The sequence below is a fragment of the Oncorhynchus mykiss genome, chromosome 31, assembly GCF_013265735.2.
Source record: "Oncorhynchus mykiss isolate Arlee chromosome 31, USDA_OmykA_1.1, whole genome shotgun sequence".
NCBI classification, from domain to species: Eukaryota; Metazoa; Chordata; class Actinopteri; order Salmoniformes; family Salmonidae; genus Oncorhynchus; species Oncorhynchus mykiss.
The window spans coordinates 42,211,933-43,365,365 of NC_050571.1; the positions used below are offsets into that span (position 1 = coordinate 42,211,933).

The 1,153,433-nt window shown below is 42.3% G+C and overlaps 4 protein-coding genes and 1 long non-coding RNA gene across 11 annotated transcripts; 2 read left to right on the plus strand and 3 right to left on the minus strand.

The window, feature by feature from the left end:
- Positions 1-127,971: 127,971 nt before the first annotated feature.
- Positions 127,972-776,015, minus strand: LOC110505192 (protein diaphanous homolog 2). 7 transcript variants are annotated; one of them, XM_021584237.2, is made up of 31 exons: positions 775,900-776,015; positions 774,848-775,224; positions 753,246-753,278; positions 751,647-751,823; positions 740,522-740,626; positions 735,468-735,488; positions 617,935-618,074; positions 598,883-598,957; positions 598,720-598,789; positions 597,637-597,773; positions 593,769-593,877; positions 590,626-590,736; positions 588,582-588,694; positions 583,619-583,735; positions 575,335-575,453; positions 574,211-574,275; positions 572,924-573,028; positions 567,784-567,852; positions 559,464-559,823; positions 538,290-538,404; positions 433,460-433,558; positions 419,072-419,166; positions 396,447-396,548; positions 394,158-394,397; positions 354,594-354,723; positions 300,713-300,837; positions 231,770-231,934; positions 209,139-209,274; positions 189,486-189,584; positions 187,890-187,940; positions 127,972-128,646 (listed from the first exon to the last, which is right to left on the minus strand). In XM_021584237.2, the coding sequence occupies exons 2-31, from the start codon at positions 774,929-774,931 to the stop codon at positions 128,582-128,584; spliced, it is 3,432 nt and encodes a 1,143-aa protein (XP_021439912.2). In that variant the 5' UTR covers positions 774,932-775,224; positions 775,900-776,015; the 3' UTR covers positions 127,972-128,581. The 7 variants fall into 7 exon arrangements, with proteins under 7 accessions (XP_021439912.2, XP_036825657.1, XP_021439914.2 ...); XM_036969762.1 differs by lacking the exon at positions 775,900-776,015 and adding an exon at positions 775,739-775,888; XM_021584239.2 differs by lacking the exon at positions 753,246-753,278.
- A 177,979-nt stretch (positions 776,016-953,994) lies between these two features.
- LOC110505193 (glycine receptor subunit alpha-4-like) lies at positions 953,995-1,065,029 on the plus strand. Its single transcript, XM_021584243.2, has 9 exons — positions 953,995-954,366; positions 1,028,573-1,028,706; positions 1,029,266-1,029,333; positions 1,033,002-1,033,225; positions 1,034,562-1,034,644; positions 1,056,276-1,056,413; positions 1,056,814-1,057,028; positions 1,057,912-1,058,061; positions 1,064,033-1,065,029. Exons 1-9 carry the CDS (start codon positions 954,299-954,301, stop codon positions 1,064,318-1,064,320), a joined length of 1,368 nt encoding a protein of 455 aa, XP_021439918.1. The 5' UTR covers positions 953,995-954,298; the 3' UTR covers positions 1,064,321-1,065,029.
- Positions 1,065,030-1,135,021: 69,992 nt separating this feature from the next.
- Positions 1,135,022-1,139,428, minus strand: rl36a (60S ribosomal protein L36a). Its single transcript, NM_001165096.2, is given in 5 exon segments — positions 1,135,022-1,135,092; positions 1,135,637-1,135,759; positions 1,138,444-1,138,511; positions 1,138,593-1,138,698; positions 1,139,405-1,139,428. Coding segments are annotated over 5 exon segments (321 nt in total). The 5' UTR covers positions 1,139,408-1,139,428; the 3' UTR covers positions 1,135,022-1,135,071.
- Positions 1,139,429-1,146,717: 7,289 nt separating this feature from the next.
- LOC118946048 lies at positions 1,146,718-1,148,994 on the minus strand. Its single transcript, XR_005041181.1, has 3 exons — positions 1,148,909-1,148,994; positions 1,148,445-1,148,574; positions 1,146,718-1,147,716 (listed from the first exon to the last, which is right to left on the minus strand). It is a non-coding gene; the product is annotated as an uncharacterized LOC118946048 (long non-coding RNA).
- An 82-nt stretch (positions 1,148,995-1,149,076) lies between these two features.
- On the plus strand, positions 1,149,077-1,150,508 carry LOC110505194 (mitochondrial import inner membrane translocase subunit Tim8 A). The gene is made up of 2 exons (XM_021584244.2): positions 1,149,077-1,149,294; positions 1,149,652-1,150,508. The coding sequence occupies exons 1-2, from the start codon at positions 1,149,178-1,149,180 to the stop codon at positions 1,149,811-1,149,813; spliced, it is 279 nt and encodes a 92-aa protein (XP_021439919.1). The 5' UTR covers positions 1,149,077-1,149,177; the 3' UTR covers positions 1,149,814-1,150,508.
- Positions 1,150,509-1,153,433: the final 2,925 nt, after the last annotated feature.

The window sequence follows — 1,153,433 nt, forward strand, 5'->3', positions numbered from 1 at the left end:
ATTCAGTGTAGTGCTCATACAGGAGAGCCAGTAAAGTGGAGGGATACAGATAAGAGGTGTGATTAGATGAAGAGGGACAAAGTTTAAACCTGCAGCCTGTGCACACAGAAACCATAATCCTAGGGATATCTAATTTCGGTACTCCTCGAGTTTAGCTTCACCAGATGACCTCAGGTTAGAAGCCGTAGGTTACTAAATCCTTGAGGAAGTCTAAAACAATCAAATCCAATAAATAAATAAATAAATAAATAAAGGAGCAGATAAAATTTGAATGATTTAAACACTTGTTTTGAGTGTCCTGTGACTCTCAGAATATATCTGATGTTCTGTGCTGAGCTTACTTTTCGTCTTGTTTTGTAGCAGACATAATGTTGCCCCTACTCTAATTTAGTTTGTTAGATGTGATGCTTGCCCCATACTTCCCTTCTGAAAGTGTCTGTATTTTCCATTGAGTTTTATTTAGCAGGCCCGCCATAGTTAGGGTGGAGGGTAATTTGCTGCATGATATCAGATCAGACAATGCCCTTCTCACCGACCGTGGGGCCAGGGAAGAGGTGTCATGCCGATAGTTGGCACAGGGGCATCTCCCAAACTCATACTTAGCAATCAAGAAGCCATTTCAGGCGATCAATCAAGTTAGTGTAGCTTGCTTGTCTAACTATAGTTGGCATGCCTGCTGGTAAGGTTGGTAGACTTTAGAACTAAATGTACTGTTTAAGATGCACATTCCTTTAATTTTTTTACCCAGATTTTAGCAGTGATGCAGAGATGCATATTTAGTTTCTGTATAAAATTATGTTTTTTTGATATGCAGAAAAGTACATATTATTTTCTTATAATTATAACGATGTGCGATGAGAGTCAGGAAGCAAGGCCAGGGAGTGAGTGTTTTAATAAATAAACACACCATAATACAAAATAACAAACACAAAACAACACACAGACATAACACAGGAACAGAAACAATGATGCCTGGGGAAGGAACCAAAGGGAGTGACATATATAGGGCAGGTGATGGAGTCCAGGTGAGTCTGATGACACGCAGGTGCGCCATAACGAGCAGCCTGGTGACCTAGAGGCCGGAGAGGGAGCACACGTGACAATAATTACAGTGCATTCAGAAAGTATTCACACCCCTTCCCTTTTTCCAGATGTGGTTGTGTTACAGCCTGAATTTAAAATTGATTAAATTTAGATTTTTTTGTCACTGGCCTACAAACAATACCCATCATGTCAAAGTGGAATTATCTTTGAAAATGAAAAGCTGTCTCGAGTCAATACATTTTCAACCCCTTTGTTATGGAAATCCTAAATAAGTTCAGGAGTTAACATGTACATAATAAGTTGCATGGACTCACTGTGTGCAAAAAATATTGTTTAACATGATTTCTAAATGACAACCTCATCTCAGTACTCAACTTCGTCTTGGGCCTAACAACACCCATGCCAATATACAGTATCCTCCAAACACTGGCTTCTCTGGCATTATCACTTAAATAAGGCACAATAGCCTTATTCAGCCCGATGCGATACTGTAGTAGAGATTCCCCATGCAAGGGGAATCTGGGCAAATGTGGGACTAATGACATGGCTTGGGTTGATGCCTCATGTCTCTTTTTGCCGCAATCTCTCACTCGCTTCCTCTGTCATATTTCAAAGCACATATATTAATATTTATGCATTAACCAGATGCCAGCATTTTGAATGCATGGATGCTCACAATCATTTGTAGATGATCGTTGTCTTTGTTCCATGTCATTAAGAGTGTTAGTTAGATATAACTCAAACAAAAAGTGTAAAAATAGCGAAATCCTACAGTTTATAGATGCACCTATGGAATGTGTGTTTAATGTTCCTTTACAAAACTGTTACCAAAATAATTTAAATAACAATGATATTGCATATTTTCATACAATTTCATTCTTCCACCAGAAGACAAAGATATGTTTGTTATTTATTTTGGTCATATTGCTTATGACCCAGTCCGCATACCCCTTTCCTGCAGTCAAATCACCTAGTGGCCTCATGGGTGGAAAGTTATTAACATTTTTCAGAATTAATAAACAATTATATATATGCATAAATACATACACACACATTTTTTTACCTCCTTTTTCTCCCCAATTTCAATCTTGTCTCATTACTGCACGGGCTCGGGAGGTGAAGATCAAGTCATGCGTCCTCTAAAACATGACCCGCCAAACCACGCTTCTTAACACATGCCCACTTAACCTGGAAGCTAGCCTCACCAATGCATCAGAGGAAACAACGTTCAACTGACGACCGGGGTCAGCCTGCAGGAGCCCGACCTACAACAAGGAGTCGCTAGAGCACGATGAGCCAAGTAAAGCCCCCCCGACCAAACACTCCCCCAACGACGTTGGCCTAATTGTGCACCGCCCTATGGGACTCCCGATCACGGCCAATTGTGATACGGCCCAGGATTGAACCAGGGTCTGTAGTGATGACTCTAGCACTGCAGTACCTTAGACCTCTGCAACACTCGGGGAGGCCAATTATTATTATTTTCAAACGGTTTTGTTATATTTCAGTCTTCTTTGATGTATATAAATTGTCATATTTGGATGCAAACCCAAAATGTAATGCATTTCAAATCTATCTCTGACATGGTACTGGTGTCTTATTTTTTTGCCTATAACGTGTAAGGCGTACACTGTTGTTTGAAAGTAGATTTGTTTAAAAACCTGTTAAGGATATGGCAGACATATTTTGGAGAGATTGGGTACCCCTAGTAAACTGGAAAAAAAATCTGTCAAAAATATTATTGGATAGAAAACACTCTAAAGATTCTAAAACCGTTGGAATTATGTCTGTAAGTATAGCAGAACTCACAGGGCAGGCATTCTTCCAAACTAGTTTTTGTGGCCATGAAAGTTGGAGCAACTTTGACGTCATGGCCCCCACCCTTCCCAACCAGTTATGATTCTGGGGAGACTTTCTATCTCTTCCGCTAGATGTCCTCTTTCAGTAGAGCTTTGAATCGTTCAAATCCCGCTAGAATTGACCCTATGGGAGTGAAATTAGTGCGTGCCACGAGAGAATAGGCTGTGCGTATGGGCGCGAATTGGTCCCAGCCATTCCTTTGTTCCAGCACTCAGGAGAAGGGCAGACGATGGCCGATTGAATTGAAGTTTGTTTTGCGTGTCTAAAACATCATAAAGCTTGCTTCTGCACTTTGACCTGTTTAGTCGACATATAATATGTAATTTTGAAGTTTTGATGCGCAACTTTTCCGGACCAGAGGACGTTTTGGGTGCATTTCAGCTGATGTTATTAGCAGTAGCTAATACAAAGACGCAAGACTTGAAACCAAACGATGTATTGGGTAAGTATGAAGCCTTCCAGAACATTCTGAACGAAGACCATCGAAGGTAAGGGAATATTTATGCTTAAATCTGTGTTTCTGTTGACTCCAACATTACGTAGAAATGTAGCTTGGAACTGAGCGCTGTCTCAGCATATGGAATAGTGTGCGATTTCTGTAACGTTAAAAATAAATCTAACACAGCGGTTGCATAAAGAAGCAGTGTATCTTTAACTATATGTAGAACATGTATATTTAGTCAAAGTTTATGATGTCTATTTACGTTATCTTGCCGCTCTACATAGATTTCCTGCGGGCATTTTTGAGTAATTTCTGAACGTGAACTCACTGTAAATGGACATTTATGGATATAAATGGCATATTATTGAAAAAAAAATATATGTACTGTGTAACATGTCATATTACTGTCATCTGATGAAGACTTTCAAAAGGTTAGTGAGCGATTTATTTTTTAATCCTGCGTTTGTTGATTGCATGTTTTGGCTATTCAAATGAGCTGTGTCTGGTGGTGGTTTTACATATATATGTGCTATGTTTTCGCCATAAAACATTTTAGAAATCTGACTTGCTGGCTAGATGAACAAGGTGTTTATCTTTCATTTGAGCTATTGGACTTGTTAATGTGTGGAGGTTAAATATTTTTAAGAATATTTTTGCGTTCCATGCGCCACCGTTTCAGCTGAACGTGGGAGGGTTGATTCCCAATTGGGAACCAGTATCGTAGACAGGTTAATGTAGGGTGCATTCGTATATTCACTCTGGCTATCTACTCCGATTTCAGAGCACTCTCGTCTGAGTGTGCCAAAGTGCCGAATAACTGATGAATTTATGAATGCTCAACAACCGTTGAATATGGCTGGTGTCAATAAACGACAGCATTGTAAAAACGCATTAGGAAGTTGTTTCCAGCAGCACAGTTAGTCACCAACACTCTGGATAACATGAAAACAGGCTAACCAACTCTTCTAGGGCGAGTAAAATGGTCTCATTTGTGTCTGGAAGTAGCAAGCAAGCTAGCCAACATTAGCCAGATAACGGAATGAAACGCTCTCAAAATAAAAACAGACAACTTAATTAACAGTGCTCTGAATTTACAAACAACCCAGAGTGCACTCTGACACACTGGAGACAATTTATGAATGCACCCTGAGTATGCCAGAGCGCAGAATAATTGATGAATTTAGGAACTCGCAATACCCGTTGAATAAGGCTGGTGTCAGTAAATGTTGGCAAAAAAAGCATAATTAAATTGTTGCTAGCAACACAGTTACAGTCACAAACGTTCTGGATAACATGAACAGTCTACCCAGCCCAGTAAAATGGTCAGAGTGAAGTCTTCTCTCATTTGTGTCTGAAAGTAGCTAGCAATATAGCCAATGTTAGCCAGTTAGCTTGGGTGCTTGACTGCCATTGTGAGGTCAGAATACTCAGGATCAACCCTACTCCTCGGCCAGTGCGTCCAGTGTGCGCTCTGAATGCTCCAAGAGCAAAACACTCTGAATTTAAGAACTGACAATCTGACAATGATCTAAAATTATGAGCTCAGAGCGCACTCTGGCACTCCAGATAGAATTTTGAATGACTACCTCAACTCTGTACCCCACACATACAATTATTTGTAAGGCAGTCCCTCAGTCGAGCAGTGAATTTCAAACACAGATTCAACCACAAAGACCAGGGATGTTTTCCATTGCCTCGCAAAGAAGGGTACCTATTGGTTGATGGATCAACAACAAAGTTGTTACTCCACAATACCAACCTAAATGACAGAATGAAAATGAGAACAGAATACAATTATTCCAAAACATGCATCCTAAAGTAATACTGCAAAAAAATGTGGTAAAGCAATTCACTTTTGTGAGCGGACCAAGTAATTGGGCGTCACTCTAAAGCGGGAAGGTGGAATAAACGAGTCAGGAGTAAGTTTTCTTGATTGAACACAGTTCTCTATTGAGGGCATTGGGTCAACACAAACACTCCAACATAATCAATGAAAATCTTCCAAGGAAAAACATACATCTTCTCCAGATGAAACAAGAACATAATAGGATTATCTTTAAACTACAACAAAAAGTCACAGGATTGTCACCGTCTTAGTGGTTCTTCCTGGATAGCTCCTCTCTCTCAGTGGCCATCTTCCAGAGATAGTTTTCCCCCCTCTCTGCTGGTTCCATTCTCTCTCTTATAGGGGAAGGAGAGTATGTCATTAGTACCGTCAGCTGTGCTTAATTGCCTCTGGTTACCTTGTCTCCCATGCCTTGTTGGGCTACTATCCATGAGCCCAGCCTGCCCTCTGGTGGTCCTTCCACACTTTTCTTCCTAAAAAAATGAACCCTAAATTTGGGGCAAATCCAATCAAATATTTGAATGCATCACGTTATGGGTATGCTAAAAATACTGGGTAGTTTTCCAGGATAAAAAAAAGTATGGAAGTGAGCTACACAGGCAAAATCCTAGAGGAAAACCTTGCTCAGTCTAAATTCCACCAGACATTGGAGATTAATTCATCTTTCAGCAGGATAATAACCTAAAATACGAGACCAAGTGTACACTTGAGTTGCTTAGAAAGAAGGCCGTGAGTGTTCCTGAGTGGCCGAGTTAAAGCTTTGACTGAAATGTATGGCAAGACCTAGAAATGGTTATCTAGCAATGATCAACCAATTTGACAGAACTTGAAAAATATTTAATGAAGCTGCCAGTTGAGGACTTGTGAGGCGTCTGTTTCTCAAACTAGACACTCTAATTTACTTGTCCTCTTGATCCGTTGTGCAGCTGAGCCTCCCACTCCTCGTTTTATTCTGGTTAGGGACAGTTTGCACTGTTCTGTGAAGGGAGTAGTACACAGTGTTGTACGAAATCTTCAGTTTCTTGTCAATTTCTCGCATGGAATAGCCTTCATTTCACAGAACAAGAATAGACTAGCAAGTAGTAACTTGGTGCCGACAGAGATTTCACCTTTATTTAACCAGGTAGGCTAGTTGAGAACAAGTTCTCATTTACAACTGTGACCTGGCCAAGATAAAGCATAGCAGTGTGAGCAGACAACAACACAGAGTTATACATGGAGTAAACAATAAACAAGTAAATAACACAGTAGAAAAAAATAAAAAAGAGTCTATATACATTGTGTGCAAAAGGCATGAGGAGGTAGGCGAATAATTACAATTTTCAGATTAACACTGGAGTGATAAATGATCAGATGGTCATGTGCAGGTAGAGATACTGGTGTAAATAAATAAAAACAGTATGGGGATGAGGTAGGTAAATTGGGTGGGCTATTTACCGATGGACTATGTACAGCAACGTCAACTTACCAACATTACGACCAGGAATACGACTTTCCTGAAACGGATCCTCTGGTTGGACCACCACCCAGGACAATGGATCGGATTCCAGTAGGTGACCCAAAACAATGGCACCGCAGAATGGGCAGACAGAGCGGCCTTCTGGTCAGGCTCCGTAGACGGGCTCACTGCTCCCGAGTATACTACTCGCCAATGTCCAGTCTCTTGACAACAAGGTAGACAAAATTCGAGCAAGGGTTGCCTTCCAGAGAGACATCAGAGATTGTAACATTCTCTGTTTCACAGAAACATGGCTCACTCGGGATACGTTATCAGAGTCTGCACAGCCACCCGGTTTCTTCACGCATCGCCCCGACAGAAACAAACGTATCTCTGGTAAGAAGAAGGGCGGGGGTGTGTGCCTTTATGATTAACGAGTCGTGGTGTGATCATAACATACAGGAACTCATGTCCTTTTGTTCACCTGACCTAGAATCCTTACAATCAAATGCCGACCACATTATCTACCAAGAGAATTATCTTCGATTATAATCACAGCCATGTATAGCCCCCCCAAGCAGACACCACGACGGTCCTGAAAGAACTTCACTGGACACCATATATCCTGAGGCTGCATTTATTTATAGTAGCTGGGGATTTTAATAAAGCTAATCTGAAAAAGAGGTTCTCTAAATTTTATCAACATATCGAATGCGCGACCTGGGCTGCTAGCATTCTGGATCATTGCTACTCTAACTTCCGCGACGCATACAAAGCCCTCCCTCACCCTCCTTTTGGCAAATCTGACCACGACTCAATATAGTTGCTCCCAGCCTATAGACAGAAACTAAAACAGGAAACGCCTGTGCTCAGGTCTGTTCAACATTGGTCCGACCAATCTCATTCCATGCTTCAAGATTGCATCGATCAAGTGGACTGGGATAAGTTCTGGATCTCCTCAGACAACAACATTGATGTATACGCTGCTTCGGTGAGCGAGTTTATGAGCAAGTGCATCAGTGATGTTGTACCGTGACTATTAAAACCTTCCCAAACCAGAAACCGTGTATTGATGGCAGCATTCACAAAACTGAAAGCGCGAACCACTGCTTTTAATCATGGCAAGACGACCGGAAACATGACCGAATACAAACAGTGTAGCTAGTCCCTCTGCAAGTCCATCAAACAAGTTAAGTGTCAGTATAGAGACAAAGTAGAGTTGTAATTCAACGGCTCAGACACAAAACGTATGTGGCAGGGTCTACCGTCAATCACGGATTACAAAAAGAAAACCAGCCCCGTCGCGGACACCGACGTCTTGCTCCCAGACAAACAAAACAACTTCTTTGCTCGCTTTGAGGACAATACAGTGCCACTGAAACGGCCCGCTACCAAAACCTGCGGGCTCTCCTTCACCACAGCCAACATGAGTAAAACATTTAAACGTGTTAACCCTCGCAAGGTTGCCAGCCCAGACTGCATACCTAGCCAGGTCCTCAGAGCATGCGCAGACCAGCTGGCTGGTGTGTTTACGGACATATTCAATCCCTATCCTAGTCTGCTGTTCCTACATGCTTCAAGAGGGCCAACATTGTTCCTGTTCCCAAGAAAGGTAACTAAGGTAACTGAGCTAAACGACTATCCCCCCGTAGCACTCAATTCCGTCATCATGAAGTGCTTTGAGAGACTAGTCAAAGCACCTCCACCCTACGGGATACCCTAGACCCACACCAATTTGCTACCGCCCCAATAGATCCACAGACGATGCAATCACAATCACACTGCACACTGCCCTAACCCATCTGGACAAGTGGAATACCTATGTAAGAATGCTGTTCATCAATTACAGCTCAGCATTTAACACCATAGTACTGTCCAAACTCTGCATTAATCTCGAGACCCTGGGTCTCAACCCCACCCTGTGCAACTGGGTCCAGGACATTTTGACGGGCCACTCCCAGGTGGTGAGAGTAGGAAACAACACCTCCATCCTGCTGATCCTCAAAACTGGGGCCCCGCAAGGGTGCGTTCTCAGCCCTCTCCTGTACTCCCTTTTCACTTCAACTCAATCATCAAGTTTGCAGACGACACTACAGTGGTAGGCTTGATTACCAACAACGACGAGACGGCCTACAGTAGGGAGGTGATGGCCCTCGGAGTGTGGTGTCAGGAAAAAAACCTCACACTCAATGTCAACAAAACAAAGGAGATGATCGTGGACTTCAGGAAACAGCAGAGGGAGCACTCTCCCCTATCCACATCGACGGGACAGTAGTGGAGAAGGTGGAAAGTTTTAAGTTCCTCGGCGTACACATCGCGGACAAACTGAAATGGTCCACCCACACAGAGAGTGTTGTGAAGAAGGCGCAACAGCGCCTCTTCAACCTCAGGAGGCTGAAGAAATGTGGCTTGTCACCAAAAACAATCACAAACTTTTACAGATGCACAATCGAGAGCATCCTGTCGGGCTGTATCACCGCCTGGTACGGCAACTGCTCCGCCCACAACCGTAAGGCTCTCCAGAGGGTAGTGAGGTCTGCACAACGCATCACCGGGGGCAAACTATCTGCCCTCCAGCACACCTGCACCCCAAGATGTCACAGGAATGCCAAAAAGATCATCAAGGACAACAACCACCTGAGCCACCGCCTGTTCACCCTGCTATCATCCAGAAGGCGAGGTCAGTACAGGTGCATCAAAGCTGGGACCGAGAGACTGAAAAACAGCTTCTACCTCAAGGCCATCAGACTGTTAAACATCCATCACTGACATTGAGTGGTTGCTTTCAACATACTGACTCAAATCTCTAGCCACTTTAATAATATAAAATTGGATCTAATAAATGTATCACTAGTCACTTTAAACAATGCCACTTTATATAATGTTTACATACCCTACATTACTCATCTCATATCTCAAATATGTGGGAAAAGATATGATTGTTACCAACGTCATTAAATGTTTTGATAACGATAACAGAGAAAGGGCATGTTCGGATGCAGTTTAGGATTGTACAAAATGAGCTAGGCTTTACTTCACAGTACTTTACATACTATACACAAATCATCACTACTATGAGTTAATGACATCTTATTCTATCTAATCTCACTTGTGGCCGCTGTGGAGGAAGTTGAACTACATAGACCAGGGGTTCACAAACATTTTCACTCAGGCCCCCCTTCCAGCATTGGGGAATATCATGTGCTCTTCCACGGGCCTATCACCTTTTGAGTGTTCCCTGGGGTATCAGTCACCGCTCTTCCCTGAGCAGGAAGAAGAGGTCGGCATATATTCTGCCCAGATGTTTGTCCACGTTGTCGTCGTACTTGAAGACCACCTACAGGTATCGATGACAAGAAGATCGCCACCGGACCCCGGATCAGCTAGGAGAGAAGGTATGGCTGTCCACGTGGGATCTGCCCCTGCGGATGGAATCCCGCAAACTCTCCATCCGGTTTATCAGCCCGTTTCCCATCTCCAAAGTCATTAGCCCCTCTGCTGTTTGTCTTCTGTTGCCCCATACGCTTCGTATACATCCTAACCTTCATGTGTCCAGAGTTAAACAGCCCTTTGTCTCCTGTTTCCAGGCCCACCCCTCTCCCCCGTCTCATCGACGGCCAACTGGCGTACACTGTGAGGCATCTCCCTCGGGGCAGGGGATTCCAGTACCTGGATGACTAGGAGCGTTGTGGCCGGGAGGAGAGGTGCTGTGTCCCCGCCAGGGACATCCTGGCATCATTGTGGATTTCCAACGCCAGCACCCCGGTCAACCAGGTATGCACCCAGGTAAGACGCCAGGTGGTGGGGGGGGGTACTGTTACACCCTGATCTGTTTCACCTGTCTTTATGATCGTCTCCACCCCCCTCCAGGTGTCTCCCATCTTCCCCATTATCCCCTGTGTTCTCTGTTAGCCTGTTACCTGTTCGTTTTGTTTCGTCAAGCCTACCAGCATTTTCCCCTCTGCTCCTGTTTACTAGTTTTTCCAGTGTTGACCATTCTGCCTGCCCTGACCCTGCCTGCCGTCCTATACCTTGACCTGCCTTTCTGCCTGCCCCTGTTTGATTAATAAACTGTTGCTACTTCGACATTGTCTACATCTGGGTCTTACCTGAAACGTGATAGACTTGACAAGAGGAAAACTAATAATGCACTACCCAATTTCAAAACTGCAACTTGTCCATTCTACTATTACAACTTTCAAGAGTAAGTTGATAGCCGGACTGAGTTCCTTTAAAAAAAGGAACTCCTACCAACCCCTGCCAAACTCTCAGTTTGGGAACCACTGAGTATCAAAAGTATAAGTATAAACCATTTCAAATTCCTTATATTAAGCAAACCAGACAGCACCATTTTATTTTTCATTGACCGATAGCCAGGGGCACACTCCAACACTCAGACATAATTTACAAACAAAGCATTTGTGTTTAGTGAGTCCGCAAGATTAAAAGCAGTAGGGATGACAAGGAATGTTCTCTTGTTAAGTGTGTGAATTGGACCATTTTCCTGTCAAAATGTAATAAGCATTTTTGAGTGTCAGGAAAAATGTATGGAGTAAAAAGTACATTATTTTCTTTAGGAATGTAGTGAAGTAAATATTGGCAAAAATATAAATAGTACAATACATATACGCAAAAAAATGACTTAAGTAGTACTAAAGTATTTTTACTGAAGTACTTTACACCACTGTAGACGATTAGAACAGTCTGGAATCACATACTGTTAATTTCAAAGCTCCATATCAGTCCTTGACACATATTCCCAGGAGTCTGGAGACTAAGGATTACACAAACCTGGTGTGAAACTGTTCCCCTAGCCAGATTGTGTATGTATAAATGTAGAGCCACACTCTTAAATCTTGGACTACTGCCGGTGGAGAGAGGGGGCCGAGATGAAGAGAAGAAGAGGACAAGGATCCATCTTTTCCCCTTCTGTGTGTGGCTTATATTCGCGACTGAGCTAAAGTAGTGGTGGAGTGCATTTAAAATGTGTGTAGGGAAGAATGTGTTTATATGTTTGTGTGGTGTGTGTGTATATGTGTGAGTGTGTGTTAAGCTGGAAGCCGGTAGATGTAGCAATTAAGGAAGTCTGTGTTTTCCTCGAGACTGTAACAGAAATCTCAGATAGATGACAATACATAAATGAAAACACAGCAGCTGAGGCCAAGCGACGCACCAGTAGCTTGCCATAGGGAAGACTCAGGGAGCATCTCCTAAGTAGTGCACTATAATAGGGAATAGGGTGACATTTGGGAAGCAGAATAAGGTCTCTGTGCCCGGAAGACTACCACAACAGATGCCAGAGCTAGTCCAACCCGCCCCACATATACAAAAAGGAACTGCATTTAATCAGTGACCCTCTGGCTTTAGAAAGAGAAAACGAAAGCGAAAAATAACAAAAGAAAGAAAGATAAAGAATTCAAACACAACTTGCTTTTTTGCATCTGTGGAGCTTGCTAGCTTTTCCCATCTACTGTAGCTTTAATTTCAGAATCCTTATGTATCAAAATGACCAAAGGGATTAAAGGCAGATGAAGCCCTAATCGCTTTAAATTAATCCTGAAAATGTATATTTGATCTGCCTGAGAAAAGGACCACTGTGTGTCCATTAAATGCCTTTTATTTTGTTTTCTACTCATGGGCTGCGCCCCCGCCCCCCCTTAATGCAGCCAATAACCAAGGTGGTGTGGAGTGGGACTGCATCCCAAATGACACCCTCTTCCTTACAAAGTGCACTTATTTTGACTAGAGCCGTGCACTTTGCAGGGAATAGGGTGTCATTTGGGACTCACACTGGCGTGGAGTGGAAGACTATCTCATCCATCATGATCAATGTCTCCATGTGACCATCATATCAGTGCAAAACAGAAGGCTATTCATGGCTACTCGCAACACCCAATGAAGCTTAAAAACGAGTCTAAACGTGATCGAATTTAGGGCAAAAACAATGGCTGTCAACAAAACTGCAAGCAAATCTAATTGTATGTAATTTCCATTTCTATTACTTGCTGGAAGGGATGTTAGTGACTGGTGAGTGGCGTGTTTCTGTTCAGTAAAATGCAACTTAGAGATCATTTTTGAATCATTACATGGCTATCTAAAATTATTGATTGATTTATAGTCTTGTTCAATGTTTGTTTTGGAGAAGGCCTTTTCCTGTTTTTAGTCAATATAAAATGGATTCCTCTGTCAAAAAGACCATCTGAAACCGATATGGTGATTTTAACATTTGTACAGTTATCCTGGTTTTAAATAGTATTTGTATTCTTTAGCTGCAATTGGGTGAGCTTGTCTAGCACAATGGAACCATTGGAATTGTTCCAAAATTGAAAAATTTATACTAAAAACCATTACTCAAGGCATTTGAAAGAAATACTGTACTTTTATAACAGGTCTACAGTAAGTGTCCCGAAGAAACAAATGCCATAGATCTACGGGAAAAGCTCAAACAAGAATGAACAAAACACTTTCGCCAAAACATGAATGTACAGAATATTAAACACAGTCCCTTGAATGAGGTTGAGTATATTCATATGGAGATCAATCAGATCATAACATACAGAGAGGGTATTGAGGATTGTGTCATCAGAAGAGAGCATGAAGAAGCAACTCTCGGCAAATAAGCCTATACGATAATCTCCAGCGAAGTTGCTCTTAAAAAGAATGAGACATCATTAGTCACACAATCACTTTGTTCAGCTGTCGCAGAGAGAAACTTAAGCTTAGACAAATGTTCCAGTTGGACATTACGTGCCTGGGTAATAATTATGATACGAGCACCAGAACACACACACAATGAATGCGCGTACACACATCTATACAGTACATTCGGAAAGTATTCAGACCCCTTTACTTTTTCAACATTGTTACGTTACAGCCTTATTCTAAAATAAATTCAATAGTTTTTTCTCTCATACTCCATGATGACAAAGTGAAAACTGTTTTCAGAAAATGTTGCTAATTTATAATAAATATAAAAACATATTTAGACCCTTTGCTATGAGACTCGAAATTGAGCACAGGTGCATACTCTTTCCATTGATCATCCTTCAGATGTTTCTTCAACTTGATTGGAGTCCACCTGTAGCAAATTCAATTGATTGGATATGATTTGGAAAGGCACACATCTGTCTTTATAATGTCCCACAGTTGACAGTGCGTGTCAGAGCAAAAACCAAGTCATGAGGTCAAAGAATTGTCCGTTGAGCTCAGAGACAGGATTGTGCCGAGGCACAGACCTGGGGAAGGGTACCAAAACATTTCTGCAGCATTGAAGGTCCCAAGAAAACAGTGGCCTCCATCATTCTTAAATGGAAAAAGTTTGGAACCACCAAGACTCTTCCTAGAGCTGGCAGACCGGCCAAACTGAGCAATCGGGGAAGAAGAGCCTTGAACAGGGAGGTGACTTTGGGTCACTTTGACAGAGCTCCAGAGTTCCTCTGTGGAGATGAGAGAACCTTCCAGAACGACACCAATCAGGCTTTTATGGTAGAGTGGCCAGACGGAAACCACTCCTCAGTAAAAGGTTCACCTTCCCGGACAGCCCGCTTGGAGTTTGTCAAAAGGCACCTAAAGACTAAGAAACGAGATTCTCTTGTCTGATGAAACCAAGATTGAACTCTTTGGCCTGGAGGAAACCTGGCACCATCCCTACAGTGAAGCATGGTGGTGGCAGCATCATGCTGTGGGGATGTTTTTCAGCGGCAAGGACTGGGAGACTAGTCAGGATCGAGGGAAAGATGAATGGAGCAAAGTACAGAGAGATCCTTGATGAAAACCTACTCCAGGGCTCTCAGGACCTCAGACTGGGGTAAAGGTTCATCTTCCCAGACTTTGAACCATCGAACATCTCTGGAGAGATCTGAAAATAGCTGTGCAGCGATGCTCCCCATGCAACCTTACAGAGCTTGAGAGGATCTGCAAGCTTGTAGCATCATACCCAAGAAGACTTGAGGCTGTAATTGCTGCCAAAGGTGCTTCAACAAAGTACTGAGTAAATGGTCTGAATACTTGTGATATCAGCAGAGGGAACACCCCCCTATCCACATCGATGGAAGAGTAGTGGAGAGGGTAGCAAGTTTTAAGTTCCTCGGCATACACATCACAGACAAACTGAATTGGTCCACTCACACAGACAGCATCGTGAAGAAGGCGCAGCAGCGCCTCTTCAACCTCAGGAGGCTGAAGAAATTCGGCTTGTCACCAAAAGCACTCACAAACTTCTACAGATGCACAATCGAGAGCATCCTGGCGGGCTGTATCACCGCCTGGTACGGCAACTGCACCGCCCTCAACCGTAAGGCTCTCCAGAGGGTAGTGAGGTCTGCACAACGCATCACCGGGGGCAAACTACCTGCCCTCCAGGACACCTACACCACCCGATGTCACAGGAAGGCCATAAAGATCATCAAGGACATCAACCACCCGAGCCACTGCCTGTTCACCCCGCTATCATCCAGAAGGCGAGGTCAGTACAGGTGCATCAAAGCTGGGACCGAGAGACTGAAAAACAGCTTCTATCTCAAGGCCATCAGACTGTTAAACAGCCACCACTAACACTGAATGGCTGCTGCCAACACACTGACACTGACTCAACTCCAGCCACTTTAATAATGGGAATTGATGGGAAATGATGTAAATATATCACTAGCCACTTTAAACAATGCTACCTTATATAATGTTACTTACCCTACATTACTCATCTCATATGCATACGTATATACTGTACTCTATATCATCGACTGTATCCTTATGTAATACATGTATCACTAGCCACTTTAAACTATGCCACTTTGTTTACATACTCATCTCATTTGTACATACTGTACTCGATACCATCTACTGTATCTTGCCTATGCTGCTCTGTACCATCACTCATTCATATATCCTTATGTACATATTCTTTATCCCCTTACACTGTGTACAAGACAGTAGTTTTGGAATTGTTAGTTAGATTACTTGTTATTACTGCATTGTCGGAACTAGAAGCACAAGCATTTCGCTACACTCGCATTAACATCTGCTAACCATGTGTATGTGACAAATAAAATTTGATTTGATTTGATTTCAGTTTGAACTTTTTTTCGAAATGTGAACAAACATTTCTAAAAAACATTTTTTGCTATGACATTATAGGGTATAGTATGTAGATTGTTGAGGAAAAATATAAAATAATACATTTTAGAATAAGTCTGTAATCAAGGGTTCTGAATACTGAATGCTCTGTATTTGACACGTGCACACACGCACATGTACTTCAACCGCACTCTTTTTTTGTTATGACAAACTGACAAAACTTTACGACCTAATGGTGTAAGTTAGATGCATTTGATACCTGTGTGTACATGTCCATCCAACTGGTCATCTACTTAAAGTTTACAGCATATGGGAGCCATTCAACCTCAAGGAGAAATCCCCATTTAAAAAAAAACTCCCTCTTTAACTGTGGGAAGATCGAATTTCGATTTTGGGCTCATAATCTAACCACCCAATGGGAGTATGTACAACATTCTCCCTTTACATTTGTCTGTCTACTATTTTTTTTATGTAGCACTTACTCAAACGGGGCTAGTAAAACCAGCCCTGACAGATTTAGAGCATACTCTATGTCCTCTGTGTCACAAGGTGCACCTGCCACTCAAAAAGTGATTGAGAAGAGATGGGGTTGCAAAATGAAAGAGAAGATTTGGTCTTTTTAGCTTCTGAATGCCGTCAAGGCGTCAACTGGTCATTTTAAGCGCCCCCTGGGTTAAGCTGCACACTGTGTTTTCAATGTCAGGTATTGTAAGTAATAAAAATCCCTTGTCATACTTTGAATATGACAGGCAAAAGTACCGTATGTTTTCAAAGTTGAAAGATTATGACAGGCACTGCATGTTGCTCTATGCTTGAAAGAAACAAAGTTAAGGGACTCCAACAAAACTTACACTCATATCCCTAATAACTGTTAATTTACCGTACTCAAGTAAAATAGTAAATACAGTACAATTAGCTTGTTTACTTGAATCAAGTACTGCACATTATTCTCTTGCAAAACACAATACACATATCTATGAAACATCTAACCTACTGCAGGATCATTTAGTTCAGAGGGCCACATTCAGTCTTAAACAACGTCCGGAGGGCCACACCGAAAGTGTTATATTTTCTCACCAGTAAAATGTGCAAATAATAGTCCTCTAATTTCCAATGATTAGCGAGCTGTACACAGTCAAGAAACTGTATGAATGTAGGTCCATTATCATCAGAAGATGGTGCCGACAGACATGGCAGCTCTGCTTCTAGCTCCTAAGCAACTTTGCGCCATTACTAGCCGGCCTCCACCCAATACCCTTCCCGTAACTTAGTCAATGTCACTAGCCGGCTATTCAACCCTGCACCTTAGAGGCTGCTGCCCTGTGTACATAGATGTGAAATCACGAGGCATTTTAATCATGTTTACTTACTGTTTTACTCATTTCATATGCACTGTATATACGGAATTCTAGTCAATGCCACTCTAACATTGCTCGTCCTAATATTTATATATTTCTTAATTCCATTCTTTTACTTTTAGATTTGTGTGCAGTGTTGTAAATTGTTACACACTACTGCACTGTTGGAGCATTTCACTACACCCGCATTAACCTCTGCTAAATATGTGTATGCGACCGATAAAATTGTATTTTATTTCTACAGTTTCAATTTGGTTTCATTCATTTTAAAATATTGAGTTTGTTTCCCCTGCAAAAACATTATCACAAAAATAAATATATATATTTATTTATTTTACTGAAACCACCCATGGGCGGGATTGGACCCCCTCTTGGCTGTATGTTTGACACCCCTGATTTAGTTGTAGTGGTAGACACACTTGGGAAATAACTGGTGGGCTGGAGTTCTGGGTTAGCTGACCAATGGCCGTGGAAGGGAGCATGACACAGCCGTATTGATTCTGTTCCCTTAAAAAATATTAGCACCATTCTAAAACCTCAATGTTACCCCAATACATCAGACATGTAAGGCAACACAAGACATCCTGAATTGAAATTGTGGATATATACAGTATCCATATCTACTGGATTTCTATCCATCGGTGTATACACTGGCGGTGTTCAGACAGGCAGCCCAATTCTGGTATTTTTTCCACTTTTTTGTATTTAGTGGTATGGAATGCACCATATTTGCCTACACACACACACACACACACACACACACACACACACACACACACACACACACACACACACACACACACACACACACACACACACACACACACACACACACACACACACACAAACCCTTCACTCCAGTGGGTCATGGATTGTTTGGTCAAACAATCCATTTTACAATTGGCACTTTGCATTCGGGCCTGTAGCATTCTTCTGGCACATCCAAATGGAGAAGCATGATTTATCACTCCAGAGAACGCGTTTCCACTGTTTCCACCGTCCAACGACGGCAAGCTTTACACCTCTCCAGCCGACGCTTGGCACTGAGCATGGTGATCTTAGGCTTGTGTGCGGTTGCTCGGCCATGAAACCCATTTCATGAAGCTCCCGTCAAACGGTTCATGTGCTGAAGTTGCTTCCAGAGGCAGTTTGGAAGTTAGTAGTGAGTGTTGCAACTGAGGACAGGCAATTATTACGCGCTACACACTTCAGCTCTTGGCGGGCCCTTTCTGTGAGCTTTAGTGGACTACCACTTCGAGGCTGAGCCGTTGTTGCTCCTAGATATTTCCACTTCACAATACTGCACTTACAGTTGACCGGGGCAGCTCTAGCAGAGCAGACAAACTGACTTGTTGTAAAGGTGGCACCCAATAGCGGTGCCACATTAAAAGTTACTGAGCTATCAATAAGGCCATGCTACTGCCAATATTTATCTATGGAGATTACATGGCTGTGTGCTCGATTTGATACACTTGTCAGCAACAGGTGTGGCTGAAATAGCCGAATCTACAAATGTTTTCCTCCAACGCATCTGTGCAGTGCTTTCCTGCAAGCCATGGATCAGGCTGGAACTTAGTTTGCAGCAGAGTTATCTTCACTCGGTGTGTGTGTGTGTGTGTGTGTGTGTGTGTGTGTGTGTGTGTGTGTGTGTGAGAGAGATTCATCCATGCAAATACACTCTACCTGTATTCTCAACATGAGACCAGAACAGACAGTACACCGGCGAAGTGTCCCACAATCAAAATACTTCAAACAAAGCACGCGACCGCAAACCCGATCTCTTGATCTGGGCGTAGGGAAATTAACCTACAGTGCATTCAAACACCTCCGTGATTAAATCCCCACTTAATCCTCTATGCTTATCGGTGCGGAAGGCCAGGGTGAGCATAAGAGTGGCCTGCTGTTCCTTATCCCCTCCCAGCGTGGGCCTCGATGCTGATCAGAGGAGAGGGGGACACAGGTGGAGACCTGGAACAGTGTCATCATGGCTCCTCAGACAGAAGAAAAACAGTCTGGCTTTGACGACGGGGGCCGGATTTAGCAGGCCTTTGGAAATGCCAGCCAAATGCCTTTTTCTCTCGTCTCTCCGATTCATCCTCTCAAAACAATATCATTGTGGAACGAGGACATTAGTGGAGACTGGAGAGAGGGTTGAATATTGAACTGGGGTGAATCTGATCGGAGCTAAAATCCCTCAGGAACAAAAGAGAAGATTAAAACTGAAGCGAACTGAAGCAATGGCGGGACAGCAAAAGGCCTACTGCCTGAAAGAAATTGCACAGACCCTTTGTAAGCATTAAAGGAATAAGGCATAGTAGAACTAGGTGTACAAATTGTGTGAATTTCTTTGACGGGACTAACTGAAATGTTTCCAACAGATGAAATATAGAAAGCACGGTTGCAATTGAAAGAGAACACTGGAGATTATCAGACCAAAAGGTGAGGACACATCAGTTCACCTGACAAAGATTAAACTGCTAATTTTATGTGTATTTTACATTTACTGTACTTTTCACAGCATTTGTCAATAATGACATCTGAAAATACTCTGGATACATTCAGTAACATAATAAGAATAGTCATTGCAATTTTGGGGTAGGTAAAACATAAGAAACAATTATTGCAAGGGTTTGAATGAGAGGCGTAACTGGTGTCTTCAAGTGAACACAAACACCTCTCCAAACTGTGCACAGTTCTCAAGGAAAGAGCCTTCAACAATAAGGTGCTTTTTTGAGCTCTCCTAGCTTTGCTGTTAAGGAACTAAAGCAAGCACACTTTTTTTGTTTGGAACACAGCACTGCATCCACACCATCACACAATTGCGGTTATTGTTTATGCAATGAAAATAAGATATATTATGAGTTGCAATTTGGGTCAGGTGGGCATCATTAGAATTTTTATTCCACTGCCAACATGACTACCTGAGGCACTTCAGACAAACATATTGTAACTGTGGTGCGTATAGAATGGAGTGATGAGTGCATTCAAGTGCATGTTCCACAGCTAATTTTCTTAACAAAATGACAAACATAGGCTCACCCTGTTCAGGACAACTCATGAGTTTTCAAATATGGAAGTTTGAAGTACACATTTGGACTGGGTGTACGGTTTGCTTGTAGGACATCAACGCAGTATTTTATCATAGTCCTCAAAGTCTCATCTGTCAGAATACATCGATTCCTCTCGATCTACAGCAACATTTGTTTGCGCGTAGTACACACGTTTAGAACGGCTGTCAGTTGAGTCCCAGACAACACTGTAAAAGTGAAGCGCTCTGACATCATATATAGTACGTTACTGTACAGCCACTGAGTTCCAATGATGGTGCTTATCAGTGATCAAATCTGCAATTTTCAACCTTTATATGGGATGACAGGGGCTGTGATTGTAAAGGGATACAATGACTAGCTTTCCGATACGTTTATATTAAAAACCTGCTGTTAAAAGGTCTTGATAGAACTGGAGACTGAGGAGAGGCTAACACTCAGATAAAGGATTGGAATCTGCAATAAGCCCGTATCAGGCCACAACAAATCTTGGCATCACCAGTCAACATCATTAAATAACTAACCTCCCACTGGGCACACACTGGTTGAATCAACTTTGTTTCCACGTCATTTCAATGAAAGTATGTTGAACCAACATGGAATAGATGTTGAATTGATGTATTTTCCCAGTGGCCTATAGACAAAATGTTACTTTACTCTACTCCTTTTTTTAAGAGAAAAAAAAGTGAAGTCCAGTAAGAATAAAGTATTCTACAGTAAATGTTGGATCTATAACTCTTGACTTCATTAAAATGTGAACTAGCTTCCCTCCAAAAGCTTACAGTTCTGTCATCCTATCCCATTTCTTCCAGGACATATCCCCAACCTCTCAGTAGCTCATAATTCCTTTACACTGCCACACTGTATACAATTACAGGGCATGCATGCACAGAACTTCCTCACACAGCCCCTCTGCTCCATGTTAACACCCATCATTATTAATCTAATTAATTACAGAATAATTTGACGAGCTAAAGACTAAGCAAATGTAATAGAGAGTATGCCTGCACTACACATCACGCTTCCCAATTAGAAATGGACAAATTATCCTTCTGTCAGGACCATTTGAATTCTGGTGAGCACGATGATGTAAAATTATTGAGCATTCAATTGGACAAAACTCTGTTCAGTAACTAGGCTTAATTATGGTTTTCTGATACAACAGGGCTCGGATCCCTCAGGAGCGAACTGCCCTGTCTTGACATCTTCTACATGGAGAAAATGCTAAATCCTTCGCCATAATCGTTGAGCTTTGATTGCATTTCACCCCAGGCTGGTCTCATAGACTAGAAGTAACTTATGGCTTGGGGGTAGAGGCTGTCAATAAGTCTTTTGGAACTTGACTTGGTGCTCTGGTACCGCTTGCCATCCGATAGCAGAGAGAAGAGTCTATAACTAAGGTGGCTGGAGTCTTCAACAATTTTTAGGGCCTTCCTCTGGCACCGCCTGGTATAGAGGTCCTGGATGGCAGGAAGCTTGGCCCAAGTGATGTTGAAGTTCAGAATAAGGAAAACAGTCGATTGAAATAAATTAAATGACTGGGAACACAGATATGCATACAGCATACCAGCAGCATACCACCCTGCTCCAGCAGCATACCACCCTGCATACCACTGCTGGCTTGCTTCTGAAGCTAAGCAGGGTTGGTCCTGGTCAGTCCCTGGATGGGAGACCAGATGCTGCTGGAAGTGGTGTTGGAGGGACAGTAGGAGGTACTCTTCCCTCTGGTCTAAGTCTAAAAAAATATCCCAATGCCCCAGGGCAGTGATTGGGGACACTGCCCTGTGTAGGGTGGCGTCTTTCGGATGGGACGTTAAACGGGTGTCCTGACTCTCTGAGGTCATTAAAGATCCCATGGCACTTATCGTAAGAGTAGGGGTGTTAACCCCGGTGTCCTGGCTAAATTCCCAATCTGGCCCTCAAACCATCACGGTCACCTAACAATCCCCAGTTTACAATTGGCTCATTCATCCCCCTCCTCTCCCCTGTAACTATTACCCAGGTCGTTGCTGCAAATGAGAACGTGTTCTCAGTCAACTTACCTGGTAAAATAATGGATAAATTAAAAATAAATAAAAATACCTTAGGGGAGTGGTTCAGAAAACTAGTCAGTATCTGGAATGACCATCATTTGCATCATACAGCATGACACATCTCCTTTGCATAGAGTTGATCAGGCTGTTGATTGTGACCTGTGGAATGTTGTCCCACTCCTCTTCAATGGCTGTGCGAAGTTGATGGATATTGGCTGGAATTGGAACACGTTCTCGTACACGTCAATCCATTGCATCCCAAACCATGCTCAATGGGTGACATGTCTGGTGAGTATGCAGGCCTTTGAAGAACTGAGACATTTTCATCTTTAGGAATTGTGTATAGATAGGCATATGGGGTTATCATGCTGAAGCATGAGCTGATGGCGATGAATGAATGACAATGGGGCTCAGGATCTCGTCTCGGTGACTCTGTGCATTCAAATTGCTATTGATAAAATGCAATTCTGTTCTTTGTCCATAGCTTATTCCTACCCATACCATAACCACACAACGCTATCTCCCAGGTACAGTTGTAACCGGGATTACTTTCTTTGGTACTGGGGGGGCAGTATTGAGTGGCTTGTATAAAAAGGTGCCCAGAGTAAACTGCCAGATCCTCAGTCCCAGTTGCTAATATATATATTTTTTTTTGCGAATTGGATTGATCCCCCCTACCACACGGAACCCCACTAATCCTACCGACGGAAACGCACGAGGTGGCTAAAAACAGACCTCCATCCTATGCTAGCTTGCTACCGATGGCTCTGCTAGCTGTCTGAATCGCTGTGACCCTAACCAACCTCACTACTCACTGGACCCTTTTGATCACTCGACTAAGAATGCCTCTCCTTAATGTCAATATGCCTTGTCCATTGCTGTTCTGGTTAGTGTTTATTGGCTTATTTCACTGTAGAGACTCTAGTCCTGCTCACTATACCTTATCCAACCTATTTGTTCCACCACCCACACATGCGATGACATCTCCTGGTTTCAATGATGTTTCTAGAGACAATCTCTCTCTCATCATTACTCAATACCTAGGTTTACCTCAACTGTATTCACATCCTACCATACCTTTGTCTGTACATTATACCTTGAAGCTATTTTATCGCCCTCAGAAACCTCCTTTTACTCTCTGCGTTCTAGACGACCAATTCTTATTGCTTTTAGCCGTACCCTTATCCTACTCCTCCTCTGTTCCTCTGGCGATGTAGAGGTGAATCCAGGCCCTGCAGTGCCTAGCTCCACTCCTATTCCCCAGGCGCTCTATTTTGATGACTTCTGTAAACGTAATAGCCTTGGTTTCATGCATGTTAACATTAGAGGCCTCCTCCCTAAGTTTGTTTTATTCACTGCTTTAGCACACTCTGCCAACCCGGATGTTCTAGCTGTGTCTGAATCCTGGCTTAGGAAGATCACCAAAAATTCTGACATTTTCATCCCAAACTACAACATTTTCAGACAAGATAGAACTGCCAAAGGGGGCGGTGTTGCAATCTACTGCAAAGATAGCCTGCAGAGAGAGTTCTGTACCCAAACAATTTGAACTTCTACTTTAAAAATCCACCTCTCTAAAAACAAGTCTCTCACCGTTGCCGCCTGCTATAGACCACCCTCTGCCCCCAGCTGTGCTCTGGACACCATATGTGAACTGATTGCTCCCCATCTATCTTCAGAGCTCGTGCTGCTAGGTGACCTAAACTGGAACATGCTTAACACCCCAGCCATCCTACAATCTAAGCTTGATGCCCTCAATCTCACACAAATTATCAATGAACCTACCAGGTACCTCCCCAAAGGCGTAAACACGGGCACCCTCATAGATATCATCCTAACCAACTTGCCCTCTAAATACACCTCTGCTGTCTTCAACCAAGATCTCAGCGATCACTGCCTCATTGCCTGCATCCGTAATGGGTCAGTGGTCAAACGACCTCCACTCATCACTGTCAAACGCTCCCTGAAACACTTCAGCGAGCAGGCCTTTCTAATCGACCTGGCCGGGGTATCCTGGAAGGATATTGATCTCATCCCGTCAGTAGAGGATGCCTGGTTATTTTATTTTTTTTATATATTTTTTTAGATGTATATATATATATTTTTAAATGCCTTCCTAACCATCTTAAAAAAGCATGCCGCATTCAAGAAATGTAGATCCAGGAACAGATATAGCCCTTGGTTCTCCCTAGACCTGACTGCCCTTAACCAACACAAAAACATCCTATGGCGTTCTGCATTAGCATCGAACAGCCCCCGTGATATGCAGCTGTTCAGGGAAGCTAGAAACCATTATACACAGGCATTTTGAAAAGCCAAGGCTAGCTTTTTCAAGCAGAATTTTGCTTCCTGCAACACTAACTCAAAAAAGTTCTGGGACGCTGTAAAGTCCATGGAGAATAAGAACACCTCCTCCCAGCTGCCCACTGCACTGAAGATAGGAAATACTGTCACCACTGATAAATCCACTATAATTGAGAATTTCAATAAGCATTTTTCTACGGCTGGCCATGCTTTCCACCTGGCTACTCCTACCCCGGTCAACAGCACTGCACCCCCCACAGCAACTCACCTAAGCCTTCCCCATTTCTCCTTCTCCGAAATCCAGTCAGCTGATGTTCTGAAAGAGCTGCAAAATCTGGACCCTACAAATCAGCTGGGCTAGACAATCTGGACCCCTTCTTTCTAAAATGATCTGCCAAAAATTTTGCCACCCCTATTACTAGCCTGTTCAACCTCTCTTTCGTGTCGTCTGAGATTCCCAAAGATTGGAAAGCAGCTGCTGTCATCCCCCTCTTCAAAGGGGGGGACACTCTTGACCCAAACTGCTACAGACCTATATCTATCCTACCATGCCTTTCTAAGGTCTTCAAAAGCCAAGTCAACAAACAGATTACCGACCATTACGAATCTCACCATACCTTCTCTGCTATGCAATCTGGTTTCAGAGCTGGTCATGGGTGCACCGCAGCCACGCTCAAGGTCCTAAACGATATCTTAACCGCCATCGATAAGAAACATTACTGTGCAGCCGTATTCATTGATCTGGCCAAGGCTTTCGACTCTGTCAATCACCACATCCTCATCGGCAGACTCGACAGCCTTGGTTTCTCAAATGATTGCCTCGCCTGGTTCATCAACTACCTCTCTCTCACTTATCTCCCTCACTAGCTTTAAGCACCAACTGTCAGAGCAGCTCACAGATTATTTATTTATTTTGCTCCTTTGCACCCCATTATTTTTATTTCTATTTTGCACATTCTTCCACTGCAAATCTACCATTCCAGTGTTTTACTTGCTATATTGTATTTACTTTGCCACCATGGCTTTTTTTTGCCTTTACCTCCCTTATCTCACCTCATTTACTCACATCGTATATAGACTTGTTTATACTGTATTATTGACTGTATGTTTGTTTTACTCCATGTGTAACTCTGTGTCGTTGTATGTGTCGAACTGCTTTGCTTTATCTTGGCCAGGTCGCAATTGTAAATGAGAACTTGTTCTCAACTTGCCTACCTGGTTAAATAAAGGTGACATAAAATACAATTAACCTCTCTGATCTCCCAAACCCGGATCCGGTATCGTGACTACAGCCTCAAGCTCATTACCATAACGCAACGTTAACTATTCATGAAAATCGCAAATGAAATGAAATAAATATGCCATCTCTCAAGCTTAGCCTTTTGTAAACAACACTGTCATCTCAGATTTTCAAAATATGCTTCTCAACCATAGGAAAACAATCATTTGTGTAAAAGTAGCTAGCTAGCGTAGCATTTAGCGTTAGCATTAGCGTTAGCACCCAGCACGCAACATTTCAACAAAAACATAAAAGCCTTCAAATAAAATCATTTACCTTTGAAGAACTTCTGATGTTTTCAATGAGGATACTCTCAGTTAGATAGCAGATGCTCAGTTTTTCCAAAAAGATTCTTTGTGTATTAGAAATAGCTCCGTTTTATACATCACATTTGGCTACCAAAAAAAAAACGAAAATTCAGTCCTCAAAACGCGAACTTTTTTCCAAATTAACTCCATAATATCGACTGAAAACATGGCAAACGTTGTTTAGAATCAATCCTCAAGGTGTTTTTCACATATCTCTTCAATGATATATCGTTCGTGGAAGCCTGGTTTCTCCTCTCTATCAAATGGAAAAATACTTGCACCTGGCTTTGCGCACCAGTTTCGACGCAGGACACCAGGCGGACACTTGGAAAATGTAGTCTCTTATGGTCAATCTTCCAATGATATGCCTACAAATACGTCACAATGCTGCCGACATCTTGGGGAAATGGCAGATGGTCTAAGCTTATTCCTGTCGCATTCACAGCCATATAAGGAGACATTAGAAAACAGAGCTTCAGAAATTCTGCTCATTTCCTGGTTGAAGTATCATCTTGGTTTCGCCTGTAGAATGAGTTCTGGGGCACTTACAGACAAAATCTTTGCAGATTCTGAAACTTCAGAGTGTTTTCTTTCCAAAACTGTCAAGAATATGCATAGTCGAGCATCTTTTCGTGACAAAATATCGCGCTTAAAACGGGAACGTTTTTTATCCAAAAATGAAATAGCGCCCCTAGAGATGCAACAGGTTAAAAAATATGCATGAATGAGGTCTGTGAGTATAACAGAACTCATATGGCAGGCAAAAACATGAGAAAAAATCCAACCAGGAAGTGGGAAATCTGAGGTTTGTAGGTTTTCAAGTCATTGCCTATCGAATATTCAGTGTCAATGGGGTCATATTGCACTTCCTAAGGCTTCCACTTGATGTCAACAGTCATTAGAACTTTGTTTGAGGCTTCTACTATGAAGGGGGAGAGAAAGAGAGCTATTTCAACCAGGTGTCTGGTATGAGCTGATCACGCGCACTCCCGTGAGAGGTAGCTGCGTCCCATTGCATTTCTAAAGACTAAGGATTTCTCCGGGTTGGAACATTATTGAAGATTTATGTTAAAAACATCCTAAAAATTGATTCTATACATCGTTTGACATGTTTCTACGAACTGTAACGGAACTTTTGGACTTTTCAACTGGACCTAGTGCTCGCACCTCATGAATTTGGATTACTGGACTAAACGTGACAACAAAAAGAAGGTATTTGGACATAAATGATGGACTTTATCGAACAAAACCTACATTTATTATGGAACTGGGATTCCTGGGAGTGCATTCTGATGAAGATCAACAAAGGTAAGTGAATATTTATAATGCTATTTATAATGTTACTTCTGTTGACTCCACAACATGGCAGGTATGGCTTGTTTTTGTGGCTTAGCGCTGTACTCAGATTATTGCATGGTGTGCTTTTTACATAAAGTTTTTTTGAAATCTGATACAGCGGTTGCATTAAGTGGATCTAAAATCCCATGCATAACACTTGTATCTTTTAGCAATGTTTATTATGAGTATTTCTGTAAATTGATGTGGCTCTCTGCAAAATCATCGGATGTTTTGGAACTACTGAACATAACGCGCCAATGTAAACTGAGATTTTTGCCTATAAATATTAACTTTATCGAACAAAACATACATGTATTGTGTAACATGAAGTCCTATGAGTGTCATCTGATGAAGATCATCAAAGGTTAGTGATTAACTTTATCTCTACTTCTGATTTTTGTTACTCCTCTCTTTGGCTGGAAAAAGGGCTGTGTTTTTCTGTGACTAGGTGTCGACCTAACATAATCGTTTGGTGTGCTTTTGTCGTAAAGCCTTTTTGAAATCGGACACTGTGGCTGGATTTACAACAAGTTTATCTTTAAAATTGTGTAAAATACCAATTTGTTGAGTAGGGTATTGGAATTTTAATCATGGGATTTCTGTTGTTTTGATTTTGGTGCCCTGCAATTTCACTGGCTGTTGGCGAGATAGGATGCTACCGTCCCACATATCCCAGAGAGGTTAATCCGTGAAGGGCACAATTCTTCAGTGTGCCAGTGGCCATCGAAGGTGTGCATTTGCTGAAATTTGTTCTTAGGTCGAACTGCAGTCAGGTCAAGATCCTGGTGAAGACAACGAGCACGCAGATGAGCTTCCCTGAGACAGTTTCTGACAGTTCATACCGAAATTCTTCGGTTGTGCAAATCCACAGTTTCATCAGCTATCCGGCTGGCTGGTTTCAGATGATCCCGCAGGTGAAGAAGCCGAATGTGGAGGTCCTGGGCTGGCGTGGTTATACGTGGTCTGCGGTTAAGAGGCCGGTTAGATGTACTGCCAAATTCTATAAAACGGCTTATGGTAGCGAAACAAACATTCAATTCTTTGGCAACAGCTCTGGTGGAAATTCCTGCACATCTGCAGCATCGTGACAAAACAGCAGATTTTAGAGAGGCCTTTTATTGTTGTAATGATTATGCTGTTTAATCAGCTACTTGATATGACACACCTGTCAGGGGGATGGATTTTGACAAAAGAGAAGTGCTCACTAACAGTGATATATATAAAAAAAAGTTTTTTTTATTTCAGCTCATGAAACATGGGACCAAAACTTTACCCAGACTAAAACAGACACAGACTATTTGCATTGCCTCCCACCTCTTTTACACTGCTGCTACTCTCTGTTATTATCTATGCATAACCACTTTAACTCTACCTACATGTACATATTACCTTAATTACCTCGACTAACCGTTGCCCTCGCACATTGACTCTGTACCGGTACCCCTTGTATATAGCCTCGCTAATGTTATTCTACTGCTGCTCTTTTATTATTTTTTTCTTAACACATACTTTTCTTAAAATTGCATTGTTGGTTAAGGGCTTGTAAGTAAGCATTACACCTGTTGTATTCGGCGCATGTGCCAAATAAAATTTGATATATGTTTTTGGTCAGTATACTTTTTTGCTACTTTGCAACTACTTAGCATGTTAGCTAACCCCTAACCCCTTGCCTAGCTAACATTCGTAACATATAATTTGTTTTGCTAATTTGTAACACATAATACGAATTGTATTCCATAACACGAATTAGTGACGGACATCCACAAATGAATACATACATATCATTTTATAATGAGGGATACGTGGAGAAAATCAAATCTCTCGGAAATGAAAATGATTGGCCCTCCCTTCAGTAAAATATATTTTTACTGACCCTCCCTGAACTTTTGAAAAAAAACTATTAACCATCCTCTATACCCAAAATAATAATTAAAACATAAAGTGGATATGTTTTTGCCATGTAATGCTTGATTTTGCAAGAGTTACATGGAAAAGTAGCCAGAAGGTTGTGGATTCACAGGCCACCGTGGACAAGGGTGAAATATATCCATTTTAATAAAAGCACTGCTGAATCTATCATGTTATTTAGCCTTTTATGAACCCATTTCATGCAATTCTATGTCATTTTACATGACTGGAGACAAGCAGAATATTTTTCATTACAACAGAGCATGACAACGAATGAGCACATGCTGTAGTACCATACAGGCTATTGTTAAAAATGAGGATAGTCTAAATTTGGAACAGTGCTAAAGTTGTCTATCAACTGTAAAAAAAAAAAAATAATAATAACAAAAATAAAAAATAACCAGTTGCAACTGAAGTATCTGATCATCAATGAATTTGACAAAAAGCCATTCATTGGTTAACTTCGAGATTGGTGAGCTAACACAGGCTAATGCGATTAGCATGAGGTTGTAAGAAACAAGAACATTTCCCAGGACATAGACATATCTGATATTGGCAGAAAGATTAACATGGATTAACTCGAAACTAACTGCACTATCCAATTTACAGCAGCTACTACAGTGAAATAATACCATCCTATTGTTTGAGGAGAGTGCACAATTTTGAACATGAAAAGTTATTAATAAACAAATTAGGCACATTTGGGCAGTCTTGATACAACATTTTGAACAGATATACAATGATTCATTGGATGAGTCTAAAACTTTGCACATACACTGATGCCATCTAGTGGCCAAAATCTAAATTGCACCTGGGCTGGAATAATACATTATGGTCTTTCTCTTGCATTTCAAAGACGATGGTACAAAAAAATACAGTTCGTTTTTTCTTTGTATTATATTTTACCAGATCTATTGTGTAATATTCTACTACATTCCTTTCACATTTCCACAAACTTCAAAGTGTTTCCTTTCCAATGGTACCAAGAATATGTATATCCTTGCTTCAGGGCCTGAGCAGTTAGATTTGGGTATGTCGTTTCAGGCGAAAGTTGAAAAAAAGGTGCTAATCCCATTAAATCAGGGATGTACTTGTAACTTTTTTTCATTTAGGAAACTGTCATTTTCAAATGTATTCTATATTATTCCATGATATTATTGTTAAAAAATAGATTTGTGTTGACTGTGATTAGGGCATGGGAATATAAGAGCCAATGCTAGGCTAAATTAACAAACAAGACATGCACAGTTCACCACATGATCCTTAAACCAAAAACTTGTGTTTCTAAAAGTGGCATTGTATAGCCTAATAAGGCTTCCCCCCCCCCCCCCCCCCCCCCATTATTATTTAAGGAGTGCATGGTGACTGAAGGAATTGGCGGACAAAATCTATGGATAGTAGACTATAATTTTGTCTGTCACAAGGTAGGCCCACCTTTAATTAATTGAAAAGGAAAAAATAGGCTCCAACACAAAGCATTCTTGTTGTTAGTAGCCTAGAGTCAAATTAAAATGATACTTTAAATGAATTAGGTCTTCTCGAATTAGCCTAGCTTTAGCACCCATGCGCTGTCCGTCTTCACTCCATTTCATAGTAATGTATGTAAAGTACTCGAATATGGTTATTGTGAGATCAATAACTTTCCCCAGCTGTCATCCTTGGCAGATCTATGATGAGGAACATCTTGGTTCCCAGTGCAAAAACCCTGTGCAGGATATTACGAGGTTGCTTCAGACCTTTCTGTGACAGATACCAGGAGCTGATGCTGTCTTAGTCCATGTGGGGTTAAACGTCATCAGAAGGGCTGGCTTGGAACTTCTGAAAATGTATTTTAAAGACCTGATTCTAGCACTGAAAGATTCCAAAAAGTGGCCAATCATTTCAGGTTGGTTACCATCACACCGCGGGTGTGAAAGATTCAGCAGGCTACTGGCATTACACACCTGGCTAAAAGACTACTGTAGCCCTGTTGGAATCACTTTTATAGATACGTTTGAAACCTTCTGGAAACAGAAGATACTCTACAGGAATGACAGAGTCCATCCAAATCATTGTGGCTCCTGGACTTATCAATGACCCCAAGACCAACTCAGTTAATCCCTACCATTGTGACACTAAGTTGTCATAATACTGCATCAAAAGTACATTATCCCAGGGGGGTTGGCAGACACAATGTAAGTAACTTAATGTATGTCCCCCTAACTGCTCTGAATACGTCTGTTGATCCTACAGCTATTGTATTCTGTAATCACGTGCCTATGAGTTACACTGTTAGCACTGAGGCGGTGTAGGAAAAGTCCACTGTGTGCAGCTCACTGTGCAGCTCCACTTTAAATAAGCTTCCCAGTAAATATTTCCCAGTCGTCCAGGTTTTTTCTTAACTGACTTGCCGAATTAAATACAGGTTAAATAAATAAATAATAATGTGTTAAAAATAATCAAGCAACCCAGAAAGAGGTAGGTTAATATAGTCAATAACGTGCTTGTAACAGATTACATTCATATTCTGACTATCTCTGAAACTCACTTGATGATACACTGGTAGTTGTACATAATGTAGCTATCACATCTACCAAAAATAAATACCAACGGAGGATCTCATGTTGAAGTAATATGGCTACAGGTTAAAACTGCCTCACCCATGAAGGAAAGCTACTATAGACAACTTTTTACATCTGCTCCTGCCACGCCCTCTACTGCTCATCCTGTGTCTCCTTGACCTGCCGCCACTCCCCCAGTGCTCTCTCCCTCTCTCTCTGTGTTTGAGATTGTGTGGGCGGATACGTGTGTGCTGGAGTCAGTCGTGGTCTCTGCACAGATCGTAGTCAGTGTATGTTTCTAGCCATGTGTTACTATTTAGATCCTCTTGTGCCTGTTTTCTTGCCTGACAGTTTTCCTCTCTGCTACAGTTCTGCCTGCTCTGACTCTGGTCTCTGCCTCCAGTCCCACGTCTCCTCATCCTGCTACTCTGCCCTGAATTCCCCACTTTACTGCTCCCTTGGATTCCCCTCCGGACCTGCTTACCCTGTCTCAACCCCTCTCGCTCCAGCCTCAGCCTCAGCCTCCGCACCTGGTTTCCTGCAACCCGCACTCCATCTTCCCTGCGTTTCAATAAATACCTTGGTTACTTCCTCCCAGTCTCCTCGTCTGAGTCTGCTCTTGAATTTCCCTGTTCCACTCTGCGTAACACAACCAAGTGCTAACAGTCAGTATCTGGATAATATGTGTGAAATGCTTGATAATGTACGTTTGTGATATCAACAGAGAAGTATATTTTCTGGGTGATTTAAATATTAACTGGGTTTCATCAAGCTGCCCACTCAAGAAACGGCAAACTGTAACCTAAATATTTCCAATATGCTGTAATAGAAATGAGGCCATGCTCATTTTAAACGGCATTGACCACAAATGGTTTAGTAGTGTGGTCAGGTGCCACAAAGAGGGACTTAGGAAAATTACAATTGGCTCAGAACAGGGAACTAACATTAATGATATGCATGTCAATCTCTCATGGCTCAAAGTAGAAGAGAGATTGACCTCATCACTACTTGTTTTTGTAAGAAGTGTTGACAAGCTGAATGTCCCGAGCTGTCTGTTTAAACTACTAGCACACAGCTTGGACACCCATAGATACCCCACAAGACACGCCACCAGAGGTCGCTTCACAATCCCCAAGTCCGGAACAGACTATGGGAGGCGCACAGTACTACATAGAGCCATCAAATTGTATTTGTCACATGCGCCAAAAACAACAGGTGTAGTAGACCTTACCGTGAAATGTTTACAAACCCTTAGCCATGCAGTTCAAGAAAATATTTACAAAAAAATAAAGGAACATGAAATAACAATAGGGGGTACTGCTACCGAGTCAATATGCGGGGGTACAGACTAGTCGAGGTATTTTGTACGTGTAGGTAAGGGTAAAGTGACTATGCATAGATAATAAACAGTGAGTAGCAGCAGTGTAAAAACAAAAAGGGGGAGAGTTTCTATTGGACAAGTTCAGTTGTTTATCCCCTTTTTTCAACAGAATCAGGTATGAATAGACCCCTGATCACGCGTAAACACAGTTCACTTTGATAGCGGCCACGTTGTATTCCTTCTCTCATCTATGCGCACTACTCCTCTCACCTTGTCCCTTCTCTTGTGGACTTCAACAAAGGGGGGGGGGGTTAAAGTAAATAGTCCGGATGGCCATTTGATTAATTGTTCAGCAGGCTTGGGGGTAAAAGCTGTTAAGGAGCCTTTTGACCTGGACTCTGGTAACGCTTGCCATGCGGTAGCAGGGAGAGCAGTCTATAAATTGGGTGATTGGAGTCTTTGGCAATTTTTGAGTATCTGGGGACTCATGCCATATCTTTTCAGTCTCCTGAGTGGGAAAAGGTGTTGTCATGCCCTCTTCACAACTGTCTTGGTGTGTTTGGATCATGATAGTTTGTTGGTGACGTGGACACCATGGAACTTGAAACTCTACCTGCTCCACCACAGCCCAGTTGATGTAAATGGGGTCTCTGACCTCCTCCCTATAGGCTGTCCTATCATTGTCTGTGATCAGGCCTACCACTGTTGTGTTGTTACCAAACTTAATGATGGTGTTGGAGTCGTGCTTGGCCACGCAGTCGTGGGTGAACAGGGAGTACAGGAGGGGACTAAGCACGCACCCCTTAGGGGCCCTTGTGTTGAGGATCAGCATGGCAGATGTGTTGTTGTGAGCCATGACCAGCCTTTCAAAGTACTTCATGGCTACACACTTGAGTGCTACGGGCAGCAGTCATTTAGGCAGGTTACCTTTGCTTTCTTAGGCACAGGGACAATGGTGAGCTGCTTGAAACATGTTGGTATAACAGACTCGGTCAAGGAGAGATTGAAAATGTCAGTGAAGACACGTGTGCATGCTCTGAGTACACATCCTGGTAATCCGTCTGAACCTGTGACCTTGTGAATGTTGACCTGTGTCATGACGTGGCCCTTTCTGGATGTAGCTTGTAGCTCTGCAACCCCCCACCCCACCCCCCCTTTCACTCTCTCTCCTAAACAAGGTTTATTACCTCAGGTCATAAATACCATGCAATCTGGAGGTAGAGAGCCTAGAGAGAACAAAGAAAGACTTGGCCAAACTCCTAAATCCCCAAAATGTGAGAAATAAAACAATATTTCTACTTTTGAGAATGTGGAAATGGTCCATGGGAACTTAAGGGACAGTCATGTTGAGTGTGTTTCATTTGGTGATCTCATGAAGGACAGGAAACACACAACTGTTCTTCTTAAAGTGTACATTTTCCAGCTGTCAGGTTTACATTTAAATATTGTGAAACGTATGTTTCTGTACTACCTGTGAAAAGATGTAATGTGATGTTAACTTTCTAAATGAGAGTCTGGACATTCATATAAAGATTGACTAGTCAGTGGCCACACCCACGTGAGCCCAGACATCACATTAGGCGTCATGGATCGGGCTTTTCTCTGAAATGTATAAAACCACCCGTGAAGTCTTGCATGGTTAAGACCAAGCAAACCACGCTGTAAGCTAAGGTTGCAAATGGTTAAACTCTGAGACTATCGATCACAAAAAAAAGAACAAATCTTAGATGTATTACTTGTCTGCAGCTGGAAATTACGTAAGTCTAGAACGAGAAAACTGACAACCGCCAAAGCATCTATCTATGAGAACATTTCTGAATGGTACTCTGAAGTACCACCTACAACCACGAAAGACTTTGTGGCTTCAATGAAAGTTAACCAGAGACTCTGATGAACCCTACAGGATGATAGAGGATTCCAACAGAGGATAAACTCAGCAAAAAAAGAAACGTCCTCTCACAGTCAACTGCGTTTATTTTCAGCAAACTTAACATATCTAAATATTTGTATGAAAATAACAAGATTCAATAACTGAGACATAAACTGAAGAAGTTCCACAGACGTGACTAACAGACATTGAATAATGTGTCCCTGAACTAAGGACTGCAGTGCATCTCCTCCTCATGGACTGCACCATATTTGCCCGTTCTTGCTGTGAGATGTTACCCCACTCTTCCTCCAAGGCACCTGCAAGTTCACAGATTTTTCTGGGGGGAATTGCCCTAGCCCTCACCCTCCAAACCAACAGGTCCCAGACGTGCTCAATGGGATTGAGATCCGGGCTCTTCGCTGGCCATGGCAGAACACTGACTTTCCTCTCCTCCAGGGAATCACACACAGAACAAGCAGTATGGCTGGTGGCATTGTCATACTGGAGGGTCATGTCAGGATGAGCCTGCAGCAAGGGTACCACATGAGGGAGGAGGATGTCTTCCCTGTAACACACAACGTTGAGATTGCCTGCAATGACAACAAGCTCAGTCCAATGATGCTGTGACACACCACCCCAGATCATGATGGACTCTCCACCTCCAAATCAATCCCGCTCCAGAGGGACAGGCCTCGGTGTAACGCTCAGTCCTTCAACGATAAATGTGAATCCAACCATCACCCCTGGTGAGACAAAGCCGGGAATCGTCAGTGAAGGGCACTTTTTTCCAGTCCTGTCTGGTCCAGCGATGGTGGGTTTGTGCCCATAGGCGACGTTGTTGCAGGTGATGTCTGGGAAGTAACAGGCCTACAAGCCCTCAGTCCAGCCTCTCTCAGCCTATTGCGGACAGTCTGAGCACTGATGGAGGGATTGTGTGTTCCTGGTGTAACCTCAGCAGTTGTTTTACCATCCTGTACATGTCCCGCAAGTGTGATGTTCGGATGTACCGATCCTGTGCAGGTGTTGATACATGTGGTCTGCCACTGCGAGGATGATCAGCTGCCCGTTCTGTCTCCCTGTGGCGCTGTTTTAGGCGTCTCACAGTACGGACATGCATATTTATTGCCCTGGCCACATCTGCAGTCCTCATGCCTCCTTGCAGCATGCCTAAGGCACGTTCACGCAGATGAGCAGGGACCCTGGACAGCTTTCTTTTTGTGTTTTTCAGAGTCAGTAGAAAGGCCTCTTTACTGTCCTAAGTTTTCATAACTGTGACCTTAATTGCCTACGTAAGTTGTTCGTGTCTTAACAACCATTCCACAGGTGCATTTTCATTAATTGTCTATGGTTCATTGAACAAGCATGGGAAACGGTGTTTAAACCCTTTACAATGAAGATCTGTGAAGTTATTTGGATATTTAATAATTATCTTTGAAAGATACGTTCCTGAAAAAGGGACGTTTCTTTTTTTACTGAGTTAATATATACATTGCAATTATTCTTGAATGAGTGGCCATTCATGTGCAAACGATTAGCATTTCAATTAATAATAATTATAGACTGTGTGTAGTGAATCCATTTGTCTTTCCCGCTAAGTCCCCCACCCCTTTCCTTTTGTCTACCAAGCGGACATATTGGCTTTGCCCACTAGGGACTTTTCTATCATTGTTAGTAACCAATATCTACTGTTTGTTTGTTATTTAGTTAGTTAGCAAATAATTAAGCAAATTTGTATATTGCTGATTCAATATGGAAACTAGGGTCCGTGCAGATAACCACGAATGTTACGACGTTCAGATGAGACTGATAGAAGGTAACAATTAATAATCATTAATGGAAGACTGTAATTGATAAGATATTAAAATACCTGAAGAGTTATATTTGGGAAATTATACCTCTGTAACTCTAAACATTTTCCCATGCCCAGACTTCCTATTTAATTAATGCTTAGATGATTAGTTATTAGTTTAATAATGTAATACTTAAACGTAGAAAACTGAATTGATATAAATAAGTCTTCACATGTAATGATTGTCCAGAAACGAAGGTCTTGCTTCAAAGGTCTTTAAAGGTCTTGCTCACATCGGCGACAGACTGCGTGATCACACAGTCAACCAGGAACAGCTGGTAGGCTTGTGTCACTGGGCAGTCCGCGGCTGGGTTTCCCTTTGTAGTCCGAAATAGTTTGCAAACCCTGTCACAGCCGAAGAGCGTCAGAGCCGGTGTAGTAGGATTACATTTTCGTCCTGTGTTGACGCTTTGCCTGTTTGATGGTTCGTCTGAGGGCATAGCGGGATTTCTTATAAGCGTCCGGATTAGTGTTCCGCTCCTTGAAAGCGGCAGCTCTAGTCTTTAGCTCAGTGGGGATGTTGCCTGTAATCCATGGCTTCGGGTTGGAATATCTACTTGCGGTCACTGTGGGGACGACGTCGTCGTCGATGCACTTATTGATGACGCTGGCGACTGAGGTGGTATACCCGGGCACATTCCAGTCTGTGCTAGCAAAACAGTCCTGTAGAGTAGCATTTGCGTCATCTGACCACTTTTGTATTGAGCAAGACACTGGTATTTAGTTTTTGCTTGTAAACAGGAATCAGGAGGATAGATTTATGGTCAGATTTACCAAATGGACGGTGAGGGAGAGCTCTGTGAAGAGTAAATGTGGTCTAGATTTTTTTCCCCTCTGATTGCACATGTGACATGCTGGTAGAAATTAGGTAAAATGGATTTCAGTTTGACTGCATTAAAGTCCCCGGCCAATAGGAGCACCGCTTGTGGTGAGCATTTTTTGTTTGCTTATGGCCTTATACAGCTTGTTGAGTACAGTCTTAGTGCCAGCATCAGTTTGTTGTGGTAAATAGAAGGCTACGAAATAGGTAGATACTGTGGTCTACAGCTTATCATTAGGTACTCTACCTCAGGCGAGCATTACCTCGAGACCTATTAGACATTGCGCACCAGCTGTTTTTTTACCCTCTCCCCGACTAATTATCACCCTGAGGCACCCTGATCTCCGCCCCCTGTATTTCCGTCTTTTCTTCACACGTATTTGGGACTCGTCTCGGAGAGGCAGTATATCCTTTGCGTCGGACTCGTTAAAGAAAAAAATCTTTGTCCAGTTTGAGGTGAGTAATTGCTGTTCTGCTGTCCAGAAGCTATTTCCGGTCATAAGAGACAGTAGCAGCAACATTATGTACAAAATAAGTTACAAACAATGCGGAAAAAAACACACAAAATAGCACAATTGGTTAGGAGCCCTTAAAACAGCAGCCATCCCCTCCGGCATCATTCTCACACCTCTATTCCACATCAGGTAACTGATGCAAAGCTGTATAATAAGATTTAAAAAATACTCCTTATGGAACAGCAGGGACTGTGAAGAGACATGCATACGTACACAAGCGCTAGCACACGCACTCTAAACACATGCACATTGTAATATTGTTGTATGGTGGTATTATACATTGTGTTGTAGATATGTAGTGGTGTAATAATGTTATATGATGTACAGTTTTATCTTTTGTTTTATATGCAATGTAAGTGCCTTAACGTGTATGGACCCAAGGAAGAGTACGTAGCTGCTGCCATGGAAGCAGCGAATGGGGATCCTTAATAAGTACAAAATACAATTACAAACTCTGATAAATAGCTTCATTATGGGCAACTAAATATTTTGTTTTTTATTCAAATCAATTATAGCAATAGCAATAATTTTTTTGTGCCAGGGACACTCCAGAGGTGTCAACAGCCAGTCTGTTGCAATATTGACATTTTGTTGCACCAAAGGATGAGAAGCTGGTCTCAAATAAATAGGTAGAATGAAAGGGAATTACCATCTTCAAATCAAATTTTATTTGTCTGGTGCGCCAAATACAAGAGCTTACTTACAGGCTCTTACCAACCGTGCAAAAAAGGTATTATGTGAACAATAGGTAGGTAAAGAAATAAAACGACAGTAAAAAGACAGGCTATATACAGTAGCGAGGCTGCATACAGACACAGGTTAGTCAGGCTGATTGAGGTAGTATGTACATGTAGATATGGTTAAAGTGACTACGCATATATGATGAACAGAGAGTAGCAGTAGCGTAAAAGAGGGGTTGGCAGGTGGTGGGTGGTACACAATGCAGATAGCCCGGTTAGCCAATGTGCGGGAGCACTGGTTGGTCGGCCCAATTGAGGTAGATGTACATGAATGTATAGTTAAAGAGACTATGCATATATTATAAACAGAGAGTGGTTGGGGTGCCACACAATGCAAATGGTCCAGGTAGCCATTTGATGACCTGTTCAGGAGTCTTATGGCTTGGGGGTAAAAACTGTTGAGAAGGCTTTTTGTCCTAGACTTGGCACTCCTGTACCACTTACAATGCGGTAGTAGAGAGAACAGTCTATGACTGGGGTGGCTGGGGTCTTTGACAATTGTTAGGGCCTTCCTCTGACACCGCCAGGTGTAGAGGTCCTGGATGGCAGGCAGCTTAGCCCCAGTGATGTACTGGGTCGTACGCACTACCCTCTGTAGTGCCTTGTGGTCAGAGGCCGAGCAATTGCCGTACCAGGCAGTGATGCAACCAGTCAGGATGTTCTCGATGTTGCAGCTGTAGAAGCTTTTGAGGATCTCATGACCCATGCCAAATCTTTTTAGTCTGAGGGGGAATAGGCTTTGTCGTGCCCTCTTCATGAATGTCTTGGTGTGTTTGGACCATTCTAGTTTGTTGTTGATGTGGACACCAAGGAACTTGAAGCTCTTTACCTGCTCACCTACAGCCCCGTCGATGAGAATGGGGGCGTGCTCGGTCCTCCTTTTCCTGTGGTCCACAATCATTTCCTTAGTCTTGGTTACGTTGAGGGATAGGTTGTTATTCTGGCACCTCCTGGCCAGGTCTCTGACCTGCTCCCTATAGGCTGTCTCGTCGTTGTTGGTGATCAGGCCCACCACTGTTGTGTCATCTGCAAACTTAATGATGGTGTTGGAGTCGTGCCTGGCCAGGGAGTACAGGAGGGGACTGAGCACGCACCCCTGGGGAGCTCCAGTGTTGAGGATCAGCGTGGCGGATGTGTTGCTACCTACCCTCACCACCTGGGGGTGGCCCGTCAGGAAGTCCAGGATCCAGTTGCAGAAGGATGTGTTTAATCCCAGGATCCTTGGCTTAGTGATGAGCTTTGAGGGTACTATGGTGTTGAACGCTGAGCTGTAGTCAATGAATAGCATTTTCACATAAGTGTTCCTTTTGTCCAGGTGGGAAAGGGCAGTTTGGAGTGCAATAGAGATTGCATCATCTGTGAATCTGTTTGGCGGTATGCAAATTGGAGAGGGTTTAGGGTTGCTGTGATACTGGTGTTGATGTGAGTCATTCAAAGCACTTCATGGCTACAGACGTGAGTGCTACAGGTCTGTAGTCATTTAGGCAGGTTGTGTTTGTGTTCTTGGGCACAGGGACTATGGTGGTCTGCTTGAAACATGCTGGTATTACAGACTCAATAAGGAACATGTTGAAAATGTCAGTGAAAACACCTGCCAGTTGGTCAGCACATGTCCGGAGAACACGTCCTGGTAATCCGCCTGGCCCCGCAGCCTTGTGTATGTTGACCTGTTTAAAGGTCTTACTCACGTCGGCTACAGAGAGCGTGATCACACAGTCATCAGGACCAGCTGATGCTCTCATGCATGCCTCTGTGTTGCTTGCCTCGAAGCGAGCATAGAAGTGATTTAGCTCATCTGGTAGGCTCGTGTCACTGGGCAGCACGCGGCTGTGCTTCCCTTTGCAGTCACAGTCATCTTCACTGCCATCTTGCAGAGTTTTGGGTATTCTCATTAAAAAAAGTATTCAGGTCTTGGTCACAGGACAGCTCCAATAGTCTATCATCAAGAACTGGTGACAAACTGTGAGTCTCTTCAGCTCTGGTGAACAGATGACCCATCCACTGCTTTCCCGTGCGTGCAGCAGATGTGACCCCATCCATTTGTGAATGTGATCCATGTCTACATAACCTACGTCAGCCAGAGTTGAGAATAGGATGAACATAGCGAAAATGCCTCGATCCTCGGTCTCTCCAGACGCCCCGCTTTTTCTTGAAATCGGCAATTTTACAATTTGTTTGGAAAATGTCACTTACGTGACCCTGCATGGATAGGTTGAGCAGCAGTCTCGTCAGTAGGCCTACAGATCCCAATATAACGATCCCAATATCCACGTCCAGTTATGTATTTCACCTGCAGTTGTATTCTGAGCCAAGTCTTTGCAACAAATACATATTCATATGCTGTATTTAGCAAATATATACAAGAAATGTTGATTCGAAATGTCAGTTGTCTAATCTAATTGGATAGCAAACCAATTTGATGTGCGGGCTGTCTAAAACCTGCATGTGATTGAATATCATCTGCCATATCCTGGATTCTGGGTGTGACAGTGTCATTGGAAAGTGGGATTTCATTGATCTTTGTGCAATAATCTTCAATTATTGCACCCACACTGCTCGTGCGTGTCAACAAGCATCTGCGTTGCCAAGGGCTAAAATAGAAGTCCTTTCTATTTCTGATGCAGATCTCACTGCAAGTCCTGCCTCTCCCATCTCTTCATTGGTTTGTAGAAGCAGGTACCCACGTGCCATCTCCTCATTGGTTATACCCATGTGGGTGATTGAAAGACGAACTGTGTTGCCGGTTGTCGTGGTAATACTATGAAAGTTTAGATGCCAATCACCTAATGTTTATATCCCAGGACAAATTAGCTAGCAACAGCAAGCTAGCTAAATAGGACAAATTAGCTAGCAAGTGCAAGCTAACTAGCTAAATTTCCATAAATATTTAATGCTTTTCGACCTGTCCCCAAATCAATGTAATTAATTCTGCGTTTGCTTTGATATTTTAACCTGCATGTCGTGATCGTGTTTAGTGTAAGGGGACAACATAAATGTGTGCATGATGGCGCACGCGCGTATGACGGTTTTATTAAACTCTCATTGTCTGAGAAAATATTGAGCAGCTTTTTTTGGTGGTTGGTGAAGTTTATCCTTGAGATGTGGATGCTTTGTTTCTAAAAGTCTGTGCATTTTCAAAGGCTTCATATACAGTGCCTTGCGAAAGTATTCGGCCCCCTTGAACTTTGCGACCTTTTGCCAAATTTCAGGCTTCAAACATAAAGATATAAAACTGTATTTTTTTGTGAAGAATCAACAACAAGTGGGACACAATCATGAAGTGGAACGACATTTATTGGATATTTCAAACTTTTTTAACAAATCAAAAACTGAAAAATTGGGCGTGCAAAATTATTCAGCCCCTTTACTTTCAGTGCAGCAAACTCTCTCCAGAAGTTCAGTGAGGATCTCTGAATGATCCAATGTTGACCTAAATTACTAATGATGATAAATACAATCCACCTGTGTGTAATCAAGTCTCCGTATAAATGCACCTGCACTGTGATAGTCTCAGAGGTCCGTTAAAAGCGCAGAGAGCATCATGAAGAACAAGGAACACACCAGGCAGGTCCGAGATACTGTTGTGAAGAAGTTTAAAGCCGGATTTGGATACAAAAAGATTTCCCAAGCTTTAAACATCCCAAGGAGCACTGTGCAAGCGATAATATTGAAATGGAAGGAGTATCAGACCACTGCAAATCTACCAAGACCTGGCCGTCCCTCTAAACTTTCAGCTCATACAAGGAGAAGACTGATCAGAGATGCAGCCAAGAGGCCCATGATCACTCTGGATGAACTGCAGAGATCTACAGCTGAGGTGGGAGACTCTGTCCATAGGACAACAATCAGTCGTATATTGCACAAATCTGGCCTTTATGGAAGAGTGGCAAGAAGAAAGCCATTTCTTAAAGATATCCATAAAAAGTGTTGTTTAAAGTTTGTCACAAGCCACCTGGGAGAAACACCAAACATGTGGAAGAAGGTGCTCTGGTCAGATGAAACCAAAATTGAACTTTTTGGCAACAATGCAAGACGTTATGTTTGGCGTAAAAGCAACACAGCTCATCACCCTGAACACACCATCCCCACTGTCAAACATGGTGGTGGCAGCATCATGGTTTGGGCTTGCTTTTCTTCAGCAGGGACAGGGAAGATGGTTAAAATTGATGGGAAGATGGATGGAGCCAAATACAGGACCATTCTGGAAGAAAACCTGATGGAGTCTGCAAAAGACCTGAGACTGGGACGGAGATTGGTCTTCCAACAAGACAATGATCCAAAACATAAAGCAAAATCTACAATGGAATGGTTCAAAAATAAACATATCCAGGTGTTAGAATGGCCAAGTCAAAGTCCAGACCTGAATCCAATCGAGAATCTGTGGAAAGAACTGAAAACTGCTGTTCACAAATGCTCTCCATCCAACCTCACTGAGCTCGAGCGGTTTTGCAAGGAGGAATGGGAAAAAATGTCAGTCTCTCGATGTGCAAAACTGATAGAGACATACCCCAAGCGACTTTCAGCTGTAATTGCAGCAAAAGGTGGCGCTACAAAGTATTAACTTAAGGGGGCTGAATAATTTTGCACGCCCAATTTTTCAGTTTTTGATTTGTTAAAAAAGTTTGAAATATCCAATAAATGTCGTTCCACTTCATGATTGTGTCCCACTTGTTGTTGATTCTTCACAAAAACATACAGTTTTATATCTTTGTGTTTGAAGCCTGAAATGTGGCAAAAGGTCGCAAAGTTCAAGGGGGCCGAATACTTTCGCAAGGCACTGTAGTTGCCAGTTTTGGCGGGGAGCTGTTATTTGAAACAATTCCAGGGAGAGCGAGAGAGAGCTTGCAGCGCAGCAGGACTAGCTTGTGTGTGTGTGTGAGTTGTGTGGCTACACTTCGTCATGGCAACACAATTTGTTTACTGTGGCCTGCATAGTTCAACGCATTGCGCAAGCAGGAATACGACAAGTATCAAGTATTTACTGAAGTCAAATATGTCGCTGACCACAAAAAAAACAATCTATTCAAGACAAATATGCAGCAGAACGGTAGGCATTCTTCCACTGACCGTCGCATTTTATTGAGACCACACTAGGTGTCACGCCCTGACCGTACAGAGCGTTTTATGTCTCTATTTTGGTTTGGTCAGGGTGTGATTTGGGTGGGCAGTCTATGTTCTATGTTCTGTGATTTTCTATTTCTATGTGTTTGGCCGGGTGTGGTTCTCAATCAGAGGCAGCTGTCTATCGTTGTCTCTGAATGAGAACCATACTTAGGTATCCATTTCCCCCACCTGTTTTGTGGGAAGTTAACTTTGTCTTTGTTCAGAGCACATAGCCCAACGCTTCACGGTGTGGTTTTTGTTCTTCGTTTTGTCGGAGTCATTTTTTAATAAAGAGAAAATGTACGCTTACCATGCCACCCTTTGGTCCAGTCCTTCAGCCAGCCTTGACAGAACTTCCCACCACCAACGGACCAAGCAGCATGGTAAGGTGGACTCCTGGACATGGGAGGACGTTCTGGACGGCAAGGGAGTCTCCACATGGGAGGAGATCCTGGCGGGAAGGGATCGCCTTCCATGGGAACAGGTGGAGGCAGCTAGGAGAGCAGAGGCAACCGGAGAAAGGAACCAGCGGTATGTGGGAACACGGCTAGAAAGGAAGCCCGAGAGGCAGCCCCCCCCCAAAAAAAAAAATTGGGGGGGGGGGACACACGGGGAATGTGGCAGAGTCAGGAAGCAGACCTGAGCCAACTCCCCGTGCTTACCTTGGAGAGCATAGGACTGGTCAGGCCCCGTGCTATGGGGTGATACTCACGATGTCGAGGCGGAGCATTCACAGGCCGGTGTGCTCGGTGCCAGCGTCCCACATTTGCCGGGTGAAAGCTGACATCCAGCCAGAACGGGTGGAGCCAGCTCTGCGCTCGAGACCACCAGTGCGCCTCCACGACCCAGTGTATCCAGTGCCTCGGCCAAGGAAGAGGCCTCCTGGATGTCTCCCCAGCCCGGTGAGTCCTATGCCTGCTCCCAGAGCCAGGTCTCCTGTGTGTCTCCCCAACCCAGTGAGTCCTGAGCCGCCCACCTGTCCGGAGCTGCCAGTCTCCCTCCTGTCCGGAGCTGCCAGAGTCTCCCGCCTTCGACGTGTTTGGCCGGTTGTGGTTCTCAATCAGAGGCAGCTGTCTATCGTTGTCTCTGATTGAGAACCATACTTAGGTACCCTTTTCCCCCACCTGTTTTGTGGGAAGTTAACTTTGTCTTTGTTCAGGGCACATAGCCCAAAGCTTCACGGTGTGGTTTTTGTTCTTTGTTTTGTCGTCGTCATTTTTGAATAAAGAGAAAATGTATGCTTACCATGCTGCACTTTGGTCCAGTCCTTCAGCCAGGCGTGACACTAGGCACACTTGATATTGCGCAACCAGCAGAGAATCAGGGATGAGGAGCATCATCGAGCACACATGAAATACTATAGCAAGCAACTAATTCTCAAACCCTGAGCAATATGACATTTAATGGTTTCAAAAATACATGACCCTCCCCTGGACTACATTTAAAAAAATACTAAACCATCCATCCCCCTGACTGAAATTGAAAAAGAATGTCCCTCCCCCATTTTCCTCCAGTTATTAACTATTGTGTACAATTCAAACTCCCTAAATGTAGCAGGCAGATATTGTGGGCTATGACCAGAGGCATTGAGGTGACATTTCCACTGGCAAATTGAGGTGTAATCCTTTGAAAATGGAATGTCAATATATGCTATTCAAAAGCTGGAATCCTTAATTTAGCTGCAGAAACTGAATGTATCACAGACACCACTAAACTGTACTTCTTCTAAGTGGGAAAAGTAACACAGACTACAACAATGCCACTGTATAATGGATTAGCAGCAGAGCTGAATCCAGATTGAATTTAAAGCAGGTCTCTGTAACTCTTAGGCACACCTGAATTCTGTTACAACTGAGTTGTTGGGATGGGAATAAGATGCTAGTTAGAACGCCCACACTGACAGTACTGTTGACACGGAAGATATAGATAAATGAAGCATGCTAATGTGCTTTCCAGGGGCTCAATGCTCCAGATAATCCAAGGACCTGTCATTGCTCGGATTAACTCGTAATATGAATATGAGGATTAGGCAGAGAATATTATAAAAGGTGAATATGGGCTACCAGTCTGAATAAAAATATTTGCACAACTTAATACAACTTAATACTACAGAAAGTTATTATTCAAAACAAGGTACTGTGTCAATGCTCATAGATCATAAATGAAACCTTGTGTGAAATATAGAACACACAGTGAAAATGTGGGTTACGACCCATACAATATAAATATCTATATTAAAATGCAAACGAATGTAGATTATACCATTTTTTTTTACACTGAAAAGCCCTACAAAGTTAAATTGGGAAGCTGATAAGGTGACGTTGAGAAGTTTGGGGGGCATTCGTGATGACTGGTGCCCAAGATGTTTCGAAAGAACGCGCAGATGTTGAATGGGTGGAGGATGTCAGAGTGAAATGTAGCTGCGGCAGGTGCCAAGATACACCCTGCATCAGAAATAGAAACAGGTAGACACCAGGCGCCAGCCACAAGTTACTGGCACATGGTGAAGTGGACTTGGCACCGGCAGCTAGCGAACAGATGTTAGATCCAGGACAGATAATTACATCAGTGAGCGAGCAGACATTTTTCCACTTAATTTCAGTCTTTTAAAAGTGTGACTAGTCCCAGAGTTCCTCGGCTAGCGAGACGCCCCCGGACCCTTTCCTGGTAGGGTGCCCAAGGCATTGCACAGCGCCCAGTAGGGTTGCTGATCGGTGGGCCTTCAACATGGCCTAGGCCTCGTGGGGGGGAGTGGGGGTGTCAGTCCTGGCGGTAGAAGAAAGTGGTGGGGAGGGAGGGGGAGTGTGTGGGTGGAGGGGGGGGACAGCAAAAGCAAAATTAATCTCTTTTGTTGGGTTGAATGAGGATACACCCGGGCTAATTAAATAGTGCTTAGATGACACATGCATTGTTGATGAAATAACAAATAGGCTTTTGATTGGCAATTTCACCCTTCATCAAGTGCCAACTTGACATCAACGGTAGAGTGGAACCTTCAAAAAACCTGAAAGGTAAAGGAAAATGTATTTGATGTGTCAAAAAGCAAAGAAAAGGTTGCCTAGATAAGCCAGGGTATTTTGTTAATGGAAGTAGCATTGGGTAAAACTGTATTGCATGTGCATAAAAAAACGTCCCAATCCCCATTGACTAATTCTGTATTGCATGTCCATTAAAAAAATGACCCCATCCTCCTGTCAGCCTTAAAGAAATAACGTTTCTACTTCATTTTCTGCCTAGTTTATGAGGGTACACTTATGACCAGATTTTCTCTTACTGGTGTATATCATGGCTCTTGCTCTGTTCTCTATCCGACATCTCGGTTGCATTTGGTACCAGGAAAATAACTCTGGAAGATAGTTAATAGGTTAGTGGGAACAGGACAATTTCTAAGTAGATCTTAGTTGCAATTTAGCGACCCAGATCCACAATGCCATGCCGGGATTGAGCTCCAGGACAATGGTTCTCCCTGGCCCAGGCCCACAATAAATCTCACCTTAAAAGGTAGTTAACTTGTTCTGCTACATTGCTTAATGAGCTGAACTAGTAAACAGTGCGGTGTTACTTTCTCTGATTGATCGGTGACAGCGTCTTTATGGCCGTCAGGTGAAACTCGAAGGGACAGCACTGGGGGCCTCGTGGCAGCCACTTTCACCACATCCCTCCTCAGTAACAAATGTGTTGGTGTGTTTGTTTCCTCAACACTCAATAAAATAAAAGGGAGTAGGTAGTCCTCCAAAGAGGTGACTTCACAGCTTTTATGATTGTGTGGGGGCTGAGTGGGCGGAGGGGAAGGCGGCTGAACTGCATTAGGGAAATTTACAGTCCAAAAGACATTAGATAATTCACGGCGTGAAACAGTGTAATAAATAATGGGCGCGGGCAAATAGGCTGCCGCATTGACTATCACCGAGCGACAAAGACCTTTGTTGCCCTTCCTGGTGCAAGTGGGCACCAATAACCCCCCTCCTGACAGCAACCTGTCTGAAATACAAGTGCCCTTCACCCAACCTATGAGAGACGTTCTACGGGATAAATATGGAAGGTTGATATAGCACTTTATTATGAATAATGAGGACATTTGCATAATATTGAACAGCTTCTTGATATTGTATATAGAGACAGTACATCCTCTAAGATGAATTTCTTCATAAAGTGTATGACTCCAACTCATTTCTGAATGTAAAATATCAAAGTAATGGTTCTTGTTTGACATTAAATGAGAGACACTTCCACCCTTTATTAAACCTCCATTTCCATTGATTGACATTGGTTCTGATCTTCCTCCCCGGATCCCAATAGGCCTACACATCCACAGACTGTCATGGGAATAGACATTGCAGCTATGCACTTAAGTGCTCCCTCCGATTATAATCCACCACTCACACCCTTATTTAACCTACAAAGAAGTAGGAATTAAAAATACTTTTGATCCGAATGTGCAAATTGTTCAATCAGATAAACAAGGTAGATGGATTCTTTTAAATATGTTATTGGAACATAAAGAGATTTGGCTCAATCTATATGGTCCAAATAATGATGATCCATGCTTCTTTGAAAATAGAAATAGTAATTTATCAAGTCTACAAGAAATACAAGACTATTATTTTGGTGGGAGCTTTTTTTTTTAATTACCTCGATGGACCGTAAACTAAATCACACTATAAACTATCACCCTTATGCACTTAATGAAAACACAAATATCGTGGATATATGGAAACTTAAATATACTGAACTAGTGAGATCGGACCATCAAATCATTGGCATGTACAGTGCATTTGGAAAGTGTTCAGACATTACATCTTTATTCTAATATGGAATAAATTCCACACAATACCCAATAATGGTTTTAAAGATTTTAACAAAAATAAATAACTTATTTTCATAAGTATTCAGACATTTTGCTATGAGACTCGAAATTGAGCTCAGGTGCATCCTGTTTCCATTGATCATCCTTGTTTCTACAACTTGATTAGAGTCCACCTGTGGTATATTCAATTGATTGGACATGATTTGGAAAGGCACACACCTGTCTATATAAGATCCCACAGTTGACAGTGCATGTCAGAGCAAAAAACAAACCATGAGGTTGAAGGAATTGTCCGTCGAGCTCCGAAACAAGATTGTGTCGAGGCTCAGATCTCCGGAAGGGTACCAAAACATTTTTGCAGCATTGAAGGTCCCCAAGAACCCAGTGGCGTACATCATTCTTAAATGGAAGATGCTTGGAACCACCAAGACTCTTCCTAGAGCTGGCTGCCCGGCCAAACTGAGCAATCTGGGGAGAAGGGCCTTGGTGAGGGAGATGACCAAGAACCCGATGGTCACTCTGACAGAGCTCCAGAGTTCCTCTGTGGAGATGGGATAACCTCCCAGAAGGACAACCATCTCTCCAGCACTCCACCAATCAGGCCTGAAGCCACTCCTCAGTAAAAAAGGCACATGACAGCCCGCTTGGAGTTGCCAAAAGGCACCTAAAAACTCTCAGACGATGAAAAACAAGATTATCTGGTTTGAATAAACAAAGATTGAACTCTTTGGCCTGAATACCAAACATCACGTCTGGTGGAAACCTGGCACCATCCCTACATTGAAGCATGGTGGTGGCAGCATCATGCTGTGGTGATGTTTTTCAGCAGCAGGGACTGGGAGACTAGTCAGGATCGAGGAAAAGATGAACAGAGCAAAGTACAGAGAGATCTTGATGAAAACCTTCTCCAGAGTGCTCAGGACCTCAGACTGGGGCGAACGTAAAGCGTTCAACAGGACAACGACCCTAAGCACACAGCCAAGGCAAAGCACTAGTGGCTTCGGTCTTTGAATGTCCTTGAGTGGCCCAGCCAAAGCCCGGACTTGAACCCGATCGAACATCTCTGCAGAGATCTTAAAATAGCTGTGCAGCGATGCTCCCCATCCAACCTGACAGAACTTGAGAGGAGCAGCAGAGAAGAATGGGAGAAACTCCCCAAATACAGATGTGCCAAGCTTGTACGGTCATACGCAAGAAGGCTTGAGGCTGTAATCGCTGCCAGACGTGCTTCAACAAAGTACTCAGTAAAGGTTCTGAATACTTATGGAAATGTGATATTTCATTTTTTTGTCATTATGGGGTATTGTGTGTAGATTGATGAAGGACGTTTGAAAAAAAATCAATTTTAGAGTAAGGATGTAACGTAACAAAATGTGGAAAAAGTCAAGGGGTCTAAATACTTTCTGAAGGCACTGTACATTACTCTTACAGAATTTCCACTTGGGCGAGGATATTGGACAATTAATCAAAGCCTATTGGATGACAACATGTTTTTAACCAGGACAGAATAATATATAACGGACTTTTTCCTACATGACATGCCATACAGTGCCATGCAAAAGTATTCATCCCAACTGCAGTTTTTTCTATTTTGTTGTATTACAACCTGTAATTTAAATGTACTTTTATTTGGATTTCATGTAATGGACATACACAAAAGAGTCCAAATTGGTGAAGTGAAATGTAAAATAAATAATAATGATTTAAACGGAAAAGTGGTGCATGCACGTGTATTCACCCCTTTTGCTATGAAGACCCCAATACGATCTGGTGCAACCAATTACCTTCAGAAGTCACATACAGTGCCTTGCGAAAGTATTCGGCCCCCTTGAACTTTGCGACCGTTTGCCACATTTCAGGCTTCAAACATAAAGATATAAAACTGTATTTTTTTTGTGAAGAATCAACAACAAGTGGGACACAATCATGAAGTGGAACGACATTTATTGGATATTTCAAACTTTTTTAACATTTCAAAAACTGAAAAATTGGGTGTGCAAAATTATTCAGCCCCTTTACTTTCAGTGCAGCAAACTCTCTCCAGAAGTTCAGTGAGGATCTCTGAATGATCCAATGTTGACCTAAATGACTAATGATGATAAATACAATCCACTTGTGTGTAATCAAGTCTCCGTATAAATGCACCTGCACTGTGATAGTCTCACAGGTCCGTTAAAAGCGCAGAGAGCATCATGAAGAACAAGGAACACACCAGGCAGGTCCGAGATACTGTTGTGAAGAAGTTTAAAGCCGGATTTGGATACAAAAAGATTTCCCAAGCTTTAAACATCCCAAGGAGCACTGTGCAAGCGATAATATTGAAATGGAAGGAGTATCAGACCACTGCAAATCTACCAAGACCTGGCCGTCCCTCTAAACTTTCAGCTCATACAAGGAGAAGACTGATCAGAGATGCATCCAAGAGGCCCATGATCACTCTGGATGAACTGCAGAGATCTACAGCTGAGGTGGGAGACTCTGTCCATAGGACAACAATCAGTCGTATATTGCACAAATCTGGCCTTTATGGAAGAGTGGCAAGAAGAAAGCCATTTCTTAAAGATATCCATAAAAAGTGTCGTTTAAAGTTTGCCACAAGCCACCTGGGAGACACACCAAACATATGGAAGAAGGTGCTCTGGTCAGATGAAACCAAAATTGAACTTTTTGGCAACAATGCAAAACGTTATGTTTGGCGTAAAAGCAACACAGCTGAACACACCATCCCCACTGTCAAACATGGTGGTGGCAGCATCATGGTTTGGGCCTGTTTTCTTCAGCAGGGACAGGGAAGATGGTTAAAATTGATGGGAAGATGGATGGAGCCAAATACAGGACCATTCTGGAAGAAAACCTGATGGAGTCTGCAAAAGACCTGAGACTGGGACGGAGATTTGTCTTCCAACAAGACAATGATCCAAAACATAAAGCAAAATCTACAATGGAATGGTTCAAAAATAAACATATCCAGGTGTTAGAATGGCCAAGTCAAAGTCCAGACCTGAATCCAATCGAGAATCTGTGGAAAGAACTGAAAACTGCTGTTCACAAATGCTCTCCATCCAACCTCACTGAGCTCGAGCTGTTTTGCAAGGAGGAATGGGAAAAAATGTCAGTCTCTCGATGTGCAAAACTGACCCAAGCGACTTTCAGCTGTAATCGCAGCAAAAGGTGGCGCTACAAAGTATTAACTTAATGGGGCTGAATAATAAAAAAAGCATCAAAAGATAATAAAAAAATAAATAAACAAGAACAAAGTACCACAAGAGAGTCCAACTGGAGCAACAAATGTTCACAGCATTTTATTTAACCAGGCAAGTCAGTTAAGAACAAATTCTTATTTTCAATGACGGCCTAGGAACAGTGGGTTAACTGCCTGTTCAGGGGCAGAACGACAGATTTGTACCTTGTCAGCTCGGGGATTTGAACTTGCAACCTTCCGGTTACTAGTCCAACGCTCTAACCACTAGGCTACCCTGCCGCCCCAGCATCACTGGGGCTGGGTGCTAACATTCAAACACAGAGCAAAGAACTGAGGAAAACTAAGGGTTTAAATACAATCAAGGGAAACGAGGCACAGGTGCAAATAATAACTGGGAACAAGGGAAAACAAAAGGGTAAAAAAGCACAATGGGGGCATCTAGTGACCAAAACCAAAACAACCCTGGCCAAATCCTGACACATTCTTCAAGGCAAAACTGTTCCAGCTCCTTTAAGTTGGATGGGTTCTGCTGGTGTACAGCAATCTTTAAGTCATACTACAGATTCTCAATTGGATTGAGATCTGGGCTTTGACTAGGCCATTCCAAGACATTCAAATGCTTCCCCTTAAACCACTCGAGTGTTGATTTAGCAGTATGCTTCGGGTCATTGTCCTGCTGGAAGGTGAACCTCCATCCCAGTCTCAAATCCCAGTCTCAAATCTCTGGAAGACTAAAACAGGTTTCCGTCAAGAATTTATTTGGCACCATCCATCATTCCTTCAATTCTGATCAGTTTCCCAGTCCCTGCCGATGAAAAACATCCCCACAGGGATGGTGTTCTCGGGGTGATGGGAGTTGTTGGGTTTGCGCTAGACATAGCGTTTTACTTGATGGCCAAAAAGCTACATTTTAGTCTCATCTGACCAGAGTACCTTCTTCCATATGTTTGGGGAGTCTCCCACATGCCTTTTGGCCAACACCAAACATTTTTGCTTATTTTTTTATTTAATTAATGGATTTTTTCTGGCCACTCTTCCATCAAGACCAGCTCTGTGGAGTGTACGACTTAAAGTGGTCCTATGGACAGATACTTCAATCTCCGCTGTGGAAATTTGCAGCTACCTCAGGGTTATCTTTGGTCTCTTTGTTGCCTCTCTGATTAATGCCCTCCTTGCCTGGTCCGTGAGTTTTGGTGGGCGGCCCTCTCTTGGCAGGTTTGTAGTGGTGCCATATTCTTTTCATTTTTTATGATGGATTTAATGGTGCTCCATGGGATGTTCAAAGTTTCGGATATTTTTTTATAACCCAACCCTGATCTGTACTTCTCCACAACTTCGTCCCTGACCTGTTCGGAGAGCTCCTTGATCGTCAGGGTGCTGCTTGCTTGGTGGTGCCCTTTTCTTAGTGGTGTTGCAGACTCTGGGGCCTTTCAGAATGGGTGTATATATACTGAAATCATGTGACACATCGATTGCACACAGGGGAACTTTATTTAACTAATTATGTGACTTCTGAATGTAATTGGTTGCACCAGATCTTATTTAGGAACTTCATAGCAAAGGGGGTAAATACATATGCACGCACCACTTTTCAGTTTTACGTTTTAGAATTTTTTTAATTCAACTTTACCAATTTGGACTATAAAAATCTATTTAAATTACAGGTTGTAATGCAACAAAATAGGAAAACCGCCAAGTGGGATGAATACTTTTGCAAGGCACTGTAGTGTACATAAGTACCGAGCTAGGAATTCCATTAAGCCTTTCGCATACTTCTAGTTTTCATGCACATTTTTTCGCTTGAGAAAAATACTGCACCCAACATCTTAGTTTGTAAAATTGTGTAACTAAGACCTCCTTGGTAAAAACTTGGTAAAAACTATATATAGATTTCTTGATCTGTCTGATAAATTCAGTGTACAAGTGTATACTGAATATGTTGTTGCTATGGCGTCTCAAGAGGAACAAACAGTAATTTGGACGGGTTTTTCTTGTTTTTCAAGCAAAAGGTAGTGTGCAAGGCACAGACTTTCACTTCGCCTAGCTGAGCATGCAGGCGCCTTCACATTACACATCTGTGGCATTGACTCCATCTCTAAGCAACTGGAGGTGATATTTCATCGCAAACTCATCATTTCAGAGACAAGAGGCAGGTGTCCATTCCTTCCCAATTCAATGTGAGGCTGACACTAACATTCAAAGCAACACCATTAGTCAGGTATGTAACATTGTGGGAAAATATTCATTGCTCATTGTTTGGTGGAATACATATACCCAAGTTAAATAACACAAAAAGAGTGAGTCTGCATTCATAGAAAACACATGTAAAATGGCAAACACATTTCACTTGTGCATTAACAGTACACACATGTCAACTCTGAGTGTGGCATTCTCCCCCACTGTTTGCTCCCAAACAAATCAATATGGCCTCATTAATAATAACTACATAATGCAAATGAGCCAAGGGCACCATTGTTGTGGAAGGGGGCCTGTCATTCCCAACAGTTAAATGCAAATCAAATGCTATCGCCCCGCACACTCTAACAGTGAGGTAGGCCTGATGCCTTTTGTGCTCCCATTGCACCAGCAGGAGGTACATGGCCTTTGATGACATGGTAAAGCACTCCTGACTGAAAGGGACTTGTCAATTACATCAGAGAACCACACAATACCCACTCTGTCTGTAATTATGGGCTTCATTACACTGCTGTATACCTACTGTCACACACAAACACACACAAACACACAGCTAACAGAAATATGAAATCCCTCCTACTTTTCTGTAATCTTCTTAAGGAAATTTGCACATCATAATGTGCTAAATTCTCTGGCTTGGCTGTTTGAACACAACAGTTTGGAGATGTGCGGCAGTGGGCACAAAGGCAGCGCAGTCGCTAAATGTCAAAGGAGATTTTACTCACAGATTGTAATGTAAAACATTTTCGGTTTTCTCTAATGAACAGAATGTTGCTGTGGTATTATAGAGTCTCATGGAGTGATAGTTTGGAATATGTTCTTTTTCAACCAAGCGGTTGATGGGAAAAGTCCCAGGCAGCAGCCTCTCTGTGCTAGTGATGGCTGTTTAACAGTCGGATGGCCTTGAGATAGAAGCTGTTTTCAGTCCCAGCTATGATGCACCTGTACTGACCTCACCTTCTGGATCGTAGCGGGGTGGTTGTTGTCCTTGATGGTTGCTTTGGCCTTCCTGTGACATCGGGTGCTGTAGGTGTCCTGGAGCGCAGTTTGCCGACCGCACCACCATCTGGAGAGTCCTGCGGTTGTGGGTGGAGCAGTTTCCGTACCAAGCGTTGATACAGCCTGACAGGATGCTCTCAATTGTGCATCTGTAAAATGTTGAGGTTTTTAGGTGACAAGCCACATTTCTTCAGCCTCCTGAGGTTGAAGAGGCGCTGTTGAGCCTTCTTCACCACACTGTCTGTGTGGGTAGACCATTTCAGTTTGTCAGCTTTCCACCTTTTCCACTACTGTCCCATCAATGTGGATAGGAGGGTGCTCCCTCTGCTGTTTCCTGAAGTCCACGATCATCTCCTTTATTTTGTTGACGTTTAGTGAGAGGTTATTTTAGTGAGAGGTCCCAGTGTTGAGGATCAGCGAAGTGGAGATGTTGTTTCCTACCTTCACGAAGTCCAGGACCCAATTGCACAGGGTGTGGTTGAGACCCAGGTCCTCAAGCTTAATGATAAGCTTGGAGGGTACCATGGTGTTTAATGCCGAGCTGTAGTCAATGAAGTGCATTCTTACATAAGTTTTCCTCTTGTACAGATGGGATAGGGCTGTGTGCAGTGTGATGGCAGTTTGCATCGTCTGTGGACCTATTGGGGTGGTAAGCAAATTCAAGTGGGTCTAGGGTGACAGGTAAGATGGAGGTTTTATGATCCTCTAGTCTCTCAAAGCACTTCATGATGACAGAAGTGAGTGCTATGGGGCATTAGTCATTTCGTTCAGTTACCTTTGCATTCTTGGGTACAAAAACAATGGTGGCCATCTTGAAGCATGTGGGGACAGCAGACTGGGATAGGGAGAGATGTAATATGTTCGTAAACACACCATCCAGCTGGTCTGTCCATGCTCTGAGGATGGAGCTAGGGATGCCGTCTGGGCCGGCAGCCTTGCGAGGGTTAACAGGATCGCGAACTACTTTCCTAATTAGGCTCTCCTTGGATAAAATACATTTACTTGCTTGTCTTTCAATAAACAAGCCTGAAACCTTGTATAAAGATTGTTTACATCTAGTGGAAGCCATAGGCACTGCAATCTGGGAGTTATGTTTTTGTATAGCCCAGAGGCTTGCATTGGAAAGGCCTGTGACATACAAAAATATAATTTTCTGGATGGATTTTTCTCAGATTTCCGCCTGCCATATCAGTTCTGTTATACTCACAAACATTATTTTAACAGTTTTAAAAGCTTCAGTGTTTTCTATCCAATGCTACCAATTATATGCAAATTCTAGCTTCTGGGCCTGAGTAACAGGCAGTTTACTTTGGGCACGTCAGACAGGAGGAAATTCAGGATACTGCCCCCTAGCCCTAAGTAGATGTCTTACTCACGTCGGCCACGGAGAAGGAGAGCCCACAGTCCTTGGTAGCGGGCCTCGTCGGTGGCACAGTATTATCCTCAAAGCGGGCAAAGAAGGTATTTAGTTTGTCTGGAAACAAGACGTGGGTGTCCGTGACGTGGCTGGTTTTCCTTTTGAAGACCGTGATTGTCTATAGACCCTGTCACATACTTCTCGTGTCTGAGCCCTTGAATTGTGACACCACTTTGTCTCTATACTGACATTTTGCTTGTGTGATTGCCTTATGGAGGGAACCTTCACTGATTCAACTGCACCCAACTCACCCATCCTGAAACCACAAATGGATCCACCAAAAGACAAGGGTCCACTTTCTCCATAAATGTCACTCCTACTGGATGATATTCTTCTTTATCATGTCCATCGATACCAGGCTTGGGCTCGGAACTCTTCACCACACCTTTCACCTCACTTAACTCACCCTAATTACCTTCCATTTCACCTCCAGAACTCGGTCTGGTGCATGGTTCACTCTGTTTGCCCTTGACACCAATCTTCTTCAACATCCCATTTCCATTTTCATCACAATCTTCCTCAAATTCAATTCGTCCTAGTGGCATCCCGACATAACTCCATCTTATAATCGTCCTGCTCACATAAGAAACGTGTCTTCTCCAGGCGCCGACATTTCGAATGCATGAGCAGTGGCACAACCGTTCTCCTTTCAAATCATTCTTGGCCTAATTCAAGATGGTTTGGCCTAATTCGAGATGGCTATGTTTTGGGCCACACCACCAACCACACCGACACCAACAGATTTAAAGGCCTATGCTTCAGGGGTGAATATAATCAATAAACCAGTCTTTTTTTCAATGTAATTCAATGACTGAGTTAACATTAGCCTTGGCCAACAATACTGTGTATGCCATGTCAAAAACAATCCCACCACCTGTCAGAGGACTTTGTTATGGTCCCATTCATCCATCAGCTCACCACCCCATCAAATTGTATAATAATGAGACCCTTTGGCATTGTGGGGCTCTTCTCAATCTCTCCTTCAGTCTCCCCCCCCCCACACTCCATGCAGGCAATAATGCTGGGGGGAGAACATTGAGAGTTAATGAATTGGTGTAATGGGAAGACTGAAGTAATAACACAAATGAAGTCTTTCATGGGCTTTTTATGGATCTATGGCTAATTAATGAAAAATGGAGGGCACCTATTGTCTCCCAGCAAATCCAATCCCCTTTTATTTGCCAATCACCCTTATGCGCTTCAGCCTAACGTTTTAATCACTTCAACTCCAGTACACCAGGCCAGTCCCCTAGTCGATTATTACAATTCAATTTAGCATATTAATTATAGCCGCAGCCGAAGGGGATGTACTTTCTACTCCGCCGTGAACCTGGACCTTTCTTCTATATTCTTTTCTCCCCCAACCATGTTTACTTATCTTTCAACTTTTTTAGGCCCGTGTTTGTATTGCATTGTACTATGGGATGGAGGTTATCTTAACAGTATGGTAATTTGCAGCTTACTGCCCCAGGACATTGGCTTAAATGAGCGGACATCTCTCTGTGGGGAGGTTTCCCCTGGTAATCCCTGTATAAAAAGGAAAATAAGATCACTGATGCCCCCATGGGCGGGGACATACTCCATCCTCTGGCTGAGAGGCCGTGGCAGGTGTGGTCTAGCACTGTGTGTGTGTGTGTGTGTGTGTGTGTGTGTGTGTGTGTGTGTGTGTGTGTGTGTGTGTGTGTGTGTGTGTGTGTGTGTGTGTGTGTGTGTGTGTGTGTGTGTGTGTGTGTGTGTGTGTGTGTGTGTGTGTGTGTGTGTGTGTGTGTGTGTGTGTGTGTGTGTGTGTGTGTGTGTGTGTGTGTGTGTGTGTGTGTGTGTGTGTGTGTGTGTGTGTGTGTGTGTGTGTGTGTGTGTGTGTGTGTGTGTGTGTGTGTGTGTGTGTGTGTGTGTGTGTGTGTGTGTGTGTGTGTGTGTGTGTGTGTGTGTGTGTGTGTGAGAGAGTGAGAGAGTGAGAGAGTGAGAGAGTGAGAGAATGAGAGAGTGAGAGGCAGGGCCACTACTCCTCTCCCTGTGTCTGGTCCTGTAAAGTGTAAAAAGCTGGACAGGTGCAAAAGGCTGAGAGAATGGATGACCCTTTCATGGTTGTTGAAGAATGATGGAGTGAGAGAGACGGAGAATATGTAGCACATTAATATTAGCTTTTGCCTGGAGACAGGAAATTCCAAAGCTAATTTGTGACCCAGCAGAATTTTAAATTGTGTTTTTACAATGGACAAAAATAGAAAGTCAGAGCTAGAAAATGCTATATCATACGCTGCAGTTGAGGAACAATGGAAAAGTAATTCTCTTTGAAAGTTAATAAACTTGTAACCCCACTTTTGAGAAAATGTTTTGGTACACCCAGAGTAAGGTAGTGTAGGTAACAACCAAAGGTTAAGACTAAAAGTGGTGAAAGTAGTAGGAAAATGTAATAGTAAAAATACACTTTATCTAGTCCTTGAACTATATCCTAATCTGACTTTGATCCAGGTCATGTTGTTCTTCACATTAACTTCTCTGGTAAATACACACTATATCAAATAAAATCTAAGTTTATTTGTCACCTGCACAGGATACAGAAGGTGGAAACGGTACAGTGAAATGGTTAATTGCATAGTGGAGTCTTTTGTTAGACTGATAATTCCAAACCATACTACCATACATCATGCATGAATCTGCAGGTAGCTAAAGCTAACCAACTAAGTTCAATGTTAGCTAGCTAGCTAACATTAGGCTATAACTAGTGATGCAAATGGTTTTCTGTGATATGAGTAATATTACAACACAGCTCATACACGTAAAATCAGCTAGCGAGCCAGCCAGCCAGCTAACGTTAGCTAGCTAGGTAACAGTACGCTTTAACTTGCAATGAAAATGACTTTCTGACTAAATTAAAAACGCATAATATCTGAAAATGTAGCTAGACTCTTACCCGTATACATGCATGAATGGTTCTCCCTCTCTGTCATGGATGCCATGGTTGCCCTTAGCTAACCAACTAGGTTCAATGTTAGGTAGATAGCAATAAAAAATATTTTCTGAGATACAAATAATATTAGTACACAGCTCATACATGTAACGTTAGCTAGCGAGCCAGCCGCAAATGTCTGCTAACTAGCTAGCTAAAACTACACTTTACATGGATGAACGCTTCTCATTCTCTGTAACGGATGCCATGTTTGCCCTTAGTTTGAAGATGTAATCCGGAGACAGGTGTTTTTTTACAACAGCCTTCTGTGTTCAAATACTGATTCATTTGAGAGTGGTAACATTTCTTCACCCCCAGAAATGGGTGACGACTTTGTTGTTGTTTGAACTGCAGAATCAATGGGTGAAAGAACCAATTTGAGCCCCTTTACAAACCAATAAATATATATTAACATTGGGAACATTGAACAGATTCCCAGATGGCATGTGTCTTACATAAAAAAAACATGTTTACATTACATAGTACATGAATGAGGTAAACCTACTCTAGGAGTATGTATTAGGCTGTTTGAGAGAAGGTTTGAAAATGTTTAAACCGATGTGAGTACATACACTACATGACCAAAAGTATGTGGATACCTGCTTGTCGAACATCTCATTCCAAAGCCATGGGCATTAATATAGAGTTGGTCCCTCCTTTGCCACTATGACAACCTTGTCTCTCCTGGGAAGGCTTTCCACTAGATGTTGGAACATTGCAGCGGGGACTTGCTTCCATTACCTTTATTTAACGAGGCAAGTCAGTTAAGAACAAATTCTTATTTTCAATGACGACCTAGGAACAGTGGGTTAACTGCCTTGTTCAGAGGCAGAACGACAGATTTTTACCTTGTCAGCTCTGGGATTTGATCTAGCAATCTTTCGGTTACTGGCCCAATGCTCTAACTACTAGGCTACCTGCCACCCCAATACGTCAATTAGCTTATAATTTCTATATTTTTCGGCTTCAGCCTTATTTCACTTAAAAATTTGTTTTTTGTATTCATTTCCAGGTTTTTTCCCAGGGAGTCTGATCATAGCACAAGTCCTGCCATCAAACATTATTACTGTATTATTCCGTAACAACAACATGGGTGTCAATGACAGCCTAAAGTGTTTGGTTTTCAAAATGGTACAGCTCTGTAGCAGTTTAAGTTACAGAGACTACTAGACCAACAAACTGTAAAAAGATCTTACAATTACATAAATAGTTTATGAACTATGCAATGAAAATATGCTCACATTTGCATAAAAGGGATACATTTACCACAGTACATAACCACCCCCATTATGCTATTATTATTATTATTATTATTACGCAGTTAAACTGGCCACAGGACCATTCTTTACAAAACTTGATATACAGCATCCATGGACCAGAATTTCAATCTCCAATGGTCTATCAATTGTAGGAGTGTAGCTCAAACAAGATGGTCACTCTGAACCAATTAATGTTTATAAGGTTTGCGGCCTATCAAATAAATCCTTATAAATTGTAAACGAATTGGTGGATCACCACATAACTTCGTATTTAACGTGTCAATCCCTTTAGCCTTACCAATATCCACCACATGATTGTACTGTTATTAGTATATGTCTGTCTCTTAACCTGTTCACTCGGGGTTAAGAAAGTTGGCACATAGTCAGTGTTCCAAGAAAAGGTACTAAAGGTAGCCTGTAGAATATGGTTCTGTTTGTCAGAGGAGGGGGAGCCAGGAAAATGTGTGGTTAGTTAAAAGTTTGGTTAATAATGCAACACATCAATCTAATTCCTATTATGAACCAAAAATGATGTCTGAAAAATCTGAGGATGAACTGCTTGGTGTAGTTTCATTGTCAGAGAGAAGTCGCAAGGGAGCGAGTGATTTCTTTCTGTCTTTTGCTTAGAAAACACTCTTTTTTTTGCCCTATCCAACAATCTCAAAGTTAAAGAATATAATTAAGAAATGTATAGGACGAGCAATGTCGGAGTAGTGTTGACTAGAATACAGTAAAATACAGTATACATATGAAATTAGTAAAACAGTATGTAAACATTATTAAAGTGCCCAATTTTTCCATGTCTATGTACACAGGGCAGCAGCCTCTAAGGTGCAGGGTTGAGCCGTGTGGTAGCCGTGTGGTAACCGTGTGGTAGCCTGCTAGTGACAGTGATGAAGTTAAGGGAAGGGTACTGGGTGGAGGCCGGCTATTGATGGCTATTTAACAGTCTGATGGCTTTGAGATGGAAGCTGTTTTTCAGCCTCTCGGTCCCAGCTTTGATTCACCTGTACTGACCTCGCCTTCTGGATGATAGCAGAATGAACAGGCGTCACTGCCACATACGCCTTGTGTCTGAGCCATTGAATTGCAACTCCACTTTGACTCTGTACTGACGTTTAGCCTGTGTGATTGCCTTACGGAGGGCATAACAACACTGTTTGTATTCAACCATATTCCCAGTCACCTTGCCGTGGTTAAATGCGGTGAACTCAGCTGGCTGTATGGACGGGGACTGTATATCCAGAGAGAGCCCTGATTCCGTGAAACAGAGTATGTTACAGTCCCCAATGTCTCTCTGGAAGGAGATCCTCGCCCTGAGCTCATCTACTTTATTGTCCAGGGACTGAATATTAGCAAGTAATATACTCAGAAGCGGAAGATGGTCCGCGCTTTGAGTCGGAATAGAAGTCCACTCCGAATACCTCTTCTCCGCTGTTGGTGTCTTGGAGCAGCCTCTGGGATAAGTTCAATTGCCTTGAGGGGTACGAACAAAGGATCCAATTATGGAAAGTCGTGCTGGTGAGTTACCGCCACTCTGATATCCAAAAGTTATTTCCGACAGTATGTAATAACACAAAAAAAAAACAGTAGTACAGGATAAGGTAGGAGGGTTTAGTTTTTCTTAATGTTTGTTTCTTTATTCATATAGTCCGTAAGCTGTGAATGACTACACACTCCAGTACCGTAGGTACCTCTAATTGTTGTTTGCAGACTGCCATAATACCTTAAAAGAAGAACACTGGGAGTGGTTTTTGCATAGACAAGTGAATACCATACTGTAACGTTAGGGCATTGTCGTAAGAGATTGGTTATTTGTACCATTGTTGAATGTTCAAACTGAAATGGGTAACTATTATGTTAAGGTAATGATTATTTAAATTATAAAGTTGTTGCTTTGTTTTCTGAAACTGTCGCTGGGCAGTGATGGTTGTTAACATTAGCTAGCTAGCCAATGTTAGTTGAAACAGACCAAAGGGGGTTAGTTAGCTTATAAACCTTGGTTGCATTTTTTCTGCGTATCATTCTATGCATCGTTCTGTTTGTGTCTAGATAACAACGTTAGACGTTGAACATAGGAACTAGCTAGCGTTAGCTAGGTTAGGTAACGTTTGAACATTGACCCCCCCCCCCCCCCCCCCCCCCCCCTCAACAAGATACACAGTAAGCTAGATTGGTAGGGCCTTCGGTCATTGTAATTAAATAAGTCATCGTATTCCCTTTTAATCTACTTTAACATTGTAGCTAGCAATATAACGTTAGTCACGTTAGCGAACGGCGCCATTGTACCGCCGATATAAGTGGATGCTATTTAGCTAACGTTAACTAGCTAGCAAAATATCTAGCTAGCTAAGTTATCTCGCTACCTGGCTAGCTACAGACTTGCGACCTTCGACAACAAGCTACAGCCTTGCTACATTCCTCCTGCGAGTAGTTTTGGTCATTCCTCCATGTGGACAAAAAAGCTAGGACTTAAGCTAGGACTCCAGTACAGTAGGTGGCGGTAATGCACCATAACGTTGGATGCCAACTACTGAAGAAGAGGCGGGGGAGACACCGCCTGTAGTTAACTAGCTAGAACAATGGTAGACAGTGTCCTTTGCTGTCTTTCCCGCAATTTTGTTAACGGAGGTGAGGACAGGTGTTTCGGCAATTGGGAGCGAAGGACACGGTGTTCTAGCTAGTTAGGCTGTAAACTCTCCTTCCAGACTCGCATTAAGCATCTCCAATCCAAAATGAAATCTAGAATCGGCTTCATATTTCGCAACAAAGCATCCTTCACTCATGCTGCCAAACATACCCTCGTAAAACGAACTATCCTACCGATCCTTGACTTCGGCGATTTCAGTTACAAAATAGCCTCCAACATTCTACTCAGCAAATTGGATGCAGTCTATCACAGTGCCATCCGTTTTTTCACCAAAGCCCCATATACTACCCACCACTGCGACCTGTATGCTCTCGTTGGCTGGCCCTCACTTCATATTCGTCTCCAAACCCACTGGCTCCAGGTCATCTATAAGTCTTTGCTAGGTAGTTCACTGGTAACCATAGAAGCACCCACACGTAGCACGCGCTCCAGTAGGTATAGTTCATTGGTCACCCCCGAAGCCAATTCCTCTTTGGCCGTCTTTCCATCAAGTTCTCTGCAGCCAATGACTGGAATGAATTGCAAAAATCACTGAAGCTGGAGACTCATATCTCCCATACTAACATTAAGCATCAGCTGTCAGAGCAGCTCACAGATCATTGCACCTGTACATAGCCCATCTGTAAATATCCCATCCAACTATCTTATCCCTATTGCAACAATTGTCTTCCTCTTCTGATGAGGAATAGGATGGATCGGACCAATGCGCAGCGTGGTAAGTGTTCATGTTAAATTTATTAGAACAAAGTAACAAAGAGAGTGAAATGAAAACGAAACAGTCCTGTAAGGTGCAGCAACACAAAACAACTACCCACAAATCATTGTGGGAAAACAGGCTGCCTAAGTATGGTTCTCAATCAGAGACAACGATTGACAGCTGCCTCTGATTGGGAACCATACCAGGCCAAAAGCAGAAATACAAAACATAGAATGCCCACCCCAACTCACGCCCTGACCAAACTAAAATAGACACATAAAAAAGGAACTAAGGTCAGGACGTGACACCTATATTGTTCTTTTTTTTCTTTTCTCCTCACTCCAGTGTTTAATTGCTAAATTGTAATTTTTTTTTTAAACATTCATTTAACTAGGCAAGTCAGTTTAGAACAAATTCTTATTTTCAATGACAGCCTAGGAACAGTGGGTTAACTCTCTGTTCAGAGGCAGAACAACAGCTTTGTACCTTGTCAGCTCAGGGATTTGAACTTGCAACCTTTCAGTTACTAGTCCAACGCTCTAACCACTAGGCTACCCTGCCTTATTGCCCTACTCCCCTAATCTTACCTCATTTGCACACAGTGTATATAGATTTTTGGATGGATGCATTCACAGACACAGCGATCAGCTTGTTGGTGTTGAACTGATAGCACAGTGCTATAGGAGACGGCAAAAGAGAGGGCTTCATTATGAGTCTCATACTACAAATCCAGTTTGAGGAGTTAGCGAGGTAACTTTGGTCATCTTTGGTCAACTCTGAGTTCAACTCGCAATAACCGGTACCTTAAAAGTGGCTCACATTTTAGCCAGATACAGTGCCTTGCGAAAGTATTCGGCCCCCTTGAACTTTGCGACCTTTTGCCACATTTCAGGCTTCAAACATAAAGATATAAAACTGTATTTTTTTTGTGAAGAATCAACAACAAGTGGGACACAATCATGAAGTGGAACGACATTTATTGGATATTTCAAACTTTTTTAACAAATCAAAAACTGAAAAATTGGGCGTGCAAAAGTATTCAGCCCCATTAAGTTAATACTTTGTAGCGCCACCTTTTGCTGCGATTACAGCTGTAAGTCGCTTGGGGTATGTCTCTATCAGTTTTGCACATCGAGAGACTGAAATTTTTTCCCATTCCTCCTTGCAAAACAGCTCGAGCTCAGTGAGGTTGGATGGAGAGCATTTGTGAACAGCAGTTTTCAGTTCTTTCCACAGATTCTCGATTGGATTCAGGTCTGGACTTTGACTTGGCCATTCTAACACCTGGATATGTTTATTTTTGAACCATTCCATTGTAGATTTTGCTTTATGTTTTGGATCATTGTCTTGTTGGAAGACAAATCTCCGTCCCAGTCTCAGGTCTTTTGCAGACTCCATCAGGTTTTCTTCCAGAATGGTCCTGTATTTGGCTCCATCCATCTTCCCATCAATTTTAACCATCTTCCCTGTCCCTGCTGAAGAAAACAGGCCCAAACCATGATGCTGCCACCACCATGTTTGACAGTGGGGATGGTGTGTTCAGCTGTGTTGCTTTTACGCCAAACATAACGTTTTGCATTGTTGCCAAAAAGTTCAATTTTGGTTTAATCTGACCAGAGCACCTTTTTCCACATGTTTGGTGTGTCTCCCAGGTGGCTTGTGGCAAGACACTTTTTATGGATATCTTTAAGAAATGGCTTTCTTCTTGCCACTCTTCCATAAAGGCCAGATTTGTGCAATATACGACTGATTGTTGTCCTATGGACAGAGTCTCCCACCTCAGCTGTAGATCTCTGCAGTTCATCCAGAGTGATCATGGGCCTCTTGGTTGCATCTCTGATCAGTCTTCTCCTTGTATGAGCTGAAAGTTTAGAGGGACGGCCAGGTCTTGGTAGATTTGCAGTGGTCTGATACTCCTTCCATTTCAATATTATCGCTTGCACAGTGCTCCTTGGGATGTTTAAAGCTTGGGAAATATTTTTGTATCCAAATCCGGCTTTAAACTTCTTCACAACAGTATCTCGGACCTGCCTGGTGTGTTCCTTGTTCTTCATGATGCTCTCTGCGCTTTTGACGGACCTCTGAGACTATCACAGTGCAGGTGCATTTATACAGAGACTTGATTACACACAGGTGGATTGTATTTATCATCATTAGTCATTTAGGTCATCATTGGATCATTCAGAGATCCTCACTGAACTTCTGGAGAGAGTTTGCTGCACTGAAAGTAAAGGGGCTGAATAATTTTGCACGCCCAATTTTTCAGTTTTTGATTTGTTAAAAAAAAATGAAATATCCAATAAATGTCGTTCCACTTCATGATTGTGTCCCACTTGTTGTTGATTCTTCACAAAAAAATACAGTTTTATATCGTTATGTTTGAAGCCTGAAATGTGGCAAAAGGTCGCAAAGTTCAAGGGGGCCGAATACTTTCGCAAGGCACTGTACATTTCTATGACAACGAATCCTTCAGAACTAACCTGCTCCGGGGCAGGCTAACTCAGGGCTAACTTGATTTATCCTGAATGAAATGACTGAGCCATGAGTTGAGGACCAATGAATTTATATCCCCTTCATTTGAGGAAGATGACTGATTCAATATTTTATTAATCAAATGTAATTTTTTGTGTAAAGAAATAGTCATGTTAAAATACATAAGACATTACACATTTACTAAGGACAGCATTTGCTTTCCAAACTGTACATTTTTTGTGCGATTGTATTTTGAAATTTGAGAAAGGCAAACCAACCATATATATATAATCCATAGATGGCGCTTCCCATTCAAGTCAAGACTGGCAGCCATTGTTAGTGTACCCAACAGTGTGTGATTCCTTCACCATTACATCATAATTTAAAATAAAGTGAATAACCTGTTATATCTTCTTGTTTGTTTTGCCAGGGAGGTCCAGAAGATTAATATGAATAGTACTGATTACTTTATTACAATCATGTTGGTAAGGTTGACTACAGTGAAATATTGTTATGCTTTTCATGTTTTGGTATTGTAATACTTTCTGTAACTGGTCTCAACACCTGCTGCTTGCATTTCAATAACTACGTTGTTTATGAATTACACAATTGAAACTGTTGCGGCATTATGCTATTGTGCAGTCTGTAATTTGAGCATTAGTTTGATTAGCTAACATAGCTAACTAGCTAGCTACGGTGAAGAGGTTGATTTGATGCAACAAAGTTTGTAGCCGATCTGAGCTGATGCCTGTTAATAGTTCATCTACCTTGGATTTAATTGTGAATATGGCTGAGATTGAACGCAAGTAGTACTGTATATTGAGGGTCAATGTTGTCAAGGTACAACAATTTAGCTAGCCAGCTAGCCCACTTGTGCCATAGCTGGGCTGCTCGGATGAGACGTGAACCTGGGAGCCTGGCTAGAAAGCTAGCTAGCAACTATCATTTCAACGTCAACACATTTCAATGATGTAGGCTATCTGGCTTGAATTACAATTTAAATATGGCTTTGATATGGCGGTGAACAAAAATATTGAGCATCAGCATGTATATTGAGCATCAGCTAAAAACTTGTGTAGCTAGCTATCTACTGTTGCAAAGACAGGAGTGGCTAGGTTTCAGTTTTGCATCACAGCTCGGTACATAGACCAGGTAGATCAACAATGAAGATATGCTGCATTTCTCACTTCGAATTAAAATTACAGAGCATACAATCTCATTAAAAAAAAAAGTGGTTTCTCCTTCAACAAAAATTAAATATGTGCCTGTTATCCCCCATGTAATTAGTTAGCTCTCCTTCATGATTTGCTGTAAAATATCTATCCATCCTTCTAGCAAGAAAACAAGCGAGCGGATAGCGGCGTCGTCTGCTGACCATATCGGGAATTGAGTTCTCAACCAGTGTGCCAATGTGTGTGCCGTCCTGTAACATGGAGTATTGACGAAGAAATTACAAAGGGAAAAAACACTAACCTGTATTGCTGACTCAAAATGGCTATAGATTAACCTGTGTAAATATCATACAGAGTTCACATTGTTTTGAAATATTAGCGTATCACTCATAGAAAAGAAACCTGGTATGCACAGGTAACCTCAGAGATCATGCTCTCCGCCTCCATTTCACTTGTTTCACTTGCTTCTACAGAGGACTTCCTCTGTCCCTTCCTCCCTCTTTTTCTACCACACTGCTTTCTCCTGGCACTCCTAGCATGGCTTGTCACTATCCCAGCACACACGGACAGATGGGGCCTGCTTTTTATGTACTAATCAAGGAGGAATTTGCTCTCTCACAGACACGTCACCCTCCTGACCCCTGCGTCTAGCCACATGAATTATTCATCCTCAGCGAGGTGAGAGCTGCTTCCGTGGAAGGACGGGAAGGGAGAAGACGGAGGGGGGTGGGGGGAAGATAGGGACGGAGGGACGTATATAGTTCCGGCGCCAGCTCACCTCTTGGTGTTCACAATGTGTTCCCTCTCCACCCCACAGGAGGTTTGCTTGGAACATCTGGGTCAGACCCCTTGTGCTGTCCCCTTCTCTCTCATCCCTCCATTCTATCATCCTTCCTCCCTCCATCCCTCTCTCTAGAGATGCCTGAGGGACACTCCATCAGGCCATTGACATCAGGAGCAGAGCAGAGTGACTAAGTGAGCAACGGTGGAGGAGAAGGAACAAACATCCATGGATTGCTAAGGTCAGATGAAAGTCATATTTTAGTTTTGTTTGGTGGAACTGTTAAACTGTTGTTTTATTTCCTCTGAATTCATATAGCCACATTTTCAAACTTCAAACAACTGATTGATAATGACAAAATTAACAGGAGGATACTTTGTAAAAGCTACACAGAAAGATGAGCAGCGACAAACATGCTTTCACCTACCATCTCATAAAACCTGGAGCACCTCAAGTTAAACACTCTCTAATTATGTCACTTCATATCTATTCACTCCAAAAAGGGGATACAAGTGCAGAGAGTGAGACCTTTAATTTGGTGGTGGAACCGCTGATCTTGTGACCTCTTGGAGAGGAAGTGGTGTGCGTGACGGCCCGAATCAGTGACAACATTTACATAGGTAATCACAGGGAAAAGCCATATGAGCTACCTGTATAGGTTGCTAAATGTTAGAAGCAGAAGAAGAAGAATTACACATTATACAATATCTTTAATATAGGCCTTTGTCAACCATTTGATAATTATTAATTTAGTATTTTTCCCTGGACTCATCGAAAGTGTGGGCTATTTATACTTTATAAATGTATAAATGTGTCCAGTGTCATTTCTTACAAAAATATGGACATGCCATTGGTAAAAATGACAGCAGTACCTGATGCTACTTAAGGTCTCAAAATGTCCAAGAACATATCGATGGTTTAACAATAAGCACACAATACAGATGTTTAAGTTACAAAACAGTCAAACTTAAGACATACTCCATCCTGTGTAAAACACAGTTTTTAGTCTGAAAATGCTAAAATAAGCCTTTCTTGGCAATGACTTTTCCACCAAAACCAAGGTGTGGATTGCAGCAGTCACTCCTTAGACCAGTCTAATCTTGGTTAACCCAGATCTAAAATCTTGCATACTGTGATTCAGTTCTGGATCCATACATTTTAGAAATAGGGTGTTCTGGTTTGCAGACTCCACCCTCTAATAAGGAAACTCTCGTGCCTTTTAGGGAATGATAATTTTATAATTGGCAAAAGCTAAATCTGATTTAGAAATAAAAATTAAAGAAAAATAAATCACTATTTTAGAAAAAGCCCAACAAGATATTTTAGCTACTGGTAGCTACTAGATAGCTACTGGTTAAACCAAATAAAGCATACTACTTAATGGCAAATAAACCTGCAGCTTTCACAAAATGAATACATGCTTAACCAGTTATAATTTTCAAAGATAAAGATACAAGAGCAGCGATGAGAAACAACAATGTGATTAATGACAATTAATGAGAGTGATGGAGTGCTGCATCAGGTGACCTGGCCTCCACAGTCACCCAACCTCAACCCTATTGAGATGGTTTGGGATGAGTTGGTCCGCAGAGTGAAGGAAAAGCAGCCAACAAGTGCTCAGCATATTTGGGAACTCCTTCAAGACTGTTGGAAAATCATTCCTCATGAAGCTGATTGAGAGAATGCCAAGAGTGTGCAAAGCTGTCATCAAGGCAAAGGGTGACTACTTTGAAGAATCTCAAATATAAAATATATTTTGATTTGTTTAACACTTTTTTGGGTTACTAAATGATTCCATATGTGTTATTTCATAGTTTTGATGTCTTCACTATTATTATACAATGTAGAAAATAATTCAAATAAAGAAAAACCCTGGAATGAGTAGGTGTGTACAAACTTTTGACTGGTACTGTATATATAGATTATATAGATGTACATAAAACATATACTGTATTAAAATGTGGAAATCAATTAATATGGCCTTCATTAACGCAATGGAAAAATCTAATGATTTATTATTGAAATATGGATATACCATGGGCGACCGGGATAGATACATTGGTACAGTTTAAGGCCATTGTGGCAAACAATAATGCAGGCACTAGGGATGAATGTGTGAGCATGCAGGTCTGAGCAGAGACCCGATCTAGATCAGGTCTCTGCTCAGATCTAATTGTTGTTTGTGTTCGTCTGGAAGTTGTTGTTCATATGTGTATTTTTGTATTTGGAGGACAAATACTATATATAAAAAAAGGAATGTCTACCAGTGGCATGTCCATCTTTTTTTTTATTACACAGGTCACTCAGAATATGTATCATTATATTTATAAAGTGTAAATAGCCGACACTTTAGTTGAGGTCACAAAAAAACGTAACTAATGATTATTAAATGGTTTAAAAGGACATACAGTGCATTTGGAAAATATTCGGACCCCTTGACTCCACATTTTGTTACGTTACAGCCTTATTCAAAAAATTCTCATCAATCTCCACACTATACTCCATAATAACAAAGGGGGGGAAAAAATATTTCTTTTTTATTGAGCTCATCAGGTTTCCATTGATCATCTATGAGATGTTTCTACAAGTTAATTGGAGTCCACCTGTGGTAAATTCAATTGATTTGACCTGATTCTGAAAGGCACACACCTGTCTATATAAGAACCTTCCAGAAGGACAACCATCTCCGGAACACTCCACCAGTCAGGCATTTATGGTAGAGTGGGCAGACAGAAGTAAAAGGCACGTGACAACACACTTGGAGTTTGCCAAAAGCTACCAAAAGGACTCAGACCATGAGAAACAAGATTCTCTGGTCTGAGGAAACCAAGATTGAACACAATGGCCTGGATGCCAAGCGTACCATCTGGAGGAAACCCGGTACCATCCATACAGTGAAGCTTGGTGGTGGCCGCTTCATGCCATGGTAATGTTTTTCAACGGCAAGGACCATTGAAAAACCGAGAGAAACTTCCCAAATACAGGTGTGCAGAGCTTGTAGTGCCATACCCAAGAAGACTTGAGGCTGTAATCGCTGCCAAATATGCTTCAACAAAGTACAGAGTAAAGGGTCTGAATGCATTTGAATAGTTTCTTTTACATAAATTAGCAAAAACATCTAAAAACCTGTTTTTGCTTTGTCATTATGTGGCATTGTGTGTAGATTGATGAGGGGGGGGGGGGGGGACTATTTAATACATTTAAAAATAAGGCTGTAACTTAACAAATTGTGGAAAAAGTCAAGGGATCTGAGTACTCTCCGAATGCACTGTATATTAAACATCTTGTGCTTGGAGTAGTGATTCATAAATAATAAATAAACGATTTACTAATCCATTACAAATACTATATTACATGGAGTTATTATATAAATTGATACCCATTATACTCATCTTAGCGAGGGTAATCCATTTACATTCACCCATCAAGCTCACTCAGATCATTAGAAGGCTATTTCCATATTGCCCATTAGTTGCTTGAGCAACATTTGACTCGAAATAGAGGCACAGATTGTCTCTAGGCAGAACAATAACAAGTGGATGGGAATGACATGCAAATGCATCCTTAGATCTAAAAAACACATTGTCTGTCAGATCCACCAATGACAGGGAGTTCCCAAAGGCATCAAGCAGATATAATGGCCTGCTTAGACTCCCTCCAACTTTGTCAGAGTTTCGAAAATCTGTCATATTTACTGCTCTTCAATGTTCCTTTGAATAAATCATACCCATTGATGCTGAAACATAGATTCAGTATTGCGGCTTTCATGTGTTTATCGGGGCCTTTCGGACGTCCATCTTAATAGATGGAAATAGGAGAGTACGGCACGCTCCGCCGAGAATCCATCCATGAAGCGATGACTTTCAGCTACCTTGCATAAGGTGGGCAAACCAGTGGGGAGCAAGCAGCCATTATGGGCAATGTTGTGGTTCATTTGGTTACTGTGCAGGAAAACATGATCTTTCCCAGTGGCCAGAGGATTCAGCACAGCAGGGGCGCTGGAGAGGAGTCGCCTGTAAATTACAGACTAATTACCGCTTGTATTGAGCTGGAATTCAGCCTGAGCCCAACCCACCACTATTCTCCCCTGCGAAAAGACATGGGAGGACTTTACACTTCACTTAAGCACAGCGGTCATATGCAGCACAGTAGAGCATAAGAGATGCAGCTCAATGGATTTCGAGCTGTAGTGAAGCATCAGCCTTTAATGTAAAAAAAATACATGCTCTACAGAGTACACATACAGTTGAAGTCAGAAGTTTATATACTCCTTTGTCAAATACATTTAAACTCAGTTTTTCACCATTTCTGACCTTTAATCCAACTAAAAAGTCCCTGTCTTAGGTCAGTTAGGATCACCACTTTATTTTAAGAATGTGATAATAATAGTAGAGAATGAGAATGATTGATTTATTTCAGGTTTTATTTATTTCATCACATTCCCAGTGGGTCAGAAGTTTACATACACTCAATTAGTATTTGGTTACATTGCCTTTAAATGATTTAACTTGAGTCAAATGCTTCAGGTAGCCTTCCAAAAGCTTCTCACAATAAGTTGGGTGAATTTTGGCCCATTCCTCCTGACAGAGCTGGTGTAACTGAGTCAGGTTTTTATGCCTCCATGCACAAGCTTTTTCAGTTCTGCCCACATTTTCTATAGGATTGAGGTCAGGGCTTTGTGATGGCCAATCCAATACCCTGACTTTGTTGTCCTGGAGCCATTTTTCCACAACTCTGGAAGTATGCTTGAGGTCAAGGTTCATTTGGAAGACCCATTTGCAACCAAGCTTTAACTTCATGACTGATGTCTTGAGATATTGCATCAATATATCCACATAATTTTCCTACCTCATGATGCCACCTATTTTGTGAAGTGTACCAGTCCCTCCTACAGCAAAGCACCCCAACAACATGATGCTGGTCATCATGGCCAAACAATTCTATTATTGTTTCATCAGACCAAAGGAAATTTCTCCAAAACGTACGATCTTTGTCCCCATGTGTAGTTGCAAACCGTAGTCTGGCTTTTTTTATGGCGGTTTTGGAGCAGTGGCTTCTTCCTTGCTGAGCTGCCTTTCAGGTTATGTCGATATAGGACTCGTTTTACTGTGGATATAGATACTTTTGTACCTGTTTCCTCTAGCATCTTCACAAGGTCCTTTGCTGTTGTTCTGAGATTGATTTGCACTTTTTGCACCAAAGTATGTTCATGTCTAGGACACGGTGCTTCTCCTTCCTGAGCGGTATGACTGCTGCGTAGTCTCATGGTGTCTATCCTTTTGTACTATTGTTTGTATAGATGGACGTGGTTCCTTCAGGCGTTTGGAAATTGCTACCAAGGATGAACCAGAGTTGTGGAGGTCTACAATTTTTTTTCTGAGGTCTTGGCTGATTTCTTTTTATTTTCCCATGATGTCAAGCAGAGGCACTGAGTTGGAAGGTAGGCCTTGAAATACATCCACAGGCACACCTCTAATTTACTCAAATTATGTCAATTAGCCTATCAGAAGCTTCTAAAGCCATGACATCATTCTCTGGAATTTTCCAACCTGTTTAAAGGCACAGTCAACTTAGTGTATGTAAACTTCTGACCCACTGGAATTGTGATAAAGTGAATTATAAGTGAAATAATCTGTCTGCAAACAATTGTTGGAAAAATTGCTTGTGTCATGAACTAAGTAGATGTCCTAACCAACTTGCCAAAACTATAGTTTGTTAACAAGAATTTTGTGGAGTGGTTGAAAAACGATTTTTAATGACTCCAGCCTAAGTGAATGTAAACTTCAGACTTCAACTGTATCTAAGTACGTTCATCTCTAGGACACACAGGATAGTACATAGTACATAGTACACACAGGATAGATGTACTACATATTTCCATGAATAATGAGTGACTCACTAACAAGACTTAAATAATACATTCCATTGGTCATAATCAAAAAGGGGTCCTATTATTGGGAACAGAACTGTGAGGTAGTCTTTTAACTTCTTTGGGATAGGGGGCAGCATTTTCACTTTTGGGTGAATAGCGTTCCCAGAGTAAACTGCCTCCTACTCAGTCCCAGATGCTAATATATGCATATTATTATTAGTATTCGATAGAAAACACTCTGAAGTTTCTACAATTGTTTGAATAATGTCTGTGAATATAACAGATCTCATATGGCAGGCAAAAACCTGAGAAAAAAATCAGGATTCCTGGGAGTGCATTCTGATGAAGATCTTCAAAGGTAAGTGAATATTTATAATGCTATTTCTGACTAATGTTGACTGCGCAACATGGCAGATATTTATTTTGGCTGTTTTGGGCTCCGTACTGAGATGATGCTTTTTCCGTAAGGTTTTTTTAAATTCTGACACAGCGGTTGCATTAAAGAGAAGTTGATCTATATTTCCATTTATAACACATGTATTTTCATCAACATTTATAATGAGTATTTCTGTAAATTGATGTGGCTCTCTGCATGTTTTGGAACTACTTACTGAACATAACACGCCAACGTAAAATGAGATTTAAAATGAACTTTACCGAAAAAACTTACATGTAGTGTGTAACATGAAGTCCCATGAGTGTCATCTGATGAAGGACACTCATAGGATGAATTTTATCTCTATTTGTGCTTTTTGTGACTGGATTAACAAGAATTGTATCTTTAAAATGGTGCCTAATACTTGTATGTTTGAGAAATTAGATTTATGAAATTTCAGTTGATTTGTATTTGGCGCCCTGCAATTTCATTGGCTGTTGGCGAGGGGGTTGCCTCGCCAACAGCCAATGAGGGGTTCTTAATGATCAATTAGCCTTTTAAAATGATAAACTTGGATTAGCTAACACAACGTGCCATTGGAACACAGGAGTGATAGTTGCTGATAATGGGCCTCTGTACGCCTATGTAGATATTCCATTAAAAATCAGCCGTTTCCAGCAACAATGGTAGCAATGTCTACACTGTATTTCTGATCAATTTTATGTCGTTTTTTTTACAAAAAAAGTGTGCTTTTCTTTCAAAAACAAGGGCATTTCTAAGTGACCCCAAACTTTTGAAAGTTGTGTATATAAGCACTCACCAAAATATTATAAAGCTTGCTCAACTTTGGATGTATGGGGGGGATAAGTGGTGAGGGTGAAGGAATAGTGGTGGGTGGATGGAGAAGTTGGATGGGTGTGGTTGGGGGAATGGGATGGAAGGTTGCGAGTGATTCAATACTTTGTGTTTATGTGCCTTTGTTCTATGTTTTTTTGTGTTGTTCTTGAGGGCAGGCCACAGACTGTGTGTATTGTGCCTCCTCTTCCGGAAGGAGAAAATTACAAAATTAATAAAAATGTGGTCAGATGAAAAGAGAAAAAGCAAGAAGAAGAACCTGTACCTTATGTCATCTGTACCTTGTGTCACCTTGTGTGACTCTGGCATTGCTCCTTCTGATATTGCCCGTTCTGATATGTCTTAATCTCCTGTTTCTTTTTTTTTTTTTGGGGGGGGGGGGGTATTTGTATATTAGTATGGTACTCTTAAACATTTAGTGCACTCACTGCTGGAGCTAGAAACGTAAGCATTTTGCAGCACCTGCTTTAACATCTGCAAACCTGTATATGCAACAAATAAACTTTGATTTGATTTGTAAATCCCTGAGCAGAAGACCTTGTCTTTTATTTGTGCTTCTCATGCACAACACCCGGGTCTTTATCTTCCTCAAAAAATAATGTATAATACACACAAGGCAAACGAGGGCCCACGAGAGACGAAACCTCTCAATGGTGTTTACAAGCATCTCTCCACCAAGAGTGAGAAAGAAGCCCACAAGCAATCTGCACTGAGATAAGAGATAAATAAAAAGAGAGAAAGAGAAAGGAGGAGGAGTGGCAGAGAGAGAGAAAGGAGGGATGGAGAGGGAAAGGCAGAGATAGAGAAATTAAGAAAGAGAGAGTGAAAGGGAGTTAGAGGGAGAAGAAAAAATACGGGCATGTATGTCCAGTCCAGTCCCGGGGATCTGTTATGGTTCTCTTGCTCTACAGGAGAATTGTTTTTGATGACTGGAGGGAGATGAGTCTGAGCTTCAAGATCTGAGGCCCTGTATCAAAGCAAGCCACACTTGAGACCCTGTATCAAAGCTAGCCACACCCCACCATGGGTATTCATTCACCCTCTCTCCCCGCCATCCCCAGCCTGAGCAGCAGCTCACTGTCAAATCATTCACAGCGTGGTTACCATGGGCACTGTGCCTAGCTTCACTAGTTCCTATTTCTTTGTGTTTTCTTGTCTATTCTTGTCTGTTCTTCTTCTTTCCTCTCTTCTCTACTCCCCTTCCTTCTTACTTTCTCTTACCATTCCATACAGTAGCTGCTAAAACCAGAAGCAGTATATTGACAGGCCCCACATTACTCTGGCCCCAGTAAAAACAACTCCGGCTCTCTCTCCACCCAGAATTTCCACCTCTGCACAGAACTTCTATCTTTGTTTCCCTCAATATTGTATTTTGTCAAAGACATCAGGATGGCATTCAAGTCTTTCAGGAGGGCCCAGGGGACATAGCTGCAGGAAGTAGGGGTGCTGAGAGTGCTGCACCCCCCCCCCCCCTCCAGAGAATTGGGATGGAGGTATTGAAACTAGTGAGGCCCGTGACCAATCTCCACAGTGAGAATAGTAGAGAGGGCAACCCATTAGCACCTGGGAGGCTGGTAGATTGCAGCTTTGGTAAAGCCTCTTAGCCCAGGTCCGTGCCACTATGGCATGGCGGTGTGGCACAGGTTCAAGTGATATTTACACACTGTTTGCCTCTGTATTACAGTGGGGGCCCACGGTAGATGCCACACCTGCAATGCCAAGGTGAGGCGGGAACAGTGCCCACCTGTGTCATTCCAGCCTGGGTAAGTTAGTTTGGGTAGAGGGAGAGGGTAATTATCTAATTTCCTACTGGTGTGTGTTACAAAGAAAGGAGGGAGTGGCGGGACAAAGTCACAACACTGCATTTATTTAAGTGCAAACAACCTTATTGTGGTTTTGGAGCGGCTGTGGTTTTGAAGAGCGCTTTTGAAGTAGGTATCATGGAATCTTCAGATATCATGAATAAATCTGTACCTGAATCATTCGCCGCCTGATTCAAAGAGAAAGTGCTTGTGAAGTAAAATGGACATTGTTATTAAACACAAGTCTTTCCAGGGAAATATAACAGGTCTCTGTGCTGACATTGATGACTCGCTCCATTGTAATGTCACGATGGTCTTGTCAGACACAGCTGTGATGTAAATTAGCTCAACCTTTGGGTAAAGAAATGACAATACTATTCCAACAACAACACACCACACATTCCTCCTTCCCTACATTTGATTTCCTGGCAAACTCCTTGCACTGTTTTATGACAGCTGGATTGCCTTCAATGATCGAAAGGAAAAAATAACTAATCGGAAACCAACAGCTGGTAGATACGGCTAAGGATAACAGATAGCAGGATTTCATCCCAATAAAAAGTATATCATATGTACAGGCGGATGCTGCTATGAGGCCTGGCGAAGGGTTAAATGGTGGTGTCCCTGCAGTGTACTAACAGCAATCCAAATATAGGGAAGGAGAGGTGGAACGAGAGAGTGAGAGTGATAGGGGGTTGGAGGAGTGGAGGGCAGTTGTGGCGGACACATGTGTGCCTGTGAAGAAGTCAGAGCAGCTGCATAGAGTAGACAAAGAAACAGCCGCTGTATTGAGGGGTTCAGAGGGAGGAAGGCGCATCAGACTGAAGTGCAATTATTATTATTATTTTAGTAATTTAGCAGATGCTCTTATACAGAGCAACTTACAATTACTGCAGTCAACTTAAGATAATATAGCTAGGAGACAACAACACAATCGTATCAAGTACATTTTCCCTCAACAAAGTATTTATCAGCAAAGGCAGTGCTAGTAGGAAAAGATAAGTGCCTTTTTTTTCAATTTGGGGGATTTATTTAAGATACTCTTCAAGAAGTAGGGTTTCAGACATTTTTGGAAGATGGGCAGGGACTCCACTGTCCTGACTTTAGGGGAGGCTTGTTCCACAATTGGAGTGCCAGGACAGAGAAGGGCTTTGACTAGTCTGAGTGGGAGCTGCCCTCTTGCAGGGGTGGGAGGGCCAGAAGACCAGAGGTGGCGGAACGGAGTACTCTGGTTGGGGTGTAGGGTTTGAGCATAGCCCGAAGGTAAGGAGGGGCAGTTGAAGATGATGCAAGCTTCGACTGGAATCCAGTGGAGTGTTTAGAGGAGCGGAGTGATTCTCATCAACGGGGCTATAGTGGAGCAGGTTGAGAGCTTCAAGTTCCTTGGTGTCCACATCAACAACAAACTAGAATGGTCCAAACACACCAAGACAGTTGTGAAGAGGGCACGACAAAGCCTATTCTCCCTCAGGAAACTGAAAAGATCTGGCATTGGTCTTGAGATCCTCAAAAGGTTCTACAACTGCAACGTCGAATGCATCACTGCCTGGTACGGCAACTGCTCGGCCTCTGACCGCAATGCACTACAGAGGGTAGTGAGTACGGCCCAGTACATCACTGGGGCTAAGCTGCCTGCCATCCAGGACCTCTACACCAGGCGGTGTCAGAGGAAGGCCCTAAAAAATGTCAAAGACCCCAGCCACCCCAGTCATAGACTGTTCTCTCTACTACTGCATGGCAAGCGGTACCAGAGTGCCAAGGCTAGGACAAAAAGGCTTCTCAACAGTTTTTATCCCCAAGCCATAATACTCCTGAACAGGTAATCAAATGGCTACCTGGACTATTTGCATTCTGTGCCCCCCCCAACCCCTCTTTTTACGCTGCTGCTACTCTCTGTTTATCATATATGCATAGTCACTTTAACTATACATTCATGTGAATACTACCTCATTTGGGCTGACCAGCCAGTGCTCCCGCACATTGGCTAACCGGGCTATCTGCATTGTGTACCACCCACCACCCGCCAACCCCTCTTTTAAGCTACTGCTACTCTCTGTTCATCATATATGCATAGTCACTTTAACCATATTTACATGTACATACTACCTCAATCAGACTGACTAACCTGTGTCTGTAGGTAGCCTCGCTACTTTTAAAGCCTTGCTACTGTACTGTCATGGCCAAAAGTTTTGAGAATGACACAAATATTAATTCTCACAAAGTCTGCTGCCTCAGTTTGTATGATGGCAATTTGCATATACTCCAGAATGTTATGAAGAGTGATTTGCCATGCAAATTAACTGAATCCCCAAAAAACATTTCCACTGCATTTCAGCCCTGCCACAAAAGGACCAGGTGACATCATGTCAGTGATTCTCTTGTTAACACAGGTGTGAGTGTTGACAAGGACAAGGCTGGAGATCACTCTGTCATGCTGATTGAGTTTGAATAACAGACTGGAAGCTTCAAAAGGAGGATGGTGATTGGAATCATTGTTCTTCCTCTGTCAACCATGGTTACCTGCTAGGAAACACGTGCTGTCAAAAAGGGCTTCACAGGCAAGGATATTGTTGCCAGTAAGATTGCATCCTGATCAACCATTTATAAGATCATCAAGAACTTCAAGGAGAGCGGTTCAATTGTTGTGAAGAAGGCTCCAGGCTGCCCAAGAAAGTCTAGCAAGCGCAAGGACCGTTACAGAGCTTGCTCAGTAATGGCAGCAGGCAGGTGTGAGTGCATCTGCACGCACAGTGAGGCGAAGACTTTTGGAGGATAGCCTGGTGTCAAGAAGGGCAGCAAAGAAGCCACTTCTCTCCAGGAAAAACATCAAGGACAGACTGGTATTCTGCAAATGGTACAGGGATTGGACTGCTGGGGACTGGGGTAAAGTCATTTTCTCTGATGAATCCCCTTTCCGATTGTTTGGGGCATCCGGAAAAAATCTTGTCCGGAGTAGACAAGGTGAGTGCTACCATCAGTCCTGTGTCATGCCAACGGTAAGGCATCCTGAGACCATTCATATGTGGGGTTGCCTCTCAGCCAAGGGAGTGGGCTCAATCACAATTTTGCCTAAGAACACAGCCATAAGATGCCCAACCCTGAGAGGGTGGAGAGAAGGATCTAATGGTTCACTGTGTCAAAGGCAGGGGATCGATCTTGGACAGTGGTTCTCAATCCTGGTCCTGGGGACCCAAAGGGGTGCACATTTTTGTTTTTGCCCTAGTACTACACACCTGATTCAAATCATCAAAGCCTGTTGATGAGTCGATCATTTCAATCAGCTACGGCAACAAAAAAAATGTGCACCCCTTTGGGTCCCCAGGACCAGGATTGAGAACCAGTGATCTAGGAGAGTGGGAACAGAGGAGAGAGAGTCAGCTTTGGAACAGTGGAGAGCCTCTGTGACACAGAGGAGAGCGGTCTCAGTTGAATGAGCCATCTTGAAGCCTGACTGGTTAGAGTTAAGAAGATCGCTCTGAGAGAGATAACGAGAAAGTTATTCAGAGACTGCACGCTCAAGTGTTTTGGAAAGAAAAGAAAGAAGGGATACCGGTCAGTAGTTTTTGACGTCAGAGAGGTCAAATAACCCCATTCTAGTAGCCCTGTCCTCTGCTTGTTCTTCTCTCCAAGAGAGGAAATTATCATTACAATCATAACATTTAATTGACAGGCGGCCACGACCAGGCACGTGCTGATATTCTGACCGGTATCTGTGGGATTAAAGCAGGCCCAGAGTCCTTGTGGGTAATTCTTCAATACAAATAGCCTTTAGCCGCACCCTCATACTACTCCTTCTCTGTTCCGCGGGTGATGTGGAGGTAAACACAGGCCCTGCATGTCCCCAGGCACCCTCATTTGTTGACTTCTGTGATCGAAAAAGCCTTGGTTTCATGCATGTCAACATCAGAAGCCTCCCCCCTAAGTTTGTTTTACTCACTGCTTTAGCACACTCTGCTAACCCTGATGTCCTTGCCGTGTCTGAATCCTGGCTCAGGAAGGCCACCAAAAATTCAGAGATTTCCATACCCAACTATAACATCTTCCGTCAAGATAGAACTGCCAAAGGGGGAGGAGTTGCAGTCTACTGCAGAGATAGCCTGCAAAGTAATGTCATACTTTCCAGGTCCATACCCAAACAGTTCGAACTACTAATTTTGAAAATTACTCTCTCCAGAAATAAGTCTCTCACTGTTGCCGCCTGCTACCGACCCCCCTCAGCTCCCAGCTGTGCCCTGGACACCATTTGTGAATTGATCGCCCCCCATCTAGCTTCAGAGTTTGTTCTGTTAGGTGACCTAAACTTGGATATGCTTAACACCCCGGCAGTCCTACAATCTAAGCTAGATGCCCTCAATCTCACACAAATCATCAAGGAACCCACTAGGTACAACCCTAACTCTGTAAACAAGGGCACCCTCATAGACGTCATCCTGACCAACTGGCCCTCCAAATACACATCTGCTGTCTTCAACCAGGATCTCAGCGATCACTGCCTCATTGCCTGTATCCGCTACGGAGCCGCAGTCAAACGACCACCCCTCATCACTGTCAAACGCTCCCTAAAACACTTCTGTGAGCAGGCCTTTCTAATCGACCTGGCCCGGGTATCCTGGAAGGAAATTGACCTCATCCGGTCAGTTGAGGATGCCTGGTCATTCTTTAAAAGTAAATTCCTCACCATTTTAGATAAGCATGCTCCGTTCAAAAAATGCAGAACTAAGAACAGATACAGCCCTTGGTTCGCTCCAGACCTGACTGCCCTCGACCAGCACAAAAACATCCTGTGGCGGACTGCAATAACATCGAATAGTCCCCGCGATATGCAACTGTTCAGGGAAGTCAGGAACCAATACACGCAGTCAGTCAGGAAAGCTAAGGCCAGCTTCTTCAGGCAGAATTTTGCATCCTGTAGCTCCAACTCCAAAAAGTTCTGGGACACTGTGAAGTCCATGGAGAACAAGAGCACCTCCTCCCAGCTGCCCACTGCACTGAGGCTAGGTAACACGGTCACCACCGATAAATCCATGATTATCGAAAACTTCAATAAGCATTTCTCAACGGCTGGCCGTGCCTTCCGCCTGGCTACTCCAACCTCGGCCAACAGCTCCGCCCCCCCCCGCAGCTCCTCGCCCAAGCCTCTCCAGGTTCTCCTTTACCCAAATCCAGATAGCAGATGTTCTGAAAGAGCTGCAAAACCTGGACCCGTACAAATCAGCTGGGCTTGACAATCTGGACCCTCTATTTCTGAAACTATCCGCCGCCATTGTCGCAACCCCTATTACCAGCCTGTTCAACCTCTCTTTCATATCGTCTGAGATCCCCAAGGATTGGAAAGCTGCCGCAGTCATCCCCCTCTTCAAAGGGGGAGACACCCTGGACCCAAACTGTTACAGACCTATATCCATCCTGCCCTGCCTATCTAAGGTCTTCGAAAGCCAAGTCAACAAACAGGTCACTGACCATCTCGAATCCCACCGTACCTTCTCCGCTGTGCAATCTGGTTTCCGAGCCGGTCACGGGTGCACCTCAGCCACACTCAAGGTACTAAACGATATCATAACCGCCATCGATAAAAGACAGTACTGTGCAGCCGTCTTCATCGACCTTGCCAAGGCTTTCGACTCTGTCAATCACCATATTTTTATCGGCAGACTCAGTAGCCTCGGTTTTTCGGATGACTGCCTTGCCTGGTTCACCAATTACTTTGCAGACAGAGTTCAGTGTGTCAAATCGGAGGGCATGCTGTCCGGTCCTCTGGCAGTCTCTATGGGGGTGCCACAGGGTTCAATTCTCGGGCCGACTCTTTTCTCTGTATATATCAATGATGTTGCTCTTGAGGCGGGCGATTCCCTGATCCACCTCTACGCAGACGACACCATTCTATATACTTTCGGCCCGTCATTGGACACTGTGCTATCTAACCTCCAAACGAGCTTCAATGCCATACAACACTCCTTCCATGGCCTCCAACTGCTCTTAAACGCTAGTAAAACCAAATGCATGCTTTTCAACCGATCGCTGCCTGCACCCGCATGCCCGACTAGCATCACCACCATGGATGGTTCCGACCTTGAATATGTGGACATCTATAAGTACCTAGCTGTCTGGCTAGACTGCAAACTCTCCTTCCAGACTCATATCAAACATCTCCAATCGAAAATCAAATCAAGAGTCGGCTTTCTATTACGCAACAAAGCCTCCTTCACTCACGCCGCCACGCTTACCCTAGTAAAACTGACTATCCTACCGATCCTCGACTTCGGCGATGTCATTTACAAAATGGCTTCCAACACTCTACTCAGCAAACTGGATGCAGTCTATCACAGTGCCATCCGTTTTGTCACTAAAGCACCTTATACCACCCACCACTGCGACTTGTATGCTCTAGTCGGCTGGCACACGCTACATATTCGTCGCCAGACCCACTGGCTCCAGGTCATCTACAAGTCCATGCTAGGTATAGCTCCGCCTTATCTCAGTTCACTGGTCACGATGGCAACACCCATCCGTAGCACGCGCTCCAGCAGGTGTATCTCACTGATAATCCCTAAAGCCAACACCTCATTTGGCCGCCTTTCGTTCCAGTACTCTGCTGCCTGTGACTGGAACGAATTGCAAAAATCGCTGTTGGAGACTTTTATCTCCCTCACCAACTTCAAACATCAGCTATCTGAGCAGCTAACCGATCGCTGCAGCTGTACATAGTCTATTGGTAAATAGCCCACCCATTTTCACCTACCTCATCCCCATACTGTTTTTATTTATTTACTTTTCTGCTCTTTTGCACACCAATATCTCTACCTGTACATGACCATCTGATCATTTATCACTCCAGTGTTAATCTGCAAAATTGTAATTATTCGCCCACCTCCTCATGCCTTTTGCACACAATGTACAATGTTATCCCCCCTTTTTTTCTCTACTGTGTTATTGACTTGTTAATTGTTTACTCCATGTGTAACTCTGTGTTGTCTGTTCACACTGCTATGCTTTATCTTGGCCAGGTCGCAGTTGCAAATGAGAACTTGTTCTCAACTAGCCTACCTGGTTAAATAAAGGTGAAATAAAAAAATACAAATAAAAAAATAGCAGGGCTCCCCAGACACAGCCCCCTGTGAGGCGGCAGGCAGCCGGTGCATATTAGCAAGGGTGTGAAGGAGAAATCATTACTTTATATCCAAACTCCTGCATGCCCTACATCCCCTTACACACACACACACACACGACGTTCAACGACAACACACAAACCCCTTCTTCCCTCCAGCACAGGAAGGGAAGTTCAGGAGGCAGAGGAGTTCAGGAAACGGGGGGTTGAGGTGTGGGTTGAGGTGTGTGGGTGTGTGTGTGTGCGTACGTGTTTGTGTGTTGGGCATGCAAAATAAGGATGTCTCTTTCAGGTGGAAGGAAAGAATGATAGAGATATCACATGAGTGTGAAGGAGAAGAACATTTGGTGGCAGGTATCCTAGCGGTTAAGAGTGTTGGGCCAGTAACCGAAAGGTCGTTGGTTCGAATCCACGAGCTGACAAGGTGAAAAATCGGTCTGTGTTCTTGAGCAAGGCACTTAACCCTAATTGCTCCTGTAAATCACTCTGGATTAGAGCGTCTGCTAAATCAGTGGGTCCCAAACTGTTGTTCGGGACACACTTGAACTAAAAGGAGGAGCTTCCGATAACTCCAATAGCACGTGAATGTAGCACTAGTTATAATGTTTGAGCATAAGAACACACAATTAAGATGTTTTTAAGCAAATTACCTGCAATTATTATCTCAACTCCATGACAAAATGTATAGAATTGCAGAAAATGTGGCTTTAAAACTGCAACATTTTATTTAAGCTCCATGGCAATATGTTTAGAATTACAGGAAATTAAAACTACAAAAATGTCTCTCCACTTCCAAGATTATATTTTTTTCTTGAGAAGGGACGAGAAGGGACGAGACGATTGATGATGGAGGGAGTGAGAATGAGAGAGGAAAGACATCCCACTCTGGGAAATGGAGGGTAGAGGCAGACGGGAGGGGGTACATGCTATGAGCTTTGCACCCAGCAGAGGCCATCACTTCCTGGGTGTAATTGTGGCGGGATGGGCCCCTGATTGATGACGGGGTAGCCCGCCGAACCTCTAACCCACCTCTGGTGCTATGCAGTAGGGACCTGTATGGCTCAGGTGTTGGCACCCCTCCCATGGTTCCCTCCACCAGCTTGGGCCACATATTTCAAGCAGTCACGATTCATGAGCGCCAGTGCTTTCCTCCGACCCCGGCAGGCCTGCAGCACATATCATCAGGTAAAACTCAAAACAGTCGTGCCCTTCCACGATTAATGAACCCCAGACTGGCAGAGCTCTCGCCCTCATTCTGTTAAGCTCCCTCCATGTTATAGCCACCATGTCCACCATGCCACCCACACAACCTCAACAGTGTTAGATCCCATGGTGGCCCAACACCCTATTAAGACCCATTATGTTGGTGTTTCCTATATTTTGGCAGTTACCTGTGTGTGCTTGTGTTAAAACTTAATCCACGGTTATTTTTTTTAAACTATTCATCCTCTGTGGCTAAATTATGCTATTTTATGTATTTTGAACATTGAGAGTGGGCTCCTGTAGTTAAAAAATGTGTCCCTGATTAACAGGAGGCACGGTTCAAGGAGTAAAAAACATATGGGCATATCATAATCCAAGTAAATGCGTCCCCCCATTCATGTACGGACACAAATCGCCACAGGCGTACATTGCATATTCTAACTAGTTATGGTTATCTGGTTTAGTGTAAACGCTGCAAGTAAATGATGCCTCGTTCCCCGCCGGGACTCGGGAAATTCTCGACTGCCATTGCTCCGAGAGCATTGTGAATATTTCGACATCGCTCAGTTTTGCGTGCATGGTTTTAAAACGTATGTGATTTTTATTTCATGGGGACAGAATGTGTTAAAAGCCGAGAAGCTAGTGACCTGTTTCATTTCTCTCCCTTTCAGTGGTGCACTTATACCGAGTGGCACTTACCAACACAATGCACTTTAGCTGTTTGCTCTCTCCATACAGTTAACATGCCTTTTCGTGTCTGGAAATCTGGGGGACAATGAGTGGAAAAGGAAGAAACAGAGACATTGAAACTTTCACTGTTGGACTGTACACAGAGACATGTATGTACAACCGGCCTGGGTTCAAATAGTATTTGTCTTCTTTCAAATACTTTAACTATGCTTCTTTGAACAGGTCCGCCATAATTGAACCAATGGAATAGTCCCTACAGTGCAAACCCCGCCGGTCTGGCACTCAAGGCTCAATCAAACACTATTTGAACCCATGTCTGCTGTACAGTACAACCATCATACATTACCACCTTAAACTTGTAGTACAGGACCTGCAGAAGCAAATACTCTTACATTAGTGGAAGAAAACAAAAAGACTCTGAAAATACCCTTAAGTCAGACTTGAACCAGGTTGCAAAAAAGAACGCCAGCGAGGGTGAAGGAGGGCATTTGAGGCAAGCTGGCGTATAATCTGTCCCCGAAAAAAAGCACTTTCAGCACGTATTCATAAAGGTTCTCTAAGTGCCTCCAGTGGGACTCCGACGGGGCCCTCCCTGCAGACTGAGACATTTCACAGGCCCACAGGCAGAGCGAGCCGAGAGCAGAGTGGGCAGAGAGAGAATGTCTTCATCATGAGCAGAATAGGAATGACACCCCACTGGGGTCTATTAGGGATCCTTTACATACAATGGCAGCCTTTTCCGACGCAAGGAAGCAAAGGAAAAACAACGTAAAGCCCCAGCCTACCACGGCAGGGGGATTGAGGTCAGTGCAGTGACAAAACAGAATGTGATAAAAAATGTCATAAAAAGAGCTGCAGTGAAATGTGTTGTTGTACATGGTCAGCCACAGTAGTACGGCACCCCTCCAGAAAATTACATTTAAGTTCCATGTTCAAGAGCACATCGCCAGATTTTCATCTTGTCGGCTCAGATTTTATTTTATTCGAACCAGCAACCTTTCTGTTACTAACGCTCTGATCAATAGGCTATCTGCCACCCTCAATAATAACAATTATAATAATCATAATCATAATATATAAAGTGTATACAGGGCCTATTATATATTGTAAGGTGTTTCGTGTGGCCAAAGGGAGGGTAAACTGACCAAAACTGATCAAATATATCATCAAATTATCTGGAAATAAAAGTCTACGAAAGTAATATGGCAGAAAAAGTACTTGGTCCAGATTGGCACCAACTTGGACAATTAGGCTGGTGAGCAATAGCTGCACATTGGCCAGACGTTACAGAGTGGTCAGTTCTCATTTGAACTGCACTTAGTACTTTTACTACTCGTATCACCGATGAATAAGGTGGCATCCATTATCAGCTCTCAGCTGAAGGAATTCTCAGCTCGACATGGCGCTCATTAAAATTGTATTGGCAGGGTGCCATTTTCACTTATTCGCTTAATTGCCTGGTTATGTAGATGGGAGAGATGACATTGAAGGTGTCTGTGCCAAAGGACGTGTACAATCGCTCTAGTCAGGCCTGCCGTTTGAAAGAACCCCATCACTTGCTAGACACAGAGCCCCCGAATTAGGCCACAGACAAATTATGGCAGGAGGAGGTGATGTATTAATGTCCTACTAGTCATCAATCACCCAGGAGTGGAACTCTTTGTGTTGCTCCGTGTACAGTAGCTACGTTACTAGCAGCGTGTGGCTCTCATGTTTGACTCCCTGCTCACCTCATTCATTTTCCCCGAACTGCGGGACGAAGGAGAGGTGTCACAGCGGCGCTGGCTAGCTAGCACAGAACTAACTAGCCTCAGTGCTAATGGTCTCAGTGCTAACCTTAGTGGTAGCTCTATGCTAACATCAGTGCTAGCTCAGTGCAAACCTGTGTTAGCTCAATAATAATAATAATAATAATAATAATAATAATAACAATATTACATTACATTTATACTTTTATTTTCATTGAAAAACATTTGCAAAGTGCTACAGCTCAAATTTCAGCGCTGTCTAAGTGCTAACACAGATAAAAAGGTTAGTTATCATAATCTTTGTTTGCTGAACAGTGCTAGTAGACTCAGTGCTAACCTCTGTGCTAGCTCGGTGCTAATGTTAACATCAGTGCTAACCTCAGTGCCACCTGTCTCAGTGCTAGCTAAGGGGTTACTGTCTCAGTACTAACCCCGGAGCTAGCTCAGTGCTAACTTCAGAGCTAACTGTCACAGTGTTAACCCAGTGCTCACCTCAGTTGTGTTTCCTCACTGTGGCTGATGACAGGCACATGAATGCAGCTCCCCTGGTGATAGGCACATCAAACGAGTTCGATGCCTGTGAGTCATCGATGGCAACCCATCAAACAGTTCTAGTTGACAGGTGTGCTTGAGAACATGTTTAAATATGTCCATGTGCGTGTGGGTGTTTGGGAATGTGTCACTGTGTGACAGTGTATGTGAATATGTGTGACAGGATGTGTCTCTGTCTATGTCTGTGTGTGTGTGCGTGCATTGTGTGTAAATGTTTGTGAAACATTTATTGTCGACATCTGAGAGTCAATTCTTACAGCATGACCAAGTGTATTAATGTGTATCAATGTCTGTGCGCTTGTCCAAATACCCATACTTGCATCCTAAATAGTAAGCCGTTTGAGTATGTGGAAAAAAATAACGATTTATAGTATGTGACATTTCGAAAATAGAGTATACTTTAAATACCCAGATGTCATCGACAACTGCTGATAATCAGATTTGTGGATGTGCTACCGAAATTAACCAATAACGTGAAACAACTTAATTGGGCGTTCTCAGTATGTGAAAATATAAATATTTATTGTATGTGCATTCTCTAAATCGGGTATGGTTTAAATGCCAGGATGTTATACTAATATTGACTCTTCATCTAGTAGAATTCGATGAACACTTTTCCACAATGCAATTGTAACCGATGTGAAATGGCTAGCTAGTTAGTGGTGGTGTGCGCTAATAGCGTTTCAATCGGTGGCGTCACTTGCTCTGAGATCTTGAAGTAGTGGTTCCCCTTGCTCTGCAAGGGCCCTGGCTTTTGTGGAGCGATGGGTAACGATGCTTTGTGGGTGTCAGTTGTTGATGTGTGCAGAGGGTCCCTGGTTCGAGCCCGGGTATGGGTATGGGTGAGGGGACAGACTAAAGTTATACTGTGACACAATTGTGGGCTGTGAGTGATAGGCCCAAGTTCTCTTCAAGTACCCAAACAACAAAACTAGGCTACTTAATTGGGAAGATGATGAATATCGAAGTTTCTGCAGTGGTGTTTACATGTAGGCTAAGTCGTCGGCACTGGGGACTCAGGATGGCTGCGTTATTGATGTCATGTTAATCAGGCCTTCTGATTTGAACATATGGATTGTATTTTTCTTGTAGATTAGGCTACCGATTTAATTTTATGGATCTAGCCTTAGCAGTTATTCTGATCTCGTTCCCAATGATCAGTGCTTTAGTTTATTATATTGCTGTCCAGCATTTCTGAATTATGCGATGCTCCCGACTGAATACATTTAGCCTTTTGATTTGAAGATTTGAAGAGTTTTAGTGTGTGTACTAGGCTATTTGATAGGCTATATTGAATTAAATGTATATACAGCGCTTTGGTTTCACTAATAAATATGTTGAAATAGAACCAAATTATATTTTTTGGCTTCAGTCCTTTTTAAATAGTGGGCTACGGTATACAGTAGGAAAAATGTGATAATCTGCTTTGAATTTGGAAAAATCCACCCGCACTTGGCCTCGCCACTGCTGATGAGTACAATGAGTACATAGTATGCAGATTTAGTATGCAGTACGTTAGTATGGGTATTCTAACTCGACCACTGTCTTCAATAGAAGGTATACACAGTATACAGGAGGTTGGAGTGGGGCTGTGTATTTCTGGGGCTGTACAAGGCAAACTGGTTGAATCAATGTTGTTTTCATGCCATTTAAACAACAACAACAAAATCTAAGTAATGACGTTGAGTCAAAGTGGAAAACTGATTGGATTTGCAAAAAGTCAGCAACATAAGGCAATTTACAGTGCATTCGGAAAGTATTCAGACCCTTTGACTTTTTCCACATTTTGTTATGTTGCAGCCTTATTCTAAAGTGGATTAAATAAACACATTTATTCATCAATTTACACATAATACCCCATAATGACAATGCGAAAACAGGTTTTAAGATTTTTTTGCAAATTTATAAAACATAAAACACAGAAATACCTTATTTTACAGTTTTCAGACCCTTTGCTTTCAGACTCAAAATTCAGCTCAGGTGCATCCTGTTTCCATTGATAATCCTTGAGATGTTTCTACAACTTGATTGGCGTCCACCTGTGGTAAATTCAATTGACTGGACATGATTTGGAAAGACACACACTTGTAAGGTCCCACAGTTGATAGTGCATATCAGAGAAAAATCCAGCCATGAGGTCGAAGGAAATGTCAGTACAGCTCCAAGACAAGATTGTGTCGTGGCACAGAAAATGTACCAAAAAATGTCTGTAGCATTGAAGGTCCCCAAGAAAACAGTGGCCTCCATCATTCTTAAATGAAAGAAGTTTGGAACCACCAAGATTCTTCCTAGAACTTTCCGCCTGTCCAAACTGAACAATCGGGAGAGAAGAGCCTTGGTCAGGGAGGTAACCAAGAACCCGATGGTCACTCTGACAGAGCTCTAGAGTCCCTCTGTGGAAATGGGAGAACCTTCCAGAAGGACAACCATCTCTGCAGCACTCCACCAATCAGGCCTTAATTGTAGTGCCCAGACGGAAGCCACTTCTCATTAAAAAGCACATGACAATCCGCTTGGAGTTTGCCAAAAGGCACCTAAAGGACTCTCAGAGCATGAGAAACACGATTCTCTGGTCTGATAAAACCAAGATTGAACCCTTTGACCTGAATTCCAAGCATCAAGTATGAATGGTGGCAGCATCATGCTGAGGGGATGTTTTTCAGGTGCAGGAACTGGGAGACTAGTCAGGATTGAGGGAAAGATGAACAGAGATAAGTACAGAGAGATCCTTGATGAAAACCTGCTCCAGAGCATTCAGGACCTCAGACTGGGGCAAAGGTTCACCTTCCAACAGGACAACAACCCTAAGCACACAGCCAAGACAATACATGAGTGGCATTGGGACAAGTCTCTGAATGTCCTTGAGTGGCCCAGCCAGATCCCGGACTTGAACCCGTTCGAACATGTCTGAAGAAACCTGAAAATAGCTGTGCAGTGACACTCCGCATCCAAACTTACAGATCTTGAGAGGATCTGCAGAGAAGAATGGGAGAAACTCCCCAATTACAGGTGTACCAAGCTTTTAGCGTCATACCGAAGAAGACTCGATTCTGTAATCGTTGCCAAAAGTACTGAGTAAAAATACTTTAAAGTACTACTTACAACTTTTTTTTTTATCTGTACTTTTCCATTTATTTATTTTTTGACAAGTTTTACTTCACCACATTCCTAAAGAAAATAATGTACTTTTTATTCCATACATTTTCACTTAGCTGGACAGGAAAATGGTCAAATTCACACACTTATTAAGAGAACATCCCTGGTAATCTCTACTGCTTCTGATCTGTCGGACTCACTAAACACAAATGCTTCATTTGTAAATTATGTCTGAGTGTTGAAGTGTGCCCCTGGCTATCCATAAATAAAAAGAAAAAAAAGAAAATTCCGCCGTCTGGTTTGCTTAATATAAGGAATTTGAAATTACTTATACTTTTACTTTTGATACTTATGTATATTTAAAACCAAATACTTTTAGCCTTTTACTAAAGTAGTATTTTACTGAGTGACTCACTTTTACTTCAGTAATTTTCTATTAATGTATCTTTACTTTTACTCAATTATGACAATTGGGTGCTTTTTCCAACACTGGATATTTGTAATTTTTTTAAACTTTTGCAAATGTAAAAAAAAATCTTTTTTTTTTTTTGTCATTATTGGGTATTGTGTGTAGATTGACGAGGGGGTAAAAAACGAAGTAACCAATTTTAGAATAAGGCTGTAACGTAACAAAATGTGGAAAGTGTCAAGGGGACTGAATACTTTCCGAATGCACTGGAGTCTTTTTTAAACTTTTAACCTAAATCCAATGACGTGAGGTTTTTTGTTGATTTCACGTGAGTTGACTAGTAAATCAAAACTAGACGTCGAAATGATGTCTGTGCCCAGCGGGAGGGGTGAATACACAGAGCCTCATTAGTAATTTCCTCTCTCTCATCGGTGATCATCCCGGCTCTCCACCTTATCCTCAAGGTCTGTTTGATTGGTACATTACATGTGTGGGAGTCCCAGTGCATCTTACCCGCTCTCACTATAATGAGAAAAATGACACTTTCACTCATTTCAACATCTTACAAATGCTTTGCCAACACAAACCTCCTGGTGTAAGAGATATTACGGATACATTTTTTTCCCCCTCTAAAAAAAAGGTAGGCCTAACCCTGGATCTCGGAAATGTTGTGATTGCCTCTCAACCACTGATGCAATTTTGTTTTGTTCTCACTCAAGGTTTACGAATTGCAAAAGCTCCATTACTCACCAGCAGTATATGAGCAATGTATTTTCAAACATTACCCTCCTCCACCCCCATGATAAATAATAGTCATTCAATGTATGTTCAATTTATTTTCATTCATTGATGGATTTCGCAAGTGAATGTGTTCACTTTAAATTGGTATCTATTCAATACTTAGTCAAGTCTCTTGATGAAACTATTTGGTTCACCCCACGTCAATTAAAAACACAAAACAGTTGTCAAAATAGAGGCCTATCCATCAGCTCAATTTCAAGTCTCATTTAAGTATGTCTTATTCATCATATTGATTTGGATCATTAAAACCCATGTCTACTGTATGGTGCAGTAAAGCCTTCACAGACGATTAATCATACAGCAATCAACACCCACACTGACATGAACACAGGCAATCAATCATGAAAATGACCTTGATTCATCCAAAATCTGAAACCGATGCAAAAATGATCAGAGGAACACAAATCAGTGTTCTTATTATGGCAATTCCATTAAAAGCAACAAGACCCTACTATAGTCTTCTATTGGCAATGATTGACATCCTCTTGGAATGCTTAGGTGCAGGTCAATCTTGTGAGATCATGTTTCTGCTCTCAGCCAATCCTTTTAATGTGGCCCTGTGAAGAACATCAAGGTGATACTTGGCACGCTCGCACACACACATATTACGTTTACATTGTACACTACCGTTCAAAAGTTTGGGGTCACTTAGAAATGTCCTTGTTTTTTAAAAGAAAAACACGTTTTTTTGGCCATTAAAATAACATCAAATTGATCAGAAATACAGTGCAGACATTGTTAATGTTGTAAATGACTATTGTAGCTGGAAACGGCTGATGTTTTTATGGAATATCTACATAGGCGTACAGAGGCCCATTATCAGCAACCATCACTCCTGTGTTCCAATGGCATGTTGTGTTAGCTAATCCAAGTTTATCATTTTAAAAGGCTATTTGATCATTAGAAAACCCTTTTGCAATTATGTTAGCACAGCTGAAAACTGTTGTTCTGATTAAAGAAGCAATAAAACTGGCCTTCTTTAGACTAGTTGAGTATCTGGAGCATCAGCATTTGTGGGTTCGATTACAGGCTCAAAATGGCCAGAAACAAAGAACTAGGCTATTCCATGCGAGCAATTGCCAAGAAACTGAAGATCTCGTACAAAGCTGTGTACTACTCCCTTCACAGAACAGTGCAAATTGTCTCTAACCAGAATTGAAAGAGGAGCGGGAGACCCCGGTGCACAACTGAGCAAGAGGATAAGTACATTAGAGTGTATAGTTTGAGAAACAGATGCCTCACAAGTCCTCAACTGGCAGCTTCATTAAATAGTACCTGCAAAACACCAGTCTCAAAGTCAACAGTGAAGAGGTGACTCTGGAATGCTGGCCTTCTAAGCACTAGACACACAGTTTTTGATACAGAAGTTTTATAGAGAATTAATCAAATATGTGTATCTGTTAGAGGACGGATGAGTGGATGCAGAAGAGGAACATCTTTCCAGAGTGGAATGTGTCATTTCAATGAGAAACAACAGTTCTGGTAAAAAATAGAGTAGCTTATCATTGAGACAACAAAATGTCCTATCACACGCTACAATGACCAATGATTAGTCAAACAATCCAAGACAATCCCCCAAAATAAAACAAAAACAGGTTTCAGTTTGACATTTGGCATAATCCGCCAACCACTCCAACCACTCTCCATGCACTCTTAACACCACACAATTGGCTTGACAAAAAAAAATATATATTCTCAGGTGAACAGGAGGACCGTGGAATATTTGGCTGGGAGAGAAAAGTAAAGAAGGCACAGCTGGCTTTTAAGAGGAAGCACTCCCTGGGAGCCTGTGAGAGGTCACAGCTAGATAGGCCACGAAGCGCTGCTCGGCAGAAGCCCTGTGTAAAGGCAGAAGGCCTGTGCCACTGTGTGCAGACGTTCCTGTGCTCCGATGGCTCTGGCTCCACACAGATACAGACAGCACACACAACACACAGTACTGTACACGCATACCATACATATGTGAGCAAACACACAAGACATACTATGAATTCAAACAAACACACATAATCACATCTCTCCTCTCCACAGACACACCACTGACTCTTTCCCCTCCACTCCATGGCAACAGGCTCCACATAATCCACAGGGCTGTTACAAGATGGTGGTGGGTTTAAATGACCTCTTCAAGGTCTAGGATACTTTAGTGAATGCAGGCAGGTGGGTGCCCCTCAAACTGCAACAACAAAAACATAATTTTCTCTATTCTCCATCAGCCTCCATTCAATGCCCACGAGTACACCTTCAGTAACTACAAACACAAAGAAGTACTACATGAACACTCCGACCTTCACAAAGTGTGACTTATTATGCATGTATTGCACAGTTGGGCACATTTAAATAGCAGGGTTCTATACAAACAATCGATAGAACAAGAAAGAATGTGCTCCTGTTAAGTCCTCGGCTATATGCATTTTTCAACCTCAGTGAACCCTTGAACCCCAGGTGCATTATGGAGGTGTGGGTTAAGGGGCATTCGAGCCATAGGTACGTAGCCCACCTAACAAAGAAGATGCAGTGGACATGCCTAGTGAATGGCTATGCATTGTGAGAAAAGGTTATGTTGAAGTTGCGTAGGGACAATGAATGCTGTGAGGCCCAGGCACCAGAAGACCAGGGGACCAGACCACTGCCGTCAAAATCCCAGCGTCAGCAGTCCGCCGACCGTGACGAATAGAAACAAAAACAGCTTTGAGTGGCAGACAGCAGAGTGGGACTGTGCCACGCAATCCGCACCGTCTGTCCACCAACGACCGGATCCCACCGCTGCCACCAGTGGACACATGCATCTGGTGACCGGGGCTCTCTGTGACCACACCAATCAGTTGCTTAATATTCTCACCGAGTTCCCTTCTCTATGTCCCACAGTGATTCAGATGTCAGTGGAGAGCAACCTTTCAACAGGAAATGAAATATTAATGGTCACTTATAACAGTGGCTTATAAAAGTAATGTCGCCGTAATGGCAGGCTGACATTGAGATCCAATCAGTCAAAAAGCACATATAAAAAGGATGAAATATGTCACTTATTGGATTGTGAATTGGGACAGAGCACACATGGATTCTGAATAGCCTGTCTTCTGGAACCAGCATCTTGTGCAGTTTAGTTCCAAAAGTGTACTTTGTCTTGTAACGTCCTCATTGACAGTTGGTCAGTGAGCTACAAGATAAAATGAATAATGTTGTTTGTCATGTTAAATCCTGAGTAAATATGACAATAGAAGTTGTATTATACCTATTTTTATTGTCACCCCTTCATTAATTATGCGACTGGCCAAAGGCTATACTGTTGACTAGGGAGAGAAATGTTATATTGATAAATCTCCAGCTTTCACCCACAGATTTCATTGTGTTAACAAATAATTTTGTTTGCAAAACAATTTTGCATTTAATAAATCATCAAAAGGGGAGAGGCTACTATCATTCAATATCGGCATCCCACTTTTGAAATCAAAGATCATGTCCTTTTCACTGACAATACATTCAAAAACTGTGTCGTGTCTTTTGGCTGTGCCGGATTAAGTGATATGACATGCTAGTAAATAAAATCCTTTTTCCATAATTAATATAACCTGATTGAGCTCATTATGTAAATATAATTAACTAGAAAGTCAGGGCACCACAAAATAATATTTATCTTCCGAATAAACTCTTAAAGACCTAGTAATATTTTACATCATTAGCAGTCAATATTAATTGTCACCTTAATTCAGTCTCATCTAAAAGTTGTAAATTCTTGGTTATCTTCACGAACTAACAAGTTGAATCAGCATTACAAAATTGGGTTGAATTATTTATTTACTAAATACCTAACTAATCACACAGAATTACATATACACAATGAATTATACCTTGATTACAAATTACGTCACTTCTGTAGTGAATAAGAGTTCAAAGTTCATACCATTCACAACCAAAGCTCACGCTGAGGTTGGCTTAATTCTGTAGTTGACATGTTAGTCCTTTTAACAAAGAGTCTGCAGACCTCACGTACTTGGAACAGGAGGTTACATTTTCGTCAAGGCTTTATGTTGTGGAGCGAGAAGGGTGTGTCTGAAAGGTTTTATAACCCATGTCTCTATTTGAGCAGAGCCCAAACCCAAATATCTAATTTGGAAGCTAAAATTACATTTCATCTCTTCACCAATAATTTTACATTAAAACATTTAAATTGAGCAACAATTCCATGTGACTCCGATAACTACAATGTGCAGACTTTCCACTGTAGAGTTTATGTCATCCTGTCATTGATGAGAATGTCTCAGATGACAACCAAACTGACATCATATTCATTAAGTACCACCGCATATGTTCAATTGGTCAGATTACCAGAATATAGTTAATTTCCCCCCACCTTCTGATGTTCCCAGAATCTCTATGTTAGCCAAGGGATTTTCAAATGTCACATCAGTAGGGGGGGAGAGGTATTTATGACTGTCATAAACCTACCCCCAGGCCAACGTCATGACAACTGTGTCCTCTTCAATACATTATTTAAACAAATATTCTGCAAGGTTGTTTTAGATGTGGGCACAGGGACTGATTTCTAACATGTATGGAACTAACCTGAAGTCTGTCTCTTTGTAAAGTCATTTATATTCCATAAACATTCAGTAAGTGCCTGCCAGATCTAATCATATTTCTAGATAGTCTGAATAGTCTGATACACAACATCACAATCTCAAAGGTACTGTCATTTTGATTTAAGGCCAGGTACCACAGGCTAAAATGACCTTTTTGCATGTACTAATACATTTTTAGATTTTGGGGGTATTTTGGTCCATTAGTATTACTATATTCAACAACAAAAAATGACAAAGTTGATTAATATGTATGTTTTCATTCGTTTATCATACTACCGTCATCAAAATATCATGACTTATAACCATTTTTAACAGTCTCCATCACGGCATGGCATAATGTGTGCAGCCATTTTTTCTGTCCTTCTATGCAGGGACTGGCACAAGATGACTGTTGATATTAGGGGTAGCTTTTCCACGCTGGGGCGGCTTCCTCATTGGTATTTCCTGTACAGCCTTGGCAAATTCGTCACATTTCATAAACTTCCTTATTATTCACTGGCGGTGAGAGTAATGCAGCTCTGCCACTTGCAGTGAGCAAGAGAGAGGGGGAGATCTTTCGCTCTCGTTAACCCTCCTACCAAACCCTGACTGTGACTTCCGCCTCTCTGCTCCACTCGCAGGTCCCATTCACCAGAAGAGTAGGTGCTGGAGAGGGCATGCGGTGGAGGGCTCCCAAATTCAGTAACTCCTCCTTCCTATTCACATACACATACATTCCACAGCATTGTATCTCCCGTGGGGAGTGAAGTAATCACTGTGTGGTGTGTGCATCCCTAGTAGGTTAGGCAAACAGAGATATCTAGAAGTGACAGGCCCCATTATGGGAGGAAGTGAGGGGTATAGGAGCAGTTGCAGGAACAGAGAAAGAGATCCATCAGCTGGGCCCTGAAACAAGCAAGGCCCGGTCCCCTGGTGCTTCTTAGTCGCCCTGGAGCCAAGAAGCTGTTAGAAGCCAGATGAATGTGACCCAGGATCGGTGCAAATGCAGCCAGGCAGCCATTTTGGATCTGTCGACTTCTGTCTGCACCGCCCTTGTATATCTTCGTTGGTCGCTGAGTGTGCCCATAAAGGCAGGCGGGCAGTGGGGGTTTATACACTGAGCAGGTGGCCATGTTTTAAGGGCCAGAAAGCATAAAAAAACACAACCTGCCTCCAGCATCTGTGTGGCTATAAAACACATTTATGTCATGATGTCCATTGGTTGTCCCTGAAGTGTGATTCAGGCTATGGTGAATTTGGGGCAGAGAGGGAGAAACAGGACTGACTGTTTTTTTTGTGTTGTACTCTGAGTGGAGCTGTGTAAAGTCTGCGGCAATAACCTTTGACCCCCTAACAAAACCATTTCATTGTGTATGTCGGGCTGCGGTGAAGGTCGGAATAGTATGGGGCTCCTTTCTCTCTTTAGAGGTATTTGAGTTCTAGGAAATGTGAAAACAACCAAAGTCAGATAAAAAGGGACATTTTTACTTTCCTGTGCAGCCCGCATTTTCCTTTTGAGTTTGTTCTATGTGCTGTTTCCAGTCCTCCTCCTCTACCTTTACTTCCGTGGCTGTTCCAAAGAAGAGTGCCTGCCTGCGAAGTCGTCCCGATGGGCAGCGGCGGCAGTGCGCCCACTGGAGCGTAAAGTATGCCACAAGGTGGACCGGCATATTAATGGGCTCCGATGAGAGCAGCTGACCTGTGAAGCAGCGCGGACAGCGGTGAGGTGAGCAGCTCTCCCTATCCATAAATCCAGCCAACAGCCGTCCCCGTCGTTCACCTCCACATCAGCTCCCCCTTCCTCTAGGGCCCCATTAATGGAATGTCAAATCATGCTTCATTACCGATGGGTGACAGAGTAGTCAATAAGGGTTTGGATGTTCCATCTGGTTAAGGTCATAACTGGCCCCTGTTTGTGCTCTTGATTCAACCCCCCATAACAAATAAAGAGTCATTTACAGTCTTCAGGGCCACAGTCATGGTCCTAAGTCGAGTAAAGGATGCAGCCTGCGTACATTTATGGCGGAAGCAAATGTGTAATGTTATAGCACCGTTCCGAAATGTTATGATATTTTTGGTGTCCCTGGATTTGTGGTCTTCAAATTAACGTATGCTCTAATTTGCTCTTCCGGTGAATCGGTACCTGCGAGCGGAGGTCAAAGCCAGTGTTTGGTAAGAGGGTTAACGAGAGCGAAAGATCTCTCCCTCTCTCTTGCTCTCGACTGCGAGTGGCAGAGCTGCATTACTCTCACCGCCAGTGAATAATAAGGAAGTTTATGAAATGTGACGAATGTGCCAAGGCTGTACATGAAATACGAATGAGGAAGCCACCCCAGCGTGGAAAAGCTACCCCTAATATCAACAGTCACCTTCTGCCAGTCCCTGCATGGAAGGACAAAAAAAGAGAAAATGGCTACACACATTACGCCATGCCGTGATGGAGTCTGTTGCCGTGATGAACCTACACTCTTATAAACAAGGGTTCCTAAAGGTTGTTGGTTTTCCCCTTGGTTGTCCCCATAGGATAACCCTTTTTGGTTCCAGGTAGAACTCTTTTGGGTTCCATGTAGAACGATTCCACCTTGAACCAATAACATGTGCATGGGCATGTGAGCAATCTGGGCATGCAGACAGGTGATCGGGCACGTGTGGGCAGTGTGCCATGGTAAGCTGGCACATGTGCGGGGAACACAGAAGGATGAAGGTACAGACGTGGAGACGACAGGATGTTGTGTCACGGAGATCATTGCTGGCAGCCCAGCTAACAACAAACTTTCCAACAACTTTAGAGAACGTTCCCTTAAGAGTCTCCTTAGGTCATTTTCACAGGAATGTTCCAGTGATGTGCAAGGACTGGTTCCAAGAGACCACTCCCTTAATGTCAACTTAGAACATGGTTACCATGTTCTCAGAATATTAAATATAAATGTTCTAGACACGTTTCATTGGAACGTTGCAAGAATATTCCAGTGTCCAGTTTTCTGAGGGTTAGGAGAATATTCGATCAATGTCCAACCAAACATACACAGAAAATAAGATATTAATGTTCTAAGTAAAAAGTATGTAGACAACTGCTCGTTGATTCCAAAATCATGGGTATTAATATGGAGTTGTTCCCCTCTTTTCTGCTATAACAGCCTCTACTCTTCTGGGAAGGCTTTCCACTAGATGTTGGAATATTTCTGCAGGGACTTGCTTCCATTCAGCCACAAGAGCATTAGTGAGGTCGGGCACTGATGTTGGGAACGCCTGGGTCGCAGTCGGCATTCCAATTCTTCCCAAAGGTGTTCGATGAGGTCAGGGTTCGCGCTTTCAGTTTTGCGTGAATGCCGCCATCTATCCACAGTTTCTAGTTAGTGTAGGTTTTAATAGTCACAGTTGGTACATCTCCTATGCACTTCCTTATAAATTCACTCACCGAATCAGCGTATAAATCTATATTATTCTCTGAGGCTACCCAGAACATGTCCCAGTCCGCATGATCAAAACAATCTTGAAGCATGGATTCCGATTGGTCAGACCAGCGTTGAATGGTCCTTGTCACGGGTACATCCTGTTTGAGTTTCTGCCTATAGGAGGAGATAAGCAAAAAGGATTCATAGTCAGATTTGCCGAACGGAGTAAGGGGGAGGGCCTTGTCTGTATCAGTGATCCAGTGTTTTGCCAGCCCGGGTACTACAATCAATATGCTGATAGAATTTAGGCAGCCTTGTTCTCAAATTTGTTTCGTCAAAATCCCTAGCTACAATAAATGCAGCCTCCGGATATATGGTTTCCAGTTTGCATAGAGTCCAGTGGAGTTCCTTGAGGGCCGTTGTGGTATCGGCTTTAGGGGGGATATACACTGCTGTGACAATAACCAACGAGAATTCTCTTGGGAGATAAATCAAATCAAATTTTATTTAAACATATATACATGGTTAGCAGATGTTAATGCGAGTGTAGCGAAAATGCTTGTGCTTCTAGTTCCGACAATGCAGTAATAACCAATGAGTAATCTAGCTAACAATTCCAAAACTACTACCTTATACACACAAGCGTAAAGGGATAAAGAATATGTACATAAAGATATATGAATGAGTGATGGTACAGAGCGGCATAGGCAAGATGCAGTAGATGGTATCGAGTACAGTATATACATATGAGATGAGTATGTAAACAAAGTGGCATAGTTTAAAGTGGCTAGTGATACATGTATTACATAAAGATGCAGTAGATGATATTGAGTACAGTATATACGTATACATATGAGATAAATAATGTAGGGTATGTAAACAAAGTAGCATTGTTTAAAGTGGCAAGTGATATATTTGACATCAATTCCCATAATTCCCATTATTAAAGTGGCTGGAGTTGAGTCAGTGTGTTGGCAGCAGCCACTCAATGTTAGTGGTGGCTGTTTAACAGTCTGATGGCCTTGAGATAGAAGCTGTTTTTCAGTCTCTCGGTCCCAGCTTTGCTGCACCTGTACTGACCTCGCCTTCTGGATGATAGCGGGGTGAACAGGCAGGTGCTCGGGTGGTTGTTGTCCTTGATGATCTTTATGGCCTTCCTGTGACATCGGGTGGTGTAGGTGTCCTGGAGGGCAGGTAGTTTGCCCCCGGTGATGCGTTGTGCAGACCTCACTACCCTCTGGAGAGCCTTATGGTTGTGGGCGGAGCAGTTGCCGTACCAGGCGGTGATACAGCCCGACAGGATGCTCTCGATTGTGCATCTGTAGAACTTTGTGAGTGCTTTTGGTGACAAGCCGAATTTCTTCAGCCTCCTGAGGTTGAAGAGGCGCTGCTGCGCCTTCTTCACGATGCTGTCTGTGTGGGTGGACCAATTCAGTTTATCTGTGATGTGTACACCGAGGAACTTAAAACTTGCTACCCTCTCCACTACTGTTCCATCGATGTGGATAGGGGGGTGTTCCCTCTGCTGTTTCCTGAAGTCCACAATCATCTCCTTAGTTTTGTTGACGTTGAGTGTGAGGTTATTTTCCTGATACCACACTCCGAGGGCCCTCACCTCCTCCCTGTAGGCCGTCTCGTCATTGTTGGCAATCAAGCCTACCACTGTTGTGTCGTCCACAAACTTGATGATTGAGTTGGAGGCGTGCGTGGCCACGCAGTCGTGGGTGAACAGGGAGTACAGGAGAGGGCTCAGAACGCACCCTTGTGGGGCCATAGTGTTGAGGATCAGCGGGGTGGAGATGTTGTTACCTACCCTCACCACCTGGGGGCGGCCCGTCAGGAAGTCCAGTACCCAGTGGCACAGGGCGGGGTCGAGACCCAGGGTCTCCAGCTTGATGAGGAGTTTGGAGGGTACTATGGTGTTAAATGCTGAGCTCTTGTCCAGATGGGTTAGGGCAGTGTGCAGTGTGGTTGAGATTGCATCGTCTGTGGACCTATTTGGGCGGTAAGCAAATTGGAGTGGGTCAAGGGTGTCAGGTAGGGTGGAGGTGATATGGTCCTTGACTAGTCTCTCAAAGCACTTCATGATGACGGAAGTGAGTGCTACGGGGCGGTAGTCGTTTAGCTCAGTTACCTTAGCTTTCTTGGGAACAGGAACAATGGTGGCCCTCTTGAAGCATGTGGGAACAGCAGACTGGGATAAGGATTGATTGAATATGTCCGTAAACACACCAGCCAGCTGGTCTGCGCATGCTCTGAGGGCACGGCTGAGGATGCCATCTGGGCCTGCAGCCTTGCGAGGGTTAATACGTTTAAATGTTTTACTCACCTCGGCTGCAGTGAAGGAGAGTCTGCATGTTTTGGTTGCGGGCCGCGTCAGTGGCACTGTATTGTCCTCAAAGCAGGCAAAAAAAGTTATTTAGTCTGCCTGGGAGCAAGGCATCCTGGTCCGTGACTGGGCTGGTTTTCTTTTTGTAATCCGTGATTGACTGTAGACCCTGCCACATACCTCTTGTGTCTGAGCCGGCTCAGACACAAGAGGTATAATACGGATGGCAATGTTTGTCTATGGAGATAGTGTGGCTGTGTGCCTGATTTTATACACCTGTCAGCAATGGATGTGGCTGAAATAGCCAAATCCACTATATTGAAAGGGTGTCCGCATACTTTTGTATAAATAGTGTATGTTGCTAAGAAGGTTAGAGTAGGGTGACTCCTGTAGCGGGTCTCAAACCCAGGTCACCAGCAAAAATGACAAATACCGTAACCACTGACCCAATAAGGGATACCTCTAGGGGATGTGTTTATTGGGCTTGTATAGTTAGGCCCTGTCCAGAAGAAACCCTAACCCCTCTTCCTTAGGCACTTGTGTAGATCTGAAACAACTTGATAGGTGTAAGCAATAGGGTAAACGCACTTTGAAGTATACAGTGCATTCGGAAAGTATTCAGACCACTTTAGTTTTTTAACATTTTCCTCATCAATCTACACACAATACCCCATAATGACAAAGTGAAAACAGGTTTTAATTTTTTTTTGTAAATTTAAAAATGAAAAAACAGAAATACCCTACTTACATAAGTATTCAGACCCTTTGCCATGAGACTCAAAAATTGAGCTCCGGTGCATCCTGTTTCCATTGATCATCCTTGATGTTTCTTCAACTTGATTGGAGTCCACCTGTGATAAATTCAATTGATTGGACATGATTTGGAAAGGCACATACCTGTCTATATAACGTCCCACACTTGACAGTGCATGGCAGAGCAAAACCAAGCCATGGGGTCGAAGGAATTGTTCGTAGACAGGCACAGATCTAGGAAAGGGTACCAAAAAATGTCTGCAGCATTGAAGGTCCCCAAGAACACAGTGGCGTACATCATTCTTAAATGGAAAAAGTTTGGAACCACCAAGACTCTTCCTAGAGCTTGCCACCCGGCCAAACTGAACAATCGGGTGAGAAGGGCCTTGGTCAGGGAGTTGACCAAGAACCCGATGGTCACTCTGACAGAGCTCCAGAGTTCCTCTGTGGAGATGGGATATCCTCCCAGATGGACAAACATCTCTGCAGCACTCCACCAATCAGGCCTGAAGCCACTCCTCAGTAAAAGGCACATGACAGCACACTTGGAGTTAGCCAAAAGGCACCTAAAGACTCTCAGAGCATGAGAAACACGATTCTCTGGTCTGATGAAACCAAGATTGAACCTTTTGGCCTGAATGCCAAGCCTCATGTCTGGTGGAAACCTGCCACCATTCCTACTGTGAAGCATGGTGGTGGCAGCATCATGCTGTGTGGAAGTTTTTCAGATGCAGGGACTGGGAGACTAGTCAGGGTCAAGGGAAATATGAAAGGAGCAAAGTACAGAGAGATCCTTGATGAAAACCTGCTCCAGAGTGCTCAGGAACTCAGACTGGGGTGAAGGTTCGCCTTCCAACAGGCCAACGACCCTAACCACACAGCCAAGACAACGCAGGAGTGGCATTGAGACAAGTCTCTGAATGTCCTAGAGAGCCTGGACTTGAACCCGATCTAACATCTCTGGAGAGACCGGAAAATAGCTGTTCAGCGAAGCTCCCCATCTAACCTGCCAGAGCTTGAGAGGATCTACAGAGGAGAATGGGAGAAACTTCCAAATACAGGTGTGCCAAGCTTGTAGCGTCATACCCAAGAAGACTCGAGGCTGTAACCGCTGCTAAATGTACTTCAACAAAGTACTGTGGAAAGGGTCTGAATACTTACGTAAATGTGATGTGTCAATTTTAATTTTTTATCGATTTGCAAACATTTCTAAAAACCTATTTTTGTTTTGTCAATATGGGGTATTGTGTGTAGATTGATGAGGGGGGAAAAAAAGCAATTTAATCCATTTAAGAATAGGGCTGTTAACGTAACAACATTTGAAAAAAGTGAAGTGGTCTGAATTCTTTCCGAAAGCACTTTGTCTCGGCTCTGTTAAAAGTACACTCAAGAAAACCTTGTATTGATCTTAGTGATTCAGGAGTATCAATAAAACAGGTTAATATGCCCCATTCAACATTAAAGAACTACACAGAAATAAGTAAATCAAAGATGAGAGACTAGTCAAATGAAGTTATAACTGACACAGACATGATGGCATTGCAGGATCTCAATGCTGTGAACCAAGAGCTTGTGAGTTCATATCCCAGGTGAGGACATATTGAATAATAATTACTGTATAAAAATGAACATGCACAATGTAACCATGTATGTTAAAGTGAGTCAAATGTATAAGTTGAAAACACTATGTTAAAAGCACTGTGTTTGTGAGTATCCCGAACCTTGCAAACAGTACAAAAAGAGCTGTGAATGGATCAGTGGTTCACCAATCAGGGCCTTGATAACAGTAAAAGGGTGTGTGTGACAAAAATGTTTCTTTGGGACCATCAGGCGACGTCCTGACAACTGATACACTGAAATGTTCTTTCAACGTTCCCATGAAATGTGTCTAGAACATTAATACGGTATATTCTGAGAACATGGCAACCATGTTCTGTGTATTTTGGTAGAACGTTAATGGAATATTGTCATAACCCTCAGATAACTGCACACATAAATGTTCTTGGAGTGTCCCATAAAATGTGACTATAACATTAATGTTGTATACTGTATGTTGGTGTTAAAGTTAATGTTGTAACTTTAACACCAAAACATACAATAAAAGGTTATTTGAAGGTTTTTGCTAACATAGATAGAATGTTACAATAACTAACGGAAAACTGGACACTCAAACACTAGGGAAACATTACAGGTAACATTACAAAAACGTTCTCTCTCTCTCTCTCCCTAGAATTATTTGCTGGGATCGCGTTATTTTATTGAAGTCCTGCAGTATGTGACCTTATTATTCTGGGTACACTCGCGTTCTACGACTAAAGAAACACTCGATGCCAAACAAGTCACTGGAAGAAAGTGAATCTAACAAAAGACATTCAGAAATGAGGGGCTCTTTTTGGTATAATACCTTTTTTAATGTGATGTCAATCACATTGCATCAATATCTTAATGAAACAAACGTTTTTGTTGTTGTTGTGGTATTTCTTTCTATTAGGCTTAAACTATCGTAATCTCACTCATCTTTCTATGAGCTTATCCAGTCTCTCTATCCTTTGATAGCCAGACCTTGTAGTCTATTTACATAGCAGGGCTATGAAAGCCTCTTTTGACTGAAGTCGACTGTCTGCATCTCTTCCTCTTTATCTCTGCTGGCTATGCCACTGCAGGTCAGTCCTTGCTGCTAGGGAGAAGAGAAACAGGGAGAGATAAAAGCATACTTTGCGCGCATGTTTGTTTACTTGCTTGCACACTTTGAACCTTTCAGTGCAAACTAAGTCCTGTTCTGTTTAAACTGAGGCATTATTAATGAATCTGGGGTTAAGACGCTATGGCTCCAAAATGATAGCAGGCCTGAATAGAATGCCGCTTTATTTTTTCATGAATGTGTGTGTAAGTGTGTATGCATGTGTGTTTTCAGAGAGAGAGAGAGTGTGTGTGAGTGCTCTTGTCTTCAAGGCTTTTACCCCGGTAATTTGGAGTGTGTGTTTGCTTGCGTACATGCGGGTGTGCATGTTTTTACACATTCTCCGCTGGGACTACTTCAGCTAAGAAGCAAAAACTAAGTAAAACTTTGGGAAGGGCTTTTATGTACTTCGGAGTGAACCTGATCTTCAGAAAGCCTTTTCATTAAAACATATTTTTTTCAGGATCCACTCTCAAACGGGCATTCAATTACCAAGCTCCCTCCCTCCATCCATCCACCCCTCTTTCCCTATTCTTGGTTCTGCATTATGGATGCTTGTTCATGCATCACCACTGCCGAAGAGCATGGGTCGCATAGTGGAGCAATGTGGGGCAGATCAGTAAGTATTCAGGGAGTCAGCCTTTAACAACTAATATTGTGTTGCTGGGACCAATGGCGTACCTGACACCCCTGCAGCCCCCGCAAGGTGGGGGTGGCCACGAGCTCTGGGGGCCAATTCGCCTGTCATCGATGTAATTGTTTTTACCAAAAGCACTTCATAAATCTTTTTTAATTTCCATATGTAGTAGGGAGCTATGTGTTTGTTTCTTGGGCTTCAGGAATGTGACTGAAAAAGTGCCTCAGGCCTTGAAAAAGTAAAAAAATGTACTGAGTGAAAGTAAGGGGATATCACTGAACAAATGCCATGCTCAAGGTTACGACGGCGCCAGTGCAATGAGTGGAGCTTACTCTTAGATAGTTTGTTCGGAGTTCTAGTTCAGAAAATGATCTCTCTGCAGAAGTGACAGTTACAGGGATTGTAAAAACTGCTTGATTACTTGTAGCAACATCAGTTAAACTGGACAGAAGGAAGTGATGCTTCAAATACAGCCGTGTGTAACATTGTTACTTGAGTCTCTCATTTTCCTTAGTTACTGGCCTCAACATGTTATGGAAAGAGATGAACTGTGTAGGAAGCTCTGGCAACAGGTCGCCTGGATACTAGACAGCAAATAATTTGGCAGATGCGAACAGATTATCATCTTTAGGAGACAACAGTTCTTGAGGGCTTGAACAAAACAAGCGGTTTATGATTTCGCTCATACTGGTGAACCGGCATTTGAGTTTTGTGGTTGCAATATCAACAGTCCCTTATCTCTGTTATATCTTGGCATGCATCATTCAAAACTAAATTTAAATTATGGACATATAATGCATAATGACTGTCTGAAATGTCAATACTCAATATAGAAAAGAGTCGGGCCTGCAAACTGGACCTACAGGCTGTAGTGAAAACATTTGAAAAGATTTGCACACGAAAATGCAAGGCAACTACAGGCCTCTATGTAGTAAACAAAAGAGAGAAGTACAGACACAGAGATACTTTTTTTCTGAGAGAAAGAAAGAGAAAAAGAGACAGAGAGAGAATCAGCAAGGAGGACTTCAGGAGACCAGGGGAGTCTCTCAAGTTGGTTTTAATTTTATTTGATTTAATTTACTGTGAATATTGCAGCCTATTTGTGTTTGCTATTAGCCAGACAAAATCTGCAGAATTCAACAATAAATAGTAGCTGAATTTATCCTAAAGCCGACTACTTTTGTGTGTAATTTGAAGTGTAATTTATATGAACAGTTTATAAATAGCAGCTAAATCAGGTATATTATAGACATGACAATAGTCTCGTTTTGATTGGCCAGGGCATGTTAAAGTGAGTTTTTCCCTTCCTAAAAAAAAAGAAGCAGATACCGAACATCCCTTTGAGCATGGTGAAGTTATCAATTACGCTTTGGATGGTGTATCAATACACCCAGTAACGACAAAGATACAGGCGTCCTTCCTAACTCAGTTGCTGGCGAGGAAGGAAGCCGCTCAGGGATTTCACCATTAGGCAAATTGGTGATTTTAATGGTTGTGATAGGTCAAAACTGAGGATAGATCAACAGCACACACACACACACAAAAGAGAGACAGAGGAGACATAACACTAACACTTTCTACAAACAATTAACAACCAATTAGTAATTCGGAATTGATGATGCATCATAATGAGATGGTGAGTACTGAATGACTCCAACTACTTAAGGTCTTTGTAGACTGTATGATTATAGCCCTCTTATGCCACTATGTTGCCATCACAGACAACATTTTGAAGTTGTGGGCAAATTCTAGTCACTCCACAAAACTAACCGGCATGACAAAGTGAAATAAAAAAGCTTGTACAGAAGAAAAATATTCATGAACATGTATCAAGACATTAAAGTAATGCTGCAAAACAAATGGCAAGGATATGCATTTTTTTTCCTGAATACAAAGCAGTACTAAGCAGTACTACTACCATCACATTTTCAAGCATGGTGGTAGCTGGATCATGTTATGGGTATGCCTGTCATCAGCAAGGACTAGGACATTTTTTTGTGGGATGAAAATAAACATAATAGCGCTAAGCACATGCAAAATCCTAGAGAAAAATCTGGTTCAGTCTGCTTTCCAACAGAAATAAATGTACCTTTCAGCAAGACAATAACCCGAAAACATGAGGCCAAATATACACTGGAGTTGCTTAGCAAGACAACATTGAATGTGGAAAAAGTCAAGGGGTGTGACTACTTTCTGAATGCACTGCACATACGGTAGCTAGTGAGAGTCGAGGTGAGGAATGTGGTCATTTTTAGCACTACACAGCCGACTCAAATAATCAACTTATCATCAAGTGTTGATGATTTGAATCAGGTGTGTAGTGCTAATGCAAAAACAGTATATCGTTCTTCACTGTCCCTGTCCCACACTGGGAACCAGAGATCCTCTACTCGCAAACACACCGAGCAGAGAATCACAGTCCTCCTTTACGACGTACCAATGGTTTGTGCTACCCAAAAGGCACCAATTGGATGCCTCCATATGCAACATTTCAAGCTAGCTGTGGAGTGAGCTTACAGCACGTTCCCAACTCTGTTACACATTTGTATGTGATCATGTATTAGAGTACGACTGGGATTCTTCTCGTGGCCCACCTGCCCTTAGCACTACTCATTCCTAGCACTGTACTTGTACACCTCAGTCTTGCCTTGATCATTCTTCAGTGAGACGAGGTGGTGGTACTGGGGGGTTGCCTTCTGTCTCATTCATCCGAGGTAGGAACACTGGTGAGGGGGGGGGGGGGGGGGGGGGGGGGTGTAAGAGGGATAGATGGGAAGGAGAGAAAATTGACATCGTCTTATCAGTAAAAGCCAATTTATAATTGCTCCAGATTTACAATCCGGAGGCTCCTTACGGAGGGTGTGACGCAATTGCAGAGCCTCTGGAGGCTTGTGGAGGCCAAATCGAGTTCTGTACCACATCGCAGTGCACCTCACACATGTTGTAACAACGTGGAGGACTTCGTATAGCTCTGCATTGACATGATTGGTTGACAGTAGGTGGGGGCAGGAGGTCCTGTATAAACACAAATTCACTTCCTTGACAACTTCCTTCACAACAGCTCTGCTCTGCAAAGCACAAAAAAGTATGTTTGCTCTGACTTCTGCCGAGGCCGCATCTCAGTAAATGCTGTACGGCCACTGCAGATGTGGATTGACCATGCAGAGCCGTTAAGGTATACCAGTATAAAAACAGGTATTCTTGTTGAGGCAAATAATGCATTACTAAACCTAAAAAGAGATTGAGGAGCCATTGAGACATTGAGGAGCTGAGGGGAAGATACACAAGTGTACATGGAGAGGAAGCCATAGGTGGAGTTGACTCTGTATGTCTCCTAGTTGAACATCTCACTGGCATCCCAGCCATTAGACTAACAGAGAGCGTTACAAAGGTATGGTGGTTAGTGTGTTTGTCAGTGTGTCTCGCTGTATCTGTCATCAGAGTGGTATACTACGAAGTAAGCTAGATCTACTCAGGCTTTTGTAAAGCTAGCCAGCTTCAGTTAGTTCCACATTTCAGGTCAGGCTTCATCAGTACTATGACGGTGGATATTGCTCGTCCGCCTGTAGCTAACTCTAGCAGACTTGTAACTGTGTGTGCATGTTGCACTTTGCTAGTCGAACGCCAAACTCTTCATTGAGACAATGCTGAAGCATCAATCGATCGGATAGTCAATGCCAAATTTTAATTTGTGCCAAAATTTAAATGAAAGAGAAGCGATCTTGCAAATTCATCAGGCTATGGTGTGAAATAGGCTTTTCAAAGTGCCGACTTTATCTTATAACTTATCGTTTATGCCATCTTTAGTGTGCTTATCAATGCACAAGCACCTTTATCCACTCCTATCGCTCCTTGTGGAACAGCTTGTTGCGTTGTGACCATAGACGTACCCGTTTTTTTCTCTAGTCCCCGTTTTCTAGTTTTCACGGTTTTGACCATTCTGCCTACCCTGACCCTGACCCTGCCTGCTGTTCTGTACCTTGTGACACTGACCTCTGCCTGTCCTGAACCTGAGCCTGCCTGCTGTACCTTTCGGACTCTGCTCTGGATTACTGACCTGATGTTTGCCTGCCCTCTTTTTTTTGTAATAACCTTTTGTTACTTCTAACTGCCTGCATCTGGGTCTTCTCCTGAGCCGTGATATGTTCACGATGTGTATTTTTGACTGTTGTTAGTATGATATTGTGTAACCCATTTGTGTGTTATACTTGATGTGCTTGCTCTGTGACAGGTCGTCATGTGTAAATAAGAATTTGTTCTTAATTGACATACGTGTATAAATAAAGGTTAAACATTTTTTTTTAACAACCGAACAATTCTATTTTGGTGACTACCCTATTCCAGCAACAATCTATGCAAAATATACATCATATACTTACTTGCAGCATGGTTTTTGGTACTTTGTATTTATTTAACCTTTATTTAACTAGACTAAGAACAGGTTGGGCCAATTGTGCGCCTCCCTATGGTACTCCCGATCACGGCCGGTTGTGATACAGCCCGGTATCGAACCCGGGTCTGTAGTAACGCCTCTAGCACTGCAATGTGCCTTAGATCGCTGCACAACTCGGTACTGTATCTCTTTGTCTACCCACTCTTTGTTACTTCTCATATGAGACCTTGAACATTACATTGGTAGGGTAAACTGAAAAGATAATGAAATCAGAACGTTTTGATCTGTTTCTTTGTAAAAGGTGCTGAAGACAATATCAGTCTGCACACTAAGTTTAATTAAATCTTAGTAATCGCTGTTGATTTGCTGCACCTGGCGCTGATCTGAATTGGCTGAAGGTGAGATGTCATGAATGTTGCACATTCAAATAATGTATTTTATCAGAGAAGGAGAGGCGAAGCGAGAGGTTTAACTCTGGATCAAATCTCTCCAAAATAAGCCCAATGCGTTTCTATGGGCTTATTTTGGACCTAAGCTTGGCCTTCCCGCCTTTGGGACAATGACTACCATTGTTAGAGTGGAGACATGAGCATCTCGTCATTATATACAGATCTCTGATTCTATCAAACTGACATTCCCTACTCCAGTGAGTGTACAAAATATTATGAACACCTGCTCTTTCCATGACATAGACTGACCAGGTGAATCCAGGTGAAAGCTATGATCCCTTATTCATGTGACCTGTTAAATCCACTTCAATCAGTGTAGATAAAGGCGAGAAGGTTAAATAATGATTTTTTTTAGCCTTGAGACAATTGAGAAAAGGACTGTGTATGTGTGCAATTCAGAGAGTGAATGGGCAAGACAAAATATTTAAGTGTCTTCGAACGGGGTATGGTAGTAGGTGCCAGGCGCACCGGTTTGAGTGTGTCAAGAACTGCAACACCGCTGGCTTTTTCACACTCAGTTTCCTGTGGATCAAGAATGGTCCACCACCCAAAGGACATCCAGCCAACTTGACACAAACACGGGAAGTATTGGAGTCAACAATGGCCAGCATCCCTGTGGAACGCTTTGACACCTTGCAGAGTCCATGCCCCGATAACTGAAGGCTGTTCTGAGGGCAAAAGGGGGTGAAACTCAATATTAGGAAGATGTTCCTAATGTTTTGTACACTCAGTGTACATCTATCTGGTTCTGTGAATACACTTCTGAAGGTGTGCCTCGTTTATTTATTGTCTATTTCTGTGTTTGAATTAAATCCTTAAGATCGTCAACAATAACTTTGGAAAGAGGAGATTCTCTCAAACACGACGGTGTTCTCCGTTTTCCACAATGACACACAAGTGTCACGTAGTCGTCTGAAGGTAACCGGTACTAGTTATTAAACAATTTATAGATGTATGGAGGTAGGTTTGTGTCATAAAAAAAGGGATTAAATAGGATATAGGGAAAACACTTCAAAACCTTATTGCTTATGATACATTTTTTTCCCCATTTATGAATGTTTTATTCAATGCGATTATATGAGTTATAGTAGTAAAGGCCCCCAAAAATATCAAATAGCTAAATTATCCATGGTATAACCATCTTAAAACAATTCCATGTTAGCTTAATAGACCCCCCCCCCCCCCCTACAGATAAAACAAGCAAGGTACATTCTAACTATCAAGTATTTTATAACTCACCAACCCTTCCTTCATTCCACTGACACTCAGCACTTTGACCAAAGACCTCACAAGTTTGACAGATAAAAGTGCTCGCACTTCAGTCCTGCTAGATGGTTATACATGTCCCCCAAAAATATTTTCTCCCTCTTTCCTCTCTCACCTTAATCTCTATCTGACCTGCTCTTGAAAGGGTCACTGTTTGTCCGTCCGTCAGACGGTCTGTCTGCCTAATGGAACTTCTGCCTCAGTGATTTGAAGACGGCCAGGGAGAGTTTTTTATTAGGATCCCCATTAGCCGACAGGTAGTCTTCCTGGGGTCCGATACTTAATGGAAAAGACATTACAGACAGAAAAATACTTCACAATTGACATTTCTATTTTACATTTTTAGTAATTTAGCAGATGCTCTTTTTCAGAGCAACTTACAGCAGTGAATGCATACATTTTTTTGTACTGGTCCCCCGTGGGAATCAAATTGTCACACTGTATAATGATAGGAGACAAGCGCAGGAATAAGTAATAGAGGGTTCTTATTTTCTCCACCCAAACAAAAGCGCGAGGTGTAAACCTATAAATAATACACGGGTCGAGGCCCGTAAAGCATGTGCACGATAACATGTAGCATGGAAGCCGATACAATAGCACAGGTCCTCACAACACCAACGGACATAGTAACAATAACCGACAAGGACAATGGGGAACAGTGGGCACATATATACATACACATACAGTGCCTTGCGAAAGTATTCGGCCCCCTTGAACTTTGCGACCTTTTACCACATTTCAGGCTTCAAACATAAAGATATAAAACTGTATTTTTTTGTGAAGAATCAACAACAAGTGGGACACAATCATGAAGTGGAACGACATTTATTGGATATTTCAAACTTTTTTAACAAATCAAAAACTGAAAAATTGGGCGTGCAAAATTATTAAAACGTATGTATGGGGGAAATGTGTATTCATCCCCGGGACACACCCGGGCTCAGGTGTGTCCATTTTGCTGAAGACCCTCCCAGCTCTGCCCACCGCCATCCTATTAAGGAAAGCAAGAGCAGAGAGAAAGAATATGGCCAACAGAGTGGGAGGGTCACTACATCCAATGGGTATGGATACAACTTTAGAACAAAGTTCTGCAGCATTGGTAAAAATGTGATCAATACATGTGGATGATGTAGTTCCTGTACTATTTGCAAACACTTCTGTAGGTTGATCAATAACCTGAGCCAGATTACAGAAACTGGTTCCAGTAAGAAGCTTCCTCTTGAGCAGACAGCTTGATGAAAACCAGTCTCTATTCAGGTCACCCAGAAATTTGACCTCTCTGTTAGCATCACACACATTATCAAGCGTTGCGCAGATATTATCCAGATGCTGGCTATTAGCACTTGGGGACAATAGCAACACCCCAAAAGAAGAGACTTTAGATGAGGCAGGTCAACTTCCAACCACAACAACATTAGACATAAGCGTAACAGGAATATGGCTCTGAACATATACAGCAACACCTCTAAAGGCATTCCTGTAGTACTGAGCGATTACTGTTTTTTGATGTCGGTTTCAATTTCGGTTCAATTGTTAAAAAATATTTTTTACAATTATTCCGGTTTCGCTAATTATTTTAATTAAATAAACTATGCATTATGTAGGTTGAATGCTGTAACAACCCAGTATAAAACAATTAATAAAAGTCCCTTGATGGTAGTGACTGACCATTACCGCTCATCACTCATTAACCATCATTTATTCACATTTATATTTTATATTATTCACGTTTATATTTCAGTTGTTTGGTATATTATATTTGTTTTATTTGATTACTTTATTATTTCATTTCAAGTCGTCATCTCATCTCTATAGCGCTGTTGCCTATGTTGTCTGACAGAATCTGAATTTTTGTAGTTTCTTAAAGTAAATAAGGCATTAGTTTATGACTGTGGAATACCAACTATCAATCCCTTAGATCATGTACACTACCGGTCAAAAGTAGAAGATCAAATATTCAGTCAAGGGTTTTTATTAATTTTTTATATTTTCTATGTTGTATAATAATAGTGAAGACATCAAAACTATGAAATAGCACATATGGAATCATTGGAAAAGCATTCCAGGTGAAGCTGGTTGAGAGAATGCCAAGAGTGTGCAAAGCTGTCATCAAGGCAAAGGGTGGCTATTTATATTTTTTGTTTAACACTTTTTTGGTTACTACATGATTCCATAGTTTTGATGTCTTCATTATTATTCTACAATGTAGAAAATAGTAAAAATAAAGAATCCCATGAATGAGTAGGTGTTCTAAAACTTTTGACCGGTACTGTATTTTCAAAGCAACGTCTCTCTATCCGTCTCCATCGCATGTTCTTATCTCTCCTCTCTCTCCATGTCTGCCCCACACTAGCCTAACATAGCAGGCAAAAAAGAAACACACAGACCAGACAAGTAAGCACGCAATGGATTGAGGTCACTGTAGTTAATTACCATGTTTTCTGTGCTCAACTATGTGGAATGCCTATTGGAAACTACAACACCCTAGTCCATCGCACAGCTTGATCTTATTTTTCTCTAGAGAAGCTCACAGAAAGAAAAAAATATGAAATGGAAACCAAATAATTTAACATTTTGGTTAATTGCGCAGCACTACATTCCTGTCTCTTCTGTAGATGTTATATCCTTGTATTTCTACTGAAATTGCTACTCCACATACAGGAAGGAGGGAGGATGGGAGAGAGGGGGATGGATAAGACTGGAAGGTGTGTGTGAATGGGAGATAGAAAGATGGGTGCCGTGGAGGGAGGCAGAAAGAGAGGGAGATGGAGAGGAGAGACAGGGGTATGTGGATAGGAGACATGAACATATTCTGACAGGTTGTAGCCTCTCCTATGACAACCCCTCCCAGCTGGCAAGTGACTACTCCACCTGGATCGGGTTTCTGGTTGGATGCGGTTCGGGTGAGATAGAGATGGAGAAGGATGGGGGAGTTAGGGGATACAGGACCATGTTGGGAGCAGCAGTGAGCTCCACAGCCCCAGGGCAGACAGGAGAAAAGATGCCAACTCGCTGCCCGTCTGCTAGCGAGGGGAGAGGGAGGAGAGAGATTATGACAGGAAGACGGTTCCTGAGAGCCAGCCTCAGCAGACATTTTGGGTCTGCAGTGATCTAAAGAAGGAAACGACCATGTATGGGGTAGGAGACACAAACAACCTCTAGTCCCTAATCAGGCATTTGTTTAAATGGGGTGGCAGGGTAGCCTAGTGGTTAGAGCATTGGACTAGTAACCGGAAGGTTGCAAGTTCAAATCCCCGAGCTGACAAGGTACAAATCAGTCGTTCTGCCCCTGAACAGGCAGTTAACCCACTGTTCCTAGGCCGTCATTGAAAATAAGAATTTCTACTTAACCTTGCCTTGTTAAATAAAGATGAAATACATCTGATAAGTGTAAATAATATGGCACCTACCATAATGCTTACATGTATATATATTTTATAGAACTAGTGCCAAGGGGTTAGGGGCAAGAGGTGGCCACGCACATGAGGGGGTTTTAGGGTTTCAGATGTATTCGGAACAGGGGTAGGAACTCTGATGTCCTGGTTCCACCATTGGGGTGCCAGGACAGAGCAGAGCTTAGACTGTGCTGAGCGGGGGCTGCCCGCCCGTAGGGGTGGGAGGGCCAAGAGACCAGAGGTGGCAGAACTCAATGCTTGGGTTGGGGGTGTAGGAGTTGAACATAGCTTGAAAGTAGGGAGGGGCAGTTCCTCTTGACACTCCGTAGGCAAGTACCATGGTCTTGTAATGGGCTACAGTGGGATGCAGCGTTCTGGATAAGTCGCAGTGGTTTGATGGCACGAGCGGGGAGCCCAGCCAACATAAGAGTTGCAATAGTCCAGACAGTAAAATGACAAATGCCTGGATTAGGACCTGCGCCGCTTCCTGTGTGAAGTAGGTTCGGTACTCTATGGATGTTGTAGAGAATGAACCCGCAGGAGCGAGTCACTGCTTTGATGTTTGCAGAGAACGACAGGGTGAAGTCCAGGTTCAGTTTTTTGCACTCTGTGAGGGGGACATCGGGAAGTTGTCAACTGTGATGGAAAGGTCTTGGACAGGGCAGGCCTTCACCGGGAGGAAGAGCAGCTCTGTCTTCCTGAGCTTGAGGTGGTGGGCCGACATCCAAGCTGAAATATCTGCCAGGCATCACTCCGCTGCTATCTCATTTTCTATCTTGGCTGGATGTAATAATCTAAACGCCACACTGTTTCAAATGGGCACTCTTTTCTAACATCACATTGGGTTTAACGGGACTGATCAAATTCACTACAGGTTCCATTTCCGCATGTCTTTGTGATGATCATCCGATGATCAGTGGGCTGTTGTTAGAGCTGTGTAACCCTGGAGAATGCCAGGAAAAAATATATCATTGTGTCTCCCACAGACAGACACCTGCTGACAAGCGCGCGCGCACACACACACACACACACACGCTGCTCAACAAAAGGTTCCTCCAACTCTGAGACAGAATTAGCTCAGGTAAGTAGGGAGTCGTTACTTTCTCCCTACTTCGCCTCGCCTTGCACACGCTTTTATATTCCTGGAAGTTTGGGAAACAAACACGCAACATGTTATGTTGTACTATTGTTGACAGCTGATCTGTCAGCGGAGAGCGTGTGGACTCTGCTCATCTTTCAGACACTGAAAGGGCTAGTTTACCTGGGGTGTCAAAAATAACAAAATCCCATCGCCGCATACCATATATACTGCTGCACTGCTAAGCTCATTACCTGTACAGGGCCACCCATGCCTCATCCCAGTTAGTAGCTCAACATTATCCCTCACCTTCGTAAGAAGTACAATTTCACCAGACCAGACAAATACGACAAGAGGAGCATAATCTTTCTGAATCACCTCGAAAAGACAAAAGTGGAACACCTTCCCTGTAGCTATTGTTGTAATCATCAGTCAAAGCTGTAAACTTGTCGTGTTACATTCTAGGAGGAGCATAATCTTTCTGAATCACCCCAAAGACTTATGGAGGCAAAAACAGACCCACTTCGCTGTTGTTGTCATCATCAGACAAAGCTGTAGGCATTTGTATTACATTCTAAGGAAGAAGAGCAGAGTGAGGTTCTGTGCCAAAGCTAGTAGCCGTAGGTAGCAGGTGTGTAAAAACAAGCTAAGAGTAAAGTAAACCTCAAACTGGCTGATCTCGGTCTCCGAGGCTGACGTAAGTAAGACCTCTAAACAGGTCAACAGTCATAAGGCCGCTGAGCCAGACGGAATACTATGGAGCTTCCTCAGAGCATACGCAGACCAGCTTGCAGGCGTCTTTACGGACATTTTCAACCTTTCTCTGTCCCATTCTGTAATCCCCACATGCCTCAAGCTAACCGCCATTGTTCCTGTTCCCAAGAACAGTAAGGTAACCTGCCAGAATGACTACTGCCCAATAACATTCACATCTGTAATAATGAAGTGCTAAGAAAGACTGGTCATGGCACACATAAACTCCACCCCCCCTGACACCCTAGACCCACTCGTTTGCTTACCGCCCCAAAAGATCCACAGAAAATGCAAACTCGATAGCACTCCACACTGCTCTCTCCCACCTAGACAAGAGGGGAAGTACAGTGCATTCAGAAAGTATTCAGACCACTTGACTTTCTCCACATTTTGTTACGTTAAAGCCTTATTCTAAAACTGATTAAATATGTTTTTTTCGTCCTCATCAACTACAGTACACACAAATACCCCATAATGACAAAGAAATAATAGGTTATGTGAATTTTTTGCAAATGTATAAAAATACAAAACTGATTTAGATAAGTATTCAGACCCTTTATGTGTGAGACTCAACATTGAGCTCAGGTGCATCCTATTTCCATGGATAATCCCTGGGATCTTTGTACAACTTGATTGGAGTCCACCTGTGGTACATTTAAATGATTGGACTAAATAAGGTCCCATAGTTGACAGTGCATGTTAGAGCAAAAACCAATCCATGAGGTCGAATGAATTGTGCGTAGAGCTCTGAAACAGAATTTTGTTGAGGCACAGATCTGAGGAAGGGTACCAAAAAATGTCTGCAGTCTTGAAGGTGCCCAAAAACACAGTGGCCTCCATCATTTTAAAATGGAAGACGTTTGGAACCACCAAGACTTCTTAGAATTATCTGCCCGGCCAAACTGAGCAATCAGGAGAGAATGGCCTTGGTCAGGGGGGTGAACTCTGTGGAGATGGGAGAACTTTCCAAAGGACAATCATCTCTGCATCACTCCACTAATCAGGCCTTGGTAGAGAGGACAGACGGAAGCCACTCCTCAGTAAAAGACCCACGACAGCCCACTTGGAGTTTGGTAAAAGGCACCTAAAGGACTCTCAAGCCATGAGAAACAAGATTCTCTGGTCTGATGAAACCAAGATTGAAATCTTTGGCCTGAATGCCAAGCATCACATCTGGAGGAAACCTGGCACCATCCCTACAGTGAAGCATGGTGGTGGCAGAATCACACTGTGGGGATTTTTCAGTGGCAGGGACTGAGAGACTTGTCAGGATGGAGGGAAAGATAAACAGAGCAAAGTACAGAGAGATCCTTGATCAAAACCTTCTCCAGAGCGCTCAGGACCTCAGACCGGGGCGAAGGTTCACCTTCCAACAGAACAACGACCCTAAGTACACAGACAAGACAACACAGAAGTGGCTTCAGGACAAGTCTCTGAATGTCCTTGTGTGGCCCAGCAGAGCCCAGACTTGAACCCAATTGAACATCTCTGGAGAGACCCGAAAATAGCTGTGCAGCAACGCTCCCCATCCAACCTGACAGAGCTTGAGAGGATCTGCAGAGAAGAATGGGAGAAACTCCCCAAATACAGGTGTGCCAAGCTTGTATCATCATACCCAAGAAGACTGTGTGCAGATTGATGAGGAAAAACATGTATTTACCCCATTTTAGAATAAGTCTGTAACTTAACAAAGTGTGGAAAAAGACAAAGGGTCTGAATACTTTCCGATAGCACTGTACCTATGTGAGAATGCTGTTCATTGACTATAGCTCATCATTCAACACCATATTCCCCTCCAAGCCTGTCACCAAGCTCGGGAATCTGGGACTGAACACCTCCCTCTGCAACTGGATCCTGGCACCTGTTAATTGAAATTAATTCCAGGCCTCATGAAGCTGATTGAGAGAATAGCAAGAGTGTGCAAAGCTGTCATCAAGGGAAATGGTGGCTACTTTGAAGAATCTCAAATGGAAAATGTGTTTAATGCTTTTTTTTTATTTATTTTTTTTATTTCATAGTTTTGATGTCTTCATTATGATAAAATGTAGAAAATTATCAAAATAAAGAAAAACCCTTGAATGAGTAGGTGTGTCAAAACGTTTGACTGGTACTGTATATAACTATACTTTCACTATCCTTCTCTATCTAGTTTAAATACATTTCAGGTGTTTTGTCAATGTACCACAAAATGTTACTTGCTAACAAAAACAGAAATATAGCACAACATGTGAAATAGCCACTCTTCAAAATCATCAGCACAAAATAAATAGCCTAAGCTGTGTACATTTGAGGACAAGGGGAGCAATATCGACAACCTGCCCAAAAATTCTCCAACTTACTTCAACGCAAGGAAATCATGGATTTACGTCTGGAGAGGGAGAAATAAGTAAAACAATTACATATTTATCACTCTCCAGACAAAAATGCCATGATTTCCCTGCATTGAAGTATGTGGGAGGATTTTTTTTTGCAAGTAGAAGAGATTGCTTCTGTTGTTTGCCTCAACTTCATGGGTTGATGGTCATTTCCATAAGCTACAGTTAGTGCTGACAGTGTTATCTTCTTGCCTTTGACACAGCGCAAGATAAAGGGCTGGGGCGTGAAGCTCCAAATATGTTGCCTTTCTAGGTATGACTGGAGCGGTCCCATTTATCATGCGCTTACACCACTAGCACTCAGTACTCTCTGTCCATAAGTCAGCCAGGAACAGGTATCATCTGCTCGGTCATTGTAGCGAGACTGTAATGGAAGAAAGTGAGGGAAGCTGTACACTACTTACAGGCTGTAGGTATAATGCATTATGATGAAGCTATAATGCATTGTAATACCCTATTATCATCAGGGACAGGTATCATCTGCTTTGCCATCAGGAGGAAATTATCCTAACAAAAAAAACAACAAACATTTTAAGTCAGATAAAAATAGACAGCGACATAATAAATCCTTATACCTGTCAGCTAAAGTGTTACTTACAAGAATGACAGGCGATACTCAGTGATTAGATCAGGAAAATAGACATTTAAACAGGGGTTGATAAAAAAATCAGTTTGTACTTAGGAGACACAAGTCAATGGTAAAGATGACACTTCTTTCAGAAATCAATTTATATAACAAAGTGGTTATTATTTAGTATGATATTCCGTTACATACTTCACGCAGGAACAGTGTGCATAACAATTACATTTTGTCTTCCTTATGGATACAAATAAATGTAAAGATATTACAAATATAAATTGTTTTTACGAAAAAAAGAAAGAAAAAAGTAAATGTGAACAAAGCCGAGGGCAGGCAGGGCTATGGTAGCATACATCATGTCAACATTGTTACTTTATCTTTTCTTTATTCATCATATCATAATGTTTCGTTGACAAATTACAATATAAAGGACTAACAAATTGGGAACAATAAGGAAATGCGGCCCGCAATGAACTATTTGCTTAAAATAACACTTTCACCAAGTAGTTCACTTGGTTTCTGTGGCAATGTAGCAATCATGAAGTTGAAGTGCACCGTCAATGAGTGTGAACGTCGATCCAAAATTTTGCTACTAATCAGAATACACCAAATGATGGCACCTAATAGTTTCACATACAACTGCCTCCTCATTGACACACATCACTCTTATGGTCAGTTTCTCAGTTAGGGCATTATTCTGACTTGAGATCCACTTGCCCAATTCAGACGTTCATGTAAATCATTTATTGATGTCAATAAGAGACTTGGGTGAACATGTGAGTTAATCGGGTCGTCCTTAGTATGGTCACCTCACAGCAGATCTCAATTAAGAATAATGCCTTTAGTGGCAAACACGGGGTGAGCATGAAATTATTTGGCCCAATCAGAGGGACCATTTAACACTACTGTGGTGGTTCAGTCCATTGACAGGTACTGCTGCCACCTGCAACACTGCTACTAGTATCTGCGTATACACAGCACACATTTATCACTCCACAGCACAAGTTGAATAGCCTGGTCACATATCTGTTTGTGCTGCATAGGCGACAGTTCGCTATACAGCACAAAACAGATATGGGACCAGCCTACAGGGGAAAATACAACAATCACAAATGGGGTAGGTAGTTTTAGTCTCTGATTTCATTGTACCAGGAAATCAAGAATGAGAGATCCATCTGGAATTAAAAAAAAAGTATAATTCAGTCAAAATATTCTGTATTAAATTCCAAAAGATATTATTTGATGATATTTGCATGAATTGTGTTCCATTATGTGCGATCACATCACAATTTCATATTTTCAATGTATCAATGTTTAACTGCTTAAATGTGTACTATGGACTTGTTTAAAGAGTTGGCAACCAGGTTCAAAATCTAGATTTGATTCTGTACAAGCTAAACTATTATTTCACTTGACTAGGAGAGATATTTGATCCCTTTTGATAAATACAAAAACCAAACATTACAACTGAGGATCCAGTCACCCTTCTGTAACAGTTTTTCATGTTTTGAATACTTGGCACAAAAAAAAACACATTTGATGAAAGTAGGATAAAACAACAATTTGTCTGTCTAATTATTCAAATTGAAGCTAGGAGCATTCTGAAGATCGCAGACTCACACGTAGAGTAATTTATGGAATTGGAATATGTTACAAATCAAACACCTTTGGGTGTGGGTTCACAACGTTCATAGTGTTGTATGGGTGGGAGTTCAAGAAATGGACTGTTAAGAAAACAGCATGTACTGTGTGATGGTAAAATAGAACAAAAGGGTGATTTTTAATGAGAAAAAGCCAATCAATGCCTTTGGCAGTGCTGGACCTTCCACAACGGGTCTCTCTAGTGTATATGACACATTGTGTGAAGCCAAAGCTATGGCAAACACACTCCTTCACTTCTTTCTCTGGCTGCATCCCAAATAGAACCAGATTCCCTATGTAGTGCAATCATTTTGACCAGGGCCCATAGAGCTCCAGTTAAAAACACTATGTGGGGAATGGTGTGCCATTTGGGATGAAGCTTCTCTGTAACTGTACACCCCCATCTCAACAGAACATGACTCATCTCCTTCCTGGACTATGCCACACTTCTCTCAGGTAACTCTCATGCACCTTGAACCTGAAGGAATAGAATATTATGGAGATCGAATTGATGAAACTTGGCCAGTGAGGCTTCTAAGACAAGGAGTGCAACAAACCGTCTCATCACACACCTCGCTGGCAGACTGTTTAAACAGCAACATTGCTTTTCTCCCAAGCTTCTGTTCCGATCACGGGGAAGGCTTGATTTTCTGCCAGCAGCTTTTCCAGCAGTGTTATGGTAATTACCTCACATTATGGCAAGCGGTTACTCACGCCATAAGCAGTAGGGCAAGGGAGGGTGTGTGGAGGCTTCCCTTACTGAGATAGCCACCATGTTGTCTGCATCAACCCTCAATGTATTCCTCTGGCTACGGTTGCCTTTTGGGGGAAAGCGACCGTTTCTCTAGCATCTGCTTACTGCTCAGACATGGAAAGGACAAGCGTGCTCGAGGCCCTCTTTGTGAATATGGGAATAAATATGTGTGAAAAAAAGGGGTAAAAATCTCAAATGGCTCCTTACTGTTAGCACAATAATTTGAGATTTATTTTCTAACTGAATTCTCAAACTAGCATTTATGCATTTGATTATTTTTTTTATTTGGCAAGTTTGTTACGTACGACATTTTGTCAAATGAATGTGAAGTCTGGGCAGGTTATGCTACGGTTAGAAGGAAACTGATAGTAACGGGAAAGCTCTTAGCACTGACATTAAGAAATGGGGAAATCCCTTTCTGACAAGCTAATGGCTTAGCATGCTAATGCTAGTAAGCCATTTAGAAGCCTGACTGGAGCAGACAAGCTAATGCTTTAGCTAGCGCTAGCTAACAATTCAGAAGCTCGACTGGCTTGTGTGGTCGAGCGCTCAGTAAAAGCAGCCTTTCGCTGAGGCTTGTATGTTCATTTATATTTCAGATTCTGCGTGAACAGCTAGCGTGCAAAACCTCTCAAGACCTAAGGCATTTGACATTTAAGGGAGAAAAAAACACAAAACAATAAATACAATCCACAATATATGGAGAATTCAGTCAAGGATCAGTGATGCACATTTACAGGGTGCAGTTCTGTGTCGTTGTTGTGAGATACGTTATTCATAATATGATCTGGTTTCATGCCAGAGAAAATAATATTTGACAGAAAAAGGGTTTCACCCCTGTGGCCACAGTCAATTGCTGGATGTGTTGAATACAAGCAGAAAAGAAAAGGAAAGCTTTGCTGGATGTGGTTAGTAAAATCTTCTTGCTGAAAAGCATACAATATAGTGCAGTCCTCACTGACTATTCTCTAGCTACATCACTACTCACATTTCTCAAGCAATACTGCACCCAATCGGAATAATATGACCAGAGATGAGAGGACAAGTTCTGTGGACCTATATGACAATATGAGAGACCATGTATGATGTGTCCAGTCAAAAAAGCAAAAACAACAAAGAAAAAAAAAGCTTTTTCAAAACATCCAAAGCTTTAAACAGTCATGTACAGGCAGAGCCATGAGAAAGTAGTGAATAAATATGTAAGGCGGTCAGACCAACAGTATGACTATTGAATGTTCTGTGAGTGAAAATGTACTGTTCTTGGTTTGTCAGTTCCTCAGTTCAGCATAGCCTCTCTATGGGTCTTTTTTTTCCTTCAGGACCTGGCAGTATGTATGTATGTATGTATGTATGTGTGTATGTGTGTATGTGTGTGTGTGTGTGTGTGTGTGTGTGTGTGTGTGTGTGTGTAATATATACAGTTGAAGTCAGAGGTTTACATACACCTTAGCCAAATACATTTAAACTCAGTATTTCACAATTCCTGACATTTAATCCTAGTAAAAAGTCCCTGTCTAAGGTCAGTTAGGATCACCACTTTATTTTAAGAATGTGAAATGTCAGAATAATAGTAGAGAGAATGATTTAGTTCAGCTTTTATTTCTTTCATCACATTCCCAGTGGGTCAGAAGTTTACGTACACTCAATCAGTATTTGGTAGCATTGCCTTTACATTGTTTAACTTGGGTCAAACATTTCAGGTAGCTTTCCACAATAAGTTGGGTGAATTTTGGCTCATTCCTCCTGACAGAGCTGGTGTAACTGAGTCAGGTTTGTAGGCCTCCATGCTCGCACAAGCTTTTTCAGTTCTGCCCACACATTTTCTATGGGATTGAGGTCAGGGCTTTGTGATGGCCACTCTCTAATACTTTGACTTTGTTGTCCTTAAGCCATTTTGCCACAACTTTGGAAGAATGGTCATTGTCCATTTGGAACCAAGCTTTATCTTCCTGACTGATGTCTTGAGATGTTGCTTCAATATATCCACATAATTTTCCCACCTCATGATGCCATCTATTTTGTGAAGTGCACCAGTCCCTCCTGTAGCAAAGCACCACCACAACATGATGCTGCCATCCCTGTGCTTCACAGTTGGGATGGTGTTCTTTGGCTTGCAAGCATCCCCATTTTCCCTTCAAACATAACAATGGGCATTATAGCCAAACAATTATATTTTTGTTTCATCAGACCAGAGGACATTTCTCCAAAAAGTATGATCTTTGTCCCCATGTGCAGTTGCAAACCAGTCTGGCATTTTTATGGTGGTTTTTGAGCAGTGGCTTCTTCCTTGCTGAGCGGCCTTTCAGGTTATGTCGACATAGGACTCATTTTACTGTGGATATAGATACTTTTGTACCTGTTTCCTCCAGCATCTTCACAAGGTCCTTTGCTGTTGTTCTGGGATTGATTGGCACTTTTCGCACCAAAGTACGTTCATTGCTAGGAGACAGAATGCATCTCCTTCCTGAGTGGTATGATGCCTGCGTGGTCCCATGGTGTTTATACTTGCGTACTATTGTTTGTACAGATGAACGTGGTATCTTCAGGAGTTTGGAAATTGTTCCCAAAGATGAACCAGACTTGTGGAGGTCCATGATTTCTTTTGATTTTCCCATGATATCAAGCAAAGAAGTAATGAGTTTGAAGGTAGGCCTTGAAATACATCCACAGGTACACCTCCAATTGACTCAAATTATGTCAATTAGCCTATCAGAAGCTTCTAAAGCCATGACATACTTTTCTGGAATGTTCCATGCTGTTTAATGGCACGGTCAACTTCGTGTAGGTAAACTTCTGACCCACTGGAATTGTGGTACAGTGAATTCTAAGTAAAATAATATGTCTGTAAACAATTGTTGGAAAAATTACTTGCGTCATGCACACAGTAGATGTCCTAACCGACTTGCCAAAACTATAGTTTGTAAACAAGACATTTGTGGAGTGGTTGAAAAACGAGTTTTAATGACTCCAACCTAAGTGGATGTATGCTTCCGACTTCAACTGTGTGTGTGTGTATATATATATATATATATATATATATATATATATATATATATATATATATATATATATACACTATATGAGCAAAAGTATGTGGACACTTGCTCGTCGAACATCTCATTCCAAAATCATGGGCATTAGTATGGAGTTTGGTCCCCCATTTGCTCCTATAACAGCCTCCACTCTTCTGGGAAGGCGTTCCACTAGAATTTGGAACATTGCTGTGGGGACTTACTTCCATTCAGCCACAAGAGCATTAGTGAGGTCGGGCGATTAGGCCTGGCTCACAGTCGGCGTTCCAATTCATTCATCCCAAAGGTGGTAGATGAGATTGAGGTCAGGGCTCTGTGCCGGCCAGTCAAGTTCTTCCACATCGATCTCTACAAACTATTTCTGTATGGACCGTGATTTGTGCACTGTAATGCTGAAACAGGAAAGGGCCTTCCCCAAACTGCCACAAAATTGGAAGCACATAATAGTCTAGAATTTCATTGTCACTGTAGCTTTAAGATTCCCTTCACTGGAACTAAGGGGCCTAGCCCGAACTATGAAAAACCGACCCAGACCATTATTCCTCCTCCACCAAACTTTATAGCTGGCACTATGCATTAGGGCAGGGAGCAATCTCCTGGCATCTACCAAACCCAGAGTCGTCCTTTGGACTGCCAGATGATGAAGCGTGATTCCACTGCCCCAGAGTCCAATGGTGGCTAGCTTTACACCACTCCAGCCGAAGCTTGGCATTGCGCATGGTGATATTAGGCTTGTGTGCGGCTGCTCGGCCATGGAAATCCATTTCATGAAGCTCCCAACGAACAGTTATTGTGCTGACGTTGCTTCCAGAGGCAGTTTGAAAGTCGGTAGTGAGTGTTGCGACATCAGCACTCAGCGGTCCTGTTCTGTGAGCTTGTTCGGCCTACCAGTTCACGGCTGAGCCATCGTTGCTCCTAGACATTTCCATGTCACAATAACAGCACTTACAGTTGACCAGGGCAGCTCTAGCAGGGCAGAAATTTGACTAACTGACTTGTTGGAAAGGTGGCATCCTATGACGGTGCCACGTTGAAAGTCACTAAGCTCTTTAGAATGGGACATTCTACTGCCAATGTTTGTCTATGGAGACTGCATGACTGTATGCTCGATTATATACACCTGTCAGCAACTGGTGTGGCTGAAATGGCCGAATGCACAAATTTTAAGGGGTGTCCACATACTTTTGTATATATAGTGTATGTGTGTTCATGTGTTGGTGTGTTTTTTTTATGTGTCTGTGAGTGTTTAAGTGCGTGTGTGTGTGCCACACGGCTTGGGTCCATCTCTCCTACTATACGTCCTCAGATTCTCCTCGCAGGCCTCTTTGGCACTTGTCTAACGTCTTCTGGTAGGCGCGGGCCATCATCGAGCCTGGGGGTTTGCGTTGTGGCGTGATCGAGACCTTTCCAGGACCGCACGGCGGTTGTCTGAAGAGAGAGAGAGAGAGAGAAAAAAAAATAGAAAGAGAACAGGAAAGTGTTGTTAGAGTCATAGTAACACACAGACGGTACCTCAAATAAAAAAAAGGGTTGTGATGGGAAGGAGGGAGGGAAAACATCAACAACATAACCCAAGCTGATTAATAAGAGAGCATCAGGGTTGAGAGGAAGAGACAAGAGGGGCTGGAGTGGTGGTGCTTGCGTCTGGTGTCATAGTAACTCCATTGAGCTCGGGATCTGGCCTCCCACTCAAGAGCCCTTCCACCTATTCTCACATCACAGGGAGCATGTCAACTTTATATTTCCTTATCAACTTTATATTCATCATATCCAACAACACCCCAACGTCAACATAATTGTGTGTTTCTGCGTTTTGTGGAGAAAAATATATAGAGGGAGATATGACATCGGCGTGCCTCGTGTGATTTGAACCAATTATGAGTAGGCATTGTCTACTTCAGGCACAGCGCTACACCGGGGCAATGGGGGGCTATAGGCACGTCGCAAATCGGCATAGCCCAGTTAAGCCCCCTCAAGCATTTTAGTATTTTTAAATTGAAAAAAATATTTTTAAAGTTAATAACCAGCCATTCTGTTCTCAATCCGATCCCTGGCTGCGTGCTCGTGCCGCGCGCCAGACCCACGTATGACGTGTGTGTGTGTCTGGTGTGTGTGCTCGTGCACGTTAGGCTACGTTATGTGAGCTAACTTCTAGCTAGCTAGTCGCCCATCTCACCCTGTTGCGATGGACCGTTTTCTGATCAAGAGAAGAGTACGGGTAGAAAATAAAAATCCAGACCCAGACCCTGTCTCTGAGGGGGCTAAGGAAGAAAAAGGAGATAAGAAAGATGAGTCGGAGAGAGAAACTCGTGAGCCAAGACGTGAGGGAGCACCAGAGCAGTTTGTCGCTGCTAGCTGTTCCACAGCCACCGTTGGCTGCACCGTTAGCACAGCCACCGCTCCCTCTGATTTAAGCCTGTCACCTGTTGAAGAACTAAGGCGCCCTCTTCTTCGGCGTTATCCAGCCACAAAAGTTGGACAGCAGGATCACTACTTCAATTGTAGATGGTATGAGGATTGCAAATGGCTGGAATAATCTATGTCAAAGACCGTGCTTTCTGCTTTGCATGCCCTTACTTTCAACGTCCAGGAAACCATGGTGGAGAGAAGGGGGCATTTACCCACCATGGCTACCAGAACTGGAAGAACAAGTTTGTTCAAGACACACAATGCGGAGCATACAGTGCCTTGCGAAAGTATTCGGCCCCCTTGAACTTTGCGACCTTTTGCCACATTTCAGGCTTAAAACATAAAGATATAAAACTGTATTTTTTTGTGAAGAATCAACAACAAGTGGGACACAATCATGAAGTGGAACGACATTTATTGGATATTTCAAACTTTTTTAACAAATCAAAAACTGAAAAATTGGGCGTGCAAAATTATTCAGCCCCTTTACTTTCAGTGCAGCAAACTCGCCAGAAGTTCAGTGAGGATCTCTGAATGATCCAATGTTGACCTAAATGACTAATGATGATAAATACAATCCACCTGTGTGTAATCAAGTCTCCGTATAAATGCACCTGCACTGTGATAGTTTTAGAGGTCCGTTAAAAGCGCAGAGAGCATCATGAAGAACAAGGAACACACCAGGCAGGTCCGAGATACTGTTGTGAAGAAGTTTAAAGCCGGATTTGGATACAAAAAGATTTCCCAAGCTTTAAACATCCCAAGGAGCACTGTGCAAGCGATAATATTGAAATGGAAGGAGTATCAGACCACTGCAAATCTACCAAGACCTGGCCGTCCCTCTAAACATTCAGCTCATACAAGGAGAAGACTGATCAGAGATGCAGCCAAGAGGCCCATGATCACTCTGAATGAACTGCAGAGATCTACAGCTGAGGTGGGAGACTCTGTCCATAGGACAACAATCAGTCGTATATTGCACAAATCTGGCCTTTATGGAAGAGTGGCAAGAAGAAAGCCATTTCTTAAAGATATCCATAAAAAGTGTTGTTTAAAGTTTGCCACAAGCCACCTGGGAGACACACCAAACATGTGGAAGAAGGTGCTCTGGTCAGATGAAACCAAAATTTAACTTTTTGGCAACAATGCAAAACGTTATGTTTGGCGTAAAAGCAACACAGCTGAACACACCATCCCCACTGTCAAACATGGTGGTGGCATCATCAAAATTGATGGGAAGATGGATGGAGCCAAATACAGGACCATTCTGGAAGAAAACCTGATGGAGTCTGCAAAAGACCTGAGACTGGGACGGAGATTTGTCTTCCAACAAGACAATGATCCAAAACATAAAGCAAAATCTACAATGGAATGGTTCAAAAATAAACATATCCAGGTGTTAGAATGGCCAAGTCAAAGTCCAGACCTGAATCCAATCGAGAATCTGTGGAAAGAACTGAAAACTGCTGTTCACAAATGCTCTCCATCCAACCTCACTGAGCTCGAGCTGTTTTGCAAGGAGAAATGGGAAAAAAATTCAGTCTCTCGATGTGCAAAACTGATCGAGACATACCCCAAGCGACTTACAGCTGTAATCGCAGCAAAAGGTGGCGCTACAAAGTATTAACTTAAGGGGGCTGAGTAATTTTGCACGCCCAATTTTTCAGTTTTTGATTTGTTAAAAAAGTTTGAAATATCCAATAAATGTCGTTCCACTTCATGATTGTGTCCCACTTGTTGTTGATTCTTTTACAAAAAAATACAGTTTTATATCTTTATGTTTGAAGCCTGAAATGTGGCAAAAGGTCGCAAAGTTCAAGGGGGCCGAATACTTTCGCAAGGCACTGTAAATATGCAATGACAGCGTGGAATGAGTGGACTATTAAGAAAGAGTCTGGCTCAACAATATGCAATGCTCTAAGTGATGAACATTCAAAAATTGTCAGAGAGAACAGAGAGTATATGAGATCTGTCGTGGAGTCATTGCGTTACACTGCATACCAGGGACTTTCACAGAGAGGAGACATAGAAAACGACATGGCTGTCAACCAGGGAAACTTCCTTGAACTTTTACAGGTCATAGGCAAATTCGGCAAAACAGTTGCACAGGAAAATCTCGAAGTACACGCATCATGATATACAGAATGAAATACTGGGCAAACCCTCGACTCGGCAACCTTGCCTGCCTGTCCATGCACACAGAAAGAACCAGGGCCCTGGATGTCCAGAAGATTATAGACGTATTTGCACTGAACCACAACGGACGTATCGTCCTTCCATAAAACAACACTTGGTGAGTATCTGAAAGGCCTTTTATTCATTGACAGAGCGCGCCTTTCTGGTGGTGGGAACATTATTAAATCGCGCTGATCTCGAACTGGACGGAACAAGAAGACGCCAGTCGGCCTAGAAGTATTTTTGCAATAGAAATATAATCCCTAAGAAAAATGATAGCCAGCTCGTTTTTTCACCACGTGTACACAGTTGACAGGCATAGGGTAAATTCACTTCTCGTTGTGGCTGCACTGTGGATATAATCATTTCTGATGTTGTGATGGACATTTAATCCGTAACATTATAATCAATGCAGAGCAGGATACATGTATATTGTCAGTCTACAAGTTATTTTGGTTTGCAATATAAATATAATCACGAAGATTGTGATGATAGCCAGTTCGTTTTACAAGTGTGTGCACAGTTAACAGGCATAGGCTAACTGCATTGCACTTGTCATTGTTGTTGTACTTTGGATATTATTAATGTCATTTCTGATGTTGTGATAGCCATTTCATTTCAAACATTATCACCAATGCACAGTTGTCTGATTATACATATGGAATAAATGCACTTAAATGTCATGAAAATCAACTATTTTCTTAGCACCCCCACGTATTGGTCAAAAATCCTGGCGCCGTGCCTGGTCTACTAATCAGTTGATGATGTCATTGGAAACGCTTATCTTCCTCTATCTTTTTTGTTACAAAACATTGAAATGCACCGTTTTCACATATGTTGATGTTGGTGTGGTGCTGGAGATGAGCAATATGAAGTTGCACAATTTAGAAATGTCCCTTTAATGCAGGCCAAACTTAATGCAGAGACACACACCGCACAACCCTAAAGATCAAGGGTGCCAGGCAAGTACACAAACACAGCACACTACAAACACAGCACTCTCTCTCTCTCAGAGAGAGAGAGAGATAGAGAGAGAGAGTCTTGTCTTTGGTTAGTTTCAAAGGGGATTTGTTGTAAGGCAAGGTGTTCCGAATTTCTATTAGGACTTCCAATATTTATGCAACAGGTTTCACTCTGGCTGCTCCTGCGAGCTCACTTAGAAACCTTTGGGTTGGCTGCGTCGGCCCACGCCTCCCAAGTCCATAAGAGAATTACAAGCAATCCCTCCCTCCCTCTCAAACAGGCCAACCATGGCTGCCCATGGCTACCCATGGCACGGCCCCGCCATGCCAGGTGGCAGGAGGGTTGGGCGGCACTGGGCGGCCAGGAAGCAAGATATCAACGGAAACAAGGTAGCTAGCTAAGCCCATGCAGGCCTCCCCTGGCACTGCCATGGTGGAGCCCATTACTCAGTGCCAGCTGTGGGGTGCCAGGTGTCCCGGGCTGGGCGTTGTTTAATGCGACAGAGTGACTGTGACGGCAGTGGGGTGCACACATCTCCACTACCAAGACTTCCAACACAGACGCCTCAGATTGAGAGAGAGCATGCAGATGGCGCACAGAAGGAGAGGGGGGAGTAGGATGGAGGAGAGAATGCCGGGGGGGGGGGGGGGGGGTAACAGATAGGGAGGGAGATTGAAAAGAAGAGGGGGAGAAGGACAGACAGAAAGAAGAAATCAGGGCAGATATAAAAAAGGGAGGAACCTAGAGAGAAAGAGAGAGAGCCTGAGTGAGAAAAAGAAAGAGGCAGAGAAAGCCGGAGAGATATATATGCATAGAGAGAGACAGATGTGCTATATGCTTCCCGCTGACTTGAGTTGCTGAGAGTTAAAGCCTGCGACCTTCTGAACTTCACATGCCCCATATTGCAGAGCACATCTGAGAGACTTTCCACGTTCACCCTCCCTTTCATCTTCAAAAACGCTTCCAAGGGTTTCCCGTGCCTACGGGGCAAGTTCGAACAACTTCACGGGCGCCAAATGTTCCATGCAAACCACCACCAATGGTAAACAATAAACTTTAAAACAAGAGACCAAGGAACCAACTTTAAAACAAATCCAGTGCCAGAAAAAGTCCATGTCCGATTCCTCGCCTTTTGCAATTCCAATCAAGGTGACCTCATTTCGGGACGAGCACTCGCCTCTGACCTTGAGCCCATTAGAACAGCATATAATGGAGGCACTTGGAGAATACAGTCCTCCTCCCTTTAATACCGGGTTTAGAACTGGCTGTATCTATTACCAGACGTGGGAGGGAGAAAATAAGGAGGAGAGAGGACAGATGAAAGAGAGAAAGGAGAGGGACTGGGTATGGCCAAGAAATGAAGAGTAGGGATGGAGCGAGAAAACACAAACACTTCAACACAGGAAATAATTATCGCCGTCTGTTTGGAATCACTTTGAAGATTTGAAGTTGCACACATTATGCGCTAAGGTCGGCATGAAGACACTCGATCAACTTCTTGAACTTGTTTGGCGCAGTGAAGAACCAGCCATTGTGTGCAGAAGGTTGAAGTTGGAAATGGTTCACACAGTTCCCATCTCTACAAGTTCCCCAGCGAAGATTGCCTTTCCATTCAGGTGACCAGACAACAGTTTTAAAATGACATGGGTAATTGCATCAAGCCTACTGTTGAAGGTATGGGTAAGCTTTTACATAGACTTGGTGAGAGGAGGGAAGAGGGAAGGTGGCCGGTAAAATCAAATGCATCTCCCAGTGGAAACATTTGCTTCTAATAGCCCTTCCAGTTCGCATCGTCAGGTATAAAAGCCCATCTTTCCTCCCCACATCAATCTAGCGCCAACAACTGCACAAACAGCAGCCCATTTCTATTGGTAGACTAAACGTTACATCCTCTACAGGGATGAAAACACTTAAACACCCATAGAAACACACACACGCATACTATACAAGGACAACCACACACCAAACAACTTCAAGGGTATTTCTAGCACTGATCACGAATCTGTCTGCTGCCATCGGTTTTTGATGGCTCCCTTTACCTGCTTCTCCCCGAGGCGACATCTTTTAGTGTTAGCGAAGTCACAGAAGCACAAGAGAGGGAGAAAGGGGGAATTGACAAAATAATAAGAGCATTCCTGGTTACAGTGGGGACTAAGCTCTCACAGAGCTTAATTAAATGCAAACGACCAGCATTCTTTCTTGTTCCTTGAGTGGTAAAGCAGCACACCAAGGGGGGGGGGGGGGGGGTGTATCACCACACAACACACTCTAAAGGGGTGTATAACAATGCATCCCAGTTATCCATGCCACAGGGAGACGCAGTCTGTATAGGCCAAAGGTAATATGAAGGGAGGACACCAAAATGGCAAAATGATAACCAACCATATGAAGGGAGGACGCCAAAATGATAACCAACCTGGAGGCCTCCTTCGCACTTGCGCGAACACACACACACACACACACACACACACACACAGAGCTCTTGTCTGATTTACTGGAAAGCGTCCAGTAAAATGCCATTTCATGTTGTGATGGAGCGATGGGGAGCTCCAGCGTCTCTGGTCCCTCCAAAAGAGATGAAAACCCATAATGGGTTTTGTGTTACTTTCATCCTTTACTAATTACACAGTATTACATCATCAGCGGGGCCTGTGATCCGAACGCAAAGAGAAAGCCTGCTAGTAATCTATCAAAGCATTCCCAGTCAGATCTTCCAGGGGTTCCTGGAAAACCGGTAAACTGAGCAGGGATTAAATACAGTATGTTAAAGTTCATTAACATCTGGGTAAGCTGCCGGTTTAGCAACTGCATAAACACACTGTATGTATCCATTAGGGTTAAGGTAACAGTGGTAAAGGTAAGCATAATCACCATCATCATCCTTCTCCTTTTAGGATAATTACACACACGGCCAAACACACTCACACAACACTTTATAATTCAATGAGACAAAATGCAATATGGGGTGATTCAATATTTTTCTGCGTCACACGCCATTACTCCCAGTTCTCTGAGAGCTGTGCTATCCGCTGCAACTTCTATCTTTCCCTCACATCTTCTCCCTGTCCTCAGCCAGGGCTAGTGGCTGCAGAGTAATGGAGCTCCAGGAAACACCAGAAGCAAGATATATAAATGGGATGCAGGGGGCAGAGCAGACATTTTTCCGGCTTTAATTTATAGGGTTGCAGAAGCAAAACTACAGTTTGCGCCATAACAGAGGCCTGTTCAAAGATGAGAGTAATTGCTTTGAATGGGGAAAACTGGAGTCCAACTGAAGGGTTCTGGAGGAGGGTAGGGGGGTGAGATGGAGAGAGAGAGTGTGGAGAGAAAGATAAATAGCAGAGAGAGAGAGGGGGGGAGAGGAGAGGGGGAGAGCAAGACAAGTGGAGAGGGATTAGGGTCGAAGAACATGATAACCAACCATATGAAGGGAGGACGCCAAAATGAAGGTAGGAAGGACGCCAAAATGATAACCAACCAGGAGGCCTCCTTCACACTTTTACCCATAGACTGATCTCAGATCAGGGGTAATTTATCAGTTGGGGTTGAAATCTATAGTCAACAACACAGAATTAATTTAGGGGATTACTAGGAGCAACTGCCTGCTTTTCTTCACATTTGTCTGATCAGCTTCTGTGATAGGCATCTGTTATATGTGTTATACGTCCACTGCACTGGCTGTGTAACAGTGTCGGAGAAAAGACAAAAGATTGATTGACGTGAAGGGATAATCAAAAACACAATAACACAATTTTGACAGTGTAAAGAATATTATAACACTGTCAGATTGTGGCAGAGTTGCATTGACTTCAGTAGACCCCCTGTAAACATTGCTATATACTGTATTTCCTAACAGAATTTAACAAAAAAGACTGCAAGAGCTCACAGAAAGCTTGGTTTATTTACTCAAACTTTTATAGCTATACAACTGCAAAGCATGTCAATGGCTCGGCAATGTCTCGTGTCTGGTATCTTGTGAAGGCCTTTGGTCTTCAGTAATGTCAGCTAAATGAGTGTACGGGGTGTCAGGAAATTTTATGGGGTGTGTTCTTCACGGGGCCTGTATCAGATAGAAAAAGGGATCAGAGTGGTGTGACAGAGGAAACACAGAAGGCGGGCCTGGATATGCTGAGGCAAGATGCTGAAATTCTCCTCCCTCTTTCTCTCGCCCGTTCTCTCTCTCTCTCTTGCCCGTTCTCTCTATCTTTCTCACTCACTTTCTCCCTCCTTCACTCCTCTCCCACTCTTTCCTGTCCACCTCTTTCACTCTCCCTCCATCTCAGGATCCCATGCAAGCATGGCCGGATTTACAGATGTTTACATGAAATCAAGGGTTAGTTGTCAAATGCCCAAATCCCCAGGAACTACCAAAAAGCAACCCCAAACAACAAAACCTGCTTGAAATTCAAGGAGAAAGCAGATAAGCTTAAGGTATGGTGTGCCTGGCGTGTATGTATACCCAGCTAAAATCCTTTGGAGGGAAAAGTGAATCTAAAGTGAGCCTAGTTTGACAGTTTGTTGAGACAAAGGATAACGAAATGTTAATGGGATATAAAAGCGGCGTCAGTCCAAACACAACTGATGCGTATCTCTCTCATGTCCATATCGTGGATCTCAATCATGCATGGGGTCGCCTGTGATGTAGCACGCTGCTCACCAGTTACACACACACACTGGTGAATGACCCAGATACTCAATACAACCTATTCTCTCGACCAATAAAAATGCCTCTTTCTCACAAATCTACCTTAAGGACTGCATTAAAGTACTGACCAACCGGGCACTTTAGCCCCCTATTTGAAAGGAGGCAGCATCTTAACTGATTTTGCTACAGGCCTTGCGTCTTCCTTTGCCCACTGCTGTGCCCCTCCACACCAGTCCCTCCTCCCCCCACACTTCTCCATTGTCCGCTGCCCCCTCTCTTTCTTTCTCTCTCTCCCCTGCTCGCTGTCGCTGAAAGGGGAGTAGGGGCTGAGAGTAATGTCTCTTGACAGCTCGGAACACAATACGGCGCAGGAGACCTGGAAATCACTACACATGTCCATAAACAAATATTTTTTGTTTAGAGGGGAGATAGAGTACTAGGTTACCTCCTCGGCGGGACGGCTTTGACAGGCTTGTACCAGTGACAAACAGTGTGACGGGAAGAGAGAGAAAAACTGTGTGTGTGTATGTGTCAATCTCACGATCAAAAATAAAAAAAGTTGAAACTTCTTCCTCTGCAGCCTAGCGTGTGCTCAGTCTTTTAGGCCTCTATCTTTGATTGAAAACAACAAGCTTGACAGGCCGCTAGTACTTGTGATTTCTCATTGGGCCCTCTTCCCTTCTGATATCTGGACTGGAGGTTTCTTTTGCTACGGAACAATACTTCCTAGCATTCTCCTGGCAGTCGAGGCAATGCACAAACGCACCAAACAGGCAAAAGATGAAAACCTTCTTGCAATCGATCAAGCGCCAGAGGCAAAACTCCCATTCATGATCATCAGCTCAGCAGTAGATTTCAGGAAGCAGGCTTCAGAAAAAAAAAAATCAATTTCAACTGTGCATTCACTCCTCAAATCGTTAGGGTGCCTGCTCAATGCCTGTTTGAGATTCATTGCTAGGCTAGCTGTCCATATTGGCAAAAGGCTAGCATTGGGGTATATAAGGCTGTGGGGAAAATAGCATTGACAGTAAGCCTCTGAGTGGGGGGTTCATTACTGGCCTAAGCCTGTAGCCCGGGGGGCAGGCTGGAGCTGGAGTCAGCAATGAACACAGATGGGGTCTGTGGCATCTAGTGCAGCTAGGGCCCGTGCTTTTCCTAGTCCTGAGCCAGGATAGCGGGTAATCCATCAGGTCCAGGCACAGGGCCGCCCGAGGGGGGGGCAATCGCTGATCCTCCAAAACTGATAGGGGGCTCGGCGGGAGGCCAGGGTGGGCCTTGGGGCACTAGCAGCTCCAGAGGCCAGAGCTGGGGTGAGCTGGACCAAATGGAGTCAGTGCACTGGCCTGGTTCAGCACAGCTTGACTTGTCTCCGCAACCGCCAACCGCTTGTCCTCCGTACCAGTGTAGTAAAGTGGCTGCGGCCAAAAACACACACCGTGAACCATACCATATCATTCAATGATACCATAGGCCAACATCAATCAAAGCACATACAAAACTGTCAGCATCGTTCACCTTTGCAAAAACACATCACTGTCTCTGTGTCACGTAGCACTTATGACGCCTACAACAACCTAGAATCACTCACCATCCAATTCAACCAAATGTCAACACAGAAAGAGCTGTGAATTGCTTGTAATTATATGTGGGACCCGTATGCATGTACTGTAGCCGGCAGAGAGGACAAGGAGTCCGGAGGAGCCTAATTGTGCTGCAGCCAGAACCACTTAAACAAGGGTCTAATGGTGTGGCCTGCAGGAGAAGAAACACAGGAGGAAAGAGAGCAACTCCGCCCTGACACAGCACTGCTTTGATTGAGAGAGTTAGACAAATGGATGCTAAGATATAGTTTGACAGACAGATGGGAGTGTAAATGGATGATTTGGCAGCGTGATAAAGTAAATAGACTGACGGACCACCAAACAAATACAGGAAGAAAATGTGCCAGGTTGTGGACACAAAAGCCTCTGTGATGATGGGAACGCTAGATAGCCTGGTAAACACAGATGGACCATGCTGATACGAGGCAGGATAGACGGTTTCATTCTATTTGTTTGCCCAAACCGATATTTGATATTGGATGTAGTTCGCATCGAGAATCATTTCAAGGGAGAATGTCTTGATGTGAATGTTATGGAGGAGGCGTCAAGAGGAAGTGACGGACACATCTCTACATTATCTACAAAATTTTGGCATTAGCGTTCACATTACTGCATGTCAAGTCATTGCCATCACATTCATCCATCTTTTTCTTTTCCAAACATCCCTGAATAAAACCACACAACCTCATACAGTACTGAGCTAAGCTGATGGCCGCTCTGACAACTCAGTGCCTCATTACTGTCAGATGCTGTTGATGATGTCACAATTAGAGTTTGGAGGGTTTGAAAGGGGCCGTCTCCTACTCGGAGAAGCAGCCTCTCTCTGCTGTTCCTTCAGGGACCTGAGGGGGCCCGAGGGGGCAACGCGAGACAGCCCTGAGAAGTGTTGCAGGGTTGTTAATAGACAGCGGGGCCCCAAAATCATGGCCTTTAGAGGTGCTGCATCTCTCACTGTCTGACAGCCTACAGTGACTTTGGCTCCCGCAATGACCCTTTCAGAGTGCACTCCCAATGACGCGCACACACCAACACACTCACAGGTGCATATGCTCAAATACACAGAGGAGGCAGGCATGAAAACACACACAGGCAGGGACACAGGGCACACACACACACACACACACACAAGTGATGAGACAAAGACACACACACACTAACCTATTCACAAACCAGAAATAACACAATAGGCTGCTGGAATTCCACTTGAGACTGCATTCACCTCAGGAGGGATGAAATGAAAAGTAAGATGTGCTGTTGCCATAGTGAAATACAACAATTTACTCCTATAAAAGAACAACATGCTAAAATATCCACGGTGGAAAACGGGTGAAGAAGGGCTAGTATGACCATTGTCCACTAATATAGGTCTAGATACAGTGGGGAGAATGAGTATTTGATACACTGCCGATTTTGCAGGTTTTCCTACTTACAAAGCATGTAGAGGTCTGTAATTTGTATCATAGGTACACTTCAACTGTGAGAGACGGAATCTAAAACAAAAATCCAGAAAATCACATTGTATGATGTTTAAGTAATTAATTTGCATTTTATTGCATGACATGACATGACAAGTATTTGACACATCAGAAAGGCAGAACTTAATATTTGGTACAGAAACCTTTGTTTGCAATTACAGAGATCATACGTTTCCTGTAGTTCTTGACCAGGTTTGCACACACTGCAGCAGGGATTTTGGCCCACTCCTCCATACAGACCTTCTCCAGATCCTTCGGGTTTTGGGGCTGTCGCTGGGCAAGATTTTCTATTGGGTTCAGGTCTGGAGACTGGCTAGGCCACTCCAGGACCTTGAGATTCTTCTTACAGAGCCACTCCTTAGTTGCCCTGGCTTTGTGTTTCGGGTTGTTGTCATGCTGGAAGACCCATCTTCAATGCTCTTACTGAGGGAAGGTTGTTGTTGGCCAAGATCTAGCGATACATGGCCCCATTCATCCTCCCCTCAATACGGTGCAGTCGTCCTGTCCCCTTTGCAGAAAAGCATCCCCAAAGAATGATGTTTCCACCTCCATGCTTCATGGTTGGGATGGTGTTCTTGGGGTTGTACTTCTTCTTCCTCCAAACACGGTGAGTGGAGTTTAGACCAAAAAGCTATATTTTTTGTCTCATCAGACAACATGACCTTCTCCCATTCCTCCTCTGGATCATCCAGATGGTCATTGGCAAATGTCAGGACATGTGCTGGCTTGAGCAGGGGGACCTTGCGTGCGCTTCAGGATTTTAATCCATGACGGCGTAGTGTGTTACAAATGGTTTTCTTTGAGACTGTGGTCCCAGCTCTCTTCAGGTCATTGACCAGGTCCTGCCATGTAGTTCTGGGCTGATCCCTCACCTTCCTCATGATCATTGATGCCCCACGAGGTGAGATCTTGCATGGAGCCCCAGACCGAGGGTGATTGACCGTCATCTTGAACTTCTTCCATTTTCTAATAATTGAGCCAACAGTTGTTGCCTTCTCACCAAGCTGCTTGCCTATTGTCCTGTAGCCCATCCCAGCCTTGTGCAGGTCTACAATTTTATCCCTGATGTCCTTACACAGCTCTCTGGTCTTGGCCATTGTGGAGAGGTTGGAGTCTGTTTGATTGAGTGTGTGGACATGTGTCTTTTATACAGGTAACGAGTTCAAACAGGTGCAGTTAATACAGGTAATGAGTGGAGAACAGGAGGGCTTCTTAAAGAAAAACGAACAGGTTTGTGAGAGCCGGAATTCTTACTGGTTGGTAGGTGATCAAATACTTATGTCATGCAATAAAATGCAAATTAATTATTTAAAAATCATTCAATGTGATTTTCTGGATTTTTGTTTTAGATTCCATCTCTCACAGTTGAAGTCTACCTATGATAAAAATTACAGACCTCTACCTGCTTTGTAAGTGGGGAAAACCTGCAAAATCGGCAGTGTATCAAATACTTGTTCTCCCCACTGTATAAGGAAACAAATGTGTGTACCCTAGATACTCCGCAGGTACTCTGCACACTGAAACAGGTCGTAGCTAACACTCAGAGGTCCCTTGTTTCTCCTCACAAACCCTCAAACTATTAGTTTGCAATGGGTCTACCCCTGGAAAGTTCTCCTCCACACCAAATATGCCCTGTGGCCTTTTCAAACCCGGCTGCTTTCAGAACTCACCAGGACTCCTCTCCAATCCTCTCCTCGCCCTATGGAGATAAATAAAACATGCTGTTGTTGATTATTTATTTACCAATTGGTCTTTTGATGTGTTCCAGTGCACAAAAAAAGCGGAGAGAGATCATGGGAGTGCAGTGAGAGTTTAAAAGGGTCTCTTTCCTCAACAACATCAGGCCCATTTGGTGAAGATGATGCAGAAGATGCCGTGTTTCCTGTGGCTTGGCATTAAAGACAGAGTGAGTTCTAGTCTCCTCTCTCCACTCTGAATCATTCATCAGTCGGCTCTCCCGGATGTACAAAAATCACCCGCGATGGGCCGCACCTCGCTGCACTTCACATTCCCTGCATGTTTTGCACCGAGAAGTCTACACTTCGACATATCTGATGCCATCTCAGCTAAGGGAAGGGAGGTGCCACGTTATTGCATCATAGTCATTCTAAAAGGACAAGGTGGGATGTGCAGTTCCCTCCTAAATACCATGCAGGAAATGGTTCTAGAACAGTTCATGCTCAAACATTAATTTGACTCCCTGACCGAATGAACAGAGAAGGAGATACAAGAGCATATAACTAAATCACTGCAATCAACTGACAGTGAAACTCATTCAGTACGACTGGATGTCTAAGTAAAGGCCGTAGATGTCCCAGTGCAAACAGCTTGCTCTGTTGCCTTTCACTGTGGGAGGTAAAAGGTGTAGGGCTTTGCATGCATCTTCCTTAACCACGGCTGCCACTCACTCTGTGCAGCACAGCGAGGGGTCCACCACAGACCTGTGACGTGTTTGTGTGTTAGATTGTTTTCCACCACCCACACGCATCTTACCAACACGTCCCGGGCAACAATGGATCTTCGCAGGGATAAAAAATGTATCCGCACTCCCTTCACTTATTTATCGAAAAAAGGATGAAGATGTTCTGCAGCGAAGCCCCCCGAGAGATGTTCACATGCCAGCTCCGGTGCCACTTTACCCGCAAGGTTTTCAATAAAACAAGCAAACAACAAGATTCCGACACCTTTAAATAAGTGATCGTTCCTGAATAAAGTGGTGTACACAGGTCCTCTCAACAAGGCTCCTCATCACTCTTTTATGGGGCCTTGCTCGGGACAAAGCCTCTTCGGAGGAGCGGGGGGAGCAAAGGAAAGAGGCGACTGGTAAACAAGGGAAACAGGGAAGTGGTTTGAGGAGGTGGCTCCTGTTCAAGACGCCAATCTGGTGGCACAACATTGGTTAGGATCCCACAATGTTGTTTGAAGAATTTACGAGTGCAAACCGCAACACAGGAGGCTGTCACCTGCCTCTCTAGCTTTTCTCTCTTCTCTCTACTTTTCTCGCTGTACCTTTCTCCCTCTCTCCGTGACTCTTTCTCTCTGTACATCTGCATCGCGATAAAATGCTGTAAAAGCTCCACCCTCCAAGTTGTGTTTGTTTACTCTTTTACTTCCCTGTTTTTCTTTATCTCTCGTCCAATCGCAGTGACAGGGTGTGCAATAAGCGGTTTGAAAGTTCTGAGTGGCTGGCTTGCCAGATGCTCGGGCGTCTGTCATGGCGAGCTATTGTTAGCTCGTTTTTGATGAGGTTTACATGCGGAAAAGCCATCAACTATGAGATAAATGAAAATAGGAGACAGGATCAGTTGTAATCCCTACACCTGGCTGTTATAAGTGGTGAGAACCTCCAGGTAAAAACACAAATGTACAACCAGCTGTGAAAACTGATTTTGGTCAGTGAATTAGCGAATCTACAGTACAATTTTGGCACCGTTTTCCAGCAGATCTAAGTCAGCATACAAAACAGACACACATGTGCAGCCCCCCCCCCCCCCCCCCCCCCCCACACACACACACACACCATTACAACCCACATACACACACCACTACCAACCCCCACCCCCTGTGCTAGCTTAAAAAAGGAAAATAGGTCATTCTCCAACTCTCCCTCTTCCTCCCAGCGGGCACTCTGTGCCATGCCACAGTCCTGTACCCCAACGGTCCATGCTGTTACCCAGCCCTCCCTGCCTTTCCGTGGCAGGCCCTATGGCAACACACCTGTGTCAACATTCCTTCCCCGGCCTTCCTTGGGATCAATTAGCATTAAAGTTTCAGGTCCCTGTCTGGTCTACCACTGTCTAGTCCACACACTATAGCAGTGTCCCAAATGGAACCCTGTTCACAACATAGTGCACTTCTTTTGAACAGGGCCCCGGTCAAAAGTACTGCACTATATAAAGAATATGGTGCAATTTGGGCATGGTGGCATAGGACTGTACATTGGAGGGGCCAGGGAGGGAAACCCGTCAAGGAACCACAGACAGCTACACGCACCAGCCTTGTCAACCTATCCATCAAAGCAGGTGCATACAGGAGGATGCAAAGAGGCACAGGCCTCAATGCTGTCCTGATTTTAACTGTTCAACCTTCTCCTCCTCAGTTCAACCAAATTAGTCTGAACACGACTTTGCTAATTCCTTTTTCTCTCCGGTGGTTAAAAGGCTGTATCACAAGTCCCATATGGCGGCGCACAATTGGCCCAGCGTCGTCCGGGTTTGGCCGGGGTAGGCCGTCATTGTAAATAAGAATTTGTTCTTAAATGACTTGCCTAGTTAAATAAAGGTTACATAAAATTCTAATAAAAAAAGAGCTGATTGAACTTCAGATTGTATCATTCACTCCTAGAAAGAGTTTCAGGAGATGGATGCAGAAACATGAGAGGGGAATAGTAAATAGGCAAATCAGTTGGAGTGAATGACAGTGGGGAGACAAAATTAAGTCTCCAAGTAGTTCAATCAATTTCCATGTATTCTTATGATGCATTCTTTGCATCCTGACCTAACATAAAAAATACGTCCTCTTCTGAAGGATAACTAAATAAAGAAATATAAGTCTTGAAAAACAAGCCTGATGACATGGTAAGGACAAGAAGATCAACAAGACATGAATGCCCCTTGTGGGATAAATCAAGTATTTTTATTTGAATTGAAGAAGAGATCAACAGGTTTTGGGCAAGGCTGAGAAGGTATATTTTGAGGCCTACTCACCAGCAAATATGCCCATAGTCGGGACACAGGAAGTGGGTGTGCTGGGTCACAGAAAGTGTGTATGTGATTGGTCACAGGAAGTGTGTGTCTCATGCAGCCACTCTTTGGCGAAGGGAAAAGAGGGAGAACACAGAGGGCAGCTGTACCTGCGGCCATCTCTTCTGACAGCGCCCTTCATGTCATAGCACGGGACCCGACATCAGATCTGACAGAAGTGCCCTCTACGCCACATCACCCCACACACACATCGGCTCAAACCCGCGCACACACACATTCAAGAACACACAAACACACACACTGGCTCAAATGCATGCGCGCGCAGACTTGTTTAAACATGCACAGTCACACTCATGCACATACACGCTTGCAAACACAAACACACAGGCACACACACACAGACACAACACCACACACACATAGAACACACCCACTCGCTGCTGCCCAGCAACCCAGTGTGACAACTATCAATAGGGAGTCTCTGCCAGACAGCAAAGTAAACAAAGAGGGGACACAAAAGAGCTGGAATCAAAGGCTGCGCAGGGACCCTATTATTCCCAAGAGCAGGAAATCATTTGTTAGCAATTTGTGACTCATTTTAGGACCTTTTTATGCAGGGCGGTAGTTGTGCGTATGTAGGCTGGGGGCTTGGAGGGGAGTGTGGGAGGAGTGGGTGCTTAACTTGGCCTCATATATTTATACTGTCAAATAGTTTGTTCTTTAAAATGTTGCAATCCCAAGAACTTGTTGGCTAATCAGCACATTTGTTTTTTTCTTTTATTTCTGGCTGTGCAGAATGAAAAGTCCTGCGCCAAGACGTGAATTGATGGATTTCAACCGTGGGCACAATTCAATTTGATTGATCGTGTGTGGAAGGAAGAAGTGGAGGCCTAGTTTCTATTCAACCCCTTTCAGAAAGTATTACACAATGTATTTCTGCAATCACACAGTAGTGTGTGTTCCACATGAATTGAAACCTAAGTTTCTGATAGGGATTTTATATGGCCTCTTCGACTGTCTTAATCGTTGTCAATCAATAGCCAATTACAAATCGCATGAACCATTAGACTCTGCTAATTAGCCATACGTTAACACAAGATATTGCCTTCTACAGCTAGCTACCTTTCCTATACTCGCTAGGGGCCTATCGGGTTGCTTTAATACTGTCACGAGAAACACTGTACTGCAAAGCAAGTTACCAGGCTGTTAGGCTGGACTTCTATGAAGAGGATAGAGTGGTGGAATAGGAGGATATTTCAAAACATTGTATTTCATACAGTTATTCATCATGGTTCTCGATCGTATTTATTAGTCAATATTCATTAGGCATGGCTTGCGTGAGAGTGTGGTTGTCCTATGGTAATTTTGCATGCAACCTTCCCACAACGTTCTGGGAATGGTGCAGATTACCCAGCTAGCATATAATGTTCTGGAACCATATGTTTCTCAGGAAGGAATTTCAGTACTTCAGCATAACGTTTCCTACAGGTTTCGTCATGGTTCTAAAGTAATGTTCGCAAATTGTTCAATGGAAGTTTCAATATTTCATGATAATGTTTTCTACAGGTTTGAAATCAAAATGAAACCTGTGTATCATGTCGTCGTTTCTACTGTAGCATGGAGTCATTAAAACTCGTTTTTTAACCCCTCCACAAATTTCTTGTTAAGAAACTTTAGTTTTGACAAGTCGGTTAGGACATCTATTTTGTGCATGACTTGTAATTTTTGTTTACAGACAGATTATTTCACTTAGAATTCACTGTATCACAATTTCAGTGGGTCAGAAGTGTACATACACTGAGTTGACTGTGCCTTTAAAGAGGTTAGAAAATTCCAGAAAATTATGTCATGGCTTTAGAAGCTTCTGATAGGCTAACTGGCATTATTTGAGTCAATTGTAGGTGTACCTGTGGATGTACTTCAAGGCCTACCTTCAAACTCAGTGCCTCTATGCTTGACATCATTGGAAATCAAAAGAAATCAGGCAAGACCTTAGAAAAAAAATTGTAGACCTCCACAAGTCTGGTTCATCCTTGGGAACAATTTCCAAACACCTGAAGGTACCACATTCATCTGTATAAACACCATGGGACTACGCAGCCCTCATACCACCCAGGATGGAGACATGTTCTTTGGTGCAAATCAATCCGAGAACAACAGTAAAGGACCTTGTGAAGATGCTGGAGGAAACACGTACAAAAGTATCTATATCCACAGTAAATCGAGTCCTATATCGACATAACCTGAAAGGCCGCTCAGCAAGGAAGAAGCCACTGCTCCAAAACCGCCAGACTACGGTTTGCAACTGCACATGGGGATAAAGATCGTAGTTTTTGGAGAAATGTCTTCTGGTCTGATGAAACAAAAATAGAACTGTTTGGCCATAATGACTATCGTTATGTTTGGAGGAAAAAGGATGACGCTTGCAAGCCGAAGAACACCATCCCATCCGTGAAGCACGGGGGTGGCAGCATCATGTTGTGGGGGCGCTTTGCTGCAGGAGGTACTGGTGCACAAAATAGAAAGCTTCACGAGGATTGGAAAATTATGTGGATATATTGAAGCAACATCTCAAGACATCAGTCAGGAAGTTAAAGCTTGGTCGCAAATGGGTCTTACAAATGGATAATGACCCCAAGCATACTTCCAAAGTTGTGGCAAAATGGCTTAAGGACAACAAAGTCAAAGTATTGGAGTGGCCATCACAAAGCCCTGACCTCAATCCTATAGAAAAGTTGTGGGCAGAACTGCAAAAGCGTGTGCGAGCAAGGAGGCCTACAAACCTGACTCAGTTACACCAGCTCTGTCAGGAGGAATGGGCCAAAATTCACCCAACTTATTGTGGGAAGCTTGTGGAAGGCTACCCGAAACGTTTGACCCAAGTTAAACAAATTAAAGGCAATGCTACCAAATGCTAATTGAGTGTATGTACACTTCTAAACCACTGGGAATGTGATGAAAGAAATGAAAGCTGAAATAAATAATTATCTCTACTATTTGTTTGTACATGTGAAAAGGTTAAGAAATATCAGAAGGAGGAACATAAATCTGGAATTTAATTCTGGAACCCTCAAAAAGCAAGCAATGCAGGTTTAGGAAAAACTCCCTAGAAAGGCCGGAAACTAGGAAAAAACCTAGAGAGCTTGGCACACCTGTATTTGGGGAGTTTCTCCTAATTCTTCTCTGCAGATCCTCTCAGGCTGGATGGGAAAGGTCTCTGCACAGCTATTTTCAGGTTTTCACAGCGATGTTCAATTGGGTTCAAGTCCGGGCTTTGGCTGGGTAACTCAAGCGTTGTGTGCTTAGGGTTGTTGTCCTGTTGGAAGGTGAACCTTCGCCCCTCTCTGAGTTCCTGAGCGCTCTGGAGCAAGTTTTCATCAAGGATCTCTATGTACATTGCTCCGTTCATCTTTGCATCAATCCTGACTAGTCTCCCAGTCTCTGCACCTGAAAAACATCCCCACATCATGATGCTGCCACCACCATGCTTCACAGTAGGGATGGTGCCGGTTTTCCTCCAGATGTGACCATTGGCATCCAGGCCAAAGAGTTTAATCTTGATTTCATCATACCAGAGAATCTTGTTTCTCATGGTCTGAGAGTCCTAAACTCCAAACGGGCTGTCATATGCCTTTTACAGAGGAGTGGCTTCCGTCTGGCCATTCTACCATAAAGGCCTGATTGGTAGAGTGCTGCAGAGATGGTTCTCCTTCTGGAAGGTTCTCCCATCTCCACAGAGGAACTGGAGCTCTGTCAGAGTGAACATCGGGTTCTTGATCACCTCCCCGACGAAGGCCCTACTCCCCCAATTGCTTAGCTCTAGGAATAGTTTTGGTGGTTCCAAACTTCTTCCATTTAAATATGATGTAGGCCACTGTGTTCTTGGGGACCTTTAATGCTGCAAATTTGTTTTGGTACCCTTCCCCAGATCTGTGCCTGGGCACAATCCTTGGTTTTTGCTCTGACATGCACAGTCAACAGTGGGACCTTATATAGAGACGTGTGTGCCTTTCCAAATCATGTCCAATCAATTTAATTTACCACAGGTGGACTCCAATCAAGTCATAGAAACATCTGATGGATGATCAATAGAAAAAGAATGGACGTGAGCTAAATTTAGAGTCTCATAGCAAAGGGTCTGAATACTTATGTAAATAAGGTATTTCTGGATTTTATTTTTAATAAATGTATGAGAAAAAAATGAACAACCTATTTTTGCTTGATCATTTTGGGTATTTGGTGTACATTGATGAGGAAACTTTTTTATTTAATCATTTTTAGAACAAGGCTGTAACGTAACAAAATGTGGAAAATGTCAAGAGTTCTGAATAATTTACAAATGCATTGTATTGACAGTAGAGACAGTATATGAACAGAAAAGGTTTGTACAGCAGTAGATATATAGGATGAGCCATGACTAGAATACAGTACATATACATAAAGTTGGTGAAAAAGTATTTTAACATTATTAAAGTGACCAGTGTTCAATGACTATACTGTATGTACATAGGGAAGGGTAGAGGGTAGAGTATCGCAGGGTAGAGTACCAGGTGGTAGCCAGCTAGTAACAGTGACTAAGGTTCAGGGCAGGGTACTGGGCGGAGGCTGGCTAGTGGTGACTGTTTACCTAGTCTGATGGCCTGGAGATATATGCTATTTATCAGTCTCTCAGTCCCAGCTTTGATGCACTTGTACTGTAGATGGTAGCAGGTTGAACAGGCCGTAGTTCGGGTGGCTGAGGTCCTTGATGATCTTCTTGGCCTTCCTGTGACAACGGGTGCTGTAAATGTCCTGGAGGGCAGGGAGTGGGCCCCTGATGATGCGTTGGGCTGACCTCACCACCCTCTGGATAGCCCTGCGGTTGCGGACGGTGCAATTGTCGTACCAGGAGGAGATACAGCCAGACAGGATGCTCTCAACGGTGCATCTGTAGAAGTTCGTGAGGGTCTTAGGAGCCAAAAAACTAGGCCAAATCAGCGGGTGCAGTTCCCCTTTAAGAAATCCTTGATTCAACCCAATAGCCGTCTAATTGTGTGCTTGTGTGTGTGTGTGCGTAGTAGGTGTTTGCATTAGGTGAGTATGAGTCAAGGACAGGGCATTTGGAGTGTGTGTGTGTGTGTGTGTGTGTGTGTGTGTGTGCGCGTGCGCTGCAGGATGAAGACTAAAGGTCCTCCTGTGACAAGTCTACAGGGACCAGAAACATCTGGTGGACCGGCTGCTCCTCTGGTTAACATGCTCTTCCAATCTGCACCAGATGCTCTTCTGTGAAAATGTAAACCTGTTTATTATTACTTGAAGAAAATGCAATGTTATTGGCACCAGAGAGCCTCCATCCTCCTCGTCCACTCCAACAACCCCTCCTTGTGTGTAGCTTTTTGCGGATTGAATGCTGGCTAATTCCCATATCCGTGCTGTCATCTAACTTCTGAGAGACAGTATTCCCACACACAGGCACTAAAAAAGTAAGAACGGACAAATCGCAGCCACGCTCATCCTGTCAGAATAAGGAGATCTCAAGGAAGTAGTACTCATCGGAGCGGGCGCTGTGTGGCACCTTCTCACCTTTTTATTTATTTCACCTTTATTTAAGCAGGCAAGTTGAGAACAAGTTCTCATTTACAATTGCGACCTGGCCAAGATAAAGCAAAGCAGTTCGACACATACAACGACACTGAGTTACACATGGAGTAAAACAAACATACAGTCAATAATACAGTATGAACAAGTCTATATACGATGTCAGCAAATGAGGTGAGATAAGGGAGGCAAAGGCATAAAAAGGCCATGGTGGCAAAGTAAATACAATATAGCAAGTAAAACCCAGGAATGGCAGATTTGCAGTGGAAGAATGTGCAAAGTAGAGATAGAAATAATGGGGTGCAAAGGAGCAAAATAAATAAATAAATAAAATAAATACAGTAGGGAAAGAGGTAGTTGTTTGGGCTAAATTATAGGTGGGCTATGTACAGGTGCAGTAATCTGTGAGCTGCTCTGACAGTTGGTGCTTAAAGCTAGTGAGGGAGATAAGTGTTCAGTTTCAGAGATTTTTGTAGTTCGTTCCAGTCATCGGCAGCAGAGAACTGGAAGGAGAGGCGGCCAAAGAAAGAATTGGTTTTGGAGGTGACCAGAGAGATATACTTGCTGGAGCGCGTGCTACAGGTGGGTGATGCTATGGTGACCAGCGAGCTGAGATAAGGGGGGACTTTACCTAGCAGGGTCTTGTAGATGACATGGAGCCAGTGGATTTTGCGACGAGTATGAAGCGAGGGCCAGCCAACGAGAGCGTACAGGTCGCAATGGTGGGTAGTATATGGGGCTTTGGTGACAAAACGGATTGCACTGTGATAGACTGCATCCAATTTGTTGAGTAGGGTTACCTTGCGTAATTAATTTTTTCTTTATTTAACTTGGCAAGTTAGTTAAGATCAAATTCTTATTTTCAATGACGGCCTAGGAACAGTGGGTTAACTGCCTTGTTCAGGGGCAGAACGACAGATTTTTACCTTGTCAGCTCAGGGACTCAATCTTGTAACCTTTCGGTTACTAGTCCAACGCTCTAACCACGAGGCTACCTGCCACCCCGTAAGGAAACAGGGTGAGATGGGTATGTGGGATCCCTTGTGTCTGGTGTCTGGGTTAATGGAAACAGTTAATATGACAGGCATGGCAGGCCTTGGTGGGGTTTCTTTACCAGAGGACATCTTATTCTCCATTGAAAGCTAGTTTTGTGCCAGTGAGGCATAAATGCAATGAGCTGAACAGAGATGACAGTCTTACTTAAACAGCCCCTCCCCACCTGTCTAACCTCTAACCTCAACCCAACACAACCAACCAACCCTTTAGGACATCACAACCAGGCAGTTCAGTTCGCAACCAGGCAGCCTCTCTCTGGATAATGATGGTGCCACTGACGTCTGGGCTAGCGAGGGAATAGAGTAATCTCATCACTGGCCATGGAGGAGGAGATGTGGAGAGGTGGGGGAGGAGGGAAGAGCTAGCATGGCTAGCACTAGGGCTACTAGCAGTTGCTAGCAGTAATAGCAGTGGCTCTGTGTAATGGCTTGATGGCCAGGCTATGAGCACTAGAAGAGCTAGCACAGCTAACATGGCTAGTGGTATCTGCTACTAGCTACTAGCAGTACTACCAGTGGCTCTGTGAAATCATGCGGCTGATGATGGCGTGGATACAAGCGCTAAGAGAGCCAACAGGGCTAGTGCTAAGCTACCTGCTACTCCGGTCGATTAGGCCCAAACGTCTGTGTCAGCCACACCGATGCCTACCAGCTCCTTCAGTGGCGTGACAAAGGTAGATCATTTGTTTTCTAGCACAAACACACGAAAACAAGGCCGGGTAGAGATCAGAACACAAATTCCTCTCTCAGTCAGCTCTCACCGCTCTCTAGAGAGAAAAAAATATCTATAGATTTTTTTCTCAGATAAATAATACTGAAGAGAAAAGGAACATAAATAAAACTCAGTAAACAATAAGAGAGTCGGAGGGCGAGATGGTAGAGGGGTGTAACGGCTCTCGTCGAAAGGAGTGGACCAAAGCGCAGCAAGGAAAGTGTTCATTAAAACACTCAAACAAAATAACAAACATGAAAACGAAAGCGCACAGTTCTGTCAGGTACAGACACTAAACAGAAAACAAGATCCCACAAAACCCAAAAGAAAAATGACAAGTTATATGTGATCCCCAATCAGAGACAACGATAGACAGCTGCCTCTGACTGGGAACACACACACGGCCAAAAACAAAGAAATAGAAACCATAAGACTTTCCCACCCGAGTCACACCCTGACCTAACCAAACATAGAGAATAAAAAGGATCTCTAAGGTCAGGGCGTGACAGGATGAGAATGGACAACAAACATGAAAAGCCTTTCTTGTGTTATTGGTAAGCACCAGTGAATGGAATACTGAGAAGAAGGAGGGCAGAGACCAGCTCTCTACAGTACGAGTTGTGCATGATTGAACCTGCTGGATATGCATAGATCTTTCCCTGATATTGAACCACATAACCAGCACCTAAGTACCTCCAGAGCGACCGGCCGTCTCTGACCATCACACACTCCAGCCCCAAATTTATGAATCTTACCGGGCTCTCCTGCACTTTATCCCTCTGCCATCAATAATTTCCGCCAAGTTATAGAACCTCTTTGTGTGTCATCATCAGCAATAGAACGCACATGAGAATGAGGGAGAGGTAGAGAAGAGATATATACGAGTGGTAGAGAGAGAATACATGTGTAAGTGTTAGAGGGAGAGAGGGAGATATGAATTAATAGAAAGAGATGGATAAAAAGAGATACAGCGAGAAAACGTGAGAGGGATAAAAAGCATTTCTACGTTTTCAATGATTCACCGATACAGGGCCAGCTCTGCCTGATGAACAATAGAAATGCAGTCGGGATTAAATATCTAAACTAAATAAGTGAAGGCGACCAGACGAAGTGGCTGCGGCTAATTTGATTGGGATCCACTCTGACAGAAAATGTACTTTTAATGAAGAGCCATGTGCCGGGAGAAATTAGCCATTACCCCTGCAAAGTTGATATAAAAAGTTGTATAAATTACAGTGGTGTTGGCGGTGATCGCGGAGAAAAGGTTGAGTCGGCGGAGCATCCTGGACCGTTTAACTGTACACCGGGCAGACACTGAAGGCTGAAGGGAGCCTGGCCTGGGCCTGAATTCCTTCTCTTCCTTCCAGCAGTCGACAAGCCGTTAGAGGAGTTAAAAAGCCCCAGCGTCTGCTCTTTGCTTGCTGGACAGGAAGTGGGCGACTGACAGCGCTGAGCTGGCATGTGACAAGCGCGGCAGAACAAACCTGTTGTGACGCGTCGGCTCCCTCGTTCGCTGCCTGTGATCAGATACGGTGGGACAAGGGACCATATGGGGTGGCAGAGCTTGTTCATCCAATCACAAGGCTTGCATATGGGGCTAGTGGTGGAGGAGGTGGGGGGAGGCGGAGTAGGAGAAGGGGAGAAGACTCTTGAGGTTTCCAGGTTGTCATAGGAAATGACAGAGGAAGAGAGGAAGAAGGGAGGAGAACCAGTGAAGCCAACAGGAATGTGGCTAATCTACTGAAAGCTGGAGAATGTGCAAAGAATGGAGTGGGGGAGGGTGACATGTTCTGACATGCTCTTTGAACCATGACCTTTGACCCTAGCCCAGCCACAACACAAGTTCATTGGTAACTAACAGCCTTAGGTAATACAGAACACAGAATAGCTACTTTTTTATTGGTTCTCCAGTTATTTGCTCATCCCATTGCAGAAAAAAGGTAACCACTGACTCTGTCGTCTTCCAAATTACACATTAAAAGGGAGGCAAAAAACACATGATTAAATAATCACGGCTGTCATTCCCGAGTCTCGTTCAAATACAGAGTAAGGCAACTCCACCGCCCACAACCACAGGGCTCTCCAGAGGGTGGTGCGGTCTGCACAACGCATCACCGGGGGGAAACTACCTGCCCTCCAGGACATCTACAGCACCCGATGTCACAGGATGGCCAAAAATATCATCAAGGACAACAACGACCAGAACAGGTGCATCAAAGATGGAACCGAGAGACTGAAAAACAGCGTCTATCTCAAGGCCATCAGACTGTTAAATAGCCATCACTAGCACAGAGAGGCTGCTGCCTTCATACAGACATGAAATCATTGGCCACTTTAATAAATGGAACACCAGTCACTTTAATAATGTCACTTTAATAATGTTTACAGTCTTGCATTCTCATCTCAGCTCATATGTATATACTGTATTCTATTCTGTACAAACAATAGTACGCAAGTATAAACACCATGGGACCACGCAGCCGTCATACCGCTCAGGAAGGAGACGCGTTCTGTCTCCTAGAGATGAACTCCTAAGTGAAATAATCTGTCTGTAAACAATTGTTGGAAAAATTACTTGTGTCATGTACAAAGTAGATGTCCTACTTGCCAAAACTATAGTTTGTTAACAAGAAATTTGTGGAGTGGTTGAAAAACGAGTTTTAATGACTCCAACCGAAGTGTATGTAAACTTCCTACTTCAACTGTATTCTTATTCCCTTCCGTTACTTAAAGTTGTGTTTATTAGGTATTTGTTGTGAAATTGTTAGATATTACTTGTTAGATTTTGCTGTACTGTCGGAACTAGAAGCACAAGCATTTCGGTACACTCACAATAACATCTGCAAACACGTGTATGTCACCAATACAATTTGATTTGATTTGATTATGGCTACACTTTCAGAGGTGAAAGGGCTGAAAATGTAAGCCTATAGCACATGGAGCCCTGTAATGGAAATAAACATAATCTCACTAAAGACAGATTTTTTGGGGGGATGAGAAAAAGAACATGTCGACTCGGCTGCCAAGAGGCTATATAAACCCTTTATAAGGTACCCGAATAACATTACACACCGCCACCCCGATAAAAGTGTTTGGCACTCGACGGTGGGAAAAGCAAATGTTATCCAGTTTGTTACTTCCTGCCACCTTGCCGGCTCATTCAATTTTTGCCAGTCAGATACTCATGAACATGGGTATAATTTAGGATTAGATTGCGGCTGTTTTTGAATCAAGTGTACCCTGACAGAGTAAAGATGTTTGCCTGCACTGAATACTAAATAACACGTCTATCGTAGTCAGCAGATTTTCCTGGGATATCTGCTAATTTTGTTATTTGAAGGCTGTTAAAGAGAGCAATGCAGTAGATCGAAAGTATGGATTTCATGGATGTCAGTGTCCTTCAACTCTAGTAAAACCAGAGAAACCTTGTTCATTCAATCCTCAATATCATTGATAAATCCTTTCAAAATTGAGTTCTAATACAATATCGGTGACTTTTTTTATACTCAGTAAACTACTGCCCAGTGAAATAGTACTGGGCCTGGAAGGTATCCAAAATAGACTGTGATTTTGAGGTAAATACAGAGCCTACTTTGTGGTTAACATGCTAAAAAAAAAACAACGCAAAATGAGGACGAGATGAATCCAGCGGGGAATACGGCAACTAGCATTAGCAACACAGACACACATCCTCCCAAGAAGTCACCTGGTCTCACTCGCACCCTTTCCTCCTGCTTTCCCTAGCCCCGTTTGCCCTCTGCCATGCGCTCTCCTCTCTTCTTCGTTCCTACCTCAAAACTGTTCCACGTTTCCACTCGCAGCCGACAAAACAAATTTCATCTCAAAAGAGAGGCGATCACAGTGACTTGTGGAGAATAAGCAAAAAGGCGGTCACGACGTGTACGCATGGGATCAAGGTTTGAGGAGAGCTATATAAAGTTGTTATTTCCGGGAATTACGAGGGAAATCCAAGACCTATGAGGTCAGGGAGACCACGAAGAGGGCCTTGCTAATAGTGAGAGATGGGGGTTCCAAGGGAATGCAACGAGAAGAACATTGGCTACTGATGCTCCTAACCTCGTGGACACTTACACCACACAAGAGTGTGTACCATACTGCAACAATAAGGGCCTACCTGAGGTGTTTGCTTGGGAAAACAAGGTTGTAATCATGGCATGCACTGTATCTGGTCTACACACAGATTCAGAGGGGCCTTAGCTACCTCTGACTATCCAGCCACACATTTGGCTAAAATTGGGGCCACTCGCACTCCCTTTCACCAGAGTGATGCTTATTTGATGAGCTTGGGCATTCATAAAGGACTCGTCCTCGTCCAATAAAATGGTCATATTCTGACTACAGATAATAGATGTAGCCATTCTAAGCAAATAATAGTGTCTATAATGAAATCAGTGGAGCAGAAAAGAGGCGCTCTTTCATTTCCTCCTGGTGGGCTGTGTGTTTTGTACATCCCATTATTCATCAGGTCCACTGCTGATAACAGGGACATTTGCATCTGATTCAGAAATGCTTTATGACCTCTCACCAATGCAAATTACTTGACCCAAAAAAGGGAAAGTCTTACATTCAATTAGTCAAGACAAACTTTGTTGTGTCTCTGGGGCCAGGAAAGTCTGTCCATTGGTAGCATCGTGAGGTGAGGTCGTTCGCTATCCTCAGGTAAGGTTGCTATCTGGCTATCTAGATCATTCTTCTCGACAATAACAATGGGAGTTCCTCTGTCATTTCAATAGTTAGCATTAAAAGCTAAAATCATGCTAGTATTGCTGTATTCCAGGCCAGGTAACTACAACAGGCATGCATATATGCTTTTGCTCATATTTTTTCCTGAACTGCCCTGGTTTAAAAAAGTAAAATAAAAACACAGAGGAAATGGCGAATAAACTCTGCTTCTCTCTACAGAAAATATTTGACTTAACCATGCATTTTCCACAGTTCAAAACCGAAAACCTTTCCATATGAAATCTTTTCAGCAAAGTCAGGAACAGAACATCCTGTGTAATATTTGTGATAAATCATGGGTGCAGAGGGAGATTGTGCTGCCTCAAATAAAAAAAGAGATGCTATCGAGAGATAGGGATGGAGAGAGAGAAAGAGAGAGAGAGAGAAAAGCACAACGCCTTTGTAAAAATGTGCTGTGGCATTTCCACCCGAGCTTGCATGTGCTACAACACACACTTCACTGGCAGGGTGATAGAGTATGGCATCACATGATCTTCTGACATCCAAGACAAGGCTGAATGTCATTTTCAGAACAGCTAACGGCAAGAGCATGGAACAGGTGTGTGTGTGTGTGTGTGTGTGTGTGTGTGTGTGTGTGTGTGTGTGTGTGTGTGTGTACCTGGTTTCCTAACTGATCCTGTAAACCCGATTTCACATGCAAGACACACCCTGACTCTAATTCAGACCAGTTCAATTTGATCCATGACAGATGTAAGCTGATTGAAATGGTGGTGCTGGACAGAGGGGTTGAATAAATATGTGGCTGAACATGTTATTGAGCAACGGGGGAGTCTTTGAGTGGCGAGGTGAGCTAGCTACTGCTGCTTCTCTCTCGCTCTCCCTCCCTCGTTCACTACTGCAGCCATGACCTTTCTGCTTCACATGATGCATATACTCTTCTCCCTCCCTCCCTCCCTCTCTCTCCTTCCCACCCTGAGGCTCTGAGGCATACTGTTGCTGATGACTGACTCAGATATGCTCTTATCACAGATGCTCGGCTCACTTCTACATCTAAAATATGCCACATAACCATGCTCTCATGGTACGACTCTAGCAGTGAGGCTAGCCCTGGCTCAACATTAGACAGCTGTGGCTTTTCAAGAGCCTGTACACAGAAAGAGAAACCATAATAACAAATGTTCTGAGTATGTTCTCTGAATGTTGCTGGGTTTTGCTGTGTCTTTTCCACTTGCGGTTGTAGAGATAGAAATGTGTCAGGGAAGCACACAGAGTTGGGCATATTGGGAGCATGGTGACCGTAAAATAATTTCATATCACCGAATGGTGGAAAGAACAACTGTATTATGAAAGAGGGAGATTAATTATGCTTGGAGGGATTGGGGGAAACTAGGCCTCAGACAGTTACCTGAAACACACAGTTGGTTGTTTTCCATGGCTAAAGAGTCAGCTAGCGCACACAGCTAGCGCACCAATCTGACTCCTCAGTACGCAACAAGCTGGAAAGCTAGTCCTAATTGGCTAGTCTGCATGACTAATGTTGCTTATGTGGTCTGTCTATGTTGAGTGCATAAGAGGCATTCATAAAATGAGGAACTAGGGCCTTGGATCCTGGGTTCTGTCGAAGCTTAGCTTTGAAAGGAAAATATCAGCATATAATTTCTCAAGTCTTTTTTACCAGTTAAACCTTGACGGGGAGTTCTCTTTCCTCAAACCTCAAAATTATTCATACAAATATATATCCTCCTCCTCACTACCCGCAAAAGTAATATTTGTTATCGGCCTGACTTCAATAAATTGAGTTTTTTTGCATTTATCTGGCCCACTGATTCCATTTCCCCCTTTTCCAAAAAGGCCGAATGAACAGAGGCCTGCACCTGCACTTCCAAAGAAATGTAATGCCCTGTCAACCACGCACAAAAAAAATCACTCCCCAGAAAAGAGGCAAAAAGGCTAAGCCGTGGTCTAAACTCTAGAGAACAGAGGCTAAGGGTTAGTAGGACATTGGGCCCAGGCCTGGAACTAAAGAGGGGCATGCCTCCCCTTGCATTCTCTTGCCTGTGAAACAATTGGGGTCTGTGGGAAAAGAATGGTCTCTGGACTAGATGCCATCCATATTTTGGGGTCTGGGGCACTTCCAGGGCCCAGTGCTTTGTATGAGGGACAGGACAGCTACCTACTGTGGAGCAAGCAACTGTGATGAAGAGGTAATGTGCACAACTATTATAGACTAAAATCCTAGATACTAGAGTCCCTCTATTTTTCTCTCTACTCCAAACACCAGTCTCTTCCTTTCAAACTACCAACCCACCCATGCACCCAAACCTCCCACCAATATAAAGGTGGGTTTATAAGGGTTACCAATACAATCTGACCTCTGAAACAACAAGTGTATGGTACATTACGGAAAAAATGGGATTCGTAGAGAAAGTCCATTTAAAAAACATAAAAGCGAGGACAATTGGATATGGAAGTGCTCTCTTTCTCTTTACCAGTTAAAGCATACTCTTATTCTCCAAGTCACACTCAGATCTGTCTAGCACACAAGATCACAATGAAGACTCGTGTTCATAGTTTTCACGAGCGGAGACGAGAAAATTGCCTTTGTTGAATGTTTTACAATGGTGGAATCATATAACGGTTGGCACTGAGGACCTCTTGAGATCATATTGCTCATATTGTTCACCAACTACAACGTTCTATGTCTAACACCAACAGATTCTAGGGTAGTTGTTCTACGTCTAACATCAACATATTGTAGAGTAGTTGTTCTATGTCTAACACCAACAGATTCTAGGGTAGTTGTTCTACGTCTAACATTAACATATTGTAGAGTAGTTGTTCTATGTCTAACATCAACAGATTCTAGGGTAGTTGTTCTATATCTAACATCAACATATTGTAGAGTAGTTGTTCTATGTCTAATATCAACAGATTCTACAGTAGTTGTTACATGTCTAACATTGAACAATTCTAGAGTAGTTGTTCTATGTCTAACACCAACAGATTGTAGGGTAGTTGTTCTATGTCTAACACCAACAGATTGTAGAGTAGTTGTTCTACGTCTAACATCAACAGATTGTAGAGTAGTTGTTCTACGTCTAACATCAACATATTGTAGAGTAGTTGTTCTATGTGTAACATCAACAGATTCTAGGGTAGTTGTTCTATGTCTAACACCAACAGATTGTAGGGTAGTTGTTCTATGTCTAATATCAACAGATTGTAGAGTAGTTGTTCTACGTCTAACATCAACATATTGTAGGGTAGTTGTTCTATGTCTAACATCAACAGATTCTAGGGTAGTTGTTCTATGTGTAACGTCAACAGATTCTAGGGTAGTTGTTCTATGTCTAATATCAACAGATTGTAGAGTAGTTGTTCTATGTCTAATATCAACAGATTGTAGAGTAGTTGTTCTATGTCTAATATCAACAGATTGTAGAGTAGTTGTTCTATGTGTAACGTCAACAGATTCTAGGGTAGTTGTTCTATGTCTAATATCAACAGATTCTAGGGTAGTTGTTCTATGTCTAATATCAACATATTGTAGAGTAGTTGTTCTATGTCTAACATCAACAGATTGTAGAGTAGTTGTTCTATGTCTATCATCAACATATTGTAGAGTAGTTGTTCTATGTCTAATATCAACAGATTCTACAGTAGTTGTTACATGTCTAACATTGAACAATTCTAGAGTAGTTGTTCTATGTCTAACACCAACAGATTGTAGGGTAGTTGTTCTATGTCTATCATCAACATATTGTAGAGTAGTTGTTCTATGTCTAACACCAACAGATTGTAGGGTAGTTGTTCTATGTCTATCATCAACATATTGTAGAGTAGTTGTTCTACGTCTAACATCAACATATTGTAGAGTAGTTGTTCTATGTCTAACATCAACAGATTGTAGAGTAGTTGTTCTATGTCTATCATCAACATATTGTAGAGTAGTTGTTCTACGTCTAATATCAACATATTGTAGAGTAGTTGTTCTATGTCTAATATCAACAGATTGTAGGGTAGTTGTTCTATGTCTAACATCAACAGATTGTAGGGTAGTTGTTCTATGTGTAACGTCAACAGATTCTAGGGTAGTTGTTCTATGTCTAACATCAACAGATTGTAGAGTAGTTGTTCTATGTCTAACATCAACATATTGTAGAGTAGTTGTTCTATGTCTAACATCAACATATTGTAGAGTAGTTGTTCTATGTCTAACATCAACATATTGTAGAGTAGTTGTTCTATGTCTAATATCAACAGATTGTAGAGTAGTTGTTCTATGTCTAATATCAACAGATTGTAGAGTAGTTGTTCTATGTCTAACATCAACAGATTGTAGGGTAGTTGTTCTATGTCTATCATCAACATATTGTAGAGTAGTTGTTCTATGTGTAACGTCAACAGATTCTAGGGTAGTTGTTCTATGTCTATCATCAACATATTGTAGAGTAGTTGTTCTATGTGTAACGTCAACAGATTCTAGGGTAGTTGTTCTATGTCTAACATCAACAGATTGTAGAGTAGTTGTTCTATGTCTAACATCAACATATTGTAGAGTAGTTGTTCTATGTCTAACATCAACAGATTCTAGAGTAGTTGTTCTATGTCTAATATCAACAGATTGTAGAGTAGTTGTTATATGTCTAACATCAACAGATTGTAGAGTAGTTGTTCTATGTCTATCATCAACATATTGTAGAGTAGTTGTTCTACGTCTAATATCAACAGATTCTAGGGTAGTTGTTCTACGTCTAACATCAACAGATTCTAGAGTAGTTAAATTTTTTCTGCTGGAGTGACCCTCTCTCCAGTCTCACCTTGAGGAACAGTGCATCTAGTTAGTGATTGGTCCTGGGTCTGAGGGCATGTGAGGGTAAGGGCGGCATTGTCACTCCCAGCAGTGGCTCAATAGAGTTGGGCTAATCCCAGGCCGAGGCCTGACTGACGGGCTCCTACTATAGCCAGAGTTGGCCCTGGGCTTTGCACTAGGCTCCATTCACAAGCCCTCTGAAACATTCAAAGCCTTTCCTTCTAAAGTGCCAAACTTTTGTTCCTTTCTCAATGGGCCGACCAGAGGTACTCCCATAGATCGGAGGGCTGTTCAAAATCAGATTATTTCCACCGAAATCACCCTTTCTCCACCTGCCAGTTAACTATGTCCCCACCATTGTCTTCGACCTGAATAAGCCATTTTAGGCATGATGGAGACTGGATGTGTATTGCTGCATTTATTGCTACATTTATTCTAAAAGCAAAGAAAATAGTTTTTTTTCCCCCGTCCTTTCCCTATATTTTTCTATGAAGAAGAAATCTGGGCCACATGCCCCCGAGGAACGCAAAGTGCATTAATTCTTTTCCACCTTTTCTCTCAGGCGGATTTTTTCGGGCTGGACTATCAAAGCAATTATTATACCAGCCTGCTTTTCTATTATGAGGGGGATATGACTGACAACAGCGTGATGAGGGGGTGGCACTTGGTTACAATTTATTCGATCTAAAAGCCTTTTTCATTGCCCACCGCGTCACGTAAACAAACCGGTCATATTCAAATAAAAACGATTAAAATATAAGACCTCTGCAAATGTTTCCAAACGTGCTGCTGCCTGCCTCTGCCGTTCTACCTTGTGTGATCGAGAGCGATATTTCCGCCTAGAATGACAAACGATTAGTGCGAGGAATGGATTGATGGAGAGGAAGTGAGAAAAAGAAACAAAAGAAAAGCAGAGCACAGTGTCGGGAAGAGGAGGGTAAAATGGAAGGTTGATAAAGGACTGGGGAAGGAGGTACGGGGGGATGACAAGAAAGAGAGCGATAGCACGTCAGCTAATAAGTCTCCCGGCATTTTATTTCTCCGATGCCATATCTGTACAGTACCTGCGACCCAAATGCCACCCTGTTCCCTTTATAGTGTACTACTTTTAACCAGGGCCCATAGCTCTGGTCAAAAGCAGTGCATTATAAAGTGGAATAGTGTGCAATTTGTGACACATCCAGTGCCGTTGAGGGCCCCTAGCCTCCCATCAAAGCTCTATCCTTCTGCCCTCTCTCCCATTGACTGATTCCCCTCGTCAATTATTCAGCCTTTATAAGCAGCCACCATCTATTCTGTTAGTAACAGATCTGTCAGCCTTATGTGCTGTCATAAAACTTTTTGCAATAGGCAAAAGAAGATCCATCAATCACACGGTTACCGACCACTGTAAACAGATACATGAAAAGATACAGAGTGAGAGAAGACAGAAGAGTGATCTGCTGTGAAGCGGAGTATTTTACAACACTGTGATTTTTACATGCTTCTTCTGTTACGTGATATGTTAATCAAACTGAACATTGTCCTGGCATGGTGTATAGTGTGTATAATCACAGGACAGTATGGACCTGTACCCGTGTCTGTCGATCTGGTGCCGTATGCATCAAAAGTCTCAAAGGAGGAGTGCTGATCCACGATCAGTTTTGACTTTCAGGTTTTAATTATTTGAATAATAAGGACAAGTAAGACCTGATCCTAGATCAGCACCCCTACTTTGAGAGGCTTTGTGAATACAGGCCCTGGATGAGGATGAGGCTTCACCAGCCCGACTTCTTCCGTGCTGTCCTCCAGTATAATCTACAACTCCTGAATCATAATCTACCGCCTGAATCATTCCTCGGACAGCCAGTGTAGCCCAGGCTCCAGCGCGCGCGCACACACACACACACACACACACACACGCACACGCACACTCACTCACTCACTCCTAGTGACTCCCAGTGCCAAAACCCACCACAGCCCCATCCATATAACAGCAGTCTGCCGCAGGGCAACACTGACCTAACCCACTGGAAAGGAAGTCATCTGCAGGAGAGAGAGAGAGAGCAAAACAACTGCTCCCTAGTTGAGGTAACGCAGTGAGTCGCCAGCCTCATCCTTTACTTAGCGCTCTCCCCCTCAGGGCGCCGAGGTCACTTGGCAAACTCCACTAGCCTCCTCGTTGATGAACACTTCCTGTCCTTTCCGCGCCACGCACTCCACCGGCCCATTGGTTTGTGTTTCAGCCCATCGAATTCAAACAGCCACAGATTAGCACCACACTGATGATCCTAGCTGAAAGTCCTAGAAAACAATAAAGAAAGTGCCACACTCCCAGTCTGTGTTACTCAGTGTGCGTTGGGTGTGGGTCTCCAACTCGAGACCCTAATATAGCTGAACCCCCAAACATTCAGCCATTTTTTCTCTTGATGTCCTGCATTTGAAAGGAAAATGTTTGTGAAGTTATGGAACACGGTCTATTTTTAAACAATTATATTAGTCATCTGTTAGAAGGTATTGCAAATTATGGAATTCATGAATACCAAGTAATTTTTCCTTCTCAGCACGGGAAGAATTTGGGATTATTTCAAATAAAGTCCTAAAGCTAGCTGGGTAGTTTGGTTGAACCCAGCTGGTTCTGAGATTCTGAACATCACGGGAGACGGATGCTAATCAACTCCTAGTAATTTAGGATTTCTTAAAATTTATTTAACTAGACAGGTCAGTTAAGAACAAATTCTTACTTACAATGACAGCCTACCGGGGAACAGTTCAGGGGCTGAATGACAGATTTTCACCTTGCCAGCTCGGGGATTCGATCCAGCAACCTTTCAGTTACTGGCCCAATGCTTTAACCACTAGGCCACCTGCCACTAGGCTACGTGGGGTAAATGAGTGGGAGATTCGAGAGGGGTGGGATTACCCCCTCAGTGTAATGTCAAAATCTGCTCCACCATTTAGCATGTGGGTGCTAGCACAGACAATATATGAGGCTTGCTATCCTATGGCAGAGATACTGTAGAGAAAAACAAAATAATCATGGGAGATTAAGTAGTTACCCAACCTTTAGCATGTAGCCATCACCCAGAATAGCTAGCATCTCCTTGGGCAGACCTTTGTCTAGAATATTGGCAAACAGGATAACGACCTCAATTGGTACACTAGTGGGTAATTAGGCATGGCCGTTCCCCAGTCTCTGGGAAGAGTAAATATGTCAATATGTAAATATGGGAGAATAAACAACCATTAGGGGTTACACAAGTTGCCCTCTAATTGCATCATCATCGCCATAGAGAGCCATTGCAAAAAAAGCTAAGGGGACATTTCAAGATCCACACAGTCACAGATGATATCAAAGGCGCTTTTAAATCACTGGTGGAAAAAGTACCCAATTGTCATACTTGAGTAAAAGTAAAGATACCTTAATAGAAAATGACTCAAGTAAAAGTGAAAATCACCCAGTAAAATCCTACTTGAGTAAAAGTCTAAAAGTATTTGGTTTTAAATATACTTGAATATCAAATGTAATTGCTAAAATATATTTAAGTATCAAAAGTAAAAGTATAAATAATTACATTAAGCAAACCGGACGGCACCATTATCTTGTTTTTACTTTATTAACGGACAGCCTGGAGCACACTCCAACACTCAGACAGAATTGACAAACAATGCATGTTTAGTGTTTTTACTTAAGTACTTTACACTACTGCTTTTAATTTAAACATCAATGATTATAAGTTTAAAATCAGATGTGGACAAACTCCCCCTGACAATGGACCAAAATATCATGCCTGCAGTTTTAAGAAGTCATGGCTGTATTGCAGCCATCTTGCACTGTTCATGAGTCCTGCTGCACACAGTCGATGTGGAAGTCTGTGTTAAAAAAAGCACTCTAAAAATAACCCAAACCTATGAGGAGGTCTCACGCTGCTCAAATCAATCCAGAAACCACCCAACTATAAGTCAGAAGAAAAAAAATAGGAAAGAAAGAAAAAAGAGAGGAGAAAGAAAGAGAAAGCAAGAGCGAGAAAGGACCCACTAAACCAGTGGGATTAGTGCTAAGTAACTAAATGGGTCATATCAGTTTTCCATTAACAGGAGAGAGGGATAGCCATTTGGACTGCTGGAATCTAAATGGTGAACCTGCTCTCCCTCCTCCGACAGACGGGGCCATTAATTCGAGTGTAAATGTTGCACACACTTAGGCACACTCTCTTTCTCCCACTTTCTCTCGTTCCTTCTTTCACTGCACAAATGGAAATTTGCCGTCACATCCTTGAGCCCCGTCCATAAATAACATTGACACAAATAAACAGATAAATAAATAAATAAATGCGTGCAGACTCGCAAATGGGCATCCGTCAGCATTAGTGACGGAGCGATATCAGGCACAATGACGCTTGGAGTGCCTGGGTGGGCACAGAGATTCTTGCCGATGGCTCTCTGCCGAACAAACCGACGCGAGGGCTCTCCACATTTTAAGGCAGCCTTCACTGCTGACTTCTTTTTACTCTCCCCTCACTATCGCTGTTGCTCTCTCTCTCTCTTGCTTGGTTTAACTCTGTGTTTCTCTCTGTCCGTCTTTCTCTCCTCCTCTGCCAACCGATCTCCATCTCCATCTTGAACCCTAAGTACTCATTCCCTCTCTCTCTCTTTCCCTCTCACTCAATTATCTTTCTTACCCTCTCCTCCCCTCCTCTCTATCTCTCTCTAGGTCACCCTCTCCCTTACTCTTTCCTCCCTTCCACCCATCCCTTCTCTAGCTCTCTCTCTTACTCTCCTCACCCTCAAACCCTCAACTCCCACTAGCTCTCTCCCTTCTTTTTATCCTGCCTTACAACCCTCCTCTCTCTCTCTCCATCTTTTCTCCCTGCCTGTCTAAACAGAAGTGCTACAGCACGCGGGAAGTGACGTTAATGTTCTTTCTCTGTGTCATTGGGTTTGTACAGTTGCCAGGCCGTTGAAAGCCAGTGGTCCGTCTCTGTCGCACACAAACACCTACACCAGACAGCTGACTGTATCCCAGTTGTGACCTTGAAACACCTCATGAATTTTTATCATTGCACACTTTCATTGAACTTTTAAAGACTAAATTAAAAGGCTACACTTGATAAATAGTGCAAACATCCCCCTAGTAGCTATTTCACATCTGTTTGTAAATATGATACATTTAACAGCTCAACATCTGTTTTGTTACTTGTGATGTGAATTGAGGCAAAATAAATTAAGTAAATTAGGGGATCCTCTAAGGGAGATCTACTGCTCGGTGCTCAGTCTAATGTATCGCTACCCTTATCTACAACCAAGAGTGCTATTTTAATGCCACAGGTCAGATATAAAGTTGCCCCTATTAGAACATTAAAACTAAATTCCTAATACTCACTGATAGCATGGTCCCAGATCTATTTTGTGCAGTATAGCCAATTTCTACAGCTGTATGGCAAGACAGAACAAACATATCTGGGACCAGGATAACTAACTGACTCTCCAGTGTAAACAATCTGTCCAGATTGCCTGTGCTTACTGCACTGTGGGGAGCAGACAGGAGTTGTGTTCACATTGTCAGGAGTTATTATACCTTTCAGACGTGAGCATTAAGAGGCCCAGGTGGTTCACTTAATTACATGTAATTAACAGCCATATTGCAGGGCATCATTCAAAGAACAACACGAGTCAAATAATAGGCTTGTAATCAATATGCTGATAGATGTTTCGTAACCAAAGAAAAATGGGAGATGGTAAAAACTCAAAATATTGCACTGTTAAAAATGTTATGGGTAAACAGATAGTATATTTGGAAAGTACTGAGTACATTTTCTACATTTTGTTACATTATTATTCTAAAATGGGTTAAATTGTGTTTTTCCCAAAAACAATCGACACACAATATTATGACAAAGCAAAAACAGGTGTTTAGACATTTTTGCACATTTATTAAAAATAAAAACTTAAATATCACATTGACATAAGTATTCAGACCCTTTACTCAGTACTTTGTTCAAGCACCTATGGCAGTGATTACAGCCTCAAGTCTTCTTGGGTTTGACGCTACAAGCTTGGCACACTTGTATTTGGGGAGTTTCTCCCCTTCTTCTCCGCAGATCCTCTCAAGCTCTGTCTGTTTGGATGGGGATCGTCGCTGCACACCTATTTTCAGATCTCTCCAGAGTTGTTTGATTGGTATCAAGCAACAGACGCCTCAACTCACAGCTTCATTAAATAGTACCCGCAAAACACCAGCCTCAACGTCAACAGTGAAGAGGCAACTCCGGGATACTGACCTTCTAGGCAGAGTTGCAAAGAAAAAGCCATATCTCAGACTGGCCAATAAAAAGAAAAGATTAAGATGGGCAAAAGAATACAGACACTGGACGTTGAGACTGGTGTTTTGCGGGTACTATTTAATGAAGCTGCCAGTTGAGGACTTGCGAGGCATCTGTTTCTCAAACTAGACACTCAAATATATTTATCCTCTTCCTCAGTTGTGCACCGGGGCCTCACACTCATCTTTCTATTCTGGTTAGAGACAGTTTGCACTGATTCTGTGAAGGGTGTAGTACACAGCGCTGTACCAGATCTTCAGTTTCTTGGCAATTTCTCGCATGGAATAGCCTTAATTTCTCAGAACAAGGATAGACAGACGAGTTTCAGAAGAAAGGTTTTTGTTTCTGGACATATTGAGTCTGTAATCGAACCCACAAATGCTTCAATGGCGGTGTATTTTTATTTTTTTTATTTTAATACAATTTCAAAAATATCTAAAACCTGTTTTCATTTTTGTCATTTTTGGGTATTGTGTGTAGATTGATGAGGATACATTTTTTTTAAAATAAAGCTGTAACGTAACAAAATGTGGAAAAAGTAAAGGGGTCTGAATTCTTTTCGTATGCACTGTATATATGACATTAACGTATACCTTTTGACTTTACTATGGCTGTCGTCGGGTTTGTTGCTTAGGAATATCTACACAGATATACCACAAAGTTCTTTAGAGAATTAATATGAATTCGGAGGGCAGAAATGCTATTAAAGCATTAGATCTCTCACTAGAGGCTTCAGTTATGCAAAAGCTTTACTTAAGTCCGAACTGGTTCTCGAGCAGATTAGCAAGAATGGCCTTTTTCCCTTTATTCATATTGCAATCTTTCCCTTTTGGGTTATTTGAATATGAAAAAATCTCCTAAATATAGCTATTTTTAAAACAATCCACAGAAAGTTGGTTGCAATTTCAGTTTAATCTACCAGAAACAAATATTATGTTTAAACTCAATTATAATGGATGAAAAAAACATTATTTTTTAATAAAGAAAAAAAAGTGGTATAATCTTTGTAAATTATATCATAAGTAGGACTGGTAGAGTTATGTCACACATGCAGCTAACAAAAATATATGGACATTTCTGCTCTATCCAAAATTACAACTAACTTTGCAGCATTACCGCAAAAAAATTGGAAGAGGCAAAGGGAATGGTCTGTGGCCCTGCATTTAAAGACCAAAATTGGTAAAAAGAAAAAAATAGATCAATAAAAAAGTATACCAGTTTCATTTACAGTGCCTTGTGAAAGTATTCGGCCCCCTTGAACTTTGCGACCTTTTGCCACATTTCAGGCTTCAAACATAAAGATATAAAACTGCATTTTTTTGTGAAGAATCAACAACAAGTGGGACACAATCATGAAGTGGAACGACGTTTATTGGATATTTCAAACTTTTTTAACAAATCAAAAACTGAAAAATTGGGCGTGCAAAATTATTCAGCCCCTTTACTTTCAGTGCAGCAAACTCTCTCCAGAAGTTCAGTGAGGATCTCTGAATGATCCAATGTTGACCTAAATGACGAATGATGATAAATACAATCCACCTGTGTGTAATCAAGTCTCCGTATAAATGCACCTGCACTGTGATAGTCTCAGAGGTCCGTTAAAAGCGCAGAGAGCATCATGAAGAACAAGGAACACACCAGGCAGGTCCGAGATACTGTTGTGAAGAAGTTTAAAGCCGGATTTGAATACAAAAAGATTTCCCAAGCTTTAAACATCCCAAGGAGCACTGTGCAAGCGATAATATTGAAATGGAAGGAGTATCAGACCACTGCAAATCTACCAAGACCTGGCCGTCCCTCTAAACTTTCAGCTCATACAAGGAGAAGACTGATCAGAGATGCAGCCAAGAGGCCCATTATCACTCTGGATGAACTGCAGAGATCTACAGCTGAGGTGGGAGACTCTGTCCATAGGACAACAATCAGTCGTATATTGCACAAATCTGGCCTTTATGGAAGAGTGGCAAGAAGAAAGCCATTTCTTGAAGATATCCATAAAAAGTGTTGTTTAAAGTTTGCCACAAGCCACCTGGGAGACACACCAAACATGTGGAAGAAGGTGCTCTGGTCAGATGAAACAAAAATTGAACTTTTTGGCAACAATGCAAAACGTTATGTTTGGCGTAAAAGCAACACAGCTCATCACACTGAACACACCATCCCCACTGTCAAACATGGTGGTGGCAGCATCATGGTTTGGGCCTGCTTTTCTTCAGCAGGGACAGGGAAGATGGTTAAAATTGATGGGAAGATGGATGGAGCCAAATACAGGACCATTCTGGAAGAAAACCTGATGGAGTCTGCAAAAGACCTGAGACTGGGACGGAGATTTGTCTTCCAACAAGACAATGATCCAAAACATAAAGCAAAATCTACAATGGAATGGTTCAAAAATAAACATATCCAGGTGTTAGAATGGCCAAGTCAAAGTCCAGACCTGAATCCAATCGAGAATCTGTGGAAAGAACTGAAAACTGCTGTTCACAAATGCTCTCCATCCAACCTCACTGAGCTCGAGCTGTTTTGCAAGGAGGAATGGGAAAAAATGTCAGTCTCTCGATGTGCAAAACTGATAGAGACATACCCCAAGCGACTTACAGCTGTAATCGCAGCAAAAGGTGGCGCTACAAAGTATTAACTTAAGGGGGCTGAATAATTTTGCACGCCCAATTTTTCAGTTTTTGATTTGTTAAAAAAGTTTGAAATATCCAATAAATGTTGTTCCACTTCATGATTGTGTCCCACTTGTTGTTGATTCTTCACAAAAAAATACAGTTTTATATCTTTATGTTTGAAGCCTGAAATGTGGCAAAAGGTTGCAAAGTTCAAGGGGGCCGAATACTTTCGCAAGGCACTGTAACTATCTAAAAATGTACAGCTGTGCCACACAGATTGCAAAATAGTTGGGAAGAGATTTTCGAAACGTAGAGTTAATTATAAATAAATTATTAGACATAATTTTGCAGCCAACAGAATGTTATATGTAGGGTATATTGGGGATACAACCATCCCAGCTCTGCAGATATTGCTGAAAGAGACAGAATCATCAGATCATTTGTAGCTTGTTTTTGGTCTTAGGTTCAGGAATGGCTGAAGATTTGCACCATTTACTTGGAACTAACTCCAAGAGTGTAAAGCTGTCATCAAGACAAAGGGTGGCTACTTTGAAGAATCTCAAATATAAAATCTATTTTTGATTTGTTTAATACTTTTTTGGCTACTACACGACTCCATATGTGTTATTACATCATTTTGATGTCTTCACTATTATTCTAAAATGTAGAAAATAGTAAAAACTAAGAAAAACCCTGGAATGAGTAGGTGTGTCCAAACTTTTGACCTTTACTGTATTATAAATTTACTGCAAATATAAATCAATGGTGTTCAGAGATACAGTGGGGAGAACAAGTATTTGATACACTGCCATTTTGCAGGTTTTCCTACTTACAAAGCATAGAGATGGTCTGTAATTTTTATCATAGGTACACTTCAAAAGTGAGAGACGGAATCTAAAACAAAAATCCAGAAAATCACATTGTATGATTTTTAAGTAATTAATTAGCATTTTATTGCATGACATAAGTATTTGACACATCAGAAAAGCAGAACGTAATATTTGGTACAGAAACCTTTGTTTGCAATTACAGAGATCATACGTTTCCTGTAGTTCTTGACCAGGTTTGCACACACTGCAGCAGGGATTTTGGCCCACTCCTCCATACAGACCTTCTCCAGATCCTTCAGGTTTCGGGGCTGTCGCTGGGCAATACGGACTTTCAGCTCCCTCCAAAGATTTTCTATTGGGTTCAGGTCTGGAGACTGGCTAGGCCACTCCAGGACCTTGAGATGCTTCTTACGGAGCCACTCCTTAGTTGCCCTGGATGTGTGTTTCGGGTCGTTGTCATGCTGGAACACCCAGCCACGACCCATCTTCAATGCTATTACTGAGGGAAGGAGGTTGTTGGCCAAGATCTAGCGATTCACGGCCCCATCCATCCTCCCCTCAATACGGTGCAGTCGTCCTGTCCCCTTTGCAGAAAAGCATCCCCAAAGAATGACGTTTCCACCTCCATGCTTCACGGTTGGGATGGTGTTCTTGGGGTTGTACTCATCCTTCTTCTTCCTCCAAACACGGCGAGTGGAGTTTAGACCAAAACGCTATATTTTTGTCTCATCAGACCACATGACATTCTCCCATTCCTCCTCTGGATCATCCAGATGGTCATTGGCAAACTTCAGACGGGCCTGGACATGCGCTGGCTTGAGCAGGGGGACCTTGCGTGCGCTGCAGGATTTTAATCCATGACGGCGTAGTGTGTTACTAATGGTTTTCTTTGAGACTGTGGTCCCAGCTCTTTTCAGGTCATTGACCAGGTCCTGCCATGTAGTTCTGGGCTGATCCCTCACCTTCCTCGTGATCATTGATGCCCCACGAGGTGAGATCTTGCATGGAGCCCCAGAACGAGGGTGATTGACCGTCATCTTGAACTTCTTCCATTTTCCAAAAAATTGAGGCAACAGTTGTTGCCTTCTCACCAAGCTGCTTGCCTATTGTCCTGTAGCCCATCTCCCAGGCTTGTGCAGGTCTACAATTTTACCCCTGATGTCCTTACACAGCTATCTGGTCTTGGCCATTGTGGAGAGGTTGGAGTCTGTTTGATTGAGTGTGTGGACAGGTGTCTTTTATACAGGTAACGAGTTCAAACAGGTGCAGTTAATACAGGTAATGAGTGGAGAACAGGAGGGCTTCTTAAGAAAAACTAACAGGTCTGCGAAAGCCGGAATTGTTATTGGTTGGTAGGTGATCAAATACTTAAGTCATGCAATAAAATGCAAAATAATTACATAAAAGTCATACCATGAGATTTTCTGGACTTTTTTTAGACCTCTACATGCTTTGTAAGTAGGAAAACCTGCAAAATCGGCAGTGTATCAAATACTTGTTCTCCCCACTGTAGATGGGAAGGGTTGAGTGTAGCTGAAGGATGGGACAACAAAAAAAAACAAGATAAGTCATTTAAAATATACTGTGTAAGTAAAATGTATATAGTATGAATAAGCTGGAAGTAGAAGCCTAATTGTTGCTTTCCATTAGTTTACTCCCATTAGGGGAGGGGTGATAGGGAAAGGAAAATATATTTTAAAAAATACATATATATTTAAAATGATTTGTGCATGGGGGCATTGTCCTGCTGAAACAGGAAAAGGCCTTCCCCAAACTGTTGCCACAAAGTTGGAAGCATGAAAAACAGACCCGGATCATTACTCCTCTTTCACCAAACCTCACAGTTGGCACTATGCATTGGGGCAGGTAGCTTTCTCCTGGCATCCGCCAAACCCAGATTTTTCCGTCGGACTGCCAGATGGTGAAGCGTGATACATCACTCCAGAGAACGCGTTTCCAATGGCGGCGAGCTTCACACAACTCCAGCCGATGCTTGGCATTGCACATGTTGATCTTAGGCTTGTGTGAGGCTGCTTGAACATGGAAACGCATTTCATGAAGCTCCCGACGAACAGTACTTGTGCTGAGTTTGCTTCCAGAGACAGTTTGGAATTCGGTAGTGAGTGTTGCAAACCAAGGATAGACGATTTTTACGCGTCACTCGCTTCCGCACTCGGTGGTCCTGTTCTGTGTGCTTGTGTGTCCTACCACTTCAAGGCTGAGCCGTTGTTGCTCCTAGACATTTCCACTTCACAATAACAGCACTTACAGTTAACCAGGGCAGCTCTAGCAGGGTAGAAATTCAACGAACTGCCTTGTTGTCGAGGTAGCATTCTATGACGGTGCCAAATTGAAAGTCAATGAGCTCATCAGTAAGGCCATTCTACTGCCGATGTTTGTCTATGGCGATTGCATGGCTTTATGCTCGATTTAATACATCCGTCAGCAACGGGTGTGGCTGAAAGGTCCATATACTTTTGTTTATATAATACAAAAATATATATGGGGGATTGGAAATGATGCAGACAATTACACAGCTAGAAGCCACAGTCTATTTGCAATATTAAAGCTGACCCCCCCCCCCCCCCCCCCCCCCCCCACAACCTAAAAAAAAGTTAGTCAGAGAAAATAGATACAAAATTATAATTGATTGTTTTAGCTTGACCTTTCATTTACCTGTGGACTTGTGAACCCGAACAAACAAAGCTACCCTCATGTTGTCATTATAGCTTTGGTAAGTGTGGCTTCTGCCAATTAGAGCTTTGGAACAAACTACATTTGAAAATCACCTAATATGTAACGGTACAATCCAATGAACTGCTAATCAAACGAATCTGCCGATCAAGACACAATTGCAAAACATAGCATTTTGCAGCTCGCAAACAACCTCAGACATGTATCAAAATGTCTGAATTTTCTACTCCCCCCCCCCATGCTTCCTTATTACACGCCATCCAGCCCGCCAAATGGAGAACTAAAATATTAATTATGCGCTATGGCGCCTGACAGATCATGGATAATGGCTGACACTCCAATGCAAACACCACCCAGATGCTATTTGTCTGTGGGTAAATGGCCACCTCGCCATTTGGAGATGAAAAAAATGTATATATTGGGGAAATGACAGTGGGAAATAGCATTAAAAGGGTGCAATCGCCTCTCATCGTTACGGAACATAACTACATTTCATTGTGGAGAGCCTTTATTTATTCTACTGCCAAATATTATTAGAACCTCTTCACTCTCTTTCGGCTTTAATAGGCGATGAGTAAGGTTTAATTTGTCCAAGGGAACTGTCCATCCTTCAAAAGGCTAAGTATGATAGCTGCGGAGATTCCATTGGAATATTATGAGGCCGATTTTTCAGCCCTGAGGACAGTCAGTTGGTTGGTTCATACGCCTCTCTATGCCGTCTCTGTTCTTTCTCTCTCTCCAAGTGATTCCCCCTTTGCTTTTAGCAGCTGAGAGTTATAGGTCTATTAGGAATTCATCACACAATGAGTGAAATCAATCCTATTGTGCGAATGTGCCAGCGTAAAAAATAAGATAAAACCTTCAATTATGGGGGCTCAGAAGAATATTTGCCCTCCCAAATTGATCCGATATTGACAATTTACACTTCAGATGACCTTTTCCAAGATCTGCCCACATATTTGAGGACCAGTGCTGTATTGGGAGTATTTGGAGAGTGGATAGAGAAGTGGGAAATGCTGTTATATTGCAATGCTTTAGATAAAAAAATAGGAGATGGGGTATAAACTGCATTTCACAGAAAACTGAAAGGGTATTCACGAAACACACAGGCGAGGAGTAAGGCCTGCCATTGTAAGTGTACACACAGATGGGTCTGCGTCATATGGACACAGTATGAGAGGAGGCGGGCACCTAGATGGGACCCTTAACGAAGGTCAAAAGCCTCTTGTAAGGAACCATATAATGCATGGCTGGAGATGTGGTCGTCTTCGGCTTGCCATTCAGAAAGTCCAACCTTTTATTGAAATTTGATTTATCCTCAAAAAATTGATCTTGTGTCACACTCGACTCATTTTAACTGTCCACTCCAGCTCGACTGGCGGAGTAAAACGGTAGATCAGTTATGCGGCGGGGGTACTCAAACGGCACATAAAATCCTCATCTATATTTCCATGATGATATTCCGCTAGGCCTGTCAAATGGATTTTTTTCTGGGCGGAAGGTCCTTTGGGTCTGTGAGAAGAACAGAGGGGGACAATAGAAGTGAAGCACATCCACCCTCGGACATCAAACCGACGGTCTGTCGGGCCTCTGATCCATCAGTCTCTCCTCTATCTAGCCTCTTCCCCTTGGCTGTTGATAAGTATCCTTTATCTATCACGAGCAGGTGATAGGGTTCAAGCGGCCGTCTTCACAGAGCCTTCTCTTCCCCTCTATTGATATCTAGGATCTACTAAGCCATACCCAGTCCATAGCCAAGCGCACATTCCAGGTCCCCTCGGCTCTAGCAAGTCACATTAGCTCCACTACCTTTAGCAGTAGTGGAGGATAGTAAAACAAGGATAGTAAAACAAGGAAAATTCTCCCTTGTGGGGACATTTCTCACATCCCCATCAGGACAAACGCTATTTTAAGCTTAGGGATTAGGTTTAGGGTTACAACTAGGGTTACAATTAGGGTTAGGGTAAGGGGTTAGTGGTTAGGGTTAGGAGTTAGGTTTATGGTTAGGGTTAAGGTAAGGGTAAGGGTAGGGGTTAGGGAAAATAGGATTTTGAATGGAAATACATTTTAGGTCCCCACGAGGATAGAAGAACATAACGTGTGTCTGTGAGCGTGTGTGCGTTTACAGTACATGCACCTGTGTACATGTCTATGCGTGTACGTGTGTCTGAGAACGTGAGGGAGCACAAGCCAGAGAGTGGGAGACATAATGAAAGACAGGAAGGGAGCGATAAAGAGACATACACCAGAACACATATGTGAGAGGAAATGACTTGCTAAAGGAATTGCGAACACCATCACATCCACGTGATATAATAGCGTTTATTAATTTAAGTAACAAACTGTGTAATTCTCCCCAGATCACATGCAGGATGAAGAAATGGCTCACTAGCTCAAAAAAACATAGCCATCCAGTACACAGGCCCATTAGTAGGGACAACCGGTATTTGGTATTGAGTGATAATTTACAACACGATGATGTGAATAATAAAAGAGGAGAAAAAAAAATCCTTTAGCGGTGTCCGGCTTTCTCTTCCCGCTGCTCTCTCCCCTCTCTTTCATTTGCTTCATTGCAGATTCATCCCATTCTCTCCTTAAAAATGTCATGACTGAAAATAGGTAATTTAATCTTCATTAAATTTACAGGGGGCCAGCTCTCCCCTCTTGCCTGGGTGAATTAGCGGCTAGACCAGTGAGATTAGGCGGTTGGGTTCTGAAATCCCATAACTGTGACAAGCGTTATATCACAGCATCTCTTCTGGTTTTTAATGGAGGAAAGATGATCTCTATCCATTCAATGTCAAAGAGGCCCTTATGAGGCTAGTGGAAGGACACACACACATGTACGCACACACACACACACATGTACATATGCACACACACACACACACACACACACACACACACACACACACACACACACACACACAAGCTCATACATGCACACACTCTCACACACACACACTTTTGATGGGCAACACAGTGAAGGTGAATCCAGAGAGTCAGAGAGGAGGGGATAGTACTGGTTAGGGACATCGTAATGACTTTGAAAATAGGCAGTAAATAAATACCGATTGGCTCCCATCCTCTTTTGAAATCTGATTGATGTGCCTTTTGGGAGATGCCCGTATAAAAGAGCTACTGAGTCTGTGGCTTTCATCACAGACCAATCGATGGTGAGAGGATGTATGAGCCGGCTCCATGCCTCTCTCTTACCAACCAATCTCTTGGGTTATATACCGGGTATCAACACACCAGAGTGGGGGGAAAGAGGGGGCTTTTGTGAACAAAACTCCCCATGCTCTTATTTGCCCATATTCGTTTGAACATCAGTGTTGAGATTTGATGAGCTCTTGTATGCAGCAGGGTTGGGGTCAATTTTAATTCAGTCCATTCAGGAAGTGAACTGAAATTCTAATTGTTTAAGTGGAATTTCAGTTTACATCCTGAATTGACTGAATTGAACCTCTTGAAGCTAGGGGGCACTATTTTTATGTTTAGAAAAATAACGTTCCCAAAGTAAACGTCCTATTTCTCAGGACCAGATGCTAGAATATGCAAATAATTGACAGATTAGGATAGAAAACACTCTAAAGTTTACAAAACTGTCAAAATATTGTCTGTGAGTATAACAGAACTGATATTGCAGGTGAAACCCTGAGAAAAATCAAACCAGGAATTGCCTCCCATTGCTCCATTTAAAGGGATATCAACCATATTCCTTTTCCTATTGCTTCCTCAAGGTGTCAACAGTCTTCAGACATAGTTTCAGGCTTTTATTTTGAAAAATGAGCCAGAACGATAACATCGCGTCAAGTGGTCACATGAGTTTTGCTCGCGCAACAGAATTTGGACAGCTATTGTTTTTCCCTCTCCTACTGTGAAAGACATTTGCGGTTGATATATTATCGATTATATATATATTAAAAACAACCTGAGGGTTGATTATTACAAACTTTGACATGTTTCTGTGGACATTACGGATATTATTTGGAATTTGTCTGCGTTGTCGTGACCGCTCTTTCCTGTGGATTTCTGAACATAATCAGCCAAACAAACAGAGGTATTTTGGATATAAAAATAATCTTTATGGAACAAAAGGAACATTTGTTGTGTAACTGGGAGTCTCGTGAGTGAAAACATCCGAAGATCAGCAAAGGTAAACTATTAATTTGATTGCTTTTCTGATTTTCGTGACCAAGCTACCTGATGCTAAGTGTACTTAATGTTTTGTCATGCGATCGATAAACTTACGCAAACGCTTGGATTGCTTTCTCTGTAAAGCATAATTGCAAAATCTGAGACGACAGGTGGATTAACAAAAGGCTAAATTGTGTTTTGCAATATTGCACTTGTGATTTCATGAATATTAATATTTTTAGTAATTTTATTTGACTGAGGCGCTATGCTATTTAGCGGTTGCTGATGACAATTATCCTGTTTAAGGGATGGGTAGAAGTTAGCAATCTCTCCTGTCCTATATGTTGTTGTTGGTAATGTAGGTTATCTGTAGATCATTCGGAAAGTATTCAGACCCCTTGGCTTTTTCCACATTTTGTTACAGACTTATTTAAAACATATTTTAAAAAAAATAAAAAATTCCTCATCAATCTAAACCTCATAATGACAAAGCAAAAACAGGTTTTTAGAAAAATGTGCTAATTTATAAAAAATGTAAACGGAAAAAACGTATTTACGTAAGTATTCAGACCCTTTGCTATGAGACTCGAAATTGAGCTCAGGTGCATCGTGTTTACATTGATCACCCTTGAAATGTTTCTACAACTTGATTGGAGTCAACCTGTGGTAATTTCAATTGATTGGACATTATTTGGAAAGATGAAATCAAGATTAAACTCTTTGGCCTGAATGCCAAGCGTCACATCTGGAGGAAACCTGGCACCATCCCTACGGTGAAGCATGGTGGCATGATCATGCTGTGGGGATGTTTTTCAGTGGCAGGGAAAGGGCGACTAGTCAGGATTGAGGGAAAGATGAATGGAGTACATATACCGTTGTTTGTTGTTGGTTATGTTGCCTTTCTACAGTGGGGTCCGGAATTATTGACACCCTTGATAATCATTCAAATTCTGAGCTACAGTGTACGCTCAAAAAAATTCTGATAAAATTGCTCAGAAAAATTTATTTTGATTAACAAGTAATACTTTTTTTCTCAAAAAGGGAGGAGTCAAAATTATTTACACCCATTTTCAATCCCCTTTAATACCCAACCTTGCTTGAATAAACGGCACTAAGGCTTTTTCAACAACAAAACAAGATGAGTTGAGGAACACATTGGGAGGGATCTTAGACCATTCCTCTATACAGAATCCTTCCAGCCACAAGTTTTCAAGTCGAGAGATTATAGTTGATTTTGTTAATAATTTCTTTGTGAAGCAACTTACAGTAGAGAGTGCATACATTTTTTAAACTCTTTCATACAGGTCCCCCATGGAAATTGAACCCACAACCCTGGTGTTGCAGGTGCCATGCTCTACCAACGGAGCCACACGGGACTCAGTTGGGGTAAATATCTTGCTGGAAGATCCACTCACGGCCAAGTTTCTGGCAGACGCAATAAGGTTTTGGGCTAAAATGTCCTGGTACTGGGTAAAGTTCATGATGCTGTTGACCTTAACAAGGGCACAAGGATCAGTGGAAGCAAAATAGCCCCATAACATCAGAGATCCACCACCATACTTCACAGTAGGTATGGGGTTATTTTCTGCTCATGCATTCTTATTTCGACACCAAACCCACCACTGGTGTGCATGGCCAAAGAGCTCTATTTTCATGTCATCCAATAAATGTAAACGCCTGTAGTTTGCTAAACGACATTGGCACTTGGATTGAAACCGGTGCTTTGGTCAGATAACATGAAAATAGAGCTATTTGGCCACACACAGCAGTGTTGGCTTTAGTATCAAAAATAGAAAGCATAAGCGGTGCCTGCACTACCGTTTTCAGCCTAGTAATATTAAGCCCCTTGAGAATAAATCGAGTTTTCTGAATTGAATTGAGACGTGTGCAGCCTTTCTAATTTGAAGGAAAAAATACACTTCCTGGAAATTATATATGCCCGAGTTGACCCAAATATCATGCCAATAACATGCATTGTCTGATTGAGGAGAACGAGAACTCAAAAACCCACACAACAGAATGCCTGGTTCTAGCCTCTGTCAATTAGGACTGGCTTCTGTAATTGCATCAAGTAGGTTATGATGACTTCACAGGGTTTAGTTACGTTCCACACAACTGGAGAGGCGGAGATGTTGGAAATGTTCTGGAAATTGGCTTGAACCCTAAAAGTACCGATCAAAAATGTCAATTGTCAATGTTTTGTTCTGAAATTGTAAGACTTTGTCAAACAACTAGTTACTGACAAAAAAACACACTTTACCATGATTTCTGTGTTAATATGGAGGACTGAAAAAATAATATCTCTTTTGTATACTAGTGGTGGGTGGCTAAGCTGAAAATGTGGACACAATAGTAGACTTTGTGATAAAAGCACAACATTTGGCACAGAGGTAGATGTACGGTGTACAGAAAGTATTCATACCCCTTGAGCTATTCCAAATTTTACAGCCTGAATTCAAAATTGATTAAATATATTATTATTTTTCTCACCCATTTACACAAAATACCCCATAGTGAAAACACGTTTTCATTTTTTATTTATTGAAAATGAAATACAGAAATATCTAATTGACAAGAGTATTCACACCCCTGAGTCAATAGAAGTTAGCACCTTTGGCAGTGATTACTGCTGTGAGTCTTTCAGTGAAAATCTCTAAGAGCTTTCCACACCTGGATTGTACAACATATTATTATTTTTCTAAATTCTTCAAGCTCTGTCAAATTAGTTGTTGATTGCTACCAAGTCTTGCCATATATTTTCAAGCAGCTTTAAGTAAAAACTGTTACTCAACCATTCAAGAACGTTCACTGTCGTCTTCGTAAACTCCAGTGTAGATTTTGCCTTGTGTTTTAGGTTATTGTCCTGCTGAAAGGTGAATTCATCTCCTAGTGTCTGGTGGAAAGCAGACTGAACCAGGTTTTACTCTAGGATTTTGCCTGTGCTTAAGTCCATTCCATGTATTTTTTTATAGAAAAAATCTCCTCAGTCCTTAATTATTACAAGCATACCCATACCATGATGCAGCCACCACTATGCTTGAAAATATGGAGAGCTGTACTCAGTAATGTGTTGTATTGTATTCAGAACAAAAACAAAACATTTTTTTTTTTCAGTATTCATTTAGTGCCTTGTTGCAAACAGGATGCATGTTTTGGAAAATATTTATTACGTACAGGTTTCCTTCGTTTCACTCTGTCAATTAGGATAGTACTTGTGGAGTAACTATAGTGCTGTAAACACTAACTGTTTCATGATGAAATCCCTGAGTGGTTTCCTTCCTCTCCTGCAACTGACTTAGGAAGGATGCCTGTATCTTTGTATTGACTGGGTGTATTGATACACCCTCCAAAGTGTAATTAATAACTTCACCATGCTCAAAGGGATATTCATTATCAGTTTTTTACCTATCTACCAATAGGTCCCCTTCTTTGCGAGGCATTGGAAAACCTCCCTGTTCTTTGTGGTTGAATCTGTGTTTGAAATTCACTGCTTGACTGAGGGACCTTTATAGATAATTGTATGTGTGGGGGTACAGATATGTGGTAGTTATTCAAAAATCATGTTATTGCACGCAGAGTGAGTCCATGCAATTTTTTATGTGACTTATACATATTTACTCCTGAACTTATTTAGGTTTGCCACAACAAAACATAATTCCACTTTGACATTATGGGTTACTGTGTGTAGGTCAGTGACCAAAAATGTTATCCATTTTAAATTCAAGCTGTAACAACACAACAAAATGTGGAAAAAATAATGGGGTGTGAATACTTTCTGAAGGCACTGTATGTACCCTGAAAATATATAGATATGGATTCACCCATATATTTGGCCCCTGGTGGCGTGCCACTATAACTAAAAAATAACTTCCAGTCAATGTCTCTATACCAAACCGAGAGTCATCTTGAAGAGGCAATTGGAACTGAGTTGATAGCCCGTAGTGTTCCAAAGTTAGAGCTAAAAGTCTGATGGTACCGGCGCCCATATCACCCATACCACTGGACATCATATGTCCTACGGATATGCCAGATTAGCTCAATCAACATTTTCTCAGCCTCTGAGTATCACAGAATCATAGCAATGTGAATGAATAACAGACATACTGTATTTTCATAACAAATGGCTATGGATGAAATTGATACTGTAAATACCTGTTCAAAACATGAAAAACATAGTCATTTTTTAAATCAAATTTGACTATACCTTTTTTTTTAATGTTTCAATATATGCTAATTTGGGGATTTTTTTTTGTTTCAAAAGGTTCATAAAATAAAAAGTGTTACTAATTGAAAGACAGTGTCTCTGCAATCATTACCAATTTGGTGTAAAAATGACCCCTTTTTTAAGCAAAACATATTTTGGCACTTTTAGGGTTCATTGTGATTGGTGCCTCCTGGTAATATACGAGTCTCTACGTAATGTACCTACAGACTCTTGAGGAAATGTGAGGGAGAGCAGTTCCATCTTGACAATATTAAGGAAAGACAAGCTGCTTTCAACTGAACTCCTCCAATGTAAACAAACTCCTCTTGTATATGATGCTCGTTTGTAGGATGACAAAAGGTTAATCACACTTTGAAACTGTAAGATTTCAACAGACATGACTAAGCAGGAGTAGATTCTGTGGACTTCATGAAATTATCACAAATGTTATTGTCTCTGAGAGGGAGGGATTTCTGGGCTAAGTTCTTATCAAGTTCAGAGTCAGTTCTGTGTCGTAATGGGATGAATAAGAAAAGAAAACGATGAGAAAAGGAAAATCACAGACGAATATTACAGATGTTGTTCTGACCTAGAAATCATTTTCGAAAAGCTGACACTCAAATGTCGACAATTTTCCTCCTCTGTTGTCGCCAAAATAGCAACAACCTCCTCCAAAAGACAGCTAATCAGCGATTCGGGAGAAGGAGCCTTTAATCGTCTATTCAACCGTCGGTAGCAGGGGGAGCTTAATTGTTTATTTTCACAGCTGGTGCATTTCTGATTGCGTCCCAAATGGAGCCATATTCCCTATGTAGTGCATTAATGTTGACCAGGGTAGTAGTGTGCTATATTGGGGATTTTCCTCAAAGTGCGCCCAAAGATTGGCGCTCTAACCGCTCGCAACATACACATTTGATCCAAATTTCCTTTAAAGCATGGTGCTTTGATTTCAGAACCTATTTGCCACACAATCCTTGGGAGCCTGCACATGTCAAGAGGATTCTCTGCTACACCATACCTCTCATAACCTAATGGGGTTACAATCCACACAGCTGTTTATCAAATCATATACAGGCCTCTATCTTGACAATAGAAAGACATGCACACAGATACACACTGCACACGTATCAGAATACAATAATGCATTGCCAATTCGAGGAGCAGCGGGGTTGTATATATCTCATATGATTTGTGAGGACCGTAGTGTGAGGACTCAGCAGTGCCATGCAGTGAGAAGCGAAGAGAATACGTACAGAAACAATTGGCCCATTGGCTTGTGTACGGCTTATCATAACTATACAGGGTAGAAGGTCAAATGCATATACAAAGCAGGAGTGCTACTAAGGAAAATAACACAAACACAGAAATACATAAACCAGTGGTCACCAACCGGTCGATCGACTAGGCATTCCTAGTCGATCACCAAACATTTCTGCAGAAAAGCCGCAGGCCAATCGGATAGCTCATATCACCGTGCCTATAGCTTCTAGGACCCCACAGCAAAGTTTGATACTAGCGTGACATTTCATAACTTTTAAAAGCATGACCAGAGAGAGATGGTCAAAGAATACTGCAAAGAGCTGCTGTTTTTATGAGTGAATTCATGTTCCACTTTCTAATCAGCATTTTTTTTTTTTTTTTCTAAAGATGAAACGCGTTTTTTCCCCTACTTCCACTCACGCTGCAGCTGCAATGAATGAGTAGCCAAGTGTATCAACAGCCCTGCGTTTAAAAAATACAAAATAAAATTAGCAGCTCGTCGTGTCTATTTTAATATCAAGAAATATTTCACTTTCTCTGGTTATAGGAACAGCATGAATTTGTGCACGAGGCAGAAATAATGCCGTTGTGACTCGAGTTCCTCCATCAGGTGGAAGACGGTGTCTCTGGTCAGCCTCACTGGAGGAAAGGAGAGAGCCGGGACCATGAGAGGCAGACCTTCCGCTGCTCTCTCCCTCTCTCAACTGTTATCGAAGCTCGAATTTTGAAATATAATATGGTCTGAGAAGTGCAATATTGGCAGGGTGAACATTTGGCCAATACGCTGTGATAATGTATGAGGACTGCACAAACCTCATTCCTACATAGCGTTTATTAGGTTAAAGTTGCATAGAAGTACATTTTTTAAGTCATACATTTTTTTTACTAGATCTCGGCTTGCTTTTTAACTATGAAAGTGATAGACACACACAAACAAAGACAATACACACACACACACACGTGCGCGCAGAGACGCACACACGCACACTTGAAGAGACACAGGCAGAGACAAAGGCAAAGACAGTCAACAGCATAACATGCACCCCACAGAGATGTACCAGACTGGAGAGGTAGGTGGTGAGAGGTAGGTGGTGGGTGGAAGAAATCACAACATTCCACAGACATTTGTTTCAAAGTAGGCAAGGGCACACAAAGGCAAGAATACATTAAAGGGGAGTATTTGTAGGTGTTTGCGCATTGTGCAACGGTTTACATTTACCAGACGAAAGCCCTGGTTGGAAAAAAAGAGCGAGGGATGGAGCATGCCGAAAAAAATCAGTGTGTGGCGAGTGACGAAAGCCAACTATAGCCCTTGTGTTGCTAACAAAGCGCTTCCTAAAAAGTGCCATGAGACAGGATGTGAAGTCATGCTCTATCAGCGTAGATCTACAATAAAAGGGCTGGTCTACTTAACAGAAACCAGAGTGACCTTCAGTCACTTAGTTAACAAAGCCGGTGCATCCAAAATTCAACCCTATCACCTAGCGCACTACATTTGGTCAGATCTCTATGAGGCCTACAGTTGAAGTCAGAAGTTTACATACACTTAGGTTGGAGTCATTAAAACTTGTTTTTCAACCACTCTACACATTTCTTGTTAACAAACTATAGTTTTGGCAAGTCTGTTAGGACATGTGCATGACACAAGTAATTTTTCCAACAATTGTTTACAGACAGATTATTTCACTTATAATTCACTGTATCACAATTCCAGCAGGTCAGAAGTTTACATACACTGAGTTGACTGTGACTTTATACAGCTGTCATGTACTGTCATGTTGTGTCTTGTCTCTGTCCTTTCCCTTCACCCTGTCTCCCTCTGCTGGTCGTTGTTAGGTTACCTTTTCTCCCCCGCTTTCCCCCAGCTGTTCCTTGTCTCCTCTGACTACCCATTCACCCCGTTTCCCACCTGTTCCCTTTTTCCCTCTGATTAGGTCCCTATATCTCTCTCTGTTTCTGTTCCTGTCCTTGTCGGATTCTTGTTTGTTGTGTTTCATGCCTGAGCCAGACTATCGTCATGTTTGCTGTAACCTTGTCCTGTCCTGTCGGAATCTGCCGGTCTATCTGAGCCTACCTATGTTTGGTTATTAAAGAAGCTCTGTTTAAGTTAGTTCGCTTTTGGGTCCTCATTCACTCACCATAACAACAGCTTGGAAAATTCCAGAAAATTATGTCATGGCTTTAGAAGCTTCTGATTGGCTAATTGATATCATTTGAGTCAATTGGAGGTGTACCTGTGGATGTTTCAAGGCCTACCTTCAACCTCAGTGCCTCTTTGCTTGACATCATGGGAAAATCAAAAGAAATCAGCGAAGTCCTCAGAATGTTTTTTTTGTAGACCTCCACAAGTCTGGTTCATCCTTGGAAACAATTTCCAAATGCCTAAATGTACCACGTTCATCTGTACAAACAATTGTACGCAAGTGTAAACACCATGGGGACAACGTAGCCATCATACCTCTCAGGAAGGAGACGCGTTTTGTCTCCTAGAATGAACGTACTTTGGTGAGAAAAGTGCAAATCAATCCGAGAACAACAGCGAAGGACTTGTGAAGATTCTGGAGGAAACAGGTACAAAAGTATATAGATACACAGTAAAACGAGTCCTAAATCGATGTAACTTGAAAGGCCGCTCTGCAAGGAAGAAGACACTGCTCCAAAACCACCATAAAAAAGCCAGACTACGGTTTGCAACTGCACATGGGGACAAAGATCGTACTTTTTGGAGAAATGTCCTCTGGTCTGATGAAACAAAAATAGAACTGCTTGGCCGTAATGACCATCGTTGTGTATGGAGGGAAAAGGGGGAGGCTTGCCAGCCGAAGAACACCATCCCAACCATGAAGCACGGGGTGGCAGCATCATGTTGTGGGGTGCTTTGCTGCAGGAGGGACTGGTGCCCAAAATAGATGGCATTATGAGAAGGGACAATTATGTGGATATATTGAAGCAACATCTCAAGACATCAGTCAGGAAGTTAAAGCTTGGTCGCAAATGTGTCTTCCAAATGGGCAATGACCCCAAACATACTTTCAAAGTTGTGGCACAATGGATTAAGGACAACAAAGTCAAGGTATTGGAGTGGCCATCACAAAGCCCTACAAACCTGACTCAGTTACACCAGCTCTGTCAGGAGGAATGGGCCAAAATTCACTGAATCTTGTGGAAGGCTACATGACAAGTTTGACCCAAATTAAACAATTTAAAGGCAATGCTACCAAATACTCATTGAGTGTATGTAAACTTCTGACCCACTGGGAATGTGATAAAAAAAATTTTTAAAAAATGAAATAATTCATTTTCTCTACTATTATTCTGACATTTCACAATCTTAAAATAAAGTTGTGATCCTAACTGACCTAAAACAGGGATTTTTTTTTGACTGGGATTAAATGCCAGGAATTGTGAAAAACTTCTGACTTCAACTGTATATTCATTCCTGTTATTGAGATAATCAATCTTCTATATGTAACCTAATCAAACCATTCAAATCAATCTAATCAGTCTGTAACCACGTCAAGTTGATATCACCACTGAATTGAGGGTGTAGAACTAAGCCTATATCAGACCGAAACAAGATAATACTATGTAACCTAATTGACTGTCGCCACAGAAATAATCAGACAAGTTATGGATCAGTGTAGGAGTCTGTCAGAGAGTGCACCAGCTCTGGTTCAGTAGGAGAGAGAAGAAGCCATATGAGTTACACAGCCAGGAGTAGAGGTGGTGCAGTACAGTGCAGCATAGAAGCAGGTTCAGGGTTAAACTACAGACACACAGATTGGTTGTGTTACCATGGTTAGCACCTGGCCACCGAGAGGCAGGACTGGATGGATTTTGATCACCTGCAACATTGACGAAATAAACAGAAGAAAAAGAAAGGGAGGACAAGGAGAGGGGGAAGAGAAAGAGAGAAATATATCAGACACCAATTATCCACTCTGAAAAGTTTTGGTGTTGGCACAAACAGTACAAACTGCCTCATTCACACAGAAAAAAGACACTTGAGAAGGAAAATAGATTGGGTTGGTTTGGAATCATGTCATGTGTATCTCCCGTGTTGTCAGTCTGGGTGAACTATGTTAGAGTAGGAGAGATATTGTGGATGAAGGGCAGGTGAATCAGAAGAGTGCGTTTGTGTGTGTGTGGGGGGGGGGGATGTGCATACAATACTGTGTGTGCAATCCTTTGTGTTTGTGCATTGTGTGTGTGTGTGTGTGTTTCTCCACATGGCTGCCTGGCTGCCAGCAAGCTCAAAATGCAGGCCAAGCTAAGAAGAGTAGGACTCAGGAGTGTGAGTTGTGACACCCTGTTTCATTAACCTGGTCTTATTGGACAAACTTGACATGGGACCTAGTAGGGAGATGTGATTGGCCAAGATAAGCAAGAGGAGAGACAATGTGGGAAATGAACAGGTCATTTCACATAGTGACAGTTAATTTAGGACAATTATTTTGGTCACGGAGTGCATATGCTGGTTTATTTGTTGTTGAGGTTGTTAGGATAACACTGAATGAGTGCTCCATAAGAGCTTTGACAACATATGCTTGTCTGAAATAGGCTTTTTACTATAGGCCCTTTTATAATTAACTCCACACCACCAAGGCACTTGTATAGATTTGAGAGGACTGTATAGATGTGAGCAATGTGGTGAAAATTACACACAGCCTATCGGAGGGAAAGGGGGAGCTACTACCATATTCAGTGCCAAGGTCCAGGGCCCTAAAACCTCTGTGCATACTCACTCGACTCTGTTCATACTAAGCTATGTTAACCGAAGCCTAATGAGGCCCAATAAACACCCGATATAACAGTTTAGTGATTAGCATGGAGCAGGTAGTGCACCAGGAATATCGCAGCACCTGTGGATCCTCCAGCTCCTCCAATACAGACAGGGCTCTGTCTCTCCACCTGCATTTCAATGTAACCCGGAACCTCTACCAGGTGGCACCTTACCATCCCCCTGGATACAGGCCATTCATCATGGCAGGATGGAATATCTTAACATTAGGATTACGTTAACTCACTTCTAGCCCATAGCCCCCACTCGCATCCCATTTCTATTGTGATCTGCACCTTACGAATGACAATGTGACGATGAATGTGTAATGAAGTGCACGGGGATAGCACACGTGTGTGTAGTGAGTGTGTGTGTTGGGGAAGGCCCCAACCCCACACACACAGAGAAGCACATGAGCGTACAGACATGTGTCCGCCCTTGGCATATACCGACTTTCATATTAAGGACAATGGACGAGACTGAGTGTGTTGATGGAATCAGGTTATACATAACGTTTAAAGAGGTAAGGCAGTTACTCTGTGTCCGTGCAGGACACAGATGGTCGCCAGCGAGGGAGGAAGTAACCTCGCCAGAGGTGGGGGGTCCTTACCGTTGCGCGGGGTTCGTTTTCGGCGGTCGCGGAAGGCCGCTCCGGATTGCAGGGCTTCCATTAAGCTGTCCATCACACCTGTCTCATTCTCTCCTCCCTCTGTAGAACAGGACAGACAGAGCATATGGTTAGAGGATATACACCCACACTGAAAAAAAAAATCACAGATACACTAAAATACACACACACGTACGACTCGTCAAGCCAGACTTCTCTCTTGGTTTGGATATGTAATTGGGAGCCAGTATCCATGCACATTTTGGATCCACAATGCATGTATTTGAATGTGTAAGTGTTTGTGTGTGCCTGCAAGTGTATTTACATGCTTGCATACAGTATGAAATGTCAGAGGCCCGGAGCAGTCAAGTGCCTCAGAAGGAGTTTTACGACCCTGTGCCTTGCCCCGCTCCACTAGTCCTCTCAACGACCTACTCCTCCAGATGCCCTACAGCTATACACACAGGCCTACTTCACTGTGGTCTACCCTGTCCTCAACCCTCCCCTCTCCTTCCCTTCCTTCCTTTCCCTATGGTGACACTTTACTTGTATCTCTCCTCCCCTTCCATCTTCTCCCAGGGATATAGGACATACACGCACACACGCACACAGCCAGGTACTGTACATTGTTGGGGAGAGGGAAACTAATCATGATGTGTGAAGTTAGCAAATCCGTCAGAGAGCCGGGGCCTCGTTATCCCCTAATTAAAACGTGATAGTGAACCCTAGTAAATACATCACAGAGACAGAGAGAGGGCTCACTGTTACATTTGGCAAGATCCCCAGGGCCCAGGTGGCACCTGATACCCAGGGACAGAGGAAGTGATGAGGGGAGGGAGGGAGGACAGGTACAATGGCTTGATGAGGTGCTACATTGCTGGGAAGAGTTTTGTCGATTTCTTCGGTTTTAGCCCATCTTAACCCATTTTGGAAAGAACATTTCCTGCGAGCGGGGTATCACTTATTCTCAAGACAGACCCTCCTGCATAAAGGTTCGCTTTTCTGTAATTCCCTGCCGTGCAATCGACGAGACTCGCTAATTCAGAAAACGGCAGAATATATTTGCCCTGGGTTTTAACAGCTCAAAATCAGAGAGGCGGTGCGAGAACAAGAACACGGTAAACAACAGTCGTCTTCTAAGTGGGCTATGTGTCAGATCAAGAGAAGTTTGCTGTGGGGATTTAGACATCATTCTCAAATCATCCAAAATGCATGAGTTTTTTTACTTTAATTTCTGTTGAAGCATTATATTTAGTGTGTCGAGGGGAAGCGTTTGGACACAGTTGGGGATGTTAAGAGATTCTCAGAAGCCAGGGCCTCATCTTTGAGCTATGAGCTTCCGGCATTAGAGCTGAGGTCTGGCCGGCTGTGGTGGAACGTCGGGTCCAATAGGACATTGTTAATGGAGCGCTGGAAGGTCACCGGGGAGCATGTTTCCCATTTTAGTCATTTTGCTTCTTTGTGTCTGTGATCCTCCGTCTTGAACTCAGTCTACCCAGCCTAGCTCCCAAGCCTTGGTCATTACAAATGATGAATTGGGCTACAGTTAAGCGAGAACTAGGACAAATTGATCAAAGTTGTCAGGGGCCCTGTGTGATGTCTAGGTCTCTGAGAAGAATGAAACTGAAGCAAGCGCTGTCTAAAAGTTTTCCAGGAGCCAAGGTGCAGTAGATAAATGTTTACCTGCCCGGACTTAACACGTTGCATTCATGTCGAGGTCCTGGTTCGCCTAGATACGGAAAAACATGAACAAAGTGGGAGCCGGTGCTGTTCTCAGTGTCATAGCTGTTAGATACAGATTGGCAATCTTGTTTATACAGGGCAAAGCAGGTGAAATGCATGTCCCGCTTTAAACCAATTAGCAAGGCTATCAAAGTGTAGCCGAGCCAATTTGAAGATAAGCACTAGCTACTTGGACTTTGCTTTGTTCTGTTTCAAGATGGTCTAATTAAGCTTGATTTAATCTAGGTGGCTTTTAAACAAAGCACATAGAAAGAGAGATCATACACTTTGGTTTTCAAAGTAGCCCTTGGGAAGGGCCTTAGGAAGAGGGAATGAGACGAGCAAATCAAGAAAATAAATTAGCGCAAATAAAGCGTTTGTGGCTAATTAACATAAGATGCGTTTCTATTCTTGGGTACATCTTTTTTTCTGTAAATCATTTATCATTGGGAGGTTGTGTTGCTTGGATAAGGCAACAAAAATAATACTGTGCGTCTAGCTTCTCTATGGTAATAGTGGAATATGTGGCATTTCCTCAAATTAATTATGTCCCAGTGTCAACTTCTTCGATTCCTAAATTAAATTTGCCCGACAACGCCACGCCGCAATGGAAAAACAAAAGATTGATCAACGCTCACTGAAAGTGCTGCTGAAAGTCCATCCTCAGACTCTGGCTGGCACAAACGTTTCTTCTCTGCCATGATGCCCAGAAGCGAAATAAGAAGCCCCGGCCTTTCTCGCCGTAAACATTACCCACAAGTTAGTTCAGCCATGTATGCAAACGATGGATGGCATAGTAACCTTAATGATCCCAATTTAAAATAGTGTCTGTTCTGGACCACAATGATGAACAGAGGGCCCACTGACTCATTAGTATGGGGGTAAAGATAGATGACCCAGATATAGGACCAAATGCTTCGTCTTCTCTGAATCCTTCCATCTGAGCCATGTGGTGTACCATGCTGTACGCATGGCAATGCACTGCACACACTGTGCTAATACGTGTAGAGACAGAGACAGTGGCCTATCCCAAAACTCCCTCTCCTCTTCCCCTCCTGTGGTAGCACAGTGGGGCCATGGATGTACTAAGCCGTTTGGCGGTTGGAATGTTTTCCAAAGGCAGACCCGGTGTCATCGACGGAACAATGATGGAGCGGCCCAGTATTGACCGGCTCCACACTAAATCTTGGTAAAGAGCACTTAGCTCCCCTGCGTAAGCCACAGAAATAATATGTTTCAATGGTCATCAGTGGAGGCTTTCATCCACAGCCGTCCTCTGCCTGCATTAGCCGCTGAAGTGACTCTGGTTATGTCTTAAATGGCAACCTATTCCTTACATAGTGCACTACTTTTAGTGCACTACTTAAAAAGGGCATATATGGCTATAATCAAAATAAATTAATTATATAGGCAATAGGGTGCCGTTTGGGACATACACTCTGTGCTTTAGGGATTCCCCCCACCCCGTCCGAAGCCATTCAGTTGGAGACAGGGGAGACGTGACGTGACAGGCCCTGGGTCTAATGCACTGTTTAATAGTTCCATCTACCTTATGTGTCTTGATCAGGGGAGAGTCTCCCATTGGAGTGATGTAAGGCGGTTGTTAAAACGCTGCCTGTGTAGAGGGAGAGGGCGTTCTGGTGTTTACACAGTGGACAATTCTATTCACACAACTGTGTGTGTGTTAGTGTGCATGTGTCTTTGTGCCTATGTTGGGTGTGTGTGTGCTTGCGTGGTGTGCATATGTGCATGCTATGTGTGTGTGTGCGCTCCAGCACAGACTGGTGTCAGCCATGCAGTGTGACCTATAGCGGTGGCTGCTCTGGGCCAGTTCAGAGGATGAACTAGAGAGCCAGACAGACCCCTCTAATAGCTACAGTGGCTTGCAAAATAATTAAATATTTTTTATTATGAGAAAAATAAAAAATATTCACACACCCCCAAAGTCAATACTTTGTAGAACCACCTTTTGCAGCAATTGCAGCTGCAAGTCTCTTGGGGTATGTCTCTATATGCTTAGCACATCCAGCCACTGGGATTTTTTCCCATTCTTCAAGGCAAAGCTGCTCCAGCTCCTTCAAGTTGGATGGGTTCTGCTGGTGTACAGCAATCTTTACGTCATACCACAGATTCTCAATTGGATTGAGGTCTGGGCTTTGACTACGCCACTGCAATACATTTAAATGTTTCCCCTTAAACCACTCGAGTGTAGCTTTAGCAGTATGCTTCGGGTCATTGTCCTGCTGGAAGGTAAACCTCCGTCCCAGTCTCAAATCTCTGGAAGACTGAAACAGGTTTCCCTCAAGAATTTCCCTGTATTTCCCTGCATCCTTCAATTCTGACCAGTTTCCAGTCCCTGCTGATGAAAAACAGTGTTCTTGGGGTGATGTGAGGTGTTGGGTTTGCGCCAGACATAGCGTTTTCCTTGATGGCCAAAAAGCTACATCTGACCAGAGTACCTTCTTCCATGTGTTTTGGGAGTCTCCCACATACCTTTTGGCGAACACCAAACGTGTTTGCTTATTTTGTTCTTTAAGCAATGGCTTTTTGTTGGCCACTCTTCTGTAAAGCCCAGCTCTGTGGAGTGTACGGCTTAAAGTGGTCCTATGGACAGATACTCCAAACTCCGCTCTGGAGCTTTGCAGATTCTTCAGGGTTATCTTTTGTCTCTTTGTTGCCTCTCTGATTACTGCCCTCCTTGCCTGGTCTGTGAGTTTTGTTGGGCGGCACTCTCTTGGCAGGTTTGTTGTGGTCCCATAGTCTTTCAATTTTTTAATAACGGATTTAATGGTTCCGTAGGATGTTCAAAGTTTCTGATATTTTTTGATAACCCAACCCTAATCTGTACTTCTCCACAACTTTGTCCCTGACCTGTTTGGAGAGCTCCTTGGTCTTCATGGTGCCGCTTGCTTAGTGGTGTTGCAGACTCTGTGGCCTTTCAGAACAGGTGTAGATATACTGAGATCATGTGACACTTATATTCCACACAGGTGGACTTTATTCAACTTATTATGTGACTTCTGAAGGTAATTGGTTGCACTAGATCTTATTTAGGGGCTTCATAGCAAAGGGGGTGAATACATATGCACGCAACACTTCTCAGTTTTTTTTATTTAGAATTTTCTTGAAAGAAATTACTTTTTTTCATTTCACTTCACCAATTTGGACTATTTTGTGTATGTCCATTACATGAAATCCAAATAAAAATCCATTTAAATTACAGGTTGTAATGCAACAAAATAGGAAAAGCGCCAAGGGGGATGAATACTTTTGCAAGGCACTGTAACACATCATCAAAAACCTCCACAGTGTAGCTCTATACTACTTAATTTACTGTCAGTATACTTCTATTAAATACAAATATAAGATTTTACTGTGTACCAAAACACATCTTCAGGTAACATAAATACAATAATTTGTATGTGGATGCAAGACAAAAATAAAATGCAGATCTGTTAACTTCCTCTGAATCCCAAATGGCAACATATTCCCCACCTATGGTAAACCACCACCTTTGGTAAAAAATTAAATAATAATTATAACACCACTTAAGGAATATGGTGCCTATTGAGAAGCAGACTTTCATCCTCTTCCCATCCTCCGAAGAGAAACGGACGCACTTTGGTTTCAATCTGTATTCGTCGCCATGCTTTCCTTCTTAAGCACCAAAGGGATGGCATTCTTATCATTATGCAGCAGTGTCAACACAGGCTGTTCATAAATTCAATTTGCTATCTGTCATCTCCCTCCATGTTGGGGGGGAAGAAATACAGAGGGATCGATGGAGAACTACATTTCTGATGGCTCGCATACAGTCGCCGACAGCTCTGGAGGGAAGGGACCAAAACTGACAAAAACAAGCAGAATTAAAGCAGAGAGTTTCTGTCTGGTCTGAGTCGCGGTACATAATACAAATAGGGTGCGAAATGGCACCCTATTCCCTATTTAGTGCACTACTTTTGAACCAGGGCCCATATTCTGCAATAAATAACACGATTTATATTGGTAGCTGTTGCAGCGGCAAACATCACTAATTCTAATTCAACATGTATCAATAATAATTATATGTCATACAGTAATATGAGGATAATAACATTAGGTTAGTGTTTATGTCATCATTACCAGCAACAGCGTGGTGTTAGCGAACACACCGGTAATCTCCTAGTTAAACCGATAAGAGTGTGTAAAGACAAATAAGGGAACTACATCAGTAGGAAAACGTGCATTGTGTGGTTTTTTTGCGTCGTCTGTGTGTCTGTCTCTGTTTGCGTGTTTATGTATTGCTTGTGTGTCTCTGACAGTATTTGTGTGTGTGTGTGTATTTATGATTTGCCTCTGTTCGTCTGTCTCTCTGTCAGTGTTTGTGTATTACCTGTGTGTGTATTGTGTGCGTGCGTGTCTGTATCTGTGTCGCTGCCGTCTCCAGCCTCCCCTGCTCCAGCTTTCCCAGTGACAGATCCCCTACTCTCATTTGCACTGTAATGAGCTCTAATAAGTGCTTGCAGCCCTGTGCTTGATGTGCTGAGACCACTCTGAAGGGAGAATGATGCTGCTCCTACTGGAGATGCGCTCCCTATCACCCTTGCCATTCACTCTCTCTCTATCTCTCTCATTCGCACTCTCCCTTGCTTTTCTCCCACTTTCTTTTCCTCTCTCTCCCCTTTCTCTCTCTTGATGGAAAACAAGAAGTAGAAGAAGTTTTCTTTTCTTCCCGGGAATTGTTTTTAAACACATTTTAGCTCATCTGAAGGGCTGCAGAGTCATCTGTGCAATTAACCTGGTGCATTAGCTGTGAACAAAGCTTTTGTGTGGAGGGAGGGAAGCTTGCACTATGGCCAGGTGTATGGCCAGGTGTACAGGCGGTGCCTCTCTCTCTTTCTCCCCCCCCCCCCCCCAGTCAGCCAGCCAGATAGAGCCAAACAGTCAGACATCACTGCCATGGAGGGAGGGCTGGGAGGACAGACACAAGCCACACCCCTCTCTCTCCTCTCGCCTAGCTTTCAACCACACATACACAGATGACTGATTCACGCTATAGAGCCAAACTGAGCAACACCGAAACGTAAGCTGAAAGGTTTGTTTATCCCTCAAATAAGACCATAGCAGACATCTGAGTGCTCCCTCTTCTATTTCTTTTCGTGGGATAGTCAGGTGAAGTATCCTGGGGAAGATTACATTTTAGCTTCCTGTTCTGTGTCTTTTTGTACTACGTTTGAGCAGAAAATATAGGACCCTCTCCAGTGGAGGGGTGGTGGGGGGGCTCTTCTGCCTAATGAGGAAGATGGATACACAAGCAGATTATTCTTGACTGTTTGACTGTAACAGCTTGATGTGCAAACCCACTCATGTCCTCCGTAATAGAATTATGGATGCTCCTACATCCCCCCTGTTCCGATGGGAATAGGAGTGCAAGGCTGGCAAGCCCCAGGATGGCGCCAAAGGGTCGGGCGCCCGGGGAGGAGGGTAGGGGAGGGTGGAGTGGAGTGGGTCAGGACAAAGACCAGGGAGGCACAAAATGAGGATGAGGGCCCCAGTGAGGTCTCTACTGGTTTTGACACAAGATGAAGAGGGTGGTGTGCTACAAAGATGAAAGTAAGACCCCGTTCGCTCCCATCACTCTGTTTTGGCCCACAGAACCAGTGAGAGAAGGATGAGAAAGAGACAGTGGTGGCGAGAGAAAGAGATGAAAGTGGATTAGCCACCGTGGCGATTTGCGTTTGTGGCATGGAGACGAAAGCCCCAGTGATGCCCTGAATAGCTGGATGCATGAATAAGTGAATAAACAAAAACAAAAGTAAACCCTCTCCATCTGGATTAGTAGGCGGTAGCAGCAGCGAGGCCACATGTGAGGCTGGGGTGGGAGAGAAAGAGTAAAGCTACATGTAACAAAGGAGACAGCACCACTACTACTTCTACTACTACTACCACCTCTAACTCTCTTTACATGGAGTAATATTCTATAGGGAAAAATATAGAAAATGTTTTAAAACATTTTTGCATTTCCTTTTGGGCAAGGCCAGCTGGTGCCTGCCTGTTTCAGTCTGTTTTTCTGTTTGGTGCCTAATGAACATGACCCAGCATGCTAGTCCACAGGGGTAGCTCCAGCCTAGACAAGGCAGCCAGCCTGACTGGCTAATTGACAGAGGTAGAGTTGACACACTTTAGGAGGACCACATGGAGTCACCATGTCACTGAGCCAAGTAAGGCCGTACAGAGGCAAGGGCTACATACAGTAGTTGAGTAGTCCTAATGGATCAGTGGGTTAGAGTATTATGCTGGCCAAACCAGGGCTGTGGGTTATATTCCTGCATAGGCAACTTTAACTGGATATATGTGTCTCTGCCAATGTCAGCAGTTCTGTTCAGTAAGCTGCTTTGAATAAAGATGAACGCTATATGACCATATTATAAGCACTGGCATAATCAACTTCATTTTTTTGGTATTATTCTTTTATTTTTTTAGGAACTCAGTCTTACTCAGTCTTACACCAGGTGCAATTTGGAAATTTGATTGCCTCAGCAGTTTTTCTCTTATGTAAGTCAATGACATTCATTCAATTAGCCATGTCAACATTTTTTTTATGGATCGGTAGTTAGTCTAGCCAGCTATCTAAACTTGTAGTAATCATGAATACCGACCAGGCACGCACGGCACGTGCCCAGGGGCCCTGACATCCAGGGGTCACCCATTGATTTTGTTAGTCATTCTCACTCGAATATGAGTGATGGCAAATGTGTAGAATTGCAGAAAATTAGCGTTCAAACAGCAAAGATGTCGCTCCACCTTCCCCATGGCAAAATGGGTAGAATTGAGTGGCATTTGCTATAAAACTGCAAATTTTTTCTCTTTGCCCCATTACAAAATTAGAATAATTGCATGAAATTGCTAATTTTTTGCTCCAGCCCATGGATTGTTTTGAATTGCAGAAAATGTATTTGATTTATTTTACCATAGTATAGTATGGTAATAGTTACAGAGGAGAGGAGATGAATGAGCCAATTGGAAGCCAATTAATGAATGAGCCAATTAAGACTTGTTTTAAAACCGCAACATTTTCTCTACACCTGATTGCAAAATGTGTAGGATTGCAGGAAATGTCTCTTCGTCATTAAGAGTTGGCCAACCAAATCTCACTTAGGGTCCGCAAAAGGCTAGGGCATATTATACCATTATAGTTCCTGCATCCACTAGCTCACAGTAGACGAGGACGACAGTGTGAGCAGTGCTAAGAGGTCCAGTGGTCTAGGGGAGTTTGCGAGACAGGGTGACTCTCAATCATACAAATTAAATCTGTACAACTTCCATACCAGTCTGCCATCCATCCAGAACACATCTCCCTGTCCTCAGTCTCTCTCAAAGTGGCACACTTAACATTCTCTGCCTTCCATTTCGCCCAGATGAGGTATCATCTTCTCCGACTCCCAATCCCGTTTTTTTGCAGCCAGCCGTCTTGGTGGCGAGTAAACAGATTTGACAATGCAATTTGGATGGGCTTTGTAGTGAGTATAATTATGTTTGATTGACTGTAAAGTGACTCCAGACGTCCAGATCGTGAAGTCTCTTGAATTGATCTGGGAGACGTCGGGCAGACCACCCATGACTGCATGAGGAAATGTAAGGATTGAATGAGATTCAACTTAATGAAATTGAACCTTTTTTTCTTCCTAAGGGAGGCGGCTTCATACGTTTAGGCAAGGAAGGAGGATTGGAGGGAAAATGTCACCAATGAGGAATCATAGACACACACACAGATGTATTGTATCTTCTCATTTAGATCTGCCTTCCTGACCTGAGGGAAAAGCAGACCAAATGATGTCAAACAGATTTAAAGTGGTTAGACACTTCAAGTACCACTCCTAGTTAGGCCTCTCTCTCCACACATAGACCACTTTTTATTTTATTTTTTATGTAAAAATACTATTTGATACAACAGACGCCGACATAAAAAACTGGGGAAACAATAATTGTTTCCTGGGGTAACAATAATTGCAGATGAAATAATGATCGTTGGATAATCGAAGGGTTTCCAAGATCTTCACAACGTGGATGGCACATTGTCCGAAAAATTATTTTGATAAAAATGCATCGAAAACAATGTCTGGGTAGGAAATGGACAAGCGCAGAGTTTCCCAAACTCAGTCCTCGGGACCCTAAGGGGTGCACCTTTAGATTTTTGCCCTAGCATTACTCAACTGATTCAAATAATCATCAAGCGTTCATCATTTGAATCAGTTATGTGGTGTTAAGGCAACAAAAAAAATTAACACGAAGCCCTGGGGTCCAGAGTTTGGGAAACGCTGGACAAGGGACTGGCTTATTGTATCACCTTAAAAGACAGAAATACAGACAGATGGTGTGCATCCCAATTACACTCTATTCCCTATATAGAGAATAGGGTGCCATTTGGGACACAGAAACAGTCTCACACACACACACACACACACACACACACACACACACACACACACACACACACACACAAACACACACACAGTGCATCAGTGCCTTGGGGCACAGTCAGATCCTCCAAGATGATACGAACGCAATCTAATATGGCGTTATTTATTAGAGTTGATGGACTACAGCAGATAAACCCGATGAAGCCCAATGCCCTTGTTGCACCTTCCAAGGTAATGACAAAAATCTCAAATTCACAATGGCTACAACCTAAATGGAACTCTACTCCCCTACTCCATATACAGCACAATTTTTTACCAGAGCCCTATGGGGGAATAGGCTGCCATTTGGGATGCAGTCAATGCCGTCCACCACGTGCAGGAGGAATTTTCCCGAGCGCTCATTTGGTTTGCTTCCTACCAGCGCCTATGCCCCGGATCCCTGCGGCATTGAAATGTAACGTAGCATTATTTAAAAGAGGATGCTGCCATGCTGACAGCCGGCGTAAATAACACGTGCAAAAGTGACAGGTCAGCAGTGGCCGTCGTATGCAGATGTGGTGTTCGAGGATCCTTTCTACACACGTCGCCAATGAGGAATAACACACGTACACACACCACCGAGACATGCACACACACACAGACACACAAGCCATCAAGATAAACTGAAAAGAAAATTAGCTCATGGAATAAACATGCAGAAGCGGGAATGTCAGGGCACGACACCAAACATCCTAATCATGTCGATGAATCTGTCCTTACTCACCAGCGTCTGTATCAAACATGAAGATCAATATTATCCCACTAATACTAGACTAATTTAAAAGCTAAGCTAAAGGAATACTATGATGTCTGTTCCAATATGCACACTAGCCTACTGCTTACAGTAGTGTGAGTCAATGCATTGGGTACGCAATTCTGAGTGGAATTTTATTGGAGCAAAACCACAGTCTCTGCAAAAACACTCCTTTTCCCCATAGGTCTCATCTTCCAGCTGTAATATATACTATATCTCTAAGATCATCCTGTGACAATGTTGTCCCCTGCCCTTTTATACAGAGAAGAACATTATGGGGACATTGTGCGACCACGAGGACACAACCTTTTCTCAGCGTCAGCCTCCTGTCATCGCCTCTCTATAATCACCTGCCTGACAAAGTCCCCACACAGGTAAACACACACGCACACGCACGCACACACGCACAGGCGCACACACACACCTCCCCCACACACACAGGCACGCTCTCTCCGGCCCATACGTGTGCTGGCTGTCACTGTCAAACACCACCATCAATCTCCGTCCCCTTCATACTGCCCCTGTCACCCCAGTTACCGTCGGCCCCAGGCAACGGCAAAAACATCTCAGGCTCCCCCGAGACTGGCATGCATTGCGCACACATTTCTGATGGAGATCGGCATATATGCACAATCTGCATTTAAGATGCCACAAGCCTGACCTTGTTAGCTAGGTATAGAGATTGAGATTGACATGGTTGAGGTATACTACTGTATTGTAAAATGTGGATAAACAGGATCTATACATTGATAAAAATGCCTACCAAAGCCACTGGTGGTTCTTTGCTGTCTTTTCCATACCCTTCTATTGTAATACCCGCTTGCTGTAGCGTGTACTTTGTGTGAAAAGCGTGACACCCACTAGTTTTTTTCCCTTCGTTTTTCAAGGAGATATGTAGTCTCTTCAAGTTGCAAAGCCGACAGGGAGAATACATGAATAGGTGTTAGAGGCCATCATTGTCAATGTTGTTCTCTCTCTGAAAGCCATAAGGCATGCCAACCTTATTCTAATAGGCCTGGTGAACTGGGCAAGAGTAGTAGATCATCAGCCAAATGGATGCTTTTTAAACGGTTGCACTCAGTCACTCTTGAAGAGTGCCTTTTAATAATAAAAGGCGCAAGACAAATGAAAAGCTAATTATATAATCGGCTTTATGGATAACCTGTGAAAAGACCTCCTTATTTTCACACTTATTTAGTCCATGACAATATGTTAAGGTTGTGTCCGCACCAGTTAGAGAGATTAGGAAGGTTGCTGGCTTGTTTTTAGTAATCGTCTCAGAGCAATTTTAATGAAATGGTGTGCTTTTATTTCAAGGCGAGCAGTCGTTCATCTTATTTTGAACTCTGAATCAGAGTGGTTTGATTCGACATAACTTGAGTTTTCACACAGTAAACATTGATGTCAGTGAATAGCCTACACCAACTTAGCTAAAGGCCAAAGCCCCCGTCTCGATTGTTGATAATATTCCCCCATAGCAGAGAATTGTATGAAACTGAATTCTGTCAGTGCCTGCAAGCTGCTGGAAAAATGGATTGGAGTGGATCTGCAGATTTTAATTCGCACTGTGAAGAATGATCACATGCAGGTAAAAGTGAATTAGGAAAAAAGCATCTGTGAGCCTCCAACTATATGAGTACTTTATAAGATTGCTGGAATAGTTTGGGAACTATTGGTTTTGTAATTTACAAATATTCCATAAAGAATACAAGTATTACAACAGGTAAACGGGTTAACAATTACTGTGCGTTAGGAAGCTAGGCACAAATGGGTCTATGTAATACAGGACACAATGCACAGCCATTGTTATCGTAGCAAGTTGCAACGACAGCTTTTCAGCTCAGAATCTTAAATTCAATAATTCACCTCATACGTCTTCAAAATGATGTACTGTTTATCTATTTACCAACAATAAAGCCCCTTATGCCCCTTGTCATAATACTATACAGGCTCTAAAAAACCAAACCAAACCAAACAGGTGAACGAAAACATCAAATGAACTTAGTAATTATTTTAATGAATCATTTTTAATGATAGAGTGTGTTGTGATTCATGTGAAATGCATTTTAAATACACTTGACTTTGTATTTACCGTGTTGTTCTAACTTACCTGGATTATTACTATAAGAAATGTTCAAAGGACTTTTAACTTGTTGTTGAATTGTTCCAATGTGTCCCCTATGCCATGTCACATTGTGCTCAAATCAGCGTAATACTTGCTTTCAGGCCCCATTCAGACCTAAGTGGATTTGACTGTAGGGACGCTGTCCACGTGCGGGCAGCGACACTGACTGAGACCTGGGCACTGACCCTGTCTGATGCCAGCCGGTCATGGGTGGCACACCAGTGCCCACTTGTCCACCCCCCTACTCCGTCTGATGGCTGAAACATCAATGACGTCAACTTGTAAACTAAGGATGTTTTCCCCCATTAGAATGTCAAATCCAGTCTTTCCTATAGTTATCCCTCCCTCCCTCTCCCGGCTGTCGACACACTCTCTGTGACATTGTTTCATATCTGCAAGCATAATAAATACCCTGTTGGGATGAAATATCTCATTAGAGACGGAAGGATTAGGGTGGATTTAGGCGGTATTTTACAGCAGCGTTGGCTCGCCTGTTCACTTGTAGCCGAGGTAAAGCAATTTGGGTTAATACTGAACATCTGGTCAGTCCAAGAGAATATGGTAATCCACTTAGGGGAAATTAAAACAAATGGAGAGAAGTACGTAATGATTTCATAAGCAATTTCCCATATTAGTATTTCCAAAACTTCACAACGAAAACTGATTTAGCCCGACCCTTGTCAAGGGCATCAATAACAGGCGTTCAAGCAAGTACTTGCTGACTGAAAAGAGTACATTCTCAAGTTTCACTCCTGGGCAATGGAGGGGACTTTTTTGTGTGCCATTTCCTAAAAGCATTTGTCCATCAGCCCCTCCCCCCCACCCACCCGACCACCACCACCCAACGCCATCCTCTTAAAGCTAAATGAATTAAATTCTCATTAAATATGCATTTCATTGTTAATCATTTGCATGTGAAGCGGATTAGTTATCAATTTGCTAAATGACTTAAAATCTATCTCTTTACCAAAATAGCCCCTTGAAATTGCATTAAACACCATAGTATGATCCATCAAACAGACCTCACACGTTGGAATGAATTAATGCATGAAACCGTAAAAAAGTCACATTTAAATGCACAGGTAACTAACAAAATAAAGGAAACACTTGAGTAAATGAGGAATACAACATCTATTGAAAGCAGGTGCATGCACACAGCTGTTGTTCAGTTAATTAAGCCATTAACATTATATTATGCTTAGGGTCATGTATAAAAATGCCCAGTTTCCCAATATTCTGGCTACCATGGCTAGAATAAGATATCTCATTGTCTTTGAAAGAGGGGTCTCAAAAGAGCATAGGGTATGTGTGTGTGTCTCATTCACTAGATCTCAACCCGACTGAACACTTACGGGAGATTCTGGAGCAGAGCATGAGACGGCGTTTTCCATCACCACCAACAAAACACTAAATTACGGAATTTCTCATAAAAAAAAATAGTGCATCCCTCCAATAACGTTCCAGACACTTGTCGAATCTAGGAGCATTGAAGCTGTTCTGGCGGCTCAGGTTAGCCCAACATCCTATTAAGACACTATATGTTGGTGTTTCCTTTATTTTGGTTGTTACCTGTATGTCATTCCAGGAAAATATTGGACATACGTTTTGTCCCAGCTGGCTGTGAAAAGATATTTGGATACACCGAAGGTGATGATAGTGTACATTTGTTATAAATGTATTATATTGAAGCAAGCATTGTAACCAGAGATACATATATTCTGGGATAGGGGAGCCTAGTTTTGAAGGGGGGCTGAACTTCCAGATTCAGCCTCAGTTTCATTTCTCCTCATTAGGAAATGTGACTGTGAACAAGATTTGGGTCTTGAAGGCGTGCTTTGATATGGATGTCTCTTGTGTCTGGAAGTAGTCTAGACTAGCTAGCAAGCTAGCCAACTTCTTTCACCAATTAGCTTCAGCCGGCCAGTGTGCGACTGTGGCAAAGTTAGTTTAACTTTGGATAACCAGCCTCTAGGCGCTAGTCAGGGACCATCATTAAATTAGACGATGAAAATGGGACAGTGGTCTCATTAAAAGCTAATTTAATTTCTACAATTTATAGTTGGATAGAGGTTAAGTCATTGAAATTTGGAGCTACTGATATTTAAAAAATATTGTCTCTTGTACATTTACTGATGGTCCATAACTAGCCCTATAGGGATTTTGAATGTCAAACCAAATTGACCATGGGAATTCTGATTGGTTCACGTGCAGCTGCGCCCCGAATTGATTACTTGGGTGCTGAAGGTTATGGGCAACTCATGGAAAACTGTTACGTTACCCTTCATTCCACTCCATTTTCCCCCCCTAATTATCTCGCAAATCTCCTTTTTGGATGAGACTGACTTGATGACAAACATGATCCTATTTACACTTTGTAGTCAATTTAGACACTCAAATACATTTTTCTGACTAATATCGATGCCACATAGGCCGTTTTGTACCAGAAAATTTGTTTATTGCCTTCAGTTGGTCTTTGCATTAATTTCCAAGAAAATGTATGTCACATCAAGCCAAGAGATCTATTTTTGACCTACCGCCTTGATTGGGTCTTATGTAGCAAAATTTGAAATTGTGTGTTTTTACATTGGATAAAAACAGATACACAGAGCTACAAAATTGAATATCATGCACTGCATTTGAGGAACAATGGGAAAGTAATTATGCTTTGAAAGTTGATCAACTTGTAACCTCACTTTTGAGAAAATTACCGTAGAACATTTTGGTACCTACTGGAGAGCTCTTCTTTGTCTGTACCCATTCAGAATCATTCACACCCTCTTAAGCTTTAGCCCCCACCCAAACTCTGACCATTTTACTCGCCCTAGCAGAGGTGGTTAGGCTATTTTCATGTTATCTAGAGCGTTGGTGACTGTAACTGTGCTGCTGGCAACAATTTAATTACGCTACTCTCTAGCAGGGTAGAATAAAATAATAATGGATACAATGGAAAAAATACTAGATAGACTGACATCTGTGTTCTGAACAGAGCACTAAATAGAAAACCTAACCTTGTACCCCCTTTTAAGCTGAATTACAGCAAGTTCACCATTTGCAGGCCCATTTAGACAGGATAAGAAAATAAAAAATCATCCAACTGTCATTCCCCTTCCAGTTCTTCACTAAAAGGACCTAGTTAGGGTACAGAATGTGCCGGGAAAAACGATCTAAGAGGGACGAATCGACTTTGATTTAATCGTATTGGCTTATTGGTTTCAGAACCACCAACCGCCTACGATATCAAGCTGCTAGGTATCGTCGTCCTTGAAACATGAAAGGCTCGGGATTCAGAATTACAACGTCTGGATGATCAGACACTAAGTCGAGAGAGACCAGGAGTCTGGGTAACGGGGATGGCAGAGTATCCATGCTATCTCCTAGGCTCCAGGCTACCTGTCCGTGTCCTTGTCATGTTTTCTTAATTCCCCAACGTATTATGTCTTCTGACTGAAACAGATATCAAAATCTGCTCGGGCAGAAATCTTTAATATCACACCTGTTTCCCTCTATCTGCTTAGAAATAGAGGGGGAGGGATAGGGAGAGGGATGGTGGGAGGAAGACCAAGATAAACCGAGAGGAACACAGAGAGAGAGAGAGAGAGAGAGAGAGAGAGAGAGAGAGAGAGAGAGAGACAGGCTTCCAAGGCATCTTCAGAAGACAGCGATTCTGGATTATTAAAAGTGAAGCTTTCAAAGAGGTCACCGTTTGAAATACTTGCATGCATCAATTATCTCACAGAGAGTAACAGCAGCAGTGTGTGATGGAGAGTGACTTAGAGCGGCTTGTCACATTGCTGAATGCGGCAGAGCTACAGAAAGGTCCTCGGCTAGCTGTGACATTTGAAACTGGTGGATTGTAAAAAATCCCAGTGTGTTTGTCAGAAAATAACAAAAAGAGACCACACTGACTGGTTCCCAGCCCCCCAAAGGCCTCTAGGCACAACATTCTGCCTGACTCAATGTCATCTCAGTAATAGGGAACTGAGATTCACGGATCTCTATTGCTATTTTGCCATGTCTGAATAACTGTGCTGTCTGAAATAATCAATAGCGTTTTCACCACCATTACTTTGTTTATGAGAAAGATAAAGGCAGTCGTTCAAAACGATAAACTACTGTATAAATGACCTGGCTGGGACAGAATCAAAATGTCCAAATCCAAACCAGGAAGTTGGCAAAAATAATTTCCTACAAATCTCTCTAAAACTTACTGTTAACTGTAATAAATTAAGTTTTAATGTTGTGAACATTTTTGCAATTATTTCCCACTCATTTCTCTTACACGTCTATGGTTAAAAAAGTAATAATTGCAACTCCATTTTAGTCATCCAGGTTTGTTACAGCTGCAATATGTAACTTTTTGGGCGACCCGACTAAATGCACATAGAAATGTGAGTTATAAATCTGTCATTCTCATTGAAAGCAAGTCGAAGAAGGGCTATCTGTGCTATTTCCATGTTTAGCATTCTTAAGTTTAGTTTTTGCATCTTTTACTTTCAGTTTTGTACACCAGCTTCAAACAGCTAAAAAAACTAAATTTTTGGTTATTGTGAAGATCCAGTATTTCACAGTGGTTAACATGGTGCAATGATTCTCTGCACTGCTTGTTTCATCACACACACTGAAATTAGACAACTATTTCTAATTTTAGAAACCAGGAAATGGCGGAGCGATTTCTGCCTTTTGCACCTTGAAATGTTTTAATAGCAAAAAAAGGGCGGTGTTATTCTGTGTGATGTGCCAGCCCTATTAACTGTCTGCTCTACAAAGCCAGCGGACCTGATATCCCATCTTTACATGTGACCTACATCCACCATGACACTGGAGGCCAACAGCCTGCTCTCTGCTTGTCACCCCGCAGAGCTGAGCTGGGCTACACCCAACAGCCAACACAGTGACGAACACAGGGACATAATAGGGATTCACAATGGAACTGCTAGGCTTTGTTGTCACTGTCACTATTTCTATTGCTACTACTGCTACTATACTGACTACAACTACTATGGAGGACAACTATAAGTACTGTCTTCTAATACAATACCTAGGTTCAAATATATGACTTTTAAGTAGCTATTTGAATATATACTCTTATGAACGACAAAGTCTAACACTGTAGTAATACTACTGTGACTATTAGCCTACTCCTATGACTAATATTAGATAATATTGATACATTGTTTGGAGTTTGGAGGATATTGGCACGGTTCGTCTCGAACAACACCCGTGCCAATATATCTTCCAAACACCGGCTTCTCGGCATTATCTCTTTTATATAACGGGTTACCAACATATTCAAATAATGATTGGCATATTTTCATTAAAAAAGTTATTTTGCTTAATTTATTCAAACTATTTAATCCTTCCACAAGATATAGTCCCCACACAAATCTAGGGTTCTATCGGTTCAGTTGCCAGAGACACGACCCAGTCGTTCAGTCTTTTTGTTTTGTATCTATGGATGCAACCCAGTCATTCGTTCTAGCTAGACAACTACGACCAACTTACAGTCGCGTCAAATAGTGCAGCCAGAATAACAACAGTAGCTGCATTGGCATTTGTTTAAGCTGTTTTTCTAGTGACATTTATTTGGATACATCCATAACAACGAGCTAATGAGGCATGATTTCGCCTGGCATAGAAAATGTAATATCTCGTCAGGACACAATCACTTCAAATTGAAGTTGGAAAGACGGCAAACTAGCTGCACTTCGTTTCGTTTTACCTTTTACATTTCTTTGTATATATCCATAAAAATGATGCCAGCTGATTCATGTATTCGACTGGCTGAGAAACGCTGCTTATTTTCACATCCCAACTCAAGACACATCCATTACTATGGGACGTCTGGAGATCGAATTTGAATATTGAAATAATGTTGCAAATGTTATAGAGAGACAGCAAGGTTTATAAGAAACTCTGCTGTTGAAAACTAAATGTTAGTCTAAAAGAAATGTCAGATAATGTCTAGATGCTTTTTATAGTGGAGATCAAGTTTATAAAATTGTCTGGCTGAGCTGATGAGACAGTGGATTGCGCAGTCAGATGGAACAGAGTAAATAGGCATTTCAAAGTCAGAGCTTTAGCCGGTGGTAACTTGTGGAATAGACACCGGCTGGAATGCGGTTTTAACGAATCAGCATTCAGGATTAGAACCACCCGTTGTATCATTATTAGCAATCATCATCAGAACGATATCAATAATACATATATGAATATTGAACAAAACATATGAATATGGATACTATACCAAACTGTTGTTCACTATTAAATAGAGACAGGATAAAACACATGCTAACATTAGGGTGTGTTTTTTGTAGATCTGAGTGTGCAAAGTGTGTGATTTCTTCTCAGTGATAAAGATGCCTCTCCTCCCCCCTGTAGAGTTCAGCTCAGTGTGAAGTACCATTCAGTGCTGCATCCCTTACTCAAGCTATGCACCCCTCAACACACCTCTCTCCCAGACACTCTCAAACACACACAAACACATAAACACACCAACACAGCCTCCCACCCATACACACAGACCCCTCCCCCCTCAACACACACACACGCACACACGTGCGCACGCACACACTCTCAAACTCTCTCTCTCTCTAGAAGTGACAGAAGAAGTGGCGTACCTTTGTTCATGTCAATCAGCTGCTTCTTCTTTTGCTGGCGCTCCTGCTTCTCGCGCTCTGCTTTCTCCTTGGCCAGTCTGGCTCTCTTGATCTTCTCCTCCATCTCCCTCTTCTTGTGGTTCTCTTTCACCGCCTCCTGGAGAGGGAAAGGGAAGACACACACAGGCATGAGGATCCAGGCACACACACGCAGGCACACACACACGCGCACACACACTCACATACACACAGGCACACACATGCGCACACACACACACACGCGCGCGCACACACACGCGCATGCACACACACACACACACACACACACACACACACACACACACACACACACACACACACACACACAGGCACACACATGCGCACACACACACACAGGCAGTTAAAATTCAGTTCCTGACGCCACTTTACTTCTCCAAAAGCTCAGTACTGGAGGATCCCGTCATCAAATGTATAGTTTCATAGGAAATGGAATAAACAATGCAATTGAAAAGCACAAACATATTTATTTCTTATGTGGCCATCTTTGCATCAACACAAATATTGAAAGGAGACATGCGATGGCACATTTCAATAATACATCAATCAACATTATACATAATAAAGATAACACTGCATCACACACACAGTACAGTACAGTAACAGGATGGTGCATTCCACTGCAGTAAGACCAGACATTCTCTTTGGAAATATGTCAAAAACATCAATATTTATAGAATATCTTTGTTATTCCACATTAATTATTTGTGTTTTCATATAGAGGTTCACTGCATGTGAGTGTGTTGTGTTGAGACTCTCTATATATTGCTTCAAGCTTGTCTTGTTTTTATGCCTGACTAAGGTCGATGACCTAAGAGTGTATTTTGCATCTAGAGTGTGCAGTGTATCGTCAGTCTTTTTAAGTCTTTACCTTACAAAGATGGCGGGGAACCATAACATAAGAGGGTGACACTATAGTGAACCAGTCTCCTAAGCAGGAGAGAGAGAGAGGAGAGAGACGACAGATATCACCCTCTGCCCTCTTCACTGGCTTAAATGTCACCGAGCTGTCAGGGAAGGAGCTTGAGGAGAAAACAGAGAAAACAGTAGGGGGCTCTCCGCTCGCACAAAATGTTCTGACGCCAGGTGAAAGAGAGGGGGGAAGGAGACACTACCACACAACCTTTGGAGCCCACAAAGGTTCTCTCACCCCGGGCCTGTGGCGCATGCATGACAGACCTCATCTTAGAGTGTGTGTGTGTTCATGCATCCATGTGTGTGTGTTTGTGTGTGTGACTGTGCGTGCATGTGCAACTGTGCATGTATCTGACTTTTCCGACATATGTGTATTTGAAAGTGTGTGTGCGTGTGTGTGTATATTTGTAAGTGTGTGTTTAACTATATTTGGTTATTTGTTTTACTATACTATACCATAAGTCCCCACTACAATAGTAAACAAACACATATTTTACCAACGGGGGACATTTTGTTAGTCCCCACAAGGTCAAATGCTATTTCTAGGGGGTTTAGGGTTAAGGTTAGAATTGGTGTTAAAGTTAGAATTAGGTTTAGGGTTAGGAACTAGGGTTTGTTTTAAGGTTAGGGTAAAGAGCTAGGGTTAGGGTTAAGGTTCGGTTTTGGGGTTAGGGTAAGAGTCAGGATTAGAGGTTAGGGAAAATAGGACTTTGAATGGGACTGGATTGTGTTAGTTATACAAGACTGTGTGTGTGTTTGTGTGTGTGTATCTTGGCACGCCCTGCTCCCTCTTTCTCCTCCAAGGTCTGATATAATGAGTGTCGACAGTCAGACACCCCCCTCAAAATCCCCCCATGGTTTCCTGACGTGTGTCGTGTTGGCGGCTAAGACACAGGGATTACGGAGATCGTGTGGAAGGAGCAAGGAAACAAGCAGCTCATCATGCCAGTCAATAGTGAAGCCTCAGCTCCCAAGGACGAGAGCACTCATTGTCACTGTCTCCTTGTGAGATGACAAGGACAAAGGGAGAGAGAGAGAGGCCGAGAGAAAGCCACACACAGACAAAGATAGAGAGAGACATAGGGAGAAGGAATAACGCAGAGAGAGGGAGGGAGGGAGAGAGAGAGAGAGCGAGAGCGAGAGAGAGAGAGAGCGCGAGAGAGAGAGAGAGAGAGAGAGAGAGAGAGAGACAGAGAAACAGAGGAAGAGTGAAATAGATAAAGGAATATCATGCTCCACATGTCTAACGCTATTTAGACCTGGGAGCAGCATTCACATATTCACTCATTCCTTTGTGTGCCTGTGCATTGAATCGAGGATACTGGATTCACTGGTGATATAGATACCCATGGTGTGTGTAAACATGTTGACTGTGTGCACTTTACATAATTATCGAATACAGAGGGTAAGTGATGATGCATTGCCTCCCCTCCCTATTCAGTAATGAATCCACTATTGTGTTTTAGCACATTGTTGTAGAGCCCTATAGGCTATATTGGTCTACATCTGCAGTTGATCAAATCCATTGTCATCGTAGTTCGATAAGACAATTCAATTCATTTGAGGAAGATATTATAAACCACCTTCTAGTTGAGTGCTAGATTACATATCAAATGATTTGACAAAAAAAAAGACCAAAAAAATTACACACAGCGTAATTGCTAGAACTGATCAAACATGCTCTACCCACTAATTGCCATAGCAATAAATATGTTTTTTGTTTGTTTTTCCCCTTCTCTATATGCTGTTACTTGCTTTGTGCCAATGGCAACGTCTATGTATCCGTTTGATCTGTTTCCTTATTTGTCCTCTTGTAAGAAGACTTATGGGAGATAAACTGTACCCAAGGGAAGGTTTTTCCAGTGTAATCTTCAGAGCAGGATTCAAACTTTGACATGATTGAGAGTGTAGGGCAATGACACACAGGTTGCTTTCAAGGATAAGGACAACATAAAAGACCTCTGATAATAATACACAGTTGAAGTCGGAAGTATACGAACACATTAGCCAAATATATTTAAACTCAGTTTTTCGCAATTCCTGACATTTAATCCCAGTAAAAATTCCCTGTCTTAGGTCAGTTAGGATCACCACTTTATTTTAAGAATGTGAAATGTCAGAATAATAGTAGAGACAATTATTTCTTTCAGCTTTTATTTCTTTCATCACATTTCCAGTGTCAGAAGTTTACATACACTCAATTAGTATTTGGTAGCATTGCCTTTAAATTGTTCAACTTGGTCAAACATTTTGACCCAAGCTTCCCAGAATAAGTTGGGTGAATTTTGGCCCATTCCTCCTGACAGAGCTGGTGTAACTGAGTCAGGTTTGTAGGCCTCCTTGCTCGCACAAACTTTTTATGTTCTACCCACACATTTTCTATAGGATTGAGGTCAGGGCTTTGTGATGGCCACTCCAATACCTTGACTTTGTTGTCCTTAACCTGTTAGAGCTCTAGGGGCGCTATTTCATTTTTGGATAAAAAACGTTCCCGTTTTAAGCGCGATATTTTGTCACGAAAAGATGCTCGACTATGCATATCAGAGAGAAAACACTCTGAAGTTTCAGAATCTGCAAAGATTTTGTCTGTAAGTGCCCCAGAACTCATTCTACAGGCGAAACCAAGATGATGCATCACCCAGGAATTAGCAGAATTTCTGAAGCTCTGTTTTCCATTCTCTCCTTATATGGCTGTGATTGCGCAACGAATGAGCCTACACTTTCTGTCGTTCGCCCAAGGTCTTAGCAGCATTGTGACGTATTTGTAGGCATATCATTGGAAGATTGACCATAAGAGACTACATTTTCCAAGTGTCCGCCTGGTGTCCTGCGTCGAATTCGGTGCGCAATTGCCAGCTGCTTCCACTTTACCATTTGATTCAGGGGAGAAAGCATGTGTCCAAGAACGATGTATCAATGAAGAGATATGTGAAAAACACCTTGATGATTGATTCTAAACAACGTTTGCCATGTTTTCAGTCGATATTATGGAGTTAATTTGGAAAAAAGTTTGCGTTTTGAGGACTGAATTTATGGATTTTTTTTGGTAGCCAAATGTGATGTATAAAACGGAGCTATTTCTAATACACAAGGAATCTTTTTGGAAAAACTGAGCATCTGCTATCTAACTGAGAGTATCCTCATTGAAAACATCAGAAGTTCTTCAAAGGTAAATGATTTTATTTGAAGGCTTTTATGTTTTTGTTAATGTTGCGTGCTGGATGCTAACGCTAATGCTAACGCTAAATGCTAACGCGAAATGCTAACTCTAGCTAGCTACTTTTACACAAATTATTGTTTTCCTATGGTTGAGAAGCATATTTTGAAAATCTGAGATGACAGTGTTGTTTACAAAAGGCTAAGCTTGAGAGATGGCATATTTATTTCATTTCATTTGCGATTTTCATAAATAGTTAACGTTGTGTTATGCTAATGAGCTTGCTGATAGATTTACACAATCCTGGATACAGGGGTTTTTTCATAGCTAAACGTGACGCAGAAAACGGAGCGATTTGTCCTAAACAAATAATCTTTCAGGAAAAACTGAACATTTGCTATCTGAGAGTCTCCTCATTGAAAACATCTGAAGTTCTTCAAAGGTAAATGATTTTTTTGAATGCTTTTCTGTTTTTTTGTGTAAATGTTGCCAGCTGAATGCTAATGCTAAATGCTACGTTAGCCATCAATACTGTTACACAAATGCTTGTTTTGCAATGGTTGAGAAGCATATTTTGAAAATCTGAGATGACAGTGTTGTTAACAAAAGGCTAAGCTTGAGAGCTAGCATATTTATTTCATTTCATTTGCGATTTTCATGAATAGTTAACCTTTCTGATCTCCCCATCCCGGATCCGGGTTCGTGAATACAGACTCAAGCTCATTACCATAACGCAACGTTAACTATTCATGAAAACTATTCATGAAAACTTCATGAATTCATGAAAACTTTTGTGAAGTGCACCAGTCCCTCCTGCAGCAAAGCACCCCCACAATGTGATGCTGCTACCCCCGTGCTTCACAGTTGGGATGGTGTTCTTCGGCTTGCATGCCGCCGCCCCCTTTTTCCTCCAAACATAATGATGGGCATTATGTTTCATCAGACCAGAGGACATTTCTCCAAAAACTACGATCTTTGTCCCCATGTGCAGTTGCAAACCGTAGTCTGGCTTTTTTATGAAGGCTTCTTCCTTGCAGAGTGGCCTTTCAGGTTATGTCAATATCGGACTCGTTTTACTGTGAATATAGATACTTTTGTACCTGTTTCCTCCAGCATCTTCACAAGGTCATTTGCTGTTGTTCTGGGATTAATTTACACTTTTTGCACCATATTACGTTCATCTCTAGGAGACAGAGCGCGTCTCCTTCCTGAGCGGTATGATGGCTGCGTGGTCCCATGGTGTTTATACTTGCATACTATTGCTTGTACAGATGAACGTGGCACCTTCAGGCATTTGGAAATGGAAAGGATTGCAAGGATGAACCAGACTTATGGAGGTTATTTTTCTGATGTCTTCCCTGATTTCTTTTGATTTTCTCATGATGTCAAGCAAAGAGGCACTGAGTTTGAAGGTATGGTTTGAAATACATCCACATGTACACCTCCAATTGACTCAAATTATGTCAATTAGCTTATCAGAAGCTTCTAAAGCCATCATTTTCTGGAATTTTCCAAGATGTTTAAAGGCACAGTCAACATAGTATGTAAACTTCTGACCCACTGGAATTGTGATACAGTGAATTATAAGTGAAATAATATGTCTGTAAACAATTGTTGGAAAAATTACTTGTGTCATTCACAAAGTAGAAGTCCTAACTGACTTGCCAAAACTATAGTTTGTTAACAAGAAATTTGGGGAGTGGTTGAAAAACAAGTTTTAATGACCCCAACCTAAGTGTACGTAAACTTTCGACTTCAACTGTACAACTCAGACATAACATGAATTCTAGATATTACCTTTGACATAATACCTATTTACTGTTGCTAAGATGGGAGATTCAAAAGGTTAGTTTTGAACTAATGCATGATTTTTGAACATACATTTTCTCAGAATAATGGAGATTGTTATGTCAATGCTTTTCAGTTGAACATTCATAACAAACTACCTGTCCCTGAATCAAGCTTATCTCCATGGTTACACAGCATATCCTTAAACTTATCGATTATACCCACAGCGATGTTCACTGACATTGAACATTTTTTGTTGACAGCTAATGGCAGAACTTAAACAAGAAAACTTTGTTTATTTTTTTTGTGTTATTGTCTGTGTGTTGAACGTCATCAGAAAATGAATGGCGAGACAGGAAAAGAGATAGTAAAGACTGAACACAGTAGGACGTCTTCAGGTATTCAGCGGTGGTCACCAATCGATACGTTAAGGTAAATTAGAAAGGGGGATTGGGTTTCAACATTAAATAATCCAAAAGTCATTACTAAAGCTGATTATGAGAGAGAAAAAAGCCTCACTTAAAACTATTTCGTTAATTGGAACAACTCTAGGTGGGGTATTTAAAAACCGAGCTGGAAGATGGAGGGATGGAGATAGAAAATGAAAGGAGATTAAAGGATGAGTGAACTGCGGATGTTACACAAAGTCACAGATGGGTGGTTTCTGCAGTTAAATAAAACAAACTAACCATTACAGTACATAAACTACAGTGGCTATCACGTAAGCCGTGATGTACAATATATTCTAAATTGTTGAAATTAGACTCTCACTATCCAAAAGATAATTACCAAGCTACAGGTAACTGCGAAAAATAAAGGAAACACTTAAGTAAATGAGGGTTACAAATTGTATTGAAAGCAGGTCATTCCACACAGGTCTGGTTCCTGAGTTAATTAAGCAAAAAAACATTCCTTCATGCTTAGGGTCATGTATTAAAATGCCCAGTTGCTTTGAAAGAGGGGTCTCAAAGGAGCATAGGGGGTTTACAGTGCATTCAGAAAGTATTCAGACCCCTTCACTTTTTGCACATTTTGTTACGTTACAGCCTGATTCTAAAATTGATTAACATTTTAGTTTTTTTCACTCAACAATCTACACACAATACCCCATAATGACAAAGCAGAAACAGTTTTTTAGAAATGTTTGCAAATATATTAAAAATAAAAAACTGAAATATCACATTTACATAAGTATTCAGACCCTTTACGCAGTACTTTGTTGAAGTACATTTGGCATTGATTACAGCCTTGAATCTTCTTGGGTATGACGCTACAAGCTTGGCACAACAGTATTTGGAGAGTTTCTCCCATTCATCTCTGCAGATCCTCAAGCTCTGTCAGGTTGGATGGGGAGTGTTGCTGCACAGCTATTTTCAGGTCTCTCCATAGATGTTCGATCAGGTTCAAGTCCAGGGTCTGGCTAGTGTCGTGACATGTCTACCATTAATGTGATGACGGCTATTCATTGAATAATTACCTCCGAAGTTTAAACATTATCCGATTACATTCATTATGTAAAAATTAACTCATTAGGAATCTGGGGCACCATGGGAAAAGTTTGTTAATGAGTTTCATGAATTAACTCAATAATCTATCAGAATATATCGTTATCATCCCAGCCATCAATTTATAATTTCCTCATATAAGTCTCATTATGAACATCGTTGACCTAGTAAATCTGCACGAACCCTAGCCTAAAAGTGATGATTCAGCGATACATAAATTGTCTTAATCATTTATTTACTAACTAAATAATCACACAGAAATGCATTAAACACACGTTGTAGGTTATTGATTACTAACATAATGCAATGAAAAGTCCCTAGTGGACTAACACGATATGATGGCTTGTTACACAATGGAAAGGGAGCGGCATGTAAGGAGAGGGAGAGACAAAGAGAGTGGGCTGGTACATGCATGTGGAAGCTATGCTCAAAAGAATGAATACTTTACACATGAACGACTGCTCATTCAGAAAATAAATGCAACACATATATTTATGTGTGTATGTCTTTGTCGTCTCTTTGTTGAAATCACCAGGTCCGCCTATGGGGGGTAGTTCAACAGAAGTCTCTGATTTGTCCACCAGAGGACACAATGTCCTTTGTAGTTGTAGTTTCTTTGTTCGGGAGTGTTTGTTAGAATGTATCCATCAGAGATGTATCACACAGTGGTGATAGGGAAATATTATTATTTTCTCGTCTTCGGTCGAGTTTCCTAGACTATTTAACATGTACAGCTGCAGACTGTTAATGTGTCGTCTTTATCTTCATCACTCATTGAGAGTTTCAGAGGTTCTTACCATTTTCTGGTTTCGTAGTTTTCTGGTCAGTTTAATTTAAATTGCCACCATTTCAACGTGTGGACTGTGTCCTCACGTTCTCTGGTCTAGTATGTTAATTCTTCAGCGTGTCCTTTAAGTACTCGCCTTGGAGGATGGTTCCATCATGTTGACACAATGTCTGTGCTCACATGGGCGTGCTTACTGACTTGGCAAAATATCTGAAAATTAATTATCTCATTTAGAAGGCTAAAGTCACATTGCTATCTTTTCACAAAAAGTTTCATATTTAATCATCTAAGTTTCACAACATTTAGATGCAAACCTGGCAACTCGGACGTGTCTACTTTCAGAGTGACAGGTATTGTGTTATACCATCCGTAATGACGTCAAAAATTGCTAAATGATATGTCATGATTATTGTTTGGATCCCCAAAAATAATTTCCCACATTCTTTATGTTAGAAATATTGTTTCATTATTCACTTTTGGATGTTGGAGTTCTGGCAAAGTCTCCTTTTGATTCCCACCAAGGAGAGAGTCATGCCACATGGCCACTCAAGGACATTCAGAGACTTGTCCCGAAGCCACTCCTGCATTGTCTTGGCTGTGTGCTTAGGGTAGTTGTCCTGTTGGAAGGTGAACCTTCCACCCATTATGAGGTCCTGAGTGCTCTGAAACAGGTTTTCATCAAGGATCTCTATGTACTTTGCTCCGTTCATCCTTCCCTCGATCCTGACTGATCTCACAGTCCTTGCCGCTGAAAAACAGGCCAAAGAGTTCAATCTTGGTTTCATCTGACCAGAGAATCTTGTTTCTCATGGTCTGAGAGTCCTTTAGATGCCTTTTGGCAAACTCCAAGCGGGCTGTCATGTGTCTTTTACTGAGGAGTGGCTTCCGTCTGGCCACTCTACCATTAAGGCCTGATTGGTGGAGTATTGTAGAGATGGTTGTCCTTCTGGAAGGTTCTCCCATCTACACAGAGGAACTCTGGAGCTCTGTCAGAGTGACCATTCGGTTCTTGGTCACCTCCCTGACCAAGGACCTTCTCTTCTGACTGCTCAGTTTGGCCTGGACGGCAAGCTCTAAGTCTTGGTGGTTCCAAATTTCTTCCATTTAAGAATGATGGAGGCCACTGTGTTCTTGGAGACCTTCAATGCTGCAGACATTTTTTGGTACCCTTCCTCAGATATGTGCCTCGACACAATCCTGTTTCAATTTCGAGTCTCATAGCAAAGGGTCTGAATAGTTATGTAAAGTAAAGTATTTATGTTTTTATTTTTCTATTTACATTTTCATTATGGGGTATTAGATTGAGTACTTTTTAAAAATCAATTTTAGAAGAAGGCTGTAACGTAACAAAATTCTGATAAAGTGAAGGGGTCTGAATACTTTCTGAATGTACTGTATATGGTGTGTGTGAGTGTGTGTGTGTCAGTCACCAGATCTCAACCCAATTGAACATGGGAGATAAGAGATACTATAAATAGAAGTGCACTATACAGTATGTGGAATAAGGTGCTATTTGGGATGCAAACCACAATATCTTCAATATGGAGCCATAACAGGAGCAGAATACCTTTTACTAGGACTTAATAAGGACACAGGTTGTGGTAACACTGAGGCCTCCACTCTGTACTCTGCCCTCTGTTGTGGAGATGTAGACTTGAGCTTTCTGAGCCATTTCCTGAACATTCCAAATCTCATGCATACCCTGTACTGAACATGGGGCACTACACTGCAAACTGTGAAATCGAAGCAAGCCTAAATATCTGATATTGAGTGACTTAAAATGTGAGTTTTATTTCGTACCAACGTTATTGGCAGATAAATTAGTTATTTAAAAATATTTTAAAGGCTTAATACAAAAGGTATAATTGATCTTATTTCACTATACTTTACCTTAATCGTCTTATTAAGAAAAATATCCTGAAATAAGATTCATTAAGATAGATTTCACGTTTTGCAGTGTAGGCTTTTCCCCTTTCAGGTTCTAATTCAATTAAATCATTTTCCTGACTTGTTTACTCCTCTTCCCTGACCCTATACACAGTATAACCTAGTACATCCGTTCCATCTAGTAGTACATTCACAGGTTCTGCTCCTATACACAGTCCAAGGAGTGTGTTTGATTCTCCATGCTAGCAGAGTAAATATAATGCCCAATAGATTGCTTCACACGTAGCGGTATAGAATAGAATGGAATAGAGCTGCTTTAATTGCACTGTTCTGTTGCACCATTGATTTCACACGCACACACACACACACACACACACACACACACACAGAAATATATATTGTAGATTTTGTATCTCATTTAAATGTTAACACTAACACTGTCTCTGTAGCACAACAGAACTTTGGGCAGCCTATGTGTTTATCCACCATCTGTTTCAGTATGTGCCAGCTTCTAATGGAATGGTGTCAGGAACTTATGGGGTACAAGTACACTAACTTGTCTTTGAGGCGCATTGTTATTATATTTTCCTTACTGAGGAAATTACAATTCAGAATCAATGAAATCTGGTGACTAGTTAAGATTGAGTAAAGCCTACAGTGTGAATATCAGTGATTTAATCATTGAGAGCCAGTATCCATAGCAATATGTTTGTGTGTCTGTGTACAGTACGTTTGTGTTAGAAGAGTGCAGCAGCTGTAGCAGCTGCGGAGGATGATGCAGCAGTCACAGGGGCGTGGCAGGAAAAGCATCATATTACCGGCCCCATCATTATTATCATTATTAGCATACTTTTGAGATCGAGCCAATGGTCCTGAAAAGATGGGACACACACCCACCCGGTCACGCACGCACGCATGCACTCCCACACACCCACACACCCACACACACACCTACCAGCCAACATATTTTGATCTCTAAGCTTATGCGATGATGCTTGCAACCCCACACCCATTAGTCTTGCTTTATTGGTCTTATTAGTAAGTCACTCAATTAATGACTAAGACTGTTAGCTCGTCCTCCATCTGCCCGGGCTTTGATAACTCATTAATGTAGAGATCCTCATCCTCCTCTCTGCCCCTGGTCAGGATTACACACACAGAGCCGACTGATTGCATTTCACTTCGACTCCATCCACTCCATATTCAAATATGGCCGTCTATATTAAAATAGCAAATTGTCAGGGCATTTCTATATATGTGGACTTTATGCACAAAATTTAAAGATTTGTATTAGCTTCGCTGTCAGTAGAAAAGAACCCATAGCTAATGGATTTATGTTATCTGTTGTAGTCAGCTCTATGAGGTCTATGTACTTAAATGCCTCATGACAGTCGGTGTTGCATTAAGCCAAGGCTTTTTAGTCAAAGCAATTTAGAGGAAAGTAGTATTCCAATTGAGTTCTTTATCGTCTGGGATGGCCCTGTGTGTAATGAATGCATTACATAGGCCAAACAACACTGTGTGATGCCGGCGAATAAATGTTTAGCCTCAAATTACTCAAAGCCCATATGATGAACTGTAAAGAACCATACATTTACTGTGCATGTTGAATGGGAGTCAGAGTGAAATCAATTGGAAAGTTAAATGAGGTCTCCGTCATGAATATGAATTTCTTTAATGACCCCAACTGCCGACCAGTCACAATATCCATTTGCTGTATCACTATAGCTGTATCAGCATTATATACAGTATACCCTAAGTGCCTGTAGTTTAAGTGATGGGTGATGCAAGGACGTACCGCTAGCATAGCCAAAGCATAAATACTCTCCCCAAGACAGATCCACAATAGCTGGCTAGGCTGCGACTGGCTAACCAAGCTTAGCATGGTGCAAAGGGGAAGGGCTGAACAGCTAGCACCTATAGCTGCAAAGAAAACGGTTAAATTATTTCAGTTTTACATGGGGAAAAACAAACAACCAACATGAAATATACATTGAACACCAAACATTCCTCGAAGTTAGAAGCTTCTGTCAACTGGGGCTCCCAACGAGTAAGGAAAACCAGATTAAATATTGGGAATATAGTTGCTATTCATCCAAGGATTGTTTACTTTATACACTAAGAACAACCCCACACTCTATCCCAACCCTCACCTCAACCGCCCACTTCCCCAGGCCACTCCTACTCCTTGGCATTGAAGTCATAATCAGTAATAACTTATTCATAAAGACCTATTTGCTTGAGAGAAGAATGTACTTCTTAGCGGTCACCTCCTTTAGGAGGCCGTGCAACGGCAAATCCTTGGGGAGCGCCGTGTCGTACGCTGGTACACTTTGATCACCGGAAGGAAAGTTAGTTTTAGATATGGGAAGGAGAGAGAGAAGAGAGAGAAGAATCTCAGACAAGGGGACCTTGCCATTCACATGAATAGGTTTGGAAAACGTTGCACTTTCTGGACATCGTGTCATCATCCTGACACATTCAAAACAAATTGGGCACCGGAAGGAGAGGGAGAGATGGAGGAAGGAGAAAGGAGTTAAACAAATGTTTAAAAGACTTCTACCCGGGAGGTAGGGTCTCTGCTTTGTTCTCCACCGTTTGAGTTGGGACAAATATCCCTAGTTTAAGACCAAAATGTCCCTGCACCTAACAACCCCCTCTTGAGCATTCTGTATATTTTCATGAGCGTGTTTTTCTGACATTTAATTTTCAGACTCACCTCACGTTCAGTCCAATAAATGTTATATTTGTGTTTTTTAATAAACTGGAAATGTGTTGCTGTTTGTATAATTGTCTCTGTACTATTTTCCTGGATATTCAGAGGTTTGTGTTGAAATACTGACGTCCATTGATCATGGTGTAGATTCACCACCTTGATAATCTAAATATATCCAAAGCAATTCGTTTCTGTCAGTGGCGTGTATTCATGGACAAAGCATATTCTATTTGACAAGAGCACATGTTCACTCAACAACCCTCAAGCCACCACAGTTTTTCTGATCGTGCAAACCTGGGCAGTTCCCTTAACCGACAAAAAAAACAAAAAAACATTACGGCAAACCTGAAACTAAAGCTCTTTGGTCGAGTCCGGAAACAATGAGGCTCTCGAACCAGGCTGCAGTGATCAGTGTCCGGAGGCACAACAAAACAGGTGAAGAAAAACAGAGACAGTCTGAAGAAGCTGTAATGTACTTGGGACGGCAGGGGCAAAGCCTTCAGGGAGCACGACGAGTCAGCAACAATTTTGCGGTATTCGCGTCAATGCATTTGCAGTGTTCGACACTGCCATGGTGTCATCCTCATAGCAGCCAGGAGGATGACACTACAGACATGTCCTGCAAATGTCACTTGATAATCCTAGCACGCTATTTAAATGACAAATAAGGGTGTTATATGCTAGAGATTCCTGGGGTTTTCAGTTGTGAGTGCAGAGAGAAATGCAGAGGCCATCACTGCTGTTGTAATGCAAACTATTGGCAAACGCAACCAAGCAGCCAAACTCATTTGCCAGAATTACAACGGGGCAAGCTGCAAGAGAGGGCGGCGAGGTGGGGTTCAGGAGCTCGTGAAAAGCCGCTGTCAATATGCCCTGTTATGCCCACAAAGTACATTTAGTTTTATGACAGGGGACAAGCAATAGTTTGTTTTTTTGCATCCATAGACAGTTTTCATAACTGTTTTACCCAGTCATGCAAAAAGACAAGCATGCTTACTGAGGTTGACGATAACATTCAGGTACAGGGAGGTTGTGCCACTCCTTGGAACTTAAAAAGTAGAGCAGTGCATGCTGTGCACGAAGGCCAGAGATCATTGGACATGGTTTTTGATCAGATCAATATTGAGCCAGACTGGGATAAATATTACATCGTCCAGAGCAGTGCTCTGAAACAGAAACTGAAGGAGTTCATGTTACAAGTACATCAGCTGAAAGGTCATTTTCCTGTCTGAAAATGATTAAAACCTACATACACAATTGTTGTGGACAAGAGAGACAAAAACATTTAAATGGAAGAGGGTGTACTGTATGAACTTAAGTCCAGCGGAGGAGGCTACTGTATTACAGAGTCATAGACCCCTTTTCAGCATGAAAGAGAGGAGGATGGTATTCTTCTGCAAGTAGGGTAAATCAACATTTTTTTTTCTCTTTTCTCTTGCGTACACACACACACTGATTGATTGGACTGAATTGTTTTTGGTGTTTTTAAATTGCTAATGTCCTAGGCTAGGTATATTGTTGATGTTGTTGAAATGTTGAAGTTGAAACGGTTTGTGTTGTCATCTTCGCCGTAAGATGATGAGTAGCTAGGATTCCATCCAATTGGCGACAAATTTGAATGCAAATATTCTAAAACGCAAATTTTCCCACCAGTGGTGTGTTTCCACAAAACGGACGGATAAAAGTCAGTGCACACAAAATATAATTTTTCAGGTACCTAATAAAAATCGAAAGTTTCCATCGTATTTTCAACTCTATTAATAGTTTTGTCACAAAAACTGTTGGGTTATATAGCAAATGTATATACTGTATATACTCTGGTCTTGGCACATGTGCTCTAGCCAAAGGCTCACGAATACAGGGTGGGTAGGTTGTGTGGGTAGGCTAGCCTACATGATAAGAGTTATTATGGAGATATTATGGATAAGAGTGAGAATATTTCTTCAAGCATTAATCGTCATGTCATAAGAATAAGACCTTGGATATTTATTGAAAAGGAGCATCAAGATCAATGTACACCTTCACAACTCTGTGAAGTGCAGGTGGATAGATGGCAGCATTCGCGCAAAACTGAAAGCACGAAGCACCGCATTTAACCACGGCAAGGTATGGCAGGATACAAACACGGTAGTCATTCCCTCCGCAAGGCAATCAAACAGCCAACACGTCAATATCGAGTGAATTTGCAATTCAACTGCTCAGACACAAGACGTAGAGTGGTTGCTCCACTAACAGTTTTGTGATTATGCGGTACCCTGCATCACCACTTCATTGCGCCAGACCAGCGCAACAAGGGGGAGTTAGAGCACTGATTATGCTTTTGGGTCCTACTGTGTCTCTAGCTGACAACGAATGGGTGACATAAACCTAAATAGAGAAGGATAACTGTGTACAACTTCAGTGTTACTTACTAAAACTGTTGTTACACTAAGATTTGTATTAATTTGTTTTGTTAGGATTATTTCGCTCTTACTGTAGTATTGTAGTCCACTCCCGACCGGTCATGTCGTACAGCGCCTGAGTGGTGCAAAGTCTAAGACACTGCATAGCAGTGCAAGCTGTGTTGCTACAAATGCTGGTTCAATACTCATGCCATCCTTGACAGGGAGACCCATGAGATGACTGTAGGTTTTTGGTTTCTCTCCTTCTAAAAACAGAAATAAATCATTCTAATTAACAAACTGGCTTTATTTACAAATTAGAAACAATGTCTCATCCCATATTCAAGAATGGCCTTTTTCTCACTCATTTTATGTTATTTTAAAATAACAAAATCATCTCCAAAATATTGTTATTTTTTAAACAAAGCGATTATCATTATTATTAATTTAGAATTATACAAAAGCCCCTTGGATATTCTCACAGATATATTATATCTGGAGGACAATATACATTGGTCATGGCTCTCGAGTGGCGCACAATGGTATTGATTGCCTTGCAGTTCTCCAGCTGTATCCACTGCAACACTTTTAGGGGCATTGCACTAATAATGGCGCTGACTAGGGAAACATTCCCGCTGTTCTAGCAGGTATCTGGACAAAATACTTGCCTAGATGGAGGTCAGGGGGAAAATTCTATCATCAAATGCATTTCTAAGTTAGGCTCTAAGTTAAGTATTATTATTATTATTATGTTACACATCCAACCGTGATTGGGAGTCCCATATGCAGGCACACAATTGGCCCAGTGTTTCTCTCCCTCTAAAAACAGAAATGTTTTTGCCTTTACAAATATTATTTTGGCCTTTATTCAGATTACAATCCCTCACCTAATTATTTTTAAAAACCTCCAAAATAACCTCAAATATCATTATACAGTATCAAGTTGACGGCACAGTCAAATAGCCGGCACCTACATAAAGCTGAGTGACTCACTCATTCATGGCTTTGGATCAAAATAAATAAGTACCAACATTCTTTCTGGTAGTCTTTAAATAAATAAATGTTTTGGTCAACCTGACCTGGACACCATGTACAGTTTTATAATATGGGCTACTAGCAGGATAATATACCTTTACCAACACATCTCAGTATTTTGATACTTTGTGGATGGGGCCTCCCCTGTGGCGCAGCTGTCTAAGTCACCGTATCGCAATGCAAACTGTGTTGCTACAGATACCAATGTTGGGAGACCCATGAGGCGGCTTTTGGTTTTAATTTAGAAACCTCCAATCCTCTATATGTAATTATTGGTGGAGAGTCACGTCATATTTTTCGATATATACTGTAGGCCTATCGTAAGTGACATGAGTCTCACTATTGTTGAGTAATGTGCTGTTAAAAGTGGTGTATGTCTTATTTATTTAAAGAGCATATTGAAGTTAAAAGCAATAGGATTTGAAGCATTAGCCAACAACTATTTTAGCACCGTTTCGCGCTGGTCTGAGACAAGCATGGGGACTGGTCTTGTTAAATCAATTAGATTTTGACTGAATCTCCACTTGGGGATTGGTTAGACTAAAAAATGTGATATAGAAATGTTATGCTCTTAGTGTAACCTTTATTTATCTAGGCAAGTCAGTTAATTATTATTACAAGGACAGCCTACTCTTTCCTCCCCGTCGAGGAATTGAACCCTGATCTCCCACGTGCCAGCACATGACACAGGGATTCTTTAGCTAAATAGCCCAGTACTATGTAGCCTACTCCCGACCGTCACGATGTACAGCGCAATTCCATCCAAACGGAAACCCAGAGGTTTTTCTGTTTTTCTTGGAATATAAACACCATAATATTAATCAAATATTAATCAAACTCTAAAAGTAATTGGAAAGGTAGATACAAATTATTTGTGACATTGTGGTTACAATAAAGAATGTAAACAAGATGCTGTGTTTTTATTTACAGTAGAGATGAAAACAGGTTTTCAAACACTTGTAGCCTGATTATCAGGACAATAGACTCTTTATAGCCCAGCTACCGTAGGTGTGAACATCCCCTTACCTGCAATGTATTCAATGGTTCAGAGTACTCCCCAATATCGTGGTATCCAACTGTTAGTAGTTACTGTCTTATCTCATCGCTACAACTCCCGTACGGACTCGGAAGAGACAAAGGTCGAGAGCCATGTGTCCTCTGAAACAAAACCCAACCAAGCCGCACTGCTTCTTAAGCGGGCATTCAACCCGGAATGTGTTGGAGGAAACACCATACACCTAGCGACCTGGTCAGCGTGCACTGCACCCAGCCCGCCATAGGAGTCGCTAAAGATTTTCTATTGGGTTCAGGTCTGGAGACTGGCTAGGCCACTCCAGGACCTTGAGATGCTTGGCTGTGTGTTTCGGGTCATTGTCATGCTGGAAGACCCAGCCATGACCCATCTTCAATGCTATTACTGAGGGAAGGAGGTTGTTGGCCAAGATCTCGCGATACACGGCCCCATCCATCCTCCCCTCAATACGGTGCAGTTGTCCTGTCCCCTTTGCAGAAAAGCATCCCCAAAGAATGATGTTTCCACCTCCATGCTTCACGGTTGGGATGGTGTTCTTGGGGTTGTACTCATCCTTCTTCTTCCTCCAAACACGGCGAGTGGAGTTTAGACCAAAAAGCTATATTGTTGTCTCATCAGAACACATAACCTTCTCCCATTCCTCCTCTGGATCATCCAGATGGTCATTGGCAAACTTCAGACGGGCCTGGAAATGAGCTGGCTTGAGCAGGGGGACCTTGCGTGCGCTGCAGGATTTTAATCCATGATGGCGTAGTGTGTTACTAATGGTTTTCTTTATGACTATGGTCCCAGCTCTCTTCAGGTCATTGACCAGATCCTGTCGTGTAGTTCTGGACTGATCCCTCACCTTCCTCATGATCATTGATGTCCCACGAGGTGAGATCTTGCATGGAGCCCCAGACCAAGTGTGATTGACCATCATCTTGAACTTCTTCCATTTTCCAATAATTGCGCCAACAGTTGTTGCCTTCTCACCAAGCTGCTTGCCTATTGTCCTGTAGCCCATCCCAGCCTTGTGCAGGTGTACAATTTTATCCCTGATGTCCTTACACAGCTATCTGGTCTTGGCCATTGTGGAGAGGTTGGAGTCTGTTTGATTGAGTGTGTGGACAGGTGTCTATTATACAGGTAACAAGTTCAAACAGGTGCAGTTAATACAGGTAATGAGTGGAGAACAGGAGGGCTTCTTAAAGAAAAACTAACAGGTCTATGAGAGCTGGAATTCTTACTGGTTGGTAGGTGATCAAATACTTATGTCATGCAATAAAATGCAAATGAATTACTTAAAAATCATACAATGTGATTTTTTGGAATTTGTTTTAGATTAGTTTTAGATAGTCTCGCACAGTTGAAAGTGTACCTATGATAAAAATTACAGACCTCTACATGCTTTGTAAGTAGGAAAACCTGCAAAATCGGCAGTGTATCAAATACTTGTTCTCCCCACTGTGTATATATATATATATATATATATATATATATATATATATATATATATATATATATATATATATATATATATATATATATATATACACATACACACACTGCTCAAAACAATATAGGGAACACTAAAATAACACATCCTAGATCTGAATGAATGAAATATTCTTATTAAATACTTTTTTTCTTTACATAGTTGAATGTGTTGACAACAAAATCACACAAAAATGATCAATGGAAATCAAATTTATCAACCCATGGAGGTCTGGATTTGGAGTCACACTCAAAATTAAAGTGGAAAACCACACTACAGGCTGATCCAACTTTGATGTAATGTCCTTAAAACAAGTCAAAATGAGGCTCAGTAGTGTGTGTGGCCTCCACGTGCCTGTATGACCTCCCTACAACGCCTGGGCATGCTCCTGATGAGGTGGCGGATGGTCTCCTGAGGGATCTCCTCCCAGACCTGGACTAAAACATCTGCCAACTCCTGGACAGTCTGTGGTGCCGTTGGTGGATGGAGCGAGACATGATGTCCCAGATGTGCTCAATTGGATTCAGGTCTGGGGAACGGGCGGGCCAGTCCATAGCATCAATGCCTTCCTCTTGCAGGAACTGCTGACACTCCAGCCACATGAGGTCTAGCATTGTCTGGCAGTAGGCGGTACCCAGGGCCAACCGCACCAGCATATGGTCTCACAAGGGGTCTGAGGATCTCATCTCGGTTCCTTAATGGCAGTCAGGCCTGCTCTGGCGATCACATTTAGGGCTGTGCGGCCCCCCCCAAAGAAATGCCACCCCACACCATGACTGACCCACCGCCAAACCGGTCATGCTAGAGGATGTTGCAGGCAGCAGAACGTTCTCCACGGCGTCTCCAGACTCTTTCACGTCTGTCACGTGCTCAGCGTGAACCTGCTTTCATCTGTGAAGAGCACAGGGTGCCAGTGGCGAATTTGCCAATCTTGGTGTTCTCTGGCAAATGCCAAACATCCTGCACGGTGTTGGGCTGTAAGCACAACCCCCACCTGTGGACGTCGGTCCCTCATACCACCCTCATGGAGTCTGTTTCTGACCGTTTGAGCAGACACATGCACATTTGTGGCCTGCTGGAGGTCATTTTGCAGGGCTCTGGCAGTGCTCCTCCTGCTCCTCCTTGCACAAAGGCGGACGTAGCGGTCCTGCTGCTGGGTTGTTGCCCTCCTACGGCCTCCTCCACGTCTCCTGATGTACTGGCCTGTCTCCTGGTAGCGCCTCCATGCTCTGGACACTATGCTGACAGACACAGCAAACCTTCTTGCCACAGCTCGCATTGATGTGCCATCCTGGATGAGCTGCACTACCTGAGCCACTTGTGTGGGTTGTAGACTCCGTCTCATGCTACCACTAGAGTGAAAGCACCGCCAGCATTCAAAAGTGACCAAAACATCAGGCAGGAAGCATAGGAACTGAGAAGTCGTCTGTGGTCACCACCTGCAGAACCACTCCTTTATTGGGGGTGTCTTGCTAATTGCCTATAATTTCCACCTGTTGTCTATTCCACTTGCACAACAGCATGTGAAATTTAATTTCAATCAGTGTTGCTTCCTAAGTGGACAGTTTGATTTCACAGAAGTGTGATTGACTTGGAGTTACATTGTGTTGTTTAAGTGTTCCCTTTATTTTTTTGAGCAGTGTATATATGGTTTCCAGTTTACATATAGTCCAGTGAAGTACCTTGAGGGCCATCATGGTGTCTGCTTGAGGGGGTATATACACTGGTAAAAGCAAATTGCTATGATATAATCCTTAGTCATTGTATTCAGTTCAATCCAAACACTACTAACTAGCTATTTGAAAATGGTGGGAGGTAATAGCTTAAATACAGCGGACTTATGTCAAAATAATGTTTACAATAAAATACAATATATCAGAGTAATACAATACATCATATGCTACGATATCATTCTTAGTCATTGTATTCCTTGAAATGGTGGGAGGTAGCTAATAAGTCTAATACATTTTTTTTTTTTTACAATGGAATAAAATATACTAGAATAGAAAGAGTCACCCTCCACGGTTCCAAGCTCTTCACAGTTTTAATAAGCGCAGGCCTCAACAGACTTACCACACCCCTCTACCTGTGTAAGACCTGCTTGACTGTTTGACGCACTGAAGGCGGAGGCACTTTCATTTTCTTTCTGACAAGTACACTGGCACGCTAATGAAAGTACATTTAAAGGGGATAAGAAGCTTCCAAAGTCTCTTTACTCAGTGTGGAACTTACACTATTCCGTGATACATTATACATTCCGTTCTCAGGCACAGGCTGTGTCCCAAATGGCACCCTGTTCCCTACAAAGTTCTCACTTTTTCACCATGGTCTTGGTCAAAAGTAGTGCACTATGTAGGGACTAGGGTGCTATTTGGGAAGTACCTACAGTTTATGTACGGCTTAATCTGTCCTATAAACCCGCCCCTCCGTCGCCAGGCTCCCAGGTCTGTAAGGCACATTTCTTTATCTGCTCTTAAGACGGTGCCAACTTTCTTAAATCTGAGACAGCTGCTCTTGCTTTTGGTTTAACACACCGAAAGTAAAATGGCATCAGCCATGGATTTCACTAATGGTTTTGAGATAGATGTGTTCGTGAATTGAAAGTTGCTTTCCTTTCTAAAAAACTGTTTTCAGTTATCGTGTCCTCACTGCTGTTGGAATGGTTCACATTTGTGTTCTCTCACGAGGAATGGAGAAACATGTGTTTTTGTTACCTCATGAGTTTTGAAGTACACTCTAAGAAAAAAAAAGTGCTATCTAGAACCTAAAAGGGTTCTTCGGCTGTCCCCATAGAATTCCAGGTATAACCCTTTTGGTTCCAGGTATGTATAACCCTTTCCACAGGGGATTCTATATGGAACCCAAAAGGGTTCTACCTGGAGCCAAAAAATGTTATCCTATGGGGACAGCCGACGAACCCTTTTGGAACTATATTTTCTAAGTGTACAGTAGAACTACACTACTAAAGTCAATGGACACTAACGTACCTATGAACTAAGAGCATTTTATCTGCATTTTTAGCACACCATCTGTAACTGCCTAACTATTATTTAAAAGCATGTTTGAGATAAATCCCACATTTTCTCATTGATCAAGTATAAACAAAGACACCTATCAAACTGATAAAGTTACCATTTGGGTCTTTAACAGGGTTGACAATAAAAGGGTTGAGGTTTTTAGGTGAAGATCGGCCATTACTCCTCATGTGGTGAAGAGCATGGGATGACATGGCAAGGTTGATGTGTTGAGTTCAACCACCTCAGTCAAAGATGATAAAGCAATTATAAATAGACAAAAAAGGGTACTTTTTTTCTCTCACCATGCTGTTCAGAAGACCCAAACGATGTCACCTGCTGTGAATAATTTAACTTGGTGGAATGGTTGATTATTTTAAATTGTTTTAAAATGAGGGACATACGTGAATGCATCCCGAATCACACAAATATAAATAATAATCTTCATCTTCAGCCATGACTTTGTCAAAGCAGCAAAATGACAAGGCCTTTACAATGCTGGTGAAACTTGGGATACATTTCAGGATTAAGTGTGTTGAAATCTTCCTAGAAGTGACACAGGGTTGGTGTAGGGACATGTCAAAATGATGCATTTTGGGACTTTAGCAAGCCTTTATTCATATAAAACATATGATGTATTGACTTCTCCATGTGGTCTATATTAAAGTGCACTCCATTGAATATAACAAGCTAATAACATTCAATATTGGTGCATCATTTCCACTTCAAACTTCAAAGGGACGTAAACTACAACAATTTTCATGGAACGACCCACACTTACTGATGACAAATTGAGAAAAAAACAACACGTGCGCGTGTGTGTGTGTGTCATGACCGTACAGGTAAGATATATTTTCCATCTTTTCCAAAGAGAACAACTTGTATATGTGCTGTACTCACCACAAAGAGGCTGCGGAAGGAGGCCAGGTCACCGAAGAAGTCTTCGACGCTGAGGACGTGGGGGTCGAAGGCGTAGTAGCTTCCCAGGCTCTCGTATAGCTTCTGCATGTTCTTGTGCATGGTGGAAAGCTTCTCGTATTGCTCCCGCGAATGCTTGGAGAAGCCGTGAAGGGAGGTACAGTCAAGGAAAGTAACATGTTTTTTTTGTCAATAGCACTTGTCAAACCATTTGAAAAATCGATTCAAATACTTTAATTGTGCCTGATTGAGCTTGCCTTGCTCAATAAACCAATAGAAAGGTCCCCAAACGTTAAACCCCACACATCTGGCACTCCAGGTGACTGGCACTCCAGACAGACTCATGGAAACGCTCAACAACACAAAAATGGTACTTCATAACACTTTGTCACCATGATGTGTGATGTCACACAACAATAAACAGTCATCATTAAGCAAATGGAGAAAACTATAACTTCGCATCATTCACTCTCTTGCAGGGAAAAGAATAGCGGCGCGAAAGCCAGTGCTTTCCAGACAGGAGAGGTCAGAGAACGTGTGTTGTCATATCAACAATAGAAAACCATCCCTGAGCTAGTTATCAAACCACCACCACTCACTCGTTTGTAAACCCACCCACACAATAAATGCTAAAAGAAAACATTGAATTTCACACAAGGAAAGGTCGGAGAAACTATTGTGTGTGTTTCAATAACCTCTCCATCTCACTTTGGAGTCTTTGGCACCATGGGCTAATAGCACGCGGGCCAGGAGTAATAGGAATGTATTTTGTAGTAGGCCGCAACACAAATGGCTGTTGGAATAGCTGATTTCAGTCATTGTTCCATTGTTTCTCCCTACAAGAGAGGGGTTGGGTCGTCTTGAACCGCGGCCCATGCCGCACTGTGTAATTTACAGGGCAGATGAAGCACTTTCTACCGGGTGAATGGCTATTAACAGCTGCTCCTGTCAGTGAGGCATTATCCCAGCGACCTCTGAACGCATGGAGACCAGACTCTGGTTGTTCTTTGCCACAAACGCAGATGGAAAAACACACAGTGTGACAGTGTGTGAGATGAGGTGAAAAGCACACCTCTATTGCACACATTTTGCAAAACAACTTTCAGAAGGCATGGTAGCAGGCATGGATACACACACAGCAGTGTGACTGGACACACACACACACAACCACTACGGAGCTCTCACTGTCAGCAACATACAACAACACTGAGGATTGTTAGACACAACACGGCATCCAACACCGCCACTGTTCTATCAATCACTTACATAATCCTTCATCTATCTACCTGTATCTCCTGATCTATGTATTTGTGCATCTGTCCCAGGCTGTCTAAAACTGATCTATAGGCCTATTGGCTGGGCTGTGGATCTATGGATGGGGGCTGGTTTGTATGGGATCTATCAGGGGTTCTATGGGGGATCCTATGGGGGTGTGATGGCTGATCGGGGGCCTTGCTGCAGCCGTGTCCTCGCCGACGTTGAATCAAACTGAGCAGGGATGAAAGCAGGGCCGGCAGGAGGCGAGACAAGCTGGATTAGCTCTCAGCGGGTCAGTGTTTACTGGACCTCAACAGCAGCACTGGCAATGACCAACGCTACAGCCCACACAGCCTGGCGATGATAGATTTATCTGGCTGATAGATGTGTCTATCTCTCTCTTCATCTCCCTTTCACTTTTTCTGTCACACTGTCTATCTCGCTTACTCTCCCTTTCTCTCGCTCTCTCTCTGTCACTTTCTCCATTTCTCTCTGTTTTCCTCTATCTTTCTTTTTATATATATTGTTTCTCTCTCTTTCTCCCTCTCTCATCAGCTCCCTTTAAAGATCAAAAGAGCGGGATGGAAGGGTGTTTACATCAAACCTTGTTTCCACACATCCAATCTCTCAAAGATGCCAACTTTCAACAAAGTTGTACAGTAGTTCTAGCCCATTAAGGTCTGGCTAAACCACAATATGGTCCTGCTTAACCAATGTTCCTGACTATTTTTCTCTCCCCTTCACCAGCTGAAAGCAGCGCTTTTAGTGTCACGTGATAATGAGCCCAAAAATGTAATCAAATCCACTAATGGTGCAAGGTTTGAGTGTTTCACACAAGTGCTCCCACTCCCTTTGTCATATGATTCTAGCTTAAACACTAGAACCAATAAAGCAGTCAATTTGACTGCTCACGAAGTCAAGCTCCCTCCATTCTTGACTTTTCCTAAATAAGTCTATACAACAAACTGTCGGTGTTTGAATCTTAATATCACAAATAGAACTGGAGTTATAACCAGTTATAGGAGGGCATGTCATTTTTTAAATGGGTTTTCCCCCATTGCTCCTTCTCCCAACAGTTGTAAATACCTAGCTGATAATTGCCCTGATAATTGCTTCGAAACTAAACCTAAAATACACCAAAACTAATTTCACAAAAATAACAACAGATTCCAAAAATTAAGTAAAGTATGATGATGAGAAAGGGGGTGAATGGGTGAGTTGATGAGCTCCCGAGTGGCGCAGCGGTCTATGGCACTGTATCTCAGTGCATGAGGCGTCACTGCAAACACCCTGGTTTCGAATCCAGGCTGTATCACAACCGAAAGTGATTGGGAGTCCCATAGGGACAATTGGCCCAGTGTCCTCTAGGTTTGGCCGGTGTAGGCCATCATTGTAAATACGAATTTGTTCTTAACTGACTTGCCAAGTTAATAAGGGTAAAAAAATAATAATCTATGAGCGAGGGGAAGTGCATAATTCTGTAGAGGCATAATTCCGTAATTACCAATAGTGAATGAAGAACAGGGCAGGTTCATTGTATTGTATTGATCCATTCTAATTATAATCTTAAAATAGTATGTACCCTATATCAGTCCACTGAATCCAAGCAGTCTGATCAGTCTACTCTAGCCTACTCGGAGTAGGCTACACAGTGAGAGTGTGTGTACATTTAATTTTTTGGTGCTTTTTACCCCTTTTCTCCACAATTTCGTGTTATCCAATTGGTCGATACAGTCTTGTCCCATCGCTGCAACTCACATACGGACTCGGGAGAGGCGAAGGTCGAGAAGCCATGCGTCCTCCGAAACTCGACCCTACCATGCCACACTGCTTCTTGACTCACTGCTCGCTTAACCCGGAAGTCAGCCGCACCAATGTATCGGAGGAAACACCATACAACTGGCGACCGTGTCACCATGCATGCGCCCGGACCACCACAGAAGTTGGAGGCCAAACCCTCCCCTAACCCGGATGATGCTGGGCCAATTGTGCATTGCCTCATGGGTCTCCCGGTCATGGCTGGCTGCTACACAGCCCGGGATCGAACCCGGATCTGTGGTAACGCCTCAAGCACTGAGTGTGCGTAATTGTACATGCTGAACGGCTTCCAATATCTGGGAAAAAAATCCACATCGGGCAGCAGGAGAGAGTGTCGGCGAATGTGGTGATGAGGCTTGTGGAACCTTGCGTTGGCAAGCGGAAAAATGTAACCTTGGACAATTTCTTCACTTCACTGTCATTGGCCGGCCCTGCAAAATAAGGCACCTGCACAGCCGTTGCACAGTACTCCACAATGGTGCTGAAGAATGACAAGATAATGGGGACACAATAAAGAGAGAACCGGAGACTATTACACACTACAAACAAACAAAGGTATGTCAAAGTGTGTCAAGCAAGTGAAAGTTCCGAAGATTTCTGTCAACTGTTAGGACAACGAATAACAGCTCAATTAAATTCAACCAATGCCATTGCGTGAAGACGCACAAAATGTAAACATGAGCTGACAGTAATTGACTATTTTTGATTGCTGCTATATCAACGCTTATGTTAATTATAATGCCATTATTGCTTTTGTGCTGATTTTTACTATTTATCAAGGCCACTTGGTGCTTAAAATGATGTTTAGGCTACTGATGTTTTCATCATTTGACCACGCGTATGGCTGACAATCAGTCTTGGTGGATGGAGTATTTAGTTTATTTTGTCATTAGAAGAATAAGCTGTTACCGTGTTCCAACACATATGCCTTCCGTTTCATAGTTGTAACAAAGGCACTTAAAAAATAAAATGCATAGAACACTTGAATTTGTGTTTTTGTAGCCAGCCTACAGTAACGTAAACTAATGAAAATGCTTTAGTGTTATTTTAAATATTATTTTAAAAAGTATTCTAATGTTACCCAAGCCTTCATAAAAACAACACAATTATTATTTTTACGCTAGCGCATATGAAATGTATTAATTACACTGTTAGAATGTTGCAGTCAGAATGACTGCTCATTAGCTTGAAGGTGGTCCCCTTGAGGCCCACTGATTCAAGTGTTCATGTTCAACCTAATAGTGCGTATATAGAATTCAGGTTATGCAAGTTTGGTTCCAAATATAACTAAGGGATATTACTATTATTACAACATTATTATGATATATTTCAAGCAAACGGTGAGAATAGAGAACAGAGTGTGATGGTGAGGAGTCGTCAATGGCCTATGCTCGCTAGGGAGAGGCAGGCTGAAGTAAGTAAACCGTGAGGATGAGAAGTGTTCATAACAGGTGAATGGATGAATCAAGCAGGTGAGAAAGTTGAGGTAACTGTGCTTGAGCTGTTCACGTGGCTGTGCTGTGGTGTGCCATGCATTGATTGCTGGGCCACTTGTTGTTCAGCATGAGTGAGGTATCTACACCAGAGCAGTGAAGGGTTGCTGTCCGTCTATCTGGATGCCTGTCCATCTACCTGGCTGCTTGTCCCTCTGTCTGTCTGTCCCTCTGTCTGTCCCTCTGTCTGTCCGTCCGTCCGTCCGTCCGTCCGCCTGCCTGCCTGTCTGTCTGTCTGTCTGTCTGTCGCTGGGGACTGGTGTTAGGCTCAATGGGTTTCAGCGACTGTTCTTTCCACATCAAAGACATGTCATACTGACAGTATCTGACACCTGACTGTCCTACAGCAGTGCCAGCATGCAGCCTTCTCAAACAAAATATCTAAATTTCTCATACAGTCTCTCTCTGTTACTCTGCTATTCTCGTGCTTTCTCTCTGCTGGTCTCTCTCTCTCTCTCTCTCTCTCTCTCTCTCTCTCTCTCTCTCTCTTTCTCTTCCATTGTCCTGCTATCTTTTTTATCTTTCTTATTTTCTTGCGTCCTTGCTATTTCCCCATTCTCTCCATCTCAAAATCACACACACTCACATACAGACACATCGTTTTCTCTCAGTATTTATTCCCTCTCTCCCTCCTCATTCCTCCCTGTCCTCCCATATTCAGAGAGAGAGGAAACTTTCAGAAGTGCTCTCAGCACTCACTGTGCCTGTTTCCTGTGTCACCTGGGCTTCAAAAAGCTCTGAGCGGAGAGGGGTCTCAAGGTAAAGCATAACGCAGCCTCCTCTGGCAGCCAGGCTCTGCCTGTTTGTCAGTCTCCTCTCATCTCCCCGTCTCTCTCTCCACCAGCTGTCCTCAAAGGAGGAAAGGAAAGGCTGCATTACCTCTGCACTGCGCCTTACATCACTGACGCAGAGCAAGATTCATTGTTAGGGAGTTGTAGTGGGCTGATACAAGGGATGTACTGGATATATATATGGATTAATGGACTGGCTACTAGACTGTCCAATACTCAGAATATTACATCACTTTCTAGATTCCTAGAACAATATACTAGTTCTTTATCAGCTCTGCCTGCAATTTGCTATGTTGCTATGTTGTCCCTTACTTTGCCTTTTGCATATCATCTGGACAATCCTAGATGTGTCATGTATTGTCATGTTGTGTCTTGTTTCTGTCCTTTCCCTTCACCCTGTCTCCCTCTGCTGGTCGTTATTAGGTTACCTTTTCTCCCCCTCTTTCCCCCAGCTGTTCCTTGTCTCCTCCTAACTACCTCGTCACCCCTTTTCCCACCTGTTCCCTTTTTCCCTCTGATTAGTCCTCTATATCTCTCTCTGTTTTTGTTTCTGTCTTTGTCGGATTCTTGTTTGTGTTATTCATGCCTGAACCAGACTATCGTCATGTTTGCTGCAACCTTGTCCTGTCCTGTCGGAATCTGCCGGTCCATCTGAGCCTACGTTTGTTTTGTTATTAAAGAAGCTCTGTTTACGTTAATTCGCTTTTGGGTCCTCATTCACGCACCGTAACAAGATGATCTTAACTGAGCTACCAAAATTCAAGAGGCTAGTCAGTTATTTAAAAAGAAAAATTGAATCATTATTGGATTCTTAAGGACATTTAGCCCAGTAGAGAACTGTGTTCTGTCATAGTCAGTCTGAGCCCACCATTCCTCCACTCTCAGCCGGCTAACGCCTCTACGTCTGTCCCTGTCTAATGCCTCTCTCTCCCTCCTCCTCACTCCACGTCAACACCACTAGGTCACATCCAATCCCATGAGTTGGCCCGGGCGCTAACGCCCTGTGACAGCCTCCGCGGTCTCTGCCACGGCCCGTCACAGGGGGTTGTCAATCTGCACCAGCTGACGTGTGGCCTCCAATTCTGTCCTGTACACAACACAATACAACAGGCTGGTACTGGTTGGCACCGGCGCCATCATGGCCATACCTGGCTCACCCCAATGTTGCTGTCCAAGGGACTGTACACTCTGCTTCCTGGTTGGATAGACTGTGTCCAGTCTACTGGGCAGCCACAGTGTAATTTGGCTCAAAGGGACACAGGGGATAAAGAAGCCTGAGAGCCTGGGTAGAAAAAGCTCAGATTTAGCGTCGGGCCTCCAGAGTACCAGGGTCCAACAGGCACATAGGAAAAAGCATTAAATAAACATTAATGGAACTGGGTTAGAGGAGATTTATTAAGAGAGCTTTTTGGCCCCTTCGTCGAAGAGAGTGACGTGCACCATTTGAATAACTCTTACATGCACACAGGTAAACAAACAAGTCAATTTATGTGGCCATTTTGAAAATAAATGTTTCAGCTGTTTTTCCAGGGGAAGTGTGTGTGTGTTTTTATTTTGGAATGGTTTATGACAAAACCGAGAAGTTGAACAAGGTCGAATCCCCGAAAAAACTCTTGGCTTTCAGGCTACAGTAAGTCTGACTTGGTGTCACGTTGCCGTGTGCTAAAAACAAGGCCTTAATCATGGCTTAGTGATGATGAAAACACCCTTTGCCAATGGTAAATACACTGATAAAGAGTGACTGATTAAACAATACACACAGTAACGAGAACAACTTTGTTTCATAAGCTCAGAGTTTGTGACAGCATACCAGTAGATTAAAAGTGGAAAAGAAGAGTTAGGTCATATACAGATTGACTCCCAGAATTGTTTCCTCATTTTGAAAACTTTGTGGACCCAATGTTCTGACAGATATGTCTGACTGACTCTAGCACTGCAGAACTGTATCAAGAATGTGGTAGGTGAGAAAAATATGTGATAGTCAGTTTTAAAATATACTCTTATAGGCTGGCTTTTGTCGCCAAAAACATTTCTCACAAACTGCTTTACATTACCCCTACCTATACCTCCAAAGAGGAAGCAGCAGCACAGTGGCAAAAAAACCCAGGAAAAGCTAATTAAGAAACCTAGAGCACAACCAGACTGTGTGCCTACAACTGTCTGAACTCAGAATTCTAGTCAATAACAACCAGAATACTTCTCCAACTCCCTAAAACTCCATTTGAATGTAGGGAAAAGGTTTGTTGTGCCCATGAAAAGAACACAAAAGTTGGGTTCATTTCACACAGTGAAAATAATTAAAATTGTACCAAATTGAAATCCACAGCACTGTAAAACTCATTGAAAACTGCTGGACGTTATCCAAAGTAATTAACAAAACACCTTGGACATGCCATAGACAACACCCCCCCCCCCCCCCCATTCTCATTCATATTGCTGTCCGGTCTTCCTATCTCTTTCATTCTCGCCTTTTTCTTTCTTCTCTCTCTCCCTCTCTGCCCCCTCTCTCTTTCTCTCCCTCCCTCTCTAGCTCCCTCTCTCCCCCTCTGTCCTTCACTTCCAACAAGGTGAGAATTGTCTGATAGTGTCACTCCTGCCACTCCTCCATGTGTAATTACGTTTCATTGTACGGCTGCACGAGCAATCAGAGCACATCCTCATTTAGCGGTGACCCCCACCGGTGAAAAAGGATGGAAATGGAGCACAACCGAGGGAGTGGTAAGATGACTGAAGAGGTACTCGTTTACTCCAATGTATATTGACGAGGATAGTTTGGCTGAGGAGAAACCTTTTGTCGGCATCCCAAATGGCACCCTATTCTCTTTAAAATACATTACCTTTGACCGGGCCCATTGGCCTGTGGTCAAAAGTAGTGCACTATGAAGGAAAGTGGGTGCATCAATTAGCTACCCGGAGATGTTAAATAACAAGACGGTACAGAAAACACAAAGGAGTATAAAAGGTGTATATCTGGATCTGTCAACTACAACAGTAGTACACACATGCACGTACACAAGCATAGAAATAATGGAAATGAGGCTTTTAACTTCTCCACGTACATTGGGTCTCTCCTTAATGTCCCTTATCTCTGAGTAAGGCTGGCAGCTGAGAGTCAAATCTGATTGCAGATCAGTGTCTCTGTCAATGTCCCAAGTGCATACACAGACTTACAAGTAAAGATACAGACACAGTCAGAAACAAAATAACATTAAAAGTACACATGCACAGCCTTTCACACTTAAGATCAGAAACGCGCACACACACACACACACACACACACACACACACATTTTATGATTTCAGAGGTACTGCTAGGGTTGCAAAGCGTCGGAGCATTTCTGGTAAATTTCCAGAATTTTTCTGGAAATTTTCATGGGAAGGTAAGCCCTGGAAATTGAGGAATTTTGCTTAAATTAATCAAAAAAGTTAGCTTACAACAGTGAACCTTTGTTGTGGGATACACATAAGGGAATTCTAGGTCTTGTGGCATATTTTGGTTAAACTATCCCCAATTCAATGGAATTGCAACCCTCTGCATGCACAGTGCATTCTTCCATCACATGTGCAGTGCACTATTCCATCACATGTACAGCTGTTCTCAAGATCTTGCACACAAATGAGATGCTATTGAGCCCACACTACTACACTGTCTGAGCCAAGGACTACATGCTTTCTGGTAAGTTTTGATTACAATACTGGGTGGGGTGAATATATTTTATATGACATACAGTTGTAGTAAAGAGTAGCCTACAACAAAGTGTGTTTAAATAATTTCTTCTAGTTAGTTTTTGCTACCATGTGGGTTTTAGCTTGCTTGAGCCTGCTAACCGAGCAATGTTAATTAATCTGTTTCCATACGTTTCATTTAAAAAATATATATCTTACAAAGGGGTTGTTTAATCTAACAGCATAACTATTTATGTATACATGGAATTGTATTTGTTCTTTTACACATTTTTCATTATCTTTACAGGAAAAGGACGCGGGCTGTTACGATTGTTTAAAGATAGTTTGGACCATGGTGCAGCGTGGTAGGCGAACAACTTACTTTATTTAAAATGAACACCGAAAAACAACAAAATACAAAACGAACGTAAAGTTCTGCAGGCTACACAGCACCTATACAAAATCAAGATCTCGCAAACTAAGGTGGAAAACTGGCTGCCTATGTATTATCCCCAATCAGAGACAACGATAGACAGCTGCCTCTGATTGGGAACCATACCCGGCCAACAAAGAAATAGAACACATAGATTTTCCCATTCAAGTCACACCCTGACCTAACCAAATAGAGAATAAAAAAAGCTCTCGAAGGGCACTATCTGATGTGTGGAGACATTTCACTGCTGCTTGTGTAGAAGGAAAAGGAATGCCACAAAGATGCAGAATCATCTGGCCAAGTGCATAAAGTTCCCTCAGCGCTCACAACAAGCAACCTCTGACAAAAGTCCCAATACTTTTATATTCCAGGTGAAAATGATGAATCAGAATCATCGATAGCAACAGCTCATGGTCCTCCTGGAATCAGACGTTTTTTTGACTCAACGGAGGAACGTAGTCAGAGGAATGCTGATGAATGTCTTGCTCAAGCTGTGTATGCAACTGGTTCACCTCTGATGCTCACAGTCAATGTGTATTGGAAGATATTTCTGAATGTTCTTCGCCCAGCATACACCCCTCCAACCAGACATGCTTTATCTACTAATTTGTTGGATGCAGAGTTCAACAGAGTTCAAGTGAAGATCAAGCAAATCATAGAGAAAGCAGACTGTATTGCAATCACCTCTGATGGGTGGTCGGATGTTTGTGGGCAAGGAATAATTTACTACATCATCTCCACCCCTCAACCAGTATTCTACAAGAGAACAGACACAAGCGACAACAGGCACACTGTTCTCTACATTGCAGATGAGCTGAAGGTGGTCATTAATGACCTTGGACCACAGAAGGTATTTGCACTGGTGACAGACAGAAATCAGGCAGAAATCCAGCAAGCAAAGTGAGAAGAATATGAGCACAACTTTGAAGCTGCCCAGCAATACCCGTTGGGGTGTTGTTGTCATCATGTTTCACAGTCTCCTGGAGGGGAAGGAGTCTCTCCAAGAAATGGCCATATCACAGTCTGCCGATATGGACAGCCCCATCAAGAGGATCCTCCTGGATGATGTATTTTGGGCGAGAGTGGTGACCAGCCTGAAAATCCTGAAACCTATAGCAGTAGCCATTGCACGGCTGTCTGATGTTCAGACTTGCTGATGTAAGAGAATAAATCCGTACTGCCTTGTCCACTTCACTAATCATTTGCAATTATGTCTACTTATGATAAGGTTAAAGGTTTATGTTTCTGTCTCCAAATGATATGGTAAATATATCCAATGCAAAAAACATCAACATTTAAATGGTATTAATATTAATTTGCATATATTTCCGTTAATTCCCATATATTCCGGTTAATTGCCACAGAAAGTTTCCACCTCTGAATATTCCCCAAAATGTGTAACCCTAGGTACTGCTCATGACCATACAAGCACATCCTGCCGCGAAGGACGCGTACGCATGCATGCACACACGAACACGCAGACACGTCAACGCACACACACACACTAATGAAAGGGTCGGGCTGTGAAGTGTTGTGTCAGTGGTTAGATGAATCTCTACTTCCCCATAGAGACCACTTTCCATCTCCTCCCTCCCTCCTCAGCATTTGAAAAATTAAAAGGAAGATTCAGTGTCAATTTTACTGTCGATTTATTTTGCTATGCTCGCCGCTGAAATATTAATGTGCGTCGAGAGGAAGGGCAAGTTAGCCTCACTTGAGTATTCACAGATCCGTGCTTGCACCCAGCTGCTGTTGCAACAACTCAATGAGTGGAGGGATCACAACGTGCACATGGTGTAATGACCACCTCTGAAATGGATTGCAACTGGATAGTGAACAATCAGACATAAGGTGTTAGGTCAGTGTGGGTTAAGTATTGAATGATTGATTTGTAGAGTCAGCAGAAAAAATGGTGCCATTGACTGACATCCAAGATTCATCCTAGCGAGCTGTGTGTAGAGCATACACAGACAGGGATATTGGCTCATGCATATATATGTAAAGACACACACAAGCATACAAACAAATATGTACAGTATATCACATGTATCAAAAAAGATGTCATCATATCTACCTATTTCCAGTGTTAAATGCAGACACCAAAACATATATACATGTATATATATCATAAAGCACGTGTCATCTTGTTAACTACACCTTTTCTAGTTGAACACACTTACAATTTGTTGTTTATTTCTAGTGTGGTTCCCAATGTCACCATGCTCCTCCCACAGCGTGGTCTTCGTGTAATTTAGCGTCAGTGAAAACATGACAATGCAGATCTGCCGTGTTTACCAGACTCTGGCTTCATCTTGTCAACTCGTAAAAGGTCAAACATCCCGCTTCCCCAAACGGTTGATCTAATCGGTAAACATCAATTCATACCTCTCCGCATTGCAACCGTAACTCAAAATAGCTCCGTGCAGTGTATCACGGATAGACACGAAGATGAAGACTGGCACTCGATGCTAATTGTTTATCACAGATATACACGAAGGTGGACTTCTCCTCAGAGCGCTAATGGTCCTGTATCATCTCCTCACTGATGCTAAGCTAATGTAATTAGGATAACAACTAGATTGTATCTGTAAACATCATCTTCTCCGTATTAGAACTATGACTCAAAATAGCTCTATAGTGTATTATATACAGTGGGGAAAAAAAGTATTTAGTCAGCCACCAATTGTGCAAGTTCTCCCACTTAAAAAGATGAGAGAGGCCTGTAATTTTCATCATAGGTACACTTCACCTATGAGAGACAAAATGAGAAGAAAAAAAATCCAGAAAATCACATCGTAGGATTATGGTGGAAAATACGTTTTTGGTCACCTACAAACAAGCAAGATTTCTGGCTCTCACAGACCTGTAACTTCTTCTTTAAGAGGCTCCTCTGTCCTCCACTCGTTACCTGTATTAATGGCACCTGTTTGAACTTGTTATCAGTATAAAAGACATCTGTCCACAACCTCAAACAGTCACACTCCAAACTCCACTATGGCCAAGACCAAAGAGGTGTCAAAGGACACCAGAAAAAAAATTGTAGACCTGCACCAGGCTGGAAAGACTGAATCTGCAATAGGTAAGCAGCTTGGTTTGAAGAAATCAACTGTGGGAGCAATTATTAGGAAATGGAAGACATACAAGACCACTGATAATCTCCCTCAATCTGGGGTTCCACGCAAGATCTCACCCCGGGGGGACCTAGTGAATGACCTGCAGAGAGCTGGGACCAAAGTAACAAAGCCTACCATCAGTAACACACTACACCGCCAGGGACTCAAATCCTGCAGTGCCAGACGTGTCCCCCTGCTTAAGCCAGTACATGTCCAGGCCCGTCTGAAGTTTGCTAGAGAGCATTTGGATGATCCAGAAGAAGATTGGCAGAATGTCATATGGTCAGATGAAACCAAAATATAACTTTTTGGTAAAAACTCAACTCGTCGTGTCTGGAAGACAAATAATGCTGAATTGCATCCAAAGAACACCATACCTACTGTGAAGCATGGGGCTGGAAACGTCATGCTTTGGGGCTGTTTTTCTGCAAAGGGACCAGGACGACTGATCCGTGTAAAGGAAAGAATGAATGGGGCCATGTATCGTGAGATTTTGAGTGAAAACCTCCTTCCATCAGCAAGGGCATTGAAGATGAAACGTGGCTGGGTATTTCAGCATGACATTGATCCCAAACACACTGCCCAGGCAACAAATGAGTGGCTTCGTAAGAAGCATTTCAAGGTCCTGGAGTGGCCTAGCCAGTCTCCAGATCTCAACCCCATAGAAAATCTTTGGAGGGAGTTGAAAGTCTGTGTTGCCCAGCAACAGTCCCAAAACATCACTGCTCTAGAGGAGATCTGCATGGAGGAATGGGCCAAAATACCAGCAACCGTGTGTGAAAACCTTGTGAAGACTTAAAGAAAACATTTGACCTCTGTCATTGCCAACAAAGGGTATATAACAAAGTATTGAGATAAACTTTTGTTATTGACCAAATACTTATTTTCCACCATAATTTGCAAATAAATTCGTAAACAATCCTACAATGTGATTTTCTGGATTTTTTTTCTCATTTTGTCTGTCATAGTTGAAGTGTACCTATGATGAAAATTACATGCCTCTCTCATCTTTTTAAGTGGGAGAACTTGCACAATTGGTGGCTGACTAAATACTTTTTTGCCCCACTGTATAGGCTATACACAACTTCTCCTCAGAGCATTCCTGTATCATCTTGTCAATGATGCTAAAGTAATGTAGTTGAGATAACAATTGGGCGCAGTAGATAAGAACCAGATGTAATTGTATGGAAGGTGGATCTGTGGGGCTCTCTGCCTGGCATAGAGAGGGTACTTGCTTAGAATACATTTTTTGGGTTCTGCAGGGGGGCATATGGAGGAATCTCATGCTGGATAGATATCGCTCCTTTCTCTATTTCTCCATCTCTTTATCTCTCTCACACACACACACACACACACACACACACACACACACACACACACACACACACACACAAGCACACACTCGTTGCTCAGAATGCTTTCACCTGATGGTAATTAAGTTTATCGCGCTGTGATTACATGAATTACACAATTGGATCCACTGATTGTATCTCGGGTGCTGATGAAATGGGAACAATTGCAGGTTTGCCATTTTTAATTGAAAACTACTGCAGCATAGAGCCCAACATTCTGAGAAGGTGGGAAAGATGTGGGGGAAAATAATCAAATAACCCCCAGATCTGGAGCAAACAAAGGGGGAAGGAACAAAGGTTAACAAAACAATGAACAAAGGTTAACAAAGCCAGAATTAGAATTTTCCCAGCTTCTTACAAGCTAGTTTGAGGTTACTCCTAACAAGTCAGCCTCTTAGTCACAAGAGGTTGTCCTAATATGGACACCCTAGTTGCAAGGTAACAATATGCTGTGTTCTTCCTACCTGACAACAACTCACAAATCTGCTAAACGGTGGCTCTCAGGAGGCCAGTTAATATATGCATAATCAACCTGCACACGCCAGTAATCAAGACGAGTCTGTGTTTTTTCAAACGGGATGCCCTGCTGGGATAGGCTTTCATGTCCTCCTCCAGACGACAGCAGAGTGTTTTAAATGTCAATACAGTATCAAAATTCCACACGACGAGCCGCTCTAAGCACATAAATGCTCTTAGCTCCGTACAAATTGGATCGATCGCTGTCACTTTTGCAGCAAACTAAACAGTTGAATTTTTACGGTGGGTGTGTGGGTGGCTATTATTCTAATAAGGACTCTCTCACATGTTCAGATTCATTTCTCCAAATCAATTACACAAAATAATTTCATTCCGCTTGCCAACTTGTTTACGGGACATTCCAGCTAGTCAGGCGAATCTGGATAGAGTCCGATGAGGAAAGCAAAAGCAATCGACAGAAGGAGGGAGTGTAGGTTAAGTTATGGGCAAGAAAGTAGTATTAGTAGTAGTGGTGGTAGTAATAGTTGTAGTAATAATAGTGGGCTTAAATAACTGTCTGATGAAGAATTCAACAGCAATCGACAAAAGTAGGGTGTGCAGGTTAAGTTATGGGCAAGAAAGTAGTAGTAGTAGTAGTAGTAGTGGTACTATTTGTAGTTGTTGTGGTAGTAGTGGTAGTAGTAATAGGCTAAAAGAAGTGTCTGATGAGTAAAGCATAAGCAATCAACAAAAGGAGGGAGGTTAAGTTATGGGCAAGAAAGTAGTAGTAGTTTTAGTGGTGGTAGTAGTGGTAGAAAAGGAGTACTGGTAGATTTAGTAGTACATTTCCATTTTAGTCATATAGCAGACACTCTAATCCAGAGCGATGTATAGGATTGTATAGGATATAGCAATTACGATTAAGTGCATTGCTTAAGGGCATATCGACACATTTTTCACCTACTCGGCTCAGTGATTCGAACCAGTGAGGACTACTGCAGTAGTTGTAGCCTTCGAAAAAAAGTTGCATTTCATTTTACATACCATGAAACTACTTTTTGCATTTGCATGCTGTATGGTTCTATGGTAAATGTACAGGTGTGGCTACGGTTGAGTAGGTTACTTTCTAAATGTAATCCATTATAGTTACTAATTACCTGTCCAAAATGTAATCAGTAACGTAACTTTTGAAATACCGAAACTCAGTAACATAATCTGATTACTTTTCCATTAAAATAAAATTCCACCCCAAAAGTATATTGTGGTATTTGTTTCATTCGTCCATTGTTGATATAGTCCCAAAATGTTTTGTATGTCAACAATCAGGTTTTCATGATACAGAAATACAGCCAGTATGAAAATGAATATTACCAATTGATAAATCAATGTTAAAGTTTAGATAGGTGGCCATAAATTGTTGTAGCGTTTTACTTTATGGGTTGGTTACAGCGCATTCGTAAAGAATTCAGAACCCTTGACTTTTTCCACATTTTGTTGCGTTACAGCCTTATTCGAAAATGTATTAAATTGTTTTCCAAATGTAAAAAAAAAAACGAACATCTATTTATTTACATAAGTATTCAGACCCTTTACCCAGTACATTGTTTAAGCACCTTTGGCAACGATTACAGCCTTGAGTCTTCTTGGGTATGACGCTACAGGCTTGGCACATCTGTATTTGGGGAGGTTCTCCCATTCTTCTCTGCAGATCCTCTCAAGCTCTGTCAGTTTGGATGGGGAGCTTCGCTGCACAGCTATTTTCAGGTCTCTCCAGAGATGTTCAGTCTTCAAGTTCGGGGTCTGGCTGGGCCACTCAATGACATTCAGAGACTTGTCCCGAAACCTCTCCTGTGTTTTCTTGGCTGTGTGCTTAGGGTCGTTGTCCGGTTGGAAGGTGAACCTTCGCCCCAGTCTGAGCGCTCTGGAGCAGGTTTTCATCAAGGATCGCTCTCTACTTTGCTCCACTTATATTTCCCTCGATCCTGACTAATCTCCAAGTCCCTGTCGCTGAAAAACATCCCCCCAGCCTGATACTGCCACCACCATGCCTCACCGTAGGGATGGTGCCATTTCCTCCAGATATGACGTTTAGCACTCAGGCCAGAGTGTTCAATTTTGGTTTCATCAGACCAGAGAATCTTGTTTCTTATGGTCTGAGAGTCTTTAGGTGCCTTTTGGCAAACTCCAAGCGGGCTGCCATGTTGTCTTTCTAGAAGGTTCTCCCATTTCCACAGAGGAACTCTGAAGCTCTGTCAGAGTGACCATTGGGTTCTTGGTCACCTCCATGACCAAGGCCCTTCTCCCACGATTGCTCAGTTTGGCCGGGAGGCCAGCTCTAGGAAGATTCTTGGTGGTTCAAAACTACTTCCATTTAAGCATGATGGAGGCCACTGTGTTCTTGAGGACTTCAATGCTGCAGAAATGTTTTGGTAACCTTCCCCAAATTTGTGCCACGACACAATCCTGTTTCGGAGCTCTACGGGCAATTCCTTTGACCTCAATGCTTGGTTTTTGTTCTGATATGCACTGTCAACTGTGGGACCTTTTTTTTAGACAGGTGTGTGCCTTTCCAAATCATGTCCAATCAGTTGAATTTACCGCAACTGGACTCCAATCAAGTTGTAGAAACATCTCAAGGATGATCAATGGAAACAGGATGCATCCAAGCTCAATTTCAAGTCTCATAGCAAATGGTCTGAATATTTATGTAAGTAAGATATTTCTATTTATTATTTTTCATACATTTGCAAAAATGTCTAAAAACATGTTTTTGCTTTGTCATTATGGGGTATTGTGTGTTGATTGAAGAGGAAAAAATGTATTTAATCCATTTTAGAATAAGGCTGTAAAGTAACAAAATGTGGAAAAAGTCAAGGGGTCTGAATACTTCCCGAAAGCACTGTATGCAGGCTTCTTCTAACCCATTGATTTCTGCTAAAGATAATAATATGATTGGGTTATATCTTTACATTAATACCAAAGTCTGTCATTTTAATTAATTTAATACCCCCTGATCTTCAAGAATGGGACTTTGAAAGATGGAAGTATACCGTAGATTAGACAAATTATTTTACCTGAGCATAACCCAAAAACTAAGAACTTGCCCTACTAAGCCTGTCCTACTCTATTGTTTATGATTTTGTTGTCATGTAGGACTGATTGGGCTCATTGCTTCGAGTTGAAAAATAAATGCTGCTTTCATGCTATGAGCACTACCGAAAAGTGTTATTTGCATGTGAAAAATTAATGCCATGTTCTGCATTTGCTATAGGCCTATTGTTTACGTTTTTGTTGGTGACACCTTGACATCTCGATAATTTGCAGCTGTTTAAAGCATGAATCTGTTTTCGTAAAAAAGCTGAGGGATGGGCCTGGAGAAACGTAACCACTCTCAGATTATTAGACAGAGCTAAGGATGCAAGCACTGACAATCCATGATATCAAAATGATTGTTGAAACCATATTATAAGGTTACACTGAGTATACAAAACATTATGAACATCTTCTCTTTCCATGACATAAAATTACCTGGTGAATCCAGGTGAAAGCTATGATCCCTTATTGAAGGCACTTATTCAATCCACTTCAATCAGTGTTGATGAAGGAGAGGAGACAGGATAAAGAAGGAGTTTTAAGCCTTGATACATGGATGCCATTCAGAGGGCGAATAGGCAAGACAAAAACCTTACAGTGCCTTGCAAAAGTATTCATCCCCCTTGGCATTTTTCCTATTTTGTTGCATTACAACCTGTAGTTTAAATTGATTTTTATTTGGAATTCATGTAATGGACATACATAAAAAACTTGAAATTGGTGAAGTGAAATTAAAAAAATGAAGAAAAAAAACAGAAAAGTGGTGAGTACATATTTATTCACCCCCTTTGCTATGAAGCCCCTAAATAAGATCTGCTGCAAACAATTACCTTCAGAAGTTACATAATTAGTCAAATAAAGTCCACCTGTGTGCAATCTAAGTGTCACATGATCTGCCACATGAGCTCAGTACATATACACATCTGTTCTAAAAGGCCCCAGAGTCTGCAACACCACTTAGCAAGGAACACCACCAAGCAAGCGGCATCATGAAGACCAAGGAGCTCTCTAAACAGGTCAGGGACAAAGTTGTGGAGAAGAACAGATCAGGGTTGGGTTAAAAAAAATATCTGAAACTTTGAATATGCCACGGAGCACCATTAAATCCATAATTAAAAAATGAAAATAATATGGCCCACAACAAACCTGCCAAGAGAGGGCTGCCCACCAAAACTCACGAACCAGGCAAGGAAGGCATTAATCAGAGAGGCAAAAAAGAGACCAAAGATAACCCTGAAGGAGCTGGGCTTGACGGAATAGTGGCCAGAAAAAAAGACATTGCTTAAAGAAAAAAATAAGCGAACACATTTGGTGTTCGCCAAAAGGCATGTGGGAGACTCCCCAAACATATAGACAATGGTACTTTGGTCAGATGAGACTAAAATGTAGCTTTTTGGCCATCAACAAAAATGTTTTTCATCGGCAGGGACTGGGAAACTGGTCAGAATTGAAAGAATGATGGATGGTGCTAAAGAGGGAAATTCTTGAGGGAAACCTATTTCAGTCTTCCAGAGATTTGAGACTGGGACGGAGGTTCACCTTCCAGCAGGACAATGATCCTAAGCATACTGCTAAAGCAAGTGGTTTAAGGGGAAACATTTAAATATCTTGGAATGGCCTAGTCAAAGCCCAGACCTCAATCAAATTGAGAATCTGTGGTATGACTCAAAGATTGCTGTGCACCAGCAGAACCCATCCAACTTGAAGGAGCTGGGGCAGTTTTGCCTTGAAGAATGGGCAAAGATCCCAGTGGCTAGATGTGCCAAGTTTACAGAGACATAACCCAATAGATTTCCAGCTGTAATTGCTGCAAAAGGTGGCTTTACAAAGTATTGACTTTGGGGGGGGGGGGGTGAATAGTGCACGTTCAAGTTCTGTTTTTTTTGTCTTATCTCTTGTTTGTTTCACACTAAACAATATTCAAAGTGGTAGGCATGTTGTGCAAATAAAATTATACAAACCCCCCGAAAAAAATCCATGATTCCATGATTGTGGTACCATGATTGTGTTCTAAAAAAATGTATATCCATAAATAATGACCACGAAGATTGCCATTACCCTATTCACTATAATGGGGGATCATGTTTTCTGAAAACAATGGCTGCAGTACCGTGGTCGGCCTTTAACTTGACATCCTCAATGCGAGGGGGCAGTCGTTTCCCCTGGGTAATGCAATTTGTATTTACATTTCCAATGTTTACAAACATTGGAGAAAAACAAGAATCTATTGTGTGTTCTCATGGGGTGTGACCGTGGATCAAAGATCATGTGGCATTTATAAGTTATATTATTCAAAAATCAATGGGGATATAGCATTAGTCTATTAATTAATCTAGTCCAAAAAATAATTACAATATAGCAATTAAACACTGGAGTGATAGATGTGCATAAGATGTGTACAAGTAGAGGTACTGGGGTGCAAAAGAGCAAAAATAAATAAAATAGATAACAGTATGGGGATGAGGTAGTTGGGTGGGCTATTTACAGATAGGCTACGTACAGGTGCAGTCATCTGTGAGCTGCTCTGACAGCTGGTGCATAAAGATAGTGAGGGAGATATGAGTCTCCAGCTTCAGTGATTTTTGGAGTTCGTTCCAGTCAAAAATTCCAGTGCTACGGGTGGATGCTGCTATGGTGACCAGTGAGCTGAGATAAGGCAGGGCTTTACCTAGCAAAGTCTTATAGATGACCTGGAGCCAGTGGGTTTGGCGACGAATATGAAGCGAGGGCCAGCCAACGAGAGCGTACAGGTCGCAGTGGTGGGTAGTATATGGAGCTTTGGTGAAATACGGATGGCACTGTGATAGACTGCATCCAATTTGCTGAGTAGAGTGTTGGAGGCTATTTTGTAAATGACATCGCCGAAGTCAAGGATCGGTAGGATAGTCAGTTTTACGAGGGTATGTTTGACAGCATGAGTGAAGGATGCTTTGTTGCGAAATAGGAAGCTGATTCTAGATTTAATTGTGGATTGGAGATGCTTAATATGAATCTGGAAGGAGATTTTACAGTCTAGCCAGACACCTAGATATTTGTAGTTGTCCACATATTCAGAACCGTCCAGAGTAGTGATGCTGAGCGGGCGGGCAGGTGAGGGCAGCGATCGGTTAAAGAGCATGCATTTAGTTTTACTTGCATTTAAGAGCAGTTGGAGGCCACGGAAGGAGAGTTGTATGGCATTGAAGCTTGTCTGGAGGTTAGTTAACACAGTGTCCAAAGAAGGGCCAGATGTAAACAGAATGCGTAGAGGGAAATCGGGGAATCATCCGTAGCAAGAGCGACATCGTTGATCTCAGACGATACGAAAGAGGTTGAACAGGCTAGAAATAGGTGTTGCAACAAAAAAGAGAGGGTCCAGATTGTCTAGCCCGGCTGATTTGTAGGGGTCCAGATTTTGCAGCTCTTTCAGAACATCAGCTATCTGGATTTGGTTGAATGAGAAATGGGGGAGGCTTGGGCAAGTTGCTGTGGGGGGTGCAGGGCTGTTGACCAGGGTAGGGGTAGCCAGGTGGAAAGCATGGCGAGCCGTAGAATAATGCTTATTGAAATTCTCCATTATCGTGGATTTATCGGTGGTGACAGTGTTTCATAGCCTCAGTGCAGTGGGCAACTGGGAGGAGGTGCTCTTATTCTCCATGGACATTAAAGTGTCCCAGAACCTTTTGGAGTTTGTGCTATAGGATACAAATTTCTGTTTGAAAAAGCTAGCCTTTGCTTTCCTAACTGCCTGTGTATATTGGTACCTAACTTCCCTGAAAAGTTGCATATTGCGGGGGCTATTCAAAGCTAATGCAGTACGCCACAGGATGTTTTTGTGCTGGTCAAGGGTAATCAGGTCTGGAGTGAACCAGGGGCTATATCTGTTCCTGGTTCAAAATGTTTTGAATGGGGCACGCTTATTTAAGCTGGTGAGGAAAGCACTTTTAAAGAATAACCAGGCATCCTCTACTGACAAAATGAGGTCATGTCCTTCCAGGATACCCGGGCCAGGTCGATTAGAAAGGCCTGCTCGCTGAAGTGTTTTAGGGAGCGTTTGACAGTGATGAGTGGTGGTCGTTTGACCGCAGACCCATTACAGACGCAGACAATGAGGCAGTGATCGCTGAGATCCTGGTTGAAGACAGCAGAGGTGTATTTGGAGGGCAGGTTGGTTAGGATGATATCTATGAGGGTGCCCGTGATTACAGATTTGAGTTTGTACCTGGTAGGTTCATTGATAATTTGAGTGAGATTGAGGGCATCAAGCTAAGATTATTAAGCATTTCCCAGTTTAGGTCACATAACAGCACAAGCTCTGAAGAAAGATGGGGGGCACTGAATTCACATATTGTGTCCAGGGCACAGCTGGGGGCAGAAGGTGGACTATAGCAAGTAGCAAAGGTGAGAGACTTGTTTCTGGAAAGGTGGATTTTTAAAAGTAGGAGCTCAAATAGTTTGGACACAGACCTGGATAGTAAAACAGAACTCTGCAGGCTCTCTCTGCAGTAGATTGCAACTCTGCCCCCTTTGCCAGTTCTATCTTGTTGGAAAATGTTATAGTTACAGATGGAAATGTCAGGGTTTTTGGTGGTCTTCCTAAGCCAGGATTCAGACACAGCTAGGACATCAGGGTTTGGCATAGTGTGCTAAGGCAGTGAATAAAACAAACTTAGGGAGGAGGCTTCTGATGTTAACATGCATGAAACCAAGGCTTTTACGGTTACAGAAGTCAACAAATGAGAGCGTCTGGGGAATGGGAGTGGGGCTAGGCACTGCAGGGCCTGGTTTAACCTCCACATCACCAGAGGAACAGATGATGAGTAGGATAAGGGTACGGCTAAAAGCTAAAGAACTGGTCGTCTAGTACGTTCGGAACAGAGAGTAAAAGGAGCAGGTTTCTGAGCACAGTAGAATAGATTCAAGGCATAATGTACAGACAAAGGTATGGTCAGATGTGAATACAGTAGAGTTAAACTTGTGCACTGATTTACGATGAGAGAGATAATGTCCCTAGAAACATAATTTAAACTAGGTGAGGTCACTGGATGTGTGGGAGGTGGAACTAAAGGGTTAACTAAGGCGTATTGAGCAGGTCTAGAGGCTCTACAGTGAAATAAGGCAATAATTACTAACCAAGACAGCAATGGACAAGGCATATTGACATTAGGGAGAGGCATGCATAGCCAAGTGAGTGAATGAGAGTGAGTGGCTCGGACCGGAGACACGGCGATTCAGGCAGCTAGCAGGCCGGGACTAGCAAGCTAGCAGAAGGGCCTTAGAGGGACGTCACGATGGAAGAAAGTCTGTTGTAGCCCCCACATGCTGTTACGTCTGCAGAGTAGTCGTCGTGGATCAGCAGGGCTCCGTGTGGTAAAAGGGTCCAAGCCAATTTGCAGAATAGGTATAGTGGCCAAAGAATTTGTCCGATGCTCTAGACAGCTAGTGGGTCGCGGCTAGCAGGCTAGCAGATGGGCATTCAGGGGACGCCGCGACGGAGGAGCCAGTTGATAAACCCCCTCGGGCGAATTACGTTGGTAGTCAAGTCGTGATGGGTCGGCGGGGGTCCAGGCCGATTGGCAAAATAGGTATTGTAGCCCAAGGAGTGGCTAATGGACCTCTTCAGCTAGCTGGGAGATGGGCCTAGCAAGGCTAGCTCCAGGCTAATTGGTTATTGCTTCAGGACAGAGACGTTAGCCAGGAGTGGCCACTCGGATAGCAGATAGCTAGCTGCGATGATTCAGGTGAAAAGGTTGAGAGCTTTTCAATCCAGAGATATGAAGGAAAATACATCCGGTTTGCTCCGGTTTGAGTCGCGCTGTGCAGACTGGCGAGTGTTGTCCGTGCTGATGGTAGCTGATGACCGCTAGCAGTGGCTAGCTGACTACTAGCTAGTAGATAGTTAGCTGGCTAGCTTCTGTTGGGTTTCCAGTTCAGAAGTAAAGAAATAGCAGATCTATACCACATTGGGTGAGGCGGATTGCAGGAGGTTAAGAAAATTATGAAAACATTTTTATCGAACAAAAAATATATAAAAATATATATACATGGGACACGACAAGACGAGGACAAAAAGACGTTTGAGCTTGCGTCCGTTAGGCCTAAGAGAAAAAAAATGACACCACCGCTGTCGTCCTTATCTCCAAGCATTTATTCAAACTGGATCATCTTTGGATGCCAACAGTAGTCACACCATTGGAAGACATAGCTTGGACCGTAGCCTAAAACAAGATTATTCCTGCTCTTTTCCCGCGATCCATCAAATGCAAATGTGTGTCATCATAGTGGTCTCTGTCTTGTGGTCAGGCTCGATCAGGCGGAACAAACGTGTGCCTTTTTTCAATGCTGATTTGAATGTCATTGAGACAACAGAAAGGTGTCGCAAACATCCTTTCTGAATGTAAAAGTAATCCTAGAAGTAATCATCTAGTTTTTCAAAAGTATCTGTAATCTCATTACAATATTTTTACCGGTAACATAGCGGATTACAGTTATTTTTTTTTGTAACCCGTTACTCCCCAACCCTGGGTATGGCATCATGTGCACTGGGGGTAATCTAATTGTTATGCGGAATGTACAACAGCTGCATTTTTCAATAATAGAAGACTAGCATAATGTGCTAGTGGGTACACAATAATTAGTACAATCCATTGAACATGAGAGGATCTGAACAATCAATCAATGCTAAATTAGGTGTTTTGAATATTTAAGATTAAACTAGATACATAATATGTACAGGACATGCTCATACATTTAGCAATGATTGGATGTCAAGGCTAGAGGGGGCGTGAGGGGGGTTGATGGGGTAGTGGGTGGGTGGGCTCGAGTGGAAGAGTGGAAAAACAAATGGAGCCGTCTCCTTTGGCGAGAACGAGGAGGCACGAGGAGAGAGACCTATTTTTAGCAAATTAATGTAAGGCTCTAAATAATTAACTGATAATGATCTGACAATCAGAAGTAAGATAAAATGATCTCCCCAAGATTTTTTCCCCCGTTAGCGCGGGGTGGCTAAGGAGCGTTATAGATATGATGTGGGTCCCCAGTTAATAAAGCCACTGGTACTATGCCTACTGCTATGCAGCAAAAAGGTAATTGATAGGGGGAATGAGATGCGTGTGCTGGAGGCGAGTGGATTTGACCATGATTAGTGTCTAATGACTGACAGAAAACTGGCAACCACACTCTGTTTGTGACATAGTAGACCGGTGAATATAGTCTTTCCACATGCAGGGCCTGATTCTGATACACATCTCCCCTGTGCTGTACTAGCTGCTGCACTACCGGCAGCAGACAATTGCATGCAAAATACTGTCTCTGTGTGTAAACAGCCCTGTGGCAAGGCAATCACAGATTCCCCAAAAAATCAATGACATGAAATTGCACCCACACACAGAAAGCTGGAAACGACGGGGTGGCTGGTGGTTGGAGATGCTTGGTGGAGACAAAAACGATGATGATGTCAACATTGATTCATATTCAAATTGTTCAATGTATATTTCTCACCTTTTTCTTCAAGACCAAGTCCTGAATTTGCAGTCCTACTCTTCTGAAAAACACCACTGCATAGAGAATGATTGTGACATAAGTAGGCTATATAGTTTGAAAACACTACCAGGGACACTGCATTCAAATCTTGCAAAGAACGTAGAATGAACACAGTCAACACTGGACATATGATGAGATAGAAACTGTTTTCTTTACTTCTTCTCCAGAAATATTAATCTAGAGCCATTTTAAAGAGATGAACTCAGATAAACTTATCCAGCTAGGCCCTCACTGTTCCATTCAACCGTATGTCTAAGAAATTGAGTGCTGTCTGAAAGCTAGTCTTTCCTGCCTGTTGGTTGTGTGTTTAGGTGAGTGGATTCCTGCCCAAGATATCTCTCCTCCCCCTGAGAGGGCGCCTCCTGGAAAAAGAGAGAGAAAGAAAGAGAGGAAGAGGGGAGAGAGAACATTGACAGGGGAGTTGATGAATAGCCCCGAGCTGTGTGTTTGTGCTCCAACTACTGAAAATCAAGGTGCTAACGGTTTCTCTACCCGCAGCTCTCCTACCTGCCTTGCTCCTTTCTCTTCCTCCCTCCATCTAGTTCTCCTTCTCTCCCCCTCCCTCTCCTCCCTCTATTTAAACATTGTTCCATCTGCATATTCATGTCGAACCATCTGTCAAGCTAAGTATATCAATCCGTCAATCCCTCTATCTCTCTGTCACTCTTTTTTTCTTTCCCTCCATTCCACGGCTGTCACCGCTGCGGCTGATATCTAATTTTCAAACACTGTACCACCTCCCCGGCTAAGAGAGTGGGAGAGAAAAACAAGAACAAATGGAAATGCGGAATTGTGACTGAGCCTCATGCATCTGACAGGAGCTTTCGATATAAATAAAAAAAAGCTTTTCACGAGAACCAAAAATTGTTTACACACATGTAACAATTTCTTTTCTTAAATGGATGTGGGAAGAAAGCGGACCCTTTATTCTAACAAAATTACAAATCATAACACTCAAAGCACAAGGAGACAGTTTATTAGGTACACAACCCCATTCACAACAATTGATCGCTTCTACAGACACTGAGTCACGTGGCTATGGCCTGCTATATAAAGCAGGCAGACAGGCATCGAGGCATTCAGTTATTGTCGATTGAACTTTAGAATGGGAAAAACTAGTGGCACAAGCGACTTTGAGCGGGGTATGATCGTCGGAGCCAGTATCTCAGAAACGTCTGCCCTCCTGGGCTTTTCCCGCGCGACAGTGTCTAAGGTTTACCGAGAATGTACAACAAACTAAAAACATCAAGTCAGCAGCAGTCCTGTGGGTGAAAACAGCTTGTTGATGAGGAGGTCAATGGAGAATGGCAAGAATTGTGCAAGCTAACAGGCAGGCCACAAACAATTAACGCAGCACAACAGTGGTGTCCAGAACGGCATTTCGGGAACGCACAACTCAACGATTCTTGTCACGGATGGGCTACTGCAGCATAAAACAACACCATGTTCCACTCCAATCAGCTAAAAACAAAAAGAAGTGGCTCCAGCGGGCATGTGATCACCAACACTGGGCAATTGAGGAGTGAAAAAACATCACCTGGTCTGACGAATCCAGGTCCCTGTTGTGTCATACCGATGGCAACCTTTTATAAAATCAATAGCACCGCTAAACACAGTTCTTCTCCAAACTGTCTGACCCCATCACAGCCCCATATCAATCCACCCAGGCAGAGGAAAACAACAGGCAAACAAATAAATTAGAGCCTCCCTGCCCTCCTCCTCTCTTCCAAAAGGCAGTCTAACATTGCAACCAGACAACATAACGTTCACTATATGACCACATCCATAGTCCCTCCTGACAGTGACTGTCTCTAAAATTACATCAAATCAAATTTTTAAAAAATGGTCGCATACACACACTTAGCATATGTTATTGCGGGTGTAGCAATATCCTTGTGTTCCTAGCTCCAACAGTGCAGTGATATCTTACAATACACACAAATGTAAAAAGTAAAAGAATGGAATTAAGAAATATAGACATATTAGGATGAGCAATGTCAGAGTTTGGAGCATAAATATATATATGTGCTCCCGAGTGGTGCAGCGGTCTAAGGCACTGCATCTCAGTGCTAGAGGCATCACTACAGACCCTGGTTCCATTCAAGGCTGTATGACAACCAGCCGTGATTGGGAGTCCCATAGAGCGGCGCACAATTGGCCCAGCGTCGTTCGGGTTAGGGTTTGGCCAGGGTAGGACGTCAATGTAAATAAGAATTTGTTCTTAACTGACTTGCATAGTTAAATAAAGGTTCAATAAAATAAATATATATATATATATATATATATATATATATATATATATATATATATATATATATATATATATATATACACACACACTACAGCTCAAAAGTTTGGGGTCACTAAGAAATGTCCTTGTTTTTGAAAGAAAAAAGCACATTTTTTGTCCATTAAAATAACAAATTGATCAGAAATACAGTGTAGACCTTGTTACTATTGTAACCTGAAACAGACAATTTTTTATGGAATATCTACATAGGTGTACAGAGGCCGATTATCAGCTACCATCACTCCTGTGTTCCAATGGCACATTCTGTTAGCTAATCCAAGTGTATCATTTTAAAAGGCTAATTGATCATTAGAAAAACATTTTGCAATTATGTTAGCACAGCTGCAAACTGTTGTTCTGATTAAAGAAGCAATAAAACTGGCCTTCTTTAGAATAGTTGAGTATCTGGAGAATCAGCATTTGTGGGTTCGATTACAGGCTAAAAATGGCCAGAAACAAAAAAAAACTTTTTCTGAAACTCGTCAGTCTATTCTTGTTCTGAGAAATGAAGGCTATTCAATGTGAGAAATTGCCAAGAAACTGAAGATCTCATACAATGCTGTGGATTACTCCCTTCACAGAACTGGCCCTAACCAGAATAGAAAGAAGAGTGGGAGGGCCCAGTGCACAAGTGAGCAAGAGGACAAGCACATTAGAGTGTCTAGTTTGAGAAACAGACGCATCACAAGTCCTCAACTGGCAGCCTTATTAAATAGTACCCGGAAAATACCAGTCTCAACATCAACAGTGAAGAGACAACTCCGGGATGCTGGCCTTCTAGGCAGAGTTGTAAAGAAAAAGCCATATCTCAGACTGGCCAATGAAAATACAATATTAAGATGAGCAAAATAACATTGGACAGAGGAACTCTGCCTAGAAGGCCAGCATCCCGTATTCGCCAACGGGTGTTGTATGTGGAGGATGTATGTGGAGGATGAGGGCTGCAGTAGGGGGGAGTGAAGCCTAAGAGAGTTTTATAAATACGCCTCAACCACTGTGTCTTGCGACGGGTACAGAGATGACCAGTTTACAGAGGAATATAGAGTGCAGTGACGTGTCCTATACGGAGTATTGGTGGCAAATCTGAATGGGCGAATGGTAAAGACCATCTAGCCGCTCGAGAGTACCCTTACCTGCTGATCTATAAATTATGTCTCTGTAACATAGCTTGGGTAGGATGGTCATCTGAATCAGGGTTAGTTTGGAAGCTGGGGTGAAAGAGGAGCGATGACGATAGAGGAAATCAAGTCTAGATTTAACCTTAGTCTGCAGCTTTGATATGTACTGAGAAAAGGACAGTGTATCGTTTAGCCATACTCCCAAGTACTAGTACTTCAGCTACTGCCAACAGTCACTCTATATTTAATCATCATTTTATTTGGCCATTTATTCTTGACTCACTATGGTTCCATTTTAGAGGAACCTTGTTATTTTCTTGACTTTTACAATCCTAACACAACAATCTTAGCACTGGCGGTAGTTAGTGTTGGGGAGTAGTGAACTACATGTACAGTAGTTAACTGGAAATTCAACTACATTTTGCACTGGTAGTTGAACTAATTTCAAATCTTGGTAGTGTTTTTCAATAGTTAATAACTTTTTTTTTGCCATGAAGCGGTGTAGATAACTACTGGAACTACAGACTACTTTTTTTTGCAAAAAGAAATACAATATGTGTGAAGTAGGCAATAATTGAATTTCTTCTTCGGGCATCAGACCATCCTAATTGTTACTTGAAACATATTTGTTGTGTTTAATAGGCTAACTTACACATGATGTTAACATCTGACTACAGAGTGATCTGTTCCTGCAATTTGTGCTCTATGACATTTCAGATTTAGATATCATTTTTCACAAAGTAGCTTGGTTGCAGTGAACTACTTTTCCAAAGGAGCTTTAGTTAAGAAAACTATATTTTTCTTAAGGGTAGCTTTAGTGTAGCTTACTTTCTTCCAGTGTAAAGTAATTTGTAATTTGGTAAACTATAATTTCAGAGTACCTTCCCCAACACTGTGGTAGCGCTATAGGCTCGGGGGTGTGTCAGAAATATTTGCTTTATTAATTAAACATGTTGAATGTGTTTGCAGTCGACATTGTAAGAAGCCTAACTGCATGGCTTCAATACGGAAATATATTGCTAAACAGCATTCACTGATATAGGGGCTAGGCCTACTGTACATTGCATTACGTCTGTCATGTCTGAGCCATGGACATACATGCAAAACTTTGTCAATAAATAAAATTCAATACACTATTGATATGGCTTAAAAAGAGAGTGAATAATTTGAATCTAAATGAAACAACTTGTTTTAAATGTACTGTCTAAATACAGTTACAGGCAACATAATTGCTCCCCGTGGGCAATATAATAATATGGTAGACTATGGAGGCTTTTAAGCACATCCAAAACAATAACAGGAGGAGGCTAAATAATGATAAAAAGGGGATGTCCGCTCCCTGTTTTGCTGCTCCCAAACTTTATCTTTTAATAAAGCCTTGGTGAAGAATATTTATTTCAAATCAGTATCACGAGCCAAACCCTTTATTGATAGGCTGCTATTTGGCGAACACATTGGGCAGGACAAAAAGACTGCCTTCATTGAGGGGAGGGGAGGCTATGCTTGGTTTTTAATCAAATGAAACGAAAAACAAGCTATCTGTTTTTTAAAAGAACAATAATATTTCTAATTAGGATGGGGTTACACAAAGACTTAATGTCTCTACGCATCAAATTTGCACATCTATACAAAATGCTAGGCTCCTGCCAATTGTATCATTGCCTGTATGCGAGGGATAATCAACAACAACAAAAATTACGTTGTTATGGCATTATAAGAGGAATGAATAGTCTAGAGGAGCGCATCTTTGGTAATTGGAAGAGGGGCACTTTTTGAAAATGGGGATGGATAGCCTACCTGAACATCCAAAATTAAGTAAGCAGTTATTTGAACTGTGAATCATGAAAAAGGGGGTAAAAACCTTGTAAAAAATGTTAAGGCAGTCTCAGTAGACCATTTATAAAATCCTTTTATTCATAGGTTACTTGGCTAATGCATGGCCAGGATAAAAAGACGCACCTTTGTGAAGCTGCTAAACCAGAGGTTTTGCTTGGTTTAATTAAAATGTAACTTTAATGGGGGAGAACCCATCTTTTTTTAAATGTTTCTAAATACGAGATTCATCGTCACAAAAGGCACATCTCTCGTTCCACGGGCACTTCGTCACTGCAGTGTGCGCTTCCGCTCTCAAAATCCATGCTGTTACCAACTGCTTTACCATTAAAGCCTGCTTTCGGTGGGTCTTAAAACTTTCCTTTAGCGCTGCATGACATTGTCCCTTTTGCGCTTGTTTTTAAGGACACATCTCAAATATTGGCACCCCTGCCATCTTAGTGTAAATTGCTGAACCTGGCGTAAGGGGTGGAAAATGCCAGTGCCCCAGTTTTTACATGATGAAATTGCAAACTAACGTGCGTTTGATACTTGCGCCTCCTTATCACCAGCCGAAAATAGAGACCTGGGTGTCATATAAAGACTTTTGCCAAGGAGGCCTAATCAGACTGCTGAGGCTCCATAGTGAGTGGAGATGTCTGTACTCTATCATTACAGTCAAGCAGTCTTCTCTGGAAAGATAAACCATTTCCCCCTCTCACCTGGAATCATCTCCACGGTGCTAAAATTCAACAATTCCATAACACGTTTTGAAGCCCCGTGTTTTGATTTGGGGTGGTGGAAAGTGAGAGAAATCCATACAAATATCAACACATCTCAAGGAGAGACAAAAGAAGAACTACGGGTAGGCAGTGGGTGAAAAGCTGGGTAAACAGAGGTGACATGGCTTGTCTTACAACTCAAGAAAAGAGCTCTCACAGAGCTATTTGTCTGAGTTCACATTCTGAGAGCCGCTTCAAGCTCTCGTAAAAGATTGAAAATGCTAACGCTATAGCTCAATGAGGGGAACTTGAACGCCAAACACCTATGCAAACAAAACATGCACTCAATAGTATGCTTCTGAGTCATTGAGAGCAGACGGAATATAGAGATAGTGAAAACAAGGTAGATATCCACCGTGATAAGGTCTTGTAAGAAGTCTAGAAAAGCAGAATTTATTGGTTACGTTTACAGCCTAGAAGTACTCCATATGCTTGGGATGGAGTGTGGCAATTTGTCTGCCTCTCTTGGGTTAATTTGCATGGAGTTGGGTTTCATATCCACATAGGTACGCTAGCCTAAATGTGTGCCATCACCCTCGGCAGGTGGCAGGGCAGACACATTTGATATGGGGGAATAAAACAAAATGTTTGTCTTTCAAAGAGCTTCCATTTCATCTGATCTTGTGTGATTGCTGCCTCTCTTGATCTCTTCATGCCGCCTCTCTTGCCATCAACAGCTCTCGTCATTAACATTAACTGCCACTGTTCGCTGGTGAGGCCACAGTAACTCACTTATTTTTTTAATTACCATTTCTTATTCTCCATCGACAACCCTGAGCCTAGGAGAGCCCAAAGGACACCCTGCTTCTGCTTCCCAAATGAAGAGACTCATTGAATGACTATGTGCATTCTGGTTGTCAATTGCAATGCATGGGGTACAATAAAAACATTAGCCAGGTAATATAAGATGAAGGGGTGCAGTTGGCACGTGTGTGTTTTCTCCTTTTTGTCTTCATTTTTTTCTTATATGTGGGCTAACGGCAGAATATCGACCAGTGACACAATCTATATCAACCATTAAGATGCAAATGTATTTACCAAGCGTCACTTTGATGCTACAGTAATAACAAGCAGTGGAGAACAATTGTGCCTCAAATGTGCTGCACCGTGACTTGTTTAACAAAGCCTAGTCGCTGGTAATGAAACAAGCACAAATGAAAAGTGTGGTTTTGACTGTCAATGGAAAACAGCAAACATATCAGAAAAGCTATACAGTACGAAACTTGGTCCTGGGGCCCTCCCTTTTGTTTTTTTGCCCTAGCACTACACAGCTGATTCAAATAACCAAATCATCATCAAGCTTTGATTATTTGAATCATCTGGACCGACTTTGAATCAGCTGGAACGTCTAGAATAGGCATATAAGTGCGATGTATCGCCAGGCCTGGAATACATGGTCAATTGCATTCATGCTCTTGTACTGTAATATTGATAGACTGTCTTCTAACTACTAGATAAATGAACATAGCTGAACATACTGCTTCCTGTTCGTTGGCGTATAACAGTCTCACACTGCTAGTTGTGTATCTGCAGGAAGTGTTGAGTAGGCTCCCTTTACTGCTTGCGTCTGACATCCCTCCTTTTTTTCTCTCCCTCATTTGATGCTATAAATGAAAAGCATATTATTAGCATATTATTTTTTACTTTTTTGTAAGATTTTATTTTATATTTTATAAACAACATCACACAAACATCAGCTACATCTCCTGTGCCCGCATCACTTGGCCACATGGCCCAAAAACACTATCAATATTGAAATAATACATCTTTAGATTTTTCCATTGTGTTAATGATTGCGGATCGATTGATTTCTACGTTTTTAATGTACATTTTTTAAAGATAGCAGACAAGATGGCACTTTTTTTCCCCTTCCTTTAAGGCAATTCCAAAGGTGTGTTAGCACTGGGCTAGCCTAATCACGTGCTTCATCCCTGGGCGTGTTTCCAGAGTCGGGAGACGAAATAAGGCTCCTCGTGCGCCACTGCCCAGCGGTGTCTTCAGCTTGGTAGGAAGACAAGCCAAGACCCAGCTTTTGGAGTGCTATGTACCTTCCAAGCCTGGGTAGAATGCCAAAACACTCATTTACACTATCAATGGCATTTATGATAGGGAGGGGAAAGAGGAAAAGACAGATTTGTTTGCCATCTCTCATTAGCCACTCAATTGACAGTGACATTTTTGTCTTCCTCTGTGATAGTGATCTGTGAACACGTGAGGGATCTATCGAGCAACTTTCCTGGACATAAATAAATCAACACAGGGAACGCCATGGAAAAATAAATGGAATAATGGGATTCATGGAAAACCCACCTTCCACTGAGGACAATTAAAATATTTTCGATTGAAAAGCAGACATCAAAAGAACAATAGTAGTACAATATTACACACTGTAGGAATTATAGCTCTATCAAATATTCATAGGCTGAGTAACTCGTGAGTGTGATCATCACAGCGTGTAGTTTTCACACTGAGCATCACTGAGACGAAGCAACAAGCCGAGACCTCCCACTTCGTGTTTGTTGGTTTAACCTAAAATAACCTGTTTATGCAGCCATTGCTGAAGTGTAAACGTGATCTACACTGAGCTGAGCCACACAGAGATAGTATAGAACCCTGCAGCTTCTGACAATATCAATAGTTTGTTCATTAGTGACCTGACATAACCGCCAGGCAATCTGACCCATCCAAAGTACTTCCTCGACGTGATTGACTAGTCTCCATACAAATCGGTGTACTGCAAGGGCAAGAGGGAACAACCAACACGTCGTTGAAGACCACACAAAGGGCAGCTGAAATATTCAAGCACATGAAATTTCATAGAAATTGACAATTACCTATCATATTTGATGATATCATAGAATGTTCAATTAAGGAATTAGCATGGATAACATAATTTAGTAATTTATTCATGGTGCATCCGACAATTAAATACCATATTGAAAGCAATAATTAAATAATACGGCCCAATCAAGCATCTTAAAGCCATAAATTCAAATTCTGGATACAATAATAAAAAGTGTTGCACAGAAATACCAGCATATATTAAGCAAGTAAATATATTTCTATTGGCCAATAAAAACATACATATTTCCCTATCATCAGCCAGAGGAGCAGAGAATAACTGTAGAGAATAACTGTGGTAATCACCCAAAATGGATGAGGGAGTGCAGGAATTTAGATTTGGGGAAGAAATGAAGTGTGCTGGAAACTCTTTGAACAGCAGAGTGAATTGGTGGGGTGGTACATCAACAGAAGGGTCAATGTATGGAGAATACCAACTCAGTCACTCACCAACTCAATCACTCACTTCCTGACTGAAATCAGAAAAAGAGTTAACAACCCCCTTCAGGGCTTAGCCAAATGGTGTGAGACAGAGACAGAGACAGAGAGATAGATAGAGAGCGAGAGAGAGAATGGGGGAGCCTTGCTCATCTTTGCAGATCGCTCCATCTCCGTGAAAGAGGACTGAGAGACAGAGAGGAGTATTAACGCTAATCTCACCGGCGCACCTTGAAAAGGAGAGTCTGACTTTCATTTGCCACCGACAAGCTTCCGCTTGTGATCTCCCTGAACGACAAATGCGCCCAGCGAATAGATTACATATCGCCTTTAGTTCGCTGCCTTTTATTGTCACATATGGTAAATCTACCTTCAAAGAACAAAAATTGTTAACGGCAGAAACGGTTGTGTTCCCTCTTGCAGTTTAATTGAGCTCATTATAACCTACAATATAGACAATAATGAAGTACAAATGTAATAATGAAGTACAAATGAATTGCATAAAGGTTCGAGGCCGCTGTATAGAAAAGTCAGAGTAAACCATAATCTTAAAGCCATATTAATGAGTGTAATTAACTTGAGATATTGAGGGTTTTGACATTGTCTCTTGTGACCAATAACAACTGACAAGCTTACAAGTGTATATATATCCCCCATTTCTAAGAAAATAGTGTTGTAGATGCAGTTTACTTGTAATAGGATAAGCAGATTTTGTTCAGGGATTAAGCGTATCTCTCTGGAGATCTATTAGGAGCTAAATCCTCCTGGCTCTCTTATTAATCACAATCTGTCCCGTGTTACAATCTTATCCGCAATGTTTTCACCAACCCTGAGCTCCCTCTAGCTTCCCACCTCCCATACATGCACACACACACGCTAGCTTCACCCCTTACCACCACCCCCAACCACCCACCACCACCACCACACGCACACCACTGACAAACACGCCACATAAAAGCCCAATACACATCAAGGACACCTTAACCCACCACTCTAAAAGCCATTAATAGCGAGTGTTGCAGGAGACCCAGCTGGTAACCACTGGATTGCAGACCTGTGTACCTGGCACAGCAGGCCATTCCTTCACCCAACGTGGGATAATAACAAACAAGGTAGGAACAGATGCTAAATATGTACTTCCGCGGGGGTAATTCACATATAATGGCTAAAGTGACATTAAAGAACATAGAGGAGTGGGGGGTGGGGGGGGGAGAAGACAAAAAGAAAAAAAACTTCCCAGTTAAATAGGCTCTGACAGAGGAGCATGTTGGGTGTTTAGTGAAGGATAGGTCCTAATGGGGTTGATTCTATAGCATGACACATGTTGTACAAAGACATGTGCCATTGAATTCACTACTACCACATATCCTACAAAACTACTACAGTATATTCTATATGTAATTGTATGTTCACTACTACAAAGTGCTTAGCATTGGACAATGACGTGTGATGGTATGAACCAATCTGTCCAAGACACATCATTAACTATTTAGTCCATATAGGATCATTTATAATAGATCATGGTCTTTAAACAGTCACTAGTGCCGGGATTTAATTACAAAACCCAGACAGGGATTTTGGGGAGAGACAAAAGGCGTGGAAATGCTGAAACAAACAAAATGAAGATGCTAAAACAATTATTTTTTATAATTATATTATAGATCAGTTTTTGAGGTTAATTCTGTCTGGCATGTGAGGGGATCAATGAAGATCCAAGATGGTGGTCCTAGAGGAAGTGGGATGAGTTTTTCTCTGGTTACAAGCACGTTTGGAATTTGGGAGTTTAGTTCTGCTGATTGGCTAAAGGACAATGAGGAGGAATGGAACATGACCCGTCAGTCAAATCAACACGTTAGAAAATCGGCCGGCCACACATATCCATTTTAAACACGCACTCGCACTTGCACACATACACTCAATAGTCTTGATGTGCTTTGTCAGTGGTTTCTGTGGACAAAAGATTAACTTTTTAACTTTATTAGATACATTCTATAGTAGGCCTATGGGATACGTATGTCACTACAGGGGGTGATGGGTCTGAAATCACAACACTATCTCCAACTGAGGCTTGATGTTGTGCTGTTGAAACTTTGAGCTAGACTCTTCGAGACAGAGTTACACTAAAAAGACACTTGCGGGAAGAAGGAAGAGGCTCTAAAACAAAAGTGTATCGTATCCCCCAAAACAAAGTCCACGTACGACGCTGTCTAATTTGATCGAAGCTGAACCCGCCTGAAAGTGGAGCAGCCATTTCTTATCAGAAGCGACACAGAAGATAACAAAAAAGAGAGAGGGTAAAAAACGAATGGAGGAGCTCAGAAGCAAGACAACGCAGACACCCACGACACCTGTCAGCCCATGCATCACTCCACACACTGCCACCCACTCTCCTCTCCTCACAGAAGTGTAATTAAACGTAACTCATTTAACAGATGAGACAATTAAAATGATTCAAGTCCAGACTTTTCACACGCTACGTTGCCAAAGAAACTCCCATAGACTATAGCGGTGGGGTAATGGTTTCCAGGTAAAAAATAAATAAATAAAAGGAGAAAAAAGGGAAAAGAGAAAAACACACACAACTATTTACAGTTTCCCACTGTTGAAGAAGGTCAAATTAACATCTAGAAGGGAAAAGTTTTTTTTGCTGTCGGTTTAGAATCAACTCAAAAGACGAGCCTGTCCTGTGGGCATCGCTTGTGTCTGTCTAGTTGTCTTCACACCAGTCCCATTTCACAGCCTGCTCCAGATCTGTTGCCCCCCCCCCCCCCCCCTCACTCACACACACACGGTCTCTCATCACCTTGCTCTGAAATGAATTAGATCGACACGGTCCTCAATCATTTTAATCACTCTATTGGAAAATGCCTTGTTACTGGCTATCATTCTACACTGACTCTAGGCTATTGTGCACACCCGCACTAACACCCACCACCCGGTTCTCTGAAATGCCTGAGATATGGGAGAAACGGATAACAGATGGCTGATGATTTGCGGGAGCGTTCCTAATTTTCACTCCTCTGCCCTTTCTGAGAGTGAGCCTACTTTGGAATTTAGGTTTAGCATCTGCTTTCTAATGCAATGGGGAAACACACACTCCCAGTTGTTTACCGCTCTCAGCTAGGTGCAGCATGACACAATCAGGGGCTAAAATCAGAACTACCTGCACTAGTGAAGGAATAGCCTTAATTAAGGATCGGACCCTTTTTTACAATTTTCGCCTAAAATGACATACCCAAATCTAACTGCCTGTAGCTCAGGACCTGAAGCAAGGATATGCATATTCTTGATACCATTTGAAAGGAAACACTTTGGAAATGTAAAATGAAGGTAGGAGAATGTAACACATTAGATCTGGTGAAAGATAATACAAATAAAAAAACATTCATAATCTATATATATTTTTTGGGAATAGGGTGACTTTTGGAACACAGTCTAGGACATATGTCGCTCAATCCGGAGGCATCCTTTACCACCCCAAACATGAATCCAAAAAATAAGACATAGCATGTGCCCACAGATGACTAAATATCACAACCACACACCATCTGCAGAGTCCCCGGGGACTGCACTAACAACAACCTGCATGGTGGTACGAACGCCCAGAATGTGGCTTTATTGAATGCTGCTGTGTGTAAAGGCACTTTGCTGGAGCATCAAGCACTGGAGTGACAGTGAGAGCCGCCGTATCTCTTTGGTCACACACATGTCCCTGCCTCGCAGTCGCAAGCCTGAATGTGATGCATTTCGCACCTGTGTCTGCTCTGTGGCATGTGACATCAGGCCGCAGCCGGCCGGCGTGCCCTCTCTGTCAACCGCCTTGTTGACTGCTAATTAAAGAGGAAGTGTGAGTAAGCGAACAATGTTTTGAAGGGAATCGGATTTGAACCCGGTCTTCTAAGATCGCTGGCGCTCGTTGACAGGCCTGTTGGAGGGAGGAACGATGGACCGTAGATGTGTGAGAAATTATGTCTGTGAGTTAAGAGAATGAAAGAAGGGAGGTAGAGAGAGAGAAAGAGAGAGAGATAATAAAAGGAAACACTAATCATGTGGTAGAAGGTGGTAGACAAAAACAAACTAATTTAATTTCTCACACATCTGCTCTGTTACTACATACTCCTCTCTTTCTCTCACAATACCCTGGACAGAAACATTTCACCAAAAAACCTGAGGTTCCCAGCAATGCTCCTACACACCAGTTAAGGAAGGAAGAGGGAAGCAGAAGCCAGGGTGATCAATTCTCCATCACCAGAAAGTCAATTCAATGTCAGTGCTGGCCAAGTCTCACACATTCCCTGTTCCTGTCAAATGACAGGGCTTACGTCCTGTCGGCTAAGGACAGGTGTGCTGTTGCTGCGAGCTGCAGCCGCCGCTCCTGGAGCTCGCGGCCATCTCAACACTGGCTCGGCGTTATAGACAGGCCTCAGGGGAACTGGCCTGCCCTAACGTACCTCCTTGCCCGTCCAAATCAAATGTTCAAATAATGATAATTTATTTGACATAGATGCGCGCCGACAGAAAGATTAATCAATCTCAAATAAAGCATCCGAGTGATCGAAACAAAGCCTCTCTGTCTCAGTATGTGAGGACCATGTATCTGATGCTGTCTGGACAAAAAGAGTATGGCATGTCATACTATTTCTGTCCAGACAGCATCTTATACACTAAATATACAAAATGATGTGGACACCCCTTCAAATTAGTCAATTCGGATATTTCAGCCACATCCTTTGCTGACAGGTGTATGAAACTGAGCACACAGCCATGCAATCTCCATAGACACACATTGGCAGTAGAATGGCTTTACTGAAGAGCTCAGTGACTTTCAGCGTGGCACCGTCATAGGATGCCACCTTTCCAACATGTTAGTTCGTCAAATTTCTGACCTGCTAGAGCTGCCAAGTGAACTGTAAGTCCTAGTAGTATTGTGAAGTGGAAACGTCTAGGAGCAACAACAGCTCAGCCGGGAAGTGGTAGGCCGCACAAGCTCACAGAACGGGCCCGGCGATTGCTGAAGCATGTAATGCGTAAAAATTGCCTGTCCTCTGTTGCAACACTCACTATCGAGGTCCAAACTGCCTCTCAAAGCAACATCAGTACAATAACTGTTCGTCGGGAGCTTCATGAAATGTGTTTCCATGGCCGAGCAGCCTTAAGATCACCATGGGCAATGCCAAGCGTCGGCTGGAGGTTTGTGAAGCTCGCTGCCATTGGACTCTGGAGCAGTGAATACGTGTTCTCTAGAGTAATGAGTCACGCCTCACCATCTAGCAGTCTGATGGACAAATCTGGGTTTGACAATGCCAGGAGAACGCTGCCAGCCAAAATGCATAGTGCCACGTGTAAAGTTTGGTGGAGGAGGAATAATGGTCTGGGGCTGTTTTTCATGGTTTGGGCTAGGCCCCTTAGTTCCAGTGAAGGGAAATCTTAATGATATAGCATACAATGACATTCTAGATGATTCTGTGGCAACAGTTTGGGGTGCGCTCCAGAATGCGCTCAGCTGTCTGCTGCCAATTCTTGCACATTCATTGTGTGAATTGTTTGCCCTTTGATTGTTTATTTTGATCAGTTCTCCATTACATACACCTACTCATTCAAGGGTTTTTTCTTTATTTTTTACTATTTACTACATTGTAGAACAAGAGTGAAGACAAAACTATTTTACCAGTAGGCCTAGTAAATGTATCATTAATCCCATGAATCATTAATTTCTAATAATGCAGTTATTAATTACAGTCATTTACTGTTCACATTATCTTTGCAGTGTACACAACCTAATACAATTGCGAAAACCAGGTTTTGGTTTGATTTCTTAACCATAACTTACAAATTTTGTCAATTTCTTCATTCTCTATCCTTTGTAGTGCTCTTTGTGAGCAATGAACACTTGAATCGTTTCTCTGTCCTGATAATGTTGAGGGAGCGTGCGCGCCTGAGAATACATAGAAGTACCTAGCCTGCTGCGCGAAAATGTAGGAAAATACCCATTTGGAGATATACAGTGGTGGAAAAAGTACTCAATTGTCATACTTGAGTAAAAGTAAAGATACCTTAAAAGTGAAAGTCACCCAGTAAATATACTTAAGGACCAAAAGTAAATGGAATTGCTAAAATGTACCTAAGTATCAAAAGTGAACGTACAACCATAAACCATTTCAAATTCCTTATATTAAGCAAACCAGACGGCACAATGCGTTTTAAATTATTATTGACGGATAGCCAGGGTCACACTCCAACACTCAGCTTATTAACGAAGCATATGTGTTTAGTGAGTCCTTCAGATCAGAGGCAGTAGGGATGCCCAGGGATGTTCTCTTGGTAAGTGAGTTGGACCATTTTCCTGTCAAAATGTAACGAGTACTTTTGGGTGTCAGGGAAAATGTACGGAGTAAAATGTATATTATTTTCTTTAGGAATGTAGTGAAGTAAAAGTTGGCAAAAATATAAATAGTAAAGAAGAGTACAGGTACCCCAAAAAACTACTTAGGCAGTACTTTAAAGTATTTTTTACTAAAGTACTTTACACCACTGGATTTCTATTGTCTTAACTCACCACGTCCACCATTAATAAGCTGAGCGTCTCAATCCTTTTTCTTCTTGAAACAGTAAGTCAACAAAGTCCGTTTTTTTAACATCAATTGTGAACGATAATAGTTCTTCACAGTAGTCTATTTGAAAAATATTTCCAACACTCTCCCGGCCTTGATAATCGCCAAGCCTCGGTGTGAAAAATATCATAATCTGATGATCCCATATGTGACTCGTTTCAGGAAACTAGGCGTGTGTCATGGGTCACTACTTCACAGGAGAACCATTTGAACATCGTAAACTGGCTCTAACCAGAATAGAAAGAGGACTGGGAGGCCCAAGTGCACAACTGAGCAAGATGATAAGTACATTAGTGTCAGACACCTTAAAAATCCTCATAAGTCCTCAGTTTCCCGGAGTCACCTCTTCATTGTTGATGTTGAGACGGGTGTTTTGCGGGTACTATTTAATGAAGCTGCCAGTTGAGGACTTGTGAGGCATCTGTTTCTCAAACTAGACACTCTAATGTACTTGACCTCTTGCTCAGTTGTGCTCCTGGGCCTCCAACTCCTCTTTCTATTCTGGTTAGAGCCAGTTTGCGTTGTTCTATGAAGGGAGTAGTACACAGCATTGTACGAGATCTTCAGTTTCTTGGCAATTTCTCGGATGGAATAGCCTTCATTTCTCAGAACAAGAATAGAGTTTCAGAAGAAAGGTCTTTGTTACTGGCCATTTTGGGCCTGTAATGGAACCCACAAATGCAGATATTCCAGATAAACAACTAGTCTAAAGAAGGACAGTTTTATTGCTTCTTAAATCAGAACAACAGTTTTCAGCTGTGCTAACATAATTGCAAAAGGTTTTTCTGATGATCAATTAGCCTTTTAAAATGATCAACTTGGATTAATAACAGAATGTGCCATTAGAACACAGGAGTGATAGTAGCTGATTATGGGCCTCTGTAAGGCTATGTAGATATTCCATAAATAAATCTGTTGTTTCCAGCTACAATAGTCATTTACAACATTAACAATGTCTACACTGTATTTCTGATCAATTTGATGTTATTTTAATGGACCAAAAATGTGCTTTTCTTTCTATAACAAGGACATTTATAAGTGACCCCAAACTTTTGAACGGTAGTGTATATAGTGTTGTAGAACTGCATAAGTGTTGCTTAAAAAAATATGAAAATGCTGCTGTCTGCTTAATATAAAGAATTGTAAATTATTTACACTTTTAAAATCCAAGTAGGATTTTATTGTAGGACTTTCACTTTTACTCATGAATGACAATTGAGTACTTGTTCAAACGCTGCTAGCAAGCTAGCCAACGTTAGCCAGAGTGCTTGGATCAAACTTTAAAGAAATGGGTGGGGCTAAAGCTTAAGAGGGTGTGAACAATGTTTAATGGGCGTAGACAAAGAAGAGCTCTCCATTAGGTACCAAACATTCCCATGTCCATTTTCTCAAAAGTTGATCAACTTTCAAAGCAGAATTACTTTCCCATTCTCCTCAAATGCAGTGTAAGATATACCATTTGTAGCCCTGTGTCTCTGCTGTTATCCAATGTAAAAAAAAAACACGATTTCAAACTTTGCTACAGAAGACTGGATCAAGGCAGTCGTCACATATATCCAGTGGAAACGTCATAAAAAACAGTTCTCGGGAATACAATGTTGATACAATGTTGCAAGTTCGCTAGCAACAGCTTCGGGGCGGACCCAAGTTGTTTGATTTGATACAATGCTTCTCTTCTCTAGCTATAGCTCAAGTCAATACAGATAGAAAAGAAGTCAGACAAGCGGAGTAGAGAGATGACTGTGATTGAAATAACATTCATTTTTATCAGAATATTTTCAAGTTTTAATTTGTCGGCTTTTGGCCTATGTATTTTACTGAGGTGACGATGGAAGTTATAGGCCTATTGCTGCATTGGCCTATAGGCTCTCTGTGTTCCATGTGCTCATTACTTTAGTCACCAATGGATCACGGCTTATCAATTTCTCTACAGCATATGCCAAAGGCTGGTGCTCTCGCATACATTTTATTTTAACTGACATATTTTTATTCAGATTTTTACGAATAACCACGTGACAATGATTGTAAAGAAATGAAAATGTTTTTTGAATGTTATTGAACTTAAACTGTTCCACAAAAAAGCACAAAATAAGCATAGCTGGCACTTAGATCAGTAGAAATAGATAGGATAAATTGTAAGTTTCCCCAAATTTGAAACTCACGTGCCACCTATGGTCTTTACTATAACAACCATTCCAAAAATATGTACAGGCTCAAGCGTGTGCACGTGAGGTCCTGTGATTGTTTTACCTTCCCCTCTATGGAAATCAAATACACGTCCAACTGATTCGTTCTGGCGCCAGCTCCGTCTCCACAGCCGAAGCCAAACTCTACTCATCTCTAATAATCATGTTTATGGATGATCCTGAATCAACATAGCACCACAAGCCCATCTGGAGGTCACGATGCTTCACCACTGCCTTTAATTGAGGGTTAATCATCAATTAAATTCAGCCCGGAAGACTATAGCTTTCACTTGTATATCACTATTATACTGTATTTCAATGCTGTGAATCTGACACCAGGTTTCTGTTATAACAGAGGTTTCATTCTCAAAGCATTACCTGGATGAATAAAGGCTAGCTAAAACAACACAACATGACAAGACAACCACTATTACAGTCAATGTTGATCTGATTGTAGCTGTGATTACACTGTTGAAGGAGAGAATGACCACCACCCATGCAAGTCAGTCTTGCCCGCTTGAGACTGTGCAAGAAGTAACTACAAGACCAGCCATGTTGACGCCTGTGTAGAATGCAATATAAAGCAATAACTAATTTGAGGCGAGCAGTTACTGTGATTGAAGTAAACCAATCGAGCGACATGGGGGAACAGGATCAGTTGCAATGATCGCAGACTATTGATGAAGCAGTCAATTATTATTATTATAATTTTTTTTTGTACCTTTATTTAACTAGGCAAGTCAGTTAAGAACAAATTCTTATTTTCAATGACGGCCTAGGAACAGTGGGTTAACTGCCTGTTCAGGGGCAGAATGACAGACCTTGTCAGCTCGAGGATATGAACTTGCAACCTTTCGGTTACTAGTCCAACACTCTAACCACTAGGCTACCCTGCCGCAGCTTATTTATAGACCCAGGAAGAGGTTCAGAGCGACACACCACAAGGTGCCCTCCTGCTCCTGTTTGTTTGGCCAGTTCAGTTCAATCACCATACTTAAAGTCAAAGTGTTCACAAGAGAAAGTCCTCCGAACCAAAGGGGTAGGGAAATGACACAATGCAGGGCCAATGAGTCAACTAGCTAACCTTCCTAAGTTTTCTAAAATAACTTTGTAGTACACAGTTCATGATGAACAATAGGTTTGAAATGGGCACGGTGCAACTGACTCAATACTCCTAATTTTTAATATTCAAGTTTCACTTTTGTAATCAATCAGGCAATCAAGAGCAAGTTCTATTAGCGGAGTATTTATTAAAGTTATCTTGCTAACGGATTGATTCCGATATGTGATGAATCCCTCTGGAACGGTGGGCTGAAAGTTAAGATGTGTCTCTCTACTCTGGGGTGATCATATACAATACTGTACCAAGTGTTAGCGGTTTGTGACAAGACAACAAATAAGACAACAGACCGTACAGAGATTTAAATGATGTTGGGATGTTATAAGCAATTCCTATTAAAATGTATAACATCCAATCAACACTGTCTAGACATCACAAATGAGGCCAAGGGTACCTCTGCACAACACGTGTCACTGTGTAAAATTATTATATTTTTTCCCATCACAAGATATGCCGCGTCGGTACTGACAATTCTGTCTCAAGAGTTGACTGACAGTGGAAAGACAACCTATACCATTTGAAATGAGCAGGCAAGAAAACAAAGGATGTCAGAGTGAGTCAGAGAGAGCACTATTGAGAGCTGGAGGGGGGCTGGAGGAGAGGGGGAGGAAAAAGTTTTCCCTCTCTCCATGTCTCTGTCCTCGAGACGCACCATCACGCTGCCTCCCCCCGCGGCGGCCCACTCTGACAGGATTTGGTGGCGGGGACCGTCTCCTGCCGCCACCTTCCCCCCTCTGCGTGATTTATGAGCCTCATTTTGTCAATTAATGGAAGAAACCCCTGTTGATTACCATCAGATTGCCATTTGTAACTGTTAGTGTTCCTGGCTGTCAAGGATTCATTTGAATTGGAAGCTACATTTTGATCCGACTTCTTTTTTTTTTTGTCATCTCTTGCATCCAAGCCGGAGCTCTGAACGTATTGTAACCTAGGTGGCGTTCAGCAGGGTTCAACGATGTGAAAGAAGCTGTTAGAAAAGTCATGAATAGAGCTCTTGTGATTCCTTGACTCTAAATGTCAGAGAGCGGTGTCTGTTGTAGCTACATAATATGTTTATATCTGATAGTTCCACAACATGCGCTAATGAACACAGGAGTGGCTTGAATTGGCTTGGCTTGGGCTCTGTTGTCTCTCTGCTCTTTCATAACTGCATCCAAAGGCACACTAAGACGGTTGAAGGCCAAATCCTGTCTTAGTAGTCAAGTCTGATGTTGACAACATCATACACAAACAATTAGTAACACGGTAGCAATTAGTACACTTTTTTCATACTGAATATATTCATAGGTTTAAAGCGTGCAAATACAGTCAATGGATCCGGCTAATAGTGTCTCAGTGCATGTGAATTCACATGACGGGAGATGACAGCCCTGGAGCTATATGTGGATGGTGGAAAAACTGATACCACAGCGTTGTCAGGATAAGAGGACGGATAGCCACAGATAGTGGAAGAGCACTAGGCTAAAACGGAGCCAAGGCAAAAAGCAGAAAACACTAGTATTCCCTAGGCGATGTCAGCTGTAAAATAATAGCATATATATATATATATATATATATATATATATATATATATATATATATATATATATATATATATATATAAGTATGTGGGCATCACTTCAAATTAGTGGACTTGGCAATTTCAGTCACAACCCGTTGCTGACAGGTGAATAAATTGAGCACACAGCCATGCAATCTCCATAGACAAACCTTGGCAGTAGAACGGCTTTACTGAAGAGCTCAGTGACTTTCATATCCGCACCGTCATGTTAGTCGGGAGCTCATGAAATGGTTTTACTTGGCCGAGCAGCCACACACAAGCCTAAAATCACCATGCACCAAGCGTTGGCTAGAGTGATGAAAAGCTCTCTACCATTGGACTCTGGAGCAGCGGACATGCGTTCACTGGAGTGATGAATCACGCTTCACCATCTGGCAGTCCAAAAGACGAATCTGGGTTTGGCGGATGCCAGTAGAACCCTACCTGCCCCAATGCATGGTGCCAACTGTAAAGTTTTGTGGAGGAGAAATAACGGTCTGGAGCTATTTTCATGGTTCAGACTAGGCCACTTAGTTTCAGTGAAGGGAAATCTTATCGCTACAGCATACATTCTAGACGGTTCTGTGGCAACAGTTTGGGGAAGGCCCTTTCCTGTTTCCTGTTGCCCCAGGCACAAAGCAAGGTCCATACAGAAATTATTTGTCGAGATCGGTGTGGAAGAACTTGACTGGCCTGCACAGAGCCCTGACCTCAACCACATCCAATGGATGAATTAGAATGCTTTCTGCGAGCCATGCCTAATTAACATTATTAATACTCTTGTGGCTGAATGGATGAACGAAGTCCCCGCAGCAATGTTCCAACATCTAGTGGAAAGCCTTCCCAGAAGAGTGGGCTGTTATAGCAGCAAATGGGGGACAAACTTTTTTGTCTTTGTTTGATTTTGGAATGAGACGTTCAATGAGCAGGTGTCCACATACTTTTGGCCATGTAGTGTATGTGAGGAAATGTTTGGGAATTCATTTGATTTACATTTTACAGCAGTCTTTCATCTCGGCAGCTACAGCTAATGATACACATGGCTTTTTCATCAAGGAGCTCATCCCAGTGGTTTAGGGCCTGCCCAGTGGTTCTTATTTGCAATAAAGCACAATAAATGGTGAATATATTGCTGTCTGCAGTGGAATAAATGTCCAGCCATTCCCTCTCACCCACCAGCATTAATTACACTTCCACTTCCCATTTTACAAATAACCTGTGCATCAGCAGAGGTAATAGCTTATCGTCATTTCCGGGAGTGAGTTGTAACAATGCATAATGACATGTTAAAATTACACTGCAATTCAACGTGCCATTTATTTATAGTCGGTTTCCTGACACGCAATCCCAACCGTTAAACCAAACATATGTCTCCAATTCTCAACTGATGAGGTGTCGTGCTGAAACAAACAGTAAACCACAACGTCTCACTTCAAGAAGACAAACCCTCCAATCGCGGTTTTCCCTCACCATTTGCATTTGATAGAATAAATTGCAGACAATGGTTACAATTCAACAGAGAGGGGGGTACGGGATTTCATTAAAACATCAAATGAAAGTGAAATCATGAGGCATGACGGTGAGAGAGTAGGAAGGCTGAGAGCAAAAGAGAGAGAGAGTTAGAGAGAGAGAGAGAGCGAGACAAGTCTGTGTCTCTACAGCAGGATTAGAGCTGCAGCAACAAGTGCTGAGGGGCTTTGCATCAAACCCATGAGCCCATGACAAATGAGTCTGACTGTGTTCTGTCTATTACCCAGCACTAAACCCGAGCCTATTGGGGGGGGGGGGGGGGGGGGGGGGGGGGGGGGGGGGTAATGAGGTGCATATTGGAGCCGCCTGGCTCCGAAAGGGAGTCACAAGTTACTGTAGAAGTAGGGAGTGAGTAGGAGGAATCATCTGTATGGAGGCAGGCCAAACTCTATTCATGGGTTGCATGTTACGCACAATATTGTTTTGAGCGTTTGTTTTGGACTGAGGCATTCTACTCAATAGATCCTCATTGGGCACTGATGAAGATTTGGTCTAAAGTGCATTACAGTGGCTTGGAAATACAATGACATTCAAAAGGAGGCAAATAATTAGTAGGAAACCCTTTAGTCATCAGATTGACTTCAGATTCAGTATAAGGTTAGCTAGCTACCTAAGATTGAGGGGAGGCCATCGGATATAAGCTAGTTTATTTTTGACAAACTTTGCTAGCTAATGACAACATTGCCATCTGTCTAAAGTAAATTTGATGACATGATCATGTGAGAAAAGTTGTTTCCTACTAAATATTTTACGTTCATAACAATGGCATGGCACAACCGAGTGACGGATGTGCAACCTACATGAATAGGCGCTATATAGAGTAGCCAATCTCACTAAGATAACTTTGTACATCCATGCAGTCCATCACCAAAAGCTACTTGTGTTGTGTACTTGGTATCAGGTAATCTGCAAATACAACTCTCGACCCTGTAGGCCAGCCAGGCCTTTCTAATCACTCTCTCCAGAGAGGTGCAAGGGCATCCAGTTGTTAATGTAAGGGCATCCTAGGACACGGTAGGGTCATTGGGGATGGGATACCTCTGGAGAAGCGCCAGGCTTGGAGGTCTATCCCTCTGAGACCCCTGACTGGCAGGCAAGGCACTGAGGCTTGATAATGGGAACATGACAGGGGAGTCACCCAGGATGAAGTAGAGGTTAGGCCTGGGCCAGTCTACTGGAGCCTTACACCACCTCCCCTGCCCCTTTTCCCTGGCTCTCCATCCACCCCCTGGGAGCCAGAAGGCCAGGCAGCCTGTCAGCTAACTCTACTGGCTAATGGACCTGCCACATCAGGCCTGGTGTCGCAGCCTAACAAGAGACTGATTGGAGAATTTCTGGGGAATTCACTCGCATAATGACACAGCACATTGAGACATTGAGACGTCCTAGCATCTGTGGCCGTATAGGCAGGCAACAGCACTAACACGGAGACTCAACTAAGGAGTGACAAAATAGTTTTGGCTGTTGACAATAAACGAAACATGTGTCCTCTCAGTGAGTCAGTTCGGTTGGAGTGGAATACACTGTGGAAGTGTGTGTCTTAGCTTGCGGGGGTTCAAAAGTGTATACAGTTCTAGCAGAAATGACTGGCTAGTTGACAACTTCACCCATCTACCTATGGAACCTAAGACAATAACTTATTAGAAAAACAGTTCTTAGAAAAGCATAGGAAGTATCAGTTTGATATCTTGCTCTTACATATATCTGAGTAGAACTTTCTGTAACGCTGAGATTAATTGCATTGATCATGACAATGAAATAGTGACATTGTTTTAGGGGTCTGGGCAGTATGATAGGTACAAGTGCATTTGTGATTCGTGTAGAATTCATGTCCAGGTGTCAATTAAACTCAATGTTTGGTTGAGTTCAGCTCCCACTAAACCCCTCCCACCACTTAAACAATCAATACGCCATTACCTTTATCATCAATGGGTATTGAAGTTGTGTTGAATACCATCCTAATCACTACAATACAAATACAGCTGTCGTCTCACCAAAGCATGGGCGTTTGTTGTTGGGTGGCATTATCAGTCAAATTGAGATTTGAAGAGGCAGTCATCGAGCTTCCCTCCCCTCATTCAGATACGCATCCTCCATCAGGCCACATATCAAGGCAATCAAAGATAATTAGAATATTAGCTCTACGCAAAATGCTATCACACAAAACACACGGCTTTGAATGCCATTTCCCATTAAACACGGATCTGGTGGAAGACAGCAACATAATTACACACGCAAGCTTTTCCCTTTTGTGTTTCCCTGCCCCCGCCCTCTTTATGACTATCATCATTAGAATGGCAATTATTATTGTCATTTTTGGCAGATGTTGTTAATTCCGGATCGACACCTATTAAAATTGGTTAATTAAAATCTTATGGTCTCCTGTGACACCAGTGAATGAAACGTGTCTATTGTTTTGGCAAGCTGGCTGTTTCTATAGCTTCTATCTTCTATAGACATCCATGTTGAGACAATACGAAGATAGGACAGTACCAGAAACTGGGATAGCCACCAAGGGGTACCGAGATACGGTCACAAATGCACCACTCAGGGAAATAAACAGTTATTTTGTATTCCTCTCCTATATTTATTTACCAGGTTTACGTTTTTGAATGTCTGCTTAATTAAAAAGCTCCTGGGCTTATCTGTGCTGCCAATATGAATTATTTAGCCACAAAATGTACAATGAATTTCATTAAAAAAGGAGGGCGCTTACAAAAAGAGCGCGTTGACGAGGTAAACATTGTACTGTTGACCTGGTTTACTACTACGAGGAAGTACAAACGTAAACAAATTAGACGGATTATAACGGGCATACATTTGAAGTAATGAAAAATATCAGATCTACAGTAATTATCATTCATAATGGCGAAGGTATATTTGTCGAGTTTCCATCTCGACAGTGCAGCTAAATCTTTACAGGTGGTTTACCTATGCATGTGGTAATTAAATACCAGTCATCCTTTGTTCAGGAATTAGTAAGAATCTTTCAGTTTTCTTATCCTGTTCTCAGTTAAGCAAAACCACCTTTAGTTATAAAGGGGGATGTCGCTAGCAGAGATACATTAGTTAAACTGTAAGTGTCAAACGTCAACACAGGAAACACAGAATGAGCGCTCATACTGGCTATTCTGAAATACCACAAGACTAGTCATTTGGCATGACCTCCAAAATAAAAACACATAACTTCCTTTGAAGTATCAAACTGATGGATCGGTTTACAACAGAAGGTGCTACCTGCATAAATGTCATACGGTTGGTATTACAGTGTAGTGTGTGTGTGTATGTGCATGTGTGTGTGAATGCTTGTGTATGAGGGATGAGTCTGTCTGGGTGTACCGAGTTACCGTTACACAGTCACACAGTGAGGTGTGTGTGTGTGTGTGTGTGTGTGTGTGTGTGGGGGCCTTGCAGTAGCGCAGGCCTGAAAGCTACAGTATACCACGTTCTAAAGTAGGAATGTTTTATTCACTACTTACATTTGCGTCCGTAATTATTGACACCCTTGATAAAGATGAGCAAAAATGACTGTATAAAATAAATAATTAAAATACTGACCTTTATTGTATGCCTCCCCCAACACCACCAAAATTGTGAAATTATACTGTTAATACTTAAAACATTTTGTTTAAATGCACACAATGGCAAAAATCTACTTTTTTTTGTTGAAAGACTATGCCCAGAGCTTACGCATGATGTTGCACAACGATTTACAAAACAATACCCCATAATTAAAAAGTGAAAATATATTTTTATACATTTTGAAAATGTGTTGAAAATGAAATATAGACATATACAATACCCCTGAATCAATACTTTGCAGAAGCACCTTTGTGTAAGTCTCTAATAGCTTTGCATACTTGGATTGTGTAACATTTGCCCATTATTATTTTCAAACATTCTTCAAGCTCTGTCAAATTGGTTGTTGATCATTGCTAGACAACCATTTTCTTGCAATATATTTTCCAAGTAGATTTAAGTACAAATTGTAACTAGGCCACATTCACAGTCTTCTTGGTAGTAGGACGTGTTGTCGTGTCCCTTGTATATATCGTTTGTTTTCGTTTTTTTTTCTTCACATATCTTTAAAACTTTTTGCTGAACCTCAACTTCTTCTAAATACTCTCCTGCAACCCGCCTCACCCAACGTAGCTTTTTTTCCTAAAGTATTTATATTTACTTCGGATCTGGAACCCCTCAACTGAAGCTAGCCAACTAGCCAACTAACTACCAGCTTCAGCAAAACATTGCTAGCGGTCTTCAGCTAACCGGTCATCAGCTAACCTTTAGCTCGGAAAGCTCTCGCCAGTTCGAACAACGCGACTCTAACCAGAGCATAACGGACCTATTTATTATTTTATTTTTATTTTTCATCCCCGGATTCCCATCGCAAATGGAACATTTTGAGCTCCTGGGCTACAATATCCAGACCCACGACCGGTCCATCGATGTCACCGCATGAAGAGGAATAAACAGACTCCCCCCATCGCGACGTCCCCAAAGGCTAACTCTCTAGCCCTTGCTATCTCCTTGCTTGCAAATTCGGCCTGCTAACTGCTAGCTTGTTTAGCCCGGTCCGCTAACTGCTACCGTGTTTAGCACCGTCTACTAACTGTTAGCTTGTTAGCACAGGCCTGCTAACCATCTGAATCGCCGCGTCCCAAACACTCACTGAACCCATATTTACTTTCTATCCCTTTTCGATTTTTAATTTGTTTATACCTTCCGGTAACCTGCCTCACCCAATGTGATACGGAACCGCTATTATCTTTACATTTTTAGAACACACTCAAGAACCTTCAGAAGCTAACCAGCTAACTGGCTACAAGCTATTTAGTCATTGTTAGTTTTCTAACCTGGATAACACTCGCCAGTCCAGCTTCCCTGCCCCATCCACCGCTGCCCCTTGGACACTGATCACTTGGCTACATAGCTGATGCATGCTGGACTGTCCATTAAGTTAGATCTACCCCCCCCTTTTTTGAAAATTCTGTTAAAAATCGCGCAACTTTTCAGCGTCCTGCTACTCATGCCAGGAATATAGTATATGCATATGATTAGTATGTGTGGATAGAAAACACTCTGAAGTTTATAAAACTGGTTAAATCACGGCTGTGACTATAACAGAGCGTGTGTTTCATTGAAAAACGCAAGAAAAACTGCTCTCTGAAAGCAAAAAATAATTTCCATAAGTCACTTCCACCAGTTGTTAAAGGAGAACAGAATTTAATGGAAATTTGCCTGCACTTCATACAAATTCCGCACGATGGCGCCATTGTACTAATTTTCAATCGAATTAATTGTTGGAAAATCCATCTGTCTGACCCCAAGTTTTCCAGTCTTCACCCGGATGCAGTTCAAGGAGAGATCAGATTGCATTGTTTTTGAAGTGAGGACCTATTGAAGAGACATCGCCCTGTAATCGTTTTGATAGATTATAAACGTTTACTAATACCTAAAGTTGGATTACAAAAGGATTTCGAAGTGTTTTGTGAAAGTTTATCGTCGACTTTTTTAATTTTAAAAAATTACGCAGCGTTTAAAAACGATGAATTTTTCTGAATGACACGACTTCTATACAAAGCTATTTTGGGTATATATGGACCGATTTAAACGAAAAAAAGACCCAATAGTGATGTTTATGGGGCATATAGGAGTGCCAAGAAAGAAGCTCGTCTAAGGTAATGAATGTTTTATATTTTATTTCTGCGTTTTGGGTAGCGCCGTCTATCGCAAAATCTGTTGTTTACGTGTCGAGCTGGCATTTTGGGGGGTGCATGCTATCAGATAATAGCTTCTGATGCTTTCGCCGAAAAGCATTTTAAAAATCTGACTTGCTGGCTAGGTTCACAACGAGTGTAGCTTTAATTTAATACCCTGCTTGTGAATTTTGATCAAGGTTTGAGTTTTAACGAGTACATTTAGCATTTAGCGTAGCGCATTTGCATTTCCAGGTGCCTACTTGGGACATGTGCGTCTCAAGTAGATTCAAGAAGTTAATTCACGGTAATCCATTCTGATTGTTTATGTTTTATCTGTCGGCCCCAGCCGCACTTAGGCTCTGTGTGTAGTTAATCCGACCCTCTCTGCCTAATCAATCGCCATTCTACCTGCTGTTGTTGTGCTAGCTGATTAGCTGTTGTTGTCTCACCTACTGTTTTAGCTAGCTCTGCCAATTCAACACCTGTGATTACTGTATGCCTTGCTGTATGTCTCTCTCAAATGTCAATATGCCTTGTATACTGTTGTGCAGGTTAGTTATCATTGTTTTAGTTTACAATGGAGCCCCTAGTTCCACTCTTTATACCCCTGATACCTCCTTTGTCCCACCCCCCACACATGCGGTGACCTCACCCACTACAACCAGCATGTCCAGAGATACAACCTCTCTCATCATCACCCAGTGCCTGGGCTTACCTCCGCTGTACCCGCACCCCACCATACCCCTGTTTGCGCATTATGCCCTGAATATATTCTACCATGCCCAGAAACCTGCTCCTCTTATTCTCTGTCCCCAACGCCCTAGGCGACCAGTTTTGATAGCCTTCAGCCGCACCCTCATACTACTCCTTCTCTGTTCCGCGGGTGATGTGGAGGTAAACCCAGGCCCTGCATGTCCCCAGGCACCCTCATTTGTTGACTTCTGTGATCGAAAAAGCCTTGGTTTCATGCATGTCAAAATCAGAAGCCTCCTCCCTAAGTGTGTCTTACTCACTGCTCTAGCACACTCTGCTAACCCTGATGTCCTTGCCGTGTCTGAATCCTGGCTCAGGAAGGCCACCAAAAATTCTGAGATTTCCATACCCAACTATAACATCTTCCGTCAAGATAGAACTGCCAAAGGGGGAGGAGTTGCAGTCTACTGCAGAGATAGCCTGCAAAGTAATGTCATACTCTCCAGGTCCATACCCAAACAGTTCGAACTACTAATTTTGAAAATTACTCTCTCCAGAAATAAGTCTCTCACTGTTGCCGCCTGCTACCGACCCCCCTCAGCTCCCAGCTGTGCCCTGGACACCATTTGTGAATTGATCGCCCCCCATCTAGCTTCAGAGTTTGTTCTGTTAGGTGACCTAAACTGGGATATGCTTAACACCCCGGCAGTCCTACAATCTAAGCTAGATGCCCTCAATCTCACTCAAATCATCAAGGAACCCACCAGGTACAACCCTAACTCTGTAAACAAGGGCACCCTCATTGACGTCATCCTGACCAACTGGCCCTCCAAATACACCTCCGCTGTCTACAACCAGGATCTCAGCGATCACTGCCTCATTGCCTGTATCCGCTACGGAGCCGCAGTCAAACGACCACCCCTCATCACTGTCAAACGCTCCCTAAAACACTTCTGTGAGCAGGCCTTTCTAATCGACCTGGCCCGGGTATCCTGGAAGGACATTGACCTCATCCCGTCAGTTGAGGATGCCTGGTCTTTCTTTAAAAGTAACTTCCTCACCATTTTAGATAAGCATGCTCCGTTCAAAAAATGCAGAACTAAGAACAGATATAGCCCCTGGTTCACTCCAGACCTGACTGCCCTCGACCAGCACAAAAACATCCTGTGGCGGACTGCGCTAACATCGAATAGTCCCCGCGATATGCAACTGTTCAGGGAAGTCAGGAACCAATACACACAGTCAGTCAGGAAAGCTAAAGCCAACTTCTTCAGGCAGAAGTTTGCATCCTGTAGCTCCAACTCCAAAAAGTTCTGGGACACTGTGAAGTCCATGGAGAACAAGAGCACCTCCTCCCAGCTGCCCACTGCACTGAGGCTAGGTAACATGGTCACCACCGATAAATCCATGATTATCGAAAACTTCAACAAGCATTTCTCAACGGCTGGCCATACCTTCCGCCTGGCTACTCCAACCTCGGACAACAGCTCCCCCCCCCCCGCAGCTACTCGCCCAAGCCTCTCCAGGTTCTCCTTTACCCAAATCCAGATAGCAGATGTTCTGAAAGAGCTGCAAAACCTGGACCCGTACAAATCAGCTGGGCTGGACAATCTGGACCCTCTAGTCCTGAAACTATCCGCCGCCATTGTCGCAACCCCTATTACCAGCCTGTTCAACCTCTCTTTCATATCGTCTGAGATCCCCAAGGATTGGAAAGCTGCCGCAGTCATCCCCCTCTTCAAAGGGGGCGACACCCTGGACCCAAACTGTTACAGACCTATATCCATCCTGCCCTGCCTATCTAAGGTCTTCGAAAGCAAAGTCAACAAACAGGTCACTGACCATCTTGAATCCCACCGTACCTTCTCCGCTGTGCAATCTGGTTTCCGAGCCGGTCACGGGTGTACCTCAGCCACGCTCAAGGTACTAAACGATATCATAACCGCCATCGATAAAAGACAGTACTGTGCAGCCGTCTTCATAGACCTTGCCAAGGCTTTCGACTCTGTCAATCACCGTATTCTTATCGGCAGACTCAGTAGCCTCGGTTTTTCGGATGACTGCCTTGCCTGGTTCACCAATTACTTTGCAGACAGAGTTCAGTGTGTCAAATCGGAGGGCATGCTGTCCGGTCCTCTGGCAGTCTCTATGGGGGTGCCACAGGGTTCAATTCTCGGACTCTTTTCTCTGTATATATCAATGATGTTTCTCATGCTGCGGGCGATTCCCTGATCCACCTCTACGCAGACGACACCATTCTATATACTTCCGGCCCGTCCTTGGACACTGTGCTATCTAACCTCCAAACGAGCTTCAATGCCATACAGCACTCCTTCCGTGGCCTCCAACTGCTCTTAAACGCTAGTAAAACCAAATGCATGCTTTTCAACCGTTCGCTGCCTGCACCCGCACGCCTGACCAGCATCACCACCCTGGATGGTTCCGACCTTGAATATGTGGACATCTATAAGTACCTAGGTGTCTGGCTAGACTCTAAACTCTCCTTCCAGACTCATATCAAACATCTCCAATCGAAAATCAAATCAAGAGTCAAGCTTTCTATTCCGCAACAAAGCCTCCTTCACTCACGCCGCCAAACTTACCCTAGTAAAACTGACTATCCTACCGATCCTCGACTTCGGCGATGTCATCTACAAAATTGCTTCCAACACTCTACTCAGCAAACTGGATGCAGTTTATCACAGTGCCATCCGTTTTGTCACTAAAGCACCTTATACCACCCACCACTGCGACTTGTATGCTCTAGTCGGCTGGCCCTCGCTACATATTCGTCGCCAGACCCACTGGCTCCAGGTCATCTACAAGTCCATGCTAGGTAAAGCTCCGCCTTATCTCAGTTCACTGGTTACGATGGCAACACCCATCCGTAGCACGCGCTCCAGCAGGTGTATCTCACTGATCATCCCTAAAGCCAACACCTCATTTGGCCGCCTTTCGTTCCAGTTCTCTGCTGCCTGTGACTGGAACGAATTGCAAAAATCGCTGAAGTTGGAGACTTTTATCTCCCTCACCAACTTCAAACATCTGCTATCTGAGCAGCTAACCGATCGCTGCAGCTGTACATAGTCTATTGGTAAATAGCCCACCCATTCTCACCTACCTCATCCCCATACTGTTTTTATTTATTTATTTTTCTGCTCTTTTGCACACCAATATCTCTACCTGTACATAACCATCTGATCATTTATCACTCCAGTGTTAATCTGCATAATTGTAATTATTTGCCTACCTTCTCATGCCTTTTGCACACAATGTATATATAGACTCCCCTTTTTTTACTGTGTTATTGACTTGTTAATTGTTTACTCCATGTGTAACTCTGTGTTGTCTGTTCACACTGCTATGCCTTATCTTGGCCAGGTCGCAGTTGCAAATGAGAACTTGTTCTCAACTAGCCTACCTGGTTAAATAAAGGTGAAATAAAAATAAATAAAAATAAATAAATAAACTCCAGTGTATATTTTGCACTGAGTTTTAGGTTATTGTCCTGCTGAAAGGTGAATTAATCTCCAAGTGTATGGTTGAAAGCAGACTGAACCAGGTTTTACTCTATGATTTTGCCTGTGCTTAGCTCCATTTCTTTAAGTTTTAATCCTGAAAAACTCACCTGTCCTTAACGATTACAAGCATACCCATAACATGAGTAGAGAGAATTATTTATTTCAGATTTTATTTCTTTCATCACATCCCCAGTGGATCAGAAGTGTACATACACTCAATTAGTATTTGGTTGCATTGCCTTTAAATTGTTTAACTTGGGTCAAATGTTTCGGGTAGCCTTCCACAAGCTTCCCACAATAGATTGGGTGAATTTTGGAGCATTCCTCCTGACAGAGCTGGTGTAACTGAGTCAGGTTTGTAGGCCTCCTTGCTCGCACAAGCTTTTTCAGCACTGACCACAAATTGTCTGTAGGATTAAGGTCAGGGCTTTGTGATGGCGACTCCAATACCTTGACTTTGTTGTCCTTAAGCCATTTTGAAACAACTTTGGAAATATGCTTAGGGTCATTGTCCATTTGGAAGACCCATTTGGGACAAAGCTTTAACTTCTTGACTGATGTCTTGAGATGTTGCTTCAATATATCCACATATTTTTCCACCCTCATGATGCCATCTATTTTGTGAAGTGCACCAATCCCTCCTGCATCAAAGCACCCCACAACATGATGCTGCCACCCCCGTGCCTCACGGTTGGGATGTTGTTCTTAGGCTTGCAAGCCTCCCCCTTTTTCCTCAAAACATAACGATGTTATGGCCAAACAGTTCTATTTTTGTTTTATCATACCAGAGGTCATTTCAACAAAAAGTACGATCTTTGTCCCCATGCGCAGTTGCAAACCTTAGTCTTTTTTTTTTATTGCGGTTTAGGAGCAGTGGCTTCTTCCTTGCTGAGCGGCCTTTCAGGTTATGTCGATATATGGGACTCGTTTTACTGTGGATATACAGTGGGGCAAAATTTTTTTTTTGTCAGTCACCAATTTTGCAAGTTCTCCCACTTAAAAAGATGAGAGAGGCCTGTAATGTAAAAAAAATCCAGAAAATCACATTGTAGGATTTTTTATGAATTTATTTGCAAATTATTGTGGAAAATAAGTATTTGGTCACCTATAAACACGCAAGATTTCTGGCTCTCACAGACCTGTAACTTCTTCTTTAAGAAGAACCACTCGTTACCTGTATTAATGGCACCTGTTTGAACTTGTTATCAGTATAAAAGACACCTGTCCACAACCTCAAACAGTCACACTCCAAACTCCACATGTCCAGGCCCATCTGAAGTTTGATAGAGAGCATTTGGATGATCCAGAAGAAGATTGGGAGAATGTAATATGGTCAGATGAAACCAAAATATAACTTTTTGGTAAAAACTCAACTCGTCGTGTTTGGAGGACAAAGAATGCTGAGTTGCATCCAAAGAACACCATACCTACTGTGAAGCATGGGGGTGGAAACATCATGCTTTGGGGCTGTTTTTCTGCAAAGGGACCAGGACGACTGATCCGTGTAAAGGAAAGAATGAATGGGGACATGTATTGTGAGATTTTGAGTGAAAACCTCATTCCAGCAAGGGCATTGAAGATGAAACGTGGCTGGATCTTTCAGCATGACAATGATCCCAAACACACCGCCCGGGCAACGAAGGAGTGGCTTTGTAAGAAGCATTTCAAGGTCCTGGAGTGGCCCAGCCAGTCTCCAGATCTCAACCCCATAGAAAATCTTTGGGGGGAGTTGAAAGTCCGTGTTGCCCAGCAACAGCCCCAAAGCATCACTGCTCTAGAGGAGATCTGCATGGAGGAATGGGCCAAAATACCAGTATTGAGATAAACTTTTGTTATTGACCAAATACTTTTCCATCCATAATTTGCAAATAAATGCATTAATCCTACAATGTGATTTTCTGGATTTATTATGAAATTTACAGGCCTCTCTCATCTTTTTAAGTGGGAGAACTTGCACAATTGGTGGCTGACTAAATACTTTTTTTCCCCACTGTAGATACTTTTGTACCTGTTTCCTCCAGCATCTTCACAAGGTCCTTTGCTATTGTTCTGGGATTGATTGGCACTTTTCGCACCAAAGTACATTCATCTCTAGGAGACAGAACGCGTCTCCTTCCAGAGTGGTATGACAGCTGTGTGGTCCCATGGTGTTTATACATGTGTGCTATTGTTTGTACAGATGAATGTGGTACCTTCAGGCGTTTGGAAATTGCTCCCAAGGACGAACCAGACTTGTGGAGGTCTTGGCTGACATATTTTGATTTTCCCATGATGTCAAGCAAAGAGGCACTGAGTTTGAAGTTAGACCTTTAAATACATCCACAGATACACCTCAAATTGACCCAAATGATGTCAATTATGACACCATTTTCTGGAATTTTCCAAGCTGTTTAAAGGCACAGTCAACTTAGTGTATGTAAACTTCTGACCCACTGGAATTGTGATACAGTGAATAATAAGTGAAATAATATGTCTGTAAACAATTGTTGTAAAAGTTACTTGTGTCATGCACAAAGTAGATGTCTTAACCGATTTGCCAAAACTACAGTTTGTTAACAATACATTTGTGGAGTGGTTAAAAACAAGATTTAATGACTCCAACCTAAGTGTATGTAAACTTCTGATTTCAACTGTATGTTTATCCCTGTTTCGTTCCATTTGCTTCCGTTTAAAAAAACATTTTTAAACAGAATCAGTACAAACACAGTTCACTTTCATAGCAGCCACATACAAGCAGCATCTTGTATGTATAATTATTTCTTGCATCTATCTACGTGCTCTCCTCCTCTCACCTTTTACCTTAGCTTGTGGACTTCAGTGCAGAACACATATGCTGTCTGATGAGGCAAAAAAACATTTCCATACCAAACCTCTAACCGCTACACACCACCTACATCATTGTCACGTCACAGTCAACATAGCTACTAGAACCAACGCGTTAGTAGACCCGCTACAATCATGCAATAGAGTGCACAGTCGCCAGCAAGCAGTTTAGCAGTTACACCGGTGACCACGATGGCAATAAATTAATACAACTAAAAGCTTACCTTCACTTGGAAGAGTTCCAGTATTGGATAGCCATAGTCAGCTAACTAACATAGCATCCCTCTCTGTTTGGGCCAAGTGTTTGATTAGGCTAAACTAGCTAGATGCATTCGATGCTAGCTAAATAAGTGAAAGTGAAAAATACATATACTATGACATCTCTCTCTTTTCTCCATAATTGAAAGATTTCAATTCTCAAAAATTGTTCAACTATTGTCTCTCTTTGAGTCAACTACATGTTATGCACTGCAATGATAGCTAACTGTAGCTAGCTATGGATGGGGGGGAGAACAAGAGCCTCCTAAGTTTTGTATTGAAGTCAATGTACCCAGAAGAGGACAGAAGCTAGCTGTCCTCTGGCTACACAATGGTGCTACCCTACAGAGGACTACTGAGGCTACTGTAGACCTTCATTGCAAAATAGTGTGATTTTATCAATTATTTGGTGACATGTGGATATATTTAGAATAGTTGTAGCTATTTTTATGAAAATCCACTGTGGATGATGGTCTTCCCATTCCTCTTCCGAGCCTCTCTATACTTTAGTGCCTTGTTGCAAACAAGATGCATGTGTTGTATTCTGCACAGGCTTCCTTCTTTCACTCTGTTAATTAGTATTGTGGAGTAACTACAATGTTGTTGATCCATCCTCAGTTTTGTCCTATCATAGCCATTAAACTCTGTAACTGTTTTAAAGTCACCATTGACCTAATGGTGAAATCCCTGACCGGTTTCCATCCTCTCAGGCAACGGAGTTAGGAAGGACGCCTGTTTCTTTTTAGTGAATTGATACACCATCCAAAGTGTAATTATTAACTTCACCATTCTCAAAGGTATATTCAATGTCTGCTTTTTTTTTACCCACCCTTAAACCCTAACCCTTACCGTAACCATTTTACATTTCAACTTCAATGGGGTAAGGACATCCCAAGGATCCCTAATAGCACCATCTTTGAGGACAGGTATTTCCATTATTAGAGTGGTCACTTGACTATCTTGTCAATATAATTGACAATATTTGCCTAAGCATGATAGGCTGTTAATTGCTTATTTAACTCAGGAGCCACACCTGTGTGGAAACACCTGCTTTCAATATACAGTACTTATTATCCCTCATTTATTCAATTGTTTCCATTATTTTTACAGTTATTTTTTATTTTTTTAATTGACAGGTTGTTGGTACAGTGGTTGCTCCACTAAAAATGTTGTGATTATGCTGCGGGACTTCGTGGTAATTCGTGGTTTAGTACGGTACCCTGAGTCACTACTTCATTGCTCCAGACCAGCGCAACAAGGGGGAGTTAGAGCACTGATTAGCACTGACAACGAATGGGCGACATAAACCTAAATAGAAACTGATAATTGTGTAAGACTTCAGTATTACTTATTAAAACTGTTGTTACACTAAGGATTTTATTATTTTAGGATTATTTTGCTCTTACTGTAGTACTGTAGCTAAAACACTGCATTAAGTCTAAGACACTGCATTACAGTGCAAGATGTGTTGATACAGATACTGGTTCAATACCTGTGCCGGCCTTGAGTGGGAGACAAATGAGATGACTGTAGGTTTTTGGTTTCTCTCCTTCTAAAAACATGAATAAATAATTGTAAATAGCAAATTGGCTTTATTTACAAATTAGTAACACTGTCTCACTCCATGTTCAAAAATGGCCTTTTTCTCACTCATTTTACGTATTTGAAAATGAAATCATCTCGAAAATATTGTTATTTTTTAAACAAAGCAATTATTATTATTATTAATTTAGAATTATATAAAATCCCCTTGGATATTCTCACAGATATATTATCAACCCTGTTATTAGCAGGACAATATATATTGGTCATGGCTCCCGAGTGGCGCACAATGGGATTGCCTTGCAGTTCTCCATCTGTATCCACTGAAAGCAGGCAAGGTTCAAGGCACGAGGGCAGGGGGCACAGGAGGGGCCACAACACTTTAAGGGGCATTGCACTAATAATGGCGCTGACAAGGGAAACGTTCCCGCTATTCTTAGTGCCAGTCTGCATGTTCAAACTAAAACAATGTAACTCATAATGGCATCTTTATGCTTTTGTTAATAAAATAATGACAACACTCTTTCAAAATGCCAATATTTATTTAGTTAAGGATCAATAACAAATTACTATGGGAATAAATATCACTGAATTACAGAAATATTGGAACAAAGTTGTCTAACGAAGGTAAAAAAATGATTGCTTACTGGAAAATACTCTTTCAAAACATACATGGTCTTGTTGTACAGCGCCATTATGGCTATTAGCAGGTAGCTGGACAATAGACCTGCCTAGCAGGAGGGTAGGGGGAGAATTCTATCGTCAAATGTATTTCTTAGTTAGGTTCTTAGTCACGACCGGCTGTGATTGGTTGCAATTTCAGTTTAATCCACCAGAAAAGACAAAACAAATAATACAACAAAAAGTATTATTATTATTATGTATCACATCCGACCATGATTGGGAGTCCCATAGAGCGGCCCACAATTGGCCCAGCATTTCTCTCCCTCTAAAAACAGAAATACATGTTTTGGCCTTTACATATATTGTTTTGGCCTTTATTCAGATTACAATCGCTTTTAAAAAAAATAATAAACTCCACAATATCATTACATTATCAGGATGGTGGCACAGTTATATAGCAGCACCTACAGTGCCTTGCGAAAGTATTCGGCCCCCTTGAACTTTGCGACCTTTTGCCACATTGCAGGCTTCAAACATAAATATATAAAACTGTATTTATTGTGAAGAATCAACAACAAGTGGGACACAATCATGGAGTGGAACGACATTTATTGGATATTTCAAACTTTTTTAACAAATCAAAAACTGAAAAATTGGGAGTGCAAAATGATTCAGCCCCCTTAAGTTAATACTTTGTAGCGCCACCTTTTGCTGTGATTACAGCTGTAAGTCGCTTGGGGTATGTCTCTATCAGTTTTGCACATCGAGAGACTGATTTTTTTTCCCATTCCTCCTTGCAAAACAGCTCGAGCTCAGTGAGGTTGGATGGAGAGCATTTGTGAACAGCAGTTTTCAGTTCTTTCCACAGATGCTCAATTGGATTCAGGTCTGGACATTGACTTGGCCATTCTAACACCTGGATATGTTTATTTTTGAACCATTCCATTGTAGATTTTGCTTTATGTTTTGGATCATTGTCTTGTTGGAAGTCAAATCTCCGTCCCAGTCTCAGGTCTTTTGCAGACTCCATCAGGTTTTCTTCCAGAATGGTCCTGTATTTGGCTCCATCCATCTTCCCATCAATTTTAACCATCTTCCCTGTCCCTGCTGAAGAAAAGCAGGCCCAAACCATGATGCTGCCACCACCATGTTTGACAGTGGGGATGGTGTGTTCATGGTGATGAGCTGTGTTGCTTTTACGCCAAACATAACGTTTTGCATTGTTGCCAAAAAGTTCAATTTTGGTTTCATCTGACCAGAGCACCTTCTTCCACATGTTTGGTGTGTCTCCCAGGTGGCTTGTGGCAAACTTTAAACAACACTTTTTATGGATATCTTTAAGAAATGGCTTTCTTCTTGCCACTCTTCCATAAAGGCCAGATTTGTGCAATATACGACTGATTGTTGTCCTATGGACAGAGTCTCCCACCTCAGCTGTAGATCTCTGCAGTTCATCCAGAGTGATCATGGGCCTCTTGGCTGCATCTCTGATCAGTCTTCTCCTTGTATGAGCTGAAAGTTTAGAGGGACGGCCAGGTCTTGGTAGATTTGCAGTGGTCTGATACTCCTTCCATTTCAATATTATCGCTTGCACAGTGCTCCTTGGGATGTTTAAAGCTTGGGAAATCTTTTTGTATCCAAATCCGGCTTTAAACTTCTTCACAACAGTATCTCGGACCTGCCTGGTGTGTTCCTTGTTCTTCATGATGCTCTCTGCGCTTTTAACGGACCTCTGAGACTATCACAGTGCAGGTGCATTTATACGGAGACCTGATTACACACAGGTGGATTGTATTTATCATCATTAGTCATTTAGGTCAACATTGGATCATTCAGAGATCCTCACTGAACTTCTGGAGAGAGTTTGCTGCCCTGAAAGTAAAGGGGCTGAATAATTTTGCACGCCCAATTTTTCAGTTTTTGATTTGTTAAAAAAGTTTGAAATTTCCAATAAATTCCGTTCCAATTCATGATTGTGTCCCACTTGTTGTTGATTCTTCACAAAAAAATACAGTTTTATATCTTTATGTTTGAAGCCTGAAATGTAGCAAAAGGTCGCAAAGTTCAAGGGGGCCGAATACTTTTGCAAGGCACTGTATCTATTATCAATGTTTATTATGAGTATTTCTGCAAATATATGTGGCTCTCTACCAAAATCACTGCATGTTTTGGAACTCCTGAACATTACATGCCAATGTAAAATGAGATTTTTGGATATAAATATGCACTTTATCGAACAAAACATACATGTATTGTGTAACATGAAGTCCTATGAGTGTCATCTGATGAAGATCAAAGGTTAGTGATTAATTTAATCTATATTTCTGCTTTTTGTGACTCGTCTCTTTTGCTGGAAAAATTGCTGTTTTTCTGTGACTTGGTGGTGACCTAACATAATCGTTTGTGGAGCTTTCACTGTAATGCCTTTTTGAAATCAGACACTGGCTGGATTAACAAGAATGTTATCTTTGCCTAATAGTTGTATGTTTGATAAATTAGATTTATGAGATTTCTGTGTTTTGAATTTGGTGCCCTGCAATTTCACTGGCTGTTGGCGAGGGGTTCCGCTAGTGGAACAAGGTTCCGCCCAGACAGGTTAAGCAACATTTCTTAAAATCAGTCCCATATACTATGTTCTTATAAAAAAACTTTTACATTTTCTAGTACAGCCTCTATTGAAGGCTATCAAATGCTTCTCAGAGATGCCCTCTTATGGTCAAACTAGCACTAACTAGCATTAATGGTACCAGTGGTTGAAGAATTCTGCGGCACCATGCAAGCTGTGCTGCAGTACGCTGCAACTTTTAAAGGACAAATCACTGTACAATAAGGGGGAACATGGGGTGAGTGGCAATCCATTAATTAATTTCCTGTCCTTTTGTCTTTATACTGTTCCAAGATAACAAGTATGTATGGGAAGACAATGCAATTTATCTGTTTGTATGTTCTTCTATTTTAATTAATTTTATTAAACACATTATACAATGTATTGTACCTGGGGGGAGTTACCTCAGATAAGAAGTGATGCTTTTAGCTGTATACTTATTTCAATACACCACACAGCGAATGCAGTGAGCTACAGTATAGCCCCACGTGACCAAAGCACAGCTACAGGTCTTAATGTGTCAGGGGAGGGGTTCAAAATTACACAAGCTGAATTCGACTTCTCAGGTCCCTTGGGGGCTGAAAGGTTAAGCTAAATATCAGCGGGCTGAACTATGGCATTGAGTACCGCAGGGGCCATCCGTCCATCAATGCTCAGCCCTGCTTCTCATTGCCACGGCGACCCACGACACTCCCATTAGCAACCCAGCATGTTATCCACAGTCCCTATAGTCTGTCCCTCCCTCAGAGTCCTACTCCTTCATATCCACTAGTTATAGATCTGTAAAGGGGAGGAGGGGGGGGGGGGGGGCTGGAATCAACCAAGCCACTCAAGCCTCTCCAGTGAATTAGTAGCCCCCAGGGGCCAATGCCTCAATTCCCAGCCTTTGTGGGCTACCATTAAATCTGATAGATAGATATCACTAAACTGCTGAACAAACACCCCATTCAGTACTTTGCATACATTACGGTAGTGGAGGGAGAAAAATAAATACGGAAAGCTAAATTAAATACCTCCGCTGGGGTGTGTGAGAGGCCAGAAAGTACTAGGAGTTGGGTTCAGGCTGTCTTGTTCAGTAGATAACGACTGCAGATATGAACTGGTAAATGCAGCCATTTGAAATCTGTGAATTAAAGTATATGAGGTATTCACCATTTGCTGGTGTGGATATTCTAACTCATAATCTCTAAGCCAGTTGAATTAATTAGAAACATTTAACAGATTCATATTCATTATAAAAACAATAATAACCTCAAGAGGTGAATTAAAGTTGTGCTGCTTTGATACATTCATTGTTACCTTTCAAAACCTAAAATTGGCAACTGCTGCAAGTCTTAGAAAAAAGGCCAAAGGGACTCTGTCAAACACAAGCACACACACACACACAAATGCACGCACACACACACACACACACACACACACACACACACACACACACACGCAGACAAACTCTACCATACACACTTCCTCATTTATCACTGCTCTACAGTCAAGATGATATAAGCAACTTTTTCAGGGTTGCTCAACCATCAAATGCATGACCTTTTCTGCTTTTGTTGTTGTTGTTGTTTCATCGGTCATGTTTCAAGGCATCAGCGGCCTTCTTTAATCCCAGTAAGAAGTTTAAAAAAGGTATGTTGGCGTTTGACTTGGCTGGTTTATCTTTACAAAAACCGCAAACAATGTGGCTAGGAATTTCAAACTGTCAGTTTCACACACCCTACAATGTGTTATATGGATTATGGTTATCTAAGCCAAAGTCAAAATAAAACATAGCACATCAAATCTGGGAAAATCAAGCAGTCTTTCCATCTCCTTATCTCACACATATGGTTTCACTTCCCTCTCTTACCCAGGGGCACAACTGTAGATCTGATATCTTAGCAAGCATTTTTTTTTAAACACACAATGTTCTGCATGTGAAAACCTTTCACAACACTATTGTTTATGTTCACTTCAATGTTCAAGGAGAAAATAAGAAGAGAGTAGGATGATTCAAAGCAAAGGCGATTTTCATCCTTTTTGACAGTTCAACATCATGAATTGTAAGGAAAAAACTGAAGGGGCGTGAAACATTCAACACACCTGGAGAAGTGTGTTCAGGATCCTACAGTACAAAGAAATGCACCTTCGATCACACATCTATTATTTAGAAACCTTGCGAATTACCCTTGATGCCTAATCATGTGAACTGATTTGTTTAGTTGCGGTTGAGCAATGTTATTTTGACCAGCAGATTAACTTTATCACTTCATTACCCGGAAAAAAAGGTCACATGCAGGTCAAACTCTAGAGGTGAAAGAGTGAGGTGTTTGCTAACAGGGAGAGACAGAGAGCAGAAGGGAGGACTGATACACACTGATATGCTCTCCTCCTTGCTATTTGAGTCACCTCGACTCCCAACGTTGATTGTGGGTGACAAAGGAAAAAGCAAAACAGCTTTCTGGCTTTCTTTATCAAGGATAACAATGCCTACTCTGTCATGGGCAAAGGCGTGAGCGTAGCTTGGTTACAATCCCCTGTCATTCACCCTCAATCTGTCTGAACACAGAGAAAGAGGGTAGGTGGGAACGCTACAAAATGGAGCTAAGAAAACAACACATTTCAATATTTCCTCTATAGCTATTTTCACAATGAGGCAGTCACTAAAATGTGTTCGGCAAATGCAACTGAGGCTCCATTTTGGTTCTGATGCCAGATCAGGTGAGGAAGGAGGTGGGAGGAAGTGGGGCGTTTCCAGGCAGCTTCTCTCCCTCTCTCTCTCTCTCTCTCTCTGGGGACACGATCCAGACAGTGAGGGAAAGCACTGCTGCAGTATATCTGCAGTTCTCCATTTCATCTCACTCATGCTCACATTCTACAAGAAGCCCCGGAATCGATACTGACATCAGGGGCCTTGAGCTGCCTTTTCTGCCTGTTTGGTTCAGAGCTGCAAAGGAGGTCTTAGCCGGAGCCTCTGTTTTTTAATTACAGAGATTTTTTTTGACTGGGAGCAGATTGCTAATGTATGAGTTGGCTATTACTTTTATGCCAGCCAAAGTGCAAAGCAAGCTTAAATAAATCTCCACTTTGACTACACTAAGAAATAACTCAAATTAAGGTTAAACACCATCTTAAGTGTGAGCATTGAACATATGGAATGCCTCCTGAATTGATGAATTACCCTTGAATTGATGATTCTTGCACTCCCTTAATAAATGTGGTAACTCATATCGAGAGACAGAGGATACAGGAATTCCGTCTGTTTTACTGCAGACATCGATAGGAGGTATCATAGCCCCAATGAGACCCTATATTGTGTGTATAAGTGCCATATATCTAGACAAACCTATTCTGCCGAGGCGCCGTCCTCCTTAAAATGGACACTGAGAAGTGCTCAGGCATCACTAATTTGATTTGAGAGCCGAACCGCTTGAGTTTAAGTGAAAGCACTCTGTTATCGAAAATAGAGAAGGGCCATGAGAGGTGATAGCCCACAGAAGGTCTGTGTGGAGAGGGCTGTGGCCGGTCGGGAGATGAAATCAGGAGGTGGCAATAAGTCAGCGTGGGGGAACGATCCCCCATTAGAGTCCCGGAGGGTAGGCAGTGGTGGAGTGGTGGTAAAAATAGCTCCAGGCCTGAACTCTCTCTGGGGAGAGGAGGAGGAGGAGATCTGATAAACATCACTAGTGGCAAGGCAGCCATATCCATTCCTTTAAGCCCCTGGGTACTACTAGTCACACGTATGGCCCTTAACTACTCTTTCCAGCCAGGGAGAACACAAGCACAGAACAGTCTCTCTGGTGGCAAATCCACAGGCGCCCAATGGCCAAACCATGTCTAGCATGGCTTTCTACTTCAGCAACAGTTGCAGATAAGACAAGGGGAGGAATCAATGAAATACATGTAAAGGATATGGACAATTTTTCCACAAACTTATCTTTTTTGTCGTCTGTCTTGGGGAAATTCTCAATGTCGTTTTCTAGCCTCTGGATGTGTCGCTCCATGGTGCTCAGACTGCTTTTCAGGATCTCGGCAGAAACTGGAGAAAGATGGAGAAAATACTTATATCATTAATATACTGTATTATAAAAGTTCAATACATGGCAGACGAACTGAATATCTATAAATATGAATGTCTTTGATGTAGATTGTTCCAATCAGCGTTGTTTGCTGAGGTTAGGCTGAGTTGGTTCACACCAGAATCTGCCTCAGCACAACATTCTGTGTGGCCTGAAAAGCGAGTGTGCGTGCGTCAGTGTGTGCCCGGTAGAGTGGCTCGAGCTCATTAATCAGTCTGTAATCACTGTTTACAGAGTTCCTTTGGACTGCTCACTCTCACTATTCAGATCAACCCTTTCAAGTGAGGACTTCAAAGACTTGTGAATGTCTTAGGGGATCAGACAGGACAGGAGAGTAGTTACTGGTGCCATGTATAGGCTTTAGTGTTATTAATTAGGGATGCACATTTCAGTCAATTTTGCTCCTGACTAACTGACCCTCATTAACCGGTCAACAAACGGTTACATTTTTTTCAAACAGTAACATGACATGACCAACAGAAAATAGTATGCAAGCATTCAAGGAACGGACATTTTTTGTTAAGAGCTTAATGGCAACATGCAACAATAGCAAGCCTATCGTCTTACAGTCAAAAGGTTATAGACTATTATTGAACATGCAACTCCTGTAATGAAGCTGCTAATAAAATATAATTTTCAAACATTTGCCAAAATGGAATTCGTGGGAAAACACAGTTCTAAACTGTACACCTAATGTGAGAGGTTCCATACAGTGGGGCAAAAAAGTATTTAGTCAGTCAAAAATTGTGCAAGTTCTCCCACTTAAATAGTAATTTTCATCATAGGTAAACTGGAATTTTCATCATAGGTACACTTCAACTATGATAGACAAAATTAGAAAAAAAATCCAGAAAATCACATTGTAGGATTTTTTATGAATTTATTTGCAAATTATGGTGGAAAATAAGTATTTGGTCAATAACAAAAGTTTATCTCAATACTTTGTTGGCAATGACAGAGGTCAAACGTTTTCTGTAAGTCTTCACAAGGTTTTCACACACTGTTGCTGGTATTTTGGCCCATTCCTCCATGCATATCTCCTCTAGAGCAGTGATGTTTTGGGGCTGTTGCTGGGCAAGACGGACTTTCAACTCCCTCCAAATATTTTCTATGGGGTTGAGATCTGGAGACTGGCTAGGCCACTCCAGGACCTTGAAATGCTTCTTACGAAGCCACTCCTTCGTTGCCCGGGCGGTGTGTTTGGGATCATTGTCATGATGAAAGACCCAGCCACGTTTCATCTTCAATGCCCTTGCTGATGGAAGGAGGGTTTTCACTCAAAATGTCACGATACATGGCCCCATTCATTCTTTCCTTTACACGGATCAGTCGTTGTGGTCCCTTTGCAGAAAAACAGCCCCAAAGCAAAATGTTTCCACCACCATGCTTTACAGTAGGTATGGTGTTCTTTGGATACAACTCAGCATTCTTTGTCCTCCAAACACGACGAGAGTTTTTACCAAAAAGTTATTTTTTGGTTTCATCTGACGAATTGACATTCTCCCAATCTTCTTCTGGATCATCCAAATGCTCTCTAGCAAACTTCAGACGGGCCTGGACATGTACTGGCTTAAACAGGGGGACACGTCTGGCACTGCATGATTTGAGTCCCTGGCAGCGCAGTGTGTTACTGATGGTAGGCTTTGTTACTTTGTTCCCAGCTCTCTGCAGGTCATTCACTAGGTCCCCCCGTGTGGTTCTGGGATTTTTGCTCACCGTTCTTGTGAACATTTTGACCCCACGGGGTGAGATCTTGCGTGGAGCCCCAGATCGAGGGAGATTATCAGTGGTCTTGTATGTCTTCCATTTCCTAATAATTGCTCCCACAGCTGGTTTCTTCAAACCAAGATGCTTACCTATTGCAGATTCAGTCTTCCCAGCCTGATGCAGGTCTACAATTTTGTTTCTGGTGTCCTTTGACAGCTCTTTGGTCTTGGCCATAGTGGAGTTTGGAGTGTGACTGTTTGAGGATGTAGACAGGTGTCTTTTATACTGATAACAAGTTCAAACAGGTGCCATTAATACAGGTAACGAGTGGAGGACAGAGGAGCATCTTAAAGAAGAAGTTACAGGTCTGTGAGAGACAGAAATCTTGCTTGTTTGTAGGTGACCAAATACTTATTTTCCACCATAATTTGCAAATAAATGCATTAAAAATCTTACAATGTGATTTTCTGGATTTTTTTTTCTCATTTTGTCTGTCATAGTTGAAGTGTACCTATGATACAGTGTACCTATGATACAAGTGTACCTAGAGGCCTCTCTCATCTTTTTAAGTGGGAGAACTTGCACAATTGGTGACTTACTAAATACTTTTTTGCCCCACTGTATATGACAGAGATAAAACTTGGATGGAAAACTAATAACAACAACTAGGATGGGTTGCTGATATTAATAGGATTGTGCCTTTGGCTTCTGGACAACGAAATAAAGTTAATATGATAATCAATAGAACAGGAGCAAAGAAAGCTGTTTAATAATGGCTTGAGGAAGTCTTTATAAAACAACTGTGGCTGACAGCGCCAGGCTATCAATTACGAGTTGAGATCGAGAAATCAAAATAGTAGCTTGTTTTAATCGTGGCCATCAATACAGTTTCTAGCATGCATTTGCTTTTAGAATTGTTATTTGTTGCGCAATGACTGGGCACATATTTCACTCTAGTAACAGCTTTTTTAAGAACCTGCTCTAGCGCTGCCTGACAGGAAATAGGCTATCCCACTCCTCAAACTGGGCTCTGTATGCCAATTTAATTACCCCAAATTATGGAAATGAATATGAACCTACAGACTGATAAGCATGACCGGTCAAATGTATTTTCGGTGGCTAACAGATTTACGGTTCACATCCCTATTACTAATACACAGACACTTCCGACTATGACTACACGGTGTGTGAACTGGTCACAGGCAAATATATGGGTCAATGATGTTTTGCCTGGGTCTGCGTCACAGAGTGGACACCAAGAGGTTACAGCGCAAACGTTTACAGACTTTTTAAGAGACATATTTTTGACTTGTACTTGTCTTTATCAAGAGTCCTCCACTAGACTGAACATATTCATTCAATAATAGTGACAGATAGTTAAACAATAAGACTTCTATGGAGTTACAATGGATTGGGCTGTGGGCAGTGGCTGTGGTAAGCCTCAGCATGGATAATAATATCAAAGTATAGGATGTTAAAAGTATCCTCCTTTATAAAAGTGCTTCCATCTTGACTAGTTCAAAGCCATCCCATGCTATTTAGATAAACCTTCACATGGAAATGTCAAATCAAGCCTCAGTGTTTAATTGGACTTGCCTATCTTTACTCAAATATTCAGTAATAAAAACCTACTTCAAAGCATGTCTCCACAATGTACCTGTCTTGCAATGTCCGCGCGCCACATGTGGTATTCAATTGCTTTTTGAGCCTACCATGTCTAGCCTATATGATGCCCTTGTAACGTGTGAAATAAAAATATTGTCTCTCATTGCATCTTCTACATTTATTGCAGCGAGTCATACATGATGGCAGGGCAGGCAAACAACATGTCAGGACTCACCACTATGCTTGCCACCAGGCCCAGCGCCCTTTATGTTTCCCAACCCATCCAACGAGCTGTGTGGAAACTATTAAGAAAGGGGTATTCTCATTGACACCAGGGAAGCCTATTATTTCTTTACAGCCATCATACAGCTCCCACCTGGTTTTATTTTGTATTTTCTAACAATCCCACTGCCCAGTGAGTGGGTGGACGAAACACTAACAGTACACAGAGGCATACACAGTTACACCGGGGCCACAAATCAATCTAGCGACGGTAGCAACGATGCAGAGGATGAGCGAGGGTGAGGTCATTAGTGGGATGCTTGGAGGGATCTGGTGACTGGGGATATAGTGTCCCCCCACCATTCAAGGCCCACAAAGCCGAGGGTTATGTCTTACTCCTGGGGACACTAGGGGATGGGGCGGGGCGGCATGCCCGCAGTCAACACAGCACCACAGCCCAACTACAGCACTGATAGGGCCATAGAGAGCACCCAAACTGTTGTTAGTGTGATCTGAGCCAGCACTGATAGTAGGGGGAAATGAAGAGCTAGAGAGGTGGGCACACAGACAGGCAGAGATGGATAGATTAGATACACACAGATGCATCATACCTGGGAACCGTTCATCATTTGCCAACGAAACTCAGGGAACTCAGGTAAACTCAAAGGGGTCTGTGTCTGAATGACAGGAGTACAGGCTTGGCTAATAACAGAGTTGAGGTAGCTGATCTGTATTGGCTTCAGTAGCCATCACACTGAGACACAGGGGGTTAGCTAACTGAGATTCTCCAGAAGACTCATTTACAGCACTATGATGAAGCCTAACTGCAAAATGTCAACGAACTGGAGAGAGCATACCCTGCAAACAATAATAAGTCGTTAGGACGTCCCTGGGACTTCACAAAATGGTTGCCTAAAGTCGTCAGGATGTTGTGTCATGGTCCCCTGGACATTTTATCAAGTTCCTGATTGGCCCTGGGGATGTCCCTAAGGACAATTTTTTAGGACGCTGTCTCATTGTCCCCTGGAGGTCTTGGACAAGTTCCAAGTTTGTCCTGAGGACGTCAATTGATGGTCGCACAGAAACATCCTACCCACAAATGATTTTTATATTTTACCCAGGGTACGTACACCTCAGTTTCATTACACATCATCCTTTTGTAATGTTACCAAAGCCATCAAGGCCCTAAATGGTGAACCACTGATCCAGTCATAACTCTTTGTGTTTTGGAAATGCTAGGGACAACCAGACACATGAACAATGCTTTCAACATACACAATTACATTGTGTATGTTTACTCATACAGTCATTATTATTATGTCCTCCCCTGGGATTTGAACTCACAATCTCTTGGTTCACGACATTCTGATCTTATTGCCACGCCACCATGCCTGTGTCAATGACACATTTCACCTGTAGGCCTATTCCTACACTTTGCACAAAGTAAATCTCAGCTCTATTAAAAATACACTGAAGAAAAACAAATATATTTATCATAGTGATTCAGGGGTAACATTAAACATAATAATATGCCCCACCAACATTAAACAACTATACTGAAAACCCAAACTAAATGTCTGAAATAAGTTCATGAAATCAATGAGAAAATAGTCTGATTAACTGATGACTAAAATACCAGTGCGGATGGCATTATTTTGCTAAGTGCAGAGATGTGTCATAGATAATGAATATGTAGACAGCCTATAGGGAGGAGGTCAGAGACTTGTCGGTGTGGTGCCAGGACAACAACCTCTCCCTCAATGTGAGCAAGATAAAGGAGCTAATCATGGACAATAGGAAAAGGAAGACCGAACAGGCATTAACATCGACAGGGCGTGGGCCAAGATTTTTAAGTTCCTTGGTGTCCACCAACGAAGTGTCATGGTCCAAACACACCAAGACACTTGTGAAGAGGGCACAGCAACACCTTTTCCCCCTCGGGTGACTGAAAAAATGTGGCATGGGTCCCCACATCCTCATAAAGTTCTACAGAGGCACCATCGAGAGCATCCAGACTGGTTGCATTACCACCTGGTTTGGGAACTGCTTGACATCTGACCATAAGGCGCTACAGAGGGTAGTGCGTACGGCCCAGTACATCATTGGGGCCAAGCTTCCTGACATGCAGGACCTCTATACCAGACTGTGTCAGAAGAAGGCCCAAAAAATGGTCATAGACTGTTCTCTCTGCTACCGCACGGCAAGCGGTACCAGAGCGCCAAGTCTAGGACCAAAAGGCTCCTTAACAGCTTCTACCCCCAAGCCATAAGACTGCTGAACAATTAATCAAATGGACACCCAGACTATTTTTACACTGCTGCTACTCGCTGTTTAGTATCTATGCATAGTCACTTTACAAATTAACTCGACCAACCTGTACCCCCACACAGAGACTCATTCGGGACTTCTCCTTAGATGGGGGACTGGTTTTGTGGCTGTTGGACTTCCTGAGCCAACACTCACAGCGAGTCAAAATAAGTCCCCATATGTCGGATATACACAATACCAACACAGGCTCTCCTCAGGGATGTGTTTTGTCCCCACTCCTGTACATATTGTACACAAATAGTTGAACTAGTTCCCATACTGACAGACACCTCGTTAAGTTTGCTGATGACACTGTCTTGATCAGCCTGTTGTATGATGACGAGGACCATTATGGCCAAGTCCTAGATTACTTTGTAGATTGGTGTGAGGAATCACACTTGGTCCTCAATACCAACAAGACCAAAGAGATGTGCATAGACTTCAGGAAGCGTACAACACCTACCTCTGCAACATCCATCAGAGGTCAGAATATAGAAATTGTAGAGGAATACAAATATATGGGTGTCCTTTTGGACAATCAGCTTTAGTGGATTAAATGTACAGACCTGATCTACAAAAAGAGCCAACAGAGACTGTACTTTCTCAAAAAGCTGGGATCTTCTAATATAGACTTCTATACTGACTCTGTTTTACAAATATTTTATTGAGAGTAATTTAAACTTTTTGTATTGTGTGTTGGTTTGACAATGCCACTGTCAGTCAGAGAAATATGTTGAGAAGGATTATTACCACAGCAAGCAAGGTGCTTGGAGTCAAACAGTCAGGCCTGGATGAGATCTTTAAGGTCAGGGCCCTCCGTAAGGCTCACACAATCATTTTAGACCCAAGCCACCCCCTCTAACTGGACTTTGAACTACTCCCCTCTGGGCGCAGGTATAGGGCACCCCTCAGCAGGAAAAACAGAACTAGACAATCGTTTGTGCCAGGTGTGATATCCCTCCTAAATAGCTCGGGCTAATGTACATATTGACTCCGTAAGGCCAGCGGGCTAGTCTTGAATTGTTTCATTTATTATAATTATGATAATTTATTTTATTGTTATCTAACTGTTATGAAAGTTGTGTTGTCAATTTTGTTTTGTATTTAAACACCACTTTAAATGTGTACATGACACTGCAACAACATGTCCCCATGGGGACAATAAAGTCAGTAAGTACCGGTACCTCCTGTATATAGCCCAATTATTGTGATGTCATTTTCTTCTGTTACATTTAGATTATTATATATATTTTTTCACTATATTTTATTCAGTAAATATTTTCTTAACTCTATTTCTCCAACGGCATTGTTGGCTAAGGGCTTGTAATCATTTCATGTTGTATTCGGTGTATGTGACAAATAACATTTGATTTGATCATGTCAAATATAACCATATTGTCATTGATGAAAGACTCTTGCACTATTTTAACTGAACAACTTACCTAAAAAGAAATGCCATTATATGACTCTACTTATAATGGTTTGGGACACCTGTGCCCATCATCTGACAAAAACCTCCAGGGGACCATGACACAACGTCCCAAGAAAGATCAGGGGACCATGACACGATGTCCCAAGAACATCCTAAATACGTCCTCGGTCAAACCAGGAACTATAAAAAGGTATCCCAGAGAACAATCCCTTGGGACCATCATGCGCAGTCTTAAGAACTAGTAAAATGAACGGGAACTAAACAAAACCTGCAGGGAACAATGACACAACATCCCAAGAACATTCAGGGGACCATGACACAACGTCCCAAGAGCGCAATCCTAAGGACTAGTGAAATGAAAGTCCTGAGAATGTCCTAAAAATATCCTGAAACGGTCCTCTGTGATGTCCCAGGAGCATACAGGAAACTAGACAAAGGTCATACCGAGAACGTCAGTGAGATAATGTCGACGCCAAAACCCTTAAGAGACCTAATTGGCACATCACCAAATGTCCTCAGGACGCCCCGTATGTTGGGATATTAGATGTTTTTTTATGTAGTGAGAACGCTTGGAAGCATGCAGTGTTGGAAAGTAATCTTTCTACATGTTGTATCTTTCGTAAATGTAGTTTTATAACTGACTAAAACAAGCAGACAAACTAAAGAATTGCATTTTAAAACGTTTTGCTGTTAGCCAATTGGGTAACTAATGTAACAACGATTGCTTTCCCCACGAGCGGGCGGGGCCGCAACGTTCTATTAAATACCGACTGGGACTTACTGTGCATTATAATAACAATGATAATAATAACAAGAAGGAAATAATGCACACTCTAGAATGCCCTCCAAGCCAATCAGAAACCAGTATTCAACAATGCCATGGTATAACGTAATGTATTGTGTCTACTAAAACCAACATTTATAATTCAGCACATTAAAATGATGCACTGGGAGCCTATAATTTAACATTTTGGATGAGAGTTAGGGAATGGGCTAAGAAAGTAACATTTTCTAATTAAGCGGTGTTAATTAGTGTTTTTAGGGTAAACTTTATCGTAGCTTCAGAAGGAAAATCAGATTGCTTGTCGCTATGCAAAGTGCAATATAAACAACAAAGGCCTCCCCAAAAAAATATGGAAATTTCTCTTTTGAAGTCACTTTAAAAAGGAAGGGCCTGTTATGGGTCAGTTCGTGCTTTTTAGAAAATAAATCTACATAAGACTACCATTCCTCTCTGTCTATAATATAAGGCGCTGCAGGAAGCATGTTCAGCACGAAGTAGGGATCCTTTTGGGATATCATTAGTAAAATGAACACCAAAATAATACTGTTTTCAGGGACAACTTTCAACAAACAACTGGTATCTACAGAATGCACATTTCCTATGGACAAAGAGAGGGAGAAAAAACACAAGCACTATGCCTATGTACACTTCTTCACATAGAAAATGATTTCTGGCTGGTGAATTATCCTAATGACCACTGTCAGCAAGACCTGCTAGTGTCTTTAAAAACGTGCATTGAAACGTGTGTTTCTAAGCTGGATGAGCGCGCACATTTTTACCCCCAGGTAACCCCTTACACATGCAAAACCATGTCAATTATTCTTTCAACAATCTACACTTTAGTCTGCAGCCATGCTATAGCCATTGGTGTCAAGATATTTCTGGGTGTAAGAAATGTTATTTGTACATGTTTAACGAGAAGAAAGTGAGAGTGTGACTGGGAGAGAGAGAGAGAGAGAGAGAGAGAGAGAGAGAGAGAGAGAGAGAGAGCGAGAGAGAGAGAGAGATAACAAGAAAGGGAGGGACAAAATCAGAGGGCAGGAGACAGAGAAATAGGGAACAGGATTTGAGAAGCAAGAGGTAGATGAGAGAGAGCGAGAACAATAAATAACAACCAAGAGAGAGAAAGAGAGAGAGGAAGCCCATTTCTTTACTGACAGAGTTACACAATAAGACAAACTCCTCTGTGGTGAACACCTTTCAGATTTACAGCATCGTTACCGTGCTATTGCCCTATGCTATCGGCCCTCTGTGGACTAGTCACTTCCATATGGAAAGGACAGACAATAAAGGTAACATAAAACCAAATGAGGTCATGCACAAATTAATTCCACTTAACACAAAAGTACAGTATGTATGTGGGATTGTGTATGGTTTTGATTTGTGTGTGTGTGTGTGTGTGTGTGTGTGTGTGTGTGTGTGTGTGTGTGTGTGTGTGTGTGTGTGTTTGGGTGACAAATTAGGATTCAGATGTATGGTTCCAACATTCACACGTCTAAACCACATTCATTTCAGATGACATAATTAAGATGTGTTTTTATGATTCAGAGCCCCAGCTATCCACTTGACAAATTAAGACTTACACCGTGGTGAAGAGAGAGGAGCAAAAAATATTAACCGACATTACAAGGCGCACCCACTGCCATTAGTAAAGGTTCATTAGCTCGCCCATAGAATGAAGTTCACTATATTCTTCCCCTGATAAATGAAGGCGGTTTGGGGTGTGAGAGGGAGAGTGTATGGGGCCACAGCAGCAGTATCAGCCCTTCAATCAGATGTAAAATGAGTTTCAAGCTCCAGAGACCCTAAAAGTGAAGACCTTTCAGCGTGCCACACAATTCACCCTGGCCCCAGCTTATTAACTCGACACTTCAAAATCTTAATGATTCCAATTCACCTCCCCTGCATGTAGAAATATGAAGTGGAAACAGAGAACAACCTTGAAACGACCCCTTTTCACCACATGACCAAAACAGACACATGACCTAAACAGTTCATTCAACAATTGCGAGTCTTCTTCATATTATGCTGAAATTACGAGAAGAAGAAACCCAATGAATTGTTATGCTGTAAAACCGTTGGTGAGATTATTATTTTAAGGCATTGCCATTTTGTTATTGTGCTCCCATTTTGTACCTGTGCTCATTGCTCACACAACCGCCTTGACTGACATGGTACCTATTTGCAGTTACACAGAAAACGTGCTTTGAGTTGTACATTTACCTGGTGGCAACCTGAAAGTGAATATGACATGAAGTGGGAGAGACGCAGACAAGAGATGCAGCAGCATACTGTTGTTTGAGTGCGAGACAAAAGGATCAACACAACTCAGCGTGTTCCCCTTTCAGCGGGAATCAAAGTGGTTCCAGTTGCAGGAGTGAAAGTGATACTGTTGCAGTGACAAAGCAGTCAAATTGTTCCTCGTGATTACCCGAGGTTCTTGTGACGTTGAAACGCGAGTCGGCAAGAGAAGGGGATATTTAAGTCTGCACAGAGCGATGAACAAATGAGGCAATTTTACATGTACAGTAAAACAGAGGATTAGGAAAGTTCTGAGCATGTTATTAACTCTGGCCAGATATACTTTTGTTTTGAGTGATCGACTTGCCATTCAAAGAGCTTTATATGGGATGACTTTCAATGGTGCTTCTCAAGGAGAAAATTCACAAGTTTATCAATGTACAGAGAGATGATGAATACTTTCCCAATTATACTCAGTTATAAATAAGTCAATCAATCGGCTATTGCATACAGTACAACTGTGGAAATTGTATTATCAACTGAGTACCAGAAAACAAACAGAAAGTAGTTTGCACACAATTCAATTAATTTCACTTGGGGGGATGGTGTGTAAATCCATACTGTACACAGCCGCGCAGAATTACAAATCCCCATCAATGATGTGGAATGGGATGGAAATAAAGGAAATAATTCCTTTTTACTTTCACTCCACTTACTTTAATTTGTATTTTCTCTCAAATCCCCAACTTAACAAAGTGTTCTCATAATTCAGTATTTATTTATCGATTTTAATGAAGAAAATATTTTGTGTGGAACAAAACCATAATATGCTGCCGAAATTAACTTCGAGTAAGTGTAAGCCATTGAAATTTGTTAAATCCTCACTGATGGAATGAAAACACACTCCAATCATTTAAGGTAGGCTAGAAAACAGTCTTGGTCATTGTAATCAGACAAAGAATACTTGGATTAACATCTGAAATATTAATGAGCAGATGGGAAATAGTCTGCACCTAGTTTGAAGCGGTTTATTCAATTGATTGAGTGACATAAAGTGACATTTTAGAATATTACGAAGACATCCATTGCAACTCCCACCTTACACAGTGTATTGACTATATCCTTACTCCTTATCTAAGATGACTCATTGAGAGAACAAATATGGTGCCTTCGGAAAGTATTCACACATCTTTATTTTTTCCAAATTTTCTTGTGTTACAGCGTGCATTTCAAATGGATTCAAGTGAGATTTTGTTTCACTGGCCTACACATAATAACCCGTAATGTCAAAGTACAATTGTGTTTTTAGACATTTTTTCAAATCAATTAAAAAAGTCAAAGCGGAAATGTCTTGAGTCAATAAGTATTCAACATCTTTGTTATGGCAAGTCTAAATAAGTTCAGGAGTAAAAACAAGTCATATAATAAGTTGCATGGACTCGCTCTGTGAGCGATAATAGTGTTTAGCATGATTTTTTCATCTCTGTACCCCACACATACAAGTCTATGTAAGGTCCCTCAGTTGCACAGTGAACTTCAAACACAGGCTAAACTACAAAGACCGGGGACGTTTTCCAATGCCTCGCAAAGGGCGGCACCTTTTGGTAGGTGGGTAAAAAAATGTAAAAAGCATGGTGCATGGTGAAGTTATTATTTAGTTATTAATTACACTTTGAATGGTGCATCAATAGACCCAGTCACTACAAAGAGACATGCATCCTTCCTAACTCAGTTGACGGAGAGGAAATAAACCTATCAGGGATTCGGCAAATGGTGACTTTAAAACAGTTAAAGAGTTTAAAGAGTTTAATGGCTGTGATAGGACAAAACTGTGAAAAAAAAACTGTGATAGGACAAAACTGAGGATGGATCAAAAACATTGTAGTTACTTCACAATACTAACCTAAATGATAGAGTGAATAGAGGAAGCCTGTAAAGAACAAAACATACTCCAAAACATGCGTCCTGTTTGCAATAAGGCACTAAAAGTAAAACTGCAAACAATCAGGTTTTCCTCTAAGGTTTTGCCAGTGCTTAGCTCTATTCCGTTCATTTTTATCCCCCCCAAAAATCCCTAGTCCTTGCTGACAGCAAGCATACCCATAACATGATGCAGCCACCACCATGCTTGAAAATATGAAGAGTGGTACTCAGTGATGTGTTGTGTTGGATTTGCCACTAACATAACACTTTGTATTCAGGAGATACAGGTAATTTCTTTGTCAAATTCTTAGCATTTTTACTTTAGTGCCTTAATGCAACCATGTTTTGGAATATTTTTTATTCTGTACAGGCTTCCTTCTTTTTACTTAAGTTAGTATTGTGAAGTAACTACAATGTTGTTGATCCATCCTCAGCTTTGTCCTATCACAGCCATTCAACTCTGTAACTGTTTTAAAGTCACCATTGCCATCATGGTGAAATCGCTGAGCGGTGTCATTCCTCTGCGTCAACTGAGTTAGAAAGGACACCTGTATCTTTGTAGTGACTGGGTCTATTGATGCACCCTCTAAAGTGTAATTAATAACTTCACCATGCTCAGAGGGATGCCTGCTTTTTTTTTCATTTTTACCCATCTACCAATAGGTGCCCTTCTTTGCGAGGCATTGGGAATCCTCCCTGTTCTTTGTGGTTGAATCTGTGTTTGAAAATCCCTGCTCGACTGAGGGACCTTACAGATAATTGTATGTGTGGGGTACAGAGTTGAGGTAGTCATTCAATAATATTAAACACTATTATTGCACACAGAGTGAGTCCATACAATTTAAGACATTTCAGCTTTTCATTTTTTATACATTTGTACAAATGTATAAAAACATAATTCCACTTTGACATCATGGGCCATTGTGTGTATGCTAGTCACACAAAATCTAAATGTAATAAATGTTAAATTCAGGATGTAACACAATATAATGTGAAAAAAGTCAAGGGGTGTGAATACTTTCTGAAGGCACCGCATCTGAGGAGAAAGAACTTCTCGTTTGGAAGGAGAGTCATGCCTCTGAAATGTTATTGCTTTTGGCAGCCATCAGAGCTGCAGCCAGTGCCAGATCTCAAGAGGAATCACAAATGGAGTCAATTACAATATATTTTGATGCATGGGAAAGTTGTCCCGGAGTGACGACAATTGGGAAGTTGTGTGGAAATCAGTCGGGGAGCTATGTAGGCGCTATGTACATAAGCTGTATGGATCTCTGCCCTCTGGAACAAGGAATAAACAAATATATTTAAAAAAAAACTCCTCAGCCACACAAAATGAATGACTTCCCTTCCAGGCGATAAATGTGCCAATATACAAACTGAGTCACTCTTCAAGGAGTAGCTCAAAGCAGATGGTCACTTCACTTTGTGGAAACAGGTTTTTAATTTGATACATCATTGGAAGGCCTCAAAATCTGTCTCTCGATTAGGTACAATTCGGTTCTGGGGATAACAGCAGGAAAGCGACGTGACAAGACGTGTCTGTACAGAGAAGCACAATGTGGAAGTGCTTGGATAGGCGGGATGCTGACCATAGCCTGAGATGGCTACTGTGTATGTGTGTCTGTGTGTGCAGGTGGTGGGTGGGCCATTGGAACAAGTGAGGCCTACCACCGAAACAGATGGCTAAGCCGTGGGATATTTACAGGTTAACACACACCTTTTGTCCTCGGCATAGAATCTCTTCCACTGCCCCAGGGCAAGGGGTTTAGTGTCCAAGTGTCTCCACCAATACCAATAACATTCCAGATCACTAAAGAACATCCATCCCCCTTTCTGAAAACTGTACTTTGGTTCAATGCACAAAATTATCAATAATCCCCTGTACTGACCATTAAGTGCCCATACAGTATATTTTCCTATCCGCCATTTTCCAGTATTCAATCATTGTGCTCTGTCATTTATCATAGCATATAATGACAAAAAAAGACTCCTTCATTCAGTCATTTAGTATTTTATTTCTTCTCATTATTAGTTTAAAAAAAAAAGAAAATCTAAAAAAAAACATGATAGTCTATGTGAGACACATTGGTGACACCTTTCCCAAGAGCGGAGAAGATGAGAGTAAACACAGGCAGCTCAAGGGGCGAGCTGAGATGGAGGGGCAGGCGGAAGCAGCCTGGAGAGGTTGACTCATGTCTTTACACTCATTCACCATTGCCGTTTCACCTCACACCCCCATGGAACAGACACACTTCACTGATGGCCTGACATTTCCGGAGTGAAGAGACACCCGGCGAAAAGTTAGTTGAACGCTTCACTCTATTTGGGTAAGAAGTCAACAGACAGGAAGAGCACATGCAAATGTAAATGACAATTGGAGAGTGAAGTGACAGACGAGAGAGAAGATATGTTTGACTGTCATTCAAAAAGCACAGACAGTTTTGTGTTTTGTACCCTAAGGCATCCTTCGCCTTGTGGTGACTCTGGGTGTGACTGTATCCCCCCTGCAAACAATGAATTACATTTCTTTACAGATAAATCAACTTTCCACAGTCTCAGTTGAAACCGGGTGGCAGTTATCCCTCAACAATACTCCAAGGTCAGGTGGCTAGTCAGTGAGAAAGGAGTCTCATTTAAATGACCCTCTCTATCGCTCTCTCACTCACTCACTTTCTCTCATTCTCTCTCACTCCTTTACCCAATCTCTCTCTCCACCTCCTACTCTTTTCCTCTCTCTGTCCCTGTCTCTCTCGTCTATTGGCATTCACTCACTGTCCCCATTCGTAGCTCAACAGCTCCCTCTGTGAGAGAGAGACAACTGCTAGAGTCAGGAACTCTCCTTATATGGGCATGTTTACACAAAACCTTCCAAAGTTAATTGACTAACCTTTTACACTGAGACAGTGGAGTTTGACTAGTCTCCGAGAAGTTCTAAAAGACAGTTACCCCAAACTCCTCATGTCGAAAAGTAGAATAATGGCCAATCTAATTTGAGTCAACATATACTGTACATTTGAGTTTCAATGTGTTCTCATGTGTTCTCATCCTGGTTTTTCATCCAGGGTCAGGAAGTTTGTTTAATCGAATATAGAGGATCTGTTTTCTTTCGTAAAGTGTGCGTGTCTCTCACATATTTTAGGCTACACCCTCTCTACTTTTGCATATTTGGGACAAAATAAACCCACTTCACCTAAGGAGAATACATTATCATTGCGGAACAGATTTTCAAAAGCAGCATAAATGAATTAGAGTCTGCAAATGTGTTTGCTAGTGCGAGAGAGCCTGACAAGACTGAGAAGGTATGCCATGACTCAACGAGAGAGAATAATTCTTCTAATTACTGTAGCTGGTCAAGAGATGAGGGGAGACCTCACCATCTATAGTTCATACAGGTGAATCTAATAAATTGGGGCGTCAGTGAAGCCCTGCTGACTAGTGTCACATTCCGTGCTCTGTCCGCATAAAACACTCCTCATAGATCATCAATGAGCCTTCGTAATGAAGACTTTTGTTTGTGGAAGATTGGCCTTTTAACGCAAGCGGTCACACCACTTTTGTTTCTTGGCTGTGCCCTTGGGCCAAACCAGGAGTCTGATGTTAGGAAGAGCTTTGGAGCTTTGTCATTGGTGCAATGAGTCCAAATGATTCCATTGGTCAGAAAACACACACCATCTCAATGCTCTTCTTTTAGTGTCTGGTGGTCTTACTTCTTTAGTTCTGGTCTGTGTTATATGACTGTAGTGCAACATCTTATCAAATTGCTTCCATCGTCATCTTCATTATTTGGAATCGCTGGACACAGAATAACAAGTAGCATGCCGGAAGGCAGAAATGTAATAAGAATTATCAACAGGATTTTTCCCTGCAGGTATTGTAAATGCTAAATTAAAATTCAGCCAAACAGCTATACACTAAATTGCGGAGCGTCACAGAATAGATGACTAGATCCCTCCACTGTATTAAAAATCATTATAATTCCAGCCTCATCCATCCGTCCATTAATCTACAGTGCCGGCCCATGAGCAACCTAGCTGGCCCCATGGAGCCCAGAGATGAGGAATTGCAACATTCCTCCACTTTTCTGTGTTTGATATCCCCATCCATTCCTTGTACTGTAATCCAGTAGCATTTTTAAAAGGTTGCAACGTGAACCCGGGTTCAATCTCGTGCGATTACCGCAGCCATTTGTCCCTGATTAATGGCAGCTTGGAGATGAAAATTACGTATTAATTGGAGACTGACGGCAGCCGTCTGTCATTAATAGCTGTTAATACAAGGTGAGCAAAGGGTGTGGGAGTCTGTCATTTAGCTGGGTCCTGGCCCAATCTCTGTGGCAAAGCTTTAGAGTATCTCCCAGTGCAGGTTGACAAGGTAGAATGGATGGTGAACAAAGGTGGCGAGGCCGGAATGGGAATGTTGTATAATTGAAGGCACTTGGGGAGCTTCAAGAACAGGAGTTGTGGAGTTCGGTGCTGGGGCTCCTGTGGGGATCAACAGTGCTGGGGCTCCTGTGGGGGTCGACGGCGGGCCAAGACAGAGAAAAATAAAAATGAGGACCACAGACATCTGCCAGGCGCTCCCTGCCTGGTAACCGCCACAGGAGTCTCCTTTATGCCGTGGTGAATGCAGATAATTATCTACATAGAGCTGCTTTACAGATTCAAAGCCCCCTTACCACCACCTCTCCCTACAAACACTTACTGTTACTCAATGACCAAAATGGAATCATTCATCTTCTTAGCATCTTCACTCAAAAGATGGGAGTGATTTTAAATAATCACCAAATTAAAATTTAAGGAATCGATTCAGGTGTAAAAGAATGGAGGCATAGAGGTGGAGAGATTGATAGTGAGGGAGATGTCTAATGGTGAGATGGGGCCGAATGAAGAAACAAGAGTGGTGTGTTTCTAATTAGTGGAGCTGTGTGCAACATGTTCCTAACTAATTGAGTTCAGTGGCTCAGCGTAGGGGTCTCGTTTTAGAATAGAAGCACAATAACCTGCTGATTTAATCTGTGGACAACGTAGTGTTATTACGGATCCTCGACAGGCAAATGTTCGGCTGAAGGAAATTTAACAACAATTAATGAACAATGAGCTCACAAATGGGTTTAGTTTTGCAGCCTTACACAGTGTAAAATACCTGGGACATGTTCATTAGGGCGCACAGACAAAAGTGTTTAAAACAGTTGTTCAACTGAAATTCCTTTCCTATTGGACAAGTCCAGGAATTCCCTACCTGTTTCAGTCTGTTTTCTTCAGTTTGGTGGCTAATGAATACAGCCCTGTTGGATCAATTCCCCTCATTGTCAGGTATTTGTGTTTAAATCTGCACTGGGGGTGGAAACAGTATCAGAATGTACACTACCGGCGCCAACTCCAATGTCTATTAAAACTGATTGTTCTCAGGGGCGCATGACCTTCTGCTTGTATTGGTGCCGAGGCCCCGGTGGGATACCCCATGTCCCCGATATCTGGCTAATAAACTCCATCTGAAGTGATTTATATCCCCTTACGGGATAAAAAAGGTCAGATCAATTCTCACACCCACCACCTTTGTCTTAATTTAAACCGCCTGCCGTCGAGAGACGTCATAAAACATAACAACGCTGCCCGAGAAAGCACATGTAGAAAGAAGTGTGCATTCACAATGTGTTTGAGGCGGGAATGCGCTCGGTATTGATTGCATTGAATTGCCTTTTTACTATTACATCCAGAGGAGACACAGGGAGAAGACTCAGGCATTACATTGCAGAAAGCTATAAACCTGGCCTCCTATCCACCTCAGGCAATCCTTAAACTCATCAACACTTTAATGAGACTTCTGGAGCTGGGAGATGAATTAATGGCCAGATTTTCTCTCTCTTTTTTTTCTTTCCCCCCCTTCTCTCTCTTCTTTCTCTCATGCAGAATGGTGGGGAAGACCACGTGGGGAGGAACAGGCATGGCCCTCTGATCTATAAGACATGTCCAAGACATAGAGGGACATTGATGAGTGTGAAGAACGTAAAAAATAAAATAAAAAAAGGAACATTTAAAAAAAGGTTTTTACTGGTATTGGATTCATCTGCTTCAATCTTTACTAAACCTAAAACACAATCCATGTAACTAGCTCGTCATTTCAGCAGGTCAAATAAAAGTGATCATTTGAAAATAACATGATAAATGTCTTTATCATGAGCATTGATTATTACGGGTTAGATCAATGTTGGGTCTATGCTTCTTTAGTGGTGCAGTGAGCCATGTGGCTCTCACGCAAGACAATTCTCTTCAATACCCCAACACATACTCTTAGAAGGCATTGTACCCACTCATGCTTCAGCCAAAATGGAAATGTCAAGCATCCATTAGTACGTTGTAGAGAGGCTTGACTCATGTCATCCAAACCCTGTCGAAACCCATCACCCTCAAAAGATGAAAGGAAGACATCACAACGATGATTTCAGAAATGATTATTTTTGGGCTAATCAATGTTGATACTCATTAAAACACTGGCATGATGTGCACACCAACATTTGAACACATACCTGGTCCTGTGTGGCTCAGTTGATAGAGCATGATGTTTGCAAGGTCTGTATTGTGGGTTTGATTCCTGCTGGGGCCACCCATACCAAAGAATATAAGGATACACGACTGTATGTCACTTTGGATAAAAGGGGGAAGGACTTTACCCTCTGCTTGGTTCATCTTTGCTCCATCTACTTTTACAGTTTTGGTGCTCTCACACTTCACATTACTCAGATTATGACTACCTCCCCTTGCACTCCATTGGCGTTGTCTTTTCTTCCGGGGAGGGCTTGCATGTGTTTGATTATGCATATCTCCTGTATGTACTGTTAAGGACTTAACATGTTATGTTAGAGTAGACATATCACATTAATCACATCTATTATGTCCCAGGATTCCAAAGGGAAAACAAAGCTAGACATCAATTCCTATAGTGACAGAAAAAATGAAAAATATATGGATTTGAGTGTCCTGACATAACCCCTCCACAGACAGTTTTTATTTATTTTTATCAGTGGTTGAGGGGTGCTCTTTCGTATCTGCTGTGTTGTACGACATGCGTGAATCTGCTATCAGACTATTTGTCTCGCTGGTTAAAAGCAAACTACAATATTTCCAAATGCATTGTCAATGGCTGGCACACATTATAGCAACATATACTGTACTTCAGTGAGGCTACTACAGAGACAATACTGAATAGGAAAGATCTACAATGCAATTCATATGAGAAAAAAATATGCCACAGGAAAAACTAAAATGGGGCTTATTCTGTATAACAAGTTGAGATCAATATCAAAGGCAGTATCTTATCGCTCATGTTTTGTTATTATATATATTTCTGCCACAACATTCAATAGGTGATATGCTCAACACAATACCACAGGTTATTGTGAAATAGACACACATTACTTACTAAAAATTCATGACAGGCACACAAAAAACTCCATAAGTTCACAACACATTTCATTTGCATTATACCATTTTCTTTCTTTATAATGCATTTATGTACATTACACAAATTCCAATTTGCTGTGGATAACGTTAGATAGCCGAGCTAACGTTAGCAACCTATCTAGCCTAAGGGTTAGGGGTTAAGGGATAGGTTTAGGTGTTAGGGGTTATGGTTAGGTAACATACTATTAGCTAAAGAGTTAAGATTAGGGTTATGAGTTATGCTAAAGGATTAAGGTTAGGGTTAGGGTTAGGGGAAGGCTTAGCTTACATGCTAAGTAGTTGCAAAGTACAGTTGAAGTTGGAAGTTTACATACAATTAGTCAAATACATTTAAACTCAGTAGTTTGCAATTCCTGACATTTAATCCAATAAAAATTCCCTGTCTGAGGTCAGTTAGGATCCCCACTTTATTTTAAGAATGTGAAATGTCAGAATAATAGTAGAGATAATGATTTCTTTCAGCTTTTATTTCTTTCATCACATTTGGCCCATTCCTCCTGACAGAGCTGTTTAACTGAGTCAGGATTGTAGGCCTCCTTGCTCGAACGCACTTTTTCAGTTCTGCCCACACATTTTCTATAGGATTGAGGTCAGGGCTTAGTGATGGCCACTCCAAAACCTTGACTTTGTGGTCCGTAAGCCATTTTGCAACAACTTTGAAAGTATGCTTGAGGTCATTGTCCATTTGGAAGACCCATTTGTGAGCAAGCCCCCCTCCCCCTTTTTCCTCCAAACATAACGATGGTCATTATGGCCAAACAGTTCTATTTTTGTTTCATCAGACCAGTGGACATTTATCCAAAACGTACGATCTTTGTCCCCATGTGCAGTTGCAAACAGTAGTCTGGCTATTTTTATGGTGGTTTTGGAGCAGTGGCTTCTTCCTTGCTGAGCGGCCTTTCAGGTTATGTCGATATAGGACTCGTTTTACTGTGGATATAAAGACTTTTGTACCTGTTTCCTCCAGCATCTTCACAAGGTCCTTTGCTGTTGTTCTGTGATTGATTTGCACTTTTCTCACCAAAGTACGTTCATCTCTAGGAGACAGAACGCGTCTCCTTCCTGAGCGGTATGACGGATGTGTGGTCCAATGGTGTTTATTATTTGGTACTATTGTTTGTACAGATGAACCTGGTACCTTCAGGCGTTTGGCAATTGCTCCCAATGATGAACAAGACTTGTGGAGGTGTACAATTTAGCCTATCAGAAGTCATTACATTATTTTCAGGAATTTTCCAAGCTGTTTAAAGGCACAGTCAACTTAGTGTATGTAAACTTCTGACCCACTGGAATTATGATACAGTGAAATAAGTGAAATAATCTGTCTGTAAACAAGTGTTGGAAAGGTTACTTGTGTCATGCACAAAGTAGATGTCCTAACCGACTTGCCAACACTATAGTGTGATAACAAGAGATTTGTGGAGTGGTTGAAAAACAAGTTTTAATGACTCCAACCTAAGTGTATGTAAACTTCTGACTTCAACTGTAGTTAAACATAGTAATTACTCGCAAAGTTGCTAATTAGCTAAAATGCTAAAGTTGTCCACGATGAGATTCAAACACGCAACCTTTATGTAGCTATGCTTTGCATCATTCCACCAACCACCCACCCCCCCTGACCAACCTCCCTCCCTCCTATAATTTATGTCTTAAGTAACATACTGTCCTTCTCTGTGATTGAAATGCACTGTATACAAACCTGTTTACTGCACACCAACATGTCCACTTAAGAGAAGTGAGAAGTGAGAGAGAAACGTCTTAAACACTCTGCACTCCTTCAAAGTTCTAGTACAAAGTTCTATAATAGGTAGATATGAAGAGTTGAGGCCTGTGGGGGGGGGGGGGGGGGGGGATATCAGATAACTCACTTCCTGTTGTGAACAGACAAAAGGGCTCATTATGGCTAATAGAAACACACAATAAAAAGATTACACCACATATGAACCATACGCTGATACACAGATTTAGGGCAGGGGAGAGTCGCATGACAGTGGGATAATGTTTTGTTTTTTTAAATCGCAGGGCCCCCCGGGCAGCTTCAGTGTCTGCTCGCATTTCATTACCTTTTACTTGAGGAGATTTGTAGCTCCGAGCGAACTAGCCCCATTGTAATAACCAACAGCCAAGGGCCTCTCAGGCATTAGGCTGCTTTCCCTCTGCTCGCCCTGAACGTTATGTTATGTGAGCGAGAACAGAGACATACTGAATAAGCTGGCATGTTTTCAAGAGGCAAACCTTGAGGGGTGAATGAAGTGCAATTCATTCCAAAACAATCAGGACAATTAGCTCGCAAGAAGACTCAATCAAAAATGTACATGATTTAAAATTAATTCATTGTGTGTTGAAATATCTAACTGGCTTGCACATGCCAAACTAAATGAGGAGGCCAGAAACACCAGAGACATGTGGCTCTCGAACGGCCCAGGAGTTTAAAGGCAGGGGGAAAAAAAATAAAATCGAGATAAGGCTTCATGGGGAGAGGGAGCTGGTGGGGGTGTGTTGAGGCGTAATAATGGTTGCCTGAGCCGTAATCCCCTCTGTTTGCGATTTTATTGGCAGTCCCTCTGAAGAATGGTGGCTCCCTATTATGACTTAACACGTCAAAATGGCAGCGTGGCACACGCCGAAAAGGCCATCTGAAGATAAACACAGCAAATGCAGCGAGTGGCTCTGTCTGCTGGGAGCCGGTGTACTCCAGACTAACATAGGTTAAATTTGGCCGGCAACAATATATTCTGTCCCTCCCTGTACCTCGGGCAGAAATCAAAACAGAGCTTTCAGTCAGGAGTTGGGAGCAGCTGGCTATGCCTACTCACCACAGCAAGGGAGAGGAGAGGGAGAGAGGGCCTTTTTCTAGATGCTCTTATAGTGGCTGATCATGAAGATGTTCATTTCTCTCCACTTTTTAAGCATTACCGCATTGTAAGTGTGAAAGCTTGAAAACGGTCTCTTATGTAACTGCTGCATTTAGAAATGTTTTCCAATCTATGGCTTATGACTTATCGATAGGACACAATCAATAAAAGGAACAGCTTATTGTATTTACATTAGGAAATCAGAACATTTTTTGGACTGTCTCGGGCAGTATCATTATACAGGAAAAAGCGCCAGATCTGGCAGCGGGTAATATGGACTATCCCTTTCATGACCATTTTAATACCCCTTTCCCAATTATGCAATTATTTTTGCAAAATCAAATTCATTATTTATCGCACCACGCTCCCGTAGGCCCGGCCCTGTTCCCTCTGATCAGCATGCAGTCGACCTGGCTTCCTTGTCACAATTCTGGTCTGCAATTTTACATGCAAATATGCTGCGGTTGATTTGAAAAATATTTGAATATAGATCACACAACACAACTTCGTATCACAGGGCCAAACAGGGGGTGAAAAATGGAAATCGTCAACATGTAAGAAAAAGGTCAAACTCGAGCCCTATAATAATTATTTTGAAAACACAACTGCTGGAAGTGAAATGTAATTTAAATGCCTAAAGAAAAACATTTGCATTGATGAGGATGAATTACATTAGGAAATAAAACAAACAGACATTCATGGCTCTGTGAACAGGGGAGTATCATGCTAAGGTGGTTTTGGCAGTGTTTCCCAAGTCCGGTCCTCGAGTACTCCCCACAGTACATATTTTTGTTGGGGGTACTCGAGGACCGGAGTTGGGATATACTGGCCTATGGGAGGTCATATTCTGGTGAAACAGTCACATCAAAGTACATGAACTTGAACAGTGATTCAACTTCATTGTTTCACGTAAATTCTAGCACCAAACTGTTGCATTCTATTACCCTACTTCTATGAAGAAAAAAAAGAGGAAGCTGCTATTTGCTGTATAGCATATACCGTAACTATCATGCCATTGGGCTTGGGCCTTGTTGTTTTTCCACACAGCTTTGGCTGCACTGATAACCAACAGTCCAATAATGTGACAGAGAATGCAGAAATATTATCAGGTGACATAAATAAAAAAAAAACATGGATAAAGTGGATTCATGATGACACACCAAGAGAACTTTAGCATATGCTTAATTTGTAATTGTAAGTGTGCAGGCAGTCCTAGTGAAAGCAATATAAGCCCTGTTTTCAAGTTATAGAGAGGACTGTGATCACCCATGTTCTGGCCACATCAGTGATCCGCTAGGGAGAATACATCTGTGGAAGTGGAATCTTTACCGGTAGGTGTGTATTCATGGATGCCAAGGGAAGCCACGCTTCCCCTCAAAAATTGCCCAATATATATATATATATATATATATATATTTTTTTTTGCTTTCGTCTCTTTGTATCATTATGTTCCTTCAATTCGCAAGAGGCTGAATGTATCTCACAGGAGAAAGCATCCAAGTGAGCGAAATAGCGCCCCTCTGTCGCTCTACGTGTAGGTCATCTATCAAATGCTGTCTAGTCCAAGTGAGCATTTGGCCTCCTTCGCTAAAAAAAAATTACAAAAAATGTGCCAATCAGCATTGAGCTAAACTGAGCGAGCTCAACTGTGAATGGTCCTGGCCCAAAGCAAAGGGAAGCCAGCTTGGATTTTGGCAACACTCCTATCAAATCGCATTGAGAGCATACGTCATTGACAAAAACAACTTGAATTGTTTGCATCTTGTTGTGTTATTGTCCTCCGGTAGCTAGCTAGCTAAAATTGGCCCTTTCCTAAATTAGCCATGGATGGACAACAAAAAAATAATAGCGAGTACTGTATGACAGAGTGATAGACAGTTCCGTCAACATGAAAGATAGGAGGATTGAATTGCGAGTCAACATGTTTTTCTACTTGCACTAAAGCGCACACACGCACACATAAATCAGAACTATGGATATATTTAGCTTACGTTGATTGAACTAAATTGTTTTTGGCATCTTTTAGTTGTCACTGTATCAGACTAAGCAGAGGTGATTTGTTGATGTTGAAATGTTGAAGTTGAAATGGTGCTGGAATAGTGGAGGCAGCTCCTGCTTTCTTTGCGACTTGTGGTAACTCTCTGTGGCTCTAAATCCATAGTTGTTTAGTGGTCCAACAATGTTAGAAACATTAACTTGCTTCACCATGCTGTAGGCCATGCAACTGTCTGTTACATGCAATATGTTTGTGGTCTTCACCGGACAGAGGTTGCGATCCGGTTTTGTGACAAAACAAAGGTCTGGTTGAATTTATTCTGCCACGGTGTCTTCTTATTGTCTCGGCCTATATATCATGGTCGCAAGGCATATGAATGAACATATTATATATTGCAAACAATACAATTATCAAAACACATAGGTTGTAATATGGCTTCCCCAGTGATTTTACCCACGCACCACTGCTGATCTTTACCCATGGCGGCATGCATTAGCTCAAGAGAGAGATATAGGGGGAATCCACTCCCTGGGGTCCACTAAAACCCAATGAGGAGTGGTGCAATGTCTTGCACCAGCCCATACTTTTAAATGATATATTGATGACGGCCGATGATAAAAATGACCCTATTTGGTTTCATAATCAATGGCCTGCTTCCATTGACACGAGGGGGGGGGCCTGGCGAAAAGCTGCGGCGGTCAATAAGAGAGAGAATGAGGGGAGGAGAGGAAAGGGGGAGAGGAGAGAGAAACACGCAGCCGGTTGAGCGCAATGGGCTTCCACTGGTCAGAAAACAATCCATTGATTACTGGATAAATAGCATGCCTGTGTGTGTTGTGTTTTTTCTCTACGGGCTGGGATGTGATTTGTGTGTACAGAGCAAGGGGGAACGGGTGGGGCAGAGATTGACAGCCCCCGATAAGGACCCCGCCCCTCCCTTTCCGCTGATGTGAAAAATGTCACTAGCCTGATCAACATTTTTCACATGACAGTTACCGCCACCGATAAAGGTCGGAGTAGGTTTGGGGACCGTTCCCTTATGGATATCTGTCAGAAAACATGAGAAATGGGATTTGAAATGATCTGCCATCTGTTTTAATGAGCGCAAGTTGCTGCTTACATCACAAGACAATTATGCTGTCTGGGAGGTTTAGTCCCTAGAAGAGGCCCTCCCCTAAGGTAGCTGTGGGATGCCCATATGAGGATGAGTGTGCAGGCTCCCCTGTGAGGTGACAGTGATATGGACATTGCAATACCAGAATGCTAACAGGCATCTTTGTGGTCAGCTCAGGGTGTCAATTCCCCAGCCCCCCAGTCCACCTTCCTGTCTCAAACCACCTCATGCATTTTAATTAGCCACCATTGGTGAATACTAATTCTGCCGCTATTAAATTATGAAAGACATTTCAATATCTGCAAATGAAGTGGTTTCAAGCACAGGGTCTGAGCTCAACATGGCTCCGGGGATGATACGTTTTAGGAGTGCAGCTTTGGCTTTTATATGCAATCTCTTTTCAAAACACCAGTCACCATGGAAGCCACACGTCCAGAACACACGTCAAAAGGATGCACATGTGTCTGCTCTTCAACTACCTTAATTTCAGCCCATATTACAATCACCTGCACTCATCACTGTAACACCCACAATAGCATCATGTCTGGCAGGTGCAGGGATCAGGGTGGAAAAACAACATTTCCTGCACGTGTGTACAACAATATTCCTCATTATCTTGCCTATCAGGTTCCCAGGACTGTCATGTTATCACAAGTTCTCAATGACAACACATTATGCAAAGTTGCATCACGTTCAGAAGATCAACCCCGCGTTCAGCTTCTCAGGGTTTCTCTGTGTTTGTCAATCAGTTGAACCGCGGTTCCTTTTGCGCAGCAATTATGTGAAAGGTCAACACCATTACCTCTTAGCCCCCACTTCCGTGTTATACAGAAAACTAAACGTGTAATACACACGTCGGGCCTATTGATAATGCACTGACCCAATTCCAGTTCATGTCGTCTTTATTCCAAGGCCGCCGAGATGGGAGAGATCTCATCCAATTAAGAGGACTATTAAGCTACAATAGGTAACCTTTAGAATGTCTGTCTTATCATGAAGCCGATAGGCATTACACTATGATATTTACCCACACGGGAACACGTAGCTACTGAGTCACACCGTGAAATGCGATGATCATGGCCAGCCTCATCCTAAACTGTTCATTCTAAATGTTCAATCTAACTAACCTTGCTCTGTATGCCAATGTCATGATCATGACTCGTGCTCAGAGAGTTGGTATTTTGTTTCTGAAACCTTATTATTTACTCATTTCTAAAGGTTGAACATACATTCTATGTTATCTTCAATAGTCAAAATAACCCCTCTGGTCAAAAAAAAAAGCCTGTGTCCCCACAATATTCACCAATTATATGGGTTGCTTTCTAAAGTATACCTCAAAAATAGGTTATATATATATCTTTTTTTATCTGTTATTTTACCAGGTAAGTTGACTGAGAACACATTCTCATTTGCAGCAAATGACCTGGGGAATAGTTACAGGGGAGAAATGAGCCAATTGTAAACTGGGGTTTATTAGGTGACCGTGATGGTTTGATGGCAGATTGGGAATTTAGCCAGGACACCGGGGTTAACACCCCTACTCTTACGATAAGTGACATGGGATCTTTAATGGCCTCAGAGAGTCAGGACACCCGTTTAACGTCCCATCCGAAAGACAGCACCCTACACAGGGCAGTGTTCCCAATCACTGCCCTGGGGGATTAGGATATTTTTAGACCAGAGGAAAGAGTGCCTCCTACTGGCCCTCCAACACCACTTCCAGCAGCATCTGGTATCCCATCCAGGACCAACCCTGCTTAGCTTCAGAAGCAAGCCAGCAGTGGTATGCAGGGTGGTGTGTATATATTTATATATAATCTTCTATGGCTGTCTGTTCTAAACCCCTTATAGGTCCACTTTTTCATTATTTCTGTATATATATATATACAGTGGGGCAAAAAAGTATTTAGTCAGCCACAAATTGTGCAAGTTCTCCCACTTAAAATGATGAGAGAGGCCTAATTTTCATCATAGGTACACTTCAACTATGACAGACAAAATGAGAAAAAATATATATATTTGCAAATTATGGTGGAAAATAAGTATTTGGTCAATAACAAAAATGTATCTCAATACTTTAGTTATATACCCTTTGTTGGCAATGACAGAGGTCAAACATATTCTGTAAGTCTTCACAAAGTTTTCACACACTGTTGCTGGTATTTTGGCCCATTCCTCCATGCAGATCTCCTCTAGAGCATTGATGTTTTGGGGCTGTTGCTGGGCAACATGGACTTTCAACTCCCTCCAAAGATTTTCTATGGGGTTGAGATCTGGAGACTGGCTAGGCCACTCCAGGACCTTGAAATGCTTCTTACGAAGCCACTCCTTCGTTGCCCGGGCGGTGTGTTTGGGATCATTGTCATGCTGAAAGAGCCTCAGTCATGTTTCATCTCCAATGCCCTTGCTGATGGAAGGAGGTTTTCACTCAAAATCTCACGATACATGGCCCCATTCATTCTTTCCTTTACACAGATCAGTCGTCCTGGTCCTTTTGCAGAAAAAAAGCCCCAAAGCATGATGTTTCCACCCCATGCTTCACAGTAGGTATGGTGTTATTTGTCCCCCTGGCTTAAGCAGGGGGACACGTCTGGCACTGCAGGATTTGAGTCCCTGGCGGCGTAGTGTGTTACTGATGGTAGGCTTTGTTACTTTGGTCCCAGCTCTCTGCAGGTCATTCACTAGGTCCCCCCGTGTGATTCTGGGATTTTTGCTCACCGTTCTTGTGATCATTTTGACCCCCACGGGGTGAGATCTTGCGTGGAGCCCCAGATCGAGGGAGATTATCAGTGGTCTTGTATTTCTTCCATTTCCTAATAATTGCTCCCACAGTTGATTTCTTCAAACCAAGCTGCTTACCTATTGCAGATTCAGTCTTCCCAGCCTGGTGCAGGTCTACAATTGTGTTTCTGGTGTCCTTTGACAGCTCTTTGGACTTGGCCATAGTGGAGTTTGGAGTGTGACTGTTTGAGGTTGTGGACAGGTGTCTTTTATACTGATAACAAGTTCAAACAGGTGCCATTAATACAGGTAACGAGTGGAGGACAGAGGAGCCTCTTAAAGAAGAAGTTACAGGTCTGTGAGAGCCAGAAATCTTGCTTGTTTGTAGGTGACCAAATAGTTATTTTCCACCAAAATTTGCAAATAAATTCATTAAAAATCCTACAATGTGATTTTCTGGATTTTTTAAAATCATTTTGTCAGTTTTAGTTGAAGTGTACCTATGATGAAAATTACAGGCCTCTCATCTTTTTAAGTGGGAGAACTTGCACAATTGGTGGCTGACTAAATACTTTTTTGCCCCACTGTATATAAATAATGAAAAAGTGGACCTATGAGGGGTTTAGAACAGACAGCCATAGAAGATTGTTGCATAAGCTGTAGGAATAACATTAAGGACAACTGTGCCTCACACATATAACCCCTTTTAAAAGTATATTCAAAGCCTTCCTGTGAAATCAATTCACTGGAAATAGTTAACTGCATGACAAATTGGAACAACAGCTTTTCTGTTCCAGATCTAGGATAGCAGGTGGTCCGACGTCATGATAACCATGTTCATCACATGCACTTCAACAACTTCCATCAAACGTAGACAGAACGGAGGATTCAACGTATATCGACAAATATGTTTTGTAGATGAAACTATCAATTTTAGTGTGGGGTAAAAACAATTGAAAATCGAGAGATCGAGAGAGAGAGAGAGAGAGACAGAGAGAGGAGAGAGACCGAAAAAAAGGCAATTGACAAAATTTGATGAAATTGTGCCAGTAAACGCTTTTGTTACCCGTCAATATAGAGCACTCAAGCACAGACAAGCTGCAATTCCCTTTCCTTTCACAGCTCAGACCCAAATCCAGGTCATCTCCTGAACACGGCGTGCGCTCAGTGCCATACACAGCCTGCCTCCCACCTCTCCCAGTCTATCCAGAAATAACAGGCAGCCTTGCAAATTGCCAAAGCCCACACTTATCTTGATGTTCTCATGCAAATCTGCATTTGCAAGTAAAACGGAAAGCAGATTAACAAAGGTCAAGACATCTGTAACGGGTTTGGATCCAAAACATCTTTGCCAGGACCGCACTCTCACTTCCACTGCGACAGCGCTTTCATCTTTATCATTTTGCAAAGCCTCACTCGTCAATCCGGGGAAACTGCCTTTTAAAAACTAATTTGCACACAATGTCCTGATTAAAGACAGTTTCATTTAAAAACAGGCTTTTCAATATTTTCAGCACCACTGATGCCAGATACATTCAGGTGCCAGAGAGAAGAGAAACGTCACAAAAGCCAGGGTTTGTGTCGCCCATGCAAATGCACTGGTAATACATTTCCGGATTGGAAACAAGGACATATTGAAAAGATGTCATGGAAAATGTATGTACGTTCCACCACAAACACGGGTTGACTTCATTGTCCAAGAGAAGAGCCACAAAGTACGCTTGGCTTTTGGAGAATACAAATGAACATGTTTGGCTCTACACAAACTTAATGAATGTGATGAAAGGAAATCTTCGATAAACATTATCACTGCATAGGTGATTCCAGGTTTGCAATGACACTCATTTCAACATCATTTACTGTAAAGGACAGTTATTTGGTAAGAATGATGCTACACGTAGAAAGTCTTCTTGATATACAGATTCCACAATTGTCCATCAAAAACTGTCTCGAAGGACAAAATGACAAGTTAAGAAGGCATTTATAGCATCTAGAGATGACAGCCGTCCTGACTGTGATGCACCTCTGCCTGTCTCAGCATCCCCTACTGGTAAGGTGAGTGTACTCCTCCAGCAAAGCCCCACAGCTTTCTGTTCCATAATTGAACTCAGTCTCCGCAAACTTCCAATAGGGAAACTGTTGCCCAGTTGACGCCCCAACCTGAATTCACAAGGCTCTCGAGGTTACCTCAACTGCCGAAGATGACATCCAAAGCAAATGTGTTTGTGCCACGTTTCTCACAGTTGATAACGCCAACAGACTCGATAGATCGACGTTCCTGTTCTTATTGTCCTCAGTAGAGTGTGAGCACGCCACCGTTTTGAAAGAGAATATAAAAGACAAAGTGGTCCCCCCCGATGTGCTACTCAGCTTGTGTTCTCAGTTCATGTGTTTTACATGTCATACAGCTACTTCCCAAGCAGTGTGACAATCAATATGGTTGTTAAAACAGGGGTACTACTACCCTATAAACTGTACACCAACACTACAGCTGTAAGCGGAGCTTTGTCTTTCATGCACACTCACCTGCCTTGCAAACGTCCTCTAGCCAGTTCAACGCGTGGATGATTCAGTCATGTGCACCATTTCCCAGATGCATTAACAGTGCATTTTTTCCTCTTATCGTCAAGACTCCAGATGGCCCCCAGACGGCGCTTCCTCGAAATTTGTCATATCAAGTAAACACTCCAATTCAAACACCAATTTGTTTGTTCACTGCACATATTCAAGAGATTCTGAGAAGGACCACAAGAAGCAGTTGCAACTGTAATTCAGCTTGGAGTCCCAACCTGACATCATTTGACAGCTTTTGACTTGTTCCTGACTCGAACACACCCGTCAAGAGTGTAGTGGGGTATCTAGTCTCAGAGAAATTGTAGGGCAAACAATTACTCTTGAACAAATGTACTGCAGCATATAGGTCACTTAAGCCACCACTCCAAACCCCATTAAATCAGGTAGGTAATCATTACCTGAGAAGTTGCTGAAATCCTTTAGCCTGTAGGGATCACTGTGCATCAGTGGGTAGTAAGGGAAGAGAGACACATAAATACATTTTAAATAGAGCTTCCCTGTCCACTTCAGCCGTTCGAACACTCCTGGCATGGCAAGTGGTCGACTGTGACAGGTCGTATTTCTAGCCTGGCAAACAGCATTATTCTCATTCCCAGGCCCATTGTCAACTCTCATCGAAATCTGCTGTCAGAGACTGGGGCCCCATGCTAACCAGGGCAGCCGGATTCAATGCATGTGTCCATCTCTGTCTACATCCATATAGGAAACAGTGATGGGAGGAGAAGGGGTGAGAGCTAAAAAAGGAAGTAAGGAGGAGGGGTGACAACAGGAAGAGAGGTCTCTCTGTCTCCCAATGTTGCATGCTGCCCATCCACCATGAGGTAAAAGAAGAAGAAAAAAAGCACTCTCAAGAGAGGACATCACTCATTCATGGCTGGTGATGTTGAACAGGTCTGCTTCCTGCTTCTGATATTCTTCATGACAGACTGTCCATTCTCACCGCCCAGGTCTTGTGCTCCCGACAGGACACCCTGCTCTGGAGAATCAGGCTCAGGCTGAGTGCACCTCCCAACACAGGTAAGGGAAGTGCACCTCCCAATATTTGCCCACTATCACTTAATGCTGAGGTGACTGGTGAGATGACTAATGGCTGAAGCCATGGAATGCAATATTGATAGTAAATTGAAATATTTTGTCATATGCAAGTGGGCATTATGTGCTTGTGATCTTAAGGGATCTTCATGGGTTTAACAAAGCCTTTACTTCCTCTGTTGCTTTTTAAGCAGTGTTTCACAACACTGACCACAGAACACTGTAAAGCCTATAGGTATGCATCATTTTAAAATGTGTATCTGCTTGCAGAGCGCTGAATTGAGTGTCCAGTCAAACCAAATAGAAACCTGGGACTCAAGACTGGCAGACTGTCAGAGAGTATACACCAGGAGCCCGGTGCCAAAACAAGTAGCCTTTGTCAATTTCATTTGATGTAGAAATAATGAAGTCTCAAAAAACAAAAGCTTTGGAGGAGAGTCTGATTGAAGTCTAGACATTGATACAATACTAGGTGACACGTATGTGCATACTCAAATACACACAGACACATGTACACACACACACACAAGCATGCACCCACCGACGCAAGATAATACACACACACACACACACACAAAAAGTATGGGAAAAGTAATGTAAAACCCTTACCCTGCTTATCTTAAAAGTGAAGTAAGCATACGCTGATTAAAACAACTGTTTTTCAGAGCAATCTTTTGAATAATTAATCACCGTTCCAGTCGTATATTCGATCTGCACATGTGCCAGCAGTGGTAGCCTCTATCTTATGTGCGAGTGAAGTGGGCTCAGAAAAACTGAAAGTATGCATCTTAGAAATAGTTTTCACATATAAACTTTATATGTCCGAACTCAGAATGAAAAAGGCTTTGCAAAAAAAACATGGTCACTGTGCTGATTTTGATTGGCTATTGTCTGCATTCATCAAACGTCCCATCAGTAGCCTGATTTCAGATGCCCATGCAAACAGGATTATTAGAGAAATTAATCTTATTGCAAAGCATGTAAACATTTTTACATTTTAGTAATTTAGCTGACACTGTTATCCAGAGCAACTTACAAAAGTGAGTGGATACATTTTTTTTTACTCTTTCCTGTACTGGACCCCCATGGGACCATTATATATATACATTAGATATTATTATATTAATCTAGCTACCCACAATAATAATATTATTGTGTGCATGTAACTGTGCTCAATGTGACATACTTAATCAAAGTATACTGTAAATAGACAGTCATACACGACAAAATAATAATTTTAAGTTGTAAGAAACAACAAGCACCTGTTTATATGTACACAGAGTGAACAAAAAGTTAGGAACACCTTCCTAATATTGAGTTGCACTCCCTTTTGCCCTCAAAACAGCCTCACTTCGTCGAGGCATGTACTCTACAAGGTGTCGAAAGCGTCCACAGAGATGCTGGCCCATGTTGACTCGAATGCTTATCACAGTTGTGTCAAACTGGCTGGATGTCCTTTGGGTGGTGGACCATTCTTGATACACACGGGAAACAGTTGAGCATGAAAAACCTAGCAGTGTTGCAGTTATTGATACACTCAAACCGGTGTGCCTGGCAAATACTACCATACCCCGTTCAAAAGCACTTCAATCTTGTGTCTTGAAAGGAACAGATGCACAATCCATGTCTCAATTGTGTCGAGGTTTAAAAATCCTTCTTTAAATCGGTCTCCTCCCCTTCATCTACACTGATTGAAGTGGATTTAACAAGTGACATCAAAAAGGGATCATAGCTTTTACCTGGTCAGTCTATGTGTTGCTAACGTATTGTAGACACAACAACAGTGATAATCAGGGTCCGGGAGAGGTTATCCTTCACACCTGGCCATTCTAATATAGCTCAATGAGAAAGCTCATTGTCATTGGAAGGTAGTTAGATTAGGGTTTAAGAGCTTTGGGCCAGTAACTGACAGGTCGCTGGTTCAAATCCCCAGGCCAACTAGGTGAAAAATCTGTCGACGGGGCCTTTTAGCAAGGTAATTAACCCTAATTGCTCCTGTAAGTTGCTCTGAATAAGAGTGCCTGATGAAATTAAAATTGGAGAGTGAAGGCGATGACATCCCAGGAGTGGTAAGTCCAGGTTGGGACCGATCAGAGCTCCCTTATTGGAAAACTGCTGCTGTTGTATGGCAAATCAAATTGGATTTGTCACATGCTCCGAATACAACACCGTGAAAGGATTACTTACAAGCCCTTAACCAACAACTCTTCTACATTTGCGCACACTACATAGATATGTCTATTGTGTTATTGACTGTACGTTTGTTTATGTGTAACTCTGTGTCGTTGTTTTTGTCGCACTGCTTTGCATCATCTTGGCCAGGTCGCAGTTGTAAATGAGAATGTGTTCTCAACTGGCCTACCTGGATGAATAAAGGTGAAATAAAAAAATAAAAAACAATGCAGTTCAAGAAATAGAGTGGTCAATGTAAATACTGTGGGTGGCAAATGTATTACTTGTTCAGCTGTCTCAAAGTCAATTCAGTCTGAGACATGATTAACAAAGGTGTGATCCAAATCAGTCACTTTTTATCACGAGCATACAGCATATGCCCTCTCAGGAGACATGCAGCTGTGGTAGGGGAGTCAATACAACAATGGTAGTCATACAAACATTGCACCACTGCTGGATTGTCAATCATCATCTGAATTGGATTTCATGGAGTCAAAGTCCAAATGCATATCCAAACATGAAATCTACTGAAAAGTAGTAACTGCTCCTTTACTTTGCATTTGATTACAAATATTATTGTATGGATAGGTTTGCCTGGGATAGTTATTTTGCATGAAGCATAGGGATACATGGCAATGGATAGTCTTCTAAACAGCCAGCAATGAAAACAAAGGATTGTGTTCTATATTCCACATGTATTCAGACAGACTCTCACTCCAACTTAGAAGTTTAAAACTCACTCCACTTATTCTGTCCTTTGTGACCTTTCATTATTTCAAAGGAACAATCAGACCAAAATGTACTTGACAATGTTTGTTGCTACAATAACACACAGGCACTTCTCTCCAATATTATTCGGACAAGAGATGCCCATAACCTTTGTATGTTTTTAGAATTTTAGTTAAGCCATTCAAAAGACACATTTAAAGATGTTCCATCTCATTAAACAGTTCAACATCAGGGCGTTGCTACTTGTACATTATTTTTCTTCTCAGTACTTTTTTTTATTTTTTAAATTCAATATATTTCCGCTAAAAGGTACAGTTGGTACTGAACAGAGAGTGTGTGTGTGTGTGTGTGTGTGTGTGTGTGTGTGTGTGTGTTGACACACTCTAAAAAAGAGGGATAAACTAAAATACCCAATACATCCCGGAGAACCTATTTGCCCATGAACCATTCTAATGGAGTGTAGCGACAGAACTTATTAACAGGTCACTGGAAGCTACATTCAAAGTCTCTGCTCTGCTGTATTTCTTAGGCAACTACTTTGAAACGGACATCAAGCAACAACAACAAAATAAAATAAATAAAATGCCTCTACCCACAAGGCACCATTTACTTGAATAAGTAAAGTGAGAGACGGGTCAGCACTCCAAAATATGTTGCGTAAAGCTTAATTATTCATTTTTAGATTTGTTTCACCTTCTTCAGTGTGCAGGTTCAAATCTTACAATCAGAAACAACATTTTTTAGGAAATATAGGTGCTTCCAATCAGGGTAATTGGTCCTCCGCCATTTACTTGAATGACACTGGATCAAGAGGGCTACTGCAGGGGTCTCCAACCCTGTTCCTGGAGAGCTACCCTCCTGTATGTTTTCACTCCAACCCCAGTTGTAACTAACCTTATTCCGTTTTTCAACCAGTAAATTAATAGAATCACGTTTGGAGATTTGGAGCATAAACCAGTAGGTCTCCAGGAACAGGGTTCGAGAGCCCTAGTTTACTGGTTCTTAAAATTGACAAACATGTATTCCCCTTAAAAACCTTATTATCAGGATAATATATACTAATCGTATAGTAAATACAATTGTGCTTTCCATATTTAACTTACAACACAGTGGTATTTAACTTGCATAACTTGCATGTTGCATAGTGTTGAACAGACAGGGGAGCATATGCTCAATATGAAGCAGATGTAGTTCTGCATGCTCTGTTATTATTTGAATGGTATTATATGAAGTATTTGTGTCTATCTTTATTAAAAAGGGAAGGCTAAATACAAGGCCAAGTGGATTATTGAGTTTCGACTGCACCACATGAGATGTCAGCTAGGGTCCACGAGCTTAGCCTTCTCACGAACACTCTTGTGGAGGCAAAATAATTATACATCATGTCAAACAATCTATTCTCTCGGACCCATCTGAAGAGGTCCAGAAAGAATACAACAGCGTAGTGTGAATATACTGAACAAAAATATAAATGCAACATGCAACAATTTCAATGTTACTGAGTTCAAAGAAGGAAATCAGTCAATTGAAATAAAGTCATTAGGCCACAGCCATGGGTGGGCCTGGGACGGCATAGGCCCACCCACTTGGGAGCCAGGTCCAGCCACTGGGGAGCCAGGCACAGCCAATCAGAATTAGTTTTCTCCACAGAATGGCTTTATTACAGACAGAAAAACTCCTAAGAACCCACAACCCCCTCCCCCTCCTCAGTCGATCCCGCAGGTGAAGAAGCCGGATGTGGAACTCCTGGGCTGGCGTGGTTATACGTGGTCCGTGGATGTGAGACCAGTTAGATGTACTGCCAAATTCTATAAATACAACATTGGCTTATGGATGATACATTAACATTACATTCTCTGGCAACAGCTCTGTTGGATATTCCTGCAGTCAGCATGCCAACTGCATGCTCTATTACAACTTGAGACAACTGTGACATTGTGTTCTGTGACAAAACCACACATTTTAGAGTTACCTTTAATTGACCCAAGCACAAGGTGCACCTGTGTAATGGACATGTGGTTAAATGAGCTTCTTGACATGCCACATCTGTCAGGTGGGTGGATTATCTTGGCAAGGGAGAAATGCTCACTAACAGGGATGTAAACACATTTGTGCACACCATTTGAGAGAAACAAGCTTTGTGTGTGTATGGAACATTTTGGGGATATTTTATTTCAGCTCATGAAAAATGAGCTTTGCATGTTCTGTTTATATTTTTGTCCAGTATATATACAGTAAATATAAACTCAGCAACAAAATAAACATCCCCTTTTTCAGGACCCTGTCTTTCAAAGATAATTTGTAAAAACCTAAATAACTTAACAGATCTTCATCGTAAAGGGTTTAAACACTGCTCCCATGCTTGTTCAATGAACCATAAACAATGAATGACCTGTGAAATGGTCATTAAGACACTAACAAATAACAGACGGTAGGCAATTAAGGTCATAGTTATGAAAACTTAGGACACTAAAGAGGCCTTTCTACTGACTCTGAAAAACACCAAAAGAAAGATGCCCAGGGTCCCAGCTCATCTGCGTGAACGTGCCTAAGATCAAATCAAATCAAATTGTATTTGTCACATACACATGGTTAGCAGATGTTAATGCGAGAGTAGCGAAATGCTTGTGTAAAAAAACAAAAAACTGCATAGTTTCCTAGGAACGCGAAGCGAGGCGGCCATCTCTGTCGGCGCCGGAAGTTCACGAGACATGCTGCAAGGAGGCATGAGGACTGCAGATGTGGCCAGGACAATAAATTGCAATGTCCATACTGTGAGATGCCCAAGACAGCACTACAGGGAGACAGGAAGGACAGCTGATCGACCTCGCAGTGGCAGACCATGTGTAACAACACCTGCACAGGATCGGTACATCCGAACATCACCCCTGAGGGACAGGTACAGGGTGGCAACAACAACTGCCTGAGTTACACCAGGAACGCACAATCACTCCATCAGTGCTTAGACTGTCTGCAATAGGCTGAGAGAGGCTGGACTGAGGGCTTGTAGGCCTGTTGTAAGGCAGGTCCTCACCAGACATCACCGGCAAGAACGTCGCCTATGGGCACAAACTCACCGTTGCTGGACCAGTCGGGACCGGCAAAAAGTGCTCTTCATTGACGAGTTGTGGTTTTGTCTCACCAGGGGTGATGGTCGGAATCGCGTTTATTGTCGAAGGAATGAGCATTACGCCTGTACTCTGGAGCGGGATCGTTTTGGAGGTGGAGGGTCTGTCATGGTCTGGGGTGGTGTGTCACAGCATCATCGGACTGAGCTTGTTGTCATTGCAGGCAATCTCGACGCTGTGCATTACAGGGAAGACATATTCCTCCCTCATGTGGTACCCTTCCTGCAGGCTCATCCTGACATGACCCTGCTGCATGACAATGATACCAGCCATACCAATCATTATGTGAGTGATTTCCTGTAAGACAGGAATGTCAGTGTTCTGCAAGGGCCAGCGAAGAGTGAAGAGCATGTCTGGGACCTGTTGGATCTGGGGGTGAGGGCTAGGGCCATTCCCCCCAGAAATGTCCGGGAACTTGCTGGTGCCTTGGTGGAAGATTGGGGTAACATCTCACAGCAAGAACTGGAAAATCTGGTCCAGTCCATAAGGAGGAGATGCACTAGAGTACTTAATGCAGGGGGAGGCTGGCAGCATCATGTTGTGGGAGTGCTTTGCTGCAGGAGGGACTGGTATACTTCACAAAATAGATAGCATCATGAGGGAGGCAAATTATGTGGATATATTGAAGCAATATCTCAAGATTGGGCGCAAATGGGTCTTCCAAATGGACAATGACCCCAAGCAGACTTCCAAAGCTGTGGCAAAATGGCTTAAGGAAAACAAAGTCAAGTTATTGGAGTGGCCATCACAAAGCCCTGACCTCAATCCTACAGAAGATTTGTGGGCAGAACTGAAAAAGTGTGTGCGAGCAAGGATCCTACAAACCTGACTCAGTTACAAAATGGGCCAAAATTCACCCAACTTATTGTGGGAAGGGTACCCAACACATTTGACCGAAGTTAAACAATTTAAAGGCAATGCTACCAAATGCTAATTGAGTGTATGTAAACTTCTGACCCACTGGGAATGTGATGAAAGAAATAAAAGCTCACTACTACTATTCTGACATTTCACATTCTTAAAATAAAATGGTGATCCTAACAGACCAAAGACAGGGAATTTTTACTCAGATTAAATGTCTGTTTACTTTGCAAATCTCCCTATGTTGCAGAGACCTCGGGATGTGGTGCCCATGATCTCTTAATGTGACGGTATTCTGCAAGCATGTAGGTGAAGCAGAGATAAGGGCCATTCTTTTTTTTTTAGGAGGAAAAATAGAGTAGAATGTAGGGCACATCTCCATGGATTGATCTGAAAGGAAAATGTACTCCTCAGGTGTGACAGCCAAAACATTTCACAGCAAAAGTAGAACACACCACAGAAAGATGGAGATGGAAAGGGAAGAGATGCAGTGTTCAAGTAAACACAGTTGGTATGAAAAATCTATGTTTTGTCAAAATCTTTCCAATGCTCAAATGTGTCTGCAAGACATGTTTGCTGACAGGCAGAGGTACACTATATATACAAAAGTATGTGGACATCACTTCAAATTAATCAATTCCGCTATTTCATCCACACCCGTTGCTGACAGGTGTATAAAATCGAGCACACAGCCATGCAATCTCCATAGACAAAACATTGGCAGTAGAATGGCCTTCCTGAAGAGCTCAGTGACATTCAAAGTCACACTGTCATGGGATGCCACCTTTGCAACAAGTCAGTTCGTCAAATTTATGCCGTGCTAGAGCTGCCCCGGTCAACTGTAAGCGCTGTTATTGTGAAGTGGAAATGTCTATGAGCAACAACGGCTTAGCCACACAGTGGTAGGCCACACAAGCTCACACAATGGGATTGCCGAGTGCTGGTGCACGTAGCGCTTAAAAATTGTCTGTCCTTGGTTGCAACACTCACCACCAAGTTCCAAACGGCCTCTGGAAGCAACGTCAGCACAATAACTGTTCATTGGGAGCTTCATGAAATTGGTTTCCATGGCTGAGCAGCCATGTGCAATGCCTAGTGTCGGCTGGAGTGGTGTAAAGCTCGACGCCATTGGAAATCTGGAGCAGTGGAAACACGTGCTCTAGAGTGATTAAACATGCTTCACCATCTGGCAGTCCGGCGGACAAATCTAGGTTTGGCAGATGCCAGGATAATGCTACCTGCCCAAATGCATAGTGTCAACTGTAAAGTTTGGTGGAGGAGGAATAATGGTCTGGGGATTTTTTTCATGGTCGGGCTAGGCCCTTAAGTTCTAGTGAAGGGAAATCTTAACGTTACAGCATACAATGACATTCTAGACAATTCTGTGCTTCCAACTTTGGTGCAACAGTTTCGGAAAGGCCCCTTTCTCTTTCAGCATGCACAAAGCGAGGTCCATACAGACATGGTTTGTCGAGATCAGTATGGAAGAACTTGATTGGCCTGCACAGAGCCCTGACTGCAACCCCATCGAAAACCTTCAGGATTAATTGGAAGGCTGACTGCGAGCCAGTGCCCGACCTCACTAATGCTCTTGTGGCTGAATGGAAGCAAGTCCCTGCAGCAATGTTCCAACAAAAAAGCCTTCCCAAAAGAATGGAGGCTATTATAGCAGCAAAGCGGGTACCAACTCCATATCAATGCTCATGATTTTGCAATGAGATGTTCAACAAGCAGGTGTCCACATACTTTTGGTAATGTAGTGTACGATGAAGGAGATTTATTTTGCAGTGTCAGTCTAATTTCAAGAACTTGCTGATTTGGTACAGTGCTCATTGGACACATCTAGAATATAACTGGAATAAAGAGAAAATGTTTTGTTCGAGTAATAGTCAAAAACAATGAAGTTGTGCCACATAATTTTTATGAGAAATTAAAATGTTCTTCTGAGACATTCAGGCGAACGCACATTTATTTGTCACAAAGAAGGGTCCTTTGTATAACTCAGATTTGAGTTACGTCCATCTTTTCAACAGTTCTATTGAGCCGACTACATACAGAGTCCTTGGGTTGGAGTGTGAGAGTATCTTCCTAACGCCATGATTCCCTTCAAATTCCATTCAGAACCAAAGACAAATGTTCCTCTTTGTGTTTCATCCCATGCAGAATGGAATTTTGTCAACGTAATACAGCTTAGAGCCAAGTAGTGCTGGGAGTTTAAATGGGAAATGGGCAGTGCTTTATTATGCCGCAATGCCTTGGAAATGAATGTGGATAATAGATATATTCACAACGGTATTAATATCTTCAAAGTTCAACTTTTTTTTTCTCCCACTCTCTCACTCAATTTTCCCTCTCCCAGGCTCCAAACTATTTGCCATAGGCTATGCCTTATACTAAATAGATTTATGAGAACATTTGTGTCATATTTCCTATTTTTCCCAGTTTGTCAAGACAAATCGTCAGCGTGGCCTCTGAGTGGAATCTCCACACAAGCTTGGCCCTCATTGTCAGGGGCCTACAGATTTATCTCCGGAGGAGAATAAAACAAGTCACATTGGTCAATGACACTTCTCTCAGGGCTTTGGGCAGGACAATTAGCACAAGTTCAGGGGTAGGAAAAAATCTGATAATACTACGATTTTCAACAACTCTACAATCACTATCCGATTATACACTTTGAAAAAAAGCAGGAAATGGAGAGCAGGAAATGCCCACGAGAAATGGTGTTGATCTGCCTCGATCATTTGTCCACAATAATAGCCCATGTTCATAAAAACAAATACTTTATTGACGGACGTGCATTCAAGGCGAATGCTCCGTGAGGCGGTTATAATAAATCAAAGTGATGAGTGGAGGAGCCATCGGTATATACAGTATGTCAGAGAGGTAATAAAAGCAAATCGCAGCAGAGAAGTGAGAGGTGAATCTCCTTTGGAATGTGATTCAGACGGCCCACATTAGACACGGCACATAGAATGCCGGTAGCAATGTTCAACCTGACCCCATTTAAAGCTTAACTAACAACGTATATATTTTTGGTGTGTGTGTGCCTTTGGCCCAGGCACAGGGATGAACTCCTGATCTCCTTTCCCACACTGGCACTACCCTGGGGAAATCTTCTATCTTTAATTATCATCTCCGTGCACTAAGTAGCTGTGTGTGGCGAACAGAAACGTGGCGGCGGTGGACTCTATTCCCACGGCGGTCCACTCAGCACGGGGCTGGCAGGCCCAACGTTGGGCAGAGTAAAACGGGGGCATGGAGCCGGATATGGCACATTTTGGGCCCACACCTTCTGTCAGAGACAGGGAATAAAGTGTGTCCTTTCCTGTCAGAAGGAATATCTTGGGTCTCTGGAGAAATGTTGTCATACATGTCCTTGTGTGATGTTCTGATTGTCAAAGTGAGATTCCCAAGTAACGCGTAAAAATTGGTTGAAGGAACCATCGAAGGCTAGATTTGCACCTGTTTTTCTCCTGAGGGAATGTATTTGAAATGATCCTCTCTGGAAAAAAGTGAAGCAAGTTTTGCACTAGTTAAATCTCTTAGTAAACCAGATGGTAAATTTACATGAAGTAAAATATTTTTGTTGGGTAGTGGAAGAAGTGAATACAGTTTTACTTTACCATTTAACGCAAATCAGTTCCATTTTGTCAAAGTTAAATTGAGTAAACTAGTTGGTCTGACTACATTGATAGACTACTATATCAACTTTCTTACTTGATTGTGGGGCAGTTAGATCACACATTTAATCATAAATAACTACACTCGGACTACTACATTTTTAAACACTCTCTCACTAGAATACCAGAGTATAAAATACCACAGTATATGCAATGTAATGCATTGTTAAAAGTTTTAAATAAATAAACTATTCCATGTTCATAAAGCCCTCTCTGGGCTGGAGTGGGATCAGTGGGAAAATGGACCTACTGGCCAGAAAGGGGGAACCCCTTTCCAGACCAACTCTGCCCCCAGGGGGGGGACACAAGTTAATTGAGCATAGCATATACAGGGCCCTATACAATACATTGTATTTTTTCCCAATTTCCAATTTTCTCCGTTTTGTTTTTCCAGGTTTCCTATTTTTCAAGTTTTTGGGGGTTGTTGCTCTCAAAAAAAATCACACCTTTTAAATAGAAAAAACAACTAAATTGGATGTTTTAAGTCCACAACAATAATACGTTTAGATTGACCCTTTAATGCAAGTGCACACCATGCAAGAGACAGTTGTTTGGTTATTGATGTTTCTGTTGCATTCATGTGACTGCAGAGTTTGCAAAAAAAACAAACACATTAGATTGATGCAAATGGGGCCCTGGGGCCCAGCATGGGGCCCTGGGTCTGAACTCCACCCTGTGCAACTGGGTCCTGGACTTCCTTACGGGCCACCCCAGGTGGTGAAGGTAGGAAACAACACCTCTTCGTCACTGATCCTCAACACAGGGGCTCCACAAGGGTGCGTACTCAGCCCCCTGCTGTACTCCCTGCTCACCCATGACTGCGTGGCCACACACGCCTCCAACTCAATCATCAAGTTTGCATACGACAAAACCATAGTAGGCCTGATTACCAACAATGACGAGACATCCTCCAGGGAGGAGTTGAGGGCTCTGGCGGAGTGGTGCCAGGAAAACAACCTCTCCTATTAGCCAACGTACAATCAGTGGATAACAAAATAGACAAGCTACGATCATGAATATCCTACCAATGGGACATTAAAAACTGTAATATCTTATGTTTCACCGAGTTTTTGCTGAACGCCGACATGAATAACATACAGCTGGCGGGTTTTAAGCTGTATCGGCAGGATAGAACAGTTGCCTCCGGTAAGACAAGGGGTGGTGGTCTGTGCATATTTGTAAACAACAGCTGGTGCACAAAATCTAATATTAAGGAAGTCTCAAAGTTTTGCTCGCCTGAGGCAGAGTATCTCATGATAAGTTGAAGACCCCACTATTTACCAAGGACATTTCCATCTATATTCCTTGTAGCTGTCAATTTACCACCACACACCGATGCTGGCACTAAGTCCGCACTCAATGAGCTGTATACGGCCATAAGAAAATAGGAAAACGCTCATCCAGAAGCGGAGCTCCTAGTGGCCGGGGACTTTAATTCAGGGAAACTTAAATCTGTTTTACCTCATTTCTACCAGCATGTTAAATGTGCACCCAGAGGGAAAAAAATCTCAAGACAACCTTTACTACGCACACAGAGATGTTTACAAGGTCTCCCTCACCCTCTGTTTGGCAAATCTGACCATAATTATATCCTTTTGATTCCTGCTTACAAGCAAAAACAAAAGCAAGACGCACCAATGACTCGGTCAATAAAGAAGTGGTCAGATTACGCAGATGCTAAGCTACAGGACTACTTTGCTGGCACACACTGGAATATGTTCCCGGGATTTTCCAATGGCATTGGGTCTAGGGTTTCTAGAATGATGGTGCTAATGGTGCTGATGTGAGCCATGTGGAAAAAGTCACCCGTACACCACATCAGTCACTGGCTTCATCAATAAATGCATAAATGACGTCGCCCCCCACAGGTACCGTACATACATACTCCAACCAGATGCCATGAATTACATGTAACATTTGCTCTGAGCTAAAGGGTAGAGCTGCCGCTTTCAAGGAGCGGGAGTATAACCCGTGCGAGTATAACAAATCCCAATATGCCCTCAGACGAACCATCAAACAGGCAAAGCATCAATACAGGACTAAGATTGAATCGTACTACACCTGCTCTGACGCTTGTCGGACATGGCAGGGCTTGCAAACTATTACAGACTACAAAGGGTAGTACAGACGCGAGCTGCCCAGTGACACGACCTAACCAGATGAGCTAAATTACTTCATGCTCGCTTCGAGGCAAGCAACACTGAAGCACTCATGAGAGCATCAGCTGTTCCAGACGACTGTGTGATCACGCTCTCCGTAGCCGATGTGAGTAAGACATTTAAACAGGTCAATATTCACAAAGCCGTGGGGCCAGACGGATTACCAGGACGTGTACTCTGAGCATGCACTGACCAACTGGCAAGTGTCTTCCCTGACATTTTCAACCTGTCCCTGTCCGAGTCTGTAATACCAACATGTTTCAAGCAGACCAACATAGTCCCTGTGCCAAAGAACACTAAGATAACATGCCTAAATGACTACACGTAGCACTCATGTCTGTAGCCATGAAGTGCTTTGAAAGGCTAGTCATGGCTCTCATCAGCACCATTATTCTAGAAACCCTAGACCCACTCAAATTTGTATACCGCCCCAACAGATCCACATTTAATGCGATCTCTATTGCTTTCCACACTGCCCTTTCCCACCTGGACAAAACCATCGACAGAATCCTGACTGGGTGCATCACCGCCTGGTATGGCAACTGCTCGGCCTCTGACCGCAAGGCATTACGGAGTGTAGTGAGTACTACCCTGTACATCACTGGGGCCAAGCCTCCTGCAATTCAGGACCTCTAAACCAGGCGGTGTCAGAAGAAGGCCCTAAAAATGTATTGTTGTTGTTGTTGTCCCCCCCCCCCCCCCTTATGATGCTGCTACTCTCTGGTTAATATCCATGCATAGTCACTTTAACTCTACCTACATGTACATATTACCTCGACTAACCTGTGCCCCCACACATTGACTCTGTACTGGTACCCACTGCATATAGTCTCACTACTGTTATTTTACAGCTGCTATTTAACTATTTGTTATTTTTATTAAAATGTTTCACTTAACACTTTTTTTTTTTAACTGCATTGCTGGTTAAGGGCTTGTAAGTAAGCATTTCACTGTAAGGTCTGCACCTGTTGTATTAGGCGCATGTGACGAATACAATTTGATTTGATTGGTCAAAATAGCTGATTTGTGATGAATGGAATGTTGGAAGTCTGGGAGTTGATAATGTCACAATGGGACCTTTAGAATGTTGAACAAATACCATGAAAGTGCATGAATATGGACAAAATAAATTGACAAAATAAATATAAGAAATATTAAGAGTAACAAATATTTCTTTGTAAGACCCATTAATCAGGCCTGAAGAGATTTTGAAGAGGTCGATCACCACTCTGAGGTGGGATTTGAGTAGTATTTTTCCTCAATCAAAGTATTTGCGTCCACATTTCACCTGCATAAGCTCTAGGATTTAGCCAGCGGATCTAGCAGGTGCTTATATGAGCAGAGAGATCATAGCACATGCAAGGCAGCCCTCACTTAAGATTTCCCTCCACAGTCTAAAAGCCACAGGCAGCACATGGATCTGAGAACACTAAGTTATTGAATAAAGCCAAGATAGCAGGATAAATCCCATTGAAAAGAGAGATGGTCCTTAAAACTAAACATTAAGAATGTAGATAAAGGGTAGCGAGAAAGAAGCAATGCTCTGGATTCCATTAAGCATGGCCTCCGAGATCCAAAATCACTTGTGAGAAGTGCTCCCCTGTACTTCCAGCAAAATAATTGACTGAACCTTTGGTCGGTACATAGTTCTGAAGTTGTGTCAGAAAATGCTTTAAGTCACCACTGGCAGTCCCAGACTCCAAGAAATGAGTTGAGGAGAGCTTCATCGATAACAATTGTCCAGCAGACAAGGTCAACATTAAAGCCTTCGGCGCAGGCACTGTTCACAGTGCAACAAAAACGCTAGCTGAATACATGCTAATCAACGTCTATTGTGACAGTGTGAGGTAAGGAGCACTCCGACAATGAAGAACACAACACATGAGGAAATGGCTACTCATTAAAAAAAAAAATAAATTCAATGTTCAAACACAGAAATGGTGTCTAATACTGGGTCTTACTACTCACCGTTGAGAGAAGGTCAAAGGACCATGTACTAAGTAAGCTTCATTGGACATAAAGCTCCACAACATAAAGTTTATGACCTAACTCCTCCAATGTCTTACATTAGAGGGGATAATCAATGCAAAACAGCACCTGATTCATATTGCTGCCAGACGTTACAAGGGCATCAGGCCTCAATATTTACTGTCCTAGGAAATTACAAAACAATATCTAACCACAACAAATAGAGCCAGTGGCCTTGCAGAGAGTATGTATAACAATAACGCTGATTCACTTCCTGTGTTTGGAATGTGCACTCAACTTGATTGATTTGAATCTTGTGCCCCCGATGAGGACCGACATGAAAACAATTCAAGAGCACATCCTTTGCCTACTGATATGTATGCTGACGTGGAGGGAACATTGTAAGAATGGGATACATATGTTGGAGAAGCTCAAAAGAGTAGCATTTGTTTTATTGGGTAGGAATCTGAATCAGATGACAGCTTCTATGAAGTCGTTCACAACCCACTCCATCTAACCAATATTTGAGGGTGCGCCTGGAATACAAGGAATGTGCACTACAGTGCCATTTTGTCATCTCAAAACTACTGGCATGCCAACTCAACCTCAATGATTAGAATATAATAATACGTTATTGGTCCAGCTGAGATGGTGCTTCATTTTGCTCTGTTCCCCAAGACAACACAAACACACGCCATACGTTAGGCACATATGAACGAGCACAGGGTGAGCAACAGTTCAGCACCCCTGAAGCTACGTCGGGGTTAAGTGCCTTGATCAGCAGCCTTTTGGTTGCTAGTTCATCTCCCATATTGTCTAGCCTCTATTTCAAACAAACAACCTTCTGGTTAATGGTCTGTTTTTTTGTGGGGTGTTTTTTTACTTCTGGGCTGAAACGAGCACGTAGTCTAAACAAAACATACTCTTGCATAAGAATGTGCGATTCATGTATAAACAGCACAACAACCCCACAATGTCAGTCCTTATTGTCATCGGTCCACTTGTCCCAGGCCATCGTTGAGACTCAGCACATTCCCTGGCCCCTGTGTGTCTCTCTGGGTGAACCGGAGGATTCAAATGAGCTGTGACCTTGAGGCAGGTGAGCCTTTGATAATGGGTGTGTCCATAGAGAAAGGAGTCTCCCGTGGGGACAACTGTGTGTGCTGAGCCGGGCTCCAGTTAGCCATGATCTCAACCTGCACGGGGAGGAGTCTAGCCTCCATCCTCCCTCTACAGCTGCTCTCTATGGGCAAGCTTCCAAGATAATAAGGGATGCAATCATGTGTGTCAAGGAAGGGGAGAGTGGTCGACCTGCTAGGAGTCCAAATGCAGATCTATCACCTCGTTAGCATGTAGCATTTATAATTCACAAGCATGGAGGGTTGCAGTTTAATTAAGTTCTGCATCTACACAACTCTATGAAAATGCTATGACTGAGAAAACAAGATGGCTTATACATAACTCTACAGGAATGGCTATTGAGATTTCAGTGAGGCCTGTTCTGAAGTTCTGAAGGCCAGTGGATTTATTCGAGACAGGAAGTTTTGTCAAATCAAATGTTGTTAATACATCAATTATAGATGAACATAACATTGATTCCCCTAATGTTTTTGGAGGGATGAATCAGAATACGGATAATAGACTGCAAATGGAAGTAATACAATCAAACCAAAAAAGGGCATTTACTGAATCACATTAATGATTGCCGGCAAATGCCAAATTACACCACTCGACCCAGAGTGGATTGTACAATGATCCAGTTACCATTGATTAGCAATTATCTTTTTATTTCTTTATTTGGACTTGTCATGACAGAGGCAGAACATTAACATTACATGGAAACAATATAAGTCCATTAACATGGGCGGGGAAGCAGTGGGCAAAACACAGAATAATGTGATTAAGGGAGACTGCCTGCAATAGAGCAGACAAAGGCGGGCCTACCGGTCTCCTGTCTCTGCCTGACTCGCATTCTTTCTTCTCTCTGTCTCACTCTTTCACTTTCTTCCTTTATTTCTCTATCTCTGAGGAGCAGTAGAGGTTAGGGACTTGGAGAGAGAGAGGCACTTTGGAGTGGGCAATCAAGGGAAGGGAACTGAAGAAAAACCTTTCTCAGGGAAATCAGCCGGAACTGATTGCTCTTTTCAATCAGGTAAATTAAGTGTGCATGCTCCAGCCCTTTGTAGATGGGCTTGTGATTATTCTATCGTTTGAACCCCCTCTCCCTCCTCCTCCTCCTCAACCCCCACACCCTTCCCCCTTCCGACCAGCCAACCCCGGTTTTCCCCCACGGGACTTGACGCAACAAGCAGAAATTCGCCGGCTCAGGGCCTCTAGCTGTACACAGGTTTGCAAGGTCACGTGGCCTCACCTCAGCTACAGATCACAACAGAGGGTGGTGGTACTAAACACGGAGGCACGCTGTTCTGCTCCCTAAATTACTCGATGCATTACTCCGCCGTGCTGAACTGATGCTTTGATGGAGGAGACGGGGCTAAATAGAGAGGAAGTTGTTTACATATATATTATTTAATTTATAATTCAATGCATCACAATTCCAGTCGGTCAGAAGTTTACATACACTAAGTTGACTGTGCCTTTTTAAAAAACTTAGAAAATTCCAGAACATGATGTCATAGTTTTAGAAGCTTCTTATAGGCTAATTGACATAATTTGAGTCAATTGGAGGTGTACCTGTGGATGTATTTCAAGGCTTACCTTCAAACTCAGTGCCTCATTGCTTGACATCTTGGGAAAATTAAAAGAAATCAGCCAAGATCTCAGTAAAAACATGATAGACCTCCACAAGTCTGGTTCATCCCTGTGAGCAATGTCCAAACGCCTGAAGGTACCATGTTCATCTGTACAAACAATAGTATGCAAGTGTAAACACAATTTGACCACGCAGCCGTCATACCGCTCAGGAAGGAGACGTGTTCCGTCTCCTAGAGATGAATGTACTTTGGTGCGAAAAGTGCAAATCAATCCCAGAGCAACAGCAAAGGACCTTGTGAAGATGCCTGAGGAAACTGGTACAAAAGTATCTATATCCAAAGTAAAACGAGTCCTATATCGACAAAACCTGAAAGGCTGATCAGCAAGAAAGAAGCCACTGCTCCAAAATCAACATAAAAAGCCAGACCATGGTATGCAACTGCACATGGAGAAATCTCCTCTGGTCTGATGAAACAAAAATAGAACTGTTTGGCCATCGTTATGTTTGGAGGAAAATGGGGAGGCTTGCAAGCTGAAGAATACCATCCCAACCGTGAAACACGGGGTTTGCAGCATCATGCTGTGGGGGTGCTTTGCTGCAGGAGGGACTGGCAGACTTCACAAAATAGATGGCATCATGAGGCAGGACAATTATGTGAATATATTGATGCAACATCTCAAGACACCAGTCAGGAAGTTAAAGCTTGGTCGCAAATGGGTCTTCCAAATGGACAATGACCCCAAGCATACGTCCAAAGTTGTGGAAAAAAGTCAAGCATACTTCCAAAATTGTGGCAAAAGGGCCATCACAAAGCCCTGACCTCAACCCTATAGAAAATATGTGGGCAGAACTGAAAAAAGCATGTGCGAGCAAGGAGGCCTGACTCAGTTACACCAGCTCTGTCAGGAAGGAATGGGCCAAAATTCACCCAACTTATTGTGGGAAGCTTGTGGAAGGCTACCTGAAACGTTTGACACAAGTTAAACAATTTAAAGGCAATGCAACCGAAAACGAATTGAGTGTACGTAAACTTCTGACACACTCGGAATGTGATGAAAGAAATAAAAGCTGAAATAAATCATTCACTCTACTATTATTCTGACATTTCACATTCTTAAAATAAAGTGGTGATCCTAACTGACCAAAGACAGGGCATTTTTACTAGGATTAAATGTCAGGAATTGTGAAAAACTGAGTTTAAATGTCTTTGGCGAAGGTGTATGTAAACTTCCGACTTCAACTGTAATTCCATTCTAGCATGCCGCCGGCCACGGGCCAAGTAGAAGAGAAGGAATAAACCAAAGAGGAGAAACTAAACAGTTATTTTAGTGGAGACATGGAAACAAAGTTAATCTAATGCACTGTAGTGATTAAAGAGAGTGAGAAAGAGAGATGCAAAAAAGAGAGGAGAATGAGAGATGACTAGATATACTGTAGCTCGGTTTAGGGCAAACTGAACAATGTTTTACCATGTTCTAATACCAATTTACCTGACAGGAGACCAAAAAGCCTTGTAAAGGATCTGGAAGATAGTCAGTAAATTATTCAGCTGGGCCTCGTTCTACACAAGTGTAAAAGCTCCTCCAGACTGGTATCAAGCCAACACGTGGCCCAGCCATCGCCAAGCTCCCTTTGTGTTCCAGCCTCAAAGTGTTCTCTGATTAAATTTGTTTTAGTGAGGCTAGGCAGCTGAGATTTTAGCTTCTTTGTTTCTCTCCTCTCCGGCAGCTCAAACTACCCTTAAAATCACAGAAAACAACATGAGCGCTGACGCTCCCCCTTGTGTCATTTAAAACATAGATCACAGAGTTCTGTTTCTTGTTGGAGTGGGAAACTCAATCATCAAATTCCTTTTGCACCTGTGAAAGGGCACTTCTGTCAAGGCTAGTGCTATCAGGGATCCTTGGGATGTCCCTACCCTAATCCTAACTCTTACCTTAACCATTTTACATTTCAACTTTAATGGGGTGGTGTCAGAGTTGGACGTCCCAAGGATCCCACAACGGATTACAAAAGCATCACTTCAGGATTAAAACCAATGCTGTCTGCTGACAAATAGGCATGAGATAAAAACAAAATATATTTCCAATCTCATTACTTCTGTCTCTCTCCCTAAGGAATCATATGCTCTTAAAGGGCTAGTTTTTCGGGTTTTAACCCCCAATTATATTCTAGCCTTAAGAGAAAATGAAAATGTCCATGGACAATAAAGTTATTGTATTGTATATACGTTCTGTGTTAATTAATATATACATAAAATACAGGCACCAATGAAAGCACTGTGAAGTAAACAGCTTTATATCCTCTACAGCCTTCTCCTTAGTGTCATGTCTGTGTTTTCCAATGGTGTTTGCCATAATGAATTGAGTCAGCTTATTAGTCTCACCCAATTGAACTAACAAGCATGTACAAGAATTGATTGTCCCTGAAATGACTTGAGTGAGTTGATACACGTTCACCGTTTGAGCCGTACACTCATCCATCTATATCCATAATAAAGACTGTGTCTGGTCCACTTTAACAATGGCTGCCTCGCTGCCTCAGTCGAGCACATAATTCATGGGAATTAGATTAAAGAACCAATTAGGTAACTAACAAAGTAAATAGGCATCTGGGGATTCCCCATTGAATACTTGAGAATGGAATTAGCACATCATTCGTTTATTGACAGGGGAAATGACAGCATGGTCAGAGAAACACGTCTATTCCCAGACACAATGAGGCCGCAAACACTTACGTGACAGGAGGGAACACACAGGTTAGAGCGTCGGGACTAGTAATCGGAAGATTGCAAGATCGAATCCCTGAGCTGACAAGGTACACATCTGTCGTTCTGCCCCTGAACAAGACAGTTAACCCACTGTTCCTAGGCCGTCATTGAAAATAAGAATTTATTCTTCACTGACTTGCCTAGTTGAATAAAGGTACAATAAATAAAAATACATGTCGGGTAAACAACATAATTCAAATGTGTGAACAACGTAGCATGTTTACTCTCGAGGTAATTACACCACTTGAGCTGTAAAGACGCCACTTCCACACCACAAATGACAGCCACTTTCTCTTATTCTCAAAGCCAATCCACAATGGCAGATAAAGACAATAACGTGTGGTGCTTTAAAGCCAATCCTTCTGTCCTGTCAACACGCCATGCCTCCCATCCGGTGTGTTGACCTTTCTTGGTGGTCATCTCAAAATGTATACGAGTCAATTGTGCTCCATTGAAGTCCTCCCATCGACCACTGAAACTGCTGATATCCAGATCTCATCCATATTGAATCTACGGGGGGGGCGCTCTTCCTGAGCGGAAGACTGTTCAAGATTTACACATAACACACGGATTAAGAGCGGCTCTCTGGCCATTAGGCATTGTTATTCCATCTGATCCAACAGGCCTAATTAAAGTATCTTAACCTTGTTGGGCCTAATCTCTTGGGTCACTCTATAAAACATGGGAGGGTCTAAATCAAGTAAAATGCCTCGGAGCCTCTTGGTTTAAGAGAAAAGCAATAAAGGATTTGAACACCGCCTTGTAAGCCATGTAGTGTGGGATCTGGGAGCTGCTGGTGAAGAAAAGGCAGCAGCAAGGTAAATATCCTAAGGTCACGCAATGAAACTAGCTTCCCGAAACAATCAGTCTGAAAACAAGTCGTAACGTTGTGTCATTGTGATAATGCAGCGAAAAAGACAATCCCATTGGCCATTTACAATTTGATTTAACTGGGTTTATATTGTATAAAGAGTGAGGATACCGGTGGGGGAAGAAGGTGAAGAAAATACTTTGATGAAAACAAACAAAGAACATCATAATTGTAATCAACATCTTTCTTAATTGAAATGGAGCCAAGGAAGACACATAACTATACTATGTGGGCCTTGTTGAGGGATTTATAATGGCTACCGACAAAACACAATGCAGAGGGGTCAAAACAAGAAGATCAGGAAATGAAACATGGCAGTAAATTGGTAAAGGTGACTGCTAACACCTAGAATGATTGCAGCTGTGGAGTAAATTGCATTTTGTCTGAAATATGTTGTGCTTTCCTGTGAGATGGTACAATTTCAAGAGGCAGAAATTGCCGGGTGGAATATATCTTGTTTGTTGAAAGTATAGCTTACTGTCTTGCCAGGTCCAATTAGAGCATTTTGCTATTGCAATATGCTAGTATGACAACACGTGTTTATTACTCTCTGACTTTGCAGTATATAGTACTGTACATCTATCTCTCACAAAATAATAGAAGCTACTGTCTAAGGTTGTCTTCGTAGTATTATGGTTCAACCAGTGATGCAGTGTCCATTATTTAAAGAGGACGGACTGGCTTACCTTTGCTAGCACTCTCCACGTGTTCCAGCTCTTCAGGGAACCTCAGGATCTCCGGGTACTTCTCTTCACACTTTTCGGCCAGGAAGTGAAGCAGAGTTGTGTTTTGGTCGGACGACTTAGTGTCTCGAAGCTGAGAGAGAGGTGAAGTCATGGGTGAGTCACAACATCAGTTGTTCTTATAATATATGCATATAGCAAAAGCTTTTATCCCAACGTGACTGACAACAGTGAGTGCATACATTGTAGTACATTTGACCTCCAACTCACGACCCTGGCGTTGCTATCGCCATGCTCTTACCAACTGAGCCACACAGGACCATAGAATGTTCTTAGAACGTTACAGATGTAGAATCTTAATTTCAGCCAGTTTGCTACAGCAGGAAAGTAATCCTGCAGCAACAGGAAATGTGAATAATTATGTGTATTTTAGTTCATGTACATTTTTCTAGGGGTTGATAAATCAAGTCTGACATTTCAAAGTGGAAATTACAGACTTCAGAAGCCTTTTTAAACCTCACATACACTACAAGTTTGACATGCTTTCCTTCAACAAGGTGATCAAAATAAGAACCCACATCTGTAGAAAATGCCACGACAACAAAGGATCTGCATGAAACAACCAACATAAGGGCAGGAGAGCTTATGCATGTATGCTTTCAGCTCGCTTCATTTCAGTCTTTCAGGAACCACCTTTGGCCTACTGTGCTTTTACCATATGACAGAGGCATATAAGGAGGGCCTATATAGTACAGTTTGTTAGTGAAGGTCACATACATTTCTAGAGATAAGATGGGCTGAGAGGCATTCTGAGAACTATGCATCTGCAAGAGAGCACAAGGGCAGATATGCCAATGCATTAAGTAGACTTGAATACAAACACAAATTATTAATACACACAGAAAAACACACAACATATCAAACAGCACATCTGAATAAAAAAATATGAAAGGTTGGAGAAAGGAAAAGAGAATGGAATATGCTAGACTAGATAAATACAATTGGAGAGAAAAAGGCCAGTACAGCGACTGCCAGCAGCATATTTTCCATTGTGGACAACTGCACACGCCTTTCAGAGATTCTGCATGACCTTTCAATGACATGTTTGTGCTGGAGAGCAGGGACAAGCCAAATCCCTTTCCTCCCCTCTTCCTCTCTTAACATCCTGTCCAATTTTTAGAGCAATTGACTCATTGATGCATTCATCCCTATATGCATTTTCTCACTTGGTTTAATTTTTTCACATAGGCTTAATTTCAGTGCCATCAAAAAATATTCACACCCCTTGACTTGTTCCACATTCCGTTGTGTTACAGCCTGCATTTTTACATGATTTTTTTAGATTTTGTATCACTGGCTTACTACACACAATACTCCATAATGTCAAAGTGCAAATGTTTTAAGACATTTCTACAAATGAAGAAAAATGAATTAGTTGAAATGTCTTGCGTCAATAAGTGTTCAACCCCTTCGTTATGGCAAGCTTAAATATATTCACAATACTAGCCTAATTTACATAGTTAAAAGAAGGAAGCCCGTAGAGAATAAAAATATTCCAAAACATGCATCCTGTTTGCAACATAGCACTAAATAAGAAGATGGCGTCTACGTACATGGCAACTCTGCTTCTAGCTCCTAAGCAACTTTGCAGTATATTTTTTGTGTGTGTTATTTTTTTACATGATTAGCTTAGAACATTTTGTTGTGTTATTACATACAGCCGGAAATATTGTGGACTTCAGGAAACAGCAGAGGGAGCACCCCCCTATCCACATCGACGGGACAGTAGTGGAGAAGGTGGAAAGTTTTAAGTTCCCCGGCGTACACATCACGGACAAACTGAAATGGTCCACCCACACAGACATCGTGGTGAAGAATGCGCAACAGCGTCCTAATATTTATATACAAAAGTCTGGACACATCTACTCATTCAAGGGTTTTTGTTTATTTTTTAACTATTTCCTACAGTGAACACATCAAAACTATGAAATAACACATGGAATCATGTAGTAATCAAAAAATAATCTCACACATAACATATATTTGGATTCGTTTAACACTTTTTTGGTTACTACATGATTCCATAAGTGATATTTCATAATTGTGATGTCATTACTATTATTCTATAATGTAGAAAATAATATAAATAAAGAAAAACCCTGGAATGAGTAGGTGTGTTCAATCTTTTAACTGGCACTGTATTTCTTCATTTCATTATTTTACTTTTAGATATGTGTTTGTATTGTTGTGAATGGTTAGATACTACTGCACTGTAGGAGCTAGGAGTTAGGAACACAAGCATCTCGCTACACCCGCACAACCATCTGCTAAATATGTGTATGTCACCAATAAAATTGGATTTGAAAGTAATACTGCAAAGATGTGGCAAAGCAATTCACTTTTTTTCATTAATACAAAGTGTTACGTTTGGGGAAAATCCAATGCAACACATTACTGAGTACCACTCTCCATATTTTCAAGCATAGTGGTGGCTGCATCATGTATACTTGTAATATTTAGCGACTGGGGAGTTTTTAAGGATAAACATGAAATAGAATAGAACAAAGGACAGGCAAAATCCTAGAGGAAAACCTAGTTCAGTCTGCTTTCCACCAGACAAGGGACAATAACCTAAAACACAAGACCAAATCTACACTGGAGCTGCTTACCAAGAAGACAGTGGATATTCCGGAGTGGCAGAGTTACAGCTTTGACTAAAATCTGCTTGAACATCTATGGCAAGACTGAAAAATGGTTGTCTAGCAATGTTCAACAACCAATTTGACAGAGCGTAAATCATTTAAAAAATAATCTGCAAATGTTGTACAATCAAGGCAGGCAAATCTCTTAGGAAGACTCACAGCTGTAATCGCTGCCAGAGGTGATTTGAACATCTATTGACTCGGGGGTGTGAATACTTAGGTCAATTGTATAGTTGTGTATGTCACTTTCACGACATTTGCAAAAATTTCTAAAAACGTGTTTTCACTTTGACATTAGAGGGGCATTGTGTGTATATGGGTGAGAAAAAAAATGATGATTTAATACATGTTTTATTCAGGCTGAAACACAACAAAATGTGGAATAAGTCAAGGGGTATGAATACTTTCTGAAGTGTGGGTCGGCACTTCAAAATAAAGAATGTCCCTCATGACAGGCTAGGTCAGACGCACTGCACTGCTGTTTACCTAGATGTCAGTTCCTTTGGCCATTCACAAATATGAATGGTAGAGAAATTGGTGAATAAAGCTATTACTATGTAACTACCTACAAACACAGTGTTGGTTCTACAGTCATTTTTGTGTAGTTACATTAGGGGAACAAAAGTACAATTGTTAAGGTAAATTACGTATGGTTTGTAAAGTGTTACCGAATCTTACAACTACTGGATCATACCACAGTATTTACCCATAAATATACTATAATGTATGTTTACTGTAAATATAAATATTTCAGCAGGACTGGGGAGGAGGGGTTGGGGAGTTACCCACTGAGCAAGATCTGTCAGGCTGCATCTGAGCAGTATTGAATCATACATCCACGTCAGCACAGCACTGCAAGGTGTGTGTATTAACAACCCCTCCCCACCAAATGTTTTATTTTGCTGCTGGAAAACAAGTTATATATTTTACCCTTTTTACTTATTTACTTAGGTAATGCAAAGGCAAGTTTGAATTTAATTACAGCTGTTCATTACATTGGACCCATGTGTCAACCACTCCTAAAAAATACTTAGTTGCTCCACAACGCTTCCCAGCACAAAGGTATCAAAAATGCAAAAAGTGCAATCGTAGTTGACCCTTTCACGAATCTCGGGCACAAAACTTTGAAAAGGAATTGAAAATAGATATACGTTGCGGTATAGTACAACAGGAAACATCTATTCAACTCTAAATGTGTAACAACCCAGAGAGGTAGTCGAGCATACTGCATAACTCCCTAACTCCTTTTTTCCCCGCATCCCTCCCTCCCTCCCTCATGGAGATAGGAGGGACAAAGTAGGGTCTGAAGGGCTGCTTTAGGTAGGGGCACCGGGGATGGCTTACCCCCCTCGCCCTCGACGGCTCAAACAGATTGTTTTCTGTCAAGACTTGACTTCAGGATGGCTGGTTTGAGGGGGGAGAAGAGAGAGGGAGATATCCTTTTTTTAAACATAAAAAAAGATGGTTTCCATATCCCCAAGGTCAGCCCAGAAAGGCACAGCAAATTCAAACCACCAGTGCAGTGGCAACTGCAGCAGCTGTGATACAGTATTAACCTTCTTACGAAGAGCCATGCCAAACTCTCAAGATTCTGGCAGACCTCCCTGGGAACAAATGTTTTATGATCAAGATTTTATTGCTACACAAGGGTTACATTACATTGATGTGTGGGGTAGCCAGTGGTTGACTAAGACAACAGGTAAACCACATGATCATATGAGAGAGTAAATCCATTCCCATTCCAATTTATGTTTTCTCTTCTGCGTTGTCTTAAAATGTATAACGTTTTGGACATCAGAGAAATGGAGTCTTATTTGAGTCAGAAGACGATGTAGGGAAGATATACAAAACCTTGCAGAGAGCATATCCAACTGACAATCTCTTAGAAAACAATAAAAACTATTGGAACCAAAACTTAAAAAGAAGTGATGTTGGCACAAGATGGAGGGAAAGTTGGAGCAAACAGTTGAAGTCAGAAGTTTACATACACCTTAGCCAAATACCTTTTAAACTCAATTTTTCACAATTCCTGACATTAGACAAATTATTTATTTCAGCTTTTATTTCTTTCAACACATTTCCAGCAGGTCAGAAGTTTAAATACACTCAATTAGTATTTGGTAGTTTGTACAGATGAACGTGGTACCTTCAGGCATTTGGAAATTGCTCCCAAGGGTGAACCAGACTTGTGGAGTTCTACAATTGTTTTTCTGAGGTCTTGGCTGATTTCCTTTGATTTTCCCTTGATGTCAAGCAAAGAGGCACTGAGTTTGAAGGTTGACCTTGAAATACATCCACAGGTACACCTCCAATTCACTCAAATTATGTCAATTAGAATATCCGAAGCTTCTAAAGCCATGACATCATCTTCAGGAATTGTCCATGCTGTTTAAAGGCACAGTCAACTTAGTGTATGTAAACTTCTGACCCAATGGAGATGTGATACAGTGAATTATAAGTGAAATAATCTGTCTGTAAACAAAAAAAAAAAAAAAAATACTTGTGTCATGCACAAAGTAGATGTCCTAACCGACATGCCAAAACTATAGCTTGTGAACAAGAAATGTGTGGAGTGGTTGAAAAACGAGTTTTAATGACTCCAACCTAAGTGCATGTAAACTTCCGACTTCAACTGTATACTATTCTATCCTACATAGTCTACATATAAACTAAATATTATGTCCACAAACTGTCCATAATCTCTATACATCCCATCACATATATATACAGTACCAGTCAATAGTTGACACCTACTCATTCAAGGGTTTTTCTTTGATTTTACAATTTTCTTCATTGTTTTCTTAATTGTAGAAAACTATGAAATAACACATACAGAATTATGTAGTAACCCAAAATCAACATTTATTTTATATTTTATATTTTTCAAAGTAGCCACCCTTTGCCTTGATGAGAAAGTCCAAGATCAGCACTTTTGTTTTTTGTTTTTTACGCTGAAGATTATTTTCCTGGCACCACTCCGCCAAGGCCCTCACCTCCTCCCTGTAGGCTGTCTCATCATTGTTGTGTCATCTGCAAACTTGATGATTGTGTCATCTGCAAACTTGATGATTGAGTTGGATGTGTGCATGGCCATGTAGCCATGGGTGAACAGGGAGTACAAGAGGAGGCTGAGCATGCACCCTTGTGGGGTCCCTGTGTTGAGGATCAGCATAGTGGAGGTGTTGTTTCCTACCTTCACCACCTGCGGGCGGAATTTCAGGAAGTCCAGGATGCAGTTTCACAGGGTTGGGTTCAGCCCCAGGGTCCTGAGCTTAACGATGAGCTTGGAGGGTACTATGTTGTTGAAGGCTGAGCTATAGTCAATGAACAGCATTCTTACGGAGGTATTCCTCTTGTCCAGATGGGATAGGGCAGAGTGCAGTGTGATGGCAATTGCATCGTCTGTGGATCTATTGGGGTGGTATACAAATTGAAGTGGTTCTAGGGTGTCAGGTAAGGTGGAGGTGATATTATCCCACACTAGCCTCTCAAATCCCTTCATGAAGACAGAAGTGAGTGCTACGGGGCAATAGTCATTTAGATCAGTAACCATTGATTTCTTAGGTACAGGAACAATGGTGGACAGCAGAATGGGATAGGGAGAGATTGAATATGTCCATAAACCCTCCAGCCAGCTGGTCTGCGCATGCTCTGAGGACGTGGCTAGGGATGCCGTCTGGGCCGGCAGCCTTGCGAGGGTTAACATGCTTAAACGTCTTACTCACTTCGGCAACGCTAGTCGGTGGCACTGTTATCAGCAAAGCGGGCAAAGAAGGTGTTTAGCTTGTCTGGAAGCAAGATGTCTGTGTCCGCAATGTGGCTGGTTTTCTCTTTGTGTTTGTCTGTAGACTCTGCTACATACATCTCGTGTCTGAGCCGTTGAATTCTGACTCCATTTTGTCTCTGCACTGACTTTTTGCCTGTTTTATTCCCTTACGGGGGCATACCTGCACTGTTTGTATTCCACCATATTCCCAGTCGCCTTGCCGTGGTTAAAAGTGGTGGTTCACACTTTCAGTTTTGCACTAATGCTACCATCTCTTTCCACAGTTTTTGGTTTGGGTAGGTTTTAAAAGTCACAGTGGGAACAACATCCCCTATACTCTTCCAGATGAACCTAGTCACCATATCAGTTTATACATCAATGTTATTCTTAGAGGCACCCGGAAGATATCCCAGTCTGTGTGGATGGGGACAATATATCTGGAGAGAGCCATGATTCCGTGAAAAAGAGTATGTTACAGTCCCTGATGTCTCTCTGAAAGGAGATCCTCACCCTGAGCTTGTCTACTTTATTGTCCAAGGACTGAGCATTAGCGATTAATATACTTGGAAGTGGTGGATGGTGTGCACAACACCTGAGTCAGACTAGAAGTCCACTCCGAATATTTTTTTTCCGGCAGAGGCGTCTTGGAGCAGCCTTTGAGGTAAGTTCAATTGTTTAGGGAGGTACGAACAAAGGATTCAATTCAGGAAAGTCGTCTGGTCAGAATGCTGGTGAGTTACTGCCACTCTGAAATCCAAAAGTTATTTCTTGGCTGTATGTAATAACACAAACAACTTTCTAGGCTAATAATGTTTGAAAAACATAAATAAAATAACTTAAAAAAATATATTAAAAAAACAACAATCTTAATGTCAACAGTGAAGAGGTGACTCCGGGATGCTGGCATTCTAGGGAGAGTTCCTCTATCCAGTGTCTGTGTTATTTTGCCCATCTTAATCTTTTATTATTAAGATATGGCTTTTTTTTTGCAACTCTGCCAGAGGGCACGCATCCCGGAATCGCCTCTTCACTGTTGACATTGAGACTGGTGATTTGTGGGTACTATGTAATGAAGCTGCCAGTTGAGGACTTGTAAGGTGTATTTTTCTCAAACTAGACACTCCAATGTACTTGTACTTTTGCTCAGTTGTGCACTGGGGCCTCCCACTCCTCTTTCTATTCTGGTTAGCCAGTTTGCACGGATCTGTGAAGGGAGTAGTGTACAGCATTGTATGAGATCTTCAGTTTCTTGGCAATTTCTCGGATGTAATAGCCTTCATTTCTCAGAACAAGTATAGACTGACAAGTTTCAGAAGAAAGGTTTTTGTTTCTGGCCATTTTGAGCCTGTAATCGAACCCACAAATGTTGATGGTCCAGATACTCAACTAGTCTAAAGAAGGCTAGTTTTATAGTTTTCAGCTCAATTAACATAATTGCAAAAGGGTTTTCTAATGATCAATTAGCTTTTCAAAATTATAAACTTGGATTAGCTAACACAAACGTGCCATTGGAACACAGGAGTGATGGTTGCTGATAATGGGCAGCCGTACACCTTTGCAGATATTCCATAACAATCTGCCATTTCCAGCTACAAAAGTCATTTACAACATTAACAATGTCTACACTGTATTTCTTATCAATTTGATGTTATTTTAATGGACCAAAAATGTGCTTTTCTTTCAAAAACAAACAAAAAACATTCTATATGTATGCATATATATATATATATATATATATATATATATATATATATATATATATATATATATATATATATATATATATATATATACACACACAGTATATCACAAAAGTGAGTACACCCCTCACATTTTTGTAAATATTTGAGTATATATTTTAATGTGACAACACTGAAGAAATCCCACTTTGCTACAATGTAAAGTAGTGTACAGCTTGTATAACAGTGTCAATTTGCTGTCCCCTGAAAATAACTCAAAACACAGCCATTCATGTTTAAACCGCTGGTAACAAAAGTGAGTACACCCTTAAGTGAAAATATTTTGTGTGGCCACCATCATCTTCCAGCACTGCCTTAACCCTCTTGGGCATGGAGTTCACCAGAGCTTCACAACTTGCCACTGGAGTCCTCTTCCACTCCTCCGTGATGACATCACGGAGCTGGTGGATGTTAGAGACCTTTCACTTCTCCACCTTCCGTTTGAGGATGCCCCACAGATGCTCAATAGGTTTTAGGTCTGGAGACATGCTTGGCCAGTCCATCACCTTTACCCTCAGCTTCTTTAGCAAGGCAGTGGTCGTCTTGGAGGTGTGTTTGGGGTCGTTATAATGTTGGAATACTGCCCTAAGCTCCAGTCTCTGAAGGGAGGGGATCATGCTCTGCTTCAGTATGTCATGGTTCCCTCAATGAACTGTAGCTCCCCAGTGCCGGCAGCACTCATGCAGCCCAAGACCATGACACTCCCACCACCATGCTTGACTGTAGGCAAGACACACTTGTCTTTGTACTCCTCACCTGGTTGCCGCCACACACGCTTGACACCATCTGAACCAAATAAGTTTATCTTGGTCTCATCAGACCACAGGACATGGTTCCAGTAATCCATGTCCTTAGTCTGCAAGTCTTCAGCAAACTGTTTGCAGGCTTTCTTGTGCATCATCTTTAGAAGAGGCTTCCTTCATTAATACAGGTAACGAGTGGAGGACAGAGGAGCCTCTTAAAGAAGAAGTTACAGGTCTGTGAGAGCCAGAAATATTGCTTGCTTGTAGGTGACCAAATACTTATTTTCCACCATAATTTGCAAATAAATTCATTAAAAATCCTACAATGTGATTTTCTGGATCTTTTTCCTTCTCATTTTGTCTGTCATAGTTGAAGTGTACCTATGATGACAATTACAGGCCTCTCTCATCTTTTTAAGTGGGAGAACTTGCACAATTGGTGGCTGACTAAATATTTTTCCCCCCACTGTATGTAAGTTGTTGTTCGTATGTGCATGTTTGTATTTGGTATAAATAAAAAAAAAACATTATCAATTGGACTACTTTCTTGATTCCTCATAATCACAACAAAATGGAATATGGTGCACATTTTAGGACTAAACAGCAGCATATGTAGAATAGGGCTGTTGGAAGACCAATCAAAGTCATTGGCAACATTCCCACCCCCTGCCACTGTCAGGGGCAAGATGGCAAAGGGAGTGTGAGCCGAGTCGATTACACATAATACAATTGACCACGCTCCAGGACATAAACACTTACATGATTACAACAGAACCAACCATGTGGTTCAGTTCACATTCTGACGCATCGGGCTGTGATAAAAGGGCATACACATTGCCACTGATAGTCTAATGGTAATGAGTGTTAATGCAACAGGCCACTATGCTTCTGCTCCGATAGCCATAGAAGCACCATGATGAGCATCACCATCAGCACACTTCCTTTCATCACACATTGGCTTCTAATCTCTTTATAAAGCAGCACGTTAACCTCACCAGCCCCAATTTAACACTTGCTAAGGGTGAAAGATACTTATTATTCAGGCACATCCTGTTAAAGCACTATTTTCTCTCTGTTACACCATCCCTCTTCTCTCTTCTCAGTTCTCTTCACTTATCTTTACTTATTTTCTCTTGGTTTTTCTCTTTTTCCAACTTGCTTAGGTTGACAGACAGACGGCCCCCTCGTCTTGGTCCCTACTTTGTGCAGCCACAAATGTTGTCTTAGCTCTAATGATCAAGAATTACTTTAAACAATATGCACGGTGAGGGGAATCACCTACCATGGTTCTACGCAAACAATGGCCTCATATTAATCGTTGCACATCACAGGCAGATAATTAGCTATTCAAAGGGCTCTGATCAATAAAGTATTTAGTGTGGATGAGGCCTTTGTACCCTTTTGAAAGTGAAAGGAGTGTTCCGCAGAATTATAATGCAATTGTTACCAGGGAAAAATGAAAAGCGGTGAAAACCCAAACTCGAAAAGCCGGGAGGGGGTGGATTGATGTAATATTTAAATAATTCCCAATATCATTCCCTATATCATGGAAGGCATGAGGAACGCACCAGTACAGACATGAAAACAATACCAACCACTTGGTGGTGGGGGAACGTAGTATTACCCGAATCCTAATGGTGTTCTCTTTATTTAAACATAATTATGCTCTGCTGCACCCCACACTCAGCCACTGGGTTGTTTACCATTCACTGTCTAAGCACGCGCACACACACACACACACACACACACACACACACACACACACACACACACACACACACACAGAGAGAGAGAGAGTAAAGCAACAATACAGGTGTAAAGATAACACACTTTAAAGGCTTTCACTATTTCCATAAAAAGTCAGGTCTACACTGATGACCCCGGCAGGTTTAGTGCAAGTCTGTTTTCTCTGGTTTCCACAGATACCACCACAAGAACAACTTATAACTTTGTATCAGCTAGGTTACAGCTATCACCATCAGAACAACTTATGGCTTTGTATCAGCTAGGTCACAGCTATCACCACCAGAACAACGTATGGCTTTGTATCAGCTAGGTCACAGCTATCACCACCAGAACAACTTAGGGCTTTGTATCTGCTAGGTCACAGCTATCACCACCAGAACAACTTAGGGCTTTGCACCAGCTAGGTCACAGCTATCACACCCACAACAATTTGGGGCTTTGTATCGGCTAGGTCTTTGAACAGCAAACATACGCTTAGTAGACACTCATTTTCTGAAGTAAATTCAAAATACTATTTTTCCTTAATTAAGAACCCAAACAGTACATTTTGAAAATGAAAGAGCATTGTCAGCAAACACACTTGCCAAGCCTCTAGCTTGAATTATCATGAACACTCCAGCAGATCTGTTGTCTACAGAAGAGTAGACAAGTCTTGACATTACTCTCAGTAAGAGATATCTAATTCCATTCAGAATTACACAGATTAACCCCTTTAGATAACAACATTTCATTAAATTATATACCATTCATAATACAACTATGAGAAAATGTAGTGGTGGACAGAAGAGGTAAGACATACATGTTGATTGACCTTTGTTTCCATTGCGTTGGATATAGATCCTTCTGTAGATGCATAAGACAATTATATATGACAATAACTCATACAAAATAATGGTTATACTACAATATATTTTAGGGACTGTCATGGTTTGTCGGTGTCTTGGGTCAGTTATTCACTGTCAAACTCAATCTAAATAATCAACATTACAGGGCTATGCAATTAGGTCCTGGAGGGCCTAAACATTTATGCTGTTTTTTTCTGGTAGTTAATTGCACTCACCTGGTGTCCCAGGTCTAAATCTGTTCCTGAAAATGATGAAAACCAGAAGAGTAACTAGCCCCGAGGGACATACATTATACCAAGATGGCATAGCAGTTCAGACGTCTTTTGTCCTCGTCTTGTCGTGTCCTGTATATATATATATATATATATATATATATATATATATTTACAACTTTTTTCAAATACATTTTATTTTTATTTTCCATCAACTCATCTTCAAAACACTCTCCTGCAACCCGCCTCACCAATTTATATTTATAAAAAAGTATTATTTACCTCAAATCTGTAATCCTCCAAGAAGCTAGCCAGAAACTCCAAGAAGCTAGCCTGAAACCAGCCAGAAGCTAGCCAGAAGCTAGCCCAAAAGCTAATCCAGAAGCTAGTTCAGAAGCTAGTTAGCTTCTTTACTGGCAAATTGTTAGTATTCAGCTAACCACGGTTTGTGGTCATCAGCTATCCTTTAGCTCGAAAATCTATCGCCAGTTTTGTACGGCACAGCGCGGCTCGGAACGGAACATACCGGACCAATTTTTCTCTCCATGTCCCTGGATTTCGACTGCTCTCTGGACATTCATACCCGGATCTCACAGCTAGCTAGCTGCTATCCGTGTGACTATCGGCTTTCGTCGATTCCGGAGCAAACATCAATTATTCCGGAGCTGGCCAGCTACGTCAATCACTCCTGAGTTCCATTAATCACTCCTGGGCTGCAGTCACCTATCCGGACCCGTTTTACTGCCTACGCGGAGCCCCACCGGGCCTTCACAACTGGACATATCTGGCAGATTATGAGCATTGGGCCAGTAACCAAAAGGTTGCTGGATCGAATCTCCGGGCTGACAAGGTAAAAAAAAAAAAGGTGTTGTTCTACCCCTGAGCAAGGCAGTTAACCCACTGTTCACGACCCTCGATGACATGGATGTCGATTAAGGCAGAGGACACATTTCAGTTGAATGTATTCAGTTGTACAACTGACTAGGTATCCCCCTTTCCCCTTATACCCTATATTGTAGCTGTCATCTCAAGACACCCACGAACACTGTTTATAGAGGCCTTGTTGTTGCATATTGCTGCACATGTATCCCCTACATAATTACAAGATATTTAAATGGCAGTTATTATGGCCTGCCTGAATCTCTGTGTTGCTAATGACAATGTGGCTAGTGGTCATAGAAGTGAATGTGAAATGAGCAAGGGAAGGAGAAAAAAAATAGTGTTGAGCTGGTGGTAATTTCACATCGTATAGGCTAATTCTACATGGATGTAGGTAATAAAATACTCCTGATGCATTAGTGAAATGCTGTACTTCTACCTATTTATGTCTCTGGAATGACTGCCACCCCAACTCGATGCTGATTCTCCTCTGGCTTATCCACAGTTGTCCCACACAAACGAGATGCCCTGGGTTGGCACAGTGGGTGGTAATTGGCTAAGCAGATGCCTATTGCCCAATGATAAATCATGCGGTCATATTACTGTACCAGCACAGAGCCTGGGCACACAGTGGTTTGTGAGAATGACATACCGTACACACACACTGGATCATGTTAAAGGAGCATAATGTAGTCCTATATTAAAACACAGCTGTCTCTAAAATGTAGCAAAAACCTGAGACCCGCCTGCTAAACCGTGGACGAACCAGTCTTTAGAAAAGAAAAGAAACGAGGATGCTGGCACTGTCTCATCTACAAGGAGTCTGGAAAGAAACACTGTGCCGATCGATCGATAGATCGATAGATCGATAGATAGATAGATAGATCGATCGATCGATCGATAGAGAGAGAGAGAGAGAGAGAGAGAGAGAGAGAGAGAGAGAGAGAGAGAGAGAGAGAGAGAGAGAGAGAGAGAGAGAGAGAGAGAGAGAGTGTGTGTGTGCTAACGTCTCCACTTCAGTGCATAAGAAACTCCATATTCATTCCACACTGTGATTGCCATGCTACTGGAACTGCATGCTGGGAGAGCTAATTAGCACAATCCACCTCTGTGTGCACATTCCGACAATATCCTCACCATACAGACGCTGCAGTCAGCCATGCCTACATAACACACACACTCTCACACAAAAATGTGAGCACAAACACTGACACAAACACTCACACAAACCCACACAAGCATATTCAAACAAGTATACACACGCACGTGCACACAAATGTGAGCACAAACACTCAGGCGTACACACACACACACACACACACACACACACACACACACACACACACACACACACACAAAACACTTTTTTCATTTGATGAGGATCAATCATCTGCTCACATAGATATGATAATCACAATTTAATGTCATGCATTTCACATTTTAATTGGTTTATTGTTATACCCCAAACTGTCATTACCGCATGCAAGCGTGCATCTGTGCTCTTCTCATCTGCTACCTCAGATCAGCAGTATGCGGTGAACAAATACAACTTACTTAACTAGGAACCAGAGAGTTGTACATTTCCTAGAAAATGTTCAATCTAACAGCACTCTACATAATCAAACATCTGCCCCAACAAATAATACAGTGAATTCACACATATATTGGTTATTGTTCACAGATACATATGGTTATGCATCTGCTTGTGATTTACTGAAATAACAATGGCACTGCAAGTACAAACTAAAGCACAAACTAGTACCCAAACTGTACTATGCTGGCTCAGATATTTTTTCATATTGTTCTTTCCAGCACGGTTCCAGCAAATATGATAAGTAGGCTAGCCCCGTACAGCTTAGTTTTTGCTCAGTAGTGTGAAAAGGGCACAATAATCCACAACTTCCCAGATAGCTAGCGGATTCCAGCTCCCATCACAGTGCTGTGTTGTGAATATCTGCCATCTTGTTGATTTTTCTAAATGTATGTTAACAATATAAAGAGATGTCCTGACTCTAAACATGGGCCAACACAGGGCTGCAGGGCTAGGGTGGAGTAGGCAAGAGAGTCACTGACATCTATTGAGTACAGTGCAGTTCACTAACTTTAAGTGGTGAAACCCTGTGGTTTCCAAAATATCATATCAAGGTATTTACAAAAATTTAATAATTGACAGTATTTTATGTTTTTTTAGTTGTCTTTATGAGTAGTGAGTGAACCTATGGAGGCAACACATATATCCTAAGTGATTTTAATGGGTCTTTCTGCATTCTGATTGTTTTATACTGTTCAATCCCACTGTACTCATTTGATTTAATTTCCACACTGCCACGTAGGGCTGCATGATATGGGCAAACAATCTATGCCTCATTTTTAACCAAATGTTTAAATTGCAATATGACTTGTGATTTAGAGTAAAACACTTGGGTGAACTGTTGGAATCATGGAAATAGAATGATTATACACATTCTATAGTTAACATATAACAGTGGGCACTTTGAATACAGTATTGTTTGATATGACAACGGATGAAAATGTTAGGGAGGAGTTATTGTGACAGGGTAGGAACCTAGGGGACCTACAAGTGTTTCCTAGGGAAACTATACTCTTTGGCTACACTGCTACTTCATGTAGCTAACATATTCATCCTTCACACATTCCTCTTTGATTTAGAAGATACTGTTGCACAAACCACACACTGATTTGGTCAACACCATCACTGGTATTATCAGGCTGTATAGCTAATTACATTTGCCCTGACTAGCAATTAGCATTAGTGGCTAAAAATATTTTGGCACAACTTGCTAATAAAATACAAACTAGCTGTTCGTAGATGAAAGAAACACAAACATATAATGTGATCATATAACACCAGTGGATTTACATTAAGAACCAAAGTGAAAACATCATTGTTGCCATCAACATGCTACATTGAACATGCAGACTGAAAACAAGTGTCTCGTGGTCGAGGAACAACAAATGTACTCCTTGAGTGACTGGGGTGGGGCCGGGTCTTGGTGGAAAGTGACATGGAAGGAGGGAGGGAGATGACTCAAGTAGCGAAGTAAACTATAAAAACGGAAGCTACACACGTCACATTCCATTTAACAAATCAACAATTCAAAAAACTGCTATAGAATACCGGTATATCGTAAAATACAGTACACCACGAGCCCTAATTACCAGCTGATTAGCCTAGGGAGGTGAGGAACAGAGACATAACTTGCTCAGTGACATAACTTCCTCAATTCATCTGCAGGGGACAAGAAAATTAATAATTTCTTCTAATGAATAAGTTCCTCTTGACTGCCCTTGACCAGTACAAAAACATCCTGTGGCGTTCTGCATTAGCATCGAATAGCCCCCGTGATATGCAACTTTCCAGGAAAGAAAGGAACCAATATACACAGTCAGTTAGGAAAGCTAAGGCTAGCCTTTTCAAAGTTTTAGGACACTGTAAAGTCCATGGAGAATAAGAGCACCTCCTCCCAGCTGTCCACTGCACTGAGGCTAAGAAACACCGTCACAACCGATAAATTTACGATAATCGATCATTTCAATAAGCATTTTTCTACGGCTGGCCATGCTTTCCACCTGGCTACCCCCACCCCGGCCAACAGCTCTGCAACCCTGCAGCTACTTGCCCCCCCCCCAAATCCAGACAGCTGATGTTCTGAAAGAGCTGCAAAATCTGGATCCCTACAAATCAGCTGGGCTACACAAACTGGACCGTCTCATTGATCAAATTTGTCTGCCGCAAACTGTTATAGACCTATCATCAAATCAAATCAAATGTATTTATATAGCCCATCTTACATCAGCTGATATCTCAAAGTGCTGTACAGAAACCCAGCCTAAATCCCAAACAGCAAGCAATGCAGGTGTATAAGCACGGTGGCTAGGCAAAACTCCCTAGAAAGGTCAAAACCATGGAAGAAACCTAGAGAGGAACCAGGCTATGAGGGGTGGCCAGTCCTCTTCTCTTCCTTTTCTCTGTATATATCAATGATGTTACTCTTGCTGCTGGAGATTCTCTGATTCACCTCTACGCAGACGACGCCATTTTGTATACTTCTGGCCCTTCTTTGGACACTGTGTTAACAAACCTCCAAATGAGCTTCAATGCCAAACAACAGTATTCCGTGGCCTCCAACTGCTTTTAAATGCTTGTAAAACTAAATGCATGCTCTTCAACCGCATGCTGCCCTCACCCACCCTCCCGCCCGACTAGCAACACTACTCTGGAAAGTTCTGACTTAGTATACGTGGACAACTGCAAATACCTAGGTGTCTGGTTAGACTGACTGGTTAGACCAAACTCATATTAAGCATCTCCAATCCAAAATAAAATCTAGAATCGGCTTCCTATTTCGCAACAAAGCCTCCTTCATTCATGCTGCCAAACATGTCCTCGTAAAACTGACAATCCTAGCCATCCTTGACTTTGGTGATGTCATTTACAAAATAGCCTCCAACATTCTACTCAGCAAACTGGATGTAGTCTATCACAGTGCCATCCGTTTTGTCACCAAAGCCCCATATACTACCCACCACTGCGACCTGTATGTTCTCGTTGGCTGGCCCTCGCTAAATAGTTGTCGCTAAACCCACTGGCTCCAGGTCAACCATACGTCTTTGCTAGGTAAAGCCCCACCTTATCACAGCTCACTGGTCACAATAGCAACAACCACCCGAGCTCCAGCAGGTATATTTCACTGGTCAAAGCCAACACCTGCTTTGGCCGCCTTTCCTTCCAGTTCTCTGCTGCCAATGACTGGAGTGAATTGCAAAAATCACTGAAGCTGGAGACTTATATATCCCTCTCTAGCTTTAAGCAACAGCTGTCAGGGCAGCTTACAAAGCCTCCTTTGTAAGCTGCTCTGACACTGTACCGGTCGGTACTCAGGCAATCTGTAAATATCACACCCAACTACCTAATCCCCATATTGTTATTTATCATTTTGCTCCTTTGCACCCCAGTATCTCTACTTGCACATTATCATCTGCACATCTATCACTCCAGTGTTAATGTTATGGTGAGTGAATGAGGACCCAAAAGCGAACTAACTTAAACAGAGCTTCTTTAATAACCAAACATAGGTAGGCTCAGATAGACCGGCAGATTCCGACAGGACAGGACAAGGTTACAGCAAACATGACGATAGTCTGGCTCAGGCATGAAACACAACAAACAAGAATCCGACAAGGACAGGAACAAAAACAGAGAGAGATATAGGGGACTAATCAGAGGGAAAAGGGGAACAGGTGGGAGAAGGGGTGACGAGGTAGTCAAGAGGAGACAAGGAACAGCTGGGGGAAAGCGGGGGAGAAAAGGTAACCTAACAACGACCAGCAGAGGGAGACAGGGTGAAGGGAAAGGACAGAGACAAGACACAACATGACAGTACATGACAGTACCCCCCCACTCACCGAGCGCCTCCTGGCGCACTCGAGGAGGAAACCTGGCGGCAACGGAGGAAATCCTCGATCAGCGCACGGTCCAGCACGTCCCGAGAGGGAACCCAACTCCTCTCCTCAGGACCGTACCCCTCCCAATCTACGAGGTACTGGTGACCACGGCCCCGAGGACGCATGTCCAAAATTCTACGGACCCTGTAGATGGGTGCGCCCTCGACAAGGATGGGGGGGGGGGGGGAAAGACGAGCGGGGGCGCGAAGGACGGGCTTGATGCAGGAGACATGGAAGACCGGGTGGACGCGACGAAGGTATCGCGGAAGAAGAAGTCGAACTGCGACAGGATTAATGACCCGAGAAATACGGAACGGACCAATGAACCGCGGGGTCAACTTGCGAGAAGCCGTCTTAAGGGGAAGGTTCTGAGTGGAGAGCCAAACTCTCTGACCGCGACAATATCTAGGACTCTTAGTTCTACGCTTATTAGCAGCCCTCACAGTCTGCGTCCTATAACGGCAAAGTGCAGACCTGACCCTCTTCCAGGTGCGCTCGCAACGTTGGACAAAAGCCTGAGCGGAGGGGACGCTGGACTCGGCGAACTGAGATGAGAACAGCGGAGGCTGGTACCCGAGGCTACTCTGAAAAGGAGATAGCCCGGTCGCAGACGAAGGAAGCGAGTTGTGGGCGTATTCTGCCCAGGGGAGCTGTTCTGACCAAGACGCAGGGTTACGAAAAGAAAGACTGCGTAAGATGCGACCAATAGTCTGATTGGCCCGTTCTGCTTGACCGTTAGACTGGGGGTGAAAGCCGGAAGAGAGACTGACGGAAGCCCCAATCAAACGGCAAAACTCCCTCCAAAATTGAGACGTGAATTGCGGACCTCTGTCCGAAACGACGTCTGACGGAAGGCCATGAATTCTGAAAACATTCTCGATGATGATTTGTGCCGTCTCTTTAGCAGAAGGAAGCTTAGCAAGGGGAATGAAATGAGCCGCCTTAGAGAACCTATCGACAACCGTAAGAATAACAGTCTTCCCCGCTGACGAAGGCAGTCCGGTGACAAAATCTAAGGCGATGTGAGACCACGGTCGAGAGGGAATAGGAAGCGGCCTGAGACGGCCGGCAGGAGGAGAGTTACCGGACTTAGTCTGCGCGCAGACCGAACAAGCAGCCACGAAACGACGCGTGTCATGCTCCCGGGTGGGCCACCAAAAACGCTGGCGAATGGAAACAAGCGTACCCCGAACGCCAGGGTGGCCGGCTAACTTGGCAGAGTGAGCCCACTGAAGAACGGCCAGACGAGTAGGAACGGGAACGAAAAGAAGGTTCCTAGGACAAGCGCGCGGCGACGGAGTGTGAGTGAGCGCTTGTTTTACCTGCCTCTCAATTCCCCAGACAGTCAACCCGACAACACGCCCCTCAGGGAGAATCCCCTCGGGGTCAGTGGAGGCTACTGAAGAACTGAAGAGACGAGACAAAGCATCAGGCTTGGTGTTCTTAGAGCCCGGACGATAAGAAATCACGAACTCGAAACGAGCGAAAAACAGCGCCCAACGCGCCTGACGCGCATTAAGTCGTTTGGCAGAACGGATGTACTCAAGGTTCCTATGGTCAGTCCAAACGACAAAAGGAACGGTCGCCCCCTCCAACCACTGTCGCCATTCGCCTAGGGCTAACCGGATGGCGAGCAGTTCGCGGTTACCCACATCATAGTTACGTTCCGACGGCGACAGGCGATGAGAAAAATACGCGCATGGGTGGACCTTGTCGTCAGAGAGGGAGCGCTGAGAAAGGATGGCTCCCACGCCCACCTCTGACGCGTCAACCTCGACAACGAACTGTCTAGAGACGTCAGGTGTAACAAGGATAGGAGCGGATGTAAAACGATTCTTGAGGAGATCAAAAGCTCCCTGGGCGGAAACGGACCACTTAAAGCACGTCTTGACAGAAGTAAGGGCTGTGAGAGGAGCTGCCACCTGACCGAAATTACGGATGAAACGACGATAGAAGTTCGCGAAGCCGAGAAAGCGCTGCAGCTCGACGCGTGACTTAGGGACGGGCCAATCAATGACAGCTTGGACCTTAGCGGGATCCATCTTAATGCCTTCAGCGGAAATAACAGAACCGAGAAATGTGACGGAGGGGGCATGAAAAGTGCACTTCTCAGCCTTCACAAAAAGACAATTCTCTAAAAGGCGCTGGAGGACACGTTGAACGTGCTGAACATGAATCTGGAGTGACGGTGAAAAAATCAGGATATCGTCAAGGTAAACGAAAACAAAGATGTTCAGCATGTCTCTCAGGACATCATTGACTAATGCCTGAAAGACAGCTGGAGCGTTAGCGAGGCCGAAAGGAAGAACCCGGTATTCAAAGTGCCCTAACGGAGTGTTAAACGCCGTCTTCCACTCGTCCCCCTCCCTGATGCGCACGAGATGGTAAGCGTTACGAAGGTCCAACTTAGTGAAAAACCTGGCTCCCTGCAGGATCTCGAAGGCTGAAGACATAAGAGGAAGCGGATAACGATTCTTCACTGTTATGTCATTCAGCCCTCGATAATCTATGCAGGGGCGCAGAGACCCGTCCTTCTTCTTGACAAAAAAAAACCCCGCTCCGGCGGGAGAGGAGGAGGGGACTATGGTACCGGCGTCAAGAGCTACAGACAAATAATCTTCGAGAGCCTTACGTTCGGGAGCCGACAGAGAGTATAGTCTACCCCGGGGGGGGGTGGTTCCCGGAAGGAGATCAATACTACAATCATACGACCGGTGTGGAGGAAGAGAGGTGGCCCTGGACCGACTGAACACCGTGCGCAGATCGTGATATTCCTCCGGCACCCCTGTCAAATCACCAGGCTCCTCCTGTGAAGAAGAGACAGAGGAAACAGGAGGGATAGCAGACATTAAACATTTCACATGACAAGAGACGTTCCAGGAGAGGATAGAATTACTAGACCAATTAATGGAAGGATTATGACAAACTAGCCAGGGATGGCCCAAAACAACAGGTGTAAAAGGTGAACGAAAAATTAAAAAAGAAATGGTTTCACTATGATTACCAGAAACAGTGAGGGTTAAAGGTAGCGTCTCACGCTGAATCCTGGGGAGAGGACTACCATCCAGGGCGAACAAGGCCGTGGGCTCCTTTAACTGTCTGAGAGGAATGTCATGTTCCCGAGCCCAGGTCTCGTCCATAAAACAGCCCTCCGCCCCAGAGTCTATTAAGGCACTGCAGGAAGCTGACGAACCGGTCCAGCGTAGATGGACCGACAAGGTAGTGCAGGATCTTGATGGAGAGACAGGAGTAGTAGCGCTCACCAGTAGCCCTCCGCTTACTGACGAGCTCTGGCCTTTTACTGGACATGAAGTGACAAAATGACCAGCGGAACCGCAATAGAGACAGAGGCGGTTGGTGATTCTCCGTTCCCTCTCCTTAGTCGAGATGCGGATACCTCCCAGCTGCATGGGCTCAGCACCCGAGCCGGCAGAGGAAGATGGTAGTGATGCGGAGAGGGAGGCGACGGAGAGCGCGAGCTCCTTTCCACGAGCTCGGTGACGAAGATCAACCCGTCGCTCAATGCGAATAGCGAGTTCAATCAAGGAATCCACGCTGGAAGGAACCTCCCGGGAGAGAATCTCATCCTTTACCTCTGCGCGGAAACCCTCCAGAAGACGAGCGAGCAAGGCCGGCTCGTTCCAGCCACTGGAGACAGCAAGAGTGCGAAACTCAATAGAGTAGTCTGTTATGGATCGATTGCCTTGACATAGGGAAGACAGGGCCCTGGAAGCCTCCTCCCCAAAAACAGATCGATCAAAAACCCGTATCATCTCCTCCTTAAAGTCTTGATACTGGTTAGTACACTCAGCCCTTGCCTCCCAGATTGCCGTGCCCCACTCACGAGCCCGTCCAATAAGGAGAGATATGACGTAGGCGACACGAGCAGTGCTCCTGGAGTAAGTGTTGGGCTGGAGAGAAAACACAATATCACACTGGGTGAGGAACGAGCGGCATTCAGTGGGCTCCCCAGAGTAACACGGCGGGTTATTGATTCTGGGCTCTGGAGATTCGAAAGCCCTGGAAGTGGCCGGTGGATCGAGGCGGAGATGGTGAACCTGTTCTGTGAGGTTGGAGACTTGGGTGGCCAGGTTCTCAACGGCATGTCGAGCAGCAGACACTTCCTGCTCGTGTCTGCCTAGCATCGCTCCCTGGATCCCGACGGCTGAGTGGAGAGGATCCGAAGTCGCTGGGTCCATTCTTGGTCGGATTCTTCTGTTATGGTGAGTGAATGAGGACCCAAAAGCGAACTAACTTAAACAGAGCTTCTTTAATAACCAAACATAGGTAGGCTCAGATAGACCGGCAGATTCCGACAGGACAGGACAAGGTTACAGCAAACATGACGATAGTCTGGCTCAGGCATGAAACACAACAAACAAGAATCCGACAAGGACAGGAACAAAAACAGAGAGAGATATAGGGGACTAATCAGAGGGAAAAGGGGAACAGGTGGGAGAAGGGGTGACGAGGTAGTCAAGAGGAGACAAGGAACAGCTGGGGGAAAGCGGGGGAGAAAAGGTAACCTAACAACGACCAGCAGAGGGAGACAGGGTGAAGGGAAAGGACAGAGACAAGACACAACATGACAGTACATGACAGTTAATGCTCAATTATAATTATTTCACCTCTATGGCCTATATATTGCCTTACCTCCCTACTCTTCTACATACAAATATTTTTATATTGTGTTGTTCGCTGTACGTTTGTTTATCTCATGTGTAACTCTATGTTGTTGTTTTTGTCGCACTGCTTTGCTTTATCTTGGCCAGGTCGCAGTTGTAAATGAGAATGTGTTCTCAACTTGACTACATGGTTAAATAAACGTGAAATATATTTTTTTCATGAAAACAATGTGACACATATGTACAACAACACAAAAATAATGTAAATCAATATACCAGTTTGCTTACTACGAGGGTGATATTAGATTAAAGGGTTTAATAGTCACATGTACAGGGTTGCAGATGTAATTATAGGGTACAGTGAAATTCTTGAGATCTGAGCTCAAACAATGTAGGACAAAGTGAAAAAAGAGAGAGAATAATAGAAATTGAAATAATGATAACATATACATATGTGACCTGATTCAGGAAACTAGGTGTATGTCACAAGTCATGACTTCACAGGAGACCCTTTTGAACTTGTTTAAAAAAAAAAATCAAAATACATTTTTTGGCAGAAATTCCTTCTCGAACATGTGAACTTTCATGTGCCTTAATAGCAAACTTTTATACCATCTGTAAATACAAATAAAGTTGTTAAATTATGAGCCTAGTTGGGTTATCCAAAGAAAAAGCCAGGAACCTTCCCGCTAAAAATGATTGGCTGAGATAAAGAGTGGGCTTGACATGGCAAGAGATGAGTTTCAAATTGGTATTGCGATGAAGCATTTTGTGTCTATACAATGAGCTGCTTGTTATGCATAGATAATACTTTCTACTGCAGTTTTTTTGGAATATATAATGTTAGCTATGGAGAACTGCAAATATGTTGCTACTGCTCTCAATAACATTGCTGCACATAAAATGAATCAGACTGATTTAGGTAAAAACATTTTAATTGAATAAAACATTGTAGATTAGTTTAAGTGTACGAACTGTGTGTGTAATGTTAGTGATATTTTCCCATAATGCCATTTTGCATTGCTAGTTATAGCCTAATGTTAGCTAGCTAATTAGCCATCATTGAACCTATTTGGTTACCTTTAGCTAGCTATGACAATCGGTTTGTATTTCTAGTTAAAGCTTGCTGTTAGCTAGCCAGCTGAAGTTCGATGCAGCATTGAATTTGGTTAATTTTAGCTAGTTATGGCAATCAGTTTGCTAGTAACTTTACTTTATGGATTGGGATTTTAGTTCATTTTTTAGCTAGCTGGTGTTGTTGTCGCCAAGGAGCGGTCGGAATCAGTCGGGACCAGGTTTCAGCTGCTTCGCAACGCTGACATCCTTCCTCCCATAGAAAGACTGCCTGTACAAGCACCACCTGGACTGAACACAGCTGGACAAACATATATTTTTGAGAAGATCAGGGAGTTTTGTGATGAAGGGGCAATGACCATCACATGGCCTGAACCAAATTCAAGGGCAGGACAGAAACAAGCTCTCCGAATATAGGTTCCCTTGTTCATGTGTGGTTTGGACGGACCAGTCATCAGCACTATCTGCAGTGCCTCTATTAAAATGAATCTCTACTAACACACATAGTATGTTGCTGCAACTATTTATTGTTTGATCCTGCTGCTCAACCACTTTACCCCTGATTGTATGAAAATAAACACCCCGTTTATTACTATTGTTATAAATATTGTTAGAGAATTATTTTATTTATATTGATACTATCTATTTCTGATATTGCTACTATGCAAGTAACCATTTGGCTGTACCATTTACACCTTAAGAAGAGACCCATCCACTTAGCAACACTTAGCAAAATATTGATATAGAAAATGGAAATGGTGTGGTCGTAAAATGATTTTATGACATACCACAACAATATCATGTGACCGTATCAAGTGTCCACCACATACAGTTGAAGTCAGATGTTTACATACACAGGTTGGAGTCATTAAAACTCATTTTTTCAACTACTCCACACATTTCTAGTTAACACATTATAGTTTTGGCAAGTCGGTTAGGACATCTACTTTGTGCATGACACAAGTAATTTTTCCAACAATTGTTTATAGACAGATTATTTCACTTATAATTCACTGTATCACAATTTCAGCGGATCAGAAGTTTACATACACTAAGTTGATTGTGCCATTAAACAGCTTAGAAAATTCCCGAAAATGATGTTATGGCTTTAGAAGCTTCTGATAGGCTAATTGACATAATTTGAATGAATTGGAGGTGTACCTGTGGATGTATTTCAAGGCCTACCTTCAAACTCAGTGCCTCTTTGCTTGACATCATGGAAAAATCAAAATAAATCAGCTAAGACCTCAGTAAAATAATTGTAGAACTCCACAAGTCTGGTTCATCACTGGGAGCAATTTCCAAACGCCTGAAGGTACCATGTTCATCTGTGCAAACAATAGTATGCAAGTATAAACACCATGGGACCACACAGCCGTCATACTGCTCAGGTAGGAGACACATTCTGTCTCCTAGAGATGAACGTACTTTGGTGCGAAAAGTGCAAATCAATCCCAGAACAAGAGCAAAGGACCTTGTGAAGATGCTGGAGGAAACAGGTACAAACATATATATATCCACAGTAAAACAAGTCCTATATCGACATAACCTGAAAGGCGGCTCAGCAAGGAAGAAGCCACTGCTCCAAAACCACCATAAAAAAGCCAAACTATGGACTGCAGAGATCGTACGATTTGCCAAGATAGTACCTTTTGCAGAAAAGTCCTCTGGTCTGATGAAGCAAAAATATAAATGTTTGGCCATAATGACCATCATTATGTTTGGAGGAAAAAGGGGGAGGCTTGCAACCTGAAGAACACCATCCCAACCGTGAAACACGGGGGTGGAAGCATTCATGTTGTGGGGGTGCTTTTCTGCACTTCACACTTTGACTGGAGCACTTCACAAAATAGATGGCATCATGAGGTAGGAAAATTACGTGGATATATTGAAGCAACATCTCAAGACACCACGTTAAAGCTTGGTCACAAATGGGTCTTCCAAATGGACAATGACCCCAAGCATACGTCCAAAGTTGTGGAAAAAAAAGTAAAGGTATTGTGACGGCCATCACAAAGCCCTGACCTCAATCCCATAAACAATGTGTGGGCAGAACTAAAAAAAGCATGTGCAAGGAGGCCTACAAACCTGACTCAGTTACACCAACTCTGTCAGGAGGAATGGGCCAACATTCACCCAACTTATTGTGGGAAGCTTGTGGAAGGCTACCTGAAGCGTTTGACCCAAGTTAAACAATTTAAAGGCAATGCTACCAAATACCACATTTCCTTATTGTAGTCTACTACCACTTTTAGTATTAATCTTTACTACACTGTTTAGCACATGACCTCATGAATCATTAAAGAGATGGGTGGGCTGGCTTAAGAGGGTGTGACCAACGCTGAATGGGTGTAGACAAAGAGCTCTCCAGTAGATATCAAAACATTCAAAGTCCCTTTTCTCAAAAGTGATTTTACAAGTTGATCAACTTTCAAAGCAAAATTACTTTCCCATTGTTCCTCAAAAATGCTGTATATGATACATCATTTTGTAGATCTGAGTCTACTTTTTCCCAATGTAAAAAAAAAAAAAAACTATTACCGATTTGAGCCGGTCAGTCACATATTAACAAATGATAAATGTCCATTGGGGTGGGGGAAGGATAAATGTCAATTTCTCCTATGCTGCCCATGTCTGAGTTAGGAAAATGGGGAGAACAGGCCATGGCTTGGGTGGCTGGGGTCCCTGATTAACTTATTGGCCTTCCTACGACACCTGGTGTTGTTGGTGTCCTGGAGGGGAGGCTGTGTAATGCACACTGCAGTGCAATGCACACTGCCCTGTCAGGGCGCTAGGCGAATTGGAGAGTGTTGAATGTGTCGGGGAGGGAGAAGGTGATGCGGTCTTTGACTAGCCTCTCGAAGCACTTCATGATGACGGATGTGAGTGCTATGGCTCTGTAGTCATTGAGTTCCCTTTCTTGGGCACAGGGATGATAGTGAACATCTTTGAAGAAGGTGGTGTTAACGGCTAGAGCTAGAGCAAGATTGAAAATGCCCGAAAACACAACAGCCAGCTGGTCTGCACATGGTGTGGCTAGGGATGCCATCTGGGCCAGCTGCCTTGTGAGGGTTAACAAATGTGAAGGACTTACAATCGTCCTCCGTGGAGACGGTAAGTACGTAGTCCTTGTTGTCCTCAGGGGCTCTACTCGGCCGATCAGATTCGTCATGGTGCACGAAGCGTGATAAAATATATATTTAGCTTTTCCGATAGGATGATGTTAGTGTCCACAACGTGGCTGGCTATCTTTTAGTGATCTGTGATCTGCATAGGTCTTATTTGTACTGCTTTACCATAATATTGTCCCCGGTCACCTTGTCATGTTTATAAGCAGCATCTCTCCTTCAGTTTCCCTACAAGGCTGCCATCAATCCACATTTTTTGATTTGGGTAGGCTTTATAGGTTGTGTCATGTATAACAGTGTCTTATAGATGAATCATTGCTTATTTCATTGTGATGATCCAACACAGCAATTTGAGATAACTAATCTATCGTAATTCATTTTCTGTATCAGTATCTAAACAAATCTCTCAAATACTCACTATAATGCATTGGGTATATCCACATTTTAGAAAGGGGTCACGGTCTAGGACATACTCTCTTTCCAATTCGGCCACCATACCTCATGGTTCCACCCTCCAGATAATCATATAGATCTGTTTCAAATTACTGAGGCATACTTGTCAGCAGCTATGTAAGCTCTGTGAGTAATCATATTCTACAATTGACAGATCTAATTTGCCTGTTGTTATGAGGTTCCATTGCGTGTCAAGGCACCTTTTCAGGAATAACTACCGCACGCACGCACGCTTGGAGCCATACACTCCACAGAGCTGGGCTTGACGGAAGAGTGGCCAGAAAAAAAAACAATTTCTTAAAGAAAAAAATAAGCAAACACATTTGGTGTTCGCCAAAAGGCATGTTGGAAACTCCCCAACCATATGGAAGAAGGTACTCTGGTCAGATGACACTAAAATTGAGCTTTTTGGCCATCAAGGAAAACACTGGTCAGAATGGAAGGAATGATGGATGGTGCTAAATAGAGGGACATTCTTGAGGGAAACCTGTTTCAGTCTTCGAGAGATTTGAGACTGGAACAGAGGTTCACCTTCCAGCAGGACAATGACCCTAAGCATTCTGAAATAGCAAAACTCAAGTGGAACATTTAAATGTCTTGGAATGGCCTAGTCAAAGCCCAGACCTAAATCCAATTGAGAATATGTGATATGACTTAAAGATTGCTGTACACCAGCATAACCCTGGAGCAGTTTTGCCTTGAAGAATGGACAAAAATCCCAGTGGCTAGATGTGCCAAGCTTACAGAGACATACCCAAAGACTTGCATCTGTAATTGCTGTAGAAGGTGGCTCTACAAAGTATTGACTGCGGGGGGGGGGGGGGGGGGGGGGGGGGGGGGGGACGCTCAATAAAACATATTTTGCATCTTCAAAGTGGTAGGTATGTTGAGTAAATCAAATGATACAAACCCACAAAAAAATATATTTTAAGTCCAGGTTGTAAGGCAACAAAATAGGAAACATTCCAAGGGGGGTGAATACTTTCCCAAGCCACTGTATGTTAAGACAGAGTAAAGTCTAGAGACACGGCTTAGACGACCATGAAATGTCTGCTGGCAACATGAAGACCTAATGAAGCTAAAGTTCTAAAGTTTATTTTAACTTCCAACTACTTCCAGGTACGCAGGTTCTGGAGAGTAATTTTCAGTAGACTAGTAGACTAGACACCATGGTGAAATTAGTCCTGCAATTAGGATTAGAAGAGGCAGCATCACAATTAGTTAAATTCCTTCTGATTCATGACAATGTACTGTATTTACGTTAATTGCACCATACAAACCAGATGGGCCAAATTTGAGTCTTCATTATATTACCCACATTCTATGTGAGGAGAGTTTGTTTAACATGGGATATGGGATATCGCTTTGAGTTAACATTACACCAAGTCCCTAACTAGTTAGTACACTCCCATGTACTCACTCTATCACACTTAACATTCCAAGTCGTGAGCCAAGATATTGGCTGCCTGTATGATAATGACAATCCGTCAAGATGTTAAAGGGAAATATATAAATAAAGGAACAATTAAGTAATACAATACAAAAAGTGGCAATGGGAATATAGATCCCTCACGCCAACAGAAGGATTGTCAAAACCTGATTACTCAATTTAACTTTCACCAAAGGAGTTCTACAACCTGGCTCTCTTCAATAAATTATTATTGTAAAGATATTTGCTCACATGTAATCTGTGAATTTCAGTTTGAGCAGCTAAGGTAAGTGTGTAAGTGTGCGTATGTTCTCATGTATGCAAGTGTTTGTGTGTGTGTCAGTGGCGGCGATTGGGTGAAGGCTCGGGAATCATGGCAGTGGGGCTGAGTGGCCTTTGTTAATTTTTGGAGTGTGGACTCCAGCTACAGACGGTGGTACTAATCTCAGACATCAACACACTGCCTAAGCCAGGTTTTTGGGGGGAGAGTGACAAGAGATTATCACTGAGCCCCCAGGCTACACCCCTGGCTATGGCCAGGTTATTAGAGGTGGAGAGGGGGAGATGGGATAGTGGATGTGGATGTTGTCCAATAACAATCTATTTTTAAATTAACAATATATTTTCTCCATAAACTAAATTGGAATGATGTTTAAAATAGCTTTTGCTGTGAGAAACATCTGTCCATCAAAACTATTGTTATAAATTATAGGGACATCTTCTGTCAGTGCTCTGTCAAAGTATGTGAATTGTAAAAGGAACACAATGATAGGTAAAATACTTTTGTTATTCAAGATTTACTTTTGTTATTCAGGATTCTAAAAGTAACATAATCTGGTATAAGGAGAGAGGGCAGATTGTAATGAATGCATATCATTCTTCAATCCTTAACAATTATGAGATGAGAATGTATAAAACATCACAGGAGGAAGTACTAGTTGGATCTCAACACATTATTGTTGTCATTGTACTGGTAAGCAACAGAAGGCAAAATATGAGTTTTTGAATCAACACTTTTCTACAATGAAAACAAAATCAGCATTTTTATTTCCATTCAGTGCCCTTAATAAACCCTTGATGATAAAATACAGAGGAATCTCCTCATAATTAAACCATAGTGATACAACAGCCGTGGTTGTTCAGAGAGCAGCCTCCCACTAACTCCTCTCCACACAGAGTCTGCAGCCCATATATTAAGATGAATGATGTATATGCTGGGTCCCCAAAGGGTGAGAGAACAACCCAGCTTTAATGAACTTAATGTCTAATTTAAAGCCCTTTTCTTGCGTACGGCTTTGAAAGCTGCTCCGACCGAGCGGTAAGGCTTCTCCCCGCGCGGTTTCATTTTATTTGAAGTTGCTGTAATCTGTGTGTGCATTCCTCCGAGTCTACCTTTCCTGAGAGATGTCAAATCTCTTCCACAGAACTTATTTTTTTGTGAGAAGTCGATGACAAGAAGCCAAGGAGCCAAGAATCCAAAGCAGTTCAGGCTAAAGTTTTATGCTTTTTTCTCTCTATTTTATACTCCTCATTCTTTATCTCAATAAGATTAAAGTTAACTGAAGCTTTAAACAGCCTGGATGCCCTTAGTGTCCCAAGCAAGAAGATGCCCAGGGTCGGGAAGCAACATAACTTCAATAGATAAAAATGCCAACCCTTCACTTCAAGGACTGAAGATAGAACTCTGCTTACATTCCTCCACCGATCAAACACACATGAAGAAAGGTCCTCTCCATTGATATGACTTCTATGAAAACACAGAGAACTGGGCGATCATTTTGTTGTGAACGGCAGGTTATGATAATAGCCGTGGCCATTAATGTTACTCATGGTATTACCTTAGGAAGCTTCCAGATGTTTTACAAGATGCCATTTCCGATGTTCCTTTTTTTCAAGTACACACGTAAGATGTAGGACTGGGGACCTGACCTTTCAGTTTAAAGTCAAACATTCAAATGACTTCTCAAAGCGATAGCCTGTTCTGTTTAACTTAAGCTGTGGTCAACCATTTAAAGTAATTATATGCCTGGATAATTTTCTTTAACCTCAGTAAGTCAGTGATAAAACAGAAACACTGTTCAATGATTATGAGTAATTACACCAGCTGTTCCTAACTTCACCGTTAACTTGTTTCAATAACAAAACAAAATGAGTGTGTCCATTGTCTCACGGCTTCCTTTTGAAGACTAGGTGGATTCTCCATCTTCTGATGATGAAATCCCTGTTGCGTGTAACTGATACCCTGCTATCTGAAAAATGAGAGGAATACACGCAATCCCTCCATTCATCAAGCAAATAATGAATGTTGTGAGGAAGAAAAAAGTGCCTAGTAAAGTGCATTCAGGGCACAAAAATGCCTTGCATTAACCTTCTCCTCACCCTATACTCAGCTGACTCATATAACCAACTTTCATCACTGCCCCTTGTAAAAACTGAAGCCAATATTGAGGCATTGGCTCCAGCATAGGCCCCTGGGGGACTCAGTGTCTGTGTCCCTCTGGCCTTGGCAGGGACAGAAGGGATGGTCTGGGGGGGGTCAGCTCTTGCACTTTACCTGAACAACCTCCCTGATGAGCCCATTAGATAGCTGGGAGGCCATTTAGTTGATTGACCCTAGTTGAGAATGTGGACATTTTCTTCCCTGGCCATCAATAATATGCCAGTCAGCCTCCTGGGGTTAGTCCGATCTCTACACACCAGACACTTCACTCTGATTCAGCCCCGGGCTGCAGGGAGACCAAAGTGAGGTTGGACCTGCGTACCAATTGGCACCATATTACCTATTTAGTGCACTATGTTTGACCAGGGCCCATAATGCTTTGATCGAAAGTAGTGCACTATGTAGGAAATATTATTTCATTTGAGACGTATAATGGGTTTTCAACACTAACAGTCATATGTATTGAATCATGCCACTCTTTATGAGTTAATGACTACGCTAGTTGTATTATTAGTACATGCTATAATTTATATTACATTTTATTTTGGGTGTGATTTAGAAGCATTTTACTGTCCTCCAAAAATAAATCAAATTAAAGGTAGTATTGCGTTTTGTCAGAAGAATGTGACTGAACAAAAATTGTTATGAAACTTGTTTTGTCATTATGGATATGGACCATTTAAAATTGAATTAAAGTTATATACAATGTATTTCAGAAACAAATAGTTTATAATACATTACATTTAACTTGGTACTATGATTATGATGCTCGTCTATACTGGATGTCATTAATTAAAACAAACATTGATTAAATATCACATCTGATAATATATAGAGGGGATCACTTCATAGTGTGTGAAATTGTGTTTCTCTACTTAGGGGCAATTTGGGTAACTTCTGTCTTGCAAAGACACACCATGAAACACATCAACTGGTGGAGGGTGAAGGTGTCCCTAGACAAATTAAATCAAATCAAAGCGTATTGGTTGCGTACAAATATTTGCAGATGTTATCGCTGGTGGAGTAAAATGCTTGTGTTTCTAGCTCCAACAGTGCATTAGTATTAACTAGCAATACACAGCAACAGGCACATAATTCCCTTAAAGCTAGTGAGGGAGATAAGTGTTTCCAGTTTCAGAGATGTTTGTAGTTCGTTCCAGTCATTGGCAGCAGAGTACTGGAAGGAGAGGCGGCCAAAGGAAGAATTGGTTTTGGGGGTGACCAGAGAGATATACCTGCTGGATCCCGTGCTACAGGTGGGTGCTGCTATGGTGACCAGCGAGCTGAGGTAAGGGGGGACTTTACCTAGCAAGGTCTTGTAGATGACCTGGAGCCAGTGGGTTTGAAGACGAGTATGAAGCGAGTGCCAGCCAACGAGAGCATACAGGTCGCAGTGGTGGGTAGTATATGGGGCTTTGGTGACAAAACGGATGGCACTGTGATAGACTGCATACAATTTATTAAGTAGGGTATTGGAGGCTATTTTGTAAATTACATCGCCAAAGTCGAGGATCGGTAGGATGGTCAGTTTTACAAGGGTATGAGTGGCAGCATGAGTGAAGGATGCTTTGTTGCAAAATAGGAAGCCAATTCTAGATGTAACTTTGGATTGGAGATGTTTGATGTGAGTCTGGAAGGAGATTTTACAGTCTAACCAGACACCTAGGTATTTGTAGTTGTCCACATATTCTAAGTCAGAGCCGTCCAGAGCAGTGATGTTGGACAAGCGGGCAGGTGCAGGCAGCGATCGGTTGGAGAGCATGCATTTAGTTTTACTTGTACTGAAGAGTAATTGGAGACCACGGAAGGAGAGTTGTATGGCATTGAAGCTCGCCTGGAGGGTTGTTAACACAGTGTTCAAAGAAGGGCCAGAAGTATACAGAATGATGTCATCTGCGTAGAGGTGGATCAGAGACTCACCAGCAGCAAGAGCGACATCATAGATGTATACAGAGAAGAGTCGGTCCAATAATTGAACCCTGTGGCACCCCCATAGACAATGCCAGAGGCCCGGAAAACAGACCCTCCGATTTGACACACTGAACTCTATCAGAGAAGTAGTTGGTAAACCAAGCGAGGCAATAATTTGAGAAACCAATGCTGTCGAGTCTGCCAATGAGGATGTGGTGATTGAGTCGAAAGCTTTGGCCAGGTCAATGAATACGGCTACCTTATGAAGATGCTGGAGGAAATTGGTACAAAAGTATCAATATCCCCAGTAAAACGAGTCCTATATCGACATAGCCTGAAAGGCCTCCTCAGCAAGGAAGAAGCCACTGCTCCAAAACCGACATAAAAAAGCCAGACTACAGTTTGCAACTGCACATGGGGACAAAGATTGTACTTTTTTGGATAAATGTCATCTGGTCTGATGAAACAAAAATATAACTGTTTGGCCATAATGACCATTGTTATGTTTGGAGGAAAAAGGGTGACGCTTGCAAGCTGAAGAACACCATCCCAAACGTGAAGAATGGGAGTGGCAGCATCATGTTGTGGGGTGCTTTGCTGCAAGAGGGACTGCTGCACTTCACAAATAGATGGCATCATGAAGCAGGACAATAATGTGGATATATTGAAGCAACATCTCAAGACATCAGTCAGGAAGTTAAAGCTTGGGCACAAGTGGGTCTTCCAAATGGACAATGACCCCAAGCATACTTCCAAAGCTGTGCCAAAATGGCTTAAGGACAAAAAGTCAAGGTATTGGAGTGGCCATCACCAATAATTGGCCTCAATCCCATAGAAAATGTGAGGGCAGAACTGAAAAGAAAGCAAGGAGGCCTACAAACCTGACTCAGTTACACCAGCTCTGTCAGGAGGAATGGGCCAAAATTCACCCATTTAATGCAACCAAATGCTACCAAATACTAATTGAGTGTATGTAAACTTCTGACCCAATGGAAATGTGATGACATAAATAAAAGCTGAACTAAATCATTCTCTCTACTATAAATCTGACATTTCACATTCTTAAAATAAAGTGGTGATCCTAACTGACCTAAAACAGGGAATTTTTACTAGTATTTTTTACTAGTATCACATTACAGGAATTGTGAAGCACTGAGTTTAAATGTATGTACATTTCCGACTTCATACATAGTATATGTACAGTGGGGCAAAAAAGTATTTAGTCAGCCACCAATTGTGCAAGTTCTCCAACTTAAAAAGATGAGAGAGGCCTGTAATTTTCATCATAGGTACACTTCAACTATGACAGACAAAATGCAGAAAATCACATTGTAGGATTTTCTATGAATTTATTAGCAAATTATGGTGGAAAATAAGTATTTGGTCACCTACAAACAAGCAAGATTTCTGGCTCTCACAGACATGTAACTTCTTCTTTAAGGGGCTCCTCTATCCTCCACTCGTTACCTGTATTAATGGCACCTGTTTAACTTGTTATCAGTATAAAAGACACCTGTCCACAACCTCAAACAGTCACACTCCAAACTCCACGATGGCCAAGACCAAAGAGCTGTCAAAGGACACCAGAAACAAAATTGTAGACCTGCACCAGGCTGGGAAGACTGAATATGCAATAGTTAAGCAGCTTGGTTTGAAGAAATCAACTGTGGGAGCAAATATTAGGAAATGGAAGACATACAAGAGCACTGATAATCACCCTCGATCTGGGGCTCTACGCAAGATCTCACCCCGTGGGGTCCAAATTACCACAAGAACGGTGAGCAAAAATCCTAGAACCACACGGGGGCCCTAGTGAATGACCTTCAGAGAGCTGGGACCAAAGTAACAAAGCCTACTATCAGTAACACACTACGCCGCCAGGGACTCAAATCCTTCAGTGCCAGACGTACTGGCTTAAGCAGGGGGACACATGTCCAGGCCCGTCTGAAGTTTGCTAGAGAGCATTTGGATGATCCAGAAGAAGATTGGATGAATGTCATATGGTCAGATGAAACCAAAATATAACTTGTTGGTAAAAACTCAACTCGTCGTGTTTGGAGGACAAAGAATGCTGAGTTGCATCCAAAGAATGCTGAGTTGCATCCAAAGAACACCATACCTACTGTGAAGCATGGGGGTGGAAACATCAGGAGTGGTTCTGCAGTTTGTGACAACAGACCACTTCTCAGTTCCTATGCTTCCTGGCTGATGTTTTGGTCACTTTTGAATGCTGCCGGTGCTTTCACTCTAATGGTAGCATGAGACGGAGTCTACAACCCACACACGGGGCTAAGGTAGTGCAGCTCATCCAGGATGGCACATCAATGCGAGCTGTGGCAAGAAGGTTTGCTGTGTCTCTCAGCGTACTGTCCAGAGCATGGAGGCGGTACCAGGGAGACAGGCCAGTACATCAGGAGACGTGGAGGAGGCCGTAGGAGGGCAACGACCCAGCAGCAGGACCGCTACCAGAGGAGCACTGCCAGAGCCCTGCAAAATTACCTCCAGCAGGCCACAAATGTGCATGTGTCTGCTCAAACGGTCAGAAACAGACTCCATGAGGGTGGTAGGGCCCGACGTCCACAGGTGGGGGTTGTGCTTACAGCCCAACACCGTGCACGGTGCCTGGCATTTGCCAGAGAACACCAAGATTGGCAAATTCGCCATGGGCGCCCTGTGCTCTTCACAGATGAAAGCAGGTTCACACTGAGCACATGTGACAGACGTGACAGTCTGGAGACGCCGTGGAGAACGTTCTGCTGCCTGCAACATCCTCCAGCATGACCGGTTTGGCGGTGCGTCAGTCATGGTGAGGTGTGGCATTTCTTTGGGGGGCCGCACAGCCCTCCATGTGCTCGCCAGAGGTAGCCTGACTGCCATTAGGTACCGAGATGAGATCCTCAGACCCCTTGTGAGACCATATGCTGGTGCGGTTGGCCCTGGGTCCCTCCTAATGCAAGACAATGCTAGACCTCATGTGGCTGGAGTGTGTCAGCAGTTCCTGCAAGAGGAAGGCATTGATGCTATGGACTGGCCCGCCCGTTCCCCAGACCTGAATCCAATTGAGCACATCTGGGACATCATGTCTCGCTCCATCCACCAACGCCACGTTGCACCACAGACTGTCCCAGGAGTTGGCGGATGCTTTATAGTCCAGGTCTGGGAGGAGATCCCTCAGGAGACCATCAGGCACCTCATCAGGAGCATGCTCAGGTGTTGTAGGGACGTCATACAGGCACATGGAGGCAACACACACTACTGAGCCTCATTTTGACTTGTTTTAAGGACATTACATCAAAGTTGGATCAGCCTGTAGTGTGGTTTTCCACTTTAATTTTGAGTGTGACTCCAAATCCAGACCTCCATGGGTTGATAAATTTGATTTCCATTGATCATTTTTGTGTGATTTTGTTGTCAGCACATTCAACTATGTAAACAAAAAAAGTATTTAATAAGAATATTTCATTCATTCAGATCTAGGATGTGTTATTTAGTGTTCCCTTTATTTTTTGAGCAGTGTATATTCTGGACTTTAATTTGACATTTTTTTTGGGGGGGCGGGGTGAATTACACACACACATACACATTCAGTGGCCACTTTATTACATATACATATGCAGTAGTGGGTCGAACCCCCCTTTGCTTCCATAACAGACTGAATTATTCGGTGCATGAAAATGTAGCTCAATGGGTATCAATCGACCTTAACGTGCACCAGGAAAACATTCCCCACAATATTACACCACCGCCACCTGCCTGTATCGTTGACATCAGGCATGATGGGGCCAAGGACTCATGCTGCTTACGCCAAATCCTGTCTTTGCAACCAGCATGAAGCAACAGGAACCTGGATTTGTTGGACCAATCAAGGTTTTTTCACTCCACAATTGTCCAATGGAGTCGCTCCTTAGTATTTTTAGCTGATAGGAGTGGAACCTGGTGTGGTCGTCTACTGCAATAGCTAATCTGTGGCAATGACCTAGTAGTTGTGCATTCCAAGATGACGTTCTGCATGCCACTGTTGTACTGCGCCGTTATTTGCCTGTTTGTGACCCGCCTATCAGCTTTCACAATTCTCATTTGACCTCTCAACAATGAGCTGTTTTTATCCAAAGGATTGCCACTGATTGGATGTTTTTTGTTTGTCGCAACATTCTGTCTATACCCTAGACCAGTGGTTAGACTTCTGAGTCAAAATGCAAGCCGAGATCGTCCGCTGAGATATAAAATGTAAAATGTAAGCTTAGGCAACATTAACCAATTAAAAACAGTTCTGTAGCAATGAGGTTTGTGCAGTAGGCTATTGGCCCAATACGTGATCAATGCATATTGGCTACGCTTGAATTGCCCCATGAATTAGCATGTTTACATGCACAGTAAACATTTGATATTAAACTGATTATGGCAAAAGGCATGGTATGGCTTTATTCATTTAATCACCTTACTCTGCTTATCTTAATCGGAGTAAGTGTCACACCCTGATCTATTTCACTTGTCTTGTGCTTTTCTCCACCACCACCACCAGGTGTCTCCCATTTGTCCCATTATCTCCTGTGTACTTATACCCACATTTTCTGTTTGTCTGTTATCAGTTTGTCTTGTCCCGTCAAGTCTTACCAGCATTTTTTTCGAGGAATTGTCTACATTGCCAAGAGAATCCGAGGTTACACAAATTCCCCCGGGAATCACAGAGGTCTGCCGTCTCGCCTTCTCCGAAGTCAATGCAACTTGGCAAAGGTAGATTGTCTCCTGCCGAATGGTAACATAGACTGAAAACCAAGACCTGTCTGCATTGTGGTCATTACATTTCTACATGTCCTGTAAAAATATCCGGCTCATCAGGAGGTATGAGTATGCAGGTGGGCATTATGGAGAATGTTGAGTCTCCCCTTACTCGTACTCCTCTCCATGCCATCCTGCTGTGAGGTGTCCGATCCAAATCTCTATGGGTACTCATTGACTCTGGGGCCGACAATAATTTTATGGACGCTACCCTGGTGTCTGAGCTGGGAATCCCCACTCGACCCCTCTCCATTCCCATGGATGTCAGAGCGCTGGATGGGCGTTCAATTGGCAGAGTAAACCACAGCATGGTTCCTATCAACCTGCGAGTGTCATGCAACCACAGCGAATCGATCCAGTTTCTACTTATCGAATCCCCTCAGATACCCATTGCGTTGCGGCTCCAGAGACACAATCCCCTTGTTGACTGGACTGTGGGTTCGATCAAGGGATTAGAGCCTGCCACGGGACATCTTCCTGCAGGCTTGAGAAAAAGCCCCAGACATCTCCACCGTTCCCGTGGTGTACCAGTACATCCGGGAGGTTTTCAGCAAGCCCGTGCCTCCTCGCTACCTCCACATCGGCCATATGACTGCGCCATCGACCTTCTCCCAGGCTACACCGCATCGGGGGATGGCTTTATTCCCTGTCGGGTCCGGAGACCAAGGCGATGGAGACGTACAGTACCAAGAGTGTGCAAAGCTGTAATCAAGGTAAAGGGTGGCTATTTTGACGTCTTCACTATTATTCTACAAATGGTAAAGATAGTAAAAATAAAGAAAAACCCTTGAATGAGTAGGTGTGTCCAGTCTGGGACTGTCCAACGCTTACCATCTGGTACGAATATGGGAAGGGGATGAGTGGAAGACCACCTTTAGCGGCCAATACAAATAACGGGTGATGCAATTCGGACTGACCAGCACTGCTGTGTTCCAGGCCCTGGTTAACGACATTCTCTGTGACATGTTGAACCGGTTCGTGTTCGTCTACCTTGATGACATCCTCATTTTTTCCCCGCTCAGCTCAAGAACATGTAATCCATGTCCAACAAGTCCTCCAGCGTCCTCTAGCGAACCAGCTGTTCATCAAAAAAAAGAGAATTCCATCGCTCCACAATCTCTTTACTTGGATACATCATAGCTGCAGGCAACATACAGATGGATCCTGGAAAGGTTAGAGCGGTGGTGGATTTGGAGCAACCCATCCAGAGTGCAGCTGCAATACTTAATTTGGTTCACTAATTTATATCACCGGTTCATCTGGGGTTACAGCCCACATCCTAATTAATCTTGTCCCGGCAGTTCGTGGTGGAGGTCGATGCCTCGGATGCTGGAGTGGGGTCTGTGGACAGGACACTGATATCACATCAACCCCAAGACAGTTGCCAAGAGTCAATGGATCTCAGTGTGCAACCAAATGCTTTCTGTAAATAGTTTCTCCCATTACTCCACTCAAAACAAACCCCTACTATGGAACCAAATCCACTGACAAGAAAGTGTCTGATGCTGGTATGATCTCTACTATATAATTAAACTGGGGACAGTTGAAGTGAGCAAGATTGAGAGAGAGAGAGACAAAAGTAAGCCTGAAAGGGGAGAGGTCAAACTCATGCAGTCCTTGCAGTACCAACCTTGCAGAGGAAGCTGATGTTGAAGCCGAAGGTCTGGGCGTTCCGGGAGCCGGCGTTCATGTAGTTGCCCACCAGCAGCACCATCTCCAGCAGATTGCTGAAGCTGTCACTCTTCTTCAGCTCCTCACAGGCGAACGTCACGTTCATGATGTCCGGTCTGATGTTGTTCACCTGCTCCTCGAAGGTCAGCTTGAAGAGGATGCCGTTGAGGCGCGAACGCAGCAGCTTCACAGAGCTCATCTAGAGGAAAACATAACAATATTTTGTTAGGAACAGTATAGGAAGCCTCCGTATGGTTTATAAAAGCTCTACGCTGTCCTGATTAAGTTATATGCTGTTTAAAGTGTGGCCAACGTGACCATGTAGAGCTCTACAGCAAATGTATGGAAAATATACTTATGAAATATTACATTGTCTCCGGGTAAGTACAATGCGTTCAGCTTTTTGTCAAGATTCACTAATTGAAATGTATCTTGTCTGGCTTTCTAGACTAGACAGAAGTCCCTTCATCAACTATGGCATGAATCACACCTGATAACATTAATAAGTAGTGATGGGCCACTGAACAATATCTAGGCCCAAGCAAGACCAGATAGCTGCACTCGGAAAAAAGATAAATAATCAGTCATGAAACAGATTTGCCGGTAAATAATATAACTCCAATCAATATGTTTTATTCCGTGCCTGTAGGGCTTGAAATGTGTTTTAAAAAATGAGGACAAACTGTCTGAAAATTAGAAATATAGCAAGTGGAGGAGTCGAGGCAGCAGTTGAGAGATTGCCTCGCATCCTCCACCAACATGCCACAGATTGCCGTATAATCTGACGCTATGAGGCAGACACGGTCCTGATGTTTCATTCCAGCTATTCATGTTCATGAGCATGTTGTCGATCAAATGGAAGCCATTATGCCCCCCATCCACTTCCCCCACCCTTGATTTGATTTCTCAGTATAAGAGGGAAATCACAATAAAAGATAGACAGCTCTTGCAGGAGTGGAGGCTGAAAGTGACTTATTTCCCTCATGAGCTCCTGTGTGTCGTGGCGGTGTTGATGAGGTAGCTTCACCAGCGGGAGCGGTATATTACCCCTGCATCTCTATGCTAGAATTGTCACACCTTGCGTCATAACATCCTCAAAGAGTCACAGGTACAGACACACCACCCCAAAAAGTAAATTGTACTGAATGAGTGCAAATTGAGTTGCATGTCTACCTTTACCACAATGCAACGTTATCATGTTATTCTTAACACATCAGGTTGACTGAGAACACTCTCTTTCACATCAACGACCTAAAAGAGTATAAAGAACCTGAAGATACAGGTAACTGCTAAAACAAAGGAAACACCAACATAAAGTGTCTTAAAATAATGGACAAAATAATGGCATGCCCAGAATTTTTATTCATGACCCTAAGCATGATGGATTGTTAATTGCTTAATTAACTCAGGAACCACACCTGTGTGGAAGCAACGACTATCATAATTTGTATCCCTCATTAACTCAAGTGTTTCCACTATGTTGGCAGATACCTGTATAAAGATATAGCTAAACATACAAAGTCCTCTGTAACCTACTTGATACTGAGCTCTGGATAAATCAATGTGGTATAAAAATGTAAATGTTAACTTTATAGACGTATGACTGTAGAAAGTGTAAAAAAAAAACACATTAAGCTAAAGTATAACCTCAAAATCAGCTGCACCTAGCACTTGAGGCAACTATACGAAAATACCTATAGTGGCTTGGAAAGCATCATTGAGATGTCCTGACTTCACAACGAAGTAGAGTGCACTAACTTGATTACAGAGAACCCAAAGCCTGAGGCTATGATTATATCACTGGGAAATATTGAAAGTTTCAAACATATTATGGAATTTGTTGACACCTGGAATGACAGTGTCATTTTAACAGCTACTATATTTCACACTTGATTATTGATCAAAATCACAGCTTCTCTCAGTCAAAGAGCAGACTGCCATTTTTGACCTGTCATAAAAAAATATCTTTATATTTCCACTCTTTTAATTTTACATTACAGTGTCTCTTTAAATATTGAATAGGTCTGAGCCTGAAGAAAGCCTCAAGGCTGTATGGCTGTATTTTTTATATCCCCAAATGTTTTTCTCAAAAAGGGGTGTGTGTGTGTTTGTGTGTGTGTGCGTGTGTGTGTGTGTGTGTGTGTGTGTGTGTGTGTGTGTGTGTGTCAGTGTAGGTGTGTGTGAAGCAGCATCTTCTCCCTGAGGGGCTTTAGCTAGGTGCTATGGTGTAATACGTAAGCCTACTCACCACAATGCCAAACTGCTCTGGCTCGCACAGTTCCTCATACTCGCCCTTAAGTTCTGCCAATGAGCTCAGCTCCTTCTGCTCCGGTAGGTTCTTTATCAGGTTCTGCAAACACACACAGATACACACACATGTATATACTGGCTATATCTGAAACTATCTTAGATAATTCATTTGATGATGCAGTGGTAGCAATACATGCTTACAACATATACAGAAGAGTTAGGAATGCCAATTGGGGATGTGTTCGTCCCACCTGGACAAAAGGAACACCAATTTTAGAATGCAACTCAATGACTACAGCTCAGTGTTCAACATGGTCCAAGCACACCAAGACAGTCGTGAAGAGGCCACGACAAAACCTATTCCCCCTCAGGAGACTGAACATATTTGGCATGGGTCCTGAGATCCTCAAAAGGTTCTACAGCTGCACCATCGAGAGCATCACTGCCTGGAATGGCAAATGCTCGGCCTCCGACCGAAAGGCACTACAGAGGTCAGTACGTACGGGCCATTACATCACTGGGGCCAAGCTTCCTGTCATCCATGTCCTCTATGCCAGGCGGTGTCAGAGAAAGGCCCTACAAACGGTCAAAGACTCCAGCCACCCTAGTCATAGACTGTTCTCATCGCTACCATATGGCAAGGCTTCCAAATTATATTCTACCCCAAGCCATAAGACTCCTGAACATCTAATCAAATGGCTACTCAGACAATTTGCAATTTGCCCCCCCCCCCCCCCCCCCAGTTAAAATTTTTTTAAACTGTATTGTTGGTTAGGGCTTGTAAGCAAGCATTTCACTGTATTCGGTGCATGTGACAAATAACACTTGATTTGTATACAGTACCAGTCAAAAGTTTGGACACCTACTCATTCAAGGGTTTTTCTTTATGTTTTACTATTTTTATCATGTACATAATCATGTAGTAACCAAAAAAGTTTGAAACAAATCATAATACTTTATATTTGAGATTCTTCAAAGTAGACACCCTTTGCCTTGATGACAGCTTTGCACACTCTTGGCATGCTCTCAACCAGCTTCATGAGGTAGTCACCTGGAATGCATTTCAATTAACAGGTGTGCCTTCTTAAAACGTAATTTGTGAAATGTATTTCCTACTTTGAACCAATCAGTTGTGTTGTGACAAGGTAGGGATGGTATACAGAACATAGCCCTATTTGGTGAAATACTATGGCACGTCCATATTATGGCAAGAAAAGCTCAAATAAGCAAAGATAAATTACAATCCATCATTACTTTAAGACATGAAGGTCAGTCAATAAGGAACATTTCAAAAACTTTGAAAGTTTCTACAAGTGCAGTTGGAAAAACCACCAAGCACTATGATGAAACTGGCTCTCACGAGGACCGCCACAGGAAAGGAAGAACCAAAGTTACCTCTGCTGCAAAGGATAAGTTCATTAAAGTTACCAGGCTCAGAAATTGAAGCCCAAATTAATTATTCACAGAGTTCAAGTGACAGACACATCTCAACATCAACTATTCAGAGGAGACTGTGTGAATCAGGCCTTCATGGTCGATTTGCTGCAAAGAAAACACTACTAAAAGACACCAATAAGAAGAAGAGACTTGATTGGGCAAAGAAACACAGGCAATGTACATTAGACCAGTGGAAAAATGTCCTTTGGTCTGGAGTCCAAATTTGAGATTTTTGGTTCCAACCACCGTGTCTTTGTGAGACGCAGAGTAGGTGAATGGATGGTCTCTGCATGTGTGGTTCCCACCATGAAGCATTTCGGAGGAGGTGTTATGGTGTGGGGGTGCTTTGCTGGTGACACTGTTGTCGTGTCTGTGAATATCATTAAATATGAAGACTTATTTTATCAAATCAATTATCTGTGTAATTATTATTACGTGATTTAACGAATCATGTAAACTTTAATTAACTAGGAAGTCAGAGCATCGGGGGAAAATGTTTATAGACTCTCTATTTCCCGAATAGACTCTTCAAATATTTTCATATATTATCGAGTACAATCTTGTATTAATGTATCATTATTACTAACTCATCAGGTCTAATTACTGAGCGTCACAAACCCTTGGATATCTGCACGAACCCTAGCCTAAATAATGATGTAAAGAAAGTAGGCACTGAGTTTGAAGGTAGGCCTTGAAATACATCCACAGGTACACCTCCAATTGACTCAAATTATGTCAATTAGTCTATCAGAAGCTTCTAAAGCCATGACATCATTTTCTGGAACTTTCCAAGCAGTTTAAAGCCACAGTCAACTTAGTGTATGTAAACATCTGACCCACTGGTATTGTGATACAGTGAATTATAAGTGAAATAATCTGTTTCTAAACAATTGTTGGAAAAATTACTCATGTCAAGCACAAAGTAGCTGTCCTAACCGACTTGCCAAGACTATAGTTTGTTAACAAGAAATGTGTGGAGTGATTGAAATACAAGATTTAATGACTCCAACCTAAGTGTATGTAAACTTCCGACTTCAACTGTATGTGTGTTTCCTGTCCCGCATGAGATCACCAAATGAAACACACTTGTCATGACTGTCCCTTAAGTGTCCATGGACCACTCCAACATTCTCAAAAAATATAAATATGGTTTAATTATTCAAACGTTTGATGTACAAGCGCCTTTCTGTGTTCCACAGTTTACATTCCAACTCAAAACACTACAGAGCAGCCAACTTCCCGCTCTCCCTCTCTACGAGAGAGAGCACGCTGTAACCTGATCCTTCAGATCGTCACAGGAGAGTCATGACACTGTCGATGATTTACTTAGAATTCAAGGCACACTTAACCAGCATGGCTACCACAGCATTCTGCAGCGATACGCCATCACATCTGGTTTGCACTTAGTGCGACTATCATTTGTTTTTCAACAGGACAATAACCCAAAACACACCTCCAGGCCATGTAAGGGCTATTTGACCAAGAAGGAGAGTGATGGAGTGCTGCATGGCCCCCACAGTCACCCGACCTCAACCCAGTTGAGATAGTTTGGGATGAGTTGGACAGCAGAGTGAAGGAAAAACAGCCAACAAGTGCTCAGCATATGTGGGTACTCCTTCAAGACAGTTGGAAAAAAACATTCCTCATGAAGCTGGTTGAAAGAATGCCAAGAGTGTGCAAAACTGTCATCAAGGTAAAGAAAGGGTGGCTACTTTGAAGAAGCTAAAATATAACATATATTTTGATTTGATTAACACTTTTTTGGTTACTACATGTTTCCATATCTGTCATTTAATAGTTGTGATGTCTGCACTATTATTCTACAATGTAGAAAATAGTAAAACATAAAGAAAAACCCTTGAATGAGGTGTGTCCAAACATTTGACTGGTACTATATATTCAGAGTCATATTCATATAAAGCTTAGAGAAGAACTCAATATTATAACTCAACAAATAACCAAAACAAATATTATTGTGGGAACTTGATATATGCCACAGAGTGATAACAGTCAGTGTCTAGATAATAGGGATGGGGACAGTTATTTGAATATTCTAATATCCGAACAGACACAGTATTTGATTTCTTGTGAGAGTATTATTATTAAAATAGGCACATTTTAAAGAAAAGGCTTTGTCTAACATTTTATTATCTATGTTACACATTGCTACATACAAGGATATTAGACAATAATATTAGACAAATATATTAGATATTAGATACCATGACATTAGACAATTGTATATGAGTGCACCCCATAACAAAACGTACCGGTAGCCTACACACTTTTCAAGTGTGTAGCTTGTTATTGTCGGTCAATCAAAGCAGCACTACCATCAGAGGATCCATGTGTAGCAAGTGAAATGGACAATTTCTAATTAATGCAAAATGGAATTACAATTACATAATTAAGTTGGCTAAATTAGAAGAATAATACCCTGACTACACCGTGCGCCAGCATTGCAAAATAGATTCCTAAGTGTATGCTATTCAATTATTGCACCCACACTGCTCGCGCGCGTCAACGAGCGTCTGCGTTGCCAAGGGCTAAAATAGAAGTCATTCCTATTTCTGACGCAGATCGCACTGCAAGTCCTGCCTCTCCCATCTCTTCATTGGTTTATAGAAGCAGGTACCCACGTGCCATCTCCTCATTTGTTATACCCACGTGGGTGATTGAAAGACGGACTGTGTTGCCGGTTGTCGTGGTAGTACTATGATTGTTTAGATGCCAATCACCATATAAGTTCAAAGATGAAAAAGCCTGGAAGGAGAAGAGATGACTAGAAACAATTTGGTTGACCATTTTATGTGTGGATTAAATGTCAGAGTAGATGACCTTGTGCATTTAAGGTAAAATAACAACCTAATGTTTATTTCCCAGGCCAAATTAGCTAGCAACAGCAAGCTAGCTAAATAGGACAAATTCATTAGCAAGTGCAAGCTAACTATCTAAATTGCCATAAATGTTTCATGCTTTTTGACCTGTCCCCAAATGAATGTCATTGGTTCAGAGTTTGTTTTGATATTTTAACCTGTGTGTCGTGATTGCGTTTGGTGTAGGGAGACAAAATAAATGTATGCACGATGTCGCACGCGCACAGCCGGTTTGGGTTCCGTGTTAGACTACAATGATCAACCAACAGGTAGGCTGTTGTTGAATATGAACGGAGTTGTAGACAAGGATGTGGGGAGTGCAGAAAAATAGCCTTAATTAGCCTTGCTAGCTAACTAAACTCATCAAAACAAGACATTTCCCATTTTCAGGACACAGTCTTTCAAAGATAATTCATAAAAACCTAAATAACTTCACAGATCTTCATTGTAAAGGGTTTGAACACTGTTTCCCATGCTTGTTCAATGAACCATACATAAATAATGAACATGCACCTGTGGAACGGTCGTTAAGACACTAACAGATAACAGACGGTAGGAAATTAACATCACAATTATGAAAACTTAGGACACTAAAGGAGGCAATTCTACTGACTCTGAAAAACACCAAAAGAAAGATGCCCAGGGTCCCAGCTCATGCGCGTGAATGTGCCTTAGACATGCTGCAAGGAGGCGTGAGGACTGCAGATGTGGCCAGGGCAATAAATTGCAATGTCCATACTGGGAGATGCCTAAGACAGCGCTACAGGGAGACAGGATGGACAGCTGATCGTCCTCACAGTGGCAGACCATGTGTAACAGCACCTGCACATGATCGGTACATCCGGAATTCACACCTGCGGGACAGGTACAGGATGGCAACAACAACAGGCCGAATTACACCAGGAACGCACAATCCCTCCATCAGTGCTGACTGTCTGCAATAAGCTGGGAGAGGCTGGACCGAAGGCTTGTAGGTCCTCACCAGACATCACCGGCAACAGCATCGCCTATGGGCACAAACCCACCGTCGCTGGAAGTGACAGGACTGGCTAAAAGTACTGTTCACTGACGAGTCACGGTTTTGTGTCACCAGGGGTGATGGTCGGATTCGCGTTTATCGTCAAAGGAATGAGCGTTACACCGAGGCCTGTACTCTGGAGCGGGATTGATTTGGTGGTGGAGGGTCCGTCATGGTCTGGGGCGGTGTGTAACAGCATCATCGGACTGAACTTGTTGTCATTGCAGGCAAATACCATGGTATTTTCCTGCCATGGTAGTAATATTAAAAAACAACCATAGAACCATCATGTTTTCTGGTCATTACTATGGCAGGAAAATAGCATGGTATTGCAACAGTACCATGATATTTTCTGCCATGGTAGTGACCAAAAAAATGTACCACGGCATTTCTTTCATTGTACTACCATGGTATATTTTTGTAAGGGTCTCTCTCTCCCTCCTGTCAGGCACAACAGACCCTGCTCCTCTAACACCCCTCCCCCACATGTCTGTACTGAAACAACAAGCAGCCTCTTGTGAGTCTCGCAAGCGAGTCCCCATTTGAGTTGAAACCCCTTTTTTCATTCTTTAAAACATGTATTTTGACTATCCAAATATGCAGAAGAAGAAAAATTGAGATATTATTTGAACAGTGAAATCATTTCAAATGCCCATCCCTAGTGGAGAGGTAGGAGGATGGATAGGTCAGGTCAGGTTATCTGGTGTTCTCACTGCTGGATGCATCTACCTCAGTGAGAAGGACTTAAGTAAGAGCTCCGGTGAAACACAGTTCAAACACTTAAGTGTTTACTTGGAATTCATGCCTATTTACCATTCATAAATAAGATTAAATAAGATTAACCTGGTATCGGTAGTTTTGAAATTGAATTTGACTTTCAGAAAGCCAAAGTCGAACTTTACAATTATCATACAGGTCCAAAAAGTGAGGAAGATGAGTAGGAGGAGGAGGGATAAAACCTTAATTTCCCTTAAATGTTAATTGTGCATGGAAAGGTCAGTTCAGTAAATTAAATGAAGCACAGCGGGAAAAAAAACGTTATTATTCTCGGAAAGAGGAGGATGAGAAAGAGGAGGAGGAGAGGTGCCCTTTCCCTGATCTTCTGGTGTCTTCCTCCCTAATTAGCTCCCCTAATTTAGAAAGCAGGAGCAGGCTGGGCCTTGGTCACATGATCAGGCTAGACCAGGACAGACAGAGACATGCACGCGCACACATGCACATACAAAGATGCACACACAGACACATAGGCACACCCATCCACAAACAGACACACATTGACCACTGTCCTGGACTGGAGCAGCCATGAGCCATCATACAGTACATGGGCCAGAGTCTACTGTCCACTAATGATGACAGCTCTCCCCTTCCCCTGGGGAGTCACCAGTCGAGAAACCAACAAGTTGGAAAGAAATACTGTGGGGATTGTCAGTTCCAGTGTGGGCTGCAACAGTTCTATGAAACGTGTGTTCCTTCTATATTAGCCACTGAATGTTTTCCCAATTAGAGCTAACAAGTGTGTGCAAGTTATGTAGCCTCATTATATTTCAATAATGAACGCTATTAATCATAGTGAACACCAATTAAGAACCATCGCAGAGAATGGGATGTGGGAGATGACGTTCCATAACATCTGAGTACAGTGTACTAACGGCTACGGTGTACAAATGATGGGGCTTCCAAATGGATCTATGGACCCTGGCCAAAAGTAGTGCACTCTATAGGGAATAGGGTGCCATTTGGAACTCAACCTTAATTTCCACCCCAAAAAGAGACAGCTATTCAGTCTTGACCTTTCAGGCAGGAAACCCAGATTGATTGATTACTCACTCCACTAAGTTCTACTGTTCTCCATGGAGAAGCTGCTGATAATGGCTTATTAGCCATTATGGAAATAAATGATTGTCTTTTACAAAAATGACATAATTGATAGAAAATCATTAGAAAAACATAAATGGATAACACCTTGCAGTGAAAAATTAAGTAAATGTACGCTCAAAGTCGGTCACAGTTTATGACACACTTCTTATTGTGTGCAAAACACATTTTAATATTAATAACCCTGTTAGTTTGAAAGTGCAAACCAGGAAATAACCTCCAAAAATATTGCAACCCAATTCAAAAGAACATTACTGTAACTTTTCTTGGCTTGTGTAGCAGAAACATTATAATTTATTTATTGTAGATTCAAACTGCCACTCGACTATTGCCTTCCCATTGCAAATTAAATAACTGGTTTGGAGCTCTTTGCCGGTTTTGAGGGCACACGTCCACAATCTCCCGTGAACTACGTGAAAAGGCGGGCAGAACAGGCCCCCATTAACATCGATGGGGCTGTAGTGGAGTGGGTCGAGAGTTTTAAGATCCTTGGTGTCCACATCACTCAACAACCTATCGTGGTCCAAACACACCAAGGCAGTTGTGAAGAGGGCACGACAAAACATTTTCCCTCTCAGGAGACTGAAAATATTTGGCATGGGTATCCAGATCCTCAAAAGGTTATACAGCTGCACCATCGAGAGCATCCTTACCGATTGCATCACCTTCTCGTATGTTAACTGCTCAGCATCTGACCATAAGGCGCTACAGAGGGTAGTGTGTACGGCCTAGTACATAACTGGGGACAAGCTTCCTGACATCCGGGCGGGGTCATAGGAAAGCCCATAAAATAGCCAGACTCCAGTCACCCAGGTCGTAGACTGTTTTGTCTGCTACCGCACGGCAAGCGGTACCGGAGCACCAAGTCTGTGGCCAAAAGGCTCCTAAACAGCTTCTACCCCCAAGCCATAAGACTGCAGAACAATTAATAAAATGGACACCGGACTAATTACTGCTGCTACTCACTGTTTATTATCTATGCATAGTTACATCAACCCTACCTACATGTACAAATTGCCTCAACTAACTTGTACCCCTGCACACTGATTCGGTACCGGTACCCCTTGTATATAGCCTCATTGTTTTTTATTGTGTTACTTTTATATTACTTTTTACTTTTGTTTATTTGGTCAAGTCTTCTTAAGTCTTCTTGAACTGCACTGTTGGTTAAGGGCTTGTCAGTAAGCATTTCACAGTAAGGTCCACACTTGTTGTATTTGGCGCATGAGACAAATAAAGTTTGATTTGAATTGTGCAACAAAGATCCATCCTGAACAACATATCTTTGATTCATGATTCAGCCTTGGCAATCATCATCACTAATGCTCCCAGAATCCGGTTATTGGGGTTGTTGTCCTCTGCGGCAGCAAGTTGAGAAGAGACAAGGGGGGATTACGCAAGCGGAAGTTTCTTTCTATGTCCTCTTCATATCTCTTCCGAGTGTGAGGAATACGACCCTGGCAGTTGGGTTGAACAACAAAGACCTGCTGAACAACATATCTTTGATTCAGGAGTAAATGCAACTACACAACAGCGAACCCATTCAGCCTTGGCAATCATCATCACTAATGCTCCCAGAATCCGATTATTGGGGTTGAGAAGAGACAATTAGAGTGTGTTCTGGCCTCGTCTGCGACCGCTTCCACTGGTGTCTCCAAGACTTCAGTCTGTGCTGCTCAGTTTGGTAAAGAGTTTGAGATGGAGATGGAATTTCTCAGTGTGATTATTATTTAATATGTCTGTAATCTAGTTAATTACCAGCAGTCCCCATATGATTAGGCCAGACTCCTCATGTCAGACCTCCAGACAGACACATACAGCATCTGGGGGAGATTATTGGAGGGCTGCTACAGTTACCACATGTTCATTTGGGGTCCTGGAGACGAATGACCTCCAGATAGATCAACAGAGAGTGTAACTATTTCTATTGACCAATGGCCACTGATTGTGCAGGGAAATTGTACTAATCGGTCATTCTGTTGATTAGGAATACTATACAATATTGTATGAGACAGGACCAACTATCAAGAAACTGGTTCCATGCATTGATACTCCAATTAAAAATCATATATAAGTGATATTGTGGAATACAATTTTAATATGATGACATGTCTTGTTTTAGTCATCTATCAGGTATTTCATGAGACTGTATAAAGCGTACAGTTGGACTTTGACACAGTGCTCATTCTACTAGCAGGTTGTTTTCTGATTGGAAGAGTATTTACACAAACAGGTTACGTGGACCAATTTCTCTCCCGTTTCCTTTCCATGGCAGAAATATACTTTTCCTGTGATTCTTTCTTCCAGGCAGGGAATATTCCCAACAGTGAAGTCGAGGAGAAGGGAAGATCAACAAATCTAAAATTATAGTCACAGGGACAGCACAATCAACACAAATTTTATCCAAGCATTCAACTATTTATTAAAGTCAAAGGACTCAAACAACAGGACGAATCAGGGGGAAACTGTTTGTTTTCCTCTCTAAACACCTCGCGGGAAGCCGACACAGAAACATTTGAGATTTTTCACATCCCATTCAAGGACAGCAAGTTGGGGTTTTCGATGTGTTTGACAGATGCAATTTTATAGTTTTAATTTATTTGTGTCAGAGCATGGTGTTTTTTTCCCTGTGATGAAGTGTAACGTCGGACTGACGTCTTCCCACTGTGGCAACGCAGCAGGTCTCCAAAGGCCTCTGTTTGAGTTCGATACCGAAGAGCAGTCAAACAAGTGCCCTTCTAAAGAGGTCTCCACATCCATTTTCATTTCAATCATGACAGTTTCATCAAGGATATTTCTTTTTTCAAACTGAGTTTCAGAGTTTACAACTCTTGAAAGGTGGAAACGTGATAGTTTGATGCAGTTTTAGGGGATTGAATTGCAGGTAACTCTCAAAACAGATAATGGAAGCAGATGAGACTCCTTGCTTAGCGAGTACCACCATACCTGGTGCAAACTTGGGACCTCTGCCTCACGAACACACGTGACCATCCTCCCTCAGGCGTCTTAGACGATCATGCCACCTCAAAAGCTAGCTAATGAGGCGACGTAAGCGGGAAACTTAATGCTGAGAAGTAAGTTTCACACATCCCCATGTGCTATATCTACACAGTATGCAAATGAGTGAATGCCAAAACGTGTCAAGAATGACTAAGACCAATGGCTAAGACCTTTTTTCTTGAATACACCAGAAATGGACAACAACAAAAAAGTATATAACTTATATATATATATACATATATATATATATATATATATATTTACATTTTTAAACCAGGAGGCAAGTCATGACATATTTAGTATGCCTATTTCAAACAGAGTAACTTCAGATGCCTTTCATGTCAAATCCCAATAAACAATTTTAATGACAGCATCTATGCAGACTCTTTATCCCCTTAGTGAGGAATTAACTGAGTGTGTAGAAATGTGTCCTCATTCCGCGTCTTCGGGTCTGTCTCCTGACTAAATAATAAAACACTTAATATTAATCAGGGTGCGCTTTCTCCTCAATCAACACTAATAAAGTACAAAAATTAGTGGAAACAGGTGGCATAAAGCCCAGGGCCATGGATTCAGATAAAAATATAGTTCAGCAATCAGCTATTTCTAGAGTTGATTTTGTCAGTCTGCCAAATTGTCAATCCAAAGTTAACATAAAAACCAACAGAAGGCATACATTTCTTTAATTCTGAAGTGAGATTTTGACAAGTTTGTAGACTAAACTGTTTGGAGGAGACGGTCTAAAATTATACTGTTACATTGCAATGGGCGAGGGGACGGGCGATGGGCGAGGGGACATTGCAATGTAACAGTATAATTTTAGACCGTCCCCTCGCCCATACCCGGGCGCGAACCAGGGACCTTCTGCACACATCAACAGTCACCCTCGAAGCATCGTTACCCATCGCTCCACAAAAGCCGCGGCCCTTGCAGAGCAAGGGGAACTACTACTTCAAGGTCTCAGAGCAAGTGACGTCACTGATTTAAACGCTATTTAGCGCCCAAGCTAACTAAGATAGCCGTTTCACATCCGTTACACTCACCCCCCTTTTGACCTTCCTCCTTTTCCGCAGCAACCAGTGATCCGGGTCAACAGCATCAATGTAACAGTATAATTTTAGACCGTCCCCTCGCCCATACCCGGGCGCGAACCAGGGACCTTCTGCACACATCAACAACTCACCCTCGAAGCATCGTTACCCATCGCTCCACAAAAGCCACGGCCCTTGCAGAGCAAGGGGAACTACTACTTCAAGGTCTCAGAGCAAGTGACGTCACCGATTGAAACGCTATTTAGCGCACACTGCTAACTAAGCTAGCCGTTTCACATCCGTTACACATGACACAATTAATTTTTCCAACAATTGTTTACAAACATATTATTTAACTTATAATTCCCAATCCCAGCAGGTCAGAAGTTGACTGTGCCTTTAAACAGCTTGGAAAATTCCAGAAAAGGATTATGATAGGCTAATTGACATAATTTGAGTCAATTGGAGGTGTACCTGTGGATGTATTTCAAGGCCTACCTTCAAACTCAGTGCCTCTTTGCTAGAAATGATGAGAAAATCTAAAGAAATCAGCTAAGACCTCAGTAAAATAATTGTAGAACTCCACAAGTCTGGTTCATCCTTGGGAGCAATTTCCAAACGCCTGAAGGTAACATGTTCATCTGTGCAAACAATAGTATGCAAGTATAAACACCATGGGACCACACAGCCGTCATACTGCTCAGGTAGGAGACACATTCTGTCTCCTAGAGATGAACATACTTTGGTGCAAAAAGTACAAATCAATCCCAGAACAAGAGCAAAGGACCCTGTGAAGATGCTGGAGGAAACAGGTACAAACATATCTATATCCACAGTAAAACAAGTCCTATATCGACATAACCTGAAAGGCCGCTCAGCAAGGAAGAAGCCTCTGCTCCAAAACCGCCATAAAAAATATCAAACTTTTTGGAGAAATGTCCTCTGGTCCGATGAAACAAAAATATAACTGTTTGGCCATAATAACTATTGTTATGTTGAGGAAAAAGGGTGACCTCAATCCTATAGAAAATGTCTGGGATGAACTGAAAAAGCATGTGTGAGCAAGGAGGACTACAAACCTGACTCAGTTACACCAGCTCTGTCAGGAGGAATGGGACAAAATTCACCCAACTTATTGTGGGAAGCTTGTGGAAGGCTACCCGAAACGTTTGACACAAGTAAACAATTTAAAGGCAATGCTACCAAATACTAATTGAGTGTATGTAAACTTCTGACCCACTGGGAATGTGATGAAAGAAATAAAAGCTGAAATAAATCATTATCTCTACTATTATTCTCACATTTCACATTATTAAAATAAAGTGGTGATCCTAACTGACAAAAGACAGGGAATTGGTACTCGGATTAAATGTCAGGATTTGTGAAAAACTGATTTTAAATGTAGTTGGCTACGGTGTATGTAAACTTCCGAATTCAACTGTATGTAAATATGATATTTTTGTATTTAATTTTCAATAAATGTGCAAATATTTTTTTAAACATGTTTTCACTTTGTAATTATGGTATATTGTGTGAAACGCATTACAACGTGTAAAATGTCAAGTGGTGTGAATACTTTCTGAAGGTGCATGCGTACACCTGCATGTTTGTGTGCATACGTGTACATGTGTGCATATGTGCATTATCCAAGATCCACTTGCGGCCAATGTTCAGCAATACTCTCAGAGGAAACCATGTTTGGCGCTAAAATGTCCTTGTTCTGTGTAAAGTTCAAGATGCCATTGACCTTATCAAGGGCCCCAGGACCATTGGAAGCAAAATAGCCCCATAACATTAAATATCCACCACCATATTTAACAGTAGGTATGGGGTTCTTTTTTACTCATCCATTATTTCAAAACAAAAAGTTTTGAATTCAACTGCTACATCTTGCCATAATTTACATGAATACACTTGATCTACAAATTGTTTCTCCTGCAACATGCAATAAGGCATGCAGTAAACCTGCTCACACTTTGAAATTGTGACTAATAGTTGCCATGGGCCTTTTTGCCTTGTGAGCGACATTCACTTAAAAATGTTATTCTAATTACCATAGAAAATTTCACACCATGCAGTTTGTACGCTCCACACCATTTCCCAAAAGTTGAAAGTGATGTACCCAGCTGATAGTCATACGATATTACACATAAAACAACGGATTAAATACATTATGTAAAGTATGATGGGGAGAAAGGGGGATAATGGGTGAGTTGATGAGCGAGGGGAAGGAACGATGCATAATTATGTAATTACCATTTGTGAATGAAGAACAGGGTGGGTTCATTGTATTGTATTGATCCATTCTAATTATAATCTCTAAATGGTATGTACGCTATATCAGTCCACTGAATCAAAGCTGTCTTATCAGTCTACTCTAGCGTACTTGGAGTAGGCTACACAGTCCCATGTGACTACCTCATGAAGCTGGTTGAGAGAATACCAAGATTGTGCAAAGCTGTCATCAAGGCAAAGGGTGGCTACTTTGAAGAATCTCAAATAAAACATATATTTTGAATTATTTCATTTTTTTGGGATATGGCATGATTCGATTGTGTTATTGCATAGTTTTGATGTCTTCACTATTATTCTACAATGTAGAAAATACTGAAAATAAAGAAAAACCCTGGAATGAGTAGGTGTGTCCAAACTTTTGACTGGTACTGTACATGTTGGTTGTTTTGCTCTAGGATGCCCACAGGCTTCGCAAGACTCGGTAGCTTGGTACCAGTTTATTAGGTACACCAATATAGTAGTGGGTAGGACCCCCTTTGCCTCCATGGAAATGTTGCTCAATTGGTACCAAGAGACCTAGTGTGTGCCAAGAAAACATTTCCAAAACCAACATTTGACACCAGGCAGGATTGTGCCATGGACTCTGCTGCTTATGCCAAATTCTGACTCTGCCATCAGCATGACGAAACAGGAACTGGGATTCGTCGGACCAGGCAATGTTTTTCCACTCCTCAATTGTCCAGTGTTGGTGATAGTGTACCCACTGGAGCCGCTTCTTATTGTTTAAAGCTGTAAGAAATGGAACCTGGTGTGGTTGTCTGCTGCAATAGCCCATCCATAAAAAGTTATGCATTCTGAGATGCTGTTGTACTGCACAGTTTTTTGCCTGATTGTGTCTGTTAGCTTGCACAACTCTTGCCATTCTCCTTCGACCTTCTTCATCAAAGAGCTGTTTTCGCCCATAGAACTGCCACTTACTGGATGTTTATTGTTTGTCGCATCATCTTCAGTAAACCCTAGACACTGTCGTGCATGAAAAACCCAGGAGGCTGGCCGTTTCTGATACTGGAACCGTTGTGCCTAGCACCGACGATCATGAAGCTTAAAGTCGCTTAGGTCGCTAGTTTTTCCTATTCTAAAGTTCAGTCGAACAGTAACTGAATGTCTCGGTGCCTGTCTGCTTTAAATAGCAAGCCACCAGCGAGTGAATCACTGGCTGTAGGAGCAAACCATTTTCGTGAATGGGGTGTTTGCACCTAATAAACTGGCCTCTGGGTGTGCTGTATACGGAAGGACTTTAGTGGGAAAAAATAAACATAATTTTCTGATCGTTCATATACAGTTGAAGTCGGAAGTTTACATACACTTAGGTTGGAGTCATTAAAACCCTAGTGTGACAGGTTCCTCTCGGGTTCCTCTCTACTCTACTCTCTACTCTAGCGTGGCAAGTTCCTCACTACTCTAGTGTGACAGGTTCCTCACTACTCTAGCATGGAAGGTTCCTCACTACTCTAGCGTGGAAGGTTCCTCACTATTCTGTCAACACTCAGATTGAATAGATTGGGGTGTGGCGTCAGTTGTAACGACTGGTACATTCAGTGCCCTTGGACTTATCAACTAAGGGCATTGATATTTTATTTTACCTTTATTTAACTAGGCAAGTTAGTTAAGAACAAATTCTTATTTTCAATGACGGCCTAGGAACAGTGGGTGAACTGCCTGTTCAGGGGCAGAACGACAGATTTGTACCTTGTCAGCTCGGGGGTTTGAACTTGAACTTGCAACCTTCCGGTTACTAGTCCAAAGCTCTAACCACTAGGCCACCCTGCCGCCCCGGCTTTACACCATCAATGGCATCTATAATGTGTTATAGCATGTGCATATTTTGAGTGTGTGTGACAGCTGCATTGAACAACTTTGCAAAACATGATCACACTACTTAGAATATCTAAGCACACCTTTTATACACATCATAATCAAAACATATTAGGCTATATGCCACAAAGCAAACTACAAAGTAAAGACATTATGTATCGCATTTGAAAACTATACCATGGTTATTAATGTAACCCTACATGGTTACACAGTATGTCCCACTTCTACTATGTCATGATGTTGGCCTGATGGGAGAGGTGTTATGAGCCCCATAAATACCTTCCACCCGTTTCTCTCTCTCCACTCTATAGAGTTGACTCTTGAAAAGCCCTTTGTTAACATAGAGATTCTGGGAACATCAAAAGGTGGGAAACGGATCCATATTTCAGTAATCCAATCAGAAAATATGCATTGGTACTTAATGAATATGTGGTCAGATCAGTTGGCATCTGAGACATGATTACGGATGATAGGATGACAAACTGTATCTTGGAAAATCTACACATTCTAGTTATCAGATTCACATGGAATTGTTGTACAATTTAAATGTTTAAATATGAAACTATTTGGGAAAAGATTCAATTGATTTTATAGCTTCTTAATGAGAGAATGGCTTGTCATAACAACACCACTCTGCTCACTCAGAGGCCCTGCCCAAGTGAACAGACATGGGTTGTAAACTTTGAAACACGCCTTTCTTTCACCACTTATTAAACCCGTTGACGAAAATTACAACTGCGTTAAAAAGGACAAGGTCACCTACAGAACTAAGCCAACCTCTGGTTGAACGACAAGAACCTAACGAAATTAGCATCGGATTTCAACGTGAAGATGACGATCCACACGCCGAAGGGATGAATTTCAACTACACCAGCCAGAATATAGCATGAGCTTAAAGTATGGCAACTTGGTATGAACTTTGAACTCTTATTCACTGAAGAAGTGATACCTCCTAGCTGTTGCGTTAGCGCAGCAACTGTAGACGTGGGCTAGGAGATGACGTACAGAGTATCTGTTCCTACCACACGACAACGGTCTACCAAGTATCCGTCCTACCACAGACATTCTTCAAAGGACAACCCGGCCTTCCATCTACGACCAACCGATCGAAGTGCAGCTCAGAGTAAATATGTATTGCATTTTCCTATTCCAAATGGCCGGTTATTTAGAATGCATGCGATTCTGTATTTACAATAGAGTAGCTGCCTACGGCCCGATAGAGACACAAAATATTTTTGTTCCTCAGTCTTCCCGCTCTTTCATTCAAAACCCAACCCCCTTTCTTTGTGTAACCAGCCGTCATATCTGTTCTGTCCGCTAGGGACGATTTCCTTTATGAAATCATTTGTAATCAATGTATGATCCATTCTGTCTAGATGTAATTCTGTGTGATTATTTAGGGATTTAGTAAATAAATAATTAAGTCACATTTTGTATTGCTGATTCAACTAATAATCAAGAATGTACTACTTTCAGATGAGACAAAATAAGGTGACGATTAAATATTGACTGCTATTGTGGTAAAAGATTACCAGGTCTTTAAGAGTTTATTCGGAAGATAAAAGCTCAATAAACATTATTTTGTGTTAAAATAAACCCGACTTTCTAGTTAATTACATTTACTTGATTAGCTTAATCAGGTAATATTAATTACAGAGAAATAATTTCATACAATAGCATGTCGTATAACTTAATCCGGCATAGCCAAAGACACGACAGCTATTTACCATGACTTACTTCAAACAATGTGCCCATATTTATCCATTATGACATGCTGGGCTTAAACACATTAAAACTACCATTTGTATTTTCCTTTATATCTGAAAGTAGTTTTCTTCTCTTAATACTCCCTCTCGACAGCGCATTTGCACACAACATGTATTGATTACAAATGAATAAGCAGAGTCAAGCCGTGTAGTCATTAGCCTTTCCTTTTGAAAAGGATGTGGGGTAATATTAAACACATCGGCCAACATAAAACATTAAGGAACCACTCAGATATTCTGCAAAACAAGCCCCCAGGGCGAAATCCACCAATGAGCCTGAGCTTTACCATTCACGGTGCATGTGCACACAAACAAGGACACATACCATACCACACACAAACACACACACACAAACACACACACACACACACACACACACACACACACACACACACACACACACACACACACACACACACACACACACACACACACACACACACACACACACACACACACACACACACACACACACACACACACACACACACACACACACACACACACACACGTGTGCAGTCCGGTGTCCACAAACACACACCAAAAAGTTAGTGCACCTAAAGATTTTGTATTTACCCATCTCGCCACAGCCTGAGTGAGTGACAGCTAAAGCCTTGGTGGAAGAGAGAGTAGAGCACCAGAAGTTCAAGCAGCAAAGTCCGCAGAAGTTTCTTAAGCTAACTGAGTTAGTTTTTCATGTCGAATGAGGGGTCAAGGAGAGAGCCTTAGCTCCACACAGTTGTCACGGTACATCAAAACATCCATGGGATCGACTACATTTTTTTACAATTGTGGCAATGGACACTCTTCGCCATTGACACCAAAGTCTTCCCTGAGAAATCTAGAAGTTATGTGTTCCCCTCCCCTCTGTCAAGTGTCCTCTGACTAAAGCAATTTGAAGATCTCATAAAACCAAATATAATACCTGAGTCATTTTTATGAGCTATTATGGCCTTGGTTGGGCATAAGTACCTTTAAAATAACTCCTTGTTGCCACAGAAAAATTATCACAATGACCAACAATGTATCCTTCAAAGGGTCCATACATATGCCATTGTGTACTCACATTTATTTGTGTGCATGCATTAGCTTTGAAGTGACATGGCTAATTTGGAAATGGAGACCAATTGAAAATGATAGACTCCCTCTCTCTGCCTGATTGACCACACGGGATATAGTGTAGAGTACAACAAGTGCTGTGGGGCATTACGGGACTGCATGCATGTTAGATCTCCAACAGATTATTAGACTGTCATCGGTGGAAACATTATGTGCCCAGTCGGGAAGAACATGAAGGTTTACAAGCGTGATGTTTTAAATCAGAGAATAAGGCTGACCTGTACATTCCCTAAAAGAACCTTCAGACATATTTGAAGCCTTTAAAATGATATTATCTAACAGGACCTTGAAATACCTTCCAAATCTTGGAAAACTACATCTGCTAACAAATCCCTTCAAATGGGCAGCATGAAAAAGCAGTCTTGGGAGTGTCTTTTTTTTTGTGGCCGTTTGGTGCTGCTTTCACGGCTCTAGGTCTCTGCCCACTGCGTTGTAGCTACCAATGCATTATCTCAGTAAGTTACACAGCCTGTGAGGAGCTCATTAATGAGCTGTGCATTGTTTGGCCTTATTGTGCTCAGTTGGCACCAACTGCACAAAGGCACCGAACCAAATACCACCATTATGTCAGTTAAGCCTTCCCGACAGGGCAGAGAAGGCCACGAAGGGGTTCTTGGAATGATTAAGGAGCCAACAGAAAAGCTAACTTAAGACACTGGCAATGGAATGATCCTGCCTCGTCGTTCTTGAGTTTGTTTTGTCAATTATAGCTGGGGGCTAGATTCAAATGAAAAAGGGCGCTCCAGAGTATGAACTGTAATGTGTGTCAGTGTGGTGGTTGGAGCCCATCCCACGGTCCACGACCCCCTGCTCCCATTGGTGCGGTGATTAACTTGAAAATACTTCATAGGTGTGAACCAGTCTGAACAGAGCACCAGTGTTTTAAAGTGTGGCTGAACTGTTATTATGTGATCTGAATAAAGAGCGAAGCCGAGGCCCTCAGGTTGTGGCCTTGTCACACTGCAGACAATGGGAGTCAAGGCTGGGAGGGGATAGGGGGGGTCACACGTGCCTGCCCCCGTCCCCAGACAATGCACTTCCACACGTCTCTTTCACTGCCACCTCTCCGAGTGGCTTTGTCAGCCCGGCGGCCTTTTCAAGGAGACCTTTGCCCCGGTTTTGCCGTGAAACACTCAGACGTTTTAATGGGCGAACATTCGTAACAAAAAAATATACTGTTTTTGCAACCTTTTCATCTAATTGTTACAGCGGGTCTTTTGTACTGACACGCAGAGGCCATCTGACATCTTCTGGGTATGTGGCGATGAAGAAATGGAGCTAACATCTAAAACGGACCTCTCTGCAACCGTGAATAAAGCTATGATCAGATGGAGCTCATAAAGAAGCACCTGAATGGAAAGGGCCATTGTTCAGAGGATGGCATCTTACAGAAAGACTGGAGATGTGTGGGTGGAAGGGAATTTGTACTGAGTGAGGATGTAGGTAAAGCTAATAGTACATTGGAAGAGAGAGAATCCTATGGATGTATGTGCTGGATGGACTGTTTGGTGGTGTCTGCCGGAGTTCGGGGATCTGTACATCATAGGGTGGGGTGCTGATGGCTTCTAATGTAGCGTATGGAGAGCCAATCAACTCCAATATGTATTCCCCTTGGACAGGGTGACACTTCACATTGATGGACGTATCAAGGCCGGCGTGCCACGACGTTTCACAGACGTTTCACAGACAAATCATTGCATTAGACATTTTTTTTTATTTTATTTAAAATTTATTTAACAAGGCAAGTCAGTTAAGAACAAATTGTTATTTTCAATGACGGCCTAGGAACAGTGGGTTACTGCCTCGTTCAGGGGCAGAACGACAGATTTTTACCTTGTCAGCTCGGGGATTCTATCTTGCAACCTTTCGGTTACTATTCCAATGCTCTAACCACTAGGCTACCTGCCGCTCCCGGCGTGTCGACATGGGGCCGGGAAGATGATGAGATTGAATATGGTCTTATATACATTAAGAGCCCTACTTTCTCTCCCTCCCTCCATATCTATATGTCTATCTATTCATCCATCTTTTTTCTTCCCTTCATTCACTTTCCACATTCCTCTTTGAAAGAGCTGTAGCAGAGGTGCCCTTTTGAACTGAAGTGAATTTTCAATAAATACTCTGCCTCCTGGGAATGGTGCCGTGGGATCCCTGGTTCATATTGAGCAGGGATAGTATCGGTTTCGCCGTGGGCATGAGTGGACTACCGAGGCCCTTGCTTTGCGTACACAATTTTCTAGATGTTTCACATTGTGGTCAAGTTGGCGAAGGGGGTGACAGCGAGGCTGCTCACGCCCCTCCCTAGCTCTCCTCTCCTGGGGGCCGATATCTCCTTGACTGCAGTGTGAAGGAGGGCTGGACTGAACTCTTCTCACTCTACCCTTTGACCTTTGCTGGAAGCGAAGCGAGAGGCAGAGAGAAATCCCCCTCCACAGAGAACCACTCTGTACCTAACACATCTCTTAAACCCTTTCTCCCATCTATATGAGAGGGCTCATTAGGATCTAACCATCACGTTCCCTTTCCGCTTATAGCAACCTCATAGCATCATCCACATCATCATCCTACACTGGCTCTAAAGGTGCATCATGGTGGTGTGTTTGTGTGCAGCCATGTGTGTGTAAATGGCCAATGTGTGCGGTGGAGAGCTGAGTAGAGAAGGAGACCACACTCAGGGCTGAGTCATCCCAGCGGTAGGCTCGCTCTTCCCACTCTGAATCAACCTGCATCCATACCTCCCCCGACACCTCTCCTCTCATGGCTTACCAACTTCTTAGATTCCAAGTCACCTCTCCATTCCACAAGTCTGCCCGGCGACAACACATAAGGGATATTACTGTTTCCCACGTCTGTACTTAGGCCTTGGTGAGTCGTCGAGTGTTCAAGTGAGGGAACAGTACAGTGTGGCTGTTTGACCCGGCCATATATTTGTATGTGGAACAGGGATCGGGAACGACAATGGAATAGGATGGGATATGGCCGGGGTTCTGTTGACAGATTAATCTCCCCTCGACGGAAAGGCTGAATGTGGAAAAAGGTCATCACGTTAGCTTCCCTATGCCTCTGCAAAGCGGCGGTGGGGTTTGAGCCGTTTGGCTTTAACGCAGGCCCTGTGCTCTGCCAGATTGCGAGCCAATTAAAGGTTATCAGAGCTCAAAATAACAGTATTGCAGGGGCGGCTGACGGTCAGAGTGAGAACATCTAAATAAAAATATTTGTAACGAGTGCGCTGAGAGTCGGGAAGCAAGTTCAGGGAGTGAGTTTTTTAATAAATACAAGAAACAACGAACATGAAACACAAAGAATGCACCGACATGAAAACAGAGTCAATAACACCTGAGGAAAGAACCAAGGGGAGTGACACATATAGGGAAGATAATCAAGGAGGCGATGGAGACCAGGTGAGTGTCAGGAGGCACAGGTGCGCGAGACGATGGTGACAGGTGTGCGGGATAATCAGCAGCCTGATGACCTAGAGGCCGGAGAGGGGGTATACGTGACAACATTTCAACGGCGCCACACTTTCCTACTGTCGTTGAAGAGCCTCAGAGCTTAGTAGTGACCTTCTGTGGTGCTGTGTGTGTTTACTACTAAACCATAAGGATAAAGGACAAATAAAATACATATCTACAGGGTAATTGATCTATTTTTCTGAGTGAGAAAGGCCTACATACTGGTTGCGTTCCAGTCAAGACTGAGAGAACGTACAGTTCACTGCACAGGAACAATAGGAATGATACCCTCTAGTGGTCTAGCTCACAGAGACACATACACTGCCAAGCTTACATGGAAATGTGCTCCTTTTTAATTCACTCCCCCCCCCCCCTTTCTATACGCCTACTACTTAACATTAGACAGAAACACAAAAAAGGAAACAGGGCTGCGGGAGAGAAGTAATAAAAGGATAGGGCGGGCGATGTCAATGCAGATTGCACCTCTTGTGCCAAGCCAACGCAGCTCTACCTCAAACGAGCCGCCCCATTCATAATTATTCCGTTCTCCCTGACAAGGAATACAGAAGCATTGTGTAAATAGGGTACCTCAAGCTGGATCATCAATCATGGCATAAGAGAAAGGGCAGGGGAAAGGAGGGTGGAGTTGGAGGGAGTTTTGCCAAGCCCTGTCCCACACCATCTATTATGAGTGTATGAATAGGAGGTCCCTATGGTGTGGAAGAATGGGGTGATGCTGACGTGTTCCAAAAAAAATTAGATGGGGTCACCAGGCTACCTATCACACATTAAAACACAAAGGTGCATCTTGACGGACTACAATTGCCGAGCACACACACATACATACAGACACACATGTGCCCACAGTTCACACACATCCACATGCATATGCACGCACATGCGCACACCCAAGGGGGTCAGACGGTAGGTTGGACTGACCTGGATCAGTGATTCGCTCAGCCTCTCTTCGTCCACCTCCAGCACAATGTCCCGGATCTCTTCATAAGGCAGCCGGAATGAGCCCAGGAAAATTGCTGTTGTGATATAGAAAGGGAAGACAAGTCATTTTCCTCTTATTTTTTGTATTAGACCGGGAGGTTCAAAAGAGTGATTTCACCACACATTGGCCCCTCAGAAAAAACGAACCCAGAGCAAACTTGTCTCTTAGAAAAGTAATACACTTTCAGCTCTTTGATCGGATTGTTAGTGAAAACAAACATTTGTGCACCAATTACCAGATAATGACTTGATGTGTCAATCTCCTAACCTTTGGTTAAACCACAGATTCAACATTCAACATAAGGACATAATCTCAGTAATGCCAAGTGGGTCTGGTGTGGTCAAGAGCATCGGCCCGGCTACATCTTAGCTAGGTTTCCAGTGAGAACGAGTGTTCTGAGAGTTAGATGGATGCGAAGACAATGATTATTTATAGGCAGGCATTCTCAGCGGACACCCCAGGCTCCAGGTGGGTCTGGAGGATGCTCTCAAGGGGAATTTGGACATTTTGGCTGGTAGGCTGGTATGGGTGGGAGTTACCAGCGGAGGTCTGGTAATGAGTGTCTTCACAGAACTGCTACAGCAGGCCCCTCTTCTCTAGGGTTGCACAATTCTGGTTGCATTACCAAATTCCTAGGATTTTCAGAACCAGGATTCCTGGAAAACCTGGGAATTTGGGGAGTTACTATACATTTGCAAGTCTACTCTGATCCATAATTATTGGAAAACAAATATAATAACTTAACTTAATATCTCTCATATTATGCTCCCAAGTAAATGTCAGCCCAAAAATGAAGCTAAAACAGAACAGACATGTTTCCAAAGATACATATCCAAAGGGAATGTTTTGGCAGTAAGATTGTGTGATGAGTGAAAATGAAACACATATTATGAATTAAACACCTACTATGAATAAAGCTAACAATGAACACAACACACTTAATATCTGCTGCTAATAAAAAAAAAGTAGGGTGTTTTGTGGCATGAGGAGCAATGCAAAACAAATTCCATAACTCAAGAGGCCGGATAATGAGTCAAAGGTGTAACATCTGCTTCCAGCTCACACCCTCAAATAGGCACAGTTGAAGTCAGAAGTTTGCATACACTTAGGTTGGAGTCATTAAAACTCGTTTTTCAACCACTCCACAAATTCCTTGTAAACAAACTATAGTTTTCGCAAGACGGTTAGGATATCTACTTTGTGCATGACACAATTTTTCCAACAATTGTTTACAGACAGATTATTTCACTTATAATTAATGGTATCACAATTCCAGTGGGTCAGACGTTTACATACACTAAGTTCACTGTGCCTTTAAACAGCTTGGAAAACTCCAGAAAATTATGTAATGGCTTTAGAAGCATCTGATAGGCTAATTGACATCATTTGAGTCAATTGGAGGTGTACCTGTGGATGTATTTCAAGGCCTACCTTCAAACTCAGTGCCTCTTTGCTTGACATCATGGGAAAATCAAAAGAAATCCACCAAGACCTAAGAAAATAAATTGAAAACCTCCACAAGTCTGGTTTATCCTTGGGAGAAATTTCCAAACGCCTGAAGGTACCACGTTCATCTGTACAAACAATTGTACGCAAGCATAAACACCATGGGACCCGCAGCCGTCATACAGCTCAGGAAGGAGACGCGTTCTGTCTCCTAGAGATGAACATACTTTGGTGCGAAAAGTACTCTGGTCTGATGAAACAAAAATATAACTGTTTGGCCATCATGACCATCGTCATGTTTGGAGGAAAAATGGGGAGGCTTGCAAGCCGAAAACATCATCCCAACCGTGAAGCACGGGGGTGGCAGCATCATGTTGTGGGGGTGCTTCACAAAATACAGTCATCGCCAAAAGTTTTGAGAATGACACAAATATTAATTTCCACAAAGTTTGTTGCTTCAGTGTCTTTAGATATTTTTGTCAGATGTTACTATGGAATACTGAAGTAAAATCACAAACATGTAATAAGTGTCAAAGGCTTTTATTGACAATTACATGAAGTTGATACAAAGAGTCAATATGTGCAGTGTTGACCCTTCTTTTTCCAAGACCTCTGCAATCTGCCCTGGCATGCTGTCAATTAACTTCTGGGCCACATCCTGACTGATGGCACCCCATTCTTGCATAATACATGCTTGGAGTTTGTCAGAATTTGTGGGTTTTTGTTTGTCCACCCACCTTTTCAGGATTGACCACAAGTTCTCAATGGAATTAAGGTCTGGGGTGTTTCCTGGCCATGGACCCAAAATATAGATGTTTTGTTCCCTGAGTCACTTTTGCCTTATGGCAAGGTGCTCCATCATGCTGGAAAAGGCATTGTTCGTCACCAAACTGTTCCTTTGATGATTGGGAGAAGTTGCTCTCGGAGAATGTGTTGGTACCATTCTTTATTCATGGCTGTGTTCTTAGGCAAAGTTGTGAGTGAGCAAATGGGTCTTTCAAATGGACAATGACCCCAAGCATACTTCCAAAGTTGTGGAAAAATGGCTTAAAGACAAGGTATTGGAGTGGCCACCACAAAGCCCTTACCTCAAGCCCATAGAAAAATTGTGGGCAGAACTGAAAAAGCGTGTGCGAGCAAGGAGGCCTACAAACCTGACTCAGTTACACCAACTCTGTCAGAAGGAATGGGCTAAAATTCATCCAGCTTATTGTGGGAAGCTTGTGGAAGGCTAACCGAAACGTTTGACCCAAGTTAATCAATTTAAGGCAATGCTGCCAAATAGTAATTTAGTGAATGTAAACTTCTGACCCACTGGGAATTTGATGAAAGAAAAAAATCTGAAATAAATCACTCTCTAATATTATTCTCACATTTCACATTCTTAAAATAAAGTGGTGATCCTAATTGACCTAAAACAGGGACTTTTTACTATGATTAAATGTCAGGAATTTGGCTACGGTGTATGTAAACTTCCAACTTCAACTGTCGATCCCCTGAACGCAGCTCACTTTCCAGCCCACTTTCCAGCTCACACTCTCAAACACCTAGGTCCCCTGAACGCAGCTCACTCTCCAGATACCAATCAACTGAATTATAATCACCTGTTCACACACCTGTATGTCATTATCACACACTATTTAGTTCAGTTCTTTGCACCCAATCAATGTGAGGTTTTGTAACACACGTCTTTCAGAGCTCTGGGTTTCCCGCGAGTTACTCCTCCCGTGTATGATAGTTGTTGCCTGCCTCACTAATGATGCCTTTTGCCTGTTCCCTGCCTGTACTTTAACCTGTCGGATTTCCTGTTAACTACCTATTGCCTGATCTCCCGGATTACACTACTAGTCTTCTCCCTGCCTGTATTGTTGCCCTTTTTGGACCTCCTATGTATTACCTTCTGCCTGCCTCTGGACCCAGTTGCGTGCCTCCTCTTGTGGTCCTCTTCAATAAACACCTGCTGCGCCCTGTGCTTGAAACCAGCTCTCTGTCTCGCCTTGTGTTCATGAGAAAAGGTTCTCAAAGTATGTTTTGAATTGTCAACTGTGGGAAGTTTAACAACTTGCATGAGAGTATTAAACACATTTGCTGTTACATTTTAATTGGTGGAAGATAAAAGTTTCAACTCATCTGTTGCATCATTAGCATAATTTACACTCTTGCTATGAGTGAGCTATTTGACTTGCCTTTCAACAAGTCTCGCCATGACAGATGCACACAAGAATTTAGCTCCAGTCTCACTCCAGTCTCGTCGTTGGATTCCTACTATATTAATCAACAATCCCAAAAACTTTAAATGGCTCTGAAAAACAATGAAGACATTATATAAAGGTTGGCAAAGAGATCAGATGTTGATGATGAGTGGAGGGAGGGAATATGAAGAACAATTGAAGAACCACAACAAATATGATGTTACTGTACAAACACAACATCTATTAATACAATAATTTAGCCTGATCATTATCCTCCTTTGTCAAAGTGTACAATGTTAAAGCACAGGCTAAATAAACTTGTCTCGTGTCAAAATGGGTCTGTAGAGTTCCCTGTGGACAACCGCTGAAGAGAAAAGCAAAGCATAAGTCAGTAGTTCCATGTGTGTATGTTATGCTGCCAGATCACTATGTACTGTATGGGGTGAAGGCTGACTCCATTTCCAGCATAGCATGCCTGACCCGATTCCCATCCAGTGCTTTTCTCATCTCACTTCATAGATGCTTCCAAAATGGCACCCTATTCTCCCTATTCTCGTTAGCACACTACTTTTGAGTCATTTTCACCCTGGTCAAAGGAAGTGCACTGTATAGACAATAGGGTGCCACTTGGGAGATATCAGCACAGATGGGGTGACAGAGTAAGAACCCCCACTCATGTCTATTGTTACAGCTGGGCTGCTTCCCACTGCTCCACACCCAGTCCCCAGGTTACAGTTAGACATAAATAGTATTGTTTCACAGCACAAATATTGCTTAAGCAGTCATTGAGGACAGAGGAGATCATTATATTTGGACTCGGAGGATATTGAGAAACCTGGAGGGGGATGTAGGTGGTTAGTGTTAGTCAGAGACTGCTCACAGGACTTAGTGGGCTTGAAAATAATTCCTCATCCCAGTCATCATTTCACAACTTCCATTCGCAACATCAATTTCCAGTCAGTGTCCAGCTAGCTAAGAGAGGGAAAACCACCACCGCTGTTAGTTGAGTACATAGAACAGAGCCATATTCCTGAGGGGATGAGTGGGCGTGTGAGTGTGTAAGTATGCAATCAGCCACTCGAAAATCATCATGGTTCCATTGTCACATAGCCAATAAGAAGTACATACTGTAACCCTCTCTCACATACACTTAGGCAGACAAGCACATTTGTATTTGTATTTATTATGGATCCTCAGTAGTATCATTAGCTTCCATGGGTCCAGCAAAATGAAGGCAGTTTATACAATTTTAAAACATTACAATACATACACAGATTTCACAGCAGTGTGCCCTCAGGCCCATGCTCCACCACTACCACATATCTACAGTACTAAATCCATGTGTATGTATAGTGTGTATGTTATCGTCTGTGTGTGTATATGTGTATGCATGCATGTGTCTGTGCCAATGTTTGTGTTGCTTCACAGTCCCCACTGTACCATAAGGTGTTTTTTTATCTGTTTTTTACATCTATTTGTACTGCTTGCGTCAGTTACTTGATGTGAAATAGAGTTACACATAGTCATGGCTCTATGTAGTGCTGTGTGCCTCCCATAGTCTGTTCTGGACTTGGGAACTGGGAAGAGACCTCGTGTGGCATATCTTGTGGGGTATGCATGGGTGTCCGAGCTGTGTGCCAGTAGTTTAGACAGACAGCTTGGTGCATTCAACATGTCAATACCTATCCTAACTAAAAGTAGTGATGAAGTCAATATCTCCTCCACTTTCAGCCAGGAGAGATTGACATGCACATTATTCATATTAGCTCTCTGTGTATATCCAAGGGTCAGCTGTCCTGCCCTGTTCTGAGCCAATTGCAATTTTCCTAGGTACTTTTTTGTGGCACCTGACCACATGCCTGAACAGTAGTCAAGGTGTGACAAAACTAGAGCCTGTAAAGACCTGCCTTGTTGACAGTGTTGTTAAGAAGGCAGAGCATTACTTTATTATAGACAGACTTCTCCCCATCTTAGCTACTACTGCATCAATATGTTTTGACCATGACAGTTTACAATCTAGTGTTACTCCAAGCAGTTTAGTCATCTCAACTTGCTCAATTTCCATATAATGTATTACAAGATTTGGTTGAGGGTTAGGGTTTAGTGAGTGTTTTGTTCCAAATACAAATACTTTTAGTTTAATAAATATTTAGGGCTAACTTATTATTTGCCACCCACTCTGAAACTAAATGCAGCTCTTTGTTGAGTGTTGCAATCATTTCAGTTACTGTGGTAGATTATGTCTATAATGTTGAGTCATCTGCATACATAGAAACTCTGGCTTTACTTAAAGTCAGTGGCATATTGTTAGTAAAAATTGAAAAATGTAAGGGGCCTAAACAGCTACCCTGGGGAATTCCAGATTCAAACTGGATTATATTTGATAGGCTTCCATTAAAGAACACCCTCTGTGTTCTATTAGACAAGTAACTCTTTATCCACATTATAGCAGGGGGTGTAAAGCCCTAACACAAATTTTTCCAGCAGCAGACTATGATCAATAATGGCAAAAGCTGCACTGAAGTCTAACAACACATCCCCCACAATCATTTTATCATCAATTTATCATGATTTCAGAAAATCATCAGTCATTTGTGTAAGTGATGTGCTTGTTGACTGTCCTTCCCTATAGAGCATGCTGAAATCCTGTTGTCAATTTGCTTACTGTAAAATAGATTTGTATCTGGTCAAACACAATTTATTTTTACTTTTTTTGCCTGGTAACAGGCTGATTGGTCGGCTATTTGAGACAGTAAAGGGGGCTTTACTATTCTTGGGAAGCGGAATGACTTTAGCTTCCCTCCAGGCCTGAGGGCACACACTCTCTAATAGGCTTAAATTGAAGATGTGGCAAATAGGAGTGGCAATATTGTCTGCTATTATCCTCAGTAATTTTAAAACTAGATTGTCAGTCACTGTTGGCTTGTCAGTGTTGATAGACAGCAATAATTTTTTCACCTCTTACACAATGACTTTATGGAATTCAAAAGTACAATTATTGTCTTTCATAATTTGGTACAATATACTTTGATGTGTAGTGTCAGCGTTTGATGCTGGCATGTCATACATCTGATTCAATGAATGAAGGAGCCGAGTTGGCTTTTTTCCCCAAAATTTCATTTACGGTGCCCCAAAGCTAATTACTATCATTATTTATCTTTGTTTCATAGTGTAGTTTATTTATATTTAGTATAGTCACATTATTTCTTAACTTCTTCGATATAGGGGGCGCTCTTTTAATTTTTGGATAAAAAAACATTCCTGTTTTAAACAAGATATTTTGTCACGAAAATATGTTTGACTATGCATATCATTGACAGCTTTGGAAAGAAAACACTCTGACGTTTCCAAAACTGCAAAGATATTATCTGTGAGTGCCACAGAACTGATGCTACAGGCGAAACCAAGATGAAATTTCAAACAGGAAATGCCCCAGATTTTGAAGGCACTGTGTTCCAGTGTCTCCTTATATGGCTGTGAATACGCAAGGAATGAGCCTACACTTTCTGTCGTTTCCCCAAGGTGTCTGCAGCATTGTGGCATATTTGTAGGCATATCATTGGAAGATTGACCATAAGAGACTACATTTACCAGGTGCTCGCTTGGTGTCCTCCGTTGCAATTATTGTGTAATCTCCAGCTGCGTGTATTTTTCCATTTGCTTCAGAGGAGAAACCCAACTGCCACGAATGACTTATCATCGAATAGATATGTGAAAAACACCTTGAGGATTGATTCTAAACAATGTTTGCCATGTTTCTGTCGATATTATGGAGTTAATTTGGAAAAAAGTTTGGCGTTGTAATGACTGAATTTTCAGGTTTTTTTCTTAGCCAAACGTGATGAACAAAACGGAGCAATTTCTCCTACACAAATAATATTTTTGGAAAAACTGAACATTTGCTATCTAACTGAGAGTCTCCTCATTGAAAACATCCGAAGTTCTTCAAAGGTAAATTATTTTATTTGAATGCTTTTCTTGTTTTTGTGAAAATGTTGCCTGCTGAATGCTAGGCTTAATGCTATGCTAGCTATCAATACTCTTACACAAATGCTTGTGTAGCTATGGTTGAAAAGCATATTTTGAAAATCTGAGATGACAGTGTTGTTAACAAAAGGCTAAGCTTGTGAGCCAATATATTTATTTCATTTCATTTGCGATTTTCATGAATAGTTAACGTTGCGTTATGGTAATGAGCTTGAGGCTATGATTACGCTCCCGGATACGGGATTGCTCGACGCAAGAAGTTAATTTGCAGTACAAATATATGAATGAGCGAAGGCCGAACGGCATAGGCAAGATGAGATGGTATAGAATACAGTATATGCATATGAGATAAGTAATGTAGGGTATGTAAACATTATATAAAGTGTCATTGTTTAAAGTGGCTAGTGATACATTTATTACATACATTTTTAATTATTAAAGTGGCTAGAGATGAGTCAGTATGTTGGCAGCAGCAACTCAATGTTAGTGATTGCTGTTTAACATTCTGATGGCCTTGAGATAGAAGCTGTTTTTCAGTCTCTCGGTCCCCACTTTGATGCACCTGTACTGACCTCGCCTTCTGGATGATAGCAGGGTGAACAGGCAGTTGCTCAGGTGGTTGTTGTCCTTGATTATCTCTTTGGCCTTCCTGTGACATCAGGTGATGTAGGTGTCCTGGAGGGCAGGTAGTTTGCCCCTGGTGATGCGTTGTACAGACCTCCCTACCCTCTGGAGAGCCTTACGGTTGTGGGCGGAGCAGTTGCCGTACCAGGCGGTGATACAGCCCGACAGGATGCTCTCGATTGTGCATCTGTAAAAGTGTGTTTTTGGTGACAAGCCAAATTTCTTCAGCCTCCTGAGGTTGAAGAGGCACTGCTGCGCCTTCTTCACCATGTTGTCTATGTGTGTGGACCATTTCAGTTTGTCCGTGATGTGTACGCCGAGGAACTTAAAACTTTCCACCTTCTCCATTACTGGGCGGGGTCGTGACCCAGGGTCTCGAGTTTGGAGGGTACTATTGTGTTAAATGCTGAGCCGTAGTCGATGAACAGCATTCTTACATAGGTATTCTTCTTGTCAAGATGGGTTAGCGCAGTCTGCAGTGGTATTGCGATTGCATCGTCTGTGGACCTATTGGGACGGTAAACAAATTGGAGTGGGTCTAGGGTGTCAGGTAGGGTGGAGGTGACATGGTCCTTGACTAGTCTCTCAAAGCACTTCATGATGACGGAAGTGAGTGCTACGGGGCGGTAGTCATTTAGCTCAGTTACCTTAGCTTTCCTGGGAACAGGAACAATGGTGGCCCTCTTGAAGCATGTGGGAACAGTAGACTGGGATAAGGATTGATTGAATATGTCCCTAAACACACCAGCCAGCTGGTCTGCACATGCTATGAGGACGTGGCTGGGGATGCCGTCTGGGTTGGCAGCCTTGAGAGGGTTAACACATGCCCAGCTACAATAAATGCAGTCTCAGGATATGTGGTTTCCAGTTTACATAGTCAAATGAAGTTCTTTCAGGGCCGTCAATGTGTCTGATTGGGGCGGGATATACATGACTGTGATTATAATCGAAGAGAATTCTCTTGGTAGATAATGCGGTCGGCATTTGATTGTAAGGGATTCTAGGTCAGGTGAACAAAAGGACTTGAGTTCCTGTATGTTGTTATGATCACACAACGTCTCGCTAATCATAAGGCATACACCCCCGCCCTTCTTCTTACCAGAGAGATGTTTGTTTCTGTCGGCGGGATGCGTGAAGAAGCCGGTGGCTGTACCGACTCTGATGATGTATCCCGAGTGAGCCATGTTTCCATGAAATAAATAACGTTACAATCTCGGATTGGGAGACTCATCAGAGGTAGACTTACTCATGTTATTTACATTGGAACTGATAGAGCAGGGTGAGCTGCATAAAGTGGTCTTCCTACTATTGCACACTACCTCAGTGCTAACAGTGTACCTCTGGTTTATAGGCTCATGATTACTGATTACAATAGCTGTAGGATAAACAGATGTATTCGGAGCAATTAGGAGTACATACATTACATTACTTACATTGTGTTTGCCAATGCCCCTAAGATAATTTATATTTGATGCAGCATTATGATGACTCATTGTCACAATGGTAGGGATTTACTGAGCTGGTCTTGGATCATTTACCAGTCATTGTTTGGACGCAGCCTTGAAATGTGTGGACAGAGTCCAGGAGCCAAGATGATTTGGATGGACTCAGTCATTCCTGTAGAGTATCTTCTCCAGCAGAGCTACGGTAGTCTTTTAGCCAGATGTGTAATGCCAGCAGTCTGCTGAATCTTTCACACCCGCGGCCCAACAATGGTAGTGGACATCAAAATGATAGTTTAATGCTAATAGCAGTTCTTTAAAATCAATTTTGGAAGCAGCATTGTTATGTCATGTCCTCATGTTCCTGGGTAGCACATGGTTTTCTCGCCACTCGCCTTCTTCGACTTCCACGGCGAGTGACATACCTCCATGGCTGGTTGGTTGGGTCGAGATCAGCTCCATTCTCCAGGGAAGGGGAAGACCCCTTCGAGGATGGAACCCTGCCTAGCACCGGCCAGTCTGGCTGTGGAAAGCCGACATGGTGGCAAAACTCCCACAAGATCAGAGTGGTGTCCGGCTACTGGGGCGTGGGTTCCCCAGTAGCTTATGTAGGTTTGCCACGTCCTTGCTAAAAGTAGCTAAGAGTAGCTGTAGTCCTCTGCAAGCAAGCAAGGACCACATTGTCCCGGTACACAGCAAAGTAAACGCAGCTCCTGCAACGTTGAAAACGTTCAAGAGCGGCCTTCATTTGAGACCGCCGAGCAAGCTAGGCTAGCTGGGGTTTTGTATCTCTCCCCCTATACTGAATCTGGCAGGATAGCAGGTTTCAGTTTTGGCAGGTTCAGGTTTCAGTTTCGATGTTCGACAGCGTTCAACAACAACAAAAGTATGTCTGATGACGTCAGAGTGCATTAATCTTAGTACACACAAGCCAAAACATACACAGATATGCATAAGAAAACACACACACACACAATTGTAGTGTGTGCACTACTTTATATATTTTTGTACCAATTGAGAACGTTGGGCTAATTCCCTGAGACCTGGATCTTCTCTGGAAAATCATTATTTTAGTATGTTTGGGGTTTACTGCCAGGGCCCAGGTCTGGCAGTACTGCTCTAGCAGGTCCACGCTCTGCTGTAGGCCATGTGCTGTGGGTGACAGCAGGCATAGGTAATCTGCGAAGAATAGGCATTTAACTTCTGAATTGTGGAGACTAACACCAGGGGCTGAGGATTTTTCTAGAATAGTGGCCAATTTGTTGATACAAATATTGAAGAGTGCAGGGCTCAAATTACAACCCTGATGAAGGCCCTGCCGCTGGTTAAAGAATTATGTTATTTTCTTGCCCAATTGTAATGCTGCACGTATTGCCAGTACACATTTTTTTATTTAATTATGCCATATGTTTTACCCCCTACACCACTTTCAATAACTTTGTAGAACAGTCCTGTATGCCAAATAGAATCAAATGCGTGTTGGAAGTCGATAAAGCAAGCGTATATTTTGGTATTATTTTGGTGGACATGTTTATCTATCAGGGTGTGTAGGGTGTAAATATGATCAGTTGTGCAATGTTTTGGTATAAATCCAATGGCTTTTACTTAAGATATTGTGCTTATTAAGGAAGTTTAGAACTCTTATATTTATAATACTACAGAAAACCTCCCCCAAGTTACTGTTCACACAAATGCCTCTGTAATTGTTAGGGTCAAATTTGTCTCTGTTTTTAAAGATTGGGGTTGAGTCCTTGATCCCAGATGTCAGGGAAATAACCTACATTCAGGATTCATTCTACATAACCTACATTAAACAGTTTTAATATAGCCAATTGAAATTTTGCACAAGTGAGTTTGAGCATCTCATTTAGGATGCCATCAGGTCAGCATGCTTTTTAACATTTGAGAGCCTGAAGTTTCTTATAGAGCTCCTGGTCAGTAATTGGGGAGTCCAATGGATTTTGATTGTCCTTTAAAGCTTTTTCTAATCCATTCAACTTCTCATGAATTTGGCGTTGTTCTGCGTTTGTGTCAATTTGATCTCTCTCTCTCTCTCTCTCTCTCTCTCTCTCTCTCTCTCTCTCTCTCTCTCTCTCTCTCTCTCTCTCTCTCTCATATTGAAGGGGCATTAGAGGTTGAAGGGTAGTGGCTGAGTGACTGTGGATGACTGGAGGCGAATGGAGGAGCTGTGTAATGGCACATGTTCCCCCAAGTCGTCACTGTGCCATACCGGAGGTGAGATCCCCTACCCTTGTCGTCATCGCTTCCTGCCAAATATGAGACCCATCTGCTGTGGTGATAATCAAACATGGCAGGAACACTAGTTGTCGTCGTCACCCTCCCACTCACACACTCCCACATACACACTCCCACATACACACTCACACACATGCGAATACACTCTCACACACACACACACACACACACACACACACACACACACACACACACACTCACACACACACACACACACACACACACACACACACACACACACACACACACACACACACACAGAAACAGACAGGCACACACACCCCTTACACCCACACAAGTGAGGTTCTCGGCCCCATACCCAACACCAAAACCCGCTTTATTGCCTCCTGACGAAATCATTGATATGTTCATCACAAAGGAACAGTGACAATATGAATCAATACTTAATACTGTACCTCATTGTCAACACAACTGCTATCAGTCAGAGAGAGTAGGAGGAAATGAGAGGGGGGTTGGGGATAAGTTGCTATTTCTGGGATTTCATCTCCCCCGGTTTTGACATACAAGTTTAGCCCCCACTTGTTCCCCCCCCCCAACAGCTCCCTGTAGATTTAAAGTATCTCCCCCCATAAATATATTCATCTTGTGTTGATGTATTCTGTTTCAGATCTGGTAAAAACAACAAACAGGGATAGACAAGGGAAGAAGTGGAGTTTAGGTGACCTGATATTTTAGCATTTAAAGCATGCATATTGCATGAGGTGTTATCAGAGGTATTGCATATCTAAGGTAGGGGATATCTAGGGTAAACGCCATAATAAATTGCATTCTCATGCTCCCCTCATCAATCTCAGAGAAAATATGTCATGGCCACCCCTCTCCATGGATAATGAATTCATCCGCACACTTTGTGAAGGCAGGGATGGAGGATTCACAAAGATGGAAAATGGGGGGACTGGGAGCTGTCAAAGTGACAGAGGGTTCCCCTGGGGAGGGTATAAGCCACCTATCGATAACCGATATCTGGCAAGAGCTGATAAGCAAGTTTGGGAAAAGCCAGCCTATAGCCTTCCATCTCATATAGCCTGGAATCCAAACGGAATATCCTTATGTCACAACCTGATCTGTTTCACCTTGTGAGAGTGACTCCACCCCCCTCCAGGTGTCGCCTATCTTCCCCATTATCCCCTGTGTATTTATACCTGTGTTCTCTGTTTGTCCGTTGCCAGTTTGTCTTGTTTGCTTTTCCCAGTCTCTCTTTTTCTCGCCCTCCTGGTTTTGACCTTTGGCTGTCCTGACTGAGCCTGCCTGCCTGACCACTCTGCCTGCCCCTGACCCTGAGCTTTGCCCCACCTCTGGATTGTTGACCTCTGCCTACCCTGAGCCTGCCTGCCGTTCGGTACCATTGCCCCACCTCTGGTTTACTGACACCTGCCTGCCTTGACCTGTCAATTGCCTGCCCTTGTTGGAATATTAAACCATTGCCAAATCAATGTGTCTGCATCTGGGTTTTACCTTCATTCCTGAAACATCCAATTTCACTACAGAAGTGAAGTCAACAGAACAACTAAAATATATTCAGCATGGATTCCAGGCTATGAGAATTTGGGCTATGCTACCATGACAAAGTTCAACTGGAATCCAAACTGAATATTGCTCCATTGCACTGATTAAGTTTGGTCAAACAATATAAAAAAATAGCTGGTATTTATCATGTGATACAGGAAGAAGTCTAAATGTTCACAGGTCAGAGGTGGAGAGAGATACGGTGATGGCGTTGCTCGCAGCATATGGTCCACACCTGCTGCTAGGGATGATGACAACATAAACGCCCGGCTTTGTCTCTTGGTCCTGTTATGCGTTGATTTTACAAATGGTATCAGAGGGGGCTGGGACTTAATCCATTTGTAGCAGTGATGACCCCCAGCCTATTGCCAAGAAAACACTTACCCATGGCTCAGGTAAAACAATATACGTGTTAAATGCATTAGAAATGTTTGTAGGGTATGCAAATGTGTGTAATCATGACACTAAGAACATTTGTCATCATAAGCATGTAAATTGGTTGACAGTCCCAAAGCGCAATAATGCTATAGGAGTTGCATGACACGTGTACTCTTAATGTAATATGTGTTTATAAAACACACTGTGCCCCATAGGGGGCTGAATGCAAACATGCTAGTAGGTATTGACCGTCCAAAAGCGCAATAGCCCTATGAGCTGAGTTATATGACACAGGTACTCTGAATGTAACATGTATTTGTAAAACGCACCTTGCCCAATTGAGCCAAAATTCTAGTAGCTAATAGCGTCAAATTATGTTTTGATGACCAATTTTCACAATTCGATTATACCGTTCCTGGCACATAGGGAGAACGGGTTCTCAGATGGACAAGACTTGTATAAAGGGGCAACTTACACAAATTCTGTGCCGTCTTGCCGTCCAAGATTCGCAGCTCCTTCGCCTTTTTCTTGAATTGGGTCATCCTGGCATCTGTCTCATCCACCTCCTTTTTCACTGTAGAAGGAATAGAAGGGATGCATATTCAATTGTGATGAACATAACTGGTGTATGGAAAGTGCAAGCATGTCTGGGACCCATAAGCAATGAGGAAATGTTTTCTTTAGTTTATATCTTTAACTCACATTTTTTTTTTTTCATAATGACCGTTATTCAGAGTTTCTTTACAAAACATACGCTAACTGTATATTAAGAGCACCCAAGGTGACAATACATATGAGACCTGTTCACATATGGAGAAACATCAATAGACAAAGGGGTGTTTAACGGAGTAAATAAGTGATGAAAGGACCTTTAACCCAACACAGGAACACACCCATCCGACCAATCGAAACCAAGTGAAGAGACTAGACGTCGGCATGGCCGATTAATAAGGGACGATTTCAAGTTTTCAAAACAATTGGTAATCGGCATTTTTGGATGCCAATTATGGCTGATTACATTGCACTCCACGAGGAGACTGCGTGGCAGGCTGACCACCTGTTACGCGAGTGCAGCAAGGAGCCAAGGTAAGTTGCTAGCTAGCATTAAACTTATCTTGTAAAAAACAATCAATCTTAACATAATCACTAGTTAACTACACATGGTTGATGATATTACTACAACTACTACTAGTACTACTACTACTACTACTAAATTGTGTCACTTCTCTTGCGTTCTGTGTCAGGGTATATGCAGCCGTTTGGGCCGTCTGGCTCGTTGCGAACTGTGTGAAGACCATTTATTCATAACAAAGACCGCAATTAATTTGCCAGAATTGTACATAATTATGACATAACATTGAAGGTTGTGCAATATAACAGCAATATTTAGACTTATGGATGCCATCTGTTTGATAAAATACGGAACGGTTCCATATTTCACTGAAATAATAAATGTTTTGTTTTAAAAATTACAGTTTCTGGATTTGACCATACTAATGACCTAAGGTTCATATTTATGTGTCATTGTTATATTATAATTAAGTCTATGATTTGATATTTGATAGAGCAGTCTGGCTAAATGGTGGTAGGTAGCAGCATGCTTGTAAGCATTCATTCAAACAGCACTTTCCTGTGTTTGCCAGCAGCTCTTCGCAATGCTACAGCGCTGTTTATGACTTCAAGCCTATCAACTCCCGAGATTAGGCTGGCAATAATATAGTGCCCATAAGAACATACAATAGTCAAAGGTATATGAAATACAAATGGTATAGAGAGAAATAGTTCTATAATTCCTATAATAACTACAACCTTAAACTTCTTAAATGGGAATATTGAAGACTCATTTTAAAAGGAACCACCAGCTTTCATATGTTCTCATGTTCTGAGCAAGGAACTTAAACGTTAGTTTTTTTTACATGGCACATATTGCACTTTTACTTTCTTCTCCAACACTGTTTTTTCCTTATTTAAACCAAATTGAACGTTTCACTATTTATTTGAGACTAAATAGATTATTAATTTTGTATCATATTAAGTTAAAATAAAAGTGTTCATTCAGTATTGTTGTAATTGTCATTATTGCAAATATATATTATATATATTGGTTGATTAATTGGTATCTGCATTTTTTGGTCCTCCAATAATCAGTATCAGAGTTGAAAAATCCTGATCGGTCGACCTCTAAAAGAGACACTGCAAAGGATGTCAGTTTCTCGCACATTCATGCATAATACTAATGTAAACCCTGGTCTGCTGAAGTAAGCTTGCAGTAGCAGCTTGTGTGTGTGTGTGTGTGTGTGTGTGTGTGTGTGTGTGTGTGTGTGTGTGTGTGTGTGTGTGTGGTTGCATGATTGTGTATGTGTCTGCATATGTGTGTGTGAGTGTACATGTGTGTAGATAGTTGACAAACATCCCCTTCCCCAAGGCTCGCTCTGTCAGCCTCCCAAAGCCATGGAGATAATTGTGTTCCCAGTGTAATCCTGGAGAGCGCCACACACTGCTGCTCGACTTAGCACACAGGCAGGCAGGCAGCACACAGGCAACCCACAGAATTAATATCATACGTGTCGTACTCAGAAGACCGGCCCCAATCTGAACGACTGTGTGAGTCAGGGAGATTCCACACGGTATAGGTGACGCCATGTGTCTGACGCCATGTGTCAGCGAATCATCCGTCTTAAGTTGACTTCAGCATGTACGCAAAGTCGCAAAAACACAGACAGACAGACACACGGAAAGACACAGACAAATGTGTACAAGCATGCACACACCAGGTTTGGGGTCAATTCAAATTAAAGTCAGCCAATTCAGGAAATCAACGGAAATTCCAATCCAATGTCTCAATAGACTGAAAAGGACAAGCTATTTATTTCAAACTTTTTTATATTTAGAATTTTTATTTCAAATTACTTCCTGAATTTAGTAATTTTAATTCAAACTTACCCCAGCAAGCACACACATACAAATTAACTACAATCACAGAGCCTCCACTCAGGAATGAGAAACTTCTCTTTAAACAGGAAGGAGGGAGACAGGGGGAAGAAGAGGGGGGGGGGGGGGGGGGGGGGGGGGGTAGTGGTAACAGGTGGAGACAATGGTAACATCAGGAGAAGGAGAGAAGAAGACTCCGCCATTTCAGCCCCCCCCCCCCCCCCCCCCCCCCCCCCAACCACCCCACCCTTCCATCCCCTCAAGACGCCTTGTGGGAGCAGAAGCACGCCTAGCCACTAATCATCACAACTCCTCTATTTATTTAAGCCCAAGGTGGGACTCTCCCAGGAAATACCCAGAACAAACAACCAGCTCCCCAGAAAGTATATGCATATTTGAAGAAACAATCAAAGAGGCAAAAACAGCCGGTAGAGAGGAGAAGATGTTGCTAGAGGCGCCAGGCACAACCAGCCTCAGCCTCTTTCCCAGTCAGCCTGTCAACATAACACTTCAGGGAAGATATTGTTTATACTATATACTGTGCTGCTGGAATAGGGAGGTGGAATAGGGAGGGTGATACTATGATCTAACCTCTCAAAACTGGTCTAGAGACAGACCTCAGTTATATTCCATTCTGACATAATGCTCCTCCCTACTAACAACCTTTATATAGATAGATAGGAAGACACATTCTCAAGTGTCTTGTGGATAGACACAAAGCGTAGGAGTGAAACAATGTATGAACTTTTGAAGACCTACAGAGGTATTCAATAATGACCGACCTATAATGTTCTCCATGGAAAATATGGGCCAAAAAAATGATTGCATGGCTGTTTAAGGAAAGAATAATAGGTAAAGGGTTGTAGAACACAGTGTAGAATATACACTCCATCTGGAGGCATTGCATTTCTTCCTGGAAAACAACTGTGTTACAGGAAAGCCTCCACAAAAAAAAACACTGTGAAACTGTAATCCGAGGATATGACTTTAAGAGGCCCTTGATTTCGCAGGGCTGTGAAAAGATACTGTGTCACAGCATTTCACAGTGAATTTATACAGAACATAAATATAAAACGCAACATGCAACATTTTCAATTATTTTACTGAGTTACAATTCATATAAGGAAATCAGTCAATTGAAATGAATTCAATAGGCCCTAATCTGTGGATTTGACATGACTGGGCAGGGGCACAGCCATGGGTGGGCCTGGGAGAGCATAGGCCCAACCACTTATTTTCTGCACTCACTTTTTTTCAAGCAGCATCTGGATACAGCCACTTGGTGCACGTTATTCAAAATACATTAGGTGAAAAGCATCATGACAAGTCCCCTGGTGATGACATCGCGGACCCATAATGCCCCAGGTCAAGAGCAGTGGGCCGGTTGGCCAAGCCTCATTCATGGGCCAAGTGTGTTTTTACTCAGCTTGGTGGCAGGGAATCAGAAACCTTGCTGTGCTTCTCACAGAGACTGAGTCTCAGACAAAGAAACTAGAGGCCCAGAAAAAATAAAACATCAGGAATCACTGATCTCCCCACGGGGATGCCTATATATATATATATATTTTTTTTTTTTTTTTGCAGGCAGTAACTGGGACAACGATGGGCCATATTGGGGCCCTGGATCCCCCTTCAAATCCCATTCCTCCCTTTCCCCTTTCTGCCAGCTGGATCTCCCACCTGGGTACCTCGCACTCTCGGCGGGACGCTCTCGACACATTCGGCTGTGCCTCAGCTGTCCTCAGCCCCTCCCCCATGCCTGCGGGGCTTGCGGCACCAGCTCATATTAAACGGAAAGCAAAGCAGCACGTCTAATAATCAAAAACAGACACATTCCAAACTTATACTGTCCCATCGTGCTTCTCATGTCTTGCTGGGCTCAGGGTAGAAGCAGCAGCGGTCTAGGTTAGAGGAAGGGATGGTCGCTTCTACCTGGCTGCTTCCTGCTAGGCTACATGTTGACTGATTCAATAATGCCGCACGCCGCATGTTTCCATATTACTCCATGTGGGGACAGATGGGGCATGGAGGGGGATGTCACAAATTGCCTGCCGGTGTCCAGGAAGTGTGGGCAGGATAACTAAAGGCTGCTTACTACAAGAACAGAAAACTTTCTCTAGATCATGTTTTAAAGATACCAATTCTAAATGGGAAAATTGACCAGAAAAATACTCCTTTCACTAGTCATCAGTATTGTTTCCTTCCCAACATAAAGTTTGCATGCAAATAGAGTGTGGGAATGGAACAGTCCAAGTTTTACATCTGCCAAGTAAACACGTAAAAAGTTCAACATGCCCTCAAGGGTATGGCTTGACAGTGTATAAATCCACTTGCCAGCACCAAACATGTTTTACTGACTGCCCAGTGTCTAAGATGTAAGACTCCAACAATAAGCGCCATCCCTCTCTAGAGCCTCTTATTTGTTAATGCAATCTTCCATGCATCCATTTCTGAAAGAGCTTTGTGGTGGGTGGAACAAGGGGGTGAAATTGGCAGCCAGCAGGTTTGCTGAAGCTGTCGGGCACAATGAAAGCATGGAGCCCATTTCTCATCAAGATGTATCATTCATATGACAGGGGCTGTCAGGCCCGGCACATGATGATAATGCAATCTTAATCACAAATGAATAACAGCGAGAGGCACTGGGCTTTCATTAATTGTTTTCCTTGGCGAACAAAAGTAGCACTTAGCATCTATGCTAGAGCTATTGACAAGATCAGGTGGTAGGTTCATTTGAACGGGAATGAGCAGGGCGGGGACCATGTTGCTTTCCTCCGGTTATGTGCTTAACCAAGCTAGATAGCAAGCTGGGCCTTGTATCCGGAAAAACAATAAAACTAATGCAGATGGCTCGTTACTTTTTTTTTCACGGACTTCTCCGATCAGACACAGAAATCAAAGTTCAGTAAGACATGCTGAGCACTTATAACAGCATAACACACAGCAAATATTTGTTAATATTCACAGCAAAACATGTGCATTGAGCAAGGCCAGATGGACCACTCAGGAAAAGGGAGGTTTCTGGTTGATCTTGACCAATAATGTGTCAGTGTAACATGAAGAACGAGAGTTTCCCAATGCTTTCCTGGAACTCCATATCTTGCAAGGGAGGGAAATGCATACGAGACTGATATCGAAAAGAGAAAACTATTTCCAAATCACCGTTAAATGATAACACTTAAGATAATATGCCAAGATAACCACATGCATGTTAGCCACGGCCCAGTATAATAGTTACATTTCATTATCAGTGGAAGGGGAGTATAGCAGCTTGTTAAGGCCAGTTGAGCCTACCACAGGAGGAAGGATTGAAAAAAAAATACATAAACGACACAAGCAATAGAAAATGATTTGGCCAGTTTAAGATGGCTTGGCGTCTATGTGAGCCTTGTCTGTGAGTTTTGGACCGGGGTTAGCCCTGGGGAGCTCCTAATAACCAGAGTTCTTCCACACTTGGGCGTTCGCTGTGTTTACTGGCCCACAGTATTTCTGCTGGTAGCGTTCCATGAGATATAATCTCCCTAAAGAACGGCCAGAAGGGCCCGGGGCATTAGAAAGCTAAACACTACCACATGTTCACTTCTGGAGACTGAGACTTGTCCGAGGGAGCGCAGCCACCACCAGACGACAACCCACCAGATGACAATGCCCGAGCGATGGGAGGCCTTTGGAAAGTAGAAACTGAAGAAAGCGTTGATGACAGGTGTATGTAAGGGCAGGCTGACATAGAGTGGACCCGACAATGTGGAGTCTGGCTGTCCAGGAGGCAATTTATTCCCCCGCGAATGTGCAATATGCCTGCAAACATGTGCTCTGTCCTCCATCTATCTGACTCACGCTGGGGATTGAGCTACTAGAGCTGCATGCCCCTCTAAAGGAGATGGATTCTGAGAAGAGGAAAGCCATAGCGCTCGGCCGATGCCTGCTTTAGCTGCAGCTCACACATCTCGATGTGTAATACTTAAACATTTCAACGTAATAGAAAAACATACAGATTTATTTGAAAGGATATTAGTTGTTTGGGATGCAGCTGGTTTCTCTAAAGGAATGCTTTGGATATAGGACTATTGTTTTATTGTGCATCTGGCCCGGCCAACAAGGCTGATATGGGGAATAGAAAGGGATGTGTTTTGGCAGTGTAAGTGTAATAGTAGACAGTGCAGTTGTCCGTGTCAATGAGTTGACATCTGCTTTTAAATGTACATTCTCTGTTAGACGTTTATAATGTAATACAGTAACAGCTAACAAGTGGTGGTGGTAAGCTTTTACATGGCCATGTAGGACCTATTTTTATGCTGTCTCTTAACAAGAGATCATGTGGTCAAATTGCCTGCGAGTCATTGAGAAGAGTTCTTTCAAATGTCCTTTTAAGTACCCAGAGTGCATATCAAGCATATTAGTGAGTCGTGTTCCAGGGGCTGTTGCCTTTGAAGCGCTCACAATTTCACCCCCGAAAACAGATGTGAAATCTTACACTGAAGACCATGGTCAATGGACAGCAGTGTTTTGTGGATGAGTAAAAATATATTAAGGGAAAAAAAGAGAGAAGGGTGAGTGGACAAAGAGTTTGCAAAATGCCGTTGGCGGGGTATAGAGGTATAGGGTATAGCGAAACAAGAGCTTGGACAATCACACCTTGAGTAATGAGCGCGAGACCTCCCAAAATAGGGAGCACAACTTGAGGTTTGACCAGCGTATTCCAGCTGTGTCCAATTTCTCCCATTGACTAGGGCTAAACAGGTCTATCTATCAAACCCGAAGACAATTTACCATTGGGATATAAACCTTCTCTCTCCACTCCTCCCTCAATCTAGGATCTCAAAAGCATGCTGGCAAACCCTCATTGATTCGAAAAAGACCAGTCAATATAATTTTTGGGGCACAAATTGAATCTGAGCGCAACATAACAAAGACTCCGGGAGCAAGATAAAAGCTTAATGTACATTCCAATTTTGTCAGATCTTTTTTTCTGTGGCTGATCGGTCGAGCACGATTTCTGATTATGTGGTCTGGAAATTTGTGTCTGCAGCAGCCGTCCATCGGACAATCCATTATCAGAGAAGCAATTTGGGCATATCATCAGCGCCTCCTGAGAGAAGCCTGTTAAGAGATGTTGGTAATAAATACCTGTCTGGTGGACTGAATAGGTATAATCAATCCTCGCTCTGAGAGCTGAGTTAGTTAAGCCATTTGTATAACAGCTTCCTTGTTGCCCAGGCTTGACCTTCATAGTGGGAACATTTCGGACCGACTGTCTCACCACTCCCCAAACCCAAGGTGAGGAGGAGCTGCAGCTGGGGGAGAGGTTGTACTCTCATCCATGCAATCATCATCATGCTTAATGACAACAAGGAGTGAGGGAAGTGGCTACTAATGATATTGATGGTAATGAAAATCATGGTGTGTGTGTGTGTGCACGTGCCTGCCTGTTGGTAAGCGTGCCTCTGCACGCGCAATCCTACGTCTGCACATGCCTGACTGTCCACATGAACGAACGTGAGTGTTCAATTCAACCGTCACTCTCTCTGAAGGTCACCTGTGTTTTCCCCTCAGCAGCTGGTTCTCGTCGGTCCAGGTCTCACAGACGAGGGAGATAAGAGGGAGGAGGCGGCGTTGAAAGGAAAGAGGAATCTCCCAGTGTGACACACTGACCCATGGCCCAGTAATGGCTTCAGTATGAGGGGAAGAGGAGAGGAGGGGAGAGGCCCAGCCTGGAGACGCAGCTGGGCCTGGAGCGGAGCCCTGTGGGATAACTGAGTGGGATAACCTCCTACTCCATCTCGTGTGTGTGAGAGAGAAACTAATTCATACAGATCTCTGGTTTATGTCCTCTAAACGTTGTTATGTCATTACTCCGACCTGCATGTTTGACCGGGAGAGATGAGAGGGAATGGGCGGGATCGCTAACCACTAACATAGAGGTAGACGTTCAGTATTCATAAATGAGGTTCCTTTACCATACATCAGAAATGGAAATTCAGTCCTGTAACCTCCCATGTTATCATGAAATAATATGAACATGTGATGTGCATGTTGAAGAATCCAGCAACTATTGTTCGAGATTTAACACTGTGATGTCTCAGAATCATCCATCCGTGATTGCTTTCATGGATCGCACTCTTCCAGAGGTTTCATATACGAGTTGCCGGAGCATTACTAATCACACATTCCACCTGGAGGGGATCTGCTGACTCCTACTGCTAAACGCTTATCTCATAGAGTGGGGAATCCGATTAATGGGAAATGAAAACAGTCTTCCACAAAGGAAAGATGGAATATTGCATTACCCACAGTGCTGTTTCAGTCAATTAAAAGATATTACACCGAAAATAATTAGATGGCTTTTGACACAAGAATGAAACAGGTCTAATCTTGGGGAAACTAAATGAAATTAGTATATGAAAAGAAAAAAAGTTGTCTCTCAGTATAAACAAGATTCTCATTGACCCCAGCTTCGACCTCTAATAACTCTGTTATTTCATTTAAGTGTGTTGAGACTTTGATAACTTTGTTGTTCTCTTCCTTCTCTGTCTGGGGGAGCAAGAGAGTGTGGGAAGACTCTGAGAGTGTGAGAAGGCTCTGACCTGGCCTTGTTAGTTGGCCGTGGAGAGAGCTCTTGAGGGCAGCTGCGGATTGGGCATGACAGGAGTTGAGCTCCAGGAACCTGTTCTCCGGCTGTTCTGGGGTAGCCCGTCGTGACCCAATGCACTTGAGCGCCTGGAGAGGCAGTTGCTGATGCTACAAACGGCTGCCCCCAGCGTCCATTAAGCCCAGGCCTTGCCTAGCTGGGTTTAAGCATCCAGCAGGCGAAACGCTGCAGCCTACAGTTGGCTCATGTCACAGCTAAAGGATGGAAAGCAGAAAGCTGGGCCACTTCAAATAGCTGGCAGGATAACTGAGGTCCCAGTAGTCTCTATTACCTCTCCCAGCTCCACAGGCCCAGACCCAGCCTGAGTGCTGAAGTATAGAGAGCAGGGAGAGAGAAGGGATATGTAACAGCTAGCAGAAGCAGGACCAGGCTCACCTTAACCATCTCTGTTTTTCCAACTATGCCTTCAGGATGCAATGACCACACACACACACACACACACACACACACACACACACACACACACACACAAACAAACACAAATATGCCTTGATACAGCTCTTATTGCAAGCTCATTGTCTCAAACTCTCATTGTCTCTTTCTTGCTCTAACAAAGACCATACTTTTGCTACTGCTAAGTTGAAGTATAAAAGAATAATCCTAAAAATGGTCAACAATATTTGTGTTGATACCACTATGAGCATGACTGATTCTCTGTTTGACTGATGATACTGGGACTAATGCAATGCAGTAGGCAACAAGTTGGACTATTTCAAATGCATTGTCACTGTTTAATATGTGTGTAGTCGTTCGCGAATGGCCTACTTTGGAATTTACTTGACAGGTCTGCGTTCTGTACATTTGTCAGCTGACAGAACCTAATCTTCCCCTTTCTATCATGGAGTGTTTTTCTCTCTCTCGCTCTAACATTTTGGGGGATGAAGACATGATGAAAAATGGCGAGTGAACCAAGTGTGAGTGGTCCATTTGTAGTCTGCGCGTTTGGAGTTTCCTATATATTTTTCCTCCTCCTCTCATCACCATCTGATCATGCCTTCTCCTCCAGTGATCCTGAAGCCAAACCACCCTGTGCTCACATAACCCAGCCTAACTACTAAATAAATAATTACTTCTGGGATACCGGCCTCTGCAGCCGGTGTATTGTGTGTCCTTTCTGCACCGAGAGCCTTAATAGGCTCTTAAAACATCACTTCCTGTGGCCGTACGATGTGCTGACACACCAGTTGTGTGACTACCTCCCTGCCCACTTGTTCTACCTCTGTGATATTGAGAGGAGTAGACTTGAGTGTCTACCTGCCGTCATTACCTTTTAGTTCATATTTAGCCACTGGTGTTTTGGCTTAGGAAATACCGCTTTGGCTCTTCAGACTTTTTCTCTATTCAAACAAAAAGTATTGTCAACCAAAGGCAAAAAACCCGGTGGGGTGCAGCTCGGATTTACAAGGTTTATGTTTTAGAAACGTGGTTAAGTATTATCCCCTTCACTTGAAGGTTAACCGATAAGTTGATCCAATTTGTCTACGAAGGTGTGAAAGGACTTAAGAAATACTTCACATGTCTGCACGGGGAAATGTCAAGGTTTGCTGAAGGATAAGGAGGAAGAAAATGACTTCCTTTCTGGCGGAGAGGCTCCACGGTTGTTAGCAGCAATTGGTTTATCCCGGAGAATCAACACCGTCTGAGGCAGATAAGACAGTATAATTGTAAGTCCCCAATCCTATAAAAATAGCAGCTCCAGCTAAAATGCAAGTCTTGCCACACGGCACAAACACATTCGGATCTCCCTGGCTGACGATAAAAAAATGTTGACAACCGTTGAGTGCTGAGTATATTGTTAACCAGCCGGGCTGCAGTGCAAGATTGAGGCTTTAAAGGCTTTGTCTGTGTCAAATCCTGATGACTATTCTTCAGACAGCCTCTCGTCCTACATGCTCTGGTGACATGTAGGTGTCAAAGCAGACATGCCCTGATTAAAGATGTACTATTCAGCATCTGGGGGGAGAAGAGAGAGGTGTTCAGTCGTGAACTGCATTTGAATCCGATGCGTCTGTCAATGTATACCTGCCTTGACTTACTATAAGCAAACTCTTGGGCTCTCGCGCTTGTTTCTCTCCTCTTTTGCTATGCATAACAGATCAAAGAGACATGGCAGTTATGCTCAATCAGTGGACCAACCCAAGAGAGGGGAATGTAAGATGAGGACAAAAATAAATCAGAGCTCGTAAGAACACATGGGGAGAGTGTACTAGGGCCAGAAGTCGCAGTAGGAATGCATGCAGCAGGGAGGCTTATTGTTGTTAGAGAGGGTGCCCTGTTGTGGTGCTGTGGGGTGTGTTCTCCATGTGGGCCATGTGATCGGCTCTAGGTCCTGCTGGTAAAGGGAAAGACATGGAAGGACAGACCGAGAAAAAAAGAGGGAGAGCGAGAGAGAACGCCAGGGCTGATAGACTTCTCATTTGGCCCTCATGGTTTATGTTACTCAGGTCATCCCCCCTGAGGACTTGCATCACAAACCCACATGCTAACAACTCCCCAGCCCTCCTACTCTGCATTAACCACTTCCTGTGAGGCTCCCATAACCAGGCCTGCTGACAGCCAGCCAGGGCCAAAATAACACCTGAAAAAACAGGGACATGATTTTGTGGAAATCACTAAAGAGGAGTCCCAGAAATGAAAAAAGGGAGAGGATGGTGGATGACACCTTGAGAAAAGAATAGAAAACATTTGAAAAAGTAAGAGAGCTCATGCGTCGTTTAACACTAGAACCGCCAAAACGATCAATCTGACAGTTTTACATTTTTTTTATTTGAATAACTTGATTTCAATAACCTTGAATCCACATGTCCCTCTTTTTGTAAATATCAATATTTTACACTATCAGTACTTTGTGATAAATATCATAAACAAAAACTGAACATTTCATCTTCAAAGCGCCATGATGTATGCATTTACTGGTAGAATTGTCGTCGGAGCTCGTCGTCGGATGAGAAATGACCGGACCAAGGTACAGCGTGGTAAGCGTACATTCTCTCTTTATTTGAAAACATAACACCGGGAAAAAACAATGAACACAAACCGAACGTAAAGGTAGTCGTGCAGAAAGCAACAAACAAAAGACAAGATCCCACAAAACCCAACAGGAAACTGACAACTAATATCTGATTCCCAATCAGAGACAATGATAGACAGCTGCCTCCGATTTGTGAATCCTAACCCTAACCAAACAGAGAAATAAAAAAGGCTCTCTAAGGTCAGGGCATGAAAATAATAGCCTACCAAAGCCACCAATCTAATAAACCCATTTTATATACACAAAGACATCCATTCATATTTTGTTTCTGAAGGTCATAAAATAAAAAAAAACATGATACTCAGACAATTTATTTCAAAATAACTAACGATATACGCTGAGTGTCGGGAAGCAAGTTCAGGGAGAGTGTTAATAAAATAAACATAATCCAAAATAAGAAACACTAACAGCATACAGACATGAAACAGAAACAATAACACCTGGGGAAGGAACCAAAGGGAGTGATGGAGTCGAGGTGAGTCTGACGACACACAGGTGCGCAAGTGTGCGCCATAACGCGCAGCCTGGTGACCTAGAGGCCGGAGAGGGAGCCCACCTGACAATAGGCGAGGCGCGGGAAACCTGTCAGTCCGGCAGAGATGTGGGAGCATGGCGACCTAGAGCGCCGAAGAGAGCATACGTGATGGTACCCGCTCCCCGGCGCGTTCGGCTCTAGCCGCAGGACTCCAAACAAAGGGATGATCCCGGGGGTCAGGAGCAGACAGGTCACCCCTGTTAATGCGCGGGAACCTGACAGACCGGCTGAGGCAGGGGAGCCTGGCGATCTGGCTGGCATGAGAGCCTGACAAACTGGCGGAGGCAGGGGAGCCTGCCGATCTGTCAGAGGCATGAGAGTCTGTAGCGGCTCCCGGACCCAACGTTATTCCCACCGAAACAAAAAACACTCCCTGATGCTTCCCTTTGGTGAAGTGTAATTATGCAATGATATGCACTGAGATTAGGGCAGCAAGTTCAGGGAGTGAGTGCTTTAATAAAATAAACATAATCCAAAACAAGAAACACTAACAACACACAAACATGAAACAATGACACCTGGGGAAGGAGCCAAAGTGAGTGGCATTTATAGGGAAGGTAATCAGGGAAGTGAAGAGTCTGACGACGCGCAGGTGCGCGTAACAATGGTGACAGGTGTGCGCCGTAACGAGCAGCCTGGTGACCTAGAGGCCGGAGAGGGAGCACGCGTGACAATAACATAATAGCATGTTTTGAGTTGTATTTATCTGTGCTTAGTAGCCGAGGCTATATGGATGCGCCATTCCAATGAAATCATTTAGCAGACATCACACGCTCATATTCCCCTACCCTACCAAAGTCAACACACACATATTTTACAGTAAGAATCAAGTCTCTTTATTTCTCAATTTGATCAATAATAATAGTGTTACCCATCAGACGATTCTCAATGTAATATTGTCTTTAGGCCATTATTATTCTTATTATATGCGTGAAATGAATTCCAATATAGTGTAGGTGTAGATTGGATGAGCCAGATGTTGTCTTACAGTCAGAAAATACACTATCATCTTATTTTTGTATTTACAGTCTATGGGCTTCTGGATCAATTAATACACTGATGTCCTGAGGTTTGTTATCACTCATTTCAACTAAATTAATGCATTCATTTTGCAATGTATTATTTATGGGATATTTATTATACTGAAATATCAATGGTCAGAATGACAGTCTAATAGTTATGAAATTCATGTGCTCCGGGTGTTAAAACATCCTTCATTACGGCTTTGTGTAACGACTCTCGTGGGTTGAAGAAGGAGACCAAGGTGCAGCGTGGTGGGCGTTCATGATATTTAATAAACTGAACACCGCAACAAAATAAAAAAGTAGAAAAGATGAACGCGCACAGTTCTGTATGGCAACAAAACAGCTAAACAGAAAATAACTCCCCACAAAACCCAAACGGAAAATCACAATTTATATATGATCCCCAATCAGAGACAACGATAGATTGGGAACCACACTAGGCAAAAACAACGAAGAAATAGAAAACATAAATTATCCCACCCGAGTCACACCCTGACCAAACCAATCATAGAGAATAAATAAGGATCTCTAAATGCCATATATTTCTGATTTGGCTTCCACCGACGTCGGAGTCTGTCGTTAGATGAGGTTAGAAGTGCAACATTGATTATGGTCTCCCTTGTTTGGTTCACTGACAAGCCTTTTAGTGAATCTTAAGGAGCTTAATGAGTTAAAATGACAGACTTGCACTTCCGAGCAGCCATTAGGGTGCAGCAACCGCTGCTACTGTCGTGCCGGGTGGGACTTTTGATTCCCGCTCATGCTGAAGCCTTGAATGCTGTGCTGGTGGGATTGTAAAATAAAGGTTTGACCTCCACTGCATTGGAATTAGGGGTATCGATGTTCCAACCCCACTCTCAGCGGGCTGGGTTATGAGGTCTTTGCAAGACCTGCTGCTAATACCTCAGTCTAGATTACTCTTGGATTTCTGTGTTAACCCATGGCAGTAAAAGGGGCGATGAAGGTTCAGAGACTGCCACTTAGTGCTCTGTTTTGCCTTGTAAAGTGCAGCCTCTGGGCCAATGGAGAACTCCAGCAAAAAAAAAAAAAAAAAAAAAAAAAAAATCACAGAGCCAACATGGGCTAATACCCGTTTCTGTGTTACTGCTCCACACGCCCATCATCATCCGAAATCATTGGGTTACCGCTGGCTATCTCAATTACGATATTAAAGGACATGTTTATTTCACCTCTCCAACTCTCTCGTTCACTCCCTCTTTCTCTTTAGGGGAAAGGGTTGACTTACTCTGACTCCAGGTACAGAGTCTTTTGTAGTGGCTGTCCCAGTGGCTTTGGAGAAAGAGTGGCTTCCCAGAAAAAAACTAATCCATAAACATCATCAGGTTACAACCAGACCTTTACGAGCAGGCCTCGGGTCAATGCTGGACCAGGAAACACAACATATTGACAGAAACTCCACTCAGGAAATGAACCAACCCAAACAGAGTCACTGTTTTAGCCCTCCCACCAGCATTCCAGTAAGAGAGGAAAACAAATACTTGGGGTGGCTCGGGAATATGATAATGAAGGACAACGGCAAAGCGTTGGATCCTTTCGAGGCACGTGGATGATCAATGGGCCAATTGAAAGGGGGCCTGTGTGGCGAGAGTGGCAGCGTGAGTGGTATCTCTCTCTCTGATCTCTCTACAGAGAGCATTGTGTTCAAAGCCCCGCTTAATTACAGGTGGATTTGGGAGAAGTGAACCACCTGAACAAAGGCAGCTGCAATTTAACGTGAAACAGATATATGGTTATCTCCTTTGGCGTGTTCCTCACCCTTAGCCTCCTGTTCTCTGTGCGATGGCACCGGAATACTAAGCATTTGCATCCACCCAAAATGATAATGGGACGCATCTAAAATGGCACCCTATTGCCTTTATAGTGCCCTATGTGCCTTGGTTAAACAGAGTGCACTATATAGGGAATATTAGGACAATATTTAGGACTTAACCATGAACAAGGGGTTGACCACGTGTTTGAATCTCCACTTGGTTCTTGTGTTTGAATGTCCTAATGAGGAGTAGTGAAGGGCAGAGAAACTCACTCTCTACAGAACTTACAGTGGGGCTGATCAAAACAGGGTGTTGGCTGCTCCAGGCCTTTTACAAGGTGCTGCTGGATGAAGGGAGTCTGCATGAGAGCAAACACACATCTAAAGGCACACCGTGATCACTGGAATGTGTGTTATCTCTGTTTTATTTACCAGGCTCAGCAGCTCCATACCAGGCTCAACCAGAAACACACACACACACACACACACACACACACACACACACACAGGAACGCACACAAACACATGCAATGCAGACACACACACACACATAACCCTTGCAGTGCTACTGGCTGGCCTTGATCTCGTCAGGAGTCTTTGGAATTTCTGACCCCCTGGTATGGGTCTCTCTGCTGGATTGAATCAACCTCTGCACAGACATGCACGTACCAATGCACGGACACACACACACACACACACACACACACACACACACACACACACACACACACACACACACAAATGCCCTTTGCATGAATGCAATGATAAACAACAGATAAATGGAGCACCATCCATGTCCATTCCTCTCCTTTACATCCCATCTGCTCATCTCAAATGGCCATAAACAAGAGGTAAACATGGGTTTATCTGAAAACCATATGCTTAGCTGCTGCCAAGTGTCAAATGTCAGGCACATTTGCTTGTGATATATAGCATAATGTAAGTGCATGCATGTTTAAGATAAATAGATGGCACCAAACCAGTGAAAAGGAATTCATCATGGCAAATCCCTAGCTTGAGAGAATTTCTAAATACGGTGAAATGTAATAACTTAAAAAAGAATGTCCCATTCATACTTTTGAAGACTAATACATTCTAACCCACTCCTCTATGTATCACACCGTCTATCCATTTGTTATATGAGAGACAAACAGACATACACGGTTGCACGTACAGAGAGATATGTCACAATAGGTAAAAATATCAGCAAAACATCCCAGACTAAAGACTTAAATAAATGTGGTGTATATGATCTGCTATTAATGCCCAACGTTTGTGGAAACACTGCAGCTAGAACACTACCATTACAAATCAGAAAAAGCTTTAGATGCTTCAACATGGATGTACAGAACTGTAGCATTTAACTGCTTAAATGGTTACTGATGCCATTACTTTTGAGTTGCCATCTCAGTGCCACTCTTGTATCTCTGTTTTCATGTGTAGATGCTTTGGTGTGAGGCAACTATGCCAAAATATGCATCCCAGTAGCACACTTATCAGTGCTGTTTACTAAAGCTCACGGCAACGAAGCTAAAGGTTTTCACCTGATGCACTTCCATTTGCTTATATAGTTCCTTGTACGCATTCCGAGAAAGATAGAGGGTGAGAAAAGCTCTGATCTTGTCTCTTTCAAGTTTTTCAATGTGAAAAAGCATAAGTTACACATACCTAACCTCACGGCAGTGACAAGCTACAAATGTGTATTATAACACTTCCCAACCTGATGCATATATCAACTTGTTCCTACAGTACCTTCAGAAAGTGTTTATACCCCTTAACTTATTCCAAATGTTGTTTGTTACAGCCTGAATTCAAAATGGATTAAATATATTTTTTCTCACCCATCTACACACAGTACCCCATAATGACAAAGTGAAAACTTTTTAATACATTTTAGCAAATTAATTGCAAAACAAAATACATAAATAACTCATTTGCATAACCTTTCACACCACTGAGTCGATATTTTGTAAAAACACTTTTGGCAGTGAATACAGCTGTGAGTCTTTCTGGGTAATATATAATAATAATAATAATAATACAAATAATAATAATATGTATTTATAAAGCCCTTTTTACATCAGCCAATGTCACAAAGTGCTGTATAAAAACCCAGCCTAAAACCCTAAAACAGCAAGCAATGCAGAATGCAGAAGCACGGTGGCTAGGAAAAACTCCCTAGAAAGGCCAGAACCTAGTAAGAAACCTAGAGAGGAACCAGGCTTTGAGGGGTGGCCAGTCCTCTTCTGGCTGTGCCGGGTGGAGATTATAACAGAACATGGCCAAGATGTTCAACGTTCATAGATGACCAGCAGGGTCAGATAATAATAATCACAGTGGTTGTAGAGGGTGCAACAGGTCAGCACTTCAGGAGTAAATGTCAGTTGGCTTTTCATAGCCGATCATTCAGAGTTAGAGACAGCAGGTGCGGTAGAGAGAGAGTCCAAAACAGCATGTACGGGACAGGCTAGCACGTACAGTGAATAGGTCAGGGTTCCATAGCCGCAGGCAGAACAGTTGAAATTGGAGAAGCAGCATGACCAGGTGGACTGGGGAGAGCACGGTAAGTCTCCAACAGCTTTCCAAACCTGGATTGTGCAATATTTGCCCATTGTTCTTTTCAAAATCATTCAAGCTCTGTCAAATTGGTTGTTGATCATTGCTAGACAACCACTTTCTGGTCGTACCATATATTTTCAAGTAGATTTAAGTCAAAACTATAACTCGGCCACACAGGAACATTCATTGTCTTCTTGGTAAGTAACTCCAGTGTAGATGTGGCCTTGTGGTTTAGGTTATTGTCCTGCTGAAAGGTGAATTAATCTCCCCGTGTCTGGTGGAAAGCAGGATTTTGTCTACGATTTTGCCTGTGCTTGTCACGTGTGCTCCCTCTCCGGCCTCTAGGTCACCAGGCTGCTCGTTCATGGCACACACCGGTCACCAGCGATAGACGCATTTGTGCATATTGACACTCAACTGGACTGCATCACCTCCTTGATCACCTGCCCTATATGTCACTCCATTTGGTTCCTTCCCCAGGCGTCATTGTTTCTGTTTCAGTTTCAAGTCTGTGTGCTGTTAGTGTTTCTTGTTTTGGTTAATGATCCGTTTATACTATTAAAACACTCACTCCCTGAACTTGCTTCCCGACTCTCAGTGCACAGCGTTACAGTGCCTAGCTCAATTACGTTTATTTTTATCCTGAAAAGTGCCCATTCAAGTCTACCCATAACATGATGCATTCACCACTATACTTGAAAATATGCTTGGTACTCAGTAAGTGTTGGATTTCCCCCAAACATAATACTTTGTATTCAGGACAAAAAATTAATTGCCTTGCCACATTTGTATTACTTTAGTACCTTGCTGCAAACAGGACGCATGTTTTGGTATAGTTTTATTCTGTACAGACTTCTTTATTGTCACTCTATCAATTAGGCTAGTATTGTAAAGTAACTACAATGTTGTTGATTCATCCTCAGCGCTCTGCTATCACAGCCATTAAATTATGTGACTGTTTTAAAGTGTCCTTCCTCTGCGGCAACTGAGTTAGGAAGGATGCCTGTGTCTTTGTAGTTGCTGGGTGTATTCATACACCATCTAAAGTGTAAGTAACAACTGTGCCACGCTCCAATATATATTCAATGTCTGACCTTCTTTGTAAGACATTGGAAAACCTCCCTGTTCTTTGTGGTTGAATCTGTGTTTGAAATTCACTGCTTGACTGAGGGGCTGAATACTTAGTGACTCAAGACATTTCAAAATAAATAAATTACAAATAATCCAAAAATATTTTACAAAATATATATAAAAAAAACATAATTCCAATTTGACATTATGGGTTATTGTGTGTCAGTGACAAAAAAATCAGAATTTAATCCATTTGAAATTCGGGCTGTAGCAAGAACATTTTGAAAAAGTCAAGGGTTGTGAATACTTTTCGAAGGCAATGTATAATTTTCAAAAACTTCAGAAATAATAAGATAAGAAAAAGGTGAGAAAAAGGTGAACCGAGATTTAGTTAAGACCTTTGCACTCACGATCACAGCAGTCAATTCTCAGTTTCATCATCATGTGAAAAAGAAAATGTGTGTTGTGCCTGTTTCCTCAGACTAAGTCTTTACCTGATTTAGATTGATCTGTTTAGGTGTGACAGGACTGGTGCTGGGGAAAGTTCAGAAATCCCACGGTGCAGGCGACAGACACAGCGATTGAATCTAAGTCTTCAGAGTGCCAGGCAGGGAAAAAGCCGGGGTTCATCTTGAAAGGGAGATGGACTGCTTTTGGTCGTCCATAATTGATGACGTCGGAGGACAAGTTGGCTGGGAGTTGAGTCGGGGTAATAGAAAGCACCATGCCTGCCACACGCCTCAACCCTCCTACCCAGCCCAGGAACTCTTATCTCGGGCTGCAGCTCGGCCTGTCGAGGCGGGGTTGCTTGTGAGATGTGTGGGGAACAGCGGGAACGAGCCTGTTGTGATGTTTGTCGAAAAAAATGTAAGTTGCTACGGAAAAAGACAGAAAGAGGGAGAGTGAAAGCAAGAGAGACAGTCAGCCAACATCAAAACAACAGCCCCCCACCAAAAAACAGTAGGGGTCTTTAATCTCCACCCCCCCCAACCCAAGCAAATCATTACACTGACTCACCCAGCTTATCCACTTATGTGGATTTGAAAGGGAGTTCATGTTGAAACGGAACTGGAAATGGAATATAGTTTAAATTCTTATATCTTCTTATTTTTATTTTCAAAAAAGATTTGACATCCTTTAGAGGGTTTGTGTGTTTTTGTGGGTGATATTAGTTGCTTTCCTTCAGAGGAAAGTCAGATTGTATATTTAACTGTAGAATAAAAAAATATTCAACTGCTTAGATCAACAAAAGAAACAATGGTATGGCCCTAGTGTTGGAATATGGTGGAACTGTCCATTGCGCTGCTCAATCGACAATCAATTAACAGGCGATGATTTTGGCAAGTACTCAGACATGCAAGATACAAAGTGTTTTCAAGCATAAGCAACATGCAAACTGCTTGGCAGCGTTTTCAAGGATTACGACTTCAACCAAACACATAAGAGAAACATAGATGAACATGGATTTTTAGGGATTCAGTTCAGCAAAAAACATTTCAATTCCACTACACAAATTCTCCCCCACTCTAAAAAGTCTAGAACCTTTCAAGTATTCTCCAACAGCCAAACCACATCAGTAGAAATGGGAATATCAGAAACATAGCAAAAAAAAGTCATGAAACTGCCAAGAGAGTCTGTCCAGGGACATGTATGCCGATTGAGATGGAACTTAGGCTTAAAGTGTTTTAACTATGCATCTTAAAAAGAACGACTGAAGGTGTCACACCCCTTTCCCAGAACACCACGAAGTGCACTCATTACAAAGTGAAACTAAACTGTGTAGTTACATGAACTGTCCTGTGCTGAACATGATTCCAGAATATATAGACAGGCTAAAAATCTCACTGTAACTCTTAAATGTATTCAAAGTCATGGTCTTTTTTTGTATACAGTTTTCCCATCAAGAGATACATATTCTGTAGCCTATTACGAATGTAATTGTTTGTATTATAGGTTTGCCATGTGTTATGGATTGTCATGCTATTTTGTATGCAATGTTTGATTATGTAAATAAAGCCAAAGTCGCTCGTTCGCTATTTATAAAATATCAACTTGACCTAAACATAGGATGTTATAATAATGTTTTTCATCCTTGCTGTACAAATCATTGATTGTAGCATAATGGCAGGCAGGATTTGAGCTTCAAGTACATATATTTACATATATTTTACAATTCAATAATTAAACATCAAGTAGCATGTGAACATGTGTGAGCTTTCAGATAATAGTAGCCCATAAGCAAAAATATATAAGAATGTTGAAGCGACTCAGGTGTAACCTATGGCTAATTTCTAGGTAAATCTATCGATTGCACATGTGAAAGTCAATATGTAGCCTAATTATTACATATTCTCTGTTTTGATTATTTAATTTTTTGGAATACTTGATTTGTTTGTTCATAACATTGCAAACTGTTTAGGTAATTTATAATCAACTATGACATTTTCGTCAGTCAGACAGATAAACATATACACTGTATGTTCAGCAGAGATATTCTGGGTGTTTTGGGAAACGGCTCATCACCGGGGGCACACTGCCTGCCCTCCAGGATATCTAAAACACCCGGTGTCACAAGAATGTCAAAAATGATCATCAAGGACCTCAGCCTCCCGAGCCACGGCCTGTTCACCATGTGACCATCTAGCAAGGTGAACAGGGAGACAGTACAGGTGCATCAAAGCTGGGACCGAGAGACTGAAAACTTTAGTCACTATCCACCCAGTACCTACCCCCCCATTACTCTACCCTGCTGGCTAGTTAAAGATCCAGGCAGCCTCTCGTTTTAACAATAAATTATCAAGGTCACCCCCTCTCCTAGGGAGGGTGACATATTCGATGCCAATATAACGCAGAGACGAAATAAAGTGGCATGCCTCCAAGAAGTGGGCCGCAACTGGATAAGTAAAGTTTTTACACCTAATGGTGCTACGATGCTCTGAGATACGTACTTTTAATTTGCTCTTTGTTTTACCACATGGACAAGTTATAAGATAAATAACTGCCTTAGTGGAGCACGTAATAACACCTTTGATTGGGATCGATTTCCCTGTTTGTGGGTGTTTGAAGGATCTACATTGATAAGTGCCATTGCATTGAGCACAGCCATTACATTTGTAATTTCCATCCAGTAGGGGTGCAAATAGACGTTGTTCAGGAATATCTTGGGGTGGTAAATCAGAGTGTACCAATTGGTCTCCGAGATTTTTGCCCCGCGAGAATACAACCAAGGGAAGGTCCGAAAACACATTACCGAGACTATCATCGGATTTTAGAATGTGCCAATGTTTGTGAACAATTCCCTTAATTTGTTCAGAACGCTTTGAATAGTGGGTAGTTAGAACACAATAATGCGTCTTTTTGCGAGACTGACCTTGAAAAAGGTCATGTCTCGTTTTGTTTTGAATTTTCTCAATGGCAATATTAATCTGATCATTTGTGTAGCCCCTCTCCTTGAACTTTCTTTGCGTCTCAGCCATATTTCTGTCGAAATCTGTCTTTTTTTATTTTGCAAATTCTTTTGATTCGACAGGATTGGCTGTAGGGCAAACTACTTTTCAAGGGAAGTGGGTGACAACTATCAGCCCTCAACAAACTGTCATGATCAGTAGGCTTCCTGTAAAGATCAGTGTATAGAACATTATCTTCACACAAGATCAGAAGATCAAGAAAACTGATTTGACGTGTATCAGATTGCATAGTAAACATCAAATGATCAGAACAGGAGTTAAGAAAAGCATGTAATGCCTGGAGCTGTTTTGCATCACCCATACATAGAACAAAAATATCATCAATATACTGTTTCCAAATAATGATGTTAGGCAAGAAAACATTTTTGAGAGGATTGAAAATAGACTATTTCTCCATGTAACCCACACACAAATTAGCATAGATAGGAGCCATGGGGGATCCCACAGCAGTACCCTTCGTCTGAATGAAGAAATAATTTAGAAACATGAAATAGTTACTTTTACCGCCATCAACAAAAGACAGTACTGTGCAGCTGTCTTCATCAACCTGGCCAATGCCATCGACACTGTCAATCACCAAATGTTTATAGGCAGACACAATAGCCTTGGCTTCTCAAATGACTGCCTTGCCTGGTTCACCAACTACTTCTCAGATAGAGTTCAGTGTGTCAAATCGGAGGGCCTGTTGTCCGGACCTCTGGCAGTCTCTATGGGGGTGCCACAGGGTTCAATTCACGGGCCGACTCTTTTCTCTGTATATAACAATGTCGCTCTTGCTGCTGGTGATTCTCTGATCCACCTCTACGCAGATGACACCATTCTGTATACATCTGGCCCTTCTTTGGGCACTGTGCTAACAAACCTCCAAACGAGCTACAATACTCCTTCTGTGGCCTCCAACTGCTTTTAAATGCTAGTAAAACTAAGTGCATGCTCTTCAACGGAATGCTTCCCGCACCCTCCCGCCCGACTAGCATCACTACTCTGGATGGTTCTGACCAAGAATATGTGGACACCTACAAATACCTAGGTGTCTGATTAGACTGTAAACTCTCCTTCCAGACTCACATAAAGCATCTCCAATCCAAAATAAAATCTAGAATTGCAACAAAGCCTCCTTCATTCATGCTGCCAAACATACCTCGTAAAACTGACTAGCTTACCGATCATTGACTTCGGTGATGTCATTTACAAAATTGCCTCGAACACTCTACTCAAACTGGATGTAGTCTATCACAGTGCCATCCGTTTTGTCACCAAAGCCCCATATACTACCCACCAATACGACCTGTATGCTCTCGTTGGCTGGCCCTCAATACATTTCCGTCGCCAAACCCACTGGCTCCAGGTCATCTATAAGTATTTGCTAGGTAAAGCTCCACCTTATCTCAGCTCACTGGTCACCATAGCAACACCCACCCGTAGCACACACTCCAGCAGGTATATCGCACTGGTCATCCCCAAAGTTAAAATGTAATTTGTCTGCCTTTCCTTCCAGTTCTCTGCTGCCAACGACTGGAACGATTTGCAGAAATCTCTGAAGCTGGAGTCTTATACAGTGGGGCAAAAAAGTATTTAGTCAGCCACCAATTGTGCAAGTTCTCCAACTTAAAAAGATGAGAGAGGCCTGTAATTCATCATAGGTACACTTCAACTATGACAGACAAAATTAGGAAAAAAAATCCAGAAAATCACATTGTAGGATTTTTAATGAATTTATTTGCAAATGATGGTGGAAAATAAGTATTTGGTCACCTACAAACAAGCAAGATTTCTGGCTCTCACAGACCTGTAACTTCTTCTTTAAGGGGCTCCTCTCTCCTCCAATCATTACCTGTATTAATGGCACCTGTTTGAACTTGTTATCAGTATAAAAGACACCTGTCCACAACCTCAAAGTGGTCACACTCCAAACTCCACTATGGCCAAGACCAAAGAGCGTTCAAAGGACACCAGAAACAAAATTGTAGACCTGCACCAGGCTGGGAAGACTGAATCTGCAATAGGTAAGCAGTTTGGTTTGACGAAATCAACTGTGGGAGCAATTATTAGGAAATGGAAGACATACAAGACCACTGATAATCTCCCTCGATCTGGGGCTCCACGCAAGATCTCACCCTGTGAGGTCAAAATTATCACAAGAACAGTGAGCAAAAATCCCAGAACCACACGGGGGAGCCTAGTGAATGACCTGCAGAGAGCTGGGACCAAAGTAACAAAGCCTACCATCAGTAACACACTACGCCGCCAGGGACTCAAATCCTGCAGTGCCAGACGTGTCCCCCTGCTTAAGCCAGTACATGTCCAGGCCCGTCTGAAGTTTGCTAGAGAGCATTTGGATGATCCTGAAGAAGATTGGGAGAATGTCATATGGTCAGATGAAACCAAAATATAACTTTTTGGTAAAAACTCAACTCGTCGTATTTGGAGGACAAAGAGTGCTCAGTTGCATCCAGAGAACACCATACCTACTGTGAAGCATGGTGGTGGAAACATCATGCTTTGCGGCTGTTTTTCTGCAAAGGGACCAGGACGACTGATCCGTGTAAAGGAAAGAATGAATGGGGCCATGTATCGTGAGATTTTGAGTGAAAACCTCCTTCCATCAGCAAGGGCATTGAAGATGAAACGTGGCTGGGTCTTTCAGCATGACAATGATCCCAAACACACCGCCCGGGCAACGAAGGATTGGCTTCGTAAGAAGCATTTCAAGGTCCTTGAGTGGCCTAGCCAGTCTCCAGATATCAACCCCATAGAACATCTTTGGAGGGAGTTGAAAGTCTGTGTTGCCCAGCAACAGCCCCAAAACATCACTGCTCTAGAGGAGATCTGCATGGAGGAATGGGCCAAAATACCAGCAACAGTGTGTGAAAACCTTGTGAAGACTTACAGAAAATGTTTGACCTCTGTCAATGCCAACAAAGGGTATATAACAAAGTATTGAGATAAACTTTTGTTATTACTTATTTTCCACCATCATTTGCAAATAAATTCATTAAAATTCCTACAATGTGATTTTCTGGATTTATTTTTTAATTTTGTCTGTCATAGTTGAAGTGTATCTATGATCAGAATTACAGGCCTCTCTCATCTTTTTGAGTGGGAGAACTTGCACAATTGGTGGCTGACTAAATACTTATTTTGCCCCACTGTATCTCCCTCTCTAACTTTAAGCATCAGCTGTCAGAGCAGCTTACCGATCACTGTACCTGTACACAGCCCATCTGTAAATAGCACACCCAACTACCTCATCCCAATATTATTACTTACCCTCTTGCTCTTTTGCATCCCAGTATTTCTACTTGCACATCATCATCTGCACATCTATCACTCCAGTGTTAATTCTAAATATTCTGCCACTATGGCCTATTTATTGCCTTACCTCCCTAATCTTCTACATTTGCAAACACTGTACATATATTATTATATTTTTCATTTCTATTGTGTTATTGACTATGTTTATTTGTGTAACTCTGTGTTGTTTTTTTTGTCGCACTGCTTTGCTTTATCTTGGCCAGGTCGCAGTTGTAAATTAGAACGTTTTCTGAACTGACCTACCTGGTCAAATATATATATATATATATATTTTTTTTTTTTAAATAACAATGCAATGACATCCTACCCCAGCCAAACATGGACGAAGCTGGGCCAATTGTGTGCCGCCCTATGGGTCTCCAAATCACAGCCTGATTGGGATTCAGCCTGGATTCGAACCAGGGACTATCGTGATGCCTCTTGCATGAAGATGCAGTACCTTAGACCGCTGTGCCACTCAGGAGACCGAACATGAGAGTCATTGAACACTGGTCACTTTGATAATATGAATTGTTCTGAAATGGTTTCTGTAGTTATAAACAGATAGGATTAGCATTCCTGCAACATTATTTTGTTATTTAATTTACACTACATGACCAAAAGTATGTGGACACCTGCTTGTCAAACATCTCCTTTCAAAATCATGGGTATTATTATGGAGTTGGGCCCTTCACTGGAACTGAGGGGCCAAGCCCGAACCATGAAAAACAGCCCCAGACCATTATTCCTCCTCCACCAAACTTTCAAGTTGGCACTATGCATTAGGGCAGGTAGCATTTTCCTGGCATCCGCCAAACCCATATTTGTGAAGTGTGATTCATCACTCCAGACAACGGGTTTCCACTGCTCCAGAGTCCAATGGCGGCAAGCTTTACACCACTCCAGCCAAAGTTTGGCATTGCGCTTGGTGATCTTAGGCTTGTGTGTGGCTGCTCGGCCATGGAAACCCATTTTCGGGTGCTGATGTTGCTTCCAGAGGCAGCTTGAAACTCGGTAGTGAGTGTTGCAACCGTGGACAGATCTTTAATTCTTTATACTCGCTACACACTTCAGCACTCGGCGGTCCAGTTCGGTGAGCTTGTGTGGCCTACCACTTTGCGGCTGAGCCGTTGTTACTCCTCTTCACAATAACATCACTTACAGTTGACCGGGGAAGCTCGAGCAGGGCAGAAATTTGACGAACTGACTTGTTGGAAAGGTGGCATCCTATGACTGTGCAACGTTGAAAGTCATTGAGCTCTCCAGTAAGGCCATTCTACAGACAATGTGTGTCTATGGAGATTGCTTGGCTGACTGCTCGATTTGACACACCTGTCAGCAATGGGTGTGGCTGCAATAGCCAAACCCACTATTTTTGTATATATATTGCAATTTGATCTTTGAAAACCTTTGAAAACCTAAGCTAAGTGTTTACTCGGTTTATATGTAAAAACTGCATTATCGACATTAACAGATGATCCCTGCGTACACATAAATACACATCAAAATACACATCAATATTCACATCAGTACAGGCCAATACAGAGAGAGAATTCTATCCCCCCAGGCTCTCGGGAATGAAGCACATGGACGTCTATTTCACATTCCACTCAGGTGGGGTGGGCCCTGCCACCTGGAGCTCACCAGATATGCATGCATAGTAACTACTGTATTGGCATTCTATTTTTCCAATAGTTGGTATTTCACTTTCAAAGTAGGCCATCACTAAAGGACAGAGCACTTTCACTGCCTACCAATTTCATCAGAGCGAAGATAAGTGGTCTCCATCGCTTGCTTGTTCTAACCACCTTGCATTCTCTGTCTCTCTCGCTCCCTCTCTCTGAGACATTAAAAAGACATCACACTCCGGTTTGTGTGTGTGTTTATGTCCTCATCACCATCCACGTCTTATCTCACTGTGGTAAGTCCACACTACAGTATTAATATCAGTCATATCCAAACTGTATGGTTCAGAATATAAGATTCGGAGAATCTCCCTCTCTCCCCCTCTCGGTCCCCCTGTCTCTCCGTCTCTCTCTCATCCTCACTCTCTCTTAGGCAAGATGCCTCCCATGTAGTTTATCTTATCTGATATGAAGCTCACAAAAAACATTCCCCAAGGCCGGCTTGGGCCTTATGAGACTCCAGGGATTTGGGAACAGCAAGGAAGCCCACACTCACTGCTCACCACCCCCACTGAAGCACACAGTTTACGACTGTAGAATACAATATGTGGAACTCCCTGTTGTCAGTTCCATTGCTTCTATTGGGTTCTATTACTTTACATTTATTGCATCAAATAAATCCACATCAATATATGATTTGTATTCATTCTAATTCTCTGAACTCCGCAGGTTTTATGATCCCAGAAAGAGTAGATTGACACTAACTCAAAAACCTGTGGTGCTATATCATCACATACAGTGCGATGTTATGTAAAAAAAATTAATTATCGTCTGTGTGTAACCGATTATTTTCACAGAATCCAATTCCGCAACCATTAATTGACAAGATTTGAATCATTTGGAAAGCTCGGGCTTTATTATTGGGTTCAGTCTGGCATTTTAAATCTCACTTGGGGGATACTGTATGCAGGGTGCAAAAAGGGAAATGAATGAGCTACAGAGAAATGCTTCTCAGCATATCCTGTTGTCCTGTCTTGAGCTGCACCCACGAATAAACTTGAGTACAAACATACAACTAGAGCACCGCTATTCCGATTCGATTAAAAACAGCCCGGCAAGGCTACAACAATGGCAAATTATACACCTGAAGGTAGCATGTTAACTACATAAAATAACACTGGACCAAAGAGCGAGCTCTATTTCTTTTGGTTGTTGCCGATGTTTCCCGGTTAGCTTGTCTATCTATAGCAACAAATTCAAAGATTTTACTGAGTTACAGTTCATAGAAGATTATCAGTCAATTTAAATTAATTAATTAGGCCCTAATCTATGGATTTCACATGACTGGGTAGGGGCACAGCCATGGGTGGGCCTGGCAGGGCATAGGCACACCCACTTGGGAGTATGGCCCACCCACTGGGGAGCAAGGCCCAGCCAATCAGAATGAGTTTTTACCCACAAAAGGGATTTATTACAGACAGAAGTACTCCTCAGTTTCATCAGCTGTCCGGGTGGCTGGTCTCAAACGATCACGCAGGTGAAGAAATTGGATGTGGAGGTCCTGGGCTGGTGTGCTTACACGTGGTCTGCGGTTGTGAGAAGGGTTGAACATACTCAATTTTATGGCAACAGCTCTGGTGGACATTCCTGCAATCAGGATGCCTACTGCACGCTCCCTCAAAACTTGAGACATCATTGGCATTGTGTTGTGTGACAAAACTGCACATTTTAGAGTGGCCTTTTATTGTCCCCAGCACAAGGTGCACATGTGTATTGACCATGCTGTTTAATCAGCTTCTAGATATACCACACCTGTCAGGTGGATGGATAATTGAGGCAAAGGACAAATGCTCACTAACAATGATGTAAACAAATTTGTGCAGAACATTTGAGAGAAATAAGCTTTTTGTGTGTATGGAAAATATCTCAGATCTTTAATTTCAGCTCATGAAACAAGAGACCAACTCTTTACATGTTGCATTTATACAGTGCCTTGTGAAAGTATTCGGCCCCCTTGAACTTTGCGACCTTTTGCCACATTTCAGGCTTCAAACATAAAGATATAAAACTGTATTTTTTTGTGAAGAATCAACAACAAGTGGGAACCAATCATGAAGTGGAACGACATTTATTGGATATTTCAAACTTTTTTAACAAATCAAAAACTGAAAAATTGGGCGTGCAAAATTATTCAGCCCATTTACTTTCAGTGCAGCAAACTCTCTCCAGAAGTTCAGTGAGGATCTCTGAATGATCCAATGTTGACCTAAATGACTAATGAGGATAAATACAATCCACCTGTGTGTAATCAAGTCTCCGTATAAATGCACCTGCACTGTGATAGTCTCAGAGGTCCGTTAAAAGCGCAGAGAGCATCATGAAGAACAAGGAACACACCAGGCAGGTCCGAGATACTGTTGTGAAGAAGTTTAAAGCCGGATTTGGATACAAAAAGATTTCCCAAGCTTTAAACATCCCAAGGAGCACTGTGCAAGCGATAATATTGAAATGGAAGGAGTATCAGACCACTGCAAATCTACCAAGACCTGGCCGTCCCTCTAAACTTTCAGCTCATAAAAGGAGAAGACTGATCAGAGATGCAGCCAAGAGGCCCATGATCACTCTGGATGAACTGCAGAGATCTACAGCTGAGGTGGGAGACTCTGTCCATAGGACAACAATCAGTCGTATATTGCACAAATCTGGCCTTTATGGAAGAGTGGCAAGAAGAAAGCCATTTCTTAAAGATATCCATAAAAAGTGTTGTTTAAAGTTTGCCACAAGCCACCTGGGAGACACACCAAACATGTGGAAGAAGGTGCTCTGGTCAGATGAAACCAAAATTGAACTTTTTGGCAACAATGCAAAACGTTATGTTTGGCGTAAAAGCAACACAGCTCATCACCCTGAACACACCATCCCCACTGTCAAACATGGTGGTGGCAGCATCATGGTTTGGGCCTGCTTTTCTTCAGCAGGGACAGGGAAGATGATTAAAATTGATGGGAAGATGGATGGAGCCAAATACAGGACCATTCTGGAAGAAAACCTGATGGAGTCTGCAAAAGACCTGAGACTGGGACGGAGATTTGTCTTCCAACAAGACAATGATCCAAAACATAAAGCAAAATCTACAATGGAATGGTTCAAAAATAAACATATCCAGGTGTTAGAATGGCCAAGTCAAAGTCCAGACCTGAATCCAATCGAGAATCTGTGGAAAGAACTGAAAACTGCTGTTCACAAATTCTCTCCATCCAACCGCACTGAGCTCGAGCTGTTTTGCAAGGAGAAATTTCAGTCTCTCGATGTGCAAAACTGATAGAGACATACCCCAAGCGACTTACAGCTGTAATCGCAGCAAAAGGTGGCGCTACAAAGTATTAACTTAAGGGGGCTGAATAATTTTGCACGCCCAATTTTTCAGTTTTTGATTTGTTAAAAAAGTTTGAAATATCCAATAAATGTCGTTCCACTTCATGATTGTTGTTGATTCTTCACAAAAAAATACAGTTTTATATCTTTATGTTTGAAGCCTGAAATGTGGCAAAAGGTCGCAAAGTTCAAGGGGGCCGAATACTTTCGCAAGGCACTGTATTTTAGCTAAGTATATTTTTCATCAAGAACTAGGGTTGCAAAGGGTCAGATATTTTCCGGGAATTTGAGGAATTTGGCTTAATTCATCAAAAAAAGTTAAGCCTTTTTTGTGTTATACACATAAGGCAATTCTAGGTGTTGTGGCACATTTTTGTTAAACTATCCCGATTCAATGGAATTGCAAGTCTCTGCATGCACTGTGCATTCTTCCATCACATGTGCAGTACACTCTCCCATCACATCTACAGCTGATTCTCAAGATCTTGCACACTAATGAGATGCTATTGAGTTCACGCTACTACACTGTCTGAGTCAAGGAATACATGCTTTCTGGAAAGTTTTGATTACAATACTGGGTGGGGTGAATACATTTTAAAAGGCATACATGTTTTTTTGTAAACTAGTAAATAGTATCCTACAACAAAGTGTGTTTAAATAATTTCTAACTTTTTAACAATTTCTGCTAGTTGGTTTTGGGGTTTTAGCTTGCTTGAGCATGCTAACTGAGGAGTGTTAATTCACCTATTTCCATACATGTTTCATTTTAAAACATTTATATTACAAAGGAGTTGTTTAATATAACTGCTTAACTATGTATCTGTACATGGAATTGTATTTGGGTTTAAAAAAGTTTTTTTTAATCATCTTTACAGGAAATTGCCACGGGCACTATCTGATGTGTGGAGACAATTCACTGCAGCTAATGTAGAAGGAAATGCTGTGTATATTTGCAAATACTGTGCCAAATCAAATGTGAAGAATGCAACACAGATGCAGAATAATCTGACCAAGCGCATAAAGTTCCCTCAGCACTCACAACAAACAACCTCTTGACAAAAGACCCTCTACTTCCATTCAAGGTGAAAATGATGAATCGGACACCTCATCGATAGCAACAGCTCACGGTCCACCTGGAATCAGAAGTTTTTTTGACTCAATGAAGGAACGTAGTCAGCATACTGTGTAACGATTTTCGTCCTCCTCTTCTGAGGAGGAGTAGGAAGGATCGGACAAATACGCAACATGGTAAGTGTTCATTATATCTTTTATTAAATCTGAACACTACACAAAATGAAAACAAAACAGTTACGTGTGGAAAACACAGACACAGAAAATAATCACCACAACCAAAATGGGGAAAACAGGCTACCTAAGTATGATTCTCAATCAGAGACAACGATCGAAAGGAACTAAGGTCAGAACGTGACATACTGTTTCAAATTAGCTATTTATCATTATGATGTTGTTAGCAATATGACAAAATTATAACAATTGTCATATTGCATACCAACTATGACATGTGTCTATCTATATATTACTACACACCACCAACACCACAGACAGAGACCATACCCCACCATGGGGAGCTAGGTTAAGTAGGCCCATTGGCAAAAGCAATCAACCTCCACTATCATCCAATGAGGCCACTTGCCTCCCTGCGTTTGGGTAAACATACTAAGACGGCTGATGGGTATCCCCCAAACAATAGGGGGCCATTACCTGAGACAATATGTTCTAAAACAGCCAAGAGGCTTCCTCCAATAGCCAGTAAAAAAAACAGCTGTTTCATTTAAAGCTAGCTGAGCCTCACCGGAAGAACCCCCCCACACACAAAGCCTATTTGGGCCATATTTATTGATGCAGCAATAAACACAAAGGATCAATTTAGGTGGGAGCCTCGCATTCTATGTCATGTCAATCCTGTTTACGATGTTCTAGGGAGCAGTAGGGTGAGTGGAGACTGCATTATCACTGCTTTCCAGCAGTGCCAATCCCCACAGCGAAGATGATTGTACATTTCCTTTTCAACCCCCCCCCCCCCCCCCCCCCCCCCCCCACACCCTTTTTTTTTCTCCTCTCCTCTCCTCTCTCCTCTCCTCTAGTCTCCTTGGCGGCACACCTTTTCATCACCTCCCCATCACTTAGAATGTCTGCTTTCCATTTAGAATGTCAGGGAGGATGGTGGAGGTGGTAAGGTTCAGTGGGCTAGTCCAGGCCCTGGTTGATGCTTCTCAGGATATGGGGAGTGAAAATACCACCTCCTGATGGGGAGGAAATAAGACACCTAATGATTATGGACGGTCAGAACACATATTTTCGTTTTTTTTATCGGCCCCCGGAAGATATGGATGGAAATGGGTTCTCCTAGACGCTCCTATATGGCAGCTTCACATCTCTCACGTTTTCAAAGTAAACTATATGATAGTCCATATATTGTGAGAGGCATACGTGCTAGGGAGGCATGGGGATGACAAAGAGGTTGCATGCCGTAAGCCATACTACTGAACAATTATTCCAGCAAGAATGTGTACTATATAAGGGCTGTTTTTCACTGTGATAGAATCAAGCTTAATTTCCTGCATATCTGGATTTGATCATCTTGAAATAATAGAGAATTCAGTCAGGGACATTTACTCAGTGCCTTTTCTTTTTGTCGATTTGGATTATTTTACTCATTGACCTGCAGCAAGGGTGCATCTCTTCATCACTGACAGAATCACTCAAGGGAGAGATATACAAGAGAAAAAGGCAAATCTTCTATAACGGAAAGTACAGTACCCTACTACAAAACAACAAAATCCTGTCTCACCCGGATATAGCCTTCCACAAATGGACATCTGGTACCCTCCCAATACTGCCCCTCCAATTTTTATTCCTAATTATGAGCTATTTAGCTGATAATGGTGTAAACGGCTTTCTTTGCCCTCCAGCTACGGAACAATTTGTGAAAGCAAAAAAAAATGTCTCACTCGAAATCTTCAATTAGGGAAGGGAAAAGACTCGGCAGGGGGAAGAAAAAAAGGGTAAAGTTGGCCGCCTTATATTGGAAGATATGATGCAAGGCTGGGTTAGTAGACACTGAATTGAATCCACTCTCTCCATCAGAGCAAGGCATCTGCTTGCAGCATTGAAATGCCCAGATTTGCAATGCAAGATAATAAACTGCAGTATGCATGAGCTCCATTGTACATATTCTCCTTCAAATCCGGGGGGGGGGAGGGGGGGGGGGACTACTGTGTACCTCTCATTATGTGTGGTGGGAAGAGACGGAGCCTTCTATCGTCCCCCCAAGTTTAATGAACCGGTGAGAGGAACCTAGTGGAGTTTCATCCTTTCATTTCACATGTAATCTGACAACCGACCGTCAGAGCTGCATGCGCCCTATCGTCGCGGTGGCACACGCGCACACATTCCCTGCGTGTTTCAGTCATCAACGAGTTGATGTGGGCCACCGTGACATCTCTCAGGGTGCGACGTGCGGGTTAGCAGGGTGGGTGTCTCAGGTCTCTGACGGAGACTCGCAGGCGGGCCCTGTCAGTAACAAGCCTAGAGCAGATGCCAACTCTCAACCCTGAATGAGGAACAGTGAGAGAGGGCCATGAGGATGTACCGCAGTGGTTTTCATGACAATATCTCAGCGGCAGGTCCACAGAAACATACACCACCCTGAAAACAACACAAACGGATCATTCAATCTGTTTCAGTCTGCTTTATGGAGTGTTGTGTTAGGAATGATACGGCAACACCCACAAGGATGTCACGGTGCCTTCATAAAGGTGTTATGAATGCCTATGTAGACCATACCCCTTTGCGTTAAGTTACTACACAGAAGAAGCGCAAGGGTACCCACAACTCCCAATCGAACACAATGACATGCAACAAACTCCCACAACAGAGTCAACAGGCACGGCTCCAGTATCTAAATTAAAAGAAAGCATTTTGCAAGACACAAAACCGAACACAGGTCTTACATCTTAGAGCCTGTTGCACAAACGCAACTGTTATTTTCTCTACGAGAGCATCTTTATTAGATGTGTGCTTTGGGTCCTCCCCCCTCTCTCCTTCAGGAGCCAAATAACACACTGATAAGTTCCACAGTCCCTCCCACCAGAGCTCCACAACGTGCAAACACAGCTCTCTCTCTCTCTCCTCTGGATTAAAAGCTCTTAATTGTCCCTAATTATACAAACTCATTGCTTTTTTCTCGATGTCTCTGCATTTCTCTGGGTTTTCTTTCCCTTTCCACGGGGCCGTAAACCGTGTTTCGGGACCGGATTTAATAAGCGCTGTTGCCTTGTGAGGGTTTCTGGCTTAATGGGTGCAAGGGCTTGCTTGATAAGTCTCCATTTCATCACACACACTTTATTAATTAATTATATAATAAAAACTTTAAGCAATTTGCTTTCCTTAATGGCTTCTTTTAGCAAGAGATTTGCGGCCAATTAATTCCGTCGCCAGGGTACTACCGCTCCTTTGTTAAGCGGAGTATGTCGAGAGTGACGTCAGGGTTCCACGTTTAGGGGGCACAGAGCAATGTGGATAATTTGGTTAATAACATTTATGATTTTACATGAATAATGCATGTGGTACAGTATACACACACATCACAAATAGATACAGTATCCACACAGCATTCAAACAATTACAAGGATATATGTAATGAATACTAAGGAAGGTACAGTAGGTCTTCATGAACACCCCAAAGGCAGCCAAGGTTTGTTTCAATTACAAGCTATTTGGGGCAACAAAAAAACTACTGGTGCTCTCCCTTTTGAATCTGTGGGTAGCATCAATGAATCCCGCTGCCCTCTACTTAAGAGACCTGCTAACAACCCTCAGACAACCTAACCCACCCAGGTCGGTTGGCTACCTATACACATGTAGCGGGGGTTAATCTCTCTTTAACCCCTCGCACAGCCAGTCCAGCCTCTCCCCCGACGAGCCTTACAGGAATAATTCAGGATAATTAAGAGACAAATTCCGCCAGTGAGATGAATGGGCTTGACTTGACGTGGCTCTCGGAGCACCCCGCCACTGCACTGACCTCCCTTCTTCCTCTCCTGATAAGGCGGCAGACTGGGCAATTTACTGTACAGTGGGGAAGTGTGGATGGAGAATAAGATGAGTGTTGAACAGATATTATGGACGAAGACAAATATGTCAACCTATATTGTATGTTGTCCATAACCATATGTCAGGAAGAACTGCAAACACAAACAGACAAAAAACAGCACATTAATGATTGTAAGTAAACAGTAACAAGAGTGCATGACCTAACTGAAGTAAAAAAGTAAAAAAATAAAAAGGAAAAGGGGGATACCTAGTCAGTTGTACAACTGAATGCCTTCAACTGAAATGTGTCTTCCACATTTAACCCAACCCCTCTGAATCAGAGGTGTGGCGGGGGGGCCATAATCGACATGCCACTTCTTCGGTGCACGGGGAACAGTGGATTAACTGTCTTGTGACATATTTTTTACCTTGTCAGCTCGGGGATTCGATCCCGAAACCTTTAGTTTACTGGCCCGACGCTCTAACCACTAGTACCTCCGGTCCCTGGGATCTCGAAAGACTATAACACAGGAAGTGAAGAAGTGAGAAGCCAGCTGATATTGTGCCTCTGTTTCAGTCTAATGAATCCCTTGCACATACACAGGAGAGGGTCCCCAGAGCTCTGTGCACATATCTGTGTCCATGATTACTCTTTATAGCTGACTGGCAACTCACTTCGGCCAACAGAGACAGGAGTGAACCGGACCTCCATTCCCCTCTATGCAAACAAACAAACACACCACACACAGGTATTGTCCTCATACACCCGAACACATGCAGAAAGAGAATAAAAGAGAGAAAGAGAGACAGAGAGAGAGACAGAGAGTGAGAGAGCGAGAGAGAGAGATGGAGAACGAGAGAGAACGAGACAGATACACCAAGGAGAGTAAGGTGATGGGAGAATACCAATGTCAGTCAGTAAGCAGGCCGGTTCTCAGGATGCAGTGCGAACACAGTGGCAAAGGTCTGGATTCATTTTAATAAGGGCCTGGGAGACCTGCGATGCTACTTGACGCTCAGAACCTCGGAACATCAATAGACTACGCCGTGTGTGAAACGATCTTCAAGTCTGTCATAACAATTTAGAACGGACATTTCCCAGAGTAAAAAGGATATGTGAACTTGTGTTCTATTATTCCACCATCCACTGCTGTGAGAGTCTATCAAGCTCGATTGGTCAAGTTAATAAATATAATTACTATGAAAGGTGGCAATAGCATTTACAGTGCCTTGCGAAAGTATTCGGCCCCCTTGAACTTTGCGACCTTTTGCCACATTTCAGGCTTCAAACATAAAGATATAAAACTGTATTTTTTTGTGAAGAATCAACAACAATCATGAAGTGGAACGACATTTATTGGATATTTCAAACGTTTTTAACAAATCAAAAACTGAAAAATTGGGCGTGCAAAATTATTCAGCCCCTTTACTTTCAGTGCAGCAAACTCTCTCCAGAAGTTCAGTGAGGATCTCTGAATGATCCAATGTTGACCTAAATGACTAATGATGATACATACAATCCACCTGTGTGTAATCAAGTCTCCGTATAAATGCACCTGCACTGTGATAGTCTCAGAGGTCCGTTAAAAGCGCAGAGAGCATCATGAAGAACAAGGAACACACCAGGCAGGTCCGAGATACTGTTGTGAAGAAGTTTAAAGCCGGATTTGGATACAAAAAGATTTCCCAAGCTTTAAACATCCCAAGGAGCACGGTGCAAGCGATAATATTGAAATGGAAGGAGTATCAGACCACTGCAAATCTACCAAGACCTGGCCGTCCCTCTAAACTTTCAGCTCATACAAGGAGAAGACTGATCAGAGATGCAGCCAAGAGGCCCATGATCACTCTGGATGAACTGCAGAGATCTACAGCTGAGGTGGGAGACTTTGTCCATAGGACAACAATCAGTCGTATATTGCACAAATCTGGCCTTTATGGAAGAGTGGCAAGAAGAAAGCCATTTCTTAAAGATATCCATAAAAAGTGTTGTTTAAAGTTTGCCACAAGCCACCTGGGAGACACACCAAACATGTGGAAGAAGGTGCTCTGGTCAGATGAAACCAAAATTGAACTTTTTGGCAACAATGCAAAACGTTATGTTTAGCGTAAAAGCAACACAGCTGAACACACCATCCCCACTGTCAAACATGGTGGTGGCAGCATCATGGTTTGGGCCTGCTTTTCTTCAGCAGGGACAGGGAAGATGGTTAAAATTGATGGGAAGATGGATGGAGCCAAATACAGGACCATTCTGGAAGAAAACCTGATGGAGTCTGCAAAAGACCTGAGACTGGGACGGAGATTTGTCTTCCAACAAGACAATGATCCAAAACATAAAGCAAAATCTACAATGGAATGGTTCAAAAATAAACATATCCAGGTGTTAGAATGGCCAAGTCAAAGTCCAGACCTGAATCCAATCGAGAATCTGTGGAAAGAACTGAAAACTGCTGTTCACAAATGCTCTCCATCCAACCTCACTGAGCTCGAGCTGTTTTGCAAGGAGGAATGGGAAAAAATGTCAGTCTCTCGATGTGCAAAACTGATAGAGACATACCCCAAGCGACTTACAGCTGTAATCGCAGCAAAAGGTGGCGCTACAAAGTATTAACTTAAGGAGGCTGAATAATTTTGCACGCCCAATTTTTCAGTTTTTGATTTGTTAAAAAAGTTTGAAATATCCAATAAATGTCGTTCCACTTCATGATTGTGTCCCACTTGTTGTTGATTCTTCACAAAAAAATACAGTTTTATATCTTTATGTTTGAAGCCTGAAATGTGGCAAAAGGTCGCAAAGTTCAAGGGGGCCGAATACTTTCGCAAGGCACTGTATATTTACCATTAAAATCCCAACTGAATTTGGGGATGAATAGCATTTCAACAGAAATAAATGAAAGAAGAGGTATAGAAGTAGATAGAACCAGAGAGAGTGGAGCTATGGTGAGGGACGTCTAACTACAGGAGGAGTCAAAAGGCATCACACTAAAACACTGGGGTTGAATTGAATCAACGCCCTGCAACCCAGCTGCAGCAGGATGTGTGTGTATATGTGTGTTTGTGTGTGAGAGATATAGTGTGTATGTGTCTGATCCTCCCGCCCATGATATTGAATGCATCTAGCAGGAATACATTTGGTGTCAAACAAGCGTCTCAATGAACAGGGGTTAGCAAGGTCTGACCCCGGCACAGTTGACTCTGCACCACCCCAGGGCCTAATCCTTTTTCACTTATCAATCATTTACACAGCTTTCAAGTGTAGCCCTCAACCCCCCAACTTCCACAGTATGAGTGCCAATATTAACCTTCACACTCAAACAAACGTGTGGAGAACTGGGGAGGATGGTGTAGAAGTGTCACAAGCAGATAGACTAATCCTTCGAACAACTGAGTGAAAATAATGTCTATGAGCGCTACAGGGCAAGCGCATAGGGAAGTGAAAGGGAAGTTGAGTAAGTTGTCCAGTGAGTGATCAAATGTAAGTCTTGTGGATGTATCTGTCACACCCTGATCTGTTTCACCTGTCCTTGTTGTTGTCTCCACCCCCCTCCAGGTGTCGCTTGTCTTTCCCAGTGTATTTATACCTGTGTTTCCTGTCTCTCTGTGCCAGTTCGTCTTGTACATCCAAGTCAACCAGCGTTTTTTTTTTCACGGGTTTCCTGCTTGGCCTTTTCTCCTTTTTCTAGTCCTCCCAGTTTTGACCCTTGCCTGTTTCTGGACTCTGTACCCGCCTGCCTGACCATTCTGCCTGCCTCGACCACGAGCCTGTCTGCCACTCTTTACCTCCTGGACTCTGATCTGGTTATGACCTTTTGCCTGTCCACAACCATTCTCTTGCCTACCCCCTTTGGATTTATTAAACATCTTAAACTCCAACCATCTGCTTCCTGTGTCTGCATTTGGGTCTCGCCTAGTTTCATGATAGTGTTAGTATCAAGAAGTCAAGCAAGCTGATCGCTTTGCGAAATATGACAGTAGAAAATGCAATGTAGACATTACAAGTTGGTTCAAAATCATTAGGCCCTAACAAGTACATGTACAATGTCCCATTTTCAAATTTGAATAATGAATCATATATCCTGACCTGATAGCACTTAATTATTTGTTAACCATGAAACAAAGGCATTATTTTGCAAGTGTCTTCAGATATTGTCCTCACTCTCCTCATGTCTCCTCTCTTTCTCTCTTTCTTTCTCTCTCTCGGGGGATCTGAGCCCTAGTACCATGCCTCAGGACTACCTGGCATGATGACTCCTTGCTGTCCCCAGTCTACCTGGCCGTGCTGCTGCTCCAGTTTCAACTGTTCTGCCTGCGGCTATGGAACCCTGACCTGTTCACTGGATGTGCTACCTGTCCCAGACGTGCTGTTTTCAACTCTCTAGAGACAGCAGGAGCAGAAGAGATACTCTTAATGATCGGCTATGAAAAGCCAACTGACATTTACTCCTGAGGTGCTGACTTGCTGCACCCTCGACAACTACTGTGATTATTATTATTTGACCATAATGGTCATTTATGAACATTTGAACATCTTGGCCATGTTCTGTTATAATCTTCACCCGGCACAGCCAGAAGAGGACTGGCCACCCCTCATAGCCTGGTTCCTATCTAAGTTTCGGCCTTTCTAGGGAGTTTTTCCAAGCCACCGTGCTTCTGCACCTGCATTGCTTGCTGTTTGGGGTTTTAGGCTGGGTTTCAGCACTTTGAGATACAGTGGGGCAAAAAGTATTTAGTCAGCCACAAATTGTGCAAGTTCTCCCACTTAAAAAGATGAGAGAGGCCTGTAATTTTCATCATAGGTACACTTCAACTATGACAGACAAAATGAGAAAAAAAATCCAGAAAATCACATTGTAGATTTTTATGAATTTATTTGCAAATTATGGTGGAAAATAAGTATTTGGTCAATAACAAAAGTTTATCTCAATACTTTGTTATATACCCTTTGTTGGCAATGACAGAGGTCACACGTTTTCTGTAAGTCTTCACAAGGTTTTCACACACTGTTGCTGGTATTTTGGCCCATTCCTCCATGCAGATCTCCTCTAGAGCAGTGATGTTTCGGGGCTGTTGCTGGGCAACACGGACTTTCAACTCCCTCCAAAGATTTTCTATGGGGTTGAGATCTGGAGACTGGCTAGGCCACCTTGAAATGCTTCTTACGAAGCCACTCCATCGTTGCCCGGGCAGTGTGTTTGGGATTATTGTCATGCTGAAAGACCCAGCCACGTTTCATCTTCAATGCCCTTGCTGATGGAAGGAGGTTTTCACTCAAAATCTCACGATACATGGCCCCATTCATTCTTTCCTTTACACGGATCAGTCGTCCTGGTCCCTTTGCAGAAAAACAGCCCCAAAGCATGATGTTTCCACCCCATGCTTCACAGTAGGTATGGTGTTCTTTGGATGCAACTCAGCATTCTTTGTCCTCCAAACATGACGAGTTGAGTTTTTACCAAAAGGTTCTATTTTGGTTTCATCTGACCATATGACATTCTCCCAATCTTCTTCTAGGTCATCCAAATGCTCTCTAGCAAACTTCAGACGTGCCTGGACATGTACTGGCTTAAGCAGGGGGACACGTCAGGCACTGCAGGATTTGAGTCCCTGGCGGCGTAGTGTGTTACTGATGGTAGGCTGTGTCACTTTGGTCCCAGCTCTCTGCACTAGGTCCCCCCGTGTGGTTCTGGGATTTTTGCTCACCGTTCTTGTAATCATTTTGACCCCACGGGGTGAGATCTTGCGTGGAGCCCCAGATCGAGGGAGATTATCAGTGGTCTTGTATGTCTTCCATTTCCATACATTTTATTTTATTTTTAGTGAACACATAAAAACACTGAATTCAGGAAATGAAGCATTCTTCGAAAACTGAGAATAGGCTGGAATTGTACAAGAGTTCCAGTCGTCGTGAGTAATGATAATTCACAGAACAACAATGAGCTAGACCTTGTAAACTCTACATGCATAATGTAAACAGAGCAGTAAGTGAATATATTACATTCCATGACTACAACAAGACTTTATGGAGACGTACCTCTTTCGCGTCTTTCAGGTGTGTTTGATTGATTTTTAGTCACTAGACTGACTAGAGCATATTTAAATGTGTCAATTTACAGTATAAACCATTTTAATGTGACTGTCACAGAGAATGTAATTAGCCTAACTCACACATTCTCTCTAGCACTTATTCTAGGCTTTCCCATATGGACAAGAAGTTTTCTGAACAAAGTTGAAACATCTGGACACTAGCCATCTGCATTAACAATCCATTCCTAATTCATTACGTCTCTTTTTCACAATTGAGCACATGGCCTGTTTGTCTAAAGTAGTGGACTAAACCCTAGACAGCCTCTTCAAAACAATACTAAAGCTGCTGGGAAAATGGATATTGATAGAAAATAGGTTCAATAATCAAATCATATTTAAAGATGCCAAAGAGGGAAGATGAAACTGTGTACGATTGAGGTGAAAAGGACAAGGGGGTGAAGAGGACAAGGAGACTGAATCCCCCCTTCACGGTGAAAAAATTGGCCATAGTCCTGTCTTTAACAAACAATAAGTATGGAGATGAGCAGAGGTCATCCAAGAGCGGTCAGTTTATTTTCTAATTATGCGCCATGGATGATGTCTGAATGACCCAATGACCCATAATCTTGTGCCCACCCTCAGCCCAGATGTAAGCAGTGCTGGGACAAACCCTGGAGGATTGGGAGCTCCCTCCCTCGATGTTTGTCCGGGTCAAGACACCAACGGCGGGCCTAGCGGTGCTGGAATGCCCCTACATTGTGAGTCTGTGCTCCTTTGTATGGCTGACAAATGGAGTGGCTACTGATGCAATGTGGGGAAGGAGGAGGGGAGATGGGGCCCCACAATGGCAGCAGGTGCTGAGGGGGACCTGACATTTGCACAGTGGCTTCCGTGACACACAAGCTAATGCCCATTGAAAGTGGGCGACTGTTTTGCCAAAAAGGCTCCAATATACAGACACATAAATCCTGGACTGACTCCTGTAGCCTTATTATTTTAGCCCTCCCCTTCTCTTTCTCATCAAATCCCGTTAGGGGAGACAATTGCCCAGATGCATGTCATTGTTGCAGAGGTCAAGCCCAGACAGACCTTCTCCAATGACAACAAGCATCCTCTCTTCTCTCTCTTCAACTCCCACAGTTCAGTGTGCCAGGCATATGGCTGACCACGCTCCAGCTTCGGTCACACTTTTGTGCCATGACGGCAGCTGTGCAAGAGTACTTTTATGTCCATTTGTTCTCCAGGCCAGAACATAGATTCCCATTGCCTCAAAATAGTCAGTTCACTGTGCCATTCCTATTTGGGTTTAACACTATGCCTTCGCAACTCACATTAAGAGCCACAAATAAATATAGATTGCTCGGCTCACTTATATGAAAATATAATATGGGGTTGCACTTGAGCAATGGAATACAATTTGAATATGTATAGTTGGCAAGGGAATCCGATTGTAATATGTATAGTTGCAGTACTCGCTGCATTTATAATGTGGAACACACAATAACAATAAGTCCCTCCAACCTGCCATTCTCGTCACTGTCATGGCTGTCATTAACAATTTGGCAAATATTGCTCTAAAGTGGGAGGTCTACTGTTCCCCGCTTTTTCCACTACTGAATAAAATCTGTTTGGAGCAATGTTTCCTTTTCTCTATATTTATCTCCTGAATAATGTGAAGAGTGGAAAGGAGATAAAATGTGGAACAAAGAAAAAAGGGAGGTTAAGAATAAGTTGGTATGGATGGACTGACGGGGTGGTAGCACACTAAGCTGATTCTGAAAGAGTGGAAAAGGGCGCGGGGGGGGGGGGGGGGGGGGGGGTATTTTCTGGGTGAAGAGGGGGCTCGAGTAATGTGTAACTAATTGTGTGTATGAAAAGGCATTTATTTATATTTTTCTCTCTTTCCCGCCCTCTCTCTTGTCTGTGGCTGGACACAAATAATGAAAGCGTAATCCGCTTAGATGGGAAATCTATGGCGGGGCTGTGCTGTATGAATTAATAAACTGACGATGCAGAATCATCAATGAGGTTAGGTGGGGTGGGTGGGGGGTGGGTTGTTCCATCAATGCCTTAGGTCTGTGACAGTAATGAATATGGCCCCCAGTCGGCACAAAGGCCCACTATTGTCTCGGACCACCATGACAATCCACTGTGAACATTAATAAAATATCATGGGGCATCTCATTAAATGAGAGGGAGCCGATATGGAAAAACATTCCAGCAGGGCCAACCGAGTCACGAGGGTTCAGCACAACAAGCTGTGGCAGGTGGAGAAGAAACGATATAAGAACAAGCAAGGCATGAGTGGACCAAAATAAATATTTCCATTATCTTTCCACAATGTACAGTATATAAATGTATATGGTTGAAGTCAAAAGATTACATACACCTTAGCCAAATACATTTAAACTTGTTTTTTACAATTTAATCCTAGTAAAAATTCCCTGTTTTAGGTCAGTTAGGATCACCACTTTATTTTAAGAATGTGAAATGTCAGAATAATAGTAGAGATAATGATTTATTGTAGGTTTTATTTCTTTCATCACATGCTCAGTGGGTCAGAAGTGTACATACACCCAATTAGTATTTGGTAGCATTGCCTATAAATTGTTTAACTTGGGTCAAACATTTCAGGTAGCCTTCCACAATAAGTTGGGTAAATTTCGGTCCATTCCTCCCGACAGAGCTGGTGTAACTGAGTCAGGTTTGTAGGCCTCCTTGCTCGCACATGCTTTTTCAGTTTTGCCCACAAATTTTCAATACGATTGAGGTCAGGGCTTTGTGATGGCCACTCCAATACCTAGACATTGTTGTTCTTAAGCAATTTTGCCAAAAGTTTGGAAGTATGCTTGGGGTCATTGTCCATTTGGAAGACTCATTTGCGACCAAGGTTTAACTTCCTGACTGGTGTCTTGAGATGTTTCTTCAATATATCCACATAATGTTCCTGCCTCATGATGTCATCTAGTTTGTCCCTCCTGCAGCAAAGCACACCCACAACATGATGTTGCCACCCCGGTGCTTCACGGTTGGGACAGTGTTTTTCCGCTTGCAAGCCTCCCCCTTTTTCCTCCAAACATAACGATGGTCATTATGGCCAAACAATTATATTTTCGTTTCATCAGACCAGAGGACATTTCTCCAAAAAGTATGAGCTTTGTACCCATGTGCAGTTGCAAACCGTAGTCTGGCTTTGTAATGACAGTTTTGGAGCAGTGGCTTCTTCCTTGCTGAGCGGCCTTTCAGGTTATGTTGATATAGGACTCGTTTTACTGTTGATATAGATACTTTGTACCGGTTTCCTCCAGCATCTTCACATGGTCCTTTGCTCTTGTTCTGCGATTGATTTACACTTTTCGCACCACTTTTCTCCTTCCTGAGCGGTATGATGGCTGCGTGGTCCCATGGTGTTTATACTTGCGTACTATTGTTTGTACAGATGCATTTGGTACCTTCAGGCGTTTGGAAATTACTCCCAAGGATGAACCAGACTTGTGGAGGTCTACAATTTATTTTTTAAGGTATTGGCTGATTTCTTTTGATTTTCCCATGATGTCAAGCACGGAGTTTGAAGGTAGGCCTTGAAATACATCCACAGGTACACCTCCAATCGACTCAAATGATGTAAATTAGCCTATCAGAAGCATCTAAAGCCATGACATCCTTTTCTGGAATTTTCCAAGCTGTTTTAAAGGCACAGTCAACTTAGTGTTTGCAAACTTCTGACCCACTGGAATTGTGATACAGTGACTCCAACCTAAGTGTATGTAAACTTCCCAACTTCAACTGTATATACACTAAATATACAAAATGATGTGGACACCACTTCAAATTTGAGGATTTGGCTATTTCAGCCTCATCCGTTACTGACAGGTGTATAAAACCGAGCACACAGCCAAGCAATCTCCATAGACAATCATTGGCAGAAGAATGGTCTTACTGAAGAGATCAGTGACTTTCAACGTGGCACCGTCATAGGATGCCACCTTTCCAACAAGTCAGTTCGTCAAATGTATCAGAAATGCCCTCTTGAACATGTGAACTTTCATGTGCCTTAATTCCAAAGGTATTTGTGTGATCTGTAAATATGAAAAAAATATTGAATTATGAGCCTAGTTTAGACAAGGAGAAAGCATTGAGCTATATAGTGAGAAAGAAAGGACTCTTCCTGGTTAGTCATGGCTGGCTGAGATAATGGAGTGGTTGGACATTTTATTTTATGCAACCTTTATTTAACTAGGCAAGTCAGTTAAGAATAAATTCTTATTTACACTGTGCGCCACCCTATGGGTCTCCCAATCACGGCCGGTTGTGATACAGCCTGGGATCGAACCAGGGTCTGTAAGTGACGCCTCTGGCACTGAGATGCAGTGCCTTAGATCTCTTCCGCTACTCAGATGAGTCCTGAATGGCATGTCATGTCACAGGCTTGTGTATAACGGAATGGGGGCTTCCCTGGTCAGTATATAGATCATCTTTGCTAACTCAGATTTGTTTTTTGGAAAGATATAGCTTTGGACAACTGCAAAAGTGTTGCTACAGCTCTCAAAAACAGTGTTACCCCAAATGTTGTAGAGTTTAACTATAGAGAGACTACATTCTGGACGACAATATGATGCTGACTCACATGTGTTTAACAGTCAAGGCTTAAACAAAGAAGAGCTCTCTAGGAGGTGTGAAAATCTCATCAAAATATTTCAAAGGGCATTTTCTCCTACTTGTACTTGTCTCTTAAGTGGAATAGCAAGTTTATTCACTTTTTCCTCCAACCTTGTATCTTTATTGACCTCCTATTGTTATTTTTTCACTATCTCTATGCACACTCACTGGGCCCTACACACTCACTCACACATAATAAGCGCATACATTTATACTGATTCCACACACACGCACAGCCACTCACATACAACCTGATGCTACTCGGTTTATCTTATATCCTGTTGCCTACTCACCTTACCCCTATACATATCTACCTCTGTCAGTATCCCTACACAATGTAAATATGGTATTGGAACTGACCCTTTATATAGTATGTTGACTTACTTACTTACTGTTTGTGTGCTTCCTATTTCACCTTATTTCCTGTGTGTTTTTTCAAGCATTACAATGTTATTGATTATTGCAATGTTGGATTTTTAGTTAGCAAGAACGGCATTTCACTGTACTTGTGCAAATGACATTAATTAACAACTTGAAACTCCAGTGTATGATATAACAGAAACCTTCATGAAATGCAACAATAAGCAAATCACTTACATATGATTAGCATCAATAGAGAAATCCGGACATTTTTTTTTTCTTCTATACTGTCATTGTATATAATACAATACATATTTACATTATAGCTGGCACATATTTACATATTTAATCCTGAGTGGTGCAGCGGTCTAAGGCACTGCATCTCAGTGCTAGAGGCATCACTACAGACCCTGGTTCGATTCCAGGCTGTATCACAACGGGCCGTGATTGGGAGTGCCATAGTGTGGCACACAATTGGCCCAGCGTCGTCCGGGTTTGGCCGGGGTAGGTCATCATTGTAAAAAAGATTGTGTTCTTAACTGACTTGTCTAGTTAAATAAATAAAAACACACATATATATATATATATATATATAACAACTGCAAATCTCACAGCAGATAAATGGAAATAGTTTTATTTATGTGAAATAAAACAGTTCAACCTAGCTTGAGAAAATATTTTGATTAAGTATGCATTTTTTGCACAGGCAAATTAAAGGGCTACTGCACAGTTGTTTTTTTATTTGAAGCCTGCTGGACATTGCACTGCTCTGTTAGATTGTACTCATATAACACTTGCCCTGGTATGCAGAAAATCCATTTAGCACTTTTCTATTAATGGGGCATGCTGAGAAACGATGTTGGCACAGGTACAGAAACTGACTAATAATATCATCGCTCATCACTATCAGTGTGGCGTCCTCCTGCACATCTCCTGTTGAATCAGCTCTCTGCCAGCACTCATCAGCGGTTATACACATCTCCCAGTCACAACTGGTCCTGCTAGCCATTTAGCACCGCCACCACTAAATGTAAATATAGATTTACTCAATATTTCTGCCGTGCCTGAGCTCACACTGTTTTGGCCTCGGGACCCACGGCTGGTTAATGAACCGTTGGTGGGGGACCGGGCTAAAGGCCAGCTGATTTTTCAGTGCCTGCCATTAGCGTGAGGGGACAGCCACAGACCGGCGATGGATGTGTCTGTAGACTAAGGAAAATTATGATGTCATGGTGGGCGATGACATACGAGCGGCCGGCGTGTCAGCATCTCCAGATGGGCTGTGAAAGCCCCATGACATTTGCACTGTCAGGAGCTCAATTGGAGATTACCTTTTTCCTGGCTGGTGCAGGGATTGATGTGGCTCCTAGCAAGACTAATAGAGGGCCAATGATAGCCAGGTTGGTTGGATGTCCCTGCGCGCTATATGGCTACTGAAAGAGACTGGAGCCTTCTGTTGTATTCAGCATTGGAAAGAGAGAGTGAAAGAAGTTGGACTACAGTAGTACACTGCATTCGGGGAATTGGAGAGTGCAAAAAACCTGGGAGGGTAAACAAAGCAGAACATGGCTGCTCAATGACACGTGGACGTGTTGCGTCTGGGTCAAGATCAGGCTTGGCTGGGCCCAGGGAATGCCTGTGTGGAGCAGGCCGGTAGTGGGCAGCAGGCTGGGGGAGGGAGTTGACCTCTGGCTGTGGTTTAGTGAGTACAGTAAGGTACCGCTGTGGTTGATTAGCTGGGGCCGTGCTGCCCCGCGGCTATACGCTGCTCCTGCTGCAAAAACAGAACTGTGGGCCTCCATTCTAACTTCCCCCTGTCAGTCAATTGTTGGCCCACCGCTCAATCACTACTCTCTCACTGTGCCCTCGTTTCAACACCAAATAGAGGAATCAGCACGGCCTTCACCTTGTTCAGCCCCTGTGGTGCTAAGTCAATCAATGAGCTGGACAGGTCTGTGCCGTAGCCTCAGGCTACAGCGAACAGGCAACTGTCAAGTGTGGTCAGTTTGCAATGCCGCTGGAGACAAATAGGAATGGCCTCACTCACTTTGGTAAAATGTGAAAGTCTGAAAGTTGAGTAGGTGGTTTGGGTTAACCTTGAAGGTCTGAGTTTACCTGGGTTATATACAGTTGGTTTGCAGGAAACTAAATATGAAATGGTGCAGGTGCCGCGCCATTTAGCAAACCATACAATATGCACAAATCAAATCAAAGTTTATTTGTCACGTGCGCCGAATACAACAGGTGTAGTAGACCTTACAGTGAAATGCTTACTTACAGGCTCTAACCAAAAAAGGTATTAGGTGAACAATAGGTAAGTAAAGAAATAAAATAGTAAAAAGATAGTGAAAAATAACAGTAGTGAGGCTATATACAGTAGCGAGTCTATAACAGTAGCGAGGCTACATGCAGGCACCAGTTGTTGGTTGGGCTGATTGAGGTAGTATGTATATGTAGATATGGTTAAAGTGAATATGCATATATGATAAACAGAGAGTAGCAGTAGCGTAAAACAGGGGTTAGCGGGTGGTGGGACACAATGCAGATAGCCCGGTTAGCCAATGTGCAAGGACACTGGATAGTTGGGCCAATTGAGGTAGTATGTACATGAATGTATAGTTAAAGTGACTATGCATATATGATAAACAGAGAGTAGCAGCAGCGTAAAAGAGGGGTTGGGGGGGCACACATGCAAATAGTTTGGGTAGCCATTTGATTACCTGTTCAGGAGTCTTATGGCTTGGGGGTAAAAACTGTTGAGAAGCCTTTTTGTCCTACACTTGGCACTCCGGTACCGCTTAAAATGCGGTAGTAGAGAGAACAATCTATGACTGGTGTGGCTGGGGTCTTTGACAATTTTTAGGGCCTTCCTCTGACACCGCCTGGTGTAGAGGTCCTGGAGTGCAGGCAGCTTAGCCCCAGTGATGTACTGGGCCGTACGCACTACCCTCTATAGTGCCTTGCGGTCGGAGGCTGAGCAATTGCCGTTACAGGCAGTGATGCAACCAGCAAGATGCTCTCGATGTTGCAGCTGTAGAACCTTTTGAGGATCTCAGGACCCATGCCAAATCGTTTTAGTTTCCTGAGGGGGAATAGGCTTTGTTGTGCCCTCTTCACGACTGTGTTGGTGTGTTTGGACCATTCTAGTTTGTTGGTGATGTGGACACCAAGGAACCTGAAGCTCTCAACCTGCTCCACCACAGCCCGGTCGATGAGAATGGGGGAGTGCTCGGTCCTCCTTTTCCTGTAGTCCACAATCATCTCCTTAGTCTTGGTTACGTTGAGGGATAGGTTGTTATTCTGGCACCGCCAAGTCTCTGACGTCCTCCCTATAGGCAGTCTCGTCATTGTCGGTGATCAGGCCTACCACTGTTGAATGTTTACCTGTTTAAAGGTCTTACTCACGTCAGCTACAATATGGATCTACAGAGTTGAGAAGAAAAAAATAAGTGGCTATGAAAGTGGTGCATGACCAGAAAGTTGAGGAGCAGGGAGGAGATGTGAGACTTATATCCTGGCCTTGGGCTGCAGGGGGAGATGAGAGTGAATCATACATGTGCCTTACAGTGACACAAGACAAATCTGCAGCTGCTGAAATTAACCAACTTATTATGAATGAGGAATAAAGCCCTGCAGTCTTAATTGATGATATGCTGGATGAAATTTGCCGTCAATGATGGATGGCTTGAAAATAGGAGCGAGAGCCTCAGCAAAGTCATATTTCATATTCAATCATCCCTTCTTATGAGTTCTACTATTTTGCGTTATTGATTGGTATCTGATGAGTTTTTATTTTGTAACAGACACGAATATTGGTTGACTAGCTCTTATAGGATTCTGTGGTATTTTGGCTTAGAACAGACGTGTACTTTGATGAGTACTTTGATGATTCATCTGAATGTAAGGAAAGCAATAAGCTACAGTATTTTTTTTTTTGAGAAGCTATGGCATTGCATGCTGTGTTCTATTACATAGTCATGAATGTGTCATACACAAAACATAACATTTACATTCAGTTTGACCTTTAAGACTTACTCAAGTGTGTAACGGTAACGATCCATAAACTCATAACTACAACTTAAAGTACTTCCGATTTGAGAACTCTCCTGTCTGTCTGACCCTGTTCAATACAGACAATGACCTTAGCCCAGACATTCCAAACAAACAGATAAGCACTCCCTAGGCTCTTCCTGACCAGCAGTTCAAAGAAGAAGAAGAACACTCTGTGAGAGAAAAATATCAAAAAACAGCCCTTGGAAGCACCTTTATAATTGTCTGTGTGAGTTTATGGACACGGAACAGTTACAAGTTCACTCTGGTCAGGGCTAAAGCGCTTGCTCTGGGATTTTGCACTCAGGGAAAACAGTCTCGCCGAGTACTGAGCTCTTACACTGTTCTGACTCCTGCACAGTGTAAACTGAAGTCTTTTCAAACTCTTCTATCACCATCTAAATAAACCTACAGTGTACGTAAGGTCTGTGGCCTTGTCAAAGAGCACCTGGGAGGCAATTTCCTGTTATTTGTGCTAATATTTAAGAGTTACTCGACTAGGAGTGTTTCTAACGACATAGCCATAAACATCTTTAGAGCTGTAGCTAGGGCTGTTGCGGTGACCGTATTACCAACACACCGGCAGTCATGATTCATGATCGCAGTCAAATTCCACGTGACAGTTGAGTCACAGTAATCTCTTATGCACTCTGGACATTCTTTGGTAGTACCGAAATCACTAACGACCATCTGGACCTAATGGCCTGGTACTCAGCGCTCTATTGTCCCTGTAACCACTTTGACGTCAATGCAAATGCAAAAAAAAAAAACACATCAAACACTATAATAAACAGTATAATGCTTTTAAAACTCACCTTTGGGCTATATCACCTAACTGTGATGATCCTTTTGAAGAAATCATTTCAACAACAGGTTCAAACTGAGTGGAAAACATTGTGAATGTTGTTTCAAAGCCAAACAACAAAAGGGACAGAGCTTGCATTCAAATAACGTATGCCTATACTGCATATGAGCCCCACTCCCAAAACATTGATTAAAATATTGATTGTGCCTCTATATAACACAAAGCTAACACTCGAGCTCAGTGAGGTTGGATGGAGAGCATTTGTGAACAGCAGTTTTCAGTTCTTTCCACAGATTCTCGATTGGATTCAGGTCTGGACTTTGACTTGGCCATTCTAACACCTGGATATGTTTATTTTTGAACCATTCCATTGTAGATTTTGCTTTATGTTTTGGATCATTGTCTTGTTGGAAGACAAATCTCCGTCCCAGTCTCATGTCTTTTGCAGACTCCATCAGGTTTTCTTCCAGAATGGTCCTGTATTTGGCTCCATCCATCTTCCCATCAATTTTAACCATCTTCCCTGTCCCTGCTGAAGAAAAGCAGGCCCAAACCATGATGCTGCCACCACCATGTTTGACAGTGGGGATGGTGTGTTCAGCTGTGTTGCTTTTACGCCAAACATAACGTTTTGCATTGTTGCCAAAAAGTTCAATTTTGGTTTCATCTGACCAGAGCACCTTCTTCCACATGTTTGGTGTGTCTCCCAGGTGGCTTGTGGCAAACTTTAACCAACACTTTTTATGGATATCTTTAAGAAATGGCTTTCTTCTTGCCACTCTTCCATAAAGGCCAGATTTGTGCAATATACGACTGATTGTTGTCCTATGGACAGAGTCTCCCACCTCAGCTGTAGATCTCTGCAGTTCATCCAGAGTGATCATGGGCCTCTTGGCTGCATCTCTGATCAGTCTTCTCCTTGTATGAGCTGAAAGTTTAGAGGGACGGCCAGGTCTTGGTAGATTTGCAGTGGTCTGATACTCCTTCCATTTCAATATTATCGCTTGCACAGTGCTCCTCTGGATGTTTAAAGCTTGGGAAATCTTTTTGTATCCAAATCCGGCTTTAAACTTCTTCACAACAGTATCTCGGACCTGCCTGGTGTGTTCCTTGTTCTTCATGATGCTCTCTGCGCTTTTAACGGACCTCTGAGACTATCACAGTGCAGGTGCATTTATACGGAGACTTGATTACACACAGGTGGATTGTATTCATCCTCATTAGTCATTTAGGTCAACATTGGATCATTCAGAGATCCTCACTGAACTTCTGGAGAGAGTTTGCTGCACTGAAAGTAAAGGGGCTGAATAATTTTGCACGCCCAATTTTTCAGTTTTTGATTTGTTAAAAAAGTAAATGTCGTTCCACTTCATGATTGTGTCCCACTTGTTGTTGATTCTTCACAAAAAAATACAGTTGTATATCTTTATGTTTGAAGCCTGAAATGTGGCAAAAGGTCGCAAAGTTCAAGGGGGCCAAATACTTTCGCAAGGCACTGTACGTTTAGTTGTGAAAACATTGTTACTATCAATGTTTGCAAATAAATTTCACTTTGTTTCCCAAATTCAGCACTGGGTAGCTGCAGGAACATGGTTGGAGAGCCCATGGGCAGAATATTACCTGTCCCACAGCGAGAAGCTACATGCTCCTCAAACAGTGGTTGATGTGTGAAGTGAAATAAGTGCTATTATACTGTCAGCGCATACATTTCTATATGTAATCTGGTGTGAAAGCAGAGTTTGGAAGATTTTCACTTAAAATAGGAGGATCCCAGCTGCTACCATATTCAGGCCTATTTCTCAGCTGCTCTGCTACAAGCCGGAGTAGCCTACCCGGCATGATTTCAACTGTTGGAAAGTGGCCTCTGTTTTCAATTTGAGTACATAAGGATGTATTTTTTCCCCTGCCCCTGTTACTACCTATTTGATAATGGGCTATTCTAAATCTAAACCAATTTTACATACTAGTAAAGACAAGATTAAATTGAGAACAGGGTGAAAATATGATAACTTGATGATAATTCAGGGTGTGCTGCATAAGTACAAGTTATTTTGTGTGACCTTTTCACATAGTCAATAGCCTATAGTTGCATCATGTAGCCCATATATTTTTTGATTTAGAAGAAATTCTAAGGTTTGTATCATTCACAACTAAATTTGACAAATAACTCTCTAAATTGAGCATTTAGGACAAGTTTCAAATGATGACTTTTACGCTCAACATAGCCACTTCATACACGGCATCACGCCCTGACCTTAGAGAGACTTTTTTATTCTCTATTTGGTTAGGTCAGGGTGTAACTTGGGTGGGCAAATCTATGTTTCTATTTCTTTGTTGGCCTAGTATGGTTCCCAATCAGAGGCAGCTGTTTATCATTGTCTCTGATTGGGGATCATACTTAGGCAGCCCTTTTTCCCACCTTCAGTTGTGGTATCTTGTTTTTGTACAGTTACTGTGTAGCCTGCAGAACGTTACGTTTGTTAATCTTTTTTTTTTTTTTTTTGGTGTTCATCAAAATAAAGAAAGATGTATGCCTACCACGCTGCGCCTTGGTCTCATTCCAATTAACGGACGTAACACACCTTCCGGAATGTGGGGGTGCATATGAAGTGGCTAAGTTGAGCGTAAATTGAACTATGTTCAACCATACTATTCTTACAATAAAATCATATAATATAAAATAATGTCACAGCATTAGCATATATTATCTGCTAAATGAACTAGCCTTCAGCCTATGGCATGGCGCATAGCCAGATAACCTACAGTAGGACAGCTCCAATTCAGTTCTTCTAAAATACATTTTATTCATATCAAAATGTTTCTTTAGACCAGCCTAAAATAAATAATGGATTTATTGTGATGGTATATATTACATTTATTTATTATACTTTTTTAAAAATGTAGATGTTACAATGGCGCACTGAGGCTGCTGATGCGGAGGCCTGGAGATGCTAAACGTGTTTATGTTAATTCACGGTCAATTACCGTGACACCGGCAGACATTTGCATGACAATAACTTGCTGACAAAATGTAATGACCTCCACAGCCCTAGCTGTAGCATTTGTCCTTTCTTTTCCATGACACATCTGCTCCGTGACAGTGGCATGTTGCTTCATGCTTTTTCAAATGACTTAAGTGCCTGGGCAGGAAACCTTGAGCAACACTAAGCATGTTATTACGTGTACGAGTAAGACAATTCTGATGGGGGGGAAGTCACTCAAGGAAATAAGTCAGATTGCATTCCCCAAAAGGATTTAAGGACTTGTTGGAGATGTACAATGTGGAGCGGATCACAGGTTATGGCAGAGGAGATCTCTTTAAATGATGTGGTGACAGTGGTAGACCCATGGCATCCCTATTCATATAATTAAGAGGAGCAAGTGAGAGGTAGTCCTCGACTGCGCTGCGACTTTAGACCAAGTTATTACCCTTACACTATACTACTAAGTGGGTCGCACGTCATTACGGTTTTAAAGACTCACATTTAGGTAACTGACAAAATAAAGGAAACTATTGAGTAAATGAAGGATAAAAAGTATATTGAAAGCAGATGCTTCCACACAGATGTGGTTCCTGAGGTAATTAAGCATTTAACATCCCATCATGCTTAGGGTCATGTATAAAAATGCCCAGTGTCTCAGTCACCTGATCTCAAACCAATTGAACACTTATGGGAGATTCTGGAGCAGCACCTGAGACAGTGTTTTCCACCACCATCAACAAAACACAAAATGATGGAATGTATCGGGACGGGACTTTGGTCCTTGAGACAAATTTTACAGCATGAGGAAAAACCCACTGTAACGTCACATCTAAAGTTTCCATTCGGTGCCATTATTTTTGACCAAATTACTCATGTCCTTTAGTTTCTGTGTGGCAAATTAGAAAAATGTTACCAATATATGCTTGAGTTATTAGATGTTTTATTCCAAGAATAACAATAGGTTTCACAGCTTCACTGTGAACCCCTATTTGATGGATCATCATAGCCTGCAGAAATCCAGGCTAGTCCTCCAGTACAGTTTCTGGTTGGTGTCAGACAACCATAGAGGCTAAATGCATTGGCACTCTCTTTCTTGTTACATTATGGATCACTTGCACAGGATCACAGTATGTAGACATCAATTATACTAGATTGTCTTCACACATCATTCTAAAGTTAATATGGATGCTATAGGCCCTACCGCACTACAACAGGAGTATGACCGATTTAGTGAGATAGGTAAAACACACGTGTCAGCATGACTTTCCTTTAAAATGAAAAGATTGAACAAAAAGACTAATCCACTGTCTGAGAAAGAAAAAAGTGTTTGACTACATACATTGGCGCCCCATAAACTTGTGTCATGTGATAAGAATCTCCACTTCCCCCCCACCGTTTCATCTTGGAGGCAGTCAATGAACCACGGGCCGAAGTGACAGGGGCGGATAAAAGACAACCTAATTAACACATCCCAGTGAAATAATGACAACGGACTATGAATACATATTGTCCCAGATGATCAAACGGAAGGTGTCGGTACTAGTGAGTGTGTGTGCGTGTGAAGCGGGTGGAGGAGGCATGTGTGTGTGTGTGTGTGTGTGTGTGTGTGTGTGTGTGTGTGTGTATGTGTGTGTTCGATAAGGGGTGAGGATAAGACTGCAGCAGTCTAAGGCGTGTAATATGCTAGAAGGTTATTTTAAAACAGCTGAGCCAGCCGGGCCCTCCCGCCCCTTCCAACCCAGTGAATAAAGGCAAAGCATGTCTACCGTGTGTACCCACCCCCCAATACCCTAGCCTAACCTACCCAAGCATCCACCCATTTCTGCTACAGACAACACAACCCTAGCTAACGAACACAAAGCCATCCTCACCAAAGGGAGAAAGTAATAACAAAGCTATTCAGAGAGACAGTGATGAACCTCAGAGCACTCCCACTGTTTGGAGCAGCGGTAGTCATTGTTGGTCTAGGAGTCCTATGCTGGGGAGTGTGCATAAGCTTGTTATCAATAAAAATGTTTCCTACCTACTACAGCTACCAGTAAATCTACACAAGACAAGTCTTGTAGGAAAACCCTCAAACGGATCACTAATACCTTTGACCTTACACAGCTGGTTAAAGGGCCAGCCAGGGTGACTTGTTGCTCTAAAACACAGATTGAGTTGGTGTTCAGCAATAAACCAGAGAGTGACTAAATCATTCAATATGGTTACTGGGCTATCTGATCATAATCTGACACTTATAGCCAGAAAGCTGTCTAAGAGCAGGTTTAACCTCTCTACTGTTAGAAAGCCGGAAAGCCGGATCAACTAAGAATACCTAAACGTGAAACTATTTTGAAAATGCAATTAAGGGAATTAACTGGAATGATCTCTTGTCCTATACAGACGTGGACGCTGATAGTCAGGTTTTTCTACAATAAATGGTTTCCTAAAGAAAATCAAATCCAAACATGTCCAAAAGAGCACTCTTCCTTGGCTAAAATGGAGAAATTTGGAAATTGATGAAAGAACGAGATTATGCTCTAAAAATAGCACTAAGATCCAAATTGGAGCATGACAGACGTAGGTTTACCATGTTGAGAAATAAGGTGATGAAGGAAATCAGACAGGCCAAGGCACACTTTTTATTAACATAATTGGTGAAGCAAAGGGAAATTGTAAATTGATCTGGGAGAATCTAAAAAAAGTTAACAGGGAAAGACTATAGTAACACTGCAAAAAGACTAGAAATCATGGTGAATAACAATCTAACACAGGATGCAGTCGAAATAGCAATAGCTTTCAATTCCTACTTTAATAACTCTGTCAGGGTACTGACACAGAACCCCTCCACTGGTTTCTTGGGTTCAGTGCTAGTGAATGACACTCAACCTGTCTTCATCATAAGGGAGGTTTCTGAGTCAAAGGTGAACAAGGTGTTTAGCTCACTAAAGAACTCTAAAGCCAAAGATGTGTTTGGACTGGACTCTACCTTTCTTAAAAACTACAAAGAGTCACTCATTGACCCCATTACTAAGGTCACCAACACATCTATTGGTCTCGGGTGTTTCCAAGGGTATGGAAGTCGGCCATAATAACGGCCATCGTTAAATTGGGCGACCCTGCTGATGTGAGTAACTACAGGCCCACCTGTGGTGTCAAAGGTTGTTGTGTAGCAGAACAACTGATTGCCCACCTCAACAACGGCCCCTTCACATTACACTCCATGCAGTTTGGCTTCAGAGTGAAACACTCCACAGAAACGGCCAACTGCTTTCTTCTGTAAAATGGGAGTCCAAGGTGGACAAAGGGGGCGTTGTTGGGGCTGTGTTTCTGGACCTAAGGAAGGCTTTTGATACTGTTAACCATGAGATTCTCATCACAAAATTGTCCAAGTTCAACTTTTCCCCCGATGCCTTGAGATGGATGAAATCATACCTTGAAGGCAGAACTCAGTGTGTGAGAGTGAGCAATGAGCTGTCGCCCACTCTTAGCTATGATGTGGGCGTGCCCCAAGGGTCAATACTGGGGCCCCTCCTGCCCTCTGTCTGTACTGGGTCTGAAGTTCAAATGTATGCAGATAATACAGTGATATATGTGCATGCAAAGAGCAAACAATAAGCTGCACAAGAACTCACTACTGTAATGGTCCAGGTTACAAAGTGGCTCAGTGACTCGTGTTTGCATCTCAATGTGAAAAAAACTGTTTGCATGTTCTTCACAAAGAAGGCAACAAATGCTACTGAGCCAGATGTCTATGTGTCAGGGGAGAAGCTCCAGGTGGTATCTGATTTTAAGTACCTTGGCATCATACTTGATTCCAACCTCTCTTTTAAAAAGCATGTGAAAAAGGTAATTCAAATAACCAAATTCAACCTAGCTAATTTACGATTTATACGACATTGTTTGACAACAGAGGTAGCAAAACTGTACTTCAAATCTATAATACTCCCCCACTTAACATACTGCTTGACTAGTTGGGCCCAAGCTTCCTGTACAACATTAAAACCTATTCAGTCTGTCTACAAACAGGCTTTCAAAGTGCTTGATAGGAAGCGCAATAGCCATCATCACTGTTACATCCTCAGAAAGCATGAGCTCCTGAGTAGGGAAAATATTGTGCAATACACCGAAGCGTGTCTTGACTTCAAGATCCTAAATGGCCTGGCTCCCCCTCCACTCAGTATTTCTGTTAAACAGAAAACCCAAACATATGGCAGCAGATCCACAAGGTATCCCATGAGAGGTGACTGTATAGTTCCCTTAAGTAAAGCACCTTTAGTAAATCCGTTTTCTCTGTGAGAGCTTCCCATGTCTGGAATACAATGCCATCAGACACACATAACTGAACCACATATCACACTTTCACAAAATGCATGAAGACATGGCTAAAGGTCAATCAGATTTGTGAACATAATCCCTAGCTGTGTATTGTTGCTTTCCATGTTGTCTGTAGCTTGTGAGGTGTGGAAACACTTTGTTGCTTTTATGAATTGTCTGGCTGTTTTTTATTCTATGTTGTTCTGTCTGTATGCTACGTCTTGCTTGTCCTATGTTGCTCTGCGTGTGCTCACTGCTCAATGATTGTCTATATTGTAATTGTTTTTAATAACCTGCCCAGGGACTGTGGTTTAAAATTAGCCGGCTGGCTAAAACCGTCACTTTTACTGAAACGTTGATTAATGTGCACTGTCCCTGTAAAAATTAAATAAATAAACTTAACAAAGGAATTTGCGTTTGAAATATTGGCAGAAGTTTAATTGTACATTTACTTTTGATGTGAAATCAAAATGAGTGTGTGTGTGTGTGTGTGTGTGTGTGTGTGTGTCTGTATGTGTCTGTGTGTGTGTGTGTGAATATGTACAAGTAGGCATGTATGTTTGTAAACAAACTGCATCTGTGCAGTAATCTTTGATTGATCAAGCGAGCACAAAGTGGAGAGTACTGTAATTTAGTTTTTGCGTCATCCGTTGCGTCTAGCAAATTGGACTCCTTTCTTTCATGTGTGAATTGCCTACAAATCAGTTTGGGGGAAGTTTCTACGGACTCGGAGATTAACATATTCTCCCATTGGCCCAGAAATAAAGGCATATTTAGCTGAGCAAATACAGCACACCTAGAACGAATGGCTGTACCTCTGTTCTTGATCATGTGCGATAGTGCTTAACAGGCAATAAAAAAAAAACTAAAGGACATTACTTTCCAACCAACTTCAATAAAGGGGGAGATTAATGGACTTGCATGCAGACCACTGAAGTGAACCGGAGGCTCGGGGGATTGGTAGGTGAGATAGAGTTGCAGAGTTTGAACCTATTATTTTTTTTATTGCTACTAATATGGAATTGACCAAGAAGTGTCAACTCTTAAGGCACCCTCAGAAGACCCCGCCAACAGAGTGTACAGGGTTTACATAGGGGTCTGGCCATATTGTATACTGTACTCAGCCAGATGGTCAAACTGGGCCTAGAAGGGTGTGAGGTTAGGGAGCAGAACTCAGCAACCACCTTAGTTCACTGGAGCACCAGACCTCTGCTTCATTGGTGACACTTAGTATCCTGACCCATCCATTTCAAATCACATTTAATGAAATCTATGATACAACATAATAGACTAGTATTTGATTTAGTATGATTATAACATGGACTAAGGTGAGGTTGCCCCCATAGGCTGGTTAAGTTCAAACTCTTCCCATCTGCTGGGCTAGGATAGGTTACCAGAGGATGGGGTAAGCTGATCCAGATCTGTGCCTGTAGAAAACTTCAGATCTGGTGACTGAGGACATCTCCTAATTGGAGGTCCATCTGGCTGACCAGCCTGGACTGTCATCAGAGACTTCCCGGGGGGTGAGAAGATGGGAGTACAGGGAGTTCAGTTCAGTATCAATGCCTGCTCTCTCTGGTACAGTATGGGAACACATGCCGTTTCCTCCTACACACATGTATCGCCACACATATCATAAGCATCAACACTTAGTAATATGTGTTTCTAGTCCAACACTGAATGTTAATGTCAATCAGTCCCTCGCAACAGTGATGCTAAGCCAAATCAATGTATTCTAAAAGGAGTTCAGACTCCTTGGCTGGACTGGGTATAAATGGTAATTGGACAGTCATTGCTTTCATGGCTTTCAGTGGACAGATGGAATTTTGGTAATTGTGGTTGTAAGTGCCTGTTATACAGATGGATTGGAGCAGATAAGCCATAGCCGGGGCAGGCAGACACATTTCCAAGTCTCGAACGAAGATGTCAAGATGGTATCTGCGGGATCATTGAAGTGTTGTTAGTTCCATTTCCATATACAGGTGATAAGGGTTGGATTCAAACCTTTGTGATTAAAGATTATTATCACCGACATGGCATGCTGGCATAAGTCTGAAGCTAGGCCTTATCTGCTGGGAAGACCAGTATCAAGCTTCATGTTTTAACAGTGATTGGTGTGAGGAGGAAGGTATTTCTGACATCAGTGATATAATAGCTACAGTTGAAGTTGGAAGTTTACATTCACATTAGCCAAATACATTTAAACTCAGTTTTTCACAATTCCTGTAAAAAATCCCTGTCTTAGGTCAGTTAGGATCACCACTTTATTTTAAGAAAATGAAATGTCAGAATAATAGTAGAGTGAATTATATGTTTCAGAATTAATTTCATTCATCACATTCCCAGTGGGTCAGAAGTTTACATACACACAATTAGTATTTGGTAGCAATGCCTTTAAATTGTTTAACTTGGGTCAAATGTTTTGGGTAGCTTTCCACGAGCTTCCCACAATGTGGTGGGTGAATTTTGGCCCATTCCTCCTGACAGAGATGATTTGAAGGCATCCTTGCTCGTACACACACGCCTTTTCAGTTCTGCCCGCAAATGTTCTACAGGATTGAGGTCAGGGCTTGGTGATGGCCCCTCCAATACCTTGACATTGTTGTCCTTAAGCCATTTGCCACAAGCTTGGGGTCATTGTCCATTTGGACGACCCATTTGCGACCAAACTTTAACTTGTCTTGAGATGTTGCTTCAATATATCAACGTAATTTTCCTACCTCATGAAGCAATCTATTTTGTGGAGTGCAACAGTCCCTCTTGCAGCAAAGCACCCCCACAACATGATGCTGCCACCCCGGTGCTTCACGGTTGGAATGGTGTTCTTAGGCTTGCAAGCCTCCCCCTTTTTCCTCCAAACATAACGATGGCCATTACGGCCAAACAGTTCTATTTTTGTTTCATCAGACCAGAGGACATTTCTCCAAAAAGTACGATCTTTGTCCACATTGTGCAGTTGCAAACCGTAGTCTGGCTTTTTAATGGCAGTTTTGAGCAGTGGCTTCTTCCTTGCTGAGCGGCCTTTCAGGTTATGTCGATATAGGACTCGTTTTTACTGGGGATATAGATACTTTTGTACCTGTTTCCTCCAGCATCTTCACAAGGTCATTTGCTGTTGTTCAGGGATTGATAACGCACTTCTCACACCAAAGTGAGTTCATCTCTAGGAGACAGAACGTGTCTCCTTCCCGAGTGGTATGATAAAACTATAGTGGTTGAAAAACAAGTTTTAATGACTCCAACCTAAGTGCATGTAAACTTTTTTTTTACTTCCTCACTGCGTATGAAAGTGGGACTTCATGCATGCAACGATGGAAATACGCACACATACACACAACCACAGAATCAGAAAGCAAGCAGACAATGACTGAAAACCTGCACGCTAGCTGCAGAGAATGTGCCACTACTGCTATTAGTGACACATTAACAACTCAGCAACATATAGGTACGGAAGCTGTTACAGCAACACGGGGAAAGCTGTGGTGGCACATAGTCACGCTTTGGGAGAAAGAAGAAATTCAAACAATGTGCCAACGACAAATTAAACAGGGATATTCATTGCCAAGCAGGCTCAAAATGAAAAGCAGAGAGGAGGTAGAACAACTAGAAACATCTTACGTTTCATCAGGAAAGGGGTCTCTTTAATTCACACACAGATACTTTAAAACACAAACAGCTGGGCTCTGTCAATGTAGATCAGATCTACGTTGCTCTTCTTCTTGTTATGTTTCATTGTTGCAAATCATCCCCCGCTGATGAACTGTACACAGCCACAGTAAAGGACGAAGACAGAATATTCTATTAGGTTGTCATGAAAAGGTCCTTTCTCGCTCACCTTTTCCTGGAGCCTAATTGGCACAGACTGGCTGGGTGTGTGTGGAGTGTGTGTATTTGTGGAGCTGGTGTGTGGCTGTACACTCGTCTGTCTGGAGGAAACACCGTTCCCAAATACACCTGCAGAGCAGTCGGTCTTATCAATGCATAAGAAACAAAAACAGAAAAAAAGATATGTTGTATTGTCACATACACTGGATAGATGAAGTGAAATGTGTTGTTTTACATGGTCAACCATAGTAGTACAGTGCCCCTGGAGCAATTTAAACAAGTTAGGGGAAAAATGGCTAGTCTCAGAGATCAGCGAGAAAAAGTGTTCCCTGGAACCCAGTCCTACCTAACCCTGGGAGAAAGTATGGGTAGATACAAGGCTCCCGCTGGTATAAGTCTCTGACTGTTCCCACTGCTCCCAGACCTGGAATTAGGCCCACAGAGCTCCAGCGGAGCAGTCCTGTCCAGGGCTAGCAGGCATTAGAGGACTGGGAAGGATGAAGCTGTGTAGGGGTCGACATGGCAGAATGAGGTCCTAGTTCTTCAAGAGAACACAGTTTGTTTGTGCTCAAGCACCCGGGAAGAGCTGTTCGCTGTTCTCAGACCAGGCCCCATTAAGGAGAACCAACATCTTCTGGCAGCCCCCTTTCTTATCCTAACTGTTCTCTGTTCAGGTGGAGCTGGACTGTTTGTTGGCTAACAATCAGGAAAGCTTATGAGTCTAAATCATAGGGGCCTGTGCCTGCCTGCCGACCACACTAGCACTGCCACCAGCCAGGCAGGCCTGTAAGTGCCACAGCCCATGATCATTTTTGGGGATGGTGTAATTGCCTTGAAAACATTCTAGCATCATTAGACCTGCAGTCTGTAAATGGCATTTGCAGGGGGAATGAAAGGGCACAGCTAACAGCTTCTCTGTAGGATAGTAAAGGTTATTTTTAATCACTGACAAGGAATCATTCCATATACTTCCCTACTCCCAATGTTCCTTGGACATCACTTCGCCTAGACTCGCTACTCCACTGCCAGCATCAACCGTAGGCTACACTAGCTAGGCTACTACACTGGGGAGCGTAGAGAGATGGTGGAAGCGCAAATAGGAGTCGGCAAGTCTGTTATTAAAGTGGTTGGTTGCAGACAAAAATATTTGACCATTGACCAGGCATGTGTCGGTACAAGGGAAGGGCCTAATTAGGGAGCTGGAGAGTGGACTTAGGTTACAGAAACAGTGGGGTGAGTTTGACCACCCACCACTAAACAATGTCAAGGTCAGGGATGATAGTGTCTCACAAACCCTAAGCTATACACTAGACATTGGTTAATTTGTTTTTGACTGTAAGGTCTGGCTATCACAACATTTGAAATAAAAGAGAGTTACAAAGGGTAACTCGGGGTCTGAGAGGACCAACTATAGATGGAACCAGATTCATTCCTAGTCATTTTAACCTTGACATTAAGCCATCAACTCCATTCATCTTTTCAGTGAATCATCTAAATTCAAACAATTGAAAGCAAGTTCTGGCCACCTTTCGGAAATGTAAATACAGCTCTATAACATAAATCGCCAAAGTGTTAGACTAAAACACTTGTATTCAGGTGAATACTTATCAGTCAAACATCTCTTAGTTCAACTGTTGAACACAAAGAACCGTTTTCAGAAATCACAATACTCTGCAAATTGACCGCAAGAAGCCAAAACAGATATAACATTTGACTAAAACAATCATTTCAAACCTTGCTTGCATTTGATACAATCACATGTTTGTCTCTATTATGAGTGTGAATACTTGGAAACAGATTTCCAAAATTACAATCACTTGGAGCTGATTTCCTGGTGTTTTTACAGTATTTTATGTCCAACAATAACAATTCTACTCACATTTTTTGTAACCATTTTTCTCCGGGCCAAATGTGTTCCGCGGGCCACCAGTTGGGGAACTCTGCAGTAAGCAATGACATGACTGTCTAGGAGAAGGCTTCCCTTGCCTTTTGGATTATATTTTCAGTGCCGTTGTACGCTCGGCTTTTCACAGAAAATACAGACTTTTAAAAGCCTAAAAACTGGTACCTCTCAACCTCCAGGGCAATATTTAATAAATGGAACGCAAATTGCTATGCATGAAAACTAACTTTTGAAAGTGCAGAGCAACACAAGGCCTTCATCAATCGTTTTATTTTATTTTTTCAATTTTTCCTTTACAAAAAAAAAAGGAAAGACAACATGCAGACAAGATACAAGTTATTGTTCACCAGTCTTCCCCTCCTCCACTCCTCCTCTCTACCTCCCCTCCATCAACAGCAAGTCTGTTTCTTCAGCTGACAGCATGAAGACTGACACACATCACACACACACACACACACACACACTCCACATCGTGATGCAGAATCTAGGTCAAAGATGCATTAAAATTGCAACAAAGTCCTGGGCTCTGCCATGGAGTTGCTGCGGAAACAATTCAAATTGATGTGGAAACCCTGGAGGGGCCCGGTGTACCTCACGTGGCGGGGACAACATTTCAAAAGTTTGCTGTGTAGTGTCAGGGACTTTTGACACACACATTCACAAAGAAAGAGACACACAAACACACCAGGACCACCACCAACAAAATGTGTTCCTACCATCTCAGCAGTACCTAAGAGTACACCCTTGGGCCTTGTACAGCTAACATAAGGAAGAGATGGATGTAGAGGGAAATAAACTTCACCAGCAGTTAAGAGCAGTGGCACTGACCTTATACAGTCTTTGACATCCCTTCGATCTTATAACCACAGGAGATGAGAAGAGAACTGGATAGAAGGAAAGAGAAGGAAAGAGAAAGAAGGAGAGAGGGACAGCTAGCAGTCACTCCCTCAAGAGCTTCTGTTTTTTGTGTAACGTCATTTAGTATCACTTTTTCACTCTTCCTTCTGTCATTTTATTTAAATGAACAGTCTATAACTGGCAAAAAAAAAAAAATCCCCCAAAAGCTGCCTTGCTCAAGGGACTTTCCTCAGGTGGAGAGCAACACAACATTTTATGAAATATCCTCAACGAGAAGGCTCCAATCGATCACCTCAGAGGTGAGGAACTAGGCATGAAAAGTATTAGAATGTATCTCAAATGGCACTCTATCCCCTTTATAGTGCACTACGTTTGACCAAAGAGATGTGTGCCCTGCTCAAAAGTAGTGCAATAGATAGGTAATTGGGTGCCATTTGGGACACACAGTTGTTTGTATGCGGAGCAGAGGGTCGAGGGCACAGACAGATTGCTCTCGGATTGGTACAAGTGTCCAAAGTCATTGCATGTCAGGGATTTGGCACAACACAGAACAGAGAGTCATATAAAAGGGAATAAACACACAGACAGGCAAGCATGACTTGTACACACACAGGCATGTATGCACGCAGGGTTGGGGAGTAACGGATAACAAAACAACTGTAATCCATTATGTTACCAGCTAAATTATTGTAAAACTAGATGATTGCCTCTAGGATTACTGTTAAATTCAGAAAGATTATTTTCTCAATGACATTCAAGACCACTGTAATGGCACACCAAATGTGTTTGATGGATTGTGGGAAAAGAGCAGGACCAGTTTATTGTAGGCTACAGTCCAAGCTATGTCTTCCAATGGTGCAACTGCTGTCGGCATTCCAGAGATTATCCAACTTGAATAAACACGAGGTAAGGACGGCACTAGTGGTGTAGCCTACGGGCAGTACGGACATCACGTACAGTACATACCCTTTTCATTGATAACAGCTTTGTACACTCTTGGCATTCTCCAAACTTTTGAATTGTACTGTATATTGGAGAGCCGAGTATATAACAGCCTACTTCTCCATCAGGTGATAATAAAGACACATGGATAATAAAGTGATACTTCTGGATGTATCTACTTCCCCTCAGATGGATTCTTAGATACTATTTATATGTCACTGTGTCCAGTATGAAGGAAGTTTGAGGTAATTTCGTGAGTCAATGCTAACTAGCTTTAGTGCTAAGTTGCATGCAGATAGCATGCAGGTACCATAGAATTCCAGTCATTGTGCTACCGCTAGTTAGCAATTGTGCTAGTGCTAGTTAGCAATTTCCTTCAAACTGCACGGAGAGACATAAAAATGGTATCCACGAGTGCATCTGACTCTGGGGAAGTATCCCTTTAAGACTATACATAATTACTAGCATATAATGGCTTTTTCCCAAGATGGCATAGCAGTTCAGACGTATTTTTGTCCTCGTCCTGTCGTGTCCCATATATATATATATATATATATATATATATTTACAACTTTTTTTTCACATACATTTTTAATTTTCCAAAAACTCATCTTCAGAACACTCTCCTGCAATCCGCTTCACCAATTTATATTTATATAAAAAAGTATTATTTACCTCAGATCTGTGATCCTCCGAGAGGCTAGCAGGAAATTAGCCAGAAGCTAGCCGGGAGCTAGCCAGAAGCTGGTCCAGAAGCTACTCTGAAGTTGGTTCAGGGGCTAGTTCAGAAGCTAGTTAGCTTATTTACTGGCTAATCGTTGGTACTCAGCTGACCACGGTTTGTGATCATCGGCTGTCCTTTGGCTCGAGAATCTATCGCCAATTTTGTACGGCGCGGTGCAGCGCAGCGCGGCTCGGAGCGGAACATTTCGGACCAATTTTTCTCTCCATGTCCCTGGATTTCGGCCGCTGGCTCTGGACGTCCATGCCTGGATCTCGCAGCTAGCTAGCTGCTATTCGTGTGACTATCGGCTTTCGTCGATTCCGGAGCTAACATCAATTGTTCCGGAGCTAGCCAGCTGAAGAGTTCCATCAATCACTCCTGGGCTGCAGTCACCTATCCGGACCCATTTTGCTGCCTACGCGGACCCCCACCGGGCCTTCACGGCTGGACTGCCGACGTTGTCTACCCGAGGGAATTGTCCGGCTGGCTCCTCCGGCGCAACGTTGCCTGGGCGCCCATCTGCGGCCTGCTAGCCGTTGGCTATCTTATCGGCTGCTATCTGAATAGACAATCGGACAACTTTTATTTTATTTTTATTTATTTATTTATTTTTCTTCTTGGGCCTCTATAACTATATCAATTGTTTTTATTTTTGTTGTTATTGTGTGATTTGGATTAATCCCCTCTACCACATGGAAACCCACTAATCTACTGACGGAACGCAAGAGTTGGCTAATAACAGACCTCCATCCTATGCTAGCTTGCTCCTATGCTCGCTTGCTACCGATTTAGCTGTCTAAATCGCTGTGACCCCCAACCAACCTCTCCACTCACTGGACCCTTTTGATCACTCGACTGAGCATGCCTCTCCTTAATGTCAATATGCCTTGTCCATTGCTGTTCTGGTTAGTGTTTATTGGCTTATTTCACTGTAGAGCCTCTAGTCCTGCTCATTATACCTTATCCAACCTATTAGTTCCACCACCCACACATGCAATGACATCTCCTGGTTTCAATGATGTTTCTAGAGACAATATCTCTCTCTTCATCACTCAATATCTAGGTTTACCTCCACTGTATTCACATCCTACCTTACCTTTGTCTGTACGTTATACCTTGATGCTATTTTATCGCCCCCAGAAACCTCATTTTACTCTCTGTTCCAGACGTTCTAAACGACCAATTCTTATTGCTTTTAGCCGCACCCTTATTCTACTCCTACTCTGTTCATCTGGCGATGTAGAGGTGAATCCAGGCCCTGCAGTGCCTAGCTCCACTCCTATTCCCCAGGCGCTCTCTTTTGACGACTTCTGTAACCGTAATAGCCTTGGTTTCATGCATGTTAACATTAGAAGCCTCCTCCCTAAGTTTGTTCTATTCACTGCTTTAGCACACTCTGCCAACCCGGATGTTCTAGCTGTGTCTGAATCCTGGCTTAGGAAGACCACCAAAAATTGGGACATTTTAATTCCAAACTACAACATTTTCAGACAAGATAGAACTGTCAAAGGGGGCGGTGTTGCAATCTACTGCAAAGATAGCCTGCAGAGTTCTGTCCTACTATCCAGGTCTGTACCCAAACAATTTGAACTTCTACTTTTAAAAATCCACCTCTCTAAAAACAAGTCTCTCACCGTTGCCGCCTGCTATAGACCACCCTCTGCCCCCAGCTGTGCTCTGGACACCATATGTGAACTGATTGCCCCCCATCTATCTTCAGAGCTTGTGCTGCTAGGGGACCTAAACTGGAACATGCTTAACACCCCAGCCATCCTACAATCTAAACTTGATGCCCTCAACCTCACACAAATTATCAATGAACCTACCAGGTACCTCCCCAAAGCCTTAAACAAGGGCACCCTCATAGATATCATCCTAACCAACTTGCCCTCTAAATACACCTCTGCTGTCTTCAACCAAGATCTCAGCGATCACTGCCTCATTCCCTGCATCCGTAATGGGTCAGCGGTCAAACGACCTCCACTAATCACTGTAAAACACTCCCTGAAACACTTCAGCGAGCAGGCCTTTCTAATCGACCTGGCCCGGGTATCCTGGAAGGATATTGATCTCATCCCGTCAGTAGAGGATGCCTGGATATTTAAAAAAAATGCCTTCCTAACCATCTTAAATAAACATGCCCCATTCAAGAAATGTAGAAGCAGGAACAGATATAGCCCTTGATTCTTCCCAGACCTGACTGCCCTTAACCAACACAAAAACATCCTATGGCGTTCTGCATTAGCATCGAACAGGCAGCCAAGGCTAGCTTTTTCAAGCAGAAATTTGCTTCCTGCAACACTAACTCAAAAAAGTTCTGGGACACTGTAAAGTCCATGGAGAAAAAGAACACCTCCTCCCAGCTGCCCACTGCACTGAAGATAGGAAACACTGTCACCACTGATAAATCCACCATAATTGAGAATTTCAATAATCATTTTTCTACGGCTGGCCATGCTTTCCACCTGGCTACTCCTACCCCGGCCAACAGCACTGCACCCCCCACAACAACTCGCCCAAGCCTTCCCCATTTCTCCTTCTCCCAAATCTGCTCAGCTGATGTTCTGAATGAGCTGCAAAATTGGGACCCCTACTAATCAGCCGGGCTAGACAATATGGACCCTTTCTTTCTAAAATTATCTGCCAAAATTGTTGCCACCCCTATTACTAGCCTGTTCAACCTCTCTTTCGTGTCGTCTGATATTCCCAAAGATTGGAAAGCAGCTGCGGTCATCCCCCTCTTCAAAGGGGGGGACACTCTTGACCCAAACTGCTACAGACCTATATCTATCCTACCATGCCTTTCTAAGGTCTTCGAAAGCCAGGTCAACAAACAGATTACCAATCATTTCGAATCTCACCATACCTTCTCTGCTATGCAATCTGGTTTCAGAGCTGGTCATGGGTGCACCTCAACCACGCTCAAGGTCCTAAATGATATCTTAACCGCCATCGATAAGAAACATTACTGTGCAGCCGTATTCATTGATCTGGCCAAGGCTTTCGACTCTGTCAATCACCACATCCTCATCGGCATACTCGACAGCCTTGGTTTCTCAAATGATTGCCTCGCCTGGTTCACCAACTACTTCTCTGATAGAGTTCAGTGTGTCAAATCGGAGGGTCTGCTGTCCGGACCTCTGGCAGTCTCTATGGGGGTGCCACAGGGTTCAATTCTTGGACCGACTCTCTTCTCTGTATACATCAATGAGGTCGCTCTTGCTGCTGGTGAGTCTCTGATCCACCTCTACGCAGACGACACCATTCTGTATACTTCTGGCCCTTCTTTGGACACTGTGTTAACAACCCTCCAGGCAAGCTTCAATGCCATAATACTCTCCTTCCGTGGCCTCCAAAACTGAATGCATGCTCTTCAACCGATCGCTACCTGTACCGATCGCCTGTCCAACATTACTACTCTGGACGGCTCTGACTTAGAATACGTGGACAACTACAAATACTTAGGTGTCTGGTTAGACTGTAAACTCTCCTTCCAGACCCATATTAAACATCTCCAATCCAAAGTTAAATCTAAAATTGGCTTCCTATTTCGCAACAAAGCATCCTTCACTCATGCTGCCAAACATACCCTTGTAAAACTGACCATCCTACCAATCCTCGACTTTGGCGATGTCATTTACAAAATAGCCTCCAATACCCTACTCAACAAATTGGATGCAGTCTATCACAGTGCAATCCGTTTTGTCACCAAAGCCCCATATACTACCCACCATTGCGACCTGTACGCTCTCGTTGGCTGGCCCTCGCTTCATACTTGTCGCCAAACCCACTGGCTCCATGTCATCTACAAGACCCTGCTAGGTAAAGTCCCCCCTTATCTCAGCTCGCTGGTCACCATTGCATCTCCCACCTGTAGCACGCGCTCCAGCAGGTATATCTCTCTAGTCACCCCCAAAACCAATTATTTCTTTGGCCGCCTCTCCTTCCAGTTCTCTGCTGCCAATGACTGGAACAAACTACAAAAATCTCTGAAACTGGAAACACTTATCTCCCTCACTAGCTTTAAGCACCAACTGTCAGAGCAGCTCACAGATTACTGCACCTGTACATAGCCCACCTATAATTTAGCCCAAACAACTACCTCTTTCCCTACTGTATTTAATTAATTTATTTATTTTGCTCCTTTGCACCCCATTATTCTTATTTCTACTTTGCACATTCTCCCATTGCAAATCTACCATTCCAGTGTTTTACTTGCTATATTGTATTTACTTTGCCACCATGGAATTTTTGCCTTTACCTCCCTTATCTCACCTCATTTGCTCACATTGTATATAGACTTGTTTATACTGTATTATTGGCTGTATGTTTGTTTTACTCCATGTGTAACTCTGTGTCGTTGTATGTGTCAAACTGCTTTGCTTTATCTTGGCCAGGTCGCAATTGTAAATGAGAACTTGTTCTCAACTTGCCTACCTGGTTAAATAAAGGTGAAATAAATAAATAAATAAATAAATAAAAATAATGACCCCCCCCTCTCAAAAAAAAAAGGTAGAACATTTCAATAATTAATTGTGTTCAATTCCAATTCCTGCACTTGCTGGTAACATTTGAAAAATGGTGTCAAAGTATAGGAGTGATTTTCAAAGGGGGACTCTGATGGGGCCTAATTAAGTGAATCCTCATTATTCCGAGCCGCAGTCACCTTTCTTGTGACCTGAAACAAAAATCCCCGCGGCATACCAGCTGGGATCTCACACAGAGAATGCATACACACACACACACATATATACAAGACTATATAGCTAGGTATTTTTTTAAAGCAATTTGCATTGAAAACTGCTCTCTGTAATGACGTTTCAAACACACACACACCAATGCATGCGGCAATATCCCACTATACTCAGCCATTCTCTTTACAGTTAACACACTCAGAAAACACACATTATCCATTCCATACCCTTAAGGTTATGGTGGTTTTACACTACCAGGGGGCTTCTAAAATAAGTATTTCAACCACACACAACCCTCAATGGCAAATTAATACATGAAAAGAGGAAGAAAAGTTATCACACTCTCTCTCCTCTTTCTCTCTCCATTTTATATTGTAATTGTCTTTATCTGGTAATGAATGTCATATCTGCTATGCTTCCACCAGCAGCATGTGTTCCTGCACGAGTGAAGGGAGGGCACAGTGGCACACCAAATTCCTAATTATCAGAGAGGAACACACTGCGAGTGACCTACACACACACACACACACACACACACACACACACACACAGCAACTCAACGTCACATAAAAAGGTAAAGGGACACAAACAATGTGAGGTACCCCGTCCACATAACTGGATGACTTCTTGCCCACTGTGTGTCACCACCGCAGGGGAGGCAGTAATATATTCCTTATTAACGGAGAACACAAACCTGCCTGGGTGTTTTAATGGTTGGTGAAAAAAAGAGAAAACAAGCAAGTGTTGGCAATACATCAGACTGGCAATACATCAGACGGGTTGGGGGATGGTTATTTGGAGTGAACTGATATGGATTCCGGGGGGTCCCGACGGCAGCTATGTTGTGGTTATTAGTCATCTGAGCAGATAACAGGTTGTTTCTTAATTGGAAATCCCAGCAGAAGCCATTCGTATCCACACTGTAAAAATTATCAACAACTTCGGAGGGCCGGTACGGGATTTTCACTGTTCCTGTGGTACTTTACCATCCTACCGGATGAGAGATTGGAGGAGGTGAGAGGGGGGTCCAAGTAATGAGGGAGCGTTGGAGTAATGAGGCCAAATCAGTTTTGCCGACAGAGTTCCACTTTCTGAAAGCAACATGCTGTCGAAAGAGAGCTTGTAATTATGGGCTCCATAAAAGGAGGTGAACATTATTAAAATATACTTCACTTAATTCATTCAGCCACGTCTAGATAAAGTGGTGCTAACAAAGGAATTGTTTGTTAGCTTGTATTGTCCACGCGCTGATGAACATCCACTCTTTTGGTATAGGTAGAATATGGTGCTGCTTTGTGCTAGTCATAAACTTAGCAAAAAAATAAATATTCCTTTTTCAGGACCCTGTCTTTCAAAGATAATTTGCAAAAATCAAAATAACTTCACAGATCGACATTGTAAAGGGTTTAAACACTGTTTTTTCCCATGCTTGTTTATCGAACCATAAACAATTAATGAACATGCACCTATGGAACGGTCGTTAAGACACTAACAGCTTCCAGACGGTAGGAAATTAAGGTCACAGTTATGACAACTTAGGACACTAAAGAGGCCTTTCTACTGACTCTGAAAAACACCAAAAGAAAGATGCCCAGGGTGCCTGCTCATCTGCGTGAATGTACCTTAGGCATGCTGCAAGGAGGCATGAGGATTGCAGATGTGGCCAGGGCAATAAATTGCAATGTCCATACTGTGAGAAAGTGCTCTTCACTGATGAGTCGTGGTTTTGTCTCACCAGGGGTGATGGTCGGATTTGCGTTTATCGTTGAAGGAATGCGCCTTACACCGAGGTCTGTACTCTGGAGCGGGATCGATTTGGAGGTGGAAGGTCCGTCATGGTCTGGGGCGGTGTGTCACAGCATCATCGGACTGAGCTTGTTGTCATTGCAGGCAATCTCAACGCTGTGCATTACAGGGAAGACATCCTCCTCCCTCATGTGGTACCCTTCCTGCAGGCTCATCTTGACATGACCCTCCAGCATGACAATGCCACCAGCCATACTGCTCATTCTGTGTGTGATTTCCTACAAGACAGGAATGTCAGTGTTCTGCCATGGCCAGTGAAGAGCCCGGATCTCAATCCCATTGAGCATGTCTGGGACTGGTTGGATCAGAGGGTGAGGGCTAGGGACATTCCCCCCAGAAATGTCTGGGAACTTGCAGGTGCCTTGGTGGAAGAGTGGTTGTAACATCTCACTGGCAAAGAACTGGCAAATCTGGTGCAGTCCATGAGGAGGAGATGCACTGCAGTACTTAATGCAGTTGATTGCCACACCAGATACTGACTGTTACTTTTGACCCCCCCCTCCTCCTCCTTTGTTTAGGGACACATTATTCCACTTCTGCTAGTCACAGTCTTATGTTCATACAAATATTTACACGTTTAGTTTGCTGAAAATAAACACTGTTGACAGTGAGAGGACGTTTATTTTTTTGCTGAGTTTATGAACCTAATGATGTTGTAGGTCTGCATGCCCATCTCCTATTGCCTATCCTGCTCTGAGCGAACCATCAAAAAACCTTGCGAAGGGCAAAGAGATGATATGCCAAGGTCAATATTTGCAAATATCTGTTCTGTGTATTTACCTCCGAGAACGCTGGGTAATTTTGTGTGTGAGAGTGGTCCATATTTACCTTCTCTGGTCATTTTATTTTACCTTTATTTAACTAGGCAAGTCAGTTAAGAACAAATTCTTATTTTCAATGACGGCCTAGGAACAGTGGGTTAACTGCCTGTTCAGGGGCAGAACGACAGATTTGAACCTTGTCAGCTCGGGGATTTGAACTTGCAACCTTCCGGTTACTATTCCAACACTCTAACCACTCGGCTACCCTGCCGCCCTACTTCCCATGAGCACTTGGGTTCTGCTGAAGGGGAGGAGGAAGGAAGGAATCAGAGTGAGAGAGCGTGAGAGAGAAAGAGAGCGAGAGAGAAGCAAAAATATATATATTTTCTTGGAATGCGTTTGCTTCCCTGGCTACAGAATGATCTGTCTTCCAGTGTGAAGCTATCTCTTCCTCTACCTTGAGCTGGGCCATGAGGTGCAGCACTAGGAGGGCACACTGGCAAAAGGAGTGTGTGAGAGAGAGAGTAAGAAAGAGACAGAGAAAGAAAGAAACAGAAAATGAGAAAGTGAGAAAGATGAGGGAGAGAGGATAGAGAGAGAGGGACAGAGAAAAAGGGAGCATTGAAAATGAGCAGAGGGAGGATGGTTATTTCTCCTTCAGCGCTACATGCACTTCATCCCTTCCTCCATCTCTCCGCTGGGCTATCATTAAGAGGCTTTAGGAGTCTGGCGAGAGGAGAGCCAATCTGCCAGGTATCTCTTCCTCCTTCCCCCTGAAATAAAATTCTCTCACCTCATGGAAAATTCATCAGACACCTTGTCTCTTAAATTGCCGGCGCGGGCTAGTTCGATGTGAAGCGTATTCCCAGGGAGGAATGTGCTGTTTTTTACTATGAGGCCAGGTAGGGGCCTAGGAGTGGAAGCTTGTCAATTGCCTGCCTTCCCCTCATTATACAGACAATTTCAGAGGACACATAGGTGGATACAGGTCCCTTGCAGGGAAATGATAGAGTACACAGCAGGAGTTATAGAGGGGGAGATCCATATGAACTTGTATGAACCCACAGGAACCTTCAAGAGTGTCTTTCTGAGATGACAATATCCCCGCTTCGCTTGATATCATCATCACCGGTATGCATTACATTTGAAATGGAAAAGGCCAAACATGTTATAACAGCAGCATGGATATCATACTTTAGACAATAAATATGGTTGGATTTAAATTAATTGAATATGTTTTGGGTTGAAATACCATTTCACTAATCTCTAGTTGGGTTACACAATGTATTCCTTTCCCTGCACTCCCTACACTAGGATATGTACAGTAGGATGTTTTTTGGGGGAAAGGGGTATCAAATGTTAATGCATTCCCATCTTGCAGTTGGAATATATATTTGCAGTGGGTTGATATAAAATATTTAAGGAATACTTGCCCATAAGACTTGTTCCCTTGCACATACAGCACCAGGTAGATAACCACAAATGGAATAGCATAATAGCATTCTATCGGTCTGTATGGTGATTTTCCATCTAAACATCTATGTTTGGCTCCAGTGAACCAGACAAATCATGGTTAATGAGGTCAAACGGGTCCCCCATGCCAAATCACTTGTTTGTGTGTGCTGGATTGCCTGCAAGTGATTGTATTTGTTGTAGAGTATGTGTAGGTGTTTGAGTGAGTGTATAATGAAACCAGGTAAATAATTTACATTGGTGCATGCATTCGTGCAATTCATCTTGAACAGAAATCCATATTCTTTACATTGCTACAGATATCAAAAGTGAAAGACAAAAAATTAGGTGTGTCTTTTTTTTCTCCACTCCGTAATTTCCTAATTGTACTGTTATGTATTATGTCCAACTTAATTACAGTAAATGAGCAAAAAATAAATAAAAATCCAAGTAACCTGAGATTGAGGAACATAGCTGACCTTCTATTCAACTGCATGCTTGTTAGCACTGAGCAGTCGCTACATAAAAAGACATGTGGGCCCATCCGTTGCCAAACACATTTCATCTTCCCTATGTCATCTAACACTGAACCGCGCCTCGTAGACAGAGACATGATATCCCGGGATAAAGGTTAAACTGGTTATGACAGAAACCATAAGAGGAAAAAGACCAGATTGCTAGTGGCATTGAAATCTACTTGCTCCCTGTTCGTCCCCCGGGGACATCAAATGTGTGAAAATGTATATTTTTTGTGTCAGTTCATAAAAAGCCCAATTTATTCCTACTACATCCCTAGTCCAAACAGTCCAAACATCTAACTTCAATGTTTGTGGGCTGTCACTAGGGGTAAAAATACATTTCCTCAATCGCTCTATGTAGTATTTACATTGGATAGAATGAAATATGGCATTATTTTCTGCTAGTTGTGTATATGGTTTACATAGAACGGGGTTGAAGCTCAGAGGGGAAGGACAACTCTTATGAGACATAGATACTAAAGATACCAAACCTCTAGTAGAATTCCAGTCATTGGCCTGTATCACAGTGCCCCCTACTGGTAGAGACAATACCTGGGGTTAGAATACAAATGTGTATGTGTATATATATATATATATATATATATATATATATATATATATATATATATATATATATATATATATATATATAAAATGTAGAAAAAAATATGACTGTCTGCCTTGTAGAATGGAGAATCATGTCAGCTCTATTCTTTACATTTATATATGCAACAAACCATATGCCAATGGCGGACTACCTGAGGTTTGTTCAGAAAGGCTCAATATTACAGAATGTCCAGATAGAAATGTGTCATGTAGTAGAAATATGGTTGTATGTCTTGTAGGATAGTGAATCGTGTCAGCTCTCATTACATTTATATATGCGATGGTCAGACCATCTCTCTGAACACTCCACTGTTTAAAAAAAAATACAGATAAGTAAATACATGACCATAGTATATATGTGTACATACTCACATGTAGAAGAAATGTACTGTTATATCATCATGGATATAACAGGGCAACTGCTTTTCCTGATTTAGTTTTGGAGACTGCTCATTAAGAAATTATATCGGCCATGATTGTAGCCAAATGAGAGGTGTCTTGGAGGTGTGGTTTGATTTAGGTGTGTTATGCTTGCATATTATACAGTACAACGGGTGGGTCTAATCCTGAATGCTGTTTGGTTAAAACCGCAATCCAGCAGGTGTTTACTATACAAGTTGATGTACCACCGGGTAGATCTTTGACATTAAAATGCCTATTTACTTAGTTCCATCTGACTGCGCAATCCACTGTCTAATCAGCCCAGCTATATATCCTCCGAACACTGGCTTCAAGGGCATTATCACTTTTATACAACGGGTTGCCAACATATTCATATAATGATTTTCACTTAATTATAAACCGGGTAGCTTTGCTCCTGGATGCTGATTGGCTGACAAAAAAAAAGTATTTTTACTGTTGGTACATTGTTAACCAGTTGATAATAGCAATAATGCACGAGGAGGTGTGGTATATTGTCAATACACCACAGCTAAGGGCTGTATCCAGGCACTCGTGCCTAAGAACAGCCCTTAGTCGTGGTTAGAGTGTTGGACTAGTAACCGAAAGGTTGCAAGATCGAATTCCCGAGCTGTCATTCTGCCCCTGAACAAGGCAGTTAACCCAGCATTCCTAGGCCATCATTGAAAATAAGAATTTGTTCTTAACTGACTTGCCTAGTTAAATAAAGGCTAAATTTAAAAATTATATCTATCCAGACAAGGGAGCGATTTGGGACCTGCATATCAAGTTGCTCCACCATTATCCATCAAGAAATGTTTTATTTATATACAAGAAACATATATACACGTACATTTTCTTACATGGGATACTACTACACATTTTACACTGATGGATGATGATGCACCCACACACCATCACACCTCCTTCTCCTGCATGCTTCACGGTGAGAACCACACATGCAGAGATCATCTGTTCACCTACTCTGCGTCTCATGGCGGTTGGAACCGAAAAGGACAGATTTCCACCGGTATAATGTACATTGCTCGTTTTTCTTGGCCCAGGCAAGTCTTTTCTTCGTATTGGTATCATTTAGTAGCGCTTTCTTTGCAGCAATTCAACCGTGAAGGCCTGATTCACCCAGTCTCCTCTGAACAGTTGATGTTGAGATGTGTCTGTAACTCTGTGAAGCATTTATTTGTGTTGCTGGTAACTCTAATGAACTTATCCTCTGCAGCAGAGGTTATTACATGATTCCATGTGTGTTATTTCATAGTGAGTGATGTCTTCACTATTATTCTACAATGTAGAAAATAGTCAAAATAAAGAAAAACCCTGGAATGAGTAGGTGTGTCCAAACTTTTGACTGGCACTGTAAATATGTGGGCCCATTTCAGTGAAATAATCCACTATGGAGGCCTAGACTAAAACCCAATGTATGCTTGATCCAAAAATGTGGTCGTAGGCCCCATATGGAGGGTGTGACACAATTGCAGAGCCACCAGAGGCATGCAAAGACCACATCAAGCTCCGTACCGCATCCCCATGTGCCTCCCAAATTGTAATTAAGTGATCTCTGTATACCTACGAATTGAAATGATTGATTGACGGTAGGTGTGGGCGAAACATCCTGTAGAAAACACAAACACACTTCCTTGACAACAGCTATGCACTGCGCAAGAAGCATGAATGCCTTGACTTCTAGATGAGGCCATATCACTGTAAATGCAGCATGGCCAATCCAGACATCGAATTGACCATGCAACCAGATACACAATGCACTTCTCTCTCAAGAATGCGCTCTCTCCCGCCAATTTGTGCACATTCATATTTCCATAACTTCATTGTGTGAATTGTTTGTGTTTGGTTGTTAGTGTACATCAATTCCCCATTAAATATAGCACCAGTAGTACATTTACCATTATTTCCTATAAATCCTAATCTACAATGTTTGTTACAGTGTGGTGCCAAGATAACAACATCTCCCTCATCGTGATCAACACAGATGATTGTGGACTACAGGAAAATGAGGACCGAGCACACCCCCATTCTCATTGATGGGGCTGTAGTGGAGGAAGTTTAAAGCTTCAAGTTCCTTGGTGTCCACATCATCAAACTATCATGGTCCAAAAACACCAAGACAGTCGTGAAGAGGGCACTACAATGCCTATTGCCCCTCAGGAGAGTGAAACGATTTGGCATGGATTGGATCCTTAGATCCTCAAAATGTTTTACAGCTGCACCAGAGAGCATAATGAACTGTTGCATCACCGCCTGGTATGGCAACTGCTCGGCCTCCGACCGCAAGGCACTACAGAGGGTAGTGCGTACCGCCCAGTATATCACTGGGGTCAAGCTACCTGCCAGGAACTCTATAGCAGGCAGTATCAGAGGAAGGTCCTAAAAATTGCCAAAGACTCCATCCACCATAGCTATAGACTCTTATCTCTGCTACCACACGGCAAGGCTTCTTAACAGCTTCTAACCCCAAGCCATAAGACTCCTGAACAACTAATCAAAAACCCAGACTATTTGCATTGTCCCCCCAACCCCAATTTTTACATGGTTGCTACTCTCTGTTTATTATCTATAGTCACTTTACCTCTACATGTAAATATTACCTCAATTACCTCACCTAACCTGTGCCCCCGAACATTGACTCTGTACCGGTACCCCCTGTATATAACCTTGGTACTGTTATGTTATTGTTGCTCTTCAATTAGTTGTTATTTTTCAGTTTTTTCATGTATTTATTTTTTACTTAAGTTTATTTTAGTAAATACTTTCTTGACACTTATTTTTCTTAAAACTGCATTGTTGGTTAAGGGCTTGTAAGTAAGCATTTCACTGTAATACAATTTGATTTGATTTTGACTTTGGTTACAGTAATTTATGTTAATGCCTTCAATATTACTATTCCAGTATTCCCATTTTCATTGTCGGAGTGGACAGATTGTCTGGAGATTGCACAACCTCTGCTACACTCATGGAACACACGTTTTGGTTTATTTCATTCCATTTCTGAGTTCTGTCAATTTAGTCATTGTCTTTTGTTTGGCGCGCTCTTGTCAATGTTGAGTAAGGATGTGCACGCATAGAAGTAGGCCTATAGGCTACCTGGCCTGCACGCAAATGTAGGCATATAAATGTGCCCATTTGTGGATCTGAAAGTATTTCTGATTGGCTTAATGACCTGTGGAGCTTCTCAAAGTAATGTTTTCTTCACCTCAAACATCAAGCAAACAAAGTCTGTTTTTACATCCATTGAGAATTACAATGGTTTCTCAATGCATTTGAAAAATATTTCCAACTCTCTCCCTATTCGATAACCACGCAGTGTGAAAGGAAAAAATGTAATGCTCTGATCCAGTGGAAACATCATAAAATAGGCCTACCTGACTACTTCCTATTAGCGCTTGACTTGGACTGAAATAGGTTCCGGTACTAATTGTGGGTGCTGATACTGTTTATATTTATATGCATGAGCTCCACAATACTTTTGAGCTAATATTCTATAAGAGGAACAAGAACATTTGAAGTGCCGGTACTCAGCTCCGGTGAGCTCCTGCCCAAGTCAAGCACTGCTTCTTATCCCTTGCACAAATAACCTACAGCTGTGTTTGTCCTAAGCTTATTGGTGTGGGAAACTCTGAGGGCCCAGAATATTTTATACAGTGTTGCAAGTTCACTAGTGTAAACTCCGGGATGGACCCAAGATACAATGTTTCAAGTTCATTGAAGACATGCCATGTGTAGCCAATGTGATTTATAGGATTTTTTTTTTATCAGGATATTTTCAAACTGGAGGCAAAAATGTATTTTTTTGCACGGCTTTATGTAGGCTATTACATAGTTGGCAATGGAAGTTACTTCATAGGTTTGTATCATTTTCATTTAGATTTGGATAGAATTTTGATTAACCACATGACAATGATTTTGAGATGTGAAAACATTATTATAAATTAAATTAAACTGTTTCACAAAAAGCTGCATGTAAAAACCATAACTGGCACGCAGATTTATAGAAATAGTAAGAAAAATTGGCATTCCACATGAAAGGTTGCCGACTCCTCGTGTAGCCTATTACCAGCAACTTCAGGAGAGTGATGGCAGAATCTGGTAAAGCCAGTAAGGAGCGGGAGGAGAATAGTTGGGTCAGGTTTTTCTTCTGGTTATCTAGATCTCTGGCTCCTTCTTGAGGCATTTGTATTATTTCATCAAACTGTAAGCTTAAAGCATCAGACAAGCTCAATGCATATAGGGGATTTTATTAAAACAGACAGGGTGTGTCTATATGTAGAAAAATACACTTGTTGACCCCATCAATTGGTCGAAAGAACAGACTACTTTTGGTCGACTAAGATTTTTACTTTGTCGGGGACAGCCCTACTTGTTTGTCCCTCCTGAGTCACCATAGCAACAACATGGCCACTTCCTCAAAATAGTAAATTCCTTTAAAAAGTCAGAACTAATCGAAGATAAATCAAGAAATCTGATATTAACCTTGACTTTTTTGTAGAGGACATTTAGCTACGGTGTTTGGTGCAGAATATATCAAGTAAAAAAAAACATGGAAAACTACTCAGTGCAGTCTATCGAGTCGGGAAAGTCTGGCTGCGAGCTCAGGACTGATTCCTGAAAAGTATAACATGTATACAATGTCATGCAAGCTAACAGGCTGACCACACCGCTCGCGTTGCTTGCGCGTTGCAAAATAAATGTCGAAATCTATGTTATTCAATTATTGCACCCACACTGCATAGGTATGCTCTACTACATTTACTCAGGATATGTGATCATGACTACCGATGCATTGGCAGATCAGATCTAGACTGTAGTTGGATCTACAATGGTATAGTCAAACCCTAACCTCTTCTAGAATCCTCCACACCACACAAACAATTGAAACACGCCATGAAAAGATACACGTCAGAACAAGTCAGATCAATATGTAAGCGTCAAGTCCAATAGCTTAGCTATGTACATGACTGTAGCCAGGGAAAATGAGGAACTGTGAGGAACAGAAAGGGCTTTCAGAAAGACCAGACATTTAGTTACAGAAAACAGTGATGATATTCAAAATAAGAGATAAAAGTATTGTGCGCAAATTCAATTAATTCAAACCTTGAGTACCCCCAACCGCACACGTTATTGTAACCCCTCTAAAAGCACACCTGACACTGATTCAACTTGTCAACTAATCATCAAGCCCACAATGAGTTGAATGAGGTGTGTTTGTCATGGGCTACAACGGAATTGTGTACTGTTGGGCGGTACTCGAGGACCAGGGTTGGGAAACACTGACTTAAGTGATATTTATTAATCAAACATGAATAGACAAATGTATCCATGTCTGAGTCTGCCCGACAAAAGCAAGGGGCAGGCGTCTCTGGTCTCCATGTGATACTGGCATGACCCTGAAGTTAATATTTAAAGAGTGCACCCGACAAGTGTCCCCTGTGAAGCTGTAAATCAAATGGTAGTGCAGGGATCAGAGAGACAGTTGGACAGACAGATGCACAGACACACACACGCCAAACAAACAGGATCTAACATAACTATACTATGAAACAAAGATACATTTTTATAAAGAATGGTAGTAAAAAGCTTTGGAGCACCTTAAATTAAATGTTGGGCAAAAAGGCAAACTCAGCTCCATCATTCATTGAATCAGATGGCTCATTCATCACAAAACCCACTGATATTGCCAAGTACTTGAATTATTTTTTCATTGGTAAGATTAGCAAACTTAGGCGTGACATGCCAGCAACAAACACTGACACTACACATTCAAGTATATCTGACAAAGTTATGAAAGACAAGCACTGTAATTTTGAATTCCATAAAGTAAATGTGGTAGAGGTGAAAAAGAAATGTTGTCTATGAACAATGACAAGCCACCTGGGTGTGACAACTTGGACAGAAAATTACTGAGGATCATAGTGGACGATATTGCCAATCCTATTTGCCATATATTTAATTTAAGCCTACTAGAAAATGTGGAACAGTGGGGACTGTGAAGAGACACACACACAGGCGCAGACATATGCATACACACACACAGTAACATAAGCACCATATTAGAGGTCGACCGATTAATCGGAATGGCCGATTAATTAGGGCCGATTTCAATTTTTTTTTCTTTTTTTACACCTTTATTTAATCTTTATTTAACTAGGCAAGTCAGTTAACAACACATTCTTATTTTCAATGACGGCCTAGGAACGGTGGGTTAACTGCCTCGTTCAGGGGCAGAACAACAGATTTTCACCTTGTCAGCTCTGGGAATCCAATCTTGCAACCTTACAGTTAACTAGTCCAACGGAATAACGACCATTGCACTCCACAAGGAGACTGACTGCCTGTTACGCGAATGCAGTAAACCAAGGTAGGTTGCTAGCTAGCATTAAACTCATCTTATAAAAAACAATCAATCAATCATAATCACTAGTTAACTACACATGGTTGATGATATTATCTAGCGTGTCCAGCGTTGCGTATAATCTGACTGAGCATACAAGTATCTTAAGTATCTGACTGAGCGGTGGTAGGCAGAAGCAGGGGTGTAAACATTCATTCAAACAGCACTTTCGTGCGTTTTGCCAGCAGCTCTTCGTTGTGCGTCAAGCATTGCGCTGTTCATGACTTCAAGACTATCAACTCCCGAGATGAGGCTGGTGTAACCGAAGTGAAATGGCTGGCTAGTTAGGCCGCGCTAATAGCGTTTCAAACGTCACTCGCGCTGAGCCTTGGGGTGGTTGTTTTCCTTGCTCTGCATGGGTGACGCTGCTTCGAAGGGTGGCTGTTGTCGTTGTGTTCCTGGTTCGAGCCCAGGAAGGAGTGAGGAGAGGGACGGAAGCTATACTGTTACACTGGCAATACCAAAGTGCCTATAAGAACATCCAATAGTAAAGGTTAATGAAATACAAATGGTATAGAGACGTCTTACCTGGGAATATTGAAGACTCATGTTAAAAGCACCAGCTTTCATATGTTCTCATGTTCTGAGCAAGGAACTTAAATGTTAGCTTTCTTACATTGCACATATTGCACTTTGTTTTGCACTTTGCAAACACTTTGTTTTTGCATTATTTAAAACAAATGGAACATGTTTCATTATTTATTGGAGGCTAAATTGATTTTATTGATGTATTATATTCATTCAGTATTGTTGTAATTGTCATTATTACAAATAAAAATAAAATAAAAATTGGCCGATTAATCGGGCATCAGCCTTTTTGGTCCTCCAATAATCGGTATCGGCGTTGAAAACTCATAATCGGTCGACCTCTACACCATATACACATGGATTTTGTTTTGTAGATATGTGGTAGTAGTATAGTGGCCTGATGGAACTCACTTAATGTGTCGTGAAATCTGTTGTGAATGTATTGTATTGCTTTTAAAATTGTATAAATTGCCTTAAATATGCTGGACCCCAGGAAGTGTAGCTGCTGCCTCGGGATCCATAATAAATACAAATACAAATAACAGTGAAGGTATGCAGGAGCTACTCTGTCACCTGTCAGAGGGATTACTTCCTGGGTCTCTGTAAATTATAAAGGGAAAAAGGTTGCCCCCCCTCCCGATCTGATATTGATTTATCCGCTGAGGCAAGGATAGTATATTACTGTATATTGACAAGATAGTCAAGTTACATCTCTAACAATGGAAATACATGTCTTCAAAAGGTGGAAAGCAGATAGGATGAGGCGAGAACAGGTGAGACCATTCTATCCAATGTGAGGGCAGATACACACATTAAACAAGAGGCCATAAAGATAGATAGATGGCTCATCTTTGTATTTGTGCCATTATAGTGTCTGTGACAGCAAGGGCAGCGGCATTTAGGCAATCTCCATTTTAAAGTTGTATATTGGCTGATTGCTCCGAACTCTTAGGAATCCCCACCAGTTGACCTATTTAAAATGGTGGAAGCCCTCAATGGCAATGTCCATGCTAAAACGGATTATACCCATGATGAGTCCTTTATCTCTATGACAACAGGCACAACTCCCATATTTAAAAAACAACAACATTTTTTTGAATGTAACCTTTATTTAACTAGGCAAGTCTATTAAGAACAAATTCTTAATTACAATGACAGCCTACCGGGGAACAGTGGGTTAACTGCCTTGTTCAGGGGCAGAACGACCGATTTTTACCTTGTCAGCTCGGGGATTTGATCCAGTAACCTTTCGGTTACTGGCCAAACACTCTAACCCCTAGGCTACCTGCCACCCCAAAGTTGTTGCCAAAATGCCCCGCTTCGCCAGATCCTCTCTGGCTGAGGTCGGACACTCATGGGTGCAGTGGGATACAGACTTGACTGACCTATACCGCATCTCAGTGAAATGAGCACACACACAAAGGAAAGCAAACACACTGACACACACACTGTAAAAGCTGTCCTGCAATGTTATATAGTAATTATATCACACTATGTGACCAGGCCTTTGAAACACACCCATTTGCATCACTTCCATCATCCCCATCACACACAGCAATTAACAGGAACGTCTCAAACGGTAGCAATGGCAAAACACATAGTTATTCCACTTCAAGTCTTTAAAGTCTTAACCAAAAAGTAGTCTCTCTTCAAGAGCCCTGCCAAGCAAAAATAACTAGAACCAAATCCTTGGCAATGATCAATTGTCTTAGTTCTACAGGGCTCATACCCTTCTCTGGTGGTCCAACTCAGCATAACCATTTTCCAACACTCTCACTATCAACACGTGTGGACTAGCCTAATCAGCCAAAACTGCAGATACATTTCAACCCAATTGTTGGAAGGTGGATGTGTTGTTCCCAAGTGGCCATGTTAAGAGCATTGAAGCATGTCTGTGTCTTTTCACATTATAATACCAACCCAAACTGTACTAGGCTTAAGTTGGCACAGCTCCGCTCAGTCTTGTGAAAAGGGCATAGGCCTACTAGACTAGGGTTGGAGAGTATGACTATCGGTCCTGGAGGGTATAGAAACGAAATATGGCATTCAGAGCCACTCCTAGTGAAGTACCCAGTGGGATCTCCCACCATGCACTTCACCTGCCAGCTCCAATCTGCTCAACACCACTAACTGCTGCTGGATTGTGTAATTGCTGGCAAGAAGCTATTCACATTTGAGCTATTCAAGCTATTCATATTTTATCATGTGTTAAATTAATTTGGCCCAATTTTGTAGGGAGCAGATTTGCTGAGGCTGGGTCTGTGAGAATTCGATATCAATAAGTGTTCTCGTATTAAATAATGGCTAGACCTTGGCGAACCCCTTTAGGGTGTTTGTTTGACCACGTTTTTTTTTTCTGAATTAGAATGGACAGAACAATGGGGCGAATGCTGGCACACTGCCAGTGAGAACAATTATGTGTACACACACACACACACACACACACACACACACACACACACACACACACACACACACACACACACACACACACACACACACACACACACACACACACACACACACACAGTGTGTGAGGCCCCATAGTATACTGACTCATGCCCGAGTGCAAGAGCCCCCTCCAAATGCTGCTGGTCATTTCAATCTAAAAACTGCACATTTCAGTACAGCTGAACTTCACTCATGCATCCCAGTGGCACTGGGGTATGAGGTATGAAATCACAGTAATAACTTGCAAAGTGGCATGTTGCCACCGAGGCGAGCTAATTTAGAAATCTCACTGCTCCTCACTTTCCAATAACTTGATGGAAGTGTGGCACTGTATGTACAAATCTTATCTGCCTGGGAACATGTTAATTTACATAAGCAGCCATAACTGTCTCGGCTGGTGTAGTTATCACATCACATTTGTATCTATGCCTTCATCTCCAATAATACTGCTCTTCAAGTGTTTTCTCCCCATCTCTGCTTCTCAATCTCTTTTGCTGTATCTCTCTCTCTTTTGCTCTCTTTCTTTTGCTCTCTCTCTTTCATTTGCTCTCCCTCTCTCCTTCCCTCCCTCCCTCTATCCATCCCTCTCGTCATCGCCCTCCAAACACATACACACACCTCAAAATGCCATCAAAAGAAATGGCGCAACACAGTAGACAGACTGCCACTTCCCCTCAATTGCCTCCTACACCCCACAGCAATGGCAAACACTTTTGGTAGCCCGAGCAAGCGTTGTGGACTATAGCAAGCTCTGGTTACCATGGGGACCGCTGCATCACCACATGCCTGTACGGTGGGGGTGGTTATGGGAGAAAGAGAGAGAGGGAGACTTGTGTCCATGGGGCTTAGTGGAGGAAGACTGCAGTCGACAAACTCACAGCGACCTTTGGGGGGGGGCTCACTAACACCCACTTCTTCAAAAACGCAGTGGAATTCATGCTATAGCCTCTTTATAACTGGAAAGCCTGCATATGGCGGAGTATATTGTGACTAAATATTGTCATTTTATTTAATTCTGCCATAACTGATGTATGGTAGGTATGCTTTTAAATTAAGCTATTTCTCTTACCTTCGTCCTTTTTGTTCTACCTGAAATGTTATGTCGGTATCTTAGCATACCTGTCTCCAACCATGTATCAGAATGCCCAGGGGGCCACAACATTGGATTTGACAGGAAGCTAACATTTCACACACAATGCTCCAGTCTGTTCATCACTAGGGGCATTAATAATCTCCCCAGCATGTGTTTATCAGTATTGGACCTGTAGTCAGTTGTGTGTCTACGTGTGTTTTGTATGTGTGTGCGTGTGTGTGTGTGTGTGTGTGTGTATGTAGGCAGACCAAAACCTGCCAGCCTGTTGGGGTGCCGACCGATCCGAGGGGGACGGGTAGTGGATGGCGGCGGGTGACCACACACACGCAAACACACACACACACTCTCCTGGGCACCACTGTGTCTAATGCGTTCAGCATAATGTCAACCATTGGGGATGTTTGCCTTTGTGTTAATTACACATCACCAGGAGCCCTCATGAACACACACACACTAAGATATACACACATACACACACCAGTGACCGAGTGCCAATGACCAGTCTGGTGTAGCGAAGAGTAGAGGAGGAGGGTGGATAAATATGCCAGCACCAGTGTAAGACAACAGTGGGTAATGAAGCGTTGAGAGAGAGGGTTCATTACAGATTTGCCTCAGCCTCGGCTTAAGTTTAGCCCCAGCCTCGGCTCTTACGTCTTTAATGAACATACCGAGCCCTCCGACGTGGTGGCGTGGGGGGGGCATAATATGCTCTGCAAAATCATCTACTACGGCGTTAGCTCATCATCGCTTGGCACATCCCCATGCCCTCGTTCTAGTGCCTAGCTACTGCCAATACTGTAAGACGAGCTGAAACCCTGAAAGCACAAACAATTAACCTCGGAGCATTAAAACGGCCCTCTCTTCTGCTTCCGGCCAATCAGCTCTCATGACCGCCTGCAATCCACCCAGGCCATTACAACTCTGGGAGAAAGCAGCTGGAAGCTTCTGTTTCTTTCAGTTTTCTCTAACCGCAGCAAGAAAACTGGTGTTGTGGAGAACCACAAGGGTGTGTTGTTGGCCAGTTATTGTTTGGCCCTGGGTGTCCAGTCCAATCCTCATGGGCAGCATGTCAGGGGCAGAGTAATGTCCTGCTAGGTGAGCCACGGGAGTTTTAATTGCATCGCTGGGGAGCCGGGCACTTCCAATCGTCAATTATGGATACGGCCGTAGCAGGATGTGTAAAAGATGTATGGCGTTTCCCTGGGATAAATTGCTCTCGATCGATCAGATTGTTAGGTAAGGGAGGGGATATGCCCGCTGTTGATGGTGTGTGTGTGCATTCGTGTATGTGCTTGTTTGCAAGTGTGTGTACATTCTCCCTCTAATTGAGTCTACCGTGATCTGTGGATTGACTTCACCTTGGTGACCTTTGCACAGAGGGGTGAACAGCTGCAGAGAGTGGATGAGAGGCCTGGGTAATGATATGCCACTGCTGCAGCACTGCTCTCCAAGAATCAAGCACTAATACAGCCCTGTGCAATGGCAAACAACACAGCAAACACAACATATAGCATTGATTCCTCCATCCCAAACTCAACACAAGCCCTAGCGACTAAAGACATATAGTGTACCGCCGTGTAAGTCAGACTCAATAACAGTTCAGGTAGAGGTGGATGATACTCAATTCAAGCCAGTAGAATAGTGCTCCTCTACATCTTTATTTCCACTGCAAACAGTGACAACTATATGATATATACTGAAAAGAAATAAGAAAAAGTGAGCTTCAATTTGACATATTTTCACAAGGTAAAAGTGGGATGCTGAGTGGGCAGCTGCTATTCAGCCAGTAACGTGTATTTCAATACCACTGAAAAATAAATTAAGCAATACGTCTCTATCTTGGTTTGGAGATTAAATATTAATTCAGTGGTGTGGTTTTCTGAGAAGTGTGATTAAAATGAAATCAAGGCATATCAGTGGTGGGCGATTCATTTCTCTTAACGGTGGCGTCAGAGGTGTGTGTTTTATCTCAGAGATGCCTGTGGCCTCCGAAAGGTTAATAAATGGATTCACCTTAAAATGATGTTTTGGGATTTTGGTAATGAAGCCCTTTATCTACTTTCCCAGAGTCAGATTAATTCATGGACACTATGAGTCTGTCTGAATCCCGATGTATCCCTTTAAACCAGAGGAATAACTGTATGGAAGAGAGGAAGGAAGAGAGGGAGAGTGTGCAAGAGTGCAGCCATTACCTTTAATGCAAATTCACTTAGCAGTCAAACCGACATGCCACAGATGGAGTGTCTGGACTCCGGTCTTCAAAAAAAGGATACTGCAGCTTACCTACTAAGCAGTCTCCGACCATAGGATGAGCAGGGCAAACTGGACTCACATCCAGCGGAACATTACCACATGTAGGGGGTATGTCACCGGTGATTTGACTAAGGCTGCAGCTAGCGATTAGCTGAGGGTCAGAGTGTTAGACTCAGTCAGGAGAAATGATGAAACGCTTCCTTGAATTGCAACCCCCTCACCCCCACGGTGGGAGGGATTTAGCGACACCCACTGCGGCAGACGAGCTGGGAAAAAGTTGGGCAGTGGTTGCATCTGTGAGGAAACGGCTTCACATCAGCTCCACGCTGCCCCGAGGGGCCTCACTCGCCATGATCCCTTAGTGTTTGTTTACAGCTCTAAAGAAAGGGACAAAGTTATTAAAAAAAATGTCCCGAAACATTAAAATAACGGCTCCCGTTTACAGGAGACTCACTTGGGGCCGGCTGTGCTTTCATTCATCACTTGTCGGTTTACGGGATTCTATAACCAGCCATCCCTGTTATCCTGTTATATGCAAAGACATATAACCCAACTTATTTTAATCTCTTCACCTTGCACCATTAAAATGCGTCACCATCTACACATGGCTGAAAATCAAGGAAGGTGTGAAGTAAAAAATAAATAAATAATCGCCAGTCAAAAAGAAAGGGGAGATACTGGGCTGTCAGAATGCTTTGGGGAGCTATTGAGGATATGTGGCATATTAAAAGAAAAGTTGAAAAAAGAAAATGTCACCGGTTTTAAAAACAGCTCTCTTTTCTGTAAGTGAGTCCATCCTTCCATCACCAGCAAGGAGGGAATTCAGAGGAGACATATCAGGTCGAATGAAAGAGAACTCTCCCAAGCATTCAGACTGAGTGATTGAAACAGCTGTGGTATGTGAAGGGAGAGAAAGAAAGAGAGAGGAGGGAGGGATCACAGCAATCAGTGTAGCGGCCTGTGCGCCCCGAAGGGAATCTGTTAAAAGTGCAGTGGAGAGAGCATGCACGTTCTGTGCCGAGCTACCCAGTCTTCTGGACAGTGAGGGTACAGGTTAAAATGGCTCTCTCTGTCATACACCTCTCCATCTCTCTCCATCTCGCACTCAGTCTTTTCTTCCCATTTCTTTCTCTTCAATTCTCACACATTTCTTTCCTTCTCTGTCCTCAGAGGTTGGTTGTCTTTTGGAAACACCATCTCTGATTAAAGAGACAGCGGCCATCTCTTACAAGTCCCTCCTCCTCTTCTCCCTCTCTTGTCTCTCTTCTGTTCTCATTGGCTCTGGAGAAGAAGCACTTTCCGACTATTAAGTCATTCGCCAGGTTGTTGGCTAGGAGAAGTCAGCATTGTTAATATTCAGAGAGGCACCATCTTGAACACGGTGCGCTCTGATTGTTTACCCAGGGCTCACCGACCGACACTTAGGCTGGAGACACTTTTCCCCTGTTGTCACCTCGCTCCTTCCTCCCTGGTCTCTCTCCCCATACCTATCCAGGCAGTTTGGCTTGTTGTGGGCACTTGTGGACCCAAACCAATTCCACCCGAGAGCCCTAAAGACAAATTTAACATGATAACATGTCACAAACTCTGGGCCTGGATTGTGCAGAGGAGAGGGGATGACGGGGGGAGCCGTGGCCTCTATGCACCTTTTTGATTTGGAAATGAGAGGAGTCAACCTGCAATTGGATCCAATATGTTTTGGGTTAGTGAAAAAAAGTGTCCAATTGAGATTAAACAATATCCAGGCAAATTATTGGCTGTCATTTCAGTAACCACGCTGATATGCTGAAATCGGTGTACATTTAAGTACAGATTATGAAATACAAAAGGTGGCTGAGTTGTTTTTAACTAGGCAAGTCAGTTGAGAACAAATTCTTATTTACAATGGTGGCCTACCCCAACAAAACCCTAACCCGGACGACGCTGGGCCAATTGTGTGCAGCCCTATGGGACTCCCAATCACGTCCGGTTGTGTAACAGCCTGGAATCGAACCAGGGTCTGTAGTTACACCTCTAGTACTGAGATGCAGTGCCTTTGACCGCTACACCACTCGCCACAATGGGTCAAAAAAACAAACCATGTTAGAGGCCTAGCTGAGAATATACAACATGCATTGGTATAGTAAAACAAAATATATCAGTGCCTGAATACCCATCAGTGTTTCCCCTATATTCAAATGGCAGTGGCACTGCTAAATTGATGCCACCACTTCAAATGGATTTATTTTAATTAATTAGTTATTAAGATCAGTGACAAGTTACAACCACTTAACCTGTATCATATACTCCACATTTTGGAGTCTGATCTTTATTCATAACGTTATAAATGACCAAAGAACTGGTAATGATCACGGTGAGGAGGTACTCCAGTTTAAGTGACTCAGCTAGCCTCGAATTGAGCCTCGAGATGTACTTCCGGCACCGACAGAGATGGCCGCATCGCTTCGCGTTCCTAGGAAACTATGCAGTTTTTTGTTTTTTTACGTGTTATTTCTTACATTGGTACCCCAGGTCGTCTTAGGTTTCATTACATACAGTCGAGAAGAACTACTGAACATAAGAGCAGCGTCAACTCACCATCAGTACGACCAAGAATATGACTTTCGCGAAGCGGATCCTGTGTTCTGCCTTTCACCCAGGACAACGGAATGGATCACAGCCGGCGACCCAAAAAAACAACTTTGTAAAAGGGGGAAACGAAGCGGTCTTCTGGTCAGACTCCGGAGACGGGCACATCGTGCACCACTCCCTAGCATTCTTCTCGCCAATGTCCAGTCTCTTGACAACAAGGTTGATGAAATCCGAGCAAGGGTAGCATTCCAGAGGGACATCAGAGACTGTAACGTTCTTTGCTTCACGGAAACATGGCTCACTGGAGAGATGCTATCGGAGTCGGTGCAGCCAGCTGGTTTCTCCACGCATCGCGCCGACAGAAACAAACATATTTCTGGTAAGAAGAGGGGCGGGGGCGTATGCTTCATGGTTAACGTGACGTGGTGTGGACACAACAACATACAGGAACTCAAGTCCTTCTGTTCACCTGATTTAGAATTCCTCACAATCAAATGTCGACCGCATTATCCACCAAGGGAATTCTCTTCGATTATAATCACAGCCGTATATATTCCCCCCCAAGCAGACACATCGATGGCTCTGAACGAACTTTATTTGACTCTTTGTAAACTGGAACCCATATATCCTGAGGCTGCATTCATTGTAGTTGGGGATTTTAACAAGGCTAATCTGAAAACAAGACTCCCTAAATTTTATCAGCATATCGATTGCGCAACCAGGGCTGGAAAAACCTTGGATCATTGCTATTCTAACTTCCGCGACGCATATAAGGCCCTGCCCCGCTCTCCTTTCGGAAAAGCTGACCACGACTCCATTTTGTTGATCCCTGCCTACAGACAGAAACTAAATCAAGAAGCTCCCGCGCTGAGGTCTGTTCAACGCTGGTCCGACCAATCTGATTCCACAAGACTGCTTCCATCACGTGGACTGGGATATGTTTCGTATTGCGTCAGACAACAACATTGACGAATACGCTGATTCGGTGAGCGAGTTCATTAGAAGGTGCGTTGAATATGTTGTTCCCATAGCAACGATTAAAACATTCCCAAACCAGAAACCGTGAATTGATGGCAAAAAAAAAGTGCAAACCACTGCTTTTAATCAGGGCAAGGTGACTGGAAACATGACCGAATACAAACAGTGTGACTATTCCCTCCGCAAGGCAATCAAACAAGCTAAGCGTCAGTATAGAGACAAAGTAGAATCTCAATTCAACGGCTCAGACACAAGAGGTATGTGGCAGGGTCTACAGTCAATCACGGATTACAAAAAGAAAACCAGCCCCGTCACGGACCAGGATGTCTTGCTCCCAGGCAGACTAAATAACTTTTTTGCCCACTTTGAGGACAATACAGTGCCACTGACACAGCCCGTAACTAAAACATGCGGACTCTCCTTCACTGCAGCCGACGTGAGGAAAACATTTAAACGTGTCAACCCTCGCAAGGCTGCAGGCCCAGACGGCATCCCCAGCCGCGCCCTCAGAGCATGCGCAAACCAGCTGGCTGGTGTGTTTACGGACATATTCAATCAATCCCTATCCCAGTCCGTTCCCACATGCTTCAAGAGGGCCACCATTGTTCCTGTTCCCAAGAAAGCTAAGGTAACTGAGCTAAACGACTACCGCCCCCCGTAGCACTCACTTCTGTCATCATGAAGTGCATTGAGAGACTAGTCAAGGACCATATCACCTCCACCCTACCTGACACCCTAGACCCACTCCAATTTGCTTACCGCCCAAATAGGTCCACAGACGATGCAATCTCAACCACACTGCACACTGCCCTAACCCATCTGGACAAGAGGAATACCTATGTGAGAATGCAGTTCATTGACTACAGCTCGGCATTTAACACCATAGTGCCCTCCAAACTCGTCATCAAGCTCGAGACCCTGGGTCTCGACCCCGCCCTGTGCAACTGGGTACTGGACTTCCTGACGGGCCACCCCCAGGTGGTGAGGGTAGGCAACAACATCTCCACCCCACTGATCCTCAACACTGGGGCCCCACAAGGGTGCGTTCTGAGCCCTCTCCTGTACTCCCTGTTCACCCACGACTGCGTGGCCACGCACGCCTCCAACTCAATCATCAAGTTTGCGGACGACACAACAGTGGTAGGCTTGATTACCAACAACGACGAGACGGCCTACAGGGAGGAGGTGAGGGCCCTCGGAGTGTGGTGTCAGGAAAATAACCTCACACTCAACGTCAACAAAACTAAGGAGATGATTGTGGACTTCAGGAAACAGCAGAGGGAACACTCCCTATCCACATCGATGGAACAGTAGTGGAGAGGGTAGTAAGTTTTAAGTTCCTCGGCGTACACATCACAGACAAACTGAATTTGTCCACCCACACAGACAGCATCGTGAAGAAGGCGCAGCAGCGCCTCTTCAACCTCAGGAGGCTGAAGAAATTTGGCTTGTCACCAAAAGCACTCACAAACTTCTACAGATGCACAATCGAGAGCATCCTGTCGGGCTGTATCACCGCCTGGTACGGCAACTGCTCCGCCCACAACCGTAAGGCTCTCCAGAGGGTAGTGAGGTCCGCACAACGCATCACCGGGGGCAAACGACCTGCCCTCCAGGACACCTACACCACCCGATGTCACAGGAAGGCCATAAAGATCATCAAGGACCACAACCACCCGAGCCACTGCCTGTTCACCCAGCTATCATCCAGAAGTCGAGGTCAGCACAGGTGCATAAAAGCTGGGACCGAGAGACTGAAAAACAGCTTCTATCTCAAGGCCATCAGACTGTTAAACAGCCACCACTAACATTGAGTGGCTGCTGCCAACACACTGACTCAACTCCAGCCACATGAATAATGGGAATTGATGGGAAATTATGTAAAATATATCACTAGCCACTTTAAACAATGCTACCTAATATAATGTTTACATACCCTACATTATTCATCCCATATGTATACGTATATACTGCACTCTATATAATCTACTGCATCTTTATGTAATGCATGTATCACTAGCCACTTTAACTATGCCACTTTGTTTACATACTCATCTCATATGTATATACTGCACTCAATACCATCTACTGTATCTTGCCTATGCCGCTCTGTACCATCACTCATTCATATCTTTATGTACATATTCTTTATCCCCTCACACTGTGTACAAGACAGTAGTTTTGGAATTGTTAGCTAGATTACTTGTTGGTTATTACTGCATTGTCGGAACTAGAAGCACAAGCATTTCTCTACACTCGCATTAACATCTGCTAACCATGTGTATGTGACAAATAAAATTTGATTTGATTTGATATAAATACACTCACTGAGATAAACTGTAATTTAACCACTGGTAGAGTTCCTTTGCAGTCTTTTGTGGATTTCAGAAATAATTCAGCTAAAGTTGCTAAATTTATTTTCTTACAAATAATGTGTACTTGTTTGAAACCAATCAGTTCATAATTTGCTCTAAAATGCTCTAGAATATTCATCCTAGTATGCAAGAGGTTAAGTAGGCCAAGTCCATGGCACAAGTAAACTCTTTCAAGTGAACGTATTAAGAAAATGGGAGCGATTGTTGCAAAGTAGAGACTTGTCTTGTGCAACATTAGACAGGACAAAGCCCATATACCTGGATAATATAGACAGACCTCTTGAGGAAAGCTTTGAATGCAGACCGGCAATTTGAGGTCTATTGTAATACACTAAAGAAGGCAGAAGACCAGGTCTGATGGACTGGCTTCACTTACCAAATGTGCACGTGCACGCGCACACGCACACACACACACACACACACACACACACACACACACACACACACACACACACGCACACGCACACGCACAGGCACAGGCACAGGCACAGGCACACCCACGCACCATAAACGTTATTAAAGTCAGCACTTCTTGTTGGATGAATGTTGCAACGCAAAGTACACCTGAAGGCAAATAAAGCTAGCAGGAAGTAGGTTGGAGTCTCTTAGCAGGGCAGCTATTAAACAGGCCAATATTTGGAGTTGAGGGGAGGCTTACAAGTTAAAGTATACAGTAGTTACCCAGAACAGTCTTAAACAGCCCTCATCTGAGCAGAGAAGATTAAAGTCAGTGGGACATTGCGGGGAGGCGATATGAAGTGGAAAACGGTCAGGAACGAGCTGGGAATAACAGCCGCCTTGACTCGCCTCTCGATCCAGGTCACCCCCTGCGGCCTAGCTAATGTACAATAAACCAATTACAAGCCATTAATATTTAAGGAGCTCATTTCACTCATATGCAATTTATAAAAACTGTGGAAGGATGAGTAAGGAAAATGGCTGCCCCCAAACAGAGGGAAATTAGCATAGGGTTGCATTTTGCTTTATTAAGACAAATTGTCCTGGCGCTCGAGAGCAATTAGACAAATGGCTCCCATTCTGAAACGTGTCATCAGGCGCCAACGAAGGCCCTGGAAGTCAGATTTTTCACATTAACACCACATTTGATTATCTGCAAGGCACTTTTGAAGAATATAATTATGTGCATCTCCAAATTCAATGGAGCATGCATGGGGTCTTGGTTTAGCCACACATTTTGGCAGGGGAAGAAGCAAACCTCTCCTTTTGCACAAAGTGTGGTGGTTTATCAAAGAAGTGTACGCCAAACTCACTTGTGATCTTGTTTGGGCAAGAGCACTGCCGTGAGAGAGTGTGCGTGCGTGTCTATGAGACTGGGCAACCTCAACTCCAGATGGTAAATGAGAGGTCCAAGGATGAGCGGGTTTCTGGAGCGGTGCAAGGGGGGACAGGATGGTGATTTCGAGAGAGAGAAGGGAAGGGAGGAGAAACATAAAGACTTGGGCAGCTCTGGCAATAAACAACCTCATCCTCAAGGAGGCACCGTGAACCATCACAATCAAACCCCTGTGCCCAACATCTTCAACACAGCGGTTAGCAAACGATTCCTTTATCATCGTACTCCCATGCTTTGCTGTTAATCTGATCTAGACTGGGCACGAGCATATTGTCTATGGAACAGAGCATCTGACTCATTGGCCAGCAGCTTTTATTACATTATCTAAGGAGACACACATTCTCATGACGGTCAAGGGATGTGTCGCTTCGCTCAGTAACCGGCTTATCAAAGGGTTACAATTATCATCTAGTCGTCTGGAGTCGATGGGATGAAAAGTGGTACTTCCTTCACAATTATAAGTCTAATATTTTGTCTGAGAGGGTAATATATAGCTCAACTACAATAGATGCATTGTATGATTCCCATTGTTGCTGGGTAACCCTGAAGCAAAAGTCCAATAGTGAACCAGAGGTACTACCCATTTTGGCCATTCTCCTCAGGGGATGGGGAGTTTGTGTGTGCGTGCGGTTACTGGACAGGGACCTTTGTGACTTGGCGGAAGCCCCCTTTCCTGATTTGAAGCAACAGCCCAATAGATAACAGCACTGGCATTGCCTATTATAGCTCGCCAGGGGAGTCTGACTGTGTGTGCGGCTACTGGACATGGGCCTCACAGTTGACGGAAGCCGCCGTTCCTGTTTAGAAATACTGCAGCAAAGTTTGAAGGGAGGCTTGATATCCTCGGAGGAGCCTTTGCCACGCGTGAGCACCTTTGATCAGGGTACTGGGTCAGCCTGGGTGTAACAAAGTTATTAGGGAACTTATTAGGGCAGTCAGGGAGCCGCCTAAACCCACGCTGATTCCATCATTACCAGCGCTGCAGCAGGGTTATTACCATCCCACTGCGAGGGCTTTGTAGCAGGGTTTGTGGCTCAGCTAGTGTTTGTGTGCATCGGCAATGGCGGGAGCGACAACGTTCTAATGGGAGATGAATCTGGTTGGGAGGAGAGCTGAGGGATATGATCAAATCCTGGATGATAAATGGTGGAGCTCCGGCCAGAGTTGTCTTCAGGACTCTGGGGTTTAGAGCTGACCTTTAGAAGCATTAATGCAGGCTTGCTTTCTGGAAATGGGAATTGGGCATTATTGCTAAAGCTAAGAGAGAGCAGGACACCAGAGCAGAGGTGGATAATAGAAGAGGGAGAGGGTTAGCAGGACAAACTCTGCACAAAATTGGTAATATACCCACACACGCAGAGATATTACACAAAACAATAACCTTCTGTGATTTTGGCTGGAGCATGGGTTTCACAGTTTGGAGTGTGTTGGGTTGGCAGGCAAATTCATTGTCAACATCGCTTTTCTTTCTCCCTGCAATTGTAAATTAATGTTTATCAAATTGGAAACACCATTGCACATCTGTGATGATGTTAAGACACTTCTACTGCAAATGTCCATCAGAGAAGAAATTCACAGCGAGCCTCCATCAACGACAGTTTCCTTGTGAACACACTTAAAAAAAAAAAATCTAAGACCTTAGTTTAATTAAGTTCAGAGGGGATTTTAATAGCTTGGCTGAACCCAAACAGTCATTTCTCGACCTGTAGACCATGACACTCTCTCTCCCTGGCCTCCGCGGGTGGGCACTGGATGGAGTGCCGGGCTCATTAGCAGCCTCGCCATCATTAACATAGAAGCATGCTGGGAGAGGGAGGGGCCGGTGAACTTGATCAGAGGGGTCGAGCGCAGCCGCCAGGCTCCTCCCCGATAATTATGGCTGGGCCAGCTAACAACCCAATTATTTACATACATCTTCATTAGGTTTATCAGTAGAACTGCTAGTGTAGCGGAATAAGGAGGGACCCCTACTCACAGACCACTTAGTGTACACAGCCATCGATCCACTCTATGCTACACTACACTAGAGATTAAGAAGTGCAGTAGGATTGGGGGAAAATGATGCAAGAGACAAGTAGCGAGGCCAAGCCTTTTCTCCATCAACCTTCTTAAATAAGTTGAATATTTATAGTCATATTTCTGTTTTGTACAAATAAGGTGTTTTTACACGGAATAATGCATATGCTGAAAAATATGTATCAATATTGACAAACTTTGCAATACAGTTGACCAGTGGTGTCAAAATCATTCCATGGAGGGCCTAGTGTCTGAAAGTTTTTGTTTTTTCCTTTCAATTATGACCTAGACAATCAGGTGAGGGGAGTTCTTTACTAATTAATAACCTTAATTCATGAATCAAGTACAAGGGAGGAGCGGAAAACCCGCAGACACTCATCCCTCTGTGGAATGAGTTTGACACGTGTGCAGTAGACCAGGGTTGCCATTAAGTGTTATGCTACTTTAGTTGTTTTGTTCAGGATGGTTTCACTCTCTTAGTTTTGTTGCTGCCACACACTGATTAAAAGCTTCTCAGAACAGTCGGAAGCCTCAAACACATGTCATCATTACATCAAGGCATATGCCCTCTGTGTGTGTAGCAGGCGCTGTTGGCAATGGAGAAACGCTATTAGGAGAGCGCAGGTTGAAGAAGTTTGCCAACATCAATCTTATTTCAAACAGAACTGAAAAGCCTGGCCGACAGAATTGCTTTTCAAATGCAGCAGGCCATGCTAGGCGCTCAAACCACAAGTACATCTGATTTGATCCCAGGAGCTGAACACAGGCAGAACCGCTGATTGATACCACCAAGTGAAGGGACTCGGGGGTAAAGAAAAGAGAGAATGATAGAGGGAAGGGAAGAATGAGTGAGGGAGGAGGGAAAGGCCAAACTACCAGTTCTACAAGGGAAACCAAATAGCAATACAATGACGTGAGGAGTTGCTCTGCTCTCCGGAGCCGATTTAAATAAGTCAGAACAAATAGACCCTAGTGGACACATTTCCCCCAGTGTTGCAGCAAGGTCTGGCCTGGCAGAGAGAAGGGGTTGTTTGGGGGCAGCAGCTTTGATGGGGGTGGACAATTATTGACCTCCACTCTCTCATTCTTGGTAGGAGATGATGGGCGATAAGGGTCTACTTAGCAGGTTATGAGGGCACAGGTACAGTGGGTGACCTGGCTGTACAAAGTATCACTTCCCTTCCTCTTCCTTGGGAGATCAGGTCGATCCACAGAGGTGAAGATGGGCCTTAGAATCCAAAGGATAATCGGCCAACGCATTACCATCTCCGCAATCAGGCAAACATCTACAGTTTCGGTGAGTAAATGAAATTTAAAGCAATGTGAACAGGCTAGACCTTATATTCAGCAACTCTGCTTCCAGCAGACCCCTCAGACAACACTGCTGGCTTCAAGCGTTGTCGCTGGGATGTTGGCTGTTACTGCAGAAAGGTAGCCATAATTGGAAATACAGTAGGATTCTGATCATCTAAAGAGGCTAGAAGCAAAGCTGTAAATCCCTGTTGATTATGGTTTCCCCTTTCTTGTTAAAACCAATTAAATGGCACGGCTCGTGTTGTTTTCAGACAATGTGAGTAACAAGTGTGACTCCCGAGGAACGGCGAGTTAAACAGAAGCCTTTTTGCACCATTTTCCCAAGGCAGTTCCAGGTTCTAGGGAACACATTTACACCTGTTTGCCTCATCTTTCATAATGAAGCGTGCTTTAGTTATAAATAATCCAACCAAAATGGGGGGGGGGGGGGGGGGGGGGGGTGGAGAGAAAAAGAAAGAGTACGAGAAAAATCAACAAAATTGAGGGCTGGCCAAACTTTTCACCAGATGAATAAAAGGTTGCAATTTTCCAGATATATTAAGTTGGTTTCGAGTAGGAACTTGTTTGGTAGGTTTGCTGGGAGGATTTATAGTCTTTGGTAATATGGTTAGACGGTGAGGTCTTGTGAACTAATTTGCCTTCCCAAGCATCACCTCACCTCACATAATACTCTCCATCTGGTACAGGAAGCTCAACCAGCAAAAATGTGTGTCACGTGTTATTGTCAAGGCTGTGCTTCTGGGAATCCAAAGATGAATAGTCAGTATAGAAATGGGGTCAGGCTCTTTGACAAAGGCTGCAATAACAGTAAAATGTTAAAGCACATCTTACTCTAAGGCATTCTTAGATCTCATGAGTTTGAATGATTCCCATTGTAAAGTGAAGGTTAAAAAAAAGTTTTTTTTTTTTTTTTTTTAAGGATGGCTGCATATCGTTTTTTGCAAAATACTATTGCTCCCCTCCGCGATACCATCGCACGTCAAAGGCGTTTTCACCCGCTTTTAACTTTGTCTTAAAAAGAAAAAAGAGAATGGTACTCAGGATATCAAACATTAAACAGCATTGTTTTAATTCATGAGTGTATCATGTTCTGTTTCAACAATAGAGGGGAAAAGAGCTGAATCAGTGAACATGCTGCGGGCGTAATTGATAGGGATCCAGCTAAATCTTTCCAAGCTGCCTGAGGGACCACAGAGCTTACCTATAGAACCCGACTGTTACATGTATGAGGAAGAATTTCAATTTGAAAAAGACACTGAAAATAAATGTAAAGCAGAGTTACTCTGGGACCTATAGAACGCAAATAAAGGAAACATAACAACTATAAGAATGTAGATTAAAGAGAAAATGCCAATTAAAAGAAAATGGAATACAGTAATAAATATTGCATAATCATGTATTAATAAGTAGTATTATATTTTTTTTTGCAGGATCTGTATCCCTTGTTTGTCCGAGGTGAAAATGGATAGGAATTACACTTCTGAAAGAACAGACAAGTACAGCACACAAAAGCTACTATTAATTATTGCTGGTGTTAATTAGTAACCGTGTTTCTCCACCGGAACGCTATGGTTTCCTTGTCTGCGTGTTATGTTCTTGTGATCTCTTCCTCCCTTGCTGATGCCACGTTAAAAATAAAGCAAATGGTAGAGACCAAAGCAAAAACACTCCCAAACTACACCCTCGCCCCTACCAACACGCTCTGAGGGCCCTCCGTTGTCATGTGTTGCTGACGAAACTCAGAGGTTGAATTCCAAAGAGTGGTGATGGGATCAATCAACTTAGGGACAGACTCCAGACTTGAATGACGCAATTCATGTTCCACTTTTAAATGTGAGCATGAAAATCAAATTAACAAATTGTTTTAAAAGATATAAACCTCAGTCACAGTTAAACATTTAATTAAATGTGTCAAGTCTGGAAATAAGACAAACAAATGCACAATGCATATAATTAGGCACGCCTATCCATTCTTTTGTATGAAATTGCACAAACATATTGCAGTGCGTGTCAGGGATAGCACCTGGCTCTGATGCCTGCAACCTCAGTCAAAGTGGCTATCTGAGGGACTAATTAGCCCCTACGCCCTCGATAATTTTCACTCCCTCAGCTTTGGGACACTTGTGCAAATGGCGGTGGTGCGGGTAAATGTATCAATGGAGGGGCAAGAGGAAGGGGGTGATTTGGGATTCAGCCTGTGTCTTGTCGTCTCTCCTGCAGAGAGAGCAGTGACATGGCTCTTGGCCTTTACCCTTTGCTTCATTAAGCCCAGCTAAATTTGCTCCCTCGTTCCCGCTATTATTCTCTCCATCTGCATTGTGCCAACCAATCACATCCCAGCTTCAGGGCTACATTGCTGTTTATTTCATAGAGCACCAGAGAGATTTGTTTTGTTATGTAGTCGTCAGGGGAGAGGAGAGGAAAGGAGGAGAGGAGGGGAGAGGAGTAGAGTAGGAGCGGAGAGGAGGAGCAGAGAAGAGAGGAGAGGAAAGATGCCTACAGTCTGGCTTGTGTCCTGACAAGACTGTGAGGAGACACGGACAGTCATCAGGATTGGGGTCAATTTCACAAATGAATTTCTCATTCAATTCTCTCTCCCTGTAAATTCCATTTAATTCAATTAAAATTATAGGTCAGTCTTAGAATTCAGAAATAATAAATAATTTCAATGTTAGGTCAATTCCAATAATTAAATTCCCAATTCAATATTTTCCCCAACAATTCCACAAATACCCATTTTAATTAAATTCCCTCAGGGTTTCAGGCTGATCATGTCATTGTTCAGATTGCATAGCTATACTAGAAATATAGGAAATAAGATTGAAGTGATTAAAAACAAATCCTACAGTAAAATTTTAGACTATGTGCATTCATTCCATTAACTGGGAAATGTACAAATATTGAACATTGCATTTTGAGTCCAAACAGTCTAATTAAATTCCAATTACATTACTTGAAAAACAAAATTTGAATTTGACTCAACATACATTTTCCACTTCAAAAGTAAATTGGAATTGATCTCAACCCTGGAAGTCATCACACCCACCAACTCAGAGAAGAGCTGTGATTCCAGTTCTGTATGACAGAGGTTACCCCTACGCTCCCACTTGGGGAGGAATTACAAGAGTGTGTACACATTACATACACATGTCAAGAGAGCTGGAAAACACTGGTATTGTCATGGGAGGACTACACCACAACACACCCTCTCCCTCAAAACACAAACTAGCTTTCCTTCGGCTTGTGTTATTCATCAGCAAGTTAGGTAGTCTGGATGTGTATCTCAGAAACAAACTGAGAAGATAAACTCCCAGAGCTTCCTTCACTGGGTCTCCCTTTGGAGGAGCATCGACTGGACTGGAAAAGGCTGTGCCAAGTCAAGCGTGACTGTCCTCAGTTCAGTCATACACATGCATATAAATACACATACACAGAGAAATGCAATAACATTTAACTTTTTTTGCAAGAATTGTGTGGGAGTCATTTTCATCACGTGCACACACACACACACCCATACACACCCACACACACACACACACACACACACACACACTGAAAGTCACTCAACAAATAGAAAGAATCCCTACTGTATCTCCAGCTTCGAAACCCTGACACACAAACACAGTGCAGCAGCAACAGCAGTGGAACCGTTAATTGGCTCAGAGATTTCAACACACAACCATCCACAGCCGGATTGTTCAAAGACACAAGAAAAGGAGGATGGTTTTAACGATAATCAACATTTCACAGAGACAAATTGTTTCTTAAAGTGTCTGGAGATGAAAGCCACTTGGTTTCCCAGAGCCGGGTGGCCAAACAAAGAGTGTGTGTGTGTGTGTATATATATATTCATTAGTAAAAGAGGGGAGAGGCCTAATGGGGCCTGCTTACCTTTGGTCCTGGAGGAAAAGCTGAGGGAGAGCTGGGCAAAGAGGTCTTGGTTCTCAAACTTCTCCTCTTTGACTTTGATCCAGAAGCAATTCTCTGCCATTTCCTGAGGTACTACCTGCAACAACACAATGAGGATTAATTTATCGCAAGGTGCAATCAGAGGCCGTCATTCCTTCCACAGCCGGTCTGGCTACCACTCCACTTAAATGTAATTTCTTCAAACCTCACTCATTTTTGTGAGTGTGCACGCGCGTGCGTATGCACATTGGTGATCACCCATCATGTTGCACATTGCACTCCATTGACATGCACCAAAAACAGCACAGACGAAAATGATTGGTATAAATACTTCAATGTATCAGTTTCGCTTAAGGTTGAGAGGTTTGGCAACTTCACTGCATGAGAGTTGATGAAGAAGCTATTACATAAATACTGGTAGTCAAATGATAATCCATCATGAATAAAAATGGAAGAATCAAATGCTTTATTATTTAAATATTGAAAGAAATCTGGCTAAAGACAGAAACAACATTACACAATTTGAAATCATATGGGGCAGGTTCTTACAAGTATTAGAAACATCATTGGGTGTGGATACGGTGAGAATGTGGGACTGAGCAAGGGTGATGTCAATCATGTTTGTGGAAATGTTTGTAAATGTTAAGTTGTTTATAGTTTTTTTCTATGTATGTTTTTTGTTTATTGTACAAAACACACATGAAAAAAAAACACTACATGACCAAAAGTATGTGGACAACTGCTCGTTGAACATCTCATTCCAAAAACATGGGCATTAATATGGAGTGTGTCCACCCTTTGCTGCTATAACAACCTCCACTCTTCTGTGAAGGCTTTCCACTAGATGATGGAACGTTGCTGTGGGGACTTGCTTCCATTTAGCCAGAAGAGCATTGGTGAGGTCGGCACTGATGTTGGGCGATTAGGCTTGGCTCGCAGTCGGCGTTCTAATTCATCCCAAAAGTGTTTGATCAGGTTGATGTCAGGGCTCTGTGCATTCCAGTCAAGTTATTCCACATCGATCTCAGCAAACCATTTATGTATGGACTTGCTTTCCTGAAACAGGAAAGGGCATTCCCCTTTCCTGTTGCCACAAAGTTGGAAGCACAGAATTGTCTAGAATGCAATTGTATGCTGTAGTGTAACGATTTCCCTTCACTGGAACTAAGGGGCCTAGCCTGAACCATGAAAAACAGCCCCAGACCATTATTCCTCCTCTACCAAACTTTACAGTTGGCACTATGCATTCGGACAGGGAGTGTCAGCACTTGGTGATCCAGTTCTGTGAGCTTGTGTGGCCTGCTACTTTGCGGCTGAGCCGCTATTGCTCCTAGACATTTCCACTTCACAATAACAGCACTTACAGTTGATCGTGGCAGCTCTAGCAGGGCAGAAGCTTGACAAACTGACTTGTTGGAGAGGTGGCATACTATGACGGTGCCACTTTGAAAGTCACTGAGCTCTTCAGTAAGGCCATTCTATTGCCAATGTTTGTCTATGGAGATTGAATGGCTGTGTGCTTGATTTTATACACCTGTCAGCAATGGTATGGCTGAAAAAGCCAAATTCACTTACTTTTGTGTGTATATACAGTACCAGTCAAAAGTGTGGACACACATACTCATTCAAGGGTTTTTAATTATTGTTATTATTTTCTACATTGTAGAATAATATTGAAGACATCAAAACTATGAAATAACACATATGGAATCATGTAGTAAGCAAAAAAGTGTTAAACAAATCAAATATATATTCTATATTCAAGATTCTTCAATGTAGCCACCCTTCGCCTTGATGACAGCTTTGCACACGCTTGGCATTATCTCAACCAGCTTCAGGAGGTAGTCACTTGGAATGCATTTCAATTAACAGGTGTGCCTTGTTAAAAGTTTTAATGCGTTTGAGCCAATCAGTTGTATTGTGACAAGGTAGGGGTGTTATACAGAAGATAGCCCTATTTGGTAAAAGACCATGTCCATATTATGGCAAGAACATTTCAAATAAGCAAAGAGAAACAGCAGTCCATCATTACTTCAAGACACTCATTTATGAACAAATGTACACATGCAGCTCTCGTTTTGATCTCAAAACAAGTACATCTACTCATGCTGCAAACACAGACCAATTCAAAGTGAAGGCACAAATCTTTATACGGCAATGACTATTTGCATATAGGCCTAAAGCAGCTCTGATTGTTCAAGGACCGTGTAACACATCACAGTAAAATAGAAGGATATATTGATATATTGCAAAATTACATAGTAAAATTGTAGTGTACTGGGAAAGATGGGTTAGTCTGGACATCTGAGGGTAGGAATTAAGATTAGAGTGTACTGTATATGTTAGTGAAAATAGCTGTAAGTAGCAATCAACAGCCCTAGATTAACACTGAGGTATGTGTTAAACTATGTGCTAAACTAAAGGAACGATCTACCATACACAGGGCTATTGCAACAAACTTAGAGGCTATGGCCGAGGACATGAACACTTATAAGATGTCCTGCTATGATTCTTCACAGAACCATCAACACGCAAAAGGACAATATACGGAGAAAGTGGAATGCTATTACACCGGCACCGACGTTCGGCGCATGTGGCAGGGGCAACAGTCTATTAAGGATTACAAAGGTGGACCTAGCCGTGATCTATCCAATGACGTGTCTGTACCATGCACGAGGGTCCCCGCCATCCCAGAGGACAGGGTGATCTCGCTCTCCGAGGTCGACGTGAGTAAGGTTTTTAATCTGGTCAACACATACTGATGGTATTCCAGGGTGCGTTCTCAGAGCCTGCACAGACCAGCTGGCAGGCATCTTCACAGTCATTTTTCAACCTCTCCTTGTCCCAGTCTTTAATCCCCACATGTCTCAAGCTGACCACCATCATTCCTGTTCCCAATAACTCTAAGGCTACCTGCAACAATGACTACCACCCTGTAGCACTAATATTTGTAATCCTGAAATGCTTTGAAAGCATGGAACATCACCTCACTCAAATGTGCATACCGCCCCAACAGATCTACAGACTATGCAATCTCAATTGCACTCAACACTGCCCTCTACCATGTGAAAATTATGTTTGTTGACTACAGCTAGACTACAGTTGTGTCATCAAAGTTCGTCACCGAGCGTGGTACCCTGAGACTGAACATCTCCCTCTGCAACTGGATCCTGGACTTTCTGATGGGCCGACCCCAGGTGGTGAGAGTAGGCAACACCTCCACCATGCGGACTCTCAACACAGGGGCCTCTCAGGGGTGTGTTGACATTGACAGAGCCACAGTGGAGAAGAGCTTCAAGTTCCTCTGTGTCCACATCACTGAAGACTTTACATGGTCCTCTCACACCAGAACAGTCATGAAAAAGGCACGGCAACAACTCTTCTCCCTCAGGAGGCTGAAAAAATGTGGCTTGGCCCCCAGCTGGTTGTATCACCATCTGGTATGGCAACTGGCCCCACGCATCATTGGTGGCGAGTTCCCAGCCATTCAGGACGTACATGCCAGGTGGTGTCTGAGAAAGGCCTGAAAAATTGCCAGATTCCATCCCCCCGAGAAATGGACAGTTCTCCACGCTCCCATCCGGCAGGCAGTACCGGTGCATCAAGGCTCAGACAAACAGAACCCTAAACAGCGTATTCCCCTGGACTGCTATAAGACTGCTATATGGCTAACATCTACTGCTCTCCCTCTCCCACAGACTATCCACACTGACTCTATGCCCATCCACGTCCATACCCACTCAGACACAACATACGCTGCAGTTAAAATGATTTTTGATTAGATGTATTATTCCATTAAGCTGCTGTCCATTGATTATTGATTGCCGTTACCATTAGTATTTATCCTGCTAAAGATCATTATAATTTAATGTATACTGTTTACATGTATATATTACCATTGCGATATTACCAAGTATTTATATATTCCTAATACCAGTAACTGTTTAGCCATGTTTATATTTACAGTATATCCTACTACCAGTCACATATGCTACTGATTTCAAACACCTTCCTACTGTCAATGTCTCACATTAGTTATAAAAGGTCAAGCACGAGAGGAGAGAACGAAATTGTAACATTGTTTAGGCCTATTAAAGAATTGAAGTTATATGTTATCGCCGACCCGTAGGCATACTCACTGCCAATGAATGAATTGTGTTGGATAAACGAATGCAAAAATGATAATAGTTAATAATACAACTACAAATAATAATAATCCTACAATATTATGCTGAGATATTGTGAAAATGTATTATGTATTAGCCATTGATATGAAAACTATTGAGAAGTATTGATAGTGATATTGAGGAAATGTAAAGTTTAATTGACCAAATAACTGTTTAGATACATGTTTGGATATCATCGCTACAGCCCAGGCTCATAAACCTTTCAGGCCCTCATTCTCGAGACAGCTTAAGCTGGAGTGACGTACACCCAGAGCTCTGCAAAACTCAGTTGTGTGAGTTACAGTACTTAATGACAAGCTATAGGCTCTCTGCCTAGTTTGAAGGTAATTTGCCTTAGAAGCCGCCGTCGGTATATTGGAAATTTAGTGCGTATTTTTGTTAGTTTGAAAGTTCATATGCCAGTGTTTATCAACATACAGTGCATTCGGAAAGTATTGAGACCCCTTGACTTTTTCCACATTTTGTTATGTTACAGCCTTATTCTCAAATCCCCCATAATTACAAAGCAAATGCATAAAAATAAAAAATAAACTTTATTACATAATTACTCAGACCCTTTGCTATGAGAATCGAAATTGAGCTCAGGTGCATCCTGTTTCCATCTATCATCCTTGAGATGTTTCTACAACTTCATTAATGTCCGTTGGACTAGTAACCGGAAGGTTGCGAGTTCAAACCCCCGAGCTGACAAGGTACAAATCTGTCGTTCTGCCCCTGAACAGGCAGTTAACCCACTGTTCCCAGGCCGTCATTGAAAATAAGAATTTGTTCTTAACTGACTTGCCTGGTTAAATAAAGGTAAAATAAAAAAAATAAAAAATAAAAATTTGTAAAGGCACACACTTTTCTATAAAAGGTCCCACAGTTGACAATGCATGTCAGAGCAAAAACCAAGCCATGAGGTCGAATGAATTGTACGTAGAGCTCCAAGACAGCATTGTGTCGAGGCACAGATCTGGGGAAGGGTACCAAAAATGTTTTGCAGCATTGAAGGTCCCCAAGAATACAGTGGCCTCTGTCATTTTTAAATGGTTTGAGTTTGGAACCACCAAAGCATCTTTCTAGAGCTGGCCACCCAGCCAAATTGAGCAATCGGGGGAGAAGGGCCTTGGTCAGGGAGGTGACCAAGAATGCAATGTATGTCTGGAGGAAACCTGGTACCATCCTTACGGTGAAGCGTGGTGGTGGCAGCATCATGTTGTGGGAATGTTTTTCAGCGGCAGGGACTGGTAGACTAGTTAGGTTTGAGGGAAAGAGGAACGGAGCAAAGTACAGAGAGATCCTTGATGAAAACCTGCTCCAGAGCACTCAGGACATCAGACTGGGTCGAAGGTTCACCTTCTTGGCACACAGCTAAGACAATGCAGGAGTGGCTTCGCAACAAGTCTCTGAATGTCTTTGAGTGGCCCAGCCAGAGCCCGGACTTGAGGACACAACCGAACATCTCTGGAGAGACATGAAAATAGCTGTGCAGCAACACTCCCCATCCAACGTGGCAGAGCTTGAGAGGATCTGCAGAGAAGAATGGGAGAAACCACCAAAATACAGGTGTGCCAAGCTTGTAGTGTCATACCCAAGAAGACTCAACGCTTTAATCGCTGACGAAGGTGCTTCAACAAAGTACTAAGTAAAGGGTCTGAAAATGTCATATTTCAGTTTTAGTTTTTCTTTGCAAAAATGTCCCAAAAAATGTATTTGTCATTATGGAGTTTTGTGTGTAGATTGATAAGGAAACAAATTAATTTAATCCATTTTAGAATAAGTCTGTAACGTAAGAAAATGTTAAAGAAGTTAATGGGTCTGAATACTCTCCGAATGCACTGAAGTGTACATATTTTGGATCTAGCTTTATTAATCGACCCTGCAATCTAAATACCACTATTTTGTCTTTGTGTGGGGCACAAAAAAATAAACAAACCAAAATCAAAGGTTTGCAAGGGTTCCCATATTTTGGTGTTAGTTTGTGGTTTACATATATTTTCCTTTCAGATCAACATAAGTACTAGCTCTCAAAGTTCATTAAAACACTAGACAGAAAGCCTTACCACCAAGAGGGCCATCTCTTGATTACATAAATGTGATGGTGCAAAATAATTAGGTGCGCCTAGAAGACCCCAGCCAAAATTGAGACTCTTGTTGAATTCTCCCGAGGAAAATTGAGACGCCTTTCAAATCGGCACACACGCAGAACAAAACGGCCCCTTTGTATACCGTGGCTCCGACCGTGGCCCGCCGTAACGTACAGTGGCCCCGATGGCGGGCTTCTGTACATACAGAATGACAATAACCACCTCTTGCTGTATTTGCGCTTGATAATTGGCTAGTAATGTGTGTTGCGAAGTCCTTCGGAAGTCCATTACGGGTTGTGTTGTGTGCTGCAGACTGTGATGACACTCTGAGAGACGCACTGTTATGGCACTCAGTGTGGGCCAGCACAAGTGGTGTCTCATTGCAGCCTGTGTTATTAGACCCTCGACAAGACGGAGTGACGCGAGTTGCAAGGGCGGGGCGGCTCTAGAGAGACAGTCAGGGGCCCCCACTTGACGGGAGGTGTTTGTTGTAAAAAAAATTATGCAGGCGATAAAGAAATACAAGCAAACGACAGTGAGTGCAGCTCGGTGCAAAGTGCTGTAATGGTGACCATGGGTGAGATGATGGAGAGTAGGGCCAATGAGAATAGGAAAGAGTGTGAGGGCTGTTGTGGTGATGGCCTGATAAAATACTGTAGTGCCTGTGGGCCGCTCTCCACCTCATAGCCCCATTCAGGGCAATATGAAGTGGCCTACTCCAGCCCTGCTGTAACTAATTCACATCAGGTCCTGACGCTGTGGATCTGCTCTGCAAAATATAGTGTACAGTATCATGTGCATGCTTACAACAGAAGTTATATTCGAAGTGAGCCAATGTACAGCTGAACACTGCAAATGTCCATTGTGCTAAAGGAAGCACCATGGAAATCATGGAACAGCATAGGGCGGAACATTACATGCTGCTGTGATGTAGGATTTGAGGCTGAGTTTCCACAGGCAGCCCAATTCTGATATTGTGGCACAAATTGGTCTTTTGACCAAACAGATAATAATTAGTCCGAAGATCATTATTGGGCTGCCTGTGAAAACGCATCCTTAGATGAAGACACTGATTAATCCCTGAATTAATGGACACATGCTGTCATTTAGGTAAAATACCATTAGCATACCATATGGAACAATGCCATTTGAAAATGAATCACTTGCGTATTTAACTTACACTGGTTGATTCATATGACAGGAGAAAATGTTAATTGGACACAACACTCCTACTCTTTGGAAGCTAGAGGTTACTCATGCCATGTAAGAGTGGTGGCTTTAAAGTTCGATGGCTATTGGCAAGGCAGCCTGCTGTGAATGCAGTTCACCTGCGGATGAAGGATGAATGAGCTGCAACTGTGAACTCCTCTATGCATAGCCTATTGAACCCAACCATGAGAAGGGAATTAGAGTTGAGTGCAATGAAGTGCAGTGTCTTCGGAAAGTTAAGACCCCTTGACTTTTTTCACATTTTGTTATGTTACAGTCTTATTTTAAAATTGATTACACAGTTGTTTCCCCCTCATCAATCTACACACAATACCCCATAATGATAAAAACTGTTTTTTAGAAATGTTTGCTAATTTCTTAAAAATAAACTGAAATATCACATTTACATAACATTACTCAGTACTTTGTTGAAGCACCTTTGGCAGAGATAAGAGCGTTGAGTCTTCTTGGGTATGGCGTTACAAGCTTGGCACACTTGTATTTGGGGAGTTTCTTCTCTTTTTCATTGCAGATCCTCTCAAGCTCTGCCAGGTTGCATGGGGAGCTTTGCTGTACAGCTATTTTCAGGTTTTCCAGAGATGTTCGAAGGAGCTTGCTCTGGAGCAAGGAGCTTGCTCTAGAGCAAGGAGCATGATGCTGCTACCACCACGCTTCACCGTAGGGATGGTGCCAGGTTTTCACCAGACGTGACACCAAAGAATCTTGTTTCTAATGGTCTGAGAGTCTTTAGGTGTCATGGCTGTCATGTGCCTTTTACTGAGGAGTGGCTTCCGTCTGGAGTGTTGCAGAGATGTTTGTCCTTCTGGAAGGTTCTCCCATCTCCACAGAGAAACTCTAGAGCTCTGACCAAGGCCCTTCTCCCCCGATTGCTCAGCTTGGCTGGGCGGCCAGCTCTAGGAAGAGTCTTGGTGGTTCAAAACGTATTCCATTTAAGAATGATGGAGGCCACTGTATTCTTGGGGACCTTCAATGCTGCAGACATTTTTTGGTACTCTTCCCCAGATATGCGCCTCGACACAATCCTGTCTCGGAGCTCTACAGACAATGCCTTTGACCTCTCAACTGTGGGACCTTATATAGACAGGTGGGGTGTCTTTCAAAATCATGTCCAATTAATTACATTTACCACAGGTGGACTCCAATCAAGATGTAGAAACATCAAGAATGCTCAATGGAAACAGGATGCACCGGATGTCAGGTGCGTGAATGAGGACCCAAAAGCGAATTAACAAACAGAGTTTCTTTAATGATGAACACACGTGGGCTCAGATGGACAGGTAGATTCCGACAGGACAGGACAAGGTTGCAGCAAACACGATGATAGTCTGGTTCAGGCATGAGACACACAAACAAGAATCCGACAAAGACAGGAGCAGAAACAGAGAGAGATATAGGGACCTAATCAGAGGGAAAAAGGGAACAGGTGGGAAAAGGGGTGAATGAGGTAGTCAGAGAAGACAAGGAACAGCTGGGGGAAAGAGGGACAGAAACGGTAACCTAGTACGACCAGCAGAGGGAGACAGGGTGAAAGGAAAGGACAGAAAGACACAACATGACAATACATGACAGTACCCCCCCACTCACCGAGCGCCTCCTGGCGCACTCGAGGAGGAAACCTGGCGGCAACGGAGGAAATCCTCGAACAGCGCACGGTCCAGCACGTCCCGAGAGGGAACCCAACTCCTCTCCTCAGGACCGTACCCCTCCCAATCTACGAGGTACTGGTGACCACGGCCCCGAGGACGCATGTCCAAAATCCTACGGACCCTGTAGATGGGTGCGCCCTCGACAAGGATGGGGGGGGGGGGGGGGGGGGAGACGAGCGGGGGCGCGAAGAACGGGCTTGATACAGGAGACATGGAAGACCGGGTGGACGCGACGAAGGTATCGCGGAAGAAGAAGTCGAACTGCGACAGGATTAATGACCCGAGAAATACGGAACGGACCAATGAACCGCGGGGTCAACTTGCGAGAAGCCGTCTTAAGGGGAAGGTTCTGAGTGGAGAGCCAAACTCTCTGACCGCGACAATATCTAGGACTCTTAGTTCTACGCTTATTAGCAGCCCTCACAGTCTGCGTCCTATAACGGCAAAGTGCAGACCTGACCCTCTTCCAGGTGCGCTCGCAACGTTGGACAAAAGCCTGAGCGGAGGGGACGCTGGACTCGGCGAACTGAGATGAGAACAGCGGAGGCTGGTACCCGAGGCTACTCTGAAAAGGAGATAGCCCGGTCGCAGACGAAGGAAGCGAGTTGTGGGCGTATTCTGCCCAGGGGAGCTGTTCTGACCAAGACGCAGGGTTGCGAAAAGAAAGACTGCGTAAGATGCGACCAATAGTCTGATTGGCCCGTTCTGCTTGACCGTTAGACTGGGGGTGAAAGCCGGAAGAGAGACTGACGGAAGCCCCAATCAAACGGCAAAACTCCCTCCAAAATTGAGACGTGAATTGCGGACCTCTGTCCGAAACGACGTCTGACGGAAGGCCATGAATTCTGAAAACATTCTCGATGATGATTTGTGCCGTCTCTTTAGCAGAAGGAAGCTTAACAAGGGGAATGAAATGAGCCGCCTTAGAGAACCTATCGACAACCGTAAGAATAACAGTCTTCCCCGCTGACGAAGGCAGTCCGGTGACAAAATCTAAGGCGATGTGAGACCACGGTCGAGAGGGAATGGGAAGCGGCCTGAGACGGCCGGCAGGAGGGGAGTTACCGGACTTAGTCTGCGCGCAGACCGAACAAGCAGCCACGAAGCGACGCGTGTCATGCTCCCGGGTGGGCCACCAAAAACGCTGGCGAATGGAAGCAAGCGTACCCCGAACGCCAGGGTGGCCGGCTAACTTGGCAGAGTGAGCCCACTGAAGAACGGCCAGACGAGTAGGAACGGGAACGAAAAGAAGATTCCTAGGACAAGCGCGCGGCGACGGAGTTTGAGTGAGTGCTTGCTTTACCTGCCTCTCAATTCCCCAGACAGTCAACCCGACAACACGCCCCTCAGGGAGAATCCCCTCGGGGTCAGTGGAGGCTACTGAAGAACTGAAGAGACGAGATAAAGCATCAGGCTTGGTGTTCTTAGAGCCCGGACGATAAGAAATCACGAACTCGAAACGAGCGAAAAACAGCGCCCAGCGCGCCTGACGCGCATTAAGTCGTTTGGCAGAACGGATGTACTCAAGGTTCCTATGGTCAGTCCAAACGACAAAAGGAACGGTCGCCCCCTCCAACCACTGTCGCCATTCGCCTAGGGCTAAGCGGATGGCGAGCAGTTCGCGGTTTCCCACATCATAGTTACGTTCCGACGGCGACAGGCGATGAGAAAAATACGCGCAAGGGTGGACCTTGTCGTCAGAGAGGGAGCGCTGAGAAAGAATGGCTCCCACGCCCACCTCTGACGCGTCAACCTCGACCACGAACTGTCTAGAGACGTCAGGTGTAACAAGGATAGGAGCGGATGTAAAACGATTCTTGAGGAGATCAAAAGCTCCCTGGGCGGAAACGGACCACTTAAAGCACGTCTTGACAGAAGTAAGGGCTGTGAGAGGAGCTGCCACCTGACCGAAATTACGGATGAAACGACGATAGAAGTTCGCGAAGCCGAGAAAGCGCTGCAGCTCGACGCGTGACTTAGGGACGGGCCAATCAATGACAGCCTGGACCTTAGCGGGATCCATCTTAATGCCTTCAGCGGAAATAACAGAACCGAGAAATGTGACGGAGGAGGCATGAAAAGTGCACTTCTCAGCCTTCACAAAAAGACAATTCTCTAAAAGGCGCTGGAGGACACGTCGAACGTGCTGAACATGAATCTGGAGTGACGGTGAAAAAATCAGGATATCGTCAAGGTAAACGAAAACAAAGATGTTCAGCATGTCTCTCAGGACATCATTGACTAATGCCTGAAAGACAGCTGGAGCGTTAGCGAGGCCGAAAGGAAGAACCCGGTATTCAAAGTGCCCTAACGGAGTGTTAAACGCCGTCTTCCACTCGTCCCCCTCCCTGATGCGCACGAGATGGTAAGCGTTACGAAGGTCCAACTTAGTGAAAAACCTGGCTCCCTGCAGGATCTCGAAGGCTGAAGACATAAGAGGAAGCGGATAACGATTCTTCACTGTTATGTCATTCAGCCCTCGATAATCTATGCAGGGGCGCAGGGACCCGTCCTTCTTCTTAACAAAAAAAACCCCCGCTCCGGCGGGAGAGGAGGAGGGGACTATGGTACCGGCGGCAAGAGCTACAGACAAATAATCTTCGAGAGCCTTACGTTCGGGAGCCGACAGAGAGTATAGTCTACCCCGGGGGGGAGTGGTTCCCGGAAGGAGATCAATACTACAATCATACGACCGGTGTGGAGGAAGAGAGGTGGCCCTGGACCGACTGAACACCGTGCGCAGATCGTGATATTCCTCCGGCACCCCTGTCAAATCACCAGGCTCCTCCTGTGAAGAAGAGACAGAGGAAACAGGAGGGATAGCAGACATTAAACATTTCACATGACAAGAGACGTTCCAGGAGAGGATAGAATTACTAGACCAATTAATAGAAGGATTATGACAAACTAGCCAGGGATGGCCCAAAACAACAGGTGTAAAAGGTGAACGAAAAATTTAAAAAGAAATGGTTTCGCTATGATTACCAGAGACAGTGAGGATTAAAGGTAGCGTCTCACGCTGAATCCTGGGGAGAGGACTACCATCCAGGGCGAACAAGGCCGTGGACTCCCTTAACTGTCTGAGAGGAATGTCATGTTCCCGAGCCCAGGTCTCGTCCATAAAACAGCCCTCCGCCCCAGAGTCTATTAAGGCACTGCAGGAAGCTGACGAACCGGTCCAGCGTAGATGGACCGACAAGGTAGTGCAGGATCTTGAAGGAGAGACAGGAGTAGTAGCGCTCACCAGTAGCCCTCCGCTTACTGATGAGCTCTGGCTTTTACTGGACATGAAGTGACAAAATGACCAGCAGAACCGCAATAGAGACAGAGGCGGTTGGTGATTCTCCGTTCCCTCTCCTTAGTCGAGATGCGGATACCTCCCAGCTGCATAGGCTCAGCTCCCGAGCCGGCAGAGGAAGATGGTAGTGATGCGGAGAGGGGGGCAACGGAGAACGCGAGCTCCTTTCCACGAGCTCGGTGACGAAGATCAACCCGTCGCTCAATGCGAATAGCGAGTTCAATCAAGGAATCCACGCTGGAAGGAACCTCCCGGGAGAGAATCTCATCCTTTACCTCTGCGCGGAGACCCTCCAGAAGACGAGCGAGCAAAGCCGGCTCGTTCCAGCCACTGGAGGCAGCAAGAGTGCGAAACTCAATAGAGTAGTCTGTTATGGATCGATTGCCTTGACATAGGGAAGACAGGGCCCTGGAAGCCTCCTCCCCAAAAACAGATCGATCAAAAACCCGTATCATCTCCTCCTTAAAGTCCTGATACTGGTTAGTACACTCAGCCCTTGCCTCCCAGATTGCCGTGCCCCACTCACGAGCCCGTCCAGTAAGGAGAGATATGACGTAGGCGACACGAGCAGTGCTCCTGGCGTAAGTGTTGGGCTGGAGAGAAAACACAATATCACACTGGGTGAGGAACGAGCGGCATTCAGTGGGCTCCCCAGAGTAACACGGCGGGTTATTGATTCTGGGCTCCGGAGATTCGAAAGCCCTGGAAGTGGCCGGTGGATCGAGGCGGAGATGGTGAACCTGTTCTGTGAGGTTGGAGACTTGGGTGGCCAGGGTCTCAACGGCATGTCGAGCAGCAGACAATTCCTGCTCGTGTCTGCCTAGCATCGCTCCCTGGATCTCGACGGCTGAGTGGAGAGGATCCGAAGTCGCTGGGTCCATTCTTGGTCGGATTCTTCTGTCAGGTGCGTGAATGAGGACCCAAAAGCGAATTAACAAACAGAGTTTCTTTAATGATGAACACACGTGGGCTCAGATGGACAGGTAGATTCCGACAGGACAGGACAAGGTTGCAGCAAACACGATGATAGTCTGGTTCAGGCATGAGACACACAAACAAGAATCCGACAAAGACAGGAGCAGAAACAGAGAGAGATATAGGGACCTAATCAGAGGGAAAAAGGGAACAGGTGGGAAAAGGGGTGAATGAGGTAGTCAGAGAAGACAAGGAACAGCTGGGGGAAAGAGGGACAGAAACGGTAACCTAGTACGACCAGCAGAGGGAGACAGGGTGAAAGGAAAGGACAGAAAGACACAACATGACAATACATGACACCGGAGCTCAATTCCGTGTCTTATAGCAAAGGATCTGAATACTTATGTCAATAAGGTATTTCTGTATTTTGTTTTTAATAAATATGCAAAAATGTCCCAAAAACGTTTTTCACTTTGTCATTTTGTGGTATTGTGTGTAGATTGGTGAGATTTTTTTATAATCCATTTTAGAATAAGGTTGCAATGTAACAAAATTTGAAAAAAGTCAAGGGGTCTGAATACTTTCCCGAAGGCACTGTATATAAACCCTGGATTGCTGATGCAATGTATTGGCCATTGAGAGATGTTGAAGCCACTGGTCATCCATATTTGCACTCCCCAGTAGGAGCGGTCCTCCATAAGTATGAATGGAATTCTACAGCATTTTAATTAAATGTTTCAAGGACAAAATTACATGTACTTAAGTATTGTTTTGTTGCCAGGACAGTAACATTAGTAAATTGAAAAGGATGGAAAATGGAAAATGTTTTAATATATTGTTTCATTTTTTATTTGTATGTTTAGACCGCATAATATAATTTAAAATGTATGCATTAAGGTATCAGTAATAGAATACATGTGTCAAAAATGAATGTAGACAATATAAATGCATTTCTATAGCTTGCAAAATATGTTTAATAATGGAAGAGTACCAAGATGGCTGTGGTGGCTTCAATACAGCGCCCCCTGTCAGTCACCCAGGGTTAATACATATTATTGGTAGAGTGGCATATATGAGTTCATGAAGCACCCTCCCAAAATGGATTAATTCCAAGATAGACTGGGAGGATGTTCCCATTAAGTGTAGGAAAGTGTTGTTAAGCGGCTCCAGTACAGTAGTTCACTAAAAGTGAGGGTATAAGGTTGTGGAGGTTGGGGACTTCTCCACAGCATCCACACTGCTGCTGCAAACTGCCGGACTTTACAGTAAATGTGCTGCTGTTCCCCAGTGGTAAGGTTTTCTAACCATAGGAGATAAAACATTACGGTGTCGCTGCTTGAACATTTTAAAATCCTAACTTTATTGATGTTGGCTGCTTTTACTATTCGGAGCTGGTGTTTTTTTCCCCTGCTGTTTTAAGAGACATCTCCTGTGCATGAATTTAAAAAGCAAGAGGCGGACACAAACACTCACTCTCCATCCTAAGCTCTCTGTTTCGTTCTACCTCTCTCTCCACTCCCTACAATCTCTATACAATCTCCTTCAGTTCTTCTGCTCGTTCTCCAACATTTAATTACAGTGAGGTTGTACCTGCCTGCTATTCAACCAGTTGAAAGATAAGGCCTTCACCTACAGTTGAAGTAGGAAGTTTACATACATTTAGGTTGGAGTCATTAAAACTCGTTTTTCAACCACTCCACAAATGTCTTGTTAACAAACTGTAGTTTTGGCAAGTCGGTTAGGACATATACTTTTCCCATGACACAATTAGTTTTTCCAACAATTGTTTACATACAGATTATTTCAATTATAATTCACTGTATCACAATTCCAGTGGGTCAGACGTTTACATACACTAAGTTGACTGTGCCTTTAAACAGCTCGTAAAATTCCAGAAAATAATGTCAGAAGCTTCTGATAGGCTAATTGACATCATTTGAGTCAATTGAAGGTGTACCTGTGGATGTATTTCAATGCCTACCTTCAATTTCAGTGCCTCTTTGCTTGACATCATGGGAAAAAACAAAAGAAATCAGCCAAGATGTCAGAAAGAAAATTGTTGACCTCCACAAGTCTGGTTCATCATTGGGAGCAATACCCAAACGCCTGAAGGTACCACATTCATCTGTACAAACAATAGTACGCAAGTAAAAACACCATGGGACCACGTAGCCATCATACCATTCAGGAACGAGACGTGTTCTGTGGGCATAACTTAAAAAGTGTGTGTGAGCAAGGAGGCCTACAAACCTGACTCAGTTACACCAGCTCTGTCGGGGGGGGGGGGGGGGGGGGGGGGGGCTTGAGGAAGGCTACCCAAAACATTTGTTGTTCTTTTTTATTTCACCTTTATTTAACCAGGTAGGCTAGTTGAGAACAAGTTCTCATTTACAACTGCGACCTGGCCAAGAATAGAGCAAAGCAGTTCGAAACATACAACAAGACAGTTACACATGGAATAAACAAACATACAGTCAATAACACAGTAGAAAAAAAATATATATATACAGTTTGTGCAAATGAGGAAAGATAAGGGGGGGTAAAGGCAATAAATAGGCCATGGTGGTGAAGTAATTACAATATATCAATTAAACACTGGGGTAATGGATGTGCAGAAGATAAATGTGCAAGTAGAGATACTGGGGTGCAAAGGAGCAAGATAAATAAGTAAAAACAGCATGCGGATGAGGTAGTTGGATGGGCTATATTACAGAAGGGCTATGTACAGGTGTAGTGATATGTGAGCTGCTCTGACAGCTGGTGCTTAAAGCTAGTGAGGGAGATATGAGTCTCCAGCTTCAGTTATTTTTGCAGTTCTTTCCAGTCATTGGTAGGATAGAACTGGAAGGAAAGGCGGCCAAAGCAGGAATTGGCTTTGGGGGTGAAAAGTGAGAAATACCTGCTGGTACGGTTGGGTGCTGCTATGGTGACCAGTGAGCTGAGAAAAGGCAGGGCTTTACTTAGTAGAGACTTGTAGATGACCTGGAGCCAGTGGGTTTGGTGACGAGTATGAAGCGAGGGCCAGCCAACAAGAGCGTACAGGTCGCAATCGTGGGTAGTATATGGGGCTTTGGTGACAAAACAGATGGCACTGTGATAGACTGCATCCAATTTGTTGAGTAGAGTGTTGGAGGCTATTTTGTAAATGACATCGCCGAAGTCGAGGATCGGTAGGATGGTCAGTTTTACGAGGGTATGTATTGGCAGCATGAGTAAAGGATGCTTTGTTGCGAAATAGGAAGCCGATTCTAGATTTCATTTTGGATTGGAGATGCTTAATGTGAGTCTGGAAGGAGAGTTTACAGTCTAACTAGACACCTGGATATGTGTAGTTGTCCACATATTCTAAGTCAGAACTGTCCAGAGTAGTGATACTGGCCGGCGGGCAGGTGCGGGCAGCGATCGGTTGAAGAGCATGCAACTTGGAGTTTAAAGACCTTAGAAAGGCAGGGTAGGATATATATAGGTCTGTAGCAGTTTGGGTCTAGAATGTCTCCCCTTTTGAAGAGAGGGATGATCGCGGCAGCTTTCCAATCTTTGGGAATCTCAGACGATACGAAAGAGAGGTTGAACAGGCTAGTAATAGGGGTTGCAACAATTTCGGCAGATCAATTTAGAAAGAGAGGGTCCAGATTGTCTAGCCCGGCTGATTTGTAGGGGTCCAGATTTTGCAGCTCTTTCAGAATATCAGCTATCTGGATTTGGGTGAAGGAGAAATGGGGGAGGCTTGGCGAGTTGCTGCGGGGGGTGCCGGGCAGTTGACCGGGGTAGGGGTAGCCAGGTGGAAAGCATGGCCAGCCGTAGAAAAATGATTATTGAAATTCTCAGTTATAGTGGATTTATCAGGGGTGACAGTGTTTCCTAGCCTCAGTGTAGTGGGTAGCTGGGAGGAGGTGCTTTTATTCTCCATGGACTTTACAGTGTCCCAGAACTTTGAATTTGTGCTACAGGATGCAAATTTCTGTTTTAAAAAGCTAGCCTTAGCTTTCCTAACTGCCTGTGTATATTGGTTCCTAACTTCCCTGAAAAGTTGCACATCACGGGGGCTATTCGATGCTAATGCAGTACGCCACGGGATGTTTTTGTGCTGGTCAAGGGCAGTCAGGTCTGGAGTGAACCAAGGGCTATATCTGTTCTTGGATCAACATTTTTTGAATGGAGCATGCTTATTTAAGATGGTGAGGAAGGCACGTTTAGAGAATAACCAGGCATCCTCTACTGACGGGATGAGGTCAATATCATGCCATAATACCCGGGCGAGGTTGATTAGAAAAGCCTGCTCGCTGAAGTGTTTTAGGGAGCGTTTGACAGTGATGAGGTGTGGTCGTTTGACCGCAGACCCATTATGGATGCAGGCAATGAGGCAGTGATCGCTGAGATCTAGGTTGAAAACAGCAGAGGTGTATTTGGAGTGCATGTTGTTTAGGATGATATCTATGAGGGTGCCCGTGTTTATGGATTTGTGGTTGTACCTGGTAGGTTCATTGATAATTTGTGTGACATTGAGGGCATCAAGCTTAGATTGTAGGATGGCCGGGGTGTTAAAAGCATGTCCCAGTTTAGGTCACCTAGCAGCGCGAGCTCTGGAGATAGATGGGGGGCAATCAATTCACAAATGGTGTCCAGGGAACAGCTGGGGGCAGAGGGTGGTCTGTAGCAAGCGGCAACGGTGAGAGACTTTTTAAAAGTAGAAGCTCTAATTGTTTCGGTACAGACCTAGATAATAAGACAGATCTCTGCAGGCTATCTCTGCAGTAGATTGCAACTCCACCCCCTTTGGCAGTTCTATCTTGGCGGGAAATGTTATAGTTAAGGATGGACATTTCAGGGTTTTTGGTGGTCTTCCTAAGCCAGGATGCAGACATGGCTAAGACATCCAGGTTGGTAGTGTGCTAAAGCAGTGAATAAAACAAACTTAGGGAGGAGGCTTCTAATGTTAACATGCATGAAACCAAGGCTTTTACGGTTACAGAAGTCAACAAATGAGAGCACCTGTGGAATAGGAGAGGAGCTAGGCACTGCAGGCCCTGGATTAACCTCTACATCACCAGAGGAACAGAGGAGGAGTAGGATAAGGGTACGGCTAAAGGCTATAAGAACTGGTCGTCTAGTACATTACGAACTGAGAGTAAAAGGAGCAGGTTTCTGGGTGCGATAGAATGGATTCAAGGCATAATGTACAGACAAAGGTATGTAGGATGTGAGTACATTGGAGGTAAACCTAGGCATTGAGTGATGATGAGAGAGATATTGTCTCTAGAGACATTTAAACCAGGTGATGTCATCGCATATGTGGGAGGTGGAACTAAATGGTTGGTTGAGCAGGGCTCGAGGCTCTACAGTGAAATAAAACAATAATCACTAACCAGAACAGTAATGGACAAGGCATACTGACATTAGGGAGAGGCATGCGTAGCCGAGTGATCATAAGGGTACAGTGAATGGTTGGGCTGGCTGGAGACACGGAGATTCTGACAGCTAACAGGCCAGGGCTAGCAAGCTATCAGAAGTGAAAAGGATCTATTCAGTTTGACCCAAGTTAAACAATTTAAAGGCAATGCTACCAAATACTAATTGAGTGTATGTAAACTTCTGACCCACTGGGAATGTGAAATAAATAATTATCTCTACTATTATTCTAACATTTCACATTCTTAAAATAAAGTGGTCATCCTAACTGACCTAAGACAGGGAATTTTTACAAGGATTAAATGTCAGGAATTGTGAAAAACTGGGTTTAAATGTATTTGGCTAAGGTGTATGTAAACTCCCGACTTCAACTGTATAAACATCAAGTTACCAATAAATGTGTTTTCATATGTAGCTACAGCCAAAGTATTGTTATGGGGCTTAAAAATAGAATCCATAGCTGTGAAACTACAACGTCCATTTGCAATATTACAACAAAGATGTTACTTCAAAAAACATGTTTCCCTTTGGACATCACTGCACATCACGACACATGTGATAAAACAGTAGAGTGTGTACAATAATTTACCATGATGCAAGATCCTCCTCTGCCCCATTTCAAATAACAAATGCACCTGGGGCGACCAGTGGCGCTGTTTGAATGATGGCAAACTTTTCAGTCCTTCGTTTCTCCAATTTCTTTTTAAAGCCTGTAAATGTGTGTATTCATATAGCTACAGTACACTAGTGGTTATGGGGCGGTTATAGGAAAGGGGGGCATGACGACAATATTCTAGGTCCCTCCTTCTGCTGTTTCTTTTTAAAGCTCAGGCCACAGTAGTGCTTGGCACCTCCATGGCTCCATCTGCTCCGAACAGAGAAGACAGATGACTCTGGTACCACTTAATAGACACAAGAGACACAGATTGCTTTTCCTCAGGTGGCTCTGAATGCCTTTGAGTGCTATCTAGCCATTTCATTTGCATCTCCAAACCCTAGCGCCTGCGGAGGCAAGGTTAATGCAGACGCACATTCAGTCGTTGCCGTGCCGGGACAGAGACGGATGTGCCAAAGTGGTGCACTCATGAATGCACACACACAATGTGCACACACACAGACACACAAACACATAGGAATACACAAATAAAGACAAATACACAGACAATGACACACACACACACACACACACACACAGTGATGATAATGAGATGCAATTGGCTCACTTGTTGTCTCTCTAACTGTATCCACAAAGGAGTTCCCATCCCGGGCAGCTGTATAATGTTATAAATAATATGACCCATCACCAGGCCTGCATGGGTCTAGGCACGGCTGTGGAATTTGCATATGAGGTGTAGAAGTGGTGACATAAACCTGCGTCTTCAACACATTTCGGATGCTGCTGTAATCAATCTTTACCATTTCCATTGCGTGGTTTCCTGTTACATTGCAATCCTTGCTATCACTCGTATTCTGAGGCAAATTGTAAAAAAGTTACAAAATAGTTGCAGAAACTGGTTGATGCTGTTGCTGGATAATTTACTGAATCTTGTTTTTTTGTTTTTTTAAATATATGTTTTCTAAAAGTGAAATGACCATAAAATTTGAAAAACTTAATGTCTCTTATAAGATGTGCATCCTTGCTATACAACTATAATGCGATTCAGTGTGATTTCAACAGCAATCTGCAGTCAAAGGGAGAATTTTATTTTTTTCCTTTTGTCTGTTAAAAAGCATGGTCACACACCACTTACATTAATGCTGGTTGCAACTCCGAGATTCCTTAGGGCAATGGATAAATTAACTCAGAGGAGGATAAAGCCCAAATGAAGAGAATGATCCCCATTGATATTGTATTCAAATTTGTCGGAATGTTACAAAACACATTGTCTTTATTCAATGCTAAGAGTGTGTGTGAATGCAAGGACACTCGAGCAGCAGAAATTGTTTGAGCGAGGATCTCTTTGAATGGGTGCCGAGTGCAGAGCAGCGTGCCCTGTGGCTGAACGCTTGCATGAATAGACCGAGGGTAGTGTTGAATAGAGCGCACTCTCTCGATTTGTACCTACAGCAACATCTGAAAGGCCTGTTTTCTGTGCACGATGCTTATATTCAGAACTGTATACAGTGATTTAACAAACACAAATCCAACACGTTCATGATTTACACATCATAAGACGGGACTCGATGTCTCTGTGGAAAATCAGTACATGTCTATAATGGTACAATACTAAAGAGTGGATTTGTTTTATTCATTTCCGGACTCAATGTACACATAATGGAAGAGAGTAGATGATGATAGTCAGGATCAATTAGACAGAGCTTATTGTGTGTGTGTGTGTGTGTGTGTGTGTGTGTGTGTGTGCGCGTACAAGCGTGCGCGTGTTGGGGAGGTGTTACTGTACCTTGGACCAGTTGACCCTCTTCATGACGGCCTCAGGCTTGTAGGTCTTCTTGGCCTCCAGTCCATAAGGCAGCTTGATGACAGGCATGGCCATCATAGGAGGCGGAGGGATGCCCGGCGCCCCGGGGATGGGCGGAGGAGGTGGGGGTCCACATCCAGGGGGAGGGGGTGGCCCTCCTCCTGGAGGTGGCGGGGGTGGGGGTGGAGGGGGCATGCTGGCCATGCCAGGAGGAGGCGGAGGTGGAGGGGGAGGGCAGCCGCCTGGTGGGGGCGGAGGCGGGGGAGGGGGTGGAGGTGCCAACCCCCCCGGCAGAGGTGAAGGTGGGACTCCTGTCCCAGCCGCCGTTGGTCCGGCCGTGATCTGAAAAGACGGGAAAGCAATGTTAGAGACGGGACACAACATTCCCGTCATCCCAGCACTCATAGCCCGGGGACCTGGAGGCCAGAGCTTTTACCACCATTACATGGATTACACTAGTCCGGCTAATGCACCTGGGTGATGGGTGAGGATGGAGGTAGGAGTATTTAGGGGGGAAAGGGATGGGCATTATCGTACTCACTTCAATTACAGATGATTGCCTTGATCCTGTGTGCATGTGTGTTTGTGCTTCTTTGCACTTGCGCACGTGTGTGTGTATATTTGTGAAGAGAGTTGATAAAAGCATGTTTGAGGACTATCGTCCAAGTGCTATCGTCCCTTGCAATGAGCACTATCAGCCAGCCAGAGGCCAGCACCTCACACTGGAGAAAGTGGGTCGCTCAGCTCCCTAAGACTACCAGACACATTAAATACAGTGGGGCAAAAAAGTATTTAGTCAGCCAACAATTGTGCAAGTTCTCCCACTTAAAAAGATGAGGGGCCTGTAATTTTCATCACAGGTACACTTCAACTATGACAAACAAAATGAGAAAAAAAAATCCAGAAAATCACATTGTAGGATTTTTTATGAATTTATTTTCAAATTATGGTCGAAAATAAGTATTTGGTCACCTACAAACAAGCAAGATTTCTGGCTCTCACAGACCTGTAACTTCTCCTTATTAATACCTGTTTGAACTTGTTATCAGTATAAAATACACCTATCCACAACCTCAAACAGTCACACTCCAAACTCCACTATGGCCAAGACCAAAGAGCTGTAAAAGGACACCAGAAACAAAATTGTAGACCTGCACCAGGCTGGGAAGACTGCATCTGCAAAAGGTAAGCAGCTTGGTTTTTAAGAAATCAACTGTGGGAGCAATTATTAGGAAATGGAAGACATACAAGACCACTGATAATCTCCCTCGATCTGGGGCTCCACGCAAGATCTCAACCTGTGGGGTCAAAACGATCACAAGAACGGTGAGCAAAAATCCCAGAACCACACGGGGGGACCTAGTGAATGACCTGCAGAGAGCTGGGACCAAAGTAACAAAGCCTACCATCAGTAACACACTACGCAGCCAGGGACTCAAATCATGCAGTGCCAGAAGTGTCCCCTTGCTTAAGCCAGTACATGTCCAGGCCCGTCTGAAGTTTGTTAGAGAGCATTTGGATGATCCAGAAGAAGATTGGGAGAATGTCATATGGTCAGATGAAACCAAAATATAACTTTTTGGTAAAAACTCAACTCGTCGTGTTTGGAGGACAAAGAATGCTGAGTTGCATCAAAAGAACACCATACCTACTGTGAAGCATGGGGGTGGAAACATCATGCTTTGGGGCTGTTTTTCTGCAAAGGGACCAGGACGACTGATCCGTGTAAAGGAAAGAATGAATGGGGCCATGTATCGTGATATTTTGAGTGAAAACCTCCTTCCATCTGCAAGGGCATTGAAGATGAAACGTGGCTGGGTCTTTCAGCATGACAATGATCCCAAACACACCGCCCGGGCAACGAAGGAGTGGCTTTGTAAGAAGCATTTCAAGGTCCTGGAGTGGCCTAGCCAGTCTCCAGATCTCAACCCCATAGAAAATATTTGGAGGGAGTTGAAAGTCCGTCTTGCCCAGCAACAGCCCCAAAACATCACTGCTCTAGAGGAGATCTACATGGAGGAATGGGCCAAAATACCAGCAACAGTGTGTGAAAACCTTGTGAAGACTTACAGAAAACGTTTGACCTCTGTTATATACCCTTTGTTGGCAATGACAAAGTTTTGAGATAAACTTTCGTTATTGACCAAATACTTATTTTCCACCATAATTTGCAAATAAATGCATTAAAAATCATACAATGTGATTTTCTGGATTTTTTTCCCTCATTTTGTCTGTCATAGTTGAAGTGTACCCTATGATGAAAATTACAGGCCTCTCTCATCTTTTTAAGTGGGAGAACTTGCACAATTGGTGGCTGACTAAATACTTTTTTGCCCCACTGTATGTAGATACATAAACAAGAACCTAATGAGCTGTAGGTAAATGTTGCAGGGAGGTATGTCACCTTTCCCATTAGAAGTCTGTAAAGCTCTAATACATGCTGAGTACGCTGGTGGCGACATGCGTGTGGATGGTGCACAGTGAGTGTGCAATATCTGTACAGTACAGAGTGTGAGAGTGTGAGAGTTTCAGTGTGTGTGTGATGTGTGTTTAAAGCACCCCATAGCCCACAGAGGATGCCCTTACATGGGCAGGATACAGACAATAAAGGGCAGATGTGTGAAAAGGCTGTACTTTGGCTGACACATGTTCTACAGGGGACGCTGCCAGTAATTAGTAGTGGGCCGCAAAAAGCCATTATAAACTGGGCGGTTCGAACCCTGAATGCTGATTGGCTGAAAGCAATGGTATACGGTCTGACAAAACATTTATGTTTACTGTCTAATTACGGTTGTAAACAGTTTAGCAATAAGGCACCTCAGGGGTTTGTGGTATATGGCCAATATAACACGGCTAAGGGCTGTATCCAGTGGCCATCGAGGCTGTATCCTCGTGCCTAAGAACAGCCCTTAGCCATGGTACAGTATATTGGCCATATACCGCATGCCTTATTTATTAAATACCCCCTTCAGAGGTCACCCTTAGAGTATATACAGTGCATTCGGAAAGAATTCAGACCACTTGACTTTTGTTACATTACAGCCTTATTCTAAAGTGGATAATTACATTTCAATTTGATTGTCAATCTACACACAATACCCCACAATGACACATTTTTAGAAATGTATAAAAATATCCCATTAACATAAGTATTCAGACTCTTTACTCAGTACTTTGTTGAAGAACCTTTGGCAGTGTTACAGCCTCAAGTATTCTTGGGTATGACGCTATAAGCTTGACTCTTTAGGGCATTATGACTCTTTATGTCATTAAGACTTAATGAATGCTACATTTCACCACTCAATAAGTGAAGTGTTACACAAAGCAGAAAAGGAAAAAGGAATGCCCATATTTATGGTGACCTCTGTGATTACTGTGTACTTAAGGAAAGATTATCAACCCTATTCTCACTCATTTCTTCACATGAGAGGAGCTCCGTGTCTATGTTCATGTTTTTAATTGAATCAGACGCCGTTATATCTGCATTTTGCTAATAGATTAAGTGTATTAAGAGAAATATAGCCACCTGAAATGGAGTTGTTAATGAAGATGCTAATGCTATGCTAACGGCATCTATTGCAGTGGGGTTCTGCGGCTAGACAATGTATTGTATCGAATCCTCACATACTTGAGCACTCCGTTCCCTATTGAGGCGTGTGTGTACACAGTGTATATGCAGCCGACATCTAACCATTGGGGGAGAACCCAGGGGATTGTCTGGCCACGGTTTAACTCCTAGATAAGAAACGCTGCCTCTGCCATCTTGAAGTCGACAAGATGGGTCTCACAAAGGAAGGCTATTAGGCGGTAGACAGGGGCAAAATTAAACCCATTACTGATAAGACAGAGACCAGCCAGCCCCTTGACAAGTCTGCCCGATCATAGTGCTTTACAGCATAAACATAATCATTGATAAAGGCGGTGGGGAGGGGGGCAATTAGACAGCCTATAGCGTAGATAGGATTTGACCTTTGGGATTTATTAGAAGACAACGGTCTTTCTTTCCAAAAGTTTGCCCCACAGCTTTTCCACAACGTCATTTCCAAAAACCAATTTTGCTACCCCCCCCCCACTCCGTCGATTATGTGGGTAATGTGGGACCAGTCTCATTTTTAAAGGTATTACAATTACAAAGTGTTTGATTACACAATGCCAGCAGTGGGTAGTTTATTAGGTAGGAAATTAAAAAGGTGTAGAGTGGTGAGGAGCGTTTGAAGCAGGCTGCCCCAACACCCATCGACACCCATATAGGTCTGTCAATCTCTGAGCCCGTCGTGGCCCATTTTCTCTTTTAAGATTAATACGAAAGAATGAAAGCAAATTAGCTGCTAAATGAGAGCACCGTCTTTTCTGCATTCAGGAGCCCTCTGAGCCTCCTAGCTCTGGCTGCTCCCGCTCACTTGTTTTCCCTCTCTCTCTCGTCCCGCCGTGCTCTGGGCCCTCCAGCTTCATCTACGGAATGCTAATCAACCCAGCGTTTGACAGCGCCTGAGGGATCCGCCGCCATCATCTCTCCGCTCTCCTCCGCCTTCTCCCACAGGTAAATCACTGGTGTACCATTCCTTTCCTACACCATAAAATCATATCATCAAGCATCTTCCAGAACCTTCTACCTAGCAACATAGCTTTGTTTGGGTTTTATTGGTTTCACTGAATAAAAATATAAAAGCAACATGCAACAAATTCAAAGTTACAGTTCATATAAGGAAACCAGTAAATTTAAATAAAATCATTAGGCTCTAATATATGGATTTCACATGACTGGGAATACAGATATGCATATGTTGGTCACAGATACTTAAAAAAAGGTAGGGCGTGGATCAGAAAACCAGTCAGTGTCTGGTGTGACCACCATTTGCCTCATGCAGTGCAACACATCTCCTTTGCATAGAGTTGATCAGGCTGTTGATTGTGCACTGTGGAATGTTATCCCACTCCTCTTCAATGGCTGTGTGAAGTTGCTGGATATTGTCGGGAACTTGAACACACGTCTATCCAGAGCACCCAAAACATGCTCAATGGTTGACGTCTGGTGGGTATGCAGGCCATGGAAGAACTGGGACATTTTTTAGCTTCCAGGAATTGTGTACAGATTGTGACATGGGTACATTATCATGCTAAAACATGAGATGATGGTGGCGGATCAATGGCATGACAATGGGCCTCAGGATCTCGTCACGGTATCTCTGTGCATTCAAATTGTGATTGATAAATTGCAATTAGGTTAGTTTTCCGTAGCTTATGCATGCCCATACCATAACCCCAATGCCACCATGGGGCACTCTGCTCACAACATTGACATCAGTAAACCGCTTGTCCACAATACCCTATACACGCTGTCTGCCATCTGCCCGGTAGTGTTGAAACCTGGGGTTCATCTGTTAAAACCTGTTAAGGATATGGCAGACATACGCCCCCTTTGGAGAGATTGGGTACCCCTAGTAAACTGGAAAAAAAATCTGTCAAAAATTGCTAATATATGCAAATAAATAAATTAAATAAATTATTATTGGATAGAAAACACTCTAAAGATTCTAAAACCGTTGGAATTATGTCTGTAAGTATAGCAGAACTCACAGGGCAGGCATTCTTCCAAACTAGTTTTTGTGGCCATGAAAGTTGGAGCAACTTTGACGTCATGGCCCCCACCCTTCCCAACCAGTTATGATTCTGGGGACACTTTCTATCTCTTCCGCTAGATGTCCTCTTTCATTAGAGCTTTGAATCGTTCAAATCCCGCAAGAATTGACCCTATGGGAGTGAAATTAGTGCGTGCCACGAGAGAATAGGCTGTGCGTATGGGCGCGAATTGGTCCCAGCCATTCCTTTGTTCCAGCACTCAGGAGAAGGGCAGACGATGGCCGATTGAATTGAAGTTTGTTTTGCGTGTCTAAAACATCATAAAGCTTGCTTCTGCACTTTGACCTGTTTAGTCGACATATAATATGTAATTTTGAAGTTTTGATGCGCAACTTTTCCGGACCAGAGGACGTTTTGGGTGCATTTCAGCTGATGTTATTAGCAGTAGCTAATACAAAGACGCAAGACTTGAAACCAAACGATGTATTGGGTAAGTATGAAGCCTTCCAGAACATTCTGAACGAAGACCATCGAAGGTAAGGGAATATTTATGCTTAAATCTGTGTTTCTGTTGACTCCAACATTACGTGGAAATGTAGCTTGGAACTGAGCGCTGTCTCAGCATATGGAATAGTTTGCGATTTCTGTAACGTTAAAAATAAATCTAACACAGCGGTTGCATAAAGAAGCAGTGTATCTTTCTAACTATATGTAGAACATGTATATTTAGTCAAAGTTTATGATGTCTATTTACGTTATCTTGCCGCGCTACATAGATTTCCTGCGGGCATTTTTGAGTAATTTCTGAAGGTGAACTCACTGTAAATGGACATTTATGGATATAAATGGCATATTATTGAAAAAAAAAAATATGTACTGTGTAATATGTCATATTACTGTCATCTGATGAAGATTTTCAAAAGGTTAGTGAGCGATTTATTTTTTAATCCTGCGTTTGTTGATTGCATGTTTTGGCTATTGAAATGAGCTGTGTCTGGTGGTGGTTTTACATATATATGTGCTATGTTTTCGCCGTAAAACATTTTAGAAATCTGACTTGCTGGCTAGATGAACAAGGTGTTTATCTTTCATTTGAGCTATTGGACTTGTTAATGTGTGGAGGTTAAATATTTTTAAGAATATTTTTGCGTTCCATGCGCCACCGTTTCAGCTGAACGTGGGAGGGTTGATCCCCAATTGGGAACCAGTATCGTAGACAGGTTAAGAGCACCCTTCTCCAGCGTGCCAGTGGCCATCGAAGGTGAGCATTTGCCCATTGAAGTTAGTAACGACGCCAAACTGCAGTCAGGTCAAGACCCTGGTCAGGATGACTAGAATGCAGATAAGCTTCCCTGAAACGGTTACTGACAGATTGTGCAGAAATTATTCAGTTGTTCAAACACACAGTTTCATCAGCTGTCAGGGTGGCTAGTCTCCGACGATCCCGCAGGTGAACAAGCCGGATGTGGAGGTCCTGGGCTTGCATGGTTACACGTGGTCTGCGGTTGTGAGCCGGTTGGATGTACTACCAAATTCTCTAAAACAATGTTGGAGGTGGCTTATGGTAGAGAAATTAACATTCAATTATCCGGCAACAGCTCTGGTGGCCATTCCTGAAGTCAGCATGCCAATTGTGCACATCTGTGGCATTGTGTTATGTGACAAAACTGCATATTTTAGAGTTGCCTTTTATTGTCCCCAGCACAAGGGGCACTTGTGTAATGATCATGCTGGTTAATCAGATTATTGATATGCCACAACTGTCAGGTTGATGGATTATCTTGGCAAAGGAGAAATGCTCACAAACAGGGACGTAACCAAATGTGTACACAACATTTCCGACAATTAAGCTTTTTGTGAGTATAGGATCTTTTATTTCACCTCATGAAACATGGGACCAACACTTTGCATGTTGCATTTATATTTTGTTCAGCATAAGAGGCTGTTTATAGACCAATGGTGCTGTTTTTAGGCTGGGTCTTGGCAGCTCCAGCCTGGTCACTGATCATGGCTAGATGTGAGTCAGAGAGAGCTGAGGAGGGGTGAGCAATGCCTCCTAATTGCTTCCTGGCGGCTATCCGTCTTGCTAGGCTCATCTGGGGCTCCGACTATTGTAGGAGAGTGGAGTGATATGAAATCTAATCCGTTCATTGAGGGATCCAAAGCTTCTAGAACTCGACGGGGGGGACGAGGTCGGACGGGTGGGTAATTAACTTGGACTATTATGCAATTAAACCTTCCCCCAATTTTGGCACTAATGAGCAAAGCATATATTCAATTATAAAGTGTTTACTGGGGAGAATTACATCACAACATTCAAATGTCCACATTTGATTATATTTTATGGAACACCTCAGTTGAGAGGTTTCAAGTGCATCTCCCAGATTCATATAATACAATTTTTTGATGCAAGAAATTATGCAAGAAAATTAAACCTCAGCGCAATCTCCAAACTTCCTTCTCCAATTACAGACCAAGAGTGTGGCCCTATTATCATATTCTGTGTTTTCAAAGTAAGAATATAATGTAGATCACTGCATAATTATCAAACATCAATCATATGTAAAGTTCAGAGCAAACATCATACTTGACTTGGAGGGTGAGTTGATTGAGTTTCTGGTTGAAGATTAGGTTTCTCAATGTCCAGGCAATACCGGTCAATCATGTTAATAACAGAAAGAAAAAGGGAAGGGAGGGACCCGGATGCAAAGGGATCACCCACCTGCACCTTGCTCACAGCTTCACTGATGAGTTTCTGAGCCTCTTTGAGCTTGTTTGTCTCGCTAGTTAACTGGACAGACGGCAAACACAGACACAAAGGACACACAGACACACGCACAGACACAGAGAGCAACAGAGGGACAGAGAGAGGGTGGTTAGCTAGACAGATAAAAGGAACAACAGTACTTTTGTTAACAGAGAACAGAGGCTAACATCAAACACAGAAAAAGCTCAAGCAGAGGGGTAAGTTATAGAGATATTCCCTGATACAGTTAAAACATGGTTATGATGAAATTAGTACTGTCTGTCTGTCTGTCTGTCTGTATGTCTGTCTGTCTGTACTACCTGTCAGATGGTATACCAAGTTCACATTTATTTAATATCCTCAAACAAGCAAATATTTTACAGCATTAAAATGTCACCATCCCATAAAGTTGTACTGGATATTAGATGAAAAAACCTAGTCATCTACAAAGCATAGATGAAACAGCCATTTATATGATAACACAGTGGTTGACAAGTATTTGTATCCTCAAAATCCATTCAATCCCTTTGGAACGCTATGTTGAAATATGTTCTAGCAAATCCCATTCACCACTTTTCCATCTCATTCAGTTAGGTTGGAGTCATTAAAACTAGTTTTTCAACCACTCCACAAAAGTATTGTTAAGAGACATATTATTTCACTTAATCACCATTCCAGTGGGTCAGAATAAAAATAAATCAGTCAAGACCTCAGATTCAAAAATGTTGGACCTCCACAAATCTGGTTCATCCTTTGGGAGCAATATCCAAATGTCTGAAGGTACCACGTTCATCTGTACAAACAATAGTACGCAAGAATAAACACCATGGGACCACGCAGCCATCATACCGCTCAGGAACGAGACGCGTTCTGTCTCCTAGAGATGAACGTATTTTGGTGCGAAAACTGCAAATCAATCCCAGAGAACAACAGCAAAGGACCTTGTGAAGATGTTGGAGGAAACAGGTACAAATGTATCTATATCCACAGAAAAACGGGTTCTATATCGATAGAAAGGCCACTCAGCAAGGAAGAAGCCACTGCTCCAAAACCGCCATAAAAAAAGCCACTCTACGGTTTGCAACTGCACATGGGGACAAAGATCGTACTTTTTGGAGAAATGCCCACTGGTCTGATGAAACAAAAATAGAACTGTTTGGCCATAATGACCATAGTTATGTTTGGAGGAAAAAGGGGGAAGCCTAAGAACACCATCCCAACCGTGAAGCATGGGGGTGGCAGCATCATGTTGTGGGGATGCTTTGCTGCAGGAGGGACTGGTGTACCTCACAAAATACATGGCATAAGTTATTAGTTAATTTAAAGGCTATGCTACCAAATACTAATTGAATCTATGTAAACTTCTGACCCACTGGGAATGTGATGAAAGACATAAAAGCTGAAATAAGTCACTCTCTACAATTATTCTGACATTTCACGTTCTTCAAATAAAGTGGTTATCCTAACTGACCTAAGAAAGGGAATTTTTACTAGGATTAAATGTCAGGAATTGTGGAAAAACTGAGTTCAAATGTATTTGGCTATGGTGTATGTAAACTTCCAACTTCAACTGTGTGTGTGTGTGTGTGTGTATTTTATCCCGAAGACTCTGTGTTAGAAATGTGCCAAATGTGCCAAAAGTCACATTCTAACATCTTAACAACAGCCGTTGAGTAGATGGTACATACTCAACCGTGTAGTGAAACATATTTATATGGAGTTGTTCTTACAGAGTTCGCCTTTACTGTGCACTGAGGAGTATTAAATATTTAACATGTATAATGGAAAAGGAGATAGAAACTTCCATAAAGGAGACCGAATAAGGACTTCCATTTCTTGAACTTGGTCATAAAGTGCAAAATTTAAGGTGAATAGGGAACTTTTATTTTATACACCATCCTTAACTATGGACCATGGAGAGTTCAAGGCCATAGACAATCTCTATTTTAAAGACCATATCCCCTGAGGAATGTGGATGGCATACAGTGTCTTAACAAAACATGAACTTTAACAGTTCAAGCCTAGCTTAGACTTCAGCTGCGATGGATGGAATTTAAGTACATTACACTAGTACAGTACACAAAACACTCATGTACAGAGGAGCTATATTTTAAAGACCATATCCCAAGGGAAAGTGGATGGCATGTCGTGTCTTAACAAAAGACAAAGTTAAACCTCACAAGCATAGCTTAGACTCTTCAGCTATGATTGATGTAGCTTAAGTACATTACACGAGTACAATATAGTACACAATACACATGTATTAAACATAAGGTATTGAAAGAATTTACAAAAACATATGTTTTAAGATGTAATAGCCAGAGAAACAGCTGGTAGACTGGCAGAGCCAGAGAGTAGTCTGCTACGCCTTCCAACCTTTTCCTAACCATGCTGGTTCATCTACATGACCGCCAGGTTGTGTAAGCCCAATAATAGCACGACACAGGTAGGTCCAAGGTACCTACCACACCTCTAAATGATTTCTCTCACCCTTATCCAATTCTACAAACACCTCCCCCGCTCTCTCTGAGCAGAGGTGGGTTCGTACGGGTTGGAAGGTGGATTAATTCCATTTGTTGTGTTTTCATTCCATTTTGTCAATGTTTACAGGCCATTCCTGTGCTCGATCGGATCGCGGGGGATAATCAAACAGACATCAAAAGGGGTCTGCTTGTTGCAATGTGAAAGTTCCCTGAGACAGACTCTCATTAAATGTGTCGGTTCACAGACAAGGTGAAGTCGTAGGGGCTAGGAGATAGAGTGAGACGCGTGTGCTTTTATTTCCATGAAGAGCTCTGTCGACGAGATGTGAACAGCGTTCCAACTTCATTCATATTCAATAAAATGGCAGATGCACCACCACAGCAGCTTTGATGAAGAATCTGAGTGTAGTGTGTCTTTGCATGGATTTAGAGGTGCATCGCTCCGGAAGATAATGGCTTTGTACAACACCGTGTCAGAGGTGGATTAGGTTGCATAATACAAAGGCTTTAGTCCTTCGGCTGTTGCAGTTTCAACCCTTTTAAACAGGTCGACTATAAACTAAGTTTTCAAAGGAAGAAAAAGGCCTGTATGTCTAGTCTTTGTGTAGGCTACATCATCAAGAAGGACACACTTTATAATTTAAATAATTGTCTTATTAAAATGGGAGTATCTTGCTAGCGCCTACATTTTCCTTTTCAATTGTGCTGCATTGCAAGATTTCCACACCGCAACCAAAGTTTTGCTGTGATTACAAAATGTGTACCTCCTGATAACGTGTTGTGAGATAAACAAAATAATGTGTCAGGAAGCCGTGGACATATTGAGAGCTATGACACATGTACTATGCCTGAAGAGATCAAATTAACGACGTGTGTCTGTTCTTAGCAAGAGCTTCCCTACTGAGCAATCTCCTACCTCCTACTCAAAAGGCACGGGTCTCTCTCTTTCTGTCCCTCTACGTGCCTCCAGTGCAATAGGAGAAACCCTTCGGAAAAACGACCTTATGAAACACATTTAATAAAGGAACCAATTTGACCATGAGCGCATTCCTGCCATGCAGTGTGTGACAACATACATGTTAACATCGCCCCCCTTTTTAGACCGTGCCAACACACCCACGGGATGTTACTTGAAGAACGTGTAGCCATATTCATGGGAGCTCTCACTGAGCGCATTAGATGTTTCCCTGCTGAGGCAGATGTCTGTTGATGTGCAAAGCTCCAGCAGCACCGAGGCATTTGAAGGAGCGTTCACAGACGGCAGGAAGAGAAGGAGCTGACTCTCGGGGGCTTCACTCTGCTACACTACCTGTTAATGCACCACAAACAGACTGGCTTCAAAAGACTGGGGGCCTGTTAGGGGGTGGGGTTGGGGGGGGAAAAGCCTAGAAAAAGAGTACATAAAAAGCAGCACTCAGGGAAAGCAGGTAAGCAGAGTCTGACGCTGCCTGATGCAGAGAGAGAGCAGGAGAAAGAGAAAGATAGAGAGGAAGATAGAAAGGCAGTGATAAAGAGCAAAGAAAAAGAAGGGATGATAGAAAGTGATGAGAGGGGGAGGAGGTGCGGAGGAGCCCCAGCCACCGTGGCGGCCTCATGAATATGTGCAGGAGGCGGGTGGGCAGTCGTTGGGGCGCTGAGCGAATGATGAACGAGTTTGGCCGAGAGAGCAGGTAACGAGTGTCGACATGGCACTCAGGCAGATGAAGTGGGGGAGTGAGGACTGCACACAAATGAAGTGCAATCGGGGGAAGAAAGAAAAGGAACTTAGCCTTGGCCTGGCCAGGAAGAAGGCCAAGCCGCGCGCTGCACCTAAATGAGAATAAATGGTCGTTGAGGCTGCCAGGGATCTTAATGATAGCGACTTGTCTTTGGGAAAAGTCCCGGCGATGCGTGACAGGGCTAAATGTGCAGGTGCGGAAAAGCGATGGGATGGGGGAGCGTGGACATTTGCAACTGCAACAGAATTTAGTTTGGAGAAAAACAATCTCGGATACTGGATGCCATGCCATCTTTCAGCATTGGTTTATATTAAATCCGGTAAGCAGGGAAGTAAACTGCCCTTTCGTCTCAAGGCAGCACTGAAGTGTTTAAAATTGGGTTAAGGAGGAAATAGCAGTAATTTTCTATGCTCAGGTTTGAGGGGTTTTGTTTGGAAGAGACAGGGATGCCAAGGCCAGAGAATAAATGCAATCCATCTCTTTGATGATACAATTGCATGGAACAGGCTCCCATGGAGCAATTCACCCAATATCGAATGCAAGATTTTAAAAAGGAGATTGACCCTTTATTGAATCAAACACTCCCACATGGCTGAAAAATACCCACTTAGAAGGAGTCTCGCATCCGTGATTGGGGTAGAAAGGTTTCAATTTGACCAAATTAGTAAAAGTAATTTTCCTCACAACCGGATTAACTTGGACCATCATGCTTTGGAGAAACAACTAAATGCCTTCTTTCATATGATGTGATCAATGTTAGATGCTAGCCCCAATCTTGGTTTAGTGTTTCCATTATTTCCCATTCTCTTGTCAATACTGGGTTTGTACAAAACCTCTATGGAGAGCATGTGGCTTCAGACTGCAGTTTGGGGTTGTGGGTGTGCATGCCCCCCCCCTCTCCTCTGTTGTCATTACCTGGGTCTTCAGGTTGCAGATCTGCCCTTCCAGCTCTTTGATTTTCTCCTCCTTCTTCTGGGACTCGGCCTGGGCATCCTGCCGAGCGCTGAACTCCTCATCGAACTGCAACAATTCAACACAGCACAAACACACACAGACACACACACTCTCTGGTTAGGGCCAGGGTGTCTCAAGAGAACGGCCTACTGCGGGGCATGTCAACACACACAAAAAAACACAGCCTCGCATGCACTTGTCCCCCATCTCTATTCATAGGCCTCTGGTGGCCCTCTACCCCGTCGTCTTCTGTCTGTGTTTTGGGTCTGGCTTTCATGTGTTGGTGATGGACCTAACCTTTGTGGGAAAGTAACCAGTGTCAGGACAATGTTCTCTCTGTCACCACAGGAGCGGTCACTGCTCGCATTCCAGGACGCCTCAGATGTACACAAATGTATGCACTCACTACTGTAAGTCACTCTGGATAAGAGCATCTGCTAAACAAATGAATTGTCCCCCACCACACAGAGGCAGGGATGATGTGGGGAGTGGAGGCATCTGCTGGCTGGTGATACTTGACCAAGCCTTTAGAGAGGAGTACCTTGAGTACCAAACTCTACCCTGCCTTTAATCAGACATAATGGTCTGAGTCACAACACTTCTGGAGGATTCTGTTGGATGGACCAATGACTCACACAGTGTCAACTGATTAAATGTACTGTCTATCATTACATTGGAATAAAGTACATTTGTCCTTCCTTTGAAGATGAATGTGGACGCTTAATAAAGTACTGCAACCCAGTTCTAAAGTATTTAAAAGCATCAGAAGGTATGCTATCACATTGGGCTGAGTGGATGAGAGGAGACTCCATTCTTCCCTAAACACTGTAGCTTTTATTCTAAAACGTAACTCATAAAACACATCTCAGAGAGTTTGCTGAACCGTTTCCTCTCCGGTGTGTCTTTGATGCACAAAATGACCTAAAGTAATAAGTTAATACATGAGAAAACTGGTTATTTGAAGGCCCCTATTGCACCTATTGCAATGACATGTCCATAAAGGGTTCTGAACAGTATCTGTACATATCGTAACTCGCACCCCGTCGCGGACACAAACACGTTTATATGTTGGAGCATCGGAATTGATCCTTGCAAAACTGAGACAGATCATGTACTTCTGTTGCCAGCTATTGATCAGGGCCCAGAAATCAATAGCTTGTCTGGGAGCTCTAGGTGGAAAAACGTTTCTGATGGGAGTGTGGTGGTGGCATACCAATGGCATTGAGAGGTTGATGCATTATACTTCACCTTCTTGGAGAACTCAGCAGCCTTCAGATCGCTCTCATCCACTTTGGCTTTATCCACGCACTGATCTGTAAGACAAAAGGGGCCGACAGCAGTGACGACAGTAAGCAACCATGAAGTGACTCTGATTCTCTCAATTATACTGTACATTGTTAACATCCGATTTAAGACTCCAAATCAAACGTAAAGTGAATATTACAACGGCGAGAGAGAGAGAGAGAGAGAAAGAGAAAGGAAATAGAGGTAATGAGTGAAGAACCTGTCATCTCCTTCTTTTCCACATATCCCCCCTGGGAATTTGTATTCTGTTCGGCAGGTTTGCTGACCTTCATTTAAAAAAACCAAGCCCCGAAACATTTGTTTTCAACTCATTAAAGCACAGCGATAGAAAAAAAGTTAGAAAATCTAACATTAATATGTTTTTCATGGATGGGCTTGGAAACTTTTAATGAGCCTTTGTTGGCAAGTCACAGAACTGTTAGTGACAATAACAAAAAAAAAGAAAGGAGATCTCAGTTATTTCATGATATTGTCTCTATTTGAAGACAATGAATGATTGCATATCTAATTTAGGGCAAACAGACATGGTTTCCTCTATGATTCCTGGAAAGCTGCTGATGAATGTCTTCAGCAGAGTGAAAACCTTGTGAAATCTCCATGAGCTTATGATGAGACATGATGTGCCACAGTCACACCTAACAGATAATGTATTATGTATGCATAATCAGACTACCTTATCTTATATATGTCAAGCAGCTGCAGGTGTTTCTGGGTAGGCTCTCGGGGGGGGGGAGATAATAATAGAATGGCAACGGAATATAGCGACATCCCCCACCGTGTCCGCGGAAAAATATGTCAGAGGATGATTTAGACAGACTTGAAGACAAAATGTAATTTATACTGAATCAACAAGACTAGCATAAAAAAAACAGATAGTGATTTAAACTCTAATTTTCTTTCTGTCTGTACAATATGTAGGTGAGGGCGACCTAGGAGGCAAAAGCAGAAACCAACAAAAAACGATTTAAAATGTGTTCATAATGACATAAGTGTATAATGGTTACCTACTTGGGTGCAAATTCACCCTTCTTAATGTCAGAGGAAGCACAGAGATCTGGCAGACTTACCGATGAGGTGGGTGAAGTCTACATCCAATCTCTCCCTGTATCCGAAGTCTGGGTCCATCCCACTGCGATGGAGGACCACCTGTGAGACACATTCCTCTATCACCTTGTAGTACTGGGGCCTGAGAGAGCAGGGAGCCAAGCACAACACAGTTAGCATACACACCAAGAACAGGAGAATGACAAACTTACACAGCCCTAATTCTCCACAAATTATCCCCTTAGTCAACCTAGAGGTCACAGAATGCCAGATCGAAAAGGTTTCACAGTTGAAAAAAAACATTAAATCAAATTTGATCACTTGCTTTTGCGCAGATCTTGAAATCACTAAATTAATCTCGGTGGTGTGGAACTCGGAGAGGTTTGGCTCGCGTCCATTCAAGGTGACAAACGGGGAGTGCGGCCAACCGTCACGATGCCCGCTCGCCTAATTTGCAATCATCTTTGCCAATTAAGGGCGCTCATAAACCAAAAATGCTAATCTAATCAGTGTAATGTGTCTAATTAAAGGCACAATGGCATGGAAAACATGTCTGCGTGTTTTGGGAGGGTGACATAGCGAGGGGGTATCGTCAGCCGGGGCTCATGTTCACACCACACAGGTTGGCGTGTGACCTTTCCCCAGTTATATTATCAACTTTAATTGCGAGTGACATTTAGCAAATACAATGTCAACTTAAGCTGAGCCCCGTAGTGGCAAATAATTAGGTTCCAAGCATGACCTTGAATGGTGCCAGCAGAAATGCAATTTTCCCACCAGAAATGTCTCATCTCCTCTCCCCCCGAGCACACGGAGACTGCATTTTAATGATTAGGGATCGTTTCCGAGGAACTATCGCCCGGCTCAAAAATCCACACTCGAGGTACATGGATAATTTATCACTTGCTCCCGGTCAATGCTAGTTAAATCCGGGATTCACAAAATGAATGTGGATCTTTCCAGGTTACGAGAAGTTGTTGCCAGTCATAGCACACTTACTTTATGATGCCTATGCCAACTTATTTGATTAGGATTACTTCCTCAGGGCAGTATGGAACTGCATGGAAAGCAATGATCGGTGTGAAACAAAAAATATGTGAATGTAGAAGTATAACCTACACTTCAGATAGTTGTAACTTCATTGGACAACTATCTGGAGTTTGCTTAATTAAAGTGATGTTGACTGAGTGACAGCCGGTGAACTACTGTTTAAACACTGTTTAAAAAACATGTGCATAGACTATATGGGGAAGTTTCTCAGATAAATTAAGCCTAGTCCTGGACTAAAAAGCAGTGTCAATGGAGAACTGGAACCGCTCATATACGCACACACAGAGACAGAGAGAGTCATTTTGTACTGTGGCTATGTGAGAAGCCTCATAATCACACTGTGGGTGAAGGAGGTTAGGCACAGCTGCCAGCCGGTCCTCATGTACCCTAATATGTTTTCCTCCCACACAGAAAGATCTGAGGGACGCCTATATTAGGAGTGCCAGCAATCTGTGGACGGCAGATTTGCTGTGCTCTAATTTCCTCTTGGCTTCTGTCGTCGGACGCAATGCTTCTCACTGATACTCAGGGTGAGTGGTGGGGAGGCTCAGAGGGCTGATATCATAACATGGCTATGATGCAGATAAGAAAATCAAAGCTTGTTTCAAAGTCCTGCTCTTTTTCTACTTCTTTTGGAAAGGAGAGCAGGGGGTAAGAGCATTGATGTGGCTCAAATAGACAAATTCCTCTGAGCGGAGGCCTCTTTATGAACTAGATAGGCTGGATTTGTTGGGATGCATTTAATTTCAGAGAGATCACGTCAAAAAAACAAAAGTGCAGAGCTCTGAATATGAATGGGGAAACACGTGCGAGTGCATATTGACAAACAATTGACATGATCTAATTTCTGCTTATACTATATGCATTATATGTGGGGCTTTATTTGTGATGACAAGGAGCAAATGGTGGTTCCCTCTAAAATGTGGGCAGTCCTTATCATAACGTAAACAGATATTAGAAGAACCAAAACAAGTCAAACCAGATTTCCATTAAGCACAACGTTTTTGTAAGCATGAAATGGCAAATGTTTTGTTCCAACGACTGGATTCGCCCACTCGTGATGATAACGAGCGAGCACACGTCGCCCCTGTGTGGCTTAGCGCTAACCCGGCTTACGACTGTCACCGATGTAGACCACATTATTATCTCAATAAGCTGCCCTATTTTCCCGGCATCCCCCGCTCCTCCCTGCCACCGCCACTGAGATAACTGGGGAAGGGAAACAGCGAGCGAGTGACCCAGAACTGTCAAGCCCTACCAGAGCCTGGACAGGGCAGGGCACCAGAAGTCAACATACAGTGCCTTCAGAAAGTATTCACACCCCACATTTTGTTGTGTTACAAATGTGTTTTAAAATGGATTGAATTGAGATTTTGTGCCACTGATCTACACACAGCACCCCGTAATGTCAAAGTAGAATTATGTTTTAGAAATGTTTACAAAATGAAAAGCTGAAATGTATTGAGTCAAAAAGTATTCAACCCTTTTGTTATGGTAAGCCTAAATAAGTTTGGGAGTAAAAATGTCACATAATACAAGTCACATACTAAGTTGCATGGACTCTGTGTGCAATAATAGTGTTTAACATGATTTTTGAATGACTACTTCATCTCTGTACCCCACACATACAATTATCAGTAAGGTCCCTTAGTCTGGCAGTGAAGTTCAAGCACAGATTCAACCACAAAGACCAGGGAGGTTTTACAATACCTCACAAAGAAGACAACTATTGGTAGATAGGTAAACATTTTAAATGCATACATTGAATATCTCTTTCTCGCAAAGAAGGACACACATTGGTAGATGGGTAACACAATGAAGCATGGTGTAGTTATTAATTACACTTTGGATGGTGTATCAATACACCCAATCACTACAACGATACAGGCGCCAAGTGACAACATGGCTTACAGTTGCCAGAGAGGAAGGAAGTCGGAATGAAACCTTTCAGGCATTTCACAATGAGGCCAATGGTTTTTAAACGACGGCTGTGATAGGAGCAATGTTCCCTCAAATTTCAGGCCTGCAGAGCGGAAACATTCAGGGCTTGAAATTAACCTGTTTATCCACTTGTCCTTCAGACAAGGTGACTGAAAATGTTGTTGTGCTGTTTGATGCAAGAAACCACTTTACAAAATAAAATGCATTATTATTCCCATACCATTATTACAGAGAATCAGACAAATTATGCTACCCTCTGCCTGTTGGTTACTTAGCTTATTCAAGCCTGTCTCAAAATACAACACTCCCCTTTAAATACAAAAAAAGCACTTTACCTTACTAGCTTTTCAAATGCACACGTTTTCTGCTCTTGTAGGAAGCAATCACTCCCCTATTGCTGACTACAAATTATCTTTAACTGGGCTAATAACTTACTAACTAGAAAATGATGTGAACAAAATGTGCACACGTGTCTACATACAGCTCTCGCTTTGATCTCAAAACAAGGGCATCTACTCAAAACCGCTCATGCTGTAAACAGTCCAGTTCAAAGTAAATGGCACAGATCCATATATGGCAATGGTATATGTGCCTATAGGGCTACTGCAGCTCAGATTTTTTATGACACACCGGTCAGTCTGTGTAGAGTACGGGCTGGGTCATGTATGTCAATGCAATAGAATCCTATTCCGATGCGTTCTGCCTAAAATATCTTGCAAAGTTAGTTTTTCATACTAAGTCTTGTATACTTCGTTTTGTTTCGGTATGTTGCATTGAAAGTAGCTAATATTGCGTTGATTCTATCACAGTTGCCACAGGAAAGGGAAAAGTTGATAGTGTTAACTAACAGGGAAAACTCTAGAAAGTTGAGTGAAGTTCAATCTCGTGCTTCTCTCTGTGGGCTGATATTTATTCTACAAGACAGTCCCGGGGAACTGCACAGTAGTCTCGGGATACTGTGCGCCTGTGAACGTGCGCAGTTTAGAGGGAACATTGGATAGGAGATAACTGAGGATGGATCAACAACATTGTAGTTACTCCACAATACTAACATAAATTACAGAGTGAAAAGAAGGAAGCCCCCAAAAAATTATTCCAAAACATGCATCCTGTTTTCAATAAGTCACGGCCCTGAATACAAAGGGCTGTAATCACTGCCAAATGTGAGTCTAACATGTATTGATTCAGGGGGTTGAATTCTTATATAATCAAGATACATTAGTATTTTACTTTCCATAAATTACATTTAAAAGAAATACAAAATAAAGGATTTCTTCCACTTTGACACAGTATTCTGTTTAGATCGTTGACATTTTTTTTTTTTTTTACAATTAAATCAATTGTTATCCAACTTTGTAACAACATCATGTGGGAAAAGTCAAGGGGTGTTAATACTTTATGAAAGCACTGTAGGTCCCCAGCACCAGTCCTTCCATCTTACACTCTGTCACCTTCCCCCTCTATTTGGCTTCTAGCACCAGCACAAGCTCCCCTCCCAACCCCCTGCTCCACAAGACCAGTGTAATCCCCATATCGCTCCTCTCCAAAAGAGGAGATTGCTCTATATTTACCAGGGGTTTGAATTGCTCCCATTTGTTAAGCATGGCACTCACAGATTAATTACTGAAAATAAAATAAGCCACAAATGTTGGCCATTATTATATTCTAAATTCTTCATGCTCTGTCAAATTGGTTTTTGATCATTGCTAGACAACCATTTGCAGGTCTTGCCATAGATTTTCAAGTAGATTTAAGTCAAAACTGTAACTAGGCCACTCAGAAACATTCACTGTCTTCTTGATAAGGAACTTCCATGTAGATATGGCCTTGTGTTTTAGGTTGTTGTCCTGCTGAAAGGTGAATTCATCTCCCAGTCTCTGGTGGAAAGCAGACTGAAGCAGGTTTTCTTCTAGGATGTTGCCAGTGCTTAGCTCCATTTAGTAAATGTTTTATCTTGAAAAAGTCCCCAGTCCTTAACAATTACAAGCATACCCATAACAACATGCAGCCCCCACTATGCTTGAAAATATGGAGAGTGGTACTCAGTAATGTGTTGTTTTGGATTTGCTCCAAACATAACTTTTCGTCCTGAATACAAAGTCTTAATTTCTTTGCCACATTTTTTGCAGTATAACTTTAGTGCCTTGTTGCAAACAGGATGCATGTTTTTGAATGTTTTTATTTAGGTTAGTATTGTGGAGTAACTACAATGTTGTTGACCCATCCTCAGTTTTCTCCCATCACAGCCAGCTAAACTCGGTAACTGGTTTAAATCATTGAGTCACCATTGGCCTCATGGTGAAATCCCTGAGCGGTTTCCTTCCTCTCTGGCAACTGAATTAGGAAGGACAATTGTATCTTTGTAGTGACTGGGTGTATTGATACACCATCCAAAGTGTAATTAATAACTTCACCATGCTCAAAGAGATATTCAATGTATGCATTTAAAATGTTTACCTATCTACCAATAGTTGTCTTCTTTGTGAGGTATTGGAAATCCTCCCTGGTCTTTGTGGTTGAATCTGAATTTGTAATTTACTGCTTGACTGAGGGATCTTATAGATAATTGTATGTGTGGGGTAAAGAGATGAGGTAACCACTCATGTTAAACAATATTATAGCACAGAGTCCATGTTTATTAGCAAATTTTTCCTCCTGAACTTATTTAGGCTTGCCATAACAAAGGGGTTGAATACTTATTGACTCAAGACATTTAAACTTTCATTTTTAATTAATTTGTAAAAAAGATTGAAAAACATAATTCCACGTTGACATTATGGGATATTGTGTGTAGGTGTCATGTGTGCTCCCTCTCCGGCCTCTAGGTCACCAGGCTGCTCGTTATGGCGCACACCTGTCACCATCGTTACGCGCACCTGCGCGTCATCAGACTCACCTGGATTCCATCACTTCCCTGATTACCTTCCCTATGTTTGTCACTCCCTTTGGCTCCTTCCCCGGGCATTATTGTTTCTGTTTCATGTCTGTGCGTTGTTTGTGTTTTCTTGTTTTGTATTATGTTACGTTTATTTATTAAAACACTCACTCCCTGAACTTGCTTCCTGACTCTCAGCGCACTTGTTACAGTAGGCCAGTGACAGAAATCTCAATTTAAATTCAGGCTATAACACAGCAAAAAGGGGGTTCTGAAGGCACTGTAACACCTTTGAAATCAAAGCCCCCGTTCTGCTGGAATATTGGCATAGGCATGTCTCTGTTGCATGCCCCTTTGATCAGGAAGCCCTCCTATACACCTATGGACAAGTTTCGCTCCATCACCTGACTTGGCCTGACAGCGAGTGCGAGTGACGACGGTGGCCAACTCATCAAAACCTGAAATTATTTTACGGGATCCCTTTAATCTAAAATTAAAGACATACCCTTTCCCAACCAGCCAATTTAATTTGGAACATAAAAAGATATGCAGGTTCAAAGTAGCCGAAAAAGGATATATTGATGATGAATTGAGGCCAAGCTGGATATAGAACCTTGAGTCAGACCAACCGACCGCACCTCGCAAAGCCCGATGATGTATGTGGAATTATATGTCTTCCTCGTGAAGTAGGGGAGGAGAGAGAGCAGAGAGGAAAGTATTTTTAAAAGCTTATCTTTAATAAGCACATTCATTTTTTATGACCATTTGTAGTGATCCTTTTGGAGAGCTGTGGCGTCAGTAGTGGGGAGAAGACGCAGACAGGAGTGCTGAGGTGGACTTGCTGTACTCGCTGCTTAATGTGTTTTCTATTTCTCACCTTCTCCAACAAGATGAGGAATGCATTATTCATACCAGCCGAGTGAGCAGCATCTTGTCTATGGTAAATTCTTCTTCTCTCTCTCGTCTATCCTCTTTCCTTCTCTCTTTTCTGTAAAATATGTTCATTCTGTGAAAAGTCTGACACAGCAGCAAATTGATCACTGTCATTGTCATCACAGAAGCCGCCGCAGTCTCCATCCTTTTTCCTGTGATTGACACATTTACACTGCCGAGGCAGGCTGCCATTTGAATAATTACCTAATCGTTCAAAACTACAGAATATTAGATCTGTTCTGATATGACCCTGGCACTTTGCACACAGTGGTTAGAGTCAGACAGAGGCAGAGAGAGACAGAAGGAAAGAGAGAGAAACAGAGCGAGACAGATCGAGACAGATGCCTTGAGAGGACATGTGAATCTTTAATTAAAGGATTACATTTCTTTTTATCATCAATTGCACATAAGGTCCAATCGAAACTTGACTTCCGCTTTTAACCCAACCCCTCTGGATCGGAGAGGTGCGGGGGCTGCCAATTTGGGCGCCCGGGGAGCTGTTGTTGTGGGGGGGGGCTTAATAACTGCGTTGCTCAAGGGCAGAACAACAGATTTTGGGGGATTTGAACTGGCAACCTTTGGGTTACTGGCCTAACGTTCTAACCGCTAGGTCATCTGCCAAGGTAATGTTTAATGCTTACATGCCTTCTGACCTCTCAGTGCTACACTTTCACCACTAAGCACTTCTGAATAAGCTACCTTCTTATTTATCATCACTCATCAATATTAGAATTCCGAAAACCAGGTCTCAAGCATGGATTACACTTGAGGCCCATGCGATTTCCACAGAGTTGGGTATGGCTGCCTTTTCCTGTTACGCTCCTTGCCTATGGAATAGCCTGCAGACTAAACTTAAACTTGAGACTCTTGTCCCCCTTGCCCATTTTAAATATTTATTGGAGCATTTTTATTTTTGTATTGCTTGTTACTGTTTCAGGTAATGCAAGTTGTTGTGCTGTTAGTAGAGTAACCTATGTGTAAATGTAATATGTTGCTGAATTTTTTTGTGTTATCTGTGATCGTTTTGTTTGTCTTGTGTAGTTTCTTAATCATTGTACCTAAACTGTATGTGTAAACATGTATACCAAGGGCCCAGCTGTAAAAGAGACCTTGGTCTCAGTCTGTGTTCCTTGTTGAAATAAAGGTATAATAATAAAGTGCTAAGGATATAAAAGCATGTATGGGAAATGGTAGATTGCAGGAAGTAGCTTTACATCTGAAAGGCTCGTAGCACACTGTAATCTACAGGAGTCAGTGACGTGTCGTGTTATCTGGCCCAACTCGAATATGGTGTCAAGGAGAGGACATCTCTGTGTTGATAATGCAGAATTAGCGCATCAGCTCTACAGAGTAAAGTATATCCCCTATAGAGCTACATACAGTATAGAGTAGAAATGGTTTAATGTCAAAATGTTTGCCTCATGCCTTTCTCAAGACCAGCCTTGTGGAAATGCAGTCTTCCTGTGAAAACAGTGAAAAGAGACGTGGGTGTTTGGGGCAGAAGTCACCTGATGTAGTAGTCATTCCTGATGAGAAGGAGGTGCTGTAGGATGGACAGGAAGTAGGTCTCCGATCCAGTGTCTTTCACCATGTTGGACAGGAGATGGTACACCTCACCCATATCAGTGAGCAGGTGATTAAGGTATATAACAGCATGGCCTTTTTGCTTGTACAGTATGAGTGAAAATGTACTAGGCATCATGCAGAAAAAAACTAGAGATTTAATAAAGGAAAAATATACAGCAGTACAATCTATGTGCCCTTTCTAACCAATTCCATTATTAGCTTTCACTACCTCTCCTCATAGCAATCTAATAATATAGTGACAGTGCATTCTAAAATACATCAGAATCATTTCGATAGATCCTCAATTCACGGTGTTTGTTTGCTTTTTCCCCTCAATCAAGTACTCAGACATGCGTCATTGTGTACAAGCAAACACTGCGACAAATCCTCACATCCGTTTTCCCATCGGGGAGCAGCAGAAGAGTAAACAGCTAACATGAGGAGGGGAATTGGCAATAAAGAATGGTCCCTGTGGTCTACCTGTCACTTGACACCTTTCAAGGAGGAGGAAATTAATCACATGAAAACTCCATTGGGTTTGAATATTTTAAGGGACAATCATGAAAAGGGGATCAGTCACTGTGGAAAATATTGCTGAAATTCAAGTCTTCACGATTGTGCCTTGTCATGTCCGTCGAAGAGAAAAGATGTGTTCTTAAACTTGCAAAAGGTATTGATTATGTGTCGGACAACTCGGCTCCCCAAGGAGCGTGAGCGATGGCTTTTGATGTCTAAAATAGTTGTTGAATCAGATAAGAAATCATTGTCTGTTGGGGTTTTTTTTGTCAGAAAAGTGGTGTCTTTAAAAAAATGTATATATATTATGTCCGTTTCTCTGAGTTGAATTGCTGGCTATTTGTTTTCCAAAAAGAACAGGAACTGTCAGAGGCTGCGAAATGGAGCACTTGGCACATCTCACAGTTGATTTGTATGGAATTGAAACCATAGGAAGCAACGTTCAAATCAAGGCAAAAGTGACTTTACAAATAATATCCAAGTGTGATTTCAGAATAATATCATGATCAAATGACCATCTATTATATATCTGTGTTTATGAGAAATATTTACATGGGATTTTAATCTATAGCCAGATTTAATTTGATCTTGTTTGAACTACAACAACAACAAAACAGTCCCAAAACTGTAAAGAAAAAGTGAGAAATAAATAGCCTGAGGGGGTTATGCATAACTGTTTGGTTGAGAAAGGATCCTCCCGTGGATATTCATCGTTTGAAAGGCATGTAAAAAAAAAAAAACTAAACAAATAGCCCAATTAGATAATATGTGCACACATGCTGAAAACAAGGAAATAGAGTAAGGTTGGAAAGTGCATTGTTAAACTGAGAAGGATGAAAAAATCAATAGCCATCATAATATGTAATGTGCGTTTTAACAATGTCTGCTAAAATATTTGCGTGCTGACTGTGGCGTGATACACTGTATGGTTTGAAACCCTTTCACAGTCAGTGGCTCTGCGTTCATTCACATTTGTCTGTGGTCAGCAAGCAGTAAATAAACCTATCTGATTTGAGTAATTTTTTTGCCCAGAGGGCTTAAAAGGAGGGACCAAGGGCCTGCCTTCCTCAGATTATGGGAGAGGAGAGAGGACAAGGTTGGACTTGCTTCGTTTCGGGGTTTTTAGAATAGGCCATGTCAAAGTTGGGTGGCCCCGTCAAAGTTGTGTAAAGCAAATTACATCATTCCAATGGAAAAACTGTTAAACTCATTGTCTCAAAATATTTCAATGATAATCGAGCGTTGATTGCCTCTGAAAAGTTAACTTTAGCATGAATGAGCATCACCTGACAATCAGTACAAAGACATGACATGCAAAATGACAGAACACCGCATCATAAGTATGGAAGAAGCCCGGACTTGGAAAGTGTCCAAGCAGCTACATCTATCAGTAAGCAGCAGACATGAACAAAGCTCTACCTACAGAACAATGCAAATCCAAAAGCACACACTTCTCTTTTTCTCCCTCGCTCTCTTTCTCTTGCTACATTTGACTTCTACTCATGTTGTGGAGCTAGGGATCATGAATAAAAATGAGCAGCAGTGGAGGTGCGATGTGGACCAGTCAGTGGTAGGGTCAATCAATCACTATTCCACAGCATCATTAATATTCATTAGTGGCCCCAAGTCACCCCTCAGCACCCGGACCTGGGCCGGACACAGAGGACACGCGTCTCTCTGTGTTAATATTCATGAGGCAGGCAGGGAAACAAGCTACAGAGGAGGCAGCCGGGAATGTGTGTTTGTGTGTGTGCATGTTTGTGTGTGTCAGAGAGTAGAGCTAGCATGCACATCATGAAGACTATTCACAGATCAATACCACATTGTCCTTGGAAACAAACATTGGGCCCAATAATTTGTGAACCTGCTCAAGCACATCATTAATCCAGGTGCAGTGTCCGTTTTTTCCCCCTTCCCTCGCTCTCTCTCTTTCTCTCCTTCTCGGAGCGTCAACAGTAACTGTCACTCAGCACAGCACTCAGTGGCGGATATTCGAGCACTGTGGGATTTGGGGAGACAAAGGTTGGCAGAGAGAACATCTGTATAACAGTATCTAGCCCTGCACTGTCTACCTATCATGTCAGTGTTTCACACATCCAAATGCCCTTAGAGACGCTCCTTGAATTATTAGGCACCTGGCCAAATATGCTTTAAAACAAGTCTCAAACTCAGGACCCAATTAGGGCTCACTTTTAACCACTCATAAAGTTTCCAGTTGAGCGGACCTAGCGGGACGACTTGGAGAAACCAACTTGTCATATCTAACTAAACGGAAAAGAAGAAAGGTAAGGTAATTGCTCAAATGGACACAGGTGTGATTAACCAGACAAAACAAAGAGGTGACTGAAGAGTGACCTCGTGTACCAGCCAAAGCAACGGCACTAAAACATGTATCCACTGTACCATAACAAGACTTAAAAGTGATAGCCATAAAATAAACAGTTTGTTCTGAAGACAAAACAAGTGGTAGTGATTGACAGCTGCCTTCTGTGTCTTGCATCATCTACAGTGCCTTGCGAAAGTATTCGGCCCCCTTGAACTTTGCGACCTTTTGCCACATTTCAGGCTTCAAACATAAAGATATAAAACTGTATTTTTTTGTGAAGAATCAACAACAAGTGGGACACAATCATGAAGTGGAACGACATTTATTGGATATTTCAAACTTTTTTAACAAATCAAAAACTGAAAAATTGGGCGTGCAAAATTATTCAGCCCCTTTACTTTCAGTGCAGCAAACTCTCTCCAGAAGTTCAGTGAGGATCTCTGAATGATCCAATGTTGACCTAAATGACTAATGAGGATAAATACAATCCACCTGTGTGTAATCAAGTCTCCGTATAAATGCACCTGCACTGTGATAGTCTCAGAGGTCCGTTAAAAGCGCAGAGAGCATCATGAAGAACAAGGAACACACCAGGCAGGTCCGAGATACTGTTGTGAAGAAGTTTAAAGCCGGATTTGGATACAAAAAGATTTCCCAAGCTTTAAACATCCCAAGGAGCACGGTGCAAGCGATAATATTGAAATGGAAGGAGTATCAGACCACTGCAAATCTACCAAGACCTGGCCGTCCCTCTAAACTTTCAGCTCATACAAGGAGAAGACTGATCAGAGATGCAGCCAAGAGGCCCATGATCACTCTGGATGAACTGCAGAGATCTACAGCTGAGGTGGGAGACTCTGACCATAGGACAACAATCAGTCGTATATTGCACAAATCTGGCCTTTATGGAAGAGTGGCAGGAAGAAAGCCATTTCTTAAAGATATCCATAAAAAGTGTTGTTTAAAGTTTGCCACAAGCCACCTGGGAGACACACCAAACATGTGGAAGAAGGTGCTCTGGTCAGATGAAACCAAAATTGAACTTTTTGGCAACAATGCAAAATGTTATGTTTGGCGTAAAATCAACACAGCTGAACACACCATCCCCACTGTCAAACATGGTGGTGGCAGCATCATGGTTTGGGCCTACTTTTCTTCAGCAGGGACAGGGAAGATGGTTAAAATTGATGGGAAGATGGATGGAGCCAAATACAGGGCCATTCTGGAAGAAAACCTGATGGAGTCTGCAAAAGACCTGAGACTGGGACGGAGATTTGTCTTCCAACAAGACAATGATCCAAAACATAAAGCAAAATCTACAATGGAATGGTTAAAAAATAAACATATCCAGGTGTTAGAATGGCCAAGTCAAAGTCCAGACCTGAATCCAATCGAGAATCTGTGGAAAGAACTGAAAACTGCTGTTCACAAATGCTCTCCATCCAACCTCACTGATCTCGAGCTGTTTTGCAAGGAGGAATGGGAAAAAATTTCAGTCTCTCGCTGTGCAAAACTGATAGAGACATACCCCAAGCGACTTACAGCTGTAATCGCAGCAAAAGGTGGCGCTACAAGGTATTAACTTAAGGGGGCTGAATAATTTTGCACGCCCAATTTTTCAGTTTTTGATTTGATAAAAAAGTTTGAAATATCCAATAAATGTCGTTCCACTTCATGATTGTGTCCCACTTGTTGTTGATTCTTTACAAAAAACAGTTTTATATCTTTATGTTTGAAGCCTGAAATGTGGCAAAAGGTCGCAAAGTTCAAGGGGGCCGAATACTTTCGCAAGGCACTGTAGGTAAGATCTAGACGTCCAAGAGATGAGGAATGGCGATGAGAGGGGGAGAAGAACCGAGGCAAGAAAGGGTGAGAAGAGATTGTTTACCTGGTTAAACAGGTAAGAGATAGGTGAGGGAGATTGCACTATACATCCTCAAATTCTTCTCTAATGAATCCGACCATGCCTGCTTTAGACCTGTAAGCCTGGTAAGGCCCGACACAATACACTCATTCCCAGCAGCCCTTTTCCGGTGCAGTGGCACAGACGGACAAAAGGATATTCCATCTCAGCACGGATGTCATCAAGGCGATGGGAGAGCTCAATGGAGTCCTCCTCCTTGTTCTCGTTGAACACCTTCAGTTGGATGTCCAGCTCCTCGGTCTCTTTCATCTCCTGTAATTCAGAGACATGAATAGACTGTGGTATTAGACAGAAAAGGACTCAATACCTCATTATCGATTGGTCCAACGGAACGGAAAATATTGGCCTGTGTTGTATTGTAATGTGATTTAATGAGATAGACAACAGAGCATTGGACGCATATACTGTACCGTGCAGATTAATTCATTTATATACAGTGTTATCAGTACTACATAAACCTACACAACTCAACTAAATTGTACTACCCTATAATGGTTCTAGGGATGTGAACGTTTACACATTCAAATTATTTAAACAAAATGGGGATCCTTAACGTTTTTTACGTAGCAGAAAGTAAACAGCATAGAGGGTATATTTCCGCAACAGCACAAGGCTCAACTTCTCCGCTGTTTTGGTGCCCTTACTACCATGCTGTGACAGCATGAAGAGAACCCGTGCACATGCGCAGAAACTGTGTGTGGCTGTGTAAGAGTGAAGTGTTGCATCTCGCTCATCTCATTATCCTAGCGTATTCATATCGTTGATGATATGTCACAGCATGCCATTGCAAGATTTGTATTTCCCGATAGATATGCCGAGTGCACGGTTCTGCCTATACTGTGCCCCTCACTTATCTCTCTGTCCCTCACTAGCTTGCTATTAAAGATGCAAGTGTTTTCGGAAGTATTGCAGTTTAAACATTTGTCATATCCCTAACTAGTCCCATTAACGGAGACCATTGTTGATGGCGCACAATTGAGAGCGTCGATCGCCTCTGAAAAGTTAACGGCGAACAATTGGCACAGCGTCGTCCGGGTTAGGGGTTGGCCAGGGTAGGCCGTCATTGTAAATAATAATTTGTTTTTAACTGACTTTCCTAGTTAAATAAAGGTTAAATAAAATAAAAATGTATGAAATAAAATACTCATCACCCCCCTTCCCTGCCAGCCTGGTATCCCCGAATCACCCAGCTCTCTACACCTGCCCATTCCACAAGGGGCTTTAACGGTGCACTTTACAACTTTCCTATGAATCATCAGAGTTGGAGTTTACCGATGACACCATGCCAAATGTAACCCAATTTCTGCATCTATCAATCACCTCGCTGCTCTTCGGCCATGCCACCTGTCTTCGGAAACGACAGTTCAGAGAGGGAAGCAGCACGCAATGCCACAGAAATAAGGGGACTCGAGGACTGTGGGCCAATAGCAATACCCCAGTACTTCATCATGGGTCTGGTTCATTTTTATTTTCCTCTTGGTCACTTGACTATTTATTGGCTCCACAACACAACAATTAGTGGGCCCTGCGTCAGTTTAAATGCTTGCATTAAAGCTTCAAATGCGGCATTAATGAATTATTGTAAAGGAAACTCCATCATATCGGGGGGCAGAGAGGAAGATAATTGAACTAATGACAGCAATAATCAAGCGGAGCAGTCAGGATGACTTATTAACAAGTGGCAAATTCCCCTCTGCAAATTAGGTCATGAGTGATGAGTGGATGCTTATTTGTCTTAACCGAGTGCAAGGATCTGACTGCTGATTGATGATGCCCAGAGCGAGCTGTGATCAGTGAGGTGGTACCACGCGGTGAGGTGAGCTAGAACGCTTCAATATAATAATGGGAGCAATATACATGCAGTATACAAATGCATAAAGGGATGCGCATTTGCTAATTCCTGTAATGGCCCAGAAAAATGTGGGGTGTCAAACATAAGACATGCAAGGGAGTCCAATCCAGACCACAGGAGGTTAGAGTAAAAAATGTATTTTTTGGGGGGGGGGGGGGCGGGGGGAAGGGGGGAACAAATTCAATATACTTTAAGTTGACTAAAACCAAATCGAAACAGTGTATATATGATAATGCACCTACATTCATACAGTTTCTTCACTATGCCTAGCTCACTATTTTTTGCAAATTGTGACAACAAGGAAATCTAACCAATTTTTAGGGTGGCTCACCGGTAGGATCTTTTTGAGGCCACAGCGGAGGAACTCATTGCGCAGATGTATCCTGAAGTCCAGATCGTCCGGAGAGGTGACCAGGGCGTTGATCAGCTGCATGCAGGCCACCTGTTGTTCAGCACACAAATGCCGGAGAGACCGTTAGAGAGAACACATTTATGGCATTCCTTCCACTGAACGTTAAATGATATGGTGATTTATCATGCTTGACCTCTGTGTACGGTATCAATCTATTTTATGATGTAGCAGGCACTGTTGAGTTACAAGAGCTATGTGTGAAAAAACATATGTTTACACATTTTCCCAGAGATTAAAGGAAAGAGGAGAGCAAAGCGATGAGAGGGAAGAGGAGAGATAGGCCATAGTCTGAGTATGGTGCAAAAAGGAAGTAGAGGGTAAGAGGAAGTCGAAAAGAGAAGAAATCCGGGGAGTCCGCTGACCAGATATGCATTTGTAATTGATTTATTGGATTAGGGAAGAGACGAGGGATGGAGCGATGGGAGAAAGAGGGCAAAGGGAAAACGCTGATGGGCCTTAACGGACTATAAGGCGGCTCTGGGGAGCAGCGCTGGGAGAAGACAGAGTGCTCGTCCGACAGGCAAATTTATCAGGAGCTGAAGGAAGGATCTCCGTGAACGACATGTGAAAAGTAGTCTTTAGAAAACCTCTATCGGCACGTTTGTGTTGGCCCGCATTTTTTTTTTATTAACGGTCCATTGTGAATGCTGTCCCTGGGCTGTTTTTCACACCGATTCCTCCTGTAAGTGTTTTCCTGGAGAGACTCATACAGACACACACATGCGCACATGTACACACACGCATGCACGCGCACACACACAGACACCCACATACTCTAGCCCAATTAATGCCCTCGGAGAACATGGCTAGTGGGAATTCAGCTGGTGATGGGGAATAAGAGCCATCTGGAATGAACAGCATTGGTTTGTTTTTGGTGTGTTTTTCCCCCTTCTATAGCCGGGGGGACAGAGGGATCTAACAGGTTTCTATTAATCCAGTGGAGTGAGGGCACACAGTGTTATGGTTTATGGGAATGTGTCGGTGCTAATGGAGACTCTTTATTCAGACATATGCGCCAGGCCTGCCGCGCCCCGGGAAAGCAGTGTGCTTAAAGGGATACTTTGGGATACTAATTTTGGCAATGAGGCTCTTTGTCTATTTCCCCAGAGTCCCCAGAGTCCGACTAACTCGTAGATACCATTTTTATGTCTCTGTGTCATTTTGCGAGTCAATGCTAACTAGCATTAGTGCATTGACTGGATATGGGTATACTATATTTAGCATTGGCTCACACAACTACCTACAACTTCCTTCATACTGGACACAGAGAAATATCGTATCCACAAGTTAATCTGACTCCGGGGAAGTAGATAAAGAGCCTAATTGCCAAAACCCCAAAGTATCCCTTTAAGGAGAACTCCAAGGCTGTTCTGTGCTGCTGGTGGTGTGGAAGGGGATGTGACAGTGGCTTTGAGAGCATGCCAATGGAGCCAAGCAGCAACATAGCAGACCTCTAAATGATCCAATAGGGTCTCCAGAGCCGTGGACCAAGAACTGGGCATCCAAGCCTGAAGTCTACACACCAGGGACGCTAGACTAGAAGCCTTGCTGAAACTATCTCCACTCTCATCACTTTACTTCCATCTTTAGCCTTTCAAAAGCAAGAGAGATATTTCGAGAGTTATTTTGTCTGGATGAGTAGCTAGGTCCATACTTCTCTTCCTCTACATGTAGATTTGTCCTCCTATCATATGAAGCAGACAAACCCCGACAATGTTTGTTGTGTGAAATTGGTTCAGGGAGGGTTATTGTGGTGCTTGTTTCCGGGGTTGGTGACAACGCGAGGGGGGAGCTCAGGCATCATGTGAACCTGAGCTTACAGTAGGAGATTTCTGTCAGTGTAATTAAAAGTGGGACTGCTGGGATGGTTTAAAGTTGGGATGCAGGCTGGCTTTCTCTCTACAGTGGAGTGAGAAAAGCCTGAACCATCAGCAAAACCCATTTTAATCACATTAACAAAGTCAGGATCCACAGCATCATCTGAAGGTTTTTAAAAAGTATTCTAATTTCTTTTAACCTTCTGCATCAGCAAGGTAGTTTAATTTACTTCACAATTAGCGGTGGCTCTTTTCATTCGCGACAGTTTTAGGATTGAGGAAAACAATCATTCCCTACCCCCCCCCCCCCCCCCCCCCCCCCCCCCCCCCCCCCCCCCATTGATTCCCTACTCCCCCCACCCACCCACCCCCCATTCCTTCCTTCCCATAGATCCACCACTCTGCACATTACAAATTATTTCACTAATTATTAAATACACGGTTTGCAGTTATTTGTTCCAGAGTGCCAGAGAAAGAAAAGTAAAATACAGAAGAAAAGACAGGTGCATTACTGTATGGCAGCCCTTTTCCTCTGGGTCCTCAGAGACCCACCTCGACAACACTGAGAAAAAGCTGAAAAATATTTATTACGAGGATGAGAAAAAAAAAAACATCTCAGAAAGTCAACATCTCTCTTCTGGTCTCATGTTATTTTTAGGAGTCCTTTTCAGAACTTCTCTAGTGAAGCAGATTATGATTATTAGGGCAGGAGAGAGAACCTTCAACGCATTTTAATAGCCCACGGTCGACTCCGTGTCAAAAACCGGCTCCAAGCCGAGAGGCCATTTTTGACTGACTAGAGCCGAGTTCTGTCCATTGCACATGACATGGCATACTTGGGTGATTTATTGTATTATGTGCATATATGTGACTTTTAAAAAGGTGTTTCTTTCCACAACTTGCCTCAAAGGTCAACAAGTTAAGATCATGGATAAAACTTGGAAGAGTTGCTCAACTAGTTTGTGAATTAATATCTATGAATGCAGAATAATGTTGTATGACTCGAATCCAAGCAGACTAGCATTAAAAGAATACAGGCATTACAACATGTGATACTCTGTAAGTGGCAGGTTGAAAGAGTGTTGTGAATTGAATGAGATGGGTTCTAAGGGAAAGATGTGGAGAAAGGGGTGCATGAATCAATGTGTGCATGTGTGTGTGTGTGTGTGTGTGTGTGTGTGTGTGTGTGTGTGTGTTTATGTTATATGAGTGTGTCTATATCCAACAGGCTTTGTATGTACTGACCTGGAGCTGTTGGGCTTCGTGATTCTCCAGTCCCTCCACTATCGGCGCAAATCTCTCCTTGTTATTCCTCTCTGCTGCAATTGTCATGGCAGCCAGAATCTTATCCAGGCTGAGAGAAAGCAAATACACAGAAAAGTCAACAAGCGCCTTTATCACCCCACCGACAGGACATTTAAGATAAGATCATTTTCACCTCAACCCCATATATCATCTCGTCTCTTCCCATGTCATTGTCAGGGGCATTCTGTGGGGACGCAAGACAAATTTTTGTATTTGTTGGCAACACTGTGCATTGTATGTAACCAATTTAGCCGCCACAGTTCATTGCTCTGGTGATGCTCATACATAGCCTGTGTAGCTGATATCATCCACAGTAAAAATCTATTCATAATAAAATGTAGTTGACGATGCAAGAGCAGGAGCAATTTATTACAGGGAAAAGAGTACAGAAGTAACGTATACAAACACCTATTGTTGTTAAAGCAAATTAGACCGTTTACAAGCGCTCACGGCACCTTTGCTGAATAATGATTAGGTCAATTTCAGACGAAGGCATCACACTAAAGAAATATGTTGCTGTGCGCCTGCACACAAACGGGGGCTGCAACACAAGTAGGTGAAGTCAGTTTAAATAGCCACTTCAGTAAACGGCAAACAAAAGTTATTTAGCTGGCGTCACTTTATCATACCATCAGATCAGACATGGGGGCCTCTCTCATCGGGGTTGTAAATGCTAGGTTCGCTGTTGTGCCTTTATCTCCTATACACAGGAGAAGCACAACAAAGAGTAGGCGAGAAAGAGAGAGAGAGAGCTGCGTGGAAGCTTTTTTTTTTTTTTTTTCTTAGCTCATTCTTTTTCTTCTTCTGTTTCTCGCCTCTTTGCCATCCAGGATGCGCTGAAGCGTTCGTGGGTCCCCAGGGAGGAATGATGTCTCATGACCCAGCCATGCCTGTGATCTTCCCCATTGCTCAAAAATAGTCTTGCAGAGGAGCAAGGAGAGGGAAGATGTGGGGAGAACCTACACTCGGTCTACCCACCGAGTACCACCCATCCCATTGATGGCATGGGAGGAGGATGGAGGTCTGTTGACAAAAACGAGTCATTTATAGGTTATATTAGACTGATGTGTGTTATGTGAGTTTGCCTCCATCCAAATCGTTGCACTGGGAAGGGGAAACTCTGCCAGGGATAAAATATTAATCATAATTTGATATTTTACTGGAAATCCTAGGAAAAAAATGTGTGACCTATAACCATGATGTGAAGTATATGTGTGGAATAAATGTAACATATACAGTACCAGTCAAAAGTGTGGACACGCCTACTCATTCAAGTTTTTTTTTCTTTCTTTTCACTATTTTCTACTTTGTAGAATAATAGTGAAGACATCAAAACTATGAAATAACACATATGGAATTACGTAGTAACAAAAAAGTGTTAAACAAATCAAAACATCTGTTATATTTTAGATTCTTCAAAGTAGCCTCCCTTTTCCTTGATAACAGCATTGCACACTCTTGGCATTCTTTCAACCAGCTTCACCTGGAATGCTTTTCCAACAGTCTTGAAAGAGTTCCAACATGTGCTGAGCACTCGTTGGCTGCTTTTCCTTCACTCTGCGGTCCAAGTCATCCCAAACCATTTCAATTGGGTTGAGGTCAGATGATTGTGGAGGCCAGGTTATTTGATGCAACACTCGATTACTCTCCTTCTTGGTCAAATAGCCCTTACACAATAGCCCCCCTGTTGAAAAACAAATGACAGTCCCACTAAGCGCAAACCAGATGGGATGGTGTAACGCTGGAGAATGCTGTGATAGCCGTGCTGGTTAAGTGTGCCTTGAATTCTAAAAAATCACAGACAGTGTCACCAGCAAAGCACACCCACACAATCACACCTCCTCCTCCATGCTCCATGCAGAGACCATCCGTTCACCTACTCTGCATCTCACAAAGACACGGTGGTTGGAACCAAAAATCTCAAAATGTGGACTCACCAGGGCAAAGGACAGAATTCCACTGGTCTAATGTACATTGCTCCTGTTTCTTGGCCCAAGCAAGTCTCTTCTTCTTATTGGTGTCCTTTAGTAGTGGTTTCTTTTCAGCAATTCAACCATGAAGGCCTGATTCACACAGTCTCCTCTGAACAGTTGATGTTGAGATGTGTCTGTTACTTGAACTCTGTGAAGCATTTATTTGGGCTGCAATTCCTGAGACTTTTAACTCTAATGAACTTATCCTCTGCAGCAGAGGTAACTTTGGGTCTTCCTTTCCTGTGGTGGTCCTCATGAGAGCCAGTTTCATTATAACACTTGATGGTTTTTGTGACTGGACTTGAAGAAACTTCCAAAGTTCTTGAAATGTTCCAGATTGACTGACCTTCATATCTTAAAGTAATGATGGACTGTCGGTTCTCATTGCTTATTTGAGCTGTTCTTGCCATAATATGGACTTGGTCTTTTACTAAATAGGGCTATCTTCTGTATATCATCACAACATCGTCGTCACAACATAACTGATTGGCTCAAACGCATTAAGAAGGAATTAAATGAACTTTTAACAAGGCACACCTCTCAACTGAAATGCATTCCCGGTGACTACCTCATGAAGCTGGTTGAGATAATACCAAGAGTGTGCAAAGCTGTCATCAAGGCAAAGGGTGGCTACTTTGAAGAATCTCAAATATAATAAAATACATGTTGGTTACTACATGATTCCATATGTGTTATTTCATAGTTTTGATGTCTTCACAATTATTCTACAACGTAGAAATAGTAAAAATAAAGAAAAACCCTTGAATGAGTAGGTGTGTCCAAACTTTTGACTGGTACTGTAGAAAAATGGAGCAGCCTTTTTCTATGTGATAGGGGTGATAAAGCTGCAGACATGTACAGACATAGTGGTTTTAATGCCTGTTCAAACTGTAACTTGAAAAAAGCGCTACATCTGCTTAAATCCTCGCGTTCGCCCTTTGATTCCGTCACTTAGTTTGTGGTGTTGACAATGAGCCAACGTCACAGCGTAGCTCTCTAGCAGACGAGGTTGTCGGAAAGTGAGGCCTCAGCTCTATTTTCTGTCAATCAGCTGTGCATGCTTAAACATGGCTGTGATCATTGGAAGGATTGAGACAGTCGTCTTCAACACACACACATCTTTACATTCCTACATTGAACATAGCAGGGGCCAAAACCATGGTCCCGCAGACGCATTCAGAGGAGCTGATGTGCGAAAAACAGTTTTAACTGGGTTCTCGTATTCGTCAGTTTGTTTATTTTCCTCTGCTGCATGCAGACCTACTTTGAAGTGCCATTGTTATTCTAGTCCAGCTCTGTGGCAGACACAATAAAAAAGAGCTCTGCTGGATTCAATTTATAATCTGTCAGCGAAGCTGTGTGTTCATGGCCAACAACACTGAGCACTTAAATACATTACACAGCCCAAACTGCTAAATCAGAACATGTTAACTGGCAGTGCACCGATACAGCTCAAAGCCCTTGCTGCAAATGCAATGAGTGCACAGAATGTATTGTGCTGGGGCCAATGACAGATTGTCTACAACACAGGAGGTTGGTGACACCATAATTGGGGAGGATGGGCTCATAGTAATGGCTGGAACGGAATAAATGGATCCATGTGTTTGATACCATTTAATTCACTCCATTCCAGCCATCATTATGAGCCGTCCTCCCCTCAGCAGCCTCCTGTGGCTTACAAATATATTTCCTTAATCTCGTAATGTACATGACGGTATTACGTTGCTAGAGGGAGAAGTGGGGAGGAAGACAATGCATGGGCACAGAGAGTGACATTGAGGATTTAATAATGGTGGATGAGTGTTGCTAATGTAGTATGGTTGCAGTGAACTTACATGTTTTCCTCTCCAATGATACAGATAGCTGAGAGGATCTTGACGATCTCAGTCATCATACTGGTCTGTTTGGGGTCAATGGCCCTGGCCAGGAGCAGCAAGCTCCGCTCATCTTCCAGAATCCTTTGTAGTCCATACTGTAGACATGTAAGAGGAAGAAAAGAAAAAGTGTCCATAGGGTATAAATTAATGAGAGCATTTGCATTCATAGAGATCGCTCACTTACAGTTAAAAAATTAAAAAAAAGAACTACTAACTTTACAAAGAACCTCTAATATAAGTAATAGTTAGCCCTAATTCTCTTTTAAAGAGGGACATAGAGGCCAAGGGAAAATTGAGATTATGATGAATTAAGCCAATTCAGGACAGGGCTGTGGGGACAAATACTTATAGTCCTCTACTATCTTTAAATCTATCTCAGATTCAAGCAATGGGCATACTTGACCACGTATGGGGATTTTATAAAGGGTAACAATATCAATAGCTCATCCATCCTTGAACAATGTGCTACTTTTGAGAGATGAGACAGTGCTGCTTCCCAAAAAAGAATAATTAAATACTTGGTGACAATGGGCTCAACATGGGAAATTAGCTACGCTTTACTTGCCCGTAATAGCACTTGTCACAGTCCAGCCATTCTAGATAGGAAAAACAGCCAACCTGGTCTCATCATACAGGATTTTGAGATGACTACATACGGGGTATAAAGTGATATCACTTCTTATTGATTTCCTTTCTACCGCTCTTGCTCCTTTTCAATGTGAATAAGACTTTATTCCAGGATTGCCATTGAAATTGAGGCATTGAAGCTGTAGAAATTCAGTCTATGTTTGGAGCACTTTAAGGTGAATACAGAACCACCTCTGCACTGTACTGTCCTTCTCTTCCCACCTCGGATTACTTTGAGTCGATGTAAAAAGCAGAATAAATGATTACATTGATTGTTCAAGTGGTTGAGGGCCAACTTTGGGTGCCAATTGAGTCCTGCTATATAGCTATCTAAAAACACTCAGGAATCAAGAAAAACTGGAGTAAGTAAAACTTTTGTAATGAAAGCCTAGGACCAACCCAACAAATACAAACCTTATTGTTCATGAAGGCCTTGAGACATTGGATCAGCTTGTGCTGGTTTCTTTTGTCAATACTTTCTTGCCTGAAAAAGAGTTGAGAAAAGACAGGAATGATAGATTTAGACAGTATGTAGAGCATATTGAGAAGAAAAATAGTTGAAATGTAAGAAGCTTACTGTTTCTTATCCAGCAACTTATCCAATGCATCCAAGAGGAGGCCCAGTCCTTCATGGCCAAAGTTGTTCACCCAGCTAGGAATAATTTTAATAAAAAAACAGACAGTCAGAAAACTAAGTCAGACAACGTACATACTGTAGTTTGGAGCCAGACTAACAGCTGTTGAATCATACATAAAAAGTAATTGGTGGTATTGGTTTCATTGTCATTGAGGAGAATGATCATCTCCACAAAAATTGTCTCTATTTTTCCTGGTTATTTCTGTGGAGAATCTATTGATGAGAGATAGAATCGCCAATCAACACAGTCCCCTTTTTTTATAACACTAAATGCTAGAATGTGTATCACATAATCATTTACAGGCAAATGAACAATCATCCATCATATGTCCTGCTCCTGTGGTCTAGCAGTGTGATTCTAGGCCCCCAGCAGCATGCTGTAGTGCCACCAAAAGATTAAGCAATGCAAGAAAGATAACACTGTAATCGATAATGGATCGCGGGAGATAATTGGCAATAAACCACAAGCGTATCTGGAGACAGCAAATGATCCAGTGCAGATGAGACTGTTTGTCAGCGATGGGATATGTGGAGGAGAGTGAGTGAGGCAGGGGCTGACCCCCCGATCACACCTAGATTATGTCATTAGCATCACTTTCTCTTGCCGCGCGATTGTCAATAACACAAAACGCATTGAGCAATTTGTAGCATTAAAGGGACGTAATTCAATGATTTATTTTGCCTTCTTGACAATGATTCAACGCAATAAGAACATGCATATTAAAATCATTTGTATTGACTCGGCAGTCAGAGAAGACCCTCGATTAGGAACGATGCTTACTGGCCCGAGGCTGTTTCTCCGAGGTGAAGTGAGGTATTTCTTTGATCTGCAGCAAAATTAATGGAGAATTATTAAGACTACTGAAGCCCTCCGAACCCATTCCTCAAAATGCATTACCGGGCCAAGCCCAACTCAATTTGCAACTTACTACCATTACGCTGTACAGTACAGCATAATGATCTTCTTTGTTATAAAACCACTCAGCTTAATGTCCAAAATGTATAATTCTGCTTACTGAGGAGAGCCTCGCGGTTCAATGTTTGCCACTTCCCTTCAAGTGATCTGCTTTGCGGCAGGCAGCTTACTGCATGCAAACACAGTTAGCTAAACCCGATAGCAAAAAAATGTGTTCTCGGGGAAACAATCGAGCCCCGCTCAATGTAATGCACAAACATGTGCTGTTTATGACAGCCCGACATCAATACAGAGGTGGTAGGAGCAAATGACTTTACGTGAGACATCAAAAAAGAGGGGAAAGACGCGACATGGTTGATGGAGCGGTTACGCGAGCGCTAGGGGAAATTAAGCAAATATTTGTGGAGAGGTATTCTGATTATTACACAGTGCTCTGTGTAACCGGGCGGTCGTATACAATGTCTAGGAGTGTAAAACAAGCGGCCGCAAAAACTGCCATGACAACCAAATGAGATGCATCGGGTGATCACGTTCGTAGCTCAGGCAGATTACATTGAATCTAGCCTGACCTGATACACTGGACAGTGACAGTTGAAATAACCTGTGCCTCAACATATCCACTTCCTCAACAAGCTGGGAAGTAAACAAAGCAAAAACGTTGCTACTTCACAGAAAACACTGACAGCTGGTTAAGTGAAGATGCCTCCTTTCCCTAGCATGTTGTCACAAGCTTTTATTGTTTTGAGACAACCATCTCTTCACTGCAGGGAAATCAAGCAGCTTTCGTTTGGAGGTGACTAAAGTGGATGAATAGTGGAGCTAGGATTTAAAGTGTGGGTCCAGGGTGGGTAGTCTCATCCTGTCTGTATGTCTGTGTCGTCTCTCTATGTTGTCCATCGGTCTGTCTGGCTGTCCATCGGTCTGTCCGTCTGTCAAAGCTGCAACAGCACAATAGGCAAATAGGATCCTATTCCCTTTCAGCTTCCTCCTTTAATCAATTTGTGGCATGAATTCAAGGATCTCATTAACTTGGGGTGGAACTTGTTCATGAAATATTGATGGATATAATCTTGCAGTTAAGTGTCAACAAATTGTGTTACTTTCCACAATCATGTACAGTACATTCCCCTGCCAAAATGAAAAAGTAGCCATTTTTTATGTATACTATTTATGCTGGTAAAGACACAATTATGCTGTTTTTATGTTAGATGCCACAAATCCCAGAACTATATGAGATGATTTCAGTCTGGACCCAGAGCACGGATGCAAACGTAAACAATGTGTTGATAATGCTTATTTGCGCACTGCATAGAGATATATAAGGAATTTCCTGTCTGTTCAGATAGCAACAAATCTTCTACATTCCGTTTCCTATGTCAGCTTCATATTCTGTGTTAATCTTCCCTGCCAACAAGAATAGTTATTGGGAGGCAATAATAACTAATACTTCATCTGTCTTTTAAGTTCCCAAATGGAAACATTTATACATCTGACCTTTGCTGCCACCGTGTATGTAGCTCAAGGCAATGCAATTCCCTATAATGAAATAATAAGCTGCCGTGGTGTGTCACTATCAAGTATGCCATATGTGGTGTTGAATGGATTTACTGAGTGGTGTTAATCATATTGCTACAGACAGATTTGGCATGGGAAATGTAATTGATGCTGGAGAGAATGCTTTGCTTTTGTGCAACAGCCAATGCAACCGACTCGACTGGAATTGTTCATTGCTGACTGTGGAATCTGACACGCATTCAGTCTGACTGATCAGTTGGCCTGTGTTGTGATGCCTTTCAGGAACATTGATTTCAGCCAGTAGCCCAACATTGTTCAGTCTTGTTGTGTTATTTAATTGGGACTGGCATCGGGGAGTATTGTGTCATTGAGAGCAATATATATTTCATATTGTATTATGGGCTGAGCCATACCTCTGTCCCACTCTGCCACTCCTGACCCATTCAGCACTGCTGCATTCCACTTGAGGCCTTGAGCTCTTAGCAACAAATTGCTCTTGACATTATAACCTGAAACCGAGCACAGGGAGACTTCCAGCCTTATGATTCTGCATTCTGAAGGCTACAGCCATTTCCCACCAATCGACGCAATGGCTTACTGAAAGAATCAGAATAGCACGCCCAATGGGAATGATGTCAAATGCCCACACATATAAATCTGAAAGGTACATACATATACCTTTCAGATGTTCTAAAATGTTGCAGAATTTCGACACTGAATGTTATTAGATCTTCAGTCAAAACCTACTATTAGATAAAGGGAACCTGAGTGAACAAATAATATAACATGTTGATAAATTCATTAAGTTGTAAAAAAAAGTTATGCAACACCCAATGACTGTGTGTGAAAAGGTAGGGCCCCTTTACACTCAAAAACTGGATGCTGTAATGTCGGCAACCAAACGCTTCCTGTAGTTGTTGATCTAGAAAAGTTCCACTTATGACTAATTTGTCCAAAGAACATTCTTCCAGGAGTCTTGACGGTCTTCCAGGTACGTTTTGGCAAACTTTAGACGACATGGATCTCGTTATGTCTAGTGAAAACTGAAAACTAAACCCTTCATTCCACAGTAAGAACCTCATACCCTAAATCCGTAAACACAGGCACCCTCATAGATATCATCCTGACCAACCTGCCCTCTAAATACACCTTGGCTGTCTTCAACCAGGATCTCAGCCATCACTGCTTCATTGCCTGCATCGGCAGTCAAACGACCACCCCTAGTCACTGTCAAACGCTCCCTAAAACACTTCAGCGAGCAGGCCTTTCTAATCGACCTGGCCCGGGTATCCTTGAAGGATATTGTCCTCATCCCGTCAGTAGAGGATGCCTGGTTATTCTTTAAAAGTGCTTTCCTCACCATCTTAAATAAGCATGCCCCATTCAAAAAACTAACTAAGAACAGATATAGCCCATGGTTCATTCCAGACTTTGCTGCCCTTGACCAACACAAAAACATCCTGTGGCGTACTGCATTAGCATCAAATAGCCCCCGTGATATACACAGGCAGTTAGGAAAGCAAAGGCTAGCTTTTTCAAACAGAAATTTGCATCCTGTAGCACAAATTCCAAAAAGTTCTGGGACACTGTAAAGTCCATGGAGAATAAGAGCACCTCCTCTCAGCAGCCCACTGCACTGAGGCTAGGAAACACTGTCACCACCGATAAATCTACGATAATCGAGAATTTCAATAAGCATTTTTCTACGGCTGGCCATGCTTTCCACCTGGCTACTCCTACCCCGATCAACAGCTCTGCACCCCCCACAGCAACTTGCCCAGGCCTCCCCCATTTCTCCTTCACCCAAATCCAGGTAGCTGATGTTATGAAATGGCTGCAAAATCTGGACCCCACAAATCAGCCTGGCTAGACAATCTGGACCCTCTCTTTCTAAAATGATCCGCCGCAATTTTTAGCAAATGCTATGTTCAACCTCTCTTTCGTATCGTCTGAGATCCCAAAGATTGGAAAGCTGCCGCGGTCATGCCCCTCTTCATAGGGGGAGACACTCTAGACCCAAACTGTTACAGACCTATATCTATCCTACCTTGCCTTTCTAAAGTCTTCAAACTCCAAGTTAACAAACAAATCACCGACCATTTCGAATCCCTCATTACCTTCTCCGCTATGCAATCTGGTTTCCGAGATGTTCATGGGTGCACCTCAGCCACGCTCAAGGTCCTAAACGAAATCATAACCGCCACCGATAAACAACAATACTGTGCAGCCGTCTTCATCGACCTGGCCAATGCTTTCGACTCAATCACGGCATTCTTATCGGCAGACTCAAAAGCCCTGGTTTCTCAAATGACTGCCTCACCTGGTTCACCAACTACTTCTCTGATAGAGTTCAGTGTGTCAAATCGGAGGGCCTGTTGTCTGGACAGCTGGCACACTATGGGGGTGCCACAGGGTTCAATTCTCGGGCAGACTATTTTCTCTGTATACATCAATGATGTTGCTCTTGCTGCTGGTGATTCTCTGATCTACCGCTATGCAGACAACACCGTTCTGTATACATCTGGCCCTTCTTTGGACACTGTGTAAACAAACCTCCGTAAACAAACTACTTCCGTTGCCTCCAACTGCTCTTAAATGCAAATAAAACTAAATACATGCTCTTCAACCGATCGCTGCCCGCACCCGCCCGCCCGTCTAGCATCACTACTCTGGACGGTTCTGACTTAGAATATGTGGACAACTACAAATATCTAGGTGTCTGGTTAGACTGCAAACTCTCCTTCCAGACTCACATTAAGCATCTACAATCCAAAATAAAATATAGAATCGGCTTCCTATTTCGCAACTAAGTCTCCTTCACTCATGCTGCCAAACTTACCATCGTAAGACAGACTATCTTACAGATCCTTCACTTTGGCGATGTCATTTACAAAATAGCCTCCAACACTCAGCAAATTGGATGTAGTCTATCACAGTGCCGGCCGTTTTGTCACCAAAGCCCCATATACTACCCACATTGCAACCTGTATGCTCTTGTTAGCTGTCCCTCGCTTCATATTCGTCGCCAAACCCACTGGCTCCAGGTCCTCTATAAGTCTTTGCTAGGTAAAGCCCCGTCTTACCTCAGCACACTGGTCATCATAGCAGCACCCACCCGTAGTACGCACTCCAGCAGGTAAATTTCACTGGTCATCCCCAAAGCCAACTCCTCCTTTAGCCACCTTTCCTTCCAATTCTCTGCTGCCAATGACTGGAATGAATTGCAAAAACAATCACTGAAGTTGGAGTCTTACATCTCCCTCACTAACGTTAAGCATCAGCTGTCAGAGCAGCTTACCGTTCATTGCACCAGTACACAGCCCGTATGTAAATAGCCTCATCCCCATATTGTTTTTTATTTAATTTTCCTTTGCATCCCAGTATCTCTACTTGCACATTCATCTTCTGCACATCTATCACTCCAGCGTTAATGCTAAACTGTAATTTTTTGCCACTATGGCCTATTTATTGCCTTACCTCCCTAGTCTTAATACATTTCCACACACTGTATATAGATTTATCCCATGTCTAACTCTGTGTTGTTTGTGTCGCACTCCTTTGCTTTATCTTGGCCAGGTCACAGTTGTAAATGAGAACTTGTTCTCAACTGCCCTACCTGGTTAAATGAAAGGTGAAATAAAAAAATAAAAAATATTGAAGGTCAAGCACGGAGGTGGTAGTGTGATGGTTTGGGGATGCTTTGCTGACTCAGGACCTGGACAACTTGCAATCATTGAAGGAACAATGCATTCTGCTCTGTATCAGAGAATTCTAAAGGAGAATGTCTGGCCATCTTTCTGTGAGCTGAAGCACACTTTGGTCATGTATCAAGACAAATGTAATGTTTTGAATGGCCAAGTTAAAGTCCAGACCTAAAACCAATTGAGATGTTGTGGCAGGACCTGAAAAGAGCAGTTCATACTCGAAAACCACCAAATGTAGTGGAGTTAAAGTAGTTCTGCAATGGCCAAAATTCCTCCACAGCAATGTGAGAGACTGATCAACAACTACAAGATGTGCTTGGTTGCAGTCATTGCAGCTAAAGGTGGCACACCCAGTTATTGAGTGTAAGGGAGCAATTACTTTTTTACACATGGGCATTGGGTGTTAACTTTTTGTATTAAATAAATGAAATAAGTATCAAAATATTGTGTTATTTGTTCACTCGGGTTCCCTTTATCTAATATGACTTTTTATGCTAAAATGGAGAAAATCCGAAAAGGGGTAAATACATTTTCACGGCATATGCTGTAAAGGGTATAAACTACAATGTAAATGAGTCATGGTGATAACAAGAAAATTCTGAATAGCAATGACTGCAGTTAGCACGCAACATCTCCATTTTGCTCTTTGGTCAGACAGAAGATGTTAAGTTCACATTCTCAAGAATGATACAATTTCAAATTTGTCCATATAAAACGTTCATCAGTATCCTCAAACAATTGCCTGTCTGAAAGGTTATGACCTTTGCAAAACCAAGAAAATAGTGTTGAGTAGCTAATTAATGAATAAAAAATACATACATCTTTGTGAATAAGACTTAATGAATGGCATAGCCTTTCCACACCCTGACCATGACCTCCTGGATATCTCTGCTGCCCTCTGGGCATCAGATGTAATACACAACACAAACCAGGAAGGAGAAAGGTCAAAATATGAAACACCTGGAAGAATGATTAATATAGAATGTTTTGTTCTCAATAGGCACTGATGGAAAGAAAGAAAGAAAGAAAGAAAGAAAGAAAGAAAGAAAGAAAGAAAGAAAGAAAGAAAGAAAGAAAGAAAGAAAGAAAGAAAGAAAGAAAGAAAGAAAGAAAGAAAGAAAGAAAGAAAGAAAGAAAGAAAGAAAGAAAGAAAGAAAGAAAGGGAACACAGAGATGGCATTGTGTTAGGAAAAAAGGGTATAATTGAGACGCAAACCCAATCATTTCACTTGGTTCTTTCTTCCTTCTTCCTAGAAGTGGACTGAAATGCTCAGATGTCCCGACCACACACAGCTCTCAAATGAAGTACACTTTTACTCCACTGCCTCCTCTGTCCTCTCTAGCAGATCCATTTTTGATGACGGGACATGAGTTTGTCCACCGACCATCCACTCAGATACGGTACCAGTTAAAAGTTTGGACACACGTAGTCATTGAAGGGTTTTTTCTTTATTTTTACTATTTTCTACTTTGTAGAATAATAGTGAAGACATCAAAACTATGAAATAACACATAAGGAATCGTGAAGCTAACAAAACATTTTTAAATAAATAAAAATGTATTTTAGATTTTAGATTCTTCAAAGTAGAATGGCATTCTCTCAGCCAGCTATTTTGAGGAATGCTTTTCCAACAGTCTTGAAGGAGTTCCCACATATGCTGAGCACTCGTTGGCTGCTTTTCCTTCACTCTGCAGTCCAACTCATCCCAAACCATCTCAATTGGGTTGAGGTCAGGTGATTGTGGAGGCCAGGTCATCAGAGGCAGCACTCCATCACTCTCCTTCTTGGTCAAATAGCCCTTACACAGCCTGGAGGTGTGTTTTGGGTCATTGTCCTGTTGAAAAACAAATGATAGTCCCACTAAGCGCAAACCAGATGGGATGGTGTATCGCTGCAGAATGCTGTGATAGTCATGCTGGTTAAGTGTGCCTTGAATTCTAAATAAATCACAGACCGTGTCACCAGCAAAGCACCCCCATACCCTCACACCTCCTCCTCCATGCATCACGCTGGGAACCACACATGGTGAGATCATCCGTTCACCTACTTTGTGTCTCACAAAGACACGGTGGTTGGAAACAAAAATCTCAAAAGTTGGACTCATCAGACCAAAGGCCATATTTCCACGGTCTACTGTCCATTGCTCCTGTTTCTTGGCCCAAGCAAGTCTCTTCTTCTTATTGGTGTCCTTTAGTAGTGGCTTCTTTGCAGCAATTCGACCATGAAGGCCTGATTCACGCAGTCTCTTCTGAACAGTTGATGTTGAACTCTGTGAATAATTGAACTGTAATGAACGTATCTTCTGCAGCAGAGGTAACTCTGGGTCTTCACTATTATTCTACAATACAGAAAATAGTACAAATACAGAAAAACCCTGGAATGAGTAGGTGTGTCCAAACTTTTTTCCAAACTTTTGACTGGTACTGTAGGTACGGGGGAGGGGGGGGGGGGGGTGAGAGCAGAGAATATAAGTAATTATCTTTGCTTTGAACACAGTGACAATGGGAGCGCTCGTACCCTGTAGAAACCACTGTCGAAACCATGTAGAAAACACTGCAAACGCATGGCTAATTTCACACCGGGGAGAGTGGACAGCACCAGGCATCGGTGGAGTGGTCATGTGATTGACTACAAAGACACATTAACCTTCCTGGCTAGCAAGAGAGGGAGGCAACAGAGATATTGGATTTCAGAGAGGGTGAAAGCCCAGCGGCGTACTCCGAGGGACAATATTCCCGGTGTCAGCACCCTGCGAATATGATTGCCTGGCATCGGAAGTGCCCGACGCCTCTACTGGCATTTGAGTCTCAGCAGGATACCCCCCCCCCCCCCCATAAAAAAGATGGTGGTCACAAAATTTCTGCACATCAAAACCCACAACATAAATTAATGTTCCAGGGATGTGGAGTTAAGGGAAGGAGGGTGGTGGTGAAGGTGGGTGGTTGAGTGCAGACAAAGAAAGCGCTGAAGGCAGCAACATGTGTCAAGGGAAAGTGAAGAAGCAACATCATGATGAAATCAACTTAGTGACTGGGGACAGGGGGAAAGCTCTGCGCACTTCCCCAGACACTTCTAAATGACCCCCCGCAGAGCGCAAAACACTCCTGAAATGTGCAATTATCTCCTAAACAGCACAAGGCTCCTCCAGCGCAGATGATAGAGGGAAGTGGAGGGAAAAACTACTGTGCAGTTACTAAAGCATTTGTGATTGATCAGGCCCATTAATTGAAATGGGGCTTGTATATAGCTATACCTGTGTGGAAGATCTGAGGATGAATGCCACGGTTTGACGTGGTGAGCAGTATAGGACCTACACAACTCCAGATCCCTCACCCCCTAGTGGGTCGCTCTCTTTTTATCTTGACAGCCTGGAAAGGAATCATAGTGCCACCTCCCTCAACATAATGATAGAATATCTTTGCAAAGAGCTGCTATATATATATATTGTAATAAAGTGTTTAGTTGTATTCTTGCTTTATGGTTATTTCCCTTTCTTTTTTGCTCTTTGTGGATTCCACCACACAACAGGAGTTATTGAGGGAATCCTGAAAGTTAACTCAGTTAACTAATATTTCTATCTAGATACTTTTCCACTGCACCTAATAGACAGAGTAGTTTCTGACAGCAGACCACTGTGAACTGTCATTCCACAGAGAACCACATGCCTGGGCAACATGACAACGTCCACAAAAATTATATATTTAAACTACTATAAATAGAAGCTCTGCATTGACAAAACAATAAACAAGGAAACTGAAGTTGTAGAAATTGCAATGGCCATGGGGTAGTGGATGTAGAGCAATAGCATGACAATTATCCCCCTGTACCTGTGCCGTAATACCATTTCTAACTAAATCAATATGGAATTCAAATCAGATACGTGCATTATGTATGCCTCGCTCCAGGGCTCCTGTAGATATGGCTACCGCTGAGGTGAACATATGGTGTCATAAAAATAAATGGGCATCTCTCTTAAAATGTGCTCAGTCACTGAGGACATTTGGATCTTTGGCTCCTTTACTGCCTCTGGGAAAAAAGGCTGCAATGAAGTCGGCGACGTGATAGTTTTAATCTAGCTAACCCACTCTTTTCTGAGTGTGTAGACATTATAGTGGAATGTACAAGAAATGTTAACGTGAAAGATTGCCTCTTAATTAAGCATGGTTCATTATCAATTGTAAAGTTTAAAGCAGGCCTGTCTGTCACAACTTTTTGTGTGCTCTACTGTTCATGATAATCTGGTAAAAAATGTTTTAAATCAGTTTAGCCAATTTATTGCTGGAAATTATTAGAATGGGAACAGAAAACAAATGGGGAGAGTCAAATAAATAAATTGTGTTAACTACAAAAACAACACATTGCAATATCAAAATCCATGCCTCTTGGGCCCATGCAAAGATTATTTTCTAATTTCCAAAACCTATTTCTCCTTAACAAGTGCCAGTGCAAAAAATGGGCTTGTCTGTAGCCTAGGGGGGTGCAGGACAGTTTATAATAACATTTGGAGTCTGGAGAGTCAAGTCCCACAGCATAGACGACCCTGGCTGAGTTCTTCAAACCCTTTTTCACTCCATCACCATGGTAAAACAATTTATTTCACGGACCGAGAGGTGAAGTTTTGATAACTTTATTTCTTACTTCCTGGAGTTTGATAGTTTGGTAAAAAATCAAACGGCAAGTTTCCATTACGTCCCAGAGCGGAGCTGGGAAGGGAAGGGCAGCTTGACCCAAAAAAGTCAGTGCTGTGACTATCTTGCCCTCTCTGTGCTTGTAGGAGAGCTTTTCAAAAACTCCATCATAGAACACCAAGAACACGGACATTCTAAAGCTAGCCGACATGAATATTATGGCTTTCTGTCTTGGTTACAACACATTTGGCCATAAGATTTAAGGCTTTGGGAACGTATTTCCTGACAAATATGCCACTGAAATATGAGAAAGCACAATATACTTTTGAACCCCTTTGAAGACATCGTGTTTTATAAAGCCATATATCAACTTTCTTGGACCGGCGTCGAACTTGATTTAGCTGTAGAAAACACATTCTCTCCCCTCGCTGTAATAAAGCATCTCTGGCAGACTGGGCTGGCACCTACGTGTCTTCCCAAACACTGCAGAAACATCTGTCAGCACAGTGTTGACTCTTTATTACATGAATACACTTCCCATAACCAGGCTTCAGCTCTCAGCTTGAGGAGACACTCTCTTTACATCCAAAAGACTAAGAGCTCTTCACTGACTGTCAACCTGGCTGTAATAAGCCATCATCCACTCAACATTGTGGTAGATCATGTTTTAGTGGATTTACATTTATTTTTCTGTTATTTTACCAGGTAAGTTGACTGAGAACACGTTCTCATTTGCAGCAACGACCTGGGGAATAGTTACAGGGGAGAGGAGGGGGATGAATGAGCCCATTGTAAATTGGGGATTATTAGGTGACTGTGATGGTTTGAGGGCCAGATTGGGAATTTAGCCAGGACACCAGGGTTAACACCCCTACTCTTACGATAAGTGCCATGGGATCTTTAATGACCTCAGAGTGTCAGGACACCCGTTTAACGCCCCATCCGAAAGACGGCACCCTACACAGGGCAGTGTCCCCAATCACTGCCCTGGGGCATTGGGATATTTTTTTAGACCAGAGGAAAGAGTGCCTCCTACTGGCCCTCCAACACCACTTCCAGCAGCATGGTCTCCCATCCAGGAACTGACCAGGACCAACCCTACTTAGCTTTAGAATTAAGCCAGCAGTGGTATGCAGGGTGGTAAGTAATTTGTCATTGTAAATTACAAATAACTACTATGTCAGCTTTGGTGACATGTCACTAAAATGGCTCACTCTCAGTTGGATATTCAGTAAAATACAATAACTAAGGCCTATTTTTATTTAAGGTTGGTCAATATGACTGACTATCGGGAATATAGCTGCTGTTTTCGAAAATGGAGTATATTTGTCATTTTAGACATGCCCTTTTTCCCCAAACGTCAAGAAACCTCCTATGGTTTTTGGAAGCCAGCTTTTGGGATTCAGCAAAGACCTTCGACAAAGCTGTTATTCCAAAGAAATTTACACCAAAGCTTCTCTAACAAACAAACTACAGACATGACAAAATGTATTGGAGGTCATGTACGTTTCAAAAGTGTAACTTTTCTGAAAACCATCTTTCAAAGTCAGTCCCTTGGTGGGTGTTTAATTGTTTCTCAGTCAATCATCTTGTTATCGTCGGTCAATCAAGGCTGATGAACTGCCTCTTGTAAAGAAGCATCCCCACTTCAAAGCTACTATTAAGCCCATTACCAGCGCTATGCGTTACCTTCTGTAGTGCATGGCTACAGGCATTAAGCCAGGGTAAAGCTGGTGAGGCCGAGAGACACAGACACCCTGGCAGTAGCTGTGAGATCACTACAGTACAATGCTCCATCTTGACTCTCCAGCCCTGACCCAGAGAAGGAGAAAACTCCTAGCGTCAGCAGCAATTCACAGATGCCTGCACACAAAGGCCCACAAATTGCCACAGAGAAACTGTCACAGTTATGCTATGAAGATTTTCCCACATAATGAAAAGTTGGTGCCAAGTTCAATTTTGGTCTGAATCTGTCTGGAGGATCTGAGAGTCGAGCACATTTTATATGGAACTCACTGCTGGGATTTGAAGGGAGTCAGACTAATACTAAAGGCTTAGCACAAGGATCTCCAAAGCTGGGCCCTTGAAAGTGTGAAGCAGTGTGTTCCCTGTGTAGGACCTAAGAACGCTCTTACTTCCTCTTTTAAGGTATTGGTGGAGCATCGGGACAGGTAGAGGTAGTAGCTCAGAGGGGGAGAGCTCCAACCATGTTTGTCACGTCCTGGCCTTAGTTCCTTGTTTTAGTTTCTATTTTAGGTTGGTCAAGGCGTGAGTTGGAGTGGGCATTTTATGTGTAGTTTTGGTTTTCTATGTGTTTGGCCTGGTATGGTTCTCAATCAGAGGCAGCTGTCAATCGTTGTCTCTGATTGAGAACCATACTTAAGCAGCCTGTTTTTCCCACTTGAGTGGTGGGTGATTGTTTTCTGTGTCTGTGTTTCCTCCATACAAAACTGTTTCGTTTTTTGTTTCTGTCTTTCAATTTGTTATTTTGTATTTTCGTGTTCAGTGACTTTTCATTAAAAATTACGAACACTTACCACACTGCACATTGGTCCGATCTTTCATACTCCTCGTCAGAGGAGGACGAATCGCGTTACAATGTTGTTTGAGAGGAAAATTATCCCCACTAAGAAGTGAACTTAGTAGTGGGAAGCGGAGCCTGAAAAATATAAATGTACATGACAAAAGCCTGTCGGGTTTGTGCATGAGTGGGTGTGAAAAGAAGTTTAGAAATACTTATTTGCTTTTGTGATATTCAATTCCTGCACTTCTGCTGCCAGCCCTGTTGCACTTCTCTCACACTGTAACACCATAAAAAAATTAACAATACGACACCACACTTTAACTCCCTATACATAAATGAGAAAATAAGAGGCTTTGATTATCTGTGAGTTGGCATCTCGCATCAAGTCAGTGGATTAGAAGTTAATGAATTACCACTCGTTGGAAAGTGGTGAGAGCCGGCGTCGTGACAGGTCTAAATTAAGAAGTGAATATCCAAATGAAAGAATTAAAAAGGGCTTAGAAAGAAGTGTGAGATGAATAATTGGTCAAGGAGTAATTGTTTTACAAAAGAGGGGAGTGGGGGAGAGAAAATGGCAGCTTGAGGAAACTGGAAGCATGGAGACGGATGGGGCTTGCGGGTGCTTCGGGCGATGCCATCTGTGAGGGAATGTTGGAGGGTTGCTTGCCACACATCTGTTTTGGACTGACTGGGAGACGAGGGGGGATGAAGGAACTGCAGCACCAGCCCTGCAGCCACCTGGGCCGGCAAACAGGTGCACAGCCCAGCCAATTAAACTATTACACAAACACAGGCCACCGGGAGGACATTAACTGGCTGTGGCGCATTACAGAGCAACACAAGTCTCTCAGAGAAAAAGACTAACACTACTACAGAACTAGAAGCTTTCACTTTTTCTGCTGAGTTAAGGAGAGGTAATTGGGGAGGGAGGTGCCTGGCGATCCACAAACAGCACTGTTTTAATGAATTTCTAAGTCCCACTTATTGGTCTTTCGTTTCTGGATTGAAAGGTATAGCAAGCATTCTTAAAACACACAGACGAAAGAAAACAAAGCATTCAACATAGTTTTGTATAGCCGAGTTTAGCGTTGATGGTCTATAATTGCTTATGGAAACGTGGTGGTTAGGGGGAATTTTGTATTGGTCAAATAGGTATGCTGTATTGACCTTTCTCCCTGTGTTATCGCATGCCACAATATATATTTCTCACATGGTCTCTGAAAATTCAGGTAACTTCCAAAATTAAGAAAACACCTAAATAAAGTGTCTTAATAGGGCATTTGGCCACCACGTGCCAGAACAGTTTCAATACACCTTGGGATATAATCTACAAGTGTCTGGAACTTGTAGGTATGCAACAATATTCCACCACAGGAAATGCCATAATTTGGTGTCTTGTTGAAGGTGGTGGAAAACACAAAAAAATTGTTCCAATTGGGTTGAGATCTGGTGACTGAGACGGTCATGGCTTATGGTTTACATCGTTTTCATGCTCATCAAACCATTCCATGACCACGTGTGCCCTGTGTATGGGTGCATTGTACACCAATGGAGCATAGCTATGATAGCCAAAATAATGGCCAACAGGATTGAATGTTAATTGTTTAATTAACTCAGGAACCACACCTGTGTGGAAGCACCTGCTTTCAATATACTTTGTATCCCTCATTTACTCAAGTGTTTCCATTATTTTGGCAGTTACCTACCTGTATGTTACGCTGCGCTGAGTGATCAGCAAGGGTGGAGAGAGTTGAGCTGCATGTAATTCTACAGTTTACCAAAAATAGGTATACAGATAAAACACCATAGTGCCCTGTGTTCATTTTTCACCTCAAACTACATTGCCAAAAGTAGATTTTAGGTATTTGTATAGCAGTACCTTAATAACTATAGAATACCGCTACCACGGAATTACAATCTGATAGATACAGAATATATCCTTACTAAAACAACGCTAAAAGGGATTTTAAATCAAATGTATAGGAACATATTTGTTGCTCAAACATAAGCATACAGTTAGTCTTCTATGGTCAATGAGAGAAGGAGAACTGAGCCCCTTGGCAAAACTACAGGATGATTTGCATTTTCTCTACATGTAAAGTTCCTCCTTATACCAAGTTAGTGCCAAAGGAGGAGCCAGAGTTGCTGCTCAGGTCACTTAAACAACCCCCTAGAGCAGCCACACAAGTCTTTGACAGTGTAGTACTGCAGGGTGATAACTTTGTGGCTGTCAACTATTTTTGTAATTTTACTCTGGCCAGAAAGTCCTTTTGACGTAGGATTTTTCTTCAAAGATTATAGGCATCTACTTTTGTTTAAGTGAAATTAATTATTAAACTAACCATGAAAGAGCACTTGCAGTAAAGCTTGTCCTTATGTAGTCCACAGGTGGTAATTAAAAAATAAAGTGAATTAAGCAGCTGTGTTTTGCATGGCTGTTCCCAACACACAGACTATTGCAGAGAAAAGGTTACATTAACATGCAATCAGAACACAGGTCGGCAAGTTTGCATTTCCTGTGTGTTGTGATCCGTGACAATTAAGTGCAATCATATTAATTGTGAGTAACCTTAGCTATGCTCCAAGAACATCTCCTCCCACCCTCAATTCCCATTTAGTGTAACACTGAAAGTTGTGAAGAGGAGCAGAGTAGCAAGAGCAGGCTTCCAACAGTTCTGTGTTTCTCCCAGCTCTTCCCTGTCTCACCCCAGGGTGCCTAGACCTGTGTTTCTCCCAGCTCTTCCCCGTCTCACCCCAGGGTGCCTGGCTAGACCTGGCCTTCCGTGGGCGCCCATGATTGCTGCCGCAGAGCGCCGCTCCCTCGCTCAGTAGTCACAAGTTCAGGTTTGAAAAAAAGGTTTGAAAACACCCAGAGGGCGGACTTGGCCTCCCTTGGCACCAACTGGCCTGTCGCCGTGTGAGGAGTGATGTGATTTTCATAGCTAGCGGTGCAGAACTTTACAGCTCAGCAAGGCACACAGGGAGCGTTACGTGGGCTTTTCAAGCAAAAGTGATTTACGCTCATTTCCCATGATTAATGGGCAGGTAGACGAAGTTGGTGGGTAAACAGCACAAAGGCAGGTCTGGGAACAGTTATTGTGTGATCAGATAAAGCCGAACAATAAAAGGGTGTCTTTAGCTTAATGAAGGCAAGAACTTGGGAGGTTACCTTGAGGCTGTGTATATACTTCCTTGGTGTTTTGTTCAAAGAAGCAGAAAAGCAAAGTTTTTTCTGATTCAGCGGCCTCATTTATCAATCAAGCGTATGGACACATCTGTGCGTAAACCAACCATGTGTGGGATCATTTCCACGCAAAGTGGAAATCATTTCCACGCAAGCCATGATCATGCGTACCCATCAGTGCCAAGCGGTGGAATAAGAGAACTGCTTCTCAGGCGTAGAACGGGGAAAATATATGTTCAAAATGTGTGAAATTGTGAGAGTAATAATTTATTTAAATTTAAATTCGATTTTATTGCATTTCCATTGTGAATTCATGCAACATACGTTGACAAGCTATATCATATTATTTGACCACATCAGTGCATTTGTTACAATAATAATCCATATAAAGTACAGTAAATTGTCCAAATTAGAGGCACGTGTGAAAGTGGGACTTTTTTTTGCAGAAAGTACAGATTGGCTCATCAGATATCGTTTCCCAAAACCAATTTTGGGATTTAAGACTTTAGAAAGGCAAACAGATGCCATTCCGGTGCGCATCAAAGTGCTATCCACCCTTGGGTTTTTGGCAACAGGTGTTTGCCGATTAGCCACTTACATCCCCAGATGAGCCAATGTTTTGGATGCAATCATCAGCAAAACAAACCATTTCTGTACACCATCGCACAACAGGTTGAAGTCAAGAGGAGTTTCTTTGCCATGATGCCATCAATGAGTTCCCAAATACAAACGGAGCAATAGACAGCACACACATGGCCATAAAAGCACCATCTAAAAACTAGTACAACTATGTGAACAGAAAAGGCTTCCACTCTTAATGTGCAGGTGACAGGTAATGTGATGTGCAAAATACGCTGCTGAATGTTTTGATTTTCACTGGTCAAGAACTGAGTGAGCCAAATGAAACATTTTGGTTGTACTCAATCTCTGACACTAGCGCCTCTATTTCCGTCTCTGAAAAGTTTAGCTATGTTTGGTTGTGCCGTTTGTATGTCAAGGTACGGCGTTGTATTTTAAAGGGATGATTTTGACAATATATTGTTAATTAGAGGCGTTTTGAAATACAAATAGCCAAGGTCAATTGGTATTTAGCAATGTTATCTCCTACAGGTGTGCATATGACATTTGTTTTAGTTGTTTTTGATAAATAACACTTTTCTATGCGTACAAACATTCTAAATTCTGTTTGTAAGTAGTATTTTAGAATAGTTTCAATGCATTATTGATAAATGAGGCCCCTGGTTTCTAGCAACACAATTAATCAGCCACAGTGAGAGAGCGAGATGGGCGGGATTTTTGGGGGTAAAAATCTATTAATTGCTTTGGAGTGCAGAGCACATCGTGTTGTTCTGTGAGTTAGCATGATCTTTCTAGTGAGACCACACCAAAGCCTATTCAAGCTGTTAGGATGCTAAGATAACGCCTCCGCTGTATCTACTGGATCAAATAAATGGCCCGCTGGGCCACTGCCGGGTCATCGCCAAGAACTGGGAGTCAGACATAAAAGAAGATCTGCCACTCATCTGATGACCACTTTATATGCACTGTTCATTGATTCACATTAAGCAATCTCTCCAACAGTGGGGCTCGGTGAATAATTGAGAGTGTTCTGCTATCATTGAGGATTCCTCTGTGCTGTTGGGACCAAATTACATTTGAAGATCCCCATCTACAAGAACCGAAGATGAGAACTTTGTGGTTGGAAAAAGGCTCCCCAAATGCAGTCGCCATGGCCTAATTATGGTTGAGTGAAGGGCCAATCAAAGCTTGCTAGAAACGGGAAAAGGACTGAGACAAACGGGGAATTATTTTAAAGTAATGCATTACTATGATCAAAACAGATTTTTTTTTAAATAGGGGGGTGTGGGCAGCTAAACCCACTCTTGGTGATGGGAGAGAGGGAGAGATATTAAAATCAAACTGGTTGATCTTAGGGTGAGGGCCGCCTTGCAATTTAATGTCTCAGATACAGAGAATGGCTGGCTTGGCTGATGTGGAAAAGTGGACTTCCTATCTATAAGAGCCTAATGGATAGAGTGGTGATGGAATGGCAGACTATGGGCTTCCGCTCGTTTAGTGGGCTACACCATTGGCTATGCTCGTTCTAATGGGCTATGCTACGGGCTATGCTTGTTTAACCAAGCCCATTATTCCGTGTGGGCCTAAAAGATCTCCTGACATACATCCTATATGCGATGGAAGGAATCCAGCAGATGCCAATTTGGTTTGATTTCTTAGGCTGCATTCACACAGAGAACCCAATTCTGATCGTTTTTCCACTAGCAGATCAGTATTGAAAAATATCTGATGGGTAAAGATCTGATTTCTTTTGACCAATCACAATTAGTGGAAAAAAACGCAAATCTGTTTTTTGGGGAGAACCAAACCGAGAATTTAGTGAACATCAAGAACAGGTTGGCTAGAATGGAGGTTTATTTGGGGGCACTTTGCACTGTGGAACCCTTATGTTCCACCAAAGAATCAAGAGGGTTAAGTAAGCAAGAGAGTAAGGACACTTACCTGACAGGGTTACTGGTGAGAGAGACGCGAAGGGACTCCAGGCAGATGAGCAGCTTGTCCTCAGTGATGCCGGAACGCAGCTCGTGGACATACTCCTGTGACGACAATGTACACTCATGCTTGCTGTTCCTCAGTCCTCCCTGGAGAGAAAACGTACAACAGAAGAATGTCATTATTATAGTCCTGAAACGGTAGTCATATTACTCTGTTAAAAAGTGACCACAAAATATTTGCCAATCCTGACACAGGAAAACCTATGAAAAAGTATTATAAAGTACTAGATCAAATATTTAAAAAAGTGAAAAATATAAACACAGCAAAGGCCATTTATATAATCTAGCCTAGATATAATCTAGCTACAGTGCCTTGCGAAAGTATTCGGCCCCCTTGAACTTTGCGACCTTTTGCCACATTTCAGGCTTCAAACATAAAGATATAAAACTGTATTTTTTTGTGAAGAATCAACAACAAGTGGGACACAATCATGAAGTGGAACGACATTTATTGGATATTTCAAACTTTTTTAACAAATCAAAAACTGAAAAATTGGGCGTGCAAAATTATTCAGCCCCTTTACTTTCAGTGCAGCAAACTCTCTCCAGAAGTTCAGTGAGGATCTCTGAATGATCCAATGTTGACCTAAATGACTAATGAGGATAAATACAATCCACCTGTGTGTAATCAAGTCTCCGTATAAATGCACCTGCACTGTGATAGTCTCAGAGGTCCGTTAAAAGCGCAGAGAGCATCATGAAGAACAAGGAACACACCAGGCAGGTCCGAGATACTGTTGTGAAGAAGTTTAAAGCCGGATTTGGATACAAAAAGATTTCCCAAGCTTTAAACATCCCAAGGAGCACTGTGCAAGCGATAATATTGAAATGGAAGGAGTATCAGACCACTGCAAATCTACCAAGACCTGGCCGTCCCTCTAAACTTTCAGCTCATACAAGGAGAAGACTGATCAGAGATGCAGCCAAGAGGTCCATGATCACTCTGGATGAACTGCAGAGATCTACAGCTGAGGTGGGAGATTCTGTCCATAGGACAACAATCAGTCGTATATTGCACAAATCTGGCCTTTATGGAAGAGTGGCAAGAAGAAAGACATTTCTTAAAGATATCCATAAAAAGTGTTGTTTAAAGTTTGCCTCAAGCCACCTGAGAGACACACCAAACATGTGGAAGAAGGTGCTCTGGTCAGATGAAACCAAAATTGAACTTTTTGGCAACAATGCAAAACGTTATGTTTGGCGTAAAAGCAACACAGCTGAACACACCATCCCCACTGTCAAACATGGTGGTGGCAGCATCATGGTTTGGGCCTACTTTTCTTCAGCAGGGACAGGGAAGATGGTTAAAATTGATGGGAAGATGGATGGAGCCAAATACAGGGCCATTCTGGAAGAAAACCTGATGGAGTCTGCAAAAGACCTGAGACTGGGACGGAGATTTGTCTTCCAACAAGACAATGATCCAAAACATAAAGCAAAATCTACAATGGAATGATTCAAAAATAAACATATCCAGGTGTTAGAATGGCCAAGTCAAAGTCCAGACCTGAATCCAATCGAGAATCTGTGGAAAGAACTGAAAACTGCTGTTCACAAATGCTCTCCATCCAACCTCACTGAGCTCGAGCTGTTTTGCAAGGAGGAATGGGAAAAAATGTCAGTCTCTCGATGTGCAAAACTGATAGAGAAAGACCCCAAGCGACTTACAGCTGTAATCGCAGCAAAAGGTGGCGCTACAAAGTATTAACTTAAGGGGGCTGAATAATTTTGCACGCCCAATTTTTCAGTTTTTGATTTGTTAAAAAAGTTTGAAATATCCAATAAATGTCGTTCCACTTCATGATTGTGTCCCACTTGTTGTTGATTCTTCACAAAAAAATACAGTTTTATTTCTTTATGTTTGAAGCCTGAAATGTGGCAAAAGGTCGCAAAGTTCAAGGGGGCCGAATACTTTCGCAAGGCACTGTACATACAGTTGAAGTCGGAAGTTTACATACACTTAGGTTGGAGTCATTAAAACTCGTTTTTCAACCACTCCACACATGTCATGGCATTAGAAGCTTCTAATTGACATAATTTCAGTCATTTGGAGGTGTACCTGTGGTTGTATTTCAAGGCCTACCTATACATTTCTGACCCACTGGAATTGTGATACAGTGAATTACAAGTGAAATAATCTGTCTGTAAACGATTTTTGGAAAAATTACCATGCACAAAGTATATGTCCTAAGCTATAGTTTGTGAACAAGAAATGTGTGGAGTGGTTGAAAAACGTGTTTAAATGACTCCAACCTAAGTATGTAAACTTCCAACTTCAACTGTATATATATATATATAAAACTAGATAGAAAGGATGTCGAAATTATAATGGACGTAAACGTTTTTAAAAAACTGCTCTTTTTCTGGCCCGTAAATTGATTTTAATGAAGAAATTGTTCCCTCAAATTGTTCCCTCTCTGTGGCCCTCCATTGAATTTTGAAATCCTGACGTGGCCATCAAGCAAAAAGATTTGCCCACCCCTAAACTAGCCACTGATATTGATAACTGCATAACACAAATCAAAGCCTTGAACTTCAGTTGGGGGGAATTGTAGGTGCAATTAAGCTGAAGCCCAGATGATCTCTTCTGACAGGAGGAAGGGGGTCATGGCCATGGGATCCCCAGGTATCACACCTCCTCACAGCACACATCAGGAGTAGTATGTCAAAGCACTGTGGACTCCAGTAGGTGAGAATGATTACCTGTACTAGATACTGCGTGTCTTCCTATCTTTACCCCCGCCCAACTCAGACGTCAAAATAGCTCCAGCACCTCTGTCAAATACAGCAAAAAAATAAAAAATGAATTGCAACAACACAAGTTAGAAATGTTCTTTCTGGATCACAGTGATTTGATCGATAATTTAAATAGCAAATGAGGTCATGTCATTTGCAATCTCCCAAGGGTGATACTGTGAAGAGGAGCCAAAACTCTGCCACCGTATTCAGAGAGTTCTATGGGGATGGGAATGGCTCCAGATATATTCTCTCACTTTGACTTCCATCAATCAGCTAAAGCTGAACTGACACAGAGGTCTATCCCACAGAGAGTTATTCAATGAGGATAGCTGCCAACCCTCCCGACTAACATACATGCTGAACACAAGCGGCCATGCTTCCTCTAAATGGATTCCAGTGTAGAACCTCCAAAAGAGAGGCTTTGTAACATGCTGCACACTGATGCCTTCACAAAGACCCTACCTGCTGCTGGCAGAGATAGACCGACAGTCTCATCTCCCATGAACATATCACTACCCAATACTGGGGGTTGGATTGGGCTACACTGTTGTACAGCTATTGCAAAATACCTGATGAGTCGATGCCTCGTATCTAAAACAACATGGCTGTGGACAAAGATGGGGTCTCCCGAGTGGCGCAGAGGTCTAAGGAACTGCATCTCAGTGCTAGAGGAGACATTACAGACCCTGGTTCGATTCCAGGCTATATCACAACTGGCTATGATTGGGAGTCCCATAGGGCGGCGCACAATTGGCCCAACGTCGTCCGGGTTAGGGGGTGTTTGGCCAGGATAGTCCGTCATTGTAAGTAAGAATTGCCTAGTTAAATAAAGGTTACAAAATAAATATATGTATTTTTTAATAAAGATGGATGTGGGAAGGGGGATAGCCAGGACTGGTGACGGAATTGTGTAGGGATAATTAAGAAACAAAATCACTGAGTCTATCAAATATAGTACAGGGCCTGTACAAACAGTCTCCCTTCTCTTTCTGTTGATAAATCCTGTTGCGACTCTAGGGGGTATTTTCATTTTTGGGAAAAAAAACGTATTTTGTCAGGACAAGATGCTAGAATATACATATAATTGACAGCTTTGGATAGAAAACACTCTAACATTTCCAAAACTGTAAAGATATTGTCTGTGAGTATAACAGAACTGATGTTGCAGGCGAAATCCTCAAGGTGTCTACAGCATTGTGACGTAGTTTTACGCATTTATGTTGAAGAATAGCTTTTAGGCGACTACATTGCAAGTGGTCACCTGATGCCCCTAGAGAGATTCTCGCGTAAAATACAGAGGTATCCATTACTCCAATCTGTCCTACTGAAAAACTAATTGTCCCAATGGATATATTATCGAATAGATATTTTAAAAACACCTTGAGGATTGATTATAAACAACGTTTGCCATGTTTCTGTCGATATTATGGAGCTAATTTGGATTTTTTTCGTCGTTTTCTTGACTGCAATTTCCGGGCGATTTCTCAGCCAAACGTGAAGAACAAACGGAGCTATTTCGCCTACAAAAATAATATTTTTGGTAAAAAAGGAACATTTGCTATCTAACTGGGAGTCTCGTGAGTGAAAACATCCGAAGCTCATCAAAGGTAAACAATTTAATTTTATTGCTTTTCTGATTTCCGTGACCAAGCTGCTAGCTGGACAAAATGCTATGCTAGGCTATCGATAAACTTACACAAATGCTCGTGCAGCTTTGGCTGTAAAGCATATTTTGAAAATCTGAGATGACAGGGTGATTAACAAAAGGCTAAGCTGTGTCTCAATATATTTCATTTGTGATTTTCATGAATAGGAATATTAGGGATATTTACAGTGCCTTGCGAAAGTATTCGGCCCCCTTGAACTTTGCGACCTTTTGCCACATTTCAGGCTTCAAACATAAAGATATAAAACGGTATTTTTGTGTGAAGAATCAACAACAAGTGGGACACAATCATGAAGTGGAACGACATTTATTGGATATTTCAAACTTTTTTAACAAATCAAAAACTGAAAAATTGGGCGTGCAAAATGATTCAGCCCCCTTAAGTTAATACTTTGTAGCGCCACCTTTTGCTGCGATTACAGCTGTAAGTCACTTGGGGTATGTCTCTATCAGTTTTGCACAGCGAGAGACTGACATTTTTTCCCATTCCTCCTTGCAAAACAGCTCGAGCTCAGTGAGGTTGGATGGAGAGCATTTGTGAACAGCAGTTTTCAGTTCTTTCCACAGATTCTCGATTGGATTCAGGTCTGGACTTTGACTTGGCCATTCTAACACCTGGATATGTTTATTTTTGAACCATTCCATTGTAGATTTTGCTTTATGTTTTGGATCATTGTCTTGTTGGAAGACAAATCTCCGTCCCAGTCTCAGGTCTTTTGCAGACTCCATCAGGTTTTCTTCCAGAATGGTCCTGTATTTGGCTCCATCCATCTTCCCATCAATTTTAACCATCTTCCCTGTCCCTGCTGAAGAAAAGCAGGCCCAAACCATGATGCTGCCACCACCATGTTTGACAGTGGGGATGGTGTGTTCAGCTGTGTTGCTTTTACGCCAAACATAACGTTTTGCATTGTTGCCAAAAAGTTCAATTTTGGTTTCATCTGACCAGAGCACCTTCTTCCACATGTTTGGTGTGTCTCCCAGGTGGCTTGTGGCAAACTTTAAACGACACTTTTTATGGATATCTTTAAGAAATGGCTTTCTTCTTGTCACTCTTCCATAAAGGCCATATTTGTGCAATATACGACTGATTGTTGTCCTATGGACAGAGTCTCCCACCTCAGCTGTAGATCTCTGCAGTTCATCCAGAGTGATCATGGGCCTCTTGGCTGCATCTCTGATCAGTCTTCTCCTTGTATGAGCTGAAACTTTAGAGGGACGGCCAGGTCTTGGTAGATTTGCAGTGGTCTGATACTCCTTCCATTTCAATATTATCGCTTGCGCAGTGCTCCTTGGGCTGTTTAAAGCTTGGGAAATCTTTTTGTATCCAAATCCGGCTTTAAACTTCTTCACAACAGTATCTCGGACCTGCCTGGTGTGTTCCTTGTTCTTCATGATGCTCTCTGCGCTTTTAACGGACCTCTGAGACTATCACAGTGCAGGTGCATTTATACTGAGACTTGATTACACACAGGTGGATTGTATTTATCATCATTAGTCATTTAGGTCAACATTGGATCATTCAGAGATCCTCACTGAACATCTGGAGAGAGTTTGCTGCACTGAAAGTAAAGGGGCTGAATAATTTTGCACGCCCAATTTTTCAGTTTTTGATTTGTTAAAAAAGTTTGAAATATTCAATAAATGTTGTTCCACTTCATGATTGTGTCCCACTTGTTGTTGATTCTTCACGAAAAAATACAGTTTTATATCTTTATGTTTGAAGCCTGAAATGTGGCAAAAGGTCGCAAAGTTCAAGGGGGCCGAATACTTTCGCAAGGCACTGTATGTCCGTTGCGTTATGCTAATTAGTGTCAGGCGATGATTACGCTCCAGCATGCGGGATGGGGAGTCAGTAGGGGTGACCAACTGTGTTATAAAAACTATTGGTTGTGTATACATGGTTTGTTTCCTCAGATCAATAGCAGGTAATAGTTCAAGGACTCGCAGTTTCCAGAACCTTAAGATCATTAGATAATTGTATCTTACCTGAAAAAGTCACACCAAATTGTTGTTTTATTAAATGACTATTTTTGGGGGGTGAAAAATCTAAGTTCATACTGACAGATGTAGCCAATTTAATAGCTTATTATAGAATTATAGAAGGCAGACATTATAGAATATGCATAAAAAAGCATCCTCCAATTGCAACGTCTGTCTATGCCCACACATATTCTCAAAGAAATTGCCACCCTAAAATCTCATTAGAAATTAAAAGGTGTTTTTGGTTTAACAGTAATGTTTTAGGTCTATGTTATGGTACATATATTTTGTTCTGTTATGTCAAATGCTAATGAATCATGATTTTATCTTGCAAGACATTTATTCAGCTTTGATCAAACTTTACTGAACGAGCACCATGGTGAGAAGTGACGATCTTCTATTTGTAATAATAATAATAATAATACTAATAAGTGATGAGTATGACTATTAGGCAATAGATCTTGATGAGATGTCCTTTTCAGCAATTGGAGAGCCCGTCGTGGTGCTGAAAGAGCAGCGGCCAGGATCGCACAATAATGTTAAAGAAGTTCATCCAAATTGTGGTGCGGAAGGATAGCGCTGTCATTCGGCCAGTTCAGGAACAAACAACAATTTGCAGTAGGCCTATAGCCTAACAGCCATACGACTATGTGGTATAGGCACTTGTGGGCTATAGCCTAATGTAAATACAAATAGCTTAATATTATTGTTTGCGAGGAGAGCTTTATTGCGAGTAAGCATTTCATTGTATTGTTTAGCTTCGTATCATAAAAAAAACGTTGTTTTGATTAGCTTGAACACATTACTACAGAATAAAAGAAAACAGAGAGGTGTACTATCAATTCATAGAATGTGTTTGCATATATTAAATATGCTATCAAATCAATTGTCCAAGTAGTGAATATACAGTGCCTTCAAAATGTATTCATACCCTTTGACTTTTCCACATGTTGTTGTGTTACAGCCTGCATTTAAAATGGATTCAATTTAGATTTTTTTGTGCCACTGGCCTAAACACAATACACCATAATGTCAAATTTCTCCCATCTATTCAGATCAATATTTGTTTTACCTGCCAAGACGACTGGAAAACATTGCGTACATTCCCACTAGTATCTAAACCTAGTCAAGACAAAGACATTGTGAGTTCTCTCAATCCATTCTCTGTTCTACTATTCTTTCACATTGATCATGTGAAGAAATATGCAATGTAAAACAATATATACTACATTGAATGACTATTCTTGTAAATCACATTGTCAGATTACCTTACACAATGTGGTATTGTTGAGGGTGTTCTTTCAGATAAACGTGAGAACAAAGTAGGGACAAACAGGGAGCTGTTTGTCCCAGCTGCACCAACAGGGAGTTGGGTGTAATAAGTGACTTATTTCATTTGGAGGGAAAATTGGTCTGGTAAACAGTCTTCCACATGGCAGAGTCAAAGAGAAAGAGTCAGTCTGGTCTACGTGAAAGATGAGGGAAGGACAGCAAGCTAATGACATTGTTGAGAAGGGGGGGGAAAAAAGCTCAGTGGGATTCTTGTTATTGTGAAAGGATACAGTTGGTCAGTAGTTCACAAAAAAAAAATCTAATCAAGTAAAAAGTGGCATTGCTATGAATAATTGGAAGGTTTTCCTTCTATGAATCCATGTACAGCATACAATATATTATAATATTGTCCAGATCGTCCAGATCCCACATCCAATATTGTCCATTCATTAGTTTTTTAATTGGGAGAATAGATTTGGTTGCATCACTACCTCCACAGACATTCTACCTGACTTAAACACTATCAACCTTACCGGGAGGTGAGCAGAGCTGCTTCAATAAAAGTAAAGATTTTATGAGAGCTCAAATGATCTGCAGTTAAACACATACACTGTACATTATTTCCCATGGCCCTTTCTAACCTTCTATTTCATCCTGTAAAATCTAAATTCTCTCTCTCTCTCATATGATGTCTATATACAGTGTTGTAATGATGTGCAGATACTTAAAATACAAAAGGGAAAATAAATAAACATAAATATAGGTTGTATTTGCAATGTTTTTTGTTCTTCACTGGTTGCCCTTTTCTTGTGGCAACAGGTCACAAATATTGCTGCTGTGATTGCACACTGTGGTATTTCATCCAATAGATATGGGAGTTTATCAAAATTGGATTTGTTTTCGAATTCTTTGTGGGTCTGTGTAATCTGAGGGAAAGATGTGTCTCTAATATGGTCATACATTTGGCAAGAGGTTAGGAAGTGCAGCTCAGTTTCCACCTCATGTTGTGGGCAGTGTGCACATAGCCTGTCTTCTCTTGAGAGCCAGGTCTGCCTTCAGCGGCCTTTCTCAATAGCAAGCCTATGCTCACTGAGTATGTACATAGTCAAAGCTTTCCTTAAGTCTGGGTCAGTCACAGTGGTCAGGTATTCTGCCACTGTGTACTCTCTGTTTAGGGCCAAATAGCATTCTAGTTTGCTCAGTTTTTTTTGTAAATTCTTTCCAATGCGTCAAGTAATTATGTTTTTGATTTCTCATGACTTGGTTGGGTTTAATTGTGTTGCTGTCCTGGGGGTCTGTGGGGTCTGTTTGTGTTTGTGAACAGAGCCCCAGGACCAGCTTGCTTAGGGGGCTCTTCTCCAGGTTCCTTTCTCTGTAGGTCATTACTTTGTTATGGCAGGTTTAGAAATCGCTTCCTTTTAGGTGGTTGTAGAATTTAACGACTCGTCTGGATTTTGATAATTAGCCGGGTATCGACCTAATTCTTTTCTGCATGCATTATTTGGTGTTTTACATTGTACAAGGATGACATTTTTGCAGAATTTGGTGTTTGTCCCATTTTGTTGGTGAGCAGACCCCAGACTTTGCAACCATAAAGGGCAATGGTTTCTATAACTGATTCAAGTATTTTTTTGCCAGATCCAAATTGGTATGTAGAATTTTATGTTAATTTTTATGGCATAGAAGGCCGTTAACCGCACACTTGTTGTTTGTGTACATGGATTTTATAATGTTGTATGTTTTTCCCCCCAACACCACTTTACATCAATTTGTATAGCAGGCCCACATGCCAAATTAAGCTTTTGTAAATTAAAACTAAGCATGAGAAGACTTTGCCTTTGTTTTGGTTTGTTCATTTGTCAATTAGAGTGTGCAGGGTGAATACGTGGTCTCTCAAATGGCAGAAGTGGTTTATCTATACATCTCCGTTTTGGATAGATAACTCTCCATGTTGTTTTTTTGTCTAGAGTTTTCCAATTTTCCCAGAAGGGGTTCAATTCTGTGGATTCTGTCTGTCCCATTGTGGTGTTGAGGTTGTGGTCCAGGTCTGAGGTGGGCTGTTTTTGCTGGCTTCTCTGGGGGAGTATCCTGCTCTCTGTCACACCTCAGCTTCCTCACCTCCTACTTCAGTGCCATGTGTCCCTCTTTATTAAGATCATCTCTTTCTGGGACCTCTTCCCATGACTTATGTCACTCTTTCTCCCCCATGCTAAGGTCTATCTTAGTCCTTTTTTTTTGGGATCTCAAGTTCCCATTTACAATTCAGTTAGTTTGCTTCACATCTGTCGTCAACCCTCAATTTACATACAACACAACAGTCGTTTTTCTCTTCTTCTTTATCTGTAACCTCTATCCTTTCTCTAAAGTCCAATACACCTGGACCTCTGCACAAAGCAAACTCAAAAACCTTTGTATGTTTCACACCTTGTGATTCACAGAAAGAATGTGTAACACAACGTGCCAGTGGGTTGTTGTTTAATACTTATACAATCTCTCTGGATAAGTTATATTCAGTGTATTGAAAAGACTATGTTGTGTTTTTTTCCGCAAGCGCTTTGGAACAAGCAGACTCACTCTATACAAATCCAATCAGAATAAAGGCTAGTACTGCACATATTTACATATTCCCCATTTTTATGAGGCCACTGAGTCATGCTTTTGAATAGAACATGTGAAGTGTGTGTCTACAAATAATTATGATGCATGTATTGGAGTCAAGAATAATGACAAGTACTCTAATTGAGAATAATGACGTGTATTCTAGTTGAGAATAATTAGGTGAGTATTCGCGTTGTACGTACAGTATGCATGCGTGACACCTACGTGATGTCAAACCCATGTTTTTCTTTAGAAGAGACTATATCTAAATCCAATACATTTGTTTACATCACATCTTATGGAAATTTCTTGATATCATTTTTTCCACTCAGCAACTCCCATAAGGCTGACCACTCTGTACGGAAGGTTTATGACTCAGGTTTCACTCTCCGTTGACCTTAACCTCTTGGAAATGAAAGACACAGGCCATAATAGGCTGCTTAATGACCCTGGCCCAAATCAATCTGTTGGGATGATTTTAACATTACTGCCACCACATCACATCAATCATGAGGGCATCCAGCGAGACCAACCAGGCTACTGAGTAATTGAGTTTCCCCTTCAGGCCCGGGGAACATAGGCAAATTGACAAAAAGAGACCACCGAGAGGGAGGGAGGGTGGGAAAGAAGGGTTGAGAGAGGGAAAGGAGAGAGACACAACAAACACCATTGTAAATACAACCCAGATTTATGTTTATTTATTTGAACTTTTGTACTTTAACTATATTTGCACGTCGTTGCAACACTGTACAGAGCCATAATATGACATTTGAAATGTCTCTTTTCGTTTGGAACTTTTGTGAGTGTAATGTTTACTGTAAATTTTTCATTGTTTATTTCACTTTTGTTTATTATCTATTTCACTTGCTTTGGCAATGTAAATATATGTTTTCCATGCCAATATAACTGTTTGAATTGAATTGAGATGGAGAAAAGAGAAGTAGATACAGAGAAAGTCAGGAAGAGAGAGTGAGAGAAAATGAGAGAGATGGAGAGGCGGAGAAGCATGACAACCTGATTTCTAGAGGACAGACACAGGCTCTTTGACCACAGATGAGAGAGCCTCATCTCCTGCTTTTATTGAATCCCGTATTCATCGATACCAGTATTTCCTGCCAAAGAAAATAGTACTGGGGAGCAATTCAATGTCATTTTGGGGATAAAGGGGACATGGCTGGTCTCTCTCTCCCTCCCTCCATCCATCCATCCATCTCTACCTCTCTACAGTATTGCAATTCCTCTCTCTTGTTCTCCTCACCCAGGGCGAGGTGCCTGAAACCGGGGCAAATGGAGAGGGAGAGCAGGCCACGGCAGGCTGCACCGCCACATGTCATCTTCACCTGTAATGAGACAATAACAAGCTGGCAGCCTCCACCACCGCCCGGTCCCCCCACTCAACAAGAGTGATAGATACATTATTCAAGCTCTTTGTCAGCTCAATGAGAAGCAACGTGCCAGGCATAGGGTCTGGAACTGTGCATCAGGAGATGCCTCTCTGTCTCTGTCCTTGGCTCTTTTACTGCCTGCCTTCCTCTCGGTCTCCCCTTGCATCTATCTCTGCTTCTGTCCTTGGTTCTTTCACTGCCTGCCTCTCCCTCTGCCTGCCTCTCTCACTCTCTGCCTGCCTCTCTTACTCTCTGCCTGCCTCTCTCTCTCTTACTCTCTGCCTGCCTCTCTCTCTCTTACTCGCTGCCTGCCTCTCTCTCGCTTACTCTCTGCCTGCCTCTCTCTCTCTTACTCTCTGCCTGCCTCTCTCTCTCTCTTACTCTCTGCCTGCCACTCTCTCGCTCTCTGCCTGCCCCTCTCTCGCTCTCTATTCTGCCTGCCCCTCTCTCGCTCTCTATTCTGCCTGCCCCTCTCTCGCTCTCTATTCTGCCTGCCTCTCGTTCTCTATTCTGCCTGCCTCTCGCTCTCTATTCTGCCTGCCTCCCTCTCGCTCTTCTGCCTGCCTCCCTCTCGCTCTCTCTCTATTCTGCCTGCCTCTCTCTCGCTCTCTCTCTATTCTGCCTGCCTCTCTCGCTCTCTCTCTATTCTGCCTGCCTCGCTCTCTCTATTCTGCCTGCCTCGCTCTCTCTATTCTGCCTGCCTCGCTCTCTGCCTTCCCTCTCTCTGCCCGCCCTCTCTCACTGCCTTTCTCCCTGACTCTCACTCCCTCTCCCTCTGCCTGCCTCTTGCTTTGTCTCTCTCTTGCCTCTATCTTCATCTGTGCCTGACTGCCTCTCGTCCGTCTCTAAAGTGTACTGGAAGGGCATAATTAGGGACCGATGGGAGTATATGATAGTAGTGCAACGCATTGGCAATGTAATTCATCTCAGTACGAGGTCACAATGTGTGTGTGCGCGTGCCACTTTTAACACCAAAAACCAAATAATTATCAGGAAAGAGGTGAATTAATTACTCGCTGTGTACTTTGTGTTTGAGAGGTACTGACACTTTTCAAGAGCTAATATCTTAACGCAAATACAATATTGTAACTTTATGACACAAAGGAGGAACTGAAGGCATAGAGGAACAGAGCGGAAACTAAACCAGGAATGGTACGAAGCCACAATGTGAGCCGAAAGAATAATAGCTACATTCGGTAGTGGTTGCGTAATAATACATTTAGTCATATAAACATCTGGCTCCTTAAATAATTGCCTGAAAAAGTGGGGGAATAACGAAAATCGAAATGCCTCACCTTTATGTGTGATTAATGAAAATTAGCAGAGCGCCCCACTGATCTTTTGAAATATAATACAGATACAATCTAACGCAATTAGTGCACATCAAGCAGTATCAAAGCCAAGTGGCTGGAATAATTTTCTTCCTTAATTTCCTGCTCATTAAGGGTTGACTGACAGGCTTTGGGGGGAGGAGGTTTAGAGCTATGAGAATGTGTGCACGCACGCACGGGCTCAAGCACATGCAAACACACACACACACACTCATACCCTTACATAAACAAACATCTTGTGTAATAGAAAGTTTGGTGTATTGTGGCGGCTACGCAAAGAGAACCCAAAGGTCAGTGTGGAGAACGGATCAGTTGAGATGCTATAGCTGCCAGGACAATGACTTTCTCCAGCACAGCTTCCCTGCTTAAAAGGACAGCAGTGGCAGCCCCTGTTGTCTGCAGATAAGGACATTTCATCTGCCCGGGGAGGCTGCTCAGCGGGTGATTTCCCACCAGGACCCCATGGCCATGCTCTTTCTCCATCTCCTGCTCGCCACACATCTAAAAGAGTTGTGTCCCAGCGGATGGTGTGTTTTTTTCAAGCCCAGGAGAGGAGAGGGAAGGATGGATGGGGGAGGGATGGAGGCCAGGCCGCGAGTGATGATGGAAATAATTCTCTGTTTCACAATGAACACAACCCGAGGTGTTGTTTTTCTTCCTCTGCTATTTTCTCTTCCTCCTCTTCCGTGCCTTTGCAGTAGAGACAAAAGTATATCTATCAATGACGGTCTACAAACCTACACTATCTAACCCACTCTATACAGTAGTTTTCACCCTGCCAACCACAACAACTGCATACAGCAGACTGTCTTAATCCAGGCATTCTCATGACCAAAAAAACGAAAGGAAGTCACTGCCACACAATTCTACACCAACAAGCTGATCACAATAGAGAAGGGTGGAAAAAACTAACAAAACAACAGTCCACCAAGTAGAGGAGGGAACACTCAAATAAAATGTCAATTTTAAGAGGAAATGTGTTCTTGGATCGAGGCCAAGACATCCGAGAGAGGGGGAACAAACAAAGCAAAGGGCTTGTCTGTTGATTAAAGAGGTCCCACTGGTGACAGCAGCAGTTCCTAGCCCCGAGAAGATTACCACATTAAAATACCCCCCCCCCCCCCCCCCCACACACACACACACACACACACACACACACACACACACACACACACACACTCCAACGCAAGTACAGCCCTATAATACCTTGTAAAGTCAGTCTAACATTGCGGAGCGAGATGGGCTCGGAGATGGAGATGTTGTTTTGTTGGAGAGGATTGGAAGAGACTAAGTCAGAGTGTATGAGTGGCACTAACCAAAAGGGCAGCTGCACAGGGGACAGCACTATATTATTAGTGCTGTCCACTACAACAACAAAAAGCTGCAACATAAATACAGCCATTTCTGACTGAAAAGTTCTGTTACTGAAATCCCTCATTTGTTTAGGAAAAACATTCCCTATTCCCTCAACCCTTGCTCTCTTTACATGACATGTATGCATCAGATGCACATGACCAATAGGGTCTGACCTACAGTATAGCCAATCATAATCACATAAATAAATTGGTTATATGTGTGACAAATACATTCGAAACTGGAAAATGTTTACTGGTTGCTCTGGTTGCTCAGGAGGTAAAGGGGAAGTAAGATGTGGAATACATTTGACTAGCTGTGGAAAATACTGCAGACCAAGAAAAAGAAGCAAGGGAGCTAGCACTGACTGCCAAACAGGTGTTGTTAGATTACAGTATCATTTTTTGAACTGTTTGGAACAATGTAAACAACACTAAATAAATGATAAGCGTACCAGAGAGTCTGTTGTAATGTTTTTGAAAAGCCTTTATGACAGCAAAGACTAAAAAGAGTCGCATTAATTTGTGAATGCAATTTCTGAAATTGAACGATTGCTTTGTTATTATAAAACTTAAAATGCTTGTTTGCATTTCAAATCATGAATGACTTGTATGCTGTGTGATGACATGAACAAATAAATGATTGATTATTTCAATAGTTATATAGGCTACTGTATCCAAGTAAGTTACAGTAATAAGACGAAAGAGGATTGCTCTTAGGCCTACAGCTTGATGGTGGTTATACAAGGCTGCTATACTAAGCCTACTAATGATAATGACATTACTTATTATTATAATGATGATCATCATAATAATAGTAATAATACGAATAAGGAGATCAAGAAAAAGGAGGCTTATTATTATTTTAAATAAAACATTTTGGACAATTTGGAACACTGTAAAAAACACTAAATACAATTTAATAATACCAGAGAGGCTGTTCTAATGAAAAAAACTGTAAAGCATAGGAACTGTCAAAAACAGCAGAATTATGTGAATTTTTTTATCCAACATGTTGTGGTTGCGTGAGGCTTGGTGCTGACAGAATCAGTAGTCTATTTAAAACAAATACTGAAACAGGATCTGTCCTATTTCTGTAGATATACAGTATATGGATGATTTATAAAGCCAGCCACAATTAACAATAAGGCTATTGATAGACCTAATTAAGTTTCCTCTCTCCTCACTTTTCTTAAGACAATTAAGGCAAGGGCTGTTTCCCCATCTCCTAACTCCGCTGCTGACTCCGCCGCATTGTTTTCAACACCAATATGCTGGTTAACTTTGCTATTAAGCACATACTGTAGCAACATGGTCAATGAAAAGGTGCCAATTCGACAGCGCACTGTTGTGTTTCAGACAGCGTGTTTCAGACAGCGACCACTATCCAACGCAAGACAACACGTATTTTTTATAAAATAATAATATTTTTATTAGTGTTGCACCACTGTTCTTATGTAATATAACCATATACAATTTTAGTAGCACGTCTTAGAGTGGTGGACTGTGCCATCCCCACGGCCTACACTATGACATTATATATATATTTTGCTACTGCTAGACAAAATATATCTCGGTCGACCAAACAACTGACCAGTCAACTAAATGGGGTCAGCCCTTGATATTAAATATTGTTATTTATAATAGTTTATTCATTCATTACTTGGATTTACAGAGATACCTTTGAATAAAAGGATACCACAGTGCCTTGCAAAAGTATTCACCCCTCTTGGCGTTTTTCATATTTTGTTTTATTACAACCTGTAATTTAAATTGACTTTTATTTGGATTTCATGTAATAGACATGAACAAAATAGTCCAAATTGGTGAAGTGAAATGAAAAAATATTACCTTCCAGCAGGATAATGACCCTAAGCATACTGCAAAACCAACACTTGAGTGGTTTAAGAGGAAACATTTTAATGTCTTGATATGTCCTTGTCAAAGCCCAGACCTCAATCCAACTGAGAATCTGTGGTATGACTTAAAGATTGCTTTACACCAGTGGAACCCATCCAACTTGAAGGACCTGGAGCAGTTTTGCCTTGAAGAATGGGCAAAAATCCCAGTGGCTAGATGTGCCAAGCTTATAAAGATATACCCCAAGAGACTTGCAGTTGTATTTGCTGCAAGAGGTGGCTCTACAAAGTATTGACTTTGGGGGGGTGAATAGTTATGCACGCTCAAGCTTTCCGTTTTTTTTGTCTTATTTCTGGTTTGTTCCACAATAAAAATGATTTTGCATCTTCAAAGTGGTAGACATGTTGTTTAAATCAAATTATACAAACCCCCAAAAAATCGATTTTAATTCCAGGTTGTAAGGCAACAAAATAGGAAAAATGCCAAGGGGGTGAATACTTTCGCAAGCCACTGTATGTTGCTTTAAACTCACTCACACACATTTAAACTCCTTCAGCATCAAAACACCTTGCACACCTCAGAATTTAAATGATGTCTCGTGTATATGCAGTCAAACCTAGTTCAAAGTGACCCCTCCCTGACTACCAACAAGAATGGTGTGTGCGTGTGTTGTTTACCACTCAGAAGTAACTTGCTTCCTCTCCTTTTAGATACCTTAACCCTGTGTGTGATCACCTGCCAGTGGGTCCACTACATTTGGGAGACGCAGAGACAGACAACACCAGACACACAGCGAATAGACCGATCAGGCTGACTCATGCTCAGCCAGCCCCCCCCCCCCCCCCCCCCCCCCCTCCCCCGACCACACACACCTCGATCCCCTGCTGGCTCTGGCCCAGTAATACACAGGGGCTACAGCAGACGATGGGTCTGCATCAGCATATCTCAGTGTCTTAAACCAGTCCATGGAGACCTGACCCGCAGTAAGGCATCATCAATGATGTTTCTAATAGTATCTGAAAAACTTCTGAAACGATATTGAATGCTGCAGTGAGAATAGTGGAGCAGAGCTTGAATGGTATTATCACTCATGGCATGAGCATATCAGGAAAAGTCCATCCTATAGGGCCTTCAGGAGATGTTGGGAAGTTCAAGACTATTGCTAAGAGTTTTGCAAAGACTTTTGTGAAGATACAACATCTGCAAAGTCACCCAAAGTCAGTTGAGCAGTTTTGCTGGAAAGAGGATATCAACCGGAAACTAAGCAAGTCTGATAAATGGGATTTGAAGATAGACTCTAAATGTTGGTGTTCCAGATATATGAAAATATCAATAAAACATGATGTGATTCCGAGAATCAGAAACAACCTCGGAGAGCAACTCTGAAATGCATCTCTGAGAGATGACAGGACAAAACCAACCGGTTCCAAAGCCAACCGGAGGCTGTTGACTGATAAATAAAATAAAATCCTGGAGATAGGGGGCCGCCGGCGTTCTATGCATGGCAAATGAATATATAAATAAAATATTTAAACATCAAAGACTTTATTTTTAAAGAAAGTATGTAATGTATACAGTACACATTGACAGGATGGGAGACGACTTGTTAGGGTAAATAGTCAATTACACACTGAAGCACTCTAAGACGAGTTTCTAACAACGAGGCTACAAGGACATTATTATACAAAGAAGTTAGTGTTCTTACCAATTTTGTCTTGCTTGTGTTTTTGACATGGAATATATAAAAGTAGCAACTGGTCTACGAAAAAAAATATATCATTAGACCAACGGAGAAAACCTAAAATGGAAATAAATTGCTCATTCACAATCCAGAAAACATTGTCATTCCACCAATTCGTGTAACTTAGTAAAACAAAAGATTGATTTCACCAAATGTTTTTATTCTGTCATAAAAAGCAGATGTTCAACTTCGTAAAACAAATAGCTTTCCCATCTCAAGTGGTAAAATAAAAAAAATGACTATAGTATAAGTGCGTAATGCGGGCAAAATAAATCAAATGGTTGAACATAACAAGGTTGACAATTTCTTCTTAAATCAGCCATGAATCCCCTTGTGACAAGCTTGTTGTGTGCAATAGAGAGTGGCAATTGAATGCAAGCTTTGCAAAAAAAAAATGTACTGCAGGGTTCTCCCCAAAAAATGTAAGAGGGACGCTGTGTCACCTTGTGGACTGGCTACAACACTACTATTTAAAAACAAATATATAATAATAATATTAATAATAAAGAATCAATATACACACACATATATATATATATATATATATATATATATATATATACAGCAAAAACACAAATGGGGGGGTCAAAATAAAGTACCAGTCAGTATCTGGTGTGGCCACTACCTGCATTAATTACTGCAGTGCATCTCCTCCTAATGGACTGCACCAGATTTGTCACTTCTTGCTGTGAGATGTTACCCCACTCTTCCACCAAAACACCTGCAAGTTCCCGGACATTTCTAGGGGGAATTGCCCTAGCCCTCATCCTCCGATCCAACAGGTCCCAGACATGCTTGATGGGATTGAGATTTGGGCTCTTCGCTGGCCATGGCAGAACGCTGACATTCCTGTCTTGCAGGAAATCACGCACAGAACGAGGTGTATGGCTGGAGGCAGTGTCATGCTGGAGGGTCATGTCAGGATGAGCCTGCAGGAAGGGTACCACATGAGGGAGGAGGATGTCTTCCCTGTAACGCACAGCGAGATTTCCTGCAATGACAACAAGATTAGTCCGATGATGCGGTGACACACCGCCCCAGGCCATGAGGGACCCTCCACCTCCAAATCGATCCCGCGCCAGAGTACAGATCTTTGTGTAACGCTCATTCCTTCGACAAAAAACTCAAATCCAAGACAAGTAAGACAAAACCATGACTCGTCAGTGAAGAGCACTTTTTTTTGCCAGTCCTGTCTGGTCCAGCGAAGGTGGGTTTGTGTCCATAGGCGAAGTTGTTGCCAGTGATGTCTGGTAAGGACCTGCCTTACAACAGGCCTACAAGCCCTCAGTCTAACCTCTCTCAGCCTATTGCAGACAGTCTGTGCACTGATGGAGGGATTGTACGTTCCTGGTGTAACTCGGGCAGTTGTTGTTGCCATCGTGTGTGTACCTGTCCCGCAGGTGTGATGTTCGGATGTACCGATCCTGTGCAGGTGATGTTACACGATGTCTGCCACTGTGAGGACGATCAGCTGTCCGTCCGGTATCCCTGTAGCGCTGTCGTTGGCATCTCACAGTACGGACATTGCAATTTATTGCCCTGGCTACATCTGCAGTCCTCATGCCTCCTTGTAGCATGCCTAAGGCAAGTTCACGCAGATGAGTAGGGACCCTGGGCATCTATCTTTTGGTGTTTTTCAGAGTCAGTAGAAAGGCCTCTTTTAGTGTCCTAAGTTTTCATAACTGTGACCTTAATTGCCTACAGTATGTAAGCTGTTAGTGTCTTAACGACTGTTACACAGGTGCATGTTCATTCATTGTTTATAGTTCACTTAACAAGCATGGCAAACAGCGTTTCAACCCTTTACAACGATTTATCTTTGAAAGACAGGTATTTGAAAAAGGGACGTTTCTATTTTTGCTAAGTTTATAAATATATATATACACAGTGTATATACAGTTGAAGTCGGAAGTTTACGTACACTTAGGTTGAAGTCATTAAAACTCGTTTTTCAACCAGTCCACAAATGTTCATGTTAACAAACTATAGTTTTGGCAAGTGGGTTAGGACATCTACTTTGTGCATTACACAAGTGATTTTTTCAACAATTGTTTACAGACAGATTATTTCACTTAGAAATCACTGTATCACAATTCCAGTGGGTATGACATTTACATACACTAAGTTTACAGTCTTTAAACAGCTTGGTAAATTCCAGAAAATGATGACATGGCTTTAGAAGCTTCTGATAGGCTAATTGACATCATTTCAGTCATTTGGAGGTGTACCTGTGGATGTATTTCAAGGCCAACCTTCAAACTCAGTGCCTCTTTGCTTGACATAATGGGAAAACCAAAAGCAATCAGCCAAGACCTCAGAAAAAAAATTGTAGACTTCCACAAGTCTGGGTTCATCCTTGGGAGCAATTTCCAAACGCCTGAATGTACAACGTTCATCTGTACAAACAATAGTATGCAAGTATAAACACCATGGGACAACACAGCTGTCATACCGCTCAAGAAGGAGACGCGTTCTGTCTCCTAGAGATGAACGTACTTTGGTGCGAAAATTGTAAATCAATCCCAGAACAACAGCAAAGGACCTTGTGAAGATGCTGGAGGAAACAGGTATAAAAGTATCTATATCACCAGTAAAATGTGTCATATGTCGACATAACTTGAAAGGCCGCTCAGCAATGAAGAAGCCACTGCTCCAAAACCACCATTAAAAAAAAGCCAGACTACGGTTTGCAACTGCACATGGGGACAAAGATCGTACTTTCTGGAGAAATGTCCTCTGGTCTGATGAAACAAAAATAGAACTGTTTGGCCATAACGACCATTGTTATGTTTGGAGGAAAAGGGGGATGCTTGCAAGCCGAATAACACCATCCCAACCGTGAAGCACGGGGGTGGCAGCATCATGTTGTGGGGGTGCTTTACTGCAAGAGGGAATGGTGCACAACACAAAATAGATGGCTTCGTGAGGAATGGAAAAGTATGTGGATATATTGAAGCAACATCTCAAGACACCAGTTAGTTAAGGAAGTTAAAGCTTGGTCGCAAATGGGTCTTCCAAATGGACAATGACCCCAAGGATACTTCCAAAGTTGTGGCAAAATGGCTTAAGGACAACAAAGTCAAGGTATTGGAGTGGCCATCATAAAGCCCTGACCTCAATCCTATAGAAAATTTGTGGGCAGAACTGAAAAAGCCTGTGCGAGCAAGGAGGCCTACAAACCTGACTCAGTTACACCAGCTCTGTCAGGAGGAATGGGCAAAATTCACCCAACTTATTGTGGGAAGCTTGTGGAAAGCTACCCGAAACGTTTGATCCAAGTTAAACTATTTAAAGGCAATGCTACCAAATTCTAATTGAGTGTATGTAAACGTCTGACCAACTGGGAATGTGATGAAAGAAATAAAAGCAGAAAAAAAAAATTATCTCTACTATTATTCTGACATTTCACACTCTTAAAATGAAGTGGTCTTCCAAAATTACCTAAGACAGGGAATTTGTACTAGTATTAAATGTCAGGAATTGTGAAACGGAGTTTAAATGTATTCTGCTAAGGTGTATGTAAACTTCCAACTTCAACTGTATACACACACTGTATACACACAAAAAATGTAGAACATTACTCATTCAAGGGTTTTTCTTTATTTTTACTATTTTCTACATTGTAGAAAATATTAACTATTCACTTTTAAATAACACATACGGAATCATGTAGTAACCAAAAAAGTGTAAAACATATCAAAATACATTTTAGATTCTTCAAAGTAGCCACCCTTTGCGTTGATGACAGCGTTTCACACTCTTGGCATTCTCTCAACCAGCTTCACCTGGAATGCTTTTCCAACAGTCTTGAAGGAGTTCCCACAATGCTGAGCACATGTTGGCTGATTTTCCTTCACTCTGCGGTCCAACCTTTCCCAAACCATCTCAATTGGGATGAGATTGGGTGATTGTGGAGGCCAGATCATCTGATGCAGCACTCCATCACTCTCCTTCTTGGTCAAATAGCCCTTACACAGCCTGGAGGTGTGTTGGGTCATTGTCCTGTTGAAAAACAAATCATAAGCACAAACCAGATGGTATGGTGTATCGCTGCAGAATGCTGTGGTAGCCATGCTGGTTAAGTGTGCATTGGATTTTAAATAAATCACAGACAGTGTCACCAGAAAAGCATTCCCAAACCATCAAACCACCTCCTCCATGCTTCACGGTGGGGACCACATATGCAGAGACCATCCGTTCACCTCCTCTGCGTCTCACAAAGACACGGCGGTTGGAACCAAAAATCTCAAATTTGGACTCATCAGAGCAAAGGACAGATTTCCACTGTCCTATTGTCCATTTCTCATGTTTCTTGGCCCAAGCAAGTCTCTTCTTATTGGTGTCCTTTAGTAGTGGTTTCTTTGCAGCAGTTCGACCATGAAGGCCTGATTCACCCAGTCTCCTCTGAACAGTTGATGTTGAGATGTGTCTGTTACTTGAACTCGTGAAGCATTTATTTGGGCAGCAATTTCTGAGGTTGGTATCTCTAATGAACTGATACTCTGCAGCAGAGGTAACTCTGGGTCTTCCTTTCTGGTGGCGATCATCATGAGAGCCAGTTTCATCATAGCTCTTGATGGTTGTTGCGACTGCACTTGAAGAAACTTTCAAAGTTCTTGACATTTTCCAGATTGACTGACCTTTAGGTCTTAAAGTAATGATGGACTGTCATTTCTCTTTGCTTATCTGAGCTTTTCTTGCCATAATATGGACTTGGTCTTTTGTCAAATAGGGTTGTCTTCTGTTTACCACCCTACATTGTCACAACACAACTGATTGGCTCAAAGGCATTAAGGAAAGAAATTCACAAATTAACTTCTAACAAGGCACACCTTTTAATTGAAAGGCATTCCAGGTGACCACCTCATGAAGCTGGTTGTGAGAATGCCAAGAGTGTACAAAGCTGTCGTCAAGGAAAAGGGTGGCTACTTTGAAAAATCTCAAACATAAAGTATTTTTTGATATGTTTACTACTTGTTTGGTTACTACATTATTCCATAAGTGTTCTTTCATAGTTTTGATGTCTTCACTATTTTTCTACAATGTAGATAATAGTAAAAATTATGAAAAACCCTGAAATGAGTAGGTGTGTCCAAACTTTTGACTGGTACTGTAAAAGCAGACACATAAACACATGCACAAGCATACACACACACACAAAAAGAAATATGCATGCACGCACATACACATACAAATCCCTGCAAGTGTATACTCACACAGCAAGCAAACTAACATCCCAAGCCATTACAATTGAGCTGTACTAGGAATGTTCCATCTTATAATAATCTCCTACTGTCTTGATAACATTTTCTATGCATTTTAGTCAACTCTTTCAATTAAGAGCCAATTAATGTAAGACAAAAGGGACTGCTGTCACTCTGAGGATGAGGACGGCGCTGCTAGTCGTCTCCTCATAGCATGACTTAGGGGTTTAGAAGAGTGTGTCTGTGCCTCTTTCCGTGTTTTTGTAAGCGTGTGTGTGTGTGTGTGTGTGAATCCTCCTCCAAGCCTATCTCCCAGTGCTTTGCAGGTCTCCAGTCTGCACTGAATCTCAATGACACCTTAATAAAGACAGAAACAGATGCCAGACAGAGCCAGCTAGTATACCTGCCTGAGACTCTGGAGAGAGAGAGAGAGTCATTTAAAGTCATACAACCTCTAACTGCATTTCCTTATGCTATAGCTACAGGCACTAGAAGCACAAACTGACAAGGGGAAACATGCGAGCACTGCTTATTATAAAGATAACATTGTGTGTGACTAGTGTAAAAAATGCTGATATGGTACCAAAACCTCACACAAGAAAATGCCAGATACCGCATTAACACTCATCAGCTTCATCATCCATGTCAGACAGACACAATTATATTTTATGGACAGGTGCCTTTTGTGATTCAAAAGCACAGCATAACAGGATCGTTGAGGACAGGTTATGGATTTTTCTACGGCCAACTCAGCCTAATAACGAGCCACAACACCCGCCCGGAGTAGAGCGTCTTGCTTTCAACGGAACTCCGCCGGTCTCCTCCTTCCGCCAATCAATTGGTGAAGGTCAGCCACCAGTGGCTCAATAAAGCCCTGAAAGGTCTGTGCGACATACAACACACAATGTTCAATATGCAAATTGGCCAGAAATAAGAAAATAAAGGGAAAGGAAAAGACAATATTAGACAGCACCTCAAATGGAAGGATCCTACTGTATTATTTAGCATATTTATACTATGTCACGGAGGGGTAAACAAGCTGGTTGTTTAACGAAGGTACTGTAAATCGCAGTGGATCTCATTTAAAGAGCTTGAAGGCAGACTCGCTTGCATTGTTTGGACTGCGAGGGCCTAATGAACTGGTCTCCACTCCTTACATTTTCTGTGTAGGGACCGCAGAAGTGGCAGTCAAGGGGGCAGTGTAACGCTCTAAAGTTTTGGCTTTTTTTATTTTGTTTTTATAAACGAGGGAGAAAACAGTAGAGATGTGCTCTTTGATGTTATGTACACCCGTTTACTGCTTTCCCCTCCTCTCACTTCTTTCTCTTCCCAAACCCTCTCTGCAGGGAGCTGACCCAAATCCAGCGTTTGGGCGCGCGGGCGCACGCACGCACGCACGCACGCACGCACGCACACACACACACACACACACACACACACGGCCTGAGTAACTGTTTGTTCACGCTGTTTTTTTCCCTCCATCGTTGCCCAGAAACTTGACAGAACAACATTTCAACAGGTAACCAAGATTTCAATCATATTTTGTTGACTTATTATATTATTAAATTATATCTGTTTCTCCAGGTCCTGTCCTGCTACAACCATCGGTCTGAATGAAAGGGATCCACACCATGGGTGAAAAGTAAGTATCCGCTCGGACTCTTGGTACTGTCTGTTTGTTTATCTATCCACATGGAGAATGCATAATTCAACTTATCTGACAAAAAACCCTGAGAGAGGGAGAAAGAAGGAGAGATATATTTTATATTTCTCCCAGAATGAGTTTAACACAAATGTACTGCTTTGTTTTTAAGAAACCAGTTACATAAGAGAGCCCTGTCTTTCTCTGGTCCAGAAGCTACAATGGGAAGCATTGTGATATTAATAAATTGACACTTTCATTTACTTAACGAACAAAGGAGATGTTTCAATGTGTTTTAAGTATTTGTATAATATGTGAAATACACAAAAGAGAGAAAGTCAGACTAATGGAGAATGGAGGAAGATATTGTATGTTAGGGTCTGTATGCATGAGTACAGTATTAGTGTGTAGGAATGTACAAGTGTGTTAGAGGTTAATATGTGTTGGCTGGGACACTAATGATTTCCGATCGCCAAAAGTGTTAGCGGATAGATGGGCTGCCCGCTGACGGCCGTGATTAATGACAATGAGACTTCTAGACCTGGTGATGATAGGCGGAGGGAGGGAGTGTGTGTGTGGTGTCGATTCAGTATTGGCCACACACACACACGGAAACATATTCATGGGAGAATGGATTTTCCTAAATATCAAACCACTCTGTTGCGTAAACATTCAGTATGATAAGCTTATTCTCTAAATTCCAGTTGGCTTTGATCTTACGCTCATGTGTGTATTGGGGTTGTCTGTAATAATAACCAATTTATTCCCCCTTATTTTTTTCCTGCAAGGGAGTAAAATAAGATTTAAAATTGTCCACCAGTATCCGGTAGGAAAATAACACATGAAACACATGATGAATATACCGTTGAAGTCGTAAGTTTACATACACCCTATCCAATTACATTTAAACCCAGTTTTTCACAATTCCTGACATTTAATCCTAGTAAAAATGCCCTGTCTTAGGTCAGATAGGATCACTACTTTATTTTAAGAATGTAAAATGTCAGAATAATAGTAGAGAGAATGATTTATTTTAGCTTTCATTTCTTTCATAACATTCCCAGTGGGTCAGAAGTGTACATACACTCAATTAGTATTTGATAGCATTGCCTTTAAATTGTTTAACTTGGCTCAAACGTTTCAGGTTTTGCCATTTTGCCACAACCTTGGAAGTATGCTTGGGGTCATTGTCCATTTGGAAGACCCATTTACGACCAAGCTTTAACTTCCTGACTGATGTCTTGAGATGTTGCTTCAATATAGCCACATCATTTTCCTGCCTCATGATGCCATCTATTTTGTGAAGTGCACCAGGCCCTCCTGCAGTGAAGCACTCCCACAACATGATGCTACCACCCCCGTGCTTTACGGTTGGGATGGTGTTATTCGGCTTGCAAGCCTCCCCCTTTTTCCCCCAAACGTAGCGATGCTCATTACGGCCAAACAGTTCTATTTTTGTTTCATCAGACCAGAGGACATTTCTCCAGAAAGTACGATCTTTGTCCCCATGTGCAAACCTTAGTCTGGCTTTTCTATGGCGGGTTTGGAGCAGTGGCTTCTTCCTTGCAGAGAGGCCATTCAGGTTATGTCGATATAGGACTTGTTTTACTGTGGATATAGATACTTTCGTACCTGTCTCCTCCAGCATGTTCACAGGGTCCTTCGCTGTTGTTCTGGGATTGATTTGCACTTTTAGCACCAAAGTATGTTCATCTCTAGGAGACAGAACGCATCTCCTTCCTGAGCGGTATGATGGCTGCGTGGTCCCATGGTGTTTATACTTGCATACCATTTTTTGTACAGATGAACGTGGTACCTTCAGGAATTTGGAAATTGCTCCCAAGGATGAACCTTTTTTGGTTTTCCCATGATGTCAAGCAAAGAGGTACTGAGTTTGAAGGTAGGCCTTGAAATACATTGTCACGCCCTGGCCTTAGTTATCTTTGTTTTCTTTATTATTTTGGTTAGGTCAGGGTGTGACGAGGGTGGTTTGTTTAGTTTTGTATTGTCTAGTTTTTTTTTGTATGTCTACGGGGTTTTGTAAGTCTAGGTGTTTATATGTCTGTGGTTGCCTAGATTGGTTCTCAATCAGAGGCAGCTGTTTATCGTTGTCTCTGATTGGGGCCAATATTTTGGTAGCCATATTCCTTGGGTAGTTTGTGGGTTCTTAGTCTATGTTTAGTTGCCTGTCTGCACTAGCCATAATAGCTTCACGGTTTGTTTTGTTGTTTTGTATAGTTTTGTTCAGTGTTTGTTCTTTCATTAAAAAAGTATGTACCACGCTGAGCCGTGACATACATCCACAGGTACACCTCCAATTGACTCAAATTATGTCAATTAGCCTATAAGAAGCTTCTAAAGCCATGACATAATTTTCTGGAATTTTCCAAGACTGTTTAAAGGCACAGTCAACTTAGTGCATGTAAACTTCTGACCCACTGGAATTGTGATATAGGGAATTATAAGTTAAATAATCTGTCTGTAAACAATTGTTGGAAAAATCACTTGTGTCATGTCATGCACACAGTAGATGTCCTAATCGACTTCCCAAAACTCTAGTTTGTTAACAAGAAACTTGTGGAGTGGTTGAAAAATGAGTTTTTAGACTCCGACTAAAAACTTCCGACAAAAAACGCATATAGATGATCTTCAAATCAAATCAAATGTATTTATATAGACCTTCTTACACCAGCTGATATATCAAAGTGCTGTACAGAAACCCAGCCTAAAACCCCAAACAGCAAGCAATGCAGGTGTAGAAGCACGGTGGCTAGGAAAAACTCCCATGAAAGGCCAAAACCTTGAAAGAAACCAGGCTATGAGGGGTGGCCAGTCCTCTTCTGGCTGTGCCGGGTGGAGATTATAACAGAACATGGCCAAGATGTTCAAATGTTCATAAATGACCAGCATGGTAAAATAACAGATAAGGTGAGTGAGTATTCTGTGGGGGAATTCTGTGGCGTGTGTGTGTGTGTGTAAGTGTGCGTGCGTGCCTGTGTGGGTCACGCACATGAAAAGGCTCCTTTCCTAATCAACTCTTATTGGACTCATTCAGCCCGCGATGAGGGGGAAACAAAAGCTGTTTCGTCTTATATCTGCACCATTACACTGCCTCCATCTAGGGAGCCCACGTCCATTCAATAGCAGTAGAAATACCTATTCATCAAGTCTGCTGCCCGACACACACACACGCACGCACGCTCGCACACACACACCTTATAACAGATGGAGAGATCTTTAACTGCCCATAAATGAACGCTACAACTTGCAAATAAAAGCCCTTGCATCAGCAGAGAGCGGCTCTCTCTTCAGGTTTGGCTGGACTACGCCAACAAAACAAGATTAATTAGCCTGTTGAATGGGAAGGTTCAGTCATGGCAGGTTGCCTTACTGCGGCCCCAGTGAAGCTGAATTGTGAGTCGAGGCATCTTGTCTACTGGAGAACAATGACGGAAGAACCCTTGAGGAACGCTAGAATAACGATTTGGGAGTCATGGCAAGTTGCCTTGCTGCAGCCCAAAGTGATGCTGAAGCGAGAGGCCTCCTGTGGACTGGAAAATAATGCAAAAATAATGCTAGAATAATACTAGAATAACGACAGAATAACACTAGAATAATGCTTGAATTACGCTAGAATAACGCTAGAATAATGCTACAATACTACCTAGAATAATGCTAGAATAACGCTAGAATAACGCTACAATACTACCTAGAATAATGCTAGAATAACGCTAGAATAACGCTACAATACTACCTATAATAATACTAGAATAACGCTAAAATAACGCTGGAATAATACTAGAATAAAACTGGAATAATGATAAATAACACTAGAATAATACTAGATTGTTTTATTTTACCTTTATTTACCTAGGTAAGTTAGTTAAGATGACATTCTTATTTTCAATGACGGCCTAGGAACAGTGGGTTAAACTGCCTTGTTTAGGGGCAGAACGACAGACTTTGTACTTTGTCAGCTCGATCATGCAACCTTTCGTTTACTAGTCCAACACTCTAACCACTAGTCTACACTGCCGCCCAGAATAACGTTAGAATAACGCTAGAATAATCCTAGAATAACGTTAGAATAACGTTAGAACAATGAGAATAACACTAGAATAACGCTAGCATAACGCTAGAATAATGCTTGAATAACGCTAGAATAACACTAGAATAACGCTAGAATAACGCTAGAATAATGCTAGAATAACGCTAGAATAATGCTAGAATAATACTAGAATAATGCTACAATAACGCCAGAATAATACTACAATAATATTTGAGTAACACTAGAATAATACTAGAATAACGCTACAATAATAATAGAATAACGCTAGAATAATAATAATATAATAATATAATAATTTCGTTTACTAGTCCAACACTCTAACCACTAGTCTACACTGCCGCCCAGAATAACGTTAGAATAATGAGAATAACACTAGAATAACGCTAGCATAACGCTAGAATAATGCTTGAATAACGCTAGAATAACACTAGAATAACGCTAGAATAACGCTAGAATAACACTAGACTAAAACTAGAATAACTCTAGAATAACGCAAGAATACGGGAATACTGCTAGAATAACACGAGAATAACGCTACAATAATACTAGAATAACGCTAGAATAATAGAATAACGCTAGAATAATACTAGAATAATGCTAGAATAATACTACAATAGTACTAGAATAATGCTACAATAACCCTAGAATAATACTAGAACAATGCTAGAATAATACTAGAATAATGCTACAATAGTGCTAGAATAACACTAGAATAATGCTACAATAACGCTAGAATAATACTAGAATAATACGAGAATAATACTAGAATAACGCTAGAATAACTAAAATAACGCTAGAATAGTACGAGAATAACACTAGAATAATACAAGAATACTGCTAGAATAAAACTAGAATAACGTTAGAATGATGCTACAATAATTAATGCTAGAATAACACTAGAATAATGCTACAATACCGCTAGAATAACACTAGAATAATACTTGAATAACGCTACAATAATGCTACAATAATACTTGAATAACGCTAGAATAATGCTAGAATAATGCTACAATAATACTTGAATAACGCTAGAATAACGCTAGAATAACGCTAGAATAATGCTACAATAACGCTAGAATAATACTACAATAATATTTGAGTAACACTAGAATAATACTAGAATAACGCTACAATAATAATAGAATAACGCTAGAATAATACTAGAATAACGCTACAATAATAATAGAATAACGCTAGAATAATACTAGAATAACGCTACAATAATAATAGAATAATGCTAGAAATGCTACAATAACCCTAGAATAACGCTAGAATAATACTAGAACAATGCTAGAATAATAATAGAATAATGCTACAATAACGCTAGAATAACACTAGAATAATACTAGAATAATGCTAGAATACGAGAATAATACTAGAATAAAGCTAGAATAATACTAGAATAACTAAAATAACGCTAGAATAGTACGAGAACAACGCTAGAATAATACGAGAATACCGCTAGAATAATACTAGAATAACTAAAATAACGCTAGAATAGTACGAGAATAACGCTAGAATAATACGAGAATACCGCTAGAATAATACTACAATAATTAATGCTAGAATAACACTAGAATAATGCTACAATAACGCTAGAATAACGCTAGAATAACACTAGAATAATACTTGAATAACACTAGAATAACGCTACAATAATACTTGAATAACGCTAGAATAATGCTAGAATAACGCTAGAATAATGCTAGAATAATACTAGAATAATGCTACAATAACGCTAGAATAATACTACAATAATACTTGAATTACGCTAGAATAATGCTAGAATAACGGTAGAATAATGCTACAACAATAGAATAATCATTTTTATAGGGAGCCAAGGAAAGCAACTATTGCCTGTATCAGTGATGGACACTACCTAGAATGTGGACCAATATGGGGAGGCTTGAGGAGAGAGCTTGAGGACTCCACTGAGTTCTTCAAGTGCCTCAGGACTCGAAGCACATGGCGCCACCCACCCTTAAAGCTTCAATGAAGTACAAAGTGCATATTGAAAAGTGCAGGGCTAGATAATTGCTGTGTTTAGAGAAGAGTTGATGAGAGAGCGATAGAGAGAGACTCGTAAGAGGCAATGTTCCTACCGTTTGATCCAAAAGATCAGAGGCTGTAATGAATCATCATTGTGACTAATACAGAGACACTGGCTGCATGTATGTGTGTTTCCCCACTAATAATTTAGCAGAGGCGGATCGGTGCTAAATTAATATATTTGAATACATGTTTTTACCATTTCTGCAGAGACGTGCTTTTAAGATCAGAGGGACAAGTTACATACAGGTAACTGCCAAAATAATGTTAACATGTGTGGTTCCCTAAGTTAAATTAAGCAATGCTTAGGGTCATGTTTAAAAATACTGGGCAGGCCATTATATTGTCACAGGACATGCCTGAATGGTTTGATGAGAACAAAAATGATGTAAACCATTTGCCATGGCTGTCTCAGTTACCAGATCTCAACCCAATTGAACACTTATAGGTGATTCTGGAGTGGCACCCGAGACAGAGTTTTCCACCGCCATCAAAAAAAAAACAAATTATGGAATTTCTTGTGGAAGAATGGTGTTGCATCCCTCCAACTGTAACGCTCGTCGAAATGGGTAGACCAAGGCACAGTGTGATTTGGGTCCATCATAATTTATTTTAATGTGAACCAGCAACAAAAAAACTATGAGAAACAAACGTACAGCCTTGTAGGGCTCAAAAGCAACAACACAAAAACAAGATCCCACAAACAACAGGTGGGAAAAAGGCTACCTAAATATGATCCCCAATCAGAGACAACGATAGACAGCTGCCTCTGATTGGGAAACATACCAGGCCAACAAAGAAATACAAAAACTAGACTACACATAGAAATAATAAACTAGAACACCCCCATGTCACGCCCTGACCTACTCCACCATAGAAAATAAAGGCTTTCTATGGTCAGGACATGACACCAACCGAGTTCCAAATACTTGCAGAATCTACAAGGTGGATTGAAGCCGTTCTGGCTCGTGGTGGCTCAACGCCCTATTTAACACTATGTTGATGTTTCCTTTATTTTGGCAATTACCTGTATATTCCTCAGATTCTCATCAGATCATCAGAGAAAACTCCAAGTTATCCAGCTAGCAAGCTAATCCTGGAAGTGTAGTCAACCCTATTAATAGATGTACAGTACCAGTCAAAAATGTGGACACTCATTCAAGGGGTTTTCTTTATTTTTACTATTTTCAAAATTGCAGAATAATAATGAAGACATCAACAGTATGGAATAACACATATGGAATCATGTAGTAACCAAAAAAGTGTTCATATTTTATATTTGAGATTCTTCAAAGTAGCCAACCTTTGCCTTGATGACAGCTTTGCACACTCTTGGAATGCATTTCAAACGACAGTCCATCATTACTTTAAGACATGAATGTCAGTCAATCTGGAATATTTCAAGAACTTTGAAAGTTTCTTCAAGTGCAGTTGCAAAAACCATCAAGCGTTATGATGAAACTGGCTCTCATGAAGACCGCCACAGGACCCAGAGATGCCTCTGCTGCAGAGGATAAGTTCATTAGAGTTAACTGCACATCAGATTGCAGTCCAAATAAATGCTTCACAAAGTTCAAGTAACAGGCACATCTCAACAACAATTGTTCAGAGGAGACTGGGTGAATCAGGCCTTCATGGTCGAATTGCTTCAAAGAAACCACTACTAAAGGACACCAATAAGAAGAAGAGACTTGCTTGGGCCAAGAAACATGAGAAATGGACAAATAGACAGTTGAAATCTGTCCTTTGCTCTGATGAGTCCAAATTTGAGATTTTTGGTTCCAACCGCCGTGTCTTTGTGTGACGCAGAGGAGGTGAACGGATGTCTCCGCATATGTGGTTCCCACCGTGAAGCATGGAGGAGGAGATATGATGGTGGTGCGTGGGTGCTCTACTGGTGAAACTGTCAATTATTTATTTAGAATTCAAGGACACTTAACCAGCATGGTTTTTAACACTTTTTGGGTTACTACATGATTCCATATGTGTTATTTTATAGTTCTTCCCTATTACTCTACAATTTAGAAACATGTAAAAAATAAAGAATAACCTGTGTTCAAACTGTGTTCAAACTTTTGACTTGTACTGTATGTAATAACTGTTAGCGAAGAAACAGTAACGTTACGCTATAAAAATATTTTGGGGGGTTAAATTAAACTGAGATTCAAAGGAAGAGAACCTAATTTAGTGTTCATGCATTTTGGAGTAGAATTTCCTAAAAAAAATTCACAACAGAAGTAACCTTCTCACAGTCGTTCACAGTTCCCACCACCTCTGCCACCGCTGTTGAAAAAAATCCTAGGGGAAACACTGGTTGTGTGTGTGTACATGTCTGTACGGCATCTTTGTCTTGTGTATCTTTGCTGTGTATCTACAGTGAATGCAGAAAGTATTCAGTCCCCGTCTGACCACTTTACCATAATGTCCTGATTGGTGGAAGGTTCTCCCATCTCCACAGAGGAACTCTAGAGCTCTGTTAGAGTGACCATTGAGTTCTTGGTCACCACCCTGACCAAGGCCCTTCTCTCCCGACTGGGCCGGGCGGCCAGCCCTAGGAAGAGTCTGGTGGTTCCAAACTTCTTCCATTTAAGAATGATGGAGGCCACTGTGTTCTTGGGGACATTCAATGCTGCAGAAATGTTTTAGTACCCTTCCCCAGATCTGTTTTTCGACACAATTATATCTCCAGTGTAGATTGCTGAGGATTTTTTTTAAAATGTAATCCATTTTAGAATAAAGCTGTAACGTAACAAAATGTGAAAAAAGTCATGAGGTCTGAATCCTTTCCAAAGGCACTGTATATCTGTGTGTGTGTGTCCTAGGCTTGTTTGTGCCGGTGTCTATTGGAGTCTCTTTGTGTGGGTCTGAGACAGTGAGACATCGTGGCTCTCCAGGCTTTAGCGGCCACTAGCGGACCCCTCCCTCCTCCTCCTCCTCCTCCTCCTCCTCTGCCCCCTTTTCTTCGGCACCGCTGACAGGTGTGACCTTTCGGCTGGGTGAGCAGCGCATGTTCTTGCCGCTCTCGCCCCCAGACACAGGCCCGGGATTAGTCAGCCTCTCCAAGGATCATGGGGGCTGTGCGCGAGTGCGCAGTTCCCGTCGCTGAGGCCGATGGGGCCACGGTATGAAAAATAGAACACCTAATGCCTGCAGATAGAGACATTCATCAACCGTTGGAAGCCGCAGTCTGCGCAGTGGGCCGCCATCCCAGTTCACATATTTCTCCATATCACTTGAAATGCAGAAACAACTCAATTATTTGTGGATGAGATCATAAAAGAGAGATGGGGAGTTTCATTAGACCACTGTCGCGCTTTAATATAATTTACAGCATTTTTAAGGATGCCGGTAGGAGTTTCTTAGGCTTTAAGTGATTTATTATGTTGTGAGACATCACAGGCTAGACTGTAGTTTTGACTGTCTCATCTCAATCGTTGAGTGGGGGTGGAGCCTACGATGCAGTCGCTGTCCGTCATTAGGCGAGGTTCAGTCGGGCGCCGCCATTGACCGTCTTTTGAATGAAAGTTGCTGGCGGTAACAATGGGCTTGTGGGACACAAGGATTAAGGCAAGGCATGTACCCTGGGAAACCGTAGCCATGCCAACTGGCGCCGAGCAACCCAACCAGTTAACCTCTGCGGTGAACCAATAGGCCCTGGGGTAGGGCTTGGTAATAATGTGTCTACCCTCCCTCCCTCCCTCCCTCCATCAGCTCCATCCCTCCTCCTCTCCATCTCTCCATCCATCTCTCTGTTGATCCTGGCATGTCAGATTAATTAGCTCGAGTGAGAAAAACCTGCCCAAGTTAGCGCCGGAATAGCATAATTCAATTTGGGATATCTCCTTGCTCCCTTCGTTTATTCAAATTCTGGCTACTCTGACGAGAGGGGTGAGATAAATCAGAATAGGACGATCATTGGAAATATCAAAGCCTAAAGGTTTGGTACCTTGGGACTGCTGCATCGCCTGGTAAAATAGTAAGAGAGAAGTCCAACTTCAAAGAGAGAATGTACTAACAGAGAAGTGGTGATACTGTAGCAAGTCACACAAACAACTTTGAAAAATATGTCCCAAATGTTAAGCACTGACTCTTGACTTTATAATTGCCCCTTCAATTAGAAAATCATACCTTTATCTACCGTTTTCTACAATTTATAAAAGTCCACAGGCTCCCTCACATGCTGACTACACCAGGCCCGCTCGTGGGTCTGCGTGCTCCATTGCGTGCATGTTGATTTTGTCCACCCACAACGGACGCGATTAGGACACGCAGGTTGAAATATAAAAACAAACTCTGAACCAACTATATTAATTTGGGGACAGGTCGAAAATAATTAAACATTTATGGCAATTTAGTTAGCTAGCTTGCTGTTGCTACCTAACTTGTCTTGGGATATAAACATTGGGTTGTCATTTTACCTGTTATGCACAAGGTCCTCTACTCCAACAATTAATCCACAGATAAAAGGGGAAACAGAGTTTGTTTCTAGTAATCTCTCCTCAATAAGGTTTCTTCTTCTTCTTTGGACATTATATGGCGGTTGGCAAACAACTTTAAGGTGCATTACCACCACCAAATGGACTGGAGTGTGGCCCTCATCTTTCAATCACCCATGTGGGTATATGCTCCTAAAAACCAATGAGGAGAGGCAAGACTTGCAACGCATCAAGCATCACAAATACAACCAAGTTCTATTTTAGAGCCTGGCTACGCAGACGCTTGTTGACGCGTGTGCAGTATGGATCCAATTTTTGAATAACATGTATGTGTACATTTATTTTTGCAACGCTCGCCCACGAGCACGCGACACAGGCGGTGTGGTCAGCATGTTAGTATCTTTAAACATACAACACATCACATTGGACTGATGTTGTTATTTTCTGCCAGAGAACAGGTGAGGAGAGGGTTTTTAAATTGGGCCTGTACATAACAAATGCTACAGCATATGCAAAGGGCTAAAAGACTGCAAAAGACAGCAGGAATTCAAACACACTGACTATCAAGATCTCAAGGTGCCTTTTGGAAATACTTCCCTCATCCATCCATCCATCCATACACACATCTTCAGCTTCTTCTCTATCAAACCTTCATCGCAGTGTTAATGCAGTCTTAATGCAGTGTTATTGCAGTCTTAATGCAGTGGTTAATGCAGTGTTGGATCATATGTGAGTGTGTGTGTGTCTGCATCCTGATGTGTGTGCTCCGTCTGTGTGTGTGAGTGTGTGAAATTGGTGTGTGGTTGTGTGTGTGGTTGTGTGTGTGTGTGTGTGTGTGTGTGTGTGTGTGTGTGTGTGTGCGCATGTGTGTGTGATCATTCATGTATGCAGCTTATAGTGTAAACAGTTCATACATGTCTGAGTGTGCTTTCACTCTTTCCCTCCGCTTGTGTGCCGGGGGGCTAGCTGTCAGACGTAGGGGGTTAAACGGTCTGTGAGAATGGGATTTAGTAAGGCATAGACAGCTTTGGCACTAGCTGCTTCAAAGAGGAGAAGGGTACGGCTTCCTCCTGCGTTTGCTTTTCATTCCTGTGGATAAATGCAGTGCTGCTTTAAGGAAGTTAATTTAAAAACAGAATCTTTCTGTGGCACACTGAGCAGTGTGTGTGATGTGGTGTGGTGTGTGTGTGTGTGTGTGTTGGAGAAAGGATAAAAGGGTCTTGGGTGCATTATAAACACACCACATGCTGGTCAGACACCAAATTACACACACCAAATTAAGACAAACACACAGAGACAGAGAGAGAGCGAGAGAGAGAGAGTGTAGGGAAAGAGGAGAGTAAGGGGAGGGAATAGACCTGGTAGTGTGTATTCTAACTCAGTCCAAGTCGATGTGGTATGTGATACAGAGATCATCAATAAATTCTATAAATCTCCTTCTGTTGCTTCACATTAAATATACAGTACCAGTCAAAATAACACACCTACATTACTCACTCAAGGGTTTTTCTTTATTTTAAGACACAGCGTGACTTACCCAGCCACCCCCGCAAACACACATAGGTGTCACATATAGGATCCTGATGCTCTTCAACACAGTGTTTCCCATACTTTTTAAAGGAAGGGAAGCTATCCAGCCTAAAAGAGTTGTTTTAATTATCAATTTTCTTTCCAGAAGCCCTAGACGTTGCTTTGGGAGCCTTTTCACCTCGCCCGAAGAAGAAAAACATCTAGCAGAAAATTGCTTCATCATATCAACCTCTATCATGCAAGCGTGTCACTAGCAACTTACATCTGACGTAGAATCACAACACAGTCGACTAGAACATGAACATGTCCCTTTTAACCAAAACCACTCAGTATTTCACTTCATTCCACTTGGTTTAGTGGGCTGTAACTCTCGGTCTTGTTCCGCCGGCACAGCTTGCTCCGAGGGTGTGAAATGTGAAACGCTGATCCTGGGAGAGAATGATGAGCAGGCAAAGATCACTCAAAGTTCCACCCGCCAAGTTCAAATATGTCAACTTTGATTTGAAAATGTGGTCTCAAAATTTGCCCCGTGACAGGGACAGGATTTTATGGCTTTTCCATACAGGTGGTTTCAAGGCCGACCGAAAGAAGACTGACCAGGGTAAAAGTGAAATGAAGGAGCTTGTGCGGCACCCGTTGCCAACTCTAAACTGCTATCAGCCAGAGGACTTTACTGCTTTGGGCCGCCACCCAAAGGCTGAGAGAGAGAGGAAGAGTATTTACAATGAACAGCGGTCCCCTTTTACCCCCAATATTTGCAAAGAGGATGTTGAAATTACATTATGGTTCATGATCAATATTAAAACGGGCACCCGGCGACAATCTCCCTCCCTTTAGCGCGGCCCTGTCTGGGGTTCTGCAACGCAGCTAGCGTTATCCTAGCGTTTGCCAAGGGTTAGCAGGGATGATAGGAATGAGTCCTGATGAAAGCCAATCAGAGGCTTAGGAACAATTGTGGTCACAATTGACCCAGAGTTCCTAGTCATTGGTCGCGTTCCAGGTGGTCTTTTTTGCAGTCAAGCTGCGCAAATGTTGCAAACTTCTCCGGGCATTGTGAAATTTGTATTTCACAGCGCTGTATGGGTTTAAACGGACAGCCATTCTGAACTTTTTTTTAAATATATTTTTCTATATTTAACTAGGCAAGCCAGTTAAGGACAAACTCTTATTTTACAATGACGGCCTACCCTGGCCAAACCCTCCCCTAACCCGGACGATGCTGGGCCAAATGGGACTCCCGATCATGGCCAGTTGTGATACAGCCCAGGATCAAACCATGGCCTGTAGTGACACCTATTGCACTGAGATGCAGTGCCTTAGACCACTGTGCCACTTGAGAACACATCATGCGACAAGAAGTTGCCCCATCCTTCCCGACAATTTTATTTTTACTGTTTTGTTGTCTGACTGAGGGGAATTCTGTAAATTAAGAGGACTATGTATTTTGAAATATGATGTCATACAAGCAAGCCAAACATCTGAGTCCGAATGGGCTCTTCCCATTTCCATATCATAAGACTCATGTCATATACAGTGTCAACGTTTATGATCACTATGTTTGATGTACAGTGAGATGACATGGCGTCATACCCTGGATTGTTCTGAACAGAATGAGCCTGTTTGTTTATTGTGAAGAAAACTTCGCACAGCACACGCACCTGAAGGCACTCATGACTCCTTTCTACCTGCACCAAAAGTACTATTTGTTTCCCTGAATTGCATTGCATCTTATTTAATAACTTATCAAGTCATGTTGAACAACAGAACAAGAGTTCAAATGACACCCACCTGACCCAGATTGCAATTTATAATGGACAGTTTTTGGATTGCGTAAAAAAAATCAGTAATTGTGTTATGGCGGGGTTGCACAGTTGTGTTCCAACCAAAACAAGTGGGCTTGCTTTAGTTCGTCAACGGCACAGCTAAGATAGCTCAAAAAAAGTCAGAAAAGTGCGCTGAAATTACTTGGGGACTGGGTACACTTTGGAGAGGTGTGGCCACTTGGAGACACCAGTTAGTCCCCTCATACAAACAAAAATGTTTGTTGTCTTATGTTGTACCAAGCCCACATTTTCTAGGAATATTCTTATCATGTTATTGAACATCTCCAGAGTATTTTCAGATTTCGTCATTAAGAAATGTGGCAAAAAGTATAGTAAATGTAAAACGCACATAAAATCAACAGTGTAATGTTTGGATTCAGTCTTGTGTCAGGTGAACTGTTGTCCTCACCTTTGGTCTAATAATTTCCCCATAATCTCCAAACTGTTCCCTTTCAATTGCTTCTATGGTTATGCATATGCTTTTTATATTTCTCTGTAAGAAACATTTCAATTTAGCCCTATCCATATAGGCCAATTAGGGTAGCAGGTAGCCTAGTGGTTAGGGCGTTGGGCCAGTAACCGAAACGGTTGCTAGATCGAATCCCCGAGATGATAAGAATCTGTCGTTCTGCTCCTGAATACGGCAGTTAACCCACTGTTCCTAGGCTGTCATTGTAAATAAGAATTTGTTCTCCATGGACTTGCCAAGTTAAAAAAAAATAATAATAATAATTCCCATGAGGGTTAAAGGGTTAAATTAACTAGGCTACTTTCCAATTTGCTAGTCGGGAAAATGTCTGCAGAGCTCTCTCTCACCAGAATGAGCAATATGTATCTTCTAGCGATCTATTGATAGGACAGTCAGTCATAAAGTGAGCAATGACAGGGAGACACCGCTGTTTTGACAGTCTGCTGTCTGTCCTGCCTTCTGGTACCTGGGAGTGTGGGTGTGTGCGCTGTGGTTGCAGTCACATTTATTTACATGGGGGGAGAGAGCATGATACTTCATCATCTCTGTGAGTGAATTAGCACGCCTCATATAATGTGGCAATGTTGAGTCAAAATCCACTTAGCCTATTGTTTTCTGCCACATTAATTTATTTTCTTTTACGTGTTTCATATGCAGCCAAGGAGTAGTGGCACATAGGCTATTACTGTGGTTTGATTGACGAACAGCAAACTACCAAACTAGTTTATAAAAGGTGTCGAACTGATTGAATAAAGTCGATCTCATATATCCTTGTCATTCATAAATCTTACAACAAAGTTATATGTGCATGGTATTGCATGGGGTAAACTAAAGATATCGTTTGTATTTTCACTATGAAGTCGATCAGGACTTGACAGACAGTGACGTTAAAGTGAGTGACTTGTCAGTATTCTACTGAATCACATTGGTAAGAGAGCCATTCATTTCCATACTGTTAGGCTTTTTGGAACTTATCTGCAGATAAATTCTGAAACATTCAATAAAGATGGTGAATCCTCCACTCAGTGGTGTAATGGAGGGTATACGCAGATATATGCTGTAGACACACTTTTTTTCCCCCCCAGTGGGCATGGTGTACACATTTTTTATTCCTCATTATTTCTTCACATTTTAAGCACAGCAATATGCACATGGCGGTAGTTAATTAAGTGTGAATGTTACATAACGCAATTTGCGGGAAAACAATGTTCTAAAATGCACATGTGAGCGGTTTCATGAAAATATCAGTTAAAATGTAGAAAGAGGAGATCTAAAGATACCACAAGTATCATGGGTTTCTAATATGACTAGGATAATGCCTTTGGCTGTTAGACAATGAAATAACGTTATTTTTTGAAAACCAATAGAAGCCAGCAGACACATATTACATGATTGTTTAAGGAGAAATATATATGGCTTCTGTTTTTCTTTTAAGTCTTTTTTTAAATAAATGACATACTGCAAACCTCAACTGATGTTAACACGTACGGACCCAGAACTTAATTGAGCATCTGTTCTGTTTATTTTAGACTCATTTTGTCATTTGAAAAAGTGCCATCACACAATTTCTTTGATTTTAAATGTAAACTTTAATTGATGTTTTCAAGATAATTTGGCCTAATTACTTCATTGTTCTGTTTAATTGAAATACATAATTTGAAGAACCAACATAATTTTGTCAATTTTTATCTTGCAGTAAAATACTTCAATCTGAAGAGAAAACAGGTTAAATGTTAAAAGGTTTTGTCACGGCTGTTGAAGGAAGAGGACCAAGGTGCAATATTCTCTTACTTAGAAAATAGTCCTGATCAAATAGGCCTAACAACTAACAATACACTGAGTTCATACATTTTCAGTCATTTAAATTAGAAAACACAATACCACATACGTTTTCTGATCTGGGAGGTAAACACAGTTTTCAATCATTTCACTGTTTATTTTGAATGGAATCAATGCATTAGAATGTGCCTGAGGCCACCAAAATAGAGCTTGTTCCCGGAGGAGCCTGGCTGGCTACTTTTTCTATTTGACTGGCTACTCCATATGCTTGTGGAAAGCACTGAACCTCCATTCAAATACCTCCATTCAATTTGATCTAGAACTAGGCTTTGATTCATAAATAATGCTGATCATATTCTCTTTGTCTTTGGGCTACATCAAAGGTCATCAGACTCTTTCACCCTCCTATAAAATCCACAGCTTTACCACCTGCCATAAATCCAATACCAAATTGATCTGTCACCGCTCAACATGTGCCGAGCGCACACACGCACACGCACACACGGTTCAAGTAGCTGTTCTAACCTCTGTGCTGTGTCTATTCTGACTTTGCCTAATCCATATTAAATCCATGCTTGCATCGATCGCTTTTAATGACTTCATAACATCCGTAGAAATATGGATCAAAATGATTTTTCACCCATTCCATCCATATCCAGAAATAGCTGTGAAATTGTTATATTCCTTTTGCATGTCGTTATAAGCTCTGATCACCTTGCACTCTCTCTTTGTACTATACAGAACGTTGGTTGGATCAAGGCTCAACGATTAGCATGCGAAAAGGTACGTCTGTCTGCCATGCACCAGTGACAGCACTGATATCACCCTGTGGAAGCAAATTCCCTCTGGTTTAATCACTTGAATACAAAGGCACCCGGTCGAGGAATTCCTACCCATTCAGAAGGCATTGGAGTAACATTAAACTCAGTCAGGGTAAGACAAGAATCACATTCACCCATCCAACAATGGACTGATGCACTGCAGTTCAATTGGGCTGTATAATCCTGCCGTAAACCATTTCCAGATAATGCGAAACTGGTTAGTGGGCAGACATAATGAGGTTTATCACATTGTAAATGCAACCAATTTCCCCCCGTTCCCTGAATTACGCTTAAGGACACACAGGCACTGAGGTGTAAAACTCTTTAAGCCTGTTGGAAATCGTGCATTGGGAGGGAAAGTGAGTCAGAGAGCCTTTCATAAAACAAGATCCAAAACTCCAACAAAGTGGATAGAAAAAGGTGAAGTCACTTCACTGGTGTGTACATACACCTCCATTGCAACTCAAGCTGTCCCTGCTCGATCATGCCGATCCCCTCTCTCTGCTCCGTGGTTGCGTAGGATGGCATTAGGCATTAATAGCCATTTTAAATGAAGATCTCCTGCAAAATCCCCTGGATCGGACAGAGGGAGCGTTCCTCTAGATTTCCCAGGGTGAGGGCCTCGGTGCCGACACAAGTGAAGGCAATCTCCCGAGTGGGTCTCCCTGAACGCACCCGGCTTGCCTAATGAAGACAACAACCGCATATGAAACAAGGAGGTAATTGACAACTATCCTACAGAGATTTTCCAGCAACAAGGTTTCATCTGAATACGAGATCCAAATAACAACCGGGCCATGAAAAAAAGTAGGGAATAAAAGAGAAAAGAAACAAACAACTAATACAGTGGCAGCAAAACAAGGTTGTGTGAATATTAATGGTGGGCTTAGCTTGATCTCTCACCATGGAAACATTACCAAAAAGCCTGAACGCAATTAATTAGAAATGGGTGCTTGACCTTCAAGGTGTATCCACTACAGTGTTTGTTGATGGGATCCGGGGACAGGTTTGTTCATGTGAGATTACAATCTTGGAGAGTTGAATTAATCATCGTTAGTTAATATTGTGTGACATTGGGATGCATGTGGAGGGATCTAGGAGAAGATTAGTGGATGGGAGACACAGAGGACTGAGCCAGGCTGTTAGTAGTGAGGAGGAGCCAGGAAACATCTTTTAGCTTGGCCCCTAACCCGTCTGTCTCTGATGACTCGACATAGGAAAGGCTTTAGTAATGTACTGTAAAGGGTCTGGCTGTAGCTAACAGAGCTTTTCACACAAACACACAGAGTAGCTATTAAAGCTAGATATGACTGCCTGCAAGTCCTGTCGCTGCTATCGCAGCAGCAGTTCATCTAACTACATGTTCTCTTGAACACATTACGTTGCATGTATGAGCACGAGATGATAGGAGTAGCTGAGCTACACGGGACTATCAAATTATAGTTCATCACCTTCCTACCTGCCGAGTAATGACATTTAGCCAATCCTATAAAAATCCCAGGAAACCTGTGGGTATAAATCAATGGCTCTCCAGCTGCTTCTCACATCCATTATTTATCAAGCCCTGCTTCCACATCATATTTGATAGGCAGCCCTTTCCCGCAACAGCAAGAGTGTACACACACACACAAACACCTACACACCAAAACCCACATCTGAAGTATAAGAACCCCCATCATGCTTGCTAACTCCCCAAACCCCCTAGCCCCATGGAAAAGAGGATCAGTGTGTGTCTGTGCTGACAAGCCAGTTTACATCAAATCCCATTAGTTTGAATCCAGGCAAACCGTTAAATTTGTTGGCTCCAACCTGGTGCTCTCTCCTATGGGACACACGTGTCAAAGACTAGGCTTCAGGCACCATCACTGCGGTCTCTAAGGCTGTCCACATGTAACTCCTGTCATTACAACCACAGCCTTCTATCTACCTGCCAAAGATATACTAGAGCATTGTTTATAAAGCATCACCAAAAGACATATCTGAGACTAAGAGAGGGAAGCAAGGGAGGGAGTGAAGGAGGTTGTGTGTGTACGCATAGGGCAAAAGGATGTGATGAGGGGGGCTCTAGTTCCAACAGCAGTGAAAGAGTACCCTCTGCAGGTGGATTGGGAGAACTTCAGGTCCGGGATGGATTAGGGGGTGGAGGGTGGAGAGAGTAGACACAGGCTGAATGACTCTGAGTCTATGCACTGTATGTATTGGGCAAGTCACAAGCATGGTTCCTTGAAGTGCTATAGTGTTGTATATCTGTTGCCTTCTGGTTTGGCCATGAGAATTAACCGGCCTTGTAGCAAAGACGTTGACAATACGAAAGTCGCTAGTCTATCGAGCAACTTGTTCTATCTACTAGCCTTCTCAATAATATAGCCCAAGGCTATATATTAAAAATGTATGTCTGTTTTATTTGATTGAATAATGAGCCTACCTATGTAGGCCTGTTCACCCCGCTATCATCCAGAAGCCGAGGTCAGTACAGGTGCATCAAAGCTGGGACCGTGAGACTGAAAAACAGCTTATATCTCAAGGCCATCAGACTAGAGGTCGACCGATTAATCGGAATGGCCTATTAATTAGGGCCAATTTTTTTAGTTTTCAGAACCATCGGAAATATGTATTTTTGGACACCGATTTGGCCGATTCCAAAAAATTTACAACACGTTTATTTATCCTTTATTTAACTAGGCAGGTCAGTTAAGAACACATTCTTATTTTCAATGATGGCCTAGGAACGGTGGGTTAACTTCCTTGTTCAGGGGCAGAATGACAGATTTTGACCTTGTCAGCTCAGGGAATCAATCTTGCAAACTTACAGTTCACTAGTCCAACGCTCTGACCACCTGATTACATTGCACTCCACGAGGAGACTGCCTGTTACGCCAATGCAGTAAGAAGCCAAGGTAAGTTGCTAGCTAGTATTAAACTTATAAAAACAATCAATCAATCATAATCACTAGTTAACTACACATGGTTGATGATATTACTAGTTTATCTAGCGTGTACTGCATTGCATATAAACGATGCGGTGCATATTCGCGAAAAAGGAATTTCTTGTTCCAATGTGTACCTAACCATAAACATCAATGCCTTTCTTAAAATCAATACACAGAAGTATAGATTTTTAAAGCTGCATATTTTGCTAAACGAAATCAGGGTTAGCAGGCAATATTAACCAGGTGAAATTGTGTCACTTCTCTTGCGTTCATTGCACGCAGAGTCAGTGTATATGCAACAGTTTGGGCCGCCTAATTTCCTAGAATTTTAGATAATTATGACATAACATTGGAGGTTGTGCAATGTAACAGGAATATGTAACAGTTCCGTATTTCACTGAAAGAATAAACGTCTTGTTTTCGAGATGATAGTTTCCGGATTCAACCATATTAATGACCTAAGGCTCTTATTTCTGTGTGTTATTATGTTATAATTAAGTCTATGATTTGATATTTGATAGAGCAGTCTGACTGAGCAATGTTATGCACAAACAGGCTCGTAAACATTAATTCGAACAGCACATTTGTGCGTTTTGCCAGCAGCTCATCACTGTGCTTCAAGCGTATCAACTCCCGAGATTAGGCTGGTGTAACTGATGTGAAATGGCTAGCTAGTTAGCGGGGTGACCGCTAATAGCGTTTCAAATGTCACTCGCTCTGAGACTTGGAGTAGTTGTTCCCCTTGCTCTGCATGGGTAACGCTGCTTCGAGGGTGGCTGTTGTCAATGTGTTCCTGGTTAGAGCCCAGGTAGGGGCGAGGAGAGGGACGTAAGCTATACTGTTACACTGGCAATACTAAAGTGCATATAAGAACATCAAATAGTCAAAGGTATATGAAATACAAATCGTATAGAGAGAAATTGTCCTATAATTCCTATAATAACTACAACCTAAAACTTCTTACCTGGGAATATTGAAGACTCCTGTTAAAAGGAACCACCAGCTTTCATACACTGCTCAAAAAAATAAAGGGAACACTTAAACAACGCAATGTAACTCCAAGTCAATCACACTTCTGTGAAATCAAACTGTCCACTTAGGAAGCAACACTTATTGACAATAAATTGCACATGCTGTTGTGCAAATGGAATAGACAACAGGTGGAAATGATAGGCATTTAGCAAGACACCCCCAATAAAGGAATGGTTCTGCAGGTGGGGACCACAGACCACTTCTCAGTTCCTATGCTTCCTGGCTGATGTTTTGGTCACTTTTGAATGCTGGCGGTGCTTTCACTCTAATGGTAGCATGAGCTGGAGTCTACAACCCACACAAGTGGCTCAGGTAGTGCAGCTCATCCAGGATGGCACATCAATGAGAGCTGTGGCAAGAAGGTTTGCTGTGTCTGTCAGCGTAGTGTCCAGAGCATGGAGGCGCTACCAGGAGACAGGCCAGTACATCAGGAGACGTGGAGGAGGCCGTAGGAGGGCAACAACCCAGCAGCAGGACCGCTACCTCCGACTTTGTGCAAGGAGGAGCAGGAGGAGCACTGCCAGAGCCCTGCAAAATGACCTTCAGCAGACCATCAATGTGCATGTGTCTGCTCAAACGGTCAGAAACAGACTCCATGAGGGTGTTATGAGGGCCCGACATTCACAGGTGGGGGTTGTGCTTAAAGCCCAACACCGTGCAGGACGTTTTTCATTTGCCAGAGAACACCAAGATTGGCAAATTCGCCACTGGCGCCCTGTGCTCTTCACAGATGAAAGCAGGTTCACACTGAGCACATGTGACAGACATGACAGTCTGGAGACGCCGTGGAGAACGTTCTGCTGACTGCAACATCCTCCAGCATGACTGGTTTGGTGGTGGGTCAGTCATGGTGTGGGGTGGCATTTCTTTGGGGGGCCGCACAGCGGTAGCCTGACTGCCATTAGGTACCGAGATGAGATCCTCAGACCCCTTGTGAGACCATATGCTGGTGCGGTTGGCCCTGGGTTCCTCCTAATGCAAGACAATGCTAGACCTCATGTGGCTGGAGTGTGTCAGCAGTTCCTGTAAGAGGAAGGCATCGATGCTATGGACTGGCCCGTCCGTTCCCCAGACCTGAATCCAATTGAGCACATCTGGGACAACATGTCTTGCTCCATCCACCAACGCCACGTTGCACCACAGACTGTCCAGGAGTTGGCGGATGCTTTAGTCCAGGTCTGGGAGGAGATCCCTCAGGAGACCATCCACCCCCTCATTAGGAGCATGCCCAGGCGTTGTAGGGAGGTCATACAGGCACGTGGAGGCCACACACACTACTGAGCCTCATTTTGACTTGTTTTAAGGACATTACATCATAGTTGGATCCGCCTGTAGTGTGGTTTTCCACTTTAATTTTGAGTGTGATTCCAAATCCAGACCTCCATGGGTTGATAAATTTGATTTCCATTGATAATTTTTGTGTGATTTTGTTGTCAGCACATTCAACTATGTAAAGAAAAAAGTATTTAATAAGAATATTTCATTAATTCAGATCTAGGATGTGTTATTTTAGTGTTCCCTTTATTTATTTTTGAGCAGTGTATGTTCTCATGTTCTGAGCAAGGAACTTAAATGTTAGCTTTTTTACATGGCACATATTGCACTTTTGCTTTCTTCTCCAACACTTTGTTTTTGCATTATTTAAACCAAATTGAACATGTTTATTTTTATTTGAGGCTAAATTGATTTTATTGATCTATTATATTAAGATAAAATAAGTGTTCATTCAGTATTGTTGTAATCGTCATTATTACAATGTTATTTTTTTATAAAACTGTCGATTAATCGGTATCTGCTTTTTTTGGTCCTCCAATAAATCGGTATCGGTATGGGCGTTGGAAAATTCATAATCGGTCGACCTCTACATCAGACTGTTAAATAGACGTCAATAGCCGGATTCCACCCAGTACCCTGCGCTGAACCTTGTCACTGTGACTAGCCGGCTACCACCCGGTTACTCAACCCTGCACCTTAGAGGCTGCTGCCCTGTGTACATAAACATGGAATCACTGGTCACTTTAATAATGCAACACTAGTCCCTTTAATAAAGGTTACATACTGTTTTACTCCTTTCGTATGTATATACTGTATTCTACTGTATTTTAGTCAATACCAACATTGCTCATACTTTTAGATTTGTATGTATTGTTGTGAATTGTTAGATACTACTGCACTGTGGGCGCTAGGAACACAAGCATTTCGCTAGACCTTGAAATAACATCTGAATGTGACAAATAACATCTGATTCATATGGCTCGCTGTTCAGACGTCAGCCATTTGTTTCTGAGAACATTGTTAAGTGTTTCTGAAATGACAACACATCTTTGCCTAGTAACGAGAAAATGGTGACTCTGACCATGACACCGGCCTAGTTGGAGAAAGCGTTGAAATAATTAAAACGCCCAGGGACAGTAGTTTCTGAATACCATGACAAATGTATTTTCCCTTCGTTGTGATCCTTAAAACAGGAACGTCTTGCAGCCTGATGGCGGCATTCCACCGGCTACCTATTCTGGAGAAACAACATTGCAGCCCTTTAGCAACCATTATCAATAGAATGGCTACATTTTCAGAACAACACGGAGTCATAGCAAGCTTCTTGAATATTGATGTCAATAGGTCGTCGCCTATCGATAGTATTGAAAGACATACTCAAGTCGATGGGAAGAATCAAGCCTATTGCCTAAAGGTCAAGCAACAAAACCAATTGAAGTGCTTTGGTTCTGCAGGTTGAAGATATGAAGCACAATAGGAAGTATTTTGTGATGTTGAAAAACAATGGTACAGAATTTCCAGGAACGATTAGCATTATTTACTGTTGCGGCATATTGAAGAGAAGCGAGGGAGGCGAGAAGGAACACCAAGTCTTTCTCTCAATTGCATTACAGAGACGTGATTGACAGTGTGATATTGCCTAGCGAAGTCTGGCGCTGCATCTTGATTTGCTCACGACTCAGTACATATTGGGGAAATCATTTTTGGGAGGGAAGTAACAGACGGGGAAAAAACAAAGGCTGAATAAATGAACTCAATGCTAGCTGAATTATACAGAGTCGGTCTTGTTGTGTAAATTTCCCTAAGTGAGACACTCTTCTCATTTTATCAACCTATTTTCTGGTCCACTGCACCAACCAACTCTTAAAACAAGTTCAATGTGGAGGTCAAGCTGGTGTCAGGGTCTTGCTGCCCGGTTTAACAGAAGACTCTCCTTATTAGAAGTGAACTCGGATAAGGTCACTGATGACCACGCTCCAGCAGTCCCATACGACCACTTTATGAAGCTAATTAGTTAAGTTTGGCTCATGTCTGGGACCAAAACCGAAAACAGAATTAATCATGTTGTTTTCTCAGACAAAGTTGTTGAGTAGAAGGAAAGATGGGATCATTTGTATAGTATGTGAATGTATACTGTGTAGGGCTGATGCCTTCAAAGCTCTGATAACGCATGTAATGGCCTTTAATCAAATTAAGCCTACACTATAAGCAGTCCCACACCATTTCCTGTAGCGTTATGATGAACGTGGGGCGGCAGGGTAGCCTAGTGGTTAGAGCGTTCGACTAGTAACCGGAAGGTTGCAAGTTCAAATCCCTGAGCTGACAAGGTACAAATCTGTCGTTCTGCCCCTGAACAGGCAGCTAACCCACTGTTCCTAGGCCGTCATTGAAAATAAGATTTTTTTTCTTAACTGACTTGCCTTGTTAAATTCAATAAAAAGCGTTGACACCATTTCCTTAAATATATGTTTACGACCATAGACGAGCCAACACTGAAAGCATCATCTGATGCTCCCTGGATGACAACTCAAAGCTGATGAACGAGCCAATGCAACTTAAACGTTAGCTTTCTTACATGGCACATATTGCACTTTTACTTTCTTCTCCAACACTTTGTTTTTACATTATTTAAACCAAATTGAACATGTTTCATTATTTATTTGAGGCTAATTGATTTTATTGATGTATAGTAAGTATAGTAAGTTAAAATAAGTGTTCATTCAGTATTGTTGTAATGGTCATTATTACAAATAAAAAATTTTAAAGTATTTTTTTAATTTAAAATCGGCCGATTAATCGGTATTGGCGTTGAAAAATCATAGTCGGTCGACCTCTAATACACATAGCAATTAACGGATCAAAACACACAGAAACCAAACCAGTGCAGCTACACACTTCACAGTACGTTGTTGTCACTCCGCAATCACAATTATAGATCAAACTATTCAAAGTCAAAAGAGAGGACAGAGCGACGCCCCTCTGAAGGATGTCAGAAAGTATTTTAAAACAAATGCTTGATTGCTTTGTAAACGAACTTCTAGCGCTAGGACCCGTTTGATAAGAAAATAAGTGTGTATGATTAGGTTATTAGGCTGAATTCTTTCACAATAGCATTCTACAATCAAGAAATTGGCAGAGACGATCGATACAGCCTGACACCTCGTCTTCGGGGGGTGGGGAGGGATAGGAAGGTGGATGGGAGACCCAGAATCAATTAGTGTGTGCCAGGCGCACTCAGAACATTACTTTTAATCTTCTAATGCATCTGCGGTGGCGAAGGCAGTCCCGGAATGCCCCAGCTTCTAAAGAGGGAGGGATCGATCTCTCTCTGAAACGTCTAACAAGGGGGGCTGTCCTGGACATTTCAACAGCATCCAGACACAATGAAAAGGAAAGCCACTAAATCCTCTTATCTGAGTAGTGAGTGAATTTACTTGATGTCACATTTTAACTTGGGTCTGAAATACTACAGTAATCCCTGGAAATTGTTTCCTAATTCATTTGAAGAGCTGGTTAATCTCGGAGATGTACTTTAATGTGCGTTAATGTACTGTAATGTACGTTAAGTGGCTTGAATACAGAGTTGAGTGAGAGATTTAGTTTTAAAAAAGTTCCATTGTCTGACATGAACCAAATAGGACAAATAAAAATGACTTAAAAATACAACTGGGACACGTCTTCTCAGAGTCCCTTGCTGTACTCTCAAAGTGATAGCCTAGTCCTAATAAACTGAAACACTGATGCATTTTTGGTAAAAAAAATAAAAATAAATTGGTTGTACACCAAATCACCAGTCCCAAATATAGGTCACAGCACTGATAGCATTGGGGGAAAAAGGCAAGTGAAGAATTGACTGTGTGGTTCTCGCACATTCCGAAGCAGGTTATATAGTATGGCTCATTCCATTGGACAGTCGTCACTTACACAGCGGCTCTGTGACAGGAGTCCGACTCAATGGTAGAAAAAAGCCATCCCGGCATTCCCGCTTCCCATTCCCGGCACTAATGCACTGTGGCAACCTTCTAACTATCCAATTCCATCCGCAGAATCCCAGGGGTTTACCCTAGTCCCTCATCTGTTCACCATTTCCAACCGTATCACTCTTTCATTAGACCCCACACCTCCATCTGAGAGATGGGGGTAGAAAGGGAGGGAAAGAGAGAGAGAGAGAGGAAAGCCTCAGAGGGAAAACGACAAGGGAGAGCTACAGCGCCAGCTCATGTCAAAGCAAGGCCCTGGAGGACAAAAGAGAGAGAGCGAGAGAACGAGTTGAGGGAAAAGGAAGAATTCTGTAATTCTACAGCTCAACCCTCTTCCCTGAGCTGTAGAATTACCATTCTGAGGATGTTTACCCAGCGCGGCAGAGCTGAAAATGACAAATCAGGGAGGGTGTGTGTCTATCTGTCTGTGTGTGTGTGGTGCCCCTGGAGGAGGGAGGATAAGGACCAATCCCCGCCACTGACTGATTCTACAGCTAACCTCCATGCTAACCTCACCAGCACCGGCCCGTGTAGTGGGAAGATGGACACGGCAGAACAATCTCTATCTCTCTCTCTCTCTGTCGAGGGTTGACAGCCATTAAAAGGTGCTGCTGAGATGCTGAGAGCAATGTCCAACACCCCCTCTTTTTGTCACAGAGAGGGAATCTATTCCTCAGAACAGGTATAAATTAAGTAATAACAGAGTTATTTTTTATGATTAAAAGAGATGCGAACAATTGAAAGGAAAGGGGGAGAGAAAGTGAAATAAAGGGTGCAAAAGATGTGTGTGTGAGGGTGTGTGTTTGTGGTATGTTTGTGTGTGAGTGTGTGTGTCCTTGTTTGTGTGTGATGGAGAGAAATAAAACACTTCCAGGATAGAGAGAGAGAAATAAAAATACTTCCTGGAAAGGAAAAAGAAAGGAGAATACCGTATGTTGTCTCAGGAGTCAGGTTTTGGTTTATATCTTATTAACTACATATTGACTGTATATGGCCAAGTTATCATTACTCATGTGTATTTATTCCTTGTGTTATTATTTGTATATTATTTCTATTTTTTTTTCTCTGCATTGTTGGGAAGGGCCTGTAAGTAAGCATTTCACTGTTAGTCTACACCTGTTGTTTACGAAGCATGACAAATACAATTTAATTTGAACAGACTCCTCAAATAAGTGGAATGTTCATATCTGACATATCTGACTCTAAAGCACTGCGATGGTACCCAACAAAAACCTCTCACAATAAATAATTCCCTCGCTGAAAAATGTGTACCAAGCGTACCAAATAAAATTAGGGGGGGGGGAGTAGAACCGTATGGCGACCACTAAGACAAAAATCTGTCAACTTTTTTTCCGAGTCTTGCGTAAGAGTACAAAATATTATAAACGACTGATGGCCAGGTTCCCTGCTGTGTTGTAACTCCCTCCTATAGGCTCCTCAAAAAGCTCTGAACCTGGACTATTCTGGAAGTGTGGCCCACTTCGGATCACGATCATCTCCTCAGAGAGCACGGGCGGTGAAATTACAAAAGGGGCTCCCAATTATGTGTGACAGCTCCCATAATTCCACACCACTGGGAGCATGGGGAGGGAATGCAGATATCTTCACACCACCACTCCTCTTGGCAGTTGGCACCCTCAACAAAGATTACCATTTCTAAAGTTTTGCTTAGGGAGTTAAGATGGCGATGCAAAGGTTTTTTTGTAAGGGAAAGAAAAGGTGTTGAGGGAGAGACGTACTGTAGGAGACCGTATGAGACAATATGAGTTGAACGAGCTGTTTGAATAATAACAGTTTGGCCGGTCTAGCGGTCATTAACTTGCGGTTGAAGAGTGTTCAGAGCTGTTGGATTCCAGAGATGGGATAGAAATAGTAAAAGTCCCTGTGGTCCTCAGACACTTCCAAATTCAGTCATGTCTCCTTAATTAAAAGTATAACAGAGCCTGCGAGGTGCTTCTTCCATCATCATCCACCATACTGGGTTAAATAAATAAGTTGTATTTTAGGGGATAACACTCATTACTTTACAAAAAGGATTACATTTAACTAGGATTAATATAAAACTATGTTAGACGTTTTACGCCAACGTTATTAATAAAAGTTAATCCATGTTGGTGTAACCTATCATTTTTTTTTACGTTTTTTTTTTTTAAATGGAACTTACAGAGTAAGTCCTAGTGATAAGAAGTGCATTACTGTTTGTGTTGAGTATAACACTCATTTAGATATTTATTTATATGAACATCCATTAAGATGTGGTAATTATATTGTTAGTGCTTGAGAACAAACAGCATAACCAGCCTCTATAATATTCCCTGGCCTGCTCCTTCTTTTGCATGACAATAGATACACTGAATATGTAAACTCAGCAAAAAAAGAAACGTCCTCTCACTGTCAACTGCGTTTATTTTCAGAAAACCTAACATGTGTAAATATTTGTATGATTCAACAACAGACATAAACTGAACAGGTTCCACAGACATGTGACTAACAGAAATTGAAAAATGTGTCCATGAGCAGGGGGGGGGGGGGGTCAAAATAAAAAGTAACATTCAATATCTGGTGTGGCCACCAGCTGTTTATGTACAGCAGTTCATCTCCTCCTCATGGACTGCACCAGATTTGCCAGTTCTTGCTTTGAGTTCTTGCTGTGAGTTACCCCACTCCTCCACCAAGGCACCTGCAAGTTCCCGGACATTTCTGGGGGGAATGGCCCTAGCCCTCACCCTACGATCCAACAGGTCCCAGACGTGCTCAATGGGATTGAGATCCGGGCTATTCGCTGACCATGGCAGAACACTGACATTCCTGTCTTGCAGGAAATCACTCACAGAACGAGCAGTATGGCTGGTGGCATTGTCATGCTGGAGGGTCATGTCAGGATGAGCCTGCGGGAAGGGTACCACATGAGGAAGGAGGATGTCTTCCCTGTAATGAACAGCGTTGAGATTGCCTGCAATGACAACAAGCGCAGTCCGATGATACTGTGACACACCGCCCCAGACCATGACGGACCCTCCACCTCCAAATCGAGAGTACAGGCCTCGGTGTAACGCTCATTCCTTTGACGATAAACGCAAAGCCGACCATCACCCCTGGTGAGACAAAACCGCGACTTGTCAGTGAAGAGCACTTTTTGCCAGTCCTTTCTGATCCAGCATCAGTGGGTTTGTGCCCATAGGCGACGTTGTTGCCGGTGATGTCTGGTGAGGACCTGCCTTACAACAGGCCTACAAGCCCTCAATCCAGCCTCTCTCAGGCTATTGCGGACAGTCTGAGCACTGATGGAGAGATTGTGCGTTCTTGGTGTAACTCCTGCAGTTGTTGTTGCCATCGTGTACCTGTCCCGCAGGTGTGATGTTTGGATGTACCGATCCTGTGCAGGTTGTTGTTACACATGTTCTGCCACTGCGAGGACGATCAGCTGTCCGTCCTGTATCCCTGTAGCGCAGTCTTAGGCATCTCACAGTACTGACATTGCAATTTATTGCCCTGGTCACATCTGCAGTCCTCATGCCTCCTTGCAGCATGCCTAAGGCACGTTCACGCAGATAAGCAGGGACCCTGGGCATCTTTCTTTTGGTGTTTTTCAGAGTCAGTAGAAAGGCCAACTTACTGTCCTAAGTTTTCATAACTGTTACCTTAATTTTCTACCGTCTGTAAGCTGTTAGTGTCTTAACAACCGTTCCACAGTGCATGTTCATTAATTGTTTATGGTTCATTGAACAAGCACGGGAAATAGTGTTTAAACCCTTAACAATGAAGATCTGTGAAGTTATTTGGATTTTTACAAATTATCTTTGAAAGACAGGGTCCTGAAAAAGGTATGTTTATTTTTTTGCTGAGTTTACATGTATCCTGTGCCTGACTTTAGTCATGAATTAACTATTACAATAAAATAACCTTCATTTATACTTTTTGTACCTACTTTGTACTATTGTAGATGTGTACTTTTACACTGTTTCTGCCTCACATAGGTAATAAATAGCCGCTCTTGCTGTCCACGGATGCGGAGAACATGTTCACATAGGTTATTAGCTCAAGGAACAGAATCGTTTGCAATTATTCCATTAAAACTCATTAACGCATTATGTGTTCCAATTAAACAAAAGGCTGTAGACCTGAAGTGCAAACCCATCTCTGAGTATTTTGGAGTGTGAAAAATAATAAAAGCTATTGATTGTGACCTCCAGTTCAGTTTGTTTTGACAGGTCGCAACCTCAAAATGTATTTATTATAATTTTTTGCTTTGGTCTATGCGTTGCAAGGAATATCTATTAGAGACTTGTTTTTTTCTGTGACATGTTAGAGAATAGATAAAATGCTCTTTCGAAACTAAAAACCTGACCGGCGGATTACGGCTTTCTTTAGGAGGAATAATATTGTTTCTGTGCACATGTGTTTCTAATCATCTGCTAAACTCATCCTCATCATTGTGTTTCAACCTTGTCCATAGAAACTAATGAAACAGACAGACACAAATATGCTCCGTAGCCACTGGGCTTTACAGAGAGTAACAGCTTTGTTGAAGCCAATTGTTTTTTAAGTTGTTTGCACAGATCACTATAAAACAGAGGCTATTGAAAGATGAAGCCTGAAGTGGCTTTTCTTGGCTTTTCGGTGCCAGAGTCTAGAGTGTGTGTGGTAGAAACAAGATGTTACACACCTTTAACGCATGAAGTTGTCTTTTATGAACAACGACAGTCCAACTTATTAGAATCGCAAAAGACTGTTGATTAAACGATGGGAAAAGCGCTCATCTCTCTTTCCAGACTAGCCAGGGGATGGGCAATGTTTTTCACATGTACATTTGTGACCCATAGAGGTCATTTATTTAGCTTTTAGATGAGTTGCAGAGATGCACTGGTTGTCATTATGCTAATCATAAGCATCAAACTTTTTACATGAAGCCCACACCGTTAAACCATCCCAAAATCGTAGCATCCTTTATTTGCAAATTATATGAAAAGTTCTATATATTTTGACGTAATGCTACTATACGTTGGATGTGGCAATGACTTATCAATGTTCTGGATTCAAACTGACGCAAGATGGAGTACAACCCCACCCCCTTTTGTACCTCCTGAGGATTCCTGGACAGCAGCCCAGCCGACACAATCCCCTTTCTCCCACACACCTGTGCATTGGGGATACTTAACTGTGTGTCAGCTTGCATTAGGGCCGGGGAAAAAGCACTCCGTCTGGAGAGAGAAGTAGCCTGCGCCAGTGACAGGCTGCCTGACTAGATTTCTTTCAACAGGGGGTTGTGGAGGGGGGTAGCAGTTGATGAGGTTGTTCCATTGTTCTATCAGTCCCTCTTCTAACACACACCTCTCCGGTCCTGTCTACTACTATGCCAAAGAACTTGGTCCAGCATTGTCGCAGGGGAAATAATGTGTGCGTCAGTGGTGAGCCGAGGGTACAGGACACATACATGGGCGGCGTGTGAGCGAGTAGTGAGAGTGTCCACTCCACTCTGGCTCAAGCTGGAGCGGGCAATGGGACCCTGACATACGAGAAGGTAACAAGGTGAACGAGGCAATGCAGTGTGTTAGGGGACTACCGTGTTCAGGGCTTGTGTGTGTTTACAGAACCTCGTGTCTGTCTGACTCAACACTTGCATGGTCAGCCGGTGTGTGTGTGTATGTGCGAGTGTGTGTGTGACATAGAAGGAGAGGTAGAAATAGGGAAGTGGGTTGAATCAGAGGACCCTACACACTTAGGTGACACACCCCCATGAAGATCTAAAGGTCTAAATGAGGACAGGGAAAGGGGGACAGAAGAAGGGGGACTCAGTCTATTGTAGGCAGGGCATGAGCCATATGCTATGAGGACACTTTGTGTCACAAGACTGACTGAGGCTTGGAATGACAACAAAAAAAATCCCTTGGTGTAGCTTGAGAAATATTCCATCTGTAGTATCAGTCTTCAAATTCAACCATATCATTCCATGGTGTGTTGAATGAGCAGCAGAAAAATATGTATTTTTCCAATCAACATCACCATAACGTGATGTTAGTGCCTGCTCCACTTACTCATTAATAGCTCTAGCCTGTCCTGAGGAACCACTGAACTTACTGGGAGTCTTGGCTGCACCACCACCTATGCTGTACAGAAGTTAACACACTTCAATAATGCAACACAGCATGTAGAAATATTGAAACGGCTAATTACTATTCCCAAGACAATGTCCAGTATAGGATAGAACACTAAAACGCAAGAAGATACCGGTAGCTTTCAGCTTTGTAGGCTAGCTAACGTTCCTCGCTAGCTTACAGCTGAAGCCATTATCAATTCATAACCTAGTACCTCACAAAACTTTTGCTGATTACAAAGCTGAAACGTTATTAACGTTATTGCTGATTACAAAGCTAAAACATGATTAATGTTATTTATTCACTCATGCCGCACCCAGTCAATGGAGTCTTTGCTCAAGCCTCAAACTGACTTTGTGTTTGAATGACATTGTGTCTTAAAGAGCACTTGAATAATATAAGATATTGCTTCTTCTATGCAAATGTTGTTGATAACAGATTATTTTAATCTGTAGCCAGAACAAGCTAAATAACTCAATGCATGTACACACTTCTATTGAATATGCATTCACCTGTATTGTGAATAGGCCTAAGCTAGATCTTGATTTACCCAGTCTATCAATAGAGATTTACCATTCAAGTAAATTATTACCATTATGTTGCAATGTGGTTAGATTGGTAAAATCAAGTGCCATTCTGTGACTTGGGCTAATTCGCCTTCTTTTATTTTGCCGTGGTTTCATTTTGGTATCAAGTATCGTTATGGTATCAATATCGAATTTTAAACTTGGTATCGAAGTCAGAATTCGGATATCTTGACAACACTAATGGTAAGTATCCAAAACATTTAAACCTTGTATGTCTCACCTCCCCCCATGACATCGCTCAATTCATTCTGACCGGCAGGGAAGGAAATATACACCTTACCTTGCACACACAATTATAACCATAGTAATACAATCCATAAATTATTAAGTTAGGAGTTACAATAGCCTAACCTCATCCAATCATGCTAGTGTGATCTATAATTCAACAAGGGCTGTCAAGGTCCTTTTATTATTACTGACAGACTGGAATATCATATTAGCCAGTGCTCTCTCCCTCCATCTCTCTTTCTCATTATCCCTCTGTCTTGTGCGCTCTCCATTCTACATTTCAATAATCAACTGGGGCCCAACACACCATTCCACCACGTAGACGTATTACTTAAGTTATTAACTGGGAAACGTGAACAAATAACACAAACGCGGTAGTTACGCTTTATTCAAAGAAGACTCCGTAAACAGAAAAATAAACTTGACTTTCAGTTTCAACTGAGGCGGGTTCTCTAACCCTCATTGGAACTTATATTATTGGAATAAAATGCAAGGTTAAGAATTCAAATCTAAATGGAAATGCCGAAATGGCACAAAAATGAACATTACGTGACTATGCGGCAAAGAAAGAGCAAAAAGAAAAGAAAGAAAAACAAGATATTTTTTATCATCTTTTCCTAATTATGATCTGTAACAATACCCAAGTTGTTTTGCACATAATTAGCTATATGATATGCAAGTAGACGTTATCAGATGTATGCTGAGCAAGAGAGAGCGCTCTAAGAATTCTCTTTATAACCTCAAGCATTAATTCTGCATATTACAATCTATTATAGAGATCTGAATAGCTGATTTCTTCTATGGGAAAACATCTGGAGAGAAAGAGAGTACTTCAATGAGACTATTGTATCAAAAAGGCACTCATCTGTTGGGGTGAAATGCAAATCTTTATGTTACAACACAACCAAAGGGCTAGGAGAGACAGTGTTACTAGTGCAGTTAGAATGGCTGAGCAGGAGTCTCAAATCCCTGATTGATGCTATTATATATACAGCAGTGGGAGAGGTACACACAATACACACACAACTACAAAAATAAGCCCTACACACACACACACACACACACACACACACACACACACACGGGTAAGTGTAACTTCTGAAACCCTACCTCTGAGTATATTAAATAACTCCTATGGCGCCCCCTCCCCCAAACAAGGCACTTATTTTATCCAACTAGCACTGAGTGATGATAAATACTTTGAGAGAAAATGTACTTGTTAAGATTGTGATATGTTGCTGTCTCACCTAGCTATTGTCAAGTCCTGACCGTAGTTCCTTTTTTTATGTCTCTATTTTAGGTTGGTCAGGGTGTGAGTTGGGGTGGGCATTCTGTTTTGTTCTATGTTTGTATTTCTATGTGTTTGGCATGGTATGGTTCCCAATCAGAGGCAGCTGTCAATCGTTGTCTCTGAGAACCATACTTAGGCAGCCCAGTTTCGCCCTTGAGTTGTGGGTAGTTGTTTTCTGTTGTGTGTCTGCACCAGACAGAACTGTTTCGGTCGTTCGCTTTGTTATTTTTGTTATTTCTGTGTTCATTTAATAAAAATGGACACATGCCACGCTGCACCTTGGTCCTCTCCTTCCAACAGCGTTACAGCTATCTTAAGACAAATGCACTAAATTGTAAGTCGCTCTGGATAAAACTGTCTGATAAAATGACTAAAATGTAAAATGTAAAGTAGGGACTCTCGTTGGCACACAGTTCCTGCTGTCTCACCCCTTAAGCCATTCCTGTCCTGTGCTTACTCCGAAGCCCTGAATGAACTGTATACGCTTCATCTGTTCCGCAGCGCTGCACTGTCTGTCTCCATCGTTATTTACCAAGAATGCCTACCCTCTAGTCTCTCTGCCTCCAGCACACATACTCTAACACATCCTCTTACGCTATCACCTTTATCAATTCATCATGACCACGGCTCTACTCACCTACTCTTCCATCTCCCTGGTGGAATGATCATGCCCATCTATCTTATTGACATCATGAATGCCCTGGGACTCCTGTTTGTGTGTGTGTGTGTGTTCGTTTGTGGGCCTGTGTGTGCCAACCCCCTGGTCAGTCATGTCTCCTTCACGCTCCAGTGTTCAATAATGAAAGCGACAGGGCCGGGTGGTGACCAGCGCTGAGCCTTGCCCCTGTCCCCATTTCTGTCTGGGTCTTCTGGGAGAACAGTGCATTAAAGGAAAGCTTTTTACAGGCCTGGGCCGTGTGAGAACCAAGCCCTTCCCCCCAAAACAGAACACGGAGGCCCAGACGTATTCATAAAGTACCAAACGGAAGAAAACGGACTGAAATAGGGGGACAATACATGGATTTTTCCAATAATTTTTCCAATAATTAAGGCTTAATCAAAGATTTTACTGAGTTACAGTTCATGTAAGGAAATCAGTCAATTCAAATAAATTCATTAGGCTCTAATCTATGGATTTCACATGACTGGGTAGGGGAGCATCCATGGGTGGCCGGGGAGGGCATATGCCCACCCACTTGGGAGCCAGAGACACCCACTGGGAAGCCAGGCCCAGCCAATCAGAATTTGATTTCACCCACAAAAGGGCTTTATTACAGACAGAAATACTCCTTAGCACGCCTCCCGTGTGGCGCAGTGGTTAAGGGTGCTGTACTACAGCGCCAGCTGTGCCATCAGAGGCTCTGTCGTAATCGGCCGAGACCGGGAGGTTCGTGGGGCGACGCACAATTGGCCTAGCATCGTCCGGGTTAGGAAGGGCTTGGCCGGTAGGGATGTCTTTGTCTCATCGCGCACCAGCGACTCCTGTGGCGCAGTGCGCGCTAACCAAGGTTGCCAGGTGCACTGTGTTTCCTCCGACACATTGGTGCGGCTGGCTTCCGGGTTGGATGCGCGCTGTGTTAAGAAGCAGTGCGGATTGGTTGGGTTGTGTATCGGAGGACACATGACTTTCAACCTTCGTCTCTCCCGAGCCCGTACGGGAGTTGTAGCGATGAGACAAGATAGTAGCTACTAAAAACAATTGGATACCACAAAATTGGGGAGAAAAAGGGGTAAAATTGAACACACAAAAAAATATATATATATACACTCCTTAGCACCTCCTCAGATGAAGAGCTGGATGTGAAAATTCTCTAAAATGATGTTGGAGGTGGATTGTGGTATAGAAATTAACATTAAATTCCCTGGCAACAGCTCTGGTGGATTGCAAGCTCCCTCAGCTTGAGACATCTGTGGTATTGCGTTGTGACACAAAACTGCTCATTTTAGAATTGAGTTTTATTGTCCCCAGTACAAGGTGCAATGGTGTAATGATCATGCTGTTTAATCAGCTTCTTGATATGCCACACCTGTCAGGTGGATGGATTATCTTGGCAAAGCAGAAATGCTCACTAACAGGAATGTAAACAAATTGGTGGTCAAAATTATAGAGTGTGCATGGAAAATGTCTGGGGTCTTTTTACTCAGCTCATGAAACATGGGACCAACACTTTACATATTGCATGTATATTTTTGTTCAGTATATCTCTCCATCTAACTCCACTCATCTGGAGCCTAGCAGGGAACAGGGCTGTCAACACAGCCTAGGAAAGTTGCGCTTTCCCCCTCACAGGGCTCTCTAGGGAGTTCGGGCTGGAGGAACTTTAAGTCTGGTCGGATGTGATAGAGTATATGTGAAACACAGGAACACAGGGAAAGAAAGGAGAAGGTCTCCCCACATGGTCTCAGTGCAATTCCTACCTGCGCTCGCATAATGTAAAGACATAGGCATATGCACACACGTGCACGCACAGGCACATACACCCTCCTCATCTCACTTTGGACAGGAGGAACACTCCCACCACATCATCTCAGAGTGCTTTTCATCATACTGTGACAGTGTCAGCTCCAGTCCCAATCACATTGATATTCAATACCCTGAGCTCTGGACTGGGAGAGATGTTACAATGCCAAAAAAGATGACATTGGAATAACTTTCTCCTGCATCTGTTCACACTCACACACAAGTATGGTTACACAAATACTGTATATTGACAGAAGCACACTCACAGAAAGAAAACATGCAGTATTTCATTCCACACGACGTATGCACACACATACAAACACAGCATATAATTTCCGTTAATGAGCAGATTTGATTCGTTATGCTTGATGAAGCTGTGTGAAGGTCTCTGTACTTTCAGAGATCACTCGATCCTCCCTATAGGCCACCTGCCAACCACACACATTCAGACTGACTGACTGATTGACAGTTCTGCATACATCAGTCTAAATGCCTGCTCCAGCAACAGTAAAAAATTACTATTCCACATTATACAGCACCCACTCACATTTACGCCCCTGAGCCAAATATGAGGAAGGTAGGGGGTTTATGCATTGGAATGCCATGTTGTGATTTAACTGCAGTCATTTGTATCTGTCATTTGAAAAATAAAAAATGCATTAAGGGCTAAACAAAGACATAATGTTGTCTGGTAAACAGTTTTATTACTTTGCCCATAAAGTGTAGATATTAAAGATTTTTATGAAGAGATTTACATTGATATAAAATGTGAATTATTGATGACTTACATAGACGGTTGAGGGAATCAAAGTGACAGCAAATCAATCCAACTCTACACCGTCTAGATACTTTTTCCAGTGTTGTCTGAAAGGGAATAAAGCTCTTAATTATGAATCAACATTCTCACAGCAACATTCTTTTGACTTGAGTCTCGTCCGTCCGTCCGTCCGTCTGTCTCAGACTGTTCCTGACAGTCATGGAACAGAGGAGCCAGCCCAAGTTAGCCTAGAATCCTACCCTAGCCGCAGGTTTTCTGTGCATTTAATAGCAACTGGTTTGTTCATAAGAATACTTGGTTACTGCAGAATTCAATATAATTCCAATGCATGAACTACATATTGATATGTTTAATCTTAGAAATAGATGCATTCTATTACGGTTTTCTTGGTAGCCTATTGGTTTTCGTGGTTGTAAGAGAAACTGTACATATTGGAAACGTGTTTATGGTAGGCTTGGCATTGCTTAATTGATTACGTGGGTCGAATTTGATCCACAGAAGTCTATTGTGCCATATCACAACTCATGATTGTCCATGTTTGATTGGTCTACTTGTTTGTCAAGACATCTGTGTATGCCTGCATCTCACTGTAGTAGACCGCAGGCTGTTTTGGTTATTTGGATCTCCTTTCTCCTTTTAGTTTACTGAGTTTGTTTACTGTTAATGTAACTAGCCTAAATATAGATTGTGTCATGCCTTTACATTAACAATTATATAATTTAGCAGACGCTCTTATCCAGAGCGACTTCATTTTCATTCATTCATTTTCATACTTTTTTCATACTAGTCCCCCGTGGGAATCGAACCCACAACCATGGCATTGCAAGTGCTTCAAAAGCACTCAATGGTCTCAGAGTCTCGGCATTTGAACTTTTTGTTTTTTGTGATATAAGCCAAATTCAATATAATTCCAATGCCAGAACTCCCCAAAAATGTGCCCCCTCATTGATTTCATCTGCCCCCATTGTCACTTTATCCTAGCGCCTGATGTACCTCTGATGCCTGTGTACCTGCAGTATGTGTGCGCGCCAGCAGGTCCACGTGTGTTAGCGACTAGTTAACCTCTCCACTCCTCTCACTCCAGGTAGTAGAATGGGCTTGTTAAATTTGGTTAATTAGTCCTCTGTGTAATCTGGCTTCCCAGGCAATGCAAAGTCAACAGTATTGGCCCACTGAATGTGAATAGAGTACATCTTCACCTCACCAGCTAGGTGGCTACATCACCCCCCCCTCCCCTCTAAACTCTGTTTCCTGGATCCCACAGTAGCCCTGCCTCACCTGGAATCACTCCAAAATCAGTGTGGATTGAATGTGTGTGTGTGTGTGTGGGGGGGGGGTCCCCCTCCTCCACTCCTCAATTACAATGAAGTCTGGCAGTTACCTCTTCCCCCAAGGGGGAAATCTTGCAGTCATTTGCAGATGGTGTTGTGGAGGGGACACACACACACACAGAGAGACACACAGACACATAAACATACCGCGTGAGGGGTGTGTGTTTGTGGAGGGGACACACACACACACACAGAGACACACAGACACATAAACATACCGCGTGAGGGGTGTGTGTGTGGGAGTGAACTGCGGTAAAGACAGTTAAGCTCTATCCCTTTACCTCTGCCTGAGCCGAGAGGAGATAGAGAAACAGAGGCAGAGACAAAAGACTAACACGGTTCCTCCAGATCGAGCCTGACAGACAGATGCAGCCCAGTCTGCTGATCAAAGAACAATTCCTCCATGGAGACACATTTAAGGGAGAAAAACCCCTACACCACCCCTACCCAATACTCCTGTAAAGTGGTGAATTACCTCCAAACATTTGCTTCTATCCCCAAAACGCACACACGCATAGACACACACACAATCAAAATATTAAGAAAAGATTTACAACCGAGTCTTGTGGGACCAATTTTTTTTTAGAAAAAAAAAGGAAAAAACAATTTCCTTATTTTGGCTGCTATTTGTTTTTTTCTCTCATTCCAACTCAATCAGGGCTGCATGTGTGATGGGTTGAACATAAAACAGCCATAACTCACTGAAAATAGAGATCACAGGAAAGATGCAGTGCTGGAAAATGTATCCCACTCCCATCTCGTTCCCCTCTCCACAATCCCCAATTCACCTCGCAATCTGCTCCGCAAACTAAACAACCCACAGACGGACAAATACAGCCGATTCCTTCAATCACAGGGGAGCTCTGCATAACGTCACACAAACACGTTTCACCGGTAACCACTCAAACTTCGATCAACAAACATTTTGTTTTTCATGTTTCCGCCATCTATCTCCTTGTGACGTCTCAAACGGCTGAGATGGGAGTTAGCGAATGAAGATGAGGGCTGGAGGAGAGATACCAACAAAAATTTGATATTTTGAGACCTTTCAACAATCCAAAAGCATGGGATATTGTAGAAAGAGATGATAAATATTTCATTGCCTAGCAGACTAGCGCCACATGGTCAATAAAGAAGAAAGACGAAGAGCGGATGGAGAATATTCCAAAACAACAACAAACGTCCCAAAGGTTCTTCAGGCCTGTCACTTTCCGCATGTTTGCGTTCCATCACTTCTGGAATGGTATGTTTTTCTCTCCACACTTATGAATACTCAGAGATCGATAGAGTCTTCTTTTATCTCCATGTGCCCATTTATGCCATCGCTGTCAACATGAAACCCTTCAAGTCAGTCATCGCAATTGCATGAGGGTACCGACTGAAGACACAACCGACAGGCACTAACAGGCACTAACAGGCATGTACCCCCCCCCCCCCCCCCCCCCCCCTCCACCACCACACACACAGACCATAATACTACGGTAGCCCTGGGTAAGACAACCTTATGCAGAGTCATCTCAAAGTCATGGATCTGCGAGGAGAGGAGGAATAATAAAGGACTAATAAAAATGCTCATTAAAACTGTCGTTGACTCTCATCTCCGGGTGCACCCTGCAGAAAGACATGGGCCTTCACATTACATTACATCCTAAAGTATTTCAATGGCCAGTACTGCAGTAAAGACTTCCTTTTTTTAAACTTAGCTTGACAGATTGCCAACGTTTTTCATTGAAAGAATAGGGAGCGTTACTTTTTCCACCATGACCGGCAAATCAGAATTTACTAACTTTTTTTTTTTATCACTACATCACTGCCTGGGCCTATTTTTACTTTTTTATTTTATTTTGATTTCACCTTTATTTAACCAGGTAGGCCAAGTTCTCATTTACAACTGCGACCTGGCCAAGATAAAGCAAAGCAGTGCGACAAAAACAACACAGAGTTACACACGGGATAAACACACGTACAGTCAATAACACAATAGAAAAATCGATATACAGTGTGTGCAAATGTAGTAAGATTATGGAGGGAAGGCAATAAATAGGCCATAGTGGCGAAATAATTACAATTTAGCATTAACACTGGAGTGATAGATGTGCAGAAGATGAATGTGCAAGTAGAGATACTGGGGTGCAAAGGATTTTTTTAAAGAACAATATGTGGATGAGATAGTTGGGTGGGCTATTTACAGATGTGCTGTGTACAGGTGCAATGATCGGTAAGCTGCTCTGACAGCTGATGCTTAACGTTAGTGAGGGAGATATAAGTCTCTAGCTTCAGTGATTTTTGCAATTCGTTCCAGTCATTGGCAGCAGAGAACTGGTAGGAGTTGGCTTTGGGGATGACCAGTGAAATATACCTGCTGGAGCGTGTGCTACGGGTGGGTGCTGCTATAGTGACCAGTGAGGCGGGGCTTTACCTAGCAAAAACGTATAGATGACCTGGAGCCAGTGGATTTGGAGACGAATATGAAGCGAGGGGAAGCCAACGAGCATATACAGGTCGCAGTGGTGGGTAGTATATGGGGCTTTGGTGACAAAACGGATGGCACTGTGATAGACTACATCAAATGCTAAATGTGAGAATGGAAGGAGAGTTTGCAGTTTAACCAGAAACCTAGGAATTGGTAGTTGTCCACAAGTCAGAACCGTCCAGAGTAGTGATGCTAGACGGGCAGGCGAGCAGGTGCGGGCAGCGATCGGTTGAAGAGCATGTATTTAGTTTTACTTGCATTTAAGAGCAGTTGGAGGCAACGGAATTAGTGTTGTATGGCATTGAAGCTCATCTGGAGGTTTGTTAACACAGTGTCCAAAGAAGGGCCAGATGTATACAGAATCGTGTTGTCTGCATAGAGGTGGATCAGAGAATCACCAGCAGCAAGAGCGACATCATTGATGTATACAGAGAAGAGAGCCGGCCCGAGAATTGAACCCTGTGGCACCCCCATAGAGACTGCCAGAGGTCAGGACATCAGGCCCTCTGATTTGACACACTGAATTCTGTCTGAGAAGTAGTTGGAGAACCAGGTGAGGCAGTCATTTGAGAAACCAAGGCTGTTGAGAATAAGAATGCTGTGATTGGCAGAGTCGAAAGCCTTTGCCAGGTCGATGAAGACGGCTCCACAGTATTGTCTTTTATCGATGGTATCATTTAGGACCTTGAGCGTGGCTGAGGTGCACCCATGACCAGCTTGGAAACTAGATTGCATAGCGGAGAAGGTACGGTGAGATTCGAAATGGTCGGTGATCTGTTTGTTGACTTGGCTTTCGAAGACCTTAGAAAGGCAGGGTAGGATAGATATAGGTCTGTAGCAGTTTGGGTCTAGAGTGTCTCCCCCTTTGAAGAGGGGGATGCCCGCGGCAGTTTTCCAATCTTTAGGGATCTCAGACGATACAAAAGAGAGGTTGAACAGGCTAGTAATCGGAGTTGCAACAATTGCGGCTGATAATTTTAGAAAAAGAGGGTCCAGATTGTCTAGTCTAGCTGATTTGTAGGGGCCCAGAGTTTGTAGCTCTTTCATAACATCAGCTATCTGGATTTGGAGGGGGGAAGCAAGGTGGAAAGCAGGGACAGCCATAGAAAAATGCTTATTGAAATTCTCGATTTTCGTAGATTTATCAGTGGTGACAGTGTTTCCTAGCCTCAGCGCAGTGGGCAGCTGGGAGGAGGTGCTCTTATCCTCCATGGACTTTACAGTGTCCCAGAACTTTTTGGAGCTTGTGCAACAGGATGCAAATTTCTGTTTGTAAAAGCTAGCCTTTGCTTTCCTAACTGCCTGTCTACTGACGGAATGAGGTCAATATCCTTCCAGGATACCCGGGCCAGATCGATTAGATAGGCCTGCTCGCTGAAGTGTTTTAGGGAGCGTTTGACAGTGATGAGTGGTGGTCGTTTGACCGCAGACCCATTACGGATGCAGGCAATGAGGCAGTGATGGCTGAGATCCTGGTTGAAGACAGCAGAGGTGTATTTAGAGGGCAGGTTGGTCAGGATGATATCTATGAGGGTGCCCACGTTTACGGATTTATGGTTGTACCTGGTAGGTTCCCTGATAATTTATGTAAGATTGAGGGCATTCAGCTTGAATTGTAGGACGGCCGGGGTGTTAAGCATATCCAAGTTAAGTTCACCTAACAGTATGAACTCTGAAGATAAATGGGGGGCAATTCATTCACATATGATGTCCAGGGCACAGCTGGAGGCTGAGGGGGGTCTATAACAAGCGGCAACAGTGAGACTTATTTCTGGAAAGGTGGATTTTTTAAAGTAGGAGCTCGAACTGTTTGGGCACAGACCTGGATAGCATGACAGAACTCTGCAGACTATCTCTGCAGTAGATTGCAACTCCACCCCCTTTGGCAGTACTATCTTGGCGGAAAATGTTGTAGTTGGGGATGTAAATTTCAGAATTTTTGGTGGCCTTCCAAAGCCAGGATTCAGACACAGCTAGGACATCAGGGTTGGCGGAGTGTGCTAAAGCAGTGAGTAAAACAAACTTAGGGAGGAGGCTTCTGATGTTAACATGCATGAAACCAAGGCTTTTACTGTTACAGAAGTCAACAAATTATAATGCATGGGGAATAGGAGGGGAACTGGGGCTACAGGGCCTGGGTTAACCTTTACATCACCAAAGGAACAGAGGAGTAGGATAAGGGTACGGCTAAAAGCTATGATAACTGGTCGTCTAGTGCTTTGAGAACAGAGAATAAAAAGAGCAGATTTCTAGGTGTGGTAGAATAGATTCAGGGCATAATGTACAGACAATGGTATGGAAGGATGTGAGTGTACAGTGGAGGTAAATCTAGGCGTTGAGTGACAATGAGAGAGGTTTCGTAGTAGCCACTCGTTTGCAGCTAGCTAGCTTCGACGATCTGGTGTAATGATCCAGAGCGGCAGGAAACCGGTGATGTGGTAGTAGAGAGAAACAGTCCGATATGCTCTGGGTTGATATCGTGCTGTGCAGACTGGCAGGAACTGTCTGAGCTAAGGCTGGCTGGTGACTGAGAAAAAGGTGAAGACCACTAGCCGTGGCTAACAAAAACCAGTAGCTAGATAGCTGGCTAGCTCCTGATGAAAGTTTCAGTTATAAGGAATAAAAATAGCAGATCTGTACCACATTGGCTGAGGCAGGTTGCAGGAAAGTATATTTAGTTCATAGATAGAGAGTGAGATTAAGATACAGTTGAAGTCAGAAGTTCACATACACTTAGGTTGGAGTCATTAAAACTCATTTTTCAACCATTCCAGAAATGTCTTGTTAACAAACTATAGTTTTGGCAAGTTGTTTGGAACATCTACTTTCTGCATGACACAAATGATTTCTCCAACAATTGTTGACTGACATTATTTCAAGTATAATTCACTGTATCACAATTCCACTGGGTCAGAAGTTTACATACACTGAGTTGACTGTGTCTTTAAACAGCTTGTAAAATTCCAGAAAATTATGTCATGGCTTTAGAAGCTTCTGAAAAGCTAATTGACATCATTTGAGTCGATTAGAGGTGTACCTGTGGATGTATTTCAAGCCCTACCTTCAAACTCCCCTAGAGATGAACGTACTTTGGTGTGCGAAAAAGGGCAAATCAATCCCAGAACAGCAGCAAAGGACCTTGTGAAGATGCTGGAGGAAACAGGTACAAATGTATCTATATCCACAGTAACACAAGTCCTATATCGACATAACCTGAAAGGCCGCTCAGCAAGGAAGAAGCCACTGCTCCAAAACCGCCATAAAAAAGCCAGAATGCGGTTTGCAACTGCACATGGGGACAAAGATGGTACTTTTTGGAGAAATGTCCTCTGGTCTGATCAAACAAAAATAGAACTGTTTGGCCATAATGACCATCGTTATGTTGGAGGAAAAAGGGGGAGGCTTGCAAGCCGAAGAACACCACCCGAACCGTGAAGCACGGGAGTGGCAGCATCATGTTGTGGGGGTGCTTTGCTTCACAAAATAGATGGCACTTCACAAAATAGATGGCTTCATGAGACAGGAAAATTACATGGATATATTGAAGGAACATCTCAAGACATCAGTCAGGAAGTTAAAGCTTGGTCGCAAACGGGTCTTCCAAATGGACAATGACCCCAAGCATACTTCCAAAGTTGTGGCAAAATATCTTAAGGACAACAAAGTCAAGGTATTCGAGTGGCCATCACAAAGCCCTGACCTCCCGTAGAAAATGTGTGGGCAAAACTGAAAAAGCATGTGAGAGCAAGGAGGACTACAAACCTGACTCAGTTACACCAGCTCTGTCAGGAGGAATGGGACAAAATTCTTATTGTGGGAAGCTTGTGGAAGGCTACCCAAAACGTTTGACCCAAGTTAAACAATTTAAAGGCAATGCTACCAAATTCTAATTGAGTGAATGTAAACGTCTGACCCACTGGGAATGTGATGAAAGAAATTAAATCTGAAATGAATCATTCTCTCTACTATTATTCTGACATTTCACATTCTGAAAATAAAGTGGTGATCCTGACTGACCTAAGACAGGGAATTTTTACTCAAATTAAATGTCAGGAATTGTGAAAAACTGAGTTTAAATGTACTTAGCTCCGGTGTATGTACATTTCCGACTTATACGTAAAAAGACTGCCTATTTACACAGGATAAGACACGGGATAAGACAAAAACAAACACACACGTCTGACTGTTACGCCATCTTGGAATAAAATCAATTGACCACATCCAAAATCATCTCTATGGCCAGTACCATGGTACAGTCCAACTATATAACCAAGCATACAATAAACAGTTATAACTTTTCACTTACAGGTTGTTCACAGAGCACACACTTTAGCATAGCTGGTAACACGTGAAGAATTAGAGGTCGACCGATTAATCGGCATGGCTGATTAATTAGGGACGATTTCAAGTTATAAGAATCGGTAGTCGGCCTTTTTGGACGCTGATTGGACGCTGATTATGGCCGATTACATTGTAATCCACGAGGAGACTGCAAGGCAGGCTGACCACCTGTTACGTGAGTGCAGCATCAAAATGTCCTTGTGGCTGCAAGTTGCTAGCTAGCATTAAACTTATCTTATAAAAAAAACAATCAATCTTCACATAATCACTTGTTAACTAGTGTTCTGCGTTGCATATAATCAAGCAGCCTATTACTTGATGATTTAACAAAAGTGCATTCGTGAAAAAAAAAACAATCATTGCAATAATGTACCTAACCATCAATGTCTTTCTTAAAATCAATACACAAGTATTGAGGGGGGCGGCAGGTAGCCTAGTGGTTAGAGCATTGGACTAGTAACCGAAAGGTTGCAAGATTGAATCCCCGAGCTGACAAGGTAAAAATCTGTTGTTCTGCCCTTGAACAAGTGCCCTTGTTCCTAGGCTGTCATTGAAAATAAGAATTTGTTCTTAACTGACTTGCCTAGTTAAATTAAGGTTATATATTTATAAGAAATGTGTTAGCAGGCAAAATTAACTGGTGCAAGCAGAGTCAGGGTATATGCAGCAGTTTGGGCCGCCTGGCTAGTTGTGAACTGTTGAAAGGCCATTTATCCTTACAAAGACCAGAATGAATTTGCCAGAATTTTACATACATATTTGATAGAGCAGTCTGACTGAGCGGTGGTAGGTAGCAGCAGGCTCATAAGCATTAATTCAAACAGCAGCTCTTAGCAATGCTGGGATGCTACAGCGCTGTTTATGACTTCAAGCCTATCAACTCCCGAGATTAGGCTGGCAATACTAAAGTGCCTCTAAGAACATCCAATAGTCAAAGGTATATGAAATACAAAATGGTATAGAGAGAAATAGTCCTTTAATTCCTATAATAACTACAACCTAAAACTTATTTCCTGGGAATATTGAGGACTCATGTTAAAAGGAACCACCAGCTTTCATATGTTCTCATGTTCTGAGCAAGGAACTTAAACGTTGGCTTTTTTACATGGCACACATTGCACTTTTACTTTCTTCAACACTGTTTTTGCATTATTTAAACCAAATTGAACATGTTTCATTATTTATTTGATACTAAATTGATTTTATTTATGTATTATATTAAGTTAAAATAAAAATGTTCATTGTTCATTCAGTACTGTTGTAATTGTCATTTATTACAAATATATATAAAAATCGGCCTATTAATCAATATCGGATTTTTTTGGTCCTCCAATTATCGGTATCGGTGTTGAAAAATCATAATCTGTCGACCTCTAGAAATAATACGGTGCATCACTCAGCTAACACTTAACAGAGTGCTAATTGCGAGGCACACATTGTAATCTAGATCAACACTGAACATACTTATAGAACAGCTAAAGAAGCTCAACGACCTTCTTGAGAATTTCAGACAAAAGAGTACTGAACTTAGTAGGAAATCAACTAAATGTATGGAACTTAATAGAACAATACTTAATTTGAATGAATTTAATTTGAATGAATGAACAAATTACATCAGTGATTCTTAATGTTCCTTCAACTTTCTAAAGCAACGGCACAGGAATGCCCCTGTCTGTTTTAGCACTTGTCTACCACTTTCAGTAGCCGTTAGCAATGATGCTAAGAACCACGTCTTCTGGTAGATGGAAAGGCTTTCACAAAAACCTTCTCAATTAAATGTTAACTACAGAGTAGCCTATGTCTACCTGGCAGAACGATATCATGTTTACTTGCATCAATCCAGTGGCAATTTGTTCAGCAATCTCTGCAATCACATACAGAAACACTGCTAACCAAACAAGTCTTGCTGGTGCAAGATAACCTTGAAATATGTAGACACCCTTGAATTAAAGGGTATCTACATCCAAAAATACAGTGAATCACTCAAAAAGGTATCTACGCCCAAGAATACAGTGCATCACTCAATTAACACTGAACAGAGCACTAATTGCAAGATATAGATAGACTATATCTGGTTCTTTCTTAAATTTAATATTCATACATTGCAATCTAAATTAACAAAGAAAATCCTTACAGAACATCTAAAGAAGCTCAACGACTTTCAACAAGAGACTCTCTCCCCCCAGACTCCTACATATTCCATACAGTGTAGTGCTGCTGAGGCCCAAAAAGCTATGCAACAGTCAGTATGGTTGTGGTTGATAGTCAGAGGTTTTAATTACAGAGGGCAAGGAGTTGAACAAAACTGCTATGGGTGGGGTAAGCATCAATTAACCCACCCAGGCTCCCTCCTTCCCTTTCTCTCTGCCAGACGGCACAGTAAAGCAGTTTATAAACAACCACCCCTTTTGGTTTCTATTCCAATGGCCACGAGCGTTGTAATACAATAAATAAAGAGAAAAAAGCAGTACCTCAGAAACCCTAACTGGTTTGATTAGCATAAATCTCAGCCCCTAATATGCTAAGTTTAATTTTAGGAAATGAACTCTCGCCTGCAGGGCTCCTCCAAGCCTAAATTAATTGTGAGTCAATGAACGCCGTTACCGCCAGTGCTCTAACTCACTTTGCGATGGCAAGCAGTGGGCGCAGCTATCAACAAAAAAAAAAGCCTCAATGTGTATGTAAATGTCCCCCTAATTGCAGTTGGCAAGCAAGTGTAACGATGCAATTTAAAAATATATATTTTCACTTTCTCCTGGTGGAACTTTCAACTTGAAAAGGGAAACCGCGTCAGAGTGCACACATAACATTGGAAATGTGTAAAACTGGGATCGGTTAATTACGAGGCGACAGATTGGTGGAATTTGGCCTGACTGATAAACTGAGAGGCTGATGTGGCTTTTGGTTTTAAATGGAAAGATAAAAAAGGGATCATGTGGCAAATTCCACCATTGGCTAGATAGCAAGTGAAGAACAGCAGAAGGAGAAAAGACAAAAGACAATTAATCTATATTTGAAACCCTATATGGTCTCATTACAGTAAGTGGCAGAAAACACTATATGCCCTATTAATACAATCGCTCCGATTGGAGGAGAGGGGTGTGGACTGCAAAAATATACTTTGCATACAACGCAGAGAAAGGGGCAAAAAGTGAAGCACAAACATTGTAAATACAGTACAACCCATATTTATGTACATTTTCCCCTTTGTACATAATTTAACATTTGAAATGCCTCTATACTTTTGAAACTTTTGTGAGTGTAATGTTTACTGTTAATTTCTGATTGTTTATTTCACTTTTGTCTATTATTTATTTCACTTGCTTTGGCAATGTAAACATTTGTTTCAAAATGCCAATAAAGCCAATTGAATTGAGAGAGAAAGAGGGAACGACAGAGAGAAAGATGGTCAGAGTCAAAGAGAGAGACAGTGCCCCCATCATGAGAGAGAGAGAGAGAGAGAGAGAGAGTGAGAGAGAGACAGTGCCCCCTTCATGAGAGAGAGAGAGAGAGACATTGAGAGAGAGACAGTGCCCCCACCATGAGAGAGAGAGAGAGTGAGAGAGAGACAGTGCACCCACTATGAGTTTACACCATGATGCAATTAATTAATAAACTCCTTCAGTGAAGTGGTTATTAACATGAGTTGCTGGGCTGTTTTTTTCTCCCTGAGTATCAGCACTCACTGCGCTACAGCCACACCTAATTATCAAGTGCAAGTGATTTTCTTCACAACTTCTCTACAAAACTTTTCAACTTTTCTCACGGTTTCCTCCCAGATTACACTAACTCACTGCAACGCGGTCTCTACACTCTCTCTCAATCCATTGTTCCACATGAATCAACCATCTTTTATTTATTCTTTCAGCAATTAATGGGAAGTGTATTTCACACAATGTTGATGTTTTTTTTGCGAGAATCACTTCACGCGGCAACATCCTTCCAGTCATTAGTTCAGTTCGGGCTACCAATTCTTTGGAGCAAAACCTTTTAATGCACCATAAATGTGCCACTCAGTCTGTCGCTGTGATGAAACCCTGTGATATGCCTCATCAAACGGAATAAACTAACATAAAGCCTATGCAACCAAACTGAAACATCCTTTAAAGAGGAGGAGGAGTATGTCACAGTATGTCAGGAGTCTGGAATTAAATCAAACCAGGGTCATTTCATTAGTACTTACCGTAGGTAAACCTTTGTCCAAGTGTCTCATTGGACAAATTCAGGTAGGTCTCTCCCCATTTCAGCACGTTTACTTTAATTTTGTTCCTAGTGAATACTACCCAGGACTTCAGGTTGACATCTTGTCTCCTGCACTGTGAATATGACCATGTGAAGTACTATGATTAAATAGTTTGGGCGGTGAAGAAACACTGAATGACAGATTGAATCCAGTTCCGGTGAATCCGGCCCTTGGTTCTTCAAGCCTCCCTTCAGTGTACTTGTTACCAATTTGAACTCGACACTCAAGATGATTGCATTCCATTGGATTCCAGGAACAAGGTTATTTCTACAGATTGTGTTTGATGTTTGATAAAATTCAGTCCTCGAGCTAAACCCTTTAGAATCCTCTCTACCTAGCACTGATGTGAGATGGTACAGCAGATACTGTAGCATGGGTAGGGTGAGGTGGGGTAGTGGCTGCTGATGATACTCCATAGAAAATGATCATCTCTGGTTGGGGGTCAAGAGGGGTCATCCAACAGAGGAGGGTCCTTGATCAATTTAACAGCCACACAGTCTAATGAGAGAGGAGCATCCGCCCTCAAACACACACCCAGGTTCAAAGAGAAGAGGGTTCTATGCATGATTTAGTGATTGTCTGTCAGGGCGAAGTCCCCACCGTCTGCTCCCTCTACTGCCGGTCTCTCCCCTGGGTGTCATTCTGCAATCCACCGCCAAATAAATTTTGATACAGGGGGTCTTCAGCTGCAACAGTGGCATGCAGAAAGGGAGAGGAAGAGAGGGAGAGGGAGGGAGAGAGAGTGAGAGACAAAAGGTAGAGGAAGAAAGAGAGTTAGATAGAGAGGAATTGACCGTGAAAAAAGAGGGGACCAGTGGTGGAATGAAGAGAACGGGAGGAGAGAAAAGACAATGGGGAAATAGGAGAGAGGTATGACAAAAAGAGAGAGATATGTAGAGAAAAAAAACGAGGTGCCCTCCCCAACCAACATATCCCAGGTATACCTCTCAGCAGGAACAACTAGCATCGCCTGTTTAACTGGAGCAGACATTCTCGAGCAGGCATTCAGGGATCCTGAGTGGCACAGCCGTCTAAGGCACTGTATCGCAGTGCTAGCGGCGTCACAACGGACCCGGGTTTGATCCCGGGTTTGAATGTGGACACTTGCTCGTCAAATATCTCATTCCAAAATCATGGGCATTAATAGGGAGTTGGTCCCCCTTTTGCTGCCATTACAGCCTCCACTCTTCTGGAAAGGCTTTCCACAAGATGTTGGAACATTGCGGCGCGGATTTCCTTCCATTCAGCCACAAGAGCATTAGTGAGGTTGGGCGATTAGGCCTGGCTCACCGTCTGTGTTCCAATTCCAAAAGGTGTTCGATGGGGTTGAGGTCAGGACTCTGCAGGCAAATCATGTTCTTCCACACCGATCTCGTCAAACCATTTCTGCATGGACTTTGCTTTGTGCACGGGGGCATTGTCATGCTGAAACAGGAAAGGGCCTTCCCCAAACTTCGCCACAAAGTTGGAAGCACAGACTTGTCTAGAATGTCATTGTATGGCGTAGCATTAATATTACCCTTCACTGGAACTAAGGGGCCTAGCCAGAACCATGAAAAACAGCCTCAGACCATTATTCCTCCTCCACCAAACTTTACAGTTGGTACTATGCAATCGGGAAGTAAGCGTTCTCTTGGCATCCACCAAACCCAGATTAGTCCGTCGGACTGTCAGATGGTAAAGCGTGATTCATCATTCCAGAGAACACGTTTCCAATGCTCCAGAGTCCAATGGCGGCGAGCTTTACACAACTCCAGCCGACACTTGGCATTGCGCATGGTGATCTTAGGCTTGTGTGTGGCTGCTCGGCCATGGAAACCCATTTCATGAAGCTCCAGACGAAGAGTTATTGTGCTGACGTTGCTTCCAGAGGCAGTTTGGAACTCAGCACTAACAGCACTCCGCACTAACAGCACTCCGCACTAACAGCAGACCGAGGCAGCTCTAGCAGTGCAGAAATTTGACGAACTGACTAATTGGAAAGGTGGCATCCTATGACGATGCCACGTTGAAAGTCACTGAGCTCTTCAGTAAGGACCATTCTATTGCTGATGTTTGTCTATGGAGATTGCATGGCTGTGTTCGATTGTATACACCTGTCAGCAACAGGTATGGCTGAAATAGCCGAAGAGGAGTCCACATAAACTATATGTACAAGAGTATCTTTGTTAATCAGCTTTCTGCACCAATGTGTTCAACACATTGTTCCACAGATGCCGAACATTCCATGGCACCAAAGGGACAAAGGGAGAGGCTGTTTAATTTTAGCTGCTGAGCCTTGATAACTTGGAGAGTAATGGATTTATCTCGGAGGAGTCGGCCTGCGATTGATACACGCTGGTTTTAATCTGCTTAGTTCCCTCTGACTAGAATCTAATAAAGATAGGTCAGGCATTTTTCATATTCCTTGTTCCCCCTTCATTCTCTGACACTGGGCTAATAGGATTGAGGAAGGAGGGGGTCGCTGTTAATTGTATTGGCGCACGTACCCGAGTATAGTTTTAATCCGCCTGCTTATAGCAGAGCGCTGCTCCCTCATGAACGACCCCCCTTTCTCTCTCCCCTCCCTTCTCCCTCACTCATTCCCTACCGCTCTCACTTCTCACTCACAACCTCCTAGCACTCACTCTCCACTCCCATCACCATTAACAAGAACAGGTGTTATCCTACGCACTGAATGATGGGATCTTCAGTTATATGAGTCATCCATTATATAAATGTACAAATGTGTCGATGCCATGTTATTCCACTCAATCCCAAGGTTTTCTATATAATAGGTATGCACAAATCGGGACTGGAAAAGACAACAGCCAGCCAAATACAAAAAGGCACAGATGCATGAAAAATTTGTGGACTTGTCAAAAAAGACAATCTACATGTGAAATCTAGGTATTTTCATTGAATCAATGTCAAAATTTGAGATTTGCAATTGAATTATGTAGTTGGATTGAATGATAAAATCATTTATCATGCTAGCTACAAGAGTGGCCTTGGGCAAAGTGCTCTCAAGTATGAAATAAAAGCTGGTTAGGAAAAAAAAAGGTCCACACGTTGTTGCAAACAATTTCCAATGAGTGAGTGAGTGAGAAAGCCAGTGAACAAGTGAGCGAGTGAGTGCAGAACTGCAGATGGCATTTTTCGACCATTAATGAAACAATATAACTCTAATTCAATAAAGACAAGGGTGAGAACATAAACTGAGCGATATAACAGATTGAGGAAAGCCTTGTTGGAGATGAGACAAATCCCTTGTACAGATACAGTAGAGGAGAGCGGGGTAAATTGAGCAATGTTTTACATCAGCATCACTCTGTCAAGGGAAATATAGTATTCTTTCTAACAAAGATATCCACATATACAGTTGAAGTCGGAAGTTTACATACAATTAGGTTGGAGTCATTAAAACTCTTTTTTCAACCACTCCACAAATTTCTTGTTAACAAACTATAGTTTTGGCAAGTTGGTTAAGACATCTACTTTGCGCATAACACAAGTCATTTTTCCAACAATTGTTCACAGAAAGATTATTTCAGAACCTTACATACACTAAGTTGAATGTGCCTTTAAACAACAAAATTCCAGAAAATTATGTCATGGCTTTAGAAGCTTCTGATAGGCTAACTGACATCATTTGAGTCAACTGGTGGATGTATTTCAAGGCCTACCTTCAAACTCAGTGCCTCTTTGCTTGACATCATGGAAAAATTAAAGAAAACAACCAAGACCTCAGAAAAAATTATAGACCTCCACAAGTCTGGTTCATTCTTGGGAGCAATTTCCAAACGCCTGAAGGTACCACGTTCATCTGTACAAACAATAGTACGCAAGTATAAACACCATGGGACCACGCAGCTGTCATATCGCTCAGGAAGGAGACGCGTTCTGTCTCCTAGAGATGAACGTACTTTGGTGCGAAAAGTGCAAATCAATCCCAGAACAACAGCAAAGGACCTTGTGAAGATGCTGGAGGAAGCAGGTACAAATGTATCTATATCCACAGTAAAACGAGTCCTAGATCAACATAACCTGGAAGGCTGCTCAGCAAGGAAGAAGCCACTGCTCCAAAACCACCATAAAAAGCCAGACTACGGTTTGCAACTGCACATGGGAAGCTTGTGGAAGGCTGCCTGAAACGCTTGACCCAAGTTATACAATTTAAAGGAAATGCTACCAAATTCTAATTGAGTGTGTGTGTAAACTTCTGACCCACTGGGAATATGATGAAAGAAAAAGATAAGTAATTCTCTCTACTAATATTCTGACATTTCACATTCTTAAAATAAAGTGGTGATCCTAACTGACCGAAGACAGGGACTTTTTACAAGGATTAAATGTCAGGAATTGTGAAAAACCGAGTTTAAATGTGTTTGGCTAAGGTGTAAACTTCCGACTTCAACTGTACACAACCTCATCAGAGGGTGGTAATATTATGCAGATCATGTTTGCATCAAAAGATGTTCTGTCATATTTTATGTTGTGTATCCCCAGCTGCGACATTGTATGCGTCCAAAATGGCACTACTTTTATAGTATAGTGCACTACTTTTGACCAGAGCCCTATGAATCCCTATGAAAGTAGCACACTACATAGGGTATGTGTGCTGAACACAACAAGCTCTCCCACTGTGTGTCGACTCCCACGTGCCCACTTAGGAGGCCGCTTGGCTGGGATTCAGAGTGAGAGCGTGCGCGCTACCTATGGTACATGCTTCTTGACTTTGTTTTTTTCTTTAGGCCTATTGATGTTTCTCGTGTGTGTTTGTGTGAGACATGTCATACCATATTAGGAGGTAGTTATCAAGAGATCTACATCTGGCTCTGTGTCAGTTTGGCTGCATGTTGTGGAACCTCTGTACTGTTGTCAGCGTGTTTTTTTGTGTCTCTACACACTGAGACACACCCATACACACCCTGAATGTGTGTCTGTTTACCCTAGCCACCTTCACACCCTCAATAGGTGAGTGGGTATGGCACAGCAATCAGCTGGCCCTGGCATGCCACACATGGTCTAGTTTGGAGCGGTGTACTGTACACTGTAAACATCCTGCGTCAGCATGTAGCTTGCATGAACACAGCGCCCACTCTTACCTTGAGGCTACCTTATTGGGTCTTTTCCCTTTTGCCCTGTATCCTAACATCCAATTGGAGATGTTTCCATTGGGTTTACTAGCATTAGTACGCGTTGTTTGCTGTGAGGCGTATGGGAGTAAGCTGGTAGGAAGTTTGGGACTCCTTAGAAGAGCAGCCTTTCAGGACTACCAGTACATCATATTATTGCATATTACAAGGAAAGCATGGCCGTTGGTACAAGTATGAGTAAGAAAATGTAGGGTCGAGTGACCGGTTAAGCTACATAAAGGAAATAGTACCCAGATATAATTTTAACACCAGAACCGCTGGGCCTCGACAGACCACCCTTCAAGCTAATGAGCAGTCATTCTTACTGCAACATTCATAAATGCTATCACAAAAATAATAATTTGGTTGTGTTTTTGAAGGCATTAGAATAATTATATTTTATGTCAAATTACACAACCATGTGTTGAAACATGGTAACAGTGTCTTTTTATTACCATTTTTTTTAAATATCCCAACCTGTCACGCCCTGACCTTTTAGAAAGCCGTTTTATTTCTCAATTTGGTTAGGTGAGGGTGTGATTTGGGGTGGGCATTCTGTGTTTATTTTTTTGTTTTGGCCGAGTGTGGTTCCCAATCAGAGGCAGCTGTCTGTCGTTGTCTCTGATTGGGAATCATATTTAGGGAGCCTTTTTCCCACCTGTGTTTGCGGGTAGTTATTTTCTGTTTAGTCTCTGTTACCTGACAGAACTGGTCACTTTCGTTTTGTTACTTTGTTTGAGTGTTTTTTTTTGTTGTTTTAAAAAAAAATCATATACACTTTTCACGCTGCGCTTTGGTCCACTCCTTCCGGCGACAAGCGTTACACAACCACCAAGATGCACGGTCAAGTTGTGCAGCAAAATGATGAAAACATCAGTATCCTAAACATCATTGTAAGCACCAAGTGGCCTTGATAAATGGTGAAACTAATAATGGCATTATAATGAATGTGTCTATATGACCGCAATCAAAAAGAGTAAATTATTGTCAGCTCCTGCTTGTGTCAGTCTTCACGTAATGGTATCAGTTGGATTTCATGTAGCAGTTATCCCTTGTCCTAACTGTTTTTGTAACTTTCACTTGCTTGACAATCTTTAACACATCTTTGTTTGGTTATAGTGCTTAATAGTCTCCGGTTTTCTCTTTATTGTGTCCCCATCATCTTGTCATTCTTCAGCACCGTTGAAGGAGGGAACTCCTGTCTCACTTTGTTCATGGTGCCAGCCAGAGTTGTTTTCTTTGCAAGCAACATGTTCGCCAATGACCGTGAACTGAAGAAGTTGTCCATGGAGACATTTCTCCCCTTGCAAACGTAAGGTTCCACAAGCTTCATCGCCACATTCTCCGACACTCGCTCCCCTGCTGCCCGATGTGGTACTTTTCCCAGATATTGAAAGCCGTTCAAGCATGTACAATTATGCAAGTTCTCACTGTGTAGCCTACTCCAAGTACGCTAGAGTACACTGATAAGACTGCTTGGATTCAGTGGACTGATACATGGTACATACCATTTTAAGATTATAATTAAAATGGATCAATACAATAGAATGACCCGCCCTGTTCTTCATTCACTATTGGTTATTGCATAATTATGCATCGTCCGAGTCCCCTCGCTCATCAACTCACCCCTTTCTCCCCCATCAAACTTTACTTTATGTATTTAATCTGTTATCTGTGTGAAATTAGTTTCGGTATAGTTTAGGTTCCATTTCGAGGCAATTATCAAGTTATTATCAGCTGGGCACTGCACTTTCGACTGTTGGAAGAGCAGAGCAGGCCCTACTGTTTAAAAAAAACAAAAGAATACAATCGCGAGCAGTCTACATGACTGTTTTAGCAGTTCTAGTGTTAAAAAGATGTCAGTCACTGTAGTGGCCTTTTCAACACTGTCTCTTCCCTCGCAGCCGATAGGGTTGTTGACTGAGCGGGTTCCATTTCCATAGTATTAGGCTCTCCCCTCTAAAACCATGGCTCCTGTAGGGCTCTAATAGCCAACAGGGGGAGAAAAAAGGGCAGGCATTTAGATTTGAGTTTTTACACACAAAGCTACAGGAAACCTTAGGTATGCAGCTCACACCACACTGTGTGATCAGTGTGTGCATTGAGGCAAAATAGGATTCCGTCTGGTTAGGTAAGAGAAGAGAAAGGGAGGAATGCAAAGATGAATAAAAAATGTAGTATAGGACTTAAGAAATATTCCATTTGAGGAAGCTTTACTTCATTATCAAGAAACTGAATTTAATATTCCCTGCAGCAATGCAAACATTAAAATAGGCGTTTTTAATATGCTGGTCAGATGCGGTGCTGCTGCCGGCCAATTGAGCTCGGAAAGAAACAGACACAAGGGAGCGAGACTTAAAGAAGCAGCCAAACTTCTGTTGAGGATTTTCTGCCCCTCTGCCTCGATTTTGCTGGGCCTAAGTTAAGTAGTAGGAAGATGAGCGAGTTTGTCTCGTCTTTTTCTGGGGTTCTTTTGATTATCACCTATCACTTTTTGTTTTCTACAGTGAACAATAGCAGAGTGGCTTTTTTCCTCAGCACTCAATAAACAGTTCGATAGACTGATATTATTCTTAGGGATGAGGAATCATGCCCTGGAGAAGCAGGGTTTTATTAGAAAATATGAATCTTGTCAGCCGGTCCTAAGGAATATAAACGACGTGCAGTCGCTAGGTCAGATTGAATTTGCAGATAAAGTGGAGCTTAATATTCAAAATTATCATAGTGATATCCACAACATCCCTCAAACCCGGTTGGCTCCCATGCTATAGATCGGGGACGCTGGTTCCAGGAAACGAACAAATTAATTAAAGCAGATCAATTTTTTAAATAACTTATGTTTTTTTGCGCACGGTCCTTGTTATGCTACATTTGCTTAAGTTTGATGATGGATGTTACGAGTATGGTGGTCAGAAAACCGGAAGCTTCTTGCATTTCTTCCGTTTGGGTGGGAAACTCAGTTCAGCTATTTCAAATCCTGTGTCTTGTAGAGCACATTGGTGGTCCTAAGTAAAACTGGAACCATTCTGTATGTCTGCAGTGTTTTCTGTTTATTTGGCGTCATATGTGTGCACAATGTGTACGTTTGAAATATGTGTTTTCATGTTACCGCTGTGATCCAAATACAGGCTGTATTGAATCAACAGAGCGAAAGAAAATGTACTAATTACGTTTCTGCTCTAGTCATGGCTTGGTGACCACCTTGTCATTTTCCTCCAAGGAGGATAACTACTGAAAACAGACAGAGGGAAACGTTTAAGATCAAATTTGTCACAGATTTGTGGTCTTGGCGATGTTTGGTTGGACATGTATCATATTTAGAGGGCCCACGGTGCTGAAAGCAGTAAATATTGAACTCTCTCAAACAGAATGTGAATTCCGACTAAGAATTGGTACAGTGAAGGGATTTGTGTCTGCCGTGAATCACACATGATATAGGCACTGTAAAGGAATACTGTAATCACTCACAAACCACAGTCAGATACAAAGGCCACACAACATATGAGTTAAAGCCCCTTGAACATATTCACATGCATGAGAGTGGGGTAAGTTGAGCCACCCTTGTTTCTAGGAAACCGTACCCAAAATGTATAATTTGACCAAATATTTAGGAACAAGTTATCATTTCATGGAGTCTGTGAAGGAAGAACCCACATGGATAAAGTGGAAAGCAAATTAGGTAAAACGAATGAAGTCAAATTAATGTATTGTGTTAGAGGTTTCATGAAGCTTGTTGTTCAATTATTAAAATAATCAATCGAGTTAATGGCATTATTTAAAATCGGGATTAATCACAGTTTTAGAATTTGCTCAAATTTGGCCCTAACTAAAAAATATATATATTTAGAAAGTAGTGCATCGTGTTACAGGCATACAATGTTTTAAACAACACAAAGGTCACTGTAACATACAGATATTAATACTCCCAGTGTTTAAGTAGGCCTACTCCCTATTATAAATGTTCTTGAAGTTTAACACTTGCACACTCACACAGGCATTCTAAATTAGTGTTCTCCCAATTGCTGATTTGGAGGGTTGACTATAAGAAAAAAGAACTGGCTCTATGTATACGAAGAACAAATAGTGTTTTAACCTGTCCAACAATGTTAGGATTTCCACAGAAGACAATAACAACAGATCAACCAGGTATGTTCATGTAAGATAAATACATATATTAGATCTAGCAGGCTACTTATTCATGTTCTTCTTCCAACATGAACTAGTCACAAGCTGCTACTACTCAATTTGGAATCATTTGACCTGAGAACTACAACAAAAAGTAACTCGATGGAATGGATGTCCTGTTCTGATTAAAATCATTGTGGGAAGTTAGTTATATCAAGAGGCATTCAGCCATGGCATTGTAAACATTATTTTCGTTAGCGTAACTAGCTGGCTACTTCTGAACAAATTATATTTGGTTGTAGCAGTGTGGGCTATTATAGGCTAAATGTTTCCTTTTGGGTAAGTTGAGCAAATATACGTTTTTTTCTTCCCAGGCCAGGCAAGGCATTACCGCTGGGATATGAGGTAACAACAGTGCCTGGCTTACTTTAAGTGTTTAGAAAACGGCAAAACGTTTTTTTTTTTTGCGGTTAAGCATGTGTTAAAATATGCTTGAAATGATTAAAATACAATTTGTGACTGTGTTGAATTGTGTTTGGGAAATAAAGATAGACATGGTTTTAAAAAGGTAGTGGTAATATTTAATTCAGTTCAGAAATTTGTAGGCGGCTTAACTTACCCTGTCCCGCGGCCCAACTTACCCCCTACCTGGGCAAATAGTGCCAAGAGAACACCTTTTTTGGACAAGCTATGTTTTCAAAACTATAATGTTAACATAAATTCAGATTATTTTCCAGAATACACATTATCCTCAAATACAGTTGAAGTCGGAAGTTTACACCTTAGCCAAATACATTTAAACTCAGTTTTTCACAATTCCTGACATTTAATCCTTTAAAAAGTCCCTGTCTTCAGTCAGTTAGGATCACCACTTTATTTTAAGAATGTGAAATGTCAGAATATTAGTAGAGTGATTTATTTCAGATTTTATTTCTTTCATCACATTACCAGTGGGTCAGAAGTTTACATTCACTCAATTAGTATTTGGTAGCATTGCCTTTAAATTGTTTTACTATGGTCAAACACAATTTTCCATTCCTCATTCCTCATGAAGCCATCTATTTTGTGAAGTGCACCAATCCCTCCTGCAGCAAAGCACCCCACAACATGATGTTGCCACCCCGTTGCTTCACGGTTGGGATGGTGTTCTTCGGCTTGCAAGCCTCCCCCTTTTTCCTCCAAACATAATGATGGTCATTATGGCCAAACAGTTCTATTTTTGTTTCCTCAGACCAGAGGACATTTCTCCAAAAAGTACCTTTGTGTCATGCACAAAGTAGATGTCCTAACCGACTTGCCAAAACTAACAAGAAATTTGTGGAGTGGTTGAAAAACGAGTTTTAATGACTCCAACCTAAGAGCATGTAAACTTCGACTTCAACTGTATGTATGCCATCTTTATCAAGCAAATTGAAAACCTCTTCATTTTATGGAAGGCGTGTTTCAAAAGGAAACACTTACTATCACATGTTCTAAAACACATAATAGAGATATATTGCAGCGAGGTAAACACTGAGGATACCAAATATTAGGAACATTTTCCTAATATTGAGTTGCACCACAGAACATGGTCTCTACAAGGCGTCGAAAGCGTTCCACAGGGATGCTGGCCCATGTTGACTCCAGTGCTTCCCACAGTTGTGTCAAGTTGGCTGGATGTCCTTTGGGTGGTGGACCATTGGTGGACCACAGGAAACCTAGCAGTGTTGCAGTTGTTGACACAAACCGGTGCGCCTGGCACCTACTACAATACCCTGTTCAAAGGCACTTAAATTAACCCTCTGAATGGCACACATTCACAATCCATGTCCCAATTGTCTCAAGGCTTAAACATCCTTCTTTAACCTGTCTCCTCCCCTTCATCTACACAGATTGAAGTGCATTTAACAAGTGACATCAATACGGGATCACAGCTGTCATGATGTTGCCCTCTTTGAGTACATCGAGCACCATCCCCCGCTCTCTGCTTCTACAACCAGACTGCTGTGGGCAGAGTGAGGTCGTAAATTCCTAAGGAAGACCCTGTCTCATGGACACACAGTTATAGAGAATAGTTTTTGTGGAGACAAAGGAAATCCTTCCACCTCACAGAACGTGAGGTACGAACAAATTTCATGTTCCAGAGAAAGTGTAAAAGATCGGTGAAGAATCCAGCTACGAACTGGTGCGTTTGGAACAACTTGGGAAGCTCAAGAGAGACGGTGTGGCTACATTACCATAACGCTGTTTATATGATAGCCTCAGATATGAGGTTTACATCTAAATGTTATATAAGATGAATGAGTGAGGATGATACTGTTTGAATAATGGTGTAAGATTATTGTGGACTTTTTAATGAAGACAAATACAATTCCCTTTTGATTTGAACTAAATCAGAGGACTGCCCCTGAGCCAGTTAGGGTCAGACATCCTGGCACAGCCCTCTTCTGCCATTCTGGATAAAACCCCACTTTGAGAAATTATCAGCAGACCATGTTTTTCTCCAGTAGGAGAGGGACTGAAGGTTGTAGACCATTGCTGAATCTGTTAACCATACCACGTGGTTAAAACTCTTAGACTATCGATACCGACAGAATAAGAATAAGTCTTTGATAATAATTACTAGTCTGCAGCTAGGAATTCGGCATCATTGAACGAGAAGAACTACAACCGCCGAAACATCCATCCTATAACGAATGTGACTCTGAACAATCCCCTCTAACCACAACCGAGAGAGGGAGAGAAACTGACAATTCTGCAAAAGAAATGAACTTTTCACCAGCGATCAAGACGACACACTGAGAGTAAATATATATATTGATTGCAATTGTTCCCGAATGAGTGAGCGTTCATGTGTAAGGGATTAGCACTTTAATTGTTTAATTGTTATTAACTCTGTAGGGACTTCTTAGTCGACCCACCATTGCCCCTCAGTCTAACAAGCTGCCATGTCGGTTCAGTCCACTAGGGCACATTCTATCATTTCATGTAACCATATTTACTGTTTGTTTATGCATTTCTGTGAATTACTTACCCCGTTAGTAATAAATAAATGATTTAAGACAATTGATGTATGGATGACTCATAGTCAAGACTAGGTTTGTGCAGATAGCCAACAATTTACAACGTTTGGAATGAGACTAACGTGAGGTAAAATAAATAAATCATTAATCAGAAGACTATTGATTAGATATGAAAATATCTGAAAGGTTATATTGGGAAAATTATAACTTTGTAATCTGAATACTTTCCTTGGTGCCCCCTATTTCCTAGTTAATTACAGTTACACGATTAATTACTTTGATCGCGTTATACTAATTACAGGGAATCTTTGATAAAACTATGTCTTCAATGTAATGATAGTAAAGACACAACACAGCTTTCACCTGGATTGGTTAAGGGCTTGTAAGTAAGCATTTCAGGTAGTATTCGGCGCATGTGACAAATATGATTTGATTTTGATTTGATTTGATTTACCTGGTCAGTCTATGTCATAGAAAGAGCAGGTGTTTTTAGTGTTTTGTACACCTGTTGAAAGAGCACAGAAGGAATTATGCACTAAAAGCACCCCCCCCCCCCCCCCCTATTTTTGGTGTGATACCTGCTTCATACCTGCATTAAGAGACAGAGCCATTCAGAGTCTCCCTCGCTTAGTTCCACTTATCAACTTCAAGATGATGGAACTGGAGATGTGTTAACTCTACAAAGTACATAAGTCTCGGGCTGGCGGGCTGGTGTGTTGGCGCCAGGCAGAGTGTAGGAAAGAAAGTGATAGATAAAAGGGTAGAGGGAGGGAGGGGTGGATGACAGGCATGTGAAGAAGCGCACCTCTGAAGTGTCAGAAGATTCAGACGATGGGCTCGGCTGATGAGGAAGAAGAGGAAAAGAAAGGGGGTGGACTGACGGCAAATCCGAGATATCGAAGACAGTGGCAAGACTTTAATGTCATGAACGTCACATTATTACATGAGTACGAGGTAACCTTGTTGGGGGATTGTGAAGTTGAAGGCGTGTGAGAACAGCATGGTTAGAGGGTAAGACATTAAACGTACGTGTGTACACAGGTGTGTTTCTGTGAGCGGGTGTTTGTGTGGGGGTTGGGCAGATGGGTATGGCATGATGGGGGTGGGAGAATTGTAAAAACAAACACAAACCATGTGCTAGCCTACGCCTGAGAAATTAATCAATTATGTACCAGCACTCTTAATCACTGTGACACTCTTGATAAAACACCAGCCAGAGTAATGAGTAAAAGTAATATAAATGTAAGACCGCCATCCCTGAAAACTTGGCCCTGCAAAATCAATGTCCGGACTGGGCGTTGCAGCATTGAAAATTGCTGCAAAGCAATCAATCCCGCTTAAGTTTTATCAATCCACTCCGCTAGCTTAGCCCAGAGGAATCTAGCCAGGGGCTTCAACTGCAGGCACCTGAAGAGACGGGCCTGTAGACAAAGACAAAGCCTTGTCAATAGGAGTTAGTATTTCATCAACTTTGTTCCTTAATCACCAAGATCTTTCACGTGGCAGTACTATCTGTCATCTCTCAGGAGGAGCCAAAGGAAAACATCTTGTCTTGTTTCAATTGGAGTAACTGGTATGTGTGCGTGCATTCCTCCCTCCCTGATGACATCACCCTTAGGATTCTCCCGCTATTTGATGGCAATTACTTGGAAGCAACCTTTGGCACACATGCCATAAAATGTACCTTTGAATTTAGTTAAGATAAGATGGAAAAAACTTCCTGGGAAAAGTGATCACTTCATTAGACGTGCAGAAATGAATGATGTCTTAATGTGAGTAAAGAGAGATTTGGAGGACCCGTATTCTCTTCCGTTGTTCGTGGGGGTGTAGGGGGGGGGGAGAAAGGAGAGGGAGAGAAGGCGTATCCAGTGCATATCACTAGCCAAGTGAGACGCTTCATATAAATCTAGACATATTATAGCTGGAGGGTTCACCGTCTTCGAGAAAAATTTACGCAAATGTTCTGATTTAAAGAAGTTGCGTTGATATTAATTTTGGATTGGGAAATGACAATGATGTGATTTGTTATCAGAGTAGTCAAAAGAATGTCAAATCTGACCTGACAACAAAACTACGCCCTCTCAATACTGAAACTGGCAACTTCCCATTTCAATGACTTTCAATGAAGTCTCATTGTAGTTAGTTTTTAGCCAAACAAATATTAGTTAAACATTATCTGGTTACTCCAGAGGATTTGGCAGCATCGTAAACACCACTTTAGCAGTTACTTAACAAGCCCAACATTGTAGCAATGTTGTAGCAATGTGTATGTATCACACTAACAACCTGCCTTGCCACATGCCTTCACCCTGTTGCCTCAAGCTGGTAAGACATCTCAGCCCTGAAACCTTGCAGATTGAGTTGACAAATGACTCATACTCTTCATGCTCACTGCCACGGCAGACATAGTTTCTGCATCTGATTTGGTTAGTTTTGACTTAATTCAAAAGGCAGACTTGACAACCTATCATTTACACTGAACCTGTCACCTTAGAGAAAAACTGTGGTTGGGGGGGATCTCTCTAGTCGACGCTCCCTGACTCAAAATGACAGTTACAAGTCTAATAGTCGAGTTCTCTGCCACTCTCTCTTGCCTTTACAGCCTTGTAAACATGCAGCCAATGTGTCACCAGGTGAATTTGGGAGACTTTTTGACTCTTTGGAAAGGTTTCTGAAAGGTAGTGCACCATGTGACAATGTTTGCAATTTGATAGTTTTCAAAGTGAATAAATATAGCTCAACCTCAGTGAACTCAAAGACACCACTGCTACACATCCCAGAACAGTTGAAGATGGAGGACATATTGAGTTGGTGATCGGCAAGCTTCATGTACACGAGGTTGAGTAATATTTTCTAATGGACACATAATAACTTCCTGGAATTCCAAACATATGAGTGGTGACTCAATGATGTATTCAATTGAGGTTGTGTGAAGGAGAAGGTGTCACCATGCCGGGATAAATAAGACTTGAATAAGTATGACTAGACATACGACACGATTCATGGATGGACTGACAATTGACTGACAGCAGCCAAAAACGAGATTGAAGAAGAGGAAGGGGAGTGGAGGACGAAGAGGAGGAGAGGAATAAGTGTACAAAAGGAGTACAAAGCACCCAAGGAGTAGCAGTGCTAAGATAGTTATTTATTTATAAAGAGCGGGACTTAAGCGGTACTCATGACAGGCATCTGCTCTGTTGCTGCAGCGACTTTCAATACACACACACACACACACACACACACACACACACACACACACACACACACACACACATCATCCCCAGCATGGCAACATTCCCCACTGCACAGTGTGAGAGTGTGGGCATCACGTTCCACAATGATTCGAATGAGCTCCACAAAGACTCTTTATTTGGACTATTTTCTACATTGTAGAATAATAGTGGAGACATCAAAACTATGAAATAGCACATATGGAATTATGTAGTAACCAAAGAAAGTGTTAAACCATTCAAAATATATTTTAGATTCTTCAAAGTAGCCACTCTTTGCCTTGATGACAACGTTGCATAGTCTTGGCATTCTCTCAACCAGCTTCAGTCTTGAAGTAGTTCCCACATATGCTGAGCACTTTTTGGCTGCTTTTCCTTCACTCTGCGGTCCGACTCATCCCAAACCATCTCAATTGGGTTGAGGTTGGGTGATTGTGGAGGCCAGGTCATCTGATGCAGCACTCCATCACTCTCATTCTTGGTCAAATAGCCCTTACACAGCCTGGAGGAGTGTTGGATCATTGTTCTGTTGAAAAACAACTGATAGTCCCACTAAGCGCAAACCAGATGGGATGGTGTATCGCTGCAGAATGATGTGGTAGCCATGCTGGGTTTAGTGTGCCTTGAATTCTACATAAATCACCTACAGTGTCACCAACAAAGCACCATCACACCTCATCCTCCATGCTTCATGGTGGGAACCACACATGTGGAGATCATCCGTTCCCCTACTCTGCGTCTCACAAAGACACAGCAATTGAAAACAAAAATCTAAAATGTGGACTCATCAGACCAAAGAACAGATTTCCACGGTCTAATGTACATTGCTTGTGTTTCTTGGCCCAAGCAAGTCTCTTCTTCTTATTGGTGTCCTTCAGTAGTGGTTTCTTTGCAGCAATTCAACCATGAAGGCCTGATTCACGCAGACTCCTCCGAACAGTTGATTTTGCTATGTGTCTGTTACTTGAACTTTGAATAATATATTTGGGCTGCAATTTCTGAGGCTGGCAACTCTAATGAACTTATCCTCTTTTAGCAGAGGTAACACTGGGTCTTCCTTTCCTGTGGCGGTCCTCATGAGAGCCAGTTTCATCATAGCGCTTAATGGTTTTTGCGACTGCACTTGAAGAAACTTTCAGAGTTCTTGAAATGTTCTAGATTGACTGACCTTCATGTCTTAAAGTAATGATTGGTCTTTTACCAAATAGGACTATCTTCTGTATACCACTCCTACCTTGTCATAACACAACTTATTGGCTCAAACACATTAAGAAAATAAATTCCACAAATTAACTTTTAACAAGGCACACCTGTTAATTGAAATGGATTCCAGGTGACTACCTCATGAAGCTGGTTGAGAAAATGCCAAGAGTGTGAAAAGCTGTAAAGGCAAGGGGTGGCCACTATCCAGAATCTCAAAAATAAAATATATTTGGAATTGTTTAACACTTTTTTGAATACTACATGATTCCATATGTGTTATTGCATAGTTTGATGTCTTCACTGTTATTCTACAATGTAGAAAATAGTACAAATAAAGAACAACTTTGGAATGAGTAGGTGTGTACAAACGTTTGACTGGTAGCGTAAATCCACATACAGTCAGTCGGTGACTGCAAGAAAGCAACACTAGGAAGATGCCTTTACTGAGTCTAGAAAAAGCAGGGTAATCATTTGTAGCGGTGCTCAAGGAAGGAAAACAACCACTGATTGGAAGAGCTGATGGGATCTATTCAAGCTGAAGTATCACTCTTACCAGTGACACCTGTCAGATATCGCAACCTAGCATGCTAATCATGGCAACACGAACTGTCACGATGGGATGAAACAGTAACAGAAAAAGTGCTTGCAATCTTAGGTCGTGTATCACATACTTTCTCGACAAAACAGGAAATGACACATCAATAACACACATGGAAGATTGTTCAATATAAGACAAGACCGCATTTTTAAGACTATGAACGTGGCTGCAGACACCTTCGTAACAAAGTCATCTCATCTAATTTAGCACCAGTTAACTTGTGGCCAAAAGCCAAGAAGTGAGCCGCGCCGGAACTGACAGTAGCCTCCAGTCCTAATTATGAAAAGTAAGAGAATGATTAAGTTGAGTGTTGTTTAATGACTTTTAACACATTAGTTTGGAAGCCGCTGTAGGCGCGTGAGGACGCACCAAATGACTAGCGATTTGGGGTTTAATTTACTCCCACATGGATGAGGTAATCAGGATGGTTCTAATATGTCTAATAGTCAAATAACACATGCGCGTATACAAACACACAGAAATAGACATTGGCACACATACACCACACACAACAAACACAAACACTTAGACAAAGACATTATGCACAAAGAAAATCACAGACACCGTCATTTTTACTAGCCTTGACGACTTGATTACTTTTGGCCAGAGCCTACAAGGTTTTAACATTAGATCAGCCATCGCTACCTGTACGTCCAAATCTGAACCTACATGCACCCACAGAAACAAAAAAAACTATGATTTGTTTCCAAGGCTTTCCAAACATAATTAAGGTTCTCTATTCAAATTTTTCATCCCTTCCCTTTGCTGAAGCCCTCGGTGAATAGCCCAACTTCACATTCATCTCAGTGCAATGAGAAATTATCATAATGATCGTAATTGCTCCAGTCAAACAATGAGACAAGGACAGAATCACGGATGATAGAAATTAAGACAAATGAGTTTGGGTTGTCTTTATTGAGCAAGGAGCACAGCAAGTTGTTACAACACCTCAGCTGATGTTGTGTCTTGTGTGTTGTGTGGTGGTGTGTGTGTGTGTATGAGAGAGAGTGTGTCCTTGGAGCCAAACCACTAAGTACTACTCTGTTTCAGCCGTGGACTCTATCTTTAATGTTGTTTTAACAGGGAGCTGTCCACTCGCCCTGTGGTGCTAAAACCAGTCTGCTGTTGAGCACCAGGCAATATAGTGACATGCTAGTGCTTTAGGCTCGTACCAAAACACCCACATAGGGTACAGGTTACCTACACGTTTGCTCAATATCCACATGTTTAGTGGGTAGTGTAATCATGGGTAGCTTAATTGGTGCTTCCTTGCAAGCAATTTAGCCAATAAGCCTAGTCAGCACTGAGCAAAACCGGGCTCCCTGGGGCTCTCACTCAATCAGCGAGGCCCGATGCCGCTTCCTGATTCCTCGGCAGCACCTGAATGTACAGGTGTCTATGAAAAAGCATGTATTGGATTACTCTCTTACAGTGATACTGCGGGAGTAGGGGAGTTGTAGGGTTGGGGGCTAGAGTTTTGTGGGAGGGAAGAGTCTATTGGTTGCCAATTATACCCGAGGTGACTTAAGAGGATTAGAGACCGTGGCTGAGTCCCAAATGGCACCCTATCACCTATATAGTGCACTACTTTTGACAAGGACCCTGGTAAAAAGTATTACACTATATAGGGAACAGGGTGCTATTTGAGATGCAAGCACAGACGGAAACGGATCCACCTGGGCAGCTCTCCCTTCAAGCCTCCGGGCCCCTCTGCCCTCATTCCCCCCCAGCCCAGGGCCTAATCTACACACAGGTGTTAGAAGAAGAGAAGCCAGGTTGGGCCTTCAGTATGGCTTCCGCTGGGAGGCCTACACCTGGCTGTGTGTCTGGCTACAGAGGGACTGTGGAAGTTAAGAGCTAGGAGTTTTCATTGAGATTGATAATTACTTGTGTGCTGCAGCTGTGGACATGTGGGCAGAATTGAAACAAACCCAACCTTCATTTACGTTGTGATGCAGTCAAAATTCCCCTTTTCACACTTGGTAGTCATTTTTGACAGTAGAATACATGTTTCTGACTCATATCGATGCCACATAGGCTGTTTTCTAAATGAGAAGTAGTTTTTTTAGGCGCAGTTGCTCTTTAAAATATTCCTCATTATCTTTCACAATTAGTGGGCTCAGCGATGTGCTGAACAACATAAACTGTGAGGACAAGTACCTGAAGGATTTGATTCTCTCCCTCCCTCCTTGTTTCTATGTCTCTCCCACTCTCCCCTTCCCTACAGGTGGAAATGTTACATTCCAGTACTTATCAAACCATCAGACTGTTTACCCAGCTGTGTGTGGATTATATCCCCCTAACCCTGCATGTCCTCAGATATCATTCATATATGATCATACACACCAAATTCTATCTATTTCTCTTTCAGAAAAAGAAAAGGCTTCATTTTCCTATTTCCATTAATGGAATGCAAATAATAAGGTTGTGGGTGGAAAGAAAGAAAAACAGATTATTATCTTGTGCTGCTTTTTTGCCACTGCGTAAATGGCTTGCACGGTCTCCTGTGCCTGGGCTATTCCAGAGTGTATCAATCAGTGTGGCAGAGATTTGAAATGCACGAAATGAGCAGGGCCAATCAGCAGTTTTTTTTTCTACAAATAGAGAGGGTCAGCAGAAATGCTACTCGGCAACACGGCTTCTCTTTCCCCCCAACCATGCAGAAATGGACAAGGTCCAATTGATAGACTAAGGCCATCCGTTTGCTAGTTAAATCTTTCCATTTTCATTGCAATTATATTAATATATCTACACAGAGATACTACATCCTGAATAAGATAAAGATGGCCACTAGTAATTATCTAAGGTTTTTTATTTATTATAATATAATGGGCTTGTCAGTTGTGTTTTAGAGGGTTAATCAACATTAGCATGTGTTAAATAAGTAAATACAAACGATGTGCTACACTTATTTTGGCCAACGGATTCACAGTAAACTGGAAGTGGTAAAAAGGTAGAAACAACACTTATATTGTTATCCACTCATCTGAATTTTGAGGTTACACCGATAATAAATAGCATTTAAAACATCATATTTAATTAGGACTAATCAAGTGAGGCTCCTACCAACATTAGAAAGAATACACAACTTTGCAATTATCTGAATTAATTGGTGTAAACAGTTACCTTGAGTGGATGTGTGTATCATATAAACAAGATAACGTAAAACAATGCATTAACTTATATAGCCTGATGGATCACATAATATCGATAGATGATTAACAGACCAATACAAACACTGTGATTAAAGAAACGTAGGAGGTTGTTTGTTTTCATCGAGTCAATAAGAATAGGCAAACAATAAGAAAATATATAAATAAATATGAAACATAGAGGCCTTCCTCAATAGTGTATATTTTATCTGTGTGACATGTAGGATTGAGCGATATACTGTTTATACCGTATAGCAGGGTACAATGGGTTGGGGGCACCCCCGCCACTCAAGGAAACTGCTTATAACTATTAAGTATAACTATTAAGATTAAGTTAAGTACAACTATAAGAAATCTAAGATGTGTCAAATAAATGATATCAAGCTCAGGGATCCAGCTATGCTTTTGGTTTGCTAACTTGCTAGTTAAGTGGCTAGATGTAAAGATCAAGCTTCTTGGGTTACAGCAGAGACATTCAATCCACTCCTGGATTTCCATTGACCCGGGTTTACTCGACAAAAGCAATGTCGCAAAAAAATCTTTGCGATATGCGTCTTGGAAACGGCTGATAGGAGAGATTTTCTAAAGATCGAAAACATTTTCATCCATTAGACAGGGGTGGATTTAAACGTTTTCCAATTTCCTTTATTGTGACAAATGATGGAAACGGTGTTTTCCAAATAAATTACGATTACTGAATAATTGTGAAGGTACACGGGGCCTGTGATGTTAACACATAACTCTGAAGCTCCAATCCACATTTCATTTTAAATTCCAACTGCCTGCTAAATCTATTTTTCAACTATAAAAATAACGTTTCTTTGCAGGATCATTGTCCTGACGTTCAAAAACGGCTAAAATGTTTGGCCTTGCTTTTCTGGTTGGCTGGATGCAAGTTTCACCAACCAATTATTTCAGATCCAGAGGAGAGCACATTTCACAATCGCACGGACCGTGACGATATGTGCAAGCACATAATATTTATTAGAATATGGCAAATATTAGTACATTTGTGTATTCTATGCTGGCTTTTGTGGGCTACATGAGACATGAAACCGATAGCTGGTAGGGCAAACAGACTGTCACCTATTTATTAGCGCACAATTTTCCTAAATGGATAATGGAAACACCTTTCAGGTGTGAAGTCATTACATCCACGTCCAGCTGTTTTTAATCGACACAAGATTGTTATATGAAAACATTGTAGGAGGCAATTGTCTAATTAATTTTCAATGTGAATGTTCTAAATGTCGACATTGGACAAGTTAATGGAAACATACAGTACTGTGCCTTCAGAAAGTATTGTTTCCACATTTTGTTAAGTTACAGCGTTATTCTAAAATGGATTAAATAAATATATTTTCTCAGCAATTACCAGTGGTGTAAAGTACTAAAGTAAAACTACTTTAAAGTACTACTTAAGGAGTTTTTGGAGTATCTGTACTTTACTATTTACATTTGACAAATTTTACATTTACTTCACTACATTCCTAAAGAAAATAATGTACATTTTACTCCATACATTTTTCCCTGACACCAAAAAGTACTCGTTACATTTCGAATGCTTAGCTGGAGAAGAAAATAGTCAAATTCACGCACTTCAAGAGAACATCCCTGGTCATCCCTACTGCCTCTGATCTGACGGACTCACTAAACACAAATGCTTCGCTTGAAAATTATGTCTGAGTGTTGGAGTGTGCCCCTGGCTATCCCTAAAAAAATAATACAATTATCCAGTCTGGTTTGCTTAATTTAGGAATGTGAAGTGATTTATACTTTTACTTTTGATACTTAAGTATATTTAAAACCAAATACTTTAAGACTTTTACTCAAGTAGGATTTTACTTGGTGACTTTCACTTTTCAAGTAGGATTTTACTCTGTGACTTTCATTTTCTATTAAGGCATCTTTATTACTACTCAAGTATGGTATTTGGGTACTTTTTCCACCACTGGCATTCTACACACAATACCTCATAATGACCAAGCAAAAATATTGTTTTGCAAAATCAGAAATACCTTATTTACATAAGTATTCAGACCCTTTAATATGAGACTCGAAATTGAGCCAGGTACATCCTGTTTCCATTGATTATCATTGAGATGTTTCTACAACTTGAATGAAGTCCACCTGTGGTAAATTCATTTGATTGGACATGATTTAGAAAGGCACACACCTGTCTATATAAGGTCCCACAGTTGACAGTGCATGTCAGAGCAAAAACCAAACAATGATAAGGAAGGAATTGTCCGTAGAGCTCCAACACAGGATTGTGTTGAGGCACAGATCTGGGGAAGAGTACCAAAACATTTTTGCAGCATTTAAGGTTCTTAAATTGAAGAAACTAAGCCACCAGGGGGAGAGAAGGGCCTTGGTTAGGGAGGTGACCAAGAACCGATGGTCACTCTGACATAGCGCTACAGTTCCTCTGTGGATTTGGGAGAACCTTCTCTGCAGCATTCCACCAAGCAGGCCTTTATGGTAGAGTGGCCAGACGAAAGCCACTCCTCAGTAAAAGGCACCGGACAGCCCGCTTGGAGTTAGCCAAAAGGCACCTAAAGACTCTCAGACCATGATAAACAACATTCTCTGGTCTGATGAAACCAAGATTGAACCCTGTGGCCTGAATGCCAAGTGTCACGTCTGGAGGAAACCTGGCACCATCCCTACGGTGAAGCATGGTGGTGGCAGCATCATGCTGTGGGGATGTTTTTCAGTGGTAGAGACTAGGAGGGACTGGAAGACTAGTCAGGATCGAGGCAAAGATGAGCGGAGCAAAGTACAAAGAGATCCTTGATGAAAACCTGCTCCAGAGCACTCAGGACCTCAGACTGGGGTGAAGGTTCACCTTCCAACAGGACAACGGACGCTAAGCACACAGCCTAGACAACGCAGGAGTGATTTTAAGACAAGTCTCTGGATGACCTTGAGTGGCCCAGCCAAAACTCGGACTTGAACCCGATCAAACATCTCTAGAGAGACCTGAAAATATCTGTGCAGCGACGCTCCCCATCCAACCAGACAGAGCTTGAGATGATCTGCAGAGAAGAATCGGAGAAACTCAGCAAATGCAGGTGTGCCAAGCTTGTAGCGTCATACCCAAGAAGACTCTGTGCTTTAATCACTGACAAAGGTGCTTCAACAAAGTGCTGAGTAAAGGTTGTGATACCGTTTTTAATTTTTAATAAATTAACACATTTCGAAAACAAAAAACAGTTTTTGCTTTGTCATTATGGGGTATTGAGGATTCAAAAAATGTGTTTTGAATAAGGCTGTAACGTAACAAAATGTGGAAAAGTCAAGGGGTCTGAATACTTTCCGAAGGCACTGTACCTATTGAGAGAAGGTGCCCACAAATTCTCCCAATAAAACAAAAAACTGATCTTGAGCACATGGACAAAGTCCTTCAGACGGGCAAGACAATAACACATGTTCATCAGCCCCATCTAAATGCACAGGCTGGTTTGTTTCCAATCAATTATTATGTCATTGTTAGGTCAGAAAACCCCTTGGCTGTCCTCTCTCACGCCAGCTATTTATTTATTTTTACCTTTATTTAACTAGGCAAGTCAGTTAAGAACAAATTCTTATTTACAATGACGGCCTAGGAACAGTGGATTAACTGCCTTGTTCAGGGGCAGAACGATAGATTTGTACCTTGTCAGCTCGGGTATTTGATCTTGCAACCTTTCAGTTACTAGTCCAACGCTCTAACCACTAGGCTACCAGCCTACTGTACACACAAATATTTGTGCCGTATTCAAATGTCAGCCAAAGAAGTCCGCAGCAGTGGCGGATGGCAAATGGAAAAGGAATTACAATGATTTGACTAGTACACTTGAAAAGACTCGTGTTAACTATGCATGGAGAATGGTGCCCGGCACCCAAAGTGAGGGCATCATCTTTAATCGGTGGGTAATTTATTGACTCCCATTTACACCGCCCCGTAATATGAGTGATCAAGGCCCCCATCCGTAAAAATGCAATAAACCAGGGAAGTGTTTTGTGAACAAAAGCAAATAACAAAGTCCACACATCATTATGTTGCCTTCATAAACTATTAGAATGGCTCCAAATGGTGGGGTGGATGGGTGGGAGCAACAATGGATGCCAAATAGGGCCGTCGGTTCATAAGCCATTAGGATGAGTAAATGGTAGAGGGGGAAGGGGGTCACAATGCCTGCCAAATGGGGACTCGGGTTCAAGTTGTGGTTAAGCATGTCAAACATGGAGACACTAAAGTGGCTGACACTTCATCACATGGCTATTTTCAATGATAAAAATTACTCCCTGCCTCAAGTGGAACCTTATTCCCTATATAGAGCACTCATTTTTACCAGAGCCCTTAGGGAATAGGGTGTCATTTTGGACACACCATCCATCTCCCGCCCCACCCCCCCCCCCCCAGAACAACAAACTAACTAAATAGATAGTGCCGAGTATATAAATAGCCCAAGAAAGCCATCCAAGGAGCAATAATAAATAATATGGCACACTGTTCTAGCTAATTCATTAATGCCACGTCTAGAAGAATCCATCCGTGTACAGACACCACCAGCCCATGGTTTGATGCTCTTTGTATAGATTAAATAATTAATTAGAGGTCTGCCCACTATCATCGTTTTCCAAAATAATTCATTAAGAGACTGATCCGACTGCTCCGGGGTGAAGTTGAAGTATCCCCTAGATACAGATCTAGGATCAGCTTCCCCTACCCCAATCCTCACCTTAACCATAGGATCAGCATCTAAGGGTAACTTCACCGATCAGTCACGAAAAACACCACCTAGCTGCTATAAGTGTATCGATTTTCACATGAGATCACCAATCTCCCTGCTGTATAAAATTATTTGGCGGGGTGAAGGGGGGGGGGGTTCAAACCATCCTGAATTCATACAAGATTATCTCTAATGCACAAGGAAACAACAAACACTCGTCCGTCAAGGAGAATATAGCTGTGTATTAGCGGGTGGCTCTGTTTTCATTACGTTTTCAGAGAATACAGAATAAAATTAAGACGGAAAGACAAAGACGGATGCAATTAAGCGTCACGCTTGTTGTTTCACTCAATTGACTTTTGAAGTGCAAAGTCGGGTATTATCATACTGATACAGGGAACATGTGTGGAGATGTAGGGGAGTCAGAGACGTGGTACGTTCATTGTGTTACCACTCCTACCTTGTCACAACACAACTGATTGTCTGAAACGCATTAAGAAGGAAATAAATTCCACAAATTCCATTTTAACAAGGCACACCTGTTAACTGAAATGCATTCCAGGTGACTAACTCATGAAGCTAGTTGACAGAATGCCCAGAGTGTGCAAAGCTGTCATCGAGTCAAAGGGTGGCTACTTTGAAGAATCTCAAATATAAAAAATATTTTGGTTACTTCATGATTCCATGTGTTGATGTCTTCACTATTATTCTACAATGTAGAAAATAGTAGGTGTGGTCAAACTTTTGACTGGTACTGTACATCTAACTACAGTAGAGTGTATTGTGATGCAGCAGGTACCACTATACTGTACAGTGATGTAAGGAAATATCAGCCTTGTGAGGATTAGATGCACTACAGCGTGATGAGAGGGAGGACAATAGGAAAGCCCACCTCTCTCTTTTTTCTCTCTCCCGCTCAATCTGTTGTCTGTTCTCGCTCGTCTCTCCCTCTCTGCTTCTCTCTCCATCTGCCCCTCTGTCTCTTTCTCTCTCTCCCCCTCTCCCCTCTTTTCCCATCTCGGAGTGAATGGGCGCAGGGTGGCTTCACTGCACGTCGGCAGAAGTTCCACAAAAGCCGGTGGAGGTCCAGGGGCCAGGCACAGAGAGAGAGGGAGAAAAGGGAGGAGTGAAACACAGCTTTCTCCTCTCCTCTCTCTGGTGCAGAGGGGAGGGAGAGAGCAGCTCTGTCCACAGACTAAAAAACTTTGAATTAGGGCTACAGTTATCAAAATCCAGAAAATAGCTGTTAAATTCTACAACCACCTAAAACGGAATCAATGCCCACACATTCCACAAAATGGAGTGTAAACTGAGCTGCACTTCCTAACCTCCTGACAAATGTCTGACCACATTAGAGAAACATATTCCCCACAGATCACACAGACCCACAAAGAATTTGAAAACAAATCAAACATTGATAAACTCTCATTTCTGTGAAATACTACAGTGTGCAATCACAGCAGCAAGACTTGTGGCCCGTTACCATGAGAAAAGGGCCACCAAATCGTTGTGCTTTGACCCCTAAAACCATTAGGATGATCAATTCCATTCTAATAAGAAAACATCTGGAACAAAGGCCCCTAATAGCAGACAGATGCTGGGTAAAGTGGGATAATTAGGGTTAGGCTGAGAGATGCTGACTAATGCAGGCAATTTTGGAAATGCACTGTCAATCCATAAAACAAAACACACTGAATATTTGATATATATTTAATATCTCTCTTCTATTAATTATGACAGAGTGATATCAGTAATGGCTGTGGGTGAGTGCGAGAGTGTGAGTATGCGGATGCCACACAGAGACAGAGAGAGAATACTACTGTGTCAAGGTTTGCTATGACAAATGCTGATTTGAGCAGCATCAAAATTGGTCAATTAAGGGGGGAAAGCTGCTTTCAGGTAATGTTTCATCTTATTAAATAAGGTATAAATCAATCTTCAGGAATGTGAGGTGTTCATGGCGTTTAATGATTGTGTGTGCGCGTGGATGGTAGAGAAAGATAGGGCTACACTTTCATTTATGGACATAGATACAGTACACTTACCATTCAGACATTCATGTGACATAGAGACCATTGTGTGTCCTTGTGCACTGCACATCGTTCAAGCCTATACACCATTGATTAGAAAAGCTTAACAAAAGCAGTCCAGAGTCCACCTCCTAAAAGTCAATGTGAGAGGCAGACAATTAAGGCCCAAGCATACAAAAAGGAAGAATAGAGGATAGGCAGCAGGAAAACTTGGTAATGCACTGGCTATACAAGTCTTTGGTAATCATTAATACATATAATTTACCTTAAGTATGCGGCGTAGTATACCGTCAGTATACCGTCAGCTTCTCAGAGAAACCCCATTTGTATTACCGCAAACCAATCATTATATTTAATGTGAATACCTCAAGGAAATCCTTCTCTCTCCCTCTAAGACGCCCTTTTCAATGTTGATACAAGTATGCCTTTTCTTCTCCCACATAACAGACGTAATGTTATCTTGCTTTCGTGTTCTAGTATTTTATCACGATTCAAGGTAACACAACATCTCAATTCACCTGTGTGAAATAGAAGAGAGAATAGCACGTCTATCCCTACTCAGACACTCAACAGCGAAGTTAGAGGTCATACTGACGAGACTTTACCACAACTATCTTCATTCAATATTATGTGTAACCTGTGCAGCATTGCCTGCATTTTGCCATATTATGTATTTTTGGATGGGTATACAAATATGGCAAACCGTTTCAGTCATTCATTAACTTTGCTCTAATTCCTGGAAATCAGGCTCCCTTGAGAGGTACTTCTGTTTAAAAGGGGAGGTATCTGAATACCAAAAGAGATGCATTAGCCTAGAATAGACAGTTTGGGGAATAGGAGGAAATAGCAAGTTTGACAGCAGCAGCAGACAGCAACAGATATGACAGAACACTGTTCCACAGAGAACATGACACTGTTGGTAAAGAAGCCTCACAACTAACAGTAATTGGTTTTAAAATAATATAATTTATTATCGTTATGGAGGCTTGTTCAGAAATGCAAACAGAGGGGGGAAACATTTCCCTGGAGGCTTGGGCTGAACTGCTTAACCAAAAACCAGGAGATGAAAGGAGCAATTCAATGGACAATTTTGGTTTGTTTTTATCAGAATAAGCTTTTGAGATGTTGCTGTTATGCTCGGCAACAAGATTTTTCGTCTTCATTTTTTGGTGTAAATGCTAGCCTATACCTGACACTGAGCCCCTAGAGGGGACTTACAAACAATTTGGCAAACACCATGATATAGCATGATTCATAGGTGAGGGGCTACTGATGAGAAAGATCTGAGGGGGGCAGACTAAAAGCTCAATGTGATTGATGTCCATTTACCTGCTAAGTCTATATCCCACATCAAGGGCATCGCCATTTCATGAAACACTTAAATAACCTTATGGGCAATATTCAGTAATTGGTTCCCATTCTAAAGAAATGCTTTATACGTTTTTGACACCAACTGGTGGAGTATTATGACGGCCCTATTCTGTCTGTCAAGCTTCGACCGAAAAAGACAAGATGGATATTTTTAAGTTTTTAACTCATATTCCATTTGGCACAGACGGCTGAAGAAAACAGAATTGCCATATGGCTGTGTTTTAAAAATGTATGTGGCATGATGGTGGTGGGCACCTGAGCAGAGGGGGGCTTTGTTGGGTGAGGCGGCATCTGCGCCGTTGTGTCCCCGTTTGAGGAGAAACACATGACATCCACAAACAAGCCTGCTGCCAGGCCACGCCAGCCTTACCTACCCCACCTATTGCACGGCTCTACTACACACTCATAGGTGGCTCTGAATCAGTCCTGTATTCATTTATTTATTTATTTATATTTATTTAGCCAGGAAAGTCAGTTAAGAACAAATTCTTATTTACAATTACGGCCTACCAAAAGGCAAAAGGCCTCCTGCGGGGATGGGATTAAAAATAATAATAATAATAATAATAATAAAACAAAATATATTAATATAGGACTAAACACACATCACGACAAGAGAGACATAAAGTCAGAAAACAACGTAGCAAGGCAGCAACACATGACAACACACCATGGTAGAAACACAACATGACAACAACATGGTAGCAGCAGAAAACATGTAACAAATATTATTAGCCAATATCAGGAGCCTCAATACCCGCATTCAGACAGATGAATGGAGGGATAGATAGATTTGATTAATTGATTAGATAGATAGATACTACAGATATATACACCACAGAGAGACAGATAGAAATAGAGTAGTGCCCTCTGCCATGCTGTGCCAGCCACATCTCCACTACACTCGTGTGACACTGAATTAGTCCTGTATCAGGAACATTCAACACCCAAACACAGAGCGGAACAGATAGAGATGCATAGAGATGACAGAAGCTATGTGCCCAGAAAAACATAGCTTGATCAGGGGGCTCAATACCCAGATACAGGGATTCAATGGAATGGATTTTGAGGTGGATATAGAGACATGAGATTTTGAGTTGTGCAGCTATGAGAACACTAACATGTTTTTATAGTGAGGAGTGCGTTTTCTTCATTCGTCACACCGGCGCCACAGATAAATTATTCAGGTCACGATTACATAAATGTCTGGTCAATATGTGGGGCCTTGTCGATAACAGGCGAGGTTGTGTTACGTTGAGCTTTCTCACTGTCGTGCCATTGTGTTTGAGACTTGTGAGGCTTAAGAACAAAAGCAGAGCAGAACATTTGTCTGCAATGTTAAGAGGCCATCTTGGTTGTGGAGTTTTCAGAGAAAAAATTAAGCGGTGAAGAATCTGTTTTCTTGTTGTTTTTTTCAACTGCAAAGTGAGGCTGATCGGTGTATCGATCGGTGAAAGATGGATCCATTTGAATGCTGTTGAGGCGTTTCACACTTATTCTCCTCTTTAAAGATCAGACAACTTCTTACAAATGGCATAAGGGAGCCAGACATAGTGGTGCGGGGTGTGTGTGTGTGTGTGTGTGTGTGTGTGTGTGTAGGCTGCTAGGTAGAACAAAACCTATTTGGTCAATTCCATAGCAACATTGTGACTTTTCCCATACCTTTTTCCTCTTTTGCACCATGGAGAGTTCAATAGACTTCTATTGCCATCTTGCGGCAACCTTCAGTACTTCACCTCAGAGACAGAAAGCGGTTGATGCTGCTGACCACCATCAACACTCGAAAGGGGAATAAATATCTAAATACAGTATTTATAGCAAAGGCGAGCGATACAGACAATACGTCGTCGGCATGCATACACAGACAGAGGCCAATGTAAAAGTATCTTTGTCATAATTAAAAATGGAAACCTTGCCAAATGTTATTTTAAAAGGATTTCGCTACACCCGCAATAACATCTGCTAAACACGTGTATGTGACCAATACAATTTGATTTGATTTGAAAAATACCGCTAATGTCAAAACTGTGTACTGTTTTGTCTTGGTAAGTACGCCTGAAAGTTATGCGGAAGGGCGGACTCCCAGCTCTTCAGGCTCTCTTGCTAGGCGGACGACACAAAGGGAGAAGTCGTAAAACTTCAAAGCGGACATTTTAACCGTGCGACACATCTCTCTCGGGTGCCCTTAAAAGGGAAAACTGCAAAGGAAGAAATTATAGCGCTGAGTCACCCAGCCTTGATCAGATCACCGATCATTACAGGCAACCGGGGAACTGCCTGGGAATCAGTAGAAGCAGTGCTGTTGATGAGGCGATTATGGGGCTTACTTACTTCCTGTGCGGATGGTATGACAGCAGTGGAGCATGTTGGAGGAGACTGGAAGGGAATAGGCAAGGTACACCTTGCTAGAGATGTGCTGGGTGGGCTTATTGACTACGGCGGGGGCAAATAAGGGGAGCTCCAAGAAGAGTTTGGAGGGGTTAAGAGGGGAGATTATGATATATCAGTCAGCATAGCTGTGGCTCTTTCCACCTCCACCTTTTTCCACCCCCGAGCTGGAGTGACTTTGGTTTAGCCCAGAAATGTCCTTATAACTTATGAACTGATGCCTCTGCGTCAGTGAGTCAAACAAACAACAACTAAGAGTCTCTCTAGGATGATGTAAAGTATCTACTTCTGGTGGAAAGTAGCTACCTCCTCCTCCACGCAACTGGCTGGACTCACTGGTGAAATCAACAGATGTTTTGAACTGCTGCCCAGTGCACAAGCACACATGTGCACACACGCACTCCTGTGACCGCTGCCTGCGGTCGAAGGCACATGCCAAATATGCACCGCCATGGTGGAGTTGTACTGAGTTTGGCATGGGCAACAGAGCATCACGGGAGGGGATGGAGTCAGACAAGGTTAGGGAAAGGACTACTCAGTTATCACACACCGACAATACATACACACCGACACACAAACAGGAGACGTGATATACTAAGAGAGACATCTCTAGTAATCACCCACCACCTTGCATAAAAAAACATGGCCGTAAAACACAAAACAAATAACTTACTAAATATAAACATATGTGGCGGGGGAGGGAAGGAGCCAATCCTTCCCTTCACCGGGGGGCACCAACTGAATCAAGCCCGTCCAAACGACCATAAAAAGCGAAGGGGTACACTGAATTTCACAGCTGTGTGAACAGTTAAAGCAGAGGAGGCCGGGGATGCTGTGGTGGAATCGCAGACAGAGACGAGTTGTAAAAATATGCCATAAAGTTTATGGAGCCTAATGCAGCCTGCAGGAGCACCCCGTGGAGCCGGCGTGCCGTGTAGTGTGTTAGAGAGAGCCGTGGGGGAGATGAACCACTGAGCGCGTAGGCAGTGTTCACCCAGCCCCATTACTGACAGCCCCAATATCACACACACACACACACACACACACACAGGAAGACACACAGGCAAGCAGGCTTGCCAAACACACACAGAAAAAGCAGGCACATACACACGCACTTATTTTTTTCTGTGTTTCTGTCTAAATATAGTCTTGCTCTCTCCCTCTATCTTTGGCTCTGGCTCTTTCTCTCCATTCCGCTTTTCCTTAATATCCAAATCTGAGAGGAGAGGACATGTTCAAGTCATGATGTTGCTTCAGGGCCAATGACAGTGCTGCTTACAAACACAAGGACAAGGTCATCAAAACACACACACACACACACTCCATATGCTTTCAATATCAGCATACCATGTCCACTCCAGACGCCCTTTCATGTTCCCTTCAAAATAATGAGATCCAGCTCTCTACCTTTGAAAGCACGAAGCCTGATTGTCTCTCTTCCTTTGAAAAGAGATGTACTTTGCCTTCAGAAAGTATTCATACCCCTTCACTTATTCCACCTTCTGTTGTGTTACAGCCTGAATTCAAAATGGATTAAAAAAAAACAGGGAAACATGTTAGACATTTTTGCAAATGTACTGAAAGTGAAATACATAAATATCTCATTAACATAAGCATATACCCCTGAGTCAATACATCTTAGAATCAAATTTGGCAGTGATTACAGATGTGAGTCTTTCTGGGTAAGTCTCTAAGAGCTTTGCACACCTGGATTGTACAATATTTGCACATTATTATTATTTTAATTCTTAAAGCTCTGTCAAGTTGGTTGTTGATCATTGCCGGACAGCCATTTTCAAGTCTTCAAGTCAGACTGAACCAGGTTTTCCTCTAGGATTTTGCCTGTGCTTAGCTCATTTCCGTTTATTTTTATCCTAAAAAAAATCCCTAGTTCTTGCAGATGACAAGCATACCCATAAAATGATGCCTGCTTTAAAAGATGAGCACTCAGTGGTATTCTGTGATGTGTTGTTTTGGAATTGCCCCAAACATAACTCTTTGTATTCAGGACAAAAATAATAATTTATTTGACACAATTTTTTGCAGTTTTACTTTAGTGCCTTATTGCAAACAAGGTGCAAGTTTTCGAAAAAGAAAAACAATTCTGTACAGGCTTCCTTCTTTTCACTTAGGTTGGTATTGTGGAGTAACTACAATGGTGTTGATCCTTCCTCAGTTTTGTCCTATAACAGCCATTAAACTCTAACTGTTTTAAAGTCACCATTGGACCCATGGTGAAATCCCTGAGGGGTTTCCTTCCTCTCCGGCAACTGTGATAGGAAAGACACCTGCATCTTTGTATTGACTGGGTGTATTGCTACACCATCCAAAGTGTAATTAAGAACTTCACCATGTTCAAAGGGATATTCATTGTCTGCTTTTTTATTTTTACCCCCCCAATAGGTGCCCTTCTGTACGAGGCATTGGAAAACTCCCCTGGTCTTTTGTGGTTGAATCTGTGTTTGAAATTCACTGCTTGATCTGAATCTGAAACGATTGAGGGACCTTACAGATAATTGTATGTGTGAGGTACAGAGCTCAGGTAATCATTAAACACATTTTTTGCACAGTGTGTCCATGCAACTTATTGTGACATGTTTTTTTTTTACTCCCAAACGTATTTAAGCTTGCCATAACAAAGGGGTTGAATACTTAGAAACTCAAGACATTTTAGCTTCTTATTTTTTTATTAATTTGTAAAACATAATTCCACTTTGACATTATGGGTTATTACGTGTAGGCCAGTGACACCAAATCTCAATTTAATGGAAAAATAGTCAAGGTGTGCAAATACTTTCTGAAGGCACTGTATTTAGTATAATGCAGTGGTGGGGAGAGGAGAGTATAGATGAGAGAACAGGGGTAAGGAGAGAAAAGAAGAGGCACTTAAAAGAAAAGGGACTTCTCCGCTTTTCCTCTGCAGTGGGAGTTAGGGAGTGTGTTCACTCAGAGGTTCCTCCCACGAGTTACGCTGCTACCTACCACAGCTCAGAAATCATGTTCTATATTTGTTGCACTTTACCTCTCCCACAGTTGCACTCATCTTACGACCAAGGTGGGCGTTTGAAGACAGGAACATTTCAGTTGAATCTAGTGAAAGGTTAGCCAAGCCAAGCATGGAAAATAATCTTGGAGAAATGCTGCAAATATGTTGCAAACAATAGTATTGTAATAGTGTAGCAGTAATACAGTATACAACACTAGAATAGAGTGCGTTCGGAACGTATTCAGCCCCCTTGCCTTTTTCCACATTATCTTATGTTACAGCCTTATTCTAAAATTGATTTGATTAAATACATTTTCTTCCTCATCAATATACACACAATAACCTAGAATGACAAAGCGAAAACGTCTTTTTTTTTTTTTTTTATGTTTCAAATGTATTAAAAATAAAAAACAGAAATACCTTACTTATGTAAGTATTCAGACCCTTTTCCATGAGACTGTGAATAGAGCATCCTGTTTCCATTGATCGTCCTTGAGATGTTTCTATAACTTGATTGGAGTCCACCTGTGATAAATTCAATTGATTGGACATGATTTGGAAAGGCACATACTGTACCTGTCTATATAAGGTCTCACAGTTGACAGTGCATATTAGAGCAAAAACCAAGCCATGAGGTCGAACAAATTGTACGTAGAGCTCAGAGACAGGATTGAACTAGCTGTGCAAATATGCTCCCCATCCAACCAGACAGAGAGGATCTGCAGAGAAGAATGGGAGAAACAACCCAAATACAGGTGTGCCAAGCTTGTAGTGTCATACCCAAGAAGACTCAAGTCTTTAATCGATGCCAAAAGTGCTTCAACAAAGTACTGAGTTAAGGGTCTGAATACTTAGGTAAATGTTATATTTCAGTTTATTTTTAGTTTTTTTTTATAAATTTGCAAACATTTCTAAAAACCTGTTTTTGCTTTGTCATTATGGGGTATTGTGTGTAGATTGATGAGGGAAAAAAAGCAATTTAATCAATTTTAGAATAGAAAAGTAATGGGGTCTGAATAATTTCTGAATGTACTGTACATTGGAAGAATATACAGGCACTGAATTATTTGTTTTTTTGTCTGGTTGAAACATCCAACTTGGAGTGACGGAACAGCTACAATGCCATGTATACAAGAGAGGAAGTTAATAAATAGCATGTCTCGTCAAGAGGCAGAAACGCAAACTCCTGCACAATGCTGTTTAATTCAATTCATGAGCACTATATTTAAATCCCTTTGCTCTCTCAAAACCAATATGCTGCCGAATTCCGACAGACTCAACAGACATAGAAATAACCTAGAAAAGGTCTCTGAATTGTATAAAGCATGAATCAATCAGATCTACACTTGACATTTCTGAATTAGAGTTGGACTGAAAGACATTAAAATTGTATGCCAAAAGGTGTCTGCGTACCAAGTTTCTATATTGAAGTATTAATAAAGGGCTCGGGGGAAGAGCGAGGGGACAAATGAAAATTAATATTGTTTTACTGTCAATCCATGCTGAGCCCTGGGAAACTTGAATATGATTGATGGCCTAGCGCACAACACAAACACCACTGATCTACAGACTCAATATAGGCCTAATGGCGCTGCATTGCTGATGTTATAGCAGGGAATCATAGGCGTATAGACAGTACAATATGGCTTGAAGAAGATAGATGTGTTGTTTGTAATGACTGAAATGATCCCAGTAGAGCAGTGGTTCCCAAACTTTTTATAGTTCCGTACCCCTTCAAACATTCAACCTCCAGCTAGCACCAGGTTGTTGTTGTTTTTTTCCATCATTGTAAGCCTGCAGCGCACACACACAATACGATGCATTTATTTAACTTAAGAATGAGTGTGAGTTGTCACTACCTGGCTCTTAGAGCTCTTATAGGACCAGGGCACAAATAATAAATAATAAATCAAGAATTTTGCTCTTTATAAAACTGTATTTGTTCATGGAAAATTGGGAATAACTCACCACATGAGAAGGCTGCACATAACTCTGCAATGTTGGGTTGAATTGGAGAGACTCTCAGTCTTAAATCGTTTTCCACACAGTCTGTGCCTATATTTAGTTCATGCAGTGAGGTCCGAGAATCCACTCTCACATAGGTACGTGGTTGCAAAGGGCATCAGTAACAGTGTGATTTTCCAAGGCCAAATAATCTGAGCGCTGCCCAATCCAGAAATCTGTCAGTGGCTTCTGATTTTTGTTTATTTTTATTTTATTTTTTTTTTACCGTTATTTAACTAGGCAAGTCAGTTAAGAACAAATTCTTATTTTCAATGACGGCCTAACTGCCTGTTCAGGGGCAGAACGACAGATTTGTACCTTGTCAGCTCAGGGGTTTGAACTTGCAACCTTCCGGTTACGTCCAACGCTCTAACCACTAGGCTACCCTGCCGCCCAGATTAAATGCAATTGTCACTTGTTGCAATTCCGATGAGGCTCTCGTGATCAGATATCTGTAACTGGACTGGAGGCAGGGCATGAAAGGGATAACGAATCCAGTTGTTTGTGTCATACTTTTCGGAAAAGTACCTGCATAATTGCGTACCCAACTCACTCAGGTGCTTCGCTTTATCACAATTGACATTGTCCGTAAGATTGACTTCATTTGTCAACAAAAAAATCATACAATGATGGAAATACCTGTGGGTTGTCCTTGTTAGAGTTCCAACTTCTTAATCATAGCCTCAATTTTGTCCCACACATTGAATATAGTTGCGAAGATTCCCTGTAATCCTAGATTCAGATCATTCAGCCGAGAAAAAACATCACCCAGATAGGCCAGTTGTGTGAAACACTCGTCATCATGCAAGCGGTCAGACAAGTGAAAATGATGGTCAGTAAAGAAAATCTTAAGCTCGTCTCTCAATTAAAAAAAAAGTTTCAATACTTTTCCCCTTGATAACCAGCGCACTTCTGTATGTTGTAAAATAGTTACATGGTCACTGCCCATATCATTGCATAGTGCAGAAAATACACGAGAGTTCAGAGGCCTTGCTTTAACAAAGTTAACCATTTTCACTGTAGTGTACAAAACGTCTTTCAAGCTGTCAAGCATTCCTTTGGCAGCAAGAGCCTCTCGGTTGATGCTGCAGTGTACCCAAGTGGCGTCAGGAGCAACTGCTTGCACGCGCGTTACCACTCCACGATGTCTCCCTGTCATGGCTTTTGCGTCATCAGTACAGATACCAACATGAGCAGCAGCTACGTTTGGCTACGGAATTCCCGCGAGAGAGTAACGGTTAATGTGATTGGATGTTAATTATTTGACTACACTACCTGTATTTGACATTGTATTGTTATTTCGCAGAACACGAGATGGTTTAATTTTATTTTTGGTAGTGAAACAAGGCTACTCAAGCAAGAAATAAACCTCACCCAAATGTTGGAAAATATAAATGGACTGTTTGAAAACATAAAGAATTATTATTATCATTTTTTTTTTTTACGTGAATCACATTTCTATTTGGTGTATCCCCGACGGCATTGCACGTACCCCCAGTTCGGGAATACCTGCAGTATGCAGGATGCTCATCCCCTGACTCTTCGTGAGTAGATAATCTAAATATCACCTCAACAGGTTAAATATAAAACATAAAAGTCATACACAATACATTTGGAAAAGCACATGACAGCCCCCTTGGAGTTTGCCAAAAGGCACTTAAAGGACCCTCAGACCATGAGAAACAAGATTCTCTGGTCTGATTAAACCAAGATTTAACTCTTTGGCCTGAATGCCAAGCATCACGTCTGGAGGAAACATGGCACCATCCCTACGGCGAAGCATGGTGGTGGCAGCATCATGCTGTGGGGATTTTCTTCACCGGCAGGGAATGGGGGACTAGTCAGGATCGAGGGAAAGATGAACGGAGCAAAGTACAGAGAGATCCTTGATCAAAACCAGCTCCAGAACTCTCTATGTATGCATAGATATTAAGGGAGAGTAGCAGCAGCTTTCCAGGGGGGGGGGGGGGGGGGGGCAGCAATGGAAATAGTCTGGGTAGCCATTTGATTAGCTGTTCAGGATTCTTAAGGCTTGGGGGTAGAAGCTATTTAGGAGCCTCTTGGACCTAGACATGGCACTCTGGTACCGCTTGCCGTGCGGTAGCAGAGACAACAGTCTATGGTTAGGGTGGATGGAGTCTTTGACAATTTTTAGGGCCTTCCTCTGACACTGCCTACTATAGAGGTCCTGGATGGCAGGAAGCTTGGCCTGGTGATGTACTGGGCCGTACGCACTACCCTCTGTAGTGCCTTGGGGTCAGAGGCTGAGCATTTGCCATACCAGGCAGTGATGCAACCTGTCAGGATGCTCTCGATGGTGCAGCTGTAAAACCTTTTGAGGATCTGAGGACCCATGCCAAATCTTTTCAGCCTCTTGAGGGGGAATAGGTTGTGTCGTGCCCTCTTCACAACTGTCTTGGTGCGCTTGGACCATGTTAGTTTGTTGGTGATGTGGACACCAACGAACTTGTAGCTCTCAACCTGCTCCACCACAGCCCCGTCAAAGAGAATGGGGGTGTGCGCGGTCCTCCTTTTCCTGTAGTAGACAATCATCTCCTTTGTCCTGATCACGTTGAGGGAGAGGTTGTTGTCCTTGCACCACACGGTCAGGTCTCTGACCTCCTCCCTATAGCCTGTCTCATCGTTGTCGGTGATCATTGTTGTGTCATCAGCAAACTTAATGATGATGTTGGAGTCGTGCCTGGCCGTGCAGTCATGAGTGAACAGGGAGTATAGGAGGGGACTGAGCACGCACCCCTGAGAGGCCCCCCATGTTGATGGTGAGCACGGCGGATATTTTGTTACATACTCTTATCACCTTGGGGCGGCCCGTCAGGAAGTCCAGGATCCATTTGCAGAGGGAGGTGTTAAGTCCCAGGGTCCTTAGCTTAGTGATGAGCTTTGAGGGCACTATGGGTTTGAACACTGAGCTGTAGTCAATGAATAGCATTCTCCCATAGGTGTTCCTTTTGTCCAGGTGTGAAAGAGCAGTTTGGTGTGCAATAAAGATTGCATCATCTGTGGATTTGTTGGTGCAGTATATGCAAATTGGAGTGGGTCTACGGTTTCTGGGATAATTGTGTTGATGTGAAACAAAAATAAGTATTTTCAGACGTGTGGGGCTTGGAAGGAAAAGGGGATGAGGGAGGGTGGTATTGGTTTCATTCAGATTTTGTTTTTACAAAAGGCCCACCAAAAAACATTGCTGCTGGTAGCGAGGAAGGGTAGTGAGTGAAACAAGTGGCGGCAGTTGATGCTCCCTCTAACTCTGTCTTTGCAGCCATCCCTCCCTCTATCCATTGAGGCCTTGAACAGGCCTTAAACACAATGAGCAGGAGTGCATCAGGTGACGAAAAGCCTTGGAGTGCGTGCCGCGCTAGATATGGCATTGGCCAATTAAATGAGCGGAACAGGCAAAACAAATGCCAAGGTTATCGATTTGCCTGGGAATACAGCCTTCCTCTGGAATACACAGAAACAAAGAGGCGGAATCGGGAGAGAAGCATAACATTTCAGCTTAAATGAGAATTGTTCTAAGTGCCTCTCCTCAAACATTGGAACAAAAGACGCTAGAAAGCATTGGCCATTCTCCGTGTTCAATGGTACCTACCTCAAAGTGTCTGAGCGCTCTCAATAAATAGATACTGTGCATTCTCAACTGCAGGATAATTAATTGAATACCATTTCATTAAAAGGTTACATGTTAAAAGATTCAAGTTCATGGAAGAATAATCTGTTAAATTGTATCATACACTCAATACACTCAAGCCAATGCCAATCATTAAATATGCTGTCTGCAATATTTTTTATGACCTGTTCTTCCTACATTCATTGAATGTCCTTCGCCTCTACTTTTGGGGGAAAACTAACTACTCTCTCCAATCACTTCAAAGCGCTATTCTGTCACTAAACTGTTCTAGCGCTCCTTGGGGAGGTCTTGTCAGCCGATACATACAGCTCACTTTCACACCACTAAAAGAGGTCATCCTTAAAAACAGGCCTCGGCCATTTTATACAAGTGAAGAGGTTAGGCTTGCGTCCCAAGTGTGAGCCAGATGTAATTCATTTTTTAAACAACAAGCTTTGTCCATTACTCTGGCAGACAAAAAAAACATGATTCTCTGAAATAGACCCATTCAGCCATCACCAATCCAACAGACTCCTCAAGTCCCCAAGGTCTGAGGTGTTTTAGGCTCCCTCCTCCCCATTTGTCCCCCTTTCTCACCCCTTGAAATATTGTAGGCTGACCAGTATGTTATCTTGGAAATGTGCTCAGTCTCAGGGACGGCCGGTCATATGGATAGCGATCTCCTCCAGTTGATCAGATCAGCTCCTAAAGGGCAGGGTGTGTAACCCCTTAAAATCCATCTCTCTGGAAACAGCGGTACTGGGGACTTCAAGAGCTGCATTCCGACTGGGGCTGCCCTGCCCCTGCCTGCGTGTAACTGATGGTTCGCAGGCAGCTCGCACTAACAGGACCAATTGAAACACTGTTGTTCCAAGCGTGGCAGTTGAGTTGTGATGTAAATCATCCTTGTTTTAAAAAGAGACGACCTCTGAGGTCATCAAGCTGGTTGATAGATGCTAGAACTGCAACCAGCCTGTCTGTCCATCTGCCTGTCTATTTACCAGTCTAGTTTGCCTGCAGACAACTTGACAGTCAACTACTTTGTGGTCCTCATCTTCCACCGCTCGATCAACAAGGTGTAGAGGCAGATGAGACACACTCAGCAGTGGCAGAGGTGAATATGGACACACTGGCCAGACTGAATTAGAGGCAATTCACACCACCCGCTACTCCGCCTCCCATCGCGCCCCTACCTGGGGAAGGTGCCAGAGAGATTTCATGGCTGAGACAGAGGAATAAGTATTGCAGGCTCCCTACAGACCCCACAGTACATTCAGTTCCCCCAGCCCTCCCAACCACCCCGACTGCACAAGGATCCCTCAGAGGCGCCGCAATGACAGTGTGAAAATGGAATCTTCCAGCCCAATCCGAAGCTAACCGTAGCCACACCAGGCAAACTGAGCTAAACTCCTCTCTTGACTGGTTCTTTAGGTTCTGAGTTGAGCTTTTTAGTCTCTTCAGACTGACAGCTCCCTGCTTTCTCAGTGTTAGCTCTGTGTTAGCCCGCTCCACGAGGCACTGATGTGAGTCTGACTGAAGGAGAGGTTAAAGGTCAGAGACTTCAGGGGAAATGTTACTATCATCCTCAGATTTTTGAGAAACTTCCTCAAAGTGAGAGCTGTCTGAGTGGCACACAAACTTCAAACTAGGCCTTTGCTGCTCTCGGATAAACAGTCTTCGTACACCTCTATCCTCCGTACAATGAAGTCTGTTCCTGCTAATCAAGACAACATATTTCGGTTCGTAACAATGTCTTAAATAATCTACTTTTGCAACAGAAATACCCTGGCAAAAAATAACAGTTTGTCAAAGAATCAACACAAATAACATCTGTCTGTAGAGCGAGTCAAAAAACAAGAAGGTTGTCTGGGCCCCTCAGTAGACCACAGACCAGGTCTTCTACATCCAAAATGGCACCCTAATCACTAGATAATGCACTAGATTTAACCAGGGCCTATAGGGGTCTCAGACGTATTGCACTACATAGGGAAAATGGTGTCATTTGGGACCCAGCCCAGGTCACAGTGTACTGGTTGGTTTACCTTGTCCTCATTCTCTCTAAGCCTCTGGGCCTCCTTAATCCTGAAGGAGGCTTATGAAAGCAATAAAACGCCATTAAAGGTGACAATTCACACTAGCAAAAAGCAATAAGAGAGCTTTTTTCCCAAAAGCCCTGCCCCCCAAAAACGGAATGCCTTCTCACAATAGGCAATAGGGCTTTACGTTGTGAGAAATTGCCAGAGCAGATCTGCAATTACCGTATTACAGTGGCAGAGAAATGAAGAAACTTCGGCAGCCCCTTGGACAGTGTATATTTATAAATATTATTAGGGTTGTTTGCAAGCTAGTGGGGGAGAAAAGTGACAGCAACAACACAAACAACGGTGTACATTTCTGAGACATAGGAGATATGCCTTAATGTTGTGGAATTGAGACGGGGGGTGTTGACAACAAATTCAGATGTATTGCGGCGAATACCCAATCGCTAAATTAAACCAGGCTGACATTTCTGGAAGGTTGGGGAATAATGCACTCAATATATTTTCCACTGTTCAATCAGCAAACGCATTGTGTGCATGTGTCTGTGTCTGTGTCTGTGTGTGTGTAATGCAATCTAATCAAGTGATCGTTTCTCCAGTGTGCTGTCTCAAGGAAAGAACACAATGAAAGCCATTTAGATGCAAAACGTTCCAAAAAAACAGATTAGACTGCAGATTATTATTATTTGCCTAAAAACTATTGCTCATCCCTGGTATTACAATATTTAAATGCTAATATGGGTTAGTCTGCAATCCATTTCAAAAAGAGAAACAACTTAGACCAACAAAAGGGCCCCCAGTTCATTTGCAAGGCTGTATAATTTTGAAATCCTTCATTGGAAAAGTGTTCCAATTTGCATGCAAGAATTGTGTCAACAATTTATAGCCTTTCCAAATCACAGCCTATTAGCGAAGTCAATGCTGAAAAAAATATGTAAGCCATAAAAAAGATGACCTTACTTGTAGATTCGGGGACAAACTGACTAGACTAGAATATTTTAAAAGGGAAAGGAGAAGAAAGGGGAGGGAGGAGAGGGAGAGATGCATGAGAGGAACACGACTCACAAAGCGTAATAATATAAAGGGCGTACTTACCGTGACTTTGCTCCCAGTGATCTGCATGCAGCGGTCAGCGGAGAGGAGTTAATGTGCAAAAAGACAACAAACGGCACAATCATTAGTAGGCCAAGAATGTCCTCTCAAATATGAGGTATCAAGCGCACCTTATTCTGACATTACATAGGCTACACACTGTGCTCACACGGCTACATACACTACTGAACACTTATAGGGTAACATAGCTGAACTAAAAGTTGAGGGTGCATCATGGTAAGACAGTGTCTGTTCGTTTGGCAGCCATTTTAAAAGAATATGGAGTCTCCTGTTCACTTGGCCTCTATGTGAGTCGGTTCCTATTTTAATATTTTTTTTAAATTTTGGGACTGTTTTTATATTTGTGGACTTTAATTAGCCTGTACATGATCTCAATGTTAATGACAATATAATACAATATTAAAAGAGACAGTTCAAATGATCTGTATCATGATTTAACAAACATTTTCAGATCAGTTTATTCAGTTTGTTCACAGTCCAACAAACTGTCATTTTAAAAAACGTCAAAATTTGACACAAATCCAATTGTCTTTGCGCTTGATTGATTTCCCATGGAATTAACCCCTAAAATGGCAGTTTGTCCACAGCAAAACAAACATGTTGCTCTCATCTCCCAAAGACCAAAATCAATCAGCTGCCATCTGTGCTTGACTTCAGGTGTCAGATTTAGCGACTCCGCGTAGCACCTTGGAGCTCATGCAGTCGGCATGATTTCTGGAGTTTAACCTTGTTATCTGCCAATAGTGGCGGGCAGTGGGGAGCGTTTTCTCTATTATGGCAGCGTGTCTCGCAGTGGGTGGGTGTCTGTCAGCCTAGTAAATGTATTCTAATCTGCAGCTGAGCACAACCCTCTCTCTCGCCCGCCAGCTGCACTCCGAGAAGCACCGTGCAGTGTACACTGATCACAGGAAGTTACAAAGTCACTGCACATCAAGACAGCGAAGACATACTCTCTCTCTCCATCGCTTGATCTCTCTCTCTGCCTCTCATTCCATCTTTCTCTCTCTTTCTCTCAATCACTCGCTCTATCACACTTTCTGTCTTCTCTGCATTCCTTCACTCACTCACTCTCTCGCTCCCTTCTTTCTCTTTCTTCCTCCCTGGCTCTCTGTAGTCGACTGTAATTCCCTCGCTCTCATTCTTTCTCTCGCTCTCTTTATCAATCTCTCTCTCCATCTCCCTCTCTCCCATTTGACGCTCGGCTTCCCTCTCCTCTATCAGAGTTTATGGCGGCAATAAAGTCAGTTTTAACTGTGTTGCCGCTTGATCATGTGCACTGTGCTTTTCACCATAAATCCACATTTCCCCAGTCGTCCTCTGATGAATCTAGCGTATCATTGTCTAACTTTGAGGATATCTTCACACGGTCTGGTTATTATCGGGAGAATCGGGACCTTGAATCACATAGAGGTGAGTGACTACTGTCTCCAGCATTGTTCTGGTGTTGTTTTAGTGTTGATGAGAATACATGGTGAGAAAATTAAACATGTTTCTTTTCTGACTTGTTGTTTTGGCGGCTTGACCAAAAAGATCAGACATTATCTTGAAAAGCCCCAAGTAGCATCACTGTCAGGGAGCTCAAGGGGGAATAGCGCTTTATGCGCTAACATCCATTTCCTCACGCAAGATAACACCTCATTCTCGCTAAAACTGACAGAATACCTGTAAATTCTAAGAGAAAAAACAACCTAAAGGTAGTCCTAATAATAATTGGACTAATGCTTGGTTATTGTTGGATGTGTGTATGCTAATGAGCATCTCTAGTGCTCCATTATAGTACAACTCCCTAGTAAACAAACTTCTGAAGGAAATGTCATCAGGAGCAGTGGCATTTATTTATATTCTCCCCTCACTATCATTAGCATTAGCATCATTTCTCATATGGTGTGGGGAAAATAAAGTTATTTATTCATTAGAGAAGATAACAGTGTGACAGGAGAAGAATAACAAGGCCTTCATTCTCTGACGAATTGTCAGGCTTCACTGCGAGAACGGGGTGGCACATTGGTGATTGGTCAAATTACTATTTGAAATACCATGGTATTATTGATGGGGCATGTTGGTAATTGGTCAAATCCCTTTTAAACACCAGCATGTTAATTTCAAATTGTGTTAGTACAAAGGCAGCAAAATGGTTGCCCAATACATGTGACTAGTTGCCTCTCAAGACCCGGCCGTCACACTCATTCTCATCGTGAACATTTGAATTGGAACAGGGAAATCATTTGCAAGGTGAGAGAGAAGCAAAGGTTTTTTCTTCCCACTCGTAAGAAAAGATAAATGATTGCGTTAGTGTGAAAGGCATGCATTTGGCACATTTAATGACACTGGCATACATTTGTCAGAAATAATTTAAGAGAGAACAAAAGAGAAAAGAACGGGGGAAAAAAGTTAATGGCAAAGGACATCCAAACTTGCTGCAAGAGCCATGCTGGATTTCATTGTATGGAACTCATATTCAAATAAACAGGGTCAATGGCAATATTACAAATCATCTCCTTTGAAAAGACATTGGCTGAATCCCAAATGGCACCCTATTTCCTACGTAGTACACCAGCCTCCTATGGGCCCTGGTCATTAGAGGTGCACTTGCATAGGTATTAGGGTGTCTTTTGGGACACAGACAGTCTGTGTTTTGTGTTGGGGGATAACTTGAAAAACTCCCACAGATGCATACTGGTAGTAAATGGAAAGAGTTCTCAATCTTGCCCAGTGATAAACTAGAGAGGTGACAAGACATGAAAAATACAACTCTCAAGAGGAGCCATGTTTGGAGAGAATACACAAACTAATAATCAGCCCCACGCTCCCATTAGCTAGCTAGTATTTTTTGGCCTAATAACCTCAGGGAAATATAATACAAGTTAATGGCCTTATTTTTCATAGTGGAATGATAATAACAATATATTGGATGAATAGATTTGCCTAGTTAAATAAAGGTTCAATTAAAAAATATATAAAAATAAAAAGATTGGGGGAATAAATAATAATGACATTATCCAGAACAATAAAGGATAATAACTCTAAATCTCTCTATATATGAACACAAAAAGGATCTCAAAAAGGGTGCATTTGGTTTGGTAGTTAAATCTAAAATGGTGATCCCCTCCCTATACTGGTGCTCAGGTCTGTTGAGAACGACAGTCAAGCAAAAAGGCCAAGGACTTTGGAGACATGTTTGTCGCTCCACTAATATTTGCACTTTATACCGCCATTCCTAATGTAATCATTATGTGAATTAGCTTAAGCTAAATTTTAGGTAGAGGGAGAGCTGATGGAACTCCCTATTGCCTTACAATATAGATAATAAACAGACGGATCTCATTGCTTTGATGATATTCTCTTTTTGCCATTATACTTTAAACATTTCTATGATCTCTGTTAGTTGGTGGCAATGATCTAGTCGAGAACAGAAAGACACACAGGAAAGAGGTGACTTGGTGTGTGAGTGAGTGCACGTTATTAGTCAATTTTCCTGCAAAAGGAAAATTCCCTAGAAAGCATTCAGGCATACAAAGAAGACCTTAAAACTGTTAGAGGAAGAGAACTAACAAATATTTAATTAAGGCACATATTAGTTGTGAAAACACCCCACCACAAGATCCCAAAAATGAACCCAAAAGCTAAATGCAGATATTGTCAGACCATACCATGGTAATATCCAATGTAGTACCATGTCTCAATTTCCCTCTATCACGTGTCAATTGCCTGTCAATTACGGATTATTAGTAGCGAACAAGTAGTTAAATCAACAAAAAATGTATTATTACATTTTTTTGCCTTAGTCCTTCAAGTATGAACAAAAACCTTCCTTGAAAAGGCACACAATCACACTGCGCTCACCGAAACATATTCATCCAAAACTCTATTCCCTATATAGTGCACTACTTTTGACCACGGCCCATAGGGCTCTGGTGAAAAGTAGAGCACAAGATAGGGAAAAGGGTGCCATTTGGGACATAGACTAACCCACAGCATACTCTTCACCTACAGGAGTCTAATTGGCCAGAGTAATGTTATGTCTATCATTATTTACAGAAACCAGTAGGGATGGATTGGGTTTCTAACATGGGGTGAGGATTTGCTCTGCCATGTTGAAGAGAGGCACTTATCACACAGAAACACATCTGTCCCCTGGACGGCTAAGCTTACCTACCCTGTCATAATGGTGTGTGTGTGTGTGTTTGCGTGCAAGTGTCTGTGTCTCTATATTCTATTCTGAAATCCATCCAACGGGCTCCCACCTACAGGGCCTATAGAATGTGAGGGGTAGGGAGGACGCTGAAAGACAGCCGAGCCCTACTCCCTTTCACCCAGACAGAGGGTACTGTTCATTTGAATAATACAGCAGTGCTCACAAAGCATAATGGGCCCAGTGAAGAATTCAATAATCTCTGATCATCATCATTATTAATAATGCCACTTAATTACCATATCAATGAGAGGGGTAATAAATGATCATGTCAAAGGCCGGCGAGTGACTTGATAGAGGAGTCTATGAGTAAATGTGAGCCTACCCTCAGTAGGGGCCTTAAACTTCATAAAGAGAATTCACCTTATATAACCCTGGGATTTACGCTCCTCAAAAGTGCTGGGTTTACCACTGTTATTGGTTTAGATTGTTGAAAGTGTAAAGCGATGCGTTACAAATTCGAATGAAAACATGTTCCTTCCCCAATATTAAGCAACTGAGAGTTACGTTTGCGCTACAACAAAAGTGGTTTGATAAGGGGTGAAAAAATGTAATGGAAGCAATAATCAGAGATTAGGGGCTCAAGCAAGGAGAGCGAGACGGAGTGAGAGTGTGAAAGAGTGGTAGAGAGAGAGGGGCACAGAAAGAAAGTATATCAGGTTAAGCTCATTATTCCATTATTCTGTAGTGTCTTGATAGTGTAGAATGTCATATTTTTCAGCCCACTCACTACTACTACACTGGGTGAGAGTAGCCCATTGGTTACAATAAAATGCAGAAAGCCCATTAGTTTCATTACAGATATATAATACAGAAAGACCATTCGTTTACAACAACAACTTACAGATTTGGCGGTGGTGGAGATGTACTGGACAACCATCTCTCGCTTGGTGCTCAGATCCTTCCCACGCAGTGGGGCTTTACGCTCCTCATTCAGGTTCATGTCCTCCTGAGGAAACAAACAAAGAAAGTGAGGATAAATGACTACTACACATCATGGGGCAATTATGGCCATTTTCAATCCATTAAGACTCTACCAACGGCACCTTAAAGGATGTCAACACTCTTTACTCAAATGGAAACAGTCAATTATTATCCCACTGTTTGCTGCTGCCAAAGATGCAACCCTCTAACAAGGGTCTCAAGTGTATGTTACACTACAAAAGGTCACTCTTGGGTCATAGCACTTTATGTCCAGCTTCTGTGTTTTAGTTGAGGGTACAGTCCCTCTTTCTCTCTATAGGCAATGTGACAGACAGGCATAGCAACAGGGGGTAATGAAGACAATCCCACAGCTAGTGACATTAATAACTACCCCTGGAAACAGAAGTGAGGCCAAAGTATGATACATCACCCTCTGTTATACAGCAGAGTGAATATCATACAACACCGCCTGTAAAGAGGAATGGTAAGGTAGATTACCATACAACAATATCATTAAGCAGTGCCTGGATAGACAGTAGCTTATGTCTCTTTTGCTATTATCTTCAGCATACATTCTACGTTTTATTCTGCACCACAAAAAAAGGCCCTTTCTTGTCAAAGAGATGAGGGGATGGTGGGAGGGACGCAAGGAGTGAGGGAGGGATGGAAAGAAGAGCACTAACAGCAGGGGAATGACATGATGAGGATAGCAGGAGGATGGGAGGATGTTTATCCGGAGCCCTCTCAGACAAAGGTATGGACTGAATGACACAGAAAAACACATGGCTGAAGTCATATGGCTGAGTGGAGCTGCTGTGAAACCATGCTGCCATCTAGTGGGAGAAAGTATGGTGCATTTTTATTTTGTTCGCCGACGTTCTGTACAGTGATTTGGCTGAGCTTCTTTTGCTGTATGGTGAAGGTGTTGAATGTAAAGCCTAGAATGTAAAATCAAGATTGGCCTAGTCCTAAATGGCAACATATTCCCTACCTATATAGTGCACTACTTTTTGAGTCCTATGGACCCTTGTCAAAAGTAGTGCACTATGAAGGAAATAGGGTGCCATTTTTGGACACAACCACAGATAAATCAACCATATGTTACCTATATGTCCACTGTATGATCTAACATTTGGTGAAAAGATTTACATTCCCGTTCCTTCATTTTCTTTAGTTCAGTTTGTAGACTGGTACAGTATAGTCTGTGGCTGTTGAAAGACACTAGGTACAGCATCATGGATATTACCATTAATGGTATCATGACCCAATGTCCTCCTCCTCCACCTCCACCTCCACCTCCTCCTCTTCCCTCTACATTTTGTCTCAGTAAATACACCAAGAGTTGGGGCGCACTCGTGGAGGGAAACTTTACCAATTGGCCGTTTTCTAAATACCCGGGACCGGAATACTTTTTAATTAACCTCTGAACTCTGCTAATTTGGCCGGTTAAATGGCATTCAATAAACGAGGCAAAACGCAGAGCGGAGAATAGAGGAGGGAATGTGGGGGAGAGACAGCAGGGCCTGAGGGGTACTCGTCAGGGTCGACTAGAAGAGAGAGAGAGGCCTCTGTTCTGCCACCCAAAAATGATTAATTATACTATTATTAATTATATCCTCGCAGGTCTACATGGAAGAATCCCAACATATCCCTGGCAGCAGACTCAGGTAATTGAAACGTTTACACAGGCACCCTACAAACTGTGTGTGGAGTTATTTGTGTGTGTGTGTGTGTGTGTGTGTGTGTGTGTGTTCTTTCATGTTGCCTGACGGTTCTATCCACCTCTGCTTGGCTGGCCTAACAGTCAAACGGACTGGGTCTTAACTCTGTATCACCTGATTCAGCATTCAGAGCTACTACTGTAGGAAACAACGTGAGACAGACAAAATAACTGCCTTGGATACGTCAGAAATCACAAAGCAATGTGGAGAGATGTGCTGCCTGTGAACACAGCTTGGGGCTTCCAATGGCTTTCATTGCCAGGGATAATGAATGGGGTGCCGCCATATCTGTCTGCTGTTGAAAAGGACATGGACAAGGGAAAAGGTTGAGTATGAGAGAAGTATGTTGAGAAGGAGAGAAAACATTGTTTTAATTTGCTTCGACTATGACAAATCTGTGACAAAATTATTTTCTCCGGTGCCCCCAAGTTTAATTCATAGAGTTTAGGGGCACATCTAGGCTCTCCTCCTCTGTGGTTTAAGTGCCCGTCTTGTTCAGACAGAGAAAGTGTAACTGCAATGGAGGGTCACAGCGGCTGTTATTACGGAGAATGCTGCTCCTGGCAATGAGGCATAGGCACATAAAGGCTCAAACTAGCCTCATCAGCACAGTAATGGTCACTTTCGCTCACTCAGTCTCTCGCAGTCTCTCTCTCTCTCTCTCTCTCTCTCTCTCACGTACATACACCAATTCTATCTCTTTCTGAAGTTGACAGTGACAACTAGGAGGGAGGATGATATTTTGGATGTATTCCCTGCAAAATCAATAGATATGAATGATAAAGAGATCATAAAACTAAAAACTACAACAGCAAGTGAAGGCATGTTTATAGCAAGAGTTCACAGATTGTAAGTCAATTCCAGGTATTCTCTCTCTAGAATACATGGAATACGACAGAGAGGCAATATAACCGACAGCCATAGCAATAGGAGGTAATGTCGACAAGCCCACAGGTAGTGACAGTAATAACTACCGCTTGGAAACAGAAGAGTTAGGATGGAGTATGATGTATCAATTGGCCCTGGTCAAAAGTAGTGCACCATATACAATGCCATTTGGGATGCAGAATTGGAAATGATCATCCACAATACAGACAGGTTTGTATGATATGTACTCTGCTCTATAACAGAGCGCGATAGGGTGCCATTTGCGACACATCCCTTGGAACATTCTGTGCCAACATGTAGGAGAGTGGATTGACAAATGTGTATGCATGTGTGATGCTGGGTAGTGATGGGTCAAAAAAAAGAAAATAAAAGACAATTCCATACAGTTATATATTGCAATATTATTTTGGGATATTATATCTATCGTTTTTGTTTAAAAAAACAAATTGCCACTGTAGGTAGCATTAGCTAGAGCTAGTCGGCTGTACCTGAGCCAAAACTCCAGTATTTTTCATCCTATAGCTTGTTCTCCAACTTTAAATAGTGTTTTCAGCACTTTTATTTCCCTGGCTGATCAAAACGTGTTTTCTCATGCGCTCATGTCTCTCTGCAGCAGACATATAGTAAGCTATTAGTTTGGAACATCAAATCTCAATAAAATTGCAGCATCGAATTGCAATACAAAGAATCATAAGAATTGTGAGAATCGCAATCGTATCGGCACCTAAGTATAGTTATAATATTGTATCATGAGGTCCCTGGCAATTCACAGCCCTAATGCTGCTGCCTATGGCTCATTCGCCTCACTGTTTGTCCGCATCTAACGTGCTTCACTGCGGTCGGCCAGGCGAGAGACAATTGTTCCAATAACAAAGTTCACACACAGAGATACGTGTGGTCTAAAGGGCATGGTCTGGACAAGACAAGGAGTGACCTGTCCGTCTATCCATTAATCTGTCATGGAACGTCCTCGACGGTCGTAACAACCCCTTCCTTCTCCCTCCTAGTCATACCCTTGTACAGGATAAATGTGTCTGAATATTAATGGTAAATGGGGCGATGGAGATGATGGGGAAGGGTACAGATTCATAAAGAGGGGAGTTTGCCGCTGGCTAAATGAGGATGTAAACGTGTGCGTCACATCGCGGCTTGCTGTTTTCACAGCACCACGTCCCTCATTAAGAATTCTGCCACCGCGCCTCCTCCTCGCCAAAGACTCTCCCTCCAATGGGAGATTTCAGAGGATTTACCACAGTGAATTTATATCAGAGGCTCCAACTCCAGGGTCCAGCTGTGCACATCTAAAGAACCCAAGGACGCCGCACAAGACTACACACACTCTCCTTGTGGCAGAGTGGAAGCCACGGCAGCCGTAATGTGGCTCTCAGGCAGGCAGCAGCTACTGGTTTAACATGACCAATACTGTAACACTAACAACAGCACTAGCACAAACACTACAGTAACACTAACACACACACACACACGACACCCTACAGTACAGTACACACTACCACTTCTAATACTAACACAAACACTACACCCCACAGTACACACTACCACTACTAATACTAACACAAACACTACACCCTACAGTACAAACTACCACAACACCCAACATGAACACACTAGAACTACACGCCACAGTACACACTGCTACTACTAATACTAACACAAACACTACACCCTACAGTACACCCTACCACTACTAACACTAACAAACACTACACTCTACAGTACACACTACCTCTACTAACACTAACAAACACTACACCCTACAGTACACACTACTAATACTAACAAACACTACACTCTACAGTACACACCTCTACTAACACTAACAAACACTACACCCTACAGTACACACTTCCACTACTAACACAAACACTACACAGTACACACTATCACTACTAATACAAACACAAACACTACACTCTACAGTACACACTACCACTACTGTTACACTAACACTACACCCTACAGTACACACTACCACTACTAATACTAACACAAACACTACACCCTACAGTACACAATACCACTACTGTTACACTAACACTACACCCTACAGTACACACTACCACTTCTAATACTAACACAAACACGACACCCCACAGTACACAATACCACTACTAACACTAACACAAACCCTACAGTACACACTACCACTACTAACACAAACACAACACCCTACAGTACACACTACCACTACTGTTACACTAACACTACACCCTACAGTACACACTACCACGACTAACACTTACAAACACTACACTCTACAGTACACACTACCACTACTAACACTAACACAAACACTACATGCTACAGTACACACAACCACTACTAATACTAACTCAAACACTACACACTACCACTACTAATATTAACAAACACTACACTCTACAGTACACACTACCACTACTAACACTAACAAACACTACACGCTACAGTACACACTACCACTACTAATACTAACACAAACACTAACACAAACACTACACCCTACAGTACACACGACCACTACTAACACAAACACAAACACTACACGCTACAGTACACACTACCACTACTAACACGAACACTACACCCTACACTAACAGTCCTCCAATGATTTCATAACAGGTCGGGAGGAGCTCATTTGTCTGTATCTACCAACCCAGTGCTGCTCTTCTTCCCAGAACCTTTTGATGACCTGGTAGCATTATGGGCTTCTCTAGTTTTTTTTTTTTTTTTTTTGGGGGGGGGGATATGCAGACTACATGCTGTCAAGGCTGTCCTGTGAGGATTTGAATGGGTCAGATCAGCTTGGCAATGGATGACAGTAACCAGACCTTCCCTCACCCACAGGGGAGGAGGGAACTGGGCCGGTTTGACAGGTCATACCTTTTCGTAAATTAAAGGGGCGGAGATCCAGACAGTTCTCCTTCTCCAAAATCCACCAAGGAATGTCCTTTGATAGCAGACATGGGGAATGGTCAGAGATGATCTATTGAAAACTAATGTCAGAATGTTTTTTATTCTGTGATGTCATTAAAAAGAGTTATAAAGGAAATACTGTAACTTGAAAAGTATACACTCCATGTATGAAGTCTGCATCCTTAACGTTCTATATATATATATATATATATATATATATATATATATATATATATATATCAAAAAGTATGAAAGTATTTTTGTTAAGATAGGAATGTGATTTTAGGAACCACAAGATACAGTGCCTTGCGAAAGTATTCGGCCCCCTTGAACTTTGCGACCTTTTGCCAGATTTCAGGCTTCAAACATAAAGATATAAAACTGTATTTTTTGTGAAGAATCAACAACAAGTGGGACACAATCATGAAGTGGAACGACATTTATTGGATATTTCAAACTTTTTTAACAAATCAAAAACTGAAAAATTGGGCGTGCAAAATTATTCAGCCCCCTTAAGTTAATACTTTGTAGCGCCACCTTTTGCTGCGATTACAGCTGTAAGTCGCTTGGGGTATGTCTCTATCAGTTTTGCACATCGAGAGACTGAATTTTTTCCCCATTCCTCCTTGCAAAACAGCTTGAGCTCAGTGAGGTTGGATGGAGAGCATTTGTGAACAGCCGTTTTCAGTTCTTTCCACAGATTCTCGATTGGATTCAGGTCTGGACTTTGACTTGACCATTCTAACACCTGGATATGTTTATTTTTGAACCATTCCATTGTAGATTTTGCTTTATGTTTTGGATCATTGTCCTCCCAGACCAGAGAGGTGTGTAGAGTTGCAGCTCATGTCCAGAGTAGTTTGAACCTTGAATATCAACACGAGGAAGAGGTGAGAAGCTCACCTTCCAGACAATCACTGGTACGGCTGATTAGCTGTCCTAAGTCAAATATCTAGAAAAGCTAATTTAAGTGGGACCATCCTACTACTCTTTTCAAATCACTGTATCCTACTACTCTCACACCAATGGGAACCATCTGTCTAGCCTATCTTCCAATGAACATCTTCCAGAGTGAACAACAGTAGAAGACTGTTGGACAATCAGAGCCTTACAAGCGTGCCGCTGAAAGGCCAACCCATCACCCTTCCTAAGGAGGGCTTAGTTCCAACAGAGACAGATGCACACGTAAATACATTCATGATTTCTTACTCCAAATGGGCGGTGGTTCATGTGTAAAGTATATGATTACTGGGAGAATAGTTTCTCAAATGTATCGACAAGAAGAGTCTATTTTTCTTACTCACTCTCCATGTTGATGTGTAAAAAGCCACCATATTGTGTCAGTCCGCTAGTGACCTTTTTCTCATGTATTAAGTTGGTATGTTTATTCTGTGTTATTATTTAGTTCGCTGGTAAATAAATAAATAAACCAATTTATGTAGTACTGATTCATAAGTAAGGCTGGGGTTATTACAGATCCAAGAAGGTTACGACTGTTCAGAATGATGATATGATAAGAGGTTCTGTTTAATATGTTGACTGTTTTATGGATGTGATAGGTAAAATACCTTTAGAGTTTCATTCGGAAGATGGTAACTCTTTAAACAACTGCTCTCGTGGTGCCCCAAATTCCTAATGAATTTACATGATTCATTTAAAATCGGGTAACAATTAAAGTTAGTTGATTCAATAAATAACATTGATCAGATTATTGAAAGTAAAGTCACGATAACACTGAAGGAAAATCACATTTGGATTTGTCTTAGTCATTAAAGCACAACATGGGGGCTCCTTGGTCAACCCCCTAACACCCTGACTTGAAACTAGAGTGTTAAAGCAGCAGTGCATGCCATGTTATCAATCAATAAGAGCATGGGGATACGAGGAGATACACAGAGAACAACAAAATGCTATGTTTTTTTTAAAGCAACGGCAAACCTTCTTTATTGAGTATCTCTGTATTGAGACTACGATTATGCAGTTTGAATGTCATTTGATTTAGCTACTCCAATTCAAGCTAATATAAATAAAGTTCCATTTGTGCATTATAATTTCAACATAGGCTGCTGTTAGTACTTTAGCTATGAAAATGCTCTACAATCTATAGATAGGGGCATGTTGGTGCTGGCAGCTTCAAAAGCACGTAAAGGTAATACAAACCCCTTTACTTCATTGTAATTAAGCTTTCAGTGAAGGTTCTCAGTGCAACACATTTTCAGCCGCTGAGAAACATGCCTTTCCTGTCATCGAAGCCTGAGTTTAATGTCAGAGCGTGGTGAGCACAAACACAGTAATTGAGAGGTGAGCTGGATGAGACGAGGTGAGGCAAAAAAAAATAGACTGATCGTGATAAAAAACACGAGAGAATCTGCATCACTTAGGCTTTCGCAACAATAACCATTATATGAAAAAAAGGTATACAGAGTGACACACGCACACACACACGCCTATGCAATGAAGCCAGGGTATCGGCTGAAAGCTTCTTGTTAAATTTTCAATCCGGCAGCATACACAGAGCCAACCAGAGCCAATTTCTGTGGAATTAAAAAGCAGGGGTTGCAAAAGACGTTTGACCTTGGAGATGAGTACGAGTTGAACTTAAAATTCAACAAAGTCCGTCATCAACAAGGGGAAATGTTTTCACCTGTAAATTCATTCATTTTTACATAACCTATGGGTTGTTATTAAAGGTCCAAGGTAGCTATTACTTATGAGTCTGGCAAGCCAGACTAGTCAGACTACCTAGTAGTTGGGGCTCGACTTGAGTCTAAAAACAAGGCGAACAAAGCGTAAAGATGGGGGGTTAGGTCATGCATTATTTTTCCCTCTCCTTTCATCAAGTCAAGCAAAACCCCACAAGGGGGCAATATTGAGCTTTGAACAGAGAGTTCCATGGGAATGCTCATTGATCAACCCATCATCTCCTACTAAAACCATGTCACATGTGTCTGTGGGACCACAACTACGCTTGCCTCACAACTAGCAAGGATAGGACACCATGTACGTTGCATGCCATGTATAATTACATGTAACTGCAAAGTGATCAGCTACAATTATTTCAAATACACAACAACAGGTTGAACTGATGCAAATTCACGGTTTATTATCACACTATGCTAGATACGCACACTCTTATAATTCATAACACAAAGGGAAGAGCTCGAACATCATGTTAAAGCCATATGAGTGTTACACCATTTTCTATTGAATATCACCGGGTAGAAGACAGGCATTTATAGTGCATCTTTACTGGTAACAGGAGAGAGCTATGAGTAACACTGTAATTAAAGTAACCAAACTCTTTGTATCACCCTCGCTATTTTATGGTTGTCTAGTAGTTACCGGTGATGTGTATAAACCTTGGATGACAGACATGGGATCGCTGTAATGAAGCCACCGTGCAGTCATCTTGGTACTCATCTAATGTAAAAAATATTTTGGTAGCAATATCAATGCATTTACCCATAGGTTTATAGACCAATAAGACGGCCCCAAATGTGTTCCAATTCGGTGAAGGGTCGGAGAGGTACTCAGGTCCACACTCATTGAGGAAACTAAACTAAAATCTGTGGGTGTGGAATAGCGTTTGGCCGGAGCAAGGAGTCTGGGTAGCCAGGCAAGCTCTCTGTAGCTCTGATGAGCTCTCTGTAGGAACTCTGTAGCTCTCTGATGGAGCTCTCTGTAGCTCTGTGATGGAGCTCTCTGTAGCTCTGTGATGGAGCTCTCTGTAGCTCTGTGATGGAGCTCTCTGTAGCTCTCTGATGGAGCTCTCTGTAGCTCTCTGATGGAGCTCTCTGTAGCTCTGATGGAGCTCTTTGAAGCTCTCTGATGGAGCTCTCTGTAGCTCTGATGGAGCTCTCTGTAGCTCTGATGGAGCTCTTTGAAGCTCTCTGATGGAGCTCTCTGTAGCTCTGATAGAGCACTCTGAAGCTCTCTGATGGAGTACTCTGTGGCTCTCTGATGGAGTACTCTGTGGCTCTCTGATGGAGCACTCTGTAGCTCTAATAGAGCACTCTGTAGCTCTAATAGAGCACTCTGTAGCTCTAATAGAGCACTCTATAGCTCTCTGATGGAGCTCTCTGTAGCTCTCAGATGGAGCTCTCCGTAGCTCTCTGATATAGCTCTCTGTTGGAGCTCTGTAGCTCTCTGATGGATCACTCTGGAGCTCCCTGTTTGAACGAGGGCTGAGTCAAGTGAACTTGAGTTACCGAGTTAAGTGAGAAGTCACGACAGGGTTACGCTGATACACTCACTCCTGTCTCTCTCTTTGATCTATGTGCTCTCTATGCTGAGCGTCAGCGTGATTTTAGAGCTGTGACACGGCTCTGCGCAGCGAACCAGGTAAGTACTGCTCAGCAGAAGCTTAGCCTGAGCAGAGCTCCCTGCCTGCAGATTACGAAGAAAAGAAGAGTGGCGCATAGTATGAGACACAAAAGCACCCACATTAACATGATGTAATTATAGAGGGCAATAGAAAAGAAAACCGCTACATTTCTTTGCCAAAACACATCACATCTACTGATATCATTATTATGACAACCAGTGGAGACAGAGATCCACCTAAAGATCAGACTCTCTGGTGAACAGTAAAATAACAATGTGATTGGTAGCTCGTACTAAAAAGGACCCACGGTGAGTTTCAGACATAGAATCAGTAACCATGTCCATTCTACCCATTACATCTCTATGGTTCAAGACAAGTAGTGGTTGAAGGTGTAATCCCATAGTACATATACATTGAGTGTACAAAACATTATGAACATGACATAGACAGACCAGATGAATCCAGGTGAAAGCCATGATCCCTTTTTTATGTCACTTGTTAAATCCACTTCAAATCAGTATAGATGATTTAGTATAGAAGGATTTTTAAACCTCGAGACAATTGAGACATGGATTGTGCATGTGTTCCATTCAGAGGGTAAATGGGCAAGACAAAAGATTTAAGTGCCTTTGAACTTGATATGGCAGTAGGTGCCAGGCACACCGGTTCGTGTCAATAACTGCAACACTGCTAGGTTTTTGCTTAACAGTTTCCGGTGTGTATGAAGAATGATACACCACCCAAAGGCTAATCCAGCCAACTTGACACAACTCTGGGAAGCATTGGAGTCAACAAGGGCCAGCGTCCCTGTGGAACACTCTCGACACCTTGTAGAGTCCATGTTCTGATGTGCAACTCGATATTAGGAAGGTGTTCTTAATGTTTTGTAAACTCAGTGTACACTGCCAGGGACCTCACAATACCAATACGGATTGTAATATGGATTTTAATTCTCACGATTCTGTAGGTATTGCGATTAGATACCGCAATTTTATTGCAATTTGACATTTCAAACACATTGCTCACTATATGTCTGCTGCAGAAAGACAAGAGAGAGCCATGAGAAAACTAGTTTTGATCAGTCAGGGAAATACTGTACTGAAAACAGGGACTCTACATTCATTCTTAGAGGGGAGCACTGTGGATAATGGTGGCTATATACACTTGGTTCAAAAGGAGAGTTACAGTATCGGACTTACCATCATCTTCTCAAAGAGAGCGTTGATCTCCTTCTCGGAGAGGTTCATGGAGCGGTCGTCGAAGAGAGGCTGGGGCATGGGCATCTCTACCTGAATGGACATGGGGTCTGTGGAGTGCTGGATCAGGGGCTTGTCCTTCTTATTCCCAGTCTTCCGGAAACTGGTGATCCGGTCACGCTGAAGGGGAAAGAGAGGGTGGCATTACCAGTGTGTATGGTAAGTGTTACGACATATAGTATTTAACTAGGAATATTTAGCTAGGCTTCAGGCTTTCTGAATGCTTACATACTGTAGAGTTGAGTGATACTGTCATATGCCTGCCATGTCTTTCAAGCTCCTTCCCAACCTTTAAACAGGCATCAGCTGGTTGGGATGGTACCACAGGCCAGCTAAAGTAAAGCGTTTTGCCTGTGACAAGGGGCGGACTGATAATGTGTGCTCATCTTCTGTTGTGTCGTAAAAAAAAATGATGTTAGATTAAATGATAATGTGCTTTAACAAGGGGTGTAACATTGCTTGCTCTATTTCAAACTTTGATGTATTAATCTGTACAGTTCATGTGTATCTGAATGAAAACATGGTACATAATAAAATGGTACACTGTTAAATACAGCGACGTCATCGATTTTAACTTACCTTCACACTTACCATTAACCCTGTAGATTAGGATTGTTCAAAATCACAGACTGTTATGGGAGTCTGTATAACTTAAGTACATATGCCTCAGAAAGATACTCTCCTCACAGACAGTACTCAGCTATTCTAGCTACACCGATGAATTAAGAACAAATGTCAATCGCATAAGTAAAAATACATTCACCTGAGCTGTGCTTGATTTAGTTTGCAGGGGGCAATGGGACAAATGGAATCGTCCCAAAAGTGCAAACTGCAAGCATTAAATCAAGCGCACCTCATATGTATTCAGGGCCGACGACAGAAGACAGACCAAGATCAAATGATATGCCGCCAGCAGCACACACCTTTGTTACACAGTCAGAAGAGGGTAAGTCCATGCACCAGTCGCTGTTAGTTAGTCGTCAGTGGTATTAGCTATATGGGTTTAGGGGTCATGCTTGTGTGAAATGAATGAATGAACATACATATGAAAAGGAATAAGACAAATCAATTAATACGACTTTTTATTAATGATAGCACACCTGAATCTACACTGAAATCATTGTGGACGGACCAGTGAAAGACAAACCAATGATGTTCAACATGATTGTAGAATCTACATGTAATACAATCCATTGAAACAGCACCAGTGTTTGACCCAGATAGAGTGTACTTGTTCTTTGTTAATGAATTATTAAGAGGAATAATAACAAATACAATATATAAGCCTGTTGGATACTGTTGGGCTGATATTTGACTGATTATGCTAGGCATTCATACGTGATCATTTGGCCACATTAAATAACCATAAAATACTGTAATGACAGTAATACAGGAACCCTACTTGGTTTACTGAGGGCACCGTGTCACTCTTGTTTCATTGATCCATCCACAGATTTCAGTTCAACATCCTGTGCAGCCATGACACAAAGAGAAGATGATGCGAAACAAAATACACAAAGAAATGAAAACAGGACGCCTTACCATGTCGTCAGCCAATGTTTTTATGTGTATGTTCTGTTGAAGGGAAGGCACATTGTGAAAAATAAGATCCAACTGAAAATGACAGCCCCATGGTGTGCATGTGAAGGAGAATATCCAAAATGTCACAATACACAGTAACAGATGGACATGCATGCAAACGTGACAGAAATGTCATAAAGCCTCAGACGAACCCATATGAATGAACCTATGAATAACCACATCTATGAATAACACCAATGCCAAAAGTATGCAAAGCTGCCATCAAAGCAAAGGGTGGCTACTTTGAAGAATCTCAAATATGAAATAGATTTTGATTTGTTGAACACTTTTTTGGTTACTACATGATTCCATATGTTATTTCATAGTTTTGATGTCTTTAATTCATTTTTTAAATAGTAAAAATAAAGAAAAACCCTTGAATGGTTAGGTTTTCTAAACTTTTGACTGGTACTGTAACGGTTTTCTTGCGGTGAAGGAGAGGAGGACCAAAATGCAGCGTGGTTACTATTCATGTTTTTCAATAAGACAACTAAACATGAACATAATACAAAACAACAAACGTGGAAAACCGAAACAGCCTATACTGGTGCAAACTAACACAGAGACAGGAACAATCACCCACAAACACACAGTGAAACCCAGGCTACCTAAGTATGATTCTCAATCAGAGACAACTAATGACACCTGCCTCTGAGAACCATACTAGGCCGAAACATAGAAATACCCAAATCATTGTTTGTTTTTCTGACTGCCCACCCCAACTCACGCCCTGACCATACTAAATAATGACAAAACAAAGGAAATAAAGGTCAGAACGTGACAGGTACTGTATGTTTCACAAATTTGGACAGGACAGTACAGTAAAGTAAAGAAAAGTAGAGTGCAGTACAGTACACTAGAGTAGAGTACAATATAATGTACTGTATTGTACTGTACATATTTACTTTACTGTACTGTACTCTGATCTGCTCTGCTGTACGCTACTCTACTGTGCTCTATTGTGCTGTCATGTCCAAATTTGGGAAACATAAACATTGGTTCAGCCTGGTCTGGTCCGGACCAACCAAATGTGGCCTTGTTTAGGGAAGGAGCTCATTAGTATAATAGCTATTGTGTAGAATTAACTAAATATGCAAAATAAGGTTATTGCATATTTTAACCTTTGTGTACCTATTCGGGATACAAACACCATAAAGAGAATGATATGAATATTCATAATTAAGCATAGTACAGATCAGGGACCCATGATGTAATTCTGTTACCGTAATTCCATTACCGGTTATAAATCCACTTAACCTACTGTAGTTCAATAACTAAAAAAAAATGTTCTCAAACTCAAGAGCTGTGTTCAAATACTCATACTAACTGCACTAACCGTACTACTTGTGATGTAAATTGAGTATGTAGTATGCTTATTGGACATGTATGGATATGGATATAGTATGGATATAGTTAGTATGCCAAAAGTTCCCGGATGTCGTACTACATTCGCCAAAATACGAAGTATACGAGCAGTGGACACTATTTCCGTGCTTTAGGACCCATAATGAAATTTGTGTCCTAACCGATGTGCTAACTGACTTGCCAAAACTATAGTTTGTTAACAAGACATTTGTGGAGTGGTTGAAAAACAAGTTTTAATGACTCCAACCTAAGTGTATGTAAACTTCCGACTTCAACTGTAGGCCCCCGAAAAAAAACTCCCAAAACAGATGTTTGTTTCCTTTCCAGACACAAGGCATACATTGCCAATGGCCTGTGGCTCTGCTGCGGACGGCCGTTTGTAAAGACGCCTCAGTCACACACTGACACAGGAAGCAGGAAACAACACAACACCATATGCTGTGGCACTATGCTGTGGGGGCTGTGAAGCGCTAACGATTGGGGAACGTGGGGTGTTGTGGCCATAAAGCGGACCTCCTGCGGAGGGGATTCTCTCCTCGGTTAATCTCAGGCTATCGCTCTTAACGGCTTTACACTGCAACTCCTCGAGCCGTTAGCCCCATAGCTCCCTGAGGCTAAAGACTGCAGCTAGCAGACGCTCAAACTGCCATATCTATTACTTCTACGAATCAACAGTTGGTAGGTGTTTTCTGTCATGGATAGAGCCTCTATCTATGAATTTCCACATCTAGTTCTAGTCCCTATGGACAATGTGAAAGTGTTATTTAATTACTCCTTCGAGGCAGCCTTGTCAAGATGATACCTGCATACTATCACTGCTCCAAAAGGTTACGTGAGGTAACAGAGAGCAATGTCTCGACTGTATTGCTCAGGTGATGCCAACAGTGTCATGCCAGCAAAAACGCTGACATTACACATCCAAGTATATCTGACCAAATGATAAAAGACAAGCATTGTCATTTAGAATTCCAAAAAGTGAGTGTGGAAGATGTGAAAAGATTACTGTTGTCTATCAACAATGACAAGCCACTGGGGTCTGACAACTTGGATGCAGGTGCTTCTACACCTGCATTGCTTGCTGTTTGGGGTTTTAGGCTGGGTTTCTGTACAGCACTTTGAAATATCAGCTGATGTACGAAGGGCTATATAAATAAATTTGATTTGGATGGAAATTTTACTGAAGATAATAGCGGACGATATTGCCACTCCAATTTGCCATATCTTCAATTGAAGCCTGCTTGAAAGTGTGAGCTCTCAGGCCTGGAGGGAAGCAAAAGTAACTCCGCTACCTAAAAATAGTAAAGCCGGCCTCCCGAGTGGTGCAGCGCTGTAAGTTTGATCCCAGGCTGTGTCACAACCGGCCGTGACTGGGAGTCCCATGGCTCATCGTGCGCTAGCGACTCCTTGTGGCCTGCTGGGCGTTTGCAGGCTGACTTTGGTCGTCAATTGAATGGTATTTCCTCTGACACATTGGTGCAGCTGGCTTCCGGGTTAAGCGGACGGGTGTTAAGAAGCGCAGTTTGGTGGGTCATGTTTCGGAGGACGCATGACTTGACCTTTCCTATATGCTATTTTACAGTGAACAAATAGACAGACTTTCAGTATGCTTATAGGGAAGGACATTCAACAAGCACAGCACTTACACAAATGACTGATGACAGGTTGAGAGAAATTGATAATAAAACAATTGTGGGGCTATTTTGTTAGACTTCAGTGCGGCTTTTGACATTATCGATCATAGTCTGCTGCTGGAAAAACTTATGTTTTGGCTTTACACCCCCTGCTATATTGTGGATAAAGAGTTACTTGTCTAACAGAACATGGAGGGTGTTAATTAATGGAACCCTCTCCAACATAATCCGGAAAGAATCAGGAATTTCTCAGGGTAGCTGTCTAGGACCCTTAATTTTTCAATCTTTACAAACAACATGCTACTGGCTTTGAGTAAAGCCAGTGTGTCTATGTATGCGGATGATTAAACACTATAAACGTCGGGTACTACAGCTACGGAAATGATTGCAACACTTAACAAAGCGCTACAGTTAGTTTCATAATGGGTGGCGAGAAATAAGTTAGTCCTAAATATTTCCAAAACTAAAAGCATTGTATTTGGGACAAATCATTCACTAAACCCTAAACCTTAACTAAATATTGTAATGAATAATGTGGAAATTGAGCAAGTTCAGGTGACTAAACTGCTTGGAGTAACCCTGGATTATAAACTGGTCAAAACATATTGATACAACAGTAGCTAAAATGAGGACCAATCTGTCCATAAAAAGGTGCTACTCTCCTTAACAGCACTATCAACAAGGCCGGTCCTACAGGCCCTAGTTTTGTCGCACCTGGACTACTGTTTCAGTCATATGGTCAGGTGTCACAAAAAAGGACTTAGGAAAATTGCAATTGGCTCAGAACAGGGCAGCACGGCTGGCCCTTGGATATACACAGATAGCTAACATTAATAATATGCATGTCAGTATCTCCTGGATCAAAGTGGAGGAGAGATTGACTTCATCGCTACTTGTATTTGTGAGAGGAATTGACAAGTTGAATGCCCCGAGCTGTCTGTTTGAGCTGGCACACAGCAAGGAAACCCATGTATACCCAACAAGACATGCCACCAGAGGTTTCTTCACAGTCCCCAAGTCCAGAACATGGGAGAGGAGCACAGTACTACATAGTGCTATAACAACATGAAACTCTATTCCATATCAAGTAAATCATGCAAGCAGTAAAATTGTATGTAAAAAAAATATAAAAATACACCTTATGGAACAGTGGGGACTGTGAAGCAACACAAACATAGGCACAGACATATGGATACACACACGATAACATATGCAGTATACACACACGTACACAAGGATTTTGTGTTGTAGATATGTGGTAGTAGAGTAGAGGCATGAGGGTACAACCATAACATGTGGGGAAATCGGTTTTGAATGTATTGTAATATTTAAAAAAATATATAAAAAATGCATAACGGCATTAATTTTGCTGGACCCCAGGAAGAGTAGCTGCAGCCTTGAGCGAAGCAGCTAATGGTTCTCAATACAATAAAACAGGGCCAAAGCATTGTCAGAAGAACTGTTGTGCTGTTAACTACAATGGTTAGCTTTACTGACAGATAATGACCACTAAACATGTGACTGTGGATAATCACAAAGATACGTTGATTAGGCTAAACATTATCTCTCAACTTAAGAAGCAATAGCTAATAAGGTTGTAGTCTCAATCTTAACGCTAACCTAACTCCTAGTTTATGGTTCACTAAATAGACAAGGATATGATATTATCCCGATACTTTGGTGCCGATACGAGATACAGTTGAAGTCGGAAGTTTACATACACTTAGGTTGGAGTCATTAAAACTCGTTTTTCAACCACTCCACACATTTCTTGTTAACAAACTATAGTTTTGGCAAGTCAGTTAGGACATCTACTTTGTCATCTACTAAGTCATTTTTTCAAAAATTGTTTACAAACAGATTATTTCACTTAAATTTCACTGTATCACAATTCCAGTGGGTCAGAAGTTTATATTAACTAAGTTGACTGTGCCGTTAACCATCTTGGAAAATTCCAGAAAATTATGTCATAGCTTTATAAGCTTCTGATAGGCTAATTGACATCATTTGAGTCAATTGGAGGTGTACGTGTGGATGTATTTCAAGGCCTACCTTCAAACTTAGTGCCTCTTTGCTTGACATCATGGGAAAATCTAAGGAAAAGAGCCAAGACCTCAGAAAAAAAGTGTAGACCTCCAAAAGTCTGGTTCATCCTTGGGAGCAATTTCCAAATGCCTGAAAGTACCACGTTCATCTGTACAGACAATAGTACGCAAGTATAAACACCATGGGACCACGCAGCTGTCATACCGCTCAGGAAGGAGACGTGTTGTATCTCAGAGATTAACGTACTTTGGTGCGAAAAGTGCAAATCGATCCCTGAACAACAGCAAATGACCTTGTGAAGATGCTGGAGGAAACAGGTACAAAAGTATCTATATCCACAGTACAACGAGTGCTATATCAACATAACCTGAAAGGCCGCTCAGCAAGGAAGATGCCACTGCTCCAAAACCTCCATAATAAAGCCAGACTACTGTTTGCAACTGCACATGGGGACAAAGATCATACTTTTTGGAGAAATATCCTCTGGTCTGATTAAACAAAAATAGAACTGTTTGGCCATAATGACCATCATTATGTTTGGAGGGAAAAGGGGGAGGCTTGCAAGTCAAAGAACACCATCCCAACCGTGAAGCACGGGAGTGGCAGCATCATGTTGTGGGGGTGCTTTCCTGCAGGAGGGACTGGTGCACTTCACAAAATAGATGGCATCATGAGGAATGGAAAATTATGTGGATGTATTGAAGCACCCTCTCAAGTTAAAGCTTGGTTGCAAATGGGTCTTCCAAATGGACAATGACCCCAAGCAAAATTCCAAAGTTGTGGCAAAATGGCTTAAGGACAACAAAGTCAAGGTATTGGAGTGGCCATCACAAAGCCCTGACCTCAATCATATAGAAAATATGTGGGCAGAACTGAAAAAAATGTGTGCGAGCAAGCAGGCCTACAAACCTGACTCAGTTACACCAGCTCTGTCAAGAGGAATGGGGCAAAAGTCACCCAACTTATTGTGGGAAGCTTGTGGAAGGCTACCCAAAATGTTTGACACAAGTTAAACAATTTAAAGGCAATGCTACCAAATACTAATTGAGTGTATGTAAACTTCTGACCCACTGGGAATGTGATGAAAGAAAGAAAAGCTTAAATAAATCATTCTCTCTACTATTATTCTGACATTTCACATTCTTAAAATAAAGTGGTGATCCTAACTGACCTAAGACCGTGATTTTTTACTAGGATTAAATGTCAGCAATTGTGGAAAAACTGAGTTTAAATGTACTTGGCTAAGGTGTCCGTAAACTTCCGACTTCAACTGTGTATTGCGATTCTCACTATTTGATAAGTACTGCGATTGGTTACTGTGATTTTACTGCAATTCGATGTTCCAAACATATTGCTCACCACACAGTGCATTCGGAAAATATTCAGACCCCTTTTTTTCACATTTTGTTACGTCACAGCATTATTCCACAATCGATTAAATAAAACATTCTCATCAATCTACACACAATACCGAAAAATAACAAAGTGAAATTCTTGGAAAGGTCCCGGCATACACCTATATATAGAGGCTTTTATATATATATAAAAAAGGTCCCACAGTTGACAGTGCATGTCAGAGCAAGAACGAAGCAATGAGGTTAAAGGAATTTTCCGTAGAGCTCTGAGACAGGATTCTGTCGAGGGACAGGTCTGAGGAAGGGGTACCAAAAAATGTCTGCAGCATTGAAGGTCCCCAAGAACACATTGGCCTTCATTATTCTTAGATGGAAGATGACCAAGGGAAAGATGAACGGAGCAAAGTTCAGAGATCCTTGATGAAAACTTGCTCCAGAGCACTCAGGACCTCAGACTGGGGTGAAGGTTCACCTTCCAACAGGAAGGCCCTATCCACAAAGGCAAGACAACGCAGGAGTAACTTCAGGACAAGTCTCTGAATGTCCTTGACTGGCCCAGCCAGATCCCGGACTTGAACCCAATCGAACATCTCTGGAGAGACTTGAAAATAGCTGTGAAGCAACGCTCCCCAACCAACCTGACAGAGCTTGAGATGATCTGCAGAGAAGAATGAGATGATCTGCAGAGAAGAATGGGAGGATCTCCCCAAATACAGGTGTGCCAAGCTTGTAGTGTCTTACCCAAGAAGACTTGAGGCTGTAATCGCAGCCAAAGGTGCTTTAACAAAGTACTGAGTAAAGGGTCTGAACACTTACGTAAATGTTATATTTCAATTTTAAATTAATTTCTTTATGCTTTGTCATTATGGGGTATTGTGTGCAGATTGGTGAGGAAAAGCAACAATTGAATCCATTTTAGAATAAGGCTATAATGTAACAAAATGTGGAAAAAGTCAAGGGGTCTGAATACTTTCCATATGCACTGTATGTTACTGCAGAGGGACAAGAGAGAGCCATGAGAAAGCAAGTTTTGATCAGTCAAACAAATTGGAGTTTGGTGCAGGTACAACCAACTATTGCAAAAATAATATTGCGATATTGTCAAAACGATATATGGTCAGAAATAATATCCAGAAAATATGTAACTATCTATATTTCCCCCCCATCATTACTTTCAAACATTGTCTCTACAAGTGTGTAAAACATTGCACATTTTTCAAATGGGTTAATTTAACATATTTTAATCAGTTTAACAACAAGGGAACCTCTGTTGAGCTAATCGTCTTTACTTTAGGGGAAACCATCATTTTACTTCTGCACAGTCATTATCGCACGGCAACATATAGCAACAATGCAATTTGGTTTCCTTTAGGGGAAAACATCAATTCACTTCCGCACAGTCATTATCGTATGCCAACACTACAACAATGCAATTTACCACATAACAATTAACCATGCACATCCTCTGGGCTTCTCTGGCTTATTAAAACCTCAACTCTTTCATTGTAATAAATGTTTATTGCCCAACGTTAATTCCTCAAAATAACCCAAATCGAATTAGCCCTCAGCTCCTTCATTATCGAAATAGGATTTTGTTTAGATAAAGGTTAATAAAATTGAAAAGCCCACTACAATTTTGCTGGATTCATGGGTCCATATGAGTATGGAGAATATCACAAATATAACTCATCTGGCAAGAGTTTTTAAATAAAAAAGGACTACAGTCGTGGCCAAACGTTTTGAGAATGACACAAATATAAATTTTCACAAATTCTGCTGCCTCAGTGTCTTTAGATATTTTTGTCAGATGTTACTATGGAATACTGAAGTATAATTACAATAATTTCATAAGTGTCAAAGGCTTTTGTTGACAACTACATGAAGTTGATGCAAAGAGTCAATATTTGCAGTGTTGACCCTTCTTTTTCAAGACCTCTGCAATCCGCCCTGGCATGCTGTCAATTAACTTCTGGGCCACATCCTGACTGATGGCACCCCATTCTTGCATAATACATGCTTGGAGTTTGTCAGAGTTTGTGGGTTTTAATCTGTCCACCCACCTCTTGAGGATTGACCACAAGTTCTCAATGGGATTAAGGTCTGGGTAGTTTCCTGGCCATGGACCCAAAATATTGATGTTTTGTTCCCCGAGCCAATTTTGCCTTATAGCAAGGTGCTCCATCATGCTGGAAAAGACTTTGTTCATCACCAAACTGTTCCTGGATGGTTGTGAGAGGTTGCTCATGGAGGATGTGTTGGTACCATTCTTTATTTCTTTGCTGTGTACTTGTGAGTGAGCCCACTCCCTTAGCTGAGAAGCAACGCCACACATGAATGGTCTCAGGATGCTTTACTGTTGGCATGACACAGGACTGATGGTAGCGCTCACCTCGTCTTCTCTGGACAAGCTTTTTTCCGGATGCCCCAAACAATCAGAAAGGGGATTCAGAGAAAATTACTTTACCCCAGTCCTCAGAAGTCCAATCCCTGTACCTTTTGCAGAATATCAGTCTGTCCCTGATGTTTTTCCTGGAGAGAGGTGGCTTCTTTGCTGCCCTTCTTGACACCAGGCCATCCTCCAAAAGTCTTCGCCCCACTGTGCATTCAAAGGCACTTACACCTGCCTGCTGCCATTCCTTAGCAAGCTCTGTACTGGTGGTGCCCCGATCCCGCAGCTGAATCAACTTTAGGAGACGGTCCTGGCGCTTGCTGGACTTTCTTGGGAGCCCTGAAACCTTCTTCACAACAATTGAACCGCTCTCCTTGAAGTTCTTGATGATCCGATAAATGGTTGATTTAGGTGCAATCTTACTGGGAGCAATATCCTTGCCTGTGAAGCCCTTTTTGTGCAAAGCAATGAGGGCACGTGTTTCCTTGCAGGTAACCATGGATGACAGAGGAAGAACAATAATTCCAAGCACCACCCTCCTTTTGAAGCTTCCAGTCTGTTATTCACACTCAATCAGCATGACAGAGTGATCTCCAGCCTTGTCCTCGTCAACACTCACACCTGTGTTAACGAGAGAATCACTGAGATGATGTCAGCTGGTCCTTTTGTGGCAGGGCTGAAATGCAGTGGAAATGTTTTGGGGGGATTCAGTTAATTTGCATGGCAAAGAGGGACTTTGCAATTAATTGCAATTCATCTGATCACTCTTCATAACATTCTGGAGTATATGCAAATTGCCATCATACAAACTGAGGCAGCAGACTTTGTGAAAATTAATATTTGTGTCGTTCTCAAAACTTTTGGCCACGACTGTACAATAACTACTCAGTTTGCTTTCTTCTGGGCTAAAGGATATAGGGCCAATTTTAATTCCAGATACCGTCCTGCATTAGCAAATCTAAATGGTTTAGTAATGTTGTATTCATAAAGTGTCTCAGAGTAGGAATCAGTTTTGACTTTAAGATCATAATGAAAACAATTACATGGATAGTAAGGGGGGGGGGGAGTCTGATCCTAGGTCAGAGGTTCAATTGGCTTGCTCAAGGTGATACCACTAGGTGGTGTATGACATTTCCACAACTGCATTACATACTATCAATTCACATCTTTCCATGCCAAACATGTAGGCCTAGTTTCAAATATGTTTTTTCTACATATGTTATTTTTACATCATTACGCCATCTGCACATGAAGCACTTCCTGCTCACTCAATGGGGAAAAAAATCCCCATTAAATACGGATGGCATTTTCAGAGTTCATCTAAAAAGCAGCATGGAGACATGCTTACACGGAAATCAGGGTTTTGCTTTAATTACTTGTAATTCATAACCAACAAAGGATAACTAGGAGTGCTTGGTGTTGTTGGCACTAATGACTGTATCGCCATGTGCCGCTACTAACAATTCTTGACAACCTTGTGTCACTGCTCCCGCTCTCCCAGTCTCCTTCATAGCCTCTAGTATTCCAAATGTTCACTTCCACTTCCACTCTGCAATCACAGTTCGTCTGCATTCCTCACTATTGGATTTCCATTCTGGGCGTGGAAAGTGACGAATCCTTCTACCCAGGGACATGTTCACAGAATTGGGTTGAGTGTGAATCCAAAAACCTGCTAGAATGTATGTAGCACTTTCTTCTTAGTTAAACCAAACAGCTTGAACATAGTGGTTCACAGTTTACACATTTAGTTTTGGCCTCACTGGTTTATATGGACACAGCTTATTCAGTAGTAAACAAAACCACAATGCACTGTATGTTGCTAAGGGACCGTCTCTGTTGACAGACTGAAGTACTGACCTAGAGTTCGCTTAACAGTGTGTGTGTGTGTGTGTGTGTGTGTGTATGTGTGTGTGTGTGTGAGTGAAACAGATACAGACTCATTACATGGAAAGGCAGCAGACACCCCAGTATAAAAGTATATATACAGTAATATTGTGGACATATTCATTGAAAACAAGAATTTGTTCTTAACTTACTTGCATAGTTAGTTAAAGTTTAAATAATAAAAGGATCATGCCGAGATTAATCTGAGCACTCCACTGACATTTGCCCTGTTCATAAAATCCATCAGATAATGTTTAGACTGAGGGGCTCCCCCTTTCACTTGTCTCTGTGGTAGATGGGGAAAGAGCAGGGGAGGAATGACTGCCACCACCCTCTCATTGAACCATGGAAGTTCAAGGACGACCGCGGTACTGCTTGCATTATGATTATAATGAATGGAAAAATGGCAATCTTCGTGGTCAATCTTTGTGTAAATAAAACATGTTTTAAAAGACAATCATAGTACCAATAATTGGTTATAAAAACACCAGATGTATGTCCTTGAGCAGATTATTTTAAAATCGCACACAAAACAAGTATTTCTAGCTTCATTTATAATTTAGCTCCTAATTGCAACCTGCAGGACCCCATTTGGCCGTCAACTTGAGTTAAGGCGTCCACATACTTCCCATCTGGAACAGTTTGTGCATCACATGAGGTTGGTGGCATGTTAAATGGGGAGGACAGACTCGTGGTAATGGCTGGAGTGGAATTAGTGGAATGATATCAAACACATAGTTTCTATTTTGAGGAAGTGGATGGCTATGGAGTTTCAAGATGGACAAACAGTACGATTGCCGCTTTTTTCTATTTTTTCGAACGAAGGTCTTTTACGGGAGTATGCGAGCACACTCATTCGGCTCGCCTAACCGAACTCAAGAATGTGGAAGGCGTTACTCAATGAGAGGGGACATCACTGAGCTCAAACTGTGCATGTTATATACCCTTGAGCCGCCATCTTAACCGACTTAATTTGGCTTCAATGCGCTATTGAGTCTTCACATAGGAATAATGGTGTCACGTGATTAGGGCCATCACCGACAAAAACAAACCTTGGTCGACTTAGAGTCATCCTGTTCTTTCGACCAATCAATTGGTCAAAATGTTGAAACTTATTTTTCCATATATAAAACCAACGACATATGCACTGAGCTTGTCTGATGCTTTAAGCAAACTGTTTGATAAAATAATAAAGACACAGATATTACTAAAGAAAGAGCCCGATGGTCACACTGTGTAAAAAAAAAGAAAGATGGCGAGTGCCTGTGTGATTGACGCAGGTCGTCTGACTCTCCTCCCTAATGCAGTGAAAAAGGCACCACAGCACAGCAAGTGTTTATTGCACTGTCCGGCTGTTCCTGTAACATAATTTCATCCATTTAGTTAGCGAAATCCCAAATTTGCTTAGAAAAAACATTCTGTAATCCCTCAACCCTTGCTCTCTTTACGTGAAACATGTAAGCATTGCATGCATGTGAACAATAGGGACTGACCTATGACCTATCATAATCACAATTGCGAGTCTCATAGGAAAGGTTCTGAATGCTTTGGAAATAAAGTATTTCAGTTTTAGAATCATTTTAAAATAAGTCTGTAATGTAACAAAATGTGGAAAAAGGGAAGGGGTCTGAATACTTTCTGAATGCACTGTATATACAGTACCAGTCAAACATTTGGACACCTACTCATTCAAGGGTTTTTCTTTATTTGTACTATTTTCTACATTGTTGATTAATAGTGAAGACATCAAAACTATGAAATAACACATAGTAACTCAAAAATGTTAAACAAATCCAAATATATTTTATATTTGAGATTCTTCAAAGTAGCCACCCATTGCCTTGATGACAGCTTTGCACACTCTTGGAAATTCTCTTAACCAGCTTCATGAGATAGTTACCTGGAATTTCAATTAACATGTGTCTTGTTAAAAGTTCATTTGTGGAATGTATTTCCTTCTTAATGCATTTGAGCCAATCAGTTGTGTTGTGACAAGTTAGGGGTGGTATACAGAAGTCAATATTATGGCAAGAACAGCTCAAATAAGCAAAGAGAAATGACAGTCCATTATTACTTTAAGACATGAAGGTCAGTCAAAACGGAAAATGTCAAGAACTTTGAAAGTTTCTTCAAGCGCAATCGTAAAAACTATCAAGCGCTATGACAAAACTGGCTCTCATGAGGACCGCCACAGGAAAGGAAGACCCAGAGATGCCTCTGCTGCAGAGGATAAGTTCATTAGAGTTAACTGCACCTCAGGTTGCAGCTCAAATAAATGCTTCACAGAATTCAAGTAACAGACACATCTCAACAACTGTTCAGAGGAGACTCAGGCCTTCATGGTCAAATTGATGCAAAGAAACCACTACTAAAGGACACCAATAATAAGAAGAGACTTGTTTGGGCCAAGAAACACAAGCAATGGACATTGGACTGGTGGAAGGTGGTATTTTGGTCTGATGAGTCCAAATTTGAGATTTTTGGTTCTAACCGCCGTGTCTTTGTGAGACGTAGAGTAGGTGAATGGATGATCTCCGCATGTGTGGTTCTCACAGTGAAGCATGGAGGAGGTGGTGTGATGGTGCTTTGCTGGTGACACTTTCTGTGATTTATTTAGAATTCAAGGCACACTTAACCAGCATGGCTACCACAGCATTCTGCAGCGATACGCCATCCCATCTGGTTTGCAACTATCATTTGTTTTTCAGAAAGACAACGGCCCAACACACCTCCAGGCTGTGTAAGGGCTATATGAGATGGTTTGTGATGAGTTGGACCGCAGAGTGAAGGAAAAGTAGCCAACAAGTGCTCAGCATATATGGGAACTGCTTCAAGACTATTGGAAAATCATTCCAGGTGAAGCTGGTTGAGAGAATCCCAAGAGTGTGCAAAGCTGGCATCAAGGCAAAGGGTGGCTATTTTGAAGAATCTAAAATATATTTTGATTTGTTTAACACTTTTTTTGGTTACTATATGATTTTGTATGTGTTATTTCATAGTTGTCTATGTGTTATTTCATGATGTCTTAACTATTATTCTACAATGCAGAAAGTAGTACAAATAAAGAAAAAACCTTGAATGAGTAGGTGTTCTAAAACTTTTGACCGGTAGTGTATATTTGCCTTTAAAGTTGGAGCACATCGACTGGTATTTTCATCACTGGATAAAAAGCTTTTTTTTTTTTTTTTAACCCAGACAAATTGGCCAGCAACCTATTTATTTATTTTTGGGGCCAAATAGGGCAAATGGAAACCCTGGGCCACAGCTAGATAACTACTTAGCAAGATACCGAAGAAGAAATGTAATTCACCCTCCATAAACCCAATCCCGACAGTGCCTATTTCATATCCAAATGTTTAGCTAGCTAGCTAACGTTTACATATATTCACTAGCAAGCACAACATAGCTACTTAGCTAGATAGTGCAGTGTCCTTAGCTAGCTAGATAACTTGGCAGCTAACACAGGCAGTTATTTCATGTAAACTAGCTAATCCACTGTGATATAATTATATCAATACTAACTAAAGTGGTTAACTAGCGTAAAGGAAGTATTTAGTGTTTTGTGCATTGTGTCTGTGCACTTAGCTAGCTACCATCCCATAGCCAACATTGCATATGAAGTCTGACTGGTTCATCCGTGGATGTACGGAGAAAATGCCTTTGCCATTTTAAAAGTAGAAATGGTTCGTTCGTCACTACCGGATCGTCATGCAGCAGGTACCGCTTTTGTTGTAGCAAGATAAGGGACGGCCTCCCACTGTGATAAGTAACTATCAGCAGTTTCTCGGTGTGTTTCATGCTTTAGTCTCTTTTCGTATTATTTTTAACCTTTATTTAACTAGGCAAGTCAGTTGAGAACAAATTCTTATTTTCATTGACGGCCTAGGAACAGTGGGTTAACTGCCTTGTTCAGGGGCTGAACGACCTATTTTTACCTTGTCAGCTCAGGGATTCGATCTTGCAACCATTAATTTACTAGTCCAATGCTCTAACCACTAGGCTACCTGCCGCCCCACCTCAACATCAAGACATTGAAGTCATGTGGAAAGAACTGACTATTTACCGACTCATTTGGGAGTTTACTAGAGTTGGGGGGGTCCTTGCCAATGTACTGTATCGTGATAAAATGTAATCATGAGGTCCCTGACAATACCCAGCCCTAGTAATTTACACCACGTCAAGGTTGAAGAATGAGATTTATACTTCTTTATTCTTCTAATTGCCAAGAACAGGCCTGTATAAATATCTGACAGGGTGATGTCAGATCAGATGGAGCCGTTTCTTCCACAGCCAGCGTGACTAAAGCATTCTTCACAACTTCCTCTCTCCCACTTCCTGAGTGGCATGAAAAACTCACATGGTTTATTTCCTGTTGTTCTCTTCTCACACAGACCCTCTATCTCCACAATTGAGGACCAGGCCACCAGGGACACCATACAAAATCACAAAATGACATAGAATAATTTATATCTGATATTGCTATCTACCTCTATCAGCCAAATTAGTTTTACCACAACAGTAACACCACAGCACCACTGAGTCATTGAAATGTAGGCATCCACTACTATTGATATGGTAGGCTTCTGTATACAGTAGACCTTGTACTGTTGTGTTGTATCACTCTTTGGTGGCCATGGCATGTTAGCATATTAGCCGTGTTTGAACTAGGCCTATTCTTTCTTTCAGTATTTTTTTATGGAAGTATAACACCCCACCTTCACACATGTAGCTGTGACCTGATGTGCACCCTAAAGCCCCTAAAAACGTGCCAAAATTGGAATCACTGAGGTATAACAATCCCTTCCTCTCTGTGTGTGTGTGTGTGTGTGTGTGTGTGTGTGTTGAACTCTGTGTGACCTTTGAGATACTGATCTACACTAATCCTTTTGCTATAGCTAAAAGAGAGCATTGGCGAAAAGGACTATGGCATTCTAGGAATTTGGCAGTCATACGCCTATACTGTCACCTGATCATATGAAAGTTCACATGAGGTACGCTAGTGTGGTTACAATGTAAGATGTCGTTTACTTGATGTTGTTTACTTGGCAAGAAGACAAATTTTACACCTACATCATGGATTTCCATCTTCAGCCTGAGAAACTTTAGCTAGTAGTCCCAACAGAATTCCAGAACATGAACGGAAACCATGTAACCACAACAGTGAAAATAATATAGGATATCTCCCCTGAGAAATGTAATCTCATCCAAAATATTTCATTTAGGCAAAAGATACACTATTTTGTTCTCCAATGCTATGAGCAACCATTAACATTGTGAATCAAGGGGTCCAGTAACCCTCCACAATGACAGTCTATTATTCCACCCTACTGTATAATCTCTTATGTCACTTGTCTATTTATCATATAAACCTTGGCATGGAATCTAGCTAGGGTATTTATGCAATAAGTTAGGACATACATTCATACACATTTTATTTGTGCAAGTCTAATCATTAATATAATCTATATGACATATGGACTAGGCCAGTGTTTCCAAATCCAATCCTCGCATACACCCAACAGCACACATTTTTTTAACATTTCTAATTCACATGCATATAAATTACACACTTGTAAATGTGAAATAGGATTAAGACTGGAGTTGGCAAACACTGGGCTAGGCTACAGTTTGAATTTGACAAATCAACCAACTCCAAATTTGGAGGAGATTAAGTTTTTTTTTTATATTTTCCCTGTATTGTACAATCATGTCATCAGTCATACCACCTAAATTGCTTCACACATGAAGTCAGAGAGCAGTCACAAAACGTGTCAGTATCTCAATGTCAACATTATTATTATGCTGACATGCTTTGAGAGCAGCTCTATTCAAATATATGTATGACTACTACACACTGAAATGTAGAGTAAATAAGCTTTTCTGCCTCTCAGTTAATTAAAATTGGCCTTAAATTGGTTTTCACGTATGTTAACTGAATCAAAATCTTTATTTGAGATTCACTTACATTAAACGAGTTGAAATACAGCTTAGCATTTACTCCGTTTCATTATTAAAACAATATAACCCACATAATCCTCCAGTTGTCAAGGGATCTTGGGGTACATATGGTGGCACACTTCGCTCTCTCTCGCTCTCTCTCTCTCTCTCTCTGAGGTCACAATTTACTTTGGAATGCAGAGGAGGGGGCTCTAGGTCTGGATAACCGGATCTCCTGAATACCTTCAAAATGACTTCACTCCTTCTGTTCATTCCGTTAGAAGTCAAAGGTGCTTGGCGGTTATACTTTGATAACTGCAAACATGGGGCAACCAAAAATGACTCATTCATGACATTTGTGACAGACAACCTGATAAAAGTGGCCTTAACCTTAAAATCATCTGAGGTGTTATCCTGATGTCCTTGGCTGTTATTTTGTGTCCACATCACAAACCAGAGCCCAGATAGTGTTGTTGTGACGTTATCCTGCCGGTGACTCAATAAAACAAACACAGCTTTCAAATGTTTGTCTCCTCACCAGAGTTTCAACAGGTCAGACTGAGCCTTTCGCTGAAGTTTAAAGGATACCCACGCTAAAGGGAATCATACTGCCCTGCCACCACAACTCTCAGTGGCGCTGCTTTGAAATGACAACCTCCACCTCTAATCCACCTTAAAACACAGACTCATCACTATCCCTAAATTCTGGCCTCGATCCACACACATTCCCACTGATCACAGACAATCTCTGAATCTCTTTCTCTGGAAGAAATCAAGGGTGGCAAAGTCAGGGAAAGTGTTGGGAAATATTTTGGCGTGTATATAAGCCTGCGTGCATTAGGCATGCATGTGCAAAGAGGGGAGAAAAAAAGGAGGGAAAAACTAAAAGTCAGATCAAGGCTCCACCCAGGGATGAATGATGACTTCCTCCCTCCACTCTCAGGCCATCTGGGTTAGCAAGAGCCCGAGCACGGGCCTGCATCTCTTTGCCTTGGCTGCACTGTTGAGGATTAGGCAACACTAGTGAACATGCCTGAGACCTCTTAAGGATTGTGTAGCGCGCAGTGAGCTCACCGAATGAGAGTCCTGGGATGACATCAGCATTCAGCAAGGCAGTAGTGAGGCAGCACCTAAGAACACTAAAGACCAGACTGTGGTGTCAACGAATGGAAGGCAGTGGCTGGGAAGGCAGTGGCTGGGCAACTGGAGGACATTTAAGAGTTACATGGTGGTGTTGTAACGCTCTACATTTCCACAACATTTAAATACCACATGAACTGCACCCTCTCGGGAGACCATGGGGGTTCTAGTCCTACTATGTCATTACAGTCTACAAAACACAGGGGTTTTCTGCTGGCTAGAAATCACAGCCATTCTATTTACGTTAGTTAACCCTGCTGGAACACATACCAGAGATTACAAGTTTTGTGCCTCCAGCATTGCACCCCATTCCAACCCCTCCCCACTGCCTGCAACCCAAGAGCAAGAGGAATTATTTATTTGTTTTGTTAGTACTTCTCGTCACGGTCATTCTTGGGCTGGGAATTGCTAGAGACCTCGCGATACAATATCACAATACTTAGGTGCCAATACGATATGTATTGCGATTTGATACTGTGATTTTATTGCGATTCGATGATTCGAACATATTCGAACATATTGCTCACCAGCAGAGGGACGAGAGAGAGCCATGAGAAAAAAAAAAGTGCTGAAAACAAATTGGCACCCTATTTTTAAAAAAATATGGAAAACTCGCTATGAAGAAAAAATATGGGAGTTTTGGTACAGGTACAGCCAACTAGTGCAAAAAGAATATTGCAATTTTGTCAAAGCGATGCAATACAATAATATCATCAAAAAGAATATCCCGATATGCATTTATTTATTATACACAGAGCTCTGTGTGGCTGCTCCTCTGGTCTAGAGTCTTAGCTTGAGGCAACGAGAGGTTTGACAGAAGAGTCCTGCCCATCGCAGTCAGGACATAGTTGAGTAAAAATTGGAAGGACATATTTGGTAAACAAAGTCATAAAGTCGGCCAGATAGCCATCCTGCTCTTTAATTTTAGGCTAAACGGATAATCTTCTTTACCTTAGTGGTGGCCAAGGTTAGGGCATTGTCCTGGATAACTCATCATCTCTCTTGATCCACAGATTAACTGAATGAACTCGCTGTCATACTAGACTTAACTACTTAACATGCTGGCCTTGTACAGGAACCCTTCCCAGGTTACACTATAGTAAGTCAGTGATAGGAAATGGAGCAGTGTCAAGACATGTGATCAGCTCAACTGTATGACTACATCCTGGTTGAGCAGAGGAGGCAACTTTGCCTTCTTTGACTTTTGCTCAAGGAGCTTACAAACAGCAGGGCAAGAACAGTCCACTGTACCGCAGTTGATTGACAACTCTGGTGGAACAGAAAGCCCTGTGGCGGCAAGTGGCAAAAGCTTAACTTTTTTCGATTCAAGCGGCAGAGGCAAATATGCGGCTGTGTTCCCATGTAGAATTTCCACTTTCCCTCCCTTTGCGTTTCTGCCGCTGTTTGTAACCTGCTTCTTTTACAGCCCATCTTTCCAACCAGTTTTAGTTTCCCACAGGGTGAGTGGAGTGGTCATTATGATGACCACACTGGAGAGAGACCACATCCCTTCAGTGTTGTAATTAAGACATGGGAAGAGTCCACCTTAAAAATAATCCTGAGATGGTGACTAATTTATAACTGAACATGGTTTATTTTGGGGAAAATTTTGTTGAAGTTAATTCAGTCAAAGTAGTTTGTGAAATACGAATAATGATGTATACCCCACTTAAATTTCAGGCAAGAGATGAGGTGCTGGGCCTTCCGGGTGGCGCAGTGGTTAAGGGTGCTGTACTGCAGCGCCAGCTGTGCCATCAGAGACCCTGGGTTCGCGCCCAGGCTCTGTCGTAACCGGCCACGACGGGGAGGTCCGTTGGGCGACGCACAATTGGCCTAGCGTCGTCCGGGTTAGGGAGGGCTTGGTCGGTAGGGATGTCCTTGTCTCATCGCACACCAGCGACTCCTGTGGCCGGCCGGGCGCAGTGCGCGCTTAACCGAGGTTGCCAGGTGCACGGCTTCCGGGTTGGATGCGCGCTGTGTTAAGAAGCAGTGCGGCTAGGTTGGGTTGTGTATCGGAGGACGCATGACTTTCATTTCAACCTTTGTCTCTCCTGAGCCCGTACGGGAGTTGTAGCGATGAGGCGATGAGTAGCTAGTAGCTACTACAACAATTGGACACTACGAAATTGGGGAGAAAAAGGGGTAAAATAAAAAATAAAAAAGAGATGAGGTGCTCTGGGCAGTAATAGCTCAATAGAGATCACAACTATACACCTCCTATATCAACCACTTAGTGGACAATTTATTACACCATCAGGTTCGCTCCTACAGGCTGGCTTGCAAGCCAGAAACGGACGGCATCCTGGGCTCACACACAACAGTGTCTAGGATTTACAGAGTGCGACAAACAGTGCGACAAACAAAAAACATCCAGTCCTGTGGCCAAAAACAGTTAGTTGATGAGAGGTCGAAGGAGAATGGCAAGAATCGTGCAAACTAACAGGCAGGCAAAAACAGGTAAATAACGACGCAGTGCAGAACGGCATATCGGAATGCACAGACGACCACACCGGGTCCCACTCCTATCAGCTAAAAACAAAAAAGAAGCAGCTCCAGTGAGCCCCCGATCAACAACACTGGGAAATTGAGGAGTGGAAAAACATTGCCTGGTCCGATGAATCCTGGTTCCTGTAATGGTGTGGGGAATGTTTTCCTGGCACACGTTAGGTCCCTTGAGCAATGTTTCCATGCCCCAAAGAATTCAGGCTGTTCTGGAGGCAAAGGGGTGTCCAACCCAGTACTAAATGGGTGTACCTAATAAACTGGCTGGACACTGAGTGTATATCAACCAGTGTAGGGGTAACTAAACAACGCTAGACACTGTATCAGACTAGGCCGATAGGGAGACTCCACAGCTGAATTGAAGGGGTAACTAAACAACGCTAGACACTGTATCAGACTAGGCCGATAGGGAGACTCCACAGCTGAATTGAAGAATGAAATAAAGTCTGTTAGATACAAGCTATCAGTTATTATCAACAAGTAACTTAGCTGCCTAGCCTATGCACTGTTGCTTGGTGGTTGTTCATGTCATAGTGCTGATAATACCGTTTAGTTTGGTTCAGGTTTTATCTATAATGCTGACACTCATGCGCAGCACAAAAGACTGCTCTGCAAACCACAAGGACTTGTTCTGCCCTCATGGTCAGCAAGTTGCTGACCTTTCCACTTAAACCGTCTCTGCAAAATGAATGCTTTGAGGTTCAAACTATCAACTGTAATGGAGACCATATCAAAGGCCTCACCTGGTACTTGTAGGAAAGACTTAGATCAAAAAGCATAGGGTTTTCAAAAGTAACTTAAGTGAAATACGAGCAGCCATCTAGGCTAAAATATGACTATTACATTAAATAGTAATACGATTCCCATTTGGGGCTACCAGCCCATCAATATATATTTTTAAGCGTGTCTTGCACCACAGGGACGCAGTGCATGACATGTGATATAGTCAACTCCCCAGGGTTACTAGCGTGAGCAGTGGGGTTGGTTCATAAACTGTTGTGATGGATTGACTTTAACACACGGGCATACAATTAAGGTGACTGATTAAAAAGGTCTAATGCAAAACAGTAAATGGGGCATGCACATAAATTCCTTTGCATGGCTTTCAACACCCGAACTTATGAGTTGTAAAACTGATTCACTCATAACTAGCATGCGAAAACTATGTAACAATTTACGTAACTTAGTCAAAATGACATTATATTGCAATGGGAAGTCTGTATATCAGTTAACCCTTGAATGTCAAATAACAGGACACAGTTCAGATTAACTTTTCAAAGGAAGTTGGCTCAAAAAAACTCTGAAAATACCTACCAGTTTTTTGTTTTTACTTTCATCCTCTTTTTCTTTCTTTTTATTAGGTTTATTAGGATCCTCTCCACCACTTGCTTGATCCATTTTGAGATTTAGTTCCTGTACAGACTTCAGAAGACTCCTCAAAAGTAAACTCCACCACTCTTGTGAACACTTTCAAAAATACCAGTTAGGTTTCCTCAAAGCCCATGCCATTCAAGTTGGCTTCAAATAAAAATGTTGGTAAATGTATTCCAAAGTTTGTTCTTATAATTGTATCCAGCTGAGAAGTAAAACACTTTTGCTTGACGAAGAAAGGTGTGGCAGGGTAGCCCTGTTTCCATCCAGATGTCCCTTTATCACAGTAGCAACGGTCTCAGTCCAAACCGCAGAGAAATCTGGCGCAAAAAGAACAAATTATATTTTAGAATGTCAATGGCAATCGTTCTCACCTGTGGTGCACAAATGTTTATCTAAAATCACTGTACCGCTCCATGTTGACACCTGCTTTAAGGAATAACCTACTTATTATGCAGGTACCTTTGCTGTGAATAGCGTACATCGTAATACCGTACATCAATGTGTTAAAAACAGCCAGTCAACGGTTTGTTTTAAGAAGAAACAAGATGTTGCCATTTGCTTGCGTGGAATACAGTTAAATAAATGCATTATATTACATTACATTACACAAAACAAACTTAGTAGCTGACTATGTAGCATGGATATTAACAATGTAACAACCTAATAGAAATGTAGCAGTGTTACCATGATTATATGGAGAGTTTACACTGTCAAGACACATTGTAAACATGCAACATTACTGCCAACAAATCCAAAATATTAATGAAATGTATTTGAAATATCAAACATTTTATAGGATAGGAAAACCACCGTTGCTGCCTAAGCGCTTACTTTAGAAATGCCTTACAAAACGGGGAGCAAATAAATTTTATTTGACCTGAATAGCTCCAATAAACTTAATTGACTTGCTGCAGTCGCTTAAAATATGTAAACAATGTAACAATTAAATAAATCTGTCAAAGACAACTCACAAAATATCATCCCAAGCTTACCATTTCAACCAAACATGAGAGCCAGGCCCACTGTAGTTCTGCTCACCGAACATTCCGATTCGCCCACGGGCCATGCGAGGAAGCAAGGATTCCGTCAGCCATTGGTCACATCAGCGATCACTCGAGAGGTCGCGGTTGCTGGCGTCAACGAGGAGGAGACTATTGTTGAAATTGAGAGGTCAGACTGATTTCACAGCGACTGGATAGTGTTTAAATCATACAAGGCTCGCAGCGGACATAAGGAAATCCAGCAAGCGAGCGTGTACGTTTCTGTTCATCGTGGCATGTTTGTGAGAGACGGATAGCGCGAAAGCGCGAACCGAACACAATAGGTTGCTTATATTTGATATAGCTAAACTACAAATGGAGGAAAACTATGAAATAATATTTTAGACTGATCCAATAGAAATCAAACTCTACTCCACTAACTCAATTTTTTGTAACCTAATTTGGGATCACAACTATAGCTGGATTTGCATGTTTGAATACATGAGATATTTCATATTTAAAAGTCTGATGACAGTCAGACTTATTTTGTCCCATGACAGGAAATTTTTAAGTATCGCGATCATGCATGGTCTGCCTTACAGGAATACAGTTACTGGAGCAGAAAACTGTCCCCCACAGGCCACAGACTGCAGGTGCCATTTTCCCACAGACATCTATTGATGTGCCATTCTGAATCATCCAGTCATTGATTTACAACAGAGTACACACACGATGGAAGCAAATTGAATGGTTGTGTGGCCGTTACTTTGAGATGAGTTAAAATGTATTGGAAATGCATGTACATTTAAATAGGGGCACAAATCAACTTGTTGTGTACAAAGTTTTGCATTTCAGAGCTGCAGCGAAATGCTTATGTTTCTATCACTGGGGCTCCCGAGTGGTGTAGCGGTCTAAGGCACTGCATCTCAGTGGTTGAAATCCAGGCTGCATCACATCCGGCTGTGATTGGGAGTCCCATAGGGCGGTGCACAATTGGCCCAGGGTCGTCCAGTTTTGTTGGGGGTAGGCCGTCATTGTAAATAAGAATTTGTTCTTAACTGGCGTGCCTAGTTAAATAATAATAAGAAGAAGAAGCTCCAACAACACAGCAATACACAAAATTCAAAAGAAGACAAAAAAAGGAACAAGCAATTAAGAGATATCAGAATGAGCAATGTCCAGAATATAAATATGTATGTGAATGGTGTGTACTGTACAGACATTGTGGGCAGAATATGAATAGAAAAGGTGTGTACAGTAGAATGAGCCATGACTAGAATACAGTACAGACACAGTGGTAAAACATTATGTAAACATTATGAAAGTGACCAGTGTTCAATGTCAATGTACAGTTGATGTCGTAAGTTTAAATAAACTTAGGTTGGAGTCATTAAAACTTGTAATTCATTGTATCACAATTCCAGTGGGTCAGAAGTTTACATACACTAAGTTGACTGTGCCTTAAAACAGCATGGAAAATTCCAGAAAATTATGTCATGGCTTTAGAAGCTTCTGACAGGATAATTGACATAATTTGAGTCCACAAGTACCTGTGGATGTATTTCAAGGCCTACCTTCAAACTCAGTGCCTCTTTGCTTGACATCATGGGAAAATCTAAATAAATCATCCAAGACCTCAGAAAAAAGATTGTAGACCTCCAGAAGTCTGGTTCCTTGGGAGCAATTTCCAAATGCCTGAAGGTACCACGTTCATCTGTACAAACAATGGTCTCAATTATAAACACCATGGGACCACGCAGCCGTCATACCGCTCAAGAAGGAGATGCATTCTGTCTCCTAGAGATTAACGTACTTTGGTGCGAAAGTGCAAATCAATACCAGAACAACAGCAAAATACCTTGTGAAGATGCTGGAGGAAACAGGTACAAATGTATCTATATCCAAAGTAAAACAAGTCCTATAGCGACATAACCTGAAAGGCCGCTCAGCAAGGAAGATGCCACTGCTCCAAAACCCCCATAAAAAGACAGACTACGGTTTGCAACTGCACATGGGGACAAAGATCATACTTTTTGGAGAAATGTCCTCTGGTCTGATGAAACAAAAATAGAGCTGTTTGGCCATAATGACTATCGTTATGTTTGGAGGAAAAGGGGGAGGCTTGCAAGCCGAAGAACAGCATCCCAACTGTGAAGCACAGGGGTGGCAGCATCATGTTGTGGGGGTGCTTTCCTGCAGGAGGGACTGGTGCACTTCACAAAATAGATGGCATCACGAGGAATGGAAAATTATGTGGATATATTGATGCAACATCTCAAGACATCAGTCAGGAAGTTAATGCTTGTTCGCAAATGGGTCTTCCAAATGGACAATGACCCCAAGAATTCTTCAAAAGTTGTGGCAAAATGGCTTTAGGACAACAAAGTCAAGATATTGGAGTGGCCATCACAAAGCCCTGACCTCAATCCCATAGAACATTTGTGGGCGGAACTGAAAAAGCGTGTGTGAGCAAGGAGGCCTACAAGCCTGACTCAGTTACACCAGCTCTGTCAGGAGGAATGGGACAAAATTCACCCAACTTATTGTGGGAGGCTTATGGAAGGCTACCCGAAACGTTTGACCGAAGTTAAACAATTTGAAGGTAATGCTACCAAATACTAATTGAGTGTATGTAAACTTCTGACCCACTGGGAATGTGATGAGATTTTTTAAAACTGAAATAAATTGTTCTCTCTACTATTATTCTGACATTTCACAATCTTAAAATAAAGTGGTGATCCTAACTGACCTAAGGCAGTTGTAAGTTCGTCAATCAAAATACAACACAGGCACAATGTGTTCTATTCACAAAATGTGTGGTGGTCCCCTTTTGAAGAACTGTGCAAGAGCCAAAGTAGGCCCACTGCTGTTTCTAGAATGAGTGCCCTTGTGTTCACCAGCATTATTATTGTTTTGTTTTTTGTATGTGTGTGTGTGTGTTGGGGGGGCGGTATGCACAGGGCACCATCTGGATGTTCTTGGTGTGATAAGCTTGCTCTGTTTGTACACCAGGGTCTTGTTCAGTGGGTGGAAACGTTTTGAAATAGAGAGACACAAGGAGGGAACCATCTGATCCTATCCAATAAGAAGAATGATTAAAGAAGACTGACTTATTGAACATTTCCCAGGGCTGACGGTCCAATTCTCTCGCCTGAATCCAGGGGCAGGACTTGGGCAGGAAGCTACCAACGCTGCCTCTTCCGCCCTAACTGTTGCTGTCCCAGCTGTTAGCCTGTGTGGGAGGGGACGACTAGCAGATAGGCAGACACTCTGGGGTGGGTGACAGATCGGACTCCCATTGTTTAGAAAGAGTGTGTGTACACTAAGCTCATTATCATATTTAATTGCTTACACTGTAAGCCTTTGTTGGTGTTGTCAGGGATTTTGGCCAACAGCTAGCATTGACTGATCACATAGACAGATCTCTCCCAGTTTCAAGTTTCTTTAAAGTGGCACTCCAGTCTCCTTTTCACCTCATTTGACACCCGATTTACTTAAAAAGGCACATTTCAATAGGTGGTCCAGTAAAAAATCAAATAAAAATATCACTGGAGGACGTCTTTAAGGATGTGTACTTGGTCTTAATTTCAATTAAATACACATTGTGTTTAAGTAGCAGGCCTAAATAGACCAGAAATGTAAAGCAGTGAGCTTTTCCAACAATTACATCTGTGTGGTGGTGTGTAAGCATCAGGAAGAGTAGACTGTGTACACAATCTTACTGAAGATGCATGGGTATTGCTAAATATTGGTTATTGAGTGTTTACCAATCAGAGTTTGAAAAAAAAGGATAGACCAAGTGTATTTGCCATTGTATCTTCAGTAACTATGTTTATAATGAGATAAAAGGAATATAATGTTATACCCTGAATTATTAAAAAAAACTTTTTTCAATTGAAAGTAACTACCATTCACTGTGTGAGCAATGAGCAGCCCTGTAGACGTGATCCAAGTACCACTTTTCTATAATTTCTATGCGATCTTCGCTATATGAGCCACATTACAATTTCCACCATATGGGTTAACACTATTGGTGCAATGCGTAGAGTATCTGCCTTTCATGCCAAAAACCCAGGTTCACTTCCTTATCCCTCCATTCACTATATTGGTGTCAGAAGTGGGATGGTGGTCATGAGGCCATTGAGAATGCACCGCTGGGGCTGCGATAGGTCTACACATGGAGACCTGCCTTACCGTTCAGAGGGGACAGTGTAGCGATCCTCACTAAATAAACCACGTTACAATTCCCATCAATTGGGTTAACCTTTCATGCCAGCAACCCAGGTTTACTTCCCTGGTGCTACAATAGAGAAACATTTCTTCTATTTGAATTTTAAATAAAGCTTAGTTGAAACCAGGATTTTGGCTAACTTCTAAACAACTAGCATACACTGTGTGAGCAGCCATATGGGCCTGCTCCAAGTAGGATTTCCAAGACTGACGGGATGGGACAGACGGTTTGGAATGAATGGAGCACAGGCACTCCTGTCACTCAAAGTCCTGACCGTGGAAGATGAATGACCCGTGTCCAGTTGTCCACTTAACCTCCAGGCTTCTTTGAAGACACCTCTGTCTGTCCAGAGTTCAGCCAGGCTGCTAATCACACACTGGGGCTTGGAATGGGTCAGTAGTCTAGTGTGGTTATACTGTATGTTGTTCAATTATTTACTCTTCAGTACGTATGCAGATTAAGTGTACATTTGCATTTGCCTAGTATATTTAGTTTAGTAGTCTAAGTGTGTGTACTGTATACAGAACCAATAAATAGAGAGCCAGTGTTAATTAGCACTCTTGCACGGACTTTCCACATGTTGTTGTGTTACAACCTTCATCATTGTTGTACACAAAAATCCCGTTGTGTCAAAGTGAAGACTAAATTCTATAACATGCTACAAATTAATTCAAAATGAAAAACTGAAATTCCCTGGTAAGCTTAATATGCAGCATTCACTTTGTCCAAATGTTTGTGTTACAACCTGGAATTAAAATGAATTTAATTGGGATTTTTTTGTGACTGTTCAACACAAATAATCTATAATAAATTCGAAGTGAAAAGAAAATGTTAGACATTTTTACAAATTAATATAATTTCCTGGTTAGATAAATATTAACCCCGAGTCAATAATTGTAACTATATCAAGCTATAACTTTTTGGGATTAGTGATTAATCCTGCAGTTTTAAAACTTCGATTTAGCCTGTGATCAAACAATGTACAATTTAACATGAAATACGAATTGGAAATGAAAGAAAGAGTGGACTAGACGCTCTGAAATTCAGAGACTTTCAAATAGGAACACAACATTTCTTTAGTGGCCATTCAATGGTTGTGTGTTTCTCTAGAATACATAATCTCCCATTCACAAGTAAAGACATTACCTGTAAATATTTACAGTACTATAATGGGGTTTTGGGCCGCAGCTGTCCCAAAGCACTGTACTAGGTCATTTTATTTCACCATCTGTCTCAACTGTACTCAAATCACACCAAGTTATTTCAATGGAAAGTTTAAATCAAAAACAAGTTGATAAATTTAACCGCTGAATCACAGATTTTGACATTCTAAGAGGTGCTGCAGCACTCTGTGGTCAGAGTGAAATACTGGTGTGAGAATGCTCTGCCCTTTGGTTTCCAGGCTTGAACAAACTATAGAAAGGAGCTACTGTATCTTTAACTCCAATTTGATTCAATAGACTACATGATACGCATGCAGAATCATATCAGAATCATGCAAAAGTAGTCAGACCCTTGGATTTCTTTACATTTTATTGTTTTACAAAGTGGGATTAAAATGTGTTTTTAATTTTTTTTGTCCACAATCTACACAAAATACTCTAATGTCAAAGTAAAAGAAACATTACATTTAAAGATAAATAACAATTCAAGAACTAAAATAGCCATTGCATAAGTTTTCAGCTTCCTGAGTCAATACATGTTAGAAACATCTTTGGCATCGATTTCAACTGTGAGTCTTCGAGGGTAAGTCTATAAGAGCTTTGCATACCTGGATTGTCCAATATTTGCCCATTATTCTTTTTAAAATTCTTAAAGCTCTGTCAAGATGTTGGCGATCATGGCTAGACAGCAATTTTCAAGCCTTGCCATGTATTTTGAAGCAGATAATTCACAACTGTAACTTGGCAACTTGGCAAGATATTCAATGTTGGATTTTTTATTGGTACACATCTACCTGCTGCACCTCTTTTTGAGGCTTTCGAAAAGCTCCCTGGTCTTTGTAGTTTAATCTGTGCATGAAATTCAATACTTTACCTGAAGGACCGTACAGGAGTGGAGGCTGCTGAGGGGAGAACGGCTCATAATAATGGCTGGAACGGAGCGAATGGAGTCAAACACATGGAAACCATGTTTGATGCATTTAATTCCATTACACTTATTCCGATCCAGCACTACCATGAGCCCATCCTCCCCAATTAAGGTGCCACCAACCTCCTGTGCCATACAGATGTATGTATGGGAGACAGAGGAAGGGTTAATCATTCAGTCCATGTAACTTCTTATGAGATTTGTTAAGCCAAATTACTTCTGAGCTAACATAGGCTTGCCTAAACAAAGGGTCTGAATACTTCTGGAACGACTATTTTAGTTATACATTTTTTAAAATCTTAATTAAAAAATACATATTTTTCTTCCACTTTGACATGAGTATTTGTGTAGATTGTTGACAAAAAAAAATACAATTAAATCAATTTTAATCCCACAAAATGTCAAAGGAATCCAAGGGGTCTGAAAACCTTTTCAAGGCATTGTATATGTGGTATACATTACACAAAGAGTACACTGTTAACAGCTTGTTGTGCAGGAAGCCGTGCATTTAGAAAGTATTCACACCCCTTGACTTTTTCAAAATGTGGTGGTTTTACAGCCTGAATTTAAAATTGATAACAGTAAGATTTTATGTCACTGGCCTACACACAATACCCCATAATGTCAAAGTTGAATTATGTTTTTAGAAATGAATTAAAAATGAAAATCTGAAATGACTTAATTCAATATGTATTCAACCCCTTATGGCAAGCCTAATTAAGTTCAGTAGTCGAAATCTGCTTAAGAAGTCATATTATTTGCATGGGTTCACTGTGTGCAAGTGTGTTTAACATGATTTTTTTATTACTACCGCATCTCTGTACCCCACACATCCAGATAATTGTAAGGTCCCTCAGGTGAGCAGTGAATTTCAAACACAGATTCAACCACAAAGACCAAGGAGGTTTTCCAATGCTTTGCAAAGAAGGGCACGTATTGGTAGATGGGGAAAAATCTAAAAAATAGCAGACATTTAATTTACCTTTAAGCATGATGAAGTTAATAAGGTACAGGTGTTCTTAACTCAGTTGCCGGAGAGGAATAAAACCACTCAGGAATTTCACCATGAGGCCAATGGGAACTTCAAAACAGTTACAGTGTTTAATGGCTATCAAAGGAGAAAACTGAGGATGGGATCAACAACATTTAAGTTACTCCACAATACTAACCTACTTGACAGAATGAAAAGGAAGCCTATACAGAATAAAACTATTCCAAAACATGCATACTGTTTGCAATTAGGCACTAAAGTAAAACTGCAGAAAACGTCTAAAAGAAATTACTTAATTAATTAATTGGGGCAAATCCAACATAACACATCACTGACTACCACTTCATATTTTCAAGCATGGTGGTGGCTGCATCATGTTATGGGTATGCTGGTCATCAGCAAGGATGATAGAAGACCAGCATCCCGGAGTCGCCTCTTCACTGTTGATGTTGAGACGGGTGTTTTGCGGGTACTATTTAATGAAGCTGCGGACTTGTGAGGCGTCTGTTTCTCAAACTAGACACTCTCGTGTACTTGTCCTCTTGCTCAGTTGTGCACCGGGGCCTCCCACTCCTCTTTCTATTCCGGTTAGAGACAGTTTGCGCTGTTCTGTGAAGGGAGTAGTACACAGCGTTGTACCAGATCTTCAGTTTCTTGGCAATTTCCCACATGGAATAGCCTTCATTTCTCAGAACAAGAACAGACTGACGAGTTTCAGAAGAAAGTTCTTTGTTTTTGGCCATTTTGAGCCTGTAATCGAACACACAAATGCTGATGCTCCAGATACTCAACTAGTCTAAAGGCCAGTTTTATTGCTTCTTTAATCAGCACACAGTTCTCAGCTGTGCTAACATAATTGCAAAATGTTTTTCTAATGATCAATTAGCCCTTTAAAATTATAAACTTAAATGAGCTAACACAATGTGCCATTGGAACACAGGAGTGATGGCTGCTGATTTTTTACTGTTATTTAACTAGGCAAGTCAGTTAAGAACAAATTCTTATTTTCAATGGTGGCCTAGGAACAGTGGGTTAACAGATTTGTACCTTGTCAGCTTAGGGGTTTGAACTTGCAACCTTCTGGTTGCTAGTCCACCACTCTAACCACAAGGCTACCCTGCCGCCCCAGGGCCTCTGTAGATATTCCATAAAAAAATCTGCTGTTTCCAGCTACAGTAGTCATTTACAACATTAACAATGTCTACACTGTATTTCTGATCAATTTGCTGTAATTTTAATGGACAAAAAATAAGCTTTTCTTTAAAAAAAAGGGCATTTCTAAGTGACCCCAAACTTTTGAATGGTGGTAGTGTTGAGACAACATTGAATGTTCCTGAGTGGCTTAGTTACAGTTTTGACTTTTCTGCTTGAAAACCTATGACAAGACTTGGGAAAAAAATATTGTACAGTACAGCACAAATATGCAAAGTTCCTAGAGACTTACCCAGAAAGACACACAGCTGTAATCTCTGCCAAAGCTGATTCTAACTTGTGTTAATTCAAGGGTGTGAATACTTATGTAAATGAGATTTCTGTATTTAATCTTCATTACATTTGCTAAAATGTCTAAAAACATGTTTTCACTGTCATTATATTGTATTGTACACACACTCGGTTTGGAACATTACTTTGTCCTGTTTATTTTCATCCATCTCTTGGTAGCACTGGATGCATCAGAGTCGACATCCGCTTGCCATGTCTATAATTAAATAACTGGTGCTGCGCTGGATGCTAGCTGGATACTGGACATCACTCTCCCATGAGTCAGTGGGCCCGTTTTAACTACACTCCTGTGGGCCTGAAACTGATTTCAATGCTCTGTTTATCCAGCTTCACAGTGCCCTGTCGGATGATTTCCTGTGGCTGGCAATGAAAGGGCTTCCATTTTTTCAAGGATGACACTTTGGTTCACTCAAAACCATGACAAATCTTTCTGAATTGTTTAGATTCTGCAGCAGAGAGAGCACCATTCGGATCGTCCCAGGTGTGTGACCATTGTTTCAGTAGAAGTGGACAGAGGAAAGTTTACATTGGGCGTTAACTTATGAAGCTGGATTCTGTCAATCAATGCACCTTATGTAGGTTTGACATCGCTATACACATATACTAGGTGTAGGTCAGAGTTGGACATTCAATCTTTATATTTGTTGTATGGCCAGAGCATGATAATGAGTCATTGATGTAAAAACGGACGCTAAAAGTGCCTCTGAAACTATTATTCTGAATATGACTTGTTGTAATATTTTCAAATAATTTGCATTCATGCAATGAAAGTTCAATTTCGACTCATTGCACTCATTATGCACTGACATGCCTTCCCAGTTACCCGGCATCATAGGGTTTGTAGAGAGTAAGCACTGTGTTTATACCTGAGAGATGAAAGGGAAATTACTAGTCAATTATTCATTGCCCTCCCGCTGTACAGCAAGGCAGGTCCGGCTCTGACTCTTGGCTGGCAGCGTTAACACAGGGAGGATAGAGGGCAATTCAGGGTAAACGCTACTCCGTACTTTTACTATTGCTGGAAAACACTAGGCGTTCCCACTTTGTACCACAGTATACCAGACCTGAGTTCGAATATGAATTGAAATCTTTCAAATTAGGTTAGCTAAAATTGATTGAACATGCCTGCAAGCCCTGCCCTTTCAATCAAAATCAAATGTTATTTGTCACATGCTTTAAACAACAGGTTTAAACCATCTCTGTTATTTAAAAAAAAAAGCATCTCTGCATTGTTGGAAAAGGCCTGTAAGTATGCCTGCCTTACAGGCTGTTCCCAACAATGCAGAGCAAAATTGAGAAATACAAAGCTAATAACGAGGAATAAGTACACAATGACTTGGCTATATACACAGGATACCAGTAAAGAGTTGATGTGCAGGGGTATGAGGTAATTGAGGTAGATACTGTATGTCAGGGACAACCAACTAGATACATCCGCGGGCCATTTTGTCTTGAGCGGATGTTCAGGGGGCCAGAACGTATTTTTTTTTTTTAAAGTTTAGACTTCATATTGACTGCAAGAAGCCGAAACAGATAATATTTGACTAAAACAATCATTTCAAACCTTGATTACCTCCTGGAACATTGTCCTGTGTAGGGTGCCGCCTTTCGGATGGGACGTTAAAACGGGTGTCCTGAGTCTGTGGTCATTCAAAATCCCATGGCTCTTAGTGTAAGAGTAGGGGTGTTCACCTCAGTGTCATGGTTAAATTCCCATCATGGCCACCTAATCATCCCCCTCATTCCTAATCGGCAACAGTGCATTTGGAAAGCATTTAGACCCCTTCACTTAATCCACATTGTGTTATGTTACAGCCTTAATCTACACACAATACCCCATAATGACAAAGGGAAAACAGCGTTTTAGAAAATGTTGTAACTGTATTGAAATTCTAAAACAGAAATACCTTATTTACATGAAGTATTCAGACCTTTTGCTAGGAGACTCAAAATTGAGCTCCTAAAATCTATATTCTAAAATCGATTAAATAAAACATTTCTCATCAATCTATGCACAATACCCAATAATGACAAAGTGAAATTCTTGGAAATGTATTAAAAATAATAAACAGAAATACCTTATTTACATCCGTATTTGGACCCTTTGATATGAGACTCAAAATTGAGCTCAGGCGCCTCCTGTTTCCATTGATCATCCTTGAGATGTATCTACAACTTGATTGGAGTCCACCTGTGGTAAATTCAATTGATTGGATAGGCACACATCTGTCTATAAAAAGGTCCCACAGTTGACAGTGCATGTCAGAGAAAAAACGAAGCCATGAGGTCGAATTGAGGAATTGAGGAATTGTCTGTAAAGGTCCGAGACAGGAAGGTGTCGAGGCACAGATCTGGGGATAGGTACCAAAAAATGTCTGCAGCACTGAAGGTCCCCAAGAAGACAGTGGCCTCCATCATTCTTAAATGAAAGAAGTTTGGAACCACCAAGACTCTTCATAGAGCCGGCCGCCCAGCTAAACTGAGCAATCGGGGGGAGAAGGGCCTTGGTCAAGGATGTAACCAAGAACCCGATGGTCACTTTAACATTGGTCCAGAGTTCCTCTGTGGAGATGGGAGAACCTTCCAGAATGACAATTTCTTCTACCACCAATCTGGCCTTTATGGTAGAGTTGCCAGACGGAAGCCACTCCTCAGTAAAAAAGGCACATGACAGCCCGCTTGGAGTTTGCCAAAAGGTACCTAAAGGACTCTCAGACCATGAGAAACAAGATTCTCTCGTCTGATGAAACCAAGATTGAACTCTTTGGACTGAATGGCAAGTGGAGGAAATGAGGCACTGCACATCATCTCGCCAATAAATGTGCAAACATTTCTAAAAAGCTGTTTTTGCTTTGTTATTATGGGGTGTAGATTGATCATTGAATAAAAATCTATTATAGGAAGCAGCTGTAACGTAATATCAAGTTAAAATAAATGAAGGGGTCTGAATACTTTCCAAATGCACTGTATATCACTCCTCACCTCTCCACCTGATAGCTGATGTGTGGTGAGAGTTCTGGCACCAAAATGGTCACCGTGCATCACTGAGGTGGGTGCGACACATTGATCGTGGATGACGTAAGTTTCCCCCTACTAAGTAAAGCACTTGGACTACCGCAGTTCGTAGATAAGTGCTATTTACAGTACAAGTCAAAAGTATGGACACACCTACTGATTCCAGGGTTTTTCATTTTTTTAAACTATTTTCTACATTGTAGAAATAGTGAAGACATCAAAACTATGAAAGAACACATGAAATCATGTAGTATTCCTTTAATATATGACAGGGTGTAACCCCCCAGCAGCTCCCTCCTCCCCTCTTCTGTGGATGAGGTTCTGGTTACTGTCATCCACTGCTAATCTGACCCGACCCATTCGGATCCTCACAAGATAGTCATGACACTTGTTAAGAGTTAATTTGTGGAATTTCTTTCCTCCTTAATGCGTTGGAGCCAATCAGTTGTGTTATGATAAGGTAGGGGTGGTATACAGGAGATAGCCCTATTTGGTAAAAGAACAAGTCCATATTATGGCAAGAACAGCTCAAATAAGCAAAGAGAAACAACAATCCATCATTACTTCAAGACACGAAGGGCAGTCAATACGGAACATTTCTTTGAAAGTTTCTTCAAGTGCAGTCGCAAAAACCATCAAGCACTATGATGAAACTGGCTCTCATGAGGACCGCTACAGGAAAGGAATCCCAGAGTTACTGCACCTCAGATTGCAGCCCAAATAAATGCTTCACAGAGTTCAAGTAAAGGACACATCAACTGTTCAGAGGAGGCTGCAAAGAAACCACTACTAAATGACACCAATAAGAAGATACTTGTTTGGGCTAAGAAACATGGGCAATGGACTGTTGTAAATCTGTCCTTTGGTCTGATGAGTCCAAATTGGAGACTTTTGGTTCCAACCGCCGTGTATTTGTGAGACGCAGAGTAGGTGAACGGAAAATCTCTGTATGTGTGGTTCTCACCTTGAAGCATGGAGGAGCAGGTGTGATGGTGTGGGGGTGCTTTGCTGGTGACACAGTCAGTGATTTATTTAGAATTCAAGGCACACTTAATCACTATGGCTACCACAGCATTCTGCAGCAATATGAACAGGACAACGACCCAACACACCTCCAGGCTGTGTAAGGGCTATTTGACCAAGAAGGAGAGTGATTGAGTGCTGCATCAGATGATCTGGCCTCCACAATCACCTGACCTCAACTCAATTGAGATGGTATGGAATGAGTTGGCCTGCAGAGTGAAGGGAGACTGTTGGAAAAGCATTCCAGGTGAAGCTAATTGAGAGAATGCCAAGTGTGCAAAGCTGTCAAAGGCAAATGGTGGCTACTTTGAAGAATCTAAAATATATTTCGATTTGTTTAACACTTTTTTGATTACTATATTATTTCGTATGTGTTATTTCGTAGTTTTGATGTCTTCACTATTATTATACAATGTAGAAATTAGTACAAATAAAGGAAAACCCTTGAATGAGTAGGGGTTCTAAAACTTTTGACCAGTAGTGTACATCTTATTCAGGTTGGAGAGGGAAGTGTGATTGAGTCCTCTATGGATCAGTTGGTGCGGTATGCGAATTGGAGTGGGCCCAGGGTGTCATGATTAGGTTGATGTGAGCAATGACCAGTCTTAGGTTAAAGCGTTTCATGGCTACAGATGTGACTGCTTCAGCGCAATAGTCATTTAGACAGGTTAGTTTGGCGTTCTTGGGAACAGGGACTATGGTGATCTGCTTGAAACACGGCGGTATTATAGACAGGCCAAATGCATTTGAAAGAAGACTATTTGAACCCAGGTCTGCAGTATACCACTTCTGACTTCTCTCCATGTGCTTCTGTGGGTGAATTTAGGCCCATTCCTCCTGACAGAGCTGGTGTAACTGAATCAGGTTTGTAGACCTCCTTTCTCGCACATGCTATTCAGTTCTGCCAACAAATGTTTTAAAAGGATTGAGGTCAGGGCTTTGTGATGGCCACTCCAATACCTTGAATTTGTTGCCCTTAAGTCATTTTACCACGATTTTGGAAGTATGCTTGGGGCCATTGTCCATTAGGAAGACCCATTTGCGACCAAGCTTGACTGATGTCTTGAAATGTTGCCATCTATTTGTGAAGTGCACCTGTCCCTCCTGCAGCAAAGCACCCTCACAACATGATGCTGCCACCCCTGTGCTTCACGGTTGGGATGGTTTTCTTCGGCTTGCAAGCCTCCCCTTTCCCTCCAAACATAATGATGGTCATTATGGCCAAACAGTTCTATTTTTGTTTCATCAGACCAGAGGACATTTCTCCAAAATGTACGATCTTTGTCCCCATGTGCAGTTGCAAACCGTAGTCTGGCTTTTTATGCGGTTTTGGAGCAGTGGTTTCTTCCTTGCTGAGCGGCCTTTCAGGTTATGTCGATATAGGACTCGTTTTACTGTGGATATAGATACTTTTGTACCTGTTTCCTCCAGCATCTTCACAAGGTCCTTTGCTGTTGTTCTGGGATTGATTTGCACTTTTCACATCAAAGTACGTTAATCTCTAGGAGACAGAATGCGTCTCCTTCCTGAGCGATATGACAGCTGCGTGGTCCCATGGTGTTTATACTTGCATACTATTGTTTGTACAGATAAATGTGTTACCTTCAGGCATTTGGAAATTGCTCCCAAGGATGAAACAGACTTGTGGAGGTCTGCAATTTTTTTTCTGAGGTCTTGGTTGATTTCTTTTGATTTTCCCATGTCAAGCAATGAGGCACCGAGTTGAAAGGTAGGCCTTGAAATACATCCACAGGTACACCTCCAATTGACTCAAATTATGTGAATTGGCCTATCAGAAGCTTCTAAAGCCATGACATCATTTTCTGGAATTTTCCAAGTTGTTTAAAGGCAAATGTTATTGTATTCTATTTTTTCAAAAAAAATTGTACCATCATCTTTGAAATGCGCAATTTGGATTTTGGCCACTAGATGGGAGCAGTGTATGTGAAAAGTGTTAGACTGATCGAAGGAACCATTGCATTCCTGTTCAAAATTTTGTGTCAAGACTGTCCAAATGTGCTTAATTGTTTTATTAATACATTTTCAAGTTCATAACTTTGCACTCTCCTCAAACAATAGAATGCTATTATTTCACTGTAATAGCTACTGTAAATTGGACAGTGCAGTTAGATTAACAAGAACTTAAGCTTTCTGCCGTTATCAGATATGTCTGTGTCCTAGGAAATGTTATTGTTACTTACAACCTCATGCTAATCGCCTACGTTAGCTCAACCATCCTGTGGGTGGGACACCGATCTGTAGAGAACCTTGGTTCATTGGATCAATCCCTAATGTTGCATATCAAAGTAGTGTAGATCACAGTGCTTTTCAAAAATATTCATCCCCCTTGACATTTTTCCTATTTTGTTGCATTACAACCTGCAATTTCATTTGATTTTTATTTGGATTTCATGTAAAAAAAAGAGTCAAAATTGGTGAAGTGAAATGAATTCTAAAAAATAAAAAACTGATAAGTGCTATGGAGCCCCTAAATAAGAACTGATGCAACCAATTACCTTTCAGAAGTCGCATAATTAGTTAAATAAAGTCCACCTTTGTGCAATCTAAGTGTCACATGATCTATCACATGATCTCAGTACACCTGTTCTGAAAGGCCCCAGAGTCTACAACACCACGAAGCAAGGGGCATCACCAAGCAAGCGACACCATGACCAAGGAGCTCTCCAAACAGGTCAGAGACAACATTGTGGAGAAGTACAGAAGTACAAAAAAAAAAAACAATATTTTGAACATCCCACAGAGTACCATTAAATTCATTATTAAAAATGGAAAGAATATGGCACCACAACAAACCTGCCAAGAGAGTGTCACCCACCAAAACCAAAATGGACCAGGCAAGGAGGGCATTAATCAGAGAGGTAACAAAGAGACCAAAGATAACCCTGAAGGACCTGCAAAGCTCCACAGTGGAGATTAGAGTATCTGTCCATAGTACCACTTTAAGCCTTACACTCCACAGAGCTGGACTTTACAGAAGAGTGGCCAGAAAAAAAGCCATTGCTTAAAGAAAAAAATAAGCAAACATGTTTGGTGTTGGTCAAAAGGCATGTGGGAGACTCCCCAAACATATGGAAGAAGGTACTCTGGTCAGATGAGACTAAAATGGACCTTTTTGGCCATCAAGGAAAGCGCTATGTCTGTCACAAACCCAACACCTCTCATCACCCCGAGAGCACCATCCCGAGAACACCACCCCGAGAACACCAATGTTTTTCATCGGCAGGGACTGGCAAACTGGTCAGAATTGAAGGAATGATGGATGGCGCTAAATACAGGGAAATTCTTGAAGGAAACCTGTTTCAGTCTTCCGGAGATTTGAGACTGGGATGGAGGTTCACCTTCCAGCAGGACAATGACCCTAAGGATACTGCTAAAGCTACACTTGAGTGGTTTAAGGGAAAACATTTATATATCTTGGAATAGCCTAGTCAAAGCCCAGACCTCAATCCAGTCTGTGGTATGACTTAAAGATTGCTGTACACCAGCGGAACCCATCCAATTTGTCATACTTGAGTAACAGTAAAGATACCTTAGTAGAAAATAACTCAAGTAAAAGTGAGTCACTCAGTAAAATAGTACTTGTGTAAAAGTCTATAAGTATTTGGTTTTAAATATACTTATGTGCATTTTATCAATTCTATTTACTTTTGATACCTAAGTATCACGGCATAATTTTATGTTTTATTGACGGAGAGCCAGGGGAATATTCCAACACTCAGACATACAGTACCAGTGAAAAGTTTGGACCCCATTTCAAGGGGTTTTCTTTAATTTTACAATTTTCTTCATTGTAGTATAATAGTGAAGACATCAAAACTAACACATATGGAACATGTCGTAACCAAAAATATGTTAAACAAATATATTTTTTATTTGAGGTTCTTCAAAGTAGCCATCCTTTAACTTGATGACAACTTTGCACACTCTTGGCATTCTATCAACCAGCTTCATGAGGAATTGTCACGGTGTGCGCTACTGGTGGAGAAGTCAGGTGCAGGAGAGCAGAGAGTTGTGAACAGGCGCACACTTTATTAAGGCAGTGGCAAATAAAACAGACAGACGCCACTGCTTGAAAAGCATGCATTTGGTTTTTACTAGCGTTTAAGAGCAGTTGGAGGCCACGGAAGGAGTGTTGTATGGCATTGAAGCTCGTTTGGAGGTTAGATAGAACAGTGTCCAAGGAAGGGTCAGAAGTATACAGAATGGTGTCGTCTGCGTAGAGGTGGATCAGGGAATCGCCCGCAGCAAGAGCAACATCATTGATATATACAGAGAAAATAGTCGGCCCGAGAATTGAACCCTGTGGTACCCCCATAGAGACTGCCAGAGGACTGGACAACATGCCCTCCGATTTGACACACTGAACTCTGTCTGCAAAGTAGTTGGTGAACCAGGCAAGTCAGTCATTAGAAAAACCGAGGCTACTGAGTCTGTCGATAAGAATATGGTGATTGACAGAGTCGAAAGCCTTGGCCAGGTCGATGAAGACGGCTGCACAGTACTGTCTTTTATCAATGGTGGTTATGGTATCGTTTAGTACCTTTAGTGTGGCTGAGGTGCACCCGTGACCGGCTCGGAAACCAGATTGCACAGAGGAGAAGGTACGGTGGGACTCGAGATGGTCAGTGATCTGTTCGTTGACTTGGCTTTCGAAGACCTTAGATAGGCAGGGCAGGATGGATATAGGTCTGTAACAGTTTTGGTCCAGGGTGTCTCCCCCTTTGAAGAGGGGGATGACCGCGGCAGCTTTCAAGTCCTTGGGGATCTCAGACGATATGAAAGAGAGGTTGAACAGGCTGGTAATAGGGTTGGGACAGTGGTGGCGGATAGTTTCAGAAATAGAGGGTCCAGATTGTCAAGCCCAGCTGATTTGTACGGGTCCAGGTTTTGCAGCTCTTTCAGAACATCTGCTATCTGGATTTGGGTAAAGGAGAAGCTGGGGAGGCCTGGGCGAGTAGCTGCGGGGGGGAGCTGTTGACTGAGGTTGGAGTAGCCAGGAGGAAGGCATGGCCAGCCGTTGAGAAATGCTTGCTGAAGTTTTCAATTGTCATGGATTTATCGGTGGTGACCTAGCCTCAGTGCAGTGGGCAGCTGGGAGGAGGTGCTCTTCTTCTCCATGGACTTTACTTTACAGTGTCCCAGAACTGTTTGGAGTTAGAGCTACAGGATGCAAATTTCTGCTTGAAAAAGCTGGCGTGTATTGGTTCCTGACTTCCCTGAACATTTGCATATCGCGGGGACTATTTGATCCTATTGCAGTCAGCCACAGAATGTTTTTGTGCTGGTCGAGAGCAGTCAGGTCTGGAGTGAACCAGGGGCTATATCTGTTCTTAGTTCTGCATTTTTTGAACAGAGCATGCTTATCTAAGATGGTGAGGAAGTTACTTTTAAAGGATGACCTGGCATCCTCAACTCACGGGATGTGGTCATTATCCTTCCAGGATACCCGGGCCAGGTCGATTAGAAAGGCCTGCTCGCAGAAGTGTTTTAGGGAGCATTTGACAGTGATTAGGGGTGGTCGTTTGACTGTAGCGGATACAGGCAACGAGGCAGTGATCGCTGAGATCCTGATTGAAGACAGCGGAGGTGTATTTGGAGGGCCAGTTGGTCAGGATAACATCTATGAGGGTGCCCTTGTTTACAGATTTAGGGATGTACCTGGTGGGTTCCTTGATGATTTGTGTGAGATTGAGGGCATCTAGCTTAGATTGTAGGACTGCTGGGGTTTTAAGCATATCCCAGTTTAGGTCACCTAACAGAACAAACTCTGAAGCTAGATGGGGGGGCGATCAATTCACAAATGGTGTCCAGGGCACAGCTGGGAGCTGAGGGGGGTTGGTAGTAGCAGGCGGCAACAGTGAGAGACTTATTTCTGCAGAGATTAATTTTTTCGAACTGTTTGGGTATGGACCTGGAGAGTATGACATTACTTTGCAGGCTATCTCTGCAATAGACTGCAACTCCTCCCCCTTTGGCAGTTCTATCTTGACGGAAAATGTTGTAGTTGGGTATGGGAATCTTTTGGTAGCCTTCCTAAGCCAGGATTCAGACACAGCAAGGACATCCGGGTTGGCAGAATAAAAGGAGCAGATTTCTGGGTGTGGTATAATATATTCAGGGCATAATGCGCAGACATGGGTATGGTGGGGTGCGGGTACAGCGGAGGTAAGCCCAGGCACTGGGTGATGATAAGAGAGGTTGTATCTCTGGACATGCTGGTTGTAATGGGTGAGGTCACCGCATGTGTGGGAGGTGGGACAAAGGAGGTATCATAGGTATGAAGAGTGGAACTAAACTAAAACAATGATAACTAACCTGAACAACAGTATACAAGGCATATTGACATTTGAGAGAGACATACAGCGAGGCATAAAGTAATTGCAGGTGTTGATTGGTAGAGCTAGCTAAAACAACAGGTGAGACAACAACAGCTAATCAGTTAACACAACAACAGCAGGTAAAATGGCGATGACTAGGTAGAGAGGGTCGGATTAACTACACACAGAGCCTGAGTTCACGGCTAGGGCTGACATATAAAAAATAAATAAACAGAATGGATTACCGTGATTAATGGACAGTCCAGTAGGCATCAGCTATCTAGCCAAGTGATCATAGTGTCCCAGGGGGCAGCAGTAGATGGAACAGGGGAGCCTCACTACGCTAGCGACACGGCGTTTAAAGTTAGTAGTGTCTGCTCCGACGGAGGCCGTATGAAGGCACAGCAGAAGGAGTATTCGTCGGCAGACCAGACGTGGTGGTGCGGCGGGGCGCGGTGTCGACAGAGAATCCAAGCCAGATGGCGAAAGAGGTATTGTGGAATTTAGTTTGCTAGCCGGGAGATGTGCCTGGCTCATGGCTAACTGGTGCTAGCTTCGTATCAGTGGCGTTAGCCACTATATCCAATCGGTAGCAGCGGTGATCCGGTGCCAAGGTCCAGAGTTTACAGCAAGGATCCGGTGGAGTTTTGGGCTCTAGCTGTGTATGAGTGGGGTTCGGGTGAACAGCTGAGTAGGCCGGGAGGTGGGCCTCAGGGAATAGCTTCGGTACTAGGTGCCACGGTGAGTGAAAGCTAGCTGTGAGCTAGCTGTGAAGATCAGAAGTAGTGGTCCAGGGATTACGGCAGGAATCCGGTGTTGTTGTAGAGAGTCAGTCCGATATTGGTAGACAAGCGATATTGGTAGACAGGCATGTATTATCCAGGCTAAAAACAGGGCTGGTATCAGTGCAGAAGGTAAAAGCCGCTAGCAGTGGCTAACAATGACTAAATAGCTTGTAGCTAATTAGCTAGTTAGCTTCTGGAGATTCTTGAATGTGTTCTAAAATTGAAAATAATAGCAATGCCGTATCACATTGGGTGAGGCAGGTTACCGGAAGTTATAATCGAGAAGAGATTGAAAATAAATTGACATATATATACAAAAAAACAAACGTACACGAGAGGACAAAACAAACACGTCTTCACTGCTACGCCATCTTGGTATCCTAGTAATTGTTTCATTGCAGCAATTTGACCAATGAAGGCTGATTCACACAGTCTCCTCTGAACAGTTGATGTTGAGATGTGTCTGTTACTTGAACTCTGTGAAGCATTTATTTGGGCTGCAATCTGAGGTGCAGTTAAGTCTACTGAATTTATCCTCTGCAGCAAAGGAAACTCTGGGTCTTCCTTTCTTGTGGCAGTCCTCATGAGAGCCAGTTTCATTGCGCTTGATGATTTTTGCAACTGCACTTGAAGAAACTTTCAAAGTTCTTGAAATGTTCTGGATTGACTGACCATGTCTGAAAGTAATGATGGACTGCTGTTTCTCTTTGCTAATTTGAGCTGTTGTTGCCATAATATGGACTTAGCCCTATTTGGTAAAAGATAATCTTCTGTATATCACCCCTACCTTGTCACAACACAACTGATTGGATCAAACACATTAAGGAGGAAAGATATTCCACAAATTAACTTTTAACAAAGCACACCTGTTATGAGGATGGTTGAGAGAATGCCAAGAGTGCGCAAAGCTGTCACAAATGAAAAGGGTGGCTACTGTATAAAAAAAACAAAATAAAAAAAGGTTAGCTGACATGGGCTACTTGATATGGACATTTCTGACATGTTATAAATAGTTCTCTAAGGTATGCAATGATGTATACCCCACAGTTTGGTAACCACTGATCTAGCTGAGCGCACATGCATCTTATTTTGAAAACTGGAGCCATCTATCTGGTTCTGAGATTGAATTAGACTGCAGGCAAAAGGTGTTTGCGATATAAACACTGCCATGTCGGTTGGATATAGTTGAGCCACAATGCCTGTAATGTAAAAGGAAATGTATAGAATATCCAAAGATGCAGCATTACAACTTCTCAAGAAAATAGGACACAAAACATAATTTCTTTAAAATGAAATGGTGTGAAATACAAATGAACAGGTACACTTAGGAAAATAAGGTGCCATCTAGAACCTAAAAGTGTTATGCTGCTGTCCCCATTCGAATAACCCTTATTGGTTTCAGGTAGAACCCTTTTGGTTCCACATGGGTTTCTACCTGGAACCAAAAAGAGTTCTATCGGGTTCTCCTATGGGGACAGCCGAAGAACGCTTTTTTCTAAGAGTGTATAAAATGACCTGCAGTAGCCTAAGTAATGCATCTCAAGATGTCAGTTCATTGTTAAAGGGACTTGCCAGAAGTACTGTATATCATGTAACTGGAAGTATGTGACACTGTTCTTGAGAACTAGCTCCAGACACACAGTAGACCGATGACCCAACTCAGGTCATCTCTGAGCTGATGTAACAAAAGAGATTGAAGGACAGACTGTCTACTTCGAATGACTCACCAACAGCAGCAGCAGTCGGGGAGAGAGAAGCCATTGGTTACCATGGCACTCAACTACTTGAGGATTCTGCTGCAAGGCCACTTTGCATTGAGACAGTTGACTGATTGTGGATGGTGCTGAACTCAGAACGTAGGATTGAGCTAATAAAGACCCAAGACTACATATATTAAAACACATGGTCCACAACATCAGCTAAGCAAGCCAGACAACTGGTGCTGGAGTTTACTTATGACATGTTACTTCATGCAACTTAAGTATTGCAACATGCTTAATTGATGGAATAAGTAGCTGGTTAAGTTGCATTTGGAGCATGCTAACTGATAAGCTGTAGCTAAGTAAACACATATGCATCTTGGACTACATTTTAAGTGTCCATAATATTAGGTGAACCGTTTCTTAAACAATACAATATAGCCATTTAGCAATGGAAAAACACAGCATGACTTCCAAATATGGCATTGAAATTCAAGTATTGTGGCATAATTACTTGGCAAACTTAATTTTGATAAAAGTAACGGGCAATTCTGCAACACAAGGGGGGGTGTAAGGCAGATTTTAAAATAAGTAAAGTTGGGAATTGAGCTCCACCCATCCTGGGGAATATAGCACAAAACAGACCTATAAAAAGTAATGTCAACCATGAGAGGGAAACACCTCTGATGACCCTGTTTTTTCCTGTGGTCAGGGTTCCTTGGTTTTGAACACCGCCGTAAGTGGAGAGCAATCAAGCTACACAAAACAGCCTAGCTCTCCATCCGCAGGCTGCCTCACAGTAAGTGGTTCCTATTGTTCTGTCTAGGGCTGAGAGGGGATACAGGACATATGGAGGGGTTTCCATCAGAACAGAGCCCAGGTAGGCATGACACTGTACTCGCCTTAGACGGGAAACTCAGGAGGAGACCAGCTCAAGATCACCACTCAGATCAACCGAAAACAGACAATAGTCTGGGACAAATGCTTTGTGGTATGGGTGTGTCCCTGACCGGTTTCTGTACCCTCTAAATAGAAGTCTAAATTTGACCTTATCAACATCCAGACTGACCAACAAATGTGGCAGTCTGCCTCTCACAAATACAGAACTTCACAGACCTGACATCCAAGGCACAATAATACCATGGTCTCATGAGACTGATGTGGGCAATGATGAGTAAAGGACACATAGGGGTGCTATTGTTTTTAACCTCATATCCATGCCCTCATAGGGTGCAAAAGCTGTACTTGAACAGCTTTTAACTAGACCATGTATCCATTGGTCTCATAAATAAGTGTCACACCCTGACCATAGTTTGCTTTGTATGTTTCTATGTTTTGTTTGGTCAGGGTGTGATCTGAGTGGGCATTCTATGTTGGATGTCTAGTTTGTTTGTTTCTGTGTTTGGGCCTGATATGGTTCTCAATCAGAGGCAGGTGTTAGTCATTGTCTCTCATTGGAAACCATAATTAGGATAGCCTGTTTTGTGTAGGGTTTTGTGGGTGGTTGTTTCCGTGTCTGTGTTTGTTTCACCACACAGGACTGTTTCGGTTTTCACATTTATTGTTTTGTATATTTGTAGTGTTTTTCCCGGTATTCGTCATGATTAAAGATGTTTAACCCTAACCACGTTGCGTTTTGGTCTGCTTCTCCTTCCCAGGAAGAAAACCGTTTACAATAAGAAAACTGCCATGAATGGGCTAAAGAAAAGAAACCCTTGAATGATTAGTTGTGTCCCAACTTTTGACTGGTACTGTAGGTAGTAATAGGGTGCCATTTGGGATGCAGTCATTGTCACTCCTCCAGCAAAGTCCCATGCAAGGCTCCCAATCATTCTCCAAATGTATATGCTCAAACTCATAGCCTTTTGGTATTCATATATTTTAATTCCTGACTTTTCAGGAGAAAATGCACCAATGGCTTCTGTAATTAGAAGTCACCTAATATTTGACACGATTGCAATCAACTACATACTTATGACTAAAATGCTTATTTGTGACAGATGCAATTGTTGCAAAGAAAGCTTGCATCCCACTTGTAAAGGGATTTAATTGGACATTCTCGAAGCATACATAGCCCACATTGGCTTCTTGGCACGTACACATTCCCATTGACTTGAGGGGAAGTGCCAGTCCATGTCTATACTGTACATTATAAAAAGGCTTGTTCAGTTGGACTGGGGATAAACACCATTTTGAAGTCATTAGCGCTCTTGACAATGAACACTGGTTGGGAAAATGTCTATTTTGAACTTAAGTAAACATTGTATTTATTTGTCAAGTGTCTTTCGCTTGATTGCCATGGATTATTTGCCTTTCTGAATAATGGCAATCATACAAAGAGCATGGGCAATTGTTATTATTGTTACAGTATGATAGCAGTAATGGAAACTATTATCCCCAAAGAGGAAAGCAAAGGGGGAAGTCGGCAGACTGTCCAGATAGACGAACCCTTCAACAAAACATGAAGGATACTGAATAAAAATATAAATGCAACATGTAAAGTGTTGTTCTCATGTTTCATGAGCTGAAATTAAAGATCCCAGATATTTTCCATACACAAAAAGCTTATTTCTCTCAAATGTTGTGCAGAATATCTTTTACATCCCTGTTAGTGAGCATTTAACCTTTGCAAAGAAAATCCCTCCACCTGACCGGTGTGGCATATCAAGAAGCTGATTAAACAACATGATCATTACACAGGTGCACCTTGTGCTGGATACAATAAAATGCCACTCTAAAATGTGCAGTTTTGTCAAACACCAAAATGCCACAGATGTTTCAAGTTTTTGAGGGAACGTGCAATTGGCGTGTTGACTGCAGGAATGTCCACCAGAGCTGTTGCCAGATAATATAATTTTAATTTCTCTACCATAAGCCACCTGAAATGAAGTTTTAGAGAATTTGTCGGTACTTCCAACTGGCCTCACAACCGCAGACCATGTGTAACCATGCCAGCGCAGGACCTCCGCATCCGTCTTTTTCACCTGCGGGATCGTCTGAGACCAGCCACCCGGACAGCTGATTAAACTGTGGATTTGCACAACCGAAGGATTTCTGCACAATCGTCAGAAATCATCTCAGGGAAGCTCATCTGCATGCTTGTCGTCTTCACCAGGGTCTTGACCTGACTGCAGTTCGGCATCGTAAATGACTTCAGTGTGCCAATGCTCAACTTTGATGGCCACTGGCACGCTTGAGAAGTGTGCTCTTCACGGATGAATCCTGGTTTCAACTGTACCGGGCAGAGAGCAGACAGCGTGTATAGTGTCATGTGGTTCAGCAATTTGCTGATGTCAACAATGTGAACAGAGTGCCCCATGGTGGTGGTGGGTTTATGGTATGGGCAGGCATAAACCACAGACAACGAACACAATTGCATTTTATCAATGGCAATTTAATGCACATAGATACTGTAACGAGATCCTGAGGCCCATTGTTGTGCCATTCATCGACAGCATGTTCCAGTTCCCGCCAATATCCAGCAACTTCGCACAGCCATTGAAGAGGTGTGGTACAACATTCCACAGGCCACATAATCGACAGCCTGATCAACTTTTTGCAAAAGAGATGTGTCGTGCTGCATGAGACAAATGGCGGTCACACCAGACACTGACTGGTTTTCGGATCCACAACCCTACCTTTTTTAAGCTACCTGTGACCAACAGATGCATATCTGTATTCCCAGTCATGTGACATTTATTAGATTAGGGCCTAAGGAATGTATTATTTGTTGCATGTTGCATTTATATTTTTGTTCAGTGTAAATTACAGTGTTGACGGAGTTCATCTACATAGTAAGGTCATAAATAACTTTTTTTTTTTTTTAATAACATTGACTGTACATTTTAGGTGCTCTGAACAGTATTTAATCCTTCCTGTTCTCTAGTGTCCAATCAAAGTATTCCATCATGCACTCAGGTGACAGGGTACCAAAAGATACAATCACTAAACTAGGAACAATTCTACCCCATCTCATTTGCATTTCTGTGACTTCCTTGATTCAGCTGATGGAACATTTTAGAGTTGTCGAAAGGTTGAATTCAGTACGTCAGGAACATCACATTTTCACAGATCTGAACTGTTTTTTTTCTATGATCAGTCAAAAGAGAACTACACACTGACATCAAACTAGATCAGAGACTGCCCCCTATAGCACACACCAAATTAAGTCACCACATGAAGCAGTAGCTCTTACAGTGGGACATGGAACAAATTCCACATGAAAAACATAGCCCTCTTTTCCTTTAGTTTCTCTGATCCTGTGCTTTTAAGAAACTACGCCACCATTTCAAGATGTGTGTAAAAATGATCATACTAAAATGTAAAACGCACAGTGGTAGACACATGGGGCTAAAGTATCAGTGTAAATGAACTCATGCAGGGAAGCGACAGGGTCTCTCAGAAAGCATTGCAGTGATCAGTGAACACTTACTGAATATGAATAAAAGCAGCATATGATTGATAAGCATCTTGCTTTTCCCGGCTCATAAAAACAGTCATAACAGGCTGTCGGAGAGAAGTAGTTTCCTGAATTCCCTGTCCAAATGGATTTTGGGGTATTTGAAAAAATTGAGACGATAACCAAAGGTTCTTGAACTGTCCTTACAAGACATATATCCTATTCTCAACGTCTCCGTGTCAGCACTTGAAAGATTCAGATCTGGGTTCAAATGGTATTTGAAATCATTCATCAAGCATTTGCTTGAGTCGGACTGGAGAGCCAGGTGGGAGGGATTTGCACTTTTGGGACTATTCCATTGTGTGAGGCAAGCGCAATAAAGCACAGATAAAGTATCTGAAAGATTTCAAATACTATTTGAATCCAGGACTGGATTGACAATGGAGGCTTAAAATGGGGAGACAGGGTAAACTGAGCCTTCACTTGTCCAGATGGTGGAGATAAACTGAAAAGATAAGGCATAGGAGATTAGTTGCCAGATCTTCATACTAAATTTAACCTCTATGATCTTCCATAAAACCATATATTTAATTGTTTCTTGGACATACTGTGGTTGTTATGGTGCGTGAATGAGGACCCAAAAGCGAATTAACAAACAGAGTACTTTAATGACGAACATACGTGGGCTCAGATGGACAGGTAGATTCCGACAGGACAGGACAAGGTTGCAGCACACACGATGATAGTCTGGTTCAGGCATGAGACACATAAACAAACAAACAAGAATCCGACAAGGACAGGAGCAGAAACAGAGACAGATATAGGGACCTAATCAGAGGGAAAAAAGGGAACAGGTGGGGAACGGGGTGAATGGGTAATTAGGAGGAGACAAGGCACAGCTGGGGAAAAGAGGGGGAGAAAAGGTAACATAACAACGACCAGCAGAGGGAGACAGGGTGAAGGGAAAGGACAGAGACAAGACAACATGACAGTACCCCCCCACTCACCGAGCGCCTCCTGGCGCACTCGAGGAGGAAGCCTGGCGGCAACGGAGGAAATCATCGATCAGCGCACGGTCCAGCACGTCCCGAGAGGGAACCCAACTCCTCTCCTCCGGACCGTACCCCTCCCAATCAACAAGGTACTGGTGACCACGGCCCCGAGGACGCATGTCCAAAATCCTGCGGACCCTGTAGATGGGTGCGCCCTCGACAAGGATGGGGGGGGGGGGGGGGAAGACGAGCGGGGGCGCGAAGAACGGGCTTGACACAGGAGACATGGAAGACCGGGTGGACGCGACGAAGATATCGCGGCAGAAGAAGTCGCACTGCGACAGGGTTAATGATTTGAGAGATACGGAATGGACCAATGAACCGCGGGGTCAACTTGCGAGAAGCCGTCTTAAGGGGAAGGTTCTGAGTGGAGAGCCAAACTCTCTGACCGCGACAATATCTAGGGCTCTTCGTTCTACGCTTATTAGCAGCTCTCACAGTCTGCGCCCTATAACGGCAAAGTGCAGACCTGACCCTCTTCCAGGTGCGCTCGCAACGTTGGACAAAAGCCTGAGCGGAGGGGACGCTGGACTCGGCGAACTGAGATGAGAACAACGGAGGCTGGTACCCGAGGCTACTCTGAAAAGGAGATAGCCCGGTCGCAGACGAAGGAAGCGAGTTGTGGGCGTATTCTGCCCAGGGGAGCTGTTCTGACCAAGACGCAGGGTTGCGAAAAGAAAGACTGCGTAAGATGCGACCAATAGTCTGATTGGCCCGTTCTGCTTGACCGTTAGACTGGGGGTGAAAGCCGGAAGAGAGACTGACGGAAGCCCCAATCAAACGGCAAAACTCCCTCCAAAATTGAGACGTGAATTGCGGACCTCTGTCCGAAACGACGTCTGACGGAAGGCCATGAATTCTGAAAACATTCTCGATGATGATTTGTGCCGTCTCTTTAGCAGAAGGAAGCTTAGCAAGGGGAATGAAATGAGCCGCCTTAGAGAACCTATCGACAACCGTAAGAATAACAGTCTTCCCCGCTGACGAAGGCAGTCCGGTGACAAAATCTAAGGCGATGTGAGACCACGGTCGAGAGGGAATAGGAAGCGGCCTGAGACGGCCGGCAGGAGGAGAGTTACCGGACTTAGTCTGCGCGCAGACCGAACAAGCAGCCACGAAACGACGCGTGTCATGCTCCCGGGTGGGCCACCAGAAACGCTGGCGAATGGAAGCAAGCGTACCCCGAACGCCAGGGTGGCCGGCTAACTTGGCAGAGTGAGCCCACTGAAGAACGGCCAGACGAGTAGGAACGGGAACGAAAAGAAGGTTCCTAGGACAAGCGCGCGGCGACGGAGTTTGAGTGAGTGCTTGCTTTACCTGCCTCTCAATTCCCCAGACAGTCAACCCGACAACACGCCCCTCAGGGAGAATCCCCTCGGGGTCAGTGGAGGCTACTGAAGAACTGAAGAGACGAGACAAAGCATCAGGCTTGGTGTTCTTAGAGCCCGGGCGATAAGAAATCACGAACTCGAAACGAGCGAAAAACAGCGCCCAACGCGCCTGACGCGCATTAAGTCGTTTGGCAGAACGGATGTACTCAAGGTTCCTATGGTCAGTCCAAACGACAAAAGGAACGGTCGCCCCCTCCAACCACTGTCGCCATTCGCCTAGGGCTAACCGGATGGCGAGCAGTTCGCGGTTACCCACATCATAGTTACGTTCCGACGGCGACAGGCGATGAGAAAAATACGCGCATGGGTGGACCTTGTCGTCAGAGAGGGAGCGCTGAGAAAGGATGGCTCCCACTCCCACCTCTGACGCGTCAACCTCGACAACGAACTGTCTAGAGACGTCAGGTGTAACAAGGATAGGAGCGGATGTAAAACGATTCTTGAGGAGATCAAAAGCTCCCTGGGCGGAAACGGACCACTTAAAGCACGTCTTGACAGAAGTAAGGGCTGTGAGAGGAGCTGCCACCTGACCGAAATTACGGATGAAACGACGATAGAAGTTCGCGAAGCCGAGAAAGCGCTGCAGCTCGACGCGTGACTTAGGGACGGGCCAATCAATGACAGCTTGGACCTTAGCGGGATCCATCTTAATGCCTTCAGCGGAAATAACAGAACCGAGAAATGTGACGGAGGAGGCATGAAAAGTGCACTTCTCAGCCTTCACAAAAAGACAATTCTCTAAAAGGCGCTGGAGGACACGTCGAACGTGCTGAACATGAATCTGGAGTGACGGTGAAAAAATCAGGATATCGTCAAGGTAAACGAAAACAAAGATGTTCAGCATGTCTCTCAGGACATCATTGACTAATGCCTGAAAGACAGCTGGAGCGTTAGCGAGGCCGAAAGGAAGAACCCGGTATTCAAAGTGCCCTAACGGAGTGTTAAACGCCGTCTTCCACTCGTCCCCCTCCCTGATGCGCACGAGATGGTAAGCGTTACGAAGGTCCAACTTAGTGAAAAACCTGGCTCCCTGCAGGATCTCGAAGGCTGAAGACATAAGAGGAAGCGGATAACGATTCTTCACTGTTATGTCATTCAGCCCTCGATAATCTATGCAGGAACGCAGAGACCCGTCCTTCTTCTTGACAAAAAAAAACCCCGCTCCGGCGGGAGAGGAGGAGGGGACTATGGTACCGGCGTCAAGAGCTACAGACAAATAATCTTCGAGAGCCTTACGTTCGGGAGCCGACAGAGAGTATAGTCTACCCCGGGGGGGGGTGGTTCCCGGAAGGAGATCAATACTACAATCATACGACCGGTGTGGAGGAAGAGAGGTGGCCCTGGACCGACTGAACACCGTGCGCAGATCGTGATATTCCTCCGGCACCCCTGTCAAATCACCAGGCTCCTCCTGTGAAGAAGAGACAGAGGAAACAGGAGGGATAGCAGACATTAAACATTTCACATGACAAGAGACGTTCCAGGAGAGGATAGAATTACTAGACCAATTAATGGAAGGATTATGACAAACTAGCCAGGGATGGCCCAAAACAACAGGTGTAAAAGGTGAACGAAAAATTAAAAAAGAAATGGTTTCACTATGATTACCAGAAACAGTGAGGGTTAAAGGTAGCGTCTCACGCTGAATCCTGGGGAGAGGACTACCATCCAGGGCGAACAAGGCCGTGGGCTCCTTTAACTGTCTGAGAGGAATGTCATGTTCCCGAGCCCAGGTCTCGTCCATAAAACAGCCCTCCGCCCCAGAGTCTATTAAGGCACTGCAGGAAGCTGACGAACCGGTCCAGCGTAGATGGACCGACAAGGTAGTGCAGGATCTTGAAGGAGAGACAGGAGTAGTAGCGCTCACCAGTAGCCCTCCGCTTACTGACGAGCTCTGGCCTTTTACTGGACATGAAGTGGCAAAATGACCAGCGGAACCGCAATAGAGACAGAGGCGGTTGGTGATTCTCCGTTCCCTCTCCTTAGTCGAGATGCGGATACCTCCCAGCTGCATGGGCTCAGCACCCGAGCCGGCAGAGGAAGATGGTAGTGATGCGGAGAGGGAGGCGACGGAGAGCGCGAGCTCCTTTCCACGAGCTCGGTGACGAAGATCAACCCGTCGCTCAATGCGAATAGCGAGTTCAATCAAGGAATCCACGCTGGAAGGAACCTCCCGGGAGAGAATCTCATCCTTTACCTCTGCGCGGAAACCCTCCAGAAGACGAGCGAGCAAGGCCGGCTCGTTCCAGCCACTGGAGACAGCAAGAGTGCGAAACTCAATAGAGTAGTCTGTTATGGATCGATTGCCTTGACATAGGGAAGACAGGGCCCTGGAAGCCTCCTCCCCAAAAACAGATCGATCAAAAACCCGTATCATCTCCTCCTTAAAGTCTTGATACTGGTTAATACACTCAGCCCTTGCCTCCCAGATTGCCGTGCCCCACTCACGAGCCCGTCCAATAAGGAGAGATATGACGTAGGCGACACGAGCAGTGCTCCTGGAGTAAGTGTTGGGCTGGAGAGAAAACACAATATCACACTGGGTGAGGAACGAGCGGCATTCAGTGGGCTCCCCAGAGTAACACGGCGGGTTATTGATTCTGGGCTCCGGAGATTCGAAAGCCCTGGAAGTGGCCGGTGGATCGAGGCGGAGATGGTGAACCTGTTCTGTGAGGTTGGAGACTTGGGTGGCCAGGGTCTCAACGGCATGTCGAGCAGCAGACAATTCCTGCTTGTGTCTGCCTAGCATCGCTCCCTGGATCTCGACGGCTGAGTGGAGAGGATCCGAAGTCGCTGGGTCCATTCTTGGTCGGATTCTTCTGTTATGGTGCGTGAATGAGGACCCAAAAGCGAATTAACAAACAGAGTACTTTAATGACGAACATACGTGGGCTCAGATGGACAGGTAGATTCCGACAGGACAGGACAAGGTTGCAGCACACACGATGATAGTCTGGTTCAGGCATGAGACACATAAACAAACAAACAAGAATCCGACAAGGACAGGAGCAGAAACAGAGACAGATATAGGGACCTAATCAGAGGGAAAAAAGGGAACAGGTGGGGAACGGGGTGAATGGGTAATTAGGAGGAGACAAGGCACAGCTGGGGAAAAGAGGGGGAGAAAAGGTAACATAACAACGACCAGCAGAGGGAGACAGGGTGAAGGGAAAGGACAGAGACAAGACAACATGACAGTGGTAGCAGATGTTTGTTTGTCTAGTCATCCATCTTCATTTGTTTTCTAAAGTGTACCGGTTCTCCATTTTCATACTATGCAAATAAATGCTTAATGGTCATCCTCCTCATGAGTAGAAATGTCAGGCACCAGACAGCAGCATTATCCTAGACATAGCCCCTTGGAAAATACTTAACATGCATTCCTCCTTCCTCCCTTCATTGAGGGGATAAGTGTAAGCAATATTGTCACCTCATTGCTTTAAACCAATCCATTCCTCTTAGATATGTGATGACTGACTTAAAGTAAAGAAAAGAAGAAAGGATGCATTGAGGTGTTCAAACAGAGCCTGTAGTGGGACTACAAATGGGTGTGGAAGAGCAGCCGGTGAGCTGATAGGGGGAGGAAGAGAGAAGGCAGCAGTCCTGGAAAGGAAATGGAATGGTTCCTCTGGGAGAGCCATGTTGGCCACAGCACTATGGTGAAAACAGTGGAAAGTGCCCGCCCTCTGACCAACCCTTCCACAAGTGACCTTTCCTCCCTCAGATCGACATTGCCTATGCTACAAAAATAAACCTGCTCTAAGTTGCAGCGCAAAAGCAGGGGTTTACATCTAGGAATTGCAGTCTCTCTATAGTGTGTGTGTCAATCTGTTTCTGTGCATTTATAATGTTTTGTTATGCTAAGTATTAATGGGTGACAAAGCAACATTTTAGAGCCATTACTGGGGAGAGTCCTGCAGCGTGATTACTGGTGTACTTGAAGAGCACCTGGTAAAATTAAAATTATATTCCTCCCGTCTCTTATGAGCCTCAAATGGCTCAAATGGTTTTTGATTGTCCCACAAAATATTCTAACTCTCCTCATGGCCTTGCTTTAATTGAAGCGGAGGTAAAGTAGGGTTAGCCCAGCTGCTGTTCTAGAGCGTAGTGATTCCATTCCCCTTTAAAGTGAGATGCCTAAAAGTGGGATGACAAAACTAAAAACATCTGCAAAACAGGGAGACAAAAATAACTAGACTGATTCATGTTTTTCGTCTGCCTTTAATGCATTCCCATGCCTTTAATGCATTCCCAGAAGGGTTCACATTTAAATTATCACAGATTAATATTTCCCACCTGTACGTATACTTCGTCTCAACATGAAGTCACTGAAGGGTCAAGCATCTCTAATTGAATAAAGTATATGAAATATGTTTTTGAACACCCTACTGTTCAACACTCCTTTTTCACCCGACCACCAACGGTTTCCTCCCTACATTCATGGTACTTCCTGCATTTACAATGCTTTGTAAACCTATCCACACAGTCCAATATAACTTGCCTGGACTGCACTGGAGTAGCACAAAGTGTGATGTCAACATCAATCATTGCAGGGGTGGATATCTGATGGAACAGTGGGTCTATAGAGCTCATATCTTCAGTCATTTACTGCTGCTCCATTTCAAATTGTACACTGGTGATTGGCTCTAGCGGCATGCTGTGGCCCCAGAGGTCACAGAGCTTAGTTACAGCTCTGACCCAGACTTTCTGGGAACATTCCCATAGCGAATAATCCAACCATAAATGGTGCCAATGATAAGTATTCCTTGGATTTTTGACATTAGTGATTTTGTTGTTACAACCAGGGCTGTGGCGGTGACCGCATTACCGCCTCGCCGGTGGTCACAAGTCATGAAGGCAGTCAAATTCCATGTGACTTTAGTAATTAGGCTTCTCCAGCTCTAATGCTGCTTATGGTCATTAGTAGTCTACCAAACTTGCTAACTGCCTGGCACTCGTCACTCTATTGTCCCTCTAATCACTCTAACATCAATGCTAATGTCATCGAAAATCGCTATCAAACACTTCGTGAGAGCCCAAGAGCTCATGTTTGCGCAACATTTCTATAGGCTATGCAATTGCTCATAGTGATGGCCTCTATTAAAAAGAGGAGGATCCCATCAAATTTCTATAGGCTAGGCCTACTATATTTGTTCATCAACTTTTCTAATATTATTAAGTACATTGCTTATCTTTACAACAGGAGTATAGCCTACCTGGCAGGCATGAAAATTAACCACTGGAAAAGCGTCCCCCGTTCTCTCTTTAGGTGCATAGATGACATGTATTTTTTCCCCTGCCCCTGTTTGAGACCGGTGCATTCTAAATCGAAGCACATTTCACACATACAGTGCTTTCGGAAAGTACTTTTTCTACATTTTGTTACGTTTATAGCCTTATTCTAAAATTGATTACATATTTTTTTCCCATCTCAATCTAAACACAATACCTCATAATGACAAAGCAAAAACTGTTTTTTAGATATGTTTGCAAATGTATTTTTAAAAAATCAATAACTGAAATATTTACATACAGTAGGTATTCAGACCCTTTACTCAGTACTTTGTTGAAGCACCTTTGGCAGCGATTACAGCATCAAGTCTTCTTGGGTATGACGCTACAAGCTCGGCACACTGGTATTTAGGAAGTTTCTTCTCTGCAGATGCTTTCAAGCTCTGTCAGGTTGGATGGGGAGTGTTGCTGCACAGCTATTTTCAGGTCTCTCCAGAGATGTTTGATTGGGTTCAAGTCCGCGCTCTGGCTGGGCCACTCAAGGACATTCAGAGACTTGTCCTGAAGCCACTCCTGCATTGTCTTGTTTGTGTGCTTAGGGTCGTTGTCCTGTTGGGAGGTGAAACTTCACCCCAGTCTGAGATCCTGAGCGCTCTGGAGCAGGTTTTCATGAAGGATCTCTGTACTTTGCTCGTGAGTAAGACATTTAAGCATGTTAACCCTCGCAAGGCTGCCGGCCCAGACAGCATTCCTAGCCTTGTCCTCAGAGCATGCGCAGATCAGCTGGCTGGAGTGTTTATGGATATATTCAATCTTCCTCTATCCCAGTCTGCTGTTCCCACATACTTCAAGATGTCCACCATTGTTCCTGTACCCAAGAAAGCAAAGGTAACTTAACGAAATGACTACCACCCCATATCACTCACTTCTGTCATCATGAAGTACTTTGAGAGACTAGTCAAGGATCATATCACCTCTACCTTACCTGACACCCTAGACCCACTTCAATTTGCTTACCGCCCCAATAGCACAGATGAATCAATCGCCATCGCACTGCACACCGCCCTATCCCATCTGAACAAGAGGAAAACCTGTGTAATAATGCAGTTCATTGACTGCAGCGCAGCATTCAACACCATAGCACCCTCCAAGGTCATCATTAAGCTCGGGGCCCTGGGTGTGAACCCCATCCTGTGCAACTGAGTCCTGGACTCCCCCCCCCCCCCCCCCCCAGGTGGTGATGTTAGGAAACACCACTTCGCTGATCTGCAACACATGGGCCCCATAAGGGTGCGTGCTCAGCACCCTCCTGTACTCCCTGTTACAAATGACTCAATCAAATTTGCAGACGACACAACAGTATTGATTACCAACAATGACGAGACAGCCTACAGGGAGTAGGTGAGGGCCCTGGGATTATGGTGCCTGGAAAATAACCTCTCACTCAATGTTAACAAAATAAAGGCGCTGATCGTGGACCTCAGGAAACAGCAGAGGGAGCACCCCCCTATCCACATTGATGGGACTGCAGTGGAGAAGGTGGAAAGCTTTAAGTTCCTCGGTATAGACATCACTGACAAACTGAAATGGTCCAACAACACAGACAGTGTGGTGAAGAAGGCGCAACAGAGCTTCTTCAACCTCAGGAGGCTGAGGAAATTTGGCTTGGCACTTAAATCCCTCAAACTTTTACAGATGCACAATTGAGAGCATCCTGTCGGGCTGCCTGGTAAGGAAACTGCACTGCCCACAACAGCAAGGCACTCCAGAGGGTGATGCGGTCTGCCCAATGCATCACCCGGGGCAAACTACCTGCCCTCCAGCACACCTACAGCACCCGATGTCACAGGAAGGCCAAAAAGATCACCAAGGACAACAACCACCCAAGCCACTGGCTGTTCATCAAGCCAAATGGTGGCTATTTAATAAATATTAAATATGTTTTGATTTGTTTAACACTTTTTCCCTATGTGTTATTTCATAGTTTTGATGTCTTCACTATTATTCTACAATGTAGAACATAGTAAAATAAAGAAAACCCTTGAATGAATAGGTGTTCTAAATATTTTGACCAGTAGTGTATATTATTCTTAATTCCATTCCTTTACTTTAGATTTGAGTGTATTGTTGTGAAATTGTTAGATATTACTGCAATGTTGGAGCTAGAAACACAAGCATTTCGCTACACAATACAATTTGATTTGCTTGTGAATGTGTTTACAGCCTACGCAAAAAACGAAGCTCATGCCATTCAAGCAACTTTTTTCAAATCATCATTAGCCGCATCATGCAACCTTCCAATGTATTAAAAATCAAAACATATAGCCTGACGTTTGTAGAACTAAAGTTACATTAATAATAATAAATTAGGCATATAGGAGTACCTGTTTCTTTGTTAACCACTCAACACAGAATATCTGCATGTGCGGCACTCCCTCAAATTGTTTGGAGAAAATATCCTTTCTATTTTATTCAGCTTTGTTCAATTGTATTCTTCATACAATACTGTTCATACTTTGTTCATACTGTCTGCTAAATGAGCTAGTTTAGCCCACAGCCATTTGGCATAACCAGATCAGGGCAACTCGGGGTACGTTATTCTGTTCTTTTGAAATAGACTTCATTTTCTTCATATCATGTTTCTTTAGACCGGTCTAAAATAATGGATTTATTGTGAAGGTGTAGGCTACATTAGATGAATTTATTCGATTTTTAGATGTTCCAAAAGTTCTGCATCAGTGGCTTGTAGGAAGCCAGGAGATGCTAAATGTGTTTGTGTTAATTAACGGTCAATTACTGTGAGACCGCCAGTTATTTGCTTGACAATCACCGGCTGACAACATTGTGACCGCCACAGCCCTAGTTACAACATGGAATTAAAATGTCATTTTAAAATAAATCGTTTACGTTTATGGATTTTCCCTCTCATAATATTGGGTATTGTGTCGATCCGTATTGAAATATCCCAATTAAATGTATTTTAATTCCAGATTGTAACACTTTTTTTTTTTAAGAAAGAAAATCCCTATAAGCTCAGTATTTGAAGAATCAGACATGTTTGTGTAGCCACCCTGAGAGATACAGGGTCTCTCTACACTTTTAACCGTCCCTGGGTGATTCCACATAGAGTTGGTTGTGATAAGAGAATTTAATATTGATTCCCGTCTCTCATTTGTAAAATCTTCTATTGGGCAGAAGAGAGAGAAACGACTTTCCAGAGAGACCCTAGGAACTGCCAGGAACTTTTATGAGAAATATTCTATGACACTGTGATTCTCTCTGATGTTCTTTGAGTATAATCCTTATTAAACTGGTTGTTAAATGTTGGTTTTTGTTTTCCTCTTACAGAGAGTGATTCACATGACTCCACATATATTTTGTCAGTTAGCAATAATTGAATTCCCCTACATTTTATATTTTATTTTACAATAAAAAACAAAGAAAGATGAATATGATGTGTGCCACAATGATCAGCACCATCTGCTGTTGTAAGGGTCTGGTTATCCATACAAAACAGACACAAACATGATGCTAGATTCATCACAGAAGCTGTCTTACACTGACACCTAGAGGATCGAGACCAAACTAACTACAGAAACCAAAGACGCATCACCCACTCACACTGACATGTAAGTGTTTTCTAAATATTTATGAACGCCCAACTTGATTACGAACACAACTTGATGTGAATGACTCCATTCCAATGAACTCATCCTCCCCATACCAGACTCAACTGTTCAAAGATCAACAGTCAATGCTTTCCAGACGGAACCATTGAAAACCTGATAGTGAACACAGCATGATCCACTTCCATCACTTTAACGGCTACTCCTACAATGTGCCATTGTTTTCTGAAGCACAGGTGTGGTTGTAAACCTTTCAGGCAGTATACTGTGGGGGAACATCATATCATCAATGGAACATAGGGCTATTGGAGCCACATTACGGCTGCAGCCTGGAGCCCATCCACAGCCCATCCACTTAGTCATGCTCCACTGCAATGTTGGCGATCAGCAACGGCAGCCTAGGAATATGTTGGAATAATGCCCCAGATGGCTTCATGAGGCGTGGCCGGCCAAATGACAGGCATCCTCTGCCAAATGGCCTTGCTTAACTCTCAGCAAGGTCAGCAGTGGTTACATATGGGTGGGTTTGTGAGGGAAACATTTGATGCTCCATTCAGACAATAGCAGACATAATATTGTGACAATGGCAGGGAGAGTAAGTTCACCTACACTCTATGGAGTACAGAAATAAATAAATTGTATGCACAGTATGTGCGGCGGCACAACATTCAACATTCTAGGGGTAGGGTTAGAACTATGTTTCTTGGTTTCATTATCACAAAAAACTCCTAAAGTTTTGAGATCTTTGTCTGAGACTTTCGTCACCCTTAACTTACACTGCTTCTCCAAAATATGGGGAGTTATACACCTTTCTCTTCTTGCATCAAGCACTTTAATCAAAAATAGCTTTTTTAAAATGTTTTTTGGTTTACTCATCTCATCCATAAAGGGGGCACACGGTGCCCATGGCCGCTCATTTGGCTTAGACTTCCAATCGCACCTGTCAAAAGTTTCTACCAGCCCTTAACTAATCGCTGCCCCTGGAGGATGGAGTATGTGTGTGTGTGGAAAGAGGGGGCACTAAGTGCATTCAATGACTCCCAACAACATACAACCCACATCCTCTCCATACAACGCAGCATCCTCTCCATACAATCCTCAACAACACACAATCACCACCACCACCACACCATCGCTCCCATATAGAGCCCACCATCTAGCATTTAGTGCTATGGGGAGGAGGTTCAAGATAGGCAAGGGTTCTCCGTGTAAACTGGAAGCGCAATTACAGACCCTTTCTGAAGGCTATTACCCATACTCCCTTGGTGCTTTTTTTCACAGCCCCGCTGAAACCGACGGGGGGAAATGACTATGGTCAGATTTGCCGAGTCAGACAGAGCATTAATGAGAGGAGCTGGGAAGAAATGGCTTTGACACTACAGGCACTTCGAACCCGGCACGCAAAGGAACACTAAACTCCAGGGCAATAAGGGAAAGAGACAGCTACGTATATCATCGCAGAAGGGTAGCTCGTATCTCAGAGGTGGACCACCATATCGCCACTGCTTGGGCAGGGCATTACAAAACACGGGAATGGGAAGTATAGCAAAGTATCCTCGAGTAAGGGCCCACAATGGCAGAGAGAGAGCTTTCATTAAGGCTTAACACAGAGTAAATCGCCACGGCGCAGCGTGACGAGGGAGCCATTCGACCCAGATAATGGGTGAAAACAAAAAGAGCCAATTGAAAGCTCATTACAGTGCCAAAATATATGAGGCCACTTAAAGGAAATAACGATGAAACAAGGCCTAAATTGTAGTTGAGTAACAACCAAATCTAACTACCAACAGCTCATTCCCATGTCGCACTCACATCAGACAAGGAAAATGAATTAATCCAGGGTCTGAGCTAGCTAATCGAATTTTTGTTTTTACTAGAGGGCTGCGTCTACAGAACAATTATGCCTTGTTGATTGTCCCAGTGATACAGTAGCTAGAGAGGGGAAAGCTAGGCAATTGAGCATGAAGAGGGCCTAAGGCGCTGATCAGAGCAGCTAGGCAATATTTTAGGATACATTTACATAGCCCCTTCAGGATCCTGATGATTTCTACCAAGAGCTCTACACCTCTCCCCGTACATGAATTACATTTATTCCACAGTTAAGTCTGTCACAAAAGCCAAGGTAAGAGAGTGTTTTTGCAATGCCGCGAGTTATGCTTGTCGCAGTTCCATGAAGTCAAAAGCAAAATGGTGGTCATTACCAGGGTTGGGTAGGTTAATTTCTAAATGTAATCCGTTACAGTTACTACTTACCTGTCTAAAATTGTAATCATTAACGTAACTTTTAGATGATCCAAACTCAGTAACGTCATCTGATTATATTTAGTTACTTTTAGATTACTTTCCCCTTAAGAGGCCTTAGAAGAATACAAAAATGTATGTTACCAATTGAACGAAGGGCATGGAAGGATAAATCAATGTTAAAGTTTACATAGCTGTCCATATATGGATGTTAAATTTTACTTTATGGGTTGGTTATGTAGGCTTCTACTAACCCATCGCTTTCTACTACATATAATGATTATGATATAATAATATGATTAAATTATACATTTACATTTAAAACCAAAGTCTATCAGAATTCCAGTCATTACAATAAATGTTATACCCCTGGATCTTCAAGAATAAGACTTGGAAATATAAAAGTATTTGTTTTACCTGAGCATAACCCCAAAACTAAGGACTTATTAGCCAGCCCTACTCTGTTGTTTATGATTTTGCTGTCATGGAGGACTGATTGGGCTCATTGATTCGAGTTGAAAAATAAATTCTGTGCTCATGGAATGGCATGCTTTGAGAACTACTGAAAAGTGCTATTTACATGTGAAAAATGAATGCCATATGCTGCATTTGCTATAGGCCTATTGTTTACCTTTTTGTTGGTTACACTTTGATATCTTGATAATATGCAGCTGTTTAAAGAGCAAATCCACAGATGAAACATTGACAACGGTCGTCCCGCCTCCGTTTTGGCAAAAAGCTGAGTGATGGGCCTGGAGAAATGTAATCACTGTCAGATTTATAGACATTGCTATGGAGGCAAGGACTATTGTTTGAACCATGTTATGAGGATATACAGTGTTTGTTTACATTGTTTACAAACATTGGAGAAAAACAAGTTTATATTTTGGGTTATCATGGAGTGTGACAGCTGAATTTAGCTCATGAGGCATTTCTAAATTATAATCTTCAAGAATCAATGGATATATAATTTATAAGTATAAAAATGTAACAACTACAGATTGCCCCTTTAAGTCTATCAAAAGTGCATGAGTTTGAGCATGAGTCCATTAGGCCTATAGATAGTTTTTTTATCAGCATGAATTATATTGAGCAATAGAAGCCTCACTTTTATTCCATACAGTGCCTTGCGAAAGTATTCGGCCCCCTTGAACTTTGCGACCTTTTGCCACATTTCAGGCTTCAAACATAAAGATATAAAACTGTATTTTTTTGTGAAGAATCAACAACAAGTGGGACACAATCATGAAGTGGAACGACATTTATTGGATATTTCAAACTTTTTTAACAAATCAAAAACTGAAAAATTGGGCGTGCAAAATTATTCAGCCCCCTTAAGTTAATACTTTGTAGCGCCACCTTTTGCTGCGATTACAGCTGTAAGTCGCTTGGGGTATGTCTCTATCAGTTTTGCACATCGAGAGACTGACATTTTTTCCCATTCCTCCTTGCAAAACAGCTCGAGCTCAGTGAGGTTGGATGGAGAGCATTTGTGAACAGCAGTTTTCAGTTCTTTCCACAGATTCTCGATTGGATTCAGGTCTGGACTTTGACTTGGCCATTCTAACACCTGGATATGTTTATTTTTGAACCATTCTATTGTAGATTTTGCTTTATGTTTTGGATCATTGTCTTGTTGGAAGACAAATCTCCGTCCCAGTCTCAGGTCTTTTGCAGACTCCATCAGGTTTTCTTCCAGAATGGTTCTGTATTTGGCTCCATCCATCTTCCCATCAATTTTAACCATCTTCCCTGTCCCTGCTGAAGAAAAGCAGGCCCAAACCATGATGCTGCCACCACCATGTTTGACAGTGGGGATGGTGTGTTCAGCTGTGTTGCTTTTACGCCAAACAACGTTTTGCATTGTTGCCAAAAAGTTCAATTTTGGTTTCATCTGACCAGAGCACCTTCTTCCACATGTTTGGTGTGTCTCCCAGGTGGCTTGTGGCAAACTTTAAACAACACTTTTTATGGATATCTTTAAGAAATGGCTTTCTTCTTGCCACTCTTCCATAAAGGCCAGATTTGTGCAATATACGACTGATTGTTGTCCTATGGACAGAGTCTCCCACCTCAGCTGTAGATCTCTGCAGTTCATCCAGAGTGATCATGGGCCTCTTGGCTGCATCTCTGATCAGTCTTCTCCTTGTATGAGCTGAAAGTTTAGAGGGACGGCCAGGTCTTGGTAGATTTGCAGTGGTCTGATACTCCTTCCATTTCAATATTATCGCTTGCACAGTGCTCCTTGGGATGTTTAAAGCTTGGGAAATATTTTTGTATCCAAATCCGGCTTTAAACTTCTTCACAACAGTATCTCGGACCTGCCTGGTGTGTTCCTTGTTCTTCATGATGCTCTCTGCGCTTTTAACGGACCTCTGAGACTATCACATTGCAGGTGCATTTATACGGAGACTTGATTACACACAGGTGGATTGTATTTATCATCAGTAGTCATTTAGGTCAACATTGGATCATTCAGAGATCCTCACTGAACTTCTGGAGAGAGTTTGCTGCACTGAAAGTAAAGGGGCTGAATAATTTTGCACGCCCAATCTTTCAGTTTTTGAATTGTTAAAAAAGTTTGAAATATCCAATAAATGTCGTTCCACTTCATGATTGTGTCCCACTTGTTGTTGATTCTTCACAAAAAAATACAGTTTTATATCTTTATGTTTGAAGCCTGAAATGTGGCAAAAGGTCGCAAAGTTCAAGGGGGCCGAATACTTTCGCAAGGCACTGTAGGTTGGGATCCGCACTATGCATCTGTTGCAAGAGCGTATTTTTCACAGGCTGTCCACTGGTTTCAAAAACAATGATTGATAGGCAGTTTAAACTTCTTGAATTCAACCATTATTGGGTTCAAATACACATTTAGATTTGTGAACAGCCATCCACAACAACCACAATCTGTAAGGTTCAAATAGCAAAATGAGAGAGCAGCCGTGTGATTCACATCAATGCGCGATATCAATAATAAGTGATGTCCGTATCGCCATAGGCTACACCACTGCTGTCATCCTTACCTCCAAGCGTTTATTCAAGTTGGATAATCTTTGGATGCCGACAGCAGTCACACCATTGGAAGACATAGCTTGGACTGTAGCCTTCAAAAGCCTATTCCTGCTCTTTTCCCCCGATCCATCAAACACATTTTGTGTGTCATCATAGTGGTCTCCGATTTATGGTCAGACTCGCTATCGTTGAAGAAATGTGAACTTATGCCTTTTTTCAATTATGATTTTATAGTTATTGATAGAACTGAAGTGTCAAATATTTTTTTCCACAAACACCCTTTCAATTAAATAGTAATCCTCGAAGTAATCTAGTTTTTCAAAAGTATCTGTAATCTGATTACAATATTTTTGCTGGTAACGTAAGGGACTAACATTAGTTTTTTGTAATCCCTTACATGTAGCGTTACTCCCCAACCCTGGTTGTTACTCATTGAAATGCTGAGAAAACTGACTCAACGTTGCACTTTGTTTTACCACCAACATCAATAAAAGCTGTAGTCAAACATAGAGAGAAGCAGAAACCTGAATGACGCATCGTCATTTCATTTTCCATTGAAGCATCAGTGTAACTGATGGGTGGAACATCAGTATCTGATGATATCACCCAGACATGCCCATGTTTATTTAAAGGGTTCTTCTAACAACACAAGGAGAACACCCACGTGTTTCTGAAATCTGTTGACTGAATCTGTTAAATAATTGATGATTGAGTGGGGATTTTAGTGGGGGAAATGTAAACACGCATAGTCAAAAGTAAAAATCTAAGTTTTTGGATTAAGCAAACATGAGCATGCAGGCTTTTGCTCCTACCCTACACAAATACATCCGATTCAGTCAAGCAAGGTCCTGAGCAGCAGGTGATGATAGATTGAGGATGTTTTGATGAACAACTCTAAGTGAGATCTGTATTAGACAGATCTTTTTTCCCTCATTCAATTAGCTAAAACATTCTTGAAATATGGAAGAAATATTCTACACGTGAAGAGGGATTGAGTGAACAAAGAGGTCCTTAGGGAAACAAATCGATTTGAGAGTGCTTCGGAGCGGTGACAGACAATATCAATTATTATAGAGCACCTGCCTGCCCAACAGTTCACTTGTGATGCTACCACAGCCTCAACTCAAACTACATTTGGCGAAAATATTAATTTGATCAAACATAATCCCAACAGTTTTAATATTGCGCTTGTCATATCGTTGCGCCTGAAATATGTAATTACCCGGTTTCCACCGGTCACTTGACTGTGAAAGTGGCACTGACTGACTGCATCCTCAGGCAGATTATGTTTCACTGAGGCTGGCTGACGAAAGGTGACTAAGACCTTAGGCTGATTGCAAACCAATTACTCAAGTGGAGAATCTCAGTTACAGTATACTGTATGTAAAATAGAGAGAATATTTGACACTGTGGCACCATAATGGCTCAACAGTCAGGACAGACATGTTCTACGGCTCCTGCCACTCAATGATGTACACCGACTACACCAAACATTAGGAACATCTTCCTAACCTCCCCAGGGCATGAACTCCACAAGGTGTCGAAAGCATTTGACAGGGATGCTGGCCCATGTTGATGCCAATGCTTCCCACAGTTGTCCCAAGTTGGCTGTATGTCCTTTGGGTGGTGGACCATTCTTGACCCAGCAGCATTGCAGTTCTTGACACAAGCTGGTGCACCTGGCACATACCATACCCCGTTTAAAGGCACCTACATTTGTCTTGCCCATTCACCCTCTGAATGGCACACATACACAAGTCATGTAACAATTGTCTTGAGGCTTAAAAATCCTTCTTTAACCCGTCTCCTCCCCTTCATCTACATGGATTGAAGTGGATTTAACAAGTGACATCAATAAGGGATCATAGATTTCGCCTGGATTCACCTGGTCAGTCTATGTCATGGACAGACAGGTGTTCTTAATGTTGGTTATACATTACAAACATTTATTGACTGACTGCTACAGTAGATGTAACAGGTAGAGGCTACAGTAAATCCTCACAAACACATATTCCCTTTGGGTGTAACTACAGCATGTCTCTGACCTGAGGTCTAACACCAAAGTTATCCTCTAAACTCTGCTACACCTGTACTGAGATACCAACACTCAATGTTGATCAAATTCCTGTATCCTCTATGCAAAATCTGTCAAATGTGTTCCACTCACTAAAATGGATGCTGTTCTACCTTGCAGATAAAAATGACTTTGCAGCAAGTAGTCTTTCTGTTATTCAAAAGCAACCAAGAGACAGTGGACTACCAGCCTAAGACCAACCTGACAACGTCAATGGACTGTGTCTCAGTCTCCAATGCCTTGAAAGGATAACACACAAATGGCTTTGAGTGCACAGAATCCAGCACATTTTGTCCTACTGCAGCACATAATTGTTGCTTCCAAACTCCTCTGCTAGGAGGGCTTAATGATTCAATCTATAAGTGACTGATTTATCCTTTAAAATGTTCTCAGTTGAGCTTTGGTTAGTAATTGTTATAGTCTGGTATTAGCAAGAGCCACATTCCTGTGTATGATTTGCTCTCAAGTCAAGTGGACAACAGTTTGTCTCTATGGTGATACGGTCATGCAAGTGGCCTCCTTCTCATTCTCCTTCTAAAACTAGAATATGGTGTCCATACTAGGACAGCCTCAGTCTACCTTGGTGCACAAAGCCGCTACCTTCCTTGTGTTGCAGTGCCACCTAGTGGCCACTGACTAAATGGCATCATGCATTGTAATCACAGGAAATTTTGGAGCCTATTGAATTCTTAAAAACTAAATTACTTTAGAGGACAGTTCGAAATGTACTAGGGTGGGGGTGGGGGGTGGGGAGGGGGGGGGGGGGGGGGGGGGGCTGGTACAAAACAGAGGAGGGTTTACCAACTTTTCTTTTGTTGTGGGAAGAGTTGTATGTGTATATTACACTTGTACTTTTATTGGGCAAGGGGGAGGTTAGTGTGTTTTTTCCATGGTTTACATTTGCCATTTTGCAGGTTTTACCACATAGCCAAATTTCCACATCTACTTGCATGTGCCTCCCCTATCAAGTTGTTTTGGTAAATCCCTTATGTGCTACGCTTTTCCGTGTGCTTACTATACCACATCAATAATCTACCAGTCACCTGTTTATCCTGCCCTCTATCCTTAGTGACAATAGTGGTAGTTGTATCGTTTGTCCAGATTTGCAATAGATTGCTAGTTATTCATACATTTTTAAATGATACCTGGTTTTATAGCAGAGCTGTGCTTAATATGAGAAGCTGAGAAATAAATATAAGAACACATTTAACCCCACATATCACCACTGTTTGAGGAGCATGCTCTCACTGCGTGACAGGTGATATTCCGCCCAAACTCTGTATGCCATGGGCTATTCAACCCTGTTCCTGCAGCTTCCCAGTGCTTCATTTGGGAAACCAAGTGAAATCAATTTGGGCCCATCTATAGTAACAAGCTTTCGCAACAAGCCTATGCAACAAGCTCTAATATGCCTATGTTCTCTTTTAATTAATCGTCACCTTAGAGAGCACTGTCCATTTCGTTGTGTTAGGCTTTGTTTTAGGATCATGTTTTACACTCAGTTTCAACCTGCTTTTGAACTTCTCAAATTGATCTTCACAGTGAGGTGAGTTTTAAAAGCAGGATACTGATTTGATAAGTGTTTGATGTGATTTTGATTGCATTGATGTGAAAATGGTTAGAGGGACAATAGAGCCCTGAGTACCAGGCCATTAGGACCTGATGGTCATCAGCAAGTTGGGTACTACCACAGCATGTTTAGAGTGCATAAGACGAGATAACTGTGACTCAACGGTCACATGGAATTTTTACTGTGGCCATGACCCATGACTGCCGGTGTGGTGCTAATACGGTCACTGCAATAGTCCTAATCATACCACTCATAAAATCATTCAAATCTTCACACATTTTCGATGTACACTACCGTTCAAAAGTTTGGGGTCACATAGACATTACCTTGTTTTTGAAAGAAAAGCATATTTTTTGTCCATTAAAATAACATCAAAATGATCAGAAATACAGTGTAGACATTGTTAATGTTGTAAATGACTAATGAAGAGGCGACTCCGGGATGCTGGCCTTCTAGTCAGAGTTGCAAAGAAAAAGCCATATTTCAGACTGGCCAATAAAAATAAAAGATTAAGATGGGCAAAATAACACAGACACTGGACAGAGAAACTCTGCTTAGAAGGCCAGCATCCCGGAGTCGTCTCTTCACTGTTGACATTAAGAATGGTGTTTTGAGGGTACTATTTAATGAAGCTGCCAGTTGAGGACTTGTGAGGCATCTGTTTCTCAAACTAGACACTTTCATGTACTTGTCCTCTTGCTCAGTTGTGCACCGGGGCCTCCCACTCGTCTTTCTATTGGATTAGCTGACACAAAGGAGTGTTGGTTGCTGATAATGGGCCCCTCTACGCCTATGTATATATTCCATAAAAAATCTGCCGTTTCCAGATACAATAGTCATTTACAACATTAACAATGTCTGTATTTCAGATCAATTTGATGTTATTTTATTGGACATTTTTTATATCCACAAGATAGAGGAATAGCATATGGACAGCGCAGAGGTCAGGTGCGTTATTGCGCATGAAAGAACAGTAAATCAAATTGAATTGTATTTGTCACATGTGTGGAATACAACAGGTGTAGACCTTACCGTGAAATGCTTACTTACAAGCCCTTAACCAACAATAAAGTTAAGAAAAACAAGTGCTATGAAAGTATTTATGAACTGAAAAAAAATACAAGGGGTACCGGTACAGAGTCAATGTGCCAATGAAGTCAATGAACCGGTTAGTCGAGGTAATGTGTACATGTAAGTAGAGGAAAAATGACTATGCATAGATAATAAAGAGGGTACCAGCAGTTTAAAGAAAATTTGGGTTTGGCGGGGAGATAGTCCGGGTAGCCATTTGATTAGCTGTTCAGGGGTTTTATGGCTAGGGGTAGAAGCTGTTAAGAAACCTTTAGGACCTAAACTTGGCGCTCCGGTACCGCTTGCCGTGCGAGAACAGTCTATGACTAGGGTGGCTGGAGTCTTTGCCAAATTTCTGGGCCTGGATGGCAGGAAGCTTGGCCCCAGTGTTGTACTGGGTCGTACACACTACCCTTTGTAGTGCCTTGCAGACAGAGGCCGAGCAGTTGCCATACCAGGCAGTGATGCAACCAGTCAGGATGCTCTTGATGGTGCAGCTGTAGAACTTTGAGGACAACAAAGACCTTGAAGCTCTCAATCTGCTCCACTACATGATGAGAATGGGGACTTGCTCTACCCTCCTTTTCCATAGTCAATGATCATATGCTTTGTCTTGATCACATTGAGGAAGATGTTGTTATCCTGGCACCATAGTGCCAGTTCGCTGACCTCCTCCCTATAGGTGGTTTCATCGTTGTCGGTTATCAGGCCTACCACTGTTGTGTCGTCGGCAAACTTGATGGTGTTGTAGTGCTTGGCCATGCAGTCATGGGTGAACAGAGAGTACAGTAGGGGACTGAGAATGCACCCGAGGGGCCCCGGTGGCAGATGTGTTGTTACCTACCCGTACCACCTGGGAGTGGCCATCAGGAAGTCCAGGATCCAGTTGCAGAGGGAGGTGTTTAGTCCCAGGGTCCTTCACTTAGTACTGAGCTTTGAGGGCACTATGGTGTTGAACGCTGAGGTGTAGTCAATGAATAGCATTCTCATGTAGTTGTTTCTTTTTTCCAGGTGGGAAAGGGCAGTGTGGAGTGCAATAGAGATTGCGTCATCTGTGGATCTGTTGGGATGGTATGTAAATTGGAGTGGGTTTAGGGTTTCTGGGATAATGATGTTGATTTGAGCCATGACCAGCCTTTCAAAGCACTTCATGGCAACATACACGAGTGCTACAGGTCGGTAATCATTTAGGCATGTTACCTTGGTGTTCTTGGGCACAGGGACTTTGGTGGTCTGCTTGAAACATGTTGGTATCGTAGACTCGGTCAGGGACAGGATGAAAATGTCAGTGAAAACACTTGCCAGTTGGTCAGCGCATGCTCGCAGTACACATCCTGGTAAACTTGTGACTGTTGACCTGTTTAAAAGTTGTCCGGAACAGCGGGTGCGCTCATACATCCTTCAGTGTTGCTTGCCTCGAAGCACGCATAGAAGTAATTTAGATTGTCTGGTAGGCTCGTGTTACTGGGCAGTTCATGGCTGTGCTTCCGCTTGTAGTCTGTAATAGTTTGCAAGCCCTGCCACATCCGAAGAGCGTTGGTGCCGAAGTAGTAGGATTCAATCTTAGTCCTGTATTGACACTTTGCCTATTTGATAGTTCGTCAGAGGGCATAGCAGGATTTATTAAAAGTGTTCCGCTCCTTGAAAGCGGCAGCTCTACCCTTTAGCTCAGTGCGGATGTTGCCTGTTATCCATGGCTTCTGGTTGGGGTTTGTACGTACGGTTACTGTGGGGACATTTTCATCGATGCACTTATTGATGAAGCCAGTGACTGATGTGGTGTACTCCTCAATGCCATCGGAAGAATTCCGGAACATATTCCAGTCTGTGCTAACGAAACGGTCCTGTAGCTTAGCATCTGCGTCATCTGGCTACTTCCATGTTGAGCGAGTCATTGGTACTTCCTGCTTTAGTTTTTGCTTGTTAGCAGGAATCAGGAGGATAGAGTTATGGTTAGATTTGCCAAATGGAGGCTAAGGAGAGCTTTGTATGCGTCTGTGTGTGGAGGGAAGGTGGTCTAGTTTTTTTTCCTCTGGTTGCACATGTAACATGCTGGTAGAAAGTAGGTCTTAGGATTTAAGTTTCCCTGTAATAAAGTCCCCGGCCACTTGGAGTGCTGCCTCTGGATGAGCATTTTCTTGTTTGCTTATGGCTTTATACAGTTTATTGACTGCGGTTTTAGTGCCAGCATCGGTTTGTGGTGGTAAATAGACAGCTACAAAAAATATAGATAAAAACTCTACCTATTGGTAAATAATGTGGTCTACAGCTTATCATGAAATACTCTACCTCAGGCGAGCAAAACCTTGAGACTTCCTCAGCCAGCTGAATGTTATCCATGTCGTCGTTCAGCCATGACTCGGTGAAACATAAGATATTACAGTTAATGTCCCGTTAGTAGGATAGTCTTGATCAGAGCTCATCCAGTTTTTTATCCAATGATTGCACGTTGGCTAATAGGTGGAGGCGGATTACCCACTCGTCGTCGGATCCTTACAAGGCACCCCAACCTACGTCCCCTATATCTCTGACTCTTCTTCATGCGAATGACGGGGATTTGGGCCTTGTCTGGCGTCTGAAGTAAATCCTTCACCTCCGACTCATTAAAGAAAGAATCAGTATGCCCAGTATGAGGTGAGTAATTGCTGTTCTGATATCCAGAAGCAGAAACATTATGTACAAAATAAGTCACAAATAACGTGAAGAAATACACACAACAGCACAATTTTTTAGGACCCATTAAAAAGGAAGTTATCTCCTTTAGCGCCATTCTTATACAGGAAGTACCGGTACCGAGTCAATGTGCGGGGGTGCAGGTTAGTCGAGGTAATTTGTACATGTACTGTATGTAGGTAGGTGTAAAGTGATTATGCATAGATAAGCAGCAAGGAACAGCAGTGTAGGGGGGATGTCAATGCAATAGTCCGGGTGGCCATTTGATTAATTATTCAGCAGTCTTATGGCTTGGGGGTAGCTTTTAAGGAGCCTTTTGGACCTAGATTTGGCGCGTCAGTCCCGCTTGCCGTGCTGTAGCAGGGTGAACAGTCTATGACTTGGGTGATTGGAGTCTTTGACAATTTTTTGGGCCTTCCTCTGACTCCGTCTAGTATATACACAGTGCCTTCGCAAAGTATTCAGACCCCTGGACTTTGTCCACATTTTGTTACATTAGCCTTATTCTAAAATGGATCAAATAAAATAAAATCCTCAGCAATCTACACAAAATACCCCATAATGACAAAGCGAAAACAGGTTAATATACATTTTTGCAACTGTATTATGAATTAAAAAACAGAAATACCTTATTTAAGTGTTCAGACCCTTTGCTATGAGACAAGAAATTGAGCTCAGGTGCATCCTGTTTCCATTGATCATTCTTGATATGTTTCTACAACTTGATTGGAGTCCACCTGTGGTAAATTCAATTGGTTTGACATGATTTGGAAAGGCACACTCTTGTCTATATAAAAGGTCCCACAGTTGACAGTGCATGTCAGAGCAAAAACCAAGCCATGACGTCCAAGGAATTGTCTGTGGAGCTCTGAGACAGGATTATGTCAAGGCACAGATCTGGGGAAGAGTTCAAAAAAATGTCCCCAAGAACACAGTGGCCTCCATCATTCTTAACTGGAAGAAGTTTGCAACCACCGAGACTCTTCCTGGAGCTGGCCACTCAGCCTAACTGAGCAATCGGAGTGACAGAGGTGACCAAGAACCTGATGGTCACTCAGATAGAGCTCTAGAGATCCTCTGTGGAGATGGGAGAATTTTCCAGAAGGGCAAGCATCTCTGCAGCACTCCACCCATCATACCTTTATGGTAGAGTAGCCAGACGGAAGCCACTCCTCAGTAAGAGGCACATGACAGCCCGCTTGGAGTTTGCCAAAAAGCACCTAAAGACTCTCAGACCATGAGAAACAAGATTCTCTGTCTAATGAAACCAAGATTGAACTCTTTGGCCTGAATGCCAAGCATCACATTTGGAGGAAATCTGGCACCATCCCTACAGTGAAGCATGGTGGTGGCAGCATAATTTTTCAGTGGCAGGGACTGGGAGACTAGTCAGGATCGAGGAAAAGATGAATGAAGTAAAGTTCAGTGAGATCCTTGATGAAAAACTTCTCCAGAGCGCTCAGGGCCTCAGACTGGGGCTAAGGTTTGCCTTCCAACAGGACAACGACCCTAAGCACACTGTCAGGACAACACAGGAGTGGCAAGTCTCTGAACGTCCTGCAGAGAAGAATGTGAGAAAATCCCCAAATACAGATGTGCCAAGCTTGTAGTGTCATACCCAAGAATTCTCGATGTTGTAATCATTACCAACAAGGTGCTTCAATATATTACTGAGAAAAGGGTCTATTGCTCACATCTGCTACGGAGAGTGTGATTACACAGTCATCTGGAACAGCTGGTGCACTCATCCTTGACTCAGTTTTGCTTGCCTCGAAGCGAGCTTTAAAAAATTGTCAAAGACTCCAGTCACCCAAGTCATAGACTGTTCTCTTTGTTACCACACGGCAAGCGGTACTTGAGTGCCCAGTCTAGGTCAAAAAGGCTCCTTAATAGCTTATACCCCCAAGCCATAAGACCCCCCTTTGTTTTTACACTGCTGTTACTCACTGTTTTATCTATGCATAATCACTTTACCCATACCTAAATGTACAAATTACCTCAACTAACCTGTACCCCCACACATTGCCTCAGTACTGGTACCCCTGTATATAGCCTCATTGTTATTTATCGTGTAATTTATTTATTTTTACTCAAGTTTAGTTAGTAAATCTTATCTTAACTCTTTTTTCTTAAAACTGCTTTGTTGGTTAAGGGCTTGTAAGTAAGCATTTCAAGGTAAGGTTTACACCTGTTGTATTTGGCACATGTGAGAACTACATATTAATTTGATTATACTTGACCATTCTAGATAAACACAGGATACTGTTGAACGTGAAAAAGCCAGCAGTGTTGCAGTTATTGACACAAACGGTTCACCAGGCAGGTACTACCATACCCCGTTCAAAGACACTTAAATATTTTGTCTTGCCCATTCACCCTCTGAATGGCACACATACACAAGCAGCTTATATAATTTGATTTATTTATTTTTATTTCAACTTTATTTAACCAGGTAGGCTAGTTGAGAACAAGTTCTCATTTACAACTGTGTCCTGGCCAAGATAAAGCAAAGCAGTTTGACACAAACAACAACACAGAGTTACACATGGAATAAACAAAATACAGTCAATAATACAGTAGAAAAAGTCTATATACAGTGTGTGCAAATGAGGTAGGATAAGGGAGGTAAGGCAATACATAGGCCATGGTGGCGAAGTAATTACAATATAGCAATTCAACACTGGAATGGTAGATGTGCAGAAGATGAATGTGCAAGTAGAAATACTGGGGTGCAAAGGAGCAAGATAAATAAATAAATACAGTATGGGGATGAGGTAGTTGGATGGGCTATTTACAGATGGGCTATGTACAGGTGCAGTGATCTGTGAGCTGCTCTGACAGCTGGTGCATAAAGATAGTGAGGGAGATATGAGTCTTCAGCTTCAGTTTTTTTGCAGTTCGTTCCAGTCATTGGCAGCAGAGAACTGGAAGGAATGGCGGCCAAAGGAAGAATTGGCTTTGGAGGTGAAAAGTGATCTATACCTGCTGGAGCGCTTTCTAATGGGTGGGTGCTGCTGTGGTGACCACTGAGCTGAGATAAGACTTGTAGATGACTTGGAGCCAATGGGTTAGGAGACGAGTATGAAGCGAGTGTTAGCCAACGAGAGCGTACAGGTCACAGTGGTGGGTAATATATATTCGGCTTTGGTGACAAAACGGATGGCACTCTGATAGACTGCATCCAATTTGTTGAGTAGAGTGTTGGAGGCTATTTTGAAAATGACATTGCCAAAGTCAAGGATCGGAAGGATGGTCAGTTTTACGAGGGTATGTTTGGCAGCATGCGTGGAGATGCTTAATGTGAGTCTGTAAGGAGAGTTTACAGTTTAACCAGACACCTAGGTATTTGTAGTTGTCCACATATTCTATGTCAGAACCGTCCAGAGTGGTGATGCTGGACGGGCTGGCAGGTGTGGGCAGCGATCGGTTGAAGAGCATGCATTTAGTTTTACTTGCAATTAAGAGCAGTTGGAGGCCACGGGAAGGAGAGTTGTAATTGCATTGAAGCTCGTCTGTAGGTTTGTTAACAGTGTCCAAAATAGGGCCAGAGGTATACAGAATGGTGTCGTCTGCTTAGAGGTTGATCAGAAAATCACCAGCAGCAAGAGCGACATCATTGATGTATACAGAGAAGTGAGACGGCCCTAGAATTGAACCCTGTGGTACCCCCATAGACACTGCCAGAGGTCCGGACAACAGGCCCTCCGATTTAACACACTGAACTCTATCAGAGAAGTAGTTGGTGAACTAGGCAAGGTAATAATTTGAGAAACCAAAGCTGTTGAGTCTGCAAATAAGAATGCCGTGATTGACAGAGTCAAAGCCTTGGCCAGGTCGATGAAGACGGCTGCACACTAATGTCTTTTTCGATGGCGGTTATGATATCGTTTAGGACCTTGAGCGTGTCTGAGGTGCACCCATGACCAGCTCTGAAACCAGACTGCATAGCGGAGAAGGTACTGTGGGATTCTAAATGGTCGGTAATCTATTTGTTAACTTGGCTTTTGAAGACTTTAGAAAGGCAGGCTAGGATAGATAGGTCTATAACAGTTTGGGTCTAGAGTGTCTCCCGCTTTGAAGAGGGAATCTTTGGGAATCTCAGACAATACGAAAGAGAGGTTGAACAAACTAGTAATAGGGTTGCAACAATTTTGGCAGATCATTTTTACAAAGAGAGGGTCCAGATTGTCTAGCCCGGATGATTTGTAGGGGGTCCACATTTTGCAGCTCTTTCAGAACATCAGCTATCTGGATTTGGGTGAAGGAGAAATGAGGGAGGCGAGTTGCTGTAAGGGGTGAAGGTCTGTTGACCGGGGTAGGTGTAGCAAGGTGGAAAGCATGGCCAGCCGTAGAAAAATGCTTATTGAAATTCTCAATTATAGTGGATTTATCGGTGGTGACAGTGTTTCCTAGCCTCAGTGCAGTGGGAAGCTGGGATGAGGTGCTCTTATTGTCCATGGACTTTACAGTGTCCCAGAACTTTTTTTAGTTTGTGCTAAAGGATGAATAATAATGATATTATAGAGGTCTGCAAACAAACGTTAAAAGGTACATGCTGCCACCTATTGTGCTGGAGTGTGTGGTCAATAACGGTTTACAACATTTCTAAATCTTCCTACCCAACTCAGTTCTGAGAGAAAAAAAAAATCTCACTACTACACACAGTCTCTCAATTCTCCACAACAGTAATACCTGCAATAGTTGGTCACTCCTATTAGATTTACCATATGTTAAACTATTCAATACAGACAGAAAATCTGAGCATACTATAATTCTAACAGGTTATACCTCCTCTATCCACTGGAGGGCAACTGCTATTGCTGACATTTCATCTGTTAGTCTTGTCTGCACATCAAATTAAGGAACATAAGTGCATGCTCCTGTGCGCCCACTATCTGGGTCCTTGGATCCATCTGCGAAAAGCGGTAAAAAAGCAGAACAACTTCTACCGATATAGTTGTCAACCAATTTCCCTAGATCACTGACTTCTGACCAATCTTCAATTTTCTCTACCAAGGTTAGATCAACAACAGGATCTGGGAGTAGCCATTGAGGAACATCCCCTAGCATCACAGAAGGGCCAACCTCCAACTCCCTCAAACCACTCATCAGCACGCTTTCCAACTGTCAAAGCCACTGATTTGTCGACTAGTATATTCCCAACAGTCATCTAGAACAGTAGCAGTGGGATGCTCAGCCTCAATGCCTTTCAACCTAACCCAATAAGCTAATTATTTTTTTTACAACATATATCCATAGGCATCTCACCTGCCTCCACGAGTATGGCACGTGTTAATTTAAATGCACCAGTACATATCCTTGAAGCTATATGCTGTTGTATATCCTGCTTTTAGCCAAAGTAAAAAACAGAAATTCAAGTGTTGCTACATCAGACCGAATCCAGGTGGTGAGTCACAATTGTTATTCTGATCAGAGCTGGGGTGTATGTTTCATGATTAACTACTCATGGTGTACTGTAATTGAAACAACATACAGGAACTCAAGTCCTTTTGTTCACCTGACCTAGAATTTCTCACAATCAAATCAGACCATATTACCTCCCAAGAGAATTCTTGTTGGTTATTGTCACAGCCGTGTATATCCCCCTTCAGCCGATACCACAACGGCCCTCAATGAACTTCACTGGACTTTATGTGAACTGGAAACCATATATCCTGAGGCTGCATTTCTTGTAGCTGAGGATTTTAATAAAGCAAATTTGAGAACAAGGCTACCTAAATTCTATCAGCATATTGATTGTAGCACTTGCGCTGACATAACACTGAATCACTCCTACTCTAATTTCCGCAATGCAAACAAGGCCCTCCCCTGCCCTCTCGGCAAATCTGACCACAACTCCATTTTGCTCCTCCCTTCCTATAGGCAGAAACTCAAACAGGTCTGACCAATCGGAATCCACACTTCAAGATTGTTTTGATCACACGGACTGGGACATGTTCCGGGTTGCCTTTGCAAATGAGAACTTGTTCTCAACTAGCCTACCTGGTTAAATAAAGGTGGGAAAAAAAGCCTCAGAGGAAAATATTGATTTATACGCTGATTCAGTGAGTGAGTTTATCAGGAAGTGCATAGGAGAAGTACCCACTATGACTATGACTGTAATTAAACCTACCCTAACCAGAAACCATGAAGATGGCGGCATTCGCGCAAAACTGAAAGCGCGAACCACTGCATTCAACCATGGAAAGGTGACAGGGTATATGGCCGAATACAAACAGTGTAGTTCCCTCTGCAAGGCATTCAAACAAGCAAAATGTCAGTATAGAGACAAAGTGGAGTCGCTATACAACTGCTCAGACACGAGACATATGTGGTAGGGTCTACAGAAAATCACGGACTACAAAAAGAAAACCAGCCATGTCACGGACACCGACGTCCTGCTTCCAGACAAACTAAACACCCTCTTTGCAAGCTTTGAGGATAATACAGTGCCACCGACGCGGCCCGCTTCCATGGACTGTGGGCTCTCCTTCTCCGTGGCAGACATTTAAGCGTGTTAACCCTCGCAGGGCTGCCAGCCCAGTTGGCATCCCTAGCCCCATCCTCAGACCATGCTCAGACCAGCTGGCTGGTGTGTTTACGGACATATTCAACCTCTCCCTATAACAGTCTGCTGTCCCTACATGCTTCAAGATGGCCACCATTGTTCCTGTACCCAAGAAGGTAAAGGTAATTGAACTAAATGACTATCGCCCCATAGCACTCAATTCTGTCATCATGAAGTGCTTTGAGAGATTAGTCAATGATCATATCACCTCCAACTTACCTGACACCCTAGACCCACTTCAATTTGCATACTGCCCCAATAGGTCCACAGACGACGCAATCGCCATCACACTGCCCTATCCCATCTGGACAAGAGGAATACCTATGTCAGAATGCTGTTCGTTGACTACAGCTCAGCATTCAACACCACAGTACCCTCCAAGCTCATCATTAAGCTTGAAGCCCTGGGTCTCAACCTCGCCCTGTGCATTTGAGTCCTGGACTTCCTGATGGTTCGCTCCTAGGTGGTACAGGTAGGAAACAACATCTCCACTTTGCTGATCCTCAACATTGGGGCCCCACAAAGGTGTGTGCTCAGCCCCCTCCTGTACTCCTTGTTCACTCATGACGGCGTTGCCATGCCCTCCTCCAACTCAATTAAGTTTGCAGACGACACAACTGTAGTAGGCTTGAGTATCATCACTACCACAGAGAGGCTGCTGCCTATATACGAACTTGAAATCATTGGCCACTTCAATAAATGGATCACTAGTCACTTTAATAATGTTTACATATCTTGCATTACATATGTATATACTGCATTTTATACCATCTATTGCATCTTGCCTATGCCGCTTGGTCATTGCTCATCCGTATATTTATTTATGTATATATTCTTATTCCATTTATTTGACTTAGATTTGTGTGTATTAGGTAGTTGTGGAATTGTTAGATATTGCTGTACTGTCGGAACTAGAAGCACAAGCATTTCGCAACATTCGCAATAACATCTGCTAACAATGTGTATGTGACCAGTAAAATCTGATTTGATTTAAACATTTTTTGAGAAGAACAAAGAAGACGTCGCCACTGACAATTTAAAACACCAGTCAATCAACCATCTTTCAACATCCACTGTAACTTGTTGAATAGATTTGATCACAAGGAACATTCCTTCCCTTCTTCCAAATAACTCCATCATCAGCCCCAATACCCCTATCCACATTGTTAATAATAATGTTGAACAAAATGGAACTGATAGCACTACCTTGATGAATACAATTGTCTACTCCTTAGGCATCAGATACATTTGACATTCCTTCTCCTCTTACAAATAGCTCCATCATCAGCATATAGGGAAGCCCCAATACCCCTACCTACATTTGAAAGCACATCGTTAATCATGTTGAACAGAATAGGACTGATAGCACTGCCTTGAGGAACACCATTGTCTACTCCATAGGCATGAAAGCCAACACCTCATTTGTCCGCCTTTCCTTCCAGTTCTCTGCTGCCCGTGACTTGAACGAATTGCAAAAATCGTTGAAGTTGGAGACTTTTATCTCCCTAACCGATCGCTGCAGCTGTACATAGTCCATCGGTAAATAGCCCACCCAATTTACCTACCTCATCCCCATACTGTTTTTATTTATTTACTTTTCTGCTCTTTTGCACACCAGTATCTCTACCTGCACATGACCATCTGATCATTTATCACTCCAGTGTTAATCTGCTAAATTGTAATTATTCGTCTACCTCCTCATGCCTTTTGCACAAAATGTATATAGACTCTTTTTTTCTTTTTCTTTTTTTTCTACTGTGTTAATGACTTGTTTATTGTTTACTCCATGTGTAACTCTGTGTTGTTGTCTGTTCACACTGCTTTGCTTTATCTTGGCCAGGTCGCAGTTGTAAATGAGAACTTGTTCTCAACTTGCCTACCTGGTTAAATAAAGGTGAAATAAATAAAAAGGCATCTGATACATGCGACATACCTTCCCCTCTTCCAAATAGCTCCATCATCAGCATAGGAAAGCCCCAATACCCCACCTACACTACCGTTCAAAAGGTTGGGGTCACTTAGAAATGTCCTTGTTTTTGAAAGAAAATTACATTTTCTGTCCATGAAAGTAACATCAACTTGATCAGAAATACAGTGTCGACATTGTTAATGTTGTAAATGACTATTGTAGCTGGAAACGGTAGATTTTTTATGAATATCTACATAAGCCCATTATCAGCAGCCATCACTCCTGTGTTCCAATGGCGCGTTGTGTTAGCTAATCCAAGTTTATTATTTTAAAGTGCTAATTAATCATTAGAAAACCTTTTTGCAATTATGTTAGCACAGCTGAAAACTGTTGTCCAGAAAAAATAAGCAATAAAACTGGCCTTCTTTAGACTAGTTGAGTATCCGGAGCATCAGCATTTGGGGGTTCAATTACAGGCTCAAAATGGCAAGAAACTTTCTTCTGAAATTGCCAAGAAACTGAAGATATCGTACAACGCTGTGTACTACTCCCTTCACAGAACAGACTGGCTCTAACCAGAATAGAAAGAGGAGTGGGAGGCCCCAGTGCACAACTGAGCAAGAAGATAAGTACATTAGAGTGTCTAGTTTGAGAAACAGACACCTCACAAGTCCTCAGCTGGCAGCTTCATTAAATAGTACCCTCAAAACATCATTCTCAACGTCAACAGTGAAGAGACGACTCCGGGACGCCGGCATTCTAGGCAGAGTTGCAAAGAAAAAGTCAGATCTCTCAGACTGGCCAATAAAAAGAAAAGACTACGATGGGCAAAAGAACAGACACTGGACAGAGGAACTATGCCAGGCGGTGATACAGCCATGCTCTCAATTGTGCATCTTTCTTCAGTAAAACCTTCTCAAACATTAATAGTACTGACAGGCTTTCACTTCTCTGACACTCTTTCATTGTGAGCAGCCTTTTGGCTTCAATAACTATGCCCCCCTCTGTATTTTATATTATATTATCTACGGACATAGAAAATTCCAGAAATTCATTTTCAGAAGCTTCCCTTGCTGAACATGGTCAGCACAGAATATTAACAACCTACCATTATCAATGAACTGGGCTAATGTGACTTTACCCATCTCTTTCTTAATGGCATTGGTTAATCAAATAGGGTGTAGATGAGACTCTGTGGTCACAACAAACATGATTACAATTTTCCAATTTGACACATCATTCCTTTTGTTTTTCACTACCTTCACCCTCTTGATGTTCTCGTCACTAGAAGTGTCACTAGAAGTGCCACTAGAAGCAGCACTTATAGCATGACCATTATTTTTCACCACAGACCATCCAGGTCCTTGACTTTCCTCCTCCCCACCCATACCTTCAGAACTATCATTCATGTTGACCACAGTCCAGCACAGCTGTTGCTAAAACCGCATACCACAATATAAAACTATGAATTCTATTTAGCTTCCTAGTTTGAAGTCGAAACCCTCAAATGCCTGTAACCAGAACTGTCAATACAACATCACCTGCGTCCGGCCGTTTCCTCACTGGGCTTCTGAAAGCCACAAACCAAGTTTCAATTGTCTCAAGGCTTAAAAATACTTCTTTGCTCTCCTTCATCTAGACGAAATGAAGTGAATTAACAGGTGACATCAATAAGGGATCATAGCCTTTACCGTTGTATCTCAAGGCTGCAGCTCAAAGTGTTAGCAGTTGATGTTACTCTTCAATGACATAAACCCAAAAGCAAATCAGGGGTAGGAAAATAGGTTTATTCAGAGGATAAATTGGATAAATCATAGATGTTATGCTGAGAGGTAGATTGTAGATGTTCATATTCTCCTGTCCTCAGTGATTCTCCCCTGAACAAAAGGACAGGATGTAGTTTATAACCCAGCCCTAGCTTGTGGTTGACCAATTAGAATTCCTTGCAATAAAACTGGGCCAATGGCCAAATTACAAGTATCCTATTTCAGACTCAATATATAGGCAAATTCCTCCCATGTCTCTACATTAATCCCCATTACAGAAAAAAACACTATTTTCTTGATCATTAGTACTGTTTTGACCTCTCGTCCTCTGTCTCTGCGTTGTGTATTTATCTTTGAAATATTCTTATACAGTGCAGTGGTGGAGAGAGACTTAGCTGTATTTATAGTAGTGTTCATAGTAGTGTTCACTACCCTCATGAAGTCTTATTGAGTCAAATGGATGGAGCAATTATGGAGAATATGATATTACCTATAGAAGGGAAATTCCAAATAAGTAAAATGTCCATTTAGTTATGGAAGTGAAAATTTGACTTAAGTGGAAGTTAGGATTGTCCCCTGTGAGTTACATATTTTACATATTTTTTAACTTAATAGGAGGGTATGAAAGACCTGGCCGATACCACATTTTTACCCGCAAACAGCAGTCTCCTGGCTCATCCTCAGGTGAGGTCCCTTCATCATTAGTTGTTTCGGCGCTGATCAAGTTGATCAGGCCCCATTTGAGCCAGGTAGCATGTCCACTACTTCTCCCTCTGCAGCCACAGCCATTGCAATGGCTCACGTCCTAAAATACTTTAAAACATCCTAAATAAATTGTGCAAAAATACTTCATTTATTTAAAAGTTAATGCAGGATAAAACAAATAAAAACATACAAGACTGATGGCTACAAACTGTGGCTCACCTAAGACACACTCTAAAACAATGGCAACAACACCTCCTGAGTACATTGCCTTCAGCCTTGCAAAAGTATTCATCCCCCTTGGCATTTTTCCTATTTTGTTGCATTACAACCTAGATTTTTATTTGGATTTCATGTAATGGAACACAAAATAGTCAAAATTGGTGAGGTGAAATGAAAAAAATACTTTTTTCATAAAATTCAAAAAATAAATAAAAACAGAAGTGGTGCATGCATATGTATTCTCCCCCTTTGCGATGAAGCCCCTAAAGATCATGTGTAGCCAATTACATTCAGAAGTCACATAATTAGTTAAATAAAGTCCCACTGAGCACCTTTAAATCCATTATTAAAAAATGGAAAGAATATGGCACCACAAAAACCTGCCAAGAGAGTGTCACCCACCAAAACTGACGGACCAGGCAAGGAGGGCATTAATCAGAGAGACAACAAAGAGACCAAAGATAACACTGAAGGAGCTGCAAAGCTCCACAGTGGAGATTGGAGCATCTGTCCATAGTACCACTTTAAGCCGTACACTCCACAGAGCTAGACTTTACGGAAGAGTGGCCAGAAAAAAGCCATTGCTTAAAGAAAAAAATAAACAAACACGTTTGGTGTTGGTCGAAAGGCTTGTGGGAGACTCCCCAAACATATGAAAGAAGGTACTCTGGTCAGATGAGACTAAAATTGAGCTTTTTGGCCATCAAGGAAAGCGATGTGTCTGGCACAAACCCAACACCTCTCATCACCCCGAGAGCACCATTCTGGATGCTGCCACTACCATGCTGTGGGGATGTTTTTCATCGGCGGGGTCTGGGAAACTGGTCAGAATTGAAGGAATGATGGATGGAGCTAAATACAGGGAAATTCTTGAAGGAAACCTGTTTCAATCTTCCAGAGATTTGAGATTGGGATGGAGGTTCACCTTCCAGCAGGACAATGGCCCTAAATGTACTGCAAATGCTACACTCAAGTGGTTTAACCTCTCTGCACACCGAACCGTTTAGCGGGATGAAATTTGACAACATACGGTGATCGCTACATAAATAATCATATTAAACATTCATGAAAATACAAGTGTCTCACATGTTTCGAAAGCCTAGAATCTTGCTAATCCAACTGCCTTGTCAGATTTAAAAAAGGATTTACTGCGAAAGAATACGATGTGATTATCTGAGGATAGAGCCCCATTAAAAACAACTATTTCAACCAGCACAGGCGCAACAAAATCACAAACTGCAATAAAATAAATAGTTTACCTTTGACGATCTTCCTCTGTTTGTAATCCCAATGCTCATTGTTACACAATGAATGGACTTTTGTTTGATAAAATCCATTTTTACAGCCTAACACGAAACATTTTGTAAACCGCTTGTGTCGTGAATTCCGTCTCATTCCATTTTCGACGATACATTCGATGTAAATACACACACTAAACGTGACTTTTCCTGTCATGTTTGGTTTCATTGCAATCAACTGGTTTGTTTGTAACACAACCAAACCTGATGGGTCATTTCGCGGAACGTATTGACTGAAAGAAACCGATTTGAAGACAACAAGTAATGACATCATTGTGCACCAATGATATGACCGCTGTTTCGTTGAGTGACTGTATTTTAACCCAATGACCACTGATCGTCTTGAAATCTAGCTGGGTAGATAGCCAATAAGCTGAGGTAAACGGCAATATGTAATGTTTATGTGTTGGAAGACCAACCCATGTAGTTAACTCCGGCGTAAAGAGGTTCATTCGCCATCGAAGATTCATACCGGGAGGAGCCACGCATGTTACGCACAGTGTTGTTTTGGTAAAGCGCATCTTCAGCTGTTTATATATCAATCAGTATTGCGACTAAGTCAGGGAAAGCTAATTCTAAGTCTAGATATACAGATGTACACAGAATTGGATAAGAAATTGATCGGGAAAGAAAGGTGGTTGGAGGACGATTCATTTAGCGATTCCCAAATGGAGGAATATTTTTTGAACGGAGAGGACATCGTTTTGGACTGGTAAGTTTTTCTCATGCCAATGCCACTGTTTGAAATTAATAATATAAAATATTATTTGTGAAATGAAATAGCCTATTTGAGGCTGTTGAGGGGAGGGCAGGCCCACAACAATGGCAAAAGTGAAATGGAGACAGTAGATACAGCTGGTCTGTTGTAATATAATAAAGACAGTAGATCTAGCTGGTCTGTCATAATATAATAGAGACAGTAGATGTAGCTGAAATGTCATAATATAAAATAGACAGTAGATCTAGCAGGTCTATAATAATATATTCAACCTTATGTTCCCTGTACTCTATATACAGTGCCTTGCGAAAGTATTCGGCCCCCTTGAACTTTGCGACCTTTTGCCACATTTCAGGCTTCAAACATAAAGATATAAATCTGTATTTTTTTGTGAAGAATCAACAACAAGTGGGACACAATCATGAAGTGGAACGACATTTATTGGATATTTCAAACTTATTTAACAAATCAAAAACTGAAAAATTGGGCGTGCAAAAATATTCAGCCCCTTTACTTTCAGTGCAGCAAACTCTCTCCAGAAGTTCAGTGAGGATCTCTGAATGATCCAATGTTGACCTAAATGACTAATGATGATAAATACAATCCACCTGTGTGTAATCAAGTCTCCGTATAAATGCACCTGCAATGTGATAGTCTCAGAGGTCCGTTAAAAGCGCAGAGAGCATCATGAAGAACAAGGAACACACCAGGCAGGTCCGAGATACTGTTGTGAAGAAGTTTAAAGCCGGATTTGGATACAAAAAGATTTCCCAAGCTTTAAACATCCCAAGGAGCACTGTGCAAGCGATAATATTGAAATGGAAGGAGTATCAGACCACTGCAAATCTACCAAGACCTGGCCGTCCCTCTAAACTTTCAGCTCATACAAGGAGAAGACTGATCAAAGATGCAGCCAAGAGGCCCATGATCACTCTGGATGAACTGCAGAGATCTACAGCTGAGGTGGGAGACTCTGTCCATAGGACAACAATCAGTCGTATATTGCACAAATCTGGCCTTTATGGAAGAGTGGCAAGAAGAAAGCCATTTCTTAAAGATATCCATAAAAAGTGTTGTTTAAAGTTTGCCACAAGCCACCTGGGAGACACACCAAACATGTGGAAGAAGGTGCTCTGGTCAGATGAAACCAAAATTGAACTTTTTGGCAACAATGCAAAACGTTATGTTTGGCGTAAAAGCAACACAGCTGAACACACCATCCCCACTTTCAAACATGGTGGTGGCAGCATCATGGTTTGGGCCTGCTTTTCTTCAGCAGGGACAGGGAAGATGGTTAAAATTGATGGGAAGATGGATGGAGCCAAACACAGGACCATTCTGGAAGAAAACCTGATGGAGTCTGCAAAAGACCTGAGACTGGGACGGAGATTTGTCTTACAACAAGACAATGATCCAAAACATAAAGCAAAATCTACAATGGAATAGTTCAAAAATAAACATATTAGAATGGTCAAGTCAAAGTCCAGACCTGAATCCAATCGAGAATCTGTGGAAAGAACTGAAAACTGCTGTTCACAAATGCTCTCCATCCAACCTCACTGAGCTCGAGCTGTTTTGCAAGGAGGAATGGGAAAAAATGTCAGTCTCTCGATGTGCAAAACTGATAGAGACATACCCCAAGCGACTTACAGCTGTAATCGCAGCAAAAGGTGGCGCTACAAAGTATTAACTTAAGGGGGCTGAATAATTTTGCACGCCCAATTTTTCAGTTTTTGATTTGTTAAAAAAGTTTGAAATATCCAATAAATGTCGTTCCACTTCATGATTGTGTCCCACTTGTTGTTGATTCTTTACAAAAAAATACAGGGTTATATCTTTATGTTTGAAGCCTGAAATGTGGCAAAAGGTCGCAAAGTTCAAGGGGGCCGAATACTTTCGCAAGGCACTGTATATCTGTTTATTATACCTGTTGATACAGGGCTCATATGTGAAACTATTCTAACTGAACATTTTCTTTCACAGTGACACTGACTCCGAATGGGAGCCCCCATTGCCAAGGTGTCCATTCCCCTCTGAAGCTGGTTCATCCAGCTCCTGCCACAAGTGGTGTTCATCTGCCCAAATGTATTTCTGCAGGCATGGATGTGCCTCAGGGCCAAATGGGCACAGCATGGAGGCGTCGCTGTGTTCTTTGCAAAATTAAGTCCCCCATCACATGCACCACATGCTTGGTCACCCTCTGCTTTACAGCAGAAAGAGACTGCTATGGCACCTGGCATCAGCAGCACAATATTGTGTAGAGGACTGAGGGTTTTGTAAATGTATATATATTTTTTTCATGTTTTTTCTAAATTTTTTGGGGGGGTGTGTTAGAATACAATTTTCGTATTTTGTATATAGTTATTCCATTCAAAATGTATAACTTCACCAATTTGGCCACTTTGGTACATTTGAGCCACTTGTGTGGGACACCTGGGTGACTTAGCACACTCATTTTGGAACTTTGCACAAGTACTGTTGCCCTCTTATGTTTTTCACTGAAATTGTCCCCATCATCCTATCTGAATGTTTGTTTTGTCTTGTTCATTTTAAAGATGATGATACAACAATAAAAATGAAAAAAAAAACATATGGTTTTTCCATTGTATTATCTATGTATGTGTTGTATTCTTCTTCATTCAATTCACATTTACACAGTGTTTTCTTTCAAATTAAATCAAGAATATGCATATCCCTGGTTCTGAGCCTGAGCTACAGGCAATTAGATTTGGTTATGTCTTCAGGGGGAAATTGAAAAAAGTAGGGGGGTAGCTGTAAGAGGTTATTAAGGAGAAACATTTAAATATCTTGGAATGGCCTAGTCAAAGCCCAGACCTCAATCCAATTTAGAATCTGTGGTTTGACTTAAAGATTGCTGTACACCAGCAGAACCCATCCAACTTGAAGGAGCTGGAGCAGTTTTGCCTTGAAGAATGGACAAAAATCCCAGTGGCTAGATGTGCCAAGCTTATAGAGACATACCCCCAAAGACTTGCAGCTGTAATTGCTGCAAAAGGTGTCTCTACAATGTATTGAGTTTGGGGGTTGAATAGTTATGCACGCTCAAGTTTTCTGTTTTTTTGTCTTGTTTCTTGTTTGTTTCACAATAAAAATGATTTTGCATCTTCAAAGTGGTAGGCATGTTGTTTAAATCAAATGATACAAATCCTCCCAAAAATCTATTTTAATTCCAGGTTGTAAGGTAACAAAATCGGAAAAATGCCACGGGGGGTGAATACTTTCACAAGCCACTGTATTAGGTCAAAATGTCCACACATGTGGTACTGAATTACACAGCCAATCAGCATACATTGGCAATTAGCAGTCAAGTGATGCAATTGATAAGGTAGCATTAGTATTACATGCAATGAGCAATGGTTATAATGAATGGCATTTTTTACATTTGGATTATCTGATAGTTAATAAATACAATGTGGTGAAGGCTTACTACTTTGCAGAGGGAAGGAGAAAGGCAGAGTGATTATCTTATTTTTGCCACTTGGTGGCAGAACATGCATATAAAAAGCTCAGTAGTAGTAGTAGTGTGTAGTAGTGTGTAACCTAGGAATACAAGGAGTGGCAGCCTCAGGTCTTGTGATCAATAATAAATGAGCTTGTATTCTAGGTAACCTTGAGAAGAACAACCATACAAGAGTACACTTTGTACATTGTCAAATAGAGAAATCTCCATATTTGACTGGAGGCTTATTGAGGTCACACATACACCATTGAGAATGCCCATCAAATCGAATCAAATTGTATTTGTCACATACACGTGTTTAGCAGATGTTATTGTGGGTGTAGCGAATTTATTGTGTTTCTAGCTCTACAGTGCAGTAATATCTCACAATTTCACAACAATTACACACAAATAAAAAGTAAAGGAATGGAATCAAGAAAGAATAAATATTTGGGCGAGCATTGTCAGAGCAGCATAGACTAAGATGCATATACAAGTATATACATATGAGATGAGTAATGCAAAATATGTAAACATTATTAAAGTGACTAGTGTTCTATTATTAAAGTGGCCAGTGATTCCAATTCTATGTTTATAGGGCAGCAGCCTCTAATGTGCTAATGATGGCTATTTAACAGTATTTAACAGTCTGATGGCCTTGAGATAGAAGCTGTTTATCAGTTTCTCGGTTCCAGCTTTGATGCACCTGTACTGACCTCGCCTTCTGGATGATAAAGGGGTGAACAGGCAGTTGTTGTCCTTAATGATCTTTTTTGGCCTTCCTGTGGCATTGGGTGCTGTAGGTGTTCTGGAGGGCAGGTCATTTGCGCCCGGTGATGAATTGGGCAGACTGCACAACCTGCATCCGCAGGGCTCTCCGGGGGCAGTCTGCCCAATTCATCACCGGGGGCAAATGACCTGCCCTCCAGGTGCCTTACCAGGCGGTGATACAGCCCAACAGGATGCTCTCAATTGTGCATCTGTAAAAGTTTGTGAGGGTTTTAGGTGCCAAGCTGAAATTCTTCAGCCTCCTGAGGTTGAAGAGGTGGTGTTGCGCCTTCTTCACCACACTGTCTGGGTGGGTGGACCATTTCAGTTTGTCAGTGATGTGTACACAGAGGAACTTGAAGCTTTCCACCTTCTCCACTGCAGTCCCTTCGATGTGGATAGGGGGGTGCTCCCTCTGCTGTTTACTGAAGTCCACGATCAGATCCTTTGTTTTATTGATATTGGGTGATAGGTTATTTTCCTGACACCACACTCCCTCACCTCCTCCCTGTAGGCTGTCTCGTCATTGTTGGTAAACAGGCCTACTACTGTTGCATTTTTTCCGACATTCACAACCCGGGGGCAGCCCATCAGGAAGTCCAGGACTCACTTGCACAGGGCGAGGTTCAGACCCAGGGCCTCAAGCTTATTATGACTTTGGAGGGTACTATGGTGTTGAATGCTGAGCTATAGTCAATAAACAAATCAAATCAAATTTTATTTGTCACATACGCCATTTACAACAGTGAAATGGTTACTTATGGCTGCAGGGGCAGTATTGAGTAGCTTGGATGAAAGGTGCCCAGAGTAGACGGCCTGCTCCTCAGTCCCAGTTGCTAATATATGCATATTATTATTAGTATTGGATAGAAAACACTCTGAAGTTTCTAAAACTGTTGGAATGATGTCTGTGAGTATAACAGAACTCATATGGCAGGCAAACACCTGAAAAGAAATCCAAACAGGAAGTGGGAAATCTGAGGTTGGTCGATTTTCAACCCAGCCGCTATTGAATACACAGTGGGATATTGGTTATGTTCCTAAGGCTTCCACTAGATGTCAACCGTCTTTAGAAACTTGAATGAAGCTTCTACTGTGATGTGGAGCCAGATGGAAGCTGTTTGACTCAGTGGTCTGGCAGAGAGTCAGGTCCTGGTCATGCGCATTTCACATAATAGCTACCTGGGTTCCATGGTATTTCTACAGACAATGGAATTCTCCGGTTGGAACGTTATTGAAGATTTATGATAACAACATCCTAAAGATTGATTCTATACTTAGTTTGACAAGTTTCTTCGACCTGTAATATAACTTTTTGAAGTTTTCATCCGACGTTCGGCTGGACCTGCATGATCGTTTGGATTTGTGTACTAACAAAAGTTGCTACTTGGATATAAATAATGGACATTATCGAACAAAACAAACATTCTGCATTCTTATGAAGATCATCAAAAGGTAAGGGAATATTTATAATGTTATTTCTGATTTCTGTTGACCCTAACATTGCGGATAATTCTTTTTTTATCTGAGCGCTGTCTCAGATTATTGCATGGTTTGCTTTTTCCGTAAAGTTTTTTTGAAATCTGACACAGCGGTTGCATTAAGGAGAGGTATATCTATATTTTCATGTCTAACAAATGTATTTATCAACATTTATATTGAGTATTTCTGTAAAATGTTGTGGCTCTCTGCAATATCACCGGATGTTTTTGTAACTAGTGAACGTAACGCGCCAATGTATACTGAGATTTTTTGATATAAATATGAACTTTATCAAACAAAACATACATGTATTGTGTAACATGAAGTCCTATGAGTATCATCTGATGAAGATCATCAAAGGTTAGTGATTCATTTTATCTCTATTTGTGCTTTTTGTGACTCCTCTCTTTGGCTGGAAAAATGGCTGAATTTTTCTGTGAGTTGGTGGTGACCTAACATAATCGTTTGTGGTGCTTTTGCTGTAAAGCCTATTTGAAATCGGACACTGTGGTGGGATTAACAACAAGAGTACCTTTAAAATGGTATATGATACATGTATGTTTGAGGAATTTTAATTATGAGATTTCTGTTGTTTTGAATTTGGCGCCCTGCACTTTCACTGGCTGTTGTCATATCGATCCCTATAACGGGATTGCAGCCCTAAGAAGTTTTAACCAAAGATGCAGTTTTAAGAAAGTATCTAGGACCTCAGCCACCCGAGCCACGGTCTGTTCACCCTGCTACCATCTTGCAGACAGAGACAATACGGGTGCGTCAAAGCTGTGACCGAGAGAATGAAAAACATCATCTATCACCATGGCCATCAGACTTATCACAGCTATCACTAACAAGTCTGCCCGGTACCCTGCCCTGCACCTTAGACACTGTCACTAGCCGGCTACCACCTGGTACTCTACCCTGCACCTTAGAGACTGCTGCCCTAAGTACCGAGTCATTGAACACTAGTCACTTTCATAATGTTTTCTACATAATGTTAATTGTTCCGAAATCATTTCTGTAGCTAGATACAGATAAGATTAGCATTCCTGCTAAATTATTCTGCTGAAATGTAATTTGATCTCTGAGAAACACCTGCTCTTTCCATGATATAGACTGACCAGGTGAATCCAGTTGAGCCATGATCCCTTATTGATGTCACCTGTTAAATCCACATCAGTCAGTGTAGATGAAGGGGAGGAGACAGGTTAAATATTTTTTTTTAAGACTTGAGACATAGATTGTGTATGTGTGCCATACCCCATTCAAAAGCACTTCAATATTTTGTCTTGCCCATTCACACTGAATGACACACATACTGAAGTCCATTTCTCAATAGTCTTACAGGCTGTGTCTGCAGGTTTTTGCTTGATTGATGAATTAAGGTCACAAATTAGTAAGCAACTCCCTTCACCTGGTTGTTTATTTTATTTAACTAGGCAAGTCAGTTAAGAACAAATTCTTATTTACAATGACAATCAGTGGGTTAACAGTGGGTTACCTACCTTGTTCAGAACAACCAAGTTTTACCTTGTCAGCTCAGGGATTTGACCTAGCAACCTTTTGGTTACTGGCCCAACGCACTAACCACTAGGCTACCTGCCGCCCAGATCGTAATCTAAAAACCGGCAGACACTCGGCCCTCTGTGGAATAAGTTTGACACCCCTGGCCCAGGGCATGCTTTTCCAGCATTTTGGAAGTACGATGATGGTGCTGGCCATCGAACGCTGTGTAGTGTTGTATCGTCCCATCTGTCCCTGTTGTTAATTCATTTGTAGCCAAACGTGTGGCCTCCCTCCCGTGACAACATTTACTCACACAGAAAATTCATCGCCTGTTATTTCCCTTGCTCCATCCACCGGGTATGGCATTATACAGCAAACCTGGTGACCTTAATTAGCACCTGTAGGATGACTGACCGTCAGAGACGCATGCACTCTCTCTCTCACACACACACACACACACACACACACACACACATACACACATACACACATACACACACACACACACACACACACACACACACACACACACACACACACACACACACACAAACAAAAAGTGGAGCTTGGGGGAAGAATGACCATGAGAGTGACACACTCTCCTCATCTTGAAGCTGACTTGGCCCACACTGTGCAGTGAGTGGGAGAGAAAGCAGTGTGTGACCTACGCAGGAGGCTCGACTGCTCCCGGCTGCCTGTGTGTGTATGTTAGTGCAGAAATGGGTAACAGAGCGCTCCAGTGGAGGCTGTCACATTCGAATTAGGAGTGGCCTACTTATTCACGAGGGAACCTCCAATGCCCTGCCTCTGGTACACAACACTCTGTGGCCTGCCCGCTTCCTTAAACTTGATGGCACACTTTGCCTTATCATTGTGAGATAGCGTTCAAGAGACCAACAGTCTACGAAGGAGCATCCAAGCTGTTGATGTACTGCAGCCACAGATGGAAAACAAAAAGGAATACTCAGACATCTCACCATACATATTGTAGTAACATATTGGTAACCTCACTCCTCAAGTGTATGAAATTGCTAGCTTTTCAGTGGTACAGCTGGCTAAGGCGTTGTCAACAGGGCTGTCATGTGTGTTTGTAAGACAGAGGACGCAAGATCCAAGGACTAGTGAGGAAGATATACTGTAAAGCAAGCAGCTTTACAGTCCGCTACACCTGCATCACATGTGAACCTCACAGGGCAATCATAATTCAATTCAGTTCCTACCGTATTGATGGTGGAGGCAGTAAATGTTCTCAAACTGCATCAACAGTCTGGTCATTTCAGCCCACTAGATTATTTGTATATAAAACGTTTTATTCTCCATTCTAATGGGGATGGCCAGTGTAGTGGCTAGTTATTCTACTATTAGCCACATGGAGGCTAGCAGCTAGCGACCCCTTTACACAGCTGATAAATGGCTCTAAGGCAGCTTACTCTGCACAATTCCATTTTCCTGCTCATCCTTCCACAACTTTCGACTCAGCAATTCACAGTGACACCCACCAGTCCCCCAGACGAAGGCGGGGTGTGACACAATCCATCAGCATTCAACACAATTGCATTGGGTTACATGCAAAATAAGCCTCTTGGTGGAGTGCTGCAGAGATGCTTGTCCTTCTGGAAGATTCTCCCATCTCCACAGAGAAACTCTAGACCTCTGTTAGAGTGACCATCAGGTTCTTGGTCACATCCCTGACCAAGGCCCTTCTCCCCAAATTGCTCAGTTTGGCCGTGCGGCCAGCTCTAGGAAGAGTCTCGGTGGTTCCAAACATCTTCCATTTAAGAATGATGGAGGCCACTGTGTTCTTGGGGATCTTCAATGCTGCAGAAATGTTTTGGTACCGTTCCCCAGATCTGTGCCTCGACACAATCCTGTGTTGGAGCTCTGCGGACAATTCCTTCGACCTCATGGCTTGGTTTTTGAACTGTCAACCGTGGGACCTTATATAGACAGGTGTGTGCCTTTCCAAATCATGTCAATTGAATTTACCACAGGTGGACTCCAATCAAGTTGTAGAAAAACACCATAAAGATGGTCAATGGAAACAGGATGCACCTGAGTTGAATTTCAAATCTCATAGCAAAGTGTCTGAATATAAGTGTGGTATTTCTGTTTTCTCTTTGTTCTGTTTTCTCTTTGTACTGTTAGAGAAGCATGTAAAAAAAAAAAAATATTTAAAAAACCAGTGGCTCCGGCCAGTGGTTGACCTCAACACCAGAAAGGATGGTCTTCATAGAAGTTACAATCATCTTCCTTTCTTCCCCTTAAAAGCCCCTCGGCTAACTTTGATGGCACAATGTTATGTGTCAGGAAAGTGGATTTGAAACGGTACACTATTATTTTAGGATGGCTAAGGCCTTGGGCTCAATTCCCCTCGGTACCAATGGGGTTAAGCCATGGCTAATAATATGCCACATAAAATCTTTTTCACATAATCAGAAGTTTCAAGGCTGAACATAAGGAAACTCCATTTTGGGGTTTGAAAATGTTTTTTTTTGTTGCTGACTATCAGGCATATTATTGAATACGTTTACAGTAAGACAGGTGCAAGCTTGGATTGGACAAAGACTAAAGCCAAAATGTTGTTTGTGTCAGATGATGCAGCATGAATAAAAGAGGTCTATTTCTAGTACAGACATTTCTTAATCTACAATACATTTTTGCCCAGCACCTGTTTTCTTGAGTTTGGGATGGATGTGCATATCATCAACATATGCTTCACGGACTGGAAATATGCCATACATTTTTAGAAGTCACGTAGACAAACAGTTACGGAGAAAATAGTAAAATGTATATTCCTGTGGTACATTTTTATTTGAGACACACACTTATGTGCTCAGGATCTTCTCTTCTCCTCTGTTCTCCAGTGGAAATAGATCAATAGTTTCCTGGTTCCATGCTTCAATCCATGCCTCCCTCCTGTATCCCCCTTACCCCCCTGAGGCTGCTGTAAAATTCCCCATCTCCCGGTACCTTCCCTATTATGGAAGTTGTTTAATGAGAATATGTTTGCCACGAGGGGACGGTCAAGGGAAAGAGCTGAGCAGGTGGTTCTAAGCCCCAGCTGACGTTGATGAGTCTCTAATGCATTCCAAGGGGATTGTTGACATGGCTGTTTTCTGTACACACACACACACACACACACACACACACACACACACAAAACACACACACACACACACACACACACACACACACACACACACACACACACACACACACACACACACACACACACACACACACACACACACACACACACACACACACAGCCCTTACCTTGAAAGTATTGCTTCCTTCTGCAGGGAGTGAGGCAGGACAGAAAAGTCAGAGAGTGAAAGTGTTTTACTGACGCTCAAGTCTCAGTCTTATCTAAGGGCCTCTCTTTTGTACCTACATGTACAGATAAACCATTCGATACGAAAGTAGATCTGTTTAAATTATTTCGCAAGATTAAACTTAAGCATGTGTTTTCGCAAAACACTGATTCGGGCCTAGAAACAGATCAAAGAACTGGTACCTATTTTAAGCCCAAAAGCTAATTCTGTCCCATGGTTAACAACTCCTCGATTCATACCTATTGTAGGTTAGTCGAACAAGAAGCCATGTCAGTATATACGAGACAAACAAACCATATTCAGAAGAATCTCACTAGAACAGAAGAACTGGCACTCAATGAATTAATGAAAGATTCATCTTTGGTTATAAAACCTGCAAACAAGGGCGGTGCTGTGGTTGTTTTAGACTATGAAAAGTATAAAGAAGAAATTCATAGACAACTCAGCAATGAACGTTTCTATAGAAAACTGAGTGTTGATCCCACACAGGTGTTCCAAAGGGATATATGCTCGGATCTGGAGCAAGCCCTATTAAACAACCTGATCTCAAAACCTGAATATGAATGTCTTTGCTGCAAATGTGCCATACGTCCATGAATATATATTTTACCGAAATTACACAAACCTAAAACACAACAAGGCAACTATCAAGGCAGACCAGTGGTTGCAGGAATAGGCTCAATGCTAGAGCCTTTGTCAAACTTTGTAGACTCTTTTATTAAATCTCATGTGCAATCGTTGCCATCATATGTAAAAGACTCTATAGACTTTATAAACAAGATCTCACCAATAACGGGTTTAAAAGAAGACTGTAATTTTGGTCACATTAGATGTCGAGAGTCTACATACCAGTATTCCCCATGTGGGGGGGCTGGCAGCACTAGCACACTATTTGGGAGACAGATATACTAATGAATATCCACCAACAAACTTCATTCTAGAATTGGCTGAATATGTTTTGACGTACAACTATTTGAGGTTTGATGATGAATACTACCTCTAAACGAATGGAACATCGGTGGGCTCTACATTAGTTATGCTAACCTCTATATGGGTCTTTTTGAAGAAGTTTTGTTAATAATGTAAACGAGAATCCATTTTCCAGTCCTGAAGTGGTATCGATATATTGACGACATTTTTGGTATATGGGAAGGAACTGAAGAAGAATTGTCCGATTTTATGGCACTACTCAAAGACACTGACCCTAATCTCAAATTCACTATTGAACGTGACACTCAACGTGTTCACTATCTCGATATGTGGATTGAGAAATCAAATGGAACCCTATTTACAACTCTGTACAGAAAAGAAACAGACAGAAATACTATATTACAGAGTGACAGCTTCCACCCTGAGCCATTAAAAAGAGGACTTCCAAGAAGCCAGTTTTTCAGACTGCGCCGTATATGCCACTCCACAGAGGATTATCTAGAAAAAGCAGCGGAGATGCGCATGAGGATTCTAAGAAGATGCTATCCCTCACAATGTGTGGATGAATTTGGCATTGGAAAAAACACGAGATGATCAGCTACAAAAAAGACCCGCTAAAGCCAAAGAACACTTTGTAATGTTCACAACTACATATACTTTGAATTCGTGAAAGTGGGAGGTGTGGTCAAGAAACACTGACATATTTTATCATCGGACCCAGCTCTACCGGCTGAATTTAAATATCCACCACCTATTGTGTATAGGAGAGGTCGTAATTTACGCGATAAATTGGTTCATGCCAACTGCCAGCCACAAAATAAAATGAGCTCTGACGAAGGCCGTGTGGCCGATACGTAAGCTTAATAAAGATCGGTGATACTATCAAGAGCAGTGTGCGGTTTCCTTTTTCCTTCAAGGCTTTCCATATTGAAATCATTGTCTGGTTTGATATGTAACGAATGTTGAATAGCCTATGTCAACAACAACATATGGTTTGACTCAGTGGTAGGTGCAATTTTCAGCACATCTGCCCCTGTGTTTTGTGCTTTGTGTGGGTAAATACTGTATGTATGTACTGGGGTGGCAGCGTAGCCTAGTGGTTAGAGAGTTGGACTAGTAACTGGAAGGTTGCAAGTTCAAATCCCTGAGCTGGTCATTCTGCCACTGAACAAGCAGTTAACCCACTCTTCCTAGTCCCTCATTGTAAATAAGAAATTGTTCTTAACTGACTTGCCTAGTAAAATTAAAATAAATGCATGTAGATCTAATGTTGTATCTGAGAGAGCACATTAAACACAATTGTTCTCTGTCCTTCATGTCATCTCTGTATTGGAAGTCAGCATTCTAATAAGGAAAAAATATAATTGCAAAAAATGAGTCCAAACTAAACAAGAATAGCACCACCCCCAGGCGTGTGTTTGTGAATAACAGCAGGGGTAAATCCCTCATTCTCTTCATGAAAACAAGCCCCCCTTCATGAAAACAAGTCCCCATGACAGGCCCTAGGGGCCTGTCATGGGGAGGCACCAAACCTGACTGTGCACTGGGATTCCAGTTTCCCTCAGTCAAACAGCTACAACACAAAGTGTTTCCCTCTCTCTCTCCATTTCTACTGCTCGTGCTCGAAAGGAATGAAGCATGTGTTCATTAAACATGCCACTTGGAAATAGGTTAGCTCACTTTCAAATGATTGGAGTAGAGTGTCATAATGAGGGAAAGGAAAGACAGAGTACAAGCAAGCAAAGAAACATAACCATCAACGCAAACATTGTAAAATGGACAATAATGACTCTAAATGTTATTGTGGCAATCCTGTCTTTTGTCATTCACCACGAGGCAGAAACCTTTGCGTTATGGGGGCTTATATAGTCCGTGTTTTCAGAACACCATAAATAAACTAAATGTCTAATTTCAGACGCACAGTAGAGGAGAGCATTATACATTAGTCCCAGTAACTGCCGTCTGCTAGAGACCATTCATTCCGGATACATGAATGCAACATCAACCACTATGGATCAACCAATGAGGCCGAAAGCACATAACATGAAAGAAAGATGGGGGGGAACGTCAGTGTGCAGTGTTGGAACATAGACGGGTTGGTTGACAATGTCAGGAAAATCATGCACAGCATCGATGTGGCCGGGAAGGCGTGCTTTGTTATGATTCTGAACAGTCAGATAGCTAAAACAATGACAAGAATCTGGCATGTGGGGAGTTGTAGGTGGCTTGTTCAAGCTTGTTATTGTTACCATGTCTTGTTTTCAGGTGTTTTGACCTAAGTCATGTCTATGCTAATTAGGCAAACATTCGCTAGCTAGCTAACCAACAACTGTAACAATGTATTTGAGAGACAACAAGTGCTCATTGTGCAAATGTATTTATGTTTTCAAAAAACATTTGGAGACAAAATATAGTGTACATGTTGTCAGTCTAAGCCAACCCCGTCTGTTTTGCCCCATAGTTGCGCACGCTTCAGTTTTGTTGCTAAACAACCAACCCGTCTACATGGGGGTTGGGAGGAAGGAAATCCCTTTCTGATATTGTAGAGGGAGGCACACCATTTGCCAACTCCTGGAGGAAAGAGACTTTATGCAGAAGCTGGGAGGGCACAAAGAACATTAGCTATTAGCCCAACATGAGGTACAGTATTTAAACAACAAGTTGACAGTGAGCCTCAACATCCATTTGACCCTAGGGAACCCAGTGGGGAGTTCCGACCCTAACGACTACCATAGAGCCTATATCTTGCTGACTACCATTGAGCCTGTATCCTTTCGACTAATATAGAGACTATATCCTGCTCACTACCATAGATCTTATATACTGCTGACTAGTATATAACCTATATCCTGCTGACTACCATACAGCCTATATCCTTTCTGACTAACATAGAGCCTGCTGCAGCTCTAATTCACTTCGTTCCATGGCCCAAATAGGAAACATATAGATTTCCTGACATCACAGACGTCATACAGACTGGAATTGACTAACTCCTGCGACAGTGAGTGATCCGGATAATACTAGTCCTATACCATCACTCCGCTGCTTGAGCTCGACTTATTTAATGGATTTTCAAATAAAGGGGCCTCGTATTTAATTGGTTTCAAAGGCATAGTGAGACGTCCCATGCAGCCTGTGTGTCAGCTCGGATCAGTGAGTGGGGGGCTAACAGGCTGACAGCAGGAGGGAGCCGACACAAGCTCCAGCTTCATGCGTATAAGGGCCCCTGATTGCTTGGACACCCATGATGTTCCCCCAACCAGGGAAACGGTGACTGCAGGCTATTTTATTCATGTAGGAAGATGGAGTAGGATAAGGAAATAAGGAGGGGTTCTGATTGCTTCCCCTGGGAAATGCTGTAGCTGAGGCATATTTACTGTATCATTCCTTTCCAGCTTGATGGGTTCATTCATATGAAAGATCTATGTCAGATGATTGAAAGATAATGAGAACCAGTGGGAGGCCAACTCCACTGGAAAAGAAAAGCTCATCCCCAGTTAGAACCCCCAGTAGGCTCGACCCTAATTTATGTGCTCTCTGACACCTGGAGTTGCATGGCAAACGGTCCAGGAACAAAGGACAATGCCCAAGGACTAGTCAGCCCTTCCCCCTCTGAGGGGCCAACATGTCTCTCTTTCTCAAGGCATCTGCATGCCTTCCAGCTGAAACAGTTTGGTAAAGTGTGTGCATATATTAAGATCATTTTTTTGATGTTTTTGTTCGTTTTGGACCTCAGTGAGTTTTTTTCCGGTTGCTCGGGCACACAGCAAAGTTTGGAGCCGAAGTCTACGCCCTTTCGTCTGTGATTGGTCAACAGTAGGGATTCATCAAAAAAGTATTTGTTGTCATTCAGTGATAGACGACTCGTTTTCATGCACATTTTTTCATTGAAAAATACTGCACCAAACATCTTAATTAGATGCAAAATTGACCGATTTCTTGACTTATCTTAGATTAATTCGGACTATTTTGAGAAGTGTATACTGGTTACAGCGTCTCAGTACCATTGCTACTAATTTTTCAAGCGAAGGTCTTTTAAGGGAGTATGCAAGCACACTCGTTCGGTTTGGCTAGCCGAGTTTGGCTAGGAGCCAGCTGAACTGAAGCATGCTGATGCCTTTACAGTATCCAGAGGACTGACTACTGAATGTGATAGATACCAGACATGGATATTATTATTTTTCTCCCCAATTTTGTGATTATGATCTTGTCTCATCGCTGCAACTCCCCAACTGGCTCGGGAGAACCGAAGGTCGAGTCATGTATCCTCCGAAACATAACCTGCCAAGCCGCGCTTCTTAACACTTGCTTGCTTAACCCGGGAAGCCAGCTGCACCAATGTGTCGGAGGAAACACCGTTCTACTGACGACTGAGGTCAGCCTGCAGGCATCCGGCCCACCACAAGGAGTCCCTAGAGCACGATGAGCCAAGTAAATGAGCCACCCCCCAGGCCAAACCCTGCACTAACCCAGACAATGCTGGACCAATTTTGCACCACCCTATGGATCTCCCGGTCACGGCTGGTTGTGACAAAACCTAGGATCGAACCCCAGGCTGTAGTGATGCCACAACACTGCGATGCAGTGGCTTAGACCACAGCGCCACTCAGGATTCCGACTATAATATTATTCTATCTGAAACTTGTTCACTGAGGATAACTCTGATGCTATCTATATGGATGTATGATCTCTGTGGTTACTTGTATCTGCACATGGTGAACTCTGAGAATTGGTCAGGAATTCTAGTTAATTTACATTGATCTCATCCCCCACACAAGACTTTAAATGCTGTGACACTCTGTGGAGATTATGCCTGGAAGTGTTTAGGTTACTGTAAACTTGGTATCGTTTCATTGGTCAATTGTGGTTGGTTTTGGGTTGAAAGCTTACAGCTTCATGTCTTTGTTCTGTCTCATCCTGTATCCAGTCCATGGAGGAAGGTTGTATGATCAATTCTCATTTCCTAGGCCTCTGGCCTGATAGACATCTCTTTCTTCATGCTATGTCCTTTATCTATATGCCTAGAAGTATGCTTTGTAATGCTTGTTAATGCTTTGTAACATAAGCTGTATGCCTCTGAATCCATTCATTGTACAATGTTAATTAAATATCTGCTTTTGATGTGGACAATTCTCAGACCATTTATTTCTAGTCAACGTCAACTTATTGCCTAATCCTTGCTTGTATATTTTAATTATCTTTATGGAGTCAGATGCACATTTTAATAGGCTAACTGCTTAGTCTTATTACGAGTCGCATGTGATGTGTATATTTACAGTACCAGTCAAACTTTTGGACACACCTAATCATTCTAGGGTTTTTCATTATTTTTACTATTTTCTACAATGTAGAATAATAGTGAAGACATCAAAACTATGAAATATGACATATGGAATAGTAATATGTGTAGTAACCAAAAAAGTGTCAAACAAATCAAATGATATATTATATTTATATTCTTCAAAGTAGCCACCCTTTGCATTGATGACAGCTTTGCACACTCTTGGCATTCTCTCAACCAGCTTAATGAGGTAGTCACCTGGAAATCAGACTTTCCCTACATAAAAGACTCATAGACCTAACATCCTGTTTACTAGTACATTAAGCTGTTGTTATAGAACAGTAATTATACTAAAGAGATACCTCAGGGCTGTCTATTATCCCCTTCATTTCACACAAACTCAGTTGCAAAAAACTCCCGACTAACGTGGATGTAATCAATGGTAGAACATCTGGCACTCCCTGGCAAAGTGTAGGGTGCTGGACTCGGGCAGAGGGCACTGCTCGAGGGAAGAAAGAGAGAGTGCCAGCTGGTCTGACCCATTACACAGATGTAAAAAAGGGTGCAAAAACATGTGACACACACTTAAAGCAAGCCTGAGGAGAAGGCTGGCTAGGCTTACATGCACTAGGTGGCTAACACTTTGATGTACATTAAACATTCATAAAGATCTTCACTCTGACTTATAGTAAGTAAGCAACCTTGTCCGTGCCAGAACGGCCCATAGGGCAGAAGGCCCTTAGGGTTTTATATGGAACCAATTTTGGTTAGGTGAAAGAAGAAGCAAATGTTGGAACCCTTTTTGGTTCTATGCAGACACTTTTTTTCTAAGAGTGCAGGCCATGATATCCTTCTGATTTGTAGTTAACAATCATCTAATTTCTAATCATGTTCATTAGAAATAATACTAAGAGCATTATTGTTGGTTTGGGTACATTCTTTCTGTGGGCTCTGATGGAAGGTACTATACAGTTATGGAAAGCCAGTTTCCGATCATGCCTATATTGCCTACAGGTGTTCTGTCCCACTGAATAGAAAGTAGGTATGTCATTCCCCTTTTCTGTGTTTTTATGTAATCCTTTTCTCTTCACCATTCCTGGCAACCTTCAGTACTTCATAAGTTATTGAAGGGATTTTCAGGGATTTCAATTCGCATTCTGGATAACACTGTGTAACTTCTAGCCTTTATTAATTTATTTTCAAGGATTTTCTGCTCATGGGATTTTTTGATAGACTTGAACAAGCCTTAGACATTCAAGCAGTAAACTGCAGTTTCGAATGTACTCAACCCAACAGAATGCATAAAATGCGGGTATCCTTTACATGTACAGTTGAAGTCGGAAGTTTACATACTTAGGTTCGAGTCATTAAAACACATTTTTCAACCACTCCACAAATTTCTTGTTAACAAACTATAGTTTTGGCAAGTCGGTTAGGACATCTACTTTGTACATGACACAAGTCATTTTTCCAACAATTGTTTACAGACAGAATATTTCACTTATAATTCACTGTATCACAATTCCAGTGGGTCAGAAGTTTACATACACTAAGTTGACTGTGCCGTTAAACAGCTTGGAAAATTCCAGAAAATTATGTCATTGCCTTAGCTTCTGATAGGCTAATTGACATAATTTCAGTCAATTGGAGGTGTACATGTGGATGTATTTCAAGGCCTACCTTCAAACTCGGTGCCTCTTTGCTTGACATCATGGGAAAATCAAAAGAAATCAGCCAAGACCTCAGAGAAAAAATTGTAGAACTCCAAAAGTCTGGTTCATCCTTGGAAGCAATTTCCAAACGCCTGAAGGTACCACATTCATAGGTACAAACAATAGTACACAAGTATAAACACCATGGGACCACGCAGCCGTCATACCGCTCAGGAAGGAGACGTGTTCTGTCTCCTAGAGATGGACGTACTTTGTTGCGAAACGTGCAAATCAATCCCAGAACAACAGAAAAGCACAAAAGTATCTATATCCACAGTAAAACGAGTCCTACAGTATATCGACATAACCTGAAAGGCCGCTCAGTAAGGAAAAAGCCACTGCTTCAAAACCACCATAAAAAAGCCAGACTACGGTTTGCAACTGCACATGGAGACAAAGATTGTACTTTTTGGAGAAATGTCCTCTGATCTTATGAAACAAACATAGAACTGTTTGGCCATAATGACCCTCATTATGTTTGGAAGAAAAAGGGGAGGCTAGCAAGCCGAAGAACACCATCCCAACCGTGAAGCACGGGGGTGGCAGCATCATGTTGTGGGGTTGCTTTGATGCAGGAGGGACTGGTGCACTTAACAAAATAGATGGCATCATCAGGAGGAAAAACTATTTGGATATATTGAAGCAATATCTCAAGACATCAAGTTCTTGTCAGGTCTTCCCAGGCTATGAAACCAGTCTATGAAATGCGCTTGAGATCTCAGGAAAAGCATAGAAAGAACTCCAACCAAGGGACAAATTGTGTGAAATAGTTCCAACTCTTAAAGCTGTTCGTTACTTAGCTGTGTGGCTGAGAATATGTACTTATTTGTGATCCTTTGTAGCTCAGTTGGTGCATGGTGCATGTAATGCCAGGTTAGTGGGTTTGATTCCATGGACTACCCATATGTTAGATGTATGCACACATGACTGTAATGTGAAAAATACATAGTTAATATGTGGCTAAAGGTAACAAAAGGTGACAGGGAATCTAATTTAAGAGCTTATTATGGTTGGTGGGTAGTTAGTACACACTAATGTATCAGTATGACAATCAGGTATTTATGACACTGAATCTGACTGCAGTATTAGATCCCCTGCCCCTTCACTGTACATTTTAATTGACTTCTCAGCAATTAATACGCACAATAGGAATTAGCTCATTTAGCTCATGGGCGGCAGGGTAGCCTAGTGGTTAGAGCATTGGACTAGTAACCGGAACGTTGGAAGTTCAAACCCCCGAGCTGACAAGGTACAAATCTGTTGTTCTGCCCCTGAACAGGCAGTTAACCCACTGTTCCTAGGCCGTCATTGAAAATAACAATTTGTTCTTAACTGACTTGCCTAGTTAAATAAAGGTAAAAAAAAATAAAGATAATTTATTAAACAACTATCTGGCAAACAATTATCTCCTGCTATTAATTATGGCGTGCAGCATTATGACTTTATGTAGATTTAAGAGTGAAATAACTCCTCTTATCATAAAGTCAGAGAGAAATGTTGAACTGAATTAAGTGTTTGTAATATCCATTCAGGCTGTTTGGTAATGACTAAAATAATAATTTATAGTATAGTTGAAAGATTAGTGGAATCTGTGTGGGTAGCTGGACAGGTAGGATGACTGACAGTGAAGGTGAACACGTGTCAGGTGACAGAGGAATGGATGAGACTGAGGCAGGAATTCCTTTAACCATAAAGTGGTATATTTACTGAGTAGTGTAGATTCATGGACGCACAGAACTTCTGGATCAGATGGAGTTAAGGAAGAGAAAGCAGCGAGATCAGGCGATGGCAATTTCCTTCTTTTATGGAGTTGAGATCTGTCGGACATTTCCACCTGACCTAATTAAAGCGCCCCTGGCCCAGCTGAGTAAATGGCAATGAATTAAAGGATTATTCCACCAAAACTTTTACTTCATACAAATCACAGACTATTGCTATATTATAGGTTCTTACAGTACAGTTTGCTTGTTTGAATGAAATCTGCTCACAGTGGAACAAAAAAAGTGTACACCCAATATACTTCTTGTACACTGAGTGTACAAAACAGTAGGAACGCCTGCTCTTTCCATGACAATTTAAATTATAGATGAACAGTGAAATGCTTACTTATAGGCCATTCCTAAAAGTGCAGAACACAAAATTAAAAAAATGATATTAATAGAAAAAAAAACGTAACACTAGGAATAAATACACAATGAGCAATGATAGCTTGGCTATCAAGTATTGAGTCGATGGGCAGGGGTACAAGGAAATGTAGGTAGATATGTACATATCGGTAGGGGTAAAGTGACTAGGCAACAGGAAAGCTAATAGACAGGAGCAGCAGCGTACTGTATGTGACGAGTGTGGATGTGTGTAAGTGTGTGTGTGGCGAATGTGTGCCTGTGTGTATGTGTTTTGTGTGTGTGTATGTGTTGGAGTGTCAGTGTGAGTGTGTGGGTAGAGTTCAGTGAGTGTGCATAGAGTCAAAAGAGTTAGTGCAAAAAGGGCCAATGCAGATAGTCCAGGTAGCTAGTTGGTTATCTATTTAGCAGTCGTAGCGGTTGACATAGACTGACCAGGTAAATTCAGGTGAAACTTATGATGGCTTATTGATGTCACCTGTTAAATCTGTTGTAAATGAAGGGGAGGATACAGGTTAAAGAATGATTTTTTAAGCCTTAATACAATTGAGACATAGATTGTGTATGTGTGCCATTCAGAGGGTGAATGGGCAAGACAAAATATTGCAGTGCTTTTGAACGGGGTAGTAGGTGCCAGTTTGAGTGTGTCAAGAACTGCAGTGCTGCTGGGTTTTTCATGCTCAACAGTTTCCCTTGTGTATCAAGAATGGTCCACCACCCTAAGGACATCCAGCCAGCATCGATGTGGATGTCAAGATAGGCCAGCATCCCTATGGAATGCTTTGGACATCTTGTAGAGCCTATGCCCTGACAAATCGAGGCTGTTCTGAGGGGAAAATGGGGTGCAACTCATTATTGAGAAGGTGTTCCTAATGTTGTATACACTCAGTGTACAGTACAGTATATGAGAACTGTCATGACTGTCCTGTGAGGATTTGAATGGGTCAGATCAGCTTGGCAATGGATGACAATAACCAGACCTTCCCTCACCCACAGAATGGGGGAGGAGGGAACTGGGCCGCTTTGACACTTCACACCCAGTTGTAAATTCCTCTCCACTATTAACCAAAGTAATATCTTTGTTAGCAGAATTTTTCCCCCTGAAACTCTAACACATCCTAAAAGCGAATACTGGAAGAATATTTCTAACTTAAGAACGTGAGGAATGGTCAGAGATGATCTGTAGAAAACTAATGTCATATTGGTTTTTATTTTGTGATGGCATTAATACGGAAAGAGCATGTTCAATAGGAAAACGATATTAGCAGGTGCGAGTCCTCATCGTCGCACATTCACAGACTTCAGATTTCACAGATTTCCAACTCCCAGTACTAAAACTAAAACTCATAATTCTTCCTGAAATCTAGTGGAAGCCATATGAATTGCAATCTGGGAGCTGGATTTGGATATGCCCCTATACTTTTCATTGTAAACCATTTTCGGTTGTTTTTTTCTTTGGATTTTCTCCTACCATATCTATTGTGTTATAGTCTCATACATTATTTTAACATTTCTACAAACTTCAAAGTGTTTTCTATCCAATGGTGCCAGTTATATGCATATCCTGGCTTCTGGGCCTGAGTAACAGGCAGTTTACTTTGGGCATGTCAGTTAGGCGGAAATTCAGAAAAAAAGGACCCTAGCCCTAACAAGTTAAATATTATAGTTTAATTACATTTTAGGGTACCTGAGGATTAAATAGAAACGTATTTTGACTTGTTTTAACTAAGTTTAACGGAGCTTTTTGGATTCCTTTCTCTGCATGTTGAATGATTGAATTACCCAAATCGATGGCGCCAACTAAACTGACTTTTTGGGATATAAAGAAGGATTTTATCTAACAAAATTTCACTACATGTTATAGCTGGAAAAATATGTTGATGTGGGGCGCCGTCCTCAAACAATCGCATGGCATGCTTTCGCTGTAAAGCTTATTGTAAATTGGACAGTGCAGTTAGATTAACACGAATTTAAGCTTTTAACCGATATAACACACTTGTATGTACCTAAATGTTTAAAATCCATTACTTTTTTGAATTGAGCGCCCTCCAATTTCACCAGAAGTTGTCGACAGGTGTCCCGGGACGCTTAGCCCTAATTAAAAAGGTTATAAAGGAAATACTTTAACTTGGAAATTATATCCCCTTTTTCTGTCATATTTCCATCCTTAACATTGTATATGAAAAGGTATGAAAGTATTTTTTTTAAGATAGGAATTTGATTTCAGGAGCCAAAAGATAATCTATCTCCTATAAACTGTGCATAGTAAGTAGCTATGCCCCGAGCGAGGTCAGAGAGCGTGTCAGACTGATGGCACTGCCCATTTCGGCCAAAATGGTTGGAACTTGGAATTTCAACACGAGTTGAAGAAAATCAACTCACCTCCAGACTAGACCAGAACATCGCCAGGCTGCAGCTACACGTGGAAAGTGGGTCAAACTCTGACTAACAACACGAGTTGGAGAGAGGAGAAAACTCCCCTCTTGGACAATCACTATAACGGCTGATTAGCAGTCCTAAGTCAAATATCTAGAAAAGCGAATCAACAGTGCCTTGCAAAAGTATTCACCCTCTTGGCATTTTACCTATTTTGTTTCATTACAACCTGTAATTTAAATGGATTATTATTTGGATTTCATGTAATGGACATACACAAAATAGTCCAAATTGGTGAAGAGAAATTAACAAATGTACTTGTTTCAAAAAATTCTAGAAAATTAAAAACGGAAAAGTGGTGCATGCATATGTATTCACCCCCTTTGCTATGAAGCCCCTAAATAAGATCTGGGGCAACCAATTACCTTCAGAAATCACATAATTAGTTAAATGAAGTCTACCTGTGTGCAATCTAAGTGTCACATTCTCTCTCACATGATCTCAGTATATATACACTTGTTCTGAAAGGCCCCAGAGTCTGCAACACCCCAAAGCAAGGGGCACCACCAAGCAAGCGGCACTATGAAGACCGCAAGGCGCTCTCCAAACAGGTCAGGGACAAAGTTGTGGAGAAGTACAGGTCAGGGATAGGTTATAAAAAAATATCCGAAACATTGAAAATCCCACAGAGCACCATTCAATTAATTATAAAAAAATGGAAAGAATATGGCACCACAACAAACATGCCAAGAGAGGGTCGCCCATCAAAAATCACGGACCAGGCAAGGAGGGCATTAATTAATCAAAGAGGCAACAAAGAGACCAAAGATAACACTGAAGGAGCTGCAAACCATGTGTATGTGACAAATAAAATTTGATTTGATTTGATTTGAAATCTCAACAGCGGAGACTGGAGTATCTGTCCATAGGACCACTTTAAGCTGTACACTCCACAAATCAAAATCAAATCAAAATCAAATCAAATCAAATCAAATGTATTTATATAGCCCTTCGTACATCAGCTGATATCTCAAAGTGCTGTACAGAAACCCAGCCTAAAACCCCAAACAGCAAGCAATGCAGGTGTAGAAGCACGGTGGCTAGGAAAAACTCCCTAGAAAGGCCAAAACCTAGGAAGAAACCTAGAGAGGAACCAGGCTATGTGGGGTGGCCAGTCCTCTTCTGGCTGTGCCGGGTGGAGATTATAACAGAACATGGCCAAGATGTTCAAATGTTCATAAATGACCAGCATGGTCGAATAATAATAAGGCAGAACAGTTGAAACTGGAGCAGCAGCACGGTCAGGTGGACTGGGGACAGCAAGGAAGGAAGGATATAACCCCACCCACTTTGCCAAAGCACAGCCCCCACACCACTAGAGGGATATCTTCAACCACCAACTTACCATCCCGAGACAAGGCTGAGGATAGCCCACAAAGACCTCCGCCACGGCACAACCCAAGGGGGGGGGGGGGGGTGGGGGGGGGGGGGGGGGGGCGCCAACCCAGACAGGATGACCACATCAGTGAATCAACCCACTCAGGTGACGCACCCCCTGCAGGGACGGCATGAGAGAGCCCCAGTAAGCCAGTGACTCAGCCCCTGTAATAGGGTTAGAGGCAGAGAATCCCAGTGGAAAGAGGGTAAACCGGCCAGGCAGAGACAGCAAGGGCGGTTCGTTGCTCCAGAGCCTTTCCGTTCACCCTCCCCCTCCTGGGCCAGACTACACTCAATCATATGACCCACTGAAGAGATGAGTCTTCAGTAAAGACTTAAAGGTTGAGACCGAGTTTGCGTCTCTGACATGGGTAGGCAGACCGTTCCATAAAAATTGAGCTCTATAGGAGAAAGCCCTGCCTCCAGCTGTTTGCTTAGAAATTCTATGGACAATTAGGAGGCCTGCGTCTTGTGACCGTAGCGTACGTGTAGGTATGTACGGCAGGACCAAATCAGAGAGATAGGTAGGAGCAAGCCCATGTAATGCTTTGTAGGTTAGCAGTAAAACCTTGAAATCAGCCCTTGCTTTGACAGGAAGCCAGTGTAGAGAGGCTAGCACTGGAGTAATATGATCAAATTGTTTGGTTCTAGTCAGGATTCTAGCAGCCGTATTTAGCACTAACTGAAGTTTATTTAGTGCTTTATCCAGGTAGCTGGAAAGTAGAGCATTGCAGTAGTCTAACCTAGAAGTGACAAAAGCATGGATACATTTTTCTGCATAATTTTTGGACAGAAAGTTTTTGATTTTTGCAATGTTACGTAGATGGAAAAAAGCTGTCCTTGAAATGGTCTTGATATGTTCTTCAAAAGAGAGATCAGGGTCCAGAGTAACGCCGAGGTCCTTCACAGTTTTATTTGAGACGACTGTACAACCATTAAGATTAATTGTCAGATACAACAGAAGATCTCTTTGTTTCTTGGGACCTAGAACAAGCATCTCTGTTTTGTCCGAGTTTAAAAGTAGAACGTTTGCAGCCATCCACTTCCTTATGTCTGAAACACATGCTTCTAGCAAGGGCAATTTTGGGGCTTCACCATGTTTCATTGAAATGTACAGCTGTGTGACATCCACATAGCAGTGAAAATTAACATTATGTTTTCAAATAACATCCCCAAGAGGTAAAATATATAGTGAAAACAATAGTGGTCCTAAAACGGAACCTTGAGGAACGCCGAAATTTACAGTTGATTTGTCAGAGGACAAACCATTCACAGAGACAAACTGTTATCTTTCCGACAGATAAGATCTAAACCAGGCCAGAACATGTCCGTGTAGACCAATTTGGGTTTCTAATCTCTCCAAAAGAATGTGGTGATCGATGGTATCAAAAGCAGCACTTAGGTCTAGGAGCACGAGGACAGATGCAGAGCCTCGGTCCGATGCCATTAAAATGTCATTTACCACCTTCACAAGTGCCGTCTCAGTTCTATGATGGGGTCTAAAACCAGACTGAAGCATTTCGTATACATTGTTTGTCTTCAGGAAGGCAGTGAGTTGCTGCGCAACAGCCTTTTCTAAAATTTTTGAGAGGAATGGAAGATTCGATATAGGCCGATAGTTTTTAAATATTTTCTGGGTCAAGGTTTGGCTTTTTCAAGAGAGGCTTTATTACTGCCACTTTTAGTGAGTTTGGTACACATCCGGTGGATAGAGAGACGTTTATTATGTTCAACATAGGAGGGCCAAGCACATGAAGCAGCTCTTTCAGTAGCTTAGTTGGAATAGGGTCCAGTATGCAGCTTGAAGGTTTAGAGGCCATGATTATTTTATCATTGTGTCAAGAGATATAGTACTAAAACACTTGAGCGTCTCTCTTGATCCTAGGTCCTGGCAGAGATGTGCAGACTCAGGACAACTGAGCTTTAAAGGAATACGCAGATTTAAAGAGGAGTCCGTAATTTGCTTTCTAATAATCATAATCTTTTCCTCAAAGAAGTTCATGAATTTATCACTGCTAAAGTGAAAGTCATCCTCTTTTGGGGAATGCTGCTTTTTAGTTAGCTTTGCGACAGTATCAAAAAGGAATTTCGGATTGTTCTTATTTTCCTCAATTAAGTTAGAAAAATAGGATGATCGAGCAGCAGTAAGGGCTCTTCGGCACTGCACAGTACTGTCTTTCCAAGCTAGTCGGAAGACTTCCAGTTTGGTGTGACGCCATTTCCGTTCCAATTTTCTGGAAGCTTGCTTCAGTGCTCCGGTATTTTCTGTGTACCAGGGAGCTAGTTTCTTATGAGAAATGTTTTTAGTTTTTAGGGGTGCAACTGCATCTAGGGTATTGCGCAAGGTTAAATTGAGTTCCTCAGTTAGGTGGTTAACTGATTTTTGTCCTCTGGCGTCCTTGGGTAGACAGAGGGAATCTGGAAGGACATCAAGGAATCTTTGTGTTGTCTGTGAATTTATAGCACAACTTTTGATGTTCCTTGGTTGGGGTCTGAGCAGATTATTTGTTGCAATTGCAAACGTAAACGGAAGAAAATAAGCAAACACGTTTGGTGTTGGCCAAAAGGCATGTGGGAGACTCCCCAAACATATGGAAGAAGGTACTCTGGTCAGATGAGACTAAAATTGACCTTTTTGGCCATCAAGGAAAGCGCTATGCCTGGCGCAAACCAACATCTCACATTACCCCCATCCTCACAGTGAAGCATGGTGGTGGCAGCATCATGTTGTGGAATTGTTTTTCATTGGCAGGGACATGGAGTCTGGTCCGAATTGAAGGAATGATTGATGGCGCTAAATACAGGGAAATTCTTGAAGGAAACCTGTTTCAGTCTTCCAGAGATTTGAGACCTTCCAACAGGACAATGACCCTAAGCATACTGCTAAAGCAACACTTGAGTGGTTTAAGGGGAAACATTTAAATGTCTTGGTATGGCCTAGTCAAAGCCCAGATCTCAATCCAATTGAGAATCTGTGGTATGACTTAAAGATTGCTTTACACCAGCGGAACTCATCCAACTTGAAGGAGCTGGAGCAGTTTTGCCTTGAAGAATGGGCAAAAATCCCAGTGGCTAGATGTGTCAAGCTTATAGAGACATACCCCAAGCGACTTGCAGCTGTAACTGCTGCAAAAGGTGGCTCTACAAAGTATTGACTTTGAGGGGGGGTGAATAATTAAGCACACTCAAGTTTTCAGTTTTTTTGTCTTATTTCTTGTTTGTTCCACAATAAAAATGATTTTGCATCTTCAAAGTGGTAGGCATGTTGTTCAAATCAAATGATACAAACACCCCCAAAAATCGATTTTAATTCCAGGTTGTAAGGCAACAAAATCGGAAAAATGTCAAGGGGGTGAATACTTTCCATCCGACTACTCTTCAAATCATCCTACTGTACTACTCTTCTCAAATCACTGTAGTACGCTACTCTCATCACCCAATGGGAACCGTAAACACAGCTGGCTAGCCTTTCCTAGGAGCATCTTCCAGAGTGAACAACAGTAGAAGACGGGAAAGGGGAGACCCCTCTCGGACATTCAGAGCCATACAAGCTTGCAGCTGAAATGCCAACAACCTTCCTAAGGAGGGCTGGTTCCGACAGAGACGGGCTGCGGTTTGTGTGCAAAGTATATGATTACTGTGAGATTAGTAAAAAAATATTATCAACGATAAGTGTCTATTTCCCTGTCTCTCTCTCTCTCTCTCTCTCTCTCTCCCCCCCCCTCTTCCCCCTCTTCCGTATGTTGTGTTAGTCCGCTAGGGAACTTTTTCTGATGTATTACGTGTGTATGTTGATTCTGTGTTATTATTTAGTTAGCTAGTAAATAAATAATTAAACCAATTTGTGTAGTACTGAATCATAAGTAAGGCTGGTGTTTTTGCAGATCCAAGAAGGTTACGACTGTTCAGAATGATGATATAAGAGGTTATTATTTAATACGTTGACTGTTTTATGGATGTGATAGGTCAAGACCTAAAGAGTTTAATTCGGGAGATTGTAACTCTTTAAAAGAGTGCTCTCGTGGTGCCCCAAATACCTAATGAGTTAATTGTTGCATGATTTATTTAATCTTGTAACAATTAAACACAGTTAGTTGATTCGATAAATAACAGTCATTAGATTAATGAGAGTAAAGTCATGACAGAACATTTGCATAGCACAGCTGCACTTTGAAGTCAATTGCAACATACTCTTACTGTCCTGTCTACTTCCTGTCTTCCATTACCCACAGTTCCTCAACCTGTTCCCAGTGTGGTGTCTCCTGTGCCAATTTGCTCTGCTCAAGCAAGCGGAAATGAAGAATGATCGGATGTAATAAAAGTCTGACCTCAAACCTGGCTCTTTTTAACTGGCGTCTTTACAAGTTGCGGCCAGTTTATTTATAGATGATGAGCAGGTGGGCATGGTGGATTAACAACTATCCTGGGACTCCGATTGGGAGAAATTACTTTGAAGCTTTTTTGGCAGGGTCCAGCAGTCTATTTCGCTTTCACAAAGCCCCAGCTGATCCTGTTGGCTGGGGTTAGAGACATGGCACTGATTACTTTTAGATGGCACTTGAGTGACCGTGGTTCTTGGAAAGGGAGTATAAACTGAGTGAATAGCGCATAGACTGACAGGACAGTATTGCTTTTTCTGTCTGAGGGCAGTGAGGAGGGACATTTTATACAAACTTACAACGTGATTGTTACAATATAAGGTGTGGAACCTGGCAAGTGAAGCTTATATTTGAATCCTACTTTGATGCCATGGAGCCCTCCTAATTTCTAAGATAGAAAGCCAAAAGTGTTATGCCTTATTCAGAACTCTTAGAAAGAGTATAGCATTGTTCTTCCTCGGCAAAGCTGTAAACAAGCACTTAGGTGTCTCCATTTTCCTTTGTGGAATGGGGTGCCTTGGGAGTTGAAGCAATTTCTCTATGTAGAAATGTGTGTGGCCCTACGTTAGTCACAAAAAGTGCAGCCTGAATAGTGTGAATAGAGTGAATAGGGAGGAAACTGTACATGCCTGTTAACATTGCTACCCTGTTAGTGGGTAACAATGTTCCCTAGCTGGGGCTTAGTGTTTGAACAGCAGTAGTTGAGCCTTGTTTGCTGTGAGATGCATCCCAAATGGCACCCTATTCCCTTTGTAGTGCACTACTTTTGACCAGGGTTTTGGGCCTGGTCAAAGGTGTGTGTGTGTGTGTGCATGCATGCTTGCGTGCGTGTACTTTTGTGTGTGTGTGTAGGCCATGTTGCCCTTGTTCGTAGCAGACACAATTTGTCCGTTAGTGAGGAGAGATACCGAGTGCAGTCATGCAAAGCGGCCCGGTCTCATCCAGGGACTCAGGTGATATTTTATATTTATCAGCTTTTCCACTGAAGGTGCTGGGCTTGCTATATACTGTACTTATGGCACTGTGAAAAATAAATAATCTTTACTGCGAGTCCCCACACACGTTTTTACTAGCAGCTAGTGAGTCTAAAGGTCAATCTGTATCTACATGAGGAATATTCTGCATATGCCTTGTTCTTTTAAAGGCCAAACTCACCTCTGGTGTGTATGGCCAAAGACCTCTATTTTCGTGTCATATGACCATAGCACTGGTTCCAATCCAAGTGTCAATGCCGTTTAACAAACTCCAGGCGGTGCTATGGTCAGATTACATGAAAATAGAACTCTTTGGCCACGCACACCAATGGTGGGTTTGGCCTTTGAAAGAAGAATGCATACCAGAAAATATGGTGGTGGATCTTTGACATTATGGGGCTATTTTGCTTGCACTGGTCCTGGGGCCTTTGTTAAGGTCAACGGCATCATGTAGCAGGACATTTTAGCTCAAAACCTGTTTGCCTCCTCTGTTAGGAGAATGAATCTCCCAGCAAGACAATACACCCGCCTCCCGAGTGGCTCAACGGTCTAAAGTGGAGTTACTACAGACCCGGGTTCATTCCTGGGCTGTACCACAACCGGCCATGGCCGTGAGTCCCATAGGACGTCCCACAATTGGCCCAGCGTTGTCTAGGTTAGGGAAGGGTTTGGCCGGTGGACCGCGCTCTAGTGACTCCTTGTGGCGGGCCGGGTGCCTGCGGGTTGACCAGGTTGACTGGTGTTTCCTCCGAGACATTGGTGCGGCTGGCTTCTGGATTAAGCTGGTGGGTGTTAAGGAACGCAGTTAGGCGGGTCATGTTTTGGAAGATCCATGCCTCCACTGAGCCTGTTTGGGAGTTGCAGTGATGAAACAAGGTTGACAATTGGGGAAAAAAGGGGGTAAAACACAATAAACCAAAGTACACATGAAAATCCACAATCCATCTCAGTCTCCGGACTTGAACCCCATTGAAAATTGGTTTGAACTGTGGTTTGAATTGAAGCGGGCAGTCCATATGCGCACACTAATGATATCAAGGATCTGAAACGATTCTGGGGAGCATTCAGATTATTTCTGGGGGTTTGTACTCCAGAAGTTGTCGACTGTTTTTGAGCTGGTCAGTTAGCTAGCATTTTTTTAAACTTGCGATATAAAAAGATGATTGCTAGTCATTACTGAATTATTGAATGTAACTAATGAAACATTAAACCTCATAAAACCTCCTGGTAACCTTCATTTAGAGCGGGCATTTACTTGAAACAGGCCTTTATTTGCTGACATGTGTGCCTGGCTATTTTTTTAAAATTATTGAACCTTTATTTAACTAGGCAAGTCAGCTAAGAACAAATTCATTGTTGCTATCAAAGTCATTCCAAAGTTTTAACAGAGCAAATGAATTAAATGTGATACTTTATCACTCATATATCATCAATGATGCTATTAATATGTTAAAATAATAGGATTAAATCAAATCAAACTTTAAATGCACATTAAACATTTTTTTTAAATTAAGTTATTTTCTTTTTTTACTAACATTTTTGTTTGAGATGGAGACGTGAAACCAACATATAAATTATACATTTGTAGTCAGTGGCACAGATGGAACTATCCAAGCAGAAGATACATCTCCTTCAAATGTTGATATTTTGTTGCGTTGACAACCAAACACAATTCATTATCACTAAATATCATAACATTTAAAATGTCACCCTCATAACAAATTGATGACTTTTTTCAAATCCAATACATTTTCCTCATATATTCCACATCACAATATGTTGACAAATTACTTTACTTCAACCAGTATGTGCCCAGTGGCCCAACACTTAATTCTCTCTCTCTCTCTCTCTCTCTGTAAGATCTCTCCTTCCTTACTTTCTTACTAGCTTCTTAAATTTAGTCTTGACTATAAAGCAAAGCATTGCGACAAAAACAACAAGACAGAGTTACACATAAACAAACGTACAGTCAATAACATAATAGAAAAATCTATGTCCAGTGTGTGCAAATGTAGAAGATTAGGGAGGTAAGGCAATAAGTAGGCCATATAAGCGAAACAATTACAATTTAGCATTAACACGAGTGATAGAGGGAGATATGTCTCTAGCTTCAGTGATTTTTGCAATTCATTCCAGTCATTGGCAGCAGAGAACTGGAAGGAAAGGCAGCCAAAGTAGGAGTTAGGAGTACCTAGCAAAGACTTATAGATGACTTGGAGCCAGTGGGTTTGACAACGAATATGTAGTGAGGGCCAGCCAACGAGAGCATACAGGTCGCAGTGGTGGGTAGTATATGGGGCTTTGGTGACAAAATGGATGTCCCTGTGATAGACTACATCCAGCAATCGGTTGAAGAGCATGCATTTAGTTTTACTAGAACTTAAAAGCAGTTGGAGGCCACGGAAGGAGTGTTGTATGGCATTGAAGCTTGTTGGAGGTTTGTTAACACAGTGTCCAAAGAAGTGCCAGATGTATACAGAATGGTGTCGTCTGTGTAGAGGTGGATCAGAGAATGACCAGCAGCAAGAACGACATCATTGATATATATACAGAGATAATATTCGGCCTGAGAATTGAACCCTGTGGCACCCCCATAAAGACTGCCAGAGGTCCGGACAACAGGCCCTCCTGTTGATTTGACACACTGAACTCTGTCTGAGAAGTAGTTGGTGAACCAGGCTTATGGAGACCTTATAAGGTTATCAGTGTCAGGAACTGGTAACTCTAATGAACTTATTCTCTGCAGCAGGGGTAACTCTGGGTCTTCCTTACCTGTGGCGGTCCTCATGAGAGCCAGTTTCATCATAGCGCTTGATGGTTTTTGCAACTACACTTGAAGAAATGTTCAAAGTTCTTGAAATGTTCCGCATTGACTGACCTTCATGTCTTAAAGTAATGATGGACTGTCATTTCCCTTTGCTTATTTGAGCAGATCTTTACCAAATAGGGCTATCTTCTGTATATCACCCCTGCCTTGTCACAACACAACTGATTGGCTCAAATGCATTAAGAAGGAAAGAAATTCCACAAATTTAACACTTTTTTGGTAACGACATGATTCGTTATGTGCTATTTCATAGTTTTGATGTCTTCACTATTATTATTATTAAACCCTGGAATGAGTAGTTGTGTCCAAACCTTTGACTGGTACTGTATATACACATAGAATATATTATTTTTCTTTACTATTGTATAATCTGGGGGTCGAGGGCCCTATGCGCATTGTGAAGTCTGCGTATAGCAGCAAAGGCAGCAGCAAAGGCTGCAGTGTAAGTATGGCTCCTACTCCTAGAACTCTATGAAAAGGCACTAATTGGCCTATCAGCCCAGCAAATAATGACAGTCAATATAACGATTATTCACCTCTTACACAGTCTTTATTGACTTTGCCTTCCACTCTATCTGAAGAAGAGTAACACAGTCATGGTCTTTATACTTGAGTGGAGAAATAAAGTAACTCTTTGACATGGAAATCTATGAGAATCTCTGGAACAGGAGTAGTCATTGTCTCGAAAGACAGGGGTGAGGAGGCACGTCCCTCTGAAGAACCGGACTGTACAGACCAAAATAAGTCTTGGCAAGGACACCGAAAGAAAATCATGTGCTGCAAAAACACACAGCACACCTCTGGGCCTAATTTAGCTGTGTGTATTTAAATATCAGCGCTGACCTTGTTCCATAGGACGGAGGGACTGAGGGAGAAGGTCTTGGCCCATATTCAGCACACTGAACTGTAGAGTAGAGTACACGCAGGGTAAGCGAAAGCAAATTAGGTACTTCGGCAGCTATGTTTTCACTGAGTCCAATTCACTTTCCCCTGCAGCTATTCACTCCATGGCACCGTCTGGGTTCTCAATGCTGTGAAATGTAATTTCTCCAACCTCATCCTCCTCGCAGCCTGCAGCCTGCCATGGAGCACATTTCAATTTAGATTTCACTGAATGGGTTCATCAATTATAGAGCATTTCAGGTAACAGATTGCAACTCAAGGACAACATAATGTGTTCCTGGTTGAACGCCTTCACCTGCCATTCACAGCATGGATTTTTATCAAATTTGTCTCACCACCTAGCCATTTTGCTGTCACAAATATCTTTCAAACTGCCGGTCTGTCGGTCTGTCACTTCATGGAGGCCATCAAAGAGTGATGTTTTTGATATGTCCCATGTGTAAATGTGTGTGTATGTGTGTGATTTACAATACAATACAGTACAATGCTTGTACTGAGGAAATATCACTCTTTACACAGGGTGTTCATAGGTATTTATAGTTGTCCACACATTCTAAGTCAGAACCGTCCAGAGTAGTGATGCTAGTTGAGCGGGCTTGTGCGGGCAGTGATCATTCAGTTTTACTTGCATTTAAGAGCAGTTGGAGGCCACGGAAGGAGTGTTGTATGGCATTGAAGCTCGCCTGGAGGTTTTTTTTAACAGAGAATCACCAGCAGCAAGAGAGACATCATTGATGTATACAGAGAAGAGAGTCAGCCCGAGAATTGAACCCTGTGGTACTCTCATAGAGACTGACAACAGGCCCTCCGATTCGACTCACTGAACTCTATCAGAGAAGTAGTTGGTGAACCAGGTGAGGCAGTCATTTGAGAAACCAGATGAGTCTGCCGATAAGAATGCGGTGATTGACAGAGTAGAAAGCCTTGGCCAGGTCGATGAAGACGGCTGCACTGTATTATCTTTTATCAATGGCGTTTATGATATAATTTAGGACCTTGAGCATGGCTGAGGTGCACCCATGACCAGCTTGGAAACCAGATTGCATAGTGGAGAAGGTACGGTGGGATTCAAAATGGTCGGTGATCTGTTTGTTAACTTGGCTTTAGAAGACCTTAGAAAGGCAGGGTAGGATAGATATAGGTCTGTAACAGTTTGGGTCTAGAGTGTCTCCCCCTTTAAAGAGGGGGATGACCGTGGCAGCTGTCCAATCTTTAGGGATCTCAGACGATACAAAAAAGAGGTTGAACAGGCTAGTAAAAGGGGTTGCAACAATAGCAGCGGATAATTTTATAAAGAGAGGGTCCAGATTGTCTAGCCCAGCTGATTTGTAGGGGTCCAGAGTTTGCAGCTCTTTCAGAACATCAGCTATCTGGATTTGGGTGAAGGAGAAGTGGGGGAGGCTTTGGCAAGTTGCTGTGGGGGGGTGCAGAGCTGTTGACCGGGTTAGGGGTAGCCAGGTGGAAAGCATGGCCAGCCGTAGAAAAATGCTTCTTGAAATTCACGATTTTCGTAGATTTATCGGTGGTGACAGTGTTTCCTAGCCTCAGTGCAGTGGGCAGCTGGGAGGAGGTGCTCTTATTCTCCATGGACTTTACAGTGTCCCAGAACATTTTGGAGTTTCTGCTACATGATGCACATTTCTGTTTGAAAAAGCTAGCCTTTGCTTTCCTAACTGCCTGTATATATTGGTTTCTAACTTCCCTGGAAATGTGCATATCGCGGGGGCTATTTGATGCTAATGCAGTACGCCACAGGATGTTTTTGTGCCGGTCAAGGGCAGTCAAGTCTGGAGTGAACCAATATCAATATCTCTTGAACCAATATCTCTTCTTAGTTCTACAGTTCTTGATTGAGTTATGCTTATTTAAGATGGTGAGGAAAGCACTTTTAAAGAATAACCAGGCATCCTCTGCTGACGGAATGAGGTCAATATCCTTCCAGGATACCAGGGCCAGGACTATTAGAAAGGTTTTAGGGAGCGTTTGACAGTGATGAGGGCTGGTCGTTCAACCGCGACTCATTACGGACGTAGGCAATGAGGCAGTGATTGCTGAGATCCTGGTTGAAGACAGCAAAGGTGTATTTAGAGGGCAGGTTAGTCAGGATTATATCTACAAGGGTGCCCGTGTTTACAGATTTAGGGTTGTACCTGGTAGGTTCCTTGATAATTTGTGTGAGATTGAGGGCATCTAGCTTAGATTTTAGGATGGCCGGGGTGTTAAGCATATCCCACGTGTCTCAAGCACACTGCATTCTCATGCCTCATTCACTTCTACCTTATCAGTAAACAACACATATGCTGTCCATTGTTGTTTAGCCCCAATACATTTCTATTGCCATTTCATGCATAATGTTTATTTGTCGTAGTCTGTTAATTTATGTTTTTGATTCAACATGCCTAACATAGGGATTTATGTGCATACATTTGTGCCAGTGCATGAAATAGACTTACAAACATAGACATGTCTGTTGTCACGATTTACAAAATTGCAGGACTAGAAAGTGGAAACAGCTTAATGACAGCCACTTAAGGGGTTGTTATAGGGAGAAAGCTTGGGTAGAAAAAGTATATGTATGCTTATCAATGACAGACTTGACACTGAGTGATGAGGGAAATACATTGTTTGAGGATACTGCCACCAAATGTAGCGACGACTCAGCGACAAGCATGCTAACCTATCTTCATTAATGCTTCAATACTAGACGTCACCAATGATTTACTGCTACAAACAAGTATATCCGTTTATCTGGCCTTTAATTAGCGGTATCTGGATAGCTATATTAATGTAAGCCTCCGTGCAGTCTTGACTTAAATGCAAATAAAGTACAGCTGCTGGAGAAAATCTATGAAATCCCCTTTTTCTATTGAAACCAAACCTGGACTATTTCTATCCACATGAACACAGATAGTGCAGTCTAAAAGTTTCCTACTCATTCAGCTTTCAAGGCTTCTCCAAGGACAAATCGATAACCAAAGTGTTTGGCCCATTTTGAAGACAACACAAATGAATTGAGCAACAGACTGGACATGATGTTTGCGCCATATCAACCTATCTACAACCCTATTGAATCAATGAAGACGCTCATATAAACAATGGTAGAACATTGGCCAATTTCACTATATGGGATTAACCTGAAACACTGACTGAACCCTCCATAAATAGACAATCAACAATGAATGAACAACAGATGGACTGATAGACCTTCTCTACTATTTACTATAACTATTACTCATGAAACCCCAATACTCTGTTGTAAAAATAGCCTATTCCATTAGTTATGTGAGGAAATTGACCACCACGTCGTACTTGTTGTACCCGTATTTTGCGATGCATGGTGTGGTAAACCGATTAGACTAGAAACAGTGTTGTTGTGCACGATGACTCGGGTTAATGGAGTAATGTGACGTAGCGTACTAGAGCCTGCGAGCACATTATGCAGAGCAGGGTGAGAGAAATCTGTATTTCATTTACTTCATAATAGTGGGTGTACATGAGAAACCACATTTAGGGCCAGAAGACGAACAGGGAGAAAAATGGTCACTTTACTTTTTGCGTTTAGACAAAGGAATTATCTTTTTTAAACAAAGAAGTAATCCCTTGTACTGAGGATTACATGTCGTGAGCTTCTTTATGGTGCTTTGGATCCACTTTTGTCTCAAGTTCTCTTATAGAATATTATTGTTCAAAGTACTCTAGATAAAGGTCCTATCGAAGTGCCAAGGTGTTGCTTACCCATCAGTCGTCCAGTGAAACATCCAGTGTTATTTTTTTATTCATAATTTCTGTGTCCTCAATCTATAACTAATCGTTTTTTCCCAAGCTCGTGTTTATGAAATAAAAAACCTCTACCTCTGGCTCTCTAAGGGGCCTATGAAAATTACATAGCTTCATGACCTACCTGTAAATTGACATGTCAAGTGTGTTCACTAGTACATCATGGTCTGACATTGCAATAAACAGATACAGTTTACATGATGAGTTCACTAAATGAAAAGATCAAATATTCATAAAACAAGTCAACCATTTAAGGTTAAAGCAGCAGGGATTGGCTAGTACCTCCTGTGGACTCCTCCAATCACATATTAATATAGCCTTTTAGGGACACCGATCCCGTATAGGTTAATATAGCCTTTGCACAAAATGACACTGGCTGTCAGAGAAATCAATTTACATAGTTAATGAAAATTAAGCTTTAACAATCTGTACATTTGGCAGAAAGATGGCAGAGAGCGCAGCTACAGCAACTACATTTAATTGTATTAATCTATCTCACACTAGTACGGGTAGCTTAAGCGGCAGAAAAGCAGACTTTCAAGGAGAGGTGAGAAATCTCAGAAGTGCAGGGCCGAAAATATAGAGTGATCATTTTAAAAGGGCTTAGTGGTGTGAAAACGGTATCAGCCTAGGAAATCTATACAGGTTATGGCTGCAAATTTTTCAAAACAGGAGTCGGACTCAAATGTCATGTTTACCCATACAAACCCACTTTATTGTAGATAAAGGGGAAGTAAACGCAGTGGTATTTACAGTATGGTAAACACTCCGCACAGATGTTCACTCAAGCAGATCGGAGAAATTGGTCAGCCATCTGGTCAGCAAAGAGCCAGGGTTGGAGCAGTGAGGCGCCCACGAGGCTAGAGTAGCCTCGCTAATAGCTATTCTGGCCCTCATTGCTATGCTGCCCAGGTAGTCTGTTTTTGGAAGCCCTCCATTCACTGTCATGTTGAATGAAATTAGAACAGTAATTGAAGGTTATTACAGTGAACAAAAATATAAACGCAACATGTAAAATGTTGGTCCCATGTTTCATGAGCTAAAATACAAAATCCCCCAAATTTTCCATAAAGTATGCACAAAATGCTTATTTTTCAAAAATCTTGTGCACAAATTTGTTTACATCCCTGTTAGTGAACATTTCTCCTCCGCCAAGATGGTATATCAAGAAGCTGATTAAAAAGCATTATCATTACACAGGTGCACCTTGTGCTGCGGACAATGAAAGGCCATTAAAATGTGCACTTTTGACACAATACCAAAGATGTGCAATTGGCATGCTGACTGCAGGAATGTCCAGCAGAGCTGTTGCCAGATAATGTAATGTTAATTTCTCTACCATAAGCTGCCTCCAATGTCATTTTAGAGAATTTGTCAGTAAGACCCACTGGCCTCACAACCGTAAATCATGGGTAAGTATGCCAACCCAGGACCTCCACATCCGGCTTCTTCACCTACGGGATCATCTGAGGGGAGTGCTGAGCAGTTTTTCTGTCTGTTGGGAAAAACTCATTCTGATTGGCTGGACCTGGCTCCCCAGTGGGTGAGTCTTGCTGCCAAATGGGCAGACTTATGCCTTCCAAGGCCCACCCATGGCTGTACCCCTGCCCAGTCATGTGAAATCCATAAATTCATTAGGCACTACTCTATTTCAATAGACTGCTTTCCTTATATGAACTGTAATTCAGTAAAATCTTTGAAATTGTTGCATGCTGCGTTTAGATTTTTGGTCAGACCCTTGAATAAAAACAAACTACTTGCCGTTAGTATGAGAGGAAGCCTTGGCAGAGTGAAGCGTCCTGGTTGTAGTCTACACCGAGCACACCCCTGTCATGATGTGGCCCTTTCTGGGTATAGATAGTGGCTTCCCCCTCTCTCACTCTCTCCTACATCCAGGTTCTGTTATCTCAGGTCATCAATTCCTGGCGGAGACTCTCTCCACCTGGCCATGCAGTATGGAGAGAGTTTCACAGTAGAACTGAACAATAGCCATATTTTGGAGAATGTGTAAACTGTCGGTGGAGAAGCCAGCTAAGCAATTATTGTATAAAATGAATGAGTAAAGATGAAACTATTTGTGAAATGATGTAATGTGATGTTAAACCTTTAATGTGAGAGAATGATATTCCCTTTAAAGTTGAACTTGGCCCGCCCCCATTTAAAAGTCCTTGGCCCGCCCCCATGAGCACAGGCATGATCTAGCATCATGGAACAGCCCTTTCCTATTGTTACGAATAAAACCCCCTCTTTAGAAAATCCTCTTCTGACTGAGCAAACCCACAGCGTGAGCTGTGATTGCGAATAGTTTAGACCACAAAATCTCAGTATAAGTTAAGGTTGCAATGGTTATTAAATTCCTAACCATACCACTTGGAGCATTGGCTACATGGCTGGACATAGTTAAACTCTGAGACTATCGATTCCTACAAAATGAGAGCAAATTTTAGATACTAATTACTAGTCTGCAGCTAGAAATTATGCAAACCGGGGACGAGAATACCGACAGCCATCTATGAGAACATTTCTGAATGGGAATCTTCCCTATCCTTGCTAGTAACATATCACCTGTTTGTTTGTTTATGCATTTCTGTGATTATTTAGTTAGCTAGTAAATAAATGATCAAGCCAATTGGTGTATGGATGATTTATAGTAAAGGCTGGGTTCGTGCAGATAACCAACAATTTACGATGTTTGGACTGAGACTAACGTAGAAGACTAATTGATCAGATATTAAAATATGAGTTTGAGTTTTGATGAGTTTTTTCAGAAAATTATAACTTTGTAATCTCAAGATTTTCTGTGGTGCCGCAACTTCCTAGTTAATTACATTTACATGATTAGTTTAATCATGTAATTAATAATTACAGAGAATTAATTTGATCAAAGTCCAGGGGTTTATTCATTAGTGCAAAACGTTTTGCAACAATAACGAAAGTTTCTTATTGGGCAAATTTAGGTTACTCCCTCTGCATTTGCTTCCATTTGTTTTCAGTGAATACACTACAGGAGGTTGATGGCACATTAATTGGGGAGGACGGGCTCATGGTAATGGCTGGAGCGGAATCAGTAGAATGGTATCAAATACATCAAACACATGGTTTCCATGTATTTGATCTGCCAGGGATCAGGCATCAAGGAATACAGTCCATCATTACAGCAGTTAGACAGCAGAGCTAGACAGATGTTAAACAGCAGAGCTGGCTAACGTGATGAACACACTCCCCTCTGGTAAATTAGATTAAAGGGAAACAAGTGGAGTACTAACAAGAGCCATCCTTTCTCATGTGGTGTAAAGACAACCCACACTTAATTTTTTGTCAATGCCTAAATATGAAGAGTGGACGGTTAAATGGGCTTTACAAGTAAGGGATGACAATAGATGGGGGTGACACACTCAAGTGATGGAATGGATGAGTGGCAGGTTGATCAGGCACAGCTAACACCCTGACAGCCCCTTTAGTCTCACTCTCTCTCTCTCTCACACACACACACACACACACACACACGCACACACACACACACACACACATATATATATATATATATATATATGCAGGATTCAATTCCTATCAGATATCTCAGTGTGTTGCCAGCAAGACTTTAATAATTGCTGCCTTTCCTGAACCGCATTTCTCTTGGATTTGAGTCACCATGTTAGAATTTCAGAATTTTTGCTGATCAAAACAGTTTTCCATACTTTTTGCTGACGTTCCCAAGCTGTCTATGAGAATGTGCTAAAAGATAGAATATCATCACACCGCTCATTTCATCACACTTTGATCAAACGCCGTTTATATTTATTACATTACACTACACTCGCACACAAGCGCACACACATGCACACAATCTTTAGATAGGGCTACAGCTCCTAGATTTCTCACTTTAGCAAACTGCGTAGATATATGATTTCAGCTCTGCTATGAAGGGTCATGCTGTCTCAGTGGAATCAGGAAAGATCTATTTGTGTAAAGTCTAAGGTCTGCGAAGCCCAGCATTCTCAATAAAGAACCTTCTCTACAAACAGTGATTTACAGTGAATAGGCATCTCTTTTTAAAGATTTTTCCATATTTGCTGTATGGGGCCTCTGCTTCAGGCTGATTTTCATGTCTTCCACTGCTTTTTTTTTGTTGACAGTCCTCCCCACTCTCCTTTTAGAAATATTTGGTTATTCGTCACTTATGGACTGTACCTAAACACACTGTTCCAACAGAACAACAGGAGCCATATGGTTCGTTCTCGTCTGAATGCTGGCAGTATTTTCCTAGTTTATTGTCGTAGTAAACATAATTTCCCATGACATCATTATATAAAGAGGGAGAAGTCACCTTAAAAACTCTGGAACCCACCACAGACACAATCAACACCAAACCTACACTCTACAGTGTCAACAAATCTAATAGTATGGACAAGAGGATGTCTGATTTATTATTTGGCAATGAAAAATCATGATACGATAGCATTTGTCAGATTAAGCTTAATTTAAAATGTTACACCTACAGATCCATTGATTTTCCCAGCCTGTGATTATGTGATTAAAGTAATTTATGCACAGTAACTATACACTTCCAACAGTCATGATGGATACAGTATCTTATATCCTATCAAGGTTGTGTTCATTCGGCACCAAATGGAAGAAAATGGCCTGAAACTACATCTGAAATGTTCATTTTTTTTCCATTGTAAAAGGTTTTAAAACATTTTAGGTTGCGTTGCCTCAATGAACATGGCCCAGGTAGTGAGTGATCAGGAATACAGTGTTGGAGGCTGTGGCCTGGAGACCTTCTGTCATAATGTGTTAGATTGGTCAAATGCATCAGAAGTTGAGGCTCAACATTTACATAATACAAATATATTGTTTATCCTCTGGATTTATTAAAAACAATATATTTTATAATAGAGAGAAGAGAAACATGTTGTGCCTCAACTTCTGATGAATTTACGCTATAGTACCTCTACTCCAGGTGTTTGGTCACGAAACCCTCCCTGTTCCTTAGATTGGTAAAACCCTATATTCTTTCAAAGTTTGCAGATTTGCAGAAGTCCTGGTGGATCTTGCAAATCCTGTGTCCTGTGTCTGTACTTTATCTGTGGTTCAGAAGTCAGAAGATCCTGGTATATGTACGGTTTAGTACAATAGCTTCCTCTCCTCATCTCCTTTCCTTCCTGATCACAGAGAAGAAAGGATTTGATAAGTGACAACAATTGTCAAAATCTAACCATTGGCTATACGTTGGCATAGAAGAAAGGAAATGAGATAAATAGAGGCAAATAAAATGTAAAAGAAGTGAAAGCAAAGCCTAAGTAGCAATCTAAGTGCAGTTCGATTAGTCCATTGACACCCTCACTATCGCTTCTCTCCTCTTGAGTTATCAGTCATTGGAGAGAGAGATACAGACACCACTGCTGCTGGTACTTGTCCTCCACATCTTCTGGGACTCCTCCTCATTATGATTAATGACACAATTTACTTTGTAATTAACACTTGGTCATTGAGTTGCTAAAAAAAGCCTGACAAGACAAGGAGAGGCAGAACATTGATGTCCTCTCTCGTCCCTGAGTACACGGCCCCTCCTGAGCCACAGAGTTGATTCCGACCACGACACATGCAGCGGATTTAATTAATCAACTCATTTACATATTTACTGGAGTTACTTTGCATAAATGTGCAGTGTGTGTAATATGAAACGTTTGCGCCAGTATTTGCATACAGTAGTTGGTAAGAAATATTTTGTTTGCAGAGAGAGAGCTTGACTATGTATGCTGAACGGTGTAGTGTTGATGTACAGTAGCTAATTGCCCCCCCCCCCCCCCTTAGAGATCCGGCATTTAAAAACTGCATAATTTGCGGGAAACTACATATTTACTGTTACCTTGTTTACATAGGGGTGATTGTGTGAATGATTTATGACGGAACGTTAAGGCAACATTAGGAACAATATCTCCTGGTGCATGCTGCGTGGTGCATGCTGCCTATCTTGATCCATTCAATCAAATCAAATCTTGACTAGAAGCTACTGTAAGCATGATTGAATGGTTGACTTTATCTGTTCAGAATCACCTGACCATAACACATGGAGCTTAACGCTATCTTAACTTTCTCTCCTTAGAAAACAACATAAAGGAAAACACATGCAACAATTTCACGAATGATACATTTTGGATGATCAGTGGAGAGAAAAGATAAAACACCATAGGAGAAATGGCCAAATTACAATAAAAAAAATTATTCAGAAAAGTTGATAGTGTTGAATGTTGCCATTTATTCAAGTGCCCATGCCATATATTGTTCAAGGGGAGGCTTTATTGAGATAAACAAGTATTTTTCTGGTTGCTAAAAAGATGATATCAAAACTTCCTTATAGAAAGACCCAGTAAACAACCTGACCAAGATGTCATAAAATATTTCATTGTATCCAGTTTTGCCTACTGGGTATGTGCTCTGCTGCTAACACCATGCAAAGATGAAAGCACACAACAAAGCCAAACAGACCGCTACAGAGGGGGAGAAAAAAAATGGTGCCTTGAGGAAGAAAAGATGCCAATTAGCCTATCATTTGTGTGTGCCTGTATTCATCATGTATGGATCAATGGGGTCAAAAGTCTCTCTCTCTCTCTCTCTCTGACCTCATCGCCACACTCCCAAGGGTAAAACACGGGGAAGGAACGGACTGATATATTGGGATTCTGCAAATTAAGTCCATTATGATTCTATGTTTTCCCAGGAATTGTACAGAAGTCTGATCTTAATTTGAGGAAAATAATCATCCAGCAATCAGGAAATGTGAATTATATGGATTATAATTAATGGACATTTTTGTAAGGTTTGATATGTTTTTCATTAGGGCAAATCAAGACAAATGTCAAACTCAGAATTAAAAACTTTAGAAGCCTTTTAAAAACTACAATACACTACAAGTTTGCAATTCCTGCTGTGCAAGAAAAATGATCAGCAACAAAAGAGTGATCAAAATGGGATCCTACATCTGTACTGTGAGAGTGGTATAGAAATGGTTTCAATATGTAAGGAATCTGGAGCAGACTGATGTTCATAACTACTTGATTTCAAGACAACAACATACAATGGGGCAAAAAAGTATTTAGTCAGCCACCAATTGTGCAAGTTCTCCCACTTAAAAAGATGAGAGAGGCCTGTAATTTTCATTATAGGTACACGTCAACTATGACAGACAAAATTAGAAGAAAAAAAATCCAGAAAATCACATTGTAGGATTTTTTAGTAATTCATTTGCATTTTATTGCATGACATAAGTATTTGATACATCAGAAAAGCAGAACTTAATATTTGATACAGAAACCTTTGTTTGCAATTACAGAGATCATACGTTTCCTGTAGTACTTGACCAGGTTTGCACACATTGCAGCAGGGATTTTGGCCCACTCCTCCATACAGACCTTCTCCAGATCCTTCAGGTTTCGAGGCTGTCGCTGGGCAATACGGACTTTCAGCTCCCTCCAAAGATTTTCTATTGGGTTCAGGTCTGGAGACTGGCTAGGCCACTCCAGGACCTTGAGATACTTATTACGGAGCCACTCCTTAGTTGCCCTGGCTGTGTGTTTCGGGTCGTTGTCATGCTGGAAGAACCAGCCACGACCCATCTTCAATGCTCTTACTGAGGGAAGGAGGTTGTTGTACTCATCCTTCTTCAAACACGGCGAGTGGAGTTTAGACCAAAAAGCTCTATTTTTGTCTCATCAGACCACGTGAACTTCCCCCATTCCTCCTCTGGATCATCCAGATGGTCATTGGCAAACTTCAGACGGGCCTGGACATGCGCTGGCTTGAGCAGGGGGACCTTGCGTGCGCTGCAGGATTTTAATCCATGACGGCGTAATGTGTTACTAATGGTTTTCTTTGAGACTGTGGTCCCAGCTCTCTTCAGGTCATTGACCAGGTCCTGCCGTGTAGTTCTGGGCTGATCCCTCACCTTCCTCATGATCATTGATTCCCCACAAGGTGAGATCTTGCATGGAGCCCCAGACCGAGGGTGATTGACCGTCATCTTGAACTTCTTCCATTTTCTAATAATTGCTCCAACAGTTGTTGCCTTCTCACCAAGCTGCTTGCCTATTGTCCTGTAGCCCATCCCAGCCTTGTGCAGGTCTACACTTTTATCCCTGATGTCCTTACACAGCTCCCTGGTCTTGGCCATTGTGGAGAGGTTGGAGTTTGATTGAGTGTGTGGACAGGTGTCTTTTATACAGGTAACGAGTTCAAACAGGTGCAGTTAATACAGGTGATGACTGGAGAACAGGAGGGCTTCTTAAAGAAAAACTAACAGGTCTGTGTGAGCCGGAATTCTAACTGGTTGGTAGGTGATCAAATACTTATGTCATGCAATAAAATGGAAATTAATTACTTAAAAATCATACAATGTGATTTTCTGGATTTTTGTTTTAGATTCCGTCTCTCACAGTTGAAGTGTACCTATGATAAAAATGACAGACCTCTCTCTACATGCTTTGTAAGTAGGAAAACCTGCCAAATCGGCAGTGTTTCAACTACTTGTTCTCCCCACTGTATATACAGTGGGGAGATATAAAAATAAAGGGAACACTTAAACAACACAATGTAACTCCAAGTCAATCACACTTCTGTGAAATCAAACTGTCCACTTAGGAAGTAACACTGATTAACAATAAATTGCACATGCTGTTGTGCAAATGGAATAGACAACAGGTGGAAATTATAGGCAATTTAGCAAGACACCCCCAATAAAGGAGTGGTTCTGCAGGTGGTGACCACAGACCACTTCTCAGTTCCTATGCTTCCTGGCTGATGTTTTGGTCACTTTTGAATGCTGGCAGTGCTTTCACACTAGTGGTAGCATGAGACGGAGTCTAGAACCCACACAAGATGCTCAGGTAGTGCAGCTCATCCAGGATGGCACATCAATGCGAGCTGTGGCAAGAAGGTTTGCTGTGTCTGTCAGCGTAGTGTCCAGAGCATGGAGGCGCTACCAGGAGACAGGCCAGTACATCAGGAGACGTGGAGGAGGCCGTAGGAGGGCAATAACCCAGCAGCAGGACTGCTACCGCCGCATTTGTGCAAGGAGGAGCAGGAGGAGCACTGCCAGAGCCCTGCAAAATGACCTCCAGCAGGCCACAAATGTGCATGTGACAGACTCCATGAGGGTGGTATGAGGGCCCGACGTCCACAGGTGGGGGTTGTGCTTACAGCTCAACACCGTGCAGGACGTTTGGCATTTGCCAGAGAACACCAAGATTGGCAAATTCGCCACTGGCGCCCTGTGCTCTTCACAGATGAAAGCAGGTTCACACTGAGCACAGAGTCTGGAGATGCCATGGAGAACGTTCTGCTGCCAGCAACATCCTCCAGCATGACCGGTTTGGAGGTGGGTCAGTCATGGTGTGGGGTGGTATTTCTTTGGGGGCCGCACAGCCCTCCATGTGCTCGCCAGAGGTAGCCTGAATGCCATTAGGTACCGAGATGAGATCCTCAGACCCCTTGTGAGACCATATGCTGGTGGGGTTGGCCCTGGGTTCCTCCTAATGCAAGACAATGCTCAACCTCATGTGGCTGGAGTGTGTCAGCAGTTCCTGCAAGAGGAAGGCATTAATGCTATGGACTGGCCCGCCCGTTCCCCAGACCTGAATCCAATTGAGCACGTCTGGGACATCATGTCTCGCTCCATCCACCAATGCCACGTTGCACCACAGACTGTCCAGGAGTTGGCGGATGCATTAGTCCAGGTCTGGGAGGAGATCCCTCAGGAGACCATCCGCCACCTCATCAGGAGCATGCCCAGGCGTTGTAGGGAGGTCATACAGGCACGTAGGAGGTCACACACACTACTGAGCCTCATTTTGACTTGTTTTAAGGACATTACATCAAAGTTTGATCAGCCTGTAGTGTGGTTTTCCACTTTAATTTTGAGTGTGACTCCAAATCCAGACCTCCATGGGTTGATAAATTCCATTGATAATTTTTGTGTGATTTTGTTGTCAACACATTCAACTATGTAAAGAAAAAAGTATTTAATAAGAATATTTCATTCATTCAGATCTAGGATGTGTTATTTTAGTGTTCCCTTTATTTTTTTTAGCAGTGTATACCAGTCAAAGTTTGGACACACCTACTCATTCCATGGTTTTTCTTTATTTTTACTATTTTCTACATTGGAAAATACTAGTGAAGACATCAAAACCAAGTAATAACACTTATGGAATCATGTAGTAAAAAAAGTGTTAAACAAAGATTCTTCAAAGTACCCGCCCTTTGCCTTGATGACAGCTTTAAACACCCTAATAAAATATATTTCATTTAACACTTTTTTTGTTTTGATTCCATATGTTATTTCATTGTTTTTATGTCTTAACTATTATTCTACAATGTAGAAAATAGAAAAAATAAAGAAAACAGTTGAATGAGTAGGTTTGTTCAAACTTTTGAACGGTACTGTATATATATATGTTTTGCATGTTATTTTGGCATTAACACGTGTCACATATTTGCAAACAATGTAAAAAATAATGATAATAATTGAGTTAATAAAGGTGCATACAAACATGGTCTCTTTTTTACCTTCTTGAGTAAGGCAGCTCCAAAATGGAGATGTTTCAGCCTAGCTCAGTGCTTTCTGTGGTGGTGGGGCAGCCAGAGGAAAATACAGAGCGTTGTGGTTGGTAATGCTCTCTAGTTGCGCTGTGATTGGCTCAGTGTTCTGTCACTACGTCCACAATATCTACAGGGAGAGCTAGAAAGTTCAAGCCCTTTGGGTGCTGCCATAGATTTACATTAGAAATGCCCATCCAAGAATGCTCAAGGTCATTGGCCACAGAAAAAATTACATCAAATCACATTTTATCTACCGTAGCTTTGATTAGACTGATCATTTCACCATCATACTTTCTAAATCTAAGCTAGCCAGCTAGACAAGTAGTTATCATCATGAAATTAAGTTGACAGTCTATGAAGAAACATATCGGTGCTCATCGGCCATTGGACATTAACAAACATTACACAACAAGTTGGACATCGCAAATTCAACAATGGGTAGTTTGGAAGGAATCAGTGGCAAGCATTGTAAAGCAATCACTAGCCTGCTATTCAGTGTAGACGGTGCGTGGTCCAAATGTGGGATTAAGGGTCTCTTTTCCAAGCTTAAAATGATAGACATTGACTTGCAACACCATGGGCCAGGAAAGGTCAAGTACATTGGTCATGCTGTCAATCCAGCATGACTTCTGCCACGTTCAAAACATCTGGAAACTCAGACCTGGGAAATCTCAGACTTCAGTGAATTCAAGACAACTGGGAACACAGAAAAAAACTAGCTCCAACTGGGAAAATACATTTTCAACGGTCATCCAAGTCAGAATTCCTAGTCGGGAACTCGGCCCTCTTTCTAGAGCTCCAACCAGAAAAACACTGACGTCATGATTCAATCTTGTTTTTTTTCCAGAGTTCCCAGTTGTCTTGAAAGAACCATACATCCAGACTTTGATGACAGTGTTTGATGACAAAATTGTGACAAAAAGTGAAGAAAAGATCATGATCATTAGAAAGCAAATTACGGACTCCTCTTTAAATCTGTGTATTTCTCCAAAGCTCCATTGTCCTGAGTCTGCACAACACTGCCAGGACTTAGGATCAAGGGAGACACTTGAGATTTGTAATACCATATCTCTTGACACATTGATGAAAATAGTCATGGCCTCTAAACCTTCAAGCTGCATACTGGACCTTATTCCAACTAAACTACTGAAAGAGCTGCTTCATGTGCTTGGCCCGCCTATATTGAACATAATAAATGCCTCCCTATCCACCAGATGTGTACCAAACTCACTAAAAGTGGCAGTTCTAAAGCTTCTCTTGAAAAAGCCAAACCTTGACCCAGAAAATATTTTTAAAACGAATCTGCCTATATCGAGTATCCCATTCCTCTCTAAGTTTTTAGGAAAAGCTGTTGCGCTACAACTCACTGCCTTCCTCAAGACAAACAATGTATACGAAACGCTTCGGTCTGGTTTTAGTCCCCAACATAGCACTGAGGCTGCACTCGTGAAGGTGGTAAATTACCTTTTAATGGCGTCAGACCTAGGCTCTGCATATGTCCTCATGCTACTAGACCTTAGTACTGCTTTTGATACCATCGATCACCACATTCTTTTGGAGAGATTGGAAACCCCAATTGGTCTACACGGACATGTTCTGGCCTAGTTTAGATCTCATTTGTCGGAAAGATATCAGTTTGTCTTTGTGGATGGTTTGTCCTCTCACAAATCAACTGTAGATTTCGGTGTTCCTCAAGGTTCAGTATTAGGACCACTATTGTTTTCACTATATATTTTACCTCTTGGTGATATCATTCGGAAACATAATGTTAATTTTCACTGCTATGCGGATGATAGACAGCTGTACATGTCGATGAAACATGGTGAAGCCCCAAAATTGCCTTCCCTGGAAGCCTGTGTGTCAGACATAAGGAAGTGGATGGCAGCAAATGTTTTACTTTTAAACTCAAACAAAACAGAGATGCTAGTTCTAGGTCCCAAGAAACAAAGAGATCTTCTGTTGGATCTGACAATTAATCTTGATGGTTGTACAGTTGTCTCAAATAAAACTGTGAAGGACCTCAGTGTTACTCTGGACCCCGATCTCTCTTTTGACGAACATCTCAAGACTGTTTCAAGGACAGCTTTTTTCCATGTAGGTAAAAATCTGAAACTTTCTGTCCAAAAATGACGCAGAAAAATTAATCCATGCTTTTGTAATTTCTAGATTAGACGACTGCAATGCTCTACTTTCCGGTTACCCGGATAAAGCACTAAGTAACTTCAGTTAGTGCTAAAGACGGCTGCTAGAATGTTGACTAGAACCAAAAATGTTTATCATATTACTCCATTGCCAACCTCTCTACTCTGGCTTCCTGTTATGGCTAGGTCTGATTTAAAGGTTTCACTGCTAACCTACAAAGTAGTACATGGGCTTGCTCCTACTTTTCTCTCTGATTTTCGATTTGGTCCTGCCGTACATACCTGCACGTATGCTACAGTCACAAGACACAGGCCTCCTTATTGTCCCTTGAATTTCTAGCAAACAGCTGGAGGCAGGGCTTTCTCCTATAGAGCTCATTTTTATGGAATGGTCTGCCTATCCATGTGACAGACTTAGACTCAGGCTTGACCTTTAAGTCTTTATTGAAGACTCATCTCTTCGGTATGTCCTATGATTGAGTGTAGTCTGGCCCAGGGGTGTGAAGGTGAAAGGAAAGGCACTGGAGCAACGAACCGCCCTTGCTGTCTCTGCCTGGCCGGTTCCCCTCTCTCCACTGGGATTCTCTGCCTCTTACCCTATTACTGGGGCTGAGTCACTGGCTTACTGGTGCTCTTCCATGCCATTCCTAGGAGGGGTGCGCCACTTGAGTGGGTTGAGTCACTGACGTGATCTTCCTTTCTGGGTGTCGGCAACCTTGGGTTTGTTCCCTGGTGGGAGATCTTTGTGGGCTATACTCGGCCTTGTCTCAGGATGGTAAATTGGTGGTTGAAGATATCCCTCTGGTGGTGTGGGGGCTGTGCTTTGGAAAAGTGGGTGATGTTAGATCCTGCCTGTTTAGCCCTTTCCGGGGGTATCATCGGATGGGGCCACAATGTCTCATTGTCTCGGATGGGGCCCTTCTGTCTCAGCCGCCAGTATTTATGCTGCAATAGTTTGTGTCGGGGGGCTAGGATCAGTCTGTTGTATCTGGAGTATTTCTCCTGTCTTATCCAATGTACTGTGTGAATTTATGTATGCTCCCTCTAACTCTCTCTCTCTTTTCTCTCTTCACTCGGAGGACCTGGGCCCTAGGACCATGCCTCAGGACTACCTTGCCTGATGACTCCTTGCTGTCCCCAGTCCACCTGGTCGTGCTGCTGCTCAAGTTTTAACTGTTCTGTGACTCTCTCTACCGCACCTGCTGTCTCTAACTCTGAATGATCGGCTATGAAAAGCCAACTGACATTTATTCCTGTGGTGCTGATCTGCTGCACCCTCTACAACCACTGTGAATATTATTATTTGACCCTGCTGGTCATCTATGTACATTTGAACATCTTGGCCATATAATCTCCACCCGGCACAGCCAGAAGAGGACTGGCCACCCCTCAGAGCCTGGTTCCTCTCTAGATTTCTTCCTAGCTTACTTACTACACACTCTAGGGAGTTTTTCCTAGCCACGGTGCTTCTACATCTGCATTGCTTGCTGTTTGGGGTTTTAGGCTGGGTTTCTCTATAGCACTTTGTGACATCGGCTGATGTTAAAAAAGGGCTTAATAAATACATTTGATTGAAAATTTGATTAAGCACAGCACAACAAGGTGAGTCCAAAAACGGCTTGTATGCTGCTGCTTAAATTATGTAATAGCAAGGGAGATATGTATACTGTAGCTAAGAAATTAACAGTAAGTGTATGTTGTGTATCCCATTTGCCTCTCCCTAATAATTTGGTCCCTTTCCCCCTCATAGTGGTGGTGCACATGTAGCCTGTTTTAGAGAAATGTAATAATTTAATATTGTAAGAGCTTTCATTGTCTGCTTATGTGCCCCCTTTATTTATCCTATGGTTCTGACTTGGTGTACAGGGAGAATACTGTAAGAATGGCTCCTGTTCTGAAATCTGTCTCTGTACATTTCAAAAGTGGTTATATTGACTACGTCCGTCTTAGCGCGCTCATTAATGTCTTAATCGATATGATGGATTACCTCTCATCCACTCATCGTTCCCCTATGCCTCACCCTACCACTTGGGAAGATGAGAGAAGACTGCTATAGATGCAAGGAATGACATTCTACGAGCTTGGCATGATAGTGTCCTTGGAAACTGACAAGAACTGGTGTTATATACAGGTAACTGGCAAAAGGAAGCACCAACATAAAGTGTCTTAATAGGGCGTTGGGCATCCACAAGCCACAAGAACAGCGTCAATGCATCTCAGTATAGATTCTACAAGTGTCTGGAACTCTATTGGAGGAATGTGACACCATACTTCTATGAGAAATTCCATAATTTGGTGTTTTGTTGATGGGGGTGTAAAATGCTGTCTCAGGCACTGCTCCAGAATCTCCCAAAAGTGTTCAGTTTGGTTGAGATCAGAGATGTATTCCAGAAAGCAGGATTAGTGAGTTAGTGAGATCTGTCAAACCAGAATGTGAGCAACTTAGAATTTCCTATCCTCACAACTTGGGGGTAGCCCATCAGAAATTCCAGGATTCAGTTGCAGAGGGAGGTGTTTAATTCCAGGGTCCTTACTTTAGTGATGAGCTTGGAGGGCGTTATGGGGTTTGAACACTGAGCTGTAGTCAATGAACAGCATTCTCACATAGGTGTTCCTTTTTGTCCAGGTGGGAAAGGTCAGTGTGGAGCGCAATCGAGATTGCGTCATCTGTGGATCTGTTGGGGCAGTAGGAGAATTGGAGTAGGTCCAGTGTCATCCGGCCCCACAGTGTTTTGGCTCATTGAGCGCCCCTGCCCATCTTGTTCCCCCAGTGTTTTGGCTCATTCTTCATTGGAGATCTTGGACACAGGCCTTCTGCTTAATCCGAAAGATAGGCATTATGGCACCATCTGTGGCTGCGATCCCATGGGAAGAGGGTTGGGGGACATTTGGGACTGTGTTTGGGGTACATTGTGCTGTCTTTATAGTCTCTATAGTGTTGCAAGCCTAGGCTGGATAGTCCAGCTGCCTGCTTATATATTGTCCTGTGTGGCTTAGTTGGTAAGAGGGCTGCGCTTGCAATGCCAAAGTTGTGGGATCGATTCCCACAGGGATTGCTTGTTAATGTATGCACTCACTTTTACTGTAAGTTGTGGATAAACGTGTCTGCAAATTGGCATATATGACTATATTAAATACTATTAAAACACTATAAAGCAGGAGACAATAGTGGATTGTTATCTGAATAATTTTTCAGTTGGATTACCCTATGTTGGGTCCCTGTAATGTATTATCGGACAAAGTCAAGGCTGGCCTAGCCATTAGCATTTGATAGATAGAGGAAGTAGTTCACCTCTTCCCCGGTGGCCTATTTTCAACCAGAATGCCTTGCTCTCTTGTCTGGGCTCTCCTTCTGGACCCTCCTCTAGTTGTGTCAACAAGAGCCTTCTGGAGGGTACTGGGTCAGACACTGGGAAGAAAGCATTGAAAAGCATTGAATTCATGGGGGGTTTGGTGGTAGATACATGGAGGGCGATTCATTAGAAAGCCTTTTTTCTTAGAACCTCGGTCAGAACCTTTTTTCTCAGAGCCGTGGCCACTGTCCGTTTTCTCATAGCCACAACCACTGTCCTTTTTCTCTCCCTCGTTGGAATCAATATACTGTATATCAACAAGGGAAAGCAAAGGTCTTAACGATTTATTTAGTATCTTACTTGGGCAGTGAGTGGCAATTTTAGTATGTAAATGTTGGTGGGGCAAACTGATTTTTTTCCTGATGCATGCCAGCAAAACCACCACATAACACTAAACTGTCACACCCCGATCTGTTTCAACTGTCTTTGTGCTTGTTTCCACCCTACTCCAGTTGTTGCCCATCTTCCCCATTATCCCCAGTGTATTTATACCTGTGTTCTCTGTTTGTCAGTTGCCAGTTAGTTTTGCTTTGTCAAGCCGACCACCATTTTTTACCGTGCTCCTGTCTTTCTCAAGTTACTGTTTTCTAGCTTTCACAGTTGTTGACCATTCTGCCTGCCCTGACCCTGAGCCTGCCTTCCATTTTATACCTTGTCACACCACCCTGGATTACTGACCTCTGCCTGCCCTGACCCCGCTCTGTACCTTTCGGACTCTGCTCTAGACTACTGAATCTGCCTGCCCTTGACCTGTCGTTTGCTTGCCCTCTTGTTTTTGTAATAACCTTTTGTTACTTTGAACCTATCTGCATCTGGGTTTTCTCTTGTGCCTTGATAGTAACACTTTACTGTATGTGTCCTTATGTATGCATTCATAAAGCCTTTATAGCAACTATATAACACAATATTTGTCATAAGTAACGACATAAGATGTTATAGAACTAGTTAGAATTAGTGTTATAGATTACTGTTCGTCCTGTTGTTATACTCTAATGTCAACTGTTAATAACAACTGCTATTACGCAGTCTTCATGACAACTTACATCACACGTTACGCTACATAAGAGTCTACAGACCAGAAGTTTTTTTTTCTTTCTTTTTTTAGACCAGAAGTACACCCACAGTAAAGTGTCACCAAAACTACTGCTGACAGAGCAGCAAACATTCCCCATTATACAGTAACTCAAACACCATTACAGATTACAAAGCGTGATATCAAATACACGCCATCGTCCATAGAGCATTTGGTGGGCATGATTTCCTCTGGACTCAAGATCAATAAAGTTATTTTAATTTGAAAACTAAAGTTCTCAGTATGGAGTTAAAGGCTTTTGTAAATAACACCAGTTTGCGAACATTGTCAGACGAAGAGCTGAAGAGAATTTTATAAAAAGATTCTTCAGGTTGGTAAGAGAATATGGAGATAATTCCACAAGAAGAGGTTTCTCTGGTTACCCTATTCCCTTTATATGGGCCTTTGGGCTCTGGTCAAATGTAGTGGACTAGAGAGAAGGGTGCCATTTGTGCCACAATCTGTTGACTGTGGGCATTTGAGAGTGAATTTAAGAGCCATTAAATGTCCCTACACTGACAGCTGGTCTAGATCATTCATCAAGTGACAGAGGAAAAAAGAGTTGGAACAATGTGGAGACCAGGGGGAAATGCAAAAGTGCTGAGGTAGTGAAGTAGGGCACAAGTTGATGAAACATTTCATGGAAGTATAGCCTGCAGACAGTCAACAACCATCTAATGTTTTCTCAACTATTTTAATACAATTGTACTATTTTCTACATAAGATTTTTTTTTATTTTCCTTCACAGCAGTGAATGAATTACATAATTCAAGTTGTGTGAAAATGGGATAGTACGACATTGATCATTTGAAAATAATATAAATTGATGTCTCAGCTTCTCAGGTTTGGTACAGATGTTATTTATAGGTTTCAAGAGAAGATATGGTTTATAAGAATCACTCCTCACAGAGAAACATGGTTATACGGCTACCCACCTTGGGAGACCCTTTCAGGGATCCCTCATCCCTTTCATTACGCACAACTGGGACCTATTCCCAGGGATTAGTAACTGTATAAGTATGCCCTAGGTTTACCAGTGTCCTGTCGATTGTTGTTACAATGTCCGTTGGTACGTGTGAGTACCTGTGCTGTGTGTTTTGGGCTTTCGTGCCCTTGTGGATTGCACAGATGATTACGGGTCTCGTCCCGTGTGTTAATCATTATGTGCGTGTGTTATTCATTCAAGGTATTCCTCGCTCTTATTTTTTATTTTTTTTGCTACGTGTTTGTTTAGTCTTCGTCCCCGTGTCTTTACACGACACGCTGTAATTTGGGGCGTAATAAAAAAAACTATTACGCATTCCTGCGCCTGTTTCCAAAACCCTTTATACCAGCATGACAGACCCCCATATAGCCTACAACAGGGTTCCCCAACTGGCGGCCTGAGGGCCGAGTTTGGCATGCATGTGATTTTATTTGGCCCCAAATTTTTCAAAGCAAAATCCTATATACAGTGCCATCAGAAAGTACTCACACCCCTTGACATTTTAAAAATGTTAGTGTTAAAGCTTAAATTTAAAACATTTAAATTGAGATTTTGTGTCACACAATACCCCATAAATGTAAAAGTGGAATTTTGTTTTTCAAAAATGTTACAAATTGTACTATTTCTGTATAAGAAATACCTTTATTTTCCTTCACAGTAGTGAATGAATGACAAAATTCAAGTTGTGCATAGTTGAAGACATTGCAGAGTCTTCTGAAGACAGTGATGGGGAAGAAACGGCGATCAACGGTGTTCTTGTCATGGAAGAAGTTGGCCGAGTTTTCAAATCAGTGGAATGTCTGGTAGAAGCAGAGTATGATAAGTAGATGAATAGAATTCTGGCGTTTAATTGCAAATGTTGAGGGAGTCGAAAAGAGAACACAGAAGGCTGTTGTATAAAACACCTGTCTTTGGATTACATCTTCAAACTAAGGGAAACCATGGCATTCGTGACAAAGAGGGAGAAAGATATGATGATTCTTATGGCATTGCACACGGTCAGTGTGAACCAGAGTGACTTGACACAACGGGTCAAGCAAGCTGTACAAACAAAACGGAAATGACACAGGACGTCTTATTTAATGAAAGGGGTTGCAGTCTGCCGTGAAGCGTTCATCCATGTATACGGGTAAGAGTCTAGCTACAGTTTCAGATATTATACATTTCTAATTTTGTCATCTCAGAATGTTATCTCAGAATGCCATTTCACATTGCTAGTTATAGCCTAATGTTAACTAGCTACCATTGAACCTATTTGATTAACTTTAGCTATCTATGCCCATCGGTTTGTATTGCTAGTACTCTATGGATTGGGATTATGGTTAATTCTTTAGCTATCTACATGTCTATTGATGTTGTGCAAGGTTCTCATGTCTTAAATTTTTTTTTGCTAGAACTTGTTTTACAGCTTCGATGCTCTGGAGCCTGGTGTTCGGGCTCAGTCATTACCAGGTTTCAGCTGCTGACTTCCTACCTCCCGTGTCTGCATGTACAAACACCACCTGGACTGGACACAGCTAGACAAACTGATATTTTTGAGAAGATCAGGGAGTTTTGCTACGACGAGGCTATGGACATGACCTGCACCAAAGTCAAGGGCAGGACAGAAACAGGCTCTCCGAACATACAGTACCAGTCAAAAGTTTGCACACACTGACTTATTCAAGGGTTTTTCTTTATTTTGACTATTTTCTACATTGTAGAATAATAGTGAAGACATCAAAACTATAAAATAACACTTATGGAGTCATGTAGTAACCAAGAAAGTGTTTTATATTTTATATTCTTCAAAGTAGCCTGACTTTGCCTTTATGACAGCTTTGCACACTGTTGGAATTCTCTCAACCAGCTTCACCTGGAATGCTTTTCCAACAGTCTTGAAGGAGTTCCAGCATATGCTGAGCACTTGTTGGCCGATTTTCCTTTACTCTGCGGTCCAACTCATCCCAAACCATCTGAATTGGGTTGAGGTCGGGTGATTGTGGAGGCCAGGTCATCTGATGCAGCACTCCATCACTCTCCTTCTTGGTCAAATAGCCGTTACACAGCCTGGAGGTTGAAAAACAAATGATGGTCCCACTAAGCACAAACCAGATGGGATGGCGTATCGCTGCAGAATGCTGTGGTAGCCATGCTGGTTAAGTGTGCCTTGAATTCTAAATAAATGACCAACAGTGTCACCGGAAAAGCACCCTCACATCATCACAGCTCTTCGTCCATGCTTCATGGTGGGAACCACACATGCAGAGATCATCCGTTCACCTACTCTGCGTCTCACAAAAAAATTATATGGCAATAGCTTTGGTGGATATTCCTGCAGTCAGCATGCTAATTGCACAAGCCCTCAAAACTGTGTGACAAAACTACACATTTTAGGGTGGCCTTTTATTGTCCCCATCACAAGATGCACCTGTGTAATGAGCATTCTGTTTAATTAGCTTCTTGATATGCCACACCTGTCAGGTGGATGAATTATCTTGGCAAAGGAGAAATGCTCACTAACAGGGATGTAAACACATTTTTACACAACATATGAGAGAAATAGTTTTTTTTGTGAGTATGGAAATTATCAGGGATATTTTATTTCAGCTCATGAAACATGGAACCAACACTTCACTTTACATGTTTCTTTATATTTTTGATCAGTATAATTGAAATACACACACACACACACACACACACACACACTCACACACACACACACGCACACACACACCTCAACATACACACATACACCCCTCTCAGTGCCCTCTAAATTAAGATCACCTCCAGCTTTTTATCCTCCCTGCTCTTCTCCTCTCCTCAGCTCTCCTCATCTACTCCTCTCCTCTCAAAGACACCCCCAGCCTTTATCAGTTTTTACCAGCCCCTCCGCTCTGTCTGCCCGCGTCTCCAATCTGCCATTGTTTATGGAGCGGTCGCTTGTCTGCTCACCTCCGCGTCAGATGCGCCTCAAAGGGCAGTGGGCCGTGGAGAAGGGGGACGAAGGGGGGCTGCGAGACACCTCGGTCTCTCGCCATCAGCCTCGATAGCTCCAGACACGCCCCATCCGTCACTGTCTAGCCACGGCTACCGTCAACCTTTCCCAGACTGCTATTCACCCGGCGCCATGCCACAAGCCACTTGTTTATTTATTCATACACGCATGCTCCTCCTAAAAATGTGAGAACCACAAGCTCCTGGTGAAAGGGGGTGGCAGGTAGTCTATTGGTTAGAGCGTTGGGCCAGTAACCGAAAGGTTTCTAGATCAAATCCCCAAGCTGACAAGGTAAAAAATCAGTTGTTCTGCCCCTGAACAAGGCAGTTAACCTACTGTTCCTAGGCTGTCATTGTAAATAATAAATTGTTCTTAACTGACTTGCCTAGTTAAATAAAGGTAAAAGAATTTAAGAAAAAAGGGCCAGTGAGTAGTAGTTTGCAGGGTGTGCTTTACTAAATAGAGAGATCATTAGAATCATTACAATGCAATTAATTATCAGATCCCCTCATAATACTAACACTAATAAACATGTGCAAACAAGGTGTAATGAAAACCAAAACACTATTAGTGTATGAATTACACGTCTCTGCAATGGTATCTATTTCCTGTATTCATATTATGGAATGTAAATGACACCACTGCACCATCAAGGTTACAGGCACAGTTGGCAATAAGGAGAGTTTCTATTCGATTTGTGAATGTATGGTAGAATTATAAAACATATGGAATATTATTAAATACAGGGGCATGCCAATCCTTATAATGTATGGAGGTAATGGAACGAGCTTCGGAGATGATTATCATTTTTAATTGGTAGCCCCACGTCTTTGTGATTATAGGCTACTGCGGGTTTTACTCTCAGTTCAATCGAATTCTGTAATCAATGAGCGGGAGTCAGCGGGAGACAGTTAGGACCTAGATTCCAAATGAATCGGAATTAAGCAAAATACATCAATTAGTGGATATTTATTCACAGCTGCATATTGCTTGGAGAGCTGATTAACTCATGAAGGACCAGAGCGGCAAGAAGGAGCACAGGATAAATAAAAAAAGCTGGAAAAGGGAAGGTTTCTGGCTCAGTGCAGGCAAAGTACGAGGCTAAAGTGTGAAAAGACACAAAGGATGGTGCAAAGTCCCCCAAAAAGCCTTATGTGCCCTGGCCAAAAGTATTGCACTAAATGAGGAATAGGGTGCCATTTGGGATGTACAATTTGTCTCTAATTAATTAAAGAGCACCATTAAATGTACAGAATAGGTCATCTTTGGGTGTTTCTTCCTTTTTTGGAAGGCTCAGATCTACGATGTGTTACAATGTACAAGCATCCCACTCCTATAAAAACCTTTGGTAGAGCCAGCATACCTGCATACACAATGACAATGCATCTTCAGGACTTTGCTACAAGTGGAGACCAAGAAAGAAAAAACTGCTACAGCCAGATACAGTGTTCCATTGTGTTGTTTAACAGGTTCCATTCATATTTGATGGACAGCCTCTGCAAGGTGAAAGATCCTCTCCCAACAACAGGATCATTTTGGCTCCAGTGAAAGACCTGTCTGTCATGCAATGTTGTATAGCTCAACCAGAACGAGCTGTTCTAAGCCTCAAACCTGGAGGGAATCCACTTTGTTGTTTCCAGCCTCAGTCTCTGAAGACCATGAAAAGACCATGAAAAGACCAAGAAAATAATTGTACAGCAGCACCCAATGTTGAAGTGTTTGAGTGTGTGTGTGAGGGAATGGCCATCAACATGTTTAAACGTTTTTTTTAAAATTATTATAATAAATGCAACAATGGATGAAGATAATCCAAACTTTTTGAATGTTTAAATTCCATTTGATATTGGCTGAATTAGCCTATTGTACATAAACCATTGTACTGGCAAGGTCAAAAAATGGAGTTCAGGCATTTTGGTGGGAATTCAGGTAAGCCTATTGTAAAATGGCACTTTTTTTTCTTACAATGCACTCATTTATACATTTTCTTAGTATATTAGGCAGGGGTTGGAAATCATTTTTTTTTTATTGTTTCGTTCTGAACAGAACCACTGTTCCGATCAGTAAAATAAAGTTGTGAACAGATTGAAACCAAATAAAAGTACCAGTTCGACATTAAATCACTTCAGAGATCATGCAGTGCCGATAGAGCAGATTGCTATGGAGCAGGAAAGCTATAGTTCAGTGAGTTGTTTACATGCGTGATGGAAAGTGTAGGGAGCAAGATGCAATTTAAATTTTGCGGGCGGGGAGTGAGTGAGAGAGGATGGGGGAGGATGCTTGGCTTGAAGCGACAAGCATCTTGTGATGACATGCGTTATCTGAATTAGGCCCACAGAATTATACCTATGGAGGAGCGGCATCTATAGAGAAACTGCTGATGGAAAACTGACTTTATAAATACATTTGATTGATTGATTGATTCAACTTTGATTGATTCAACTTGTCACGTCTGCTCCCGCACTCCTGTCATCATTTACGCACACCTGCCTTCCCTCGTCACGCGCATCAGCGATATTGAACTCACCTGGACTCACTCACTCATCTGTTTATTTCCTCCCCTATACAGTTTCCTGCGGATGCATTGATTGTTTTTTGTCCTTGTTTCTCGTTTGCTGACGCTGTTCCTGTCTTATTCGATGTCCGTTCTGCATTAAATGTTTAACTCACCGTGCCTGCTTTGTCTCTCCAGCGTCATCCCATGTGACAGAATGCATCAGCCCCCTCTCTGCAGCGGGATGACAGAATGCATCAGCCATCACACGAAGCGTCTGCGAGTACTGGCGTTCCGGTTGGTATGGTGGCATTGGCACTGAATCGCCACTGATGGAACCAGGGTTGGCTAGCCAGCTCGTCTGATGGAACCAGGGGTGGCTAGCCAGCTAGGCTTCCACGCCCCAGCTGGCTTGAGAGGTTTCCTTGCCCCGGTTGGCTCGGATGGCGCCCATCCTACGTCGTGCCTCAGCCAGATCGTCAGTTCTTGTTGGCCCAGCTGGTGCAGGAGTTTTTTGTTGTTGTTGCTGAAGTCGGGGTGGATTCCACCGCCGATGGAACCGTTCTTCCACACCCTTGCTGGCTCAACGGCCTCCCATCCCACCTCACTCTCCAACGGATCATCGAGCTTCCTCTCTGCAGCGGGATCGACATTTGTCTTGCCTCAGCCGGCTCGCCAGGCTCTCACGCTCCTGCCGGTTCGTCGGGCTTCCACGCGCCAACTGGCTTGCCCAGCACCCATGTCTCGGCCGGTTCGCCCAGGTGGGATGCCGGTTGGCGCCCCAAGAGTGGTGGTACTGTCACGTCTGCTCCCGCTCTACCCTCCGCCAGGCTGCCCTGCATCACACACTCCTGTCATCAATTACGCACACCTGCCTCACTCACTCATCTGTTTATTTCCTCTCCTATATTTGTCAGTTCCCTGCTCTGTTTCCTGCGGATTCATTGATTGTTTTTTGTCTTTATTTTATTTTATGCTGACGCTGTTCCTGTCCTCGTTCCATGTACGTTCTTTACTAAATGTTTGACTCCCCGTACCTGCTTCGTCTCTCCAGCGTCAACTCATGTGACACAACTCAGAGTTGACTTAACTTTGGACCAGAGAAGCCAGCTAGCTAACAAGCTTGTGTGTGCAGACCGGTACCAGAATTAAAAACTAATCTTTTGGTACTGTCCATATGTAGCTTGTTTTTGGACGTAGGTTCAGGAATGGCTGAAGAATTGCAACATTTACTTGGAGCAAACTCTGCAAATAGCACTGCTAGGTGATTTGAAAAGTCATAGTCAATCGATCAACAATATAATAATACTCTTAGCAAAAATGTTTATCTTTAATTTACAATATGTAGAATCTGAGAAAAGAAAGGTTCAGAACTTTTGTGAAACATAACAGCACTGTTGAAAAATATATGTCAAAAACTGGATGGTGTTCAGAGATACTGTAGATGGGAGGGGTTGAGTGGAGCTGAAGGTTGGGACTAAAAGCAAACAATATATAACTATTGAAAAATATACTGTGTCCGTAAAATGCATATAGTATGTGTAGTATAAGCTGGAAGTAGAAGAAAAGTTTTGTTGTCTATTAGTTTACTCTGATCGGGGTGGGTGTGGTAGGGTTAGGGGAAAATAACAAACAAAGGAAAATATATATAGCTTTACCAATATATATATGGGGGATTGGAAATTAAGCAAAAAAATGTCAGTGTTAGAAGCCACAATCTATCTGCAATATTAAAACTGATCTACCCCGCCCCCCAAAAAAAATCACATCTTACCTTTTTGTGAAATGTGGTAACTATAGTATCCCTAACTAGCATTGGCAAAGTGAATCCATTCTTCTTTAATTAAACATCTCTCTCCCCATCTTCTGAATAATGCTTGTAATGTCAGTAAGCTACAACTATGCTTTGGAGGGGGGGGGGCAGGTAGCCTACACACACTGGCAGATATGTTCAGCTGGCAGGCAGACAAGAAGAAGTTGCTGATTGAAAAAGGGAGGGCTTTGTATAGGCACTTCGTTGCATTTTTTTTTGGGACTGACGAAAATGTTATTTAACCAGGTTGTGGGAAATGTGGGGGGTTCTTCTATGACCAGCTTATTCAGAATTAGAAGCAGAGAGTGTGAGCTTGTCAGTCAGGGAAAGAATAGTAACTGCGGAGGCCGCACAGAAGAAAAACCTTAAGCAACTTCAAACTCTAGGGGCCTCTTCTCATCCGTTGGCCTTTACAAGGGCTCATATGCTATATTTTGTCACCTTTAAACAGATATAGATTTTTACGAGAAGCTGCCAAGACTTATGTGTGGTGATATATGGACTACTGTACAGCACCTCTCATCCGGTCTAACTACAAGCAGTAGCGCGGCCTCACTTCAAATAAACTCCTGACAGCTAAAACCTTGTGGCTTTACAGCGCATTGAAGGGTTAGTAGCGGCTATCAAATCATTTTAAGGTTGTGTTAATCATCAGGGATTCACGGTGAGAGACTGAGGGAGGTAATAGGGAGGTAAGGAGGAAAAATACCGCCGCAAATCCATCCAAGGCTAAATAAATCTGGGTATTGAACTTTTTACGCTTGTATTTTACATTTTTGTGACTCCACCTGGATTTGGTCTTATGGAGCAACATTATTATTATTGTTATCATAGAACTACAAAATGGTATGATTTTTGAGGATCAACGGGAAATGAATTCTGGTTTGAAGACCTTGTAACCTCACTTTTGAGAAAATGGCCTTTGAATGTTTTGGTATCTAGTGAAGAGCTCTTCTTTGTCTACACCCATTCAGCGTCGTTCACACCCTCTTAAGATTTAGCCCCACCCATCTTGTTTTGCTCTCAGAGCGTTCAGAGTGCACCCTTGATACTCTAGCCGATGATTTGTTTACCTCTGGAAAACATGAAAACAACCTAACCAGCAACAATTTCATTACGCTTTTTTGTCGACATTTACTGTCACCGGCCATATTTAACGGGTGTTGTACACTTTAGCTTAAGACATGTAGGTAGCTAGGTAAACAATGAACCTCACTAGGTAAACAATGTGTAAGATCATCGGCTTCATCAATAGGTGCATCGACGACGTCGCCCCCGAAGTCCCCACGTACGTAGATATCCCAACCAGTAACCATGGATTACAGGCAACATCTGCATCGAGCTAAAGGCTAGAGCTACCGCTTTCAAGGAGAGGGACACTAATCCGGACACTTATAAGAAATCCCGCTATGCCCTCAGACGAACCATCAAACAAGCAAAGCGTCAATACAGGATTAAGATTGAATCCTACCACACCGGCTCTGACGCTTGTCGGATGTGGCAGGGCATGAAAACTTCTACAGACCACACAGGGAAACCCAGAAGCGAGCTGCCCAGTGACGCGAGCCTACCAGACAAACTAAATGACTTTTAGGCAAGCAACACTGAAGCATGCACGAGAGCACCAGCTGTTCTGAATGACTGTGTGATAACGCTCTTGGTAGCCGATGTGAGCAAGACCTTTAAACAGGTCAACATTCACAAAGTCAAGCTTTTTTTTTTCTTCAAATTAAATTACTAAAAATATTTAATTTTCATGAAATCACAAGTGCAATATAGCAAAACACAGTTTAGCTTGTTGTTAATCCACCTGGCGTGTCAGATTTCAAAAAAGCTTTACAGCAAAAGCTATCCAAGCGTTTATGTTAGGACATCTCTCTCAGCAGACAAAACATTACTAACAGCTATCAGCCAAGTAGATTGGTCACGAAAGTCAGAAAAGCAATCAAATTAATCACTTTTCTTTGATGATCTTCGGATGTTTGCACTCACGAGACTCCCAGTTACACAATAATTGTTCCTTTTGTTCCATAAAGATTATGTTTATATCCAAAATACCTTCATTTGGTTGGCGTGTTTTGTTCAGAAATCCACAGGCTCGAGCGGGCACGATGAGGCAGACGAAAATTCCAAATAGTATCCGTAAAGTTCGTAGAAACATGTCAAACGTTTTTTATAATGAAACCTCAATAAATAATCGATAATATTTCAACCGGACCGTAGCTTTTTCAATAGGAGAGAGAGAGAGAGAAAAAGTCTGCTACAAGCTGTTGCGCATGCAAAACTCTGCTGGCACCCAGCCATCCACTGACGCGATGTGATCTTTCTCACTCATTTTTCAGAATAAAAGCCTGAAACTATGTCTAAAGACAGTTCACACCATGTGGGAGCCATAGAGAAAGGAATCTGGTTGATATCCCTTCAAATGGAGGGAAGGTATGCAATGGAACAGGGACAATGTTTTCTCTTAGGCACTTCCTTGTTGGATTTTCCTCAGGTTTTCGCCTGCAATATCAGTTCTGTTATACTCACAGACAATATTTTGACAATTTTAGAATCTTTAGATTTCCTATCCTAATCTGACAATTATATGCATATTCTAGATTCTGGGTCTGAGAAATAGGCAGTTTCATTTGGGTACGTTTTTCATCCAAACATCGAAATTCTGCCCCCTACACTCAACAGGTTAATTGGATGATATGGCAACAGCCAGTGAAAGTGCAGGGCGCCAAATTCAAAACAACAGAAATCTCATAATAACAATTCCTCAAACATACAAGTATCTTATACCATTTTAAAGGTAATCTTGTTGTTAATCCCAACACAGTGTCCGATTTCAAACATGCTTTAAAGCGAAAGCCCCACAAACGATTATGTTAGGTCACCACCAAGCCACAGAATAAACACAGCCATTTTTCCAGCCAAATTTCAACAGAAATACTCATCATAAATGTAGATGGTAACACAAGTTAAACACATGGAATTATAGATATACCTCTCCTTAATGCAACCACTGTGTCAGATTTCAAAAAAACTTTACTGAAAAAGCAAACTATGCAATAATCTGAGACGGCGCTCAGAAAAATAATCAAATTAGCCGCCATGTTGGAGTCAACAGAAACCAGAAGTTACATGATAAATATTCCCTTACCTTTGATGATCTGCATCAGAATGCACTCCCAGGAATCCTAGTTCCACAATAAATGCTTGAATTGTTCGATAATGTCGATTATGTCCAAATAGCTACTTTTGTTAGCACGTTAGGTATTTAAATCCAAACGTTCATGCAGGTCAAGCGTTACTTCGGACAAAATCTTAAAAAAGTTATATTACAGGTCGAAGAAACATTTCAAACTAAGTATAGAATCAATCTTCAATAAAGTTCCAACCGGAGAATTCCTTTGTGTCTAGAGGTGCAAGTCGATATCACGTGGAATGCGTGTGACCAGGAAATGGCTCTGCCCTAGGAAGTGCAACTTCATTCATATCCCAATGTGAATTAAACAGGGCCTGGGTTGAAAATCAACCAACCTCAGATTTCTCACTTCCTGTTTGGATTTTTCCTCAGGTTTTTGCCTGCCATATGAGTTCTGTTATACTCACAGACATCATTCAAACAGTTTTAGAAACTTCAGAGTGTTTTCTATCCAATACTAATAATAATATGCATATATTATCAACTGAGACTGAGGAGCAGGCCTTTTATTCAGGGAACCTCTGGGCACCTTTCATCCAAGCTACTCAATGCTGCCCCTGCCGCCATAAGAAGTTAAATAATTTTATTCTACATGCGTATTAGTCTTATCAGTGCTATGTACAATCAATGCTAACTTGAAATAAGGGGGCCCATGTGCACAGTTACATGTTGAGCAACTTCAGACAAATCATTGAGACAAAGCTATAACAGTTCAATGCATGTTGTCAAAATGATCTTATTTATTTCATCTTATTGTATTTTTCTTATCTATATTGAATACATAATTTAAACATTCACAGTGTAGGTTGGAACAAGTATGTGAACCCCTAGGCTAATGACTTATCCAAAAGCTAATTGGAGTCAGGAGTCAGCTAACTTGGAGTCCAATCAATGAGACGAGATTGGAGATTCTGTGGACAGATAAAACTAATGTTGAGTTGTTTGGAAGGAACACACAACACTATGTGTGTAGAAAAAAAGTCAGAGCACACAAAATGTCAAAACCTCATCAAAACCTCATCCCAACTGTAAAGTATGGTGGAGGGAGTATCATGGTTTGGGGCTGCTTTGCTGTTCTGCTTTGCTGCCTGGATAGCTTGCTTTCATCGACGAAAATATGAATTCCCAAGTTTATCAAGACATTTTGCAGGAGAATGTAAGGCCATCTGTCTGCCAGTTGAAGCTCAACAGAAGTTGGGTGATGCAATATGACAACGACACAAAACACAGAAATAAATCAACAACAGAATGACTTCAACAGAAGAAAATACACCTTCTGGAGTGGCCCAGTCAGAGTCCTGACCTCAACTCGATTGAGATGCTGTGGCATGACCTCAAGAGAGTGGTTCACACCAGACATCCCAAGGATATTGCTGAACTGAAACAGTTTTGTAATTAGGTATGGTCCAACATTTCTCCTGAATGTAGTGCCACTGTAAATAAATATGAGCATTTTCCAAACAGTGGTGTGTTTACACCAACCAGACTTCTGTCAGAGAAAAATCTGTGTATGATGACATAGAGCACACAAAATGTAATTTTTCGCTTAAGTTTTCATGTTCCCAAATACAAATCTAAAGTTCAATGTGTTTCCATCACATTTTCAGCCTTACCAATAGTTTTTTTTTGCATTAAATAGAAAATGTGCCTACTCTGGTCTTGGCACGTGCGCTCTAGCCAACAGCTCGCAGATGCGGGCGGGTAGGCTTTGAGGGTAGGCTAGTCTACATGATGAGATTATTATGGATAAGAGTGAGAATATTTGATTTGTCAAGGATCGATCATCATAGTAGTACACAACATAGCGAATAAGAGCCTTTAGGGATTCAGAGGTTTAAATCTCCTGTGTTTGTGACTCAACGTGTATTACTTAGAGGTTAACATGAATAATTAATGCAGGCCGGTTCAGTGCCTCAGACAATGATAATTTTTTAATCAAATTTTATTTATTTGAAGATTTGATCCAACTTCACACATTTTGCTGCTACTCAGTTACACACATTTGTACAGGTGGCCATGTAAGTGTCATTTACAAATTCAATGGAGGGTTTGGGGGCCTTTAAAAGCTGATGGTTGCCATAGAGACAAGAGGGTAGAGTGGTTGGGTGGTTGAAACGGGCGCCGGGAGAGACATCACCGATGTTTGCCAGGTTATTGTTCCAATTTATTCATTTCTTTCCTCTCTGTTACACAATAACTAGGGCCCTGTATACACTCAAGTTGAACAACTGAGGTACAACCCATTTGACACAACGGTTGGGTTACAACTGATCTTTTTGTGTTACAACGGTGTCTCAAACTACTGTGTAAACCTTTTTGTTCAGAAACTCTCAGTTGTATCAAAAATAGTTGTGTCAAAGTGTTGTACACCAGTTGTACAAGCTGAGTGTGCACAGGACCATTTGAGCGAGCAACACGGTGACAGATAACCCCCATGAATCTGCTGTGTTATTTTAAACTCCTTAGTGATTAGATGTCTTGAACACCTCTTATTATGCATCCTTTAGTTATCGAGGTTCTTTAACTTGGCCTTGCCTCGTTTTCCTATTAACCATATTTATTGATGCAATTTCACGAGACAAGAGGCCCATTATCATGGCTCCTGGTGGGCTTTGCAATCATGCCGTTAGTCTCAATGTGTTTAGAGGTAATGTGAACTGACCACACACACAAACAAATTATTCGCCAACCTTGCCTTGCAGACAATCACTGAGAGAATCATATCTTCTATTATTCACATTTCTACATTTTCTGTTGCTGAGGTGGGTAGGCACAGCTGTTCTACACGGTTTGATTTGGTTAGATTGTTATCATTGCCCTTCAAATGAATTTATCTTTCCCACAAAATTACAGAAATTGAAAAATAACTATATGCTTATTGTGGCGGTGATAAAACAATCAAAGGAGACAACCACATTAAGTTAGTTATTATTTCCTTAAAGGGGCAATCTGGCATTGGTACATCAATTTGGCTTTTAAATTAATGATATGTGGGCGATCCCAGATCGCTCCTTTAATTGGCTAAATTCCCCCAAAAAGAGAGTGCATAATAAATGCATACTATTTTGCTCAAGACAGAATTAGACAGAGTTTTATGACTGCAGACAATCGTTTTCTTTCTTATTTAATTCCAGTTGTTGTGCATTTAACTACATAGGGAATAGGGGTGCCATTTGGGATACATCCTGTGTCCAAATCAAGACTACCGGTATCATCTCGCCCCCAGTTCCCACACACAAAGCAGCTTTCAACAACAGACACACATTCAAAAACATTTGCAATCTGATTAGGACACAGAGCCATTTGGGTGGCCTACATTTCCCCAGACAGTTTTGCAGAAATGAAGTATGTGGATATTTTTGTCTCATTAAGGGGATTAGATACACTCGCCTGGCCACGTACAAAAGCTCAATTCATTCCCACTTATTGGATTGGAGTCTAAATTGCTACTGTTTTATTCAACTCTGAAGTTTGTATTCGTTTTGGGGACTATAGAAGCTATAGGCAAGTCAATGGGCACCATAAATGATGCCATGCAGAGTATCCTGGACAAGACATAGATCTGCTAAAAAAATATTCCTGCTTTACCATTTCAGTGTGTGACAACCTGTCTCTCAAAGAGTGGATGGACACAAGGACAAAATACCACGCAATAGCATTGTTCGGGATCCACCTTACCTGTTTATCTTCCTTCCATTCTAGAGATATGAATCAGGCTAGAATTCATTAAAGATGGCCGTTGCTTGCTATATTCCATCAGAAATGCCATGAGTAGAAGGCATGCTAGATTACTGACTGAGCTGGGGGAATAGAGACCTTTACAAAGTGTTTTTGTCTTTATTTCATTATTTCCCCCGACATCAGAGAGATAAAAGAATGACCTTTGAAGTCTCTCTTTCTCTTGTTTTTCTTTATTTCAGTGTATTCTAACAGTAGCCTTATCAGTTAATCTCTGTGGGGTGTCCGGGAGCGAGGCCCTAGCGAGGCTCCATGCTATGTTGTGTATCCATTCTCCCTCTCCCTCTGAGACCCAACATGGATCCTCAGAGATGACTCTTAATTCCAGTTCAATGAAAAATATAAGACATTCCCTATAGGCTCTTGGCAGGGGTAAGAAGTGGGACTCAATGGCTGCCCTAAGCAGAGAGACAGACCCCTGCTTGTACTTTTACACACAGACTTTTCTCCAAGGCCTTTTGAAGTTCTAGGAGAGGGAAGGAGGGAGGAGGGAGGAAAGAGAGTCAGGTCTACCTATCTCTGAGTCACCCATCTCAAGGCGAGCAACGAGATGAAAACTAAAGATGGGTTTTTTATTAAGTCTATCTCTCCCAAGCCTCGACAACCATATCATTAAGTAAAAATATAGATTGCCGGTTGTTTAGGGTATTTGGTATTTTAATCATTTTGCCTTTAGACAGCAGTCGCAGGGGGGCGATGTGATCAAAACATAGTGGATAGTTTGAGGTATGAATTTGATTTGATATGAGAACAACAATTATGATGGGGGGGGGGTGGTGAAGCAACGGAAATCAATCTACTGTATAGGCAGGAGGCCGTCATTGTTCATTAAAAAAAGATGTTGATGTCACAAGGCAAATGTGTTACTAAGAGCTGTTTGAATCTGTTTGTCATGAAAGTGTGTGTGTGTGTGCGTGTGCATGCGTGTGTGTGTGTATTGTAGCACAACAAGCATTTTCCATGTTTAGTGGTCCCTCAGGAGTGGGTGTTGCATCCCACAATAGAGAAGTTTGCTGCTGCAGGCCACCAAATCTGACAACCAAAGATGCGTCTGTGACCTAAATGCTCAGGCACCGACTTGAGATGTGTATGAATCATAGTTCATTTCTGTGGGACAAGAAATACATTTCCCCAGTGACTACTATGCTGTCTCACATTGCATGGATGGACAACGGATGTATGCATTGAAAAGAAAAGAAAAGATTCAGAATGTGTAGAGTGCATAATATTGTGCTCCCAATGACTAAATGTGCGGCATCTCATTTGCAAATCATGCTGTCGGTGAGTTGCACAATTATTACCTGTGCATTACTGCTGTATATCCTGACAATCAGTCAAGGGGTTACGGTGGAATTTACAACATTGTATTATTCACATTACTTTATATTAGAATGTATTTTTGTATTAGTACATCTACACTCTGTCTGTTCTTCTGAGGAGACTCTGACGCTTAACGCTGACAGTTGATTTACGACACCTTGGTGATAAAACCTAAAGACTGGTTCCATTCCATGATTAGTGTCTGTGTGAAATGCTGGTCTGTCGGCTTGTGCCAGGCAAACCGTCCCTCCAGTTTATATCTCTGACATCGCAGATGAATACTGGACTTTATCATTTGAGGGAAGGACCTAGTGTCCCGTGTTGCATTAGTATTTCTGTATAAACAAGCAGTAAATGACTTAGAGACAGAAACCTGGCGCAATGTAAATCTTGCTGTCTGTTGCTTGATAGCACAGTGTACCTTTGTATAATTCTACACATCTGTTGTTTGTCATGAACATTCAGGAGGATATACTTTCCTATAAAATGCTGTGGCTCAGTTCTGCTCGTTGGGCTCTCGGCGATCACATACGGGGGGCGTTGACCAGCTCCATTATTGCAGTAATTAATCGATATTAAAGTATGATTATTTGAAGAAATCCAAAAGTCTCACTCCTTTGAATATTCCAAGACAGGGTAAACAAGCACATTGTATGTTTAGATATCCAAAGTGTGTCACAAATGACACTCTATTTCCTATATACTGTAGAGCAGTAGTTTTGACCAGGACCCATTGGGCTCTGGTCAAAAGTAGTGCATTATGTAGGGAAAAAGGTGCCAATTGGGACATACAGTGCCTTGCGAAAGTATTCGGCCCCCTTGAACTTTGCGACCTTTTGCCATATTTCAGGCTTCAAACATAAAGATATAAAACTGTATTTTTTTGTGAAGAATCAACAACAAGTGGGACACAATCATGAAGTGGAACGACATTTATTGGATATTTCAAACTTTTTTAACAAATCAAAACCTGAAAAATTGGGCGTGCAAAATTATTCAGCCCCCTTAAGTTAATACCTTGTAGCGCCACCTTTTGCTGCGATTACAGCTGTAAGTCGCTTGGGGTATGCCTCTATCAGTTTTGCACATCGAGAGACAGACATTTTTTCCCATTCCTCCTTGCAAAACAGCTCAAGCTCAGTGAGGTTGGATGGAGAGCATTTGTGAACAGCAGTTTTCAGTTCTTTCCACAGATTCTCGATTGGATTCAGGTCTGGACTTTGACTTGGCCATTCTAACACCTGGATATGTTTATTTTTGAACCATTCCATTGTAGATTTTGCTTTATGTTTTGGATCATTGTCTTGTTGGAAGACAAATCTCCGTCCCAGTCTCAGGTCTTTTGCAGACTCCATCAGGTTTTCTTCCAGAATGGTCCTGTATTTGGCTCCATCCATCTTCCCATCAATTTTAACCATCTTCCCTGTCCCTGCTGAAGAAAAGCAGGCCCAAACCATGATGCTGCCACCACCATGTTTGACAGTGGGGATGGTGTGTTCAGGGTGATGAGCTGTGTTGCTTTTACGCCAAACATAACGTTTTGCATTGTTGCCAAAAAGTTCAATTTTGGTTTCATCTGACCAGAGCACCTTCTTCCACATGTTTGGTGTGTCTCCCAGGTGGCTTGTGGCAAACTTTAAACAACATTTTTTATGGATATCTTTAAGAAATTGCTTTCTTCTTGCCACTCTTCCATAAAGGCCAGATTTGTGCAATATACGACTGATTGTTGTCCTATGGACAGAGTCTCCCACCTCAGCTGTAGATCTCTGCAGTTCATCCAGAGTGATCATGGGCCTCTTGGCTGCATCTCTGATCAGTCTTCTCCTTGTATGAGCTGAAAGTTTAGAGGGACGGCCAGGTCTTGATAGATTTGCAGTGGTCTGATACTCCTTCCATTTCAATATTATCGCTTGCACAGTGCTCCTTGGGATGTTTAAAGCTTGGGAAATCTTTTTGTATCCAAATCCGCCTTTAAACTTCTTCACAACAGTATTTCGGACCTGCCTGGTGTGTTCCTTGTTCTTCATGATGCTCTCTGCGCTTTTAACGGACCTCTGAGACTATCACAGTGCAGGTGCATTTATACGGAGACTTGATTACACACAGGTGGATTGTATTTATCATCATTAGTCATTTAGGTCAACATTGGATCATTCAGAGATCCTCACTGAACTTCTGGAGAGAGTTTGCTGCACTGAAAGTAAAGGGGCTGAATAATTTTGCACGCCCAATTTTTCAGTTTTTGATTTGTTAAAAAAGTTTGAAATATCCAATAAATGTCGTTCCACTTCATGATTGTGTCCCACTTGTTGTTGATTCTTTACAAAAAAATACAGTTTTATATCTTTATGTTTGAAGCCTGAAATGTGGCAAAAGGTCGCAAAGTTCAAGGGGGCCGAATACTTTCGCAAGGCACTGTATGTCAAGTCTCTATCGGTAATGTATTTAACTACTGGACTGGTTCAGTCAGAGACACATGCCATTCCCAGAATCAAGCCATTTAATGAGAATCATCTGCTCATTCTACCCACCCCCTCTGCTCTCATTCCAACCAACCTCTCCAGTTCGCCATTACATCTGGGATCATTCAAGCCAAACAAATAGTCAACATACTGTAGAATTAGTGAAATTTTCCTCAGTGATGTATGAAGGCAGCTAGCGTGGCAATTAGCAGTTCCCTGTTTGACTCCCTGATCTCCAATGAACCCTTAGAAAAACAAATTATACTCCTTGCCCCTTCACCAGGGGGTCAAAATCAAAAGTAACAGTCAGTATCAGAATGGCCCTGGCCCTCACCCGCCGATCCAACAGGTCCCAGACGTGCTCAAAGGGATTGAGATCCGGGCTCTTCGCTGGCCATGGCAGAACACTGACATTCCTGTCTTGCAGGAAATCACACACAGAATGAGCAGTATGGCTGGTGACATTGTCATGCTGGAGGGTCATATCAGGATAAGCTTGCAGTAAGGGTACCACATGAGGGAGGAGGGTGTCTTCCCTGTAACGCACAGCGTTGAGATTGCCTACAATAACAAAAAGCTGTGACACACCGCCCCAGACCATGACGGACCCTCCACCTTCAAATCGATCCCGCTCCAGAGTACAGGCCTCGGTGTAACGCTCCTTCCTTCGACGATAAACACGAATCCGACCATCACCCCTGGTGAGACAAAACCACGACTCATCAGTGAAGAGAACTTTATGCCAGTCCTGTCTGGTCCAGTGACGGTGGGTTTGTGCTCATAGGCGACGTTGTTGCCAGTGATTTCTGGTGAGGACCTGCCTTTACAACAGGCCTACAAGCTCTCAGTCCAGCCTCTCTTGTGAGGATTGTGCGTTCCTGGTGTAACTCAGGCAGTTGTTGTTGCTGTCCTGTACCTGTTCCGCAGGTGTGATGTTCGGATATACTGATCCAGTTCAGGTGTTGTTACACGTGGTTTGCCACTGCGAGGACGATCAGCTGTCCGTCCTGTCTCCCTGTAGCGGTCTTAGGCGTTTCACATTGTGGACATTACAATTTATTACCCTGGCCACAGCTGCAGTCCTCATGCCTCCTTGCAGTATGCCTAAGGCACATTCACGCAGATGAGCAGGGACCCTGGTCATCTTTCTTTTGATGTTTTTCAGTCAGTAGAAAGGCCTCTTTTAGTATCCTAAGTTTTCATAACTGTGACTTTCCGTTCCACAGATACAGTTCATTAATTGTTTATGGTTCATTGAACAAACATGGGAAACAGTGTTTAAACCCTTTACGATGAAGATCTGTGAAGTTATTTGGATTTTTAGGAATTATCTTTGAAAGACAGGGTCCTGAAAAGGGACATTTATTTTTTCACTGAATTTAGTAACCAAAGAAGTGTTAAACAAATCAAATATATTTTATATTTGAGATTCTTCAATGTAGCAACCGTGCCTTGATGACAGATTTGCACACTCTTGGCATTTTCTCAACCAGCTTCATGAGGAATGCTTTTCCAACAGTCTGGAAGGAGTTCCAACATATGCTGAGTTCCCACGTAACAGACACATCTCAACATCAACTATTCTGAGGAGACTGTGTTATTCAGGCCTTCATGGTCGAATTGCTGCAAAGAAACCACTACTAAAGGGCACCAATAATAAGAAGAGACTTGCTTGTGCCAAGAAACATGAGTAATGGACATTAATGGACATTGATGATGGATTTGGAGTTGTGCGTGGCCACACAGTCATGGTGAAAAAAAGAGTACAGGAAGAAACTTAGCCCCCGTGTTGAGGGTCAGTGTGGCAGAGGTAATGTTGCCTACCCTCACCACCTAGGGTCAGACCATCAGGAAGTCCAGGATCCAGTTGCAGAGGGAGGAGTTGCAGTCAATGAATAGCATTCTCACGTAGGTATTCCTCTTATCTAGGTGGGTGAGGGCAGTGTGGAGTGCAAAGCGTGAGTGAAAGCAGGGGCGTTAAGTGATCATGCCATGCTCATGACCAGGAGAAGCATCTCCAGCTCTTGCTTTGGGATTCTAAATCTGGTTCTGCTTTGGATAATTAAACATTCATTAACAGGAAGACCAGTGATGGTCAATGAGGACACACAGCGTTCTCAATAACAAAAAAAAACACAGAGCAAACCGTGAACATTAGCAGAATATTAGCTAAGATTCCCATTGTTCTAGTTCGGGTTTTAGCTAACATTAGGATGATAACACCCCAAGAACATCAAAAGAATGTAAAAAATATGGTTGTGTTTGTATGATTATGTCATATGAATGGGAAAAAATGCTATTAAATCTGAAGAGAAAAAAAATGAAGATGTATTTCAATCTGCTTTCTTACGCTTTAAGGAGCTAGAAATGTGTATATTGAGAATGTTGAAGTAAAACTTTAATATCTTCTTGGGCTGAAATCCCGTTAACAGGATGATATGACAACAGCCAGTGAAAGTGCAGGGCGCCAAAATCAAAACAACAGAAATGTCAGAATTATAATTCCTCAAACATACAAGTATTTTATACCATTTGAAAGGTAATCTTGTTGTTAATCCCACCACAGTGTCCGATATCAAATAGGCTTTACAGCGAAAGCACCACAAACGATTTTGTTAGGTCAGAGCCAAGCCTCAAAAAAACACAGCCATTTTTCCAGCCAAAGAGAGGAGTCACAAAAAGCAGAAATAGAGATAAAATTAATCACTAACCTTTGATGATCTTCATCAGATGACACTCATAGGACTTCATGCTACACAATACAAGTATGTTTTGTTTGATAAAGTTCATATTTATTAAAAAAAAATCTCAGTATACATTGGCGTGTTATGTTCAGTAGTTCCAAAAACATCCAGTGATCTTGCAGAGAGCCACATCAATTTACAGAAATACTCATTATAAATGTTGATGAAAATACAAGTGCTAAGCATGGAACTTTAGATACACTTCTCCTTAATGCAACCGCTGTGTCAGATTTCAAAAAAGCTTTACGGAAAAAGCAAACCATGCAATAATCTGAGTACGGCTCTCAGGCAAACAAATACATATATCCGCCATGTTGGAATCAACAGAAGTCAGAAATAACATTATAAATATTCACTTACCTTTGATGATCTTCATCAGAATGCACTCCCAGGAATCACAGTTCCACAATAAAGGTTTGATTTGTTCGATAATGTCCATCATTTATGAGCAAATAGCTTCTTTTGTTATCGCGTTTGGTAAACAAATCAAAACTCACGAAGAGCGTTCACTAGTTGCAGACGAAATGTCAAAAGGTTCCGTGACAGTCCGTAGAAACTTGTCAAATGATGTATGGAATCAATCTTTAGGATGTTTTTAACATAAATCTTCAATAATATTCCAACCTGGACAATTCCTTTGTCTTCAGAAAAGCAAAGGAACGGGAGATACCTCTCATGTGAAATGCGTGTGACCGGCGTGTGACTGCTGGCAGACCTCTGACTCATTCCCCTCTCATTCGGCCCCCCTTCATAGTAGAAGCATCAAACACGTTTCTAAAGACGGTAGACATCTAGTGGAAGCCTTAGGAAGTGCAACATGACCAATATCCCACTGTATCTTCAATAGGAGCTGAGTTGAACATCGACCAACCTCAGATTTCCCACTTCCTAGTTGTATTTTTCTCAGGTTTTTGCCTGCCATATGAGTTATGTTATACTCACAGACATCATTCAAACAGTTTTAGAAACTTCAGAGTGTTTTCTATCCAATACTAATAATAATATGCATATATTAGCAACTGGGACTGAGGAGCAGGCAGTTTACTCTGGGCACCTTATTCATCCAAGCTACTCAATACTGCCCCCCAGCCATAAGAAGATATAACATCTTCTAAATGAACTTGACATTTTCTGAGGACATAAAATGCATGGTCAAATGTATACTGTATGTAATATTATGTGAAGCCTAAAATAATGTTAGAAACGTCACATAAATTGACTTATTTGGAAATTACGGAACATTGTGCAACAATGTGGGAATGTTCTGTGCATCCTTCGTGAATATCATAAGAATATTTTTGCAACTTCCCAGACAACTCCCATAACTTAATTAAATGTTCCGGAATCCGTTAAAATAACTTATACCAGGTGTTCTGTCAACATTCTTGCAACATCAGAGACAAACATTAAATGAAAGTCAGCACAACTTTTAGTGTTTTGGGAACCGGTCTTATGTCATATCCCACACATTGTTCCCACAACCTAAAGAAATGTGTTATGAACTTTTGAAGAAGACAAAACATGTGGTCCGGGAATGTTCTTGTAACATAAGGGTTTACCTTTTGTATGTTAATCTGCACAACTGGACAGTTTTTTATGTTTTGAGAACATATATTTTGTGATGTCCCCACAATGTTCCCACCAGACTGTTTCCACAGCCTAACAAAACATTATGGGAACCTTTAATAAGCACGACTGGCTGGATAGGTTTTGCAATATGAGTACATTTTCCGCAACCTAATAAATGTTCTAGGAACTTTCACAGAACTAATTGTGGCTTTCTCGGTAGGCACCTTGCCTTGACAGACGAACGTCATCTTCATAGATACTTTGAGGTTATTAGACAAATGTATTTCAGAATTATTGATATAAGGCTACTAGATTATTTGTTTTATCTGGCCTCCAGCCAGTCAACAGACTTAATTCCCCAACATAAACTTTGTTTTCAGTGCTATCTTTTATTTGTGTACATCACACAACCCTTTAAAAATAAATATTCACCTGGATATAATAAAATGAGTTATCACAAAAATAACATTCACGTAATAACCAGCCGAGACAGCAAACTCAAACAAACCTGACTCTGGATGTTACTCAGACTTTAGAAGATTGTCACGCTCGTGAGGAGAGATGGACCAAGGCGCAGCGGATGTAGCGTTCCACATATTTAATATAAAGTGAAACTTAGCAAAAACGAAACAATAAATCAATAAACTAACAACGAAACGTGACTACGTGGTGCACATGCACATGCTCAAAACACAAAATAATATCCCACAAAGAGGTGGGAAAAATGCTCCCTAAATATGATCCCCAATTAGAGACAACGATTACCAGCTGCCTCGAATTGGGAATCATACAAATCACCAACATAGAAAAATAAACTAGAACACCACATAGAAATAATAAACTAGAATACCCCCAGTCACGCCCTGGCCTACTACACCATAGAGAAACAAGCTTTCCCCCCCAATGATGCGGACTCCGGAAGCAAAACCTGAAACCAAATGGGGAGGGTAGGGGGGATGATTAGTGTCGGTGGCGACTCCGGTGCGGGTCGTAGTCCTCCCCCTAGACCCCGGAACCGACCATGGAGCCGGGCTGAACGACGTGCCCGTACTGGGAATTGGCGCAGAGGAATGCTCCGGCCTTGGAGCGGGACTAGACACCGTGTCTGGACTGGACCGTGCCTGGACTGGAGACTCCTGCCCTGGAGCGGGACTGGATGCCTTGCCTGGAAGCTACGGACCGTTGACCGTCGCTGGAGGTTCTGTTCTGTCGACCGTCGCTGGAGGTTCTGGACCGTCAACCGTCGCAGAAGGTTCCGGTCCGTCGACCGTCGCAAGAGGTTCCGGACTGTGGACCGTCGCAGGGCGTTCCGGACTGTGGACCGTCGCAGGTGGTTCTGGACTGTGGACCGTCGTAGGAGGTTCCGGACTGGAAACCGTCCTCGGAGGTTCCGTACTGGAAACCGTTGCCCGGAAGCTCCGGACTGGAAACCGTCGCCGGAAGCTCCGGACTGGAAACCGTCGCCGGAAGCTCTGGACTGGAAACCGGCGCCGGAAGCTCTGGACTGGGAAACGTTGCCGAAAGCGCTGGACTGGAAACAGTCGTCGGAAGCTCTGGCCTGGGAACCGTCGCCGGAAGCTCTGGACTGCGAACCGTCGCCGGAAGCTCTGGACTGCGAACCGTCGCAGGAGGTTCCGAGCCACCAACCGTCGCAGGAGGTTCCAGACTGTGGACCGTCACAGGAGGTTCCAGACTGTGGACCGTCGTAGGAGGTTCTGGACTGGAAACCGTCACCGGAGGTTCTGGACTGGAAACCGTCACCGGAGGTTCCGGACTGTGGACCGTCGCAGGATGTTCCGGACATTGGACTGTCATAGGAGGTTCCGGACTGTGGACCGTCGCAGGAGGTTCCGGACTGTGGACCGTCATAGGAGGTTCCGGACTGGAAACCGTCCTCGGTGGTTCTGGACTGGAAACCATTGCCGGACGCTACAGACTGGAAACCATCGCCGGGAGCTCCGGACTGGAAACTGTCGCCGGAAGCTCTGGACTGGGAACCGTCGCCGGAAGCTCTGGACTGCGAACCGTCGCAGGAGGTTCCGGACTGTGGACTGTCGGAGGGCATTCCGGACTGTGGACCATCGCAGGGGGTTCCGGACTGTGGACCATCGCAGGAGGTTCCGGACTGGAAACCGTCCTCGGGGGTTCCGTACTGGAAACCGTTGCCGGAAGCTCCGGACTGGAAACCGTCGCCGGAAGCTCTGGACTGGAAATTGTCGCCGGAAGCTATGGACTGGGAACCGTCGCTAGAAGCTCTGGACTGTGAACCGTCGCAGGAGGTTCCAGGCCGTCGACCGTTGCAGGAGGTTCCGGACTGTGGTCCATCGCAGGGCGTTGCGGACTGTGGACAGTTGTAGAGGGTTTCGGACTGTGGATCGTCGCAGGGGGTTCCGGGCTGTGGACAGTCGCAGGAGGTTCCGGACTGTGGACCGTTGCAGGAGGTTCTGGACTTTGGACCATCGTAGGAGGTTCCGGACTGTGGACCATCGCAGGAGGTTCCGGACTGTGGACCGTCGCCGGAGGTTCCGGACTGGAAACCATTGCCGGAAGCTCTGGACTGGAAACCGTCGCCGGAAGCTCTGGACTGGAAACCGTCGCCGGAAGCTCTGGACTGGAAACCGTTGTCGGAAGCTCTGGACTGGAAACTCGTTGGAAGCTCTGGACTGTGAACCGTCGCCGGAAGCTCTGGACTGCTTCCTTCACCGGCGGCTCTGGACTGCGAACCTTCTCTTGCGGTTCTGGACTGGGAAACCTTGCTGGCGGCTCTGAACTGCGAACCGTCGCTGGAGGCTCTGGACTGTGAACCGTCGCAGGAGGTTCCAGGCCGTCGACCGTTGCAGGAGGTTCCGGACTGTGGTCCATCGCAGGGCGTTGCGGACTGTGGACAGTTGTAGAGGGTTTCGGACTGTGGATCGTCGCAGGGGGTTCCGGGCTGTGGACAGTCGCAGGAGGTTCCGGACTGTGGACCGTTGCAGGAGGTTCTGGACTTTGGACCATCGTAGGAGGTTCCGGACTGTGGACCATCGCAGGAGGTTCCGGACTGTGGACTGCCCGGAGGTTCCGGACTGGAAACCATTGCCGGAAGCTCTGGACTGGAAGCCGTCGCCGGAAGCTCTGGACTGGAAACCGTCGCCGGAAGCTCTGGACTGGAAACCGTTGTCGGAAGCTCTGGACTGGAAACTGTCGTCGGAAGCTCTGGACTGTGAACCGTCGCCGGAAGCTCTGGACTGCTTCCTTCACCGGCGGCTCTGGACTGCGAACCTTCTCTTGCGGTTCTGGACTGGGAAACCTTGCTGGCGGCTCTGAACTGCGAACCGTCGCTGGAGGCTCTGGACTGTGAACCCTCGCTGGCGGCTCTGGATTGTGAACGCTCGCTGGCGGCTCTGGACTGTGAACCGTCACTGGAGGCTTTGGACTGAGAATACGCACTGGAGGCCTAGTGTATGGAGCCGGTACAGGTGGCACCAGACTGGTGACACACACTTCAAGACGAGTGCGTGGACCTGGCACAGGACGTACCGGACTGGGGAGGCACACTGGAGGACTGATGCGTGGAGTCGGCACAGGTGGCACTGGACTGGTGACACACACTTCAGGGCAGGTGCGAGGAGGAGACACAGGACGTACCGGACTGGGGAGGCGCACTGGAGACCAGAAAGGTGGAGCCAGCCCAATTTGCACCAGACTGCTAACCGGATCCCGAGCAGAACACACTTGCACAACATCTCTCTCATCTCACTCTCTCCTAACCTCCCCAATGCCTCGCAGACCGTCTCTGGCACTTCAGGGTGAGTGCAGGAAGCAGGCACAGGACGTTCCAGACTGGAGACATGCACTTCAGGGAGAGTGCGAGGAGGAGACACAGGACGTACCGGACTGGGGAGGCGCACTGGCGGCCAGATGCGTGGTGCCGGCCCATGTTTCACAGGGCTGAAAATACGCTCCTCCAAACGCCTGCATTGCCGCATACTCCTAGCCAACTCCATTCTCCGGTATCCCTCCTCACACCGTTCCATCGAATCCCAGGCGGGCTCTGGTATTCTCCTTGTGTCGACCGATCTATCTCCTCCCAGGTGGTCTCTGGCTCTTCCCTCTGCTCAGCCGCCAGCTCCATGTTTCCCCCCCCCAAAATAATTTATTGGGGTTTCTGTGGCCGCGGTCCCCGGCGTCATCGCCGTCCTTCTTGCGTCCTCTGTGACTCCTGCCAAGGAAGGATCTCCTGTCCTTCCATTATTTCTTCCCAGGTCCAACTTATTTTCCCCATCGTAGCACGCTGCTTGGTCCTTGGTTGGTGGGATATTCTGTCACGCTCGTGAGGAGAGACGGACCAAGGTGCAGCGGATGTAGAGTTCCACATATACATTATAAAGTGAAACATAGCAAAAACAAAACAATACATCAATATACTAACAACGAAACGTGACTACGTGGTGCACATGCACAAAACACAAAATAATATCCCACAAACACAAGTGGGAAAAATGCTACCTAAATATGATCCCCAATTAGAGACAATGATTACCAGCTGCCTCTAATTGGGAATCATAAAAATCACCAACATAGAAAAATAAACTAGATCACCACATAGAAATAATAAACTACAACATCCCCAGTCACGCCCTGACCTACTACACCATAGAGAAACAAGGGCTCTCTATGGTCAGTGCGTAACAAAGATTGACTTCTCTCCTCTTTCTAACATTCTAACAAAAAAAAGAAGATATATATATATACATATATATATATATATATTCTACGTTTTTGCAGGTAAGGGGCCACAAGGTCAGGAAAAACTCCTGTCTCTAATCACCCCAATTTTGACACAGACTTTGAAGCCAGGCTTTGCGTAGCCTAAAGAAAATCCCTCAAACCACCCCCAAACTTCAGCAAAGGCCTAGTTCACCCTTTGCCTCAACATCGGCATGATACCACAGAACAACAATGAATCATCTAGGAAGGCTGCTTTATTTTCCAACAATCTGCTGCCATGGAGGACTACAGTTTCCACCTTTTGCAGTCAAAGATAAACAGTGCTTACTTCCGATTTCATCATGGGTAAAGAATTTCCATGTTGGACTCAGCAACCCCCTCTCATCTTCCTGACACAGTTGTAACGGATGAGGGAAGCTTTGTGTCTGGTTAGTGTTGTGTAGCGAAAGTCAATTCCCACTTAGACCTATTAACTCTGGCTAGGAGAAACATTTCCATTCCACAGCAGCTCTGAAGCTCTGGCCATCAATAACAATCAGAGAAAAACAAATTAACTCATGCCAGCGAATAGGATTCTGACCAACCGGGGGGGGGGGGGTCAATAAACACAATGGTAATTGGAGCCAATTTCTCCACCACTAATTTCAGACCTGATTCATGTTGTGGCTTAGTGACGCCAGTTTATTTTCTATTAAAGTCATTCCATTAATTCCATATCCAAATGCTTTCAATTTGAACTATGGTGAATCTGTAAAGCAGTAACTTCACAGATGCATGCATTTTAAATGCCCTGTTGATCTGTGGTTTCAGTGGAGGCTCCTCAGAGGAGGAAGGGGAGAACCAGTGAATGTCCTAAAAAAAAAATTGTGAAACATTAAAAAGTTATCATTTTTAGATACAACTATACTAAATATATTCACCAAATAACTATTTTAACCAAATAATTGATTAAAATTCACTGTTTTACAGTGGCCTGAACAGCACTCTGTAGGGTAGCACCAAGGTGTAGCCTGAGCTAGCATCTGTCCACCACTGGGGACATTGACTTCAATACAAAACCTAGGAGGCTCATGGTTCTCACCCCCTGCAATAGACTAACACAGTAATTATGGGGGATGAAAATGGCGCCGTAGAGAGAACACGGTGTTTCAGCGAGCTCTCGTGGCATTCGTAAATTTATATTTTTACATTAATCTCCTAGCTTGAAAAAGTGGTAGAATTGGCTAAGTAAGTTACCATATAATGAGTCTTGACGGCTTTTTCGCAAAAATCTCTGACAACATGCCCAACAGAACTACTAAGAAGTCGACCAAAACCACCACCCCTGTGGATGTGCATGAGGAGCTAGCTAACGTTAGCGAGGCTAGCACCATTGCGGATCCAGGCACAATGGACCTGGTGATTCAAAAGATGACTGATAACATTACTAAAGTGATCGATGCTAAGATAAGAACGGTCTTGGAAGCAATAGCAGGCCATTCAGCTGAACTACAGAGGGTTGTGGAACGTGTTGTTGAGGTGGAAGGAAGAATTGATGCAGTGGAAACTTCAACTACATGTATGGACGCTAAGATAAAAGCACTTGAGAAACAGGTGCGCGAAATGGCGGAGCACATTGACGACTTGGATAATCGAGGACGCAGATGCAATATTCGTGTTGTGGGACTCCCGGAAAATTCTGAAGGGACACGTTCAGTAAAATTCTTTGAGGAATGGATCCCTGGCTACCTACAAATGGACACTAAGGCTGGCCGTGTGAAGCTGGACAGAGCCCATCGCTCTCAAGCACCGATACCCGGTCCCAATCAGCGCCCACGGCCGGTGGTTATAAAGTTCCACAACTTCACCGACAAGCAGCGCGTCATGGACGCGGCTAGAAACATCGGCTCTGATGGTAGTCAACGTAAAAGTCCTAAGGTCTCATTCTTCAATGATTATTCCACTGCGGTTGTACGAAGACGCAAAGCGTTTGATGAGGCGAAGGCTCGACTCAGGAGAATGAAGATGGACTACGCACTGTTGTACCCGGCCACATTGAAGATTATGGTCAACGGATCACCTAAAAAGCTCTACACACCTGAAGAGGCTGCTGCGTTTATTGACTCTCTCGGGTAAATAACTTTTAAGCTGCACCTCAGCAGCATTGGATAACTGTGTTTATTTTTGGTTGAATCTGATCATGAAACAGTGACGTGAGTCCTCACGTACTCCGGCTCAGTAATATTCGTATCTTTATTATTTTTCTTGCTAAAGTAGTAGCCGCTAGCTCAGGCTGAGATATGTGTGAATCCATATTGGTGCCCAGGCTTGGTTTTAGGTGGAAGAGCCTCAATCTTCTCCTATTGATTTTCTTTTCCATACATATAAAGAATGAGGCTATGGAGCGGCGATGCAGACTTAAGAGTCTACATTGGAGAGTTGAAATCCCCATGCATGTTAGCTAGTGGGAAAACCCCCTTTTGGATCTTTACATGTTTAATTTTTGGGTTTAGTATAGTTCGAGTTCAGGGTTCATATCGTTTGTTTATGCTCGGTGAGATAGAGGAGAGTTCAACACATGGAAAAAGGTACCACCCCACTTTTACAGTGGGATCCAGCCGGGATATTGAATGGTCAAGATACAATGGCAGGTAACGGACTGCGTGTATGTACATGGGACATTAGAGGGAGCCATAACCCCATAAAGAGGAAGAAGGTACTATCGTTTTTGAAAAAAGAAAATATTGATATTGCCCTGTTGCAAGAAACTCATTTGGATGATAAGGAGCACCTGAAATTACAACAAGGGGGGTTTGGTCAAGTGTTTTTCTCATAATTTACATCCAGAAGTAGAGGTGTAGCAATTCTGGTGAAAAATAACTTACCACTTAAGGTCTTGAATTGTGTGAAAGATAAATTTGGTCGCTTTGTTATAATTAATGGTACTTTACAAGGGCAGAACATTTCTATAATGAATATTTACTTCCCCCCTGCTCACCCCCCTGATTTCCTCACTAAGGTTTTTCTAGACTTTTCAGAATTAAACTCGGACACTGCAGTGGTTGGAGGAGATTTTAACTGCTTGTTGAACCCCCTTATTGATAGGTTCCCCAGCGGTATAGCTTCACTCTCTCCTCAAGCTAAGTCACTTAAAGCTATTTGTGATGATCTGGGGTATGCGGATGTCTGGAGAGCTTTTCATCCCTCCAACAGAGTTCACTTTTTTCTCTGCACCTCCTGGATGTCAGACTAGAATATATTATTTTTTTGTGCCCAGGACGTCTCTGCAGTCTGTTCTATCCGCTAGGATAGGAAGCATAGTCATATCTGATCATGCTGAGGTGATCCTGGACATAAAACTCAACGGGGCATTCAATCGGTCAAGACATTGGAGGTTGAACACAACCATTCTTAAAGACCATACATTCACATCATATTTCATTACAGAGTTTAAAGCATTTTTCTCTATTTACTCTCAATCAACAGATAACCCCTAGCTCCTTTGGGAGACATGTAAAGCGTATGCCAGGGGTCTGATTATGTCGTACACAGCTACTAAGAGATGGAAAAAGCGTGAAAAGCAAAAAATGTTAGAGGGTGAATTAGGAACTAAAGAGAAGGACTACATTAAAATGCCCACTCCTGCCCTATTAAAGGAAATATCAGTCATTAGATCAACGTTAGACTCTCTCCTAACACAGGACGCTGAAAAGAAAATTAGATTTGTCAGGCAAAAGCTATATGAACATGGCGATAAGCCAGGAAAGTACTTGGCATACCTAGCTAAAAAGAGAGCTGACTCTCAGTCAATTGCTACTATTACTGACTCTGATGGTAATCATTTATATGAAAATAAATTGATAAGTGACTCATTTAAGAAATTTTATACAAATCTTTATGCCTCAGAACTGCCAAATGATGCACCCAAATTAATGGAGAACTTCTTTTGTAAGATTGAGCTCCCTACTATCTCCGAAGAGCAGAGGTCCCTCCTTAATGCCCCTATTACCAAGGAAGAGATAATGTTCGCAATTAAGAATCTGCAAAATGGTAAGGCCCCAGGACCAGACGGGTTTTGTAGTGAGTTCTATAAAGAGTTCCATGGCCTGATCCTTGAACCATTGCGTGATATGTTTAATCACTCATTTTCAAATGACCAACTCCCTCAAACGCTGAGAGAAGCCAACATTTCACTTATTCTCAAAAAGGGAAAATGTCCAGAGTCTTGTTCCTCGTACAGACCAATTTCCCTTCTGAATGTGGATAGAAAATTGCTTTCTAAAATTCTAGCCACAAGATTAGAGGACTCACTGCCACTAATTGTGAAAGGAGACCAAACTGGCTTCATTAAGGGCCGTAAGTCATGCAACAATGTCAGGCGGCTTCGTAATGTAATTCAAGCTTACCAACAAAGTGCTGTGGATGGTCTTGTGCTCTCCCTAGATGCTGAGAAAGCATTTGATCGTGTGGAGTGGTCTTACCTATTATTTGCTCTAAATAAATTTGGTCTGGGCGACAACTTTATAAAATGGGTGAAAGTTTTATATGATGATCCTCAGGCTGCTGTCCTTACTAATGGGCTAAGGTCAAATAGCTTCTCTATACACAGAGGTACCAGACAGGGCTGTCCTTTATCCCCCTCCTCTTTGCACTCGTTATGGAACCACTGGCCAAGGCCATCAGGGTAACGCCTGCTATACAGGGGCTGCTCATTGGTGATGTTCACCATAAAATAAGCTTGTATGCTGATGATGTCCTGATATTCATCTCTAGTCCCGAGACTTCAATTACAGCTCTTATTAATATTATTGAATTATTCAGCGAATTCTCAGGCTACAAGATTAACCTAACTAAGTCAGAGGCTATGCCACTTGGTAGCCTGCACTCTGTACCTAATACTTCTCCCCCCTTTCCTTTTAAATGGTCTCCCTCAGGTTTCATGTATCTGGGTATATTTGTAACTCCTAAATTCCAGCAAATGTACAAAGCCAATTTTGTTCCCTTGTTTGATACAATAAGACAGGATCTGGAGCGCTGGAACTCTCTCCCGATTTCTTGGTTGGGTAGAATATCCCTCTTGAAAATGAACATTTTACCTAGACTACTTTACCCAATCCAAATGATCCCAGTATTACTCTCCAATAAGGTAATAAAGGATGTAAATGGATGGCTAAGTTCCTTTATATGGAGTAAACGCAAACCAAGACTTAAGATGGCAATATTGCAGCTGCCAAGTTCTTTGGGCGGCTTGGACCTGCCCAATATCAGGTTCTATCAATGGTGTGCCCACCTTTGTTATATTTCTGACTGGATCACAAATGATGACTCCTCTATTTGGTTAGACATTGAGACTTCTCTTTCAAAATACCGAATTACAGGATCTTTTATTTTTCAGAAGTTTCAAGTCTGTAGAAGATCACTGCAATAATCCCGTTACACTTAACACACTCAAAGTATGGAGGTCAGTTCAACACTTCCTGGGAAGGTCCAAACTAACCTCTGCTCTTACCCCAATTCTTAACAATCCAGATTTCAGTCCAGGATTGCTGGATGCCGGCTTTAACTTTTGGCTTAATAAGGGCATACGCAAGCTAAATGACTTATTTGTTGATAAGATTTTGTTGTCATTTGAGCAGATGGTCGAGAAATATCGACTCCCAAAGCAGGACTTTTTCCGCTTCCTACAAGTAAGACATTATATCCTGAAGAGCACCACCTTAATTGGTAACCCTGATGTGTCTGTCATTGAAAGAATGCTTTTTTTCCCACAAAGGAAAATGTCTGTAAGTCTGTTTTATGATACTTTAAGGTCCCTTTCTGCTGTCAACACACAGAGGGTGAAACAAGTGTGGGAGAAATAATTGTCTGTTACTATTGACGAAGAGATGTGGGAGGACATTTGGAGATATGCAAAAACAATATCTATATGTAATCGTACTAGAGCAATCCAGTTAAGAATAATACACAGATTGCATATTTCCCCAAATCGCAGACATGCTTTTAGCCCCACTTCCTCTTCCCCTCAGTGTCTTAAATGCAAAACTGATACAGGCACCCTAACACATTGTTTATGGTCATGTACCAAAATACAAAGATACTGGTCTGGTGTTCTGCAAGAAATTGAAAAGATCCTAGGGGTTGATCTAGAATTGGACCCAGTTTCTTTACTGTTAGATCTCCCTAGTAGGCAGATTACTTCTGTGGGTAAAAGGAGGCTTTACAACATCCTTACCTTCGCAGCGAGGAAAAACATCATTTTACAGTGGATTAGTGATAAGGTTCCTTCTATTAAAGATTGGCATAAGATACTATTTGAATGGGTGCCTCTGGAATATCTGACATGTACATTGCATTCTAAAACAGACCAGTTGTACAAAGTATGGGAACCTTATCTAAATTACCTAGAACCTGAGGTATCAGCTATTATGCTGCAAGGATTCTCGTAGAATGACGGGGATGTATGTATTTCAGAACTACACTGTACGTTCCATGTGTGGAACCTAACCTCTTGGTTTAAACTGAGCTTTTTTGTTTAATTTCTGTTTGTAAGTTTGTTTAAAATGTATGTATTGAGAGACGCAATGATGGTGATGGGGTGAGAGAAGCACCGAGCGGGAAGAGGAAAATGGTGTACGTATGTATGGGTGTGTGTGTGTGCGTACGCGTATATGTGTGTATACGCATGAGTGTATGTATATGTATGGGTGTGTGTATGTATGTATGTGTATGTGTATATATGTATATACATATATATACGCGTAGATATGTGTAAGTGGGTGCTGTTTTTCTTCTTTTTTTTCTGTGTGCTTTGTCTCTGTTGTTGTATCTCTTAATATGGGTGAAAATTGTGAAATTCCAATAAAAATACTGTTAAAAAAAAACAACAACAAAAAAAAAACACAGTAATTATGACATCTTCAGGGGGACGTACAGTGCTCTTGCAGCATGAACCGACATGTTGTCCACACAATCAAAGGATCAGAGAATGAATCTGGTACTGAAAGCATAAGCTACCGCTAGCTAGCACTGCAGTGCATAAAATGTGGTGCGTAGTTGACTCAAAGAGAGATAAAGACAATTGAACAGTTGAAGAGTTATGAATAAGTTCATTTCTTCCAAAATTAAGGAGGAGCAAGAGAGAGCTATATTTTTTTATATTTATTTTGTAGTATATCTTTTTTCAATTTCACTTTCACTTACTTTGGTAGCAATGAAAGCAGCTAGCTAGTTTAGCCTACTCAAACACCCAGCTCAAACAGAGAGGAAAGCTATGTTAGCTAGTTGACTATGACTATCCAACACTTGAACTCTTCCAATTCAAGGTAAGCTTTTGGTTTTATAAATATATTGCCACCGGGGGCCCACCGTTGTAACTGCTAAACTGCTTGTTACTGACTGTACTGCATGATTATAGCTGGTTTACTAGCACGTTAGTTCTAGTAGCTATGTTGTCTATGATGTTACAACGATGTATGCTGTGTGTAGTGCTTAGCGGTCATGATATGAGTGTTTGGCTTGGAAAAATGTTACCGCCTGGTCACAGACAGCTGTGTTTTGTGCACTGAAGTCCACAAGGGAAGCGAAAAGGTGAGAGGAGAGCACGTAGACAGATGCGAGAAGGAATTATATATATATACAACAATTTGTTTGTATGTGGTTGCTATGAAAGTGAACTATGTTTGCATGTGATCAGGGGTGTATTCATTGCACTGATTCTGTTGAATCGGAAACAAACTGAAGGAAAAGGGGATAAACATACCTGAATTTGTCCAAACTCTTGTTTGCAACTGTTGGACTAATTACGCACTAGATCAGCTAGATGCAGGCAAGAGTGTGCAACGCAGTATTGATTGTGTCACCTTGATTACTCAAAATTCTCTCGACCTGTTGTAGCAACCTCATGATGGGTACAGGGAACATTTTAGTATCATGTAGTAGACTAAACCTATCGATGTTACATTGAGCTGGGTGAATGGAATATGAATGACAGTCATCCAATATGCTGTAATAGAAATAAGGCCATGTTCATAAAACAAATCATCCACCCTCCTCTTAAAACGGCACCGACCGCCACTGTGTTGTTTGTCTCATACCAGTTCATAAGACACTTCCCGCAGAGTAGACAAGGTTAAACCATTTTCATTTGCATTTTCTCAGATAGAAATCTGCTAGCCTAGCAGAGGGTTTACCTGAGAGAGGTTTACATGGTGAAGAGGGAGTATCACTCATGTCCTAACATGACAGACTAGTCCCTGGTCGAGACAGCTACTCCATCAGCCCAGGCCCCAGACTACACAACTGATATATAACAACATAAAGGTAAACACTAAAAGTAATTCAAACAGTCACATGACTTGACATGGAGACCTTTTTTTACCCTTGAAATACTGTGCGCTTTGATACTTAAATTCTTAGACATCTTGAGGGCATCACATGTACAGTATGTATGTGCCTTTTCATTCTAATGAAGTTAAAGTTTTAAAACAATTTCACGTAATGTATTTCTGCTCTCCACATGGGAATATATCATGTTTTAGAATGCACATTATGACAGAATCCCCCTCAAAATTAAGGAGAAATGACAAATTCCAGGTGTGACAACATCAGGCAAGAGACAAGCAAAACATAAAAACAGCAGCGGAGGGGAATTCATGTAATACTCCAATGACCAAGTTTTGTATACAGAAAAGAAAAACTGCTTTTGGGAGAGCACATTCTTAATTAACTCTTCAGCAGCCACACTGTTGTTAACTAACTAAACTTTAATACTTTAATGCCTGTGTTGCATTCATTTTTCCATATTATGTATTCAGCGCTGCAGCTACATAGGGGCTACAGGACATTGTAATGCTGCCTTTTCACCGTCTTCCCATCTCCAGCCTTGGGACAGGCATTGAACACTCCTTCACATCCCATTGTTATGAATCTGACTCGTACCGATGCTGCTCAAAACGGCCACTTCTGCAATTTATGGCGAGATAGTCCTTTGGCTTTGTGAGCTATTCAAAAAATAAAATGATCAAATTGAGCATTTTATTTTGATTGAGAGATCTGAAAGGGAAACAATTTACATTTTGCATCAGGTAGAAAGAGGACAAGGAGCAGGGTAGAATATTCAAGCAAGGGTTAGTCAGCACTTCATTTGATTTACTTCCACAATATGTTTCAGTGTCATAAAATTGTACACACTCAAGCCAACACAAATAGATCTGTATTTCATTGCTCCGTACAACCGTTTGCCATGTCATAAAAAGGCTTTACAATTAAAATCCACTGCAACAAAGCTAACATGCCTGACATGTCTTGTCACATAATGACTTAAGATTAATGGACCAATGTGCTCAATGCACAAATCAGTATTGTTGATATATGGAGAATGGAAGGTGTGTGTGTGTGTGTGCGTGTGTCTGTGTGTATTTGCGTGCGTGTGCATATGCGTACACTAGCGTGTGTGTGCATATGCGTACACTAGCGTGTGTGTGCATGCACATGTACTGTTTAAGCATGTGTGTGTAATTAAAAACACAGACAGTATAAGGCAGCTTGACCAACAGTGGCTTCTCTGAAGTCAACTTATGGACTGAGGCATTGGGAGGCACGAGCCCTGAGCCACTGAAGATGTTACACAAGGACACCTGAACAAGAGTCCCAGGTTATCTCTCTGTGCCACACATTTGTTCCTCCACTTCTTTAACTTCCAAACAAAGGTAGTGACCGCAGAAAGGCAAATGATTTAGGAAGAGGCAGACTAGGTCCGGAATTGTCATTTGGGCCTTCCATACATGTTGCTGAAAAGGAGCGTTATCTGAGTCAGAGACAGAGGCACTCTAGCTAAGCAGCTAGAAATGAGCCAGAGAGAAAGTTTGAAAAGGTGGCGAATAGACGTTTCCGATTGAAAGGCCAGCCATGGTTTCTCTTTGGATCTGTGGTGCTTATCTGAAAGTAGGGAGAGCAGTTGGTCTGGCTGTCAAGGTCTCTGTGAGGCAGCAAAGTGTCGATGTGGGCCCGCTATGACAGAACGTATAGCAAAAGGACCTTACTGTATATTTTTTGTCATCACGTGAAGCTCCAACTTTTCTCCCCTTGAGACAAACCTCAGACATCACAGCCCCCAAGACCCAGTAACGTAATTGCAACCAGTTTTGTTTGCGGGGAAGAATTCCTATTTCACCCGTCTATAAGAGAACTCACTGTAATGTAAAGCAGAGGTATACCTTTGTTTTGAGATGAGGGACGACCAATTCAAGTGAGGTATCTTGGGATCCTCATCCAATAACTGTATGCAGTCAAACTGTTCATGTAAGGACATACCATATGTATGTAAAATGAAAGGAAACCATAGGTAGAAAGGAACTGTACCAATGCACTATAAGCAGGCAGGAAGTCATCAGGCATCGCAAAACTACGTAAACCTGCGTAGTCATAACAACGGTCTGACCCTTTCCTCTCATTTAGCCACTCTGGCTATTTATGTTAACACTCACTGCCCTCGATACAAGACGCTGCACTCTCCTTAAGTCTCACCACACCACAGCTGTTTGACACCATCCTAGTCTGCCTGCCCTATCCAAGAGAGGTCAGAGAAAAGGATGATGTGGTTCAAGAAAACGAGGCCAGCAAAACCACAGGGCATGTACAGTATATGACATTGTATAATTATCCATGACTGTTTTGCACTTCTTCCTCCTGGCATATTTCATGTCTAATCTAAGAGGGGTTGATGTTGTTCTTGTGGAGATCGCCATCTCCCACTGAGTTCACAGATATTCCTTTGTAATGATGTGTCAATCAGGCTACTAAGCGACACCGTCAACTGCATTAATGTCCGAAGTGATCCGTGAGCTCGACTTGAAGCCGGCTGGGTGAATTCGATGGCAGATATCAGTTTTTTCTGTAATCCTCTTGATGCAGGTGCATTTATGTGCTGCCATTTCATTACTTCCGAGTTCTGACCACTTTCACATAAATCTGAAGCTGTTGGCAATGTTGGCATTGATGATATAATGGATAGGCTGTAAAACCTTGAGTAACAGTATATCGAAAAGGACAGTACATTCTGTCCCATTTCTGAAACAAAACTCCTACATCCTTTAAATCCTTCTGACATACTCGCCGAGGGTGTCTCAGAGAGAGTTCGGATATGCAAAAAACTCATTTCCAATTCACACGTGTATCATAATGAAATAGGACAAACATAAGTACCCACCAAATTATTATTAAAATTATTACATCCTTTAAATTTGTGCTGCATGTCTGGAGGATAAGTCATGACCTACAACCTGGGTCATCATATGTCCTCTTTCCTCAAAACTGGACATCAAAAACTGATTCAGACTTGGAACACCACCCAGCAGGGAAAACTGGTATGTCTATAAATATCATGGTCCATAGCTGTGGGAAGTACGGGTGCTGAGGGCTTTGCAGCACCCTCTGATAAATCAAAGAATAACAATACTAAATAATAAAACAATTATAAGAATCCTGAAAATTTGTGAACTAGGCCTTTATTACTCCTGTATGAGCGGATACCCATGCTGTGGGAAATATATAAAAACTGCTTTGAAAGTTGTGGGTGCAATTTGCTAAAATTGTTTAGGTGATTCAGTGCTAGGGGGGCAAGATATCAAATCCTCAAAACATACTATTTTTGGCCTAAGCGCCTTCTCACCCAAATCTTTTTGGGCATCTTTGTTACTCACATACTTTGAGACACAATACTTCTGACTGCTTAGAAAACACATTGGGAAGTGAGAGACTTGTGTGTCTTCCCTTTTTTGGAGAACAATAGAAAATGACCACTTACCACATCACCAACAGCTGAAGATGACATAGGGTTGCTATTCCTAGCACCCTGGCTCAGATTTTGACTAAGCCTCTTGGTTAGACACATGGTAGACAAATCAAATAACATTTTAAAAAGGTAAATAACAAATCGTCAAATTTAAACTTCTCGGGGGGAATTCCCCCTTAACTCTCAATGAACTCTCCTTAATACAGCCAGGTCACCTGTGATACAAGTAAGCATTTGACATCCATCCATGTCTGAGGATGTCCGGAAATGACATGAAAACCGGCCATGACGGGCAACAGTGAGTGCTGTTGCCATCAAGTAGGTTTTGGTTTTGCTAGGGCATTGTGGACGGGGATGGTGGATGGGCGTAAGCAAATGTTGCAAATTTGAATCCAGTAATAGAAAGAGTTTTGTGAGCATCTGCCTCTAATTCCAAAGGTTGCAAGTTCGAATCCAGCGATAGAAAGCTTCTTTCTTTCTTTTTCTCGCCTATCCCATAATTTAACCCGAACCTTAACCATTCGGATTTAATGCCTAACCTTACAATTTCGGAGTTAATGTCTAAATTAAATAGTTAATGCCTAAACTTAACCTTAAACATTTGACATTTGAGAAACATGGATGAATGTCTGACGTGAGACTGTGAGAGCTGGTTGCCTTAATCACCTCTGGTGATGGGTAGTCATTTACTATATGTCAACCCTTTAATTTAGTCAGTGCCTGTTGACATTCATGTGGATTGGCGGTCTACATTGGCAGCCTTGGATATAAAAAAAATGCTTTAGGCCTGCTATCTCATGCAAGAGTCTGTCCCTTTGAATAAAGCCTTGCCGTCAACACGGAGTAAGAGCAAGCGATACAACATCTCCCTGAATTTATCATCTACTTTTGGGAAAATTCCTTTCTGGCGCTTCAAACACATGTAATCATATGATATAAACCTTCTCACTAGAAAGCATTTTGTGCTTTTGAAAGTTTGCCTAAAGCCAGACTTTTGGAGATCAAAATGTGAACCGTCAAATGGAGAAAGGCCATGAGGATTCGACTTAAAGGGAGGACTGCAATCTTTATGTATGAGGTGCTTAAATATGAGCAGGCACGTTCTTCATTGCATATGGGATCATCTCTTTGAATAGGCTTATCTGCATACCTTTTAAATAACTCTCATAGAATTGGTTTTGTTTATGGTTTCTTCATACCGTGTCCTAAGTAGATTGTGTCTATAGGCCAACAATTGGAAATTAAAAATATATCCTTTAATGTTGTGATTTAGATCATATGTTCATTACGCTATCGTTCACCTTAGAATAAACAGATAATTTGTGAATCTAACTTCACGCCCTCATCTTCATTATCTTAAACCTTTCATTGATTTTATGTCTCACCATCCACCATTTCGATTTGGAAAACTTTGTTGTCTAACCTCTGTTTTTTTTTACCTTAACATATGCTGCTCCTGATGCAAGAGGAGGGACAATTGAACGATTTAACCGGATTAATTTCTACAAGACAAACCCTGTAAAGAAAGAGCCCAATTCCTTTCACTTCTTTCATGAAACCCATGTATCTTTTGTATGATCAAAAAGAGGAGCAGAGGATACACTGCAGGCATTGTATAGAACAGCATTTCTCTTACAGTACATCCACACTGCCAAGGCAACCACCAAATAAAATGATACTTTGACCTCGCCTTCATGTCGGTTTGTTAAGTAGTGTGAGGATAATAGCCTCTTTAGGCCATGAACAACATGGATCGCTACACAAAACCTTTAGTAATTCCTCTGAACCAGCATGTGTGGCGTTAAGTCTGCTGTTCTGCTATGGAGGATCAGTGGAAGAGAGGTTAGCTTCAAACACAGAGCATTACAGCCACAGGTCAATCCCTCCTTGGGGGCTTTAGAGTTGGGCGATTGTGTGCTGCAGGGATGTGTGTGTGTACCAATTTCAGAGGGAAGTGAAGGGTCAACACCTTGGAAGGTACACCTAAGCCTGCTTTATGGCCACTTTATCTTGGATTGTAACACACAAAAACTACAGGGCTAACAGGCGGGTCCCAAAGAGGCAAATAATGGTGCAGCACAAAATTGGTGTGCAGAACTGCATTTTGGGAACACACAGCTTGTCGGTCTTTGTCATAAATGGGCTATTGCAGCAGACGACCACACCAGGTTCCACTCCTATCTGCTAACAACAAGAAGAATCAGCCCCAGTGGGCACACAATCACCAACCCTGGACAATTGAGGAGTGGAAAAACATTGCCTGGTCTGACGAATCCTGGTTCCTGTTGTGTCATGCAAGAGTCAGGATTTGGCGTAAGCAGCATGAGTAAATGGCCCCATCCTGCCTGGTGTCAATGGTAGTGTAATGTTTTCCTGGCACACATTAGGTCCCTTGATACCAATTGAGCAACGGTTCCATGCCCTAAAGAATTCTGGCTGTTCTGGAGGCAAAGGGGAGTCTGACCTGGTATTCGATGGGTATACCTAATAAACGGTCCACTGAGTGTAGATCCTTAAACTATTTACTAATAATTAGTTGTCTTTTTCTGAGAGCCTATTTATACTTTATGAATATATTCCTGCCATTGGTAGCCATTCCAGCAGTACCTGATGCTCATTAAGGTCGCAAAATAGCCTAGAACATACCAATGATAAAAGAATAAGCACACAACAAATGATGTTAAAATAAATATATTGAAGGTTTTATTTTTAATTTTTAAATGTTGTGAAATAACTTTTGCAAGGAGTTGAGGAAGAGTTGTAATATGAATGTTTTTTAATGTAGTCAACCTCGCAAACACAAACTAATTATAAAACAGAGAGTAACAGCAGATGTCGCCAAAATCTGGCTGGATTTTTATTCCTTCACTACAACTGAAATGTGAATGCGGTAGAAATGGTACATGTTTGATTTGCAGCAAGAAATGTTACATGTATAACTTTAAATAGCTTCCAATCTCTTTTAACCTCTGACTATTGTTCACACAATTTTTATTTGGCAGCACATTTACTGGGCTTTTAGAGGTAGTAAATCTTTAAAATTAACAGGATAGCACAATAATGTATTTAGATATTTGTTTCCTTACCTCGTAAGCAGTGTGTGGACTGCTCTTAGGGAAAGGGTTAGTGTGGTAGTTTCAATGTTTGGCTTTTCGTTACTGATTATTTGGACGTACCCGGATTGGGCCGAAGGCGGTGTTTAAACTGTGGGTCAGAAGATTACATGCATGCAATTAGTATTTGGTAGCATTGCCTTTAAATTGTTTAACTTGGGTCAAGCATTTTGGGTAGCTTTCCACAAGCTTCCCACAATAAGTTGGGTGAATTTTGGCCCATTCCTCCTGACAGAGCTGGTGTAACTGAGTCAGGTTTGTAGGCCTTGATTTGCACTTTTTGCACCGAAGTACGTTCATCTCTCTAGGAGACAACGCGTCTCCTTCCTGAGCAGTATGACGGCTGCATGGTCCCATAATGTTTATACTTGTGTACTATTGTTTGTACAGATGAACGTGGTACCTTCAGGCATTTGGAAATTGCTCCCAAGGAAGAACCAGACTTGTGGAGGTCTACAATATTTTAGCTGATTTCTTTTGATTTTCCCAAGATTTCAAGCAAAGAGGCACTGAGTTTGCCTCAAAAGATGTCAATTAGCCTATCAGAAGCTTCTAAAGCCATGACATCATTTTCTGGAATTTTCCAAGCTGTTTAAAGGCACAGTCTTAGAGTATGTAAACTTCTGACCCACTGGAAATGTGATACAGTGAATTATAAGTATAATAATCTGTCTATAAACAATTGTTGGAAAAATTACTTGTGTCATGCACAAGGTAGGTGTCCTAACCGACTTGCCAAAACTATAGTTTGTTAACAAGACATTTGTGGAGTGGTTGCAAAACAAATTTTAATGACTACACCCTAAGTGTATGTAAGCTTCCGACTTCAACTGTAAGTCTGAATATTGATGTAGCAACTGCAGATTGTCCCGTTAATCACGCAGCTGACCAAATTACGTAAGATTTTAGTTCTGGGTTAATGGAGCTTAGACTGCTCTAAGGAGTGACTGCAATCCACACTTTAGTTTTGGTAGATAAGTAATTGCCAAGATACGCACGCTTATGTTAGTATTTTGGGCCGAAAAACTTTTTTTTTTACTCAGCATAGAGCTGCACATCAGACTATTACAGTGTGACTTTTTTGGAATAACATTTCCATAATATTTTCATAAACATCCTCTGTATTCTGTGATTATTGTTTAATCATTGATATGTTCTAGGGACCATTTTGAGAGCTTAAGGAGCATCAGGTACTGCTGGAATGTCTACAAATGGATTGTCCATTTTTTTGTGCGAAATTACAATGGTCACTCAAAACATTTATGAGGTATTTAGAAAGTTTAAATAGCGCACACTTTAGTTGTTGAGGCCATGGAAGAAGACGTAACGAATTATTAGTAAATGGTTTATAAGGACCTATATTAAATATATTGTGAATGATCTTGTTAATCAGTCTTAAATACTTTAAAGGTTGTTTATAAATTTGTGAATAACTATATCACTAACATATACAAATGTAGGAGTACTGATTATTAAATGAATAAACTATTTAGTAATCCATTATAAATGCTTTATTACGTGGAGTTGGTATAAAGTGCTACCAACAACCCTGATAACAGACAACCTTTGCTGCAAAAACATTCTGTGGTTGTTGTTGTTGACTTGAAAAGTGTGTCGCGTGTACATTAATGTTTCAAAGTGTCTGTGATTTAGAGGGGGATACAGGTATGCGACAGGGATGAAAGTAGCTCGATACAGGACCTAAGTAGGTCTAAATGCGTGTTTGGTTATATAAACGCGGCAGACAGGACTTTCCATTAGGGCTGTATAGGCAGGAGGGACATGTTTAGTTATATTAAGGGTTCTGGGAGCTCCTTTACAGGACTTCAGAGGTACAGTAGTATGCAGTGCCTTCAGGATGAATTCATACCCCTTGACTTTTTCCACAATTTGATTTGTTAGTGCCTGAATTCAAAATTGATTAAATTAAATACAATTCTCACCCACCTACATACAATAACCTGTCATGTATTGTCATGTTGTGTCCTGTTCCTGTTCTTACTCTTCACCCTGTCTCCCTCTGCTGGTCGTATTAGGTTACCTTTTCTTCCCCTCTTTCCCCCAGCTGTTCCTTGTCTTCTCTAACTACCTCGTTCACCCCTTTTCCCACCTGTTCCCTTTTTCCCTCTGATTAGGTCTCTATATCTCTCTCTGTTTCTGCTTCTGTCTTTGTCGGATTCTCGTTTGTGTTACTCATGCCTGAACCAGACTATCGTCGTGTTTGCTGCAACCTTGTCCTGTCCTGTCGGAATCTGCCTGTTCATCTAACCTTGTCCTGTCCTGTCGGAATCTGCCTGTCCATCTGAGCCTACGTGTGTTTCGTTATTAAAGAAACTCTGTTTTGTTAATTCGCTTTTGGGTCCTCATTCACGCACCTGACATAACCTATAATGACATAGTGAAAACCTGTTTTTAGAAATGTTTGCAAATGTATTGAAAATGAAAATCAGAAATATCTAATTCACATAAGTATTCACATCCCTGAGTCAATACTTTGTATGAGCACCTTTGGCAGTGATTACAGCAGTGAGTCTTTCTGGGTAAGTCTCTAGGAGCTTTCCACACCTGGATCGTGCAACATTTGCCAATTATTATTTTCAAAATTCTTCAAGCTCTGTCAAATTGGTTGTTGATCATTGCTAGACAACCAATCACAGGTCTTATCATAGATTTTCAAAACTTGGCCCCTCAGGAACATTCACTGTCTTCCTGGTAATCAACTCCAGTGTAGATTTGGCCTGGTGTTTCAGGTTATTGTCCTGTTGAGAGGTGAATTAATCTCCCAGTGTCTGGTTGAAAGCACACTGAACCAGGTTTTTCTCTAGGATTTTTCCTGTGCTTAGCTGCATTCTATTTTTTTATACTGAAAAACTCACCTTTCTTTAACGTTTACAAGCATACCCATAACATGATGCAACCACCACTATGCTTGAAAATATGGAGAGTGGTACTTAGTAATGTGTTGTATTGGATTTACCCCAAACATAACACTTTGTATTTCCATCACCAGTTTTCTTTTATCACAGCCATTAAACTCTGGAACTGTTTTAAAATCACCATTTGCCTCATGGGGAAATCACTGAGCAGAATCCTTCCTTTCAGCAACTGAGTTAGGAAGGATGCCTGTATCGTTGTAGTGACTGGGTGTGTTGATACACATTCCAAAGTGTAAGTGCTATAGCGGGACAACTTCCAATGAAATTGGAGGACGCGCAATTCAAATAATAAATAATCATAAATAATATGATTTTAAACATTTATGTACATATAAGTCTTATATCAGCTGAAATATTAAATTCTTGTTAATCTAACTGCACTGTCCGATTTACTGTAGCTATTACACCGGAAACATGCCATGCAATTGTTTGAGGACAGTGCCCCACATCAAAATGTTTTTCCACCGGCGCAGGTTTCACACATTCACAAATAACGATTAAATATTCACGTACTTTTTGAAAATCTTCCTCTGATTTGTCATCTGTTTTGCCAGCAGCATACCACCCTGCATACCACTGCTGGCTTGCTTCTGAAGCTAAGCAGTTCAGTTCAGTTCCTGGATGGGAGACCAGATGCTGCTGGAAGTGGTGTTGGAGGGCCAGTAGGAGGCACTCTTTCCTCTGGTCTAAAAAAATATCCCAATTCCCCAGGGTGGTGATTGGGGACACTGCCCTGTGTAGGGTGCTGTCTTTCGGATGGGATGTTAAATGTGTGTCCTGACTCTCTGAGGTCATTAAAGATCCCTTAGCACTTATTGTAAGAGTAGGGGTGTTAACCCCGGTGTCCTGGCTAAATTCCTAATCTGGCCCTCAAACCATCATGGTCACCTAATAATCCCCAGTTTACAATTGTCTCATTCATCCCCTGTAACTATTCCCCAGGTTGTTGCTGCAAATGAGAACATGTTCTCAGTCAACTTACCTGGTGAAATAATGGATAATAAAATAAAAAAGTCCAAACTGGTTTTAGTAGGTGTGTAAAGTCTTAGCAGCGTCCTTCTGCTAAAACTGATATTTCTTGTTCGTTTTTGAAGTTACAAGCCTGAAACCGTGAAAATAGACTGTTGACACCTAGTGGAAGCCATAGGAATGGCACCCAGGGAGCTGGGACGGTCTCTCAAAACAATTAAATTCTGTTTGGTTTTTCTTTGGACTTCCTCCTTTCATATCTATTGTATTATATACTCCTACATTATTTTAACATTTCTACAAACTTCAAGGTGTTTTCCTTTCAATGGTACCAATTATATGCATATCCTGGCTTCAGGGCCTAAACTACAGGCAGTTTACTTTGGGCACGTCATTCAGACAGGACCCATCTACCAATATGTGCCCTTCTATGCGAAGCATTCGAAAACCTCCCTCCTCATTGTGTGGGGTACAGAGATGAGGTAGTCATTAGAAAATCAAGTTAAACACTATTTTTGCAGACAGAGTCCTGCATCTTATTTTGTGACTTGTTAAGAACATTTATTTTTAAATGGAGATTGCATGGCTGTGTTTTTGATTTTATACACCTGTCAGCAAAAGGTGTTTTGCCAAATCCATTCATTTGAAGGAGTGTCCACATACTTTTGAGTATATATACACTACCGTTCAAACGTTTGGGGTCACTTAGAAATGTCCTCGTTTTTAAAAGAAAAGCACATTTTTCGTCCGTTAAAATAACATAAAATTGATCATAAACATTGTTAATGTTGTAAATGACTATTGTAGCTGAAAACGGCAGATTTTTAATGGAATGTTTACAGTGCCTTGCGAAAGTATTCGGCCCCTTTGAACTTTGCGACCTTTTGCCACATTTCAGGCTTCAAACATAAAGATATAAAACTGTATTTTTTTGTGAAGAATCAACAACAAGTGGGACACAATCATGAAGTGGAACAACATTTATTGGATATTTCAAACTTTTTTAACAAATCAAAAACTGAAAAATTGGGCGTGCAAAATTATTCAGCCCTTTTACTTTTAGTGCAGCAAACTCTCTCCAGAAGTTCAGTGAGGATCTCTGAATGATCCAACGTTGACCTAAATGACTAATGATGATAAATACAATCCACCTGTGTGTAATCAAGTCTCCGTATAAATGCACCTGCACTGTGATAGTCTCAGAGGTCCGTTAAAAGCGCAGAGAGCATCATGAAGAACAAGGAACACACCAGGCAGGTCCGAGATACTGTTGTGAAGAAGTTTAAAGCCGGATTTGGATACAAAAAGATTTCCCAAGCTTTAAACATCCCAAGGAGCACTGTGCAAGCGATAATATTGAAATGGAAGGAGTATCAGACCACTGCAAATCTACCAAGACCTGGCCGTCCCTCTAAACTTTCAGCTCAAACAAGGAGAAGACTGATCAGAGATGCAGCCAAGAGGCTCATGATCACTCTGGATGAACTTCAGAGATCTACAGCTGAGGTGGGAGACTCTGTCCATAGGACAACAATCAGTCGTATATTGCACAAATCTGGCCTTTATGGAAGAGTGGCAAGAAGAAAGCCATTTCTTAAAGATATCCATAAAAAGTGTTGTTTAAAGTTTGCCACAAGCCACCTGGGAGACACACCAAACATGTGGAAGAAGGTGCTCTGGACAGATGAAACCAAAATTGAACTTTTTGGCAACAATGCAAAACGTTATGTTTGGCGTAAAAGCAACACAGCTGAACACACCATCCCCACTGTCAAACATGGTGGTGGCAGCATCATGGTTTGGGCCTGCTTTTCTTCAGCAGGGACAGGGAAGATGGTTAAAATTGATGGGAAGATGGATGGAGCCAAATACAGGACCCACTTGTTGTTGATTCTTCACAAAAAAATACAGTTTTATATCTTTATGTTTGAAGCCTGAAATGTGGCAAAAGGTCGCAAAGTTCAAGGGGGCCGAATACTTTCGCAAGGCACTGTACATAGGCTCACTGAGGCCCATTTTCAGCAACCATCACTCCTGTGTTCCAATGGCAGATTCTGTTAGTTAATCCAAGTTTATAATTTTAAACGGCTAATTGATCATTAGAAAACCGTTTTGCAATAATGCTAGCACAGCTGAAAACTGTTGTTCTGATTAAAGAAGCAATAAAACTGGCCTTCTTTAGACTAGTTGAGTATCTGGAGCATCAGCATTTGTGGGTTCGATTACAGACTCAAAATGTCCAGAAACAAAGAACTTTCTTCTGAAACTCATCAGTCTATTCTTGTTCTGAGAAATGAAGGCTATTCCATGCGAGAAATTGTCAAGAAACTGAAGATCTCAAAACTATGAAATAACACATATGGAATCATCTAGTAACCCAAAAAATGTAAAACAAATCAAAATATATTTTATATTTGAGATTGTTCAAAGTAGCCACCCTTTGCCTTGATGACAGATTTGCACACTCTTGGCATTCTCTCAAATGTTTAGCAAGAGAAAACAAAAACAAGCATTTCTTATTGGAGAAGGTCAGGTAGTTCCTCCATGTTTCGGTATATTTTCTTCCATTTGTTGCCTAATCATTGCAGCCCAGTTTTTAATGGGTATTGACATATTTTGGGAACTTACAGTGCCTTGCGAAAGTATTCGGCCCCCTTGAACTTTGCGACCTTTTGCCACATTTCAGGCTTCAAACATAAAGATATAAAACTGTATTTTTTTGTGAAGAATCAACAACAAGTGGGACACAATCATGAAGTGGAATGACATTTATTGGATATATCAAACTTTTTTAACAAATCAAAAACTGAAAAATTCAGTGTGCAAAATTATTCAGCCCCTTTACTTTCAGTGCAGCAAACTCTCTCCAGAAGTTCAGTGAGGATCTCTGAATGATCCAATGTTGACCTAAATGACTAATGATGATAAATACAATCCACCTGTGTGTAATCAAGTCTCCGTATAAATGCACCTGCACTGTGATAGTCTCAGAGGTCCGTTAAAAGCGCAGAGAGCATCATGAAGAACAAGGAACACACCAGGCAGGTCCGAGATACTGTTGTGAAGAAGTTTAAAGCCGGATTTGGATACAAAAGATTTCCCAAGCTTTAAACATCCCAAGGAGCACTGTGCAAGCGATAATATTGAAATGGAAGGAGTATCAGACCACTGCAAATCTACCAAGACCTGGCCGTCCCTCTAAACCTTCAGCTCATACAAGGAGAAGACTGATCAGAGATGCAGCCAAGAGGCCCATGATCACTCTGGATGAACTGCAGAGATCTACAGCTGAGGTGGGAGACTCTGTCCATAGGACAACAATCAGTCGTATATTGCACAAATCTGGTCTTTATGGAAGAGTGGCAAGAAGAAAGCCATTTCTTAAAGATATCCATAAAAAGTGTTTAAAGTTTGCCACAAGCCACCTGGGAGACACACCAAACATGTGGAAGAAGGTGCTCTGGTCAGATGAAACCAAAATTGAACTTTTTGGCAACAATACAAAACGTTATGTTTGGCGTAAAAGCAACACAGCTGAACACACCATCCCCACTGTCAAACATGGTGGTGGCAGCATCATGGTTTGGGCCTGCTTTTCTTCAGCAGGGACAGGGAAGATGGTTACAATTGATGGGAAGATGGATGGAGCCAAATACAGGACCATTCTGGAAGAAAACCTGATGGAGTCTGCAAAAGACCTGAGACTGGGACAGAGATTTGTCTTCCAACAAGACAATGATCCAAAACATAAAGCAAAATCTACAATGGAATGGTTCAAAAATAAACATATCCAGGTGTTAGAATGGCCAAGTCAAAGTCCAGACCTGAATCCAATCGAGAATCTGTGGAAAGAACTGAAAACTGCTGTTCACAAATGCTCTCCATCCAACCTCACTGAGCTCGAGCTGTTTTGCAAGGAGGAATGGGAAAAAATGTCAGTCTCTCGATGTGCAAAACTGATAGAGACATACCCCAAGCGACTTACAGCTGTAATCGCAGCAAAAGGTGGCGCTACAAAGTATTAACTTAAGGGGGCTGAATAATTTTGCACGCCCAATTTTTCAGTTTTTGATTTGTTAAAACAGTTTGAAATATCCAATAAATGTTGTTCCACTTCATGATTGTGTCCCACTTGTTGTTGATTCTTCACAAAAAAATACAGTTTTATATCTTTATGTTTGAAGCCTGAAATGTGGCAAAAGGTCGCAAAGTTCAAGGGGGCCGAATACTTTCGCAAGGCACTGTATGTAAAATATTGATGTCAGTGTTATGAGCAGGAAAAATGCTCACCACTGCTTACGTGTAGACCCACCAGAGTACGCACACACAAAAACACTAAAGGTACACAGCAGAAGTGACAGTGACAGCTCCCGAGCTCCAAATTCACAACTTGATTTGTGGCCGAGCGAACCCTCCCCAAGCTAATGGGGCAGGGATGTCACGCGCCATTAATATTCGCCTATATTTGGACGGCGCTGCGCTCTCCACATCACCTTGTGTCTCTAGGTGGGTGATAGATGTATCCCTGGCCCCAGATGTCAGCACTCCTGTTTGGGGGGACGTAGCAGCCAAGCAAGCCTAGGTGTGCAGCTCTACGCTCAGGGAAAATTGTGCTGTCAGCACAAGTGCTGCTGCCAACAAACACCATCCTTATTTCCCTCCCCCTCCTCCTTATTTTCCCTTCACTAATTTCATATTCTCCCCCTCCCCTTGATTGTGATTCCACCATCACCTCCTCTCAGCCCATTCCACAGCCTCATCTCAACCTGATCCACCTCCATCATCAGTGCTTCCACCCCCCCGTCCTCCTCCTTTTCTCTTCCCTTGTTTCCTATCCTCATCCATTTTGCCTCCACCAGCATGTCTTCACACCCCATTCCACGACTCTGTTCTCAACACAGCTCCACTTCCCTTAACACTTCCTCCACTTCCCTTAATCCATCCTCCATCACTCCTTTCCTCCATTGCAGGTTGTTACCATGGAGCTGTTGGCTACAAGGCATGATTGGAGGGGTGAGAGAGAGAGAGAGAGAGAGAGAGAGAGAGAGAGAGAGAGAGAGAGAGAGAGAGAGAGAGAGAGAGAGAGAGAGAGAGAGAGAGAGAGAGAGAGAGAGAGAGAGAGAGAGAGAGAGAGAGAGAGAGAGAGAGAGAGAGAGAGAGAGATGGGTCAGTGGATGTGTAAAAACTCACGTACCCACCATTTCCAGGGGACTCAACAGTGGTAGGTGTAGCAACTCATAAGCCATTTTTACAGTCACAGTATTCCAACTCTTTTCTGGCTTCTATATTATGTCTGCTGAATAATAAAATAAGAACAGCTTTTCATTTCAATGTGAAAGGGAGAGCGTGAGGAAGAGAGAGAGAGAGAGAGAGAGAGAGAGAGAGAGAAAGGAAAACAAAGAGAAAGAGTATGCAAAAGCTTGTGATTGTCAGCTTCACATTTGCCTGTTGCCCAATCATAGCATCAGAATCTAATGCATCTTTATTAAGCTGGCTTCAGTGCAGAAAGAAGATAATTGTCACACAAACACAAAAAAGGGTGAGAGTTTAATCAGGCGTTTTCTCCCCACGAATAGATTAAAAACATTAGCAAGACATGTACTGTATGTCTTTAGGAGGCGTCAGGGGCACATGGCGGAATCCGCGGGGAAGATGAATGACTTGAACAGAGGCAATTTGATGGTCAGGCCCCGTGAGTGATTTGTCAGGTCGCGCTCCTACCCTTTGATCTCCCAATTTACAAACCCATTCATGGATTCCTTTATCACTCCTCGCTTTGTGTTCCTCCTCTTCAGAAAATAGTGCCTTGCGAGGAGTCCCTATTCAGATTGGTGATTGAGGAGTCAGTGGTGGCATCAAAAGATAAACTAAAGTGGATAGACGAGAATGTTCAGAAAATGACTTGCCTTACAAATGACAAAGCGCTTTGGTGTTTTTTGAAAGGCTATATCCCCAGTTGGAAGTATTGAGCATGAAATAGATTTCACCCCCAGGACCCCCTACTTTGGTGTCTCATTTTATACACTCTTTGCCATTTCTATGACAGAGATGTGCTTGTCGGTTGTTAAATGTAAATTCACCCACTCAAAAAGACAGCCAGAAGTTTGTTGAAATCCCAATGTCTTATCACTATGCATTCAACCATCTGAACAATGTCTGTTTTTTTGTTTAGTTGTCATAAAGATGTGTTATCACTGCACTTTCAACCATTTAAAAGCACAACAAAGTTCAAATGGGAATACAGTGTTAGATATTTTGTATTTATTCAACAACCTAATGTGTTATAACTGTGCTTCATCTACTAGCACAGCCAAATTACCTGGATTGCGGCTGAGATTACATTAAAAGTACATAGTGCAAGTAATCATGGCTGTTTGAGATTCTGTGCAGATTATTGTAATAATTGCAGAGGCATTCAACCATCTGAACGATGTCTGTTTTTTTGTTTAGTTGTCATAAAGATGTGTTATCACTGCACTTTCAACCATTTAAAAGCACAACAAAGTTCAAATGGGAATACAGTGTTAGATATTTTGTATTTATACAACAACCTAATGTGTTATCACTGTGCTTCATCTATTAGCACAGCCAAATTACCTGGATTGCGGATGAGATTACATTAAAAGTACATAGTGCAAGTAATCATGGCTGTTTGAGATTCGGTGCAGATTATTGTAATAATTGTGAAGATCGCCAAAGACCTGCAACATGCACGCTTCCTAGGATTACATAAGAAGACATTTATAGTTACAGTAACCTCAGAATGTGGCCATGGATGTGTTACTCATGTTAAAAGGACACTTCAGGATTTTGGCAACGAGGGCTCTTTATCTACACTGAACAAAAATATAAACGCAACATGCAACTATTTCAAATATTTTATTGAGTTGCAGTTCATAATAACTCATAACATGTCTTCTTCGCATAGAGTTAATCAGGCTGTTGATTGTGGCCTGTGGAATGTTGTCCCACTCCTCTTCAATGTCTGTGAGAAGTTACTGGATATTGGCGGGAACTGGGACACCCTGTCGTACACGTCAATCCAGAGCATCCCAAACATGTGCATTGGGTGACATGTCTGGTTGAGTATGCAGGCCATGGAACAATTGGGACATTTTCAGCTTCCAGGAATTGTGTACTGCGACATGGGGTCATGCATTATCATGCTGAAACATGAGGTGATGGCGTCGGATGAATGGGACGACAATGGGCCACAGTATTTTGTGGTCTTTCTGCATTCAAATTGCCATCAATAAAATGCAATTGTGTTCGTTGTCTGTAGCTTGGCACCAGCATGCCAGTGGCTACTGAAGGTGAGCATTTTCTCACTAAAGTTGGTTACGAAGCCAAACTGCAGTCAGGTCAAGACCCTGGTTAGGACAATGAGCAAGCATATGAGCTTCCCTGAGACGGTTTCTGATAGTTTGTGCAGAAACTTACATTAGGTTGGACGTACTGCCAACTTCTCTAAAGCGATGTTGGAGGCAGCTTATGTAGAGAAATACACTTTTTGTGCATATGGAACATTTTGGTGGTCTTTTATTTTAGCTCATGAAACATGGGACCAACACTTTACATGTTGCATTTATATTTTGTTCAGTATATTCCCCAGAGTCAGGTGAACTCATGGATACCAGTTTGTCTACAAATTAATAATTTATTTGTTGTCTATGTCACATCTACTCCCGCTCCGGTGCTCTACGTCACCTGTCTACTAACCACCGGTCATGGCAACCTATCACTACGCACACCTGCGCCTCATTATTAGCCACACCTGGACCTTATCACTTCTCTGATTACTCCCACTATATATAGCCCTCGGTCATTTCCCGTCAGGCGTTCTTGTCTCTGTACAACCTCACCTTCAGGACAGTGGCAGCATCCAGCGGATGGAATGAGCCGGCGCTCAGCACCCTATTCCGAAGAGGGTTGCGCGAGGATATCCAGACAGAGTTGGCATGCCAAGATGACACCCTCTCCTTGGACGCACATGTCTTGATGGCCATACTTCTGGATAACCTTCGGCAGGAGTGTCAGTACCACCATCACCACTCTCCCTCCTTCGTTGACCAATCTGAGTCAGAGGCTGAACTCATGGTTCAGGGGCTCCATGTGGCTGAGCGACACCGTCGGAGACATCTGTGGCTCTGTCGCTATTGCGGTGTCCACAAGGGCAGAAGGACAGCCCCTTGATCATCCATCTCCTTTCTAATATCCATATCACTAGCTGGCTGTCCCGCACATGTTGTATCTACTGTTCAAATCAAATCAAATTGTATTTGTCACATACACATGGTTAGCATGTGTCACATACACATGGTTTTCAAGAGGACTCCTATGCCACAGGGAATTTCATTGACCAGGCCCTTGCCTCCTCACTGAAAATCCACTCCTCTCTCCAATTCCGTTTCAAGTATTGGATGGTGTACCACTGCGATCCGGGACTGTCGCACACATCACAGCAACACTCGACTTCACTGTGGGACCTATGCACCAGGAAAGACTTCCCTTCCTCATCATCACTGCACCCACACACAAAGTCGGCCTCGGCCTCCCGTGACATCAACATCGTAACCCCACCATCTCCTGGTCAAGGAGAAGAATCATCACCTGGGCACCAGGATGCCGGAGGACCTGCTTTCCCTCACCTTGTGGTTCCACGTCTGTTGAGAGTCAGGTTAGTACCCACCAGCCTCAAGCCTATCCCTCCCATGTCATTGGCCCTGTGTTTTGGGACGTGGACTTGGACATCCGCCAGGCTCTGGAGAGGGAATCCGAGCCCTCTACCTGCCCTCCTGAACGAATCTACGTGTCCTCAGGGGTAAGGGATAGGCTGTTGACCTGGCCGCACACATCACTCACCACTGGACGCCCAAGTATCACTCAAACTATTCACTCCATTTCTGAGAAAAACGTTTTGACCACCTTGTTGCAGGACGTGGCTCACAATATCTACTCATGTTCAGTATGTGCCCAAACACAATACCCCTGGCACGCTCCAGCAGAGAAGCTCCTTCCCCTTCCCGTGCTTCAGCTTCCCTGGTCTTATCTGTTCATTGACTTTGTTACCGATCTCCCCTCTGAGGGTTTCTCCACCATTCTGGTGGTTGTGGACAGATTTTCAAAATCATGCCGGTTTATTCCTCTCTGGTCACTGTACCGCTATCCAGGTCCCTGAGGCACTGTTCCAGCAGGTCTTTCTGGCACTACGGCCTTCCAGAGGATTTTGTCTCCTACCATGGCCCCCAAATTACGTCACGGGTATGGAAGGCTTTCATGGAGAACCTGGGGGTCACGGTCAGCCTCACTTCCGGATACTGGCCTCAGTCCAATGGGCAGGTGGAGAGGATGAACCAGGAGCTGGGGAGGTTTCTGAGGAGTCACTGCCAGGACCTGGCAAGGGTGTTCCCTGGGCGGAATACGGCCAGAATTCATTACGTCACTCCTCCATCGGGCTTACTCTTGTGTCCTGTGTTATTAGCCAGCCCTGGCTCTCTGCACTCCAAGCCAGACCGAAGCCCTGCAATGGACGAATGGTTCCGGCGTGCAGAGGAAGTTTGGAATGATGCTTATGTGAGGCTTCAGAGTGCCGTACGTTGCCAGAAGGAGCAGGCGGATCGCCACCACAGTGCCTCTCCACCAGGAACCTCCCACTACACCTGCCCTGCAAGAAGCTGAGCCCCCGGTTTGTGGGGCTATTCAAGGTCCTCCGGAGGATCAACAAGGTGACTTATATCTTACAGCTCCCCACTAACTACCAGATATCATCTTCTTTTCATGTTTCTCTCCTCAGGCCGGTGGTTCCTGGTCCCCTGGCTGAAGCCGCTCACCACGACACCCCTCCGCCTCCTCTGAACATTGAGGGAGGTCCTGCTTATGATGTCAGATCCCTTCTGGACTCCTGACGTCTTGGAGGTTGGCTTCAGTACCTGGTGGACTTGGAGGGTTAGGGTCCAGAGGAGTGGTGTTGGGTTCCGGTGGACGACATTCTAGATCCCAACATCATCCGAGAAATCCACCTCTACCGTCCTCCTGGTCAGCGTCGTGGAGTGGCTAGAGCCGTGCGTCGGGAGGGGGATATCACCATGTCTACTCCCCCTGTCTGGCGCTCGACATCACGTCTACTAACCACTGGTCCTCGCAACACATCACTATGCACACATGGAAACCCTTCATTACGCACATCTGCACCTCATTATTAAGCACACCTGGACCATATCACTTCCCTGATTAGTCCCACTGTATATATCACTCCGTTGTCACTCTGTTGTCATTTCCCATCAGGCGTTATTGTCTCTGTTTATGTTCTCATGTCCAGACACTTCTCTTGTTTTTGTATCATTATGTGTTCATTTACAATACATTCTCCAAATGCACCTGCTTCCTAACGCCCTGCGTCTACATTAGTCTCTCAACTAAAGATGGTCAAAGAATAGCACTAAATCAAAGCAAATCCAACATTAAATGCACTTTAAACAGTTTGACTTTATTTTGATCTAATAACTTACATTTTTGGTGGAGATGGAGGCATGAATCCAACATATTAATAATTCACTGTAAGATTACATTTTAAAATCAACCAAAGCTTGATACCCTAGGCTATACGTTGCCTTTAGAAATTATTCATACCCCTTGATTTATTTCACATTTTGATTTGTTACAGCTTGAATTCAAGATGGATTCAATGTTTTTTTGTCACCCACTATAAAGACTAATTTCATAATGACCATATTTTTGGAAATGTTTGCAAATGTACTGAAAATGAAAATCTGAAATATCTCATTCACATCAGTATTCACATCTCTGAGTCAATACTTTGTATAAGCACCTTTGGCAGTGATTACAGCTGTGAGTCTTTCTGGGTAAGTCTCTACGAGCTTTCCACAGCTACATCGTGCAACATTTGCCAATTACTCTTTTTTACATTTGTCGAGCTCTGTCAAATTGGTTTTTGATCATTGCGACACAACTATTTTCAAGTCTTATCATAACATTTTCAAGTAGATTTAAGTCAAAACTGTAACTTGACCATTCAGGAACATTCACTGTCTTCTTGGTAAGTAACTCCAGTGTAGATTTGGCATTGTTTTAGGTTATTGTCCTGCTGAAAGGTGCATTCGTCTCCCAGTCTCTGGTGAAAGCAGACTGTACCAGGTTTTCCTCTAGGATTTTTCATGTGCCATAACGTTTAATATTTATCCTGAAAAATGTCAGAGTCCTTAACGATTACAAGCATACCCATAACATGATGCAGCTACCACTATGCTTGCAGATATGGAGAGTGATACTCAGTAATGTGTTGGATTGAAACATAACAATTTGTATTCAGGACAAAAGGTTAGTTGCTTTGCCACACTACATGACCAAAAGTATGTGGATTCCAAAATCATTCCAAAATCATGGGTATTAATATGGAGTTGGTCCCCCCTTTGCTGCTATAACATCTTCCACTTCTGGAAAGGCTTTCCACTAGATGTTGGAAAATTGCTGCGGGGACTTGCTTCCATTCAGCCACAAGTGCAATAGTGAGGTCGGGCATTGATGAGGCGATTAGGCCTGGTTGGTAGTCGGCGTTCCAATTCACCTCAAAGGTGTTCAATGGGTTGAAGTCAGGGCTCTTTGCAGGCCAGTCAAGTTCTTCCCCACACCGATCTTGACAAACATTTTCTGCATGAACCTTGCTTTGTGCACATGGGCATTGTCGTGCAGAAACAGGAAAGGGCCTTCTCCAAACTGTTGCCACAAATTTGGAAGGACAGAATCATCTAGAATGTCATTGTAGGCTATAGCATTAAGATTTCCCTTCAATGAAACTAAGGGACCTAGCCCGAACCATGAAAAACAGCCCCAGACCATTATTCCACCTCCACCAAACTTCACAGTTGGCAGTTTGCATTTGTGCAGGTAGCTTTTTTCCTGGCATCCGCCAAACCCAGGTTGGAACTCGGTAATGAGTATTGCAACTGAGGACAGACAATTGTTAAGCGCTATGCACTTCAGCACTCTGTGATCTCGTTCTGTGAGCTTGTGTGGCCTGCCACTTCACGGCTAAGCCGCTGTGCTCCTAGAGGATTCCACTTCACAATAACAGCATTTACAGTTGTCCGGAGTAGCTGAGCAGAAATTTGACGAACTGACTTGTTGGAAAGATGGAATCCTTTGACGGTGCCACGTTGAAAGTCGCTGAGCTTTTCAGTAAGGCCATTCTGCTGCCAATGTTTGTCCTTGGAGATTTCATGGCTGTGTGCTTGATTTTACACCTGTCAGCAACGGGTGTGGCTGAAATAGCTGAATCCACTAATTTGAAGCTGTGTCCACATACGTTTGTATATACAGTATAGAGTATTCTTTCACACAGATTGAGTCCATGGAACTTATTAGGCAACTAGTTAAGCAAATTGTTACTTATTTGGGCTTGCCATAACAAAATAGTTATTGACTTCAGACATTTCAGCTTTTCATTTTATATTAAATTTGTAAAACTTTCTAAGAACTAAATTCCACTTTGACATTATGGGGTATTGTGTGTAGGCCAGTGTCACAAAAAAAATCTACATTTATGCCATTTTAAATTCAGGCTGTAACACAACAAAATGTGGAATAAGTCAAGGGGTGTGAATACTTTCAAGGCACTCTATGTATTGTCTATTTTTTGTTGAACCCTGGGTTGAACTGAAACAACAGCTGTTGATGACTTTGCAACTGCTATATACTGTAGGCCTAAATAGTGTATTTGATGATATATTACATATAAATGATGGTTATATTTCATTTGCTCTGTTAAAACGTAGTGTACCTACACTTTGTAATGACTTCGATTGCAATAGTGAATCTATAGTTATTAAAACAGCTTTCAATAATGATTCTCACCATAGCACATTGGTACTAGTCAGTGACAAAGCCAAGGGCTTGGGTTTGGATAAAGCCCTGGATGGGAGACCAAATGGATAGCTGTAGATAGATCAACTCTCCAGTAGGAGGTGCTGCTCAGACTATAGTTTTTTTTTCCCTGATAGAGGATATAACATTGAAGATCTGCCGTTGTCTCAAAGGTATAAATTCAACATATTTTATACACTGTTTATCCATGTTGAAAATTGGTTACCATGATGACAATCCAGTGGTTGAAATGTCACTCTCAAAACAATAGTTTACATTAATGACTTTTTTCAAATGTAATGTATTTTCCATGTCACAATACTTTGTCATATTATGCTGAAACAACATTGATTCAACCCAGTGGGGCATTCAGTCTCTCTAATTCTCTCTCTCTCTCCCGCCCCTCTCTCTCTGTGTACCTCTCTATTCCTCTGTCACTCTTTCTCGCAGACACTCTTTCTCTCTCCCTCTTTCTGTCTGTCTGACTCTCTTCGTCTCTCTCTCCCTCTCTCTCTCCCTTCCTCTCTCCCCTCTCTTTATTCTTTAGTCTCCTCCCTCCCGAAAAAAAGGGAGAGAAACAACAGAACCTTTCCCTCTTCCACACTTCCTCTCAAATGATCAACCTGTGTGAGCTCACCACATTCTCCTTAGCTCCCATTCACCTCCCCATCTGCAACACAGAGATCATTTCAATCTTTCTGGCAGGCATCAGAAAAGGGGCTACTGTCCCTTTAAATCCTCCCCATTATGATTCCTGGAGCAAGCAGCTGGCCATAAAAAAGGAGGGAGAAAGAAGGAGAATAGCACACACTCCCGCCAAAACACACTGACACACACACTCATGCCCCCACTGGCTCTGTCCAGTGACTCCAGTCCAGCTCTGACAAGTGAAAAAGAAGAGCCTATTGTGGATTTGGGATTTGTACAGCCCTCTGTACTTAGTGGGATAAGTTTATTTTCCCAGAGCTAAGCTCTTGTCAGACTTGCAGAGACGATGCCTTCCTTTTGCCTAGTCTCAAAAACCGCTCAGTGGATTTGGTAGTTGCTCAGATCATTTTTTGCAAGTTATTCCAACGGGAGGGATAGAGAGACTGAGCCAGAGAATGCTCCCACAGCTCATAAGGATTCTATATGTCTTGTCTTTTAGCTTTTTTCATGGTGGCTTTATCAGGTAAGAAAGACATTGCATTGCTTGTGGATTATCTTTCACTGTTATTTGCAGCAAAGTGCATTTGAAGCAGACTGCATTTGAAGCAGAGTGCATTTGCAGCAGAGTGCATTTGAAGCAGTTATTTCTCTTTTTTCTACTTTTTCTATTCGCTTATCAAGATCATATTACGACATCAGTTATTGGCTTACATTTTGCTGTGAGAAAGAAAAGGAATAAAATGTGAAGTTTTGATATATTGTTAATATAGATCTTGAGACTAACCATGCATTGCTACCTGACTTTTGTATCTTTGGACCATGGCAATCACATTCTAATATAAGATATTTGAGCCCTACAGCCTTTGTTTAAAAACACCATCCTTCAAAAGGGACATGTTGACCGCCGAGGCGGAAATATAGAGAGAAGTTGACCACTAACAATCGATTTATAATGATCATGTAAACCACGAGGGTAAAAATTTCTGCAACAATAACTGGCAACAAAGAGACACACAAACAATGGAATATTCACAGCATTGTCTCCTCAAGTGCAAAGTAACAAGTGATTCTACCTGGCATGTTACCCTTGTATTTACACAATACAATGGACATCTATATCTCACCCACAGCGAAACAGATAAGATAAGATAGAACCTGTTATGACCTAAACTACCTGTAGAGCATCCATAACTTCTGTTATATTTTTAACAATTTTTTTCAAGGAGGGAGTGTGGATACATGTACTGTATATTGTAACCATCATATAACAGTCACCATAACCTGGTCCCCTAAGCCTACTGAACCATTTATTTTTATTTTTAACAAATGCCTTATTTGGAAAAAGCGTCCGTCCTGAGGAGATTTCTGAAATGGCGAAATTAAATGAGTGTGCCAGCCTGACAAGTGTGCGAAGCTTGATTAATTATCATAGGAAAACAGCGGCATGCTGCTGTCTCTGTTCTGTTTAGACGGAAGAGACGAGCCGGTCTCTTTTGCTCTTCCTCTCTTGCTCCATCATCGCTGCCTTTTGTATTTTTCTCTCTGTTGCTTTCTCTTTCGCTCACTATCTTCCTCTCTTTAACTCTCTCCCTCAGTCGCTCACCCCCCTTCCCCATCTCTGTCTCTCTCTCTCTCCGTCCCCTATCCCTCTTCCCCGCCTGCTGCATCTCTCCTTGCGTAGCAGAAACTTTTGCAGTGAACGCTTTCCCTATTTCATGCCCTGTCAACCGCAGGTGTGGGAAAGGGATGGAATTAAGATCTGCATAATCCCACCGCCAGCCTCGACACTCGGTGAACCTCGGGTCTTGAGAGAGCAGCCCTTTAGCCTTGGCGAGCAGGTGACCTGACAGCACCTCCTCAGAGAAATCCTCCCAAAAGCCCACCAACCAGGCAGGGAAAGACGGAAGGGAGGGGAGGGGGTGTAGGGGAGGAAGAGAAAAAGGAAAGAGGGGAGCAAGAGGTGTAGAAGGAAGCCAAGGAGGGCAGCGAAAGAGAGGAGGGAGAGAGAGAGTAGGACAGAGAGGTAGACTAAAGGGAGGGGACAGCCGGTGTGGGGGATGGGAGAAAGCAAAATATTGCGGGAAATAAGAGAGAGAGAGGGAAATTGGCAGAGACTGTAACGCGTCCAGTCCCCTGTGGGGAAGGAGGAAGGGGTAAGGGGGACCTGTGGCTTCTGTGGCTGGGTAACATGGTTGGTTTCTTAGGGACTGACAAGCCAGGACATCAAGCAGGGCACGGTAAATTACACGCTTTGTGATCAGTCATTGTAGGAGACTCACAGTAGATGTAGTGTGTGTGTGTATGTGTGTATGTGTGTGTGTGTGTGTGTGTGTGTGTGTGTGTGTGTGTGTGTGTGTGTGTGTGTGTGCGTACACGTCGCTGTGCAACCCAACGTGTGGAAAAAGACAGACACTGGCACCTATACCAGCATTTAGAAGCCGTAAAACTGCACAGATCCTGCTCCCAGTGCTATTTGGTCAGCGAAGGGGGCCAGACTGAGTCAGAGCTGAGCTGGTTTGTCTTCATTATGCACCAAATGGATAAGAACATACTGAAATAGGGAGAGGGACAACCTCAGAGGGGACGACCTGTCTGTCGTCCCCTCTGAGCTGACCCATCTCATCACATGCCCCAGTGAGGGACAACAATGAACACTCGCCAGGACATACTTTATTAAATATGTACTTAACATGCAAATCCGGGGCAAATAGATGATTCAACTGGATGGTCATTGGATAGTAGACTTCGAGATTCCAGTGTTTTCTTATGAAAATGGGTCAGTGGTCATAATTATGTAAATAAGTGAGGGATTCGGTTGAGTGTGGTCTAGTGGGTGGATCACTTAAGTTATCGCACAAAGGGACATCTGAGAGAGCCCAGAGATCTTTGTTTGCTTATTAGGGGAGTCCTGGTTCCAGTTCAGATACTTTGCTCCAAGTCTTCCCTTAATGGGCAGAAGAGATCCGGGCAGTTTTAAAACGGAAGGTACAGGTAACTGCCAAAATAATGGAAAGACTTGAGTAAATGCGGGATACAAAGTGCATTGCCGGGCGGCAGGTAGCCTAGTGGTTAGAGCATTGGACTTGTAACCAAAAGGTTATCCCCGAGCTGACAAGGTAAAAAAAAATCTGTAGTTCTGCCCCACTGTTCCTAGTCCGTCATTGACATCATTCCTGAGTTAATTAAGCAATTAACATCCCATCATGCTTTGGATCAATGGCCTACTATGCCATCCACAGGAAGCATGGTTTGATTATGGTTTGATTATCCTGAAAAATGAGGTATGCCATCTCAACCCAGTTATTGGAGATTCTGGAGTGGCAATTTAACATTTCTACCACCATCAACAAAACACCAAATTATGGAATTTATTGTGGGAGAATGGTGTTTTCTCCCTCAAATAGAGTTCCAGACACTTGTAAAATCTATGCCAAGGTGTATTGAAGCTGTTCTGGCTCGTGGTGGCCCAACCAATGATTTACATATACACTAGATGATTGATGGGAGCGCTGTGTTGAACCCACCGTACCTCCATGAATCACAGTCCTGCTGCTAGGAGAATGTTTGGGTACAATGGTTCATACAGTGCCTTTGGAAAGTATTCAGACCCCTTGACATTTTGTTTCAGAGATCAAGGATCTCTCTGTACTTTGCTCCACCCATCTTTGCCTCGATCCTGACTAGTCTCCCAGTACCTGCAGCTGGAAAACATCCCCACAGCATTATGCTGCCACCACCATGCTTCACAGTAGGGATGGTGCCAGGTTTCCTCCAGATGTGATGATGTCATTCAGGCCAAAGAGTTCAATCTTGGTTTTATCAGACCAGAGAATCTTGTTTCTCATGGTCTGAGAGTCTTTAGGTGCCTTTTGGCTAACTCCAAGCGGGCTGCCATGTGCCTTTTACTGAAGAGTGGCTTCCATCTGACCACTTTACCATAAAGGCCTGATTAGGGGAGTGCTGCAGAGATGGGAGAACCTTCCAGAAGGACAACCATCTCCACAGAAGAACTGGAGCTCTGTCAGAGTGACCATCGGGTTCTTGGTCACCTCCCCAACCAAAGCCCTTCTCCCCCGATTGCTCAATTTGGCCGGGCGGCCAGCTCTAGGAAGAGCCTTGGTGGTTCCAAACTTCTTACATTTAAGAATGATGGAGGCCACTGTGTTCTTTGGGACCTTCAATGCTGCAGAAATGTTTTGGTACCCTTGCCCAGCTCTTTGCCTCGACACAATCCTGTCTCAGAGCTCTACGGACAATTCCCTCGACCTCTTGGCTTGCTCTGACATGCACTGTCAACTGTGGGATCTTATATGGACAGGTGTGTGCCTTTCCAAATCATGTCCAATCAATTGAATTTACCACAGGTGGACTCCATTCAAGAGGTAGAAACATCTCAAGGATGATTAATGCAAGCAGGATGCACCTGAGCTCAAGTTCGAGTCTCGTAGCAAAGGGTCTGAATACTTCTATAAATAAGGTATTTCTGTTTTTACTTTTTATAAACATGCACAAATTTCTAAAAACCTGTTTTCACTTTGTCGATATGAGGTATTGTGTGTTGATTGCTGAGGATCTTTTTTATTTAATCCATTTTAAATGAAGGCTGTAACGTAACAAAATGTGGATAAAGTCAAGGGGTCCTAAAACACTGTATATACTGAAAATATATCAACTTAATTAACATTCAACAATTTTACTGAGTTACAGTTCATACAACAAATTCAGTCAATTTAAATAAATTCATTAGGCCCTAATCTATGGATTTCACATGAGTGGGCAAGGGTTGCAGCCATGGTTGGGCCTGGGAGGGCACATGCCCACCTACTTGGGAACCAGGCCCCGCCAATCAGAATTAATTTTTCCCCACAGAAATACTCCTCAGCTGTCAGGATGGCTGGTCTCAGACGATCCTGCAGGTGAAGAAGCTGGATGTGGACTTCCTGGGCTGTCATGGTTACAAGTGGTCTGCGGTTGTTAGGCCGGTTGAATGTACTCCCAAATCCTCTAAAATTACGTTGGAGGCGGCTTAAAATAAACATTTCATTATCTGGCAACAGCTCTGGTGGACATTCCTCCAATCAGCATCCCAATTGCATGCTCCCTCAACTTGAGACATTTGTGGCATTGTTGTGTGACAAAACCACACGTTTTAGAATGGCCTTTTATTGTCCACTGCACAAGGTGCACCTGTTTAATGATCATGCTGTTTAATCATCTTCTTAATACGCCACCTGTCAGGTGAATGGATTTTCTTGGCAGAGGAGAAATGCTCACCAACAGGGATGTAAACAAATTAATGCACAAGATTTTAGAGAAATATGCTTTTTGTGTGTATGGAAAATTTGCTGGGATCTTTTAACAGCTCATGACAAATCTCTTGTTAATAACTAAGGCCCCAATTCCCAATTCCAACCGGAGTCCCTTTTTTATGCACTTCTCTCCATGCATATTCTGACCTGCTATTCATTTTGGGTGGAGATTGAATACATTAAGATGTGTCGGAGGTGTGTCTACAGATACTTCTCATTCTGATCTTAACTTAATTTCCTAATAATTCCACCAACTTTATACGAGAGGACACCATGAATAAGGTCTATTAAACCTACTGGTTCCAAGTGGAAGAAGCGTGTACTTGATTTTTTTGATAGAAATAACAACATTCTACATGCACTGTAATTTACAACTTGATAAGAGCTATTGATAAGAGCCAGGTAAATGAGAAGTCCGTTTGGATAAGGGAATTGTAAACATGAATAACAGTTGTTTTAGATAGGCTATAATTTACCTTATAATTGCTGGAGACAATTGTGAAACCAGTCATATTGCAGAACATTGAAGCATATCAACATATCAACTTTCCCACAGTAAAGTTTCTGAAATGCTGTGCCATTATGCAAAATTGTATGACCTTTTAACTTGCAAGGATGGGCACTCAAATGTCTTAATTATAGGCTACCCTGACTTTATGTTTACTGTTTCTATCATGTTAAATATTAGTCACTATGAGTATCGACCGCCAATAGGCCTAATTACAACACATATTGAACTGCCAATTTACTGTTAGTTTGCTTCAGTTGATTAATTTACCTCCATAAATGCCATCACAGATCATTAGTAACAGTTGACATTCATTTAAAAAAATTAAAATTAAATTGTTATGGAGCGAGCACAGACCAAGTCAATACAGTTTAAACCTGACGCATGGTGAAATGCTTGGCTGTGTCATCACACAGTTCAATGGTTAGTGCAGGCAGTGGATTGTACACCATTCTCCCTATTATAAATCTACATACAGTTGAAGTCATAAGTTTATATACACCTTAACCAAAGGATCACCATTTTATTAAAGAATGTGAAATGTCAGAATAACAGTAGAGAGAATGATTTATTTCAGCTTTTATTTCTTTCATCACATTCCCAGTGGGTCAGAAGTTTACATACACTCAATTCGTATTTGGTAGCATTGCCTTTAAATTGTTTAACTTGGGTCAAACGATTTGGGTAGCCTTCCACAAGCTTCCCACATTAAGTTGGGTGAATTTTGGCTCATTCCTCCTGACAGAGCTGGTGTAACTCAGGCTTGTAGGCCTCCTTGCTCGCACATGTTTTTCAGTTCTGCCCACACATTTTCTATAGGCTTAAGGTCAGGGCTTTGTGATGGCCTCTCCAATACCTTGACTTTGTTGTCCTTAAGCCATTTTGCCACAACTTCGGAAGTATGCTTGGGGTCATTGTCCATTTGGAAGACCCATTTGTGACCAAGCTTTAAATTCATGACTGATGTCTTGAGATGTTGCTTCAACATAAGCACATCATTTTCCTTCCTCATGTTGCCATTTATTTTGTGAAGTGCACCAGTTCCTGCTGCAGCAAAGCACCCCTACAACATGATATTGCCACCCCAGTGCTTCACGGATGGGATGGTGTTCTTCGGCTTGCAAGCATCCCCCTTTTTCCTCCAAACATAACGATGGTCATTATGGCTAAACAATTATATTTTGTTTCATCAGACCAGAGGACATTTCTCTAAAAAGTACGATCTTTGTCCCCATGTCCAGTTGCAAACCGTAGTCTGGCTGTTGTATGGCAGTTTTGGAGCAGTGGCTTCATCCTTGCTGAGCGGCCTTTCAGGATCTGTCAATATATGACTCGTTTTACTATGGATATAGATAATTTTGTACCTGTTTCCGCCAGCATCTTCACAAGGTCCTTTGCTGTTGTTCTGGGATTGATTTGCATTTTTCGCACCAAAGTACGTTAATCTCTCGGGGACAGAACGCGTCACCTTCCTGAGCAGTATGACGGCGGCGTGGTCCCATGGTGTTTATACTTGCATACTGTTGTTTGTACAGATGAATGTGGTACCTTCAGGCATTTGGAAAATGCTCCCAAGGATGAACCAGACTTGTGGAGGTCTACATTTTTTTTTAGATTTTCCCATTATGTCAAGCAAAGAAGCACTGAGTTTGAAGCTAGGCCTGATATACATCCACAGGTACACCTTCAATTTACTTAAATGATGTCAATTAGCCTATCAGAAGCTTCTAAAGCCATGATATCATTTTCTGGAATTTTCCAAGCTGTTTAAAAGGCACAGTCAACTTGACTTTGTTGTAAGATTCAGTCCCACTGGAATTGTGATACAGTGATTTATAAGTGAAATAATCTGTCTGTAAACAATTGTTGGAAAAATTACTTGTGTCATGCACAAAGTAGATGTCCTTACCGACTTGCCAAAACTATAGTTTGTTAGCAAGACATTTGTGGAGGGGTTGAAAAACGAGTTTTAATGACTCCAACCTAAGTGTCTGTAAACTTCCGACTTCTACTGTACGCTAATCGTCCAAAACTACCACAGGTTAAAGAACAATGTGACTATTTTCAGAATTCAATCACACCACAGTATTTTTTATTCATCAATATATTTTGCGTGTGAAGTGTCTTGAAACTTAATTTTTTTTTTATTCATACATACTTTCCTAACCCTAAAACGTGCCTAAATAATCTACAAGATCAGTCTTCTACCAGTTGTTGTTGAAACGAAAATGAATATGCATATATTTACATGGCTTTCATTCATTGATCCCTTTTTTCTGAACCTATTCTCTCTATGTATTCTAGTCTGTTGACTAAATTCTAATTAAAAAAGATACACTGTATTTAAATGGAGGGTTTAAGATAAGATAAATATACTGAAAATCCTATTGAATGAAAATCCCATGAGAAAATCTGTTGGCTGCAAGTGGGTTTTCAGCAGTAGAATTACATTTATTCCGCATGCGCAAGTCAACCAGGCCTGCAATGCCCGTTACGCACCTTGATAAGGTAAGTCTGAATACCAACTACTGAGAAATGCATATGAAAAGGTGTGTATAAGAAAGGCATAATTTCCTAAATCTGAATCAGGGCTTATGTGTACGAGGGGACATATTTTAATCTTTAGGTTTATTGAGACCGAATCTGAGGAGCATTAAGATCAGAATTGGGATGGTGTTTCGGTCTTACTCTCTTACATTTCTCTGACTCAGCCATTTTTTAAGTTTTTCACTTCCTTTCCAAAAACATGTGAGAATAGAGTAATGAAGAGATGTTTTGGGTAAAAGGAGGAATGTCACATAGTAAAATAGGGGGTGTTTATATTTTTCTTGTTTCACACATGCACAAGTGTGCAACCTGTACAAGTGTGTGATGTGAAATGGAAATTTGTTTTTTTTGCATCTCCCACTCCCCCTGAAACATCCTCTGAGCGGGGAATCACGGCCAGGGATAAGCCATTATTCATGGAAATCCTGGAGCAATTAGGGTTAAGTGCCTTGCTCAAGGGCAGATCGGAATATCTTTTTCCCTAGTTGGCTCAGGGATTGTAATTTTCGGGCTCTGACTACTGGCCCAACACTCTAACCCAGTGTTTCCCAAACTCGGTTCTGGGGACCCCAAGGTGTGTATGTTTAGGTTTTTGCCCTAGTCCTACACAGCCCATTCAAATAATCAAAGCTCAGTGATTAGTTGATTATTTGAGTCAGCCGTGTAGTGCTAGGACAAAAAAGTAAAACGTGCACCCCTTGGGGTCCCGGAGGACCGAGTTTGGGAAACGCTGCTCTAACCACTAGGCTACCTGCCGCGGGAGGAGAGAAAGGACAGATGTGATGTGAGTTAATGGTTAGAAAATGAGGGCCAAGTTGGATGGTGGGAGGTGAAAAGGGGCTGTTCTCATCTGTCTGTTGTCTCTGCCTCGAAGGAGTGTGCTACAAGGATTGACTCAAACAAGATAAGGAGTACAAAAAGACAATGGATACCAAGTGCATGTGACTGAAAAATATAGTGGAGACAAAATAAAATAATATAATTCTTGGTAGAAAACCACCAAAAACTTTGAATATGGGCCCAGCCACACATATTTCACCTCTGTTGAAACCATATTGAGCCAATGTTTGTGTATGGGGCTCATCATTCGTTGACAGACAACAGAGATCTTGTACAGTCATATGTCATTATCTATCATTTTTAGTTAAATGTTAAAATGGATACATAACGCATTCTTCACACGTTTCATCCATGAACAGGCAGGCGGGTACTTGATAACAGCTTCAAAATACAAACACTCAGACATAAAAAATAAAAATATTCCTTCGGATAGACTGTTACCACTTTACCATTCATGCCCTGTCTACAGTTGTCTGAAAGTGTTTACCAGCAGCTTACTTAAGCTCAATAGCCTACTGTCCAGCCAGACCTGCACTCATTTCGTACAGAACAAACCAAATTTTCCCTCTACTATCAATACTTGTTTCGTCGCATGGACGGCTTTAGGCAAACAGGGTGAATGAGCCCACAAACCCAAGGCATACATTCAATCGTACATTCCTCTTTGCCAGGGCTCACTTGAAAAAACAGATTCCTATCTCAAATGGGAATTTTTATTTAAAAAAATGCAAAACATGCTCATGGAACCCAAAAAATGTCTACTAGGACACAGACACAAAACTGTCTTGTGCTTCAGTGAGCATTAGATTGTAGTGTGGATATATGGCCCCGAGAGGTGACAACTTACTAATGGTCTCTCCAGAGAGAGCCAATGTGTTCGTGGCAGAGGCTGACACCTCGGGCTGGGAGACAAGAGACGGATGGTTCTCAGCCCATTTCACCAGGCGTGTGACCTTTTCCACGTCCTTACCATGAGATGGACTGTGCATAACAGCCTCCTTTTGTCCACGACTGAAGGATAAGGGATTGGCAAAAGCAGATCACTGAGATCTGACTGTGAGAGTATGTGGGGCTGAGAGGTACAGTAGCCTGGGATCCTCACTGAATATCATGTTGTCGGTGTCTGGAATAAGGGTTTTGCAAAAATCATGTGTTTGCAAAGAAGACTATTCTGACCTGCTATAATTTAGCTAATTCTAAGTGCTCTCTGTTGAAGCAGGCCCAGACAATGAATTAAGTGAAAATTAGTATTCAGTTTCCATTTGCAACACAGGAACAGGGGCCAATTCTGTAATATCTTCTTGTCAAGCACATGACCTCACATGGACAGTAACTGTTTTTTGTTTTTTTTATACCCAACTTCTTCCCTGAGAGAGAATTGACACTATGGATTTTTATCTTGTAGTAAACCTTGCCTGCTGCTTGCCCGGGCTTGTGTGGCAAAGTTGACAATGTGCCATTTCTCCACTGTCAGGCCCCAAACCCTGAGCCAAACCCAGAGCCACTGAATAAAACACCCATCATGAAGTGTAACTGATGCAGATGATGGGAGCCCAGTGTAAACCTTTAATCTTTCTTTCCTGACAGTCCCCCTAATAATTAAGGCTACATCCGAAATGCAACCCTATTCCACTACTTACCACCTATATGGCTCTGGTCAAAAGTAGTGTGTTATGTAGGGAATGGGTTACCATTTGGGATGCATACTTACAGAGAGGTGGGCTGTTGCTGTTGCTCGGGTCTGGCTCACACAACCAGCAGAGCATCAAATCAAATATTGTTTGGGGTTGGCGCACACGACTTATCAGCTCTTCCAAATCTAAACCTAAGGGATCCCAGGGGTGCCAGAAAGCATTTAGGACGTTTTACCACTACATGCCTCGACAAAATGTGGCCCAAGCTACCAAGGCCAGCGTCCAACCAGCTGCTGCACTGATATGCGGAGTCCAGGTTTAACAGAGAGGATTGAGAAAGGAATAGAAAAGGATACGCTGCTCCACGTTAATGCGAAATAACAACTTGTATTTTTACGCAGTGCGAGAGAGGTATGCGATAATGAGGTGAGACAGTCTTATTGCAGTCACAAGACACATTTGAATGCTGACAGTGTTTCCAAAACCTCTATCTTTGACGACCACGCCTGAGTTGTGTACATTAGGGCACTTTACATTAACAGATACACCACAGTTCAAAAGTTTGGGGACTCTTAGAAATGTCCTTGATTTCCATGAAAACATACATGAAATGAGTTGCAAAATTAATAGGAAATACAATCAATACGTTGACAAGGTTATAAATAATAATTGTGTCTTTCAAACTTTGCTTTTGTCAAAGAGTCCTCCATTCGCAGCAATTACAGCCTTGCAGACTTTTGGCATTCTAGTTGTCATTTTTTAAATGTAATCTGAAGAGATTTCGCCCCATGCTTCCTGAAACACTTCCCACAAGTTGGATTGGCTTGATAGGCACTTCTTACGTACTCAATGGGTTTGAGATCCGGTGACTGTGCTGGCCACTCCATTATAGACAGAATACCAGCTGACTGCTTCTTCCTTAAATAGTTTTTGCATAGTTTGGAGCTGTGCTTTGGGTTCTTTTTCACCTTTATTTATCCAGGTAGGCTAGTTGAGAACAAGTTCTCATTTGCAACTGCGACCTGGCCAAGATAAAGCATAGCAGTGTGAACAGACAACACAGAGTTACACATGGAGTAAACAATTAACAAGTCAATAACACAGTAGAAAAAAGGAGAGTCTATATACATTGTGTGCAAAAGGCATGAGGAGGTAGGCGAATAATTACAATTTTGCAGATTATCACTGGAGTGATAAATGACCAGATGGTCATGTACAGGTAGAGATATTGGTGTGCAAAAGAGCAGAAACTAAAATAATTAAAAACAGTATGGGGATGAGGTAGGTAAAAAATGGGTGGGCTATTTACCGATAGACTATGTACAGCTGCAGCGATCGGTTAGCTGCTCAGATAGCAGATGTTTGAAGTTGGTGAGGGAGATAAAAGTCTCCAACTTCAACGATTTTTGCAATTCGTTCCAGTCACAGGCAGCAGAGAACTGGAACGAAAGGCGGCCAAATGAGGTGTTGGCTTTAGGGATGATCAGTGAGATACACCTGCTGGAGCGCGTGTTACGGGTGGGTGTTGCCATCGTGACCAGTGAACTGAGATAAGGCGGAGCTTTACCTAGCATGGACTTGTAGATGACCTGGAGCCAGTGGGTCTGGCGACGAATATGTAGCGAGGGCCAGCCGACTAGAGCATACAGGTCGCGGTGGTGGGTGGTATAAGGTGCTTTAGTGACAAAACGGATGGCACTGTGATAAACTGCATCCAGTTTGCTGAGTAGAGTGTTGGAAGCAATTTTGTAGATGACATCGCCGTAGTCGAGGATCGGTAGGATAGTCAGTTTTACTAGGGTAAGTTTGGCAGCGTGAGTGAACGAGGCTTTGTTGCGGAATAGAAAGCCGACTCTAGATTTGATTTTCGATTGGAGATGTTTGATATGAGTCAGGAAGGAGAGTTTACAGTCTAGGCAGACACCTAGGTACTTATAGATGTCCACATATTCAAGGTCGGAACCATCCAGGGTGGTGATGCTAGTCAGGCGTGCGGGTGCAGGCAGCGAACGGTTGAAAAGCATGCATTTGGTTTTACTAGCGTTTAAGAGCAGTTGGAGGCCACGGAAGGAGTGTTGTATGGCATTGAAGCTCATTTGGAGGTTAGATAGCACAGTGTCCAAGGACGGGCCGGAAGTATATAGAATGGTGTCGTCTGCGTAGAGGTGGATCAGGGAATCGCCCGCAGCAAGAGCAACATCATTGATATATACAGAGAAAAGAGTCGGCCCGAGAATTGAACCCTGTGGCACCCCCATAGAGACTGCCAGAGGACCGGACAGCATGCCCTCCGATTTGACACACTGAACTCTGTCTGCAAAGTAGTTGGTGAACCAGGCAAGGCAGTCATCAGAAAAACCGAGGCTACTGAGTCTGCCGAATATGGTGATTGACAGAGTCGAAAGCCTTGGCAAGGTCGATGAAGACGGCTGCACAGTACTGTCTTTTATCGATGGCGGTTATGATATCGTTTAGTACCTTGAGCATGGCTGAGGTGCACCCGTGACCGGCTCAGAAACTAGATTGCACAGCGGAGGAGGTACGGTGGGATTCGAGATGGTCAGTGACCTGTTTGTTGACTTGGCTTTTGAAGACCTTAGATAGGCAGTGCAGGATGGATATAGGTCTGTAACAGTTTGGGTCCAGGGTGTCTCCCCCTTTGAAGAGGGGAATGACTGCGGCAGCTTTCCAATCCTTGGGGATCTCAGACGATATGAAAGAGAGGTTGAACAGGCTGGTAATAGGGGTTGCGACAATGGCGGCGGATAGTTTCAGAAATAGAGGGTCCAGATTGTCAAGCCCAGCTGATTTGTACGGGTCCAGGTTTTGCAGCTCTTTCAGAACAATGGCTATCTGGATTTGGGTAAAGGAGAACCTGGAGAGGCTTGGGCGAGTAGCTGTGGGGGGGGGCGGAGCTGTTGGCCGAGGTTGGAGTAGCCAGGCGGAAGGCATGGCCAGCCGTTGAGAAATGCTTGTTGAAGTTTTCGATAATCATGGATTTATTGGTGGTGACCGTGTTACCTAGCCTCAGTGCAGTGGGCAGTTGGGAGGAGGTGCTCTTGATCTCCATGGACTTCACAGTGTCCCAGAACTTTTTGGAGTTGGAGCTACAAGATGCAAATTTCTGCCTGAAGAAGCTGGCCTTAGCTTTCCTGACTGACTGTATTGGTTCCTGACTTCCCTAAACAGTTGCATATCGCAGGGACTATTTGATGCTATTGCAGTCCGCCACAGGATGTTTTTGTGCTGGTCGAGGGCAGTCAGGTCTGGAGTGAACCAGGGGCTATATCTGTTCTTAGTTCTGCATTTTCTGAACGGAGCATGCTTATCTAAAATGGTGAGGAAGTTACTTTTAAAGAATGACCAGGCATCCTCAACTGACGCGATGAGGTCAATGTCCTTCCAGGATACCCGGGCCAGGTCGATTAGAAAGGCCTGCTCACAGAAGTGTTTTTTGACAGTGATGAGGGGTGGTCGTTTGACTGCGGCTCCGTAGCGGATACAGGCAATGAGGCAGTGATCGCTGAGATCCTGGTTGAAGACAGCGGAGGTGTATTTGGAGGGCCAGTTGGTCAGGATGACATCTATGAGGGTGCCCTTGTTTACAGATTTAGGGTTGTACCTGGTGGGTTCCTTGATGATTTGTGTGAGATTGAGGGCATCTAGCTTAGATTGTAGGACTGCCGGGGTGTTAAAACCTGTTGATGCCAGGAGTTCCTCTAGAGGAACTCCTCTCCCCCGTTCAGCTCAAACCGTGGCGCATGGAACGCAAAAATATTCTTAGAAATATTTAACCTCCACACATTAACAAGTCCAATAGCTCAAATGAAAGATAAACACCTTGTTCATCTACCCAGCATGTCAGATTTTTTAAATGTTTTACGGCGAAAACACACCACATAGACCACCACCGAAACCAAGACAAGAGGCAGCCATTTTGTCCCAGAAAATATAAAATTATAAAAGCAGGATTAAAAAATAAATCATTCACTAACCTTTTGAAAATCTTCATCAGATGACAGTAATAGGACATGTTACACAGTACATTTTTTTTTCTTCAATAATATGCCATTTATATCCATAAATGTCCATTTACAATGAGCTCATGTTCAGAAATTACTCAAAAATGTTCGCAGGAAATCTAGGTAGTGCGGCAAGATAACGTAAATAGACATCATAAACTTTGGCTAAATATACATGTTCTACATATAGTTAGAAAGATACACTGCTTCTTTATGCAACCGCTTTGTTACATTTATTTTTAACGTTACAGAAATCGCACACTATTCAATATGCTGAGACGGCGCTCAGATACAAGCTACATTTCTCCGTAATGTTGGAGTCAACGGAAACACAGATTTAAGCATAAATATTCCCTTACCTTCGATGGTCTTCGTTCAGAATGTTCTGGAAGGGTTCATACTTACCCAATACATCATTTGGTTTCAAGTCTTGCGTCTTTGTATTAGCTACTGCTAATAACATCAGCTGAAATGCACCCAAAATGTCCTCTGGTCCGGAAAAGTTGCGCATCAAAACTTCAAAATTACATATTATATGTCGACTAAACAGGTCAAACTAAGTGCAGAAGCAAGCTTTATGATGTTTTTAACACACAAAACAAATTTCAATTCAACCGGGCATCGTTTGCTCTTCCCAGGAGTGCTGGAACAAAGGAATGGCTGTGACCAATTCGCGCCCTAACGCACAGGTTTTTTCTCGCGGCACTTACTCAAATCACTCCCATAGGGCCAATTCTCGCGCGATTTGAACGATTAAACGCTCTACAGAATGAGGACATCTAGTGGAAGAGATGGAAAGTGTCCCCAGATCCATAAGTGGTTGGGAAGGGTGGGGGCGATGACGTCAAAGTTGCTCCAACTTTCATGACCACAAAACTAGTTTGGAAGAATGCATGCCCTGTGAGTTCTGCTATACTTACAGACATAATTCCAACGGTTTTAGAAGCTTTAGAGTGTTTTCGATCCAATAATAATTAGTATATGCATATATTAGCAATTTTTGACAATTTTTTTTTCAGTTTACTAGGGGTACCCAATTTCTCCAAAGGGGGCGTAAATCTGACATGTCCTCAACAGGTTTTAATTAAGCATATCCCAGTTTAGGTCACCTAACAGAACAAACTCTGAAGCTAGATGGGGGGCGATCAATTCACAAATGGTGTCCAGGGCACAGCTGAGAGCTGAGGGGGGTCGGTAGCAGGCGGCAACAGTTAGAGACTTATTTCTGGAGAGAGTAATTTTAAAAATTAGTAGTTCGAACTGTTTGGGTATGGACCTGGAAAGTATGACATTACTTTGCAGGCTATCTCTGCAGTAGACTGCAACTCCTCCCCCTTTGGCGGTTCTATCTTGACGGAAAATGTTATAGTTAGGTATGGAAATCTCAGAATCTTTGGTGGCCTTCCTGAGCCAGGATTCAGACACGGCAGGGACATCAGGGTTAGCAGAGTGTGCTAAAGCAGTGAGTAAAACAAACTTAGGGAGGAGGCTTCTGATGTTGACATGCATGAAACCAAGGCTTTTTCGATCACAGAAGTCAACAAATGAGGGTGCCTGGGGACATGCAGGGCCTGGGTTTACCTCCACATCACCCGCGGAACAGAGGAGGAGTAGTATGAGGGTGCGGCTAGAGGCTATCAAAACTGGTCGCCTTGAGCGTTGGGGACAGAGAGTAAAAGGAGCAGATTTCTGGGCATGGTAGAATATATTCAGGGCATAATGCGCAGACAGGGGTATGGTGGGGTGCGGGTACAGCGGAGGTAAGCCCAGGCACTGGGTGATGATTAGAGAGAGGTTGTATCTCTGGACATGCTGGTTGTAATGGGTGAGGTCACCGCATGTGTGGGAGGTGGGACAAAGGAGGTATCAGGGGTATGAAGGGTGGAACTAGGGGCTCCATTGTAAACTAAAACAATGATAACTAACCTGAACAACAGTATACAAGGCATATTGACATTTGAGAGAGACATACAGCAAGGCATACAGAAATCACAGGTGTTGAATTGGGAGAGCTAGCTAAACAGTAGGTGAGACAACAACAGCTAATCAGCTGTCCTGTCGTAGGAGGAAATTGGCTCCAATTTAAGCGCCGTCCACAGGGTATGGCATGGCTTTGCAAAATGGAGTGATAACCTTCCTTCTTCAAGATCCCTTTTACCCTGTACAAATCTCCCACTTTACCACCACCAAAGCACCCCAGACAGATGGCGTCAAGCACTCCTCCAGCATCATTTCATTTTTTCTGCGTCTCACGAATGTTCATTTTTGTGATCCAAACACCTCAAACTTAGATTTGTCTGTCCTTAGCACTTGAGAGAGAATAAAGTAGACGGCGCGCCTCAAATGTCTGATTTATGACCCTATGTCCTGATGGCGCGTACATGCCCAAATTTGGGCATCCAACCAGGACATCCTTGAGGGAAGATGTCACATGGTTATGGCCATATAATGCATCCTGTTCCTGTTGTCACGTGTTAGAGGGTGTGTTATTTTGTATCTATATTGCATCTATTCATTTGAAGTTGTCATGATGATTGATGTGTAGGGACCTGGTTAAACTGGGGGGATGTGTTTGAACATTTCAAAGAGGATGACCCCACACCCACCTTAATTTATAATGCGTCTGCTGCCAAACCCCAATCCCCCCCCCCGCACATTCCTGCTTCATAGACTGTTGTCTATGAAGCAGGAATGTGCGGGGGGGGGGGGGGGGAGATTGGGCCAAGAATTGGCCCCAGAAAAATAAACAAGATTTTAAAAGTAAAACCCAGAACATTAAACAGAAAATTATGTCTCCTAGGCCAATTCTTGGGGTCTCTTGTCATGATCCAAATAATAAAAGCATCGAGGATGTTTTGTGTGAGGCCCCTGATTGTTTTAAAGGGGTTTTGGATACGAGTGATGGATATATGGCTTACATATTCCAACCTGAGGATTATACATTATACAACATTTTCACAGACAGCAGACCCAAACCCCTTTATCATGCAAAACATTATAGCTTGGAGTTCAGGCGGTATCTGGGATAACAGGGTATCAACTGTCTCAAATATGTCTGTTGGCTCAGCCATTTGGATAATTAATGATGTGTGTTCTTGTGGTATTCTGGAAGGATACATGTTACATATATGTTTTTAGGGCCTGTATTTGTATTTTTTAATCGGATTGCTGTTTAAGAAACGTGGTATTGTTCTATGCCAGAAGGATAGATCCTAACTGTATTGTCGCTCGAGTAAAGACACCATTCGTTTGTGGAGCAAAACAGTTGATACCCTGTTATCCCAGATACCGCCTGAACTCCAAGCTATAATTAACCATATGAATGAGGCTTGGGTAACAAACATAATACCGATAGATGAAACCATATTATCCCAGAATCCCGCCGAACTCATAGAAATAATGAATCGTATGAATGAGTCAGGGACGACCGATGAAAACCTGTTATCCCAGATTCCTGAAGCCCTCATATTGTTAATTAACCAGATGAATGAGAGCTTAAGATCTTCTACACCGGACCACCCGCCATTAACTCCCATGTCCAAAGAGTCTGAAACGCAATACAATGTTTTTGAGGAATTGGAAAATTGTCTAATAAATCAGGAAGTGTCCGGGTTGTGTACCGAAATAAATTCTGCAAAACAGAGATTCGACAGTTTTTCAATTTCACATGGGTGAATCAGAATCTTGAATATGCGGTTTTATGTAATGATATTGGATACTCTGAACGAACTGTTAGACAGGGCAAGAGATTATGGCGAACCTCGTGATGTCTTACAGTTGGAAATTTGTGGAGATAGCCTGCATAATACTGTATCTCTTCTCAGCCCTTGGCTGAAGATGAACATTCAGACAAATACGTGTTCTATGATTTTGAGACAAATCAGCAATCAGGGGTTCATTTGCCTATTTTTGTATCTACCATGACTTTCAAGGGTGATAAGTGGTCGGCAGAGGGGCCCAATTATGCACTCCTCTTTCTAAAACACTTTAGAAAACCCCAGTACAGAAACTTCACGTTTATAGCGCACAATTCTAGAGCCTATGACTCCTACCTTCTTCTGAACCCCTTGATACAGCAAGAAGTTGCACCAAGTGTCATAGCTCAAGGTAGTAAAATCTTGTGTTTTGTAGACCACGCCTTCAACCAGAGATACTGTACATTGACAGTTTAAGCATCTTACCCATGAGATTGGCTCAAATGCCAGAGGCCTTGGGTTTTGACAACTCTGTGAAAGGTTGGTTTCCCCACTTCTTCACATCTGAGGAGAATCTACATTATATCGGATCTTATCCCAGCCCCGAAATGTACGGGTGTGATCAAATGTCTCCCAAAGAGCGAGAGAGATTCATGACGTGGTACGAAACAGTAAGACATAGCACCTAAAGAGATGGAAACATACTGTGACAATGTGGTTATACTTCGTGATGGATGCCTCAGATTCATAGAAGAGGTAATCAAAGATGCAGGCATTGACCCCTGGAGTTGTACAACTATTGCATCGGCATGCATGAAAACCTATCGTACACACTTTCTACCTACAGCATCTATAGCTATCCCCTCGCCTGACAACTACCGATGCCAATTCAAGTCATACTCTAGTGGGTCCATTCAATGGTTGGAGTACTTGGCCCAGGATAAAGACATTTTTATTCAACATGCTTTGAATAGGGATGAGAAGACGTTTGGGCCTTATCATGTAGATGGATGTTTGAGTACAACGGTTGTTTCTTCCACAGATGTATATCTTGCTTTGTGCCCCAGGCCATTTGTGTCCTAACCCAAAATACTTTTGGGGAAATGTACCAAGAGTTTCAAGACAAATTGTAATCTTTACAGGCTACTTACGGGTTAAAAGTGAATGAGATGTGGGAGCATGAGTGGACCGCACTCACAAAGTTTGATCCTCATGTTCGAGCTTTCCTTTCCAGCTTTGACACACCAGAACCCTTGGAACCACAACAGGCCTTGTATGGACGCCGTACCAATGCTTTGACATTGAGGTATGTAGCGCAAAGTTGATCATTAAAGACCCCTAAGAATTTCTGGAATTTGTTTTTTCGGACCAATACGTAATTTCACATTTTTCTTTCTTGAGTCAAGACATTGCCCTGGTGCAATCGAGATGTAACAAGAAGTGGGTTCTACCCCTGGGTAATGTAAAAGTGTTTCTTGCAGCATGTACCACGGCCTATGGCCGACTTGAACTATACACCCTCATGGAGCAGCTTCAGAGGCGGGTTCTTTACCACAACACAGACTCTGTGGTCTATGTAAGCAAATAAGGTGATTGGAACCCCCCACTTAGCAACTATCTGGGTGGTTTAATGAGTGAACTCGAAGATGGTGGCCATATCACAGAATGGTCCTCCTGTGGTCCCAAAATCTGTGCTTTTAGGACTAAAGACAATCACGTGGTGTTGAAAGCCAAAGGCGTGACTCACAACTATGAAAATGCCCCGCGTGTAAACTTGGAATCAATCACACGCTTGTTTGAGGGGTTCATAAACGACCGGAATAGTGACTTGGAGATTTTGAGCTACTACAAAAAAATGATTAGGGATAAAAAGGGCTTCCATCTAAGGAATGCCCCACTCACTAAAAGATTCAGGGTAGTCTGACAAGAGACTGCTTTTACCTGACGGGACCACATTTCCCTTTGGCTACTGACTTATGCTACAAGCCCCAGTGTGTCTTAAAGCTTAAGATATAATGACTGCTGTAGAAGGTTTTGACCCCCGGTTGCAACTACCATTTTCGGCCTTAATCGCAGGCCCCTCCAATAGTGGTAAAACCTGTTTTGTAAAAAGAATTTTACAGAATTCTGAACGTGTGTTTTCTCAAAAGCCTGACAATATTGTGTGGTGTTATTCGTGTTATCAACCTTTGTATGATGATTTGTTGAAGAAAATAAAAATCAAGTTTGTTGAAGGAATACCTGAATCCCTGTCTGATGATGAACTTCTCCCTGCTGGTTTTGGATGATGCTATTTTCAGGTAGCGAACATCCTGAAATTGCATGAGCTTTTACCCAATATACTCATCATAGAAACCTGTCCGTGCTTTACTTGGTGCAGAATGTGTTTCACCAAGGTAAAAATAGCCGTACCATTAGTTTGAACGCCAATTACCTGGTTTTGTTCAAAAACCCTAGAGACAAGCTACAAATTAACACTCTAGCTCAGCAGATGTACCCGGGAAAGAAATCCTACTTTATGGAGAGCTATGAGGACGCTACCAAAGCGCCATTTTCTTATTTAATCATGGATTTAAAAGCAAATATTCCAGAACACCTGAGGCTACGAACCGGTCTGTTCCCATGGGAGTGGCCGGCTCCGCACATTCCTAAAAAGTAACCACTATGTCTCTGCGTTTAAAAAGAAACCCGCCCCTCTTGAGAAGCCTAGTTGGGGCTACAGCTAAAGAACAGGAGGCCATCTTGGGTCACTGTTCTTCAGATCTCATATTATCCCTATGTGAGATTGCTTTGAATCTTCTCAAAGGACACATTCCACTCCCCCTGACCCAATTAAAAAAATTAAAGAGACAAAAGACCGCGATCAAACTTTGCCAATAAAAGGGCCAGTCTTCAAAAGAAAAGACAGCATACAATAGTCTGTTTTTTTTTTACCTTTACTAAGTATAGCCGTTCCCTTCATCACCAGCCTTATTGCTGCCAGACGTGGGGGTTGAACACAGAGTGTGATGGCCAATAAAATGTACTGGGTGCCTCAGCAAGAGTTGGATAGACTTAAAAAACAAATGCAAGTCCTAAAAATATCAGACAAACAGCGGAAAATTATTTGGATACGGCCATGAAGGATATTTTGAACCGAAAAGGATTGAACCACTATGATAAGGTAAAAAATACACAAACTTCTTGCAAAGGTATTTGGCCTTGGTAAAACAAGGTGAGAGAGAGACCAAACATTTAACACTTTCCCTACCGGACCCTTTAAAAGATGACGTGCCTAGCGAGAGCCAAGCCCCTGTAATGCCTGTGCCTGCGATCTTACTTGGAATGACAAAGGAGAGTTTATCCTTCAGGGCGCTGTTCACATATGCTTGACTTGCTTAAAAGTACCACAGCAGCCCACATGGTTGCGGATGACAGAAGACAGTTTCTTAAGGCCCAGGCAATCCTCAACATTCCCCTCTCCGGTGTACCCAACTATAAGCTTCGTCAACAGATTCAAGCTTTAAAACAAAAACCATCAATGAGCTACAGCACCCCTAAAGATGTCCCAACAACCCCGCCCGCCTATGAAAGGGCTGATGATATCTCATTTATCCCTCGAACGTCTCTTCATCTTTTCCTAATCCCGATCTCTCAGGGTGGTTAGACTTTTGAATGACTATGATTAAATTCAATACATTTTATTTGAAAAATTAAGCAATTTAACATTTGTGGCATTCTTGAAACATTTGACGTGAGCATACGCCTTGATTACACGGTCTTAAAGGACACATATTTGAACACTTGATATTTTCTAACAAAACAAGCTACAACGTTATCATTACTTCTTAAATCACCATTATAAAGAGACATAACATCTTAAAAAGAAACTCCCCGGGCTCTTTGGCATAGGTAGAATACACAGGGGTGACTGCATGTAATGGAAAGGTTATCTTGCACTTGTTTGATGCTGTAGTATATCTTTGATCCGTTTTTGGTCAAAAACTCTTTAATGGATTTGTCGAAATGTGAATAACTGGGGGGGAAAGCCGTGAATTGAAAAAAGTTTAGATTTTTCTTTCTCCTTCGTCTTCTAATGTCAAAGCTAGCCAATGTTCACCCGGCGTGTGTTTAGGATGGATATTGACAATAAACATGGCCGGCCGCTCCGACCATTTCTCAATAGGAAGCCAACATTCCACAAAATTGTTTTCCAATCAATCAGCTCATGAGCCCTTCCAACTCTTGGGTATTCATGTCTTTGCTCAACGATCCTTAATAATAATTCACTAAGACCTGTCTTCGGGCATTCACTTCCAAGATTGAATCAGAGCATGCATAAACAATCATGCTAACGGTACAGGCTAAAGGTGTACGGAAACGCATTTCCAGCCTGAAGTTACCTTGGGACACCATAGACAGATTTCCTGAAGTGTCATCATCAGGTGATTAATTGAAAGCATACAATGTGTAACCCTCTGCTAAATAATTTATGTCAATAGGTAAAGAGAGATCTTTTAGATGCCTCCCGGTAGCCAGGAATAGATTGTAAAATTCTCGCACAGATATGTTGTTATTAAATTGAGGTTGGAAAGCCTTAGCAGGGACCTGATGTCCGTCCTGACAGAGAGCTACATACTCTGCATTGAAGTGTTGAAAATTAAATGGGTTTTTATGTAAGCTGCCCGTATTAGAGGCGTGATCCACCAAACCTATAACAATGTATCGGGGTAAAGGGCCTAGAAAAAGGTTTTCTTGGCTGCAGATTCTACTGCCCACAGGTATGCTAAAGGTTTTCATGGTAATTCTTTGGAGAGGGTAAAGGGCATTTCCTTTAATCAAAGCCTGTGAGTGACCCAGACGAACTGCCGGAGATACAGAGACATTTTAAATAAAAAGCGTTGCCCCCAACACTTTTAAACTAAAGTCACCGTCCTGGGCAGACATCAGGCGAAACTCATCCTTGGCCCTGGTTAATTTTAGTCTTAAATCAACCGAATTTAAGAGTAAACGTTCTTGAAAGAAAATGTCAGAGTGTATAGGCCCTAGCAGATGAAACTCTCGAGATTCGGCACAGTAGCGAGCACGTGCCTCCAGTCCTTTGTTTGCACCGATGGAAGGGTCTATCGATTCCATAGAGACTCCTGCAGTATCCTTGCTAAACAGCCCGGCGCTGAATTGTGTCTTGAGAGTGTCTTCGGAGTAGTTGAGTCAACACTCCATGATGGCCCTATAAGGGTATGTGGCACTGCTTTGACTGATTAGGCGTTCACCCAAAGTCACATCCACTTGGGAGAAGATGGTGGCCAAGGGGTAATTAATGAGACTCACTTTGGTATCGTCTGCAATATTAGTACCATCTCTTTTGATCACTTTTAGACAAATGCACCAAGGTGTTGTTGAGGTCCAGATAGTTGTCACCGTGGCCTGGTATGAAAAGTTCTATAGGACCGTTGTCTGTAATGGCAGAGAGTGGGGCTATCTTCACATAACTGGACCTCTCTATTGAATGTTGGGTTAAGGGGGTCGTGAAAAGATCGAGCTCTGTCTTTATAGCTTCAGAGGACATGCTGTGTAAAAGAGCCATGTTGCTTGTTCTTTTAGAAAATACAAAAATATTTTCCGCCATCAGTCTCCACTTTCTTGGGGGCTCCTCCTTCCTTCAAGATAGAGTCAAAGGCCCGGGTCACCTCTGCCCCACTCTTATTTTTTAAGTCCCTTACAAATTCTATTTTAGAGAAAAAAAAATCTATAACCGTTAGCATGTAGCGATTTCCATCATTTTTATCTGCAAGGGCCTGCATGTTTTTTATTTTTTTATTTGACCTATATTTAACTAGGCAAGTCAGTTAAGAACAAAATCTTATTTTCAATGACGGCCTAGGAACAATGGGTTAACTGCCTGTTTAGGGGCAGAACGACAGATTTGTACCTTGTCAGCTCGGGGGTTTGAACTTGCAACCTTCCGGTTTCTAGTCCAACGCTACCCTGCCGCCCCGGCACATAGATCCGCCTGAAACTGGGACAAGGGATGAGTAGAAAAAAATATATTTCTTGGAAATTGTTTTCGTACAGGTTTATGTAGAGTATGAGCATCCTGCTCTGCTAACCACTCAGTCACTTGAGCATCGCTTAACCGGCTACCTGTTTCTTCGGCTATAGCTCTCTGTAAACGTTCCTTACCCCCATAAGACCCGGGGTTAGAGGGGTTAAAATAAATGTTTTTCAACATCTGCTCCTCCATCCTTCTTGCCTCTCTGAGGTACAATAACATTAATGAGCCACTTTCAAATAACGACAACATTTCATTTTCATTTTGAATTTTTATTAATCCTTATTCAGGATTCGTTGCAGGATACTTGTCCCTGTTTTCTCAACGATCCCAGCATGCAACACCCTGTATATTTGGTTTAGATTTACAGGCTTGTGTCGCTGAATTTTTAAAACACACACATCCGCTATATAAGTATATAAACAAAAAAATAAGATACATGTTACAATTAAATGGTGTTTCAAAAAAATAAAGTAAAATCTTAGACAAGGTTGTTTCTAGTTCTTCAGAATCATCCACAAGGCGGGATACCAGTTGTGTCCATTGTAGACTCTCGCCCAAATGTCGTACATGATTCATGATTTGCTCCATTTTTAGCACACGCTCTGCATTAGCCCAGGCATTGTGTGTTGTGTAGAACGATACATTGTTCACTTTATTTTCAACAATTTGATGCATAACATTTGTAAGTTCTCTCAAAAGAAAAAATGTATTCATTCTTTCTAACATCGTATGCATATAGTTACCCAACAAATGTATTGTCACTCGGTCTCTCTGGGTTTAGTGAGACAGAAAGTCATCACATCAGCCGCACAGCTTCCCTGTATTTGTTGTCGTCCACCAGGGTGTGTCGGATTCCTTTGAGCTTCTCGTGGATGTAGATCGTCTCCTTCAGTTCATGTAGGAAAGCCTCGGTTACCCCGTAAAATCTGGGAATAGACGACCCAAGACCCATAGACTCCAGGGCTCTGACCAGCGAAGGTATAAACCTGCAGGACCACAGTCTTTTCACCAGCTCCTCAAAATGGTTGAAGAAGTAGTATCTTGGGGGCTTGTATAGGCATGGCGCTGGCTGGGGTGATTGATCTCACAACCGATGCATTTTTCTCTTATATACTCTCCAATCACCACGTCTAAAATTGTGGCTACAGAGGCCTTGATGTTGTCCACAAAAATAGTACTGACCACCCCATCAAACACATTCTCAGGCTGTGTACATGTAAGAGGTGTCAGGGGTCTTGCCTGGGGGGAGTAGAATGGTGGGCTGCAGGTACAATTGTGTAGTAGGCTATTCACAGGGGGCAAAACACTGAACTTGTAAGAACATACAGTATGTCTAATGGTATAATTAACATAAGGCAGTATATTAGTACTTTAATAATCCCCAAGGGTAAAATCATATGATAGGGGTTAGAGTAACCAAAAGAGGGTGATAACCACTGAGCTAAGGGACCAGGGTTGGTCTGTCATGTTAGTAGTTCTGTTGTTGGTCCAGGCATTTTGTTGCCCAAAGGGTGTTGGTGGAGTTGGGTGTCTGTGAGAAGAGGGAGAAAATCACAAAGAAAGAAAATATGAAAACACTCCAAACAGCCTACCCGACCACTCGGAGGCGTCTGCATGGTCCTAAAGCGCACCATTGCAGGACTCATTGCAAGCAACTGTAACAGTTGTCCTCATTCCAAATCAGTTTTGAACAATTCGCAAAGACCGAAACACAACAGCTAGCTAAACAAATAAACATACTGTACTTCTCTGGAACATTTCTTTCTACGCGTAAACTGGTCTTTCATCCGGCTGAATCGATCCATTCCTCACATGATAACGTATGTTGTGTATTTTATCGGGCTCTCTTTTCAGCTGTCTCCTTTCATTCAGTCCCCATTGCTGCTCAGGAACAAAAATGAAAAGAATAGGACAAAAATAGCCCGGCTAGCTCCAGCACATCTCTTTCCTCCATACTTAAAAATGCCAGTCACAGTGGATAACAACAATGTCATTGCCGAAGTGTGTCATCGGTCGCTGTCTTAAAATCACAACCAGTTCCTCTTGTGGAATTGTGCCAATAAAATGTTACACCTCTGGCACTTTATGACCAATCTGCACTAAACTTGATATGTGGCGTCTATGGACATACGTCTCTCAAAGCAATACTTTCCAGACTAGTACCTAAAACAACGTGGTCGCTATTGACCAAAACAAATTCACATGGGCGTGTTCTGGCACATAACTCAGTCAAGAATATTTGTATTTTCACTAAATTTGGTACACATCTTGCAAACCTTGTCAGGACAACATATAACATTAATATTGACCACATGGTGACGCTATAACAGGCACATTTATTTCTCTTGATCTGTTTGATGAAATTTGGCACACATGCTCAGGGATATGATTCTAGCTAACCCACGCGATATCGCAGACACCACTGGCCTGATTTTGACTAAACTTAGGTGAATCCTGCGTCTTGCTATATAGAGATCGCCATTTACAAAATTACACTGATTGGCCCAAGGGGGGTGCTGCATCATTCGTGGGGGACGACATGTGGATACAGTGGAGGAAATGACATACTGGTGTAAAGGATGTCACACTGCTTGCTTGGTGTGTACTGCTTCCTCATGATTCACCTCACATGTGCTAGCTGGGCCCTGGGTTCGATCCTAGGTGTGAGCCGAATAATGAAGAAGCAGTACACAATAAGCAAGCAGCATGACATCCTTAATACCAGTGTCATTTCCTCCACTGTATATGGGAACAGCAGATAAAGTGCAAAAGCAAATGATTAAATTACACAGAACTAGGCTAAACTGACCAAATTTTTACAAATTAGCAGACTTGTGTAGTTCCATAACATTTTAGCCATTGCAGTCATTTATTTAGACTACTGTGTAATGAGTTACAACATCAAGAAAAATACAATTCCACATTATTTTGTGCGATGTGTGTATGCTAAGTGTGACACTGATTTGCTATGGTGAATGTGATTTTGAAAGATGAAAGTTGGCCAAGGTCTGTTAGTATGGAAGTGTGTCAGTGCAGGTAGAATCGTTCAAAGGAGAGGAGAAGAGAAGGAGAAATCTTCAGCTAAGATGAAACACTGAGAGGGAAGGAACTGAGTTGACAGCTCTAGAAATTTGAACTGAAGTCTGAGGTCAACATTTCAGTTTAACCTTGTGTTGGTCTGTCAAAATAGACGAGAGAACTGTCTTGACTAGATGGTCCTATTATGCACTTCAAACTTGTAGAGACAGAGGAGGAGGAGGATGAGAAAATCTCACTCACACTCTGTCACTCAGCTCGTCAGATAACACAATGGTACGGTGGGCCCCATTCCTCTTGAGCAGCATGACATGAGGGAACTGTTGCTGGTGCACGCGGAAGCCCGTGTAGTTCCTCGCTGCACAAGTTAGCAGCACTGGTTTCAGGGCAAATCTCCACAACCCTCGACTCCATCCAGGCTACTATTGCTAGAGCACATTAAATCCAATAGCACTAAATCACAACCGTGCCACCGTCAAGTAGCAAAGGCTGATTTGTGCACTGACCTCGCGACTGAAGCCTGCTACTACACTGGACGTCGAATCCGATTCATTTGATTTAGCTCTCTTTTTTATTTTTAACTATATTTCACAATCCTGTCCAATAAACTTTTATATACTTTTTTTTATATACTGTATCAGCGAAAAATGAGTTCCCCATTCCTTAAAAAATATATACTGATTCGGACATCCGAACCAACATATACAGCATTCATACTAACACAGTACCGACACTCTCTACAAATAATCTATCATTATGGAATCTTGATGGGAATTCAGTATTTGTGGGTTTAAGCATTGAGCATGTGTCCAAACAAACTCACAAACAAGTACATGCACTTTGATCCATCACAACATTTCTTTACTTTAGTTTATTTAGCCATTATTTCCTTACTCTGCATTGTTGGTTTAGGGCTTGTAAGTTAGCATTTCACAGTAAGGTTGTATTCATTCAGCTTTTTTCTGTTTGGTGCCTACTGAACACAACCCTGCACACCCTTCCCTGCACACCCTCCCCAGTCTCCTCTCCTGCTAGGTGATACCTTACTGTATTAGGCATGCGTGGCCATGCTGTCTTCATGTTTATCTGAGCACAGCAGAGCGGGCCCACAGCCTCCTCCCCGGTCTCTTTTAAATCGGGCAAACAGGCACAGATTGGGCCCAGCTGTTTGTCCTTGGTTGCATCCAAAATGGCACCATATTCCCTATATAGTGCACTACTTTTGACCAGGGCCTATAGAGTGTCCCATAGGGCTTTGGTATTGCACTATATAGGGAATAAGGTGCCATTTGGGACATAGCGTCTTGTTTTCAATTTCACTTTGATGCTTGACCACTGTCTGAGGCTCCCCCCATTCATCTGTCTGACCCCCGTTAGATGCCCAGCACATCGGTATGCTGTGGGGATGTGGCCAAATCGCTGACTGACGAGTGGCACCACCTGCCTATTGGCTGGAGGGTCGTTTGCCTTTCAATAAGGGGGCGTATCATTTGGTTGTTGGGTAAACCAGTCGTAGATATAAACTGATGGCACTGTGTGGTGGGTACTTTTTTACTATAACAACTTAAATATTTAAATCAAATTCTATTGGTTGCAGTAGTCAATGTGAGTGTAGCAAAATGCTTTATCTACACAAAGTGATTTACTTTTTTTTTTTTTTGTCTTCAGGTCATGAGGAAAGCATACACGCATGCACCCACTCACAATGGAATTAGCTATATGCCATTGTCCTGTACTTGAATGCACTTGTCGGTCCTTAAATGGCAAAAATAGAAAAGCGTGTCCACGTCTCTTTGTACTCAGCATGTATCATGCCCAGAGCAAAAGAGGAATCAAGTGGACTGTGGCATGGCAATGTGGCAGTGTGTGTGTGTGTGTGTGTGTGTGTGTGTGTGTGTGTGTGTGTGTGTGTGTGTGTGTGTGTGTGTGTGTGTGTGTGTGTGTGTGGTGTGAGAGGTGGTGCCAGTTTACAAACATAACGCACTCCACACAAAAGAGGACATGTCCTCTGGACAACTATACTAGTGGGCACGGGCTCTCTGCTGGAGTTTCACCAGCCAGTGAGAGAGGATTAAACTGTTCAGGAGTGGAGCCAGTCTTTCTACTCGGTTGGCTGATCCACACTATAGGGCCAACCCATACCATACAGGCTCGGATATTTTTTTATGTAGTCCTTCCCTGCATGGTTCCAGCAACCATGGTAGATCCGTAACCAGGCCAGCTCAGTACAGCTCAGTTTGGCCCTTTTGTGTGAATCAGGCATCAACACATAATACACCATAGAGAATCAGGAACCATTGGGACAACATGAGAGAAAAGGCAAACCCAATAATATCTATAGGGCACAATGGTTCCATTTCTAGCCATTTCCTTTGTAAATGTATTCCATCACCCCACCCTGCTTTATCAGCAACTGGCAAACAAAAAAATATAGGAAAAAAAAACAAAGACAATATACATTTGTCCTCAGACGGTGCTCCTATGCTTCCTAGTGTTTTCTGGATGTTGCATTGACGGGAATTTCAATTAGTCACCGGGTTGCAGGAAGCTGTTGACTGATGTGTGTGCGTGTGTTTGCGTGCATGCGCGCTCGGCTCCATATGTCTCCTCTATCAGGCTGAAAGGGATCTCAGAAGGCTGGCACAGATAGTGGAGCAGAGCTGGGAAGAGTTCAGTGGGCATGAAATGGTAGAAAACGTTGAGATACCATCCATCTGAAAGCTCATTTTTGGTGTCAATTTGGAAGACTTTTCTACCTGTACGTGCTTACTGAACGTGACCCAGCTGAGCTAATTTACTTTTGGTGCTGTTGTGTTCCATATTTAAAAAACATATTTATGGAAAAGGCTCATGTGTGGATCATTTTAGATTGGCTATACTTCCATAGTGTTGAGGAGTTTGTGGGTTACTTTTGCTGGTTTAAACACACGTCTGGCTTTAGACTGAAATGTTGTTGACTTAATGATGAGTTGTTGTTAGTAATGCAAGATTCTTCCTGAAAAAGCAGCTTGGTAGTTTCACAGATCAAAAAATCTTAAAATGTCAGGGAGTTTTTGATCATGGCTATGAAGGTGTGAAAACATGTACCCGGCACAGCCAGAAGAGGACTGGCCACCCCTCATAGCCTGGTTCCTCTCTAGGCTTCTTTCTAGGTTTTGGAGTTTTTCCTAGCCAACGTGCTTCAACACCTGCATTGCTTGCCGTTTGGGGTTTTAGGCTGGGTTTCTGCACAGCACTTTGAGATATCAGCTGGTGTACGACGGGCTATATAAATACATTTGATTTGGTGTACCTCTGATAGCATCAATACAAATAAAATAATCTCTGAGGCTAACAGTGGCTAATTCGACATATAGTATGTATCATCATTTGCAGATTTTCAAAGGTACCAATACAGGATTGAGAAACTTTCTTTCGAGGGAACAGTATGGCCTCCCTTGTGTGTAGTACAAACTCTCCCTCTCTCCTTTGGAGCAGTAGAGTCTCAGGTTTTGTTAAGACTTACAATGGCGAGCATTCACATCCAGTCTGTGTTATCTGTTACTGTGCATTTATCTGGTCTCAGAAGAGGAAAAACTCCTGCCAGGGTTTGTACAGTCAAATGCTACAATAAATGCATGGGTGATATAGAAAACGAGCAACACAGATGTGTTAATATACTGTATTTGTGACTTTTTGGGGCCCAACAATTGATTCCCATTCAAAATCCTATTTTCCCTAACCCCTAACCACTAACCCTAATTCTAACCCCTAAGACCAAAAATAGCCTTTTTACAAGTGAGAACAGACAAAATGTCCTCACTAATTTTGGTTGGTTTACAATTCTTGTGAGGACGTTTCGTACTCACAAGTATAGTTACCACGTGAACACACAATCTCTGGCAGGGTCAAGTCCAGCTTTGCCATGCCCCTTTCCACCACTGTCTGTCTGGCTCTGGTCATCCTGTTGAAACAGAGAAACCAGCGGCCATGCCTTTGGTGTTCCTTTCCCTCTCTCACTTTCTTGACCAAAATGTGGGTCATACCCAGTGCATGTGTGTGTGTGTCTACTCGCTCCCGGTCTATGCGTCAGCGTGTCTCTGTCTGTCTGAGTTACCATGTATGTGGAACCTGTTGAGCCTCTGTTATCCAGAGCAGCAGACCCAGTAGAGCTGTGTCCACATTGGTTTAGGGGGGGGGACACCTCTGCCGAGAAAGCATCCGAGGAGGGCTAAGCTACTGTAACAACCCTGTGACTCAGCCGTGTAATGACTAAACAGGGGAGCCAAGGTTAACAGCAGCTAGTTCACAGCTAGTGCTCCTCAGATATCAGGCCAAGTGATGACCAATGAGACTGAGCAGGGCTGACACCCCCCATTCATATTCATACTGGCTCAGGTGGAAGTGGAAGACATTGATCATTTCACTCATATATGGTGCATTTGCGTAAGAAATGGCACCCTATTCCGTGTTCTCTACATGTATAAAAGTGGTGCACTATGTAGGGGAAATGGTGCAAACTGCAGGTTTTGATTATACAGTAGACTCCTCCCGTGGGATTGTGTGGGATTTCCAGGCAGGTGAGAGTTCCCAATGGGATTTGAAACCAAGGTGGCGTCTTGTCAGTGGTGGGAAGGTGCATACTGGGAGAGAATCTGTGCTGACACACACAGTAACTTCATTATCTAAACCAATTACCAATCCAGTTAGCTTGCATCAAAAATCCAATCTTACTCCTCTCTAATTGCTGCATTTCATTACCTTGAATAGATTAAGAACATTAAACACACTGCTTCTTTGATCAGTGAGATGATACTGACAACGTTTGATCACACCCGCTTTGCATACCGCAAGGTTAGTGAAAACACAGGCAGAAAGAACAACATCAACCCAAACATCTGCTGTAAATATTGCATGTGAAGAGCAAACACACATAATAAGCATGTCAGCCTAACGAGAAAAGATGTCGCCTACTTGCTTAATCAAATATCAGATCCGATCTAATGCACAATGGATGAGAAAATAGAACAATAGAGGAGATATTCCCGTAGTGTTTTAATGCAGATGGTAAACACCAGATGGAGTATACAGTCGTGGCTAAAAGTTTTGAGAATGACACAAATATTCATTTTCACAAAGTCTGCTGCCTCAGTTTGTATGATGGCAATTTGCATATACTCCAGAATGTTACGAAGAGTGATCAGATGAATTGCAATTAATTGCAAAGTCCCCCTTTGCCATGCAAATGAACTGAATCCCCAAAAAAACATTTCCACTGCAATTCAACCCTGACACAAAAGGACCAGCTGACATCATGTCAGTGATTCTCTCGTTAACAAAGGTGTGAGTGTTGACGAGGACAAGGCTGGAGGTCACTCTGTCATGCTGATTGAGTTTGAATAACAGACTGGAAGCTTCAAAAGGAGGGTGGTGCTTGGAATCATTGTTCTTCCTCTGTCAGCCATGGTTACCTGCAATGAAACACGTGCTGTCATCATTGCTTTGCCCAAAAAGGGCTTCACATGCAAGGATATTGATTGCACCTAAATCAAACATTTATTCGATCATCAAGAACTTCAAGGAGAGTGGTTCAATTGTTGTGAAGAAGGCTTCAGGGCTCCCAAAAAAGTGCAGCAAGCGCCAGGACCGTCTCCCAAAGTTGATTCAACTGCTGGATCGGGGCACCACCAGTACAGAGCTTGCTAAGGAATGGCAGCAGGCAGGTGTGAGTGCATCTGCACGCACAGTGAGGTGAAGACTTTTGGAGGGTGGCCTGGTGTCAAGAAGGGCAGCAAAGAAGCCACTTCTCTCCAGGAAAAACATCCGGGACAGACTGATATTCTGCAAAAGGTACAGGGTATTGGACTACTGAGGACTGGGGTAAAGTCATTTTCTCTGATGGCATCCGGAAAAAAAGCTTGTCCTGAGAAGACAAGGTGAGCGCTACCATCTGTCCTGTGTCATGCCAACAGTAAAGCATCCTAAGACCATTCATGTGTGGGGTTGCTTCTCAGCCAAGGGAGTGGGCTCACTCACATTTTGCCTAAGAACACAGCCATGAATAAAGAATGGTACCAACACATCCTCCAAGAGCAACTTTTCCAAACCATCCAGGAACAGTTTGGTGACGAACAATGCCTTTTCCAGCATGACGGAGCACCTTGCCATAAGGCAAAAGTGATAACTAAGTGGCTCGGGGAACAAAACATCGATGTTTTGGGTCCATGGCCAGGAAACACCACAGACCTTAATCCCATTGAGAACTTGTTGTCAATCCTCAAGAGGCAGGTGGACATACAAAAATCCTCAAATTCTGACCAACTCCAAGCATTGATTATGCAATAATGGGTTGCCATAAGTCAGGATGAGGCCCAGAAGTTCATTTAGAGCATGCCGGGGCGGATTGCAGTTGTCTTAATAAAGAAGTGTCAACACTGCAAATATTGACTCTTTGCATTAACTTCATATAATTGTCAATAAGAGCCACTTATGAAATGCTTATAATTATACTTCAGTATCCCATAGTAACATATTACAAAAATATCTAAAGACACTGAAGCAGCAAACTTTGGAAATTAATATTTGTGTCATTCAAAACTTTCGGCCACGACTATACAAGCGGCAGGTAGTCTAGGGGGCGACAGGTAGCCTAGCATTGTGCTAGTAACTGAAAGTTTGCCATTTCAAAGAGTTGGCAAGGTGGAAGAAAAATCTGCCGTTCTGCCCTTGAGGAAGGCAGTTAATGTGGGTATAGGGCTGACCTATCATTGTGCTCCTGCCGTATATCCAGCCCTAAACAGACACATCAAAGCTATCTTTCACAGCCAGCAAAATCCCTCTATCAGAGATCCATGCTAGCAGTGCTTCAGCGAGACTGACAGAAGGCAAAACTTGCTGATATCAGATCTCTGAGACGTGTGGGAAGGTGTTTTTAATACAGGACAGGAAGACAGGCGAGACAGGAGATATGAAAACTGAGGGCTGAGCAGAGCTCACTGTATTTCAGGGGTGCGTCCTGCATGGCACCCTATTGCCTATATAGTGCACTTTAAAATAGTGCACGTTCGGTTGTCGGCAATAGGGTGCCATTTGGGACGCAACCCTGCTAGAAGCCTTCAAACCCCGCTGTCGTGATCCACAGGGTAGAGTTCAATCCAGTTGTAAACATTGAGTAATTTCCGTTTCAGACAAATCGGCTTGAAAGCCTTTTACAATGCATAAAACATGGCTGTCTAGCAATGACCAACAACCAACTTGACAGAGCTTGAAGAATTTAAAGAATAATGGGCAAATATTGTACAAAGGTCTTAGAGACTTACCCAGGAAGACTCACGGCTGTAATCGCAGCCAGAGGTGATTCTAGCATGTCTTGACTCAGGGGGTTGAATACTTATCTAACCTCTTAAATGTAATGGCAAAATGTAGATTTCTGCCTAAGTAGACATAGCCAAAACTTGGTATACTTGGGAAGATGACATCTGGGAGATTGGGGAAATGATCAGAATATATGAGTTATAGTTCAGAATACACAAGATCAAGAATACACGAAAACCATTTTTTTGTTATTTTAAAAGTCATCTTTCATTGTGAATTATTCAAGTGTCCTTTCAACCTCTCGAAAGTGTTCAAAAGTGGTAATTGCTGTTGTACGTTCTTCCTCATACCCCCATAATATCAAGATTGATTAACAATACCTCCTTCCACATCATATCATATGCCTTCTCTACATCAAAAATGACAACTACAACAGTTTCCTTGTTCACCTGAGCCTTCCTAACCTCTGCTTTTAAGCAAAGCACTGAGTCCATAGCTCCCCTACCCTTCCAGAACCCAATCTGTTGTGGCTATACTAGCCCCCTGCTCTCCAGGTAGTAAGTTAGCCTCTCCGTAATCATACGTTCCATAATCTTACATACATGTGATGTTAAAGTTCTTGGCCCATATCTTGTTGGCCTCTTTGGTTAATTCCCTGGTTTACGGATTGGTACCACTAATGCCTCCTTCCAACTGCCTGGTAGTTTCCTCTTCTCCCACATTCAGTTGTACAACACCAATACCTTACCCAGGGCCTCATTACTGAGATGGGCCAACATAACATAGCACACTTCATCTTTCCCAGGTGAAGTTAACCCAGCCTTACCTATTGCCCATTTCACCTCTGTCATGGTAAATGGTGCATCTAACGCATCATTTACATCCTTCCTCCTATCCAGCACGCCAGGATGTTCCACTCTCGTTTTCTCTCTTTCCCCCTTTGCCACTCCTCTGACAAATTTTCAGAGCTATGTACTTGGACAAACTCTTTAGCCATCATCTCTGCCTTCCCCTCGTCTCTTACTGCCACATCCTTCCCACCCGTCAACACTGGATAATCCCACTACCTTCTGACCCCACACATCCTCTTAATCATCCCCCACACTTCTCTCACAGATATCGCCCTTCCAATGGTGTCACAGAACCAACGCCAATATGAACTCTTTGCCTGATGGATAGTTCTCCTCAACAGGGCCTGGGCCTGCTTATATTAAATCAGATGTTGGAAGTTATGCCCCCACCAATGCTGTTCTCACCCAGTTATTCATACTATCCATATCCCCTCTCATATCCAACCGAGCCATCACCTGCTCACACAGCTCCTGAAACTGATCCCACTATGCCCTTCCAAACACCCACCTTCCTACCTCATCCACTGACACCTCCTCCTCCTCCTGGTCTACTGTGCATACTATGGGGTAATGATCACTCCCTACTGTCGACTCCTCCCATACCTACCACTCACAGATTCCTGCCATCGCACTAGATACCAGAGTGAGATCCAAGGCAGACTCTTTCCCTGTGGCTACATCAATCCTGGTCCCTCGGCCATCATTCAGGCACACCAGATCTTTCATTTCTATCAGATTTTTCATCACTTTGCAATTTCAATCTATTATAGATCACACATCTATCACACATCCTCTCAACCACACCTCCACATATTCCTGTGCAATACCTTTTCCTAGCATCATGTAGGGAAGTATTTGCTTTATGTCCCTATGAACCACCACATATCCCTGTATGATAAACTCCAAAATAGGTTTGAGCCATGTTTTCTGCACACAAATCATATCAGGCTTAGCTGGCATATCTACAATGAACTGCTTGAACTCCTGCCCATTAGCCAACAGGCTTCGAGCATTCCATTGTAGTACTACCACCATAACTACGATCCAGTAATACATGACTCCACTCTCGGCTGAGGTAATCTCGAACCTCTTCCCATGTCAACCCTGTCATACTCAGACGTCTCCCAGCAGCTTTCACTATTAGCTTAATCCTCTCTGTTTTAGACCAGACTATTTTAGCAGTGCTATTGATTGCTCCTGCTATGAACGTCACCAGCTTTCTGAAGAAGGTTATTTGTTTCTGGCCATTTTGAGCCTGTAATTGAACCCATAAATGTTGATGATCCAGATACTCAACTAGTCTAAAGAAGGCCAGTTTTATTTATTCTGTAATCAAAATAAGTTTTCAGCTCTGCTAACATAATTGCAAAAGGGTTTTCTAATGATCAATTAGCCTTTTAAAATGATCAACTTGGAATAGCTAGCACAACGTGCCATTGGAACACAGGAGTGTTGATTGCTGATAATGGGCCTCTGTACGCCTATGTAGATATTCCATTCAAAATTTGCCGTTTCCAGCTACAATAGTCATTTACAACATTAACCCCATCTACACTATATTTCTGATAAATGTAATCTTATTTCAACGTTTTTCTTTCAAAAACAAGGACATTTAGGTAGAGTGTAGTGATAGATAGATAATAAAGAGAGAGTAGCAGCAGAGTAAAATTGGGGGAGGGCAACGCAAATAGTCTGGGTTGCCATTTGATTAGCTGTTCAGGAGTCTTATTGCTTGGGGGTAGAAGCTGTTAAGAAGCCTTTTGGACCTAGACTTGGCACTCCGGTACCGCTTGCCGTGCGGTAGCAGAGAGATCAGTCTATGACAAGGGTGGCTAGAATCTTTGACAATTTTTAGGGCCTTCCTCTGACACTGCCTGGTAAAGAGGTCCTGGATGACAGGAAGCTTGGCTCCAGTGATGTACTCGGCCATACGTACTACCCCCTAGTGCCTTGCGGTCAGAAGCTGAGCAGTTGCCATGCCAGGCAGTGATGCAGGATGCTCTCGATGGTGCGGCTGTTGAACTTTTTGAGAATCTGAGGCCCCATGCCAAATCTTTTCAGTCTCCCGAGGGGAAATTTGCTTTGTCGTGCCCTCTTCACGACTGTCTTGGTATGTTTGGACCATGATAGGTTGTTGGTGATGTGGACACCATGGAACTTGAAGCTCTCAACCTGCTACACTACAGCCCGTCGATGAGAATGGGGACGTGTTCAGTCCTCCTTTTCCTGTAGTCCACAATCATCTCCTTTGTTCTTGATCACGTTGAGGGAGAGGTTGTTATCCTGGCCCACATGGCCAGGTCTCTGACCTCCCTATAGGCTGTCTCATCGCTGTTGGTGATCAGACCTACGACTGTTGTGTCATCGGGAAACTTAATGATGGTGTTGAAGTCGTGCCTGGCCATGCAGTCATGAGTGAACAGGGACTACAGGAGGGGACTAAGCACGCACTCCTGAGGGGCCCCCGTGTTGAGGATCAGCGTGGCGGATATGTTGTTACCTACCCTTACCACCTGGGGGCGGCCCGTCAGGAAGTCCAGGAACCAGTTGCAGAGGGAGGTGTGTAGTACCAGGGTCCTTAGCTTAGTGATGAGCTTTGAGGGCACTATGGTGTTGAACGCTGAGCGGTAGTCAATGAATATCATTCTCACATAGGTGCTCCTTTTGTCCAGGTGGGAAAGGGCAGTGTGGAGTGCAATAGAGATTGCATCATCTGTGGATGTGTTGGGGCGGTATGCAAATTGGAGTGGGTCTAGGATTTTGTGGTGTTGATGTGAGCCATGACCAGCGTTTCAAAGCACTTCATGTCTACAGACATGAGTGCTACGGGTCGGTAGTCATTTAGGCAGGTTACCTTAGTGTTCTTGGGCACAGGGACTATGGTGGTCTGCTTGAAACATGTTGATATTACAGACTCAGTCAGGGACAGGTTGAAAATGTCAGTGAAGACACTTGCCAGTTGGTCAGCGCATGATCTGAATACACGTCCTGGTAATCCGTCTGGCCCTGCTACCTTGTGAATAATGACTTGTTTTAAGGTCTTACTCACATCGACTACGAGAGAGCGTGATCACACAGCCGCCCGGAACCGCTGGTGATCTCATGCAGTTTTTCAGCGTTACTTGCCTCGAAGCGAGCATAGAAGTCATTTAGCTCGTCTGGTAGGCTCGTGTCACTGGGCAGCCCGCACCTGTGTTTCCTTTGTGGTCTGTAATAGTTTGCAAGCCATGCCACATCCGATGAGCATTGGAGCCAGTGTAGTACAATTTGATCTTAGTCCTGTACTGGTGCTTTGCCTGTTTGATGGTTCGTCGGAGGGCATTGCGGGATTTCTTATAAGCTTCTTGAAAGCAGCAGCTCTACCCTTTAGCTCAGTGCAGATGTTGCCTGTAATCCATGGCTTCTGGTTGGGGTATGTACGAACAGTCACTGTGAGGAGGACTTCATCGATGCACTTATTGATGAAATTAATGACTAATGTGGTGAACTTCTCAATGCCATCGTCAGAATCCCAGAACATATCCAGCCTGTTATAGAAAAAGGCCAAAAAGATAATCAAGGACAACAACCACACGAGTCACTGCCTGTTTACCCGCTATCATCCAGAAGGCGAGGTCAGTACAGGTGCATCAAAGCTGGAACCGAGAGACTGAAAAACAGCTTCTATCTCAAGGCCAGCAATCACTAGCATATTAGAGGCCCAATATACAGACTCGAAATCACAGGCCACTTTAATAATGGAACACTAGTCACTTCAATAATGTTTACATATTTTGCATTACCCATCTCATATGTATATACTGTATTCTATTCTATTCTTTTGTACTGTATCTTAGTCTATGCCGCGCTGACATTGCTAGTCCAAATATTGATATATTCTCAATTCCATTCCTTTACTTAGATTTGTGTGTATTGAGTGTATTGTTGGGAAAATGTTAAATATTACTTGTTAGATATTACTGCATTGTTTGGAGCTGAAGACAAGCATTTCGCTACACGACATCTGCTAAATACGTGTATGTGACCAATACAATTTGACCTTATCGGACTCATCGCCCCCAACTCCCCTTTCCTCCCTAAACTTCAGAATCACTTAATGCTCTTCCTCGCCTCCATGCATCTTATCTTCCTCTTCCTCTGCACTTTCTACCTCCAAACTGCTGCTAGCACAGGACACTATGTCCTCTCCTCAAACGTCCTTTTTTGACTCCGTTGACCTCTCGCTCCCCTTCAAACCCCTACTCCCTTTCCTCTTTCTAACTACAGTGCCTTGCGAAAGTATTCGGCCCCCTTGAACTTTGCGACCTTTTGCCACATTTCAGGCTTCAAACATAAAGATATAAAACTGTATTTTTTTGTGAAGAATCAACAACAAGTGGGACACAATCATGAAGTGGAACGACATTTATTGGATATTTCAAACTTTTTTTAACAAATCAAAAACTGAAAAATTGGGCGTGCAAAATTATTCAGCCCCCTTAAGTTAATACTTTGTAGCGCCACCTTTTGCTGCGATTACAGCTGTAAGTCGCTTGGGGTATGTCTCTATCAGTTTTGCACATCGAGAGACTGAAATTTTTTCCCATTCCTCCTTGCAAAACAGCTCGAGCTCAGTGAGGTTGGATGGAGAGCATTTGTGAACAGCAGTTTTCAGTTCTTTCCACAGATTCTCGATTGGATTCAGGTATGGACTTTGACTTGGCCATTCTAACACCTGGATATGTTTATTTTTGAACCATTCCATTGTAGATTTTGCTTTATGTTTTGGATCATTGTCTTGTTGGAAGACAAATCTCCGTCCCAGTCTCAGGTCTTTTGCAGACTCCATCAGGTTTTCTTCCAGAATGGTCCTGTATTTGGCTCCATCCATCTTCCCATCAATTTTAACCATCTTCCCTGTCCCTGCTGAAGAAAAGCAGGCCCAAACCATGATGCTGCCACCACCATGTATGACAGTGGGGATGGTGTGTTCAGCTGTGTTGCTTTTACGCCAAACATAACGTTTTGCATTGTTGCCAAAAAGTTCAATTTTGGTTTCATCTGACCAGAGCACCTTCTTCCACATGTTTGGTGTGTCTCCCAGGTGGCTTGTGACAAACTTTAACCGACACTTTTTATGGATATCTTTAAGAAATGGCTTTCTTCTTGCCACTCTTCCATAAAGGCCAGATTTGTGCAATATACGACTGATTGTTGTCCTATGGACAGAGTCTCCCACCTCAGCTGTAGATCTCTGCAGTTCATCCAGAGTGATCATGGGCCTCTTGGCTGCATCTCTGATCAGTCTTCTCCTTGTATGAGCTGAAAGTTTAGAGGGACGGCCAGGTCTTGGTAGATTTGCAGTGGTCTGATACTCCTTCCATTTCAATATTATTGCTTGCACAGTGCTCCTTGGGATGTTTAAAGCTTGGGAAATCTTTTTGTATCCAAATCCGGCTTTAAACTTCTTCACAACAGTATCTCGGACCTGCCTGGTGTGTTCCTTGTTCTTCATGATGCTCTCTGCGCTTTTAACGGACCTCTGAGACGATCACAGTGCAGGTGCATTTATACGGAGACTTGATTACACACAGGTGGATTGTATTTATCATCATTAGTCATTTAGGTCAACATTGGATCATTCAGAGATCCTCACTGAACTTCTGGAGAGAGTTTGCTGCACTGAAAGTAAAGGGGCTGAATAATTTTGCACGCCCAATTTTTCAGTTTTTGATTTGTTAAAAAAGTTTGAAATATCCAATAAATGTCGTTCCACTTCATGATTGTGTCCCACTTGTTGTTGATTCTTTACAAAAAAATACAGTTTTATATCTTTATGTTTGAAGCCTGAAATGTGGCAAAAGGTCGCAAAGTTCAAGGGGGCCGAATACTTTCGCAAGGCACTTTACCTCCTTTATTTGTATGACTGTGCCCCATACGTGCATTACTTTCTTCTCCATCACTATCTCCTACCATCACCGACCAAGTCGCTGCACAGCCGTGACGAACTGCCACCACACCGAGTAAAGTTGGATTGTTTGTTCATCAACGATTGATCGTTAGCCACAGCTTTTAGCCTCTCCCTCACTTCGCTCTGATTTAAATGAGGTCGTCAGCTGGGCCTGCCCTTATACATTTTTATGCCGATATATGATAGAAAGATTTCAAAGCACAGATCAGTAGCCATGATACTCAGCTTTCGCCAGAAACCCTGCTTTTGCTGTTAGGGCTACAGTTCTCATACCAAACTTAATTGAATAAAAACATTGATTAGAGTCACCAAATATGGGGACTTCACATTTAAGAAGCTATTCAAGATATAGTTGTGGTTTATTTTACATAAATTTAAAAAATGTATGTTTACATTTTTCTTCCACTTTGACAGAGTATTTTCTGTAGATTGTTGACAAAAAAAAAAGACAATTAAATCCCTTTTAATCCCACTTTCTAACACAACAACATGTAGAAACAGTCAATGGATGTGAATACTTTCTAAAGGTATTGTATGTGAAGCCTTACATTTGGGCACAATTAGTAGTTGACATTTTGAGCATGTATGCGCATATTAAATTGTATTCTACATAATCAGTTTGTTCCTTAGACGAATGCTGTAAATGGGCAACAAAAACAACTAATGATGATTAATAACAGAAGAATCAACTGCTGGGTTTTTGAAACAGTTGAACGTGACAACAGATATGGTAATTAGTTTAATAAACCAAACTTGATGGAAAGCTTCTCAATTCTAATCGTGTAACATCCGGACACCCAGATGATAGCAGCATTGCATTAGAGAGGAGAACAATAGATATGAAATAGTTTGAAGGTTAGTTTAAAGGTTTCAGTGTGAAGAGGTGTAGATCAGCTAAAACTGGACTGGGGTTACCGAGGTCTTGTTCATTGGGTGCCAAATGGAAGAAAACTAATTGAAACGGGGGGGGGGGGGGGGGGGGGGGGGGAGTGCCTTTTTTTATTGTCCAATAAAAAGCATTATTTTATTTTTTTTGTGTGTCCTAATGTACAGGTAACCCCTGTACAAAAGGGACAAGTCCTGTCGTTTACTTTTTTGTGGGTTAGCAACATGGATTAGTTTAAATCATTATTCCCTAGGGCTTCAGACAGCTAAACATACACAACGTTTCCATTAAGTGAATTTTGCCATTTTGTTAGCTTGCGCAGTAAGCAAATGATATGATTTAAAAAAAATACTTTATAATATTAATAGTTCAGTGATGAGGGGGAGATGGAAGAGACATTTTTATTTATATATCCCTTATTAACTAAGCAGTCAGTTAAGAACAATTTCTAATTCACAATGATGGCCTAGGAACAGTGGGTTAACTGCCTTGTTCAAATGCAGAAGGAAAGATTTTTACCTTGTCAGCTTGGGGATTCAATTTAGCAAACTTTTGGTTACTGGCCCAACGCGCTAACCACTAGGCCGCCCCCCTAAATAAGATCTGGTACAACTAATTACCTTCAGAAGTCACATAATTAATTAAATAAAGTTTGCCCATTGGCTATCTAAGTGTCACATGATCTGTCACATGATCTCAGTATATATATACACCTGTTCTGAAAGGCCTCAGAGTCTGCAATACCACTAAGGGGCACAACCAAGCAAGCGGCACCATGAAGACGAAGGAGCTCTCCAAACAGGTCAGGGACAAAGTTGTGGAGAAGTACAAATCAGGGTTGGGTTATAAAATATATCCGAAACTTTGAACATCCCACGGAGCACCAATAAATCCATTTTTAAAAAATTGAAAGAATATGGCACCACAACAAACCTGCCAAGAGAGGGCCGCCCACCAAAACTCACGGACCAGGCAAGGAGGGCATTAATAAGAGAGGCCAAAGATAACCCTGAAGGAGCTGCAAAGCTCCACGGTGGAGATTAGAGTATCTGTCCATAGGACCACTTTAAGCCGTACACTCCACAGAGCTGGGCTTTACGGAAGAGTGGCCAGAAAAAACCCATTGCTTAATAAAGAAAATAATAAGCAAACACATTTGTTGTTTGCCAAAAGGCATGTGGGAGACTCCCCAAACATATGGAAGAAGGTACTCTGGTCAGATGAGACAAAAATGTAGCTTTATGGCCATCAAGGAAAACGTTATGTCTGGTGCAAACCCAACACCTCTCACATTTATTTCACAATAAAAAATATTTTGCATCTTCAAAGTGGTAGGCATGTTGTGTAAATCAAATGATACAAACCCCATCCAAAAATCTATTTTAATTCCAGGTTGTAAGGCAATAACATAGGAAAAATGCCAAGGGGGGTGAATACAGGGGTTCCTCCTTTAAAGTTGCGAACTTTCACCATGGGACTTAGAAGTACCCAGCGGCACGGCTTCATTGCTCCAGACCACCACGAGGGGGAGTTATAGCACTCATTATGCATTTGGGTCCCAAGGTTTTTATATGACCAATCATATCAAATGGTTCCAATGACACATTTTGCCGCGAGCCACCCTTGCCTTGTAGCGTTCTTCAACAAAATGGCTGAGTAAACTTAGATGTACCCAGCGGCACGGCTTCATTCCTCCAGACCACCACGAGGCGGAGTTAGAGCACTCATTATGCATTTGGGTCCCAAGGTTTTTATATGACCAATCATATCAAATGGTTCCAATGACACATTTTGCCGCGAGCCACCCTTGCCTTGTGGCGTTCTTCAACAAAATGGCTGAGTAAACATGGAACGTGGAACCAGATGTAAGTTGTTATAATGTCATAACGAGTTAAGCAAAACATGTACAAATGAGAGGAATATGTTAGTTAATGTAGAGACAAACGTCTGTGCATTGTTTTTGTCATAAAGTTTACTTTACGAAAATCGCTATTTATCTAGCTAACATTAGTCAGCTAGCTAGTGTTTGTAAGTTGTGTTGTTTAATGTTTTAGGGACTCCAGAGAAAACCAACAAACCAGGCTGTCGACTGGTGAAACAGTGGATATAAAGAATCTAGCTAGCTAAAGCATTTACTGCAAATTTAATGTACAATTGTGTAAGCTTGCCTTGCAATTCAGCTGAAGTAATATAGCTAGCTAACTATTCACTTGCTTACTGTGTAGTGGAGGATAAAAGTAATTGTATGCCTATGGATGTGTAGCTAGCTACAGTATGTGGCTGATCTGTGTATGGACCCTAAAACGTTAGGTACTGAACTAATATTCATACCAATCTTTGAACCTCAGCTATTGTCACGCCCTGACCTTAGAGATCCCTTTTATGTCTCTATTTGGTTGGTCAGGGTGTGATTTGGGGTGGGTATTCTATGTTCTGTTATTTGTAGGGTTCTCAATCAGGGACAGCTGTCTATCGTTGTCTCTGATTGAGAACCATACTTAGGTAGCCATTTTTCCCCATCTGTCTTTGTGGGAAGTTGACTTTGTTTAGGGCTCATAGCCTTTAGCTTCACGGTTTGTTTTGTAGTGTTTATTGTTTTGTTTGGCGTCTTTTTCAAATAAATAAGAAAATGTACGCTTACGACGCTGCACCTTGATCCAGTTCTTTCAACAGCCATGACAGCTATCATGGTTTTTGTATCAACTTCAAGTCTGAATGGCATTAATGAAGCATATAGATAGAGTAGAATATAATAACTTTATTGTGCCAAGGATGCAAGTCCTACGTGCACATGTACTGTAGTTATTACCACGCATGAGATTCCCACATTGTAGCCTGTACAAAAATATATTCACAGATCATGTACTCTTCCTTGGCAAATAAAGGTGCGGTTCAGGTATGAATCTCTGAGACATTCTTTTACAGTCATATCAAACTTCATTATTTGAATGATGCTGTGTCTGCATGTATGTATTACAATTGTACACTTCAACAGTGTTTACCACTCCTGCTCCTGGGACATCAATGATTACACATTGTAACTATGCAATAGACTGGAAACATGATTGATTTGTTATTCATATACAGTTGAAGTCGGAAGTTTACATACACTTAGGTTGGAGTCATTAAAACTTGTTTTCAACCACCCACTAATTTCTTGCTAACAAACTATAGTTTTGGCAAGTTGGTTAGGACATCAACTTTGTGCATGACCCAAGTATTTTTTTTCCAACAATTGTTTAGACAGATTATTTCAATTTTAAAATCACAATTCCAGTGGGTCAGAAGTTTACATGACTGTGTCTTAAACAGCTTGGAAAATTCCAAAGAAATGTCATGCTTTAAAAGCTTCTGATAGGCCAATTGACATAATTTGAGTCAGTTCGAGGTGTACCTGTGGATGCATTTCAAGGCCTAACTTCAAACTCAGTGCCTCTGCTTGACATCATTGGAAAATCAAAAGAAATCAGCTAAGACAAAATACCTAAAGATGGCTGCCTACATATGGTTCCCAATCAGAGACAACGATAAACAGCTGCCTCTAATTGAGAACCAATCTAGGCAACCATAGAAATACATAAACACCTAGATGGTAAACAAACCCATAAACCTACAAAATCCCTAGACAGTAGAAAAACACATACATCACCTATGTCACACCCTGACCTAACCAAAATATATAAAGAAAACAAAGAATACTCAGGTCAGGGCGTGACAGAAATAAATCACTACTAATATTCTGACATTTCATATTCTTAAAATAAAGTGGTGATCCTAACTGACCTAAAACAGGGATTTTTTACTAGGATTAAATGGAGTGAAAAACTGAGTTTAAATGTATTTGGCTAATGTGTATGCAAACTTTCGACTTCAACTGTATACAGAAAAAAAACTATGTATATCTAACTCCCTTCATCTGCATTAATCTGAGGACACAGGATAGTATTACAATGAGATACTTAATTTCAACCAGTGGAGAATGAAACGCTTTATTGAAAGAAGTTAAATGTTCAGTTGTTATAAATACATTATAATAATTGTAATATTATAAATTCAAGTTCAATCTGTACTTCAAAGCACATATTGTGTGCATTATAAAATGAGGTGGTGAGAGAGGTGTAGAAGACAGAAAGGGAAAGAGGTAAGAACAGCGGCAGACAGCATTTAATTCATGAATTACAGTGCTACCCTAATATTCTCTCAGTTCATCAAAATTTCTCCTAACCATCCTTGGGTCCCCAGTTGGCCCGAAGGTCATCTTAAGATCGGGTGAGGTGGCAATGACGGGACTGGCTTCCTCTCTAACATCAAAACATACCTGCAGACGAGTGAGATGGATAGAGAGAGAGCATGATTAAGCCTTGTTTTTTCTTCTAATTTATTCTTATTTCAATGTAAAACATCTCTTTAATAATACTTCCTGTTGACCCGACCAAGTGCCATCTCACCTATGATCATGTTGTGCCCTCTGTCAGCCAATTCAGATGCGGGAGGGGTTCACCTGTCACGTTCGTCATAGTGATGAGACCAAGGCGCAGCGTGATATGAATACATTGTCTTTAATAAACGAAGACCACTAAACAAAATAACACAAACAAATGTGAGGCTAATCCAACAAGTGCTGACATGCAACTACACATAGACAATAACTCACAAAACCAAATTGGAAAATGGCAACCTAAATAGGATCCCCAATCAGAGACAACGATAAACAGCTGTCTCTGATTGGGAACCAATTCAGGCCACCATAGACCTATAATAAACCTAGACTAACAAATACCCCTAGATATACAAAAAACCCTAGACAGGGCAGGCAAGCATACCCACCCTCGTCACACCCTGACCTGACCAAAATAATACATAAAACATAGAAAACTAAGGTCAGGGCGTGACATCACCAAAACAGCTGATATAACCTAGAGGATTTAGGGAGAAGGGGGAGAGGGATGAAGTGAAGAAGAGCGACTGTTATTGTGTGTGTGTGTGGTCTCACCTGGTGTCCCCACTAAATGGCTACAGAGTACTTTATGCTGAAAAACAGACACATGAGGACAAACAATAGAAGATAATGTCAAAAGTAGATACTGTATGTGACGCAGACACCTATCGGAGTGTACCTGAAACATTTAAATATGGAGGGCTATGTGTCTCATACAGTATGTGTGTCTCATCTCACCATGACTTGGCAGCAACAGATAGTCCAGTGAAAATGGCTGTGTTCATGTGGTGTAAATCTGAAAATTAGCAGCTGATATTTAAGTTTTTTTTAATGAATGCATGTGAGACAGGTTCCATGTACAACAAGATATGCAGAGATGGAGAAAATGAACACAGAACAGTTTAATTACCTCTGGTTACTTATGCCAGCAATAAAGCTTCCACGGCGTGTTCCTCAGACAGTGAACATCTGGCAATATCTACTGTACATTTTCAACCCCTCGGTCAGCTCGCTCTCTGAATGTAAAGAAAACAACAACTAAAGCAGCAGATGTCATTTTTAGGATAAGTCAATACAGCCAAGTGCTGCTTACCTGAGATGCCATCTTCGTATGTGTCCGCTTTGACTTCTTTTGTGTCGGAAAAAAGTTGCTTTCAGAACAGTTTTGCTCTCAACAAAAAGACACAAATGTACCTCCAAGGCAATTTGCCTGTGAATAACCACACCTTCATACAAACGTGATACTGCATGCAGAATTCTTGACACACAACCGAAGATGCGGACACATCCTCATATTATGTTGGCTGACAATTTGTTAGCTACACTGTCCTTACGAACCACATAGCATATCATTACAGCAGTATGTACCGGTATGTTAGCTAGCTACCTAACGTTAGTAGTTACACATCAAACTTGCCAGTATATTAACTATAGCTGTTTAACTACCCAACGTTTATTGACTTGATTATTCTCATCATTCTTAGCTTAGCTAAATGGTATAGTCGTTGTGCTTTCTTAATGGACATTCAGGTGCTTTTGTAAATTTGCTCTTCACCCAAGGCTGAAAACGGCTTAAGATTGTTCGCTAAACTTGAACACTGGCATGAGCCCATAACAAATTAATGGAATCGAACGTTCGCAGAGCCTGTTTTGACTGGAGTGATGCTTAGAATGATGCTTAGAATTCCATTTATTTTACCATTACAATCTGTTCGGCGGACGAAACTGGAAAAAAACTACTTGTGTAGAAAGTAATCATCCGCACCTCGATGGTGTCAACTGCGCTTATGTCTGTGTAATGAAAAATTTGGAAAAAAATTTAAACTTCTGACTATTTCTGGTCTAGCGATCGATGACAAACAAGCTCGCTGCCCAGACATAATTAGAAAGAGGAGATTCTCCTGATTAAAATTGGTGTCCGTGTAACAGTTTTGCTTCCGTCCCTCTCCTCGCCCCTACCTGGGCTCGAACCAAGGACCCATTGCACACATAGACAACAGCCACCCTCGAAGCATCGTTACCATCGCTCCACAAAAGCCGCGGTCCTTGCAGAGCAAGGGAAACTACTTCAAGGTCTCAGAGCGGGTGACGTCACTGATTGAAACACTATTTGATCGCACCCTGCTAACTAGCTAGCCATTTCACACCACACACAAATCGAAATATACACATTGCGAGATATTTGGCGAAATAGACAGACATGTTTATATTTCCCCCATAGTTAACAATTAACCGCAGAGACCGCAGAGTTCCAAAATTATTATTGTTGTTTACATTTTAACTATAAAACAATGTGAACAGGTCTCATTGCCAACAATAGTGACGCAAGCATTGTGACGTTGATCAATAAGCTGGGAATAGAACGTTCGGAAGGCGAGTTGGTGCTCAATAGAACTAAAAGGAACTGGCAGGGTGAAAAATGCACTAAAATAAGGCCTGTTTTTTTGCAATTACTTCAAAACGACGGTAAGCAGCTGGGAAATGTGGTCAAATTATGAAACTGGACTCCACGGTGGATGCAATGAACTAGTTTTTATTTAAAAAATTACATTAAAAATGTAATGTCTCCAGCCTACTATCTACACAGATTTCAGTGCACTCTCGTCTGAGTGTACCAGTGTACCATAATTACTTTACAAGCGCTCAACACCCGTTGAATATGGCTGGTGTCAGTAAACATCGGGGAAAAAACTTAATTAAATTGTTTCCAGCAGCACATTTACGGTCACCAAGGCTCTGGTTAACACGAAATCTGCCTTACCAGCTCGGCTAGGGAGAGTAAAATGATCAGAGTGGTCTCATTTGTGTCTGGAAGTAGCTAGCCAATGTTAGCTTGGGTGCTTGACTGCCGTTGTAAGGCCAGAACCCTCAAATCAACCCTACTCTTCGGCCCAAACGTCCAGTGTGCACTCCGAGAGCGAAGCGGTCTGAATTTACAAACTGACAATTTTTCTCTGAATGGAAACACCATAATATTTTTTCTTAAAATCAATCCCATATACTATGTTATTACAAAAAAGGTTTTCAATTCTCTGGTAATGCCAATATGGAATACTATCAAATGCTTCTCAAAGATGCCCTCTGGTGGTCAAACTAGCAATAACTTGCAGTAACAGAAGAAATGGATGAGATTTAAATGACGTGCCACAGAATGGGTGTACCGCAGTATGACGCAACTTTTAAAGGAGGAACCACTGTACTTTCACAAGGAATATACCTTTATTATTCCCTGCAAGCCCTACCACCCCTCCCCCATTTGGAGTAAACTAATAAACAACATCACTTAGGCTTCTACCTTCAGTTTATACATATTATACACATTTTACAGACACAATATATTTTACAATAGTTATATGTTGTTTGTTTGTAGTCCGTCCTCTATTTCTGATGTCAATCCAGTATGATTTCTATTTGTAACTGTGCTATTTCACAAAATGTCTGAACCTATTTACATTTTACAGACCCCGTATGTTTTACATTGGTTATCTTGTTGTTATTTGTCCCACCCTTCAGCTCCATTCAACCTCTCCCATCTATCTTAACACCCTCCATTTTGAATTTCTATTTGCTATATATTTTTCAACTTTGCTGTGGTGCTTCACAAAAGTACTGAACCTTTCTATTCTCAAAGCTTCTACAGATTGTAAATTAAAGATTAAAAATGTTGCTAAAATAATTATTATATTATTGATTGATTGACTATGACTTTTCAAATCACCCAGTATTGCTATCGGCAGTGTTAGTTCCAGGTAAATGTTGCAATTTTACAGCAATTCCTGGACCTGTGACCAAAAACGAGCTACGTATGGACAGTACCAAAATAAATGATCTAATGACTCTGCCTCCTCACAGCAAAATCTGCTGTGAAGATTGTATCACCCATATATACCCAAACATTATATTGGTTGCATGAATGTTGTGTAATAATTTAAATAGAAAAATTTGAAGTTTTGAATCCGGCGTTGTTTTGCGTGTCAGTTCATTAACCATGTGCCATGGAATCGGTACATCGAAAATCTCTTCCCAACTATTTTGCAATTTATATGGCACAGCTGTCATTTATTTGGTCCTTAAATGAAATTGGTATATGTTTTTATTATCTCAATTTTATTTAACCATTTATGGTCTTTAATGCAGGGCCGACAGACTCCCCCCCTTCTTCTTGCCTCTTCCATTTTTGTGGTAATGCTACAATTAGTTGTTTGCAATTTGGGGTAGAGTAGACATTTCCATATGTCTGTGTTAGCTCTATGTGTGACATAACTCCACCAGTCCTATTTATGATATAATTTTCAAAATTATACCTTTACATTTTTTTTGAATGAGTTTAACCACAATATTTGTTGTATTATTTGTTCTGTCTTTTCAGGTGGATTAAAAAGAAATTGCAACCAACTTTCTAAGGCTTGTTTAAAAAATAATGATATTTTGGAGATGATTTTGTTTTCAAATAACCGAAAGTGAGCAGTTGTAATCTGAAAAAAGAAAAAGGCCATTCTTGAACATTGGGTGAGACATTTTTACTAATTTACAAGAGAAGAATTTAGGATTTAAGTATAACTTCTGTATGACTGGTGCCTTTAGTGAGATGTCTAATGCTTAATTTTGTCTTGTTGGCCATCCCAAATAAAGTGGAATATTTTTTATAATTTAAAAATCAGGTCACTAGGTGTAGGCAAAACCATAAGCAAATAGGCAAAGTGTGATATGACTAAATAGTTAATCAGGGTGATTTTTTTTCACAAATAGACAGGTATTTTCCTTTCTATGCTAGCAAGATCTTTTTGCTAACTTTCTATAAACATTTATTGGAGTGGAATAATTTCTTTATTTCGGGATTTGTTAACCGAGTATGTCCACATCCCAGTCAGAGCATTTTATTGGTAAAGTACATGGTAATGTAAAAGTTGCATTTTTTGTGATCCAGTACGTACTATAGAACACTTATCATAATTTAGTTTTAATCCAGAGAGGTTAGCAAAAGTATCTAGATCCTCTATGAGGCTGTGAAGGGATTCTAATTGTGGTTTTAAAAGAAAACATGAATCATCAACAATGACACCTTTGTTTTTAAACCACGGATTTCTAATCCCTTAATATTATTGTTTGATCTAATTTTAACAGCTATCATTTCAATGGCAATAATAAATAGATATGCCAATAGTGGACATCCTTGTTTTACTCCTCTTGACAATTTAAAACAGTCTGAGATGTAACCATTATTTACTACTTTAAACCTAGAGTTACCATACATACTGTAACTTTAACCCATTTTATAAGAGATTCTCCAAAATTGAAATATTCTAGGTATTTTTATAGAAACTCCAGTTGTACTTTATCAAAAGCCTTTTCAAAATCACCGTTATGAAAACCAGGCCTGGTTTCCCCAATGTTTCATAGTATTCCAGTACTTGTCTTAAATTATCTCCAATGTGTTCTCCATATAAAAAACCTGTCTCTTTCGATTGAGTAATATGTGACAATACCTTTTAAATTCTATGCGCCAAGAATTTAGCTAGAATATTTGTGTCACAACACTGAAGTGTAATAGGCCTCAAATGTTTTAAATGTACTGGATATTTATATATACCAGTTGGATCCTGTTTCAGTAATAATGATATCAGACCTTGTTGCATGTCCGATAATCTACAGTTTATATAAGATTGGTTAAAACATGGTAATAATGGTACTCTGAGTATATCATATAAAAGTTTTGTATACTTCCACTGGTATGCCATCCAGCCCTGGAGTTTTCCCAGCCTTTAACTCCATCAAGAATATCCTCCTCTGTAATTTGGCCTTCACATTAGTCTTTGATGTTAATTCTACATTATTAATAGGAAAAAATCCATACAATTAGCTTCGGTTAGTGGAGATGGAGGAGACTGAAATGAAAACATATTCTTCTTAAAGTACTTTACTTCCTCTTTCAAAATATAATTTGTTGAATCATGTGTGACAAGTTTCAATAAAAAACATTTGGTAGCATTTCTATGTTGAAGATTGAAAAAAAATTGATGCAATTTTCCCAATATCCCATCCAGTTCGCTTTATTTTTTATAATATATTACACTGGATCTTTCTTGAATAACTTCTATGTGCCTCTACGGTACAGTTTTTATTGCTATCTAACTACTGTTAGTCCTTCAATTTCCTTTGTTAATATGGAATCTCTTGATCTAAATTGCTTTTGTTTTATAGATAGGTACTGAATTGCATGGCCTCTAAAGGCACATTTAAAAGTGTCCCATACAATAAAGGGTTCTGCTGTACCTATGTTATGTCGGAAAATGTCAGTTACAAATTCTTCTGTCCTAGTTATAAACAAGTTATCATCCAGTAGGCTTTGATAAAATTTCCAATATTCTAGCCCATGTGGAAATTCTGTAAGGATTATGAGAATCAATTATGAGATAATCCGACCGCATTCTGTCCCCTATCAACACTTTTTAAACTTTTTGTGCCAGAGAAAATTACATAAGAAAGTAATCAAGACAACTAGCTTAATTAAGCCTCCTCCATGTATATCTCACTAGGTCAGGGTATTAAACCTCCATATATCCACTAATTCCAATATATCCATGACATTCATGATTTCTTTACGTGCCTGAGGGTGATAGTTTGTAGTGTGATTTCCTTTACCATAATAATAGTGTATAATGTTGCTTGTAGAGTTGATAAATTCTGATATATATTTCAAAGAATCTTGGATCTTTCTTCATTATTTGGACCGTATAGGTTAATAAGTCATATCTGTTTATTGTCCAAAAACATATTTTAAATAATCCATCTACCTTCATGATCTGTTTTGGACAATGTGTACACATTTGGATCAAAATTACTATTAACTAATATCATCACCCCTTTTGAATTTCTTTGCTCTTGGCAGAAATATACCCCCCCCCCCCCCCCCCCCCAGTCATTTTTTCACAAAACTTTATCTAAAACTGTTGAATGAGTTTCCTGTAAACAATAGATATTATATTCCTTCTCTTTGTGCCAGGTACATACTGATCGTCATTTATTATTATCTGCTAAGCCATTACAATTATAACTGGCTATACCTATTTCACCACTTACCATAATGAGACACAAGTTTCAATTCGATTTATCAAAATATATGTTTGTTTTGTACCATTAAAAAGTAACATGATGATTGAGTGTCCATAAAGCTATACCATGATATTTGCATTGCTACTAAGTAAACCTTCAATTGGTCCCCACTATTCCACCCACTAAAACCCCTCCTCATCCCGAGTTGGGTTGTCATTCCAATGCCCAGCAGACCACCCCCGACCCCCCAGATCCCATAGCCCCGGAGAGACTGGGACCCAACCTTTGAAAAGAGCACACAGTGCCACCCACAAAACAGAAGCAGATCAACAGCAGATAAACAGCCAAATGTATTTCCATTGCCCTCACCTCGGTTATATATAAAAATATATATATTCATAAATACATATTTTTAAATCCTGTTTATCTTATTTTCCATAATTAGCTGCAATATTTGTAGTAATGTAGGCAATTTAAGCAAAGGATTTTTACCTCTCACCAGTTTCACCATTACCAAAATTACACTAGGGCAAGCAATTATTATATTTGCAAACAATTATTGTGAATCATCCTATATTGTCCCTAACATATGTTATTCCCTCACAACAGTTGTGGGATACACACACACACACACACACACACACACACACACACATACACACACACACACACACTAATACACACTCATACACACTCATACACACTCAACCCCTTTCCCCCACAACAACCATAGACTCAGAATCTCAACAGTTGCACCATCCCAGAGCCCAACTCAAGGAAGGTCTTGATTTGCAAATGCATATACAGTTGCAGCTGTATGAGAAGGCCTGCAAAACTAAGAATAGAAATGGGGAGATTTGATTAACCATTGTCACGTCCTAGATGATGGTGGTCAGATATATCTCCTTCCTCTGAAACACCCACAACGTGGTCCCCCATAGTGACCATATTCCCAAGCATCTCCATGCAGTCAGACCTTTGATTTTGTGCCACCAGGGCCACAATAATGTGCCCCATCTCTGAATGTCTGAATGTGAACCCCTCCCCATGGGTTACTGCAGCTAGTGTTGCCAGCACTGTCACTGCCTGGGTGGAGGCACCCCACCGGAATCCCCACCAGCTAGGTACAAGTTTGTCAAGGTTCTCATTAGGAGCTATGAGAATTTCCCATCAGGGGGCTTTGGCTTTGCAGGACCAACCCTGCCAAGCAGGCTCAGAATCTTGAGTGGGCGGTGTTGCTCTAGAAGGTCTCTGACCACATTTTGGCTGCATACAGGCCACTTACAGCAGGCCCATAAAACAGATAGGGACTTCTCCTTAGTATCTAGGTCGTTCAGGTGGGTGTCTAGGGCATAGGGTTGTGGACTGTTCCATAAATAAATCCATTAGATGTATATTTTATTTTAAAACGCTGTTCCACTATGATAGAACAATATATAAATAAGTGTATAATTCATTATAAAATGTATATCCCTCATCAGCACAAAATTGAAAGCGCTCTCACATCCCCTGCTCACAGAAATACATGGGTTATGTTTTAATTAGTTATATTTGAAGATAGATAGAAAAGCTATATGTTTTGTTGTTGTGTTATTACAATCCATAACAGGGCTAGAATTGTGTGTTTCATTATTTGCCTCCTCTATGAGAACTTTCTACTTTTTAGAATAGCCATGGAGTAGTATTTGTGTTTCTGAACAACTGGTTATCAATATACAGTTTATCGACCACGAGAGCTACGTGTTTCCCTTTCAATCTATTTTCCTTGAAAATTGGATACAGAACTTTGCGACTTTCTGGAATTTCCTTCGGGAACTGGTCATTCATTCCTATTTTTGTGCCAACAAGTCTTTTACCCAGACCTTTAACCATTATTTTATCTTTAAAGAAAGCAAATTTGGCAACGATTGGGTGATCATCATCAAGGTCCTCTCTGTCAGAAACGGTGTACACGTTCAAGTTGGATTTTGTCGATAGCTTCGCGTGGGTTCTTGCCTTCAACTCTTTTATATCCTTACTGACTAGTTCAAGAATACCCAGTTTGTCATTTATTGATTTTAACAGATCGGTTTCGACCTTTACCATTCCCGGTGGTGAAAATATGAAATTGTCTGTGTCTGTAGAAGAGTCACGTTTCATTTTGAAATAGGTTCCCCTTCCCCTGTTATTACCCACCAGATTGTGTAGTGCTAATATTTAGTCTAACTTACCGATATTGAATATTACGTTTTTATCTTAAGGTGGTCTACATAGCTGTGTTCAGTCCTCCATCTTTCAGGCTTGGATCCACTCTTCCTTTTGCAGTCTGTTCACCCAGATAGTTACAGTCTTGTCTCATCGCTGCAACTTCCGTACGGACTCAGGAGAGGCAAAGGTCGAGAGCCGTGCGTCCCCCAAAACACAACCCAACCAAGCCGACCGCATTGATTACACAACAGTTGAAGCTGAAATGTGTGCACAATTTTGAAGAAATTTAAATGACCTGAAGTTGTACATTTTTTACATTAACAGCCCAGCAGTGAAAAAAAAACATTTAGAACACATTTAAATTACCTAAAGTTATGCATTTCTGACAGGTACATCCCAGCAGTGAATTTTTTTGGCCTCTGTAAATCTAATCAGTAACTCCCCTCTCACCATTTATGACTTAACTTCTCTTTCACAACTCAGTCACGACTCAAAAAAAAAAACAATTCCTACCAGGGATATTTCTGTATTTCTGGCCTCTACTTCAGTTTGCTCCTCGATTCATGCAGCAATCTCTTCCCCTTGCACTGTATTTCTATCTAGACATTCCAGTATGCTGTGGTGTGTGGTTTTGCCCCATGCTCACAAAAGATAGATCTGCCCTTTACATCTGACCCATGCACATTTTTGACAATTCCTTGGGTAGAGTATTTTGTCCATTATTTGATGCTATCACTTTGTTCTTGTGGGGGTGGACTGGGACTGGGAATTGGTGAAGCCTGCTACTGTATAGAGCTCCATCTCTGTCCGTGTCTTGTGTCGCCATAGGCATAGCCATCACTATAGTGGAGTGGCGGTGGGTCACATCACTGACAATGAATGTGCAGGGGTAAATTGCAATGTGTTCCAAATCCCATGATCCAATAAGGATCAATAGCAAAGGGCTTCCACTCCAGGCCACGACATGCATACAGTGCCATGGAAAGAGAAGGTCCACATTGGTCAATTGACAAAAGACAACATGTTGATTTATTACATTATTGGGTCAGTGGAGACGTAACATGAAATAGGGCTTGTCAACGGTCTGTTTATGACAAGGTTCTATGTTCATTTATCGTAGAAATAATGCACATTGTCGACATTTTGAGTGATTGCGTGACTATCAGATGAGCAGTCAGTTGTGCATCACATCTGTGTACTTTGCAATGTAACCAAATTGCGATGTAACCAAATTGTATTTTTTGCTTGTGAAACGCGCTGGTATGGACAAATGTACTAACTCAATCTGATCTGGTTGATAATAATACTAAATATTATATGCCATTTAGCAGATGATTTTATCCAAAGTGACTTACAGTCAAGCGTGCATACAAAATTGCCATGAATATGGCCTTTGTCTGAGAGCAAAATCTAAAGCTTGAGTGGACCTAAAGGAGGATTTCCCGGCTATGGGAAATTACTAAGACCTATTCTAACAGGTGGAGAGACCTGTTTTGTTCAATCTCCCATGATGCTAATGACACTAAAAACCTGGGGTTCCACTGCATTGCTGTCTAAATGACTGACTTCCAGTGATGCGTACCGAATCCAAGGAGTGGTGGGGCCACTATTCCAAATTGATATGCTTTTTTATCACTGGGCTCGCTAATGAAAAGCAATTAGTAGCATATGTTTGCAATTCAGGCACTGAATAAGGGCTGGGTTTAATTGAAACTAATCTAGTTCAGTGAATTTTGCGCAGAGGCACTGCCAATCAAAGAGTATACAAAATAATAGCCAGCTCCGTTGGCACAAAGACTGCCTGTTGTCAGTGCTTGAGTAAAATGGTTTGAGACTTGCATTAAGGTTGGTCCAGAGACAAGGATGTATTATTTAAAACTGTCAAGCTAATGGTGTCGGCTATAGCTTTAATGTGAGGAAAGAGGGAGTAAAGAAGTATGCGTAATAAACTCCTAGGAGTCCAATGATGCCTATGGAGGGAGAGTGGAGAGAAGAGTTGGCACTGACCCAGACACCCTTTTTCAAGTTGATATACATTTGAGTTGAGTTGAGTTTATTTTATTTTTACAGGGACATTGCACATTAATCAACATTTCAGTAAAAGTGCTGGTTTTAGCCAGCCGGCTAATTTTCAACAGCAGTCCCTGGGCAGGTTATTAAAAACAATTACAATATAGACAATCATTGAGCAGTGAGCACACGCAGAGCAATGTAGGACAAGCAAGACATAGCATACAGACAGAGCAACATAGGACAAGCGAGACAGCACATAGCACATAGAACAAAAAGCAGCAAGACAATGTGCTGTTCAATGCAGTCAGACAATTATTTTGTTCTACAACGCATTACTTTGTCGCACATTTGCTTCCTATGCCCATGAGCAAAATATTATATTGTAAGCCTAAAGATTTTTCTAATGACATAAGAAATTGATTAATGTTTGTGTGTCAAAGAAGTGATGAAAGCTTGACTAACAGGAAAGAGAGACCTCCAAAGACGTTACCAATAGTTACAGGACTGTCAAATGCTGTTGCTGTGCTGATAGTCCACTCACTGCTTCTGATGGGGCTGACAGAAGTCGACACTGCTTCCTTCTCAAACCACAGACTGTCAGCTTATTACATTGTCTCGACACAATATCAACACAGGATGAGCAACTGCCATACACCCTCACCTCCATTATTGAAACGTGAAATATTGGTCCTGTGGTTTTCTGCTAGTAATGAAATATAGCACTCCTTTTGAATTATTACCATGCAATTCCGTCTTTGAGGCTAAACAAAAACTGAGATTCAAGATAGGGAGTTGAATGCACTTTTCCACATTAATAATCATTAGTCACATGGCATGAAATGCCTAATTCTCGCTGTGCGTTCATCTGTCTGGGTAATTGCTCATAGAAAGAAGTACAAAATAGAAACGGAAACGATTTAGTGCTGCATGCAAAATTCAGTGACAACTATGTTTTACAGGGTTATTTTCCCACCAAAATGCATTCTGAACAGCTGTTGAGTTATGATGCAATTCTCCTGTTGTATTTGGCAAAAGCACTGTTCAAGGTTTACCCAATCCTACAGTTTTATGACATTCCCAATTGCATTTGAACTGTGGCAGAAATACTGACTTCAACATTTCTTCTTTGTCTAAAACTCAATAATAAACTAACTGCATTATAGGAGTCTGATACACAGAAAATATGTGCCATTGTTCTGTGAGGAAGGAGGAAGGGGGAGAGGGAAAGAGAGAGATTAGGAAGAGAGAGATTTGTTAGGTATTCTTGGCGACGCTCCGATATGAATGCAGAGTTCAGACAAGAGGTACGGCTCATTAAAATGTCCCAAACTTGCATCTGAATGATTAGGAAGAGGCTATTGGTTTTTTCTAACAGTGTCCTACTACTGACAGTCTCCTACTGCTCTATCAAGATCAATCACCACTGACATAAAGATACAAGCAATGCAGCTTTGACGGGTGCCACAACCAATAATGTCAGATAGAAGTGGCACAATTTACATTCAACGTCAGGTAATAAATACAGTGTTCATCAGGATATTGTCAATTGTCTGAAGAAAAACCCAGTTGTCAGACCTCAGTGTTAGTGTTGTTATTTTGTCTGCTTAATTGTTGTAGTTGGCAGATTTAACAGGCTTAACAGGAATACTTTTTTTCTACCTTTGCCGGCGCAGGCCAATGTAGGCAAGAATTCTATTAGAAATCCATGAGGGTTGACGGAGGAGTGATGTAAGTCTGAGAGGATGCATAGGAATCCCACAGCCTTTTAAAGTGCACATGGGTAAAGATTAAACTATGGTCATCATTACAGCAGAGGGGGCTGCAGACCATTACAAACAGGACCTAGGAACTGCTGAACTGTTGTGGACGGAATGAAGCCGATATAATGTTGGGAAGGATCCAAATGTTTTTTTAAATTTCTTTGAAGGATAGCTTACTATAGTAGCAGTCGGTATGCTACGGGTGGGTGGAACGTCCCAATTAAAGATATTCTCAGTCCTGTAAAAAGATACATTTAAGAAAAAATGGCTTCTGAAGTAACAGATTTTTTATAAATCAGATGAGGAACACTCCTGCGCAATTGTTAACTATATATGCTTCAAAATATTAATCTTCGACTTTTCTATTCCCGGACCGTTCTGCTTGTATTAAGAAGGGTTTGTCCACTGAGCGGTAATGTGATGTGTAATAATACTCAATGCTTTTTAAAACATTTATTTTTTCTTTCAATTTACCAGAACATCCCAATTAACCAGGACATCCCAATCAAGTCAAAAAATTCCATAATCATATCTATGTAGGTTTGTTATTCGGTTGCATCAGGATTGGGGGCTTATCCAGTATTTAATCAAGTCAGTGTTGTGGCTTTTCGAGGTATTTGCTTGCGTAGCTGGCCAATGCATGTTTGGTGTCATTATGTTTTCTCATACACGATACAGTACCGGTCAAAAGTTTGGACCTACTGATTCAAAGGATTTTCTTTATTTTTTACTATTTTCTACATTGTAGAATAATAGTGAAGACATCAAAACTATGAAATAACACATATGGAACCATGTAGTAAGCAAAAAAGTGTTAAACAAATCAAAATATATTTTATATTTAAGATTCTTTGAAGTAGCCACCCTTTGCATTGATGACAGCTTTGCACACTCTTGGCATTTTCTCAACCAGCTTCATGAAGATTGCTTTTCCAATAGTCTTGAAGGAGTTCCCACATATGTTGAGCATTTGTTGGCTGCTTTTCCTTCACTCTGTGGTCCAACTCATCCCAAAACATCTCACTTGGGTTGAGGTTGGGTGATTGTGGAGGGTAGGTCATTTGATGCAGCACTCCATCACTCTCCTTCTTTCTTCTGTTGAAAAACCAATGATAGTCCCACTAAGCGCAAACCAGATGGGATGGGGTATCCCTGCAGAATGCTATGATAGCCATGTCAAGTGTGCCTTGAATTATAAATGAATCACCAACAGCGTCACCAGCAAAGCACCCCAATAACATCACACCTCCTCCTCCATGCTTCATGGTGGGAACCACACATGCAAAGACCATATGTTTATCTACTCTGCATCTTACAAAGACAGCGGTTGGGACCATACATCTCAAATTTGGGCTCATCAGACCAGAGGACAGATTTCCACCGGTCTATTGTCCATTGCTCGTGTGTCTTGGCCCAAGCAAGTCTCTTTTCTCATTGGTGTCCTTTAGTAGTGGTTTCTTTGCAGCAATTCGACCATGAAGGCCTGATTCACCCAGTCTCCTCTGAACAGTTGATGTTGAGATGTGTCTGTTACTTGAACTCTGTGAAGTATTTATTTGGGCTGCAATTTGAGGTGCAGTTAACTCTAATGAACTTATCCTCTGCAGCAGAGGTAACTCTTTGTCTTCCTATCCTGTGGCGGTCCTCATGAGAGCCAGTTTCATCATACCGCTTGATGGTTTTTGCGACTGCTCTTGAAGAAACTTTCAAAATTCTTGAAATGTTCTGTATTGACTGACCTTCTGGTCTTAAAGTAATGAAAAGTGTTTCTCTTTGCTTATTTGAGCTGTTCATGCCATAATATAGATATGGTATTTTACCAAATAGGGCTATCTTCTGTATACACCCACTAGCTTCTCACAATTGAAATTAATACCAGGTGAAGCTGGTTGAGAGAATGCCAAGAGTGTGCAAAGCTGTCATCAAGGCAAATCAAATCAAATCAAATGTATTTACATAGCCCTTCTTACATCAGCTGATATCTCAAAGTGCTGTACAGAAACCCAGCCTAAAACCCCAAACAGCAAGCAATGCAGGTGTAGAAGCACGGCGGCTAGGAAAAACTCCCTAGAAAGGCCAAAACCTAGGAAGAAACCTAGAGAGAAACCAGGCTTTGAGGGGTGGCCAGTCCTCTTCTGGCTGTGCCGGGTGGAGATTACAACAGAACATGGCCAAGATGTTCAAATGTTCATAAATGACCAGCATGGTCAAATAATAATAATCACAGTAGTTGTCGAGGGTGCAGCAAGTCAGCACCTCAGGAGTAAATGTCAATTGGTTTTTCATAGCCGATCATTAAGAGTATCTCTACCACTACTGCTGTCTCTAGAGAGTTGAAAACAGCAGGTCAAGGACAGGTAGCACGTCCGGTGAACAGGTCAGGGTTCCATAGCCGCAGGCAGAACAGGTGAAACTGAAGCAGCAGCACGGCCAGGTGGACTCGGGACAGCAAGGAGTCATCATGCCAGGTAGTCCTGAGGTATGGTCCTATTGCTCAGGTCCTCCGAGAGAGAAAGAAAGAGGGAAAGAGAGAGAGAGAATTAGAGAGAACATACTTAAATTGACACAGGACACCGGATAAAACAGGAGAAGTACTCCAGATATAACAAACTGACCCTAGCCCCCCGACACATAAACTATTGCAGCATAAATACTGGAGGCTGAGACAGGAGGAGTCAGGAGACACTGTGGCCCCATCCGATGATACCCCCGGACAGGGCCAAACAGGAAGGATATAACCCCACCCACTTTGCCAAAGCACAGCCCCCACACCACTAGAGGGATATCTTCAACCACCAACTTACCATCCTGAGACAAGGCCGAGTATAGCCCACAAACAATCTCCGCCACGGCACAACCTAAAGGGAGGGCGCCAACCCAGACAGGAAGATCACGTCAGTGACTCAAAGTGACGCATCCCTCCTAGGGACGACATGAAAGAGCACCAGTCAGTGACCCCCCCCCCCCCCCCCCCTCCCCGTAATAAGGTTAGAGGCAGAGAATCCCAGTGGAGAGAGGGGAACCGGCCAGGCGGAGACAGCAAGGGCGGTTTGTTGCTCCAGAGCCTTTCCGTTCACCTTCACACTCATGGGCCAGACTACACTCAATCATATGACCCACTGAAGAGATGAGTCTTCAGTAAAGACTTAAAGGTTGAGACCGAGTCTACGTCTCTCACATGGGTAGGCAGACCATTCCATAAAAATTGGGCTTTATTGGAGAAAGCTCTGCCTCCAGCTGTGTGCTTAGAAATTCTAGGGACAATTAGGAGGCCTGCGTCTTGTTACCACAGCGTACGTGTAGGTATGTACGGCAGGACCAAATCGGAAAGATAAGTAGGAGCAAGCCCTTGTAATGTTTTGTAGGTTAGCAGTAAAACCTTGAAATCAGCCCTTGCCTTAACAGGAAGACAGTGTAAGGAGGCTAGCGCTGGAGTAATATGATCAAATTTTTTGGTTCTAGTCAGGATTCTAGCAGGCGTATTTAGCACTAACTGAAGTTTATTTAGTGCTTTATCCGGGTAGCCGGAAAGTAGACCATTGCAGTAGTCTAACCTAGAAGTAACAAAAGCATGGATACATTTTTCTGCATCATTTTTTAAAAGAAAATGTCTGATTTTTGCAATGTTACCTAGATGGAAAAAAGCTGTCCTTGAAACAGTCTTGATATGTTCGTCAAAAGAGAGATCAGGGTCCAGAGTAACCCTGAGGTCCTTCACAGTTTTATTTGAGACGACTGTGCAACCATCAATATTAATTGTCAGATTCAACAGAAGATCTCTTTGTTTCTTGGGACCTAGAACAAGCATCTCCATTTTGTCTGAGTTTAAAAGTAGAAAGCTTGCAGCCATCCACTTCCTTATGTCTGAAACACAGGCTTCTAGCGAGGGCAATTTTGTACAGTTGTGTGTCATCCGCTTAGCAGTGAAAGTTAACATTATGTTTTCGAATGACATCCCCAAGAGGTAAAATATATAGTGAAAACAATAGTGGTCCTAAAACGGAACCTTGAGGAACACCGAAATGTACAGTTGATTTGTCTGAGGACAAACCATTCACAGAGAAAAACTGATATCTTTCCGACAGATAAGATCTAAACCAGGCCAGAACTTGTCCGTGTAGACCACAAAAGAATGTGGTGTTCGATGGTATCAAAAGCAGCACTAGGTCTAGGAGCACGAGGACAGGTCATTTACCACCTTCACAAGTGCAGTCTCAGTGCTATCATGGGGTCTAAAACCAGACTGAAGCATTTTGTATACATTGTTTGTCTTCAGGAAGGCAGTGAGTTGCTGCGCAACAGCTTTTTCTAAAAAAAAATTGAAAGGAATGGTGGATTCGTTATAGGCCGATTTAGTTTTTTAAGTATTTTCTCTGTCAAGGTTTGGCTTTTTCTAGAGAGGCTTTTTAGTGAGTTTGCCACTTTTAGTGAGTTTGGTACACATCCGGTGGATAGAGAGCCGTTTAGAGTGGCTCTTTGAAGAATCTAAAATCTAAATATATTTAGATTTGTTTTACACTTTTTTGGTTACTACATGATTCCATATGTGTTATTTCATAGTTTTGATGTCTTCACTATTATTCTACAATGTAGAAAATAGTAAAAATAATGAGAAACCCTTCAACGTGTCAATACTTTTGACTGGTACTGTATTAACAAAAGTATGTGGACACCCCTTCAAATTAGTGGATTTGACGAAATGAGCACACAGCAATGCAGTCTCCATAGACAAACATTGGCAGTAGAATGGCCTTATAGATGTGCTCAGTGACTTTCAACGTGGCACCGTCATAGGATGCCACCTTTCCAACAAGTCAGTTCGTCAAATATCTGCCCTGCTAGAGCTGTTTCTGTCAACTGTAAGTGCTGTTATTGTGATGTGGAAACATCTAGGAGCAGCAAAGGCTCACACAAGCTCAAGGAACGGGACCGCCAACTGCTGAAGCATGTAAATATTGTCTGTCCTCGGTTGCAACACTTACTACCAAGTTCCAAACTGCCTCTGCAAGCAACGTCAGCACAAGAACTGTTCGTCGGGAGCTTCATGAAATGGGTTTCCATGGCCGAGCAGCCGCACGCACACAAGCCTAAGATCACCATGCGCAATTCCAATTGTCGGCTGGAGTGGTGTAAAGCTTGCCGCCAATGGACTCTGGAGCAGTGGAAACATGTTTTCTGGGGTGATGAATCACACTTCACCATCTGGCAGTCCGACTGATGAATCTGAGTTTTGCCGGATGCCAGGAGAACGCAACCTTCCCCATTGCATAGTGTCAACTGTAAAGTTTGGTGAAGGAGGAATAATTGTCTGGCTCCTTAGTTCCAGAACAGGGAAATATTAACTTTACACCCTACATTTACATTCTAGATGATTCTGTGCTTCCAACTTTGTGGTAACAGTTTGGGGAAGGCCCTTTCCTGTTTCAGCATGACAATGTCCCTGTGCACAAAGCGAGGTCCATACAAAAATGGTTTGTAGAGATCGGTGTGGAAGAACTTGACTGACGTGCAACCCTCAATCCCATCGAAACATCTTTGAAACGAAGACTGCGAGCCATGCCTAGTCGTCCAATATCAGTGCTCGACCTCACTAATGCGTGTGGCTGAATGGAAGTCCCAGCAGCAATGTTCCAACATCTTGTGGAAAGCCTCCCCAGAAGAGTGGAGACTGTTATAGCAGCAACAGGGGGACCAACTCCATATTAATTACAGGTTTTGAACACTAGTCGGTCACAACCCTGTGTGCTTGAAAGCTTCAAAGAGTCTATGGGACTCAGCAGCAGCAGACAAGTACAGTTCAGAGACTTTGTGATCCGTCTGTTTGGATATTCACGACCCAGGTTACACAGGCCAGACAGCACACAGGGAGCCTCAGGGAGGGAATTGGGGTGGGATAGCCGTCCATACTTCACAGGAGGGATCCCGGGTCATGACCGATCCTCTAACAATTGCATCAAAAGCATGGGGAGAAATCAGCGGCACGCCAGCCAGGAGAGATCCATCACACAAGCCAGGGCCTGTGGGCTCCGAAACCGCTCTCTCCCCCTCTATTCTCTCTTTGGCCTATCGTGCCTGTCAGTGGCAGACTGCAAGCCATGCTGGAGCCGGAATCAAAAGCCTTCCTCCCTTGGTGTGACATTCACAGCATTTCAATTGAGCCATCAATCTGTCAAGCCCCACTTCTGCTAAACCAGGCAGGAGTACACAGTGAGAGAGGAGGTGGGGTTGGCTGTGGAGGTACATTGCAGCCTCGCTGTAGTTACCCGCTGGGCACAAACTGGCTGAATCAACATTGTTTTAATGTAATTTGTCAACGTATTGTGACATGGAATCTATATGTGAAATAGATTGGATTTTAAAAAGTAATCAACCAGTACTGTTTTCCTCTCATTTCGGCCAGCGTTGTAAACATTGAAATTAGGGTCTGAAAACAAGGCTCCTTAAATTTTATCAGCATAACGAATGCGCGACTCGGGTTGGGAAAATTCTAACTTCCGCGACGCATACAAAGCCATCCCTCGCCCTCCTTTCGGCAAATCTGACCACGACTACATTTTGTAGCTCCCAGCCTATAGACAGAAACTTAAACAGGAAACACCCGTGATCAAGTCTGTTCAACGCTGGTCCGTTCAATCTGATTCCACGCTTCAAGATTGCTTCGATCACATGTACTGGGATATGTTCCGGATAGCGTCGAACAACATGATTCGGTGAGTGAGTTTATTAGCAAGTGCATTGGTGATGTTGTACCAACCGCGACTATTAAAACCTTCCCCAACCAGAAACTGTGGATTGATGGCAGCATTTGCGCAAAACTGAAAGCGCAAACCACTGCTTTTAATCACGGCAAGGCGACCCGGAAACATGACGGAATACAAACAGTGTAGCTATTCCCTCCGCAAGGCAATCAAACAAGCTAAGCGTCAGTATAGAGACAAAGTAGAGTTGCAATTCAATGGCTCAGACACGAGAGAAATGTGGCAGGGTCTACAGTCAATCACGGACTACAAAAAGAAAACCCCGATGTCTTGCTCCCAGGTAAATTAAACAACTTCTTCGCTCGCTTTGAAGACAATACAGTGCCACCGACACGGCCCGTTACCAAAACCTGCGGGCTCTCCTTCACACAGCCAACTTGAGGAAAACATTTAAACGTGTTAACCCTCACAATGCTGCAGGCCCAGACTGCATCCCTAGCCACGTCCTCAGAGCATGTGCAGACCAGCTAGCTGGTGTGTTTACAGACATATTAAAGACTCACTCCAATTTATTTACCGCCCTAATAGGTCCACAGACGACGCAATCACACTGCCCACTGCCCTAACCCATCTGGATAAGAGGAATACCTATGTAAGAAAGCTGTTCATCGACTACAGCTTAGCATTTAACACCACAGTACCCTCCAAACTCGTCATTAATTTCGAGACCCTGGGTCTTGACCCCTCCCTGTGCAACTGGGTCCTGGACTTTCTGATGGGCCACCCCCAGGTGGTGAGGGTAGGAAACAACATCTCCAACTCGCTGATCCTCAATACTGGGGCCCCACAAGGGTGCATTCTCAGCCCTCTCCTGTACTCCATGTTCACCCGTGACTGCGCGGCCATGCAAGCCTCCAACTCAATCATCAAGTTTGCAGACGACACTACAGTGGTAGGCTTGATTACCAACAACGACGAGAGGGACTACAGGGAGGAGGTGACGGCCCTCGGAGTGTGGTGTCAGGAAAACAACTCAACGTCACACTCAACGTCAACAAAACAAAAGAGATGATCTTGCAGAAGGAGCACCCCCTTATCCACATCGACGGGACATTAGTGGAGAAGGAGGAAAGTTTTAAGTTCCTCGGCTTACACATCACGGACAAACAGAAATGGTCCACCCACACAGACAGCGTGGTGAAGAAGGCAGCGCCTCTTCAACCTCAGGAGGCTGAAGAAATTCAGCTTGTCACCAAAAACACTCACAGACTTTTACAGATGCACAATCGAGAGTATCCTGTCGGGCTGTATCACCGCCTGGTACGGCAACTGCTCCGCCCACAACCGCAAGGCTCTCCAGAGGGTAGTGAGGTCTGCACAACACATCACCGGGGGAAAACTATCTTCCCTCCAAGACGCCTACACCACCCGAGCCACTGCCTGTTCACCCCATTATCATCCAGAAGGCTAGGTCAGTACAGTTGCATCAAAGCTGGGACCGAGAGACTGAAAAGCAGCTTCTATCTCAAGGCCATCAGACTGTTAAACAGCCATCACTAACATTGAGTGGCTGCTGCCAACATACTGACTCAAATCTCTAGCAACTTTAAGTCAATGTATTTAAGTTGAAGTTTAAATCAAATCAAATCAAATTTGATTTGGTCACATACACATGGTTAGCAGATGTTAATGTGAGTGTAGCAAAATGCTTGTGCTTCTAGTTCCGACCATGCAGTAATATCTAACAAGTAATCTAACAATTTCACAACAACTACCTTATACACACAAGTGTAAAGGAATGAATAAGAATATGTACATGTAAATATATGGATGAGCGATGGCCGAACGGCATAGGCAAGATGCAGTAGATGGTATATGAGTAATGTTGGGTATGTAAACATTATATAAAGTGGCATTGTTTAAAGTGACTAGTGATACATTTATTACATCCCATTTTTTATTATTAACCCGACTAACAGGTTGAAGGTAAATGAAAGTAAATGCTGAGTGAGGTTGGGTTGATGTAGGCCTCATTGACATCTGATTTGCCAAAAGGAAACCATCATTTCAACGTGAAGCTAGTTATACATACCATTATTCGTCCATGGTTGATTGGATCTTTAGAAGTTTAAAAGTAGTTGCCATTAGCCTTATAAATAGGATACTGTACCAAAATCATGTTTTTCATAATATACAGTGCCTTCAGAAAGTATTCACACACCTTCACTTTTTCCACATTTTGTTGTGTTACAGGCTGAATTAAAAATTGATAACATTGTTGTCACTGGCCTACACACATGATGCCAAAGGGAATAATGTTCCTCAAATCTGAAACCCCTTTGTTAAGGCAAGCCTAAATAGGTTCAGGAGTTAAAATGTGCTTAGCAAGTCACATAATAAGTTGCATGGATTCCCTCTGTGTGCAATCGTGTTTAACATTATTTTTGAATGAATACCTCATCTCTGTTCCTCACACATACAAGGTCCTTCAGTCGAGCAGTGAACTTCAAATACAGATTAAACCACATAGAGAAATGCCTCGCAAAGAAGGGCACCTATTGGTAGATTAGTAATAAAAAATAAAAATAAAGCAGACACTGAATAATTGTTTTTTTATTTAACCTTTATTTAATTAGGCAAGTCAGTTAAGAACAAATTCTTACTCACAGTGACGGCCTACCAAAAGGCAAATGGCGTCCTGCTGGGACGGAGGATTAAAAATAAAAAATGTAATAACAATATAAGACAAAACACACATCACGACAAGAGAGACACCACAACACTACATAAAGAGACCTAAGACAACAACATAGCATGGCAGCAACACATGAAAACACAGCATGGCAGCGACACAACATGGCAGCAGCACAACATGGTAGCAGCACAAAACACGCTACAACAATACGGGAAGCAGCCACAACTGTCAGTAAGAGTGTTTATGACCGAGTCTTTGAATGAAGATGGAGATAAAACGGTCCAGTTTGAGTGGTTTTTTTGCAGCTCGTTCCAGTGGAGCATGGTGAAGTTATTAATTACACTTTGGATGGTGTACACCCTACAAAGATACAGGTACAGTATCCTTACTAACTCAGTTTCCAGTAAGGAAGGAAACCGCTCAGGGATTTCACCATGAGGCCAAATGTGACTTTAAAGCAGTGACAGAGTTTAATGGCTGCGATAGGAGAGAACTGAAGACGGATGAACACATTGTAATTACTCCACAGTACTAACCTAATTGACAGAGTATAGCAGTGGCTGCATAATGGGGGCTGCATCATGTTATGGGTATGCTTGTAATCATTAAGGACTGGGAAGTTTTTCAGGATAAAAAATAAACGGAATGGAGCTAAGGACAGGAAAAATCCCAGAGGAAAACCTGGTTTAATTCACCTTTCAGCAGGACAATAACCTAAAATGCAAGGCAAAATCTACACAGAACAATGTTTCTGAGTAGTCGAGTTACAGTTTTGACTTAAATTTACTTCAAAATCTATGGCAAGACCTGAAAATGGTTGTATAGCAATGATCAACAATTTGACAAAGAATTTTGAAAATAATAATGGGCATGTGTTGCACAATCCAGGTGTGGAATACTCTTACCCAGAAAGACTCACAGCTCTAATCGCTGCCTAAGGTGCTTCTACAAGGGTGTGAGTACTTATGTAAATGAGATATTTATGTTTATTTTTGTTTATTTTTTTGCTAAAACTGTTTTCACTTCGTGATTATGGGGTATTTTGTGTAGATGGGTGAGAGAACAATACATTTTATCAATTTAATCAATAAATTCAGGCTGTAACACAACAAAATGTGGAAAAAGTCAAGGGGTAAGAATACTTTCTGAAGGCACTGCAATAAAGCTTGATTTGATTTAGTCCTTCTCTTCAAATTAGATTTGTGGTTGAGATGGAGAAGTGAATACAACATAACTTGTAGATTACATTTGAAATCAACCAACCATCCTTCATATGGGTCTTTCTATGAATAATGAGGCCAATGTGTGAAATTGGGATCAACATTTCTAAATGGTTTGAAACTAAAATAAAAAGGATGTACATGCACATGTACTTAGAGGAATAAAAGTTAATATATGCAAATTGGCCCAAAACTCAATGTATTCAAGGACTTTCAGGGACTTTTTCAAGCATTTCATTGTAATTTTCAATAATATTGAGGTAAAAAAAAGGTAGGCCATTACCAATTTCAGAATAATACATTTTTTAGGCCATGCATTGATATCAAAATGATTATTACATTGTAAAATATGTGGGTATAATGTGGACATTGCCTTACTAAACAGATTGGATGCGTGCATGGCAATTGTTCTGTAGCCTAAGTGTCCCGAAGCAGAGACACATAATAAAGCCAACAACGTTAGCATTAATCTCACCATTTTAATCTCACCATCGCAGTTTTTATAATGATAAAGTAACCAAAAACCAGGTTCCTTTTTTATTGGAAAGATTTGAAAGCCAAGATGAAGCCAACAAATGTTGTCATCCTCATAATAACTGCACATAGTTTTACCGCAACAGGGTAGTGCAACACTCTTCAATTGAAGCGCAGGAAACAATCGAAAACAAAATTAAATCACGGAAAAATTATAAGGAAGCAGGAAGACTTTGAAATTGTTAACAATAATTACAACTACGTTTCAAGCACAAAATTGAGGAAATGTCTGATTTTCAAGGTAGGCCTATTTCAGTAATTTAATTTCTGAGCTCCATATTCATGGAGGCTACTTCAAGCCCCTTGTATTGTTTAAAATTGTATATATCATGTTATTTTATTACCAGATAATTTTGTGAAAAAGCCCACTAGGCTATGTAATCTGTTGTCATTATATCCAGAATAATTAATAGGAATAGCGTTGGGTGTTGCACAATAGTCTATCCTACACAATTGTGCACAGTAGACTAGGTGTCCAATCCGAGGTACAAAAACATATGGAAACGTGAACATATTACCTTAATACTTTCTCTGATAAAACGAATGAGACCCTGTTGTAAATCAAGCAGACAACAACAGATGATCAACATCAATTCTCTAGGGATACTAGATTGAATGTGGATACAGGCACAACCCAGCTAGCACAGTGGATCTGTGCCGATTCCGGCTGAGAGTCAGGGCACTCGGCTGAGAGTCAGACTCGGCTGACATCATGTGGCCCGATTCTGGGCCGCCTTCGGCAGTATTACTTATGGCTAGGATGTGGGATTGAGCTCGGGCCGATTCCAGTGTGAGTTATCTGGCCCAAATGTATTACTTGGGGCTCGGGCCGATTGGGGCTACTCTCTGGCAGATGATTACACTGGCTGCTCTATGTAATTAACATTTCATGATTGATTTTTCCATATTTTCTCATTATTTTTGTGTTCAAAAAATACAATTAACATTTAAATGAAATTCTTTAAGAGTCCTGTGTAGTATTTTATTATTTTGAAACTTTGTGCAAGTCAATTGATAAGCATTAAAAACTTTGTGGATGGAGCCTGCCGAGTGGCAGAGCAGTCTAAGACACTGCATCGCAGTGCAAACTGCATTGATACCTGCGCGACCGGTAGACTCATGAGGCGAAGCACAATTGGCCCAGCGTCATCCAAGTTAGGGGAGGGTTTGGCCGGCCGGGATGTCCTTTTCCCATCGTGTAGTAGTGAGAAAATAGTGAGAAAATGTTGGAAACATGAACTTGCTTGACAATGCTGTAGGTCATGTAACTGTTTGTTACATGCAATATGCTTTGGGGACTTTACTGGACAGAGGTTGATCTCTGGTTTTGTGATGAAACAAAGATGTGGCTGAATTTATTCTGCCACTGTGTCTTCTTATTGTCTTGGCCTTAGGCCTACATTATTTATCAATTCATATGAACTAACAGGTTATGGAGCAAACTATGCAATTATCACAACACATACTGTTGTAATATGGCTTTTCTCTGGCTTGTCTTCCGCAGTGATTTTACCCACGCACCGCTATTGTGTAAGGAAAGTTAGAGTAGTGGTATTCTACCGTTTTCAGCTGTGACCTCTGTCTCCTAACAATGCAGCAAAATGTCAAACCAAAAAAATGCAAGAAAAAAAAGAATACAAGAAATCAAGAACGGCGGAATGAACCTGCCAACCTATACACAATTTGTATACAGTAAGATCAGCTAAGAATTATATGTATAGCAGTAGATTTATTAGAGTCAGCTATGTCAAGAATCCAGTGTAGAAATACATATGCAGTGTGTATAAACAGTGAACCACAGTGACCGGTGGTTCATTGTCTCTATAGAATGGGACAGCAGCTTTTACTGTGTGTGTGAGTGTGTCTGTGAGTGTGTGTGTATGTGCGTGTGTTTGTGAGTATGAGGTGTGTGTGTGTGATAACTTGTGTGTGTGTTTTGTGTGAGTGAGTGTGCATCACCTGGTAGACTGCTAGTGATGGCTATTCAATAGTCTGATGGCCTGGTAATAGAAGTTGTTTTTTAGTCTCTCGGTCTTAGCACCTGTACTGTCTCCGTCTGTCGGACGGTCGCCGAGTGAACAGTCCATGGCTCAGGTGGCAGAGGTCTTTAATGTCCTTCTTGGCCTTCCGTTGACACCGGTTGCTGCAGGCAGCGTGCCCCCAGTAATGTGTTGGGCACCACCCTCTGGAGAGTCATGCGGTTGAGGGCAGAGAAATATATTTACTTGTGTAATTTAACACAATTTCAGTGCATACATAGTTCTGATAATTATGTTGAACTTTTACTGAACAAAAATATTTAAAGTGTTGGTCCCATGTTTCATGATCTGAAATATAAGATCCCCAAAATGTTCCATAAGCAACAAAAACATTATTTCTCTAAAATGTTTGCACAAATTTTGAGCATTTCTCCTTTGCCAAGATAATCCATCCACCTGACAGGTGGCATATCAAGAAGCTGATTAAACAGCATGATCATTACACAGTTGCACATTGTGCTGCAGACAATAAAAAGCCATTCTAAAATGTGCAATTCTGTCACACAAAACAATGCCACAGATGTGTCAAGTTTTAAAGGGAGCGTGCAATTGGCTAAATAGCGTTTCAACCGGTGACGTCACTTGCTCTGAGACCTTGAAGTAGTAGTTCCCCTTGCTCTGCAAGGGCCGTGGCTTTTGTGGAGCGATGGGTAACGATGCTTCGTGGGTGACTGTTGTTGATGTGTGCAGAGGGTCCTTGGTTCGCGCCCGGGTATGGGCGAGGGGACGGTCTAAAGTTATACTGTTACATGGGCATGCGGTTTGCGGTTTGCTGATGTCAATGTTGTGAACCGAGTGCCCCCATGGTAGCGGTGGGATTATGGTATGGGCAGGCATAAGCTACGGACATCGAACACATTTGCATTCTATCGATGGCAATTATAATGGACTGAAATACCGTGACGATATCCTGAGATCCATTTCTTTTAAGGTGTCTATGATCAATTCTCAAACATGTGAAATCTATAGATTAGTGCCGAATAACTGTATTATAATTGACTGATATGAACTGTAAATCAGTGAAATCTTAGAAATTGTTGCATCTTGCGTTTGTATTTTACTTCAGTATAGATTGATGTAACATCCTGTTAGTCAAGTTAAGTCCACATATTTAAGTTGAAGTATTACCCTAATTTCAATGTTTGAAACGTTGGTTGAAGTGAGATGACAACAGTACTGGTTGATTTATTTTTTCAAATCCAATGTATTTTCCATGTTGATTCGACGTCACAATATGTTGACAAATTACGTTGAAACAACCAGTGTGTTCCCAGTGGGTAGGTTCTATTAAACACAATATGTCCCGAACATCATGTGAAATTAGATGGGTTTTCGGGGGTGGCTGTGCAAAAGTCATTTAAATCCTTGTTGTTCTCTCCCTATGTATTCCACTGATACCGGTCAAAGTTTCTTGTTTTCTAACTATTGCTTCTTCCTCCCTCGCTTTCTCTCCTCTCCTCTCTTTCTTTGTCTTTGTTTTTCTTCAGACTGGGCTCCTGTAAAGAGGAGATAAAGTCCCCCAGTAGGACAGTCCCCTCCTCGCAGTCGCCGTCTGACTTCCTGGACAAGCTCATGGGGAAAAGGTCTGGCTATGACGCTCGCATCAGACCCAACTTCAAAGGTACGTCAAAAAGTATGTTCAGAAGTAGGCCACAGCTCCCATAAAAAATACTGAAACTTCACTAAATTAATGCAAGCAGACAGCCACCGGTAAAAAAAAAAGTAAGACAGGACTTACCTGTAGGAATGGATAGGAAGCTTGGAACTGCACATTCCATGTGGTTGCCTAACTTCGAATTCCATATACCAATGTGATGCATTTTTTGTTAGCCTAGTTCTCTGTTGAAAAGTTAAACAAAGTGATTCATGCCTAGTTTTTCAACTTGTAAAGCGACAGGAGAGACACAGTATTCCGTACTAGAGAGCCACTGGAATCAGTACACACTACTACAGCAGTCGTTCCCCACCATAACCCATCTACAATAGTGTCGTACACATTTCATACTTGCTCAACATCATAGAGGTGACAACAAGACACTCTCCACTTCTTGCACATACAAAAACCAGTGTCATTCAAATATTTAAAAATAATCTTTCTGAAACCTTTTTACAGCAGGTCAAAACAGTGAAAGGATTATTCCATATACGGAGTGATGGATTTTATTTTGGTTCTTTTTCAGGTCCGCCTGTGAATGTCACCTGCAATATCTTCATCAACAGCTTTGGGTCCATCACAGAAACGACTATGGTGAGAAAACACGTCTGAGAAAAGTCAAATGAGTTCATTGAATTTCCGTAGTCAATTAACATCCTGGAATTGGAATCCATTCATTTTCAAGCTTAATCATTGAATATGTTGCCGACTACTGCTGTCCGGAACAGGTCTCTCTTGCAAAAGAGATTCATCTCAGACACAAACCTATAAAAAAGAAAGGTGAAATGAAATGTTGAAATGAATATACACATTAAACAAAATACCATAATTATCCAGGAATCATGATAACCCTAAGCCAGTCTCGTTTTTCAGTATAATCATGAATTACCTTGATAAGGATCATATTTGAGCAGGTTTACACTAGCTAAATCCCAGAATTTACAAAAGAGAAATCTGAACGCTCTCCTCCAGTTAATATGATACCTGTTCATTCCTAACCTTTGGCCTGCTCAGTATTGGAGCAATTCCCTCACCTCTCTCCCTTTATTTCCTCGAGCCTATCAGAGCAATCTTCAGAGAACAGTGGGTCAGTGATGTTCTGATAATGAACAGTCCACTCTGCAATTAAAATGAAGAATTGGGGAAAGTGCTTGGTCAGTAGATTGTAGCAGTGAGCTGTTAAAAGATATTTGGGCCCTGAGGGCTTGACCCCAGGTTAGTTCAGCGTGGACAGAGAGGACACTAATGATGTCACTGGATGCTGTGGCCCAGTGTTTGTTGTGCTGTCCTTAGTGTATTTGTGATACCTCATGGGAACGGAGACAGACAGTTGAAAACTGCCAGGGAAGAACACAGCCACAGAGTCTCTCATTACCATGAGCATTTACTAGAATTATTTACTTGAATAACTACCGTGACTAAATGAGGACGTACTTTTTGTCGACCCAATTTCAAAACAGCTGTTAATTTTGCTTCCCACAAAGCTGATATTTGTCATTTCAACAGGCACTGAACAATACTTGGATTAAGCCAGAATCTGGTACCTCAACCTGCACTAAAGATAACTGCTAAAATAAAGGAAACACTTGAGTAAATGAGGGGTACAACGTATATTGAAAGCAGGTGCTTCCACACAGGTGTGGTTCCTGAGATAATTAAGCAATTAACATCCCATGCTAACAAGTCTGCTACAGTACACACGTTGCCACCAGCATTGTGTCAATGTGACGTTTTACCTGCTACACCAAAAACCTATTGAAATCTACATTTTTTCCCTCATTATTTTCATTCACAAGGTAGAATGAACAAGCGCATCAGCCCTCAAGAATTGAACCTCGGCGATTCTTGAGTTTGGATGCTGCCATTGGACGTGATGCAATGCGGGCAGTGTAGACACTCTAATGTACTCGTCCTCTTGCTCAGTTGTGCACCAAGGCCTCTCTCTCCTCTTTCTATTCTGGTTAGAGTCAGTTTGTGCTGTTCTGTGAAGGGAGTAGTACACAGCATAGTACGAGATCTTCATTTTCTTGGCAATATCTCGCATGGAATAGCCTTCATTTCTCAGAACAAGAATAGACTGACGAGTTTCAGAAGTAAGTTCTTTGTTTCTGGCCATTTTAAGCCTGTAATCGAACCCACAAATGCTGATGCTCTAACTAGTCTAAAGGCCAGTTTTATTGCTTCTTTAATCAGAACAACATTTTTCAGCTGTGCTAACATAATTGCAAAAGGATTTTCGAATGATCAATTAGCCTTTCAAAATGATCAACTTGGATTAGCTAACACAACGTGTCATTGGAACGCAGGAGTGATGGTTGCTGATTATGTGCCTCTGCTATGTAGATATTCCATAAACAATCAGCTGTTTCCAGCTACAATAGTCATTTACAAGATTAACAATGTCTACACTGTATTTCAAATCAAATCAAATTTGATTGATCACATACACATGGTTAGCAGATGTTAATGCGAGCGTAGTGAAATGCTTGTGCTTCTAGTTCTGTCCATGCAGTATCTAACAAGTAATCTAACAATTTCACAACAACTACCTTATACACACAAGTGTCAAGGAATGAATAAGAATATGTACATGTAAATATATGGATGAGCGATGGCCTAATGGCATAGGCAAGATGCAGTAGATGGTATAGTACAGTATATACATATGAGATGAGTAATGTAGGGTTTGTAAACATTATATAAAGTGCCATTGTTTAAAGTGACTAGTGATACATTTCTTACATCCGATTTTGAATTATTAAAGTGGCTAGAGATAGTGGCTAGTCAGTATGTTGGCAGCAGCCACTCAATGTTATTGATGGCTGTTTAACAGTCTGATGGCCTTGAGATAGAAGCTGTTTTTCAGTCTCTCGGTCCCAGCTTTTATGCACCTGTACTGACCTAGCCTTCTGGATGATAGCGGGGTGAAGAGTCAGTGGCTCGGGTGGTCTTTTTGGCCTTCCTGTGACATCGGGTAGTGTTGGTGTCCTGGAGGGCAGGTAGTTTGCTCCCGGTGGAGACCTCACTACCCTCTGGAGAGCCTTGCGGTTGTGGGAGGAGCAGTTGCCGTACTAGGCAATACAGTGCGACAGGATGCTCTCGATTGTGCATCTGTAAAAGTTTACGGGTGTTTTTGGTGACAAGCCAAATTTCTTCAGTCTCCTGAGGTTGAAGAGGAGCTGTTGCGGCTTCTTCACCACGCTGTCTGTGTGGGTGAAACATTTCAGTTTTTCCGTGATGTGTAAGCCGAGGAACTTAAAACTATTTCTGATCAATTTGATGTTGTTTTAATGGACAAAAAAGTTGCTTTTCTTTCAAAAACAAGAACATTTCTAAGTGACCCGAAACCTTTGAACGGTTAAGAACGGACCTTTTTTTTATGAACGGACCTTTTTTTGAAAGAGCACAGTTTGAAAGATATGGCAAATAGAAATCAAACAGGATGGACATCAGAAATTGATGGGAAAGGTTGAGGGTAGAGGAAGGACAGGAGTAAAAACAAACAAAATTGAACCATTGTAAAATAGACTGTGACCATAAAATGTATATAGTATGAATAAGCTGGAAATAAAGGCCTAAGGTTTGTTGTTCACTAGTTTGCTCCAATTGGGGGAGGGGTTTTAGGGTTGGAGGGTAATAAAGGAAATATTTTATTTTAAAGATATTTATTTACATGTATTTATATGTGTATGTACGTGTAGGTATGTATATGTATATGTATGTTTATATATATATATATACATTTGCAAAAAATATATGAGGGACTGGAAGTGATGCAGACAATTTCATTGACAATCTATCTGCAATAAAGGAAATACTAAAAATAAATAATTCAAATCAGTCTGATCAAGATACACATTATTTTCGAAGTATAAATACACCCTACATTTCAAATAACTAATTGAAAATAAGCCTCCCTTTGTCGCATTGGCTTTTGTATTATTAACAACAGTAAAGGTTATTCATTTAATCAGACTTCGCACTTCTTAGACAGACTATCATGAACAAAACATGCTAATTAAATAATTGAAACCTGGCAACAGTATCATGGCTCAACCTCGATGTATCTTCTGCAATTCCTCACATCCCATCACCTCGCCTCCTTCTCAACGGCATTCAAGGAGAAGGCCCAAATTTCATCTCTTCTGACATCTTCTCCTATGCGTTTTGAGGAGTAGGCGAGGATAGAGGATGCGATGAGAAGAATCGAGAAAAGATTCATTGAGAAATGCCAATGAGTCAATTTCTTGGTCAATCTACAGGACTACAGGCTCAATGTGTTCCTACGGCAAAAATGGAACGATCCCCGATTGGCTTACCAGGAGTACCCGGACAACTCCTTGGACCTGGATCCCTCCATGTTGGACTCCATCTGGAAGCCTGACCTGTTCTTCGCTAACGAGAAGGGGGCTAACTTTCATGAGGTCACCACTGACAACAAACTGCTGCGGATATTCCAAGATGGGAGCGTACTATATAGCATCAGGTGAGCAGAGGCAATTCGGTCTGTGACCACAGAGAGAGCTATTGAGTTATTCAAGACAATTCTGCCTATGACCGAAGGGGAAGCTAGTGAGTTATTCAATTCAATTCTGCCTATGGTCAAAAAGGGTGCCAGTGATTTATTCATTACGATAACTTTGATACCAATATACTGTATTAGCCCCTCAACCCATACACTGCTGTGAGTTGATACATCTCTCCTCCATCAACATTCATGACCCCATGAAGGGAATTGAAAAATATGCAGTTAAGCATGCCATATTGATTTCAATGGCAGATGTATTCGCTAACAGTCATCACACACTAGTCCAAATACATTTTCGTAGCTACCTCTCTGAGCTAAGGATAAATTACACACGCAGAGAAGCTTCGAAGGCTCATTCGTCATTGTATTTTTGGGCCTAGTATTGCACGTTATCGCAGCACAATAGCAATGGAGGCTCCTGCGAGTAGCATAGAGCTGGTGGCTCTCGTCGCTCCTCTGGGCAATGCATTACAGCAGGTAATTACACAGCTTCTCTTCAAACCCAAACTCCCTAATAGCTCCGTCTCTTCCTCACGGCTCCTTGAAGACTCAATGCGTCAGCGCTGCAATAAATAAAGGGAAGGATGTGTCTACCAATTAGTTTGCTATTACAGTAAAGCCCTGTAACCAAATGGCACCGTAACTCATGACATCCTTTGCAATTTGCCTTTTTTGATAATCGGAGAAAACACACACAAATCATACCATAATGTATAGTAGAGTTTATCTAGGGGGTAGGCCATAAATATTGGTACCAACATAGCATTAGGTATGTTTTCAATCACATTTCAAAGTCCCTTTGCATCTGTATTTGTATTTATTGAGGACCCCATTAGCTGCTGCCATGGCAGTCACTTGCTAAATGTCCACATTATTTATTACATGATTCAGTTGAGGCTTAGGGTTTAGTGAATGATTTGTCCCAAATAAAATGCTCTTAGTTTTTGAAATATTTAGGACAAATGTATTCCTTTGCCACCCATTGTGAAACTAAATGCAGCTCTTTGTTAAGTGTTGCAGTGATTTCACTCGCTGTAGTAGCTGACATGTAGAGTGTTGAGTCATCCACATACATAGCCAAACTGGCTTTACTTAAGGCCAATGGCATGTCATTAGTAAAGATTGAAAAAAGTAACGGGCCTAGAAAGTTGCCCTGGGGAATTTCTGATTCTACCTGTATTCCTTTGCCTCTTTGTCCCTGTATGTTGTAATTCTCTTCTTTCACGCTCTCCTTTGCTCTTTACCTTCACCTAAAACTTCCCTTCTCTCTTTTCTCTCTCTCTTTCTATCTCAGGCTGACTCTCATCCTGTCCTGCCCTATGGACTTGAAGAATTTCCCCATGGATATTCAGACCTGTACCATGCAGCTTGAAAGCTGTGAGTCTCCTTCTTCCTAATTTTCCTTTTAATTCCCTCCCCAGCCATTTTCACACTGGCTTTTAGTTTATGAATGGAGCGTTTGTTTTTAAGTTGTGAAATTTTTTAAGAGATACAATGCATTACCAAAATGAAGTAAGACACCTGCTCATCGAGCATCTCATGCCAAAATCATGGGCATCAACATGGAGTTGGTTCCCCCTTTGCTGCTATAACAGCCTTAACACTCTTCTGGGAAGACTTTCCACTAGATGTTGGAACATTGCCCACGGGGACTTGCTTCCATTCAGCCACAAGAGTATTAGTAAGGTCGGGCACTGATGTTGGGCGATTAGGCCTGGCTCGTAGTCGGCATTCCAACTCATCCCAAAGGCGTTCGATGGGGTTGAGGACATGGATTTTTTCTGGACAGTGAAGTTCTTCCGCACTGATCTTGACAAACCATTTCTGTATGGCCCTTCGCTCTGTACACGGGGGCATTATCATGCTGGAACAGGAAAGGGCCTTCTCTAAACTACACATAATTGTCTAGAATGTAATTTTATGCTGTAGCGTTAAGATTTCCCTTCACTGGAATTAAGGGGCCTGGCCCGAACCATGAAAAACAGACTCAGCAAATTATTCCATCCTTCACCAAACTTTACAGTTGGCACTATGCATTGGGGCAGGTAGCGTTCTCTTGGCATCCACCAAATCCAGATTCATCCATCGGATTGACAAATAGTGAAGCGTGATTCATCACTCCAGAGAACGCGTTTCCACTGCTCCAGTGTCCAATGGCGGCGAGCTTTACACCACTCCAGCCGACACCTGGCATTGCGCATGGTGATCTTAGACTTAGACCATGGAAACCCATTTCATGAAGCTCCCAACAAATAGCTATTGTGTTGACGTTGCTTGCAGAGGCAGTTTGGAACTCGGCAGTGAGTGTTGCAACCGAGGACGGACAATTTTTATGCACTACGGCTGAGCCGTTGTTGCTCCTAGACGTTTCCACTTCACAATAACAGTACTTACAGTTGACTAGGGCAGCTATAGCAGGGCAGAAATTTGACAAACTGACTTGTTGGAAAGGTGGCATCCTATGACGGTGCAACATTGAAAGTCACTAAGCTTTTCAATATGGGCCATTCTATTGCCAATTTTTGAGATTGCATGGCTGTGTGCTCAATTTTATACATCTGTCAGCAACGGGTGTGGCTGAAATAGCCAAATCCACTAATTTGAAGGGGTGTCCACATACTTTTGTAATATCACCACATATGAGTGACATTGATTGAGATTAAATTCAATGCCTAAATGTGACAGGCTAGGTTTTGAGTTGCTGCTTTTATCAAACATCCTCAGATGACGGACTTGTGCATACATAAAATGAAAGATGGACTTTCTGACACCGACTTGTGTGATTTAGCGACCCAGCAATACAAAATGCCTGGCTAGCTTTGTCAGTGATGTTGTGTAAGGGTAATGCAATTCCTGTGCTGTGTATCAAATGTAGGAATCTATTCATGAAAAATATCAACAGAACAATGTCTAGTCTATAAAGTCTGTGCATAGCATGTCATTCCTTGTTACATAAATAAAATGTAAACGTGAAAAAAAGTATATTTGCTACCCCTTGCCCCAAGCACTGATAGCATCCACAAATCCAATTTTGAGGATATCAATAATGAAACTTTAATTTTGTGTCCCCTTTTATTATATGACACACCTCTCGCCCCCGTAGGTGGCTTAATTCCACCTCTGCCAGGCCAAACAAAATAACTAGCAAGAGGAGAACCAAATGGGAGCAAACCTGGCTCGGAAAACAAAATATTTCTTGCTGGGAGATCCAGCAGCAGGCATTTGAAATGAATTATATGTCAAGTTGTGTGGTATACCCATATTTCAATGCCAAATATGGTAAAAGATTGATAAATATATTTGTTGTTTGCAATTAAACCTACCCTCCTAAAGTGTGGAGAGCAGCTGAGGAGAGAAATCTTGGCCATCATAGAAAAGTATGCCAGCCAGCAAGTTTACTACCTGACAGGACCATTACAGGAGTCCTAATCATTTTTGATTAAAATAAGCCCTCCTCTTCGTGTCTCTGAAGGGACAGCCAGCTCTGTTTTGACAAGTGTTAGTACACCGCCCAGGGTGTGATCACCTTGGTTGCATGGGGAGGACATGTCAGGTTTAACAGGTATAACAGGAAGGTTTAACTATCACACGCTATGCCAACTGCCAATGCTGCACATTTGAGGGCGAGAGCAAGGAGGGAAAAAAGAGAGGGATATCTTCGGGGTCTGCTAATTCTGAGAATGGAAGTCCAGACCAATGCTGTTTGACAGCCTTAGTCTTGATGCCTTGAGCTCTAGTATGTATAAATAGTATGTACTGTAGCAATATCCTACTTCAAACAATCTTTAAAACCATCATGTGTTCTCGTGACCCAATTTGGTATCCTTAAGTCAGTAAGTAGATGTATACAGTATATCCACAGGACAGAGTTAGACAGTAAAGCTGAAGCTTGACCAATTCAGACCTCCATCTAAATGTGTTTTTTACAGGGACAGACCCATAAAAACTTACCCTTAGCTAGGTCATCTCGTCAAATAAATCCAGACAGCACATCTCACAAATTACACTTTGACCACACACTTTGAATATATTAATTTGATGTTTGACTCCTATTAGTGTGTAACTGGGAAGAAAAAGATAACATTTTGTCACTTTTGTGAAGACATTAATTAATATTCTCCTTGCTTGTTAGGGAAGGATATGTTAATGACACTGAAATCTTCTGGAGCAAGATAATTGTATTTTAGTGGTCATGTAGTTTTCAGGCTGCTGGTAAGGATCAGGGGATAATATCTTGAATAATTTCTGTCTTTGTTACACAGGCCCCAAGGGCCCAGAAAGACATCAGTAGTTTTATTCCAAAATATGAATGCATGCTACGTGCATTTTTAATGGTCTGGTAATCAGACCCCTGTGTGGGGAAATAGAGCCTTCAAAGGTGTGGGAGGATAGACAGGGTTGAGGTGCGTGTGTGCTCGTGTACGCATGCATATTATGTGTATGCATACTTGCGCATATGTAGGGCCTTATAAAATGTGTTTAATTTTTTTGCCTGATTCTGTTTAGTTTTTTCCCAAATCCCATTTCCTCCATTTTGTTTTTCAAATTTTATTCAGGTTTTCACTCTCAAAATCACACTGTTTTAAATAGAAAAACAACCAAATTGGATGTTCCAAGTCCACAACAATGTTTGAACCACAGCAGGAGAAAAAAATTTAGGTCTTGGAAAAATTACAGTTTTGGGGTGTAGTTTCCCTTTAATGTTTCAAGCTTTAATGTCACATGCACAAGTACAGTGAAATGCCTTTCTTGCTATCTCTAACCCCAACAATGCAGTAATCAATAACAATGTTATATTAAAAATAATAAGGTAGAACAAAAACACACAAGATATAAAAAATAGTAAATAAGAAAAACATGATAAAGTAAGTAAGAATACTATATACAGGGTCAGTTCCAGTACCATATTTACAATGTGCATGGACACTGGATCGATAAAGGTAGATATGTATAAGGGTAAGGTGACTAGTCATCAGGATATATGATAAACAGAGAAGCAGCAGCTTATTTGATGATTGTATGTGAGTGGGTGTGTGGAGAGTCAGCATAAATGTATGTGCATGTTGTGTGTATGAGAGCAAATGATGGAGTGAGTGTTTGTATGTGTGTTTGTCAGTGTGCGTAGCTTGTAGGGCCATGTGAGTGTGCATAGAAACAGTGCAAAAATAAGAATAAAATACAAAAGCTCATCTCCATGTAGCCATTTTGTTAGCTATTTAGCAGTCTTTATTTGTATATCGGGATGTGCCGGAACAAAAAGTGAAATTGAGAGGGGGGTCACCTTTTTTGAGGTACAAAAAAAACCACATTTATTATAAAGCATTGCATGCATATTATTGTGTTTGCGTCGTGACATAGAGCAGTAGAGTAGAGGCACTTAAAGAAGTTGCACACATGAGGAACATGTTTAGTAGCCTATGGTCCGGAAAAATGTGGCCTTTTATAAACACATTTCATGCAATTCTACGTCATTTTAGCTGACTAGAGACTTCAGCAGAATATTTTTTAATACTGCACAAATGATCGAAATGGCAGGCTACTTTGACACTGACAAACTGAGAATCTGAGATCAATAAAAACGACATTGTCTTGAATCGATCAATAGTGTGTTGACACATATTGTAGTCTACAATATGAAGAGGAAATGATAGTCCTAAAAATGCTTTCCAGTTTCACTGACTCCCCCAATGATTAGCAGCTCACTTGCTGGTGATGGCCGACAGGCTCGCGTCATAAGCCTCTCTCTCTCTTGCTTAACTTTGTAAAACAATATTTGGAAGTTTATCAAATATGTTGGTAGCCTACAGAATACAGTCTTCTCTTTTCAGCAGGATACATTTGCTTTCCAACCTGTGTTTTCCCTCAAATATTTTTGAAATGTTGCGAAAGGCATGTTTTGTCTGCATGCTGTTTTTTCACTGACAGATTTGTAGTGCGTTCCCGACTGTAGGCTATTCCCTGGTTATTGGGCTACAATCCACAGCTAGGCAATTTGTTTTAAGTAGCTATTGATCCTCTGTGGCTAAATTATAGGCCTTCTCATGGTGCAGTAGGCTATTCTGAATGATTAAATTTATTTCTGAACAGACAGCAGTAATTCTATAACTTTAGCTAATTTATTTCAATTTATCACGGGGTGCTGCATTTCCTTCAGAACCATTCACGCAATTCTATAAGGAAATAAATGATGAAGTGCAACGCTGGAGAGATGAGAGTTGCAGAATCATGTTTATCAGAGCAGAGAGGGAGAGAGATCGTGGGCCCGTGAAAGGTTCAACAAATTGTGTGAGGAGTAGGATTGAGCAGATTTATCCATCCCCTTCTCCGGCAGTTGTATTGGGCAGTTCAATGGTGAGAAATGTCTCAGTCCCTGGAGCAAAAACTTTGTGCTACCCAGGAGCACGAGTACAGGACATCAAACATTTTAAACCTGCATCAGGAAATTGAGTATATCAAAGTTCATGTGGGATTCAATGACATTATGAAGGGCAGCTCAGAACAGCTGAAGATGGATTTCAAAGAACTGATTGGGTATCTGCTTGACACCAACAAATGCCCCATAATATCTAGCCTTGTGTGCCTCCCCCCCACAGTAGACTTTTAACACTCCATAAACTGCTACGAGACTATTGCAGCTCTGTGGGTGTAACATTTGATGGACATTTTGATACCTTCTGGAAACAAATCTTGTTTTATAATGAGGAGGGGATACACGAAAATCATTTGGGTTCCTGGATCCTTTCACAGCCTTATAAGGCAGAGTTGAGATAATGACTTATCAATGACCCAAGCATAGCTCAATTAATCCCTACCATTGTGTCGCTGAGTTGCCATAATGCTTCAGCAAATGTACATTATCCCAGTGGCTTTGGAAGCCACCATGTCAGTAACCTAAAGTATGTCCCTCTAACTGCCCTAAATGCCTCTGCTGATCCTACTGTTGTAACTTTAATGTGTTACAGAGTTAATGTTTAAGTTAATTCATTGAGAGGTATCTAAAGATATTTCTTTACTGTTATTTACATATGTAATTGTATTGGTTAGTATTGAATTACGCTTTTGACTGCAAGTTCCAGAATGCCTTGCAACCTCTCTTTCGTGTCGTCTGAGATTCCCAAAGATTGGAAAGCAGCTGCGGTCATCCCCCTCTTCAAAGGGGGGGACACTCTTGACCCAAACTGCTACAGACCTATATCTATCCTACCATGCCTTTCTAAGGTCTTCGAAAGCCAAGTCAACAAACAGATTACCGACCATTTTGAATCTCACCATACCTTCTCTGCTATGCAATCTGGTTTCAGAGCTGGTCATGGGTGCACCTCAGCCACGCTCAAGGTCCTAAACGATATCTTAACCGCCATCGATAAGAAACATTACTGTGCAGCCGTATTCATTGATCTGGCCAAGGCTTTCGACTCTGTCAATCACCACATCCTCATCGGCAGACTCAACAGCCTTGGTTTCTCAAATGATTGCCTCGCCTGGTTCACCAACTACTTCTCTGATAGAGTTCAGTGTGTCAAATCTGAGGGTCTGTTGTCCGGACCTCTGGCAGTCTCTATGGGGGTGCCACAGGGTTCAATTCTTGGACCGACTCTCTTCTCTGTATACATCAATGAGGTCGCTCTTGCTGCTGGTGAGTCTCTGATCCACCTCTACGCAGACGACACCATTCTGTATACTTCCGGCCCTTCTTTGGACACTGTGTTAACAACCCTCCAGGCAAGCTTCAATGCCATACAACTCTCCTTCCGTGGCCTCCAATTGCTCTTAAATACAAGTAAAACTAAATGCATGCTCTTCAACCGATCACTACCTGCACCTACCCGCCTGTCCAACATCACTACTCTGGACGGCTCTGACTTAGAATACGTGGACAACTACAAATACTTAGGTGTCTGGTTAGACTGTAAACTCTCCTTCCAGACCCATATCAAACATCTCCAATCCAAAGTTAAATCTAGAATTGGCTTCCTATTTCGCAACAAAGCATCCTTCACTCATGCTGCCAAACATACCCTTGTAAAACTGACCATCCTACCAATCCTCGACTTTGGCGATGTAATTTACAAAATAGCCTCCAATACCCTACTCAACAAACTGGATGCAGTCTATCACAGTGCAATCCGTTTTGTCACCAAAGCCCCATATACTACCCACCATTGCGACCTGTACGCTCTCGTTGGCTGGCCCTCGCTTCATACTCGTCGCCAAACCCACTGGCTCCATGTCATCTACAAGACCCTGCTAGGTAAAGTCCCCCCTTATCTCAGCTCGCTGGTCACCATAGCATCTCCCACCTGTAGCACACGCTCCAGCAGGTATATCTCTCTAGTCACCCCCAAAACCAATTCTTTCTTTGGCCGTCTCTCTTTCCAGTTCTCTGCTGCCAATGACTGGAACGAACTACAAAAATCTCTGAAACTGGAAACACTTATCTCCCTCACTAGCTTTAAGCACCAACTGTCAGAGCAGCTCACAGATTACTGCACCTGTACATAGCCCACCTATAATTTAGCCCTATCACCTACCTCTTTCCCAACTGTATTTAATTTATTTATTTATTTTGCTCCTTTGCACCCCATTATTTTTATTTCTACTTTGCACATTCTTCCATTGCAAAACTACCATTCCAGTGTTTTACTTGCTATATTGTATTTACCTTGCCACCAAGGCCTTTTTTTGCCTTTACCTCCCTTCTCACCTCATTTGCTCACATTGTATATAGACTTGTTTATACTTTATTATTGACTGTATGTTTGTTTTACTCCATGTGTAACTCTGTGTTGTTGTATCTGTCGAACTGCTTTGCTTTATCTTGGCCAGGTCGCAATTGTAAATGAGAACTTGTTCTCAACTTGCCTACCTGGTTAAATAAAGGTAAAATAAAAAAAATAAAAAAATAAAAGGAATGAGAGAGAGACCGCGCCAGTTATGTGCAGGTGCAAGGTGATTAACTGATTAAGCTGATTTTCCGCTAGCATCTTACCTGCAAGTATTACCTGAACAAGTATTATTACTAAAAGAAGCTTTCATATCAACCCGACGTCCCAAGTCATTACTTTGAAGACAGTTAATCTAAAACCTACAGCTATTGTATGCAGTAATAATGTGCCTGATATCTCAAAGTGCTGTACAGAAACCCAGCCTTAAAACCCCAAACAGCAAGCAATGCAGGTGTAGAAGCACGGTGGCTAGGAAAAACTCCCTAGAAAGGCCAAAACCTAGGAAGAAACCTAGAGAGGAACCAGGCTTTGAGGGGTGGCCAGTCCTCTTCTGGCTGTGCTGGATGGAGATTATAACAGAACATGGCCAAGATGTTCAAATGTTCATAAATGACCAGCTTGGTCAAATAATAATAAACACAGTAGTTGTCGAGGGTGCAACAGGTCAGCACCTCAGAAGTAAATGTCAGTTGGCTTTTCATAGCCAATCATTGAGAGTATCTCTACCGCTCCTGCTGCCTCTGGAGAGTTGAAAACAGCAGGTCTGGGACAGGTAGCACGTCCGGTGAACAGGTCAGGGTTCCATAGCCGCAGGCAGAACAGTTGAAACTGGAGCATCAGCATGGCCAGGTGGACTGGGGACAGCAAGGAGTCATCATGCCAGGTAGTCCTGAGGCATGGTCCTAGGGCTCAGGTCCTCCGAGAGAGAGAAAGAAAGAAAGAGAGAATTAGAGAGAACATACTTAAAATCACACGGGACACTGGATAAGACAGGAGAAATACTCCAGATATAACAGACAGACCCTAGCCCCCCGACACATAAACTACTGCAGCATAAATACTAGAGGCTGAGTCAGGAGGGGTCAGGAGACACTGTGGCCCCATCCAATGACACCCCCAGACAGGGCAAAACAGGCAGGATATAACCCCACGCAGCCCCCACACCACTAGAGGGATATCTTCAACCACCAATTTACCATCCTGAGACAAGGCCGAGTATAGCCCACAAAGATCAGCCCCCCTCTGTGTTAGGGGAGTCTCGCCCTTTGAGTGTTCCCTGGGTTATAAGCCCCCGCTCTTCCGGGATAACGGCATAACTTCTGTCCAGATGTTTGTCCGCCCCTGTCATCATACCTGAAAGAGAGCCCGGTCGGCCCTTTTCAAGACCACCTCCAGGTATCAACGACAAGCGGACCCTGGCACCCCGGTATCGTCTCGGGCAGAAGGTATGGCTGTCCACCCAGGATCTGCCACTCTGGGTTGGGTCCCACAAACTTTCCCCATGGTTTATTGGCCCTTTCCCCATATCCAAGGTCATTAGCCCCTCTGCTGTTCGTCTTCTGTTGCCCCATACCCTTCGTTTACATCCCACTGTCATGTGTCTAAAATCCAACCCATGTCTCACAGACCTTTGTCTCCTGTTTCCAGATCTGGTTTATTGACCTCTGCCTGCCCTTAACCTGTCATTGTGCCTGCCCCTGTTTTTGTAATAAATTTTTGTTACTTCTACACTGTCTGTATCTGTGTCTTCCCTAAAACGTGAGAGTTAGCACTGAGGCGTTGTGCCCTAGTAGGAAGTCCACTGTGTGCAGCTCACTCTGCACTAACATAAATAACATGAGCATATCTACTTCTGCTACGCTTCCTAGTAGAGCAATGAAAGCATCCCAGAAAAGTGTTAAAATAACCCACGTTAACATACGTAGTTTAAGAGACAAGGTTCATGAAACAATAATTTGCTAGTAACAGATGACATTCTCACATTCTCTGAAACTCACTTAGATAATACCTTTGATGATAGTGGTAGTAATACATGGTTAACATCTACAGAACATCTACAGAATTGACGGAAATGCTAGAGGTGGGGGAGTTTCCGTTTACCGTTATTCAGAACCACATACAGTACCTGTAAAGCTTAGAGAGGATCTCATGTTAAATACTGTTGAAGTAATAAGGCTAAAGGGACCTCACCTAAAGTCCATTCTGGTGGAAAGCTGCTATAGACCACCAAGCGCTAACAGTCAGTATCTGGATAACATGTCTGGATAACAATGCTTGATAATGTATGTGATATCGACAGAGGTATATTTTCTGGGTGATTTAAATGTTGACAAGCTTTCATCAAGCTGCCTACGGAAGAAAAAGCTTCAAACTGTAACTAGTGCCTACAACCTGTTCAGATTATCAGCTTACCTACCAGCTTTGTTACAAACAGCACAGGAATGAAAGCATCAACATGTATTGATCACATCTTTTACTAATGCTGCAGAAATTTGCTTTAAAGCAGTATCCAAATCCATCAGATGTAGTGATCACAATATACAAGCCATATAGTGTATAAGAGGTCATAGAATAAGTTTTGTAGTGATTTATATGTTCTTGATGAAAATAATATTTGTTGCTATGTGCTGTGTAATGAGTAGCAACAAAACACTGCACTTGACACATTTAGGAAATTGCTTATTCCAGTTCCTAATAAGCATGTACCCATTAATAAAATTACTGTAAAAACTATTAAATCCCTGTGGATTGATGAAGGACAAGAGGGAAGAGACAAAAGGAATAGCAAATAAGTCTGGCTGCACAACCAAACTGAGTTTAAAAGAAGAATAAATTATACTATGAAACAAAGATAAATGGCTCACTCATCACAAAACCCACCGATATTGCCAATTTACTTTAATGATTTTTTTCATTGGCAAGATTAGCAAATTTAGGCATGAAATGCCAGTAACAAACACTGACACTGCACATCCAAATATAACTGATCAAAATATGAAAGACAAGCATTGTAATTTTGAATTCCGTAAAGTGAATGTGGAACAGTGGTGCAAAGTACTTAAGTAAAAAATACTTTAAAGTACTACTTAAGTAGTTTTTGGGGGGTATCTGTACATTACTTTATATTTTATATTTTTGACTAATTTTACATTTACTTCACTACATTCCTTAAGACTAGATTGTACTTTTTACTCCATACATTTTCCTTCACACCCAAAAGTACAAGAAAATAGTCAAATTCACGGGCTTATCAATCGAACATCCCTGGTCATCCCTACCGCCACTGATATGGCGGACTCACTAAACACGTATGCTTTGTTTGTAAATTTTATCTGAATGTTGGAGTATGCCCCTTGCTTTCCGAAAAAAAGAGAAAAAAAGAATACGGTATCAGCTGGTTTGCTTAATATAAGGAATTTGTAATGATTTATGCTTTTACTTTTACTTATGATAAGTATGTTTTAGCAATTACATTTACTTTTGATACTTAAGTATATTTTAAACTAAATACTTTTAGAATTTTACTCAAGTAGGGTTTTACTGGGTGACTTTTACTCAAGTATGACAGTTGGGTACTTTTTCCACCACTGGTGCGGAAGAAGTGAAAAATGATGGTTGTCTATTAACAATAACAAGCCACCAAGGTCTGACAACTTGGATGGAAAATTACTTAGGATAAGAGCAGACGATATTGCCACTCATATAAGCCATATCTTCAATATAAGCCTACTAGAAAGTATGTGCCTTCAGGCCTGGAATGAAGCAAAATTAATTCCGCTACCCAAGAATAGTAGCCTTTACTGGCTAAAATAGCCAACCAATCAGCCTGTTACCAACCCTTAGTAAACTTTTGGAAAAAATTATGTTTGACCATTTACAATGCCGTAGGGAAGGACAACAAGCACGGCACTTACACAAATGACTGATGATAGGTTGAGAGAAATTGATGATAAAAAGATTGTGGGAGCTGTTTTGTTAGACTTCAGTGTGGCTTTTAACAATATCGATCATAGTCTGCTGATGGAAAAAGTTGTGTTACACCCCCTGTTATATTATGGATAAAGAGTTACCTGTCTAACAGAACACAGAGGGTGTTATTTAATGGAAGCCTCTCCAACGTAATCCAGTTAGAATCAGAAATTCTCCAGGGCATCTGGCTAGGCCCCTTACTTTTTAAAAATGTTTACTAATGACATGCCACTGGCCTTGACTAGTGTGTCTAGCCAGTGTGTCTTTGGATACTCAACACTATACATGTCAGCTATTACAGTGAGTGAAATCACTGCAATACTTAACAAAGAGCTGCAGTTATTTTCGGATTGGGTGGCAAGGAATAAGTTAGTCCTAAATATTTCAAAAGCTTAAAGCATTGTATTTGGGACAAATAATTCACTAAACAATAAACCTCAACTAAATATTTTAATAACTAATATGTAAATTGAGAAGGGTGAGGTGACTAAACTGCTTGGAGTAACCCTGGATTGTAAACTGTCATGGTCAAAACATGTTGATTCAACAGTTAAGATGGGGAGAAGTCTGTCCATAATTAAGCGCTTCTCAGCCTTTTAAACAAAACTATCAACAGGGCAGGTCCTACAGGCTCTAACTTTGTTGAACCTGGACTACTATTAAAACTTGTTTTTCAACCACTCCACAAATTTCTTGTTAACTATAGTTTTGGAAAGATGGTTAGGACATCTACTTTGTGCATGACACAAGTCATTTTTCGAACAATTGTTTACAGACAGATTATTTCACTTATATTTCACAGTATCACAATTCCAGTGGGTCAGAAGTTGACATACACTAAGTTGACTGTGCTGTTAAAGAGCTGGGAAAATTCCAGAAAATGATGTCATGGCTTTAGAAGCTTCTGATATGCTAATTGACATAACTTGAGTCAATTGGAAGAGTACCTGTGGATTTATTTCAAGGCCTACCTTCAAACTCAGTGCCTCTTTGCTTAACATCATGGGAAAATCAAAAGAAATCAGCTAAGACCTCAGAAAAAAATTGTAGACCTCCACAAGTCTGGCTCATCATTGGGAGCAATTTCCAAACACCTGAAGGTAACCCGTTCATCTGTACAAACAATAGTACGCAAGTATAACCACAATGGGACCACGCAGCCGTCATACCGCTCAGGAAGGAGATGCGTTCTGTCTCCTAGAGATGAACGTACTTTGGTGGGAAAAGTGCGAATCAATCCCAGAACAACAGCAAAGGACCTTGTGAAGATGCTGGAGGAAACAGGTACAAAAGTATCTATATCCACAGTAGAAAGAGTCCTATATCGGCATGACCTGAAAGGCCGCTCAGCAAGGAAGAAGCCACTGCTCCAAAACTGCCATAAAAAAATGCCAGACTATGGTTTGCAACTGCACATGGGGACAAAGATCATCCTCTGGTCGGATGAAACAAAAATGTAACTGTTTGGCCATAATGACCATCGTTATGTTTGGAGGAAAAAGGGGAGGCTTGCAAGCCGAAGAACACTATCCCAACCATGAAGCACGGTGGTGGCAGCATCATGTTGTGGGGGTGCTTTGCTGCAGGAGGGACTGGTGCACTACACAAAATAGATGGCATCATGAGGGAGGGAAATTATGTGGATATATTGAAGCAACATCTCAAGACACCAGAGGAAGTTAAAGGTTGGTCACAAATGTGTCTTGTGTCAAACGTGTCAAAATGGACAATGACCTCAAGCATGCTTCCAAATTTGTGGCAAAATGGCTTAAGGACAAAAAGTCAAGCTATTGGAGTGGCCAAAGCACTGACTTCAATCCTATAGAACATTTGTGGGCAGAACTGAAAAAGCATGTGTGAGCAAGGAGGCCTACAAACCTGACTCTGTCAGGAGGAATGGGCCAAAATTCACCCAACTTATTGTGGGAAGCTTGTGGAAGGCTACCCAAAACATTTGACCCAAGTTAAACAATTTAAAGACAATGCTACCAAATACTAAGTGTATGTAAACTTCTGACCAAACGGAATGTGATGAAAGAAAAAAAAGCTGAAATAAATCGTTCTCTCTACTATTATTCTCACATTTCACATTCTTAAAGTAAAGTAACATTTTTACTAGAATTAAATCAGGAATTGTGAAACTGAGTATAAATGTATTTGGCTAAGGTGTATGTCAACTTCCGACTTCAACTGTATATGTGCAATATACTTACAGTACCAACCAACTTACCATCTTCACAGCCAATGTCTGCAAGTAAACATATCTTTCTACTAATTAAAAACAATATTACAACATGATAAAGGTTATTTACAATAACATCCAATTTACAACTAGATGTAATGTAATAAAATACCAACTGTCTTAAGGTGGAGAACCGGCCAAGCAGTAAAAACAAGGGTGGGGAAAACATGAGATGGACAGACAAATTCATGCACATTGACGACATGAAACAAACAAGACACATGAACATGCTTCCTATACCGGGCCACCTCCTTACCTTCTCCCACGTATTTCCAGCAGAAGCAGTGGACGCTGACCTCTGTTGTGTAGGGCGTGGACACCTTGGGAGTCCTGGACCCAGGACAGGGACTGGAATTTGGGACTGGGAAATGGTTCCAGGCGCCCAGCCTGAAAACAAGAGAATATATGATTTGTAATGGATTTCTGATGGTATCGTGCCATGGAACGTTCCTCATCTCTGCTGAGAGTAAGACTGTTTGCAATAGCAAACAGAGCACAATCTGTGCCCCCTTTCTGCTGCTGGACTGCCGGCCACTCCACAGTCACAGAAGTCCCTGCCTGGAAAAGATAATAGAGGTGAGTTGTGAGAGAAAGTCTGGGGTAGTGTCATGACCACTCGAGTCATACACCTTAACAGTACCTACCTGGCAGCGGAGGTTACTTACCGTGACCCAGTGGTTAGCCTTGAGATGGACTATCTGGACAAACCCCTGGGCCAGTGTTGGTACTGCTTACAGCATGGCAATGTTTTTTTTTTCTCCCCAATTTCGAGATATCCAATTGGTAGTAGTTAGTCTTGTCTCATCGCTGCAACTCCTGTACGGACTCAGGAGAGGTGAAGGTCAAGAGCCATGCGTCCTCCAAAACACAACCCAACCTAGCCGCACTGCTTCTTGATAAAACGCACATCCAACCCGGAAGCCAGCCGCACCAATGTGTCGGAGGAAACACCGTACACCTGGCGACTTGGTCAGCATCCACTGCACCCGGCCTGCCACAGGAGTCGCTAGTGCGCGATGAGACAAGGATATCGCTGCCGGCCAAACCATCCCTAACCCGGACAATGCTGGGCCAATTGTGCGTCGCCCCATGGACCTCCCGGTTGCGGCCGGCTGCGACAGAGCCTGGGCTCAAACCCAGAATCTCTGGTGGCACAGCTTGCACTGCGATGTACCACCCGGGAGGCCCTAGCATGGCAATGTCGCCCACCACGAGCAGGCCTCCTACTTCTGGATGTTGCACCTGCAAAAGAGCTTGATCATGATCAATTGGAAAATTGTCTAACCAGGAGTATGATGGAAGAATGACCCCCCCGAAGGTCCTCCATCTGGCCACAGAGAGCAGCTGGGCTTACCTGCCCCTGTTAGACACTAGTGATGAGAACCTCACTAGTGTCTTCTAGTCCAGTGACTGGACTTACCTGCCCCTGTTCCTCCAGTCCGACGCAAGCCACAAGTGAGAAAATGTGATGGATTAGCGCAGTGCAGTGCGAAGGGGAGAAATTAACTTTTCAACAGTTTTTTAAAGTATAGCCTACCTCAAGCCTTACGACTCAGAGCACAGATATTCAGACTGATCCGAACTCACGGGCTCTGGTGGATGGGATAATTACTGGGTGGCTCGGACAGTCGATGATCGAGTTGATGAAATACTATAGTCTAAGTAAATTTGCACTGCTGTGTTTCTGTTGCTCTGTCTCTCCATCTCTCTCTGTCTTTCACTCTCTTCCTCTCTCTCTCTCTGTATGGATCTCTCTCTGTCTTGTGAAGACAGCTAGTTAAGGGCAGTTTGAGTTACCATAATTGCTTACACATATCCATTTGATTGACCAGGGTTAACTTATAGCTAGATACCTTAATATGACAGTCATATATGTATAGATAGCGACATGTAGATGACCAACTAGATAGATGGGAAAGGGTTATAAATGGTTGGTTGTACATAAATCCTTCCAGTTATCTAATAGCCTTCCAGTTATCTAATAGCAATTAACCTTACACTGAATTGTGAATTAGGGTTGCCTTCATAGGACTTCGCCTGGTTGGAAAGATAAAAGAAAATATCCTCGAGGGATGCCATTGAAGTGCAAGCTACATACAAACAGAAAGCTACAACAACAGTTAACGTAAACTCACTCACTCACTTTTGTACATTGCCTTGGTCCGTACAATTGCCCTTATTTTAGCGCCCAGATCAACTTTAATACTTCCAGATCAACTGTAATGTCGATACCATTGTAAAGCACAATTTCTCCACTTTCCATCAGAATCAATTACATGACCTTAACGCTACCCGTTTCTGCATGTTTCAAGAAGGCAATGAGCCCCGGCGGGTCATTTTAAAAATGGCGGGTGGGGGAAGCGAAACTAATGCGTGATAGTGAGAAGGAGAGATGTTGTGTGGGAAAATAGCTTTTTTTCACTCGATCTGTCCAACTTATCACCTTATCGCCTCTAAAATGTAAATAAAACACTACAAAGAGTTTATATAATGTGTCACTACATACCTATTTGAAGGTTTGTGTCGAATTTGAATTGGGTTTTTAGGGAGGTGCTAAAGTGATCTTAGAAGTAAACAGCGGCTTTGAGAATGATGATCGCATGCAATGATGACGCAAAAAATTACTAGGTATCCCCCTTACCCCCGTTTACTGTCCATTTCTTGTTTTTAAACAATGAGAGCAGTGCTACACCTGGTGGAGAGAGATTGTAAGACAGAAATAGTTGCTTTATGCGTGCTGTACATTACCGCATGACACGTCAGGATGTAACGGAGGGTCCGTTTTTTCATCTTTTCTCCAATACTATAGAGCCATTACCATGTCGATCAATGCTTGAATAGAAACTTAGTTCACACCCCCGATTTTGAAGTCAACACAGTCGCTACAGTCCCATTATTTTTCTTTGTAGCCTCGTTTGAATGTTGCGTTTGCGCACTTTTGTACAGAATGGGGTGAGTTTACGTTAGCTAGCTAGATAACGTTAGCTAAATAAAACTGTCTGGCTAGCTAGCTGACTAGGCAGGCTGAGGTAAATAACTAGCTAGCAATGTCAATATAAAATCAATATAAAAACAGATTAAATTATTTCTTTCTATTTAACATTTTTTTCTTATACAAGACATATATGGTCTTTTCGGTTGTTTAATGCAGCAGGTTGTCACCATCAAAAACACTGTCCTTGGAGAGCAATTCTGAGGTAACGTTAATAATTTTGCATGGACTGAGCGAGCGCTTATGAGGTGAAATAGAACTAGAACTGGCCTTCGTCATCCGTCCTTAGTGACCGCTACGAGGTAAAATAAAGCTAAGCAACCAGCATAGCAACGGATGCTTTGGTTCATTATTTAATCCGGTCAGAATTTTGCGAATTCTAGGAACAGCCCTAGCAACAGAAGCTAGAACTCATCGAATCCCATTGTGACGCAGAGGGGGGAGGGGGGGGGGGGACACTTTTTGGCAGGGGGACACTATTTGGCATGACAGGCCAGACATACAGTACCAGTCAAAAGTTTAGACACACCTACTCATTTAAGGGTTTTTCCCTATTTTTACTATTTTCTACATTGTAGAATAATAGTGAAGACATCAAAACTATGAAATAACACATTTGGAATCATGTAGTAACCAAAAAAGTGTGTATTTTACAATCTTCAAAGTAGCCACCTTCTGCCTTGATGACAGCTTTGCATACTCTTAGCATACTCTCAATCAGCTTCACCTGGAATGTTTTTCCAACTGTTTTGAAGGATTTCCCACATATGCTGAGCACTGCTTGGCTGCTTTCCTTCACTCTGTGGTCCAACTCATCCCAAACCATCTTAATTGGGTTGAGGTCAGGTGATTATGGAGGCCAGGTCATCTGATGCAGCACTACATCACTTTCCGTCTTGGTCAAATAGCCCTTACACAGCCTGGAGGTGCGTTAGGTCATTGTCCTGTTGAAAAACAAATGATAATTCCAGTAAGCGCAAACCAGAGTGCTGTGGTAGCCATGCTGGTTAACTTCTTAAGGTATGAGGGGCAGCATTTTCACTTTTGGATAAATAGCGTGCCCAATTTCAACTTCCTGCTACTCATGCCAAGAATATAAGATATGCATATTATTAGTAGATTTGGATAGAAAACAGTTTCTAAAACTGTTTGAATCATGTCTGCGAGTATAACAGAACTTATGTAGCAGGCAAAACCCCGAGGACTAACCTTTCAGAATGTTTGTTTTTTTAGGTCTCTGTCTGTTCAGTTCTCAATATTTCTTAGGCACTTGTTTTCAGTTCCTACTGCTTCCAGTGGATGTCACCAGTCTTTGGAATTTGGTTGAGGTTATTCCTTTGTGCAATGAAGAAGTACGGCCATCTAGGAAATGGGTAACAGTGTTGAGAGTTGCGCAAGACTTGAAAAGTAGCGTTAGTTTCCTCTCGTCCTCTATTGAAAACAGATAGACCCGTCTTCAATTTGATCGATTATTAACGTTTAAAAATACCTAAAGTTGTATTACAAAAGTAGTTTGGAATGTTTTGGCAAAGTTTACAGGCAACTTTTGAAATATTTTGTAGTGTCGTTGCTCAATTTGGAAGCTGTTTTTTTCTGGATCAAACACGCCAAATAAATGGACATTTTGGATATATATGGACGGAATTAATCAAACAAAAGGACCAATTGTGATGTTTATGGGAGATATCGGAGTGCCAACAAAAGAAGCTTGTCAAAGGTAAGGCATGTTTTATATTTTATTTCTGCGTTTTGTGTAGCGCCGGCAGGGTTGAAATATGCTACTCTCTTTGTTTACTGTTGTGCTATCATCAGATAATAGCTTCTTATGCTTTCGCGGAAAAGCCTTTTTAAAATCTGACATGTTGGCTGGATTCACAACGAGTGTAGATTTAATTTAGTATCTTACATGTGTGATTTAATGAAAGTTAGATTTTTATATCATTTTATTTGAATTTCCCGAGCTGCATTTTCCCTGGCTTTTGGCCAAGTGGGACGCAAGCGTCCCTTATACCATAAGAAGTTTTAAGTGTGCCTTGAATTCTAAATAAATCACAGACAGTGTCACCAGCAAAGCACCACCACACCATAACACCTCCAACCACACATGCAGAGATCATCTACTCTGCATCTCACAAAGACACGGCGGTTAGAACCAAAATCTCAAATTTGTACTCATCAGACTTAAATGTTGATGTAAAATGTATGCATATGTAGCACAAAAGCTGTAAAATAACAACATACATTTGTCCTCCGAAGACGGAGGCTATTGTTCTTACTGGTTTCATTTAGTAGTGTTTTCTTTGCAGCACTTTGACCATGAAGGCCTAATTCACTCAGTCTCCTCTCAACAGTTGATGTTGAGATGTGTCAGTTACTTGAACTCTGTGAAACATTTATGTGGGCTGCAATTTCTGAGGTTGGTAACTCTTATGAACTTATTCTCTGCAGCAGAGGTAACTCTGGGTCATCTTTTCCTGTGGCGGTCCTCATGACATTCAGTTTCATCATAGCGCTTGATGGTTTTTGCGACTGCACTTGAAGAAACTTCATGTCTTCATGTCTTAAAGTAATGATGGACTGTCGTTTGTCTTTGGTTATTTGAGCTGTTTTTGCCATAATTTAGACTTGGTATTTTACCAAATAGGGCTATGTTCTGTATACCACCCCTACCTTGTCACGACACAACTGATTGGTTCAAACACATTAAAATGTACTTTTAACAAGGCACACCTGTTCATTGAAATCCATTCCAGGTGACTACTTGAAGCTGGATGAGACAATACCAAGAGTGTGCAAAGCTGTCATCAAGTCAAAGGATGGCTACTTTGAAGAATCTCAAAAATAAAATATATTATGATTTGTTTAACACTTTTTACTACATGATTCCATATGCATTGTTTTATAGTTTCGATGTCTTCACTATTATTCTACAATGTATAAAATAGTAAAACTAAGAGAATCTCCAGAATTAAGTGTGTTCAGACTTTTTGACTGGTACTGTATGTACAGTGGGGAGAACAAGTTTGGAGGTTTTCCTACTTACAAAGCATGTAGAGGTCTGTAATTTGTATCATAAGTACACTTCAACTGTGAGAGACGGAATCTTCAACAAAAATCCAGAAAATCACATTGTATGATTTTTAAGTAATTAATTAGCATTTATTGTGTGACATAAGTATTTGATACATCAGAAAAGCAGAACTTAATATTTGGTACAGAAACCTTTGCAATTACAGAGGGCATACGTTTCCTGTAGTTCTTGACCAGGTTTGCACACACTGCAGCAGGGATTTTGACCCACTCCTCTATACAGACCTTCTCCAGATCCTTCAGGTTCCTGACAATACAAACTTTCAGCTCCCTCCGAGATTTTCTACTGGGTTCAGGTCTGGAGACTGGCTAGGCCACTCCAGGACCTTGAGATGCTTCTTACAGAGCCACTCCTTAGTTGCCCTGGCTGTGTGTTTCGGGTCATTGTCATGTTGGAAGACCCAGCCACGACCCATCTTCAATGCTCTTACTGAGGGAAGGAGGTTGTTGGCCAAGATCTCGCGATACATGGCCCCATCCATCCTCCCCTCAATACGGTGCATTCGTCCTGTCCCCTTTGCAGAAAAGCATCCGCAAAGAGTGATGTTTCCACCTCCATGCTTCACGGTTGGGATGGTGTTTTTGGGGTTGTACTCATCCTTCTTCTTCCTCCAAACACGGCGAGTGGAGTTCAGACCAAAAAGCTCTATTTTTGTCTCATCAGACCACATGACCTTCTCCCATTCCTCCTCTGGATCACCCAGATGGTCATTGTCAGACTTCAGACGGGCCTGGACATGCGCTGGCTTGAGCAGGGGGGCCTTGCGTGCGCTGCAGTATTTTAATCCATGACGGCGTAGTGTGTTACTTATGGTTTTCTTTGAGACTGTGGTCCCAGCTCTCTTCAGTTCATTGACCAGGTCCTGCCGCGTAGTTCTGGGATGATCCCTCACCTTCCTCATGATCATTGATGCCCCACGAGGTGAGATCTTGCATGGAGCCCCAGACCGAGGGTGATTGACCGTCATCTTGAACTTATTCCATGTTCTAATAATTGCGGCAACAGTTGTTGCCTTCTCACCAAGCTGCTTGCCTATTGTCCTGTAGCCCATCCCAGCCTTGTGCAGGTCTACAATTTTATCCCTGATGTCCTTACACAGCTCTCTGGTCTTGGCCATTGTGGAGAGGTTGGAGTCTGTTTGATTGAGTGTGTGGACAGGTGTCTTTTATACAGGTAAAGAGTGGAGAACAGGAGGGCTTCTTAAAGAAAAACTAACAGGTCTGTTAGAGCCGGAATTCTTACTGGTTGGTAGGTGATCAAATACTTATGTCATGCAATAAAATGCAAATTAATTACTTAAAAATCATACAATGTGATTTTCTGGATTTTTGTTGTTCGATTCCGTCTCTCACCGTTGAAGTGTACCTATGATAAAAATTACAGACCTCTACATGCTTTGTAAGTAGGAAAGCCTGCAAAATCGGCAGTGTTTCAAATACTTGTTCTCCCCACTGTATGTGTGTGCTCAAAGCAATTACAGTCTAGTCTTCAGTAGTCACATACGGCTGCTTGGTCTACTGTGATGTATGTTTGCTTACACAGCTGACAGGCTTTGCGGGTCTTTGGTGGCGCAAACACGTGTAAGTGAATGCAAGGGCAACCCTGCATCCATTAAGCCATCAGCGCCTTCTGTTGTTGAGGCATGCATCTCACATTCACCCCTCATGTTTGATTTTCAAGCCACTGGTCTGCCACTTTGGCTTACCTTTATCATGACAAACAGGCGGAGAGGGAGATCACCCTGTTTACTCCCCATCACTCACACTCTCCCTCGCCATCTCTCACCCTCTCTTCCTTTACACCCGTCTTTCTCTCTCCAGCACTCCCTGTCTCTCCCTTTCTCAACTCTATACCTTTCTCCATATGTTTCCCTTTGGACCTCTCTCTCAGTTTCTCATCTTCTCTCCCCCACTCTCTCGCTCTCTTTCTCTTTCACCCTCCCGCCCGTGTCTCTCCCACCCTAATCTTATCTCTTTCTCTCTCTGTAGTTGGGTATACCATGAATGATCTGATCTTCGAGTGGTTGGCAGAGAACCCGGTGCAGGTGGCTGATGATCTGACACTCCCTCAGTTCGTGCTGAAAGATGAGCAGGATCTGGGCTACTGTACCAAGCACTACAACACAGGTGGGACCTTGGTGGAACTTCAGTGGAAGAGCACATTGTTACCATTGTTTTTCTGAAAGGAACATAAATGGCAGAATGGAGCTTTGGGGGTTGGGGATTGTGTTTAATTGATGTTTAAGAAAAGAGTTCAGAGCATAAGTTGTTGAGAAAGCTGGTGCTTTCTGCAGAATGATTAAAAGTGCTAGATGCTGCAGAATCATTGATACATTTTTCTCATACATGAGAAAAAAGCAAATTAAGTGCTCAATGGAGTAGCAGCAACTTCCTTCTCAACATATGATCTGAACTCCATGGACCAGTGGCAACTTTTCCAACCTACACACAAAAAACACGTAAATTCTACAGAATTTTCCAAAAGACTGACTTAAGTATTTGCCAATTCTATCGGTTATGGTGGCAGGTAAATTCACCTGCATCGAAGTTAAGTTCCACCTGGAGAGACAGATGGGCTACTACCTGATCCAGATGTACATCCCCAGCCTGCTCATCGTCATCCTGTCCTGGGTCTCCTTCTGGATCAACATGGATGCTGCCCCGGCTAGAGTGGGCCTGGGCATCACCACCGTGCTCACCATGACCACCCAGAGCTCTGGGTCCCGGGCCTCTTTACCCAAGGTGAGCATAGATAACGCTCTACCAACACCAGGGATGTAGTGTTAAAAAGTAAGGCAAGTAAGCAGGATGATGGATAGCGAGTCTAGTAAGTGCTATCAGTGCTAATTTTGCAAGATGTGGAAACACTATTCACATGAAGGGTCACTGTCAATGCAAAGCTTGTAGGAACTGGTAGCATATGTATCAGAATGTTTCAAATAGTTTCAATTTAATCATATGACTCCTCTCCCAATGCTGATTGGCTATTTCAGATGTCACTTTAATGGGCTGGCACCTGGTTATTGTCACCTGCCAGATCAACGGAATGCAATGTTAATGGTCCAGTTCATAACCAATTACTTCTAGCATCTGCAATGCTAGGCCTCTAGGTTTGTTAGACTGGAATAGCCAATTTAGATACAGTAGTTAGGCCATGTCTAGACAGGTAGCTGGCAAAATATTACTATGGAGTGAACTTAACTGGAATTTCAAACTTGAGTTTGACATGTTTTGACGTTAACGTGTTCATGAACAGAGCAGAGTTGACATTCCCTAGCTGATGTATGAGTCTATGTGAATCGGATGCATCTGCCTGCATCTTATTTTCTCCAGTCACAATTTTGGGCCATTCTGAAGACAAGGCTCATTAGTCTCACTAGTCCTGTGTTGCTCAGTATGTAGAGCAGCTCCAGGGTTGTGAGTTCAATTCCCACAGGGGACCAGTATGAAAAAAGTATTAAAAAATGTACGTCTCTCTGGATAAGAGCGTCTGCTAAATGACTAAAATGTAGTCTGCATGTTTAGGGCAGTGTCAGTATGCCATTTCCCCTTTAATTATGCACACCAAAGCCTCCATTGATTCACTATTGATGACCCGGTTACCTTGTGTGCCTCTCCCCGCCAGGTGTCCTACGTGAAGGCCATTGACATCTGGATGGCCGTGTGCTTGCTGTTCGTGTTCGCTGCGCTGCTCGAGTATGCAGCAGTCAACTTCGTCTCGCGGCAACACAAGGAGTTTATCAGGCTGAGGAAGAAGCGGCGGCGGCAAAGAATAGTGAGTGTAAATCGCCAGACACACACACTGGACAAACACACCTGTCACTTTCTACCACACTGACTTACAGACCTTGTTATTGTGCGCTGCTGTATATTCAGAGACTGACAACAGCAACACACTACAGCTGGCCGTCACTTGACATGAGGAAGATACAGCTCATTTCAGGCTCAGCTCATTTCCACGGTGAGGACTGACATGCACAGATGTTCATGTGCTCCTTGCTCCCCTCGTCACACCATTAACCTGGTCTGTAACACAGGTTAAACCTGTCCTCCAGCCTCGCATCACTGGAACTCTGGGAGAGTAAAATAGGGAGTTTTATGGCTGAATAAGAGCTTAGGAGGAGTAAAATATTGCTGATCTGAAGTATTACTATCCAGCCAAACGAACCAATCCACCATGTAGCCACTTGTAGAGAATGGAGAGCGGTAATGCTACTGAGCACAAATTACAAGACGGGAGACCCTTTAGCGAAACAGAAAATTGACTCTCAAGAGCAGAGAGAGTCTGAAAAACAGAGTCTGAAAAAACACATTAAACGGTGGTCCAAAATGGGTGGGCTGTTTTCCTAGAGTATTAAAGCTCCCACTGTCCAGGGCAGACAAATCTCACAGATTTAGTGGGCTGTCTACTGGACTCGAATACAATAAAAGGAGCGAAAATGATTTTCCATGAGAGCAAGAAGTAACTCCACATCAGTAGGGCAATTACTCCCATCAAGACATTTGGCTTCTGAATTATCCATCTAGGGTGGTATTAAAGCATGGCCTTGGGCTGATGGAGCACACCTAGCTACCATCACTGACTGACCAGGGTTAATCAGTACCTACTGTACCTCCATGGTCTTCAGCTTGGCGTTGAAAAACAACAGAGGGCAGTCAGACCCTGACACCCAAGCTCCCATGTACGTGTACTGTATACACTACAGCTTACGTCATGAAGGAAATAAAACTACTTTATATCTACTGTATAAGAAAATGAGTTGCAGTGTTTGCAAAGCCAACTTACTTTAGTTCCTCAAGGATATTTTCCTCAGCCTCCTGAGCTACAGTAATTCCCTTGTTTAAACCCGTTTGTTGATGAATCATACTTTTAACGTTTTCCTTGAGTGCTTCGCTGATTTAAAGGCTAAATTGCATAGCTTGTTTTCCGTTTAGTTCCGTACCACCGTGTTTGATATATTATACAGTAGCAGTCAAAAGGTTGGACACACCTACTCATTCAAGGGTTTTTCTTTATTTTTACTATTTTCTACATTGTAGAATAATAGTGAAGACATCAAAACTATGAAATAACACATATGGAATCATGTATGTCCAAAAAAGTGTTTTATATTTTATATCTGAGATTCTTCAAAGTTGATATCCTTTGCCTTGATGACAGCTTTGCACATTATTGGCATTCTCTCAACCAGCTTCATGAGGTAGTCATCTGAATGCATTTCAATTAACAGGTGCGCCTTGTTAAAAGTTAATTTGTGGAATTTCTTACCATCTTAATGTGTTTGAGCCAGTCAATTGTGTTGTGACAGGGTAGGGGTGGTATACAGAAGATAGCTCTATTTGGTAAAAGACCAAGTCTATATTATGGCAAGAACAGCTCAAATAAGGAAAGAGAAACGTCCATCGTTACTTTAAGACATGAAGGTCAGTCAATGCGGGAACATTTCAAGAACTTTGAACGTTTCTTCAAGTGCAGTGGCAAAAACCATCAAGCGATATGATGAAACTGGCTCTTATGAGGACCGCCACAGGTTAGGAAGACTCAGATTTACCTCTGCTGCAGAGGATAAATTCATTAGATTTAACTGCACCTCAGAGTGCAGCCCAAATAAATGCTTCACAGAGTTCAAGTAACAGACACATCTCAACATCAACTGTTCAGAGGAGACTGGGTGAATCAGGCCTTCATAGTTGAATTGCTGCAAAGAAACCACTGCTAATAGACACCAATAAGAAGAAGAGACTTGTTTCGGCCAAGAAACAAGAGCAATGGACATTAGACCGGGTGAAATTTGTCCTTTGGTCTGATGAGTCCAAATTTAAGATTTTTGGTTCCAACCTCTGTGTCTTTGTGAGACGCAGAGTAGGTCAGCAGATGATCTCCGCATGTGTGGTTCCAACCGTGAGTCACGGAGGAGGAGGTGTGATGGTGTGGGTGTGCTTTGCTGGTGACACTGTCAGTGATTTATTTACAATTCAAGTCATACTTAACCAGCATGCCTACCACAGAATTCTGCAGTGATACGCCATCACATCTGGTTTGCGCTTAGTGGGACTATCATTAAATGTTCAACAGGACAGCAACACAAAACACACCTCCAGGCTGAGTAAGGGCTATTTGACCAAGGATAGTTATGGAATGCTGCATCAGATGACCTGGCCTCCACAATCACCAAAGTTGTTATCAAGGCAAAGGGTGGCTACTTTGAAGAACCTCAAATACAAATATTCCATGTGTTATTTCATCGTTTTAATGTCTTCACTATTATTCTGCAATGTAGAAAATAGTACAAATAAAGAAAAACCCTTGAATGAGTAGGCGTGTCCAAACTTTTGACTGTTACTGTATGTTCACATCTTTTGTCTATTTTTGGCTCAAAGAAAGTAATGTACTTTTGCTTAATTTGGAATGAAGCAGATAGCATTTCCTGCACTCAGCAAAATTATTAGATTAGCATTTCTTAGGAATTAAGTTTTGCAGCACCTGAGCACATCATTCTTTCAGGACCCTTGTATTATAGACAAAAGCTGAGAAAAAAGGTACACAATCCAATGTGCAGCTCATTTCTGATTGGTATTAAAATAGAGAATAGCATGGTTTCAAATGAAATTGTTCCAATCTATGTATTGCTCCTTTCTCTGCGGAGGACATGGCCTTGGCCAATCAACCGCCGAGTGTAGAGTCAGAGAGGAAAGTGAACGACCTGCCTGGCAACAACACCATCAGCACCAGCTACCACGGAAACCTGAATCAGCACTGCAGGGCCTATGCCAGGGTAAAACTGACCCCTGTATCACCTCTGACCCCAAAGTGAATGTTCCATCACCTCTGTCCACTCAAACTGAATCTGTTGACTCCCAAAACCGAATGTCTTCCACCACATCTGATCCCCAAAGCGAATATGTTCTACCCCTGCACTGAAACAAACCCCTTTTGACCTTTCTCACTCCCCCCCCCCCCCCCCCCCCCCCCCCCCCCCGGTCTGCTCCTGCCCTTTACGCCATCCTAATTCTAAACGTTAATTAAAGTCTGATGTAATTCTGTGTCATCGGCTCCAGGTGGGTACTCTTCGGGGTGGGGGGGGTTCACCTTCGCTGTCTTCTCAAGAAAGCAAAAAGACATGACACAGGACATCAGCTCTGAGGGTGTTGGCATGTACTGATCGCTTAGTACTTAGAGATCTTTTTTATTGAGTTAAAAATGTGCCTTCAGAAAGTATCCATACACCTTGACATATTCCACATATTGTTGTGTTACAGCCTGAATTCAAAATTGATTACAAAAAAATACATTCTCACCCAATGACATAGTGAAAACAAATTTTATCAGATTCACTGAAAATAAAATACTGAAATATCTAATTTACACAAGTATTCATACCCCTGTATGAAAAACGGTTGTTGATCATTGCTAGACAACCATTTTCAGGTCCTGCCATTGATTTCCAAGTAGATTTAAGTCAAAACTGTAACTCGGACAGTCAGTAACGTTCACTTTCTTCTTGGTAAGCAACTCCAGTGTAGATTTGGCCTTGTGTTATTGTCCTGCTGGTGAATTAATATCCCAATGTCTGGTGGAAAGCAGACTGAACCAGGTTTTCCTCTAGGATTTTCCCTGTGCTTCGCTCCACTCCATTTCTTTTTTACCCTGAAAAACTACCCAGTCCTTAACGATTACAAGCATACCCATGAAATGATGCAGCCACCACTGTGCTTGAAAATATGGAGAGTGGTATTCAGTAATGTGTTGTACTGGATTTTACTGGGTTGACTGATAAACCATCAAAAGTGTAATTAATAACTGCACCATAATCAAAAGGGATATTCTGTTTATTTATTTTTTATCCATCTACTAATAGGTGCCCTTATTTGTGATGCATTGGAAAACCTCCCTGGTCTTTCTTTGTGGTTGAATCTGTGTTTGAAATACACTGCTCGCCTGAGGGACCTTATAGATAATTGTTTGTGAGGTAGTCATTAAAAATAATGTTAAATACTATTATTGCACATATAGTGAGTCCATGCAACTTATTACGTGACTTGTTAAGCAAATGTTTACTCATGTAGGCGTGCCATAACAAATCAGTTGAATACTTTTTGACTAAAGACATTTCAGCTTTTAATTTTGAATTAATTTGCGAACATTTCGAAAAACATCATTCCATTTTGATATTATGAGGTATTGTGTATAGGCCAGTGACAAAACAAAATCCAAATGTAATCCATTTTCAATTCAGGCTGTAACACAAAAAAAAGACCTGCCGAGGGTCAGGGAGAAAGACACCCGGGAGGGTCAATTCACTCACTGCCTTAACACTGACTACTAATAACCCAATTTAGATCCCACATCCCACCTTTCCCTGCCAAAGTGCATCTCTCAAGGTGTGAGAGGACTGTCAACATTAAGCTACATGTCTATTAATATTCTCCACAAAGATAGGGAATATGGCATCTCACTCTGCATGGAAAGAGTGCCCCGCCATCCATCATTGGTAATGCCCATTGTGAGTTTTTGTCGGGACCCTGACTTTTCACTCCGGCACCTTGATAGGTCTATTATTTCAGAAGTTTAGATTTTTTTAAAGTCTGTGTCCTTAGCCTACAAAGAGAAATGGAGGTACATTTTTTTACTTTGGTAATTAAAATGGCCCTTTCGCGTTAATGATACTGTCATTGAGATGTGGAGCCAATTTTAAGGTATTGTCCCATGTAGCTTAACCCTCAACAAGACAAAGCTGCACTTCCTTCCGGGTAAGGCCTGTCCACTCCAAGACCTCTCCATCAAGGTGGACAACTCAGGTTCATGATCTACAATATCTGTGGAGTACAACGTTTCCTCACACAAGAAACGGCACACCTCCTAATCCAGGCACTTGTCATCTCCCGTCTGGACTACTGCAGCTGGCTCTGTTGGCTGGGCTCCCCGCTTGTGCCATCAAACCCTGGAATTTATCCAGAACGCAGCAGCCAACCTGGTGTTCAACCTTCCCAAGTTCTCTCATGCCACCCCACTCCTCCGCACACTCCACTGACTTCCAGTCGAAGCTCACATCCACTACAAGACCATGATGCTTGCCCAGGTGCTTGCGTCTGCCACCTCTGGTCTGTTGGGCATCCTAACCCTACGGGAGGTCAGCTCCCGCTCAGTCAAAACTGTTCTTTCTACGACTGTAATATGTGGTTGACTCACATAGCTTAAGATCTTAAGATAAATGCACTAACTGTAAGTCGCTCTGGATAAGAGCATCTGCTAAAATATATATTTGTTTTTTACAAATTACATTGTGTAATTTAACAACGGTCCCTAACAAGCCCCACAGGGATATCCAAAGTCAATGCAAATTGACCACGGGCAATACGATTGGGTCGCATGCAGCTGCCAAGCTGTTGGCATGTAGGTAGGATTGAAAAAAAATACAACTTCACTTAGGTTGTGATTTCTCACAACCTGGACGAGACTGACTTTCTGACCAAAATTACACAATGTAGTAAACTTTGACAGGAGAATACATGATTATGACTCATATCGATGCCACATAGGCTGTTTTCTAAATGAGAAGTTGTTTTTAGGGGCAGTTGCACTTTAAGTCCAGACATGCTTGGTGTTTTTCATTTTAAGTAAGTAATGCCCTCACCCTGTTGCCCTTTTGCCTGCATCTGAGAATTACCCACTGGGAAGAAATATGAGTTAATGCCAGTTGACAGTGAAGAGCCAAGTTGTGCTTTCTTTTTGCTTCATTCCCCAGGAAGAGGAACTGGTGAGAGACAGCCGTGGGTTTTACTTCCGCGGCTACGGACTGGGTCACTGCCTGCAGACCAAGGACGGAACGGCGGTGGAAGGGGCCACAATCTTCGCCCCGCCGGTGTCCACCATGTATGATGGAGAGGCGGTCCGCAAGTGCTTTGTGGACCGGGCCAAGCGCATCGACACGATATCCCGCGCAGTCTTCCCTCTGAGCTTCCTCTTCTTCAACATTTTCTACTGGATTACCTACAAAGTGCTGCGACATGAGGACATCCACGCAAATTTGTAATACGCTCTCTGCTCTATTCCCAACGACCTCTAATTGTTACATGCTACTTTTTTTTTCTTTTTTTTCAACCAAAACTGCCTATCAGATATACATTAAAAGTGTTTCAGGGGCATATGCTTCGCAACAGTTGCCATTGATGCTAAAAACTCTGTGCTCAGGTGCGTCTTCAGGATTTCAGAGAGAGAGAGAGAGAGAAAGTGTGTATGAAAAGAAAGTGAAGATGTGAATTTAAACTGGTGTTAGAGTGCTATTTGTTATTGCATTCTCTTTTATCTTAGTCATCTTATTTTGACTGGATTACAGCAGAAACATAATAATGCTAGTCTTTGAACTTCTGCCTGAACTCTGAACAATGGCTAAAGGCAGATACCACAAGGGAATATTAGTCATGGCTGGATGGATACTACTGACTTGAATACCAATCAACGCATCTTTGAATGAATGTAACAAAAAAAAAAAAAGGAAAAAAGGCTTTTTTTACAACTTTACAATGCCAAACAAATGGATGTGAGGGAGGGATTGGGGTCTTTGATATTTCTGGATTTAAATGAGGTGATGATGATATGTTGTTTTAACTACATATGACAATAGATTACATACAGTGCATTCGGAAAGCATTCAGACCCCTTGAGTTTTTCCTAATTTTGTTACGTTACAGCCTTATTCTAAAATGTATTAAATAGTTTTGTCCCTAATCAATCTACAAACAATACCATATAATGACAAACCAAAAACAAATTTTTACAAAAACATTTTTTTTTAATAAAAAACAAAACAATGGAAAAAAATATATTTACACAAGTATTCAGACCCTTTACTTTGTTGAAGCACCTATGGCGGCAATTACAGCCTCGAGTCTTCTTGGTATGATGCTACAAGCCTGACACACCTGTTTTTGTGAAGTTTCTCCCATTCTTCTCTGCAGATCCTCTCAAGCTCTATCAGGTTGGATGGGGAGTGTCACTGCACAGCTATTTTCAGGACTCGCCAGAGATGTTCGATCGGGTTCAAGTCCAGGCTCTGGCTGAGCCACACAAGGACATTCAGAAACATGTCCCGAAGCCAGTCCTGCATTGTCTTGGCTGTGTGCTTAGGGTTGTTGTCCTGTTGGAGTGGGAACCTTTGCCCAGTCTGAGGTCCTGAGCGCTCTGTTTTTCATCAAGGATCTCTCTGTACTTTGCTCAGTTCATCTTTGCCTCGATCCTGACTAGTCTCCCAGTCCTTGCAGCTGAAAAACATCCTCACAGCATGATGCTGCCACCACCCTGCTTCACTGTAGGAATGGTGCAAGGTTTCCTCCAGACGTGACGCTTGGCATTCAGGCCAAAGAGTTCAGTCTTGGTTTCATCAGACCCGAGAATCTTGAGCACAACTGCATCATGTTTCCGCTGATTCTACAACTTAATTGGAGTCCACCTGTGGTAAATTGATTTGATTGGACATGATTTGTGAAGGCACACACCTGTCTATATGCCTCTGTCATGTGGCTTCCGTCTGGCCACTACCCGATGGTTGTCCTTCTGGAAGATTCTCCCATCTCCACAGAGGAACTCTGGAGCTGTCAGAGTGACCATTGGGTTGTTGGTCACCTCCCTGACCAAGGCCCTTCTCACCTGATTGTTCAGTTTGCCCCCCGGGAGGCCAGCTCTATGAAGAGTCTTGGTGGTTCCAAACTTCTTCCATTTAAGAATGATGGAGGCCACTATGTTCTTGGGAACCATTAATACTGCATAAATGTTTTGGTACCCGTCTTCAGATCTGTGCCTCGACACAATCCTGTCTCGGAGCTCTACAGACAATTCCTTCGACCTCATGGCTTGGTTTTTGCTCTGACATGCACTGTCAACTGTGGGACCTTATGTAGAAAGGTGTTTGCCTTTCCAAATCATGTCTAATCAATTGATTTTACCACCGGTGGAAACAGGATGCAGCTGAGCTAAATTTCGAGTCTCATAGCAAAGGGTCTGAATAGTTATGTAAATAAAGTATTTCTGTTTTTCATTATCAGTAAATTCTAAAAACTCTAAATTCTAAAAACCAGTTTTCACTTTGTTATTATGGGGTATTGTTTGTAGGGTGATGGGTAAAAACAATTATTTAAATCAATTTTAGAAGGTTGTAATGTAACAAAATGTGGAAAAAGTCAAGCGGTCTGAATGCTTTCCGAAAGCACTGTATGTGTGTTTATATATACATACAGGACCCGTCAAAAGTTTGGACAAACCTACTCATTCAAGGGTTTTTCTTTATTTTTACTATTTTCTACATCAAAACTAGGAAATAACACATATGGAATCATGTTAAACAAAACAAAATATATTTTATATTTGAGATTCTTCAAAGTAATCACCCTTTGCCTTGATGACAGCTATGCACACTCTTGGCATTTCTCAACCAGCTTCATGAGTTAGTCACCTGGAATGCATTTCAATTAACAGGTGTGCCTTGTTAAAAGTTAATTTGTGAAATTTCCTTCCTTCTTAATGCGTTTGAGCCAATACAGAAGCCCAATTTGAATTGAATAAAGAACAAGTCCTTATTATGGCAAGAACAACAAAAAAAAGCAAAGAGAAACGACAATCCATCATTACTTTAAGACACGAATGGTTAGAACTTGTTCTCAACTTGCCTAACTGGTTAAATAAAAGTTAAATAAAGAAATACAGAACTTTGAAAGTTTCTTCAAGTGCAGTTGCAAAAACCTTTCATGACTACCGGCACAGGAAAGGAACGTCTGCAGCAGAGGATAAGTTCTTTAGAGTTACCAACCTCAGAAATCGGCAATTAACTGCTTCTTAGATTGAAGCCCAAATAAATGCTTCAGAGTTCAACTAACAGAGACATCTCAACATCAACTGTTCAAAGGAGACTGTGTGAATCAGGCTTTCATGGTTGAATGGCTGAAAAGAAACTAAAGGACACAATAATAAGAAGAGATTTGCTTGTGCCAAGAAACACAAGCAATAGACATCAGACCAGTGGAAATCTGTCCTTTGGTTTGATGATTCCAAACTTGAGATTTTTGGTTCAAACCGCTGTGTCTTTGTGAGATGCAGAATAGGTGAAAGGGTGATCTCCACATGTGTGGTTCCCACCGTGAAGCAATGAGGAGGAGGTGTGATGGTGTGGTGGTGCATTGCTGGTGACACTGCCTGTGATTTATTTAGAATTCAAGGCACACTTAACCTGCATAACTAACGCAGCATTCTGCAGCGATACGCCATCACATCTGGTTTGTGCTTAGTGGGACTATCATTTGTTTTTCAACAGAACAATGACCCAACACACTTCGAGTCTGTGTAAGGGCTATTTGACCAAGATGGAGAGTGATGGAGTGCTGCATCAGATGACCTGGCCTCCACAATCACCCGACCTCAACAAAATTGAGATGATTTGGGATGAGTTGGACCACAGAGTGAAGGAAAAACAGCTAACAAGTGCTCAGCATATGTGGGAACACCTCCAAGACTGTTGGAAAATCATTCCATTCCAGTGCATTCCAAAGCTGGTTGACCGAATACCAAAAGTGTGCAAAGCTGTCATCAATGTAAAGGGTGGCTACTTTGAAAAATCTAAAATCTATTTCTTGGTTACAACATGATTCCAAATGTGTTATTTCATAGTTTTGACGTCTTCACTATTATTCTAAAATGTAGATATTTCCAAGAACAAAGAAAAACACTTGAATGTGTAGGTGTGTCCAAACTATTACAAGTTCTGTATATATAGAGTTGAAGTCTGAAGTTTACACACACTTAGGTTGGAGTCTTAAAAATCGTTTTGGTCCACTCCACATATTTCTGGTTAGCAAACTATAGTCTTGGCAAGTCGGTTAGGACATCTACTTTGAGCATGACACAAGTAATTTTTCCAACAATTTTTTACAGACAGATTATTTCACTTATAATTCCCAGTATCATAATTTCAGTGGGTCAGAAGTTTACATACACTAAATTGACTGTGCCTTTAAACAGCTTGGAAAATTCCAGAAAATGATGTCATGGCTTTAGAAGATAGTCTAATTGACATAATTTGAGTAAATTGGAGGTGTACCTGTGGATGTAATTCAACGACTACCTTCAAACTCAGTGCCTCTTTGCTTAACATCATGTGAAAATCAAAAGAAATCAGCCAAGACCTCAGAAAAAAATGGTAGACCTCCACAAGTCTGGTTCATCCTTGGGAGCAATTACCAAACGCCTGAAGGTCCACGTTCATCTGCACAAACAATAGTACAAACAATAGTATGCAAGTATAAACACCATGGGACCACACAGCCTTCATATACCGTTCAGGAAGGAGACGCGTTCTGGTGCGAAAAGTGCAAAACAATCCCAGAACAACAGCAAAGGACCTTGTGAAGATGCTGGAGGAAACAGGTAGAAAAAGATCTATAGTCACAGTAAAACGAGCCCATATATCGACATAACCTGAAAGGCCGCTCAGCAAGGAAGAAGCCAGTGCTCCAAAACCACCGTAAAAAGCAAGTCTACGGTTTGCAACTGAACAAGGGGACAAAGATCGTACTTTTTGGAGAAATGTCCTCTGGTCTGATGAAACAAAAATTATGTGAAAATAAGAATTTGTTCTTGACTGACTTGCCTAGTTAAATAAAGGTTTTTAAAAAGTCAGGAAGTTAAAGCTTGGTCGCAAATGGATCTTCCAAATGGACAATGACCCCAAGCATACTTCCAAAGTTGTGGCAAAATGGCTTAAGGACAACAAAGTCAAGGTATTGGAGTGACCATCACAAAACACTGACCTCAATCCTATAGAAAATTTGTGGGCAGAACTGAAAAGGTGTATGCAAGCAGGGAGGCCTACAAACCTAACTCAGTTACACCAGCTCTGTCAGGAGGAATGGGCCAAAATTCACCCAACTTATTGTGGGAAGCTTATGGAAGGCTACCCGAAACGTTTGACCTAAGTTACACATTTTAAAGGCAATGCTACCAAATACTAATTGAGTGTATGTAATCTTCAGACCCACTGGGAATGTGATGAATGAAATTAAAGCTATAATAAATCATTCTCTAATATTGTTCTGACATTTCACATTCTTAAAATAAAGTGGTGATCCTAACTGACCTAAAACAGGGAATTTTTACTCTGATTAAATGTCAGGAATTGTGAAAAACTGAGTTTAAATGTATTTGGCAAAGGTGTATGTAAACTTCCGACTTTAACTATATATATACTATATATATACTCCGTTCAAAAGTTTGGCGTCATTTAGAAATGTCCTTGTTTTTGAAAGATACAGTGCCTTGCGAAAGTATTCGGCCCCCTTGAACTTTGCGACCTTTTGCCACATTTCAGGCTTCAAACATAAAGATATAAAACTGTGTTTTTTTGTGAAGAATCAACAACAAGTGGGACACAATCATGAAGTGGAACGACATTTATTGGATATTTCAAACTTTTTTAACAAATCAAAAACTGAAAAATTGGGCGTGCAAAATTATTCAGCCCCTTTACTTTCAGTGCAACAAACTCTCTCCAGAAGTTCAGTGAGGATCTCTGAATGATCCAATGTTGACCTAAATGACTAATGATGATAAATACAATCCACCTGTGTGTAATCAAGTCTCCGTATAAATGCACCTGCACTCTGATAGTCTCAGAGGTCCGTTAAAAGCACAGAGAGCATCATGAAGAACAAGGAACACACCAGGCAGGTCCGAGATACTGTTGTGAAGAAGTTTAAAGCCGGATTTGGATACAAAAAAAAATCCCAAGCTTTAAACATCCCAAGGAGCACTGTGCAAGCGATAATATTGAAATGGAAGGAGTATCAGACCACTGCAAATCTACCAAGACCTGGCCGTCCCTCTAAACTTTCAGCTCATACAAGGAGAAGACTGATCAGAGATGCCAAGAGGCCCATGATCACTCTGGATGAACTGCAGATATCTACAGCTGAGGTGGGAGACTCTGTCCATAGGACAACAATCAGTATATTGCACAAATCTGGCCTTTATGGAAGAGTGGCAAGAAGAAAGCCATTTCTTAAAGATATCCATAAAAAGTGTTGTTTAAAGTTTGCCACAAGCCACCTGGGAGACACACCAAACATGTGGAAGAAGGTGCTCTGGTCAGATGAAACCAAAATGAACTTTTTGGCAACAATGCAAAACGTTATGTTTGGCGTAAAAGCACAGCTCATCACCATGAACACACCATCCCCACTGTCAAACATGGTGGTGGCAGCATCATGGTTTGGGCCTGCTTTTCTTCAGCAGGGACAGGGAAGATGGTTAAAATTGATGGGAAGATGGATGGAGCCAAATACAGGACCATTCTGGAAGAAAACCTGATGGAGTCTGCAAAAGACCTGAGACTGGGACGGAGATTTGTCTTCCAACAAGACAATGATCCAAAACATAAAGCAAAATCTACAATGGAATGGTTCAAAAATAAACATATCCAGGTGTTAGAATGGCCAAGTCAAAGTCCAGACCTGAATCCAATCGAGAATCTGTGGAAAGAACTGAAAACTGCTGTTCACAAATGCTCTCCATCCAACCTCACTGAGATCGAGCTGTTTTGCAAGGAGGAATGGTAAAAAATGTCAGTCTCTCGATGTGCAAAACTGATAGAGACATACCCCAAGCGACTAACAGCTGTAATCGCAGCAAAAGGTGGCGCTAAAAAGTATTAACTTAAGGGGGCTGAATAATTTTGCACGCCCAATTTTTCAGTTTTTGATTTGTTAAAAAAGTTTGAAATATCCAATAAATGTCGTTCCACTTCATGATTGTGTCCCACTTGTTGTTGATTCTTCACAAAAAAATACAGTTTTATATCTTTATGTTTGAAGCCTGAAATGTGGCAAAAGGTTGCAAAGTTCAAGGGGGCCGAATACTTTCGCAAGGCACTGTAAGTACTTTTTTGTCTTTTTTTGTGAAGGTTTTGTCCTTCAAATAACATTAACTTGATCAGGAATACAGTATAGACATTGTTAATGTTGTAAATGACCATTGTAGCTGGAAACGGCTGTTTTTTTAATTAAATATCTATGTAGGCGTACAGAAGCCCATTATCAGCAACAATTACTCCTGTGTTCCAATTGCACGTTGTGTTAGCTAATCCAAGTTGATCATTTTAAAAGGCTAATTTATCATTAGAAAACCTTTTTGCAATTATATTAGAACAGCTGAAAACTGTTGTTCTGATTAAAGATACAAAATAAAACTGGCCTTCTTTAGACTAGCTGAGTATCTGGAGCATCAGCATTTGCGGGTTCAATTTACAGGCTCAAAATGACCAGAAACAAAGCCCTTTATTCTGAAACTGATAATGGGCCTGTACGCCTTTGTATATATTCCATGAAAAATCGGACGTTTCCAGCTCCAATAGTCATTTACAACATTAACAATGTCTGCACTGTATTTCTGATCAATTTGATGTTATTTCAATGGACAAAAAAATAGCTTTTCTTTCAAAAACAAGGACATTTCTAAGTGACCAAAATACTTTTGAACGGTAGTGTGTGTATATATATATATATATATATATATATATATATATATATATATATATATATATATATATATATATATATATATATATATATATATATATATATATATATATGTGTACATATATGTATGTACAAATGTATAAACTGTACATAAACAGTTGTTCGTTGATTGCACAGCACAGTATTTCTTTTTGTCTAACATTTGAATAAATGGATATTCTGCCAGGAAATAGTGATTGCTTTTGTTCCTCTGTCCCTGAATCTTTTTTTGGGCAGAAGATAAAATACCTATAATACACCAAAGATTCAAGTCTGACTTTCAAAACACATAGTCAGGAAATTCCTCAACAGATTTACAGCATCATAGACAATTGCTTCTGTTATAGTCTTCCATTAGTTTCCATTAGTGTACACCAACGGCTGGCCAAATTTCATTAAGCAAGTGCAAAATAGAAAAGTGACTCCACTATTTCGTTAAATTGTACAACTATTCCTCCTTGCAAATTCAACAAATTATGTCAACAGCTCACACCAACTTTTTTCAAAGAAACATCACTGACAGAATCCTTGAGCAAAAACGTATAAAAGCTACCATTCATTTTTCAGTCCCCAGAGTGTCTATGTTACGGTGCGTGAATGAGGACCCAAAAGCGAATTAACTTAAACAGAGCTTCTTTAATTACCAAACATAAGTAGGCTCAGACGGACCGGCAGATTCCGACAGGACAAGACAAGGTTACAGCAAACATGACGACAGTCTGGTTCAGGCATGAAACACAACAAACAAGAATCCGACAAGGACAGGAACAGAAACAGAGAGAGATATAGGGACCTAATCAGAGGGAAAAAGGGAACAGGTGGGAAACGGGGTGAATGGGTAGTTAGAGGAGACAAGGAACAGCTGGGGGAAAGCGGGGGAGAAAAGGTAACCTAACAACGACCAGCAGAGGGAGACAGGGTGAAGGGAAAGGACAGAGACAAGACACAACATGACAGTACATGACAGTACCCCCCCACTCACCGAGCGCCTCCTGGCGCACTCGAGGAGGAAACCTGGCGGCAACGGAGGAAATCCTCGATCAGCGCACGGTCCAGCACGTCCCGAGAGGGAACCCAACTCCTCTCCTCAGGACCGTACCCCTCCCAATCAACGAGGTACTGGTGACCACGGCCCCGAGGACGCATGTCCAAAATTCTACGGACCCTGTAGATGGGTGCGCCCTCGACAAGGATGGGGGGGGGGGGGGGGAAGACGAGCGGGGGTGCGAAGGACGGGCTTGATGCAGGAGACATGGAAGACCGGGTGGACGCGACGAAGGTATCGCGGAAGAAGAAGTCGAACTGCGACAGGATTAATGACCCGAGAAATACGGAACGGACCAATGAACCGCGGGGTCAACTTGCGAGAAACCGTCTTAAGGGGAAGGTTCTGAGTGGAGAGCCAAACTCTCTGACCGCGACAATATCTAGGACTCTTAGTTCTACGCTTATTAGCAGCCCTCACAGTCTGCGTCCTATAACGGCAAAGTGCAGACCTGACCCTCTTCCAGGTGCGCTCGCAACGTTGGACAAAAGCCTGAGCGGAGGGGACGCTGGACTCGGCGAACTGAGATGAGAACAGCGGAGGCTGGTACCCGAGGCTACTCTGAAAAGGAGATAGCCCGGTCGCAGACGAAGGAAGCGAGTTGTGGGCGTATTCTGCCCAGGGGAGCTGTTCTGACCAAGACGCAGGGTTACGAAAAGAAAGACTGCGTAAGATGCGACCAATAGTCTGATTGGCCCGTTCTGCTTGACCGTTAGACTGGGGGTGAAAGCCGGAAGAGAGACTGACGGAAGCCCCAATCAAACGGCAAAACTCCCTCCAAAATTGAGACGTGAATTGCGGACCTCTGTCCGAAACGACGTCTGACGGAAGGCCATGAATTCTGAAAACATTCTCGATGATGATTTGTGCCGTCTCTTTAGCAGAAGGAAGCTTAGCAAGGGGAATGAAATGAGCCGCCTTAGAGAACCTATCGACAACCGTAAGAATAACAGTCTTCCCCGCTGACGAAGGCAGTCCGGTGACAAAATCTAAGGCGATGTGAGACCACGGTCGAGAGGGAATAGGAAGCGGCCTGAGACGGCCGGCAGGAGGAGAGTTACCGGACTTAGTCTGCGCGCAGACCGAACAAGCAGCCACGAAACGACGCGTGTCATGCTCCCGGGTGGGCCACCAAAAACGCTGGCGAATGGAAGCAAGCGTACCCCGAACGCCAGGGTGGCCGGCTAACTTGGCAGAGTGAGCCCACTGAAGAACGGCCAGACGAGTAGGAACGGGAACGAAAAGAAGGTTCCTAGGACAAGCGCGCGGCGACGGAGTGTGAGTGAGCGCTTGTTTTACCTGCCTCTCAATTCCCCAGACAGTCAACCCGACAACACGCCCCTCAGGGAGAATCCCCTCGGGGTCAATGGAGGCTACTGAAGAACTGAAGAGACGAGACAAAGCATCAGGCTTGGTGTTCTTAGAACCCGGACGATAAGAAATCACGAACTCGAAACGAGCGAAAAACAGCGCCCAACGCGCCTGACGCGCATTAAGTCGTTTGGCAGAACGGATGTACTCAAGGTTCCTATGGTCAGTCCAAACGACAAAAGGAACGGTCGCCCCCTCCAACCACTGTCGCCATTCGCCTAGGGCTAACCGGATGGCGAGCAGTTCGCGGTTACCCACATCATAGTTACGTTCCGACGGCGACAGGCGATGAGAAAAATACGCGCATGGGTGGACCTTGTCGTCAGAGAGGGAGCGCTGAGAAAGGATGGCTCCCACGCCCACCTCTGACGCGTCAACCTCGACAACGAACTGTCTAGAGACGTCAGGTGTAACAAGGATAGGAGCGGATGTAAAACGATTCTTGAGGAGATCAAAAGCTCCCTGGGCGGAAACGGACCACTTAAAGCACGTCTTGACAGAAGTAAGGGCTGTGAGAGGAGCTGCCACCTGACCGAAATTACGGATGAAACGACGATAGAAGTTCGCGAAGCCGAGAAAGCGCTGCAGCTCGACGCGTGACTTAGGGACGGGCCAATCAATGACAGCTTGGACCTTAGCGGGATCCATCTTAATGCCTTCAGCGGAAATAACAGAACCGAGAAATGTGACGGAGGAGGCATGAAAAGTGCACTTCTCAGCCTTCACAAAAAGACAATTCTCTAAAAGGCGCTGGAGGACACGTCGAACGTGCTGAACATGAATCTGGAGTGACGGTGAAAAAATCAGGATATCGTCAAGGTAAACGAAAACAAAGATGTTCAGCATGTCTCTCAGGACATCATTGACTAATGCCTGAAAGACAGCTGGAGCGTTAGCGAGGCCGAAAGGAAGAACCCGGTATTCAAAGTGCCCTAACGGAGTGTTAAACGCCGTCTTCCACTCGTCCCCCTCCCTCGCTTACGAGATGGTAAGCGTTACGAAGGTCCAACTTAGTGAAAAACCTGGCTCCCTGCAGGATCTCGAAGGCTGAAGACATAAGAGGAAGCGGATAACGATTCTTCACTGTTATGTCATTCAGCCCTCGATAATCTATGCAGGGGCGCAGAGACCCGTCCTTCTTCTTGACAAAAAAAAACCCCGCTCCGGCGGGAGAGGAGGAGGGGACTATGGTACCGGCGTCAAGAGCTACAGACAAATAATCTTCGAGAGCCTTACGTTCGGGAGCCGACAGAGAGTATAGTCTACCCCGGGGGGGGGTGGTTCCCGGAAGGAGATCAATACTACAATCATACGACCGGTGTGGAGGAAGAGAGGTGGCCCTGGACCGACTGAACACCGTGCGCAGATCGTGATATTCCTCCGGCACCCCTGTCAAATCACCAGGCTCCTCCTGTGAAGAAGAGACAGAGGAAACAGGAGGGATAGCAGACATTAAACATTTCACATGACAAGAGACGTTCCAGGAGAGGATAGAATTACTAGACCAATTAATGGAAGGATTATGACAAACTAGCCAGGGATGGCCCAAAACAACAGGTGTAAAAGGTGAACGAAAAATTAAAAAAGAAATGGTTTCACTATGATTACCAGAAACAGTGAGGGTTAAAGGTAGCGTCTCACGCTGAATCCTGGGGAGAGGACTACCATCCAGAGCGAACAAGGCCGTGGGCTCCTTTAACTGTCTGAGAGGAATGTCATGTTCCCGAGCCCAGGTCTCGTCCATAAAACAGCCCTCCGCCCCAGAGTCTATTAAGGCACTGCAGGAAGCTGACGAACCGGTCCAGCGTAGATGGACCGACAAGGTAGTGCAGGATCTTGAAGGAGAGACAGGAGTAGTAGCGCTCACCAGTAGCCCTCCGCTTACTGACGAGCTCTGGCCTTTTACTGGACATGAAGTGACAAAATGACCAGCGGAACCGCAATAGAGACAGAGGCGGTTGGTGATTCTCCGTTCCCTCTCCTTAGTCGAGATGCGGATACCTCCCAGCTGCATGGGCTCAGCACCCGAGCCGGCAGAGGAAGATGGTAGTGATGCGGAGAGGGAGGCGACGGAGAGCGCGAGCTCCTTTCCACGAGCTCGGTGACGAAGATCAACCCGTCGCTCAATGCGAATAGCGAGTTCAATCAAGGAATCCACGCTGGAAGGAACCTCCCGGGAGAGAATCTCATCCTTTACCTCTGCGCGGAAACCCTCCAGAAGACGAGCGAGCAAGGCCGGCTCGTTCCAGCCACTGGAGACAGCAAGAGTGCGAAACTCAATAGAGTAGTCTGTTATGGATCGATTGCCTTGACATAGGGAAGACAGGGCCCTGGAAGCCTCCTCCCCAAAAACAGATCGATCAAAAACCCGTATCATCTCCTCCTTAAAGTCTTGATACTGGTTAGTACACTCAGCCCTTGCCTCCCAGATTGCCGTGCCCCACTCACGAGCCCGTCCAATAAGGAGAGATATGACGTAGGCGACACGAGCAGTGCTCCTGGAGTAAGTGTTGGGCTGGAGAGAAAACACAATATCACACTGGGTGAGGAACGAGCGGCATTCAGTGGGCTCCCCAGAGTAACACGGCGGGTTATTGATTCTGGGCTCCGGAGATTCGAAAGCCCTGGAAGTGGCCGGTGGATCGAGGCGGAGATGGTGAACCTGTTCTGTGAGGTTGGAGACTTGGGTGGCCAGGGTCTCAACGGCATGTCGAGCAGCAGACAATTCCTGATCGTGTCTGCCTAGCATCGCTCCCTGGATCCCGACGGCTGAGTGGAGAGGATCCGAAGTCGCTGGGTCCATTCTTGGTCGGATTCTTCTGTTACGGTGCGTGAATGAGGACCCAAAAGCGAATTAACTTAAACAGAGCTTCTTTAATTACCAAACATAAGTAGGCTCAGACGGACCGGCAGATTCCGACAGGACAAGACAAGGTTACAGCAAACATGACGACAGTCTGGTTCAGGCATGAAACACAACAAACAAGAATCCGACAAGGACAGGAACAGAAACAGAGAGAGATATAGGGACCTAATCAGAGGGAAAAAGGGAACAGGTGGGAAACGGGGTGAATGGGTAGTTAGAGGAGACAAGGAACAGCTGGGGGAAAGCGGGGGAGAAAAGGTAACCTAACAACGACCAGCAGAGGGAGACAGGGTGAAGGGAAAGGACAGAGACAAGACACAACATGACAGTACATGACAGTCTATGGAGGTTTGGAGAAATTGAAAAATAATTTGGGCATCGCTGACATGGGAGGATGAATTCATATTTTAAATAGGTAATCAGAATGTGTTTTTATCAACTAATGAGTTTGAAAAGGACTCGACGTTTCACCGTTAATGAAAATCAATTTAGACTTGCAGCTTAAGCTTACTGTCCTTTGTCTTTAGGTGAGGCATTCCTAATCAACACCTCTGGATGCTGTGCTACCACTGGTGGGAGAAGGCTGTTTGTGATTTATGCCTAGATGTCTATATTAATGGAAGGTTACGCTCTGAGTGGGAGGCTGTGAACCCTTGATGAACCCATTTGTTAATCGATGCATGTGGGCAGACCCATTAGCACCAACTCTGTCAACTGCTGGACATTTTGAAAACCAGTACGCAAACCAATCTACTTGGGGGATAGCTGCATACAATCTCCATACAAGCTGATTTTGAAGGGTTATTTTCCCCTCTGATAGAGCTTATGGTTCTGAAATTACATATACACTTCCACATGCCCACTGCAGATTTAATCCAAGATTGTCCAAAACTCCATTAAAAAAACACTGTCCTTACACATTGTGACAAGTTATGGACGAGAGCTCAAATCCCCTTGGTCTAGATGTAAAGACTGTAAAGAAGCATTGCAAATGGGGGAAGGCGAGGCACATCGGCTCAAAGAGTTTAAGGGTTTCTGGACATGAGAATGAATATAGTGGGTTGCCACATTCGTTTAAGCCCTGTATATTCGTCTCGGACAGCTTAAGTATATTTCTCAAAAGGAAATCTGAGGGTGATAGGCAAATGTCAAAAATATTGGTTATTGTGCATCACTGGGAATACATTTGCCAGATCAGAACTCCAAAATGAAGATTGCTGTCATTTACTGTAACAACCTTTGCAGCAATAATGTCTCCATTTTTTATTGTAGCTCTGTATAACATGAGAAGGTATTGTCTTATTGTGTGGAGAAAAACAATGCTTTTGTATCAGTTTAAGAGGCTTTTCTCAATCTGCAATCCATGACTGACACGCACAAAATATGTTTTTTGGCGCATCACTCCCATTACGCTCCCTCGCCACCTCCTGAAGGGAACATTTCTCCTCAGGGTCCCTTTACACAGGGAAATGGAGAGAGATTGAGGGATGAGGATTCCAATAAAGCAGAATCTCACGGATGCCCCTGTTCGACGGCTCAGCGGGCCTTCCTCTTGACAAGCAGCCGGGATTCATAAACTAACTCTCATTACACACTAAATCCCTGGGAGCAAGGACTTTTACAAATGCCGCTCTCGCTCTTGATGAGAGAAGAATGATTGAAATTGGCGAGGTGACCTCCCAGATTCTCCAGATTGGCATCACAGGTAAAGGTGGAACCACAGAACACTCTAACGGTCTAATCAATAACCTAATCTTCCATTGTAATGATGGGTTCAAATTAGAATATTCATTCATTCATTCACTCGTCTGACAGTAAAAGCCGCTTGACGATGTCACGTTGTTCGATGTCACGTTGTTCGATGACTTCTGTAGCGAGGTGTTTTTTTTATTTTTTCTTCAGTCTATGAAAGCGGATTTGGCTCAACGAGGCACTTGAGTAAAGGATATGGGCTGTGTGTTCGTTCATGGCAGGCTTTCTCATTTCCTGGTTGTCCATGAGCATTCAACAACACAGGTAAACAGATGACTGAGCTGTTGGTTTGATGGAGGCGTTAGTCAGCCACATCCCTCCTTTGGGGATGTTAGGTTCTAAATAAACAGAGTAAGAACTCACAGACGATTATTAAAGCTCAAACCAAGTTTATTCCCCCAATGGGTCAGACAGCTGAACAGACAAAGACATATTGACACAAGCACTGGCATTTAACCCTTCTTCCTATGTTGAGTCTCCTCCTTACACATCTGAACAGCCAATCCACCTCTGTTGCCTGACAGGACTTTAGTGATATGTTCTTCCTCACTTCAACTGACCTAACCTCGGCCCAAATTCCTCACTCCTCCCCAACTAATGGCTGTCCTGTTAACTTGTACCAGACTGGGGCCCTTCTCCTTTCCATTGGATACCTGATGTCTAACAATAACATGTTCTGACAGAATGTAAATGTTCTACATTCCCCTCTCTCCCTCAGTGACATGAATAAGGATATTTCATATTTTCAAGTTAAGTCAGAACCCATTAGGGATAATCAACATTCTTTCTTCACTTTATCTGAGTAGAATGTCAATAGGAGCCACTGGTAAACTGATGTGTGAGCCACAATGGAGCATCCTGTTTTAATCAATACCTTTATCCTTTCGTCTTTCTTTACCATTTCTTTCACAAGCACAAACCCAAACACATGAATATGCACTTATCAAACCACTCCCTCCCTCTATCAAAATATGATAAAATAGTGTGTACAGAGAGAATGTACAGAGAGAATTACTCCAAGCAGGGTTTTTAATGCAGACCTTGAAAAAGTCACCAGTTCGTCAAATACAGATATCCATGCATGGTGAATATACTTTATATGTGGTCACTTCAATGGCTCCCTTTATCTAGGAGCCAGGAGAGAAGTGATCCTATTTAGCGGTTTCTCTTCCTTTAGAAGTACCCTGACAACCTTATGAAGGTCTGTCTCCCCAACAATATCACATTTACATTAAACAAAATACTCAGGACTTGACACCTCCTGCAGGAAAATCACAGAAAATTCTGTGCTGAGAAAAATGGCGCAAACTCACAACCCTCTGCACTGTCGTGACTTCGCTTTCATTAATCTGATGACTGTTATTTATTTAAATCAACTAACTATGTTGAATTATTACCCGATTAAATTAATCATGGAACTCATTGGATTTGGGGCACCACGAAAGCGGTTCATTAAAGAGTTACCATCTCCCGAATTAAACTCTATTTCATCCATAAATAGTCAACTTACTAATCAACCTCATTCTGAACAGTTGCATTGTCCAAAACCCCAGCCTTACTTATGATTCAGTACTACGCAAATTGGTTTAATTATTTATTTACTAGTTAACTAGACGGTGTCACACCCTGACCATAGTTTGCTTTGTATGATTCTATGTTTTGGTTGGTCAGGGTGTGAGCTGGGTGGGCATTCTATATTACATGTCTAGTTTGTCTAGTTCTATGTTTGGCCTGATATGGTTCTCAATCAGAGGCAGGTGTTCGTCATTGTCTCTGATTGGGAACCATATTTAGGTAGCCTGTTTGGTGTTGGGTTTTGTGGGTGATTGTCCTTAGTGTCCTTATGTCCTTTTTCTGTCGTGTGTATGTGCACCAGTATTAGGCTGTTTCGGTTTTCGTTACGTTTATTGTTTTGTAGTTTTTGTATTGGATTCGTGTTGCTTCAGTTTCATTAAACATGGATCGCAATAGCCACGCCGCATTTTCGTCCGACTCTCTTTCCCATACAGAAAATTGTGACAGACGGTAACACAGGATAAACAAACAGTGCCTTGCGAAAGTATTCGGCCCCCTTGAACTTTGCGACCTTTTGCCACATTTCAGGCTTCAAACATAAAGATATAAAACTGTATTTTTTTTGTGAAGAATCAACAACAAGTGTGACACAATCATGAAGTTGAACGACATTTATTGGATATTTCAAACTTTTTTAACAAATCAAAAACTGAAAAATTGGGCGTGCAAAATTATTCAGCCCCTTTACTTTCAGTGCAGCAAACTCTCTCCAGAAGTTCAGTGAGGATCTCTGAATGATCCAATGTTGACCTAAATGACTAATGATGATAAATACAATCCACCTGTGTGTAATCAAGTCTCCTTATAAATGCACCTGCACTGTGATAGTCTCAGAGGTCCGTTAAAAGCGCAGAGAGCATCATGAAGAACAAGGAACACACCAGGCAGGTCCGAGATACTGTTGTGAAGAAGTTTAAAGCCGGATTTGGATACAAAAAGATTTCCCAAGCTTTAAACATCCCAAAGAGCACTGTGCAAGCGATAATATTGAAATGGAAGGAGTATCAGACCACTGCAAATCTACCAAGATCTGGCCGTCCCTCTAAACTTTCAGCTCATACAAGGAGAAGACTGATCAGAGATGCAGCCAAGAGGCCCATGATCACTCTGGATGAACTGCAGAGATCTACAGCTGAGGTGGGAGACTCTGTCCATAGGACAACAATCAGTCGTATATTGCACAAATCTGGCCTTTATGGAAGAGTGGCAAGAAGAAAGCCATTTCTTAAAGATATCCATAAAAAGTGTCGTTTAAAGTTTGCCACAAGCCACCTGGGAGACACACCAAACATGTGGAAGAAGGTGCTCTGGTCAGATGAAACCAAAATTGAACTTTTTGGCAATAATGCAAAACGTTATGTTTGGCGTAAAAGCAACACAGCTGAACACACCATCCCCACTGTCAAACATGGTGGTGGCAGCATCACCGTTTGGGCCTGCTTTTTTTCAGCAGGGACAGGGAAGATGGTTAAAATTGATGGGAAGATGGATGGAGCCAAATACAGGACCATTCTGGAAGAAAACCTGATGGAGTCTGCAAAAGACCTGAGACTGGGACGGAGATTTGTCTTCCAACAAGACAATGATCCAAAACATAAAGCAAAATCTACAATGGAATGGTTCAAAAATAAACATATCCAGGTGTTAGAATGGCCAAGTCAAAGTCCAGACCTGAATCCAATCGAGAATCTGTGGAAAGAACTGAAAACTGCTGTTCACAAATGCTCTCCATCCAACCTCACTGAGCTCGAGCTGTTTTGCAAGGAGGAATGGGAAAAAATGTCAGTCTCTTGATGTGCAAAACTGATAGAGACATACCCCAAGCGACTTACAGCTGTAATCGCAGCAAAAGGTGGCGCTACAAAGTATTAACTTAAGGGGGCTGAATAATTTTGCACGCCCAATTTTTCAGTTTTTGATTTGTTAAAAAAGTTTGAAATATCCAATAAATGTCGTTCCACTTCATGATTGTGTCCCACTTGTTGTTGATTCTTCACAAAAAAATACAGTTTGTCTTTATGTTTGAAGCCTGAAATGTGGCAAAAGGTCGCAAAGTTCAAGGGGGCGAATACTTTCGCAAGGCACTGTACATAATACATTAGAAACAGGTCCCTAGCAGACTGACAACAATATGGCGGTTTGTTACAAAAGACATGGAGAGTGCGAGAGAGAGCCAGAGAGGGACAGAGACACTTAAAGTTGGTACATTTTGAAACTACTGTCACTCGAACCGCAACACGCTAGGAGTAAGAAATCATGAATGTATTTACGTAGAAATGCCTTGGTTCGCCATGTATCTCTTTCGGAACCTGACATTCTTGGAAAGGGAGTTGGATGGGCATTTTCGCGGCGGTGATTTGAGAAGAGTAGTAGACTGGTCCCACTTAAATTCACTTTTCTGGATACTTTATTTAGGACAGCTAATCAGCCGTACCAGTCATTGTCCGGGAGGGGACTTTCTTGTCTCTACCTTAAGATTCAGAGTTCGAACTACTTTGGATGTGAGCTGAAGCTTCACGTCTCTCTGGTCTGACATGTTAATTCTTAACCCATAATTTTATGCAAATCAAATCAAATTGTATTGGTCTCATACACATGGTTAGCAGATGTTAATGTGAGTGTAGCAAAATGCTTGTGCTTCTAGTTTTGACCGTGCAGTAATATCTAACAAGTAATCGAACAACTTCACAACAACTACCTTATACACACAATCGTAAAGGAATGAATAAGAATATGTACATGTAAATATGGATGAGCGACGGCATAGGCAAGATGCAGTAGTTGGTATAGAGTACAGTATATAATGTACATATGAGATGAGTAATGTAGGGTATGTAAACATTGTATAAAGTGGCATTGTTTAAGTGACTAGTGATACATTTATTACATCCAATTATTAATTATGAAAGTGGCTAGAGATTGAGATGTTGGCAGCGATAGAAGATGTTTTTCAGTCTCTCGGTCCTCGCTTTGGTGCACCTGTATTGACCTCGCCTTCTGGGTGATAGCGAGGTGAACAGGCAGTGGCTCGGGTGGTTGTTGTCCTTGATGATCTTTTTGGCCTTCCTGTGACATCGGATGGTGTAGGTGTCCTGGAGGTCAGGTAGTTTGCCCCCGGTGATGTGTTGTGCAGACCGCACTACCCTCTGGAGAGCCGTACGGTTGTGCATCTGTAAAAGTTTTTTGTTTTTTTGAATTTTCTCCCCAATTTCATGGTATCCAATTGTTAGTAGTTTCTATCTTGTCTCATTTCCACAACTCCCGTAACGGGCTCGGGAGAGATGAAGGTCGAAAGCCATGCGTCCTCTGAAACACAACCCAACCAAGCCGCAATACTTCTTAATTAACACAGCGCGCATCCAACCCGACCTGGTTAGCGTGCACTGCGCCCGGACCGCCACAGGAGTCGCTAGTGCGCGATGAGACAAGGATATCCCTACCGGCCAAGCCCTCCCTAACCCGGACGACGCTAGGCCAATTGTGCGACAGAGCCTGGGCTCGAACCCAGAGTCTCTTGTGGCACAGCTAGCACTGCGATGCAGTGCCCTAGACCACTGCACCACCCGGGAGACCCACCATCTGTAAAAGTTTGCGAGTGTTTTTGGTGACAAGCCATTTCTTCAGCCTCCTGAGTTTGAAGAGGCGCTGTTGCGCTGTCTTCACCACGCTGTCTGTGTGGGTGGACCATTTCAGTTTGTTCGTGATGTGTACGCCGAGGAACTTAAAACTCTCCACCTTCTCCACTACTGTCCCATCGATGTGGATAGGGGGGTGCTCCCTCTGCTGTTTCCTGAAGTCTGCAATCATCTCCTTTGTTTTGTTGACATTGAGTGTGAGGTTGTTTTCCTGACACCACACTCTGAGGGTCCTCACCTTCTCCCTGTAGGCTGTGTCGTCGTTGTTGGTAATCAAGCCTACCACTGTAGTGTCGTCTGCAAACTTGATGATTGAGTTGGAGGCTTGCATGGCCACGCAGTCATTGGTGAACAGGGAGTACAGGAGAGGGCTGAGAACACACCCTTGTGGGGCCCCAGTGTTGAGGATCAGCGGGGTGAAGATGTAGTTTCCTAACCTCACCACCTGGGGGCGACCCGTCAGAAAGTCCAGGACCCAGTTGCACAGGACGGGGCCGAGACCCAGGGTCTCAAGCTTAATGACGAGTTTGGAGGGTACCATGGTGTTAAATGCTGAGATTTAGTCGATGAACAGCATTCTTACATAGGTATTCCTCTTGTCCAGATGGGCTAGGGCAGTGTGCAGTGTGATTGCGTCTTCTGTGGACCTATTGGGGCGGTAAGCAAATTGGAGTGGGTCTAGCGTGTCAGGTAGCGTGGAGGTGATATTATCCTTGATTAGTCTCTCAAAGCACTTCATGATGACGGAAGTGGGTGCTATGGCGCGATAGTCGTTTAGCTCAGTTACCTTAGCTTTCTTGGGAACAGGAACAATGGTGGCCCTCTTGAAGCATGTGGGAACAGCAGACTGGGATAGGGATTGATTGAATATGTCCGTAAACACACCAGCCAGTGTGGAGGATGCGACTAGGGATGCCGTCTGGGCCTGCAGCCTTGTGAGGGTTAAAACGTTTAAATGTTTTACTCACGTTGGCTGTGGTGAAGGAGAGCCCGCAGGTTTTGGTAGCCGGCCGTGTCAGTGGCACTGTATTTTTCTCAAAGCGAGCAAAGAAGTTGTTTAGTTTTTCTGGGAGCAAGACATCGCTGTCTGCGATGGGGCTGGTTTTCTTTCTGTAATCCGTGATTGACTGTAGACCCTGCCACATACATCTCGTGTCTGAGCCCTTTGAATTGCGACTCTACTTTGCCTCTATACTGATGCTTAGCTTGTTTGATTGCCTTGCGGAGGGAATATCCACACTGTTTGTATTTGGTCATGTTTCAAGTCGCCTTGCCATGATTAAAAGCAGTGGTTCGCACTTTCAATTTTGCGCGAATGCTGCCATCAATCCACGGTTTCTGGTTGGAGAAGGTTTTAATAGTCGCCGTGGGTACAAAATGCACTTGCTAATAAACCCGCTCACCGAATCAGCATATACATCAATGTTGTTGTCCGATGCTATCCCGAACATATCCCAGTCCACGTGATCGAAGCAATCTTGAAGCGTGGAATCAGATTGGTTGGACCAGCGTTGTACAGACCTGAGCACGGGCGTTTCCTGTCTTCATTTATGTCTATAGGCTGGGTGAAGTCCAATGAAGTTCTTTCAGGGCCGTTAAGGTGTCTGCTTGGGGGATATACACGGCTGTGATTATAATCAAAGAGAATGCTCTTGGTAGATAATACGGTCGGCATTTGATTGTCAGGAATTCTAGATCAGGTGAACAAAAGGACTTGAGTTCCTGTATGAACTCACACCACGACTCGTTAATCATAAGGCATACTCCCCCGCCCTTCTTCTTACCAGAGAGATGTTTGCTTCTGTTGGCGCGATGCGTGAAGAAACCGGGTGGCTGTACCAACTCTGATAACGTATCCCGAGTGCAGTTCGTTAAAGGGGGGAGGTTCCGTCAGGCTGACACGCTCTCTGACCTCACATAGGGGCGTGACTTGTCACTCGTAGAAAGTTATGTAAAACTGTTTTCTCTTATGGTTTATAAAATCATGTCCTTCTCTTAACAAAAACACTTTCATCCTTTTTCATATAGCATGCACAATGCAGAGGATAGAAACAATATACATATAGTATACATACTTACATACAAGTTACAGTATTTCCTCTATAACATTTTTAATGACATCACTAAATAACAACCAAACCGACATCAGTGTTCTTTTAGGTCGTTACATTACATTTCTTCCCCAAATGAGTTGCGTTGTGGCACCAACTGGTGGTTGTATGGGGAACTTGTTTGTGGCAGTATCACTTCCTATGTGTCAAAGAAAATTAAATAAAATCAATAAAAACCAACAAAGAAATATACAAATATATTAATAAATATAACCACACCTTAATCATCTAATTGGACTCTATTCTATACGTCCACCGTCTTGGCTAAATTACTCTATTAACTTGTTATGGCTGCAATCCCCCTATCGGGATAAGTGTCATCAACAACCGCTGAATAGCATAGCGCTCAATAAATAGCGCTCAACATTCAATAAATATTACTACAAATATTTATTTTCATGAAATCACAAGTGCAATATAGGAAACACAGTTTAGCCTTTTGTTAATCCATCTGTCGTGTCAGATTTTGAAATTATGCTTTACAGCGAAGGCAATCCAAGCGTTTGTGTAAGTTTATCGATCGCACGACAAAACATTAAGTACACTTAGCATCAGGAAGCTTGGTCACGAAAATCAGAAAAGCAATCAAATTAATAATTTACCTTTGATGATCTTCGGATGTTTCCACTCACGAGACTCCCAGTTACAAAACAAATGTTCCTTTTGTTCCATAAAGATTATTTTTATATCCAAAATACCTCCGTTTGTTTGTCGCGTTATGTTCAGAAATCCACAGGAAAGAGCGGTCACGACAACGCAGACGAAAATTCCAAATAGTTTCCATAATGTCCACAGAAACATGTCAAACGGTTTTTATAATCAATCCTCAGGTTGTTTTTAAAATATATAATCGATAATATATCAACCGCAAATGTCTTTCACAGTAGGAGAGGGAAAAACAATAGCTGTCCAAATTCTGTTGCGTGAGCAAAATTTCATGTGACCACTTGACGCGATGTTATCGTTCTGGCTCATTTTTCTAAATAAAAGCCTGAAACTAAGTCTGAAGACTGTTGACACCTTGAGGAAGCAATAGGAAAAGGAATCTGGTTCATTTCCCTTTAAATCCAGCAAAGGGAGGCTATGGAATATGGAGTTTTCAAAATAGAAGCCACTTCCTGGTTTGATTTTCTCAGGGTTTCGCCTGCAATATCAGTTCTGTTATACTCACAGACAATATTTTGACAGTTTTGGAAACTTTAGAGTGTTTTCTATCCAATACTACTAATAATATGCATATATTAGCAACTGAGACTGAGGTGCTGGCCGTTTACAATGGACACCTTTTCATCCAAGCTACTCAATACTGCCCCTGCAGCCATAAAAAGTTAAAGCATTTTGTCTAATGCCACATCTAAGCTGGTCCTATCCTATTTTGCTCGGACCCTTAAGTGATCATAATATAAATCCGCATTAAATGTTCCGTTGTGCATATGTGCATTTATGCTTGCACAAGCGCACATGCCAAGCGCAAGAAAACCCAGTATCCTGGTAGGCTGCAACCTGGGCAGAATGAGTCTGCCATCATCAGATAATTTCCATGTCAATGACCATGTGTCAGTAAGAATCGGTGCCGACCTGAAGCCGTATGCCATGGGGACCTGTAGTGGTTTTATTACAAATCAATGTGTCTTACACCATTTTAGTAGCGATAGGTATGAAGGAGTCTATTTCATAGATATGTTATCCACGAACGAGCTAACTTCACGATGGAAGTAGTCTATGAGCACTGAACCAGTCATACGCGGTGTGATAATGGTTCATGACTTCTAATAAGTTTCCTCCTGAATGGAGGGTTCTATTTATTAGCGGCATGTGTGTTAACCATCAGAAGAAATATTCCCTTCCACATGGTGAGTAACTACTACCTCTGTCACTGTTGTCAAGGGCAATTTAACTTGTTAGGTCTCTAACCTTCTTACTGACTGTGGCTGGACTGACTGTTTCTGGCATCGGTACTGGTACCCAAGGGAACCAGCTATCCTACCAATTTATTCTGTAATGTTATCCTACCGGAACACATGATTGGAGCATTTTACTAGTTGCATTGAGTTGAGACTACGCATGGCAAGGAGTGACTATTGTTTTGTTTTTTTAAATGACGACCAGTGTGGGACACTTCTGTGATATCTGAGATGTATTCTAAGGTTATCCCGTTGAGGGGCTTGTCCGCTCCTTTGTTTGTCGTGGGTTTACAACTTGATTTGTATCCTAATCGGGCGGCCTCGACAGTGTTGCATGTAGCCACGACCCACCCACTGGCATCGACGAGGCTCGTCATGGGTCTGGGCTAGTATACCCCCCCCCCCCCTCCCAAGTGATTGGTGTTGCTGTCCAAAGGCAACAAGCAAAAAGGTTGGACCCTATGGACGAGTTGTCAGCAGCCGTGTTGTTAGTAGAGTGGCTGTAACCTTTCAACCAAATCTCCTGGTATTTGTGCTTCAAAACGCTCAGTGGCTGTCGAAGCCTGCCATTCACCACAGCGGACACGTGTGGCAAACGTTCCAGTACCTGCGAACTGAGACAAGGATATCTTTCGGCAATATCGCACAGTGTTTCACCAGTGGTAGTCACCGGGTCAGTGGTGGGACTGACACCGTTAGTTTTATTGTAGGGGGTTTCAGTTGTCCCTCAAAGCGGAAAATGTATCATCAGAAGCAGAGTCCACTCTGAACACTCTTGACGGCTACGGTGCTTGCGGAAGTGTCTGAAGGACAAGAGAAGTTAGTCATAGCTACAGTATCGCATGACTCCAAGGAGGAGGGAAGTTGCTCACTCACAGAGACTGCTGGCTCAAAATCATGAAAATAATAGTCTATCAGGTTTGCTGATTGAATGTGACGAGATATCGTAATATCTGCTTGAGTCAGATTCTGCACCAAGAGGTCGAAACGAGCTGTCGACAGACATTCCTTGTTGATGACTGTGTTACTACAGCCAGCGTTAGAATAACAGTGTGGTCAGTTGAGATGGCACGGTTACCTGTGACCACAATTGTTTGTTTTTTCCAATCCATCAGTGGGACCAAACGATTAATCAAGTCTGCTCCGAGTAGCAGGTGTTCAGTTGAGGCTGGTAACATTCACAGGGTGAACAAGCGATATTTTTGGAAGTGTAGTTTCTGTATGAGTCGCATTGTGAGAGATCAGGTAGTCTGAGTGAAACCTCCAAGTTTAGTGTCGCATCGATCTGTTTTTAACCAATGTTTAGCTGGGTTCACAGCCCTTTAGAGATCTTTGAACAATGTTTGAAAGATTAGCAATATTGTCGAGCCCGAATCAATTAGCACATCACAGGTTAAGCAGGCCTCCAGGACTGCTTCCAGGTAGCAACTTGGCATCGAGGTAGCGTTATGCGGTCATATTCCCCACAAAGTGGAGTGATTGTTTGCAACGGCGTGATGTGTCATTTGTGTTCATGGTTAAAACAGATCGACTTATCAGAGTTTGACTGGAATGCTATTGGATGTTGTTTACCTTGTGTGTCGCAACTTTTGTATCTGAGTCTATAGTTGAAGCTCGTGGGCTTGTTTCTTGATAGAGCGTGCCCTGGATATGGTTTCGAGTGAGAGCGGGAGTAGTTCAATTGTTTACATCTTCGCAAATGGTGTTGATTTTGGCGGACTTGTTCTCCGGCAATTCCAGGCCTAGTCATGGTGACTTATCTTTTTTTTTGTGCTTTTGTACTTCTCTTAGCAGAGCTTCCAGAGAATGTTAGTCTACGTTTTGATCGTCGTTGAACCCATTCTTACCCTTGTGCCCTGACACTTTGTGTGGGTTGGGTGCAGGAACGCAGTGATCAGGTTGATTGCAGCGGTAGTCATTTCTCTGGCGACGTTATTTATAGTTATTTTGACCTTGGCAGTTATTGGTATCGTGGTTTCGTGGTAGATACTGTTGTTGTGCGTTATCTCTCAATGCTCCTTTCCCTGATAATGCACCCTCTAACTGGAGTGAGCGCACCTGTTCGATATTGAAAACCGAGATGTCAGGGCTCTTAGCGTGGCCCAATTTTGATTCCTCAAAAGCTGTGCTCGCTAGCTCTCTGAGTTCTGAGATTTGCAAACCAATGTGGGCTTGTAGGGCCCAAATAGTTAATGAAGTGGGGATACATGTTTGACAAACATTTGTTTGAATGGTAATAGTAAAGACGAAAATTTGCTTATCAAGGAGTCAAGCTCATTGAGGAACTCTCTAAGGGCACCTGGTGGGCAATAGATGACAACAATGTTAAGCTTGAGTGGATAAGTGACAGTGACTGCATGGAATTAAAATGAGGAAATGGACAGGAGAGAGAGTGAGAAAAGAGAAAATCTCCATTTAGGAGAAATGAGTAGCCCTGTACCACCACTGCGACGACAAGATGCTCTCGGACTATGAGATAAATTGTAGTCAGGTGAAGAGAGAGCAGCTAGAGGGAAGGCAGTTAGCCTAGTGGTTAGAGCATTGGGCTAGTAACCGAAAGGTTGCTGGACTGAATCCCTGAGCTGACAAGGTAAAAATCTGTCGTTCTGCCCCTGAACAAGGCAGTTAACCCACTGTTCCCTGGTAGGCCGTCATTGTAAATAAGAATTTGTTCTTTCCTAGTTAAATAGAAAGAGTAGAAGTGTCCTCTGTCTCAGTCAGGGCCAAAAAGACAAGGGACTGAAGGGCAGCATAGGCTGAGATGTATTCAGTGTTCTTGACCACAGATCGGCAGTCCCAAATGCTACTAGAGACCAGGAATTCCACATGGGTTGTGCGTGCAGGGTACACTAAATTAGAAGGGTTGCAGCCAAGAGGTGGGGAGTGTCTGTAAAGCCTACAGGGAGAGGAGTGAACTGAGATAGAAAACACACACATAGTTTCCAAAGCTACAAAAGAGCAAAATGAGAATCTGAAAAAAACTCAAGTGAGAGTGTGGTGTGGAGCCTTCTCTTTCCTTCCTCGAATAACTCGGCAGAACCGTCTTAGTTTTGCAATGAGCTGCTGCTGAGAAAACAGGGAAGACTGAAGTACTAATACTAATTGAATTGCAAAAGGCGAAGAGCACACCTCCCGGTACTAATTTCTTATTGTCTTGGAGAAGAGAAACCACTCCTCCAACACAGCCACTTATTACGAAAACAACAAGTCACAAATTGCCCTGCCGCTTAATCCTGGTTGATGTGTCAACAATCATCTGAAAATTAACAGCAGTCAGCAGTTCACACACCAAGTAGGCTTCTGGGAAGACAGGCAGCACTTAAAGTAGATGGACCAAGCTAACAACAACAGATAAAGACAAAACGTATATAGTTCACTCCTGGAGATAGCAGGAGTCCTCTGGCTATAGAATGAAGCACCCAACAGAAAAAACTAATCTGAAAAAGAATTGAAGAACTTAACAGAGCTTTTGACTGTTGTTGAAAGGCAAAATAAAGCTAATCCCAAGAAGAGACTAAATCTATTCTAATCTCATTAAAGCTCAAACGGAACTGGTAGATTTGCTGAACAAAAAAGTATAATTTTCTTTAAACTCAGATCCAAGAACTGTCATATTTAGGAGACAAAGCTGGTAAACAATTAGCTCACAGACTCCCTGCTATTTCATCCACTCATATCAATATACTCACAGATCCAAGCGTGATAGTAGATTTAAGGACTATCATGCAGACCTATTCAAAGCTGAATACAGTCCATCACATGTAGATTTAGATGATTTAAAAAAGAAAATCACCAAACTGCCATTAGATGATAGAGACACAGAGGGAGATAAATAGATTGAGGAGGTTACCAAAGCAATTAAATTACTCACTAATAATAAAGTCCCGGGTGATGACGGTTTCTCTGTTCATTTTTATGAAACCCATATTGATACTGTAATTCCAGATAAACTACTCAAGGTATACCACAAGACTAAAGAGAGAGGCACTTTTCCAAAACCATTGAACTCCTCAATAATAACCCTATTGGCCAAAACAGATAACAACCTGTTAGAATGCAGCAGTTACAAACCAATTAAACTTTTAAACATGAATAATAATATATTTGGGAAGATATTAGCTGGAAGATTAGATGTTACAATAATTAAGCCGATTAGTGTTCTTCAGGTCACTGCACCTGACCAAGGATCAGACTTTCAAAAAAGCAGGCAAGGCCAGCAATACAGCCAGCCTGATGAAAGGCTCCCCGTTAACTAGCTATACTTTTGATTCAAGTTAGTATTGAACGCCCTCACCTTTTCATCTGCCTTCATGAAACTGATCTCAGGCAAAGGTCGACCCTCGCTTTTAATTCGCACGTTTTCCTTGTACACCAGAGAATGAAAGGGGTTCTACAACACATATCACCCCCACAATGCTCTGTGGCACAATCCCAATGTAACTCACTATGTTCGTTTTCTGATCCTAATTCCATGACTGGATGGACAACATGTCAGTTCATAATGCAAAAGCTTTGATTGGTTGGAGGAAGTCCTCCTGAAGGTCATAATTACCATGTACACTAGCGTTCAAAAGTTTGGGGTCACTTAGACATGTCCTTGTTTTGGAAAGAAAAGGACATTTTTTGTCCATTAAAATAACAGGAAATTGATCAGAAATACAGTGTAGACATTGTTAATGTTGTAAATGACTATTGTAGGCGTACAGAGGCCCATGATCAGCATCCATCACTCCTGTGTTCGAAAGGCACGTTGTGTTAGCTAATCCAAGTTGATCATTAGAAAACCCTTTTGCAATTATGTTAGCACAGCTGAAAATTGTTGGTCTGATTAAAGAAACAATAAAACTGGCCTTCTTTAGACTAGTTGAGTATTTGGAGCCCCAGCATTTGTGTGTTTGATCACAGGCTCAACATGGCCAGAAACAAATAACTTTCTTCTGAAACTCGTCAGTCTATTCTTGTTCTGAGAGATGAATGCTATTCCAGACAATACATTGCCAAGAAACTGAAGAACAGCGCTAACTGGCTCTAACCAGAATATAATAGAAAGAGGAGTGGGAGGCCCCGGTGTACAACTGAGCAAGAGGACAAGTACATTAGTGTATCTAGTTTGAGAAACATCACAAGTCCACAACTGGCAGCTTCATTAAATAGTACCAGCAAAACACCAGTCTCAATGTCAACAGTGAAGAGGCGACTCCGGGATGCTGGCCTTCTAGGTTGAGTTCCTCTGCCCAGTGTCTGTGTTCTTTTGCCCATCTTAATCTTTTCTATTTTATTGGCCAGTCTGAGATATGGCTTTTTCTTTGCAACTCTGCCTAGAAGGCCAGCATCCCGGAGTCGCCTCTTCACTGTTGACGTTGAGACATGTTTTGCGGGTACTATTTAATGAAGCTGTCAGTTGAGGACTTGTGAGGTGTCTGTTTCTCAAACTAGACATTTTTAACTGACCCCAAACTTTTGAACGGTACTGTATGTCTATGGAAAGGGGTGAGACCTATGAGCCTCTTAGGTTTTGTGTTGAAGCGAGAGGAGGACGAATTATAGATGTCATCCGGCTACACCATGGTGCTACCCCAGACAGTGCTGTTGAAGTTACTGTAGACCTTAATTATATTTATCTGCATGTATGTGTGAGCAGTCCTGTAGATGCTTTGAGCGTTTATGTCAAACTTAGGAAAAATCACCCATTCACCCCTTCCTTCTGTTGTGACGTATTACTGTTAAAGTGACATGCTATTTATTGAATAATTAACTTTGTTTATAATTAAGTGATTAAATTAATCAGGTAACCATTAACGCTGTAACCTGGGGCACCACGGGAAAAGTTTGTTTAATGAGTTAACGTTTTCCGATTTAACTCAAATAATATTGACTTCATAGCAGTCACCAATTCATTACTTTACTCATCAGTCTCATTCTGAACGTTGCATAATTCGTAAGTATGCACAAACCTGGGTCTCACTAATCATTCCGTACCACACAAATTGAGTTCATTATTTTTTCACTAACAAGCTAAATGATAACATAAGATACACATACACAAACAGTCTAGGTTATTGGCTAGAACTTAATACAATGGCAACAGGTCCCTAGAGGACCAACACAATATGACGTGTTACACAAGATGGAGATTTAAAGAAAGAGAGAGAGAGAGAGAGAGAGAGAGAGAAAGTGCAAGAGAGAAAAGCCCACTTGGATATATTTGTAAACTATGCTTAGTCTAGCCCTAACACCTTGCCCAAACTGCCGCTATTATTTGTCAGAATTATAATGCATGTTATAATCCAAGGTCTCCGTTGGGTATCTCTTTATCTGGCCTTTCGTCTTCATGTGTAAGTCTCTGAATGTCCACACGATTTCACAATGTCCTTTCTCTTGGTTGTCTGTTTCCTTGCATACGTTCTGTGAGAGGGGTCTTCTTAGGAGGCTAATCAGCCGTGTCGACGCTCCCAGCTCGGGTAGGAGGGCCGTGTAAGACAACCAATGATTTGAAGAGAATAACCGGTTGGTCCTTCTTTAATTCACCTTCTTAGATACAATACTTGGATACAGAATAGCTACTCCACCATAAACTTAATTGTTCAGAGATTTTATTTGTCTTCAACCTTGTGTTGCGTTTCGGGGTCAAGACTAGTTGTAAAACCTTGGCTACAGTGCGTGGTAAACTTAGTCTGATATGTAAATTCTGAACTCATGTTTTATACCCTAGAGTAGAAAGGGGTGTTTCCGTCTTTATGATACACTCTCTGGGGCATAGCTAGTAGGATATTCGGATTTACTACGATCTCATTTAGACAACTAAAATCACAATCTTATCGTCAGCAAAACATTCTCTTTCATCTGGATATTTTCTACACAACATAAAGTATGTAAACATCACATATACACTACCGATCAAAAACACCTACTCATTCAAGGGTTTTTCTTTATTTTTTCTATTTTCTACATTGTACGAAATAACACATATGGAATCATGTAGTAACCGAAAAAAGTGTTTAAAAAATCCAAATGTATTTTATATTTGAGATTCTTCAAATAGCTACCCTTTGCCTTGATGACAGCTTTGCATTCTCTAGGCATTCTCTCAACCAGCTTCATTGAGGTAGTCATCTGGAATGTATTTCAGTTAACAGGTGTGCCTTCCTAAAAGTTAATTTGTAGAATTTCTTTCCTCCTTAAGGCGTTTGAGCAAATTAGTTGTGTTGTGACAAGGTGGGGGAGGTATACAGAAGATGGCTCTATTTGGTAAAAAACTAAGTCCGTATTATAGCAAGAACAGCTCAAATAAGCAAAGGGAAACAACAGTCCATCATTACTTTAAAACATGAAGGTCAGTCAATACAGAACATATCAAGAACTTTGAAAGTTTCTTCAAGTGCAGTCGCAAAAACCATTTTGCGCTACAATGAAACTGGCACTCATGAGGACCGCCACAGGAATGGAAGACTCAGAGTTACCTTTGCTGCAAGTTCATTAGTGTAACCAGCCTCAGAAATTGCAGCCCAAATAAATGCTTCAGAGTTCAAGTAACAGACATCTCAACATCAACTGTTCAGAGGAGACTGTGTGAATCAGGCCTTCATGGTCAAATTGCTAAAAAGAGACCACTACTAAAGGACACCAATAAGAAGAAGAGACTTGCTTGGGCCAAGAAAAACGATAATTGGACAATAGACATTAATACAATGGAAATTTGTCATTTGGACTGAGTCCAAATTTGAGATTTTTGGTTCCAACCGCTGTGTCTTTGTGAGATGCGGTGTGGGTGAATGGATGTGTATTTCCCACAGTGAATGATAGAGGAGGTGGTGTTATGGTGTGGGGGTGTCTTGCTGGTGACACTGTCTGTGATTTATTTAACAAGCATGGCTACCACAGCATTCTGCAGCGATAGCCATCCCATCTGGTTTGAGCTTAGTGGGACCATCATTTGGTTTTCAACAGGACAATGACCCAACACACCTCCACGCTGTGTAAGGGCTATTTTACCAAGAAGGAGAGTGATGGAGTGCTGCATCAGATGACCTGGCCTCCACAATCCCCATACCTCAACCAAATTGAGATGGTTTGGGATGAGCCGGACCGCAGAGTGAAGGAAAAGCAGCCAACAAGTGCTCAGAATACGTGGGAACTCTTTCAAGACTATTGGAAAAGCATTCCAGGTAAAGCTGGTTGAGAAATGCCAAGAGTCTGCAAAGCTGTCATCAAGGCAAAGGGTGTCTATTTGAAGAATCTCAAATTTAGAAAACATTTTCATTTGTTTAACAACTTTTTGGTTACTACATGATTCCATATGTGTTATTTCATAGTTTTGACGTCTTCACTATTATTTCACAATGTCGAAATTAGTAAAAATAAAGAAAAACCCTTAAATGAGTAGGTGTTCTAAAACTTTTGACCGGTAGTGTACATTATGAAAACTCTTCAAGTTACAATGTTTTTGTTATATCATCCTCATTTAACTTTTAATAACATCATAAATTATACATACATTTTCATATTCCATCCATCATTGTTTCCACCATTTGGCTGATGAACTATAATGTCCCAATGTCCATTTATTGCATGTTACAGTTCTGAGGTAGATTCTCCATAAGGCCCAAACAGACATTCCAGTCCAAAACACTAAAGGACAACGGAAAGTTTTACAATCTTAAGGCTGGAGGGAGTGATATCGCTGTAGAAACTTGATCCACTGTAACCTGATCCCCACAGGCCAGTTATGACAATTCCCTTTCCCATATTCTAGGATGTTAACAATATATGATGATATATGAGAACGTATGAAATGCTTTTGTTTTGTAAAGTGACACATTTATTGAATTTGTTGAGAAAACAAGATCTACAGTGGGGCAAAAAAGTATTTAGTCAGCCACCAATTGTGCAAGTTCTCCCACTTAAAAATATGAGAGAGGCCTGTAATTTTCATCATAGGTACACTTCAACTATGACAGACAAAATGAGGGAAAAAAATCCAGAAAATCACATTGTAGGATTTTTAATGGATTTATTTGCAAATTATGGTGGGAAATAAGTATTCAGTTCAGGTCTCTCCAGAGATGTTCAAGTTCTGGCTCTGGCTGTGCACTCAAGGACATTCAGAGACTTGTCCCGAAGCCACTTCTGTGTTTTGTTGGCTGTATGCTTATTGTCATTCCCCTGTTGGATGGTGAACCTTCACCCCAGTAGGAGGTCCTGAGTGCTCTGGAGCAGGTTTTCATCAAGGATCTCTCTGTACCTTCCCTCGATTCTGACTAGTCTCCCAGTTCCTGCCTCTGAAAAACATCCCAACAGCAGGATACTGCCACCACCATGCTTCACCATAGGGATGGTGCCAGGTTTATAAATAGCTCTCTGATTATGCCTACCCAATTTGTGCATTCTACTATTACAGCTTCAAGAGTAAGTTGAAAGCCCGGAGCGAGATCCCCCCCCAAAAAAAGAAGATGTGCACTACGTCATCACGCACAGCCTTTTATCCCCAACAAGTCAATCTGATGGAAACACATCTCTGGTTAGTGATAGAAACTTGGGTACGCCCTGCCGGAAGATTGACAGCAACATATCGTGATGCGCTAGAGACTAGTCAAACATGTTGCAACCGTGTCTGCATATTAACAAGGAAGCGGACTTCACAGGTGGGTGTCATGTGGTTGCTTGATGACATGGTTTGTATAACAGAGAGAGATCATCTTTGAATACAAGCAGTTCTCTATTATATTGACAAGATAGCCAAGTGGCCGCTCTAACAATGGAAATACATATCCTCAATGATTGAAGGCAGGTGAGATCATGTGGGACCATTCTAGCCAATGAGAGGGCAGATATGCATGTAAACAAGCACAACAGTTGTTTTTCTCAAGTTACCAGAATGTCACATGCATCCATTTGTAACAGCCTTAACATTACAACACTTTTATCCGATCGAAAAGATTAATGTAATTCGACACTCATAGACCTCCATACAAAAAAGGGCTTATCTCACGCAGACAGATTTTGGGCAGAGTAAATCATCTGGCCTTGCCTCTTCCTCTTGGTTGTAATTCAACATGTTTGCCTGTAACTTGTGATGTGGTCGTAGCCAATGTTCTCTAACAAATGTGACACTGAGCGCAAACTTGAACGTTATGAAAATGCTGTGAAACTTCCATCACGTTTACTGTGAACACTGTGGCTGGACCCGCTTTACGTTACAGTTTAATAAACAGTGGCCATGTAGACTACTGTGGCTATTTGATCATATTGTCATAATGTAGGCCTACCAGAGTGGCCTACCATCAAAAGCATTAGAGAAAATGCATCCCATAACATTTTAACATGGAAATTGCTGTTCTATCATTCAGCCTACAGTAGCAGCCAAAGTGTGGTGTTCAATGTAGGCCTACCTTCCATGATAATTTTGAAAAACAAACATGCAGGGCTTGACACCTGTTTACCAAGTGACTGGAAATGTTGTTGTGTTGTTTGATGCAAGAAACCACTTTACAAAATAAAATACATTATTATTCCCTTACCATTATTACAGATAATCAGATAAATTATGCTACCCTCTGCCTATTGTCTCAAAATACAACACTGCCCCTTTAAAACAAAAAAAATACAGCTGGGCTAATAACTCACTAACTAGCAAAGGATATGAACTAAATGTGCACACGTGGCTAGATACAGCTCTCGCTTTGATCTCAAAACAAGTTAATCTACTCACGACTGCTCATACTGTTAACACAGTCTAGTTCAAAGTAAATGGCACAGATCCATATATGTTATTGGTCTATTTGCATATAGGCCTACTGCAGCTCTGATATTGTGTACATTTGATCACAATTGCCACAGTAAAGGAAAATGTTGATAGTGTTAACAGGGAAAACTAGAACAGTGGTCACCAACCTTTTCTGAGTCAAGATCACTTTGAGTCAAAATGCAAGTAGAGATCTACCGCTCACATTTCTTTTTTACGTGACTTAAAAAACGTAAGCCTATGTAACATTGATCAATTAAAACAGTACTGTAGCAATGAGGTTTGTGCAGTAAGCTTTAGCCCCAATACATTATCACCTCTTATTGTCTTTGCTTGAATTGCCCTGCCAATGCATTGTTGTTTGGGCCAATTTGAGGTAGGCTATATGATCACAATGGTCACAGATCTGTTGTTGTATTACAGCTGAGTGAGCATACATTTAAATAATTATATTTTTATTTTATTGGGCTGATGGTGCCTGCATCTGATGGTCAGTCTCACTGGAAGGAGAGAGCAGCAGACTGAGGGTCCACCTCTCAACATCCCACAACTCTCCCTTACCAAAAAGTGACACTGTCTTCCAGGTGATAGCGAAACTCGAATCGCACCACATTATTTCTGCCTCATGCACAAAGTCATGTTGTTACTGCTGTACAGACAAAGTGAAATATTCCTGGATACTATAGATACACTTCCTGACTCATTCATTAGTGCTGCAGTGCTTGTTGTAGCGGAAATAAGAAGAATGTGCATTTTATGGCTTATAAAAGTGTTGACATTGCTGAGTAACAACTTAAACATGAACTCCCTCATAAAAACATGACGTCTCCCTCATGACAATCTCTCTCTAGTCATGGTTTTAAACGTTTTGAAATCTCACAGTATCAACTTTGCTGTAGCTTTCCTTCATGCCTGCTACATTACTGCAGACACGGTCAACTGAGCCATCCGATTGGCCAGCGGTAGGTCTATAGTGCACTTGAATCGCTTTCTGGGCCTGCAACAGTGCAACAGTGCAACAGTTCTCCTACCCGGTGCGCAGGGCAGCTGAATCGGGTGCACCTACAGCCAACAGCCCGAGACAAAAAAAATCTAAAATAGTGACACAAGGCTTTATCGTTGGGTTTTTTACAGAAATGTTCGGTGATCGACTAGGAATGCCTTGGAGATGGCGATCGACCGGTTGGTGAACACTGCTCTAGAAAGTTAAGGGGAAGTTCAATCTCGTGCTTCTCTCTGTGGGCTAATATTCATTTGTGGGCTAATATTTCTGCAAGGCAGTCCCGGGGCTACTGCGAGCGTGCGCAGCTTAGAGGGACCATTGCTCATAGCCATATATTCAGAAACCTGTTGCTAGGTTCACAACATATGATTTAATGTTTTACCAACCTCTCATGCGCATTTCAACGAGATTATACATGTTCACACTTTGGCAGCATCAGAGAAGCAGCAGCCATACCCATGCGATGACGCAACTATTTAGCCGCTTTGGAATCTGAGGTCAGTCAAACGCAGCATCAGCAAAGAGACCTTGTCTGACTGTCATCAGTCAGACAGTCAATATCATCTGTCAGGAAAAATTATAAGGGTGCCTATAAATGTAGAAACAGCATATCTTGATTATTGCCTAGTGATATGGTCAAGTGCTGCAAGGAAGGACTTAGAAAAGCTGCAGCTGGCCCAGAACAGAGCAGTCTTGCCCTTCAATGTACAGAGAGGGCTAATGTCAACAGTATGCATGTCAGTCTCTTGGCTCAAGGTAGTCCAACTTGTGCTCTGACAGAGATACTTAACCCACCAGACACCCACCAGGGGTCTCTTCACAGTCCCCAAATCCAGAATGAATTCAAGGCAATTCACAGTTCTATATAGAGCCATGATCACATGGAATTCCTGTCCATCTCAAAACACTCAAACAAACAGTACAATTTGCTTTAAAAAAAACTAAAAGGGAAAGGAAAGGGGGATACCTAGTCAATTGACCAACTGAATGCATTCAACTGAAATGTGCTAAAAGCATGACCCTCATGATGAAAGTGTCTGCCCAGCCCCTGCGCCTGTGCCCTCGCTGGGGCCTGCTGCTGTAGCTTTCTGTATGTATTTTTATTTCTCAACATTCAGCTCAATAGCAACTATTTTACAACCAAGATATTTAATATGGCTTTGAGATATGGAGCGGCGCACATGCAAAATGTGCACCCGCCATTGCGAGGGCATGTGTCTTATGGGTAGTAGCCTACAACTTTTTTTAGGACATTACATTTACTGTTGGATGAATACATGGCTACTAGCAGTGGGTATTATATTTAGAGTTAGCAATCTAGTTAATATGTTTTGAGTATCCACTTCCTCAAGTGTTGAACCCCAAATTAATTAGCCTATGATAGTTAGTGCACATACAAATGTAATCAATTTATGTCTATTGAACCCCAAAACAAATTCCTATTTTGACAGTAAAATATAGCAATTATAGTCTAGAGTGCACAGTAATGTGAGCCGGTGTGTAACGACGTTCGTCTGTAGGAGGAGAAGCGGACCAAAAAGCAGCGTGGTGGTTATTCATGTTCTTTAATGGAAAACTGAATGATACATGAAATAACTCAAATCTACAAAACAACAAACGGAACGTGAAAACCTATACAGCCTATCCTGTGACAACAAACACAGTGACAGGAACAATCACCCACAAACACAGTGAAACCCAGGCTACCTAAGTATGATTCTCAATCAGAGACAACTAATGACACCTGCCTCTGATTGAGAACCATACTAGGCCGAAAACATAGAAATGCCCCAAAACATAGAAAAACAAACATAGACTGCCCACCCAACTCACGCCCTGACCATACTAAATAAATACAAAACAACAGAAATAGATGTCAGAACGTGACAGTACCCCCCCCCCCCCCAAAGGTGCGGACTCCGGCCGCAAAACCTTGACCTATAGGGGAGGGTCTGGGTGGGCGTCTGTCCGCGGTGGCGGCTCTGGCGCGGGACGCGGACCCCACTTCACCATTGTCTTAGTCCGCCTTATTGTCCGCCTCCCTGGCTTACTCACCATGGCCACCCCTCTCAATGACCCCACTGGACAGAGGGGCTGCTCGGGACAGAGGGGCAGCTCGGGACAGAGGTGAAGCAGCTGCTCGGGACAGAGGGACAACTGCTCGGGACAGAGGGGCGATAGCAGCTCGGGACAGAGGGGCGATAGCAGCTCGGGACAGAGGGGCGATAACAGCTCGGGACAGAGGGGCGATAGCAGCTCGGGACAGAGGGGCGATAGCAGCTCGGGACAGAGGGGCGACAGCTGCTCGGGACAGAGGGACAGCTGCTCGGGACAGAGGGACAGCTGCTCGGGACAGAGGGACAGCTGCTCGGGACAGAGGGGCGGCAGCAGCTTGGGACAGAGGGGCGACAGCAGCTCTGGACAGAGGGGCAGCTGCTCGGGCGGCCCCTGGCTGACTGACGGCACTGGCGGCCCCTGGCTTACTGGCGGCCCCTGGCTGACTGGCGGCACTGGCGGCCCCTGGCTGACTGGCGGCACTGGCGGCCCCTGGCAGACGGGCGGCACTGGCGGCTCCTGGCAGACGGGCGGCACTGGCGGCTCCTGGCAGACGGGCGGCACTGGCGGCTCCTGGCAGACGGGCGGCGCTGGCGGCGCTGGGCAGACGGGCGGCGTTGGCGGCGCTGGGCAGACGGGCGGCGCTGGCGGCGCTGGGCAGCGTTGGCGGCGCTGGGCAGACGGGCGGCGTTGGCGGCGCTGGGCAGACGGGAGGCTCAGCTGGCGCTGGGCAGACGGGAGGCTCAGCTGGCGCTGGGCAGACGGGAAGCTCAGCTGGCGCTGGGCAGACGGGAAGCTCCGGCAACGCTGGAGAAGAGGAAGGCCCTGGTAGCGCCGGAGAGGCGGGAGACTCCGGCAGCGGCGCCGGACAGGCGGGAGGCTCCAGCAGCGGCGCCGGACAGGCGGGAGGCTCCGGCAGAGGCGCCGGACAGGCGGGAGGCTCCGGCAGCGGCGCCGGACAGGCGGGAGGCTCCGGCAGCGGCGCCGGACAGGCGGGAGGCTCCGGCAGAGGCGCCGGACAGGCGGGAGGCTCCGGCAGCGGCGCCGGACAGGCGGGAGGCTCCGGCAGAGGCGCCGGACAGGCGGGAGCCTCCGGCAGAGGCGCCGGACAGGCGGGAGGCTCCGGCAGAGGCGCCGGACAGGCGGGAGGCTCCGGCAGCGGCGCCGGACAGGCGGGAGGCTCCGGCAGCGGCGCCGGACAGGCGGGAGGCTCCGGCAGCGGCGCCGGACAGGCGGGAGGCTCCGGCAGCGGCGCCGGACAGGCGGGAGGCTCCGGCAGCGGCGCCGGACAGGCGGGAGGCTCCGGCAGCGGCGCCGGACAGGCGGGAGGCTCCGGCAGCGCTGGAGAGGAGGAAGCCCCTGTAAGGATGGGCCGGAGAGACAGCCTGGTACGGGGGGCTGCCACCGGAGGGCTGGTGCGTGGAGGTGGTGACGGATAGACCGGACCGTGAAGGCGTACTGGAGATCTTGAGAGCAGGGCTGGCACCAACCGCCCTGGCTGGATCTTCACCGGGCTAAGCACGGGACACCGTGCGAACAACTGCATAACACGGTGCCTGACCAGCACCATGCCCGCCACAGTTAGCACTGCTATCAGCACTGTAGTGCTGAGATGGCACAGGACGTGCAAGGCTAGGGAGATGCACAGGAGGCCTGGTGCGTGAGGCTGGCACAGTCTTCACCAGACCCCTCGCACGCACCTCAGGATGAGTATGGATAGCTGACCCCGGTGCCATTAAATCCCTGACACGCTCCGTCGGGCGAATGTCGTGCCTCATGCACCAAACCAGCAAATCCCTCATATCTCTCTCCTCCAATTTCCCCATTAACTCCTTCACAGTCTCTGCTTCGCTCACCTCCAACACCAGCTCTGGTTCTGAGCTCCTCCTTGGCTCCTCACGATAAACGGGGGGAGTTGGCTCAGGTCTGACTCCTGACTCTGCCACACTCCCCCTGTGCCCCCCCCCCCCCCCCCAATACATTTTTTGGGGTGACTCTCGGGCTTCCATCCGCTCTGCCGTGCTAGTTCCTCATAATGCCGCCTCTCTGCTTTTGCTGCCTCCAGCTCGGCCTTGGGGCGGCAATATTCTCCTGGCTCTGCCCAGGGTCCTTTCCCGTCTAGAATCTCCTCCCAAGTCCATCTCTCCAAGTAGTGCAGCCTCTCCCACTGCTGCTTCTGCTGCTGCTGCTGTTGCTCCTCCTGCTGCTGCCTTTGCTGCTGCTGCTGTTGCTCCTGCTGCACCAGTCGCTTCTCCTGCTGCTGCTGTTGCTGCAGCTGTTGCTGCAGCCTCTGTTTACCACGCCGCTTGGTCCTTGGTGGGTGGGTGATTCTGTAACGACGTTCGTCTGTAGGAGGAGAAGCGGACCAAAAAGCAGCATGGTGGTTATTCATGTTCTTTAATGGAAAACTGAACGATACATGAAATAACTCAAATCTACAAAACAACAAACGGAACGTGAAAACCTATACAGCCTATCCTGTGACAACAAACACAGTGACAGGAACAATCACCCACAAACACACAGTGAAACCCAGGCTACCTAAGTATGATTCTCAATCAGAGACAACTAATGACACCTGCCTCTGATTGAGAACCATACTAGGCCGAAAACATAGAAATGCCCCAAAACATAGAAAAACAAACATAGACTGCCCACCCAACTCACGCCCTGACCATACTAAATAAATACAAAACAACAGAAATAGAGGTCAGAACGTGACACGGTGTGGATAAAATAGTCAACATAGTCAATTTTCATCTGGGACACTCCAATTAGTATGACCTGTTACATTTCGTATGGTCTGTATCAATTTGTGGATGTCCATCATCTATTTCATATGTTAAGAATTTCAATTCGTACAAAATTTTACGAATATCAACGCATACAATATGTTATAAATTTGCAAAATGTATGATATGTTACGAATACCAATTTGTTGAGGCTAACATTAACAAGGTGTGGCTAATGCTAATGTTAGCTAGGCTAGGGATTAGAGTTAAGGTTAGAAATTAGATTAAAGGGGAAGGGTTAACTAACATGCTAAGTAGTTGCAAAGTAGTAAGTAGTTGAAAAGGGTGATAATGAACTAAAATGATGTCCTTGATGATATTAGAACAAACAACCTTTAGGTTGCTAGATGTTCACATTATATGCGCATCCACGACAACCAACCACCTTACTTTTATTTTTGCCTTAAGTAGCCTTCTGTCTTATTTAACCATACCAAATGTAACATACAGTATCATACTAATTTCATCATCATTGCCAAAATCCCAAATTATCCCTTTAAACATTTTATTTTATTTGTTTGAACAGGCCAAGGCCTACACAATGATCACCACCAAAAACACAATTACAACTTGACTGGTGAACACCCTACACTGTAAACAAGCAAGGTAGAATTCTTGAGATGGCATAACCCCAGATTATCACAATAATCCCTGTCCCTGTGCTGCCATGGGTTTAGAAAGTAAGCATCATATAATGAACACAAAACCTGACCTTTGCAAATGACAAGGGGGTGTATTTCAACCCTAAACATCATCAGAGGCCATACGAAGAGGGACAGGCCTGATAAAAAAAAACTATTTGTCACTCGTTGTCGTTCATTTCAGAGAGTTTGGGCAAAGGCGTTGCCGCTCAAAATGTCAGATTTCAAATTGACTCGGCCCACCTGATGGATGGACCATTCGACTTACTTTGTTGCAAATCTAGTTCCCTCACTGGAAAAAGGATCTTGTTCGCAGCCACAGCAGTTATAGATTCACCAATTTTTTGTTTGTGGGATTTCTTGAAAGTTAGGGCGGGGGCCCTGTCCCGACTGGGCTTGTGATTGTTTGTCAGATGGGGAGCGCAGGTTGTCTGCCCTCCTCCCCAGATCAGTCTATCAATCTATCACACGCCATTCTCCAACAGTGTCACATAATTGAAGAGATCGTCACTGCTGATTTATGCAGCCTAATCAACTTTGTTATATGAAGTGGGGACCAAATAAAAAAGAAAGATGTAGCTAATATGCTGCTCCCCAGAGGTTTCTCCTGTTTACATTATTGTAGCTATTGATCTACACCGGATTGATCCCTCCCCCACCCCCAAGACTTAACATATTCGATATTTCAGACAATGACCTATCAACCTTTTATCTAATGAAGTATGGCAAAGTGTAGACAGAGATTGAATCTTCATAAGCACTTTAAAGGCTTCATAATTGTTTCAATTTAGTTAATGTTTCAAAAGTGTAGTATACCATTCATGACTTTCCTTTTTACATGTGTAAAATGCCACCAAAATACTATTTAAAGTATATTTTCAATCTTATTTACTTGTCCATTTCGACAGAGAACAGATTGTTCTAGGGTCAGACACTTTTTGTGAATCAATTTTGTGTGGCCACACACGACTCCAACATCATTATCAAGTTTGCTGACGACATAACGGTGGCAGGCCTGATCACCGATGAGTCAGCCTACAGCAGTGGTTCCCAAACTTTTTATAATCCCGTACTCCTTCAAACAAACAGCTGCGTACCCCCCTCTAGCTCCAGGGTCAGCATACTCTCAAATGTCTTTTGCCATCATTGTAGGCCTGCCACACACACGTTATACGATACATTTGAAAACTGATAGAGACATAGCAAAAGGTGGCGCTACAAAGTATTAACTTAAGGGGGCTGAATAATTTTGCACGCCCAATTTTTCAGTTTTTGATTTGTTAAAAAAGTTTGAAATATCCAATAAATGTCGTTCCACTTCATGATTGTGTCCCACTTGTTGTTGATTCTTCACAAAAAAATACAGTTTTATATCTTTATGTTTGAAGCCTGAAATGTGGCAAAAGGTCGCAAAGTTCAAGGGGGCCGAATACTTTCGCAAGGCACTGTAACACATACTGTACATAATTGTCCACACACAGTCTGTGCCTGTATTTAGTTTTCATACTAGTGAGGGCAGAGAATCCACTCACATAGGTATGTGGTTACAAAGGGCATCTGTGTCTTAACGTGATTTGCCAAGGCAAGGAACTCTGAGCGCAGCCCTATCCAAATCTGGCAGAGGCTTTTGAATTAAATAACATTTTCACAGAACCGTGTGTTGCAATTTCGATGAGGCTCTCTTGTTCAAATATCAGTAAGTGGCCTGGAGGCAGGGCATGAAAGGCATAACGAATCCAGTTGTTTGTGTCTTCCATTTCGAGAAAGTACCTGCGTAATTGCACACCCAGCTCACTCAGGTGCTTCGCAATATCACATTTGACATTGTCCGTAAGCTTGAGTTCATTTGCACACAAAAAATCATACAATGATGGAAAGACCTGTGTGTTGTTCTTGTTAATGCAGTCAGAAAAGAGCTCCAACTTCTTAATCATAGCCTCAATTTTGTCCCGCACGTTGAATATAGTTGTAATCCTAGATTCAGATCATTCAGGCGAGAAAAAACATCACCCAGATACGCCAGTTGTGTGAGATGCAAGCAGTCAGACAAGTGAAAATGATGGTCAGTAAAGAAAACTTTAAGCTCGTCTCTCAATTTAAAAAAAATGTGTCATAACCAGCAGTATGTCGTAAAAGCGTTACATAGTCGCTGCCCATATCATTGCATAATGCAGAAAATACACGAGAGTTCAGGGGCCTTGCTTTAACAAAGTTTTTTTTCTTTTTTTAATTTGACCCCTTTTTCTCCCCAAGCGTCTCGGTGGATGCTACAGTGTACCCAAGGGATCAAATGGGAGCAAATGCTTGCACGCACATTACCACTCCACTCTGTCTCCTTGTCATGGCTTTTGCGCCATCAGTACAGATACCAACACATCTTGACCACCAAAGTCCATTTGATGTCAAAAATATGTCCAGTACTTTAAAATATCTTATCGTGCTGTCATGGTTTGCAGAAGAGAATGTCTTACTTAATTGACCCCCATAAACATAATGGACATACCATGAGCTGTTCCAAGCCCGCCATGTCTGTTGACTCATCCAGCTGTAACAAATATAATTCACTGGCTTGTGTGTATGCGAAGCAGTAATTGTTTTAAAACATCTCCTGCCATGTCACTGATGCGTCATGAAACAATGTTGTTTGATGAAGGCATTGTCTGTATAGTTTTCTTTGGCCTTTTCCCCCAGCATTTTACCAGCCATATCTGTGGCAGCAGGAATAATTAAGTCCTCCACAATTGTATGGGGCTTACCTGTCCTAGCCACTCATAAGCTCACCATATAAGACGCTTCTAGCCCTTTCTTATTAATGGCATCTGTTGCTTTTATACATGTCTTACTACTCGAAAGTGGTATTTTTTCTCGCTCAAAAATGTCCTGTGGCTTATTTTTCAAATTGTCATGTTTCGTTTCTAAATGTCTGTGCAAGAGTGAAGGTTTCCCGTGAGAGAGTAACGGTTAATGTGATTGGATGTTAATTATTTGACTAGGCTACCTGTATTTGACATTGTGTTGTTATTTTGCTTATTTCGGTATGACGGCTGAGCGGTCCCATGGTGTTTATACTTGCATACTATTGTTTGTGCAGATGAATGTGGTACCTTCAGGCATTTGGAAATTGCTCCAAATTGCTCCAAGGATGAACCAGACTTGTGGAGGTCCACAATTTTTCTGAGGTCTTGGCTGATTTCTTTTGATTTTCCCATGATGTCAAGCAAAGAGGCACTGAGTTTGAAGGTAGGCCTTGAAATACGTCCACAGGTACAACTCCAATTGACTCAAATTATGTAAATTAGCCTATCAGAAGCTTCTAAAGCCATGACATCATTTTCTGGAGTTTTCCATGCTGTTTAAAGGCACAGTCAACTTAGTGTATGTAAACTTCTGACCCACTGGAATTGTGATACAGTGTCAGATAAGTGAAACGATCTGTCTGTAAACAATTATTGGAATAAAAGTTGATGTCCTAACCGACTTGCCAAAACTATAGTTTGTTAACAAGAAATGTATGGAGTGGTTGAAAAGCGAGTTTTAATGACTCCAACCTAAGTGTATGTAAACATCCGACTTCATCTGTACTACCTCAACTAACTGGTGCCCACGCACATTGACTCTGTATCGGAACCCCCTTGTATATAGTCCCGCTATTGTATTTTACTGCTGCTCTTTAATTACTTGTTACTTTTATCTCTTATCCATAATTTTTTTTAACTGCATTGTTGGTTAGGGGCTCGTAAGTAAGCAATTCACTGTTGTTTTCGGCGCATGTGACTAATAAAATTTGATTTGATATCGATATATTCTTGAGTTAATTTAGGAAACGGTAACTCATTAATAAACGTTTTCCGTGGTGCCACAAATTCCTAATGAGTTCATTCTTACATGAATAATTTAATAGAGTAATAATTAAACGTAGTAGGTAATTATTCGAAGAATAGCATTCGTCACGTTAATGAGTCACGTCACGACATTATGTTCCGGCCCCCTGACCATCTGCTCAAGAAAAAAATCACCTGCAGTTGAATCTAGTTGATCGTCCATGCCATAAGGGCTGTTGGGTGAGAAGGGATGGGGAGAAGAGGAGAAGTTGGAGAAGATGCGACTGGAACCATGCTGAATTGAGCTCATGAAACATTTCTTCTCCCCACTCACAATCCCCCATAGACAACCAAAAATCCTGACATCATCATCACCATCAACAATATTTGTCTCCACTGGGGCCTCCATCATAAAAGGAGGAGCCTTGCTGCACCGCTCCTGGTGTGTAGAGTGTTTGGGAGGAGGTGGAGGGCTGCGTAGGGGTGGATGGAGAGGCCCAGGAAGGCAAGGCTCCGGAGGTGCTCCTTTGCCCCATTATTCACAGTCTGCGCACTGTCATAAGTGCCACATGCTGCTGGTTGCCCATCCAGTCTAGTCATCCCACTACCTGGCATAAAATCCCACTGACACACCATCTCATTGGACAATGTGTCAACTTAACTACCGGGCATAAAATGTGCTGTAGAAACTCAAATTTGTCTGGGGCCCTACCATGGATCATAATGTAAATAACTATCACAGATGTGGAAAATGATGCCTTGAATGCCATTTGTCAAGCACCCAAGTTATAAAAGTTATTACTTTTCCCTAGGCTAAACAAAATGTTTGACTGTGTTCACTACTCCTCTCTACATTCTAGTACTTGAACTTAAACTAATTTAAACTGAACTGAATTATTCATTAATATATTTTTTATTTGTATTCATAGACAACAATAAGAGGTACCTGAGAACATTGTTTGACTGAATCAATCGTTTATAGGGCTTGAAGCACCAGCACTGGAATTTTCATTAATGAGAAACGTGGAGAGAATTGATTATCGGCTTTAGCTTCCAAGCACAACTTTTATGTTTACCATTGATGGAGCAAAATCTTGTCGGCTACATATTGTCCGTTTTCTTGTTAGTTTTCTGGCAGGGAAAGAGTTATTTACTGATTTACTGGTGGTTGCAAATATAAAACCAGTTGTTGTTGTTTTTTACAAGAGGTTTCTTACTGCTGAAAACCCCCTGAGCATGTTTGACGCTTCACACAAAACTCGTAAAAAAATTGAGGCACTCACACTTCTTAAAAACTGTTAGCAAAAAAATGTGGGCACTCACACTTCTTAAAAACTGTCCCCTCTAAGGACAGAGAAGAAATAGCACACTACTACATTGGATCTTGCTCTTTTTTCAAGAGAAAAATTCATACTGTACAAAATAATATTTTACCACCCGGAGGCAAGGTGTTATAACACGGATAATGGTTGCAGTTTTCAACATCACAGTCTTATCCCCATGTGTGTAATGCCACAAGAATGAAAATCAAATCTTTCTGACATCAGCCATGGGGACAAACTGCTTCCATGGATCATACGTTTCAATGATTTTACCTCCTCTAGTTTCCATAGTGATTTCCATTGTGATCCCTACTGTCATTATACCAAGTGCTATATAGGTCTATAGAGATATACAGTACACATTCCGGATATATTTGTTGATGATCGTTTGTGTTCTATAGTAAATCATTTTAGAACCTACTTACTCGCTCCTTCTCCATTTACAACCAGTGTGTTGATTTACAAGGGCTATTGCTTGCACCATCATTTTTATCTCAGAATGAAAAAGGTCATTCCTGTACTCCATCACACGGATGCAGCAAACTGTTCTACGAATCATGAAACAATGAGTATCTTATTCTGGTAAAAATCGCTTGCTTTGTGCCATATGGCAAGGTTAGGTGATAGAGGGACAGAGCATTTTATAGTGTGCCCGCCGTCTCCGCTCTGTCCGGCAACACAATAATTATCCAATAAAAAAAATTGCCTACGGATATTATTTATCTCATCAGCTAGTGAGCACAAAAACAAAGATCATGCTGAAGCAGCTTACTCAGCGTGAAGGACCAGTGGTGTAAAGTTCAGTTTGAAAGTAGCTGGATGACACAAAGGACTAGGAAGTGATGCACCCATCAGTCTCCCATCAAAGCCTTCTGGCGGAAATATTTTTTTTCTTCTTCCGTTTCACATTCTTTGTGAAACATTAAAACAAGCATCACACAGTATAAGTGAGGCGGCAAGTAGCCTAGTGGTTAAAGTGTTGGACTAGTAACCGAAAGGTTGCAAGTACGAATCATTGAACAGACAAGGTGAAAATCTGTCTTTCTGCCCCTGAACAAGGCAGTTATCCCACTGTTCCTAGGCCGTCATTGAAAATAAGATAAGTTCTTAATTGACTGTTCAACAGAACAGTTGAAGCTGGAGCAGCAGCACAGCCAGGTGGACTGGGGACAACAAGGAGTCATAATACCAAGTAGTCCTGAGGCATGGTCCTAGGGCTCAGGTCCTCCAAGAGAGAGATAGAAAGAGAGAAAGAGAGAATAAGAGAGAACATACTTAAATTCACACAGGACACCGGATAAGACAGGAGAAATACTCCAGATATAACAGACTGACCCTACTGCAGCATAAATACTGGAGGCTGAGACAGGAGGGGTCAGGAGACATTGTGGGGGGTGGCCATTTGAAGAATCTCAAATATATTTTGATTTGTTTAACACTTTTTGGTTACTACATGATTCCACATGCGTTATTTCATAGTTTTGATGTCTTTGCCATTATTCTTCAATGTAGAACATAATAACAAAAAAGAAAAACCCTTGAATGAGTAGGTCTTCTAAAACTTTTGAACGAAGAGTGGGTGTCAAAAGTACATCATCACTAAGCTTCAGACGTGGCTTTCACCTACCCTGTTTTCAGATCTGTGCTGAATGAGTGAAGGAGACTGTAACGGTCGTCGTATGAAGGAGAGGACCCAAAGCGCAGCGTGGTAAGTGTTCATCTTGATTTTTAATACGAATAGTGAACACTGAAACAGAAACAATAAAACGACAAATGAACAGTCCTGAACGGTGAAATAATACACAGAACAGAAAATAAACACCCACGAAACACAAGTGGGAAAAGGCTACCTAAGTATGATTCTCAATCAGAGACAACTAACGACACTTGCCTCTAATTGAGAACCATACCAGGCCAAACGCAAACACAACATAGAAAACGGAACGTAGACAACCCACCCAACTCACGCCCTGACCATACTAAAACAAAGACATAACAAAAGAACTAAGGTCAGAACGTGACAGAGACGATGAAACGATGCCACTATTGAGACTCACTCTTGGTTGAAAAGCATGCGTGTGTGTTTCCGCCTACTACATTTGCATTGAATAATTGATACAAATGAATTGCCTGACAAAAGCAGAGGCAACACATCTGCAGTGTATTATAAAAATAAAATATTGGAGACATTACCAACATTAGAACCAAAATCAAATTTTATTTGTCACATGCACCGAATGCAACTGGTGTAGCCTTTACAGTGAAATGTTTGCTTTCGAGCGCTTCCCAACAACGCAGAGTTTTAAAATAAAATAGTAACATGAGGAATAAAATAAAATACACAAGAATGGAGCTACAGTATATACAGGGAGTACCAAATCAATATGCAGAGGTACAAGGATATGTACAAGAAGGCAGGTTAATGTGACTAGGCATCAAGATAGATAATAATAATAATAAATCATAATAATAATATTAAAAGTCAAATAAAGAACAGTGCAGCAAATTATGAGCGTGTGTAGTGTGTGTGTACAGTTGAAGTCGGAAGTGTACATACACTAGGTTGGAGTCATTAAAACTAGTTTTTCAACCACTCCACACATTTCTTGTTAACAGCTTTATTTTACTAGGCAAGTCAGTTAAGAACAAATTCTTATTTTCAATGATAGCCTAGTGTTCCTAGGCTAACTGGTATGGAGTAGGTGTGATGGTTTCTAAACCCCCTGCTACTGTGATTTTCAATGTGAAATTATCTACAGTGGATCTACTTTTATTGTTAATGGGCAGAATGACAGAATGACAGATTTGTACCTTGCCAGTTTGGGGACTTGATCTTGCAACCTTTCTGTTTTTGCTTGTAAACAGGAATCAGGAAGATCGAATTATGGTCTGATTTGCCAAATGGAGGGCGAGGGAGAGCTTTGTAAGTGTCTTTGTGTGTGGAGTATAGGTGGTTCAGAGTTATTTTTCCTCTGGTTGCACATTTAACATGCTGATAGAAATTTGGATAAATGGATTTAAGTTTCCCTGGCTACTACGAGCGCCGCCTCTGGGTGAGCATTTTCTTGCTTGCTTATGGCGGAATACAGCTCATTCAATGCTGTCTTATAGTGCCAGCCTCTGACTGTGGTGGTATGTAACAGCTACAAAGAATACAGATGAAAACTCTCTCGGTGGGTGTGGTCTACAGCTTATCATGAGATACTCTACCTCAGGCGAGCAATAGCTCGAAACTTCCTTAGATATTGCGCACCAGCTGTTGTTAACAAAAATACATAGACCGTCGCGCCTTGTCTTACCAGATGCCGCTATTCTATCCTGCCGGTACATCGTATAACCAGCCAGCTGTCGGTTGATATTGTCATCGTTCAGCCACGACTACGTGAAGCATAAGATGTTACAGTTTATAATGTCCCATTGATAGTTTAATCTTCCGCGTAACTTGTAGATTTTATTCTCTAAAGATTGCACGTTTGCTAGCAGAATGGAGGGAAGTGGGGGTTTATTCAATCGTCTACAAATTCTCAGAAGGCAGCCCGACCTTCGGCTCCTCTTTCTCCGCCTCATCTTCTCGCAGATCACTGGGATCGGGGCCTGTTCCCTTGGAAGCAGTATATTCTTCACGTCGGGCTCGTCAGAGTCATGAAAGGAAAAAAAAGATTCTGCTAGTCCGTGGTGAGTAATCGCAGTCCTGATGTCTAGAAGTTATTTTCGGTCATAAGCGACGGTAGACGCAACATTATGTACAAAATAAGTACAAAAATAAGTTATAAACAAACTAAAAAAAACATAATCGGCTGGGGGCACCTCTGCCTTCTTCTGCGGCGCAATCATACCAGTCATCAATCAATCATTTCCTCATATCAGTCTCATTCTGAATGTTGGTGACTTCATAAATCTGCACGAACCCTAACCTAAGTGATGAACCAGCGATACACAAATTGAATTAATTATTTATTTAGTAACTAACTAAATAATCCCACAGAAATACATAGGTTATCGATTACTAACAAAATGCATTGAGCACAGTCCCTAGACTGACCCGATATGATGGCTTGTTACACAATGAAAAGGGAGTGTGGAAAGATAAAAAGCGAGAGAGACAAAGAGAGTGGATTTATCGTACATACATTTGGAAACTACACACCGTAAATATAAATATTTAGCACCCTAAAAAACGCTCATTTGGATTAGAAATGCAACATATACGTGTAGAGGTCTTTCTCTGTCATCTCTCTGTTGAAACCACTCAGTCTGTCTATGGTAAGTAGTTCGGTGTAAGTCTCTGGTTGTCCACCAGAGATCATAATGTCCTTCTTAGTTGTAAACCGTCTTTCAATGTTTTGGTACTACTATTGGAGAGCCCATCTTTGTCTACACCCATTCAGCATTGTTCACACCCTCTGAAGCCTTAGCCTCACCCATCTCTTTAAGGGTTAATCCAACTGTTCTGTACTAACTTGCCAGCTACTTCCAGACATCTAAGAGAGAGAGAACAGCTCACTGAACATTTCTCGCCCTATCTGGGGTTTCGCACACTGGTTGCTCTGGCCAATAAGTAGGGTTGTTCCGAAAGCTCTGACCTCAACAGTCAAGCACCCAAGCTAACTGGCTAGCTACTTCCAGACACTGGCTAGCTACTTCCAGAAACATAATGAGAGAACACCCCACTCTGACCATTTTACTCGCCCTAGCAGAGCCGGTTAGGCTTTTTCATGTTATCCAGAGCATTGGTCACTAACTGTGATGCTGGCAACAATTGAATTACGCTTTGTTGCCATTTACTGACACCGGACATATTCAGCGGATGTTGAGCATTCAAAAATGCATCAGATATTCTGCGTTCTGGCACACTAAGACAAGAGTCTTTTGTTAAGAAACGTAGCTAGATAGCGAGCTAGGTAAACCATGAATTCCAATGCATGACATAACGTTAGTTAGCGAGCCAGCCAGCTAATGTTAGGTAGCTAGCTAACAGTACACTTTAACTTGAAATTAAAATACTTTGTCAAATTTAGTGTGGAGTCTTTTGATAAGACATGAATAGCTAGATAAACAATAGACCATAATCACAACTCACGACTTTACTACCCTGCATGAATCTGCTGGTAGCTAACCAACCAGGTTCTATGGCTATAACTAGTCAAGCAAATGTGGCTGAGATACGAAGAATAAGATCATACACATAGCGTTAGCTCGCGACTCAGTACACTTGAAATTAAACCACTTTCTGCCAAAATTAGAAACATGTAATATCTGAAACTCTTACCAGTATACATCATGGTTGGATGCGTCTCCTGTCTGATGCCATGAATGGTTGCCCTTAGTTTGACGATGTAATCCAGACTGGTGTTTTCTCGTTAGCTATCATACTCGAATTCCACTGATTTCAAAACTTGGTCCTCCAGAAAGTGGAGAGCATACACATAATGTTAGCTTGCGAGCCAGCCAGCTAATGTTAGCTTGCTAACAGTACACCTTAACTTGACATTAGGTTTATGCAGTTTTACTACGTGATAGTTTTTTTTTAAAGCCGCATTTGACACGATTACCTAAGTATACTGACCAGCTCCAATAGACAGACGCGTGCTATATGGTAGACCAATCCAAACTCATCTCTCGGCATGTCCAGCCTACTCATTATCTCAGCCAATCATGGCTAGCGGGAAGGTTGCTTACTTTTTCTGTGGCTAAACCAACTGGGCTCGTAATTTAACAATTTTAAGCGTAATTACAGATGGCATACAAGTTTGATATTTAGGCACTAGAAAGTTCACATGTTCAAGAAGGCATTTCTGCAAAAACAACATATTTTGATGAACATTTTTTTTTCACATTCAAACAGCTCTCCTGTGAAGTTGTGACTTGCAACATATGCCTAGTTTCCTGAATCGGGTCACATTTTCTGGTCTTGTAGTTTTAACCATTTCAACGTGTGGACTACATCTAAACGTTCTCTGGTCTATATTTAAATTATCAGTGAGTCCTTTTAAGCACTCTGGCCTTGGAGGACGTTCCATCCTGTTGACACAATGTCTGTGCTCACGTTGGTGTGGTTATTGACTGGGCCCAGGTTTATATGAAATGCCATTTTCTAATTTAAAAGGCTTAAATCACATTTCTATCTTTTCAAAAGTATTCTTATACTTAATAATTTATTTTATACAACATTTAGATGCGAACCTGATAACTAGGTTGTGTACACTTTCAGAGTTACAGTTATCTTGTTATACATCACAAAATAGACATACATTTTCCATATTCCATCCCTCATCATCCCCAACATTTGGATGTTGAAATATATTGTCCCAGTGTCTGTTGTTTTGATGTTGAAGTTTTGGCAAGAGTCTCTCTCTACACAGAGCACATTCCTTTGTTCAATACTCCAGGGCAAGAGAGAGAAAGTTTACAACCGGTGTTAAGTCATAAAACCAGCCCAACTCCCCCCTCTTGTGGGAGAGAGGAGAGTCTGGCTATCTGTCAGCTCTGTGCCGAGCTGATCTGGCGTCTTTGATCCTCACCAAGGAGAGATAGTCATGACAATAATTACAAATAATTTGTTAACAGCAAATTGACCACAAAAAGCCAAACAGGTAGAATATTTGACTAAAACATAATAATTTCAAACCTTGCTTACATTTGTATACAATTATATCTCTCTATTATGCATAGAATACTCTGGAACAGATTTCCAAAATTAAAATCACTTGGAGCTGATTTGCTGGTGTTTTAAAGTATTTTATGTTCAACAATAAAATAAAACCTTTTTTTTATTTTGCTCAGAAAACGTTAGGGACAAATAAAATCACCTGTGGGCCTAAGAATTACTACCTCCTAGCTTCTTAGCAGGCCCTTGTTTCCAAGGCAACAAGATGTTGCCGTGTATCTGGGAGGCTTGTCTAGTCTAGACAATCATCATTATTTTGGTAACCACAGATAAGAGAAGCAAAGGCTTGATAGAGAAAATTAATGTTACAACTTTAGATAATGTTAAACAATACAAGGCATCTTACATTTCCAACTCTTTTGTCCTCTCTAATGACTCAAACCTCTTTTCGGTAGATGTATAGTGTAGATGAAGGAACGAGGTTAGCCGGGGCGGCAGGGTAGCCTAGTGGTTAGAGAGTTGGACTAGGAACCGGAAGGTTGCAAGTTCAAACCCCGAGCTGACAAGGTACTAATCTGTCGTTCTGCCCCTGAACAGGCAGTTAACCCACTGTTCCTAGGCCGTCATTGAAAATAAGAATTTGTTCTTAACTGACTTGCCTAGTTAAATAAAGGTAAAAAATAAAATAAAATAAAAAATGAAGGAACGAGGTTGTTATCAATGCTCTTCGTCAATTAGTTTGACACTCAAAAAGAAAACCACCAAGTATTAGCTGGCAGGGGACTTCTCCAAACTTCCTTTATCAGAAAAACAAAGCAGCAGTTCAAATGAAATGAACAGTAAAAGAAATCAAAACAAACCATTAATCTTCTCATTAACGGAGTCCAGACGTTTTGATCTTCTACAAACTCCCTTTCCTTGCAGAAGTTTCGATAGTTTTGTAGCTGAGAAGAGCAGAAGGTGAGAACAGGATTTGGCTCGCCCAAACAGAGAGTCTTCTAATCAATTTTAAGACAAAGTGATAAGTCTTACAAAACTGATTAACTAACATGCTAATATTGTTGCATCTATGTGAGAAATGTCCCCCCCCCCCCCCCCCCCCCATATCATAACATAATACAAATCACCCTTCTAAGTTTGACTCTTTTACCTAAAATAAGGTCTCTATTCAATCCGTATTGCGAAAGTTGAGCGCTAAAGCCCTATTGAAATTTGAAGACAATGTTAACACGTTGATGGAAACTGCATTCACGGTAAACGCTGCATACCGTATGTCGGCTTAATCGGAAATGACCTTAAAATGTATATCGCACAATCAGTAACGCTTCAGCCCTAAGGCTCAGTTTAAGAAAAACTCTCTCTAGATATTTTGGGCGAGGTCACACTAATTTGACTATCTTACCTAGATTAATTGCATGTTTTTCACTTTCCCAGTTCAACTTATTCCGAGTCCTATCTCAAACAAACAAACACCGTGTTTGGGTGACATTCGTTAATTAAATCCTCCTCGTGTATTGATTAAATGCAGGCAAGGAGTAAAAAAATACCCTAGCTGAGACTAAACCCAGTATGAGAGGATCCTCTTCCTTATTGCCTCGCCTGTCACCTGTCTGTGGAAACAAGCATGAGGACGACGCGAATGGACAGGCTAACCTTAAGAAACATTGCCATTGCTCATTATCATGCAGTGTGGCATTCACAGGGATCCAATGTGATATTTAGCAGAGGGACTTTTACCCCCCCCCCCCCCCCCCCCCAACCCTGGCAATTAGCATGGAGGAAGTGACTGAAAGATGCTTGTATGCTAATGCAAGGCCACATCTTTTGAAAGACTCTTAGCATACTAAACCATTCAAGTACATGAAACTGAGAGAAGCCTGAGGAGTCAGACAGTCATCACTTTCACTATTAAGAGATTGAATATGCTGTCGTATACTTGATGAATAAGAGGTTTGAACTTTGAAGACTGCATTTAAAGAGCTGGGAATTGCCAGGGACATTGCAATATGATACGATATCGATATCTATTGCGATTCTCATCAATCTCACGATTCTATATGCATTGCGATTCAATACTGTGATTTTATTGAGATTTGATGTTCCAAACATATTGCTTACCATAGGTCTGCTGTAGAGGGAAAAGAGGGAGCTATGAGAAAACAAGATTTGATCAGTCATGGGAATAAAAGTGCTGAAGAAAACATATTGTCTCCCTATTTAAAAAGAAGATACTGGAGTTTTGATGCCAACTAATGCAAAAATAATATTGCGATACTGTCAAAACGATACGATATATCATCAGAAATAATATCCCAATATGTAACTTATTGATTTCCTCCCCCCATCACTATACATTTAGATGTCATTACCCTCTCTGTCTACTCTATGGTTATTGTACAGTATTTCTTAAGACAGTATCTTGTAAAGCTACAAGGTAAGGCAAGGTATGAACTTTTAAGAGAGCCCAACTGGCAAAGTATAAAGGATTGACAGTGTCCCTGTCCAGTCTGACAAACTCTGATGTGTACAGTATGTCTCGTATATTCTTGACACCAAGTCTGCCCCCGCAATAAAGGGAATCATAGAGAACGGTAGTCAATTGGAATCAAAGAACAGACATGTACCCTCCCTTCAGTGACCGACATTTGCCATTGTGAGACAGACAGACTGACACACTGTAATGGTCATCGCTCAGTGGTGTGGTAATGAGAGGTGAGCCAGAGGAAGGGGGTGGGGGTGTTCTCCATATTTCCTTTGCAAGGAGGCTTAGCTGTGTTACTTTAACCCTGCGCTGTGTGTCTGAGCTTCAGGAACAGTGAGCCACACACACCCATGCACACACACACACACACACACACACACACACACATCTGTCCCAGGGAAATGATTATTTCCCCCCTTTGATCGCCTCTCTCGCGACCCAAACCTACAGCACTGAATCGGTGTCAGAGTGGCAGTGGAAAGCGGCACGGGGCTGTCTCACTTGCCCATTCTCCTGGGCATTTACACCAGTGTGAGCGATGTCGGACTGCAGTGGGAGAGAACTGGTGGTAGACATAAGAGTGTAGGTGGATGGGGGCTGAGTTGGACACACTGTAGAAAGAGAGAGAGTCAGGCAGAGGCAGCAGCATATGCATTGTACTTGCTTACCTCCCCCTCCTTTCAAAACTGTCAAAGTTCCCAGGTCTAGCCACCTACCTGCAGGCTGCTTAAATAAGCTCAGTTAATAAAATAGTGCCTGGGCAGATGGAGAGAACGAGAGGAAAGAGGGGAATTAACCGACACAAGGGGAGGTGGAGGGAAGAAGGAAGGAAGGGAGAGATTCCGGAGTGCCCTTTTAATAATATATCAGTTTGTTCAACTTCTGCTCTTTTCAGAGCCATGGGAGGAAGTTTGGAGAGGGGAGAGATGTGCTGTGAATCTAATTCAGTTAGAGGTTAGATGAATACATGTAATCCCTGACATTGCATGCTCTCTCGTTCTACTTTGTGACCTGTGAAACACGTTGACATAGCATCACCAAATCAAATCAAATGTTATTTGTCACATGCGCCGAATACAACAGGCCTTACCTTACAGTGAAATGCTTACTTACAAGCCCACAACCAACAATGCAGTTTTAAGATAAATAAGTGTTAAGAAAGACGTAAATGTAAAAAAAAATATTTGTTGTGGAGGTGCTGACTAATGGCGAATAAACTATAAACTATCAAAATAAAGAAAGTCACACATTCCATACATAAACTCTCAGCAATTTATTGGGTATTTACCAATGTTTCGCACCACTGTGCCTTCCTCAGGGTAATGTCATTAATACTTGAACCAGGTTATGTAGACAAACAGTGCAATTAGTGCCAATGACAATAGTGACAATAGTGAGGGGTGTGTCATAATGATTAAGTTAATTCAAATGAATTAGTGACATTGTTAAAAAAACAATAGTTTATGACATATTAAATATATTACGCTATTGTTATCATATAGAAACATGGTCAAAATATTGGAGATAGCCTCCTGAGCCCACTCAGACACTCTTGACACCTATCCCAAATGGGAACTACAAATGTGGCTCATGCGCACAGTGCATTAGCACTATAAAAACATATTTCGTCAGACACCCACATACAGGCCAAAAAATCCCTGTTTGGGGTATCATCTCATGCAAGTCCAAGGGAGTAATCTATCTCATCACCTGTTCATGTGGAAAAGCCTATGTAGGACAAACAAAAAGACAATTAAAACAATGCATAGCTGAACACCGCAGCTCAATCGGGTGTAAGAACATTGACTATCCAGTAGCAGCTCACTTTTTTGAAGCTAACCATTCAATCTCCTCCCTCAAATACACAGGCATCGAGCATGTTGCTCTACCAAGGAGAGGAGGTAACGTCGAGATCCTACTACTACAAAGGGAGGTTTACTGATCTCAGGCCCTTCTTATGATCAAATCTTTATTTTATGAACAAGTCTTATAAATTGATATATTCTTTCTACAGTTTATTAGCCAACATCATATATGTTCCCCCTGTTGATGATGCTCATTATACATTCAGGTTGAACCAAAAGATTACATGTAACAAAAATTAAAAATAAATGAAAAGAAATTCGAAACGATTATGTGAAATTTAATTAAACAATAATGTATGTTGATGCTAATATGATGTACAGTATTCAATTATGTTTCAATATGATAACAATAGCGTAATATATTTAATATGCCATAAACAATTTTTTTAACAGTTTCACTAATTCAATTTAATTAACTTAAATCATTGTCATTGGTTGCACTAATTGCACTGTTTGTCTACATAACCTGGTTCAAGTATTCATGGCATTACCCTGAGGAAGGCACAGTGATGCGAAACGTTGGTAAATACCCATTAAATTGCTGGGAGTTTATACATGGAGTGTGTGACTTTCTTAATTTTGATAGTTTAAAGAAGGTATTTGCTATAATAACCTGAAATAAACAATAAATAAATACAAATTAAATTGAAGAAAATAGAAAAACAATAAATCATTAAAGAGCAATTAAAGCCGCATGTGGATTTCCTGGGCTGGCGTGTTTACATGTGGTCTGCAGTTGTGAGACCGGTTGGACGTACTGCCAAATTCTATAAAACGACATTGGAGGCAGTTTATGGTAGAGAAATGTACATTAAATTATTTGGCAACAGCTCTGGTGGATTTTCCTTCAGTCAGCATGCTCCCTCAAAATGTTTTTATTACTATTGCGCCAGGCTCGCCACAGGATGGGACAAGGATATCCCTGCCGGACAAACCCTCTCCTAATCCGGACGACGCTGGGCCAATTGTGCACCAAGATAATCCATCCATGGGTCTCCCGGTCACGGCCGGCTGCGACAGAGCCTGGAATTCAACCCAGAATCTCTAGTGGCACAGCTAGCACTGCGATGCAGTGCCTTAGACCACTGCGACTCGGGAGGCCTGATCCCTCAAAATTTGACACATCTGTGGCATTGTGTTGTGTGACAAAACTGCACATTTTAAAGTGGCCTTTTATTGTCCCCAAGCACAAGGTGCACCTGTGTAATGCTCATGCTGGGGTGGCAGGATGCTCTCGTATGCTCTCTCGCCAACGTTCTAGGTCGCCATGCTCCCGCGTCTCAGCTGGACTGACAGGTTTCACGTGTCTCAGCAGAGGTGACCGGTCCGATCCTGACCCCCGGGTTTGTCATTTTGGTGGTAATTTTGGTCAGTGTCCTGCAGCCGGAGCTGCACGTCGGGAGGAGGTACTGTCACCTGTGCTCCCTCTTCGGCTTCTAGGTCACCAGGCTGCTCATTATGGCGCACACCTGTCACCATTGTTACACGCATCTGCGCGTCATCACTCACCTGGACTCCCTAATTTCTTTGATTACCTGCCCTATATGTCACTCCCTTTGGTTCCTTCCCCAGGCGTCATTGTTTCTGTTTCCTGTCTGTGAGTTGTTTGTGTTTCTTGTTTTATATTACGTTTCATTTAATTATTATAACATTCATTCCCCGACTCTCAGCGCACATCGTTACAAGAGCCTCGAAATTGAGTTTCTGCCTCATTAATGGTTGTATTTGTAGTATATATTTTAAACCATACAGTAGTTTATGGGAAGATTCATTTTTTATTAATGTTTCATAATTGGATAATCCCAGTGAACTTCAGGAGAAGTGGAAATGGGGTGGAGCAATGGCTGCAGCAATGGCTATGAGCTGATGGCTGGGGCACCGCCAGCGGTGTAGTAGCCAATCAGGGGCTCCTGAGGGCTGCAGCCAGTTTCCAAAATGCTGCTCCATATTCAGTGGTGCAGTCTAATCTTGCCTAATGGGAGGGTCTCGCACTCAAGCCTAAAATATGTGGGCTGCATTGGGAGAGATACATGTGCAATGTCGACTGTGACACGGGACCATAGTAATTGCATCACTTTGAAGAACCTCATATAAAATATATTTTGATTTGTTTAACACTTCTTGGGTTACTACACGATTCCATGTGTTATTTCATAGTTTTGATGTCTTCACTATTATTCCACAATATAGTAAAAATTAATAAATAAATTCTTATTTACAATGACGGCCTACACCGGCCAAACCAGACGACGCTGGGCCAATTGTGCGCCGTCCTATGGAAGTCCCAATCACTTCCTGGTTGTGATACAGCCTAGAATAAAACCAGGGTGTCTGTCGTGATGCCTCTAGCACTGAGATGCAGTGCCTTAGACCGCTGCGCCACTCGTGAGCCCCTAAGCGAATGCCTCACAGATACCTTAAAAAAAGTAGGGGCATGGATCAGAAAACCAGTCAGTATCTGGTATGACCACACATCTCATTTGCATAGAGTTGATCAGGATGTTGATTGTGGCCCGTGGAATGTTATCCCACTCCTCCTCAATGGATGTGCGAAGTTGCTGATATGGTTGGGAACTGGACACGTTGTCGATCCAGAGTATCCCAAACATGCTCAATGGGTGACATTATGTAGGCCATGGAAGAACTGGGACATTTTCAGCTTCCAGGAATTGTTTACAGATCCTTTGGACATGGTGAAACATGAGGTGATGGCAGGGGATGAATGGCACAACAATAAGACTCAGGATCTCAATAAAATGCAATTGTGTTCGTTGTCTGTACCTTATGCCTGCCCACTTCATTCCAAGATGGCATAGCAGTTCAGACGTCTTTTGTCCTCGTCTTGTCGTGTCCCGTATATATATATATATATTTACAACTTTTTTCACGTACCTTTTTATATATTTTTTTTTATTTTCCATAAACTCATCTTCAAAACACTCTCCTGCAACCCGCCTCACCAATTTATATTTATAAAAAAAGTATTATTTACCTCAAATCTGTAATCCTCCAAGAAGCTAGCCAGAAACTAGCCAGAAGCTAGCCAGGAGCTAGCCAGAAGCTAGCCAGAAGCTAATCCAGAAGCTAATCAGAAGCTAGTTAGCTTCTTTACTGGCTAATCGTTAGTATTCAGCTAACCACGGTTTGTGGTCATCAGCTATCCTTTAGCTTGAAAATCTATCGCCAGTTTTGTACGGCGCAGCGCGGCTCGGAACATACCGGACCAATTTTTCTCTCCATGTCCCTGGATTTCAAACGCTAACTCTGGACATTCATACCTGGATCTCACAGCTAGCTAGCTGCTATCCGTGTGACTATCGGCTTTCATCGATTCCGGAGCAAACATCAATTATTCCGGAGCTAGCCAGCTGAAGAGTTCCATCAATCACTCCTGGGCTACAATCACCTATCCGGACCCGTTTTACTGCCTACGCGGAGCCCCACCAGGCCTTCACAACTGGACTGCCGACGTTATCTACCCGAAGGAGTTATCCGGCTGGCTCCTCCGTCGCGACGTTACCTGAACGCCCATCTGCGGCCCGCTAACCGTTAGCTGTCTTATCGGCTGCTATCTGAATAGACAATCGGACAATTTATTTATTTTTTCTTCTTGGGCCTCTATATCTATTGTTTTTTTTGTTGTTGTGTGATTTGAATTAATCCCCTCTACCCACTAATCTACTGACGGAACGCAAGAGGTGGCTAATAACAGACCTCCATCCTATGCTAGCTTGCTACCGATGGCCTGGCTAGCTGTCTAAATCGTCGTGACCCCCAACCAACCTCTCTACCCACTGGACCCTTTTGATCACTCGACTAAGCATGCCTCTCCTTAATGTCAATATGCCTTGTCCATTGCTGTTCTGGTTAGTGTTTATTGGCTTATTTCACTGTAGAGCCTCTTGTCTTGCTCACTATACCTTATCCAACCTATTAGTTCCACCACCCACACATGCAATGACATCTCCTGGTTTCAATGATGTTTCTAGAGACAATATCTCTCTTCATCACTCAATACCTAGGTTTACCTCCACTGTATTCACATCCTACCATACCTTTGTCTGTACATTATACCTTGATGCTATTTTATCGCCCCCAGAAACCTCCTTTTACTCTCTGTTAAAGACGTTCTAGACGACCAATTCTTATTGCTTTTAGCCGTACCCTTATTCTACTCCTCCTCTGTTCCTCTGGCGATGTAGAGGTGAATCCAGGCCCTGCAGTGCCTAGCTCCACTCCTATTCCCCAGGCGCTCTCTTTTGACGACTTCCGTAACCGTAATAGCCTTGGTTTCATGCATGTTAACATTAGAAGCCTCCTCCCTACGTTTGTTCTATTCATTGCTTTAGCACACTCTGCCAACCCGGATGTTCTAGCTGTGTCTGAATCCTGGTTTAGGAAGACCACCAAAAATTATCAAATTTTAATCCCAAACTACAACATTTTCAGACAAGATAGAACTGCCAAAGGGGGCGGTGATGCAATCTACTGCAAAGATAGCCTGCAGAGTTCTGTCCTACTATCCAGGTCTGTACCCAAACAATTTGAACTTCTATTTTTAAAAATCCACCTCTCTAAAAACAAGTCTCTCATCGTTGCCGCCTGCTATAGACCACCCTCTGCCCCCAGCTGTGCTCTGGACACCATATGTGAACTGATTGCCCCCCATCTATCTTCAGAGCTCGTGCTGCTAGGCGACCTAAACTGGAACATGCTTAATACCCCAGCCATCCTACAATCTAAACTTGATGCCCTGAATCTCACACAAATTATCAATGAACCTACCAGGTACCTCCCCAAAGCCTTAAACACAGGCACCCTCATAGATATCATCCTAACCAACTTGCCCTCTAAATACAACTCTGCTGTCTTCAACCAAGATCTCAGCGATCACTGCCTCATTGCCTGCATCCGTAATGGGTCAGCGGTCAAACGACCTCCACTCATCACTGTCAAACGCTCCCTGAAACACTTCAGCGAGCAGGCCTTTCTAATCGACCTGGCCGGGGTATCCTGGAAGGATATTGATCTCATCCCGTAAGTAGAGGATGCCTGGATATTTAAAAAAAAATGCCTTCCTAACCATCTTAAATAAACATGCCCCATTCAAGAAATGTAGAACCAGGAACAGATATAGCCCTTGGTTCTCCCCAGACCTGACAGCCCTTAACCAACACAAAAACATCCTATGGCGTTCTGCATTAGCATCGAACAGCCCCCGTGATATGCAGCTGTTCAGGGAAGCTAGAAACCATTATACACAGGCAGTTAGAAAAGCCAAGGCTAGCTTTTTCAAGCAGAAATTTGCTTCCTGCAACACTAACTCAAAAAAGTTCTGGGACACTGTAAAGTCCATGGAGAATAAGAACACCTCCTCCCAGCTGCCCACTGCACTGAAGATAGGAAACACTGTCACCACTGATAAATCCACCATAATTGAGAATTTCTATAAGCATTTATCTACGGCTGGCCATGCTTTCCACCTGGCTACTCCTACCCCGGTCAAAAGCACTGCACCCCCCACAGCAACTCGCCCAAGCCTTCCCCATTTCTCCTTCTCCCAAATCCGTTCAGCTGATGTTCTGAAAGAGCTGCAAAATCTGGACCCCTACAAATCAGCCGGGCTAGACAATCTGGACCCTTTCTTTCTAAAATTATCTGCCGAAATTGTTGCCACCCCTATTACTAGCCTGTTCAACCTCTCTTTCGTGTCGTCTGAGATTCCCAAAGATTGGAAAGCAGCTGCGGTCATCCCCCTCTTCAAAGGGGGGGACTCTCTTGACCCAAACTGCTACAGACCTATATCTATCCTACCATGCCTTTCTAAGGTCTTCGAAAGCCAAGTCAACAAACAGATTACCGACCATTTCGAATCTCACCATACCTTCTCTGCTATGCAATCTGGTTTCAGAGCTGGTCATGGGTGCACCTCAGCCACGCTCAAGGTCCTAAACGATATCTTAACCGCCATCGATAAGGCACATTACTGTGCAGCCGTATTCATTGATCTGGCCAAGGCTTTCCACTCTGTCAATCACCACATCCTCATCGGCAGACTCGACAGCCTTGGTTTCTCAAAAGATTGCCTCGCCTGGTTCACCAACTACTTCTCTGATAGAGTTCAGTGTGTCAAATCGGAGGGTCTGCTGTCCGGACCTCTGGCAGTCTCTATGGGGGTGCCACAGGGTTCAATTCTTGGACCAACTCTCTTCTCTGTATACATCAATGGGGTCGCTCTTGCTGCTGGTGAGTCTCTGATCCACCTCTACGCAGACAACACCATTCTGTATACTTCTGGCCCTTCTTTGGACACTGTGTTAACAACCCTCCAGGCAAGCTTCAATGCCATACAACTCTCCTTCCGTGGCCTCCAATTGCTCTTAAATACAAGTAAAACTAAATGCATGCTCTTCAACCGATCGCTACCTGCACCTGCCCGCCTGTCCAACATCACTACTCTGACTTAGAATACGTGGACAACTACAAATACTTAGGTGTCTGGTTAGACTGTAAACTCTCCTTCCAGACCCATATCAAACATCTCCAATCCAAAGTTAAATCTAGAATTGGCTTCCTATTTCGCAACAAAGCATCCTTCACTCATGCTGCCAAACATACCCTTGTAAAACTGACCATCCTACCAATCCTCGACTTTGGCGATGTCATTTACAAAATAGCCTCCAATACCCTACTCAACAAATTGGATGCAGTCTATCACAGTGCAATCCGTTTTGTCACCAAAGCCCCATATACTACCCACCATTGCGACCTGTACACTCTCGTTGGCTGGCCCTCGCTTCATACTCGTCGCCAAACCCACTGGCTCCATGTCATCTACAAGACCCTGCTAGGTAAAGTCCCCCCTTATCTCAGCTCGCTGGTCACCATAGCATCTCCCACCTGTAGCACACGCTCCAGCAGGTACAGTGCCTTGCGAAAGTATTCGGCCCCCTTGAACTTTGCGACCTTTTGCCACATTTCAGGCTTCAAACATAAAGATATAAAACTGTATTTTTTTGTGAAGAATCAACAACAAGTGGGACACAATCATGAAGTGGAACGACATTTATTGGATATTTCAAACTTTTTTAACAAATCAAAAACTGAAAAATTGGGTGTGCAAAATTATTCAGCCCCCTTAAGTTAATACTTTGTAGCGACACCTTTTGCTGCGATTACAGCTGTAAGTCACTTGGGGTATGTCTCTATCAGTTTCACACATCGAGAGACTGACATTTTTTCCCATTCCTCCTTGCAAAACAGCTCGAGCTCAGTGAGGTTGGATGGAGAGCATTTGTGAACAGCAGTTTTCAGTTCTTTCCACAGATTCTCGATTGGATTCAGGTCTGGACTTTGACTTGGCCATTCTAACACCTGGATATGTTTATTTTTGAACCATTCCATTGTAGATTTTGCTTTATGTTTTGGATCATTGTCTTGTTGGAAGACAAATCTCCGTCCCAGTCTCAGGTCTTTTGCAGACTCCATCAGGTTTCCTTCCAGAATGGTCCTGTATTTGGCTCCATCCATCTTCCCATCAATTTTAACCATCTTCCCTGTCCCTGCTGAAGAAAAGCAGGCCCAAACCATGATGCTGCCACCACCATGTTTGACAGTGGGTATGGTGTGTTCAGGGTGATGAGCTGTGTTGCTTTTACGCCAAACATAACGTTTTGCATTGTTGCCAAAAAGTTCAATTTTGGTTTCATCAGACCAGAGCACCTTCTTCCACATGTTTGGTGTGTCTCCCAGGTGGCTTGTGGCAAACTTTAAACGACACTTTTTATGGATATCTTTAAGAAATAGCTTTCTTCTTGCCACTCTTCCATAAAGGCCAGATTTGTGCGATATACGACTGATTGTTGTCCTATGGACAGAGTCTCCCACCTCAGCTGTAGATCTCTGTAGTTCATCCAGAGTGATCATGGGCCTCTTGGCTGCATCTCTGATCAGTCTTCTCCTTGTATGAGCTGAAAGTTTAAAGGGACGGCCAGGTCTTGGTAGATTTGCAGTGGTCTGAGACTCCTTCCATTTCAATATTATCGCTTGCACAGTGCTCCTTGGGATGTTTAAAGCTTGGGAAATCTTTTTGTATCCAAATCCGGCTTTAAACTTCTTCACAACAGTATCTCGGACCTGCCTGGTGTGTTCCTTGTTCTTCATTATCCTTTTAACGGACCTCTGAGACTATCACAGTGCAGGTGCATTTATACGGAGACTTGATTACACACAGGTGGATTGTATTTATCATCATTAGTCATTTAGGTCAACATTGGATCATTCAGAGATCCTCACTGAACTTCTGGAGAGAGTTTGCTGCACTGAAAGTAAAGGGGCTGAATAATTTTGCACGCCCAATTTTTCAGTTTTTGATTTGTTAAAAAAGTTTGAAATATCCAATAAATGTCATTCCACTTCATGATTGTGTCCCACTTGTTGTTGATTCTTCACAAAAAAATACAGTTTTATATCTTTATGTTTGAAGCCTGAAATGTGGCAAAAGGTCGCAAAGTTCAAGGGGGCCGAATACTTTCGCAAGGCACTGTGTATCTCTCTAGTCACCCCCAAAACCAATTATTTCTTTGGCCGCCTCTCCTTCCAGTTCTCTGCTGCCAATGACTGGAACGAACTATAAAAATCTCTGAAACTGGAAACACTTATCTCCCTCACTAGCTTTAAGCACCAACTGTCAGAGCAGCTCACAGATTACTGCACCTGTACATAGCCCACATAGCCCACCCACATAATTTAGCCCAAACAACTACCTCTTTCCCTACTGTATTTAATTTATTTATTTTGCTCCTTTGCACCCCATTATTTTTATTTCTACTTTGCACATTCTTCCATTGCAAATCTACCATTCCAGTGTTTTACTTGCTATATTGTATTTACTTTGCCACCATGGCCTTTTTTTGCCTTTACCTCCCTTATCTCACCTCATTTGCTCACATCGTATATAGACTTGTTTATACTGTATTATTGACTGTATGTTTGTTTTACTCCATGTGTAACTCTGTGTCGTTGTATGTGTCGAACTGCTTTGCTTTATCTTGGCCAGGTCGCAATTGTAAATGAGAACTTGTTGTCAACTTGCCTACCTGGTTAAATAAAGGTGAAATAAAAAAATAAAATAAAAAATAACACAAGCCCACCGCCACCATGGGGCACTCTGTTCACAACGTTGACATCAGCAAACCACTCACACATACGTCTGCCATCTGCCCAGTATAGTTGAAAACAGGATTCATCTGTGAAGAGCACACTTCTACAGCGTGCCAGTGGCCATCGAAGGTGAGCATTTGCCCACTGAAGTCGGTTACAATGCCGAACTGCAGTCAGGTCAAGACCCTGGTGAGGACAATGAGCATGCAGATGAGCTTTCCTGAGACGGTTTCTGACAGTTTGTGCAGAAATTCTTCAGTTGTGCAATCCCAGTTGTCAGCTGTCCAGGTGGCTGGTCACAGACGATAACAGAGGTGAAGAAGCCAGATGTGGAGATCCTGGGCTGGCATGGTTACACATAGTCCGCAGTTAAGGCCAGTTGGACGTACTGTCACTCACTAAAACGATGCTTGAGGCAGCTTATGGTAGAGGAATGAACATTAAATGATTGTGACAAACAGCTCTGGTGTACATTCCTGCAGACAGCATGCACATTTTACTCTTCCTCAAAACATCTGTAGCATTGTGTTGTGTGACAAAACTGAGTGGTCTTTTGTCCCCAGTACAAGGTATGCCTGTGTAATGATCATGCTGTTTAATCCATCCACCTGTCAAGTGGATGGATTATCTTGGAAAAGGAGAAACGCTCAGTAAAAGGGATGTAAACACTTGTGCACAGAATGAGAGAAATACACTTTGTGCATATGGAACATTTCTGGGGTCTTTTAGTTCAGCTCATGGGACCAATACTTTACATGTTTACAAATGGTTTTGTTCAGTGTAATATCATGCATACGGCATTAACCTGTAGCGTAGCAACATCAAACATTAAAGCGGTCTTTGTATATACTGCCATCTACTGGCAATATGATAGACTATAAAGCACAGTACACTGTAAAATTGACAAATGCAAAAGTCACATTCAGTGGCTTTGTAGCTTTTATTGTGTAAACTCCCTACAGTCCGTACTATTAACTTTTTTTTGTTGGTGTCTGTACTTCACTATATTTTTGACAATTTTTACTTTACTACATTCCTTTAGGAAATAATGTACTTTTTACCACATACATTTTTCCTGACACCCAAAAGTACTCGTTACATTTGGAATGCTTAGCAGGACAGGAAAATGTCCAATTAAAATTCAAGGACTTATCAAGACAACACATGGTCATCCCTTCTGCCTCTGATCTGGCAGGCTCACTAATCAAATGCATATTCTGTAAATTATATCTTGAATGTTGGAGTGTGCCCCTGGCTATCCATACATTTTAAAAATAAGAAAATGGTCCTGCCTGCCTTAATAGAAGGAATTTGAAATTGTTCATACTTCCTTTTGATACTTAAGTATATATATATAGAACCAAATACTTTGACTTTTTTTTTTTTCAAGTAGTATTTTACTGGATGACTTTTACTTTCTATTAGAGTAACTTTCTATTAAGATATCTATACTTTTACTCAAGTATCAACCCATGGAGGTCTGGATTTGGAGTCACACTCAAAATTAAAGTCAAAATGAGGCTCAGTAGTGTGTGTGGCCTCCATGTGCCTGTATGACCTCCCTACAACGCCTGGGCATGCTCCTGATGAGGTGGCGGATGGTCTCCTGGGGGGGGATCTCCTACCAGACCTGGACTAAAGCATCCGCCAACTCCTGGTGGATGGAGCGAGACATGATGTCCTAGATGTGCTCAATTGGATTCAGGTCTGGGGAACGGGCGGGCCAGTCCATAGCATCAATGCCTTCCTCTTGCAGGCACTGCTGACACACTCCAGCCACATGAGGTCTAGCATTGTCTTGCATTAGGAGGAACCCAGGGCCAACCGCACCAGCATATGGTCTCACAAGGGGTCTGAGGATCTCATCTCGGTACCTAACGGCAGTCAGGCTACCTCTGGCGAGCATATGGAGGGCTGTGCAGCCCCCCAAAGAAATTCCACCCCACACCATGACTGACCCACCGCCAAACCGGTCATGCTGGAGGATGTTGCAGGCAGCAGAACGTTCTCCACGGCGTATCCAGACTGTCACGTCTGTCACGCGCTCAGTGTGAACCTGCTTTCATCTGTGAAGAGCACAGTGCGCCAGTGGCGAATTTGCAATCTTGGTGTTCTCTGGCAAATGCCAAACGTCCTGCACGATGTTGGGCTGTAAGCACAACCCCCACCTGTGGACGTCGGGCCCTCATACCACCCTCATGGAGTCTGTTTCTGACTGTTTGAGCAGACACATGCACATTTGTGGCCTGCTGGAGGTCATTTTGCAGGGCTCGGGCAGTGCTCCTCCTTGCACAAAGGCGGAGGTAGCGGTCCTGCTGCTGGGTTGTTGCCCTCCTACCATGTCTCCTGATGTACTGGCCTGTCTCCTGGTAGCGCCTCCATGCTCTGGACACTACGCTGACAGACACAGCAAACCTTCTTGCCACATCTCGCATAGATGTTCCATCCTGGATGAGCTGCACTACCTGAGCCACTTGTGTGGGTTGTAGACTCCGTCTCCTGCTACCGCCAGCATTCAAAAGTGACCAAAACATCAGCCAGGAAGCATAGCAACTGAGAAGTGGTCTGTGGTCCCCACCTGCAGAACCACTCCTTTATTGGGGGTGTCTTGCTAAATGCCTATAATTTCCACCTGTTGTCTATTCCATTTGCACAACAGCATGTGAAATTTATTGTCAATCAGTGTTGCTTCCTAAGTGGACAGTTTGATTTCACAGAAGTGTGATTGACTTGGAGTTACAGTGTGTTGTTTAAGTGTTCCCTTTATTTTTTCAGTATATATATATATATATATATATATATATATATAAAAGAATCAGGTGTGGGAGAGATTCTTGTCGGCTCTGGCAGTGATGAACAAGCAGATGGCGGTTCCAATGGCTCTCCCCACACCCTTCCCACAGTGCCTAGCTGGAAGATCTGACACCCCCAGTGTGTCACCAGGTCCTGCCCAGCTACAAGGAGCTACGGGTCCTAACCCTCAGCAAACTGGTAGTGGTTGTCAACCCTTCTGGCAAAGCACTGTCAACTGTCACTCCCATCACGGGTGACTTCAAGACCCAATGGCAATTATGAAAGGACATGTCAAACACACAACTCAGTTCTTTAGTATGATCTTGCTAGCAGACAAGCATATAGACCCTGGCTCAGCACTAACTCACAGGCACAGAAAGGCTGTGTTTACATAAGCAGCCTAATTGTTCCATTTCCAAACTAATTGGTCATAACAGATCTTTTTCAGAGCTGATCCAACTGGTCAATTGATAAAATATCAGAATCGGGGTGCCTGTGTAAATGCAGCTGAAGTTACATTGCCTTTTTATGTTGTTATTCTAGTTGGTGTTTACTTGCTAAAGAGACATGTATACGCCCTCTTGAATAGGTTATTTGTTGGAATCCCTGCCCTAGAAAGATTGAACCTCAAGTCCCGAGTTTTTTTTAAAAAGCTACTTTAAATTAAGTAAATAAAAAATGAAGTTAGTAAATTGTCCATGTCCTGTATTCCAATTGTTCTGGTCACAAAAAGGGAGATTTGCTGGCTGGCTAACACCTGAATGTTCAGATATCAAATAACAGCAGTACTGTAACAATTTTACCTGATTGAAATAACATGTTTTACTTTGGTATAACAGTGTCTTGATATGAATCTGGAATTCAAATCTCAAAAAGTTGCCGCCCTGCCAAACTTTTTTGGTAAACTTGGGGATGGGCTAGAGAAATGTAATCACCCAAAATTCCAGGATATGGACGCACGGTCTGAGCATTAATATATCAAAATGGCTGTATAGCTTTAAAACAAACTGTTTAACTTAATATCTTGGGTTCTGATGGAGTAAGACGGCACATAAGGATATGATTCAGGCATGGTTATTCAGCAGAGTGAATATATACTGTAACTTGCTGTAACCACTTTCAGAAAGGTTATTTAGTTTGTGTTTTCTGGAGGGGTTAAAGACTTCGGTTGATGCCATTGTAACATGTATGTGACAAATTAAATTTTTACGTTTCTAATGGCAACAAAACATTTCCCTGGATGGCCAATTACATATCTATATTAGAGGTCGAATGATTATAAATTAACAGACATCGCATTGATTATTTGCAACGTAGATAAACTAGTAATATCATCAACCATGTGTAGTTAACTAGTGATTATGTTAAGATTGATTGTTTTTTATAAGATAAGTTTAATGCTAGCTAGCAACTTAGCTTGGCTCCTTACTGCACTCGCGTAACAGGTGGTCAGCCTGCCACGCAGTCTCCTTGTGGAGTGCAATGTAATCAGTCCAAAATTGCAGATTACCGATTGTTATGAAAACTTAAAACCAGCCCTAATTAATCGGCCTACCTCTAATCTATATACACACCATCTTTAATTGCCACATTTTAACCACTAAGATACAGTTAAGGAGAGATTGCAGCGGATACAATTTCAATACATTTATTGAAAAAAGTCCACCCAACGAATTGAACCACAGCCTAGAACTGGATGACCTGGCCCTGAAAGGAGAAAATGAAAACGTTTTAAAAGGCAGCGCATAGATATTCAAACAGCACAATTAATCATTCACGTTCACCTTTCCAAAATGAAAAATACCAACACTGCTTCCGAATCCAATCATCTTTAAATCTGACAAATTAATTAGAACTTGTAAACACTCAAATAGGGCATATATAAAAGGCAGACCGTTCCAGAGTAGCACACGTTTGACCAGTGAAGGCCTTCAGAGTGCTATTGCCAATTCCTCTCTAGGCAGTATCTTAACCACAAAGACTTCTGAGGAAGCGTGTATATTTGGAATTTACTAAACCTTATGCAGAGGAACGATGTAAAGTGAATGAGCAAAGACGTGTATCAGTAGTTGAACCACGTGTCAAATGTCACTGATTAACAATCAAATTAATTTTGACGTCCACAAACCATTTACGTTGCTATTTATGGTTCTAGAGCAAATACACAACCCTTTCCAGAAGCAGAATAAACATAGGCCAGGAAAAGCAGTGTTTCAGTACTTAGTTGGAATGAGAGTTTGTGCTTGCTTACCTTTCTCTTCTTGTCACCTCCCAGCTCAAAGTGTTTGCATCTCTTGATGGGCACCATTCTCTTGGCCCTGCAGTTGGGCTCCACGCACTCCAGCCTTAACACAATCTTCTTTGTCGTCTTAGCCTGAGGAGAGAATCCATGTAACAAATGTAGAAAATAATCCAGGATTCATGCACACATTACATGGCAGTGGCTGCATTTTGATTCTCTACCCTTAAATGTGTACTCGTTCACTCCCCGTCATGCATTTAAAACCATCGGATTGGTGAAGTGTCCATTCCATTAAAATCCATGAGGGGGAGTGTGCGAGTGTACACTTAAAGTAGTACCCACAAACAGTAAAATAAAAATGTTAAAAAGCTGTAAAAAAGGTTCAGACAATACTGTAAGTACACTACCGTTCAAAAGTTTGGGGTCACTTAGAAATGTCCACGTTTTTGTCCATTAAAATAACATCAAATTGATCAGAAATATAGTGTAGACATTGTTAATGTTATAATAAATGACTATTGTAGCTGGAAACTGATGATTTTTTGTGGAATACCTACAAAGGTGTACAGAGGCCCGTTATCAGCAACCATCATTCCTGTGTTCCACTGGCACGTTGTGTTAGCTAATCCAAGATTATCATTTTAAAAGGCTAATTAATCATTAGAAAACCCTTTTGCAATTATGTTAGCACATCTGAATTGTTGTTCTGATTAAAGAAGCAATAAAAACAGGCCTTCTTTAGACTAGTTGAGTATCTGGAACATCAGCATTTGTGGGTTCGATTACAGGCTCGAAATGGACAGAATTTGTTTTACTTTCTTCTGAAACTCCATCAGCCTATTCTTGTTCTGAGAAATGATGGCTATTCCCTGCAATAAATTGCGAAGAAACTGAAGATCTCATACAACACTGGATTACTTCCATTCACAGAACAGCGCAAACTGGCTCTAACCAGAATAGAAAGAGGAGCAAGAGGACAAGTACATACGATTGTCTAGTTTGAGAAACAGAGCTCTCAAGTCCTCAACTGGCAGCTTCATTAACTTCTTGAGGGCCAGTGGCAGTATTCGGTATTTCGGATGACTGACGTGCCCAAAGTAAACTGCCTGTTACTCAGGCCCAGAAGCTAGGATTCGCATACAATTGGCAGTATTGGATAGAAAACTCTCCAACGTTTCTAAAACTGTTAAAGTAATGTATGTGAGTATAACAGAACTGATATGGCAGGAGAAAACCCGAGGAGAATCCATCCGGAATTTTTTATTTTAGGTGTCAGCCCATCCAAATCCTTGTTTATGGGAAAATCAAAGAAATACATCCCAGATTGCAGTTCCTAGGGCTTCCACTAAAAGTCAAGTCTTAACAAAGAATTTCAGGCTTGTTTTTTGAAAAATGAGCAAAACATTTATAGTTTTTCTAGGTGTCTCCCATTTTGGCTGTAGTATTGTGACATGCGTGGATGAGAGCGCGCACTTTGTTATTTATCTCCGGTAATAAACATACTATTCTCCGTCTTCAATTGTATTGTTTATTTACATATTAGAGTACCTGAGGATTGATTAGAAATGTTGTTTGACTTGTTTATTGGTAACTTTTGAGATTCATTTGTATGCATTTTGAACGAGGGAAACTGGTGGATTACTGAATCAAGCGCGCCAACTAAACTGACTTTCTGGGGATATAAAGGACTTTTTCAAACAAAATGACAATTTGTGATGTAGCTGGGACCCTTGGAATTGCAAACAGAGGAAGATCTTCAAAGGTAAGTGATTTATTTTATTGCTATTTCTGACTTTCGTGACGCCTCTGCTTGTTTGGAAAATGTTTAACGCTTTTGTATGCGGGTGCTGTCCTCAGATAATCACATGATATGCTTTCGCCGTAAAGCCTTTTTGAAATCTGACAAAGCAGCTGGATTAAGAAGAAGTTAAGCTTTGAAACAATGTAGGACACTTGTATTTTCATTAATGTTTAATATTACGATTTTGTATTTTGAATTTGGCATGCTCCGATTTCACCGGATGTTGTCAAATCTCCACTAGAGGGATTTACGCACTAAGAGGTTCATTAAATAGTACCCGCAAAACACCAGTCTTAACATCAACAGTGAATAGGCGACTCCGGGACGTTGGCCTTCTTGGCAGAGTTGCAAAGAACAAGCCATATCTAAGACTGGCCAATAAAAGGAAAATATTAAGGAGTGATGGTTGCTGATAATGGGCCTCTTGTACACCTATGTAGATATTCCTTTTTTTTTTTTTTTTCAATCAGCCATTTCCAGCTACAATAGTCATTTACAACATTAACAATGTCTTCACTGTATTTCTGATCAATTTGATGTTATTTTAAATGGACAAAAAAAGTGTTTTTCTTTCAAAAACAAGGACATTTCTAAGTGACCCCAAACTTTTGAACGGTAGTGTGTGTGTAAAAGTAAAGGAAAAAAACAGAAGCATTCACTAAGTTGTCTGAGGTTTACCTTGCCATGGAGGAGAAACAGCCTCAAACCATCTCAATTATCTTTAGCGGACACTTTAGGAAAGGACAAAGTCACTACAGGCCAAGGCTCGCTGACAATGGCCTGCACAGCCTACATTTGTAGTATACATTATTGGATACATTATAGGGTACCTTATTCCAGTGGTTCAATTCCTTTCCTTGAGTAACCATTAAGTACAGTTAGGTTGCCCCAGACCCACACTTGTGGTTGTCCACGACAACACAACTGTACTGTTGGGGTTACTCAAGGAAAAGTGTTAACTGATAAGGTACCCTTTGGTAATGTTTCCAGTACACACAAAGCTTCACGAACTCACCTTTTTGCGGAAAATAGGCTTGGTCTGTCCACCGTAACCGGACTGCTTTCTGTCATATCTCCTCTTACCTAAAACACATATCAGTTATTTATCTTGGAACACATTGCGGTCCATGCTACCTGCCAATGCTTATTTTGAGACAAACTCACCTTGTGCATAGAGGGAATCCTTTCCCTTCTTGTACTGGGTAACTTTGTGAAGCTGGTGCCTCTTGCACTTCTTGCAGTAGGTCCTGCGCGTCTTTGGTACGTTCACCTGAATCACACAAACATTAATTTAGAAACATGTACACCGACAGTGCAGTAGTATAGTACATTGTCATTTACAGTACCTCTGCATTCGTATTTATTCACTGAACACTGGGCATCAAAACAAATATCCAGTATGGTGGTCAGGTCACTACCATTCAACCTAAGGAGCTGCTACAAGAGCCTTTTCCCATCTGTGGCATTTTTCCCATCTGTGGCATTTTTGTTCAAAATACTAGTTACATGTGCATACTTTCTGCCACAAAGTTATATAATCAAGTCTACCAACAATCGGTTTGGTGGCCGGCTGGCTCTATAAGGTAACGTAGAGACACCATTGTCTCCTTAACGTGCACCACTTAGCTACTTGAAGACCAGCCTATTGTACATTTGCTACGTTTAAAAACGGTAACAAGTACTTAGCAATGATGCACATCTAAAATGGCAATACCAACTTAATTATGTTGCCAAAAATAAAATAACGTGGGCGATTTCATGTTCCATGTAGCTAGCGATATGACCGATGTAATCATTCGCTCGAGTTTTGTTATAGGCAACTATATTGGGATATACAGATACAATCACTAATAATGGGCTAAATGTGTCCCTAACCATTGCGTTCACACATTAGGCACTTTAGAACGTAGCTAGTGCATGTATATTTCAAAGATTACAGTAGATGTTTTAAGCGTATTCATGGTGAAGTTTCATACCATTGTGACGGCCCGATCCAGACGAAAAAAGGAAGAACGAAGCCGGTAGCACTCCTTCGTAAAGACCATTGGCTGATGCAGAAGTATAGGTCCTAATTTTTTGAACACTGCCACCTTATGTTTGGGAGTGTGGAATATAACCAAATACTTTATATTACAGAAGTAGGCCTTCAGTACAAAGCCTCAATAAACAGCACGGGATCTGGCACCTCTCTGTTTTGGACTGTTTCGTTCCGATGTTGTGCCGAAAATCTCCCGGTGTCGTCCCCGGCAAGATGCCGCCCTGGGTGGCTGCCCATGTCGCCCGTACTTAAATCCGCTACTGATTTTGTATTAGTCTATAAATACATATTTTTTTCCAAAATTCGTAATCTCTCTATGTTGGAGACCAAAGCAAGGCTGCGTGAGAAGCCCAACTGTATCTCTCACAGAACTAGAATGAGATTCACTTTCTACAATCTCTCTCCCTCTCGTTGCAACCTGCGAGAAGGGTTCTGGAGGAGCTGCAACAGCCCTGATGAATTGAAATACATTTGCCAAAGTCTGTTCAGAAACAAATTAAATCATTTAGAATAGCCTACTACACGATCACTGGTCATCCCTACTGCCTCTGATCTCACTAAACAAAAACGCTTCGTTTGTAAATTATGTCAAAGTGTTGGACTGTGCCCCTGGCTATCCATAAATGTAAGACAATAGTGCGGTCTGGTTTGCTTAGTATAAGGAATTTTTTATTATTTATACATTTACTTGTAATACTTAACTAGGCCTATTTTAAAACCCAAATACGTTTAGACTTTTACTCAAGTAGTATTTTACTGGGGGACTTTTACCTGAGTCACTTTCTATTAAGGTACACCACATGACCAAAAGTATGTGGACACGTGCTCGTTGAACATCTCATTACAAAATCATGGGCATGGATTTGGTCCCCCACTTTGCTGCTATAACAGCCTCCACTCTTCTGGGAAGGTTTTCCACAAGATGTTGGAACATTGGACTTGCTTCCATTCAGTCACAAGAGCATTAGTGAGGTCAGGCACTGATGTTGGGCTATTAGGCCTGGCTTGCAGTCGGACCTAGCCCGAACCATGAAAAACTGCCCCAGACCATTATTCCTCCTCCACCAAAGTTTACAGTTGGCACTATGCATTGGGGCACGTCGCATTCTCCTGGCATCCGCCAATTCAAGATTCATCCACCAGATCCGCCAGATGGTGAAGCTTGATTCATCACTCCAGAGAACTCCGCTCCGGAGTCCAATGGCGGCGAGCTTTACACCACTCCAGCCGACGCTTGGCATTGCGCATGGTGATCTTAGGGTTGTGTGCGGCTGCTCAGCCATTGAAACCCATTTCATGAAGCTCTTGTCCAATAGTTATCGTGCTGACATTGCTACCAGAGGCAGTTTGGATCTCTCACGTCAACCGAGGAGAGACGATTTTTACCTGCTATGCACTTCAGCACTCAGCGGTCCTGTTCTGTGAGCTTGTGTGCCACTTACTGGCTGAGCCGTTGTTTTTCCTACATGTTTCCACTTCACAATAACAGCACTTACAGTTGACCGGGAAGCTCTAGGAGGGCAGAAATTGGACAAACTGACTTGTTGGAAAGGTGGCATCCTATGACGTTGCCACATTGAAAATCACTGAGCTCTTCAGTAAGGCCATTCTACAGCCTATCTTTGTCTATGGAGATTGTATTGCCGTGTGCTCAATTTTATACACCTGTCAGGAAGTTGTGTGGCTGAAATAGCTGAATCCACTAATTTCAAGGGATGTCCACATACATTTATTTATACAGTAAGAGTCAAAAGTTTGGACACACCTAATCATTCAAGGGTTTTTCTTTATTTGTACTATTTTCTACATTGTAGAATAATAGTGAAGACATCAAAACTATGAAATAACACATATGGAATCATGTAGTAACCAAAAAAGTTAAATCAAAATATATTTTATATTTGACATTCTTCAAAGTAGCCGCACATTGCCTCGATGACAGGTTTGCACACTCTTGGTATTCGCTCAACCAGCTTCATGAGGTAGTTAGGTGGAATGCATTTCAATTAACCGGTGTGCCTTGTTAAAAGTGAATTTGTAGAATTTCTTTCCTTCTTAATGTGTTTGAGCCAATCAGTTGTGTTGTGACAAGTTAGGGGTGGTATACAGAAGATTGCCCTATTTGGTAAAATACCAAGTCCATATTATGTCAAGAACAGCTCAAATAAGCAAAGAGAAATGACAGTCCATCATTACTTTAAAAACTTATTTGGGATCGGTGTCACGTCCACGGGATGGTTGAGCTAATGTAGGCTAATGCGATTAGCATGAGGTTGTAAGTAACAAGAACATTTCCCAGGACATAGACATATCTGATATTGGTAGAAAGCTTAAATTCTTGTTAATCCAACTGCACTGTTCAATTTACAGTACCTATTACTATTACAGTAATAGAATCCTATTCTATTGTTTGAGGAGAGTGCACAATTTTGAACATGAAAAGTTATTAATAAACATTTAGGTACATTTGGGCAGTCTTGATGCAACATTTTGAACAGAAAATACAATGGTTCATTGGATCAGTCTAAAACTTTGCACATAAACTGCTGCCATCTAGTGGCCAAAATCAATATTGCACCTGGGTTGGAATAATACATTATGGTCTTTCTCTTGCATTTAAAAAATTATAGTACAAAAAAATACAAAATAACGTTTGTTTTTTTCTTTGTATTATCTTTTACCAGATCTATTGTATATTTTCAATTATTTAACACTTTTTTGGTTACTACATTTTTTGGTTACAACACTCCTGTGTTGTGTTGGCTATGTGCTTAGGGTCGTTATCCTGTTGGAAGGTGAACATTCGCCCCAGTCAGAGGTCCTGAGCTATCTGGAGCAGGTTTTCATCAAGGCTCGCTCTGTACTTTGCTCCCTTCATTTTCCCTCGATCCTGACTAGTCTCCCATTCTCTGCCGCTGAAAAACACCCCCACATCATGATGCTGCCACCACCATGCTTCACCATAAGGATGGTGCCAGGTTTCCTCCAGACGTGACGTTCGACATTCAGGCCAAAAAGTTCAATCTTGGTTTCATCAGACCAGGGAATCTTGTTTCTCATGGTCTGAGAGTCTTTTAGGTGTTTTTGGCAAACTCCAATTGGGCTGCTATGTGGCCTTTTACTGAGGAGTGGCTTCCGTCTGGCCTCTCTACCATAAAGGCCTGATTGGTGGAGTTCTGGAGACCAAATCCCTCACCTCCCTGACCAAGGGTCTTCTCCTCAATTGCTCAATTTGGCCTGGAGGACAGCTTTAGGAAGAGTCTTGGTGGCTCCAAACTTATTCCATTTAACAATGACGGAGGCGACTGTGTTCTTGGGGACCTTCATTGTTGCAGAAATGTTTTGGTACCATTCCCCAGATCTGTGCCTGGAAACAATCCTGAGCTCTACAGACAATTCCTTTGACCTCATGGCTTGGTTTTTGCTCTGACATGCACTGTCAACTGTGGGACCTTATACAGACAGGTGTATGCGTTTTCAAATAATGTCCAATCAATTTAATTTACCACATGTGGACTCTAATCAAGTTGTAGAAATATCTCAAAGATGATCAATGGAAACAGGATGCACCTGAGCTTATTTTTGAGTCTCAGAGCAAAGGGTCTGAATACTTATGTGAACAAGGTATCTCTGTTTTTATTTTTTATACATTTGCTAACATTTCTGAAAACCAGTTTTTGCTTTGTCATTATGGGGTATTGTGTGTAGATTGATGAGAAAAAATGATGTCATCAATTTTAGAATAAGGCTGTAATGTAACAAAATGTGGAAAAACTCAAGGGGTCTGAATACTTTCCAAATGCACTGTGCTATAGGAAGCCACCCTTGTAGAATGGTGCAAACAGTGTACTATGACAGTGTACTATGACAGTGCCATTGTCTCCTGCGCTTCCCACCAACATTTTCTCGTGCGCCCACAAATGTTTGGTTTTCCGTGTCTGCATTACTTGCCAGGGAAGGGAAACATTCTGCGATTATTGAAGCATAGTATCAACAAGGTGGCTCTGAGAATATTGATTTCAACATAGGAGCCAACAAATGGGCTCTGTCTGGTATTATCGTGTTGCCTATGCAGTAGTTGCACGATCTTTGTGATTATTGTATATTTTCATAAGCCCTACATACACACTATAGCTAAGTAACTTAGCAATATTTAATGATGTTTTACCAGCAAGATTGATCTGTTAGAATATCTCATTTTAATTGAGGAAGATGTCAAAGCAAGACTGATAAGAGTGAGAGGTGGAAATGCATTATACCAGAGGCGGGTAGACTACAGGTAGGGATTAGGGATGCAGGTGAGGATGTGGATGAAGTAGGCCTAGAACAATAAGTTTAATAAAATGTTTGCCCAACTTAATCATGAATGATTTGCGTTATCTCAATTATCATTCTGTCACTGCATGACAATGTACAATTGGTTCTATTAGGGACAGATAGAAATGTACTGGGGGTGAGGGCTGTCTAGCAGTTGTTTTTTTTGTTACTTCGGGAGGCTTGTGTGTTTTTTTTTTTGGGGGGGGGGGGTTTACATTTGTTCTTCTGCTCGTATTTACCCTATAAACAATGGCTTGACGTACTTTTGATATTACCCTAATAAAGTTTAGAAGCTTTTATGAAGGTTTGATATGGTGTGGCCATTATTAAGCTTAAGCTACTGCAGGCACGATCTCTTTGATAAGAAGGCAGTGCGCCCTGGGCTCCAACTGACTGACAGTTGAACTTGAGGCGAGGAAGACTGTTTCAGGCCTACCAGAGTTACTCCTATAATCTAACAATATAATGCTTGTCTTTATACAAAATATTTGGATAAAAAATGTACAAATTACCCTCCTTCTGTAAGTCTATATCTGTGTAGCCAATAAAGAAATGCATGTCGGTGTCATAGCATGCCACCGGCATATCTCTAAGGGGTTAGGCCTAACCTTCTCTTCCTTTATATAGGGTATATATATTTATTAAAATATGAATATCATACAGTGGACTCAAACCCAGAATCTCTAGTGGCACAGCTAGCACTGCAATGCAGTGCCTTAGATCACTGCGCCACTCGGGAGACCAGAAACAACACCTTCTAATAAAATAAACAAACCCGTAACCCCTTTCCGGTAATCTAAATATCCTTGCTAGACAACCATTTTCAGGTCTTGCTATATATTTTCAAGTAGATTTAAGTCAACACTTGAACTCGACCACTCTGGAACATTAACTCTTCTTGGTAAGCAATTTCAGTGTAGACTTGACCTTGTGTTTTAGGTTATTGTCCTACTGATGGTGGAAAGCAGACTGAACCAGGTTTTCGTCTAGAATTTTGCCTGTGCTTAGCTACATTCGGTTTCATTTTTTTATCCTGAAAAACTCCCCAGTCCTTGATGATTACAAGCATACCCATAACACTGATAAGCTTGAATATATGGAGGGTGGTACTCAGTCATGTGTTGTATTGGATTTTCCCCAAACATAACACTTAATATTTAGGACAAAAAGAGAATTGCTTTGTCACATTTTTTGCAGTATTACTTTAGTGTCTTGTTGGAAACAGGATGCATGTTTTGGAATATTTGTATTCTGTACAGGCTTCCTTCTTTTCACTCTGTCAATTAGGATAGCATTGTGGAGTAACTACAATGTTGTTGATCCATCCTCAGTTTTCTTCTTTAACTATTTTAAAGTCACCATTGGCCTCGTGGTGAAATCCCTGAGCGCTTTCCTTCCTCTCCCGCAACTGAGTTAGGAAGGATGCCTGTATTTTTTTTTTACTTACTGGGTGTATTGATACACCATCCAAAGTGTAATGAATAACTTCACCATGATCAAAGGGATATTCAATGTCTGCTTTTTTATTTTTACCCATCTACCAATAAGTGCCCTTCATTGCGAGGCATTGGAAAAGCTCCCTGGTCTTTGTGGTGGAATCTTGAAATTCACTGCTCGACTGAGGGACCTTACAGATAATTGTATGTGTGGGGTACAAAGATGAGGTAGTAATTCAAAAATCATGTTAAACACTATTAAACACTATTATGCAACTTATGTGACTTGTTAAGCAAATATTTACTCCTGAACTTTCAGCTTTTCATTTGTAATTCATTTGTAAGCAAATTTAAAAACATAATTTCACTTTGACATTATGGGGTATTGTAGTTTAGGCCATTTGACTTGGCCATTCTAACACCTGGATATGTTTATTTTTGAACCATTCCATTGTAGATTTTGCTTTATGTTTTGGATCATTGTCTTGTTAGAAGACAAATCTCCGTCCCAGTCTCAGGTCTTTTGCAGACTCCATCAGGTTCTTCCAGAATGGTCCTGTATTTGGCTCCATCCATCTTCCCATCAATTTTAACCATCTTCCCTGTCCCTGCTGAAGAAAAGCAGGCCCAAACCATGATGCTGCCACCACCATGTTTGACAGTGGGGATGGTGTGTTCAGCTGTGTTGCTTTTACGCCAAACATAACGTTTTGCATTGTTGCCAAAAAGTTCAATTTTGGTTTCATCTGACCAGAGCACCTTCTTCCACATGTTTGGTGTGTCTCCCAGGTGGCTTGTGGCAAACTTTAAACGACACTTTTTATGGATATCTTTAAGAAATGGCTTTCTTCTTGCCACTCTTCCATAAAGGCCAGATTTGTGCAATATACGACTGATTGTTGTCCTATGGACAGAGTCTCCCACCTCAGCTGTAGATCTCTGCAGTTCATCCAGAGTGATCATGGGCCTCTTGGCTGCATCTCTGATCAGTCTTCTCCTTGTATGAGCTGAAAGTTTAGAGGGACGGCCAGGTCTTGGTAGATTTGCAGTGGTCTGATACTCCTTCCATTTCAATATTATCACTTGCACAGTGCTCCTTGGGATGTTTAAAGCTTGGGAAATATTTTTGTATCCAAATCCGGCTTTAAACTTCTTCACAACAGTATCTCGGACCTGCCTGGTGTGTTCCTTGTTCTTCATGATGCTCTCTGCGCTTTTAACGGACCTCTGAGACTATCACAGTGCAGGTGCATTTATACGGAGACTTGATTACACACAGGTGGATTGTATTTATCATCATTAGTCATTTAGGTCAACATTGGATCATTCAGAGATCCTCACTGAACTTCTGGAGAGAGTTTGCTGCACTGAAAGTAAAGGGGCTGAATAATTTTGCACGCCCAATTTTTCAGTTTTTGATTTGTTAAAAAAGTATGAAATATCCAATAAATGTCGTTCCACTTCATGATTGTGTCCCACTTGTTGTTGATTCTTTACAAAAAATACAGTTTTATATCTTTATGTTTGAAGCCTGAAATGTGGCAAAAGGTCTCAAAGTTCAAGGGGGCCGAATACTTTCGCAAGGCACTGTACATTCAGAGCCTTAGATAGAAATATATCCAGAGGTACAGTATACTGTATATATCGTAACAGCTCCACCTTGTCCTCTGCCAAAATTCTCACCATATACACCAACAGTGTTGTTCAATTTAACCCACATAGCCCTCAACACATGTTCAATCTCATCTCTTTTTGCTTGAACCAGGAAGCTCCGCCACGAGAACTTGGTTAAGCTGTATGGTGTGTGCACCAAACAAAGGCCCATCTACATTGTCACAGAGTTCCTCTCCAATGGCTGCCTGGTCAGCTACCTGCGAGAAGGCCTGAAGCAGCACATATCCCTGGAAAAGTGTAAGGACGTCACAGAGGGCATTGCCTACCTGGAGGCTCAGCAGTACATCCACAGAGACCTGGTAAGAGATGTACTTATAAGATATGAGTCAAATAGCTTAGGTTTTGCAGTTTGCACTTTTGGGGGCTATTCCACTGACTGTTGATTTCAAACTAAATCAAGCGCAGCTTGAGAGATTTGAAAGACTCAGCAGGTTTGATACTGATTTGGTACTGTAGGCTACTGTCCTATACTACACTACACAATACTGACCTCAAATAACAAATACTGTGTTCTTCTTCTCAGGCTGCCAGAAACTGCTTGGTAGATACCAATGGGACCATTAAAGTCAATGACTTTTGACTGTCAAGGTAAAGACTGAATGTTGTGCTTGATTCTGGCAGCTTTTACAAATAATCACACACTGCAGAAATACCTGACAAATAAATAAAATCTACAGTTCATTCTTACAGCAATATTATGGAATTAGAGCTACTTCTATGACAAATTAACAACTCTCCCTGTTATTTCAGGTATGTCCTGGATGACGAGTACACCAGCTCTGCAGGCTCCAAGTTCCCTGTGGGCTGGTCACCTCCTGAGGTCCTGTAAATTCAGCAGCAAGTCAGACATCTGGGCTTATGGTTAGTAAAGGCAACCTATCTTGGCCAGGTCCCAGATCTGTAACCAGACTATAACACCAATGAACATAGGAGTTGGCTAGAGCAGACAGATCTGGGAACAGGCTACACCTATCCAGCCTATATTCACAAACTATTTTATTCCGATGATGATAATTTAATACATATTGACAAGGTTAACTTGCTCTCCATAGGGGTCTTAATGTGGGAGGTCTACACCTTGGGAAAACTGCCCTACGAACGGTTAAACAGCAATGAGATAGTGGATAAGGTTTCAAGATGCCATCGCCTCTATCGCCCCCATATGGCCAATGACAGTCTTCACCATCCTGACCAGCTGTTGGCTGGATGTACGTACAGTATACAGAATAATGCCTGGTCCCAGATCTGTGTATTCTATCTTTCCAACTTTTATGGTCATTGTCAAGCCAAACAGCACCGTTCTGGGATAAGGCTAACTAAGTGGGGCTCAAAGATAATGGTCAGAGAAATGGACATACATGTCAGCTTGACAACTTGTAATCTAATTGTTTGCCCCACCCTCATGTATTGTATCTCCTCTTGCGTTGACTGGCAGAAGACGGACGAGAGACCCACCTTTCAGGAGCTGTCGGTGACTGTTCAGGACTTGCTCTACGAGCTCCAGTAGATCCAACCACCATATTCTGATTGAAACACAGTTCACAGACTCACCCCTCTGGCAGATACACTTCCTCATGCAGAAAAGACTGAAGTCTTCGTCAATTCAGGGCCTAATCCATTCTGGACATCATCCATTGGAGAAGTAGATGAAACTTAAACTTAAAGAATTCCTGTGAGAGAGCTGAGAGATGCGTTATGGTTGAACATGGGACTCTTATGACAAACTCCAGTAGTTAAATAAAATCTTATTTGAGGAATGTAACTGTTGGTAATTGAGAACATGCTAGATATGAAATGTTTTTCCTTATTTAATTATTATGTTTTCCTTTATTACTATCATTGGTAAATTGCTTTCAATTAAATATATTATATAGTCCTATCTATTTCTGTAAGATTTCATATGTATTTACTGTCTATCCACTGAAATGTATACTAAGTAGAAATCCATTTTATCAACTGAAAATGTAGCTATGTGGTTTTATAAAACTATTGAGAAAGAACAGTAGCCTGCCTACCTTGCATTGTCTGAGCCTCTATCTCAGAGAAACATTTTGCACATGACATTAAGGATAGTCAGAAAGGGAGACTCAGTATCTCTGAGAGGAAGTTGATCAAATGTATTTACCACGTCATTTTTTTTGGACCCAAATCCAATGAAATGCACTGTTATTAGGGGCGCACTTTCTGATTGGTCGAGCTCTTCCGTTTCCTGTGATGAGCCTAGCCTATCCAACAAACGTGAAGGTCTGTGAATATCTCTGTTCAATTTATAAGCGATTTCTGCATGAACATGGAGAACCAAGGAGCAACAGCAGACCCTCAACTTCAGCAATTCATCGAAATCGAGTCCCAAAAACAAAGGTTTCAGCAGTTGGTTCATCAGATGACTGAAGTGTGTTGGGTAAGAAACGTTTCCGCAATGATATCTAGCAAGCTAGCTAGCTACTTGAACATCAATTGAATGAATGCATAGACAGTTAGCCAATAGTACAATGGGCATGTAGACTCCTTAATTGTACTAGCTAGTTTGTGTTTAGTAGCTAGCTAGTTTGTAATGCCGGTTAGTTACAGCATCCTCTGGACGTCCCAACTCTGACGTTACCCCATTAAAGGTAACGTCAGGATTCCAGATAAAATTTAAACACCTTTTTTTTGTGGTTAGTGTTAAGTTATTCATGCCTGATGCAATGTCCTCCACTCCATGCAATGACGTGATCCAACCAATGATTGAACACCTGTCTCCTCTGGTTCTCCACAGGAGAAATGCATGGACAAACCTGGGCCAAAGCTGGATTCCCGGACAGAGATCTGCTTTGTGAACTGTGTAGAGCGCTTCATTGACACTAGCCAATTCATCCTGAACAGACTGGAGCAGACACAGAGGAGTAAGGTCTCCTTCTCAGAATCCATGTCTGAATAGTCTAGCAACAACCTCCTCGACTGGATGGACTGACAATCAAGATGTGGCTTACAGCAATACCAGCTTTCTATATGGTGCAATGAGAACACTGTCCAAAAACCAGGGTGGGGAAGAAACATGATGTTTTGATAAAAGTTCCTTGGTTTTGCACCTTGCATCATGTCACCAAGACAAATAAAGAGTCGTGGCCAATTTCTCTCACCTAGCAGGACACAAGATTAATGCCACGTTCACGTGCTAGTCAGACCTAGGAAACTCAAATTTCCGACACGCTAACTGGTTGTATTAATACATGTTCCGCGTTCAACAAATGAGCAAGTTGTACACTTCCGAGTTTCCGGCTATTATTTGGTTGATAGCAAATATCTTCGTATTGTTATTCTGAAACTGTTGTAAATTGAATGAAAGAGCCTGTCGCATGTTGATCATATCATGATAACTGAGATGGGAGATCTTTCATTCGTCTGATTTTATAAAAATATTGACCAGCTGTTGAGGTTGTGTCCTGGGGCATTGAAGAGAAGGGACAAATAAATGGGACAGTCAATTTAGCCACCGCCTCGGAAAGCCACTGGAACTCACTGCATTCAGTATCAAGTCAGAGTACGAACAATGTCTTGTTGGGAAAAGGGCATAATCTATAGCTGAAACAAGTGTGCCATTGTATATTTGCAATAAACAACTATATTGCCTAATTTCTCATCGTTGGCCATGACTTGAATACAATGTGGTCCCAGTATTAGGGTATTGCTGCGTAAAATTTTGAAGATAATTGTTTATTCACATACTCAACTAAAGAATCAGCAGTATTTTACAAATAAATTAAGAAATGCAATAGTATGGCACATGCGGTAGGAATGCATTTCAAAAGTGTTTGTCTAGGAAAGAGCCTCAGTTAATACTGATTCATATCCATGATCAGTGAAATAATACAATTAAGGTATTACAGTAACTTGTTAGTCAGATTTTGTTAAATCTTCACACAACCAGTAACTTCTTGTACGAAACACAGATTTAACTGCCTACACTAAGGTAAAAGCTGCATTGCCTTGATTCACAGTAGGTCTTGTGGCATTTTTAAAGACATTAAAATCCAGGAATGAGACCAATAGGCCTATCAATAAGTCAGTGAAAAACAAGGCAGTTCGGTAAACTATTTGATCTCAAAACTAATATCAATACATTCAATTTGATCACACTTCGTGACTTCATATTTTAAAGTGTGTACCTTTAACTCATTCATAGCACTACATACAGTTGAAGTCGGAAGTTTACATACACCTTAGACAAATACATTTAAATTCAGTTTCACGATTCCTGACATTTAATCCTAGTAAAAATTCCCTGTCTTAGGTCAGTTAGAATCACCACTTTATTTTAAGAATGTGAAATGTCAGAATAATAAGTGATTTATTTCAGCTTTCATTTCTTTCATCACATTCCCAGTGGGTCAGAAGTTTACATACACTCAATTAGTATTTGGTAGCATTGCCTTTAAATTGTTGAACTTGGGTCAAACATTTTGGGTTGCCTTCCACAAACTTCCTACAATAAGTTGGGTAAATTTTGTCCCATTCCTCCTGACAGAGCTGGTGTAACAGTCATGTTTGCAGGCCTCCTTACACGCTTTTTCAGTTCTGCCCACAACTTTTCTATAGGATTGATGTCAGGGCTTTGTGATGGCTACTCCAATGACTTTGTTGTTCTTAAGCCATTTTGTCACAACTTTGTAAGTATGCTTGGGGTCGTTGTCCATTTGGAAGACCCAATTGCGACCAATCTTTCACTTCCTGACTGATGTCTTGAGATGTTGCTTCAATATATCCACATAATTTCCCCCCTCGTGATGCCATCTATTTTGTGAAGTGCACCAGTCCCTCCTGCAGCAAAGCACCCCCACAACATGATGTGCTTCACGGTTGGCATGGTGTTCTTCTGGCTTGCAAGCCTCCCCCTTTTCCCTCCAAACATAACGATGGTCATAATGGCCAAGCAGTTCTATTTTTGTTTCATCAGACCAGAGGACATTTCTCCAAAAAGTACGATCTTTGTCCCCATGTGCAGTTAAAAACCTAGTCTGGCTTTTGAATGGTGGTTTTGGAGCAGTGGCTTCTTCCTTACTGAGCTTCTTCCTTGCTGAGCGGCCTTTCAGGTTGTCGATATAGGACTTGTTTTTGTGTGGATATAGATACTTTTGTACCTGTTTCCACCAGCATCTTCACAAAATCCTTTGCTGTTGTTCTGGGATTGATTTACACTTTTCGCAACAAAGTACGTTCTTCTCTAGGAGACAGAATGCATCTCCTTCCTGAGCGGTATGACGGCTGCATGGTCCCATGGTGTTTATAGTTGCGTAGTATTGTTTGTACAGATGAACGTGGTACCTTCAGGCGTTTGGAAATTGCTTCCAAGGATGAACCAGACTTGAGGTCTACAATTTGTTTTCTGAGGTTTTGGCTGATTTTTTTGATTTTCCCATGATGTCAAGCAAAGAGGCACTGAGTTTGATGGAAGACCTTGAAATGTATCCACAGGTACACCTCCAATTGACTCAAATTATGTCAATTAGCCTATCAGAATCTTCTAAAGCCATGACATCATTTTCTGGACTTATCAAAGCTGTTTAAAGGCACAGTCAACTTAGTGTATGTAAACTCTGATCCACTGGAATTGTGATACAGTGAATTATAAGTGAAATAATCTGTAAACAATTGTTGGAAAAATCACTTGTGTCATGCACTAAGTAGATGTCCTAATCGACTTGCCAAAACTATAGTTTGTTAACAAGACATTTGTGGAGTGGTTGAAAAACGTGTTTTAATGACTCCAACCTAAGTGCATGTAAACTTCCGACTTCAACTGTACATAAACCAGTTTTATATACTTTAGTAACAACATCTAGAGATAAACGGGAGACCTGTTGAGTGGTTTAGGCATACCCTTAAGTAAAAATTAAATGCTATTGAACTTTGCTAATAGCTCAACGTGTCCATCTTTGTCATTATAGAAATCCAGAGTGCTGACTAGATTACAGTTCATGACCATTCTAGCAAGGCAAACTATCCTTCCAGTGGTTATTGCATTATAAGATTTAACTCAATACATATTTAGTGATCATACTTTTCACTTCTCTACGCAGGTGTTTAAATATCAAATAAACAGAAATGTAAAGCTTGGCAATGGGCAATTGGTCTCTGAACATTTAGCCTTTGTCTAAGCAGGGTTGAGGTCAATTCAGTTTAATTCAGGAAATTAATGAATTGAAAATTGCCTATTGTTTTCTGAGAGCATTTTGAGTCATGAATTGAGCTTCAATCATACTGAATTGACCCCAACCCAGGTGTTAAGTGGTGACAAAGCCATTGTTCCTCCACATGGAGCACTCTGGAGATACCCGCCCTTTGAGCTCCCCTCTCTGGGCAGGGCCACGTAAGGCTGCTGGCCCCAGGGGGACCCTGGAGGCCCCTTCCTCAGGTACAGTGGCAGTGAGTCCCAGCTGAATGTGATGTCTTTACATGCATGAAGGAGGAAGATACCCAGGATGATTGTGAGGAACCCACTGACGGTTCCCGCAGCTCCGGCCGTGGTCATGCTCAGCCATTCCTTGAAGAGGATGGCTG

Excerpts from the sequence above, each read along its gene's own strand:
- LOC110505193 (XM_021584243.2), top strand. The coding sequence starts at position 954,299 with ATGCTCCCACAGCTCATAAGGATTCTATATGTCTTGTCTTTTAGCTTT. Across the intron at positions 954,367-1,028,572 it reads TTTCATGGTGGCTTTATCAG|ACTGGGCTCCTGTAAAGAGG; the intron begins GTAAGAAAGACA and ends GTTTTTCTTCAG. Across the intron at positions 1,058,062-1,064,032 it reads AGCGGCGGCGGCAAAGAATA|GAAGAGGAACTGGTGAGAGA; the intron begins GTGAGTGTAAAT and ends TTCATTCCCCAG.
- LOC110505192 (XM_021584237.2), bottom strand. The coding sequence starts at position 774,931 with ATGGATCAAGCAAGTGGTGGAGAGGATCCTAATAAACCTAATAAAAAG. Across the intron at positions 597,774-598,719 it reads AGGCCTTCATGAACAATAAG|TATGGACTACAAAGGATTCT; the intron begins GTTTGTATTTGT and ends ACATGTCTACAG. Across the intron at positions 573,029-574,210 it reads CTGCTGAGTTCTCCAAGAAG|TTCGATGAGGAGTTCAGCGC; the intron begins GTGAAGTATAAT and ends GAATTGTTGCAG.
- LOC110505194 (XM_021584244.2), top strand. The coding sequence starts at position 1,149,178 with ATGAACATGGAGAACCAAGGAGCAACAGCAGACCCTCAACTTCAGCAA. Across the intron at positions 1,149,295-1,149,651 it reads AGATGACTGAAGTGTGTTGG|GAGAAATGCATGGACAAACC; the intron begins GTAAGAAACGTT and ends GGTTCTCCACAG.